Below are 1,135,360 nucleotides of genomic sequence, written 5' to 3'. Positions count from 1 at the left end.
CAAACTTTTCTTATGCACATTTCATTGGCAAAAGGAAGTCATATGGCTGTATCCGACTTGAAGAGAGTTGGGAAGTTCAGTCCTACTAGTGACTGGGAAAAGGTATACTGACTACCACAAGTGTATTCTGAATTGTCCCAGAATGCAGTTAAATTGGTTTGTTCAGAACTTAAGCATTATTAGCCTTTTCACAAAATCATGTTGCTCACAAAAGCACTGCTTTGGGAAGTTGAATCTTTGAAGCAATACCTGAAGTCAGCACAATAATAGCAATTGAACATAAAGGTGCAAATGTCTGGCACATTATTTCTTTTAGTGGTAATTGTGTCTTGTGTATTTATTTACTTATTTATTTGTTTTAGTTGTCAATGAATCTTTATTTTATTTATTTATATGTGGTGCTGAGAATTGAACCCAGTGCCTCACACATGTTAGGCAAGCACTCTACTACTGAGCCACAATCCCAATCCATGTGTCTCATATGTGTGTGTGTGTGTGTGTGTGTGTGTGTGTGTACACATACATGTTTTGTAGTACTGGTGTTAGGTAGTAGTTAGACAGGGACTTAAGAAAATACTTAATACACAGTGGCACACACCTCTAATGCCAGGGACTCAGTAGGCTCATGAAGGAGAATCAAAAGTTCAAGGCCAGAATTAACAATTTAGTGAAACCCTAAGCAACTTAGTGAGACCCTATCTCAAAATAAAAAAGAAAGAACTGGGGATGTAGCTCAGTGGTAAAGCATCCCTGGGGTAAATCCCCAGTACCTGCCCCCATCCCCTCACCAAAAGAAAATACTTATTCCAGAACAAATCAGTTAATCAACAGTCTTGCCTCAGTGGCACCAAAAGTCGGACAAGCTTCAGAACCCTTTCTTGATCTCAGCTCTATAAACAATTCCTTTTGCAACAGGAGGAAGACAGATAAACTCAGGGTAAGAGCCAAAGGGCAAGAGTATGATTACTCAAAAGGGCCTAATTGCTAAAATATCTTCAGCAAGTTCCTGCACAAACAACGCTGACCAGACTGTGGCCTAAGATAAAAATGACACAACCATAAAACTCATGATGGTCACAAGACCCTGAGTCCCTGAGAAAGCAGGATAATTAAGACCAGAGCCTACTGATCATAAATTGTGTAAAAACAGTTCCAATTAAGACCTGTGAGCAGGGCCAGGATGACCAAGAATTGCCCTTAAGTTGTTAGGATAGCCTTATATTATCAATGTAATTGTAGCTTTGCTCCCTGCTCATGGGTTTCACTTAGCTATCTATGGGTATAAACATGTACAGTAGAGGTTTAGTAATCTAATGTAGTCTGTCATCCACAGCCAAGAGATGATACTTGGGTAGGACCTTCTAAAAACTTCCCCTACTCCAATAAAACTGGATTCACCAAGAAGTGAGTTGTAGATCTCCTCTTTGAAATAATGCACCCTCTCCCTTGGGGGTGTCTTCTTTCATAATGAACTTTGCTGTACTTCTTCTGTACCTTGTGTCTTGCTTGAAATTCTCTCTTATGAGATCACAAGAACCAAGAATTACACTGTGACCCCTGGTAACATTAACATGATGCCAGACCCCTTCTAACACTGGGAATTGAACCTAGGAGCTTTCTTCCTCTGAATTACAACCTCAGCTTTTTTTTTTTTTGTTTTGAGGGAGGATCTCACTAGGTTGCCCAGGCTGTCCTCAAACTTTCCATCCTCCTTCTTCAACCTTCCAAGTAGCTGGGATTACAGGTGTGTTCTGCTGCATCTCAGGAGGCTTGACTTTCTTGGTTGTATGTTTTGTGTTCTATTCCCCACAGATCAGCTCAAGGACTTTCTGAAATCCAGGTTTGACCTCTTTACCTTCCTGCTTACAAATTGCTTGAGGCCTTATCTATTGCAGGAGGGTCTTGCCCAGGTGCATTTTCTACTTGGTGTAGATGAAAAATTTAGATCTGTAGCACTGGGGTAGTTTGGGTGCCTTGCCTCAGCCCAAAGGGATATCCAAAGAGATGGATCCACATGGTTTTATTGGTATTGTAAGTTGGTCACATCTACTGAGTCCTGGAGTTTTACTAATTGTATTCCATGTGTACAATTTTTTTTAAATGGTTGGTATTAAACCCATGGCTTTGCACATGCTAGGAAAGGGCTCTAACACTTAGCTATATCAGTGGCCCTCAGATGTACAAATTTTATACTTGGTTTGGTATTTTATGATGTAGGAGATTCTCACTGTATGAACATAAGCAATGTCAGGAACAGGCAATTAAAATAAGATTGCTGACTGGGTGTGATGGCACATGCCTTTAATCCCAACAACTTGGAAGTCTGAGGCAAGAGGATCACAAGTTCAAGACCAGCCTCAGCAACTTAAGAGATTCTGTTTCAAAATAAAAATAAATAAATAAATAAAAACATTGAGGATGTAGCTTAGTTACAGAGTATCCCTGGGTTAACCACAGAGTAACTACAAAAAATAAAATCAAATCACTGTTCTAAGTACATGTCATTAGTTATAAAGTTTCTTGCCACTAATGTTTGCCTAAAAACAAATCAAGGGACTGGAGGTGTGGCTCAGTGGTAGAGCACTTGCCTAGCATGTGTGAGGCACTGGGGTTGATTCTCAGCACCACATATAAATAAATGAGTAAAATAAAGGTCTATAAACATCTAAAATATTTAAAAAAGTGAATCAAGCCTTTAAAGCAAGCAATGCTATTCAATAGGATCTTTTGAGATGATGGAAATATTCTACTTTTTCATTCACCAACGTGATAGCCGCTAACCACAGGTGGCTACTGAACCCTTGAAATGTGGTTCATGTGACTGACGAACTGAATTTTTACTTCAATTTAATTAATTTGAATTTAGATGTGACTAGAGGCTAGTATATTAGCACAGCTTTAGATCTTCCAATTTGCAGAAAATATACAGAAAAGAAAAACAGCACCTGTAGCAGCAAAAAGACACAGCCAGAGGAGGCAGCATGCTCCAGGGCCTTGCACAACCTAAGAGACAACCTGGTTAGAGAGGAACAGCCTGCAAAGAAAGACTTTTTTCCCCTTAATTCAGGAAATTTCAATATGGGTTGGATATATTAGATGATATTATAGAATTATAGTTATTTTTATTAGATGTGATAATGGTTTGAAGTTATGTCAGAAAACACCCCCTCCCCTTTTTAAGCTACATTAGAGTTATGGCAAAATGTCATGATATTTACAGAAAATAAAATAGAGTTGGGATTGTAGTTCAGTGGTACAGCAGTTGCTCATCATGTGTGAGGCCCTGGGTTTGATTTCTAGCACTGCCACCTGTCCCCCAAAATAAAAAGCAAGTATGGCAAGAGGTTGAAAAATTTGATATCTGGGCTGGGGTGTGGCTCATTGGAAGAGTGCCTACATGTAATCCTCAGCTCTGCAGGGGGAAAAAGAGTTTAAGAAGAGTATCTCTGTTTAACGTATGTGTCCCTCTACTTTTCCGAATGTGTGGATTTTCATGCTGAAGAGTAAAAGTATGTATACCAACATTTATCTATATGAAATAGGAACCAAGATTTCATAAACAGTGAAAAAAAATTCTACAAAAGACTTGATTGAGATTTTATTTTGTAAAGACAAAAATTGTGGAAATGAACTTATTTTCTCTTATATTTAACAAAATGTAGAATGTGTTTAAAAATTTGGAATCATCAACTATTGTTTTTTTTGCATTTTTTTCTGAAATTTTATATGATACCAAGATACAGCATAATTCATTTTATAGAATGAATCGAGTGGAGTCAGGAAAAGGATCCAAAATATTTCTCTCTCTCTTTTGCAAAATGTATCTGCCATTTAATTTTATTTAGATGTAGCTAGTACTCAAGCTATTTGGCACAAAGTGGTAATTATTTCATTACTCTTGCTATGTATCATTCTATTTTTGTGGGATATCTCATAGTAAAAAGTAAGCTGTTTTATGCTATTGTTATGTATTTGTTGCTATTGTTATTGAACCTATCCAAACTCATTCTTCACTTTACATTTGTTTTAATTTTTTTTCAAACTGTTCTATTTAGAAGCTCTTATTGAGTTTCAGCATCAATTTTATTTTCTTCAATTGTTGACTGGTCCATAATTCTGCCAACCTCGCGTGCCAGTGGCTTTGTGTGGGGAAATGAGTAGCTTTGTGTGGGCTTGATCATGACTTTGTTTATTTGTGAAATCTTGCATTGTGTGCAAGATTCACAGTTTCACTGTCCAGATGATTTGCATTGTAGGCATCTGACAATGGGGAGTAGACAGGCTTGGCCTTGGTATAGTTCATTGGGAATGATGCTTTGTGTATCAGTAGGGAGTGAATTTTGAGTAGGGACCTTCTTTTTTTTTTTTCTTTTCCCCTGATATGGAGGTTTGAATTCAGGGGCATTCTACCACTGAGCTATATTCCCACCCCTCAGCTTTTTTAAAACAGATTTTGATACGGGTCTTGCTAAGTTGCCCAGGCTGTCCTTGAACTTGTGATCCTCCTGCTTCAGCCTCCCAAGTAGTTGGGATTTTAGGGAGCATCACTGTGCCAGCTAGTAGGGGCTCATTTTAAAATGATTTATTCCTTAGCGAATATTTTAACATTACAAAAACTTCTTATTCTCTAAATATAGCCTTGTAACTGCAGGGACTTGTGTAAAATAGCCTCAGATAACAGAAACCCTTTCTTTTTTTCAGTTCAGAACTTTGGAGCTTAGTCAGATACAAGTAAATGGGATATAGGTACTGTTGCTGAGATAGAATCGAAATATAGCTGTTATTTTGTGAAAATAATTTTGTATTCATCCCAAAATAGATAACTTAAAGCAAGAAAGTTAAACTGAGAATTTGCATAATGGATCCCCAATAGAGAGAGCTGTCATGTCAACTGAATGACCTGATACTTTCCTGTTTGGTGTCTCACTCTGGCCACAGAATACCAGAATTACTTTTATTTTATTTTATTGCTGTGCTAGGGATCAAACGCTGCAGGGCCTTGTGCATGTCAGGTAAGTACCCTACCACTGAGCTACATCCCTAACCGGAAAGAATCTTAAGTTCAGCCAAAGTCATGCTTTCAGATGAAATGCTAGGAGCCAGCAGGACCATGAAGGTGGCCTTAAGGTCCCTGCCAGCAGCTTCTAAAATGATGACCTTTCTGATTTGATAACATCTTCCCATGACCTAATTTACCTAGTTCTCTCTCTGTCCCATAACATTTTATTATGAAAAATTTCAAGCAAGGAGTATAACATTTGACCATCTCTATTTGTCATTTTTAATTCCTTCATTAATCCATTTTGCTTTTCAATGTATGTCAAAGGAAATTTCCGATCCTCATACATAAATCAAACTTTTTATATAGAAATTATTTCAATATTATAGGAAAGTTACAAGAATAAAGATAGTAAAAAGTACATCAGTAGACCCCTTACATTATTAACATTTCACTGTTAGTTTTATGTGCTCTCTCTATATTTCTATTTATATATGTTTTCTTTTTCCTTGGACCTTTTTTTCTTGCAGTACTGGGCATGGAATCCAGGGCTTCATATATGCTAGGCAAGCACTCTACTACTGAACTGCACCCCCAATTCTCCTTGAACTTTGTTAGAGCAAATTACGTAACTATGACCCCTTAGCCTTAAGTCCTTCAGGATATATTTATTTAAAAAATCATATTCAGGTTTTATTGTGTTAAAACAATGCATGAAATATGTAGCCCATCAATTAGGACTTGAAAAACTTTGATTTGTAAAAGTTATTCTTCTTTGCTTTTGATTATTTTCAGCTTCATTAAGATTTAATAGACAAAAATTATATTTATGGTATGTAATATAATGTTTTGATGTATGTATACATTGCAAAATGATAAAAATCAGCTTAATTATATCTGTCATCTCACATTTCTTTTGTAGTGAGAATGTTTACAATCCACTCTGTTATGGGGCGCAACTTAAGAACAGACGGATCACCACTGAGAAGCCCAAATTAAGCCAGTCTTTATTAAGCCAGTCGGCTGACTGTCTCACACAATGCCCCCAAAAATGGCTATTGGGAGGACAGCCCCGACCACAGGGTTGTAGGGGTTCTTATACCAAAAATCACATTAATCATAAGAGTCTGTTGCTATGATTCGAAATTACACATTAACATCATGAGATCACTCACAGAGGGGAAAGTGGGTCAGAATGATCCTTACCTAGGTACAAACTAAAGAATGGTTACTAACATCCACATGATCACTGTTCACATGGTACATTGTTTAGGAGCAATAGGAATCAAAAGAGAGCAATTTTTCTTTACATAGGAATTATCATTCTGTATTGTTAAACATGTCACATTAAGTAACTGATGATGAGCACAGAGGCGGGGTGTTCCCATGGGAGAAGCTTGTTTCCTATATAACGTGGAGTCTCAGAGCAAAATGGAGTCTGTTCAGTCATTTCCCTTAGAGTCTGGCCTATAACATTTTCATGGAGTCAGATCTGTCAGCCCATCACACTCTCTCTTAGCAATTTTTTTTTTTGTATTGGGGATTGAACTCAGGGGCACTTAACCATTGAGCCACATCCCCAGCCCTTTTTTTGGTTTTCATTTTTTATTTTGAGAAAGGGTCCTGCTCAGTTGCTTAGGGCCTAAGTTGCTGAGGTTGACTTTGAACTTGCCATCCTCCTGCCTCAGCCTCTCCAACCCCTGGGATTATAGAGCATGTTTGGCTCTTTTAGCAATTTTTAAGTATACATTATCAACTATAGTAAATATAGTTATGATATAGGTTTCCAGGGCTTATTTCTTCTAACTTTATATGTTTTAACTAGCGTCCTCATTTCTCACCCCACGTCTCCACCACCCTGCTCTCAGGCCCCAGTGACCATTCTTCTCTCTGATTTTATGAATTTGACTTTTTTACATCCTACATGTAAATGAGTTCATCCAGTATTTGTCTTTCTGTGCTTTCCTTATTTTACTTAGCAAAATGTCCTCCGATATCATTCACGTTGTTGAAAATGACATGATTTCCTTCCCTTTTAGAGGCTGAAAAGTTTAATTGTGTATGAATACCACATTTTGCTTATCCATTTATCTATTGAGAGAGAGACTTATGTTGATTTTATATCTCAACTGTTGTGAATGAAGCTGTGAGGAATAGGAAAGTGCAAACATTTCTTTGAGATTCTAATTTTAATTCTTTTGAATAAGTATGCAGAAGTGAGATTGCTGGGTCATATGATAGTTCTATTTTTAATTTTTGGAGGAACTCATACTGTTTTCCATAAAGGCTATATGAATTTACATTTCCACCAACAGTATGACATATTCTTGAGAACTGGGATATTTTCTGGGTAAAATTCTGAACATCAGTACATTTAATATCATTATGTACCCTTATTCTAATCTTGCATTTGTATCCAATTCCTAGTTTTAAAGATGACCATATTTCATTGCATTGTATGGAAGTATCTTCATTGATTTTTACCAGTTTCCTATCATTGGATATGTGGGTAGTTTCCGAATTTTCTTCTTCTTTTGAGACAGGGTCTCACTTTGTTGCTCAAGTTGGCCTCAAACTTCTGTGCTCAAGTGACCTTCCCGCCTCAGCTTCCTGAATGCTGGGCCTAACAACTTTAATTTATGTTGCAGAGTGATACAAAATGAACGTTATGTTTTGAAGGAATATGCAAATTATTTTCCTCATATAGAGTTCAGGATGAATATTTATTTTTCTAAGGTAAGTAGATTCCCCAGTCATTTCCTGAACTGATGTCCTTAAACTTTTTTATTTTTTATTTTTATTTTTGCAGTGCTGAGGATTGAAGCCAGATCTCATGCATCCTTGGCAGATGCTCTACAACTGAATTAATTGAGTTACACCTCTGTCCAAACTATTGATCTTTTTATTCCTTTATCAGAACCAAAGATTCTTACACTTGAAGACTGTATCTCATATTTTTCCTGTCATGACCCTCGTAGGATGCAATGATCTTTTTTGTGTAATAGCATTGTAAATGGGTGGAAAACTGCTTGCTGCAGAGGTAATACTCAGAATCTGGCTTCCCCAGACTTTTCTGGGTTTCCTTGGACCAAAAGCATTAATACCTCTGCACCACAGCCAATTTTCCCAATGGTCATACTAGTCAGGAAATTCTGCTCTGTTCTGTGGAGAGTTGAAGTTTTATCTCCTTCCTGGTGAAGAATATCATGAATGCTTTGAAATTTGTGCTAATATACAGAAATAGCTATGTAGCAAATGTAAATATTTGGCTGCCATCTAGTGGTCTAAAATGGATTTGTGTTTCTAACCTTTCAAGATTTGATCGTTACTATCTCATGCATGCATGCATGCATCATCCATCCTTTGGTTCTCCCATGCATTTATCCGTATCCATCCTCCAATCCATCCCTATCCATCCGTTTGGTCATCCTGGTTACCAAGGCTCTATGTGATCTGGCCCTTGCCAATCTCTCTGACTCCAGTTCATATCACTAAAAAGTATGTGCACTTGCACATCCCACATGACTTTTTTCTGTTCCTTAAACACGCCAAGCTTATTCTTTGCATACGCTTTCCCCTTTGTTTGAGATAATTTTCTCTCAGTCTCTTCACACCTGGCTTTTTATTATCATCATTCATATTCAAGTTTAACTTAATTTTTCAAAGAGACTTCCCCTAATCATTCTAAAACGATTAGGAAAACCCCTCCTAACCTCCAGTCCCTCTTGGTCACTTCACTCAGTTTTACTTCATGCACAGTATGTATCCTTTCCTAATATTTTCCTGTTGAAGTCTTATTTGAGCTTGTCTGCTTCCCCCTACCAGAATGTAGCTCAGAGGGAAACTTACTTTCTTGTTCACTGCTATATCCTTTGTACTTAGAATAAACTACTTCAATGTTAGTGACTTTAAATAGCAACGTTTATTTTATGCTCACACTACACAGCCATGTTGGGTGAACAGAATATTTCCTTTTAACTCAGAGACCTGTCTTCCACCCGCTGGAACTTCCTTTCTCACCTCTGCTGTGGAAGGATACTGAAGGACTTCTGGGACGTGACTTACACCCTTCTGTTCACATTCATTGGCCAGAGTGGACATATGGCCATGCTTAACTCTGTGGCACCCCCTTTCTTGTCCTCTGGCTCAAAAGCCAGGATGTTAGTCTTCTATTTCTTCTGTACCCTTTCTGTGACCAGCCTTACCTTTGTGGTCGAGTGATGGGGAAAAAAGAATAAAAAGCAAAGAGTCGTAGCTTCAGAACTGTTTTTCCTGGGACTAGAACTTGAGAGCAAAAAAGAAAAACAAACCAATAAACAAAGACAGGGAATATTCCTCATTCTCTCTGTCCTCCCGAGGTTCCCTTCTTGCTTCTCAGGCAAGAAAGGGAGGGATTTAAATTTTTTTTTTTTTTTTTAATTTTTAAAGCTCTGTCTTAGTCAGCTTTGTATTACTGTGACAAAATACCTAAAATAATCAACTTAGTAAGGGAAAAAAGTTTATTTTAAATGCCTATCTTGTTTATCTTTAACATTTCTTGTGTGTGTTGTCTGTGTGTTTTGTGGTGCTGGGGATTGAAACCAAGACCTTTGTGCGTGTGAGGCAAGCACTCTACCAACTGACCTATATCCCCAGCTCTTTTGTTTTCTGATAAATATGTCTTCCTTCCTTCCTTTCTTCCTTCTTTTCTTCCTTCCTTCCTTCCTTCCTTCCTTCCTTCCTTCCTTCCTTTTGGGTACTGGGAATTGAACCCACAGATGCTTTACCACTGACATACATCCCCAGTCACTTTTATTTTTTTATTTTGAGACAGGGTATTACTAAGTCACTTCAGTCCTCACTAAGTTGCTGAGGCTGGCCTCAAACTTGTGATCCTCCAGCTTTAGCTTCCTGAGTTGCTGGGATTGCAGGTGTGTGCCACCATACCCAGGTCATAAGTTTTTCTTGAAGTATTGTGCTAGTTGAGTCCCACAAATTTTGACATTGATATGGTTCAGTTTTAAATATTTCATAATTTGCCTTTTAAGAGTTGTTTAGAAATGCATTATTTACATTCTAATAATTGTTTCTTTGCTTTTATCCCTATTCTTCCTCCCTTCTCCATCTCTTCTCTCTTCCTTTCCTTTCCCCCTTCCTTCCTATTATGGATGGAGAACATAGTACAATACTGATTTTTTGGAGTTATTAAAACTTCCTTTAAGATATAACACATGCCAGGCATGGTGGTGCATGCTTGTAATCCCCGTGGTTTGGGAAGCTAAGGCAGGAGGATCACAGGTTCAAAGCCAGCCTCAGTAACTTAGCAAGGCATTAAGCAACTCAATGAGACCCTATCTCTAAATGGAATATATAGAAAGGGCTGGGGATGTGGCTCAGTGATTAAACGCCCCTGGTTCAAGCTCTGGTACCAAAAACAAAACAAAACAAAACAAAACAAACAAAAAACCCCGCAAAAACAACAAAAACCCCTCCCCAAACCAAAAAAACAAAAGAAACTAAGATGCAACACATGTTTAATTCTTGTAAATGGTCTAAGTGTGCTTAAAAATAATGCAGTTCTTTATTGATAGTGAAGATCTTCAGATCTTTGCTTATTATTATTTTTATCTGCTTGGTTTATTGGTTTTGGAGAGGGGCAAATTGTTGGTTTAGCTATACTTTTTGCTATACTATCTGGTGGAAAGTATAGCATACTGACATTATTGACTTTTTTTTTTATAGAAATTCTTCCAGTTGTGACTTTCTAGAACATGAAACTCTAGGTTTAGGGGCATAAATGTCTATGTGGATATATACTTTTTTTTTTTTCCTCTTAGAGTAAATGTATTTGCAATTTTGCTAGATATTGCCCATTTCTGCTCCACAGGGTTTCATCATGTTGCATTGCTAGTAGATATATGAGAGTGATGGTTTCTCCATAACCTTACCAGTAAGGTGTATGATCAAGTTTTGGGAATTCTGTTAATATAATGACTGAAATAGTGTGTGTCGTAGTTTTAATTTGTATTCCTCTTGGATGTCTTATTTTATTCGTGCTGCTGTACAAAATAATGGAGACCTGGTGATTTATAAAGAATGGACATTATTTCTCACAGTTCTGGACACTGGGGGAATTGAAAATCAAGGAGCCAGCAAATTGAATTGTCTGGTGTTGCTCTTTGCTTGCAACATGGCGTGTTACTGCTGCAACCCTTAGAAGGGAGGAAAACTATGTCTGATACCAGTAGATTGCCCTTTTCCTCAGACCCATTCAGTAATGAGGACAAGACTTCGATAAAAAGAAATAAAAAACTTTTATTGCTTTGTTAACAAAGGAGAAAGGAAATTAACTTATGTCACAGAGGCTACCATTCTAACTGCTTGAGAGGAGAAACTGAGGGCTTTAAAAGGGAGACTACAAGAGCTATTTTCTAGTTATTATCAGTAGATGCAATTAGCGCTCAACTTTATACTTAAGAGGGCTGTTTTCCCATTTCAAGGTTTGGAGTTTCTCTGTTCAGGTGGGCAGTAAATAGGACGGACAACTCCACTTAGGACAGGAGGAATGTTAATCTTGAATACCCATCTCAGTCCCCTGCCCTGCAGTTGTGGGAGCGAGAGGGAGAAGAAGAAAAAAAATTCAGTTTAAAATAAGCTTCCAATTGTTGAGCAGCAAAGTTTATATTCATTTCATAAATTGGACCTCTGTTACATGTCCTCACAGAACAAAAGGGGCCAAAAGGGGCAAACTCCTTCTCTCAAGACATTTTATAAGGGCACCAAATTCCGTTCAGGAGGCAGAGCCCTATGTGTTAGTAGGGGTTCTCTAGAGGAACAGAACCAACAGGAAGTATGATTATAAAAAGGGATTTGTTAGATTTGCTTACACAACCAGAAGTTGGCTAGTCCACAATGGCCGTCTGCAGGCGGAAGAGCTGGAGGAACCAGTAGCTGTGCAGTCCAAGAGGCTGAAGTTCAGGACAAGAGGGATCAGTGATGCTACTCCAGTCTGAGATGGAAGGCTTCTGGAAACTCCCTGGAGAATCACTGGCAGAGACTGCTTTGAAGGAGTGAAGGAGTGAGTCTGATATCCTCAGGCGATCGCAGCAGTAATCAAGAACCCATGCAAGAAGAATGGAGCTTGCATCTGCTGCTGCTTCCTTGTTCTTCCAACTTTTATTCCATCCAAGCCACCATCCTATTGGACGGTGCTGCCAATGCTTAGGGAGGGTCTTCACTTCACTGTGCTATGCCACATGCCAGTCATTCCTAGATACACCCTCAATGACAAAAGCAGAAGCCTCTTAACCTTTGACATCTCTTAATCCTTGGCATCTCTTAATCCAATCAAGTTGACAAATCAAATTACCCATTATACCTCATGACACATGCACCTTTCAAAGGCCCCGCCTCCTGATGTTGTTGTTTTGGGGATTGAATTTTGTTGGGGACAAAAAAAAAACATTCAACCATAGCATCTTTTTTTTTTTTTTTTTTTAAAGTTGAGAATGAATAATTTAATAACATTAATAGTTTCCTGATGGAAACAATGACTTTGGTCTGATACCAAGTCTGGTATCTTCTTTAGGTGTATCAGAATACCAAATTCTTGATTCTATTTTACATTCTAAAACAGACAAATGATAACAAATTCCATGTAGGTCAAATACGTAGTGTATTAAAATTACAATCTGTGTAGTCCTCCCATTGTATAACATGTCCATTTTATAATATTTCCAATTTTGGTATGACCTAGAGGTTTACAATTGTCTATTTGGTGCCAAAATCTCACTCATGAGGTACTCATTCACGTCTTGTAACATTATATCTATAGCACCTGCATACCGTAGGGACCCATCAATGTTTGTTCAATGAATGAATTAGTGAGTGAATGCAGAATGTTATGGTTTGGATATGAGGTGTTTCCCCAAAGGCTCCTATGTTAATGCAGGGATGTTCAGAGGTGCAATGACTGGACTGTGAGATCTGTACCCTAGACAATACATTCTAATTTGGGTGGTAACTTATAGGCAGGTGGGTGTGGCTGGAGGAGGTGGGTCATTGGGAGTGTACCCTGTAAGGGTTCATCTTCCCTAAAGCCCTTCTCTGTTTCCTGGCTGCCATGAACTGAGCAATGGTCCTTCATCAAACCCTTTCTTTGCTTTCTTTCTTTTTTTTTTTTCTTTCTTTTTTTTTTTTTTTTTTTTTTTTTTTTTTTAAACAAATGGGATACATGTTGTTTCTCTGTTTGTACATGGCGTAAAGGCATACCATTTGTGTAATCATAAATTTACATAGAGCAATGTTGTTTGATTCATTCTGTTATTTTTTCCCTTCCCCCCACCCCTCCCACCCCTCTTTACCCTCTATACAGTAGTTCCTTCCTCCATACTTGCCCCCCTCCCTAACCCTAACTCTAACCCTTCCCTCCCCCCCATTATGTGTCAACCTCCACTTATTAGCGATATCATTCGTCCTTTGGCTTTTTGAGATTGGCTTATCTCACTTAGCATGATATTCTCCAATTTCATCCATTTGCCTGCAAATGTCATAATTTTATCATTCTTTATGGCTGAGTAATATTCCATAGTATATATATACCACAGTTTCTTTATCCACTCATCAATTGAAGGGCATCTAGGTTGGTTCCACAGTCTGGCTATTGTGAATTGAGCAGCTATGAACATTGATGTGGCTGTATTTCTGTAGTATGCAGATTTTAAGTCCTTTGGGTATAGGCCAAGGAGTGGGATAGCTGGGTCAAATGGTGGTTCCATTCCAAGTTTTCTAAGGAATCTCCACACTGCTTTCCATAGTGGCTGCACTAATTTGCAGCCCCACCAGCAGTGTATGAGTGTACCTTTCTCCCCACATCCTCGCCAACACCTGTTGTTGCTCGTATTCTTGATAATCACCATTCTAATTGGGGTGAGATGGAATCTTAGGGTGGTTTTGATTTGCATTTCTCTTATTACTAGAGATGTTGAACATTTTTCCATATGTTTGTTGATTGCTTGTAGATCTTCTTCTGTGAAGTGTCTATTCATTTCCTTAGCCCATTTGTTGACTGGACTGTTTGAATTCTTGGAGTAGAGTTTTTTGAGTTCTTTATAGATTCTGGAGATTAGTGCTCTATCTGAAGTATGATTGGCAAAGATATTCTCCCACTCTGTAGGCTCTTTCTTCGCATTGCTGATAGTTTCCTTTGCTGAGAGAAAGCTTTTTAGTTTGAATCTATCCCAGTGGTTGATTCTAGCTTTTATTTCTTGTGCTATGGGAGTCCTGTTAAGGAAGTCTGGTCCTAGACCAACAAGGTGAAGATTTGGACCTACTTTTTCTTCTATAATCTGCAGGGTCTCTGGTCTGATTCCGAGGTCCTTAATCCATTTTGAGTTTAGTTTCGTGCATGGTGAGAGATATGGGTTTAGTTTCATTCTGTTGCATATGGATTTCCAATTCTCCCAGCACCATTTGTTGAAGAGGCTATTTTTTCTCCATTGCATATTTTTGGCCCCTTTGTCTAGTATGAGAAAATTGTATTTATTTGGGTTTGTGTCCGTGTCCTCTATTCTGTACCATTGATCTACCTTTCTATTTTGGTACCAATACCATGCCGTTTTTGTTACTATTGCTTTGTAGTAGAGTTGAAGATCTGGTATTGCAATACCCCCTGTTTCACTCTTCCTGCTAAGGATTGCTTTAGCTATTCTGGGTTTCTTATTCTTCCAGATGAATTTCATAATTGCCTGCTCTATTTCTGTAAGGTACACAATTGGGATTTTAATTGGAATTGCATTGAATTTGTATAGCACTTTAGGTAGTATGGCCATTTTGACAATATTAATTCTTCCTATCCAAGAACATGGAAGATCTTTCCATCTTCTAAGGTGTTCTTTAATTTCTTTCTTTAGTGTTGTATAGTTCTCATTGTAGAGGTCTTTCACCTCTTTTGTGAGATTGATTCCCAAGTATTTTATTTTTTTCGAGGCTATTGTGAATGGGGTAATTTTCCTAATTTCTCTTTCTGAAGATTCATCACTTATGTATAAAAATGCGTTGGATTTATGGGCATTGATCTTGTAACCTGCTACTTTACTGAAATCACTTATGAGTTCTAAGAGTTTTCTGGTGGAATTTCCAGGTTCCTCTAAATATATAATCATGTCATCAGCGAACAGGGATAGTTTGAGTTCTTCTTTTCCAATTCGTATCCCTTTAATTTCTTTGGTTTGTCTAATTGCTCTGGCCAGAGTCTCAAGAACGATGTTGAATAGAAGTGGTGAAAGAGGGCATCCCTGCCTTGTTCCAGTTTTTAGGGAGAATGCTTTCAGTTTTTCACCATTTAGAATGATATTAGCCATGGGCTTAGCATAAATGGCCTTTACAATATTAAGGAATGTTCCCACTATCCCCATTTTTTCTAGTGTTTTGAGCATGAAGGGGTGCTGTATTTTATCAAATGCTTTTTCTGCATCTATTGAAATAATCATGTGATTCTTGACTTTAAGTCTATTAATATGGTGAATTACGTTTATTGATTTCCTGATGTTGAACCAACCTTGCATCCCTGGGATGAAACCCACTTGATCATGGTGCACTATCTTTTTAATATGTTTTTGTATGCGATTTGCTAAAATTTTGTTGAGAATTTTTGCGTCGATGTTCATTAAGGATATTGGTCTGAAATTTTCTTTCCTTGATGAGTCTCTGTCTGGTTTAGGTATCAGTGTGATATTGGCTTCATAGAATGAGTTTGGGAGGGTTCCCTCCTCTTCTATTTTATGGAATACTTTGAGAAGTATTGGAATGAGCTCTTCCTTAAAGGTTTTGTAGAACTCGGCTGAGAACCCATCTGGTCCCGGACTTTTCTTTGTTGGTAGGCTTTTGATGACTTCTTCTATTTCAGTACTTGAAATTGGTCTATTTAAATTGTTTATGTCCTCCTCATTCAGTTTAGGCAATTCATATGTCTCTAGAAACCTGTTGATGTCTTCGAAATTTTCTATTTTGTTGGAGTATAGATTTTCAAAATAGCTTCTAATTATGTTTTGTATTTCCATCCTGTCTGTTGTGATATTTCCTTGTTCATTCCGAATTTTAGTGATTTGGGTTTTCTCTCGTCTTCTCTTTGTTAGTGTGGCTAAAGGTTTATCAATTTTGTTTATTTTTTCGAAGAACCAACTATTTATTTTGTCAATTTTTTGTATTGTTTCTTTTGTTTCAATTTCATTGATTTCAGCTCTGAGTTTAACTATTTCCTGTCTTCTACTACTTTTGGTGCTGTTCTGTTCTTCTTTTTCTAAGGCTTTGAGCTGTAGTGTTAGGTTGTTTATTTGTTGAGTTTTACTTCTTTTATTAAATGCGCTCCATGAAATAAATTTCCCTCTAAGTACTGCTTTCATAGTGTCCCAGAGATTTTGATATGATGTTTCTTTGTTCTCATTTACCTCTAAGAATTTTTTAATTTCCTTCCTAATATCTTCTGTTATCCATTCATCATATAATAGCATATTGTTTAATCTCCAGATGTTGGAATAGTTTCTGTGTTTTACTCTTTCATTTATTTCTAACTTCAATCCATTATGATCTGATAGAATACATGCTAGTGTCTCTATCTTCTTGTATTTGCTAACATTAGCTTTGTGGCATAATATATGGTCTATTTTAGAGAAGGATCCATGTGCTGCTGAGAAGAAAGTGTATTCACTCTTGGTTGGATGGAATATTCTATAAATGTTCGTTAAGTCTAAATTATTGATTGTGTTGTTGAGATCTATGGTTTCTTTGTTCAATTTTTGTCTGGAAGATCTGTCCAGTGGTGAGAGCGGCGTGTTAAAATCACCTAGTATTATTGTGTTGTGGTCTATTTGGTTTCTGAAATTGAGAAGGATTTGTTTGACATACATAGATGAGCCACTGTTTGGGGCATAGATATTTATGATTGTTATATCTTGCTGATTTATGCTTCCCTTAAGCAGTATGAAATGACCTTCTTTATCCCTTCTGACTAACTTTGGCTTGAAGTCCACATTATCGGAAATGAGGATGGATACTCCAGCTTTTTTGCTGAGTCCATGTGCATGGTATGTTTTTCCCCATCCTTTCACCTTTAATCTATGGGTATCTTTTTCTATGAGGTGAGTCTCTTGCAGGCAACATATTGTTGGATCTTTCTTTTTAATCCAGTCTGCCAGTCTATGTCTTTTGATTGATGAATTCAGGCCATTAACATTCAGGGTTATTATAGAGAAATGATTTGGTTTCCCGGTCATTTGGTTCATTTTTAAAATTTTGTTTATTTATTTGTTTGACACAACTTGTTTCCTCCTTTATTTGACAATTCCTTTAGGATAATTCCTCCCTTTGCTGATTTGCTTCTTTGTTTTTCATCTCTTCCTCATGGAATATTTTGTTGAGAATGTTCTGTAATGCTGGCTTTCTTTTTGTAAATTCTTTTAGCTTTTGTTTATCATGGAAGGATTTTATTTCATCGTCAAATTTGAAGGTAAGTTTTGCTGGGTATAAGATTCTTGGTTGGCATCCATTTTCTTTCAGGGCTTGAAAAATGTTGTTCCAGGCCCTTCTAGCTTTTAGGGTCTGGATTGAAAAATCTGCTGATATGCGTATTGGTTTCCCCCTGAATGTAATTTGGTTCTTTTCTCTCACAGCCTTTAAAATTCTGTCTTTATTTTGTATGTTAGGTATTTTCATTATAATGTGCCTTGGTGTGGGTCTGTTGTAATTTTGTGTATTTGGAGTCCTGTAAGCCTCTTGAACTTGATTTTCCATTTCATTCTTCAGATTTGGGAAATTTTCTGATATTATTTCATTGAATAGGTTGTTCATTCCTTTGGCTTGTTTCTCTAGGCCTTCCTCAATCCCAATAATTCTTAAATTTGGCCTTTTCATGATATCCCATAGTTCTTGTAGATTCTGTTCATGATTTCTTACCATCTTCTCTGTTTGTTCAGCTTTGTTTTCAAGGTTAAATATTTTGTCTTCAATGTCTGAGGTTCTGTCTTCCAGGTGTTCTATCCTATTGGATATGCTTTCTATGGAGTTCTTAATTTGGTTTATTGTTTCCTTCATGTCAAGGATTTCTGTTTGGTTTTTTTTCAATATCTCTAACTCTTTATTGAAATGATCTTTTGCTTCCTGTATTTGCTCTTTTAACTGTCGATTCGTGCGATCAATCAATGCTTGCATTTGCTCTTTCATCTCATCATTCAATGCTTGCATTTGCTCTTTCATCTCCTCGTTTGCTTCTCTGATCATTTTAATTATGTACATTCTGAACTCCTTTTCTGTCATTTCTTCTGCCATGCTGTCATTGGGTTTTATTGATGTAACATCTAGATTTGTTTGCAGCATTTTCTTTCCTTGTTTTCTCATGTTGTTCAGATATCAGTGGACCGCTGAGATATTGCAGATTTCCTCTGTTGATTTACAATGACCCTGAAGATTTCTATATATATCCCCTCTTAGCCTTCAGTAGGGGCTGAAGTCTTGGAGGAAGTTGATAATGCGGTGCTCCACAAGGAAGCTGCCTCTCTAGGAGTGGTGGCCTTCAGGTGGGGTATATTCCCTGCTAGTGGGCAGAGGTGCCTCCACTTGTTGACCAATGGTCATCCAAAGGGGACCTAGGCTGTGGGCTGAGGCAAGGCCTGTTTGGGCCTGTGTCTCTGGTTTTACCGTCCTTGTGGGGAAACCTCACCAGGCAGGGAAGACTCACCCAGTGGGGAGGTCTCGCTGGTCAGTTTCCTCCTAGAGGTTCCCCTCAATTTACAGCTACTGCCTGGGCTGGGCTGCCTTCCTCTGCAAAGTTTCCAGGGGCCCGGCCCTACCTCCTGGGCCTGGGAGCCTCACCCTTCGCAGATGAATCTCCTTAGGCTGCCCCTCCTCAGAGAATTTGCCCATAGGCCTGGAACCTTCGCTCCGCTCTAAGCCTGTCTCTGTGCGGCTCTTCCACCCAGAAGCCTCCTAGATCCTGGGACCCTGTTCTGCACCTAATCGCCTGGCTGCGTGGCCCCTCCTCTGAGCAGCCACCTGTGGCCCCGAACAATCGCTCTGAGTCCCAGAGACCCGCCACAGGCCTCTTCCTCCAGACAGCCGCCCGGTATGCCGGTGCGGTCACTAGGAGTCCAAGAAACTCACTTCGTGCCTCCTCCTCCCACCAACCACCCGTAGCCCGGGGCAATCAATCACTCCGAGTCGAAGTGACCCTCCCTGTTCCTCCTCCTTCTCCAGATAACCCCCCGGGTGTTCAGGAGCAGTCCCTCTGAGTGGCTCTGAATCCACGTGACCCGCTGCACGGGTCCTCTGGGCACCGCCCGGAGCTCTGGTGTGGCCCCTCAAGACCAAGCGTCCCACCACGCTTCTCCTCCAGGCAGCCCCCCTGTGTTCAGGAGCTGTCACTTTAAGACCAAACAACTCACCACTCGCCTTCTCCTCTGAGCAGCCGCCTGGAGCGCTAATGCAGTCACTGCGAGTCCAAAGGACCCGCCGCGCTCCTTCTCCTCCTTCTCCTACTCCTCCGGGCAGGCCCCGGGGTTCAGAAGTGGTCAGAGTCCAAACAGCTCGCCACGCAGCCCCTTCTCTGGCAACCGCCTGTAGTTCCCGTGTAGTCACCCGAATCCAAGCGGCCGCTCCTCTTCCTCCTTGTCCTCAGGGCAGGCCCCGGTGTTCAGAAGCGTCGTTCTGATTCCAAACAGCTCGCCGCGCGGCTTCTCCTCTGGCAACCGCCTGCAGCTCTGGTGCAGTCTCTCCGAATCCAAGTGGCCACGCTCCTCTCCTCCTCCTCAGGGCAGGCCCCGGTGTCCTGAGTCCACACAGTTCTCCCCGCCACTCCTCCCCCGGGCAGCCGCCAGAGCCCCAGTGGCTGCTCCGAGTCCCAGCGCTGTGCCGAGCGGCCTCCTCTACGGCGCTCCAGCGGGGGGAGGGGCGTCTCGCCGGCAGTTCTACTTCACAAAGTTTCCTGCGTTCCGGGACCCCTGTCCCATCCGGGATGCCCCCCCAGGGGGTGAGAGTCACCTGGCTACTTTGAGTTGGTCCCAAGCGTCTCAATATCTCCTCTCTTGAATCCTGAGTTCTGGAGCAACACGTAATGCAACCACCCTCTAGGCCGCCATCTTGAAAAACTCTCTCAACCATAGCATCTTATTGTAAGCTATGGTGATTTTTTTCTGTAGATTTGGATGATATTTTCATTTCTTTTTCTATGAAGATTCTTTTCCCCTTATTGAGAAACTTCAGACTTGGGGACATCAAATAAGCCAATTTCTGGTGGGGAAGGGGAAGACCAAATCCCACAAGAGAAAAATCAATTAACACTGTCAGGCTATACAGACCCCAGAGAGTATATTTTTATAATTGAAAAGTTCTAAGTGTTCCATAATTGACCTTTTGATATAAAATGACCTAATAAATTTGCAACTTGTGGTTCTTGATATTGAGGTCCATAGGACAAGTTAGGAAGTCTTCAAACCTTCAGCTGATTTTCATCAGGGGTTATTTGACTTTTGAACTGGTTTTCCTTGTCTAAGAGGCAGCAGCAGCATCAACAGCACCCACCTCTGGGGCAGCTTTTTCCTTGGCATGATGAGCCTGTAGAAGTGCCACAGCTTCATTCACCTTGGTAGGTCTTCGTTTCTTAAATTAGGTTGTCAGTCTTTTCCTGTCTAAAAATGTTTTTCTTTGCTTTTTTTTTTTTTTTTTTTTTTGGTGCTGGTAATGAAACCATGGGCATCACACATGCTAGGCAAGCACTCTACCACAGAGCCAATCTCCAGTCATTTTCTCAATATATAGAAATTCCTCACTTATTAAGGGTAACAATCTTTTGTATTATAAGTTACAAATATTTTTCTCACATTATTTTTTTGTTTTTGGTGGCTTTAACCATGCAGTTTTTACATAATCAAATGTATCAATCATTGCCCTTATTGTCCTTATTTCTTTTGCATTTTGAGTCATAGGAAACTAGAATTGTTTCCAGTGCAAATCTTTTGTGAACAAACATTTCAGGATTTGCATACCTGAGAGAAGTATTATTATTTTTATTACAGTTTTATATTTGAATGAAAATTTGGCCAGATATGAAAGTCTAGGCTCGAGGTTCTTTTACTTCAGTACATTAAAGTTTTTACTCACTTGCTTTCTTTCATTCGTGTCGTGTCGTGTCGTGTCGTTCCCCCCTCCCCCACACCTGTCAACTGAGGGCAGGGGATTTGAACCCCCGCTCTCCAACATGAGCTATTTCATCAGCTCTGAATTGGTTCTTTCTTTGGAAGATTTTGGCATTTTCTCTTCATCTTTGATCTACTTACATTTCATTATCCTGTATCTATGTGATGTTTTTCCTTATGTCTCCTCTTTGGCACTCTGTGCTTTCTCAATCTAAGACCTATCATCCTTCTTTGATTCTGGAAAATTTATGTCTATTATTATCTTCAGGAATTTCTTCTTCTTCCTTTTTTTCTGGTGTGGGATCATTATTATCAACATAGGACATATCTATTGCTATCCTTTATATTTCTTACCTTCTTTACTTTTACTATTTTCTAACTCTTTACCCGAACCTTCTGAGAGTGTTTCTTAAGCTGATATTCCAGTTTAGCAATTCTCTCTTCAAATCTATCTCTTCTATTACTTATACCACATATTGTTTTTTATTTCTATCATTATATTTTGATACCTAATCTATTTAAAAATTATTACTATATTTGTTCTCACTTCATGTTGCTAACATAGTAGTCTCTTATTTCCTTAGACATGCTACCCATGTTTATTTAAAGTCTTTGTCTATTCTAACACTTCGGCTTCAGATGATATATGTTACCCATTTCTTTCTCTCTATAGTAACTGTTTAGTGTCTTTCTTTGGAGGTGTTTGTACTTTTCAGGTATGAGACTATTTTGAGAATACCAAAGACTTAACCATGTATACTGAAAAAGTAATAACTGAAGGTGAGGTTCTAGCCCAGTGGGATTGAGTGAAAAGTTATGAGACCCAAGATGGAGTTCCCAGGTTCCATGTTATAGATCACTATTTGTTAAGTGTTATAGATCACTATTTGTTGCCACTCATCAGGCAATTCATTAGGTCAAAATTTTACCTTCCAATCCCTATGTTTAGAGATAGCTCCAAGAGGAGGTAGATTCTGTATGTTGTAATCATCAGCCTTGGGGACTAATGTTGTTCTGTGACTATTGGGGGCTGGATATCTCACTTCATCTACTTGTTTTCCTTAACAATACTTTTAATATTGTGATAAAATATTCCTAGCATAATAGTTATTGTTTTAACCACTTGTAAGTGTAGAACTTGGTGGCAATAAATGTATTCATAATAATGTGTACTCATCACAACTTTTTCATCCTCCCTAACATAAACAGTTATGTGAGTCAGTTTTCCATCACTGTGACAAATTCTGGAGAGAATCAACTTAGAAGGAAGAAAGGTTGATTTTGGCTCTTTGTTTAAAAGATTTCACTCCATGGTTGTTTAGCTCTGTTGCCTTTGGACTTGTGACAAGGAAGTACATCATGGCAGTAGCATATGATGGAGTAAGATGCTCACCTTATGGTGGCCAGGAAGCAGAGGAAGAAATGGGAAAGGGCTAGGGTACAAATACCCCTACAAGAGCACACCTCTAATGATCTAACTTCTTTTCACTAGGCCTCACTTCCTAATAGCTCCACAGGCTGGGAACCAAGGCTTCAACCCATGGGCCTTTGGTGGACAAGAGCCAAACTCGATCAACTCTGTACCCATAGGACCCTTTCTTCTCTTCCTCTAGTCCTGAGAATCTCCATTCCACTTTGTTTCTATGAATTTGCCTTTTCTATGCATCTCCTTTGAGAGGAATCATACAATATTTATCTTTTTGTGTCTGGCTTATTTCAGTTAGTGTAATGTTTTCAAAGTTCATCTATCTTGTAGCATATATCAAAATGCCATTCTTTCTGATAGCTGAATAGTATTTCTTCATCAACTTTTATCCCAGCAAGGTTTTATACTGCCTTAACATCACCCAGGGATCACTGGCACCCATAGTTCACAGGAGTGTGTGGGTAAGGGGTTGAGAGGATGTAGTGGCAAGATAAGACCTTTAAAAAACTCTCCTTCAACTTACCTTCTCATTGCAACTTTGGGATTTGCTTAGTTTTAGTCTTTTCAGGGATTTTTTTAGGGCAGTTTCTAGAATTCACTTTTCCTCCTCTGTTCTGCAGAGCACATTTGCAACATTTGCTGGCTTGCCAACTGGGCAGGAACCAGCATCATGGAGCCTCCGAATTTTCCATCATAGCTTGAAAAACCTTCTTTGCACTTGATGGGCACTTTTAATCTAGAACCTCATGATCCTAGTTTTATGGGATTGGTTTCAAAGTATTTCTTTGATAATCTGTCCCATCTCCATGTGCCACCAGTCTGCTTGGTCTTCTTTGATTTGACTTTCTGGAAATTATATATATGTATATATATATATATATATTTTTTTTTTTTTTCAGTGCTGGGGTTGAACCCAGGGCCTGTGCTTGCAGGGCAAACACTCTACCAACTGAGTTATATCCCCAGCCCTAGATTGTTCTTTAATTTTATCTCTACTGAATTTTCATAGAAGTTCCCCTCCTCCAATTTTAAGTTTACAGACATACACTCCTCTAGTTTCGTCTAATACTTTTATGGTTTTATTCTCCATATTTGACATATAAATCTGTCTGAAATACGTTTTTATGTATGTTGTGATGCAAGAATTTAATTTTCTCCTCAAAATAGTAGCCATTTATATAATCACCACTTATTCAATAGTCCAACTTTTCTCTACTGACCTGAAATGAGAAGGATGAATTTTTGTATCTTGAGCATCTATCTACTTTATTATTCTGTTGGTTCCAATCATTTATCAGTTGATTCTCTTGAATTTTGTAGACAATCACATCTTTTGCAAAATATTGTCAGTTTTTCCAACATTTATATCTTTGCCTTTGTCTCGTCATATTCCTGCTTGGATACTTCAACTATGGTACTTCTTTTTCTTCTTTTCAAAAAATTTTATTTGTTCTTTTTAGTTAAATGTGACAGTAGGATATATTTTGACATATTATACATACAGGAAGTATAACTACCCTTTCTTCTGGTTATATATGAGGTGGAGTTAAACTGGTCGTGTGTGGTACTTTTTTCTTGCTACAGGTTTATAAGGAGATACTTTTTAATTTTATCCAATTAAACAAGTTTCCTTCTATTTTTCAACTTTAAAATAACTGTTATAAAATGTTTTAAAGATATTTATTGAGATATTAAGAAACATTTTCTCATTGATTTGTTAATGTAGTGAATTCCATTAAGAGATCTTTCTACTCTTGAACCATCCTTTTAGTCTAGAAAAATAACTTTATTTGGCTATGATTATTATTCTTTTAATAAATGTTGGATTCTATTTACTAATATTTTATTTAGAATTTTTTTCACTTGTGTTTATAAGCACATTGTTATCACCCTCTTTTCCTACCTCTTCCCTTCCTTTGTTTTTCCTCCTTCCTCCCTCCCTCCCTTTCTTTCCTTCATTCCCCCCCCCCCCCTTTTTTTCTTGGTACCAGGGATTGAACCAAAGGGTGCTTAACACCTGGGCCACATCCCCAGTCCTTTTTATTTTTTATTTGGAGACAGGGTCTTGCTCTGTTGCTTAGGGCCTCCCTAAGTTACCGAGGTTGGTCTCAAACTTGTGATCCTCCTGCTTCAGTCTCCCCAGTTGCTGGGATTACAGGCATAAACCACCATGCTCAACTCATTTTTCCCTTTTTAAAACATGCCCTTATTTGTCTAGCTTGGTATTAGGATAGCCTCCAAGAATATTGCACTCAGGGAAGACAAATTCATGTCCCAGCTATAAATCTATCTCTGCAAGAATAAATCCCTGCCTCCTCCATGATAGAATTGACTCAGTGTAATCAATCTACCTCGAGTGATCTGAGTGGTGGTTCCAGCAAGTGTTGTCATCACTGCATCTGTCTGGGCACTCAACAGTGGCTGTAGCCAGAGCAGCCTTTTTTTTTTTTTTATTGTAAACAAATGGGATACATGTTGTTTCTCTGTTTGTACACGGAGTCAAGGCATACCATTTGTGTAATCATAAATTTACATAGGGTAATGTTGTTTGATTCATTCTGTTATTGTGTTTTCTCCCCCCCACCCCTCCCACCCCTCTTTTCTCTCTATACAGTCCTTCCTTCCTCCATTCTTACCACCCTCCTTAACCCCAACCCTAAACCTAACCCTAACCCTAACCCCTCCCTCCCCCCATTATATGTCCTCATCTGCTTATCAGCGAGATCATTCGTCCTTTAGTTTTTTGAGATTGGCTTATCTCACTTAGCATGATATTCTCCAATTTCATCCATTTGCCTGCAAATGCCATAATTTTATCATTCTTTATGGTGGAGTAATATTCCATTGTATATATATGCCACAGTTTCTTTATCCACTCATCAATTGAAGGACATCTAGGTTGGTTCCACATTCTGGCTATGGTGAATTGAGCAGCAATGAACATTCAGAGCAGCCTTGATGGGAGAAAGGCCATGCAAGAGTCTCCATCCTTGCTTCCATGGCCACTTTGAGCCTAGACCTAATGAATAAGCCCTGGATGACTGGAGAAGAGGCTTGGACAACAACAGGATAGTTCATTTTGTTCCCTGGTCCCTGAGAGCTTTTTCTCTACAGGGAAAGGAGGCCATCTGCTGAGTATTCTGCTGCTTTCCAAGTTCTTGACTAACTGGTTCAATTTGCCACTGCCTATGAACTCCTGTAGGTAGATACATATCCAAGATCATCTTTCTTTTCTTTTTTTGATTAATTTTATTTGTTATTTTTAGGTATACATGACAGTAGAGTGTATTTTGACATGTTATACATACATTCTTGCGGTTGTACATAATGTGGAGTTTCATGCTCACCATAACCAGTATTTCTTGTATACTTTATCTTTTCCTATCTTGAGGTCATTATCCTGAGTTACCTTTCATGTTGATGATAATTTCCTTAGAAAGTATACTTATGGTGAATTTCCTGAGAAATATGTCGGAAATTTGCTTTTCTTGTGTTGGAAACTCATAAGATTATCTTTTGATCATGGTTGTTAAAATTAATTTTATAAAATCTGTCAATATTTATGACTTTGAAAACTAATTTTCCCTAGTACTTGGTTTGGCATTTTCAGTCAGAAAATACAAGTCTTTTTTCAGCTAAAGGAAGTTTTCCTATATTATATCTTGTTTTATTGCTTTTCCCTACCTATTCCTTTCTCTTGCTTTGGAGCTCCTATATTATTTATCATCATTTCATTCATTTTCTTTTAATGAATTATTTGTGTGTGTGTGTTTGGGGAGTTGCTTTATGCATTTTTTCAACAAACATGACCAAGCATCTCTTTTATGCTCAAATTTAGGTACTGAAATTAGATTAGTAGAAAGTACAAATAGTGCTGCCCTTATGGAACTTATATGTTAGTGGAAAGAGATAACAAATACATTAGAAGGTGAAAAATGTTATTGAAAAAAGAAAGAAACAAGAAGAAATAGGGTAAGAGGATTAGGAGTATCAAGCAGGGGATAATTTACAATTTTAAGTGGTATGTTCAGGTCTCATTGAGATGAGATTTGAGAAATACAAGGTAGGGTGTGAACCATACAGAAAGTGGGGAGGGATATTCTAGAAAGCACCTAGTGCAAAGGCTGTAAGATGGGAGTGTTCCTGGAGTGTTGGATGATAAACAAGGAGGCTGATGTGATTGAAACAAGGGGCTTTGAATGAGTAACAGGCCACAGGTCCTTTTGGGTCTTATAGGCCACAGTAAAGACTGGTTTCATTCTGCTGTGAATGTGTGTGTCCTTACCTCCCCAAATTCATACATTGACACCTAATCACCAATGTGATGATGTTGGGATATGGGACCAGTGGGAGGTGATCAGGTTATGAGGGTAGAGTGCTCACAAATAGGATTAGTACCCTTATAAAATAAATCCCAGGGAGCTACCTTGCCTTCTACCATGTGAGGCAATAGCTAGAAGGTGTCACCTATGAACCAGGAAGTAGAACCTCGTCAGACACTGAGTCTGTTGGTACTTTGATCTGGGACTTCCCAGGCTCTGAATCTTGGAGAAATAAATGTGTTATTTATAAGCCACTCAGTTGATGGCATTTTGTTAGAGAAGACTGAGTGGATTAAGACAGAAGCCTTTGTAAGGTTTTGAGAAATACGAATGACTTGATTTGACATAAATTATGAAAGGATCTCTTTGGCTGACCTATGGACAAGGACAAAGATAGAAACAAAAAACCAGATAGGAAGCATTCCGGCAATGTAGGTAGTAATTGATGATGGTTTGGAACAGTGTGGGAGCAGTCAGGATCCGTGAAAAATGTTGACCATTTAGAATTGGGATTGCCACCAGCTGAAATGGGAAGTGCTATGGAGGTAAAATAAAAAAATTCAGTTTGGGACATGTTGACTTTGAGATGTCTGACATCCAAGTGGAGTGTCAAGTAAACAATTGGATAACCGAGTCTAGAGGCTGGGAGGATCTATAAATTTGGAAATTATTGGCATGTGTATAGTATTTAAAGCTGCAAGCCTGGACAAGATAACTATACTGGTCATGATAGACTTGGGCTTTGATCTTGTAACAAACAGCTCCCAAATTCCAGTGGCCAGACACATGAGATATTTTGTTTCTTGATCATATGAAGCCTATTACAGGCCTGGGCTCCTTTCCAGGGCATCTGTCTTTCATGGAGTGACTCAGCGATCCAACTGCTTTGGTTTTTTGGTCTCACGTCTCAATGTGAGGACCTCTCCAAATAGCTGCAGCAGGAGCAAAGACAGCTGGAGAGTTGTGTGCCAGACTTTGCTGGGAAGTGACCTGATTTTTCTGCTTACAAACCACTGTCCAGAATCAGTTGCATATGACTGTCCACTTGCTGTAATGGAATGGGAGGAGATAAAGATGAATCAAGAGACCAAACAAGGGAGGGTAGATGATATAATGGAATCCAAGGAGGGAGTGATCAAAATGGGCTAAGAAGACGATGACTCAGGACTGGCTATTGGATCTAGCAGGAGGAAGTGATCTGTGATTTGGAGAAGAACGATTTCTCAAAGCCATGCATAAATAAAATAAAATAAAATAAAATAAAATAAAATAAAATAAAATAAAATAAAATTCCTATGTGGAGTAGGTTTAAGAGAGATGGTAGAGGGTGAAGAGGAATTAGAGGGAATTAGAGACAAGTATAGCCAAGTAGTATAGCCAAGTAGCTGGCAAAGGAAGTAGGTTTAAGACAAGGGTGTTTTTGTTTGTTCTTTTCAGCTGGGAGAGGTAATAGCATCTTTCTATGATGTTGAAGAATGTTTGGTAGAGTTAAAACTGGTGAGGTAGGAAAGAGGCTGGAACCTTGAATAGAGTGCCCTTGAATAGGCAAGAGGGGTGGGTTGTGGAGGGGCTGGTTGTAGATGGCCAGGATACCCTGCTGCAGGTGGCAGGTGCAGGTGACAGGTGGAGACAGTAGTGCAGATTTTAGTGGAGGGGGGCCGGAGAAGGCAGAGTATTGGGGGCTTGGAAGAGAGGGAAAAAAGTGTGAAATTGCCTTCTGTTGGTGGGGATGAGATGGGGTTGGCGGGATGTAGAAAGATTGGGGAAGCATAGTGTGGCCAAGACAGGAAGAAGGGACTGTTAAAAGTAATGAATTGAAGTGAGACCCAGATTGATATGGTTTGTAACTGAAAAACACGCTCACCTGCTCAAACCCAAAGAGTGGACTCAGAGACATGGTGTGCAGCAGGAGTGAAACTTTAATGACAATCTTGCAAGAGCAGGTGTCTAGTGAACAGGCACAATCAGAGCAGTTACAACCAGTAGTTTATCCCCTAATGTGCAAGGAGCCCTCTCCTGGTTCCTCATTGGCTGAGGTCTATGGGGTGTACAATCTTGCATGAAGATCACCTAGGTTTTACTGTCCCCTACTGGGTTATTTAAAGAATGCACCTTTATTTGTCTCCACTCTCTTCCTACTCTTGTGGTGAAAGGCCTTCCTGGGTTGAATGCATTTTGGCATTGTTACAGGAAAGCAGGGAGCTGAAACTCCAAACCTCGGTTCTTGTGTTCCAAATAAAATTTAAAGTCAGACACCAAAAGCTATGCAAGAGAACTTTATTATAAATGAAAGTGAGGTGAAAGTAAAGTAAAGGTCAAGTAAGCCTTAAGCAGAGAGCATTCTCAAGAGAGAGAGTGGGCCATCTCTGAGCAGAGAACGACAAAGTAGACAATGCTGTCTCCAACTTTGTTACTGTTTGATGTTTGCCGGGAGAACTGGAACCACTTTCTGTACTCTTTGCTAATCAGGTGTTCAACTCTTCCTTCATGAAGGATGGTGGAGTTTTTGACCTTAATTGGTCCTCCCTGGAACTGTCATGGTGGCCATCCTATAAGTCAATCCCCTGTTAATGTGGGCACTGAAGTCAATACTGGTCAGAAGTTACCTTTGTGCACCTGTGCTACTAAAGGAGTCCCAGAAGGAATGGAGACACCTATAGCCATAATTTCTACCTTCACATCAACAATAATTGACCCCTTTTGTTTACTTTCTACAAACTAACTACTACCGTTTGCTTTCTCATCTACTTTTTCCGTTTTTTGGTGGTGGTGCTAGGGATTGAACACAGGGCCTTGGGCATGCTAGGCAGGCACTCTACCAACTGAGCTATATTCCCAGGCCCTCTCATCTACTTTGAAAGTAGTTTAAAGAAGACCCTAAAGTTATTTAAAGAACACTTGTGACCTTGCCATGCTTTTCATTGCTCATTGCTAGTTTCTACCTAACAGCACGTATGCAGTTCTTACTTCTTCATTTAAGTTACGATTTCTTAGAAAAAAGTTCCTATCTCTGTTGGTCAGACCGACCCCTTCCCTCACCTCCCGTTTGTCAAGGGACTGTTTAGATGCATGAACTTTTGAATCTGCCACTTCTGCAGGCTATTGTTCTATTGTGTGAACTAACTGGTAACTTGCCACTTTGCTCTATTTCCCCTCTGTCTTACGACCCCAGTAATCTTACATTTAAGTCTAAATACTGTATCCTGAAAATGGACCACTGGACTGTTTCTTACATGACTTATCAAGCCACATTCTGCTAGAGAATTGGATTTAACCTGACTGAGGTTGCATCATGAGAGGTCAAGGAAATGAGGGGGATGAGGAGTTGATGGTAATTATGATTGTAAGCTCACGGCCCACAAATGACGGAGGCAGGAGATGGGAAACAAACCTCGGATCAGCAAGTTTTCCTTTATTTTGCAGCGAGGTCCATCGATAGGCGTGGGAGGGCCCATTTTCTGAGTATGGAGATGGCCCCCAGGTTACAGAAAGAGTCTGAGTTTTTATATTCATTGGAGACTGTGGATGTGCAGTTTGGACTTCAGGGGTTATTTGTACAGGTTAGAACTTTAACTTAGGAAGGTAGTTGTAAAAAGGTTGAAATTCATTATCTGGGGAGAGAGGAGTCCAGATCTCGAGGGATGAGTACTCAAATCTTGCCTTTTGCTCTTCTTTCTCTGGGATCCATTGTTTCCCAGAGTTTCAATATTTGCTGTGCCTCCATTTAGGGCTAACTTGCAATAGGGAAAGGTCAAAGTCCAGGACCCAGCATTTCAGTATTTGCCTCCTTCCTTCAAGATGCACAGGGGAAGGGGTAAATGTTTGCTTTTGGTGAAGATGCTGGGGATGAACCTGGGAGGGGATGAAAGTTTGCTTTTTCCCCTCAGGGCTCATTGTCATTGGGAAAGAGTGCACTGGGAGAGGTTTAATGTTTGGCTAATCTTCCCTCCCTCCTCCTGAACCACACTGTTCTTGGGGAGCTGTCTTATAGGAATATTATTTTCCATAATCCTTCAATGATCATGTTAGTTTTTCTGTTCAATCTTTTGGATCATGAATTATGCGGCCAGCAGCATCCATTTTATTTTTCACTCCCTCTACTGGATTTTTTTTTCTTTTCTTTTTTTTTTTTTTTTTTGATACCAGGGATTGAACTAAGAGGTGCTTAACCATTGAGCTGCATCCCAATTCTTTTTGTTTTTTTTGTATTTTATTTTGAGACAGAGTTTCTCTAAGTTGCTTAATGCCTCACTAAGTTGCTGAGTCTGGCTTTGAACCTGTGAACCTGCCTCAGGCTCCTGAGCTGCTGAGATTACAGGCCTGTGCCACATAACTAGTGAGAAACTTTAGGGAGAGTCAAAAAGTTATTGTGAAAAACAATGAGGAAAAACAAAAAATATCCTAGAATACACACCCACATCCACACTCACATCCATACACACAGAGTCCCTGGTAATTTAGTTCAACTTACAATTTTTCAGTTTTACCATGGTGCAAGAGAATACCCATACAGCCATTCAGATTTTCATTTTCAGTGTAATATTCAATAAGTTCCATCAGATATTCAACACTTATTTTTTTAAATTTAAGTTTATTGTTTAGTTTAAATACATGTTCTGAAAACCATAAAATAATCTAGTGTGACCAAATATGCAAGAAATCCCAACATGAATCAAAAAGTCTTGCACTCTTGCAGCTTTCTGTTAAAGGATGCTGAAAAAAAAAATGTAAAAATGGAGTGAGACACAGCTTGTCTCAATCATTAGTCTTCATCAGAACTGGAATCATCCTCTTGGTCAGAAAGTTCAGGAACAGGAAAGCAAAGAATGGCAGCTACTCCAGTCAATTGGCTGAGCTGTTCCCCAGATACATGAAGGCTAGAGAATATCCTAACGGTTCCTGCATTCTCTTTCACACTGTGCATCAGCCTTGCATACCGGCTGCATGTGGCTACATCCTGGTGTCTGAAGAGCTCATCACTGATGAGCAATGTGTCAATAGCCATTGCTTCATTGGCCTTCTCCACTTGCTTGAGTCCATAGAAAGCTTGGTCAGGTTCATGTTGTAACATTTTATAGAAGTCATCCAAGGCTTTAACTTCCCCAGCAGCTTTAGTGTCTGAAAGGCGGCTAGCTACAGTAGGGTCACAAAGGGCCTCTTTCAGGGAGTACTTGTGTCCAGAGGAGGCATGTACCTGAAGGAATTTGGACCGGTTTTCCAGGAGAACTTTGCTGTCTGTCTTCACTGCTTGTTGAAACATGTAGCCGCAGAACTGTTTCCGCACAAATCCTGGGCTGGCCACCAGGACGCACTTTACAACATCGAAGTTTATGTGGCGCTGTATGGCCCGGACCACCTGTTCATAGAACTGCTCCAAGGCTCGGTCATGCTGGGAGCAGTTGCCTTTCCTTTTTCTAGGGATGTTCACCTCCACCTTGGCCCCAGTGAGGGTCATGCTGGGAGTGACTAAGCAGATATGGGCGAGGCCTTCCTGCATGACCACAGCTGCCACATCAGCACTCCAGGCCGGGTCCCAGGCCTGCTCAATGCGCTCCAGAACCACACTATCCCACTGTTTCTCCGCCAGGGTGAACTGGCCGTTGGATTCAGCTCGATGGTGTGGTAAGCTCCCATCTTGACTTACTCATTCTCTTGGATATTGGTCCCTTTGACCCACAGCTGGCAGGCTTGAGAATCAAAGTCGATGGCTTCTATGCAGAGAGTGAGTGTAGTATGGACCCGGTTGCTTCCCACGCTGCCTGTGGAGGACTCGGTCTGTACCTTACCGATGGTGGAGGCGCGAAGGCTGTTGCCCATCTGTACTAGATTGTAAGTGTGCCATATGTCCTCAGGTTCCTCAGGGACCAGGTCACCTGTCCTGCATTTTCCTTCTCAATGTCCTTCCTCACGAGCTTCATGGCCTTAGCAGAGGCTCACTAACAGAATAAGGTGAACTGATGGGGTCCCCAAAGCGAAACGGGCAAGGAGCAGGGGGAAAGGGCGTCCAGGCCAGGAAGGGGGCAGGGTCCGGTTTCTATGGGCAATTGCCGGGAGGGAAGGAAATATTTCTAGCTCTGACTCATGCTGCCCAGGGGGACCCTTACTTTAGCCCTTCCTGTCTTAGTCTCCCCACACTGTGCGCCGAAAGCGCCCTGCAGACACTGCAGGGAACCAGAAACTCTCGGTGCTGCAGCCCTATTCAATGCTTATTATGAAAAAAGTTTTGTATGAGATGGTTTTGTCCAACTGTAGGTTAATATAAATGTTCTGAGCTTATTTAAGGTAGGCTAGGCTAAGCTATGATATTCAGTAAGTTAGGTGTGTTAGATACATTTTGGCTTGTGATATTTTCAACTTCAAATGGGTTTATTGGAAATAAGTTGGGGATTACACACACACACACACACACACACACACACACACACATACTCACACATATATATATATATATATATATATACATACACATATATATGGAGAGAGAGAGAGAGAGAGAGAGAGAGAGAGAGAGAGAGAGAGAGAGAGAGAGAGAGAGAGAGAGAGGAGAGATTTGGAAATTTAAAGTTTCTTATTACAGTTATTTTTTTCAATGCTATCTTTTATTTCTCCTCTGAAGCCTGCCCATCTCTCAGAGCTACTTGCTTTGGTTGGCCATGGTCTCCCTTCCATCAGTGGTGCTCACTGTGATTCTGACAATGATTAGTGTTAGCATCACCTGGGAGCCTTTTGCAAATGCAGATCCTCAGACTGCACCCCAGTCACCCTGAAGCACATCTCTGGGATGGGGCCCAGGAATGTGCGTATTCACTAACTCCCCAGGGAATTCTGTTGAGAAGCACTGTTTTTATTATCTGTAACCTCACCTTTTCTACCTTTGTCAGGGCATGGGTACCTGCAGACGGGTGCTCCTTGGGATCTGGGGCTCTCAGAGATTATACTGGAAGCACAGATGTAAGTCCCTGTCTAGAAAAAAAGAGGAAGGCTGTGGTGGGTGAACTGGCAATGGAGCCATCTGAGGGGTGTCCCCTACTTCACAGGATTCTTCATGGGTATGTTTTGTGTTGAACTGAGCATCCAGCAATCTCCATGCATGTTAGTTACCCTTCCTACTTTCATGGTGGTCCCTGTAGCTTTTTCAATGTCCTGCCCTGGTCCAGCAGAAGGAAGATGATGAATTTCAGGCCCAGAAAAAAAAGAAGCGTTTCTAAATGAATTTGCAGAAGTCATGGCAGAGAAAATGCAAGTTTGAAAGTCAAAGCATGTCTGATTTGCTTTGGCTGTCAAGATACAAATACTGAAAGACTGACTAAATATTTTTCTGCATGAAGAACGGACTGGGGAGGGGGTAGAGGTCGGAGCTGGGAGATGACGTCCATGGGCTGGCGAGGACCCTCAGGCTGAATTGATTGCGGGAACACCAATTCCAGAAGGAAAGCCTGCTGGCTTCAGGCTCCCGGTGCCCAGGAACCAAGGAGGGGGACAGGGAGAGTCCCCGCATCTCTTGATCAAGGACTGGTGCACCTTAGGGGCACTGTCAGCAGTCACAAATGCACAAGAGTGATTCCCTGTCAGCAGTGACTGTGTCTAGGGTTGGGGTCTTCAGTGGACACCAGCCCATTATATGCTGACTGGGCAGATATTGGGGAGCCAGGGACAGACATTGTTCTCCCTGATGTTGGGGCTCCACGCTGTGGAATGGGAGAGAACAGAGTGAGATGAATCCACCTGCGGTGTCTGAGTGACCATAAATTGGGCTGAGATTTCCTGGGAGAGTATGTATGACATAAGAAACTGGGAATGAATTGAAATGGTGAAAAATAGAGAGTTACATTTTGTTCATGTGATTTCGATGCTGAAAATTTGTACTTGCTTTGTTTATACTTGAACATGAAAGTATCTTGCACAATCCCTGGCTTATAATCCAGTGCCCAGTAATTGCTAGCTAATGTTTTTTCAATATTGTACATGGCCTAATGATGTGTACACATACCAGTGGAAAGGGTTATTGAGAGAATATGCTCCTGGTGGTGTTGTTGTTTTATTTCTTTTTTAAAAGGCATGAGCTCTTTATATATATATGGCCATATATATGTAATTTTTTTTTAGTTGTAGGTGGACACAATACCTTTATTTTATCTTTTATGTGGTGCTGAAGATCAAACCCAAGGCCTCATGCATGGTATGTGAGTACACTACCACTAAGCCACAACCTCAGCCCTGTTGTTTTATTTTCATTCAGAAATTTGTTTGCTTTTTCACACATTACTGTTTTGCTGGGGATTGAACCTAGGGCCTCATGCACACTAGGCAAGCACTCTACCACTGAGCTATACCTCCAACCCTACATCTATTTGATTGTTGCATATAAGTGATTTTCTTGATTTTTTATAACTTGGAGGATTTTTTACAAAAATATTTTCATGTTTATGATAAACATTGGTGTTATGTTACATTTCTATTTTGTTACAGTTAGTGTTAATGTTAGAACTGACAATATATTACATTATTACATTATTTATTATATTACATTATTAATATAGTACATTAATATATTGGTATGAGATTATTAATTTCCTTGTGGGTCAGAAGACTCAAATTAGAATCCTGAATTCACTACTTATTCATTGGAGGAAGACACTTCCAAGAGTCCTCATTGTAAAATGCATGCAGTGTCTAAGGCACGAAGCTGGTGGAGTGAAGTCGTTGGAGAGGAAAGAATGTCTCTTGAAGACTTGTGCCTCCCTGGTACTCTCTGGGCAGTTTAATGTATGTTTTCTGAATACTAAAGGACTTAGCACAGAGAGGCACATGTGCAGACAGTAGTGAAAAATTAATTCCATTCTTCAATGTACAAGTCCAAAACATGTACCATACACATCCCTTAGACAGACATATGACACATGTAATACACACCGTACACAATATAGACATAATACATGTACATGCACTGCAGCAATACACTGTAGGCACACACACCACACGTGATATAACACACACACACACCACACAGCACATTACAAAATGCAACATATCCAGGCACATGACATGCACATACCACATGAACACACGATCCAGGTAAACACAACATGTGTTCCACACACTGCATGCATGTACATATATACACCACACACACTTAAACCTTATGCATGTGCTGCATGCACACATATTAATACCACTCCACTTGCAAATGTTTACACCCCATATACTTGCACACATGCAACCTATACACAAATATCATGTACACTCATACACACTCCATCCGCACACACAACACATTATGAATGCATATCACATACTACACGCACATATGCAAGTTTGGTGATCAGGAATTGCAATAGTTAGACATACCACTAGGTGGCATTATGGCATTTATTAAAAAAATTTTATTTGTCTATTTTTTTACATATTTGTGATCATACTGCACATCATTTGCTTTCAATGTGTAGCCTAAACTATTTTATAATAATACTAAGATGTCATTTGCCTTTTTCCACTCTCATTCTCCTTTGAGTATACAGTGGAATTTTTCCAGAGACTACAAGATGTGTGACATAGACTGAAGGCTGAAGCAGATGTGAGAGTCCAGCTCTCTTCCACTAAACCAGAAATTTTTAAAAATAGATTTTCAAATGTAAAAATGCTATTCTTTGCTCTAATTTCTAGAGTATATAGTTATTTTTTCATAAAATAGTATTTATGTTAACATGAAAGGTGTTTATTATTTTATTTAAAAGATTTTTAAAAAATTTAAATATTTTGAGCAACTTGAATTCTCTTTTAAAATTATATGCATCTATGGTGTATAACATGTTGTTTTGAAGTTTGGATACATTGTAGAATGTCTACAGACCTGGAATGCACGGGACATGTGGAATGGCTTATTAACATATATAATTACCTCACATACTTTTATTTTTTGTGTGATAAGAGCACTTAAAATCCCTCTCAGCAGTTTTCAAGTATAAATTATTAGGGTTTTTTAAATAAAGAAATATTTCAAAATCTCAGTTTCACATCTACTATAGCAAAAATTTTTCGGATGGGAGGTTACTGGGAATTGAACCCAGGGGTGCTTAACCACTGAGCTACATCCCCAACACTTTTAATTTTTTTTCTTGAGACAGGTTCTCTCTAAGTTGCTGAGGTTGACTTCGAACTTGTAATACTCCTTCCTCAGTCTCCCTAGTTGCTGAGATTATAGGCATGTGCCACTGTGCCCGGCTTTACTACAATAAAATCAATAGATATAACCTGCAGAAGCAAAATATGTTTTTAAGCATATAAAGCTATCCTGAGGTGAAAATGTTTGATGAGCACTATTCTTTATGTAAGCACATGTCCATATGTATACTTTAAGGTTTTTCCTTTTTCTGTAAATTTATAAAGAACAGATGAGTACAACGAAGGGGGAAACTACTTGCAGTTTCATTGCCCAGGGACAAGAGACAGTCACTATGAACCTTTTGCATGCTATTTTTCCAAGGTTAGTGCATTCTGAGTATAAGCTCCATGTTCTAGGGTGCGCCAGCCTATGGGTCCAAATGCCATCTTGTTGAATTGACACACAGCTTCACAGCTGGAAGACTTGGAAACTTCACCTACTCCCATTTGTAGCTCAGGAAGCATCCTTGTTTTTGTCAGTATTTTTAGGGCCTTGAAGGAGTCTTACTGGAATAATGCCACTATCTTTTAGGGTGCCATTTGTCAGAGTCTGGGTATGTCACAAGTGCCCTTTCTTGCCATGTGGTGCCCTTGGTTGGCCCTCCTGCCTTGGTCTTTCCTGGCTTCCTTGGGATTTGATGAGGCCTCATGTTCCTAGCAAAGCTGCCTCTGGCCTTGCAGTATCCTGCTTAGGTGGCTGCTTTTGCTGTTCCAGTTTCCCTGAACTCTGCTGCTCTGCCTTCTTGGGTCAGGGTCCCTGCCTGGACTTGCAACTTTGATGATTCTGTTTTCAGGCTCTGTCTGGGCCACTATCTCTGCTGCTCCCATGGTGTCCACTTCCTTGGCACCATTGGCCAGGTGAGCTCTCTGACCAAGAATCTTCCCATGCATTTCTCTCCTATAAAAGAGCCAAGAAACATCTGCCTTGTCCACATTCAACTCTTTCAGAGGGAATAGATTGGTGGAAATGCAATCACATGAAATCCTTGGAGGAGTTGTATTAGTTTCTTTTCTGTTACCATAATGAAGTACCTGAGGCTAAGCACTTTATAAAGAAAAGAGGTTCCCTAATTCACAGTTAAAGAGTTCAAGAAGCCTAGCATAGACATCAGCTTGGCTCTGGTGAGAACTTGGGGTGACTGGCATCAGTTTGTTTATTCATTTACTTATTGATGGCAATTCGTTGTTTTCATTTTTTCTATTACAAATATGATTGCAGTAATACAATACAGTTATTGTAAATAACCGTACAATTCTTGTACAGTTATTTATGGACATATGTTTTCATTTCTTTTAGGTCAATTTCCAAGGGGTAGAATTTCTGAGTCACAAGGTTGAAGAATATTTAATATTATAAGAAACTGCCAAAAAATTTGCCACAAAGCTTGTATTGATTTATACTCCCACCAAAAAGTATGAAATTTCCGGTTGTTCCCCATCCTAGCAAACTCTTGGTATTGTCAGTCTTTTTAATGTGAGCATTTTTATGGGTGGGTAGTGTATCCCATACTTTTAATTTGCATTTGTATTTGATTTTATAAGTATTTTCATTTATTAACATTTTACTCTGTCTTATTCTAGGAATGATTTTAGGGACCTAATTTTGAATTTTACTTTTCTTCTATGTAACTTCATATCATAATCTACTTTTGAAGAATTTAAAAGATGTGAATTTAGTTTCTTTTAAGAGACTGCTTAACATTCTAGAATCTGAGTGAATCATGCAACTTTTTGTTGACTATTTTAGGCTGGATAGCATGGATTTTAGTATGGTTAGTTAAGCTAGAGATCTTGGTTTGAAGCCCACTACAGTCACTGTCTGACTTTGGGAAGGTGACCCCCTCTCTTTGTGTCCCTGTAAAACCTCAGAGTTGTGAGCATTGAATGAGAAAATGCAGGTAAAAATCTTAGAAGATAAGTGTTCAGTAAATGCTTCTTTCTATTATAAACCACATTACCGCTATGCATAACACCTTATTCTCTATTTAGGATTACTCTTGTAGGATCAATATCCAGAAGTGAAATGATTGGGTCAGTGGGTGCCAGCATTTTTAAGAATCTTGATAGCTATCCCAAAGTGCTCTCTAAAAGGTTCCCCTAACTCCTCCCGCCAGCAACATATCAGACTGCCCATGTCACTGTGCCACTCCTGGAAAGCAGCAGCTTTTTACTTGCTGCCATCTATAGTGAGAACAGTTATTTTAATATAAAGACTCAGAAATTACTCTTCTTATTTGCTGGAGTTAACACTTGCTCCCCAACTATCAGTTAGCTATTGCCATAGTTATGCTGTGTAACAAACCACCCCCAAATCTCAATGGAATCCAGTAATAAACATTCCGTTTTACTCATGAGTTTACATACCTCTTATATTCCTTCTAGCAGAGGCATGCTCATCAGTGGGTGATAGCAGGGACCAGACAGAGGGCATATTCAATCATGCAAATACACTAAGTTTCTGCTTGTGTCACATCTGCTAACACCCCACTGGCCAAATCCAAAGTCAAGGGGTGGCAAAGTGCATGTTGGTATGGCAAGAGTGGGTGCAGGTGAAGAATTGGGGCCAAGGATTCAATCTACTACACCCTGTTTCCTCTTGTTCTAAGTTAAAAGAAAGTTCTTTATTGGACTTGAAAGGATGAAAGAGAGATTGGTTAACTTAATGAATGTATAGACAGTCCCTGACTTACAATGACTTGACTTAACACATTTTCTACTTATGATGGTGTGAAGTAAGCATTCAGTAGAAACCATACTTTGAATTTTGAATTTGGGTCTTTTTCTGGGCTAGCAATTTGCAGTACAATATTCTCTTGTGATGCTGGGCATGGCAGTGGTTCCCAATTCCCAGTCAGACCTATAATCTTGAGGAGAAACCAGTGACTCTGGTATACCATGTTGCTAAGCTATGGTGTTCAGTAGATTAGGTGTAAATATCCCTTAGACTTAAGATATTTTAAATTTATGGTGGGTTTACCCAGGACTTAGCTTCATTGTAAGTCTAAGAGCAAATATATTGGGAACTCTTGGTTTTCATATTTTAGCAACTTGGTGCTCTTTTTTCCCCCTCTCCACCCCTCATTTTCCTCTATACAATCCATCCTTTCTCCATTCTTGCCTCCTTCCCACACCTGTTTTGTATCATCATCCACTTATCAGAGAAATCATTCGACCTTTGGTTTTTTGGGATTGGCTTATTTCACTTAGCATGATATTCTCCAACTCCATCCATTTATCTGCAAATGCCATAATTTTATTCTTCTTTCTGGCTGAATAATACTTCATTGTGTATATATACCAGTTTCTGTATCCATTCATCTATTGAAGGGCATATCTCTCAGTGCCCTTTTTAAGAGAATTTGAGGTAGAGTGTGTACCTGGCATGTGTAGGGCCCTAGGTTGGATCCCTAGGATGACAGAAAAAAAATTTAAAAAGAACCTGTCTGGATTCAGTTTTTTTCTGTACAGTTCCTGATCATATCTGATCTATTTTGCATCCAGGAAGCTCTCCGGGCAGCACAATCCAAAATAATTTATTTATTTATGTTCTGTAATTTTTATTGGTGCATGATAGTTGTACATAATAGTAGGACTTGTTCTTACGTATTCATACATGTACACAGCAATGTAATTTGATCAATATCATTTGATCTGATAAAGTTTAAAGGGAACTGAATAGGCTATATGATAATTTAAATGAATTTCTTTGACGTGTTTCCCTTATTCCTGCCCTTGAGTGAATTCGAAGACACAATTTACAAACACTTTCATTCACTTAAAAGAGCAAAACTGGTTTGCTAGTCCAATTATTTAGTGATCATTGCAGTTTATTAAAAATCCCAAATTGCAATATTTTCAAAAGTGTGGTAGTTTCTAATAGAATAATTTGCAAAAAGTCCTGTTCTTGCATTTGAATGTAATGCTTGCACTGGGGTGTGATTTTCCTCCCATCTCTCCCTCCCTGCAACCAGTTTCCTTCCGTGTGGAGGTCATTTGAGATTTTACTTTCAGATTGCTATTTAAAACTTTTTAGACCAGCTGACTGTAAATGCAGTGTAAGTTTTTAGGTTATTTCTCTCTTCACTATTATTATTATTATATTTTGATTCTGGGGATTGAGTCCAGGGACTCACATATGCTAAGTATGTGCTCTGCTGCTTGAGCTACACTCCCTCTGGTTGTACTCTATATTTTTAATTTTCTTGGATTCTTTCTGGGTCAGGGGAGATTAGAGATGGCATGAACCTATACATGCTTGAAAATGTTGTTACTTTGAATCCCAACTTTAATGCTAGTTTGTCTGGGTATTGGACTCTAGATTAAAAAGTTTTTCCTTCAGAATGTTAGAGAAATTGCTCTAATACTTTCTAGGGTTTGCAATTGATGATGCATTTGATATCAAGTTGATTTTCATTCTTTTGTGACAACCTATTTTGTTCTCTCTGGAAGCTATAAGGATTTTCCTTGGTATTCTAGCATTTTACTGCCTTGTGCTTAGATTTTGAAAATTCTTTTTCATGTTTAATTCCATCTACTTGATATGGACCCTGTCAACCTGAAGACTGAAGTCTTTCTTCAGGTCTGGAATTCCCCTCACCTCACTCCATTATTTCTTTGAGTATTTCTTCATTTCAATTTTAACTATTCTTTCCTTTTGGAATTTCTGTTATACTGATACTGAGATTTCTAGGTCTGTCCTCTAGGTCTGGTGACTTTTGACCCATATTGTTTCTTCCTTTCTTTTCTCCTCTCCTCTCCCCTCCCCCCCCCAAATCCCCTCCCCTCCTTCCTTCTTTCCTCTCTTTCTTTGACAGTGTCTTGCCAAGTTGTCCAGGCTGGCCTTCAATTTGCAATTCTCTTACCTTTATTTCCTGAGTACCTTGGATTACAGGTGTGCATCAACACATTCAGTTCATATAATTTATTTCTTTGTCCTTAAAAATTAAGCATATTAAACTTTGGGAGAATCCCTTGTTTTGATGTTCTATGTCACTACCTCTTAACTGTATTTATCTATCCCATCTATTGAGTTTATTATTATTTTTTGTATGTTTTGGTATTAGGGATTGAATTTAGGGGTGTTTAACCACTGACACATCTCCAGTTGTTTTTATTTACTTTTTTTGTTTTGAGACAGGGTCTGGCTAAGTTGCTTAGGGCCTCACTAAATTGCCTCCTGCTTCCGCCTCCAAGCCACTGGGATTACAGTTGTGTGCCACGGTGCGCAGCCCATCTATTGAGTTTTTGAAATTTTCTTCAGTTTCTACTATTTATAATTAACATTTTTATGGGTGAAATATCCTCTACCATCTCTTGGAATATAGATATTATATTTATTGGGTTGAGGGTATAGCTCAGCAGTAGAACACTTGCCTAGGGAGCACAGAAAGAAAGAAAGAAAGAAAGAGAAAGAGAGAGAGAGAGAGAGAGAGAGAGAGAGAGAGAGAGAGAGAGAGAGAGAGAGAGAGAGAGAGAGAGAAAGAAAGAAAGAGAGAGAAAAAGAGAGAAAGAGAAAGAAAGAAATTGTATCTATTTTAATGTTCTTTTTCATCTTCTTTATTAATTTCCTTTGGTTAAAATACTTCATTGTTATGTTTATTGTCTTTTTAATCATGGCATTGGTTTTTCTAAAATATTTGGAGATTCTTGGTTCATCTCTAGATGTAAGAATTTCTATCAACCTTATTCTATTTATTGTATCTGCCTTTGATGATTTTGGGTTGGGGAAGGTTTTATTCCTCAGAGTGGTATAGGAGTTCCTTGTTCTTCCTAGGGATAGGGAGTTGGCAGTCATTGGGGAAACTCTCTTGCCTCTCTAGAGTAAATATTCACACTTACAGATTAAGATTGGGAGCAAACGCTGTAGTCCAATGATAGTGACCTTTCTTATTTTCCTATAACATTACAGATTTGCTGTCTTTTCCTCTTCTTTCCTTTTTATGCTTTTTCTACTTAGAGAAGACTTTTGTGTCATTTATGGGACTTTGGTTGGGAGGGAGGTCAAATGGGGGTGCTTGGTCTTCCATCTGGCTCTGATCTGCATTTTTAGCAAAACAACTAAGTTTGGAAGTTTGAAACTAACGACATTAGGGCTGAGAGATTTCTTAATGTAAATATATTTCAGCAGAGTTAATGAAAACTTGGAGTGCTTACAAAGTTGGATATATTACATGTGTGACAAATTATATATAAACCAGATTTCATTTCCTGTTTTTTTCTCTTTTTTTTCTTTTAATCAGCAAATGAAAAAAAAAATGGCAAGAAAACCAAGTCTTCTATATTATAGCTACCCATTTTAGGGGATAATGCATATTTAAACATTTTCAACATGTGGTGTTAAAATGAAAACTTTACCAAAAAAATCCCCCCAAAGCACAAAGTTCCAACCAGTGATAAACCCCTCTCTTAGGCATGGTACAGACTTTGCCTTTGGAGCCCATCGGCCCCAGGTTGCTGCTGTTAGCAACCACAGTACCATTTCTCTCACTTGTCTCTCATCACTATGGTGATTCTTGTTAAATAAAGTGAACAGTCCTGGTCATGTGCCCTGGTACCTTATTTGGCATTTTTATCTGTGGCTGTCAGTTTCCACAAAACAGCAGCTATCTATTCAATAAATATTTACTGAATACCTACTACGTGCTCAATGTTAACAACACATAGATTAACGAAACAAGATACTGTTCCCTAGGAAGCTTTCTACAGGAAAGAAGAGGCAAAATACACAGATTCTGTGGCCATCTAGCAAGTAGAGCCCAACTTTATGTGTCTATGTGGAGTTACTGCCTTAACAATTGTTTCATGTTTGTATAAGTACAGTTCTTTTTAAAGATTATGTTTAACTTTCCAATGGGATTGTAATCCCAGTTAATTGGGAGGCTGAGGCAGGAGGATCACAAATTTGAAGCCAGCCTGGGTAACCTAGTGAGACCCTGCCTCAAAATAAAAAGGCTGTGGATATAGCTCAGTGGTAGAGCACCCCTGGGTTCAATCCCTAGTACCAGAGAGCAAACAAACAAACAACAACAACAAAAAAACCCCCAAAAAACCCCCAAAAAACAAACGAACAAAAAAATCCCACAACTTTCCAGTGGGAGATATATTACATGGTTCAACAATCAAAATTATATGAAAAGATATCCCCATCTGCTTGTTCCCTTCTCCCTACCTCCCCCTCTAGCTAATCATTTTATTAGATTCTTGTTTATACTTCTAGTGTTTCCTTCTGCAACCTGTGTTTTAATTTTCCTTTCCTAAAAAGGGTGGTGTGCTGTATACTTACTGATGTATCCTTGAGTTCATATTGGCCCATAGAGACCTCCCTCATTGTCTTTGATAGCGCTAAGTATTCCACTATGTGGATGAATCATAGTACATTAACCAGTCCCTTATTGATAGCCACTTGGGATGTTTCCAATCTTTTGCCATTACAATGAGTGCCCCAATGAATAATATTGTACATGTGCCATTTGTATGCATGCAGGGGTATTTGTAGAATTGATTTGTAGAAGTGGGATTGCTGGATCAAAGTGCACTTGCAATTATAATTTTGGCAGATTTTGCCAGCTGTCCCTAGATAGGGTTTGGACCATCTTGCCTTCTCCCAGCAATGTCTGAGAAAGTCTCTTTCTGCTGGGTAGGAATGTTTCTAATCCTTTCTTTTCTTCTAGTACCAAATAATATGTATGTACTTATACCTTTTCCTTGTAGTACTGTATTTGTTTTTGGGTATTATCAAAGTTTTTATTAGCATAAGGAAAGCCATCCTAAGTAGATAATGTGTTATACTTGCTTTGTGGTGTTTCAGATGAGGAATTCTTTTTTTTATTGAAATATTTTTTATTTTTACAGACACATTTTGATTCATTGTACACAAATGGGGTACAGCTTTTCATTTCTATTGTTGTACACAATGTATATTCACGCCATTCATGTAATCGTACGTGTATATATAGGGTAATACTGTCTGTTTCATTCTACTCTTTTTCCATTCCCACCCCCTCCCACCTCTTTTTCCTCTACACTATTCAAAGTTCCTTCATTCTTCTCTTCCACCCCCACACCCCCAACCCCCATCAGATGAGGAATTCTTGAAAGGAGTCCAGAATGTTTAAGGGATGATGTGGAGGGCAAGCTGGGGGCGGGGCATTTTAAGCTGATGGGTAGTGGGTGGGAGGATCAGGACTAGACTGTGGGGAACTTGAGCTGTCATGTACTAAGAACTTTGGATTTTTCTTGCAAGCAATAGGCAGCCAGTGAAGGTTTCACCAAGGAGGAAGGGGATGGTTAAAAGTCAGTCAAAGCTGGGTGCAGTGGCACTTGGCTGTAATCCCAGAGGCTGGGGAGGCTGAGGCAGGAAGGTTGCCAGTTCAAAGCCAGCCTCAGCAAAAGCAAGGTTCTAAGTAACTCAGTGAGACCCTGTCTCTAAATAAATACAAACTAGGACTAGAGGTGTTGCTCAGTAGTCAAGTGCCTCTGCGTTCAATCCCTGGTACCAAAAACCAAAACCAAAACCAAAACCAAAACAAAACCAAAAAACTCAGTCAAGGCAGATTTTAATTCTAGTAGCCTGTGCAGGATGTGGAAAAAAAAAAGACGGAGATGGTAACTTTTAATTCTTAAACTTCCTTGCTGTGGCTTGTTATGGTAGTATATATGGAAGATTTCTATTTAGGAGTTTTCTGTTGCATTACATGGTGGCCGAGGCTGGGGAATAAATTCTTAGCCAGGAGGGATAATTTCACTGTTATGCTTTCTGACTGGAAGGGTTGAGGGGCCCACTTGGTTCCTCAAGAGCTGTCCTTGTCATTGTCATTCAAATGCACAATAATCAAGTCATTATGTGAGTCAATTCCAGCTCACAGAGCGACTGGTACTTCTGAACCTCCTCCCATCTTGGAGATATTATTTCCCACTTTCAGGGCAGAAGCACTCATTAGTGGGACAATACCTTGTCCAAGACACTGCGAAGAGGGAGTGTCAGACCTGAGAAAAGAAGGCTAGCTTCCTGAGGTTTTGCTCAGTTGTTTTTTTTATCCAGTGAATGGCCTTGCCAAACGCGGTCGTCTGGCTCCTCGAGGGTGCGAGGAACAGGCGATGCTGTGTGCGGTTTCCATGGCAGTGGCCGCGGAGCCCGCGGGGACGCGCAGCCAGGTGGCTCGCGCTGGTTCACCTGCTTGCTGTTGGCAGCCTCGGTAATGAGGAGTCAGGAGGCCCCCTTCTGCCTCTCAGTTCCTGGAGCTTTTGGATTGTCTTTGGTTACTCCCTTTATGAGTATGATCCCTGTGTGAGAGAACTTTAAAGTTCTGATCTTATAAAAAGTGAGACTTTATCTCGGAGAGGATTGAATGGCAGCGATTCAAAAGGCGAGGGTGGAAAAGTACCCGGAGCATGCGCGCCTCTGAGAAGAGCAGCTAGAACCGAGAGGGCAGACTGGTGCCAAGACTGAGCTTCCAGCAGAAGGTTTTCGCAGCCCAAAGAGGTTCCACCCTCGAAAGGGCCACAAGAATCCTTTTCTCAGTGTCTTTGACCCCAGCTGTCGGAATTCAGAACCGGTCATCTTTGTTTGATCTGGTCTCTTCATTTAATGAGCTCACGATGACACGTTGGCAGCCTAGAAATGTCGGTTTAATCACTGTTCCATAATTTCCTAGTGAGGACACTAGGAATTCAGAGTCATGGGGGCGGGCGGGATGTAGGAACTCAGAGTGGGACATCAAAATCCCAAAGGTCCAAGTTCACAGTGTGCTTTTTCAGCAGGTGCTTTCTGTTCCCAGGTCAGCAGACTGCAGCTGCTGTTTGCAGCTCAGTGGTTTTGGAGACATCAGGCTTGGGGCTTTGCCCCCAGGGTGGGTTTTAGCACATCACAGGTTTTTATCTAAGGAGTTAAACCTTGGAAGAATTCCATGTCTGGGATGAACAGAGAGGGTTGGGGTCAGGGGTGGAACTCTGGCTCAGGAAATAAAGATGTTCCATGTGAATTCCACCCAATACAGTCATGAAGGTAGGAATAATAGGGACTGCGGGAGCAGGGGGGCAGAACAAGTCTCACCCAACTGCTTAAGACCCTGAAGAAGTGGTCCTGAAGCCACATGTTCTTCTTGGACATATTGAAGAATCAACAAACAGAGTGGAACATATTTTAGTATCAAGCTCCCCTGGGAAACAGCAAAAACAATCAAACTCAATTTAACACTGCCTGTGAGTCAAAAGCAGATTTTTTTTTCTTTCTTTCAGGGGCAAAATATTTTCTGCCCTAACCATTTGCCATTCAATTATAAACGGAGACAATGAAATTCCCATCTGCAAGCCCCCCACCCCCTCAACTAATTAAACACCTTTCTTTGATTCTGTATTATGACCAGTTAAAGGAGGAGAGAGAAGAAGTAAATCAGATCATGCAATCACTCTTCTGGTGAATATTTTAAAAGTATTTATTCTGTTTTGGGCTCCAAAGTAGGAACTGAGTGATTTAGCCTTCATTCCCAGAGGCTGTTTGCTGGGAATTCAGGGAGGCAAGCAACCAGACAGGTGATAGATGGAGGCCTGGTGTCTTGGGCCTGGGGCCAGGCTGGACAGGGCTGACTGGCTTGGAGGCATGGACTCCATGCTACCCACAGGATAGGCCTTTAAACAGAGGGGATGAGTTTCTCTGAGCCCATTCTAGTTGGTGGATGGAAGAAGGTAGAAAAGGAATCCAGTGAAATGGTAGCAGTGGAAAACCAGAGAGAGAACAGGTGGGTGCATGGGCAGGTACAGAGTCATGAGACCCTGGACCAGGTCCTGTGACTGGGGATAGGAAGAGTGAAAGGAGGCAGGTCAGACTTCTGGGCTTCTATTTGGGCAATGGCAAGGCAGGTCACATGGATCACTGGGATGGAGCAGTGAAAGGGCACCTGGATGGGCATTGTGGTTGGTGGGGGGTAGAAGCAGGGAGAGTGATAAGTTTGAATACTTAATTTTATTAGTTAGTAGATTAGTTGGGGTTCTACCAGAGAAACAGAACAAGTACATACACACAAGGGATTGGTTTATATGATTGTGGGGTGGCTGGGCAAGTCTAAAAGCCCTGGGGTAGTAGGCCATCTAGAAGGTCATGTAGAACTCTCAGGCAGAAGCCAACACTGTAGTCCATAGGTGGAATTTCTTCTTCCTTTGGGAAATTTTGCTCTTAAGGTTTTTCATATCATCAGATGAGGGCAACTCAGATTATTGAGAATAATCTAGTCTATTTAAAGTCAACTGATTATAGATGAGAATTAGATCAATGTAACACTGCCACAGAAACAACTAGATTTGTGTTGGATTGTGAAAGTAAGTGAAAATGGAGATTAGGTCTGAAGAATCCTTGTGTAAAGTCAGTCAGATCCCATAAGGGACTTTAACCTTTCTTTCTTTTTTTTTTTTTTGCGGTGCTGGGGATTGAACTCAGTTAACCTTTCCTGATTTGCAAACATTAGTGATACTTAACTCGAGCTATTTCTTTTTTCTTTTCTTTTTTTTTTTTTGTATGTTGTATTCATATAAACTTTGTAACTTTTTGAACATTTGAAGATGTATGTAATGGGGGACAGTAGAAGAAAGAGTTGGTGTGGGAAAAAACAAAGGGAACTATGACAGCTGGGCTGGGGTTGATCCATCTCACAATCTATGTTACAAGGATCAAATGTCCTTGAGTTCAGGAGGGCAATTTTCATCACCCATAGTGGCCATGAATCAAACCAAGGCAGTTTGAGCCATATGCCCCAAGTAATATGACTGCTTCCATCATCTAAGATGGTGGCCCCACAGAGTCCAGTGAGGTAGCTAATGACAGTTCAGGATGGCTATTCCCATGGTCCAGTATGGCCTCTTGGTCACTTTCTGTAGTAATGAGAGGCATCCTTTGGATATGATATATTCCAGTTCTTTTCCTTCTGAGTCCTCCTCTTTGGGAGTGTGGTGGACTTGCTCCTTCTTGAACCAGGCAAAGGAGCTTAGGCTCTCAGAGGCCAAGGAGCAGGGTGGGGAGCAAACATCTGTCAGTGACCAACCCTGTGCTCCCTTGGGCAATTTCTATACTTGCCTATAGTAAGTGGGATCTCCCTAGGTGGGGAAGTCTGCTCCTGTGCAGACATTTTTCTGGTTCTACTTGGTCTTACATGGCTAGGCCCTGAGGGGTCCAGGCATTCTGTGTTGGTGACAATGGCTGAGAAAGTAGAGCTCAGGATCGGGCCAGGACATAACGGCTGGCAGCAGAGAGGTCCCACTGGTGGTGCTCCAGGATGCGCCAACAGTCCGCTCTAGACCAGTTACTCAGGTGGAAAAGCTGGTCTACCTTGAGGTTCCGGATGGCAGAGACTACATCTCCCCCAGTGACTCTTAGTGCTGTTTGGCACTCCTGGTGAGTGACTCCATGCACACTCAGCTCCACCTCTGTAATCTTCCTCTGCCACTTAGGGTCAGGCAAGAGGCCCCCAGAGGAGACAGTGGCTTTACTGGCTCCAGGCACTCCAATTCGGTGATTGTGTGGGGGTTCTCTTTTGGGCCAAGGAGTTCGTTCCCTAGGGGGCTGGCTGGGCTGAGAAGAGTTGGAGGTAAAAGGAGGGCGTGGAGGCAGGCCTGGGGGTCCTTGAGGCACAGCTCTGGTGTGTCGAAGTTCAGGGGGGCTTGAACCACCCACTGTAGGGCGAGGGCCCAAGGATAGAACTGACTCCAGACTCTTGGAAATATCTTTCATCCTCTGCAGGGGTGCCTTCCTTCTCTGGCCCCATGCTGGAGGTAGATCCTGAGGCTTTGCCTTCTCTTTGTCCCTGCCCTCAATGATGGTAATGGGGTCACCAGGCTCCATCCGCAGGGCTCCTGGCTCTGTGACATTCCTCACACAGCGTCCTTCAGAAGGCCAGGCCTGGCGAAGGTGGAAGCGGCTGCAGCGGAGCCGCCCAGGTTGCCAGAGCTAAATCTTGAAAAAAACCGAGCTATTTCTTATAAATATCTATATGAAAGAAAAGCAGAACATAAGCTGAACCAATCAGAATCATGCAACAAACATATAACTAGGGACTTTCTAGCAGTGGACCAAATAAGGCAACTTTATAACTGTAACCAAACATTTTCATTTGATTACTTCAGTATTCACTCTATAAAAGCCTGTCCTTATGCTTCTTCAATGAATTCTTCAAACTCCTTGTAGTTTGGAGCTTCCTGATATATGAATTGCTATTTGTGTAAACAAACTCTTTAAATTTTTATTGTGCTTCAGTTTACTTTTTTTTTTTTTTTGTATTGGAGATGAACTCAGGGGCACTCAACCACTGAAACCACTGAGCCACATCCCCAGCCTATTTTGTATTTTATTTAGAGACAGAGTCTCACTGAGTTGCTTAGTACCTTGTTTTTGCTGAGGCTGATTTTGAACTAGCAATCCTCCTGCCTCAGCCTCCCGTGCTGGGCGCCACTGCACCTGGCCTCACTTTACTTTTTTTTTTTTTTTTAACAGATTGAATAACTGGATACTATAGCTCAGTCAAGTTGATACATAAAACTAACCATCTGCTATAATAGTTCGTGTCTGGAATGTCTTCCAAAGACCTATGTTGTAAAAGTTTGGCCCCTGGTGTGGTACTATTGGGAGGTGATGGAACAAGATGGGGCTTAGGTGGGAGATCTTAAAGTTATTGGGGGTGTGCCCTATGAAAGGGACAGTGGAACTCTAGTCCCTTCTTTTTCTCTTTTGCTTCCTGGTCACAAGGAAAGCTACTTGGCTTTGCTGCTTCATATGCCATGATGTGTTGCCTCACTACAGGCCCAAAAGCAATGGGACCAATGGATTGTAGACTGACACTTCCAAAACTGTGAGCCAAAACAAACCTTTTCTCTTTATAAGCATGCTATGTTTCTAACATATGAGCTTTTCTGGGAGACCCTTTATATCAAAACTATAATACTTTTCAATGTTTATCTCAGATATTTATTACAGTGACAGAAAACTGACTAATACACGTATCAGGGGTAAACCATGCATAATCTGAAAGTTTAGAGGGTGATTAAAAGAAAAAAAAATGTTTTCCTATAATCTCAAACTCCTACTACTTCCCATGAGGAAAAATACAGATAAGTTTCAGTGACTCAATCATGGATGAGAAAGGGATTTGGACAGGAAATTGGGATTGGAGATCTTTAGCATTTGGGTAAGTTGCAAGGCTGTGGGACTGAGTGAGACCAACCAAGGAAAGAATGAAAGTTATGAGACATAGGGGAAGAGAAGGGCAGAACTCTGGGGACATCACAAAGAGGACAGGATAGGAGGGGAATCAGGAGGTGCGGCACCATGGAAGCTTCAGTTCATAGTATCCAATGAGCTAATGCACAGTAAATCAGAGCCAGCACCCAAGAGGCCAGACTAGATGTGCAGCAGAGGGACAGACAGTACAGATTTCAGGAAGATGGTATTCTTCACACTTTGTTCTGGCAGGAAGAAACACCTGTCTACCAACAGAAACATGAAAAGGTCAAAATCAAAGCAAAGTCAGGTTTTATTTGAGAACACATTACAACAGGAATGGCAAGGTACTGCAATGGAAATCCATATGCCGTAGCACACTATGGGTGTATTCAAAGAGGCTGAGGCAAAGGGAAGCTTTTATTTTATTTATTTATTTATTAAAGGGAAGCTTTTAAATGCAAAAAGACAATAATCTTTGGTCACAGTGATTAATTATGAGAGTGATGTCAATCTAAGGTTGCATAGACAGATGCTGACATATTTTTTGTATAAGGTTGTTGTGTCCTCTGTGTAAGGTTATCACTTAGGTAGAGTCTTTTTTGTGATAGTTATTATCAGACAATTACATGTTTAGAACCCTTCCTAACTTCTTTAGTTATTTTTTTTTCTTTTGGGGGTTGATGTAAGCAATTCCATTTTTATATTGGTAAATATAAATATAAATATATCGCCTCACTCCATACTTGGAGTGAAAGTCTTGCTCAGAACAGGCCCAGGGTATGTTGAAATCAAAGCACCTACATTATACTGCCAAGAACAGAGGGAAAGGGTGGTTGGAACTTTGCTTAGTGTCCACCATAGTAAGTTTTCTGGTCAAGTGAAGATTGACCTAGAGCCTCATTTGGGATTGTGTGCAAGACTGGAGGATGAGGAGCTAGCACTGTGGAAGAAGAGAGGAGACACAACCTATGGCAAGAGAAGGCATGAAGAGGAAAGATAGTTGGAAATCTTGGAAGGGCTTGCCGTCTAGTGTCTTAGGCAGACATTCCTTATTATTCAAATTTACATCATAGCTTATTGTGTACAATGGTGGACCCAACCCAATTGCTATGGTTTGACTATAGTTTATCCTCTCTGAACTCATGTTGGGATTTAATTCCCATTGTGAGATATTAAGAGAGTGTAAACAATCTGAGTATAGTGTTTAGAGGTGAAGCTCTTGGTATGTGATTATGATTAGATTAGGCAATCAGGGCATGGCCTCCATGGCTGAATCCTGGTGACTTTATTGTTTTATTATTATTATTTTTTTGGTTCTGGGGATTGAATGTAGCACTTCAACACTGAGCTACATCCCCAGCCTTTTTTATTTCTTACTTTGAGACAGGGCCTCACTAAGTTGCTGAGACTGGCCGTGAACCTGTGATCCTCATGCCTTAGCCTCCTGAGTTGCTGGGATTACAGGCATGTGTCACTGTGCCTGGCTCCTGGTGGCTTTTTTGGAGAGAGGGAAGGAGGGTGGGGGCGGGGAGAGAGAGAGAAAGAGAGAGAGAGAGAGAGAGAGAGAGAGAGAGAGAGAGATCAGAAAATATACATGAGTATTCCCTGTCTCTTGACATGTGATGCCCTACACCAACTCAGGACTCTGTCAGTAAGAAGAACCCTTCCTAACTTCTTTGTGACCACTTGACTTTGGATCAGAACTGTGAATCAAAATAAACCTATTTATAAGTTACCCACTCTATGGTATTGTGTTATGTGAAGCAAAAAATTGACCAAGACTCCCACTCTCTCTATTAACTTCCAAACCTGGAGGAACAGTCAGCACAGCATGACAAAAAATATTTGCTGTGGGCATGTTGAGGTCTGGGCACTGTGTTTTGGACTCAGGAACTGTTATCAGTGTTATACTAGTATAACTTCAGATTCATATAGACTACTCTAAGAAAAATCCTGAAGGGGAGCAACAAAATTTCTCTGCAGATGAAGAAAATACATCAGGAAAATCTTCCTGAAATTGGAGGATAATTGTATTTCAACCTTCCAACGTATGTTAAGAGTGGTGGGGAAACCTCAACAACTAGCTCCAACTATAAAGACCACAAAGCAGAAATTTAAGAACTCAGAATGAAAATAGCCAGATAAAAGGAGGGGATAACCAGATAGCAGATGGACATCATGGATTAGGAAAAGTTAGAAAAGAAATAGAGGAAAATACAAATGCATCTCAGAAGTGAACACTAAATTAAAAGGGCTTCAAGAGAAACTAGATGGAGCTGAAAGAACATCATAGCATCTAAAGATTAGAAACGAGCAAAGAACATGGCATAAACTAAAGGAAAAAAACACTATTATGGTTTTGATATAAAGGGTCTCCCAGAAAAGTTCATGTGTTGGAAACATAATATGTAGCAATTTTCAGCAATGAAATGATTATATTATCAGAGCTGTAACCTCATTAGTGGATTAACTTGTTTGATGCATTAGTAATTTGAATGGATTATGGGTAGTAACTGTAGGCAGGTGGGGTGTAGCTGGAGGAAATAGGTTACTGGGGGCATGTTCTTGGAGATTATATTTTGTCCCTAGTTTCCTCTCTCTCTCTCTCTCTCTCTCTCTCTCTCTCTCTCTCTCTCTCCTGCTTCGGGGTGCCATGAACTGGGCAGTTTTCCTGTGCCACACCTTTCCACCATGATGTTATGTCTCACCTGGGCCCAGAGTGATGGAATTGGCTATCCATGGCCTGAAACTCTGAAAGTATGAGCCTGAAATAAACTTTTCCTCCTCTAAGTTGTTCTTGTCAGGTATTTTGGTCACAGTGACAGAAAACAGACCAATACAAACAGGTAAGAAAAATTAGGAAAAATTGTTAAAGGCTTGGAAGTGAGTCAAGGGATTATTGGGTGTCTTCAATGGAAAACTCTGCTTTGGAGTTCAATGGGAAACTAAGCAGGAAGCCAACATCATTCAGTGGGGAAGAGACAGTCTTTTCAACAAACAGTACTGAGAAAACTCGATATCCTTATGAATGCAAAAGAATGAAGTTGAACTTAACATCATATGCAAAATTAAGGCAAATGGATAAAAACCCCAAATGTAAGAGCTAAAATGTTAAAATTCCTAGCTAAAAATATAGGGGTAAAACTTCATGATATTGAATTTGGCAATGAATTCTTGAATACGACAACAAAGGCAAAGGCATCAAAAGAAAAAAATGGATAAGTTAGATTTCACCAAAATTAAAAGTTTTTGTACATCAAAGGAGACTATATCACCACAGTTAAAAACCCAGCCTACAGAATGGGAGAAAATACTTGCAAATCACATATCTGATGAAGTATTAATATTCAATAATATACAGAACTTCTAAAACTCACACACACACAAACATACACACAATCATATTTCTTCAAATAAGATTTATAAATGACAAGAAACACAAGAGAACATGTTCAAAGTCACGAATCACTAGGGAAGTGCAAATCGAAACCACAGCGAGACCCCATTTAGCACCCATTAGGATGGTTATTGCTCAAAATACCAGGAAACAAAGTAGTGTGGATATAGAGCAATTGCAACCCTTGTGAATTTTTGTTGGGATTGTAAAATGGTGCTATCACTGTGGAAAATACATGGAGGTTCCTCAAAAAATTAAGTATAAAACTACCATTTGATCCAGCAATTCTGCTTCTGATTATATACATGAAATAATTGAAATCAATAGTTTAAACATATTTTTATACCAGTGTTCATAGTAGCATTATTCACTGTAGCCAAAAGGTAGATGCAATCTGAGTGTTCATCAATAAATAAGGGGATAAACAAAATATGGCACAGTCATACAACAGAATATTATTCAGCTTTAAAAAGGAAGGGAATTCAGATACATAGTATAACATGGACAAACGTTGAATATATTTTGTTAGGTGAAATAAGCCAGTCATCAAAGACAAATATTATATGAGGTACCTAGAGTAGTCAAATTCATAGGGATAGAAAGTAGAGTGGTGGTTAGAAGAGGCATTTATTGAATGGGTGCAAAATTTCAGTTTGAGATGATGGAAAAATTCTGTAGATGGTTAGTGATGAGGGTTGAATAACACTGTAAATGTAATTAATGTCACTGGGTAGCACATTTAAAATGGTTAAAATGGTAAATGTTATGTGCATTCTACTAAAATAAAACACTTAAATTAAAAGACAATTATCCTTTTACAGAGAGAAAGTGATAGGTGCAGAAAACAGGTAAGGGAGACCCAATATATGCATAAGTGGAATCTAGAAAGAAAATTGAAAGAGTAAATAAGAATAACTACTTAACAATATGTTTTAAGAAAGCTTTCTTGAAACAAAAGATTTTAATCTACATATAGGACAGCACACAGTATTCCAGATAAAATTGCCACAGAATGTCAATACTGATGTATATCCTAGAAAATGATTGGACTTGCAATATAAAGGAAGAATCTTTTACACAGTCAGGCAAAAATATTCCTTGAGGGAAATAAAATCAGGTTGGCATCACACTTCTTCACATTAACATTCAAAGTCAGAAGACAGTGGAATAACATCGACAAGAAATTCAATAAAAGAAAATGTGAGCCAAGGTTTATCCAGCTAAGCTATGCTGCAAGTAGGAAGGCTGAAGACAAGTTTTAAATATTCAAGAACATCAACAACACGGTTCCCATGAGCACTTGCTGAGGAATCTTCTAGGGGATGAAACTCAACTAAAAAAGCAATAGTCAGGAAACTTCAGTGGAAGACAATGGTGATCATTGAATATAAGTAACTGTAGATCTAAAACTGTCAGGTAGGCACAAGAAAACAACAGAGTCAAATGTAAACATTATATGTTCCAACAATGTAAATCTAATCAACTTACAAAACAAAAGGAGGAAAAGAAGAGAAGAAAAGTAGAAAGCAGAGTATGTTTGCTGATTGCTTCATCTGCAATAGAGTGAAAGGCTATTTTTAAAATCAACAAAACAAGCAACAGAATTTTGAGCATATTCAAGATGACAAAGGTAAACGAAGCTAAGACATAAAGGTAAACATAGGTAAAGAAAGACAACATTAATGTCTAAAATTTGCAGATGGGGAGAAGGAGACGAAAATGAAGAAAGAGACTAGACATTATGCATTTTTAAATTTTGCTGTTCATAGTAGAGAAACAATGGATATAATTTTTGAAAAAGAGAGCAAGACTTGTCACATAAGATTTAACATATAATCTAACACAGTAATGAATAAAGTAAAATATAAACCTTTCTGAATTCAGCACAATAATAAAATAGGAAGCAACATAAGTGCCTATTAATGGATAAATAAATGCATATATACACCTGGAGTATTATTACCCATGACGAAGAGTGAAATTCTGTCATTTGTAGCAAAATGGATTGAACTGGAGAACATTATTTTAAGTGAAGTAAATCAGACACAGAAAGACAAGTACCACATATTCTCTTTCATATGTGGAATAAAAAAAAAAGTCAACCTGAAGATAGAATGGAGGTTGTTAGAGGTTGAGAAATGGTATGTATGTGTGTGTGTGTGTGTGTAAGAGAGAGAGAGAGAGAGAGAGAGAGAGAGAGAGAGAGAGAGAGAGAGAGGGAGGTGGGGGAGAGATAAAGGGAGGCTGTACTTGAACTGTACATGCTAGATGCATGTGTGGAAATATTACACTGAATTCCATCAAAACGTTCGATTTATACATGTTAATCAAAATTGAAATAATATAAATGTTAAAAATAAGAAAACAATAAGGTATATGTTGGCATTATCTGATAAGCATTCTAAGGCTACCATCACAAAAATACTGCAATGTGCAAATTATTAATGTGCTTAAAATAAGTGGAAAAAAGTAGAAAGTTTCAGCAAAGGAAGAAAAAGGATATAAAGAAGAACTAGATGGAATTTTTAGGGTAAAATATACAGTAATGAAATAAAATAAACTGATTGGATGGACCTAAAATAAGAATGAAGAGGACAGAAGAATTAATAAGCTTAAAAATAAAATGATATATACCACACAATCTAAACAACAGAAAATAGATAAAAAATAAGCAATAACAGACCTTTAGGGATATGTAAGAGAGTAGCAAAAGATCCAACATCAGAAGATTTCTAGAGGAAGAGGCCAATTGGCAAGGCTGACAAAGAAAAAGAGAAAATATTCATATTATTATTAGGCATAAAATGTGACATCAGTACAGATCCCAAAGAATAAAAAAGAAATACTATGAAAAATTCCATATATGTACACTTGGCAATTTAGTTGAAATGCGTCAATTCATAAAAACACAAATTCTACAACTCATAAATATTAATAATTTAAGTAGCCATTTCAGTATTAAGAAAACTGAATTCAAACTTAAAAATATTTTTAAGGAATCTTAAAAATTAAAAGGAATCTCCTGATACCAGTGATTTCACTGATGAATTTTACCAAATATGTAAAGAAGTATTAAAACATCAACTTTCCACAAATACTACCAGAAAATAGAAGAGGAACACAAATCATTTAATAAAGTCAATATCAGCCAAACCAGACAATGCACAGCAAAAACCCTATAGACCAATTTATATATTCCTTGTATATATAAATACATGTATTCCTATGTATATAGATGTGAGATGTAAAAATTCTTAACAAAATATTAGCCAGTAGAATTCAGTAATATATAAAAATAATTGTATGTCATAACCACATGCGTATTTTTCCAGGGATGTGGGGATGTTTCCACATTCAAAAAACAGTCAGTATAGTCTATCATTTTAACAGAGTAAAGAAGAAAAATCACATGTTTACATCATTTAATGTAGAAAAAATATTTGACATAGTTTAGCATCTGTTCATGATAAAAAATCTGATAACTATCAAGAAAGGGGGACTTCTTTAACTTGATAAAGAACATCTATAAAAAGTTTGTAGTTGACATTATACTTAGTGGTGAAAGATTGGATGCTTTCCCTCTGAGATCAGGGACAGGATGAAGATGTCCTTTTTTACCACTGCTATTCAACATGGTACTAGAAGTTCTAGCCATGAGATAAATCAAGAAAAGGAAATGAAAGGGATACCACTGAAAAGGAAGAAAAAGCTGTTCCTATTTTCAAATGATATACCGAGATTACATAGAAAATCCTCAAGTAACACACAAAAACATGTTATAATAAGTGAGTTCATGAAGTTGCAATATACAAACTCAATTATAGTTCTATATACTAGCAATGAACAGAGGGACTCAAATTAAAAACAATATCTTTTACAATTACTTTAGAAAGGAAATGTTTACATGTAAATCTAATGAAAAACGTGCAGGATTTGTATGCTGAATAATACAAAGTGCTGATGAAAGACATCAAAGAGGATTTGAATAGATGGAGAAACGTACCATATTCATTGATTCCAAGACTCAACACAATAAAGATGTCAAATTTTCTCAAATTGACATATAGGTTTAATACATTTGGTATAAAAAACTCAGCAAGACTTTTTTGTATATATAGACAAGATTATTCTTAGATTTAAATGGAAAGAAAAAGGAAATAACTAAAACAATTTTGGAAAAAATAAAGTAGGATAAATCCCTCTACCTCTAAGATTTACTATATAGTTGCAATAATCAAAGCAGTATGGTATTGGTGGGATCAATGGAACAGAATAAGAATCCAGGAATAGCCTGAAATAGGTACGACAAACTGATTTTTGACAAAGGTGCAAAAGCAATTTGACAGAGGAAGAATAATCTCTCTCTTTTTTTTTTTTTAGTTGTCGATGGACCTTTATTTTATTTATTTATATGTGGTGCTGAGACTCAAACCCTGTACCTCACACATGCTAGGCAAGTATTCTACCACTGAGCTACAATCCCAGCCCCAGAAGAATAATCTTAAAAAAAAAAAAAAAAGGTACAGGAATAATTGGATAGCCATGCACTGAGTTTGATGTAAACTGTGTATCTTATACAAAAATTAGCTCAAAATGGATATAAGTTTAAATGTTGTTATGGTTTAGATATGATGTGTTCCCCCAAACCTCCTGGGTTAATGCAGGAATGTGGGAATGCTCTAGGTAAATGGTTGGATTATGAGAGCTGTAACCTTATTGGTTCATCCAAGCTTGAATGGACTAGTATGAGGTGGTAATTATAGGCAGGTGGGGCATGGCTGAAGGAGGTGGGTAACTGAGGGTGTGCTCTGGAAGGGCACATCTTCCCTGCAGCCCCCTACCCTTTCTCTGCTTTCTGGTTGCCATGAATAGAGTGATTTTCTTCCACTGCTACCTTTCTGCCATGATGTTCTGCATCACCATTGACCCAGAGCAATGGCTTGGCTGACCATGGACTAAATCTCTGAAACCATGAGCCAAATTAACTTTCCCTCCTCTAAAGTGTTCTTGTCAGGTATTTTGGCAGGGTGACACAAAGCTAACTAACACAGGTGTAAAATGAAAAACTATAACTGGTAAAAGATAACATGAGAAAATCCTCAGGACCTAGTACTTTGTGAAGAATTCTTAGATATAACACTGAAAGCATAATCCATAAAAAATTGATAAATTGGACTTCACCAAAATTAAACTTTTCTCTTTGAAAGACTGTTAAGAAGATGAAAGGACAGCTGCAGATTGGGAGAAAATATTTGTAAACCATTTACCTAACAAGGTATCTATATCTAGAATGTATAATGTATTGTCAATACTCAGCAGTGAAAAATTCAATAAGAAAATGGGCAAAAGACAGATTTTTTTTTTTTTACCAAAGAAGATATACAGGTGGCAGGTAAATACATGAAAAGATGATTAGCATCACTTTAGTCCATGTGTCAAAGACCTGGTCCTCAGCCCCTGGTACTGTTGGAAAGTGGTAGACTCTCTAAGAGGTGAGGCCTAGTGGAAGAAAGTGTGGGGTGTGCCTTTGGAGGGGTTATTGGGATCTCAACCCTCTTCTTCTCTCTGTTTGCTTCCTGGACATCATGAGGTAAAAAGGTCTTTATTGCCTCATGTTCCCACTGTGATGTGCTGTCCTGCTACAGTCTCAAAGCAACTGGACCAATCAACCTTGGACTGTAAACTCTGAAACTATGGGTCAAAATAAATCCTTTTCCCATTTAAGTTGATTATCTCAGGTATTTTGTCACAGTAACAGAAAACTGACTAACTAGACATTAGGGAAATGCAACTGAAGATATCACTATATACCTATTAGATTGGCTAAAATAAAAAAAAATCACAGTACCAAATGTTAATGAGGATGCAGAAAAAGTTGATCACTTACACTTGGCTAGTGGGAATGTGAAATGGGATAACTACTATGGAAAATAGCTTTTCAGTTTGTTTTATTTTTAATATGTACATTTGTGAATTTAACACAGTGAATTTCCAAATATAAAGCACCAATTAAAAACAATAAATAAATAGAAGGAAGACCAGTAGAATAAGGAAGAGGGATGGGGAGGAGGAGAGGGAAAGATGAAGTACTGAGAACTGAAATGGAGCAAATGATATTCCACACGTTTGATTATGCCAAAATGAACCCCACTATTATGTATAACTATAATGCTCTAATAACTAAAAAAAACCCTAAACATACACTTACTATAACCTAGCAAATACACTCGTAGGCATCTACCCTAGAGAATGAAGATGTCCACATAAAACCAGTATATCATTGTTCATACCAGCTTTATTTGTAATAGCCAAATATTGGAAATGACTGGGATGTTCTTCAGTAGGTTAAGTAAACTACAGTATTCTATAGTGAAATGGGCTATTTTACACATAATAACTAGGATGGATCATCAGGGGATTATGTCAGGTAAAAAAAAGCCAATCTCAAAGGTCATATACTGCGTGATTCCAATTACATAACATTCTCAAAATGTCAAAATTATAGAGATTGTATTAGTTTTCTAGGGCTGCCATAATAAATTATCACAAACTATATGCCTTAAAACAACAGGTTTATTCTCTCACAGTTCTGGAGGCCAGAGTCTGAAATCAAGGTGTCCTCAGGGTTGGTTCCTTTCAAAGGTTCTGAGATAATTATCTGTTTCATACCTCTCTCCAAGCTTCTGGTGGCTGCTGGCAATTCTCTGCCTCAATCTTTATATTGCTTTATCCTTTCTGTGTCTTTGAGTTTCAAATGTCCCTCTACCGTTCTCTTGTAAGTATATCTGTCATTGGATTCAGGGCTTACTTTAAGTTCAGGATGGTCTCATCTTAAGACCTTCTCTTAGAGTTGTAAAGACCTTTTTCCAAATGCTATGGCTCAAGTACGGTTTTGGACCTTTCCAAAACTCATGCTGAAATTTGATTGCCATTCTGGTGGTTTTGGGGGGTGGGACCTTTAAGAGGTAATTAGGTCTTGAGGGAGCAAGTTCTTGCTCTCAAGACACTGGATTATTTACTGTGAGACTAGTTCGTTATAAAATGAGGTAACCCATCATGCCTGGTCTCCACTGCACACAGTTACTTACCCTTCTGCTTTCCACCATGAGTTGAAGCAGCACAAGGCCCGCACCAGATGGTGTGGAATAGAATCCAGGCCCAATCTTGGATTTCTCATTCTCCAGAACCATGAGCCACCATAAACCTCTGTTGTTTAGAAGTTGCTTAGTCTCTCTTTTTTAATAGCCATAGAAAATAGACTAACACACTAAATAACATGATATTTGCAGATTCTGCAGGTTAGAAGTTTGACATATCTTCTTGGAAGCCACTATTCAACCCTCTAAAGAGATGGAAAACAGATTCGTGGTTTCCAGGAATTAGGAGTGGTGGGAGGGTGTGACTATAATGGAACAGTTCCAGAGGGAGATCTCTATATTGATGGAACAGTTTTGAATTGTGATTATTATGGTGGTTACATGGATCCACATATGTGATAAACATTGTACCAATGTTGATTTTGCAGGTTTAGATAGTGTACTGTAGTTATATAAGATGCTATCACTGGGAGAAACTGAAGGGCATATAGGAACTTTTCTGTATTATCCTTGAAACCTCTGTGAGTCTATATTTGCTTCAAAATAAAATGTTTTAAAAATTCTACATGATAAGTATATGCATGCACACAGACATACAGAGACAGAAACATAGGCAAAGTCAAAATGCAAATGACAAATTGGCAAGAAATATTTCTGACTAGTTACATAGAGGAATAATATACCTAAAAATGTAAATGAGATGGTAGATGGTCTTGAAAACGCCTGCCACCAATTCTTTCTTTTCCTGTATCCCACATCACTTCTCCCATCCAGGGTGGAGTGTGTGTGTGTGTATATGTAAAAGCCCAATGTATTTATCCTTTGACTCAGCAATCCTACCATCCTACCTCTGGGAATCTATTCGACAGATAGATATTCACAAGTATTAAATGACCTGTGAATGAGGTTATACACTACAGCATCGTTTGTAATGGCACAATCTTGGAAACAAGCCAAGGGTCAGTCAATAGGGAGCTGATTAAATAAACATGAACCACAATGGTAAGAAAGAATGAGGGTGTTCCGCAGGATCTATTAAGTAAAAAAGGAAGGTGCAGAATGCTGTATATATTATGTTATCTTCCTTTCTGTAAGGAAGGAAAATAGAAATAAATACAATTGCATTCCCTTGTATTTGCATAAAGAAATGCAGAAAAACAGAAAACTAATAAAAATGGTTATGTATGGTGGCAGCAGGAGTAAAGATGGGGAAGAAGTGAAAGTTAGAATTCTCTGGGTGTATTTTTATACCTGTTTTGTACCTCTGAATGTAATTTTGACCTTTGAACCAGGAAAACATACAAATATTAAAAACCAATTTCATATGGTAAGCCGGGAGTAGAAATGGGGAATGCCTGTTGATGTTAAGAATGCTGAAAATGTTAGATGTGGTGATGGATGCACAACTCTGAATATTCTAGAAACCTCTGAACTGTATACTTCATATGGGTGAATTTTATGGCATGTGAAATATACTCAATAAAGAAGAGCCAAGGCAAAAATACCTCAAATTTTTCAGGAATGATAAAAGGAGATATACTTTATATGCAATAGACTAAAATGATAGTAAAAAATAACATGGGTGACTTGATGCCCATAAATTAAAAGCTTTCTAAAAACATCTAGAAAATGTAATACAATGAAATTGGCTCAAGGGGAAATAAAAAACCTGAATGAATGGTCTCGATATTAAAGAAATTAAATCAGGAGTAAAAGCATTTTTCACAAAGAAAACCGTAGACTGAGGTAAATTTAAGAAAACTTTAGGGCTGGGGATACAGCTCAGTGCTACCACTAAGCATGAGCTTGGCATGTTCAAGGTCCTGGCTTTCATCCCCAATACCACAAAAACAAAAATAAACAAAAAAGAAACTTCTTGAAGATTGTTTCAGTCTTATATACAAAGTCTTCTGGAAAAAAATAAGAAACATTCTCCATCTCATTTTATAATACCACAAAAACCTAGACTCTAAAACTAGACAAGAAAACCAGGAGAACAGTAAATTACAAGCTAATCTAGTCATGAACATGAATGCAGACATCACCAAAGTAAAATATCGACAAACCAAATCCAGGTAATATGTTTCACGTTGAGGTTGTTAACTCCCAGAAACTCAAGGATAATTTAACATTAGAAATGTCTACTAGTCAATTCAATATACGCTATGGTTTTAATATAATTTTGTTTTCACCAAAACTCCTGTTGAACTTTGATTCCCCATGGAACATTATTTAGAGGTGGTGGGACCTTTAAGAGGGGTTAGGTCACAGAGCAGAGCTCTGACTCATGAATAGATTGATGCCATCTTCTGTGCGGTAAACGAGTTTTCACTCTTGAGGGGCTGCATTAGTTATCGTGAGAGTGGGGTTGCTATAAAGTGATTTCTGCTCTTGACTTTCTCTTGCTTCTCTCTCATCATTTGACCTCTTCCTCAAATGATTGCTTGTCCTTCCAATTTTCTGCTATGAGGCCCTCACCAGAAGCTGGAGCTGTGCACTTGGACTTATAGAACTGTGAGCCAACTTCTTCTTCTTCTTCATCATCATCTTCTTCTTTTTTTAAATCACCTAGTCTCAAGTATTCTGTAATAGCAAGAGAAAATGGACTAAGGCACCACATTAACAGAAGAAGAAGAAATGGCAGTAGATATTCTTACAAGATGCAGAAAAATAATTTGATAAAATTCAAAAGAATCTCATGATTTTTTTTTGAAAAAGCAACCAAACCCATAGCAAATTAAGACTAAAAGAAGATGCATACTGATGATCTATTGCAAATATTATACTTGACAGTTAGGTGTTAGAAGTTGTCTTTAGCCAATTAGGAAGAAAATCAGATGCCCAGTGTGCTATTTCCATCCAATGTTTTCTGACGGTCCCAGAAAGTGCAGGCAAAGGAGGAAAAGAAATTAAATGTACAAAGTTTAGAAAAAAGGATACCAAACTGTAATTGTTGCTTAATGATGTGATAGTAGAAATAGAGCATCCCCCCAAATTTATACAGAGATAACTAGAATTAATAAGGTGGCTTCACAAGTTCCTTGATATAAGATCAATAAACAAAAATCAATTGTGTTTCTTTGCTACAAAAAAAAATGAAAAAAAAATCAATTCACTAAAACAAAAAATGTGGGGTGCCTAACAATTAAGCTAGCAAGTGTTTTACAAGGTACTTCTAAAGGTCATAATTTCAATGACCTGGGATCCAACCCAAATGTGGCAATGGGAGGAGAGAAAAGATGGAGTCCCAGGCTGGCATCTCAGACCTCCTCATGGTTTCTGTTATGTGTTCCCTTCTATCAGCCTCCAGGATGGTCAGAATGTCTCTAGCTAAATAGGTAGTTACAGTAGACCCTCTTTATCTGAGGGATATGTTCCAAGACCCCCAGGGGATGCCTGAAGTCACGGATACTACTTGTTTCTGCCTACATGCGTACCTATGCTAAGTATAATTGATAAAGTAGGCACAGTAAGAGATCGATAACAATAATAAAATAGAACAATTATAACACTATTTTGTGATGAAAGTTATCTGAATGTGGTCTTCATTGAGAGTCAAGACAAATATCAATATTTTATGACCCCAGTTGGCTATAGATTGAAGAAAGCAGAACCAAGGATAGGGGGTAGCTACTGTGAACAATGGTGTGGGAATCTCCTCAGCAGTGACCCAAAAGCCTGCCTTCCACCTTTCCTGAAGAGCAGCTGGCAGCATTGCCCCAGCCTCTGCAGGTGTCGCCAACCACACCTGGTCCCACTCCCCCGGTAGGTGAGATCTTCAGCTGTCCCTGCTGGGTGGGAGGGTGATAATGGGCATTAGCAGCTGGCTTGAGATGTTCCCACCTCACACTTCTACGTACTTCTACAACAAATTTTATTTTGTGAATATGTGATACTATGGTCTGAATGTTGTGTCCACCCAAATTCATTTGTTAAATCCTGATCACAACACGATTGTGGTAGGAGGTGGGGGCCTTTTGGGAGGGATTAGAAGATGAGCACAGAGCCCTATTGTTGGGCCTGTCCTCACTCTGCTCTTCACCCTCTGATTCTTTCTCCTGGCAATTCTCTGTGCTCTGGTGATCTCCTAGAGTAAACAAAAAGAACAAAGATAGCGTTTCCTTGGACAGCCTCTTTGCCCTGAGAAGACCATCTGACCCCTGTGTTTCCATTCTCCAGACCACCCTTTGCTCTGCACCTGATGTGACTAAGAGGCCTGTGGTGGATCTTCCTAACTACCAGGACAGTTCTCTCCTTACATTCCTGTTTCTGTTCTAGGATGAACACTGCTTTCCCTGCTACTTATGAGGACAGGCAATAGCAATTCATGGCAGTATATTGTGGTCTGTCAGGGCTGTGTGCATCAAGGGCATAAGTTGGGGAGGCCCCAGAGAGGACATGGTTGATTTTACTTGGCTGATGAGGTGTGGGTGGCAGGAGACACCATGAGAAGTGTGATTTTGCTCTAAGGGCAGAGATTGGGTATCTTAGTTCATTTTCTGTTGCTATAACAGAATACCCAAGACAGGTTAATCTATACAGAAAAGAGGTTTATTTTGGTTCATGGTTTTGAAGACTGGGAAGACACCAGCATCTGCTTGGCTTCCAGTGAGATCCTCATGCAACTTTGACTCATGGTGGAAAGTGGAAGGGCAAATAAGTGTGAGGAAGAGAGAGAAGGGGGTCAAACTCCTGTAGTACCTAGCCTGCTCCTGTGAGAAAGGCATTATTCCGTTCATGAGGGTTCCACTCCCGTGATCCAAACAGTTTCCATTAGGTCCCACCTCCTAGCACTGCCACATTGAAGAATTAAGCCTCAACATGAGTGTCAGTGGAGACAAACCATATTTAAACAACAGCAGTTGGGAAGTGGCAATCAGGCATAATAGAACTGCTCCTGCAAATCCTTGTAGGGGGAGAAGTTTTGGGGCCCAAACTGTGGGCACCTTTCAAAGCCACCCTGGTCAGGAATGCAAGGCTTTGTTCTCCACAAAATGAAAAGTCCTGCTGGGCTTGCAGAGCATTCCTATTCTGCCATGGGTGCTCTGTTGGGAATCTGGGAGGGAACAGGGGGCCTTGAAACTTCCTCCTGTGTGTGTAACGTGAAGGTCAAGGTCCTACAATGGGGATCCCTGTAGACAGGGATCCAGCAAGATGCCCGGAGTTTTCCTATTTTCCCTAGGCTCTTGGATCCTGTTTGGGGGCCTTGGAGCCACTGTGGGCTTGGAGCTGAACTAGAACAGGGCTGGAGGCTCTGCTTGGCCACCATTCTGACCTGGTGTGGCTCAGTAAATCCCTCAACTATATGCTATGTAGATGGTAACTAGCCATCAACAGCATCCCAAATGGTCCAGAGCAAAAATGTGGTTTGCTGTTATTGCAGCCTCAAATTTTAGGAGTGGGTGGTGGCCTTGAGTGGATGGTCATGACATTCCGCGGATAGAGAGAGGGATCATTCCTCTGGGTGTTGGTGGATTAATGACAAACCTTAGGAATTTGGGTGTCCTTGCCCTTCAAATCAAGCCCCAAACATAGAATTTAGCATTTTCATTCTGATTGGAATTTGTGGCTTATTACTGCTACTGGTACCATCCCAGCGAGCGTGGCTTAAATGTCAAGATATATTTTTCAGGTGCATAAGACACCAAAGATCACAGCTGTCTAGAAGAGTGAATTTTAATTAGCAAAGGGATCCCATAAAACCTCCCTGGCCCTGATGGAACAGCCCTGACATGCTTTGTTCAGGCTTGGGTGTTTGTTACAGGATTCAGATGGCTGGCGATAGTGCCCATAGGGCCTTGGGAATTGCATGAGTGGGAACTGGTTTTAACTTTCAAACCTTATCTGTTAAGTCACTCATGCCAGATACCTCTGGGGAAAGAAAAGGGCTACATAAAACACTTTCAGAGTAGCTAATTGTGCAGCGTTTCTCCCATAGCCTTTCATGTGCCACACCTCCTTTGCAGTTAATTTATGAGATCTAGAAAGAATTTTTTGCTCCATAGGAAGATTAAGTGGGCTACTGCTTTTGGAAAGGTGACCTCTTACCAGTTCCCATCTCACTTTCCCTTAGTCCTACCTTCTTTACTCCTGTTTTTTTTTTTTTTTTCCCCCTTCTAGGCACTGCTAGAGAAAGTCAAGGACATCCCCTTTTTTGATGACAACAACAGTTATCCAGCTACTGTCCTGGCGGCTGCATCCTGAGCTGAGTGGTGATGTCTTGGCCTTTGACAAGCTTAGCACATCCTGGCATGGAAAGCAAGCAGGCTGTGGCTCAGATTGGTGAGGTGCCCCAGGTACAGCGTGACAAGGAAGGCGGCGGATGCAAGCACAGTGGGAAGATGTGTGTGGGTGTGTGGGAAGGCAATGAATTGGGTAGTATTAGCTGGGTTTTAGAAGATGAATAATCATTTTCTAGGCAAAAGAGGGGAGACATTACTATTGACCCTACAGAAATAAAGATTATGTAGGAATACTGTGGACAACTCTTTGCCTGACAGATTAAATAACTTAGATGAAATGAATAAATTCTTAGAAAGAGACAAACTATTAAAACTGACCTAAGAAAAAGTAGAAAATCTGGATAGATTCATAGACTGCAAACACCAAAGGCATAAACAACATACTTCCAGAAAACTGGGGAAAAACATCCCATTCTGTGCACATGAACCCGTAAGTGCATGCATATATATGTACAGCATATGATAGAAAAAATAGATAATTTGGACTTAGTAAAATAAAAAAGATTTCTGTGTTGCAAGGAACACCCTCAAAAAAGTAAAAATATTTTCGTGTCTGATAAGAAACGTGTATCTAAGATATATAAACAACCCTTACAATTCAGTGAGAAAAGATAAACCAACTTAAAAAACAGGCTAATGATCAGAACAGAAAGATCTGCAAATGGCCAAAGAAGCACATTAAAAGATGCTCAACTTCATTGGTTACCATGAAAATAGAAATCAAAATCACAATGAGCTACCACTTCATACTTAGTAGCATGGTTTATATCAGAAAGTCAGAGAGAAAGAAGAGTTAGCAAGACTGGAGAAATTGAAACCCTCATACACTGCTGTTAGAAATGCAAAATGATACAGCCATTTTGGAAAGCACTCTAGCAGTTCCTCAAAAGGTTAAGTGTGGACAAGAAATATCAAGCAGTGACAAAGCTATGGAGAAAGGAGAACCCTGAAACACTGTTGATGGGAATCTAAGTTAGTATAGCTATCTATTATGGAAAACAGTATAGAAGTTACTCAGAAAGCTAAAAATAGAATTATCATAGGACCCAGCAATATGTCCACATGTGTTGGCATATTATCCAAGGGAAATGAAATCAGCTTGTCAAAGAGATATATACATATTCATGTTTATTGTATCATTATTCCCTATAACCATGACTTGATAAGTGGATAAAGAAAATGTGAAAAAGAAAGAAAATGTAGTATGTACTCACACTGGACTACTATTCAGTCATAAAAAAGAAATCTTGTCATTTATAACATGGATAGACCTGGAGGACATTATGTGAAGTGAAGTAAGCCAGACACAGAAAGATAATTACGATATGATTTCACTCATATGTAGAATCTAAAAACATTGACCACAGAGAAGTAGAGCATAGGAGAGTGGTTACCAGAGACTGGGAAGGGGAGGGGAGAGGAGATGATGGTAAGAGATTGGTTTATGGGTACAAGTTGATGGGAAGAATAAGTCCCAGTGTTCTATTACATGGTAGGGTTACTAGTTAACAAAATATTCTAAAACAGCTAGAAGAGTTTTTTTTTTTAATTGTATTTATTTTATATAAAATTTTTTAGCAGTTATCCTGATTTTATTCCTAATAGGAAAGGTTTTCGAATGTTCTCACCATCAAGATGTGATAAGGGTAAGCCAGGTATGATGGCACACACCTGTGGTTCCAGCTACTCAGTAGGTTGAGGCAGGAGGATGGCTTGAACCAGGATTTAATGGTGAGATTCTGTTTCAAAATAAAATAAAATAAAAGATAGATATATTAAATGACTTGTTCATTACATAGTGTACGCATGTGTCACATCATCCTATTGTACTCCATAAGTAAATATAATTATTAGGCATCAAGACGAAATAATACTAAAACAAGAATTCACTAGGCAGTGTAGGAGGGCATGCTGGGCAGGGGAACGGTGTGGTCAGGGGTGTGAAGAAGTGCAGTGTGACAAGTGCCGGTGTGGAGGGCGGGAAGTGGCAAAGGATGACAACAGTGGGCCTGGATGGATCACACGAGCTGTGGTGCCTGGGTTTTCCTTGAAGGCTACAGTGAGCTAGTGAAAAACCTGAACAGGAGGGTGGCTGGCAAAGACCCGCCCCTGGGAAAGACCGCTCTGTAACAAGAGCCTGTGGCTGAAGCCAGGGCTGAGCTCAGGGCTTGCTGTGGTTTGGATGTTGAGCAACCCCCAGAGGTCCATATGTAAAGGCGTGGTCCTCAGGGCCGAGGTGTTGGGAGGTGAAGTGAATTTTAGGAGGTATGGGCTCATGGGATGTCCTTAGGCCAATGGGTCATGCCCTCAAAGGAATTGTAGGACACCAGCCCCATTCTTCTTCATGATGTAACAGTTGGATTCATAGAAAGAGTGAGAGTGTAATCAAAAGAAGTTGGTTGTTAGCATGGGAAAAGGGAGAAAGAGACTCTGAGGGAATAGGTAAATAAAAGGAAAAGAGAGCAAGAAAAGTAAAGAAATAAAAACAAAATTTTTCAATAAGGAGAAAAAAGAAAATCTACACTATAAGTCATATAGTATTCAAACCTCCCAGTCTTCAGTAGCCTGATGTATGAGAGGTACCTGACAATGAGCTTCCAGTCTCCAGAAGGTGTCTCAGGATGGGATTTGCCCCACCTAAAGATGGGAGATATAGCTTCCAGGATTATCCAAGATGGCCACTCTGGCTTCCAAATGTGTTGGCAGATGGGGAGCTGCAGCTCAGGGTGTGGACGTGGTCAGCTGGAGTTCCTGGAGGCAGGTTGCAATCAGTCAGTCTGGGAGTCCTGGTGGTAGGGCGCAGTCAGTCGATGTGAGGGCCTTGGAGGCAGGGAGTGATTGGTAGGGCTGAGGGATCCTGGAGATGGGGCTCAGTCAGTTGGGCCAGGGTCCTACAAGTTCTGCCTGTTGTCTCAAAACGGCGGCAGCCATGTGTAACCAAACCTGCAGGTACTGTGACAATGAACTTCCAGGCAACATCAGGCAGCTGGTGCTCCACTGGTGGTCTGTGGTCAGTCTGCTGACTGCTGTGGGACTATGGGGGCGGTGAACCTCGGGCGGTGGGTGATGGGTAGGCGAAAGGCAGGTGATGGATAGGCCGTAACAGTTGGCTTCAATATGCACTCCCTGCTATTGTTATCCAATGCCCTCACCAGAGACCCAAAGCAATAGAGTCACTTGGACTAGAATCTCTAGAACCATAAGCTAAACAACACTTTTCTCTATATAAGTTAATTGCTTCAGATATTTTGTTGTAGTAACATAAAGCTGACTAATGCAAGGCTAAAATGGGAATATGGGTGACAGGCATGGGGAAAGAGGGAGTGGATTTCAGAGTGACATAGAAGGCCTAATCAGTGAAGGTGGGTTGCAGGGGGCAAGTCAAGGCTGGCCCTCTGGAGGATCCTCAGGAAGGAGGAAGGTCCTGACATGGGAATTGCCTCTGTCTCCGTGTAGCTATTACTGCTTATTACCTATTAATGAATCCAAACAATATGGCTTGAGGGTCCACTGTGGTCCAGCTCTGTGCCAGGTACCAGAGAAGCAGACCCAGAGATGGACCCCATCAAAGCCATGGGCAAGGCCATGTGACAGACTCCATCCTGAGCAGCTGAGGGATGGAGTGGTGAGCTCTTGGGTGGCAGGAGGGATTGAGAGAACTTTTCTGGAGAGGAGGTTGAGCTAATCCTTTTGCAGATTTCTTATTATTCTCAATGGAAAGATGATGGAAAAATTCAGAAGGAAGCTTGGAAACAAGTAAAGAGCTTCCAAACAGTCCTCACCAGCTGATTTTCCTTTTCCTATTGCCTTTGAGAGCTCTCATTTGGGGTTTGGGCCCTGCTGCTGTGACTGGTCAAGCTATTTAACTTCTTGATGCTTTAGTGTTTTCATTTGCAAAATGGACCTGCCTCAGCGTTAGAGTGAATATTAAATGAAGACATAGGTAAACCATTTAGCAATTGGCCTGGTGAAGAGTAGGGTTCAATAAACACCAGTTAGAGGTCTCATTCTTACCCATGCATGCAGCTACTTTTTATATAGTGGGCCCTCCAAACCTGTAAGTTCTTCATCCAGATTTAACCAACCCCAGATCAAAAATATTCAGAAAAATATTACATCTGTACTGAACATGTATAAATTTTCTTCCTTGTCATCTCCCAAACAATATAATATCTATTTACATAGGACTTAGATTATATTATGTATTGTCAAGAATCCATAAGTCTGTAAGTATAAGGGAAGATGTGTTCTATGCAAACATAATACCATTTCATATAAGGGGTTTAAGCATCTGTGGGTTTTGGTACCCATGGATGGGGTCCTACAGCCACTGAGGGGCAACTATAGCTGAAAGGATGATGTAGGTCTCATTGTAGGTCTTCTCTTTCCACCTTAACTGGATACTATTTGTGGCTTTTCCCCCAGTTTTACTACTTAGTTTTTATATCATTTTAAGGCTACATCTTTGTTCTATTGTGCTAATGTTTTTTTCTTTTCTTTTCTTTTTAGGAAATCTTGTGAGGTAAGCTGCAGTTTTCTCTAATTTTGCAAAGTTGCTCTAAACATATAGTACAATCCTTGTTTTCAGTCAGGACTCTTAGGTGGCAAGTGATAAAGATGACTTGAGCTAGCTGAGGGAATTTGGGGACTTATGGATCCTTATACCTCCTGGAGAAAGCGCTGTGCTCAGTAGCTCTGGGTACACACTTGGGCCACTTCAATTGTACCCTTTCTAGAACTTTGTTAATTTCGTGAATGTAAATGAGACCTTAGTATTGCTTTAACTTTAATAACAAAGGGTGAAAATGTCCGTGGATTTGTTTAGTACTGGTGATTTCTCCTCTTATGGCAATCAACTGTGTTTATTCTTTAGCCTCTACCTCTAGGGGATGCTTGCAGACTCTCAGGGAATGAGACAGAGGCTCTGGCCTCCACATAGTTTTTCCATTTCTCAAGAACATCCAGAGTGTGTCTCCCACTGTGCAGCAAAGGCCAGCGTGTTCTGCTCTGCGCCATGGGGCAGACTGTGTTTCTGCAGGCTGCCTGAGAGGGGCCGAGAAAGTGATAAGTGAAAATCCATCGCAACTTCTGGAACCAACTCAAAGGACACACTCTGCGGCTGGAGCACCAGCAGGACTCGGCAAAACTCAGTGAAGTCATCAGGAGAGTGATTACATTTCAGTAAATGTAGTCCTTGCTGGGGAAGGTCTTTGGAGGAGAGCTTACAAAAACCTAAGGACTGTTTGAAAGGTATTTGTGCAGGGGGAGGAGAAGGAGGTATTTTGAGCTTTGTCTGAAACTGGTGTCTTTTCTGTCTCTCTTTTGTGGGGTGTCTATGCAGTGGACAGCCCCCCCCCAATGTTTATTTACCTTGTTGGGATATAGTCATGAACAAAATATGGCAAGTGTATGTCAGTGTGTAGTGTAGTACCTCGGTATGCGTATCATCTTATACAGAGATGTGTGTGTGTTTTAGACATTGGTTTGTTCCAATAAAAAGTTTTAGAAATTCAGAAATTTCTGAATTTGCTTCTATTTTAAAAAAATCTTTGCGCATAGAGGATGATTTATAAGATGAATAGAAAATTTCATTTGGTTAGTGATTGTTTTTTTTATAAAAATGTTGGGGGGATTTTTGTAAGGCTAGCCCCCATTTGGGTGATGGGATCCCTTTGCAAGAGGCATCAAACTGGGTAAAACCAAATCCTCTAACATAAAACTTCTGCTCTGGTTCTAAGTTACAAGGCTTTTGCTTTTTGTTTTCCAGAAATTTCTTAAAATATAAGGTCCACCATTTGCATTATTCTGGTATCCCCTTGCTTTTGGGAAGAGCCATATTCATTTTGGGGGTGGGGTCAGTGATTGAACCCAGTGGCACCTAACTACTGAGCCACTTCCCCAGCCCTTTTTACTTTTTATTTTGAGACAGGTTCTCACTAAGTTGCTTAGGGCCTTGCTAAGTTGCTGAGGCTGGCCTTGAACTTGTGATTCTCCTGCCTCAGCCTCTGAGCTGCTGGAATTACAGATGTGTATCACTATGCCTGACCTTCTTAGCTATTTCTTAGTGGTAGAATGGGGGTGTGATATAAATATGGTCCACCATTTTGAATTGGACATCTCTGTTTGAAGCATTTAGGTTTAATAATTTGATCCTTTAGGACTTCATTAGCAAAAGCAGTACAGCTGTGATCTGGTATTAATTTTTAACAGATCAACTTGCTAGTTGTCCCAGTGCCTTTTATGGAATGATGCATGTTTGCCCGTTGATTTAGAGATTCTCCTCTATCATGTCATGGTACCACAAACGTTAATCATGTTGAGAGGAAGTGCTAGTCCAGCATTGTCACTTTTCCTTTCCAGAAGTTTCCTGGATAAAACTTTATTATCATTCTAATAGTTTTTTTTTTTTTTCCCCCTTCCTATTCTGGGTCTGGAAACCAGAGCCTCGAGCAAGCTGGGCTGGCACTCTACCATTGAACTACCTCCCTGTCCTAGTTTGAATTCTAACTTTCTTTCTCTTCCAAAATGAGCAAAAACAAGAGGAAAAGATGGAACACATACTATTCATTCCCCCAAAACACACACATACACACACCACACATACACACATACCACACACACATGCATGTACTAAAAAACAAAACCTCAAATCCTATCAAATTCTTTAAGGATTTTGGTCAGAATTGAATTAAACTTGTAGTTAATATGGGGGTATGTGTGGCACTGATGTCTATATTAGTTTGCTAGGGCTGCTGGAACAAGTGCCCCTAAACTGCATGCCTTAAAACAATAAAAATGTATTTGACAGTTCTAGAGGCTAGAAGTCCAAAAATCAAGGTGTTGGCAGGCCATGCTTTTTCTGCAGGCACTAGGGGAGAATTTGTTTTCTACCTTCCCCTTATTTTGTTTTCCTGACAATCACTGGGGATTTTTGACCTGTAGACACATCACTCCAACTTGTGCCTTTGTCGACAGATGATATTCTCCCTGTGTGTGTCTTTCTGTGTCTCTTGTCCTCTTCTGATGAGGACACCAGTCCTAGTAGAGATTAAGAGACCACTCTAAACCAGTATGGCCTTGTCTCAACTAGTTACATCTATAACGACCCTACTTCCAAATAAAGTCACAGTGTAAACCTTCAGCAAGGACATGAATTTGGTGGTGGTATAGCTATCTGCCATATGTTATCCAAGCAATTACAGCATGTTTAATGTCTGTGTCAATGTTGTATAGTCATCACTTTTTTTTTTTTAACTGGGGATTGAACCCAGGGCCCTGTGCTTGCAAGGCAAGCACTCTACCAACTGAGCTATATCCTAGCCCTAGTCATCACTTGGTACCCTTAGGGTATTGGTTCCAAGATGCCCCGTAGATACCCAAATCCACATTCTAAAGGTTGTAATATAAAATGGTGTACTATTTGCATGTAATCTACACTTGTCCTTCTATATGCTGCTTAAACCTTAAACCATCTCTAGATTCTTTATAAAACTTAATGTAATATAAATGCTGTGTAAATAGGTGCTGTACTATATTGTATAGTAGCAATAATAAAAGAAAAGAATGTACTTGTCCAAAACAGATGCAATTTTTTTCAAATATTTTCCATTTGTGGTTGGTTGAATCCAAGAACGCAGAATCTATAGAACCTGTAGATATGGAGGGCTGACTGTATTCAAGAACAAGGCATACCTATTTATTCAAATAATTTGTCAGTTGGTAGAATTTCATAATTTTTTCTTATAGATCCCAGTTTATTTCTATTTTTTCTTTAAATTAAGAGTTTGTTTAATTTTTTTGTGGTGCTGATTATTGATCCAAGGTCCTCTAGATGCTAGGCAAATACTATACCACTCAGCTATATCCCCAACCCTATTTATGTAATTTTTAGATAGTTTCTTTTGTCACGCAATCCAGCTTGTATTATTTCTATACCCTGTAACAAATTATAAGAAATCAATTTTACAATTCACTGAATTACTCTATTATTTTAATACCTTTTCAGTCAGTCAGTTCTCTCAAGTTTTTCAGGTTTATAATCCAACCATTCATTCTTTAATATTTAAACTTCTCACTTTGCTCTCATGCCTAAGTGCATAGTCCTGTAGTATTAGAACTATGTGGCATGATGGTCATGATGATGACTATCCATCTTAGTCCTGACTTAATGGCTTCTGGCTTGGGGGTTGGTGGAGCATGGGGTCAGGAGAATGTGTAGCTATCTGCCATATGTTAAGCTGCATTGCATTCAAGGCCAGATTCTGACTAAAGGGTACCTTTTGATATCTTGAGCTTTTTGTATTATTTCTTATCTGGATGGAAACTGATGTAGGGACAGAACAGCATAGGTTTTCTGGGTGAAATGGGCTACTGTTAATTGAGATCTACTAGGCACCTTGAGAGTTTGCCCCCTTTCCCTTGGCAGACATCCAGGGGAATGGCTACTCATGCCTATCCTACAATGTGTGGTTCTGATTTTGATATCAGACTTCACTTCTCCCCCACCTGAGTCCTTGTGGTTCAAACTGACTCCAGTTATTTCACCAACTGTAAATTCTTCACAACTGATGGGTCACGGTATTCCATTCCCTGGGAATGACAAATGGGTAAGGGGGCCACCTGTTTCAAGCTAGATCCTGGAAACCTAATGTCAAGACTCTTCTTAGGAGAAATTCTGCCTCATGAACTGGAGAGAGGGAAGAAGTTGACCTGAAACTGCTGGAGAATAATCAACCATGTGAAGAACAATCCACCAGAGGCTCAAGTCAGCCATAAAGAGGACAAATGGTGACAGCAGCATTTCCCTTTTTGGATCCAGCCATGCCTACAGTTAACTACTTGAATTTTTCAGTTATCTGAGCCAATAAAGGTTTTCTTCTTTTTGACAAGTCATCTCCAGTGAGATTTACCATTTTCGACTAGAAGATATTTGGAAAACATTCACCCTGTTACTCTCCCTCCTAAGTCAAACTTTGGAAGTGAGTTAGACCAGAGCTGTCTTCACATAATGTCTATGAACATTAAATATTCACTTAATGTCTATAAGGTCATCATGGAGCATTTCATGTTTATTCACTCAAAGAATTTGTGTTGAACCAGTACTATGAACTTGTACTAATTAAAACACTTGGGACACACCAGTGGTCAAAACAGACAATGATCCCTACCCTCATGGAGCTCACGTTTTAGTGGAAGAAGACAGGTAATAAACCATAAACGTGATTAAAGAATAAGTTCTCTAAGGTGCTAGAATATGATCAGTGCTCTGGAAGAAAGAAAAGAGCAAGGTAAGGGGGATGAGGAGACAGGTTTTGGTATTTAAAAAGAGCATAATTAAGAAGGCAAATTTTGGGCAAATCCTTAAGGTGAGTGAGGGATTTGGTCAAGAGAGTGTCCAGGAAAAATTCCAAGCACAGGGAAGAGCGACAGTCCAGTTCTTGTTCTTGGAGAATTTGAGAATCACTGAAGCAGCCAATGTGGTTTGAATGAAGAGAGCCAGGGGGAGTGGCAGGGGAGGTGCCAGAGAGGTAGAGGGGCAGGTCCTGAGCGCCTCCTGTGCTGCTGGAAGCACTTCGCCTTTTGTCGGGGGAAGAATGGGCAGCCGTGGCAGCACTGTAAGAAGTGGAGGGATGTGGTCTGATTTACAGTGGAGGGAAGGGGTAGACACAGTTCGAAGGTGATTGTAGAGGTGATGGTGGAGGGAAGAGGTCAGAACAAGAATGCATTTTGAAAGTAGAGCCCTGAAAATTTGCTGATGGGTGGGATGGGGGTGGAGGGGGAAGAAGAGGAGTTGAGGCAACTGGAAGGACAATGTTGCCATTCACTGGATGCAGAACATGATGAGGGGAGCAGGTCTGGTGGAGGCAGAGCAGAAACTCAGTTTTGGTTATATTTCATTTGAGTGGATGACAAGACACCCAGGGTGAGATGTCATAAGGCAGGTGGATTTATGATCTGGGTTGAAGGATGAATTTGAAAATTAGAGGTCTTTGGATGGCATTTAAAGCTGTCGGGCAAGAGATCACCAGGGAAGTGAGTGTAGTTAGGGATAAGAAGAGGGCCAAGCACTGAGCACTGTGCATTCTGACAGGAGGAAGTTGGGGGAGAGGAGGAAGACGTGGTCAAGACTGCGGGGGAGTGACCAAGGAGGAAGGAGGCATAAGTCGGGCCCCTGTTACAAGTGCCTTCCCTTCCTTCTTCTTCCAGCGTGAATTTTACAATCACTCTGTATAGTCACATTTTTTTACATGCAGCCTTTCTCTCTCTCATTTTATTGTCCCCGCTCAGCAAAACTAAAGTCCTAGTTAATGCTAGCCTCTGACTCCCTGGCACCCTGCCACCAAAGAAGTTAAAATAAAATTCATGACCAAGTCACCTGGTCTCAAACAAACTTGTGTCCAAGACCTTTAAATGGGCCCATGGGGCACCCAGCAATCACCAGCCCTGCCCTGGTCCTCTCAGGCCTCTGCTCTCCCACATGCTATTTCATCATTCCCTGCTCTTCTCAGGCCCCAGGGTCTACCTGCTCCCTACCCAATCTGAACTCAGACCTCGCCATCTAGGTCATTGAGAAAATCAGAAGGGACTCCATAGCTTCTACCAAGTAAATCCCCTTCCTCAGCATCTCTACCCACACCATGAAAAGATGGGAGATGGTGATACAGGAGGGTGATGCCTGCGGATTCAGTGATAACGGGGCTGGGAGATCTAGAGAGCAGGTGGAGAGTGACTTCAGATCACTGGAGAGTGAAGACCAGGAGTAGGAAAGCGCTCCATGTGGACCTTGGAATATAAGAATCAGACAGTAGTAGGACTGAGAGGATCAGTGAGCCAGAAGCCAAAAATCTTGACAAGGGAAGGGAGAGATGCAGCTGAGGGACCAGTGTGAGAGCACTGATGAGTCAAAATGTCAAGCTCGAGGGTTTTCAGAGAGGTGGGAGAGAGGGCCGAAGCCAGCAATGACAGCAAGGAGGGTTTGGGGTGATTGGATAGAAGGGATCATATTGATAAGGTACTGGGAAAGATGAGATCCAAAGTGGGTAGGGAGCAGGAGGTCCATCCCTGAGGCAGGGAGGAGGTGGTGGAGATGGAGTAGCAGGTGAGTTGCTGACAATATTCAGGAACTGGAGCTGGCAGAACTGAGTGATGGGTAAGAAATCTGGGAGGAGGATGAGGTAGGGTCCAGGACCATCCTAGGCCTGCACTGTGTCAGAGGTTGGAAGATCAGGGATGGAGCAGGGAACAACCTCGTCTGGGGCAAGGCTTGAGTATGGCAGGTTGTGTGTGGCATTGTGGTGACTTGCAGGTGTCCAGAAAATGCTGGTCCCATGAGCTAGGCCCTGGTGGTCCTTTCTCTGGCTTCTTGGCTGCTAACTTGGTTTGATCAGTACCTACCTCTCTGCTGTGATTGGGCGGGACAATGTGGCTCCTTGCCTGTCCCAGCTCCCAGTGCCTTTCTTCCCTCCCTGTCCAATTGCCCCTTGGAAGTTCTTTGTGTGGCTGCAGGTCAGGTCAGATTCCATGGTTCCAGGGGGCCTCAGTTTCCTTCTTGGGCAGCCCAGGTAGGCAAATTCAGAACACTTGGGGCTAAGAGTGCTCTAGGACAATGCTGGGGGCTCCCTCTGCTCTCTCTCCTGTCAGCCTACCCAGTGAAGTTCACAGCTCCACTGCATGTTTGTGTTCTCATTTCTCCCAAGGATTTATTTGCCCTCATTTGCATAAGAAATACCATGCTCCTCATGCTAATGAGCAGGTCCATCTGGCAGGTGTGGGCCTCCTCTCCAGGGCTCTGCTCAGTTGAGAGTGGTGCAGACCAGGAGCCGTTATAATTAGGCTGTTCCTTTCCAGGACCGAAGAGGGACTATCCCAAGCAGGCTCTTCAAACACTAGTTGGACCAGGGATCATTGCAGCAGGCCAGAGCTGGCTCCCTGAGCTGCAGGCTGTCTGTCTGCTTGCCCATCTGTGTGGGCCATCTGGGCCAGCCCTTCTTCTCCCAGATTGTCCTTGGCTGGACCAGGGCTGGGCCACCACCAAGAAGGCATTTCATAGTGACATTGTGAAGTTAAACTGGGCAGACCTCATGGCCATCAAGTTGACCTTATCCCCCCAGGCTACAAAGACTTGAATCCTGGAATATGGTGACACAGAAGTTGTCCTTTGGAAAGTCAGCTCAGAGCAGTGCTTGGTTTGGCTATTAGCAGTAACATGTCAGTAAATGCACCTTACTCCCTCATGGTCACTTGGATGACCCTCGTATTAACCTCTTGTGCACCTATTGCTGTAAACCACTGCTCCTCTGGGCCAAGCAGGCCTGTGCTGGCCTCAGAAGACAGAAGTGAGGGGTTCTAGCCTTAGGAAGCCTGGCGCTACAGTATGGTGATGTGATTGCCCAAAGAGAGCCTGGTCAGAAGTCACTGCATCTGACTTGAGTGGGACATGCTCAGTTGAGCATTGGGCCCTCCATCTCCAGGTCTTCTCTGGCTATGTGGAGAATCAAGTCTGCATCCCCTGCCCTAGGTTACCTTCAGGCTTGGCTCAGTTGAAGCCATCTTGGCTCCACTCCTCCCTACCATACTTAGCCCAAAGTTCCTGGGTGTCGAATAAACACTCCTAACCTCAGTTAGCCTCATTTCTAGTAATGGGATAAAAATCCAGGCTGATTGATTTAAATATAGTTTGTCCCAGGGTTCATGTGTTGAAAGCTTGGTCTCCAGTGTGGCTGTATTAAGGGGTGGTGGGACCTTTAAGGGGGAGGGGCTTTATCTTCTTGTGGAAGATAATTAAATCATTAAAGATGCTGCCCTGGGAAGGGATTAATATTTTTCTCATGGGACCCCAGTTAGTTGCTGTGTGAAAAGATTGCTATAAAAGAGTAAGCTAACCCCTCCCCACTCTCTGGATTGCTGTCTTGCCATTCAAACTCTCCCTCATATACACACTACCACCACGAGGCTGTCACCATGATGTGACACAGCTAAGGGAGCTTCACCAGAGCTGGTGCCTTGCTATTTGTACTTTCTGTCTTCAAAACTGTGTACTAAATAAGACTTTTTTTCCTTATACACTATCCAGCTACAGGTATTTTGTTATAGAAATGGAAAATGGACCAATACAGGTAGTTTCCAGGACAGGGTTCTGGACTGCTTTAAGTATTCCAGGAGGGTGGAGAGAAACTTGAAGGAGGGAGGTGCCAAGTGAAAAAATGGCCTAAGAAACTGGCAGATGGAGCACTCTGGAGTATATTTTACTCTCTTTTTACTTTGCTACGGGAAAACTCAGGAGAAATAGTAAGTCAAAGGGAAGGTTTGCTAAGTTTTAGGCGGGCAGCTGGAAGTCTGTGCTGGAGACGAACTGAAAGCAGCATGGATGTGCCAAGAAGCCTTGAGGCCAGAACAGATGAGACTGTACTCAGAGCCCCGGGGCTAGAGTTTAGGAATAAGGAGGAGGATTTTGAAAGTGGAAAGAGAGTGAGGGACTTAGTGTGATTGATTAGAGTTAGAGTTTCTTTTAGTGTTATTCCAAACTAAATTCTACATTTGTATTTTAAAAATATGAGTATAGTATGCATATGGATATAAAGTGCATTTAAATACATTGATCTTAAGCGAACAGCTCAGTGAATCTTGCAAATGTAGAGAGATGCTTATTAGCATGCTATAAAGCTCCTGTATTAATAATTTTTTTATTCTGTATTTTATGATGCTTTGACATCACATGATGCTTTGCTGGCCAGGGAGACCGCCTCTCCCAGGGCTAGCTCAGTCCTAGAGCTAGGAAACAACTCACCTACAGGTGCCTTTCGTATACAAAGAAACCAGTTCTGAACCACCTCCTTTATTTGATTCTCACACCAAGGGAATATTCTCACTGCCCTAAATCACTCCAGGGTCAGGTTCTGGACAACTGGGGCCCACCTCTGAACCCTAGAGACTGCCAACATTATTCAAACTAGCCAATCCTAGACTCCTCAGCTTGCCTACGGTGCCTCGCTCCTTCTTTCCCTTGAAAACCACAATAAGTGCTCTGGTCCAAGCTTTTCCTTCATTTCTCCTGCCTCCTGACCAAGGCTAGTACCTCCTCAGATGACCCTTTGTGCTATGGTGTTCCTTCTCTTGGGAACTGTAAGCAATAAACTCTTCTTTCAGAGCCTGTGCTTCCCTGTCTGTTATCTTACCACACCTGATTAATTTGGAGACAGCTGCACTACAGCTCTTCCTAGTCTGTATACTCCTCTACTACAAGAGGTAACCATTATTCTGATTTTCATCATAAAGAGTTGACTATTATTCTTGCCCTTTCTGTAACATTCAATATGTTCCCTTTTGTATCTGGCTTCTTTCATTCAACTTATGTGAAATTCAGCCATGTTTTGAGACAACTGGGCCCGTGTGTGTGTGTGTGTGTGTGTGTGTGTGTGTGTGTGTGTGTAGTGTTCCACTCTATGCATGAACCACAATTCACTCATTTATTAATTGATGGGAGTTTGGATTTTTAAAAAATATATACATTTTTAGTTGTGAGTGGACACAATACCTTTATTTTATTTTTATGGGGTGCTAAGGATCGAACCCAGGGCCTCATGTGTGCTAGGTAAGCGTGCTACCACTGAGCCACAACCCCAGCCCCATCAGACACAACCCCAGCCCTGGGAATTTGGATTTTTGACCATTAAAAATAAAGTTGTTGGGGCTGGGAATATAGCTCAGTTGGTAGAGTGCTTGCCTCACAAGCACAAGACCCTGGGTTCAATCCTCAGCACCACACACACACACACAGAAAAAAAAAAAAAAAAAAAAAAAAAGTTGTTATGAACATTCTTGAATGTGTCTTTTAGTGGGTATTTGCACTTATTTCTCTTGGGCATAGAAAATGAGAGAGATATCCAAGTGAAATGGCATGCATGTATTAGGGAAAGGAGACATTTCCAATCAGTTTTGCATGGTAGTACCAATTTATGTACCCCAAAGAAATGCATGAGGGTTCATATGACTAACACATAGTATGGTCAATATTTGTAGCCCTTCTGCCACAATATAGATATATGTTGGTGTGGTTTTAATTTGCACTTCCCTAATGAATAGTGAGGTTGAACACTGTTTCTATGTGTGTTGGTCACTTGGAGATCTTCTTTTGGAAAGACCTTTTAAAGGTTTTTTGTCATTTAAGAAATATATCATCAATCTATTTTATATCATATCAGTAAGTCTACAACCAATGTTGTGCATAAAGAATTGAACAGGTAAAAATGCTTGCATGCTGGAATGGGGTAAGTTAGCCCTGGGTGGACTGTACTATGGGAAAGTTACTGGTTGGATCTGGATCCCAAGCATATCTTCCAGGATGAGCTTGTCCCTATCTTATTGATCAGCTGATTTCTCCCTCTCTGTGCTTATTTCTCTAAGTTTTATTTTGTGGTCATCAGATTCTTTTGGAGTAAATTGTAAGTCTCTTATAAGTGACAATTGTGTGATTCTTATATTTTTGTCTCTTGAGTCCTCTGGCAACACTTCTCCATCTCCATCCATTTAGCAAATATTTAATGAGCACTTACTTCTCCTCTAGGTGTCAAAATCACTGTCCTAGATGTTGGGCCTCATCCCACCAGGGGCTTCATTCTAGTGGTGATGACAGTAAAGGGAATGACAGTAAATAAAAAGAAACAGAAACCTTGTAATGTCAAGAAATGATATGTACAAAGCTTAAAAAAGTGCCAACCTGAATGTAAAATAGTGATTAATGAGGTTTGGAAGTGTATGTATGTCAGGGAGAGTGGATAAAGGAAGATTGGATTTGATCAATGCATGCCGTAAACATGTATGGAAATATCACATTAGTATAAAAATAAATTATTATGTAAAATTAATACATGTTAGTAAAAAGATAAAAAAGAAATGATATACACAAAAAAAGAAAAAAATAAACAGGATGAAGTTACGTTGTGTGTGTGTGTGTGTGTGTGTGTGTGTGCACGCAGGTGCATATGGTTATCATAGGAAAGATAGTACAGGGCTCTCTGAGAAGGTGTTTTTAAAATAGACACCTGGAAGCAGTGGGGAAGGAAGCCCTCTGCAGGAAGAACAATCTAGACAGAACAGAACAGCATGCACAAAGACTCTGAGGCAGAAATGTACTTGCTTAAGGTGCAGAAAGACATCCAGAGAGACTGGAGAAGTGGAAATAAGGGAGAGAGCAGTAGGGGTGTGATCATTTGGTTCTGGGATAGTTATTTATCCATTTAACCCTCCGTTTCATCTTGTAAAGTATGGAATAATAATAGTTCCTGCCTTGTAAGTTTGCCAAGTGGATTACATGAAGCAATTGTGCACAGATCTCTTGGAATCTTTGGAAAAGGGAAGATGTGATTATCAGGCCCTTCTTTCTCTACCTGGGCATTTTGTGGCTCATTAGATGCATTTATATTGTAATTATTTATGTATTTAGCTTTTCTAGACCAGAGATTGCAAACTGGCATCCATAGCCTGAATTCAGTCTGTTGATATTTAGTTTAATACCAACAGGTTTTTTGTTTTAATAAGACGATGAATTGCCAACTTTAAAAATTTGGAAAGTTCCACAGAAAAATTTGGGTTTGGGGCTTTTCTTGAGGAATTTCAAGACATAGCCATGCTTGTTCTGAGTGTTTGAGTGCCTGTTGACTGGCTGGAGGGAAAAGGTGGCTGCCCCAACACTGGGGAAGTTCTGTGTTCTTCACTCTGCAGGGTTCCCGCCTCTCCTCTCCTCTCATTTCTCTGCTTCTTGGTCACTGAAGGTGTCTGTCGTTTTGAACACTACTGAACACCATGGATTCCTTGAGGGTAAAGAACACCCATTTTGTTCTCTTAGTCTTTGTATTCCTGGAAGGCCTTTACCTAACATTCATAGGGCCTGGGGCAAAGGTACAAATAAAGGCCCAAATATCAGATATGAAACTCTGTTCTTTCTTTGTGATCCATGGGCTCCTGAGGGTTCTGCAACCTCTCCAGAGGGTCTGTGAAATAAAAATATTTTTCTATTAATAATAAAATTATTTTCCTTTTTCACTGGGTTGACCTTTGCCCTGATAGTACAAAACAGTGGTGGTTAAAACTGCTGGTGCCCTAATTCAAATCATGACATTGGCTCCCCATTGTACCAGCAGGCTACTCTGCAATCACAGTTTTCAAAAAGTCACTTAGGAATGTCCTTGACAAAGCAGTAACAATTATTAATTTTAATAAATCTTGCTGCAGGAGTACATGTCTTTTTAGTGTAGCATGTTATGAAGTGGGAAGCAGACATAATGCACTGTGTTACATTCTGAAGTACTGTAGTTATCTTGAAGAAAAACACTTGTGCAATCATTTGAGTTGCAAACTGAACTAGTCACTTTTATTTTCATGGAATATAATTTTTGCTTGAAAGATCAACTGACAGTCCCACCATGTTTATTCAGATTCAGATTATTGGAAAACATTCCACTGAAATCAAATGAAGTAAGCCTATCTCTTCAAGGAAAAAAACTTGCAGTGTTTGTTCCCAATGATAAAAATTGAAATTTCAAGTGAAAATCAGACTTTTGACGGGTCCAAGATGGTAGACTAGAAGGAAGCTGCGCTCCTTGTCACTCCATAACTCGGGTTTCAAGCACAGGATATCTGTTTCTTGGTGAGGCAATTTTTGCAGCTTATTGATCTCCTGCTGTTTACCCCATTTGTCTACTGCGATCACCTGCAGTCTGCCAGCATATCGACTACTTTTTGAGTGCAGATTGCTCACTATCTGGTGCCTATCATGTGTCATTTGCCTGCCACTTGCCAGTTCATCACCTGCCTTTCACCTACCCATCAACCATCGCCCAAGTTTCACCTCCCAATCCTCTGACAGCAGTCAACAGACTGACCACAGACTGCCAGTGGAGCACCAGTTGCCTCCTGTTGCTTGGAAGTTCACTGTCACAGTACCTGCAGGTTTGGTTACACATGATCGCTGCCATTTTGAGACTTGTAGGACCCCTGGCCGATTTGACTGAGCCCTGTCTCCAGGATCCCTCAGCCCAACCGATCACTCCCTGCCTCTGGGGCCCTCACATCGACTGCTCCCCACCACCAGGACCCCCAGACTGACTGACTGTGCCCTACTACCAAAACCCCCAGACCGACTGATTACGCCCCACCTCCAGGATCTCGCAACCAGACCGACAACACCCACCTCCAGAACCCCTGCCTGACCATGCCCACACCCCCCAGCTGCAGCTCCCCATTTGCCAACACATTTGGAAGCCAGAGCAGCCATCTTCGATAATCCTGGAAACTATAGCTCCCATCTTTAGGTGGGGCAAATCCCATCCTGAGACACCTGCTGGAGACTGGAAACTCATTGTCAGGTATCTCTCATACATCAGGCTACTGAAGACTGGGAGGTTTGAATACTATATGACTGTTATAGTGTAGATTTTCTTTTTCCTTCTTATTGAAAAATTTAAATTTCTATTTTCTTTTCTCGCTCTCTTTTCCTTTTGTTTACCGGTTCCCTCAGAGTCTCTTTCTCCCTTTTCCCATGCTAACAACCAACTTCTTTTGATTACACTCTCACTTTTTCTATGATCTAGAACTTCTATATATTCTTTTCTTATCCCATTAACAGCTACATCCTACACCCCTCCACATCCTCTTTGTCCTCCATTAGAAACTGTAGACCTTATTGCAAATCTATTTGTTATACTGAAGATAATAATTGAACTCATTCTGTTTATTATGACAATATTGTTAATGTCCTCATAGGGGCTATTTGGTTTCGGGTTGCATACTGTCTGAACTGGGCACTGCTAATATTGATCTCCCCCTTAAAGAAAAGGTTTTGGAAATCTATAGGGTCACTATAAGCCTATAGGGGGGAAATTGCAATACCCTAGATTTGCACTGCTAGAGGGGAAGATACATGAACAACATGAAAAACAGGGAAAAAAATGATCCAAACAAATCCAGATTCTATATTAATAGAATCCAGTGACAATATGATAGAAGGAATGTCAGAAAATGACTTCAGATTATACATGATTAAAATGATTCGTGAAGCAAAGGATGAGATAAGAGAACAAACACAGGCAATGAATGATCATACCAATAAGCAGTTGAAAGAGCAACTGCAGGAAGCAAAAGATCATTTCAACAAAGAGATAGAGATTCTCAAAAAAAAAAACCAAATGGAAATCCTTTAAATGAAGGAAACAATAAACCAAATAAAAACTCAATGGAAAGTATCACCAAAAGACTGGACCACTTGGAAGACAGAACCTCAGACAATGAAGACAAAATATTTAATCTTGAAAATAAAGTTGCCCAAACAGAGAAGATGGTAAGAAATCATGAACAGAATCTCCAAGAACCATGGGACATCATGAAAAGACCAAATTTAAGAATTATCGGGATTGAGGAAGGCAAAGAGATACAAACCAAAGAAATGAACAACCTATTCAATGAAATAATGTCAGAAAATTTCCCAAAACTGAAGAATGAAATGGAAAATCAAATACAAGAGGCTTAAAGAACACCAAATGCACAAAATCATAGCAGATCCACACCAAGGCACATTATAATGAAAATGTCTAACATACAAAATAAAGATAGGATTTTGAAGCTGTGAGAGAAAAGCATCAGATTACAGGTAGGGAGAAACCAATACGGATATCAGCGGATTTCTCAGCCCAAACTCTAAAAGCTAAAAGGACCTGGAACAATGTATTTCAAGCTCTGAAAGAATATGGTTGCCAACCAAGAATCCTATACCCAGCAAAACTAACCTTCAGATTTGAAGATGAAATAAAATCCTTCCATGATAAACAAAAGTTAAAAGAATTTACAAATAGAAAGCCTGCACTACAAAATATTCTCAACAAAATATTCCATGAGGAGGAAATGAAAAACAACAATGTAGGTCAGCAAAGGAAGGAACTTCCTTAAAGGAAAATCCATTCAAAGGAGAAACCAGGTCAAGTTAAAAACCAAAAATAAGCCCAAATAACTGGGAATACAAATCATATCTCAGTACTGACCCTGAATGTCAGTGGTCTAAACTCATCAATCAAAAGACATAGACTGACAGAATGGATTAAAAAGAAAGACCCAACAATATGCTGCCTGCAAGACACTCGTCTCATAGAAAAAGACATCCACAGACTAAAGGTGAAAGGATGGAAAAAAACCTACCATGCACACGGACTCAGTAAAAAAGCAGGGGTTTCCATCCTTATTTCAGATAAAGAGGACTTCGAGTCAAAGTTAGTCAGAAGGGATAAAGGACATTTCATACAGCTTAAGGGAACCATAAATCAGGAAGACATAATGATAGTAAATATTTATGCCCCAAACAATGGTGCATCCATGTACATCAAACAAATCCTTCTCAATTCCAGGAATCAAATAGATCACAACACAATATTTTTGGGTGACTTTAACACACCGCTGTCACCACTGGATAGATCTTCCAAACAAAAACTAAACAAAGAAACCATAGAACTCAATAACACAATCAATAACTTAGACTTAACAGACTATATAGAATATTCTATCCATCAATGAGCGAATTCACTTTCTTCTTGGCAGCACATGGAAACTTCTTGAAAATAGACCATATGTTATGCCACAAAGAAGCCCTTAGGAAATGCAAAAAAATAGAGATACTGCCTTGTGTTCTATCAGATCATAATGGAATGAGAGTAGAAATCAATGACAAAATAAAAAACAGAAATTACTCCAACACCTGGAGACTAAATAATACACTATTGAATGAAACATGGGTAACAGAAAACATCAGGAGGAGATAAAAAAATTCTTAGAGGTAAACAAGAATGAAGACACAACACATCAAAATCTCTGGGACATTATGAAAGCAATACTAAGAGGAAAATTCATTGCATGGAGCACATTCAAGAAAAGAATAAAAAGTCAACAACTAAATGACCTAACATTACAGCTCAAAGCCCTAAAAAAAGAAGAACAGAACAACACCAAAAGTAGTAGAAGACAGGAAATAATTAAAAGCAGAACTGAAATCAATGAAATTGAGACGAAAGAAACAATTCAAAAAATTAACAAAACAAAAAGTTGGTTCTTTGAAAAAGTAATCAAAATAGACAAACCCTTACTGACACTAACAAAGAGGAGAGAGAAAACTCAAATTACTAAAATTCGTGATGAAAAAGGAACTATCATGACAGACACCACCAAAATACATAACATTATAAGAATCTACTTTGAAAATCTATATTCCAACAAAATAGAAAATACTGAAGACATCAACAAATTTCTAGAGACATATGATACTCCCAAATTGAACCAGTAGGACATACACAATTTAAACAGATCAATATCAATATCAAGCAATGAAATAGAAGAAGCCATCAAAAGCCTACCAGCTAAGAAAAGCTCAGGACCAGACAGATTCTCAGTCGAGTTCTACAAGACCTTCAAAGAAGAATTCATTCCAATACTTCTCAAAGTATTCCAGGAAATAGAAAAGGAGGGAACCCTACCAAACTCATTCTATTTTATTCTATCACTCTCATACCCAAACCAGGCAAAGACACATCAAGGAAAGAAAATTTTAGACCAATATCCTTGATGAATATAGAAGCAAAGATCCTCAGCAAAATCCTGGCAAACCATATCCAAAAACATATCAAGAAGATAGTGCATCACGATCAAGTGGGGTTCAACCTGGGAATGCAAGGTTGGTTAAAAATCTGTAAATCAATAAATGTAATCCATCATGTCAATAGACTTAAGGATAAGAATCATATGGTTATTTCAATTGATGCAGAAAAAGGGTTTGACAAAATACAACACCCCTTCATGCTCAAAACACTAGAAAAAATAGGGATAGTAGGAACATACCTGAACATGGTAAAGGGTATTTATGCTAAGCCCATGGCAAATATCATTCTTGGTGGAGAAAAACTGAAAGCATTCCCTTTAAAAATGGGAACAAGACAGGGATTCCCTCTTTCACCACTTCTATTCAACATTGTATTTGAAATACTGGCCAGAGCAATTAGACAGACTAAAGAAATTAAAGGGATATGAATAAGAAAAGAGGAACTCAAGCTGTCACTATTTGCTGATGACATGATTCTCTATTTAAAGGATCCAAAAAACTCCTCCAGAAAACTTGTAGATCTCATAAATGAATTCAGCAAAATAGTAGGATATAAAATCAACACACATAAATCTAAAGCATTTTTATTTATAAACGATGAAACATCTGAAAGGGAAATGAGGAAAACAACCCCATTCACAATAGCCTCTAAAAAAAAAAAAAAACAACCTTGGGAATCGATCTAACCAAAGAGGTGAAAGATCTCAACAATGAAAACCACAAAACATTGAAGAAAGAAATTGAGGAAGACCTTAGAAGATGGAAAGAGCTCCCATGTTCTTGCATAGGCAGAATTAATATCAAAATGGCCATACTTCCAAAGGCGCTATACAGCTTTAATGCAATTCCAATTAAAATCCCTACGACATTTCTCATGGAAACAAAAAAAGCAATCATGAAATTCATCTGGAAGAACAAAAGACTCAGAATAGTCAAGGCAATCCTGGGCAGGAAGAGTGATGCAGGAGGTATCACAATACCAGACCTTAAACTCTACTATAGAGCAATAGTAACAAAAACGGCATGGTATTGGCACCAAAATAGACAGGTAGACCAATGGCACAGGATAGAAGACACAGAGACATACCCACATAAGTACAGTAACTTCATACTAGACAAAGGTGCCAAAAACTTACATTGGAGAAAAGAAAGCCTGTTCAACAAATGGTGCTGGGAAAACTGGAAATCCATATGCAGTAAAATGAAATTAAACCCCTATCTCTCACCCTGTACAAAACTCAACTCAAAATGGATCAAGGATCTAGGAATTACACCTAGAACCTTCACCAAATAGAAGAAAAAGTAGACCGAATCTCCATCATGTTGGATTAGGACCAGACTACCTTAACAAGACCCCCATAGTGCATGAAATAAAAGCAAGAACCAATAAATGGGATAGATTAAACTAAAAAGTTTTTTTCTCAGCACAAGAAACAATTCATAATGTGAGAAGAGAGCCTACAGAGTGGGAGAAAATCTTTTCCACACACACTTCAGACAGAGCACTCATCTCCAAAGTTGATAAAGAACTTAAAAAACTTTACACTCAAAATACAAAGAATCCAATCAATAAATGGGCTAAGGGAATGGGCACACACTTCACAGAAGAAGATATACAGGTGATCAACAAATATATGAAAAAGTGCTCATCATTCCTAGTAATTAGAGAAATTCAAATTAAAACCACCCTAAGATTTCATCTAACTCCAATTAGAATGCTATTATCAAGAACACAAATGATAATAAGTGTTGGCGTGAATGTGGGGAAAAAGGCATACTCACATTGCTGGTGGAGTTGCAAATTGGTGCAGCCACTCTGGAAAGCAGTATGGAGATTCCTCAGAAAGCTTGGAATGGACCCACCATTTGATCCAGCTATCCTATTCCTCGCTTTATACCCAAAGGACTTAAAATCAGCATAGTACAAAATCAGCATACTACAGTAATGCAGCCACATCAATGTTCATAGCAGCTCAATTCACAATAGCTAGATTGTGGAACCAACCTAGATGCCCTTCAGTTGACGAATGGATAAAGAAACTGTGGTATATATACACAATGGAATGTTACTCAGTCATAAAGAAGAATAAAATTATGCCATTTTATGGTAAATGGATGAAGTTGGAAAATATCATGCTAAGTGAAATAGACCAAGCCCAAAAAACCAAAGGTCAAATGTTTTCTCTGATAAGTGCATGACAATAGATAACAAGGGGAGGTAATGGGGGGAAGAGAAGAATGAAGGAACTTTGGATGGTGTAGAGGAAAAAGAGGTGGGAGTTGGTGGGGATGGAAAAACAGTAGAATGAAGCAGACAGTATTACCCTAAATATATGTATGACTACATGAATGGTGTGAATCTACATTGTGTACAACCATAGAAATGAAAAGTTGTACCCTATTTGTGTACAATGAATGAAAATGTGTCTGTAAAAATAAAAAAATATTTTAATAAAAAAATGAAAATTAGACTTTTGAAAATTATGTACCAGTCACCATGAGCTCAGCAACTTCTCAACACTTAAAGACTTTTCTGATGGCATTAATGGTGATTTAATGAACGTGATTTTTTTTTTTTTTTTTTTTTTTTACTATTGTTTAAAGAAATGTGTCAACATTTGGAAGATCTTCATGACTCAGTGAACCAATGTTTTCCAAGCAAACAAAGCATCATGAGTCTGTTGGGAAGGACAGTCCTTCTCTGTGAATCTCTCACTCTCCCACGAGTCTTGCTAAGTGTGCCAAGAATGCAAGACACAGACACATTACTATGGTTTGGATATGGTTTGAATGTGTCCCCCGAGGTTCACGTATTAGAAGCTTGTTTCTCAGTGTGGCAATGTTAAGACGTGGTGAGACCTTTAAGAGGTGGAGCCTAGTGAAAGGTCATTAGGTCTGGTGACATTGCTCCTGGAAGGGAATAAGGTAGTTTTGTGGGATGCTGAGTTACTTCTCACAAGCTGACTGTTGTAAGAAGAGAAATTCTGATCCCATCCCTCACTTAGGCTTTCTGTCGCTCCATGAGATCTCTCCTTCTTGCACACTGTTGTGATATGATCCACAATCTCGTGTATCTTTTACCAGCATTCATGCAAGTAATGAGTTAATTAACTTAAAAATAGGATAACATCAAACTCCAGTCCTGCTGGTTACAGGCACAGGCAATTATGCAGGGGCAAAAGATCTATCTGAAATACAAGAAAGATATATGAATTTTAATAAAGCAGAGTACAAATTTCACATTGCAACCTTCAGAGCTGGTATCAGGGAAAGCTGAAAGAAACCTGCATCCGCACCTGCAGAGAACCAGAGTCTCCTTGATTTTGTACCATTGGAACCTCATTCTTCTTACTCTGGTTCCAGCAATTAATCTTTAGGAAACTACCATTTGTTGAGTTTTGGTATAGTATCAAGAGTATTCATAGATATCTGAAAAAGCTATTAAAATTCTCCTTTCTTTTCTAAATGTATCTCTTGCAGGAGCCCAGAATTTCTTCTTAATATTTTAACCAAACAACACATCACAGTAGAATAAAAGCGGAAATAGCAATGAGAACTCAGCTGTCTTGTCTTAATCTAGGCATTAAAGAGATTTACAAAACTGTCAAACAATGCCACTCTTCTCACTATATATTTTTTTGAAAATAGAGTTAGTTTTGTAAAATTAGAAACGTGTTTCTTATATAAGCATGCAAAAGTCTTACTATTATTTAAAAAATTACATAATGAATAAATATTTTTAAAACATCTCAGTTTTAAATGATAGTATGATGAACATTGATTTATGTAACCCACACAACTAAAAACTCTGTGGGTTTCTCAATAATTTTTAAGAGTGCAAACAAGGTCCTGAGACCAAAAAGTTTGAGAACTGCTGGTCTATATATGTAACAGCTTTAAGTTAAGCTAACAAATTGGTAAATAAAATATGTTTCTAACTTCAATTTTGAAAAATATTTCATTACAATGACCTTATTCAAATTTCAAATTTTCAGACTCTTCTAAAGTCTATGCTGTACGATGGTGGAAAGGGAAAAGCCTTTGGCCAGCAGCCCATCATCACCTTCCTCTGTCACCCAGAGCTCCAGACACTCTTGCAAACAGCTGCTTCTTGACTGCCACTCAGACCTACTGGTGGTTTGGTCCACCCTCTGGGATTGATTCATGCCAAAGACCTGCACTGGTTCTGAAAAAGAACTTGGGGCTGTTTGGGCAGGGAACTGAGGGTCTGAGGTATCCAGAGCATTATTCATGGGGTGTGTGAATTGACTCCAGGTGGGCAATTCCCATTGACCCTGTGGACACCTCAGCATGTGGAGAAGGACATCTTATGGGAAGGCCTGAGAAAAAGGTACAGAGGACTGTTCCCCTAGGAAGGGTGGATTTTAAGTTTGGATTTTAAGTATCCCCCAAGGCCTCTGTATTGAGAGCTTGGTACTCAGGGTGGCACTATTGGAAGATGGTAGAATGTGGGAAGCCATCCATGGCTAGCGGAACCAGGCTTGGTTGAACCATGGGTTACAGAGGTCTGACTCCCGGGAACTGGCAGTCAGGGGAGACTGTTTCAGACAGCCTGGGGTATGTGACTCTGTGCAGAGTGGATCACCCCTGAGGAATGCTAATTCTACTGGGATGACCTGCTAAAGCATGTGGCTTCCCTAACTCCACCCCTTCCTGTTCCTCACAAAAGAAGCCCCTCCTGGTCTCCCTTTACCTGTATAACTATAAATAAAGGGAAGGTGGGCTTCTCCATGTTGATTGAGGCCAGATCTTAGCATGGCTCAATCTGTCACACCCACTTCATTTTAAAACGATAATTGGCTTCTGTGTTTATTTAATTAAATACGTTTCTTAGTGATTAATCCACAGCTGGCACCTTCCTCCAACAGAAGCCCTTTCCCTCACCCACGCTGGGCGTGGCAGAGTCCCCTACAGTAGAACATTTAGGAATTAGGACTTAGTGGAAGGTCTTTAGGTGAATGGGGTTTGCCCTCAAAGGGGATTGAGGAACTCTGGTCCCTTCCTCTTCCCCTTTTGCTTCCTGCCCACCGTGACATGTTGCCTTGCTACAGTTCCAAAAGCAATGGGGCCAAGTAATCATGATTGGAAGCTTCAGAAGTGTGAGCCAAAGTAAGGTTTTTTTCTCATTATAGGTTTATTATCGCAGGTATTTCATTATAGTAATGTGCTACTGATTAGAACAGGTAGGTACTGCTCTGTAGCAACCATCATGGTATTAACACAGTTGTGAGGCTTCTGACTGGAGTCCTCTGTGACTCTGGGTTGGTCACTCCTCTTATAGTCTCCATGGTCTTGAGTGTCGGGTGAGAGGAATTGATGGGAGTGTCTAAGAATTGTCTTGGAGCTCACACTTACTCCGAGAGTTTGTAATTTCTGAATTGCTGTTGAGACCCTCACAACCTTTATAAGGTTGGATTTAGCTGGATGGTTAGAGGGAAAGGGATTTTTCTTTCTGAAAAATTAACAGAAACATTTATGAAAATTTATTACATAAATTATGCTGCTATCTATTCAGCACAGGAGCCAAGGGAGATAGACTCTTATTAAAAAGGAAAATAAAACTATTTCTCTTCTGCTTAAGCATCTTTCATATTCTTCAAAGAATTTACATATATATATTATGTAATATATATATATATATATATATACTTAATCAGTTACATTTCAAAGTGCATTTTAAAGGGTACAAGCAATAGCAGTTTTCAGAAAATAGCTCTAACTGTAATTTTTTTGGTAGCCATTATCAAATCACTCCCACTGATTTTGCCAGATTTTCATAAGAATGTTACAAGGTATGTGTAGGATCTGAGGGCAATAACCCTGTCAGTGCTGTCTGGCAGAGTCTGCTACAGTTAAGAAATATTTTGTGAAGCCTGTTATGTAGAATTCACTAAAAGTTGAAAAAAAGGAAAGTGAAATGCACAAATATGCCTTCAAAAAGCCTATTTTTCTTTTGTAAGAGAAATTCATCCATCCATCCATCCATCCATCCATCCATCCATCCATCCATCTATCCATCCCATTTATCCAACTGTCTATCCATTCATTTTTTAATTCATTTTTTCCACCCATCAATTTGTTCATTCAGTACTATTTGGATGTTGGCCCCAAGAGGAGCCAAACCTCACATAGGTGTCTACAAAGGTAGCAGGTTGATTAAAATTGCAGGGAGTGGGGAATTGTTTGTCCCCTGACATCTTCCACTGAACTTTGTGAAGGACATCATTGTGAGGTAACACAGTAGAGGAAAGGGGACCTGTTTCCTCAGTCAGAGGAGCAATGTAGGTTGTTCCTTCACCAGGAAAAGTATCAGTCATGTAACCAAGAGCAATATTAATTTCTCATATAGATCTGATAATGAGAGCATGGATCATTACTGTGCAATAAGGCTTGACACTGTTATTATTCAAGTGAAAAATTTGCATCCTAGTGGGGAGGACCCCATGACTCCCACTCTTTCCTCTTCCAATAGAACTATCCCAGTTCCCAGAATCAGGTTAATACTTCTCTGTTTTTCCACAGACTGGGAATGCCCAAGGAAGCTGAGCTTGGGTCCTGTGCCACTTACAGTGGGGAACAAGGGAGAGGAAGGGTTAAGCATAAGAGAGTACAATGCACGGATGGGACAGGCTGGAGACAAGCTCTATGTTGGGATTAGGGAAGTGGGTTCAGTCCCACCCAAGGAATGGAGTCCCACCAGGGTCTCCATGGAATGGTAGACCCTGGAGGAAGGAAACTGATCAGAGGCCAGCACAGATTCACTTCACACTCACCTATGGGCAGGGGACCTTTAGTTCTGCCAACCCCCTGACCACCATCTGGGATCTGCTGCCTTCCTTTTGATCCCCAGCCAGACTCTAGGTCCTCTGCTCCCTCCCAGCTGTCATCAAGCTGGTGCAGCTTGTTCTACAATTGGGATGCAGTTCTGCACCAGCTGTCATTACCCTACCTAGATCATAACCGAGAGGCTGGGCTCTGTTCCTCATGGGACCACCTCATGCAGCCAGGTAGCAGCCATGACTTGCCCCTCCTGTCCCTGCAGGTGGAGTTCACATCAGGGGCGGGTGTGTTCATCCCTGCAGCACCACATTATGACTTGGGAGGGAGGTGAAATCAATAGGTGGCAGAGCGCTGGCTGCAGTTCTCCTAGACTGGGGGCTCGTGCCTGCTGTCTCTTGCTGCCTAGTATTTACCAAGTAAAAGTCATTGCCCTGGAGACACCCGATTTATTGACACTGAGAGATGAAGACTGTCTGGTCTGAGGATCTGCACAGAAAGCCTCTGGTGCTTCTGAGCAGAGTCTCAGGAAGCAGGAGTCTGAGTGGACCCAGAGATTGGCATAGGAGGTCCTGGTGCCACCCTGGCTTGGAGTCGGGTGGCCTGGGAGCAGGAGGCAGGGAGGTGCAGCATTTGCATGCTGAGCAATTCTGCCACAATCTGGAGGCTGATGTTGCCAGCAGCTTGTACTGGGTGGCTGGTCCTGTCTTCTCCTGATGGCCTTTTCATCCTGGGGCCAACCCTTCCTTCTTCCCTTCTTCTGTCTCTTGTGTCAGGATCAGCCCTAACTCCTGGGAGAGAGGGCACGGGATGTCCTGGGTTCTATAACCTGGGGTCCCTGCAATCGTTACTGACTTAGACCTGGCTGTTTGGGGTCCTGCTCTGGGTCTCCTGGTTCATCCGCAGTTCAAAGTGCCTTCCTCAAACATTTCCAAGTCCCCCTCTAGTGGAACCAGCCAGGGCTGGCAGGGCTGCCCAGGAAGTTCTCCTCAAGACTGAACAGGACCCTGGAGGTCCCTGTGTCTCTCCATTGTGCCCTAACAGTCATTGTACCTTTGTGTGAAACTGACCATGTGCCTCAAGGGATTCTGGGACTCAAGCTAATGATTGTTCTGAGGACCCTGTGGCTGGGCCTGGGTTCTGGAAAGGTGGGCTAGGCAACAGATGGTCCTGAAGGCTGGGGTGATCTTCCCTTTGTAGGATTATGCAAAGTTGAGCTGCCAGGATGGGGCTGACATACTGATTTTGGGTAATCCAAATGGTTGACATAAATGGAGGCCACACAAAAGCTCTCTGCCCGGGATCTACATGCCCGAGGGAGAACTCTTGCAGCTACGCTTAAACTGTTTACTTGGTGCCAGGAAATGCCTGCCCACTCCAGCCTCCCGGCTTCCTGATACACACACACACCCTGTTTTCCAGCACAATCCCTGGGTGGAGTGATTGTCTGTTTGAATCCAAAGTGACTTCTCTTGCTCCAGTTTTGCTGCCATCACCCCAAATTTTTTCAATACCCAGAATTGAACCCAGGTGTGCTCTATCATCGAGCTACATCCCCAGCTTTTTACTTTTTATTTTGAATGAGGGTCCCCCTAAGTTTCCCAGACTGGCCTCAGATTTGTGATGCTCCTGCCTCAGCCTTGTGAGTCTCTGGCATTACAGGTGTACCGCTGTGCCTGGCTCATCAACCCAGTGAAGCACCTGGCAACCGTGTGCTTCAGGGGAGGACTCTCCCCCAGTGCCAGGCTGGCTGTGAAGAGGGATTCCAGGAGGTCCCAGGTGGGCTTCGTTCCTTCTCGGGTCCAGCCCTTTGCCCCTTCCCCTAGCTGCCTGCTGCTTCTCCCTTCCCTATAGTCCTCAGTCCCTCTTGTGTGGTTGGCAGTGAGGGATTGGATAATCGACCCACAGCCCCATCTCCCCGTGTCCCATGGTGTCTGCCCTGTGCCCTCCTGGCCTGGGCTGCTTCCCTAGGGCGGCTGCTGGGTTTGGCTGTTGCCTGTGCATGTGGTCAGCCCTGACCCAGACAGCAGTGTCTGCGAGGACTGATTCTATGTGTTCTGGGGCCGCCAAGTGAAGGCTTGAGAGACTTGGAGCCTTCATATTGGTGACAGATGCTTCCTCCCAGACAGCAGATAAAGGTCACTCCTAAATTCCAGAATAAAAACATCCACTTATTTGGGAAATGTCAAAAAGAAAAAGGGTCACCCTTTACAGGGCTGAGCCCTGCAGGGTGCGACAGGGAGCCAAGGAGGGCAAGATGCCTGCCGTGCAGGATTCAGGGGTCCACTCACATGCTTCCCGCAGGGGAGGAAGTCGGTGGTCCCCACCCTCAGGTCCATCTTGAGGCCTAAGACTGTTTGCGCCTGGGTTGGGGTCTGGGTGTTGGGAAAGAAGCGACCCTGGCCTGGACCCCCTGGCAGCCTGTCATGGCAGAGGCAGTGCAAACACCAGATCTGGCCACAAGTCTCGATCCTCTTGACATCACCCACAGTGGTGAATTGCCACCTTCCCATCAAAGCCTAGGTGCTCTGTCTCTTTGAAGAGGGCTGCTTCGGGAGGTCCATCACCGGGAGCTGGGGAAGAGAAGGCCCCCACCTGGCCTGCCTCCCTTCTGCTGTCCTGCTGAACCCCAGTGGGCATGGGACTTGGGGGTCCTGCACCCAGTTCTGAGCCCTCCACCAGGCCATGAGGCTTTACATAGGCACTATGGCTTAAATGTGGTTTGAGTGTGCCGGAAGCCTGGTCGCCCAGCTCCCTGTGTGGTGACGTCAGGAGGTGGTGCAACTTTTAAGAGGTGGGACCTACTGGAGGCAAGTAAGTCTTTGAGAGGAATTAATGCTTTTCCCTTGGGAATGTGCATTCTCTTGGGAGGTTGTTATAAATAAGTCTGGGGTAGCTCCCTTGAAGAATCTCTCTTGCTTCCTATCGATCGTGTCACTTGACATCTCTCAAAAGTGCTTCCTTCATGATGCCATCTGCTGTGTTGTGATATTGTCAGATGGTCCTTACCAGAGGCCAAATGGAAGGAGTCATCCAATCTTGGATCTTCAGTCTCCAAATTTATGAACTAAATAAATCTCTTGTCTTTATACATTAAATCTATCTTCAGGCATTTTGTTATAGCAACACAAAACAGACTAAGATGGTAGTCTCACTCCCATGCCTTTCTCTGGGGTGGGTCCCTTTTTGGATACCTTGTCTTTCTCCTCCATCCCAGTTTTCACCATTTAACACAGCTCTGATTGTTTCCCAGGCCATGGGGGCTTTTTCTTACTTTGCTGTAAGCTCCTATAAGCTCCCTTTGCTGTTATCTCTTTGTTTACACATCCTGGCCCTGGGTTGGATTGTGCTGGAAGCTTCACCCCTTCTAGGCTCTCTCACATCTCAGAAGATCAGGAAAATCTATAATGCCAAGCAGCCCCCCTTATGCCCAATTCCATGACTACCACTCAGAGCAGCAGTCCCCTGGCCCAGGGACATCTTTACAGCCCTCCTTGGGTGATTGACAGGGTGATGCTGGGAATCTCTGTGAGGCCCACACCTTCATGATGTGCTTGCCATTGGAACACCAGTGACTGACAGAGAGCCTTGGTGGGGATGGCCCAATACATTTTTGTGGAAGGAACTACCACACAAAGAATTTAAGTTACTGTATTAGTGTGCTAGAACTTCCACAGCAAAGTATCATGGTCTGGGTGGCTTAGACAGCATATTTATTTTCTCTGAGCCCTGAAGGCTGGAAGTCCATGATCGAGGTATGGGGCAGGGTTGGTTTCTTTTGAGGCCACTCTTCTCTGCTTGTTGGTATATGAATGTCTTCTCCTTGTGTCTTCACAGGGTGACCCCCATGGGTGTTTGTGTCCTAATCTCTTCTTATGAGGACACCAGTTCTATTGAATCAGGGTCCATCCATATGAATTCATTTTACCTTAGTTAACTCAAAATAAGCTCACACTTGGAGGTACTTGGGATTAAGATGGCAACATGTGCATTTTGTGGGGATGGAATCCATTCCATAACAGTTACTGACAATAAATGCTGGAGCAGTACCATCACCCTCATTTTTATACATGTACATGAGCAAATTAAGAAAGGCAGAACTGTGTGTAGGGGGCCCATGACTTTCCCTAGGGATCCATGCAGGGCCCCAATGAGGTTACCTGAGTGGTCCATTCTTCAGACCAATCTCTGGGGCCCAGCATTGATGAAGACAGGGGTGTAGTCTCTGAGCCCCAGAAGCTCCCTTTGGAGGGAGCTCTGAGCAGGAGCTTCAGACCCCACTCAGCATGGAGGTTGTAATGGTGAATTTGAATTGTCAACTTGAGTGGATTAAGAGATGTCCATGATTAAGAGGGCATGTCTAGGAATGATTGGCATGTGGGATGGGAACTAAAGTGGGGCCCCTCCCTAAGCGTGGGCAGCACCATCCAATAGGATGGAATCAAAGCTGGAAGAACAAGGAAGCAGATGCAGACGGAAGCTCGGCTCTTCTTGAACGGGTTCTTGATTGCTGCTTTGATTGCCTGAGGATATCAGACTCTCGCTTCTTCACTCTTCCAAAGTGGACTCTGCCAGTGATTCTCCAGGTAGTTTCCAGAAGCCTTGGTCTCAGACTAGGGTAGCACTGTTGATCCTTCTTGTTCTGGGATTTCTGTCTCTTGGGTTGTGCCGCTGCTGGTTCTTCTAGCTCTCTATCCTGCAGACGTCCATTGTGGATTATCCAGCTTCTGATCATGGAAGCCAACCTAATAAATCCCCTTTTAATAACCATACTTCCTGTTGATTCCGTTCCTCTAGAGAACCCTGGCTAATGCAGAGGTAGACCTGGGGACTCACTAGTACAATAGCAGCACCCACTCTAAAGAGCTCCTGGTGCTCCTGGTAGGGAACTGAACTGCGGAGCTTGCCAGAGGAGCAGGGGCCAGAGTGTCCTGCAGCATGGCTACAGAGGGTAGGTGGGGGCTGTCACCAGCATCCACCACACCTGGTGACAGTACGTGTGACAGACTGCAGGTCTGGTGGGGAACTCGTGGGTGGCTGGAGTGGCAAGTATGGCTATGTGCTCATGAGCACCCACCCAATCCTGAGAGAGTTTGCCGGGCTGCCTGAACACCAACCCCTCTGCCAAGTTCACCTTGCTGCCGCTGCCTGATTTCTCTATCATTTACCTTTTCCCAAAATTATGGAACCAAATGGACATTTGTGGAGGATATATTTAGCTTCATTCTCTTGAACCTTTAAAGGAAACAGAGGCATGTTTGTCACTATGAGTATAAGGACATATTTCATGCAGCAAAATTTGGAATATTGAGCTGACGTGAGAGGCATTTCTTCATTCCACCAAGTGCGTGTGTGTGCGCGTATGTGTGTGTGTGAGTTTTAAAATTCTTTAAATGAAAGGTGGAATGACAGTGCCTATGCTAAGGACACTGCCTGCCACAAAATTCTTCCTGTTCAGTCGTCCCCACAATCGATGGTTTCGTCTTCTGCAATTTCTGTTGTGTCAACTGTAGTCCAAAAACATTAAGTGGAAAATTCTGGAAATGAACAGTTTATAAGTTTTAAGTTGTGTACCAATTAAGTAGCACGTTGAAATCTACCACCCTGCTCTGTCCCACTTGGGACGTGAGTCACCCATGGTGCAGTGTATCCATACTGTATATACTACCCGCCTGTCAGTTGCTCAGTCGTCATCTAGGCTATCACACCGAGGGGCGTGGCATCGCAGTGCTTGTGTTCACATAACCCATATTTTCCTTCATGATGACTCTAAAGCAAGAGAGTAGAGATGCTGGCAATCTGGATATGCCAAACAGAAGCTGAGAAGTCTTTCCTTTAAGTGGAGAGGGGAAAGTTCATCACAGGCATGTATATATAGAAAAGATGTGGTATAGGAAGGCTTCAGTACCATCCACAGTTCCAGACATTCACTGGGGGTCTTGGAACAGAGACCACACGGGTTATCTCATTGAACACTCAAGGTAGATTGTATTTTTATTCTGATTTTACCGACGAGGAAGTCGAGGCCTGGCTTGGTTAAGCAGGCACCCTCCCCAAGCTACCTGGCTGACCAGTGCCTGGGCCCAACCTCATCTGTCAGGGACCCACTAGGTCCCCAGGGGCTGAGAGGTGGGAGCCAGGGCAGCAGCAACAGTGGGAGGCTTCACTGCAGAGCTTCCCTGAAATGTCCGAGTGCAAATCCTGGACCTGAATTCTCATCTGCACCTTCTCGTTAGCTTTCCTCGTTTGCTCTGGTCATCATGTCAAAGTTCAAGCAGGCAGACAGAGTTGATTAGATTTGACTTTAGCCCTTGCTTTGAATAATTCATGCCTCTTCCCTGATTTCCCCAGGAATAATTCAATAATGCGCAGCAGCAGGAGGGCGCCTGGGTGAGTGGTGTTTGGGACGTGCTTGCCTACAAGTGTCGGGAGTGAGAGACAGAGGGTCCCAACCACCTTCCCTTTAAAGTGTGCTCGGGACTTGAGGACCCTGCCTGGGGGGGTTTCGGGCAGTGTTCTGGGAGCTTCCACCCTCCTGCCTCCCAGGCACCTGAGACATGGGCCTCCTCTGCTCCTGTAGTCTCCTGTCCAGGTCAAACCTACCCCCGCTGACCCCCACCTTCACTCCCCTGTCCCAGAGAAAGGGAGTTGGCGGACTCCCACCCACAGCGCTGTCTTGTCCCAGAGCTGCTTACCTATTTTGGGGGTCGAAGCTTGTTGGTTGAGTGTTGTGGTTTCCATGCTGGTCTCTTCCCAAACTCATGGTGAAATTTAATTTCCATTGTAATGGTGTTAGGATGTGGGGCCGACTCGGCTGCGAGAGCTCCAGCCCCATTGCTAAGGGGCCAGTTCAGCCTTTCCTTGTTTCCTCTCAGCCCTTCTGCTCTTTGCCATGGGATGGTGCAGTAAGAAAGCCCTCACCAGATGCTGGCCCCTTGGTATTGGACTTCCCAGCCCCCAGAACTGTGAGCCAGTAAAGTCTTTCTGCTCGTTGTGCATGCCCGTTGGTGGTATTCTGTTATAGCAACACAAAATGGACTAGATGCTTGGTATTCGATGCCCTGAAGCTGTAGCCTCTGGGGTCAGTCATGTTCTCTTTCCCTCCCACTGTGTAGTCACTAACCGGTGGAAATTTGGGCTGCTTTTCTGTGGGGAAGGTGGGACCAGCACCCACATGCCCAGATAGGCTGACACCTTCCGCACCATTGCTTGGTCACAGCTCACAGCCAGGAGTCCTGGGCTCCTCAGCCAGCCACCCTGTATTGCTGGGGGGAAGGCTGAAGACCCAAAGACCCTGACCCACTAGGCGAACAACACCCTCTGTATTCGCCACTTGGCTAAAGACCCCTGCCTGAGAGCAGCTCTTTCCTAAGGAGCACAGATCCTGGCCAAGGGCTGCTGGCCCTGATGATAGAGCTGGCACTGGCCCTGGTCACAGACAGGTGGGCAGGCAGTTCCAGGACCTCTGTAAGATCTGCTCCCTCAGGTCAGGTGAAGTGCTGCCCAGGATCCCAGGAGTCAGGCTTCTCACTCTTCCAGTGCTCCCATTTGTTTGGTGGCAATTAGAAAAGACTACAGTGCTCATGCTCAGGCAAGGTCACATTATAAGAAGTAGAGAGCCAATACAGTGGAGGGTAAGAGTCTTTGCACTCCACTGGGATCTTGGGCCTCAGTTCTGGACTATATACTCTGAGAGGACCAGATACAAATTGGAAGTGAATGACCCCTTTTGAGGGGGTATTTGTCCAATCCCTTTCTCTGAGAATGGGGCCCCACTTCTCACAGAGATGGGTCACCAGAGCTAAGTGTATGCCACATAGTCCTATCACTTTGTTCACTTCATCCCTCCATCCTTCCATCCCTTCATCCTTGGTTACTGACCTTAGCAACCAAGTCAATGCTTTCTTTTGGGAGTTTGTAATTGAAACAAAGATTCTTGTTGTCGGGGCTGGCTGATGAACTGAGAAGTGAGTTCAGGCCCACGGGCAACTGCCCTGCATAGAGAAGCAGCAGAGAAGGAAGGGAGGGTGATGTGCTGCAAGCTGCAGAGGGACCCTCGACCTGCGACCTCAGATGCATGATAAATGTGTTCATAATAATCTCTCATCTTTTTTTTTTTTTTTTTTTTTTTTTTTTTTTTTTTTTTTTTTTTTTTGCATTTTCTTATTGAGACAAAACTCATTTAACTTAAAATTCACTGTTTGTTTTTTTTTTTTGCAGTGCCGGGGATTGAACCCAGGGCTTTGCACATGCTACACAAGTACTCCACCACTGAGCTACATTCCCAGAACCAAACTCACAGTTTTAAAGTCCTCTATACAGTGGTTAGGATATCCACAACTGTCACCGCTGTCTGATTCTAGAACATTGTCATCACCCCTGAAGGAATCCCCATCCTCCCCTCTCCTCATCCTTTAGCAATGGCTAAAGTATCTTCTATCTCTAGAGATCTGCCTACTGGGACATTTCTTATAAATGGACTCATGAATCTGGCTCCTTTCACTTACTATAATGTGTTTGAGGTTCATTAACGTGACGTTGTTATGGTTTATATATGAGTTGTCCCCAAAAGCTCAGGTGTGAGACAATTCAAAGAAGTTTAGAGGTGAAAAGATGGGGTTTTGAGAACCTTAACCTCATCAGTGCGTGAATCCCCTGATTGGTATTAACTAAGGGTGACAGTAGGCAGGTGGGTGTGGCTGGAGGAGGTGGTCCCGGGGGGCGGGCCCTTGGGTTTATATTTTGCCTGTGAGGGGAGCTCTCTCCCTCTGCTACCTGGTGCCATGTGGGCAGCTGCTTCTCTCCTCATCCACTTCTGCCCTCTGGTTTTGTGTCACCTTGAGCCCCCAGGAATGGAGCTGGCTGTCTGTGGACTGAGACCTCTGAAGCCCCTTGAGCCCCCAAATAAACTGTTCCTGTTTTAAATGTTCTTGTCATGTCTTTTGGGCCACAGCAGTAAAAGAGCTGACTAAAACAGACATGGATTGGGGCTTTATTCCTTTGATGGCTGCATATTACGTGGTATGGAAATGTCGCATTGTATTTATGCACTTTTCAGTCGGTGAGTGGTAGGGTTGTTTCCCCTTTTGGTCTGTTGTCAGTAATGTTGTGATGACCATTTGCACACGGGTTGCTACCTGGATGTGTGTTTTCTGGTCTTTTGGGTACCTACCTACAAGTGGAATTGCTGGGTCCTATGGTAACTCTAATATTTTGTCCTCTTATTTTTTGCTCTTGTTGTTTTGTTTTTTGATTTTAGATATCTTATTTTTAACTTGATACAAATTCCTGGAAAGTGAGCAAACCCTTTATCTTTTGAGTTCTGTGAGATCTACAGTGATAGCTTCTCACCCATTTCTGACACATTTTGATGCCTCTCTATTCTCTCCTTGCTCGAACTCAGCAGGGTTGATCACTTTCATTTCATTTTTTTGAAGAACCAGCTTTTGGCTATGCCCATCCTCTTTACTGGATGTTTTTAAAAAATCGTGTTAACTCATGCTTATAGCTTTTAATTATCTCATTCCTTATACTTTCTTTGGTTAATTTTGCTGTGATATTCAGCCTGTTTTCTAATAATCTTACTTAAAACTACATTTCCTGGGAAACAGCACTTTGGTGGCAATCTTGTGTATTTTGATCTGTGAGTTTTTCATTCAGTTTAACATACTTCCTGATTTCCATAGTGGTCTTTTCCTTTGATTCATGAGTTATTCAAGTGTGCATTTCTCAACTTTCCAACAGCATGTCCCGGCCTCCTCCCGGGTGAAGCTCTCAAATGTCACCCAGGGTCTCTGTCTCCTCTTCAGGAAGCTGCTAGTGCATTTGTCTCCTGTGCTGCATCATCAGTCTTCACAGATTTTGCAGCTTCAAGCGAGACCCACTTGTTAGCTCACAGATGTGCTGATCAGAAGGAGGGGGAGCGGGTTCTTACATGTTGCTGTTGCTTTTTTTTTTTTTTTTTTTTGTGATAAGTTCTCATTATATTGCCCAGGTTGGCCCTGAACTTCTGGTGTCCAGCAGCCCTCCTGCCTCAGCCTACAAGTAGCTTGGACTATGGGCATTCACCACTGGTGTCTAGCTGGACATTAGTTCTTAGGGTCTATCATAAGACTGTGTTATCATCTGAAGCTAGAGGTCCTCTTCCAAGTTCATTCAGGTTGTTGAAAGAATTCAGCTCCTTGTGGTCATGAGACTGAGGTCTCTGCTTCCTTGCAGCCTGTCAGCTTGGGGCCACCCTCAGTTCTTAGCAGCTGCTTTTATTTCTTGCCATCTTCAAAGCCAGAAACGGAATTTCCTGTGCTGAATCTCTCGCATTTTGAATCTCCTTTGCCAGGAGGAACCGCTTCCCTTTTAAGGCCTCACCTGATTAGACCAGGCTCAACAAAGATACTCTCCCTAACTTAAGGTCAACTCATTTGAGACTCTTCCCCCCTCCCCAATATTGTAGGAGATTAAACCCAGGGCCTTGAACATGCCAGGCAAGGGCTCTACCACTGAGCTGCATCCCTACCTTTTTTATTTTATCCTGAGACAGGGTCTTGCAAAGTTGCTGAACCTGGCCTCAATCTTGTGATCTTCCTACCTCAGCATCCTGAGTAGCTGGAATTACAGGTGTGTGCCACCACACTTGGCTCTGATTTGAGACCTTAATTACATTTGCAGAACCATTTCATAGAAGCACCTACAATGTCTGAACAACGTAGAGAAGTTATGTGTACACTAGGGGGCAGGAATCTTGGCTGTCTCTGAATTCTGCCTATCATGTAGCCATAAACATTTGGTTCACGTCCTCGACTTCCTTCCTCCCCTAGATTCTGGTGTGGGAATTCTTCACTAACTTGTTAGCTTTCTGATGCATTCTAATAGATTTTTAAATTTTTGGTCTAGTTTTCCTGCTTGTTGTTCTAAATGATTTAGTCAACATTATTATACATAGAACCTCCTCTACTCCCAATTAAAATAACAATAGCAACCACCTAAGCTCTTTGGAATAGAAGAAAAACTTCCTTAACTTGATGAAGCATGTTCTGCCAGCAATCTAAAATAAATATCATATTTAATGATAAAATATTAGATTCATCCCTGTTGAAAGTCAGGATCAAGTTAAGTTCAAGTTCTCTGTCACTGCTTCTAGCTAAAAATTGGAGCCTTGGCAATAAGAAAGACAAATTTTCAAAGGAAAAGGAAAAAAGAAAACCTTGTTATTTACAGACGAACAATATTTTCTACCTAGAGAATCCAGGAGTTTCAATCACCTGTCAAATTACTACAGTTAATTAGAGATTTCAGCAAGATCACAAAATACAAGATCAACATAAAAAATCAATAATATTCCTAAATATTTAACAACAAATCCCATCATTATGTATGACTATAATGCACCAGTGAAAAATTTGGAAGAAAAAAATCAATAACATTCTTAATCATAGCAATAATAAATTGGAATCATAACAGAAACAAGATGCTATTTACAATAGCCATGGAACCTAGAAAATGCTTGGGAATGAATCTAACATGAAATGGGAATCTAAATGTTGAAAAATTGTTTAAGACCTTACTAAGGAACAAAACAGAAAATCTGAGCTGATGTTGAGAAATATTATATCCAAGGATGAAAATACCCAATATCATGAAGATTTCATTCTCCCCAAATTAATGTAAGTTCATCGACATCTCTGTCAAAATCACCGTAGGGCAGTTTTTTTTTTGTGTGTGTGAAACTCATCAAACTGATTTATAGAGAGGACAATGTAAGCAAGAGAGTGAGATATTTTTGAAAAAGAATGGCAGTGTAACTCTGCACAGTATCTCTGGGATGCCATAATCCAGAGGTTGGGTTATTGTGGTGTCGACACTAGAAACAGAACAAGCAATGGGCTAGGAGAGAGACCAGGGAGAAATCTATGTGTTTATGGGAATTTAGTGCAAGACAATTGGTGGGAAGAGCTTTCTTTCCCCCCCCCCCCTTTTTTTTTTGTTTTTTAATAAGCAGGGTAGTGTCTGCTGGTGATTTGTGACAGTTAGGGTAGGCTGAGGAACAGTGTATTGCAAACAGGAGGAATTGAATACAGGGGATTGGTTATACCAGTGATAGGATCACGAGGGACCCCAGAGGGCCCAGGCTAGAGGGACGAAGGGGGTTTGGACAGCTCAGAGGAGCTGGGGGTGCCTCAGGTTTGCTCAGGGGCAGCTGGAACCATGGAAGAGATATGGTAATTTGCAGAAAGGCCACCTGGGCAGAGCAAGAAGTGCAAAAACACCTGGTTCTCTTTCCTCCTGCAGTCCAGCCTCCTGCCAGTGCTGCCCATGGGCTGAGCCCAGCTGGAAGCCAGCCTTGGGGGGTGGGGAATTCATTCTGTAGGGGGTGAGCAAGCAAAGGCCATGGTCAAGCAAAGGAAGTGTGCTTCACAGGACAGAGTTGGGGGTAAAAATGCCAAGACTGGGGTGTTAGTCAGCTTTTTGTTGCTGTGACAAATACCTGCAGAAGAACAACTTAAAGGAAGAAGGATTTAATTTGGTCCAGGGTTTCAGAGATCCGTCTGTGGCGGGCTGCTCCTCTGGGCCTGAAGTGAGGCCAGACATCATGGTGGAAAGGCATGCAGAGGAAAGCTGCTTGGCTCATAGCAGCTGAGGAGTGAGAGAGGGAGAGAAAAAGAGAGAGCAGAGAGCAGAGAGGGGAGGGACAGGAAGGGCGCTGGGGACAAGACAAATCCTTCCAGTGACCTACTTCCTCTTCCTCCAACCAGCCCCTCCTCCCACCACCTCCCAGTAGTGCCATCAAATGGGAAGCCCTCTATGGATTAGCCCTCCAATGAGGACAGAGCCCTAGGGATCCAATCCCCACCCCCCAAATTCCCTCCTCTGAACATAGATGCACTGGGGACCAAGCCTCCAACACATATGTCTTGAACTGTAGCTGTGTTTCTTAGCACCACATAAAAATAAACAAATAAAATACAGGTAGTCTGTCATCTACAACTATAAAAAAATTAAACAAACACACACACACACACACACACCACATATATCTTTGGGGGACTCTTCCTATCCCAGCCATTACAACTGGTATACCGTGCTCTTAGGATACAAAAAAACTTAGATCCCTACATTATGACTTTCGGAAAATAAATTCCAGATTGATCTGAGACCTAAACCTAAGAAATGAAAGAATTAAAGGAAGTATAAGAGAATGTGCTTATAACCTGGGAGACAGTGCGCCTCAAGAAACAAACAATACTGGGTGTGGTGGCACGTGCCTGTATTCCCAGAGGCTGAGAAGAGGCTGAGGTAGTAGGATCACGAGTTCAAAGCCAGCCTCAGAAAAATCGAGGTGTTAAGCAACCCAGTGAGACCCTGTCTCTAAATAAAATACAAAATAGGGCTGGAAATGTGGCTCAGTGATCGAGTGCCCCTGAGTTCAATCCCTGGCACCAAGAAGGAAAAACAAAAACAAAAACAAAACAGAACACACACACACACACATTAAAAATTGACCATAAAACTTTCTATATGAAACTGAAAGTCCTTTTTAAGAAAAAAGATATTATAAACAAATGAGAAATATGACAAACAAGGAGAGTATATTTGGAACCTATAAAAAAGACTGAGGATTTAATATTAGAATATGTAAGCAGTATTACCATCAATAATAAAAGGACAAATAACCAAAAAGAAAAACTGGAAATTCCAAGAAAGAAAAATTCAGGAGATTCTAAAATGGGAAACTATAAATAGACAATTAAAATGAAACAAGGGCTAGCATCACTAATGATTGGGGAATCGCAAATTAAAACAATGAGACACCATTTAGGTTAACAGAGTAGTAAAGGTAACTTGTTGGCAAACATATAAGAGCAACTCAAACATGCCTCCATTGCCCATATCATTTTTCTTCAGTAATAATTGGGTTCCACATTTTCAGCGGGACACATGACCTCCCAGAGTAAAGGTTTCACTTCACAGTCTCTTTGCAACTAAGTGTGGCCATGTGATTAGGTTCAGGTCATGACGTACGATAGATGTGGAGGGGGAATTTTTGGAATCTTTCTTAATAAACTCTCTTCTTTGACTTTTCCTCCTTCCTAATGCCAGAAATGCAGTTGTAATGGCTGGAACCACAGCATCATTCAGGTGACCAAGGGAATGGAGGGTGGGCATGATGGAGCCACCAGGAAGGTTCCTGGAGATTTTTGAGGAACAGAACTACTTTGCCACCTCAACCTGCTTACTTCTGGGCTTTAATGTGAAAAAGGCACATGCTTCTTCCTTGTTTGATTTTAGGTCCTGCTATGTTTTGACAAACTGATTCTAATTGGTGCAGGGCATAAATGAACAGAGGCACTGAATTGTTGCCCCTCCAAATTTGCACATTAAAGTCCTAGCCCCCAGTACCTCAGAATGTGACTGTATTTGGAGATAGGATCTTTAAAGAGGCGATTAAGGTAAAATGGGTGAACTCTAATCCGACATGATTGGTGTCCTTGTAAGAAGAGAGTTCTAGGGCACAAATCTACATAGAGAAAAGAACATGTCAAAAGACAGGGAGAAGGTGGCCATTTGCAAGCCAAGGAGAGAGGCCTGAGAAGGAACCAACTCTCCCGACACCCTGATCTCAGACTTTCAGCCTCCAGAACTGTAAGGAAATAATTTTTTGAGAGTCAAGCCCCATTGCCCCCAGTATGTGGCACTTTGTTATGGCAGCTCCTGTAAATTAGCAGAGGCACTTTGTGGGGCAATAAGGCTGTTTATGAAAATTAAAACTGCTCCTGCTCATTGAGGCAGCCATATTTACCTCTCTGTGTGTGGAGATTCATATGCCCAGCACATAATAGGTGCTCACTAAATAGTTGTCTTTATGTGTGAGTACATGGGTAAGACTGTCACATTATTATTATTATTAATATTACTATTATAGTATGGGGATGGAATGCAGGTTTCATTTACCACTGAGCTGCATCCCCAGCCCCCTCTTTTTTTCAATACCACTAAACTCAAACTCAATTTATTTCCAACTCAACAGACCCTTAGCCAGAACCCCAAAAATGCCTGAGTGACAGAAGGAAAAGAGACAAAAACCTCATATTGAGGTTAAATTGTTACTCTCATACATTTTACAAAAACGTATTACTATAACCATTTCTCTTTCTCTTCTCTTCATTCCCTAAACACTCAGTCCTAAAGTGGGGGGACTCTAGAGGGAGGTATGGAGCACAGGGGCTGAGAGTGGGGTGTTACAGCCCTAGTGGGGTAGATGGCAAGGCCATATAGTGAGGCAAGCTCCCACTTCTTCAGCCCCTTTTTATCTTTTTTTTTTCTTTTTCTTTTTTTTCTTTTTTTTTTTTATTGTAAACAAATGGGATACATGTTGTTTCTCTGTTTGTACATGGCGTAAAGGCATACCATTTGTGTAATCATAAATTTACATAGAGCAATGTTGTTTGATTCATTCTGTTATTTTTTCCCTTCCCCCCACCCCTCCCACCCCTCTTTACCCTCTATACAGTAGTTCCTTCCTCCATACTTGCCCCCCTCCCTAACCCTAACTCTAACCCTTCCTTCCCCCCCATTATGTGTCATCCTCCACTTATTAGCGATATCATTCGTCCTTTGGCTTTTTGAGATTGGCTTATCTCACTTAGCATGATATTCTCCAATTTCATCCATTTGCCTGCAAATGTCATAATTTTATCATTCTTTATGGCTGAGTAATATTCCATTGTATATATATACCACAGTTTCTTTATCCACTCATCAATTGAAGGGCATCTAGGTTGGTTCCACAGTCTGGCTATTGTGAATTGAGCAGCTATGAACATTGATGTGGCTGTATTTCTGTAGTATGCAGATTTTAAGTCCTTTGGGTATAGGCCAAGGAGTGGGATAGCTGGGTCAAATGGTGGTTCCATTCCAAGTTTTCTAAGGAATCTCCACACTGCTTTCCATAGTGGCTGCACTAATTTGCAGCCCCACCAGCAGTGTATGAGTGTACCTTTCTCCCCACATCCTCACCAACACCTGTTGTTGCTCGTATTCTTGATAATCGCCATTCTAATTGGGGTGAGATGGAATCTTAGGGTGGTTTTGATTTGCATTTCTCTTATTACTAGAGATGTTGAACATTTTTCCATATGTTTGTTGATTGCTTGTAGATCTTCTTCTGTGAAGTGTCTATTCATTTCCTTAGCCCATTTGTTCACTGGACTATTTGAATTCTTGGAGTAGAGTTTTTTGAGTTCTTTATAGATTCTGGAGATTAGTGCTCTATCTGAAGTATGATTGGCAAAGATATTCTCCCACTCTGTAGGCTCTTTCTTCGCATTGCTGATAGTTTCCTTTGCTGAGAGAAAGCTTTTTAGTTTGAATCTATCCCAGTGGTTGATTCTAGCTTTTATTTCTTGTGCTATGGGAGTCCTGTTAAGGAAGTCTGGTCCTAGACCAACAAGGTGAAGATTTGGACCTACTTTTTCTTCTATAATCTGCAGGGTCTCTGGTCTGATTCCGAGGTCCTTAATCCATTTTGAGTTTAGTGTCGTGCATGGTGAGAGATATGGGTTTAGTTTCATTCTGTTGCATATGGATTTCCAATTCTCCCAGCACCATTTGTTGAAGAGGCTATCTTTTCTCCATTGCATATTTTTGGCACCTTTGTCTAGTATGAGAAAATTGTATTTATTTGGGTTTGTGTCCGTGTCCTCTATTCTGTACCATTGATCTACCTTTCTATTTTGGTACCAATACCATGCCGTTTTTGTTACTATTGCTTTGTAGTAGAGTTGAAGATCTGGTATTGCAATACCCCCTGTTTCACTCTTCCTGCTAAGGATTGCTTTAGCTATTCTGGGTTTCTTATTCTTCCAGATGAATTTCATAATTGCTTGCTCTATTTCTGCAAGGTACACAATTGGGATTTTAATTGGAATTGCATTGAATTTGTATAGCACTTTAGGTAGTATGGCCATTTTGACAATATTAATTCTTCCTATCCAAGAACATGGAAGATCTTTCCATCTTCTAAGGTGTTCCTTAATTTCTTTCTTTAGTGTTGTATAGTTCTCATTGTAGAGGTCTTTCACCTCTTTTGTGAGATTGATTCCCAAGTATTTTATTTTTTTCGAGGCTATTGTGAATGGGGTAGTTTTCCTAATTTCTCTTTCTGAAGATTCATCACTTATGTATAAAAATGCGTTGGATTTATGGGCATTGATCTTGTAACCTGCTACTTTACTGAAATCACTTATGAGTTCTAAGAGTTTTCTGGTGGAATTTCCAGGTTCCTCTAAATATATAATCATGTCATCAGCGAACAGGGATAGTTTGAGTTCTTCTTTTCCAATTCGTATCCCTTTAATTTCTTTGGTTTGTCTAATTGCTCTGGCCAGAGTCTCAAGAACAATGTTGAATAGAAGTGGTGAAAGAGGGCATCCCTGCCTTGTTCCAGTTTTTAGGGGGAATGCTTTCAGTTTTTCACCATTTAGAATGATATTAGCCATGGGCTTAGCATAAATGGCCTTTACAATGTTAAGGAATGTTCCCACTATCCCTATTTTTTCTAGTGTTTTGAGCATGAAGGGGTGCTGTATTTTATCAAATGCTTTTTCTGCATCTATTGAAATAATCATGTGATTCTTGACTTTAAGTCTATTAATATGGTGAATTACGTTTATTGATTTCCTGATGTTGAACCAACCTTGCATCCCTGGGATGAAACCCACTTGATCATGGTGCACTATCTTTTTAATATGTTTTTGTATGCGATTTGCTAAAATTTTGTTGAGAATTTTTGCGTCGATGTTCATTAAGGATATTGGTCTGAAATTTTCTTTCCTTGATGAGTCTCTGTCTGGTTTAGGTATCAGTGTGATATTGGCTTCATAGAATGAGTTTGGGAGGGTTCCCTCCTCTTCTATTTTATGGAATACTTTGAGAAGTATTGGAATGAGCTCTTCCTTAAAAGTTTTGTATAACTCGGCTGAGAACCCATCTGGTCCCGGACTTTTCTTTGTTGGTAGGCTTTTGATGACTTCTTCTATTTCAGTACTTGAAATTGGTCTATTTAAATTGTTTATGTCCTCCTCATTCAGTTTAGGCAATTCATATGTCTCTAGAAACCTGTTGATGTCTTCGAAATTTTCTATTTTATTGGAGTATAGATTTTCAAAATAGCTTCTAATTATGTTTTGTATTTCCATCCTGTCTGTTGTGATATTTCCTTGTTCATTCCGAATTTTAGTGATTTGGGTTTTCTCTCGTCTTCTCTTTGTTAGTGTGGCTAAAGGTTTATCAATTTTGTTTATTTTTTCGAAGAACCAACTATTTATTTTGTCAATTTTTTGTATTGTTTCTTTTGTTTCAATTTCATTGATTTCAGCTCTGAGTTTAACTATTTCCTGTCTTCTACTACTTTTGGTGCTGTTCTGTTCTTCTTTTTCTAAGGCTTTGAGCTGTAGTGTTAGGTTGTTTATGTGTTGAGTTTTACTTCTTTTATTAAATGCGCTCCATGAAATAAATTTCCCTCTAAGTACTGCTTTCATAGTGTCCCAGATATTTTGATATGATGTTTCTTTGTTCTCATTTACCTCTAAGAATTTTTTAATTTCCTTCCTAATATCTTCTGTTATCCATTCATCATATAATAGCATATTGTTTAATCTCCAGATGTTGGAATAGTTTCTGTGTTTTACTCTTTCATTTATTTCTAACTTCAATCCATTATGATCTGATAGAATACATGCTAGTGTCTCTATCTTCTTGTATTTGCTAACATTAGCTTTGTGGCATAATATATGGTCTATTTTAGAGAAGGATCCATGTGCTGCTGAGAAGAAAGTGTATTCACTCTTGGTTGGATGGAATATTCTATAAATGTCCGTTAAATCTAAATTATTGATTGTGTTGTTGAGATCTATGGTTTCTTTGTTCAATTTTTGTCTGGAAGATCTGTCCAGTGGTGAGAGCGGCGTGTTAAAATCACCTAGTATTATTGTGTTGTGGTCTATTTGGTTTCTGAAATTGAGAAGGATTTGTTTGACATACATAGATGAGCCACTGTTTGGGGCATAGATGTTTATGATTGTTATATCTTGCTGATTTATGCTTCCCTTAAGCAGTATGAAATGACCTTCTTTATCCCTTCTGACTAACTTTGGCTTGAAGTCCACATTATCGGAAATGAGGATGGATACTCCAGCTTTTTTGCTGAGTCCATGTGCATGGTATGTTTTTCCCCATCCTTTCACCTTTAATCTATGGGTATCTTTTTCTATGAGGTGAGTCTCTTGCAGGCAACATATTGTTGGATCTTTCTTTTTAATCCAGTCTGCCAGTCTATGTCTTTTGATTGATGAATTCAGGCCATTAACATTCAGGGTTATTATAGAGAAATGATTTGGTTTCCCGGTCATTTGGTTCATTTTTAAAATTTTGTTTATTTATTTGTTTGACACAACTTGTTTCCTCCTTTATTTGACAATTCCTTTAGGATAATTCCTCCCTTTGCTGATTTGCTTCTTTGTTTTTCATCTCTTCCTCATGGAATTTTTTGTTGAGAATGTTCTGTAATGCTGGCTTTCTTTTTGTAAATTCTTTTAGCTTTTGTTTATCATGGAAGGATTTTATTTCATCGTCAAATTTGAAGGTAAGTTTTGCTGGGTATAAGATTCTTGGTTGGCATCCATTTTCTTTCAGGGCTTGAAAAATGTTGTTCCAGGACCTTCTAGCTTTTAGGGTCTGGATTGAAAAATCTGCTGATATGCGTATTGGTTTCCCCCTGAATGTAATTTGGTTCTTTTCTCTCACAGCCTTTAAAATTCTGTCTTTATTTTGTATGTTAGGTATTTTCATTATAATGTGCCTTGGTGTGGGTCTGTTGTAATTTTGTGTATTTGGAGTCCTGTAAGCCTCTTGAACTTGATTTTCCATTTCATTCTTCAGATTTGGGAAATTTTCTGATATTATTTCATTGAATAGGTTGTTCATTCCTTTGGCTTGTTTCTCTAGGCCTTCCTCAATCCCAATAATTCTTAAATTTGGCCTTTTCATGATATCCCATAGTTCTTGTAGATTCTGTTCATGATTTCTTACCATCTTCTCTGTTTGTTCAACTTTGTTTTCAAGGTTAAATATTTTGTCTTCAATGTCTGAGGTTCTGTCTTCCAGGTGTTCTATCCTATTGGATATGCTTTCTATGGAGTTCTTAATTTGGTTTATTGTTTCCTTCATGTCAAGGATTTCTGTTTGGTTTTTTTTCAATATCTCTAACTCTTTATTGAAATGATCTTTTGCTTCCTGTATTTGCTCTTTTAACTGTCGATTGGTGCGATCATTCAATGCTTGCATTTGCTCTTTCATCTCATCGTTTGCTTCTCTGATCATTTTAATTATGTACATTCTGAACTCCTTTTCTGTCATTTCTTCTGCCATGCTGTCATTGGGTTTTATTGATGTAACATCTAGATTTGTTTGCAGCATTTTCTTTCCTTGTTTTCTCATATTGTTCAGATATCAGTGGACCGCTGAGATATTGCAGATTTTCTCTGTTGATTTACAATGTCCCTGAAGATTTCTATATATATCCCCTCTTAGCCTTCAGTAGGCTGAAGTCTTGGAGGAAGTTGATAATGCGGTGCTCCACAAGGAAGCTGCCTCTCTAGGAGTGGTGGCCTTCAGGTGGGGTATATTCCCTGCTAGTGGGCAGAGGTGCCTCCACTTGTTGACCAATGGTCATCCAAAGGGGACCTAGGCTGTGGGCTGAGGCAAGGCCTGTTTGGGCCTGTGTCTCTGGTTTTACCGTCCTTGTGGGGAAACCTCACCAGGCAGGGAAGACTCACCCAGTGGGGAGGTCTCGCTGGTCAGTTTCCTCCTAGAGGTTCCCCTCAATTTACAGCTACCGCCTGGGCTGGGCTGCCTTCCTCTGCAAAGTTTCCAGGGGCCCGGCCCTACCTCCTGGGCCTGGGAGCCTCACCCTTCGCAGATGAATCTCCTTAGGCTGCCCCTCCTCAGAGAATTTGCCCATAGGCCTGGAACCTTCGCTCCGCCCTAAGCCTGTCTCTGTGCGGCTCTTCCACCCAGAAGCCTCCTAGATCCTGGGACCCTGTTCTGCACGTAATCGCCTGGCTGCGTGGCCCCTCCTCTGAGCAGCCACCTGTGGCCCCGAACAATCGCTCTGAGTCCCAGAGACCCGCCACAGGCCTCTTCCTCCAGACAGCCGCCCAGTATGCCGGTGCGGTCACTAGGAGTCCAAGAAACTCACTTCGTGCCTCCTCCTCCCACCAACCACCAGTAGCCCGGGGCAATCAATCACTCCGAGTCGAAGTGACCCTCCCCGTTCCTCCTCCTTCTCCAGATAACCCCCCGGGTGTTCAGGAGCAGTCCCTCTGAGTGGCTCTGAATCCACGTGACCCGCTGCACGGGTCCTCTGGGCACCGCCCGGAGCTCTGGTGCGGCCACTCAAGACCAAGCGTCCCACCACGCTTCTCCTCCAGGCAGCCCCCCTGTGTTCAGGAGCTGTCACTTTAAGACCAAACAACTCACCACTCGCCTTCTCCTCTGAGCAGCCGCCTGGAGCGCTAATGCAGTCACTGCGAGTCCAAAGGACCCGCCGCGCTCCTTCTCCTCCTTCTCCTACTCCTTCGGGCAGGCCCCGGGGTTCAGAAGTGGTCAGAGTCCAAACAGCTCGCCACGCAGCCCCTTCTCTGGCAACCGCCTGTTGCTCCCGTGTAGTCACCCGAATCCAAGCGGCCGCTCCTCTTCCTCCTCGTCCTCAGGGCAGGCCCCGGTGTTCAGAAGCGTCGTTCTGATTCCAAACAGCTCGCCGCGCAGCTTCTCCTCTGGCAACCGCCTGCAGCTCTGGTGCAGTCTCTCCGAATCCAATTGGCCACGCTCTTCTCCTCCTCCTCAGGGCAGGCCCCGGTGTCCTGAGTCCACACAGTTCTCCCCGCCACTCCTCCCCCGGGCAGCCGCCGGAGCCCCAGTGGCTGCTCCGAGTCACAGCGCTGTGCCGAGCGGCCTCCTCTACGGCGCTCCCAGCTGTCCGAGTTCACTGCTCCAGCGGGGGGAGGGGCGTCTCGCCGGCAGTTCTACTTCACAAAGTTTCCTGCGTTCCGGGACCCCCGTCCCATCCGGGATGCCCCCCAGGGGGTGAGAATCACCCGGCTACTTTGAGTTGGTCCCAAGCGTCCCAATATCTCCTCTCTTGAATCCTGAGTCCTGGAGCAACACGAAATGCAGCCACCCTCTAGGCCGCCATCTTGAAAACCTCCCCTTTTTATCTTGAGACAGGGTCTTGCTACGTTGCCCAGGCTGGGCTTGAACTTGTGATCCTACTGGCTGGGCCTCCTGAGTAGCTGAGATTACAGGTGTGTGCAACCATGCCCTGCTGTCACAGTATCATTCCTGTACGGTCACACATGATTTAATAGGGCCACATTCTAAGAAAGGCATGGTCAGATTTCATCATTGTGCAAACTTCACAGAGTGCATTTGCACACACCTAGATGGCCTAGCCTACCACACGCCTGCCTGTTGTTCCAGGACCACGACGAACAAAACACCATGAGACTGAATCAAGCACAGGAGAAAGTGATGTCATCACAATATGTGGCAAACAATTGCAAGGATCAAGTATTATATACTGTACATAATCATCGGTGCTGGGATTGAACCAGGGATTGATAGGCACTATCACTGAGCCACATCACCAGCTGGTTTTTATTTTTTATTTTAAGACAGGGTCTCACTAAGTCATTTAGGGCCTCACTAAGTTGCTGAGGCTGAACTTGCAATCCTCCTGCCTCAACCTCCGGAGTTGTTGAGATTAGGGTGAGTGCCCCTGCATCCTGCTTGTGTGGTACTTTTATATGACGGGCAGGGTAGGTTAGTTTACACCAGTGTCACCCTAAACATCTCAGTATCACTTTGAGCTTTGAGATTATGATGACTATGATGTCACTAGACAATAAGGATTTTGCAGCTCCATTATAATTGTATGGACCACTGTTCAAATTCCCACGTACGTAACCATCGCAGACCGACATGTCGGTGTGTGGTGCTTGCGTAGACGCATGAACGTTGAACAGCATCTGGAGGACACGCCCCACACTGATGGCAGAGCAGGTGTCTCTGCAGAGGGAGCTGTTAGGTGTGGGCTCGTGGATAGTCACTGTAGCTTCAGTGTTAGTGTTTTGAGTCTGTGATATAAAAGACTGTGACTCCCTTTCCCCGAGGGCGGATGGCACAGCCCAGCCCCAGCACGCAGCCTCTGTCCTGCCGGCCTGAGCTGTGAGTTTTGTGTGTGCTCTGGCTGGCGTGGCCAAACCTGGGCAGCAGCTCTCTGTGGTGTCCACGTGCTTCCAAGGAATGAATGCCTTCTGCCTGGCAGCTCCTCAAGTGCCAAAAGTGCAGGAAGTAGCTGGCACATGATCTCATAAGTGTGTCCACCTCACTTGGCAGGAAGGTCCCACCCCACTCTCTTTACTGCCCCTTGTCTGTCAGCCTCGTCAGCCCACTGTTAGCGTTTCACCTGCCTTCTTGTCCTCTCAGTTCATGGAATCTACTCTTTCTGCCTTCTGTCAGACTCTCCCATCCAGCTCCTGGCAGACATGGTTCTGGGCCCTGACCTGGAGACACCTGCCCGAGCTGCCTCCCTGCTTTTCTGGCCCTGGCCAGCTGTGTTCTTGTGCAGTGAGAGCAGGGCATGTTTCCTGAGTTCACAGCTGGAATTTCCCAGCAGCTTGCAAATGTCTAATGGCCTCTGTGGCCAGACACATTGAGCCCACTGATGTCCAAGCAAGGGGCTTCGAAGGCTCTTTCTGAACCCAGGTTTTCATTTGCCCACAGATCAATCCATGGTAAATTCTGAGATTCAAACTCTGAAGGTGAAAGTGGCTTCCTGGCCTGGTTCTGAACTCAGTCAAGAAGGGGTAGTGTCCTCAGACACACCCACGAGCCACAAGGCAAAAGTCAGGGATGAGCAGACGGTGCTCCCCATGGGGATAAGGTGGTGGATGGTGCTCCCCTGTGGACAGCTGGTGCGGGGGATGTGATGGGTAGTGCTCCCCATGTGGACTGTCGTGTGGACAGGCATCTGTAAGAAGGAGGGTGCTTTGACCACCTCTGCCATTCTTAGAATAATGGAGGACTCAAATTCATTTACACAAGATAAATGAAAATGATCTCAGATTCCCTGACAGCCCCCAGGAAAAAGAATTAAGCAGAAAACAACAAACAAAACCATTATTTCCTTTCTCCTGTGAGTCTAGAGAACTGGAGGCCTTTAAGGCCCTGAGGCTCCTGGGAACCAGAGAATGGAGGTCACTGCCTCTCTTTCCCCCAGTCAGGATGCTCTTCCCTAGCCCCTGGGCTCCAGTCAGCAGTAGAGCCCTGCCTGGGTTCAAAGTTGGGCTGTCTGTTCTCAGATGCCAGCATCCTGGACACTCTGGAGTTGCAGAAGACCCTGCCCTGCCTGTGTGGGCCAACTGCACAAGTAGGAGCTTCCCTTGGTTGCTTGTTTCCTGGTGGTCTCATGGTTTGCCCTGTGCCCAGCTTGCTGGACAGAGCCTGGATCTGGTTACTAGCCTTGTCCTACTCTGATGACAGCTACCCAGGGCATCGTCCAGACCTGATAGTCCCCCACCAGTCCTATAGCCTTTTAGGATCCAGCCCATGACTCCATTTTGTCTGGGGCACTGGGTGGAGTTTCCCTCTCCCCATTAGCCTGAGTGGCTCCCTTGGCTGAGCCCTGCATGGGTTGTCCTCTCTCTTCCCCACCTGCCCAACTGGGCTATCATGGAGGAGCCCAGGTGCTGGTCAGTGGCAACACAGCCCCTGGACTTGAAGTGAAGGTGGGAGCCTCCCTTGAAGAACGAAGGCTAGAGGCCACCATAGCTGCCCCTCAGTGAGGAGAGGAGGAGCAATGGCTTAGTGTTGGAAAGCCAGGGGCAGCACTTGGCTCACTCCTGCTGGTCAGACTACTTGCAAATGCTCAAGAAAGCTGCCCATAAAGCATGCAGTGAGGGGCAGGGCCTGTTGGGCCAGGAGTTGAGGTCAGTAAGGAGATGATTCCCAGGGCAGAAGTGTGTCCCAGAAGGGGTTTTGTGGATCAGGGAGGCCTGGGTACACTGAGCTGCAGGTCTTGATGGGCATGTCATGGAGTCGAGACTGAATTCAGACTGCTGGTGGAGCCAGGGAAGCAGGCTGAGGCTCTCTAAGCCTCTGCCTCCCCATCTGCCAAATGAGGATGGCCACAGTTACTTCAGAGCTAATGCTATGCGGGAGTGCCCCCTTATCCACAGGGGATCTGTCCCAAGACCCCTAGTGGACACCAGAAGCTGCAGATAGTATGGAACCCTATATAGACTGTGTAATTCCTATATATTTGTACCTATGATAAAGTTTAATTTATAGATTAGGCACAATAAGAAATTAACACAGCAACTAATAATAAAATAGAACAATTACAATATTATATTGTAATAAAGTTATGTGAGCTAATGTTGTAGCTCAGTGGTAGAACGCTTGCCCGGCATGTTCAAAGCCCTGGGTTCCATCCCCAGCACTGCCAAAAAAAAATTGTGATGTGAATATATTCTTTCTTTCTTTCTAAATGTAAACACTTGTTTATTTATTTATTTTTCTCAGTGCTGGGTATTGAACCTGACTTTGTGCATGCTAGACAAGTGTTCTACCTCTGAACTACCTCCTCAGCCCTTCAAAATACCTTATTGTGCTGTATTATCCTTCTTCTTGTGAGATGTGAGATGATAAAATACCTACATGAGGAGATGGAGCAAATGAATGATGTAGGCCTTGTGACATAGCACTAGGGTTTCTTGAATACAAGGGCTTGTGACAATCCATTTGATAACCCAGATGGCTACTTAGTAACTGATGTATGGGTGGCTTATACGGTGTAAATACATTAGACCAAGGGCTACTTCACATCCTATGTGGGATCTAGCAGGGTGGTATGAAATTTCCTCATGCTACATGTGTTTTAAAACTTACGAATTATACATTTCTGGAATTTTTCATTTAAGAATTTTTGGATTGTAGTTGATAGCACGTAACTGAAACCAAAGCAAACTGCAGATAAACTACACAGCTCAGGTCTGGGACCAAAAGTACATGTCCAACATTTTGGCAGGTTCTGGGGGAGTGAGGAAGGGGTGGACAGGGGGCAGGTGACAAGAAAACCCAGGGGCCTCTTCAGATTGGCTTTGTCTCTTGCTCCTCCTGGCATCTCACCCTCTCTAAGATGAGCACTTGTTATATGTTCCAGCTGTTGCATGAAATGGCTTCCCATCCAATATCCCATGGCAGTCCTGGGAATTTGGGGCTAGAACACTCAATTTTGCAGAGGAAGCCCCTGTCCTCTGTCATGTCCTGGGGAAGTGCAGAGGTAGATTTGAAATCTAGCATAGGAGGTTCCCTGCTGAATTAAATGCAGGGAGTCCCAAGAGGAGACTTTCTACTCTTGATCCTTGCTGGACTAGGGAAGCCAGATCCCTGGGGGTCTGGGATCCACAGTGCCTCAGGAGCAGGAAAGAAGATCAGAAAGGGTATGTGGAGCCTGCTTGAGGGATTTCCTGAAGCTTCTCCCTTCTCAGGTTCCTTAAAGATGCTCATGGACTGGAACCAATTTTGATTTTCCTTGAAACAAATTGCTTTTAGATGATTCAGTGAATGAGAATTTATGGGAATGTCTACATGCATGCGAAGGGGATTCAGGCAACTCTTGTTCCCCTGCTCTGGTTCTCCTTAGAGATGTGGGTTGAATCCTTTCTGCCTCTCTTGAGAGCAATGCTGACTTCCTAAGTCCAAGGCGAGGAGCTGCTGACTAAGGAGAGACCCAGTGTTTTAGTCTGTTCTGCTGCTATAACAAAATACCATAAACTGGGTGGACTATAAACAACAGACCTTCGTTGGGTACAGTTCTGAAGGCTGTGAAGTCCAAGATCAAGGTGCCAGCAGATTCAATGTCTGGTAAGGGTTCATTTTCTGACTCATAAATTGTGCTTTCTAGCTATGTCCTCACATAGTGAGAAGGCTGAAGGAATTGTCTTTGGTCTCTTTTATAAGGGACCTAATCATCTCCCACAGATCCTACTTCCCTGAACTATCACAATGTGGATTACCTTACAACATATGAATTTTGAGGGGACACAAATATTCAGATCATAGCACCTAGCAAAACATGTGGTCAGGTGCTTGGGAAAGACTGGTGCCCACAGCAGGGCCAGTGCTCCATCCAGCTACTCCTGTCGAGTTCCATAAAGCTGAGCAGGAGGAAGGAGAGAGGTGCAAATAAAATACAGAGAGGGAAAAGTCCTGCATGCCCTTTTCCCTCACCCCATCCGTTCCATGCTGCTTGACTGACAACTACCTTTACCAGCCTCCTGTGGATGCTTCCGGTGTTTCCTTATGCAAATACAACAGATGCAGCTATATATTCTCACTCTCCCTCCACCTTCCTCACATAAAAGTAACACTATATACTCTTACTTAACAAGGTACCCTGGAAATCTTTCCAGATTGATACCTAGAGTGCATCCTCGTCCTTTTTATAAATAGCTGCTGCATCAGTCAGAGGCCTGGCAGAAAACAGATGGCTTGTTCAAATTGGGCAATTTGAGGAGCGTTTGCTAAAGAAAGTCTTTATGGGGTGTGGTAGGACATAGGGAAGTCACAAGGGGTGACTCTTCTTCTTTGTGCCCTAGGCCTAGGGGGGGATATGGGTGAGCAGGGCTACTAGGCAACAACTGTGACCTTTGGTCAGAGGTGCATCCAGCCAAGGGGACTCTATAGGGAGGGAATAAATCCCTCTGCCTCATCTCTACTGGCTGAATCCAACCCAAGAAAGAGCACAAAGCAACTGTTGTCACCCTCATGTATGTCTCCAGGGGCTCTGAGTCAGAGGAAGGTGAATCTAAACATGAAAATGGAAAGATAGTATGTTTCCAGATCTTTCCATGTGTTGCTGATGGACACTTTTATTTTTTTAAAAAACAGGTCCCCTGTGGTTTCATGTAGGTTTCCAAGCTATTGTTCTCATATATTCAGGGAAGAGGTAAACAACACATTTCCAAAAGTGAAATTGCTGGGTCAAAGGGTGAATGCATGGGAACATAAGTTAGTACAGTCATTATGGGAAATAGTGTGGAGGGTTCCCCCAAAATTAATTGTGATCTGGCAATCCTGCCACTGGGTATATATTCAAAGGAAATGAACTGATATGTAAAAACCCTCATGTTCATGCAGCGCAATTCACGATAGCCAAAATATGGAATCAACCTTCATTTCCTCCATCCGTTGAGTAGATAAATAAACTGTGGTATACATACATGATGGAATGCCATGTTGCCAAACAAGAATGAAATCCTGTCATTTGTGACAAGGATGAAGCTAAAGGACATTATGTAAAGTGAAATAAACCAGTCACAAGAAGGCCAATACTATGGAATCTCACTTATATGTGAGATCTAAAGTTAATCTACTGAAGTAGAGAGATTCTACTGCATTTTAGGTGGTTATTAGAGGCTGGGAAGAGTAGTGGGGAGAGGGGGATGGGAGGAGCAGGGACAAAGGGACAAAAGGTATATGATTACAGTTAGGTAGGAGGAATAAATTCAAGAGCTCTGTGTGCCAAGGGAATTGTAGATAACAATATATTGTATTCTTGGAAAACGCAAAGACAGGGGATCTTCAGTGCTTTCTCCACAAAGATAATAATGGTGGGAGGTGGGCTGGGGAGATAGCTCAGTCGGTAGAGTGCTTGCCTTGCAAGCACAAGGCCCTGTGCTCGATCCCCTGTGCCACAAAAAAAAAAAAAAAAAAAAAAAAAAAAAAAAAAAAAAAAATGGTGCGAGGTAATGCATTTGTTAATTGGTGAAAACTAACCATTCTACAGTGTATATGTACTTCAAAACATTGTGTTATATATGATAACAGTGTTTTCTGTCGATTTAAAAAAATTAAGGAAAAGTTAAAACAGATATAGTTTTTTATTTAATTTTTTGATTTGTTCTAACTTGTATGTGACAGTAGAATGCAATTAAAACAGGTACAGTTTTGATAATCATTAGCAAATTGCCTTTTATTAGGGTGATACCACTTCCCACATAATTTCACCAAGAAAGGTTGCTGTCAAATTTACTTTCTTGCAAGCTAATAGTGGGGAGCCACTGCAGGGTCAATTAGCATTTTACGATGAGGGAGTTAGACATCTTTGTGTATGTTTGAGAGCCATTTGTATTTCACTGTGTGTTCATGTCCTTTCTCATTTTTCCTATTGAATTATTAATCTTTTTCTTATTAGTTTATAAGAGCTTTTTACATATTAAGGATTTATCCTATGACAGTGATTTGAATTGTAAATATTTTCCTCAATGGATCTTTTGACTTTGTTTACAGTGTCTTTTGTCCTGCAGAAGTTGTTTTTTATTTTTTATTTTTGTGTAGTTTATCAATCTTTTATGGTTGCTAGATTTTGAGTCATAGCTCAAAAAGTCTTTGCTTCAAGTTTATAAGGGAATCTGCCTATGTTTTCTTTCCATAATTTTGATAGTTCATTTACATATTTAACTTTTTGATCCAATTAAAAATTATCTCGATGTGGTGTGAGGTATGGATTGTACTTAATCTTTTTTTCGGAAGGCTATTGATTTATCCCAATGTCATTTATTAACAAATTCATGGGGTGCTGCCTTCACATTGACTAGCTTCCGATAGGTGTTTGGGATCATGTCTGTTCTATTGACCTGTCAAGATTGTGTCTGCCCAATATTGCACAGTTTTGATACTGAGGTTTTATAGTACTTTAATATCTGACAGAGTGGTTTCCTCTCATTGTGTCTCTTCAGTATTTTGGGCACAGTTGACTCTCTGGCTCCATGAATTCCTCATCCATGGATTCAACCAAGTGCAGATAGAAAGCATTTGAAAAAATTTTCCAAAAATTTCCCAAAAGCAACCCAGAATTCCCAATGTGCTGAACACGGCATGGAATCTATATGCGTGGAATCATGGAATGATGTGTAGGCATACCTTGCTTTATCCTCCTGCCATTCAAATCCTCAGTCTCTCCCAGTACTTGAGTTTGAGCACTGTTTTCCTCACATTTGTGCACTCTGGATTTAGGTCTACGATGATTGTATCTGCTCTCAACATGCTCAGACTTCCTTTCTTGTCATTATTCCCTAATGATACACTATAACAAGTAATTATTTAGCAATTGCATTGCATTAAGCATATAAGTAAGCTAGAAATGATTTAAAATGTATGGAAGGATGTGTGTAGATTATATATAAATAATACTCAATTTTATTCAAGACCTGAGCATCCTTGGATTTTGGTACCTGTGGACACTGAGGGACGACTCCTTTTCAAAACCTACACTTGCAAACTGCAGACTGATTAGGCATATAATTCCCATTTTTTCATTGCCCTAGACTATCCTTCCCTGCCCCGCCTCCTCCAGATGAACACCAAAAGGTGGAGGTTGCCTTTAATTGACAGGTTTACATTAGGGTATTCAGGTTGAATAAGGAGGAGGAAAATAATGTTCTTGGACACACATATCCACCATATAAGATGCAAGCCAGTCATGTGGGACTACACACCTATAGTCCCAGCTACTGGGGAGGGTGAGGAGGGAGGACGGCTTGAGCCAGGAGTTAGAGAACAGCCTGGGCAGCATACCAGGATCCTATCCCAACAAACAAGTCGGCCATACCATCTCCAGCCCTCTTCCCTCCCGTCCTTGTCCTCACCCTGCCCCTCGGGTGCTCTGTGGATACACCAGCAGCCTCTCCTAGAGCCCTCTGCATCGTCTTACTGCTTCCAGGTCCTCATCTCCACCTTCTCCACAATCAGGCCTCAGCCTAAAAGCCCTTGTCTCAGAGGTCACAGTGCGTTATCCACGTGAGTGTTAGAGAACTGTCCAATACTCACCTGGATAAAGGTCCATGCGCTGGCTAGGTGCCAGCACCCAGCAGGCCTGGGGTGCATTCTCTGCTTGACCAACCCTGCCTTGCTTGTCAGACATCTCCACATTCCACAGGTGCCCACATTGAGCCCGCTGCCTTTCACCCCCCACCTGTTGCTTTTCTGTGGCCCTCATCTCCTCCTAGCAGGCCCTCCACCTCTCAGTGCTCAAAGGAGGGTATCCACCATCACTTGCCTTCTCCTGGTCCCCCCACCTACTGCTCATTTTACTTAATTCCATCTTTTAAGTGCATCTTGTAGGGGTCAGGGTGTAGCTCAGTGGTTGAGCATGTGCTTAGTGTGCACAAGGCCCTGGATTCAATTCCCAGGATTGAACCAAACCACCCCCTCCAAAAACAAAACAAAACAAAGCAACAACAATAACAACGATAACAACAAAAAACATAAATAAGTCCCACAAACATCTTGTATGTGAATTTCTTCTCTTATCCACCTGGTACTTCCCCAAATGGGCCCCTTTTTCCTACTTTCCTGAATTGCTACAATGCTCCTTCCTGTGCGATTCTGGAGGTTGTCTACCTATCTTCCTGGCATGCCAATCTCTTGGTGTCACATCTCTGACCAACATTCCTCAAGGTCTCCTGTGGTTTTCAGGATGAAATTCAAACTCAAAGACCTGGCGCACTTGCCTGTGGTGACCTGGCCTCAGTTGAGTTCACCAGCACCCCATCAAAGCCTTTTCCAGTTCATCTTCAAAGAGGTTTCCTTTCTGGCCGTCACCTGACTACAGACCCTCAGTTCTCTGGGAAGATCTTCTAAACTTGAAGGGGAGGACTTGGGACCCCCAGATCTCCCAACCATGCAGCACAACGGATCCCATGGGAACAGATTCATGCTAGTTACACTGGATTCTGGGTACTGTGGATACATCTGGAATGTAATAGGAATTTATTCTTGCCTAAATTAAGAAATTAGAGCCCAGAAACCAGGACAGCTACAGTTGATAGAGAAATATGTTTTTCAGGAACATCTCAGAATCTGCCCCTTGGCGCTGAAATGCTCTCACAGTCTCTGAAGGGCTTAAAGGAAGAGTGGGAGCTGAGCCAGCACCGTAGACAACTGAAATGAGCACAGGCAAAAGCTTCCATAATGCATGTGCTGTGCCGCCGGTCCCCAGAGGCCCATGAAAGGATGGATTATGTTTTCAGCAGGAAGAAAAGAAATTTGTCATCTCCTCCAGTGCTGGGAGCCAAGGTCACCCCGGCTGCGGAGTTGCCTTTTTGATACTGACACCGGGAGCGTCCCTGGGGTTTTGGGAGAGGCTACGACTGGGCTTGGGTGTTGGTGGTCAGTAGGGCCAGGTGCTTCCAACATCTTGGGGGCCCTCGAGGCCGGAAGATGCCTCCCCGAGTGCCACTGCCCCGGGAGACCTTCCAGAGGGTGTATCGTGTACCTTTTTAGGTCTGAACTGAGAAGGGGCTCAGGGTAACCCCTGAATGAATTCTCCCTCCTCCTCTGGGTGGGGCAGCGGGGTTGGGCCAAGTACAGATGCCTCTCATTTATGGTGGCACCTGTATCTCCAGAGAAAGGTGGCTCCCGTCCCAGCCGTAGAATGCAAATACGTTAGTGTCATTTTTCTGACTGACACTCCTCGAGGTATCCTTGGCTTTCAGGATGAAGTTCAAACTCAAAGGCTCGGCATCCTTGCCTTTTGTGGCCTCAGTTTATCCCGCCAGGGCCCCCACCAATGACTTCCCCAACCCATCTTCAAGAAAGCCTCTTCCCCAGCCATCGCCTGACCAGAAGACCCTCAGCCTTCCAGTTTCTGGGTGTTTCTGGGGTGTCCGTTGCCCTCTCTGGGAATCAGACTCTCCATTCCTCATGTGGGTGAAAATTGTCAAAATATAAAAGTGACCAGAAAATACGATCCAAGGTAGCCTGTGCTGGACAATTGCTGAAAGAGGTCAAACAATAATGTTAGGGTTTTAATGGCTCCCTTCCCCCTATCTCCCTTCCTCCTCCTCTGTCATCTCCAGGGACTCTACCCTCCTCCACAATCAGGTTCAGCTTCAAACCAAGAAGAATCTCAGCTGGGCGCCGGGAGTTCTGCCTTCTCTCTTGCAGCCTGGGGGAAGATGCCATAGGTCTCTGAGACTCCATTTCCCTATGACAGCTGACAGCATCAATAGGAGCAAGCCTGGGCTTGGGGTCAGTCTGCCTCAGGCTCAAAGCAGCTGCCTGTCAGAAAGTGACTGTATTGGGTGCTCACAACCCCAAGGGGCTTATGGGCAGGAATGGAGCCCTAAATATCCAGTGAATGCTGTTGACCTGGGATCCTCAGGTGGGGGGTAGTAGCTGTCTTGAGGCTGAGGAGTTCGGTGAACTGTTAGCACAGGTAGTAGATTTACAGCTCTGAAAATGTGACCATTGAACCTGGAGCATCAAGTTCTTTAAGCCAAGAGTTGTGGGAAGTCAGGAATGATTTCCTGGAAGGAAAGCCAGGGTGGAGCGTTTGATCTTGTCCTTGACATTGAAGGATGGGTAGGATTTTGATAGCTGTGGGTGTATGTGGAGGGGGAGTTGTCAGGCCTGAGCAAAGATGGGGAACAAGAAGATGCTTGGTTCTTTATGAGTATACAAGCAGATGATTTGTGTTAGAAAGTGAGGAAGTTAACACATGAAAAAGGCTCAAGGCAAGTAGTCATCAAAGGATGCTAATATCTGGTTATGGTGGCACATGCAAGCCTGTAATTCCAGTGACTGAAGGTTGAGGCAGGAGGATGGCAAGTTTGAGGCCAACTTAGTAAGCTGTCTCAAAATGAAAAATAAAAAGGGCTGAAGATGGAGCTTAGTAGTAAAGCACCCTGGTTTCAATCCCTAGTATAAAAAAAAAAAAAAAAAAAAAAAAAAGAAAGAAAGAAAAAGAAGAAGAAGAAAAAAAAGAGATGCAAATTAAAGCAATAATGGAGTAGGTAAAGACAAAACCATATGGCCATTCTAGGTTTAGAAGGGAGTTGGAAGATTGGCCCACTCCTCATAAACTGGGTCAAACTTTTTTAAGGGAAACCTGGTGATATGCATAAAAGGCTACAAAATGTGTATATGCCTAAACCTGAAGGGTCTAGGATATTATTCTAAGGATACAGCTAAGGCTGGGCACAAAAATTTAGCTGTACTGATTTCTATTCAAGCCTTGTTTATGACCATGAAAAATCTCAATGTTTCACAGTGAATCGGTTGAGTAAACTTTGGTCATTAAAAATCAGGCAATAAAAGAGCAGTTATTGATGTGAGAAAATGTTCCTGATAAGCTATAAAGTGGGAAAAGGAGGCTATAAAACAGCATGAACAAAATGAGCCAAGTTTATACAAGTAAACGTAGCTATGTGTGTGTGTGGCATGGAGTGTCTCCCTCCTCAGGAAGTGGGCTCGGCGGGGTCTCGCCACGGGATGTGGGGCCTCCTCCTCCCACAGTGTCCCTGGATGGGGGAATTTTCCCTCCCTCTTTTTCCTCTTCAGAGGCTGCAGGCTTGCAATAAGCCAGGACCTGCCTCTGGATTCTTTTTTCAGCCACTCTGCTCTTTCCTGCCTCGCCTTGCTCTTCTTCTGGAGAGCTGGCAACAGGTTCCTTGGGTTGGCTGAAAAGTGATGGAGCCAGGGAGGAGACAGAACTGAGCCTCCACCTTGAGTCCCAACTCCACCCTCCCTGGGAGGATCTGGGCACACACCCAAGTAACAATAAAAGAGATGCTCCAGTTAGCCATTGTTGCCTTCCCTTCTTATAGCTTCCACGAAAAAATCGTGGGCAGGGGGTTGGCTGGGTTGAGGCCAGGTGGATTCCCCAATTCCGCCAAGAGTTGGCTTGTATTTTTGTATATTTACTTTCTGTTTTAAAGTTCAAAAAACACAAAAAGGTATATATAGTTAAAGACATGGTGTCTAACCATGCCTTCCAGCCCAACAGAACCAATGTTATCACTTTCTTATGCAGCCTACCAGGGATGTTCCATTTTAGAAATTTTGTCATTGTCTAAATACATGCATGTAATACCTACTCCCCAGATGCCTTCATACAAATGGTAGCACACTGTATACACTGCTGTGAGTCTTGTTCTTCACCTAATGTGTCATGTCTACAATTGTATACCAACTCCTGAGAAGTGCCCTTTTTATGGTTATGTAATATTCCACTATACAGAAGTACCATACAGTTAGTCCTTTGTGTCCATGCTTTCACCCTTGTGGATTTAACTAACCTTGGACAGAAAGCATTTTGGGAAAAAACTGTCTGCATTGAACATGCCCAGATTTTTTTCCTTGTCATTCCCTAAATAATAAAGTGTAACAATCACTTATATATAGCACTTGCATTGTATCAGGTATCATGTAATATGGAAATGATTTAAAGTATATGGGAGATTGTGTATAGGTTATATGCAGGTACCTCATTTTACATAATGAACTTGAGCATCCATGACTTTTGGTTCCTGGAACCAATTCCAGGGGATGACTGTATTTCACGACGAATGCTGGGTTGTTTCTTCTCTTCTGCAATGAAGAAGCTTTTGCATATGTAAATTTGTACATTTGTGACAATATTTGTAGGGTAAGATCCTGGAAGTAGCCAAAGTTTTGGATCTGGGAAGTTGGGTTTGGAAAGTTGGGTTGAAAGCACCAAAACTTCTCCATGGAGGTCAATTTATCCTCCATGGGGAATGTATGGAGAGCCCATTTCTCCATCCGCTTGCTGACACAGTGACTCCTCAAACTTTTTGATCTTTGAAAAATGGTTAATATTTTTTCTACTTGTTATGAATGGATTGAGAATCTTTCAATATTCTTTTTAAAAATTGTAAAACGTAGCACACCTGCTGAGGAGTGCACAAACCGAATATGTACAGTGAACTGAGTGGTGATGGATTCAACTTTCAGGTAAACAGCAAGCAGATCAGGAACTGAAACATGCCCAGAAACCCTGAACCTAACCCCACAGCATGTGCCCTCTCAGGACTTGAGCCCTTCTTCTCCCACAGGTAACCACTGAACTGAATTCTGGAATTGTTCAATTCTTTAAGGGGTCACCCTAGAAATCACGACACATGTTCTTAACTAATCAAAGCCTGTGGTTTAATCAATATCCTCATCTTCTTCCTGCATGAGGCAAAGACCATGCATGCTATTTACCTCCACCCCAACTTATACCTTATTGTGTCATATTGCAATCCTATCTCCTTCCTGTGACTTCTAGAACTAACTTGTATATTAGGAAATTAGCTCCTTGTCAGTGACATGAGTTGCAAGTGTTTCCCCCAGTTTGCCTTTTTAAATCTTGATTTTGGCCATAGAGGTTTTTCTAGGCAGTTCTGCAAAATACATATATAAGTATTAATGGAAAAAGAATTGCAGGTTATACACCAAAATGAGAGCACCCTAATTCACTAATTTTCATGCTTTCCCTTTGCATTTTAAAGTTATTTTTTGTATTGAGGGTGTATTACTTTTGTAATCAGGGAAAAAAAAGATGCTATAAAGATACTGTTGTTCATGTATGGAAGGACTGTCCAAGGCCTTGTGGGTCTGGGATTCAGATGAAGTCACTTTGCTCTGAAGTTCAAGAGGCCTTGGGTCCTACCTTCCTTCCTACCTGGGACACTGCAGACAGTAGGGTCTCTACTTGTCCCATGGTCCTCCAGCTGTTTCTGGGAGACCCCTCACTTCTCCCACAGCCTCTCTCAGATGTTGGAGGGGTCCTCACCTGTTAGTGCACACTGACCTATCCTGCTGACCCCTGCAACCTTGAACCTTTCCTCTACAGTGTTCCTGAGTCATGCTGCTACCCTTGGTCCTCAAGGGACTCTTTTGAGATAGCTAGGCCTGCCTGAGTCTATGTACCTCTTAAATGGCTGAAATGGTTGAGGGTAGCTTTGGTTGAAATATTTCTCTTTCCTCTATAATCTTCACAGAGTCAGGCTGCACCTTGAAGGTGCTTAGTAAATGCTTTTGGGTTAAACAGAAGAGGGAGTGAAGAGTTGGAGACCCAAGAAAGAGTGAACGGGACTAGTTGGGTTCAGGGCCAGCTGATGCTCCACCCCACCAAGCAGAAACAGGCCCTGGCCAGCTGCGGAGGGCCCTCCCTAGAAGGCAGGGTGCTCTTCCATGGGTGGAGGCAGAGGGAGAGGCTGGGCTGAGCTCATGGAGGCTCATCTGGAGCCTGGCATAGGAGCCCGCCTCTTGCCCAGGGTACTGTTAGCTAAAGAGTCCCTTCACCGCCCTGCTGCAGGCAGCAGGGTGGCTTAGAACCACCCCTGTCCCTGTCACTTGCCTGCCATCCCAGCTTCCAAGCCCACACTCTGGGAGGAGTGCCTATCAAATCCCCTCCTCCTCCCCTATCCTTGCCCTTTGGTCTCTTGGGAGACGCTCCTGTCGCTGCTGGGAGGTCTCCCTGGTAATTGTGTGTGCATTTTAATATGATGGAGCCCGAAGCTTCCAGCAGACAGGCTTTCTTCCTTCAGGTTAACTGCCAGAAGGCCTTGGGACACGTTTGCTGCTCACCCATGGCCAGCGTAGAGCTCATTATGGTCTTTGTTTTCACGTTAGTCTCCTTCCCTGCTCCCTGTTACGTCTCCGTCCTTGTTTTTTGTTCCTTTTTTGCTCCCACATTTAATTTATGCAATCTTGTTATATATGTGTATCCTCGTAAGCACCTTAAATCCTTTCCAGAAACGTTGGGTAGAAATCATAAATACCATTTCTATCTTCATCCGGAGTCTGGGGGTGGGTACGTCTCAGTGACAGCTAATCTTATTAACCCTTACCTGGGCAGGCAGGGGGATGCTTCCTGCGTAAGAGCAGGGTTTTGGGGGTCAGGAAGCCTCCCCTACAAGCCCATGGGTAGGCTCTGAGGAGGGGACGGGGGGAGGAGAGGGCTGGGTTTACACGGGGACCTTGGACTTGTGGTATGGGCTTGGGATTCGGCAGGAGTGCTCCTGAGGGATCAGGTGCCATTGAGAATCCTGGATTTTTGTTGGGGATTCTCCAGCAGCCTCAGCTTCCTGTTTATTTAAGAAAGGAGGCATTTCCACTTATTTGGGATCGAGTTTTTGTTAGGCTTGGTTGGAGATGCAGCAGGATTGTGCTGGTTGTTGGCAATTGAGTGGGTTAACTGCTCAGCCACTATTTCCAGGCTGAGCAAGGAAGGAGGGGAGGCTGCTGGGGGGGGTGGTGAGTATTACCAAGATGGAGGCCAGAGGAGGGGCGCTGGGGCCGAGAGAGTCCTGTGAGTTGGGACGCAAGATCTGGGACACAGTCTTAGTGGTCTTGCTTCCTGGGTGACCAGTGGTTTCCAGGCTAACTGTGGGAGAGGCTGGCTGAAGTGGGGCAGAAAGGCTACTGGACATGTGGATGGGTCAGGGGGTAGAGCAGGATGGACAGCCCTCTTAGGGCTGGTGAAAGGGCACTGTGGTCATGTGTATGAACTTGGCCTTTTCTGCAGCCATTTTCCCTTCTCCTCTGGGCAGTGCTGAAATGCCTTTGGGGACCCGCATTCCTTCCACCTCTGTTCTCAGACCATATGGTCTCAGTGGGGCTCCATCTGCTCTCCACAGCAGCAGGGTGGGGCCAGATCTGGCCACAGCTAGGAATTCATCCATCAAGTTGGTTCAGCTGGACTGAATCCTGGGGCTGGTATAAGAAGAAATGCTTTCTTCTTGAATTGAAACAAAGGAAGGCCTGGAACTAGAGGCAGCCACATTGCCACCATGAGGAGGCTGAAAGCAAAACCCTCTGGAATAGATTGGAGAATGAGAATTAGAGATAGCCTAGGAACTGGAGATATTGTTGAGCTCCTGGATCCTGCTGTTGCTGAAGACAATTTTCCTGATTTATATAATCAAAATCCTCCAGGATTGCATGGACTTCAGGAGAGGTTTGACCATGCAGCTCAGTGGTATCGCAAGGGACATGCATTTCTTTTGTCTCTCAACTTTTCACCTCCAATGGGATTGGCCTCATTCTGAGACTGAATCTCCTCTTGGTAGCAGTGACTGCCAGTAGCAATTAGACTCTTGTTCTTCCTCACGGAGATACCTCCTGCCCCAAACTCCTTAGTACAGGGAAATATCTTTTCTGGAAGATTTCAGAAAACATCTTGTCACATCTTATTTGCCTGACTGGAGTCTTGTGTCTACCACTGAAGCTCCCTAGGGTGAGGGAGTTGAGATGTCCTGTTTGATCAGTTCCAATAGGCACCCAACTTAAAGCTGGAAAATCTGGGGTCTGGTTAGAAGTGGGAGGGTATATGTTGGGTAGGCAGTCAATGCCTGAGTACCTTAGTCAGCTTTGGGGAGCTGACAACACAGAGCTGACCTGGCTTCCTAGGAACCCAAAGTGGCCTCCCTTTACAACAGTTGCTGAGCTTCTGGTGATCTTTTCCTTCAGGTGGGACCTGGTGGCAGCAGAACAAGCAAGTTCTGGGCTCTTGTCTGCTTCTTGCCTCTGATTGGAGTCTTTGAACCTGACTTCAGTTACAGGGGAACAGTGGGGACAGTGCCATGCTGGTGGGCAGCTGCAGGGAGGACCCCATTCATAAGGAGGCCCAGAGAAGCCACTGCAGTGAGTTACATGACAGGGTAGGAAACACCCATAGTCCAGAAATGGATGTTTTGCATGGGGAGCCACGTGCCTTATTTACTCCTCAGATGAATCCTGATCCTGTAACACACATGCGACTGAACTCAGTTGAAACATGAATGATTCATATCACAGGCTTACCTGTCTTGTTCTGATGTGATGAAATTGTAATCATGGCTTAATGGCTGTGGATACAATGTAGATCATTTGTTCAAGGTCCCTCGGCCCCATCAGCTCTGCTGTCACTGTGGGTCGCTGATTGTTAAGTCAGGGAGGGTGGGGCTGAGACTAGCCAAGGTGGCCCAGCTCCTTTCAGAGCTAGTCTCCTCTGCTGGTCACTCCAGAACCACTTTCTGAGAAAGGCCATCTAAGCCCGCACACATTTGAAATCTAGTTGTGCCCGAGGCTGGACAACGGGAGGAAGGATGATGATAATGGTGAACCTGCAGATGGAGGGGCGTAGTTCTGCAGTCAGATCCCAGGTGGCAGGAGGGGCCACCATCACTCCTGTCCTACTTGCTACACTGTCCCCACAGCTAGGATGTCACTGCTTGGATGGACTTCTGCTTCCACTGAAGTGACTAATTAACCTCTTCCCTTTTCCTCCGGAGGCTCCTGTGGCCTGAGAGCCCCAGACCTGCCTGGTCCTGTCAGGCACAGGATGGGGCCCACAGTGAGGATGAGGTCCCTGCTTCCCAGAGCTGACCACTCAGGTGGGACACAGACAAGGTGGGTGTCAGAGGGATGCTTTAAAGAGTTCTCTCTTAAAGTGGTCTGCTATGCTGGCAGGGAGGAGGGAAGCTGCTCTGAAAGAGAGCCATGAGAAGGGCCAGGCTCTCCATGTCCCCAGGAAGCACATTGTCCCTGGAGGTGTCAAAGACTCGTATGGGATGAGTTGGAAGGCAAAGGAGTCCTGAGGTCAGAAAGTTAGGCAGGGGAGCAGGGTGCAGGGGAGTGGGCAGGAGATTGGAGGACTTGAGATTTTAGTTATGATGCAAAACCTTGGAGGCCTTATCTAAAAAATTATCTTGTCAAGATATAATTGACATACTATAAAAGGTATCATTTTTAAAAAGTACACAGGTTGGTGAATCTAGACATAAACATATGTAGTCATGTGACCATAAGTCCCATCAAGGCAGAACACTTCTATCATCCCCAAATTTCCTTCTGCCTCTCAGTCAATCCCTCCTCTCCCAGTCCCCAGTCTCTGGCCCCAGGCAATAGCTGATCTGCTTTGTCTCTATAGATTAGTTTTGCCTGTTCTAGAATTTTGCTCTCTGTTGTATCTGGCTTTCTTAATTCAACAATATGGTTTTGAAATCCATCCACATTGTTATGTGTATGTACAGATTCTTTCTATTGCTGAGTAGTGTACCACTTTAGGAAAAATTTTATGATCTTATCCTTTATGCTATTGATGAACAGTTGAATTGATTCTATAAATAAAGCTGTCTCAGACTCTCTAATACATGTCTTTTTGTGGACATGTTTTTGTTTGACCTGGGTTGCTAGCTAAGAGTAGAAATGAGCATTCACAGAATAGGTGTATATCTAAGTATATAGAAATTCTCAGCAGTTTTCCAGAGTGCTTGTTACTATTCATCGTTTCCCTAGCAATACAGAGTTCCTGTGCTTCCATGTCCTTGCCAACACTTGGTGTGGTTAGACTTTTAAATATTAACCGGTTTTGGGGTATGAGGTGGTATATCCTTATGGGTTTATTTGCTTTTCCATAAAGGGCTTTAAACATTGAAGTGGCATGCCCTGATGTGACATTTGACTGAGTATGCTGAGGGTCCCTGAGGGTTGAATTGGATGTGTCCTTTAATTTTCTTTTGAGATCCTGGTTCTCTTTACTCCCAGATTCTCCTTCTCTTACCCACCTTTCTACTCCTTTGCTGTGGTTTGGATGTGGTTTGTTTAGTCCCCAGTGTGGTGGTGTTGAAAGGTGGTACGAAACCTTTGAGAGATGGGGTCTAGTGGGAGGTCTCAGGTCATTGGGCATGCTCTTGGAAGGGATCAATTTGGGCCCATCTTTTTCTGGTTCCCCATTTTGAGATATGATCTCTTCTTTCCCTGCACTCCTGCCATTGTGATACCATCATTAGGCCCTCACGAGAGGCTGCACCAATGAGGCCACCACATCTTAGACTTCAAAACTCCAGAACTGTGAACTAAATAAACTCTTTTCTTTATAAAGCTAGCCTGACTCAGATATTTCATTAAAATAATAGAGAATGGACTAATATATGTTTTTAGAAGGATATGCAGCTGCTAGTACCAACAGGTTGAACTCCAGTGTCCATTGAGAATTGGGGGCCAAAATTCTAGCCAGAAACCTCTCGGGTCAACATCACAGGGAGACCCAGGGACTCAGGGCTACATAAGTCAAGTCTTGTCAACAACCCTGAACCCACTGCCAGATCCTCATAGGAGGAGGGTAGTACATATTTTCAGAGAGAAGTAATGCTGGCAATTTCTCAGAGTGGATTCTGCTGATGAGTCCCCCACCACGGTGGGTCTTGCTGTCACCTGGCTGCTCATTCAGGGTCCCTAAAGTCTCCTCTTGACTTCCAGATGTCAAGCTCTCTCTTTCCTCCCTTGTAGGAATCCCCTGTCTTCTTCTCTCATAGGGACCCCTTAGATCCTCAACCCCCTGCATGCAGAGGCCTCTCCCTTATTTTGACCCACTTTCCTTGACAGTCTTAGCTCAGGCTCTGGATTCAGAGGCCTGGGGACAGTTGGAAAGTCCTGGTTCCATCACTCAATAACCGTGGGTGGTTGGGTAAGGTGCTTAGCCTCCATACCCCAGTTTCCTCATCTGTAAACAGGGACAATAACATGTGGTCCTCATGGAATTGGCATGAAGGTTAGAAGGGACTCTCATTACACTGACAATGGGCCAGTTCTCTTACAGCTCAAGTTGGCCCAAAGGCACCTCCTTGTCTAACAGGTGGAGGCCAGGCACCTTAGCCTGGCTCTCAAGGTGTCTCTACATTGGGGCTGCCACCGGGTCCTGCAGTCAACACTGCGGGCTGTGTGAGGGGCACCCCTATTTGGTTGCAGGTGTATCCATTATGTAGTAGCCTCTGGAACTTCAGATCTATCTCCACTTATTCTCACTTCCTTACTTTTACCTGTTCATGTCCCTCTGTTTCCCTTCTCCCTGTCCTTCCTCACTCTCCTTATTCATGTGATCCGTCTTTTTCCCTCACCCAGCTCAGCTGATCTCTCACACCTCTCACTTGAGCCACCTGTGATGTCTGACCCATCTGGGTTGGGAGTGGGGAAAGGTGGGTGGGATGCCTGGGCACAGTTTGTACTGGACTTTGGGTTGATTCCAGGCACCTTGTGTCTAAATGTGGGCTGGTGCCTGTGCTGACTCCTATCCTCCCAGCCCTCCAGCCTCAGTCCCCCAGACCTGAGCCCAATACTCAGCGCCGATGTCCTGAGTGTTGAAGAGAACTGAGGTAAGTCATTTAGAAAATTGCCAACACCTGTGATCATAACTCAGGGCCCTTTATTTTTTGGACTTATATTTTGAATTTGTCCAGAAATTCAGACACTTCTCGTCCCACTAAGAAGTCCAGCAGTGGGTTCTGTAGAATTAATTGGCAGGACCAGAATGGGAGTCCAATCCCTGCCTCTGAGGTCAGAGAGACCGGGAGCCCCAGCAGTGGAAGGTGCACTGGAGATCTTGCTGGGGCGAGTGCTGCTTGAGAGGAGGGCAGTATGTGGGCCTGTCTCAGGTGCTGTGGTCCTGCTGGGAATACAGTGGTTGATCAACGGATGGACAGGACTTTGTCCTCATGGCATTACTGTCTAGCCCCTGAAGATACTGTCTGTCTCACACAATGACCAGCATTTAAAAACCAAGTAATGGACTTATGGGAGCAGAAATCCTGGTGACTCTGACAGGAGGCAGGAATGGGCACTTTGCTAGTAGGATAGAGCATGGTCAGTGTCCCTGCAATACCCAGTACTGCCACTCCTTGTTTGTTTTGTCCCTGGCTTTTTTGGGGCATCCTTTGTGGGGTGGTTGCTGGGGACACCCCTCAGCTCTGCCACAGTGTGAAGCTAAAAATTGCAGAGACACACTGCCAGGTCATCACTCAGGCCTGGATCGAGAACTCAAAAATAGGGTGAGTTATTCCACAAGGAAAGGGAGCAAGAGACACCCCAGAAATCTGCTCCCAATTTCATATGGGTGCCCCAAATGCAAGGATGTACTGCAAAGACATCTGAATGTTGTCTGTGGCATACGAGGACTGGAGTTGGGGTGAAAGGGGGACAGGCAACTCAAAGAACTGAGCAGAGCTGTGATGGGAGGGAGGCCCACACTGAGGAGGTGAACTCAGTTCCTTCCCTCCAACCCCAGCACACCATAGACAAGTGAGGAGTGGGTCTCCTGACTGTGCTGAAGAAAATAATATGGAAAGAACAGAAAGGACAGGAAGTGGGTGAGGGAGACCCATGGTTGGTGGGTGGTCAGGGAAGGGAAGACATTCTGGGCAGAGGGACAGCCAGGCCAGGCAGGGAGCTGGGGATGTGGCTCAGTGGTAGAGCACTTGCCTACAGTGCACAAGGCTCTGGATTCTATCCTCAGAACCACTAAAGAAACAAAAACAAAGGCCCAGAGGTGGAAAGGCTCAGAGGCTGGAATGGAGTATGTGAGGGAGAACCACTGCTAGTAAGGGGCCCTGCGAGCTGGGGTGGAGGGAGGCAGAGGGCCCCTTCCCGTTGCAGCCTCCACAGTACAGCTTGCAAGAGGCTGGAAGAGCTGACTGCTACCATCCTGTGTTCTCCGGCTGTTTCCCCTAACTGGAGTTCTAAATTGGAATTATTTAATCCTCCTGACTCCACAAATGGGCTTTAAGCCACAGTTTAAGTGCAGTTTGGGCTTTCGGGTCACAGAGCCATTTTCTGTCAAGTTAAGGCCAAGGCTTATGCTGGGATTGGCTTCCAGGAGGTGGCTGTGTCCTGTGATTCCGCTCCTGGAGCCAAGGATAGCACTTTTGGTTGGATCTGAGCCTGTCTGATCTCCTAAAGCCCACCTACCTGCCCACACCAGGTGGCGAGGGTTCTTGGGTTTCAAGGTCATTACTTGGGTCAAGGAAACAGAGTTGTACCTAGGACTTGCTTTGGGGGCTGTAATGAATTCTAATATAGGTGAAATATTCCTTATCTGAAATGCTTGGGATGAGAAATGTTTTGAATTTCATGTTTTTTTTTGGATTGTGGAATATTTGCATAGACATGAGATATCTTGAGGATGGGACCTAAGTCTAGACTCAAAATTTATTTATGTTGCATATACACCTTATGCACACAAGATAATCTTATACAATATTTTTGTGCGCTTGCATTTTGACTGTGACCCCTCACCTGAGGTTAGCCATGGGATTTCCTACTTTTGGTGTCATACAGATTTTGGAGCATTTCAGAGTATGGATTTTTTTGGATTGAAGATGTTCACACATACTCGCAAGTGGGAATCATGGCTCCTTGTACTTCCATTTGCATCTGGTACTTCCACCAGCTTTGTTCAGGATTGTCCCTATTTTACAGATGAGGGGGCTGAGTCTTGGGGCAGGAATCACTTGGGAAGGTCACCAGGAACCAAGGAGCAGTGGACAGACTGGATGCCAGGTTCCTGCTGGTTCTCTCACCAATGCTTGTTTGTTCTAGTCTCTGGGCGCAGGGCCCTGGGGAAGGCTGTCAGGTTGCCAGTATCCTGGGAGGGAGGATGAAGTGACGATGAGAACCGCGTCCCAGGCCTGCTCTGCCCAGAGCCTCTAATTGCTGGGAGCTGGCCAACCCAGAGGACAGGCTGGTTATCAAAGACCTGGTGGAGTGTCCTGTTCCTTTGGGTGTTGTTTTTTTCCATTGTAATGGAAACAACTTCACTTCTTCTCTCAGGGTTGAGGCCAGCATCTGAGGTGGGTCTCAGAATCTCTGACCTGGTTTGGGCCACCTGGAAGTGTGCTGCTGTTACTTCTTTAGCTGCTGGCCCTAACCTGGGTGGTGACCTCAGGGCCAGGCCCCAGCTAAGCACTGGGCCCTGGGCTGGGGTCCAGATTTGTCTCCTTGCTCCTGAATCTCCTGCCAGGGCCAGCTGTGGTCTCTTAACTTTGCCTTGGGCCACACAGGAGAGAACCGATTAGACTGGGGCTCCTATCCTGGCAAAGGCTAGAACCAGGGCGCTTCAGTCAGAGCCTGGCTCAGGCTGCTGGGCCTGTCTGCTTCATGTGTCCTTTCCCTGGCACTTCTGGGTTTCTATCAGCCCAAACAGAAGACACCTCAGCCAGGCAAGGAGGAGTGGAAAGGAGGCTCTGGCCCAGTCCAGCCATCCTGATCTGAGGAATCTCAGGCTCACTCCTCTGATATGGGGCCAGGAACACGGAATTATGAGCTCTCACTCCTGCTTGGCCTAGATTGGTTGATCTTTCTTTGCACTGACATGGATCTAGCCTTCCCTTGCTTTCTGATGGCCACCTTAGATGTCTCAATCCTTGGCTCTCCAGAGAAGGATGATCTTATAGTCAGTCTTGGCTGATAGAAGAGTTCAGGAGTCTAGGGAGAGGATAGAAGGGGACATCCACCCAAGCCTGTCTAGCCAGAACCCAAGGAGGAGGCGCCAAACCATGTATCTGAACCTTACCTCTGCTATCTCTGTGACTTTCCAAACCTCTGGCCCCTTTAGGCCTCCACCTAGAACCTATTTGGAGAAGTCAAGATCCTGGCAGGCCAGGTACAGTGATGCACACCAGTAATCCCAGGCACTCAGAAGGCTGAGGCAGGAGGATTGCAAGTTTAAGGCCAGCCTCAGCAACTTAAGGGCTGGGGATGTAGCTCAGGGGTAGAGAGCATGCCTGGCATGAGGTTCTGGGCTCTATCCTCAGTGCTGCAAAATTAATTAATTAATTAACTAATTAAAAGAAAGATCTTGGCAGGACACAAGGGTGCCCTTGGATGAGAGGATGGGACAAATGAAGGCATGTCTTAGACTACCATAGACAAGAGCAGGAAACCAGGGGGTAGGAGGTCCTTTGGGGTTGGTGACAACAGAGCTGGGGCCATTCCAGGCCTGAAGGACCAAGAGAGGAAGCAGAGCTGATCAAGCAGGTTTTTTTTTTTTTTCCCCCAAGTGCTGGGGATTGAACCCAGGGTCTTGTGCGTGTGAGGCAAGCACTCTACCAATTGAGCTATCTCCCCAGCTCCTGATCAAGCAGTTTTTAATGGAATATTGTCCCATCACGTTGGGATAGCTTATTCCAAGGTGTATGGCAGAAGCACAGCAAACATGTATGAGTGTGTGTGTGTGTGTGTGTGTGTGTGTGTGTGTGTCTGTGAGGCAGGAGTATGTAAGTGTGAGTGAGTTTAGGAATGTGTTTATCCCCCCATCCCCATTTTCTTCCACTGGTGACTTTGCTTTCAAGGCCTTTCCCCTCCCTGCCTTAGTTCACTTTGAGTTGCTATAACAAAATGCCCACGGCGGTAAAACTTATACAGAGGTTTATTGGGTTCATGATTCTGGATGCTGGAGGGCTGAAACAGCATGGTGTGGGCATGCTGGTGAGAGCCCCCTGGCTGTATCACAACATGGCAAAGACACAAACTGGCTACATACAGAAGGAGGATTTGGGGAAGGTGTTGGGATCCCTTATAACAGCCTATTTTCTCAGAAACTAACCCAGTCCCAGTTACCTACATTAATCCCTTTGGAGGGTGATTCTTTCCCCCACCCTGTGACTTAATTCCCTTTCACTAGGCCCCACCCTTTAAAGGTTCCACCACCTTAACACTGCCACATTGGGGGCCAAGCTTCCAACGATGGGCATTGGGCACGCACTTGAAACCTATTCAAACTATAGCACCCCACTTCTCCCCTTCCTCTGATGTCCTCAGTCTCCCTCTGCCATCTCTTTGTGTTGGATTTAAGGGCAGGCCCTGGGTTCTAGTTCCTTGGTGCCTTCCACAGAATCCTGCACAGAGCAGACCATCTGTAAATATCTGTGGAGCCAATGATTCAATCAGCCAATAAATTAATAACTGCAACAAGGAGGAAAAAGTGTTAGTCTGTTAAGTAAAGGAGAAAAGAAAAAAGATAACAAAAAGCAGATGAGAGAAATACAGTAATTTCATGTCATTTGCCTCTGATTCATGCTGTTCCCTCTGTGTGGAATAACCTGCCTGTCCTTTTTGAATTTACAAACTCTCCTTCAGGATAATGTTTAATGCCCTCTCCTCTGTAGAACACCTCCTCCCATTCACTCTCTCACCCCAACCCCAGCCTTGAGTTAATTATCTTTTCCCCAGGGCTCAACTCAACGGGAGGTATGTAGCAATTAAGACATACTTTGGGCAAAGGATTTACCACAACTCATTGGAATCACCTAATTTTTCATTCTTCTCTGCCATGAGTTCCTCAGGGTGAGGGCATTGTCTGATTCTTCCTGTGGATGCTCCACAAGTTTACTGGGTCCAATAGAAGTTAGATTTCAAGCTCAGGTATTCTGGAAATTTGGTTGGTGAGTGAATCCTGCCCCAAGGGTCCAATATGTTTGACGATTTCTTTCAAAGATTGAAGATGTAAGAACCATAAAAGCGGAGAACTGGTGGAACTCAGTTCAGGGGACTCTGTCCAACACTAGATCAGGGTGCTTTATAGGAAAGAATTATTTTTCCAGAGTTGAAACTTCTTGAACCGTTAAATTAGACATGCCGGAAGTTGAAGGCTATTCATGTCAATTTGACTTTCTTCCTCTCTCATTCCTTTGCTTTTAAAAGAGCCATCTGTTGTTAAGTTTCCAACTTTCATTCAGCTGAGTTCAGGCAGTGTTTACTGATCATGGGCTCTGATTTAGGCCCCTGTTGGATGCTGGGGTTTAGGGGCAGTGGGGCAGGGACTTGGAGGAGGGAGGAAGGGAGCACAGATGTGGGTTCAAGGCATCTCCCCAAAGGCCAAGTTGCCTGGGCCAAGCCCTGGAGGGTGAGGACTATTGCTGGCTGAAGGCAGCAGCACAGGGTGTGTGCAACATGCTTCAGGGCTCAGAACTTTCTGGACTCAGAAAAATGAGGGTTCCAACCCTGGCTCCACTGCCCCCTGGCTGTTGAGATAGCTGCTCTTCCCTGTGCCTTAAAGTTGTCTGTAAACTGAGGATAATAACATTTCTGCCCCCACAGAGTTGCAGTAAGGCCTTAGTGAGACCAAGAATGCAGCAGAGTGGCATCAGGCTAGACTCAGCTGTGCTTGTTATGAAGTTGTCTGAGGTGAGGGAGACACGGGTAGCCAGACAGGATGGGACAGGGCTAGGGCATACACTCAGCCTGACTCTTTGACCCTGGAGCTGTTTGGCACGGCCTCTGACCATCAACCATCATGCTTTTCCCCCACCCATAAGCCCAGCCCTGCTGCCTGGACTCTGGGGCAGCCTGGTGGGGTCTAGGGTGTGGTCCTGAGGTAAAAGGCAGTCTCTGGGGTATGCTTGTTTTTTGGGTTCTGTGGTGCTTAGGCTTCATCAGAGGCTATGAGGGAATCCAAACAGGCCTACAGGAAGGGTGAGGAAGAGACCTGGAGCTGGAGGAACTTCCCCAGCCAGACCTAGAGTCTGCCATTGGTGTGACCAGGGGTGCGGCTGACACCCACCATGGGAGCTGTCTGGAGCCCAGGCTCCTGTCTCTGGTTCTGCCCACAGCTCTGCCTCATCGTTGACCACATCCACTCACAGCCCTCGCCTGTCCTCTTTCCCTCTCAGAGGCCACATGGAGCTCAGACTCAGCTCTGGGCCCTGTCACTCCTTGCTGCTTCAGGGTCCTAGGATTCCCATGGATGAAACTGCATCCATGTAGCCTGACCAGCTGGAAACCATGTAGCCTGACCAGCTGGGCTTTAATGTCATTGCTGCTATCTACTTTGAGGTTTTTGGGGGACCCTGGCCTTCCCAAGATAGGCCTCTGGGAGTGGCTCTTAGTGATGAAGAGACTTTTTTACAGATGGAAGCACTAATTAAGACATTTGAATGTCTTCCATATTCCTAATTCTTTGTTCTTTTCCTTTATGTAATAGAGACGATCCTGCCTAGCTCATTACCAGCTGGTCTAGTAAACATCTAGAGACTATAAGGATATTTTATTCTAATTGCCTGAGCCTCAGGATTATGGAAACAAGATGGTAGGGGGAAGGGCTCTGAAACAAGACTGGGGCAAAACTAAACTAAACTAAACTAAAATAAAATAAAAGCTTTACAAGAAGTGCTCAGTCAGTCCTGGTTTCATTTTTTGTTTGATGGGTTCAGAGTTTTTTTGACCCAGACCCAGGAAAGATTGAGAAGAATTTGAAGGCTGAGTTGCTGCCTGGTTGACGAGAGGGCAGATTCTGAGCCAGTCAATTAAACACATTTCTCCTTAATAAATGTGGCAAACGGCATGAAAATATGTCTTATTTTCTAAGTTGCATGAATCAAAGGCTGGCAAGAGGCCCGAGAGGCAAGAGCTGTTTGCTCTGTAAGAAACATGCACAGAGTGTCTGGGTGCCCAGCTCTAGGTTTAACTCTCACAGGGAGTACAGCTTTCCAGAACAGGGCTCCAAAGCCAGCTTCAGGGACCAGGGAGTAGGCCAGTGGGTGCTGGCTTTCAGGCTGGCCCAAGAAGGCCTGGGGTTGGTCACCCACCAACTGGGAAGAGCTACAGGTGGTAGGTGGCACCACAGCTGTAGTGTGGCCCCACCAGGGTGAAGCCTATGAGAATTCTCCTCTGCCTGGACAGAGATGCCAACTAGCAGTGTGACCCCAAACCCAGGACTCATCCTACAAATGTGCCGGGAGACCCTGGCTTTCCCAATGCAGGATGTGGTGGACACACGGAGGCCCAGGGAGAAGGCTAGGCTGGTAGCTTCCTCCATGGCCTCCGGGTGGGATGCCCCCAGGTATGACACCTGGGCTGGAGGAGTGATACTTGGCCACTGCCTGCTAACACTGAAGGGGGAGGGGCCGGACCAGGCTGTTCAGCTTCATCAGGTCCAGCAGCAGCAGGGCTCTTGGCAGGTGCTGGCACCTCTGCTAGTAAGTCTGGTGTGTTGTTCTTTTACATTACCCAGGCTGGCCTCAAACCTCTGGGCTCCAGTGATCCCCCTGTCTCAGCCTCCCCAGTATCTGGGACAATAGGTGTGTGCCACTGTGTCTAGCTTATTGTGTGGTTCTCAAAGTGGGTTCCCCAGCACTGTCATTGCCCAGAGGGGCAGCAAGTGTAGCATATCCTGAAATTCCTATCCCACCTGCTATCACTCCCTGAAGATAACCTAAGGTTTTTCCACATCTGTACCTCATCTTGCTACTCTAGGGGTGGTTGGAACTTCTGATCTAATAGTCTTGAGGTGGGAGTCAGGTTTGGAGCAGGAGCCCTTTGCATTGGTGGGACTGAGAAAGTAAGACCAAGAGGACGTGGCCCATAAGGGGGAGGCCACACCCTACCTGCTCTTAATCACCTCACTGTCCTGTCCCACTCAACACCTTCCCCACCCCTGCCACAGGTGGTATGCCCTGGGTTCAGCTGGAAGAATCCCTGCTTAGTCTTATTAAAACAGGAATTCGCCATAAATGCTAATTCCCCACTCTTAACCCACAGTGTGTGCATTTGTGGCTGAGGAAAACTCATTAGGGCCAGAGTGCTTCCCAGGCTGAGGAAGCACTGGGCTCATTAGGGAGGCCAGGCCAGTCCTGGAGGTTCTAATGAGCTATGAAAACCACTCAGGAACAGGAGAATTAGCAGAGAGAGAGAGAGAGAGAGAGAAAGAGAGAGAGAGAGAGAGAGAGAGAGTGTGTGTGTGTGTGTGTGTGTGTGTGTGTGTCTTCAAATTCCCAGAGGAGCTTTTTGGTATGATATTGGAGTCCTCCAGCCAAGGCATATTTCATGGAAAGGGAGCTAACCAACTGAAGATTGTCTTTCACTAATCCAAATGGAGTCTTGGGGATAAAATTCTCTCTCAGAGGACATGCCACTGTTCTGGGTTGCCACAACTTTTGATTGGGAAGAAGAGATGGTGATGGGAGGTGGCCATGAGGGGACCACTAGATTCTCAGAACAAGGGGGAAGAGTTCTTAGGCTTTGGGTCTGTAGATCTTGGATGGGAATATAGACAGTGGTCAGTGGGAGTCCCGAAACAGCCTGATGGGGACTTTGGCTGTCTCCTTGCTCAAGGAGGTGAGTCCCATAGGTAGAGTCGTTGAAGGGAAGGATGTGAGGCCCATGTCAGTTTATTCTCAGAGAACCATTCTCACTGGGCTTAAGGGGGAGAAATGAACCAGCAATGGGAGAGCATGGTGCAGCCAGGCCAGCTGTCGTCAGCAAGGACTGGTTCCTCTGGTGATTCTCAGTCCCCTCCCTAAACAGGAGCTCTGAAGCTCCAGTTCGTGCTCTAGGCTAACTCCAGTGGGCCTCTTGCCCAGGACTTTCAGGAAAATTGCAACCATAAGACTCGTCTCCTACTGGGGCCATTGACCAATCTTACCCCAAGCCAGGGACTGGTTTCACCATGTAAGCAGATCCTCCAGTTGCTCCATCTAGGCCCTTGGAAAAGATCTGCATCAACTACCCCTTGAACTGGAAGGGGGCTTTTCCTAGGCATAGTCCAACGCAGACTTGGTTGGAGCTTTTCAGGGGGCATCCCTACTAGCTCCAATTATCTATATCAATCTTCTAATAAGTCACAGAAGAGAGGAATTCTGAGTGCTGACAACTGGGATAAGAGAAAGAATTCCAAAGTGTTTTGGGCTTCTTGATGCCCAAGCAATGACATATTGATTTGGAGATGCTGGCTCTTTCCCTTGACCTTGTCATAGAGAGAGTGATGCTGATACATCTCCTGACCACTGACCGCCCTTGTCCAAACAATCTCCAATCCTGTTTATTTTACTTCCAGAGGAATCTAAAATCCATGCTTTCTCCTCCTCCCCACTCTGATCCCTTGTCCCAAGTCATCATTCTTTCCCACCTAGTCTCCAAGGTGACCTCTAACTTATCTCCCCATATCTTCTTCAGTCTGTTCTCTGTCCAGAGCCGGCAGGTCACGCGCCCTGCCTTGCCTCATGCTGAGCTAAGATGGCGCCTGCCGGATGCTGGCGGCACGTGCCTCTACCTGTTTACACACCTGTCAGACTATACCAGGTGCATCAGACTAGATTGCGTGGTGCTTTATGATTGGCCAACTACACTTCCTTATTGGAGTTCTGGCGCGAGACTAGTCTTGCCTTCACGCGCTTTCCTCTGATTGGTTTCTGTACTTTATATTAACTGTGTTTATTCCTCTAATAAATGAGACTTGATCAGGCTTTTGTCTTGTCTCCATTTCCTGTGTCTCTTGTCTCACTCAATCCCCGCTCCTCCCTCCAGGTACCCGTTGATGTCCTGCGGGCCAGGACAGTTCTCGACTCAGGATCAAGCACATTCCCTGGCACCAAGTAGGTGCTCAATTAACATTTAAACCATGGATGAACAAAACTGCTTACTGGGTTCCAGTAGGCCCCAGCAGAGGAACTTTGCTTCTAAAGGTGTATTTCATGTAACAAGAATTCAGTAGATTATTTTTTTTGTAGTATAGGTCTATTAATGAGAAAAAAGGAGATTTTCTGGGACATAAAATTTTCACTTAATTAGGGTCTGAAGTTATGTTCCCCATCATCAAAATCTACTTCAAATGCTGACTGGTAACAACATTTTAGGCATTTTATCTTTGGAATTTTATTTTCACAGAGAGAGAGGTACTGCTAAAGACTGACATAATCCATAAACACATGACTTTTTCCCATTTAATTTTTTTTTACTGAGACATAATTTATATAATCTAATATTTACAGGTCAGTAGTTTTTCATATATTCATTTTGCTATACAGCTCTCTCACTATTTTATTCTAATTTTAGGCATTTCATAGTTGAAATTATCTTTTCATGTTTTAGTGTGTGAAAGTACCTCATGCCTCTTTATGATTGAGTGAAATTCCATCGTATGGATATGTAGTGTATTTTGTTCACCCATTCATTAGTGGATGGACATTTGAATTGTGTCTTCTTTTTGGCTATTATGGATAATGCTTTATTGAAATTCAGGTGTGAATTTTCACATAAACATGTTTTCAATTTGGTGTTGCTATGGTTTGAATGTGGTTTTCCCCCATCAAAATTCAAGGTGAAATTTGATAGCCAATGTAAGACTGTTGGGAGGTGGGCCTTCAAAAGGCAATTAGATCTTGGGGGCTCTGCCCTCACAAATGGATTAGTCTTTCTCTTGAGGCTAGATTAATTCTCATGGCAAAGGATTAGTTCTCCTCCCTTCTTCTCCCTTCTCTCCTGTACGTGCTTTCTTCCATTTGGACCTCCTTATCCTTCTGCTTTATTTGCCATGAGTTGAATTAGCACATGGTCCTCACCTGAAGCTGAACAGATGAAGTTACCTGATCTTGAATTTCCAGCCTCCAGAACTGTCACATAAATAACCCTCTTTTCTTTATAAATTTCCAAGTCTCAGGTATTCTAATATAGCAACAGAAAACAGATAGGAGGGGGGTTGTGGGGTCATGTGTTCAGCTGTGGAACCACCATCCTGTTTTCCACAGTGGCTGCACCATTTTACATTCCCACCAACAATGCATCGGGGTTATAATTTCTCTAACAATTTCTTGCCAACAACCCTTCTTTCCCTCTCCTCCTCTCCTACCTCCTTTCCTTCTTCTTACCCTTTATCCTTCCTTCCTCCCTTTTCCCCCTACCACCTCCCTTCCTTTTCTCTCTCCTTTTCTTCCTTCCCTTCCTCCTTCCACCTTTCTTGTTTCTAAGTACAGCTATCTTAGTAGATAAGTAGTATCTCCTGGATTTCTCTTGCATTTTTCTGATGAGTAATGATGATGAGTATTTTTTGATGTTCTTATTGGCCGTTTGTAAATATTCTTATTATAAATTAACTATGTTTATATCTATTTTCTATTTAATTAATTTGGTGTGAGTTACAAATTGAAATTCATTTTCCCCCACATAGAAGTCCAGTTGATACCACTTCTTGGAAAGACTATCCTTTTTGGTGGTAGGAAGAATTTTAAGATGTCCCCTGGGGTAGAATGAGTGATATCTCTTCAAAGATGTTCACGTTCTAACACTTGGAAACTTGAACATCGTATTAGATGATGAAGATGAATTAAGGTAGCAGATAGAATTAAGGTTATGGATTGGCTGACCTTAAAACAGCAATAATATCCTAGATTATCTGGGCAGGTCCAATGTAATTATAAATTTCCTTTAATGTGGAAGAAGGAGGCAAAAGAAAAGTTCAGGGTGGTATAACGTGTTTAGAATTTGCCTTACTGCTGCTGACTTTGAATTGGAGCACAGGACCAAAAGCCAAGGAATGTAGGTGGCCTCTGGACTGGAAAGGGCAAGAAATAGATTCTCCCTATGGCCTTTAAGAAATAAGGCAGCCCTGTTTACACTTTGATTTTGGTCTGGTTAGACCCATTTGGACTTCTGAACTATAGAACTCTAAGATAGTAAATCTGGATTATTTTAATCATGAAGTTTGTAGTAATTTGTTACAATAGCCTCAGAAAACTCATATGGTCCTCAAGATTGCAGCTTTCTCCCGAACATGCTCTGGTATACATCCTCCTCTCAAGTGTGGGTAGGATTAATGAATATGAGGGCCAGCATTCCTGTGATTATGCCATGTTATATGGCAAATGTAATTAAAGTCTTTTATCAGTTGACTTTGGGTTAATCAAAAGAAGGATTTTCCTCCATTGGTTCCACTTTAAAAGAGGTTAAAGAGGTTCAAAGTGAAAGATTCTCTTGTTATTCTGAACTGAGCAGATTTTGGTTCTATAACGAAGAGGAAATTTCTTGGGAGAGGGAGTCCCTGTTCCTTATGAGAACACAGGCTGGCTTATAGCTTGATTTTAGCCTAAACAGAGAAGCCAGTTACATCATGCCAAGGCTTTTAACCTACAGAAATATATGAAACATATAATTATATGTAAAATAATAAATCGGTGTTATTTTAAGCTGCTAGTTTTGTACTAATGTGTTATGTGGCAACAGAATAATAATATATTTCCCCCAATGAATTGATTTGGCACCTTCACTAGAAATTAATTGAGTATATATATTTGGCTCTATTTTTGGATGCTATTCTGTCCCATTGATCTATGTTTCTCTCTTTTTTTCCTCCATAAACTACTATCATTTGGATTGCCATAGCATTTTAGCGAGTCTTGAAAATTAGATACTGGAAGTCCTCCAACTCTGTTATATATATTTTTTTCAAAATTGTTTTGCAAGTTTTGGTCCTGTGCATTTTCATATAAATTTTAGAATCAGCTCCTGCTTTCTCTCTTGAAGACTATCACTGTGTCAAAAGTGTGATGACTCTGAGACCACCATGCTACAAAGAAGCTCATGTCAAGGGATTGTGTGGGGGAGCATTGAGGCACCAGACATATGAATAATGTCTTCTTTGACCTTCCAGCATGGTCCAACTGCCAGCAGACCCAGAAGAGCAGAGTGAGTTATCCTAGTCAACACCATTTGAAGGAGAACCACCCAGCTGAGGTCAGTTAATTAGCAACAACAAAATAATTGATATTTTAAGTTTACTAAGTTTTTGGATTTGTTATGAAGCCATACATAGCGTACTGTGAAGTAGAGCTATTTGCTTTTTCTGTTTTTTCTTGTGTTGCTTCTGGTACATTGTGTGTTTTAAGTAATTTGTCTATTTAAATCTAAATTGTTGAATTTATTATTATAAGCATTTTTGTAATATTTCATCACTATTTGTTTATTATCTGTCGGATCTACAGTGATGTTTCTTTTCCACTTCAGATATTTTAAGTGTGTGTATACATATGTATAAAATTTGAATATAATGCTGTGCACCATAAATATATGATTTTGTTGGTCAATTAAAAATTAGATAAAAATTTAACAGATACTTTGTAACTTGGGCTCTTTGATAGTCTTGTTAGGGGTTTTTCAATTTTCATTAAATTAATCTTCAAAGAGTTGTCTTTTATTTTTATAATTTTCTTGTTTTATATTTCATTGATTTGGCTATTTATTATTTCTTTCCTTCTTCCTACTGTGGGTTTGGTATATTCTTCCTTTTTAGATTGTTTCTCACCATTTTTTTTTTTTTTTTTTTTCAGTGCTGGGGATTGAACCCAGGGCTTTGTGCTTGCAAGGCAAACACTCTACCGACTGAGCTATCTCCCCAGCCCTAGATTGTTAATGTATAAATTTAAGCTGTTGATTTTTAATGTTTGCTTTTCTTTCTAATATAGACATTTAGAGTTGTAAATTTCTTTCCTGGTACTGCTTTAATCCATTCCATAAAATTTGGTATTTTTTGTTTTCATTATAATTCAACTAAAACATTTTCTAACTTTCCTACTGATTTCTTTCCTTCTTTCTTTCTTTTCTGACAGAGCTGGGGGTGGAACCAAGGACCTTGTGCATTCTAGGCAAGTGCTCTATCACTGAGCTATATCCTTACCCCCGTACTTATTTTTTCCTTGTCATATGAGTTATTTAGAAGTATGGTGCTTATTTTCCAAATGTTTGGAGAGATTTTCTAGATGTCATATTGTTCCTAATTTCTAACTTAATTCTAAGAGATAGTCTGTAAGAATGTGTGTGTGTGTGTGTGTGTGTGTGTGTGTGTGAAACTATTTCTAGCTCATTGTTTCTTTATCCTGCTCTCTTAAATTTGCTTTTAAACTAACCTGATAAATTTTTGATTTCTCATATTTTCTTTTTGATTATAGAAGTTCTGCTTATTCCTTTTTCATAATTTCTCTTTTTCTGCTGAGATTTTCTACCTTTTCACTAAGATAATATTTTTCTTTTAGTTCTTAAACATATTTCTAATATCACTTTTAGAAGCCTTGTCTGTTGATTCTAACATCTGGTCACCTCAGGATCTCTTTCTATCAGTTATTTTTTTGTCTGATTATGAATCATATGTCTTACTTATTTGCATGTGTAGACATTTTTACTATATTCTGGACATTGTGGATTATATATTTCAAATCAATATTTTTTTTCCTTTAAAGAATTTCATTCTAGCAGACAATGAATTTATTGGTGTCTCCCTATGATCCTCTCTAGGCTTGTTTTTAGGTTTTGTTAAGGCAGGGTTGTATCAGTTATCTATTGCTGAATAATAAATGACTCCAAACATTGATACCTTAAAACAACAACAAAAAGTCATTATTATACCATTTCAAGGATTAGAAATCTGAGAGTGACTTAGCTCAGTGATGCTGGCTCAGGGTCTGTCTCTTGGGAGATTGCAATCAAGTTGTCATTTGTAGCTGTGATCACATAAAGCTTGACGGTAGCTGCATAATATGCTTGCAGACTCAACCATGTGCTCACTGCTAACTATTGGCCAGGAGTCTGTTCCTGTCCTTTGGGCTTTTCTATGAGGACTATTTAAGGGTATGAATGTGTGGGGGGCTATATAAGGGTATTAATAGTAGAAAGTGAGCATCATTGGGAGGGCCATCTGGGAGACAGGCACCAGCAGGGGTCTAGGGTAGCCCTTACTTTAGGATGGGATTTCTCAACCTTGAAACTATGGATATGTTGAATATTTGGACTTTAATGCTTTGGTTGTAGGTACAGTCTCGTGCTATGTGGAATATTTAGTGACATCCCTGGTCTTCACCTACTAGATGGCAGTTGCACTTCCCATGGTGACAGTCAAAAAGGACATTTGCAAATGTCCTTTTGGGGGATGGGTGAAATCACCCCCTACCCCAAATAGAGAATCATTTTTTTTTTTTTTTTTGAGTACTGGGGATTGAACTCAGGGGCACTGGACCATTGAGTCACATCCCCACCTCTATTTTGTATTTTATTTAGAGACAGGGCCTCATCAAGTTGCTTAGTGCCTTGCTTTTGCAGAGGCTGGCTTTGAACTCACGATCCTCCTGCCTCAGCCTCCTGAGCTGCTGGGATTATGGGCATGTGCCATGAGAATCACTTTTTTTAAGTCAAAGTCCTTATTCATGAGATGTGGGATAGATAGTGTCTTAGCTGAATGCCCTAAAGATGTCTCCTTACTTTGGTTGGGTCAGACTCAAATGCTTTCTAATGCAGTTGGGTCATTAGGGTCTTAATTTAGCTTTCAACCATCAACTATTCTCTGCTGAGTCTTTCAGTTTCCCCTGTACATTGTAGAGCTCAGCTCTCAGCCCCAAATCTATAATTCCCCTTTACATAGTTCCCTCCTCTATATTACCCAACTATTTTAAGTTTTAGGTGCTTTCAACATCCCAAACTCTCATTTCTTCCTTCTCAACTCAGCATTTGTGCACTCTCTCTGTGAGGCATGCAGGGGCGCGTCCTTCTGCGCTGTGGTCAGGAAAGTGTCCTGGGTCAAGAGTCAGAGGGACACATGGGGCTCACTTGTGCTTCCTGCTGTCAGGGATTGTGGTCTGGAACTGGCTATGGTCCAATGCTCACATCTGCATTATGCATTTTGTCCCTTTTAACAGTTGCTAAAGGCAGAAGGTGTAATGCCAATTGCACCATCATGGCTGGAGTTAGACAATCCCAACATAATTTTTTTTTTATATAAATATTTTTAGTTTCCAATGGACCTTTATTTTTTTTTATTTATGTGCTGTGTTGAGAATCAAACCTAGCATGTGCCTCACACATGCTAGGCAAGTGCTCTACCACCGAGCTATGACCCCAGCCCATGTTTGTTTATTTTTCTTAAGGAACTGCTATGAAAATGAATAGTGGCCAGCTAAAGTCCATATGTAAAGGCTTGGTCCTCAGAGTGACCTTGGTCCTTTAAGAGATAGGGCCTGACCTAGGGCATGTCTGTAATCCTGGCAGCTCCTGAGGTTGAGGCAGGAGGATGGTGAGTTCAAAGTGAGCCTCAGGAACTTAGTGAGGCCCTAAGCAATTCAGTGAGACCCTATCTCTAAATAAAATACAAAAAAGATCTGGGGATCTGACTCAGTAGTTAAATGCCCCTGGGTTCAATACCCAGTACTAAAAAAAAAAAAAAAAAAAAAAAAGTGGGGAGGTCTTGGTGGGAGGTCCTTAGATCTTCGGAAGATGTAAACTTGAAGTGGATTGTAGGACTCTGGTCTTTTTCTCCCCACCTGCTCTGCTTCCTGGCTTGAGATAATATGAGCATTTGCTCTGATATGTGGTGCTCCTGCCACGATGTGCTGCTCTCACCAGAGGCCCCAGCAAAAGGATTGCCTGAGCTTGGGCTTGAACCTCCAGAACCATGAGCCAAAATAAAACTCTTTTACTTTGTAAGTAGTCTGTGTCAGGTATTTTGTTATAGTGATGCAGACTCATTAACACAGACACACACTTTAAAAAAATCAGATTTCATTTAAAAATTAATCTCTCTACTGCTCTTAAAAATTATAGCTGTAACACAACATCACTTATACCCATGGCAGCATTTGTCTGGACTGATAGTTGCCATTAAATTTCAAATTTTTCTATCAATCCAAGTCTATCTATGTTCTTCACAAAAATGGAAATATACAGTGAGTGGACAATGTGATTTTTTCTCACTTGTTTTTTGTTACTCACATTTGAGTCTGTGACCTCTATTCCTGAAATTTAGAGTTCAGAGGATCAGATGAGATCCAGATAGGGAAAATATCCAATTGTCATCTGTCATGTACATAAAAATAAGTGTATTGCCTTTGCTCTATCATAAAGTAAAAAGAATGTAAGTCAAACCATTATAAATCTGGGACTGTCACTATTTCCAGTTTTAGGGTGAGGTTCTTGACTCACAAAGAGGGGTAAGGATCTTGCTTGAAATCATGGAGCAAACTGCTGCTCAGCTCTGAACCCAGGCTGCTGGTCTCAGAGGCTGTGCCTTGACTCAATTTTGTGGCTGGGGAGGTCCCAATAACAGTAAAATAAAGATGGTTTTGTAAATGAAGTGGGACGCAACCAAGAGAAAACACAGCCACAGATGGGAAATAGCAAGTTCCATAAAGATGATGGGAAAAATTAACATAAATATAAAGGCTTGTTACACCTCTAATTCTCTAAGGCTGTGTTCAAGGCAAGTGAAAACTGAGTTTATTTAAAAGTAAACCAAAACAGCAAACCAATATTGCAAGAAGTGCTTCACTTTGAAAGTCATTGAAGAAATGGCAACCAATAATAAGTTATCATCTTATGGTTAGTAAGTTATAAAAAATAAATGTATGTTATAAAACTTAGAGTACAGGAGACAGGCACATTTGAATATAGCCAGCAGGCGCCAAACATGTATACAGATGTCCTCCAGTGGAGGCTTGAAATCATGGATAATACCAAATTAAACTCTACATGTACCATTTTTTTCCTTATACTTATATACTTATGGTAGTTTAGATTATAAATTAGGCACAGTAGAGTAATGATAATAAAATAGCACAATTACAATGATATACAGCTGTCTGAGGCCTCTATGTGATCCTATGGAAGTACTAGATTAGAGGTGAAGGAGGTGGCAGCCCCCACATGTCCCCCTTGGAGCGGGACATTCATAAAAGTTTTTTTTTTTTCCCCAAATAAATGCCCCTCACATTCTCTTTTCTTCAAAACCCTCCCCTAGCACCTGCATATTCTCCTGGATGGTAAGGGAGTGGCATGCAGGCTGAACTGTGTGCTCGCCTACTTTTGAATTCCACATCAATTGCACCTTGGAGTGACCATTGATTCAGTTTACATGTTTGAGTATACTGGTGTGTGTTGGGCACAGCACACCAAAGTTCTGATTAAGCAAAGGTGCTTAATGTGTCCACTATCTTGAGGATTCAAGGAAGCATGGAATGGGGTAGGCATAGACCCAGTGACCCCAAGGCAAGCTCCACGGATTAGGTGCAGTTGATGGCATACTTACCATGCCGAAGCCCAGGCATAGTTTCCACTAGGAATTTGTATGGTAAGTAACAGAAACCCAATTTCAATGGCTGAAACTTTTTGGCTCATGTTACTGACAAATCCAGAGATAACTGGCTGAAGGTGAGGCTTGATCCAGTCATTCAAATCATGTTATTAAGAATCAGTTCCTGTTCTCTAGGATTCTCTTGGTTCTACTACTGGATTCACCTTTAACCTGGCTGCTACCATGGGAATAAGTGGCTGTGATAATTCCTGACCACTTTACACCAACCCCATCCTAAGAAGAGCAATACTTCATAAGACAGAGGGACTGTCTTAGGTCTAGTCTCCTGCTAGTCAAAGGAAATTGGGGGAAGGTAACTAGCAATGAAAAGGGCAGGGAAAGTAATAGGAAGCCCACCTGTGCTGCAGAGGCATTATTTTATACTATCATCTGTTACCTCCCATTTTACAGCAGAGATCTGAGATGAAGGGAGGTAACTGCTGTGCAAGGGTGCATGGGGAGTTAGCGAATTGGGCCCAAGTCTGAAGACCCCCAAAACCAAGCTCTTGCTATTCTGCTTCTTTATTGGGTCCATGAGAGCCCTGTGGCCTTGTCAGGAACACAGAGGTCCAGAACAACAGGTATACAGCTTCTATGCTTGGAGAACAGAAGCCATGTAGTGCTTGTGGGTAGGCTGGACACAATTCCTCAATGTTAGGCCAAATAGTTGTTCTTTACCTTGGGGAGCAATGGGCAGGTTTTTACATGGATATGAAGGAATAGGGTCAACTTTTGAAAGGAGCTCAGGGCTCTGGGTGAATAGATAGGTGGTGGGGTAGGTACAAAAGTGCCTGAGATGAGGATTAGGATGGCATCTGAAAGTGTGCGTCTGTAACCATAATGTATTACTCTAGATGCCAGGCACTGGACTGAACATTGGACATCTATTATTACTCCATTGATCCTCAACAGCATGCTGTGAGCTGGGAGTCTGGTTTCCATTTGAGAAAGTAACTGCCATGCTGTGAACTAGTGGTAACTTTTTCAGTTGGAAACCAGAAACATCCTCTGTAAAGTTTGCTTACCACTGTGTTTTTGTGATTTTTTTTCAAAAAACTTTTCTACCATTGAATAGATAAGAAAATGTAAGTTATGGGGCTGGGGTTGTGGCTCGTGGTAGAGCACTTGCCTGGCATGTGTGGGGCACTGGGTTTGATCCTCAGCACCACATAAAAATGAATAAATAAAGGTATTATGTTCACCTACAATTTAAAAAAAATTAAAAAAAAGGAAAATGCAAGTTTACTGTGGCAAGTAGGATTTTAAAAAAATCTGTGTTTGGCTTTGTGTTGGGTATGCTATCTACAAGGTCTTACAAGACCCAGAGGCCACTGTGGTCTGTATGATGCTGCCCCTGGTGCTTCATGGTGTCACTAACTGGAAAGAAGGCTGCAGGGCCTGCTACTCCCTCTCTTCACCACCTCCCCCAAAGTCTCTTTCTTTACCAGTAGCTGCACCTGTAGGGTCTTTTTTTCTAGCTAGACTTCTGGCAGCAGCCCCACCTTTGGTGGCCTCATGATCTGCCTGGGATATGCCCTGGCAGCTTCACAGAGAGTGTCTCCAATGAATCTGAGCTGGCATGGGGACAGAGCCTTCGCCCAGCTGGATGTCAAAATGAGCCTCTGGGATGACCCTCCACCATTATATAGTCCTGACCTTTTGCACACTGTCCATGCTTGAAGGAATGAGTGTTCCCCATTCCTGAAAACTTAAAAGGACACTTCATTGGGGACCATCTCATGTTTCACATCCTAGTCCAGCATCCAGTGTCCTCTGTGCACCCTGGTTCTGTCAGTCTTCTCTGATTGCTCCTCACCAGCGTCCTAAGTGGATGCGAATACTTTCCCAAACAATCATGCCCAGTCTAGAATGTTTTGAAGAACTGTGGTCAAATTTAGGTCATTCAATCCCTCTCCTGAATTCCTGACAAAAATCCTCCAAGGGTGACACCCAAACCTCAGGCTGGCTGAGTTCCGCCCCCACTGTCTTCTCCTGCTTTAGCCACGGCTCTATACAGCTACCAACTCAAGGCATTCAAAACCTAGTTCTCCTCCCTTACCAGGTCACATGCTTTTACACCTGCCTGCCTTGGCACAGGTGCCTCACCAGAGAGGTGCCCTGCAGGGCCAGAATGTGTGTTTGTTCTCTTCTGAAGCTGCAGGTTGTTTTGTGGCACACCAGGCTCCTCTGGGCACATCTCCCTTGAACTGTGATGAAGGCTTCCCTCAGTTATGTAAATAGGAGGTGAGACATTTTTGTGGTCCTGGGACAGAAGTATAAAGATGGCTTTTCTGAGTGATTTTAAATACCACCTTACCCCTTGTGGATATAGTTGGTCCCTGAAGAGGAAGTGGGTGGCTCCGGGTCAAATGAGTATAATAATAAGGGACTCTTTCTCCTTCCCACGGGCCTGATCCTAGATCTCTCTACAGCCTCGCCAGATCTGGAACTGGCCGCGAGGTTGCTTTTGTCGGTGTGCACTGCATCACCTCTCCCAGCAGTCTCAGGAGTGGGACACAAGTCCGCGGCCACTCACACCTCTGCCTGTGCTTTCTGGTGGGGCCTGGCAGCATGGATGTGGCTGGTAAGGCTGGGAGTTGTGGGTGCACAAAACAGCCCAGGAGTGGGCGTGGCCTGTGATGACGGGCAGGTGTGCGTACCCTGGGCTTAGCAGCCGGTCCTGGCTGGGCTCCTCCCACTGCAGACCCTCCCTCAATTGGGCTCCTTCCCCTCTACATCTCCCCCAGGTGAGCTTCATGCCCTCCGGACATTCCCCTGGACTATCCCGCCTCCATAGCTGGGTTTCTCCCCCTTTGCACAATCTTGCAGCAAGACTGCTCCCTCTCCAGACCTTCCGGATCCTCCCACTCTGGACCCTCTCGGCACCATGGGGGAGATTTACAGATACAGAGGAGCCTGCAATTCTGAACTTTTGACAGTATTTCCAGCTGCAGTGCAAGCAGGGGCCTTGTCGCTGCTCTCTGGGTCAGACAAGGACACTATTTGGGAGTAGAGGGGTCCAAGTGTAGAGGAACATATGAGTATTGTACAGAAAAGTCCTTCACAGCTGGAGATGTCCCTTCCTTCATGTAGCCCTCCCTCATCTCCTCCCATCTTCAGAGCTACCAGAAGCTTCTCAGGGCTTCTGGGATCCCATGGTGGAAACACCAAAGTGCTGGATAAAAGACAGAGTTGGGGCAGCTGCTAACTGGAAAGACAGCCTCCCTCCCCCTGCCCATTGTGGGCCTTTGCCAGTCTTTGAATCTGCTTTCTGCTCCCAGTCCACCTAATTGCTCTGTCCCCCATCCTGGATGGAGTCATTCCTTACCTAGACATTTCTGTGGCCTCTTAATTTATTTCTTCCTTCAGCTCTGCTTCTATATAATGCCACATAAGAGCCAAAAGGCATTTTCAAAACATGAATCTTGTTAGTTCATTCTCCCACTGAAAAGCCTCCAAAGGCATCTGGGGTTCCTCAGAATAAACCCCTAACTCCTCACTGTTGCTCACAAATCCTGCACTGCTGCTCTGTCCTCACCTTCTGACTTTGTTCTCCCTATACTCTCTCTGCTCTGGTCACGTAGGCCCCTTTCTGTGTCTTGTTGCTGTCCCAGGGCCCTTGCAGTTTTGGTTCCTCTGCCTGGTGATCTTCATCCAGATCTTCAAATGGTTGGCTGCTTCTCTCATTCAGGTCTCAGCTCAAAAACATCTCTTTAGAGCAGCTCCCTTGTGTATGCATTATCTACTCACTATTCAACAAATGGACTCCTTCTGGGTCTTAGACACTGCCATACTGCAGTGAGAAAAAACTGAAATAGAGAACATACATTCTAGTGGACACAAACAGAAAAGAGATAAAGAAAAAGTATGTTGGAGGGTGATATGTGCTAAGGAGAAGTGTTAAGTGGATGAGGAGGTTAGAATATGCAAGTATGGTGGATTATAAAATGGCTGCAGTCAGCCCTCCTGATCCTTGGGTTGCATATGCATGGATTTAACCAAACATGGATGGGATATATTTTTTAAAAATACATCTGTGCAATACATGTACAGATTTTTCTTGGTTTTTGTTCCCCAAATGATACATATAACAACTATGTACATAGCATTTACACTGTTTTTTGTATTATAAGTAATTTAGAGATGATTTAAAGTATATTAGGGGATGGGTGTAAGTTATGTGCAACTGCTATGCCATTTTGTATAAGGGACCCAAGCATATGAAGATTTTTATGTCCATGGTATATTCCAGAAGCAATTTCTTGCATACACTGAGGGATAACCATGTTTTTTATGGGGTAACCAGGGTAGCCAAACTGAGAAGTTGAGTAGTGGAACTGACACCTGAAGAAAATGAGCTAGTCATGTAGCTAGCTAGTTGAAAAGAGTTTCAGAAAGGGTGCCACCCTTGGGAAGCTCCCATGACACAGCTATCCTAACAGCCTGCCCTACTCTTGACAACCATCCTCTGCAATGGCCTGAGAAGAGGACCCTGCCATCCTCTCTGCCTCTGTCCTGATGAGGGGGACTGCCTGGCTGGACTGTGATCATCCATCTGAGTCTGATTGTTGAATGGGGTGATATCACTTCTGAGTGGGGCAGAGTCCATCAACCAGTGGGACTAAGCCTGCTTGTCTGCTCTTCTGCCCTTGTCCTATGTTGACCCCAGCCATCTGATTCAATTTCCTCCTATACTGCCATCTACACCCCAGGTTCTGACTCCCTGCCCTCAGCCCCTTTCTTGGGGAGCTGGGTCCATTTCTGATGGGAGATTGCTGTGAGGAAGGGCGTGTGCCTTGGATCAAGACGATGATTGACTGGGCACAGACCCCATAACTCCCCAACCACAAACTTTCCCTGTTTCAGACTCTCAGAGGATACTCTGGTCACCTTCAGGGTGTTGAGACTAAGATCTCATGGATCACCTGGATGTCTTACCTATCTAGGCCTGTGGCTCCCTCCTTTTGGGTACCACTTGCCTGCATGTCCCCCTAGTGGAACCCGCCCAGTGAGAGTGTGGAAACCATGCACAGCTTAAGCTCATGAATTGATCCATAATGGAGTTTTTGCTTTCCTAAAGAGAAGCCATCTGTCCCTAGTAAGTGGGCTCCCTAGGGAGCACCCCTACCCTAGTCCATCTGAACTAAGTAGGGTACTCAGATTATGGGAGCCCATTTCCGAGGTCCCAGTGGAAACATGGACTATTTGAGTTAGGATTCTTGGCTGCAAGTCCCAATGCTTTGCCTTAGTCCATTTGTGCTGCGTAACAAAATATCTGAGATGTGTAGTTTACTTCTCATGGTCTGGAAGCTGGGAAGTCCATGATCAAGGCACTGGTGGGATTGGTGTCTGATGAGGGCTGCTCTCTGCTTCCAAGATGGTGCCTTATTGTTGCATTCTTGGGATGGGGAAGAACACTGAGTCCTCATGTGGCAGAAGACAGAAGGGCAAGGGAACCAAGCTGTGTGACACCTCTTATAATAAGAGAGCCTTAATCCCATTCATGAGCTAGGAACCTTCATGGCCTAATCACCTCTCAAGCTCTTGCCGTGGAATTCAGTTTCAACACCTGAATCTGGGAGGGAACACAAACCATAACATTCCCCCAAATTCATGTCCCTATCACATGCAAAACACAATTATTTCAGCTTAATAGCCCCTGAAATCTTAATTTGTTCCAGCATTAACTCAGAAGTCTAAAATACAGCTTGGCATGGTGGCATACACCTGTAATTCCAGATACTCGGAGGCTGAGGCAGGAGGATCACTCATTTAAGCCCAATCTGGGAAACTCATAAAAAAGAAAAAGGGGGTTGGGGGCTGAAGGTGTAGCTCAGTTTTAAAGTGCTTGTGTGAGGTCGTGGGGATTAATCTCCAGTTTCACACACACGCAAGAATGTCTAAAATTCAGAGTATCATTTACATTAGATGGGCACAATTCATCCTGAGCAAATTTCCCTCTAGTTGTGAGCCTGATGGGAATTAAACTGTTGGCTTCACCCAAAGGACCCTGACACTAGAGATCAGTTTGCTCAGATCCTCCCCATCCACCTCAGGGGACTACCTCAGGTCAGCTTCTTCTCCAGTAGGCTCTTGATCACTGCAGACTTATATTTCACAGCCTCTCTTTCAGAAATAAATGCCTCCCACCTGTAGTCTTAAATCCAGTTAAAAAGCACTGGGGAAGGATGTGGATTGGTCTAGTGTAGGTCACCTGTCCAATCCTATAGCAGGGAGTGGGGCACTGAGTTTTATTGGCAGTTCCCCTTCCAACCACAGCAGTCTCCCAAGGAGATTAAGGGTCCTTTCAGGTTCCACTGGACAGAGTCTGGATCGTATCCTGTTTCCCTGGCTTGTAGCAGCCTCTCCTCACAGTTGCCCAAATGTGGGGAAGAAAAAGAAAACCACTGATCCCATAATTTGGTACATACCAGAATCCCAGACTCATGGTCATTACATCTGTAGGCAATGATCATGCACCTGCTCCCAGGGGTGAGTGCTGGTAATGGTGGGGCAGTCCTGTGCCAGGTGCTTTAAGTTAATAACTCTGCACAGGTATGAATCTTCCCATAGGTATGACCATCCTCATTTTTTATATAGAAAGCTCATTTTTATAGAGAGGCTCAGAGACTTAAAGTAACTCTAAAAGGCTGACAAGTCACTAGCCTAGCAGATCTGCCCAGTTCCCAGAACTGGCTTCTTTCCTCCACCAAGGCTTCCCACCCATAGACAAAGCCAATAGAAAAAGAGAATTCTTCAAATTACAACATGATGAAAATAAAGCAAAAACTGTAAATATAAGAAAAGGGAAATAAATAAACCAGATGAAATGAGCTGACAGCTTCCACAATAAAAGGCTGCAATAAAACAGGAAAAGAACTACAACAAAATTTTAAAGTTAAAAGTAGAGGAGTAAATAACATTAGCTAACAGAACAAACAAAACAGAAGAATAGTCAAAGAGGGTAATTAAAAATATGTGAATCCAGATGAGTGGGTGAGCCAGTGGCTGGCAGCCCCACCCTGGCAGAGTGCCAAAGGAAGCTTCATGGCTAGCCAGGCTCCCTGGCTTTGGAAATGGGCACCCGACCACACAAGCTGGAGCCCTAGAGCAGACAGGGAGGGGATGGGTCTCAGACTTTCTCAACTGCCTCCAAGTTCAGCACCCTCTTTGGTAGTGGATATAAATCAATGAGGACAGTATTTTCCTGATCGCATCTCCATAAAACCTCCTGAACATGCACCTATTTACAGACCCTTGTTAAATTGTAACTGCTCCTATTGCAGACAGGACTCCCCACAGTTCACCCTGATCAAAGAGGATTAACTGCCCACCAGGAGGGCAGAAGAGCTCTGGGGAACCAGTGGGTTCTTTGACCTGTCCACCTTTCTCAGCCTCACCTACTGTGGGTCTGTCTCTGGCCCAGGAAGTGAGCCTGCAGAAGCCCTGGGACCTGCTCAGCCCACTCCAGCCTGGGTGGAGGCTGCAGGTTCAGTGGTTCCTGAGCCGGGACTAGCTGGACTCTGGTGTCTGAGAGCAGTATCTTCTCAGGAGTCTGCAGACAAGGGGATGTGCGTGTTGTTGCTGGGATACCGTGGAGCCCCAGGAAGCTTAGCCCAGCTGTTCGCTGGCAATGGCATTGATTTTTACCAAAGGACTGTGCCGTCTCTGTGGCTCTGCGGCGCCTGTGTTTGGGCAGGCCTGGAGAGCTAAGGATGGCTGCCAAGGAGCCAGAGGGCTCTGGTCTGAACTGTTAAAGGAAACCTCGCAGGGGGCTGCTGTCCTTCGAGGCTATTTCGCTGACTATGGTTTTGTCACCCAAAATCTTCTCTGTGCCAGGCACTAGGGACAGTGCAATCAACTCCTACTCTCAGGGAGCCCACCTTCTGTGGAGAGACACAGACGAAGCACACACAAACAAGTATAGGTACTGAGAAGGCAGGGGAGAAAATCAAGCAGCTCTAAGTTCTAATGTCTAATAGCACAGTAGGGTGGTGATAGTTACAACAATTTATTATATAAAGAATGAGAAGAGAGAAATTTGCATTTTCTCAGCACAAAGAAATGATGCATGGAAAAGACAATTACCCTGATTTGATCATTCCACATTGTATACCTGTATTCAATTGTCACATACCCCATAAATACATACAATTATTATATGTCAATTAAAACAAAGGGGAAAAAAAAAGAAAATGAAGTGGTTACAGTGATGGGGATGTCAGGTAGTGCTATAACTCGGGACTTTGGACAATTGCCTTCACCTCTTTGAGTCTTTGTAACATGAAGATGATAAAATAGTTCAGACCTCAGGGTTGTTGAGAGAATTAAATGAGGTAAGGCATTTAGAATATTGCCTGACAGTTAGCAAATGCTCAACAAGTGTTATGAATTGAATTGTGGACCCCCCTAATTCTTGTGTTGACATTTTAACCTTAGCATGTGACTGTGTTTGGATATAGGGTTGTGATTTTTGTTGTAGTTGTTGTTGTTGTTTTTCAATAGAACCCAAGACCTCACACACCAGGCAAATGCTATACTGCTGAACATTACCCCCATTCAGAGACAGTGGCTTTAAAAAGGCAATTAAGGTAAAATGAGACCATTAGGGTGGGTCCTCATCCAATGTATCTAGTGTCATAAGAAGAGGCGATTAGGACACAGACACACACAAAGAGAGAAGACCATGTGAGAACAAAGCAAGGAGATGGCTATCTATAAACCAAGAAAAGAGGCCCTTAGAGAATCAACCTGCTGCACCTTAATCTTAGACTTCCAGGCTCCAGAAAGGTGAGAGAATAAAATTCTGTTGTCTTAGCCCCCCAGTCTGTGGGACTCTGTTATACCAACCTCCACAAACTAATTAGAGTGTTAACTCCTATTAGTTGTGTAACTCTTATTATTAGTTGTGATTTCCAAACCCCAGTACACAGTTCATGGTAGGTTATATAGCAGACTTTGAAGAGTTTGTGGACTGAATCCTCAAGAGTAGGTGACAGTACAAAGTGTCTGCAGGGAGAACAAACCTCACCTGAGCTAGTGAGCTGAGGGCCTTCTGTGTGGAGTGTGTGAATGACTGTGGAGCCAACCCAGAGGAGCAGTGGGATTCTATTGTTGCTGTGTGTGAATGGAATCATTTCATCCATTACATGGTCACTTGTATCCTTTATTCAGTGGCATGAGTGAAAATCCATGCAAGTATGCCAAAAAATGTCACGTAAAGCCCATGTTCCATATATGTGCATTAGGTAAATCTTATAGACTGTATTTTGCAGATTTTTGAACTGTCAATAAATTTCATTTGCTTTATTTACAAAAGAAAGGACAGGAGGGAGGAAAGAAGGGAGAGAGGGAGGAAGAAAGGAAAGAAGGAAGGAAAGAAGGAAGGAATCTGTGCTGGTGGTATATAGCACCTCCCTCTCAGTGTGGGGACTCAGCTTACTCAGCTGGTCTGAGGTCGATTGTATATTTCCATCCTTCCCGATGTTTTGCTATTACACACTACACCGAAGGGAGAAATCTTGTACAGGTCCCCTTGGGCATGCGGGCAAGATTTTTCTCACCAAGATAGATATGAAAAACTGCTGTCTCATGGGGCATGTGAGTGTTAATTTTAATTTTAATAGTTTTTCTCTTAGATTCATCTTTTTAATGATATTCTAAAACCCAGAAGAGTGGGCCATTGGGACCTCAGGTCTCAGCACCTGTGGTGGAGGAGGGGCCCCGACATCCCCAAGGCAGGTCACTGCAGGAAGGCACTATGAGGGGACTACAAGCCCTTGTCCCATTACTTCATGTAACAGGGGAATCCTGAGGGTGAGCAAGATAGGAGACTGTCTCTTCCAGCATGGGTAAAGGACATCAGAAAAAGAAATGCCAAGTCAGAGGCCTGTGTCCCCACCTCTAAGATGTGCAGCTGGGACCTGCGGAGAGGGAGCCCTACATTCAAGCTCCCACCTCATCTCCCTCCTACTGATATAAACTTGCTACTTGCCACCCTTCGTAAGTAAACCCAGGGAAGGGTCTGATGACGTTTTCTTCATGATTTTCTTGTATCAATCCTGGGTTCCTTAGACAATGAAATAAGAAATCCCACCTTGATGAGTAGTGGGCCCCTCATCTCCTTCTCCGTGACAGGCAGGCCATAGTGGGTACAGACAGGTAATCCCTACCCCTGGGGAAGAGTAAGATGCCAAATGACTCCCAATAAATCTAATGAGCCAAATTACGCCTGATTCATATTCCCATTGCAGCGTTGGTAGTGCTGGAGAGAACCCATTTCCTGAGGCTGGACAATGCCATCCCCATGTGAGAATGACAGATGCTGTTTTCTGTTTCTTCATATGCACATCCCCAGCTAGGGAGTAGTGCCCTGTGTCTTTGCCAGGACTTGTGACCTTTTCTTCTCTCAAATGGATTGGACTAGAAATTAGAAGTGGACATTCTAGGTGGAAGAAGTAGGTCAGGCAAGGTAGAGAGAGGTGGGTGTCTATCAGGATTAGGGGCTGTCCAGTGGACTGGAAGGTGGAGCCTGTGGGAGGCACAGGGAGGAGGTGTGGCCAGAGCCTGCAGGGCAGAAGGAGTAGGGAAGGGGAGGGAGAAGGACAGACTGCAGTCTGGTTGCAAAACTGGAAAGTTTCCTGGGTGATCTGGAACTGAGAGCAGGAGGCAGCAGCCTGCTTAGCTGGGCATGAGGGACCAGAGAGTTGAGTGGCCTGAGAAATAAACCCAGCAGGACCAAGTGACTGCCAGATGTGCAGGGTGCAGATGGTAGGCTGTGGCTACAATGTGACAGCAGCATTGTACAGAACTGGCTTAGGATGCCATTCTTTATTCCTGGACAACGATCCTTCTGGGTTAGGGCCCCCATTACCCTATACGCAACTTCCTGAGGCCCATGACTCCTTTCTCCCTTCCATATATTCTACTGGCTCCAATGTGATCAACTGGTGGTCACTAGACACTCCTGTAAGCATCAACTTCTCTACTTAGCCTATCAGGTGCTCCTGGGGTCTCTGCACCCTCATGAATGAAGTAGCCTTCATGTTCACCCTTAAAGAAGGGTATTACCTTCAAGTCATCTCACTGGACACCCCTGCTTGTCCAGTGATGGGAAGATGAGGGTCGACCCCACTCCTAGTTGCCTCTGGCTCTGTGCTTCCCTAACCTGCAGTGGGAGGAGTTGTGGAAATTGGCAGGAGCCAGGATCCTGGAGCAGCCTATATAGTGAGGTGGACTCTGATACCACCATGTGAGATGGGTCCCAAGGGAACGAAAGCCATTTGGGATGGGAAATGTGACTTTATTGTCTGTCAATCAACTGGGTGAGAGCGGATGTTTAACACAGTTTAAGGAGAATGGACTGGGATGCTGGGCCAATTCCAAATCTCTGACAGGTGCAAGGTTCTCATTGCAGGGGTGAGATGATCATGGCCTTCAGGGCAGGACAAGGGCTACCTGGAAGACTGAGTCTTACCACCTCCACCTGTGGTAGGTAGGGCAAGTGATAAGGTCAGGAGGAATAGTCTTCCTAGTTGGATTTTGGTGCTAAACACAGGCTCACCCTGGGCTGCCCCTTTGTTGAAGTCTGGGAGTCACGAATTAGAAAGTCCCCAGGACCAAGTGGTCCAGGAAGGCATGGGAAATTCAAGCCTATATAGAGATAGTGTCCACTTTTTGACTCCAGTCAGTTGCTGCATGTCAGGATGTGGCTCTGGATGTCCCTTTTGGGCTTTTCAAGAGCAATGGCAGGTGCAGGTTTCCATGTGAACTTCTGGATCAGATTGCGGGGCTGCCATAATGAAATCCACAGAGAGGGGGACTAAAACAACAGACATTTACTGTTTCACAGTACTAGAGGCTGCAAATCCAAGATCAAGGTTTTGGTAGGGTTGGTTTCTTCTGAGATCTCCCTTCTTGGCTCATAGGTGGCTGTCCTCTCCCTGGGTCATAACATGGTTGTCCCTCTGTGAGATAAACTATGTGTCTTCATCTCCTTTTATGTGGAGACTAGTCCTTTTGGATTAGGCCCCTTCATATGACCTCACTACACCATAATTACTTCTTTAAAGGCCCACCTGAGGACACAGTCACATTCTGAGGTACTGGAGGTCAGAACTCCCACACATGAATTTGGTGGGGGGAAATCACAATTCAGGTCACAACATTCCCAAATGTTTAAATGTTGACCTTCTTCTTTTTAAAAATGGATAAGTTCTGTAGGGAGCAAACCAATCCATTCATGAGTTGGATTGTGCTTGAGAATGGCCTGAGGCTGCAGATTTCAGGTCTGACCCCAGAGCCCCCTCCATCCTCCTGGAGCTGCCAGATATGATGGGGGAAGGGGAACTTCAGTCCCATCTGCTGGGTGTGCTGCCAGGGGGACCCTCAAGGTGCTGTGGAATTGGACTTTGGGCCTTAAACCTGGGAGGATAAGATGATATTTACAGATGAAGAGGCACCTCTCCCTCACTCAGGGCAAAGGCCAAAGAAAGGTTGGAGAGGAAGAATCGTAACTGAGGATACCTTCCCAGGTACTGTGCCTCGGATATGCATAAGACATACCTTGCTCTGTCTAGGGGACACACAAAGCCTTCCTTGGAGGTCTATATAGAACATGGTAGATACTCTGTGGGTGTGAACCTTAGCACCACATGTGTGAGGAGATGGGGTAAGAGTAAATGGAGAGCTGAGTTTTGCAGTGGTTCTGGGCAGCATCTCGAGGCAACCAGGTTTTGTAGGAGCTGAAGGTAGGAGAGCATGTCTCTTTATTTGGTTGTACTTGCTGCAGCGTGGGTTTCCTTTCCCAATGTCAGTCTTTGAACCTCCTGGTGTTGTGAGTCCAGCCCTCTAGAACTGAAAGCTGGAATAGATGCCCTTTAGATTCCCCAAGGCTCCTCTCACTTATTTGCCATGAGCAGTATTGGGAGGTAGAAGGTGGCCAGAAGAATGAGTGGGGGCGGGTGACTGAGGTCCCTGTCTTTGTGTGTCCTCTCTACACATCTTGCTTCTGGCTTCAGGGCAGCACTGAATCTCAGGTCAGGCCAGGTGAGGGGTGGGTCTAGCAGAGGTCTAGAACAGAACACCTAATTCCAGTCCAGGGAGATGCAAGGTTCAAGGCTGTGCCCAGGGAGGAGCGCACAGGCAGAGAAGGCCATTCAGAACAGCAGTTCCAATCAGAGCTAGGTGCATCTGCTCATCTGATCCATTCTACAGATAACTGTGTGATCATAGTGAGGCAAGGGAAGATGAGGTGTGGTTGGGGACCCCTAACAACATCTCTGAAGATTTGGGTCAATCTCCACCAGAAGCTAGCCATGATTCAGGGACAGGGAGAAGGAGCAGACCTCTTCCTGAAAGTCTGTAAGGGTGGCTTGCAGAGGGCTGCTGGCTGTCATGCAGACAGGTCAGCTTGGAGACAGCAAATGAAGAAGAGAAAGGCCTAGTTCTGCAGTACACCCTGGAGGTGGCCCAGAGGCAGAGTCTGGGACAGTCATATGAATTCTATCACCCTCTAAACCCTGGGAATGACATTGAAGGTGCTGTTCCTTCCTGACCCTCCATCATCTGAACACACTGGGCTGCTCTTTGGGGGACCAGGGTCTACAACTCTCAAGTCTATGCTCTGATGGGCTCAGTGTTGCTCCTTGGGGATGTGGACAGAGTACAGCAGGTCCCTGAAATTCCTGGGTTGTCAGCTTAGTGGGAGATCCATTAACCTTTTCACTAATGATCTGGATGGACGAGGACAAGGACATCTCCATTAGAGCCTGAATTAGCAAAGGAGGCAATTCCAAGCATCTCATTAGAGGAGAAATGCCAAGAGGTAATAAGACTGGCAAAGTGCAGAGTGGGGGTTTGAGGTAGAAGGAAAGCTCTCTCTCTGATTCCTAGGTTCATTCTGGAAGCTTTTGTGGAGAACAGCTCAGCCCTGCCATGACTGACCATTCAGTTTGCTGATTTTGTTCATCTGTCCACAACCCGGTTCTTCAGTAATAAATGGTCTTGTCTTAGTATGTTTTCTATTGCTATAACTGAACACCACAGACTGAGTAATTTATAAAGAAAAGAGGTTTATTTAGATTATGGTTCTGGAGGCTGGGGAATTCAAGAGCATGGTGTTGCCATCCATCTGGTAGAGTCTTCTTCTGCATTGTAACATGGCTCAGGTCTTCAAATGGCAACACAGAACATCTATGCCAGTTCAGATCTCTTTCTCTTATGAAACCACTAATGCCATCATGGGGTCCCACTCTGATGACCTCACCTAATCCTAATTGCCTTCTGAAGGTCCCACCTTCACATACTATTATCTATGACTCTGGGGATTAAGTTTTCAATACACAAGATTTTCAGGACACATTCAGACCATAGCGATTCTAGTTGTTAGTCACTTTACATCTTAAATGCCATCTCTCTTCAATACCTTTAGGTGACACAATATTATCATTTCAGTCTTAGTGGCTCACAGGTGAGGATAATTGGCTTTGCAGTTTAGAGATTCTTTTAATTTTTTCTTTTTAGATATATATGACAGCAGAGTAGACTTTGACATATTATACATAAATGGAGTATAACTTATTCTAAATTAGGATCCCATTCTTGTGGTTGAACATGACATGGAGTTACACTGGTTGTGTATTCATATATGAACACAGGAAAGTTATGTCCGATTCATTCTACTGTCTCTCCTATTCCCATCCCCCCTTTCCTTCATTACTCTTTGTCTAATTCACTGAACTTCTACTTTTCCCTCTGCCCTGACTCCTGTTGTGTGTGAGCATCCACATATCAGAGAGAACATGCAGTTCATAGATTCTTGGAACCTCTTGCCATGTCCTTTGAACTCTGTTCTTACTGCAGGTAGTGAATGTTCCAGAAGCCAGCTACTGCTAATTCCCCTCTGACTGGCAAGTCACTCTCTGGTGGAGGACCCTACGTAAAAGTACCCTTTGCCAGTGTCTCACCTCAGCTTCCCTTCTAGTCCTCAGGACTGCCACGCCTTTGACCTGATGCTGGAATATGGTCACAACTCCGGCACCATCCCATGGCCTTGGTTCTCCCTGGCATTATGCAGGTGCCATTACTGTGATGTCCCTTATCTGATCTTTCAAGAAGATTGCACAGGATCTTTTCCTTGGGTTGAATGGTGGCAGAGAAAAGGGAAAGAGACAAGAATACCTCCCAGAATCCTGGCATGGGCACCTGGGAAGTGTGTAGGGACAATAAGAAGAAAAGGACCTGGAAGGACAAGGGTGGAGTGGGAAGAATTTCCTCCTTTCCAACATCATGGTGCAGCTCGCTCTGTGGTCAACCTCTCACCAATCCTCTAAGATTCATCACGTCCACGCCCTGGTGGAGGACCACAGGCTCAGGCAACTGGTTCTTGGAAATTCCCATTGTAAACCTGCCTGTTACAGGAATTTCCTCTTGGGGCTTCTATGGCCTTTAAAATCTTTCTCACTTTGATATAATTTCATCTGGCAATTTTTCCTTTTGTTGCCTATGCTTTTAGGGTCTAATAAAAAAAAAAAAAAAAACCCAGTCTTTGTCTATACAAATGTCCTGAAGTGTTTCACCTGTTTCCTTCTAGTAGTTTCAGGTCTTATATGTAGGTCTTACATTTGATCCATTTTAAGTGGATATTTTTATATGGTGAGAGATATGGATATAGTTTCCTTCTTCTGCATCTGCATATCCATTTCTCTTAGCACCATTTAAAAGTTTGTCCTTTTTCCAATGCAAGTTCTTGGTACCCTTGCCAAAAAAGAAAAGAAAGAAAGAAAGAAAGAAAGAAAGAACTGGAAGGAAGGAAGGCACTTATCTTGTATGAAACACACACACACACACACACACACACACACACACACACACACAGAGTCAGGTTTTTACTAAATTACTTAGAATATCCTTGAGCTAAAAGTACTGAGAAAATCAATTGGGCCACCTCTCTGGATTTACAGATAGGGAAACTGGGGCTCAGAGAAGGGGTGTGCATGCCTAAGGTGATGGCCAGTTGATGACAGCTGGGTTAGAGTAAAAATCTCCAATATAAGTTCAGGCGTCCCCTTTAAAAGCATTCAAATGGAGGGTCTTTGTCCAATCCACAGCACTTGGTGCTGCTCTGTCCTCACCATCCTGATCACGGGGCATTCTCTGCACCCTGTCTATGCTACTCTCTTACCTACCTTGGTCTTTCTTGCTTAGAGTCCTCTGAACCTCCACCTTGCTGTTCCCTCGTCTCTGTCTTCTACCTCCCTTGTCTCCAGCTTGGTTTATTTCATCTATACTGAGTTCATGGTCCCAGGGAAGAATTCTCTGACCCAGTCTCCATCAGGTGCCCCAGGGGCCTGAAAAATAAACATATAACCACTGCTCAGTCTCACGTCTTATGGTTAGTATGGTTAGGTAGTACATATTGAAACAATGAGGTACTGTGTTCACATCAGATTGGCAAAACTCAAAACTGGCAGTTATTTTAGTCAGCTTTTTCACTGCTGCAACTAAAAGACCCAACGAGAACAATTGTAGAAGAGCAAAAGTTTATTTGGGGGCTCATGGTTTCAGAGGTCTCAGTCCATTGACTCCTTGGAGCTTGAGGTAAGGCAAGACATCATGGTGGAAGAGTGTGGTGGAGGAAAGCCACTCACATGATGATCAGAAAGGGGAGAGAGAGAGAGAGAGAGAGAGAGAGAGAGAGAGAGAGAGAGAGAGAGAGAGAGAGAGTGAGTTCACTCGCCAGATACAAAACATATACCCCAAACACATATCCCAGGGACCTACCTCCTCCAGCTATACCCTACCCACCTTTAGTTACCACTCAGTTAATTTGCATCAGGGGATTCATCCATTGATTGAGTTAAGGCTTTTACAACCCAGTCAATCTCCTCTAAACCTTCTTGCATTATCTCACAAAGGAACTTTTGGGAGACACCTCACATCCAAACCATAACAACAGTGATGTCCCAACTGGCAGGGACATGGGTAAAGGACAGCTCTTGCACTTTGAGGATGGAAGGGGAAATTGTTTGATCCTTTTGGAAGATGGTCTGTTCAGCTTAAAAGATACATTAACTTATCAACTTTAACCTGGCAATCCACCTTGGATTTTATCCTATGGCTATGAAAGTACTGGTATACAATGAAGCAAGTGTGTTTATTGTAAGATTGCTGTCTCACACACACACACACACACACACACACACACACACACACACACGCACACACACCCCTACTGGCAAAAAACCTTAAAATATCAATAAATACTAGTGTAGTTGAACAAGTTGCAGCTTTGGGCTTTTAAGCAGCTATTATAAGAAGGTGGGAAGTAGATCTCTACCCAGTTTCTACCCTGAAAGACCATGCTGTGATATATAATCATGCTCAGAGTCCTCTGAACCTCCACCCTGCTGTTCCCTTGTCTCTGTCTTCTACCTCCCTCGTCTCCAGCTTGGTTTACACCAATTCATGTGTTGAAGTCCTAACCCTCAATGGGCCATTAAGTTATAATCATGACCCTGAAATGACCATGTGTTAGAAAGTGACAGCTGTTTGATGCTGCTGTATATGGTATGATTCCGTTTTTTACAGACAAGCCCCCAAAGATCCTCACATGTCCATGAGGGTGGGCACCTTGGGTTACCAGGAGGTGAGGGTGGGATAGAGAGAGAGGTAAGAAAGGCAGGTGGCTTTGGAGGGGCAAGAAGACCCCCAGGTTGGGTTTCTGAGACTGTACTCTGAAATAGAATGGATACAACCACTGGGGTTGAGGTCCAAGCCATGGTGGCCCAGCACCAGGCTGATTAAAGTCAGACTGCCCCAAAGGCTCTGTTCCCTCCCTCTCCTACTCAGGCTGGCAGGTGGTGCTGGGGCAGGACTGAACTGGCTAAGGGTGGTATGTGGGAGGCCATGAATCAGGCAGAGCATTGCAGCCTTGACCTTCAGCTCCTATTTTATTTAGATGGCTCCATTTCAATTTACCTATTGAATTGGTATTTCTTGAGATTTTCATGCTGCTATGGTTTGGGTATGGTTTAGTTCCCAAAAGTTCATGTGTTGGGTGTTTCTCCACCATGTGTGGTATAACCAGAGGGCTCTTGCCAGCCATACTGTTTGAACTTTCCAGCCACCAGAACTGTGAGCTAAATAAACCTCTTTTATGTATACATTACCCAGCACTAGGCACTTTGTTACAGCAATACAAACTGGACCATGCCATGCTTATATAGATACCAGTGACGATGTACAATTAGTTGGTTTGGTCACTATATGGACTGAGTTGTGCCACACCTACCCTCTTTTCCAATTCATGTGTTGAAGTCCTAACCCTCAATGGGCAATTAAGTTATAATCATGAGGTCATCATCTGATAGAATTAGTTTTTTATAAAAGAGAAAAAGATATTAGAGTTCCCCCTTCCCTGTGCAGGTACAGTAGAGAAGCTATATGAAGATATAGAAGGAATCTTCAAACCAGAAACTGGTCTTCCCAGGAATCGGCCATGCTCGATCTAGTTTGTTCTCTGACTTCCAGCCTCCAGAAATGTGAAAAAATAAACTTCTGTTGTTTAAGCCACTTAGTTTGTGGGATTTTGTTACAGTAACTCAAGCAAACTAAAAGACCATTGAACTGGACCCAAATCCAGATTATAAGAACTAACTTCTTCTTTTGTTTTGTTTTTGGTACCAGGCATTGAACCTTTGGTACATAACCACTGAGTCACATCTCTAGCCCTTTTTATTGTTCATTTTGAGACAGGGTCTTGCTAAGTCACTTAGGGCCTCACTGAGGTGCTGAGGCTTATCTTGAACTTGTGATCCTCCTGCCTCGGCCTCCAGATCCACTGGGATTACAAGCGTGTGCTACCACACCTGGCAAGAACTAACTTGTTTTGTGGCTTAATAGACACACTGAGTCAGAACTGTTAGAATAGTAGGAGACACGACTGTTCTGTGCCACTCATATTTCTTTCCTGTGGGTCATGTAATTAGGTGAAGTTGACCTTACTTGCCTGAGGGGTGGATGACACCACTAAGGCCCCTCAGTGAATTCTTGGTCATAGAACAGGTTCCGAGATGGGCAACTTTACCCCATCTGGGCCCACCAGCTACCTGTGGCTCAATGTGAGCTTTGGGGAAGCAGTGTTTTCCCCTAGGGCTTGAGGTTGTGAGAACACGAAGACAGCACTTCAGTAGCCCTTTTGGCATCACAAGGAAACTTCTTATTGATGAGAGTGACTCAGGGGGCAGGGAGTACAGGGAAAGAACTTAGGTCCTGGGGATGGCATTTCAAATATCCAAGGCTAAACTATCCCTGGATTTTTAATTTTGTGAAAGGATATGTTCCCTTTTTGCTGATGTCAACCCATGACAATTTCCATCATTTGCCACATCACTACAATAGATCTACCAGTTCTTGTCAACTTCTGACTTTTTGCATGTCTGGGCAGAGCCCCTTCACTGTCCTGGGGTAGAGTCTGATATAGACAGGAATCCCCACTGATAGAATGAGTAGTTCCTGGCTCTCCCAGGTGGCTTCCTGCCTTCTGGCCCCAGAGCTAAAACATAGACCTGCAGGCAAGAATTATACCCAACCTTGGAAAGGTTTGCAGGAGGAAGACACGCATTAGAGCAGCCATATCAGAGCATTTTCCTCCAGGAAGGCAAGTCGAGCATTGAGTCTCTATGGCCCAACTTTAATTTAACTGACAATTTAAAAAATCAAAACCAGCGTCTAGGGCATTTAGAATGTCTGTCTTCTCAGTTTAATTTCACGGGGATCGTGTTATGGCTTTTGATAAAATGTTTCATTTTAAAGAACTTGGTTTCATCAAAGCAGGGCTTTCCTGTCCCAGGGACAGCTCCACCGATAAAAGGCATTTTCATTAGGGAAAAGCATACTTGGCTTGGGCTTAATTGTAGGTTTGGAGAACAGAGTCACAGGCTCCTGCCCTTGGGCGATTTCTAATGTCCCTGCTGAGGCAATATAGCTGAAATGCTGACTAAATTCTTGAACACACCATGTGTGTGCTCTTCTCCTGCTCTTCCTATGTCCTGCCTCTCCTTGAATACCCTTCCCTGGGTTCTTTTTTCTTTCTTTTTCTTTTTTTTTTTTCTGTATAATGATTTGTTTATTAGTAGTTTTATCATTGTTAGTAGTTACATATAATGTGATACTTAAAATACCATTATACTCAACACTGGAAAAATAATGGAGACACAGAGTCTCCCAACACGAATCCCCTGTCTTCTTATAGGACTGAACACACGCAGTGGGTGTGATGCATTTCTCAAACTGTCCATGAAAGGGCATATCTTGTCCTATTTAAAAATCAATTTTCAAACATTATGGAAAATACTGATTAAGGAACTCCAGAAACATGACCCTTCATGAAAGCAATTAAAAAAAAAATAGCAAAAACTATTGGAGTCTACCTCCTGGGTTCTTGAGAGGCCAAGATTGGTGCATAATTTGGCTCTCCCTGTTCTGCGTGTGATCACGGCCACGTCCCACGTCTTTTCCAGGAATGGGGAATTGAGGGGTGGTATAAATGTTATCTTACTAGGAAGAAATCTTTTTGAAAGTGTGATTATATTGATGATATTGAGAGGAAGAGATTATCCTGGATTATTTGAATGGGCTTAAAATGCTAAGACAAGTTTCCTTATAAAAGGGAGCCAGAGGGAGATCTGGCACATAAACACATGCAGAAGAGGAGGTGAGGTGACCACTGAGGCAGAGGTCAGAGTGAGGCAGCCACAAGCCAAGGAATGCTGGCAGCCACTAAAGGCAGGAATGGATTCTCCCCTAGAACTTCCAGAAGGAGTGTGGCCCTGCCAATGCCTTGTGTTGCTCATTTTGAACATCTGCCCTCCAGAACTGTAAAAGAATAAACTCTTGTTGTTTTAAGCCCCTGCCTTTGATAGTGATTTGATCACAAGACAGAACGGACACCCTTCTAACTGTCGTGAGCAAACCCAGGCCTTTGTGTTGGGGATGGAACAGGTGCATAATTCATGAAACCCAGAGGTGGAAAGAGCATTATAGCTTCCAAAGAGACTGGAATCAGGGTCAGGAGAGATGCTTGTCTGCTCTCTGCTTCTGTCTTGCTCTCTCCTCTCTCTTCCTGTCGATTCCATTTTTCTTTCTTCACAAACAAGGAGATGTGGGAGACTCACAGGAAGGAGATTCTTGCTTTCTTCATATGATTTGGAATCATTTCCCTTGTTAGGACAACTAGTGCTTCCATAATGTGAAAAATGGCAAGTCATGAAAATGAATTCTAAGACGTGCTGGATTGCATGATTGTTCCCAGTGCCTTCCCATCCCTGCATCCACACCCTCGGCCATGTGACCTTGCAGTCTTTCGCTCTGGGATGGAACGTCCTTCCCCACCCTGCTCTTGTTGGGCTTGGCTGTGTGGCTTGCCTGGCCAGTGAAATGTGGGTGGCAATGACATGGAGCTGATTTTGAGCCCAGGACTTAAGAGGCATTGTGTCTTTATTCTCACTGTTCTAGAAACTTGTGACCTCCTTTGTGAGCTTCTCCCGGGAGCTGCAGCCCCTTCAGCTTGGCCTCAGAATGCACACACACGGAAGCTGAGCTGTGAGCCTGAGAATACATTATTGCTGTTTTCAGTTGCCAAATTTTTGGGTGGTTTATTATGCAGTGTTATTATGGCAATGGTTAGCTGCTACGGAAACTAGTACCTAGAACAGAAATCTACAATCTGTGGCATTGGCTTTGGAGCCAGAAACTGTTAGAGGAAGCAGGAGAAATGATGGCCTGGGTTGTGGAGGGGTGAGACATTTGCCAAAACTGTCACTTGCCAGAACTTGGAAGTCAGAAAATGTACCAAGTTCACTTATGACCTTGGGCTGGTGTGTTCAGGTAGAATGTTGAAGGCATGCACTAGATCCTGCTGCCTGCATTTGACATGAAACTATGAAGAAGAGACAGCCTAGGGAAAAATTGACCATTTCTCAAAAAAATAAAAAATAAAAAATAAAAAAAAAAAGGAAAGGAAATAGAGATCTTGGAAATTCTGAGACTTGCATGGTTGTAAAATAAGTGTCTTTCAAATATTCAGCTTCCCCATATAATAAAACATTCTCAATTTAAGATACAGAGTAGAAAAGTAAAATCAAAGACTTAGCTATCATGCCCTGTGTGAAGACTTTTGAAAGAATTAAATGGCACCCAGTAATTACTAGAAATATCAACAGTGTGGTCTAGTAGCAGCTTAATACCTGTAATTAAGCATATCAGAAGACATATCTAGAAATGGGTTGTGAATATGGCTCTTGGTACATAGAATCAAATACATAGGAAATCCACAGTTTTAGAGAGAGCTGTATTGACAAAAGCCCATCAGTTGGCACTAAAAGAGAGGAAGACTATACAGGATGGAATATAGTCTTTGGATATCAAAGTTTTATGGGCAAGACAAAAGCTGACAATGCCTTCAGGTGCCATGAAGGGCATATTTTTCAGCATCCTCAGAAGAGACTAAGGAGAATGATGGAGAAGGAAGGATCTAGAGAATAGAGTCAAGAACAGCTGACCAGTGGATTGAGGATCTAGAAAGTGAACTGAAGCCTAAACACGGATCATTCCCTACCCCTCAAGAGAGTGGTACTGGCAACCTTCCTTCAACAGGATTTATGAATTTCTATGAATCAGAGACGGCTATGGGCTCCCATCCTTCCCTTTTTGAATAGGAATGTTTATTGGGTTATTCTGTCCTTGTTCTACTAGAGTATGATGGGTTTGTTTTGTGAGGGAGTGGAGGGCAGGAAGGGTATAGATAACTTGTTCTGTAAGTCTCAAGAGGAGCCACATTCAGATCTGACTTAGAATAGGAGATTCTGAAATTCAGTCTTAGTGCCATAATTGGATAAGACTTTTGGAATTCTTGGGATGAGAGTGAGTGTATTTTGCAAGCCTGAGTGTGTTAGTAAGTTTTGTGCTACTGTAACAGAATACCTGAGAATCGGTAATTTACAAAGAATAGCTCACAGTTCTGGAGCATGATGGGAAATCCCCATTTGAGGCACTGGCATTTGATGGGGGACTTTCTTGCTGTGTTCTCACACAGCAGAAAAGAAGAAGAGAGAAACCCACTTCTGCAACCCTTTTTATAGTAGAATTAATCTGCTCTGCCCTCATGACCCAAACACCTCTCATTAAGCCCCATTTCCCAACATGGTTGCATTGGGGAGGAGACATGTTTATAATATAGCAGGGAGGCCTTGAGTAACTGTGTCCAAGAGGAAAATCTGTGGTAGGTTGCATTATTGTTCCCAATTCCTCATCCATCCTATGTTAGTTTTCTAGAGTGGCCATAACAAATTATCACAAACTCCAATGACTTATAACAATAGAAATTTATTGTGTCACTGTTGTGGAGTTCAGAATTTTGAAACCAAGGTATCAGCAGGGTTGGTTCTTTCTGGAGTCTTGGAGGGAGAGTATGTTCCATGCTCCTCTCCTAGCTTCTGGTGGTTGCTGAATATATTAGCTTGGGCTGCCATAACAAATACTATAGACTGGGTGACTTAAACATTAGAAATTTATTTCTTCTTGTTCCAGAGTCTATCTCCACAGTCACGTTGTGGATCAAGCTTCAACATATGAATTTGTGTGGGGGACACAATTCATTCAGTCCATAGCTCTAGCAGTCCTTAGTGTCCCTTGGCTTCTGGATGCATCACTCCAATTTATGTCTTTGTCATCATATGGCATGTTCCGTTTACATCTGCATCTCCATTTCTTCTATAAGGACACCAATCATACTGGATTGGGATCACCCTAACCCAATATAACTTCACTTAACATATCTAAACAGATATCATTTCCAAATAGGGTCCCCTTCTAAGCTTCTGGGTGGAGATACATTTTGGGGGACACTATTCAATCCAGAATACATCCCTGGATCCATACCCCTCATCAGGTGACTCTGCAGCTTCTCTCTCCACTGTAAGGCAGAGCTGCCTCAATTAACTACAGAGATGCCAGCCTAGGGATAGCTCTTGTCTTAAGCCACGAGGTTCTAGGTGGTTTGTGGCAATCATTGGCTGGCTGCAGTGAGGAAGGGGCAGAGAAGTGGTCCACTTCTTCTCAGTCTCTGCATCAGCTGCTATACTGGATTGCAAACCCAATATTTTTGGGGTATTTAATTTTATCAAAAGGGATCAAGAATCTAGATTTCTAATCTGAAAGTTCCTAATTTTATATGTAATTTTAATTTTATAATTCAATTAGAAAAAGTTTTTACAGTACTGTCCCAACCAAGCATACCATGAGCAGGGTGCTGCCTACAAGCCTCCAGCTTGTGCTGTGGGGTGGGGACCTGCCAGGCTTGGGCTTTGGCTCAGCTGCTTCCCTGTCACAGGTGCCACTCTGATGATCTTGGTTCCAGGAGAATGGGTGAGAACACTCTGGTGTTCTCAACAGAAATTCCAATAGAGAGGAAGTGCAGAGCTTGTACTGGATGGTCTCAACAAGGAGACGCGGGGAAGTGGTCCTCTTGAGGCCTTTCTGTCCTGTCTGGGGGCATTTTGGGTTATATAACTAAGAAATATTTGGCACTCATGAGTTTCTCTTCTAGTGTCAATTAAAATATGAAGATACAAAGTAAATTGCATAAAAAATAAATCAGACAGGAAGAAGAAGAATTCAAGGAGGAGGAGGAGGAAGAAATAATATTTGCCAAGAATATGCACACAAAATGATGGTGTTTTAAAGGAGTTTGAAGGGTTGCTAAAAAGAAAGAGGAAAATAAGGGAAAAAGGGAAGGAAGGAAGAAAACTACTGAAAAAGGGGGAAATAAAGCACCTCCAAGTTTGTAATTGATTTTTTCACTGGACGAATGTCTCACTTTAAATTTAAACTGAGTCCAAGTTCATTTTCTCTCCCAGACGTCTAGAAGGTGGCATTCAAAATGTTTACACTTGTTTCATCTGCCTTTTTGCTAAGTCTTGTCCCCACCTCCTTTCCTTCACTTTACACTTGTCATTTCATTGCACACATATGCTCATCTTTATATTTACATATATATATATATATATATATATATTTAATTTTTATATATGGCTTGTGAAATCTGCCAGACGAAGAAATGAAATAGTCCTGAAAACAGCTGGAAAATTATGCAACAGTGGGGAGATTGGGCACATGTACATTCTGTACTGCAAAGTTGCACAACAGACTGAGTTTGTTATAAGTGAGGTTTTTATTTTTTCTCTAGGACAACAGCTTGCTTGGTGGAGTAGGCCTCCTGCAGAAGGCGTTTTCTTGGGAGTCTTAACTTTCCCAGCAGAGGAGAAGGTGAGACCAGTACTGTATTGGGGGCACAGACTGGTCTGTGGCCTGGGAGAACTTGCTGAGGGAGAGAAGCCAAAACCCAGGGGTCAGCGAGACCCAAGTCCAAGGTATAGTGAGGTTGAGGTCCAATGGCCTGCAAAGCTGAGACCTGGGCTCCAGTGAGGTCAGGCTCTGAGGCCCAGAGTTCAGCCTGGATGGAGGCTGAGGCCTTGCACCTAGTAGGGTCAAGGCTAGAGATCCAATTAGGCTGAACTGGTTGAACACTAGGGCCCATCAAGGCTGAGATTGGAGACCCAGGGAGGCCAAGTCCTGGAGCCCAGCAAGACCAAAGCTCAGGGTCTAGTTTGAGCCTAGGCTGAGGTTCAGAGCCCAAATGAGGACAAGGCTGGGGGTCCAATGAGGCCAATGTTCAGAGTCCAATGAAGTTCAGGTCTGGAGACCAGTGAGGTTGAGACTGGGGCACAGCAAGGTCAAGCCATGGGACCCATGAAGATCAAAGCTCGGGGTCCAGCTTGGATCTAGGCTGAGGTCTGGGGTCCAGAGAATCTAAGACCACAGGCTCAGCTGGGCAGAGGCCTGGGACTCAGTGAGGCCAAGGTTAGAGGTCCAGCCAGGCCAATATCCCAGTACCAGTGAGGCTGAAGGGGGAGATCCAATAAGACTGCAACTAAGGGTCCACTGGGATCAAGCAAGCCCTGGACCCAATAAGATCAAGCCCAGGACCCAGCCTGGGTTGAAACTGAGATTAGGGGTTCAGTGAAGCCGAGGCTGGGGATCCAGTGGGACTGAGGCCCAATTTCTAGTGAATGTAAGGTCTAGCCTTTTAGAGATATCTGTTTCCCCGCTGCCTTGTCAGGTGATAGAAACTTCAGCAAGTTTCTGATGAATCTTGAGCCAAGTTTCCCCTCATCTATGGTTGCCAGTCAGCTTTCCATCACTGTGACAAAATACCAGAGGATAACAACTTACAGAAGGAAAGATTTATTTTGGCTCACAGTTTCAGAGATTTTAGTCCTTGGTTGACTGGTTCCATTTCTGTTAGGCCTGTGGTGAGGCAGAAACATGGAGGAAGGGCTTGTCAGAGGAAGCTTCTCCCCTCATGGCAGACAGGAAACAGAATGAGAGCAAGGAAGGAGCTAGGGACAAGATATGCCTTTCTAGGGCACACCACCAGTAACCTACTTTCTCCAATGAGACCCCACCTTCTGCAGTTTCCACCACCTCCCAATAGTCTATTCAGTTATGAACCCATCAACGGATTAACATCAAGGAGATCAGAGCCGTTATGACCCGATCGCTTCCCCAAAGCCCCACCTCTGAACACGCTGCACTGGGGGCCAACTCTTCAACACATGATATCTAGGGAACCTTCCCGATCCAAACTGTAACACCCCCTGTTGCTCCCAGAGTTCAGGGTCTTCCTCTGGACAATGAGGGCTTATCTGGGACCACCCTGGCTCTGCAATTCTCATCCTTTTGTGCCATAGGTGATTCAGCAGAGTAAGGACTTGATTATTGAGAACAGGGCTGGATCATCCCAGGAGTTAACTGGCTCTGGGACCTAGCCCTTGCTCAATAATATACCCCATCATCTCACAAATCAAGCCAGTAAAAAGTATCATTGCAACAATACCTGCAATCAGGTTCAAAATCTCCATTGCCAATGTCCAGTTTAGGGGTTGGAGGAAGGCTTTACTGTGCTTATGGAAAAAAAAAACCTGAGGGTCTTACTTGACCTCAGGTATAACAGTGTGACTGATAAAGTGAATTTGCTTGCAGAAAACCTGAAGACCAACAGTTTTGTGGTGAACAGTAACCTTCCACTTGTGATCTATCTGAGATGCCATGTGGGGTACCACATTTCAAGGTTGGGGGGGCTTGCCAACAAGTTAATATGAATGGAAGAAAGGAAGTCAATTCAGGGCTGCCATGCACTGGGGAAGGGACACTTCATCATCAGAGGGTCCATGGAACAGGTCAGGATGGCAAGAGTCTCCACAGGAGGACCGACCACAGCATAGAATCATGGGGAAGAGGTCTGGAGGCAGGGGAGTTGTTCATATGGGGCACAGGGTTTATGGCATGAGGCAGGGAGTCTGAACTCAATAATGGTGGGAAATATTGAATAATGGTGATCCTGTGCTCTGCGGGGGCACCAGCAAACAGACCAGTGGCTCCCACCACCATTGCCACCCCTCGGGGAGCCAGCAGCTCCTGTCCACAGCCTTCACAGGCAGGGCAGGTGAGGACATGGCCAGCTGACTGAAGCTAGAGATAGCCTGCAGTGCAGATCCCACTGAGGGTTGCTAAGGAGTCCTGGGACCAAGATGAGAACTCAGGGCTGTCCTGCTGCCTCAGCCCTTCCAAACAGAGATGGGAAATCGCCATGGGGGAATAGCAGCTGCCTGAAAGTCATTCGATTTCCTCTTTCTCATTTTCAAAAATGCAATTAGGGAGGCTGGAGCGCTGTGTGGGCTCTGGAGTGCTTATCTGCCTGTCTGGGTCTGTGGGTGTTCATGAGCTGCAGGTCAGTGTGTTTTTGCACAAGTGTGCTCATGTGTGTGAGGCGCAGTGTGTGTGTGTGTGTGTGTGTGTGTGTGTGTGTGTGTGTGTGTGTGCATGTATGTGCAAATGAATACTCTTGCCTCTAGTCTCCTGTGGAAGTTGCCTGTCAGGTGCCCTGAATTGGCATACTCTTTTCTATTCACAGTATCCCACTGGCAAGTCCCCCAAACTTGAAATGTCAGTTATGCTGTAGCATCCCTAGCCCCCAGTTCTCTGACCTCCATCCTGCATAGTCATCTGCTTGCCCTCCCAGCATCCTGTGCTTTCAGAATCATGTTTAGAGGCCTTTGGGGACAGTCTTTCCTTCAGTCACTATATCTGCAGCCAGAAGACAAGATCTCTTGCTGGGCAAGAGGGAACTGCTGATGCCATGTAATGATCATGAAAAGAAGCATTCTAGAAAGTTCCAGAATCCTAAGACCCCAGTGGAAGTCCTCATCTGAGATAATAGAGAAACTGGGAAAGGGGAAGGGATGCAAAGGCTGACGAGCTGTCCCTGAGCTACCGCAGGCCCATCCAGCAGCCACCTAAGGGATGAGGCACCAGCATCAGCACCCCCTTGAAGAAGGTAGAGGTGGCTGGGCGTGGGGGTGCACATCTGTAATCCCAGTGGCTTGGGAGGTTGAGGCAGGAGTGTTGTAAGTTCAAAGCCAGCCTCAGCAACTTAGCGAAGTCCTAAGCTACTTAGTGAGACTCTGTCTCAAAATAAAAAATAAAAAGGGCTGGGGATGTGGCTCAGTGGTTAAGCTCCCTTGAGTTCAATCCCATGTGCAAGCAGATGGGGAAGGGGAAGGGGAAGAAGATGGCAGAGGTGGAGAGGTGGACTGTGTAGTTCAGGGGTTAGAGGCCATGATTTTCCTAGGGGCAAAGTGACTGGGTGGGGACAGTGAAGGAGGGTCAGGAAATCATTTGAAGGTTCCTGATTGCCCATGGCAGAGCAGACCCAGTGTGGCCAGATGTGCTTTCTCTCTCTCTCTCTCTCTCTCTCTTTCTCTCTCTCTCTCTCTCTCTCTCTCTCTCTCTCTCTCTCTCTCTCTCTCTCTCTCTCTCTCTCTCTCTCTCTCTCTCTCTCTCTCTATCTCTTTCTTTCTTTCCATAAAAGCCAGAGCTGCATACTTTAATGGGAAATCTTTTGAGTTTTCAAGTCTTAGAAAATTATTTAAGATAAAAAACAAAGCCCTGTGGGTCACCAATTGGCGTCGCCCTATTCATTATGAGGATACTTGCATTTTAAGCAGTAGCTCATGGCTCCACTACTACTTTAGGCCAAGAGTGGAATTTTGTAGAAACTCCGCTCTGTACCCCTCCCAGAAGGCCAGGGGCCTCAGAGAAGCCTCCAGACACCCTACTGTGGTGGCAAGTGCTGGAGTCAGTGGGGTCTTATCTGGCTCCATGCCCTAGGTGGTTACCCTGACCTTCAGCTTCTTTATCTGCAAGTGGGGATGTTGCAGTTCCACCTGGTAGGATGTCAGGAGAATCTGAGGAGATCATCTGCCCCAGAACTTTACTAATTTGCCAAAAGAATTGCCCCTGGACCCACTTCTCCCAGTGACTTCATCTGTCTGTTTCAGTGGGAAGAGGAAAATTTTGGGGTCCATCTTGACTAGTTACCTTGGACCAGGGTATGGGTCATCCTTCTTCTGAGAAGGGAGCCAGGAAGCCACCAGTGAGAACTCCTAGTTCCCAGAGCATTTTGAGATGAACATGATCTTGCTTTATTTCTCTTACTTTAAATCTTCACTCAGAACAAAATGCAAACTCTGAGACCTGCAAAGTGCGGCCTCATCTATGGTCCCCTGGCTGCCTCTCTTACTTCATCTCCTCATTCTTTCTCCTGTTTTCACCACTCTTTATTACTTATGATTTCAATTTTCTATGGGTTTATCAGGACATAACTCTATTGTAAATCTAGGAGCCTCTCTATGCAGTTTCCTGTCTATAGTGCAATACTGTATTACGTGTGCAACAGGATGTGAATTCCAATGCCAGCTATGGTATCAAGAGCTCAATCTGCTGTGTAACAGTTCTGAATCCTTTGTATGTCTTTTTTTTTTTTTTTATGGTGCTGGGAATTGACTCTAGGGCCTTGTGCATGCAAGGAAAGCACTCTACCAACTGATCTATATCCCCAGACCCCCTTCATATGTCTTAAATCATTTGATTCTTAAAACCACCCTGCGAAAGTTGGTGATGCTATTATGCCCATTATTTAGAGAAACTGAGGCATGGGAAGGTTAAGTAAATTTCCCTAGGGATGACATGGCCTGAGCATCCTGTCTCAAGACTCTCTGAAGAGTTGAAATCATCTATGCTGGTGAGCCAAGATGTATTTCTCCACTCAGTAACCCCAGAAAGCAAGATCCCTGCTGCTCAGGATAGCAGGGCTGTCAGGGTGGGGAAGGGAGCTCTCTAATTTAGAGATCTGCCCCTTATTTCAACAGAGCATTCATGCTTTTAGCAACAAGCCTGCTCAGAGGCTGCTGACACATACCCTCTGTTGAAAATAAATATAAGCCAGGCCCCAAGCTTTATTCAAGACTGGTAGGGAGGCAGGTAATTCCAGTCCTACAAATGAGGGGACATAGACACGTGTGAGAAGATAAGTGCTGTGAGTGGCTGGTGTCCTGGAGACACCCACGTCTGACTAACAGGAGAGAAAGTGCCTCAAGTCCATGGGCTTGATTTCAGGCTTTTGGTGCCCAATGGGGATGATTGGTGGGTGCATGTCCTAGAGAGATGTTGAGGCTGGGGTAGGTTGGAGAGGACAATTTGGAGAGCTAATTAGAAGGTAGAGGCAGTTGGTGACGGCTTTCATGTGGGGATAAAGGAAAGGAGGGGCTGAGGTGTCCTGGGTCTCTGGCTGGGGGCCTGTCTGTGTGGAGAGGGAAGATGCCCAGGAGGACCAGAACAGGGGAAGTTCAGGCCCCTGATGGAGGTACGTTCAAGGACTGGGATGGACTTTCCTGTGGCCATGGTCATCCAGACTCTGGAACCCACAGAACAGGTGAGATTTTCCAGGAAGGGGAGAGCCTGGGGACCAGCCCTGAGGAGTAGCGACTGGGGGCTTTAGGGACACTGGAAAAAGACTTCTCCTGAGGGGCCTCCTGGAGCCAGGCCTGCAAAAACAACTGAGCACAGGGGCAATTTATTTCATTAAAAACCCCAACAAACTTTTAAAAATTGGACAAAGGTTATAGGTAGGTCTTTTTCTTTTTTTCCTTTTTGGAACCATCAGAGGAAAGGAACACTATTTGGCAGGGAGCAGAGATGATCAGTCCATCCATGAGCTCCACTTTAAAAGTCCTAGGAAGTTTGTGTCCAGTCTCTGCTGTTGCAAAGGAAGGACCACCTGGAGCTGCTGAGGAGGAAGGCAATCAAGAAGAACCTCCTTCCAGTGATGGGCCTTGGCTGGGGAAAGTGCTCTGGGCATGTCCTGGAGAAGCAGTAGGAGGGTCTCCAGGGAGTCTCCAGTTGCTTTAGAAGTGACCAGTAGTCCTCAACTTTGCACCCAGTGTTTTTCTCCCACCAGTGCCTTGGTCTTAGGTCTCTGCAGTTTGTACCATGGCCAGTCCCACCTGGAAGCTTGTGCACCTTTAAGGCCTGTTTCTTTAATACATGAACTAGGAAGGGTCAGACTGGACTACATAGAAGGAAACTGACATAGAGGGAACAAAGCCCTGGAGTCTAGAGATCGTAGTGGTGGTGGAGTGTCTAGCCAGGCCTGGGCCAGGGTCACCAGTTGAGATCCTCAGATCATAAAAAGTGAGGAAATGTCTGGAATGACTTTGAACACCAAACACCACAGTGTGATAGGTCTGGGCCCTTCACAACTTTCTTACAAAAAATGAATTCTTTCTTACAAATTAATGAATTCTGCACACTTTATAGATAATATAGTATATGAATGGGATATAACATAAAGTCACATTGGGGACCATATTCTTTTACCAGCAAAAGGTTGCCTGGGACTGAGTGGTGCTTCCATTCATAATTAAAGGCGGCACATTGGGATTGAAGCCCAGCATTCATTTGGCCTCAGATGGTTAGTCCAGGCTTGTTCTAGTAACCACCTTGCATCTGTCAATAACTGGTTCAGCAATGGGCATATGACCTTGCCATGCCCTCTGACCAGAGGGGAGATAGCTGGCACTTCTGGAGAAAAGTAAGACCCCTGTGTTTTGACTATTCTAAATTGTCAGGGAGAAACATGATATCCAGAGGGCAGGGCCCTTACGGCTATAGTTACCTCTGGAGCTGCCATATCTACAGACTCCCTGGTATGTGGGATTCTGCATTTCTTTATGGTTTAACCTGGATTATTACTTGCATCCAGGAGCATCTGAGGGGATTCAGAGATCTTTCTCAGCTGGGAACACTGGACCAGTTGGGCCCCTGACTCCTATGAGAGGTCAGACACAAGTGAACTTAGGAATCTCAAACCTGGCTCAACTGGGCCCCAGATGTCCTTGCTTGCTGCATTCAGATAACCCCTTTAAAATTCTTCTCTGCTAGGTTGAGCATACATACAAGTGCATAGTCCAGGTAGGCATTGAGTTGGGTCACTATTACTTAGAATGAGTTTAAGCTTCAATCTTATATTTCCTGTAGAAGTGTTGACTGTGCCTGGATCCTTATGCCTCCAAACTTCAAGCCCTTTGTTCTTCACTTCCAGGCAGAACCAGTTTCAATAGAGACAGGAAACCTCTATGCACAAGAGGACAATGAAGAAAATTGCCACCTAAACACTACCCACATTTCATCTTTTTTCTGACACAGCTCTCTGTCAGGGTATGTATGTGCGGGTGGCTCAAGAAACAAGAATGAGTCTCCCTGAAGGCCACCAGCCACCAGTTTCTGTTCAATCAGCGTTCCCCTGACATATTGCTTACCAAGGCCACTCTCAGCCAGAACTCTGCCAGAGCATCTGACTGGTCGTTGCACCTGCTGTTTGCCAACTGCGGAATTGTACAGAACTGCTGTTCTCAGAGGCCCCATGACAAGGTCACTAACTCCTCGCACTTGGAATACTCTGCACATGGGTCCCAATGGGAGTGCAAGAATCTAGGTCCTTCCTTACAACCTGTGAGAACTTGCTGATTTGGAGGCAGGTCAGAGAAATCCCATTGTCTCCATCTGCTTGGAAGGCCTTACTGAGGGAGAGGTCATTAAAATAGGGGCAGAAGACCCACTGGAGGGCTAGTTTCTGTGTGGACATCAGGGGACAGGAATGGATTCTAGAGTGCTCCTGTTTCTAATGAAGTCTGTGCTGTGAGTTAGAAGCCAGGGGTAGAGCAGGGAGCCCTGACCCTCTTCTGCAGAATAACACAGGACAGGATAAATCCCCAGCATCAAGCAAAAAAAAAAAAAAAAAAAAAAAAAAAAAAAAAAAAAAAAAAAAAGAATAACACAGGATATCCTTCCCACAGAGTCCTGGGGGACATTCTCCTTTCTTAGTATCTCTCTCCAAAGTATGTGAGGTGATTCTTGATACCCAAGGTAACCAGGAAAGGTCCCCATCCTTGGGAAGATTTTAAGGAGGTTGTATATGGAGGACTCGAGCTGACCTTGAATTGTCCTCATTCTTCCTCTCAAACCCTAGGCTGTTCTAGATCAGGTTTGTAACTCCAGTGTCTTTAGGAACCAGACAGGTAACAATCATGAGCAAGAAGCAGGCATAGGCTATAGGAAATTGTGTGTCTGATGGAAGGGTACAAACCAGAACTAAAGATGTTCAAGATAAAATGAAAACTCCACGTGCACTAAACAAGTGCTCAGGCTGAGTTGGCTTGGTTGGTCTTTAGCTTTTGTCTTTTGGGACCTAGATTGAAGAAGTAGACTTGAGGCAAGAACCACTGGGCATATCTGTGTCCCACATTTTACCTGTAGAAGGAAAAAGGAGAGACAAACATATTGGTGGGTGGGGCAGCATTTCCCAGAAGAGGAGAGATTTGAAGCATTGAGGTGTGAAGAAATAGGAAGTCACATTTATTTATTTATTTATTTATTTATTTATTTATTTATTTATTTATTTAAAGCAGTCAACAGGTGATCAGGAAGCTGAGACATGTCTACACTCCTCTTCCCTGCAACAGAGGAGAGACATGTCCATGGGGGCCTGATCTATCCACTGCACCCTGTGGAGACTAGTGGATGGTCTGGTTAAAGGTGGTGATCTGCTTCTACTGATCTTTGAGGGGGAGGGTTGGTCTGAGCTCTGTCTGGATAGAGTCTTCTGGAAGTTGGGGGTGATACAGGAAGAAAGAACTGCAAGGAGTGTCAAAGAAACAAATCTCCTTCCCAAAAAATATCCTAGAGCAAGCATCGCAAAGTGTGTCAGATAATTCAGTTATACGGACCTATCAGAAACTATCATCTACTCCCCAAGGAAAAAAGTTATTCCTTCTCAATTCCCCTTTCATCCTTCTGATTATATCAAAGAAAAGATTTCTGCTCCCGCTAGTCTGTCTCAACACTTCTGTAACACTTGCTAATCAGCTTCAGCCTAAGTGCCTTTTGCAGGCAGTAGTAGCTAGAAACTGATGATGCTATTTTTCTTTTCATTTTATTTATGTTGGGGGGCAGTTATTATTGATTTATGATGAGATGGTGAGATATTGGCTTTTCCATGGATGGGAGTGATTTGAAGTGTCCTTTTAAATTTTAGGTAAATTATTAAGTTAGGTAAATTATTAATTATTAAGTGCTACATAAAGACATAGTGGTAGTGATGGTAGGAAAATATGGCAATGACCAAAAGCATGGCAGAGAAGTGAGTGAGGTGGTAGAATGTGACTCTTGAAGTAGGTGAAGCTGCTGTTTGGGTTTCATTCATCTTTTGAGGATAGAAGCAAGGACAATCACAGGAGAACACATCAATTTTATATTCCAGGACGGCACCTAGCTAGACCCAACTCTAGGCTGCCTGCCTCTCCCAGCCTTTGGAATTCAACTCATGCCACTTCTTTGGGGAAGTCCTCCCAGATGCCTGACTTTGGAGTCATCTCTCTTCTTTCTTTTCCTTTCTTTTTTAATACTGGGGATTAAACCCAGTCGTACTCTACCACTCAACTACATTCCCCATCCCTTTTTATTTTTTAGTCAGAGGCAAGGTCCCTCTAAATTGCCCAGGCTGGCCTGGAACTTGCAATCCTCCTGCCTCAGCCTCCCAAGTAGCTGGAATTACAGGAGTGTAACACCACGCCTGGGTTGAGTCATCTCTCTTCTGATACACTGGGATTCCAGTTCCAACTTTGCCTGGAACCAGTGGGTCATCAGAGGTCGCAAGAGCCATGCCTATGGGTTGGGAGTATCAGGGGAGGGGATCTTCAACAGGCTGCAGCATAAGTGCCCTATTTAACTATGGCTAAGCAAGAATGTGTGTGGCCACACCTTCCAATTTCTCAAGAAAAGTTAGAAATCTAAATTTTTATGACATCTCACCGTTTTTTAAAATGTTGACAACAAATGTCTGCTATGCCTCAGGGTCAGATCCAGCCTCAGGCATCCTCAGGTGGTAGAGAGAGAGAGAAGCTTCTGGTGAAGATGGCTCTCAAGCTGCAGTGCCCTCACACCTAGATTCCAGAAATGACAGAACCAAGAATACCAAATCACAGCAAGAGCCAGTTGTGCAAGTCATGAGTTTTCCCACAAGATTGGGTCCTCCTGGCCAGCAGGGAGGGTTCTGAACCATCTCTAAGTCCTCTGCCCCTGGCCAAGGCCACACAGGCCTGGTCAGGGTGAATGGGAAGCTGGAAGGGACAGGTGTCTACTGTCTGGGAAAATGAAGCAGAAATTGAGGATCACATTGCGGAGATGTTCCACCAGACACATTCCTGAGGAGGGTATCAAAGAGCAACCTGGGAAGTGTCAATGTGTAGAGGGATAGCAGGCCTGAATGGACAGTGATTCCAGTAAATGGGAACACCAGGACCTTGCTGGAGAGGAGGGATTCCAGTTGGCAATGGACACTGACAGCAAACTTGCCCAGGATGAACTGAGATGCCCTTGGATGCTCATCTGGAAAGGCGGGCAGAATGTGGAGAGGCCATTTAGGGAGGGGGCTGGGGAATACACAGGCAGGGAGACCCAATGAGGACAGGTAAGGGCAGAAAACTGTGCTACAGGAGGGAAGGCCCAAATCTGGCAGGAAGAAACTGTGCTCAGAGGTTGCAATGGAGGGATGAAGAAGCAGATGGAAGGCGAAGGGTCAGAAAGGAGGTGGGGACTGAGGGAATCTTGTCTTTCACAGTAAGGGCAAAAGTTGATCTTTGGGGTACCTTGGGAGTGCACCCTACTTTAATAGTATATAGCGGCCACTGGGGCCTCGATCTGAGCATTAAGCCTGGCTCAGCCCCCCTGGACCCAGTAATCAGCATTCCTTCCTCTTCTATTCCCGTGTCCCCGTCCTGCCTCAGGTTGCAGAAAGAAGGTGAAGCGGCCCCTTGAGTCGCAGGGCTGACCGGTGGAACCCAGTCGCCCCAGGACTCCCTAGGTGGATGCTCCGGCCGGTGCCACTCCTCCGAGGTGGTGCGCCGCTAGGGCGTGGGGCGCGCCTAGGGTGGCCGGCGGCAGGGCTACTCCAGCCCGATCCGCAGCGCTTCTCTACCGCCGCCTCCGGGTGTCTCTGCTTCTCCGCGAGCCGGGAACCGCGGCGGCGGCGCGAGGAGGAGAGCGGGCGGCGGCGGCGGCGGCGGCCGCGCCAAGAAGCGCCGGGTCACCGCAGGCTGAGGCGCCCGCCGTCCCCGCCCTCCCCCTCGCTCTCCTTCTCCCTCCCTCCCGCCTCCCTCACTCGCTCGCTCCTTCGCTCACCCCGCCTTCCCTCCGCGCTCCCCCGCCCTCTCCTCCGCGCCTCGCCTCCTCCGCCCCGCGCCCTGCGGTGCTGCAGCTGCGGGCGGCTCCAGCTGCCCCCAGATGTGGGCTGGGCGGCGCGCGGGGAACTTTCGCGCCGGCTGCGAGTGCGGGGCCCCGGCTGCGGTCCGGCTGTCATGGATCCGCCGGCGGGAGCCGCTCGCCGCCTGCTCTGCCCCGCGCTGCTGCTCCTGCTGCCGCCTCTCCTGCTGCCGCCGCCGCCCGCAAATGCCGGACTCGCCGCCGTCGCCGACCCCCCAGGTAGGTGCGGCCAGGCCCCCCACGCCCCGTAATCCCCATCAGCCCGGCTCCACCCCGCGTGCCCCGCCGCCCCCTCCTCAGGAGTAGTCCAGCTCGACTTGGGCAAACTCTGCGCGCCCCGCCCGGGGCCAAGTTGGCCAACTTCGGGGCCAGGTTGGTCGCGCAGGGGGCGCCCAGCGGCGCAACCGGGCGCCTCAGGTCAGGGGGAACCTCGGAGCACTCGCGGCTCCCGAGCCGCGGAGCGTGGGCTTGGAGGACGGGGAAAGCCCCGCGGTAGAGAACACAGAGCTAGCTCCAGCGGGTCCGGGGGAGCCAGGGCGAGGCGGCGCCGGTGCTCGCGTCCGGGAACGCTCTGGAGGAGCCGGTGCCGAGCGCACCGCCTTGGGCCCTAGGGATTGGTTAAGGCGCCTCGGAGGGGATCCCCAGAGTCTCGTGGGACCCTGTTACACTCCTCTCTGTCCTTGGACGCGCGGGAAGAGGGGGCTGGCAGCGGGCTCCCCGGGAGCTGGACACAGAGGACAGGCCGCCCGTGCTCTGGCAAGCCGAGTCCTTGCTGCTCCGGAGGCTAGCGGTGAGGCTAATTGATCAGCAGGAACTACCGAGGGATCGAGGCGCACGGGTAGGGGACCAACCGAGAATGCCTTCAGATCAGCCCCATGTCCTGACAAGGGCAGTAGGTTCAAGGGGCGGGGGTGAGGGTCCCCTGGCGAACCGCGAGGTGCCAGTGGAGCCCCAGCCCGGAACAGGGCAGGGGGCAAATCTCTTAGCTGGCATGATCCTCGAGGGGGACGGCTGGGTGGCGGCGTGGCTCCGGAGTGGTGGTGCTGTTAACGCCCCTTCCCGTTTGCAAGAAAACCAGGAGGTGCGGGCTAGCTTCTGAGGGCTTCCTGGTGAAATGCCCCATCTCTTCGCATTGAGGTGAGGGTTAGGGGGTGCAGGGCTCAGCCGCGGGGCTCTGGGACTCCGAGATCTCGGCCAGTCTAACGTCCCTTCCCGTTGCAGGTGGGCCCCTTGGGCACGGAGCGGAGCGCATCCTGGCGGTGCCGGTGCGCACTGACGCCCAGGGACGCTTGGTGTCCCACGTGGTGTCGGAGGCTACGACCGGAGCCGGGGTACGAGCCCGCAGGGCCGCCCCGGTCCAAACCTCCGGCTTCCCTGGAGGCAGTGAGGAAGACCCTGGCGACCGCCTGTTCTACAATGTCACGGTCTTCGGCAGAGACCTGCACCTGCGGCTGCGGCCCAATGCCCGCCTCGTGGCTCCCGGGGCTACTGTGGAGTGGCAGGGTGAGACGGGTGCAACTCGAGTGGAGCCCCTGCTTGGGACCTGCCTGTACGTCGGGGACGTGGCCGGCTTAGCTAAAGCCTCCTCAGTGGCGCTCAGTAACTGCGATGGGCTGGTGAGTACCGACTTGCTCCTTTAAGTTCTCCGCCCTTGCTTGGGCTTTGGAAATTGGTTACTGGGAATCTCCTGGGAGCGCAAGGCCTGCGCTGAGAACCTTTTCTGCCTTCCCTCTGCTTAGGGAGCTACAGGCACGGCAAAAGGGGTTGACTGGAGGGCAAATTGTATTGATTGGTCTGAGAGGGGCAATTTATTCCAGACTGTGTGTGTGTGGGGTCTCCCCAAAGGCCTTACCAAATAGTAGAGTGTGCATCTTCCTTATGTCTACCTGCACCTCTACATCTTGCATCCAGGTATAAGTTGATACGTGTGTGTATCTCAGTTAGTATGTGCATTCGTACGTGTTTTGGAATGTCAATGTGTACTTTTTCTAAGTGTGAACCTGTATCAACGTGTGAATGTGCCATTGTCTCTTATATGTGTTTGGACAGGGGGCAGGGGTGGTTTCTGCTCATAGTTGTGTCAGGGCATCTGTTGAGTGTGTGCCTATGCATTTTAGCATGTGTGATAGGAGTGTAGTAGGCATGTAATCTGGCAATCTTTCTTCTGTGTATCCAGGGGACACCATCCAGGGAGCAGGCATTGGTGTTGAAATACCCAGTTAGTCCTCTGTCCCTTGATTGACCTGGAGTTTTATACTGTGGTTTCCTGATGAAGTCTAGTCAGTAATTTGAAAGTCAGTTTTGTCTATATTGAGCAAGGGGAGAATTTGGAAATGAAGGTTCTAGTGCTCATGGACTGCTTGTTCTTTTGGGGACAATTCCTGAAGGGTAGAAGAGAGGCTGGGGGAGGGTCTTCTTTCAGAACACCTGGGCCATTCAGTATGACTGGGAAGTCCCCTTGCTTCCAGGGTCCCAGAGGGAGAAAGCCTGGATCAATACTCAGGGAAGAGACTGACATTGGCGGTGCTGCCCAGCTGCCGGGGGCCTGGCACATGGCAGAAGCCACTGCAGTTTTCTATTTTGGATTTGGTGTGTGGTGGTCAGGTCAACTGTGCTGGCCAGACATCTGAAGCTGTCCAACCGTGGTTCTGCTCTAATTGCTACTCAGGGATACTCCTGCTCCAAGTGAGTGGCCACTGTTCCAGCCCTGCGGACCCCTGAGCACACCCGTCCGCAGGCAGCTCAGACTGGTCCTGCTCTCTGCAGAGCCGGCAATTATATCAGAGCCCCACAACCACTGGTGTTCTTTTTATGGTCACACAGGAAACATCACTTGTTGCTTTGGAAAATCACTGCCTTTGGTTGGATTTAGTTAGAACCTGGGCATATTGCAAACAACCATGAATGTCCTTAGAGGAATTGGGTGAAAACAGGGCAGTTGTTTGTAGTCTCTGAGGATGTCCTGGGCCTCATAGGTGTACCTCATTTTATGCTGCAGGTGAATTTCCTAAAAATAAGAGGGAGTCATTGCTGGAGACTTGCGGTGAGGAGGTGGGACAGAGTTTACATGGATGTAATTCATTGTTGGGTCAGCTCTGGGTTCCCATTGGAGAGCGTTTTGGTAGTTTTGGTGATGGGTTGCCACTGTAGTGTTCATTCACTTGTGCATTTGATGATTCATTTGTTCTGACAGCACCTTCTAAAGTATCCTGTCTCTGTACTGCTCAGAGATGTGGCAGATCTGGTACCTATCAGGAGGCCAACAGGCTGAGGGGCACTCTGGTCAGGGCTTTGAGAGTATGCTCTGGAGGTGCTATTTGGATGGGGGTCTTGTAGAACAAGTTGCCAGCTGGAAAAGGCACAGATTGGTAGTTGGGTGGAGAGGGGAGTATGGGCAGAGGTACCAGGTGTAAGTGGCCTGGTTAGGACAGGCATGCTGAGATGTCTCAGGTGTTAGACATACACAGTCAGAGGTACAAGACAGGGTTAGGAAGAATACTGGATTCTGCCTGAGTAACTGAGTGCTGCCAATGAATAACAGCCTTGAGACAGTGGGCCAGCATCATTAGTTCTTTACTTCCGTGTGTGTGTGTGTGTGTGTGTGTGTGTGCGCGCATGCACGTGTGTGTATGTGGGTGTATCTGTTCTGATTTTGTGCCAATTAATTCCTTAACTCTTTAGGTCCCTCTGTGCCTCTTTGATAGCCCCACTCACTAATGACCTGTTTCTTTGTTGTTGTTGTTTTGTTTTTAATACTTGGTACCTCTGATCCTTGTAGTGACCCTGTAGGGGAGGTATCCTTGTCCCTGGTTTACAGATGGAACACTGGGACTCTGAGAGGTTGAGTAACTTGCCCTAGGCCACATAGTCAGTGATGGTGGGAGTCTGACCTGGATCTATCTGACTTCTTCTGCCACAGGGCTACCAAATATGGGTTAGTGAAAGATGCTGAGATACAATAAAAGGAGGAATCAATTTCTGTGCACTCCCTCTCATTGGGCCATACATGGATAAATGTGCCTCATTGACCAAGCAACCATTGACTTTCACCATGCATTACGTAGAGCTCCCTCCTCTGTTACTGGGGCTCTTCCTCAATAGGTACCTAAATACACCAAAGTAGGTGAGTCAGGTTGTACTGAGCATGCAGATCTTGTTAATAAGATCTCTGAGGTGGGGCCTGAGGTTCTATATTTCTAGTAAGTTCTCAGGCTAGTGTTCCTGGTTCTTGGACCACCCTTTGAGAAACAAGGCTCCCAAGAGTGTTCTGCAAATTTTTTCTGAGCAAATGGGGTTCACTGGATAAAGCAGTGTGGGAAAGCCTGCAGCTGCATTTACCTTGGGAGAGTCTATGATGCCTAATAGGATCTCTAAATTCTTTAATAAAGAAATCTTGTGAACTCTGTGTAATCCAGCACTTCCCACACAGATGGGACAATGGAACCAGATCTTTGCAGAATTTGTGCAACTAGCTTCCCAGGCAAATGTGTGGATAAAGGTGGTGCAGAGAGGATGTGCAGGATTACATGAGGCAGCAGTGGCCCCACTGCTTAAGTTTAGATGCTTGGCTGGAAAGTGTCTCCCTTTCCTATGTCCTTTGGCTTAGGATACACATATTTGCTCATCTGCTTTCCTGTTCCTGAAGACATATGAGACTATCTTTCTGCTTTAAAGGAAAGAAGTAGTAACTTTTATTATGTTGACAGTGGTGTCTTATTCTATTTAGTACAAAGGGACTCTAACATATCCACCGTATCAGTCAAAGTCCTTTCAGTTACATGTGACAGAAAACTTAACTCAGATGTGTTTAAACAGAAAGGGGAACTTATCAGCACACAAGGTGAAAAGGCTTCAGGTGTGGCTGGATCCAGATGCTCCTACCAGTTCATCAGGGTCTCACTGCCTCTTTCCTCTGCCTTCTTGTGTGTTGGCTTTGTTTTCAGATGGAGCCCCTCTGCGGTGAATCAAGGGGCTCCAGCAGTGCCAAGCTATCTTCTGCTAATTCCAGCTGAGTGCTGTATATCACTTTGCCTACATTGTGTTAGGATGCCCCCTTGAGAATCAGGGCATAGGTTTGCAGAATCCCATAGAACTGAGAGTGCAGGAGGAACTGCTTCCCTACGTAATATGAGTTTATTTTTTTTCCCAGAAATCAGGTCAGTGTTCAAAATCTTCTGGAGTCAGATAGAGGTACAATAAATGCCACACGAAGACATGGGTCATAGGACCTACCATATACCTTATTTCCAGAAAGACTGATGAATGTAGAGTCTCCGGATTCTTTTATAGCCAATAGTCAGAAGTTGTTCAAAATATTCACGGGAGTTAAACTTTGCCTTTTCACAAAGAATGAGGAAAATTGATTAGCAAAGTATTTTTGTATATCACATTGCTGTGAAGAGTTCTCTAGTATTTCTTGGGCCACATGGGTCACTAATTTCATGTCACTTTTACATGTTTATTAAAAACCCAATGAGAAGCCTGTTGGCATAGAAAGTAATCATAGTAGGTGACAATTTACCTTGATCCAACTGTGTATCTTATGACCCATGGTATGGTCACAGCACCTTCGGGAGCATGTCCTGATATTATCCCCATTCTGCAGATGGGGATAAGCAACCCAAGGCTCCCCAAAGCCAAGAAAGCTTGCTTCAGTCTTGGCAGCCAAAGGCTGTCTGATTCCAAGGTCACGTTAGCTACATTTTATTGGCTTTCATTGCTGCTGTTGTTGTTGCTGCATACCAATAAAAAGGATGAAAAAGAAGAATTCCATTTCTTTAAAACATTTCCAGATCTTTCCTATTCGAATTCCTGGCCATCTGCTCGGTCAGGAGTGTTGAATGTTGTCTATGGGAGTGAGAAGGAGCTGGGAGCAGGCCTGGTGGCCGGCTGGCCAGTTAACTGGCCTGTGCTGAGCTGCAGCTCCGTATGGGTGTTCTGACTTCTCCTTGGTGAACAATCACAGTGAGGAATCCAGTAGGATGGAAGTGACTCTGGTCCATCTCTACCTCCCTACTGAGTGCAGTCTTGGGGACTTCCCTGGCCTGGTGTCACTGGCCAGGGTGAAGGAAGCTTCTATGTGCTGGATGGTGGAAAAGGTCTGACCTTCAAGGCCCAGTCCAATCCTGGGGCCTCAGTATAAACCGCCATGACCCTGTGAGGTAGCGCCTCCATGTGGGGCCCATGCAAGAAGGAAGTTTTGACTGCTGCCTCTTGAACTGGGGCTCTCGCTGTTGGACTGCTTACTGGCCAGGCACCAGCTCTGTCCCGTCTTGCTGGGCAATAGGGCTCACTAAAAGTCACACAGAAAAGTCATAAGCTGGCCAGAGGGACCAAGATGAGAAGGCTGCTGCCTTTGAGGCCCGACACTGGGCTTTAGTTAGGTCAGGTACCAAGTGTGACAGGCAAGTGTGGGTAGACCCTAGAACTGTGGGGCTGGGGATGAGGTCCTGGGATTTGTAACTATCTTTTAGGGTTCTCCTTCCTCCCACCTTGCCTTGGCACTGCCTGGAAAGCAGTGAGAGGGTGTCAGAACACCATACAGGGCTAGTAGGAACTTTTGAGTTCCATAGGTATTTAGGCTGTGTGGACTCATCAGGTCGGAGTGAGGACATCTACCAAGCCTCTGCTGTGAACAGTCTACGCAGCCACCAATCTACACAGAGTAGTCTCAGCTACTTCTTTGATTTATTAAGACTCATTTAGTTTAAGTGACAGAAATACAGCTCACATTGGATGTAACAAACAGCAGACATCATGGGCCCAGTAACTTGGGGGTTCTAAGTAGGGTCAACCTCAGGCATGGCTGGATCCAGGAGCTCAGAACATGATATCTGTCTCTCAGCTCTTCCATTCTCTGTTTTTACCTCAGAATATTCCTCCTTCCCCTGAGGGAGCCATCAGCTGCTCTAGGTGTAACTCATCTTCAAGGAGGTAACTCCCTCTGAAATGGAAAATGCTTCTTTCTGGGTGATACTTAAAGAGTTCATCCTGGGGAAGGTTCTAGTTGGATCCAATTGGGTTACAGTCTCATCTTCAAACCAACTGCTGTGTGCAGGCCTGATATGAGTATCTTGTCCACCTTTCAGGTTGAGGATCAGACCCTAGAGTCTGGAATAGAGAGGGTTCTAGAAGCCTTGCTTGCTCAGCAGCCTCTGGGACTCCCTCCTTGAATGACCCAGTAATCCTTGGGTGGAATTCAGGTCTCCTCACTCTCCTCCAGACCCCACCTTTCACTTGGGTAGGGAATCCCAGGATCTACCTTCCCTCCATAACCTCCATGTTCAACCAGCCACCATTCTAGAGACATCGGAACTTCATCCCAGTCCTTTCCCTGGGGCTGTGCACCACACCCGACCCCAAGCTCTCTCTTTGTCTCCTGTGCTCCTCAGCTGCTTTTGATGGGTCTGTTCCCAACAATTTTCTCCACACATCAGCCAGAGTTGCGTTTTATAAACCGCGCATCAAGTACCCTGAGCTTCTCAGTGACTTGCACTGTGGGCATCTCTGCCTGTGTCCACAAGGGTCAAACACCAGACTAGGTGGAGATGGGCTCCTAGTGCTCAGGGGGTAGCCCACTTCCACCTGCTGTGCTCTGCTGCCAACCCCAGGGTGTCTCTGTTCAGTGGAGCAGGCCCCCCTGGAGGATGACTGGAATCTCTGCCGCTTTTCCCACAGAAAAGTGCTTGTACACATATGTGGTTTTGCATGGTTTTCTGGCCCCTTTGGGGGGATTTACACAACCTAAATTAGAATCTCCTGGTTTAAATCTAAGTAGAGAAGGGAAGCCCCCTCTGGGTACATATATGGGGAAGAATTGAGTAGGAATGAGAGACCTTGAGTTGGGATCTGGGATTCACTCTGTGGCCCCGGACAAACCATCCCCTTCCCCTACCAATCCTCACTTCCTCCAGATGGAAAGTGAGCGGAGTCTGCCATTTCTGGGACCCTTCCAGGCAAACTCCAAAGCTGGAGTTGCAAATTCAGACACCTCAGGGGCCAGGTGGAGACCACACTCAAATCAGGGTCAGGGTCAGGGGAGGGAGAGATGGGAACCTTGGTGAGCCATGCCCCATGTCCCTTGACAGATCATTGTCCCTGGGGAGCATGGGCTCATTGCTGCTGGATCCTCCCCTGTTTCTTTGGAGAGGCTGCATTGGTGTGTCATGTTTTTTATTCTTTTGACCTTGTGTGAGCAAACAGTGTGAAGACCCTAGGGAGGTCCTAAGGTCCCTTTATGGGTCCTCTAAAAGTATGGAGGCTGTCTTGGCAGCAGGATCCCTGGATAGGTCTGGGCTCCTGGCAGGGGCATCTGTGCAGGAGGGGTGTGTTCCAGAGAACTTGCCAAGTTCTCAGCCTTCCTTCCTCACTGCAGCTCTCCTCTTTTCTTATTTCATGCCATCCACAACTTCCTGGCTGGCCTCACTGCCTCTCCTTACGGGAGCTATTTGGTGAGAGGAAGAGACTCCCTAGACGTTCTTCCTGAAGTGGCACTGGGGAGGGGAGTGCAGCTGACTGTGGCTGCCAGAATGGAAGCTGGCTTGTCAGGGGTTCGTGCTCACGATGGCAGTGGCAACCTGCAGTCCTCCTGCGCGCCTCATGATGTCCCGTCAGCGTGCCACAGAGGTGTCTGATCTAAAATTAGACTCTTCTGGTTTTGGCCAATAAGGTGTCTGAGGATTGGGCAATGAGGCAGTCTGGGAATGGGGAGGTGTATTTCAGGGGTCTGCTGGTGTCTTGACCCTTGCTTGCTCAGCTCCTCCTTCCTATCTGATTCTGGTCACTGGGCACCAGTGGCTACAGCTACCCTCACATGCCCGTAGAGACAGCGTGGTGGAAAAAGGAAGTGCCTTATTTTGCTGAGGCTCTACTACAGCTTTGATGGAAGTCTGGTCACTGTCAGGTTTAGGTCCTGGGATTTTTTCATAACCAATCACCTTGGCTCAGGAGTGCAATATGGGGATGTGGCTTGAGTCACATGCTCCTCCCCGCCCCCAGCCTGCAGTGATAATGAGGGAGGCAGACCACCAGGATTGGCCTCTGGGAAGCTAGGGCTGTGTTTCCATGTGCTGAGGGGCCTCTGCAGGAGAGCTGCTTGAGGAAAACCAGTCCCTGTGGTGCTGTTCATCTACCTCTGGAACTTACGCAGTCCCTGGCAAAATTCATGTGAATTGGCCTCTATTGTCCCCATTTTACAGATAAGGACAGTGAGTCTCAGGGGAGTAACTTAGATCTCTGGGGCTTTCCCTGAGTGGGAGGGCCTCTGCCATTGGAATTTTCTAGGGAAGGGCATCATGGAGTCAGATGGTCTCCTCAGGAGTGCCAGCATGTCAGTCACTGGTCTCTGAGCCTGAGTCCAGGGAGGCTGGTTCTCTCCGGCCCATCCTAGCTCATGTTGCTGCTCCATGCTCTGCCCTTCAGGCGCTGGTGCCTGAGCATAATGATGCTGCACATTTGGGTATTGGCAGGTTTCAGGTTCCTCCTGCTCAGTGGTTAACCTGGGATCATGCCCTGTCCCCCTGTGTCCCTAGCACTTGATGAATGAGGGACTGAGGACCCTCACTCAGAGTCAGGAGGGAGGTGAAGGATCAGAGGTACTGCAACTGTGTGAGCAGAGGAGCCAGCCAGTGGCTTATCTGCCCTGAGTCCAAGGGAAGTACATCAGGGCTGGGCTTGTCCAGTCAGCATTGAAGCTGACTTTGCCTGAGCTGGCCTGGACCTCCCCCTTTGGCCTTCGAAGATCCTTAAGGTAAAGTGTGAGTGTGGCCCCTTCCAGGAACCAGGGACTGCTTTCCTTACCCTCACCTTCTTCTCTGACTTGGGTAGCTCTGGGGGGTCCTGTGTGTGTGTTTTCCTGTGCATGGAGAATGTATGGAGTTGTGTGTTTGCATGTGTGCATGCATGTGCATATCTTGCATGTGTGTGCATTTAGTGTGCATGTGGATGTGCACATGTACATGCAAATGGATGAGTGTGCTCACGGGTGGTATGCAAATGAGTATTCATTTGAGAATGTGTGTGAATGTGCACATGTGCTAGTGTGCATGTGAGTATGTGTTTATAGGTGGATGTGAGTGCACATTCAAATGTGTATATGCATGTGTGCATTTAAATGTGAATGTGCATGTGTGTGCATTGGAAAGCATGTGCAAACATGTGCATGTACATGAGTTTGTGTGTTCTTGGCAGAGATTTCCTGCAGGGATGGGCCCTGAAGTTGGGTGGAGGTGCTGAGAAGAGAGGAAGACCCCCGCCCCTTGAATTTTGGGACTGCCTTAAATCACCCCTCCCCCACTGGTGGGAGCTCTGGAATAGGAGGGCCCAGGTAGGTGCCTCTTGCTCTGCTGCATATGTTTCATATTAAATGTCAGCTGTCCACCGGGCCTGCAGTGCTGCCATTAATATGGAGAAGTTATTACCAAGCCTGGAGCTGACTCCTCGGGCTCATCCATGAATTTCAATTACACTGCACGTTGACTCCAGGGCAGGCGGAGTGGGACACACAGCTTCTGCTTGCAGGCAAAGGAACCTGGCATCCAGGACCAAGGGCCAAGCACTGCAGAGAGGCCAGGTGGGCGCTATGCTGCCCCCACCCCATTCCATCTGGAAAGAAGTGGGCTTATGTGCTGGAGGCTGCTGTGGGTCACAAGGCCAGCTCTGTTCTTTGAAGCTGTGCAGCCTGGACAAAGGCTATCATGCTCCAAAACTCAATTAGATTGCAGAAGGAGAGGCTTCATCAACACCCACTTCACTGGGCACCGGAAGAATGGATGCTCAGTAATCATTTTGCTCAAGCTGGGGTTCAGGAAACATTGGCTATTTCTGCATTTCATCGACTCTAAGGTGCCATCAACTGTAAAACACACCATTACTTTACTACCCAGAAAGTGGAGACACTCCCAAACCAACTGCAATGGTGCCTTAACCACAGTCGCTGAAGGCATAGGAACCAGCCATTGCAGCCTGGGTTGCTCTGGTGGCTCTGCCTCACCCTAATGAATGGGCCATTTCCCCTGCTTTGCACTTGGGAAACAGTGTAGCCCATTTTCCTCCCCTTCTGGGAGCCTTCCTCTCTTGGGTGACCTATGGAGTAGTGCTCATTCCTCCAGAGATATTTGCCTTGCTGATGCCATGACTACATTCTTCTGTCCTTGTGCCCTTCTGCATACTTCCTTTTTGAAATCACGGTGTGACTTTTCTGGAACATTTTGCAAGAAGTGCCGACCCTGCGTGCACCTCAAGGTGAGGAGCCAAAAGCATAAGTTGAAGAAAAGAATCTTTTAATCAGTGGTGCTGGGAAAACTGGTTATCCATATGTGAAGAATGGGACTAGAACCCTATCTCTCACCCTGCACAAAAGTCAGCTCAAAATGGATCAAAGACCTATGAATTAGACCAGAAACACTATTGCTGAGTTGGTGCGTGCTAAGCTGGGCCACCACGCTATGGTCAGACAAGACCCACTGGTTTTGTTCTGAGTTTGGAGGTGGCAATTGTGACCTGAAAATGTGTCCTCTTAGAGCCCTAAAGGTATGATTTGATAATGATGATGAGAGAGGAGGAGCAAATTATTTTAGAGTCTACTCCAAGAGCTGACATACAAATTCCATAGTGGGGATGCAGGGCAGCCACAGAGGCTGGGCTGTTGGTGGCAGAGGGACCAGCTCTCACCAGCTATAGGAGCAGAACATTCAGGATCATCTTCGAGCTTGGGTATTTCTTCTGTGAAAGCAGAGATTGGGACCTGGTGAAAAATAAGGAGCATTTATGTTTTATGCAAGCTGGAGGTAGAATAAAAAGTAACTAAAGAGCTGTGAGCTACTGATATGTATTTAGTTGTGTGCTGCTTAAGGACAGGGGCATGCTCTGAGAAATGCATTGTTAGGCAAAATTGCCATTGTGGGAACATAGGATGCACTTACACAAACTGAGACAGCTGCAACGTCACAATCTTATGGGGCTGTCATCATCTATGTGTTCTGTCGACCAAAATGTCATTCTGTGGTGCCTTGACTGTGCACATATATTTTCTTTAGGGATTATGCCACAAACCGTCTCCTGTCAGTTGCAAAGGAAAGTTCAGGTTAAGTGATACCACACATAATTCCATTTTTTCTGCAGTTGAACCAGTTGTTGTACCAACACGAAACTGTATTAGAGCTTCAAAGCTCTAATATCTGAAGTGTTAGATACTTTGAAGCTGCACTTCCCAATACAGTAGCTATGAGCCACATGAGGTTACCGAGCACTTGAGTTGTGGCTGGCCTGAATTGAGAGGTGCTTTGCTTGTAAAATACACACTGGATTTCAAAGACAGTACCCACCTTGAACACACAAAAGAACATGAAATATTTTGCAGATTATTTATTTATTCTTTGCAGTGATGGGGATGGAACCCAGGGTCTCCCACTGCCAGGCAAGTGCTTTACCACTGAGTCCCAACCCCAGTTCTTAACAGATAATCTTCCAGTATCTTACAGGTTGAAATTATAATCTTTGGGGCATATTGGGTTAAATAAAATATATTACATAAATTAATTTCACCTGTGTGTGTTTTGATTTTGAAAATGTGGCTACCTATGAAGCTTGCATTATGTCTCTGTTGGACAGTACTGCTTTGAAATATCTGGCTGGATTCTTCCTTCTTTTGTTGTTATTTCCTTGCAAAAATTTTCTTGGCTGGTCACATCTGTTTATTCTTTCAAATGAATTTTGGAACTGTTTTGTCATGTTAAACAATCCCTTGTGGATTTGATTGACATTAAATTAAACTTAGCAACTAATTAAAGGAGGAATTGACATAATTTATAGTATTTACCAGGAACGTGGTGTATCTTTCAGTTTATTTAATTCTGCCTTCTTGTTGCTCAGTGAAGTATTATTTATTTTTTATACAGGTCATCTTTTTTTTTAAATCAGGGTTATTTCAAGGATTTCTTTTTTTCTTTTTTGCTATTGCAGATCGAACCCTTTCCATCCATTGTTGGTACACAGGAAGGTTATTGATTTTTATATAATTATCTTTTATCAAGCTGCTGGATTGAACTCACTAATTCTAATATATTTTTGTGGACTCCCTTGGATTTCCTAGGTATACAGTTGTACTGTCTGTAAACAATGATGATTTTGGATTCCATTTCCAGTCTGTACTGTCTAGAACCTTTGCCCATCCTCCGCTGTGGCTGGCTCTAATGGGAACGCCCCTGGCGTTTCTCTGCTTAATATAATGCTTGCTTGCGGATTAAGATGGATTTCATGTGAAGGCAATATCCTCTGAATTCTAGTTTTCTAAGATCCTATTTTTATCAGCAAAGGAACTGAAATCTAGATAAAATGTCTTCACATGCCATCCTACCCCCTCACTCCCCTGAAATGCCAGTGGTACTGCAATTCCTCAGGGCTTGTGTCCTTATCCTCAGAGCTACTGACATTCTCCTTAGTTGCTCACTCTGCTGCCCCAGGGATGAAACCCAGTCCCCATTTACAGCTGTCAGAGCCCACTCAGAGGAAATGTTGTGGCTTTCCTGAGGAAGGTGGAGCAGGCAGCACCTTCCAGCCATACAGGTCGCTTCTGGTAGAACAGGGCTACGTGCTGGAAATTTCTACCTTGATTGACATGTTTTCTTCCTCTTAATGGTGTCTTCTCCCTCGTTCCAGTTTTTGCTGAGCATATTCCCTCATTTCTTCTCCTGTATCTTACAGAAGGTCCTGTGCTTCATTCTGACCTGTTGGTAGGAGCTCTCCCAGGCCTGCAGTTATCTTTTATCCCACGTACTTCTAGAAGGTATTTTTCCAAACAAAGACAGTTCCCTCCTTGGAGGGAATCTGAAGCCCTTCCTGTAGAGAGTAAAATTGTTTCCCATCTTGTGATCTGTCTGCTTACACACAGGCATGGAATGGGGAGCTTTGAACCATATCTCTATCTAGGCTCTACCCTGAGAGATTCTGATTTATCAGATTCTAGTAGGATCCAGGGTCTATATCTTTCAGAAGCCACATGGGAGAGTCTTAATACACAGCAGGGTGGGCACCCACTGACCCAGAGGAAGACCATGTGGCATCCCTGGCTTTCTTGCTGGCCTGTGGCTCAGTTTTCCCAGTTGTAAGGCCACCTTGTGTTTGGGGCATGTTTCAGTGAGAAAGCAAAGAAAGCAAGGATACCTGGCCTCATTCAGCAGGAATGTCATGGGAGGGCTGAGGTGGAAGGAAATGAGGGCTCAGAGGGATGCCAGGTTCTTTGTCCCTCCCACCTTCCTGCACTCAGGTCTTACACTTGGAAATTTAGAGCCTTAGCAGGAGGGCAGCCCCCTTGCAAAGCTGTCCCCAGGCTGCCCACTGTAGAGAGGGGTCCTACGAGGGAAGTGGGCAGAAGAAGGGAGTGTGGCCTCCCAGGGCAGTCATTGGTGTCTGTTGCTAGGCCACCCACACTGGGGGGCACCTGGAACTTAATGGGTACTTACTGGGCATTTATCTTGTAGTCCTGGTTGGGACAGAGTAGGGCCGGGGTAGGGTCCTACTCTCAGCTATGACTCCAGGCCCTGCAAGGATCCCTCCTTTCTCCTCCCCTCTTTTCACCTATGGTGGGCCATGGGCCTGTGGTCTCAGCCACTATCCCTGAGCTGAGGTCTGAGCCTCAGGCAGCATGGCTCTGTCACAGCCTGGGGTGACTTGTTTGAGACCCTGTAATAGTGTGATATAATATTTTCCAGCACTTAAAAAAAAAAAAAAGTTTTTGTTTTTCATTCCTATTTTCCTCTTCTCAGAACTCCTAAAACTCTTGTAATTTCCTGAGTGATAAGAGGGATGGGAACATCTTTTATTATAATATCTGCTCTCAGTCCCTGGGTTCCTGATGCAAGAACTCCTAAGACCCTTGGAATCTCCAGAGTGATAAGAGTGTCTTTTTATGTGCTAATAAGATGACTGGTGGCTGGAGGCCTGGGCATAGCTTCAGATGAGGGCTTGTCACCAGAAAGACTGAGGCAGGGTTTGAGGGGTTGGAACTTTCAGCCCCACCCCCACCTCTGGGGAGGGAGTAGTGGAACTTCCCTAAGCCCCCTCTACTGTGTGGTTTGGAGAGCTTCTGGATTGGTGAATTCCGAGAGGTTCCTGCAGGGGGGTGTGTGTGCCTGGAGAGGGCACAGAAGCTCTGGGCCCCTCCCCATATGCCTGACCCCTCCCCATATAACTAACCCCAGGCATTGCTTCCATTTGGCAGTTCCCAAGTTGAATCCTTTACAACATAACTGTCATAGGAGGTAAAGTACCTTCCTGAGCCCTGTGAGCTGTTCTAGCAAATGACTGAATCTGATGAGGAATGTTGGGAAGCCCCTGATTTATAGGCGAAGGGTCAGAAATACTTGGCGCCTGCATCTTAAGTGGGGACTGAGCCCCTAACCTGTGGGATCTGCACCGGTAGTTAGTGTTAGTGTCAGTATTGAATTGTAGGGCAGTCAGCTGGTATCTGGGAGTTGGAGAATTGGTGGGTGCGAGGAGAAAAGCCACACATTTGATGTCAGTGTTGAGAGTAAAAACAGATCCCAGAAGAGCTGTGTACTGCCTGGGGATGTGATGGAGGGCGGGAGGGCCCAGGCCAGGGCAGGGCCCCAGAGGCCAGTGTTTCCTGAACTGCCCCAGAGACAAGTATGGTGGGGGTAGGAGATGGGAGGGTGGGGGCCAGGTAGTGCCAAGCCCCTTCCAGCCCACCTCCCCTCCAGGCCTTTCCTCCCTTTCTTCCTTGTCCTTCCTTTTTCCTGCTTCCTCATTTCCTTTCTTCCTCCCTTCCCCTCTGTTCCTCTCTCTCCTCAAATTTCTTCCCCCTCCCTCTGCTTATTCTCCTCCTTTCCTTTTTCTCTCTCCCCTTTTCTTTCCTCTCTTCTTTCTCTTCCCTTCTCCCTCTTCCTGTCTGCCCCTCCTTTCCTAGAGTCCTTCATCACCAGGGGACCCTTCCTGGGTGGGGGCCTGTCATCTTTGGGGCTGCATGCTGTAGCCCTACTCTGTGCCTGCACCTTCCTATTTACACATCACCTCCTGGGACATCACTCACGGGTCCCCACTGCCACTAGGCACCCTCTGGGAATAGCAAGGAGTCATTCTCCTGTGCTGGGAGGAAATTGGTACTGAGAGAGGGGGAATAACCCACCCAGGATCACACAGCCCAGAGGTTGGACTCCTTCCTCTGCAGCTGGAGCTCCAGATTCAACCTTTGCCCCCCTTCAGAAGTGCATTACCCCCACCATCTGCACAAGGAAGGCTAACTGCTGGAGAAGGGGTTCCTCCTGTTCTTGGCCAGAGAGCTGCCAGGCTAGCTGAATTCTTGGTGTACTTCCTGGAAACAAGGTCGAGCCACATCCCTGTTCTGCCAAAGCAGTCCTCACATAGGGTGGCTTGACTTTTGGGCATCATCTGTCCTGTTAGGGAACCTTGGCTCTCATTGTGTCCTTGTTGAGGATCAAGGTCACCAGAGTTGCTGTGTTCTTCTCTGAGGAGCTTCTACAAGAACCAAAGCTGCTGGCCTTTGGGGATGGCTCTGGCTGGGGCAGGCTTGGCTGTAGTCATTTGGTAGACTTTCGTGACTGCAGTGGATGCTTTAAGACTGGATACATCAGGGGCAAGAGATCATAGGGTTGTTCTGCGTTGGCCTGTCTTGATTGGTGACTGGGCTCACAGCCTCCCCAGCAGGCTTCCAAGTGTCTGTCCCTCCACCACCCCACCTGAGGTCAGGGTGAAGTATTGTGTGCTTTTCTGAATGGCGATGGCTGCCCTGAGGCTAGTCACTTACCCTCTGTTGATTGGACGGGTTTGTGTTCTCGGAGCTTCCCTTGCTGGCTTCCATGTCTCTGGTCAGCTCTGCCAGGCCTTTCCTCTTGATTTCTTCTGGTACTCAGGCTATAGAAAATAACCAGCCTTTCGAAAAGTGCTCCATTGTATGTTTTGCTTCCCACTCCTGCATTTGATTTTTAAATATTTAACTCCTTTAATTCAAATGAAGTATGCTTCCTATGAAAAGAGTTGCTTTTGGTTATTTGTATTTTTCTGAATTGCCATGCTGTTGTCTCGGTTCCATTTGTTAACTAATCCACCCTTTCCTCATGATTTTGGGATGCATGTTCCACCACCTATGAAGTTCATGGAGGTGATCTGGTTTATTTCTGGATTCTGTTTTTCCTTTTTGTACTACTTCCAGGCTTTTAAAATTACTGTTGTTTAGGGATGTATTCAGCTATCTGACCGGGCAAATACCATCATCATGACCTTAAAAAAATGTTTTGATTATTTTTGTCTGCTTTCCAAATGGATTTTGGGTTTGTTTTCTTATGATCTTAAACAATAACATAAGAAGACCTTCAATTTAGTTGCTATTGATTGCCTAAAATAGTGTCCAACAGGCACTATTTTAGAGCCTCAGTAAATCTTTGCTTGAACAATAAGTCATACCTTTATAATATCTAATTTTCAAAGGGAAATAAGAACACTGATACAAATCTTTTATAATATATCTCAGTAGGTTTATTATGGAGAATTTTAGAATTTTATTGACATTGTAAATAGGATCTATCCCATTATGTTTTACAGCGGGTTATGATAGATCTCTAAGAACACTTTGAATTTATAATGCACACGTGACCATTTACTAAGTATATGTGGGATCTGCTTGTTCCAGATTAATGATAGTCTCAGTTTCAACGTTTTGATTCTCAATGAGCAGAGTTAAAAATGACTTGTTGGTACAAATTATATATGCATCTGTGGAACTGCTGCTGAACACTTACAACCACTGCTGACCTGTCAAACCCAAGCCTCAGCATTGTCCTTGTGGCGAGTCCCCCGCTCCCAAAACCCCTGCTTGTTTCTGATCATTTGTTCCTAGTGATTGCACCTTCCCGAGTTTTAGCAAATCAGTCTTCTGTTATTACAGTGGCACAGATGTGAAACACAGATAATCACAAAAATCTTTTTAAAATAAATCTCTTGCTAGGATGTTTCTTATGTTTGCATTCCTAGTTACACAAGTGACTATATTTATTTTGCATCTAGACCATTTCATGAACTTCTTTATTATAATTCTTTCCTTTTTTTGTGTATTTTTTGGGGGGTGTAAGATTTTCTAAATATGCAATAATCTGTAACTCGATCTTTCCCTTTTCTTTTTCAATATATATCATTTTTTGTCTTATTACATTGGTTGAAATGTGAAATGGAATTTTAGTAATTTTGCTTGGGAGCTACAACCATAGCCTCAGAACATCTAGCCTGCCATCTAAGGGTGTCAAAAATCAGGTCCTGCTTCTTTTTCTGTGAATCTTGCTGCTGGTGGTGTACCCAAGTGGACAAAGCTTGCCTTCAAGTGCATCTTTCATGTTCACTTAGTCACTGTGGCATGCCTTTTCTTTTTCTGATTTGTTGCATCAAGTAAAGCTGCAAATACAGGGCATGCCTGTGTGGTGGGTGGTTTTTGTGGGGGACAAGTAGCAGTAAATGGCCTTCCCTTTAGGTCAGGGAAGCTCTTTCAGCCCCTGTGATCTGTTAGGTGGCCCTTGTAGCCAGAGCAGTATACCTGGGCATGCACAGATTGTTCACTGGTTTAGCAGGCAAATTGCTGCCTTTGAAAGACTGTTGGGAGTTTCTGCTGGGGACGTGGTCCACTGAGACATTTTGAAAAGGCTGACAAGTAGATCCTTCCCCTGCCTTCCCTTTACTGAATGAAAAATTTCTGAACTTTTAGTGTGCTCCTGGCTGTACAGGGCAGAGTTTGCAAACTGGTGGACTGTGTGCCACGTCCACCCACAGATGAGTTTTGCTTGATCACTTCAGCGTTTGACAAATTTCTCACAAAGCTCCAGATTTCCGGTTTGTCTTGAGAACGTGGGAGATCCTCTAGGCTTGGGCTCTGGAGGGCTAGAATTGAGGAGGGTCTAGGTGGGGTTCCACAGCTCCTGGTGCTGGTCTCTGCTACACCCTGTAATCATTTGCCCCTCTCCCCCAGCTTCTCTTCCATTCATTTCCTGTGTAGTCCCTGTATAAGCACCTTCTAATTGTTTTTTGGTGTGGGGATCAAGTCCAGGGCTTCATACAGGCTAGGCAAGCACTCTACCATTGAGCTAACCCTGACCCCTTCTCTTATGTTGAGAGAGGTGCTGCATAGCTTTGGAGAAGATCATTTCTCCCTTCCCTTCTCTCTTTCCCTCCTCCCCATGATTTCAGTTTATGCACCACTGGCTTTCTGCAAGGCCCCTTTGTGCTGAAGTCAGACATGGTCCTGCTCCATCAAATGTATTTGATTCTGACTCCTTCCCTCCATTGACTGAGCCCCTGATTTCTCATCTGTGAAAAGTAAAAGTTGGTGTCAGTAACTATTCTAGTGTCATATGATGAGGACTGAATGAAGTAAGGCTTGTGGCTGACACTCAATAGTGACTAGCCTTTATTCTTTGAGGTAATAATCTTTGTTACTCCAGGGTAGTATTTTCCTCATGGTCCTGCTAGGAGGAACCAAAGTATGAAAGTTGCTAGAAATGTATAAAGTGCAGTGCAGATATTAATCACTGCTGAGTGTTTGGGCTGAGTGTGGGGAGTGGGGAGGCAGGGCTGGGGGAGAGGGCACAGGCTCACAGGAGGATGCTCTCCCTGCCCCAGACCATCACTGGCCTGAGACGTGTTGCCAGATGAGGCCGTGACTCTGTGAAATGGAATTCTTGGGTCAGAATAAGGAGAACAGATGTTTACTGAAAGAGGCCAAGAGCCGCTGACATCATTGTGAGCCCCTCAGGACACTGCTGAGGCTGAGGGTCCTCCATCCCTTCCTGCCAAAGAAACATTCCTGGGGCAGCTGCCAGGGCTGGGGGTTGGACGCATACACACAAACGCCATTTCTTCCCCCAAATCCTCCCCACCTGAACACAATTAGGATGTGGAAAAAGATTTTCAGTCTGGAACAGGAGAAGAGAGTCTTTCTGGCGGGCAGGCTCTGAGAAGGGAGACATAGTCTCCAGTGGAGAGTGGATTGTATGGGATAGAGGAACAGCTTTTGAGTGGATAGCTTTCCAGAGCCACTGGCCAGGGATGTCACTGGTCAGGGATGGGAGAGCACATGTCCTTTCCTCCCAGATGGGGAGACCCTGTCCTGTAATTTCTTCTAAAATAATGTTTTTAATGCACTGTATCAGGAGGAGAGTGTGAATGAGAGGTTGCTGGTGCCTTCCCCTGACCTTCCCCTGACCTGTACAGTCAGTGTCTATGTCCTGGTCCTTCAGGCAAGCTATCCCCAGGTCCAGTTCTGGGTGACTGCAAGTGACAGAAAACCCAGTGCATGCCATAGGCAGCAGAGTAAGGATGGTTTTTCCCAAGGGTTTCAGTGAGATTGCTGAAACTGGTTTTCATTGGCTCAGGCTGGGTCATGTGCCAAACTTTGAGCAAATCACTGTGACTGGGGCAGGAAGCAGGGCATCCATTGGCCAGGCCCAGTCACATGACCATCCCGGTGAGTTTGCTGTCTGAACTTCTGGTGGTAGCCAATGCTGGAAGGCTCCATCCTCAGACAGAGTTCCTGCTGCTATTGTCAGGAGCAGCTGGAGTCTCCACTGTCCTTTCTGTCTGCAGAACCCTGTCTTCCTGGCTCCTTCCCTCCTGTTTCGGCTGCAGTGATCCAGTTGCTCACAGCGCCTCCCTGCCGTGGCCTAAAGTGCATCCACTGGCTTCCCTTCACTTACAGGGTAAAACACAGGCCTCTGATCTGTCATCTTTTCCTGCTCTACTTATTCTAAACATATTATTTAGCACTTCCATTCTGGGGCCTTGGGCAAGAGCTCTAAAAGATCAGACATTCAAAGCTCTGCCCAAGTTGAAAGCAGCCCTGAGTGCCGTTCCAGGATGGGACCTTTTGGCTTGGCCATGGTTGAACCTAAAAACGCTCTGAAGGCAGGTGGCAGGGATCCAGTGCCTAACGTGAGTTAAGGGTGTTTGGACTATTGAGGAAGCTGAGACTGAGCCCATGTGGGCTGACATTAGCAAAGTTAGCAGAGTGGAGGTCCTTGAGGACCTCTGGACTTTTGCCTCAGGTGCTGGGAACCCCCATTTGCCCACCAACTGTTTACCATGGGCCTCTGGGAAGCTGTCCCGCCCTCCCTGTCATGGCAGTTAATACAGCTGCATTGCTTTACCCTTCTCTTGACCTACCTTCCCCTCACCATTTTGTGTCGAGAATCCCCTTGGCAATTTGGTAAGGCTCATGAACCCCCTTACTAAAATAATGTTTTTAATGCACTATATAAAATACAAAGGAAACCAATTCTGTTGAAATAAAACTCTTGACATTGGAAAAAACTTATAATACACCCATACGTGTGCTTTTTAATTTTTTTATGATCATCTGACTGTTTTTCTTTTCTTTGTAGAAGCTTTACTGAGATATAATTTACATGTCATCTATTTAACCCATACCAAATGCAAAATTCAATGGCTGAAATATATTCACAGAGTTGTACAACCATCACCATAATTAATTTGAGAATATGTTCATCACTCCAAAAAGAAACCCCATTGTCTTCAGTTAATCACTCCCAGTTATCCCACATATCCTAACTCTAGGTGACCCCTTAATACTTTCTGTCTTTATAGATTTGCCTATTTTGGACATTTCATTTAAATGGGATTATAGAATATGCGTCCTCTGTGTTTTTTTTTTTTTTACCAGTGTAATGTTTTAGAGATTCATCCATGTTGCAGAATGTATCAGAACTTCATTCCTTTTTATGGACAGATACTATTCTATTATATTGGTATACCACATTTTTTTTTTTATTCATTCATCAGTTAATGGATTGGGTTTTCTCCATCTCAGCTCATGTGAATAATCTTACTACGAACACCGAAGGTCAAATTTTCATGTGCTTTTGGTTAATGTGTTAAATAGTAAGGCCTAGGAATATATCTCACAACCTGTATATAGTCACACACCTCTTAACAACATCTTGGTTGATGAAAGCTCACACATAGGATCCCATAAGATTATAAGGTACCTGAAAAATTCCCATTTCCTAGCGACTAATAGTCATAACGTTGTACAAATGCATTACTCACGTGTCTGTGGTGATGCTGGTATAAACCAACCCACCAGCCTCATTCATATTGTGTTACCTTGTCTCTCAATCACATCAAGAGACCACGTGGAGTTATTGACTTAGCCCATGTAGGTTTGTATAAGAACACTGTGCGGTATTCATATACAACAAAGTCACCTAATGACACATTTCTCAGAATGCATCCCATTGTGAAGCAATGTGTGACTGTAATTTAAGTTGTGCTGAGTATAAACACTCTTTGGTCACATCTGCAACAGGTGGTGAGAGATGCAAATCCTGATAGCTGGCGAATGGGCTCCTGCCATCTGCTGGGCTGGCTGCCTCTATCCAGACTTGAAGGAAATGCCAGTTCTCAGCAGTTAGTGAAGATGAAAGTGAAGTGCACTCTTCTTCCAGTTTAGGGAGCCCAGGTTAAGAACCCTTTAGGATTCTGTCCTCCAGAGACCCTGAGGAGTGCCATGGCCTATGGCAGGACTGGCTATCCAGATTAAGTGGTGGCTGTACTGCCCTGTTCTTGGGCACACTGTGTGGCAAACCATGAGAGTGACATTACCTTACCCTTTCTTCCCTAAGTATTCTCTTGTCCTTAGCTTGCAAGGGGGCCCTCCTAGTCAGCAGGGACTCCCCCTTCCCTTTGTCTTCCCTTCTGCCAGGACATTTCTCTTCACAGCTACTTGGGAGGAAATGCAACCAAAGGCCTCTCCTAACATGCAGACCCAGCTCTCTGCTGCCATCTGGGTCAGTGCTGGCCTCTGGAGGGCACCAGGCCTCTGTCACTTCCTGTCATCCCCTGGTAGCCCTGCTGCTGGTGAGGGCTCCTTGGCTTTGTGGTGGCCTTGGATTTTGGCTCTGGTGTGCACTCTGACCCAGAGAGGCTTGGGTTCTGCCTCATGCCGTCTATGTCTACAGTGTCAACTACTATGAGGTGCCTGGCAAGGCATCACTGGGGACACCTGAAGTTGGGGGTAGGGCTCCAGCTTGTGTACAAGAGATCAGCTCTCTCCTTGGCATTCCCAGGCCGCTGTTGGAAGGAGCCAAAGCCCTGAGCAGCCTCTTTGCTTTCTAGCCCTCTCCTCTGCCACATTTGGGTTGCTGCCCCGCCTGGCTTGGGCCCCACCTGCCCGTGGAGCTGCCAAGGCCCTTGTCTAGTGCCCTCCCAGAGGGGCCTCCTGTCCTGCTTCTTGCATTTCAGGAGCCGCCAGAGGTTCCCCTGACTTAGTGTCTGGCGGCGATCTTGCCGAGCCATCTAGAATTGGCTGCTGGCCTCTGATGTCTCTTGGGTGTCTTATGTGGCAATGCGGCTCTATTTCAGGGCCTGTGGGAGCACCTGGCATTGCCTCAGGGCTTGCCCTGAAGTGAGGGGGTGGATCTCATACCCTGTGGCAGGGACCTGGGTGGTAGAAAACTGGATTCTGTATTCCTGCATGAACTTGGGTAGGTTCTGTTACCTCTCAGAACCCCTGGGGTCTCAGTCTTGAGATTTACAGTGAGGATTAATCCAAGGAAGGAATGGATGAGTGTCAGGAACTCTCCCTGATCCCTGCCGGGTCCCTGCATTAGAGGACCCCGGGATGGTTTACTGTGGCTTACAACCCTTTGATATATCTTTCATAAATCAAAAAGTGTCTCTTCTGCCTTCATACGAAACAATGCATAAACAAACCAAAGGAAGAAAATTGAAGTTCCTGTAACCTCTCGCCATTCAATATTGTAATATGTGTCTTCCACATCTCTGTACATATGAACAAATAGAAAAAGGGCCCTATTGTGCATTCTCTTTGTGTCGTGCTTTTGTTTATAATGTGTGTGTTTAAGTGCATACATCCAATGGACATATTTCTGGATCATACAGTACTGCCTTAATATCTTTGACTAGAGGCAGCGTAAAATCTTGGGAAATGTGGAGAGGCTGGGGTCTCCAAGCTCTGGGAGTCCTTGCCCAGGGGCAGGGGGAGGCCTGAGGAGGAGAGGTATGTGCAGCCGGGCCTGTCTCCTAGGAAGAGTGTGGAGGCATTTGAAAGTGTGGGTCTTGAGTGCAGGAGTGAGGTTTGGGTAGAGTTGGAGTGGGGAGCACTCTGTATGGAAGATGGATGTCATCATCAAGGGAGGGTGAATACCAAAACAAGGGGCAACAGAAGGAGGAGGACAGTGCTATCCGGTCCCCCACCTTGTGGAAGACAGAGAAGGTGGTGAATGTTATTAGAGGGATTGTCTGTGTGCTAAAGAATGTAAAAGATTCAAGAGGAGGGGGCTCAGTATGCATTGGGTCCTGCAGCAAAGAGGGGGCTTTGTAGACATCAGAGTCAGTGTTCTGGGAAGTTGTTGGCAACTAGACTGATGAAGTAAGGGGCCAGTAGAGGCAAAAAAATGGAAGAGAGGGATGTACCATAGGCACAAATGCTGTAGCACCGGGAGATGTCAGATTAGAGAGGATTTGCACTCTTAGGTAGATTTGAGTACACACATGTGGGTGCAATACTCATGTGATCTTTTGTTTTAATGTATTATACCTTCATTTCATTTTTATGTTTTAACGTATTATACCTTTATTTTATTTTTATGTGGTGCTAAGGATTGAACCCAGGGCTTTGTGTGTGCTAGGTGAGTGCTCTACCACCAAGTCACAACCCCAGCCCTCATGTGTGCTCTTGTGTATGTTTTGACTGTCACTTTGCACAGACGATTTTACGTGACTTAACTAGTTCATAGACTAAGAACAGGGATACAAGGAAGAGAGAGTTTGAAGTTATGGAAGAGAAAGTGTGTATTTAGGAGTTACTCCTCAAGTGTTAGAAATCCAAGTGAAATTGACTTAAACAAAAAAGAACTGATTGGCTAATAAATTTGCAACAAACAAAAAAATCCCCTCAAGTCTTCTGGCTTCATGTATGGCCACATCCAGGAGCCCAGATAAAAATTCATTCTCTTTTTCTTTAACTTTCTCTAGCTCTTGGCCCTAACCTCCTCTGTGCAGTTTCATTCTCAGTCATGCTCTTTGCATGAAGAAGAAAAATGACTATAAGGCAACTGCCACATTACATCCTCACAGTTTAACAGCTTCGAGGAAATAGCTTTTCTTTTCTAAAAGTTCCAGCAATAGCTCCTGGATTTAATTTGATGGAGTAATGCCTTAGTCTGTTTTCTGTTGCTATAATGGAATACCTGAGGCTGAGTTATTTATAAAGAAAAGAAGTTTATTTTGGCTCATAGTGCTGGAGGCTGGGAAGTCCAAGATTGGGTGACTGCATCTGGTGAGTGCCTTTTTACTGCTTTAACTCAGAGTGGAAAGCAGAAGGGCAAGCGGGTGCATAGGAAAGAGCAAAATCTGAAGGGGACTATCACTTTATAATGACCTGCTGTCGTGGTAATTAATCTTCTCCCAGCAGAGGGAGAAGTCACGTGCGAAAGGCATTAGTTCATTCATGAAAGTTCTGCCTCCATGACCCAAGTACCTCCCACCAGGCACCCCTCCCAATACTGCTCTGTGGGGAACCCACCCTTTATGTGAGTTTTACAAGGAAAATCCACATTCAGACTATAGCAGTTAATTTTCCAGGGAAGAGACTGGGGCAGAGATTCGGAGACCAGAGAGGGAGGGCGGAGGAGGGAGCTGGTGCTCCAGGAGGATAGAAAGAGAGAAGAATGCAGGAGCAGATGTGGAGCAGGCGGGTGTTTCCTTTGTGGTCTCTTATTCCTCACAAGACCTGCGCAGGGTTTGTGGGATTGCTGATGGGTCTCTACAGCTCTCCAGGGAGTTTGCTGGCTTTGGAAGCAGAGCATCAGGCTAGGGGAGGTGACTGATCATAGCTGACCTGGTAACCCTTAGACAGGGCAGCAGAAGAGACTTGAATATAAAAACGGTAAGCATTGGGGCCAGGTAGGACAGTACCCTCCTGAAGGATTTAGAGACTAGCCATTATCCACTGAGCTGAACCAGAGATTCGCAGGCTGGGTGTGAAGGTGCAGATCAGCAGAGCCCTGGTGAGAGTACTGGGGAGCCAGGCAGAGGGTGGAGAATTCTGTTCTCCTGGATGAGCACGGGTGGAGTGGAGTGGGGGGAGTGACAGACTATAAGCAAGAAATCAAGTGAACACCATTTTAGAGGATGGTAACAACTGAGAAAATAAGTCTGCAGGCAGTGTGTGTGGGTAATAAGCTATGATGTGTGTGTGAGCATGTGTGTGCATGTGCTTGGATGATGCATGTCATGCATGTGTGCACACTTGCGTGCATGTAATATGTATGCATGTGTACTGCATACATGCGATGTATGTGTGAGTGCATTCATACAGTGCACATTTGCATGTGCATGTGTGATACACATGGAGTGCTTGCATTTGTGTAATATATGTGCGCATGTGTAGTGCATGCATATGGGTGTTTACTTGACTTTATGTGTAATGCATGTTTGCTTGTGTTATAGGTGATACATGTACATGAGATACTGCATATATGATGCATATGTGGTGTCTGTTCGAGTGCACTTGTGGTACTTGTGATGTGTGTACATTTGCGTGTGTCATGGATGATGCATAGGGAATCCATGTGTGTGGAGGCCATAACTCTCAGGACTCACTGTCATAACTGAGAATAATGTGTATTCTTTAATACTTCCCTCACAGCTGGAGGAAAACCAGAAATAGCATGCAGGTTGTGGGGTGGGGTGGGGTGGATGAAGTTCCACAGCAAATAGATGCCCCTTCCCCAGAGTGCAGAGGGCTTTCCTGCCTGGGGACCTGCTTTCTCCAGCCCACTGCTTTTGGGTTAGGGTGTCTAGCCTCCCCGGAAGGCTTTTCAGCTCTCTTGCCCTGGGAAAAGGCAGGCTTCAAAGTCCAGGGACTGACATCCATGTTACCCCCAAAGAAGTGGTCCTGGGGAGGCTCAGCTCCATCCTGAGTTGAGGGGAGCTTGGCTTGCCCCATCTACCCTGGGCTAGGGCAGGAGCTGTCCTCTTTCTGCAGGTGTGTGGGGACAAATGCCAGATGCTAGACTGTGGCCTTGTCATCTTCTAACCATCAGGTTTCAAAAAGGTGAGTCCCACCATCTGTTGGAGCATCCACTGGGACTATTTGGTCTATTCCCACCTCCTTCTAGTAAAAGGGCTCAAAGCAGCTGTGTCAGTTTGCAGGGGGCCCCATTCCTCCTGGCAGGGCAGCTGTGGCCATCCCTGTCTGTCCCCGTCTGTTCCCCACCCAGCGCCTTCTCTCCTGGCTCCCCCCCATCTCCCTCCTTTCCTGGCTTCAATCTCCTGCCGTTTTAATGAGGGCTTGGCCTCCCATGCGCTGCAGCTCAGCGGCAGTGCATTTAATTAATAATCTTCCATTGCAGTTCTTCAGAGTAAATGCTGCCATTTTATTTCTCACTAATTGGAAGAGGCTTGTTAAGCCCTGAGATGAATGACCCTCCCGGAATCTGTCAGGGTGGCCATGCTGGGCCACGTGCTGCCGGTGCTCCTAAGCAGTGCAATGGGTTGGAGGGAAAGGAGGACCAGCCTGCCCTGCCCTACCTGGTTTGGGTAGGGTCCTTTTGCTGGTGAATAGGGCAGTAATCTGGCCCAAGCTGAAGTTCACCCCTAACCTTTAGGGAGGATGTGCAGGTGGGGATCCTGTCGACCAGCGGCCTTGTATTGAATGGGCAGTATGGAATGCCACTGCCCATTCCATACTTCAGCTCCTGAGAGCCTCAGTGTGGGTTTCTGGAACCTTCCTTTGACCCACTCTATACCTACCCTTCCCCACCACTGTGACCCAGCCCCACCTCTGCCCTGTGTGCCTGCTCTACTGCTCATTCTGACATGGAGCCAAGTGGCACTGGCCACGTGGCAGGTCCTCAGCTAGATGTATGTTGAAATGGTTATTTCCCCAATAAGCTTATGCTCCTTGTCCCACTTGCAGCCAAGGAAACATAAATTACACCAGTGCTGCAGTGCTGTTGGTGGACATGGGATGGACAACAGGAAGAGGCGAAGAGGTCCCTGTCCAGGGCCACTGGGGCAGCTCTTAGCTCAGCATGTATAAAACTTTAACTGTCTGTTAACTTCAATGGTCTGTCCCCATGCTCCAGGTCTCAGTGTCTCCCCTAGATATCTTTGCTCAAGCTACTGTTGAGCAAGATAGAACATTTGAAATCACCTACAGGTTGCTCCAGAGGAGAAAGATTGAATGAATTTTAATGCCTAGAATTAGAGCTGTGAGCTTCTGCAGCCTTCAGGCTCATTCTTTTTTATGTTGGTGACAAGAATTGGGGTCAGAAGTTGAGCAGGCTCGTGGCACACCCTCTGCCAGCTGTCAGTCTTCAGGGACAAGATGGCTCTAGTCAGCCCAGGCATGGATTTATGACCTACCAGGAAACCATCAGGAGGAAAGAAACCAAGTGCTAGAGCAAAGGGCTGCTAATGGCTCTGGGACACAGAGCTGGCAGGAGGCTAGGGACCGTAAGAATTCCTGCAACACATGGGTGTGTTTTTGTGGTTGTCTAATTTATGTTCATTGCAGAGAATTAACTGGAATTTCTTTCTCCCCCACCTCCACTTTTTTATTTTTTATTTTTTGGCAGTGCTGGGGATGGAACCCAGGGCTTCATGCATGCTGCGCAAGAGTTCTATCACTGAACTCCATCCCCAGCCCCTTTCTTTGTTTCTTTTTTTTTTTGCGGTACTGGGGATCGAACTCAGGGCCTTGTGCGTGCAAGCCAAGCACTCTACCAGCTGAGCTATCTCCCCAGCCCCTTTCTTTGTTTCTTCTGTCCATCCTTCCTTCTCTCCTTCCTTTCCTCTCGTCTCCTTTCTCTTTCCTTCCTTTCTCTCCTCTCTGTATTCAGCAACATCTCTTCTTCCTTCCTCTGCCCCAAGCTGTGAGGAACCTGCTGTGAAGAAGCAGTAAGCCTGAGTCCAGCTCTGCTCTCAAGGAGCTTGCAGGAGGGTCTGAAATGCCATCCCTGGGAGTGAGGAGGGTGTTCTGGAGTGGGGACCTCCTAAAGGGTGTACCAGGAGCCTGACACACCCGAATGGTGTGAGTCTTCCCCAACTCTGTAGTTCGGACCTCCCTGCCATGAGGTCCTCTTACCCCAGCTGTTTCAGCATGCCCAGGGTGCAGCCCAACTGGGTGGGTTTGGCCTTGGCCGTTGTTGACCCTCCTGAGGGGACACAGCTTCCTCTGCTGCTGTCACTCTGGCCTCAGGGATGACATAGTCTCTTCCCCCCAGGATAGATCCTTTTCTTTACTTCCTGGTACTCCTGTCTTTTGTGGGATGCCCCCTCCCTCAGGGGGCTGCCCATTTCCTAGTCCTGGACTTTGATGTCAGTCTGATACTTTCCTCTTTGTAGGGGTCTGCCCTTTCTTTCTGGGAGCCTTTAAAAGTTTCTCTTTGTCTTTGATGTTCCTAGGTTTCATTATAATGAGTCTAGGCATCAGGCTTTTTTTTTTTTTTTTTTTAGTAGCTACTATTGATAACTCTCTGAATCCATTGAAGTTGAAATCTTTCATCTAATCTTGGGAAATTCTTGGCCATTATATTTTCACATAATTCCTTTCTCCCCCTTCCCTCATTGTTCCTTCTGGGATTCATCCATTTCACCTAACTTTTCTCTTGTGCCTTTTCTGTCTTGATGCCTTCCTGAAGCATCCAGTGAGTTCTGACCAAATCTTTCCTCTTCTGAGATGTACGGTACTGTGGCTCGTTCATTCTTCTATTCGATTCAGCCTCCGTGTCCTTTTCCCACTACATTGGTTCTAACGGGTTCTTGGTGACCACTTATTCCTGCTCCATGTTTCTGGCATTATTCTTTATCTCTTTGAGCATCCATATCATGTCTGCTTCAGTTCTCCATCTATGCACTATGCTGCTCTGGATATGGTCTTTCTTGGAGAGCATGTGTGCTGCTCAGATGTGAGCTATTTGTCTGTGACTGTCAGGTCCCCCAGGGGGAGGACTCGTGTGGTTTCTAGCTCATGACCCTCCTAGTGAGCAGGACAAGGAAGATGGCAGGAAAGTTCCCAGAGGTGGCTTTCCTCCCACCCTGTGTGTGCTTTCTTATCAGAGCTCAAATTTCCTGACCCAGGATCCCAGCTCCCTGAGTTAATAACAAACTTCCTTTTGGAACACCCATGTCACCTGTAGGGGTGCAGTTGACTCTAGGACCTCGACACTACCCTTACACAGTACTCTGTCCTTTGTACATTACAGAAGTTAAGGAATTTAGTCTTGTCCCTGGTTGCCATGTGACATGAGTCTTAGGAAGAGCTCTCTTGGGTCTGATTGGGTTGGGTAGGGGTGTGCTGAGTAGGGAGGGTCTGAGTTGGGGAACCTGGGGGGAATAGAAAAAACGCGAGGCAGAGGCAGGGGAACAAGGAGGCTGGGGTGCCGCCAGAGGTAATTGGCAGGTGGAATGGCCTGGGAGGCTTGGGTGTAGGGGTGGGAGGGAGGAAGAATTCAGGCCCACTTCCAGTCTCTGCTTGGGTAACTGGGAGGAGAGGGTGAAGCTGACTGATTAGGCTGAGAGTAGGTAGGGGAGGAGCAGTCTCTAGGAAGAAGGAAGACTCCTATCTAGAAAGGCCCTAGGCTTGAGGCTGTCAGGGCCACATGAAGGGACATCTCTGTGTCCCTTGTGGCTCTTGGTTGGCTCTGGCTTAGGGAGTTACAGGGACAGGAGAGTGGAGAGTCTGATGGCGTGGAGGCTGGGGAGTGCTGCAGGCTGCCTGGAGACCTGCCTGGGTGTACAGAGGCCGTGAGGTCCAGGGAGAAGAGAGCAACCGCTCCCCCAAAGTCAAAGAGTTAGAATTCTGCCCTGGGTCACCCCTGTTGAACTCTAGGATCTGGCATACATATTGGCTTCTGTGGGCCTTTTCCTCTGTAAAATGGGTGCAAAGTCCTGTGAGGATATGGCCATGAAGGAGGGACAGAGCCTGGGGAGCGCAGAAGAGCGAACAGGCAGGACCCTGGGAGGTTTTGTTCTTATGCTGTTACTACTCTTGTTTCAAAGAGAAAGGGAAAAACAGTGTGTGTTCTGGCCACGCTGTGGGCTGGGGGGAGGAGCCCGTTCTTGCCCGATCCCTGCACACCCGCCTCCTGCGCTCACTTAGCTCAGAGCTGGCGGCCTCCCAGCTCCGAGTGAGACGTGGCAGCCAGGAGGCTGAGGCCCAGCCAAGCCCCAGATGGCTGGCGCGAGGTGCTTCCCCTGAGCGGAGCAAGACAAGGACAGGGGCCGACCTGGCGGGGAGGGCCAGGAAGGGATCAGGAGCCCAGGAGATGCCATCTCTGGCCCTGGCTCTGGCACAGCCCTGCACCCCACCGGAAGCATCCATGTGAACACAAGAGCCTGAAGCTTGGGGTCTGGCCTATGAGGGGGATGGTGCAGGGAGCCTTCTTCATGCTCTGCTTGGGAACCCCTGATCCTGGAGCTGACCCCTTGTCTCCAGCCAGGCCCTCCTCAGGTTCTGTGTGTGCGTGTGCATGTGTTTGAGCGTATGTGTGTGCATATGTGTACATCTTTGCAGGCTGTGCCTGAGAGTGGAGCCTTTGCAGAGTTTTAGACTATTGATTGATTCTGGTAGTTACCATCAAGTCTTTAAATAGTATGATTGCTCCTTGACCTATGAAGGGGCTTGGTTCATATAAACCCGTCATAAATTGAATCTTGAAAATCAGAAGTGCATATAATAATTCTAACCTACTGAGCATCATCGTTTAGCCTAGCCTGACTTGTAAGCATGCTCAGAGAACTTTCATTAGCCCACAGTGAGGCGAACTCATCCAACACAAAGCCTATATTGGTTGTTTCCCTTGGGGATCCTGTGGCTGACTGGGAGCTGCGGCTCACTGTGTTACCCAGCGTCACGACAGAGTCCCTTACTGCATATCGCTAGCCTGGAAAAACACCACATTCAAAATTCAAAGTATGGTTCTGCTGAATGTGTATGGCTTCCGCACCATCACAAAGTCAAAAAATCATAAATCAAACCATTGGAAGTCGGAAACTGTTCTTTATTGCTGCCTCTTGACGTGTCAGGTTTCAGCATTATCTTTTGACTTCCTGCCATGGAAGAGGAGGATTTAGCTCATCAACAACCCTGCCACCCCCTCCCTTATCCTGTTCTTCTAGAATAATTGTTACCACGTTAGTCCTGGTTCTGGTTGTATCAGTTTCCTGAGGCCACTGTAGCAAATTACTACAAATCTACTGGTTTAAACAATAGAAATTTATTTTCTCACAGTCCTGTAGACTGAAATCAGTTTCAAAAGGCCCAATTCAAGGAGTCAGCAGGACTGAGCTCCTTTTGGGGATTCCAGGGAGAAGCAGGTCCTGGCCTCTTCCAGCTGCTGGTGGCTGCTGGCATTCCTTGGTTGGTGGCTACACTAGTCCAAACTTCAAGGCCAACATGTTCAGTCTCTCCCTGTTCTCTTCACATTGCCTTCTGGGTTTCTGTCTATTCTCCCTCTGCCTGCCTTTTATAAAGGTATGTGTGATTGTATTTGTGGTCTGTCTTAGTCATTTTTGCTGCTATAACAAAATATTGTAACCAAAATACCATGAGCATCAAACATTTATTTCTTACAGTTCTGGATGTTGGGAGCTGAGATCAGAGTACCAGCATGGTCCATTGCTAGCGTGGGTCATAAATGGTACCTTCTCCTTGCATCCTCACAGGGCAGAGGGATGAGGGGACTCTTATCCTTCATGGGATTAATGAAAGCTCTGTCCATGTGAACTGATGACCCCTCAGAGGCCCCAATTTCTAGTACCATCACATTGGGGGAATAAGTTTCATTATAAGAATTTTGGGGAGAAACAGATATTCAGCCTATAGCAGGGCCTATTCTGAAAATCCAGGATAATAGTGCCATCTCAAGATCTTTGACTTAATCATACCTATGATCCTTTTTTTTTTTTTTGTAAGACAATATTTTTTTTTATAAGGTAATATTCCAAGTCCCAGGGACTAGGACTTGGACATATCTTAAGGACCATTTTTCAGCTGACCAGTATCATAAGTATCACATTTACACCTTTGCTTCATTTTCTATCACCAAAGCACAGTGGGTCTGGAATTCTCTTTGGGGTCCCTTACCCTGTCTCTCTCCTCTCCTCACTTCTGCCACCTCCACCTTCCCTTCTGCACAATGGGTTGTTGTTAAAGAAAATATGATACAATAGTGCTTGTCAAAGCACAGTAAGGCAGACTTCATTCAGGACTGACCATGGCAAAAGGATTTTGCCATAGGAAGAGAGATTTGGGTTCAACTCCACGTACAGATGGGCAGGTGGGAATTTATCACCAAGGAGAAGGGTGGGGATCAGTGGACAGAAAATGACTAATAGGAAACCTCAAGGGTCAGCGGGGGATTCTGGTTGAACTGATTTAACAGGATTCTTGCCCAAAGCAGGCCAAGGTGATCAGAATCTCCAGGAGGTGGAGAATGAGGAAACCAGTTAGATATTGAGGATGGAGGTTCTTGTTAAATTGTCTTAGCAGAGTTCTTTGCTAAAACTGGATTTAAAAAAAAATTAATTAACTAGTTAATTTTGGTAGTGGGGTTTGAACCCAGGGATGCTGAACCACTGAGCCACATCCTTAGCCATTTTTATTTTTTGTTTCTGAGACAGAGTCTCGCTAAATTGCTTAGGGCCTCACTAAGTTGCTGAGTCTGGTATTGAACTCTTGATCCTCTTGCCTCAGCCTCCCTAGATACTGGGATTACAGGCATGTGCCTGCACCCCACTAAAATTGGATTTTATAAGAACATGCACAGATGGGTCTAGGAGAAGGATCTGGAGGCTGGCTAAAGTTTGGTCAAAGAGAGTCTTTGTCAGGGTCCACTGTTCACATTCTTTGTTGCAACTCTGCCTTTGCTGATAGGTTTACATTGTGATTCTTAGCACGTGGCTCACATCTGCCTGACCCTGGCTAATTACTGAGTCTCTGAGCCACATGGCGCCTGCCCCATGGGTCGGAAGAGAGCAGTGTGGGAGGGGCTTGGCTTGCAGCTCTGCAAGGGATGGGCATTAGACAAGGCACTTCCAGAAGAGTGTCCAGACGGAGGGCCAGTTCCTCCTGGGCTGGGCCCTGAATGGAGGGGGATCTGGATGTCTTTCCTGTTCCGAGTGCTGGGGAGGATTGCCACTGAGCAAACATCTGTTGAACATACGCATCTTTCCCTTATATAATCTGGTTTGGGGAGTGGTTTTGAAAAATTGTTTCCTGTTGTTGCTGAGATGGTAGACAACAAAGCCCTGGTCCTACCATTGGTGGGGTTCTTGGCTCCAACCCAAGGTGGAAGGGGAAGAAGACCAAGAGAAACGAGCTGGGTGGTGGGTTGCAGCAGGCTGGGCAGGAGGGAGGCTCTGGCCCTGGGTGCTGAGGTGGGCATCTGCTGTGCCCTGCTGTCCTGGGCAAGGCCTCTCTGGCCTGGGCAGGGTGGCTGAAGTCTGGGGTGGGGGCCCTCTCATTGTTCCTATTACCTCTGCTTCCCTAGGGCTTCCCAGCTACTGTCTCTTGGGTCCTCTTGACACTGCCATGATGCTGAGATATTTCTTTATTCCACAGCCAGGGAACCTGAGGCTCAGAGCAAGCAGAGCTTCACCATGCAGACCACACACCTGGTCAGGCAGGGGGCAGGTTGTGGGGGTGTTTAGTGACCCAGACCCATCTGGACAGGACATCAGGGTCCTCTGCTGACATTTGAGGGGCCCTGGGAGGGTCTAGAGTGGTGTGTCCAAGACTTTGTCATCTGTTCACCTGAGAACTTGCAAAAGTGCAGGGTTTAGTTCAGTAGGTCTGAGTTGGGGCCCACGAGTCTTCGTTCCTAACAGGCTCCCAGGAGATGCCCCTGTGTTCTCCTGGGACCACATGTTGTGGAGACTCTTACCCCAGCCTGGAGAGCTAGAGAGGCCAGTTGGATACTTTTGTGGGTTTGGCCCTTGCCTGGTCTCTGGGAATTCCGGCACAGGCACCCTGGTCAGGTGTGGGCAAGGGTGGCCTCTCCTGGAAGGACCTGAATGACAGGAAGGAGCAGCCAAGGATTTCATCTAGGGAGAGACTCAGGACTCCAAAATTGCAAGATGCTTAAGGGATCTGTTATGGGTTGAATGTGTCCCCTCCAGAATTCAGGTATTGCCAACATGATAATATGAAGAGGTGGGTGATTAGGATGTGGTGATCAGGCCACGTAGATCTTCCCTTGTGAATAGCATTAGACACTTACAGAGGACCTTGATGGAAGGGGTTCGCTGCATTTGCTCTTCTCCACATGAGCACACAGGGTTCTGCCCTTTTGGGAATGCAAGGAAGGGGCACGCACTGAGGGCTTACTGGGCACCGAGGTCACAGCCTGCCTTGCAGCAAACACTTATGGCATTTCATCCTCCTTGTTCCCTCCCCCCACCCACTTTACAGAGAGGAAACCAAGAGAGGTGTCTTAGCTGGTAGGTGACCGGGCCACAGCCACGGGATGGTACAAATGGTTCCCAGCTCTTGGCAAGTGCCTCAGAGATGAGGGGCTGACTCGGAAGCTGGGCACAGCTGGGGTTGAAGGTCAGGCCTGGCTTCTGTTGTCAGCACCTATAAACATCTGACTAGGGGCAACTTTAGGGACATCTTGTGACCCTGGGACCCAAAGAGCTTCCTCTAGCTCCATCTACCAATGTTCCAGTCCTCCGGCCACTTGAGGCAGGTGCAGTGGGGCTTGCTGTGCCTCAGTGGGTGACTTGGCTGGGGCTTTCTGCACAACCCTCGATAGTATGCTGGCTCCTAAGGGGCTTTGAGCAGAGAAACACTGAGTTTTCAAATGAACGAATGTTTGTGCCTCTCTGTTGGGTTGGATTGTCTGTCATTATAATTTCCTGTGGATGGTCCAAGTGCAGAATTTTAGTCCACAACCAGGAGATAAGGGGGCTCTAGGGCAAGAGTGGGGAGATCAGAGATTCAGGGCTCCACCTTGGCCCTCCTTGTATCTTTCCCTGAGCCCAGAGCCTTGCTTGTGCTTGGCCTAGAAGGACGGCTGAATGAATGGGTACCCCAGGGGGAGTTAAAGACAGTGAATGGTGCCCCTAAGGATTTCCAGTGGGTGCCAGGCTCCAGACTGGCCTCGCTGCATCTTAGAGTCCCTGGGTTGGACTGCAGGTTCTCAGGAGGGAGGCCGAGGGACTGGAAGCCTGCAGGAGGGCAAATTCTCACAGCAATCGGTGCCCTATGGATCTACTCAAAGGAACCAGGTGGACACGTCTGCCAGGGCCACTACCCTGAGGACCAGATACTTCCCTGAAGTCTTAGGGTTTGACTCTCCACATCTGTTCACATGGACCTCATTTAGGGAGAAACAATTTCTTGAATGTGGTTTAAAAGAATTCCTCCCCAAATTTTTACCTGGAAAAAATGTGGGGCTATATAGTGTGTGGGGCCTGCAGGGGTGTTTATCATGTCCTAGGAATTCCTGGGGCCCCTTGCCCACCTGCATCCTTGCTCCATGAGCGGTGGTGGTGGCCTCCGCTGTTCCCTGCCTGCCCGTGGGGCTCCGCAGCTCTCCTTCCAGCTGGCATGCCTGACCTCTCCAGCTGGCATCTCAAGTGCTCTCTCGGCGCCACTGAGTTCTGCGGATCCTCGAGGCTGTCATTTGTCAGATGGTCCTGGTGCCTCCCGACATCCTTTCTGAGCCTCCTGCTGCTAAGACAATCGTGTCAGACAACTCCCAGTGCCTATCTTCCCACCTCCAAGCAAGCAGCCCAGTGCTCTCTTAACTGGGGAAAAGTCAGAGCACGAGCGTTCTCAGTATGAACACTTACTTACGCTCGCTTTTGCTCCAGGAGACAGTGAACGTGGCCCAGTATTTGTGTCAGGGTCCTGAAGAAGGAAGCCATACATACATCCCTCTGTAGGGGGAACAGAGGCTCTGAAGGTCAAGTGACTTTTCTATATTTATCAAGTGCCTGGAAGGTTCCAGGCACTGGTCTGGGGGTGTAGCAGTCCATCTTCTGTTGCTAATGACCAGTACCACATACTGGCTGAGTTATAAAGAAGAGAGCTTATTTTGGCCCCTGGTTTTGAGATGCAAGGTCAAGGGACAGCATCTGGTGGCCGACTTGTCGGCAGAGTTCTAAGCTGGTGGAGGGCACCACATAGCAAGATTCAGGGCATACATGTGAATGTGTGTGTTTCTGCTCTCTCTCTCCCTCTTCTTATAAAACCCACTAGGATTCAGTTGTGGGGGCTGCAGCCTGATGCCTTTGACCCCAATCACCTCCCAAAGGCTCCACCTTTAAACAGCATTGGATTGAGATCCTACCCGCTTAATACCTTACAATGAGGATTAAACTTCAACATGAGCTTTGGCGGGGGCAAGTGGTATTCAAACCATAGCAAGAGGCTGTAGATCCAGCAAGGAAAACTGCTTTCAGGAGGTGATCTGGTCAGAGGGCAGATAGTGACCCAATAAAGAACCCACATGTCGATGACTGGGAAATAGCAGAGTAGGGCATGCTGGGAAGCGGCACACATAAGCCAAGGTCCTTCTGAGGAGAAGCTATTTGAGTGGAGAGCTGACTTCTGGGAGGTCATTCCAGGTGGAAGGAACAGCAGGTGCAAAGGCCCTGTGGCAGAAGCTAAGTTGAAGTGTGCCAAGGACAGAAGGAAGACCTCTGTGACTGGAACTTAGAATGAGGAAGAAATCAGTAGTGACGAGGGCAGTCACATGATGGGGAACCCCTCGAGGGATATGGGCTGACAGATGACAGGTCTGATTCGTGTTTCAGAGGTTCTCTTGAGCAGCCATGCAGAGAATAGAGAACAAGGTCACACAGGCTCAGTTTGCCCTGATTGCCAACCTGACGTGCTCTGTGGTATTGTCAGCAGATGGTACAGCCTGGCCCAGAAAGCCCCTGCAAATCGGTGAGCCCCAATGTCCAGACTGTTGAACACTGGGGCAGTTTTGCTGTGCCACAGAGTAGTTCTTGCATGATGAACTATGCTCACCAGGGTGTTGACCGGGTGCAAGAACCCTGAGAGGACTGGGGTGCTCTCTGTGATCCCCAGGTGCTGTGTCTCTGCAGGCTGAACATGGTGGGTAGAGATGCCCTCATAAGATCTCTGCTGGGGTTGGACAGTGGACAGTGGGACAGGAATGAGTGGGCTGGGGTTTGCCCCATGCCAGCTGGGCAGAGATCTGTGCTGGGTTCAGGTTGACAGGCCACAGTCTTATCTGAGAGATTCTCTCTACTGGGCGGCCTGTGGTGTGTGCCACCCTCTGCTAGGTGCTGGGCTCACCCCCAAGGACTTCGGCTCAGGGTTGACACTGCCAGGGTGGTAACAGAGGTGACTTGTGCTTCTGATTAACCCCCTTGGCCTGTTCCCCCCCCAAGCTCTAACTGACCTCTGGTCTCCCTTGGGACCACTCATCTTGGCTTGCTCCTCCAACCCTCAGGTGCTGGCTCCTCTCAGGCCTTGTGCTGGGACAAATGCCCAGACCTCAGTTCTTATAGGAGTACTTGGTGCTGTGGGAAATGGTCTCATGGCTTTGTCTTCTTCTGGGGTGTCTGTTCCGAGATCAGGTTAATCTGCCTGGCTCTCTGATGGCACAGAGTAGATTTCAGCAAGGCTAGTGACAGTGCAGGGAACCCCTGCTCTCTTCTAGGTGTTAGGGCCAGTCATCTTCCTTAGGAATATGGGCTTTGGGTGAGCTCTCTGGAGCCTCTTTCTGCTCCAGGCTGCCCTGGTTCCAAGGGTCTGTGCTGGGTGCTGGATATGTGTAAGCATGTGTGTAAGTGAGCCTGAGTGTGTGAATGTGTGTCCTGTGAGTGTTTGTAAGCATGTGTTTGAGTGGGTATGTAAATGTGTACTTGTGTGAATGTGTATTTGCATGTGTAAGTGGTATGTGTAAGTTGTATTTCATGTATGTATGTTCATGTGACTGTATATTTGAGTGTGTTTGTATGTACTGTGTGTGTATTTGATTTGTATATAAGTGTGTATGTAGGTATGTATGAGTACATGTGTATGTTTGACCTGTGTGAGTACACATTTGTGTGCATGTCTGTCTTAATCTGTCTTCTGTTGCTATAACAAAACACCTGAGATGTGGTAAATGTATAAAGAATGAAGTTGATTTGGCTTATGGTTCTGTAGACTGGGAAGTCCAAGGGCATGGTGCTGGTATTTGTTCCGCTTCTGGAGAGGCCCTTCTTGCTTCATCATAACATGGCAGAGGCTGTCACGTAGAGAGACAGAGCAAGTGTGCTAGCTGGGGTCTTCCTTCCTTTTTCTTGTAAAACCGCTAGTATGATCATGGGACCCCCTCCCCCCATGACCTCATCTAAATCTAATTACCTCTTAAAGACCCCACCTCCAAGTACCATTAGCATATGACTTTTAGGAATTAACTTTCTGCACCTATGTTCCAAGCTACTACTGAAAAATACAGTTGTGCCCGTGGGCTGGGGTTGGGGAGTCCCCTTCGAGCTCTCCTCTGTCTATCCCATGCTCCCGCAATCAAAGACCCTGGCCAAGACTGTATTCCTGCATGTGGCCCGTCCTCCCAGGCCCCAGATGGCCACTCTCTGACATCTTCCTGTCCCTCTTCAGGCCTCACCCTGTAGACCCCTGGCAGATTGAAGATTTCATAGCAGATTCTTCTTTTTTGAAAAAAAAAGTCTAATTTCAATGAATTCATCACTTTCATTCTATTTTAATCACTAAGGCATTTGAATATGTTCTTATAAAACCTGCAGCCATGGAGATTAGGGAAAACCCTGGGGGCAGGGGCTGCCCAGGCTCCCTTACCCCTATCCCTTTGGTGATATTTTAAAAATACCCTTCTAGACCATTTTCCAGGTGTTTGCATGTGCCTCAGTTTACTTAGAGAAAGTGCACATTGTTTTTGTCTATTTCTGCCCTTTCTTTAAAAAACGTTTGAAATACATGCTGTCATTACCATGCTATAATTTCCATTTTTCACTCCAAAATGTATCCCAGAATCCTAGCCATTGTGATGTGTAGAGATGGAGCTTGTTTCATAAACTGTCACCCAACACTACATCACATGGAGATAACATGGACGATTTAACATCCCCCCTATGACTGGGCACCTGGGTCATTTCCAGTTTTTTGCCATTAAAGTCAAAGTTCAGTGAATCTGCTTCCGGGTGCTCCATGGTGGCAGCAATGGCATCCGTAGAGTGGGTATTTTAGGGTGGAGCTGCTAGAGCAGGTACCTAGGAGGGTGTTTATGTATGTATTTATTTATTTTTGGTGCTAGGAATTGAACCCAGGAAGCCCCAGCACTCGAACACAGAGCTTTAAACCCATCCCTTTGATGAATTTATTTGGAAATTTTTGTATGTTTGAGCAGGGCCTTGCTTAGTCACTCAAATTGACCTCAAACCTGTAGTCCTCCTGCCTCAGCCTCCTGAGTAAGTGGGATTACAGGTGTGTGCCACCATGCCTGGCCCATGGGTGTTATTAATGATCAAAGTTACAGTGTGGTGGACTGGTTCCTGCACATCTACCTGGGAGCTGGGGGGCGCTGGCAGGGCCATGGAGGTTGGCTCTCCTGGCTCTTTCCAGCCTCTGCCACAGCCACATTGTTTCCTGACTGAATTTTCTCATTATTGTCCTCTTTGCACTACCCCTGGTCCCCTTGGCCTGAGGTTTTGTCTGTGAAAAGAGGAGGGGGCATTAAAGTTGGACCCTGAGGTTGAGTAGGTTTCCAAGTGAACAGATTCAGAACATTCTAGGAGCTGTGCAGTGGCAGCTAGTATAAGCTTTCTGGACTCCGTGTGTGGAGAGGTGCAGAATGTGGGGCTCACGGTACCAATGGCAGACACAAGTCTCCAGAGGAAGTCTTGGTTCTGCTTTCTAGTGACCTTTGGACACTCAAGAAGCTGACAGGCAAGTTCCATCTGTGGACATTTGTGAGTTGTATTCTCCCTTATGTCACTCAAGACAGGACCTGAGAAAGCAAATGAGCGAGTGTGCCAGTATTCCAGGGACATCCTTAGTCCTGTCTATTCTGGCTTGTTCCAGATCAGGCGCAATATCACCCTCTCACTGCCAGCCACATCCACCTTGGGAGTTGTGGCCCACAGCTCTCTCTCGGGATACACACCTGGGCCCTGGCCCTGTCTGTGGTCTGCAGAGCCCCTGTCAATCTTGACTCCAGTGACCTCTGTGTCTAGCCTTTTGTCAATACCACACTATCTTGATTACTATAGCATTGATACCAGGTGGTGACTCCCACCTCTTCTTTCTTCCTTTTCAAAATTGTTGTAATTCTTTTACCTTTTCACATAAAACTTTGAATAATTTTGTCTGCATTTATAAAAGATCCCTCTCATATTTTGATTAGACTAGTCTTAAGTCTGTAGGCCAATTTGTGGAGAACTGACATTTTTACATTGTTGAGTTTTTCAATCCATGAACAGGGTCTCTCTCTCCATTTAGGTTTTCTTTGGTCTCTCATTATCAAAATGCAGTTTTCATGATACAAATCCTCCACGTTTTTTGTTTTTTAGATTTTCACCTAACTGTATTATTTTTCTCTCAGTTTTGTAATGATTTGGAATTTATTTTGGTGTCCAAGAGTTCATTACCAAACTACAGAAACATGATTGATGTTTGTGTTTTGATCCTATGACCCTACTGAAATAATTTTTTAGTTCTAGATGTTCCTTTTAAAGATTTTTTTTGAATTATCTACATAGGACTGACATGTCAATGAATAGTGACGCTATTCCCACTTTCCAGGCTGCAGGCTTTGTCTGTATTCTTCTTTCTTATTGCACTATCTAGGATTTTCAATGTGAGCTGGATAGGGTGCAAATGTTCCTAATCTTAAGGAAAAATAGTTTCCTATGATGGGATTTTATGTTAGCTTTAGAGTTTTTTTGTAGGAGCTTTTCATCAGGTTGATGAAGTTCTTTCCATATTAGTTGAGAGTTTTTATTTTGCTCTTGAATGGGTATTCAGTTTTATCATATTTTTTCCTAGATTGCTTGATATGATCATTTATTTTTTTCTGTTCTGTTAATGTGGTGAATTACATTGATTTTTGAATATTGTGCCAACCTGTATTTCCATGATAGGTTTAACTTGTATGTTGTGTGTTATGTTTTTATATATTGCTAGATTAGACTTGCCAATACTTTCTTGAGAAATTTTTTTTTAATGTTCATGAAGGATATTGGTTTATGTTTTTTTTTTTTTTTTTTTCCTTTAACTGTTTTTGTATGGTTTTTGTATCAGGGTCATGTTGGCCTTGTAAAATGAGTTTGGAAATGTTTCCTCCTCTTTTATTTTGTAAAAGAGATTGTGTAGAATCAGTGTCGTTTCTTCCTTAAATATTTAGTAGAATTTTCCAGTAAACCAGCTGAGACTGGAGATTTCAGTTTGGGAAGCTTTTAAACTGTGATTTCAAATTCTTTTTTTTTCCCCCTGGTGGTGCTGGGGAGTGAACTCAGGCCTTGTGCATTGCAAGGCAAACACTCTACCAACTGAGCTATATCCCCAACCTTCAAATTCTTTAATAGTTATTAGGACTTTTCAGGCTATTTTGTTATGGGTGAGTTTTGGTAGTTTATGATTTGGAGGACATATTAGTGGTTTAATTTGTGTGCATAGAGTTTTTGTAATATTTCATTATTTTTTGATGCCTGTGAGTGATATCTTTTAAAAATTCCTTTTATGAGTAATTTGTGTGTTATTTCTATTTTTTTCTGCCAATCTCATTAGAGATTGATCATTCTTGTTGATATTTACAAAGAGCCAACTTCTTCACTGATTTTTCTCAATTTTTTGTTTATACTCAGTTTCATTGATTTTTTTTTTTTTTTTTTTTTTTAGTCTTTATTTTGTTATTTCCTTTCTTCTTGCTTTGGGCTTATTTCACTCTTATATTTCCAACATTGGAATTTTTTTAGTATTCCATTTTACTTTACCTATTGTGTTTGCTGCATCTCTTTGTATAGTATTTTTAGTGGTTATTCTGGGGATTGTAATAAACATCCTTAACTTTTCAGCCTACTTAGAACCAGTATTTCATTATTTCAAATTGAATGTCAAGCTCTCAGTGTCAAAGGAGTCCCCTTTCTTTTATATTGTATTGTCTTTTATACACCTGTATACATTGAAGTATACAGTGTATACTCCATTAGACAGTGTTATAATTCCTCTTTATTTTAAAGTATGCAAGACACTAGTCTTATTTTTCCAGAGATATGCCATTCCATTGCTCTTCCTTTGTTTCTGATGTTCAAAAGTCCTTCTAGTATCATTTTCCTTCTGAAGTACTTTTTAGTTATCATCTTAGGTTATGTCTTCTGGGTATACATTCTTTAGTTTTTCTTAATCTGAGAATATCTTTATTCTTCCATAATTTGTTCTTTTTTATTATTTTTAATTAGCTTATAATAGTTGTATCATGGGATAAAGTGTGAAAATTTGATATGTGTATATAATGTGCAATGTCTTCAGAATTCTTTTTTTTTTTTTTTTTTTTTTTGCCGTACTGGGGATTGAACCTAGGGTCTTGTGCTTTCGAGGCAAGCACTCGACCGACTGAGCTATATCCCCAGCCCCAGAATTCTTTAAGGATAGTTATGCTGGAAATAAAAGTCTGGATTGACATTTTATTTCTTTTAACATATTAACAGTGTTTTCCCACTTCCTTTAGATTCTTTGGTTTTCATAAGAAATCTGCAGTTATTTGAATCATTGTCCCCTCTATAGGTAAATACTATTTTTCTCTGACTTTCAATATTATTTTGTCTATGGTTTTCAGCAGTTTGCTGATAGCATGTGTGGGAGTATATTCCTTGGGATTCATCCTATTTGAGGTTGACCATGCTGTTAAATCTGTAGGATTTTATTTCTCACAGAATTGGGGAAGTTTTCACCCATGATTTACTCACATATTTAAATATACACTCTCTTCTTCTGGGACTTGAATGTTAGTTTTTTTGGTATTTTTCCACACACCTCTAAGACTCATTTCATTCAACATATTTTTACTCTCTGTGGTTCAAATTGTGTAATTTCTATAGGTCTGTTGTTGAATTCACTGACTTACTCGTTTATCAAGTCTGTTCTGCTACTGAGCCTATCCAAGGAGTTTAAAAAGTTTGTTATTGTCTCTTTCAATTCTATAACTTCCCTTTGATTATTTAAGAAAAATCTTCAATTTCTTGCTGAGACTGTTTCCATTAATTGCAAGACATTTGCCCTTATTTTATCAAGTATTTTTATAATAACTGTTTTTAAATCATTGTCAGATAATTCCAATATGTGTGCTATTCCTACCATAATGTCTATTGATTGTCTTTTTCCAGAAGAATGGAGATTTTCCTGGTTTTTCATATGCCATATATGTTAATCAGCTTCTGATGCTGTGACGAAATACCTGAGGTAATCACCTTATAAGGAGAAAAGGTATATTTTGGCTCATGGTTTCAGTCCTAGGATTACATGGCCCCATATCATGGTGGGTAGTTGTAGCAGATAGGTATAGGCGATAGGAAGCAAAAAGAGGTAAAGGAGGAGACTTGTGTCCCAATATCTCCTTCAAGGACACCCCCTACTATTACCAAACTTAATCTTACTAGGCCCCACTTTCTACAGGGTCTGCCACCATGGGCTATTCAATACATGGAACTTTGGGAGACACTCAGGATCTAAATTATAGCACCAAATAATTTTGAACATTTTGAAATTATGCTATGATGCTTTGGGTCTTGTTTAAATGCTGTGGAGGAAGTTGATATTTTTGTTCCTTGAGCATCGATTCTGTTAGGTTCAGGTTGCAAGTCCATCATGCCTATAGATTATGGATGCAATGTCAGGTCCACTGTCTGAGCCTTTTCACTGATATTCAGATCAGTCCCATGTATGCATCACCCTGGAGCAAGCCTGGGACCTGGGCTTTGATATGCCTTCACATGTCATTTCCTAGAGCCTATGGTTTGTCACTTAGGGTCAGATCCATATGCATAGCTCAGGGTGGGCCCAGGAAATTATAAACAATATTCTGATATCAGTTTCCTGAGCTCCACTCTCTATGCCAACTCCTTAGCACTTTCTAGTTTTCTGTTTAGCCTCTCTGGTCAGAAAGCCAGGGCTTTATTTATCCTGCTCTTCTGCACACTACACTCATGTTAGAACAGAGAGAAGAAAAAGCAATGGAATTTCATTTCACCCTTTTGGTACACACAGCTCCTCCAAGTGGAGAATCAGGCTCCCTTCCTTCAGAGTTTCTTGGTGCCTGTGATCTGTCATGGGTGAGATGTGAGAGAATGGAGAAAAGAAAAAGGAAAGAAATCAGGGGTTGCTATAGTTTGGATCTGGAATAACCCCCAACTGTCCATGTATTAAAGTCAGTTCCCAGCGTGGCACAGTTGGCGGATGGTGGAGCTGTTAAGATATGGGATCTAGTGAGAGGTCTTCAAGTTTTGGGGGCATGCCCTTAAAGGGGATGTTGGAATCCTAACCCTTTATTTTTTTCTTCTTCTTCTCCTCCCCCTCCCCTTCCCCTCCCCTGCCCTCCCCCTCCTCCTCCCCCTTCTTCTTCTTTCGTGTCCTGGCCATGAGGTAAATGACTTTGCTTCATCTCATGCTCCTGCCATGGTGTGTTGCCTCGCCACAGACCCCAGAGCAACAGGCCAACCCACCATGGACTGAAACCTCCTTATAAGTTGATCAGCTATTTTTAACAGTATCAGAAAGCTGATCAACAGGGGTTTTTCCCACTTTCTGTACATTAGGAGATGCTTTTCCCCTTCTTGGGCCTCAGTGACAGAGTCTCTCAAGCTCTCTCTGTACCCAGCGCCTACTTCTGGGGTTTGAATTGCCTGGTATCTAGACTGAGGAATATTGGAGGATTAAAAAAAAAAAAAAAAAAAAAAAAAAAAAAAGGTAAACTCACTGCTAGTTTGGTTACTTCAAATTCTGGTCTTCTTTCCCAGTCTTCATGTCATTTAGTTCTCAGAGTCTTCAAATAACTGCTCCATGTGCACAGACCGTGGTATGATTGCACAGTAATATACAAGGTAGAGTAGGCTCATACTTTCTCACCTGGAACTGGAGACTTGCTGCTGCCGGGTGTGGGGGAGCAATAGTCTTCTAGGCGTTGGTTAGTGTTTTTGTTCTCTGTTGGACGGTAAATTTTAACTCGAAGAGGTTCTTTCTGACCCATGGTTCTAATCCAAAGTCAGGGGACTGCATCTGGCGATGGCCTTTTTTACTGAGAGTTCTGAGGCTGCATGTGACATTGAATGGCAAGAGATAGGGGGTGTATGTACATGTATTTGTGTGTGTCCTGATTGCTTTTCCTCCTTTATAAAGCCACCATGATTCATTTATGACCTTGTCTAACCCTAATCACCTCTCAAAGGCTCCACCTCTAAACACCCTCGTTAGATTATTTTTCCACCTTCTTAACACCTCACAAGGGGATTTAATTTCAACACATAGATCCTTGGGGAACCCATTTAAATCATATTGAAACCATAGTGGGCAGATTCTGATCTTGGGATGGAGTTTTATGAGCAAAAACACAGGTGTAACCAAGTTCCTCCTGAGTAAGGTGTTTCATAGAGAGAGGGGAGAGGGGCCTCTGCCTTCACACGTGTCTTCTTGCAGTTCTGACAACATGCTCAGAGTGGTGGATGGGAATTGGGTCTCATCAGCCCCTCCTAAGACCCTCCAGGAGTGTCCCATTTCAGAGAAGAGAGCATCTGAAGGCTCCATGCAATCTGTTCCTGCCCACTTCTCTGATGTTGTGTCTCTTACCTCCTCATCTTTCATCTCCACATTCCTGTCCCATTGGCCTTCTTTCCCTTCCTCAAACATGGCAGATTTGTTCTGACCTCTGGGTCTTTGCAGTCCTATCTACCTTGAACTTGCTTGCCTGGATCTCTGAATGACTGACTCCTTCTTGTTGTTCAGCTTTGGCTCCAAAGTCACCTCTTCCAGGAAGCCCTCCTTTCCCCATTCCCCATCACTTTATCCTGAACTGTTGTCTTCATGGTCCCATTTTTCTCTTATATTTCCCTGTTTATTTCTTGCTCACTTGGCTACTGCTTATTTTCTCTACTAGGTAGTATTGCCCTGGTCTGCATCCAGCCCCAGGTCACAGATGTTGGCCTTGGGAGTACATGTGTATGGCCACATCTATATGGTGCTACTGTCAAGGTGGAGGTCAGAGAGCTGGACTCACTGGGCCAGAGATCCTTGGGGCTCTTTCTGGTTAAGGGGACTACGTAGGAGGCAGCTCTATCTCTGTTGATAATCTTGGTGACCTCACCTTGGGGTTCTCTGACTTGAATACACCACCCAACCCCCTTTCAAAAAACACAATGACGTGAGAGGCAGACATCTGGGCAGCCCAGCTTCTGCCTCTGTGTGGGCTTCCAGTTTACTCTACACTTCCTTTCCTGAAACTGGCCAGCAGTCAACTTTGCTGGGCTTTGCTTCCAGGTTCCTCTGCAGTAAGACCCTGAACCTGGAGTCTGAGGGCCACCTTGGGAGAATGCCCACAGTTAGGTGTGCAGATCTGTCTCCTGAGGCCTGCCCTTCCTCCTTTTCTTGGCACAGATGCTGCGAGCAAGGGTACCTGCATCCCTCTTGCTGTTCAGCTCTCTGGCTTCCCCTCTCTCTTGAAAAGTTCTGCTGGGTGAAAGGACTATCGGAGGCCGTGGATGTGGGTCAGTGGTAGAGTGCTTGCCTAGCATGCTTGAAGTCCGGGGTTCCATCCCCAGTAGTGCAAAAAACAAAAACGAAACAAACAAACAAACAAACACACAAACAAAAAGAAAAGAAAGGACACTGCTGGAGTCTGCAGGGCAGATGGTGAGGGGTCTTCCTCAGATTGTGTTCCCTTCCCGGAGGGTAGGTTGGCTTCCAGTTCTGCATCACATGCAGAATTCAGTGTTCTCAAACCCAGTGTACTCAGGAAGGAGGCGCTTGAAACCTGTTTTTCTCCTTCAGTTACCTAGCATGGCCCCAAGTGCAGTGGGGCAGATCTGTGCACAGTTTCCTCTCTGTAGTGGTGGCTTCCACTTGCTGTGGGCATCCCTCTGGCAACTCCCCCATTCCAATGTAGGCTCCAGGAAGAGCCCAGGTTCCGCAAACCTGAATCAACTGGTTCTTATGTATTTGACCCTGGAAGAATCATACCATGTCTTGGAGTCCCAGTTTCCCACTCTGTAAAGTGGGAATAATCAGACTAAACTCAGACACTTTGCCTTCTTTATCTTCTTTTTAATTCCTTGATAACTCTGTAAAGTAGGTAGTACAGTCCTGTGCTGCCAATATATCCAAAGTATTACCATTTCAACCTGTAATCAGCACTTTAAAACTATCTGTGAAATATTTTTTTTTGTTTAGTACTAACTCTTTGAAATGCAGTGTGTATTTTATACACAGAGCACCTCTCAATTCAAACCAGCCACATTTCAAGTGCTCAGTAACCCCATGTGGCTCATAGTTACTGTACTGGGTAGTGCAGCTTCAAAGTATCTAACACTTTAGATATTAAACTTTGAAGCTCCAACAATAAACAGTTTAGCATTGGTTTAAGAATAGACTGCTAGGAAAAATAGAATTTATCTGTGATATTACTGAAACTGAGGTTTTCTTTGCAAGCAATTAGGGATGGTTTGTAGCATAATCCATAAAGAAAAAAAATATATACAGTTATACACTGCATAACATTTGATCAATGACAGATTGCATATACAATGATGGCACCACAAGATTACAGCTCTTAGTGATATAGCTGTCTTGGTCTTGGTTTGCATAAGTGCGTTCTCTGATGTTTACATGGAGACAGAATCACTTAATGATGCATTTCCTAGAATGTATCCTGTTGCTAAGTGATGCACTCTGCCATTTTATTGGTGAGAAAACGGAGGCTTGAAAGAGGTCAAGTAGCCTGAAAGTGATGGAGCAGACCTAAATCTAAAAGAATGAAAAATTGGTGAGGTGATGACTGTGTTAATTAGCTTGATTGAATTGTCCTACAATATGTACATAGATCAAAAACATCACATTGCATTCATAAATATATATACTTATTATTAATCCATTAAAAATGAATTACTATTTAAACAGGTCTCATACAGATTTCAACTGGGGTGAAATCTTTCCTTCAGCCCAGGGGATTCAGGAATGGCAAAGCTAGGTTGGGTATCTGAGCAATACCCTCTGTTCTCTGGAGGGCAGAGGTAGGTGAGGCCCCCAGAAGCTCTGCCCAGGTGTTTTTGCAGCAGGGACCAGTTTATCCTGCTGGAGTCAGGGTGAGGAGCTGGGTCTTTCCCCAGCTGGGAGGTCTGAGCCAGTGGCTGCAGCCTGGGGAGGCCATCCATGTTCACAACTTGTGCTCAGCCTGTGGGAAACACCCTCCTGCTCTGGCCTGCGGGGCCTCTCCGACTTTTAACCATCTTCTTTTGGCTCTGTACAGATGAAGGGTTTTCTCCAGGGCCAGAGCAATATTGCTTTATCTGTCTGCTGGCTTTCATTTCCCAGACTGTTTCCGAATTAAGTTTTATGTATGAGCATTCTTAAATAATATCATTGTGTTTATTTGGATCTCAGCTTTAAAGTACATTTTTGAGTGTGCACATCATTCCTCCAGTACCAGGGCCTCCTTTACAAAGGGATTTATCCTAAGTTTGAGGAACATTTTCTAAAGTCTGCTCTGCAAAAGGCCCTGTGCTCAGTGCTAGGGACATAAAAATGAAGGAGACTATTCTGTCCTCAGGCAGGTCATAGTCAGGGGGATGAGGAGGAAAGATCAGCCAAAAAGATTGTTGCCATGGTAACGTCTAGAAGTGTTATGATAGGATGCTATTCTCTGTGTTTTTTTTTTTTTTTTTTTTGGTATATTCACAACTAAACATTGTTTTTTGAACATATAAAATATATGCTCAATGTCCTTAAAAACAAACAGTGTAGAAAAAAATATGCACATATACCCCAAACATGAAACCTTACCATTTGTGATAACCACTCTAGGAAACATAATGCTCTCCCCAAAGATGTCCAGGTCCTTCTCCCTGGAGCCCATGAATATGTTGTATTCTATGGTAAGGGGGAATGAGGATTGATGATGAAATTAAGGTTGTTGATTCATTGACTTTTGGAAAAGTAGGCCCAAGGAAATTGTAAGGATTCTTAACAGTGGAAGAGGGAAGTAGAAGGTTCAGAGAGACTGGAAGATGCTGCTGGCTTTGAAGATGGAGAAAGAGGACCCAGCAAAGCAATGAAGGAGGCCTCTAGAAGCTGGAAAAGACAAGGAAACAAACTCTCCTTAGAGCTTCCACAAGGAATGTAGCCCTTCCTAAGGAGGTCCATTTTGGACTCCTGACCTCTAGAACTATAAGATAATTAAGTTTATATTGTTTTAAGCTGCTAAGTTTGTGGTGATTTGTTACAGCAGCAATAGAAACTCAGCCACTGCTAATATTTTGGTGACCATTTTCCATCTTGTGACACATATAACATTTTATAAATGAGATCCTGTTATTCTTGCTCTTTTTAGAAAGTTATTTATTTTTAAATTTTTTTTACAGACTGCATTTTGATTCATTGTACACGAATGGGGTACATCATTTTGTTTCTATGGTTGTACATGATGTAGATTTATACCATTTGTGTAATCATACATGTACATAGAGAGTAATCTTGTTCTTTTTATTAGCTTATTTACTATAGGTTTATTTTTGATCGTTCTTCTGGCTTCTTGACTTAAATTCTCATTTCATTAATTTTCATTCTGTTTTATAATTATGAAGCATTTAAGGCTGTGAATTTGCTCCTGATGCTGGCTTTGGTCTCACCTACAAATTTTGATATTCTGAATTCTCACTATCATCATTTCAAAAAAGTACTTAGGGATTTTGACTCTGATAACCTAAGAGCTATTTAGGGAAAAGTTTAAAAAACTTTCAAGTGTTTGAGTTTTAGTCTGTTAACCTTTGATGTTAATTCCTAGTACAATCCACGTATTCTCAAAAGTCAACATCTGTGGGTTTAAATCAGACCTTGCTAGCATTTACATTCAAATTTCACCATATCAGAGATATCCCACCCCTAACTAGCACAGATCCCACTTTTCTGCAAAGGCCTGTTTCTCCTACTACCACCGTTCCCTTCAAACATTTCTGGGCATCTCCAGATTTTCCGGTCTGTGGAGCCTGTCTGCGTTCCTCCTACCATGGCTGGGCATCCATCATGTCCCAGCCAGCATCCCAGGCTCTGAGGGTGTCTTATTTGGGCTTCTATAACAAAATACCATGAACTGAATAACTTAAATGCAATAGAATTTTATTCCTCACAGTCTGGAGCCTGCAAAATCTAAGATTAAGGCATTACCTGATAAGGTATCTGGTGAAGACTCACTTCCTGGTTCACACATGGCATGTTCTTGCTTTGGCTTCATTTGATGGAAGGATCCAATAAACTCCCTCAGTTCTCTTTTTTAAAGACACTAATCCCATTCATGAGGGCTCTGCCCTCCTGACCTAGTCACCTCCCAAAAGCCCAACTTCTTCAAGCCATCACCTTGGAGATTAGGATTTCAGCATATGAATTTTTTTTGGGGGGGGTGAGATATAAATATTCAGACCATAGCAATAGGGTACCAGGCACCTTCTACAGCTACCAAACTCTGGCAGAATGGGAAGAACTGGTTTCCATGGAGACTTGATACAGATGCTCTGGTCCAGGCCAGACACCCTGAGCTATGAGCACAGAGACACCCTGGATGTTCTGAGCCTTGGAGGATTTTGAAATTGCCTTTGTCTCCTAGTGTTTGTTCAGCTTTTGTAAATGTTAGGTGGGCTTTTGAAGAGAATGTATGTTCTGTGTTATAGGGTCAGTGCAGTACGAGGGAACCACTAGCCTCTGGTGTCATGGAAACCAAAGAGCCAGAGAGATGCCCAAAGCAGAGGGTATGAAGGCCTCAGGTGGCCATGATAAGGAGGGACAGAGGCTGTGGGTGCTGGGTTCAGGGAGAGGGACTGTGGTAGCCAACCTGCTGAGAAGGGTGGATGTGAAGGGGAGGAAAGGTTTAGGTGGTACCTGGAGTGGGAAGGAGGTTATTGTTGTTCAGGAAGGGAAGAGCAGGCATGTTGCCAGACTGAGAGGATAGACCCTGGAGCAGAGGTGGCTGAAGGGACAGCAGGAAGAGGGAATAAATGATGCATTGAGACTCTTAAGGAAGTCAGGTGGTGGGATGGGGTGTCCAGGCTTGGGGGAGTAGCTTTTTGTCCTCTGAGATTGTGTTAAGAGGTGTTAAGTGACTTCATCAGCTGGTGTGGGGAAGTTGAATATTATAATGTAAGAGCCTAAGTCATCTCTGGGGTGTCGAGTGGGGGTTTTGAAGAAAGGTCCAAGGAGACAGTATAGGCTCCAAGGATGTGAGGAGGGCACTGTCGAGAGAAAGGTGTGGCAGGCTGTGCTGAGGGGCTACTGGCAGGGAGGGAGTGAAGATGGGGCCTCCCAGCTTCCCCATCCAACTTCCACTCTTGGTTCTTGGCAAGGAGAGGCGGAGTCTGGCAGTGACCTTAGGTTGTGGCTTTGCTGGGAGGGCATGGTGGGAGGCTAAGGGTACAGGGTTTGGGGATCCTGTGTGACAAGGTCAGGGGATTCATCCTGGGAAGGCAGGAGAGGCCAAGATCAATTTCTGTAAATGTCTGTATATACTTGTAAAGAATATCCATTTGCTTTCAGTTATAAGTTGTCATGTGCACCCATGAATCAACCTTAGTCATTTTATTATTAAAATAGCAGATGCCCCTCTGCAGGGGTCTGTGAGATCTGTCATATGCTAAGAGTGGCTTGTTCAAGTTTTCCTCAGATGTTGTTCTTGGACCATTCTCTCCTCATATTTCTAAGAGCCATAGATGCTGTGTGACGCGGTTTGAAAAACTTGGTGATGGGGTATTTTCACTGTGTGTTCTTGAACTGAAAGTGTCTTGGAGACTTTTAGTATTTCTTGCTCAGAATTATGCTTTATGTAAATAAACACAGCTTGCTTTCTGTGTCTGTGTTTTTCTTTGCCTTTCTTTTTAGCAGGTTTTAGGTATACCTTTTAAATAGCATGGCAGTTAAATAAAAAAAAAATCTGATCATCTTCAACCACAAGGTAAAATCCACTGACTGTTGGCTTTGGTGATACAAGTGGTCTGTGATTGTCTTAGTCCCTTCTGTTGCTAATAACACAATACCACAGATGGATATGTTTTAAGAAAATAAGTCATGGTCCAGGGCAGAGGGGCTGCATCTGGTGGTAGCCTTTTTGCTGGCAGAGTTCCAAGGTGGTGAAAGTTATCACATGGTGAAACCTAGCCCAACTGGCTTTTATAGCAGGCCCACTCTTCATTACCCGTTAACCCATGAGTCCATTAATCTCATGAATGAACTAGTCCAGTCATGAGAGCAGAGTTCTGATCACCTTGTAAAGGTCCCAGCTCTTAATATCATGAGTTTTGGAGGGGACAAACCATATCACAGCAGTGCTGTTGTCATAGTTTGTAGGCTTGCATCCTTGCAACTTTATCTTTGACTTGTCCACCTCTCCTCGGCCCACCATGGCTCACTCTCAGGGGCAGGCAGGGAGCTTATTTCCCAGGCACTGGGTCTCTGATCCTCAATTTGAGGTGTGCCCCTCTCTTAACTGCCACTTCTCTACTTCTTGCTCCTGGCCAGGTTGCCCTCTCAGGACCCTGCTGTGGAGCCCCATCTTCACATGCCTTCTTGCCCTTCCTTATCACACAGCCCCTTTTTATTACACACACACACTCTCTCTCTGCCAGTACCACCCTCCTCCTTGTTACTCTCTTCTTTGGTGAATTGTTGGCCAAATCCCATCCCTTGCCCCTTACTTTCCTGCCTCCAAGCAGTAGACATCCTCCAACCTGGCTAAAGGATTTATCTTTACACTCCTGGTTGCAAGCCTCTGGATGAAAGTATCCTCTTCTGATGGGGCTGTCCCCTGTCCCTGCTCACCTGCTGAGATCTGTCCACTGTCTCCTGGAGCTCTCCCTGAAGGCCATTCCCTTCTTCAGGGCATAGTCAGGCTCTGGTACTGCTCTTTAAGCTATGGCCCCTCCAGCTCCTGTCATGATCCCTGGTTTCCTTCATTGCTCTCTTTCTCAAAGCATTGCCTTGCTCCTCTGCTTTCTCCACAGTCCCCTTGTGTCATCCAGAGTGTCCACCAAAGCCACCAGTGACCATGGGGATGTGGATGCTGTGTTCATTGGTCTGTTCCCCCATGTCAGGCCTCCCTCCCACTCTTCCTTCTTCACTATCACCACTTCACAACACCACTGCCTCCTGGATTTCCTCTCATTCCACGCCGTCCTTCTCTGCCCACCTCATGGTGTCAATTCTGGGGGCTCCAACCCATCTTCTCTTCATGCACTTATTCCTAGGGTGACTGTAGCCATCCTCAAGCCTTTGAAGAACACCTAATTGCTCAGGTGGACCATTCCCTGAAATCATGTCTTTCCATACTGTGTCTGTGGGCCTGCTCGGCTGACGCACAGGTGTCTCGAGGGTGATAACTCCAAAAAGAAAGTCCAGGCTTCTCTCACCCTCTCCTCCATCCACCAAATCAAAACAGAAACAAGAACTCAGTTCTGCCTTTCACCCTGAGCTTTCTTCTATCTGGTAAAGAGTGTCTCTGGGCAGGGGCTCCTTGGGGATCATAGTGTTGGTCTTGGTCCAGCCCTATCCCACTTCTGGTCCATGGCGCATTTCCTCAGGCTATTTGCAAAGGGAACCTTGGAGCTGGCCCTTATATACTGCAACCAGATCTCATCCCTTGCCTCCTGCAAACTCTGGTGGCTACTTATGACTTTCAAGTAAAACCCACAATCCTTGGCAGGGCCTACTGGCTCTGCTTCCTGCTTTACCCTCTGAAGTCTCCTTTCCTTCCTCTCCTCTCCAGAGCTCCTTCCCACCTGAGCTCAGGCCTGTTCTGTTTCTGTGGCCTGTATCTTCCTTTGCTTTGGGTCTCAGGGAAGACCATTGTACTCCATTAGAAATTAAACATTTTTTTCTCTTCTTTTGCTATCTAGACTATAAATTGTTTTCTACGTGTTTTCTCTTTAGCAGAGGTTTAGAAGATCACATCCTGTTTTTATCTTACTTGCCACTATCTTTGGATTTTAAAACCTTCCTAATGTTAAAGTTCTCTAAGAATCGGCATCAGATACCAAATAATCTCCATGGTCTGGTCTATCCTGCAGGATTGGAACATTTCATCCTTTCTTACACCCACCCACCCCTCCCTATCCCAATCATATCAGCTGACCGGACTTTATTGTGGATTTTTGGATAGAATTTGGACTTTTCTGTACTTGTTATTTTATATATTTAATCTTCTGTTTCAAAAGTTGTCTTTGTTTTCTTTTGCCTTTACTGGTTCTGGGATGTTCTGCTTTGGTTTTGCAATACTGGGAATTGAACCCAGGGACTCTCTACCACTGAGCTACAGACCCAGCACTTTTTAAATTTTTTAAATTTTGAGACAGGGTCTCGATAAGTTTTGGAGTCTAGCCCAGAACTGGAGGTTTTCCTGCCTCAGCCTCTGCAGTTGTTGGGATGTATAGGGGTGTGTCCCTGTGCCCATCTTCCAGGTAGCTCTCCCCTTTGGGCCTGAGCCTTCTCCGTCTGAGTGATTTGCATTTTCATTCCTTCCCCAGTTATCTTCCAGGTTGTGGAGCCAGGGAAGGGAACTTCTCAGCTGTGTGAGCTATGATCAGAATGTTTGTTTCCTCCTAAATTCACATATTGAAACCTAATGCCTGATATGATGGTATTAGGCAGCCCTTGGGGGGTGATAAGTCATGAGAGTGGAGCCCTCATTAATGGGATTAGTGCCCTTATAAAAGAGGCTTCAGAGAGTTCCCTCGTTTCCTTTCCCATGTGAGGACTCAGCAAGAATGACTATGAAGAAATGGAACTGTGCCAGACACTTAGTCTGTTAGTGCCTTGGTCTTGAACTTCCAGCCTCCTGAACTGTGAGAAACACATTTCTATTGTTTACAAGCCACCTAGTCAATGACATTTTGTTATAGCAACCTTATTAGGCTAGGACAATGCATGGTACCTTCAGTGGTAGGGGGCTTCATCAGGCCCATGGGCCAAGTGCATTGGAGCTGTGGGGCTGAATAGGTCTCTCAGACTCCTGGACAGGAAGGACATTTCCTCCATGGATGAGATAGGGAACATCCTGCTTTAGTGGAACTTTCCTTCTCCCAAAGACCCTGGCTAGGGTTTGTACTCTCCCTTTGCTCCGAGCACAGACCCAGAAAGTAGTCCCAGTGGCAGTTGGAAGGGATGTTTGGGGTGTGTATGTGGAGGATAGTCCCAGTGGGTCATTCTTAAATTCCTTCCAGAGTGTCTAACCCATCCTACCCTGACTCTCCACTTATCAGAGACCACCCACAGCAGCAATGGGAGAGGCTCATATGTCTTGCTTAGAATGTTCCAGGCCAGTTTGGGGTTCTGTTTTCCAAGTCTGTTGTGGATGCAGGGAGCATACTAACCCTGGTTACTTCAGGGAGGAAATCAGGCTGGGGCATGGAAACTCCTTAGTAGGCCCTTGAGATGGGGCTAGCACATGGACCTGAGAGTGAGGCCTACTTATTGGGGCTGTAGCAGCACCTCACATCAGTCAAGATCCCAGAGACACTTGGGTCCAACTGATGGGAGCTGAATGAAGGCATGATTCACAGATCTCCAGGCAGGATAAGGGAACTCACAGGGATACACTTAGGGGCTACCGGTGGTAGGAGCTGTACCTGGTCAGGCCAAGCGGAAAAAGAAAACAGAGAGAAAGAAAGCCCTTGCTGTCCTTTTGGTCCCTCCATTTGCCAAGACAGCTAGGAAGAGCCAGTTCATGGGATGAAGGGAAGGACAGATGAATGGGGAGTGGGATGGTGAATGGAGAACTAGTCCAGAATGTCACGGAAGGAGAAGAAGCAGGCACTACATTCTTTTCTGTGTCTTTTCAAAGCCATCTTTCCTTTCTAGTCCAGAGCCTATTTATTCAGCCTGCATAAGTGCCAGGCCTGGTGCTGGATGCTGTCAAATCCTTGAGATGACAGACAGATACAGCAATTTCTAGCAGGGTGTTTGAGCCCTGGTTTTGAAACAGAAACCAATGAACCATGCAGCCAGTAGGAACCCTCCTAGCTCTTCTACATACTGTGTTCCTCTGGAGCTCAGTAGTTAATGCTAGAGGTCCACGTGTACATAAGTTTTCCTTTATTCCCTCTTTAGACTGTCTTGGTGAGTCTCAGCATTTGGTTCATCCTATGGAGTGTATGCAAATGCCACATCAACTTAACCTGTGTGGGAATCAGGAGATTTTCAGGGATAATCTTACACTTCCTGCTGACTTGAGAAGCAAACTCCTTTCCCCTCAACCAGTAAGAAACTTTTCCAATGGCAAGGCAAAGGCCACCTTGCAAGCTGGGAGCACTATTCTGTGGATGTGGGTGAGATCCCTGGGGATGCTGCCCAAATGTGATGGGGTCAGGACTTGGGATGGTTCCACCAGAGCCTGTGTATGTTGGTTGTCAGGCTCACCATTCATGAGATCCACCAGCTGCCCCTCAGAGACATGTTGAGTGGGTCAGACCCTCTGGGGTGCTTGGCATTTCTGGATCAGGCTGACTGCAGCACCAGGGGTGGGCCTGCGGATGCAGCCCTAAGAATTTCTGGACATGTGCATGTCTTCCCTGTTCATGGGACTGAAAATAATTGGCTGACTGGACATGTTTCTGGGCTCTCATCTCTAATTATAAGGCTGTGCACCTTCTGTCAGTACTGGGCACCTGGCTCCCAGTTATTAAGGTAAATGTTGAGGACATACAACATCTAGGGAAAAGAGACCACCCTGGGAGGCCAATTCCAGTGTTTGTTCTGGGCTTGGATCTATCAGGCCATTAGCATATTCTTATCTATGATAATGGAAGGTGATATTCCATGCTTGTCCTGGGCTGTGAGCTAGCAGCCATTGTCAGGTTCTTGTCCATGGTAATGGGCAAATGATATTCTGCATCTCTCCGAGTTGGTAACTGAGTTGCTTCAGTTAAAAGGGAAAATACTCTTCAAGTGAATGTTAGTTTTAGCTTCAAGTCTAATTTCTGATCTGTAAACAAAGCCTGTAAGAACAAGAGGCTCCCCATGTGCAAATCAGCTCATTAATTTGACTTAGAGGAATGCATAGCGCCTCAGCCTCTTTGGTGAAGATTAGCACTTTTTAAGCAAGTGAGAGTCTTGTCAGGACAAAGCAACACAATTATGTGCCCCTTATTTCAAGACAGCCAAGGAAAGTGGGACCAGGCTGTCTTCCCTGGAAACAGGAAAGGGAGGCTATGGGTTAGCACTTACATGAAGTGCTGTGAGTGAGAAGCCATGGGCTGTCACCAGGGTGAGGTCATGGTGCCTGGAATTGTAGGAAGGTCAGTTCTCAGCCCCCCCCCCCCCGGGGGGAAGATGGCACAGGGCAAGGGGATCTGGTGGGTATAATATGGTATGCTGAGCTCCTGACAACCTCTAGAAGCACAGGAAGCCTTCTCTTTTGATGAGATTGAGAAAAACTAATCCTGAATCACATAAGCCAAAGGGAATTAAAGTCAAGTTCTCAGGGTCTGGGGATGGAGGCTTGGAAATGGGTACCTTGGATGGCCCCAGCCACAACCTCCAGAAGCTGCCCAGTCAGTGTTTAGGGCTCTGGGGTGGGTGTTTGTGTAGGTCTTTGTCGTATTGTTTCTGTCACCTTGGATGAGTTCACCCTACCTCTTCCCATCTGGGCTTCTACCACCAGCCCTTCTAGATAGCTCCCAGAGGCATGGCTCTCCTAGTATGTGCAGGGACTCTGAGTTTCTATTCGATTAAAATATATGTGACCAGATTCATGAGTTCATGTGGGGCATGTTGAATGGATCAATGCCGATTTAGAGGAAAAGAGGAGGAGAGGTGCTAACATACTCATTTATTGTCCAATTAGTGCATGTGAAGATCCTTGTCAGCATGCAGGTCCAGGAACAATCACATCATGTCCTTTATTGTCAAGTATGCTATTCCCAGTAATTTCATATTTCTGATCTCTCCAGCTGGGGGAAAAGTAGCAATGCTGTTATTCTTCCAATGCGTGGCTCTTTGGAACCTGTTGTATGGACACATTGTAGTTTTTTTTTTTTTTTTTTTTTTTTTTTTTTTGTCTTTGCATTCCCTGTCCCTACATATTTAGTCTGGTTACAGCATGTCTCCCATCTTGGCTATGGCTCTCCTGTACTTTGTTGATGGTGACCACCAATGCAGATGGTACCAAGAAGATGCAGGAAAATGTGAGCTATTGTTCATTTTCTGGTCACATTAAAATTTACCATTTGGAACTCAATAGGAAGGGAAGAGCCATGCATCCTTCAGCCACATGTTACTTGCAGACCTCAGGTTGTTACCTAGATTGTGACCTCATCAAGTGTGATCACACCCCTGCCTTCTGCACACTTCCACCAGCAGGTGGAGTGAGAAGAGTGGCCCACGTTGTGTGAGATGTCCCATAATTCTGCAGACCAGCCTGAGTGTGCGATGTCCAGTGTCCCTTGGAGGCAAGAGAGGACACAGGGGTAGGGTGGAGGCATTGCAGAGCCTTTGAAGGTGTGGGGTCACTGTCCTGGTGTGAGGGGTGGGAAGTGAATATAGCAAAAGATACTGGTTGCTATCTACCCACTCCTGGATTCTGGAGCTTGTGGGTGGCACTGAAATTGGAGCATAGGTGGATGACGCTGATGTTGTCATGTTTAGCACACATGTGTAGCCTAAGCTCAAGGCTTGGGCAGAGCCCTGAACTCATTCTGTGTTTGATCGGAGTGTGCATCACCAGAAACTGTATGCACAAAGGAAGGCTTTGCCAGTGGGAACAACTTGCTCATCAAGCCACTTGCCCCTGGACCTTGTGACAACCTCATAGACACAAATAAATCTGGAGCTCCCAGAGCCCCAAGTGTAAGAAGAAGGATAGAGTGCCTCAGAGGGAGGAAAAGAGTACACTCATACATCGTTGGTGGGATTGCAAATTGGTGCAACCATTCTGGAAAGCAGTATGGAGATTTCTCCAAAAACTAGGAATGGAACCACCATTTGACCCAGCTGTCCCACTCCTCGGTATATATCCAAAGGAGTTAAAATCAGCATATTACAATGATGCAGCCACATCAATGTTTATAGCAGCACAATTTACAATATCTAAGCTATGGCGCCAACTGAGATGCCCCTCAACAGATGAATAGAAATTGTGGTATATATACACAATGGATGGTTACTTAGCCATAAAGAAGACTCTATGACATTTGCAAGTAAATGGATGGATTCGGAGACTATCATGTTAAGTGAAATAAGCCAATCCCAAAAAAACAAAAGTCAAATGTTTTCTCTGATACGTGGAAGCTAACCCACAATAAGGCGGAAGGGGGAAGAATAGAACTTCAGTAGATTAGACAAAGGGGAATGGAGGGAAGAGATGCGGAAGATAGGAAAAGGAAAGACAGTGGAATGACTCTGGCATAACATTCCTGTGTACATACATGAAAACACCACAGTGAATCTCACCATTGTGTACACCCTCAAGAACAGGATCCTAATGAGACTAAGATATGTGGCATGCTTGTATAATGATATCAAAATGGACTCAACTGTCATGTATAATTAAAAAGAACCAATAAAAAAAGAAAAAGAGAGATTGCCCCAAAGGGACCAACAGGGCCTACATGAAGATAGTCCAGGCATGGACTCTCTGCTCAAGAGCACTGCTTTGGCTATACTGTTGCTAAATTTTGAATTCCCCACCCTCAAATTTCATGTGTTGGAAACTTAATCCCTAAAGTCATATGTTGATGGTGTTTAGAAGTGGGGGCCTTTGTAGGTAGTTGGAATCAGATGAGGTCATAAGATGGGGCCTCCATGATGGCATTTGTGGCTTTATAAGAAGAGGAGAGACATAAGCTAGCACATGCTTACTCTGTCCCACTGTGTGGTCCCCTGCTTTGTTATCATGTAGCACGAGGCCCTCACAAGCTTCTAGCAGATGCTGGCACTATGCTTAGACTGCCCAGCCCCCAGAACTGTGAGCCATATAAACTATACTTCATAGATTACCCTGCCTGTGGTTTTAGGACAGAGCAACAGAAAATGGAACCATAAATTGGTTCTCCCTGGTGTTCCTGGAGTGCATCAGACTTTCTTCCTCCTTAGGTCCTTTGCACCTGCTCCTTTGCTGGAACTCAGCACTTCCCCCAAGGAGGTAGCAGTAAAGCTGGGAGCCTTCATTTAGGGAGAGGCACTGGTGTGAAGAATGAACTGGCCAGAGTGCCCTGAGAGTGGCCAGGGGTGCAATTAAAAAAATGTGTTTACATATTTTATTTTGAAATAATGGTAGATCTATGCTATTTAAAAAAAAAAAAAACAACAAAAAAATTGAAGAAATAACAAAGGTTTCTTGTATGCCCTTTATCCTTCTTCCCCCAATGTTAACATTTTGTATCATCTTAGAACAAGGATTGAAACCATAACCTTTTAACATTGATAGGATGCTACAACACTATTACTTAGTCTCCAAATTTGATTTGAATTTTGCCAGTTCTTTGATCCAAGTGTGTTTTCTGGTTCAGAATCCCATGCAGGATCCCACATGGCACTTGGTTGTTGTGTCTTTTGTCCCCTCCATCTGAGATTTCATGACCTGGACCAATTTGTCATTCATCACCCAGACACGTTTGAAGAGCACTAGTCAGATTTTTTATAGACTGTGCCTCTACAGAGGTATGTTTGTTGTTTCCTCGTGTTAGATCAAGCTGGCGCGGGGATATTGAATTGTCTTATTACTGTTGATAATCTAGGGTGGGGATCACATCTAGGGTAGGGATGTTGAATTGTCTCATTATTGTTGATGATGACCTCCAGTGGTTAAAGTGCACTTCTGAGATTCTCCCTTGCAAAGTGACTATAGTCATTCCCCCTATTTGTGGGGGATATATTCCAAGACCCCCTGGTGGATGCCTGAAACTGTGGATAGTACTGAATTATATATAAATATACATATATTTTTTATACACATCTATAGTAAAGTTTAATTTATAAACTAGGTACAGAAAAAGATTAACAATTAGTAAAATAAAACAATTGCAACATTATACTGTAATAGAAGTGTGGTCTGTCTCTCTCAGAGTAACTTATTCTGCTGTAATTCTGCTGTAAGCTCAATTAAATGTCATTTCTCTTTTTGGTTTGTCATTTCTTCTTTTTGACTGTGGGCATCTGAAACCTCCGAGAAACCTCAGATATGGGGAGATCCTTGAATTTTTTCCTTTGTAATTAATAAATCTCTTGTAGATAATTTGGGATGATGAAAACAATTTGTCTCTCATCATATTTTTTCCCACTAATTTTGGCATCCATGGGCGATACTTCTTTGCAACAATCCTTACTGTGGCATATGCTCGTGTTGTTTATGAGGGTTGTTTTCTTTCTTCATCATTTTGCCTACAATTATTAATTGAATTCCACTATGAGGAAGGGCTTCCCCCCCATTTATTATTCAGTCATTAATTTATACCAGTGTAGAGTCATGGAGATTTGTATTAGTCTATGGGTTATAGTCTGTTACTATCATTATTTATTATTTTGTTCAAATTATCCCAGGTTTGACATTGAGAGCCCCTTCAGGTTGACTCCTCTGTCCTTTTTCCATGCTAAGTGTGTGATTTTCCACGGGGTAGGGAGCCTTGTCGCAAGTAGAACCAAGGAGGGGAGGCGGGCTGGGTCTGCAGTCTGCTCTTGCAGACATCCTGGGCTATACATGGTCTGTGCCTGGCCCAGAACTGTCAGCTCACCTGCTCCCATTACAGTGGAGTCCCTGAGAATGGGGGCTTGGCATTGCTGATAGGCAGGGCCATGCTGTGCCCAGGGTATTTGTGTATTGTGGTTTGGAGCAGGCAGAGTAGCTGGATGTATCCCTGATGCCTTTCACAGCCTAGGACTTAACAGTGTCTCCCAGTGTATGGGCTAGGCTCTGTGAGGAGCAGGATCCCATGGGTCACTTGATCCCTTGGGTAGCCTTTTTGAATTATCAGTGGCATCCAGTGATCGTGGGGATGCTTGACTGAATGTGTCTTTATTCTGGCTAATGCCTTTGGTCATGACTAGCCTTGCTGCTCAGTATCCCTAGCTGGCTCCGATGACCTACAGAGGGGCCTAGGTCCATGTGGGTTGCTGTCCTTGCTTTGGAATAAAGAAACATCCTAATGTCACCAGTGGGGACTCACTGGTGCTGGGGTCCAGCCCCTCCCTGCAGATCCTCATTCGCCAGGTGAGGACACATGACTGACAGCGTCTGAAGGCCTGCAGAGCAGCCTGGCCACAGCCCAGACAACCTGGCCCTGAGAGCTCCGTCTCTTCCCATAAATAAACCAGACGAGATCCTTCGTCAGATGGTGTGGCCTGGTTTTCGTTTTGGGAAATCTGGACAAGAAGGGGCAGCAGACAGCCTTGGGGTCTGGCAGGGTTACCCGCCTGGGAGTGGCAGCTGGGTAGGCGGGCAGAGGACGGTCGGCGGTCAGCCTGCTCCGGATACCATGGCAGGCCCCAGAGATCAGAACAGGAAAAGAAGCCGGATTTGAAGGAAACCAAAGTCAGGCAGGGCTCCAGGCTCAGAATATGTGAGGCCTGTGATGTCCAGAGAGGGGCTTATGGCCCAGAGAACTGGGGAGGCAACAGTCCACAGTGACAAGGGAAAATCAATGTCCTTTGCCTGAGGAAACTTTAAGACCTGGGCCCCCTAACACATGTAGGCACAGAGGACACCCCCAACCCCCCACGAGTCTCACCATGACATTCTCAACACTTCATTCCACTTTTGGGAAAACTGAGACTGAAGGAGAGGAAGAACTGATCCCCACATGAAGTGGAGGGTCGACTGTGTCTCTGAACTTTTCCCATCAGATTTATGTGTCTACTCTCCTCGCCTCCGAGGGGCACATTCACTGGGCAGTGTATCTTTTCCAGCATCTGTGGACACAGGCCAGCATCCCTGCTTCCTTTTGTGGCCTTGACTACCCCTTGCTTTGCCCCAACCTGATCAGACATGTATGTGGTAAGGAGAATTTCAGGTTAAGAGTTTAGTTGTAGGTTTCTTGGCCACTGAACCAACCTTTGTCTACCAATGTGGTAACTGGACCCTTGGTGAGTATGTGTCTCCTCTCTGATCATATGGACCCTCTTGGAGGACAAGCCCATGTAGGAAGGAGCAGGGTATTGTCTCCTGCATCCTCAGGACTGAGAAATTCCTCTCTGAGTCACACAGCCCTGGAAAGCAAGATCCTGTTTAGAACATGCTGTACCTCTAGAGTTGTGAGCCTTGTCTTCTAGCAGCTGTGTAGACTCAGCCTCGGAATTGTCCACAAAATTCTATGAGCACCAGGGATCCCCTTAGCAGGAGTCTTAACCAGTTTCTGGAAGCATAACAAGCCTACCCACAGGAATGAGGGTACCAGCCTGCAGCTAATCCCAAACTCCTGCTGGTCCCCAGAAAGAGTGGAGTGGGTTGGAAGGAGAGGGTCCTGCCATCTGCCTACTGACCTTTGACTGTACAACATCTAGGCTTGCATTTATAGCTCTGTGTCACACAGGTGAGGATATCCTCATTAGAAGGGAGGGGGTCTCATGTGGCTAGCCGTGGGCATGCTTGCACTTTATTTTTCTACTTGTCTGATTTCTGGCACTTTGGGGAGTGATTCAGTCACCTGCCTAGGTGGCCCTCCTCCTTCTGCCTGAGCCACAGCCCTGCTCAGCTTTGTCCACATGGTACCCATGGTGCTCCTGTGGGCAGCCAGTTTTGTTTCTATGTGGTGTTGGTGCATGGTGGGAAGATGGGCTAAAGCAGCCCACAATTTATATGTTGACATTCTTACCTGCCTGCCCCCCAGAACTTCAGAATGTGACTGTATTTGGAGATAGGCTCTTTAAAGAAGTAACTACACTAAAATGAGGTCACTAATCCAACATGACTGGTGTCCTTAATAGAAGAGACATATACAGAGGGAAGGCCATGTAAAGACACAGGAGAAGAAAGCACATACCCCAAGCAGAAAGGCGTCAGGAGGAATCAACCTGCTGACACCTTGACCTTGGCTTTACAACCTCCAGAACCATGAAACAAGAAGTTTAAGCTGTGCAGTCTGTGGTACTTTGTTATGACAGCCCTAATCACTAGTACAGACACATTGGAGGGGGTGCTGGTGCCAGGATTTTGTGGGAGTATGTGCTGGGAGGTTCCTTTTGGAGCATTAATCGGGCAGAAGTGGGGGTGCTCCAGTGAATGCCCAGGTGTGGTGCTGTGGGTGTAGGTAGCTTATGATGCCTTGGCCCCAATATCCCTTCCATTAGTGATGTTGGTTTTGGGGGATATTTTGCTTCCTCTAAGTCTTTCTCAGCCTCCCAAATGACATACCTAGCAAAAAAGCATACATTGGCACTTTTAGACAAATGTTCTTGTCACTCCAGCTGCCTAGCCAGACCATGCAGGGTTGATCTGGACCAGGATGGAGGTAGTGGAGCTTCCAGGGATCAGTAAGAAAAGTGGAATGACAGAGTGCACAGGCCTCCAAGGAGGCAAGGAGGCAGCTGGGAATAGCTATAGAAAGGTGTTGGATTCCAACTGACATCGGCTCTTCCAGGGCCAGGTGCCAGCCCAGTGAGGGGCTTGTTGGTGGGGCTTGTTGAAGGAGGAACTTGGACCTTGCTCTGTGATCTCTCTTCCACCTCACATCTCAAGGCCATGGTCTGCCATGGCTGGTGAGATATGGTAGCTCAGAAAGAAAAAATTTCGCTTTTTGATAGTTTGGCAAATGTTCCTGCAGCAAGAGTCATTTTTCTTCTTTAGTGGAGAGCACCCTGTTATTTATGTGAATGTTAATTTGCAACAGGGGACTTTCCTCGACGTGGTCTTCATGCTGAGCAAGACCTGGGAAATGTCAGCTGGAGCATCTGGCAGGGATGAGTCTCAGTTCTTGTGATATATGGGCAAGCCTGTCCTGGTCCCAGGGTCTGAGTCTGACCTGCTGACCCCTTTGCAGGGCCAGCAGGACAGCTCCATTTCCTGGAGGCCTCCCTGGCTCTGGAGTGCATAAGGGCCATTGGAATGAATTTACAGTGTCCCAGAGTGTGGGACATTCTGGATTCTCACAGACTGGACAGGCCAGGCCCCATGGGAGCAAATTTACTGTTGCCTAGTTTAGTGGGAGGCCTTGCTCCTCTGAGGCACCCTTGCTGTCATATTATTTATGCCATTTTTCTCTCTTTTTCTGTCCCTGTCCACCCACCCACCCTATTCACTTTTCTCTCTGCCCTTTCTTCAAACAGATTATCTGTTTTGATACATTCCCTCTGTAAAAATCTCAGAAAACAAAACAAGCAAAACCCACTAAACTCAGAAAAGACAATCAAACCATGAAACTCACCCTAAGCTTCAACACTAACTCTTTGTTACACGTTTCCAAGCAACTCTCCTGTCATCATCACAATGATAATAGGCTGTTTTATTAGGTGCTGTGCTGAGTGCTGCATGTACAGTATCTCAATTAACCCTTGCATCAACAGTGCAATTCCTGTTGTGAACCTCGTTTTACATTCGTAGCACGGAGACTCAGAGTCCTCATAGTTAGCCAGTGGTGAAGTCAGCACTTGAGGGGAAGCAGAGCAACTTGGAGGCCACACTCCTGACTGTAGTTACACTGACATTAGGCACAGCCATATGACTTTACCCAAGATGGTGGGCGTGGACCTGGACCTGCCTTCATCAGGCATCAGGTCATCTTGGATGTATTTATTCCCTAAGTAGTAAAAAAAAATCCATATTTTAGCCTAGTATAAATTTATAAATATAGCAAAAGTTTTTGCAGGGCATAGAGTTTTTTTTTAATTTAATCATTTAAAATTATTGTGCTACAAATAACTGTTCTGTCATCTAATTTATATATGTATCTATATATACACACATATATCTACATATATGTGTTTATATATACATAGAGAGAGACTCGACTATCTAGTCTTTCATTTTACTATATGCTATATGGTCTATTTTCAGTAATATATATATGTATATACATATACACACACACACATATATATATAGAGACTATACATATTTGTATATATATACATAAAAATATATAGATAGATAAATAGAGAAGTCTATCTAGTCTCCCGTATTTGCTGAATGCTACATGGTCTATTTTCAGTAATTGGGAAAGTATTTATTTAGTATTTATTTATTTGGCTGTGACTCTTCTGACTTCAAGTAGTATTCTTAAAATTTTATTTATTGACTTTAAAAAATTACTGGTAACTGTTGATTGATCTACAAAAGATTAAGAAGTCAAAGCAAACTACTTCTTTCTGCCTTCCTCTACCCTTTCTTTGTTTTTTTGTGGGCTATCTGGCAATCCCCCCCATCCCACACTAATGGCAAAATAATTTTTCATCACATAGCTTTCTTTTTCGGAAGATTTGACAAGTGACTTCTGGTTAGTAATCCTGATCATAATTCTCATGCAGAGGTCAATTTCAGTACTCTAAACCTGTGATTTCTGTATTAGTGGGCACTCAATTTTGAAATCAAGTTTGGATTACATAAAATGACAGATGACGAATGATGGAGAGAGATGCAAAATGGAGCTTAGCCTGGATCCTTGTGAGAGGATCCCCCAGTGACAGGGACAAGGCACAGTCCCTTTATACATCCGACTCCCTAAGGCTCTAACTTGATCAAGGTTGCACACCTGGTTAGTTGGCAGAGGAAGGGCCCTGGGTTTCTAATACAGTATTTCTTTCTAGGCCAATGGTTCCTAAGGTTTGGCCAAGCAGGTGAACTAATGTGGTGCCAAACATGTCATTAGAAAGCATTGAATCCTATCAAAATCCCAGCTGGCTTCTTGGCAGACATTGACAAGGTGATCCTAAAATATATATGGAAATTCAAAGAACCCAGAATAGCCAAAACAATGTTGAAAAGGAGGAACAAAGTTGGAAGACTCTCACTTCATGATTTCAAAATTTGCTGTAAAGCTATGGCAATCAAGATTGTGTGGCCCTGACAGAAGGATATAGATCAATGGAATAGGACTAATAAAAATAAATTCTCACATTAATTTTTGATATGAGCGACACTTTCAATGATAGAAGAGTCTTTTCAACAAATGATGTTGGTGCAACTGACTATCCACATGCAAAAGAATGAAATTGAATCCCTTCCTCACACCATACACCCAAGGTAAGAGCTAAAGCTTTTTACACCCAAGGTAAGAGTAAATCTTTGTTACTTTGGGTTAGGCATAGTCTTAGATATGACTCTGGAAGCACAAGTGACACAAGAAAAAAACAGACAAACTGGGCTTAATGAAAATCTTTTAGGACTTCAATAGGCACTATCAAAATAGGGGAAATACAACCCACCAAATGAGAAAAAAATTTGTAAATCATATGCCTAATAAGGGACTTTCATCTAAAATATATAAAAATCTCTCATGATTCAATGAAAGAAAAACAATTCCATTTAAAAGTGGGCAAAGGATCTGAATAGACATTTTTCCAAAGAAGATCAATGAATGGCCATATAAGCATATGAAAAGATGCTCAACATTTTTTGTCTATCAAAGAAATCCATGTCACACCTGCTATGATGGCTAGAATCAAAGATCCAGATATAAGTAAGCATTGGTGAGGATGAGGAGAAATTGGAACCCTCATATAGAAGTAGTGAGAAAGTGAAATGGTACAGCCACTGTGGAAAACAGTCTAGGGTTACCATATGACACAGCAGTTTCACTTAAGAGAAATGAAAACCATCTATCCACATAAAAACTTATACACAGATGCTCATTGTAGCATTATTCATAGGAGCCCAAAAGTGAGAAAGACCAATTTTCTATCAGTGTACAAATAAAATGTGGTATACACATTTGAAGGAATATTATTTGGCAGTAAAAAAAAGAATGAAACACTTTTTTATTGCCATGCTACAACATGGATTAACCTTGAAAGCATACAAAGTGAATAAAACCAGTTACACAGAACATATATGGTAGCATTCTATTTATATGTAGTGTTCAGAATAGGAAAATTCACACAGACAGAAAGGAGATTAGTGGTTGCCGGGGACTGAGTAGGAGAGGAGTAGTTGGGGGCAACATGGGAGTGACTGCTAATGTGTATAAGGTTTCCTTTTGGGAAGAACATTTCTAAGATGGAGAGTAGTAATGGTTGAATTGTATACTTTCAAAGTACAATTTAAATGTGTGAATTGTATGGTATGTGAATTACAGCTCCATGAAGCTGTTACATGTTTTTAAAACATTGAACCTCATAGTGGAAAAATTACTCCCTTTGCAATTATGTTTTAAGCTTTCTAAGTCAAGGGAAATCTCATTTCATGCTGACAGATCTTTCACACCTCTCTAATACTTACCAATCTCTTTTTTTTTAATAACAAAAAGAGATCAAAGTTCAGGTTCAGAGTGTTAGCAGACAATCTGGCTGGAATTTAATACAATTGGGTAAGGCAAAGGTCGGGATGGCACTGATGAAATGCTGTGGCTTGGCGACCCCCGTGCCCATCCACAGTGGTTCTCCTAGGGCTGGATGTGGGTAGGCCAAGACTGGGTCCAGGAGCCTGCACACTGCCCACGGGGAAATCTGAGTTAGTGGCTTAACTTCTTTTGGCTGAGGATCCTCTGTAAATAGGGCATTCTGCCTCCTAGAATTTTAGGGGAGTTTGAATTTCCACTGTATTTGAAAGCCCCCATAAAGATGTAGGCTCATAGGAAGGACTCAAATCTAGGGGTCTGTTGGGTGACACAGAGTCCCTTGGGAACGAAGGGCAGGAGCTCGTAGATGCTTGAGAGAAGGGCAGTTTCACTGGCACTGAGGTGCAAAAGAAAAGCCCAGGCATGGAGGAGAAAGGCACTTGGGAATGCTCCCAGGGAAGATGGTGGCTGCTGTGGCATCATGGAAGGCCTTGCGTGCTAGAGATGGCCTTAGCCCTCATCTGTAGACAGAGGTGATGATGCAGGGGAGGGGTGGGTTTCTGGTTTTTAGTTTGTTTCCGGTTCTGGTGGAGCTCTCCTTGGTCCTGTTAGAATGACAGAAGGATAAATGGCTACCTGATTCACTCCTCACTTTGCAGAAGAGGAAACTGGGGCTGCAGAGCATACAGGACCGGCCCATCAACAGAATTGAAACCAGGTCCTTTTGCTCTGTGTCCCCATGTGTGCTGTTCTGTCCTCCCTGTGCTTCAAAGTGGGGTTCAACTTAGTACTCAGCTGGACACTGGATTCAGTACTGGGGCATGTGACTATTAGGACTCCCTGGACTGAGCCTCAGAAACAGACTCTGGCCAGATTAGGCCAAATGAAGGACATTCTGGAGTAAAGGATCTGTACGACCTGAGATTAGGACCAGGGAGGGGCAGGTCCTGATAGGTAAAGTCTTCAGGGTTCTTTGGAGCTCATGGACAACATTGTCCATGGTCACTATGCTCCACTCAACCTTAGATGACCCAACTTTGGCCTCAGCTCCCCCTGGTCCGGGAGAACAGAACCTTGGACAAGGGGTCACTGCTAAAGAAAGGGAGTGACTGACACTTGACAAGGGCCACATGCATCCACCCTAAATGCAAAGAGAACCAGGAAGGCAAGGGTTTTGATACAAGGACATTTCACAGACAGACCTTTCCAGAAGTGGGGAAGCTCCAGAAGGCATGGAGCAGGAGCTGATAGAAACGTAGCAGGAGAAGGACAATGCCTCCTGACCCTATGGACTGCTATTGCCTGCTGGGGCAAGTTCCCCCAACAGATGGCTGCTGTCTCTTTTGAAAAAGTGGAAAAATCAATGTGCAAAAACATCCCTTGGGATACTGAGCTGGGAAGGACCCCCTAGAGGTTAGGATGAAGTGACTTAAACGGATACAACTTCCCTTCCCAGCCCTGTGTCTAGTCAGCAGTGAGGCGTCCAGTTTCTTTCCCATAATGCTCCCAGAGTTGCTCTGGTCTTCCCCAGGTCTCTGAGAGGGGCAGAAGACTGTCTGCCAGTGCAGGCTTTGTCAGGAGGTGTCCTGGCAGCGGGCTTGTCTCTCTGCAGGGAGGCTGGTGGCCATTACCCCATTGTCCAATTGAATCTTCAGTTCATTGCCTAAAGGAAGGAGGGGAGGAAAGGCAGTGGTTCTTTTGGAGTTAATTGCTTCAGATGCCAGCAATTTGAGGGAGTCCAAGGGCTAGTACCCAAGGTATGTATGTATGTGTGTGTGTGTGTGTGTGTGTGTGTGTGTGTGTGTGTGTGTGTGTGTTTCAGCGCAACGTTGACTTTAGGGGCAATAGGGAGTTGAGGCTGACACACACTGCCTGTCTTTTGTCCATGTCTGGTTCCCTCTGTGTTTGTATCAGCCCCTCTTTTTTCTTTCTATTCTTCTTTGTTACCTCTGCAACCTTGACAAAGGTTGTGCTGGAGGTTGCAAAAATGACAAGGTTGAGTGACAAACCTGGTTCAGGTCACACCTGCTGGGGTGCTGCAAGCTTCAGCTCCCAGGGAAGGAGCCGGTAAGGATGAGCAAATGGCAATGCTGATGGGAGCAGGATGCAAACTTTCTTTTTGTGTGAAATCCTAACTTTGAGTGTGTCAGTGTTTTGAGTATGTTAAAAATTCAAAGTAACAGGGGATAACTATTTAAGCCTTTGGATTCTTATGAATTTTTAACATTTAATTTCCATTTCTAGTGACTATTTCACCATGAATCAAATAGCAAAAGAGCAGGACATAGAAGAAAGAGGTAGGATAGGCATTTTATGATTCATCAAATCTGAATACTGGCAACTTGACTTGGTAGCCAAGGAATTTCCAGGCTCTCTGCTCCAGCAGTGATAACCGAGTTGGGGACATAGTCCTCCCTGGGACCCTCCTTCTGTTCCACAGGGGAGTCCTTCGTTGAATTTGGAAGACAGTCACAGACTTGCTCTCAGAGTGAGAGCTAAGCTTAGGACACCAGCCCCTCTGAAAGACACCAGACTGGACAGACATGGGGTGGAACAGGCAGGCTATCAGCCATTTCCCAATTATATGCTCATAGACTGGTAGGCTTAAGGGATTTCTTAAATATTTATTGAGTTGGGAGAGGGGACTGATTCTTATTAATAAAAATTACATGTAAAAACAGATACATTTGCCACTGGCAGCAGGAAAATCAAAGTCCTGGAAAAACCTCAGCAAAATATAGCTCATATTTTGTGCCTTGTTCTCTTGTCAATTTTCTTCTGTAGTTTTTTAGACAGATTGTTGCTGGGATGCATACTAAAATGTTTGGGTAAAATTGGCATTTTATTAATGAACCCTGCTTTCTTTGTGAAGAACCTTCATCCAGCATTATTCAGGCCAGTGGTCTTGGGTGGCTTTAGCTAATGGGCTCAGGGTGACCAGTGACTGGCTTCAGGCTGTTCATCCAGTAGTTCTGGGGGCTGTCATCCACTGATCTTCAGATAGTCATCCATTGACTTTAGGAGTGGTCATCTATTGATCTTGGGGCAGTCCTCCACTGGTCTTGGGAATGGCCATTCATTGAGGGTGTTCACCCACATCCTGGGAGTGATCAGCTGCTAGTCTTGGGTTGCTCAGCTGATGGTCTTGTGGGTGGTCATCAATTGCTCTCACAATGATCAGCCACTGGTCTTGGGGAAAGTACCATGTAGGTTCACCAATGTGACATACTTTTGTGCATTTTATAATATCCAACAGAGATGGATTTGATCCTGGCAAAGAATATGTCAAATATCTCCATTTAAGAATACAATTACTAAGAGGTCTCTGGTTGTATGAGGAAACCTGAGTGAACTGGCCTCATTTCTTTTGATTTTTGTCAATATTCTCTAGCGTTCCTTTCAGGTAGGAACTTGGGAGGACCCCCTGCCAGGCACCCTGGGCTCTGGCTTCCTGATCATGGCAGCATCAAATGGATCCAGTATCCTCATGTCAACCTGATGACCTCCCACCAGAAGGCTGGCCAAAGAAGAGAACCTGACCTCCCATGTGCTGGGAGACCCCAAACTTTCCCTTGAGGTCACTCAGCGTAAAAGAGCTGTTCTTTACCAGTTTGGGCATGGCCTGATTATCATGGTAGGTACTGCCAGGATTACCTCAGGGCCAGGGCATGTGCCATAGATGGCTTTCAGTCTGGGGTGCAAAGGTTTTTTAACATAAGGGGCTGCCTTATGGGGCCCTCTGCACCCAACATCCTTCTTTAATTGCCTTAGTAAGTCTGATCTGGCCCAGAGGCCCACCCAGGAGAGGCCCCTTCCACAGGGTCTTGGGTTCTGATTCCTAGACTCTTTTTTCCCTGGCAGGCTTTCTACCCCTGGACCTCCATTTCCCCATTTGGAAAGTGAATAGTCTGGATGACTTCATTTGGGTTAAGGAGCACCCACAGTATATGCCCTGGTTCTGAGTGTGTCCCAGGCTGTGTACACTCCCATAGCAACTGTGCAATGGAAGGGAGGACTGACTCCATTTACAGGTGAGGAATTGGAGACCCAGGGAGCTTTGGCGCCTTGCCTGAGCTCACCCACCCAGACAGAAAGGGTGCCAGGAATCCAGAACACTGAACTCTCAGATAACTTGCCCACTGCTGCCTGCAGGGGTTAATTCCCACACTTCTTTGAATGAATTCTGTTAATAAGATGAGACACCAGTCTCCCCCAAAACCACACACCATGGCAATGTACTGGAAGTAACTTTTGCTGTTGTAAACATTCTCACCATGTACCAGTGGACCTCCATGCCCTTCCCGTCTCTCTGGGAGGATGTGTCCCGATGTTTTGGGGTCATTCATTCACTCAGCCCACAGCATTTGTTGGCTCCCTTTGCTGGTGGCGCCCTGGGACCCACAGATGAGTCAGAAGTGTGGGGGCCTGCAGAGTTCCCACCAGACCTTCTCCTCTCCTCTCACAGACCCGGTGACTTCATTTCGCTGTCCCTGCTGTCCTTCCTTGGCCTCTTGGACCTCCTCCCTTGCCACCCACCATGTCCTTGTAGGTCCACTACTCTTGCTCTTCTTCCTGTGCCTCTCAGAGAAAGGCCTCACCCATCACCTGGCTACCCCCTTCATCCGGCCACTCATTGGAACCCTGTATATTTTTCTTGTGGTTGCTGTAACAAGTCACTTAAAAGGACTGAAATGCATCCTCTCACAGTTCTGGGGAGCCAAAAATCAGTACAGTCTGACTGAAATCAGCTTGTTGGTAGGGCTGAGCTCCCTCTGCAAGGCTCTAGGGGAGAAGATATTCTTGGTCTCCTCCAGCTTCTGGTGGCTGTTGGTGTTCCTTAGCTTGTGGCCATTTGCTCTAGTCTCTGCCTCTGTGGTCACATCACCTTTTTCTCTTCCTTGTCAAATCCCACTCTGCCTTCCTTTTATGGGGAAGTGGGCATGTGATTGCATTCAGGCCCACCCTGATGATCCGGGACAATCTCTGTTGCAGAGTCTCGACTTTCACATTTGCAAAGTCCTTTCTTACTGTATGAACTGCCATGCACAGGTGTCAGGGATTAGGACCTAGACAACTTTTGGGGGACTGTTTCTCAGCCAACCACAGATCTGGAAGCCTTCTTGAGCCCTAGTATCTCCCTTGTACCTGAATAAGATCTGTCCCCAAGTCTACTTCTTCAGTTTCCTGATATCTGTCCCATCCAGGACCTGTACCTGTCTCTGGGGCGTCTGCAGCATCTGCTTCTCAGCTGCCTGGGCCTATTTGTGTTCTTCTAGTCCTTTCACCCTGCAGTGGCCAGCAGGATCCTGACCATAAGTCAGATCACAGATCACAGGCTTCCTGCCCTGAAGCCTTTGAGCTTCTCACTGCCTTTACCCAGGAGACCTGCTCTATGTGACATGCCACTCAGCACCCCCGATGTTCCCAATCACCCAACTGGTCAGTTCTTTCCATTGACTGTGACTTGCCTCCTGGGACTTTGTGAGCACTGTCCCTCTCTCTGACTCTTTGGCCATTGCAAAGTGTTGGAGTTAGTTCACGTAGACATTACCACCCTCAGGTGACTTCCTTGTTTCCGGAGTTGGGACCTGATGCTGTGTTCTACATTCCTTTGCACCTTCACCAGTCCCTACTTATGACTGGAACTACCTCTTCCTGGTTCATCATCCACATTACCCACTGGCACCTTGGTTCCCCCAAGGCACCGGCTGAGTGTGCCCAGTGGATGGCTGTGTCCCACTCTAATGGCAGATGCTCAGCAGAGCATCTATGGGAATGCCAACTGTTTCTCTGTCCTTGAAGGCTCCTAGCTAGCATCAGGACAGGGCCCAAAGAGCGCCCTGCTTGTCAGGGAGAAGGAGGGTAGCCTTGTATATCCACTCTGTCCCCTCTCCCAGCCAGGACGATGATGTGGCAGAGGCCATTTAGGTTATTTTGGTGGCATGTGGTTTCTGAACATCTGAATGGGTAATGCCAAGAGTTGCACACTGGAGTGCACAGCCCTGGCTGGACAGGAAACCCAGGCAGTGCCAGCTAAGCCAGTGTTGGATGGGCAGGGAAATGCTGGGTTTTCTGAGAGAATCTGGAAATTTGGTCATTGATGTGGAATCTCCTAGTTTTTGCCTCTGAATGACCAATTCAAGCTTTAAATAAAAAACCCTGCTTGTCATGACTGTGTGATCTAAAGGGAGTACATCTGCAAGTTGGACAGTGGAAGTTCCTAGTGTGAGATCTTTGGTTTATGGATAGTAGACCAAGAAACAAACAAACAAACAAACAAAACAAAGACAAACAAACAAAAAAACCCAAAGTGTGGAAACATGGAGCATTTGTAGGACAGGTGGGCTGAGTACTGATGGCAGGGTGACTGGGGAGGGCAGCAACTTGCAACTGCATTGTGGCAGGGAGCAATTGGGAGGATGTGAGCCAGACAGTGAAAGGGAGTTTACATGGCCAAGGTGGGAGCTGGTAGCAGAACTTCCATACTGAGGATATGACGGGTGGGTTTGGTGACCTGGTACCTCAGCTGTGTGCATGTACAACCCAGGGGCCAGTGTGAGGGCTGGGAGAGCAGGGGTAGGCTGAGAGCCTTGAATGCTACAGAACAGGGCAGGCTGAATCCAGACAGGCATGGATCTAGCAAGGGGTTTGTAGCAAGGAAGGGCCGTGGCTTGTCTTGGTGGGGAGACAGCAATGCACTTGCCTGTATTGTCTGGTCCTGTGGCAAATCAATAGGGGTCAATGGGGCACATGTCTGCTAGGCAGTGTGCAGCCCACTTTGGTCAGAAGTTGTGTTTTCCAAGGAAAGTTTGAAATTGCATTTTTAAAACATGAAATCTCATTGTTTTAAGTGTTGGAGTCAGAGCTTTAAAAATATTGTTTAGCCCAAACTGAACTTGTCTGTGGGTGGACTCAACCCACAGCTGACAGCTTTGACTTTTGTCTTCAACTTTGGGCTCCTGAAGGGTGAGGATGGCCCTTGGCTTTTTTGATGCATCTTGATATCCTCCTAGGGCCATATAATAGACTTAGAACTGCACTTGAATTCCTTCAGGCTGTTCTTGATGTTGGGTTTTATAGGTACAGTAGTTTTTCTGGAAGGAGAGTTGAGATATGGGGGCAGGAGGATGACCCAGGCAGAGCCCCTTCCTCAGAAAGGACTCAGCATTATCTTGTGGCTATGCCTTCTGCAAATGGAGTCTCTGAGCAGGTGAGGGACCACCTGTGTGTCCGCCAGCCAACCCAGGGCTCTAACTGAGGACTAGATGGGGTGCCAGGCAGAATCCTCAGCTGGGAGATACTGCCCACTGGGACCCTCCTCTCTGTTCCCCCTCCTTAGTCTATTGTAGTTGGGAATTTGAACCTCTCAACTTTGCCCCTTCAGGCTGGTTTAATCCGGACGGAGGAGGAGGAGTTCTTCATCGAGCCTCTGGAGAAGGGGCTGGTGGCGCAGGAGGCCGAGCAGGGTCGAGTGCACGTGGTGTATCGCCGACCACCCACCCCCAAAACCCCTCCTCTGGAGGGGCCACAGGCCCTGGACACAGGTAAGGTTGCTGCAGGTGGGAGGGCTGCATGGAGAGCACTGTATGTCCTCTTCTGCAGACCTGATTGAAGACTGAGGCCGAGCCACAGACTTATTGGCTCAGGAATGGGCCAACTGTGTGGTTGACTGCATGGCATAGTGGGGTGTTGGGTTCCCCAGTCCTCTGCTCTGGGTGCATGTGGGTGATAAACAGCCTAAGTACTCACCACTTATAGGTGTTGACTGTCCTAGAGGAAAGCAAAGACTGTCCAAGGACCCATGTTCTTCGGCCTCAGGGTTGGCACTTATTGGGGAACAGGGAGACCGAGACCAGGCCTGCATCCCTGGTCTGAGTGCCATGTCCATGAAAAAGACATTTGTGTTCCCCAGGCAGCCCTCTTCTTCCTCTGTGTGGCCACAGTCCCTATGATGGTCCCTGTAGTGTGTCAGTTCTTCCCTGGCTGCTCATAGGGAAAGACCCTGGGTAGTGTCTCTGGATTCCCCAGTAAAGATCCTGGAGATGTTCCCAGCAGTCTGAGCAGCCTCTGCACACATTCACGGGATTTTGTCTTTCTCAACTAAAGCATGCTTTAGGTCCAGGAATGTCTAAGTAACTTCCGTGTAGCCAGGGTGACTGGTCACCTAGCCGTAACCTCAGATCTGGGACCACCATGCCAGTCCAAAATCTCCCTGGCATTGTCTGGATTTCTGGTTCTAGACTGTGAAGAGGCCAGGGTCAGGGGCCATAGTAGTCCTTCAGGGCTCACATTTCCCAGAAACCACGTGTGTAAATTAGGTCACCTCACTTGTGCCTGTTTTTTGCTCATTGATGAGGGGCTGTGAGCCCAGCCTTCAGTCTTTGGCCCTGGAATTCTGGTCCTGGATCCCTGGCCCTGGACCCCTGGCTGAGAAAAGCCACTGCAAGTGGTAACCTGGGATCTTGGATCATGCACGTCTGCAGGTTTACAGTGAGTGCTCTGGAGGCTCCTGGCTGGGCCAGCTCCCAGTGCTGTGATTTACTGAAATACTCCATCCCTCCAGTGCAGCCGGGGCTCATTTATTTTAGGTCTCCCTGACTTCCTATCTTGACAGATCAATTGGGTGCAGCTTGGCAGGGCACCATTCTAATTTCAAGAAACCGTGTCAGATACCTTTGCAAAGGAATCGTTCCATCAGGAAGCCCAGTGTTCTCTGGAGCCAATCAATACTCCTGTGGCCCCTTCTTCTCTGATAATGAATTGCTGTCCACCTTGGCTGCCACCAGCTGGACCACTGGGTGCTACCTGCTTAGCCTTGCCCAGCCTCAGCCTCAGCCACACCCCACCCCACACCTTATTCCCACCTTTTTTCTTTCTGCAGGGGGGGTAACCTTGTAGGGCAAGAATGAAAGTGGGACAAGGGAAGAGCCTCAGACCGGAGATCAGGTCCCCTCTGATCTTGCTTCTTGCTGACTGTGGGCAAGTTTGGGCCTCTGATCTCTGCTTTCTCTTGAGTCTGCTGGGGTTAGAAATGCCTGTTTCCTAGAGGACTCAGGGTCTGGTGGCTTTGGGCTTGGTACTTCTGGGCTGGCCTCAACTGGAAGATTCTGGGTGGTTCTGCCCACCCCAGGCAGGGTAAGGTGGAGTCTGCACAGTGGAGCTGGCCAGGTGCCCTTCACTATGATTCGGATCCCAAATTCCATATGGTGCTTATCTTCCTGAACATGGAAACCCCTCCCCCATGGCCTAGCTGGCCTGACTTTATTTTCTGGACTTCTGGTCTTTTGGCATCTTCTGTTGAATCCTCTCTCCACTTCACAACCCCAGTCCACATATCTTTAGTGAGAACTTGGAACTGAGAACACAGGAAAGGAATTTCAAACTCAGAATAAGCCCAGAAACCATTGGCCTTAGAAGGTGCTGGATAAAGCCAGCAGCACAGGTCAGGGGGTGAGGCTGGACTGGAAGGTGGGTGGGGTAGGAGTTGGTAATTGGCCACTTTGGAAGGAGATGAACCTGTCCAAAGCTGAGCTGTAGGCCTCTGTCCCAGGCTGTAAGCTCAGAGTCCCCAGTTGGGAGCTCAGACTGTGGGTGTGGGTGTGGACCTTGAGCTATAAGTTCAGACTATAGACCTGTGCTCTGGGGCTTAGACCCCTTTCTTTGACATCCCTGTCCAGTGTCAGCATGGCCCTCGATGAGTGATTCAGGTCCACAGAGAATCTGTTTCCCCCTGGATGTGCCTGATTTATCCCTTATGTCCCAGGGCTGAGGTCGACTCACTGACTGGAGGGGATCCAGACACAGTTTATGCTGGGTCTGGGCCGAGGGCCTGGGGTGACCTCAGATGGTTCAACTTTCCATTGGCTTAGGCCTTGTCAGGACCCAGAATGGCAGCTGTGTCCTGTGGCTGGGCATAGCAAGCAGACATGTCCTGCTGGGCACAGAACCCCAGGACCTCAGTGTAAAGGGTGTGTGCGAGTGTGTGTGTGTGTGTGTGTGTGTGTGTGTGTGTGTGTGTGTGTGTGGTATTATGGTTTAGGTGTAGTTCATCCCTCAAAGGTTCATGTGCTAGAAACGTGGTCCCCAGTGTGGTGGTGCTAAAGTGGTAGAACCTTTTAAGAGGTGGGGCCTAGTGAAAGGTGGTTAGGTCATGGGGTTTCCACCCTCAAGAATGGATAACATTGGTTTCATGGAGTTGGCTGGGACTGATAAAGGCAGACGGTTAAAAAACAAGACCATCCTATGTGCTTGATCTCTTGTACATAACTGTTTCCCTTTCTGCCTCTCCACCAGGTTGTGATGCTGGTGCCATGCTCTTTGGACCTTCCAATCACCAGAATTATGAAGTAAATAAACTCTTTACTTATAAAGTACCCTGCCTCATGTATTTTTTTTAATAGCAGTGCAAAACACTAGGGGACTGTATTAGTCTGTTTTCATTACTATAATGATATACATGAGGCATGCTAACTTTATGAAGAAAAGAGGTCTATTTGGCTTATAGTTTTAGAGGCTGAAAGTCCAAGATCAGGATATCCCACTGGTTGGGCAGCTGGTGAGGGCCTAAGGGCTGATGACATCACAATGGCCAGAATGCATATGAAAGTAAGAGATCACATCTCCAGAAAGGAAGCCAAAGGGCAATTCAGAGGCCAGGCTCACTCTTTTAAAAACTGCATCTTGCAAGAGCTCGGGGGTCCTGCAAAAGCTACTTAATCCCTTCTGAGGGGAGCTCCTGCAATGATCTACAGAGCTCCTGCTAGGCCCCGCTGCTTAAAGGTTCCATCACCTCCTAGGATCACCACTCTGGGGATCAGGTTTCCAACCCTTGAGGGACAGATCATATCCAAACCATAGCAGGGACCCTTTGTTCCTGGGAATTCTGGTTGGAACTCTGATATATCCATGAGCTTCTGGCTGAAGCAGGAAGGAGGTGCTGAGGGGGGTTCTGACTCTTGACTCCCCAAGGCAACTTCTGGAGATGAGTTGAAACATCACACTCTTCATTGATGGATAGTGGGTGTATTGAGTCCCATCGGGAGGGGACGGATCTATCCTGGACTTTCGAGGTGGATGATGGCTGAGTTTTCCTGGGGCCCACATGGCTGCTCCTCAGGGGTGCTGAGATAGTTGTCCTGTTTTCTCTGAGAAGCCAACAGGCTGCCTGGGGTGATCCCAGGGGCTCACAGAGCCTCAGAGAATCATTTTCACTAATAGTCTCTGTCATGTTACATCAGTTGCTGGGTTGCAGTTTGCCTGGGGAAATGGATGGAAAATGAGGGTTTTAGCACGGTTTCTCAGACTCACACTGGGGTTGGGTGTGCGTGTGGTGGATGGTTTAGCTCACAGCAGTCTTGCCTTCCAGCCTTGAATAAGGCTTTAGGAAAGGTGAAGGATAGAAGGAGGGGGAGAACCCTTTTTTCTCCTCACTGTCCCTACTGGTGTCTGTAGATACATCTCTGCTTAGCTCTGCTGGGACAGGAGGTAGAGCTCTGAGGCCAGGGCCCCAGGGTAGCCTTTTGGGGAGAGCATCACCCAGGCCTCCTTGGGGCTATAGGTTTTTTTTAGGTGCCCTGAGTCTCAGTTTTCTGCCTTCCCTAAGGCCAGTCTTGAGATACTGTTTTGTGGGGGTGAGGTATACTGTGTGTTGTGTATGTGTGCAAACAGGGCACAGCTCTGTACCAGAACCCTGCCCTGGCTTCCATCTCTCATCTTGGGGTTGTTGAGGAGGGAGCCGGAGAGACAATACAGGAGGAGGGGCCTTGCCTGGGGCCAGAAGCCTGGATCTGGAACTAGGTGACCCTGACCGTCACTCCCTATGAACCTCAGACTGCAACGATACACCAGCTTGGGGCTTAAAACAATGGAAATTTATTCTCTTCCAATTCTGGGGATCAGAAATCTGAAATCAGTTTCACTGGGTGGAAATCAGTGTATAGGCAAGGATGTGTTCCCACTGGAGTCTGTCTAGGAGAGATTTGTTCCTTGCCTCTCCCAGCTTCTGGTAGCTGCCAGCCTCCCTTGGTTTATGGCTGTATCGCTCCTGTATCTGCCTCTGTGGTCACATCACCTCCTGTTCTGTCTGCGTGTGTCCCGTTGCCTCCCCTTGCAAGGTTGCGTGTAATTACATTTTGGTTTCATCAGGATCATCTGGGACAGTCTCTCCATTTCAAGACCCACAGTCAGATCACATCTGCAAAGTCCTTTTTTTTCCATATAAAGCACCAGTCTCAGGTTATGGGAATCAGGACTTGTTATCTTTGGGGTCACCCTTCAGCCAATTTCAAGAGGTGAACTGATCCTCGTATAAAGCTGGCTATACAGTGGTCAGGGCACTCATCTCTGAAATACCCATGGAGGGCCTGTGTGGAAGAACATCTAGTTCTAGTCTCAACCAGATGGTGCCCTACACCTGGAAAGGCTAGGCCAGACTGTGACTGGGCTGATCCCAAGACTATGTGCCTAGAGAAGCTGGCCTTGCATTGGCATTGAGCACCCGACTATCTCAGCCCGCAAGGGGCTGAAGTTGGGACTCTGTGAAAATCCCTAGAGCATATTCTGTGCATGTAATCTTCCTTTCAGATGCACATTTGCAGAAAGTTCTGATATCCCAAGACAAAAGCTGCAAACTCAGAGGACCGCAGGGCCCGGCAGGCAATGCCAGTGGGGAGAACAGCAGAGAAGAAAATTACATCCACCCTTGGTCTGGCTTTCATTTCCCTACTTTTTATGTAAACACAGAAGACAGAGAAATATGTCTGTAATGGGGAAAAAGGCACACTCATACATTGCTGGTGGGAGTCTACATTGGTGCAACCATTATGGAAAGCAGCATGGAAATTCTTCAGAAAACTTAGAATGGAACCACCATTTGACCCAGCTATCCCACTTCTCGGTTTATACCGAAAGGACTTAAAATCACCATACTACAGCGACATAGCCACATTAATGTTTATGACAGCTCAATTCACAATAACTAGATTGTGGAACCAACCTAGATGCCCTTCAATTGACGAATGGATAAAGAAACTGTGGTATATATACACAATGGAGTACTACTCAGCCATAAAGAAGAATGAAATTCTGGCATTTGCTGGTAAATGGATGGAGCTGGAGAATATCATGCTAAGTGAAATGAGTCAAACTCCAAAATCCAAAGGCCAAATGTTTTCTCTGATATGCAGAAGCTAATTCACAATAAGGGGGTGGGGATAGGGAAGAATAGAGTTACTTTATATTAGAGGAGAGTGTTGGGAGGGGAAGTGGTATGGGGGTAGGAATGATAGTAGAGTGAAACAGACATTATTAACTCATGTTCATGTATGACTGCATGATGATGTGAACTTGCAATATGTATAATCAGAAAAATGAGAGATTACATTCTCTAGGGGAGAATCTGTTCCTGGCCTCTGTCAGTTTCTTATAGCTGCCATTTATGTATGATCTATCAAAATGTATAAGTGCATTCTACTGTCATGTACAACTAATTAGAACAAATAAAATAAATTAAAAAAATGAAAGTAATAGTACCTGACACCTGGCCTTGGCCTCGCTATGGGCATAGGGCAGACCAGAGACCCCATCCAAAGGGACAGCCCTTTTGACCTTGACCTGGTGGAAGGGTAGATCTGGGGCAGCTGATTATTATACTATCAAGAGAATTCAGGTATCATAATTTGTACATGAACTGTCCTGATTTAAAGTGTGGTTTCAAATTTCTGAAAAGCACCATATGGATCAAATAAAACAAGTGTTTCCCCCCTCTCTCCTCCCCTCTTCCATCCCTGGCATTGGCTTCTGCTTTCTGAGAGGTACAGCAGAAGTGTCCTCTGCCCTCTTCCATGGGCTGCCCTCTGTGGTCCCCTTGAGTATGCATTGGAACAGAGGAGGGGCAGGTGGTTCCTGTCCTGGGGATCTGTCACTGGGCTACTGTGCCCTCAGGCCCCACCGTGCACACCCCCTGGACTGAGGGAAGAGAAGTCAGACAACCCTGTGCCCGTGACCTTGGCTGCCACCTTCTCTCAGAAGCAGCCTCTGCCAAGCCTCTGCCCGCTGCTGTCAGGCTGTGGTGTCCTCCCTGACGTGCAGAGGAGGCAGAACACCACGGGAGCCACTCTGCCCTGCTGCTGAGAGAGGACAGGGTGCCGGTGCTGGGTGGCTCTTCCACGTGGCCGAGCGCTGCTGGCTGGCCTGCCTGCATCTGCACCTGGTGGCCCACAGCCAGCCCTTCCCTACTGTGACAGGGAGCCAACCCCTCCCGCCTCGTACTTCATCCCGTTACTTGCCTTGAGCCGGATAGGAGTTTTCCAGACTGCTGAGTGAGAGATGGGGCGCAAGGCTGATGCTGGGGACTTCATGGGGTCTGCAGCCTCCAATGACCTGGACCTGCTCAGTCTCCTGCATGGAATGGGAGGGAGTTTGGGGAAAAAACTTGACTAAGAATTCGATTTTAGCAAGCCTGCTCTGGTTGCAGTGTGCAGAAGGGGGGAGGCCAGCGGGAGGGTGGGAGCCATGGCAAGGGGGAGACACCGGAGCCCTGTCTCAGCAGGCCACACACAGGACAGGGAAGTTGGCTGGACTCCATTTACTGGCAGGCAAGCCTCCGTGGTATGTAGTGGATGTCAGGAGTAGGGAATGGGCCCAGGCAGCCATGAGGCCGGGTGGGAGTGGGGATTGGAGAGGATGGGGCAGGAGATATGTTGGGGCAAATTTATTGAGAGCTACACCAGGGAGCCTTTCTGATCTGCAGTTGTGGATGTCTGTCTTAGCTTCTTGTGTCTGCTGTAACAAGTTACAGCAAACTTAGTGACTTAAAGCGGCATAATCTATTCTCTCACAATTTTGGAGGCTAGATATCTAAAATGGGTCCTTAAAGACCCATTTAGTGTCCACAGGGTTGCTTCCCTGCAGAGGCTCTAGGGGAGAATCTGTTCCTGGCCTCGGTCGGTTTCTTATAGCTGCCGGCCTCCCTTGGCTTTCAGCTGATTCTGTGGTCACATGGTCTCCTCTTTTGTAGCCAAGTTTCCTCTGTCCCCCTTTTATAAGGACACCCGTGATTCCTTTTAGGGCCCACAAGTGATCCAGAATAGTCTCCCTATTTCAAGATCCTTAATCACTTCCGCACTCTCTTTTGCCATAAAAGGTAACACTCACGGGTCTGGAGAGTAGGATGTGGACACCCTGGGGGGGTCATGATTCAACTGAATGTCTAAGTGGTCAACCCCGGGGCCCTGGGGGAGGGTAGAGAGAGGCCCTTGGGCTGGATTCATATCCTGAGCTCCAGGCCTGGCTGGTGTCCCTGAGTTCGGACCTCTCTCTATGTCTCCCACCCTGGCACTTCCTGAACTGCTTGCTGAGCCCTGGAGTCCATCTCTCTCACATGGTAACCCTGGGGCTCTTAGTCCGCCGTCTCAGCTTTGTGCCGTGCCAAGCAGGCTATTGCTAGTGCACTGCATTGCACCTCTGTTCTCGATTCCTGGGACCCTCTCAGTTCCTCCTCCTCTTTCCACCCCTGGGCTGTGTCTGAAGCTTGGGGACCCGAGGAAACCCAAGGAGAAGCACTCGTTGTGAAACCCGAGGCAGCTGCCCTGGCTCTGGGAGGCGTGTATCGGAGCTGAGCACACCCTTGGCAGAGGCCGCAGTGCTCCTGTCCTGTGGGCTGGGCCCTTGGGACAGCTGTTGGAGATGCCAGGGTGGTGACGTGGCCCCACGCTGGGAAGGGTGGGCGGGGGCTGGCACTGGGAAAGCCGAGGCTGCACATTCTCAGAGGCCTGAAATTGTCTGGGGTCAGACTTGGGGAGAACACTCCAGAGCCGTCAGCCAACTGAAAGGGCCCGGGTTAACTCTGACCTGGCTGTTTGTCTGCGCCAGGGTCTGCTGCTTATGAGCCCAGTAACGTGGATACTTCCCATCCCTGGGCTATTAAGGCAGAAGCAATGCATGTGGCCAAGACCCACCTCATCTCACAGAGGAGACATGAGGAGGAGCCAGAGTGTGTTCTCCACAGCTCAGTCCGTGACTGACATGCCTCCTCCCCAGCTGCTCCCCTGTCCACACCAGTGCTGACAGCTCCACATGCTTAGTTCCTCTCTTCCATGTCCAGTGTATATTTAGCTGTTCCTGTGTCTCAGACCTGCCCTTCCCCCACTTCTCTCTTCTCATGTTTCTATGGACTCTCATTCAGAAGAGGCAACCAGGTGAATGTGGCCCAGAAAGGTGCTGGATTGTTGGACAGATGACCAACGTGATCCAGAGGATGGCAGTCTCAGTCCTTGCTTGGCTGTGGCCCCAACTCAGATGCAAGGATGGTCCACAAAGATGACCTACGTTTCAGCAGCTGCTCCCAGCATGTTGGACAAGTGGAGTGTGTGGCTCAAGCCTGTCTGGCTGTTCCACTGACTGTGGGGTCCTGGGCAAAGTACCCAACCCCTTGATGACTCAGTTTTCCTGTCTCCACCTGGTACAATGTTCCAGGGGCTACTGGAATTATAGTTCTCATCTCATCCAGAGTACAATGCCTACTCCTTGCTTGCTGTGACACATTGCTAGGAGTCCAGGGATGTTTGGGACCCTGATTTTCCCTCAGCCCTTGCCACCCCTTCTCTGCTCTGCTCTTTTCCATAGAAACAAAGAACTGGTGCTTTTCTTCTCTTCCCTTTAGATTTGTGTTGTGAATATCCCCCAAAGAGCTTTTCTGTGACCACGGTGACCACACCTGGCCTCTGGGTAGCACATGGTCAAAAGTGAAACTGAGATCTGTTTACAGGTATACCCAAAGTTTAATTTAGCAAGAAGAGGGCACCTGGTTTTTGCAGGTGAGCTTGGCAGATCTGCCTTTTACATGTCCCCAACATAGCAGATACTAGTTGTCTGTGACATTTGTACTTCAGGTGTGGGAGCCTGCTTGCTGGCCCTGTTCAGACATCCCTTGGGACCTGGTGAGGCTCCCTGCATGTCCCAGGTGCCCCCATGAACAACTGTGAAAGAGACATCATGGATGTCCTGCATGATGGGGGACGTAAGGGGAAGATCCCATGGTGGGTCTCTGCTCAGAGGCCTCTGGGGGATACAGAGGGTTGGGAGGAGGGAAGGTGTTCTGGGACCCAGCATCTACACTGAAGTTGGCCACCATGATGGGGACGCAGAGACAGCTTGAGGGACATCTGAAAGAGACTGAAAGCTCTTCCCCAAAACCAATGAGGACAGGCATGGCTAGGAAACTGGGTTTGGTCTTAGGATCCAAACCCTGCCAATTTATGCCAGCCAGAGACCTCTGACCACAGGCCCCATTTCCTCTCAGAATTCTCGGCAGGATGGCAAACACTTCAACCAGCTCCAAGCCTGAAGTGTTTTCTATAAAAATTTCCAATTTTCCTTGACCCATTTCTCTTTGAAATTAATCCCAAGCAGCACTGTGCACTTGGCCCTGAAGGAACTCTGAGCCGGGAAAAGGTCACACAATTAGGTGGAAATGTTGGTGTCTGGCTCTCTCCCCCTCCCACTCTCAAGCTTTATTTTTCTCTCCTTCAGTCTCACCCTCTGTTGAGCCTGAGCTGGGGCAGCCAGGAAAGGGCGTGGCTGTGGAATCAGAGGGACAGGTCCCCATCCCAGGTTCTGCACTTAGCCTGGGTCACACAGAAATGACACCAGCCTCAGTGCTTCAGCATCTGCTGTTCCCTCTGTCTGAAACGCTCTCCCAGAGCCGGGCTTCCCTACCTTTCAGGTCTCTGTTCAACTTAGTCACCACTCCAGACCTAGACTGCTTCCCTTTCTACCCATCCTTTTTCATGCTATTCTTTCATCCTATTTAACTTTGACCATAGGATTTTCCATTCTGGAAGCTTCTGCTTGTTGTGTCTCCCTTGCTTGGACTGTGAGCTCTGGGGAGAGCAAGGACTTGCTCTAGCTTGTCTACTGCTGCATCCCCAGCACCCAGTCCAGCTCCACAAACGTGACAGACACACAGTAAGTGGAAGTTGGCTAGATTCTTAGTTGGGATGCCTCTCCCAGAGCTCCCGAGTTGGCCCTCCCAGCCTGGGCGTGGTTCTGGGGTATTAGATTTTAGATAAGGTGTCCCCCAAGGACCTGCTGGTTCCTGGCCTGTGGCACTATTCATAGTACTGTGCTGCCATAGGTCCCCAGCAATAGGGCCAACAATCCTGGACTGAAACCTCTGAAATCCTTGAAATGGTCTTTCCTCCTTTAAGTTACTATCTCAGGTATTTTGTTGCAGTGACGGAATGCTGACTGACACAGGGGGTGAAGCCTCAGGAATGATCCTGAAGGGGAAGGGAGAAGTCCAGCTGGAGCATCTCCCATGGGTGTCCAGGCAGCTCGATGATGCAGACCTGGGAGGAGGGCAGGGTCCAGGTGAGAGCTCACAGGATGGGACAGTTTGCAGGAGTCTGGATCAAGATGTGGTGGGGATGGCCTGGGAGCTGGGCTTGTGGGGCTGATCTGGGCTCGGAAGGGACCAGGCCACCAGGTGCCATGGAGGATTCAATAATTCCTAATCATAGTGCTGTGTACAAAATCATTGGAGGAATAATTATACAAACAACTATAGTCTTTAGGTGGGAGACTGAAGCTCAGAGAGGACTGGCCCTTGCCCACTGCCACACGTGCTCTTGTTCATTCATTCATTCAGCACATTCTTCCTTGTCTGTCTGTTATGGGTTCAGGTGCTGGGGATGCAGCAGTGGATGATCCAGATCAAGTCCTCATTCTCTCAGAACTCAAAGTCCGGCAAGGGAGACACAATGAGCAGAAGCTTGCAGACAGTAGAAAAGTCCATGGTCAAAGTTAAAAAAAAAAAAAAAAAAGGATAAAGAATAGCCTGAGAGAAGTGGAGTAGGGAGGAGCTGCTCCAGGTCAGGAGTGATGACATTTGAACTGAGACCTCAATGATGGGGTGGCTCAGCTCTAGGAAGTGTTTCAGACAGAGGGAACAGCAGATGCTGAAGCACTGAGGCTGGTGTCATTTCTGTGTGGCCCAGGCTAAGTGCAGAACCTGGGCTGGGGACCTGTTCCTCTGATTCCACAGCCACGCCCCTCCTATTGCTCTGTGCCTGTGCCCCCCAACTCAGAGGAAGCTTTTTTTTTTTTTTTTTTTCTTTTCTTTTCCCCAGGAGAGAAGGTTCAGGCCATAAGCAAAGCCCCATTTAGCTTCTAGACTCATTCGGTGGGGAATTGGAGTCCCAGATGTGGCCCCACAGGCAGGTAGGCTCTGGTATACCCTGGCAACTTCTCTTGCCCCTGATGACAGTGTCCCTCCTCTACATTTGGGATTATTAGAAACAAAGTAAGGAGCAGGTCTGGTGGTTTCAGGTATGTCCTTACTGCTTTATTAGGTCAGGTCTTCTTTCCCCAGGCTGCCACTTTGGGAAGGGCCCCCAAGGTAAAGAGAAGCTGGAACTGTGAGAGTTTGTAGGACGGGATGTGCAGCTGCTTCTTGGGTCATTGCAGACAGAGCCTAGTTGCTCACCCAGCTGCTCCCCAGGCAGCGCTGACCAGCTGCTCCCAGACAGTGGCTGCCTGGGACAGCCGAAGTGTTCTCTACTGGTGCAAACTGTCTCGGAAGTAGGGCTGAAGACATCCTGGCAGCTGGTCTTGGGTTCTATTCCTGTGAAGGTACTGTTGCTAACCCCACAGATGGTGGCCTGAGCAGCCCCAAAGCCCTGGAGCTCTGGCTCTGAGCAGCCATCAGGGAGTACTTGCTGAGTGACTGAATGAATTATGAAATCCAAGCACCGAACAGACTCACCACTTGTGCAGAGCCAGCCTGGTTCTCAGAGCAACTCTGGTTTCCCCAAATCCTCACCAGAACAGGGACTTTACTGTTAAATATTTTGTACATCTAGTTATAAAGCAGTGCTGCTTTTTGCTTTAATTTGTGTTGCTCTGATTGCCAGCAAGGATGAATGTTCTTCCTTGTGTGTGATGACTTTGTACATCTCTTCTTGGCTTGTTCCTCTCCTGGGGTCTTATAAATTTAGATAAGCCTTTTTTTTTTTTTTTAATCTGTTTTAGATATTGACTTTGTGTCACATTTGATACAGACGTTTTCTCTGGGCCAGCTCCCCTTTCCTTTCCAGTTTTGTTAGTGTTTGCTGCCCAAAAGTCCATTTTCCATAGCTGTCTGTTCTTCTCCGACCTCCTTGGAACTGAGTTGGTGGTTCAGGGTCGTGCATATTTATTCAGGGCTTGCTTGAGGATGGGGGCACTGCATTGGTGTGTTGTTTCATCCTCAAGGAACACCTGAAAGTAATTGAGAAAACCAAGGCCCATGAGTAATGCCATCCCATTGAGAACAACTGGGAAAGAAGGAGAAGGTTTGCAGTTTGTTGAGAACTTATAGTGATATTATTCAGCAGGGCACTCATTTTATGGAACTCTTGAAATGAACCCCTGTGGTTGGTTGGTGCTGTTGCTGTACCCACTTTGCAGATGAGAACATTGGAACTCCAACAGTTGCACAGGTAGTAAGTTGTAGAGGGACAATAGAAACCAGGCTGTCTGACTCCCACGTTGGTCAGAGAGGGATACTGCTCCCTAGAACCAAGGGCCATTGTTTCCCTGTGCAGTGCCCTCCTGTCATGCTCAGAGCCTTTGCTAGTGAGACTCAGCCAGCCGTCTGAACCCTATCTCAGGTTGGCCATCCTTGGGAGGCTTCTGAGCACCAAGGCCTGGAGCTCTGCTTTGTTGAGGCAGAGACCCAAGTCCAGCAAGGGTGAGACTCCAGGTCACTTAGCACATTAACTGTGGGGAGACTCTTGCTTGCAGCAGAATTCCCAGCACTGAGTGGAGAGTCTGGCACACAGCTGGTGCCTAAATATCCATGAAAAGAAAGAATGAATGTAGTTGCCTAGAAAGCCTGGCCACATGCTTCTCGCTCCTGGAGCAGCAATTGTTTCTTGCTGCGGAAGTCCACTTTGTGTTGTGGCTACATCAGTATGCCTGCCTGGGCTTTCATGGCCCCTCTGCTCCTGGCTGCAGGTCCTTAGGTTTGTGGAGATGGGGTGTTGCTGGGGTCTTAGGACTTCAGGGATTCATAGGCTTCCATCTCCTCACCCTGACCAGGGCCAATTTCACAGGAATGCAACCTGCCACACAAGGTTCTAACCCAGAGGGGCCCTACGCTTGCTTTAATGCTCTGCTGGCACCATCTTGGAATTCTTAAGCAAGTTTTACACAGGCAACCTTGCATTTTCATTTGGTACTGGGCTTTGGAAATAACGTAGCTGGTTCTGTTTATCACTCTCCCATCAATGACTGCTTCTTCTCCCTATGGTCTGGAGCTGAGGTTGAGGACACCAGAGAGGCATTGGGACAGCAGGGGAGTTGGGCCCAGGAAGGCAGGCTTCATCACCCCCGGCATGCTCTGGCTACTGTTCCTCACTCCACTTTGAACAAAGTGTCTCATGGAAACCATATCCTGTATTCACTTACTCATTCATTTAACTCATTGGACAGATATTTATGGAGCGTCCACAACAGGCTCTGGGATCCAGAGGTGCCAGACAGATGCAGTCCCAGTCTCATACACAGTGAACTGGTCAGGCTTCAGATATGTGCACAATTAAAAACAGTGGGCAGTTCCATGAGGTAATTACACTGTAATTGGATGTTTAGACTGAGATCTGGATTGCTGTTTACTAAGAAGGAAGAAGAGTTGGGGGCAGCAGATCCAAGTGTCCTGAGGGGGAATGGAATTGGCCTGTTTGGGGGACCCAGCAGAGAGAACAGGGCGAGGGTTGGTGGTGGTGGGTGTGAGGGACAGATTTCATTGGTTCTTGTGGGCTTAGTCTTGGAGCAGGGGGTGCTGTTCACTGACTGCACGTGGCATGGTCTAGTTTCCATGGAAGAGGGCAAGAGGGCAAGAGGCAGGAGCCAGGAGGAGGCTGCTACATGGGTGAGAGACTCTGGCCTGGACCAGAGTGGTCATGGGGTGGAGAGAAGTAGCCAGATTAGTGACGTGGAGTGACAGAATAGTGAGTGTGCCTGGAGATCATGTTAGGGAACCCCACACTGGTCAGAGAGGGACACTGCCCACTAAGAAGACCCACATTCCCATCCAGAATCACTCCAAGGTCAGGAAGGAGCCAGAACTGCCACTCTTAGTCTGGCTCCCTAGCCAGGCCCTGCAGACCCACCAAGGCAGTGCTGGCAGGCATTTTCTCCTTTGCTGGGATGCAGGCCTAGCAAGGCCACAGTGTGTCTGGACTTTTGTTCAAGTCTTCTGTCCAGATCACTCTGGACACATGTTTGAGTCCATCTGCAGATTCCCAGCTGGAAGAAATGCTGCCCAGCCTTGGAGCCAGTCTTTGGCTGACTGCAGGGATTCTGTGGGATGTGCCATAGAGGCCTGTATTCTGCCTCTTTATATGCTGCTTTTTTGACAGTTCACGTGGCAGGGGCTGGGGCCAGGGTGGGGGTGACCAGTCTTGGAAGGACAAATGGACCTGGCAAGTGAGGGAGTTAGGAGGACGAAGAGCTGGAATGGGTCAGCCCAGTGTGGACAGGTCATTCCAATAGGGCAGAGGACCAGGGGACACCCTGAGACTCCCCAGACCACCAGCAAGTGCCCCTACCGGTCTGTGGGAAGTGTGATTAAGGAGCTGAATTGACTGGAATTTCAGTCACATTGTTTGGGTCACGGGGCTCCAATTAGAAACAAGGAGAGTGGTGGCCTACTCCATGCTGCCCATCCAACCTGGAGCCCATGGCCACTGGTGGTCATGTGCTGGGATGTGTATAGGAGGTGTGGGGACTCAAGACCTAGCACTTAGACTCAGAAAGGAGTCAGAGCTGGGTGACATGGACCCCAGGAAAAGTCAGAGCCCCAACAAAGGAACATATATGCCCCTGTGACCTTAAGGACAGAGGTTGTGTATGCAGATACTGGTGAGAGCCACACGGATAGTGTAGGTAGATTGGGCAGGATATGGGGCACAGGTGAATGTGGGGTCCACTGGCAGCAGGAGGGCCTGTGATGTTTTAAGAGAAGCTGGAAATCAAAATTTTATGTAAAACCACTTCATTTTCAAATGTTGGCAGCTAATTAAAAAAATGTGAAAGCTGTGATTGGGCCAAGTGGCTCTAAGGTGTGTGGTGTTAGAGGAGGGGGGTCATATGGTGACTTTGCTGCTGGGGACCTTTACCCTGGTCGATGGTGCTCAGGTAGCAGCCGGGCACCCAGGCTCTTGGATATGGTTGGGACTGCCTCAGAGTTGAAATGTGCTTCAGAGGAATTTTTATTTTCATTTCGGGAACATCGCAAGAGACCTTTCCAGTGGTTCCGTTTCTGTGAGGAGAAATCTGCGGTCGTCCTGTTTTTCTTGGAGGCCAGTGAGGAAGCCCATCTGCAGAGCATTAGCAGGAGGGTGTGGGGGGAGGACGTTGGAGGAGGCTCAGTCCAGGCTGGACAGAACCTTGGATAGGATGGGGTGCCCTGGAGCAAGGGTGGCTGTTGGGTTTGGATCAGCCCCCAGCCCTCTGGAAATGGCCAGGACATCAGGGTGGCAGCCCACCCCACTGGACAGGGTTGGGGTGGGCAGATCCCATGGTTGTTGCATTTGGCACCTGATCCCAGGGATCCAGGCTTATAATGGGCCCTCATGCCAGGACATTCTGCAGACCCCTATAGCTTGGAGAGTAATTGGTCTGTTGTAGTCACAAGAGGATTCCACCACTTGGCTCCAACTTGCCTGATATGCAGGTCAGACAACCATGCTCCATTGTGCTGGGTAGTATGCTGACTTTGATTTGTCCCAGGACCTTGGACTGAGCAGAGGCATGGGATCCTCACACATCCAAAATAGAGGAGCCCTGAGGGAACTTTGGGCCACCTTAGAAAGCTAATAGGGCCCTAGTCTCCCTTTCCTGGCATCCTTGGTGCCTGAAATGTTAAGGGTGCTCCCCAAGGGCTGCGACAAGTGGTAGGGGGCTCAGCTTGGCCCTAGTTTGCTGGATCCCTGCTCTGGCAAGACCTCAGTTTCCTCATTTGTAAAATTGGGAGTGTTACACTAAAGCCAGGCCTCGCCTCAGGGGCACCCCTCTCCCGACTTCCATTGTGTTTTATTTGACTCACATAATGTCTTCAAAAAACTTTTGAGTGTATACTTAAAAATCAGGAGGTTTTATTAAAATCTCAATTTTCAGTTTCTTCAGAAAGATCAGAAGGCCTGGTCACCCTGAGTGAATGTCTGCAGGCAATATTTAGCCAGTGGCTCCGTGCCTGCTGTGGATGGGGCAGACACAGCCCCTGTCTCCCTGCTGTTTCATGTCTGGCCCACCCACTCATTCTGGCCCTGCCTCCCCTGGTTGGCAATGGAGGTTGAGATTCCTGGACAAAGGCTACCTCTGGTTGGTAGTTAGGCATGCATACACTGTCTCCATCTCACTCCCTTTCTCCCTCACATCTGCATACATGCATGTATGCACAACTGTGTCTTCATCCATGTAGAAAATGCTGGAAGGAACTATCCTACCCTCAGCTGGCTTCCAGGACTCTGGTGTCTGTCCTGTCTTTGGACAAATCCTATTTCCCCTGCACCTCAACCAAGGTCTCAGGCTCATAGAGTTTCCTGGGCAGCCCTGACACTGTGGTTCTTGTTAGTAAGTTTTAGGACCCTTCTCCATTGGGTATCTATGACCCAAGAGGCAGGTCATAAGACTCAACAGCCTGGGCTCACTGTGCTATGAGCTGAGTGTGGCTCTGAGCCTTTTGCAATCACAAAAGTTGCCTGTGGTTCCACCTGAAGGAGCCCAGGGGCCACTTTGCTCTGATAGAGAACAGTACCCTCCAGATCTTCTTGGGGAAAGAAGGGCTTGTTCAGAAAGTGCTTACTGTAGTGCACAAAGGCTATAGGAATGGCTGGGGATAGAGAAGGGGAACCAGGTGGCAATTTACCAAAGCTTACGTGTGGGGCATGTATGCATACCCCAGAACCTGTCAGGTTAGGTAGTGGGTTAGCAGTCAGTTGCAGGATTTGGTGGCACCTGTGCAGTGGAACTCAGTGGGATTAGGGGCCCATTGTGTCACTGATAGAGGGAACTGGACCACATACACAATGGCATCTTGACCCTACTCCCACTCCTACAGAGCCAACAGCTGGCAGGCAATAGCCACTAGCTGGTTGAGGGTGCTTCCCAAGGGCTGTGGCAAGTGGTAAGGGGCTCACCTTTGCTCTAGTTGCTAACAGCCGCTGGCTATTGACATTGTGTGAATCAAAACAATTTGGGGACAGGGGAGAGAGGGTATAGGAATACAGCCCATGAGCAGTGGGTGAGGCCTGACTTTAGTCTAACACCCTGAATTTTACAAACGAGGAAACTGAGCCAGAGCAGGGATCCAGCAAGCTAGGGCCAAGCTGACCCTTCTATCACTTGCCACTGCCCTTGGGAAGCACCCTCAACATTCCAGTGACTGTGGGCTAGTCCTGCTTTCCGTAGACACCCCAGGAGAGGGATAAGAACTGGCCTCTGCTCTGTTTGTATCTGGTGTGGCTCCAGCATTGGGCTGGGTCTAGGGGGAACATGGTAGATTTCCCATCTGCTATCTTTTTTAAAGGAGGTGATGTGGTCCTTAGTCCCTTGGTCTTGGGAGATGGCCCTACCTTGATGGCCCTACCTTTGCTGACCCACTTCTGAGCCAGGCCCTGGCTAACTCTCATGAAAGGGAGACAGAAAGTAGGGAAAACTGCAAACTGAATGGTGGGAAGGGTCAGAATTCACTGGTGAAGGGATAGAGGAAAGATGTGGGGATAAGATTGATTACCAAATGCAGTCTGCTCTCAGGCACAAAGGCGGTATCAGCAACCCCATCTACAAACCTGGGCAATTATCTTCAGTTTCTCTTTCATTCTCTGGAACTGAGCTCACTGTGATTGATCTGTGGTCAAGCCTGATCAATTCTATCCCTAAAAGGCCTAGAAATGGTGACTGAGGCAAATGGCAGTGCTATGGCTTCCATCCCTGACTTTGTTGCCTGGTTCAGTTGCCATGAAAGTGAAGGATTCACTTTCCAGTGTCAGAGTTTATCCATCTGCTGGAGTTTTTCATCTGTCTGTTTGTCCATCTGTCCATCCCACACTCCATCCATCCACTTATCCATTCATTCTCTCAGGAGAGTTTGTGTACCCCTGTGCCAGTCCTGCACTGGGCACTGTGTGTGCATCATCTGGTCTCCGTCCCTGAGGAGTTTAGTTGGGGGGAAGTGGCAGATAAGAGGATATGCCATGATAATTACTGCTAACAGGCTGGAGAAGCCCTGGGTGTGAGCAGCTAACTGTCCTGGCAGGTGAATTTCAGGAGCCTCTTCAGAGATAGGAATGCACTAGCCAGGTCTCAAAGTGGTTGTGCTCTGGCTCCAGAGATAGGGCAGGGTGGGCTGTCTGAAAAGGTAAACTTTGAGGTCCTGCTACCTGGTTTAAATTTTGACTTCTCCACTCACCTTTATGTGTCCATTTTCTCATCTGAAAAACAGATAATAAACTCCACCATATCTATAGAGAGCTCGGTGCAAGACCTGGTGCATCAAAAGTAATGAAGTGCTGTGATAAGAGGAGAAAGCCCCACCTCCAACCATAGCCAGCAGGGGAGGGTCTCTCCGTGATGCCTCTCATCCCAGCACCCCCTCTACTCCCCCTTACAGGGGGTACAGCCCATGGGTATTAAAGTGCCCTTTTGACAAATGATCTTGCTGATAAGCGGATGATGACACACAATGGGGGGTGGGAGGGGGGCAAGAATGGAGGAAGGAGGGACTGTATAGAGGGAAAAGAGGGGTGGGATGGGTGGGGGGGAAGGAAAAAATAACAGAATGTGTCAAACAACATTACTCTATGTAAATGTATGATTACACAAATGGTATGCTGTTACTCCATGTACAAACAGAAACAACATGTATCCCATTTGTTTACAATAAAAATAAAATAAATAAATAAATATCACAAGAACTTGCAAAAAAAAAAAAAAAGTGCCCTTTTGTTCTTTTGATTGCTGCCGAACCCATCTGATATGGAAGAAAATAATTCCCAAGGTTTGGGCAACTCTAGCTGCTGCTCAGTGGTTGCTGTTTACACCGCTTTTATTCAGCAGATGTTTGCTGGGCTCTGTGTGGGGGCAGGCTTGGAACAGATCAGTTCGCCCTGCTAATTTTCCAGAAGGCCTGGTGATCTGGAGCCAGTGTTGTGGGTGGGTCTTCCACCTTGCCTAGCCTACCTGGACAGGCATCCTGAAGAAAGCAGTACTGGGTAGTCCTGAAAGATGGTGTCTTAGTCTGTTTTCTGTTACTATAACAAAATACTCAAGACTAAATCATTTATAACAAATTCAGGTTTATTTGGCTCACGGCTCTGGAGGTTAAGGAAGTTCCATCTGGTGTCTGGTGAGGGCGTCTGGTGAGGGCTTTCTTGTACATCATAACATGGTAGAGGGCATGGCATGTAGAAACAAAGCAAGTGTACTAGCTTCAGTGTTTTCCTGTTTTTATAAAGCCACTAATGCCAACAGGGGTTTCTAACCTTTAGGGGCTTTTAACCTTATGACCACATCTAATTCTAATTGCCTACCAGAGGCCCAACTTCCAAATACTATTAACATGTGGCTCTGGGGGTTAAGTTACCAACACACACAAACTTTGGGGAACACATTCAAATCATAGCAATGGTGTGTAGAACCTCTTTGGCAGAATCTGCCCTGGGCACCTGGAACCTTCTGCAGCTCAGGAGACAAGGAGAACTGCCAGCTATGGCCTCTGTTAGATACTGTATATTCTGCTTCTCTTGCAAGATGACAAAAACCAAAATGAACAAATGGAGTTAATATTTAAGAGGGTTTATATACACAGATGGATTTCCAGCTTTCCATGCGAAAGCAGGACCTGACAGGGTGCAGCCTGTACTCCTCGTTTTCGTGACCTGGTGGTCATGCTGAGGAACTGCTGCCTGAGTACTGGAGACATGTGTTCCATTCCAGCAGTTCACGTGATCCCCACTGAGTCCCTGGCTTGGAGTTGGCACCCTGTTGTCTTTCTTTTAGCCAAAATATGTTTCTCTGCATCTTTGATGCTATCAATATTTGATAGAGGAGAGCCAGGCAGAGAGGGCCAGGGGCTTCAAGCACAGTGAAAGGGAGAGTGTACATGACCTCATGGTTTATCAGAGAATATTCTTAAGGGTTCAGTTTTTTACCCTCCTCCCCTCCCAGCTTGCTTCACTTATTTATGTCTCCTTTGGACCTCTATAAGCATTTGAGTTGCTACCTCTGACTTTCTCTTTATTTTTTTTTTCTCACAATGACTAATCATATGAGATTTATTGTTTTGCCCATTTAAAAATGCATATCGCAGTGGTTTTTAGTATTTGCACAACACTGTACAACAATCATCACTATTTAGTTCCAGCAAATTTTCATTGTCCTGAATGGAAACCTTGTGCCCATTAAGAAGTCAAGCCCCATTCTCCCTCCCACCAGACCCTGGCAGGCACAAATACACTACCTGTCTTTATGGATTTGCCTGTTCTGGATATTTCACATAAATATAATTATAACACTTGGTGGTTTGGGGTTCTGCTTTTATCATCTGGTATTTTAAATATGTACGATCTGTCTGGCTTGCGTGCAGGCTCCTAGTTCACCAGTGTGGCTGTGTTGATTGACTCTTTTTTCAAGCCCATACTGACTCAATCTCTTTCTCTTTGGGTTTCCTGTCCACCTTCTGACCTTCCTTGTGACCCTGACAGGTTGTACTATGTTTTACAGAGCCATACACTGGCCCCTGCCACATCCTTGCACCCATGCAACCCACTTTTCAGGCTCCTGGGCAAGGTAATGGGTCAGCCACCTCATTCCTTCTTCTGACTTGTTCATGACCATGGCCACTTCTCTGTTAGTTCCAGGTTCCTTCCAGAAACAGAGATGAAGGGACCTTATTTACTTATTTTTTTCAGAAAATAGTTTCTCATCATATCACAGATGCATTTTAGGCCAGTCTTCAGGACTCCATGGAGGGTGGGTAGTCCTCGGACCCCATGGGAGTGCCAGATGTCCATTGACGTGAATGTAAAAAAATGGTAATATCGAGTAATGGCAGTACTATTGTATTACAGCACTGCAAAGTAGTTTGAGGGACAGAGAGAAGTCCCTGCTGATGCTGGTTTGGGATGTAGAGTACGTATGCCCATGCCTGCTCCCATCACAGAGATGAAGCTGGGATCAAATCTGCTGGGGTTCTATGGCTCTCCAGAACAAGGGCTGCATCTCACATGACTTCCTAGAATAGGCAGTAAAGTGAATTTATATGAAGCCCAGAGGTGTGATACAGTAGGGAGTGGTGGGAACTGGGGCAAAATAGAAATAATCCAGCACAAGCCTCTATATAAGGAGTGGCCTTCTCTTAGGTCCCAAGATGAGCTCGGTGTGGACACTGAGGTGGCTGTTGTGGTCCCCCCACGGCATGTTAGCAGGGGTTCTGATGACCCCAGAGCAGCTCTAAACTGGGAAATGTGGGATCAGTGTGACATAGTAAAACACATCTCTTCTTTCAGCCCATCCCCAAAGAGAAAACAATTTCACATGTACCCCCTGGATTGACTGAACTGCAGCGGACATTCACATTTTGAACAGGCATGTGTACACATGTGTAACATGTATCCATGGGGCTGTAGTCAGGCCAGACCGCTAGCACAACCAGGACAGAATACATGAAAAAAAAAAACCAGGATGTAATATTTTATAAGAAAAGTTAGAAAGGAGAAAAAGGAAACAAAAACCAAGACAAATTGAAATCATAGAATAAGATGGGAAAAACAAGTCCAAATGTACCAATAATCAGTAATTGTACATGGATTAAGCCCACCAATTCAAAGATGTAGACAAGACAAATCCAAAATCCAGTGATATGCTATCAGTAGGGATACAACTGAAGTGTAAAGGCAAGAAAAGGTTGAAGGCACAAGTATGGAAACAGAAATTCCAGGCAGCCAGAGAAAAGCTGTTATGTCAATCTCAGACTTAGTAGACTTCAGGACAGCAGACAAGGCCAAGGAGAGACAGGTCACCATTTAATGAGAAAAGGTTCATTTCTCAAGATGATACAGCAATTCTAAAGGTATATTCATTTAATAAAATAGTCTCTATGAATTTGATGTAGACTTTGATAGAAATGGAGAAATGGACAAATTGATCATCATTTTGGGGAGATTTCAACCATTTTTTTTTTCTGGTTAGTGTTGGATTAAGTAGACCAAAAATCAGCAAAGGTAAGTAAGTTCTGAATAACAATAATAGCAAGCTTAATTTGAAATTTGTATCTGATAAAAAAGGTTTGCTTGTTTTTTTTTCAAGCATATATGCAATACTTATAAAAATCCATCAATTAAATGCAAATCTCATGAAAATTCAAAGAATATTATGTAGATCTTGTTTTCTGACCCTCATGCCTTGAAATTAGAAATTAATAACCCTCAAAATAGAAATCCTCATTATTTGGAAATTAAAAAGAAACCCCTTAAATAATTCATGGGTCAAGGAAGAATTAATAATGGAACTTTTAAGATACTTATAATTTGATGATAATAGAAGCACTAAATATCAAAACTTGGATGGACATTTAATTAGGGGGGAAAAAAAAGTCTGCAAATTAAAGAGATCAATTTCCAGAGCAAAAAGTTAAGAGGGGTGGGGGAGGCAAAATTAAGCCAAGAGAAGTAGAGGGAAAAAGAACAAATAAGATCAGAAATCCCGAAAACCTCTCTGTTCTGACAGTTGTTGTTAGGAGAATGTAAAGTCAGTATTGCTAGATCCTTTGACGTTTCAAAAGAAGTCAGGCATAATATAATTCTGCAAGAAATTTCAGAATTTAAATAATATGATGTGGGCTGTAGGAGACATGTCTGTAGGCTGAATTTGGCCTGGACATCTCTTTTATGACTCCTACCTCTTCTTAAACAGCACTGGGTGGGGCTGCTCCTCTGGGATTTAACTAGGATGACAAAAATGGCTAGTGAAAGTGGCCAGACACTGACTCTGGGTGGAACTGACAGAGTTCAGTTTACAGCTGGTGATGCACTTGGGGGAAGCTCCACCTTCCCAGGTCCTGCTCCCTGGGACCCTAGAGCTGTCTCTGCACGTCACCTCCCCATCCTGGGTCAGTGTTCTGGTCTGTTTTCTGTTGCTAATAACACAGTACTACAGACCAGGTGAGTTACAAAGAAAAGAGGATTATTTTGCCTCACAGTTCTGGCCCAAGGTTCAGGGCTGCATCTGGTGATGCCCTTCTTTCTGGTCTGAGGTGGTGCCGGGCATCACATGTATGTTTCTTCTGGTCTGTCTCCCTCTTCTTATAATGTCACAAGGTTCAACCATGAGATTCCACCTTGATGTCTTTATCTAATCCCAAACACTTCCCCAAGCCACCACCTCTAAATACCCTAGTCAAATTAAGTTTCTAACTTCTTTTTACCTGCACAATGGAGATATAGTTTTGGAGAGCAAACAGCATTGAGACCATAGGAGTTAGTGTCTTCTCTGTGAGCATTGTGGACAAATTTTTGTGTGGACTTATATTTTCATTACTTTTGGGTATATAGCTAAGGGGATACTTGCTGGGGTCCAGGGCAACTCAGTGTTTAACCTTTAAATTATTATTTTAAAAATAACATTGTACAAATTGTACATATTAATGGAGTTCAGTACAACAAAATTGATGGAGCTGGAAGACATTATGTTAAGTGAAATAAGCCAGACCAATGTTTAATCTTTTAAGGAACTGCCGGACTGTTTTCCCTCATGTCATGAGTGTGGTGGTCCTCTCTGGAGGGCTAGAGCTGGTTACCATCCATGTAGGAATACCAAGAAGGACTGATGCAAGAAGAAGCGTCCTTTTTCTTTCTCTCCCATTCTGCTGGTTTCTGCCTCTCATTTGAGCACTGGGTGTTCCCAGGTCCTGTCCTGTTTGTTTTATCCAAAAATTGGGGAGGCAGTGGAGGAGGTTTGAGTTCTGCTTCTTTTGGCTGGAGAGTTGTTTCTCTACTGGGTCCATGTTAAAGTAGATCCTCCATTGGACAGAAATGCAATTCCTGGGGCTTTTCTGGAGTTACAAGTTCAAACCCTACCTGACTCTGGCGGCTTCTCATAACTTGACTTCCACTGCTATGTGGGTATTGCTTTCACATACAGGATCTCACAGGGGCCTGAAGAGGTAGGAAGGACTCATCTTTTCAGAAATGGAAGGCTCTGAGATGTCATAACTAGAAAGTGGAAGCACTGGATTTGAACGCTGTCTCTGCTGCAGGACCTGGGCTCCATAGCTTTGGGTGCTTGCTGAGCTTCTGTGAAGATGAACAAATGAATGATTATCTTTGTAGAGGCAGGATGAGATCTTTGCTCCTCCCCTATTTGATCATAACTCTGGACATCTCTGGATTTCTCCTGTTCAGAGTTTAGTTAGGGCTCCTCTGGCAGAAACCATGTGTCAGGACAATATGGAAGGTGCCCATGGGCCACGGAATGTGACCAGAGGTTGTTGATGTGAGTGAGAGTGGCATATGCTGCTCATTAGATAGAGTAAATGGAGCAATAGTGCAGTGTGTTACCTGAATACTCACTCTCATTCTTTGGTGACAACACAACTAACCTGTTGGCTTCCCAGGGCCTTGAACTATGCAACACTGGACAAACATAAAGCAGGACCTGGAGGCTTTTAAAGCTGGTGCTTATTATTATTATTCTTTTATTTTTCCTTTATCATAAGTTTATTGAACTAGGATTCATATAAGCTACAATTCAGTCATTTACAAAGCACAGTTCTGTGGTTTTTAGTATACAGTCATCCCTTGATATCTGAGGGAAATTGGTTCCGGCAACCTCATGGATATCAAAATATGTGGACATGCCTTTATATAAAATGGCATTTTCTTTTGAGCATTGTTTTTGTAGCACTTCATAAATTTTGGGTATGTTGTGATTTTTGTTTTAATTTGTCTCAAAATATTTTCTAATATACCTTGTAATTTTTTTTTCTGACCCAGTAATTGAAAAGTATATTGTTTAATTTCTACATATTTGTGAAATTTCCAGTTTTTGTACTATTATTGATTATTAGTTTTATTTTATTGTGGAGAAGACACTTTATATGTTTTCAATGTTTAAAATTTATTGAGACTTGCTTTATGACCTGACATAAGTACTGTCCTGGAGAATGATCCATTGTACATAAGAAAGATATATATTCTGCTGTTTGGGGGTGGGGTGTTCTATACAAGCCTCTTAGGTCTAGCCAGTTTATAGTGTTGTTCAAGTTCCCTATTTCCTTATTGATCTTCTGGCTGGTTGTTTTATCTGTTATTGGAAGTGTGGTATTGAAGTCCTCAGCTATTATTGAAGAATTGTTTACCTCTTCAATTGTTACAGATTTTGCTTCATGTATTTTGGGACTCTGTTTTTAGTTGAATATATCTGTGTAATTATAATGTCTTCTTGATGAATTGGCTCTTTCACCAATATATTATGCCCTTTCTTATTGTAAAAACTTTTGACTTGTAGTCTGTTTTGGCTGATATTAGTATGACCATTCCAACTCTCTTCTGATTACTATTTACATAGAATTTCTTTTCCCTTCCTTTAATTTTTCAACCTCTTTTTTTTATTTGGATCTAAATTGCTTCTTATAGACAGCATATCATTAGATCATGTTTTGTTTTGTTTTTAAACAAAATCTCAACCATTTAATCCACCTATATTTAAAGTCATTACTGATAAGAGAGGACAGAATTCTGCTGTATTGTTTGATTTGTTTTGTACATGTCATATCTACTTTATTCCTCAATTTCTCAAATTTTGTGTTTAATTGATTTCTCCAGTATGCTATTTTGATTTATTTCTTATTTCTATTTCTGTGTATTTTAAAGTTATTTTCTTAGTGATTGCCCTAGACATTATGACTATTATCTTAAACATGTAACAATCTAGTTGAAATTAATACCAATTTAGTTTCAATAGTATGTAAAAACTCTACTTCTATTTAGCTCTATCTTCTTTACTCTTAAGAATGCTATGGTCACAAGTTATCTCTTTATATATTGTGTGCTCATTAACAAATTTATAATTATTATTTTTTGCATATATCTATTAACTTATATAGAAACAAAAGAGAGGAGTTGAAAACCAAGAATATGTAGTTACCTTTACTGATGTTCTTTAGTTTTTTAAGAAGAATTTGAGTTACTACTTAATATCCCTGTTTTTTCAACCTTAAGGACTTCCATAAACATTTCTTAGAGGACAGATTGACACAAATTCCCTTGGGAATGTCTTAATTTTTAATGTATATTTAAAGAATAATTTTGCTGGATATAAAATTCCTAGTTAACAGTATTTTTCTTGATCAGCATTTACAATAAGTTTTCCACTGCTTTCTGACTGCCATAGTTTTGAATGAGAAGTCAACTGTTAATCTTACTAAGGATCTTATGTATGCTGTGGCAAATACTTCTGTCTTGCTGCTTTCAAGATTGTTTCTTTTGATAATTTGATTACAATGTGTCTTAGCATGTTTTTCTTTGAATTTGTGAAACTTGGAGTTAATTGAACTCCTTAGATGTGTAGATTTCTTCCTTTTTATCAAAGTTGGGGACTTTGGGTCTCTTTCTTTCTTTCTTTCTTTCTTTCTTTCTTTCTTTCTTTCTTTCTTTCTTTCTTTCTTTCTTTCTTTCTTTCTTTCTTTCTTTCTTTCTTCTTTTTCTTTTTCCTGTGGTGCTGGGGTTTGAACTCAGGGTCTTGCACACATTAGGCAAATATTCTGCCATTGAGCTGCAGCCCTAACTTGGCCATTTTTTCTTAAAATGTTCTTTCTCTCCTCTCTTGGGAATTCTAATTATGTGCATTTAGGTATGCTTGGTGATGTCCCACAGGTCTCTTAGACTCTGATCAATATACTTCTTTCTTTTTCTTCTCAAAATACTTCCTCAGGGTTTATAGATTGGCTCTATGTTGGAGAATTCCTTCATTTTTGCTTAGCCAGGCTATTGACAATGTTTCCTTAGCCTTCACAACCTATAAGCACAGAGCCTGAAGGTCAGCCAGAGGTGAAAATTTTGGGTATTCTGTTTTTTCTTGAGCATTCATCTAGTCCTGCACCTGTCTGGTATACAGGGACAGGTTTCTAGTTTCTCTGGTGTACACAGGGGTTTCCAAAGTCCTTATTTCCCCAAGTTTATCCTTCTCCAGCCTCTTCCTCCCCAAAAGAATCTGTTTATTTTGTGCCTACCCTAATTGTTGTTGCTTTTGCCAGGTGGCCAAAACTTGTCCCAGGAGGCTTTAAGTGCTTTTGTCAACCATCATTTGGGAAACCACATCAGCCCTGGTGAAGTCCCAAGGCTGGTGAAACAAAGGCAAACCCCAAGATAGGTTGAAACCCAATTCTTTGGGAATATGATTTTTGTTGTTATCTCTAGCATCATTAATTTTTGTTGTTCTCTCTAGCATCATTAATATGCCAAGAATGAGGGCTACCATATTTATGAAATGGCTAGGCTGGGGAGTAGAGTTTGGTAAGCAGGTAAATGAAAATACTACAGCACTCTATTAATGAAATTCATCAGCTTCTTTCTTTTTTCTTCAAACATTCCCTGGTTGTTGAAAGTTTCTGATTGAATTCTGCAATTTAAGGAAGTTGATTCTGGCAGATGTACCAGCTTATTTGTTACTTTTATGGAGGGACAGAGTTAGGCATTGTCAACTCTGTCATTTTGGTGATGTCTTCTTCCTTATATACATTTTAACTTGTCAGAATCAACTTCATATTTATGTTAGCTTAACTCCAGTGAGAGAGGGAAATGTTACTCTAACATTGTACTATTCTTTCACTCCTTGTCTTTGTACGGCTATTGCTGTACATCTTGTCTTGGTTTTCTATTACTTTTGTAACAAATTACTATAACTTTAGTGGCTTATGTAAGGTGGTTTTATTATTTTACAGTTTTCAAGGTTAGAAGTCTGAAATGGTCCTCACTGACCTAAAATCAAAATATTGGCAGGGCTTTGCTCCTTCTGGAGGCTCCAGGGGAGGATCTGTTTCCTTGCCCTTTCCAGTTTCTGGAGGCCACCTGCATTCCTTGGCTCATGATGCCCTTCCTCCATCTTCAAAGCCAACAGGATCAGGCCAAGTACTTCTCATGTTGATATCTCTCCAGTTCTCTCTCTCTGCCTCCTTCTTTTACCTTTAAGGCCCCTTCTGATTACAGTGGGCCATCTTGGCTAATCCAGGATCATTTTGATACTGTAAAATCATCTTATTTGCAACTTTAATTATTATTTACCATGCAACCTCACATATTCACAGTTTTTGGTGATTGGGACATGCAACCTCACATATATAGGTTCTGGGGATTGGGACATGGACATCTTTGGAGGGCCATGATTCTGCCTACTGCACATGCGTATACCCAAGGATACATTGTTATAACTATTTTATATAATTTTATATTAAAGGAAGTCAAAAATAAAGAGCAAGTATATATTTATAGTTTGTTATAATGAACTTTTTGATATACCATTTCTGGTTCTCCTCATTTTGTTCCTGTGCATTTGGTTACCATCTGGTGTCTTTTCTTTCTCCAGTATAGCTTTGTTCCCACCTACCTCCATTGTGATGTTGTTGTTAAATATATTACTTTTCTTTATTATATGGGCCCAACTATACAATTACATACATATGTTTTATATAATTGTGTTTTAAGTCAGGTAAGGGAAGAAACATGCATTTATACCGTCTTTAATAATTACCTATTAGGTAATGCTCTTTGGTTTTTGTGTGTGAATTCACATTATCATTTGTGTCATTTGCTTTCAGCCTAAAACACTTCCTTTAATATGTCCCATAAGATGGGTATGCTCAAAGCAAATTGTCTCCATTTTTATGTGTCTGGGACTGCTTGTATCTCACCTTCATTTTGAAAAGTAGTTTTGCTGGATGTAAGATTCTCAGTTGAAAAAAAAAAAGATTCTCAGTTGAAAGTTTTTCACTTTGAATATGCTTTTCTACTGCCTTCTGTCTTCCATTACTTTTTATGAGAAGTCAGCTGTAAATTGTATCGAGGTTCCCTCATATGTGAGAAGATATTTTTCTCTTGCCACTTTCAAAATTTTCACTTTTGTCTTTCTTCAGTTTTCTATGATGCTTCTGGGTGTGGATTTCTGCATTTAGCCTACTTGAAGTTTTTTGAGTTTCTTGGATACATTCACTAATGTATTTCATCAACTCTAAGAAGTTTTCAGTCACCAGGTCTTTTTTTCCCCTCGCTTCTTGCACACTCCTCCTTCTTTTACTCCTATTATGCCTATGTTCATACCCTTAATAGCATCCCATATTTCTCTTAGACTGTGTTCATTTTTCTTCATCATTTTCCCTCTCTTTCCTAAAATTGCATGTCTATATATTTTCATAGTTCAGATATGTTTTTGTGCTTCTTGGTCATTGTACCTTTCAACTGTAGTATTTCCATTTGTTTTTTTTAAAGAAATTTCTTTCTTCTAATTGATATTTTTATTGGATGAGACACTGTTATGGTAGCTTGTTTATTTCTTTTAAACATGGTGTCTTTTTGATCTTTAGACATATTTAAAATGGCTGATTTGAAGTCTTTGTTAAATCTGACTTCTCTAGCCTTCTCATAGGCATGTTCTTTTGCCTGCTTCTTTCCTGTACCCAGCTCATACTTTCCTCTTTCTTTGTAAGCCTAATTTTTTGTTGTTGAAAACTGGACATTTTAGGGACTATTTTGCAACAACTCTGGATACCTTTCTCTCTCTCTGGGGCTTGTTGTTTTGTTTGCTTGTTTGATTCTTGACTTGGATAGACTGGTATAGTGAAGTCTGTTTCTTCCACAGTAGAAAGTCACTGGTGTTTCTTCTCAGAGAGCACAGCCTTGGCTATGCGCACAGTCACCTCAGAAGGACAGTGGTTTTGACAGAGCTCTCTGACTGCTTCTTTCCCTAGTGTCTCCCGTAAGCTGTCTGCCTTGTGTGATACCACACCCAACTGTTAGGCTCTACTAATTGATGACTGATTTCTTTATTATTTTTGACAATGTCTTAAGATATAACTTGCTACATGATTTAATGTAATTAAATTTGAATAAGGCTAGTTTTGAGGCCAGTCTTTGAGGTTTGTTCTATATCTTAGAGAAATCGTGTTAGCTATTTTCCTGATTCTTTTTGGTGAATTAGCTTTCCTATGGTTTACCTTGTTACTCTCCTAGAGCCCCCAACCTCCTCTTAAATGCTTACCACCAAAATCTTCATTGTTTTTGAGACTATATTCAGGCTTAAATTCCTCCAGACCCTGTGTCAAATATAATCAGTCTTGGACTACCTCTTTCCCTAAAGTGTTATGTTTTAGATGTGGTTTGTCCCCCAGAGGTTCATGTGTTGGCTTTGTCCTTAGGATGATGGTGTTGGGAGAGAGTGGGGAACCTCTAATAGGTGAGACCTGGTAGGAGTCCTTAGGTCATTTGGGGTATGTCCTTGGAAGGGATTAAGATAATTCTCCTGGGACCCCGAATCAGGTCTTCTGAGAGGGCTATTATAAAAGAACAAGCCCGGCTATTCCCCAGTCTCGTTTTTGTTTTTTCCTGTCTTGCAATGTAACCTTTCCTCCTGCAACATACTCCTGCCATTGTGCTGCCATTGGCCATAAGGTCTTCACAAGAGCTGAGCATATGTATATCAACACCATGCCTTTGAACCTCCAGAACTGTGAACTAAACAACCTCTTTTCTTGTAAGTACCCAGCTTCAGGCATTTTGTTATAATTGCAGAACACAAACTTAATATACTAGGCAAGCTATGAGAGCCACTGCTTTAGGCATTGGTCAGAGGAAAAAGATAAAGGTAACCTCTATCTTGTCAGTTTCCCTTTCCCAAACATGAAATATCTTTCCAACACACATGACAGGATTAAGGTGATTGGGACCTCAGTATTTCTCACCCTGCTGCACCTGAGATGGAGCACTATGAGCTAAGGCTGGGTAGAAGAGAGAGCTACTGACCTACCTCTCAGCCACACTCACCAGGAATTTAACATCTGTAACTTGGACTTGCAGAAGATGAGAAATGCCAATGCCTAGACTGTCCGCCTGAGTTACTGTATCCCTTCATTGGGATCTGAAGAAAGAGGGAACTCCATGTTTTGACCACACCCATTCAAGGTGGAATTCCCCTTAAGTTAAATTGGACATGGAGAGAAGGGATCGTAGCTCAGATGCCATGACAATAGCAAGATCTCTTACTGTTATTCCTGAGATCTTTCTAAACACTATTTACTCAATTTTCTTGCATAAATGATCTTTCTTTAGTAGCGTTATGTTCTTAGTACAGTTACTAGAGACTTTAACTGTTTTTGTTTACTTTTCAGTAAGTTTTCCCAGTTATGGTTGGTTTTGTTGGGGTTTAATACATTCATGGGCTCCTCTTGGAACAGGTAGTTCTTAACCTTTCTTAAGGGTCACAGCAGTAGCAAAGGTAGAGGGCTCTGTATCTGTCAGAGTGTATAAGGTGTTATTGATGGAGATCCAAATCCATTAAGCCATAAAAAGAAATTTATTGGCACCTGCAAGTGAGACATCAGGCACAACTGGCTCAAAGAAATCTACCAAGGCTCTGTGTTTCATCCCTTCTGCATGGATTTCCTTCTTGGATTGACTCTTCACATAAGCAGCTACATTACACTATGAGTTTATTGACCCAGGAAGAGATTTTTCTCTCTCTCTCTCTCTCAGTGACTAGATCTCACTGAGAACCACTTAGTGGCCTCGCTTCGGTCACATGTCTACTGCCTGCACCAATCACTGTGGCAAAAACAGGTACAGGGGGTTATGTGCCTGGGGGCAAGGTGGGCATGATTTACAAAACCCTCCAGAGCCACAGCAGATCAGCCGGGTCCTTTCCCCAAAAGGAAGATGGGTGCTGACTTGGAAAATCAACACAGTGTCCTCCACTTGACCCTTTAAGAAATACAAGGGTATTTATAGATAGGTACACATGCAGTTTTGCTTATACAAGTCATCCTTAGCTTATGATGGTTTGACTTACAAGGTTTTTGACTTTATAGTGGTGCAAAAACTATATGCATTTACTAGAAACTGTACTTTAAGTTTTGCATGTTGATCTTTTTCCAGGACAGCAGTGTGTGGTGAGGTACTCTCACCATGGTGGGCAGTAGTAGTGAGCTGCAGCTATTACTACATCAGCCATGCAGAAGTATTGACACTCTATTCTGTACTGTGTCGCTAAGCTAGGGTCCTCCGCAGATTAGGTGTATTCAATGAATTTTTGACATATTTTTTTCAATTTATAGTGGATTTAATAGGACATAACCTCATAGTCAAAGAGCATCTGTAGTTAATTTTCATGCACCATGAATCTGTTTGACATACTCAGAACTTAAAAACAAACTTCACAAGAGTTATCTCTTTTGATTGTGTTTTTCATGCAAAAATGAAGGGCCACTCTTGAAAAACTGAAATAAATCTGAATTGCGCAAGTAAAAAGCAAACTTGAAGTCTGCCCAAAAGTCAACTTCTCCAAGAAGGCTGCTGTCTTTGGACTTTCATAAATGGAAATTACAGAATGGCCTTTGACATGGCAATTTTCACGTCATTTTGAACCTCAAATTGATTTTGACTCCTTTCGGATGGCAATGAGGCTGAAAACTCTGACTCATGGAAGTGCAGAATAACAAATCAAGCTTGCCTGGCCTTGCTGGACAGGGGAGTCTCACTGGGTTGATGTGCTGTCACCTTATTTTCCACAAGTGTGAAGTCATTCCTGGCAATGTGGGTCTTGTGGAGGCTGGCTGGGGCAGCAAGCACCAGCCACCAGTCCATGGTCACATATGAAAGCTGCTTGAGGTGAGGCAAGTATCTATCTCATGCTGTGGGGTCTCCAGGTTTCTTCCACACTGTCCCTGTTGATGCAGTGACAAGGCCTGCAGTGGCATGGCTGCTGGTTCTGGAATGTTCTCTCCTGCCTTTGGCTTACTCTCCAGTTTCCTCTTGGCCAAAGGACTCTATTGTTCTCTTACAACTATCACAAGGAGACTTGGTTTACCTCATCTCTGGGTGCTTAAACTCACCCATCAAGAAATTAGGATTGAAGGTAACTCCTCCCATAAAATTCTCCTGAGAGTTAGGGCTCCTCCTCTTTCAGAAAGTTAGAGATTCTTCTCCTGAATTGAGCCAAATTTGTTAAAGTTGTCTTCTGCAATTTCCATAGAGTTCTGCTAGAAGAATGGAACTCCATGTTCCTCTTCTCCAGATGAAACTTCTGGAAAAGCTCTGAATCTGATCACTTTTATGGTTTCCACAGAGGTAACCAAGATTTCTGTCAGTGTCTCTAGTGGCACTGGCTGCCAAGGTCAAGGCATGAAGTGGGTGGGGCTTCTGTCTTCAAGAAAGTGGCAAAGTCCGCATGTTGACATCCATTATGGGAACTCATCTGGCACAGGATCAAGTTCTGAAAAATTTCTTAATAGTTTGACCACAGAAACAGCTTTCAAGTTTTCCAAAAAGGACTCACCAACTGGATTTTCCTTTGATGATGTTATTAGTCATACCCTAGACCTTTGTCTTTGTCTGTTTTCTGTTGCTATAACAAAGTATCTTAGAGTGGGTAATTTATAAAGCATAGAAGTTTATTTGGCTTATGGTCCTGAAGGCAGCGAAGTTCAAGAGCAGGGTGCTGTCATCTGGTGCTGCAACATGATGTGGTGGAGGGTATCACATGGCAAGACAGAGCAAGCATGCTAGTATAAATCCCTCTTCTTATAAAGCCACTAGTGCCATCATTGGGGTCCCACCCTCATGGCCTCATCCAACCCTAGTGCCTCCCAAAGACTCCACCTCCAAATGGCATCAGCATATGGATTTGGGGATTATGTTTTCAATACACGAACTTTGGGAGGACACATTCAAACCACAGCAGCGTTCTTTTGCCAGTGGCCCCAGTTCCTGCGTCATCGATTTCAGCATTACACTCTGATCATTACATCATGACATTGCATCATGACAGCATTACATCAGACTGTCTCATCCGTATTCACTCCAAAACCCCTTCTGCCCAGCTAGGACCTCCTGCCCACTAAAGCTGTTGCCTTGTGACAGTCCCTCGCTCTGGGAACCTGTCCCCATCCCCTGCACAGCTTCCTTATCTTACATCACAGGTTCCTTCACTGCAAGCACTCTTGCTTTGTAACATTTGCTAGACAAAGCCATAGTCCTGGAAAAACGAAACCTTCCACCTGCCTCACACCTGCACAGCTACCCCTGAGCAGAGCTAGAGGAAGACACTCAGCATCGCTCTTGGTCTCACTTATAATTATGATCACCAGCAAACCTCCATTGGGTGCTTTAGGCTGCGAGCAACCAGACGTTTCTCCTCAGTGTTTGCTCTCTGCCATGCAACGTTTCATCTTTTCTCACCTCCAGCATCTCCCCATCCTCATTCACACCTGATGATTTCCCTCTCCTTTTGGATCTTGTTCTTTTTTTTTTTTTCCCCTTTTTCCTTGGCAACAAAACTCCCAAAAGAAGAGTCACTGTCTCCGTTCCTGTCCTTCCATTCTCTTTTTCTGCAGACTTAACTCTGCCCAAGTCATCCTGGTTAAGGTCACCCATGGCTTCTCTGTTGCTGAATCCACGGTCTTGTTCTCATTTGTCGTCCAACTATGGGACACAGTTGGCTCCTTCTGCCCACTTGGTGTAGTTTTTAAGGACATCCCACTTCCGTGGTCTGTGACTTCTGCTCCACTAGTTAAACTTCTGTCTCCTTTGCTGATTCTCCTTCCCACACTCTTTTTCTGTTGGCAAGCTCCTGGGAATAGTCCTTGGAGCTCTTCTTATCTGCTCCTTCTAGTCCTCACCGTTAGTGATCTCATTCATCTGTTGTTCTAAGTTCCACGTAGATACAGTCAACTTGAAATGAAAATATATAGAGATGGATCTCCAAGCAAAAGATTTATTTGGGAAAAATATTCAAGAAATAGAATTGCAATCCAGGACACATGCATAGACCAAGGTGGCCTCAGGTACATCCAGAGAACAAAGGAAAATGCCAGGGTTTTGCTGGGGAAAGAGAAGGTTATACAAGTTTTTATGAAAGAAAATTTATTGGTGCTGGTGACATCTTACTGGAGTGGGTGAGTTCTGACTGGAGTCAGTAATTGCTAGGTAAGATTTATAGGCTTGGAGTCATAGTTAGCCCCTTAGAGTTTCGGATTGTGCTTGTGAGAGTTTTGAAACAGAAAGGAATAGGCAACCCAAGTGTTTTCCCCTATGACCTCTTGACTCTTTTAGTGAGCTGTGACACAAATGACTCCATTTTGTATAATCTCCAGCCCAGATCTCTCTCCTATTTCCCCAAACCATAGTCCAACTCTGTCCTCAACCTCTTAGAAGCCTATTAGAAATATACGACTCAGGCTGGGGTTGTGGCTCAGTGTTCGAGTGCTTGCCCAGCATGTGTGGGGCACTGGGTTCAATGCTCAGCACCACATAAAAATGAATAAATAAAATAAAGGTATTATGTCCATCTACAACTTATAAAAAAAAAAAAAAAAAGAATATACAACTCAACAAACCCAAAACTGAACTCTGGAGTTTGCCCTCTCCCCAGCTCTACCTGCTGCCTTCTCTGTCTCTGTGGGTGGCTACTCCTTCCTTCTCTTTGCATAGCCAGAGGCCTGGAGTTATGGTTGATCTTTCTTCCCTCTCATCACCCCACATGCAATCTATCAGGGAACATGTTGGTTTTTCTTTCAAACCCCACCAGATTCTGACCACTTCCTACCACCTCCACTGATTCCATATGGGGCCAAGCCACTGGCCTCTCTCCTGTGTGACTGCAGAGGCCTCCCAACAGGCCTTCCTCCTCTCCCACCTCTGTCCCTCCTGAGCAGTGAAACTCTCTTTTTCTCTAATAGTCATATTGACAAATAATTCACATCTTATACAATTCACATATTTAAAGTATACAATTCAGTGGTTTTTAATATAACTCACAGTCTTCAACCATCATCACTGACCATGTAGGACAATGTCATCATCCCATGCCCCATTTCCCCTCACTACCCTCTGCACAACCACTGTTGAACTTCCTGTCTCTGTGATTTGCCCATTCTAGGTAGTTCCTGTAAATAGAATCCTGCACTATCAGGCCTTTAGTCAATGATTCTTTGATGTCTTCCATCAGATCATGGTAGTCCACTGCTCACCATGCCTTATAATGTACTGGACTCTCTGTGATCAGTCCCTTTGTCCTCTCTGATCCCATTGTCTGCTCTTTTCCCTCTTACTCTATTCCTGCCACTCTGGCCTTCTTGCCCTTCTTCCTAAGGCCCCTGGCCAGGTTCTTCTGTCTGGATGCTCTTTCCTCAAATGCCCATGACTCCTTCCCTCCCTTTATTAAAGTCTTTCTCTAGTTGGCTCACATGTCCCCTCTCAGTGAGACCTGCCCTCACTATTCCGATGTTTTGTATCCTGCCTGTCCCCTCAACCCATCCTACTTTGGCATTCCTGATTCCTCTGCGCTTCATTTTCTTTTTTTTTTTTTTTTTCCAAATCACTCACCATTTTACAGCACATTCTGTAAGTAACTTAGCTACTGTCTTTCTCTCTGCTAAAATGGAAACTCCATACTGTGGCTTTGCACGTGGCTCCCTGGCATATATCCCAGGTGTACCCCTGGCTTGTAGGTTTTCCATCAATAGTTGAGTGACTACTAGGTTTATATCCAAAAGAAATGAAGTCATTATCTTTATCAGAAAGATACCTATACTCTCTCATTTTTTGCAGCAGTATTCACAATAGGCAAATATGGAATCAGTGAAGGATCCATTGATGGATGACTAGATAAAGAAAATGTGTGTGTGTGTATACACATGGCACAGTCACCATACTCTTCTGTTGCTGCAAAAAATTACCTGAGATAATAAACTTAAAAAGAGGAAAGTTTTATTTTGATTCATGGTTTCAGTACATGGTCACTTGGCCCTATTATTCTGGACATTATACATTATGGTGGGAGCTCATGAGGGAGAAGACCTGTTCACTTTATAGCAGCCAGGAAGCAAAATTAGAAGAGGTTAGCATACCAATATCCCCTTCAAGGACATACCTCCAATGACCTAACTTCCTTCCACGGGCCAAACCTCCCAGCCTCCCAAAGGTTCCACCTCCTCCCAGTAGTGCCATAGACTGCTGACCAAGCCTTTAACATGAAGGCTTTAGGGGATACTCCAGATCAAACTATAACAGTATGCACATGAATATTATTCAGCCATGAAAAAGGATGGAATTGTGTCATTTGTGACAATACAGGTGGATTGAAAGACATATGAAAAGCGAAATAAGCCAGACACAGAAAGACAAAGACTGAATGTTCTCACTGGTATTGGAAGCTCAGAAAGCTGATTTCATAGGAGAAGAAAGTAGATTAGTGATTACTAGAGACTAGGAAATGAGGAGGAGGAGTATAGGGAAGATGGATAACAGGTACCCGAATACAATTAGGAGAAATTAGCTTTACTGTTCCACAGCACGGTAGGTAACTATAGTTGACAAAAATTTATTATACAATTTAAAAGAACTAGAAGACAGGAGTTCACAGGATTCCAAGATAAAGAAATGATAAGTGTTAAAGGAGATGGAAAAGTTAACTACTTGGATTTGATCATTGTACTCTGTATGCACAGTAGACAGTGGAGATATGATATGCATCGTATCCAGTTATTACACTGTACCCTTTAAATATGTACAAATACTATGTGTTGATTAAAAATAAAATAAGAGGGGCTGGGGATATAGCTCAGTTGGTAGAGTGATTGCTTTGCATGCACAAGGCCCTGAGTTCAATTCCCAGCACCACCAAAAAAAAAAAAAAAAAAAAAAAAAAAAAAAAAAAAAAAAAAAAAAAAAAAAGAAAAGAAAAAAGAAAAAAAGAAAAGAAAAGAAAATTGATTTAAAAAAAATAGTTGTGAAATGAATCATGGACACTCAGCTGGCAAAAACCAGGACTCGACTCCTCGGAGGGATGCCAGCTGTTTTACCTGCTGTGTGTTCCAGAGAACTAGAGCAGCACAGTTCCTCTGTGGTTTCCTTCGGGCTTAGAAGGAATATCTGTAACCCCAGAGTGGAGGGAACTGCTTCCAAACCTTAGAACAGCTTGGCTGTTTCCAGAGCACATAACTTCTCCAAGGTCTCTCCAAGAACACTGCTTCGGTGTGTGTTTGCTGTGGATGTTCAAGGCCTCTGGGGCGGGGCTGGGGGAATCCAGTTTCTGGTTAAGTAACTGTCCTTTAATATCCACGTTCTCATGAGCAGTAGCCACATTGTCCTGTGTTTGGAGAGAGATTGATGTCTGGGCTTCTTTAGCTTTGTTTGCTCTTCCTTTGTCAAACACCTCGCAGTACAAGAAGTACTGAGTTTTCATGTCTTGATAAATTCAGGGATGCAGTCAATAGCAGAGGATACAGATGGTCCAAGTTGCCTCCTTTCCTCTGACATTTTCCAAACAAAGCCAGTCACACAGGAACAGAGGAAGGCTCAGAAGCCCCTCATCAGGTTCCATATTCTTTAATTCTGTTAACCAAAAACTGTCCTAGACATTCCAACACAGCGACTTTGATATCATCCATTGCCAGATTTCACACAGCAGTGCCCTGTGCTGCCCTGTACTTGGGACGCAATACTTAACTGATGTGATTTGGCTCAAAAGTATGAAGACTTTCTTCAGCATAGCAGGAAGGATATTGTCTTAGCTCAAGCTGCTATAACAAAAATCCAGAGGCTGGGTGGTTTAAACATTTATTTATCACAGTTTTGGAGACTGGGAAGCTTACTATCAAGGTGCAGGTGGACTCAGTCTGGTGAGGACCTGCATACTCTTTCATGTATAGCATCTTTTAGATGTGTCCTCACATAGAGCAAGGAGAGAGCCCTCTGGGGTCCCTGTTATTAGGTCACTAGACCCACTATCGCATTGGGGTGTAGGGTTCAACACATGAATTTGGGAAAGGTGGCATGAACAGTCAGTCCATAGCAGATAGAAAAGCAGGGAAGACCTTTTTGAAAAAGATTTTATCAGAGATCTCTCACAGCCAACCTTTGTTCCCTAGTTTTAGAACCTCTGACTTACTGTCAATATTCCTTTACTTAGGGCCTCAGTCAGAGCCTTGAGGTCGGAATTACCTAGTGGACTTGGCATTGAGACTCATGGATGGAACATTTGGGATTGGTGTCTATCTTCCCCAAGTACCTGAAGACAACGTCTGCCCTTTGTGTGCATAGAGAGGAGGGAACAAGTTGACTCTGGGTCTGAGGTCCAGGGGCCGGGAGGGATGACACCCATCATGAACTCCCAGGGCAGCCCCTCCCCTAAGTGGGAGTTGAGCCAACTTTGAGGCAGAGGGTTGGTCAGGGTTTGGTCAACATCTTGGTGGGCACAGCAACATCTGGAAGCTGGAGTGTGGCGGGGCCTTTAAGGCTGAGCACTATGTCAGGACTGGGACATGATGGTGAGAGGAGAAGACTTGCCCCGCTGGCTATGGAATAAGAGCAACTAGGGCCAAGATTCTGGTCAGGTGGATGTGGGTGGGAACAGCAGGCAGGGCTGCGGCTGAGGGGGTCAGAGAAGGAGCAGAGTCAGATGAGGAGGGTGATACATATGCTGGGGGGCGGGACTATTGGAGCATCCTGGTTCAGAGGGATCCCTGGGATCTACCAGGGGCTTTCATGGCGCTCACGTGGCTCATGTGGGGGCTCAGCAGCAGAGAGGACCAAGGGTGGGCATCAGGGCTAGATTCTCACTTTGCTCTGAGAGAGGTGGTCCTCCCTTTTGCACCTCCATCCTCTAGCAATGAGCCCTTTCTCTGACCCTGTTCAGATGCCTGGGGCCAGGATGGGAAAAAGGTTCAGGGCTTTGTCAGCTTTGCTGTTGCACCAACCCCGAGAACCTGGGAAAAAGGGGTCAGGTGAATTTCCTAAGGCCTCGTAACTGGGGTCATCACAGTTAGCAGAACTCAGACACATTGGCAGGCACTGGTTCCTTTGATGGGAAGGACACAGCTCCATGTCACACACCCTGAGCATTTCATGATCTCCTGAGACATGGCGTGAGCTCATTTTTCCTCCTTGTTTATTCTTCTGTTCTGTCATGCCTCAACTTTCACTGGGCACTTATTTAACTAGGGCAAGTGCCCAGAGATGAACTGGGCACATTTCCCTCTGCAGTTCATGGTGTTGGTGGGAAAGATTTGGAAACTGATGAATTTATGATTCCACATAATCATTGTTTTAACAGAAGAAAGTACAGGGTTCTGGGAGACTCTAGAAGAGAATAATTCACTCTGTGTGCAGCAGTGACAAGCTAGGACACAAATCCGTGGTTTGAAAACTGAATAAGGAGTCTTCCAGTGTCTGGGTCCATTTTCTGTTATGATAACTGAATATGGCAGACTGGGTAATTTATAAATAACAGAGGTTTAAATTTGGCTTAATTTGGAGGCTAGGAAGTCCGAGAACACGGTCTTGGCCTCTGGTGAGGATCTCCTTGCTGCATCGTAACATGGTGGAGTGCATCACAGGGAGACAGAGCAAGCTCGCTAGCTCCAGTCTTTTTTCTGCTTCTTAAAAGCCAGGGATGCCCTCATGGAGGTCCCACCCTCATGACCTCCTTTAGCCCTAATTTCAAAGGCTCCGCCATTGACATGTGAATTTGAGGATTAAACTTCCAATACCTGAAACTTTGGAGGACACATTCAAACCATAGCATTCAGAGAGGGCAAGGGATGAGCATGCTGGGCAGAGCACTCAGTGTGTCCCAGCATCCACTGTTTTCCCACGCGGGAGATGAGCACATGGGTGGTGTAGGGTGAGGGGCGGCAGGTGTTAACGTCCACATGGAGACCCTCGCTAGTGTGCTCACACTCCTGGGGACGGATGAGCCCCGGGGGACTGTTGCCAGATTTTAATGGGACAAGGTCAAACAAGGGCTCCAGTTGCTGTGTGAAGGGTCGTGGCAGGGATCTGTGGGGCTGCTGCTCCCAACCAGGTGGAGGGGATGAGGCAGGAACTCATCATAGATGGGGGAAAGGGGTAATTTTGGAGAACTAGGGGGAAGGTGCCAGGATTGGATGACTCTTTGGATGTGGAGGTGAGATAAGAAGATCAGCAATGCCTGCCAGACTTGTAGAACAAGAAGGTTATGTACAGCTTATTGGCATGGAGGTGCCCATGTGACATCTCGAGGGGATTGTGGGCAGCTGGGTGGTGGGTCTGGAGCCCAGGAAGGTAGTGCGAGCTGGAGACGGCAGGAACCTGTCAGCATGTGCTTGTGTGGTCATAGAAGATGAAGCAGCAGGTGTGGATGGAGGAGGGAGGAGTATGAGAGGGAAACCCGGAGAATGCCTCGTGCTAGTGGGTGAACAGAGTTGAGGGGTGCAGGGGGCTGGGAACTGCCTAGGCTTTGCTTCCTGCAGGGATATGACCTCTGGTTTCCTCTGAGGGGCAAAGTGAGACTTTTTCCATGCAGAACTGATTAATTTTACCTGGGAACTGCCCACCTAGGTGATTTGATGCAGTGCATTAAGAATTAATCCCCCCAAAGAATAGCAGTTAAGCCCCATGGTGGTGTCCCTGGGTACCCAATGGGGAAAGTGCCTCTGGAAGGGGAGGGTCTCTGGGAGAAGGCAACTTAATGGAATTTGGTGGCCCTAAGCCAAGGGGAATTTATTGTAGGCTGTTAGGAAACTCAGAGGCAGTGGAGGATTGAGTTTGGGAAGGACCTGGACACCAGGCGGCCTGGGGTCCCAGCAGCTGAAAGTGCTCAAGAGTCGTGACTCCACTACACATTCCTTTCCGGGCTGGCATGGCTCCATTCCTGTGTCCCCTGTTGATAGGTGACAGGCAGATTGGAGTGGTGGGAACAGGAGGTTAAGGGGATAGTTCTAAAAACTGGGCCAACTATGCTGACCCCCAGCATAGGCCAAGGTAAAAAGCGATTTACCTTGCTGAATTCATTTATTAGTTCTAGAAGTGTTCTGGTGGAATTTTTCAGCTCCTGTATAGAAGCATGTCATTGGCAAATAGGGATACTTTGAGTCCTTCTTTTCCTATCCGTATCCCTTTAATTTCCTTGGTCTGTCTAATTGCTCTGGCTAGAGTTTCAAGGACAATGCCGAATAGAAGTGGTGAAAGAGGGCATCCCTGCCTTGTTTCAGTTTTTAGGGGTAATGTTTTCAGTTTTTCTCCATTTAGAATGATGTTGGCCTTGGGCTTAGCATAGATGGCCTTTACAATGTTGAGGTATGTTCCTACTAACCTATTTTTTCTAGTGTTTTGAGCACGAAGGGATGCTGTATTTTATCAAATGCTTTTTCTGCATCTCTTGAAATAATTATATGATTCTTAACTTTAAGTCTATTAATGTGATGAATTACATTTATTGATTTCTGGATGTTGAACCAGCCTTGCATCCCTGGGGTGAACCCCACTTGATCAGGGTGCACTATCTTCTTAATATTTATGTTTGTGATTTGCCACAATTTTGTTAAGAATTTTTGCATCTATGTTTATCAGGGATATTGGTCTGAAGTTTTCTTTCCTTGATGTGTCTTTGCCTGCTTTTGGTATCAGGGTGATACTAGCTTCATAGAATGAGTTTGGAAGGGTTCCCTCCTTTTCTATTTCCTGGAATACTTTGAGGAGTATTGGTATTAGTTATTCTTTGAAGGTCTTATAGAACTCAGCTGAGAATCCAACCAGTCCTGGGCTTTTCTTTGTTGGTAGACTTTTGATGACTTCTTCTATTTCATTGCTTGAAATTGATCTGTTTATATTGTGTATGTCTTCCTTATTCAGTATGGGTGGATCATATGTCTCCACATCAATGTTCATAGCAGCTCAATTCACAATAGCTAGATTGTGGAAACAACCTAGATGCCCTTCAAGAGAAGAATGGATAAAGAAACTATGGTATATATTACACAATGAAATATTACTCAGCCATAAAGAAAAATAAAATTATGGCATTTATAGGTAAATGGATGGAGTTAGAGAATATCATTCTAAGTGAAATAAACCTAAGGCCAAATGTTTTCTCTGATAAGTGGATTCTGATACATAATGGGGGGGGGCAGAGAATGGAGGAACGTTGGATTGTGTAGAAGGAAATGAGGAGAGGGGGCAGGAGGAAGGAAAGAAATTTGAATGAAACAAACATCATTACCCTATGTATACATATGATTACATGAATGGTGTGACTCTACATCATGTACAACCAAGGAAATCAAAAGTTGTACCTCATTTTTGTACAATGAGTCAAAATGCATTCTGATGTCATGTATAACTAAATAGAACCAACAATAGAAAAAAGTGATTTACTTGCAGCCCTACTTGGCTTAAGTCCATAGAATATGTTACATTCCTCAGCAAACATCCTGCTATCTGCTGGAGAAATACAGACCTGAAAGGCTCCTCTCTGCTGATAAGGAGAACACAAGTTATCCTGGTGAGAGAGGGCCTTTTTTGACCATTATACAGTCCAGATTCCAAAACTCAGGGAGATAAGGATAATTCCCTTAATCTAATCCTTAAGTATAGGTTTCATTTAGAACCAGTTAGCATGGGCCAAAATGACCTAAAATTGCATTGGACCTTTAACATGCTCAGTGGAAACTTGAAAGTCTGATGCAATCCTGATTTTAGTCAAGTCAAGAAGTGGATATGCATTGACTCTCTTGAAACTTCTCAGGGACCCCCAATAAAATGGGATAGGGACAAGAGGAGTATATTGTCCTTCACTCTGAGAGGGACCATTATTTCCCTTGAGAATGTCTCCTTTTTCTCTTTTCCTATACCTTCTAAAATACTCATGCCCACGACTCTGAGCAATGTAGCTGAAATCTTTCTGGCATGATTTAAGAACTGGTATCAGAGGACCTCTGTGCCTGCCTTGGCTCAGTGGCAGGCCCTTGCTCTGTAAGGGAAAGGTTGATTGGATGGTGAAAGGTTGTGTATATATAGGGGTTCTTATGAATTCCTGGGAACAAAATTGGGCTACTGCTCTAGGAAAAGGAAGAAGGGATGCTAGGCTATCCCCAAATCTTGATTCCTGGTCCTCTGGTACCTGAAAGTGGTTGCTTAGTGACCTAGGGACCTTAGTGTGAGTGTGTGTTTTGTTTTCAATATTACATGTTAATAAGGATAGCATTTAGCAAAGCAAATATGATATAATTTACACACACACACAAACTGATACAATTTCATAGTTCCGTAATCCCCGCCACCTGCAATTTCACATTCCATAGTTCTCAACTTCTGTCTGAAAATATCAAATGGAAAATTCCAGAAATAAACAATTTATAAGTCTTACATTGCTTGCAGTTCAGAGTAGCATGATGACCTGTTTCACCCTACCCAAGGACATGAGTCATCCTTTCTCCCAGTGTATTCACACGGTATATGCTACTCACTTGTTAGTCACTTAGTAAAACTGTCTTGGATTTCAGATTGACTGTGGCAGTAGCACAGTGCTTATTTTCAAGTAGCCTTTATTTTAGTTACTAATGGCCCTACAGTGCAAGAGTGGTGATGCTGGTAATTAGGATATGCCAAAGAAAATCCTTTAAGTGAAAAAGTGAAAGTACGTACAATAAGATATTTTGAGAGGGAGACAGACCTCATTCACATAACTTTTATTATAGAATATTGTTAATTGTTTTGATTTATTATTGTTCTTATTAATCTATTACTGTGCCTTACTTATAAATTAAAATTTATTGTAAGTATGTATGTATGGGATAAAACATGGGATATATAGGGTTCTGTATTCTCCAAGGTTCCAGACATTCAAGGAGTATTTTGGAAGCTGTTTCTCATGGATAAGTAGGGACTATCATGTCACCTTTCATGGAGAAGATGGAACTGATAATCTTCAGTCAGTATTTAATCAGGATTGACCAAAAATAAATGTGCTAATCAACTCTGTTTTGTAGACTTGTATGCAGTGCACCTTTTAATTTTGAAAATTGGAGTTATCTGCAACTCTTCAAATTATACTCATATTTGTTTGTCTTGATATATTTATGGAAAAACAGTCTTACAATAAAACAGTAGATTCAGATAAAATCCTGAACAGTAGTTAGTTTTCAGTAGACTTTAACAATGACAAACATTTTGCACTTTTGTTTCAAAGGTATCCTTGAATGTCTTTGGATATGAATGTACATGATTGTGCATAATTTTTTGTGCTTCCATTCTCCAGACTTGTTAGAAATGTTGTATTTTATGCTTTTAATTAGCCCAGTGAACAAAAGAATAAAGTTAAACATTTCAGCCATAAGTTTATCTAGAAACTTTAATCAAAGATACATAAGAAAAATGTGTATAAGCTCCATCACTCAATCATGGAAATAGGCTGTTCGACAGCTCCTTTTTTTTTTTGTTACCGGGGATGGAGCCCAGGGACCCTTTACCACTGATCTACATCCTTGGTCTTTTTTTTTTTTTTTTTTTTTAATTATTTTAGTTGTTGATGGACCTTTATTTTTTATTTATTCATATGCAGTGCTGAGAATCAAATCCAGTACCTCACTGGGCAAGTGCTCTACCCCTGAACCCCAACCCCAACCCCATCCTTGGTCTTTTTTATATTTTATTTTGAGACAGAGTTTTAAGTTACTAAGGGTCTTACTGATCTGCCCAGGCTGTCCTTGAACTTGCCATCCTCAACGTCCTGAGTCACTGGGATTACAGGTGTGTGTGCCAGGATCAACCACTCTCTTATTATTTTTAAAAAACTTATTGTGCTACCAGTGGAATCAATGACAAAAATATAATAATCACAATGTATAAGGTGCTTACATTCTTTACCAATCAGCTGATCTTGTCACAACACCTAAGAATCTTTTAGCCGCACTGAACAGTGGCCATGTTGCCCTGTCTTAGAAATCAAGAAACTGAGAAATAAATTTTTAAAATTTTACATTAACTTGTTTAAAATGTTAGAGTTAGAATGCAACAACCCCCAAAGGCACAGACTAGCTTAGCATTTGAGAGCTCAGACCCTTGAGGGGGATTCTCAGGGTTCAAATTCTGATTCTGAGACTTAGCTTTGTTAAATTGGGATATTGTTCTTCAGGTTCCTCATCTGCAGAATGAAGATAAGGATCAGAATTCATTTACCGTGCTGCCCTGAGGATTAGATGGGTAGATATAGGTAATGTACTTTTAAAATCCCCGAACCATTTAAGAGCAACTGACTGTTTCTTTTTTATTAGGAACCACAAATGGTTTCCATGGTACCACTAGGCAGCAAAGTTGTAGTTTCACTTGGGTTGGAATAACACATTGGTACAATGTAACAACCTCTCACACATGTATTTGCTTATCAGACTGGAATATTTATTTATTCATTTAATTATATCATAAAGTATCATATGGGCACAACAGTCTAGGATCGATGGAACAATACTACCTGGGAGCATCAGTTTTACTTGGAAAAGGTGTATAGGCTAAATATCCCTTATCTTGATGCTTTGGACCAGAAGTGTTTCAGATTCTTTAAAATTCTGGAACATTTGTATGTACCTAAAGAGAGATCTTGGAGGTGGGCCCCCAGTCCAGTCTAAACACTGAAAATTATTTATATTTTACATACACATGTCCACATAGCCTGAAGCTAATCTTATGCAATATTTTTACTGCACCTGTGTTTTGAGTGCAACCCATCATGAGGTCAGGTGTGAGATTTTCTACTTGTGGTGTCATGACAGTGCTCAAAAAGTTTAAGAATTTGGAGCATTTCAGATTTTGAATTTTCAGATTAGGGATGCTTAACTTGCACTTTATTTCATGATGTAAAATTTACATGTTTTAAAAGATGAAACCCAAGAGGGGCAATAAAGTTCTGGTTTGGGGTCAGCTGCTATGGATTCTGCCATAATTTCCTGGGAAACTGGTTAATTTTCTATTATTTTATGGAAATCTGGATAAAAAATTTAGACAAACATTATATATGCCATTTTATCTCTTGATTTGTTTGTTGAACTTCAATTCATTCCGATATCAAAATTCTCAATGGGACTGAAGTTCAGACTCTGAACTCTACCCGCAAACTATGAATCATAATGCAGTTTGTAAGTTTGTAACCCTAGAATCTATGATGGTGACCCATTTTTTTTTTCTTTTTCTTTTCTTTCTTTCTTTTTTTTTTTTTTTTTTTTTTTTGTTACTAGGATTGAACTCAAGGTTGCTTTACTTCTGAGCTCCATCCCCAGCCCTTTAAAATTTTTTTTCTTTTCAAACGGGTCTCACTGGGTTGCCGAGGCTGGCCTTGGACTTGTGATTCCTCTGCCTCTGCCTCCCAGGTTGCTGGGATTACAAGCATGTGCTGTCCTGGCTGGCGACACTTTTCCTTCTTGTTGAGTTTGTAGTCAGACATGGTAACATATAGGTAACTTGCCTCTCCCAAAGAATTTTTTTGTCTGTTTGTAATTTTTAAAAGCAGTTTTATTGAGACATCATTGATAAACTAGTAGCTGCACATATTTAATATGTGTAATGGATCTGGATATATGCAAACATCTGTGATACCATCAAGATAGTAGATGTAGCCAACACCTCCTAAAGTTTCATGTGTCTCTCATCCCCTGCTTTTGTGGGGAGTACAGGGCCTCACACATGCTATCCAAGTGCTCTACCTCTGAGCCATGTCCCCAGCCTGGCCCCTCCCACCTTTTATAAGTAAGAACACTTAACATGAGATCTGCCCTCTTAATGAATTTCAAAGTGCATAACATCGTATTGTTAACTTTAGGCATAGTGCACAGTTGATTTCTAGAACTCACTCGTCGATCATAACTGAAACTTTATACTGACTGAAAAACAACTCCCAATTCTCCTCCCTCTGGCCCTGGAAAACGCTATTACATAATCTGCTTCTATGTGTTTGACTGTTATAGATAAGAGTATCCCCTACTTATCTGCAGGAGATGCATTCCAAGACATTCCAAGACCTGAAACTGCTGAGAGCACAGAACCCTGTATATGCTGATTTTTCTTATACATGCATACCTATGATAAAGCTTAATTTATAAATTAGACACAACAAGAGACTAACAATGGTAACTAGTAGTAAAATAGAACAATCAACAACATGCTGTAATAAAAGTTATTTTAAACCTATGATTTCTTATTTCTGGAATTTTCCATTTGAATTTTGGAACTCTGGTTGACCTGGAGTAACTAAAACTACAGAAAGCAAAACCTTGGATAAGAGAGGGACTACTGAACCTCATATAAATTCTATGCCATATTTGTCCTTCTGAGACTCATTTCAGCATGCATGTGTGCCTGGGTCACAAGTATGTGGTGTCAGACTGATGTGAAAGACAGACTGGAGTCCCTCTCATTTTTTTGAGAACCCCACTGCATTATAGAATGAAGAAATGTCGATCCAGGACATGAATGTATTTTCATTTCAAGGGGAATCTTGTACAGACCCAAACACCCTGTAGTGCCTCCGTTCCAGCAAAGCCCACGTTCCATGTCAGGTGGGGGCTCCAGAAACAGACCCCAGGTCAAAGTCCTTAGGCCCTTGTACTCTCTCCAAGCCTCAGCCTCTCTGCACCTACATGCACAGATTCCCTAGAGTAATGCCAAAACTCTATAGGTGATGTATGTTTGAGGTCAGGTCCCCCTCTGGCCTTTGCAAAAGCAGGTTCTGGAGTAGGTAAATGATGAGACCAGCAAGTGTGTTTCACAGTAGAGCGCAGGAAAATCTCTTATGGTCTAAGTCCTGTGGGTACCCTGGGCTCTTAAAGCCTGCTGGCTCCAAAGTGGCCCCACTATACTTTCTAGGAATTCTATCCTGTCCATCCACCTGTCTCTCTACCCTGCTGCTCTACCCATCTACCTGCTCTGCCCACTTGTACACCCTACCTTCTCACTCATCCTGCCTGTCCAGCCCACCTGCCCACCCAGCGATTTTTTATCCTGCCTGCCCACCCTGCTTAACCCACACATTCCTCTACCTGACACCCTGCTCTACCACTATTGCCTTGCCTGCTCTACCACTCTGCCCTACTGCCTACCCTACTTGCCCTACTTGCTTGCCCACTTATTTGGCCTGCCTACCTGCCTGCTCTGTCCATTGGCTCATCCTGCTTGCTTTGCTGGCCTGCATGCCTTGCCCACTGCCCACGCCTCTCTGGTTCTGCTCTCTTGCTTGCTGGCAGGGATCTCCTCTTGTTAAACCACTTAATCTGGTGATATATTTCCTCTGGAAGGCCCAGCCCATTGATCTTGCCTCTCGGGTATTTGATTACAGTGTTTTCTAACAAAGTCAGAAGCAGATTTCCATGAGAGGTTTATAGTTCAGTAATTATGGAGCTTTGGCGGTGTGTGCCAAGGTGCAGGAATGTAGTGGGTAAGGATGTCAAGGGAAGAGGTCGGAAGATTAAATTAGAAAGAGGGAAGGTGAGCATTAGCAAGAGAGGCCAGGTGGCCGGCTGGGGCTCCGGGCAGGCATGGAGGACCGTGAGAAAGGGGAGTTGTACAAATGAACCATTTCACGCTTAATCACTATTTCCCATAAGGTACTTAAGGAATGATGATGCAAACTGAACTTGGACAATTAGCGTAATTAAACATTCATGGTGCCTGCGGCCCATTTCCTGCCTGGGGATATCTTTGGAAGCAGAAGCAATTCTTTCTACTTGGAGGTGATTTCAAGAGCAGCTTGTGGAGGGAAGGTTTCCTGTAGAACTGGACCATGGGGGATGCACCCCTGAGCCTTGGGTGGGGACAGGACCCCTAAAGAGAGCTTATGCTGGCAGCAGCCTGAGTCTGGCAGAAGGTGTAGTGACACTGGTCTGGTTGATATGCGAATGGGTGAAGGGTCCAGTGTTAGTGACCCATTCCCTTATTTGGCTAAATCTAAGCCACTTAAATCTGGTTCCGTGGCTGTCACTTCCTTTCCTTCCATTCCCTTACAAGGGAACTTCAAGGATCCCCTCCATTCGACTGAGCCTCAGCTTTTTAATAATCGGTGAACACTTACTGCGAGGGCTGTTGCCAGGACCAGTATGCATATTTTTCAGATAGGGAAACTGAGGCACACAGAGGAAGAGTGGGCTGGCCATGTGATGTAGCTAGCTGGGAGATGGCCTTGCCCGGACTGGAATGAAGGGCATCTGTTGAGTTTTTCCCTCTGGCCACTCAGGAGAGGTGGAGGTCACTGGGTCTTCCCAGACTGATGAGCTTATCTTGGGTCAACCACAGAGACTCTTCTTGTGGTAGGGGCACCAGGCACCACACTTCCTAGTAGGATGGTTATAGATGTTGAATGAGGTGACAGATGTGAAGTCCCCACCCTGGGGTCTGGCACCCTTTCGGTCCCCAGTAAGTGCTCAGGACTGGCGAGCTGTGAAGTCAGCTGTGTTTGGTCTGCTGGGATTCTTTTGGTGTTGAGGGCAGGGGTTGGCAGACCAGGCGCGTCTGGTGGGCACTCAGGCAGGAAGAACCTCCAGGTCCCAGCCCACCTGCCATTGCTGCTCTGAGACGAGAGGTATCTGGATACAAGGCAGCCCCTAGGCTGACTGGGCTGGGCGTGGATCCATGGTGGGGACTCCTTCCACGTCATACCCAGGCTGGTATTTGGACTGTGGCAGGTGGGAGAAGGCACAGCTGGGGCCCCTGGGAAGTCTGCCCACCCCCAACTCTGCTGACTGGCTGGAGGATACAGGAGAACTGACTGATGTCCTGGCAGTATCCTGGGGAGTGAGCTGGAATCAATAACAGCTCTGTCTAGCTGGCACACTCCTGTTTGCAGTCACTCTGACTGTCGTTGTCTTTCTCATCCTACAAGGCAACCCCATACCCAGGACCTCCCCAGACCACGCTCCAGCTCCGCCTCCCTCTGAGTTCCAGTCCCCTTGTTCCTGAGTATGCAGGAGCCCTGGACCCAACATGCCCAAACTGCGCCCCTCTCCTCCCATGTGGCTCCACCTGAGGTTCCCATTGCAGCAAAAGGCTTCCCTGGGTAGCCAGTTGTTCAGCTCTGAAACCCAGAGTCCTCTTCCTGGCTCCCTCCCTACGCCCTGGCTGGACACTACCTGTCCACTCTGTGTGAGTGCCCACTTGCTGAATCTCTTTCTGCTCCCTCTCCAGTCCCATCTTCTCACTGAAGCCAAGGCTGCTGTGAAGAACCACACATTTGTTCACATCTGCTTCTTGCTCAGAACCTCTGGTCTCTTACCACATCCTCAGGATGAGGCCTGTGCACAACTATGGCCTCTCCAGTGGCCTTCTGCCTCCCTCCTCCCTGGCCAGATCTCTCCTACCTCACCGTGCAGGATTGCCCTCTGCATATTTGTTCTTTTGGGACCCTCGGTCATTGATACCCTTTTCACTCTTCCTGCCTGGACTGGGGAGCATTAGATGTTCCCTCAAGGACTTCTGTAGCCCTGTGCTTACCTCTCTCAGAACTCCCCAGGAGTGTCAAATTCCCTAACTCATATCTGGGCCCTGAAGTCTGGGAGGGTATCTGAGAGGTGGGGATGCTGGTCCCAGTCACTCCATGGTTCCAGCCTGGTGGCCTGTGAGAGTATACTATCTGACCCACACTGTCCAGTTGCTCCCTGTCCATCCATCTGAAGTATCCAATGGCAGCAGACTGATGGACCACACAGCCATGCCAGTGCCCACAGGAAGGCCAACGAGAGGGGTGCCACACCATTTCCATCCCAGATCTTTCCAGGAGGGCACTGGCTATCAGGGTGGCTCCTCCTGAGCCTCCGAGGGCAGAGCCCCTAGGGAGCCAGATCTGGATGGGGAATCCCTTGGTCTCCCCAACCCTTCCTTACACGAGGCCCACCCCTGGCCACTGCTGACATTCCTGGTTTTTTTGTGTGCATGTGATTTGGTTTAAAAGCCAATCTAAAGATGGACTGACTAATGGATTGCAGCTATATGAAAGGGTGAACAACAAATTGGCCTCCGACTACTTATTGCTATACCCCGCCTCCATTTTGCCCATTGGCCTCCAGGTGCTTAGCTCCTTTCTCTAAGGTAGCCACTGTTTCCCTGTTTCTTCTGTCTTTTCAGGGTATTCTAAGCATGTGTGTGTGTGTGTGTGTGTGTGTGTGTGTGTGTGTGTGTGTGTATGAGTGAGAGAGAGAGAGAGGGATCTTAGCCTGGAGCAAATGATTTTGTGATGTGTGTATATGTATGTCTTCATTTTTTTTACATGAATACTAGCATACTACATATATTATATGCTATATGACATTTGCTTTTGTTGCCAGGGAGTAGCTCTTGGAGATTTTCCATATCAGAACTTAGAGATCTGCCCACTTCTTTCTACATAGATATTCCATTGTATGAGTAACTTATTTAACCAGTCCTTGATTGATGTGACTTAGTCTCTTTCAATTTTCAGTATTTTGAGTAATGCTACACTGGATAGCTTTATACTTATTCCCTGTATACTTGCCCACTTGTTTGAGGACCTTTGTAGGATTAAATTCTTTAATTAGATTTGCTGGTTCAAAGGGATGGTGCATTTTGAATTTTGATAAAGATGACCACATTGACTTCATAAGAAAGTGTTCAGGATACACTTTTATCAACACTTGACACACACATTTTCATTTTGACAATCCGATGCAGTTATTTTGTTTTTTAAGGATGAGTATCTTCTCATGTATATAAAAGCTGCTTGGTGTTCTTTTCTCAAAAGGGTCAGTTTCCAATTTCCCTTTTGTATTGCTGGGCTGTTTCTTGTTGATTTATAGGAGCTCTTTATATATTAAGGACATTGGTCCTTTGTCTGAAGTGCATGTCATATTAGATGAGCTCTTTGCTGAATGTAGGGCTGAACCAAGACCACATGGGAGAGAGGAGGAGTCTGGTGCTCACTAAGCATTCGTTGCTGCAGGGATAGCCAGTGAGTTTGAATTGGGTCCCTGTGTAAGGATCCCTCAATAAATCACATCCACCAGGAGGGAAAAGGGATGCAGGTAAACAAGAACTATGTGGGCTGTGGCCCAGGAAACTTCAGCTACTGTGGGGCTGAAGGCAGTGGGCTGACTCTGGTTTGATAGAACATGACTATCCTCAAAGGGTCTCAAGGCAAGTAGGGGAAGGGCATCTAGGAAATGGGCAACGCAGGGCATGAACCAAGGTCACAGACTAACTTGGGAGCCCAACTCTGAATAGCACCGTGCTTCTATTACCTTAATATTGCTTGGCAATATTTAAAAATCATAAACTTCATGTGTGAATTCAGATTTTTAGCCTCTTTACAAAACTATGAAGGCCCAGCAACTGGGCCAATTAACCAAGGCTGGCTCCCTTGGTCTGGAGATGGACAACCTGCCCAGAGACCACTGTGTCCTCTTATTCCACACTCCCATGTCTTATGGGAGCAAAATATTTCTCAGTTAAGAGTTTAAAAAGATTAGCCAAGTGGGCCACTTGTTTCAAGGAAAAATGGGAGAAAGTCTGTTTCTTTCTGGAAATGCAGACCATTTCTCTACATTCAATATACGAACAGAATGCCAGGGTCAGAGAGAGAAGACGTGGTGTGGCACACCCGCCTGGCCCTGTGGGCACCAAGCCCGTGCAGCTGACTTAGCAGGAACCCAGGGATTAGAGAGACTCAGGTAAGGGCTGTTTTTGGTCTGTGGTCTGTGGCCAGTGGCATGTTGTCACGGTGGCACTGGAGCTGTCAATGTGTCAGGAACCGTGGCAACAGCCCTCACGAGGAGAGGAGAGGTCACTGTCAACATGCACCCTCTGCATGACCACAGTGAGCACACACAGCCTCCACCTGCCCTCCCAGCCTCATAGCCACCTCCTCTGCTATGATAGCCAGGAAACAGACAGGCACACATCCTTATAATGTGCTGCAGCTGGAGGACAGACACCGCAGCTGCTTTGTCACCTGCAGCCACTTCCTCACCTCTCTAATCTTGGCATGTTCATGGGTGGCATAAGGATAACTGTAATTTTCCATTTATCCAACAGGTGTTATTCACCCAAGTTCTTTTTATTTTCAAGCTCCACATAGTTGCTTGGGGCCCTATAGAGGAGTCAGAGGATGCTTCAGTCTTCCAAGGGTAGGGGGCATGTGAGTGTGTGTGAGTTGGGGCTTGCATATGTTTACATAGGTGTTAGGTGTGTGAGAGTAGTGTAAGAGTGTGTGTGTGAGTGTGTGGTGGGGTGGTCAGCAACGGCGACAGCCCCAGAAGACTGTAATGGAGACACTGCACAGGGCCTGACAATAGCAGTTTTAGAAGTACTTGAGGAGTGAATGAAGGAACAAATTAATGAATGAAAATATAGGTTTGAGGGACCAGAGAAAGAAGGAATCACTTAGTTGGCCTGATGAAGGGTAAGCAAACAGGCAGGAACTGTCCCAAAATGGACGTTAGGGCAGGACCTGGAAAGAGGAGCAGAGTTCACTAGGTAGAAAGTGGAGGTGGGGTCCTGGTTCCTGGGGAGGGTGTGCCTCCCCTGGGAACAAGGTGCTTCAACTTCAGAGATGGGAGAAGCCAGTGGATGAGCTGGGGATCGGCCGTCGCAAGATCTTGGAGCCCTTGGTGCCTTGGTGGGAGTCAGAGCAGGTGTCCTTCCTGGGGTGGCAAGTCTCCATATACAGACATGTTGCTCATTTAGTCCTCCTTTCAGGGGTGCAGCTGGCTGGACCCCTGCCAGCTGTGACTGGCAGGGTCACCAAAGTTTTTAAACAAGAAAAGGAAACCCCAGCCCTTCTCAACTAGAATCATGGTGACTTTTGTAGTCTCTGCCTAGTGGACTGCTGAGCCTGTCCTCTGCAGCCCTGGGGATGTCCCAAGCAGCCAGGGTGAGACAAGCAGGACCTTGTAGTTCTCAGGGTGGCCCAGGATCTGGACTTGAAGTGCATCCCCACCATCTCCCTCCACACCTCAGTTGTTCGGCCCCTGTGAAGCTGTGTCACAGATTAAATTTACAGGATTCAGCACTCGCTCTGATTTCTGATTTCCTCCCTTCTCTAAATGGGGCTGATCAAATTAAGCCCTGTCAACACTGTGGTCCGACAGCAGGCTTAGTGCTACACGGTGAGCAGAGCAGAATGTTCAGGGTGTGGGAAGTAAGGGAGCCCCTGCCCCCCTCCTCCATTGCAGATGGGTCTTTCTCAGGGAAGAAACATCATAGTAGAGGGGCTGGTGAGGTCCACAGGGCCTAATTGATGCCCCCGTCCTAGTCTTCAGGCACCAGGGTCACACGGGAAAACCAAGAGGAGGCAAAACTAGCACTTGTGAGAAATGGGACATGTTTCTGATGACCATCTGGAGAAGTCTTCCTCAAGGGTGGTTGCCTTGGTGACAGAGTGCAGCCTACCCTAAGGTGCTGCCCCCGAGTCCCCGAATTAGCCAGAAGAAGCCATGAGCCCTAGCCCCAGCACCTCTGTGTGCCTGAACTCTGGGTAGGAGAGGGAGGGATGAAGAGAGGAGGGCAACTGGGGACAGCTGTGCTGGCTTGGGGAGGGGGCAGCAGTGTAGGCTGTTGAATGCTCATGACCTGGAAGGAGATGACCTCGCTCACACAGGACTGGGCAGCATTGGGGACCACCTGTATATACTGGCACCAAGCCCTTCCCAAAGGACAAACACTGCCAGTTCAGAGGGCCCTCAGCCACTCTGAATGACATGGGGCTCAACCTCTGAGAAGACAGAGGACCCAGCAAGGGAAACTAGGGTTGACAGGTGAAGAGAAACACTTTGGGGCTTGGATGTAAAGAATCCAGAGAAGGATGAGGTGCTGATTCCTATTGGAGGCACAGGTGAGGACAATTGCAGAGGGGATAGGTGTTGAGGAGGGAGGTTCCAGAGACAGGAGTGAGGGAGGAGCCAGTTCTGCAGACCCTGATGTGTGGCCAGGTGGATGTAGACGACGTGCCCCAAGGTGAGCAGTGTAGCTAGAGATGCAGATGGAGTTGAATGAGGCCATCAGACCTCAGAATGTCCTAGATATTCTGAGTGGGAGGTGCCTGAGGGCCTTCAGAGAGCAATGTCCAGGAAGCTGTCAGATATCCAAGTGAGGGACTCCAAAGTGTATACTGGGCTGACAACAGGGATTTCCCTGCCTGTGACATGCTTTTACCAGCTGTGCATAATGGATGCCTCTAGGCTGTGTCTGTGGCCACATGGGGCCCTGAAACACTGGCCATCAGCACCCTACTTCCCAGCCTCCTGCTTCCTCCACATTCTGAACGAATTCCCAAGGAATCTTCCCTTCTGCTGGGACCTGTGGGTGTCTGTTTTGTTCTGAAGTTCACAGTAAATGTTTTCATTAAATGATCTGCCTGTCTCTCCACTGGCTCCCACCATCTGGCTGCTGTGTGCTAGGGAGATGCTTTGGAAAGGAAAACCCAGGACCAGTTCCCTTCCCTGGGCTGGCTGCCCAGCAGAGAGGAAGTTTGGGGTCCTGGAGACCAGGGCAGGTCCCATGGACCCTTCTTGGCTTTAGCAGATGTTTGCCCAGGGAAGGGCTCTGCTGGGCTCCCTGCTAGCAGTCCCCTTGCCCCTAGAGGCCCGGGAAGGAGGCTCCCTGAAGGAGCCCTTATGGATCCTGGGGGCTGTTGGACAGCCTGTTGAGGCTACCAGGAAGGTGATGTGGGACAGAGAGCACCTGCAGGTGTAGATGAGACTAGGCGGTTCAGCTGGTGTTTGTGGAACGGTGGGACAAGGATGTTTGGAACCTTTGGGAGGGCTGTAGATAGCAAGCCCCAGAGCTCTGCTGCAGAAAGCCTGGGGGAGCTCTGAGAACTCCTGGGCGTCCAGCGCAGCCCTGCTGTCTTGGACCCTTCTTAGTGTCCTCCATACTTCTGTGGGGCCATTGTAGCATCACTCCTCAGGGACCTGTATCTGGGGACTGAACCAGAGCCTGGTCTCTTTCCCTGGGCCATGGGCGTAGCAAATTTTCCTCTTACTCTACATTGGGTCCCTCCAGAGAATAGGAGGTGTAGGATAGAAGCAAGTGGAAGGTCAGATGCCTCGAGAGTTTCAAGGTGCTCTGGCTACAAAACTAAGCTGTGGTGTCAAGCAGTTCATTGTATATGATTGTGTCTGTCTGTGTGATGTCATGCTAGCACTCTTGTGGTTGCAAGAGACAGAAGGCAAGTGACTTGTCTCAAAGAACTTGAAAGTCCAGGGATGTATCAACTTCAGCCACAGTTGGATTTTGGGACCTAAATGGTGTCACAGGCTGTTTTCGTGCGTTTTCTGTTGCTATAACAAAACACCAGGAACTGTGTACTTTATAAAGAAAGAGGATTATTTAGCTCACAGTTTTTATGCTGAAAGTTCCAAGATTGGATGGCCCCCATCTGTCCAGCCTCTGACAAGGGTCTCACATCACAAAGATGGGAGCACTTGGAGAGGAGATCACATGGTAAAACAGGAAGCCGGAGGGATTCAGGGTCCCAGCTTGCTTTTCTATGGCAACTTGGTGTCACAGGAACTAACCTGTGTCCTGATTAACTATGTTATTCCTTCTGAGGTCTGTGTCCCCAGTGACCTCGACATTTTCCACTAGGCCCCATCTCTTTAACTTTTTATCACCTTTCACGTCACCACAATGGGGATAAAGCTTCCAGCACGTGAACCTCTGGTGGACACAGTTAACTACTAGGGAACTAGTACTGGCACTTGGTCTTGCTTTCTTCCTCTCTCAACTCTGCTTCTTATGAGAGAAGGAACCACCCTGTAGTTTGGGAACTACATTGTCCCATCTTAGCAAACCAGCAGAGAAGAAAGAAAGAGAATGTCCCCATATACATGAACAAATGGACTCGGTTTCATTGGCCTGGCTGGGCCACGTGGGCACTTCTGGAGCTGGGGGTTCAATAGGGTTGATTCTCCTGAATCATCTGGGCTGGCAGTGGGAGACATTCATTGGCCAAAAGAAAATCAAGGGCCAGCACTTAGAAAGGGGCAGGTTACCATGTTGCATGAGTCCAGGGCAAGTGGGTGAGGGGCAGATCTGGACATACCATGTCTACCCCTGAGGAGCATCCTTTGGACCTCTGCCCTGGGAGGAATGTTCTGAGGACCATCTGAGACAGGAGGCAGAGGAAGCTTCTTTCCTTTTCTCCAGAGCTGTCCTACCCGCCAACCCAAGAAAGCTCTGGAAAGTGAAGCAGGCTGGGACTCAAGAGGGCCACTGGGGTAGCCCCATTCTGGGGTAATTCATAGGACTTTCAATTCTTGTCTCAGATTCGGTGCAGTGGCTATTGATGTGGTGGTGTATGGATGAGCGCTCCTGAGACCCTCCCTGCTCCCTGGGAGCCCCTCCCTGCTCTTATCTTCCACCTTGAGTCGTAAAAATGACACTGGGTGAACAGTGTCTGCTGGAGTTGCAAAAATTAATTCAGATTCAGTAATAAAATTATAAAGCCTGGGATGAAATAATCATAATGAGCTTCTTTTAATAAAACTCACCAGTGGGACTCTGCACTGATGGCCCCTGTGGGGCCGAGACTGCTTTCTGCTTCCCAGAGCCTCCAAAGAGCCTGACTGCTGCCAAGCAGGGCCTCTTGCCGTGTCCTGATTATGCTTCTACATAAACATATTTTATCTTAATGATCATCTTTAGGGGAATTTGTAGTCACGGAGTGATTGCCTCTTGGTTGTTAACAAATGAGGGGTGACCTTCCTCCAGATGACCTTCCTGGACTGGGGGCCCCAACATGTGCTCCGTGGGGCTTTCTGGTGCTTGGGATTTTGGTCTTGCACGACCTGTCCAGCAACCCCTACAAAACCCTTGTAGTGGTTGTCAGAAAAAGAAACTGTGTGGAGATTTGGTCTGAGCTTTTGCTAATATCATGACCTTAAGTCTAGTTTAGCAAGCCTCTCCCCCACCTGCTTTCTTGCAGTGTTCCTGCCAGCAGTTATAATAATTTAAGCTTCAGGGACTCTTGACCCTAGGGAAGAGAGTCATTTGTTCTCATCCACATGGTTAACTTGTTGTGGGGACAGCATGGTACCTCTTTCTGTCTGTGTAGAGAGTGCCTCAGTAAGTCTACCCAGACACTCATCCATTCTGCTCAGCCAGTAGAGAACTGGGGAGTACAAAATGGCTCACAGGAAGGGACAGTCAAAGAGGAGACAGGGAAAGAGCAATAGACTTGAGTGTCCAAAACCTGCCCAACATCAGTCATAAAAAAGCATTTAGTTACATTTTCTTCTAGTACTTCTATGTCTTGATTCTAATCATCCCATATTAGTTAGTTTTACATTACTACAACAGAGTACCAGAGACAGCTAACTGCAAAGAAAAAGCATCTATTGAACTCCAAGTTTTGGCAGTTTAAAGGAGTAGTGCTAGCAAGGGCTCAGTTCTCAGCTGTGACAGACAGCATAGCAGACAACAGTGGTATAAGTATGTACAGTAACAAGCACTTGATAATTTCTTAAATCAGCAACAGAGAAAGAGAACAATGGGGCCACACTTGCTCCTTTGATAATAATCCTCTTGAGAGAACTCAAGGGGTTGCACAAGAAATAACTTATGCCCTCAATGACCTAAGAAATAGGAGGACGCTCATACCATTCCTAAATCATAATGCTAATCCACCTGGAATTTTTTTTTTTTTTTTTTTTGCATAAAGAGTAAGCAGTAAGCAACCATTCTAAGGTGATCCAATAGTAGTATCCTTTTGTTACTATAAAGTTTTGGAAAACGAGTACTGTTTCCTTGAGACCATGTCTTTTTAATTGAAATCAATTGTGCTGCATCTGATTTTGTTTCTTACCTTTTGCGCTGAAAACTTTGTTTTTAAGATCCATCCATCGATGTGGATTTCAAACTTCTAACTCTGTGGAGAACTGTATACTTACTTATCTCTTCTCTCATCTATTTGTAATGCCCAGGTTGTTTCCAGCCTCCCACGACCTACACAATGCTGTGATAAACAGCTCTCAATTGTCTCCTTTTGGACCTGACTCATATGCCCTCCACATCTGGGGCAGAGCTGTTGTCTAGGACTGGATTTCCTTTCATTATCATTTAAGGGATTTCCTTTTCATTTCTTCTGTGCTGGGTCTGCTGTTTCCTATATTTTGTGTCTTACTATTTCTTGGTCACCTCTTTTGATACAGTACATCCTTCAGAGTTTTTTTTTTTTTTTTTTTTTGTACTGGGGATTGAACCAGGGGTGCTTAACCCCTCCTGAGCCATATCCCCAGCCATTAATATTTTCTTTAGAGACAGGGTGTCACTGAGTTGCTTAGGGCCTCGCCAAATTGAGGAAGCTGGCTTTGAACTTGTGATCCTCCTGCCTCAGCCTCCTGAGCTCCTGGGATTATAGGCATGGGCCACCATGCCCAGCTATTCAGTTTTTTTTAGAAGGAGTGTTGACAGGTAAATGTCCTAAAAATTCACATGTCTGGAAATGTCTTTAGTCTCTTTTTATACTTGATTAAAAATTTGTGTAATTTTTTGCAATTAGGAAATTATTTTCCTTCAGAATTTTGAAAACTTCAATCCATTGCTTTTCTACTTCTAATGCTATTTTTGTGAAATCTAAGCCATTCTGATTGCAATTCTTCACTTGCCACCCTTCTGTAATGTGCTTATTCCCTCCTCTTATTTTCTATAAGTTGGTGGATTCAAGTTCTGAAATTTCATGATGACATGGGTCTGTTTTCCTCTACTGTATTGAGTACTAGTCGTATCCTTTCAATCTGAGGACACCTTACAGATAGGTGAAATTTTCTTGAATCGTTTCTACAATAATTTTCTCTGTGTCTCTTCACAGAACCTCTCCTACCAGGATGATACCCTTTTGGTCAGATGCTCTAATTTTCTTCTCTTTTCTCCTAATTGTTCTTTGGTTTTTTTGTTTTAATTTCTTTTCCCAGTCCTTCCATTGAGTTTTTCATTTCTGCTGAAATGCTTTTCATTTCAAGGATGCCTTCTGTTCTCCTTCTGTTCTTGTTTAATGGATGTAATGTCTTCTTTTAGCTTTTAGAGGATACTGATAATAGGTTTCTCCACTTTCTTGTACAATCTCTTTCCTCTTTATTTTGCTTCTCCTTGGCCTCCATCTATAATGTTGGAAGCTTCCATCAGAGAGTTGGTGATCCTTATTTCCAACCTTGTTAGAAGAGAAGAAGCCTCCAGACCAACACCAATGCAGAAGAGGGGCTCAGATTCAGGAAATGAAGTTGGCAGTAACCTTCTACTGGTCCTACTTATTTCTACCCACCTTTAACCCCCACTTCTAGATGGTACTTAGTGCATCAGTTTTGGAACCTTTGGAGAAATCTGTGATGCACACTGGAAGAGTCTTGATTTCTTCCCTGCCAGCTTGGGATTCAACTTCCTTGGATATACCAAGTTCATTACCATGGGAAGTGCCTCTTTTTTCCAGACTCACAGTTTCTGCTGCTCTAACTGTCCTTATAGAGGTGTTTCTTAAAAAAACAAAAACAAAAACAAAAAAAAAAACCCTTGGTTTTAATGGGATTCCAGGAAGGAGATAAATGGGATATATGTATTCAATCTGTCATTTTTACCTAGAAGTCTCTCTTATGTCTGTACCTGTTTTGGGAATTTTTACTTGGTTCCATTGATCTGTATCTTTCGTGACACCAGCATCATAATATCATAATTAATGTTATTTTATAATATGTTCTGTAAATTTGAGTGACACATATCTCCTTATTATTCTTTTTCAATGTTTTTCTGGCTATTCTCACATGTGTTGTCTTCCAGGTGAATTCTGGAATTATTTTGTTAGAGTTTAACAGTTCTTTGATGGTGATTGTGTTACATTTCTAGATTAATTTGGAAAAGAATCAACTTCCAATTCATAATCATGTCATTGTGTCTCCATTTTCCGAGGTCTTCCTTTATATTTTTGGAGAGTTTTAGTCTGTATTACTTTGTGCATAGCCTTTATGCATCTACCTTTTTTTTTTTTATTCCTGGGTATTTGCAGGGCAGGGTTTGTTGCTACAGATGACAAGCCCTTTTCCCCTCACCTGTTTTGTAGGTGGTTATTGCTATGTACAAGAAAAGTGTTGATCTTTATATGTTCATTTTATGTAAAATGAAAAGTATCTATTCCTTGTAGGTTTTGTAAGACCTTTTTCTTTTTTCTTTTTTTTTTTTTTTTAATAAAGTCTTCTTGTCTTTCCTTTGACTGTGTTGTAAGTTTCCTGTGATTTTACTGGGGTTCGTTACTTGAGCCAATAATTGGAATTTCTACTTCAGGTTTCAAGGGCTTCCATTTTCTTATTTTTTATTCTATCTCATGTTACTGATTGTGGACACAAGTTTTGAGATTTCTTTGTGTCATAATGTGTAGTTAGATTTGGAACTTATTTCATGCATGCTTAAAAAGGGTATGTTTTCTGGTTTGAGGGGTTTAAACAATAGATTGTCTTATTAGTTCAAATCCTTATCTCCTTACTTGATGTTTTATCTAATCCATCTGTTGTGTGCTGGAATCAGTATATGAAAGTGCACATTTAACTGTGGTCTTGTTCATTTCTCCTTGTGTCCATTGGAAACTCTGCTAGGAGCAACAGGTTTCCTATCTCTCATATCGTCTCCATGGATTGTTTGCATTGGCAGTCTGGCCCCTTGAATGCCTCAGATTAAAGTTATCTCATGAATAGTATTATACTGCCTGGTTTCTTTTCATTGGCAATTGGTATGGTGTATGCTTCTTCGCCTCATTTGTTTTAAATCCTCCTGGTCATCTTGTCTTCGTCGTGCCTTGTGCAAGTAATTTATAGCTGGATTTCGTTCCAGTTCCTGTTTCTCTGCCTCTCACCACATTTTGACTCCTGCGTCTCCTACCCGCTTTCTGGCCTTCCTGGTCCTGCTTGCACCTGCCTCTTCTTCCAGACCACCTCCCAGCTCCCAGGAGGACCCCTCCCTTCCTTCTGCTGGATCCTGTGTTCTGACTGCATCTTTCTGCCATGGCGTCTACCCCTCACAGCCCTGTGGTTACCTCTGGAGACACTGGGGAAACTAAGGCACATCTGGTCCTAAGACCTCTGTCTTCTAGGGGACTCCATCCAAGATGGAGGAGGCAGTTAATGCACAATCAAATTCACAAGTGAGATTAGATCTTAACACAATGGCTTATTATATGAAGGACAGAAACAGGATGCTATCAGAGAGGATTTGGGGGAGGAGACTATTTTAATTTAGAATGAAATGAGGGAAGACCTCCTTGAGAAGGTGACATTTCAGCTGATATCTAAAGGATGGAAGAAATGAGGGGCAGGTTATTCCATGGGGAGAGGATATCTGTGTCACCAAATAGTGTGCTTCTCCATGTTCTAAGCACTCCAGTCTACCTGGTTGTCCCCCAGGGGTGTTGAATAAGGTCTGTGGAGGAAGTGCATGAGAATTGTGTTCATCAGCTTTGCATTACTATGACAAAATACCTGAGGTAAACACCTTCTAAAGAGGAAAATTTATTTCAACTCATAGTTTCATAGGTCTCAATCCATGGTCACTTCACCCCGTTGCTTTGGACCTTTGGAAGCCAAGTGTTTCATGGTGGGAGCTCATGTGGAGAAGGCCTGATTACATCATGGCACCCAGGAAGCAAGGAGAGATCCAGGAAACCCAGGGGTCCCAATATCCTCTTTAATGGCACAACCCCTATGACCTAACTTCCTTCACCAGGCCCCACCTCCTAAAGGTTCCACCACCTCCCAGTAGTAGGCCTTTAACACATTAGCCTTTGGGGGACACTGCAAATCCAAACTATAGCAGGGATCAAACATGCCCCTGCTTTCAAGGGTTCTGAACCCAGTGCAGGAGGGAGACAGTGGGGTTGTGCACCACAAACTGTGGGGTGCTTCCCTATGGGCCTTCTGGGGGGCTCCTCTTGGGCCTGGGGTGGCAGCTAACTTTGGGCAGAAGCAACAGCAGAAGCAGAAAGAGTATTTTGGGTAAAGAGGTGAGCCCAGCAGAGGTGTGGGTGTGGCCTTTGCATATGGACTGGCAGATACCAGGTACCTTTGACATTGTAGGGCTAGAACCTGCCACATGATGCTCCTGAGCTTATAGACTCAAGCTCCAGGTTTTCTCTTCTCCAGGCTAAATGTGCTTGTTTCTACCAATTTTGGTTTCGCCTAAACCAACCCTTGTGCTGGTGAAATTCAGGGACTGCTCTGAGCCATGTTAATAACGTTGGGGAATACACCCATAGTTTACTAATAGCAAGCACATTCTCATTGCAATGTCCTGCTATTCCCAAGTATATATTATAATTCCTTAATTTTTAAAATTTTATTTGTTCTAATTAGTTGTACCTGACAGTAGAATGCATTTATACATTTTAACAGATCGGACATAAATAATGTTGCATTTTGGCCTGGGGTCAGGTCCTGGCTCCTCCTTTCTAACACTGTGGTTTGAGAGCCACTTGATATTTCTACTCTTCTATTACTTTGCTGCTTATCTTGGTCCATTTTGTGTTGCTGTAATAAAATACTTGGTGCTGGCTAATATATAAAGAATAGAGGTTTATTTTGCTTACCGTTCTACTGGCTGAAAAGTTCAAACAGCATGGGGTGGCATCCTGACAAGACACTTCCCCCCAGCTGTGTCATAACGTGGCATATTGCATCGCAATGGCGGGAACATATATATGTGAGTGTGAGAGACTGCATGTCAGGAAAGGAAGCAAGAGACAGGTAGGTTCAGGCTTACTCTTTTATAACAACCTATTTGCTGGGGAGCTAATCCAGTCTCTTCCGACCTGATGCCCTCTCATGATTTAGTTCCTTAAAGTTTCCACCATCTAAGTAACATTACTGAAAACAAGTTTCCCATTTCTGAACCTTTGCGGGACAACCCACAGCCCAACCACAGCACCACTAAACGGCGATGACAACAAGAACGATAAGGATCCTCCTCCTTAGTGTGAAAGTCGCTATTGGAAATGACAGTCTTGTCACTGTGAAGGACTGTGCATATTCCCTTGCTCCAGAGACCTGATCATTGAGGGGCTATTCCCAGGATAGTCACAGATACAGCCCTCAGCCCACAAGCTTAGGGGGCAGGCAGTATCCTTAACTGTATGGGGCTATACATTAGCTTGGCAGCTGTGACCCCTATGCCATTCCTCTGGGTGGCACTTGCTTTGGGCTTCCCTGGACAGGAACCCTGCTTTTCCTTAATATGTCTTCTCCACAGTCTGTTGACAGAGCCACAGGTTCCTTGACAGAGCCTTTCCTTTCCATTCTAGAAACTCTAACACTGGGGATGGCTCTTGGATACGTTTCCTGCTGTGTGTATCTTGCCTAAGAGACGAGCAAAGAGAGCCCCAGCTGCCATCTGGAAGGGTCTCCAAGCACAGGGAATGTCAAGAACTAAACATCTTTCCAGTTACCCATTTAAAAGATAGGATGCTGTGACAGACCCTTCCTTTAGGGGAGACAGCCTACCAGGACCAGGGACTTCTTGTGGAGGTAGCTGCACAGAAAAGGAAGTAAGACTGAGGGCAGTAACATCCCCTGCCTCACAGGAGATGGGCAGCACTGACAGCTCACTATCCAGCCTGACTCAGTAATGCAGGATGGAGAAAAGGGTCTTGTGAGCTCTGGGTCAATAAGCTTAGCAGGCCCAGGCTATAAGTTCATGGGAGCTCCCAGGGAAGTCAGAGATAGTGGCAAAGAGTCTGCTCTGCCTGGCCTAGAACTAACAAGTCTAACAGAGGCCTTGAGACTAGGCAGGCAACCCAGCACAGGTGGGCAGGCCCCAAAGGCCAAGGTTGAGGTCAAGGAAATCACTAGGAAGCTGATCCAGGACCATTCAGGAGCTTGCTGTTGGCCAGGGCTCCCTGCAGCAGGAATCCTTTGAGAGACAGGTAGCCTGGACTTCAGGGTCAAGCCCATTTTGGGAAAAGTTGAGGTGATACCCAGGATTGATAAAGCAGAATGTTTGCTTGGCTGCCTTGTCCCACTGGGACAGAGAAGGGCAGGAAGGCAAGGCAAATGTACCCCGAAGCCTGGGGCACAACAGACCTTACTGACTTTGGGGCTGCTCCCTATGTCCTAAGGGAAACTGAGGCTTCCAGGGACCCGACTATCTGGCAAGGCTCTCACCTGCCTGCTGACCTCTGGGGTCCTGTCTTTCTGTCTTCACCTGCTTTGCCCTTGGACTTTGGAGCTTGTCCACAGGAGCTGGGCCTTAGGCGGAGAGTGTTCTAGAACATAATATCCAAGGCACCTCCCAGAATAATCGTGATGAGAATAATGATGACAAAAATAATTATACTTGAGGTGAACTTGGCATTTCTAAAACATCTTTTTCTTTTGGTACTGGGTATTAGACTCAGGGACACTTAACCACTGAGCCACATCCCCCAGCCCTTTCTTTAAATTTTTATTTAGAGGCAGGGTTTCAATGAGTTGTTTAGCATCTTGCTTTTACGAAGGCTGGCTTTGAACTCGTGATCCTCCTGCCTCAGCCTCCCGAGCCGCTGGGATTATAGGCTTGCCCCAGAGTGCACCACTGCACCTGGCTAAAACATCTTTTAGAAATCCCCACTGTTTTGAGTGAACCTATAACATACAGTTTGGTTAGAAACTATGCTCCTTGACAGAAGCAGCTTTAAGACTAGCCCTAGCCTAGCTCTGGCCTGATGGTGGCTCCTGCGCCATTCTTTAAAGGATATCTGGAGGGGATACTGCACAGTGACCCAGGGGTTAAGATCAGGAGAGCACACTCTGAGGCCTTTTGGAGCCAGGAGTTCATCAGGGGTGGAAGGTGAGTGGTCCTGTGTGTCCTATCTTGAGACATGGCCCTCAATTCACAGCCCTGGCTTCATCTCCAAATCCTCAAGAGAAAGTGGATATTTTATCTTGTTTTTAATGTGAAATCTCACATTAGAATTTTCAAATACTATCAACCAAATAAGACTTTTTCCCCCCAACTTAGGTATTTTTAAAATACCACATGGTCCTAATGAGCACCTCTGTGGTCTGGTTTTGCCCCTAGGGGCTGGCCATGCATGACCCTTAGCTTGATAGGGGCAGAAGGTAATGTCCAGTTTCTTCCCGAGGGGAAGACTTTTCTATGGAAATTACCATCTTTCTGCTTCCCAAGGTGGTTCTGAAGGTGAACTGTCCCTGCTCGTTGAAAATGCGAAGAAATAAATGTATAAAAATAGAGGAGCAATCCCTCAATTCCTCTGTCAGGTTTAAGTCCCCAGCGTCTCCTCTGGGAGCAGCAGGGATGGCCCTGAATCATCTCCAGGCAGCTGAGTGGAGCATTGAGCTCTGCACAGGCACTACCCACAGGATTCCTAGCCCCTTCCCTGACCCCGGCACCAACCCTGACCAGCCCTGGGCAGCACCAACATGTGAATGCATGTGTGTGCTTGCATCATGCACATATGTGTGTATGTGCATGTATGTGTGGGCTATGCATGTGTGTGTGGAGTGTGCCAAGGACCCACGAAGGCATGGGAACACAAGCAGCTGCTCAGACCTGGCCCAGCTTGTTCTTTTTCCTGTCAAAGCTGGCACCTCTGCTTCTCACTTCCTCTCTTTTCCCTCTTGGTCTTGCCCACAACCAAGCTGCAGATGTACCTCTGACTAAATCAGTTTGTCTTGTCTGAGGCAGGGAGTAGGGTTTAAGGAAAGAGCTTCTGCAGAGTCAGCCATGCTGGGGTTCTGTCAAATGGGGACAATAATCTATGTTGAAGATGCTCATTGTCTGCACTCAGTAAGGAGATGAATGCTGGGGGCCAATTTGGGGGAGTGGGACCCAAAACCAGGTGGCCTCATATCTCCCTGAGTGGCCAAGTTCCTTTCAGAGGCCTGGTTCCACCTCCAGAACCTATCACGTGCCACCTCCACATGAGGGAGTACCCATACCTGTCTGGGGAAGGTGGCAGATAAGAGGCCAGGGGGATAAGTGACAGAGTTGTTCTGGAAGACTCTTACAGACAGTGTTTCAGGGGCATCAATAGCTGAGCAGGGCTTTTAGTCCCCACCCAACTAAAGAGACTGCAGGGCCTGGACACCACTCCGTGTTGGTGATATCACCTGCATCCCTGGTTCTTGTCAGGGCAGGAATCTCTGAGGACCTGCCCAAGGAGTGCCACTGAGAAACAGGACCTGACTTGGACAGACCTATGCAGCAGGGCAGGGGTGAAGGGGGTGGGGTTTCCAAGGCAGTGGCATGGGGGCTCAATGGGCAGCATACAGTGTGGTCTGGAGCTGCCATCAGTGCTGAAAGTTGTCCTCATCAGCCTGACAGTGACCCCAAGAGGTAAGGGCAGGGGAGCGCTGAGAACTGAGCACTGGTCCAGGGTGAGCTTCAGGCCCAATGGGGAAGCAGATGGGAACAGAGGCAGGAGCCACAGCTTTGCAGACAGTGGGGACACCATCTTGAGGCCCTGAACTTGATGAAGCTCCAGGTCCTGGACCCTGTAGATGAGAACCTCAGGCCCCCTCCCCCAGCTGAGCTGCTGCTCATTGCCTGGTGCTAACTCTTTAGGGGAGGAGGTCAGTGCCTGCTCAGGGCAGACTGTGGGGAGCTTTCATGAGGAGCTTGTGTCCCCTGCACAATTTATTGAGCACCAGGGGCTGACCCAGGAGTGGGGAGGGGGACATCTACCTGGTCCCTTTAGTGGAGGACTGAGCGGAAAGTTCTTGGAGGGGAGCCAGGCTGGAGGAGACACTGTGGAACACATATAGCTCGTGCTGGGCCTAGCTTTCCCCAGTTACAACAGAGGGCAGTGACACCTGGGACATCAGCCTTTTGATATCAGGCCAGTCCTTTGGGAGTGCGTGAGTGTACGAGGGTGAAGAGCTGAATTTGCCTGCTCACTCCTGGCTGTGCAGGCTGCACTCTGGTCTCTGATGCTGGGTGCCAGCCCTTGGCTCCCCAGTGGTTGTCATAATGCTAGGCTTAGTCTCTCAGTCTCAGGAGGACACCATGGCCTTTGCTGTGGTTGGAGTTACTGCACGGAGTTGGCCAAGGGGTGTTGGTTTGAGTGCTGCTGAGTCTGAGCCAGCTTGGCATATCACTATAGTCCCTCTCTAGACCTCAGTTTGTTCTTACCTTAAATAGGGTCAACAATGCCCTTGATGCAGGAGACTGTGACTTTTAAATGAGATGATGGTGATGCTGGCACCTAGCTGGTGCTGAATTGCATCCAAGTGGAGTCTTGTCCTGCAGTGATGTTCCTGGTGAGCCCAACCTGCTATTGATGACAATGTCCTATCTCTGTAGGGGCCTCCCTGGGCAATCTGGATAGCCTCAGCCAAGCCCTGGGCGTCTTGGAGGAGCGCGTCAACAGCTCCAGGAGGAGGGCACGCAGGCATGCCGCTGACGACGACTACAACATTGAAGTCCTGTTGGGTGTGGATGACTCAGTGGTTCAGTTCCACGGGAAGGAGCACGTGCAGAAGTACCTGCTGACGCTTATGAACATCGTAAGTAGGGCTGGGCGGGTCAGCAAGACTGGAGTCAGAGGGCGGGGCACTGGAGCGTGGACTGGGCGGGGCATCATGGGCGGGGCTAGACTGAAGGAGGCCAGGCCAGTAGAAGAGGTCCTCTCAACTTTCTGTGCCAAACTGCCACGTTTTCCTACTCGAAGGTGGAAACGAGTGCCATCCTCAACAGGAAGGCTTTCTGGGTCCACAGGTGAGGAAAGCTGAGCATCCCATCCACCTCCTGCTCCTCAGGGTTCTCATGTGCAGATGGGGGTTGATTCTGACTTGGCAAGGCTGTTTATGAGTGTAAGCAGTTTTTCCCACACTCCAGTCATTTGTGTACTGTTTATAAAACATTTTTTGATGTTTGCCATTTTTAAAATTTAAAATTATTTTGAAAAGAAATCTCACTTCGCCCAGAGAATAATCTTAAGGTAAAATGTAAAATGACCTTATTCAATGCCAGCTAGATAGTTCTGCATTCTGCTAGCCCTGAAGGCAGAGCTTTGGCCCACTTTCTGCCAAAAATGGAGATGAGTGGTGTTAGATGTGGGGACAGACAGATAGACACTAATCAGAGGCTTCTCCTTGAAGCAGTTAGAGGAATTGAAGGTTAAAGAGGGAATCACTTTATTCTTGTGAGTCTGGGCTATTTAGTAGGGGTGCTATGTGTCACATAAGTCTCCTCAGCACCTGCCTCTGGTGCTTATTGCTCAGAGATACAGGGTCACCCCCCCCCCCACACATATTCCATGCCTCATGTCCTTTAGGAGGTACAAGATGCTGATCAGTATGCAGGTATGGAGACTTTTGCACTCTCTGCTTGGTGCTGACCAGGGCTGTTGTGGGGATATGGGACACCCAGCCTTTGAACTGCATGCTCTGGGGAAGCTGAGTTAAGCTTTTCAACCCTCCTTCTCAGTGGGTCTGGGTCCTCTGAACACTACTGGGAGAACTGGGGTGGTAGGGAGGACCAGGGCATGACTTTGAACCAGAGATGAGAGGGTGGAGAATTGGTGAGGATCAGGGTGGTTGGTTGGTGGGGAGGAGGCCGGGCTTACAAAGGGCTGGAGGTGGAGTCAAATCCTGGGCAGGTGGGAAGTTCTAAAGTAGCCTTAAGCGTATTAGTTTGTGAGATCCTCTAGGGGTCCATTCAGAGACAGGCAGTAAAGGACACAGAGATATTCTCTGAACCTACTGCTCAACTGTGCTTTTCAGGGCCAGGTGGTGAACCTCTGGGAACTAAGTTGGCACATAGGTCAGAGTCCCCAGGCCCTGGTGAAAGATGCATCACAGGCAAAAGGGAGGATGTGGATGAGCTAAACCTTGGAGAGAGAGACTTCTGCCCACATGTTCACCTCCTTCCTGTTCTGCCTTAGTTGAGCAATTGTCAACCACCCCTCAACCTTCTCAACTGCAAAATGGTGCTAAAGTCCTCTGTATTTATAATAACAACAATAGTGACTCCAATTATTGAGCTCCTAATATGTGGCTATGTGTCAGCTTGTTCCAGGCACTTATTATGCAATATGTTAGGAAATCTTCACCATGAGTCCATGAGACGGGTAGACGTACAATTTTTGTGTTCAATATATATGTTCTTCCCCCAAAGTATTCTACTGCCTTTCCACCTAGTGGGGAAAAGGACTGTGCTTGGAATAGAGTCTTGGTTGACCCGTGGCCCCAACTTTTCCAGGTGTGTCACTGGCATGCAGCTCCAGTTCTCCAAGCCTTGGTTTTTTCATCTTTAAAATGGGTCAGTAATTTCCATCTTGGGCATTGTAGTGAGAATTTAATGAGATAAGAGAGGTATATGTCTCTAAATAAGGTGAACATGTTTTTTCAGTCGCTAGATAAAATGTATTTTACTAATGTGACAGCAACAATATTTGATTTAGGGATAGCACACAAGGAACCATTCTTGAGAAGTCCACCACTCTGCCTGAAGGTGGGGTATCCATGGGGAGTTCTTCCTCAGACTTATGGAAGCAAATCCTCCTTTTCCCTGGTATGGACAGTTCTTGTGCCAAGAGAGCTGGTTGAAGGAAGTCTAGAACTTTCTCTGGGTTTTGCTAGTGAATGTCTGCTTATTTGTTCACACCCCTTTGATCCAACTGTACCACCGTTTTGGATAATGGGAAGACTAGTTTCTAGAGAAACGTAAGAAATATAAAAATTATTAAATTGAAATAAGCCTTATCATAATGAAAAAAGAAAAAGGATTTTTGGAGCTAAATCCAAGAAGTTGAGAAGTGGGAGTAGGAGCTTATCCTTTTTCTGTTCCACACAGATGTGCATTTATTTATTCAGCAACTGTTCATTGAATGTGTACTTGTCCTAGGCACAGCAGTGAGTCCTTCAGAGAAATAGGGACATGGTAGAGAGGCCTGGGACTCAGCAAGGTTCTGAGGGGAAGGCGAGGGTTTCTATTCTGAGCTAAGCTCCACCTTCCTCAGCAAGAGCACAGTGTGGATGAGGAGATAAAGTTCGGCTCAGCTGGGATCATGGCGTTGCCCTGACAATTAATACCCTGTGTCCTCATTGAGAGTGTGTGCACACCTGGGAAGAAAGTTGATATAAGGCAAGTGGGAACCTTGGGTGGTCTTGGGGTTGATCTAAAGCATGCAGGCAGGACCCTTTGGTGATCTTGGGGAGGAGGGGCATTGAAGAAGGGCAACTATTTGAGAAAAGGAGGACTTTCTAGAACACGGTTGTTTCAGAGTGCTTTCTGCAGTGACAGAAGTGCTCTCATTCAGTCCTGGTCAGTGTGGTAGCCACTGGCCACACTGGCTCTGAGCACTTGAAATGTGTCTGGTACAACTGAAGGGCTGAATTTAATTTAAATTATTTTTCCAATATAATTTTTATTTTAATTTTAAAAATTTTATTGTGATAAAATACACACCAGCATTACTATCTTCACCATTTTTAAGGTTCAGTGGGGTTTTTTTGTTTTGTTTTTTGTGGTGCTGGGGATTTGAACCCTGGGCCTTAGTGGTTGCAAGGCAAGCACTCTACTAACTGAGCTATTTCCCTAGCCCAGGTTCGGTGGTGTTAAGTACATTTACATTGTTGTGCATCTGTCACCACCATCCATCCACAGATCTCTTTTCATCTTACAGAACTGAGTCTCTGTATCCATTTGTATTAGTCAGCTTTTTGTCACTGTGATTAAAATACCTGAAAAGAATAACTTAGAAGAGGAAAAGTTTATTCTGGGCTCATGGTTTAGAGGTCTCAGTCCATGGTCAGCCAACTACATTGCTGTGAAATCAAGATGAGGCAGAACATCATGGCAGAAGGGTGTGGCAGAGGAAAATTGCTCAGGTAATGCAGTTAGGAAGCAGAGGAGGGGACAGCAGGCTTGAGGAGCCAGGGACAATATATAATCCCCAAGTAAATCCCCACCAGTGATCCACTTTTGCAAGCTGCACCCCACCTGCCTACAGTTACCATCTTTGAGTTCAAATTATAAATCCATCAAATGGATGAGATTACATCTCTCATAATCTAACCTTTTAATCTCTGAACATTTCCTGCATTGACTAGTAATACTTGAGCTTTCAGGGGGACCCCTCATATCCAATCGATTGCACCATTAAACACTAAATACTCACCCCCTCTGCTCCTGAAAGCCACTGCTCTACTTTCTGTCTTTGTGAATCTGACCACTCTAGGTACATCATATAAATGAAATCTCATCATATTTGTGGTTTTCTGATTGACTTATTTCATGTAACATGGTATCCTCAAGGTCATCCATGTTGGAGCTTGTACCAGTATTTCCTTCCCTAAAGCTGAATAATATTGAATTGGATGTATGGACCATATTTTATCTACCCATCCCTCCACTGATGGACACTTGGGTCTCTTCCACCTTTTGGCTGTAGTGAATAATCATTCTACAAACTTGGCTGTATAAATATCTGTTCAAGATCCTCCTTTCCATTTTTTTGGGCATATACCCTGAAGTGGAAATGCTGAATCATACAATAATTATATGTTAAACGTGTTGAGAAACCACCACACTGATTTCCTCAGCCACTGCATCATTTTACATTTCTACCAACAGTGCACAAGGATTCCAGTTATTCCACATCCACACAACACTCGCACCTTCTTATAGTAGCCATCTAACGGGTAATTTATTTGCAGTTAATCTGTGCTTAGATTTAAATTGCCAGGGTGGCCGGTGGAGACTGTTGGACAGTGGAGTTCTGGAAGACATGTGTACAGTGGGAATGTCTGCTGTGTCCTCTCTCTGAACTTAACCACCATGTATTAAACAGCTGCATGGGATGTGTGGGCCTCAAACCAAATCCCAAATGGCCCTTGTAGGCCTGGCCAGTGGCTTGTCATATTCCTCATGTAAGTCCACAGCTGGTCTTGGGACTTCCCAGGGCTGGAAGAAAAGTAACAACACAGAAGGACAGATGTGGCAGTAGCTGCCCTGGACTGTGTTCCAAGTGTGGCATTTGGTTGATTGTAACTACCAGCAGGGCCAGGGTTTGGGGGCCACCCCAAAGTGCAGGTAAGCATGACTGCTGAGGAGGGCCCTATGGGAGAGGGTCTGTTGGGGGGCTTCCAGGGCAGGGACCCAGGAATTAGACTGAAGAGGAGAGGCTGAGGTGAATGGGGGGCGGGCATGACTCCACCTCCGCAGTTTTTAGCTGCCTTGGATTCTCTCATCGTTCAGGATGATTTCTACCTGAGGGCCACCCTTGGGACCTCCTCGTTGGCAGACTGAAGGCTGGGGTGGGTGGCGTCCTGGTATGGCCCAGTCTCCCGTGTAGCTCATTTAGGACTACTTGGCTAGTTTTGTCTAGTGGTGTATATACTATCACCAGGTGTTGCTGTGTGCCCTCCATCTCTTTTCCTGCCACCATAACCTTGGGCACCACATGTCGCATTAGATGCAGTACAGTATAGCTTAGGGCCACCCAACCCACACTGGACCATGGTGTGCACAAGGAAACATACACCAGCCTTTACTGTGTTAAGCAACTAAGATGGGGTGGATTCCTTGCTATTGTAGCATAACCATCTTATTCTGTTTCAGACCCCTGGCTCTCATCTACATGGACATGAAATGTTCATGGGGCATCTGCTGTACATTAGGGCGCAATCCCTGTTACCATGGGCTTGTCTTCTGGTGAGGGAACACAGACAATATTCAAGCAAAAAACAAGTGAAATCATTTCAGATAATAATAAATGCAATGAAGGAAATAAAATAGTTGAGTTGTAGACTAAAGAAGAGTTCTGGAAGGTAGAGATCCAGTGTTATTTAACACTGGAGCCGAGAGTGATAATGAGAGAATTGTGGGAAGAGATGGGATAAACTGTTCCAGGTGGAGGGAATAGGTGGCACAAAGGCCCTGAGGCAGGAAAGAGGTCAGCACATCTGAAGAAATGAGAAAAGACAGATGTGGTCAGCAAGGGCTACAGGTAGGAGGAAGAGCTTGAGTGATCAAGGCTAGTCATCAAGGTCTTCTAGACATGGAGAGGGAATTGAATGTGATTCCAAGGCAGCGGGAGGTACTAGAGGTACTGCTTCCTTTCAGCATTCACAGGCAAAGCATGTTATTCCCTCTTTTCATAGGAAAATGAAAATTGGTTAGTCCACCCCCTTTCTTCATCTCAGGCCTACCAGAGGGTACTAAGCTCTTCATGAGAACCACCTGGGCATGGAAAGGCTCTCTTGGTATTTGGACTCCCTGCCCCTATCAACTCGCTGTCAAGCTCAGTTTCCTTCTTTCTTTAAATCCTTTTCTTCCTAAATATTCCTTAAAGTAACATTTTTTAAAAATGTATTACTATATATATATTTTTAAATTTATTTTTATTTTAAACAAATGGGATACATCTTGTTCCTCTGTACATGAAGTAGAGGCATACCATTTGTGTAATCATACATTTACATAGGGTAATAGTTTTTGATTCATTCTGTTATTATTTTCCTTCCCCCCACCCCCACCCCTCTTTTCCCTCGATACAGTCCCTCCTTCCTCCATTCTTGCCCCCCTCCCACCCCCCATTATGTGTCATCATCTGCTTATCAATGAGATCATTTGTCCTTTGGTTTTTTGCCCTTCAATTGATGAATGGATAAAGAAACTGTGATTTTATATATATATATATATATATATATATATATATATACACACACATTATATATTGTTATATATATTATATATATATACACACGCACATATACACACACAATGGAATATTACAATATTTTATATTTAATATTTATATTTAATATAAGAAATATAATATATGTGCTACAAAATTGGAATCAATTCATATAGTCTATTACCATGTTTTCTTCTAGCAATTACTGTCCACTATATCATTTAGCAATTTCATAATTGCACTACATGACTATAATGTACTTTTATATGTAACTATTTATATGACACATCCCTATAGCAAAACTTTTTTTCCTTTTTGAGGTCAGATGGACCACTAACTGTATTACATCCTTATAGGTGAATCTATTGCTCATCCTTAATTATTTCCTTAAACTGGGTTCCTAAAAGTGAAACCCCTAGTCAATAGGTATGCACATTTTAAAGCTTTCTACACCAGAAAGTTCTCTGTTATGTTCTTATCTAATTATCCTCTACTGAACAAAGGTCTATCTCCCTACCTCCTTAAACCATTGAACCCTTTCAAACTGTAGAAATTTGATAGAACTTGGGTATAGTTTTTGTTATAAATTGTATTTATTTGGTGGTAATAAGGTTGCATTTTTAAAAAAATGTATATTTTGAAACAGATTATTTTATGTTTCGTATTTGACTTATTCTTGTCCTTTTCTACTTTCATATTCTAAAATAGAATGCTTATTCTATTTTAGTTTTTTTTTTCTTAATCTGAAGGGTCATCATATTCAAATAGGTTAACCTTTGGTCTGTTGTAGGTATGGGAAATATTTCCTTGTTTTGTGGTGTGACTTGTTTTGCTTGGGATGGCTTTTGATGGTTACTTTTTCTTTTTTGATGATGATGTATTATTGGGCACTTCCTGTCATCTCCAGAAGTTAATCCGAAAATTTGCTCAGCTTGTCCCTGTTAGTAACACCCATTTTCACAAGAACATTTTCCAAACTCCTGCCTCTTGCTAACCACCTAATCATTCTTTCCACACCTGTGTTCAGCCACAGCAGCCCAATACCCAGAAGAGGAAGGAAAGAAGGATATTTTGAATGGGCCACTCTTCTTATGTGTGATCCATTATTAGTTCATACAGCATCTGGTTTTTCACAAAAATCAGTATATTACCAGTGACCCCCTCCTTGGGGAAAATTGGCCTGTAGGCAGAGCTGGCACACAATTCCTGTGGCCCAGTACAAATATCTCTTGTTCGAAGAACGGGGGGAAATGCCATAAAAGGCATATATAAAACCTTTTCCTTCTTTCCTCAGTGGTTTGGTCAGCTTTTGCCTTGCTATGACCAATACACCTAGAAGAAAGAAGCGTTTATTTTGGCTCACAGTTTCAGAGCTTCAGTCCGTGGTTAGCTCTGAGGTGAGACAGAATATCATGGTGGAAGAGCATCACGGAGGAAAACAGCTCAGGACATGGCAGCCAGGAAGCAGAGAGAGCTCTGCTTACCAGGAACAAAACATAAACCCCAAAGTCACAACCCCAGTGATGTACTTCCTCTACCACACCCTGCTTGCCTGTAGTAGTTACCACCCAGTTAATCAATCAGTGGATAACTCACTGATGAGGTCATACTTCTCATAATCCAATCATTTCACCTCTGAAAATGAGCTTTTGGGGATACTTCATATCTAAACCAAAACACTAAGTCTACCTCTCAGATTATCAGGGTGTTTTTATTTACTTTTTAATATTGTTCTCAGTGAAGAAAATTTTAGAAATTTTCATTATTAACATACATTTTACCATTCATCTTTATAGTATGCAATGCTTTTTTTAAATGCAAATATTAGAAAATTTAACTTGTATGCAGAATCACCAAAATTAAACAAATTTGTGTTTTGTGGCTCGTTCCTGAAGGGTGCCTCAAGCTGACTGAATTCAGGCAAATAGAAGCCAGATTCAAGAAGGTTGGGAGAAGGAAGCATGGATGCCCCAGAGTGGAGCCAGCTGAGGGGCACTCCCTGAGGTATAGGGTACTCTCAGAGCAAGCCAGGATCCTCACAGGTGCTGCAGGGCTCCCCCAGCACTCTTGAGTGCAGCCGCTGGGTCTCCCTTCTTATCAGCCACCATGGGAAGAACACACTGCCCTGGGTCCTAGCTAGTGGTCTGGGGAAGTTGAGCCAAGTGTTCCTTCTTCCTACTGGTCCACTCTTCAAACCAGGTTTCCTCATCCACTTTCTGTTGCTAATAATCCTATAACAGAGACTGATCAGTTTATTTTAGTTCACAGTGCTGGTCTCATCTCCAGAGGCCACATCTGGTGATGACCTTCTTGCTGGCAGTGAGGATGTGCAGGACATCACATGGCAAGAGACAGAAAGTGTGCTTCTGTGTGTGTGTGTGTGTGTGTGTATGTGAGTGTGTGTGTTTGTTGTTCCCTCTTCCTTGTCTCATAAAACCACCAGAATTCAATCATGGGGACTCCACTCTGATGATATGATCTCATCCTTTTCACCTCCAAAAGGCCCCTCCTCTAAACACCACAGTCAGATCGTTTCCAACTCTTAGTACTTCACAGTGGGGATTAAGCCCCAACATGATTTCAGAGGGGACCAACCATATTCGAACCTCAACACCAGGGCAGGTGGTCAAGAAGTGTTCCACTCCAGTGCTAGTTTCACTCAGTACCTGGATTGGAGGGTGTATGTGAGGCTTACCTCTGTAAGACATAAATTTTGGCCAGCCACTTTCCAGATGTGCCTCCTCAATGCCAGCCCTGGGTGGGACGGCTACCACCATGCTCTGCCCTGAGTTGCCACAAGGCACACATACCTGATGACCCTGGTCATGCTGGCCCCTTCTGGACCTGGTGGTAGGGTGGGAAAAGGGGAAGTGAGTCTTGGGGATTGGGACCCTAGGTATGCTAAGGTCCCCAGGATGTACTCCACTGTCCTATTAGATTTCACTTATAATACACAAATTCATAGGTAAAACAATGTGGTATTTCAGAATGGTAGCACTGCAGCATTAAGCCCTAAGTGTAGGGCTCTTCGCTCACCTGTCAACAAAATGGCCCTGCCAATGCAGGATCTTGAACCCCAAGCTCTGAGCTTGCAGCCCATAAGACTACCACATGTTCTCTGGATATGCAGCTGTGCGTCCCACCTTGGGGACCCCTTTTCCAGAGTAGCGCTCTTCCCCAGCCTCTACTCATCTACATTCTACACACCTTGGAGGTATATCCCAAAGCTACCTCCACTCCTAGCTTTCTGTCCAGATAATGAAAGCTGAGTCTGACCAATCTCTGGATGTGTTCTGCGTCTGGGGCAGGCTGTGAACCGGTAGCCGGTCCTGTGAGTCCTCCTTTATGGATTTTTTTTGTTCTCCCACAGCCATAACCCTTAAGGTTGCTGACAAACCCAGATAACCCCAGTCTCCTTGGGCTTATTGGCCCTTCGCTTAGTCAGAGAAGCTGGAACTCCATGGTGATTCTTGGTATCAATTTTCTGTTACTAGAATGAAATACTTAAGGTCAGGAACCTTTTAAACAAAAGAAGTTAATTTAGTTCTCAGTTCTGGTGGTTCCAAGACATGGTGTCAGCATCAGCCCAGCTCTACTGAGGACCTCATGGTTGATGGCATTGTAGTGACAGGAGAGCATGAGAAAAGGAGCAATCACATGGTGAAATAGGAGGGCAGAGAGAGAGATCAGGAGAAGCCAGGCTTGCTTTTTTAAATAATGACTATCTTACTCTCTTCTGAGAGCATGCCCTTAGTGTCCTAAAGACCTCCATTGGGCTCTTAAAGGTCCCATCACCTTGATACTACCACATGAATGCTGGGAGCAAACAATAGCAGGAATGTCTGCCTGAAAGCCTCTTTGGGAACAGAGGAGTCTCCTGTCCCAGCACTGTGACAGCTATGAGGATATAGCTGTGACCTGTGGGGCAGACACGTGGCCCCTTTGGCCTTGCCAGACCCTTGGGGCTCCATCACCAGCTCAGTTTTCTCCCCACAGTCATCTCCCTCTGCCTCCATTCTGCTCCTTCTCCACAGCCTTTGACTCCAGCTTGTCCTGTAGCCTCCACCATGCACCCAGGCCCAGTCCTAAGGATGGGGCTACCCTCTGCCCAAGCCCTCCCATGGCTTTGGGGAACCTGTCTGATACTTCAGGCTTGGAAACAGGCTCCCTGCTGTACAAAGTGCTCCTGGACTGGGACACGGTTACCATTGCTGAACGTGTCTCCCACTGACCCCTGGGGCTTAGGTGTTACCCCATGTTCACAGACTTGCTGTGCCATTGTGAGTCTAGATGCCACCATGGAGCAGGTTTGGCCTCTAGGCCACACCCCCACACTAGGACCTGGATGCCCACAGCACCTCATTACCTCACTAGGCACACAGTGACTCTTCTTCAGGATTAGCTAAATGGCAGGCAGGGATGAATGAATGCCCCAGGGAAAGACTAGAGACATTATAAAGTACCAGTCGTTCTTGGCTTATTGATGGGGATGTGTCCGAAGAAATGCACCCTTAGGCAACATCATCATGGTTGTGCCAACATCACAGTGTGCACTTAAACAAGCCTAGATGATCTAGGTCAATGGTTCACACAACCTCTTGATGCAATCAAGAGATGCAGGAAACAGCCAGGCACAGCAGCGCATGCCTGTAATCCCAGTGGCTTGGGAGGCTGAGACAGGAGGATCATGCATTCAAAGCCAACCTCAGCAACAGTGAGGTGCTAAGCAACTTAGTGAGTCCCTGTCACTAAATAAAATATAAAATAGGACTGGGAATGTGGCTCAGTGGTTGAGTGGCTCTGAGTTCAATCCCCAGTACCAAAAAGAAAAAAAGAGAGAGAGAGAGAGATGCAGGAAACATGAGATAGATGAGGTTAGCTGATGTAACATGGGGCCTTAACAAAAGTTTAATTTTGTTTAATTAGAAGGAGTGCACTTTAATGATAGAAAGTGTGAAATAGTAACTATATACACCAGTAACAGTAATTCATCATCATTTTTAAGCATTATGTACCTTACATAATCCTATGTGCCCTACTCGTATACACGGGCAGTACAGTAGATTGTTTATACCAGCATCACCAGGAACAGGCAAGTAAGGTGTTGTGGCATTAAGACCCTGTAAAGTCACTAAGTGCTGGGAGTTTTTCAGTTGCATTATCATCTTAGGAGACCACCTAAAAGGGATACATCATTGACCAAGGCATGGTCACGAGATGTGAGACTGTCATATGTTTTACATGTGCATTTTGAAATGGAAAAATCTCTGCCAAGATTCCAAGTAATGGAAAACTTGGGCCCCAGGCTGATGCTTCTTTTATGGCTTATTATTTAACTGAAGCTCTAATTCTTCCTCACAAAACTAGGGCCTCAGTGTTTTGCTTAGATTTTAGGATCCAAAAGACTTAGAACTGTCTGCTTGGGCCACTGATCCACTTGGACCCTTGTAGAAGTGAATCAGATCATGATGGTGAGTGATATATCCTGCCCCACGTAAGCCCATTGCTACTGGGAACATCAGACCCTCCTGGAGCCATGGAGGCCCCGGACAGCTGTGAAACATCTCTTCCTGAAGTGCCACCTTTTTGTGCATGGCATACATTTGAGAACATCATTTTAGATTAAATTTAGACACATTACTATGTTAAAGTAAAATCTGCATGAATTTTTCAAGATAAACTGGACATTCTAAAGCAGGGTCAAATGTGACCCTTCAACTGTTTTTGTAAATAAAGTTTTATTGAAACGTAACCACACCTATTCATTTATGAATCACCTATGGTCACTTTTGTGTTATAACAACAGATATAGAGTTGGGACAGAGACCATATGGTCCACTTTCAATGGTGCACGCCTGGAATACTGGTAGCTCAGGAGGCTGAGGCAGGAAGATTGCAAGTTTGAGGCCAGCCTGGGTAAATTAGTGAGACCCTGTCACAAAAGGAAGGGAAAAAAAAAAAAAAAAAAAAAAAAAAAAAACTGAAAAAGGCTGTGGATGTATCTCTGTGGTACAATGCTCTGGGTTCAATCCCTTGTACCATCACCCCGCCAAAAATTTTTTTTTGCTAGTGCCCACCTTGAACTATGTCCCAGTCCTTTAAAGTGAGCATTTGCATTGTGCTGTCCATCAGTGCTCTTGGGTGTACATATTAGGGAGACACAGCATAAAATTTGCACTAATGTGCACTAGCTTTGGAGTCAGAAACAACTTGGTTCTAATCCTGGCTTTTACCTACTTTGCAAAGCTTTCCTCTCCTGAATTTGGTGTCCTCATCTTTAAACACTCTCTGAACTTCTAGAAAAATCTGCACGGCCCCTGGCAATAGGGGACTCTCCAGCAGACAGGTTCTCTCTTGCTCTCTTCAGTCCACTGAGCCTCTGCATCTGGAGCAGCCCTTTCCTGAAGGACATCACTATAACCTCCCACTTCAAGTTGAGCTCTACCCTTTTCCTGCAGACCCCAACCCTTCCCCACCTCCACCTAGCCTTTGCCAACTCAAAGGACCTGTGAGGTCACTTTGAGGATACTTTTGAAAGGATAGAATGAACTGAACTTAATAACCATTTTAAAACAACCAAAAGGGAGGAACAGATTTCTGGGCAAGCAGAACGTCTCTCTCAGCCATGTTAACTGCTTATGTTCTGGAAGAATTCCCGAGTCCCTGAAGCTTCTTTTCTGCTGAGGGCAGATGCATTCCATGGGTCTACAGAGAACATGGGGCCCAGGGGTCTTTAGTGCCTTCAGATCAGAGGCCATAACCTTCAACTCCTCCTACCATGAGGACAGTCCTCTGTACAGTATGTTCTTAAGTAATTTTCGTCGAATGAATGATTTCTCTCTATGCCAGGACTCAGATATTTTTCCTCTTTTCTTTTCTAATTTAATCCAGAAATTGGCCTTGACTTACCAAACCCTTGCCAGGGTTTGCAAACAATCAGAAGGCATATGGGCTCAATTTCTCACCAACTTTCAAGAATTTTGGGGCCGCGTGGTGGCTGTGGGGAAGGCAGAGGCAGGACAGGAATGTCCACTGCTAGTCGCAGGGGAAAGAAATCTCGTGAACTGGCAAAGCATCGAGGCGGAAGGCGTCGCCCCCAAGTCCCCGTTCATATGTCTCTGGCTCTGCTTGTTGGAAAAGAGAAAAACATCTCTGGAACTAGACAATTAAACTTGGTTCCCTTAAGTTGGGAGAAGGCAGACAGGCCTTCCAGGCAAGGGGCACACATCAGAGTTGGGACTGGGCACAGTGGGGGAGGGGGTGCAAGGAGCAAAGGCTCCATCTTGCAAGGCAATGTCCCAAGTTTCAGGGTCAGCTGGTTCTGTGGGCCACAGGGGGCTACTCCTGTCATTTTCTTTTCCTCGTGCCCAGCTCCATGTGCCACCAGGAGATATAGCTGTTAGGTCCAGTGTATGGGGGGCTCAGAAGAGATCAGCATACTAGATGCTGATAAGATCGGATGCATGAGTGACCGTGGGCTCCAGAGAGTCATGGGGACTGGAGGTGGGATGGGTAGAAAAGGCCACATTCCTCTGGAGAAGTCCTCCTAAGTTTTACTCACGAGCAGTCGTATAGGAATAAGTAGGTCCACCATTGCCAGGTCTTTATTTTTTTATCCAGAAGCTGGAAATCCAATTTTCATGGGAAATCTAATTATTTTTCAATGTGGGCAACAAACTGAAATTAAGAACCCTCACTGCACAGGTAAATCAGAATGCAGCTACAGGATAGGTCTGGCACGTACGTGGCCCATGGTTCCTTCCAGCCTAGAGGAAAGGAGGCCACCGACTGCCCAGCTGTGCCCTGTGACGAGGGATAGGTAGTTCCATCTGGAACATGGAGTGAAACACCAGAAAAGTGTTGACAGAGTGCCGGGTGTGTGGTGGGCATCCTGAAACGGCGAGCTGTCCTGGGTCACATTCAGCACTCCCTGCACCCTTCGTCGGCATTGGCCCGATTCTGACTCAGACGAGGGACACTTCAGCTGCCCTAAAGCAGAGAGCTCCAGATGGTTGAAGAGCATGAGCAGAGCTAGAGGTGTTGCCATATCCCGGGGCACAGTTTGGGCCTAAGCTGGATAGTAGGGTTCTGGGGAGGGGCAGATAAGGTTGGTTTGTCATCTTTAAAAAAAAGACAAATATCTTTCTTGGGAAATGTGAAGTGAATACTTTCTCTTATCCACATCCTGAGGAGGGAGAAAGTGGCATTGGCTTAGATTTTGCACGTGCCAGCCCTGTACTGAGGCACTTATGTTATCTCTCTACCCTGCTATAGCAGCCCTGTGAGGTTCTCTTTCCTGGGTATTAGTCGAGGCTCAGAGAGGCTGGGTGGTGTGACCAGGACAAGCCAGATGGGATTCACACACCTGTGGGAAGGCAGGCCTTTCTTCAGTACCAACCCAAGTGTGGGTCCTCCCCCACTGTTCTGGCCTTAAGAATGAGGATTCCAAATCCCCCAGGAAACCTCAGGCTTGTTCTCACCTTGACCTTCTTTGCCCTCCCAATAGCATCTTTCCTCCCTCCCTCCCTCTCTTTTGGTACCAGAATCCAGGGCTGCTTAACCACTGAACCACACATCCCCAGCCCTTTTTCATACTTTATTTAGAGACAAAGTCTCACTGCGCTGCTTAGGGCCTTGCTAAATTGCTGAGGGTGGCTTTGAACTCATGATCCTCTTGCCTCAGCCTCCCGAGCCGCTGGAATTATAGGCATACACTGTCATACTTCCAACAGTATCTTGACAGCACTTGATCACATCCTTCCCTCCCCTCCTCCCAGATATCTTTTCTGTCTCCTTCCTGGGTTTTTCCTTCAGGCTTTTTCGTCTTTTCTTCTTCCTGGTCTAAGTTTGCCCTCCTTCCCACTCACTCGCTGTGTCATCCGGCACGTATTCACACAGCACTTGCGCGGTGTCAAAAATTCTAGGTGCTGGAGGTGTCACCGTGAGTTAGGTGGGGTCCTGCCCACGGGAACTCACATTCTGTGGGGCCACAGACCTGTGATGATGGTGCAGAGTGCAGAACATTCTGACGGAGAGGGGCACCATGGGCTGTCCTCACTTCTACCTCTTCTTTCCTGACACATGTGGCACTCTTCTCCTCCGTGAAGACTCCTCTGACAGCTGACGTGGGAAGCCTGGGAGCTGCCTGTCCTTGGCCTCCCTTGGGGAGCTGATGCTTGTCAAAGCAGAGTTAGCGTCCCAGTGGACGAGGAGGGCTAGGCCTTGTCACTCCTCAGTGACAGCTTGAGGCAGCTGGAGAGCTCGTCTCGTGCACGCTCCAGCAAGGAAATGACAGCTGGACCCAGAGAAGCAGGGATGATATGCGTGTGTGCAGTGCTAGGTAGGTGTGGTTGTCACTCTGCCCCAGGCCCTCCTGGGCTGTTCCCTGGACTGAGTTGAGGTCAGTTGACCAGAGGTCCCACTCCCCTTGGTGGTGTGTGTTGGAAGGGCTAGGGGCTCCCCAAGTTTCACATCAAGTTCAGAGAGGGTCTACCTACCTGATTTTGCATGTACAGCACTTGGCGGAGGGTTTGCACTTAGTGAATATTCAGTAACTGTCTTTTGAGTGAATGAATAAGTGAGTAAATGAACTCTTGCGAAGTGACTATGGCCCCGCAGACTCCCATAAAAATAAAAATTAAAAAATCTCTATCTTCTGCATGTCAGTGGAAAAAAAATGATTTAATAGCACACGTGTCCTTCTTCCTTATACCCAAGACTCTGTTTCCCTGGCACTTATGCAAGATTTTGGAATCACTAGAATCCTAGGGACGGTTGTTTTTTTTTTATGTCAGCAGACTTGCCAGATTGCCCCCTGAAGTCTCTGCAGCTGATTGCCAAGCCTGCTTGTGTGGGTGAGCTTCTCAGTTTCCTTCTGCCTCAGTTTCCTCACTTGTAAAACAGGGAAATACTGCTCACTGCCTGGGTGATAAGTGGTGAAAGATTCTGCACCTGGGGAGACACGGCACAGGTCTTGGAAAGTCAGAGCTGACAGTGAGGTACAGCAGACCTTCCTTCAGTTCATGACTCCTGTGAAGCCAGCCCAGCCAGCTCTTATCCTCAGAACACCTGGCTCTCATGGGACACACCCACTTGCCTTACCACAATGAAAAGGACAAGGACCAAAGGCGTGGTCAGTGCCCTCTGCCTGGTTGGGCAAAGGGTCACACAGTGTTGACACTTGAGCTGGGTTTGGTTGCAGAGTTGGTGTTTCCAAGTGGAAAGCTGGGAGGGGATGTCACTCCATACAGAGGGACCATGTGTGCAAAAGAGGTGTCACACCCTTGTAGTGTCCCCGGAAGGAAGAAGCAGCACAGGGGAGTGGGCCTTGGAGGTTCAAATGCTGAACAGACAAGCAAGCTTGTTGGGTGTGGTACACTGCCTGTGCGGGCTGAGCTTAAACTTGATCTTGAAGCTTTGGGATCCAGAGAATGCAATAGCACCAAATGATGCAGACGAGCTCCCCTTCAAGAGGAGGGAGATGGGAAGTTAATCTAACAAAGAAGTTTACCTAGATGTTGGTGCAGTAGGGGCAATTCCCTGGACAGGGACAGCATCCAAGTTAGCATATTGTGCTCTATGGGAACATTCACAGGGTCAGGAAGTGCACCAGTGGAAACCACATTGCAATGAGACAGGAAGATGGAGACTGAGCAGATGCAGCCAGACTGCAGGCAGGTGATTGATGGTTCATCCCCATCTCCAGCTATGCTGGTAATAAGCTGGGCCTGTGGGCTGCCCCCATGTCCCTTAACCCTAAGAAGAAGTGATCAAGGGGCACTTGTGCATCCAATAATTCTTTCCCTCTCCCTTTGGTTCTGGGTGTTTCTGGTAGCAGAGGGTAGAATATCAGGGGCTTTGACACTTTTTCATCCATCTTCTTATGCGCCTGTTTCCTTGCTTGACACTTTCGGAGGCATGTTCTGAGCCATCTGGGGGGTCCATAGGTGGAAAGTGCAGTGCTCAGCTCCCAGGGGCAAGATCTAAGTCACTTCAACAGATCCTCACAATGCAAGAGGGAGGTGTGCTATTCAGGACAAAACTTGTTTCCTGCTTGGTTCAAGGAGGCACTGGAACATGAGCTTTCTGGATGTTAGAAGGTGCCCTGAATGACTTCACCTCCAGGGAGGGCTATGTTCACGTTCATAGATGACTCTTGGAGCCAGCTTGTGATGCTGCATGTAGGGCCATGCTGAAGCCTGGTTTCATTGTACATTCTGAATTCTTCATGAGTCCCTGACCTAATCAAGGGGCACAGTGTAGGGTGCTGGTCTAAGACCCTCCATCATGGCGTCCATAGTCTTTAGGGCTCATCCCTGCTCAGTCAGGATTTCTCCCTGCTTCCACATGTCCAGTTACCTGGGCCATAATGGCAGTGGAGAGACCGGCCTGTGTCCTCTCTGTTTTTACTGTGAGTGGGTGACCAGGTCTGGCTCCTGGGCTCTTTTTACCTGGAATGCTTGGGTGTTCTGGGATATGCCTAATCCAAGTCTTATGCCTCAATGCGCTATCCATTCTGCAGCCTCTCCAAGGTCACTGCCAGGTACCCCTCCCTGCCCCACCCCATCAGCACAGGCAGGAGCTTCTGGATCCCACATACCTCCTCTGGTGCCAAGGGCAACCAGGGTGCTGCTTTAGGCTCATTCATTTGCACAAAATGCCCCCCCAACCCACCCCGTGCCTAACCATGCTGGCATGGGCCATCCTGGGATCGGACTCCCCTCTTATGGTCCGGTCCCATCTCAGTGAGAATCAGGGCCCAGAGCCCTCATGGTTTGTCTATGTCTGGCTCTAAAGGTCGGAGTGGGGGCAGGGACATGGATGGGAAGCCTTAACCTTGGATTTGGCTTCCCGGCTCTCCCCTATGTCCTCTGTCAACCAGCACGTCCATCCCCAAGGACTTCCCATAGCCCATGTCCCCACCTCCTCAAGGGAGCCTTTTCCCTGTCCCCTTCCTTGGGTCAAAATCCGATAGAGCAGAAGAGCATGAGTTACAAGAGGAGTGAGAAGTACATGGCTCTCAGATTACATGGTGATGCCCCGTGGGATCCAGGTGACAGCACTGGAGTCACAGGGGACAGCTCTACCACTCTGGTCAGAGGCTGGCAGGAGTGGGGTGGGAAGGGTGCCAGTGTTAGAGCCAGGAGTGGCACAAGGTCCTGGCACTCAGGGTTCCTCCCTGAAATGAGATTGCATGCTGAAGCCCCCTGGGCTGTGGATCAGGAAGGCCAACAAACTCGGCAGAGCTCTAGGGAGGCGACATCCCACAGCCCCTGCCAGCAAGAATCATCATCCCTGCTTTCTCCCTGCCTCCTTCCCTGTCAGTGGCTAGCTGCAGCCCGAGGTCCCTGGGGGACATCAGGTCCTGGCCTGTGGCCTCTACCATGCCTTCTGTGCATCTTCCCTGTTCAGTAGCATTCCCTCTTTCTGATGAGTAACCGGGTCAGTGAATGGAAGATCCAAAGGGTGGTGTGGCTGTGTGTGACCCCAGGGCGGGGCTGGTAGGGAGGAATCCAGGTCCAGGTCATGCTCCCAGATGCTCCCCTCCCCGCCCTGGAAAAATAGCCTGGGCAAGCACTAGCTGTTCACAGAGCCCTCTCTCTCCTTGTGACCCTGAGAGAGCCAGAGTGGTCTCCAGAATGAAGCCCAGGTGGACTAAAGTTTTGGACACTAAAGAAAGTTTGCAGCATTTGACCCTCATGTAATTAATGACAAACTTTTCTGCGATAGTACGATGTGCTGGGGATTCTGCTAGATGCTTTCAATTCATTGTTGCAGTCAGTCCTCATAACAACCCGGGGCGGCAAGGATGGTTATCTCCATTTCACAGATGGGGAAATTGAGGCCTCCAGTTCAGATTAGGTAACCAGCCCCAACTCACGTGGCAGGATTGGCAGAGCCCACACTGGAACCCATGCAACCTGAAGTAGGGATTCCACCTCCATTCTTGGCTTACTCCCCAGATTCAGGATCGGGGGAAGGAATGCAGCAAGGGAAGAGGGCCGGCTTCTTGCAGTTACTAGCACCAATAAGAAAAACTTCTTAGGTAACCTTGTTTTCCCAGTGTCCCTGCCCTAGTGTCACATCCGGTTGCACAGTAAATATTAGTTGAGCCTCCACTAGGTTCTGGGTGTGGGTCAGCTTGCCTGGGGATGAGGAGCCCCAGTGGCACCCTGGGGCACCTGTAGAGTTGTCCCCAGGCCTGTGGACTTGTGCAGGAGAGCAGATAGGACAGACTTCATCTGCTAGGGGGAGGGGCTGGAGAGGGGACAGGTTTGTGCGCTTGGTGTTGAAGGAGGGGCTCCTTTGCCTCCCATTTTTGTCTACGGCATGTCCTTAATAATTCGGATCCTGTCCATTTGCATTTCGTGACAGTGTGATATTTTGAGCAATGGTGAGGGCCCTGTTTGTCTCTGAAGCATTTGCTGAGAACCAGAGGGTAAAGAAGAGGCACGAAGAGAAAGTTGATTCTCAGGATAAGACCAGGCCCCTGCAGCCCCTTCCATGTGCAGTGAGATGCACACGGATGCAAGCATCTCTCTCAACCCGCTCCTGCTGGACTGGGCTCCCTTGCCTCGAGGCCTCCATCCTGGTGGTCCAAGCCTGGCCCCTAGGGGTCCACAGAGAGACTCACTTTGTGTTTATTTCAGGGTTCCCAGAGAAGCCACTGAGTGGCCGAGCACCCTCCCCCAAGGCCTCAAGACTTCAAGCCTGGCTTGCTCCCCCAGTTTTGCCAGATGAGCCATGGGGGCTGCTCTCATGGCTCCAAAGCCCAGCTCAACAGAGGAGATAACTTTCCCAAAAGTTGGATTTAGGATGGAAACGACACCCAAGACCCTGCTCCTGGACTCTGGCCCCAGCTGGCCCCTCTGCAACCAGCCAGGCCTAGGGGCCTCCCGTGTGATGGAGCCCTGTTTTCTAGATTAGTTCCCCCTCCCTGTGCCCCTTTCTCCAAGCTTGGCAGAGGAGAGAGACTCCCCTGCAACCTCAGGCCACCTTCCAGGGCTCACAGTCACCCCTGTGGAACTCTGCCACCAATAAAGGGAACTTTTACATTGTCATGCAAGGCCTTGTCCTTCCTTATTGTCTATTCTAGAACAGAAACTTGGCTGCATCTTTGCATAAGCAAAAGGCACATTGCAATGTATTTCCCCAAACAGAGAGCCCTTGGCCTCTCTGCACAGAGACGGGCTGCGGCTTTGAACATTTTCCCCTAAGGTTTAAAGATTCCAGGATCAATTTCTCAGACAGGGCTCAAGGACGTTGTCCCAGGGCTTCCCCTCCCCCTGCGATCTAGGCAGAGAAGAGCAGCTTCTCCCCAGTACACAAGTCTTGGGGACAGCAAGGCAGGAGGATGTCTGACTGGCGTGACGGGGAAGGCACCTAGCTGGGAGCCTGTCATTACAGGGCATCGCAGGCCTTTGCTGGGTCACACATTTTGCCATTTCCTATTGTTCCACATATTACAAAGTGATTCATTCATTTATTTTTCCAATCAGTGTTATTCATAGCACCTACTATGGGCTACATACTGTTGGGAACAGTTGTGGTATAGGAGGTATAGCAAGTGCAAAGGCCCAGAGGTAGGGAGATAAAGAAAGACTCCCTATGCTGGGAGGAACCTAGAAGAGGCAGCAAGGCCACTCCTCCTGGCCTCTAGGTCATGCCAAGGAGCTTCAATTTCATTCCAAGTGCAATAGGAAGACCTTGGGTAGTTTAGGTAATGGACCAACTGCCTTCCTACTTGGAAACATATGTATTACTGTGACTTTATTTTTTTTTTTTAATTTATTTTCTCAAATGTTCTTCAGATATCTAAAGAATTCAGGGGCTGGAAAGGGAGGGTGGGAATTCCAGGCATGAACCATTGCACAAGCAACAGACAAGGGCAGACAGGCTTTGGAAGAAGGCCAACCTAGCTGTTGGCAGTGAGGAGTCAGTCCATGGAGGAAAGCAGCTGAAGTGGAGTGTGGAGAAGCCAGCCGGGGCCACTTTGGAGAAGGCCCTGTGTGCCAGACTGAGGGCAGGGACTTGCTTCCAGAGGCACTTGGGAGCCATTGAGGGTTTTAGGCAGAGGAAGGAGGAGGTCAGATCTGCTCTGAGTGGTAACCTTAGGGAAGAGTGATGTTGGGAAGGGGCGGGGGGAGCAGGACACAAGGCAGGAAGTCACTGGGGAGTCCCTGCCACCTGTCTGCTCTGAGAAATGAGGTAGGAAGGGCTAGGGGAGGAGGAAGAGAGGACCGGAGGCCGCCTTCCATCTTCCATTGCTCTTTCTGCCCCATCTGTCAGTTCTCTGCTTGGCAGAAATGGAGCTGTGTCCCTGTTAAGGATGTGAGTGTTTCACTGGGAATTTTGCTAATTATTCCCAGAGGTCCCCGTGCCTGGGTGGGCCTGCAGCGTGCTGGCCAGGGCTGAGTGGCATTCCTTGAGGAGTGGGAACATCCAGAGACTCCGGGGGCTATGGCACTTTCACAGCCTCCTGAAAAGTAGGTGAGGCCTCGGGCTAGGGGTGGGGGCACAGCTGGTGGCTTCAGGCCGGCAGCGAGGACAAGTATCTCAGTCACATTCCCCCGAATGAACCCTGCTTCAACCCAGTTCTGCTCTTCACATATCCAAATGGGGATTGGGAGGCCACACAGTAGTGGGACCCTGAGCCCCTGTTTGTGCCTTGGTCTCCAGGCCACTGTGCCCAGGCGGGTCTCGCCCACTGGGAGGAGGCTGCTGGGACATGCCCTCGGGAGGGCATGCTATGCCCAGGCGAGGGCTGCCCAGAAGGCTTCCCGTGGGTCCACCTACCCAGGTTGAAGGGAGGGGACTCGCCAGCCACCAAGCGGTCTCACTGCAGATAGCCCTGCTCAGAGCCCTGTCTGAGCTCGTAAACCCACGGAGAGGGGACAGAGGCTTCCAGGGGTGGAGAGAATGAAAGGTGCGCCTCAGTCAAAGGCCAGAGGCTGAGGGAGTCCCTGCAGGCAGGTCTTGGCTGCGTGCCTCGCAGTGGCCTGGCCTCCTCCTCTCTGGCGCTCACTGGGAACATTGCCAGCATGCCCACTCCAGCTCCGTAGCAGCCGGAGGCAGCCCAGTGGATTTCCGGGTTGTCCGAGGCTTCTGGAGGTCAGCATGGAGGACTCCCAGCCCAGCAGATGGGAGTCTCCCAGTCCTGGGGGTCCACATGTGGCAGCCCACACCCTGGGTTTCTGGCCACCCCATCTCCTGTCCCCAGCACCAGGAGGGCCTGGAAGGAGCCCTGACACAGCCCCTCTGTCTCATGGAGCTTGGTTTTGGGCAGTAGGATTTCTAGGGTGGCCGGTCACCTCCTGATCCAAATCAGGAAGCAGGCTCAGACCAGCCTAATGTCCAAGGACAAAGGCCACCTCCTGGGGATGAGAGCAGGGCCAAGGGAATGGAGAATCCTGTGCTCCGATAGGCAGGGAACCCGGAGGGACACCGGCCCTACGTCTTCTCCCTTCTCCCTCTGTCCTTCCCAGAACCTCAGATTCCCCATGGCTCAGCTGGGCTGCCAACCCATCCCCTCTCCAGTTTGCCGTCCACTGGACTGTGGGACCATGGGATTCTGACCACAGACTCAGAATATCACCTAGGGGACTGAGTGGCCTTGAGAGCTACTCCAGACTAGGCCCACACTCAGCTTCCCAGGAGACCCTGAGAAGGATCTCTCTTTCTCTCCCAACTCCATACAGAACACTGATGGGCTGTCTTCATTTTCTAGCAAAAGGGACAGGGCCAGGCAGGACTCAGGGTGTCCCAGGGCTGGATGGGAGGTGGTCACATACGCCCCATTCCAATCCACATCATTCTTCATATCTGTCCCTTGTCTTTACTTATCCCGGTATCTGAATTCTACATTCCCACATCTTCCCCTCAGTCTACTTTCCATTAAGAATCCAGAGTAATCTTTGCCAAATGTAATGTTATCTTTCCCTCGAAACCTCCTATTCTCTGATTGCCCTTTGAGTAGATCTGGAATGCTGGCCTTTGTACTCGTCTCCCACCTTTTCCTTCCACCTCCCCCTGTCCCATCTCTTCTATGCCTAGAACATGCCTCCTTGCTTCTGACCCCAGGATGTTTGCACATGCTGTTCCTGCCAGGAAGACCATCCCTGTTTCGCTGTGCTAACTTTTTCTCTCTTTTAGGTCTCACAACATGCCACATTCTTAGGTGAACCCTGACTCACACCTGGGAAGATTCTACAATAATATGACCTCTAGTTCTTCACCTTTCCTTCAAAACCTCCATGAACACCATCATGATTATGGAGCTTGTCAGATTGTTTCTGAATGTCCTTCTCTACCTATCTGCAGGGAGTCCAGATCCACTCTAGTTCTGCTGAATCCTGAGAACTAATGTGTGGTGAGGCCAACAGCTCTCTGCTGGGTGCCTGCCTGGGGCCATGGGGAAGGAGAGGGCAGGCCGGAAATGCCTGGGTGATGCCAGGGTCAGCTCAGTTTGAGAAGTCCCACTGAGGACCTAATCGTTTTAGGTCGTCTCTGCCTGGGGGCTTGATATGCATGGCAGAGTCAATACCTACCCACCCACACTCAAATACGGGGCAGGGTGGGGTGGGAATGTAGCTTTCTTCAGTTCTAATGTCTGTTGTTGCCGTCAACCCTGGTAATCTTAGGACAGAAGAAAGAATGTCTCCTGGTCCATGAAAAGTAACTCAGGCCCTTAATATTTAAAAGTTCTTGGAGGGATGGGCCCAGTAGTGCACACACATAATCCCAGTGATTTGGGGAGGCTGAGGTGGGAGGATTACAAATTTGAGGCCAGCCTCAACAACTTAGTAAGAACTTGCCTCAAAATAAAAATAAAAAGGACTGGGGATGTAGCTCAGTGGCAAAGCACCCCCGGGTTCAATCCCTAGGACCACAAAGTAAAAAATAAGAATAAAAAAATAAAAGCAGTTGGAAGAATGTCATAAGGTCAAAGTTAAGCTCTGTGTCAGTCCGCTTTTCCATTTGCTTTGACAAAATACCTGAGATAACCAACTTATAAGGAGGAAAGGTTTATTTTGGCTCATGGTTTCAGTCCACGGCCACTTGGCCCCCATTGCTTTGGGCAGAACATCATTGTGGGGAGCTTGCAGAAAGCTTGCAGAACAGAGTCGCTCACGTCCTGGCAGCTGGGAAGCAGCAGCGAGAGAGAGAGAGAGAGAGAGAGAGAGAGAGAGAGAGAGAGAGAGAGAGAGAAGAGGGACAGACAGACACAGGCAGGAGCTGTGGTCCCATAATGAGGACTCCACCCTCAAGACCTAACTCTACTTACCTCCGCTGTACCTCCAAATCTATCACACCAGGGGCAAGAACTTAAGCATATGAAGTGGGCAGGGTGGGGGCTTGTCTCCTGACTGCTCCCTCTGGGTGGGAGCGTGTGCTGGCTTGGCAGCTGTCCCACTGCGCTCTTGCCTCACAGTGGCCCTGGAGACTACGGACCTGTCCTTGGGGTGGAAGGGGTGGGTCCTCTGCAGCTGCCATACCAGCAGGCCTGCCTCCCTCTCCTGTAGACCAGCACTCCAGGCTCCCCTCTGAAACCTAGTGGTGGCTCCAGCACCTGGTAAGCAGCAAGCCAGCCCCCAGCTATCCTGCCCATGCATTCCTGGAGTACAGGGAACCCCACGCATCTGCTACACATAGCTGGGAGCTGGGTCACCCTCTCCTTTTTTGCTCAGACTGAAACATGTTCAGCCTCCATCTGGGCTCTCTGAATGTTGATATGGACCTCTCCCCGCTCAGAACTTGGACAGCAGCTGGGCTCAAAAGCTCTCTCCTTTTCCTTCCTTCTTGACTTGACAGGCTGATTTGCATTCTCCCTGCCCCAACTGGAGATGGGACCCTGGGGGCGAAGCCCAGCCACTCTCTCTCCTCCCCTCTCCTGCCCCTTCCAGCTGCTGCAGGACCTCCCCGCCTGGCCTTGGTGGCTCTGAGTCCAATTGGCTAGGCTTTGCTCATCATAGATAAAGCAATACTTCGAAAATTTAGAAAACTCCTTTCTCTTTTAGGAAAAACTGGCTTTTAAAGCTAACACTAGACTTTAACAATCTAGTCAGAGCCTCCAAACTAACCAAAGACATCTGTGGTTTAGGGGCTGTGTACCCTGCCCTCGGGAGCCCCCAGGAACTGCAGGGCAGTCGGGTTTACCAGCAGTGAAAAATACCCAGTTTCAGTTTTTGCAAATATCAGTCCATCGTACGTGGGTGAAAATTGAATCCTTAGAACAACTTTGTGAGATGGAGACTGTTATTCTGATTTTACAGAGGAAGCCAGCAGGCGGTGGGTGAGCAGGCAAGGCCTTCAGAGGATGTGAAGGGCCCCCCAGGGCCCACACCTTGTCGGCTGCATGTCACGAGGCAGGCACCTGGGCATCTGGTAGATGGCCCTTAGGACACAGCATCCCTCCTGCCCAGCGGGCAGGCAGGGGGAACTCAGGTCAAGTCCACAGCACTGAGTCCCAGTGACCACCTGACCCGCATTCCTGCAGGTCTGATCAGTCACCCCTTCCCTACGGGAAAGGAAGGTAAAGACAGGGAGGAACCAAATTATAACCAGAAGTCAACAGTCTACGTGCAGGGAGTCCCGGGAGGGGCTGCGTGTTGGGCCAGGTGGTGGCGTCAGCTGGGCCCAGCCAGCTTGTGAGCTCTGCACTCCAGTTGGTGCCATTTTTATCCACAGCAGCTCTGACAGCAGCCACCATGCTCCTAGTCTCACAGGCCTGGTTTCCTCCCCACCTCATCCATCATGATCTGATTTTCCTTGTTAACTCTCAGATTTCCTGAGGTAGCTTCCTACTGTTTATAGGTGGGAATTACAGTCACTCACCTAGAGATTCTAAAATTTGGGGCGCAGAGCGTGTTCATTGGCCTGAGGTGGCGCTGGGCTCTGGGAGGTGCCTCTGGGCGCTGCCTCTCCACTCAGTGACAGTGAGGGGGACTGTTCCAGGGAGGATCCTGAGTGCGTGTGGTAGGAAGGTGGGGATGGTGTTAGTGGGAAGGGAGCCTCGGACCCTCAGAGCCCAGGGTTAACCTGACCCATGTTTCTGAAACGTCATCACGGCTGCACTGGGAGCTTGGGAACTCGTTTCCTTTTCTGTGCCATGAACCCTTTTGACACCTGGAGAAGCCCATGGGCACCTGCTCAGGATAATGTTTTTAAATTCAAAAAATAAAATACCTAAGAGTAATGGTAGAGTGTCTGTTGGCATTCGCAAGTCCCTGGGTTTGATCCCTCGCACTTCCCTACCCCCTCTCACAGAGAGAGAGAGAGAGAGAGAGAGAGAGAGAGAGAGAGAGAGAATATGAAATAGTGATGAAATGATCACAACTCTCAAAAACAGAACAAGGAAAGCACTTTTATGATATTGTAATAACTACATTTATTAACTCATTAAAGTAGATATGGTGGTAGGTCTCAAATGATCCCCATTTCTAGGTACAGTCATCCGTCAGTATCTGCAGGGATTGGTTCTTGGACCCTCTTGGATGCCCGAGTCCTTTACATAAAATGACCCAGCATTTGTGCAGAATCTACCCACGTTCTCCCATATACTTTACTTTCTAGATGATTTATAATACCTAACATGATGTAAATATCATATAAGTAGTTGTTAGTCTGTAGTGTTTAGGAAATAATGATAAGGGGGGAAGAATCTGTACCTATTGAGCAACTTTTTCCCCAGATAGTTTTGATCCATGGTTGGCTGAATGCTTGTATGTGGAACCTGTGGACATAGAATGCAGTGCTGATTGTAGCAATGTGCATAGGGTACATTTCATCACCAGCAGTGACCACTGTCCACTGTCATGGACAGTCCAGGTGCTGCTCATGCTGCTGGTGTTTCTTGCCTGTTTTTATTTTTAAAGGAAAAGCTGGGTTTCATTTGGAAGCTGTGTCAAATATGGAGGTGAGTTTCCTGGTCCAAGTTCAAGCTCCAGGTGAAAAACCCCTGGGCTGGCAGGTGAGGGTCTCTTAGGAGACAGCTGTAATAATCCAGACTGGTGGTGGGGTGGAGTGGAGGCAGGAAGTGGAGGGATAAATCAAGAGGTGGTTCAGAGTGGATGGTGATATCTGTGTGAAGTGCAGAAAGAATGAGTGGGGCAAGTTATCCTGGGTTCCCACCTGGGGACTGATTGAGTCATGATGCCATTTTACAAAACCAGAGCTGGTCTTTGGGCACATGGTTCCTGCTGATGCCTCCCTGGTTTTCTTTCAGGTCAATGAAATCTATCATGACGAGTCCTTGGGGGCCCACATCAATGTTGTCCTGGTGCGGATTATCCTGCTGAGCTATGGGAAGGTGAGTGGGCACCGCGAGCCAGGTCCTGCCTACTGGATGCACCACTTTCTGCTCTTTTAGAGTGAATGGGCTGGAGAGTGATTCATGGCCCTTCTTTGAGTATGCTCAAACTGCCCTGTCTCTCCCAGGCAAGAGACAAGAAATTTGTGAGCCATCTGTACATCCCTGTTTCCTTATACCTTGACTCCTGTTTTAAAATGTTGATTTTATTATTATTCACCTTGGTGAGGCCAACAGATCAGGAGACACCTGCCATTGAAAAGAGAGTTGTTACAGACCCCAAGAGGTGGAGGCATGCTGAACCCTGGGTGGGTTACCTTGGAAAGCACCAGGTGGGCCACGGGGCAGAGGGAGTCAAGGAAAACTGGCAAGAGCTTTTGTTCTGGTCTCTGGAGGAAAGACCAAGGGAGGTAGGGTAAGCAGGCTTCAGAGTGGCCAGTGTGAAGAATTATAGAAGACTCTGGAACATAGGAGCTGTACCAAGTTGTTTGATACCTGGCCCTGGGGTGATTAGGACAGGTGGATAGTAACCCTGAGTGTAGAGTCTGGTAAAGGAGGTGGTCATGGGTATGGGCTCCAGGTCAGTTGGTTTCCCCATGAAAGATGCACTTGAGTTGTATACTATCTCTAGGAGTTGCCAGTCCTAGAAGGAACCATCCCTCAGGGTCAGCGATGCCACAGATGTCTAAGCATCAGAAACTGTGGTTCTTACACCTCTAACTGACTCCTGACTGTGCCTAAAATATGTGCTGTCCTCTCCTTGTGCCTCCTATCTTCTGCTCCAGCTGAACTTTCTTGCCCTACCTACCTCCTCTTGTTATTGAACTTGGAACCCTCTTTCCTAGCAACATGCATGGGTCCCTGAAGGATAATGACCTGAAACAGAAGCCAGGAGAATGCTGTGCAGAGAAGATGAGAAATGGCGGGGAGGGACCCTGTGGCTCAGCCAGTTTGGACTGTACCTTGCATGTATTAACAAGGCAGGTGGGGAGGTGCACACTGTGTCAGTCCCCATTTACAGTGAAGGACATTGGGGCTTAGAGTGAGTCAGCTGACACCCAAGTGAGCAGCAAATGCCATCCAGCTCCTCAGAAGTGGGCTTCTCATTCAGGCAGCCAAATTCTAGAGTTCATGGTCTGACTCAGTATGTGGAAAAGTCACTTGCAATAGTAGATCAAATGCACTAGGCGTAGGAATATATAAAGAGTTAACACTTCTGCTCGAAGACAGAGAACTTCAACCCCCCAAAATAAAATCAAACTGCACACAACTTACATGGCACACAGTATAAAATACAGGGAAATGAAGGGCTTCTGTGGCAGAACGAATCCCAGAGTCAACCTCAAGCCTGCTCCTCTTCCATCTTCAAAACTTGACACTCCAAAGGAACTGAAGGCAGCCACAGGGAGGATACTAATCATGCATCTTTATGCACTCCAAGAGAACATAAAATATTCCAAAGCAAACCCTTATAACAAAGAAGAAATTGTTGGAAACCTAACTGCACAAGTGTTTAATGCCCTTCAGGTCTTTGAACAGATTACATGTTAAAAGACAGAATGATATCATGAATAAAGCAAAATTAATTATGTCATCTTTTCCCTTTCCCTACAGAAGGAAGATGTGTCTTCCTTTTGTGGAATCATAGAACACTTAAAAATCACAGAAGTATTTAGATCATAAAGAAAATTGTAGTAGTGACTTTTCTATAGTAAAACTGTTTAGGTTTAACTAAATGCCCCAGATCTGATGAGGGTGAGAGGGTGAAGATATGGGAGAATTTATAAACCTAAACAATATGATCCAGTTGGAAATTTTTTTTTAAACTTACTGGGAGGGAGAATTTTAGAACTACAGTTGCATACAGTTTAGAAAACTAATAAAAACAAAAGTACCACATATCAAAAGGGAAGTGACTAAAGCTGTATTCAGAGGCAAATTCATAGGTGTTTTCCAGAGTTATGCATAAGAGAGTGAAAACAAGTTAGCCCTGCATTTAACTCAAATTAGAACAAATTTCAACAACAACACAACCAAAAATTTTAGGAAAGCAAAAATAAGAAAATAGTTCAGAAAAAAAACAGAAATCAATGCATTAGAAAATAGAAATAAGAGCAAAAATCAAGAGAATTTGGGCAAATGTTAACCTCTGTTATATTTAATCTAGAAAAAAAAGGGAAGAGATATAAACTAAAAGATCAGAAGGGACATGTATACAGCTGGCCCCCCATATCTGTGGGTTTGGCATCCACAGATTCAACTAAGTCCCCAATCGAAAATATTTTTTAAAAGTTAGGTTCATACTGAACATGTGCAGATCTTTTGTCCTTGTCATTATTCCCTAAATCAATACAGTATAACAACTATTCACATTGGCAATTGTGTTGTATTGGATTTTATAAGTAATCTAGAGATGATTTAAAGTATATAGGTGTGTAGGTTATATGCAAATACTCTGCCATTTATATAAGGGACTTGAGCATTTGAGGATTTTGGTGTCCTTGGCGATCCTGAAACCAATCTCTGTGGATATCAGGGGACAATGGTAACCTGGGATGACTGTAACCTACAAAATGCTTCATCTGGAGGAAGAGAGAACACTCAGGGCCATTAACTCCATTAGGAAGCCATTGGAAGATTCTCATGTCCGCCATATGTACATCTTTGGGTTGTCCCCTGGGAGTCTCCCCCTGGCTCCAGGGGAATCAGCATGCTCCCTCTTTTCTGCTCTCCCCTCATATCCCCCTCTCCAGGCTGCGCCATTCCGGCTTTTCTGTTCCTAGCTGGTGTCTTAGGAATTTTCAGGTCTTTGGCATGACAGAAGGGCATATTTATATCTCCATTCAGAAGTTTCTGAAAATGGGAAAACAGGTCTATACTTGGTCTTGACTGCTACTTTTGACAGCTTTAGGTGTAGGAACAACATTGGGGGAAAAAATGAATTAGGTGAATTTCAGAATACATGAATTTATATGGTATTGTATTACCTTGCTGAATAATTCCTCGCAGATGAATAAGACTGTGTTGGCAAAAAAGAGATGATCTGACCCTCTCTATAGAAGCAGTTTTAAGATAATTTTGAAAATGGTGAAGGACTGAATTTCATCTGTGGTCATGACATTTGTGCTTGTTCATCCTGGAGAAGGCAGGGGAGACAAGCGATCTTGTGGCTTGTGGCTTGTTTTCCCACCTGGTTGCTTCCATATTAGTTAAAAGAAAAACTTGGAAATCTGTGTAGGGTTTGTTCCTTACTGGATTCTAGGGATCTGTGTCAGGGACCTGGAGATTATGGGAAAACTGAGAATTTCCTGGGGGAGATGTGAATGTTTCAAATTTGACTCTACAAAATGTAGAACACACCCTAAATCCCACAACCATGAAGGGAGCTCAAGTTCTTTATCATCTGAGAAGTTATCTTAAAATCCCCTCTGCATAGTCAGATCATTTCTTTTTGCCAATGCAGTCTTATTTGATGCAAGAAATTATTAAGCAAGTGTAATACAACACCATTTAAACTTACATAATATTCTGAAATCCACTGAGTTCAATATTTTTGTAGTCAATGTGACCCAAACACTCAAAAGCTGCTATTGGTGGTATGCCCACAACAACTGCACACCTGTCTTACTTCTAAAAATAGATATAAAAATCCAAAGGCATTAAGAGTTTAATTGAATAATGCACAAGGAGAGAATTCCACCACAATGAAATAGGGTCTATTCTATAAATGTGGAGATACTTTAATATCAGGAATTTTATTTTTTATAATTTGTTGCATTGATATGCTAATGACAAAATTCATCATTTAATGTATGCTTTTTGAAGGGCTTCTTCGTGTAACGTGCTGTTCTAGGAGTTACTATAAACACAGTCCCTGTCCTCAGGGGACCGCTTCCAGAAGGGAGATGTGGATAAGGAAACAATTGTAACAGAGAAGCTCAGGACTTGGTGGAGGAAATCTGGGGCAGGCAATCCTTACTTACAAGGTCAGGGAAAGCAACCAGAAGTGACGTTTCAACTGAGGACTAAGATGGATTCCCTTGTGAAAGGGGAAAGACCCAGTAAAGGGATGCTGTGAGTTCCAAGGCTGGAAGGGAAGAGAGAGCAGCATGTGCTGCAGGAACAGAGAGGCAGAGTGTGGAGGGAAGGATGCAATGATGGGAACATCAGGTGCCGATGCTGAAGAAACCAGGAGCAGAGTACAGGGGTCCTGCACCTCCTGCCAGGGAGTCTGGCTTTCTTATGAGCAAAGTTTTAAACAGTGACATGATCTTGTCTTCATCTTTAAGAAGACCCTTGGACTTCTGTAAGTGATACTGCCAGGTGGGAGCAGTGGCTTAGGAGGATGCCACTGCCATCAAAGGGGAAGTTGATGGCACTGTGATGTGCCACCTTGCCAGAGGCCAAATCAACAGGGCTGCCTAATTTTGGATTTGAACCTCTAAAACTGTGAGCTAAATAAACCTTTTCTGTTTATAAAGTTAGTTTTCTCAGATATTTTGTTATAGTTACATGAAGCTGACTAAAATGCATACCCAACATGGAGGACACAAGAGGAGAAGCTGGAATGGGGAGAAACTGGAGAACACAAGAGGAGAAACTGATGAGTTCAGTTGAGAGTTGCCATGATGGAGGTGCCTGGTGCCATCCAAGTGAAGGTGGCCATGAAGAGGTCAGCACATGTGTCTGGAACCCTTTGGGGCAATCTGGACCCTAGAGATAATAGATGAGAGCTATTTGCACAGAGGAGCTTGCTGAATGATGGGACAGCTGAGAAGAGGCCCTAGGGACTCCCCTGAGATGACAAAGACAGACTGGCAGAGCAAGGAGGTGACTGGCAACTGAGAGGGTGTCTTGTTTTTAAAAATTTGAGAAAACTAGTAACAGATGGTAGCATGACAATCAAATTTTTATTTAAAGGTGGAAAAAGAAGCACATTTGGTTAAAAGTGTTCTGCACAGATGATTCTTTGGATGTGAATAGATGTTTACAAAGGAAAATAGAAGGGTTGAATGATGCTTGCAAAACAAAGGAAAACAGGTATCCCTAACAGCAACATCTCCTGGAGGCTTTGCTGTGGGAACTGCATAGTGCATCCCCAAGAGATGGATTGACACATGTCATTTCTCAAACCGGTTTCTCAGTGGGACCCTTCTTCCTCATGTAATCAACATTCTTCAGAACTTGCTTTGGGATATTGTGCCTTGGTGGCAGTGACAGTACCATTGGAAATATAAACTTGTTACTGTGGTTCTAGAAATTCCAGACAGTTTTATATGACATGAAACAAATGGTTGGAAAGAGCAGGCAAAATTATAATTGCTGGTTGCTGTTAACGATATGCCAAGAAAGCCCAAAAGAATCCATTGTAAAACTTGCAGAGTTAATAAGAGTTTAGTGATATGGCCAAATACAGTCACGCATCACTTAAGGATGGACACATTCTAAGAAATGTGTTGCTAGGTGATTTTGTTGTTGTGCAAACATCATAGTCCACTTACACAACTCAGATGACCATGACATCACTAGGCAATACAATCTCACGGGACCACCACGGTATATGTGATCCATCATTATCTGTGGTGCATGACTCAATCAGATAATTATGCAAAAACCAATAGCTTCTATGTGAACCAACAACACCCTGCTAATAAGGATAATAGGAAGAGAAAAGTTCTCTGTACGAAGTAACCAGAAATGCAAAATACCTGGAATGGTGCCGGCAAGACAGATAAAGGACCTATAGAAAGAAAATTGCACATTGTTTATGACAGGAAAAAAAGTGAAAATAAATGAAGAGACACATGCTGCTCTTCTGGGAAGACTGGATGCAGTAGGGAGGTTGATTTTTCTCAGATGAATAATTGGAAATTTGATGAAGTTGATTTTTCTCAGATGAATAATTGGAAATTTGATGAAATGATTCTGAGATTCATTTAGAAAGATGATAGTCAAGAATGACTGAGAAAGCCTTGAAAGCCAAGCAAATGAAAAGAGACTTACTTCAAACATCTCATAAAGTCAAAATAATTCCAATAATACTGAATTTGCATAAACATGAACAGACAGATCTGTTGAATAAACTAGATAGCTGAAAATATTCCTCCTATACGTAACTTGTGATAAATATAAGTGGAATGGTTATTAAGCATTATAAGTATTGATATGATAATAGTAAATGTGATTAAAGTGAAATTAATTATGTTATGGTAAATATAAGCCAATATAACATTCAACTATTTAAATCACAATGAATCAAGAAGAAAATACTGATTTTCAAGGACTGTCTATGCATAAACTCAGTAGAAGGAACTGGAAAGGGAAGGACAAATGTCCCTGAATAGTTGAAATATAAAACTTTTGCCAAAAACCACAATTCAAAGGCAAACGAGTTCAGAAAAGCTACAAAGTGACAGATATCCCAGTATATGAAGGGCTCTTATAAATCATAGGAAAAACAGAATTGACAAAGGAGGTAAGCAGTTAGTTAAGAAGAATAGACAAATGGCCAGGGAAAAAAAACTCTAACAGAAAAATATCTGACATTTTTATTAATCATACAAATAAGGAATATACCATTTTAAAAATTTTTTCTTGGTACTAGGGATTGAATAAAGCACCAATTGCTATTCAGAATACAACAGGGGGCATTTCTGCTTATTTGGGTGAATAAATGGTGCTTTTCTGGTAGGAGTATAGAAATATGTAGACATTTCTAGAGCAAAATGTGACAACATTTATCATTTCCTTCAGAAAGATTCTCAAGGTTTGCACCCAGTCATTCATCTGTATTACTCTTTCCCAAAACAATATCACACCTGTGCACCAAGTTTTAGGAATTAATCCCCTGTCATGGCCTTATTTCTAAATGTAAATGACAAGAGTTAACCTATATTGCTCAAGAGTAGAGGTCTAGTTAAAAATCATCATAGTAGAATATTAGGCTGCCAATAAATCACATTTTCAAAACAGGTTTAATGACAAATGATTATAGCATAAAGTTAAGTTTGTTTTCTACTTACTAATTTTTTTTTAAAAGTGGGATATAAGTTTGCAGGGTGATCTCAATTTTGTGTGCCTACCTGTACAGGTGACACTGGATGGCATGCACCAACAGTCAACAGTATTTATTGCTGGGCAGTAATAAACATTTTCTTCTTTGTAGTTTACTGAATTTTACTTATTTTGATAAGCATGTTTTATAAGCAAAAGAGTGCATTTTAACATTAAAAACTAGTTTACATTTTATTTTAATTAATTAAATTTTTTTTTTTTACAGACTGCATTTTGATTCATTGTACACAAATGGGGTACATCATTTCATTTCAATGGTTGTTCACAATGTAGATTTGTACCATTCATGTAATCATACATGTACATAGGGTAATGATGTCTGTCTCATTTCACAATTTTTCATACCCCCCTCCCTCTCATTTCTTTCTACATAATCTAAAGTTCCTCCATTCTTCTCTCACTCCCTACCCCCCACCCCCATTATATATCATCATCCACTTATCAGGGAAAACATTTGGCCTTTGGTTTTTTGGGATTGGCTTATCTCACTTAGCATGATATTCTCCAATTCCATCCATTTACTTGCAAATGTCATAATATTATTCTTCTTTATGGCTGAATAATATTCCATTGTGTATATATACCACAGTTTCTTTATCCATTCATCTGTTGAAGGGCATCTAGGTTGGTTCCACAATCTGACTATTGTGAATTGAGCTGCTATAAACATTGATGTGGCTGTATTACTGTAGTATGCTGATTTTAAGTCCTTTGGGTATAAACCTAGGAGTGGGATAACTGGGTCAAAAGGTGCACCAAATAAAAGACAAAGTAGGCCTGAATCATCATCATGTTGGTTTAGGATCAGACTCCCTTAACAGGACTCCCAAAGCACAAGAAATCAAAGCAAGAATCAATAAATGGGATGGACCCAGACTAAAAAGCTTTTTCTCAGCAAAGGATACGATTAAGAATGTGAAGAGAGAGCCTACAGAGTGGGAGAAAATATTTTCCACATGCGCTTCAGATAGAGCACTTATCTCCAAAATTTGTAAAGAACTTACAAGACTTTACACCAAAAATACAAAGAACCCAATCAATAAATGGGCCAAGGAACTGGACAGACACTTTACAGAAGAAGACATACAGGTGATTAATAAATATATGAAAAAGTGTTCAACATCTCTAGTAATTAGAGAAATGCAAATTAAAACAACTCTAAGATTTCATCTTACTCCAATTAGAGTGGCTATTATCAAGAACACAAACAGTAATAGATGTTGGAGTGGATGTGGGGAAAAAGGCACACTTGTACATTGCTGGTGGAGTTGCAAATTGGTGCAGCCACTCTGGAAAGCAGGGTGGAGATTCCTCAGAAAACTTGGAATGGACCCACCTAGTTTACATTTTAAAAACTAGCTTACGTTGTTTTTTTTTAATTTTTTTTAAAGGATCTCTAATGGTGTTCCACAGGGTTTTATCATCTCAGCATTTTGTTCCTGATCTGAACAAAGCCATAAAATAGAATTCGTGCTTTCATTGGCATCACCTCTGCGATGGGTTGGGGATGACTGAGGAGGCTTCTCTCTTCTTCCTTATTAGCTGTCTTCCATTTCCTGTGACCAGGATGGGGAATTCACCTTTGTGCCCCCTTTGGCCAGAGTGAGAATATGGGCTACTACAGGTAGCTGACCTTACCTGCAGGTGAGTCCCACATCACCTAGGGTAATAGGCACCTCCCTTATGGCCAGGACCACTCTGGCCTAGCCCTTCAGGAGCAAAATGTTTCAACTTTGCCTGGATCTTGTGAGTATCCTCTCCTTCTCCTGTTGGCAGAATCAGTATATTAGTCTGCTTTTCATTACTATAATAAAATACCTGAGGTAGGCTACTTTATAAAGTAAAGAAAAGTATTTAGCTGCCAGTTTTGGAATCTGACTGTCTATGATTAAGTTAAGCCTCTGGTGAGGATCTAACAAAGAATGGCATCATGGTAGAAATCACATTTCAAAACATGTTTAATAACAAATAATTACAGCATGAAGTTAAGTTTATTGTTTGCTTATTTATTAATTTTTTGAAAAGCAGGATATACATTTACAGTGTGACCTCAATCAGCAGGGCAGATCTGCAAAAGGAAAAGATCACACAGTAAAACAGGAAGCCAGAGCAAGGAAGAGGGCAAGGAAAAGACTTGCTCTTTTTATAACACCCCTCTCACAAGAACCAACTCAAGGGTCCCGTGAGAATCACTTTAATCCCTTTCAAGCACAACACTTCCAATAATGTGAGGACCTCCTAGTAGCCTACAGCTCTTAAAGGGCCCACCACCTCAGCACCACCACACTGGGGACTAAGGAAAGCTCACCTTGTAGTTTGTCCACTTTTTTCTGCCTCATCCTACCCAGGGAGGCCATAGCAGGGGGTTCCTGGGAGAAAGTTGGCAACCCTTGGGTCTTCTGTGTTGAAGGATTTCTAGGAACCGCTATTTGGTCAGCTGGGTATCCACTCCCAAAGCATTATAGAATCAACTTGCTGCTCTGTCCTTTGGAGGGTTTCTAGATTGTGAGAGAAGGGAATCTTGATATTCTTAAGGCAGACACTATAGAAGTGCAGGCAGGAAAATAGAATTCAGAGGACATTTCAGTAGCAAGCCACACCTGGGAGGGTTGGTGCAGAGGGACTGGGCAAAGCTGGAGACCTGCTGGAATGGGTACTGAGGGCATAAAAAGGTGGCAACAAACATTCACAGCACAGAGTATTAGGAGACACGAATGGGGGAGTGTTTGTCAGCTTTCTGTCACTGTTGACAAAGTCCCTCAGATAAACAACTTCAGAAGAGGAAGTTTATTTTGGCTCATGCTTTCAGAGGTCCCAAGCCATGGTTGTTTGGCCCCTTTCCTCTGGGGCCTGTGGTGAGGCAGAACATCAGGGCAGAATTGCAGAGCAGAAGAAACCTGTTCACCTCATGGTGGTCAGGAAGCAAAGAGAGGAAGAGAGAGCATCACAATATCCTCCTGAGGGCACACCCCCAATGACCTAACTTCCTTCCACTAGGCCCCGCCCCTCAAAGGCTCCACCACCTTCCAGTAACATCACAGGCTGGCAACCAAGCCTTCACACATGGGCCTTTGGGGGACATTCAAGATCTAAATTAAAGGAGGGGCATTATCCCTGGCTGTTGGCCCTGGTTCACTTAGGCAGATGCTGTTCTAAGCCACAGGGTTTGGGAAAGAAGGGGCCATCCACCCACCTGGGGCCATCAAGATGACCTGGGAAAAGAACTCAAAAAACTCTACACCAAGAATACAAATAACCCAGTCGACAAATGGGCTAAGGAAATGAACAGACACTTCACAGAAGAAGATCTACAAGCAGTCAACAAACATATGAAAAAATGTTCAACATCTCTAGTAATAAGAGAAATGCAAATCAAAACCACCCTAAGATTCCATCTCACCCCAATTAGAATGGCGATTATCAAGAATACAAGCAACAATAGGAGTTGGCGAGGATGTGGGGAAAAAGGTACACTCATACATTGCTGGTGGGGCTGCAAATTAGTGCAGCCACTCTGGAAAGCAGAGTGGAGATTCCTTAGAAAACTTGGAATGGAACCACCATTTGACCCAGCTACCCCACTCCTCGGCCTATACCCAAAGGACTTAAAATCAGCATACTACAGAGATACAGCCACATCAATGTTCGTAGCTGCTCAATTCACAATAGCCAGATTGTGGAACCAACCTAGATGCCCTTCAATTGATGAATGGCTAAAGAAACTGTGGTATATATATACAATGGAATATCACTCAGCCATAAAGAATGATAAAATTATGGCAATTGCAGGCAAATGGATGAAATTGGAGAATACCATGCTAAGTGAGAGAAGCCAATCTCAAAAAAACCAAAGGATGAATGATCTCGCTGATAAGTGGATGATGACACATAATGGGGGGTTGGAGGGGTTAGTGTTAGAGTTAGGGTTAGGGAGAGGGGCAAGAATGGAGGAAGGAAGTACTGTATAGAGGGAAAAGAGGGGTGGGAGGGGTGGGAGAAGGGAAAAAATAACAGAATGAATCAAACAACGTTACCCTATGTGAATTTATGATTACACAAATGGTATGCCTTTACTCCATGTACAAACAGAGAAACAACTTGTATCCCATTTGTTTACAATTAAAAAAAAAGAAATAATTGAAAGGAAAAAAAAAAAAAAAAAAAGATGACATGGGAAAGGGACAGTTTGTGGAGAGCAACTGCCAGGACTGCATGTGCCCAGCCAAGCAGCAGTGCACCCTGCCCACCTCTTGATCTATTAGAGACCAATTCATCTCTAAAGAATATTTTAAATGAATTATTTAGAAAAGACTAATGTGTCAAATCAAAAAATATTAAAATATTTTATGGTTTTTATGATAAATTCCATAAATTTCATAATAAACTCATTTCATGCAATTGCTTCTAGATGTTTCTAGTTTCTGTATGTATCTCCTGTGGACCGTGTCTGTGTCCACTGATTGCAGACTCCACTTTGCACAGCTGGGTGGGGGCGCGAGGCCCTGTGTCCTGTCTCTGAGGAGCAGGAGGAGAAGTATCCTGGGAGCCCCCAGAGCATCTAGCCAACCCAGAAGCCCAGGTCTCCTGAGTGCTGCTGCCCCTGTTCCACCCTGGAGTTGTGCATGAACCAAGAGTCGTAGAGGAGCTCCGTGACAGGTCAGCAGAGCAATAAAGAAGATTCAGGCCCGAGAAGAAAATAAGACAAAGTGGGGGCAGACTTGGCTGGTGACCAAGTAGATGACCCCCTAGCCAAGATCTACCGGGGGTGAAGCTCAGTGTCTGCACACATGGAGGAATGGGCTTTGCTTGTTCAGTAGGAAAAGAGAAGCCAGAGCTGCGAGATGGAACTCTGGGAATGGAGTTTGGCTTGGAGTGAAGATGAATTCTGATGAGGCGCTCTGTGAGGGACCCCAGGTTTCTGGTTGAAGAATGAGGCCCCTGTCTCTGAAAGAACTTAATCCTGATGAAACCCAGGTGATGGTAGCCAGAAGGGCTTGAGTGGTGTCCACCATGGTCAGGGTAGACTCAGTGGGGGTGTGGGGAGGCTGTATGGTCATGACCTAGTCTTGGGCAGAAAGCGGCCCAGGTAATCAGATCCTGCTGTTCATTCCTAATTGTGACGGAAATAGACCAGCTCCCCTTCCACTCCCTTCCTTCGCCTGTCCCCAGGTCCCACCAGGCTCCAGCAGGGATAAAATTGGTAGCACTTACGGAGTGACATGTTGTTTGTCTTCTAGCTTATGAGAAGCCTCTGAGTTATCTCAAGTTTTTCCTAAAACAACATTTTTCTCCATTTCTTTAAAAAAAAAAAAAAAAAAGGTAGAAGAAAAGAGATTATCTTATTTTATACAATATGCCATCAGCCAGGGAGCAGAGCATCGGCAACACTAGAGGGTTGCATAGCAACTGGCTTTTCAATTGATTTTTTTGAGAAGGTACCAAAGCTACTCAACTGTTCTCATTTTAAATATTTCCTAGGATGATGAAAATCAAAGCAAATGGAAATCAGAGACTTGGGGACAATCAGAAAGACATAAGGTGTCTTGTCATGAAAGGCAAGGTCAGGACAAAGTATGGAATACTTGTCGGAATTCTTTAGCAGTCAAAGTGAAGGGTCTAAGAAATTCTGACCGAGTCTGAGTGGATGGCAAGAGAAGAGAGGTGCTCTGGGGAAAGGGGTCGGCATGCCACTCTGCTCTCCCTGTGTGTCCCAGGGCATCACCTGCTTACAGAGCAGGAGATTAGGAGCTTCCCAGCCATGAGTGGGAAGGCCAGAGGTAGAGGCTCTGAGGAGGAGATGCGCACAGCTCTGAGACAGGAACCCCTGAGGGCTGCATGTACTCCAGACCCCACCAGAGGGACAGCCCTGGCATCCCAAGCACCTGGGTCCCAACCTTCAACCTGATGGGGACAAAGCACAACAGTCTGTGACCCATATCCTGATCCAGATGCCCCTGGGTCCAGAGAAGGGTGAGGAGGCTTTGGGGCCAGACACCACCCTTGGGAGGTATTCAGTCTAATGTACCTTAGATCGACTAATTTATAAACAATAGAAATTATTATTCACAGTCTGGAGGCTGGGGAGGCCAAAATCAAGGTGCCAGCAGATTGGTGTCTGTGAGCCTGTTCCTTATAGACGGTGTCTTCCAGCTATGTTCTCACTTTGCCAAAGGGGTGGACAAACTCTGAGGCCATTTATAAGGGCACTTATCCTATTCATGGAGATTGTGTCCTCGTGACCTAATGATCTCCCAAAGTCCTTCCCACTTTTTTGTTTTGTTTTGTTTTTGGTATGGGGCAGGGGCTTAACCACTGAACCACACCCCCAACCTTTTTAAATTGTATTTAAAGAGGGCCTCACTGAGTTGCTTAGCCTCGCTAAGTTACTAAGGCTGGCTTTGAATTTGTGATCCTCCTGCCTCAGCCTCCCAAGCCTCTTGGATCACAGGCTTATACCACCATGCCCAGTAAAGTTCCCCTTCATAATATGATTGTATTGGAAGTCAGGCTTCTGCATATGAATTCTGAGGAGATATACACAACCAGACCATATCAAGAGGCCTGCTCCCACTGGCTCCCTCCATCCTGCTGTGGCTCCTCCCTGGGAAGATCTGTGCTGAGAACCCTGTCCTGGTAGCTTAGCTTTCTCTAGGAACAGCTTCCCAGGCTTCTGGGAGGAGGGCTGGAAACAAACTGCTTTGATGATACAGGAGTGTCAGCATATAAGCCAGGGGCGCCTCCCTGTCCTCGTTCTTCTTGCAGTTCCAAGAGGCCTGGCAGGAGCTCTCTACACTGCCTTGCAATCCAGAGCTGGTGGCAGAAGTCCCCCAACCTCAGGGGAGCCCACACTGCAATCAGCAGGCAGAACACAGTTAGGACATGTGTTCACGGAGCAGGGACAGTGGGGCCCTGCCCCTGGCATTAATTCTGGCCTTAGGGATACTTGTGTGACTTTCAGTAAGTTATTTAACATCAGGGAGCCTCAGTTTATCAAGAGGAGGTCTGTAGAACCCCAGCACCTAACAGCAGGGACAACAATAAAAGGGTATTCCCGCAGCCTGCTGTTTGTAGTGCCTCTTTGGGGTCAGGCACTGTCTGAAGTCTTTTTCCCAACTCTACTGTTCTCACCCTCACAACTCCATGCAGTTTAGTAGTTTCCCTTATCTGCACTCCCACCTTCCACGGTTTCAGTTATCTACAGTCAACTGTGGTCCCAAAATATTAATATTTATTTTCAACTCTTGAGAGAGAGAGAGCAAGTATATTCACATAACTTTTATGACAAACTGTTATTGTGGCACACGCCTGAACTCCCAGAGATTCAGGAGGCTGAGGCAGGAGGATCAAAAGTTCGAGGCCAGGTCCAGCAACTTAGTGAGGCCCTAAGCAACCCTCAAAATTAAAAATAAAAAGGCCAGTGATGCTGCTCAATATCCTGGGATGCACAAACCACTGCTCTCCACAGGGAATCATCTGACCCCAAAAGTCAGCAGTGCTGAGGCTGAAAAATGTGCTCTGCACACCTGAACATGGTCACATGCCTGTGCCTTTTCATACTATCCTGTTTTGTGCCTGTTTGGGAGGGCTTGGCCTCTTGAGATGGCTTTGGCACCAACTGAAGGCAGATCCCCTTGGGGTGTGAACCACTGGAGGTGCACGCCAGCTCCCCCAGGGACTGGTGCATCTTGATCATCATCATCACTATAGTAGATGAGAACATGGAGCTCTTGTGGGCACCAACTGTGTGCCCCTTCCATGGATGGAAGCTCCTGTGCTCTGGGCTCCATGCTGCAATTATGCCTGTTTGCCATCTGAGGTCCCAGAATAGTGAGGAGAATTGTCCAAGAACATAGAGCAGATGAGAGGTTTGGACCAGGGCCCTCATTCACCCATGTGAGCCCCACCGGTCACCTGCCCGTGGATCTAGGATTGGACATGTGGGCCTGTGGTCCCACGCAGTGGCACCAACTGGCAGAACTGCCCTGTTGCAGGGTGCAGTTCCAGGGAAAATTGGCTGCTCATCTGTCTCCTTGAATGAAGGAGGGAAGAACATAAATAATTCAGATTATTCAGAGCAAACAATAGAGGTGTCAGAGAGCAATGATTGGAACACAACTTTTTGCTAGATCCTAATTAGTTTATTTAAGGTGAGACCCCAGAGGCTGTCTCTAGGTCCCAGAAACCTCCAGTGCGGGTGGCAATTGGGAGCTGCAGCCCATCTCTGGAATCTGAGAGTGCCTGGCCAGCCCGCCCAGTCCCAGGGCTCTGCTTTTCTTGTTGCAGCAGCGCCACCTGGTGACCACCTAGGGACTCCGCCCTTGTATCTTCTGTTTCGTGTAGGGGTGGGACAACAGGGCAAATAGAACTCCCTCTGGACCTCTGCATAGCTTCCACATCCACCTTTATCTCTTTCTAGTTGTAGGATTTGGGGTGAGTTATTCCATTGGTCTGAGATGCAGTTTCTCATCTTGAAAATTTGACAGTAACAGTGCATATATCTTGGGGCAGTTGTTAAGTTTACATGAGGTGATAGTTGCAAAGCCTCAGAAAGAATGGCATTTATAGAGGACTTGCAATGTGCTGACTATTGCTGTTATTATTGGGGTCAGCTCCTGCTGGGGCCTCACTTTCTAGTCACCTCCCCAGGGCCAGCCCCTCTCTGGAGGCTTGTGTACTTCCTACAGGCTGGGGTCCTGCAACTTCCCTCCCTACCTCAGCCTGGCTCTTGAGTGTGCATGTGTTCATCCATTCATTCTCTCTGGGATAAGTGTGAGTGCCAGCAAACAGGGATGTTGCTGCACTTGTTCACTGCTACACCCTGAGCAGAGGCTAGGATTGCTTAATATTTGTGGAATGAATCAATGAAGGAATGAGCAGGTGTTACTGAACACAAATAGAAGCTAGGCCTGGGACACAAATTCAGGTCCAGTGTCCACCCTGCTCTTAAGGAACTTAAAATTCAACAGATGAGACCAGCAGGAGTGATAGAGACATTAATACCAGGTGTCAGTATGGCCAGTATGGCCAGGTGCATCCAGGAAATGGGGCCCAAGCAGCACAGAGCAGAGCCACTGAGGCCTGGGAAGGGAGTGTGTGTGGATCTTGGAGCTGGACATGGTCCACTTGCCAATCCAAGGTCCATAGGTACACCCCCTGAGCTCCTGACTATTCTCCAAGGGCCTGGTGGGGTTACCCAGGCCCCTGCAAGTTGGGATTGAGGTTCTGGGACCAGCAATGTTCCCTTGTCTTTATCTCGGTTAAGTCTCCTGCCATCCATGGGGAAGTTCAACAACTCTCTCCTAACCTCAAGGTGAGGAGTGATTGGGCCTTCCTTAAGGCCCTCGGATCTGCCCTCTGACACCGATGGTAGATCACTGAACCCTTAGAGCAGGTTCTCAGATTCCCTCCAGCCTGAGCTAAGATAATGACACAGGCCTGTGGATGAAGCCCCAAGGACTGTGGAAAGTGTCTTTTTGCTGTGTCTGGGTAGCTTTTAAAACCAGCTTAGCAAGGAAAGTCTTGAAGTGGAGGTAGATCTGTGCTCGTAGTGACCAAGGAAGATTCCTGCCCACACCCAGGAATGGATAGAAAGATGCACAGGGCCAGCCTTAGCTCTGCACCATAAGACATGCAGACATAGGATCCACGTAGGGGACCTATGTCTGCAATAACAGATACCATATCCAAACAGATCTCGGGCATTGGAGTCACGGGAGCACTGACTGAGCTCACCCTGGGGGACAACCACTCATCTTAAGGCCCCCGTGAAGGCCCCGTGAGCCTCTTGGGAAGCCCCCCTATTTCCATGCTTTGATCCATACTGTTGGGGAGGAAGGTATCAGGCCAGACAGTACTACTTCTGCATCCTGGGCCCAGAGACTTTATCCACAGTCCCACACTACAGGCTTCTTGGACCTGGCCCATTTGTGGTCCCCTTGCTGGGGCTTTCTGGGAGCTGTTCTTACAGTGAGGCTCAGGGGCCTTCATTCCCTTTGGAGATGGACCTCACAGCTACCACCCAGCTCTAGGGTATGGATGTCCCATTCACTGTCAAGCAGCACTGTTCACCCCCACTGCTCCAGACCCCTGGCTCTTTGTGGCTCCCTCTGGAACAGGGCTAACTGCTGATCTGTGGAGTCCATGGCAGACTCTGCTGCCATTCCCTTGCAGAGCCCAGGATATTGATCCCTAGAATTATCATGGCCCCAGGACCTCACTCCTGGTTCCTACTCCAGCACAGCTGAGAAAAGGTGGAGTCGTATAAAAAGACTTTCCTAGAGAAAGCAATGCAGAGGCAAGAAGGTGGTCAGGAGCTCATGCCTTCAGAGCTAAGAGGAAGGCAGATGACCAAGGCAATCTTTGCCAGGGGGCACAGGAAACACTCTTGGCCACTCTAATGCCTTTCACTTTCAGAGAAGATTCAGGTAAAATAAATTCAATAGTCTTCCCTTATCCACAGTTTTCCTGTCTATTGTTTCAATTACCCATGGTCAAATACAGTTTGAAAATATTAAATGGAAAATTCCAGAAATAATTCATAGGTTTTAAATTGCATGCTGTTCTTAGGAGCATGTGAAATCTTCACCATCCCACTATGTCCTGCCTGGAATTTGAATCATTGTTTGTCTGGTATAAGCTACCTGTTCATTAATCACTGAATAAATATCTCAGTTATTGGATTGACTGTCATAGTATTATAGTGCTTCTGCTTAATTAACCCTTATTTCACTTAATAATGGCCCCAAAGGGCAGGGGTAATGTTGCTGTCAATTCAGATATGCCAGAGAGAAATGCCTCTTGAAGAGAAAATGGGAAAGTTCACCACAGGTGTATATGTGTAAGAGAGAGCATAGTATATGTACGTTTGAGTACTATCTGTGATTTCAGGTATCCACTGGGGATCTTAAAACATTCTTCCATGGATAGTGGAGGGACTACTGTAGATGCATATCTTTCTCACTTGGAGGACTGGTTCCTGTTCATACATGGCAACGGCACAGAAAGACAGGGTCTGGGGTGAGCCAGAGAGCTGGAACCCATCTGGAGGCCAGGTAATGGAGGAACAAGAGGTCAGGACTCAGTGGGTGCACCCATTGAAGTCTGAGGGACTCATGGGAACCTGCCAGGGGTCAGGACAGTCTCCCACACTCTGGAAAGCAACAAGGAGGCCCCAGCAGACCCTGGAGAAATGCTTGGACCTGAGCTTTTCCAGTAGGTTCCCTGTTGCTGAAGTAGCTGCAGTTGGATTGCTTCCAGCAACGGGTGCCTTGCCCTGCCCTCAGCTAGTCCAGATCTGCTTTCTGGGACCGAGACCTCCCCAGCTGTCCCATGGCTAAACATCTTTGCCTACAAGGAGTTCTTAGGGGCAGTTGGAACCAATGGGAAGGCCTCTGGCAGCTCTTGTGAAGTGAGATGTGGGTGGAAAGAAGGGGGGAACCTGATGCAGGAGGCAGTCCTTTTAAACCTCTGCTCCATTGGCTTACCTTGGGTCTCAGGTTGGCCCTTGACCCTGAGGCAGAGCATTTGGACTGATCATCTTTAAGGGTCACACCTTAAGAAGTGGGAGATCTCCCTGAAACAAAATTCCAAACTCTCACCAAGTGAGCAAGCTGGGCAGGAAAGCCAGTTCCCGCGGCTCTGTCTCCCAGCACTGTGGACCTCATATTCTCCCTCCTGGGCTACAGCCCTCTATTCCTACCTCCTCTTCCACAGTCTCCATTGCCACCTGTCATCAAAGCCAGAATCTGAGCACCATCTCTGCTTCATTGTCTCCACTCTCCAGCCCTGAGATCTGTCATCTCCAGCCACCTCTAGGTCCTGACTTCTAACATTGCTGAAACCACCCTGGCTATCGCCTTCCTGACCAGAGTTCTCCCTCCTCCCTGACCAGAGCTGGTTCTTTCTAGAATGCACATGGACTCTGCCCTTGCTGCTGGGTGCCAGGTTGATGTCTGGTCACAGGCCAGCCTTTGAGCACCTCATAGCCTTTTGCATGCTCTAGATCTAGCAAAAATGAGGACCCCGCCCCTTGTGTCCATCTGAGATAGACCAGACCTTGATAGAGATGGGTCATCAACAGAGAGGTAGGAAACAGTGGGCCTTCCATATCTGCAGGTTCTTCTTTTGAAGATTCAACTAACTGTAGATTGGAAATATTTGGGAAAATTACATTTGTACTGGACATGTATAGACTTTCTTCTTGTCATTATTCCCTAAACAATGCAGTACAGCAAACACTGTATTTATATAGCATTTACATTGTAGTAGGGATTAGAAGTCATCTAGAGATGATTTTAAATGTATGAGAGGATTGCATAGGTTCTATGTAAATGCTGTATCATTTTATAGAAGGCACTTGAGCATCTGTGCATTTTGGTATCTACTGGGGTCCTGAAACAATCCTTCCCGGATACAGAGACACATCCTGTTGCTCAGTATCCCAGGGGTGGGTGAGTCTCTGTATGCCCAAACACGGACACGCCTGCCTCTTCATCTTCTTGGGGAGCCTCACATCCAGAATTGAGACTCGCAGGGTATAGCACGTGGTCACTGTTTTTTCGAAGTCCTGCCTCCCCAAGGGTCCCCTCACTCCTGCCTGTGACTGTGCCCTCCAGTGCTTCTTTCTGCCTCACCCCTGGAGGAGTCTCCTCAGGATTTCAAAGCCACAGAGTGGGTCTTAGACTACTTCAGCCCTGAACCCTGTGTCACAAGCTCCCTTGGGACTGGAGAACAGGAGTGGTAATCTGCCTTCTTGGAATGGGCAAAGAACAAAACAAGGCAAGAACAAAAACACAAATCAATATTTCAATAAATTATCCTGCCGCAGCAGCACAATCACTTTGGCTGCCAAGAGAGGCTGAGGAACTGGCTGAACCATAGAGCCCAAAGGAGAAAGAAGTGATCGGCCAGTATCATGTCGTCCGCCAGAATGTGGAGGAGGGGCTGTCTTCTGGAGGGCCTTTATCCCAGGGTTCTCAAAGGTGTTTTTTGTTTGTTTTTGTTTTTGTTTTCCACACTATCTCTTTCCATGAGCCAATTTTCACTACTAGATTGGCATCTTTGTAAAAATCTAGATTTAACAATTGACTTAAGACATCCAATTTGGCAACCCCAGCCCCTGTTCATGCCTGCTAACCATAGGCTAGGACTTGGTGAACATCACCTCCTCCGTCTCTGCCTGGGCTTCTTGGTTTGCTACAGTGCTCACCACTCCTTATTGTACCCCCTTTCTCTATCATAATCATGAAACATTCCTCTGTACTCTTACCCCTCCAAAACTGGGAAAATAAAAAGTAGACTTATTTTTCATACAGCCAACTTACTTCATTGGTTTATGTCACCTATTTTGCACCTGTAGGCACTTGGGTTTCTAACGTCCTCCCAGAACTTCCTGAGTACAGGGAATCTGTCTGCACAACCGTGACCTGCTTGTTCTCACCTTTCTTTAGCCTGTCTACCGCCTTTGACTGTTCCCTTCCTGATGACCTTACACCTGTTCTTTGATCCTGATATCGGTGTATGCCATTCTGGATGGACTTGGGTCTCTTCAAAGACTTGGCCAGAGCTTCTCTTCTCCTGGTGGAGGATATGCCAGTTGGCCCTGGAGCCCAGTCACCATCTTTCATCTCCCAGTTAGTGCCCTTGACTGGAGTTTTCATGGTCACCCCAAAACAGGAAGTACATTGCTCAGGATTCTCTTGGCTGTAAGTGACAATAACACAGCTTAGAATTGGCTTTCACAGAAGAGGAATTTCTTGACACATATATAAAACGCATTTGTGGTAGGCAGCCTCTAAGACAGTCCCCAGTGACCCTGTGTCTTGGTATTATGCCCTGGAGTGGTTTCCTCCCTTTAATGCAGTTTGGATTGAGATTGGGTTATAAATAGACTGTGGCTTCTGTCTTGAACATGCACTCTCTTGCTGTCTCTGGAATCAGTCATGTGGAGGAAGCAGGCTGCCATGTCTGAGCTGCCTTGTGGAAAGGCCTCATGGTATGGTGAGAAGTTCCTTCTCAGCCTGGGAGGAACTGAGTTCTGCCCACAACCACATAAGTGAGCTTGAAGCCAACCTCTTCCCTCTTCTCCCCCCATGGATCCTTCAGGTGTGACCATAGCTCTACTTACACTAGATGGTGGCCTCATAAGAGACCTAGAGCCAGAAGCACCCAGCTAGGTTGCTTTTGGATTCTTGACCCACAGAAACCATGAGATAATAAATGTTTGGGTTTTTTAGAATATCATGTTTTGTGGTAATTTGTAGTAATAGATAACTAATGGGCCCATGGTTGGCAGGTTCCAGGCTTGGCTGAACCCACATGCTTGTGTGAGAACACCAGGAATCATCCTCTCTCCATCTTGAGGCTCAGATCTGCTCTGTGTTGGGTTAATTCTCAGGTGGGATTACCTCTCTGGTAAGAGTGGCTCCAGCAACTCCAGGCTCACCATCTCTTGCTGTACTGACTTCTTGGCTCACTTTGCTCATACCTGAACCATCACAGTAGTCAGGAGGATGTAGTTCTGGGACAGACTAGACCTTGACCCTCCCATCCTGGAACAAATGAAAAGGGATGTTTCAGCAAAGGGAGATGGGGCTGCTGTTATGAAAAGTGGACAGGCAAAAGAAGCCACAGCCCACCAGGGCATTAGAACCGATGAGATTAGAATTGTTTCTCCTACTATGAAACTTTGAACCCTGAGGGCAGACAGGTTTATCCCAGAGAACAATCTCCTGGTATTTGGGCTGGGAAACATGCTGTGGAGAAACAAGGCCCTTTTCCCTGGAGGTGGGCCAGCAAGTCTACTGGCTGCATGGTGGGCAATATGGAGTCTAGGAATTTGCTCTCCAGTGGGGAATACTGCAGCCATTCCTGATAAAGTGGTTACTGGTGACCTTTGTGTTAATCATTTTATTTGGAACTGGACTGGCAATCTTAAGCTTAGAGCTATACAACCAAATACAAGGCCCAAGCTGTAGGACCAAATGAAACCTACCCTTGATTGCTCCTCATGATGTTCATTCCCTGGAAACAGTGAGGAAGCAGATCTTTTCATTTATTCCTCCTTCAGAACTGAGACCACTCAAAGGTTACCTGGAGACCCATACTACCTGGCAGAGACCTGGGATGAGGCTGTGGGGCTCTGGCTTGGATGTGATGAGAATACCCATTGTCTTCTTCCATTCTTCCTGTATCAGTCAGAATGGACAGGATTATGCTGCGAAAACAACTTTCACTTAGCAGTGGATTAAAACAGCAAAGATTTATTTATAGTTTATGCTATATTGGTTGAGTTGACATAGAATTCTGATCTCTTTTCACTTACAGTCTGGGTAGCAGAGCAGCTACTATCTTGATGGTGCCAGATCATGTGCCAGAGGGAACCATCTCTGAAGGGTTTCAATGGGCAATTAAATGGTCCAATCAAGTAGAGACACACATCACTTTTTCTCACAGTTCATTGTCCAGAGTTAGTCACTTGCTCCTCCTAATCAGGAAGGGCAAGACATGTACCTCCCCTCGCCCTCCTCCAGCTTTCCCTGAGCTGTCCATCTCTGTCCAAGTGTCCAAAAAGTCCCAGTTACAAATCTTAACACTGGTTTATTACTTCCTTAGGGCTCAACTTGTTATAATGAATAATTGCATCTCCCAGGAGCAGGAGAAGATTTTATAATCTTCACAGTCGTCTTTATGCTCAGAAATTGTGAACTGGTCTAAGTCATTGTCTTGGATAGCACATGAGACTCCTGGTAATGACTTGACTTGTCTTCCCTTGTTTTGAATTATTCTTTCTTCTTCTGGAACTGCCTGGTTGACTAACACTACCCTACATCTACTTATATACACAAAGAGAAATGTGAGGTTACATAGTCATCCCTTGGTTCCAAGACTCTCCCTCCTCCCCCCAAGGATACCAAAATCCTCAAGTTCAAGGCCTTTCTATAAAATGGTTTAGTATTTGCATAAAACCTATGTACATCCTCCCTATATTTTAAATCATATCTAGATTACTTATAATCCCTAATACCATGTCTATTAGTCAGCTTTTCATCACTCTGACAGAGTAGCTGAGGAAATCAACTTTAAGAAAGAAAAATTTATTTTGGCTAACAGTTTCTGAAGTTTTAGCCAACCGACTCCATTGCTCTGAACCTGAGGTGAGCAGAACATCTTGGTAGAAGGGCATGTCATAGGAAAGTTGCTTACTTCATAGCAACCAGGAAGCAGGGGAAGCAGAGAGAGGCAGAGTACAAGATATACCCTTCCAGGGAAGGCCCCCATTGACCTTCTTCCTCAAAGTAGGCCCCACCTCCTACAGTTTCCATCACCTCCCAATAATGTGCATGTGATCCAATCACTTCCCCCAAAGCCCCAGCTCTGAATATTGCTGCCTTGGGGATCAAGCCTTCAACACACAGGTCTTTGGGTGTCACTTCATATCCAAACCATAACACCATATAACTCCTAGGTAAATAGTTGTTTTTCTGTTGTTTAAGGAATAATAACAAGAAAAAAATGTCTATACATGTTTAGTACAAATAAATTTTTTATGAGATTGGTTGAATCTGTGCCTGCAGAACCCTTGGAGGTAGCGAGCCAGTTGTACTTTGCGGACATATTTATTCAAGAGAAGAAATGGAACACTTGCATACATATCTGTCTAGAATGCTCACTGCTGCTTTATGGACAGATGTATCCTTAAAGAGGGAAAGAGCATGTCCAGGACTTGAAGAGAGCTATTTTGGTGGTGAAAGCAGATACCAGAATGCCTTCTGTGAGACTCATGGAGAGAAAAAGGAAGTGTGTGGCTTTTGAGACAATAGATATTGCATGTGGGGAGGCAAGAGGGGCGGTTGGTTGAATATAGATTTTGTTTTCAGGTTTCTTGAGTTCAGATCTCAGTGCCTTCACTTCCTAGTTGCATGACCTGGGGCAAGCTACTTCTCTGAGCCTCAGTTCATTATCTCATCAGGCAGTTGAGAAAACTGAACAAGAGTGCACCAGTACCCTAGCGCAGAGCATGTGTACAGGGCTGTACAGCCAGCCTTTGCTATCAACTGTGGGTCATGATAAAAAATGGAATTTGATTGTTCTCAATGGTTTCTTATTCATGGTTCCCATGGGAATGATCTGTTTGTGGTCCTGTTCTTCATATGACTCCATTGTTATATCAGTTGTATTTCTTTTTCTTCATTGTGTTACATTCCATAAAATACCTTCAAATGGGGAAAGTATAAGGCTATCTCCCTCTACCTCAGCATTTGAATTCCATATTGGAGTTTCCATCTCCCCTGCCTGGATCTTTCTAGAACTATGAACTTTTTGAGGTAGGGTTCACACTGCATTTCCCTCCTACGGAGGACTTGTTTAGAATAGGTGCCTAATAGGATGCAAGGGCTTCTGGAAAGAGGCAAGGTGAATGAACTATATAAGGTCTTCAATGACCTCAGAACTTTGCTTCCAAGCCTCATCCTCTCTTTCATGTCCCCCTGTGTCCCTGCAGTCAATGAGCCTCATCGAGATTGGCAACCCCTCTCAGAGCCTGGAGAATGTCTGCCGCTGGGCATACCTGCAGCAGAAGCCGGACACAGGTCATGATGAGTATCATGATCACGCCATCTTTCTCACTCGGCAGGACTTTGGGCCTTCAGGAATGCAAGGTGAGCCTCACCCCTGCAGACAGACGAAGCTGGGGATGAGACAGTGGTCCTGCAAGTGGACCCTCAGCAGGAGGTCCCAGCCAGGGAGGAGTGCCAGGGCAGGGAGGGGCTCTGGACCCCTTAGCTGGGTGAAGGTTTGTGTTGGTATCATCAGAATTTCTGCTGTTTCCCCCAGAAACTGCAAATCCCCCACTATCAGGTCAAGAAAAATTCAAATTGAGAGTGAACCTGGTAGCCCAAAGATTAGTCAGTGTCTGAAGATGAGTTTTAGAGTCATGTCCACTGGTTTCTAAAAAAACAATCTAAGTTGCCGACCTTTATAAGTTTAGAGTTTTTTATATAAAGATTCAAACTATATAAAAGTTGACAGCTGTAAAAGAGGAAATTGACAAGTCTACAATCATAGTTAAAGATGACAACAGATGAGAACTTGGCAAAGCTAAAGAAGATTTAAATTAAACAACTTGACCTAATTGATAGGTCAATTTGTTACACTTATTCCTAGATATCTTTTTTCTATTCTATTGTACATGGCACTAGTTTTAATATTTTAGTTTTCATTTATTGTGAGAATATAGAAATTCTAGAGTTCTTGACTATTAGAAAATAAGCATTCTTTACAACAAACACATGAAATTATAGCAAAACAAGGTCTGGTATATAGCTTAGTGAAAGAATGCTTGCCTAACATAGGCAAGGCCCTGGATTTCATCCCCAGCACTGAGAAAAGAAAAAGAAAATACACTAAAACAGACTATGCTGGGCCATAGAGAAATATAAACAAAAAGTAAAACACCAAAATTATGTGAAGTGTATTCCTTGACCACAATGGAAAAAAAATGAGAAACCCTAAATGTTTTGAAATTAAGAAGTACACTTATAAATAACTCATGGGTGAAAGAAGAAATAACTGTAGAAATTAGAATGTATTTTTAAACCAAATGACAATGATGATTTGACATATCAGATTTCATGGATATAGCTAACTTAATGATTAGACATTTATACCCTTATGTGCATTAATTAGGAAAAAAGACTGAAAAGTCAATCACATATGCATATATCATAAGAAATTTGAAAAAGAATAGCAAATTAAGCCCAACAAAAGTAGAAGGAATTATAAAGATAAGAGCAGAATTGCTGAAATGAAAAACAGTTGCAGTTTATAAAAAACCCAATAGAATCAAAGTTTGGTTCTTTGAAAAAACATGAATTAAAACTGAAAAACTCCTAGCAATGCTGATCTTTAAAAAAAGAAAGAAAAAGTGCAAATCACTACATATCCTACAAAATTTTAAAAGCTAATAAGAAAGTATTTTGATCGGCTTTAAGGAAGAATATGTCAATTTAAGTGAAATTAAAAATATAAAATTTGAGAAAATAGTAGAAAATACAAATGGTGTTATATCTATTAAAGAAATTAAATTTGTAATTAAGATTCTTTCTTCAAGGTGAATTCCAAGATGTTATAGCTTTCCAGGTTAGTTTTCCTAATATTTAAGGAAGAATAATACCAATCACACACAAATTTCTAGAAAATGAGGAGTTACATTTTCCAACTAATTTTGTGAGAACTGCATAAGTTTGATAGAAAAATCTGAGGACATTACAAGAAAAAATATTCACAGGCCAACATCTCTCATTAATGTAGAGACAATAGTCCAAACAAAATACTAGCAAATCAAATCTGGTGCTAGAGTTTTAGAAAGGTACCATGTCACAGTGGATTTGTTTATTTGAGGAATGCAAGGTTGGTTTAACATTTGAAAATTAATCATTGAAATTTATCACTTAGCAGGATAAAGGAGAATGACATATGATTATCTCAATTGATCCAAAAACAGTATTTGACAAAAATCAAGATCCATTTATGACCAAATGTTCTGTGGGACTAGGAAAGAAGAAAATTTGTTCAATATAGTAAAGAGTATTTGCAAAGAACCTACAACAAATCCACATATAATGATGAAATGTTGAGAGCACTTCCTCTAAGCTGAGAATGGGTCCAGAATGCCTGCTATCACCATTTCTAGGCAGCATTGTAGTAGAGATCCTATCCAGTGAAATATGAGAAAGAAATGAAAATGTAATGATCACAAAGAAAAATATCAAGCTTTCACTTGAAGATGATAGGCTTGTACCTATAGAAAACCCAAAAGAATCTATGAATAAATTATTAGAATTACTAATTAGTTTGATCATGGTTGCCGGAGATAATGTCAACATGCAAAAATCAATTGAATTTCTACATTCTAACAATAAATGGAAACTAAAAAATTTAAAACTAGTACAATTTACAATAGAATAAAAACCTGAAAATATCTAGAAATAAGTATAACAAAATATGTCCAAGATCTAGACCAGAAAACTTTAAAAAATTTTTGAGAGAAATTATAAAAGACTGAATAAAGGAAGGGATATGTATGCTTATGGATAAGGAGACTCGCGATTACAAAGGTAACAGTTTTCTCCTAATTGATGTATAGAATCCATGTAACTATACTCTTGCATAGGGCATACCAATGCAAGTTCAGCTCCAGCAGAATACTTTGAAGATATTAGAATCTAATTGATTCTAGTATTTAATAGGAATGCAGTGGGCCAAGAGTAGCCAAGGGCAAGTGAAGAACATTGTATTCAATACTTATGAAAATAAAGACTGTATTTTTAATGCAAGGATTAGAACACAATAAAGAGTCCAGAGCTGAACCCATACATGCATGGACACTTGATTTATTGCATAGGTAACACTTTGGAGTAGAGGGCAAAGATACAGCTCTTTTAAAAATTGGAAAAAGAAATTGAGCTTGACACTCTGCTTCACTCTATATGTAAATATCATCTCACATGAGTTTTTTTTTTTCACATCTTTTATAAAAGATGAAATAAAACCTGCAGAGGATAATACAATTTGAACATTCCTAATCTAAGAACCTGAAATCTGAACTGCTCCAAAATACAGAAGTTTTTGAACACTGACCACACCTAACCTCATGTGATGGGTTACAGTCAAAATGCAGATACACTAAAAATAGGGTAGGAAATTACCTTTGGGATATGCATATAAGGTATGTACAATATATATATATACATATACATATATATATATACATACACACACACACACACACACATACACACACACACACACACTTATATGAAACATAAATGAATTTTGTTTTGACTTGGGCCCTATCCCCAAAATACCTCAATAGTCTCATTACATATATGCAAATATCCCAAATCTGAAAAAATATGATATATGAAAACTTCTGAACCCATGCAGTTTGAATAAGATGTACTCAGCCTGTGTAAGAGAAATATCTCCATGTTTTTGAATTAAGAGAAATGTTTGTTAGAAAAGAGGCAAAAAGCTCTAACTCTTTGGAAAAGATTGGTAGTACCACATTAACATTAAACCTTTTGTTCATTAAAGGCACTATAAATCCATGAGGGAAATACTTATACATATATCTAATAAAGGACACATCTGAAGTTTATGGAAAACTCCTACAAATCAATAATAATAATAATAATAAAAGAAACCAATCCAATAGAAAAATGAACAACAGACTTTATCAGACAATTAATAAAATGCAAATGACCAATAAATACATGTAAAGGTACTCATCATCAGTAGACATTAGAGAAGTAAAGTTAAAACTACAACAAAATACTATAACACACCTAATAGAATTGCTTTAAAAAAAAAAAAAAAAAAAAAAAAGACTGAAGATAACACTTGTCCATGAGGCTGTGGATAAATCCCCCTGAAATGCCATGGAGCAAGTTGATGTACCCAGCCTGTACAAAGTTCAATGCCAGCCTGGGCAACTTAGCAAGACCCTGACTCAAAATGAAAAATAAAAGGGGCTGGGGATGCAGCTCAGTGGTAGAGCACCCCAGTACCCGCCCCTCCCCAACCCCATGCACACAAAGTGAAGGGACAACCAAGGACTCAGAAGATAATACAAAACAAAATGAATTTACAGCATGAAGAAGATGGACCAAGATAGAAAACAAAACGAAATGCTTGAAAACTGACTCCAGAGAAAAAGAGCTAATTCAGAGAAAGGAAGAGAACATTTTATAAAGTAATACATCTACAAACTCAGAATAAGTTGCTATGAAGCATTAAAGAACAATAAAGAGTTTTTATGGAATTGAGACTATGATGGGTAAAGTAAAAAAAATTCAGAAGCAGAGCACCCTGCAATTTGGAGGAAAAGGACAAAAAGACCAAAATGAGAGAAAAGTTAGTGGACAAAGTTTCAATTCAGGAGATAATAACCTTTATCTAATAAGATTTCTAGAAAGAAAGAAGAGCTACAAAATAAAACAAGGAGAAATATAAATAAAAATACCTTTTCAAACCTTTCAATTGATTTTTTTTATGAACAGGTAAGAACTGTGCCTTTTTTTTTTTTTTTTTTTTTTTTTTTTTTTTTTTTTTTATCTTAAAGGCTCAGGCAACACTAAGTAGGATGAATGAAAAGTACTCCACACTGAGGCGCATATTCACATGTGGGCTTGGCATTCCAAGGGCAAAGAGATCTCAAAATTCTGCTCCAACACACTGATTTAAGAACCATATTCTCTGTAAAAATGCAGAGCAAAAATTAGAGATTTTCCTGTTTATTCCAAGAGAAAAAGGCACTGGTTCAATACTATTATTTTTACTGACAAGTCCTAAAGCCAGCACACCCCAGGCCACAAAGGCTTTCCTTTTCTCACACCCCCTTTCCTTCCCCTCCCTCTTCCCTTCCTCCTTTGCTTTAAACAAATTGCCTAACCCAGTGTATGACAAGAGTGAATCTAGCTTAGGGTCCTGAGAATTGGGGCTGCATATTTGCCTGGCCTCTGGGAAGCCCTCTGGGTATGTACGTAAGTAGAAGACCACTTAGATACACACTAGCTCTGTATGTGCTTCACCCTACTGGGATGAGAACCAGAAAAAACACACGAGGGGGCAGCGCCCAGGAAGACTGTGCAGAAGAGGCAGGTTTAGAGGATGTGATGCCAGACAAGTGAGGGGCCAGGGTGGCCCTAGCAGAGTAAGAGCTATGGAAATTGTGCTGCTCAGGGGTCAAAGGTAGGAAAGTGAGAACAGGCAGGAACACTAAGGTGGCAGACAAGTCCTGGCAAATGAAACCTGGTCCAGGAAACTGACCCCAGCTAATCTGTAGACTTGAACAAGCCAGCTGGCTACCAGGCTTGGATGGTGATGGTCTGGGGACCTGCCACGTGGGGTGGGTGTCTTCTGAGGCTGTATGGGCAGAGGGCTGTTGATTCTGCTCATTTGCGGTGGGACTGGGTCTTGGAGAAGCAGCACTCAGGATGCGCATCTCCTTCAGGATTTCACAGGGTCTGGGGTGCCTCAGGCAGGACTCTGGGCCTGGGAGCTGGAGCCGCCTTTTGTCTCCTCCCAGGTTATGCTCCTGTCACCGGGATGTGCCACCCTGTCCGCAGCTGTACCCTGAACCACGAGGATGGTTTCTCCTCAGCATTTGTGGTGGCCCATGAGACTGGTCATGTGTAAGTGGCCTGGCCATCCTTGTTGTCTGGGGAAGATCAGGGTTTAGAGAGGCCACCCGAGGATCCTCCCCTGACTGTCCAATTCTCCTCCATGTCCTGAGAGGGACAGCTGTGGATGAAAATCACTTGCATATGATGTCCTGTCATCCCAGCACTGCAGGGATATCCTCTTTCTGTTGAAGGAAAAAAATCGAAGGAAGAAGCGCCTAAGGGCTGAGTGGCTGCAGGAACTAGATTTCTTGCACTCTTTTCCCAAGCAAGCCATGGGGCAGGGTGGACTCATTAGGCCCATTTTATAGATGAGTCCCCTAGGCTGAGGGATGCTTGTCCGGGGTTAGAAAGCCATGATTCTGCTCAAGTGTGCATGACCTGGGCACCATCTGAGTCTCTGAATCTTGGGGCTGGAGAAGTGTTGGTGGAAAAGGTCACAAGGATGCTGGGGCTGTGCAAGGGAGAGGCTTGGGTCCACCCTGCTGAGTATATAGGGAGAATTCTTAGGGACATTAGGGGCCACAGATGCCTCTGCCACAACAGTGGCCCTCCTTGGAGACAGGATACCTGAGTGACTGCATGCTGGATACCTCCTCCCCAGAATAACTCGGACTTAAAGAATCTAACAGGTGGAAAGTCGGTACCACCTGGATCAGAGGAGGTCAGCTGGGAGGGGGTTCAGGGATGCCCTCCTGGTGTCTGGGTAGGGTGGAGGTGCAGCCAGGTGAAGGTCCAGCCCGGCTACTTTGCTCCCTTCACAGGCTGGGCATGGAACACGATGGTCAGGGCAACCGCTGTGGCGACGAGGTGCGACTGGGTAGCATCATGGCACCCCTGGTACAGGCTGCCTTCCACCGCTTCCACTGGTCCCGCTGCAGCCAGCAGGAGCTCAGTCGCTACCTGCAGTGAGTACCTCCTGGTTGTCCCCATGGGTGACCCTGGGCTCAGCTCTAGGAGGATGCAAGTCCTGGGTATGCCTGGGTCTAGCCTGAGCTCTTGGATTTCAGGTCCTGCATCCTGAAGTGCAGGGGATGGTAGAGGGTACGCTTGCAAGAGTCTGATGTTAGGGGCCCCAGCCTTGACTGGCAGGTGAGCCAGTCAAGACTCTATGCAAGCCAGGACTGGGGTTGTGGCTCAGTGGTAGAGCCCTTGCCTTGCATGTGTGAGGCGCTAGGTTCAATCCTCATCACCACATAAAAATAAATAAATATGTTTGTGTCCATTACGACTAAAAAAAATATTTAAAGAAAACAAAACCTGTGCAAGCCAGGTCTTCGTATCTTACACAAATCAAAAGTGTCACAATAGGGAAACTGAGGCCATCCAAAAGCTGGGCATGCGGGCAGGCTCACCATGACAGCTCCAGGAAGGGAGCTGCCTTAGAAGCTGCATGGCCATTTCCACTGAAAGCTACTTATGGCACCCACATGTCCCCCCACAGCTCCTATGACTGCTTGCGGGATGACCCCTTTGCCCATGACTGGCCAGCGCTGCCCCAGCTCCCAGGGCTGCACTATTCCATGAACGAGCAGTGCCGCTTCGACTTTGGCCTGGGCTACATGATGTGCACCGCGGTGAGTGTTAGTGCCCAGAAGCCAGTGGCACCTCCAGGGGCTGTGAATGGGGAGCCTTTCCTGGATTCAAAGGCTTCTCCACCTCACAAAAGACACAGGTTGAGGATAGGACACCAAGTGCCTACCTGGGCAGGAAGTACACAGGTGACAAGTCTGTGATGAGGGGATCAGCGAGGGATGGGGGAGCCTTAAACCTTTTGTGTGAGCCTGCACAGTTCAGGATGTCTTCCCCAGGGGAAAGTGAAGTGTTAAGTGTAAGAGGGAGGACAGGGAATTCTGGAAGGAAGGAATCAAAGGTGCAGAAGCCTAAAGAGCAAGAACATAGCATGCAGAGAGTTGATCCCCAGGACTGAGAGCCAGGGCACAGTCAGCAGCAGGAACCCAGTCATCAGCATCCAGGTGGTGGGGCAGGAGTTTTAGTGTCAGCTGGTATGACTTAATGCTCATCAGTACTTCATGAAGAGTAAGCAAAGAAGTCCATTTTATAGACGAGGAGACTGAGTCCCAGAGCAGTTAGGTGACCTTCCTGAGTTCATGTGGAATGCAGGTGGTGGACTTGGGTACTGAAGCAGGAGATCTAACACCCTCCATGTCTTCCTAAAGAGCATGGTGGACTCATTTCTCATGGAGGGCTCTGCAAAGGTTTGAACAGGGGAGTAGCATGGACAGATCTGAGTTTCGGTTGAATCCCTCAGGGGCATCCTAGAGGAAGGAAGTAGAAAGGTCATGGAAGAAACAATTGTGAGGTTCAGGGGACAGAGGCTGAGGCTGGAGCAAGGGTGAGACTTGGAGCAGAGGAGGCTTCACCAGGGCTTCAGCAGATTCATGGCAAGGAGATAGTAGGTTCCCAGAGGGCCCTGCAGTGACAACCCTTCAGATCCCCAGCACCCCCTGCCTGGGCCAGAGGATTTCCCACCCAGTTCTCATGGCTCCTAGCTATCTGTCCAGGCTCCACAAGGTGTGCAGCCTCTAAAGATAGAGGTTGGGAGGCCCAAATATGCATGGTCACACTGCAGCATCTGTCCTGTATGTCCATGGCTTTGTGATCCCAGAATTGTGCAGTTTACAGCATCACCCAACTGCATAGGCCTGTAAAAGAGGGGAGGGTAGCAGCCCTGGGTGGTCTCCCATAAGGGAAGGTAGCCTAGTGAGCTGCTGGTGTTTTCTTCCAGTTCCGCACCTTTGATCCCTGCAAACAGCTTTGGTGCAGCCACCCTGACAATCCCTACTTTTGCAAGACCAAGAAGGGACCCCCTCTGGATGGGACTATGTGTGCACCTGGCAAGGTGAGTCAGGACTGAGGGCTCTTTGAGGGTGACTGGAGCAGAAGGCAGGCACCCACATAAGAGCATCAGGTTGAACTTTCATGACTGAATGTTAGTGACTCTATAAGAAGAGAGAGAGACACACATGTGCTCTATTTGTCATGACCCTCTGCTTACAATGTCAGGGCAAATCTAGCATCTCAAAGCCCTTTACTGTGTCTCAAGCCTCCAGCACATTGTGGATGACTGTGGGTCACCTCACCATGAGATCAGCACTGGGAGCTGGTGGCCACTGGGTTCCCAGGCCCAGCATGAAGTTTAGCCTTTCCTTCCCCAGAACCTCTGTATTTTTCCCTAATCAGGCATATTAATCCCTCAAGGTCACTAGATGGCCACTATAGGCCCTCTTCCCACCCTCCAAATCTACAGAAAGAAGGGCTTCTCCTTCCTGTTGATCCAACCAAAACTCCAGGACTGATTCTCATTGATTCAGGTGAAATCACATACCTACTCCTTGGACAGTCACTTGCCAGGAGACTGACAGATACAAATGGGCCCGAAGCCTGGATTTTCTCCCAGGAGTGTTGGGCCCTACCAAAGCCACACTGACCATCAGGGGACACCAGGGAGTAGGGAGCAAACTCCAGTGCATGTCCCACAGTGTCGGGCTTACCCAAAAGCACATGGGCCTGTAGTTCCTCAGTGCAGATCTTTGGTCTAGGACTGAGAGGGCTGTCTACTTTTAGTTTCTGGGAGAACTTCTTAAAGATAACATATTCCCAGATCCATTCCTGAAGGCGGGGTTTAGGGTCCCAGAATTGGTATTGTGTTTCATTTTGTTCTGTTTTAAACTATGGTAACATTTGCATAAGATAAAAATTTATCGTTTTAATTCATTTTTAAAGTGCACAGTTCAATGGCATTTAGTCATTCACAGTAACGGGCAACCATCACCACAGTTTAACTCCAGAACTTTTTTATCACCCCAAAGGATACTCCATTAATGTCACCCTTCCTTCCTCTCCTTTCCCCTAGTCCCTGGTAACTATTAATCTGCTGTCTGCAGAGTTGCCTACCCTCGTAGTTCATATAAGTGGAATCACACAATATATGATTTTTGGTGTCTGACTTATTTCACTTAACATAATGTGTTCAAGATTTGTCCCTGTCATAGCATGTATCAGTGCTTCCTTCCTTTTATGGTTGGGTAATATTCCATTGCATGGTTATACCATGTTTTGTTTCTCCACTCATCCTTCAATGGACATTTGGGTTTTTCTGCCTTTTGGCAGTTGTGAGAAATGCTGCTCTGAAATTCTTATATAACTTTTTGTTTGAAGACCTGGGATCTGGTATTTTTTTTTCTTTTCTTTTTTTTTTTTTGGGGGGGGGGATACTGGGGATTGAACCCAGGGTCTTGTGCTTACAAGTCAAGCACACTACCAACTGAGCTATCTCTCCAGCCCCAATTTTTTTTTTTTTTTTTTTTTTTTTTTTTGCGGTGCTGGGGATTGAACCCAGGGCCTTGTGCTTGTGAGGCAGGCACTCTACCAACTGAGCTATATCCCAGCCCCAGGATTTGGTATTTTTAAGAAGTGCTCCAGGTGATTCAGCTGTGGCCCAAACTTAGTAAACTGTTGGAAGTGAGAGATGAGATGTTAGTAATACTCCAGGGAGCTGGTAAAGCCAGAGCTGACCTGGTACCTCCTCCCCACAGGAGCCCATTGGAAGGAACAAGGGCCAGAGCATTTGCCTTAACCCCAGTGGGGAGCTTGGTAAATGATATGTTAACATAGGAGGCTAGCTAAGCATGGCTTCCTAGCACACATTCCCAGTCCACGCCTGGACCCAGTGAAGGCAGATGGAGTGGGAGACAGGCTACATAGGCATGCTTTCTCAGGGGGAACCCAGTGCACAGGTGTGATCTGGCCTTCTTCCCAGCTGATTTGCCTCCCTTCTACAGGGTGGGAATGGGGAGGGCCTGGTGAGGAAGATGAATGGATGTGACCAAAGTGCCCCTTCCTCATGGAAATCGCCAACCTGACTATATACCCCTTCACTCATTGACCATAGGACCCTTTGTTCATTTCACTTAGTAAATAAAATTGCCATTTTATGTATTTAAAAAACAGTTGTGTTGATTGAGGAACAGTGCTGGGGCTCAGGTCAGTCTTCTCCTGCTCACAAGGCTGAAAACTGACCTAGATCAATGATTCTCAGTGTTGGCATGAAAAGAAGAAGCGGGTAGGGGAAGAAGAGAAAGAATTGGTGGCCTGTCCAGATTCCTGGCTGTGTGAGTTTGTGTGTTTCAATGTCTTACTTGTTATTGCATGTAATTCTCTATTTGGAAAGTGTTTTAGTCTGTTTTGTGCTGCTAATAACAGTAGCACAGACTGGGTCATTTCTAAAGAACAGTCATTTATTGGGTTACACTTCTGGAGACTGGTAAGTCCAGGTAAGTCCGAGATCAAGGTACCAGCATCTGGTGAAGGCCTTCCTGCTGCATTAGCCCATGGAAGTGGAAAGTGAGAAGGCAAGAGAGGCAAAGGGGACTTGAACTTGTCCTATTATGAGGGACCCATTCCCAAGATAAAAAATTAATCCATTCACAAGGGCTCAGTCCTCATGACCTATCACTTCCTTAAGGTTCCGTCTCTCAACACTGTTGCCCTGGGATTGACGTTTCCAAACATGAACTTTGGGGGGACACATTCAAACCATAGCATTCTTCTCCTGTCCCCCAAATTTATGTCCTTCTTCATGTAAAATACATTCACTCTATCCCAATAGCCTCAAAGTTTGAACTAATCCCAGAATGAACTTGAAAGTCCAAGTTCGAAGTCTCATCCAAATCATGTATGGGTGAGACTCGAGGCCTGATCCATCCTGAGGCAGATTCATCCCAGCCCAGCGCTCATAACCCAAATACCTTTTAAAGTCCGACCTTCTAATACCTTTACATTGGGGATCAAGTTTCCACCTTATGGACTATGGGAGATGCATTCAAACCGTAGCAGAAAGCAGTCATTCTTTAGCTTCCCTTTTCTCTAAGAAAAGTCAAAGAGTCAAAGAGAAAAGGGAAAGAGGAGGGAGCCAGGGAAAGTCTGGCCAGGCTGGAGAAATAGCAGGTCACCAGCTAAAACCGCCTCAGTGACCAGGGCTTTGCCAAGTTCAGCTGACCTCTTCATCCCCTGGTTCCCTGGCAGGAGGTTACACAGAGCTCAGGCTCTGGGCACAACCAGCCCAGAACTGGCAGCCTCCTTCTCCACACTCCATTGGGTCATCCCAAGCATATCTTGCCCCTCTTGGCCTCCATTGCTTCCTTATGTTTCTGCTTACTCACAGCTTTGAGTATCCACCATTTTTTCAGAGAAAACATCTTTATTGATATTCTATACATAGAGTGACCCAGAGAAAAGCATCAGAACCTACAAATGAGCCACCTCCTTCACACTTGAGCATCACATCTCATTCACTGTTCACTCCTGGTTGGACAATCTTAGTCAGCTTTTTCCAGATCCAAACCATAGCTTAGGAATTTAACCATATGCTTATAAAGTATTTTAATGCCATTAACAGGTTTCTTTTATGTTCATATGTGAGAGATCAGAGTATGACATTGTTCATCCAGAGTAATAACACTGTTAAATGTTAAGAGTTGTCCAGGAGAAAATAAATCAACATATTAAAAGGGTGACTTCCAGGTGGTGGTTTTAAGGGTGATTTTTCCTATCTTTCTGCTTTACTTTGTTTTTCTATTTCCTATTGTATTAGTCCTTTGTTGTTGTTGTTGTTGTTACTATAATGAACACTGGAGGCAGGACAACTTTATGAAGAAAAGAGGCTTATTTAGCTCACATTTCTGGAGGTCCAGGGACAAAATGACTTCATTGCTTCCTTCAATGATGAGGATCTCATGGTAGATAGTACCACTAATGTGTGCAAGAGGGAGAGCTCACATCTCAAAACAGAAAGCCAGAGAGCAATTCAGGAGTTGGGCTCATTCTTATAACAATTCACTCTTTCAAGAGTTCAAGGGTTCCTAGAGGGCTGCCTTATTCCCTTCCCTGGGCAGTGACCTCAGTGACCTCTCACATGGCTCTTTCTTCTGAAGGTCCACCACCTCAACAGTGCTGAACAATGCACCAAGTCTCCAACACATGAAAGCCATGGGAGATACAGCCTCATCCATACCACGGCACCTACAATGTCCATGTATTGCTCTATGCATGCAGTTTCAGGATGGCCAAGGACATGAACCCACAGGCAGTGGGGGTGTCCTAAGTGGTCATGCCTACCTTCTAATTCCTGGTCTAGGGAACAATTTTCCCAGCCAAGATAGGGACCACTGTGTGACCCTTTCCAACCTCCTGGTCCCTGGTTTTAGTGGTATCAGTGACTTGGAGTCTGCCCCAGTCAGCCTTCACAGATGTGAAGTCAGATGTGCCGGGACAGATGGCTCACTCCCTGTCTTAGTCATTCTGGACTACAAAAATACCATAGACTCAGGGAATTAAATAACAGAAAATTGTTCCTCACAGTTCTGGAAGCTGGGAAGTCCAAGGTCAGGCAGGGTACCAACATGGTCCACTTTCTGGTTTGCAGATTTCTATTTTCTCATATGCTCACATGGTGGAAAGAGAGCATCTTCCTTATCTCTTTTTATAAAGACATTAGTTCCATTCATGAGGGCCATGAATTAATTATGTCCCAAGGGCTCCTCCCTGCACCATCACATTGGTGATTAGGGCTCAGTACATGAATTGGGCTGGGGGCAGGGAGAACACAAGTATTCAGTTCATTGTGCTCCCTTACCTGCTCCCTCCTCCTTGCTTGTCAGCCCAAGTGTTCTGGTAGTGGGAAATGAAGCTGGAGGAGGAAGTGGAGGTCATCCCTTACAGGGCCTTTGAATGACAGCCAAAACTCTGGTTTCATCTATAATAGTTGGAAGCCAGAAGAAGGTTTTGCAAGAGGTGCATAGGTGGATTTACCTTGAAACTTATGATGCTTAAGCTTTGGGGTCCCTCACTTGCATGGGTTCCTTCCAAGGTCCTGGCAGGGGCTTACCAATGTACTCATATGGTCATATGCTTTCATAAATTTTGCAAAAGATATTTTCACCATCCTCAATGGATACCACTTCTATTTTCACTCTTATTTCCCCTTGATATATTTCTTCCATTGGTTGGCACTAGAGTAACCATGGGTATTTTGCAGTTTGGGCTACAGAGAAATTGGATTTGGGTTCTAATTATTCATTTATTTACATGATTCTCATCTCTTACATGAATAGTTAAATAGTGTCTGTTCAGGTGTTAGAGTGATTTCCAGAAATACTCTATCACTGTGCCAGCTCATCCAAGGCCAGTGCAGACCATGTGCTGTGTTTAGCCCATTTTCCTCAAATTTTTTTGAGAAAAAGATGCCTCAAATATACTTGAGGTCATGACTTGTATGTTTATGGTAAGTCTTTTTCTTTAGGGGTTTGTTTTCAGGTTGGGGTGCATTAAAGAGATCCAACATGCATATTTCTTTAGAAAGACTACAGTGTCACAAGATGATCTGTTGCTTAAAAGCTGTCACAACCTCACAACATATGTGTGACTAAATAATAACAATAATAGTAGTAGCAGCAGCAGCAGCAGCAGCAGCAGCAGTAGTAGTAGTAGTAGTAATGGGCTTTAAGATAAATGCTCAAATTCCAGAGGAGAAACAAGATTGCCAAGACGTTGACGAAGCCTTAAAACATCTCTTTAGTTGCAATTTTAAGAGTTATCTTTTAATGTTTCAGCAAAATAAGGGAGAAATTAAAGACTTCTGCTTTGCATGTCTGTATGTAAAATGACCTTTTATCATTTTCATATTTATTTATTAAAAGAAAGAACGTTCACATAAAATGAATGAAATACTAAAGTACTTAAAAATGAGCTGTCATGTATAACTAATTAGGACAAATAAAAATAAAAATTTTAAAAATCAGTAAAGGGAAAGAAACCAATAGAAATAACTCAGACTTCAAAAAGCTAATTGTAACAACAATAATGAAAAGGTTTCAGATCAAACCAAAAACAGTCAGTAGGCGGCCAAGATACAGATCAGAGAAGAACAGGCAGGATCTTGAAACATTTGACAGTCCAATTAATGAAGAGAAGTGAATAAGATGAGGACACTGGGCAAACATTTAAACCTCTTTCTAATTTCACACGAAATGTTGACAACATCAAAGACAGAATGAAGCTCAGAATATTGCACCGACAGCAACATTTACTGAGCGTAGCTCATCCAAAGAGTCCTGACAGAGAACTCCGTGCTCTGAAATCCACATCAAGAAGGAAATCAGGCAGCAGTTTCTACAGATTTGATTATCCTCAGTGTACAGGTGACATCATCAATGATTTCTTTAAATTATCAGTAGTAAAAAGAAACAAAATATTTTCCCCAATATGCTAGAGCAAGGGTTGGAAAACTGTATGTCATGAAAGCCATTGCTGCCTGTTTGTTTCTTTAACCCCTAACAGCTTTAATAAGATGCAATTCACATTTAAATCCACCCATTTAAAGTGTGCAACTCAATGATTTTCAGGATCTTCACAGCTTTGTACATACATTTTATATAAATGGAATTATACAGCACGTAACCTTTTGTGACTTTTCACTCACGTAGCATAAAGTCTCCAAGTTCATCTATGTTGTAGCATGTATCAGTACTTCATTCCTTATAACTGTCCATTGTACAGATAATCATCTGTTTATTAGTTCTATTCATCCAATTATTATTGATGGACACTTGGGTTGTTTCCACTTGCTGGCTATTATGAGAAATAATGCATAAACATTCATGTACAAATTATTGCATGGATATGTCATTTTTCTTGGATATGCATCTAGAAGTGGAATCATTGGATATCATGATATCTCTATATTTTGCACTTTAAGAAAGAGCCAGACTATTTCCCAAAGGAGCTACACTTTTTTACATTCCAACCAGCAATGTATGAAGGTTCCAATTTCTCTACCACCTCCCCAGAGCTTGCTATTGTCTATTGTTACCACCTCAGTGGGTGTGAAGTGTTACCTCATTGGTGATTTGATTCACATTTCCCTAATTTCCTGTGAACTTGAGCATCTTTTCAGGTACTTACTGGGAATTTATTTATCTCTCTTTCCCTTTTTGATAAATATCTATTCAGATCCTTTGCTTATTTTTAAATGATCTTTTTATTGAGTTCTAAAAGGCTTTTAAAATATATTCTGGACTTAATCCAATAATTTTTGTCAAACTCATCAGATATTTTGTTTGCAAATATTTTCTCCCATGCTGTGGGTTCTTTTTAAATTCATGATAGCATCACTTGATACACAAAAGTTTTTCATTTTCATTAAGTCCTATATTCCTACTTTTATCACTTGTGCTTTTGGTATGTTGTCTAAGAAGCCATTACTGGCAGGTCAAGAAAATTGACTCTTTTGTTTTATTCTAAGACTTTGAGCTCTTACATTTAAGTCTGTGGTCCATTTTGAGTTGAACCTTGTGTGTGGTGTGAGGAAGGGGTCCAACTTCATTCTTTTGCAAGTGAAACTAGTTGTCTCAGCACCATTTGTTGAAGAGACTATTCTTTTTCCATTGAATTGTTTTGGCACTCTTGTTAAAAATCAGTTGACCAAATGTAAAAATTGAGTTCTGGACTCTGTTTTATTTCATTGATATGTTTGTCTTTCCTTAAGCTAGGGCCACACTGTCTTGATTACTCTAGTTTTGAAATGTAAAATGGTGCAAGTCTTCCCATTGTGCTCTTTTTTCAATATTTTTCACTCTTCTTTGTTCCTTGACTTTCTATATTAATTTTAGGAGAAGTTTCCCCATGTCTCTAACATTCTAGCTGAGATTTTGACAGAAATTACATTGAATCTATAAATCAATGTGAGAAGTGTTGCCATATTAATCTGATGCATGAACATGAGATGTCTATCAGTTCACTTAGATCTTTAATTTTTTTCAATAATGTTTCATAATTTTCATTGGATATTTTGCATTTCCTTTGTTTAATTTATTCCTAAGGGTTTTTACTTCTTTTTGATGCTATTATAAATGGAATTGTTTTCTTAATTTCTTTTTCAGGTCATTTATGGCTAATTTATAGAAATATAACTAATTTGTTATAGAAATGTAATTGATTCTTATATATTGATCTTGCTATCCTGAAATGTTTCTGAATTTTTTTGTTAACCCTGACAGTTTTGTAGGGGATTCTGGGGGATTTTCTACACAAAAGATCATGTCATATGCAAGTAAAGATAGTTTTACTTCTTCCTTTCCAATATGGATGTTTTTTATTTCTATTTCTTGCCTGATTGTCCTGGCAAGAACTTCCAGTACAATGTTGAATATAAGTGGCACAAACAGATATCCTTGCTTTGTTCCTGATCACAGGATGCTATGGTTGGCCCCTCTGAAGTTCATGTTGATGCTTACTTCCTAAAACAGTGCTAAGAGATGGGTCCTTTAGGAGGTGATCAGGCTATAAGGGCTCCACCCTCATAGATGGGACTTTTTAAAAGGGCTTGAAGGAACTAAGTAGGCCCTTGTTTTGCTTCTCCATCCCTTCCACCCTGTGAGGAAGTGTCATTCATTCCCACTGCAGGAGACAGCAGCAAGGTGCCATACTGGAAGTGAGGGAATTAGCCCTCACCAGACATTGAATCTGCCAGTACCTTGATCTTAGTCTTCATCAGGAACCGTGAGAAATAAATTTCTATTTACAAATTATCCAGTCTGTGGTATTTTGTTATAGCAGCATGAACTGACTAAGACATGGTGAAAAGTATTTAGTCTTTCACATTAAGAATGATGTTTGCTGTATTTCATAGATTTCCATGATCTAATTGAGGTTCTCTTCCATTCCTAATCTGTTGAGTGTTTATTCATGAAAGGGTGTTGCAGTTGCCAAATAATTTTTTTGAGTTTTAAGATAATCATTTGGTTTGTCTTTTTATTCTGACAATATGATGTATTAAGTTGATTTCCAGATGTTACACTTCATTTCTAGATAAATCACACTTGGTTGTCAAGTATAATCCTTTCAATATGCTCTTAGAGTCAGTTTGCTAGTATTTTCTTAAGGATTTTTACATCTATATTCATAAGTAATGTGGGTCTATAACATCTTGTGATGTTTTCTCTCCTTGTGATATCTTTGTCCAATTTTGGCATTGGGGTAATTCATTCCTTAAGGAATGAATTAGGAATTCTTCTCGTCTGTTTTTGGAAAGTTTTTAAAGGAGTTGTATTAATTTTCTTTAAATGTTTCTAGAATTCATTACTGAAATCATCTAGGCCTAGACTTTCATTTGTGGGAAGTTATATAATTATTCATTTAATTTTTTCACTTGTTGTAGGTCTATTTCAATTTTGTATACCTTATTAAGTCAGCTTTGGCAGTTTGTACCTTCCTAGAAATTTGTCCATTTCTAGGATTCCTTGTTTTTTCATGGGGGTTTGAATTATTCTCTGATGTAACTCACTTTCAGCCTGAAGAACACCCATTAGTATTTCTTATATCACAGGTACACAAGAAATTAATTCTTTCAATTTTTGTTTGTCAAGGAATATATTTTATCTTCATCTTTGAGAAATAGCTTTTACTGGATATAAGATTCTTGGTTAATACTGCCACCTCTGGCCTCCATTATTTCTGATTTAAAAATTGTTAATTCATTGGAATTTTTTTGATACATGGTGAGTTATTTTTCTTTTGTTATATTCAATATTTTCTCTGTGTCTTTACCTATATTTGACAATTTGGATTATATCAAATGTCTGAGTGTGGATCTCTTTGTGTTTACCCCACTCAGAGTTCTTTAAATTCTTGGGTGTGTAAGTTAATGTTTTCTCATTAAATTTTAGACGTTTTCAACCATTATTTTTTTGAATACTTCCTGCTCCTCCTGTGTCCTCTGCATCTGCTACTTCTACTATGCATATTTCAGTGTGCTTACTTGTCTCCCATGTTCCCAAAGGCTTTGTTCATTTTTCTTCATACATTTTACTTATCTGCAAATTGTATGATTTTCTTTGATCTATAGTCAAGTTCACTGGTTGTGTCTTCTGTCAGCTCAAACCTACCATTGAGCCCTCAAGTTATTGAGCACTTAAGCTTCTGTACTATTCAACTTCAGAACTTAGTTCTTTTCATAATTCTATCTTTTTAACAATATTCTCTTATTTGGTGAGACACCATGCTTATATCCTCCTTTAGTTCTTTAGGTATGGTTTCATTTTATTCTTTAAATCTGTTTATAATATCTACTTAAAGATCGTATGTGACAAGTCCAACATCTGGGTCTCCACAAAGGCATGTTCTGTCACATCTCCTGTGTAAGGGTCACACTTTCCTTTTTCTTTTTCTGTCTCAGAATTTTTGTTGAAAACAGGTCATTTTAGATAATACATTGAAAGGATTATGGATATTGATGTCACAATTTTTGTTGCTGTTGTTTGTTTATTTGTTTGTTTGTTTTAATGGCTTGACTGGGCTATTTCAATGAAATTTATTTCCCCTGCAGTGTGCGGCTACTGATAATCACTTATTGGAGGGCACAATCTTGGGCATACGCATAGTCACTGTTAGCCCCATTCTCCCCCCCACAGGAGTATTATCCAGGCTCTATTTGTCTGTCTCATTCCCTGATGTCTCCATTAAAATTGTGGTTATTTTATCTTTATTGATAATCACATACAATATTAACCTTCACTAACTGCTAACTGACTGGTGCACTGTTTTGTTTTTGTTTTGTGGTGCTGGGGATCGAACCCAGGGTCTCAAGCATTCTAGGCAAGTGCTTTACCACTGTGCTACATCCTAACATCTAGTGTACCGTATTTGATAATGCCCTGGAATATAACTTGCTCTACAGTCTTATTCAATTAAATTCTGGACCCTTCACAGGGGCAGAGTGACTGATATTTGAGAACTACTCAGACCTCAGATGGGCTGTTAGCTGTCTTTGTCTCTGGTTCTTTCTGTTAAACTTCTAGTTGGTTTATCATTTGACTTATTTCTATTAGAATTGTGGAACTATTGCTTTGTTCTTAATTGCTCACCATAAGGATCTCAATTATTTTTGACAATGCCTTTAGGCTTGAACTTCTTAATGCTTATTCCAGATGAAGTCAGTTCTTGTGGGGAGAGCTATGGAGCTCTCTCTTCTGCCTCTTCCTCTAGGCAGATCATTGTACCACTACACCCTGCTAGGGGTAGGGACTGTGGCCACCTCATCTCAGAGTGACACTCCTGACCTACACACAGGCACTAGATGGGAATGGTACACTCTACTCTTCTTGGCTTGTCACATTCAGCATGGAATCTCTTCCATATAAACAGGTGGGGGAAGGAGCCATTAGGTGCAGTAACACTTGCATATAGGAAACATAATTCTACAACTTAAATCTAAAAATCACATTGCTCTCAGTCTTCCAAGGGAGAGGAAGCTTACACAATACAGGAAGTCCACTCATTCCCCATTCAAGGGGAAGAGCTCATTCCCCTTCTCACAACCATCCTTGGCCTGCTATACCTGGGACAGAGCTGCTGCCTGAAGAGTAGGGGCTGGATGGGGGAAGAGCACCCAAGTCCTCTGGACTGCAACACAGAGTTGAGAGGAATGGGAGATGCTAGTGACTTGCCTCTCAGTTTAAAGACATAGCTATGGTCTAGAGCCATGGAAACCCCATCTTCTTGATAGGAAAACTTCTGCTCCACTGAGTTAGTAAGGAATGCAAGAGAGTTATGGCTCAGATACCAAGTATTAGTAGATTCTCTTGAATAAATGTTTTTCCATTTGTTGTATTGACCTCAGAACATTTTCCAGGAACTTTAAATTTTTTGTTTTGTTTTTAGTAACTTTCACCAATTAAATCATTATTTTACTGGGTAGAGCATTTGCCAACCTTCTTACACCTCCTTTCTAGACGTTTCCATTTGCTTCCTGGTTTGTAAGTTAAGTTTTATTGGAACACAGCCATGTTTGTTCATCTATATGTTGTCCTCAACTGCTTTCAGGCTCCAGTGGCAGAGTTGAGTAGCTGCAGGAGAAATCATATAACCTGCAATGTTCAAAATTGTCATTATCTGGTCCTTTGCAGAAATTTGCTGAGAAATGACCACATTCTCTATTATCTATATGGAAAACAATATTATAGAATCATTGTCATAATGAAGAGGGGTTTAAAGAGTGCAGTTGGAATTGCAGGAAAAGTTGCTAATAAATTTTTTAAAATCATTGTTCTCTGTTTCAGGTTGTTTGTAGTAATTGTGTTTAAAAATTTTTAGATTGGGGGATTCTAAATCAACAGTTTGCTTTATACTTAATTCAGTATTTTCAATTTTGCCATTTTCTTAAAGTGTACTTCCTGGATTGTGTAATCTTCCTCCCCCCTTGGAAGACTGAGAGCAATGTGATTTTTAGATTTAAGTTGTAGAATTATGTTTCCTATATGCAAGTGTTGTGCCTATGATTTTACCCCCGTTAAATAGATCTTATTTGTATCTGGAATCACTGGCTTGATATGACTGTTGTATATTCACATGAACACACAGGAGGCAACTATCCTGGGGACATAGTGTGGAGCAGGCTCTGGCTGAAAAAAAGACTGGGCTGGACAGGCACTGGAGGATGGTGGGAGGCCAGGGCAGCAGGCGGGGAGTAGGACAGGGGGGAGCCAGCACCTGTGTATGCATCTTATTGACCCTGTGAAAGTGAAGCTTATCTTCCTGGAGTGCTCAGAGCTTTTAAGGGTTAGTTGGGCCAGATACCCTGGCACAGCTGCAGGCCCTGGGCAGATGTCATAGACACTGTAAGCTGAGGAGAGTGAGGGTATGTGAACTGATCTGGTGTGAGCGGTGGGTCAAGGGAGCAGCTTTCTGTCTTTCAGCATTGCTTTAAAGGACACTGCATCTGGCTGACACCTGACATCCTCAAACGGGATGGCAACTGGGGTGCCTGGACTCCATTCGGCTCCTGCTCGCGCACCTGTGGCACCGGTGTGAAGTTCAGGACTCGCCAGTGTGACAACCCACAGTGAGTTGGATCCAACGTTCCCCCAGCCTTCCTGAGTGGCAGCTGAGGACTATGAGACCACTCAATAGCCAGTTCTAGTCTACAGGGCTCTGGTGGTTGCTATCTGCCAGTTCTGGAGAGAGTACAAGGGCAAGCTCTCCTGACCCCTCCTCCCACTACCTGGGAGGGAACTGAGACTCAAGAAGAGCTTACTCCCCTTCTCACAATCAACCTTGGCTTGAAAACATGGTTTCTTGACTTGCCAGCCTAGGGCAACACACCTCATGACCTGTAATCCACTCTGAACACAGGCTTCCTCTGTCCTTTGTGATGCATGGAGGAGAGAAGGTGTGACAGAGATGGGGAGAGACAGGGGTTCCCCATAGAGGGGATCTCTCTCAACTCTTCAGAATGCTGGGAGTCTGGGCAGGGCCTTCCTTAACTGAGCAACTATTTGAAATCAGATGAGAGGTGGGGTCAAGACATGCCATCCATACCCAGGTGCCCATGGAAAGGACAGCCTTCAGAGCCTGCCTGGTGCCAGCCAGACTCCCAATCATCAACCACACTCCCCTCCTCCCTTCCTCACACCCTGTGCTGTCCTGGGCCCTCTCATTCTGCCCATCACACCCTGTAAATACCTCTGTGGTCCATGCTCCCTGCTTGACTCACAGCCACCTTCTATTCAGTCTCTTCCTCTGGGATTATTGCTTCTCCTCCTTGTCTGAACACTTTACCTCGGCCTTTCCTGGTGAAGTATCCTCATAGAGAGAGAGAGAGAAGGCTGTGGTGCATGGTCAGTAATTCCACCAGGGCCTCACATGTAGGGAGAGTCTTCCTCAAACATCAGCAATACTCAGATCCTCCAAGAGACCAGCAAGGGGGCCTGACCCTGTAGGTTCCGAGTCTGCTTGGACACACAGTGGGGCTTTTGTCTTTCTTCTTTTGCTCTGTCCAGTGTTTCAAAGATTTTGATTTATCTGAAAATATTGAAACTCTGGCATTTCACATAAAAACATAAACAAATCTCCAACTTCCAAACTGGGCCAGATATAAGCTGGTGGGCAGGTTTCTGGGCGCACCCAGACTATCTGGGCTCCAATCTCTGCAGAATGTCCTAAGTTCTCTTAGACTGTGGCACTGTCTCTGGTCAGGCTCTGGACTGAACACCAGGGAACCAGAGGGGGGTCAGCACTCACAGCTGTGCGGTGGAGGGTGTGGTCAAGTCTACCAGCCAGGCAGGGGTAGAGGAAGGAACTTGTGTTCTAGGGTTCAGTAGGCGTGCAGCTGTTATTTCAGAAACACCTGTGTTTGTCTGTCTCAGCTCTACATGGAATGTCCCTCTCTCCCCTTCTGACCACCCTCCTGTCCATGAGCTCAGGCTGCTATTCAGGCTAAGAGGCAGGAAAGGGGCTTGCTGGCCCCTCCTCAGATACCCCCAGGGACTTTCACACTTGCCTTAGGAAGAGATTTACAAGCTGGGGAGTTAGAACCAGCAGAGGCAGTTGGTGGATTTGTCCTGTTCTCCATGAAGTGAGGAAGTTACAGAAGCACAGCCCAAATTCCCTGAGGTGGAGAAAAAGCAGCCATGATGGAGTGTCCATCGCGTGCCACATGTTTGTTAAGAACTTAAGCATGTGGGATTCTGCTATTTCAGAATTAATCTTGGATTTCCCCACTGCATGTCGGGCACAGCCCTGTGAGCCAAAGAGCCCAGCCGTAAAAGACGGTCAGTCAATTCTTGTTATCCTGGGCTCGTGGTCTAATGGGGAAGGCAGACTCAACCCCTCATCACAGCTCCATGTTCATTTTCAAATCCAGGCTTCACATCACACTGTGTGTGAGGGGTGGGGGTGGGGCACAGGGGAGATGCTGTCTTCCCAAGGGAACTCCAGAAGGAGGGATATTACCAGGCTCCTTCTTTACTCTCTGAAGCCTGGTTAGCCGGGATATTCCCTGGTCCTACAACTTGGACATGACAGAGCCAGGTCCCTTCACAAAGCAGAACTGTACCTCTAATACCTGAAGCTCAAGGATCTTCCCACAAATCCCACCCAAGGGCCAGCCTCTTTCTGATGGCACCAAGCAGCTGGACTTCTGCTTTCTCCTCCAGCCCAGCCAACGGGGGACGTACCTGCTCGGGCCTAGCCTATGACTTCCAGCTCTGCAGCACTCAGGACTGCCCTGACTCCCTGGCTGACTTCCGTGAGGAGCAGTGCCGGCAATGGGACCTGTACTTTGAGCACGGAGATGGCCAGCACCACTGGCTGCCCCACGAACACCGGGATGGTGAGCCCCTCACAGGAGGATGGCAGTGGGGGTTAGCACACAAGCCCTAGAGAGGGCATTGTTGCCCTGGCGTTGTCCTGTGCCTCTGCTAATGCTAGAGCAAGAACGTTGTGGTCACACTTAGACTGGCAGCAAAGCCCGCCCCTGGCTGGCTTGGCTGTCAGGGGCTCACTCCTGAGCTAGGGCTCAGGCTTCATGTCTGGACTGCAATATCAGAGGTGCCAGAGTCCTGGGGATGGCCACGCATGCTGGGGAGAGCCCCCGAGGAAGCAGGCTCCTGCAGTTGTCATCTGGGGGCTGAGGCTGGAGTTGCAGGACTAGAAAGGTTAAGAGATTGGGGGGATGGGGACGCTGACCTTGCCAAGGGATTGGCCTCTGACCTTCTCTAATTAGAACTCTCAGTGGTAGTGTCAGAAAGTGTGACAACCTGGTTTAAGCATTAAAAGACATTTGTTGTTTCACGGAACTGAAAAGTCTGGCAGCCTCAAGCTTGGGAGTGCAGCTTGGTATCCATGGGGGATTGGTTCCAGGCACCCCCCCAACCCCAGAATACTAAAATCAGTGGATGCTCAAATCCATCATATAGAATGGCATCATATTTGCATATAACCTACACACATTCTCCTATATAATTTTAATTATCTCTAGGTTACTTATAGGGCCTAAAATAATGTAACTAGTGGTTATACTATTTTGTTTGAGGAATGATGACAAGAAAAAAACACAGTTCATGTTCAGTTCTAATGTAATTTTTTTTCAAATATTTTTGATCACTGGTGGATTGAAACCACAGATCGGTGGAGCCCTCAGATGTATAGCTCCACTCTATTCCATTTGGGTCCCTCTTCCATCCATGACAACATTTTAATTTCTTTTCCTCCCAAGTATTGGGAAGCTGGGGTATGAGCCGATCTTCCACTTGGAGTCATTGCTTCATGTGGGCAGCATGAAGCATGAGCCCCTGCTATGTGTCCCACCTGTGTCTGAGGGGGACTGAGGGAGGGCAGTGAAGAAAGTGTCCCCTCTCAGAAGGAGGCAATCTGGTAACCCAGAGTTTTATTTCCTCTGAATATATGCTGAGCAAGGAAGGTGCCAGGGATCCGAGACTGAATCCAAAAGAGTCTGCTCATGTTTGGGACCTCAGGGAAGGTTAACTGAAGGAAGATTTTTAGATGGAAACTCAGCAAACAGCCATTTGCTGCTGCAGAGTCAGGAGTCTCTGGGTGGGGCCATGGGCATGTGAGATCTGAGCTGCACCAACAGTCCAGCTGACCCCATTGGGGAAAAAAGCTCTTTCTAAGTCCACTGGAACCAGGGCCAAAATCTCAGAAGACATAGGGATAGGAAGAAGGTTGCCATCACCTCCCCCTGTCCCTCTGTGTCCACCCTGGAGGCTGGGGCAGGTGAGTCCTAAGAACACCCTCGTGGGAGTTTCTTCTTGAGCTGTCCCTTCTCTTGTGCTGACCCCTTGCTGCTTCCCTTCTAGCCAAGGAGCGATGCCACCTCTACTGTGAGTCCAAGGAGACTGGGGAGGTGGTGTCCATGAAACGCATGGTGCATGATGGGACACGCTGCTCCTACAAGGACGCCTTCAGCCTCTGTGTGCGTGGAGACTGCAGGGTGAGTGCCATGAGGCCGGCACTGGCTGGCCACACCTTGGGGTCTCAGGCTCCTGGGTGCCAGCTTCCACTTCTTGAGAAGATTAATGGAATGTAAGAAACAGTGCTGCAGACCAAAATACATTTGTCTGAGCAAATGTGCTTTCCTTTTCCTTTTATTGGGGGGGGGGGTCTCAGCCTTGAGTATGTCAAGGATTTATCTAGGGAGCTTGGGGATGCCACCCAAGACACTATTATTCCAGAGGTCAAAGGGGGTGACCTGGGAGACTGAATTTTTATGAGCTTCCAGGTGATTTTGATGCACAAGATCCACAGTTGATCCTTTGTGAAGCCCACCCTTGCTGTCCACAGGGCACTGGACACCCTATCCTTGGATCAGGATACCCACCATGGGTCTCACTGATTTGGTGCTTTGCAGAAACAGTTGTTTCTCAACATATAATGGAGTTGCTTTTTCAACTCCATTTTGAGTTGAAAAATGTCATAAGTCAAAAATGCATTGGAGAGCTGAGGTTGTGGCTCAGTGGTAGAACGCTTGCCTAACACGTGTGAGGTTCTGGGCTTGATCCTCAGCACCACATAAAAAATAAATAAACAAATACATAAAGGTATTAAAAAAAAGTACATTGGATCTACCTGAATGTCAGTGATTAGCAACACAGGACACTGTAAAGTATCAGTTGTTTCTGTTTGTGATCATGTGACTGACTGACTGACTAGGAACTGCAACTTGCTGCCACTGTCCAACATCCTAGAAAGTGTCATACATATCCCGATTGTTAGCCTGGGAAAAGATCAAAATTCAAAATGTGAAGTACGGCTCCAATTGAATACATACAGCTTTCACTCCATCATAAAACTGAAAGATCAGTCAAACCATTGTAAAGTGGGGGCCATTTGTACATCCTTGGCTTCTATCCTATGCTATCATAAGAAAAAAAAAAAGAGTAACCTGAGCATGTGGCAGTAACATGAGCACAGATTTGCCCTGCCAGACTTTCCCAGAAATAGCTGGCAGCTTCTGCTGGAGTTCAAGTAGACAGGACTGATCAGGGTTGTCACGGAGGCCGGCTCTTTTCTTTCCTTCCTGAGAAATGGCAACATCAAGGGGTTGTCTGGCAGGAAGGCTGACAGATTCTTAGGCAGCCCTGGAGTAGGGCAACTGGGAGCTGCTTTCCATTCATATGGTTTCAGTAGGACCACAGGTGGCAGAGACCAGGAGGAGGCTGGTTGCATGGGAGAATTGCAGGGATGCTGAGCCACAGAGCTGGCTCAGGGATGGTGAAAGCAAACACTCAGAGACTAACACAGGCCAGTTCTCGTTTGTACCCACAAGGTTTTAATTTATGGAAGATCTGAATGACAAGTTGAAGAGGCCAGTGCCTTTGAGAGAATTTATTACTTATATTTCCCTAGAGAATGGCATGGCATGCCACACAAGGCCACCTGGGGAAGCAGCAAGTTTGATCCAGAAGCAAAAGCAAAAGCCAGGGACTTTTCTTTTGAAAAAGCAAAGCAAAGCAAACAGCTTAGGGTTGGCTTCCTTGAATAATTCCCGTAGGCCAGAAGCTATGGGGTTGTCTCTAGTTGCCTGGTACCTGACCTAAGGATGATTTAGGCTAGAGGAAATATTGGCTTACTGTGAGAGTCAGATAAAGGGGCTTTTGGGGTAGAGACTTGGGGATTGGTTGGTTTGCATATGAAAGATATGTTCCCAGCTAAGCCCTTCGGTTTATCCAGGGATTGGCTGGTGCTCAGCCAGGAAGATTTTTAAGATGTTAAACATCATAAGATACAGCAAATAAATAAATAAATAAATAAATAAAAGCAAGGATATAATTAATGCAGACAATGAGCATGAATATTAGTAGTAAAAATAGCTTTGGATAGTACCTGTGAATAAGATTGCTAACTGAACCATGAGAGGTCAGAGCATTGGTCGATATCTTATTGGACATGGCTAAAACGTCACTCCTAATATGTATAGTTAAAGAAAAGAATAGGTTAAATATTTTATTTATTAATGACAGTTTTGACATATAAAAGCAGATTGCTAGAGACATAAAGGAAATGGGAAGTAATAAGATGAAATAGATAGGTCCTGACAATACATGTGAATGTGAATTTCTCTTTTAGAAGATTCTACTAGAAAAAAAAAAAAATATATATATATATATAGATATATAAAATGGATGCTGTCGATCAGAGAAGATGACTGTCAATCAGATACAATGACTCAGGAAGATTACAAGCAAAGATGTTGCAGAATAACAAAGATGTACACACGGGCTGCTGGGGCTGGGGTTGTAGTTCAGTGGCAGAGCACTTGCCTAGCATAGGTGAGGCACTGGGTTCGATCCTCAGCACCACATAAAAAACAAATACATAAAAAATAAATGTTAAATTCTTAAAAAAAAAAAAAAAAAAAAAAAAAAGACATGCATACGCACAAACACAGGCACGGAGCAGAAAATTGAAAGAGAATCAAGCATTACATAAGGTCAATAAGGTCATTTGATTTTAAGCAGTCACAATCCACTGCCTTGATAAAGTAATAACATGCCATCAAACATGTCATCTAAAAGTGGTTTTCAAAAGGGAGAGATTGAAATAAGCTCACCTGTTTGCTGACTCTAGTAACCCATTAGTAGGATTGCATGACAGAAAGGGATAAAATCCATGCCTCATTAGCTATGCACCCCTCCTCTTGCCATTGTACCCCATCATCACTGTCAGCTTCTCGAACTGAAGCAGAACCTGAGCTGTCAGCCTTCTCTGATCACTGGTGACGGCAAGCAGCAGCCATACAGGGCTTCTCAGGAGTTGGCCAGCCCTGACCTGAGTTGTCATCTGCCCCATTATCCTTTTTAGAATCTAAATGAGATTCCAGGCTAAGAGAAGGAGCCATGTTTCATGGGTTTTTCTATGTGTTTAAGTATTAGTATTACTACTCCCCTTAGTTCAGGTACAGAACACTGAATAGTGTCTCTTTTTTTTTTTTTTTTTTGGCGGTGCTGGGGATTAGAACTCAGGGCCTTGTGCTTGCGAGGCAAGCACTCTACCAACTGAGCTATCTCCCCAGCCCCGAATAGTGTCTCTTGATTATCAGATACTCACCAAAGATAATTGGCTCACTAAACCAAAGACAGTACTTGCTGGGAGTTGGTGGATGAGTTGGACCACCTGAGATAACCAAACCAGCATCTTCAAACCAGCACATCTTCATCCGTTTTCTGTTGCAATAACAAAATACTAGATAATGTATAAAGAAAAAAGATTTATTTAGTTCACAGTTTTAGAGGATGAAAATCCAATATGAGGCAGTCCCATTGATTTGGACTGTGATGAGGCTCCCCTTGGTTGGGTCACAACATTAAAGAGAAGCATAAAGGAAAACTGCCAAGGGTAGAAGAGGCAAGTATATGAGGTGGCCTGACTTTGCAACCTGCTCTTAGGAGAACTGACTCAGTCTGCAAGACCAGCATTGATCCTTTCCAAGGGCACTACCCCCATGGCCTGACTACCTTCCACTAGGTTCCACCTCTTAAAGGAACCACAGCTTCAATACTACCACACTGGGGACCAAGTTCCCTGCCACGTCCAAATCATAGCATGGCAGTTGTCTTAGAATTCCTCTAGGTGGCAGGCAAGGTCCTTTCGACTTTAATTATTAGACATCCTGATTTCACAAATAATATAAGATTGGGAAAAAAAGATGTTTTAGAATTGAGGAAGAATGCTGATAAATCACTTTCCTAAAGTTCTTCTGGATGAAATCGTTTTTTTACTCCGTTTTCCTTTTGCTCAACCTCTCTGACGTTCAGAACAAAATCTCAGAGCAGCTGTTTTGAAACAGTGTGTGTCTTCATTTTCTTCACTGTCTGGATAGCCTCTTCTTTTCCAACAAGTTCAATTTATGTTTAGCATTTTTTTGTGTAACAAGCCCCAAGCCTTTATAGAAAGACCCCACGAATCAACGGAGAGCTTGTAAATCAGAACAGATACTCAGAACTAAGGCAAATGGCCTCACAGGGGCTTGCTTCTATCATGTGGGACTTCAGAAATGTCCCTGGCACTATCTCTAAATAAACCCTGTCTCTAAATAAAATATAAAAGTATTTGGGGATGTTACTAAGTACTCCTGGGTTTAATCCCTGGCACCCTCTCCCCCACAAAAAGAAGCAGTGATTTTTTTCAGTCCCCATATATTATGTACCTCCCTTTGGTTAAAAATTGTTTCCTCAGGAACAATTTAATTAAACATGAGTGTGTTCCTCTCAATTGTTTTGCACTCTGCTCACTTTAAAAAATGAGTCAGAAGCTTATGTTAAAATACAGATTCCCCTCGAGGAGTTATCCCACTCCTCAGTATATGTCCAAATGATTTAAAATCCACATACTATAGTGATTCAGTCACATCAATGCTTATAGAAGCACAATTCACAATAGCTAAGCTATGGAACCAACCTAGGTGCCTTTCAACAGATGAATAGATTAAAAAAAATATGGTATATATACACAATGAAGTGTTAGTCATGAAGAATATTTTATGACATTTGCCAATGAATCTGGAGACTATTGTGCTAAGTGGCTTATTTGAAGCCAATCCCCCACCCCCCCCAAAAAAAAAACAAAGTTTGAATGTCTTCTCTGATATGTGAATGCTAACCCACGATAAGGGAGGGGGGAGAATAGAAGTTGGAGTGGATTAGACAAAGTGAAATGAATGGAAGGGAGGGGGGATATGAATAGGAAAGACAGTGGAATGAATCTGACATACTTTCCTATGTACATATGTGAATACACCACAGTGAATCTCACCATCATGCACATTTACAAGACTTGGGTCCTAATTAGAATAAGATATATTTCATGCTTGTATAATCACATCAAAATGAACTCTATTGTCACACATAACTAAAAAGAACCACTAAAATAAATAAATAGAAAAATAAGGAACAATGAAAACAAAGATCATGAATTGCTCTCTGCACATTCAAAAATGCTGTGTTAGTCTCTGCTCTGTAGCCCTTTCATGGTCTTAAGTCCCTGCCTCGAAGTTCTTGTCAGACGAAAGTCAGAAATTAAAGAGTAGCTGGGGATATTAGCTCAATAGTAGAATGCTTGACTAGCAAGGCCCTGGGTTTGATCCCCAGCACTGTAAAGAGAGAGAGAGAGAGAGAGAGAAAGAGAGAGAGAGAGAGAGAGAGAGAGAGAGAGAGAAACAGAGAGGAAAGGATTGAGAAATCAAGAGCAAAGGGAAAAGAAGTAAAAGTCTCCAAAGGTGGAGGTAGAAAGGTCTCTTTCCAATAAGTATCTGTGGTCCAGGAATGGAGTGCCGTAGAAATAAAGGAACCTGAATATTGTTATTGTACCTGTCAGGTGGCCCTGGACAAAGGAACATTCCCACTCTCTGCAGAATAGTTTATTTCCTGGAGTGAAAGTGTTGAAAGGATTCATTGAAAAAATGAAGGCAGTGTCCCACCCAACTCTTGCCACTTCCTGCCCAGACACCTGAAGACAGACTGAAGAGGACATTTTATTCCTCCCAAACAGAGGAAAGGCAGTACATCCAGGCCAAAGCTTTGGGTGGGATCGCCCAAGGTGCTGCCTCTGGAATATGAGCTGCCAGAATACTCTGGAGAAAGGGCAGCATAGAGGGGCCAAAGCGAGGCCTTCCATCTGTGACCACAAAGACAAGAACTCACTGGAGGCCGGTTATGATGTGCCAAGACAGTCTTGGACTGCAGGACAAAATTCTGCAGGTCTCACTTTCCACATGCATGAACCGAGGTACAGCATGGGCAAGGGGTTTGCCCACAGCCACACAGGGTCTGTCTTGCTCCAAAGCCTGGCTTTGGGAGCTGCTAAGAAGGGATGCACAGACCATGGACAATGGGTGGGCACAGGTGTCAGTGGCCCTAGCAGGTACAGGGTCAGGCCAGGGCCCAGATATGGAGGGAGTATCTCAAGTGTTCTCTGCCCTCTTCCCCTGCAGAAGGTGGGCTGTGATGGGGTGATCGGCTCCAGCAAGCAGGAGGACAAGTGTGGCGTGTGTGGAGGGGACAACACTCACTGCAAAGTGGTCAAGGGTACATTCACACGCTCACCCAAGAAACAAGGTGAGTGAGCCCCACCCTTCCGTCCCTGTGGTTGAGTGTCTGCAGCACCTCTGAGCATTTCTGGGACTCTGTCACCTCAGGGCTCTATCTGGCATTACCCCAGGGCTGGATTCTCACCCGAGTTTTCTGTAGAAGAAGCAGGCTGGAAGGGTACTTGGGATTTTTGAAGATCAACAGAAAGTCTAAACAGGAAGCATGCACTGGCCCTGGGCTATGGCCTGGACCAGACCCAGTAGTGTTCCAGTTGGCCCCTCTCTGGGAGGGTGACCCAAGCCCAGGAAATACAGAGGCCACAGGAAAGCCCATGATCGAGCTGCCTTCAAGGGTGATGCCTCTTCCTTTCTCATTTGGTGTTGTCTTCCCACACCCAAAGGTTACATCAAGATGTTTGAGATCCCTGCAGGGGCCAGACACCTACTCATCCAGGAGGCAGACGCCACTGACCACCATTTAGGTGAGTCTCAGAACCCAGACAACTTGGCATCTCTAAGACCTGGCTTTTCTGAGTCTCTAAGACACACCTGGCCTGTGTGAGGTGGGGCAAGCCTGGCTGGTAGCTGTGACTGCAGTCCTTGGCTCAGCCACCTGATGGCCTTTCCTGGGCTCCTCTCCCTGTGGAAAGCCAGAGTTTGGGCCAGAGGGCTTCCCCTGGCACCAGAGGACACCAAAGTCAGCTAGCAAATGGGATCATGTGGTGTATTTACATCTATGTAATTCACTTAAAAAATATTTTTTTGGTATTGGGAGTTGAACTCAGGGCCTTGCACATGCTAAGCCTACCTGTACCACTGAGCTACATCTTCATGCCTTTAGTTTTAAATTTAAGAGTTTTTACCTAATATTTTGAAAATGTGGATGATCTCACAACTCTCAGTCTCTTCCCTCATGGCAGCCCCAGCCTGCAAGCTGTGCTCTCCCAGGATGCTGGGGACCCTCTCAGGGGTTCACCCATCTGTACCCACTCCCTCCCCAGGAGGTGTCTGGGACCTACCTCCTGGGGTATCATGGGACCAAAGTCAGCAGTGTTTCTGGGGGCCACTGGGAAGCCCTGGACAAGTCCTTTCTCCAGTCTGGGTCCCACCTTCATCCCTGTCCCCTAGAGGCTGGATTGAGGCAGAGGCATCCACACTGCCAGTCAGACACCCCACTGATGCATGACAAACCTGCCACTCAAATCTTTTAACACTCGGTTTTTCTTTCTTTTTTATCCTAAGAGGAAACTTTAAATGGCTATCCTAAATGCAAAAACAATACCACTTGCCTTAAATAGAAGGTAAACATTAAGGTCAATTCCTAAACAAAAGACACTTTTGTCCCAGCACTGTTTCTTTCTGGTCTCTGAGGCTGAGACCCACTCTCTCTTTGAAAAAGGGAGCAGGTGCTAGAGAGAAGATAAAGACCTACTGGCCCCACACTGAGGCTTTCTTAGCAATGTGGACAGAATTATAGGGGACTTGTACAGGAAGTTCTTCTCTCACTTGTCCCCTGTCTGCAGTTTGCTGCCAAAATCATTCAGCGCCCTCCCCAATGGTTACCTTCTACACTAAAGGAAATATGGGGCTTTCTGACCAGCCAGGTATATCCTAAATGGTCTGTGGATGCCCCGTGGTCTGAGTAGCCCATCCCAGTTGGACCAGGCCTCTTGGGGAATGGGGAGCTGGTAGGACCTTGACCAGACCTCAGTTAACTGGTGGTGGGAGAAGCCCTGCCTTTCCAGCTGACCTTATGCTCACTGCCATGACAGGCAACCTCACCACGACCTCCACCCATTGCTGTGTCCTCACGTCCAGCAGATGCCCTGCACCTGGCAGAGATGTCTCTCGGCCAGCCTTCCTTTGAGGCCTCTTTGTTAGTCAGTTTCATGTTACTACAACAAAATACCTGAGGCAACTAACTTATAAAAAGAAAATGTTTATTTATCTCCCAGTTTGGGAGATTCAAAGGCATGGCATGTGCGTTGACTCTGTTCTAGTGAGCACTAGATAGCAGCATGTCATAGTGGGAGTGCATGTAGAAGCAAAAAACATCTTGAATTGGAGCAGAAAGAGGGCAGCCAGAATCCCATAACCCTTTCAAGGCCATGTTCCCGATGATCTTAGGACTTTCCATAGTCCCCACCTCCCAATATATGCCACCCTGAGGACCAAGCCTTTAGCACATGGGAGGCATTCAACATCCAAACCCTAGCATCCTCTTAGTGCTATGGAGTGCTCTGATAGGTTGCAGGAGGTGACTTTGACAGCTGCAGAGCCCCTTCTAAGGGGAACCCATGAGACTTCAGTTAGGGCAGATCCAGAAAGGGTGCTGGGTGGTCAAAAGAATCCATGTGGAGGTTAACCCAGTTTTTACTATGGAGAGCCCAAGAGCAGGGTATCGCTCTCAAAGCAATTTGGCCTATTAGTCAGTTGCATGGAGAGAACAGGGACTCTGCTCCCTAGAACCCACCTCCCATCCAAAGCAGCATGGTGGGCCTGGGCCCTACCCTAAAGTGACCATGGTGGGTTGGGGGGCTCCCCTTTTGCCTTTCTCAGCCGTCAAGAACGTGGAAACAGGCAAATTCATCTTAAATGAAGAGAACAACCTGGACCCCAATTCCAGATCCTTCATTGCCATGGGTGTGGAGTGGGAATACAGGGATGAGGATGGCAGGGAGACTCTGCAGACCATGGGCCCCCTCCATGGAACCATCACTGTGCTGGTGAGTCGAGGCAGGGCAGGGTCTGCTGCCTTCTTGCTACAGGCAGAGTGCAGTGTCCCCTAGGGAAGGTTGGGAAGGGTCTCCGGAATCCCTGAGTCTCCCGGCATCCTTCAGGCCACACTCTGAACAGCCCATTTGGCCTTATCTCTGAGTCAGAGCCAGAAATAGACATGGGGCCATGCCTCAGGGCTCAGAACCCCGAGGTCAGAGCCTTCTAAAGAACTCTCCCCTCTAAGGATTTTGGCTTTCCTAGCAGAATGACAGCTATCATCCACTGTGCTCATTCATGCCTGCTGTCACATTAAAACCCTGCAGCACCCTGAGATCTGACCATCAGGAACTAGACCCAGGTCTCGCTGGACTTTGTCTTCAAGCAGGACAGGATCCCAGATATCTTGGGTCCAAGGCCATGAACTGCTCCTAATTATGGGAAGTCCCAAGAGGGATGGATTCTCAAATCATTTTTAGTTTTAATTCTTTGCAAAAGTGATATATTTTATTTTTCAAAAAATTCAAACAGTACAGTGCTTTTGAATTTGTCCCTTAAGGGAAGCATGCCGGGGGTGGGTCTAATCACTCAGACCCCAGAGCTCCACACATGGCCATGCACCTGTGGAGTAGGTGTCACAGTGGGCTAGGTGTGCTTTATGTGCCTTGTACCACTCTGCTCACCCTGCCTGCAACGTCTCACTAATTAGAATTGCCTGTGAGGACCTTTCTACATATGTGCATATACAGTGGGTCCTCAGTAGTCACAGTTTCTGTATTTGAAAATTCACCCACTCACTAAAATTCATTTCAAAATCCCAAATGGACCTTCACAGAGTGGTGAAAAATTTGAGTTGCCTGCATGCACGTTCCCAGAAGGGGTGAACTCCATGCTGTGTTCTTGTTTCAGCTCTCAGATCATAAATGTCTCTTTTTTTGCAATCTATTATAGTCACACCTTTGGCACTTTTTGTGCTTTTGGAGGGATGATTTTGCTCTTTAAAATGGCTCTGAGCCTACTTCTGAAGTCCTGTCTACTATTTGTAAGCTTAGGAAGGGTGTAATGGAGAAAAGACGTGTTAGAGGAGCTTCGTCCAGGCCTTAGTTGTAGTGCTATTGACTTTGAGGTCAATGTTAATGAATCAACAATATATATTATTGCTTTTAACATAAACACACATAAAACAAGCTTATGTATTGATTGGTTGATAAAAACATTATGACCAGGGGCTCACAGTATCCTAACCCTTGCATCTAGATGGGCTTTGACTTATAATGGAATCACATCCCCCTAAACCAATCCTAACTTGAAAATATCATAATATGAGAATACATGGATTTCACTAACCTCCAATCTGTCCTGGTTTAGCAACACAATACACTATAGAATGTCAGTTGTTTTCCCTTGTGATCATGTGTCTTCCTGGGACTGTGGCTCACTACCTGCCCACCATCATGAAAGAGGATTGGACCATATCATGAGCTCACAAAAAGATCCAAATTAAAAATTGAAGAATTGGATTATATTGTGAGCTCACAAAAAGATCCACATTAAAAATTGAAGAATTGGACTATATTGGTTTCTACTGAATGCATATCACTTTTGCATCATCATCAAGTTGAAAATCCATAAGTCAAACCATAAGTTGGCGGACTGTCTGTATTTCCCCTGGAGTAAAGGCTCAGTATTGGTGAATTCAGTGTTCACAGAGACTTGATAGAACATAACTCCTGTGAATAACTGGAATCCACTGTAAATCTACCTTGGACTCATGTTCCTAAACTGGCTGCTGAGGAAGGGTAGGCAATGGGACAGATACATTCATGGCCATCTTGGGGTGGGCACAGGTTATCCCAGAGGGAGATGCCCGGATCTCACTGACATACAAATACATGATCCATGAGGACTCACTCAACGTTGATGACAACAATGTCCTTGAAGATGACTCCGTGAGCCATGAGTGGGCCCTGAAGAAGTGGTCTCCCTGCTCCAAGCCCTGTGGTGGAGGTGAGGGATTTCTTGTTAGGGCTCCTGGATGAATGATAAGAGAGTGGCCATAAAGAGGTGAGGGATCATCCCTGGGCTGGGGCTCAGCATGAGCAGAAGCAGAGATCCTGGGGGAGGTAGGGGTGGGGTGGGGAGAGGCTTCTGGGTGAGGGGCTTCCTGAACCAACAGTGCCCTATTGACTACTGGACCTGAGGCAGTGAGTTGTGGCATGTGCTGGGTATGAGAAGACTGTTCCCAGAGACTGGGAGGCCACAGCAGCGACCTTTGCCTGTCCCAGCCTGGAAGGGGTCAGTGGGTGGTTAGGAAGGAAGTGCTTGAGGCATCAGGCCAAATTAGTCAAAAGGGCCTGGAGATTAGCATTCAGGAAGGGAAGGGACTGGCCTGGTGAGAGGTTGACACGTGGGTGGCTTGAATGGATCACACTATAACATCAGTAGGGCAGGGCACAAATGAGACTGGGACAGTGTGGAGACATCCCTAGGAGGTCCCTCCCTCCCTTTCTGTTTTCATTCAGAAAAGCCTCTCAGACTCCTGGAGCAGGGTTAGCTGCAGAAGAGTCCTACCTGCCCTTGGCATCAAGTAGTTCATAGTTGGGTGGAACACAGAACATAAAGATGGACAAAAGCCCCAATTTGTCCATAGTTGGGGACTGGGTCAAATATGAGGCAGGACTGACATCCCTGAGATGCCATGGGGGTCCCACATCTAAAGGACAAGGAGGAGTTCACCAAGGATCAGGGGTACCCCATCCATGATGGACCGTGCCCCAGTCTTCTGCTGTACCCCATCACACACCCCACCTGGATTTCACCAGCATGTCCTGTTGATTCTCCCCACTGCATAGCCTACTGTTTCTGTCTCCCCAACCATCCCTTAGTCCTAACACCATCCTTATATTGGCCCTTTTGGATCCATTTTAGATCCCAGATTGACCCTTTAAAGGGGCAAATCAGACCATATTCCTTCCTGGTGTCATTACACTTTCAGTGGCTCTCTGTGTTCTTAAGGATTGAATATCAAAATTCTCCTTATGGCTTCTGAAGTCACAACAACTTGCTGACCTCTCCCTTCACTTTGGTGTCTCTCCCCTTGCTCCCTAGGCCAGCTGTGGATGTAGTATTAGTCAGTTTTCTGTTACTATATCAAAATACCCAAGATAGTCAACTTATAAAGATAAAAGCATTGTTTTAGCTCAGTTCTGGAGATTTTAGTCCGTAGTCACTTGGGTCCCCGATGAGACTGTACATTTTGGTAGGAACACATGGTGGAGGAAGCTGCTTACTGCCTGGTGACCTGGAAGCAAAAGAGAGATAGGATGAGACTGGATTCCCACTCTCCCCTTCAAGGGCATGCCCCCCCACCGGTGACTTAACTTTCTTCCACAAGGCCCCACCACTTCCCTATAGCACTGGGGATCAAATCTTTAAAATCTGGAACTATGGGGGACACCCAAACCATAGCAGGTGCTTTTTCTGGACCCATAATCCTCCCCTCAGGGCCTCTGCACAGGTTTCTCACCATCCCCTCCATCAATCAATGCCCCACCCCATCCTCTGCTTCCTGAGTCACCTCCAGACTCCCCAGCTAGATCAGGCAGCCTGGTTATGGTTGTGCCCTCTCATACACAAGCTGGGCACTATTGACATTTTAGGCTTCATTCTCTGTTGTGGAGATCATCCTGTGCATTGCAGGATGTTGAACAGCATCCCCAGCCTCTATGCACTGATGCCAATAGCAACCCTATCCCCCACCCCCCCAGCTATGACAACCAAAAATGTCCCAGGCATCACCCTGGGGAGGAATATTACTTTTTTAATAAGCTTTTCATAACTGTGACCAAAACACCAAACAAGAACAACTTGGAGGAGGACCGCTCATGGTTTCAGTAGTCTCAGTCCATAGGCAGCTGACTCCATTGCTCTGGGTCCAAGGTGAAGCAGCAGCACATCATGGGAAGAAGGCTCAGCAGAGGAAAGTTGCTTAGCACATGGTGGCTGAGAAGCAGAGCTGGGGGAAGGGGCAGAGGACGTACTTTCCAGAGCATGGTGCCAGTAAATGACCCACCTCCTCCAGCCACACCTCACCTGCCTAGAGTCCCCATCCAGACAGCCCATTCAAATGAGGATGGACTGATTAGGTCACAGTTCTTGTAATCGAATCATTTTACCTCTAAGCATTTAGACATTAACAGGAGCTTTTGGGGGATACTTTATATCCAATACATAACAACCACCCCATTGAGAACTATGTACAAGACTGGTGGAAGGAGTCTTGCAGATCATGTGACCCAGTATTGACCAAGGCCCCCTATGCATATTAGGTCAAGGAAGAAATGACTAAGTGATGGAAGAAGAAACAGCCTTCTCTCTGCCCCAGAAAGCCAGGAAGGGACCAGGGAAGAAGTAGACATGGGGAGAAGATGGCCTCTCTCCCTGCCCTCTCACCCTTCTTTGGCCTGGGGTACTGACCCGGCACTTCCAAGGCTTCCCACAGCTCAAGTGCCCTGCCCTATTATCCACATCATTTTAAGAATAGGAAGAGAACAGGGCTGGCACTGCTATTGGAGCCCACTCCTCCAAGTCCCCTTGGGGGACCATCTGGCTCTATTGAGCCCCCTCAAGCTGTCTGTCTTCAGGGTCCCAGTTCACCAAGTATGGCTGCCGCAGGAAGCTGGACCACAAAATGGTGCACCGTGCCTTCTGCAGTGCCCTGACGAAGCCCAAAGCCATCCGCCGAGCTTGCAACCCACAGGAGTGCTCCCAGCCTGTGTGAGTGCCAGGAGTCATCCCCCCAGTCCAGTGTCCCACTCGAGGGGAGGAGACCAGAGGATACAGGTGCTCCCACCGGGGAAAGAGTGGGATCTAGACCTCTGAGCTCTAGGCCTGGCATTGCCCAAGGTCTCTGACGTGTTTTTTCTCACCTACCATAAAAGGTGCACCCCAGTCCAGATTTGCTGAACCAAAGCACTAATGCATATCTTAAAAATGACAACAAATGGTGGTGCTCAGGTGGGGAAACTGAGGTTTAGAGGGCCTAGGGCTGGCTTTCAGTGCCTTGGCAGATGTTTCCTAAGCAATCTTCAGGCCCTGGGCTCTCACAGGTCTGCATTTGTTGACCATTTTGTAGGACCCTGAGCAGGGAAGATGTCTGGTAAACAGACAGGTGGGGGATGTGCAGGGATAGGGTCCTGAGGGAGTCCACTTGCTCCTGAGCTCGGCACAGAGGGTTCATAAGGACAGCAGAAGGTGAAGTCAGAGAGCAGGTCCAGGAACCTGGAGAGGGACAGAAAGCTGGCAATGCTCCTGTCTTGGTCCGTACATGGCCACCAACTCCAGGAAGGTCTCCCAGCCATGGACATGCATGAGATTATTGGATCTATAGTTCCCTGTCTGTGCAAGCCTATAGGTCTGGCACCTTTGTGAGAACAGGAGTTTTTACCTGAGGTGGGGAGCAGGCTGCCTTTTCTCTGTCCTCACTTCCTCCTGGGAGTTGAGGAGTGGAACCACGGCTCAGCCAGGCTGGTTCTTCAGGGCTGCAAGGGGACTGACCATGTGCCACTCTGCCCTGGCAGGTGGGTCACAGGAGAGTGGGAGCCTTGCAGTCACAGCTGTGGGCGGACGGGCATGCAGGTGCGCTCTGTGCGCTGCATCCAGCCACTTCACGACAACACCACCCGCTCCGTGCACACCAAGCACTGCAATGACAACCGGCCCGAGAGCCGCCGAGCCTGCAATCGTGAGCTCTGCCCTGGTCGGTGGCGGGCTGGGCCTTGGTCCCAGGTAAGAGTTCCCCTGGTCCCATACCCTTGGTCCCCAAACTGAGCTTGGATGAGCCTGAATCAGCCAGGGTATTCCACTTTGGCATATAGACCTGGACATAGCTCTTGCCCTAGGCCACAAGGCTAATGGGTTTCAGGGTACTAGGGGGTGCCGCATGGCCAATGCCCTTCTGGTAAACACAGTGGGCTGTGTCTTTACTGCCCAGGCAGAGGCTCCTGGGTGCTAAGGGGATCTGGTTCCAAGAAACTGAGAGCAGCTTAGGCTCCAAGGTTTAATGGGATGCTCTGGGATCCAGTGTCCTAAGAGAGCCCTGGGGTCTTGTAGTAGAGGACAAAGGTACCTGCCGAGACAGCCAGCCAAAACTGTGTGAGGGGAGGTCATCAGGGAAGGGTCTATACTTGTGTAAGAAAGAATAGTGAGGATAGACTGAAGGGATAGAGGGACAGATCTGGAAGTAGGGGCTGAGCACCAGCCATGGCCAGGCCCAAACTGACATGAGCACTGACAACCAGATCACAGCCCAGTGTGTCAGGGGATCCCAAGATCACCCCTGAGCTCAGAGGTCCACTAGAAAGACTCCCAGGACTCAGAAGTTAGACACACAGTTATGGTCACAGTGAAAGGATAAAGAACCGAACCAGCAAAGGGAAAAGGCACAGCAGCAAAGTCCCGAGGGAACTAGATGCCAGCTTCCAGGCATCCCCACCCAATGGAATAACAAGGGATGTACTTAATTCTCCAGCAATGATGTGGGTCATCACATGTGAAGGGTTGCCCAGCATGGCTGCCCAGCAGAGCCTGGATGTCCAGGTTTCTCACTTGGGGGTCAGCCATGCAGGTATACAGTGCCTGAGTGATAAGATCTCAGACCCAGAGAGAAAGCAGGTGTTCACCATAAATCATACTGTTGATATGAACTACTTGGACAAGGTGGTACATGGTGCCTTCAGGCCTCAAGCATGCAAAAATCCTGATTCAGAACCTGCCAGGAGCTTAGTTTCCAGGAGCTATACCAGGGCCAGTTCTTAAAAACAGGCCTTTCTTAGGAATGTGCTGGAGTTGAGCAATACAGATCTGCTGAGTCAGCCCTTTCCCACACTCATGATAAGGACTTGATTCAGGGCTAGGCTGAGTAGGGAGGTATGCCAGGAATTTGCACCTGGCAGTGACTGTGCCATCCCAGCATGGCAAAGCAGAGGGGACACCAGGGGCTAGAGGAGCCAGTGAGGATGCTGGTGGTAGTGCCTTATCTCCAGAGGAAATGGTTGGGGGAAGGTTCAGCCAAAATCTCCTGGGTTGGGACAGTTTCCCAGTGGCCCCAGCCCAAAGCAGGTTCTCCTGGGCCTGGAACCTCTACCAGGTAAATAAGCATCTTAGTACATTTTCGATTACTATAATGAAATACTTGAGGTTGGATACTTTATAAAGAAAAGAGGTTTATTTAGCTCATGGTTCTGGAGAATCAAGAGCCAGCGATGGCTTGCCTCTGGTAAGGACCTCATCAGGCAGATGGCACCATGATGGGAACATAAGTGAGTGATTACATGGAGAAGCAAGAAGCCAGCACCAGAGCAGGTTGTGCCAGTGATGACTTCCCGCTCGGCTCCACCTTTTCACCCAACACCATACTGGGAACCAAGGTGCCAACACATGAACCTTTGAGTGACTCACTCAAACCTCTCCAAACCATAGCAAGAAGGGAGGATCTTAGAACCCAGAAGTGCTGAGCCCTATGCTGGCCGCTGCATATTCACATTTTAACTCAAAGTAGCTCAGAAAGATGAGCATGTAGGCAGCTACTGAGAGTGGGACAAGGCAGCCTGTGACTGACGTTCTGCCCCCTGCCTCACGCCACTTTCCATGCGTCATGGGTCACATGCCTTGGGAGCATGAGCTTCTCCAGTTCTTCCAGTCCCAGGACCCAGCATGGGACTGAACCCTGACCCGCATCTCTCTCCTTGGCAGTGCTCAGTAACCTGTGGCAACGGCACCCAGGAGCGGCCAGTGCTCTGCCGCACTGTGGATGACAGCTTCGGTGTCTGCCTGGAGAAGCGGCCTGAGACAGCAAGGATATGCAGGCTTGGCCCCTGTCCTCGTAAGTTCTCTGCCAACACTGGCCCCAGCATGCAGCAGCACAGGGCGAGGGAGGTGAGGGCTTGGTCCAAGAAAATTTAGCACTTCTCTGAAACTGGATGGACTCAGCATCCAGGAACTTGAAGGAGAAGGTGAGCATTCCCAATGGGGGCTGGGACCTTCCTCTGATAGGAAATGGGGAGCATCAACATTCGCCTCACATGTCTCCTGGGCCAGGCCCTGAGACAGGCAGGGAAGGGGAGCTGACTCAGTCCATCTTGCCTTCATGGCACTCTATGTTGGTCAGGCCGTGAACTTTAGACTCACAGTGACCACCACAGCAGGACACAAGGGGGTGTCTGGGGCCTATGTGGGTAAGGGGTACCCGATGCCCATGCAGTAGGGCTGGCCGTATGAGAAGGGACTATCTATGAATAGAGGGCTCCCAGTGCCCATGTGAGTGGGAGTGCCCGTGCCTGTGCAGTCGTGGTGCTGTGCCGGTGTGCTAGGGTGTGCCCATGGGAGTACAGGCCCTGTGTGAGTGGAGGCTACCCACGTAAGTGGAGCTGCTTGTTCGAGTAGGGTTGTCCTCTATGAGGTGCCTGTGTGGGTAGGGGCTGCCCTTTAAGAACGAGAACAGAGTTTACATGTAGATGCCTGGCCTACACGTCACCTCTCTGAGTCCCAGCAATAGGTCGGGACTAGGCCCCTCTCACCACGGTTCCCTTCTATAGAGGAGGGGATTCAGCAGGGAAATGTGGGCATGTCTGACAGGGCCACCAGGATTCCTCATTACCCACTGTGCTGCTCTGTCTTGGCATTTTTCAAACTCAGAGTGGAGAAGCCTAGGACTGGGTAGGGCGCCTGGGTGGAGGAGCAGGAGGTGGCAGGGCCTGCCTGGGGGGGACAGTGAGAAACTGGGTATTGCACAGGATGGTTGGCAGAGAAGCAGGAGGTGGGATCAATTATCTTGGAGGGGCGCTAGAATGGTACACAGAGGAGTGCGGCCCTCCCATTGCCCACTCTCCTGGATGCCTGGGAGCGAACCACTTTGCTTGGGGTGGGTGGGGGCCCCCATCTGGTGCCCCAGCAGCTGCAGCCCCACTCCTCTCTCTTCCTTCTAGGGAACATCTCTGATCCCTCCAAGAAGAGCTATGTGGTTCAGTGGCTATCCCGCCCAGACCCCGACTCACCCACCCAGAAGACCTCGTCAAGTAACCGACCCGTTTATAACTCTGCCTCTGCCCTCCAGTGCATGCCCTGCGCCTTGTGGAGCTTGCCTTGGGCTCCCCTCCTCTCTTTCTATGGAAAGCTTCCCTGACTCTTGCTGAGTGCTCTCTGGGTTGAATCTGTTTTCTTCCGGGCCTTTGTGCTCGGCTTCTCCAGAGCTTGCACCACCTGGCTGCAAGCGAGGGCCAGCCTCAAGGAGGTGTGGCCTGGGGGCACTGGCCTCTTGTCAGGGGGCCAGGACCTGGTTGGTGATGATTTGTAAAGGGGCAAAGATCTGTCGTGGTGCTGGAGGGACCAGAGGCCAAAGTGCGAGTAACGTCATGGGGACAGCCTCATGGGGCCACTCCAGGCTGAAGCTGCAGGTCAGAAGTCCAAAGGGAAGCCTGCCCCATCCCCTTTCAAACGCTGCCCACCATAGAGGCAAAGTCAGAGGGGTCTCTGGGGCGTGTATTTTTGCGTCACCATGCCAGGTGACCAGACCCCAAGTTTCTGGTGGTGTCAGGGGCTTCCCAGCTGCCACTGCTGTTGCTGCTGCTGCTCACCCTTTGCTGAGTGTGTCCTTCTGACTCGTGAAACTATGGCCTGCTTCCGTCCGGCCTTTGCATCCAACTTACATGTCCCTTCACCCTGTCCCCTGTCCTCTCAGGGGTCCGGTCATACGGAGGAGGCAGGGGAATGTGTCCCTTGGTGGGACTTTGGGGACACACCAACATGTCCATTCTCTGTCCATTTACTCCAATGGCCTTTTCTTATTGTGTGTATATGACCCCGACCACAGGGTTGAGAGAGTGAGAAAGAGAGAGAGAGAGAGAGATTGAGATATGGATGTGCCTCACCTATCAGTGTGAACAACTACAGAATTACCTCAATTTTTATTGCTTTTTTGCTTAGAAAAACTATGTAGAAAATGCCTTAAAGTTGAAAGGTAACAGAATTGGCTGCTAACTCCAGCCTCAGAGGGGGGACCTGGTCCACACAGGAGGCAGGCTCTGAGGGTCTAGGGGAACTGGTCCAATTCACCCATCTTTTACGGTTGGTTAGTTTTCCAAATTCAGACGGCTTTGTTCCGTCCACTGAGCGATGTGTGTTGAGACTTGGGCCACTCGCTCCATCCATTTCTGAGTAAAGGGGTCCTACTCTGATACCCACCTGGCCAGTCGGCGCTGACTGTTGTCATGGAGACCCCCAAGGGGGCTCCAAAAGCACGGCCTTACACACCTGGGCCCTTAGCCGTGACCAATGTAGCACTCCCGCCCTGCTGTCCCACCGGTCCCACCCCTGCCCCCCAGCTACCTTCATCTGTTAATAATGCATCCCTGCTGGACCTTGCAGCCGGGCCTCCTCCTCTGGCACTAGTTACTGTTATGTAAATAATCGGTGTGTAACTGCATACTAATCCTCACGACTGTTAGCTTCCAACTTTAACGAGGCAGTGTGAGTGATCTGTGTGACTGCGGAAAGTGCAATACGGTCCTGGGCATTGTGCTCTCTGTCTATATGCACTTTGGTTTATCAGGGATATTTTATTAGTGTTTTGTATGTACTTAAATGACGTATTATATAGGTTCCATTGTCGTTGCTTTTCCGTCTTTTCTTTTTAATGAGATAACGTTAGTGTGTGCCAAAGTGACTGTGAAAATGACCTTTTATTCTTACTAATGATGGAAAGACCTCTTGTCATGCATCCCACAAATAAACTCAATAAAAGTTCGGTAAAACTGGGTGCTTGGGCTTGGCAAGCTAACGACTCTTTCTCTTCACCTTCTTGGCGGGCCTCTGAGGAGTGGTGGGGCGTCGTTCTGTATTAGGTGCCCAGTGGCTGATGCAAATGACTTCACTGCCTCTTTCCTCTGCCTACTGTAGATATTTAGGGCTCCACCTCCACTAAGACATACCAGAATCACTCCATCATGATTTTGAGTTTGGAATTCTTAGTGCTAAATGAGAACCTCATGGAGATGTCTAGGTTCTCTGCTCGGTGGTGGTGGTGTCCCAGTTAGGAAAAGTGTCCCAAATGACTTTCTCTCCTTCTTGGGATCAGAATCTGTGGAGTGAGAATGCAGGGTCCAGGTGACCTGCCCTGAGCCACCATCAGGTCACTGCCCTGGCTCCTGGACAGTCTTTAGCCTTGAGCTACCTGTTCATGGAGGGAGAGCTGCCCATCTGGTCCAGGTGGGGGCGCTGGGGTAGCCCCAGGAAAGTTGGGTCAAGAGAAGCGTGGGGCAAGGCAGTGGTGGCTTTCTGGGCACCAGCCTGCTGACAGTCCCACATGTATGCATATGTGCACTTGGCCCTCCCTTCTCGTGTCTTCCAACACCTGCCCTCAGTGGCAAGGCCCGTGTGTTCACTCATCTTGTTGACGGTGATCAGGTGGTGGGTCAGGATTCAATAGGGTCCTCCTGACCTGGGGGCCTATGCTATTTTCTACAGGTGGGAATCTCTCTCCTCCCTTTTCTGTGCCAGGTCGCTAAAAGAAAGCTCAGGAAATCATGAGAAAGAACACCCAGCGTCATGGAGATGGGCTTCAGGGCACAGGGCCAGGCTCAGGACTCCAGGGAGGTCACAGTACTGTGGCTAAGTTTAGCTGCCCAGATCTCTGGTCATTAATCAAAGGCACACCAGGGACATTTGTGCTTTCCACTCAGTCCAACTCCCCAGCACTGGGTCAGGGGGAATACCCTCGGGTGCCATGTGCTGAATGGACATCTGAGGCACATGGAGGGTGCTTGTGGCAGAGGGGAATATGTCACCTGCTTTGGTAACTGGGTGCATGACCTTCAGCAATGCTGAAATGGGTGCATGAACCCACCACCCCTTTATTGAGGAAAAAAAAAAAAGAAAAAGAAATATTCTCCTAGTATTTCCCATCCCAGGAAATGGGAGCTGATTTAGATGACACATAGACATAGCCCATGCCCCTGCCCCATGAGTAGTCCCTTCCTAATTCTATTTGCCCTTATGACAACCACAGGAGAAAGTCCCACTTTTTATCAGTTTCAGCATCTTTCTCACACTTGCTTTTTCTCTCATGCTCAGAACTTTGTAGGGGTTTAGTTCCACAGAGATTGATGACTTAGAATTTGACTTTAAAATTGACTTAAAAGCAACATTTTCTTTGTATTCATACTTGAGTTACTTTTATTTACCACACACATCTTTCATGAAGGATAGTAGTATCAAGATTTCTCTAAAATAAATCTTAGATTTAAAAAGAGTTAATTTAAAGGAAACTACTAAGCAAATCATAAGCCACATGGTGTTCAGATACAGCCAAAACTGTGGGAATGGCACACAGATAATGTAGTTTATGAAAAGTGTTTCCTATCAGTGGTTTATCATCCTCCACTAGAAGCCAAAAGGTCTAGCTGGTGAATTGCTATTGAAAATGGCAGAAGATCAAGTATTAAAAAACCAAAATTATTATCTTGGTAGAGATCCTTCACCTGTAAGTACCTCAGGACACTTCATTCAGTCTTTTGGAGGTATAATTTGCATCTCGGTTATCTCAGAGGGCTTTCTGGTGATTCTGCTTAAGAATACATAACCATGGTGTGCTTTCAGGAACAGTTGGTAATAATTACAATTATCCCTCAATATCCTTAGGGGAAGTGGGAAGGATGGTGGAATGAGACAGACATTATTACCCTATATACCTGTATGATTACATGACCAGTGTGACTCTGCATCATGTACAACCAAAAGAAAAAAAAAAAGAGTTAATATTTTAATATTTTTAAAAATTATATATATATATATGCATATCTCCTCGGAGAATTGGTTTCAGAACCTCCATGGATCCTTCAATCCCTTATATAAAATGGCATAACATTCTCATATAATCTATACATATCTACTATATATTTTAAATCATCTCTAGATTATCTATAATATCTAATGCAATATTAATGCCATGTAAATAGTTGTTATACTGTATTGTTTAGGGCACAATGACAAGGAAAAGAAGTTCATGCATGTACATATATTTTTTCCATACATTATTGATCCACAGGTGGTTGAATCCAAGGATGCAGGACCTGCAACTGCAGAAGGTTGACTGTATTTTGAAAACTTTCCAGGCTGATACTAGCAGTTAAGCCCCTGCCCAGTAGCTTTTTCAATTACTTGTTCATTCATTGACTTACTTTGATTTTTAATAACTGAGATCAATACAGCTCACTGTTCACAGGAAATGAGACACAGAGTCCAACAAGGGAAGCAGGTGAAAGGGAGGTGTCCTGTGGAAAGGGAGCCTAGTACTCAGAATTATCTGTTTATTTGATGGACACATTCTGAGCACTTTTTTTGTGTCAAGCCCTGATCCAGGTATGCCCTTGATCAGGGTCAGCCAACTTTTTCTGCAAAGGGCCAGATAGTAAGTACAACAGCAGAGCCCATAAGATCTCTATCAATTCTCAACTCTGCCATCATAGCCAGAAAGCAGCCAAAGATAACATGGCTTTTATTTTGTTAACTGTCTATCACTGTGACAAAATACCTGAGGTAAGCAAGGTTTCATGGTTTCAGGGGTTTCAGTTCATGGTCACTTGGCGCTCTTGCTTTGGGCTTGTGGTGGCACAATACACCAGGGCAGGAGTAACATGGAGGATTGTTCATCTCATGGCAAATAGGAAGCAGAGCCAGGAAGGGCCTGGTGTCCCAGAATCCCTTCAAGGGTACACCTTCAATGACCTCACTTCTACTAGGCCCTGCTTCTTAAATGTTTTATTGCTTCCCAATAGTGCCAAGCTGAGGATCAATGGGCCTTTGAGGGACATTCCAGATCCAAACCATAGTAACTGTGTTCCAATAAAACTATTTCAAAAACCAGAAGGGACAGATTTGGCCCATGGCAGTAACGTCCCGACCCCTGTACTAGACCAATGTGAGAACTGCTATTCAGGGATCCCAGCCTGGTGAAGGAGATAAGTAAGGGCAATGACACAACTATTTACTCCCAAATCCATTCTTTGTGCAAAAGAAAAGGCAAGACAACAGGTCCCAGCTTCTTCTTTTGTCAGAGCTTATTGGAGGGAGGAAGTTTATATCCAGATTTTTTTTTTTTTTGGTGGGGTTGTTGTTTGGGTACTGGGGTTTGAACCCAGGGGTGCTTTATCATTGAGCTACAACAGTCATTTTCTATTTTTTTATTTTGAGACAGGGCCTCACTAAGTTGTTGAGGGCCTTGCTAAATTGTTGAGGCTGGCCTTGAGCTTGTGATCCTCTTGCCTCAGCCTCCCCAGTCTCTGGGGCATTCAGCTCTTTTTGAAAAGTCTCCTTGGGTCCTATTGTGATTTAGATATGGAATGTCTCCAAAAACTCATGTGTTGAAAGCATGGTTCCTAATGCAGCAAGGTTCAGAGTGGAATTTTAGGCAATGTTTGGATCATGAGGGTTCTGACCTCATCAGTGGATTAATCCATTTGATCAGTGGAGTAATCCATTTGATGGATCAATCCATTGATAGTTGAATGGACTACTGGGAGGTAAGACCTAGTTGGAGGAAGTAAGTCCTTGAGGATGTGCCTTGGAAGGGTTTATCTTTTCTCTGGTCCCCTCCCCCACCTCTCTCTCACTCTCTCTCTCTCCTCTCTCCTCTCTCTCCTACACAGCTGCAATGAAATGAGCAGCTTTCCTCTGTCATATGCTTTTGCCATGATGTTTCTGCCTTGGAGCCAGCTGACCATGGACTAAGCCCTCTGAAACCATGAGCCCAAATAAACTTTTCCTCCTCTAAGTTGTTATTGTCAGATATTTTGATCATGGTGATGCAAAGCTGACTAACATGTGTCCCCATGAGAACTGTGATCATCAGTTTTCATACCATTCAAGCTCAGTGGCTGCTGAGAGGGGAAGGAGAGAGAGTGGGGTCAGGAAGGGAGCAGGTGGGCCTTTATGTCCCCCTCCACTCCAACTTCAAATAGGACAATTCTGATTTTATCTGTTTCATATACTGGGCATTCGTGTAAATTTTTTGAGGAAGCCGTCTCCTGGTTTTACAACCCTGAAAACTGTGTGCCAGGCCCTTCCATCTTGTTTCTGGAATTGCCTGTCGGCATGAGGATATCCACATTTCCCCCTGTACACCATGAGCATTTTCTTGGTCTCAGTTAGGAAGACCTGGGCTCTTCCTGCAAGGCTGATCTGTTTTTATCTTCTAGTGTCGTGGAGCCTGCAGTCAGTCATGTTCCCTCCTTATTTGGGCCACTAAGGAGCTTAAGGCTGCAACTGGATGGTAGTGACTGCCTCCATATGCTCTGCTTGCCTGTGCCTTTGCTGAATTAAAATCTCTTAGTTCCCTGTCTTGAACTTCCTCAATTAATTCATGTTTTTCCTTTTTACATGCATTCTTTGATTCACTGTGCTTGGCTTTGGGACTGGAGCAGTGTCTAAATATATCTTGGGGCTCTATCCTTTGGGGCTTTCAGGTTGATGAAAAAATCAGGCACTAGTCATCTGATCTGACAATGAAACGAACTTCCCAACTGGGATGAAGTGTGAGGAAAGCATGGCACCATGATACCATAGATGGAGGAATTTTGCCACCTAAGAGAGGTCAGGCAATGCCTGCCAGAGGAAGATGTGTTTCAGATGGACCTAAAGGATGAGAAGGAGAGCTGGAGGAAGAAGGGAGGCATGGTATGTGCAAAAGCCCTGTGGCCAGAGGGAGCATGTCAGGCACCTTTGAGACCCACAGGGGATATGCTCCAGGAATTTGGTGTTAGCAGGTCAACAGCCTCTAAGGGGAAATTGCAGTGACCATGCAGAAGCAGGAGGACATCAGAATCCCTGGCCCTCAATGGAAGGAGGCTCTGTTCAACTGTGATTGCAGGACGTTTCAATGGGCCAGGATGGGCCAGGTATAGACAGTGCTGTATATTGGTGCATGGAATATCTGCATCAGATGTGCCTCCTATCTGATGCCTGCTCTTTTTTCCTTCCATCCTTTCTTCCCATTCCTCCTTCTCTACTGCCCTTCTTCCTTCCTTCTTGCCTTCTCCCTTCTTTTCTTCAACTCCCTCCCGTCTTACTTCGTCCTTCCTTCTTTCCATCTTTCCCTCCCTGTCTTACTTCATCCTTCTCTCCTTATCTTCCTTTCTTCCCTCCTTCTTTCCCCCTTCCTTTCTTCCTTCCTTAGTTAAGAGATGAGGTTAACTGGGGAGAGTGAAGGTAGAGGAGGGCTCATCTGAGGTCTGGGTGGAAAGGTCTGAAATCATCACTAGAGAGTGGAGTGTGTTTGTGCGGAGAACCACAGCAGGCAGGGCTGAGCCCATTGAACTCAGTGATCATGGTCTTACAGTGGATCACACACCTTCTGTAATATGGCTTGTTTTTTTTTTTATATGGACTGAAGTTTGGAAATTTTCTCATTTTTTGTGTGTGTCATGGAATGAGGTGGTGGGCAAGAGGGAAGGGAGGGTGAAATTTGGGGAAGAAGACAGAGTGAAGAGAGTGAGAAGAAAAAGTATGAGGCAGAATTAACATAGCTACAGATGGAGTTGGAGATAGGCCATGGAGAAGACAGCCCTGCAGAAAGAGAAAGAGACAACAGTGGCCTCTGCAGAGAGTCAGGGCTCTCCATGCCAGCTGGACCATGAATGGCCCGTCTCTTGGGTAGAAAGTAAAGAGGAGGACATTCTGGGCCTTATAAGAAGGCATCAAGTTTGTTTGGGAAGTTCCTAGAAGCTTGGTTGGAAGGGCCATAGGTTGGATGCATCGGTGGCAGGACAAGATGCATTTGGGTAAGTTGAGGCAAGTGAGAGTAAAAATGCCCATGCAAGTTTGAGTGTTTTTTAAAATTTTTTCTTTAGGGACTATTTAGAAACAGCTGGAGAGTTTGGATCAGGATGGAACCACAGTGGAGTTTGGTGAGGTCACAGCCAAGATTCTGGGATTGGTGTATTGGGTTTTAGGAGTTGGCTCTTTTAGGTTTAATTTTGTTATAGTTACTACTTACACATTATTCTAAAGTCAAACCCTGCCACAAAACTTCACTGGGGTTACCACTGGCATGCCAAATGTGAAGATCCCACCAAAGGCTGGTTCTTTAAAATTGAGCTTGGAATCACTCCATAAAAACAAACAGGCCTCCTTTCCATCTCAAACTTTGAGAGACACTGAAAAATCCTGATTCAGCTGGGGCCTGCTTGAAGGAGGGGAGCATCGCTCACAGCTTGTATGACAGCACACCAGGGCAGGGTCTCCAGATGCCACCTGCTCACCCTGACCCTGAAGCACACAGACTTTCTGCGTGAGCTCCCTCACCTCTGTGCTGTCTCTGGGCTCCCTCATGTGCCTCTTCCAGCAAGCTGCACTCTGTGGGGGAACAGAGTCCCCCTTACCTTGTCCTTTGGTTATTTGTTCCACTTTTCTCTTTCAGAGAGCCACTGCCAAGGCGACAAGTCAATGTTCTGTAGGATGGAAGTCTTGTCTCGCTATTGTTCCATCCCAGGCTACAACAAACTCTGCTGCAAGTCCTGTAACCTGCGAAACAACATCACCAACATGGACGATGGGGCAGAGCCACCGCCTGGGAAGCACAATGACATTGATGTGTTCATGCCTACACTCCCAGGGCCTACCCTAGCCACGGAGGTGCAGCCTTCACCAGGTACCCCCTTGGGAGTCCCTCTCAATGTCTCCAGCACCAATGCCACTGAGGATCACCCAGAAACTAATGCTGTAGATGTACCCTATAAAATCCATGGCCTGGATGATGAAGTCCAGCCACCCAACCTCATCCCTCGACGACCTAGCCCATATGAAAGGACCAGGAACCAAAGAATTCAGGAGCTCATTGATGCAATGCGGAAGAAAGGGACACTTGGAAAGTTCTAATAAAATGGAAAGATAGCATCAGTAGCATTTTTTTTCTTGCTTATAGAGATATTCCATGGGATAACAAATCCTATGTCATGGAAATAAATGAAGTCAAAACTCCTGATTCCAAAAGGTTTTGAGAAAACTAAAAAGGGGAATGATATAAAAAATTTTATGTATACAGGTTTGATCCTGCAGCAGCTAGGTTAGCATGTGTATTTGCCAGCCCAGGAATGACCTAAATCTTATAGTAGTGTTGGGTGTGGAGTGTATAGGAAGGTAGAGGTTCTACAACTTTTATCAGTAAAGGGAGGCCAAGAGGGATAAATCAAAGACAAAAAGAATTTTCCCCAAGTTTCTGAGCAATAGTTCACAATCTTCCTTTCCTTGGTGGAAACACAGGACATTTCCTATCAATCCCAAGACCAAGGAACAAGCCCCTTGTGGACTGTTAGGAGATATGGTGGTTTAATAACTGACCAGTTGCCCAAATGAGTACAATGAAGTGAAGGTCATGAACTCAAATGCCCTCGAGGGCCAGGCAGGTGACAAGGATAAGTGTAGTGCCCAGTCGGGGACTGTGAGCAACATGGGGCCGCACTCATCCAGAGCTGACTGTCATCTTGGGTACTGCCACTGTGAAATCTCTCTTTTCCACAGGCTCTTGCTTTGCCAGATAGTATGTTTTTTCAGATGTTTAGATTTTCATGGAAAACCTCTCAATCTGTAAAGGGCCATAGGTTCTAGATGCACCAGGCTATAAATACTTTGTTCTCCTGTCTTGGACTGATCTAGTCTGATAATTAACTAAGGACTTAGGAAAAGTCATTTGATCCATTTGGTGCTCATTTCTTTCAATTGCATTTGGCCTGGGCAGCTGTCTAGTTCTTTCCAGAAAAGTAATAAGAATTCAATAACTGGGAGCCATGAGACAAAGACAATGGGGAAGAAGTAAGTTTCTCTCCTCTCCAGTAGCCTGGCCTTGCTTGCTGACCTGCTTCTAGGGGAAGAGCCCTTGTGTTCTCCTGGCCAGCCTGGCCTCAGTCCCCAGATTCTTCCAGGGAGCCTCTGTCCCTCCCAAAGTGTATTAGAAGGGTGGAGTCGGCACATGCTTTGGTGAGTCAGTCCAGTGAGTGACCCACGGCCCTGAATCTCCCAGAGTGCTGAAGTGGTACCACTGGGGTGTAAGATGTCGGGCTCTGAGACTCAAGATTATATCTGAAGACCAGTCTAGCCCCACAGGGTGGGCTTTCCCTCTTTAGTCCTGCTTCCTCCCCACCTCCATCTCTTAGAAGTTCCAGAACCCAGCAGTGACCTGCAAGATGTGGGCTCTGATGGGAGGCATGGGAAGAGGTGAGCAAAGTCTGCTGTCTTTTACGCTTTCAAAATCTTGACAACTTCTGGTTTCTGGCAAAATGGTGCTTTGTGAACAAGATGCTGAGAGGGAAACAGGAGGAAGGGAGTTGGGGTGGATGGGAAGAAGGTGGCTAATCTTTACCTCTCGATACATTGATATGTGAATATGCAGCTCCCAGGACCCAAAATGACAAGACCCAGGGGCACATTAGCTCCTTAGCTGGGCCTAGGCTGACAGGTAATTGAGCTTTTTATGTCCAGGAAACTTCTAGAGGCTTTGTATTCTCACCAGTCATAGATCTCAGAGAACTCTTTCTTGTTAAACTCCCGTTATATGGGTGAGAATACTGAGGCTCAGGATAATCCCCTAAGGTCTATTCCCTATTGGATTTCAAGGTGCTCAGTGTGTTTGAATCTGTATACATGTGTGAGTATGTCTGAGTGGATGGTCTGAGAAGCTAAGAATGTAGGGACCAGTTACAATGGTATCTAGGACAATGCTTAATTTTCCACCTGGGTGGAAGGAAACCAGCCTTCCCACCTCCTGGCCCAGGCAACCGCTCCACCTTTGCTGCCACTTCCCATGCATGCCCCTACACTGCCCTGTGCCCCTCTTGTCTTCCAAGGAACCAGACTGGAGGAAACCTTTTGAGTATCTCCCTTGGTCTGTGGTTGAGAACACTTTTGCCATCCTCTTCTCTATACAAGGGGAATGGATTCTGTGGCTTGCCCTCATTTGTTGAACCCAGGGCAGCTGGTGCTATTCACAGGCTGAGAACTGAGTGTTTCTTACATGGTCCTACACAGAATTTGTAGGAAGTTCAGGACTAATGCTAACCAGAGAGTATTACTCAATTAATTGCCCAAACTAGGGGTTGTGAAATGGGAACACTGCATTCCCAGATACCACCAAAACAGGGCTTCATAGAGGCCCCAGGTGAGACATTCACTGGGTACCTATCCTCTGCCCAAGATGCCCTCAGGAAACTGAAGGCCAACCTGCCCATGGCCCCACATACAATCCTTGGGCCATATACCCACAGAGTTCTCTAGAGCTAGATGGTCCTTAGATGTCTCTGTCCAAGGAACACAATCATTCACCAGGCTCTGAGAACTTGCAAATCTCCTCTGAGCATGAGAATACTTAGAGACCGAACTTAGAGAAAACAGTCCTGAGCTTTCCAAATCAGCATCTGTTTCTGAGAGGTTCCTCGAGCCCCAAAGAGGCAGATGGATGTCTTCTAGCTGAGGTTTCTAACACCATGGTGACACTAAGACTGCTCACACCACCCGGATAATCTCCCAAGGTACCCCAGAGTCACATATTAGTCTTGGGGAGACTTGTGCTAGGTTTGGGGGTTCTCTCTGATTTATTCCTTTTGGGATACCCATGGAATTTCATGTATAAGCCTTTCATTTGTATTTTAAGATTTTTAAATCTGTTTTGAGTATATAAATGGTGCTCAATATAGCAGTGTCTTTGTCAGATGAAGCAGTATGATTCTATATGGAACCACTAAGGTGCTGAACTCAAATCTCGAAATTTTTATCTTACTGATAACAGACATCAATGCATTTTTATTCTGTATGGTAAAATTTGATTCCTAACTTTTATAACTTATTAAAGTTAAAATGTCTGTGTTTTTGCAAATTATGACTGTGTTTTTTTGTTACCATGACTACACTTGTCCCCTTTCACAGCCTAAACTCAGGCAGAAGAGAACTGTGCAAGCCAACCTTGCAGGAAGCCCCTTCCTTGAGTGGAGCCCTGGGTTATGCGGCTCAAGTCAGGACCCTGTGGGGAGAAAGACCCACCAAGGAGAATGATTCTCTTTCTCAGCCCCCCATGGAGTTGGAACTTAGAGGGTCATGACTTAGCCAAGAGCCCCCAAATGACCTTTCTCTATGATGATTAGGGTCTTCAGAAAAAAAAATCTAGGCACTGAGCTGAATTTCAGAGAAACAATGAACACTTTCATAGTATAACATTGAGATACACTAAAAAATTATTTGTTGCCTTCCTGGAATCAAATTTAATTGAGAGTTCTATATTTTTATTTATAAAATTTAGTCACCCAACATATAATCAGTATTGTATTTTTAAAGAAAACCTCATTCTCTCTGGCCTTCTTGCATATTTGCAGATATTGCGGGAAGAAAGGGGTTGAAGGGCAGAGATTTCTTTTAATACCTTATTTTGTACTTATTCCACACATGTTTTTAATCAGCAGTTGTTAAGTAAAACATACTATATATGCCCATTATGTCGACTTTTTAATTTGTTCTTCAAATATTTTGTACTTTGACAATATCTTCTTGTTCTGTTAATTTGACAGAAAGTTTTTAAAATAACTCCCACTCACGGATTGTGGATATTACTGTTTCTTCTATTTCTACTGCAATTTTATCGATTGTTTTTATAAAAACAAACTATTTTACAATTGGGGGGTCATATTTAGGGGAGCATACACATTTACAATTGTTATTATCTTCTTAGTGACATCCTTCTTTTATCTTTATAAACCAACCAATTTCACTTCCAGACATCACTGTCTTGAAAGTTTTCCCTGATGTTAGTGAAGCTACATCAACTTTTCTAAGTTAGAGGTTGCATGATAAGACTCTCACTCCTTTACTTTTAAATTTCCTGTATCCTATGTGTTCTATTTGTACTTTGTAAATATATCATTTTAATAATAATGTTTGGGGGTCCCCTCTGTCATGTCCCGTGTGGGTGAGGAAAGGGTTAACTGCCAGAGGATGATGTTGGCAGCTTTTCTATCTATTGCCCAAAAAACTTATCTACTCAATAAATACACAAGAGCCAATACTCTTTTTAAATGAGAGGAGGCATGATAGGTCTGGCCATACCAGCTCTGGGTTCTTACAACAACAACTTGCTGAACTCTCTTTTATTTATAACACACAGATAAAGGGGGCAAGGACTGGGAGGAGCTTCTTCTGTGATGGACAGGATAGAGTGGAATTAGGGGAGCCATTCTCTTAAGGGGGAATATTCCAGAAGGAGACAGGGAACCACTCCCACACAGTACCACATGCTTCTGGGCAATTCCTAGAAGCCAGGCATCTGCATCCCATGGTTCAACCTAGTCTGATTCTGCTAAATAAGGACGGCTTCCCACAATAATATACCATTTTTAATCTTTTAATTGGGCCATTTAGTTCATTACTTTTTTTTTTTTTTGGTACCAGGGATTTAACCTGGTGCTGCTTTACCACTAAGCCACATCTCAGCCCCTTTTATTTTGAGATAGGATCTTGTTAAATTGCTTAAGGCCTCACTAAGTTGCTGAGGCTGCCCTTGAACTTGTGCTCTTCCTGCTTCAGCCTCCCAAGTTGCTGGGATTACAGGCATGCACCACCCTGCCTGGCCTAGTTACATGGAATGCCACTACTGTGAGTCACTTCATATTCCCACTACCACTGTCCTTATTTCTATCTTCTGTGGTATTTGTCCTGACTTCTGTGTTCTTTCTCTTTTTTCTTGCCTTCCTTTGGGTTGGGTGGTTCTTTTTCCCATTCTGTTTTGAACATCTGCTAGTTTGAAGATACATATTGCTTTTCTCTTATTATAATGAGTATTTAAGAAATTTCAACATGCACTCTTGATTTATCAAAATCTATTATTCCTCTTAAATCAGGCCTTTTTCAAACAATGCAAATTCTGAGAACACTGTTCTCAAACTATTTTCATTTCATTGTGAACTAATAAAAAGGAATGAATAGACAAATGAAACAAAAAGGCAAAGGCACACAACATACACAGTAAATTTTAAAAATAGTTTTGAGGAATAACATATAAATTGCACATATTTAGGTGTATAATTTGACAAGTTTTGAAATATGTAATAAATGTGGGAAACCATCACCACAATCAAGATGGAGAACATGCTCATCACTACTAAAATTTATAATTTCCTTCCCCTTTGCTTCGATCACCAGGCCACCTTTGGCCTCCTTTTCATCACTGTATTTCATTTTCCATACTTTCATAAAAATAGAATTAAGCAGTTATCTACTCTGTAAGGCTGATTAGTTTTAAATTCATGCATGAGACTGAGTATATCAGAACTCCATTTCCTTTTATTACTGAGTAGTACTCCATTTTCTGAATATATTGCAATTTATTTATATATATATATCATACATTGCAATTTGCATATTGCAATTTATTCACCAGTTGATGGGCATTTGGGTTGCTTTTAGATCAAATAAAAATCTGTATAGATTCCTTGGGCAAAGACCAATGACTAGAATAGCAAGCTCATGTTGTAAGGGCTGTTTAACTTTTTAAGGGACTGCCAAGTTGTTTTGTTTTGTCACTTCATATTCCCACCAGCAGTGTATGAGAGTTCTAGTTTATCTGCATTGTCAAAGTACATGATATGGTCAGTCTTTCATTTCAGCCATTCTGACAGATGTCTAATCATATCTCATTGGAGTTTTAATTTGCTTTTCCTTATGAAATAAGTATGTTGAGCAGCTTTTAAGGTCCTTATTAATCATACCTATCTTCTGTGGGGAAGGATCTGTCTAGACTAGAAATGGAAGAAGCGGACATGCTTGCCTCATTCTTCTATTAAGAAAAAGTGTGAAGTCTTTTACCACTTTTATCACGTTAGCTGTGGGCTTGATGTAGATGTACTTTATTAGATTGAGAAAGGTAGCTTCTATTTCTAGTTTTTGGGGAGGTTTTCTCATTTCAATCATTAATGTGCATTGGATTTTGTCAAATACTTTTTCTTGCTTTTTAAGATGATCACTTAGCTTTTATATTTTATTATATTAATACTACATTAATTGATTTTTTCAGGTGTTAAATCAACCTTGCATTCCAGGGACACTGTTCACTTGATCATGGCATACAGTTCTCCTTTCCAAGATTTGACTTGCTTTTTACTTTGTTAAGAGTATTTGTATCTATATTTTGTTTTTCTTTCCATGAATCATTGTCTGGCTTTGATATCATGATGATATTGGCTTATAGAATTAAACTGGATATCTACCCTCTTATTGTTTACTGAAAAAAACTTCAGGAGCCAGGCATACTTAATGGTAACTGACAGTTCACTGAAGGTACAGCATGGAATTGATGGAGCGTAAGACTAAAGGCCACAACGGGTTAGGGTTGTAGCTCAGTGGTAGAGCACTTGCCTGGCATGTGTGAGGCACTGGGTTTGATTCTCAGCACCACATATAAATAAATAAATTAAAGGTCCATAAAAACTAAAAGAATTTTTTTAAAAAAGATGACTAAGGGCCATAGTATTCAGAAAGTTTGCCTCCAGGAGCCCCACCAGATTATCACAGTGACGATAAAACAGTTCTGCTGGTAGAGAGGGGAGAAAATTGACCATCTTGAAATATGCCCAGAGTGTTCTCTGAAATAAAGGTTTGTCCCCAAGAGCAATACTTTACCAGAACATTTTCTGACCTGGAAAATTAGGCATCTCCAACCTCTTCCAGTCTTCTATCATTGGGGAGGAAAAAGAAGCTAAGCAATGCTTCTGAATATCATTAACCCAGGGACTCAGACCCGCTAAAGACCTGAGATTTAATTGTAAGATTATAGAATGCTTCCTCTCCTCAACACTTTATTACTATGCAATAGGACTGTATAATAATAACCCTAGATTACAATTAAGACTACAAGACACAGATTCTATTTAAGAGGGAATTCTTTGAGGACCCAAAGACAACAGGGAAGTAAAATCCAAAAACCAAACAAATACACTCCCCAACCCCCCCACACACACCTGTGCATGCACATGCATATGCATGTACACACACTGAAACCTTTGTTACCTGAAGCTACAGCAAACATCAAACACAGCCCAGCTCCTACAGACTAACATGAAAGTGCATGTTAAAAGGCTGATTACCTTAGTTCCTATTACCACATATAGCATGTTCAGCTTTCAACAATAACTGTGCAGTGCACTAACAGGCAAGTAAAAGCATAGTTTGAAGAGATAAAGCATTTAAACAAGACTCAGATATGACAAAATTTAAGCATTATCAGATAGGTGATATAACATAAGTATTAGTATATTAAGGTCTTTAGTTGAAAACATGGACCATTGGCAAGAATTTATGATTAATATATGCAGAGAAATGGAAAATTTAAACAATTTTTAAATGCTAGAAATAAAAAAAAAAACACTGTGACAGAAATGAACAATGCCTTTGATGGACTCAGCAGAAGACCGGACAGAGCCAAGGAAACAATCAGTGAACTTGAAGATATGTTGAAGAAGACATCCCAAACTGAAATGCAAAGAGAAAAAAGAATTGGAAAAAAGATAAAGGAATAGGGCTGCTATGTTTTGGATGTCATTTGTCTCCCAAATGTCTGTATGCTGGAGGCTTGGCCCCCAGTGTGGCAGAGCCTTTAAGAGGTGGGATCTTGTGGGAGGTAGTTAAGTCACGGGGATTAAAGAAGTTCTCTCAGAACTGAGATAGTTCTCAAAACTGGGTTTTTATAAAGAAAATCCACCCCATGCACTTGATCTCCTTTGTACATGGCCATTTCGTTTTCTGCTTCTCTTCCAGGTTGTGATCTAGCCAAGGGGTCCCTCACTAGGGCCCGAAAAGGTGGGGCTACCTGATCTTGGACTTTCAGTAGTGCTGAACTGAAAAGACATAAATCAAAGCTTGGATCTATTGAGGTGTCTGACATTTTGTTAAAAATACAAAAGAGTAGAAGTTCGCTTCCCAGAGAAGTAGCTCCAAAAATCTTCAAGGTTCTTCATGAGTGTTTTTGGCTGAATAAGATGCAAGCATTCAAGAGAAAAGTCCTCAAGGAAGGGCAAAGAACAAATAGCTGGGGGTTATGAAATGAATGAGGATTCTAGAGAAGACACAATGCTGAGAGACATTGACGTTTCAGAGAAGGGACTTCGAAGAAAACCCAAGCATTCAGTTGACAACCCAGAAGGGCTATACCTGAAAAGCAGGGCTTTTCTGTCCTTAGAATAAAGGTACTCTAGACCCACACTAACAGAACTTGAAAAGAAACCCCAAAGGGAAGAGACCTAAATCAATGGAATAGATAAGGGTCCAGAAATAGAACAACATATGTATAATCAACTGATTTTTTTTCAGATTATTTAAGGTAGAAGAGGTAGTCCTTGCTGGATGTTACATGCAAACTAAACTAAACCAAAAAAAACAATAAGTCCAATTTAAAAAACAAGATCTTCAACCAATCTCACAGCTTACTCAAAAATTAACTCAAGGTGTATTATAGGCTTAAATATAAAACATACAATTATAAATCTTCTAGAAGAATCATAGAAAATTTTATATCACTGGTTAGGCAAAGATTTCTTAAATAAGATCTATAAAATTTCTAAAAGAGATTGATGGAATCCTAAATTCAGCCCCACATTGCCATATGGCACAGTACATTTTGAACTTAGTAATCCCCAGCATTTGAAATACTTATTATCAGTTGTTATTAAATGCTCTCTAGAATATATTCCATAATTATATATTCATATGTTTATATCTGAATGCACTATTATTTTTGCCTTACTAAAGACACTGTTTTAGTTTTTTTTTTTTTTTTTTTCCTCCTGTGAGCAGAACAACAGACAAGAACAATTTTAGAGGAAGAAATTTTATTTGGGGCTTTTGGTTTCAGAGGTCTCAGTTCACAGACAGCTGACTTCATTGGTCTGGGCCTGAAGTGAAGCAGAATATTATGGTGGAAAGGTGAATAAGAAGAAAGCAACTCAGGATATGACAATCAGGAAGGAGAAAGGGAAGGAGAGAGGTGGGGGGTGGGGGGGCAGAAAGAGAGACAGAGAAGAAGAAGAGGAGGAGGAGGAGGAGGAGAAGGAGGAGGAGAACAACTCCCTGAACAATTTGGCAGCGTCCCATAAAGTAAAACATTCACTTTCCACATGACCTAGCAATTCCATTCCTAAGATTTTACCCAATAAAAATTAAAATACATGTGCACACAGAACAAAAGGCCCAAGTCCTCTAAGACAATTCCAAAAGGAATAATATATGCATTATGGAAATGCTGGAAGAAGAAAGAACAGAAGAAATTCTTGATGTAATGATGGCTGGGAATTTTCCAAAATCAAATGATATGCCAAATGAGATGAAGGAAGCTCAGAAAACAAGCAAGATAAATGTAACAACAAAACAAAACAAAACAAAACAAAAAAACTACACCTAGACATATCAGATTTAAATTGCAGAAAACTGGTGAAAAAGAAAAATCTTGAAATATCAGAGAAGGGGAAAACAAAATTCCTTATAGAAAACAGAATTATATCAGACTTTACCAGAAACTATGAAAGCAAGAAGAGTTGAGTGAAATATTTAAAGTTTTGGAGAAAACCCCACCAACGTAGAATTGTGTATCCAGTAAAATTATCTTTTAAAAGTGAAGAAATAAGTACTTACGCAAATAGAAATTGGGGAAATCGTGACCAGTAAAATTTCTTCCTTGCAAGATATTTTAAAATAAGTTCTTTAGAGTAAAGAAAAATACAGGTTAGAAACATAAATCTGCATAATGAAAGGAAGATCATCAGAGAAGAAATAAGTGAAGGTAAATAAAATCTCCTTATTCTTAATTGAAGTGATAGAGAACTGTCCAGAGTAATAAGAGTGACAAATATTGAGTGATTTTTCCATGTACATAAATAAAATTGAATGACATTATATGGCTGTTATAAGAGATGGGAAGGTAGAACAGGGAATACAATTTTATGGGTCCTGAACTACTTGTGAAGCATTATAATATTTAGAAGGAGATATACAGTAGTGGTATATACAGTTGTGGTATACATATATTGCAAGCTTTAGGGCAATAACAATAAAATTTTTAATAAGTATTACTGATTTACTAGGAGAGAAAATAGTCATATAAAATGCTCAGTTAAAGTCAGAGAAGGCAGAAAAATATAGAGAAGTACAATATGAAATAAAAACAAGTGCAGTAAATAGTAAACAATTGCAAACATGGTAAATATTAACCCAATGATATCAGCGGTCACTTTCAATGGTAATAACTGAAATACACCAATTAAAATATAGACAATGAATAAAATACAAGACCTAAATATATATCTTCAAAAATCATACTTTAATTATAAAGGTAAGTTTAAAACAAAATAATAAAGAAAGATATATTATGTTAACAATCACAAGATCTGGCAGTGGTCATATTAATTTAAACAAAGCAGATTTCAGAACTCAGAAAATCATCAGGAATAGAGGGAAATCACATAGTGATAAAAGGGGTCAATTCCAAAAGAAAACATAACAGTTCTTAACACACATGAACCTAACAAAAGAGCATCAATACAAGTGAGGCAAAACTTATAGTACTGCAAATAGAAATAGACAAATCCACTACTGCAGTTGGGAATTTCAAGACCTCTCTATAATTAATTGACAGATCTCACAGACAAAAATTCAGCAAGGATATAGTTGAACCCAACACCATGAATCGACTCTATCTAACCACATCATTCAAAAACAGCAGGATAGACTCAGAAATCCCACTGTTGGGCATACATTCAAAGGAAAGGAAATCAATATGTGGAAGAGAATCTGTACTACTATCTTAGTGAGATCACACTAGGTACGTGTTTGACTTCCATATTACTGAAGGTGACAGTATTTCTGTATGGTCTGCCACTATATAACAAGAACTCCCTTTCTTCAGTTTCCAGTAACATTTACCCCACTTTCCTACAAGTTCTCATCTGTGGCTTTGTCAAATAACATGAGATGGCCTGTCAATGCCTGTCCCCCTCCCCAGTCAAGACAGTCACAGGAGACCGCGCCTGCCCATCACCCAGCCACCCTCGCTGTGCCTCCCCAGCTTCTTTGGAGGCTGGTGCAGACATTTTGAATTATTCATGAGGGCGTGATCACCATCATTGGAGGGGCGGCTCCCTTCTTGAGACACCTACAGGAGACTGGAGGCCCTGTGACAGTGCCCAGTTGAATGCCACAGTATCTACCTGGGATGGGCAAGCTGCCAGGATTTCTCATCCCCACCAGCTGTGCGTTACAGAAGCTGAACTCCAGATGAGTATGGCCAAGATGTGAGAGACTCTCTTCTTCCACCCAGTGCCCCTACATAGGATGGAAGCTCAATCTCAGAGTATTTGCAATCCACCTTCACACCAGTTCAGTCGTAGGATGGAAGTTCCACGTCAGCACAAACAAGCTGAGAAGAGCCTGCTCTTAAAAACAGGGGTGTCAGGCCATTGTCCCAACCTAAAACCCCAAGTTACTGCTAAGAGTTTTGGCCAGATATGAGACAGGCATTAAGAACAGAGAGCTGTGACATTTAGTCAGTGGAATTGACTTTATTTGAAATAGAGTGTGGAGAACTGCAAAGGTAATTATCTAAACTGTCCACTTTTCAACCAACCAAGCTAGCTGTTTCAACCAAACAGCTCAATGTGAGACAGAAAAGCATCAAAACAATTTTGACCAGGACAAATATGGTAGACTTTCCATTTTCAAAACTTACTGCAAAGTTATAATTATTAAGACTGTGTGGTATTGACAAAAAGATAGAAATGGAACAATTAAATAGAATCGAGAAGTCAGAAATAAACCCTCACATTTATCGTCACTTGATTTCAAGGGTGCTGGCACTGTTCAAAAAAGAATACTCTTTTCAACAAATTGTTTTGCAACAATTGCATATCCATATGCAAAACTGGACCAGAGACTAAACAGTAGTACTAAAGTTACAGAAACTTATGGAAGAAAGCAGAATATATTTTCATGACTTTTAGTTCAGCAGTGATATGTCATTCTTAGACATGACACAAAAATAATAAGCTACAAAAGCAAACAAATAGTAAATTGGACTGTCAAAATCGAAAATTTTTGTACTTCAAAGCATATGTGCATCAAGGCAACTCATTGAATGGAAGAATATATTCACTCTATTGAAAGGCCCTTCCCAATTTTTTTTAAATTAAGAAAGTGAAAAATGTAAAAAGACCATGAAAGGTAATAATTTCTTCACAGAAGTACAATATAGGTCAATTTGAGATATGTACATATAAAAGGCAAGGTTTCCATGTTTCAGTACAGAGAAACTAGGAGTTTTTAAAAAGTTTGAAGGTGGCTCTGATGAAAATCAGTTGCCTTAAAATAAATAATCCTGTAATTTTAACCAAAAAAAATAATAACATGAGGCTTCTATAAGGAGTTTCCTCAAGGCACTTTAGATTTTTACTAGCACTAGTAGACTGAACATCTGCTTCCCAGTTCCAAAACCATTCCCACACTTTAGGGTTTCATTATGGCTGCTGCCCACCTCCAAGTACCAAATTCTGTATTAGTTATCTATTGCTGCTTAAGAAATTAATACCTACAGTTTCTGAGTGTTAGGAAGTCAGGCATGAGTAGTTTAGCTGAGTGTTTCTGGCTCAGGGTCTTACAATAGGTTGCAGTAAGCTGTTGACTATGGTTGAAGTCTTAGTTGAAGGCTTGACGAGGAAGGATCCATTTCTAGTTGTCTCACATGATTGCTAGAAGGCCATAGTTACTTGCTGACCATTGGCTATGAATATCAGTTAATTATTTCATGGAATTCTCCATAGGCTATTGGAGTAGCCTCATGGTGTGGCAGCTGGCTTCCTAAAGGACAAATGATCCAAGACAGTACATACCCAATACAAAAGCCACAATCTTTTAATAATCAAACCTTTCAACTTTTGCTTTCACCACATTCTATTCTTTAGAAGTAAATCACTAAGTATAGCCCACACTCTAGGGCAGCATATAAAGTTCCATCTCTCACAGGGAAGTATATCTAAAAACCTCAGGATATAATTTTAAAACTACAAGTCAGTTTCTATACTCTTTGTTACACTGACCTACTTGTCTATTCCTTCACCAATCCATTTTTATTTTGTACCTTTGTAAAAAAGACTTAAAGTTGGGTAGAGCCTCAACTTTCTTTTTTCAAAATTGCTTTGGCTACTCTTTTCTTTCTTTCTTCCTTCCTTTCTTTCCTTTTTTTTTTTTTTGTACCTTTCCACACAAATTTTAGAACTCCCTCATCTATATCTACAAAAAAAAATGCTACTAAATTCTTTATTGAAATTGTACCTTCTGTAGATTAAATTGATGAGAATTGACATCTTAACCATCTTGTCTTCCAGTCTGGAAACATGGTCTTTCTGTTTGCTCTTTGATGTCATCCTCTTTGATGTCATCATCACTAGTTTTCAGTATAGAAATGCTACATTTGGGCTGATGGTATAGCTCAGTGGAGAGCACTTGCTAGCATGCATGAGGCACTAGGTTCAATCGCCAGAGGAAAAAATAAAAATAAAAATAAAGTCCTACATGCTATATTCCTATGATTTAATTTCCTTTCCTTTTTAAAAAAAATTATAAATGAAGTATCTTATGTCATTTTCCAATTGTTCATTGCCAGTATATAATTTTTGCATTGACCTTATAATATCTTGTGATCTTGCTAAACTCATTAGTTCGTTGATATATTGGTTTTTTTCCCCAAGTGGATAATCACATGATCTGTGAATACAAACCATTTTATTTCTTCCTTTCTAGTCTGTATGCCTTTTATGTTTCTTGCCTGACTGCAAGTACTTCTAGTACACTGTTGAACAGAAGTGTTGAGTGGATCTCTGTGACTTGTTCCAGACTTTAACAGCATCTGGTTGATCACCACTGAATGTCAGTTGGGTTTTGGGTAGATGATTGGCACTAGGTTGAACTTTTGTAGTTCTGATTTTCTCAGTTTTTATCATGAATGGGTATTTAATTTTGTCAAGTGCCTTCTCCTACATTGATATAATCATGAGTTTTTTTCTCTTGCTCAGAATGTTATCAATCCACCTTTGAGTTTATTCTTTCCTCTGTCATTTCCATTCTATTGAGACTTTTCATTTTTCATTTTTGTTTTTTTTTATAGTTTTGGTTCTAAAATTTCCCTTTGGTTCCTTTTAAATTTCATTTATTTTCCTCCTGAAAAATCTGACATATTGATTCATTTCTGGAATGGTCACACTTTTTGAAACATTCTTCCAAGTATCTACTTTTAGGGTACAGTTAAGTAGGATGAATAACTTGTAACATTCTGAATACTACTATAGGATAACTATGGTTGACAACAATGTATATTTCAAAGTAGCTGAGAGGATTTTGAATGTTCCCAGAAGAAATGACAAATGTCTGAAGTGATAAAATGGCAATTACCTGACCATTACACTTTGTATACACAAATTGTCACACTCTGCCCCATAACTATGTACAATTACTATCAACTAAAATTTTTAAAACATAAAACATAAACTCTTTGTCTCATAATTCCAACATGTGTCATCTTGGAGTTGGTGACTTTTTTTTCCTAACCAGTCGTTGAAACTTTCCTGATGTATTTGTGTCATTCTTCATTGCACATTGGACATTTTGAGTATCGTGAGACTGAGGATTCAGTTCTTCTGGAAAATGTTTTTTTCTTTGCAGAAGTCTAGTCAACAGTTCCAATTCACCTGTGGGCTGTGAATTGTGGTTCTGTCTGTCCAGTTTTTTAAACACTCACAGATCTACCCCTATGGTCAGTGTCAAACCTAAGCAATAGTCTACCCCATTAAGGTCAGACCTGTACATGTATGGATCAAGTGTGAGCCCAGGGTTGCAGGAACAGTTTTGTGAGATCACTTTCTTATCTGTCACCACACTGATACCTTTCAACTCCCAGGAGTCTCTTCATCTTCCTGATCTGCTGATTAGAAAGGCAAGGTTTTAGGTTCTCTCTGACATATACCTCATGGATATATCCACATTCATGTCCAAGTAGCAGTAAGATAATAAAAGAAGTACAGCAGTGGAAATCCTCTTCACCAATTTTGACCTACAGTTCCCCTGACCAGAGACAAGAGTTAACCTTTCTGAAGTGTAGGTGTTTGGTAACGACCACTGTCCTCACCAAAGGAATGCCCAGGAATGTCAAATGGTCTTAATTCAAATTCTGGTTTCCTTCTCAAATATGCCTGCTGTCATTACTTCTCAGGGTCCCTGGACACCTGCCCCAAGCATTAGTTATACTCAGTAAGAGAAAGAAGATGGTGTGTGCCTATTCCATTTAAAGTGGAGACAGTACAAATTCAAAGTTATTTTACTTCCAATGATTACATCCCTGGAAGACAAACTCTCAAACTGGAACTCTCTGAATATAGAGGGTAAATTCTGACTGGAGCCTTCATAATCATCATTTTATCCAATCACTTTTTGCCTCAGTTTTTATTAGGAATTTAAACATACAAGTTTAAATGATGACTAATGAATATCCATATATTCAACACAAAGGTTCAACAACAGCTAGTATTTTTACATATTTATTTGAAAATATCCTGCAGACATGACTTTTCAAACTTAAAAACTTCCATATACATCTCCTAAATATAAGGGCATTATCCTTTATAACCTCAATACCATCATCACTTCTAAGAAAATTAAACATATCACATTATCTAATATCCTTTCTATTCTGTTTCCCCAAATATCCCCCCAATGTCTTTTTATAGCCGTTTTATTTTTTTGAGTCAGAAATCAATAAAGGATCACACTTTGCATTTGTGTAACTCGGGTATCTTAATCTAGAAGAGTCTACCTTTTATTACTTGACTTTTTGAAAAGTCTAAATCAGTTGTCTTATATAAAGTTCCCAACACTAGATTTGTCTATTTTCTCACTCTGTAATTAAACTTATTCCTCTACTTGTATTTCTTATGAACAGGAAGATAAGTCTAGATGGTAGATTTGATTTTTCTTAAACATTTGGCAGTACATTGTGGATGATTATTTATGCTTCATTTTACATCTCATCAGAAGCCACCTGTCAGTTTTTCACATAAGTAGTGAAACTCAGTTTAATAACTAGATTTCATTATAAAAACTAATTTTTTCTTTTTCTTTTTTTTTTTGAATTGGTATCTGGGGTCGACATCATGTAAACAATGTTCCTTAATTTTCCTAAGTCTATCGTTCTATGTATATTTGAAAATGGTATTCTTCAAATAATTTTATGAAAAGCTTTGTCTATTTCATTGTTGAGCTTTTTCTTCTCAGTGCATTACAACCAATTACAATGATTAATCTTTTTGATAGTTAAGTTATCCTAAATTTGGCCAGTGGGAGTACCCTCAAGTTGGCTCTTGTGTCCTTCTTGATGTCCCCCTATTAACCCTCAAATGCTACTTGTAAAATGTATTTTTTTTCATAAAATGATATTCCAGGCATACCTTATACTTCCTCTGCTCCAATCATGGAATCAGTTATTTCTCCAAAGAACCCTTTTAGTGGGGAATGGCATTTAGAAACCAAAATTTGGGTATTAAGTATATTTACTGTATTGGGTAAAATGTTTAAGTATTGAGGTCTGTTTAAAAGCCTTACTTTCTTTGCAAATATAAATACACTAAATACATAAAATTACACTTTATGATGAACTAAAACAAGTTAACTAAGAATTATATAAGGTCTAGCTAATTGAACTAGAACAATTTTTAAATAATACCAACTGTTAAATGTGGAATTGAAGGAAATAAGCCTGGGGAAATTAGATGTTTAAGTGATGAATAGAATGTTTAATAATAAAATGTTCATACTTAACTTTACACATAAGAATTCCTTAAAAAAAGATGTGATAAAAATGAAACCGTATATATAGCAAATACCCCCAAACAACTATACCATGTGGACCTACCTGGATTTGGGTATTTAAATAGTTATTATAAATGCAGGTACAATCAGAGGCTCTTAAGAAAAAGGACTATGATTACAAGTCAAATATTAAGATTTTAGTGAGGAGGAACCCTCAAAGATAAAAAGACAACTGATTAAATTATTGCAATTGCATCTAACCAGGTTACAAAACAAAGAGTGCTCTCTGGATTAGAGGATGATGGAAATAAATTATCACAGAACACCAGAGCTGAAGATCTCAATTCTATTCTTAACTCTCCCCCACTGAACTCCAATTCATTAGTAAAATGAAAGGTTATAATTAAATTAAACTAAATTTCTCCTGGTTCTTTTAAGCTACCAGGTGTAGAGAATGAAATTATGTCAAATGTTTACTCTCTACAACAAAGAAAGTATTTGCATGACAGTCTTTCCACCTACATCAGTTTACTCCAGCTCCTATAATACTATAAGACTCTATTCAGCCATATAAAACCATATCAATTTGAGAAATAATAAGAGGAAAGCAATTTTGCCCTTTGGGCAAATTTTTAATTTTAAAAACTAAATTCTAAATTAGTAAGACTATTTTGTTCAATTGTTAAGGACTTTTGAAAAAAATTTCCCAAACTCTTGATATGTATACACACACATGCATATGTATACATACAGATGTGTATACAGTCATGTGCTACACAATGATGTTTTGGTTAATGATGGACCAATACACATCTGTGGTCTCATAAAATCATGATGGAACTGAAAAATTCCTACCACTCAGTGGCACTGCAGACTATCATGAGGTTACAGTTGTTGTAACATGTTAGCACAAGATTCATTTGTGGTGATGTTGGTACAAACAAACCTGCGCTGCCAGTCAGAAAAAAGTATAGCACATATAATTATTAAAGTACATAATATTTGATAATAATGATAAACAACTGTTACTGGTTTACATATTACTATACTATACTTCTTGTAATTTTATATACCTTCTACTTATTAAAAAAAATACTACCAAACAGTATGCTGTGTTATACCATAGCAGCCCCATGTATCTTGTGTTTGTCCACATTTCTTGATTGCATCAAGTGGGCATACAAATTGATCTAGATCATCGAGGTTAGTGTAATGACACAATGCATTGTCTAACAATGCATTTTTCAAAACACATACCCACTGTTACATACACACGACTGTACACGTGTATACATAAATGTATGTGTGTGTAGACACACACATATACTTTTAACTTGCTTATGGGGCCAAAAGGGCTTTGTTATTTCCACATGAAAGATTAAAGAATTCCTTTTTATCTTTAGCATCTCTTTATTAATAGGAACGCTACCTATGTGGACCTGCCATTTTTATTTGTTTTGTTTGTGGCACCAGGGATTGAACCCAGGGGTACTTAACCACAGAGCCACATCCCCATCCCAGCACTTTTTATTTTCATTTTAAGACAGGGTCTCACTAAGTTGCTTAGGGCCTTGCTAAATTGCTGAAGCTGGCTTTGAATTTGTGATCCTCCTGCCTCAGGTTCCCAAGTTGCTGGGAATACAGGTATGTGCCACCAAACCTGACATGAACCTGCCATTTTTAGAAATGAGGCCCCACACTTATTCATATTATTAATTCAATGACTATTTTTAAAAGGACACTCACACACCGAAGCTTACTCTTAGAGATTATGATCTAATGAGAAAGAAAACTTATATTCAACTACTATTTGTTTTTTTTAAGTGAAGCCTTTTATACTTTTTCTACAAATTTAAAAAAATGAAAAGTTTTAGAAACCTTAGAATTCAATGGTTCTTATAAAATGACAAGTCAGCGCTCTTCATATATTTCACTTAGTGGTAACTAGTCTTTTTCCTACAAAAGTAAAGAGATTAAATCTACTAGGAGTTTGTGCCTTATTTACTATTCTCCTGATTATTGTCCAGTGAAAAGTCCTGGATTATGAGAGAGATGAATTAAAGTTCATAGGCTTCTCTCCTCTCAGGTATCTCTGGTACTGAGTAAGGGAGGAGACATAGATAAAAGGTTTTCCATATTCCATTTATAGAGTCTTTCTTTATTGTGGACTTTTTTGTGTCTACAGAGGTTTGATCTGTAACTGTAGGCTTTCCCACATTCCATACACTTATAGAGTTTCTCTCCAGTGTGGATTCTCTCATGTTCAGTTAGGAATGAATACTGGCTGAACGCCTTTCCACACTGATTACATTGGTAGGGTTTCTCTCCAGTGTGGATTCTCTGATGCCTGTAAAGGTTGGATTTGCAACCAAAGGCTTTTCCACATTCTTCACATGTATAAAGTTTTTCCCCAGTATGAATTTTACGATGTTCATTAAAGGATGAATACTGGTTGAAGGTCTTCCCACACTCATTACACTGATGGGGTTTCTCTCCAGTATGAATTCGCCTATGTTCAATAAGGGTGGAGATGCGAGTGAAAGTTCTCCCACATTCCAAGCATTGACATAGTTGTTCTCCAGTATGGAGTCTCTGATGTTCAGCTAGGGAGGCAAACTGGCTGTAACCTTTCCCACATTCACTACATTTATATGGTTTCTCACCTGTATGGATTCTTTGATGTCTATGAAGTTTGGCTCTACAGTTGAAGGCCTTCTCACATTCACTACATTTATAGAGTTTCTCTCCAGTATGAATTCTCTGGTGTACGGTGAGGGTTGAACACTGGCTGAAGGCTTTTCCACATTCTCTGCATCGGTAGGGTTTCTCTCCAGTGTGTACCCTCAGATGTTTGATCAGAGTTGAACTGCTGCTAAAAGCTTTCTCACATTCATTACATTTGTAAGGCTTCTCTCCAGTATGAATTCTCTGATGGGTAAGAAGGGATGACCTGTGGCTGAAGGCTTTCCCACACTCATTACACTTATAGGGTTTCTCCCCGGTATGAATTCTCTGGTGTTCCAGAAGATGAAGACTCTGTGTGAAGCTCTTCCCACATTCATTACAGACATGAGGTTTTGCTCCTGGGTAGATTTGGAAGCATCTCATTATATCAAAATTTTGTGTAAAATCTTTCCCAAACGTGTAATACATATGGGGTATCTTTTCTATGGGAATACTCTGTTGTGAAACAATAATTTTATTTATAAATGAGCCTTGCTCTAGCTCAAGACTTGTAGGGTTTTCATCTCCACTGATAGTTTTCTTGGAGGAGGCTGCCATTTCCCTAAGAGGTTCCTCCTGTACTATGCTGCTCTCAGATTTTACAGCTTCTCCAAAGTTGATGTCCCAGGGACCGTATTTGGTGGACTTTTTCTTTATTATTCCATGAGTTGTTGCTTCAATAAAAATGTTCTGTGAGGCAGGCAATGCTATCTCAGGCAAAGTCTTGAAATCTGAAATAAATCAGAAGAATTAATGCTTTTGCTGGAAGAGACAGATGTATCAATGTGATAATAAAATTGACAACAATACATATAAGTTTTGATGACATCTGATCTTAAATGTGGATTTAATCTAGATGGAAAACAATATGGTATAGTGGAAAAAGGGAAAGCGGTTGAGGGGTGGTATAAAAGAATATACTGGATAAATTAACACTGAAAATGAAGAAACTGCCCTGGGAGAAGTAAAGTTACATATACAAGATCAGGTGGATCAGAGGTCTGAGGAAACAGAACAATGTCAGGTGAATAGCTCAAGTTGAATACTATTAGATCTCCAGTTTCTCATCGTTCTCCATTGCACACACCAGGTAATGAAGCAGGTAACTTGTCTTCACTTTCTCCTTTCTACACAAATGTCACTTTCCTCATATTTTTCCCATGCTCTCAGAAATCCTGCATTCCAGTTTTAAAATATTTAGATTGTTTTTCTTAAATCTTGTGATTTCACAAAATTTCATAGCATTGTCTCATAGCATAGTGATTATAGTTTCATAGCACAGTCTGTGAAAGGAAAACAGTCTTTCTTAAAAAATGATATTCAGGGTGGGTGCACTGGCACACACCTGTAATCCCAGTGGCTTGGGAGGCTGAGGCAGGAGGATCAAAGTTCAGAGCCATTCTCAGCAATTTATCAAGGCCTAAAGCAACTCAGCAAAACCCTATCTCTAAATAATATATAAAAAGGGCTGGGGATATGGCTCAGTGGTTAAGTGACCCTGGGTTCAATCTCTGGTACCAAAAAAAAAGACATTCAGGTTTTAAAATCACAATAGTCCTGAAGCATAACTGGGTTGAGAATATTTGATCTAAGTTTGAGACATTGATTATAAAGAAAATATGGAGTAAATCAGCCATATGCATAATTTCCCCTTGTGATTGGAGGAAGAACAACTTTTTCCTACTTACTACCCTTACATCACTTTTGTCCTTTCCATTTTATCATGAAAAGAAATAGACATATTCTTTTCTTCTAATAAGCTACAAGCAGAATATTATAATTTACTTATAGGACTCTTAAGAATAATGAAAATCTGTAAGATACATGAAATCAATTTGTCTTGAAGTTATGAAATACGCTCAACCCTAAACTCAGTTCTGATTTTAAGTGAAAAGATTTGGCTTGAGGTAGGTTAATTTGGGGTTAAAACCTGCCTTTTTTCACTTAATCCATGATTGAAAATAGACTAGGATTAGATAACTGCAATTACATAATTGTAGGTATTTAAGTAAACTATATAGCTTAAATAAATTACAACTGGCCCTGAGTATTTCAACAGGGCCCAGTATTTTCAAGAAAGTCACCCAAACACTGCCTCTTCATGACCTGCTCATCTATAAAGACTCCCTTGTGCCCATTTTCCAGCCTCTCACTCACCTGGACATGTGTCTGGAGGAACTTCTCTTTCCACCATGCAGGGATCTTCTCCTTGTTGTAACTGACAAATCACCTTAGGTGTTGAAAATGGAATCCCTGCTCATGGGGAAGGAAATGGAGTTTGAATGGATGGCATAAACAGCAACCTCAAACAGAACACACATCCCGCTTACTCTGAGCCAAAAAGGAAGAGAAGGCAACCCAGGAAGGTGGAATGAGAACCACAAACACTTATAAAGGACCCTGGAGTTTTCAGATGGTGGATCATGAAACAGGTCTTATTTCAGAAATAACATAGAGCCCTGGCAAGGAATGCCTCTATGACAGGTGTTCTTAAGTTTTCAACATCTATATGTTCTATGTGTTTTTGGGATTTAGTTACTGGCCTACTGCATGGAAAAAAACTGATTGGGAGTGGTGTGTGAGAAAAGAGAGATCATCACAACACAAACATTCACTTTCATTTCTACAGGATACTTTTCCAGGGGTACAATAGGGTGGAAACCTATAGACTCTGAATTGCAAAGAGGGAGATCCAAAGTAATTTAGCACATTTTTCGTTATAGGCAAAAGTCCTTACCCAGTGAGACCAGGCTGCTGTAATTCTCCAGCATCACCTCCCGATACAAGGTTCTCTGGGCAGAGTCCAGATGCAACCACTCATCCTGGCTAAAGAGCACAGCCACATCCCTGAATGTCACAGACTCCTGGAACGGCAAACCCATTTCTACTCACTCAGGACCAATCTTCCTCTATGGTAAACTCGATAAGAAGGTTACACTGTGATGCATAGCAAGTAAATCTGAAAATGTCTTGGGATTCTAAATATTTCAAATCAGCTACTTAATTTCTTTTAAATACCTAGGGAGAAAAAAAAATCAGGGTATATCTAGGGAAAAGCTGGAAAACTAGGGAAAATACCATTAGCTGAACAGAGATATAAAAGAATTTATGAGTTATAAGACAAATAAAAATAGAATTATTTAAGAGTTGGAAATGTAGCTCAGTGGTGAAGCACATCTCCAGCATGTATGAGGTCCTGGGTTCAATCCCCAGCACCACAAAATGACAACAAAAAAGTTAATATTTACTGAATATCTTGTTTTAAGCCCCTGAATTTGTAGTAAATTGCTAATAGCAGCAAATACAATGGTGAAAAATTGAAAACAACCCATACAGCTACCAATCAGGGAATGAATAATCAAATTATAGTATATATATATATATATATATATATATTCCATGAATGTTGTGCAGTCATTAAATAGAATGAGGTAACTTGGCATGCCTGCTACCAGAATATGAACTTAATATATTATTGCCTCATATGAAAGAGCAAGTGACAAAACAATCTCTATTTGTTGAAATAGTGTGTGTGTGTGTGTGTGTGTGTGTGTGTGTGTGTGTATTATGCTGTACACAATATTGTTCAAAAGAATACAAGTTGTCACCCTGATTATTTTTTGATATTTTTAGAAAGGGCCAGCAAAGCAATCTTACTTATTTCTTTAAACCATTAGGTTTATATTATTTCTAGTGTGTGAGTGTTCCTTTCTTTTGAATTAACTAATTTTGTGGTGCTGGGGATCAAACTTAGGGACTCATATATACTAAAAATGCACTCTATCATTGAGTTACACTTCAGAGCTTGAATTCCTTTTTGGGAGGGAGGAGGTACTAGGGTTTGAATGCAGGAGTGCTTTACCAGTGACCCACATCCTCAGCCCCTTTCTATTTTTATTTTGAGACAGGGTCTTGGTAACTTGCTGAAGCTGGACTCAAACTTGTGATCTTCTTGCCTCACCTCCTGAGTACAGACATGCCCACATGAATTCTTTTAGATTCCATTTTAATTTTATATGGACTTTTTAGTTATACCTCTTTGCATTTTTAGTGGCTGTTCTTAGAATAACAACATATATTCTTCATCACTCCTAGTCTATGTAGAACAAATAGATCACTTTACACAGAATGCAAGAACCCAGTTATACAGGACACCACCACCCCTTCTATGGTTGCTATAAAGATTTTCCCAGTTCAGAGGTGACAGGACTCTCCAGACTTCACAGAGCATACTTATGAAAGACTTTTATTTAAAGACAAAGGGTACATGCAGGACAGCAAAAGAAAGAGAACACAGAGAACCCCTTGGAGACCAGGAGACACTACTGTGATTTCCCATATTTGCGCACACAGACTGTATGCTGGACTCTCTGAATCTGCATGGAAAACCTTGGTTTCAGGACAGCTCAAAGGAGGAATTTTCAGCAGGAGCATTTTATGCAATCAAACAAAGCTTGTCAAACCATTTAGGTTAGTTTGCAAACCATTAGTAAAGAGGCAACTGGAAGTTGCCAGTACTATTAAGATTCTAAGCAACATAGGCTGTCCTTATTTTGTTTGGCCAAGGGTTAAAAAACAGACATCATCAGCCCAGAGATGAAGATAGAGCTTTACCAGTTCAGATGCAGAAGGATTCTATTTCCACAGTTGTCATATATATCTACATACATTATAAACTCCATAATACAATATTTCAATTTTGCTTTAAACAGTCTTATGCATTTTAAAGAAATTGAGAGGTATTCATCCAGACTGCTACCATTTATAATGCTCTAATCAAAGTTCCCATCTGGCATATTTTTCTTTTAGTTTCAAGAACTTCCTATAGTACACTTTGTAGTGCTAGTTTGCTGGCAGTACATTAGCTAAATTATCTTTTACCCAAGAATATTTTTATTTCACCTTCATTCTTGAAAAATATTTTTATTGCATGTAGACTTTTGGGATGACAGTTCTTTCTGCATGTAAAAGGCCATTCTATGGTTTTCTGACCTGTTTTTTCTAATGAGAAACCAATGGTCATTCAAATACTGAATCTCTACATACAATATAAAATCTTTTTTACCTGATTTCAAATATTAAATTTTATGATTTGTCTATGATTTTCCTGCCCAATATGTGGTAGACACCAGCCACAAGTGACTACTGAGCATATGAAATGTAGTTATTCTGAATTGAAATATACTATATATATGTATATAGAACACATAGCAGATGATTTACTATATGTGTATATGTATGTATATACATACAAATATACACACATACATACATACACACACACACAAAGAAACACATGGTATCTCAGTAATAATTTTATATTGTTTCATGTAAAGATAATATCTTGATACACTGAATTAAAGATACTAAGTTCACTTAATTGCTTCTACTTACATTGTTTTTTACAATATTACTAGAAAATTTTAAATGACATAGGTGATTATATTCATGGTTCACATATTCTTAGTGCACAGCACCAACCAATGACAGGCAACTGTCATATACAAGTTCATTCTTTTTAATGATATATCATAAATTCCACTGTAAAATATTTATTTTATCAATTCCCTTGTTGATGGATATTTAAATAACAAATAGAGCACATTAACCATTCTCATACAGATATATCTGAGTACATGTACACCTATATTTATAAAATAAACTGTTAAAGACAATACTATTGGGTCAACATATATGTGCATTTTAAATTCTGACAGATGGAACAGATTGTGCTTTCTCAAGATGACCAATTAATTTTTCACCCTATCTGCTCTGTGAGCATCCCATGGAATTCAGTGGAGGTGATGATTTCCAAGGACAGGTAGTAAAAGAATACACCTTCCACCTGGCTCATGTGGAGCCTGTGCACCATGTTGCATGGCCAAGACACATGGAGTTATTACAACAGATGTTCCATTCAACAGCCCCAGTCACAGCCTAAGACATGTGAGCACCTGAGATTTTGGATAATTCTAGCCCCTAGAGTTTAAGTCTTTTGGACTCAAGATTTTGTATAGTGAATATAAGATGTTTCTGCATTCCTGGTCCGGAGAAACTGTGAGAAGTGACAAATGATGATTGCTGTTTTATACCCCTAAGTTTCTTACTGAAACATCAAGCATATTCTTCCATGTTAAAAATACAACTTGATCATTTAAAATTACTGAAATTAGAATACCAGAAGAAATAGAGAATGGAACAAAAGAAATATCTGAAGTAAAAATAGCTGTGAATTTTCCCAAGTTAGTGACAGATACCAAACCAAAACACCAGGAAATTCAGAGAATGCCAAGAATAATAAATACCAAAAAACCTACACCTGGGCATATCATATTCAAACTGCAGAAAACCAAAGTCAAGGAAAAAATCTTGAAAGAAGACAGAGGGGGGAACAAAAAATCCTACCTGAAAAGGTAAAAGGATAAGATTTACAGTGAATTTTCTCACTAGAAACTATGAAGACAAGAAAGCAACATAAAAAAAAAATATTTAAAGTATATATAGAAAAAAACCAGAAATCTACAATTATACTTCCTTGAGGAAATCATCCTTTACAAGGGATGAGAAATAAAAGACTAAGAGAAACAAAAACTGAGGGAATTCATTACCGGCAGACACACCTTTCAAGAAATGGCAAAACAAGTTCCTCAGAGAGAAAGAAAATAATACAGGTCAGAAACTTGAACATACACAAAAAAAGGAGGAGAGAAGAGTAAAGGAAGATAAATTACAATCTTTTTAAAACTTGTTTGTTATTGTGGTGCTAAGGATTAGATCCAGGACCTTGTACATGCTAGACAAACTCTACCACTGATCTACATCCACAGTTCTAAAATAATTTTTTAAAAATTTTCTTATTCTTTTAAAAAAATTTTTATATTTATGGATGTTTGTTTTATTCATTTATTTATATTTGGTGCTGAGAATCGAACCCAGTGCCTCATACATGCTAGGCAAGTGCTCTACCACTGAGCCACAACTCCAGTCCCTATTTTTCTTATTCTTAACTGAACTAAAAGATAACTGTTTGCTTAAACTAATAAAAATAATAATGGGAGTTTATAGCATATGACTGAAATGAATGACAGCAAAGTCATAAGGAATGGATGGACATAACAGAGAAAACTACTAGGATGTACCTGTACTACCATGAAGCAACAGAATTTTCCTCAAAGATGGACTAGTTGTAATTCACATTGCAAACTTCAAGGCAACCAATAAAATTTTTTTTTAAATTGGTGTATGCTAACAGTAGGAAGATCTGTCACCATACTGATAAAATGCATGATTGAATAAGTAAATGAATAAATGGGAAGAATGGCAATCCTCTCTGCAGGTTTCCAAATAATTTATATAGATTCCATATTCCTTAAGTGTGGGCTGCACAGTAACTTCCCTCCAAAGATTATGGCATGGGAAGGTAGAAAAAGAGTAATGTAGTAGAAAAACCAGACAAACCCTACCTCGGTCATATGTTCAAGGTCAACATCAACAGTGAAGTCATGTTATTAATATGCACTTTTTGTATGACTTGATGAATGACATTTTACCTCTGTGGTCTTCCCTCAAAAACCCATAACCCCAGTTTAATGATGAGAAAAACCTCAGACAAATCATAGTGAAGGGACATTCTACAAAATACCTAACCACTACTTCTCAAAACTGTAATGGTCAACAAATACAAGGAAAGTCTGAGAAACAAAAAGCTCAGGGGGCCTAAAGAGACATGACAACTAAATGTAATGTGCTCTCCTGGATGGAATCCTGAAAAAGAAAATGGATATAGGTAAAAACCATAGAAATATAAATAAAGTATGAACTGTAGCTATAATGAGGTAACTGTGTTGGCTCATTAATTGTACAAGTGTAGCATACTAATGTAACATGTCTGGAATATGGAAAACTGGTTGCAAGGTATATATATATATATATATATATATATATATATATATATATATATATATATATGACTATATGACTAGGCTACTATCTAAGCAATATTTGCCTAAATCTAAAACAGCTCTAAAAGAATAAAGATTTTAAGAAAAACAATGAAAATATCAATAAAAGGTATCAATTTATTGCAAAAAAGATGTCATTTATATTACTAATAAGCAATCAGCACCAAGCTCCATGTACTTTTCCCCAGATGATAAATTATATTACATTGAAATAAATGAGATATTTATAAAATCTGTGAAGATTCTACTTTACCCCCAAATTATGCTTGTTTGCTATTTAATTTTTCTAACAGACAACAGAAATTCATCTCACAGTATGCTGAATGAGGACAGAACTTGACATTGGATATTACCATTGAACTAACTCAAAGAGGGTAATGACACCTGTGACTGGGTCACTCTAGGTTCCCAGAACACCTATTTGAAAGAATTAGGTACTGAATTCACTATCCACAGAAACTGGCTATGAGCTGCAAATAAACTTGTCTCATCTTTCCTTAGCTAAAATGAAATATGTTTCTCCAGCTTGGAGCTGTGGGAAAGCTTAGATAGTGAAGAGTCCCACGTTTAAACAGAAGGTATTACTATTAATAGCTGGTATTACTTTGCATGGCATTTTGCTGGTCTTTATATCTTTGTTTCCTTAAAATATTCATCTCCTGGTAATTAAGGAGTCAAAGTTAAGTGCAGCCTAGTAAAGAGAGACATACCAAATTTGGCTGGTCCTAAAATAATGCACAGGCTGTTGCTGATGCCAATAATAGGAACAGCTGGTAATTTTGGAAATCCAATATGCGCCATGTACTGTTCTCAGCATTTTACTTGTACTTTCTCAGAGTGTAACATTAACAGTAAAAAATTGTCTTGTCTGGATTCAAAAGCCAGTTGAGTGACTATAAGCAAGTGACTTGCATATCTGTGCCTCAAGTAATCCTCTTGTAAGGACTAAGGAAGTCAATACACAAAAAGAATAAATTTTTAAATTTTTTGTTGTTGCATTATAATTACACATAATGGGATTCATTATGTCATATTCATACATGGCACAAAACAATTTGTTCAATCTCCTTCCCTGGCATCTTCCCTTTCCTTCCCACTTGCTCTATGCTATTGACCTCCCTTCCATTATTATTATTATTTTAATTAGTACATTATAATTACATATATACATACATACATATGTATGCAGAATTCACTGATGAATATTCACTATGTATATGACATAGCATAATTGAGTAGATTTAATTCCCCAGTACTTCCCATGCCCCTCCTCCCTCACTCTTGATCCCCTTCCTCTATTTTATTGATCTCCCTTCTATTTTCATGAGATTTCCCCTCCCCTGCTTTTCTCTTTCTCTCTCTGTCTCTCTCTCTCTCTAGCTTCCACATTGACAGAAAACACTCAACTCTTGACTTTCTGAGTCTGCTTTATTTCACTTAGCATGATGTTCTCCAATTCCATCCATTTATCAGAGAATGAAATAATTTCATTCTTCTTTATGACTAAATAAAATTCCATTGTGTATATATACCACATTTTCTTTATCTAAGAATAAAGATAGATATTAGATCAGTTCTAAGAGGTATATATATATCACTAAACCCACTTAAATAGAGGAAAGGAGGTATAAAGAGATAAAATCACTTGCCCAAGGTTACATGCCTAGCTTGGATTTGAACCCACAAAGTCAAGTTTCAAGGTCCATGTTTTTAACCCATGGATTATCACTACTTTTTGGAAAACTAGCCTCTGAAAAGCAGAGGCTCTGGGACATAGAAGAATAGAAAATTCACAGAAGGGAGACAAACAGGAAAGGGAGCTCATGTTGGAAGAAAGGATGGAAATTTCATACGGAAATATTTTATAAGGATTTGGGAATGACAGATAGAACTTTAGGACAGGCCTGAGGACAGAAATTTGGGTTTGATCCTCAGAAAGATAATGGTAAAAGTAATGAGTATGGATCTCAAAAGGGAAAAGAGATTTCTTAAAAAGAAAAGAAAATTTAAAAATCAGAGAATCAGATGAAGAGATAAAGGCATCCATTAGATAGTTAATAGGGATGATAGCCAATTCAACTTCATGGCTGCACTAGGCCTCGGGAGGCCTTAGCCCTGTCCTCCCCAATGCTAGCCTCAAAACCCAAGCCAGCCTGAACTTCTGGAATGTGCTTGGTCTTCTCTAATCACCAATATCGGTCCTGGTCTTCAGAATCAACTCCAAATGACCCCACTTCTAGGATGTTTCCCTTAAATCTTCCTGGACATTTAGTTCAGTACCATGAACTCCCTGAAGATGGAAATAAAATCTTCCCTCTTTGTATTCCCAGGGTGCTGCTCAGAATACTGTACATAGTTAGTGTTCAATAAATGTTCATTAAGAGTCTTTTGGCCCTTCCATGTCCCTACATGTCCCTGCAAAGACAAAGACTATTACCCTGTACTTCTTACCAAGCACCTACTGTAAAAGGAAGAATATATTCAGAGTTGACTCAAATTTTGGTCATGAAGTGAGTTTGGGGTAAATAAGAGTTCCTGGGGACAAAGAAGCATATTCCTCAGCAGTCCCTCAATAAGCCCAGGATCCTGGGGAAAACTTCCAAGGTTCTGGATTCTTTATCACTGGATATAAAATATGTAAATATGCCCACATCTCTGAAGCCAGAAGGCAATTCCTAGAAAAGATAAACTTCACTTACTGTCACCTGAGCAGGCAGCAAATCTGTAGCCATCCCTTCTTTCTTAATCTTCCTATGAAAGGAGAATAGAGTGCTGACGAGGTAGGTCTGAAAAGGAAACAGGTGCCATGAAAAAATCTGGTGTCAAGATGTGGCTTGAATAGAGGGAGTTACAACTTTCTATAACTTCCATCAGGTCCCAGCAAAGCCACATACATGATGCAAACCAAGTAAGAAGAATGTTGACAAAGCCAATTTGCCAAACGTCATCCCTCACCTATGCTATCAGTTTCCTCTAAGTAAATTGTGACTCATCTGTAGATATTAAAGGGCCTTACATAGTTTTAAACTGTACACTCTAATAGCCACAATGAACTTGAATTTCCCAGGGATAGCACTTTCAAACATAGCTAGTTGATCCTAGGCCTGCCTGCTCTGCCTTGCCCTTTCCTTCCTGTGGAAATCACAACAAAGGTGTTTTCCCTGAGTGGGCCTCTGTGGAGTGCTATGTTCTCAAGAACTGTGAGTATAACACAACCTGTAAACTTTCCCACCCTCTCTCTTGAGGTACCTGGCCTTACCAAACCTTCCCGAAAGTAATATGATTTAAAACACTGTCCCTAGCCCAAGGGACATGCCAGATTGTTGCCCCTAAATACTTACCCTGCAGAGCCATGCTTAAGGGTATCCACAGCTCCAAATAACCCTTCTCTCCCTATTACACATACTAGTTGGGAGGGGCAGAAACTCGAACGGCTCAGTAGATAGCAAGATTCTGCATGGAACAGCCAGAGGAGTATTAGCTTCCTATGCAATAACTCTGTCTGAGTTTACAGTGGGACACTCAGTGTGCCACCCCTGGCAAGAAAGCAGAATAAGCTGAATGTGCTATGAAATCTCCAGGTGGAGCACCTCTGCCAAAGGGAAGGGGTCGTGGAAGTAGTTACCCTACGATACACAACCTTCTCCACAGCAAGAATCTTGAGTGCTTTTTATGTATTATTTTTAAGCTTCACAATACAGTATAACAACCACTTATAAATAATCTGCAGATAAAGAATAGCAGAGGATACCCATAGGCTGTATGTGAATACTGTATCATTTTACAGAAAGGACTTGAGCATCTGAGGATCTGGGTATCCTGGATGGTTGGGTGGTGGGGTCCTGGAACCAATCCCAAGGAGATGCAGAGGACTGTATTACTACCACATTTTATAGATGTGAGGAAGACTAAGAACTAAGGATCCAGGGCATGCACAAAGTAACAACAATAACAAAAAAACAAAAACAGAAAAAACCAACAACAAAAACGGTAAGTAGCAAAGGCAGGAAGGGAGTCCTAGTCCTGGTCCAAGGATTAATTTGAGCAATTATCTGGCCATTCTGAGCCCGGGATCATTATCTATGAAATGGGAACAGTTATAGGGCCAACCAACGAGCCTTCGACTTGGTATCAAATGAGTTCATTCATTCCTGTGCCGGGCACATGGACGTTCCCTGTAGATATGAGCTATTGTTGTTTTTATGATTTCTGCTTCGCTAACGAAGCCACAAAAGACTGAGGCACCCGCCCCCTGCTATCCCCAGCACACCCCTGCTCACTTGGCTGCCACGCTCCCTCCCCAAGAGTCCCCAGACGCCAGTGGGGCAGGGCGCAGAACCGCTACCCCCAGGTCGCCCGCCGACCCGCGCCTCCGGACGCACGGGCCGCGCGACTCAGAGCAGCTCAGGGCCTGTCCTCGACGCCCCGCCGGCCCTGCCATGACACCGTACTGTCGCCCCACTCACATGGAGAGAAGCGCTGGCTCTCGTCACGGCCTGGAAGAGGCAGCCGGAAGCGTCTCAGCCCAGGGCGGGCCGTCCTAGTAGACTCAGGATAACCCTTGCCAACGGCCCCCCAGAAAAGCCGCGAGCAGTCCCCGCCATCCCGCGAACCCCAGGAAAACTACGACTCCCGGCATCCCCCGGGCCACGCCAACTACACTTCCCAGAACGCGGCGCGGCGCGGCGACCTCTGGCCGATGAAATCTCTTCGCGCGCGAAGCTCGGGGCCCGCTGGTCCGCGTGCATCAGCAGTGGCAGGCTGGGTGCATGGGGCAAATAGGATTGCCACTGCTGCCCAGGTCAGCCGCCAGTATTGTTCTATTAGGCGGCAACATGAAGTGACTAAACAAAATCCTAATTTAGATATATTTAAGAGAGTCGGTATGGGTTAGCTTCCACTATTAGTCATGATTATTTTTAATTACCATGCGCAGAAGATAACGTGGGCATAGGCACAGCTGAAAAGCAATCAAATGCTCACACAATAAACGCTTGACTGAACCTCGCCAAAATTTTGGAGCCTTGTCCACAGTGCTTCCCGAGGTATTTTCCTGAATTGTTTTCAGCGTTACTTTTGTTAAGGTTACCCCATTTGTATATGTCCCTAAACCATGTTTATTTTGGCAGTCTTTGTTCTTCATATAAACGGAATCAGCTATATAAAGTTGGCATATCTATCTGCGGGTTCTCGCGTCGGTGAATTTAACCAAACTGATTTTTTAGATTCAGAAGAAAAAATCAGAAAGTTACCCAAAAGAAAAAATTAAAAATTGGATTTTGTTGCACTGCAGAGTAAGTACTATGCTAGATCTACGCATGAAGTGATGTGGAGGCATTCACTGCATTAGATATAATAGTAATGTAGAGATGATTTGGGGAGGATGTGCATAGTTTATATACCAGTACTGTGCCATTTTATATAAAGGACTTTAGCATCCATGGCTTCTGATATCTTGGACAGGGAGTTCTGAAATCACTGCCCCACAATTACCTAAGGATAACATTAGAAATACAGCGGTGAATAAACATGGCAAAACCTGCCTGCACATATGTAGCTTAAATTCTACTGTGGGAGAGAGAAAAAATTATAATTATTATTATGTTTTGCTAATAGAGAAATGGGAACTCAGAGGTTTTGAGCAATTTTACATGAAGTAGTTAAGAAACATTTCATGAAGTAGGTGACATCTGAAGAAAGACCTGCAGAAGACAAATATGCCAAGTTGAGTAACAGAATAAAAAGCAGATTAAAAATTTCCCTAAGTGGGAGCATGCCTTGCCTTTTTAAGAAACGTAAGAATACTATTAGCTGAGCATGGTGGCACAACCCAGCTACTTAGGAGGCTAAGGGAGGAGAATCACAAATGCATTTCGCCAGCCATGGCAATGTAACAAGACCCTGTCTCAAAATAAAAAGGGCTGGGTTGTCCTCAGTGCTGTAGAGCACTGGAGCACTTTCCTAGCATGTGTGAGGCCTGGAGTTTAACCTGCAGCATGTGTATTTGCTGAAACCAAAAGGAAAACAAGAGTGCAGTTGGTGATCAGAGGCAAAGGGACCAGTTTTACTGGAATTTGTGTCACTGGATTTTACTCTGAATAAGATGATAAAACTCTTTTAGTACAACAGGAACTTAGGCTGCTTTTGCTACAAGCAGTGACTTCATCATTTAGGCCTTCAGATGCCCAATGGGTAACTGAAAGCAGAATAAAACTTCATTTTAAACTCCATCAGGTCACTGCTCAGCTCTGCATATAGACATGTTAATCATTTAAGTAGTCATCTACAAACTAGGAATACAATGCTTATTAGACCTAAATTTACCTAACCTAGATTGTCCCCCAAGACTGAGGGATTTGCAAATGTTCCACTATCTGCTTTTATAGTATCCTGTTTCAGACCCCTGGAGTGGCACCTAGAAGTCTTCAGTCTCTGTTCCACACCTTCCAGGAAGTCATCCCCCATGAGACTGTCCACCAAGCAGGAGCAATCATCTCATGGGAACCAAAGCTCCCCCTTCCAGGATCAGAGATCTGATAAACATCCTGAGCAGCAAGTGGAATTACCCCATGAAGTGATAAAGACCTCTCTGAAGATACCTCACAGAACTAGACTGAAATAATGATCAAGACCACAGTGTGACCAAGATTGCTTAATTATGCATACCTCTTGCCCAATTCTTAACTCTGTTTAAACTTAAACCTCGTACCAGCACCTTAAGACAGTGCTGAACACTGGATCTCACTTTGTCTTCCCAATATGAACATACTAGTTTACTTTCCTGCCTTTCACCACCACTTTTTCTGCTTGTCTTGGGGGATCAATGGCCTGATCTTGTTGGAATCCCCAAAGTCAGGTCTCTGAAATAGGGCTGCAGTAACATGGATCAATGGAGAAAGACTCTGTTCGAGAGGACAAGACTGTTTGACCAAACTTTATTTATGCTCCTCTTAGTTCTTGTTTTGACTAGGTCTCAACTTTGGTTCCCAATCTTTGGCCTGATTACCCCAGTCTTTGCAAAGAACCTCCAGTTTTGGGGTTTTGTTTTGTTTTTTTGGTACCAGGGATTGAACTGGGGTGCTTGATGACTGAGCCACATCCCAGGCCATTTTATTTTTCACTTTGAGACAGGGTCTTGCTAAGGTGTTTAGGGGCTAAGTTGCTATGGCTGGCTTTGAACTTGCAATCCCTCCTGCCTTATCCTCCTGAGCTGCTGGAATTCCAGGTGTGTGCCTCTGTGCCTGACTCACATGTCAGTTTAACAGGAATCCCTCCACCCTTGATATATGACAAGTTTCTCATTCCCCACTTGATGTCTACATCATCCAGGGTGCTCAGGCATTAGGATCTCGGTTTTATTCTTCCTCAACTCACCCAGGATAGAGTTGGACCAAAAAGTTTTATTTGTAGTGACATCCACCCTGATGTTCTTACCCATCTTTGCTCTAGCTGCCCTGAGCAGCCTCTTCACCAAGAGGGAGTCTCTCCTGGGCACCAAGCCATCTGAGAATCTGTACTCCTCCCCAAAGTCATTTCTTTGCCTCATACTTGGAAGTTAATCACTGTCCTGAATTTTGAGTACAGGATTTACTGAGTCTCCAAAGATGGCCCCCAATAGGAACAATCTATTGTTCTATTTAAAGAAATCAGCCAAATTGGTGACTTATTTTTGATCAATAGAATATAGCAGAATCAATGCCATATGACTCCCAAAGCTGGCTTGTAAGATTTGCCTCCTCTACCTAGTTCTCTTGGAATGCTTGCTCTTGGATTGCTCCATCTCAGAAACCAACCACCCTTCTGTGAGAAGCCCAAACCCCAAGGACTAGCCCAACTGAGATCTCAGCCTGCAGTCATCAACTGCCAAGCATCTTGGAAATCCAGTAGATGAGCCTTCAGCCCCATCTGTCATGAGTAAAAATCAACTGAACAGTAATAACTGCTCAGTTAAGCCCCCAAATAAACTCATGACAGATATTAGTAAGGTGGTTAAACCACTAAATTTTGGGGTGATGTTAGAATACTTTCTCATTCAATCATTTGATGTTTTTAATAGCTTTGCCATATGTATGTATCACCTAGTAGAAACTTAATTTTGCATAAAGTTGTATCATACTATGTATTGTTTCCTGTAACTTTTTAAAATTCAACTTTTTTTCAAACTCATCCATGTTTTTCGTTTTGGTTCGTTTATTTTCACTGCTGTTCTGTGTTAAGATTCAAAAATTTACCCATTCTTCTGTTAATGGACATTCAAACTACTTATCTGCTATTATGATCACTGCTGCTCAGAATATCTTTATCAATGTCTCTGATGCCCATGAACAAACATTTGTCTGGTATATTTTTTATGGGTGTGTACACAGCTAGACTACTTGTTTCATTATCCTCTGTGTCTATATGTATATATTCATAGAGTCAAACCTCCATGAAATGATATGTATGTTCAACTTTGCAAGATGTCAGTGATCATACATTCCCTCCAGTAGCCGATGAATTCTAGTTATTCTACATATATCGCAAACTTCTACACATCTTAATTTTTTCTCATTTGCAATTGTTATATCAGTGGTTCAAATCTGCATTTTAAACTACTAATGAAGTTACTATCATTATATGATTTTGGAAATTGGCATTTTTTATTCTGTAAATAGTCATGTATCCAGATCATTTTTCCTATTAAATGTTTAATTTGTAAAAATTATTTAAACTTTTTTAGATTATAATAGCATACTGCTGAAAGATCTGTTTTATGTCATGACTTTTCATTTCCTTTTTTGGCATATTTTAATAAGCAGTTCTTTGGTGTGAGCAAATATATCAAAAACTTAACATAGCTCATTTGTTTTAGGAAATCCTTCACTACTGCAAGGTCATCAAGTTATTCCTCACATGTTCTGAATGTTATAATTTTGCCTCTGGTACAAATGTTATGTGAGGGGTAGGGTCCAAGTTTTTTTTTTTCTTTTTTTTTTTTCTGTGTAAACCATTTCTATGTCCTATAGCATTACTGAACAGTTCATTCTTTCATATTCAGTCATAAATCCTTTTAATATTTTACCATCTTTGTAGGTTTTTAGTATATAAACCAATACTCATCATGATAATATTAAACCCATAAGTTCTAAGTGTTCAAGTTTGTGAACATAATAAATATTCAGGTATTATTTCAGTTACTGTATTATGTGGTACACTCATTGCTTAAGTTTTTATAGGTGTTCCATATCTGGGATGATGGGACAAAATGGAATGTTTAGGTACTTTTGGGTTACTTCTGCTAAGCCTTTGTTTAGCACTTTTACATCTCTTCATGTGTAACAGTGACCTGCAATTTTCCTTTTTGCATTTTCCTTACCTAATTTTGGTTCTGGGTTATAGCAGAATTAGTGTGCTTATACATTATCTTTTCTGGAAGATGGTGTATGAGACTTGATCTGTTACTCAGAAGCTTGATCAATCTTGCTTGAAAAACAATAGGGCCATATGTTTTCTTTGTGGAATTTTAAATTTCAGATTTAACTTCCTTGATTTTAAGTCTATCAGTACTTGAGGAAGACATGTTTTCCTAGAAATTTTCCTACTTTAGGTAATTAGAAATAAAAGGGTATTTATGGGGAAAGAAGCACTTGCAAATGGAGCATTAAATGGCCTGGAAAATTGTTCCTTACATGTCTGAAACAATGATACTCCTTATTCCCAGGAGGCAAAAGCTGAATGTAATGATATCTGCTCTGTTTATTTTACATTCCCAATATCACATTTTCAACTCTCTCTCTTTTTTTTAAGTTTGTGGAAACTGATTAGAATCTAACACTTTGGCTTACAAAGAGTGGGTTGGGTGTTTTAGCCCCTTAAATGCTTGCCTTAAATGCTGGTAAAACTAGATGATGTTAACCTCTTTAATATGCAACAATTTTAGTTTGAGATAACTTCCAAGTTTACTAATATGATTTACCTTTGAGAAATGTTGAAATGGGCTAAATTGTCCATGTTTTGGAGGAAAAAAACATCTGAAACAAAACTGAATGCTTGCCTAGTGGCCTTCAGAGTGTGGGGAGGAAGTGAGCTTTGTCGGATGGGGGCAAAAGTGGAGTGTTTAAGAATGAGTCACCTGGTTAACTTTACCTCTTTGGGTTCCACATTGGTCCTGGATCTTTCTGGTGATCAAAAACCAGAGCCCAAGGAAGCAGGCAGAGCCATAAAACCCAGAGTTGTGTTCCCTATGGCTACAATGTGAGATGAGTTCTAACAACACTGAAAAGAAAATTAAATTGCAAAAACATTAGTTGTCTGAATAAACTTTACTTCACAATACTGAAAAGGGAATCGCTTTCTGAGAAAAACAAGTGAAACACCATGCACTCTGTGACTTAAAGTGACTTTATATCTGAATCAGAGGGAGGAACAAATAGTTGGAAAGAAATATAAAAGGACAACGTACCTGCATAGATTACAGAGTAATTTTCCCCTCAGGCAAATGGCTTAGAAGAGTAGAGAAATGACCCAAAGTTTTAACAACAAAGTACATAATTTGTATTCAGAATATTAAAAAACAAATTTTAGTGACTGTGAGGTAGCTACAGGTTACCTGTGTACATTTCTGTTCCCAAACATTCATTCTGGTACAACTGGCTTGCATAACACTTAAATGCAGTTTCAAAGAGTAGATTCTTAGATTTGTCTGAAGTCTGCACTTTTACCTAAACCAGCAGGTTCCCAGTGATGCCTATGAAAGCTGATGGCCGTTAAGCAACACTAGAAAGAAAATAAAAGAATATTAACCTTTCAATCTTACAGAGCCTGTGTCAGTCAGTAACTTAAGAACATACGAAAAATCATTTTACAGAAGCTTTCCTAATATTCCCAAGGTTAGCCTGCAATATGAGAAGTATCTGATGTTTGATATCATCTAACTTCTGAAGTTTTACCCAAAATAAATTGCTCTTCACTTTCTCCCCAGAATTAATGATATTCAATATGGAATGAACTTCATTTGGAAGACTTCCCACATGCATTTTATGTTTTTTCTCAATTATGAGTCCTTTGATGATTAGTAAGAGATGAACTCTGACTAAAAGCTTTTCCACATTCTTTGCATTTATAAGGCTTTTCTCCTGTGTGAATTCTCATATGTGTCATAAGGGATGAACTTTGTCTGAAAGCTTTCCCACACACTTTACAGTTAAATGGTTTCTCTCCAGTATGAATTCTCTGGTGCTGAATTAGGGCTGAGCTTTGGTTGAAAGCTTTTTCACAGTCATTACATTTATAAGGTTTCTCACCAGTATGGATTTTTCGATGAGTATTAACAGCTGAGTGGGAACTAAAAGCTTTTCCACATTCCTTACAATGATAAGGTTTCTCTCCAGTGTGAATTCTGTGATGTATGTTAAGCCGTGAGATCCAGGAGAAGGCCTTGCCACATTCATTACACTTGTAGGGTTTTTCTCCAGTGTGAATCCTCTGATGTTGTATAAGTGCTGAGCTTTGGCTGAAGGCTTTCCCACACTCTTTACATGCATACGGTTTCTCACCAGTGTGAATTCTCTGATGTATAATAAGGGCTGAATGGTAACTGAACACTTTTCCACACTCATTACAATGAAAGGGTTTCTCTCCAGTGTGAATTCGATGGTGTCTACTCAGCCGCGATATTGAAGTGAAGGCTTTCCCACACTGGCTACATTCATACGGTTTCTCTCCAGTATGAATTCTGTGATGCTGAATGAGAGATGAGCACTGACTAAAGGCTCTCCCACATTCAGTACACTTATAGGGCTTTTCTCCAGTATGGATTCGTTGATGGTTATTAAGGGATGAACTACCTTTAAATGTTTTGCCACATTCCTTACATTTATAAGGTCTCTCTCCAGTGTGCATTCTCTGGTGCCCAATAAGAGAGGTGGTAAAACTGAAGGCCTTTCCACATTCACTACATATATAAGGTTTCTCTCCAGTATGAACTCTCAGGTGCTGTGTTAGGGATGAGCTTTGGCTGAAAGCTTTCCTACATTCCTTACATTTATACAGCTTCTCTCCAGTATGGATCCTCTGATGTTTGCTCAAGGAAGAACTGTGTAGGAAGATTTTCCCACAGATATTACATTTATAACATTTACGCACTGTGTTGACTCCCAGTTGTTTAAAGAGAATTGAATACTGCTGTGAACGGGGTTTCCTTCCTCTGGGAACAATTCCTGGTTTTCTAGTAAGTGATGATTTTAAGCCAAGATTTTTCTCAAGTTCAAGGCCTTTAAAGCTTTTCTCTTTCACACAGGTTTTTTTGATGGTAAACAATGCTTTTGTGAAAACTTTGTTCTTTTTGCCTTGTTGTTTCTCTAACCTGTCCTCATTCATATAGGTTCTTCCCAGTCTGAACTCATCAACTATGAATTTTTTCATGACTTCTAGATTTTCTTCTTTGGAAACTGTGGTTTCAAACAAGCTCTCCCATCCTACAGTAAGCAAATAAAGTAAGCAAAACATGTTTAGTCTCTCTTGCACTAAGAATAAAGGAAAGTGACATTAAAATACAAAAGGATAGCTAATAAATATAGCCTTGAATTCTTAGGAAAGGATGGGAACAAAGAAGATAGGAGAAAGAAGCAGGATGACAGACATGTCTGGGTGGGACGGTCTGAAGAAATCTACAGGAAGGTGGCTTGAGGAACTCAGAGGGAAACTCTTTCAATGGGAGGAAGAGCCAGGATTGATCTAGTACCAAAGCCCCTTATCAGGAGTAGGGTATTTCTGAGTACAGCCTGTATGATTACTCTTCTTCATATACCAGGTCAGCCACCAGGACATTCAGGTAAATTCCAAGGGAAAAATGGCACAGAGATTAAAAATAAGAAGTGAAGGAGCCACTTCCCCTAAGGAGCTCTGTGAAACACAGAGTTTCAGTAGTGCCACTCTGGGAATTGTCAGAGAACAATAAATAACATTGCAACAGACATTAACCACTGAATCAGTAATTACTGAATGCCCACCTGCACCATGTAAAGGTCAAGGCTCTGGAAATTACAGGGAGAGGGTCAGATGGAGCCCACTCTCACAAGGCTCACACTCTAGCTATGGGATATTGACAATGACAAAGTAACCAACTCGAAAAGAAGTACAAGGGATTGATGAAAACCATAAAAAAACAAAAACAGTATCTGTGTAGTAAGAGTAAATATAGTGATATCTTAAACTGGGCAATAAATGAAATTAAGATAAAATCTAAATGCAAGGGTAGACCAGGCAAAAATGTAGGTATAAAGATGAATCCAGTCAGAAGGGACAACTAAACAAAAGCCCTAAGGCTGAAAAGTTTTCTGTGGTCAAAACAGAAGAAACTTCAGTGTGCCTTAAGTAGAAGGAAAAGGAAAGTGTTAATGAGGAAAAGAGGCAGGCAAAGGCTATATCATGTAGGCTCTCTTAGGATATAGTAAAGAATTTGAAATTTCTTGTAAGCATAATTGGGGGATAGAAGGGACATGATATGTGTTCTTTGTTTAAAAAAGAACCGTTCTGGCTGAATGGCAAATGGGCTGTAACTGGGGTTAGGGTAAAGAGAACAAGGGCAGGTAGAGAAGAGGCACTCTGGAAGTTGCTATAGTCTTCCTGGATGGAAGATGGCATTGGCAGGTAGTGGGAGAAATGGAAGGGACTGGGCACATCTGGGAATTTTGGAGGTAGAGCTGGCTTTTCAATCACAGCACTCATACATTTATGCTACAGTTATTTACTCTTTGGGAAAAACTGGAAACTAAATTTTCATAAGGGAGAGTGTTTAAGAAACCATGACTTGACAATACAACAAGCTGGAAGGTATTTTTGCTTACGAAAAGAGTTTATGGAGGAAGTAAAAGAGGTGACTCAAGGATGTGTTCCAGCTTTCAATTTAGCAGTTCCATGGATATTGACGCCATTTTCTGTTCTGGGAAATATAGGAAGAGTACATTTTAATCCATCTGTTTGATTACTTAAGATACACTGCATGCAATAAAACCATGGATTAAAAGTAAAAGAATGGGGAGAAAAGAAGATGGAAATGAGCTAGACAGCAATTCCCAATCTCTTCATAACACAGAGAGTGAGCAGTGAAGGAAAAGCAGAATTGAGAGGTAGGTGACAAAATAAATGCTCTAAGATTCAACATTACAAAGTCTGAGACCTGGAGAGACTTGAAGATCAGTTATCAGAGTAGAAAATAAGCACAGAGTTCCCTAACCCCAAACCCAAACGAGGGTGGGGAGATGAGGAGGGGTAAGAGAGAGAGAAAGAGGGAGTGGAAAACTCTTAAGCTCACCCACTTAAAAAAACCTGAAAAGGCCAACACAATTTACAGTCCCCTTAATTATGGTCACCATTCACAATCTGGGGCAGCAGAAACCAGAACCCAGGTGAACCACCTGAGTCCCTTTGCTACAGTACCCCCAGAGAGTGGTGTCGGCCAGGGGAACACTTCTATATCACAGAATACCCAGGGAAAATCCACAACCAGAGATCCTGCACTCACAGTCACCAGGCTCTTTACCACCATGGAAAGGAACCTGTACAGGAAACAGCACACACTGACCCACAGCAATCACAGAGCCTGCCTCCTGAACTGCTGCACACAACAGAAACAACCAAGTCACAACATGGCATCCTAGAGCAGCCAGCTGCAGGGCCCTGAGCTGATAAACCAGAAACACCTGTCTGTAGGTCCATAGCAACTGTGGAAGTGGTTCCCATGCCCTAGCAACTCTGGAAGGATTCACAGCCCAAGAATGATGAACATCTGCTAAATGTTCAAATCCCAATAAAATCCAAATCAAGATTCGATAAAAATTTTCTTTGCCTTGGCATGGTTTACAATAAATTACTCTAATGTTGACTTTGATCATGTAAATAACTGTTTAAGTTAATCAACAGTTGTTACCCTAATAGCCGACATGTACCTTCAACCCATTTGGATGTATTTCATCTAATGGTTTTAAGAATCAATTGGAATCAGGTTTTCTCTGTTTTCCTAGCTCTGGTTTATACCTGCTCCTCTTACCCCCTATTTATTTGTCCTTTTACATTATTTGCTACTACCTCAAATGCTCACTATCCAATTCTCCTTTCTACCTTGGGGTGCTGTGTATTCTTCTCTATTTTTTTTCCTATTTCTCTCTTTCTTTCTTTTTCCCTCTCCTTTTTGCCCAATCTTCTTACCCCTTTTAGCTCCCATTTAAGGTTATAGCAATTTTACTAAATTTAATAACTAATTTTTTTTAACCTATTCCAAAACTTTACAAGATTATATCTGGATCTGAAGAAATGTGGAGAACAATTTCAGCAAGCTTTTGTTTCTCATAAGGTTAAATAGTATGAGGCTTGGCTCTGAAGTGATTATAGTAAATACGGTTCAGTGGCACCTCTCAAAGTGGCTCTGATATTGGGATCGGCAAAGGTTCCACTTTAATTTAAACTAACAATATCTGGATATTTGTCCAACCCAGGGTTCTAGAGAGAGAGAAATTCACAAAGTAGTCCCTTACTTACAAGAAGAGATAACTATTCACAATAGATGGGTAGACAGACAAATCATATAAAAAAGCAAGGGAACAAACCATCCCAAACAGCCCATAATGCTTCAACAACTAACTCCACTAACACCACAGTGGAAGAAATGTCAGAGAAAGAATTTAGAAATTTCATACTTACAATGTTTTATGAGCTTAAAGACGTAAGGAGTGAAATTAGAAAGAAAATATAGAAAGTGAAAGATCACTTCAATAAAGAGAGATTCTGATTTTAAAACAACCAAACAAAAACCCAGAAAATCAAAGACTCAAAAAACCAAATTAAAAATTCAATGGAAACCTCCAAAATAGGAAGTTACACTTCATGTATGTATGATATATTAAAATACATTCTACTGTCATGCATAACTAAAAAGAAGAAATTTTAAAATTTTTTTTAATTTGAATGGGAAGCATCACCAATAGATTAGACCCCTTTGAAGATACATTTTCAGGCCTTGAAGACAAAGTATATAATCCTGAAAATAAAGTTGACCATAAAGAGAAGAAGTTGAGACCATGACCAGAATATTCAAGAAATTTGGAAAAACAACAAAAGGCCAAATTTAAGAAGCACTGAGGTAGATGAAGGCTCCAAAACACAAACTAAAGGGATACACTATCTTTTCAATGAAATAATATCAGAAATATTTCCAAACCTTAAGAATAAGATGGAAATTCAGATCCAAGAAGCATATATGACTCCAAATATACAAAATCACAATAGATCCACTCCAAGACATATTATAATGAAAATGCCTAACATATAGAATCAATCACAATATAAAAATATTGGGTGACTTTAACATACTTCTCTCACCACTGGACAGCTCAGCCTGACATAAACCAAGTAAAGATTCTACAGAACTAAAAAATACAATTAAAAATATGGACCTAACAGACATCTGTAGAATATTTCATCCATCAACAACTGAATTCATATTCTTCTCAGCAGTATACAGAACATTTTCTAAAACAGACCATATTTTAGATGATAAAAAAAATCTTAGCAAAGACAACAAAAATAGAGATAATATCCTGCATTCTATCAGACCATAATGGAATGAAATTAAAAATTAACAATAAAATAAAAAACAGAAACCACTCTAACACCTGGAGATTAAATAATACATTTCTGAATGATGAATGGATAGCAGAAGAAATTAGGGGAGAAATAAAATAATTCCTAGAAGTAAATGAGAATAGTGATACAACATATCCCTGGGACAGTGTGAAGACAGTTCTAAGAGGAAAATTCATAGCACTAAGCTCATACATTGAAAGAATAGAAAGATATCAAAAAATAATCTAACACTATATATCTCAAGGCCCTAGAAAAAGAAGCAAACCAACACCAAAATTCATAGAAGACAGGAAATAATTAAAATTAGAGCTGAAATCAATGAATTTGAGAATTAAAAAAAAATACAAAAGATCAATGATACAAGGAGTTGGTTTTGTGAAAGGATAAGCAAGGTTGATTAAATCCTTAGCCAAAGTAATCAAAAGAGAAAACACTCAAATTAACAAAATTAGAGTTAGAAAAGGAAATATCACCACACCACCACTGAAATCTAGAGGATCACCAGAAACTATTTTGATCATTTACCAATACCAAAAAGCTAGAAAATCTTGAAAATACTGACACATTCCTAGAGACATATGACCTACCCGAATTGAACCATGAGGATATAAAAGACTAACACTGATCAATATCAAGTAATGAAATTGAAGCAGCTATCAAAAGACTAACAACAAAGAAAAACCTAGGACTAGATGGATCATCAGCTGAGTTCTACCAAACCTTTAAAGAAGAACTAATACCAATCCTTCTCAAATCATTTCATGAAATAGAAAACTGATTCTACAAAGCCAATATCACTCTGATACCAAAATCTGGCAAAGACACATCAAGGAACTTCAGACCAATATCCTTGATAAACAGATGCAAAAATTCTTCACAAAATATTAGCAAACCACATACAAAGACACATTAAAAAGATAGTGCACCATAATCAAGTGGGTTTCATTTCAGGGATGAATATGGAAATAAACACAATTCCACATAAATAGACTTAAGGACAAATACCACATAATTATCTCAATAGATGCAGAAAAAGAATTCAACATAGTCCAGCACCCACTCGTGTTTAAAACAATAGAAGAACTAGGGATAGAAAACTTAGCTCAACATTGTAAAGTGTTTATGTATATAATAAACCCAAGGTCAACATTACACTGAATGGAGAAAGACTGAAAAGCATTTCCTCTAAAAACAGGAGCAACACAAGGATGCCCACTTTCACCACTCCTATTCAACACAGCCCTTGAAACTAGCCAGAGCAATCAGGCAAGAGAAGGAAATTAAAAGGATATAAATAGGAAAAGAAGAGTTTGAATTATCTGTTTGTTAACAACATGATCCTACTTTTAGAAGACCCAAAACTCCACCAGATTTGTAGAGTTCATAAATGAATTCAGCAAGGTATCAGGATACAAGATCAACACTCATAAATCAATTGCATTCCTATATTCCAATGACCAATCTGCTAAAATATAAATTAGGAAAACTATCCCATTCAAAATAGCCTCAAAAAAATAAAGTTCTTGGGAAGCAATCTAACAAAAGAGGTGAAGGATCTCTCCAATGAAAATTATAGAATACTAAAGAAAGAAATTGAAGACTACCTTATAAGATGGAAAGACCTCCCATGTTCTTAGATAGGCAGAATTAATAATATCAAAATGGCCATACTACCAAAAGCACTATTCAGATTCAACACAATCCTTAACAAAATTCCAATGACATTTTTCACAGAACTAGAAAAAGCAGTTCTAAAATTCATTTGGAAAAATAAGAGAGCCAGAACAGCCAAAGCAATCCTTAGCAAGAAAAGCAAAGCTAGAGGCATCACAAAACTGGACCTCAAATTATCCACAGAGCTACAGTAACAAAAATAGCATGGTACTGGCCCTAAAAAGGCATAAAGTCCAATGGAATCCACGAGAAGACACAAAGGCAAATCCACATAAATACAGTTGTCTAATACTAAACAAATATGCCAAAGATAAATGGCAAAGGAAAAATAGTCTTTTTAACAAATGTTGCTGGGAAAACTGGAAATCCATATGTAAAAGAATGAAATTTGACCCCTACCTCCCACTCTGCACATAATTCAACTTGAAGTGTATCAAAGACCAGAAACCCTGCCAATGACAGAAGGAAATGTAAAGCCAACATTCCAGCACGTCAGTACAGGAACCAACTTCCTTAACAGGACTCCTAAAGTGCAAGAAATAAAATAAAAAATCAGTAAGTGGGATGGCATCAAATTAAAAAGTTCCTGCACAGCAAAGGAAACAAATGCATGAAGAGAGAGCCTACAGAATGGGGGATCTTTGCCACCTGCTCTTCATATCCAGGATACAAAAAAATCTCAAACAATTTAACACCAGCCTGGTGCAATGGCACATGCCTGTAATCCCAGCAGCTTGGGAGGCTGAGGCAGTAGGATTGAAAGTTCAAAGCCAGCCTTAGCAACTTAGCGGGGCCCTGAGCAACTCAGCAAGACTGTCACAAAATAAAAAGATTTTTTTTATTTTTAACTACTGAGATGTGGCTCAGTAGGTAAGTACCCCTGAGTTCAAACTCCAGTACCAAAACAACAACAAACCCTTACCACCAAAAAACCTCAAATAACCTAATCAATAAATGGGCAAAAGAACAGACACTTCTCAAAAGAAGAAATACAAATGGTCAATGGATATATGAAAATATGTTCAGCATCTCTAGCAGAGAAATGCAAATCAAAACTACACTCAGATTTCATCTCACTCCTGTCAGAATGGCAATTATTAAGGATACAAATAATAATAAATGTTGGTAAGGATGTGGAGAAAAAGATATACTCATACACTGTTGGTGGAACTGCAAATTAGTGCAACTGCTCTGGAAAGCAGTATGGAGATTCCTTAAAAAACCAGGATTGGAACCTCCATATGACCCAGATATCCCACTCCTTGGTATATATCCAAAAAATTTTAAATCAGCATACTATAGTGATATATCAGTGTTTATAGCAGCACAATCCATAATAGCCAAGCCATGAAACAAACTTAGGAGCCTTTCAACAGATGAATGGATAAAGAAAATGTGATTTATATATATATATTTACATATATATATATGTATACATATATACATATAAAATACATACATGCAATGGAATATTACTCAGTCATAAAGAATTATTAAATTAAGGCATTTGCCAGTAAATGGATGGGGACTAGAAACTATCAATGCTAAGTGAAATAAGCCAGTCTCCAAAGTCAAAGGTTGAATGTTTTCTCTGATAGGCAGAAGCTAATCCAAAGTAGCAGGGGGGAGATTAAGAAAAAAAAAAGGGAAGAAGAAAGGGAGAAAGGGAAAAACAGAGGAAATTTCATCAAAATAGAGGAAAGATCAGTAGAGTGGATGAAGGGAATTGAGGAGGAGGAGGGAGGGACAGGAAAAAGGAAGAACTCTAAAATGAATCTGAGTTTTCCTATGTACATACATGAATATAACACAGTGTATCCCCAATATCAAATATATCCACAGACACTAATTTGAAAAAAAACTACAAATAAACTTCAGAAAGATCAGTAGAATAGAGGGAGAAGAGCAAGGGAAGGGGAAATGCGCTGCCCACAGGCATTAGAACAAATCATATTCCATGCTTCTGTGATTGTATCAAAATGTATCCTAGGGTCATATATAACTATAACTAAAAACAATTAAATTTAAAATGATCAAATTTCAGTAAAGTGGATATATCCTGAAAAATGATTATAAATATAGCTCTGGCAAAGATGAAGGTCTAGATGGAGATTCATTTAGGAGTTTGAGTAAATGTTCTCACGTGTATGAAAGGAGAAAATATGTACTTTCTTGTTTGTTTGAAGAAATATGTGATTTAAGTATGTATTAATGCTGCTATAAGTATTCTTATAAAAAATTAAAACATAAAAAAAAGAATGCATTTTATAAGAAAGTTTGTTTTCTTGACTAAAAAGGAAATGTGATAATTTTAAGAAAATAAAGAAAATCCAGAAAACTACAAACATGAATACAGCTTATCCATAAGTGTATCGTACAAATTAATACCTGTTACATATGGAACTCAGCTCACCAGAATTTTCTGTATATAAAAATATTACTTTTACTTAAAAGAATAAGAATATGCTGGGTGCAGTGGTGCACACTTATAAATCCTAAACTTGGGAGGCGGAGGCAGTGGGTGCACAAGTTCAAAGCCATCTGGGCAACTTGGTAAGGCCCAGTCTCAAAATTCAAAAAATGAAAAGGGGTGGGGATATAGCTTGGTGGTCATATACCACCACCACTAGGTTAAATTCCTAGTACCACAAAAAAAGGAGGTGGGGTTGAAACTAAGTTTTCCCCACTTCACTTAAAAATCCTGGGCTTCTCTCCATGTCAGTAAGTTTAGGCTGACACTAACATTTTAATGACTTCATAAAATACCCAAATACAAACTTATCATCATTTAATAAATCTGAGTGTTATTAAACAACCTTTGCAACAGTAATCCTTCGTGTCATAACATACTCTTTTACAACATTTTTGCAACTTCATATAATTACAGAATTTCTTAAGATAAATTTAGAAATGCTAATATAACTAAACCATCCTCCAGAAAAACTGAACCAATCAAAATCCCATTAATGATTCTATTGTTTATCACTAAGAGCATTAGCAAATCACTGGAAATCTATTTCTTAATGTTTGGTAATTTAATAATGGAAAAATGGCATCCTGTCTTATTTTGAATTTCACTGATTATAATGAATAGTTTCTCAAAAAATTCTTTATGGATTTTGGATTCACATTTCTTGCATTTCTAATCACAAGGCTCATACTACAATTATTTACTCCCTGAACATTTTTCTCTTTATGTTATACATTTACATTTCCAAAGCTATCTCAGCAATATCAAAAGTAGGCAAAAACTGCAACAACTTTCCAGATGGAAGATTGTCTCACATGGCTTAATGATACAATAAGCCTTTCAATGAAATAGGTCTGTATTTACTGAGGACTAAATAACTGAAGGACATTCACAATTTAAAACATTCTCAAGAATAATATGTACAATCACTCTGTTGCTGTCTCTTATGAACAAATACTCAAATATTCATATTCTGAATGGAAATCAGTAAAATATTAACAGTGGTGGATCACAGCTGGTAAAATTGAAGGTAAGTCTCCTGTTTTTGCTCTCCTCTCCTTTCTCCCTCCCTCCCTTCTTTTATAATACCATGTATAACCTGTATGAATGAAATACAACTAATTTTTTTAAATGCTTGAAAAAGTACACAATTTGATACTATAGATTTCTCTGCCAACCATAATGTTCACAGACAAATTTAAACCTCATCTATAACTACCACTCTGGTCCTTACAACAAATGTATTTGTTTTCCAGGATTCTATGGAATTTTTATTTTAATACATAATTATTCTTGTAATCATTTCCTCCAAATTGTTGTTGGGATGTGGCAGAATACATCTAGTCGAAACAAAAGATCCCTGAAAATAAAAAAAAATGAATCTTCAAAATAAACGGCCCAGTAACTGTCAATAACAACACTAAAAAAAAAAAAAAAAAAAAAAAAAAAATTGGTGAAACCTAATAAATTTTCTAAACTCCAAAGATAACGAAGATATCCTATAAGACTCCAGACAGAAGACAGAGAAAGAAAAAAAGTGGTAACATTACCTATACACCAAATAGAATCAGACTGAGAACTTTTTATCCACAATACTCAGTGACCAAAGACGGTGGACATGCCTGATGGGGAAAAAAACCTGATGCCAGAATGCTAGATCCGAAAGACAATTCTCAAAGGAGAGAAAAGAGAACTGAGTTTTAGACATACACAAATTGCACACATGAATCTCTGAGAAAATTTATTCATGAAAATAGTCTAGTCAAACCAAAGAGAAAAAATATAACAGAGTTCATGAATGGAAACAGGAGACTGAATAGACACAGAAAGGCCCATTTATTTCCAGCAAAAGAAATAAATTCTGGATAAGCTCAAGACAGCAATTCTCTGGTGCCAGAAAAAAGGCAAAATTTAAAGCAGAACTAAATGTAAGAGCTTATGATGCAGCAATGCATGGGATTTTTAGAGACTCAGCAATATGTCCAGGGCCAGGATGTGGAACATATTTTGAAAATTTTCACAGAAAAAAGAATGGCATGATGAATATTTGTAAATCTCCTGCTTAAATTCCATTACTGCCACCATTTTGAGTTTCTCTCTCAACACATATATCCACATTCTTTTCTCATTTCTTATTGCTGAACCATGTGCAATTTGTAGCAGAGAAAAAAAATCAAAGCAAAAGCTCGAAATGAAACAATAAGAGGTATACTGCAGTGATAAAAGGAGAACACTAAAGTAAAATAATAATCAATCCAGTAAAAATAAGGGAAAGAATTATAAACAGCTGGGCATGGTGGTACATGTCTGTAATCTCAGTGACACAGGAGGCTGAGACAGGAGGATCACAAGTTCAGGTCAGCCTCAGCAACTAAGTAAGGCCCTAAGCAACTTAGTGAGACCCTGACTCAAAATAAAAAATATAAAGGGCTGAGGACGTAGCTCAGAGGTAAAGCACCTCTGGATTCAATCCCTAGTACAATAATAATAATAATAATAAACATTATATATTACATATTGTATTATATATTTTGCAAATTATAAGACAAACTTGACAAAAAAAGCTACGTGTACTGGGAAAATTAATCTCTCTCTGAACCTAATCTATCAAGTAATCAAAATTATAGTGAGGGAATATGCCATTCCCACCATTTTCCACCTGGCCTGGCATATCAAGGAGGCCCCTGCCAAAGTCTCCTGAGCACAGCCTCCTCGCCGTGACTGGGCAGTTGGAAAACGCCTGCTCATTTCCCAATTACACCATCACTCATCCAGATATGCACCTTGAGGTGCTCCATTTCTCACTGCCTGGGGATCTTCTGCTTGTTCTAACTGGGAAATGACCTTTGGTTTGGAAAATGTAATCCCTGTTCATGAACAAAAGACATGAGTGGCCAGCCCTAGAGTCACTAGGGAAGAGGGACAGTGCAAGGAGGCGGTGATATATTCAGGAAGGGGCTTAAAATTTGGTCCCTAGTGGATGGTCAGGATGAAAGGAGGCTATGCTCTCTTCTCAGCTGGAACATTTTAAGGGACTCAGGGGGACAGAGCTGGGCAGAGGTGGGAGAGAAAAGGAAACAGGAAAAGCATAGAGAGGATGTAACTCAATCAAGCCAGACCTTTCTGTATAGGCCAAGAGGAATAGCAACTATCACTCTGACCCCATGGTGAGGCGGGGGAGGGCCTGAACCTGCCAAGTCCTTCAAATATTCTCCTTGAAGGGGTATTCTGCCTCCGATGGAAATCTCCTTACCCAGTGAGACCAGGTTGCTGTAGTTTTCCAGCATCACCTCCCGATACAAGGTTCTCTGGGCAGAGTCCAGGTGCAACCACTCATCCTGGCTGAAGAGCACGGCCACATCCCTGAATGTCACAGACTCCTGGAACAGCAAACCCATTTCTACTCACCCAGGATCACCCCCAGGATGGAATAACTGAGAAAAAACCCTGTCACAACTCAGGATTCTAAGCGTTTCAAGTAAAGCATGTATTTCTGGGTAATGGCTTTGTTACTGAGCACTTATTTATCATGTGCTTGCTTACTATAAGTGACACAGGACACCCTCGGAAAGCTTAAACGCAGCAGCCAAACAGAAGCATGCATGAAATCATGAAACAAAATCAGAATAGCAGACACAGAAATTTACACTTGGAAACGTATAATTACCTAAGTCAAACTCTCATTTTTCAGGTGACACACAAAAGTAACATTTTAGGAGGAGGTTACAGTACCCTCACTTGGGGAGGACTAGGTAGGAGACCTCTTGGCAGGTCAGTTGGTACCAGTAATGGGTTCTGTCATCACCATGGGCACCTGTGTCCTGCAGGAGAGGCTCTGAGAATGCTCCAGGTAAGGGTTTACTAGGGGAGTGTCAAGGGTGGTAGGCTGCATAATGTTCAACAAGAGCCAGGGAAGAGGGCTGTGATCAGGATTTCCCCTCTCCACCCCAGGAGTCTTTGCTCCTTTACCTCTCTGCCACCTACCTAGGCAAGTTATCACTCTGAATTAGTGGCCCCTTTCTTTTCTTATTCAGAATATTTTTATGTATCTATTTTTATTAACACATATTAATTGTACATATTAATGGGATTCACTGTGATATTTCAATACATGCATACAGCATGTATTGAGCAGTTTAAAAATAAAACAAGAAAAGATTAATATGCAAGAGAACAGGAAGTGTTAATCTCATTTTCTGCCATCAGGAAAAGTTTAACTTTCTGCTGTATGTCCTTTCAGATTTTTACATGCAAATATAGTTCTATATTCAAACAAAAATACAAATCACATTATGGAGAAACAGCATTCTAGTCAATGTTTTAACTTGCTGCCTAGTATTTCACTGCATGAATAAACTAGTTTAATCTACAGATGGATGTTTTAAGTTGTTTCCACTTTTGTAAATACTCTACAAACAATAGGTTGATCATCTGTGTTCATCATCGGAAAAGTGTACAAAGCTTGTTTCCTTAGCGTACATTTGTAGAGCACAAGTGCTAGGTCAAAACTCATTTTCTTCTCACCAATTCCAAGGTATATCCCCATGAACCCAAGCAGATCACAAGGCCAGACATCTTCCCTGATCCAGAAAAGCAAAAGAAAATTAAAAAGAAGTGGCTTGTTTCTTCCTATTGGAAACAAAGTAAGAGACATTTCCCCCACTCCTTTTCTTTCAGAATTTATCTTTTTTCAAACATATGTAAATCTTTTTAGTGGTTAACTAAGTCACTTGCCAGTCTCACAACTCAGGAAACTTTCCTCAAGGAACTAACAGTCAGCTCTTTGAGTATAATCATCAAGATATAAAGGTCATGAGGCTGAGAGTGTTAAAACACCCTGGGCTCCTAATGAAATAAAACTTAAGTTCAGCCAATCAGAAGCACCACCTGAGCATTAATTATATCACCAGGAACTCTACATGGAGAGAGTTCAACTTTCATCATTCAAATAATTTCTTTGCTCTACTTCTGCATTCACCCTATAAAAGCTCTCTCCTCTTTCTCCTTTGGGTGGATCACAGAACCACTTTCAACCTGATGTCTGCTCAAATAAACTCTTCAAAATTATAATGTGCCGACATTTATCTTTTAACAAAGAAAAGGCTAATCTCCCAGTTTCTAGGTTGGAGATGGGCCTAACATCATCTGAGTCTAAACTGTGGAACCCACCTAATGCATTGCATTGTATTCTCTTAGCCTATGTAAGGTGAGCTTCCTAGAACCTCTTATTAGAGTACATGTGATGTGCATAATAATTTGGTTTCCCATTCAATTAAAAAAATTACCTTCTTTCTCTTCTATTCTTGTGGAGAGGTTTTCTGGGTTGGGAGAGTATGTTTTCAATTATCTCCCAAAACCCATTAATAATACAGAATGAGTGCTGTCGAAGTGCAGAAAAGGGAAGAAATTCCTACAGAGAGGATACTTTCCACCTTAGGGAAATGTGCTTCCAAACTATACCCCAAGCTTCTATTTCTTCTGGATGCCTTACATTTACCAACTATACAAGCCTGGTCCTGCCCAATGCTAGGAAGTTGCCCGGATTACACCTGCTGACAAGGAGGTTTCTTCACTCTTTCTAGGCACCACTTGGACTCTTACTACGTACAGTAGTTTCTTGGTATCCAAGACTCCCTGCAGATACCAACATCTGAAGACACTTAAGTCCTTTATATAAAGTGGCCCTTATATAAAATGGTACAGCATTTGCATACAACTTATGAACACACTCCTATATACTTTATATATCATATCTCAATTACTTATAATGCCTAATACAATGTAAATATGATGTAAACAGGAGTTATAATGTATTGTTTAGGGAATGACAAGAATAAAGTCTGAACATGTTCAATACAGATATACTTCTTTTTCCAAAATTTTTGATCTGTGGTTGGTTGAATTCCTATTTGTAGAACCCACAGATACGGAGGGTCCACTGTACTCTCATATGTTGGTGGTCTTAAGTTCCTCAAGGGCAAAGACCATGACTTTTCTCTTTTAATCCCTAGTGTTGGTAAGGAATTATTTTGACATCTCCATGTCTCTATTCTCCATCATTCCTGGATTCCTCACAAAGCTCTAGCTGTGGCAGAGGCATGGGGATGGGGTCCCATTCAATTTCGAGTCAATAACTACTTAGCTGTTAAGTGGAGACTGCACCATTGAACTGGCTGAGACAAAGGAAATACCTTTTTTCTAGCACCTAACCTACCAGGCCTCTGGTCCCTCCACAGACTCTACTGTCTAGAGAAACTCAACAATAAAGAAAAAAAATTTGCTATATATAAACCCTGAAGGCAGTTCAAGAAAGAAGCCTCCTTCACTCACCTGAACATGTGCTGGCAGGAACCTCCTGGCCATTTCTCCCTCCCTGCTGCCACTCCTGGAGAAGGCACCTGAAATAGAGAAAGAAACTGAGAGGTCTATTCACCCTGCATGCACTATGCCCTCATTAAGCCAGACCAAATTAGAAACCTCCACCAGAAGAGAATGTCCAGCCATTGAGTATCTGCAGTTCCAAGCCACGGGGGCACAAGCATGACCACCAAAGCCAAAAGTGGACAAAAAGCATACTTCCAGTCACGAAGCCTTTCAGCCAGTGATTGTGAATAAAGATGAAACAAGCTAAGGAATTAAAACTATATGATATGCAGTAACAAAGTAAAGGGCACAATGACACATGGCTCACAGATGTTAATGTGAAAAGACATAAATATTTCACACATCTGCACTTGGATATTACTTGAGATGAAGAACAGCATTGGAAGAACGGATGCCCCTTTCAGAAAAAAACAATTAAAAATTAGTCCTCTCTTCTCTTCCTCTTGGAAGTTTTGCTTCTTTTATCAAAAAGTGTTACCAACTTGCCTAAATGCAAAAGGGAACATCCCCACCCACCCTCCTCTCACCCCTCAACACACACAGGAACTCAAGGGGTACATCACCGGCTAGGAATGAATTTAAATTTTAGAGAAAAGGGGATAGGGGATATAACTCAGTGGTACAGCGCATTATGTGTGAAGCCCTGGGTTCTACCCACAGAATCCCGACCCTAAAAAATAAAAATTTAGAGGAAAAAGAAATAACTTAGAAAGTGGACAAAATTAACTGTACTTTAAAGAAAAAAAATAGTAAAATCACTCTGTAGGCAAACACTACCAAACATGTAAGACTGACAAAACAAAGTTTAAACTTTGGAGGATGGACGGAGGGCTGTTAAATCAACAAACGATAAAATGCTGAAAATCGCCCGGGGTTCGCCAACCCTGAAACAAGACATAGTTCCCTTAAGTCTCTTTGCTGTGGCCGCTTGTCCAGGAGACCCGCCTGAGGCTAACAGAGTGGTTAAGCGGTGGCAGGTTGTCTTCCGGCCTCCGCGGAGGACCTTCCCGGGCAACGCCCCCTGCCCAAGCCGTGTTCACCTGCCGAGGCCGCAACGGCTCGGGCGCGGGCAGTGCCAGGTCCGCTAGGACTCACCCGCGACCCGCCTCTGTCCGAGCCCCGCCAGGGAAGCCCTGCGTCCTGGAGCCGCCCTTACTAGCAGCTTATACCTTAGCACGCCCGGGCGGGGACTCCAAGCTGCACACCGAACTGGAGGCGAGAGGAACACCTAACACAGAGACATTTCTCCCCGCCACCGCCAAACCGCCGGGGCAACTGCGCGTGCGCACGGGAGAGCCAACGGGTTTCCCTTTCTGAACAACAGCGCTTTTCCTTTCGAACTACATTTCCCAGAGGTTTCCGCGACACACCTTTTCTACGGTGTCTGAGAAGGAAACAATCATGGCAAGAGAAAGCGATCTGGCTGGTGTCGCCGAGGGCTGAAGCCTTGTCTTTCATGTCAACTACCTCCCGTCTTTTTATGCACGCAATGTATTTGTAATTATAATGACAATAATATTAAAGAAAGAAAACTGAGTATCTATTAAAAACTATGGAAGACTAGCCGCTCACTGCTGATTACCCTCAAGAGATAAGAGGGCTATTAGAATCAACTTTCTGTATTTCCACTCCAGTACTGGAATTTGAACCAATGGCGGCTCTGCAGCTGAGCTACAATCCCCCGCTCCTTTTTCTTTTTTCTTTTTTTTTTTTTAGAGACAGGGTCATGCTAACTTCCTGAGGCTGGCCTTGAACTTGGTATTCTCTTGCCTCAGCCTGCAGGTAAATGATCTTATAAAGGCTTGCACCACCACACCCAACTCCACCTTTTCTAAAATAAAGAATTCTAAATTATATATAAAAATATATATAATATATAATATTCATTAAGTATGTGTATGTATGTGATATATTTTGTTTGTATGTATTTATGTGATATAAACACATAAATATATGATATAAACACATAAATACAAAAACATACTTAATGAATAGACATCTTTCACTCTCAGATTCAGGAACAAGGAAGAATGTCCACTTTTACCACTTCCATTCAGCACTTTTTGGAGGATGTAGCCATTGGGATAAGACAATAAAAAGCAGTGAATTGGCAAGAAAAATTTATTTTTACTCACAACTTACATAATCTAGGTAGAAAGACCTGATGGAATTTCCAAAAAACCTCCTAGAACTCTGACCTTGAATGATACAAGGACATTTTTGAAAATTCAATTGAACTTTTTACTAATACTCAGCAGTTATGAATTTAAAATTTTTAAAATAAGCCCACTTATAATATCATCAAAAATGTAAAATACTTAAGGATAGATCTAATTATGCAAGTCCTATGTACTGAAAACTACAAAACATGACTGAGAGTTTAAAATCCCTAAATAGAGATATATATCTTGTTTGTGGGTAAATACTGTTAAGAATCAATATCATTAGAATATTAATTCTCCCCAAGTTGATCTATGTTTGTCTTAGTCCATTTTATATTACTGTAGCAAATACCTGAGACTGAGTATAAGGAAAAAAGGTTTATTTTGATTCGTGGTTGGACAGGCTGAAAAGTCCAAGATCTGGTTTCCACATCCGGTGAGGGCCTCATACTCCATCATTACATGGTTTAGGACATCACATAGCAGGAACATATGTAAGAGCACTGCGCAGTGCAGGTAGAAGGGATTAAAAATATGGCATGGCTTCACTTTATAAGCAATGTAGTAATTAACCCGGTAACTAATCCAGTCCCCAAAGACCTAACCCACTTCCATGAGAAGGGTATTCATCTCTTCTGAGGGTGGAACATCCATGATCTAATTACCTCTCACTAGGCGCATCTCTTAAAAGTCCTACAACCTTTCAGTAGTTTTATACGGGGGACCATGCTCCAGTACATAAACTTTTGGGAAACAAACCATATCTATATCAATATAATGGCAATTTTGTCTTCAAACAATTTGACAAGATGATTATAAAATAATATGTTAATTTAAAATGCATAGGATAGCCAAAATTACTTAAAACAAGTCAAAGAACTGACATTAGATGATTTTAGAACTTATTACATAAATCTACAGTAATTAAGACAGTGTGGGATTGGTACCAAGAAAGAGAAATAGATCAGTGTAATAGAATATAGAGTTCACAAATAGAACCACACATATGTGGACAAGTTATTTCAAATGAAGATGCAAAGACAATTCAAGTATTATCTATTTAATATATGGAACAAATGGCAACCCAGCTGCAAATAAATGAAGTTTGACACATACCTCACACCATAAAAAAAATCCTCAAAATTAATCAGAAAATTAGATGTAAAACTCAAAACTTTTTGGAATTGGGTGCTGTGGCACATACCTGTAATTCCAGTGACTCAGGAGGCTGAGACAGGAGGACTGTGAGCTCAAAGCCAGCCTCGGCATTTTAGTGAGGACCTAGGCAACTTGGCAAGACTCTGTCTCTAAATAAAATATTAAAAAGAACTGGGAATGTGGCTCAGTGGTTAAGCACCCCTGGGTTCAATCCCTGGTTACCAAAAAAAAAGGCCTTGGGGGGGGGGGGACAAGAAAAATCTTTGTGAATTTGCCTCAAGTGAAGATTTCTTAAATGCAACAGCAAAAGCCTAAACTATAAAATTAAAAACAGAGAACTGAGACTCATTAAAATTGACACCTGCTCATTCAATAATACTTTTAGGAAAGTGAAACCAGTCATAGCCTTGAAGAAATAAGATCATATATCAGATAAAGGATTCATATTCAGAATATATAAAGAACTCTCAAAACCCTATACCAAAAAACCCCAAGCAATATAATTTAATTTTTATTAATTATTCTTTTTAGATATACATAACAGTAGAGTGTATTTTGTTATATTGTACATACATGGAGTATAATTTATTCTAATTAGGATCCCATTCCGTAGTTGTAGATGATGTGGAGTTTCACTGGTGATGTATTCATATGAACACAGGAAAGTTAGGTCTGATTCATTCTACGGTATTTCCTATTCCCATCCTTTTCCCTTCTCTTCATTCCCCTTTTTCTAATCTGCTGAACTTCTATTCTTCCCTCCATTCCCCTAAGTATCTGTTAGCATCTGTATATCAGACAGAATAATTGACCTTTTGTTTTTGGGGGAATTGACTTGTTTTGCTTAGCATGATAGTCTCCAGTTCCATCCATTTACTGACAAAAGTCATAAAGTCATTCTTTTTTATAGCCGTGTAATAGTTCATTGTGTATTTATACCACTTTTTTAATTAATTCATCTGTTGAAGGGCACCAAGGTATGTTCCATAGCTTAGTTATTGTGAATTGAGCTGCTATAAACATTGATGTGGCTGCATCACTGTAGTATGCTGATTTTAAGTTCTTTGGGTATATACCAAGGAGTGGGATAACTGGGTCAAAGAGTGGTTCCATTCCAAGTTTTCTAAGGAATCTCCATACTGCTTTCCAGGGTGGTTGCACCAATTTGCAGTCCCACTAGCAACGTATGAGTGTACCTTTTTCTCCACATCCTTGCCAACATTTATCGTTACTTATATTCTTAATAATTGTTTCTCTGACTGGAGTTAAATGGAATCTCAGTGTAGTTTTAACTTGCATTTCTCTAATAGCTAGAGATGTTAAACATTTTTTCATATATTTATTGACCATTCATATTTCTTCTGTGTCTGTTTCAGTTCTTGGGCCCATTTATTGGTTGGGTTATTTGGGTTTTATGGTGTTAAATTTTTTGTGTTCTTTATATATCCCGGAGATTAATGCAGGTGACAAATATTTTCTCCCATTCTGTGGGCACTTTCTTCGTGTTCTTGATTGTTTCCTTTGCTGTGAAGAAGCTTTTTAGTTTGACACATCCCGCTTATTGATTCTTGATTTTACTTCTTGTGCTTCAGGAGTCTTGTTGAGGAAGTCAGTTCCTAAGCTAACATGATGGAAAGTTGGGCCTACATTTTCTTCTAGTAGGTGCAGAATCTCCGCTCTAATGCCTAGGTTCTTGAACCATTTTGAGTTGAGTTTTGTGCAGGGTGAGAGATAGGGGTTCAATTTCATTAATACAAAAAGATTTCCAGATTTCCCAGCACCATTTGTTGAAGAGGCTATCTTTTCTTCAATTTATGTTTATGGCACCTTTATCTCATATGAGATAACTGTATTTATGTGGGTTTGTCTTCTATTCTGTTCCATTGGTCTTCATGTCTGTTTTGGTGCCAATACCATGATCCTTTTGTTACTATAGTTCTGTCATATACCAAGCAATGTAACTTTAAAAATAAGCAAAGATTTTGTCAGATACTTCATCAAAGAAGACATAAGGATGGCAAACTCATAATAAGTGGAATAGCATCATTAGTCATCAGAGCAATGTAAATGTAAATTCAAGCTGTAATAAGATACTGTTATGCACCTACTGTAAGCTAAATAATAACTGCCTCAGATATGTCCACACCTTAATCCCCCAAAACCTGTGAATATTACTTTATGTGACAAGGAGAACTTTGAAGATATGATAAAATTATGATCTTGAAATGGGGAGTTGATGCAGTAATGGCTTAGAGTTGGAGACATTCTCAAAGTCATGTTTCATTTGACCCAGATAAAAATTACTACATAGAAATATTTATAGATATGTGTGCAGTTGTGTATGTTAATGTACATATATTTCTTTGCTCTATCAAATGAGAGGGTCTAAAAGCAAAGACACCCCAATAGCAATGAGCAAACCTTGGACACAGATCTTTATGAATACCACTCTCCAATAAAAAGAGCCACAGTTCCTTGTAATAACAGATTCTAAAACTGGGACAGGAAATACAGACAGTTAATCTGAAGGAATTGGGAATGCCAGAAAATTAAAAAGTTCTCAAAATAACAACAAAAATAAGCAACAGGATCATGTCAAAGGCACACGGGGGACAACTGAGTTTTTGATGACCAAAGGTGGAGCAACTTAATAAAAAAAAATAGCTTTGGTTTATAACCCCAAAGCACAAAATAAATATCTGTGAGTCCATACTGACATCAATTAATACTAATTTATTGATCATTTTAATAACTAATTAATAATTTATTAATACATGGGGAAGAATAGACAAATCTCTCATGAAAATAATTTAAAATAATTGATGTAGATACTGCACTTTCAAGGATGTAAAACAGAAATCCCCACTCCTTAGGTTAACTGTGCTTAGTAACTTTGTTTAAACAAGTACAATGCCAAAATGATTAAGGTTTACATCAACAGTTTCAAGTCCCATTGAGAGCATATACCCTTTGATAAAATGTGATGAATGTGAAAACTCACCTCCATGGGCTTTCTTCCAAAAATCTATACCTAGTCCAATAATGAGAAAAACATCAGACAATCACTCACAACAGAGTGAGTGAATTTGAAAAAATACTTGACCAGTACTCCTCATAATGGTCAAGTTCATCAAAAGTAAGGGAAGTCCAAGAAAGTATCGGAGCCAACAGGAGCCTAAAGAGCACATGATAACTGAATGTGACATGGTATCCTCAAATATAAAAGAAATACCAGGTAACAATGAAAGAAACATAAATACAGTTATGGACTTTAGTTAATAATGCTTAATCAATATTGGTTTGTTAATTATATTGTAGGGGACCAAAATAAATCACTGTGTTAATCAGTTTTTTGTTGCTGTGACAAATATCTAAGAGAATCAACTTATAAAGAGAAAAGGATTATTTTGTCTCAGTTTTAGAGGTTTCAGTCCATGATCCATGGGCGCTGGTGCTTTGGACCTGTGGTGAGGCAGTACATCATGGTAGGAGCATGTGGCAGAGAAAAACTACTCAATTCATGGCCAGGAAACGAAGAAGAAAAGAGGAAGTGACTGGGATCTACTCTTCCCTTCAAGAGCACACCCCTAGTGACCCAAGACTCCACTAGGCCCCACCTCTTAATGGTTCCACTACCTCCCAATAGCATCAACCTGGGGAATCAAGCCTTTAACAATTCAGTCTTTAGGGGACAGTCAAGATCCAAACCATAGAAGTCACCCCCTATTCCACTTTAGCATAAGGATTATATTAAGCTGGAGGCAAATGAAAATCAAGAGATGAAGGCTGTCATAAATCCCCTCTCCCCAGAAAGTTTTATAGCCACAAAGAAGATAGTGGTACTGAGATGAACCTGAACAAACAAACTTTACTGCAGTAATTTTGCCCAAATTATCTTCTCAATTTGCTGCCCTTGGGAACCTAAAATCCTTTACTTTATGTTCTCATGTCTACAAATTTTTTGTTCTTTTGTTAAGACGGTACATAACACAGCATTCTAACCACCCCTTTGAGGGCCCATCACTGAGTTCCCTCATACATATATGCAACGCATATGTTAATAAACTCCTGTTGTTTTTCTCTTGTTGATTGATCTTTTGTCAGTCTAATTTTCAGGGTCTTGTCTTGGAGAACTATGGGAGAGCAGAAGAAAAAAAGTGTTTCCCCTCTGCAGTGTGAAATGCACTAGATAAACGTAAGACGTTCATGAATGTGGATTTTATGGTAACTGTACTATTTTTACAACTTTTCCATGTATCTAATACTATTATAAAATGAAAATTTCGTTTTAAAAAATGAGGTTTGACACAACAGGCAGAGTCATTCTAATTTTAAGCAAATAAGCATTGTATATAATTAGCATTTTTTGATTTGTACATTTTCTCATATGCTTATTTTCATTAAAAAATATTAGTTCTTTCTTTTCCCACTCTTCTCATAAGACTATAGGAAAATGATGAAAAAATCTTCAAAATAGATCAAAACTTTACTGGGTATCCTTTCACCGTCTTCAAGCTATTTCATGATCCCAGAATTTGTAGAAAACTGTTAATAACACAGATTATTTTTGTTTACAGAAATGCAGATTGTATCTGGTGAAATGTGATTGATTATTTCCCTGTGAAGAAAACCTTTGTTCATTTTCTTATCAGGAGTCCAGACCAGAGAAGGACCTGACTTCAGGGAGTCATGCTCACTGTTCCTGACTTCAGGTCCAACCACTTGCCCCAAAACTCAAATGGAAAAAGTGATGGTGAAGCAGGAAGGAATTTATTCAACATAGCTATACCAGGAAGCAGGGGGGCACCTGTCATCCTCAGCCTAGTCTTTCAGTAGTACCAACAAAAGCTTCAGGTTTAAATAGGTAAAGGAACATAAGAGCAAAGTCTGCATCATTGCGCAGTCTTGGTCAAACCGTCCTGTTGATCATATCTCAGGTCTGGTTCTGCAAGGTCCTGCTGACTCTGAGGAAGCCATTATCCCTGTGGGGGCAATCCAATTCTCATCATGAGACAATTACTTCTTCTTAAGGGGCAGCCTCAGTTCCTGTTATGGGGCAATTGCTCCTGTTTAGGGAGTCAAATCCCTTTATGGGCTGATCTGCCTGCAGACTCACTGTTCCTGTAATCTTGAAAATATCTTACTCTTATCTTAATGTCTTAGCCTTGGGGAAGGATAATCAGCTTTGGGCAAACACTTCTTACATGATTAACATGTCTATGTGCACAGTTGAGCAGGAAACATACAAAATAAAGGTAGAGATGCCATGTGGTTCTTAAGGAAAATGAAGATGGTAAAACACCATATTCCTAAATGCCCCAAAATGTTCCCAAAAGCCTGGCCAAGTCAAGAGAACAATGAAAGCGTGAATCTGGACTGGAATGTCCAGGATACTTTTGTCTTGAAGGACGCTGGCTTTCTCTCCTGCACACTGAGAACTAGGGCAGGGCATTACCATCTGTAGAAAGTTGCGTTTTGTGAGTCTGCCAGGACAGGTGCCCCTTGGAATGCTGGTCATACAAAGTAAACTAAACAAGCTCATAATGCATCATGATGTCACTGCTTCTGCAGTCTAATGCATAAAACCCCTCTCTGAGTGGTGACTGGTGCAGAACTGAGAGCACTGTGGAAAGGACACATGTCACCGTCAAGCAAGCCCAGCTGCCACTGGACAAAATACTGGGAGGATGGAGGTACTGTCTGTTCTGCCTGTCACTGCTGAAATTTCCCTGTAGACACTTCTTAGCAAAGCCTTATGCCTCCAATGTCAACTCCAGATATCTTCTTTGGGCCTCTTGGCAACTTATCCCACCACCACCTTAGCACAACTGGTCTGTGGACCTGACAGATGCCAAGCTTTTATCCTGGCTTTAGTTACCCACCAGACAATTGCAGGCCTAAGAAAAGAGTGAGTGCTTTTTAGTAAAAGCAGTTCCTAAGCTCCTAGTAAAATTTCAACTTATATGTGCATGGTTCTTTGAACTTTCCTTTAAACTGATGTTAAAATCTTGCTGTTTCTCTTGTTCATTAAATATTTAAATAAACTTCTTGACATGTGTTCATTTTATATTTGCATGAGAATCACGATTTTACCTTTTTTCTTCATATTTAAATAAAGTTTTAGTGCTTTTCTTCAATTTTGAGTCATTTTTATTGCAAATATTTAACTTCCTTCTTAATTTTTCTTATACTCTTTTGTGACATCCTATGTAGAAAATAGCATATAACGGCAATTCTAAAATCGTTTGGTTTTCTATATACCTGGCACAAAAAGCTAGAATATATAAGTTTAAGAGATTCTAAAATAGTTACAAAAATACATAGGAAAACTAGGAATTATCTAACTGAAGGTGGACAAAGTCTTTAAGGAGACTATTAAGAACACTTTGTTGAAAGACATAAAGAAGAATGAAATACTTTTGTTGAAAGACATGAAGGAGAACAAAATAATTTGGGTGATATAAAATACTCATGCATAAAAGACTCAATTATGTAAAAATTCTAGTGCTCAATTTGCAAATTGATACACAGAGTCAATATAATCCTGACCTATGTCCTAAAGGGATTTATATGGAATTTAGTATGTTGATTCTAAAATTTATGTAGAAAATAAAAGGACTAAGGATAATCAGATATCTCTTGGAGGATAAAATTAGATGATGTATCAAGACACATCACAAAGCCACACAAATATTTAAGTTGCGATGTCATATAGATGTAGAGATGAGCTGAACCAATAATCTTTAAAATGTTACACCCATGTGAAAAATCCATATGTGGAGATCCACATGTATTCCTGTATACAGTCATGCGCTGCATAATGGCATTTCAGTCAATGAAGGACAGCATATACAGTAGAGACCATATCTATCGTGGCCTGTGTAGTAGGTGACACCAGCTAGGTGTGTGTAGGTATACTCTGTAATGTTCACATAAATGTGTTTCTCAGAATATGTCCCTGTCATTAAACAAAGCATGACATTATATGGAAAACTGACATTGCAATTAATCGAGAAAAAGACAAACTATCAATAAATGACTTTGCATAACCATAATGCCAAGGAATGGTATACCCAGACATTTGGTTGAACATTACGCTGGATGTGTTTGTGAAGACGTTTCTGGATGAGATAAACATGTGAATCAATAAACTGAATAGAGCAGACTGCTGTAATCTAATTTGCATGGGTCTCATCCAATCAATTGAGGGTATGAACAGAACAAAAAGACTGACCCTCCTCCTCCCTTGACTGTCTAGAACTGGGACATCCATTTTTTCCTATCTTTGAACTCAAAGTGAAACATCGCCTTTTCTTGGGTCTTGAATCTGCCAACAGGATTGGAAATTATACCAATTATTGGGTTCTTTGGGTTCTCACTTCTTTGAACTGAGACTAGAACTACATTATTTGCTCACCTGGGTCTCCAGCTTGCCAATTACAAATCTTAAAATCACTCATTCTCCATAACTGCATAAGCCAATTCCTTATAATAAACCTCAAGTGTATTTATAAGATATATATCTCACTAATATAAATATTACATATGAGATTTATGTTTCTCTGAACAATTCTGACTAATGTAGAGGGCAAACACTTCTATAAATGACAGAAACTGTATTTTTCAATTAAATCATTATGTTTCTATTTTATTATAATGACTAGTGCTCCTTAGAGGGAGTAATAATTGGAATTATTGTTCTAATTTTAAAAGAAGTATTTTAATACTTTTCACTGAGAAAAATATTTTCTGTAGGCTTTTAGTAGATAACTTTATCAGGTTAAAGAAGATCCCTAGATTGCTAAACTTTTAACAACATGAATGAACATTTAGATGTTATCAAATATTTTTTCTGCATCCATTTAGATAATCATGTTTTTCCTTTAATCTGTTAATGCAGTGAATTACATTAGTAGATTTCCTAAGTCGTTAATCTGCTAAAGTGCATTTCTGGGACAAACAAGATATTTTTATGTATGTCAGTTTGCAAATGTTGAGCTAGGATTTTTGTATCTATGCTCCTCAGTTTGACCTGCACATTTTATTTTCTTGTATTATGTGTTAGTGTCAAAAAATGCCTTGTCAACAATTTTTTCTATTTTGTGATGTTTTGTGAAGAAATACATTTCATTGTAACTCATGCTTGCTTACTGTGGATTATTTTGCTGTTATGTAAGGCTTCATAATTTCTATGGGATTTTTCTGCCAGCACATTAATATTTTGCACTCAAAATAAGAGGATGTGAATACAGGTGAACTAACACAGTTGAGAGCAGTACAATAGAACTGTGCTTCATATTCCTTCAACTCTCACAAACTCTGTCAGCTCAGGGTGGCTATCAGCTCTCTCTCAGAAAAACTTGTATTTGGGGGGCGTTATTTGTGTTTTTTGTTGTTGTTGTTGTTGTTGTTGTTTACAGCGCTGGGGATCAAACCCTAGGCATGCACTTGGCAAATGAGTGACAATGTCAGCCCTGCCTGTGTGCTTCATAATTCATTGACATCAACCCTTCCTCACATCCTTTCTCTCTTTTACTTTCTTAAAAGATGAAGTTCTCAATTTATCATTTTATGTATGCACTTTTTAAACAACTTACTGTACCTCTTTTTAAATTTTTTTTTTAAGCTGCTTGGGATTAAACCCAGGGCCTCATGCATGCTAGGCCCTGGGTTTACTCTACCCTGGCTATACTCTACCACTGAGCCCCAGTCTGGCTATTAGTTCTTTCTTTTTAAAAAATATGTATAATTTTTAGTTGTAGATAAACATAATACCTCTATTTTATGTATTAATTTTATGTACTTATTTATTTTTATGTGGTGCCTCTCACATGTGCTAGGCAAGCGCTCTACCACTGAGCCACAATCCCAGCACTCCCTGCTATTATTTCTCATTAGGATTGCAGTTTCCATTAGTGTTCTGATCCCACATCTACTTTGATTTGAGAGGTCTGTTCCAATTTATTTTTCTCATACTCATGATTATTTTCTATTTGCAGTTTTGCACAATGCAAGAATTTTAGGAACACATATTCTGTGCTTCTGTACAAACACCTATGCTCATCCTTTGATGATTCTAGGTCATTTGTCTGCACCTGGGAACTCCAGTGGCTGTCCCTTCTGCCTAATACATATCAACACTGCTTTATCAGACTCCTCATTCAGATCTTTGCCTATATATTACCTACCTTAGAGGCCTTCTGTATATCCACCTGAATATCCCCATGTGAAAGTGTGAAGTTGGACTTTACCTCACATTATATACAAAAAATTAGCTCAACATGGATCAAAGTGCGAAAGCTAAAATTATAAATATCTAAGAATAAAACTGGTATAAGTCTTCATGATCTCGAATATAGCAGCAGATTCTTAGGAATGACACCAAAAGTGCAAGCAATAAAAGAAAATTGTGATTTGAGCCTCATAAAAATTATAAACTTCAGTGCATCAAAAGATATTCTCAAGAAAATAAAGACAAACCACTGAATGGGACAAAATATTTGCAAATCACTTAGATATTAAGAAAAAGTATTCAGAATATATAAATAAATCTGTGTGTGTGTTCTTGGGGATTTAACCCAGAAGAATTCTGCCTCAGGGCTCCATCCTTGGCACTTTTTAAAAAAAAAAAAAACATAAACTTATTTTGAGAGAAGAGCTTTCTAAGTTGCTGAGGCTGACCTTGAACTTGCAATCCTCCTGCTTCAGCTTCTCAAGTTGCTGGGATTATATATGTGCACCACCACAACTGGCTATAAATAAATCTTACGGCTCAACAAGAAGAAAAAAATACCTATTTAAAAAGGGTCAAAGAATTTGAACTATCGTTCCTACAAAGGAAATACAAAAACAGCCAAAAGCATACGGAAAGATGCTCAACATCATTAGTCATTAGGAAAAAACAAATGAAAAGCATAGTGAAATAAAACTTCACATACACCAGAAAGAATCAAAAAAGTGAGAAACAAAACAAGCGTTGGTGGTTACAGGACAGTTTTCAACTGACCCGTCCTATTGTCTCACAGTTCCCAAGAATACCTGATGGGCGTACATCTCAGGATGAGAAGGAACTAGCTGGAACAGCCTGGGCTTTGCTTTGGTCTCCCTCTAGAAAAAGGATGACCTTGAATACTTTAGCCCAGTGAATCATATTCTACCCCCGGATGTAAGACCCAAGTTGGGCTACATTCTAAGCTCCTTCACCTGTAGTATAAATAGGTCTCACAAAGATAAAACTCAACCTAACCTGGGCAGCATTCCTGAGCCTTGGGGGACCAGCTAGTCATGAAATCTAGGCCTCTGTTATCCCTTGTAGCCCACCTGTAAATAATACATCTACTTCATATAACTTGTTATGTGCATGGGTATTCTGCCTCATCAGATTCATAATTTGGTAACTAGAGCACAGTTAACTAATAATTTGGTAACTAAAGCACATTTCCTTCACATTGGTGAGGTTGTAGAGAAATTATAACCTTCAGATATTTAGGGTGGGAATGCAAAATGGTTCAGTTGCTTTGGAAAACTTTGATCCTTAAAAAGTTAAATACAGGAGCTAAAGGTGTAGCTCAGTGGTAGAGCACATGTTTAACATGCACAAAGCCCTGGGTTCCACCCTCAGCAACACACACACACATATACACACACAAAAGAAAAAAGAAAAATTTAAATATAGAATTATCGCAAGATCCAGCAAATTTATTCCTAGGTATATACTCAAGAAAATTGAAAATAGGTACTCAAACAAATGCTTATGTACAAATAGATGAAAGGAGGGAATCCAAATGTTCATCAATGGACATTGGATAAACAAATTATGATACACAACAATGGAATATTATTCAATCATAAAAAGAATGAAGTACTTGATACATGTGCTTATACTTCAAAAATATGCTAAATGAAAGAAACCAGACACAAGAGATAACATATTAAATTATTTCCTTTAGATGAAATATATGAAATATGTAAATCCAGACAGGAAGAAGATTTATGTTTGGCTTCATAAAATGGTTTAGGAAGGGTTTCTCTCTCTCTTTCTCTCCACCCCCTCCCCCGTGTGTGTGTGTGTGTGTGTGTGTGTGTGTGTGTGTGTGTGTGTAAGTTTAAGGAGGATTGGAGATTGGTGTTAATTCTTCTCTACCTATTTTGTAGAATTGACCCAGTGAAGCCATCTGGCCCTGGATCTTTCTTTGTTGGGAAATATTTGATTATTGATGACAGTATAGGTCTATTCAGATTTTCTATTTCTTCTTGGGTCAAATCTGATTTTTTCCTAGGAATTTATTCATTTCGCCTAGATTAATTTGTTAGCATACAATTGTTTGTTATAACCCTTTTTCATTCTGTGAGGTAGGTAGTAATGTCACCACTTTATTTCTGACTTTAGAACAGAGTGAGTACTAAACCATGTAAAATAATGATAAACCTTTTGGACCTGTGTATAGCTCAGTTGTAGAGTACTTGCCTTGCATGTACAAGGTCCTGGTTCAATTCCCAGCACTGGAAAAAAAGAAAAAGATAACCTTTTTAAGTGGGTCCTTCCAAGAAAACACCAGATAGTCAAATAGTGACAATTTTATACATTTTAGGTATTTACAAGTAACATAAAACTGGATTTTGTTTGCTGCAACTTAAAATTTTTGTCTTTTAACTGAAGGATTTAGTCCAGAAAAATAAAGAAGATGGCAGATTAGAGAAAGTATGCACTTCTCAGCGGTTCCTCCACACTAGACCTAAGAAGCTGGAAGACTGCTCTTCAGTGAGATGGGTAACTAAGGGAACTCACTGAAATTTAATACTAGCCAGTAAAAGAACCCCTAGAGACACAATCAAAATTCTTTAAACCTTGGATAGATAGTTTGATGGGAACCAGTCACTAGCACTGGAACCATTTACAAGCGCCATGTGACAGCAAGCAGAGACTGGAAATTGGAACCTTATAAGGGAAGTTGCCAGCTAACACAGCAGCAGTCTACTATGACTCCCAGAATGTGCCTGAAATACAGTCACCCAAATGGGCACAAAGAAAATTGTGCTTGGATTATACAGCCTCTGGATATCAAGGAGAGAGAGCTCCCTTTGTTGCTGGAGCCCCATAAGAGCTATTGGGAAGATACCGATAATGGCCACACAGGAGCACCTGCACTCTAGGGCTGGTACCCAGCAATTCATATTCATCGTGGTGAGTGAAACCTGTCGAGGGTTAGTTCCTACTTTCTAAAGGCTCAGAGGCCGCTGAGATATAGATGTCCAATAGAGACCTGCATCTCCCCAGCAACATGGGGCATGAATCAAATCTCACTCACTAACAGAGTTCTAAAGGTCAGCCCATGGTGGAGCTTCCAGTTTAGAGCTCTGAACCACTCCTGCTACAGGAGTACACAACTTGTCAGCACTGTCCAGTCCATCCCATCCTATACTGGAAGATGGAAAGTTCACAGCTACTACAATCAGCTTTGGCTCCTACCAACAATGACTGAAGCTTTCTTCCACTAGTTAACCACCCCAAACCTTGACCAAAAAAATACATGAAGAATATAAATCCATCCCTGCCAACAGTTTTGACCACCTTAGCAGAAACAAGTCCTTTATTTCTAATTAAGATTTTTCTCTTTTCCTCATATTTTCTCTGGACTTACCTCAATTTACTTTACTCCTTTTAAAAATTTAACATTTAAAATTTTTCCAGATGTCATTTCATTATATTTTATTTTTACTTATTTTCCATTCTGTGAAATGGTGTGTGTGTGTGTATGCGTGTGTGTGTGTGTGTGTTCTTACCAGGAAAATAGGTTCAAATATATATAATCCATATAATTTTACTTTCATTTTAATTTCTTTCTTGTGCACCTGCTATTTATTTATTTATTTTGATTCATTGTACACAAATGGGGTACAACTGTTGTTTCTCTGGTTGTACACAAAGTAGAGTTGCACCATTTGTGTAATCATACATGTTCAGGGGATAATGATATTTGTCTCATTCTGTTATTTTTCCTTCCCCCCACCCACTCCCCACCCCTCTTTCCTCTATACAATCCATCCTTCCTCCATTCTCGCCTCCCTCCCACCCCCCATTATGTATAATCATCTGCTTATCAGAGAGATCATTTGGCCTTTGATTTTTTGGGCTTGGCTTCTCTCACTTAGCATGATATTCTCCAACTGCATCTATTTACCTGAAAATGCCATAATTTTATTCTTTTTTTATGGATGAGTAATATTCTATTGTGTATATATACCACAGTTTCTTTATCCTTTCATCAATGGAAGGGCATCTAGGTTGGTTCCACAATCTGGCTATAGTGAACTGAGCAGCTATGAACATTGATGTGGCTGTATCTCTGTAGTATGTTGATTTTAAGTCCTTTGGGTATAGGCCAAGGAGTAGGATAGCTGGGTCAAATGGTTGTTCTATTTCAAGTTTTCTAAGGAAACTTCACACTGCTTTCCAGAGTGGCTGCACTAATTTGCATCCCCACCAGCAATGTATGAGTATACGTTTTTCCCCACATCCTTGCCAATACCTCTTGTTGCTTGTGTTCCTGATAATAGCTATTCTAATTGGAGTGAGATGGAATCTTAGGGTAGTTTTGATTTGCATTTCTCTTATTACTAGAGATGTTGAACATTTTTTCATATATCTGTTGATTGCTTGCACATCTTCTTCTGTGAAGTGTCTGCTCAATTTCTTAGCTCATTTATTGATTGGGTTATATTCTTGTGTAGTTTTTATTATTTAGGCTTGTTTTGACTTAGGTGAGATACAATTACCCATGGGTTTGAGTTGTTTTGATCTTACACTTTCTTGCTTGTTCATATCCTGGTTTTCCACCTTTTATTGCCCCTTCTTCACAACTTCATGCACTAATAGCAAAAATTTTTCCCATTCCTCTATCTTCAGTTTTTTTTTATTACTTTTAGTTCATTTTTTATTTCTCCTTCTTTTTTTTAAATTTTATTGTAAACAAATGGGATACATGTTGCCTCTCTGTTTGTACATGGCGCAAAGGCATACCATTTGTGTAATCATAAATCCACATACAGTAATGTTGTTTGATTCATTCTGTTATTTTTTCCCTTCCCCCCACCCCTCCCACCCCTCTTTACCCTCTATACAGTACTTTCTTCCTCCATACTTGCCCCCCTCCCTAACCCTAACTAACCCTAACATTAACCCTTCCCTCCCCCCCTTTATGTGTCATCCTCCACTTATTAGCGATATCATTCGTCCCTTGGCTTTTTGAGATTGGCTTATCTCACTTAGCATGATATTCTCCAATTTCATCCATTTCCCTGCAAATGCCATAATTTTGTCATTCTTTATGGCTGAGTAATATTCCATTGTGTATATATACCACAGTTTCTTTATCCATTCATCAATTGAAGGGCATCTAGGTTGGTTCCATAGTCTGGCTATTGTGAATTGAGCAGCTATGAACATTGATGTGGCTGTATCTCTGTAGTATGCTGATTTTAGATCCTTTGGGTATAGGCCAAGGAGTGGGATAGCTTTATTTCTCCTTCTTTACAGGTGACATCTGCTACGTATCCCCTATCTTACCTCTGTTCAAGTTTTTAAATATTTCAAAATTTCTCTTGCCTTCCTACCTATTTTCTCTTCACTTTGGGAACTATGGTACCATTATCTAATAGATTTCTATAATTTATGCAATTTCTACTCCATTCATATTGTTGTGATTATTTTTGTTGTTGTTGTGATTATTAATACAGTGTACAGTGTAGTTGACACCTGCTGTTGAAGACCTGATCTGGTTCAGTTTTCTTTTTTTTAAGATTTTTTAAATTTATCTTTTAATTTTTTACAGACTGCATTTTGATTCATTGTACACAAATGGGGTGCATCATTTCATTTCTATGTTTGTACATGATGTAGATTCATACCATTCGTGTAATCATACATGTACATTGGGTAATGATGTCTGTCTCATTCCACCATTTTTCATACCCCCTCCCTCTCATTTCCTTCTACATAATCTAAAGTTCCCCTATTCTTCTTTCACTCTCCACCCCTCCCACCCCATTATATATCAGTTTTCTATTGCTGGTACTGATGGTAAATGCTGATCCCACCATTCCTATACAGGCAGTAATTGATGTTACAGATGTCAAAGTAGACATTCAACATTTATCTGAAGGCTAACATTAGTCTTATTCTGTTGCTAACATTAGTCCTATTGTTGGCTCCCCCTTCCTCTTAGAGGGGCTGGAAACTGATTGGGACATTTCAAATTCACAGAGCAGAGATTCTGCTGCTGACCAATACTCAAAACTCAGCCAAGTAACAGCAAATCTCATGCACCTGAGACGTAATAATACTTTAACACATAGAATTGGGGAAGAAAAAAAAAACCCTAACCAACACCCAGACTCCAAGGAAGAACAAACCAGAGGGGGTTCGCAGGTCCCATTTTTGGATATTTACACATACATCAAAAACAGAGGGAAGTCCTAGGACAAAAAGCCCAATTACATTTATTTTAATTACTAATGTATTTCAATTTAGATCTTACATCTTACTTTTTGCTAATTGTCCTACCTTTTCCACATCTTAAAATCTGTTGTGAAAAAAGAGACATGAATTTGAAAAATGTGAAAGCATAAATACGCAAAATGACAGATTAGCATAAACCAAATAGTTGTATAATTCCTAACAAACCATAGCACCTCACAAATTGCTTCCCATTGATGAGCCTGCTTTGTATTTTATTGTGGTTTTATTGCTGAAATGTGCATCTCTAAACGCTATGATTTACTTTGCTTGTTCATGGGTCTTATATAGAATGGAATCACAGTGTATGTATCCAACAATAAGTAAGATGAATTGGTGTTGTTAGAGGTAGTTTTGTCTCATTCATTTTTCTATGTAGCATTCCATTCTGCTGCCTGAGTCTACCACAAGTTATTTATTCATTCTACTGTTAATGTACTCCTGATTAGTTCAGTTTTTTTCTCTAATGAATAACAGTACTTTGAATACTCTTGTCCATATATCTGTGCATTCATTTCTCTAGGGAATATGTCTGCCAGTGAAATTGTCAACACTTAGGGCATGTATTTCTTTAAAGTTAATAAATAAATCAAAACTCAATTTTTGAGAATTAGACCAAGTTCCCTCCTACTAGCCACGTATGAAAAAGTTCCTGCTATTCCTTATCTGCATTAATGCCTCGAATTTCCAGTCTTTTTAGTTTTAGTTTTTCTCCTAGATAGCTCATTGTGGTTTTAATTTAGGTTTCCCTAATTTTTAATGAGGTTGAATGTCTTTTTATATTATTTTGATGTCCTCTTTTTGTAAAATGATTACTTAAATCTTTCCCCCTTTCTCATAATGTGTTGTTTTATTATTGATTATAGAAGTTCAGTCTACATTCTAAATACTAGCTTTTTGTTGGTTCCATAGATTGTAGATATCTTTTCCCACTCTGTAACTTGCCTTTTAAACTTTCTTTATGGTGTCCTTTCCTCTTTTGTTTTCTAGAGAAAAAACATTTTAATGATCTCTTATAAACCTATTGTTTAGACTTAAAAATTGGTGTTGGGGCAGAGAGAACTTCTCTTCTACCCTCTGAAGGTCCAGTAAATGAATCTGCTGTAATGGATTGTCCCTATGTACATAGGGACAGCACAAGAATGAAAAGTCAATACCCAATAGCCTGATGAGATTTGGAAGCTTCACAGGGAGAAGAGAGTGAGGGCTATATGTATGTTTAGACGGTGAATAAATAATTTTAGGGGAAATAAAGGGGCCAAATAACAGAAAATAATCTGGGACAAAATTTTCCTGAGCTCTGCTGCGGTGTCAATTCTAGTTTTAACTTCCTACAAGTTAACCTTCTAGAGAATCCAGCCTTTAGGCAGAGAGGGGAACTTCAGAGAAAACTTCTCCCTACACTTTAGGAGAGAAAGAGAATTGAGAGTTTGGGGAATGGGGTAAGTAGAGAGAGCTTGAAGCTACTTCCTTAGTTATGTAATTTCTGAGCCCCAACATTATAGACATTTTTATATGCTGTCTATGAGAGAGTTCTTCATTTTATATGATTCATAGATTTTTATTTTATAGATTCATAGTTCTGTTCTTTCATGGTTAGTGCTTTTTTGTGTTCAGTTGAAGACATCTTTCCCTAAGGTCATTATATATTTTTATAGATAATCTTTTACCTTTTTTTTTTTTTTGGTTTGCATTTCCCATTTAGGTCCATAATGCATCTGGAATTGATTTTGGTGTCTCACTTGAGGTAGGGGCCCAGTTCCATTTGGGGGAGGGGTTACTGGGCCTCGAACACAGGGCCTCATGTATGACAGGCAGGTGCTCTACCACTGATCCACATTTCCAGTGCCCCAGTTCCATTTACTTTCATATGGACATACAGTTTTCCCACATAATTTATTAAAAAGACTCTCACTTACCAACAACTCTGCAGTATTATCATTCTCTCTCTCTCTCTTTCTCTCTCTTTGTGTTTGTATGTGTGTATGTGCTTTGCAATGACCTACACCTGACCCTTCAGACCCTCAAATAATACCTACCAGTTGTGGTGCCTGACCTGAGTTGATATTGAGAATGGGAGTCCTATTCACACAACAAACAAGTTTTTTTTCCATTTCTGCTGACAAACATGAGGCTATCTCTGAATATTGTCTCTCAACATGTTCATGACACACAGCAGAAATGAGTAGCTATGACAGAGACTGCATGGCTTGCAAAATATTTACTACTTGACCTGTTTAGTTTTATATTGTTGTTTGTATTAACCCATTTTCTGTTGGTATAACAAAATACCCAAGACTGAGTAATGTATAAATAAAAGAGATTTATTTAGCACACGGTTTTGGAAGTGGAAAGTCCAACATTGGCAGCTTCAACTCTTCAACCTCTGGTAAGTCCCCTCCCCTGCTGGCTTTATTATAACTTAGCAGAGAAATAAAAAAGGAAACCAGCCGTATGCAGGGGAGGCTAAATACATGAGTGATCTTACTTTTTAAAAATCTGTTCTTGTGAGAACTAGTTCACTCTGCAAGACCAGCATTAATCCTTTCCAGGGGCAGTGCCCCCATGATGTCATTACCTTGCAGTAGATCCCACCTCTTCAAAGTCTCACCACAACACTGCTACATTGGGGACCAAGCTTCCAGTACATAAAACCTTGGAGGCACACTCAAACCACATCCAAACCATAGCACCACTGTAACAAATTATCACAAAATTAGTAATTAAAACAATAAAAAATTCTTCTCTAGCTGAGTGTGTTGAGGCACACCTGTAATCCCAGCAGTTTGGAAGGCTGAGGCAGGAGGATTTTGAGTTCAAGGCCAGCCTCAGTATCTTAGTGAGGCTCTAAGCAACTTGGTGAGACCTGTCTCAAAATAAAAAATATAAAGGACTGGAGAAGTGGCTCAGTGGTTAAGTGCCCTTGTGTTTGACGCCTCCCCCTCCAGTACAAACAAAAATAAAAACAAACAAGCAAACAAAAACATATTCTTCTCTAAAGGTTCTAAAGGACCAAAGTCCAAAATTAGTTTGTCTAGGTCAAGTTAAGGTGTCAGCAGAACTGTACTCCTCCAGGGGAAAATCCACTTCCTTGTCTTTTCCCAGGTTTTAGAGTTGCATTTCTTGGTTTGTGGCTTCTTCGTACATGTTAAAGACAACATTTAGCATGTTCAAATCTTTTCCTGATTCCATCTTCACATCCCATTCTTTAATTTATAAGGACCTTTGTGTTTACACGAGGCCCATCTGGATAATCCAGGATCATCTCCCCATTTCAAAATCCTGAACTTTTTCACATCTGCCACAATAGAAAGGTCATGGGTCCTAGGGACTAGGACTTGAACAGATGTGGGGGCCATTATTCAGCCTACTTATGGCTCTTTAAGAAAAGGTTTTCTGACACCTTTTCTACATAGATTTTCTTGTGTGACTGGGATAATTTCTCTGAGATTCATTCTATGACCTATTCTACTTTAATTTCTCTAATTTTAAAGAAAATTTTCATTCTAGTTAAAGACTTTCCTAGTAACAAGTAATATCTCCCAACTAAATAGCCTGATTTTTATTTTTTATTTATTTATTTATTTTTGCGGTGCTGGGGATCGAACTCAGGGCCTTGTGCTTGAGAGGCAAGCACTCTACAGACTGAGCTATCTCCCCAGCCCCTGATTTTTATTAATGAGGTTTGTTTTAGTCAGCTTTTTCACTGCTGTGACTAAAGAATCTAACCAGAACAATTTTAGGGAAGAAAAGTTTATCTGAGGGCTCATGGTTTCAGAGGTCTTAGTCCACAGAAGTCTGGCTCCATTCCTGGGGGGTTGAAGTGAGTCTGAACATCATTGGCCAAAGAGTGTGACAGAGGAAAGCAGCTCACATGTGTTCAGGAAGCAGAGAGAGAGAAGCTACTCACCAGATTCAAATACATACCCCAAAGCCACACCCCCAATTCCCGTCTCCTCCAGCCACATCCTAACACCACTTCAGTTACAACTCAGTTAATCCCAATCAGGAGATTAATCACTAACTGGGTTAAGATTCTCACAACCCAATCATTTCTCCTCTGAACTTTCCTGCATTGTCTCACATGTGAGCTTTTGGGGGACCCCCTCACATCCAAACCACAGCAAAGTTTCTTAATGAAGAATTTCTCAAATATGTTTCACACTTGAAATCCCTTATTACTTAATGGAAAGGCAGATTAAAATACAACCTTTGAAAGTAAATCTGTAGTCCATTTAAACATTTCTTAATCCCTCCATTATCAAAACACGAGTCCAAATTTTTGTGTTCATATTGATCAATGCCAAATTCAAACAATGAAAATCAAACAGACTGATATAACAAAAACAAACAATCTTTAAATTGCATTTGGTTAATTTGATAAGCCCTTTGGGCCTATTAGGCTAAGACTCAGTTTGATCAAATCATTTTAAGTGTTTTTTCTTTTGCAAATACTCCTTCCCCATTTACATAATGTCAGGAAAAGGTAAAACCGCACCATGTGTTATTTAAGAATAGACATGTATTTTAATATACATTTCCAACTAACCCACATCCGATAGACTACTATGTGTTACACTCCTCTAAGATTACCTGGCCCAGTGTGAACCATTAGGAAGTTGCAATAATTGCTGCCACATAAACTTTGCACTTCAATAACTACCGTGTTTTATAATTGACTGTCCATGTAATTGGCTGCCTATGGCTCTGCTTTTTTGGACTGCTGTGAGTAGTTGGAAAGTCTACCATGTCAGCCCTTGGCTCAAAATGGACGAGGCCAGAATTCACACTCTATGTCTGCCATGACCTTCATTAACCTCAAAATTCATATTATAAGTAATTTTGTTTCAAAGCTAAGGCCTGGCAGCCTTTGGAGAGAGTTTATTTGCAAAGACTTTATGTAGTGCTATAGGTAAAATTGTGCCTCCGTTCATCTGTATGAGAAAAAATAATCAAAAATTAAAATCTTAAAAAAAAAATTAAAATCTTAGTCCTTCAGTACCTCATGTGTTCCTATGTTACACTTTGTATCCCCAAAGTCCCATGTTTAAGATTTGGTCACCAGTCTGTAGTGCATTTGGAAGAAGGTGGAATCTTTAGGAGGTGGGGCCTGTTGGGAGGAAGTTAGGTCATTGGAAACATAACTTTGAATGGGATAATGGAATCCCAGCCCGCTTCCTGTCTTTCTCTTTTGCTTCCTGGCTGCCATGAGGTGAGTAGTTTCTTCTACCACATGCTCCCGCCATGATATACTGTGGTGCTTCAGGCCCAAGCACTATGGGAACAAGCAACCAGGGACCAAAGTCTCTGAAACCATGAGCCAAAATAAACCTGTCCTTCTTATAAGTTCATTACCTCATGTATTTTTTCACAGTGACAAAAAGCTAACACCCCCTATACGGAGACAAGATCTTTATAGAAGTAATCAAATTCAATTCTGTTCATTAGGGTGGACCCTAATTCATTATGACTAGTATCTTCCTAAGAATAGGAAATTTGGACATAATGAGAAGATGACTATCTAAAAACCAAGGAAAGGGGCCTAGAACAGGTCTGTCCCAGAAAACCCTAAGCTGACAGCTTGATCTAGAACAACTATATGATAACAAATTTCTGTTATTTAAGACTTCTGGTCTGTGAGACTTTGCAGTGGTAGTCCTAGACCACTAATTCATATGCTAAGAGACATTTGCTTCCAAAGGTATTTCAGAGTTGGAATTCTCCAGGAACAACAAACCCCATTCATGGTTCAAAATAAACAAATTGCAATTTTTTTGGTAACTCTGTCTTCTTTTTTTAAAGATTATATCTATAGCAAGTGGGGAGGAGGGAAGTAGACAGAGAAAGATCTTTATCCACTGATGTCATCTTCAGAGCCTAATGAGTAACAGCCCAGCTCAGGGACCAGCCTGGCTCAGCACCACTATACCAACTGATAATAATGTTTGGATAATCCTGGGAAAGCTATTTCCTTACCTTTTTGTACTTCTTTGTGCCTCAAGGATGTTATGAGAATTAAGGTCATATATATATGACATATGTGTATATATATATATATATACACATACATATGGTTAGATATAATAAGTATAGATTATACATATGAACTACATATACACATCTATTATATATGTGAAAGTTTCATACACTTTACATTATATAATATATATTTTATATGTAATATATTATATAAAATCAATCATATAAGAAGTTTGAGTTTTCATCTTTGTCACCTACTATAATAATTTATTACTAAAATTCCTACAAGCCTCATGTCTTAGTCCATTTTGTGCTATAAGTTCATTGTAACAGAATACCTGAGACTGGATAATTTACAATAGTCAGAAATGTACTGGTTCAATGGGAAGTTCAACTTCAAGGTGCCAGCACCTGCTAAGGGTCTTTTTGTTGCATTTTTCACATTGAAGAAACCAAGAAAGTCCAAACTTGTCCTTTTATAATGGCACCAATTCTGCCCATGTGTATGGATCCCTCACGGTCTAATCACCACTTAAAGGTACAACCTGTTAATACTATTACAATGGCAATTAAATTTCAAAATGGATTTTGGAAGGGACAAATATTCAAACCATAGCACCTCAGAAGAGAAAAATGCAAGAGTCTAGACACCAGAATTAAAAACATGGAATTGAAATTTAAAATCTGTAGAAATTGCCATATTAAATTTTCTCCTTCACAAATTTGGATACTGTGGCAAAATAAAGGTGCAGAGATTTACTCAATGCCACTCATCTAAAAAGTGACAAGGTTAGGTTTTAAACCTGGTTTTTGTAATCTCAGAGTCTGTGCACTAAATTCTACATTCTAATTCAACTTCAGTTTTGCTTCTTACTCTTAAATGCTCAATCTGAGTACTATGGACCAAACTATGATCCATCTCAATTCTTAAGTTGAAGCCCTAACCAGAACTGTGACTGTAGATACAGAACTTTAGAAAGTAATAAGTTAAACAAGGTCATAAGGGTGGGGCCCTAATCTGATAGGACTGGTGGCCTTATAAGAAGAAGAAGCAAGAGATAGTTCCAAGTACACACACCAAGGGACCCAATGAGAAGGTGATCACCTACAAGCTTGGAAGAGAGTCCTTACCAGGACTGGCATCCTGATCTCAGACTTCTGGTCTCCAGTGACAAAATAAATTTTGTTTATTTAATGACCCAATCCACTGAATTTCGTTATGGTTGCCCAACTAAGACATGGGGTCACCAGGTCAGGCAGTAATCGGAACTTTGGGTAGAGCTTTGAAATTTCATCTTAAACATTTTGTAAAAATTTTTTGGTCCTTTGTTGAGTCCCAACAACTGTACAAGAATACTGTTAGGCCAGGTGCAGTGGCGCACACCAGCAGCTGGGGACACTGAGACAGGAGGATCTCGAGTTCAAAGCCAGCCTAAGCAATGGTGAGGCACTAAGCAATTTGGTAAGACCCTGTCTCTAAATAAAATACAAAATAGGGTTGGGGGATGTGGTTCAGTGGTTGAATGCTCCTGAGTTCAATCCCTGGTACCTCCCTCTCCAGAAAAAAAAAGAATACTGTTAGGTGGCTCTATGGTCTGCGATTGGGTGTCCCCACCAGGCATTCTCCCCACCTGGAGGTGGGCTGGGGAAGCCACTGGTTCTCGAAGTACAGTTTTGAGGAGGTGAGTGTAGGAGGGTAGGAGGATCTGGCAACAACCTTTCACCCAGACCATGAGCTTTTTTTAAAAAAATCTTTGCAATTTTAGCTGCTCCTTGCGTTTTTTTTTTTTTTTTTTTTTTTTTTTTTTTTGTTTTTTTTTTGGGGGGGGGCATATATTAGAAGTGTATTTGTTGTATAGAACTTTATTTTCTCAGGGAAAGTGATGGGGATGGGTAAAAGTGAACAAAGATAGTCGAAATGTGCAAAGTCTTGGTTAGATAAGAGGAATAAGTCTGAATTTTGCTCTTAAAGTAACTGTATAGAATGGTATCTATAACTAATAACTGAGTACTATGTATTTAAATTTTGCTGAGAGTAAATTCCAAATGTTCTGATCACAAAATGTTAAATATTTGAAATAATGGCTATGTTAATCAGCTTGACTTAATCATTTCACTTTGCTTCATTCTTAGCAATCTCTGGCCACCACCATGCTAGATGGACCAATTCGCTCACAAAACATGTTCCCCATGAAAGAGAAGTGGACACTGGACAACATCCTAATCCAAAAGCCAGAAGCTTTAACAATCCAATGAACTGGGACCACGTAATTTTATATATTTATACAATATACCTCATTAATTTGGTAATAAAAACCACCTGGTTGTTAAATTCGTGGGCCAGTTACTATATGCGTAGATCTACATACCTGCATATCTCTATCTATCTCCAAGCCTGGGGCTGGAAATGTGAAGCACATTGAAGATGTAGCCCTGAACCTTTCGTTTTATCTTATATTTGTTAGTGAATATAGCTGGAGTTGAAGTCATTAACTCAGAAGTGAGATTGTCTGAGCTGTGTGACCTTGAAGGAACTGCCACACCTCCTTGCCTCTGTTGTTTCATCTGTGGAAGCGAATCATGACCTTCTGCTTCTGCATGAGACTGAACTGATTATGTCAACTTCTCTTTCCTTGTTTCTCTGTGCTGCCCACTTTCCTGCTTCTCCTCTTCTTACTTGGTTGCCTCCTCTCTTCTGCTTAGCTCCCTAATTGTTGAGTTGGGGATCCTGGGGCTCCATCCTCACCCTCTGTCCACATTCTCTGTCCAACTGAGTTAATCTGTCACACTTTAAATTCCCCACTATCATTGGTGCCACTTCATCTTTATCTGCTGCTTCAGCCTCTTCCCTCAATTCCAGCGTCATAAATCCAAGCGTGGACTTAACCTCCCCATCAAATCTAGACTGAGATTCTCAGTTTTCCGGGGGCTAAGCCTAAACTCTTGACTTCTGCTCTCATTTGACCCACTAGACACTCTTCATGATACTCCCCAGATTGTGCCTTCCTTTCTCATCCTCCAAGTTAATTCTTTCACACTTTCAGTGCCTGGTCACGGCACTCCTGCCTCCTCTGGCACCACTGTGAGGGCCTCCTGAGGGTCCTCCATCTTCAGATTCTACTTCCTAATAGTCTATCTTCCACTAAGGAGTCAGAGGATGCTGTGATGATGTGAATCAGGTACCTGTCCTGTGGTGTCAGCTATCTGACCCCTCCTAAGCAGGAAAGGGCTGTAAGAGGTCATACGAGATCATGTGCTTCAAAGACCCAGTTTGAACACTTCTTTGCAACTTCAAGCTCTGACCTAAAATCACCTTAATGTCCCATCCTTCCCAACTTGAAAAAGCAAGGGTAGAAGCTGAGGTGAACCCCAGCCTCCTGTGTCCTGGCTTCCACTAGAAAGATGACAGGATAGCTCTGGGGACAGAGAATACCAGGGCCTGTGGGTGTGATAGGGGAAGAGAGGAAGGAAGGATATTTCCTGCTTGTTCCCTCTGCCAGCCATGCCCAAATCCTCGTGGTCACCCTAATCCACCCTGTTTAATGAAGCCCAAGCTGGCTCAGGCCCCTTCCACAAGCCTGCTAATCTCTGCAGCTGGACAGGCTCACCACCTGTCTCCAAGACACTGTTCTCTCAGCATCAAAGAGTCAAACCCCATCCTCAGATGGGTATGATGGTAAAGTATCTTTGGGCCAAGCTCCCTCACCTTGGCCCTATGAGATAGGGAAAATCAAGTACAGAGAGCCTCACACAGTGTGAATCAGCTCCAGGGTCAGTGCTTCAGATCCAAGAGCCCAGGAAGCCTTTGTAAATGACCACAGGAACTGTAGCTCCATAGGGCTTCATCCTTGGATGTAAGAAACCCGGTGGGAGCTGTAGAGTATAAACCAATCTTGTCCCTGGAGGCAGGTTTTGCACCATTCTGGATGCAAATCCCAATGTGGACATACTCCAGTTGAGCAAATCAGTTCAGTCCTAAATATCTCTACTTCCTCATCTGCAAAATGGGCTCATGGGAAATGTCTCTTCATACATACAGCAACAAGGAGGGCTGTTGTACATTTACTAATGTTCAGGATCTGCTGCAACTTGATTCCTTCCTGCCTACGTTTGCTTTCTCCTCCTTTGTTCCAATCCACCTGGTGGCTCACACAACCTCTGTCCCTGTCACCTTTACTCATGGGCTTTGCAGCAGGGTCTTGCCAGGAGAAAACTGAGGAAACCCTTAGCAGCTGAAGTTTAAAAAGATTGGTGGCCAGGAAAGAGAGGGAGAGACAGAAAGGGGACAAGAGACAGCAAGAATCAAAGAAAGAAAAATCGACAGAGAGAGAGAGAGGCAGGGAGACAGAAAGGAGAGATTTTGGAAAAGGACAGCAAGCCAGAGATTGAAACAAAGAGACAGAGACTGAGTAAGATAGAGGAGAAGAGAGGAGAGGAGAGGAGAGGAGAGGAGAGGAGAGGAGAGGAGAGGAGAGGAGAGGAGAGGAGAGGAGAGGAGAGGAGAGGAGAGGAGAGGAGGAGGGAAAAGGGAGAGGTGTGTTAAGAGACAGAGTCTGGGGTCCATGCAATTAAAAGACAAGCAAACAAAATAGAAACAAACCCCTGGCAGTCAGAGTGGGAGGGAGAAGAGATGTGGAAAGAGCGGGTTCCACCATCCCCCACGCTCAGGAGGGGTCTCCGCCCTCGCCCTCAGAGTGCTTTCCCATCCTTCCCCAGAATCCTTAAATCCTCTCTCGCTGAGGGCTCTCGGCATCTGTCATTGACTTGTCCTGAACCGACAGCTGCTAGCGCAGGTGAGCGTGTCCACAGAGGGATCCTGGGTGTAATGCTGGGGATGGATCCCAAAGAAGAGAGGATGTCCGGCAGGGGCAGAACTGAAGGGGTGAAGACAATAGTTGGGCAGAGGGCCCCAGTAAGAAGGTCAAGAGGGTTCATAACCTGGGTGGAGGCAAGGTAGAGACCTGGGAAGACTAGCCGAGTTGACTGCCCAACTGGCTCAGCCCACATTCATTGTGCGCCTTTCCGCTCCGCAGGACCAGGGGCTTCCTCCCCCTTTCCCGGACCCGGGTGTGTTCTTCCAGGTCTCTAAGCTTTCTTCTATTCGAACTTGCACTCTCTTCTGTCTTCCCTCCCACAGTCCCTGAGCCGATGGCGAGGTCCCGGAGCGCCGGGGAGTCGCTGCTGCTGGCACTGCTGCCACCACTGGTGTGGTTGGCTCAGGCGGGCCTGGCGCGCGCCGCTGGCTCGGTGCGCCTGGCAGGCGGTCTCACCCTGGGCGGCCTATTCCCGGTGCACGCGAGGGGCGCAGCCGGCCGGGCGTGCGGTCAGCTGAAGAAGGAGCAGGGCGTGCACCGGCTCGAGGCCATGCTGTATGCCCTGGACCGCGTGAACGCCGACCCGGAGTTGCTGCCGGGCGTGCGCCTGGGCGCGCGGTTGCTGGATACCTGCTCTCGGGACACGTACGCGCTGGAGCAGGCGCTGAGCTTCGTGCAGGCACTGATCCAAGGCCGTGGCGACGGCGAGGAGGCGAGCGTGCGCTGCCCGGGGGGCGTCCCTCCGCTGCGCGCTGCGCCCCCGGAGCGAGTGGTGGCAGTCGTGGGCGCTTCGGCAAGCTCGGTCTCTATCATGGTTGCCAATGTCCTGCGCCTGTTTGCGGTGAGAGCCATGGGACCAGTTCTGTTCCCAACCTCTGTCTCCCATTCTCACCCTTGGGGTGGCTGATGCTTTTCTTCCTTTACCTCTTTCTGGAGGATTCTCTGCTTTAATTATTCTAGTTCACACAGATTCAAAAGCTGCTTCAAAGAAACATTGCCTGTTGGGATCGCTGCAGACTGGCATCAGATCAACACAACCCCTCCAGCTCCCTTGTGTGAATTAAGGACTGACAAGTATGCCTTTTCCTCCAGAGGATGCAGCCTGCTGCCTTGGGTCAGATTGGCTAGAGAAGGGCAGCTGAACTTTAGTCCCCACCTGCCCACTTCCTTCAGAGTCCTTATTTTGTGCACACCCTGCACAACTGTGGAAGGTACTCCTGCCTCCTGGGCCCTCTGGAGGGCTCTGGTAATGAGGAGAATTGCGCTTTCCCTGGAACCACCAGGACCCTTCTCCAAAGGGGAAACTGGGACATAGTTCTGAGCTAGCCAAGGGTATGGATAGGCCTGAAAGTTCTAATTCTTCTCTCCTCTTTTTCGATCCTTATTTAAGTTTGATTTCAAAATGTCTGCCTTTAACCCTCTCTCAAGGAGCCTCTGAAAGAGTCACAGCAGGCTCTTTAAGAGTGCTCATCTGCAGTGCCCTGCCATACCAGGCCACATGGACCTGGCCTGGCCCTGCAAGGGGCAGTATGTTCCCTGTAGTTCTGGCGGACAGAGCTTGGGGGCCATAGAAATCAGGGTTTGGGGCATCAGTATTTGGGGCTTTCTTTAGTAGTGGGGATTGTGGGACGGTTTTACCAGGGAACTGTCCAGGGAGGAGGGCTTTGCCCTTCCATCTCTCTGTGAGGGGAGGCAGGAAAGTTTTGCTTCTACCTTCCTAGCGGAGGGGACTTCTGTATCTTGAGAGTTTCTGGTTCTGCCCAGGGGAGTGTCTGTTTCTACCGTGCTGGGAACCTTATCATCTACTTACATTTAATTCTCCCTCACCCACTTTGGATGGCAGTTTTGATGTGGAATGAACAGGCACACCTTCTAGTTGACATTGAAAGGTTGTGCGGCCCAGGATTTTTTTTTTCCCCCTATGTCCCTGTGGACCTTTGTGGCTATCCCCAGCCCTGCCTGGTACTCTGGTTTCTCTTTTCCTTTCTCTTCCTTCCCTTTCTTTATTCCCTTCTTTCTTTCTTTTGGTGGTGCTGAAGATTGAACCCAAGTTCTCATGTTTGTGAGGCAAGCACTCTACCATTGAACTATGTCCCCAGCCCTTTTTATTTTATTGTGAGATAGGGTCTCCCTAAGTTGCCCAGGCTGGCCTCCAACTTTTGAGCCTCCTGCTTCAGCCTCCTGAGTAGCTGGGATTGCCCCTTGTGCACCACTGTAGCTGCCAGTGCTCTAACCCACCCACCCCCTTCCTCTCTAGTTCAAGTGCAGAGATCTCAAACTCAAGGGCCTTCAGGGGCCATGTGGAGATTGTTGCTGAGAGAAGCAGGACCCTGTGTGTCTAGGGCCCTCTGTTGCCAGCACAGCCCAAGACTGAGGTTGGGCAGCAACTTCCTGTTTTCAAAGACCCTCTCTGCTTGCTTGAATTCCACTCAAAAATAAATAAATAAATAAAAATGAAATAAAAAATTGTAACCATGGGCTAGAGATTGTTCTGCAATTCCTGGTCTAAAATAAATGATGAGCATTTTGAGCTTATTCCAAAGCCACATTACCATGGTCTCAGGCATTTGAAATTAACTTCCCTGAGGAGGTTCAATCTGCCTGGGAAGGTTGTCCTGAAGGTAGTGTTGAGGAGTGCCCAGGGGGCCTTTCTCTGCCCCCATTGCTCTGATTCTGTCTTCTTATTTTTCTGTCTCCCTGTCCCTCCCAAATCTGTTCTCCCTCCCTTTGTCTCTCTCCTTCCCTTCCTTCCTGCCTCCTTCCTTCCCTCTTTCCTCCTCTCCTCTCATTCTCATTCTCCCCTCTCCTTCCTATACTCTTTCTATAACCACACTTTCTGTCCTACTTTAAACAGTCTTTCATTTCAGAACCTCCTCCTTCCTGACCTTCACACAACTCCATCTTGTTCCTGCCCTTCCTGAATGTATCTTTTTTTTCTTGCTCCCTCACTCTCCTGAGTGCACTTTTTTCTTTGATGTGGTCTGACTCCCCACTTTAGTCAGTCACCCTCTCCTGCTCATCTCCGCACCTTCTGCCTCCTGGCTCCCAGCTCCTTTTATACTTGTTCTCCACACATCTTGCCCCTCCTGAATGGGCTCTGCTGGCCCTGTAATCCCTGCTATTAATCGCTCTAATGCACACAGATAAAACCCAGTTTCAAAGGAGCCCCTCTGTTAGGCTGAACACAGTTGAATCAAACAGCCCTCTCCAGCCCCTGTCTGCTCTGACCTTCCTATGGCTGCCACCTGCACACACCGCCCCTCTGTGGGAATTAAAAAAAAATGCTTTCCTTTGTGAACAACAAGGATGTCTCTCTTCCCAGGCAGGTGCAGCTGTGCCCAGAACCTGGATTGTTGCAAGTTAGATTTTAGCCCCCACTTCACCTGGTTCCCATATCCATGTTCAAGACAGAGCCTGCACAACTGTATATGTGTCCTTCTCTAATTCCTAAACCCTCCTACCTTTCATATTGCATCAAGTTCTGTGACAAAATTCAGGCCTTGCCCCGTACCTCCTGGCCTTTCTGGGTGAACCTCAGCTCCCTACCCCAGACTGTTCCTATGCCACCTATGTCACAGGTCCCCACTGGCCTCCAGAGCTCTCCCCAAACTGTGCCCTGTGCATGTCCTGAGTTCCCATTACCCTCCTTCCCTAGGGTTACTGACCCTTCATCCACAGCGCAGTTGTCCTTCCTGCCTCCAGATACCCCAAATAAGCTACGCCTCCACAGCCCCAGAGCTCAGCGACTCCACACGCTTTGACTTCTTCTCCCGAGTGGTACCACCCGACTCCTACCAGGCCCAGGCTATGGTGGACATCGTGCGGGCACTGGGATGGAACTACGTGTCTACTTTGGCCTCTGAAGGCAACTATGGCGAGAGCGGTGTTGAGGCCTTTGTGCAGATTTCCAGGGAGGCTGGTGAGCTGGGGGGCAGGGAGGTCCCAGGCATCAAGGCATCTACAGAGGTCTGAACCAGGGACCATCAGGGGTACCTGGTTCCTGGTGGGCCTCTGCTGTGATTAGCCTGGATGGCATTCTGGGTGGGTAGGTATCCTTGTCCTTTGTAGGACTCAGCACCTGCCTTGTGACCTGCCAGGTAGGGCCCAGGCAAGATTTCACCCCTCCAGACCCCTCAGCCAGGCCCCTGGGTGTTGTGCATGCACAGTGGTTATATGCAGTGGTAGCTAGGTGGGTATGTGGGGTGGGTGGGGTGAGAGCTGACTTTGGCATCCCCGATACCCAGGGGGGGTCTGTATTGCCCAGTCCATCAAGATTCCCAGGGAACCAAAGCCAGGAGAATTCAACAAGGTGATCAGGAGACTAATGGAGACACCCAACGCACGAGGGATCATCATCTTTGCCAATGAGGATGACATCAGGTGGGATGGATGGCACAGCATTATCATTTTTCAGGGACTTTCCCTGAGGGTCCTGTCCGTTGTCCTTATTCATCCCCTGCCATGTATGCCCTTCCTTCCTTCCTTCCTTCCTTCCTTCCTTCCTTCCTTCCTTCCTTCCTTCCTTCCTTCCTTCCTTCCTTCCTTCCTTCCTTCCTTTTCATTTTATATCCACCCCTCTGCATACTTTTCCTGCTGCCATCTCTGAATCTGGTGTTCCCAGAGATGAATAAGGCGTGCAAAGCTTCACCCCGGAAACAAGAGAAAACATGTCTGTTTTTACCATTCATAGTGGGAGAGAGAACTTGTAGGCAGATCTAAGTACAGAAAATGAGTTGTCAGGGACAGAGTCCTGGGGGCAGGAAGCCGCAGACCAGGCCCTGAAACCTTTATGGCCCAGTGTTGACAGGGAATTCTTCCTTTAGCCTGGGAGGCTGGATGTGATGTTGGAGGAAGCATTAGGGGAGGGGATTGGCTTCTGTCTCACCTTGATTTTCCCTCAAAGAGCCCTTTCTAATAGTCCATTTTTCATTACTAACACAATACCTAAGACTGGGTAATTTGTGAAGAAAAGAGGTCCAGTTAGCACAGTTTTGGAGGCTGAAAATCCAAATAGCATGGTGCCAACTCTGGTGAGATTCCCCTGGGCTGCATCACATTTTGGCAGATGGCCAAGAACATGAGAGAGAGAGAGAGAGAGAGAGAGAGAGAGAGAGAGAGAGGTCATGTGGTGAGACAGGAAGCCAGAGAGAGGGGAGGGGCAGGCTCACTCTTTTCTAATAACTCACTCTCAAAGAATTAACCAGTGTCCCAAGAGAACTACTCAATGCCTTCTGAGGATGAAGTCCTCAATGATCCAGTGATTTTTGTACCAGGCCCCACCTCTAAAAGGTCCCCCACCTCCCACACTGGGGACCAAGCTTCTAATACGTGAAGTCTCAGGGGACACATTCAAACCATGTCCAAACCATAGCACCCTCTGAGGACCAGTGTGAAGTGGGTTATAATGGACAGAGCAAGTGGGCAGATCTGGGAAGCCCAGGGGAAATATCCTGAATACCCTGTGCCCTATTTTCACTGATAAACAAGGGTCTAGTGAATGATGTGGAGCAGGATAGAGAGAAGGGAACAGGACCAGGGTTAAAGGGGAGGAGGATGCTAGGTCCTCACTCACCCCCAACTCTGTTTCTACCAGGAGGGTCCTGGAGGCAACACGCCAGGCCAACCTGACTGGGCACTTCCTGTGGGTTGGCTCAGACAGCTGGGGATCCAAGATCTCACCCATTTTGAACCTAGAGGATGTGGCTGTGGGGGCTATCACCATCCTGCCCAAAAGGGCCTCCATTGATGGTGAGTCCAGGGATGCTGTGTCCTCCCCAGCATCCTTTCTTGGTGGCACTCATTACTCAAATCTATATAATAGGTACCAAAATCCAGATCCCTTTAGGATTCCCAAATCTGAGATTCTAAGATTCTGTGACTACATCCCTCCAAGGAGTATTTGAGATGGTATGTTAGGAAAGGAACATGTCACTCATTGTACAGGGTGAAGAGTTGTGTGTGTGTGTGTGTGTGTGTGTGTGTGTGTGTGTGTGTGTTTAATTTGATGTATGTATTTTTGGTTTTACCAGATACTCTAAATTGAAGGGTGGTGAGGAGAGAAACAAAGGATATGGAATATACTGTCGTATTGATCAAAGTGAGGAGGACTGCCACCCACTCCCCACATCCCATCTGTGAATATTTGGATGAATCTAGCAGGGATGGTTCACTTTACAACACTTTACAACAGGGTTGCTTATATCCCCAAAGAATGAATGAAGATGCCAAGCCTCTGATGAAGGATGAGCCCTGCTTCCCAGAGGCTGATAGGTTTTTGAAGGTGTACATCTTCACATTCTTTCTTTTAGCTAGGATGCATTTAGTTGCAGGTGACAAATTGGACTGAGAGTGGTTTAAGAAATGAAGGCATTTCATCACAAGACAAGAAGTCTGAAAATAGGTAATTTAAGATGTAATGCAGTGAGTCGATGGTGTTCTGGAAACCCTGGGCTCTGTTTACTTTTCCATTCCACCATCCTCTGTGGTTACTTTATGTCTTTGTGCTTGTGGCCTCATATTCAAAGATGGATGCTGATGCTTCACCAATTATATATTCACAGCATCATCCTAACCTAGAAAGAAGCGGCAGGGATAAAATCTTTCAGGGCTCTGAGTTTGTACCAGTATGCAAACTCTACCTTGGAAGCCCCCAGTAATTTTGAATTCACAATCCAGAACTTGGTCACATGGTCATTCCTGGATGCAAAGTGAGCAAGTGGTAAAGCGACACAGGAGAACCATCACTGGTTCAGTGGTCACCACCCTCCTTTCTCTTTCCTCTCTCTTAGGATTTGACCAGTACTTTATGACTCGCTCCCTAGAGAACAACCGCAGGAATATCTGGTTTGCTGAGTTCTGGGAAGAGAATTTTAACTGCAAACTGACCAGCTCAGGTAGCCAGTCAGATGATACTACCCGCAAATGTACAGGTGAGAGCTGCCCAGGATTGGGAGGGTGATGAGAAAGAAAGGGGGAGGCCAGGTTTGGTGCATGGGGGCCAGGCACACTTCCTCTGGGCATCCCTAGGACAGGTGAAGAACGCATCGGCCAGGACTCTGCCTACGAGCAGGAGGGGAAGGTGCAGTTTGTGATCGATGCCGTGTACGCCATTGCCCACGCCCTCCACAGCATGCACCAGGCATTGTGCCCTGGGCACATAGGCCTGTGCCCAGCAATGGAACCCACTGATGGCCGGACACTGCTGCAGTATATTCGAGCTGTCCGCTTTAATGGTGAGTGGGTGCCTGAGCCCCTTCAACAGTGAAGGAAGTCAGCTGAGATGAAGTTCTCTTCAGGACCTGGGGCAACTCAGCATGGAGGGGATGAAAGAGGCAGAATGGTAGAGTGGAGTGCTAGGGGAGACTAGAGACTTGAACCAAGTTGGGGCCTCCACATTTTAACCATTCTCCTTCCCCAGGCTTAAGTACTCTCTGCCCCAATTTGCAAAATTCAGATATTGGAGAATTTATCATGCATTCTGCCTGGAGCCCTCAGTGGGTCATGCACAACTCTCCGTTCCATTACACAGAGCTTAGAGGCTGAGTTGTGGGCTTTAAAATGCAGCCCCAGCTAGGCTCTGAGCTATTTGAGCATAAGTCACAACTCAGTCATGTCCCCTGGCACCAGCAGAGGGCTTGGCACATGTTCAGGGCTCTGAGTAATGACTTTGAACAGACCCAAATGAACTCAAGCTGTGTGTGTGGTCTATGGATAGAGAGATATTTCTGTTCAATTACTGTCCTTCATAAAATTAAAAACTTGGTCCCTCCACCAAATATTTACTGACCATCTTTTCTCTGCCATGCTCCCTATTGAGTAATTCAACTTCATTTTCCTCCAGATTGGCTCTATAAGCTGGTAGAACAAGCTTCTGAAAGAAGTAAAGCTGATTGTTCAAACTGGAACCAATTTCATGGTGTTACTCAGACTTTGTACACATCATCCATCAGTCCAGACAACCACACTTTTTCTTTTCTTTTTAGATTGTGGTAAAATACATATAACAAAATTTACCATCTTTATCATTTTTAAATGTACAGTTTAGTAGCAAAATATATCACATAGTTGGGCAACCATCACCACCATCCATCTCCTTTTCATCTTACGAAAGTGAAACTTCCTGCCCATTAAACACCTCCTCACTTCCTGTCCCCTCCCCAGACAACCACTGTTCTATTTTGTTTCTGAATTTGACTATACTAGCTACCTCATGTAAGTGGAATCATACAGTATTTGTACTTTTGCATTTGGCTTATTTTAGCATAATGTTCTCAAGGATCATCCATGTTGCAACATGTATCAAAATGCCCTTCCCTTTTCGGGATGAATAATATTTCATTGTGTGTGTAGACCATGTTTTGTTTATCCATTTCACTCATCTCCCACACTTGGATTTCTTCCACCTTTTGGATATTGTGAATAGTGCTGCTATGAACATGGATGGACAAATAGCTCTTCAATTTTCTGCTTTGCATTTTTGGGGTATATACTCAGGAGTGGAACTGCTGGATCACATGGTAATCCTACTTTTAATTTTTTGAGGAATTTCCATACTGTTTTCCACAGTGGTTGCACCATTTTTCATCTTTCCCAAAAAGAGCACACAAGGGTTCCACGTTCTACACATCCTTGCTAACACTTGCTATTTTCTGTTTCTCATCTGTAGCCATCTTAATGAGTACTGGCGTCTTGTGGGTTTTGTTGTTGTTGTTTGTTTGTTTTTGTTTTTTGTTTTTGTGCTGCTGGGGATCCCACACAGGGGCTTGCACATGCTGGGCAAGCACTCCACTACTGAGCTATGCTCCCAGCCCCTTATGGTGGTTTTAATTTGCATTTCCTTGATTAGTGATGTTGCCAATCTTCTCATGAGCTTATTAAGCTCTTTCTTCATCCTGGCCCTCAAGGTCTTGCTAGGAGGCTGGATATCATGGGCTGGAGAACCAGCTAAGGATGATAGTCTCTCTCCAGGCAGTGCGGGAACCCCAGTGATGTTCAATGAGAACGGAGATGCGCCCGGGCGATATGACATCTTTCAGTACCAGGCAACAAACGGCAGTGCCAGCAGTGGCGGGTACCAGGCTGTAGGACAATGGGCAGAGGCCCTCAGACTGGACGTAAGTGTCACAGACCAAATTCTGGGGGTAGGTGATGGGCCCTCGATTCCTGGCAGCAGAGGTCACTGGCCTGTTTCATCTATCCAGGTGGAAGCCCTGCAATGGTCAGGCGACCCACGCGAGGTTCCCCTTTCTCAATGCAGCCTCCCTTGTGTGCCCGGTGAGCGTAAAAAGATGGTGAAGGGCGTTCCCTGTTGTTGGCACTGCGAGGCCTGCGATGGGTACCGCTTCCAGGTGGATGAGTTCACGTGTGAGGCCTGTCCCGGGGACATGAGGCCCACGCCCAATCACACGGGCTGCCGCCCCACGCCTGTGGTCCGCCTGACCTGGTCCTCCCCCTGGGCTGCCCCGCCCCTCCTGCTGGCCGTGCTGGGGATCATGGCCACTACTACGGTGGTGGCCACCTTTGTGCGGCACAACAACACCCCCATCGTCCGCGCTTCTGGCCGCGAGCTCAGCTACGTGCTTCTCACCGGTATCTTCCTCATCTATGCCATCACCTTCCTCATGGTGGCTGAGCCTGGCGACGCCGTCTGTGCTGCCCGCAGGCTCTTCCTGGGCCTGGGCACCACTCTCAGCTACTCGGCCTTGCTCACCAAGACCAACCGCATCTACCGGATCTTTGAGCAAGGGAAGCGCTCGGTCACACCCCCACCTTTCATCAGCCCCACCTCGCAGCTCCTCATCACCTTCAGCCTCACCTCCCTGCAGGTGGGTCCTCAGGCCCTCTTCCCCCCATGACAGGGAGGATGCACTGGGGGTTGAACTGGGGTGGGTTGGGGTCTGTCCTTACCTTTAAAAAATATATATATATCAGTGAAATGGTGTTTCTAGAATCATTCTTTTCCTTTAGTTCCGGTTTTAAAAACAAATTAAAAGCTGGGTGCAGTGAGGAGTGCCTGTAATCCCAGAGAGTTGAGAGGCTGAAACAGGAGGATCCCAAGTTCAAGGCCAGACTCAGCAACTTAGTGCGGTCCTAAGCAACTCAGTGAGACACCGTCTCAAACTAAAAAATGAAAAGGACCAGGGATATAGCTCACTGGTAAAGTGCCCCTGGGTTAAATCCCCAGTACACACACACACACACACACACACACACACACACACGAGACAGAGCCCTACTCTGAGTATCTAAATGAGAACAACTCATTTAGGAGCAGCCATTTTACTGCTCAGTCCTGGAGGAACGATGCGTCAGTAAGGTGGGAAGCCTGAGCATCTATCTCTTTTACTGAAGAACAGTGCAATGATTTTGATAAATTAAATATACTGTTTCACAATGTGGGTAAAAACATACATGACTGATTTTCCCAAAACTAAGACTCTGTTCCCTAAAGGCAGTTACTACTGCTCAGTTCCCTGGAGTGATAGAAAAGAGAGGCCCAGGGACCACTGTTTTACTGTGGAGCAGAACACCTAATTCCATTAAGTGGCCAATATTTCATGATATAATGAGCATTAAAAGTGGAGTTCCTATGGGGTTTTCCCTAAGACAGTGATATTATAGTACTGGACATGACTCCCATCACCTGGAAAGCTTTGGATATTTCCTGAGCAGAGGCTAAGAGACATGTGACTTGGGGAGGTAGACCTGGTGGGTATTGCAGACCCAGCCAGGTTCTAGGGATGCCAACAGTGCTACCTCACTCAGCTTGTTTTGACATGACACATTCTCTACTGCAGGGGAGCCCTTCTCCCTGCCCAGTTCTGCATCTATCATGTTCATTTCCACCCATGGCTTGGGTTAATGTAATTCTCCATGCTTAGAAGGTTCTCCTGTCTTCTTCCAGATAACACACCCGGAGCTTCTCCTCCTCAATCCATGATTCCCTTCATCCACAGGATGGAGATGCTTAGACTATAGTCAGTGTCCCCCCAGCCCCCATGATCATTTGTCTAGTCTCACCTCTTTGGACTCCCCACATTACATCCTCGTTTCTAGATACATCAGATCTTTTAAAAGAGCCACTCCTTCAGCTTCACTGGGCATCTCTACCAATATGATGAATATAAAATAGTATCTAATTGTTCATTTAATTTGCCCACACCTAATTACTAGTACTAATGGGCTTTTGGAATTTCCTCTGCTCTGACTTGCCTGTTCCTATCCTTTTCTTATTTTCTATTATTTTGTAGGACATCCTTATAAGTACAGGGTGCAGATTTGTTATCAATTATATGGACTGCCAACCTGGTGAGGGTGTTTTGGTTGCTATTCCTGTGCATCACCAGCCTTGGGTTCCTGATGTGACCCCTACCCCAACCCCAAGCCTTGTTCAAAGAGCTTTCCTGTTGCTTTCCTGGACAGAATCTTGACTTTATTTAATTAGTCCCTTGTTTATGGTGTTGCGGTCATTGAGGTAATCACAGAAAGGTTTTCTTCTGGGTGGACAAATTATTAGCCTGGCACTGGAGTGCTAGCTAGATTTCAGCCCCTCCTGTCCTTCTGATCAGGTGCTCTTGTGTAGTGCACAAACTGCAAGGACATAGTGGGCAGCCTCCCCAGGGTCTCACCTTTATGCAGGTATCTTAGTTTCTGCTCCTTAGCAGCCATTGGTTCAGGTCATGCCTTCTGTCACTATGAAGGAATTGAAATTGCTTGTTCTGACTCTGATACCCTTTCAAGGCACCCAGCATCAGCCCACATTCTTCCCATTCTCTATGATGAGCCCATATTTTGAGGGATGCATTCACACATAATTTCATGATACTTTGTCCAATAGTTCTCTGGATATGGAGAAGGAAGGGGTCCTCAGGAACTAAGTTTGCCCTGTTGCTAGATCAGGCTAGTATTTTCACATCTGTGGAATGGAGCTAATGCCTATATGGGAGCTTTGAAGAGAGAACACCTCTTCTTGACCTGGTCCTAATTGGTGGCACCTGTACCAGCTACTCCCCGCAAGACAGCACTGTGTCCTAACAACAGATTATGGGGTCCATTCTGTAAATAGAGAAACTGAGGTTGAGAAAGATGATGTGCTCAGGGCCATGGCTCTAGAACCTCTGTCTGCTGTCACTGTACTTTGAAGAACCTCAAGTAAATGGCATTGATAATTGTTAGAGAATGTCAAGTTGCCCCTTACCCAACCAACCCTGATGTTGTCAACACATACCCTCACTAAAGCCCTTCTCTTCACCTGCCCATATAACTTGTGTGTATGTCCCCTCCTGGACTGCCCTCTCCTCTCCATGGTGGCTTTCTTAGGCCTAAGCATCCCACTCAGTAATTGAACAGCCTCAAAGGACTCCTAACCTGCCAGAGATCAAGGTTGGGGACCGGGACAAGCTTGTCATGGTAGAGGGGTCCCTGACCCTGTGCTGGCTCCTGCAGGTTGTGGGTGTAATAGCATGGCTGGGGGCCCAGCCACCACACAGCGTGATTGACTATGAGGAGCAGCGGACAGTGGACCCGGAGCAGGCCAGAGGGGTGCTCAAGTGTGACATGTCGGATCTGTCTCTCATCGGCTGCCTGGGCTACAGCCTCCTGCTCATGGTCACGTGCACTGTGTATGCCATCAAGGCCCGTGGTGTGCCTGAGACCTTCAACGAGGCCAAACCCATTGGCTTCACCATGTACACCACCTGCATCATCTGGCTGGCTTTTGTGCCTATCTTCTTTGGCACTGCCCAGTCAGCTGAAAAGGTAATCAGCCTCCTCCAGTAGATTTTGTTGTCCTGTTTGTTTCTTGTCTGTCAGTTGAAGGACTTGATTGTGCCAAGAGTTGGGTGACCCATCTGGAAGTTTCATTATTTGCATGTCACTTAGTTGATTCATTCATGTATTAAATGCTTGTTCATTCATTGGTTTTTAAAATATCCCTGTGCTTGTTCATTCAGCCGTCCCTCTCTTGCTTTGTTCATTTGTTTATCCATTCTTCTAACACTCTTCTTAACTACATTCTTCCTAACTTGTTTTTTTTATTCAATTTCTTCATACACTTTATACCACTTAACTCAATCTTTTGGTCCATTTGCTTGATCATTGATTCATATATATAGTAGAACCTTTGTTCACTTATGTTATCCATCTACTTGTCCATTTGCTCCTTTATGAATGCCCTATTTATTCATTCATTTACATATCTGAAAACATGCTCTTTCATTCTTTAACATACTCAAGCCCTATCCAGGCATAGGGACCATTTTCCCAAGTGTGGCTCTTTTTCTTTCTTTCTTTTTTTTTTTTTCTTTTTGCAGTGCTGGGGACTGAACCCAGGGCCTTGTGCTTTCCAGGCAAGCACTCTACCAACTGAGTTATGTCCCCAGCCCTGCCTCTATTCTTAACAACCCACTCAGTCTTGTCACTCGCGTTCCTTCCTGCTACACCAGAGCCACACTCTGCCAGCCAACTTCTTCATGCCACTGGCCTTTGCTTCTGCTGCCATCCTGTCCTAAGTGCTCATTCTCATTTGCCTCCAGTCTAGGTGATAACAGGTGTCAGAGGGGTGGGGAGTTGGGAGAGAACAGACCCAATTCATATCTCATTCCCTCCTCTGTGGCTTAGATCTACATCCAAACTACCACACTGACTGTGTCCTTGAGCTTGAGTGCATCGGTGTCCCTCGGCATGCTCTATGTGCCCAAGACCTACGTCATCCTGTTCCATCCAGAGCAGAATGTGCAGAAGCGGAAGCGAAGCCTCAAGGCCACCTCTGCTGCAGCAGCCCCACCCAAGGGCGAGAACATGGAGGACCCCAAGTAGCAGGCTGGTGTGTGAATGGGCCTGGCTGCTCTCTCTTCTCCTCTGTCCCCCACTTCACAGTGGAAGCTGTAGAATCTGGGTCCACAGTGAACAATCATAGGCAGAGAGTTCATGAAACCCATACCCAGTATGGATGGGTTGGCCTTAAGAAAGAACTGGATACTTGCTTCACATTTGAGCTCTGCTTGTATGTATATGTTGGTAACATACTTCCTCCCTGGAGATCGGACTTTCTACCCAGGGTAGGAAACTGACAGGATTCTACCTCTAGAGAGGGACTAAACTCACTCTCTGGTATGAAGTTCAAAGATCATGATGAAGACCGGGGCTTGGCCCAGTTTGGGTGAGGTTTCCACTCCTCAATCAACCACCCTAACCTGAGGACTGGGAATTGCATAAGAACCTGTCAATCCCAGGATGAACTACAGGGTTGGAGATGAGGGGAAGTAGTCTCCAGTGAGAGGAAACCTATGGGTCTGTACTTTGGCCTGAGTTACTTGGGCTCCAGTAATATTCTGCTGTCCAGAGGGACAAACCCTGGGTAAGAGAGCCCTGTGAGCTGAGGATGGAGCTGTAGCAGACAGGGAAGTGAGCCAAGAAATTGGTGCACACTCCCTATAGGATTATTTCCCCTGGGATTGGGGAATGTCACACTCAGAGTACAGTTTCACCTTAAATTGCCCCCAACTTTAAGAAATTCCAATACACCTCTGTGGGTTAGTGGTGGTATTTGCTGCCCTCTGATGGCTGTGTGGGGTTGTATTCAGGAGGTCCAAGTTGGGAGACAAGAGTTGTCTCTATGTGAGGATTAATTTCAAGCAGATAACATAGGATGAACATAAAAATGTTTCTTTCCCAATATTTTCTGGGAGGTCATTTTGGAAAGGTGAGCATGAGGCAGGGGGAGGAAGATGCTTGTAGTACAAGACACATGGGTGTTTAGTTTCTGGTGCCCTTTTTAACAAATAGCTGGGTTTTGCTTATGGAATTTTGTTTCCCTGGGGGTAGAAATTAAATGTACTAAGTTGAATTTGATTTATCATGGATCCTCTAGTATTTAGTATCTGGAACTAATTTTGTTGACACTGAAGAATACTTCATACAGATTCTCTGATGCACCATGAGTTTTGACCTTGGGACTAAGTGTTTCTGCATTTTGATATTAACAGGGTTTCTCCTCAGAAATAGCATTTCAGGTGTACAGATTTTCCTTCCTTTCTTTTGTTGTGTTCCTGGGGTGTCTCCACAGTGTGAATTATGAAGTTTCATTTATTGCTGCTAAAATTCATTTTGTAGGACTTCTTTCCTGTAAGGGTTATCTGATGTGTAATGTTTTCTTGGTAAAGGCTTTTCAACATCAGTGCTTTGGTAGAGTTTTATTTTCCTATACTTTTGAGAGTTAGTGATCTCTGATCTTCAAAATGAAGGTTTCCTCAACTTAACTCTTTTCTTAGTGTTTCTCCCAGTATAAGTTCTCTGAAGTGCAATGAGTTTTGACTTCTAGTTGAAAACTTTCCCAGTTTTTTCTTCCACTTTGTCATTGAGCTACACCTCCAGCCCTTTTATTTTGAAACAGGGTCTAAGTTGCTGAGGCTGGACTTGGACTTGAACTTGAAATCTCCCTGTTTCAGTTCCTGTATACAAACTTTTCCTTTTTTTTTTTTTTTTTTAACATTTGTGAGGTTTTCCTCAGTCTGAACTCTGTGACTTAAAGTTAGAATGACTTCTTAGTAAAGGTGTTTTCATGTTGATTGCACTTACAGAATTTCTTCCCAGTGTGGGAGGTTTCTTATTTATTCTGGCTTCTGGCCAAAGATTTTCACATACTCCCCACCCGCATCCTCCCAAGCTCTCTGATGGTAATTGTGTTTTCTTCCCTAGGTGCTGGGGATGGAACCCAGGATCTAGTGCGTGCTAGGCAAGTCCTCTACTTGCTGAACACTGAACAATGCCCCAGCCCCTGATGGGAACTCTCTGACGAACAATGAGTTCCTCTTGTGGGCTCTCCCACATGCAGTTCACTTGTAGGTTATCTCCACGACATGAATTATTTTGTGCACTGTGAGGCATCCTCTGTCATTAAGGTGTTCTCATATTTAGTACATTCATGGGGTTTCTCTCCTTTCAGAATTCAATACACTACAAAGGGATAATTTCTGTAAGAGGGCTTTTGCACATTCAGTGTATATAAAATTTCCCTCTTTCATCTTGTGTGTGTGCGTGTGTGTGTGTGTTCACTGGAGGCCTGACAACTCCCTAAAGTTTCCCTCATGTTTTTTGCTGCCTAGTTTTGAATTCCCTGATGTTCATTCAACCTAACTCCTGAATAAAGTTGCATTTTTTTTCAATTTGTGGAGTTTATAAGGCATTCTACTAGTATGGTTTCCCTCCTGTTGAATAAGACTTGAGTTATAACCTGAAAACTTTCGCATACCATTGCCCTTGAATTTTTTCTCCCAGGTATAAAGTATGTTCTAAGTGAAAGCAGAGTTTTGGATTAGCTTAGTTCATATTTATTACAATTAGTTTTTTTCTCCAGCACAAGTTCTCCAGAGAAAAATAAGATTTAATCTGGATGCAAACTCTACCTGCTATCCATAACAACTTCATCTGTGGTCCAGGGTCCTGAGAGCTTTTTAATATTAATTATGTTCTTATACCAGTGTAAATTTTGGGACACATTTATTACAGCTTTGTCAACATTTATTGTATTGTGTGTGTGTGTGTGTGTGTGTGGTGCTGGGAACTGAACCCAGGGCCTTATACATGCCATACAAACACTCTACCACTGAAACATCCTTGGCCCAACATTTATTGTACTTTTTGTTCCTTTGAAATTCATACATATTGAAGGCTCTTTTATGAGGGCACTAATTCCCTTCATGAGGGCTCCACCTTCATTGACCTAAATCACCTCCCACAGGTTTCACCTCCTAACACAATCACATTAGAGGTCAGAATCTCCACATTTAACTTTTGGGGTGACACAAACATTCAGTCTATAGCAACTTCTGTGGCAGTATACTAATGATTCTCTCTGTTTCCAGTATCTTTTCCCTCTTTTTCATCCTACATATGAATCGGAATAATTGTTCCATGCCATCATGTTGCTGTGACCCAACTGCTTTGGTACCAGTCCTCTCCTAGCACCACAATCTGGTTGTGATTCATTCTAATATTTAGCTAGACTCCAAAATAGAAATAGCAGGAAGGATATATTAATCCAGAGGACAATATGCTGGATTAAGAACTATCAGTTTATTCTACCAGAATTCACAAATATTCAATTTACCTATAGTGTCAACCTCTGAGTTATTTTTCCCATTCTGATTTCACAGGGGAAAATTACAGTCTCCTTTGCCCCTGCCAATGTATACTTCCTTAACTCAGTTTTCACATCTTAAAGTTGTATTGTGTGGTGGCTGAGACTTCTAGAGATCGACTCCAGCTCTATGCTCACTAGACAGGTGACCATGGGCAAGACCATGCACCTCTCTCACAGTTACAGTCAGTCAGTTTCCTTAATGGTCCCTGTGCAGATGCCCCAGTCACCACTCTGCCATACCACTGACTCTCCCAATCCTACCACACTTTGTCCATGGAGACCCAACTGGTTAATCAAACCTCACAGCCGAGCAGGTCCAGGACTCAACCTCACACCATGGGTCCCCAACTCACTGACTCCCGCTGACTGCTCATTCATTACTATTCCAACAAGTATCCAGGGGTGCTTATTCTGTGCTAAGCACATCAGTAGACAAAACAGACAAGGCTTATTTCCTACAAGGGACTTAGATCTTAGTCACAGAGACACAAAATGAACAATGTACAATACACATCAACGAATTACCTAGTGTGTTAAAAGGGGACCAGCACTGTGGAGAAAAGAAAACAGCAGAGTAGCCCAAGTAGATGGGAAACTAGAGGGATAGGTGGCAAGTCTGAACAGAGCAGTCCAGAGGAGGCTTCAGCTGAAAGAGGTGAAGAGTCATCCATGGGGGTCCCTGGGGCCTGGGGCACCCAGCAAATGAGTAGAGAGTGCAGAGGCCCTAGAGCAGGGGCATGCCTGGTGTGCCTGAGGACCCAGCAGAGACTGGCTGGTGTAGGACAGGGAGGGTTACTGTAAAAAGGTAGGTGAGATATATCGTCATGGTTCTCCAGAGAAATAGCACCAGGAGGATCTGTATCTCTACATTCATTCTTTCTATCTCTCTATCTATTATCCTATCTATCATCTCTGTCCATCTTGTGCTACTATAAGAAAACACCACAGACTGGATAATTTATAAAGAACAGAAGTTTATTTCTTAAAGTTCAGAGCACTGGGAACCCCCATATTGAGAGGCCTGTATGTGGTGTGGAATTTCTTGCTGCCTTATCCCATTACAAAAGGCAGAGGGCAAGAGGGTGGCAAAAGGGGGCTGAACACACCCATTCATTAGAAGGTCATTCCCGTGGTAACTCCCCCACTCACACAATAATGGCATTAATCCATCATAAGGGCAGGCAGAGCCCTCCTAATCTAATCATCTCATAAGGATCCACATCTCAACACTGTTATTTTGAGGATTAAGTTTCCAACACACGAACATATTCAAACCAATATATACCCATAATGTAAAGGGATGTGTTTTAAGGAATTGGCTCACATGATTGTAGGGATTGGCAAATCGGAAATCTGTAGGGTAAGCAGAAGGCTGGAAGCTCAGGCAGGAATTGATGTTACCTGGAGGCAGAATTTCTTCTTCTCTGGGAAACCTGAATTTTTTGCTCCTAAGGCCTTCAACTGATTGGATGAGGCCCACCATATTATTGGGCATAATCTCCTTTGCTTAAAGCTCCTGATTGGAGATGTCAACCCCATCTACAAAATACCTTCACAGCAGCACCTATATGAACATTCGATTAAATAACTGGGTGCTATAGCCAAGCCAGTTAATACACAGAGAATATCACATGAGGAAATTGGAGCATATGTAGAGCCCCCATAGGCCATTATAGTTATGGACTTCCTTTTACTGTGAGGTGAGAAAATATTGCAGAGCATTTTAAGAGAGAAGCGAAATGGTCTGACAAATTTAAAGGACCACTTTGGTCACTGTTGATAATATATTAGAAATAGCCTTTTATATGTGTGTCTTTTCTGGAATATTACATGTGGAGGAGTCTGGAGGACACATTCATTCACTGAAACGACACAGTTCTCAGCCAGGTGCATTCTCAGAAACCTCGTTTATGTATGTCTTTAAAAAATGTTTTATAGGCAGAACCACAGAACAAACACATTCATCCACTGACCTGCACTGCTTCCAAATCAGTACACCCTGACATTTTTAGGAATATCTGATGTAGTCTTATATTTTGGGAAGAAGATAAAAAGGAAGAGAGAGAAGATAAGCAGGAGACTTTGGTAGTCAAGAGAGACCAGTGAGACTCCATTTGCCTGGGAAGATTTCCTGGGTCTTGGCAGAGGAAGTTGTCATGAATCCTAGACTTCTGTTATCCCTTGTGTCTATCTGTATGGTAATAAACCCATTTCATATAACTTGTGTGTGAGTAGTCTGTCTCACCAGACTCAGGCAAGTAACCAGTACACAACTGACCTGCTTTGAAAATATTCTATTCCATTTTCTCATTCCACATACTACAGTTTCTTGCTAATTATTTGTATTTCCTTTTGTAATACCTGTCTCTCCTATTTACTGCTCATGAAGGCAGTAACTATATTCATATAAAACCACTATATACTAAGCTTGGTGGCCATTATTTATTAAACATTCCCCCTTTTCTATTTCTCTGGCCATTAGGCTCAGCTTTTATATTTCAGAACACCTCCAAAACAGGTATTATGACCAATAATCCTCTCGTCTGACCTGGGCCCAGGACTTGCTGTGGTTATCACAGGCTGTGCCCATAAGATATCACAGAGCCTTAGTGTCAGGCTCAGATATGTCTGTGAACCTATGGTTCCTGGACTCTCAAGTTGGAAGAACACCTTGAGCTCCTTCCATTCTGCCAATATAAGGCTGAAGAAGCCCTTCTAGTGGAAGAAGTGTGTGGTGTGTGCAAAGCCAGGCTCAGAAGCACGGTTGCAGTTTTAAGACTAAGGACTCACCACAAAATCTCCTACTCATGAGCCCTAACATCTTGAGCCAAGTGGCTCTTTAGTGTGGCCTACAATGCATCATAAAAGAGGTGTCCTAGAGATATATCATCTGGAGTCCACTCTGATTCACCATTTACCAACTGTGTGACTTTCAACAAATTTCAGTCTTCCTTCAATCTTTGAATGTTTTTAAAAAAACTGAACATTTATGCTATTTTCTGTATATAATGTTTTGACATCTTAAAAAAATCTTTCTGGTTGGGGAGAGACTGCCCCGTGGTGCTAGCCAAGGCTGGCCAGGTATATGTCTTCAAAATATAAACTAACCAAGCACAGCCACTCCTCTATCTAGATCATGCAGCCCTGAGGCAATGTTCCTCTGCCTTAATCATCCTACAGCCAGTAACAAGGCAACTCCTATTCAGTGTTGAGCCTACCAGTGTTCAAATTAGGAAATCTTAAAACTTTCTCCCTGCCCTGCCTTGCCTTTCTCTCAGAAGCCAACAAAGTCTCTGGACTAATGCTTTCCCCACTGTCTTGTTTTCTGGCTCTGGCCACCCGTGTCTTTCCCATTTGGTTTTGCGTTTTGTGCCATACCTGTCTTTTAGGACCTGTGAATATATTAAACTTTGTTTTTGTGAGCCTGTTTTCTGTCTCCTGTGGCTACATTTGATTTACCATCTTAACAGAATACAAAACAGGATGGTAGGAATAGGATTAAGTGAATTACTATGTGCAAAGTACTTACAGCAGGACCTGGCACAAGTATGTCCTCAAATGTCAACTGCTATCCCTTGTGATGGGTGGTACAGTTCTTTATATTCTACAGCCTGAACACTATAGTTTCTGGAACCAGGTAGAAGCAGATGGTTATTGTGGGGAGACAGATTGGTCATCAAAGGATAAAACACTGACAGATATGGCTTCTAGTCATGTCTTAGTGATATCTAACCAGATAACCAGAAAACAACTTTCACATCTTAGAACACTGAGTACTTTTCTTATTTTATTTTCATAAAGACAAACTGATGAATAATTGTTCATCCACAACTATTTTTTTTTGGGGGGGGGGATAGCGATGTGTGATACACAGAACATAAGGAATGTGTCAGTACTGAGAAATTCATAAGAGATGAGAAAAAATCAAGCTTTGTGATTTTTCCCCCTTTACAAACTGGTATAAAAATACTAAAAGTGAAAATATTACCAAAAATATATTTAGTGCTGTTGAGGTTGACCAAGAAACACCGAAGCCCCAATGCTAGACAGAGAAGGCTGTGACAGCTTTATGTCTCCACACTATCCGAATGGCTAGTCCAGTAGTTTATGGGAGGGTAGGAAAAAATGCAAAGTTAGAAGGAAGGAAAGGAGAGGAATTAGATAGCTGGAGGCTATGGCATTCTTAATGTTTAAGTGAATTAAATTGTTTTCTCTACCAAAGGCATATAGTTTAGTATTTCTTTGTTCTAAGACTCTAAGGCTCAGGCACAGTCTGAGTCTGCTGCAGAGTCAACGAGTCATTTTAAAAGCATAATATGGAGGAAGGAAACACCTTAGGGACATGCTGCTGTCAGAGCTAGGTCAATACAGGTGGACAAGGAGAACCACCCCAGTTGTAAAATCAGCAGGGCAGTTGAGAAAGACCCAACAAGAGAGAAGGATTAGAGGAATTTGAAAAGGGAGATTCTAACAAGTTTTCCCCAAAGGGCAAGCAGTTTTATGTCTGTTCATGGGAGCCCATAAACATGAAGAATAAACAAGTCTAGATGTGACTCCCTTCTCAAGTCCTCCCCCTGGGCAGAAGGGAATGGGCACTTCTGATGGAATTGCCCACTGGGCAGCTTTGAAGGATGAAAGGAAAGTTCTCCTAGGGGAGGTGAGTCCTGGATCTGCTTCTCTGGCCTATCTAGAGTTCAGACGAGGGGCTGGGAAGGCTGGCATCATGTGTAAGTTCAGTATTTCCTCTGCAATAGGCAGACACGTCATCATGGTCATGGGTGTGCTGGGAATTGTCTTTGTACACTATGTGGAGGAGTAAAGGAGAGGAGGGTGGGCTGGCAGCTAGCAGCTGCTGAAGGTGGCATATTACTAGCTTGAGACCTCTAAACCGTCAAGGTCTCAATAATGGTCCTTTACCTTCTGCCACAGTCAGGGTATCTATGTGGCCAATTGACTAGAGAAGCAAGGATAGAATGAACTGCTCTTCCTAGCACTCCCTGCATGTGTTAGGAGTAACCTGGCTCAGGAAAGGGCAGAGAAAAGTCCTTCTCAGTAACTGCTAAAATATGCATATCATGCAGGTCAGCTGGCAGAAGAGAGTGTGCTGAGGAACTCAGGGTTCTCAAACATGCATGGTTATGGATTAAGTCAAAGGTAATGCTGTGGCAGATCAGATGGCCCAGGTAGACAGCCATACTACCTTGAATTAGAAAAGTACAGAATAGCACGCAGGCAAGGGTGATTTCCTAGAAGAGAAGGTCATACAATAATCTTTTAATCACACAAAATGTAATAAAGTCACTGCCAGGCAAGCCCTATTACCATAAATACATTTAATTTGGTTCAGGCATATCAAACAGTCCATTTACTTACTTTTAGGTTCCCCAAATATGGATGAACGAATGAACAGGCATCTTAAGAGGTCTAATTTCAATAAGACCCACACCTGAAGGAGGTGCACTCTGGGACAGTAACTGTAATCTCAGTGAAGGGCCTTCAGACTGCTGCCATTCTGTTGGCGAAACATCTCCTGGAGCTGTCACAGAGATGCGGGAGGCTTTTAACCTGACTGCAGGCCTTGGCCCAAATGCAGGCTTATGTCAAGTGGCAGTGACTCTCCTGCTTCCAACAAACAAAGTGTGCAGTGAGCCCAACTTAGCAATGCATTTCTCAGGGACTCAAGGTAAAGGCAGGGGAGTAGGTGGTGGTAATAGGACTAGGCAGTTTATGGAGATGGTACTACAGCATGGTTTCCTAGGCTTACTGTATAATCTGGAGGTGCCAGTCATGTGAAGCTGCAGATGAATGTGTGTGCACCCAACACAACCCATGCCAAGTTACCTCTTGAAATGCTGCTTCACATGCATGGGAGAAAGCATGAGGTACTGGTTACCTAACAGGAGATACCTGCCCACATAGGTGGTTTTTATTAGCTGGGAGCTGAATTTAGAGAACTTGGGCTTAGAAGCTGTCAGAAGCTTCTGAGTTTGTATCAACCTAGAGTCCCACATGATATTGAATATCCTCTACTTTAATTTGGAGCAGAGGTACAGAATTTAGGGAGGGGGAGCAGAAGTTTGCCAAGTTTGATGGACAGTACTTCACAAACCTGGAATCTTTCACCTTGCTTGCCAGAATTTGTTCTATCTTCATTGTGGAGCACGATCCAGGGTATAGTAGTACAGGTTCCTCCATTCCTTGTGGTGGAAAAGGGGAGAGTACTCTCAGAGGTTATGTACGTGAAAGTGCACAGATTTTTAGCAAAAGCACTAAAGATTAAAGATGGTCAAAGAACTGTACCTGCAGGACTAGTATGTTACTCACATTTTGGACATGGCCACAGCCCTGGTCAGAGAACGTTAAGTGGTGCTATGGATCACTTCTGGACCATGGAATTAATCAATAAGGTGCTCACCACTAACAGGATGGGAGTCTTTAAAGTGGTAGAGTGCCCAGATGAAGGAGAGGAAATGCTACTTTCAAATGCAAAAAACAGAAATTCAAGGCTCCCTGCTTACCTATGAACATGGCATCACACCTTTGGAAACATAAATGAAAACTGGACAAGGACAAGGATGCAGCAATTCAGTTATTTTGGGAGTAGTTAATATACTCAAATGCAGTGTGGACATACGACTCCAGTCAAGGGAAAGAGAATTAGAGAATTTTCATTACTGGCTCTTATGTCAGTTGAACACTGGGAAATGGCAAGTCACAGCAGAGGTGGCTGGGAATCCCCACCAACCACTGTGGTTGGGATGATCACACCTGAAGCTGGGCAAACTCCTGACTGTAGTGCACAAAACAGCTGAGGGACAATGGCTGCACAAGTAAAGCCTCCATTAACAGAGGGTTAGAGTCAAGCTGAGGCCTGGAGGAATTGGAACTCAAGAATTTTGACCAAACTTTGCCCCACTGATTGAGATCCTGAGTTCTGAAAGTTGGATTTGGGTACACTATCCAGAATCATGGATATGGATTCTGTTACGGATTCACAGTTGATTCTGAGATTCTAATCCACTAATTCAGTTGATTCTGATTCACACTGTGTATGAGCTCAGATTAGCTACTTTCCCAGGGTGGTATTAAGAAGTGACATGATTCCTCAACAGTTAGGAGTTAAGGCAGAAGCTCATACCTTTCAGATGAATTGGCTCAGAAGGAGAATACCAGTAAGAAGCTGGTGGACAGATAAACCTGGGAAATCTGACAAAAGACGGTTTGAAGTTGAAGATGTGAAGCATAATTTAAATGATTCCTAGGCATGGATGACTGCACTTTCTTTACACTGGGTGTCAGGAGTATGGGCAAAGAGAGAACAAAGAATTCCATTAAAGGTGGCAACTCTCTTATACATGAGATGATAGTAGAATGAAATGCTTACGGGTCATTTTCTTACTTTTTTGATATTTTACTTCTGAACCTTAATTTTTACAATTTCATAATTCTCTTAACAAACTATAAATTTGAAAAAAACTATTTTTAAACAAAGTTCCATTTTGGTTCTGATTCTTGATAATTCAGACTAATAAAATATACTGCTATTAATTTGAGGCAGTACTAAGCAATGGAGGGGTGTTTGCAATTCTTATAGTCTCAAAACCCATGATATTGTGATGCTTGACTCTTGATAAATACAATGACTATCCTGATTTAAGACATCATGCTTATTCTCTAGAATGGGTTATCTTATATTCATAGTTAATCTTCTCAGTCATAAACTGCATTCACGTCACTTTTCTCCAATATGATGTCTCTGATGTTGAATGAGATTTGCCGTCTGGTTGAAAGCCTTCCCACATTTATTACATTTATAGGGTTTCTCTCCTGTGTGAATTCTCTGATGTTGTGTAAGGTGAGTGCTTCGGATAAAGGCCTTCCCACAGACTTTACATTTGTAAGGCTTTTCCCTTGTGTGAATTCGCTTATGTTGGGTAAGGGCTGAATGGTCACTGAAGGCTTTCTCACATATGTTACACATGTAAGGTTTTTCCCCAGTGTGAATTCTCTGATGCTGGGCTAAGGCCGATTGGTCCCTGAAGGCTTTCTCACACAAGCCACATCTGTAAGGTTTCTCTCCAGTATGAATTTTCCGATGTCGTGCAAAGGATGAATTATCCCTGAAAGCTTTCCCACATTCACTACATTTATAAGGTTTCTCTCCAGTGTGAATTCTTTGATGTTCAGTAAGGGAAGAGTTTACCCTAAAGGCCTTTCCACATTCATTACATTCGAAGGGCTTCTCCCCAGTGTGAATTCTCTGATGCTGAAGAAAACTTGTACTCTGATTAAAGGCTTTCCCACATTCATTACATTTATAGGGTTTCTCACCACTATGAATATTCTGGTGTTTGGTAAGATGTGCCCTGCACACAAAGGCTTTTTCACAAATGTTACATTTGAAAGGTTTCTCTCCAGTATGTATTCTGTGATGGTGGGAAAGATGTATGTTCCGGATAAAAGCTTTTCCACATAAATTGCATTCAAAAGGTTTTTCTCCAGTATGGATTTTCTGATGGTAAGTAAGTGAGGAGCTCACTGAGAAGGCCTTGCCACATTCCTTACACTCATATGGCTTTTCACCAGTGTGAATTCTTTGGTGATGGATGAGGTGTGTACTCTGGTGAAAGGCTTTCCCACATTCTCTGCATTCATATCTTTTCTCTTTAATATGCATTTTCTGACTCGTGTTAAGCTTTTCACTATGAATTTTCTGATGCTTGTTAAGGGTAGAACTCTTAGAGAAAACTTTCCCACACTTACTACATTCAAAGGCTTTTTTGCTTGGCTGAAGTTCCTGTTCTTGAACAAGAGAGGGGCTTAAGCTGCAGCCCTTCCCAGATTCACTGCATTCCTGTTCACGAAACCCAAATGGAGAGTTCTCTTGCTGCAAACTGATCTCCTGACCTTCCTGGCACTGCCATTCCAACAGGTTAGCATATTTCCAGTGACTATCTCTGGTGAATCTTTCCTTTATTGTCCATTGACCTAATTCTTCTTTAGAAATATCTGCCTCGAGAGTAGTTTTCTTACTTATAGGCATCATCGTCCAGTCTGAAAGACATTAAAAATAAAAATATCTGTTTTACCTGAGTTCCTCAAGATGGCATGAGATTATGAATCTGTTAATAATGCTTAACAAAGAGGTTGTGGTTATGAAGTTTTCTTGAGAAATGACAATAAGAAAGGAAAGAAAAAGAGAGGTGACCACTGGACTATGGTAGGGTTCATCAATACTGTCTGAGGCAGGGGAGCTTGGGCTCCTTCCTGATCTCAGAGGTCATGGGCCTGGGGTGAGTCCAGAGTACAATACTTGTTTACTTTGTGATCAGAGAAAAATTACCTGACTGTAAGCCTCAAAAAATCTAATACAGGGCCAGGGCTCTGACTTAGTGGTGGAATGCTTGCCTAGCACATGTGAGACACTGGGTTTGATTCTCAGCAACACATGCACAAATAAATAAAGATATCGTGTCCATCTACAACCAAAAATACTTTTAAAAAAATCTAATATAGACCAGACTATTCTAACATGTAAGAAAAAAAAAAAAAAGTATCTTGTCTATTCTAGTGCTATGGTCTTTAAGATAAACCAGATTTGGTCTTAGGAAACCACTGAAACTAGACATCAACACTTGGTAGGCAAAAACATCAAGAGCAATTATAATACCGTCACTTTTTACAGACTCATTTGAGTATACAGATGGACAATAAAAAGCTAAGTTGCTCTTCAGGGTATGTGAAACATTTGTATCTACTAAGACCTCCTACTGCCCGTGAGGAAGCAATGTCTAACCCATATGATAATGTGACATACACAAGAGGAAAATCTACCATGGTGATGTTCAAGAACAGAAAATTAAGAACAAAGCAGGATATCTGCAAGGCTTTAGCCAGTATGTCTCAGAAGGAGAGGCTATGAATCTGGGGAAAGTATTCATTAGAAAAGGGGCTCTACTACAGGAATAGCAGCCATGGTCCCATGAATTGTCTAACAAAATAACTCTTTTCCTCTGACCAAAAAAAAAAAAAAAAAAAAATCTCATGTAACAACCTTACACTTGGTTTCATGGATATCTTGTTATTGACAGAGTTCTGGATTGTGTGTTATTTTTCCTTGTTTGTGAATATTCACCTTTTAACTTAAGTCTGTTTAGGACTTTGTACTAAGAAACGTAATGCTAAGGACAAGATACTAATACAGATGATGCAAAGACTCCTGGAAAATTCTATCCAGAGAAAGCCTTTCTCAGCACCTCTTTTCCAACTCCAGGAAATCTTTACAAAGAAGTACAATTATATAATAGTACTTAAAAAAACCTTTAATTATCCGGAAAAGAAAGATGAACAGTCAGATAACAATGGTATCTTCAGGGGATTAGTTCTAGGATTCCCCACAGATACTAATCCCTACAGATACCAGAGAATGACTACATTGTCATTTAACTTTATTCTTGTTGTAACCAAGGATATATTATTCTGAGTGTGAAATGTTAGCCTTACAATATACCTGTTTATCTTTCTAAAAGCCTACCAGAGAAGAAATTGTTTGAGGAAAAAAAAAAACTACTAGGTTTGGGAATCACCTTCCTGTATTTTCCTTCTCTCCCATATCTTAGACTATCAAATGTGCTTTGGGTGATATGCCTTCAGGTAGATATTTTTTTTTAATTCATATTTTCTAGTTGTTTTTTACAGAAATTTAGTATTTTGAGGTTTGGCAATATAGTCAGACCTCTGCATTTGCAGGTTCCATATTTGTGGATTCAATCAACCATGGATTGTACACTATATAGTTAAGCTTATAATAATGATTGCTTCTGTGCTGAACAGGTATAGAATTTTTTTCTTGCATTATTCCCTAAACAACAGAGTAAAACAACCATTTACATAGCATTTATATTGTATTAGGTAGTGTAAGTAATCCAGAGATGATTTAAAGTATACAAGAGGTTGCTATTTTATATAACCTATGCACATTTTATCTAAGCAACTGAATGAATAATTTGATGAATCCTTAAGCTTTCCACAGTAAAAGATGAAAGTTTAATGGAAATTCAGAATTTTCTATAGTCTTTTGATATCGTGGACCCCAAAAACTATATTTTGGGACCATCCAAAGAGGAAGACTCACAGTAAATAAGTGAAGTCCTTCTAGAAGTAAGGGAAAACAAGAGACTGAAAAAGCTCTATAAACGCTGGGACTCATCCTCCAGCTATTAGAGTGCCTCAAGATTAAGAGTTTATTTACCCTCTAAAGGCCTACTAGAGGAGAAGGCAAATCTTCTCTGGAAGAAACAATATCCAGAGCACCTATATTCCTTCTCACCTAATGTCAGAGATTCAATTTAAAAATACCAGGAGGAACCAGAAATTGAATGAGAAAAAAAACAACACATAAAAGAGAAAGGAACTTAGAGCTCAAATACCAGAGTTACCAGATATGGACTTAAAAGTAACTGTGATTAATACGTTTGAGAAAACAAGAAAGATAAAAAATTATAACAAATAATTGGAACAAAAAAATCAAATGGAAATCCTAGAACTGATAAAGAATTGAAATTATGAGCACAATAGCTAAATTTAACACTAAAACTGCATAAGCAGAAAATATCCATATGCTAGGTTCAAATATGTCCCCTACAAGGTTAGGTATTAGAGATTTAACTCCCAAATTCATACATTGATGTTATCTGGAAGTAGGGCCTTTGAGAGAGTTAGGATCAGATGAGGTTATGTTGGTGGGGCCCCCACAGAAGCAGTACTTATCTTTATAAGAAATGGGGAAGAGACCTGGGCTAGCACACTTTGCTCTGTCTGTTTGTGGAATGCCCTTCATGGAGTTATGATGCAGCATGAGGCCCTCACCAGATGCTCAGCAGATACCAGTGCCATGCTTTCAGACTTCCCAGCCTCCAGAACCATGAGCTAAATAAACCTTTATTCTTCATCAGTCACCCAACAGAAAATGGACAAGAATACTGGTAAAAGATGCAGAAAAAAATTAAGAAGAGACAGATCAGACATGGTCAAATGATTGAATATATGTATGACTGGAGTTGTGTAATGAGAGGAGGTAAAGAATGGAAAGCAAAATGTTATTTGAAAAAAGAAAGGCTGCAAAATGAAACTTGAGTATTCTATTGTGGTAACACAAATCAGACAGACTAAGATAGCCTCTAAATTAAGTAATACATTTCTAAGCAACTTTACATCAAAGAAGAAATCATGACAATAATTAGAAAATATTTTGAACTAAATGATGATAAAATGAGAATTGGAACTTATAAAACACAGGTAAAGTCATATGTGGTAGGAAATATACATATACACTGATTATCAATCTCAAAAATGTTTAGAAGATAACAAACCCAAAAAATATGAAAAGAAATAAAGAAAACAAGTTAATTAAAAACTTGATAGACCTCCAGCAAAACAAATCAAGACATGACATATTACCAATATTAAGAATGTTAAGGGGCTGGGATTGTGGCTCAGTGGTAGAGTGCTTGCCTAGCATGTGTGAGGCACTGGGTTCAATTCTCAGCACCACATAAAATTAAATAAAGGGTCATCAACAACTACTAAAAATATTTTTTAAAAAAGAATTTTAGGGTGACACTGGGACATACTTCACAGAGATTTACAAGAAAATAAGAACACAGTAAAAAAACTTCATGGTAATACATTCGATGGTTTAGATAAAAGACTTAAACTTCTAGAAAAACATAATATAATAAAACAGACACACAAAAATACAAAATCTAAATGATCTCATATCTAATAAATACATAGGATCTTCATTTTAAAACTTTTTCACCAACAAATTTCTAGGCAGAGATAGTTTCACTAGCGAGTTCTTCCAAATTTAGAAAATGAAGAAATAACATCAGTCTTACACAGGTCTTCCAGAAAACTGAAAGAATAGTATCACCAACTGGTTTTATAAAACTGACACAACACCAGATCTGATGAAGACATTATAAATGATAAATTCACAGAGTATTCTCTTTTATGAACACAGATGCAAAATTCCTAAATAAAATACTAGCAAAAGAAATATGGTGACATAAAAAGATAATATATCACAAATAGATGGAAATTTGACGTTGTTTTTGTATTTTAACCACTCAATGTAATTCTTATTAACAGAATAAAAGAGAAAAAGTACACCATTATTTTAATAGATGCTGAAAAGACCTCTGACTCAATTCAATACCCAGTCATGATAAAAACTCATAGCAAAGTAGGAGTAGAACAGGTTTCTTAATTTGATTAAGAGTACTTATAAAAAAAAACTATATTAAACAACAGTTCATCATAAAATATTAAAAATATTCTCGAGGCTGGGAGTGTAGCTCAGTTTGTAGAGTGCTTGCCTTGCATGCACAAGGCCCTGGGTTCAATTCCCCAGCATCACAAAAAAGAAATATATATATATTCTCAAGACTGAGATGAAATAAGCATTTCTGCTTTCATTATTTCACTCAACATTGTACTAGACATCTAACAAATTCAAGGTTAAAAAGAAAGAAGAAAAGATTAGGAAGGAAGAAATAAAAATGTTATTTATCTGATGACATGATTGTGTTCATATAAAAACACAATACAAAATACTTCGTGGACAAGGGAATACAAAAACCAATAGTATATCTATATACCAGCTACACATAATTGGAAAATGAAACTTTCAAAAGATATTTACAAATATATCAAACACAACAAACACTTCTTATCAAAATCTCAGCAGGAATTTTGTAGAAGATGAATAGCCAATTCTAAAATTCTAAGAGCAAAGAAAAGAACAAAACTGGAAAACTAACATTAGCAAATACAAGACTCCTTATGATGCTACAGTAATTAAAACAGGGTACACTAGCACAAGATTAGACAGAAGAAATGAAACAAGACAGTCCAGAAATAAACTGTACACAAATAGACCAAAGGAACAGACCGTAGAATCCATGCTTGCAGCTGCACAAGCATGACATGAACTTGCAGTCAACTTATATCTGACAGAGGGGACAGTGCAGTACAACGGGGAAATGGTCTTTTTAGTAAATGATCCTGGGTCAACTGGATGCCCATCTAGAAAACAGTGAAAGATAAACTTCCATGTGGATTGGAGACCTAAATATGAAAGACAATATAATACAGCTGCTATGGGATAACACATCTTCATGGCTTTAAGAGGTCTTAAGTAGGACACAAGCATTAACCATAGAAGGAAAAAGAATCCTAAAAAATTGAACTACCTTAAAAATTCAAAACTTCTGTTTATCAGATGATGCCACTATTCACAGTGAGAAGCAATATTTACAATACATATATATGACAGGAGACTCAAAACCTGAATGTACAACCCTATAAATCAATAAGAAAAAATCAGACAGCTGAATAGAAAAAGGGGACTTATAGATACTCTACAAAAGAGGATATCTAAATGTTTAGAAGAAATAAAAAGATGATCATAAACTTAAATGAAGGCATAAACTTAAATACTCCAGCATCTCTAGTTTTTTTTTAATGACAATACTAAGTGTATCAGAGGATATGGAACTCACAGATCCTGCTGGTTGGAATATAAAATGGCCTAAGGATTTTGGAAATCTATCTGGCTAGGTCTACCAGGGCTTGCAGTTGCACAAGCATGACATTTCTATCTATATACTCCAGGAAAATGTACACTCAACACTCTAAAACCTGTAAAAGAAATGTTCACAGTAGTACTATTCATAATAGCTCCAAGGCAGAAATAAGCCCAATGTCAAACAATAGCAAATGTACAAATGTACAAACAGGGATATGATTATGTCAAAATGTTATACAGTGAGGGGCTGAGGTTGTGGCTCAGTGGTAGCACGCTCGCCTAGCATGTGTGAGGTGCTGGGTTCAATCCTCAGCACCACATAAAAATAAAGGTATTATTTCTACCTACAACTAAAAAATTTACAACTAAAAGCCATAAATGAATAAAACAAAGGTTCATCAACAACTAAAAAAAATTAAAAACAACAACAACAAAAGTTATACAGTGAGAAGAGAATGAATCAGCAACTGTCATTGTATGTGACAACATGGATAAGTATCAGCATACTGTTGAAATAAAGATGTCAAACACAGAAGAGAAAATGCCATGTAATACCATTTACATGGTTTAAAAACAGGCAAAACAAATCTATGGTCAAGGCAGTTGTTACCTTCAGGATAAAAGAAACAGAAGGGACTGGGGGTTATTGGGATACTGGTAATGTTCTATTTTTTTTTATGAGTTTTTACATGATTTTATGATTTATATAATTTTATATGATTATACAGATTTATGTATGTAATACAAAGCTGCTCCCGGTCCTTTCCGTTGCATCACAACCTAGCTTGTCAGTCTGAAAGCTGCTCCCACGCCCTTTCCGCTGCAGCCATTTTCCCCGCCTCCCTACTACTTGTCAGTCTGTGAACATCCTAGCTAGCTATTAGTTCATCAGTCAGCTTGCAAGTATCCTCCGTTATTGGTCCCCTGTTAGCCCAGCGGAATTCAACTGCTTAAGGGTAGCTACCCTGCCATCTTTCCTCTTGCTTTTCTCTCTCCTACTCACTTGCTTTCTCTCTTCTCCTCACTTTTCCACTCTTTCTAGCACATGCCCTTTCTCTTTTCCTCTCATTTTCTCTCTTACCCTGCAGGGAGACACTCTGATTGCTTAATAAACTCCCTTATGTGATTTCCCATGTCCGGCGTGGTTTCGTGAGTTTTTTTACAATGTGTTTATGCTAAAATTTGTTGAGTTGTACATCTATGATTTGTGTACTTTTCTGTATTACTTCAAAGAAGGTTTACTTAAAAATGAGGGAGCTGGGAGTGGTGGCGCACACCTGTAATTCCAGTGGGCTTGGGAGGCTAAAGCAGGAGGATTGCGAATTCAAAGCTAGTTTCAGCAATGGCAAGGTGCTAAGCAACTCAGTGAGACCCTGTCTCTAAATAAAATACAAAATAGGGCTGGGGATGTGGCTCAGTGGTTGAATGGCCCTGAGTTCAATCCCCCCCCCCCAAAAAGTGGGAGGTGGCTTCTAAAAATAATCAATGAAAGCACCCACTGACTAGTTTTCTATCAACTACGGCATACTTAAGTCTGCCTATTAAAGCACTTTCTTGATTGTGATAATAAAAACAGCTATTGTGACTTTTTAAATGTTTTATATTAATCAATACATCTTGGTTTTACTACACTGAAGACTAACTGAGGAGTGAGAAGACTAGACCCACTGAAACGAACGTGACTTCAGTATGACAGAGCAGGCCCAAGAGTTAACATTCACTGGGGTCCAGGTCACTGCAGATGGGCAGATTAAGGAGCCGATGTATTGGTCCGCATTAAAAAAATAAAAAAAAAATTAAAAAGTAGCAGTTTTAAAATATACAGCTCTAGGGTTTGCACTGAGGCATGCAAGCAATATGCTCTAAGCCTAAAATGTAGTCAAGAGGTCACAAGCAGGGAGGGACCAAAGTCCATCCCACTTTGCTCTCTAATCACCTAAGTTCCAAGCCATCAAGTGCATCTGAAATTGGGGAGGGGGAAGTGGATAAAACCAGGAGAATTGATTTAAAGTCATTTGGAAAGTCTTTGGTCCCCCAAATCCACCTCCTAACTCAGAGGACCTGGGGAATTTCCTTCACTCAACCTAGCAAAAGACCCTAGGACTTTTCTCCTGGAAGAAAGTAAAACAAAACTGAATTAGATTGAAGATCCCAGGGCAGTTGGCCAGAAGAGCTGTGTTGACAACAAAAGCTCCTTGTACCATGCAGAGTCTCTGTAAAGGACTTTAGACCTCCCGCTGTTTGGGTAGGCAACCACTAGGTGGCTAAGAAAAGCCTCTAATAAGAAAGATACCAAAATAAACAGAAAATCAGGGAAAACACGGCCTACGATGGGAAAAGAGAATGTTTTTGAAAACCAGTATCTTTAAAGGTAAGTTTTTTGTGTTTGTTTGTTTTCCACTGCTGAGAATTGAAGACAAGGCTTCCCACATGCTAAACACGCATTCTGCCACCAAACTACACCCCCAGCCTTTAGAGGGAAGACATGTTAACTAAAGCATGAGTAAGAGCTTATTTTAAAAAGCAATATTCACAGAAACAAGGGTTCTGGAAATTAAACATGATTGCAGAATTTAAAAACTCAATATACAATGCCTGCTGTAAATGATTCAAAAGCGGAAGAAAACAAAATCCAATAACCTTGTTTATAGTCAATGGACAAATAGCAGGGAAGGACAGTGATGGAGAAAAGGTAAACAAGACCTTTGGATGCCTCCTGTTTAGTCCCTGGAGGCCAATTCCAGGTCATAATAAAGGGCCAAAAGACCCTAGGGGTCTCAATGTATTCAAGTGACAGGGATCTATGGACCGCCAAACGGAAAGAAACTGTAGAAACTAAATTGCAGTTTTAAACTGTCCTATAACTCTTCTGTTCCTGGTCCAGAAGTTTCTGCTGGTTATACCGAACATTTAATGAAGAGACAACATCAATTCTATACAAAATTTCTCAGAAAACAGAAGGGGCAACTTCCCAACTCATTTTTTGAGGCTAACATTACTCTGACATCAGAAACAAAGATATTACAAGGCAAAGAAAACTAATGTTTCGTGACTACTGATGCAAAAATCTTTAACAAAATGTTAATAAATTAAATCTGTAAATATTCAAAAAGGACAATAAATCAACACTAAGTTAGGTCTATCCTAGGAATGCAAATTTGATTTGATATTTAAAAATCATTTAACTAATTAATTAACTCAACCCCAGCATCATCTTAAGAACTCAGAAAATCATTGGAAAAGTAGCATACATTTATGATAAAGTTATCATCAAACTTGGAGTGTGTATAAACTTATTCAACCTGATAAAGGGTGTCTACGAAAAATACCCAGGTAACATTATATTCAATGGTGAAGGGCTGAAGGCTTTCCCCCTAAGATGGGGAACTAGGCTAGGATCCCCCTCTCATGGCTGTCACTTGACACTGTGCTGAAGGTCCTAACCAGGGCGGTAACGAAACAACTGGGTCTCATGTACATAATGGAACAATTACCTTAAAAACAATTTTCAGTTTAAAGTTAAATATGCACTTAATACACTACCAACAATCCTTTTCCAAAATATATACTCTATTATATCCATAGAAACCATAACTAATGTTCATAGTGGCATTAGCCCCAAACCGCAAACAACTCAAATGCTCATTAATGATGAATGAACAAAATGTGGTTTATCTGTACATTGGGATTATGCTGTGTGAAACAAGGATGAATCTCAAAGATTTTATGCTATGTGAAAGAAGTCAGACATGGAAGAGAACATACTGTATAATTCTGTTTATATGAAATCCTAAAAAGGCAAGTCATAGGGAAAGAAAGATCAGTGGTTGTCAGGGGCTGGGGCAGGAAGGAAGAGCAGGAAATGGGGTAAGAAGAAACTTCCTGAAATCATGAAAATGATATTTTTCTTATGAGGTGATAGCCACAGAATTGTATAAATTTATCAAAATGGATCAAATTTCACACTTAAATTTGCTGAATTTTATTACATTATCAATTATGCTTTCATGAAGCTGACAAAAATTGTTTTTAAAACTTTAGTAAAGGTTAGAAAATAAAATTAAGGAAATTTGTAAAAAAGTAGAGCCAAGAAAGCTTAATGCTTGGAGAGAAATTTTCATAAAGAGAAAATTAGGAGGTGGGGCAAATCTCATTCTGAGATGCCTGCTGAAGACTAGAAGCTCATTGTCAGGTACCTCTCATACATGAGGCTACTGAAGACTGGGAGGTTTGAATACTATATGACTGTTATAGTGTAGATTTTATTTTTCTCCTTATTGAAAAATTTTAAGTTTTTATTTCTTTACTTTTCTCGCTCTTTTTTCCTTTTGTTTACCTGTTCCCTCAGAGTCTATTTCTCCCTTTTCCCATGCTAACAACTGACTTCTTTTGATTATACTCTCACTCTTTCTATGATCTAGACCATATATTCTTCCCTTATCCTGTTAACAGCTACATCTTACAACCCTCTGCATCCTCTTTGTCCTCCTTTAGAAACTGCAGACCTTATTGCAAATCTGTTTGTTATACTGAAGATGATAATTGAACTCATTCTGTTTATTATGACAATATTGTTAACGTCCTCATTGTTTGGTTCGGGTTGCATACTGTCTGAACTGGGCACTGCTAATATTGATCTCCCCCATAAAGAAATGGTTGTGGAAACCTATAGGGTCACTATAAGCCTATGGGGGGAAGTTGCAATACCCCAGATCTGCACTGTTAGAGGGAAAGATACATGAACAACATGAAAAAAAAAAAAAAAAGGGGAAGAAAATGATCCAAACAAACCTCTATTCTATATTAATAGAATCCAGTGACAGTATGATAGAAGAAATGTCAGAAAAGGACTTCAGATTATACATGATTAAGATGATTCGTGAAGCAAAGGATGAGTTAAGAGAGCACATGAAGGCAATGAATGATCATACCAATAAACAGTTGAAAGAGCAGCTGCAGGAAGCAAAAGATCATTTCAACAAAGAGATAGAGATTCTCAAAAAAAAACAAACAGAAATCCTTGAAATGAAGGAAATAATAAACCAAATAAAAAACTCAATGGAAAGCATCACCAACAGACTAGACCACTTGGAAGACAGAACCTCAGACAATGAAGACAAAATATTTAATCTTGAAAATAAAGTTGCCCAAACAGAGAAGATGGTAAGAAATCATGAACAGAATCTCCAAGAACTATGGGACATCATGAAAAGACCAAATTTAAGAATTATCGGGATTGAGGAAGGCACAGAGATACAAACCAAAGGAATGAACAACCTATTCAATGAAATAATGTCAGAAAATTTCCCAAGCCTAAAGAATGAAGTGGAAAATCAAATACAAGAGGCTTGCAGAACACCAAATGCACAAAATCACAACAGATACACACCAAGGCATATAAAGAAAATGCCTAACATACAAAATAAAGACAGGATTTTGAAGGCTGCGAGAGAAAAGCATCAGATTACATATAGGGGAAACCAATAGGGATATCAGCAGATTTTTCAGCCCAGACTCTAAAAGCTAGAAGGGCCTGGAACAACATATTTCAAGCTCTGAAAGAACATGGTTGCCAACCAAGAATCCTGTACCTTCAGATTTGAAGATGAAATAAAATCCTTCCATGATAAACAAAAGTTAAAAGAATTTACAATAGAAAGCCTGCGCTACAGAATGTTCTCAACAAAATATTCCATGAGGAGGAAATGAAAAACAACAATATAGGTCAGAAAAGGGGGGAACTACCTTAAAGGAAACACCAATCAAAGGAGAAACTAAGCCAAGTTAAAAACCAAAAATAAGCCCAAATGACTGGGAATACGAATCATATCTCACTAATAACCCTGAACATTAATGGCCTAAACTCCTCAATCAAAAGAAAATAGACTGGCAGAATGGATTAAAAAGAAACATCCAACAATATGCTGCCTTCAAAAGACTCATCTCAAAGAAAAAGACATCCACAGACTAAAGGTGAAAGGATGGGAAAAAACCTACCATGCACATGGACTCAGTAAAAAAGCAGGGGTTTCCATCCTTATTTCAGATAAAGGGGACTTCAAGCCAAAGTTAGTCAGAAGGGATAAAGAAGGACATTTCATACTACTTAAGGGAACCATAAATCAGGAAGACATAACGATAGTAAATATTTATGCCCCAAACAACAGTGCATCCATGTACATCAAACAAATCCTTCTCAATTCCAGGAATCAAATAGATCACAACACTATAATTCTGGGTGACTTTAATACACCGCTGTCACCACTGGATAGATCTTCCAAACAAACAAACAAACAAACAAAAACAAAGAAACCATAGAACTCAATAACAAAATCAATAATTTAGACTTAACAGACATATGTAGAGTATTCCATACATCAATGAGCAAATTCACTTTCCTCTCAGCAGCACATGGAACCTTCTCAAAAATAGACCATATATTATGCCACAAAGCAGCCCTTAGGAAATGCAAAAAAATAAAATGCCTTGTGTTCTATCAGATCATAATGGAATGATATTAGAAATCAATGACAAATAAAAAAACAGAAATTACTCCAACACCTGGAGACTAAATAATATGCTATTGAATGAAGCATGTATAACAGAAAACATCAGGGAGGAGATAAAAAAAATTCTTAGAGGTAAATGAGAATGATGAGACAACATATCAAAATTTCTGGGATGATATGAAAGCAGTACTAAGCGGAAAATTCATTGCATGGAGCGCATTCCAGAAAAGAATAAAAAGTCAACAACTAAATGACGTAACATTACAGCTCAAGCCCTAGAAAAAGAAGAACAGAACAACAGCAAAAGTAGTAGAAGACAGGAAATAATTCAAATCAGAGCTGAAATCAATGAAATTGAAACAAAAGAAACTATTCAAAAAATTGACAAAACAGAAAGTTGGTTCTTTGAAAAAGTAAACAAAATAGACAAACCCTTAGCCACACTAACGAAGAGAAGGGAGAGAGAAAACTCAAATTACTAAAATTCGTGATGAAAAAGGAAATATCACGACAGACACCACTGAAATACATAACATAATGAGAAGCTACTTTGAAAATCTATATTCCAACAAAATAGAAAATAGTGAAGACATCAACAAATTTCTAGAGACATATGCTCCTCCCAAACTGAACCAGGAGGACAATTTAAACAGATCAATATCAAGCAATGAAATAGACGAAGCCATTAAAAATCTACCATCCAAGAAAAGCCCAGGCCAGACAGATTCTCAGCCGCGTTCTACAAGACCTTCAAAGAAGAACTCATTCCAATACTTCTCAAAGTATTCCAGGAAATAGAAAAGGAGGGAATCCTACCAAACTCATTCTATGAACCTAATATCACCCTCATACCCAAATCAGGCAAAGACACATCAAGGAAAGAAAATTTTAGATCAATATCCTTGATGAATATAGACGCAAAGATCCTTAACAAAATCCTGGCAAACCACATCCAAAAACATATTAAGAAGATAGCACACCATGATCAAGTGGGGTTCATCCTGGGAATGCAAGGTTGGTTCAACATCTGTAAATCAATAAATGTAATCCATCATGTCAATAGACTTAAGGATAAGAATTATATGGTTATTACAATTGATGCAGAAAAAGCGTTTGACATAATACAACACCCCTTCATGCTCAAAACACTAGAAAAAATAGGGATAGTAGGAACATTCCTGAACATTGTAAAGGCTATTTATGCTAAGCCCACAGCCGTCATTCTTACAGGAGAAAAACTGAAAGCATTCCCTTTAAAAACTGGAACATGACAGGGATGCCTTTTTCAGCACTTCTATTCATCATCGTCCTTGAAATACTAGCCAGAGTAATTAGACAGACTAAAGAAATTAAAAGTATACGAATACGAAAAGAGGAACTCAACTGTCACTATTTGCTGATGACATGATTGATTCTCTAAAGGATCCAAAAAACTCCTCCAGAAAACTTCTAGACCTCATAAATGAATTCAGCAAAATAGCAGGTTATAAAATCAACATGCATAAATCTAAAGCATTTTTATACATAGGTGATGAAACATCTGAAAGGGAAATGAGGAAAACAACTCCATTCACAATAGCCTCAAAAAAAAAAAAAAAAAAAAAAAAACAAACTTGGGAATCAATCTAACCAAAGAGGTGAAATATCTCTACAATGAAAACTACAAAACATTGAAGAAAGAAATTGAGGAAGACCTTAGAAGATGGAAAGATCTCCCATGTTCTTGGATAGGCAGAATTAATATTGTCAAAATGGCCATACTACCAAAAGTGCTATACAGATTCAATGCAATTCCAATTAAAATCCCAATGTCATTTCTCTTAGAAATAGAGAAAGCAATCATGAAATTCATCTGGAAGAACAAAAGACCCAGAATAACCGAAGCAATCCTGGGCAGGAAGAGTGATGCAGGAGGTATCACTATACCAGATCTTAAACTCTACTATAGGGCAATAGTAACAAAAATGGCATGGTACTGGCACCAAAATAGACAGGTAGATTAATGGTACAGGATAGAAGACATGGAGACATACACACATAAGTACAGTAACTTCATACTAGACAAAGGTGCCAAAAACTTACAATAGAGAAAAGAAAGCCTGTTCAACAAATGGTGCTGGGAAAACTGGAAATCGATATGTAGTAAAAAGAAATTAAACCCCTATCTCTCACCCTGTATAAAACTCAACTCAAAATGGATCAAGGATCTAGGAATTAGACCTGAGACCCTTCACCAAATAGAAGAAAAAGTAGGCCTGAATCTCCATCACATTGGTTTAGGACCAGACTTCCTTAACAAGATCCCCATAGCGCAAGAAATAAAAGCAAGAATCAATAAATGGGAAAGATTCAAACTAAAAAGTTTTTTCAGCACAGGAAACAATCAATAATGTGAAAAGAGAGCCTACAGAGTGGGAGAAAATCTTTTCCACACACACTTCAGACAGAGCACTCATCTCCAAAGTTGATAAAGAACTTAAAAAACTTTACACCCAAAATACAAAGAACCCAATCAATAAATGCACTAAGGAAATGGGCAGAGACTTCACAAAAGAAGATATACAGGTGATCAACAAATATATGAAAAAGTGCTCATTGTCCCTAGTAATTAGAGAAATACAAATTAAAATCACCCTAAGATTTCATCTTATTCCAATTAGAATGGCTATTATCAAGAACATATCATATCAAGCGATAATAAGTGTTAGCATGGATGTGGGAAAAAGGCACACTCATACATTGCTGGTGGAGTTGCAAATTGGTGCAGCCACTCTGGAAAGCAGCATGGAGATTCCTCAGAAAACTTGGAATGTACCCACCATTTGACCCAGCTCCTTGGTTTATACCCAAAGGACTTAAAATCAGCATACTACAGTGATGCAGCCACATCAATGTACATAGCAGCTCAATTCACAATATCTAGATTGTAGAACCAACCTAGATGACCTTCAATTGATGAGTAGATAAAGAAACTGTGGTATACATATACAATGGAATATTACTCAGTCATAAAGAAGAATAAAATTATGGCATTTGCTGGTAAATGGATGAAGTTGGAAAATATCATGCTGAGTGAAATAGGCCAAGCCCAAAAAACCAAAGGCCGAATGTTTTCTCTGATAAGTGTATGACAGTATATAACAAGGGAGGGTGGTGGGGGGGAGAGAAGAATGAAGGAACTTTGGATGGTGTAGAGGAAAAAGGGGTGGGAGGGAGTGGGGATGGAAAAACAGTAGAATGAAACAGACAGTATCACCCTATATATATTTATGATTACATGAATGGTGTGAATCTACATTGTGTACAACCATAGAAATGAAAAGTTGCACCCCATTTGTGTACAATCAATCAAAATATGCCTGTAAAAATAAAAAAATATTTTAATTAAAAAAAAAAAAAAAAAAGGGGGCCGGGGGGAAGAAAGAAAGAAAGGAAAGAAAGGAAAGGAAGGAAAGGAAGGGAAGGAAGGAAGGAAGGAAGGAAGGAAGGAAAGAAAGAAAGAAAATTAGAAATTAGAAGACCAATATAGGATGTTCAATATTAGTATCAAGCCTTCCGTGAAAGAAAGAAATCAAAGAGTAAGAGAACAAAATGTCTAAAATGAAAGTGCAGGAATTTTAGATGGAAAGCCTCACCAAACACTCAACCAAATGTTTGCTAATGCTCAACGTATGATACTCAAAGGCATATCTCTGAGAAACTTAAGGTTACTCAAGTAAATGAGAAGAACCTCTAAGTTTCAAGAGCAAAAACAGGTCCCAAATCATTATAAACCAGAATGAGTCTTTTTTTAACAGCAGCCTGGGATCTAGAAAATAATGGTGTAATATTAAAAACATGAAGGAAAATGAGTTCCAAAGCTAAATTCTTCCCATTCAATTGATACATAAAGCATAAGGAAGAAAAAAGATATTTACAGACAGACATGCTATGACACAGTATGTTACAAAAAATATTCCCATACATAATTTCTTAGGAAGCTATTGGAAGGACAGTGTCACCAAAAGAGAGTAAACCAAGAAAGATGACAACATAAGACACAGTGAACAGGATGTCCAGAACAGGAAAGTAGAGGATTCACAAGAGGATGATGGCTGGGCATCAGACATAAGTGCCTGGCAGCTCTGGAATGAAGCAAATCCGAAGGCTTCAGAAGAGACAAAGACAACTTAGAGAAGGACTAAGATTAAATTTGTGATCAATAAGCTGGATGCAGTGGCACACACCTGTAATCCTAGTGATTTAGGAGACTGAGGCAGGAGGATCACAAGTTTGAGGCCAGCCTCAGCAACTTAGTGAGACTCTGTCTCAAAGTAAAAAATAAAAGGGTTAGGTGGTTAAGTGCCAATGGCAGTGCCCCTGGATACAGTCCTCAGTATAAACAAACAAATAAATTAGTTACCTGTAGACACTAAACCAAGAACCAATGAAATCTGGGAATAGGTTACTTAGGAAAGTGGAAACTGTCAAAATTACAAAACATCTGTGCTGGAAGGACAGGGGATGGAAAAGATAACAAGCATGAGTAAATGAAGGGAGCAGAGACTGGGTTTAATCCTCACTTTTTTTTAAATGAGAATTTATAACTCACTTTGGCCAATATAGTTACCCAAAGCCCCATACTAGTAGTATTAAATAAAGTCAAGGAGCAAAGAATGTTAAGAAGCCTCAAGATTTCAAGGGAGACTGACATACCAGGTGTAAAGGGCAGGATGCAGTCACTAGGCAATGGGACTACACTGAGGGTTACCATGCCTCAGACCTTCCAATAAAACTCAAGCAAGCGCACTAGGAAGGTTGCACCCTTGAAGGTTCAGAGACAGATGACAAGAGCAGAGGAGCCTCTGCCATGCTGGGATGGTGATTACTGGGCAAGTGAGCCCTTACTGTGCCCAGCTAAGAGAAATAGAGAGGGAGGCAAGCCATGAGTCATGGTTTTAAGAATTGTCCAGTGGTTCATGTTAATTTGCATTTGGCCCAAAGTACTGCCCATGGGCAAGGGCAGCCCTGGGAGTGAACAGGAAAACCAGCAGCTTCTCCCCTCAATTCAGTCTCTTGAATCCTCCAGCCTCAACCTGTTCCACCTCCACCATAGTCCCAAGAAGGTGAAAATGGCCCAGGGACAGGATGTACTGCTCTCTCAATGGTCTGCTGATTCTCAGAGTCGGAGGGCAAGAAGTATTTGAAGTTCTGCCTCTTTAGTTCCCCAATAAAAAAAAAAAAAACAAGCAGAGGAAGGAGGTAGAGAGCAAAAATGCTGGCAGCCTGCATCTTGTTAGGTCTTAATGGTTGAGTCTGTGGATTTGCAGGCCACTCCTCAACTTTCTAGTTCCTGCATAATTCTTTGGGGCATGCGACCAGTGTCTGATGCTGCATATACACCTGGCTTAAAATTACTGACTTTCTGCCACTTGGAGACCCAACTGTCCTCTAGTCTCTTCATCACAATGATTCCATCAAAGGAAGAGCTGGTGCACTCATACACCATCTCTTGGTTACCCTTCATTTGTAGGCTTGTATCAAAATTATCACAACCATCATATTCAAACTAGTCTATTGTCTTGACCAGTGAACACAGCAGACAAGCCCACAGATGCTGTGGATCCTTGGGCACTGTCTCCAAGGCCATCCTCTGGGATATGAAGAACAGTGGGAGACACATTCATAGCCTCTGCACCATAGAAAGTAGACACCTCACTACTAATCCTCACTTTTAATAGAAAAAATTGAATAAATATTGTCTAAAAAAAGTCGAAAAGTAGTAATACAAAAATGTTCCTTGGAGACATGAAAACAAATATATGAAATAATCAGCAAAAAAAAGAGAAGGTGGTTACTTTAAGAGAAGAGGAAATGGGGAAGGGCACAAGGAACCATTATTGTTTATAATAAAGCCCACAGAGTTTCATTAAACTAAATGCTTATATTACTTGAAGAAAAAATAAAGAAAAAGGAAAAAAACTGAATAAACTCCAAACAAAACAAAACAAACAAAAAACTGAAGGAAAGAAATAGGAGCAAAAATTAATAAAGATAAAATAAAAAGGACCAGCAAAGTCAAGTGTTTATTCATTAAAAAATTCCACTAAAAAAGGCAAATCTCTGAGAAGACATATATTAAAAAAAGACAAAAAGTAAATATTATTATAGATTCATTCTTTCATTCAACAAACCCATATTGAAACCTGGCATGCCAACAATATGACAACAAACAAGACTAAGTTCATCCCTTATGGATCTAAGGGGAAAAACGATATTTAAACAGGAAACAGAAAGCACTAAGTATAAAGATCAAAAAGAGACTGATGTATTTTACTTCGTTAAATAAGAACTTCTGTTAGTAGACAAGAGATAGATAGGGGAAAAGATAACATAGAGTACAGGTTCCTGACTATATGTAACACCTATAAATAAAAAAGATAAGCTACCATACAAAATGGGCATAGAATAGGAATATTTAAGTCACAGAACATAAATAATCAATAACATATGAAAAGATGTTCAAACTCATCAGTAAATGAAAGCAGTGATACCAGTTCTCAGGAGTGAGACTAGCAGCATTAAGTCTTATAATTCCAGGTTTTGGCAAGGATGTTCAGTAACAAGAACTTGCATCAACTATTAGTGTAATTTGTAACAATTAACTTGACCAACAGTCTGGGAATATCTAATAAATTTGAAGTAGTATATATCCTTAAGCCCAGTATTGTTAAATCTGTGAATACACCCAAAGAAACTCCTAAACAAGGCCCATTTATGTAAGAAAATATGTATAAGAATATTCAGGTTGGCATTATTCACAACAGCGAAGAATAAGTCTGGATATAGCATAAGTAACTAACATCAGGAGAATGAATACATTATTAAAGGGGTATCAAACTGTAGTTTAAAAAGTAACCTAGAGCGACATGCCTCAATATGGATTTGGAAAAAAATTAAGTTGTGGAAAAGCTTCCATAGTACAATACATATATATTATGTTATAAAACATGGAAAGGAAACGAATACTGCTTAGAGCTACAGATATATGTGGAAAACCCACAAAGAGAAGCATGGGAAATACCTGTATAAAATCAAGCTAGTGGGTATCTCTGGTGTCCAAGGAGGAAGATGTGATAAGGAGAATCACAGTGGACTTCAATGGGGCACCTATGTTACATTTCTTAACCTGAATGGCAGGGCATGAGTATTGTTTTCATATCATTCTTTAAACTATTCAAAAAATTATGTACTCTTTTTTTGTATATTCAATATACAGTATTCAAAATAAATGCATTTCAAATGGAAAAAGGAAACGATAATGTAAGTGCAGAAGTAAAATTGCAGCATGGAAGAACAATATATAAGAAATGATTCTCTTTAAAAAAAATTCCCAGTAAATTTAAGAGAAAAAAATGCAGGTCAAATACAAAAATGAGAAAGAGAACCTAATTCATGATGTTTAAAACCTTAGATAAGCACTCTTCATGGTTGTAAACGCATACATTTTAAAGTTCAAGAAAACAAACACATTAAAGTTAAAAGGTAAAGTGTACAGTTAGTAAAACACAAATCTAACAGGGTAATAAGTAAGAAATTTTATAAGTGATTAGAAAACTACTCAAATGAAGAAATCAGGTAGCTTTCTGTTTTCGGAGTTTAAGAAATGAACGATTTCTGTATAATTATTTTGGAGAAGGGAAGAAAATGCAAGTTTTAAGAGCAAATAGATCTCATGCTGGCCTTTTGCCAATCCTGACTTACCACTTAATAGCAATAATATATTAGTCTAGATTAGTTATCCCTACTCAGGCTCAGTTATCTGTGAAACAGGGTTAATGGTACATGCTTCACAGGTTGTAAGAATTAAATGGGACAGCAAATACATATTCCCACAAAACCACCGGGTATAGTGCTGAGATATTAGCTCTCTCCTCCCTCAACCACCTCATGGCCCAGAGAACAGAAAACTTGAAAAGGAAAGCTATCTCTCAGAAGGACATTTTCTTACTGTGATTACAAATAACTGTCTATTCTAAACCAAGAGTAAGGAGTGCAACAATGAAAAAGTTCTAGATACAATACATGCTGAGTAGGACTTATTTGAAGAAATGTCTGGGACCAGAGTGTTTTAGATTTTAGATTTCTTTGGATTTGGATTTGTATATACATAATGAGACATCTTGGAGATGGGATCCAAACTTAAACATAAAATTCAGATAGAAGGTAATTTTATACAATACTTTTATTAGTGTACCTGCATTTTTACTGTGGCCTGTCCCATGAGGTCAGGTGTGGAATTTTCTACTTGTGGCAGTGTGTCAGTGCTCAAAAAATTTGGAATTTTGGAGCATTTCAGATTTTGAATTTTTGGATTATGGATGCTCAACCTATATTTTGAGAATCAGAAATAAATCCTATTATTATTCTATATGGTCTTTGGAATCCTATACAGTCATTAATAAATGAAACAAATGAGATAAACTAAGAAACGAATCTAATAAACACTTAAAAAGTGAATATCATTTAAGAGTGACAAAAGAGTAATATGCATGTGGAAAGGATTAGCATTTCTTTTTTTTTTTTTTTTTTGGTCTTGGGGATTGAACCCAGGGTGCTTAACCACTGAATCACATCCTTAGCCCTTTTTTACATATTTTATTTAGAGACAGGGTCTTACTGAGCTACTTAGGACCTTGCTAAGTTGCTAAGGCTGGTTTTGAACTCTGTATCCTCCTACCTCAGCCTCTGGAGCCACTGGAATTACAGGCATGCACCAGAGTGCCCAACTAGAATTAGCACTCTTTATAGCAAAATTTCAGTTGAAAAAACAAAAGAGAAAATAGTTCTATTAAAAATATACATATATGCATACACATATAAATTATAACTTTAATGGGAAATAAAATGGGAGGAAAGCTATAGAATTTTATTGAAAGATACAAAATAAGACAACTTTCCATGACTGGGAAAAGGACCTGGGAGGAACTGAACTGAATTGTCTGTGTTTTCAGGTTATCACCTATACCAGACCATAAAACCCTTCTAGGTATTCTTCAAAATAAAAAAAAAAAAAAATCTTCCTTATTGTACCACATCAGTACAATAGGAAATAAGTATTAATGATGAGTAAAGGCTGAATGAATGATTCAGATAAAAGCAGTTATACCACAGTGAGAGAACCGTGGATAAATTTCTTTTTCTCAATCCCTTTTCCCTTGCTTTTTGGTCATAACCCGTTTGTATAATATAGAACGAAACAGTAAAAATACTTTAGTTTGGTTGTAATACAACATAGAAACTCAGATTGTTCAGAATTCTATTGTAGTAAGTTAAATGATTTTGATAACTAAGTTTTGAAGTGAAGATATTTAAATTATACAAAACATTGAGTCCTAGACATTCCGGGTAGGTAATTATTTTCTGTAAGATATAAATTCCTACCTACTTCAGTGGGTTACTATGAAAAATCAATAACTAAAGGTTTACAAATATATTTTACAGGATGCAAAATGATAGCTGAAAGTATAATATTATAGTATCTTAAATAAAGTAATAAGCTTTTTGAATATAGGTGACCATGGAAAAATGCACCCCGACCCTTATGTCCCCAGACCAAATGAGCTCCTTAGGACAAGCAACAGTCACTAAACTGCTGTATTCTCTACACTCCCAAGCAAAAGAGGTCTATGCCATTTACTAGGTGCCAACCACTGTGCTAGGCATGAGCAACACAGCAAAAGACATGACAAACCAGGCCCTCTTGGCACTTAGTCTAGCACAGTGCCTGGCAAAAGGTAGAGGACAATGAAATGTTGGTCTAATGTATGTACATGTGGATGAAGAAATATGAGGTAGTTGAAGAAATTGCAATGTTTTGCTAGAAAAAGAGGAGCTTAATAGGCATTTAACTGGTCTTTAAGCTGCCCTGCTATGTGTAATCCAGTGTGGTTCCTTCTCACTAGAGACATGCGAGTAGGCATTACACTGTCAGATGTAGATTAGGAAGTTCAAGCATGGGGTTGAGGGATGACTGCCCAGATGATACTTTAGGTCTTTTCTAAAACTGATATTATTCACCTATGCCAAACAAGGAGAGGAAAAAAAAAAAAAAATCATAGGGGGAGGGTTCAGAGAAGCACAAGTGCCACAATTTGGCAATGCATCCTGGAGACATATGCAGCAATGAGGCCTGGCATGTTAGCTGAGATTTCATGCCTATCCTGACCATTTGGGTTCCCTCCCAATGTCCCCATACTTGTGATTCTTACCAAGACAGAAGCCTCCTGAGGTATCATCTGAGATCCATTCTTCCCCTTTTCCCAGTTGAGAAGAGATATCTGGTTTGGGTCCTAAGAGTCCTATTTTTGAAGGGGGAGAAATGGACCAAATCTGTTCATAATAGTAACAAAAATCATTGCAAGGATGAGGACTGGGCCTCAGAACTTCCTAGCAAAGGTAACCTGATAGGAAAATCCAGGGTGGACAACAACTTCACAGTAAGAGGAAGAGATGGCTCAGGTCTGACAATCCACTTCCATGTCCCACCCTGCTGAAAGGGTTCAGGGAGATTTTGACTCCCAGCCACTTTTAAGGCATTTCCTCAAAAGTGAGGCATTTCCTAAAAGCCTGGGGACACCAAGGACAGGGAAGTAGCAGCTTTGAAGATAGCATCCTCAATTGGCCCATTTCCAACCCAATCTTTTGTGTAGCTTCAATTTAAGGGTCCTAACAAGATCCCCAAAAGTGAAGATGAACCTTCCAAGGCACCCACCTTACCTAATGAGACCAAGTTGCTGTAGTTTTCCAGCATCACATCCCTGTACAGGGCCCGCTGAGCAGGGCTTAGTTGTCCCCACTCCTCCTGGGTGAAAAGCACAGCCACATCTTTGAAGGTCACTGAGTCCTGTAATAGCAAATCCAGCAAATCTTGTTGACCAGGGGCTACTCTGGGAAAGCCGAGACGAGCTTATGGGGATTCACAGGACTATGAGGTATAGGGAGCTGGTTAGACATTTCCTCTAGATCTCCGAGGGCCTTATCTTAGAGTTTTTCTCCACTTTGAAGAGATAGGTTATAGTGATTGGACACTGGGACCACTTGCTATTCATTTTTGCCCTCAACATTTTCTCCCATCTCCTTCAATATGCCCAGCTCTGCTTCTGCCCTCTCCCAAATGACCAAATCCTACTCAGGTCTCAGCTTGGACATTCCTTCCTCAGCAATACAGACTTCCCTGACTGCTTCTATAGTCACTTATGTGGGCTCATCAAAGTAGTGGTCCACTTTATTGTGATCTTTGATTTACTTTCAGTCTCCCTCACTGCCCATTAATTCCAAGAAGGCTTTAGGCAGTTCTATATCTCCCTTATCTTCTTAGCATCTTCAACATGGCTCAGGGACTCGGCACCTATCATATCATGCAACACATAACAATGTTTTGGTCAATGACAGACTGCATACAGAGGTGGTCCCATAAGATTATAATGGAGCTGAAAAATCCCTATTATCTAGTGACATTATAGCCACTGCAAAGTCTTAGCACAACACATTACTTTTGTGTTTGTGGTGATGCCGGTGTAAACAATCCTACTGCACTGCTAGTCATATAACAGTATAGTATATATGGTCAGGTATAGTACCGAATATTTGATAATTACAGTAAACAACCATGTTACTGACTAATGTATTTACTATGCTATACTTTTTGTCAATATTTTAGAATGCACACCTAGTTTACTATAAAACAGTAGGTTGTGTTAATGCTGGCAAGAACTTCATATAACTCATATTTCTTGAATCTCTTCTTTGCATCAAAAGGCTACATTGAGTGATTGATCTGGATCATTTAGATTTGCATAAATACTCTTTATGGTGTTAGATTTTTTTAAAAAAGGGTGTAATTTTCTAATGATGCATTTCTCAGAATGTGTTCCATTTTTAAGTGATATACAAGTGTATTTGTTTTTCAGCAATTCCTGCTTTTCTTCAACCGCTCATCTGCTCATCCCCAACATGCGTGTGAACACATACGTCCCATGGAAACAGTTATTTTGTACCTTCAGACAATGTCCCTTCAACTACAACTAGTCCCTTTCTTTGAAACTCTGAAACAAGGACAGAGAAGAAACAATCTCTCTCAGGAACAAGCTACCGAACATGTAAAAGTCAACAACTTTCACATCACTGGTCTTCCTAGCCAACAGAAGAGCCAAGGGGGCTGGTGTACTCTGAAAAGAGTTAACCAGAAGTCAGAAAAGAAGTCAAGGGTTTAACAGGACTTTTAGATTATTCTAGACCCCATTTCCACAGCAAAAGTCCAGCTGAATCTTTGCCTTTGGCTTTAGATAGATACCTCAGTATCTTTCTGGTAAATACCAGCTTTTGCTTATGGTAGTCTCAATTAGGCTTGCTACCTACACCCAAAGTCATGATACACAGCAGGCAGCCAAGAAAACACCTGAAGCAAACTCATGAACCAGTTTATCAGTGTCTGCTGTTCACCTCTGAGTTTGCAGTATAGATCAGAATAATTGGCACATTTTGCATCTCTAATATACCTCTGTTGAATGGCAACAAAATTAAGATAGTCTATGAACACAAGAAAAACCCCTAATCTTACTAGCACTTGAAAGTGTGCTAGTAGAAAGATTTTCATTTCAGACAAACCCAGTTCCAGTCCCCGTAAGACCTTTAACAAGTTACTTAGCTCCAACACCCACTACCATGAGCCCAGTAGGAAGAGGGAGGGAGTGACAGGGGTCAAGTGTCTGGAGGAGATTAATGGAAGTAAAGCTCCTGCTCAGGGGAAAGAAACAGCTTTGCACTCTTCATATCTAGAAGGCAATTTAGGCAACACTTTTCCACTCACCAGGACCATGGTTGGCAGGTAGCTGACAGCCATTCCTTCTTTGATGAGCCCTCTTAGGAGCAGGCAAAGGGCTGAGGAGACAGGTGGGCAGCTTTGCAACTGCAGGATTCCTGAGATTAGAAATGTCTAGACACCTGTAATGAGGAGAGGACTGGGTCAAAAACTATCACATAGCATCTGGGAGTGAATCTGTGAGCAAGCATTCACATCCTAGGAGTCCTCCTGTATCCCAAAGCAATGAATTCTTCGGTCTTTCTTTGTTCGCAATTCTCTTTCCTGCTTCTCAAAGTACTTTTCTTTTCCTCCACTATTTCCCCCATCACATCTTTCCTTTAGTCAAATCCTCAATGTCTTCCATTCTATATTTTAAATATTTGGATTTCTTGCAGAAAGCCTGCTTCAGCACCAGTTCTCACACTTTCTACCTATCCTCTATCCTTTACTCTAAAGCAGTGCTGAGCAATCAAGAAATTGTCTTTCTTCCTAGGGCAGCTGACCCCCAGAGGAGTGGAGGAAGAGGGGAAGGAGGTGGACTTCTTTCTCCTGAAAAAGGAAGCGAGCTAAATAGACTAGATCTTCATTGTGTATGTCTCTCAGGCTGTCCTTCTCTGGGGCCGTCTGGGCGACCTGGAGCCAAAGACAGACCAGAAACAGTGTATCTGTGGGGCATGGGTGAGAGAAAGGAGTAGGGGGTCAGAAATCATTTCTGCAACCCACTCTCTGCGGCTTTATTAGGTCCCCCAGGGAGCTGTTGCAAGGGCTGCACTGCGGCTGTCCCTGCGCTAGGCAAGTTCCTCACGCCCGGCTCTGAACCACGTCGGGAATATACCTACCTCCTAAATATAAACGGGCTTTCCCGAGTTCGATCCAAGACATGCTAGAGGCCCCGCCACAATGTCCTCCACATGGACTCACATTCGGACCCCAAGCCCAAGATGCCCATTCCTGACCGTCATTTCTTTTCCCCGTTCCGAATCAAATCTCAGACACACATTCTGGAAAGTTAGGGCATTTGGTCAGTATCCTCCAGAATGGACCATAACCCAGAAATCCTCGGCTTCCCCTCCGCCCCTCTCCCCAGACCTGACCACCCAACGACCGCTCCCGCTCTTCCTCTGCGACTCTGGCCACCGTGCCTGGTCACCGCAGGGTTGCCCTTGGAGGAGCCTCCACCCGCGGCCAGAAACCGCAACCACCACATCGCAAGTAGAGCACAATGAGCTGGAGTCTGCAGCCTGAATCTGCATTGCGCTTGCGCGTTGCCCTAGGAACCCCAGAACCGAATTCCCACAAGCCTTAGGGCTGCTGAGCTGGGGCTGCCCGACTCCACTTCCCAGGAGAATTAGCGGAGAAAGTGATGGCCTGCGCCTGCGCAGACAAGGCTCTGCACATCGGACCCCGGGACTAGCGGTTCGGGTTGCTGAACTACGTTTCCCAGGAGCCTTGGCGGGAATATCCTCATTCCCCTCATTCAACTAAACTGCCTGCAGTAATCGCTCTGCACGGATTCGGTTCCGTTCTGTTCAGATGTGGCGTGGACCCCTACCTTGAAATAAAGCCCGGAAAACTACAGACCAGAAAGCGTTGACCAGGGACGAGGGAGAGTCCAGCGGAGCAGCGCCTGACTTGGTGACAAGAGCGGATCGGTTAAGATCCCCGGGGACAGAGCAGGAGAGAACAAGCCAAATGGCACGTTCTTGGAGAACGGGGCCAGAAAGACTCGAAAAGCTGGCAGGATTGCGACCTTGGCCCTGATGAAGCGTCAGATACTTCCCATATGGCCCCGCAGTCAGACCAGGGCGTGGATCCTGAGACACGACAGTAATTTGCTTTAGGGTGAGGAAATTTCCTCTAGTGAGAGGACAGGGACATTGGGGTGAAGATCTGTAGAGCAGGGACAGATTGTGACTCAGAACAGAGCTGATGGTAGCTGGAACCCGGCTGGTGACTGAGGGAACCCAGCACAGTACTGAGAAATGTCCGATATAGAATAGATTTAGGTCTTGAAAACTTAGCAAACAGGGCTGAGAGAGGGGAAGGGAACTTGGATCCCAAGGCGTCTTTTATCTTGAACAACTGGATAATATTTAGAAGTTGGTATTTTTTTAATTGAAGTTTTACTTGGGCAAGCAAGGATGCGGTGATGTATAGGAATATTCCACTGGAGATATTTAGTTGCATTTGAATACAGGATTTTCATGGAGCTCAAGAAGGAAAGATGAGAGGGTTTTAACTTTGTTGGTAAAATAAAATTTAAAAGGCAAGAATGTCACCTGAGGGCTGGGATTGTAGCTCAGTGGTAGAGCGCTTGCGTGCTTAGCACACGTGAGGCACTGAGTTCGAATCTCAACACCACATAAAAATAAAGGTATTGTGTCCATCTACAACTATATATATATATAAATGAATGTCACCTGAGGTTTGTCACTTAAATTGTTGGCCACTTTTTAGAGAGCAATGTCAATGACTTTGTGTGACATCACAGCATTCTACTTGGGGTTTTATTGAAGATTTTATTCCACCAACACCTTTACCAACTCTGATTAAATACCCTTCCTTGGGATTATGGCTGGTTCCTAGTGTTTGCTTGCTAAACCCTATTACAAGACCCCTGCGGTAAGGATGTAGTAACATCTTCCTTTAGCTTTTGTCTCTTCCTTCTACACTCAATTCATTCACCCACTGGTTTCCTAAATATACACTGTGTTCTTAGCTTTCTTGCGGTTACTCCTGTTCTCCTCTCCCCCCAACTTCCCATTTCCCTTTTTTTCTTTGCACCCCAACTGGCTCACTACAGTGGTACCTTGTGCTAGGAGCTACTTTGAAGCAGGGACTAGGGGTCCTTCATACTAGAATTGATACAAGCTGACTTTCACACTGAGTCGGAGCAGTGTCTCACTCATTCCTGTTGTTACTCCAACATGCAGCACAAAAGCACAAAAGCCTGTGGACTGCACGCATGAAATGAATTATGCCAAATGTGTGTACACACAGGGTAGTAACCTACCTCAACTATATCCTAAGCACTCATAGATCTCCCAGAGTCCCATCCCCTCCAGATCTGGGGTGTGTGTGTGTTTAGGAGCCCAATGCAGTCCCCATGATCATCCAAGTTTAGGGGGCTATCTACGGGTTATCTACAAGAAGGGTACAGGAACCATATTCTGCTGCTCCACCTGTGTTAGAGAACCCAGATTGCTAACCTATTTAAATGTTCAGATACCCATTTTACAGAGTTCCAGTAGAAATGGCCCAATTTGTTTTTTGAGCTGTTATAGATAAAATATAGCTAATCACCCCTTTCTCTGTAGTTGCAGAGGACCCTATGTTTCTTGATCTTAGAAGTCATTCAATGTATCCTACTTCTCTCTTCCTGAGTCTCCTGCCATGAATTCCTTTAGGGCTCTAGATCCCCAGAAACTACTGAGAAGGTACTCAGTAAATATCTAATGGCATATTGGTCATTCATGGCTATCTGTCTGCTGCTCACAGATCTGACTACATGGACAGTGACTAGATGGCAGCCTCTACTTCACCTGATGATTGAAAAGGGACAGATACTTGGCCAAAAAAAGTGACCTGTGAGTCCTGTCTTAAAAGAATGATCTGGACCAATTAGGTTTCTTTCATGAAATTTTAGAATTAGGACAGAGAGACATGAGGGTCAGATAGGAGAGCTGATGCTATTTTGGATCATATGAATTTAATTTTAAGTAAAGGAAGCCAACGCTTACTGAGGAAGTGGAAAAACTCAGCAATAGGAGCCCAAATTGTGGTGGTGGTAGTGGCAAGGAGTAGGGACAGAGAATACTACACATCCTTGGCTATTGATAGTTCCCAGTTGCCACAAAATCTGGCTATACTTTATTTCAAGTGACACACAAAAAAGTCCTCAAATATTACAAAAACTACAGTTCTACTTGAGAATTGAGACCAAATCCAAGACCTGGGCTTAACAAGAGGATATTATAAACAAGGTATTTTCTCTCAGACCCTTATACTTTGAATATTTTCTTCAGGTGTTTCCCAAATAAATATCATCCTTTCCCTCATTTTAAGCACAGAGGAATAAAGAGAATGGAGTAGATCACTGGAATGAGTTTCTCCACTTCTCTTCCCTCTCCCCCGCTTAAACACACCCCTTGACTCACCCTGCTGATTCTGGGGCTCCTTGACTATACTCGGAGTCTGAACAGGCGAAGGAATGAAACACTAAACCAATTGTATCCCCCAAACTTAGAAATTTTTAATAATTATACCCATTCTACTCCTTTCCCTTCATATGTTTGTGTTCCACCTGATCTCAAGAGAAAGAAATGAAGAATAAGAAAAAAAGGGGCAGAGAAGAGATGGGTAGAAAAGAAATGAAAATGACAAAGACAGCAGCAAAATAAAGGTTCAAAAGGAAGGCACAGAACAAAGGGGAGAGGAAGGAATGGCAGGTACTGAAGTCCCAGTGGATGCCATGAGTTAAAATTGATAAGCTATTAACCCTGAGTACTGACATTGCCCAGACACTCTGGACAAACATCTTCTGGACCCATGACTTCTTAATTCCCACCACTCCCATTGGAAAGTTTCCATCCTCTTGTTGAAAGTATTCCTGAAGCTTCTGTGCACCAAATCTTAAGTTTCCTGGTCTGAGCTGCACATCCATTCATTCCTGTCTCCTGACACTCTGATGCCTCTTTTCAGTTGTAAACATACTCAACCCTACCTTATATCATACAGATGCTCCCTGGGTAGATGGTTGGCTAAATCAGTCACATTCTTTAACCCTTTAATTTGCCTACCTCTATTTTTTTCAGGCTCCCTTGCTGCTACGAGTGGTCATGTAACAGTTATGGCCAATAAGATGTAGGCAGGAGTGTGCTAAGGGGTTGGGAAACCTTTTCTGATAGAAGGTGAAGATGTTGCTTGGACTACTCACACCCTTTCTTCCTGCCTTGAATGCAGACATTTTACCTGAAGCTATGGTCACCATCAGTAACCAGGATGGAAATTCCATGCAATGTAAATCATTCAATTATTTTATCTGTGGACCAATGCTGACCACCTCCATGTTTGTTATTTGAGAAAACACCCCTACTCGCTTAAGACATTGCTAAGTGGAATTCTGAATATCTGTAGCCAAAAGGTCTTCTGGTAGGTAAACCCCTTCTCAGTTCTCATCTCCTTGGTTAACTTTTTAAACCTCTCCCATCTCAGTAAAGCTACTGAGTCATTTTCAACATTTAACTCACTCTTCAACACATTAAAATTTATACCTGTTCTAAACTGGTAATCAAAAGCAAAGGACATATTTCTATCTTTATCTTATTTCATTCTACATCAATTGATAAGATTATGTCCATCCCTGGTTTCATTGCTTCATGATTTTCCTTTCTGTTTTTATTTTTCTATTGACAGTTCATTCCTCTCAGCTTCTACTGATTCTTCTTCTGCTTCACTTTCCCCACACTAGGAGTCCTGACAGTATTGACAGTATTACCACTGTGCCCTTTACCACTGACCCTTTTCTTATTTGACTGCCTCTCAGGACTCTCTTCTTATAAGTACTGTGAGCTAACTGGTTGTGCCACTGGAGCTCCTCAGGATTTTTTTCTTGGATGTCCCAGAGACACATCCAAATGCTCTCAAACTGAAAACACCATTGTTGTACAAAGATGGCCACTTTATGTGGTTTTAATTATAGAATCCCAATCCACACAAATAAGAAATTCAAGTCATCCTTCTTGTTCAAATAGCCATACCTAACCAGTTACAGCTTTTTTAGATTCTGCCAAATCATTGCTTGATTGTTCCTTTCCTATCCCATGACACTGCCACTTTCTTAGTTTGTCCCTTAAAAATAAAGAATGAATCATAATCATTTTGACTAATCATGTCTAGCCCATATTTAGGATGTGGCAAATATATGTGAAATGAATGAAATTAAACTAGTATCATCACGACAGATCTATAAAGTATCCCTCTGAGTGTTCTGAATGTTTTGAGTTGGAAATATTGTATTAATATGCTAAATTCTCATATTTATTAGTGTTCACTTCCTCATTCTCCTTATCATTCGACAGTTGAATAAGACACAAAGATGTGTATTTATTTGATTCTTCTGTACTTAAATACAATATTTAAATTAAGTTTTGTAAATCAGCTAATTTAACAACAGTTTAATGACTATGAAGAACTCAAAACAGCATGCTATTGCCTTAAGATTTGTACAATTATTCTATTACCTGGTAGAAACCAGCCTATATTTTAGGGGAGAAAGTAATGCAGGCAGAGGGGGAAGGGCATTATGAATTGGTAGAGGTAGAATATTTTGATTTGAAATATCTGACTGTGGAACCGAAGTGTCTAGACAACATACATAACAGAGTAAAAGGCCAAAGATTTCCTAGCATCATGGTTTGTAACATTTTAGCTAATAGGGAATCCCCCAGACCTTTTACATCCAAAATCTCTCATTTACTAGGTAAGAAAATTGTGACCTGCTGAAAGAGAGTAACTTGTCCAAGTTAGTGGCAGGTCAGGACTACATACCAGGTCTTTGGGCTGTCCAGTTAAGCACTGTCACATTTTCTCTCCAGTGTGAAATCTCAGATGTCCCAAGGAGAATTTGCAGTATGATACAATGAAACTTATCTTGAGCATGAATCTTCACTGTTTATACATTGCTTACTGAAACCTTCTGGTATAAAGTATGTTTTACCTTCTGAATCAAGATTTCTTCACTTTCACATGATTTCTCTGCTGTGGTCTATATTATCTGATATGGTAGACTGTACTTCAACTAAAAGATACCCACAATTGTTACCTTTATTAGGTATCTACATCAACATGACTTTATCTGATTACTGAAGAGTTAATCATGATGATGTGGCCAGTGAAAACCATCCTCACATGTGAGTTCTTTGATGTCTTGTAAGGTTTGTACTTCGACTGAAGGCTTTTCCACATTCAGTACACTGATAGGGTTTCTCTCCTGTATGAGTTCTCTGATGTACTATAAGGGATGAATTCTTAATGAAGGCTTTCCCACACTGATCACATTCATAGGGTTTCTCACCAGTATGAATTCTTTGATGCTCAATAAGGTATGCACTCTGGCTAAAGGCCTTTCCACACTCAGTGCATTCATAAGGTTTCTCTCCAGTGTGAATAACCTGATGTACTGTAAGGGATGATCGCCCAGTGAAATGTTTTCCACATACCATACACTCATAAGGCTTTTCTCCAGTATGAATTCTCCTGTGTTGAGTAAGAGATGAATTCTTACTGAAAGCTTTTCCACACTGATTACATTCAAAAGGTTTTACTCCAGAGTGAAGTCTCTGATGTTCTATAAGGTATGTACTTTGGCTAAAGGATTTCCCACATTTGTTACATTTGTAGGGTTTTTCTCCAGTGTGATTTCGCTGATGTAGGGTAAGAGTTGAACTCTTACTAAAGGCTTTTCCACATTCACTGCACTCATAAGGTTTTTCCCCAGTATGACTTCTCTGATGAACGATAAGATGCATACTTTGACTGAAGGCTTTTCCACATTCATTACATTCATAGGGTTTTTCTCCTGTATGAGTTCTCTGATGCACAGTAAGATTCATGCTTTGTGTAAAGGCTTTCCCACATTCATTACATTTATAGGGTTTCTCTCCAGTATGAATTCGTTCATGTTGAATAAGGGATGAATTCTTACGGAAGGCTTTTCCACACTCTTTACACTGATAGGGTTTCTCTCCAGTATGAGTTCTTTGATGAACGGTAAGATTCATGCTCTGACTGAAAGCTTTCCCACATTCGTTACATTTGTAAGGTTTCTCTCCAGTATGAATTCTTTGATGTACAGTTAAAGAGGAGCGTTCAATAAAGTGTTTGCCACATACATTACATCTGTATGGTTTCTCCCCAGTATGGATCCTCTGGTGCTTAAGAAGGGATGAGCTCTGGCTGAAAGTTTTCCTGCATTCATGACATTCATAGATTTTCTTTCCTACAAACATTCTTTGATTTTTCATTAATTCAGAATTTTGTTTGGTGTCTTTTCCTTGTGAATTCCAATTATGGGACCTTTTTGCCATAGGAATGCTTTGTGGTGTATCAAGGACTGAACCTCGATTGGAACATCTTTCAAATTCATCACCTCTACATACCCTCCTCTCTGTGAGAGTTTCCTCATGGGTAACTGCCACTTGGCCCAGATGTCTCTCCCATTGCCCCTTTAACCAATTACCAGGTTCCCAGGTTTCCCCTAAGGTTGAATGCCAGACACGTTCCCTTTCCATTATGACCCCATGGGATAAATCTTCAGAAATGCTGGGTTTTAGAGCTGACTGTTTGGTTTCAAGTCTTGTCTCCCAGTCTGAAAAAAAAAAAAAAAAAATTCAAAGGTACATTGGTTTGTGTACTAGGAGACAGAAAATTAAACTAGAATAACTATTAGATACATTTTAGAGCTTTCAAAGGTACCTCTACAATTAGGTAGAGAAATTAGAAAGGAAGGAAAGAACAGTGGGCCAGCTGATGGAAAACAGGGGAATTAGAAACAGGATGGAAGATCTACTGGTTAAGCAGAGAAAGGAGTGAGCTCATTAAGGAGTGATGGGCAAATAATGAAGATGGAACAAATGGAAAATTTACAGAAGACCTAGGATTGGTAGAAGTAGATCAGAAAGCCCTGCTACATCATACTTGATATTCCTACAAGCAGTTTCTTTTTCTCCCATAAGGCTGCTTAGAATTCTGTACCAAAGTAATCTTCATAAAACATCACAATGTGATGTAATGAAAAAACTGTTAATCCTACAGTCAGATAAATGGTTCAAACCATGACTTTTAACACTGTTTACTTATCTCCCCAGGTCTGATTTTTCAGATTTAAATTACAAGTAGAGACAATCTGATATGGGTAAGAAATGTACATAAACTACACTTGGGGAACATACTTGTTTGCAACATAAAAACATTTGAACATACTTGAAACTGATGTGATCTACAGGCTTTTTCCCCTTCAACTTTAAGTAGGCTCACAGAGATTCTAGAATGCTAAAGAGTTCTAACCCTTCTCCAGAAAAGTGAGAGAGTGGCAGGGGCAGGCAAAAGAAAACTGTTGAACTGTGGAGCGGGGGCTGAAGGAAAGACCCTGGAGTCATTCAGACTTTATTTTCTCAGATCCAATAGGCAATGGAGAGAGAGAACAGAAAACTACAGTTTCAGAATCAGCTTATGATTGTTTATCCAAGTTAAGAGAGCAGAGGCAGACAACGAATCAATGAACCAAAGGCTGTGAGCACAGGCCTGACTGTGAAGTAAGAGATGCATTAACCAGGTTCCCATCCAATCTGACCTGTTTACACAAAAAACATACAAACAGAAAAAGTGAAAAACCAAACCAGCCCTGCATCTAAAGCACACACCTCACCAAGTATCCTAAAAGAAATCTAGCCAATTAAATAGGAAAATATTAGCAGGCAATATATGAAATGACATCTGTTTCTTGCCCCACCTCACTTTGGTCACATCCAGCTATCCAATTCAAGTTCTTTGGGAATAAAATGCTTCCCAGAAAACAACACAAAGAGCAAAGAAGAATCCATTCACACAATTAGATAACAATAAAGTCCAGAAGGAACTGCCTCCATTGAAAGATACATGGTACACAGAAAATACTGTTTGGAAACTATCTAGGAAATAAATTTTAAAAATAATAACAGGAGAATTAGAAGACAAGAAGGGAGAATAAATGTTGACATAATTAAATGGTTCCAGTCACCAAAGACATAAAGAAAGTAAAAACAAACAAACAAACAAACAAACAGAAAACAGATGGTACAGGTCAGGAGAAGATATGTAGAACACATGACCCACAAAGAATTTGGTCCTGGACTTATAAAACAATGTCTATGAAACACAAGACCCATTAGAAAAATGGGCAAAAACTTGAATAATCACTTAAGAAAAGTAAATGTGAATGGTTTGTAAACATAATAAAGATGCCCATCTCAGTGGTATACAGAGAAAGACAGAATAGAAGTGCAGTAAGATACCATGAACACATCTCTCTGCATAATCAAATGTAAAAATTCAAACTAATAGTTTCAGATTTTGTTAAAAAGTACAGTAATGATAACTTTCACATGTGCTAGTGGGAGTGAAATTTTTTCCAAGTATTGGGAAAATAGTTTAGTCCAACTGAGAACAGACAGACTGTGAGTTAGCATATCTAGCAGATACAAGTACTTAGGTAAATCCGCCTAAGATCCATAATGCTTTGAGTAACACCGCACCACAAAAGAAATTTGGGAAAAACCCAATCTCCATCAAGAAGGGAATGGGAAACTAAATTGTCCAACATTTATACAATTGACAAAAGTAATGATGACTTGAAATGGCAAGAGGGGTATCATTTCCTTGTTCCTGATCTTTGAAAAAAGGCTTTTTAATCTTTCACCATTGAATATGATGCTATCAGTTTATTCATATATGGCCTGTATTATGTTGAAGTAGTTTCTTCTAAGGTTTTTCAGGGCTAGTGGGAATATAAAATAGCACAGCCATTGTGGAGAACAGTATAGCAGTTCCTCAAAAATTAAAAACAGAATTCAGCAAATTCCACTTCATGGTATATACCGCAACAAAACGAAAGGGTGCACCAATGCTCACAGCAATGTTCATAACAGCCCAAAGGAGGAAGGAATTCAAGTGTTCATCAACAAATAAACAAAATATAGTAAATGCATAAAATGAAATATTATTCAGCCAAAAAAGGAAATTCTACAACATGGATGAAACTTGAAGACATGCTAGGTGAAATAAACCAGTCACCAAACAATAAATATTTTGTGATTCCACTTAAATGAGATGACCAAATTCAGAGATAGAAAGTAGAAAAAGGTTGCCAGAGATCCGGGGGAAGGAAGAATGGGATGTCAGTGTTTAATGGGTAAGTGTCAGCTGGGGAAGATGAGAAAGTTCTGGAGATTGGGTGGCGGTCACTGCTACATAACAAGGTAAATGCATTTAAATGCTTCCAAACTGAAGAAAAATGGCTAAAATGGTAATTTTATGTTATGCATATTGTACCACACACACATTAACTAGTTGTTGTAAAATAACACCTAAAATTAGTAACATATTAACAGTTCATAGTAGAGAGGACATATCATCAACCTGACAGATACTTAGCATTTGATAATATAGAACATCCATTTCTGATTTAAAAGAAAAAAATTAGCATTGCACTAAGCATAAAAAAATAATCACTAGAAGAATCCTCACTAACAGGATCAAGGAAAGGGTTCTTACTATTTATTACTACTTCTATTGAATGTCATTCCAAAAGTGTGACCAATACAACTAGGCAATTGAGAAGAGAGGAATTTTCATTCTTCCCAGATTATATGACTCTTTATGAACAAAATGAAAAACTGTCAGGATGGCTTTACTCAGAATTAATGAAGTGTGTGGGCCTGAAACGTTAGCTTTAAGGGTCAAGGACTGAACAATGTTTCTGACTCTTGACACTTTGCTATGTCATTAAATAAGGACTTTACAAAGCACACAGCATTATGCTCGACCATCCTAAGTGTTCAATGATTGTAAGCTGTTATCATTACCATTGTTTTATATTAAGAAATATGCAGTTCTGTATTCCTTTTTCCTTAAACAGGACTTTTTGGTGATAACTTATATTACTTTGTCTTAGAATGCTTTTTCAGCCTTTCCTGGTTAACTTATAGGATTTTTATAATTTGGAGACTCATTGGGACATGAACAAGAGTCTCCAGAACCAGAGAGTCTGGTAAAGCCCAGATCTTTCAGTATTTATGACTAGAACAGGCTATAGTAGAGATCAAGAGCTTACACAGTACTGTGGGAGAGATAGGGGGGTTGGGCAGCAGCCCAAGGCAAGTTGATTTATTTTTTTCCTTTTATATTTCTTCCACATCCTGTGAATACTTAAAGTACTCAACAAAACTAAACTATTTCAGTACCCATCTGACTGGACTCCTATGTATATGCTTGCAACCCTACAATACATTCTTTACATAGCAGCCCGATCTCTTAAGCATGACAAATCATGATTCAATATTTATTTATTAGCCAGACACTTCAAAGTGCTTAGGATGAGCAATGAACAAAAACACAAAATTCTTATGGCACTTATACTTTAGTGAGAGGAAGGAGGACAATCAACATAAGTAAAATACCTAGTACTTAAGCAGTATACCTTTTGGTAAAACAATAAAAGCAACAAAATGGAAATAGGGAATGTGAGAGGTAAAGTTTGTAATTTTAAATAGGATCATCAGGACAGACTTCGTGGAGAATTTTGCAAATTCTTATTTTTATCTTTAGAATTATTATTCTTATTCTTTTAGATACACGACAGTAGACTTTATTTCAACATATGCATATATAGAGTATAACTTATTCAAATTAGGACCCCATTTTTGTGGTTATACATGATATGGAGTTTCACTGGCATTGTATTCGTATAAGAACACAGGAAGAAAAATTCACATTTAATTCAAGACTTTAAGGGGTTGAGAGGGAGTCACAGAAATATCTAAGGTAGAGCAACCCAGGGAGAGGGAAGAGCCAGTGCTGCAGCCCTGAGGCAGCAGTGAACCTGTCCTGTTAAGAATGAACAAGTTTTCTGGGTACTTGTACATTTACTATAGTTTTCTAGGTCAGAAACAAAGATGTGTATTTATTGAACATAGTGATGTTCATGTTGGCACAAAGGCAGACAGGGTCTATATAATAATATATGATTCTTGGTGTTTGTGTATGTGTATACACATATATTTACACTTACACACACACACACACACACACACAGTTACCCAAGACACCTGTGAAAATGATTCAAAATCACATATAAAGCACAGGCAATAGACTTTCATATTTAGGAGTAATTAGGGGTAGCTTCCTGGAGAGCATAAAATATTACAGAATCCCCAAGTATATTTTTAATTTTTATAAAAATTTTTAAAACTATCTAATTATTTATTTATTTATTTAATGGTACTGGGCACTTTACCACTGAGCTACATCCCCAGTACTTATTTTTTATTTTGAAACAGGCCTCACTGAGTCTGGCCTCAAACTTGTGATCTTCCTGCCTCAGCCTCAGAATTGCTGGGCCCAACTTTAGTTTTTAGACCTAATCTTTAATAATAAATCTCTAACACTTTATACATGCATTAACTAAAACTTGGTATGTGTGTTAATTTTTGTTTCCTTAATAACTAAATATCATCAATTGATTTAAGTCTAATGACCAGTGATTAAAATTAAAACTCACTGCTTTCCATCTTGCTAATAATTTTTCTTCACTTAACAATAACAAATTCACTAGCAATAATACTGGCAACAGGAACAGCACTTTTCTTTCCATTTTCTACTTATCTTTTATAAAAATAAAATCTAACAAAGCATTTGATAACTATATAAATGTTAGTACAGAAAAAGATAAATCAAAAAGAAAATTAGAAGCTGTAGTTTTACTAATTATATTAGAAAATAAGAAGTCATTGCAAGGCAAGGAAATGAAATTATAATTTTTTTTTAAGAATTAAACTTGGAAGACCAAAACAAAACACCTATGTTCAAATTCTGGCATGTTATTTCATCTCTCTGAGCCCATTTCTTCCACTATAAAAGGGGCTAATAATACCTACCCTGTAAGTTTGTAATGATGAGTAAATTAGATGATGACTGGGGAGGAGCCGAGCACAGTACTCAGTCGATGCATTCTCTTCTTGGCTTGGACAGGATACTAAGAGAACTAAATGGTAGATTAATCTGGCAGTAATATCCAAGAAAATCTGGAAAGAACAAGATCTAGAGTTTGCAAAACATCATGTTCTCTGGGCCTTGTTCCAGTTTTCTGGATCTGTAGTTTCTCTTTCTCTAATGGATACTTCTTTCCCTTATTAAAACACATACCAGAGGCATTGTATCTCTGGCTTCTTTCAATTCTTGTTCTTCCTTCCTTTTCTGTCGGAGTTAAACCTACGAAAATGATAGTCTGTACTCATTTGCTTCTCCTTCACCTGCTCTTTATTGTCTTTTCTTGTTTGTTTCTCCATCATTTTTTCATTGACAGCACACTTTCCTCTTCCCAGGGTGGCAGGCTACTTATACAAAGTCCACAGCATTTTTCATGTCTTACTTAACACTGTGCTTTGCTTTTGATTTTCTCTCTTCCTTCACCCCAATTCTCCTGGCAACCCTGGTCTTCTCTGAGCACTTTTTCTGTCACCTTTATGAGAGCATCTTTGGCCCCCAGACAAATGTTACTGGTCTCAAGGTTCTATCTGGGTTGCTTCTGAACTTTTCACACACTCTTTGTGATAATTATCCAATTTTCATTGATATGAACTTCACAAATACGGTTACGAATCTGAAGTCACCTTTTTCACTTGATTTCTAAAAATTTTACTTGATGTCATTCAGTATTCACTAAATAAATACATTAAATACTCTGGCAAGGCAAGGGGGTGGGCAGCGGGTACAAAGAAATATATGCTCAATAATACAATTCAGTGCTAGTATGCAGATAGATATTCATAGAGACAAGTAAAATACTGTACAATAATAAATGAGGAATCTTTAGGATTCAACCTAATGGAGAAGCCTGAAAGTGGTAAAGGAGTAAAGGAGAGGAAAACACTATATTAAAAATGTGTTTTCTTCTGCTGTCTCTGAAACACCCACCAAAATGACAGTAAAGGGACAAAAAAGTTCTAAATAAACTCACTAAAATAGGGAAAAAATGTTGCATGTATATACCAACAACCCCCCAAACAAACAAATCATAAGTGAAAAATCCTAAACATCTTCCTATAAACGAGAGATTAATGCATACATTAAAAGAGATTGCTATTAAAAAAAGAAGGAGCCAGGCACAGTGTCACACATCTGTAATCCCAGCGACTCAGGAGGCTGAGAAAGGAGAATTGTGAGTTCAAAGCCAGCCTCAGCAAAATCAAGGCGCTAAGCAACTCAGTGAGACCCTGTCTCTAATAAAATTCAAAACAGGGCTGGGGATGTGGCTCAGTGGTTGAGTGCTCTTAAGTTCAATCCCTAGTAACCCTGCACCTCTGAAAAAAAGGACACTTAAAGGAAGGAAGCTCATGAAAATTAAAAAAAAAAAAAAAAAAAAATCTGATAACAGAAACAGATTTTTTTTTTTACAGAAGAAGTGAAAAGAAATAAGCACTCTTTTCTTCTCCTACCTCAGGGTCTTTGCACATGCTATCCCCTATACCCAAAATGTCTTTCCATATGGCCCATCAATTTATTTGAGCATCTGTTCAAAGGTCACATGTTCCCTGACCACACCTATAAACAGCAGTTCTGTTACTAACTTAACTCCCTTTATGCTACTTGATTTTTTGCACAGCCTACAACCATATTATATTTATTAGCTCTCTTTCTTTCTTCCTTTCCCTATATCCTCCTTCCCTCCCTTCCTTTCATTCTTAATTTATGATGTCGTCCACTAGAATGTAAGTACCTCAAGGCAACTGCCTGTTTTTCCTACTACTATATCCCATAGCTAGGAACAGGGCCTAGTATTCAGTAGACATTTACATAAGAATAAATACCAATAAGTCATTTACATAAGAATAAGTCATTTACATAAGAATAAATACCAATAGCAACAGTAGTCAAAGCCACAGACAGCTATAGTAAAAGAGAGCTATAATAAAAGTGATTGAAGATATCCTGAAAGATCATATTATACCAAGGGAATTAACATCAAAAACATAAAACAGTATCCAAAGCTGTAGAGTATGTAGCAAGATCCATTAAGATGTAATACACCCTTTGGCCTAGTAACTCTACTCTAGAATCTGAGTTCTTTAGAGTTTACTAGAAACTAGCAGTGATAGTCCTAAAGTTATTTTTTTTTTTCCTGTTGTGAAACTGAACATTCCTAAAGAAACTAGTGGGATAGAATTTCTTTAAGCAAGCACCAGATAAATAACTTCTTCCTTCCACAAGGAAATGTAAATAGGCAGGCTTACTGAAGGCCTGCAAGGGAAGACTCTAGAGGCTTACAAGGGCTATTTCAGCCTTTAGAAGATAAGTCATTTCTTCTGACTTTTGTATCTATTAATAAACCTTTTTTAATGTTAGACTTAATCGAACAAGCATAGCTTGACAAAGAACAGACTCCTGCCTTGACCAATTTTCTCATGATCAGTAATGATAGGAAGCCCACAGACATGAGCATATAGAGTTAAGAGGAAACTGCCAACCCCCAGGCTTTCTGTTAAAAAAGCAATTTACCTAAGGCTACTTCTGCCCTACTCTGGTTTAAGTCAATAGGATTTGTTATATTCCTCAGCAAACAACCTGTTATCTGCAAAGGTACTATCAGGTTCTCCCTATATAAGAAGAATATAAGTTACCCTAAAAGGGAGACTTTTATGACCTTTATACAAACCAAAGATTACAGGACTCAGGAAAACAGGACAATTACAAACAAAGACCAATGACCATAAAATCTGTAAGAACAAGTTCCAATTAGAACAAATAAGTACAAGCCAAGGTAACTCAGAGCTGCTTTTAGATCTAAATTTAACATATCCTTTTAATGGTAAAATTTCCTCTTCTCCCCATAAGTTTTGCTTAGGTACCTGTGGGTAAGACCATGCTCAGTAGAGACTTAAAAATCTGATGCAATCCTATTGCAAGTCAAAAGTTGAAAGGTGGTACCTAGGCAGAACACTCTAGAAACTTTCCTAAGACCTCCAATAATACTGGGAAACAAAGGGGGTTCATTGTCACTATCCTCTGAGAGGACTGGCTCTCTCCCTTAAGACTGTCTTTTTTTTTTTTCCCTTTTCTTTTCCCTTCTAATAACTGATGCTATATTATTACTAAGTCTTGTATCTTGTCTGAAATTTTTATCATGCAAGAGAAAAAGAGCAAGAACAAAGCACAATCTCCTGTATCAAATACCATTCAGTCCACAGGTCAAATTTCCCCACCCTGCCTTAACTGCCTAGGTAATGTTACCAGGTATGTTATTTGCTTTCAATGTATCAATTTACCTTTATTTTCTAACAAGTTGTAATAACTGCTTTTTCTTTGTAATATTCATTCAAGACAACTTGAATTTGTTTTCCTGGGCCGAGTTATTCTTGTTTGGCTCAAACTGTTTTCTTATTTCCTTCAAGATACAGTTATTACTCTTCCTGGATACTTCTATGATTTTTAAAAATTTCTTTGTACTTACATAGACCTTTACTATCCAGAGAGCAAATAAGTATTTACTATGGGGGCTGGAGTTGTGGCTCAGTGGCAGAGTGCTTGCCTAGCATGTGTGAGGCAGTGGGTTTGATTCTCAGCACCTCATAAAAAATAAATAAATAAAATAAAGATATTTTTAAAATATTTACTAGTTCTTTAATATAAAAAAATGTATAAAAAGAAGGGATAGGGCTGGGATGCAGCTCAGTAGCAGAGCACCTGCCTAGTGCTAGGGGATAGACAAATGAGAATGGTGGGAATGTGTGGTTAAGAGAAAAATTCTATAAAATGGGCCCACCGTGCTGATCCCCACATGCTTTCTTTTCCAAAAAAAGCAATTCGCCTGCAGCCCTGCCTGGCCTGAATGGACAGGATATGTCACATTCCTCAGCAAACTGAGGCAGCAGTCAGTGTAAATAATGAATGATTGGGGTTGAGAGGGTGACAATTGGTTATCACCAGTTGGCTAATGGTTAACTTCTACCATTGTGCTCCAGCACTCTGGGTTGCTAACAATTAACCTCCCCACTCCTGCGCCTTCCTGCTCCCAGTCATAAATATGGGAAAAAGGAGAAGACAATAATTACAGAGGGAGTTCTGTGGTCTATAGGAAAGCAAGTTGTACCCCTGCCATAGGCTTTCAGCTCTGAAACCCCCTCCTCTTCGGGGAAGTCTGTTCTCTATCACTTTCTTAAATAACACTAGCTTGCTGCGCTTGCCTTGGCAATCCTCGGGTATTTATTCTTCAACACCAGGGAACAAGAACCCATTCCCAGTCTACACTGGACAGGTATCACTAGCATGCAGGGCTGTGGGCTCTGGGTTCAATCCTTAACCCCATGACCAAAAAAGAAAAAAGAAAAAAAAAAAAAGATGTGGTTATAGATACTTTCATATATCATAAGGAAAATAAAGGTCTAAAATGCATTTCTGCAGAAATAAGCCAGTGATAACATCTAAAAAAGAACTTTTGGTTGTGATGGGGGTTAGTGACCAGGTAATAAAGATTAAGAAGCATTAAACATTAAGAGGCAAATGCAACTGGATGGTTAGTGAATGTAGATTAAGAATTTGGGAATGAGAAAGAAAATATATACAATGGAAGGCTGCTACAAAATATGAAGCTACAGTGATTTTTCATGTTTTTAAACATAGACTATAAAACACCTATCTGAGGCAGAGAAGAAGAATGCTGGTTACCTTTAAATGTGAAGAAAGCTTCCAAATATTTAAATAAGTAAGGGAAGGGAATTTAGGAATATAAGTTACAGCTGAGAAGAAAAATTCATGAAAGACAGTAAGAGGAGACACCTTATTCAGAGGAGAGACAGAATGATAGAGATTCAATTCAAAGTCCAGATGAAGACAGAAGAGGCAGTGACTGCTATCATTTACTGAATACTTAGTATGTTCCAGGCAACAATGTATAAGTGATACAAATGTAGTGACTTGTTTAATCCTCATAATGTATTACTTCCCTCTAAGATAAGGACGTAGGCAAGAGCTAAGAAGAATGAGTCCCATCAGTAATTTGGAAGTGTCCTCAGAATAGTATCTATTGATGCTAATCTCTCCAGACCCCTGAAGTGATTTCTCCCCACTGAAATACATTCCCCTGTGCCTCACTAACAAATTCTTGCATTCTGACACTTACCTGGAGAGACACACCCTGGGAGTTCTTTGTTCTTCAGATTCAACTCTTCTTGTTCTAGCTGGGAGATCACTTGAGGTTTGGAAAGCTGATGCCCTACATAGGAAGAAAGAGAACAAGTTTGGGTTTTGAACTGAGTCTAAAAACCAATCCCAGTATTGTTCTGATTCCTTCCTTGTCAAGGCTTCTGAAACAAAGGTAGCTATGGCTTATGAAATTTCCCATTTTCCACTCTCTACAGAAAAGACCATTCACCCTGAAAGAGGGGACACCAAGCAAATTCCCTAAGACAATGTCCTATAAGAAGCTAGGATTTCAAGTCCAAATTCATGAATTTCAGATGTTGTACAAGATTGGGGGGAAAAGGTGTCAAGGGGTAGGTCCTGAATTACAAGGAGAAGTCCTTACCCAGTGAGACCAGGTTCCTGTAGTTCTCCAGCATCACCTTCCCATACAAGTTCCTCTGAGCAGAATCTAGGTGCATCCACTCCTCCCAAGTGAAATCCACAGACACATCCTTGAATGTCACTGACTCCTGAAACTATAAATTCCTCCTCAACAAGGGATTATATCAGTAAAACCCTCTGAGGGCAGTGAAAAACCAAGTACACTAGGAGAAAGGCTAGGATAGACATCTGTGTGAGAAAAACATTCTACCTTTCGAAAAACAAAACATCTGCAATGAAAACACATTATTATGAAAGAATCAGAGATAAATATAATATAGAAAGTGGTTTGGGAGTTAAGAACAAAAAGTCGGTATAAGGGAATGCTAAGGTTTGAACTTGGAGGTGGTTTGTCCCCAAAGATTGTATAAGAAGCTTGGTCCCCAGGATGGCAACATTAAGAGGTGGTGAACCTTTATGGGGTAGGGCCTAGTGGGAGGTTGTTACTGGTACCTCCCCACTCTCTTGACTTCCTGTATTGCCACATGATCTCCTTCTTGCATACACTCCCACCACTGTGATACCATCTACCATGAAGCCTTCACCAGAATCAACTAGAAGCCAATGTGATGTCCCTGAACCTCTAGAACTGTGAGCTAAAAGCCTCTTTTGTTAATAAAGCACCAAGCCATGCTTATTTTATTATAGTAACAGAAAGAAGACTAATACAGGGAAGGTTACCAAAAGCTGCTCTAGATTTCTACTGGAGAAGTGATAATGTTCTGATCACTTCCTATTTAGCCCACTGGTGAAGAAAGGATTTCCTGCCCAATTTATTTATAAGAGAATGAAACACATGACACTGGATACATGAGATGTACAGTAATTTATTAATCACATTTAGTCACAGTCCAGGAAGGAAGACATCACACACCATGCAGGGTCACACAGGGTTTCACCCAGAAACAGACTGAACCAGCAGGGGCTGTGAGAGGCAGGTTTTGTAGTGACAAGAAGTGACCTGTGGTTACTGTGGAATGATACAATTGGCTTGTCTGAGCAATTTCACAGGCTGACAGGGAAGTGAAATGGTTAGGTGGAGCACTGGGCAGAATGCATCTGGTAGAGCTGATGGTGGAGACAGTTGGAAGACAGCCTTTACTACTAGTGAAGGCATATGCAGTGAGAGCAGGTGAACTCACCACTGGGACTCATGTCCTGACTCACCACATCACAAGGCCTAAAGATGTCAATAGAGGGTGTGGCCTTACGGTACAAGTGGGAATCCCACTTTTTAGAGGAAATTATGTGTAACAGGATTGACCTAGAATGTGAATTGTTTATCTTATAGTGACTAGCCTCAACTGAAAAAGGCATTTCAAATTTATAAGTCTATTGAAGCCTGTTCTCTATTCTCTATCCCTTAATACAGGAACTAAAACACTGTAAGTATTTAATATCTATTAAATGAGAGAAAACATAACTAAGTGTGTGGTTACTATAATAACAACTAGTTGACACTTATTTCTTGGCATTTTAATCACTCATTTCTCATTATCTCCTGTACAGCTCTAAGTGATCAATCATTCAGAGAAGGAGCAGCAAAAGTGAAGAAATATCTGTAGCCAGCTGATATTAAGAATCTAGGGCTGGGGTTGTGGCTCAGTGGTAGAGTATTTGTCTTGCATGTGTGAGGCACTGGTTTTAATCCTCAGGACCACATAGAACAAATAAATAAAATAAAGGTATTGTGTCCATTAAAAAACAAAAAGAATCTAGGCCAATGTCCATTAATAGAAGCTGATTAAACTATGATACACTTGTGCACTACGGAAGACAGAAGCTCTTTATATACTGATATGAACAGTTTTCAAGATTCATTGTGAAGTGCAAAACTAAGCAAACAAACAAACCCAAAACACCAAAACAAAACAAAAAATAAGACATGGAATGCAGAATCCTGAGTAAACATTACCTTTTACCAAATGGATAAAATATTGGGGAAAATTATATACATATGGACTTTTGTTGTTTCTTCTGGAAGGCTCCATAAGAAATTATCATCATTGTCTTCTACAGGAAGGGATCACTAGGAGGCTCAGAGACATGGGTAGAAAGCAGAGATATTTTGCTTGAATGCTCATTTATATATATATATATATATATTTTTTTTTCTGTAAGGATTGAACCAAGGGCTTCATGCATGTATAAAAGCACTGAGCTATAAACCCAGCCCTTTTAATTTTATTTTGAAATGGGGTCTCACTAAATTGCCCAGGTTGGTCTTGAATTTGTAATCTTTCTGCCTCAACCTCCTTAGTGGCCAGGATTATAGGCCTGGGCTAACCATCCTGGCTAATTTATATTTTTTGAATTCTGAATATATTATGTGACTATATCAACCATTCAGATTTTAATTAAAAAACTAAAATCTGAAATCATGAGGGAACATCAAACAAACCCAAATTGAGAAATATTATACAAAATAATTGGCAAGTATTCTGCAAAAATGTCAAAGTCATCAAGTACAAAGACTTCCAGATTAAAAGAGATTAAGGAGATATCACAACCTAATGCAGTGTGTGATTCTGGTCTAGATAAAGGATATTTAGGGAAAGGTGGCAAAATATAGTAATGCTTGTAGATTATCAAATGGTATTGTAATCTGTGTAAGTTTCCTAATTTTGATAACTGTATTTTGATTATATAAAATAAAGGCCTTAGTCTTAGGAAACAGTGAAATACTTTGGAGTTCAATCATGTCTATAACTTTTTCTCAAATGGTTTGGAAACACAAACACACACATATTCAAATATGAAGGAAGAAAGAAAATGAAAGAAAGTATGGTAAAATGTTAGTCCAGGTGAAAGCTGTCTTAAAAATTCCTTGTATTATTTTTGCAACAAGTTTTCACATCTGAAAAATTTCAAAATGAAAGGTTCCTTTTTTTAAGAAAATCATGAGATAAAGTTGGACATAGTGGTATGCACCTATAATCCCAGCCATTCAAGAGGCAGACACAGGCAGAACACTTGAACCCACTGAGTTTGAGGCCAGCCTAGGCAATATTGCAAGACCTGCCTCAAAAACAAAAACTAAAATTAAAAAAGACACACACACACACACACAAATAAAAAAATGAGATAGCATTTTCCATCCTTGGAATAACTAAAATTAAAAAAAAAAGACTTACAATACAATGTGCTACAGATTGAATGCATCCTTTATAAAAGATAAGTTGAAGTTCTAACTCTTAGCACAATGTGACCCTATGTGAAAATAAGGTTACTGCAAATTTAACCAGTTAAGATGAGGTCATAATGGAGAAGGGTGGGCCCCTACTCCAATATGACAAGTGTCCTTATGAGAAAATGTCCATTTGAAGACACTAACACACAGGAATACCATGTGACAAAGAAGGTAAAGATTGGAGTTATGCAGCTATAAGGCAATGATCACAATGACTGTCAACAAATACCAAAGGGAAGAAGCTAGGAAGAGGCAAGGAAGGATATTCCCACAGGTTTCAGAGAAAGTATAGCTCTGAAACTGCCTTGATTTTGGACTTCTGGCTTCCTAAACTGTGAGAAAATAAATTTCTATTGTTTTGAACCACCCAGTTTGTGGTATTTTGATACAGCAGCCCTACTAGGGAATATGATACATCAAGCACAGCAGAGGATGCTGAGCAACTAGAATTCTCAGACGCTGCTCGTGAACATTTAAAATGGTATATACACTTTGGAAAACAGCTTTATAGTAATTAAAAACAGGAAACAAAATGTTTATGATGAGTGAATGGATGAACAAAATGTGGTACATTCAATGGAATATTAGATGTAAAAAGGAAGGAACTACTGCTACATTATGGACAGATCTAAAAAATAACGTGTAAAGCAAAAGAAGCCAGTCACAAAAATGACTCCTGATATGGTTTCATTTGTGTGAAGTTCTAGAAAAGACATGACTAAACTATAATAATAGAAATCCCAGTCAGTGTTTGCCTGGGATGGGTGATATGGACTCTGGTAAGAGAAGAATTCTGAGATGCTCTAAATTAAGTTACAGGCCAGAGAATAGAGGGAAGAAAGAGATAAGAGAAGGCTACTTCAACCCACAGCTTCAAGGTAAGTCAACGAAGAAAAATGAAAAATAATAACAAATGCTCCAGATTCCTTGCCTATATGCTGAGAATTACCCACCAAGGCTACATCACATTCTGCTTGTGAAACCAACCAAATAAGAAATAGCAAAAATTTCTCTTTATGTACTAACCTATCCCAGGACTTTGCTATGTCCTCATATCTACAGCCAATGTTGGCTCAAGATAAATGATTTTATGTTTCTTCTCCCAAAAATTTCATTATAAATTGCCTTGAGGTCCTGTGGACATTCTTCTGCCTGATATCTGGCTGCTGGTGGCCTAGGGATTTGTCCCAGGACTCATTCTTCACCTTTTAGCTAGCATCTGTAAAGTTCAAACACTGTATTTTCAGAGACCTCTTAGTCTTAAAAGTTTAAGAACCAGAAAGGGCCATAAGGATCCCTTCTGGGGCAATGAAAATGTTCTACATCTTCACTGGGATGGTGGTTATGTTAGTACATAAATTTTTCAAAGCTAAATTAATTTTATGCTCTAAGTGGGTTATTTTATAATCATTATATCTCAAAAAAGCTGACTTAAAATTTTAACACTAAAAAATTTTAACATTATCACTACTACTACTACTACTACTACTACTACTACTACTACTATTACTACTATTTTGGTAGCAGGGATTGAATCCAGGGGTGCTTAACCACTGAGCAACATTCCCAGCCCTTTTTTATATTTTATAGAGAGACAGGGTCTTGCTGAGTTGTTCAGGGCCTTGCTAAGTTGCTGAGGCTGGCTTTGAACTCAGCATCCTTGTGCCTCAGACTCCTGAGCCATTGGAATTACAGGTATGTGCCACCCTTAATTAATAGTATTTTAACATCAAATCAAATCCAGGATACTGATAATCAAATGACAACCTTCATTAACCAGAATCTTTCAGATAACCCCCTTAAATGTTCCCTTTTTTTTAGAAAGTTCCCTTCTCTATTATTCATTATTGCTTTACGGTTTTTTGTTTGGTTTTGGTGGTGCTGGGGATTGAACCCACAGTCTTGCACATGGCTAGACAAGTGCTCTACCACAGAGCTATACCCCTACCCCCTACTGTAAGTTATTTTATCTTTTATAAATGAGCTTAGTTATTATACTGAAGAGTGAAAGTAGTACAAATAAAAATCACAACAGCTGATACCTGTCTCCATGAAACTTGCTTTAAACTGTTCTTTGATGAAAAAATGAACAACATATTTAAAAGAACCCTAATACCATACCTGATCTTATGAAAAGAGAAAACACCCTAAACATCTTGATTTCTCAGATGACAAAGTTAAATAAGTTTAACCTTAAAAATATATTTTTTAAAGCACTTAGGACCAAGTCTCCCTACTTTCTTTTTCAGAGAAGCAACAACTCCAGATTCCAGGAATACTAGCAGGTCCTAATTTCAAGTAATATCTCAGAGCACAAAAGGTCTGGTTTCCTCACTTGTGATTTCAGCTTCATGATTTCCTCTTTCTGATGGATACTGCTTTTTTCCTAGAAAAACTTTCATTTTTATTTTTATTTTTTTTTTGGTATCAGGGATTGAACCCAGTGATACTTAACCAGTGAGCCACATCACCAGTCCCTTCTTATATTTTATTTAGAGACAGGGTTTCACTGAGTTGCTTTAGGACCTTGCTAAGTTGCTGAGGCTGGCTCTGAACTCATGATCCTCCTGCCTCAGCCTCCTGAGCTGCTGGGATTAGAGGCGTGCACCACCTCACCTGGCTAGAAAAACTTTTATTGTGGTAAGTCCCTTACCAAAATTCCTCAGACTGATCTCCAAGGCACCTCTTCCAACCCCAAGCCTGCCAGGTCAGCACACATGCAAACTCCTCTTTCCCACTTGATTCCAAAAAGGGTATCAGATTCCCTCTATGCCAGTCAAGCATGTCTCACTATCAGTGAGTGCTACCCTTACCCCACTAATCTGGACTAATACTAAGGATGCCTAGCAATTACTGAATACCTTCAACATTACAGGAACCAAGCTAAGGCCCTTTTCATTTGCCTTATTCTATTTGAGCTTTGAGGAAATCTATGAAATAAACAATGCCAAGTGTATTGCAGACTTTCAGTTAATGTTATTATTTCTATCATCACTATGGAGAAGTAATACTTTAAGGAAGTCAAGTTAGTTGCCCAAGACAATGCAGGTATTAAATGACAGGGTCAGCATTTAATATTGGGACACTCCAACTCCATTATATAGCAAATCCTCTATATTTATTCATTTCCAACCCTTTAGATGTGCAAACATCCCTTTCTTTTCCTGTTGTCTACCCTGATATTCCTCTTCTCCAGATCCTGGAACACTGATAATCTAGGAACCTAGCCATACTTGGTCTTATCATCATTTTCACGTACAATCATAAATGTATCCTGCAGAGATGTGTCCTCTTTTATGATTCCTGAAAGCACATAAGCCCTATAAATATGAGGACCATCTATGATTTTTGTTCCTTTTCTGATCCTTGAACACTATCAGGAATTCAGTAGGCCACGGTATCAGTGGCCTGAGAACAGAGGTACACTGAGGGAGGCTTTGTAAAAAATCCCCAACATTCTGATATGTCAATAGCCTTGTCCTCTGCAGTGAAGCCCCCACATAGTATGGGAGTAAGAAAGAGGTCTGAGAGAAAAATAAGCTCACCTGAGCTCCCAATGGCATAGGCCCAGCAGTCATTGCCTTCTTCCTTCCTGTGGGGTCCTTCCTAGGGAATGTGGAGCCCAGGAAAGGAAAGGAAGCCATGAGAAACTGGATTCCTGCAACAACAAAACACCTATGGTAAACAGGAGTGTAAGGCACCTATATAAAGAAAACTACAATTTTTATTTATAGTTTACTCTCTTAAGCTTATTTAGATATATAAAGAAAGATGAACACAGAGATACATACTACATTCCTGGACAGGATGTCACAGTATTCTATGTTGTCACTTCCATGAAATGAATTTTTGAAACTATACTCCTAATTAAGCTACACCTGAATAACAACATTTTAAAGTTAATTATGGAAAAAATGACGTAAATTGTTTTGTACAACAACCAAGAAAATTTTTTAAAAAGAATACTGATGAAGTTGATTGCACGGTGGCATATGTTTGTAATCTCAGTGGCTTGGGAGGTTTGAGGCAGGAGGATCGTGAGTTCAAAGCCAGTCTCAGCAGTTTAGCAAGGCCCTAAGCAACTTATTAAGACCTTGTCTTTAAAATATAAAAAAAAAGGGGCTGGGGATATAGCTCAGCTGGTAGAGTGCTTGCCTGGCAGGCACAAGGTCTTGGGTTCAATCTCCAGCACTGCAAAAAAAAAAAAATAATAATAATAATAAAATAAAATAAAATATAAAAATGTGGTGAGGATGTGCCTCAGTGGTTAAGCACCCCCTGGATTCAATTCCCAGTATTAAAAAAAATAATAATAATAATGAAGACTGTTATGGTTTGGATATAAAATATTCCCCAAAATTTCCTGTGTTGAAGGTTTGGCCCTCAAAAACAGCAGTGTTCAGAGATGGGGCTCTTGGAAGGTTATTGGATCAAGAGGGTTTTGATCTCATCAATGAATTAGTCCACTGATAAATTATATATAATCTGAGGCATTATTGGGAGGTGGTAGAAACTGTAGAAAGTGGGCCTAGTTGTAGGAGGTAGATCACTGAGAGTGTGCCCTGGAAGGGTGTATCTTGTCCCCAGTCCCTTCCTCTGTCCCTCTTGTTTCCTGGCTGCCACTCATGTCTTTCCCCCATGATGTTTACTTCCATTTAGGTCCAAAGCAATGGAACTGACCATGGACCTCTCATGAACCACTGAGAGCCAAAATAAAGCTTTCTGTGCTGGGGATATAGCTCAGTTGTTAGACTGCTTGCCTTGCAAGCACAATGCCCTGGGTTCGATCCCCTGCACCGGCAAAACAAAATAAAACAAAGCTTTCCTCCTTTAAGTTTTTCTCAGGTATTTGTTATAGTGATTAAAAGCTAACACAAAGACAAATTCCTCATGTTCACATTCATATGTGGAAGTTAAGTAAGTTGCTCTCACAGAAGCACAGAATAGAAGTTACCTTAGGCTTTGGAGAGGAGAGAAGGACAGAGAGAGGTTGGGTATTAGGCACAAAAATATAGTTACACACGAGGAATAAGTTTTAATGTTCTGTAACACAGTAGGGTAACTAGAGTTAATAATAACTTGATGTCTATTCCAAAATATCTAGAAGAAAGGATTTTAAATGTTCCCAATACAAATGATAAATATTTGGGGTCATGGATATGCTAATTATTCTGATTTGATCATTGCATACTGTATACATGTATTGACTATAACACTCTACCTAAACCACAAATTATCAAATATTTTAAAATAAAAAAGAATACTGATGACATTTACCCATCCAGAATTTTTAGTTATATTAATTAGAACACAGTGTTACTAAATAGGCAGAATCACTCATTCACCAAACTATAAACTGTATAAGGGCTCATGATTTTAAGCTGTGGCAGTGAGAACAACTGTAGGTAAAATAGATGAACTCTGTGCCCTAATGGGTATTATTATCTATCAGGGGAAAGGATCAGTGGAACAATTTGAAATCTTGCCAACATAGAGGATTCATTGAAAAATGTATGCATAAGAATTCAGGGGCTGAAAGTATAGCTCAGTGGTAGAGCACCATAAAAAAATTCAGGATATAAAAAATGTGGCATTTCACATCAGTGAATAAAATTATTCAAAACTTATAATAAGGACTTTCCATTTGGGAAAAAGTTAAGATGTACATGTGGAATGACACAAAAGTATTAGAACAAAGTACAGATGAGGCTCCTTAATAATGATGTCGAAGAATCAAATATGAAGAATGGTTCTATGTTTGATATGAACATGTTAACATCTCTGCACAGTTAGGAAATATATACTTGCATATCTGAAAATTTAAAAATAAAACAGACTGGGGTTATACAGGGCAATGGTATGTAGTATATGTAAATCTTGCCTAGTATGTGTAAAGCCCTGGGTTATATTCCCAGTATCAAAAACGAAAATGGTGAATGCCTATAATCTCAGCAGCTGGGAAGGCTGAGGTAGGGGTATTGTGAGTTAGAAGTCAACCTCGGCTACTTAGCAAGGTCCTAAGCAACTTAGTGAGATCCTGACTTAAAAAAAAAAAAAAAATATATATATATATATATAATATATATATATATATAAGTATGGGGATGTGGCTCAGTGGTACAGCATCCCTGGGTTAAATCCCCAGCAAAAAAAAAAAAAAAAAAAAAAAGTCAACTACATAAAAATTCTCCTAAATATTCAAACGCAATTTAAACAACTTATTCACACCTTTCAGAAGGTTAAATAAAATGCTAACACTCAAGAGTTGTTGTGGGTCAACACTGCAAGTGCTTATATAAATGGATACTTCTGTTGGGAGGGAGGAGAAAACAGGTGGTATTAAAAAGACACTGTACCACTGACCTAGAAATACCACTTGAAGAGATTTATAGATTGAGACAACGCAAAGATGTACCTAGTTAGATTGTCTATATCATTTACATATACTTATATATATACATAAAAAACTGGGATGCAAAGGACACAGAGAAAGGACACAGCCATACTTTCCCTCACACTCATTAAATATCGATGTTAGCTGTTTTTAAAATTGGTATAAGTAAATGTTTTCAACATATTAAAACAATTCTTAAGTTTATTCTCTACCTCCATTGAGTGACAGTTACACAAAAAATAATGGAACTTAAGATTCCTGCACTTTAACCTTACCAAATGCATTTCATCACTCAATTGTAATGGGCAAATGGAGAAAGTGATACTAATATTCATATTTCCGTCTAAAAAACAGAGTGACATATTTATACATATGTACAAACACATGCAGATTTTGAGAACTTTCGAATGATTTTGCTCATCTGAATTTTCTGGTTGATCTACAGTTAAGTTTTAAAAGGAAAAATAAATACTTCAAAACAAACAATTTCCTGAAGTAGAAATCTGCATAGCAGCTTCCCGATTCTTTTGAACAGATGGGTCAAGGGGAGCCCACGCCTGCGCCCCTTTGAATCAGAAACCAGTGGGCGGTTTACACAAAGGCCTGGAGCCTGGAGACCCCGGACTGTGGTCCAGCATCCCTCCGGACTTCCAGGGGCAAATCCCCTCCACGTTGGCGACTAGTTCCAGGACTAGGATGCGCGGGGGCCGGGAAAACCCTCGAAAAGGGATCCGGGGTCCGAGCTACCGCCCATGCCTTCGGCCCTCATTGACCCTTCCAAACCCGGAACGCTGCGTCAAGTTCCCCGCCCCCGCCGCTCCGGGGCTGTGGTCCGGTCTTGGCGTCCTCCTCAGACAGGTGGAAGGTCTGAGTCGGGGACATTCCTAGCTCTAGATGTTCTCACCGCGGCCTGGCTCCGGGGACGGGAGGGGGCGCACCTGCTGCTCAGTGGCCGGGCCATCCGCAGTAGCGTAGAAGACTCTCCCCGAGACCATTCGCAACCGGCTCCGCCCCCCAGACCGCAGAGGCCTCCCTCTTGCAGCTCTGAGCTCGTCCGAGACCCGCCGCCGGTGCGCTGGGAGCACCGCACTCACCCTCTCGCGGAAGAAGCGGGACCGGCCAGCAGACTGACGCAGCCGCGCTGCGCGTCGTACTACATTTCCCACAAGGCCGCGGGGCCACAACGCCGCGTCCGAGTGCGCAGGCGCGGGGCTCTGGAGTGCTGCCCGGGGGAGGTGGCGCCTGTCCTTGTTGGGGTTGCCAAGAGTGAAGTGGGCGTGCGCTACCACTTTAATCCTGCTTCCCTAAAGAAGCTATCCTTAGATCCTGTCGGAGGGCAGTGAGGATAGACATCCTTGGCCAAGTCTGACTTTTCCTTTAAAATGAGGGGGAGCCCAGAGGAACCTTTGCCAAGGAGTAGGTAAGGTACATGGTGGCCACTCCATGAACCATAGTTAGTATATCCAGTTCCATAGTTCAGTGTCAGGCAATTCTCTGAGAACTTCAAAATTATCACTGTGTGAAAAGCTAGTAAAACCCTTCAGTTAAATATGTGCCCAGCATTGAGGTAGTTGCAACAGATCTGACACTTTGGAAATTGCTGAAGTGTTTGACGTTTTAGTGTAGAAAAATGATGCCTTAGGTTGTAAAATTTGGTTTTCTAAAAATAACTGCTAAGTTTCTCTGCCTCTTTGCTGTGACAAATACCATGTCCAGAACCAAACTTTACCCAGTGTCCTAGAGCCCTCTTCTAACTAGAAGGGCCAAGGTGGACTCATCGCAGGAAGGGTGCAGCAGCCCAGGGGGCATTAATTAGAAGCTCCTTGTCTCCTCAGAGGGTACTTCATTAACAACCTTCTAGAAGGGACAGAATAGGCTGGTAATCTTGGTAATCAAAGGGCTTTGAAGGCGCTGGCGATGTAGTTCAGTCGATAGAGTGCTTTGCCTAGCATGCACGGGGCTCTGGGTTCAATCACCAACACCCTCCAGCCCCTCCACCGCCCCCCCCCCCCCAAAAAAAGGCTCTGGCCGCTTGAACATTCCAGCCTCCCAGGGCTAGTCTCCAACTTCCAGGACCCAAGCCTGCTTCTATTTTCACACTACGACCTGATTACCTATCTATACTGACTACCTGTCTTAATTCTTGCTTCCTTGTAACTGCCAAGCCCAGTTTTAGCAAGAATCCTGTTAAGTCTCCCACCCTGGATAGCGGATCAAGTTCCTTAAAAGATGGAGACGGTTGGCAAGTCACCGGAGAAGTCCGCTTTATTACAAGATGAGGCTTACATATATACTCTTGGGGCTTCCGGGTTAAGTGAGAAAGTGACGTGTGGGTTTCTGATTGGTCCGGCTTGCCGCCGGTGGGAAAATAGGTGGTGGGAAGCCGAGACTTATGGGAAGAAGAAGCCGCTCAGGGGCCATCTTTGGTGTGGATCGGACTGCATATGGAACCTTACATTCCCCCCTCTTTGGTTTATGGGAATTCGGGACGTTGATTTTCAATCTGGCTGCTTCTTGCTGATCAGGGGCGTCGTCAAGGGGCCCAGGGCAGGGGGGGTTGGTTGTGAGGGGAGAACAAAGTGTTGGCTATTATATTGTATAATAAGCCATGTCAGATTACTTCGTCCCCCGTAAAGTCCATAAAACTCCCTTGGAGCCATAAGTCCTCAATTTGGTCTAGGAATTCATTGTAGTCATTAGTCGGGTGGAGGAGCCATGCATCAGTGTCCAAGGTCCGTAGAAAGGATATTAACCTTGGAAGAAGTTGGGGGAAGTCCATCATAGCAGGACGTCACCAGGCGTTGTTCCCAGTAGGTAGCAGTTGATAGTTCCTGAGGAGAAGCTGGTTAAAGGCTTGGTTAGAAATTTTTTGTACTTGGTCTCTAACGAACCTTATGAGACAGGGGAGGAAGAAAATGATGCAAAGAACTCCAATAAGAGGACCTAATAGAGGGAGGCAACTACATAATTTTTCCCTGTGGTGGTCACTGCTCCCGGGGATGAGGCCCCTTTGCAAGTTGCACAGGGTTCCAGTTTGTTGACAGGTGGACCAAATCCAGCTAGGGTCAGGGAAAAGAAGGGGAAAAAAGCAGAAAGGTAGGAAGTTATCATTCCTCCTGAATGGGTGAGAGGCGCGAGAGACGGAGTTTCAAAGGATTAGAGGGATCCACGGAACTGGTGTAGATGTTCGGCTTGCCCGTATTTATAGGGTCAGGATGCAGAGGAGTAGGGGATGAGTCTCCTTGGTCAGCTGGGCAGGGTTTTAACCTGGAAATATGGATCCAAGGAGTGGTCTCGTTAGAAGGTAGGATGAGTTTAGCTGCGGTGGGGGTACTAAGGATTACTGGGTATGGGTGTGGTTGGTGGAGTATAATAGGCAAGATCCCCTGGGTTCAAGGAGGGAGGAGGGGAGGTTGCAAGAGGACGGGGAAGTAACCAGTCTTGATGTTTCCAAAGTTCAGCTCTAAGGTGAGAAAGGAGAGGAAGGCTGAGGGTATTTGGGATGTTTAGGGAGGTAGGAACGATTCCGGGGGGTACAGGAGATCTTCCATACATCACCTCAAAAGGGGACAAATTGGTAGGTTTCTTTGGAAGTAAGCGTACTTTAAAGAGTGCCAGAGGGAGGAGGCGAATCCAGTCTAAGTGGAGTTCTAGGGAAAGTTTGGTGAGAGTCTCCTTTATGGACCGATTTGCTCTCTCAACCTTACCTGAGGCCTGGGGACGATATGGGCAGTGTAGATGCCAGGGTAAGGCTAGAGATTGAGAGAGAGATTGGATTACTTGAGCTGTGAATTCCGGTCCGTTGTCCGATTGAAGGGAGGTAGGCATCCCAAAGCGTGGGATAATGGAGGTAAGGAGGTGATTGGCGACAGTGGAGGCCCTTTTGTTGGTAGTAGGAAATGCCTCAATCCAGCCACTAAAGGTATCTAGGAAAACTAGGAGGTACTGGTGTCGGCGAACAGGAGGCATGTGTGTGAAATCAACTTGCCAGTCTGCCGCCGGAATGGAACCGCGGGCTTGATGTGAGGGATATGGGTAAGGAACTGTAGTGGTGTTAGGGTTGGTTCTTTGGCATATAACACAAGTTTGAGAAAGTTGTTTTAGCATTTCTCTATCTTGGGATGTGAGAGGAAAGAAGGATTGTAAGAAACGAGACAGACTTTGAGGACTGGAGTGAAACAAGTCATGCAGCATTTGAAAGAGAAGTTTCTTGTCCGGGATTGGACTGGGAGAGGACAAGTGAAGAATGGGGGGTGGGGTCTCAGATGACTCGCTAAATGCCGCGTTCTTGGCAGCAGTATCAGCTAATCGGTTTCCTTGTGTAGAAGGAGAGTTGTCCTTCTTATGGGCTTTACAGTGGATAATTCCGAGCCGTGTGGGTAGTTGGGACGCTTGTAATAGCTTGTGAATTAGGTCAGAATTGGTAATGGTGTTCCCACGAGTTGTCATAAATCCTCTCTCTTTCCATATTGCCGAATGGGAGAGGAGTGTGTGGAACACATATTTAGAGTCGGTGTATAAGTTTAGGGTTTTCCCTTCGGCCAGAATGCATGCTCGAGTTGCCGCGATAAGTTCAGCTTGCTGATTGGTGGTACCCGGAGGGAGAGGTTGGGCTTCTATAGTGGCTGTTAGGGAGACTATGGCATAACCAGCTTTGGGGGCTGTTGGACTTCTATATGAGGATCCATCCGTGAACCAATTGTGATCCGCATGGGGTAAGGGGCCCTCGACAATGGTAGAGGGAGAATGAGTTAAGGATTGTAATCTTTCTAGACAGTTGTGAAGTGGAGGCTCTGGGGTAGGGTGAACAGGAAGAAGAGTGGCTGGGTTGAGAGGAGAACAGGATTGAAAGGATATAGAAGGGTTTTCTAAAAAGGAAGTAATTAGGGCTAAAACTCGTGAGGGGGGTAAAGTATGCAGGGACTCGTAAGCTAGGAGATCCTTTAGATGGTGTGGAGAGCATATAGTTAAGGGGGCTCCAAAAGTAAGTTTAAAAGTTTACTGTGGGGTCAAGTTGTTTTGATAAATAGGCTACTGGGGCAAATGTGGGGCCCTGCATTTGTCCCAGTACCCCTAGGGCCTGTCCCTGATTTTCATGAACATAGAGAAGAAAGGACCTTGTTAAATCTGGTAAGTGTAATGCAGGGGCGGATAGGAGTTTGAGACGTAGGTTATTAAAAGGCGTTTTAGGAGAGGAGGGGAGTAGTTCATTTGGGTCTCCTTTAGAGAGATCGTAAAGGGGTTTGGCTAAAAGAGAAAAGTTAGGGATCCAAGCACGGAAATACCCTGCTAAGCCCAAAAAAGAGAGAATTTCAGCCTTGGTTTTAGGTACGGGCCAGGACGAAAGGGCTTGTTTCCTGTCAGTAATGGATTTATGTTGTGGTGTGAGTAAGAACCCTAGGTAAGTGACTTGGGAGGCTGAGATTTGAGCTTTAGAAGGTGTCACTTTGTATCCATGTTGGGCCAAAAAGTTAAGCAAGGCAGCCGTGTCCCGTTGAGAGATATCCCAAGAAGGGCTACAGAGAAGGAGATCATCAACATACTGCAAAAGTGTGGAAAGAGGACAAGTGGGGTAGAAATTTTTGAGGTCATGGGAGAGGGTCTGTCCAAATAGATGTGGGCTGTCCCTAAAACCCTGAGGAAGAACCGTCCAAGTGAGCTGTTCGGAGTGTCGTGTGTGGGGGTCGGTCCATGTGAAGGCAAAAAGGTCCTGTGAGGAAGGGTCTAGAGGTACGGAAAAGAAGGCATCCTTCAAGTCCAGAACTGAGAAGTGAGTGGAAGAAGCTGGGATGAGAGAGAGTAGAGTGTAGGGATTGGGAACAAGAGGGTGGATGGGTTTGACAGCGGCATTTATGGAGCGGAGGTCCTGTACCAAACGGTAGGAACCATTGGGTTTTTTTATACCCAGAATGGGGGTGTTATAGGGGGACTGAGTGGGACGTAGATATCCTTTGTGAAGAAGGTCAGAAATAATGGGAGAAAGTCCGAGAAGGGTAGAGGTGGTTAAGGGATACTGAGGCTGAAGAATAAATTTGGTAGGGTCCCGTAATTGGATGGAGACTGGGGGGCACTGAGCTATGGAGGGATTGTCCGTGTCCCAAACTGAGGGGTTAACAGGGTGGGAGATACGTGGATGTGAGGAGGTAGGATCCTGAAATAGGGCCATAAAAAAGGAAGTAGAGGCATCGAAAAGTGGGAAGGAAATAGACGCCTTGAATTGGGCTGAGTGGATATATGCGTTTCCCTCCTACCCCGACAATAGGAGTGGAACTAGGAGTGGTGGCACCATGGAACTCTGTCAAAAGTGAGAAGGTTGCTCCTGTATCTAATAAAAAGGTGACAGACCGGCCATCCACTACAAGGGTTACCCTAGGCTCGCGAGTGGTGATATTGAGGGTCGGGTGTGGCCCAGGGCTCCGTCAGTCCTCTTCAGCTAATCCCACTATCGGAGGACAAGAGGGGGGCATTCTAGCGATTGGCCCTTCACCCCTTCGGGAGAAGGGGCAATCGGAGCCCCAATGTCCTGTTTGTTTACATTTGGGACAGGGTTTATTGGGGGGCCGTGGCTGAGGACAGGAGCGTGACCAATGACCCTCTTTTCCACATTTAAAGCAAGCTCCAGGAGGGGCCCTTGTAGGGATCGGGAATTTCTGTGAATGGGGAACAGGATGAGGAGTCCCCCTGATCATTTGAGCAACCATTAGTAAATCAGTTTGCCTGGCCTTATGCCTTAGGCGTTCTTTTTCGTCATCTCGCCCATGGAAAACCTTAAAGGCCAGCGACAGAATCTCACTTTGAGGAGTTGCCGGTCCATGTTCCAATTTTTTTTAATTTGGCCTTAATGTCGGGGTAGGACTGAGCTAGGAAACTGGTCATAAGGATATGACGGCCCTCATCTGTGTCCGGGTCCAGTGTGGTATATTGCCTGAGGGCCTGAGTAAGCCTCTCTAGAAACTCAGTGGGGGTTTCATCCTTTTTTTGGATAATTTCCTGGACCTTCTGAAAATTAACTACTTTGCGGGCTGCCTTCTTTAGGCCCACAACGAGACATGAGGCAAACCGATCTCGGGCTTGTATGCCTTGATTTGTATTGTAGTCCCATTGTGGATCGATTTCTGGGACCGCTCCAGGCCCTAGAGGGAAAGTAGGGTCTGTGCGATGTGTTTCATTCGCATGAGTTTGAGCTGCATCCCAAACTCGTCGCCGTTCCTCGGTCAGGAGGGTGTTGGCGAGGAGCATATATCTTTAAAAGTTAAGCTGTAGGCTTGTAAAATCCATTGGAATTAGGATCGGAGGAATAGGAGCCCAATTTGCGCTCCATCTGAGATAAATCAGCCAGGGAGAAGGGGACGTGGACACGGACAATACCTTCAGCTCCAGCTACCTCCCTTAATGGGACCATAAAAGTGGGAGGGGCCGGAGGGGGTCCATGGGAGCGCGTGAGCGGCGGGCTGAAGGAAATAAGTGGAGCAGTGGGTGTAGGAGCTATGGGCGCCGGAGCCAAGGCGGCGGGGGGGGGGGGGAGAGGGGAGGAAGGTGGCTCCGGGAGTATAGGGTTGAGAGGAAGGGCCCTATAAGGGGGAGGCTCATCGGCGGGGTCAAAAGAATCAAGAGAGGAGGATGGGGGAGGGGAGGACAATGGGGAAGCAATCTTAAGGGATCTCCTTCCACTTGTTCAGGCGCTGGCAATAGTTGAAAAGGTCCCTTAAAAGATTTGGATCAGAATTTTGTCAATAATTTGGGTTTGATGTCAGGCTTAAGGGAAAGAGGTCCAAAATTTTTGAGGAGACACTGGAGGGGCATGTCTGCCACCGGGGAAGATGGGGAGGTCCCCATGGTTAGAGGGAAGAAGGGTGTAGGGAGCGGAAGACCTTGGGCGAGGAGGGAGCAGTCTGCGAGGTAAAGGGCGTCCCCAATGCCTCGAGAGAGACCCGGAGGGGGATCAATCTACAAGGTAAAGGGCGTCCCCAATGCCTTGAGAAGGATCCGGAGGTTCCGGAGACGGAACGGAAGGGAAAGCCCGATGGAGATCGTCACCTCAATCGCTATTCCCAAAAGGGTAAGGAACCCGGATGGCCATGAGGTTACCAGTACTGGATTTAGGCAGTTGGAGAGGAAAGGTGACTGAGGTTCCCCGGGGGTAGATTAAGCTCCTCACTCCTCATAAAGTGTCTTCTATTGGCCTCTTTTGTGTTCTGACGGAAGGGCACAGGGGTCCACTGTGACCATGAAGGTCGTGGTGGGAGGTTGTCCCCCCTTAACTCAGCGTCGGGAGGCTACCGGACAGTCATGGCTAGTACTCCCGTGTATAGCTGAGGTAAGGTGTGCTCTTCCAGGGGGAAACTTACGAATTTTCGAAGCCGGTGTTGAGTGTCGAGAGCCAGCGCCGGAGCAAGAGGACGAGGGTGGCCTGCCAACAGAGGAACGGAGTGCCGTTGAAGGCTAACTCCGTCCCGGGTTTCGGCACCAATAAAAGATGGAGACGGTTGGCAAGTCACCGGAGAAGTCCACTTTATTACAAGATGAGGCTTACATATATACTCTTGGGGCTTCCGGGTTAAGGGAGAAAGTGACGTGTGGGTTTCTGATTGGTCCGGCTTGCCGCCGGTGGGAAAATAGGTGGTGGGAAGCCGAGACTTATGGGAAGAAGAAGCCGCTCAGGGGCCATCTTTGGTGTGGATCGGACTGCATATGGAACCTTACATTCCTCATCCCCCACCCTTGATGCATTAAGTCCTTAACTTGCCTTTAGCAAGAATCTACCTCTTGTTGTTTCCTCTTAGTAATTTTTCATCCACTAACACCTTTTACCCTGCTTGTTGGCTAAAAATCCCCAGCTGTCTTTGTTGTATTCAGAATTCAGCTCTGTTTTGCTGAAGCTTCTCTACAGAATAAAATCTGGCTTTACTGCATTTTATTAGTGTCCAGCTCTTTCTCTTTCACAGTTGTCCGAATTATTTCAAAACATGGAAAAATATGAAAAATTTCACAATTCATACAAACTAAGGTAACTCAGTGTTAGCACAAAAAGGATGCAAATCTCATGAATCATCTCAGCTGTTTATTCAGAAACAAAGCTTCACACAGGAACAGGGGGTGCAGGGATGAAATGGCATCTGGGGGCCCACTTCCCTAGTGGAAAATGAGCCACTAAACAAAGAAAGGGACTGACTTTATATAGGTTGTTGAGAGGGGTGGTCTAGTGAGCATATCAGTTTTCTTGGGCACTCAGGAATTTGGGGTCTGTTCTATCAATCAGTGAATGTGTCGGTTTGAGGGCTTAGGAATTTGAACTTCTGGGTTGAGTGTCTGCAGATAGTTTTTGGAGAGGATCTGCTTTTGAAGGGGATTAATGCCCTCTAGGAACTGTCACTTTAGAGGTGATAAAACACTTCCTGTCTTCATCTGTAAAACCTTTGTCCTAGGAGATGAAGGCTGTCAGTGTCTGATCTTCTGTTTCATTACCCTTTCCCAGGCCACATCATCTTGGGGATTTTTCATTTTTCATATCTAATATTCAGCATCAAACAATTTTATGAAGTAAAAACCTGTCCCTGCACAGGGACAGTTTTTCTCCAGGACCACAAGGGCATTCTGACATAGAAGCTATATGGATATATTCAACACAGTTTTTCTTGTAGAAATGGCTCTTGGTAAAACTTGACAGTGCAGAGTGTGCAATTTTCAAACAAGCACAAACAAATCAGAAACAGAAAAGTCGAAAGTACATTGGAGAGGAGAGGAGTAATAATGTGATGGAGATACCAGATCTGATTATAAAATGAAATTATAAGAACTTTATGAATCAGTGCCTGGGCAAAGGGTTAAATTCTCTCCCTCCCCTCTGCCAGCCTGTATTTAAGGAACCTAATTAATGGTGGATCCCTATCTATAAGATTGTAAATAGCTATCTCTAGGAAGTCTAACAACTCTCTTTGTAAAACTTTTAGGAATATAGCTACATCCTTACTTGCTAGTGTAAATTTTAGTCACCATGCCAATTATTTACTGTCTAAACTATAACCTCAGGGGCTTAGTTGTTAGAAATATATCTCCTAGGGAGATAAACTCAAGTCATTTTGAGATACTGTTGCCCATGGAAAAGGACACTTCATGATAACAGTGTTTTACTCTCTTTGTTCTGTACCTGTGAACTACTTATAAAATTTTGGTACATGGTCCTTGGTCATGAAGGTGAGGAATTCTAACCCACCAATGTTGTAATGGTCAAGAAATGATGTCAAATTTCCTATAAAGAGATCAGGGCCTCAGAATTTCAGAGCACTGGCTTATCTGGGTCCCCCAGAGTAAATAAACATGAGTTTTCCAACCCTCCCAGTGGTGCTTGGTCTCTTGCTGAGCACAATTTCCATAATAATAAGTCCAAATCTATCAAGATTAGATATGCACGTGGAATAAACGGAACAGTTAAAAGAAAAACATTGTAAGACCATATTTTAAAAACTCTAGCTCTATGTCAAAATGTAAGGATACACAAATATTGAAAATCAAAGGTTGGATTTTCAAAAGGCTAGGCATGGATACCATGGCTGACGCAAAGGGTTTGATCCTCAGCACCACATGAAAACAAATAAAATAAAGGTTAAATTCTTAAAAAAAAGACTGGGCATAGAACCACCATATGAACTAGTCATAATCACTCCTTAGTATTCATTCTAATGAATTAAAGTCAACTTAATACCTTGATACCCGTGTTTACAGCAGTATAATTCATTAGAGCCAAACTGTGGAAACAGCCTAGGTGCCCATCAACAGATGAATGGATGAAGAAAATGTGGTATATATACACAATGGAGCTTTACTCAGCCATTAAGAAAAATGAAATTATGCCATCCGCAGGAAAATGGATGGAACTTGAGACCATTGTGTGAAGCAAAATAAGCCAAACTCAGAAGGTCAAGGGTCATATGTTTTTTCTCATGTGGATGCTAGAAAAAGGAAAAGTAAGATGGGGGCAATTGCATGAAAAACAAAGGGAGATCAGTAGAATAGAGGAAGGGACAGGGGTGGGAAAAGGGGAAGGAGGAGGAAGTTCTGGAGAAGGATATTGGCCAGATAACATTGTTATATTTCATGCATGTATGTAACGAATCTGACATGTACAACTGTAATGAAATTGTTATATTTCATGCATGTATGTAACGAATCTGATTATGTACAACTGTAATGCACCAATGAAAAAATGTGGAGGGAAAAAAGTCAAAGGTAGGAAAAAGATATACCAAATATTAACCATGTGAAGTTAATATAGCTACATTTAATTCAAAGTAAATATAAGACAAAAATATTTCTAGAGGTAGAGAAGGAAATTAAATAATATTTAAAGGATTAATTTGCCAGGGAATAAAAATATTCATAAAAAGTATGCATTTAATAATGTAACTTCAAAGAAAAAGTTGATAGAACTACAAAGAGAACTAACAAATATACCAGAGTTATTTGTCACCTATCTTTCTTATTAATCGATAGAAAAGAATGATCACTGGCCAGGTGAGGTGACACATTCCTGTAATCCCAGTGGCTCAAGAAGAAGGGGCAAGAGGATCGTGACTTCAAAGCCAGCCTCAGCAACTTATTGAGGCCCTAAGCAACCTAGCAAGACCCTGTTGGTTCAATTACTGGTACAAAAAAAAAAAAAAAAATCACTGAAGATATGGAATATTGGAATAGCAAAATATCAAAGTTGATATAATAATGATGTAGACAATTCCATTTCAAAATTGGAAAAGTCACATTTTAAGCACATATTTATGAAAATGATCTCATATTAGTTCAAAAGTAGCCTCAATACATTTCAAAGAACTGGTAACATAGAACTGACAACAATGCAAACAAGTTAGGCATTTTTAAAAAGACTAGAAACTAATAAATAAATAAATAAATGGAATATTTAGAGGAAACCATGGAGCCTTCAAAGCATTATGTTAAAGAAAATAAAGCAGATTGGATAAGACACTAGTCTAATTTTACTTCCTCCCATTGTCCACTGGTGGGGTTTAGGACATATCACTTTAAAATATGTGAGAAAGAGAGAGGAAGAGAGAGAGAGAGAGAGAGAGAGAGAGAGAGAGAGAGAGAGAGAGAGAGAGAGAGAGAGAGAGAGAGAGAGAGTGCAAGGGAGAGAAAGAGAGAGAGGGAATGTCGGGGGAGCTATTCTTAAGTAGTGGAATCTCACGGGCTAATAACAGACCAGTGACTGGCTAGGAAGTTCGTGGGCTAACAATTTGGGTTGTAAAGTGGTGTGGGGGAGACAGAATAATGGCAGCAGCAAAATAGCAGATCTGATGCCAATATTCCTCCCTTTTTGTTTTTATAGATAGTGGGGGTGGGACGATGGTCTTTCTTCTGTAGCTTCTTCCTGCTGGTTAGGGGTGAAGAGTCTCATTCCTGTAAAAAAAAAAAAAAAAAAAAAAAAAAAAAAAAAGAGGATTAGAAAGGACCTTAGATGGGAGCAGAGTTTTTGGAGCTGGAGGTGTCAATAGTGAATTGCAGGTCTCAGCTTTGGGTGTCAGGGGCTGGTAGTCTTGAAGGAGAAGCGGTCGATTGGGCGATTGGTTGATGAACTTGTGTGTGTTCACCAGCTCCAGAACTTGTGTATCTGATCTTATAGGAACTTCTGTAGGCAATTTAGCAGGCATGGTCCTGTTTAGGAAGATCTGTAGATGTTAAGACGACCCAAAACTTCTGATTCTGACAGTTTCCCTTGATGGTTATCAGGCACTCCTGCCTAAGAATCTCTTTAGTAACCTCCAGTCTTCTTGGGGCTAACATAAGTGTACATCTTAAGTGTACATCTTATGTTTAACTATTGTTTTTTTTTTTTAAATGCTCAGGAATGGCTATGTTTTGGTTTAACTGTTTTGGTAGGCATTCAAGAGTAAGCTGGTCCAATCTTGTTCTTATCTGTTGTTAAGGGTAAGCTGAGTTCCCACAGGGGTTATTCATGGAGAACTCGAGAGCAGCTTCTTAGCTCCTTCAGTGCCATTTGCTAGGTAGGGTTTCCTTGATGAGGTGGCTTCTTTTGGAAGCATTAGGGATGGTTCCCTTTTCCAGTGACCCTCGTCTGCAGCAGGTGCACTGATTGGCTTCTCTTCCTCTAGTGGTCTCATCAATCTCCCTGATTGGAAGGTTGTGTGGCCCAGAGTTGCAAAGCTCCTTAGAGAAGTTCTCTTGTTCCCTGGGTTCAGGCTGACTATGAGGGCAAGAACCAAATATTGGTTTCTTGGCCCTTGTATTTTAATATCAATCTCTAAGGTTGATCTTAAACATCCAGTAAGCCAGTGTCACCAGTCATAAAGTAAGAGTACTGGACTTTATTAGAGTTTACAAGGAAAATACAAAATGGAATTAACAACAATAAAACATTTAGTTTATGTAATAGCTATCTTGAAATTTGGCTGAGCTGTACATTATGTCCCCTGTTTAAGATCACAGTAATTTTACAACAACAAAAATAATTTTTTGAATATAACTTTAAATAAACTGAAGTCTGGCTTATTTGGGAGCCATTCTGACATGTGGCAGGGTGGGAGGCAGAACCTTATCTCAGGTAAGGTGGGGCTCTTTACAAATCTTAGGTAAAGTTTTCTAATTCTGATGCTGATCTTTGCCTCTTTCTTAAAATTTTAAGAAGTTTACATATGTTGTTCCCTGAGACTATCTGAACATTAGTTAACACAATTTAACATTACATCAAAAACATGAATCAAAGAAAGGTTGAGAGAGCTTTCAACTCTCCTTTTGTGTGGCAAAGTGGCAAAATGCTTTCATGTTTCATGATATTAACCTTTAAACAAATCAGGCTCTCACTAACTTTTAGAAATATATTTACATTCAAAATTTTTTATCTTAGCATATAAAGTAACAAATTTTATATATACCCTATTGATAACAGGTCCTATTACAGAACATTAAATGATACAAATAAGTCCCCAATAAAATTTGCTATTTTTATAAGTTTAAAATTACCATTACAGACAAGTTTAATTTGGAGAATAGCAGCTTGATAAATTTTCTGCTTTAAAGACTTGTATATCTGGAAAATATGAACACATTTAATATACAAAGAATGACCATTCCACAATTTCCTTGATATTTTTATATTAGCAAAATTTAGTTTTTAAAGAAAAAATTGGACTCTGTAACATAGTACAATATTCTAACAGTTGTTGTTTAACCATAATTATATAAACCTCAATTTTTAAGACTAATTGCTCCAAAGAATAAAACTTAACAGACATAACGTTAAGAGTAAATTAGTGTTTTTAGAGAAATTCTTGTCATTTTAACATATGGATTAAACTGGTTGATATTAGCACATTAATATTGACCTTAGGAAAAACCTTAAATCTTTCCTATCTGTTGCCCCTTTTGTTCACATTTTGAAACAACTCTTTTACAAAATTTCTGAATTAAGATAAATTACTCCATTTTAATAATATGAAATATCTCCCACTACTTTTGAGGAATGGGGCTGCTATATCATACTCCTTACTGCGACATGCCACTGGCTGTTGGGCTGATTAGGGTTATTCCCTCCACATCAGCCACCCCCAGTAGGGGGCTAGAATATGTATGCAGTACCTCATGGCAGGAGGACGGGTGGGCTGAGCAAGAGAACGGAAGCAGAAACAGAACAGGGCAAAGGAGATGGAGGAGCAGGGGCCAGAAGGGCCTCTGCCGCAGGGTACAGGTAGGGGGTGGTTTGTTAGCTGAGTCGAAGTTGGAGGAGGAGGAGGGATTAAGAGGGGGAGAAGAAACCAAAAGGAGGTGTTTGGGTTTGCAGGAAGAGCAAAGAAGCACAAGAAAGAAAAGACTTAAAGGTAAGGAATCCCTTTCCATCTGCCCACTTGCTCACAGAAGCTGTGTGCCATTACATGGCCATTTTGGATAGATTATCTAAAGGTTAAGTTTGGGTGGTTTTAGGCCAGGGATCAGGCAAAGGGGTTTCAGTTGTCTAGTAAACACCCCAAGGGTGAATCTGCCAGAATGGAGAACCCAGATCCTATGGTGTAGACTGATACAGTTTGTCAGTGTCCAGGGCATCCCAAGGTCACAGACTACTTGGCTGAGATGAGAAGGCAGCACAGTAATAGGGTCATGACCCAAACACCAATGCGTGTGGGGCAAAAGCTGATAGAGTTGAGGACTGACGTCAGGATGGTTGAAAGCGAGTGCGAAGAGGAGCCTCAACCCTGAGAGAGAATCTCCACCATAAAGATCAGGGACCCACCTGTCAGATAAGGTCAACTAAGGGGGCCAGCCGTAACTGTAAAAGTCATGGCTGGGGGAATCCCCACTCCTCAACCACCTCGAGGGCACTGGACGATCAACAATGGCGTCTCAGGTCAGCAGCAGAGTGTTTTAAGTCAACCCAGGGGAAAACTCACCAATCTGAAGCTGGTGGTGGATGAGGAGGAGAGTGTCCGGGTGAATGGAAGGTGAGGCCAGCGTCTCAGGGTCTGGGGATTCCAACTGCCTAAGCAGCAGTAGAAGAGCCCATCCAAGTCACGGCACCAATGAAAGCACCCAGAAACCACTCCGGACGTGCGAACTCATGCAAGAGATTTTATTAAGCAAACAGGCACAGTGTCTCCCTGCAGCATGGGAGAAAGAGAGATAAAATGAGAGGGGGGGAGAGAGAGAGAGAGAGAGAGAGAGAGAGAGAGAGAGAGAGAGAGAGAGAGAGAGAGAGAACGAGCGCACAAGAGCGAGAGCAAGGGGGAGAGAGAGAGAGAGAGAGAGAAAATGTCAGGGGAGCTATTCTTAAGTAGTGGAATTTCACAGGCTAATAACAGACCAATGGCTGGCGAGAAGGTTCCCAGGCTAACAATTGGGACCAATGACTGGCTAGGAAGCTTGAGGGCTAACAATCTGGGTTGTAAAGTGGTGTGGGGGAGGCAGAATAATGGCAGCAGCAAAATAGCAGATGCCAATACTTGGTATTTGTGAAAACAGTAAAATCAAGAAGGCACTTTTACCTTCTCCCCTAAACCAGGATACAAAACCTAAGAAGGAACCTCTGACCTTCCCTGAAGCATATCATAAGGTTCTCACATGAGATGTGCTCTCCCTTTGCCCCAAGGAAAAGAACATCCTTATTTCTGAAGATACAGGGTCACGGAGAACACTCTACACAAGCAGGTCTTGTTAATTCCCCCCAGTGTATTACCACTAGATCATATCCCCTTTGTCCAGTTGTATTTCTCAACAACTACCTACTCATCATCTGAATTCATATAAAACACACAAGTTTAACTGTTTCTTTGATTCTTCATTTCCTTTTGAAGGTCCTGTGTCATGTACAACTTATGTTCCACAAATATGTATGCTTTTCTCTTGTTAATCCATCTTTTGTCATGGAAGCCTGTCACAAACCTAGGATAGGTGAAGAAAAAGATATTTTTTCTCCTCTACACCACTAAAAACAAATGTAAGAGATGATTTGAGAAGGTCAGGAAATATAAGGGCACACTGTTAAGTAATAGCTAGCATGAGCAATGAAATGCATGGCAAGGTCATAAGTGTTGTTTAAATAACTTTAGGGTTTCTTGTTTTTTTAAATTTTTTTTTATTTTTACAGACTGCATTTTGATTCATTGTACACAAATGGGGTACAGCTTTTTGTTTCTATGATTGTGCAGGATGTAGTTTCATACCATTCGTGTAAACATACATGTACATAGGGTAATGATGTCTGTCTCAATTCACCAGTTTTCATACCCTCTCTCTCATTTCCCTCTATGTAATCTAGGGTTTATTTAAACTACTTCCAAAGTAGATGAGAAAGCAAAGGGTGGTAGTTAATTTGTAGAAAATAAACAGAAGCAAAGGAGCTAATGGGGAAATACATCAAAAGTGAAGGATTAATGGAACTAACTCTTGGCAGTGTTCACTGATGTTGATGTGAAGTTAGGAATTGTGGCCAGAGGTGTCTCCTTGTGTCTGGGAATGAAGAGTCCTTTAGCATCGCAAGTGCACTTAGGTAACTTCTGACCAGTTATAGACCCCAGTGACCACATTAACATGGGATTGACTTGTAGATGCAGCCCTTGGCCACCAAGAGAGTTCCTGAGGATGAACTTCGCCTGATGTGAAGGAGGAGTTGAACACCTGAGTGACAAAGAGTACAGAAGGTGGTCCCTGGTTCCCCTGATAAACATCAAACAGTAATAGTAGTTGTCTCCTTTATTATTATTATCTGCTTGGAGACAACCTACTTTCTCTGTTAAGAGTATTCTCTGGTGGGGAAAAAGGCACACTCATACATTGCTAGTGGAGTTGCAAATTGGTGCAGCCACTCTGGTGCAGTATGAAGATTCCTCAGAAAGCTTGGAAGGGACCCACCATTTGACCCAGCTATCCCACTTCTTGGTTTATACCCAAAGGACATAAAATCAGCATACTACAGTGATGCAGCCACATCAATGTACGTAGCAACTCAATTCACAATAGCTAGATTGTGGAACCAACCTAGATGCCCTTCAAATGATGAATGGATAAAGAAACTGTGGTAGAGGTTTCAAGATGGTGGCCTAGAGGGTGGCTGCATTTCATGTTGCTCCAGGACTCAGGATTCAAAAGAGGAGATATTGAGAGGCTTGGGACCAACTCAAAGCAGCTGGGTGAGTCTCTCCCATTGGGGAGGCGTCCCGGATGGGACGGTAGTCCTGGAACGCAGGGAACTTTATAAAGTAGAGCTGCCCCGCAAGACACTCCTCCTCCCGCTGGAGCAGTGAACTCGGACAACTGGGAGCGTCGGACAGGAGGCCGCTCAGCACAGCGCTGGGACTCGGAGCAACCACTGGGGCCCCGGTGGCTGCCCAGGGGAGGAGCGGTGAGGAGAGCTATGTGGACTCAGAACACCGGGGCCTGCCCTGAGGAGGAGGAGGAGGAGTGTGGCCGCTTGGATTCGGAGTGACTACACCAGAGCTACAGGCGGTTGCCAGAGGAGGAGCAGCGTGGCGAGCTGTTTGGACTTAGAGCAACCATTCCTGAACACCGGGTTATGCCCTGAGGAGGAGGAGGAGGAGCAGTGTGGCCACTTGGATTCGGAGTGACTACACCAGAGCTACAGGCAGTTGCCAGAGGAGGAGCTGCGTGGCGAGCTGTTTGAACTCAGATCACTTCTGAACACCGGGGCCTGCCCAGAGGAGTAGGAGGAGGAGGAGGAGCACGGCGGGTTGTTTGGACTCGAAGTGACTGCATTAGAGCTCCAGGCAGCTGCTCAAGGAGGAGGCGATTGGTGAGTAGTTTGGACTTAAAGCGACCGCTCCTGAACACAGGGGGGCTGCCTGGAGGAGAAGTGCGGTGGATTGCTTGGTCTTCAGTGGCCGCACCAGAGCTCCGGGCGGTTGCCCAGTGGACACATGCAGTGGGTCACGTGGATTCAGAGCCACTCAGAGTGACCGCTTCTGAACACCCAGGGGGTTACCAGGAGGAGGAGGAGGAACAGGGAGGGTCACTTCGACTCGGAGTGATTGATTGCCCAGGGCTACGGGTGGTTGGTGGGAGGAGGAGGCACACAGTGAGTTTCTTGGACTCCTAGTGAACGCACCAGAATACTGGGCGGCTGTCTGGAGGAAGAGGCGTGTGGCAGGTCTCTGGGACTCAGAGCGATTGTACGGGGCCCCAGGTGGCTGCTCAGAGGAGGGGCCACATAGCCAGGTGATTAGGTGCAGAGCAGGGTCCCAGGATCTAGGAGGCTTCTTGGTGGAAGAGCCGCACAGAGACACGCTAAGGGGCGGAACGAACGACTGTGGGCCGATTCTCTGAGGACGGGCAGCCTAAGGAGATTCATCTGTGAAGGGTGAGGCTCCCAGGCCCAGGAGGTAGGGCCGGGCCCCTGGGAACTTTGCAGAGGAAGGCAGCCCAGCCCAGGCAGTAGCTGTAAATTGAGGGGAACCTCTAAGAGGGAACTGGCCAGCGAGATCTCCCCATCGGGTGAGTCTTCCCAGCCGGGTGAGGTTTCCCACAAGGACGGTAAAACCAGAGACACAGGCCCAAACAGGCCTTGCCTCAGCCCGCAGCCTAGTTCCCCTTTGGATGACCATTGGTCAACAAGTGGAGGCACCTCTGCCCACTAGAGCGAATATACCCCACCTGAAGGCCACAACTCCTAGAGAGGCAGCTTCCTTGTGGAGCACCGCATTATCAACTTCCTCCAAGACTTCATCCTACTGAAGGCTAAGAGGGGATATATATAGAAATCTTCAGGGACATTGTAAGTCAATAGAGGAAATCTGCAATATCTCAGCGGTCCACTGATACCTGAACAATATGAGAAAACAAGGAAAGAAAATGCCGCAAACAAATCTAGATGTTACATCAATAAAACCCAATGACAGCATGGCAGAAGAAATGACAGAAAAGGAGTTCAGAATGTACATAATTAAAATGATCAGGGAAGCAAACCAGGAGATGAAAGAGCAAATGCACGCACTGAATGATGAGATGAAAGAGCAAATGCAGACATTGAATGATCGCACCAATTGACAGTTAAAACAGCAAATACAGGAAGCAAAAGATCATTTCAATAAAGAGTTACAGATATTGAAAAAAAAACCAAACAGAAATCCTTGACATGAAGGAAACAATAAACCAAATTAAGAACTCCATAGAAAGCATATCCAGTAGGATAGAACACCTGGAAGACAGAACCTCAGACATTGAAGACAAAATATTTAACCTTGAAAACAAAGTTGAACAAACAGAGAAGATGGTAAGAAATCATGAACAGAATCTACAAGAACTATGGGATATCATGAAAAGGCCAAATTTAAGAATTATTGGGATTGAGGAAGACCTAGAGAAACAAACCAAAGGAATGAACAATCTATTCAATGAAATAATATCAGAAAATTTCCCAAATCTGAAGAATGAAATGGAAAATCAAGTTCAAGAGGCTTATAGGACTCCAAATACACAAAATTACAACAGACCCACACCAAGGCACATTATAATGAAAATACCTAACATACAAAATAAAGACAGAATTTTAAAGGCTGTGAGAGAAAAGAACCAAATTATATACAGGGGGAAACCAATACGGATATCAGCAGATTTTTCAATCCAGACCCTAAAAGCTAGAAGGGCCTGGAACAACATTTTTCAAGCCCTGAAAGAAAATGGATGCCAACCAAGAATCTTATACCCAGCAAAACTTACCTTCAAATTTGACAGTGAAATAAAATCCTTCCATGATAAACAAAAGCTAAAAGAATTTACAAAAAGAAAGCCAGCATTACAGAACATTCTCAGCAAAATATTCCATGAGGAAGAGATGAAAAACAAAGAAGCAAATCAGCAAAGGGAGGAATTATCCTAAAGGAATTGTCAAATAAAAGGAGGAAACAAGTTGTGTCAAACAAATAAATAAATAAAATTTTTAAAATGAACCAAATGACCGGGAAACCAAATCATATCTCAATAATAACTCTGAATGTTAATGGCCTGAACTCATCAATCAAAAGACATAGACTGGCAGATTGGATTAAAAAGAAGGATCCAACAAAATGTTGCCTACAAGAGACTCACCTCATAGAAAAAGATACTCATAGACTAAAGGTGAAAGGATGGGGAAAAACATACCATGCACGTGGACTCAGCAAAAAAGCTGGAGTATCCATCTTCATTTCAGATAATGTTGACTTCAAGCCAGTTAGTCAGAAGGGATAAAGAAGGTCATTTCACACTGCTTAAGGGAAGCATAAATCAGCAAGATATAACAATCATAAACATCTATGCCCCAAACAGTGGTTCATCCATGTATGTCAAACAAATCCTTCTCAATTTCAGAAACCAAATAGACCATAACACAATAATACTAGGTGATTTTAACACGCCTCTCTCACCACTGGACAGATCTTCCAGACAAAAATTGAACAAAGAAACCATAGATCTCAATAACACAATCAATAATTTAGACTTAACGGACATTTATAGAATATACCATCCAACCAAGAGCGAATACACTTTCTTCTCAGCAGCACATGGATCCTTGTCTAATTTAGACCATATATTATCCCACAAAGCTAATGTTAGCAAATACAAGAAGATAGAGACACTACCTTGTATTCTATCAGATCATAATGGATTGAAGTTAGAAATAAATGAAAGAGTAAAACACAGAAACTATTCCAACATCTGGAGATTAAACAATATGCTATTATATGATGAATGGATAACAGAAGATATTAGGAAGGAAATTAAAAAATTCTTAGAGGTAAATGAGAACAAAGAAACATCATATCAAAATCTCTGGGACACTATGAAAGCAGTACTTAGAGGGAAATTTATTTCATGGAGCGCATTTAATAAAAGAAGTAAAACTCAACAAATAAACGACCTAACACTACAGCTCAAAGCCCTAGAAAAAGAAGAACAGACCAGCACCAAAAGTTGTTGAAGACAGGAAATAGTTAAACTCAGAGCTGAAATCAATGAAATTGAAACAAAAGAAACAATACAAAAAATTGACAAAATAAATAGTTGGTTCTTCGAAAAAATAAACAAAATTGATAAACCTTTAGCCACAATAACAAAGAGAAGACAAGAGAAAACCCAAATCACTAAAATTCGGAATGAACAAGGAAATATCACAACAGACACGATAGAAATACAAAACATAATTAGAAGCTATTTTGAAAATCTATACTCCAACAAAATAGAAAATTTTGAAGACATCAACAGGTTTCTAGAGACATATGAATTGCCTAAACTGAACGAGGAGGACAAACACAATTTAAATAGACCAATTTCAAGTACTGAAATAGAAGAAGTCATCAAAAGCCTACCAACAAAGAAAAGTCCGGGACCAGATGGGTTCTCAGCTGAGTTCTACAAAACCTTTAAAGAAGAGCTCATTCCAATACTTCTCAAAGTATTCCATAAAATAGAAGAGGAGGGAACCCTCCCAAACTCATTCTATGAAGCCAATATCACACTGATACCTAAACCAGACAGAGACTCATCAAGGAAAGAAAATTTCAGACCAATATCTTTAATGAACATCGACGCAAAAATTCTCAACAAAATTTTAGCAAACCGTATACAAAAACATATTAAAAAGATAGTGCACCATGTTCAAGTGGGTTTCATCTCAGGGATGCAAGGTTGGTTCAACATCAGGAAATCAATAAATGTAATTCACTATATCAATAGACTTAAAGTCAAGAATCACATGATTATTTCAATAGATGCAGAAAAAGCATTTGATAAAATACAGCACCCCTTCATGCTCAAAATACTAGAAAAAATAGGGATAGTGGGAACATTCCTTAACATTGTAAAGGCCATTTATGCTAAGCCCATGGCTAATATCATTCTAAATGGTGAAAAACTGAAAGCACTCCCCCTAAAAACTGGAACAAGGCAGGGATGCCCTCTTTCACCACTTCTATCCAACATCATTCTTGAGACTCTAGCCAGAGCAATTAAACAAACCAAAGAAATTAAAGGGATACGAATTGGAAAAGAAGAACTCAAACTATCCCTGTTCGCTAATGACCTGATTATATATTTAGAGGAACCTGGAAATTCCACCAGAAAACTCTTAGAACTCATAAGTGAATTCAGTAAAGTAGCAGGTTACAAGATCAATGCTCATAAGTCCAACGCATTTTTATACATAAGTGATGAATCTTCAGAAAGAGAAATTAGGAAAACTACCCCATTCACAATAGCCTCGAAAAAAATAAATACTTGGGAATCAATCTCACAAAAGAGGTGAAAGACCTCTACAATGAGAACTACAGAACACTAAAGAAAGAAATTAAAGAACACCTTAGAAGATGGAAAGATCTTCCATGTTCTTGGATAGGAAGAATTAATATTGTCAAAATGGCCATACTACCTAAAGTGCTATACAGATTCAATGCAATTCTAATTAAAATCCCAATGATGTACCTTACAGAAATAGAGCAAGCAATTATGAAATTCATCTGGAAGAATAAGAAACCCAGAATAGCTAAAGCAATCCTTAGCAGGAAGAGTGAAACAGGGGGTATTGCAATACCAGATCTTCAACTCTACTACAAAGCAATAGTAACAAAAACGGCATGGTATTGGTACCAAAATAGAAAGGTAGATCAATGGTTCAGAATAGAGGACATGGAAACAATCCCAAATAAATACAATTTTCTCATACTAGACAAAGGTGCCAAAAATATGCAATGGAGAAAAGATAGCCTCTTCAACAAATGGTGCTGGGAGAATTGGAAATCCAATCTAAACCCATATCTCTCACCATTCACGAAACTAAACTCAAAATGGATTAAGGACCTTGGAATCAGACCAGAGACCCTGCAGATTATAGAAGAAAAAGTAGGTCCGTAGGTCCAGATCTTCAACATGTCGGTTTCGGACCAGACTTCCTTAACAGGACTCCCATAGCAGAAGAAATAAAAGCAAGAATCAATACCTGGGATAGATTCAAACTAAAAAGCTTCCTCTCAGCAAAGGAAACTATCAGCAATGTGAAGAAAGAGCCTACAGAGTGGGAGAATATCTTTGCCAATCATACTTCAGATAGAGCACTAATCTCCAGAATCTATAAAGAAATCAAAAAACTCTACACCAAGAATTCAAATAATCCAGTCGACAAATGGGCTAAGGATATGAACAGACACTTCACAGAAGAAGATCTACAAGCTATCAACAAACATATGGAAAAATGTTCAACATCTCTAGCAATAAGAGAAATGCAAATCAAAACCACCATAAGATTCCATCTCACCCCAATTAGAATGGCGATTATCAAGAATATGAGCAACAACAATGGTGTTGGCGAGGATGTGGGGAGAAAGGTACACTCATACATTGCTGGTGGGGCTGCAAATTAGTGCAGCCACTCTGGAAAGCAGTGTGGAGATTCCTTAGAAAACTTGGAATGGACCCTCCATTTGACCCAGCTATCCCACTCCTTGGCCTATACCCAAAGGACTTAAAATCAGCATACTACAGAGATACAGCCACATCAATGTTCATAGCTGCTCAATTCACAATAGCCAGACTGTGGAACCAACGTAGATGCCCTTCAATTGATGAGTGGATAAAGAAACTGTGGTATATATATACAATGGAATATTACTCAGCCATAAAGAATGATAAAATTATGGCATTTGCAGGCAAATGGATGAAATTGGAGAATATCATGCTAAGTGAAATAAGCCAAGCTCAAAAAGCCAAAGGATGAATGATATCGCTAATAAGTGGATGATGACACATAATGGGGGGGAGGGAAGGGTTAGTGTTAGGGTTGGAGTTAGGGTTAGGGAGGGGGGCAAGTATGGAGGAAGGAAGCACTGTATAGAGGGAAAAGAGGGGTGGGAGGGGTGGGGGGAAGGAAAAAAATAACAGAATGAATCAAAAAACATTGCTCTATGTAAATTTATGATTACACAAATGGTATGTCTTTACGCCATGTACAGAGAAACAAGATGTATCCCATTTGTTTACAATAAAAAAAAAACCACAAAGACTCAAAAAAAAAAAAAAAAGAAACTGTGATATATATATATATATATGTATATGTATATAATGGGATATTACTCAGCCATAAAGAAGAATAAAATTATGGCATTTGGTGGTAAATGGATGAAGTTGGAAAATATTTTGCTAAGTGAAATAGGCCAAGTCCAAAAAACCAAAGGCCAAATGTTTTCTCTGATGAGTGCATGACAGTATATAACAAGGCAGGGTGATGGCAAAAAAAGAAGAATGAAGGAACTTTGGATGGTGTAGAGGAAAAAGGGGTGGGAGGGGTGGTGATAGAAAAACAGTAGAATGAAACAGACAGTATTACCATATATATATATATATATATATATATATATATATATATATATATACGTTTACATGAATGGTGTGAATCTACATTGTGTACAACCATAGAAATGAAAAGTTGTACCCCCTTTGTGTACAATGAATCAAAATGCAGTCTGTAAAAATAAAAAAGATTTTAATTAAAAAACGAGTGCTCTCTGCTTGAGCCTCACTTTACTTTTACTTTACTTTCACCTCACTTTCATTTATAATAAAGTTCTCTTGCATGAATTTTGGCGTCTAACTTTAATTTTCTTCTGTCGGGAGGTTTAAAGTTTGAACTCCCTGCTTTCCTGTGACAACACCACCACAATTTGGACCTGGTAAATGGATGCTTTCTTCTTGGAATACCTGAAAAATCTCCAGCTAGCATGAGACACAAAAGTCAATCTGACTTTACACTCAGAAACCTGACATAGAAGCATCAACTAAAGGGTATGGAAAATATTATTCCTAAAATACAGCTCCCCAAGAAAAATGGAGGGACAGTGTGGCTCTGGAGGAGGGAGGGGAATTTGGCCAAACATTAAACCTCTCCCAGCATGCCCTTTCCTAATAACAATAGGCCCTAAACTTAGACCTTCCACCATTGCAAATTAGCCCTAAATGGAGGCACAGCAAATATTGAAACTCTGGGAAACAAGACCCCAGAATAATAACAATGAGTTTCAACTTTTTTACGAACATCCTACTAAGTTACAGTTTTAATTTGTACAACTAGCCCCTGACGGTCAAAACTGTACATAAGGGCTTCCAGTGATTATATCATTATACCCTATAAAACCAAAATCCCCTCTGTAACTGACGACCATTTTCCCCATCTGGAAAATGGGCCCTCATGGTGCCCAAGTCCACAAAGGAATAACGGTTTCTCTGAATCCATTGAGGTCTGCCTCCTATCCTTTAGCACTTACACCAACACCAGGTACAACACAAGTCCTGGAACCTAAGGTGAGAGGGGTGGCATTATAATACATATAGTTCCACATATCTAGTTTTGTGCTTTTTATCTGTGCTTTTGGTGTCGCATCCAAGAATTGATTACAAAATCTAATATGAAGCTTTCCCCTATGTTTCCTTCTATGGATTTTGTAGTCATTTTTTTTTATTTTTATGTACTTATTTTTATGTACTTAGTCCATTTTTAGTTAATTTTTATATGAAGCAATATAAAGGTACCTCATTATTTTGCATATCATACAGTTTTTTCAATAAATACCAATCGTTGAGCAGCTTGTCACATCCCTATTATCGTAAGGGATCCCATAAAAACCATGCCGGACACGGGAAATCATATAAGGGAATTTATTAAGCAAACAGTGTCTCCCTGCAGGGTAAGATAGAAAATGAGAGAAAAAGAGAAAGGAAAGAGAAAGGGTGTGAGCTAGAGAGAGTGGAAACCGAGGAGGAAAAAGAAAGCGAGTCAGGGGGTGAGAAAAGCAAGAGAGAAAAGGTGGTGGTTGAATTCCGCTGGGCTAACGGGGGACCAATAACAGAGAAGGATACTTGCAAGTTGACTGATGAACCAATAGCTAGCTAGGATGTTCCCAGATTGACAAGTGGTTGGGAGGTGGGGAAAATGGCTGCAAGGGAAAGGGCAGGGAGAGCAGCTTTCAGACTGACAAACTAGGTTGTGATGCAACTGAAAGGGCGGGGGAGCAGCTTTGTATTACAATTATGAGGTCTTGCCAATATCAATGGTTAGTCTTATTCAAATACAGGAACCACACATGGAGGCTAACTGGTAGACATATTAATGAGCACCACCAAGGTCTCTTTCAAATGTAAAGGACCTTGAGGCTGACCTGTGGGAACACCTTCAACCAATTCCTTTGTCCCAGAGGTGGAAATTGGAAGGTGGGGGTGAATCCAGATGGAGGTTATAACTTGTCCACTTTCAGAAAAAAGAAACTGAACTCAGTAAAGTGGCAACACCCTTGGCCATCTGGTAAGTCCCACTCAGTGCACACCAAGACCCTTGATTCCACCCATTTGGTCCCTCTTTCTGGGGACATTTGTGGAACCAGTGGTGTAGGAGTTGTAAGAACCCAGAAACCACTCCAGATGTGGGAACTCACATAAGAGAGTTTATTAAGCAAACAGGCAGAGTGTCTCCCTGCAGGGTAAGAAAGAAAAAGAAAGGAAAAAGAGAGCGCGTGCATGCAAGAGAGAGAGTAAAAGCCAGGAGGAGAGAGAAAATGGCAGAGGAGCTATTATTAAGTAGTCGAATTTCGTGGGCTAACAAGGACCAATAACGGAGAATACTTGCAAGCTGACTGATAAACCAATAGCTATCTAGGATGTTCACAGAGTGACAAGCTAGGTTGTAAGTTGGGAGGTGGGGAAATGACTGCAGCGTAAAGGGCAGAGGAGCAGCTTTATATTATAGTTATGATGTATCATCATGTAATGTACGCATTTGATCAATTTCTAGTCCTACATTTCTTTCCAGTCTGCTTAGACTTGCCATTCTTTTAAAAAGTATTTTCTCTGTCCTTGAGTAGTTCTCAAAGTTTAATTTATCAGCAAACTCTTTCCTTAAAAAAGCTAAGAAGTAACAGATGTCAAATATAAAAACTGATAAAATGGAGAATTCTTAATAAGAAGGAATGAACTCAGAGCCATAACCCCAAAGCACAGATTTGAAGCCATTATTTGATTAATGTTTTTATTCACCTGAATATAAAGTGCTAACTGCTTCCCCCACACCCCCTACTAGGGATTGAACCCAGGAGTGCTTAACCACTGGGGCACATCCCCCATTCTTTTTAAGAATTATTATTTTTTGGGTACCAGGAATTGAACTCAGGGGCACTTGCCACTGAGCCACATCCCCAGCCTTATTTTCTATTTTATTTACAGGCAAGGGTCTCACTGAGTAGCTAAGTACCTCGCTTTTGCTGAGGCTGGCTTTGAACTCATGATCCTCCTGCTTCAGCTTCCCCAGTTGCTGGGATTACAGGTGTGCGTCACTACACTCAGCCTATCCAGTAATATCTTCTCTAATCCACTCCCAATGTGTGTATATCTTACTGCCTAAGTCATTAAAATAGAAATGTTCCCTAAACCATTCTTCCCCCTTCATTTAATCTTCTTGAAACAGTCTATAATGGCCTACCAGTTCCACATTCATATAAAAATCCCAGCTACAATCATCTGGCTTCTGTTTGCTCTACTTCTGATGTTGCCCTTGCCAAGGTGTCCAGTGATCTGCTTACCAATTTATTCTTTCCTTATTACTTGACTTGTGGGCCAACACACGGACTACAATTCAGTTCTTTGGATTCCACATCATCACTCTTCTGGCATTTCTCCTACTTACAGGACTGCTCCTTTTGATCTTAGCTCAACCCCACTGATTCCCTGCCTCCCCTAACCGGTCTCCATCAACTTTTTTTTTTTTTTTTTTTTTTTACCTACGATCCCTTTATCACTTTAATCTGTTCACTCTTTTGGCCAATTTCATGCACTATGATTTTCAATACCAACTATATTTTACTCATAATTCTGGTCTTCTACCTTGTTTCCTAAATTTGTATGCCAAATTTAACATGTACAGACTCAATCTTGATCACTTTCAATTTGCCTGCCTTGGTGCACTGCACCATCATCCATCTGCGTGACAAAATTGGGCATTAACTCACCCTTCTTTTCACTCACCAAACAATTATTTGATTGCAAGGACTATGCCCTATCTATTCTTATTGCTTTAATATTGTCACATATTCTTCACCCGTTTTTACTTGTGTTTGGAGTCTCATTTAACTACCAAATGACTGTAACAGCTGTTACAGCTCTGTTCAACATTGTAAATTCATCCCTTTGTTGCCACAAAAGTCTCCCTTTACTTAAAATTGATGCCATAAATTTCAGGGTAAAATCCAAACTACTTACAATATGGTAAATAAGACGTTTTGCTGTCTCACTTCTGCTTTCTTTTTAAGATTCATATCTCATCACTTCTTATAAAAGATTCTCTACAACTGTGCCATGCCACGTCTTTGCTTGTGGTTTCCCCTATTTAGAACACTCATTTCACCTTCTGAAGAATTGCTGCTATTATTCTAATTCTGGGCACAGATATTAATGTCTCTGGGACATTATCTCTGGTCTCTGCAGGCTCCCTTGGTGAGTCTTCAATCCTTTTCTCTGTAATCTCCTGTAAACCTCTAAGTTTGTTCTGCAACATAGTATCATCACTACTTACCTGGTTCTTTGTGAAAACCCACCTATAATTTTTCATTTGCTGCTTCCTTTAACTCCCAATTTCCTATCCCTCTCAGTTAATGACTCATTGAAGAGGGCCTATTTCTTTCATCCATACAATTTCTAGTGTCTAGGATAGAACCTGGCCCAAGCCTAGGCATAAACAAATGTTTACCATGTAAACCACTTCCAAAGTTCGTTTTTTTTTTTTTTTCTTTTGCAGTCTGAAATTGTAAAAACTAGAAAACCTCAAATGAGGACAATAAACTTCTACTTCATGAAGTGATTCCTTTTCAAGACTTTGCCACTGGTAATAGTTTCTTCTAAATATTGAATTTTTTCCAAACAATTGAGAAGTACAGCTCTAAACTTGACATGATTGTCAAAACAAACTAAAGTTCTTAAATTATCTAGCATCACTGTTCAGAGTATAGCAAGTATGGCTTCATAATAAATGTGATCTCAAAGCAACAAAGAAAAATGATTCTGTAAACAAAATTAGGAATTGTGTAGAAAATTTAAGTCTTTTAGGTATAGTTTATAAGTTACCAAAACCAAAAAAGGAACAGGTATTTTTCTCTTTTTTAATGAAAACCATGCAAAAATTTGACAATACGTTAGGAAAAGGTGAATTACAGACACTCAGAGGTAGCTCATAGTTTGTTTTCTTCTTTTATTTGGTCCTTTGCTCTAAAAATGCATATATTTTTAAGATCAATTCTTTCCTTTCCTATAAAAGTGTTAGTTGTAATAAATATGCTAGTAGTTTATACAGTTGCCATTCTAGTGAGAATCTCAGCACCCCTGAACCCAGATTTTTTTTTTTCATATTTACATGTTGCAGATCTTGTATTATGTTGATAAAGACAGGGTTGAAAAAAAACCCACCTTTTATCTTATAAATGGCTACTATTACGTCTGCAACTGTGAAATGTCTGTGAGGACATTTTAAAGAGTCAACGACAAGACAGTCTCAGTGGCATACCTGTGTAATTTCACCGACTTGGGAGGTTGAGGCAGGAGGACTGCCAAGTTCAAGGCCAGACTGGGCAATGTAGTGAGACCTTGTCTCAAAATTAAAAATAAAAAGGGCTGGAGATATAGCTCAGTAGTAGAGCACCCCTGGGTTCAATCCCCAGTATGGCTAAAAAGAAAAAAAGCGAATGACAGGTATGAAAAATTTCCTCATAATTATTACATACATAATTATTACATAGGTTTAATCCTTGGAATTTAATATTGGATGAAGACTCTATTAAAATAGTTTTTTCATATTCCTAATGTTCAATAAGTCAATCTCAAGTATGTATTCTCTGAGAAACTTTGGTTTAAGGCTTTTACACATGCATATCTGCTTTCAAGGAGTCCTCTTCAATGTGAATTTTATAATGATTTGTAAGGGATGACCTCTGGCTAAAGAGTTTCCCACATGCATTACACTCATACGGTTTCTCTCCAGTATGAATTCTTTGGTGTGCAATAAGTGAAGAGCTTTGTCTAAAAGTTTTCCCACATGTATTACATTTAAAGGGTTTTTCTCCTGTATGAATCCTCTGATGTTGAATAAGAGCTGCACTTTGGCCAAATGACATCCCACATTCCCCACACTGATAGGGTTTCTCTCCAGTATGGATTCTCTGATGATTACTAAGAGATGAGTTACACCTGAATGTTTTCCCACACTCATTGCATTTGTAGGGTCTTTCTCCGGTATGCATTCTCTGATGCTGAATGAGAGCTGAACTCTGCCTGAAGGCTTTCCCACACACTTTACATTTACATGGTTTCTCTCCAGTGTGAATTCTCTCATGAATGATAAGTGTTGAATGGGAACTTAAGGCCTTGCCACATTCATTACAATTATATAATTTCTCTCCAGTATGAATTATTCGATGTCTATTGAGTCGCGAAATAGAAGTGAAGCCTTTTCCACACTGATTACATCTATAGGGTTTTTCGCCGGTGTGAATTCGTTCATGTTGAATAAGTGATGCACTCTGACTGAAGGCTCTCCCACATTCACTGCATTTGAAAGGTTTCTCTCCAGTGTGAATTCTCTGATGATAACGAAGAGATGAACTAGACTTAAAGGTGTTGCCACATTCACTACACAAATAGGACTTCTTTCTGGGATGAATTCTCTGACACCCCGGGAGAGATGTGGATGGCTTCCTACCTGGATTATATCTATTGGGATTTTCTCGAGCATGAATTTTTTGATGCATAAAAAGGCCTGATCTTCGGCTAAAGGATTTACCGCATTCTTTACATCTATAGGATTTTTCCACAGTATGGGTTCTTAGGTGCTTACAAAGGGATGCACTATGACTGAAGGCTTTCCCGCATTCTTTACATATGTAGGGTTTCTCTCCAGTATGAGTTCTTTGATGTTGAATAAGACCTGAACTTTGGCTGAAAGCTTTCAAACATTCTTTACATTTAAATAATTTCTCTCCAGTGTGATTTTTCAGATGTTTACGAAGGGATGAATTGTGAATGAAAGCTTTTTCACATGTATTACACTTATAGCGTTTCTCTGCTGTCTTGCTTTTGGGTTGGTTAAGTAAATTTGCATTCTGTTTGAAACTATTTCTTTGTATTTCATATTTTAAGGGTGTTCTTTCTCTAGCAATCCTTTGTTTTTTAAACATGACTGATTTCAGGCTGAAGTTTTGGCCAAATTCCAAATTTTTATGGTTTCTGTCTACAGTAAGGATTTTCTTATGCGTAACTGAAAATATTTTTAAACTTTCATTGTTGTCTTGCTGTCTTTTTAACCTATTTTCAGGTATATAGGGTTTTTCTGATATGACATCCCAGGGTTCATCCCTTTTTAGTCTTTTCCTCCTCAGCCCTTGAAATATGTACTCTTTAGTTTGAGTTGACTTTGTGGTTTGAAGACTGTTCTTACATCCTGAAAAAAAAGAAAAGAAAGAAGTTGCCAACAATTGATGTGTTTGAGACTAGATTTACAGAGGGAATGTTAGTGATATCTAAATAAGGGTTTGCTACATGTCTAAAAGACACAAGCAAAAGGGAAAAACAGGAAAATGACACATAAAATAATAATGGATGGTGGCAGAAGTACTAGAGAAAAACAAAAGCCAAGGTGTAAGCTTGTTTACACAGGGCACGTGTGTTAAGAGTGATAAAGGGGAATGGAGGAAGGGACTAGAAGAGGCATATGAACTGGGCAATGTAGTTTGGTATCTAAAGCCTATGATGGAGCTGTACATTACCTTACTTCTGAAATTATTTCTAATCCTCAATGTCTTGACTCTCTTTCTTATATGTCAAACTCCTCTGGAGCAGTCAGATTAAGTACAAATGTTAACTGCTCTTTGCACCTTTTCACAACTCTGAGCCTCAGCAATCTATGCCTTTCCTTTATTGTAGCCCTTATAACAACAGAATCATGTGTCTCTTAATAATAACCTAGATGGTACAGGTTAATCACTTGATGTGACCTGTTGATGTGGTAAACATGAGATGATGAGGTTGCTGCCAGGGTACCACAGCCTACTTAAACTTTTCTATTTTCACAACTAAAAGCACACTGTAAAATAATAATCCAAAGCTGGGAGTGGAGGCACATGCCTGCATTACTAGGACTTGGGAGGTTAAGGCAGAAGGATTGCAAGTTGAAGGACAGCCTCAGTATCTTAGCAAGACCCTGTCTCAAAATAAATAACTAAATAAAAAGGGCTGGGAGTACAGCTCAGTGGTGCAGCCTCCCTGGGTTCAAACCCCAATATTGCCCCCCCCAAAAAAAAAAAAGTACAATGGCTATGATGTTACTAGATAAGAAATTAAATTTCCCACTTTGTAAAATAATCTTATGGGACCACTGTTGTGGCCCATCATTGACCAAAACATCATTAAATGATACACAACTCTTATTATTATCTTATTATATATATTTTTTATTATATATCTATAGATGCCAAGAAAGCCTTCAACGAAATCCTGCATTACAGATAATACAGTCAAAGAAACAGGAAAAGAAGGGATATTTCCACATTGTGGTACAGTTCACACACTTCAGCCCTAAAGCTAGTAACTTACATAGTGAAGAAACACTGGAGGTATTTCCAATATAATGAAAAACAAGGTAAGAACATCCGTTATTTCCCCTACTATTCAATGCTGTACTAGAAGTATTAACACAGCCAGACACAAGAAATCAATTAAGAGACATAAGGATGAGTAAAAGGTAAGTAAAACTACCTCCAGTTGTTGATGATATAGCACTAAGCCTGAAAAATCCCACAGAATCAATGGATAAAACTTATTCAGTGAAGCAGCAGCATGTGAAACTGACATACTAAAAAAAAAAAAAAAAAAAAAAAAAAGACTATTTACATTTACAAGGAATTAGAGGAATACATTTACAAGAAATATTAAAAAGTTATACAAGAAATATAACTATCTTGAAAGACTAAAGTATACCTGAAAAAAACGGGATGACCTCTCCTATTCCTGGATAGAAAAAACTGTTATAAAACTATGTGAATAAAGGCAGCAATTAAAGATAAGGATTTCTCAGCTCAGCTGACATTCTGGACCAGATCATTCTTTATTACAAGGAGCTGTTCTGCATATTGTAGGGTTTTTAGCAGAATATATGGCATCTACCACTAGAATCCAGTAGTGCCTTCTTCATACAACGCTCCTACACAGGTTATCATAAGCAAAAGTCTTTCAAGACATTGGCAAATGACATAAGAGCCCCTAGTACAGAACCACTAGTATCAATGAAAAAAAAAAAAAAAAAAAAAAAAAAGACCATGAGTTGATAACTGTTGAAACAGGTGATAGACACATGGGGATTCATTATATTATCTCCTTGTGTCTATCCTTCCTTGCAATAGGAGTAAAGTCCTTCTGATATTTTCAATTCAAATTTAGTATTATAGGTCTTGCACCTATCTTATTTTATTTTATATTTGCATCTCTTTTGTCTTGTGTTAAAAATGGGATTCTAATATGAACTAAACTATACATTTGTTTTCCCTATAATCTACATTATAATTTCAAAATAACCATAACTATTATTGCTAAAAATGATAATTAAGAACAATTTAAGCCAGGCACAGTAGTGCACACAGTAGGCACAGTAATCCCAGTGGCTCGGGAGGGAGGCTGAGGCAGGAGCATCATGATTTCAAAGTGAGCCTCAGCAAGGGTAAGGTGCTAAGCAACTCAGTTAGATCCTCTCTCTAAATAAAATACAAAATAGGGGTGGGGATGTGGCTCAGTGGTTGAGTATCCCTGAGTTCAATTCCTGGTTAAAAAAAAAAAAGAACAATTTAACATTTTAACATTTGTTGGCAATTCTTTTTGTCTTTATTACTCCACTGTGAAATTGAGCTAAATTGCAGTATTTTAAAGACACTTGAAGTGATTCTTCTCTGTTTAAGCCACTAACTTGAACCCCACAATGAGGTTCATGTTTCATTTTGTTCTCCAATTTTGGGGATTTCTTTATTATTTAATCATTTCACAATCATATAAGACATTTTCATACTTCCAGTTTAAAAACTATACACAAGGTGCCTTCAGAAAAAAATATATTTATCTTTGTCCTCTTTTTTTGTATTTACCTTGTAATTAGAGATGTGTATCATTCCTGTTTCTTATATAAAGGTGTGATACACACTGTTCTGCATTTCCTCCTTCATAACATATTCATAATATATTTATCCCCTTCATAATATATTCTGGAGATGGAGATTCTAGGGATCCAGATTCCCCTAGGGGAGTTTACAGAGGTCTATCTCTCATTTCTTTTTTCATGGCTGTATAAAATTTCATTGTGTTGATATACTAACCCAATTTCACTAAGGGACAATTGGGATAAATCTGATTTTAAAATATTCTATTATTGTTGTTATTGATATTAGTATTATTATTATTATTTTAGTATTGGGGATTGAACCCAGGGGTGCTTAACATTGAGCCACATCCCCAGCCCTTTAGTGTATTTTATTTAGAGACAGGGTTTTGCTGAGTTGCTTAGGGCCTCACTAAATTGCTGAGGCTGGTTTTGAATTTGCGATCCTCCTGCCTCAGCCTCCCAAGCCACTGGGATTATAGGCATAAGCCCCAGAACCTGGCTTAAATATTCTATTTTTATACATCTGGAATTTGCATCGTTATAGTGTAACAATTATAACAATGTACATTGTTACAGTGTTACAATGTAATATACATTGTCACAGTGACATCCTCTGTTGCACATATATCAGCACAGGGAACACTTCCTAATTCACTTTATGAAGCTAACATTACTCTGATATGACTATTACAGTATAATAAAAAACATCCACAGACCACTTCTCTTATGAATATAAATGTAAAAATCCTTAACAAAATATGAGCAAACAACCCAGCAATATATAAAAAGAATTATAGACCATGACTAAGTGTGCTTATTCCAGTGTTGTGAGGCTGATTCAACATTAAAAAAAAAAAAAGAAAGTATTCAACAATACTAATGAGCAAAAAAATCAAGATAACATTATTCTATTAATGTTAAAATAACATTATTCAATTAATGTATAAAAAAACATTTGACAAAATCCAGCCAGGTATGGTGATGCATACCTATAATCCCAGTGGCCCCAGAGGCTGAGGTAGGAGTTCAAAGCCAGCTTTAGCAATTTTGCAAGACCCTAAGCAACTCAGTGAGATCCTGTCTCTAAATAAAGTATAAAAATGGCTGGGTATATAGCTCTGTGGTTGGGTCTGGGCTCAATCTCCGGACCCAAAAAAACAAAACAAAACAAAACAAAACAAAAACAAAAACCCCAACAACAAAAAATTGACAAAATCCAACCAGCATTTATGATATAACCATATAAAATCCCCAAAATTGAGAACAGAGAAGTTTCTCAAATTAAGGACATCTGTAAACACTGATAGCTAATATACTTACTGGTGAAACATTGAATGCTTTCCCTTAAAATTGGGAGCAAGGTAAGAATGTCTGCTATTACCACTTTTTTTTCGGGGGGGGGGGGGGTGTGGGAGGAGGGGTTACTGGGGATTGAACCTAAGGGTACTCTACCACAGAGTTACATTCCTAGCTATTTTTATTTTTATTTGAGACAGGGCCAGGCTGGCCTCAAATTTGTGATCCTCTTGCCTCAGTCTCCTGAATTACTGGGATTATAAGCATGTGCCATTAGTCCTGACTTGCTTTTACCATTCTTATTCAGTGTAATTGGCAAGAAAATAAAAGACACGTACACACGCATATGTGTGTATATATCATAAAGGAAGAAACTGTCCCTACTTGTAGGTAACTATGTTAAAAATCCTAAGAAATCTATAATACATTACCTACAAGGAAGATTGCAGGGACAACCTTCTATTAACATAGAAAAATCAATTATATTTCTACATAATAGCAATGAACAAGTGGGCACTAAAATTAAAACTATGAACATTTATAATTGTTCAAAAACACTTGCAAGTGAATTTAACAAAACACATGTAGCACTCACATGATAAAAATTACAAAACACCAATGAAAAATTTAAAAAACTAAAGAAGTAGACATGCCATGTGCATGGATTAGAACATTCACCATAATAAATATCTAAAATGCCCCCAAATGGATATATGGGCTTACTGTAATTCCTTCCAAAATCCAAGCAAAAAAAATTTTTTTCTTTGTAGACATTATTCCACAATTTGTATAAGAAAGCAAAGAAACTAGAAGAGCTAAAACAATTTTGGAAAATAATATACTGAGAGCAACCACTATATACAATAAGGCCTACATACAGCTATAGTGATCAACACTGTATGGTGTTGGCAGAGGAACAGACATATAGATCAACTAGATAGAAAAGAAAACCCAGAAATAGATATCCTACCAAATATGTCTAACTGCTTTGTGACAAAGATACTAACGAATTCTGTGGAGGAAAAATAGCTTCTTCAACAAATAATGCTGGTTCAATTGAATGTACACAGCAAAAAAAAAAAAAAAAAAAAGCAAAAAAAAACCCAAAAAACAAAAAAACAAAACCTCAACATAATCTCACATTTAATAATAATTTAAAAAATTTAGGAAGGGTCATGAATATAAATGTAAAATGTAAAATTTTAACACTTTTAAGAAAAAACAAACAAACAAGAAAATCTTCCAGATGTAAGAACAGGCAGTTTTTACACTTGATACCAAAAGGACAATTCATAAAAGGAAACACTGATAAATTTAACCTCATCAAAATTAACACTTTTGTTCTACAAAAGGCTCAGTTAACAGGATGAAAAGGCAAACTACAGACTTAAAGAAAATATTTGCAAACTATACAACTGAAAAATTACTACTATTAGGAAAATAAGAATTCTCAAACTCGACAGTAAAACAATTAAACAAAATCCCCAAACAACTTAATTACAAAGTGGACAAAAAAGATGAACAGATATTTTACCAAAGAAGATATACAAATGGCAAATAAGCACATGGAAATATGTTGAGTTCAACATCAACAGACACTCGGAACATACAAATGAAAATCTCTATGTATTTCACCATATTCTCATCAAAATGGCTAAAATAAAAAGTAGCGATGTGGTAAAATGTTAGCAAATATGCAGCAAAACTGCATTACTCACATGTTGCTAGTGGAACATAAAATGGCACAGCCATTCTCAACACAATTTACCATGTCTTTCAAAACTATACACAATGAAATATTACTTGGCCATAAAGAAAAATAAAATTATGACATTTGCTGGTAAATGGGTGAAGTTGGAAAATATTATGCTAAGTGAAACAGGCCAAGCCCAAAAACCCAAAGGCCGAATGTTTCCTCTGATACGTAGATGATGATACATAATGCGGGGGCGGGGGGTGGCTGGGGGAAGAGAAGAATGAAGGAACTTTGTATGGTGTAGAGGAAAATGGGGTGGGAGGGGGTGGAGGATGGAAAGATAGTAGAATGAAACAGACAGTATTACCCTACATATATTTATGATTACATGAATGGTGAGAATCTACCTTGTGTACAACCACAAAAATGAAAAGTTGTACCCCATTTGTGTACAATGAATCAAAATGGAGTCTGTAAAAATAAAAAAATTAAACAAAACAAAACAAAAATCTAAACATTCAACTACCATTATGACCTAACAATTGCACTCTTGGACAAAAAATAAAAACTTATGTACTTTTGTGTAAAAACCTGTACATAAATGTTTATAGCAGCTTTATTAGTAACTGCCCCAAACTGGATGTCCTTTGACAAGGGAATGGTTCTACAAACTGTAACATAGCCATTCCATGATATTCTACTCGGCGATCAGAAGGAATAAAGTACTGATGCACATACCACATGGATGAATCTCCAGAGAATGATGCTAAGTGCATGTGTGGGGAGCTAACCCCAAAGGCTGTAAACACTGCATTATCCCAATTATATGGCTTTTCTTTTCTTTTCTTTTTTTTTTTTCTTTTTTGTGGTATTGGGGATTGAACCTAGAGCCACATGCATGCTAGGTAAGTGCTCTACCATAGAGTTACATCCCCAGCCACATATAGCAGTTTTGAAAGGACAAAATTATACAAATAGAGAACACCTAGTTATTAGGGATTAAGGTTGAGAGAAGATGGGGAATAGGGACAATAAACAAGAAGGAAATAGGTGTGTCTAAAAAAGGTATGAGGAGGAATCCTTGTGGGGACTGAGGAATTTTTCAGTATCTTCATTTCTTCATGGTATCAATGTCGATATCTTGGTTGTGATACAATGTTATACTATGGTTTTAGAACTGGGTATAAAGGATATGGAATCCCTCTGCACCACTTTTTATAACTGCATATAATCAACTGCCTCAAAATAAACTTTTTTTTAAAAAAGTAAAATGACCCCCCACCAAAAAAGCATAAATTTCCATCTTTCAAATTAGACCTCCTTCCAGATAGTATCAACTCCTTGAATGATAGCACTGTCTATCCAAGAAAAAGCCAGAAACCAAGCAAGAATCCCCGATAACTTCATTTCACCTATTTTCCATATATGATCCAAGACCTGCTGCTTTTATCTCCCAACTGTTTCTGGATTGGTGTCCCATCACCAGTAATCTAGTGTAAGTCATTCCTGCATTCACTGTGTAAGTGGAGGCCTATCCTGGCCAGCCACCCAGGTGTTGTATTGGAGAAAAGGGAATGAAACAGGAAAACACTGCATAAGGTAGCCTATGATGCAAAGGAAGCAAAAGATCATTAATAATACTAAAATATTAATAGCATGCAGAAGGAAAACAAAGCATACTAAGAGGATAAAAATGTGGAGAAATGGAGAGTTGTTTTAGAAGCACTATCTGAGAAACCCCTGCAAACACAAAGAAGTAAGTTATCTGGACTTGGGGTCAACAGAAAGAATGGTCTCCAAAAAGAGAAAAAAATGCAGAGGCCCTGAGGTGGCAGTCAGCATGGTTAGGGCTCTCAAATGAAGGGCAGGGTGAGAGGAGATAAAGGTGAAGAGATAGCTGGGGCCAGAATAAGATCTCTGACGGTTGTGATGAGGACTCTGGATTGTGCTCCTTCTGGTGGAAGCCACTAGGGATTTTGTGCATGGGAATAATACAGCATGATTTTCTTTTTAAATAGATCCTTCTGGCAGCTACAAGGAGATGTGGTGGTAGGAAGGGAAGTACAGGGCCTGTTTACTGGTCTTTGTTGGAGGATAGGAGGACAGGAACAACACTCACAGAAATTAAAAAGGGCTGCTGAGTACCGCGTACTCTCTTTGGCCTTGTAAGAACAGTCACTTTAAAACCATTACAGGCTATTTCACTGGGGTTGCTATTGAACCCTGTGACGCCTTGAAGAAATTGGGACATTTGCTTCCTTCATGGCAATGCTGCCCCAGCAAACTTCATAGAGGATATCAGTTAGAGGATATCATTGGAAGGAATTAATTATTATTATTATTTCTGGAATTTAAAAAAAAAGAACTTACAAAATATTTTCACGTTTGGGTATGAACCAAACTTAAGAGATGGACAAGTTGGTTTAACCCCATTGTTCTTAGTATATCTATTCCAGAAAAGTACAACCTCAAGTGCTTATGCTTTGGGCTCATTTCTTAACCAAGAGAGCCAAATGAGAGATGCAGACACTCCAAGCCACGTCCTTCCATCTCTCAATGTAAAACTTACAAACCCAGGGATGTCGCATGTTGTTTTTCTTCAAGTTTGTTTTGATTTTTTCCTCTTTGTGAATAGTTCTGAAGTGAAAATAATTTCGTATATTTTGTGGTAACTGGAGGTTCTAGGGAGTTCTGCTCTGGGAGCATGAGTTTTTTTTGCTACTGCCTGTTCAAGGGTTAGGATTTTAGTTCTGGTCCACAGTTAATAATCTGAGGTACTTCAAAGAACATCCAGGTCCTTCAACTGTGCTCCTGGGGCGTGAGCTCTTGTCAGGAAGGGATATTCTGAGGTTACTAGAGTCAAGGTGGATGGCAGCCTTGCTTGGGATACAGCATGGCTGAACTCACATCAGGTCCCCTAGGACTCCCATCTGACATACTCCTTTTTTTTATCTTTAAATATCTTTTTAGATGTTGATAGACCTTTATTTTATTCATTTATTTATATGTGGTGCTGAGAATCGAACCTGGTGCCTCACACACGCCAGGCAAGTGCTCCACCACTGAGCCACAACCCCAGCCCTGACATACACCTTTGAGGAAAGAAAGGAGGGCCATCCCTTAAGAGGAATGGAGCAAAAACAACTCTAGTCGCCCACCGCTTTCACTCAGTAATGTGCTAACAGTTTTCCATCAAGGGCAGCTGTACAGAGCTGAGGAGCGGGGAGCTGAATGAATACATGAAAACACAGCCCTTATCAGAAATAACAAGAAGAGGCCGCCATTTTCAGACAACAGCCAGGCCCTACAGCACCCCTGGCCAGACTGACCGAGTCCCATCTCTAGGATCCCTCAGTCCAACCGATCACTCCCTGCCTCTGGGGCCCTCACATCAACTGACTGCTCCCTGCCGCCAGGACCCCCAGACCAATTGACTGCATCCTATCACCGGGACCCCAGACCAACTGATTGCACCCGGCCTCCTGGATCCCACAACCACACCAAACACACCCGACCTCCAGGACCATTGCCGGACCAACTGCATCCTGTCTCCAGGACCTCCAGCTGACCACGTCCACCCCTGAGCTGCAGCTCCCCATTTGCCAATACATTTCGAAGCCAGAGCGGCCATCTTGGATAATCCTGAAAGCCTAGCTCCGATGTTCGGGTGGGGCAAATCCCATCCCGAGATGCCTGCTGGAGGCTTGAAGCTCATTGTCAGGCACCTCTCATACATCAGGCTACTGAACACTGGGAGGTTTCATTAGTATATGTCTATTATACAGTAGATTTTCTTTTTTCTCCTTTTTTAAAAAAAAAATTTAAGTTTTTATTTCTTTACGTTTCTTGCTTTCTTTTCCTTCTGTTTACCTGTTCCCTCAGAGTCGCTTTCTCCCTTATTTACATGACGTTATTGTTCCCATAGGGGCTATTTGGTCTAGGATTGCATAGTGTCTGAATTGGGCACTGCTAATATTGATCTCCCCTTAAAGAAAGGGTTTTGGAAACCTATAGGGCCACTATAAGCCTATAGGGGAAAATCTGCAATACCCCAGATCTGCAGCGCTAGAGGGGAAGATACATGAACAACATGAAAAAACAAGGGAAGAAAATGATCCAAACAAATCTAGATTCTATAGTAATAGAATCCAATAACAGTATGTTAGAAGAAATGTCAGAAAAGGACTTCAGATTATACATGATTAAGATGATTCGCGAAGCAAAGGATAAGATAAGAGAGCAAATGCAGGCAATGAATGATAATACCAATAAGCTGAAAGAGCACCTGCATATGCTCCTCCCAAACTGAACCAGGAGGACATACACAATTTAAACAGATCAATATCAAGCAATGAAATAGAAGAAGCCATTAAAAATCTACCATCCAAGAAAAGCCCAGGACCAGACGGATTCTCAGCCGAGTTCTACAAGACCTTCAAAGAACTCATTCCAATACTTCTCAAAGTATTCCAGGAAATAGAAAAGGAGGGAACCCTACCAAACTCATTCTATGAAGCTAGTATCACCCTCATACCCAAATCAGGCAAAGACATATCAAGGAAAGAAGATTTTAGACCAATATCCTTGATGAATATAGATGCAAAGATCCTTAACAAAATATTGACAAACCGTATCCAAAAACATTTTAAGAAAATTGTGCACCACGATCAAGTGGGGTTCATCCCTGGAATACAAGGATGGTTTAACATCCGTAAATCAATAAATGTAATCCATCATATCAATAGACTTAAGCATAAGAATCATATGGTTATTTCAATTGACATAGAAAAAGTATTTGACAAAATACAACACCCCTTCATGCTCAAAACACTAGAAAAAATAGGGACAGTAGGAACATACCTGAACATTGTAAAAGCTATTTATGCTAAGCCCATAACCAACATCATTCTTAATGGAGAAAAACTGAAACCATTCCCTTTAAAAATGGGAACAAGACAGGGATGTCCTCTTTCACCACTTCTATTCAACATTGTCCTTGAAACTCTAGCCCAAGTAATTAGGCAGACTAAAGAAATTAATGGGATACAAATAGGAAAAGAGGAACTTAAGCTGTCACTATTTGCTGATGACATGATTCTACATTTAGTGGATCCAAAAAACTCCTCCAGAAAACTTCTAGACCTCATCAATGAATTCAGCAAAATAGGCTATAAAATCAACATGCATAAATCTAAAGCATTTTTATACGCAAGCGATGAAACATCTAAAAGGGAAATGAGGAAAACAACTCCATTTGCAATAGCCTCAAAAAAAAAAAATCAAATACTTGGGAATCAATCTAACCAAAGAGGTAAAAAATCTCTACAATGAAAACTACAAAACATTGAAGAAAGACATTGAGGAAGACCTTAGAAGATGGAAAGATCTCCCATGTTCTTGGATAGGCAGAATTAATATTGTCAAGATGGCCACACTACCAAAAGTGCTATACAGATTCAATGCAATTCCAATTAAAATCACAATGATGTACCTTACAGAAATAGATCAAGCAATCATGACATTCATCTGGAAGAATAAGAAACCCAGAATAGCTAAAGCAATCCTTAGCAGGAAGAATGAAACAGTGGGTATCGCAATACCGGAACTTCAACTATACTACAAAGCAATAGTAACAAAAACGGCATGGTATTGGCACCAAAATAGACAGGTAGATCAATGGTACAGAATAGAGGACATGGACACAAACCCAAATAAATACAATTTTCTAATACTAACAAAGGTGTCAACATCATTCTTAATGGAGAAAAACTGAAACCATTCCCTTTAAATATGGGAACAAGACAGGGATGTACTCTTTCACCACTTCTATTCAACATTGTCCTTAAAACTTTAGCCAGAGCAATTAGACGGACCAAAGAAATTAAAGGAATATGAATAGGAAAAGAACTCAAACTATCCCTATTTGCTGATGACATGATTATATATTTAGAGGAACCTGGAAATTTGACCAGAAAACTTTTAGAACTCATAAGTGAATTCAATAAAGTAGCGGGATATAAAATCAATGCTCATAAATCTAATGCTTTTTTATTCATAAGTGATGAATCCTCAGAAAGAGAAGTTAGGAAAAGTACCCCATTCACAATAGCCTTGAAAAAAATAAAATACTTGGGAATCAGTCTAACCAAAGAGATGAAAGACCTCTACAATGAGAACTACAGAACACTAAAGAAAGAAAGAAAACCTTAGAAGATGGAAAGATCTCACATGTTCTTAGATAGGCAGAATTAATATTGTCAAAATGGCCATACTACCCAAAGTGCTATACAGATTCAATGCAATTCCAATTAAAATCACAATGACGTACCTCACAGAAATAGAGCAAGCAATCATGAAATTCATCTGGAAAAATAAGAAACCCAGAATAGCTAAAGCAATTCTTAGCAGAAAGAGTGAAGCAGGGGGTATCGCAATACCAGAACTTCAACTATACTACAAAGCAATAGTAACAAAAACAGCATGGAATTGGTACCAAAATAGACAGGCAGATCAATGGTACAGAATAGAGGACACGGACACAAACCCAAATAAATACAATTTTCTCATACTAGACAAAGGGGCCAAAAATATGCAATGGAGAAAAGATAGCCTCTTCAACAAATGGTGCTGGGAGAATTGGAAATCCATATGCAACAGAATGAAACTAAACCCATATCTCTCACCATGCACGAAACTAAACTCAAAATGGATTAAGGACCTCGGAATCAGACCAGAGACCCTGCAGATTATAGAAGAAAAAGTAGGTCCAAATCTTCACCTTGTTGGTCTAGGACCAGACTTCCTTAACAGGACTCCCACAGCACAAGAAATAAAAGCTAGAATCAACCACTGGGATAGATTCAAACTAAAAAGCTTTCTCTCAGCAAAGGAAACTATCAGCAATGCGAAGAGAGAGCCTACAGAGTGGGAGAAAATCTTTGCCACTCATACTTCAGATAGAGCACTGATTTCCAGAATGTATAAAGAACTCAAAAAACTCTACACCAAGAATACAAATAACCCAATCAACAAATGGGCTAAGGAAATGAACAGACACCTCACAGAAGAAAATCTACAAGCAATCAACAGATATATGAAAAAATGTTCAACATCTCTAGTAGTAAGAGAAATGCAAATCAAAACCAGCCAAAGATTCCATCTCACCCCAATTTGAATGGCGATTATCAAGAATACAAGCAACAATAGGTGTTGGTGAGGATGTGGGGAAAAAGGTACACTTACACATTGCTGGTGGGGCTGAAAATTAGTGCAGCCACTCTGGAAAGCAGTGTGGAGATTCCTTAGAAAACTTGGAATGGATCTACCATTTGACCCAGCTATCCCACTCCTCGGCCTATACCCAAAGGACTTAAAATCAGCATACTACAGAGATATAGCCACATCAATGTTCGTAGCTGCTCAGTTCACAATAGCTAGATTGTGGAACCAACCTAGATGCCCCTCAATTGACAAATGGATAAAGTAACTGTGGTACATAAATATATATACAATGGAAAATTATTCAGTCTTAAAGTATAATAAAATTATGGCATTTGCAGGCAAATGGATGAAATTGGAGAATATCATGCTAAGTGAGATAAGCCAATCTCAAAAAACCAAAGGACAAATGATCTCGCTGATAAGTGGATGATGACACATAATGGGTGGTAGGAGGGGGGCAAGAATGGAGGAAGGAGGGACTGTATAGAGGGAAAAGAGGGGTGGGAAGGGTGGGGGGGGAGAGAAAAATAATAGAATGAGTCGAAAACTATTACTCTATGTAAATGTATGATTACACAAATGGTATGCCTCTACTTCATGTACAATCAGAGAAACAAGATGTATCCCATTTGTTTACAATAAAAAAAAATAAAAAGAAAAAAAAAAAAAAAAAAAGAGTAAATAGAGCAGGATTTAGTTAAGCAAGAAGAGTCCTGCCATGGGGGAAATACCAATAGCAGAAAAACCCATATTGGTGTGCCATTTTAGAAGTTTATATATGGTTCTGGTCAAGAGAATGGAGCACAATGTATGTAAAATAGGCCTTGACAGAGTATCAAGGCTCTTGTCTTCCTTTCCATCTGGGTTGACCCCCATCTTCTTCCTCTAACTTCCATTTGGATTCACCCCCACCCTTAGGTTTGCTACCTCTGGGACAAAGGAGTTGGCTGGAAGTGTTCCCACAGGGGTGCCTCAAGGTCTTTTATAACTGAAATAGGCCTTGATGATGCTCATTAATATGCCTCCATGTATGGTTCCTGTGTTTGAATAAGTCTGACCATTGATATTCTTATTCATTTCCTGTGCTGAAGAAGTTACTCTAACTGCTGTTAGAAGGGGAGCTTCTTTTTGGATTCCATGTTGTAAGGCCATTTTCTCCCCCATCAATTCTTGAGGCCTGAGATCCCTAAAGGAAGTTTCCCAACCAACACTCCAAGCTGTACTCTCTTCTCAACCAGCCTATAGTGAATCCTGGGTGCCTGAATCTGCCCACTTACCGAGAGAGGAGTCTCCAGGACTTTCTTTCTCTAACTTCCAGGGATCTTCTCCTTGCTGCAACAGGGAGATCACCTTTGGTTTGGTAAATGGGGGTCCTGCTCACAGACAAAATAAAAAGTAAGTACACACGTAAGTAAAAAGACTTGGTCATATTTTGATACATAATATCCTACATCTGAGAATGATACAAAGATCTTCTATGGGATGCTTAGGATATACCCCAAAGATGTTAAGGATGTGTTAAGTAAAAAGTAAGTGATTTATAGAACAAGATTTTGGTAAAATTCATTGTATGTAAGGGAAATATGATAAACAGGAAGATTCAGCTTTCTATAGAAAATGTTAGATATATGGACTGAATTAAAACTTATAAGCAGGTATCTATGGGAAAGATTATGTACCAAGTACCTTGTTTAAAGTAAAAAACAAAACAAAACACTGTCTGATTTCTTTTCAGAGACAGTGTTAATAGTGTTCATCTAGCTGGAAAAGAGAAGCAGGGAGGGGAAGTGGTAGTTTAGTGAGGAAGGCTGAGATGTGCCTCTGCTCAGGGATGAGCAGACCACAAAAAAAATCACAGGAAAGGGCTGGGGTGCACTCGCCTAGCACATGTGAGGGTTTGATCTTCAGCACCACATAAAACAATGAATAAATAAAATAAAGGTACTGTGTCCACTTACAATAAAAAATAAATTTAAAAACTCATAGGAAAATGTTGCCTCAACTGTGAAGGAATTTCTAATGTGAAACTGTATTGATGGAGGTGGATAATCAACACCAACCCCCTTCACTCCTGGGTTTCAATATTTATGGAGATCAGATTTGAATAATCCTAAGGCAAAATTCAGCTAAACTTTTTTGATGACTCCCAGCTTTTATTCAGGGAATCAAGTGCTGAGATCTCCCCATTTCTGAACTGTGTCCACAGGGCATTTCCTTACCCAGTGAGGTCAGGTTACTATAGTTCTCCAGCATCACCTCCCGATACAAGCTTCTCTGAGAAGGATCCAGCTTTCTCCACTCATCCCGAGTAAAGAGCACAGCCACATCCTCAAATGTTACTGATACCTGTTAAGAACAAGCCACTCAAGTTCACCTAGGACCAGCCTTCGCACAGTGTGTAAATGGTGGAAATGAAGGTAAACAGGCTACCATGAAATTCTGCTGATACTATTCAAGGTTCTCAAGAGGGCATTCATTCGTTTAATGAATATTCATCCAGTGACAAAAACAGAGCAGCAGGAAGTAGGAACCTGGTCTTGCGTTAACTACTATGAGAGGTGTATAGAAGGATTAATGTAATCAGTGAAAGTGTTAATGAGAATAATCCTTCTGATGAAGATTTGATAATACCTATTAAAAAGCTTAGAAATGTATATCTTCTTAACTCATCAATTACCATATTTGTACTATAAAGAAGAGTGCACAAAATTGCAAGCATAATGATATTTATCATGGTGGAAATAACCTAAATGCTACACACTAAGTAAAATAAGGTAGTGTTGTCTTAAGCTCAAGGCTAGCAATTATGAAAATTAATATAACTTCCAGATATTAAATGATTTCTATGGGCCAAGAACTGCTCTGAGAGCTTTATGTTAATCTTCTGTGTATAATCTATTTGATGTTCACCACAATCCTATGAAGAAGGAACTACCATTGTCCTCACTAAACATAAGGAAAAAACAAAGGTACAGAGAGGATAAGTCTGCCTTGGCCCTTGGCCCTTGGCCCATGTCCCATGTTCTTGCCCACAGAGTAATATAATAGGAGGGCAATGTGTAAGCCCTAGAAAAAACACTGTGAAGCACACAACTTCCACCTGACCCTTCTCTAGTCCTGCTCCTAGTTGCAGTGACAAGCTGACCATGGCTGGAGGCTCTGGATAGCATCAGGATAGGGGCTGAAGATTAAGTGGGTCAATGATTTATCAATGTGCCTACACAAAGTAGTCTGCATAAAAAACAAAATGGCAGAATTCAGAATCTGAAAGCTGAATATATGGAGGTTCCTGGAGACTGGCACACCCAGAGAGGGTGTGGAAGCTCTGTATCTCTGTCCCATACCTTACACTGTGTACGTTTTCATCTGTAATCCTTTGTAATACTTTTTATAGTAAACTGGTAAATGTGTTTCCCTGAGTTCCGTGAACTGATCAAGTAAATTAATCAAGTCAAAGAAGGGGTCATGGGAACCCCAATTTGTAGACAGTACTGGAGGCCCAGACTTGCAACTGGGATCTGAAGTAGAAGATAGTCTTGTGGGACTGAGCCCTCAACCCGTGGGATCTCATACTACCTCCAGGTAGACAAAGTCAGAATCACACTGAATTAGAGGATGCTCAGTTGGGGTCCACCACTGCAGCATTCCTTACTTGGTGAGTGATGAAAAACTACCACACTCCTGGTATCAGAATAGTGTGGTGAGATTATAACATAAGAAACTGAATTTTTCTGCTCATATACATATTTATTCTCTGAGCTTTTTCTGATGAGCATATAATAAAAAGATAATTTAATGATATATGGAAGGAATATAATACAGAATCTTTGCCCTCAAAGAATTTAATAATACAATTAGCAGACAAGAAAAATGCATGAAATAATGCACGATGAAAACAAAAAGCTATGTAGCAGGACCATATGCCATCTCCTGGTTCAATGTCCGCTTTAGAAACAAGGAGAATAAGATTCAGGGCAGCCCAAACTCCAGGTCACATGTTTTCCTGGTGGCAGCAGCAAAACCATAACTAAAGTTTCCAACTGTGAACCCAGTACTCTCTTCGATCTTTTACACATCAAACTGTGTGGTACTGACACATGGGCAGCAGGCAGGAATGAGATGTGGTAGGAGATTCACTCACACATGGGGATAGAATAGGTTCTGGGCAGGAGAGTAACCTGGCTCTGGGGGAATGGAATAGGAAAGGCTTAAAGAATACAGAACAGCTCAAATACACAATGGCAGGTACTGGTTGTTGCCTGAGAAAATCAAATCCCATGATGCTTGTTGGTCCAAAGATAATTCCATATTACTAAAGTGCCCTGGTAATATATGCCTGGGTCCATGTTCTGAAAGATGTACTAGAAGCTAGATGGTCCAAGAATGGATTGTGTCACAAACTTGGGTTTGTGAACCTTGGTTTCCTCATATGTATGTAAAACGGGGACACTAACTGCTGTGCTGTTGTGAAAACAATAACAAATGTAAACATGCCAGACAATCAATAAACATCAAGTATTAGAGACAGATGATGATGAGCAGAGAAAGGGCAGTATTTTCTGGGTCCTGGAAACACTGTATAGCCCTTTCTATCTATTAACATTAATATTTTTATTAACATAGTATCATTCAGCTACCACAATAACCACACACAATGAGCTGTTACCATGTGTTCCACCCTGATCTAAACACTTTCTATGCACTAACTCATGTCTTCCTCTCACCTACACAAGGAGGAAGGCATGGTTGCTATTTATTTTATTGGTGAGGAAACTGAGGCACTGAGAGGTGGAATTATTTTTGCCCAAGGCCAGTTAAAATCTGGCTATCTGGCTTGAAAGTCCCACTTTCTAACTACTGCATGCTCTATTTCTCCACCATCAATAACTCACAGACCCTCCTTGTGCTTCCTGAGGAGTCTCCTCTTTGCCCTCAGAGAAAGAGATCCCTCCTCCTGTGTCCCCTGCAACACAGCTATCCTTTGTTCAAAGATCATGTCACCTGGATGGGGTGCTTCCCCCATACCCCCAACACAGGGCTGAAAATGGAAAGTTGAGATCAGTTTTCAGAAGGGTAGAGGCAAAGCACTTGATCTTCAGAGTAGAGAGGGAGAAAAAATTTAAAACTATGGGCTGGAGAAGCCTGGGAGAAATATCAAGAGGATGCTCAGGGTTGAATAGAAAAAGAAAAACATTTTGCTAAGGGTAGGGAGGAAGACAAGGATGAGTGAAGCATTTAGGGCCAGAGAGGAATTTTATCAAGCTGTGCATGTTTACTCTGTCCCTAGTGATATAAAGTTACATGGCATCTTACCAGTCAAATTAGTGATCACACAGCAGACTGAGATGAGTGAATAAAAGTATCAAGAAAAAAATGAGCACTGGACATGTGTTCATATGGGTGTGGGGAGTATTCCCTACAGAAATCTATCACCCGTAAAGGTGCATCAGCTCCCCTAAATTCAAAGAACTTGGACTCCAAAACCTAGTGAAGTTTGTATTGGTTACAGAACTTCAGTTGAGAGGGATTAAAAAACAACCAACCAACAAGAAAATCCATCCACTAAGAACTGATATGGCAATGACCTCACCTGAGACCTTGATTCCCTTTGCTCAGGAGCCATGTTCTCTTTAGGGGCTCTTCCCCTGCCAAGATGGGTGCTGTCTCCAGAAGGTAGATCTAAGAGAAGAAAAAGTTACCACGAGGAAGACCTTCAGCTTTGCACCCCTCAGAATCAACAATTCTGACTCCACGTGCCTTTAGAGGAATGTCGGAGGAGCTGGGAGTGGACAGGATCAGAGACATGGGCTGGTGTCCTTTTCCAGGGCTTGATTCTTCATGGCTCTGAGAATTTTCAGAAGCAAGACTTGGGAGAAGGGGGACTGGTGGTCTCCACCACAGCAGGGACTCACTGAGCCTCACCAAGTGCCAGGCACCAATAGCCTTACATTATTTAGTCCCACATCACCAGGTAGCATTACCAGCACACCATTTTATGGATCAGAAGAGTAAGAACACAGTGGGGCCAACTGCTCCAGTTCCCACAGCCAGTGAGGAAGGGACCAGGATTCCGAGCCCTGAGCATTCGCTCTCATATCACTGGCGCCCCCTGCGCAATTTCCCTTCACCTCAAGCTTTTTCCAGTTTCTTTGCTTACAGTTTTAGAGAAAACTGTTGCCGAAAAAGGAAAACTGTGACTTTCCTATGGAAAGGGGCGGGAAGTGGGCATTGAAACCAAAGACCTGGATACTAGTCCTGGCTGTGCCAACAGGGAGTCGAGCACCGCGCTCCTGGGTTAAGCAGGTCACAACGCCTACCACCGCACAGAGCTGAGGCCATCGGGACTAAGCGCATTTTCTCACGAGTTCACGGAAGCCGGCAGCGAACCCAAACGACGGGCAGGGCAGGGCAGGGAACGCGCTGTGGACAGACCTGGGGAAGCAGGAGGTGGGACAGCTGCAAACCTGGGCCAAGTGCCCCACCTGACACGCCTGGGGCGACGTCACAGGACGGCTGGTGGAGGCAGGCAATAGGCGCCGGGGTGTCGCCCGTCCCACAATGGCTTCTCCGCGCACCTCGCAGGCCTGTTCCCCACGCCAGGGCGCCGCATCCTCCCGAGGCCCGGGTCCGCCTCCCGCCGCCCTTGCTGCTCACCTCCCCAGGCTCGGGGCTGCTGGGGCGATGCCTCGCCAGGCCGCGCTCCGTAGGCGGGAGGCTCCGGAACCGACCCGCCCGCCAGCAGCCTGGCGTCCCGACCCCGCTAACGAGCGACCTCCGCTCTACAGCCGGGAACCCGGTCGCAGACACTCCGCGGTCCCGAAGGTCCAGGAGGGAGGGCCGGAGTGGGAAGGGACGGCCGCTAACGCCTCTGGGAAATGTAGTCCACCTGAGGATTCTGGGAAGTGTAGTTTTCTGTTTGTCTTTGCTGATGAGCCCTGCGGTGGGGTGCCCAGACCCCAGCAGAGCTTCCCCAAGGGCTTTTGAGTTTGTTTACACCCTCCGTGAACTTCAGGACCGTGGTTACAGAGATCTTCCAGAAGGGAAGGGAGGTTCCATGTGGGCATTGTCTTGTAGCTCTGCATCTGTCTAAATGATGGTGAGGACACTACATAATAGCCAGGAATAGACCCATATCCCATGCAGTTATTCAGTTAATGGGTACAGAACACTTGCTATGTGACAAGAACTACTGGAAGTGGTTTAAAATACTCAGCAATAAAAAGGAAGCTCATTGCCCTGGAGAATTTTCTTAAGGGTATAGGAAGCAGACAATAAGCCATGAATATATATTATATAGCATTTTAGAGGATAAATATTATGGGGAAAAGCAAAAAGAAGGTCAACATCCCTTATCAATTTAGATGCAAAATTCTTCAACAAGATAGCAGCAAACTCAATCCAGCATTTAAAGCAGATTAAATACCTTAACCTTCTGGACTTCTTTCCAGAATGAAGAATGGTTCAACATTGGGAAATCAATGTAATACATCATATTAATAGAATAAAAGGGAAAAGTCCCTACATCATCATCTCAACTAATGTAGTAAAATCAGTTGACAAAACCCAACACCTTTTCATGATTAAAAACAAACAAATAAACTAGGAATCTTCCTTAACATAATAACATGCCATATATTAAAAACACAGCTAAAAAGAATGAAATCTTTCTCCTAAAATCAGGAACAAAACAAGGATGGCTATTTCTGTCTCCTATTTGTAACAGTGGTCTACATTATGCTTTGAATATAGCCCTTGCTACTCTGCCACTGCAACAGATTTTTTTTTTTTTTTCACATAAGGGAGTTTATTAAGCAAACAGAGTGTCTCCCTGCATGGTAAGAGAGAAAATGAGAGGAAAAGAGAAAGGAAAGAGAAAGGGCACGTGCTAGAAAGGGTGGAAAGAGAAGAGGAGCCGGATTTATTTTTTGGATTATCTTTTTTTAAAATTTATTTTTATTGTAAACAAATGGGATACATGTTGTTTCTCTTTGTACATGGAGTACAGTATACCATTTGCATGTTCATACATTTACATAGAGTAATGATGTTTGATTCACTCAGTTATTTTTTTCCTTCCCCCCACCCCTCCCACCTCACTTTTTCCTCTATACAGTCCCTCCTTCCTCCATGCTTGCCCCCCTCCTACCCCCCATTATGTGTCATCATCCACTTATCAGTGAGATCATTCGCCTTTTGTATTTTTGAGATTGGCTTATCTCACTTAGCATGATATTCTCCAATTTCATCCATTTGCCTGCAGATGCCATAATTTTATTATTCTTTATAGCTGAGTAATATTCCATTGTCTATATATACCACAGTTTCTTTATCCATTCATCAATCGAAGGGCATCTAGGTTGGTTCCACAGTCTGGCTATTGTGAATTGAGCAGCTATGAACATTGATGTGGCTGTATCTCTGTAGTATGCTGATTTTAAGTCCTTTGGATATAGGCCAAGGAGTGGGATAGCTGGGTCAAATGGAGGGTCTATTCCAAGTTTTCTAAGGAATCTCCACACTGCTTTCCAGAGTGGCTGCACTAATTTTCAGCCCCACCAGCAATGTATGAGTGTACCTTTCTCCTCACATCTTCTCCAACACCTATTGTTGCTTGTATCCTTAATAATCGCCATTCAAATTGGGGTGAGATGGAATCTTAGTGTAGTTTTGATTTGCATTTCTCTTATTACTAAAGATGGTGAACATTTTTTCATATGTTTGTTGATTGCTTGTGGATCTGTCTGTTCATATCCTTAGCCCATTTGTTGATTGGGTTATTTGTATTCTTGGTGTAGAGTTTTTTGAGTTCTTTATACATTCTAGAAATTAGTGCTCTATCTGAAGTATGAATGGCAAAGATATTCTCCCACTCTGTAGGGAGAGCTGGATTTTTTAGACATGTTTCTTTCTCTTCCTCCCTCTCTGCTCTTCCCTAATCTCTTCCCCTCCCTAATCTCAGGGTAAACAGGATTATCTTTCTTCCTCATTCTAGACAGAGTTATCTGTCCTTGAGCACTCACCCACCATAGGAGTAAAGCAATCCATACTTTGGGGATGGCACCAGAAGATCTCAGAAATGACTGTCTCCTAAATGACAAGTGAATTACAACTCCAACAGAGAACATGTGGAATGCAGCCTTGGAATCACCTCTTTAAAGGCTCCCTGTCCGGATGTGAAATTGGCATTTAATCTTCTATCCAGGCAGTACCATTATTAAACTCTGTGTCATGTTTGTTTGTTGATATTGTCTGTGAATAATGATAATTTGTTTCTTCCTTTCCAATCCTGGATTTTACTTCTTTTCCTTGCCTTATTGTATAGTTTCTATTGAATGTTGAACGTAAGTAGTGACACAGGACATTCTTGTCTCAATACTAATCTCAGCTTTTCACATTTTATCATTAAGACTGATGTTTGGGGGCAGGGTTGTGACTCAGTGGTAGAGCACTTGCCTAGCAATATGTAAGGCATTGGGTTTTATTCTCAGCAGCACATATAAATAAATGAATAAAATGAAGCTCTATCAACATCTTAAAAAGATTAAAAAAGAAAAGAGTGATATTTGTAGCTGGGCATGGTGGCTCAGGCCTGTAATCCCAGTGACTGGGGAGGCTGAGGCAGGAGGATCATGAGTTCAAAGCCAGCCTCAGCAATTTGTGAGACCCTGTCTCAAACAACAACAACAACAACAACAACAACAACAACACATAAAAAGGGTTGGGAATGTTCAGTCCCTGGTACAAAGAAGAAGAAGAAGAAGAAGAAGAAGAAGAGCAGCAATGTTCGTTGTAGAGTTTTCAATACCCTTCATTGGAATATGAAAACTCACTCCTAATCTCTCAAAGTATGGAATTCTAAAAACAGCAATCACTGTTGTTCATGTAGAAGTCCCTTAACACCTGAAATATTTTAATTCCAAAATGAAGGAAAATCTGCTAATTCCACAGTTAGTTATGTAGAAGTTGGGTTTCAGTTCTCCTATTTGGAGAAATAGACTTAATATTCAGAAATCATAAGTGTGCATTGGTATAGACTCAACAAATGCTCATTTTGTGATTGGAGCTGTTGGGCTCAGAATCCTTTGAGAAAACCTAGATTCGAATGATCCAGTCAAAGGAAACAACCTATTGATGATCCAATCAAATGACAATTTGTAATTGCTGATGCAATTAGGCAGATATAATTAAGTCCTAAAACCTTGAATTAGTCAACAGGACAGAAGTCCTGGATGCTAGATGAGCCTATCCATTTCAGTCAGGTAGGTAAGATATGTCCTCTTTTGTAGGGCAAGATACTAATTAGTCTTTGTCTCCAGAGTAAAGAAGGATAACAAGGAGCTGAAGAACCTTCAGAAAATGCTGGAGAATGAAGCCAGGACTCTAGGTTGCAGGTAGAGATGCTGGAAGCCCTGCAGGAGCCCATGGCTGGCCCATGTGAACTGCTGCCCATCCAGTAGGAATAGCAGAAGCGTGTGGGGAAGGAGATGGAGAGGGAAGTGGTGGTCTTGCAGGAGGAAGTTAGGGAAGTTCTGCCCCAGACTGTGTGCTGATCCTGCCACACATTTCCAGATGCTTTGGCCCAACCCCACCACCATCCTGCAGAACTCACAGGATAAAGATGGAGAGATGTCTGTGGAGTAAAGCCTCCTTTGTCAGTAGGTCCTGGTTTTCTGATCTTGTAAGTGTTAAGGAGAGACGTTAATGGACACACCGGCTACGACCAGGGGGCAGCAATCCTAGGCATCCCATACATAGATCTGGAAGACAACTGACCCTGCACCTGGGCCATCCAGCTCTTCCTTTCTGAACCACATGATACTGAGGACAATAGTGACAGCTACTGTCATTTGCTACCCATACATATAGTAAAGGGTAACATACAAATACACAAGAACAACACAGCAGCCAGAACAGTCCCCAGATCAGTGATGTCATGTTGTACCCAATCCTCAGACATCCAGGGGAGCTCAGTGTGGACAAAGGCTCTTTAACCAACCTGGGCTAGGGATAGTAGACCTTTACAGTGCTGATGATCAAGGCTGAATAGGGATATGGGCATGAAGGCAAGAGGAGCAGGAAGGAGTAGACACATGTCTCTTCAAGTGAATCAACTGTTATTTGTAAACTCAAGGATGGATGTAAATAGTCAGTATAAAAACTGGTTCTTGGTGCCAGATCCCTCGCTGCCTGTTACCCAGGGAGAAAGGAGGAACAGAAAATTCTACTCTCAACTATTTGGCATTTTTAGAGTGGGTAGCATCAGTGCTACTCTCTCCTTTCTCACTTGTAGAACATATTGTCTTACACTTGCCAGGAAGATCCCTTACTTTGGTGTGACATTAGTGTTTGTGGGTTAATAGTATGTGTATGGACAACTGCTTGTGAATAAAGTTACACCAATCCCAGTAATGGGATAATATTCACATATTAGAACTGTCCTGGCAAATGACTTGTGCACCTATTGTGCTATTATAATCTGGGTTGGGTCAAGTAAGCTCTTGTTTGGTGCAGTTATTGTTCAAATAAAAATATTTAGAGGGCTGGGGCTATAGCTCAGTTGGTAGTGTACTTGCCTCGTAAGCACAAGGCCCTGGGTTCAATCCCCAGCACCACAAAAATAAATAAATAAATAAATAAAAATATTTAGAACAAAAACAAATGCTATTGCTGTTGTCTATGAGAAAGACCCTTAATGCCTGTGAATTTTAATTCAGGAATGAAGAAAAAACTGTGCACTACAGTTGGTTACATGAAGTCTGGAATTTTGGCGCTTCAAGTTTCGGTGGAAGCATCTCTGTCAGGGCCTGGTATGAATCCAAGTTCCTTGAAAGTTTCTGGGAAATGAAGTCCCATCCAGATCTACTATTCTTGGAAGGGAGGAACTGAACTCAGGACAAGTGGGGTCTTTGATATATTTGATGGAAAAGAATTTCAGCACGTCAGGAGAGACACAGGGATTTATTTAGGAAAGCAAAGAATACATTGAAGGGAGAATGTGGGCCATCTGGAGAGTGAGAGATGCATTTTAGGGGTTCCTGGATCATCTTTTAAAGGAAACAGTGAGGACTGGGTATGGGAAGATATGTAAAAATGACATTAGTTTGGTGATCACAAGATGGTTTATGGTGGTTTGGTCATGCTTAGGATCCTTGGGATGATGTGGTCTTCATTATCTGATCAAGAGATAATGTTGGAAAGTTCCCTAAATTATAGATTTCTTAAAATGCCCTATTTGTATGTACTTAACCGATCTGTTGGTGAGTTAATTAATGGTGTTTAAGGTAATTGTCATAAATGAATGATTTTATGGTAACTCTAAGATTAAAAGATTTCTCAGATATTCGAGATTGACAGACTGGCTTGGGGAATGACAGGCCTGGAAAAGTATGTGGAAACTCAGATTAAATTTATATTTTCTTGTCCTTCCTTTATGTCAAATTTCTACCTGTTTTAAAATTTCTTCTATTCTACCTTGGTCCTGGGTTAAGGAGGCTGGGCCTGGCTCAGGGTGGGAAACTGAGGATGGACAGAACTGAGTGGGGGATCTGTGACCCACATGAAGCAAGAAAGTAGGACCATAGGAGCTGGAGCAGGGTTGAGGAGCCTGGGTCAGGGAGGCATCCCTGCGAGAGTGATCTATACAAAGAATGCTGGCAAGAGAGGCTCGATTGCCTCACCTCCTGGCCTGGATGTCGGCCTGAGATCCATCGAGACCATGGATGAGAAGCTCTCACAAAACTTGGAGCGATAGGCACCTTCAGGAGGGTCAGCACAGGATTCTAAGTCCCTTCTCCATAGCCCTTAAAAGGATGACCTGGGAGCCCCCCAAATGCCAGAAGAAGACGATGAATGGAACTCTGGGGTTCCCTACAAAAGCTTAGGTGAATTCAGTGCCGTCAACATCTATAGGCATTCAAGGTGGGTCACCACCTTGCACCCTGAGGCCTGGGATGCCAGGAGAGGGAGTAAAAGGCAGTATCCTCAACCACCTCCTCTCAGGAGTGCCTTGATGGTTCCTTAGCTGATCCTAATACAGTGTTTCTCATCAGTGTGATTCTACAATCCAGGAAACAATCCAAAATTCAGCAATGTCTGGAGCTGTTTTTTGTTTGTTTGTTATTGTGCTGGATTTTTTTTTCTTCTTGATCGAAGGGAAGCTACTGCCACCTAGTGGCTAGATGCTGGAGGTGCTGCTAAAGCTGATAAGACAGCCCTCCACATCAAGGAATTATCTGGACCAAATGCTGACTTGGAGAAACCCTGACCTCAAGGGAGGGACTTGAGTGAACCCATCCCTGAGCTGGGGTGAGAATTCTCTGACCATCCCCTGCTGATATCTCTGGACATCACCTGCTGATATGTTCGCTTTGCAGAAAAACAGATGACTTGATATGGAACCTGCCTGCTGAGTGTATTTCCTGCCACTCCGACATTTGACATGGCTCTGTTGGAGTAGAGGATTTGACACTTGACATGGTCTTTTGGAATAGAGGACTCAACACTTGACACGGTTCTGTTGATCATCCTCCCTCGTGGGGGTCATAGGTGTGGCATGTCTCCATGTGTAGTTGCTTTTTAATATTAATAATATATCATTAGAAACTTATTGGAAAAACATTGGGAAGATTTTACTGTATTGGGACACAAAATAGTGCACAATAAAAATTTAGCAGTAATACATAGATAAAATACATAAAAATAAACAATTGTAGCTGTGTTGGAGTTTAAAGGAGCCTGTTATTGCTTTAGTATAATAATAGACGGATAAAGAGGCATTCCTCTGATCTTGGATGCAGTGTTTAGCCTTTGTTGCTTTTCTAGTTTTAATAGTTGATTCTAGAGATACTTTACATAATAAAAACATTTAGGTTAGTTATACATATAATTTGTGCTTTTCTATGTTTAGTCTAATTCTTTGAGAATCAGAATAAGATTGTAGTCTGCCATTATATGAAATTAGAATGGACTAAATATTAACTGTAAGTTACTTTAATAATAGTAAAAACTATTCACTGTTAAACACTGGAGTTCATGGTGGGGGTGGTTTCTCAGAAAATCTAGTGATGTGTTTGTTCTGAAGATTGAAGGCTGCCAGATCATGGTGCCCTCAGTTTAGCTGGGAGACAAGTTTGTTTCAGTTTAGCTGGGAGACAAGGTTGTTTTAATCTAGCTGGGAAATAAGATTGTTTGGGTCTGGACTGTCATACAGAGAGAATGTGTACTTTGAGAAGAAGCATAGATTGTATACTCTTGAAGGTTTTTCTTGTTTTAAACTAACCAAAAATGATATGATCATTACTAAAGAAAAATATCTATAAAAAACTGGCAGAAAAAATAAAGACAGATTCAGCCTCAGAACGTCTGGTGTCTCTGTGTGCTGTTTCTCCACTGCACTGATGCCTCCCATCCACCTAGTACCCCTGACCCTGCTAGGGCTGGACCCCGGCACCTGCCCAGTTTTGGAGGGGACTGTGGTTTCCCTCCTGCTTCTTGTCTGTACTTGCTCCCCAACTGTAGGGGCTGAAGACCATGAGTCTTTGCTCTGGGACACATCCAGAGTGTGCTTGATTCCTTGTCTACGTGAAATGAAAGGCAGGGATTCAAGCAGAAGTCCTGTGACCACTTAGCTCATTCCTCCTCACGTCTCCTGCACCCCTCTGATGCTTCCTTCTCACTCTCCTGGCTCTCCCTGCCAGTTCCTAGCCAGGACCATGCATTTCCCCCCCGAGAGCCTGCTGTGTGCCCTTTCACTGAAGAAGTACACTGAGGACACCCAGGCACCAGGATGAATTATTATTTTTTTTATTCAATTTTTTAAAATTTTGATTCATCGTACACAAATGGGGTACAACTCTCATTTCTCCGGTTGTACACAAAGTAGAGTCACACTGTTTGTGTAATCATACATGTACATAGGGTAATGATGTTTGTCTCATTCTATTATCTTTCCTTCCCCCTCCCCCTCCCCACCCCTCATTTTCCTCTATACAATCCATGCTTCCTCCATTCTTGACCCGCCAACCCCAGGATGAATTCTTTGTAGTCATCTCCACACTGGTTTCCTGTGTCTCTTTTGTCAGTCTTCACTCCTCAGCAACACCAGAGTGCTTGGTCCCCACCAACTCTGAAACAGGTCCAAAACCATCATGCAGATTTTTTACCTTGGCCTCAAGTCCACTTGAGAGAAAACATCATAGTTCCAAATTCTATTGACTTGTTTTCCTATTCAGAAGTCCATTAAATGTCCTGTTATCTAAATAAATGTTGAAACTAAATAAATAAACTAAATAACTAATTAAATAAATAAATGTTGAAACTAAATGTCTGTTGCTTATTTCCACCCTTTATCTGAGGTTAATAGTCATTATAAAACGAAAGGGAAATAATCTCTTGGGTTTCTTGGCTCTGAGCATATTTCCCTAACTCGGATTTGGATATTCACTCTTGTTTCTATGAGGGGTCTGATGCTGGGAGTCAGGTAACACTGAGCTGTAATTCTGCCCCATCCTTTCCTCTTTTCATTACTGTTGAATCTCAGCCACCTAATTTATTGTGAGCCTTTATTTTGTCATGTTGACATTGGTGCTAAAGATACAAACATAGGAGGGACACGAATGCTGAATCCCATGTCTCATTTTCCACGTCTCCTGGAAGGAGAAGATTAATGTGAATATACATCTCCATTCTTAATTTCCCCCACACAAGCACAAGCAAATTACACCTCCTTCAGTGAATTCTACAATGACAACTACATCCTTATATTTATGTAAGTTATATATTTATCTCTGGATGCCTGCCCATCTAGACTGCACACTGAGGGTAGAATCTGTGTCCACAGTCTTCATTCCAGTGTCTAGCATAATGCGTGGTGCCGGGGGAACAATGCTGATGACCTTTGAATTTGGTCCTGTATATGGTGATTCATTAGGTCAATGTTATCATGCAGAAACATAGGGACATCTAAATGATATCCGATGCCCCCAGTGCTCGGAATCCAATTTAGCAACAAGTGATTTGTTACAATGAATGTACTGGTGAAAAACCGCATATAGACCATGCAAATGAATAAAATTGTAAGATTGGGATGAGTGGAGAAACAGTGGTGAAGAGGAAGTCTCTCTCATTGAATGAGGAACACATGGGATAGACAGCTAAATGGCAGATACCATTCTTAAGGTCATGAGAAATAAAGTTGCAATTAAATCACAAAAATAGTCTGAGTAATTTTTTTTTTTTTACTGCAATCCTGTTTTCCTTTTTTCAATTGGGACACTAAACAGTACTGTCCCCAGAGTGTAATGAGTTAAAACAAGTAGCATGCTTAAGAAAGTCCTTGGCACAGAATACACGTCTAATAAATGTTTGCTATGCTCATTATCTTTTATTGTATCCCCACTGCCTCTCTCTCTCCATATATATTTATTGGTACAGGGGAGTGAACCAGGATTACTTAACCACTGAGTTACATCCCTGACACTTTCTATATTTTATTTTGAGGTAGGGTCTTGCTAAGTTGCTTAGGGCCTCACTAAATTGCTGAGTCTGGCTTTGAACTTGTGATCCTTCTGCCTCAGCCTCCTGAACTGCTGGGAATATTGTTTTTACCGAAAATATGTATCAGGCAGCAAATGAAAGAAAAGTGTTTCTGCAGTGATTGGAGAAATGCTGCTCATTAGGGATAGGAGTCCTCTTCCTCTCTAGTCACAGCTTGGAAGAATTAAAGTGCAAAACTGACCCTATTCTCTTGGCTTCATTCAGTTTTCCTTTTTCATTTTTTTTTTTTCATTCAGTTTGTGCCTTTTCTAGTTTCTGGATACCAGAAAAAAAAAAAAAAAAAAAAACATGTTCTAACCAGTACATGTATATAGAGGACTTCGTGGTGGAAAAGGTTTGTGTCCTCATAAATAATGAGCTATACTAGCACAGAAGCCAGGAAGTGCCTCTGCCTGATTTACTTTGTAGCAATTCTTGTGGACCTTTCAGGGAGAACAGTGTTCTTTGTTCTTTGCTCTCTTCTGTGTCTGGTGTTTAATCTTCTCCCCTTTTCCAGGAAAGGCAACAAGAACTCAAAGGAAAAACCAAGATACTCAAGATCACGCAGTAAGTGACAGTGCTGGGACTTAGACTCATTTCTCTTCATCAAACATCTTAGTCCTGTCTCTGGTTGTTTTCTTTCTGTGCCTCCGTGGGTAGCATCCACACATGCTGCAACAAAAATCCAGCATTTCCTTTCCATAGGTTTTACTATGGTATATATAGTTTGAAATATGAAACATTCTTACAGAAAAAAGCATATACAATTTCCCCCAGAAACATTTTCCATACAAACCTGTAGATCGATCTCTACTCCATTAAATGATTGCAAAGTTTACCATTTCATGAGTTTTCACTTATTTTTCTGCTATTTTAATCCTATTCACATCCTTGCATTTACCTATGAATCTTAATTTTTCAGTTAGTTCACTGATTGCTCCCAGTGAACTTTGTAATAGGCTTGTAATTTTGTCTTTAAGTGTATGTCTTCTTCATTTTCTGTTTCTTCACCATCCATTTTATTTTCCATTATTTATATATTTCTAATTATGAGTAACATAAAATGGATCTTTCTGTCCTAAGAACTAATCAGTCTTCATGGATGACCCAGGAGAACTGCCATGGAGCAATTGGAAGAGGAAAATATCCAGGAAAAGGGAAGGGGGAAAGCAGGTCTCTAAGCTTCAGCTGAGACTCCACCCAAGACTGTGACCTCTGCAGCTGCAGAGAAGGTATGGGGATCCTGCCCTTCATGTCTTGGGCTACTTCTAGCACTGTGATGTTCACTGCCTGAAGTGGGGAATACACTACACTAAGGTAAAAGAGAAAGAAAACATTTATTCTTGAAGACTCATTCAACCAATCTGTGATACATAAAAGAGAGCACACACTGGAGGGATCGCAAAGACAGAGGCACATCTCCTGCTTGTACAGAGCCAGGCAATTATATTCATAGCATACTCGAGATCAATAATAACTCATCCTCAAGTAAGAGACATCACAACACCACTTTTACTTTACATTCCTTTAAAATAAAGTTTATTTTAAGTTCACTTTAAATTCTCCTGCTAAATGGTATAACCATTTGTTTGCTAATTACTTTTACCAAAGGAAAAATATGCCTCCTGTTTTATGACAGGAGGTAAGTTTGTAACTTAAAGCCAGGTGCTGGCTGAAGTTGGCTCCTGCCCTCCATGGACACAAGGACACTATCTCTCTTGATGATTCCATCTCAGAGAGATGACTTCCAGGTCCTTGAGAAGTCATCCCTGGGTTGGAAAGTTGGCAAAAGACTCATTTACCTTAGCAATTTACATACATCTCAAAGGGAAAAAGAATTTGCAATCACAAGCTATTATGGTTTTTGATACTTGGGGGATTGAACCCAAGGCCTTATGTATGCTAGGCAAGTATTTACCACTGAGCTACATTCCTAGTCCTTTTTATTTTGTATTTTGAGATAGAGTTTCATTAAATTGCCCAGGTTGGCCTTGAACTTATGTTCTTTCTGCTTCTCAAGTAGCTGGGATTACAGATGTGTGTCACCATGCCCAGCACAAATTATCTTTTTAAAATGCTCTGAAGGAAAAACGAGGGAGTTTTTTCCATTTTCATACCAGAGAAAATTAACTGACGCTTCATTTAAAATTTTTTTCATTTGTTCTAATTAGTTGTACATGACAGTAGAAAGCATTTATACATTTTGATAAATCGTGCATAAATGGAATGTAATTTCTCATTTTTCTGATTGTACATATTGTAGGATCACGTTAGTCATGCAGTCGTATATGTACATGAGGTAATAATGTCTGTTTAATTCTACTATTCTTCCTACCCCCATAACCTTCCCCTCCCTTCACTCCCCTCTACCTAATATGAAGTAACTCTATTCTTCCCTAGCTCCCCACCCCTATTGTGAATTAGCATCCACATATCAGAGAAAACATTTGGTAGCTGGTTTTTTGGGTTTGGCTTATTTCGCTTAGCATAATATTCTTCAAATCCATCCATAATTTCATTCTTCTTTAAAGCTGAATAATATTCCATCACATATATATATATATCTCATATCATATATGATTTATATATATCTCACATTTTCTTTATCCATTCATCTGTTGAAGGGCACCTAGGTTGGTTCTATAGTTTAGTTATTGTGAGTCGAGCTGTTATAAATACTGATGTGGCTGCATCACTGTAGTATGATGATTTTAAGTCCTTTGGGTATACAATGGAGGAGTGGGATAACTGGGTCAAATGGTGGTTCCATTGTAAGTTTCCTGAGGAATCTCCATACTGCTTTACATAATGGTTGCGCCAATCTGCATTCCCACCAGTAATGTATGAGTGTACCTTTTCCCCCACATCCTCAACAACATTTATTGTTGTTTGTATCCTTGATAATTGCCATTCTGATTGGAGTGAAATGAAATCTTAGAGTACTTTTGATTTGCATTTCTCTAATTGCTAGAGATGTTGAACATATTGTCATATATTTGTTGATCAATTATATTTCTTCTTCTGTGAAGTGACTGTTCAGTTCCTTAGTCCATTTGATTGGGTTATTTGTTTTTTTGGTGTTAAGTTTTTTAAGTTCTTTATATATCCTAGAGATTAGTGCTTTATCTGGGGTGCATGTGGTAAAGATTTTCTCCCATTCTGTAGGCTCTCTCTTTACATTATTGATTATTTCTTTGGCTGAGAAGAAGTTTTTTAGTTTGAATCCATCCCATTTATTGATTCTTGATTTAACTTTTTGCATTTTAGGGGTCTTGTCAAGGAAGTCAGATCCTAGGCCAACATGGTGAAGATTTGGGCCTAATTTTTCTTCTAGTAGTTGCAGGTTCTCTGGTCCAGCGCCTGAGTCTTTGATTCACTTTGAATTGAGTTTTGTGCAGGGTGAGAGATAAAGATTTAATTTTTGATTTGTGTCTGTCCTTACACATAAGCATTGTTCCATGTTTCCTCTGCTCTGCTTTCCAATCTTACCCCCTAGTTCAGTCACTCCTCCCTCTCTAGTACTTAGTTTTATGATATCCAGTTGCCCTTGCCCCCTCAAATTCTTAACAGTTTCCTTAACTCAGGGGACCTCCACACTTACCTGGATCCCTCCTCCCTGCCTGCCTCTTCCAAGTTCTGCAGACTCTGAACTAGGGCTTCCATGTGGTCCCCTCCCTGGGTTCCTGCCTCCAGGTCACTGTCTTGTGCTCCTTTTGGATAATTCCTGGTGTCTGAAACATTTAGTTCATGCAGTTTATCTGGATTTTTACTTGTTGGATGCTGGAGGGAGTCTGGTTCTTGTTATCCCATCATAGGCAGAAGTCAAAGTTCTGAATTCACTTTGAAATAAATTCTTGGTTACTCATATGGGACTGAGCTTGATTCTCTATTACTTCATAATGACATACACATTACAGCTTAGTTTACAGCAGTAAGAATGTTAGATGGTTATTTTGAATACTGTAATTTTCCAGATTGAACAGATCCACACATGAGGTATTAATAAATGTCTTTCTTTTTTAAAATCTAGATGACACGTGACTGAAATTATTAGAAATCCTAAGGCAGTGAAAGAAGAAAAAGTAGCTCAGGGACAAGAGAAATCTTTAGGCAACAAGGTACTAACAACCTCTTTTCTTTTTTACGCAACTGATGAATGATGGATCTGCAAGTGGAGAAGATGACCTTCACAATGTTTACGATCCTGCCTGGAAGGGTGGTGAAGAAACAGCCCAGAGGATTTATGAGCCCAGTGACAATCAAGAGAAAAACCTTTATAGAGATGAACTAAGAGCAAGAATAAGATTTGTTTTTCTGCGGTGGAGATCATAGGCTGAGAAAGACCATTTCAGCTCAGTTTGAGGAGAATCTCTTTGGTTTGGATAAGTTTTTAGAAGCAACCAAATAGCATGGTGGCTTGAAGAGATCCTCACACAGCAGCTGTCACAAAGAATGTGGGCATGAAAACAAAAAGAGGAGGAAGGAATAGGCACATATCTCTTCAAAGTGAATGGACAATTATTTTCAACCCCAAGCACACATATCACAGGGGAAATGGCATTGCAAATAACCAACATAAAAACCATATTTGGTTGCCAGATATAGAATTACTTTTTTTTTTTTTTTTTTTTTTGTGGTGCTGGGGATTGAACCCTGGACCTTTGTATGCAATTCAAGCACTCTACCAACTGAGCTACATCCCCAGCCTAGCATTACTTTTTATTGAGGGAGAAAGGAGGCATAGTAAGTTCTACTTTCAACAATTTGGTGTTTTTAAAGAGTAAGTTGCCTTTGTGCTTCTCCAAGTTTTTGGCATTTCTAGAACATACTGCCCCACGTACGAAATGAAGACCACTTCCTTTTGTGTACGCTTATAACTTGGGATTATAGCCTCTAAAAACAACTGCTTAAGAGTTAAAGTTACCTTAACCATGACAAGAAGGAGTATGTTCACATATCAGAACTGTCCTGGCAAATGAATTTTGTCCCTATGGGGCTCTGTTTTTATTTGGTGTAGGGAAATTAAGCTCGTACAATGGTTTCAAATAAAAGCACTCACACACACACAAAAAGATGTTACTGTCATCCATGGGAAAGACTATTAAAGGCTTTGGCACTTCCTATTTGACTGGAAATTCTGTGAGGTAGAAAAAAAATTCAGAAATCATGGGTATGCATTTGTAGAGACTTAAAAACTTTTTTACCTTGCAGCTGGGGCTACAGGGTGAGAAGGATATCAATTGTTGCCAAGGACAACACCTTCAATAACCATTCACTAGGCCCTACCTCTTAAAGGTCCTGCTCCTTCTTAACAAGAACACATTGAGGGCCAAGCTTCTAATACACGAAATCTTGAGGGATAAACTCAGACCATATCCAAACTATAGCAGAAGCTTGCTGTCTGTGGGTTCAGCAGCAGTAGATTCTAGCTGAACCCCTCTCCTCAGCCTCCTGAGAGTCAAGTGTATTGTCCTATTGGTTGCATAAACAGAAGCATGTGGTAGCCATTGTCTGATATGAGAGGAATGGGGAGGGCAGACATGAGGGGGAAAGGGCCGAAGAACATGTTAGATCAGTTTTTGCCCTGCTGTCTCCCCCACCACACCTCTGTGGTACTGAAGATTGAACCCAGAGTCCCTCTACCACTGAGTTACATCCCCAGTTGTTATTTTGAGAGTCTCCCTAGGTTGTTCAGGTTGGCCTCAAACTTGTGATCCTCCTATCTTAGCCTCCAAGCAGCTTGGATTAAGATGTGTGCCACTGTGCCTGACTTGCCATGCTGACTTTGAAGTTGTACCCTGGTAAAAAAAATCCTTGTAGTTGCACATTAACCTCTTTTTAAGTTTTCCCAATGATAAGCATACATTGAAAAGTTTTATAATACTTGAAACCTTGCTCTCAGTCATTACTGCCTTACTCCCTAGGCCTCTCTGATCTTGTTTAATTTCTTTACAACTACCTGACTCCTCCACTAAGGTCTTTTTCCCATGCTGTCTTCAAGGTTGACTGAAGTCTAACCTTGGCTACCATCCCCTTCCCTGATCTTGCAATCTTTAATGAATTCCTGAGATATTCTCTGTGCTGTGATTGTTTTCTTTACTTTTTTCATTGTTTTTGGTGTTTGGTTACTTGAACATATGATCTTTTTTCTCTCAGTGCAAACTAGATGTTCAGCGAACTGCTAACGCAGGAAGCAGCATCTTGGCTTGCTGCAGTTCTACTTAATGAAGAGGGAAGTGTTGCCCAGCTCCTTTCCTGGGAGACGGTAGGAGGCCCTCAGATTCCCCCCAGGATCTTCAGTGGTTGGGATCCCTCCCTCTTGTTCTTGGACCAGAAAGGAGAACTTAGCATCTGCAATAAGCACCATGGCACAGGAGGACAGGAAATCGGGCCCCTCTCTTATTCAGACACTCCTGGGTCAGTCTAAGTCTGACTGGGGACGCTTGGTCTCCACAGTCTTCTCTTCATAGTGAGTCCCTGAATTGCTCCTCAAGTCACAGATTTCTGATCTCAGATGAGGAGAGTAGCACTTCTACAGAACATTTCCTTTAATCCTCACAGCACCTTTTAAAAATTGATGCCATGCTCTTTACAGCTTATTGGTGAAGAAAATGGAGGATTAGTGAAGTGAGGACTTTTACTTAAGTTCAGTTGAGAGGCCAAGCTGGTAAGCCTGCCCTGCTCATCTCACCCTACGTAAGCCTTCTTCAGTGTGTGCCCATATGCCTAGTTGTGTGAGTGGAGCACAAGGTGGAAGATGTCCAGCAGGGCTGGGTTTAGGGCTAGCTTATTCAGTCCCAGATTTCTCCCACAAGGGGGCAGCACTGATGACCAGTCCCCTACAGCTGGCATGGGGAGTTTCCTTCCCCACCATGTCCTGTCTTTAGGGTCCTCACATCATTGATGACTTAAACCTATGTGAGCTAGAGGAGGCAGTAATGTAGCTCTAGTTCCAACTGCTTCACCTGTTGAGGAAAATTCTGACCTGTCAGAAGCCCTGCTAATAGCTCCACAGCCCCATGATTGTTTCTCTGTTCCATTAGGCTAACAAAGATTTAAAAGAGAAACTCAATATACTTCTAAATAATCCCTAGGTTAAAGAGGAAGTCCTGAAGTATAAAAATGCATAGAACTAAATAAAAATTAAAATTCAACAAAGTCCATACATGGGGTGTAAATAAACTGGCGAGAGAGAAATGGACGACCTGAAATGCTTATATTAAAAGAGAGCTATGGCAAATTAGTTCTCTAAGTTCTACCTAAAAAATTAGAAAAATAAGAACAAAATAAACCCCAAAGCAAGCAAAGGAAAGAAATAGTAAAGAGCAAAAATCAATGAAGTCAAACATAGAAAATTAAAGAAAACCATTGGAACAAAGCTGGTTGTCTAAAAAATTAGCAAAATTGACAAATTTGTAGAATGACTAGCAAAAACAAAAAAAGTAAAAAACAGAAGTCACTGACATCAGAAAAGAAATAAGAGATACCAATAGTGACCCTTTAGCAATTTAGAAAGATAACAAGAAAGTATATACCATAACCAGCTTCACACTCATAGATCAGCAGCTTAGAAGAAATGGATGGTTCCTTAAAACCCTCAAACTCCCAAAGCTTAATCAGGATTCAATAGGTAATATGAATAGTCTATAACAAGGTAAAAATTGAATTTGTAATTTAAAAAGCTTCTGAAAAAGAAATTCTGAGGCCAGATAGTTTTACTGGAGAGTTATAACAAGTGCTTAAAGATCTAATACCAATGTTACATAGTCTATTCCAGATAAAGAAGAGGTAGGAAAACTACTAGTGAGCTCTTATAATTTTATGCTGCCTTGGTATCTGTTTTAATATGAATTGGACTTTATCATTCCAGAAGCAGGGCTTAGTCACCATTGATGTAGTTTCTAGTTCTCTACCTCCTCCTTTTCAACATGATCAATATGCGTATCTCCCTTATACAACCACCTCAAACCCCTGGTGACTGCCTCCCCATATAACAACTAGATACAACCAACTTGATTCTCTGCTTTAACCACCACATCCTCCAGTGACCACCTAGACTCACAGTGTGACTTGTGCCTGCTTGTTGCAAACCCACCAATTAGAATTTCCAGGGAGAAACCTGCTTGGGTAATTCCCTGGACCCCAATGAAGCCTTTAACTCACAAGTCCTTATCTCTGTCTTACTCCCTATCCACTGTAGAGTATGTGTGTTCCAGAGGCTCCCAACTTCCTATTGGCCTTGTGAAGTGTGCTGTCCTCTTCTCTGGGATCTGTAAGTAACATGCTGTTTACATTATTTCAAATGTTGGGCTCCCTATTGTATTTCCCACCCATATATACATCCAAACCTAACTCCCCTCCCCTCCTGGTGAGGGCTCTCCTAGATAGCAGCTGTCTTGGTAGGAATGAACTGGACATAGGTCTGACAAGAGTCAAAAGGGCATCTGCCAGTATAAGATCAGTTTCCTGTGAGAGGGATTCCAGGTCATGGATTGTACACTTAGGCATGATGCTGTCCAACAGGATGAAGAGCATCCCATGAAAGGCTCTCTGTAAACATCCATGACCAAATAAATCCCTGGAGCCCCATCAGGGCAAGAGTAAAGTTTATAGCCATTCTCCTAAGAGATCTGAAGACCAAATTAGGGGGAAAATAATGATACTTACTAAAAGATTTTACAAGGCTATTATTGTCTTGATATCAAAACCAAAGAGGAAAACAACAGCAACAACAACAACCAAAAACCCCCAACAAAACAAACTTATAGACTAACATAATTCATGAACTTAGACACAAAGATCCTCACAATAGCAATGTATAAAAAGAATTATACATCATGCCCAAGTTGGATTTATGCAGGTTCAACATTTGAAAATCAGTCCATGTAATTCATAATAGTAACAGTCTTTGGGAAAATTTCACCTATCATATCAATTGACACAGAAAATTTGACAAAATCTAACATCCATTTATGACTAAACTTTCAACAAGAAGGGCTGCTGCCTCAAATTGATAAAGGACATCTACAAAAATCCTAAGCTAATATTAAAGTTGAAGGACTGAGTGTTGTTCTCTCAAGGACTGGGTAAATATATGAAGGAACAAGGGGAAAGAAGATCTGGTTAGCAGTTTTGTTATGTAAACTCCTCTGGCATAAGGACCTAGAATTTTCTGCAGTGCTTGACTTCTGTCCTTCCTGGTAGAGAGGAGAGGGAAGACACCCTTATTCATGTATGTCCTCCTTTTAGGCAAATTGGGGGAGGGCAGAGAACTTATATGTGTCTACTTCATCTCAGTTGCCTTCAGTTCAAAATAATCCTCATGCCAAAGTGGCATATTTGGGGGTCACACATTCTTCAGGAATCACTGGAATGATAGGATCCATTCATTAAGAGGCAGAAATGAATATAAAAAGATGTTTTCACACTGTCAGTCACTATGAAAAACAAAACACTAGGAACAAAGAAGAGAGGATCCTAAAAGCTTTAGTAGGCAAAAATCACAACACATATTAAAGGGACATAGATTTTCTCCTCCAACAAACTCAACTAGAGCTCCCTTGAACTCTTCTTTTTTAACCAGGCCTTGATTTTTTGATTTCCATGTTCATCTCTGCACTGTCCAATTTTAGCAAGAATCCTTCTAAGTTGGTTCATCCAGAATCCCCATTCTTCATATCTAATCAACCTCAATATCCAATATGGTTCCTCATACTTCACCATTCCCCAGGTGACATCTGAGCATCCTGGTAAGAATCCTTGTAGGTCACTTTAGCCAGAACCTCCCAATATTTTTTTTTTATTTCCCATTTAGTTCATTCTGTCCTATGAATCATAGAACACAGGGATGAACTGAATGACTAAATTCTACGAAACTGGTATTCTATATATTTAAGGCAGAAGTTAATTCTTTAATATAGTAGGTGACTGAGGAATTGGGGTTTGGTTCTCAGGAAACCCTTTTTGAGAAAGGCTAAAACTAAATGACAACTCATGAAAGGTAGTTGCAATGTACACAGATATTCATATCCCTAATATACAATGTCTCAAGCACAAATAAAAGATGATTATATTAATATACAGGGACACAAATAATTCAGAGGTAATGCAGAAAAGAAAAAAGTATAAATTTCCAATAAACACGAAACTATTTTAACTCCCACTAACAAGTAATGAAAATTTAAAAATAAGCAACAAGGCGCCATCATTCTTAGTTAGCAAATTGTCAGAAGGGAAAAAAGTCAGCAAAGATGCACCCAAACTAACCACCCAGGTAGTTTTGGTGGAATGCAAACTAGTAGAGCCATCCCTCAGGATGGGGGGGGGACTAGTTTTACAACCTTCTGCAGATACCAAAACCCAAGGACAGGGGTGGGGAGATAGCTCAGTTGGGAGAGTGCTTGCCTTGCAAGCACAAGGCCCTGGGTTCAACCCCCAACACCGCGCAAAAAAAACAAAAAAAAAAACAAAAAAAAACCCCAAGGACACTCAAGTCCCTGATACAAAATGTTATATGTGCCTGTACACACATCCCAGTATACTTTAAATCATCTTTAGATTCTTTTTAATAAGTAATGCAATGCTATGTAGTTGTTAAAGTGTTGGGGAATAATGACAAGAAAAAAGTCAGTAGGATGTAATTTTGGGGGGAATATTTTTGATTTGCAGTTGGTTAAATCTGGGATGCAGAACCTGCAAATATAAAGACCTGACTTCATTATCTCTCTGGAAGGCAGTCTGACCCAAGTAGATAGTTAGATAAGAATGCAAATGTGTAATACAGGAATTTTGATTTCAGACTTCTCTTATATATATAAAAAAACTACAAACTCCATGAGTATTCATCACTAGAAACCTGCCTACTAAGTATCCAATAAGGGTGTAGGCCTACATATAAATAAGTGAATTACAAGTAAAATAAGTATATTTTGGGCAATGTGGTATGGAAATTGTAGGACCAACCAGGCTACATCATGATTCTTTTGGGAGCGGCTGAGACCAAGGCTCTTCATGGCAGGTTCTTTCCTAGGAATGACCTGGTATGAGCCTCAGGTGGTTTGTCTTGAACAAGTTTGCCTTAGATCAGAGTGCTTCTTCTCTATCAAATCAACATATGTGAAAACATGCAACTGACTTAAAATTAGGTTGAAGGTTCCTACAGGCCAAGCTACTCAGATCTTACTTATGAATTTCTTATAAGACATTAGAGAGCCATTCCTTGATGTTCAGATTTGCAAGGCCTCCTGGAGATGGGAAAGACTGGAGCTGAAGGAAGCAATGAGGATGGTAGGTCACAAAATGCAGTGCGGGGAAAAACAGAGGGTCTGCTGGCATGGGAAGGAGAGGGACAACTCAGGAGGTAGTTCTAGAACAGAATGAACAAAAGTGAATGGGGTGGTGGGTGATAGTGATGGGGAAGGTGGATAGAGGTAGACTTTAAATCAAAAGGCTTATTAAAACCAGCCAGAAACAGCTGAGATGAAGTTCTTCAATCAGGACCTCAATGAATGAAGCCCCTCAAGTTCTACCTCCTTCAGTCATCTCCATTCATCAGCAGCAATCATTGTCTCTATCAATGTCACCCCTCCACTAGTCACCTCCATTGAAGCTTTTTAACCTATATCTCCTGGAAGTTCAACTCCCCAAATTTTCCCAATTCATCACCTGAGTGAGAATTTATCAAAAAATTTTTGTTTTAGTACTGGAGATTAAACCCAGGGGCATTTAACCAATGAGTCACATTCCCGGGCCTTTTTATTTTTTATTTTGAGACAGGGTTTCACTAAGTTGCTTAGGGCCTTGCTAAGTTGCTGAGGCTGGCTTTGAACTTGCAATTGTCTTGCCTTAGCCTCCCGAGTTACTGGGATTACAGGTGTACCCCACCATGCCCAGAAATCTCTCCCATTTAAAAAATTTCCAACCTCTGAGCAGCCCTTCACTGTATATTTATACAAATATTTGTATCACCCTTAGAAGGGAAGGAAGCCACCCAGTTTTCTCTGTTTCATGAGTGCCACAGGCTAGAGATGACCTTATTTACTAGTTTGATCTTAGTTCCAGGACTTTGGTGGCTCAAGGCTGAGAGGGAGCACAGATGGAGGTGGGGGACAGGGCAGATGACCAGTGGGCGTTGGGTGCAAAGTGGCGTACCAGTCCTCTGACTGGTGGGGTAGAGCAAATGAACCACCCATGGAGGGCTGCGAGGGAAGGGTATGGTTATAGGGGTGAGGGAAGCAGGTTACTGGTGGAGGTGGTGTTGTGTAGGAATAGGGACAAGCAGTGGACTCTGGCAAGAAACCAGAGAAAGTGGCAGGAGATAGATGGGCCAGTGGCTGGAGCAATGATCGCTCTTGCTTCCTTTGCTTAGCTCTGCGGTTCTGGAACCAGACCTGAGAAGAGGGGAGAATAGCCAAATCAGAGCTTCTGTCCCAAATAGGTGGCACTGCCACATGTGATCCCCTTCCTCTAAGGACTGGAGGTACAGGCACAGGGAGTAAGCATATCCTACATCACCAGAGGAAGGAAAATTCTACTAGCGGCATGGCTGACCTAGGTCTGCTGACAAACTATACCCTTACCCCTAAACTGTGTCTAAATTTGCCCAATTTCTACAACTTCGGAAGAGTGAGAAATGTCACCTTCCAACAAGAAAGGAATAAATATGACATAGTGACATTTTCTCTCTTAAGATAATGGGAAATATGCCCTAGGGTTCAGTTTAGAGATGAAGACTATTGATAAATGTAATTGTTATAGAAAAGGTTGGATTTAGGGGAGAATTTAGACTTAAGGTTAATTGACTCTGTGGCTAGGATTGAGGAAGCTTTGGGCTGGATGAATCACAAGGCTGTGGTTAGGGACAAGGGACAAAGTTGTGAATGTCTGTGAACAGTTAGAATTGCGTTACTGTTGGAGTTCACATCATTATTAAATGTTGGGAGTAGGTGTTGAAATTCAGGTCAGATTAGCTTAGAGTGAGGGTCGAACTTGAGTGACATTCACAGTGTAGAGGAGGCTGTTTTAAGTGGTGGGCGAAGTTTAGTTCCAGTGATTGTCTATGCCTAGGCAGCCCCCCAGCACTAAAGAGAATCTGCATTTCTCTCTCAAGGTAGGAGGGATCCTGGGGTATCACCTGGATTCTGGCTTCACTGAGGCCTGTGTCCCGTGCGAGACCCTCTCGGGCCCAGATGTCTGGGTACTGGTTCCTTCCAAAGGCTGATTCCAGCTGTTCCAACTGTGTGGGGCTGAAGGTAGTGCGGTGGCGGCGCCGGGAATGCATGTGACCCCGCTGTTCTCCTTGTGGAGAATGCCTTGGTCGCCCCACTCCCACAGCAGAGAGCCTCCTGTAGGGCTGAGAGCTCATGTCTGAGAAGGGAAAGGAAAGGAGGGAGAAGTTACTTATGCATGGGGTTACCTATCTGTCACTGGACCATTTATGTTGATCCCTGTATTCTGCTCAATGCCCCCCTATGCTGATTCCCTTTGGGACACCCTGCTCACACCAGAAATCCTTTCTCTTTCATAACCACTCTTCCTGCACCTAGCTCAGCCTCAGTTGCTGCTTTACCTCTGGGACTGGGTTGTCTGCATAAGCTTACCTCTTACACCCACTTCCCACCCTGGGCATGCACACTTTGTTTACCTGACAACATCCCGCTGATCCCTGTTACTACTGCCCCTTTACGTGCCTTCACCTCCAAGTACGCTGCACACCACCTGGGGCACACCTTGTGGGTCTTCTTTTGCTTTCATGCCCGAACAAGCTTTCTAGGTTTCTATCGAAGATCCCTTTGCTTGTTTCCTGCACTTATGAGTTGCGTTCACCTTACACTTCTTTATACAGCTCCATCCTCCCATACCCCCGACCTGGGAAGACAAAGCATTCCCCACTGTTGTACTCAGGCACACCCTCCCCTTACCTATGTACTCTCTGTCATCTCTCCTACCCCTGCCCTGGCCAGGCCACCAGGCTGCAGGAACCTGAGCTCGTGGGAAAGGCTCACCTCTCCTTGCTGCAGTCTCAGTAAGCCCCCACACTAATTAGTCTGAGAACTGCTGGGGGAAGAGAGAACAGGGAGGAAAGGGGAGACACCTGGGAAGGTTCATGCTGAGAAAAGGAGATGTCTGGAGCAGACACCTATTCCCACGGGGACCCAAGTGTGTGGCTTCCCACCCAGTCTTCACTGTCCACCTTGGGGTCTTACATATATTGTACTGCTCTCTCATGATCAAAGCCCTGGCCCCTCCAGTTCCCTCCCTCATAGAAGGTAGTGCCTTCAGATGAACTCTGAGGTTAGGAGTGAAGGCATAGGCTCCAGCTGTGCCTCATTTCCATCTGTAAATCAAAGAAGTTCTATTGTTCTATACTATTTTAGGACCCCATTGTTTTAATATGCTAGAATTCTGGTTTTCTTTTCTTCTCCTAACCTTCCTCAGGGTGAACCACTGCCTCAGAGACTAGGTATTGAGTCTCACATCTGTTGCCCACCTCAGGGCCCCAAGCCCAGCCTGGGGATTCACTCACCCACTGTGGAGGTCAGAGTCCCTGTGGCTGGGTATCTCTCAGGCAAGAGGCTGCTGCAAATTCGCCCCTTCCTTTGCTTACCCTGCTGGTTCCTCCCTTCAGCTTCCATGACTAGCCACCAACACCAAAGATGGTCCAGCCTCCTGTGTCCCTGAATCTTTGATTCTAGCTCAGTCTTTCTGTTTCTGTTAATCCCCTCTATGCCTGTGATCTCTCTCCTTCTTCTGTTTGTACCTCCGTCTGAATCTCTGATCTGTGTGTGTGTGTGTGTGTGTGTGTGTGTGTAGATATAGGTATAGATATCTATCTTTTTCACTGTCTCTTCTTTTTTTCTAATTCCTCAATCTCATTCCCCATCTCTCTCTCTCTCTCTCTCTCTCTCTCTCTCTCTCTCTCTCTCTCTCTCTCTCTCTCTCCTTCATCTGATTCTCTACTTTTCTCTCCCTCAATCTTCTCTCCACCAGGACGCTGCTCTCCTTTCAGCTGCCTATTTTCCCACACCACCTCTCTCTCCTTGAGTCTTGGAGGAGTGACCTTCTCCTGGCCCCTCTGGGCCCATCCAATCATTACCTGGTCACCAGAGCCCCCTTGCTCTGGGGAGGATAACAAGCCGGATGAGGGAAGGTGTTCTGTTGGAGGGTCCAGGGACTGGGGCCAAGAGCTCATATTCCCAGGGGACCAGTTTCTTTTGTCCAGTTAAATCCCTTCCTGGGAGCAGGCAGAGAAAGGAAGGGGAAAATACATTCCTGCTAAGCCCCCCTTCTCAGAACTTCACTGTGGGGAGGGAGGAGGAAGGTGGGGACAATTGGAGGGTAAGAGGCAGGGCCTTTCTGGCATCTCAGTGTGCAGGTGATATCCAAGGACCTGTTTCTAGGAAACTAAAAAATGAAATGAAAAATCAAGTGCATGCTTCTCCTCCCAGGTACCCTTATATCCCAGAATATACCAGCCACCCCCTCAAGACAATCTGAACTCAATCCATAGGATGTCTTTAGGACACCAGTATTCTCATGTACTTTCTGATTCCTTCCTTCAAAAGTCATTTCCTCATTCATCTAGAACTCTCAGGACATCATGACCTTTCAAGGTCACCCAGATTAAAAAAATACCCTGATCCTTGACAGCATGTGAATTCCAGGAGCATCCTGACCTACCCAGACCTCAGGGTACTCTGCAATAATCAAATTCCCATGATATCCTGGCATTCTGATTCTTTAAGGAAATTCTGACATATCTGGAATCTCTGAGCAGTCAGGACCCCTATAGCACTCTGACTCCTGAAGTACCCTGGAAGTACGTTCTGGTATCCCCATGATACCCTGACACTTTAAGGACAATATAATACTCTAGGTCTTTAGGATCCTCCATGACATAGTGAAACCTAAGGGCACTCTGGTACCCAGGATATTCCACCTTTACTAGGTGATTCCCACTCTGTTCCATGAAGTTCCAACCTCTCAGGAAACACTGACCTGATAACACAGTAACTTTCTTGGAACTTGTATTCCCACAATCTGATCCCCAAGGTTACTCTAACTCCTTAAACACATCCTTTAAAAACGTCTTGACAACTCAAGTAAGAAAACATCATAATCCTCTAGGATTCTGACATTTATAATATGGTCCACACACAGATCATCAGCAGCAGCAGGTGGGAGCCTGTTAGAAATATAGAATGTAATGTCCCACCTACTGAATGTCCACAAATATGCCAAAGAGTAATACAAAAGATAACTGACTTTGGGGGTCACAAATAAATTTTAGTAATTGGGTGAGTTCACAAATGTGGAATCCATGAATAATGAAGGTAGAGTGTACTTACCTCATGAAGTTGTAATGATTAAGAGTTAGTAAGAGAGCAGCATATAGAAGAGTACCTTGAATATCATCACCATCATCGTAATCATTATCACCACCACCACAATTCCTAAGGATTCTAACCCTAAGAATAATTGTGTTCATGTCAAATACTGGAATTTCGAGGGCAAAAAAGATGTTTTCACTTTAGGAGAACATGTACTTCTAAGGAGCTTTGAGATCTTTAGCTTATGGTCACATAGTAGTTTGAGCTCACAGTGATTCCATGACCCTCTAGGATACACAGACCACAAAGACATGGTGAGATGTGGGAAGCCTCAACCTCATAAGAAATTCCTTGACATGACAGGAGGTAGACATTAAGGTATCCATTCCTCTTGCTCATTCAGAACTCCCAGCTGACTCTACTCTTATACGAGGTATGCCACCACTGAAAAACCACTCAACACCCAACCGCAGTCTAGAAGATACCCTGACCATAAGGCTTGCCCATAGGACTGTGTGTGCACGTGCACGTGTGTGTGTGTGTGTGTGTGTGTGTGTGTGTGTGTGTGTGTGTATGGTGCTAGGGATTGAATCCAGGGCCTCATGCATGTAAGCAAATTCTCTACCACTAAGTTACATTCCCACTCCTTTTAATTTTCAGACAGGGTCTCACTAAGTCTCCTAGGCTGGCCTTGAACTTGAGATCTCTGCCTCAATCTCTGGAGTAGCTGATATTACAGGTGTGCCCCTCTTCATCCAGCTCCAGAAGACATTTTGACCAGTAAAGACATATCCTTATTTTCTAAGACTCCTTGATCATTCAGTGTACTCTTAGTTCTCAGAATGTCTTGATGACAGGACACTTGTGTCCAGTGCACTCTTTCTTAGTACAAGAATCCTCAACAGGCACCTGGTCATTGCCACTCTCTCCCTATCCTCTACACACAGATAGTCGAGAATAGCTTTTGACACACAGAACCCCATGAGTCCACACAGTAATTCTTTTAATTCTCAAGAAATCTTGACTTCTCAGGAAACCTTCTCATGGAATCCACTCTTATTAATATACAACATTATGTGTGTCACATAGATATATAATGTCCCCAATTTGCCAAAATATCTTAACTTTCTTGGTATTCTCAGTCTTCTTGAGCATGCTCCGTTCATCCAGGACTTTCTAATTTCTGAATATACTCTGGTGGTTTAAAGACACCTTGATATTCCATAACAGATCTGTTCGAATCTATCCAAACCCCCAAGGACCACTTTATCTTCAAAATATCTGATTCTCATTCATTCAGATGCCAAAGGGCTATGCTGACGTATGTGACAATCTTGACAACTATGGGCTTCTGGAGCATCCAAGAGTCTCTGAATCACCCAGATGACCCAATTTATGAAACACTCCAACTCTAAGAACAGTTTTGACCCTCTAGAAACTTTGACATCAAAGTTACTGATGCGATAAGGACACTTAAGGACACTTTAAGAATGTTTCTATGCATTGTACAAATATGGCATAATGAATCCCACTATTAGGTATGATTATAAAGCACTAAAAAAATTCTTCTGGATGGCAGAATAGAGAGGTCACATTCCTGGCTACTGCTTGGAGTGAAACCAATAAAACTGACAGGCAGCTTCTCAGCAAGGTTGGTGAACAAAAAAACGTGGGGGGACTTTGTTGGAATTTAAAACTGGACATTCAAAGCAGATTGGGGGCTCAGGAGTTTGGATATAATAAAACAAGGAAGAAATCCCCAGCAGCACAGTTACTGCCACAGTCAGGTCAGAATCTCTATCCAGATAGGTCCCTCCATGAGCATAGTGGAGGGATAAGGGAATTAAAGGAACCTGCACTTTTGGGAAGCCTGAGGTATGTCTGGGTATGGAGATCCTTCTCTAATATAGACCATGTTCCCTGTGACCTAGACCTTCACATATATATCACATATATTGGCATACAATTATAATATTACCTTAATATATTTTTAGCACCTATATTTTGATAGCTCCCTTTCTATTGATAGTAATTTTTGTGTTCTTGCTTTTTTTGATTAGATTTGTTTGATTTTTATCAAATTTTAGCTGTATTATTTCTTCTCTATTTCATATATTTCTGCTCCTACTTTTATTTTTCCTCCCTGCTAATTAATTTGAAAATACTTTGTTATTCTACCTTATTTCTGATACAAGTGCTTTAAATTATAAATGTTCATCTGAGTACTGTTTCATCCCAGAGATCCTGATATTTTAAGCTGTTATTATAACTTAGTTCAAAACACTTTTTATTTATTTTTCCTGTGCTTTCTTCTTCTACCTCAGAGATATTTATAAGTGTGCCTTTTAATTTTGAAATAGTTGATGTGGGGGTGGTGTTCCATGTATCTCAAGGTGATTGATTTCTAATGTAAGAAGTCATGCAGGAAACACAGTCTGCATGATTTCAAATAAAAAAGTAATGGAAATGCTTTTTATATTGATTGTATTGTTTGTATATATGTCAAAACTGATCAAATTGCATACTTCAAATATGTGCTTTTTATTGTACTTCAATTTTAACTCAATAAAGCTATGGAAAAAAATGTTCTTCTGACTTGATACATGTTCCTTACAGGCCCAGGACACCTGCCTCCCATGACATCCTGTCTCTCCAGTCTTCCTGTCTTCCCAAGATGCTCTGAGTCTCCCAAACTCTCTGGCTCTCCTCTTTCAGGCACATCTGACCTTCTATAACTTATTGGCTCCTCTAAGAATGCTGTCACCCCAGAGTACTCTGATCATTTAGGATGTCATAATTACACAAAACACCTGGAACTTACATGGGCAGGCTTACTATCCTCAGATGATGCTTATATCCTCTGTGAATCATGTCTCTGTAAGGATGTATCAGATAACATAAACCCTAGTTCTTCTGAACATATGAGCACTATCTTCTAGTTTATTCAACCATAAAGGGACATCTTCATGTCCTAAGACACTCTCACTTCCAGGGTAGATAGCCATCCAAAGTGACTTAGGTCCTCCAGTACATCTGATACCTCAGGAAACTCTAACCCTATAAGGACATCCAGCCTATTGAGTTCCCTGTGACCTTGCAGAATAATCTTAAGTATCCACTGAGCACCCAGGAAATTATGTCTCTTAAGGGTACTCTAATCCTAGAAGGATACCTTGTGAATTAGATTGCCTGTATTCAGATTCTGCAACTACTCCTTTGGTTGTAAATTATTTAATCACTTCAAGCCTCGTTTTTCTCATTTGTAAACTGACTACTGCTATGGTTTGAATAAGCATCTCCCAAAGGTCCATACACAAATACTTGGTCCCCCCAATTGTGATACTGGAAGGCACCACAGATCTTTAAGGTGGTGGATCTGGTGGGAGGTCCTTAGATCACTGTGGATGCAAGAAATTGAGAGACTCTACATGTTCTTGCTTTCTCTGTGTTCTCTGATTCAAGATGTGACTATTTGTATATACACACTCCTGCCATTATACACTGCCCATACCAGAGACCAAACCAATAGGCCTGCCCAATCTTAGACTTGAATTTCCTAAACTGTGAGTTAAATAAACATTTTCTCTTTATAAAGTTTGTTGTCTCAGGTAATTCATTGTGGTAACTCTAACCTAAGAAAAGTACAAAGCTAGGACATTCCTTCTGTGATATGGGCAGGAAAGGACAGTACCTGTTTGCTGTAGTGCCCTAGGCGAGGGCCTGATCTCAGGACACAGGATAATAAATAGAATGAATTTCAGGAGTGGTGCCAGAAACCACCTTTATTTAATGTTAAGAGTTTCAAATTTGTCATCTTTAAATATTTATTCTGGAGCACAAGGTGGATTAGGATGGATCAAGGTGGTTCACGCTTTAATAAAACTTCTGGACAATAATATTGTCAAATATTCTTGGTCTTGGGTGAGATATTCTTAGTGAGATAGGGATGAGGTTATTTTTTTTCCAGATGGATATTCAATTGTCTCAGTGTCAAGAAAACATTTTCCTTTTTCTTTTGTGCATGTGGGGGTCTCATTATAATGTCCAGGTTGACCTCAAAATCCTGGACTCGAAGATCCTCCCACCTCAACCTCCCAAATAACTTGGACTACAACCACTCATCACCATTCCCTGCTCAAAAAACTTTTCTTTCCTCATTGCTCTAAATTCCATAAAGCATGCTGGAACTTTGATTTGGATTATATTGAATCAATGAATGAAAGAGATGTTTTTAAAGAACTGCTACTTGTTCAATAAGACAAAGGTGTCTAATAGTGCATGAGAAAGAACCTGTCTTTGGAAGACTGACTAGAAGGCTGTTCCCAAGTCCATCTTCAGGTTGAGGACTAAAGGAAAACATTTATTGTTGCCTTTGTGCCTAAAAATCTAAGCTGATTTCTACCATTTTTAGGTCACATTCTCCCTCAGAAACATCTCATGCTACTTTGGAGAGATCTGTGGCCATTTGGATTTTTGACCTTGGTAAGACCTAGATTTTTCTGTCTTTCTACAGATTTTTTTTGAAGTCCAGTAATTAACCAAATTATATCTTGGATCCAATAGTCTAGATAAATTTCCCCTGAATTTTGGTCTACTGACTCTTCACATGATATTGGGATGAATAGTTGTCTAGATGGAAAAGCCCCTTTAAGGATAAGAGGTACTAGAAAGGAAAATAATTCTAAAGATAATGTTTTAGGGTTCTCTAGAGAAAAGACTGAAAGGACATATGTAATAAAGGATTAGTTATAGTAAATTGACTTATGGAGGCTGAGAAGTCTCAAGAACTTCTGCAAGCAAGCTGGAGACCTAGGAATTCCAGTCTGAAAACTGGCAGACTTGAGACTTAAGAAGCATTTGCCAGTAAATGGATAAACCTGAAGGCTATTGTGCTAAGTAAAATCAGCCAATTTCCCCAAAATAAAAGGTTGAATTTTTTTTTTTCCTGATATGTGAAAGTTATCCCACAATAAGGGTTTGGAGGGGAAGAACAGAAGTTCAGTGGATTAGACAAAGGGGAATGAAGGGAAGGGAGGGAGGATAGGAAAAGGAAAGACAGTGGAATGAATCAGACATAACTTTCCTATGTACATATGTAAATACACCACAATGAATCTCACCATTGTGTGCATCCACAAGACTGCAGTCATAATTAGAATGAGATATATTCCATGCTTGTATAATTATATATCAAAATGGAATCTACTGTCATATATTACTAAAAAGAACCAATAAAAAGAGGAGAGTGTAGATTTCAGTTTCAATCTAAAGGCAGGAAAAAACCCATGACCCAGCTTGAGCGGCTGGGCAGGAGGAGTTCTCTTTTTACTCACGGAAAGATCAGCCTTTTGTTCTATTTGGGCCTTCAATTGATTGGATGAAACTCACTGACATTTGGGAGGGTAGTCTGCTTTACTCAGTCTACTGTTGAATCAAACATTGATTTCTTTTTCTTTTTTCTTTTTTTTTTTTTTTTTTGTCTTTTTTGGAACTGGGAGTTGAACCCAGGGCTTTGTGAATGTGAGGCAGATGCTTTGTCCAAGCTACATCCCCGCCCTCAAACATTGATTTCAATATATACATGTTTCAAAATACTACATGGTACCTCATAAATATGTAGTTTTATGTATCAATTAAAAAAATTAGGCAGGTGTGATGGTGTATGCTTGCAATCCAAATTGACTCAGGAGGCTGAGGCAGGAGGATCGCAAGCTCAAAGCCAGCCTCACAATTAAGCAAGACTCTAAGCAACTTAAGGAGACCTGTCTCAAAATAAAAGAAGGTCTGAGAATGGGGATCAGTGGTTAAGCACCCCTGCATTCAATGACTGTTATAAAAAATAATTAAAATTTGAAAAATGTTAGACTCATCCAAAAACACTCTCACAGATACACTCTGAATAATATATATATATATATATATTTTTTTGGTGTTGCTGGGGATTGAACCCACGGCCTTGTGCCTGTGAGGCAAGCACTCTACCAACAGAGCTATATCCCTAGCCCTTCTGAATAATATTTGATCAAATGCCTGGGTACCATGTGGCCCAGTCAAGGTGACACAAGAAATTAACCATTACAGATAATATGGTCTCTCTTCCCCTACCAAACAGTCTAATAAGAAATGAAGTCAGTAGTCTTGAAGAAAGTATTTTAAAATGTAGTTCAGAGAAATTTGACTTATTATATTTTCTGTTCCATTTCTTATTTTCTCTATCTCAAGAACAATTATCCTTATGCTAATATGATTATACACAGTTTTTTAAAGTGAACCTTCAGTTTTTACCAGTCATATCTCTTATCATTCAATTTTTTTTTTTTTGTGGTGCTGGGGACTGAACCCAGGGCCTTGTGCTTGTGAGGCAAGCATTCTACCAACTGAGCTATATCCCCAGCCTGTTCAAATATTTTTAAGAGGGAGACTAAATTGCTACTGTTATTAAAATTTTTAAATTTCTTTTTAAGATTATCTACCTAATGAAGATTCTCATTAAAAATGAATCCATGTGTTTATTTAATTCCTTTGTTTAGAAAGGACAATGTTCTGGTGTGGATGTGAGGTGTCCCCTCAAAAGCTCACATGTGACACGATGCAGGAAGGTTAAGAGGAGAAACGATTGGGTTATAAGAGTCTTAACCCAATCAGTGAATTAATCTCAGATGGGATTAATTGAAATGGTAGGGTGTGGGTGGAGGAGGTGGGGATTGGGACATGGCTATGGGGTATATATTTTGTATCTGGAGGGTGGAATCTCTTTCTCTCTGCTTTCTGATGATGTGAGCTGCATCCCCCTGCCACAGTCTTTTGCCATGATGATCAGCTTCACCTGGAGCCCTGAGGAATGAAGCCAGCATTCTATGAACTAAGACCCCTGAAACTGTGAGCCCTCAAATAAACCTTTCCTCCTCTATAATTGTGCTGGTCAGATCATTTTAGTCACAGCAGTGAAATAGCTGTCTAAAACAGACAACGTAAAGATAACTTGTGTATTGAATAAAGAAAACACATAAGGATCATGAATAAAATTAAATCCCAGAAGGAAGGTGTTGACCTCAACACAAAATAAACAGGTTTACATTAATATAATTCATTATATCAACAGATAAAAAGCACATGATTATCTAGCATTTGATACAACTTATAATTATTCATAATTTTAAAATGATATAACTAGGAAATGCTTTGTCTTAGTAAAATTATCCATTGAAACCTAGGATAGTCTGATAAAAATTCTCTCTAAAAAAGCCCTCAAAAATATTGTCACTTTTTTTTTCTTTTTGCAAAGCTCTGAACCAACTTGGGTCTCCTCCTTGCTAAGCAAGTGGTCTACCACAACCTCTGAACTGTATCCCTAGTCCCCAAACTTGTCACTGTTAAGTGGTAAAACATAATTTGTGTTCTCTTAAAATTAGAAAAATTAGGCCTTGCTGTCTTTACTTCCACTACCCAACACTGTCCTTTATATACTAGTCAATTAAATTAGACATGAAATTGAAATAAAAGGCATAAGGATTTGAAAAAAATTATCATTATTAAGATTATATCTTTGTTTATATAAAATATTCAAGAGAATTTATATAAAATTATCAAAACTAATAAGAACTAACAAATCATCAGATATGATTAAAATGCAAAATCAGTTAGTTATATATACCAGAGATAGCTGATTAAATAATGCTACCAGAAAAAAATTATACTGCATAATTATCCATATTGTTAAAGATATGTCAGAACTTTAGAGAATAAAAAGATTATGAAATTGAAGAACAAAAGAAGAATCAAATAGATGAGAACGTAGCCCATTGACATAGGTTCAGAATTAAAGGGTGTAATCATCCTAATTAATCAAATATTTGATATGATTTCAATCAAAATCCAAAAGATTTGAAAAATATGTGGGAAAATACAGATCCCAGAAGTCAAAACTATTTTAAAAGAGTAAGCAGATAAACAAAGGATAAAGGAGGAATTTGGCCTTTCACCTATCATAACAGTATTGTTTTGGTTTGCATGTGAGGTGTCCCCCAGAAGCTCATGCAAGAAAGTTCAGAGGTTATGAGAGCCTTAACTCAATCAGTGACTTAATCTCTTGATGGGATTAAGTGAGTGGTAACTGAAGGCAGTTAGCTGTGCCTGGAGGAAGGTCATTGGGGGCTTGCGTTTGGTGTATATATTTTGTATCTGGCGGTGGAGTCTCTGCTTCCTGATCATCGTGTGAGTTGTTTCTCCCTGCCTCACTCTTCCACCATGTTTTTCTGCCTCACCTGGAACCTTGAGGAATGAAGCTGGCTGTATAATAGCCAGATATCAGTATGATCCATATGCAAAAAAGAAGAGGGGGGAAAAGGAAGAGAGAAAGAGAAAGAGGGATAGAGAGAGAGAGAGTGAGAGAGAGAAAGAAGGAAATTTATGACATTTGCAGGCAAATGGATGAAATTGGAGAATATCATGCTAAGTGAGATAAGTCAATCTTAAAAAACCAAAGGACGAATGATCTCGCTGATAAGCAAATGATGATACATAATGGGGGGCGGGAGGGAGGCAAGAATGGAGGAAGGAGGGACTGTATAGAGGGAAAAGAGGGGTGGGGGGAAGGAAAAAATAACAGAATGAATCAAACACCATTACCCTATGTAAATGTATGATTACACAAATGGTATACCTCTACTTCATGTACAGAGAAACTAGTTGTACCCCATTTGTTTACAATAAAATAAAAAGAAAGAGGAAGAAAGGAGGAAAAGAAGGAAGGGAGAAAGGAAGCAAGAAGGAGGGAAAGAAAAGGAAGAAAAAAAGAGACACTTGGAGCCCTACCTCCTACCAAACACAAAAATTAACTTAAAATGGACTGTACACCTAAATGTAAAATTTAAAAGTAGAATCTTCTAAAGCCTAGGAAAAAATCTTTGAGATATTCAATTAGATCAAGATGTTTTAGATATTACAACAAAAATAATTGATAAATTAGACATCAAAATTTAAAACTTCTGTTATTCACCCAATACTGTTAAGTGAATTAAACAGCCAGCTGCACAATGCAAGAAAATATTTGTAAATCATATATATATATATATGACAAAAAACATGTATATATTTAATCATGTCTGTTAAAGGACATACATCTGGAATATACAAATCCTAGAATAGAAAAAAAACTATCTAGTTTTTTAAGGGGCAAGGAATTTGGATAGGAAACCCACTAAGAAATATATACAATACAACTAACTTGGAGGAAAGTTTGGATATTTCCTAAAATGTTAACTACTCATCCATTTCTCTTCTATGTATTTATTATGCTTGATACATGCTTGGGACCAGAAGTGTTTCAGATTTTGGATTCGTTTGGATTTTGGACTATTTAAATATACTTAATGACATACCTTGGGGTATGGCAGTATCCATGCAACCACCCCAGTGCTCTGCTGCCTTGAAATGTCCTCTGCCGGATTTATCAGTCCATTACTTCCAGATTTGGCTTCCCACAAACTCTCAGGATATGGGCAAAATATTGGCAAGTTGCTTGCCAGAAATAACATGAATGGCCTCTAGTCTTATTCCCAATAGAGTCCTCATTTCCCTCTGAAACATCATGAGCACAATCTTTGCTATCTACATTCTTATTGTCATTCTGCTCTTCTGAGTTCCCACCAAAATTATCCAGTAAGCTCTGCCTACACCATTTGAAGACTTCTGCAGCCTGCATCTCCAAACTTTTTCAAATTCTTTCTGAAAACCATTTTCAAAGACTTCTGAATTGCATGGTAAGGTTAATCACAGCAAAGACCATTTTTTGGTATCAATTTCTGTTAGACAGCTTTAGGTGAGTTGGAGCATCATGGTCAAAAGGCACAATGGAAATACAATTGACTGCCTCATGGCAGGTAGGAAGCAGAGAAAGAGAGGGAAAGGGGCCACAGGAAAGATGAACCCTTTAAGGGCACACCTACCTCCCCAAGCCCTGCCCCACTTGCCTACAGTTGCCACTCAGTCCATTGAAACTAGGATTGATTAGGTTATAGCTCTCATAAACCAATCATTTTACCTCTAAATAATCCTGAATTAACAACGAGCTTTGGGGCAATGCATATTTAAACCATCACAGCCACTCTTCCTCGTCACTTCCATATTGGTAGGTTGAAGATTACCTTCAGCTTTACCACACATAACCTGTCTCAGGAATTTTTTTTCTTGTCAAGTGCAAAGGTTTCATCCTCCTGGATTCTGTCTCAGGGCCCAGTCTGTCTTCTGAAAACATCTAGATCATGTACAGAATTTGAGCTCTGAGACAGCTTTATTTTACCTTTTACCCAGTATAGAATGAACCTCATCTTTAGGGTCTATATGTGTTTAACTCCATCTTTTTCTTTCTTTTTCTTTTTTTTTTTTTTTTGGCTTAACAGTATTTATTTCTCTCTAATGCAAAGTACAAAGGGAGATCTCTGCTCTCCTCAATCAATTTCTTGTCTCAAATCACAGTGGCCTTCTCCCACCAACAGCTCTCAGTGCCATCCTGGGATCATCGGGACTTCAGTTCCACAGGACTTGGGAATTAGGAAGCACCACACAGTCACCATTCGCTAGACCTGGACATGCTGTCCACGGCTTGCATCCACATCCTTCTAGACAGTGCTCAGGTCCAGGACACACCAATGAGGCTGAGAAGTGTGGACTTGGGGAACACACAACCTGCCTCTGCCATGCAGGGTTCTCTCTGGAAGTTCTCTGAAGCTTGCTGAGATGTGCTTCTGACAAAGGCTGTCACTTCTCTCCTGTGAGTTATCTGGTGCCTACGGAAGTCTGACTTCTGATGGAAAGATTTCTCACATTTTTTCTTATTTTGGTTATATCTTTTTTCTTTTATTTGTTCTAAGTAGTTATCTATGACAGTAGAATGCACTTTGACACATCATACATAAATGGAGTATAACTTCTCATTTTTATGGTTGTACATGATGTAGAATCACATGGGTCATATAGTCATATATGCACGTGGGGTAATAATGTCCAATTCATTCTACCTTCCTTTCGACTCCCATACACCCTCCCCTCTGCCTAATCCAAACTAACTCTATTATACCCTCCCCACTTATTGTGAATAAGCACCCACAAATCAGAGAAAACATTTGACCTTTGTTTTTTGGGGATTGGCTTACTTCATTTAGCATGATATTCCCCAGCTACATCCATTTACCAACAAATGCCATAATTTTATTCTTCTCTAAGTTTGGGTAATATTCCATTGTGTATATATACCATATTTTCTTTATTCATTCATCTGTTGAAGAACACCTAGATTTACCACATTCTTCATGCACAGGTTTCTACCATGTGTGAGTTCTCTGGTGCCTGCTGAGGTGTGACTTCTGGCTTCCTACACTCATCACACCTGTGGGGCTTCTCTCCTGTGTGGGTTCTCTGGTGCATGGCAAGGACAGACTTCTGGAAGAAACACTTCCCACATTTGCTACATCCATTGGGCTTCTCTCATGTGTGGGTCTTGGTCTTATGGTACAAAATGAGGTCTGACTTCTTATAGAAAGACTTTCCACACTCCTTATATTCACAGGGCTTCTTTCCAGCATGGGTTCTGTGGTGTAAAATGAGGTCTGACTTCTGGTTGAAAGACTTCCTGCACTCATCACACTGGTAGGGCTTCTCCCCTGTGTGGGTCCTCTGGTGCGTGGTGAGGGCTGACCTGCGGTAGAAAGATTTCCTGCACTTGCCATACTTGTGGGGTTTCTCCCCTGTGTGAGCTCTCTGGCTTCTGGGCAGAGACCCATCACCCAAGTCAAACTTGCTGTGCTCCTGTGTGTGTTCTCTGCTGTGTGAAGTACGTTATGGTCATGAAGGGCTTCTCACATTCATTGCACACACAAGTGTGGGAAGTCATCCTTATTTAGCAGAATCAGACTAGGTTGAGCATGGGATGCAGACGCCTGGCTTCGAGGAACTAACAGTCATGGAGGTCTGTTCTAGATTGCCAAGAAGCATGTGGTGCTTCATGGGAGTGTTTCCCTATATCTTTCTGGAATTTTCTCCTTAAGAGAATGGCTCTCCTAACTCCACTCTATCCTGTTCATCACAGAAACAGCTCCTCCCAGTCCTGGCCCCCTTTACCTGTGTGTTATAAATAAAAGAGAGTTGGGTGACTCCAGGTTGTTGTTGTTAGAAGCCAGAGCTGGTATGGCCAGACCCATCAGGCCCCCTCTCATTTAAAGAGTATTGACTCTTGTATGTTTATTGAATAGATATGTTTTTTGGGTAATAGATTGAAAAACAATCAACATTCTTCTCCAGCAATTAACCCTTTTCTCATCCACATGGGACATGGCTGAGAGGCCCCCACCCCCCACACAGGGTTTTATTCTCTGGTGGTGAGCCAGTATGGGCTTGAAGGATGTCTTCCCACAGACCCTGTACTCACAAGCTCTCCTTCCCCACCTGGGTTACCTCCTGGACACTGAGGGCAGCCCTCAGCACAGGCACTGTATTTGCAGGAAAGCTCTCCTAGGCAAACCCTCTTCTGAAGAATATCATTCCTGGGCCACAGACCTGGACTTCTCTGCTATGCTCAAGGTCCTGTCACATTCGTTGAACGTCTTGGTGTGGACCAAGATGCTCTGGGTGCCTGGGGAGCTTCCCAGCCAGTCCACGTTGGCCAGGCCCCTCTCCCATGTGCAACCTGTCAGGCTCTCCAGGGAGAAGCATATTCTGATATACAACAAGCTCCACTGTCCTCATTCTTAAATAGTTTCCATTACTTATAATCAGCTCTGAAATCTGACTTTAGCTCAAATTAAATGTTCTTTGTAATTCAGCTATCTCCTCTGCTATGCTGCGGCTGGTGATCACAATTTGCCACAGATGTCTGCCTTGACTCTCCTTGTGGGTCTCAATCGGATCCTTCACTTTCTGGACACCTAAAAGGATCAACAACAACAAAAATGCCGATGAAGCACACCTAGGCATTTCTTATGGAATACTCACGTAAAGGTATGAAGTTTCTTTCAATACTAGTGGCCGACTGATCTAAAATATCAAAAATAGATACTGATGTATGATGATTATGTCTTTTCTCCCTAGTAAGTTGATGTAACAAACAGTATAGGTAGATTTTACTATGTTAAATCCTCTTTTTCTCTGCTTTGAGTTTTCTTTCTCTTTTAATATCTGTGGAAATAGTCAAAAATATCCAACCACTGCCTGGCTGTATGTGAAGCTGAGTGCTTCTCGTCTGCCATTTGTTTTCCTTCCTTTTGTCTATTTTTTCTTAGTAACTGACCATTTTGTGCCACTTCTTTTCTCACCCTTTAGCTTTGAAGATGTTATTTCCCAGGATCTGCTATCATAGAACAAACAGGGCATTTTTGTCTGTCACCTAAGCAGCAATGCTCCTGGGGGCAAGGTTCTGCACCTACCTTTGTTTAGTCTTCATTGTTCCCTGGGGCATCTGTGGGGTTTTCAAATCTCCTCTTCCCCATTCTAGGTGAAGACATTGTCCATCACATTCCTAGTTCAACCTGACATCCTCTGCTTCTTAGAACTATAACAGGCACAGTCAACACTCGTTGCCGTCTTGGGTGCTCCCTCCCTGCTGATCTAAAGGTTTTGTCTCTGCGACTCAGGCTGTGCCCTCCATTGCTGAGAAGTCTTCTGGCTGAGATCACAGCCCTGGCACTCTCCCATTTCTGGAGCATGTGCCCAGCGGTCTTCTGGTTTCACAGGAAATGAACTCTCCTGCATGCATCTCACTCTCTGGGAGGCTCTGGTCTGGGGGCTCTTCTGCTACCCACAGCTTTACTCCTCACTCCAGCTTTGGGTTTGGGGATGCAGTGCCCCAAGGACACCAGGCTGCTGTAGGTCTCCAGCATCACACCCCTGTACGAGGTCCTCTGAACTTCATCCAGTTCCTCCTAGCTGAAGTCCACAGCCATGTCCTCAAATGACACGAGGCCCAGAGATTTATTCATTTTTGTTTGCTCTTGGAAATGCACAGAGGTCTCTGGAAGCATAGTTGGGAGAGGAGGTGAATGGAGTGGAGTCATGGAGAACTGGCATGGCTTTGGTCTAGATTCTCCTGCTCAACACACTATAGAGGAGCTGCATGTAGGTGACCTGTCTGTGACCCATCCACTGTTAGGTTTACAGGGTCCACTGAGGCTGGGGCACTCCTGCCCCTCTTGCACCAACCTTTGGGCAAGCCAAGTCACATCCTTAACTCAATCTTAATAATTGCTAAGACATAGCCTCCTTCACTCTTTTTTCTCCATAGGCCCGTTTCTCTGGGTGTTCTCCATATGCACCATGGCCGAATAATAGGCATATATATCAACAAGTCTTTAGCTCAAGCTATTTATCAGAAAGTAAAATAAAAACAGATTGCCTTAGCTTCATGTATCAAATTGGTTAAAAGTATTGAGCATGAAACTACAACACATGATTTTAAGGATATAGGGGAATGGGTTAGTTAACTTTTCTTTCTTGTGACCAAAACACCTGACACGAACAACTTAGAGGATGAAACATTTATTTTGGTCCATGGTTTTAGAGGTTCTGTCCATGGTCAGCCAGTAATACTGCTTTGGCCCTGAGGTGAGGCAGAACATCATGACCAGAGAACCCAGAAGAGGAAAGCTGCTCAGCTCATGCTGAAGTCAAGAAGCAGAGAGGAGGAGGAGGTGGAGGGGATCCAGGGAACATGAACAGGGCATGACCCCAGTGACCCACCTCCTCCAGTTATGCCCCACCTGCCTAGAGTTACCACATTGTCCATTCAAAAGATCATTCCTAGGATGGACTTGATTAGGTTATAGCTTCCACAATATAGTTCTTCTGAATATTTCTGTAGTGACACAGGAGTTTTGTGAGGACACCTCAAATCAAAATCAGGAAATAATGAGGAATCTTCATGAACTAAAATGAAGTATTGATTTACATGGCTGTATTAGAGAATGATTACACATTTCATAAAATAAAATGAGCAAATAACACATGGCTCTATAAGCTCTTTTTATAGAGGAACATTTACAAAGATGATATCATAACATTACTTCTACTTCTGGGGAGTTGTAATTCTATGTTGCTAACTCAAAGTAATGAATAAACAGTGGGCAATTGATTGTTATAGAATTCATTTCCAAGAATAGAGGTCAAGTTGAATAAAATATGCCCTTGGAAGGAGTGTGGAGAGTGAAATGATGATTGGGGGAATAAAAAGATAATATAACTCCATGAAATATTCATGAGTGGTTCATAAAAAGGATAGCTTATAATCTTATGGGTATTATTATCATTATCTGTAATTTTTTAAACAGTACAAAAATAATAATATCCTCCCAAAGTAAAAATGACACACTAGGTCTAGATCTAAAGGAAAGGGTTGTATTTGTTTCCTATTTTTTCCATAGAAAATTACCAGAATTTCATGGCATAAAATATGAATGTATTATCTCATAGTTCTACAGGTCAAAAGTTCTGAATGGGGCTGAGAACAGAAAATCAAGATGTTAGGAGGGCTGCTCCTGTCTGAAAGCTATTTTGGAGGGTCTTTCCTTTTTTTATCCCCCAAGTTCCGGAGCTGGCTGCAATCTTTAGCTGTGGTTCACTTTATTCATCTTCAAAAAGCATCAGTCCAACATCTGCTTCTATGGTCACAGCTCCACTCTAACTGACACCCTTTCAGTTTCCTCTCATAAAGACCATTGAGATGATCTTGACTAACCCAGATAATACAAGATAATAATTCCATTCAAAATCCTTGACTTAAGGCCATCTACAAAGTCTCTTTTACCATGCAATGTAACATATTCATAGTTTCCAAGAATTAAGAGGTGGATTTTTTTTAGGTGATTGGTGAGAGGGTTGATTCATCATCTTCCTATACCAAAATAAAGTCAGAGACTATCAGAGAGAATTCACATATACTAAAATACAATACTATAAAAGTAGACTATCCAAACTGAGCAAAACAATAAGGAAGAAATGATGCAGCAACTATGTAGACATATTGAATAAAATTAAGCAGAATTAAATGAAGGAAAAAAAAAAACTTCATTTGGAAATTAAACAATAGCCAAAGGAATGGGAGGGCAATTACACAAGGTTGTTTCATGCTTTACAACTTAGGAACCAGATTAAATAAACAAGAATTTCAGGAAAAGATAACAAGTCAATCAAATTTATAAATATGGAAAATTTAGAGCTGTGTAAAATGAAATGTGAAACAAGTCCTTAACAGAATAAATAAACAAGTTAGAATCAGAAATTTAATGAAGCTTAAAATTTAATAATTGTTATATAAATTTAACATAAAGTAAGGTGAAGGAATGAACAAAGATATGTAACAAATTCAAGATAATAAATTTTTTAAAAGAAAGGCCTGGGGCTGGGGAGATAGCTCAGCCGGTAGAGTGCTTGCCTTGCAAGCACAAGGGCCTGAGTTCGATCCCCAGCACCCCCCCCCAAAAAAAAATAAAAAAGCCAAAAATACTAAATATTTCTCAAAAGAATGAACAAATGGCCAACAAATACATTAAAATGTTCAATATCCTTAGCAATCAGGGAAACACAAATCAAAATTACACTGAGATTTCATTTCACTCCAGTCAGAATTATAATGATCAAGAATACAAATAATAATAAATACAGGTGAGGATGTGGGGGAAAACATATGCCCATATATTATTGGTAGAACTGCAAATTAATACAAATACTCTGGAAAGCAGTATGTACATTCCTCAAAAAAATGGAACCACCATATGACCCAGCTATCCCACTCTTCAGTATGTATCCCAAATAACTAAAATCAACATACAATGATACAGTCACATGAATGTTTATAGCAGTGCAACTCACAATGGCCATGATATTATGTTTAATTTACTGCATTTCAGTTCCCAGTACCCTCACTTTTCCTCCCCTCCACGCTTCCCTTATTTTCCTTCTTCTTCTCTACTGTCCTACCTTGCATTCATTTATGTATTTTAATTGGTGTTTTGTAGATATACATAAAGGTGGAATTCACTGTGGTATATTTATACACACACCTAGCATAATTTTGTCAAATTCATTCTGCATTTCCTCCCCTTTCCTGTCCTTCCTCCCACCACATCAATCTCCTGCTCCACTGATCTTCCCTCTATCTTTATGATACACAAACACAACATTTCCCCCGACTTTGCCCTATCTTATACATGTGGGAAAGAACATTCAACCTTTGATTTTCTGAGTCTGGCTTATTTCACTTAACATTATGGTCTCTAGCTCCATCCATTCACTGGCAAATATCATAATTTCATTCTTTATGACTGAATGAAACCGTATTGTATCTATACCACATTTTCTTAATCCATTCATCTGTTTATGGGCACCTGGGCTGGTTCCATATGCTGATTTTAAGTCCTTTGGATATAAAGTGAAGAGTGGCATAACTGGGTCAAATTGTGGTTCCATTCCAGGTTCTCTGAGGAATCTCCATACTGCTCTCAATAGTGTTTGCATCAATTTGCAGTCCCACCCACAATGCATGAGTGTAATTTTTCCCCATATCCTCACCAACATTTATTGTTACTTGTATTCTTGATGACTGTCAGTCTGAATGGAGTGAGATAGAATCTCAGTGTGGTTTAATTGTGTTTCTCTAATTGCTAGAGAGTTTGAACATTTTTTCATGTTTTTGCTAACCATTTGTATTTCTTCTTATGTGAAGTGTCTGTTCAGTTCCTTTCCCCATTTATTGATTGGGTTATTTGTGTTTTTTTGGTGTTAAGTTTTTTGAGTTCTTTGTATATCTTGAAGATCCTACCACTATAAACCTGTTCGAAGCTCTCCTTTCTTTCAGTGCTCTATCTGAGGTGCAGGTGGCAAAGATTTTTCTCCCATTCTGTAGGTTCTCTGTGCACTTTCTTGATTATTTCCTTTGCTGTGAAGAAGCTTTTGAGTTTGATATCATCCCATTTATTGATTTTTGATTTTACTTGTGCTTTAGGAATCTTGTTGAAGAAGTCCATTCCTAAGCTGACATGATGAAGGGTTGGGTCAGGAATTGCATTAAATCTGAATATCACTTTTGGTAGCATGGCCATTTTGACAATATTAATTCTGTCTATCAAGGAACATGAAATTGAAGCATTCATTTTTATTCGTGTAACACATGCAGGATTGAGAATGTACAAACTACAGTCATATGTGTCACGAATGACATTTTCACATATATTATGTGAAAAGAACCATACACAAAGTGTGTATGTTTTATTTCTCTTTGTACAAATTAAAAAAAAAACAGTCAATGATTTTAGGGTCATCTGCAAATCAAGGTAATTATTTCTGGTACTAGGATAGAATAAAAAACTGGACATAGAGAATTCTTGCAGTGCTAGTTTGTTGGGAAATGAGAATGAGGGTAGAAAGTGCAGATGGGTCTATGAAGAAATAATTGTGAGCACATTGCTTATTAAAATACATGGAAGTGGTATGTTCTTGGACTTGGTGTGTCAAGTTCAGCTCTTGAAGATCCTACCACTATAAACCTGTCTGAAACTCTTAGTACTTTCAAAGCCTTCTGACAATCCAACATGCTTTCTGCTGGCTCATGCTGCCATATTTTTCATAGGAGTTCATATGTGTCTCTTATAATAGTCTTGTTCCCTCAGTCCCTCATGTTCACACTCCCAAACAACTTTATGTAGATTCAACTTGACCAAGAAAGTAAATACAAGTAAGAGATGTGGTTCTGGTTTGGTATTCATGTGTATTTATCTGTCTTAAGCATACAGTAAGAGTCTACTACATGACTTGTCCAACGAACATGCGTGGTTTCCATCTGCATGGATAATAAATTGGTTCCTGCTACTAATGTAGAGAAATATATATTATGTCGAGGCATGCTGTGGATAGTTGTGTTTGTACAATGTTTCATTTGTTAATGAAGCAGAGGCTGCTAGCTCTTTCCTTTCAACCTGGGTATATATAGTGTTATATTTATTAAACTTCTTTATGTTAGGTCTGATCATGTGATTAAACTTTCTACAAGTGAAAATGAGTGGAAGTGACATGTACCATTGCCAGACATGGGCACACAATATTCCACACTTCTCCATGCTCTTTCCTTTTCTAGCTGTCTGGGATATTGATAACCCAGAGTTGCCTAGAAAGCTCAATGCTCAGGATGACAAAGTTTTCTGTGCTTGGCAAGTATTCTACCACTGAGCCACAACCCCAGTCCCATAGTTTTAAATTTTTAACTGAAAAGAATGAATCAACAAATTTTGGTGAGTGATTGACGTTGAATTCATTTCCAAGGATAGAGATCAATGTGACTAAAATATGCCATATAAAGAGCATCAGGAGAGCACCGGTGATCAGGGATCAAAAAGAAAATATGACTCAATGAAATAATCACAAGTACTTTCACAAACAAAGGTACATCGTTGGGATTTTAATTGGAATTGCATTGAATTTGTATAGCACTTTAGGTAGTATGGCCATTTTGACAATATTAATTCTTCCTATCCAAGAACATGGAAGATCTTTCCAACTTCTAAGGTGTTCTTTAATTTCTTTCTTTAGTGTTCTGTAGTTCTCATTGTAGAGGTCTTTCACCTCTTTTGTGAGATTGATTCCCAAGTATTTATTTTTTTCGAGGCTATTGTGAATGGGGTAGTTTTCCTAATTTCTCTTTCTGAAGATTCATCACTTATGTATAAAAATGCGTTGGATTTATGAGCATTGATCTTGTAACCTGCTACTTTACTGAATTCACTTATGAGTTCTAAGAGTTTTCTGGTGGAATTTCCAGGTTCCTCTAAATATATAATCATGTCATCAGCGAACAGGGATAGTTTGAGTTCTTCTTTTCCAATTCGTATCCCTTTAATTTCTTTGGTTTGTTTAATTGCTCTGGCTAGAGTCTCAACAATGATGTTGGATAAGAGTGGTGAAAGAGGGCATCCCTGCCTTGTTCCAGTTTTTAGGGGGAGTGCTTTCAGTTTTTCACCATTTAGAATGATATTAGCCATGGGCTTAGCATAAATGGCCTTTACAATGTTAAGGAATGTTCCCACTATCCCTATTTTTTCTAGTGTTTTGAGCATGAAGGGGTGCTGTATTTTATCAAATGCTTTTTCTGCATCTATTGAAATAATCATGTGATTCTTGACTTTAAGTCTATTGATATGGTGAATGACATTTATTGATTTCCTGATGTTGAACCAACCTTGCATCCCTGGGATGAAACCCACTTGATCATGGTGCACTATCTTTTTAATATGTTTTTGTATGCGATTTGCTAAAATTTTGTTGAGAATTTTTGCGTCGATGTTCATTAAGGATATTGGTCTGAAATTTTCTTTCCTTGATGAGTCTCTGGTTTAGGTATCAGTGTGATATTGGCTTCATAGAATGAGTTTGGGAGGGTTCCCTCCTCTTCTATTTTATGGAATACTTTGAGAAGTATTGTAATGAGCTCTTCTTTAAAGGTTTTGTAGAACTCGGCTGAGAACCCATCTGGTCCTGGACTTTTCTTTGTTGGTAGGCTTTTGATGACTTCTTCTATTACAGTACTTGAAATTGGTCTATTTAAATTGTGTATGTCCTCCTCGTTCAGTTTAGGCAATTCATATGTCTCTAGAAACCTGTTGATGTCTTTGAAATTTTCTATTTTGTTGGAGTATAGATTTTCAAAATAGCTTCTAATTATGTTTTGTATTTCACTCGTGTCTGTTGTGATATTTCCTTGTTCATTCCGAATTTAAGTGATTTGGGTTTTCTCTCATGTTCTCTTTGTTAGTGTGGCTAACGGTTTATCAATTTTGTTCATTTTTTCGAAGAACCAACTATTTATTTTGTCAATTTTTTGTATTGTTTCTTTTGTTTCAATTTCATTGATTTCAGCTCTGAGTTTAACTATTTCCTGTCTTCTACTACTTTTGGTGCTGGTCTGTTCTTCTTTTTCTAGGGCTTTGAGCTGTAGTGTTAGGTCGTTTATTTGTTGAGTTTTACTTCTTTTATTAAATGCGCTCCATGAAATAAATTTCCCTCTAAGTACTGCTTTCATAGTGTCCCAGAGATTTTGATATGATGTTTCTTTGTTCTCATTTACCTCTAGGAATTTTTTAATTTCCTTCCTAATATCTTCTGTTATCCATTCATCATATAATAGCATATTGTTTAATCTCCAGATGTTGGAATAGTTTCTGTGTTTTACTTTCATTTATTTCTAACTTCAATCCATTATGATCTGATAGAATACAAGGTAGTGTCTCTGTCTTCTTGTATTTGCTAACATTAGCTTTGTGGCATAATATATGGTCTATTTTAGAGAAGGATCCATGTGCTGCTGAGAAGAAAGTGTATTCGCTCTTGGTTGGATGGTATATTCTATAAATGTCCGTTAAGTCTAAATTATTGATTGTGTTATTGAGATCTATGGTTTCTTTGTTCAATTTTTGTCTGGAAGATCTGTCCAGTGGTGAGAGAGGCATGTTAAAATCACCTAGTATTATTGTGTTATGGTCTATTTGGTTTCTGAAATTGAGAAGGATTTGTTTGACATACATGGATGAGCCACTGTTTGGGGCATAGATGTTTATGAGTGTTATTTCTTGCTGATTTATGCTTCCCTTAAGCAGTATGAAATGACCTTCTTTATCCCTTCTGACTAACTTTGGCTTGAAGTCCACATTATCTGAAATGAGGATGGATACTCCAACTTTTTTGCTGAGTCCATGTGCATGGTATGTTTTTCCCCCATTCTTTCACCTTTAGTCTATGGGTATCTTTTTCTATGAGGTGAGTCTCTTGTAGGCAACATATTGTTGGATCTTTCTTTTAAATCCAATCTGCCAGTCTATGTCTTTTGATTGATGAATTCAGGCAATTAACATTCAGGGTTATTATTGAGATATGATTTGGTTTCCCGGTCATTCGGTTCATTTTTTAAATTTTATTTACTTATTCATTTGACACTACTTGGTTCCTCCTTTATTTGACAATTCCTTTAGGATAATTCCTCCCTTTGCTGATTTGCTTCTTTGTTTTTCATCTCTTCCTCATGGAATATTTTGCTGAGAATGTTCTGTAATGCTGGCTTTCTTTGTGTAAATTCTTTTAGCTTTTGTTTATCATGGAAGGATTTTATTTCATCGTCAAATTTGAAGGTAAGTTTTGTTGGGAATAAGATTCTTGGTTGGCATCCATTTTCTTTCAGGGCTTGAAAAATGTTGTTCCAGGTCCTTCTAGCTTTTAGGGTCTGGATTGAAAAATCTGCTGATATCCGTATTGGTTTCCCCCTGAATGTAATTTGGTTCTTTTCTCTCACAGCCTTTAAAATTCTGTCTTTATTTTGTATATTCGGTATTTTCATTATAATGTGCCTTGGTGTGGGTCTGTTGTAATTTTGTGTATTTGGAGTCCTATAAGACTCTTGAACTTGATTTTCCATTTCATTCTTCAGATTTGGGAAGTTTTCTGATATTATTTCATTGAATAGGTTGTTCATTCCTTTGGCTTATTTCTCTAGGCCTTCCTCAATCCCAATAATTCTTAAATTTAGCCTTTTCATGATATCCCATAGTTCTTGTAGATTCTGTTCATGATTTCTTACCATCTTCTCTGTTTGTTCAACTTTGTTTTCAAGGTTAAATATTTTGTCTTCAATGTCTGAGGTTCTGTCTTCCAGGTGTTCTATCCTACTGGATATGCTTTCTATGGAGTTCTTAATTTGGTTTATTGTTTCCTTCATTTCAAGGATTTCTGTTTGTTTTTTTTTCAATATCTGTAACTCTTTATTGAAATGATCTTTTGCTTCCTGTATTTGCTCTTTTAACTGTCGATTGGTACGATCATTCAATGCCTGCATTTGCTCTTTCATCTCATCATTCAGTGCGTGCATTTGCTCTTTCATCTCATTGTTTGCTTCCCTGATCATTTTAATTATGTACAATCTGAACTCCTTTTCTGTCATTTCTTCTGCCATGCTGTCATTGGGTTTTATTGATGTAACATCTAGATTTGTTTGCGGCATTTTCTTTCCTTGTTTTCTCATATTGTTCAGGTATCAGTGGACCGCTGAGATATTGCAGATTTCCTCTATTGACTTACAGTGTCCCTGAAGATTTCTATATATATCCCCTCTTAGCCTTCAGTAGTCTGAAGTCTTGGAGGAAGTTGATAATGCGGTGCTCCACAAGGAAGCTGCCTCTCTAGGAGTGGTGGCCTCAGGTGGGGTATATTCCCTGCTAGTGGGCAGAGGTGCCTCCACTTGTTGACCAATGGTCATCCAAAGGGGAACTAGACTGCGGGCTGAGGCAAGGCCTGTTTGGGCCTGTGTCTCTGGTTTTACCGTCCTTTTGGGGAAACCTCACCCAGCAGGGAAGACTCACCCGGTGGGGAGGTGTCGCTGGTCAGTTCCCTCCTAGAGGTTCCCCTCAATTTACAGCTACCACCTGGGCTGGGCTGCCTTCCTCTGCAAAGTTCCCAGGGGCCCGGCCCTACCTCCTGGGCCTGGGAGCCTCACCCTTTGCAGATGAATCTCCTTAGGCTGCCCCTCCTCAGAGAATCTGCCTGCAGTCCTGGAACCTTCGCTCCACCCCTAAGCGTGTCTCTGTGAGGCTCTTCCACCAAGAAGCCTACTAGATCCTGGGACCCTGCTCTGCACCTAATCGCCTGACTATGCGGCCCCTCCTCTGAGCAGTCACCTGGGGCCCCATACAATTGCTCTGAGTCCCAGAGACCCGCCGCACACCTCTTCCTCCAGACAGCTGCCCAGTATTCCGGTGCGGTCACTAGGAGTCCAAGCAACTCACTGCATGCCTCCTCCTCCCACCAACCGCCCGTAGCCCTGGGCAGTCACTCCGAGTGGAAGTGACCTGCCCTGTTCCTCCTCCTCCAGGTAACCCCTCGGGTGTTCAGGAGCAGTCGCTCTGAGTGGCTCTGAATCCACGTGACCCGCTGCACACCTCCTCTGGGCAGCCGCCCGGAGCTCTGGTGTGGCCACTCGAGACCAAGCGACCCACCGCACTCCTCCTCCAGGCAGTCCCCCTGTGTTCAGGAGTGGTCGCTTTAAGTCCAAACAACTCACCAATCGCCTCCTCCTCTGAGCAAGCCGCCTGGAGCTCTAATGCAGTCACTGCGAGTCCAAACGACCCGCCGCACTCCTCCTCCTCCTCCTCCTACTACTCAGGACAGGCCCCGGTGTTCAGAAGCGGTCGCTCTGAGTCCAAACAGCTCGCCACGCCGCTCCTCCTCTGGCAACCGCCTGTAGCTCTGGTATAGCCACTCCAAATCCAAGCGGCCACGCTCCTCCTCCTCCTCCTCAGGGCAGGCCCCCGGTGTTCTGAGTCCACACAGCTCTCCTCACCGCTCCTCCCCTGGACAGCCACCGGAGCCCCAGTGGTTGCTCCGAGTCCCAGCGCTGTGCTGAGCGGCCTCCTGTCCGATGCTCCCAGTTGTCCGAGTTCACTGCTCCAGCGGGGGGAGGGGTGTCTCGCCGTGCAGCTCTACTTCACAAAGTTCCTTGCGTTCCGGGACTACTGTCCCATCCGGGACGCCTCCCCAACAGGAGAGACTCACCTGGCTGCTTTGAGTTGGTCCCAAGTCTCTCAATATCTCCTCTTTTGAATCCTGAGTCCTGGAGCAGCATGAAATGCAGCCACCCTCTAGTCCACCATCTTGAAACCGTCGAATTATTTTTTAAATATTTGTAAATGTACAGGAAGACGAGGACCAGTCAGAATGGATATTGTTACAGGTTAAGTATCCAACCCACCTGGCTATACCTTTAGTTGATAAGTGCCCAAGAAGGAAGAAGAAAACTCAGGACCCTAACAACCTTATAGAGCTGCATCAATGCGTAATAGGTAAACTATCAGCTTTAGAAATCTCTGGAAGAATATACAAAGATACATAAAAGTAGGGGACTCGTGAAGGAATCTGGGTACCTTAGCCCAATTATTGATTGGATTATTATTTATTTCTTGGTGTAAAGATTGTTTTAGATTTTTTATATATCCTGGAGATTAATGCTCTATTTGAGGTGCATCTGGGAAAAATTTTTTTTCAATTATGTAGGCTCTCTCTTCATGTCATTGTTTCTTTGCTGAGAAGAAGCTTTTTAGTTTGAATCCATCCCATTTATTCTTTTTTAATTTTACCTCTTCCACATTAGGAGTTATATTAAGGATATCAGTTCCTAAGCCAACATGTTTTCTGATATACATATTCACTCCCTAACTCTAACCCTAACCTAACCCAAAATTTAACACTAACCCTAATATTACCTCTATATCTAAACCTAATTTTACATAAAATCACATATATTAATATGAATGCATGTGTTTGAGTTGTATATTCAATTATCAATTGTGTATTTGCATATGTATTAGATTCATTTATATATCAACGCATCTCCAAGTTAAAAAGTGTATTCATATGACTAGCATTATAATCTTCCTTGTTTCAGAACATGTTTATATATTATATCATGAATATTATCACACATACATTCTTATGAAAATTTATGTCTCTTGATACACACATTCATTCCCTAACCCTAACTCTATACCAACAGACAATTTAATACTAATCAGTTCCTGATCACCACACCTAATTTGCATAAAACATATATTAATATGAATAAGTCTGTTTTGACTTATATATTTAATTATCAATGACATATTTGCATATATTAATTTAAAATCATTTATGTTATATCCATACATTCCAAATGTAAAATTTTTGTGTACATATGTCTCACATTATACTGTTTCTTGTTTCAGAACTTATTTTTATATGTGTTCAGGCATATTTTTACACATACATTCTTACAGATATTCATGTTTCTCAATATACATATTCATTCCCTATCCTTAAACTTAACCTAACCCAAACATAATACTAACTATAACCTTACTTGTTTACCTAAACTTAATTTTAAATAAAATCATGTATAGTAATATAAATATTATGTTATTTGACATATGTATTTAATTATAAATAGTACATTTGCATATATATTATTTTATATTCATTTATATAACATATAAATGCATCCCCAAGTTAAAAAATTTTGTACACATATGACTCATAATCTTCCCTGTTTCAGAACATATGAGTTCATATTTTTACCCACATATTCTTATTAATATTTATGTTTCTGAAAAATACATATTCATTCCCTAACCCTAAACCTACCCATAATTTAGTACTAGCCCTAAACTTACCCTATATCTTAATTGTATTTTACATATAAGCATGAATTTTTATGTGTATTCTGACATATATTTAATTATGAATGGTATATTTGCATATATTATTATGTATTAATTTATATGGTATATCCATGTATTCCCAAGTTAAAAATATGTGTATTCATACCACTCACATTAAAGCCTTCCCTCTTTTAGAACATATATTTATAGATGTTTTCATATAGTTTTTCATGCATATATTCTTATGACTATTCATTTTTCCCAATATACACATTTGTTCCTTAACCCTACACTAAACATACCCATAATTTAATACTATCCCTAACCTTACCCCTACACCTACCCTAAATTTACATAAAATTTTGAATATTAATATGAATATTTATGTGTATTTAGACTAATATATTCAATTATCAGTGGTATATTAGCATATATATTATTATATATTCATTTATATTATATATCCATGCATCTCCAAGCTAAAATATGTTTATTCATATGACTCCCATTATAATCCTCCCTGTTTCTGAACATATGTCTTTATCTACATTTTCATACATATTTTCAAGAATACATTTATGAATATTCATGTTCCTGATATACATAATTAATCCCTAATCATAAACCTAACCCAACTCAAAATTTAATAGTAATCATAACCTCACCCTATAAGTATCCCCAATTAAAAAAAAAAGCATGTATGGTAATATATTTATGTGTATTTTGACTTTTATATTCAATTATCCATGGTGTAATTGTACATATATTATTATATATTTATATGACATATCCATGCATCCCCAGTGTAAAAAAGTGTATTTATATAATTCACATGATACATTTCTCAGTTCCAGAACATATGTTTATGTATGTTATCTCACATATTTTCATACATATATTCTTATGAATATTCATGATATCTGATATTTGTATTCATTCCCTAACCCTAACCCTAACCCAACCCTAAATTTAATACTAATCCTACTGACACCTCTATAGCTAAACCTAATTTTACATAAAAGCATGTATAGTAAAATATATGTGTATTTTGAATTCCAGTATCAAGGTGATGACAGATCTGTCTCTGGTGAGAATGCACTTCCTGTTTCAGAAGTGGCCAATCCAAGCATGTCCTTACCTTTTAGAAGGCATAGGGATCATTCTTATGTATCTTTCATGAGGACACTAATCTCCTCCTTGAGAACAGTGCTCATGGCTTACCAGCTCCCAAATGCCCCACACCTTATCATCATCCACCTAGGGTATCAGAATTTGAACATATGAATTCTGGGAAGACACAAACTTATGGACCATAACATTCATTACTCTTCATTTTCATTTCACCAACACTAAACTTTCATTAATATGAACTTTTCTTAACTGTAAGTAGAATAATGCATTTGCTTCTTTGTCTTATTAACTCTTTTACGTTGTTTATTCTTCACCAACAACATTCCAAAAAGCTGGAAAATGCTCTTTATGTTCTATTATTTCATTCTAATTTAAAATTTTCCTATCTTCTCCTTTATCTTGGTCTAAGAATTAAATCATAATATAATTAAGTCACAAAATTGAATAATTCTTAAATATGTCAGAAAAATTAATGTTAGTTTAGCAGTCTTGTTGAACTTCAAATATTTCATAGACAGTCGTTTATTAATACTTAATATCTCCCCTATGGTTAAGAATAAAGATTTTAAATACTGAGATAGGTCTAATGTTGCTTCATTTTAAGTACAATAAAAATTTAAAAATGAACACATTTTACCCTTTACTCTGTCCCACTATCATGGTATTTGTAACTATTTCTATTTGAAAAACTCTTGAAAATTTACCTTTTTCTTCTTAATCATAATTTCTGTACTGTTTACCTTGATTTTGTGTCACATGAATGCAGTGCTTATCCCAGTTTTTTTTTTTTTTTTAACCATACTCATATAAGGAACTTAAAATCAACTCTTAGTTTGTTGGATTTCTTGGTCAAGCTAATGATTCTGGGTCTGGCCCTCTCTGGCACTGCCATATCTTCACCATTGGAGATTGAATAATTTAGTATTCATAGACACACAGAAGAATTTTCCTGTTTAATCCATATCATGCTTCTCCAATTTTATCAGGTGCAAGGTTTGAAAGTACAATTTAATGATAGAAATTCCAATGTATAAAACATATCACCTTACTTGATGGGCTTTAGCCTTTCTATAGTATCCTGAATACTGGGTGGGTCTCTGGACTTTGCCGATGTCATCAATAGGTCATAATACACTGCTGGGGCCTTAGTGATAACTGGTCTCATAACAACCCTCATGTTGTACTCAGCACTACTCAGGACAGTGATTTACTGAACGGATAGCATCTCTCCATTTTATTGTTGTTTTTAAAGATACAGATTGCATTATTAATTATCATCAGCTAACTCTGAGAATTGAGCTTCAGTGTAATCCTCCAAAGTCTTGAATCCTGAAGGAAAAGCAAAAGAAGTAATATATGGAAAACCATCTGTTCCTCAGCCTTCAAGGGAGTCAAGGGGTATGTGTTGGCATTTTCTGTATGACTAAGATAAACAGGAACTGCCTTTGAAAAAGGGAGAACAGATAATTTCCAGTTTGTAGCAGAGAAGGGGACCAGAGATAGAGAAATAGAGCAAGAGAAGTAATGGAGGGAGGAAAGAAGGGAGAAAGATGTGCTTTTCTGTACACTTCCTGAGGTCTTCCTAAGGTCCCAATTTGAGAGTAAAGATTCAGATAATATATGTCTTGTCTTTGGGCCTAGACCACCTACACTGTCTGTCACAGATATAATGACTGGCCTAGGTTCATTTTCCTTAAAACACAACTTTTCCTTTTATTAGAGTTCTTTTTAGTGAAAATAAATAGCAGAATAAAAGTTCTCATAATCCTTTTTCCTTGTAATGAAGCAAAGTGGCTCCTAGACTTGAGGGAATATTGAACAAAAATTATAAACTTTGAATTATAAACTTATCACTGGTCATGCAGTGATAAATATAAAGTCATTTAGAGTTTATATAATCGTTTTGTTAGATAAAAAATGTAGGGCTCTTAGGTGAAATGTAAAGAAAAAGAAGAACACACACAAGCAGGAGACAAGCACTGTTTTGTTGGGACTAATGACACGTTAACTAACTCAGGCTGACTCCTTACTTCCTGGTGAGTGAGCAAGATCAAGGCCTCAAAGGCGGTTTCAATAGTTAATGACAATGAACCGTACCACCGTCAGGGATTGGTTAACAATAGTTCCGCGAACATGATCAGCTCGTGCTTGCCATGTAGTCTTATGGGACTCTCGCCTGCATGAACACCCCATGCCTTGCTGACCTTTAAGCTGATTGGTTCCCGCCTAGCCCCCACCCTACATAAAAGCTGTGTGATTTCCTCAATAAACGAGTTCCTGCTGTGACGGGTCTCCCTGACGTCTGATTGTCCTCCGCATGGAGGGCTGGAAGCGGGTGGTCAGTCGGCCTTACCTACCCCGTCTGACCTTGTTGGGGAGTGTCCCCTTCCCTTGCTGCTGGTTGAGAAGAACAAGGGGGCTTAAGACCCCAACACTGTTTAAACATGATGGCTAAAGAGAGGTAAGACTTGACTATTGGAAATCACTCAGTGGTGGTAAACATGGAGATTAACAGTAATCAAAGTACTCCTATGAGACAGAAGCATTGTGCATTGGTGCTAAGAGACAGATTGGATAGAAAACCAACACTTGAAATCAAAGTTCATATTTCTGGGACTATTCTGATATACCCAACAAAATTTCCAAGGCTAAGGTCTTATTTCCAACAAAGTTTGGGGCTTATACATTATACATTTGGGGCTTCCCAATGTGAAGATGTCATTCACCTTCAATGAAACAAAAAGTTTTGAAAAACATATTTAAAATGTTATTGATCATAACCTCAGGCATGCTAAACCCATAAACATATTCATATGCATGTGCACCCATATGACACACATATCAAACACACAAATTGGTAAGAGAAACATTTACATCTACCATAAATATGCTTAATTATTTACCAGTTCAGATTATTTGCCTATTAAAAATCATTACAATATGTCTTCATTAGAGCAGGCCAGGAAATAATACCAATGATGAGGAATCTCCTCCTTAAATAATTCAGAGACCAGGTACACATGGAACCAAAAAGTGTCCTCTGTAGTATAATTTATTATTCATGATCTGGGATGAAAGAAAACTTTGTCATCGTGAACATAGAGCTTTCAAGGCAACTCTGGGGTCATAACAATCCAGTCAGCTGGAAAAGCAAAGAGCAAGGAGAAGTACACATATTTGTATGGCCATTCCTGGAAGGGGCACAGGTCACTTCTACATGTTTTCCAATGTAGAAAACTGAATCACATAACCAGAGCTAAAGCAGGGGAGTTTGGTAAATATAATACAGTAGTAGGCCCAGGACAAAAGGAGACACCTACTAGTCTATGATCCACTTACAAATGACATTCTGCAAATGCAGGCCTCCATAACATGTATTGACAATAAATATTACCCTATGCTTAAATTTTTAGTAGTAAGAACCAGTTTATTTTCCATGCAGATGCAAATCATGCATGTTCACTGAATGTGCTCCATATTGGACTTTGACTGTGTGCATGTGGATAGGCAAATACAAATGAACACTAAGCAAGAACCACATCTCTTCTGTTTATTTTTTCAAGCAAGTTGAATTTATAGGAAATTACTCTGAAGAGTTAAAATGAGGTGGACTGAAGGAACTAGAGTATTAGAAGAGAACATATGTGTACCTATGAACAACATAGCAGCATGACAAACTACCTACATCTACTTTCATCACAAATATGCTCACAATTATCACTTCATGTGCCTATCTGCATTTTCTACCATCAACTTACATTTCCTGCATAATTTACACACACATGTGAATAGTCTATGCTCAGTTTCTTCATAACAGTTATACTCTGTATCCCTTTTTGCTTTTATTTTAAAAATTTTAAATTATTTATTCTTTTTAGGTACATATGACAGTAGAATGTACTTTGCTGTATTGTATACACATGTCCTTTATTTTCACAACTTATTAGAAGAAAATGAGCAGCTAGTAACATCCAGCCATGAGGTGATTGCATATCACATTTTAAGTATGGGTCAATTTTCAGTATTCTGTATACTTTCCAAAAATATCAGATATTAGGTATACAATTCCAGTGATATCCATCATACTCACTATTATAATAAATCTTTTTACTTTTATTTTGGAATTTGAATGGAAAAGTCACCTTAATAAGTGGCTTACTAAGTGTGATAATAATTTTCATGGCTGGTAATAATGCCTGAAACAGACTATACATGAATCAAATATGTGTTTGATGGCATGAAGCCCAGATAATGCCTTGAATCAATTTGTTGCTGCTGTTTCTTTCTCCAGAATTCCATGAGTCTCAATAAGTTTCTTCAGAACCATGCACAGTGGTCTCAGTGGTGACTCAATGATTTGGAGAAAATTCCTCTGCCTCAGTTTACTTCTCATGTACTTCTTCAGCAAGCAAACTCCTTCTTGTTTATGGGCTTGGTAAGTCAGAAGCAAAGGTGGGATCTGAGGTTGGGCAGGAGATACAGTGGAGCTGGTAACCTAGCCCTTCCTCACTTAACTTTCCTTTCAAATATTGGAAAAAGATTCATGGAATAGGGTATAACAGCAAGTCCTTTGGCAGCAGGGCAAGCTGTGGATGAGACTGTGGACAGTGAAATATGTATGGGGATTTTATCAGAAACTTCTGTGCATGATAAGGTACACCAGGTGAACATTTCTCTAATATAATACATACATTTATATTCATTCCATATGCCCACAGACAGGGATATTTTCATGACCATCTATTCTTTTTAGATTTGAAAATTTCTTTCCTAGAATTCAGTAAATTACACAAAGTGTTCCAGAACCTAAATCTTCTGAGATACTTCTAGTACAGAATTTGGAGGAATTGGAGACTTTCTTCTAATTTTCACATGTCCAATCTCACTTGGCCAACAAGCCCTTTATATTCTCAACACATAGAAAAAGGATGTCCCATACATTGAAAACCACAGAACACTAAAGAAGGAAATTGAAGAAGACCTCAGAGAATGGAAAGCTGTCCAATGCTCTTGGATAGGCAGAATTAATATTGTACCTCAGATAGAGTACTACAAAAAACTCTATACAATTTCAATGCAATTCCTACTAAAATTCTAATGACATTCTTCATAAGAATAGAAAAAACATTCATGAAATTCATTTGGGAAAATGACAAGCCCAAAATAGCCAAAGCAATTTTTAGTGAGAAATGTGTTGCAGGAGGCATCACAATACCAGACCTTAAATTATATTAGAGAACTGTAGTAACCAAAATGGAATGGTATTGGCACCCAAACTGACGTGAAGATCAATGGAACAGAATGGAAAACACAGACACCCACATAAATACAGTTATCTCATACTAGGCAAAGGTGCATAAAAATACATTGGAGAAAAGATGCTTTTTCAACAAATGGTGCTGGGAAAACTAGAAATTCCTATGTAGTAGAATGAATTGAACTGCTGTCTCTCACCCTGCATGAAAAGTCAACTCAAAGTTGATCAAGGACCTAGACTTTAGGCCAGAGAACCTGCATGTTCCAGAAGAAAAAGTAGGTCTAACTCTCCATCATGTCAGCTTAGGAACCAAATTTCTCAATGAGATCCTAAAGTACAAGAAGTAAAATTAAGAATCAATAAATGGGATGGTATCAAACTAAAAATTTCTTCACTGCAAAGGAAACAATCAATAATGTGAACAGAGAGCCTACAAAATGTGAGAAAATCTTTACCACCTTCACCTCAGATAGAGTATAATCTCCAGGATATACAAAGAACTCAAAAACCTTAATACCTCCCAAAACCCCACAAATAATTAATAAATAAGCAAAGGGACTTAACAGACTTCACAGTCTTTTAAGAAGAAATATGATCAATCAATAAACACATGAAAAATATTCAACTTCTCTAGAAATTAGAGGAATGCAAATTAAAACCACATTGAGATCTCATCTTGCTCCAGTATGAGAATGGTAATTATAAAGAATGGTAATTATAAAGAATAAAAATAACAATAAATGTTGGCAAGAATGTCAGGAGAAAGCATGATTATACATTGCTGGTGGGACTGCAAATTGGTGTAACCATACTGAAAAGAAGTATGGAAATTCCTTAGAAAACTTGGAATGGTACCACCATTTGATCCCTATCCTCAGTCAATACATAAAGAACTTAAAATCAATATACTACAGTGACACAGCAACATTAATGTTTACAGCAGCTCAATTCACAATAGTCAAGGATACCAAGTTAGGTATCCTTCAACAGATTAATGGATAGAGAAAATGGTGTACATATATACAATGGAATAATACTCATCCATGAGGAAGAATGAAATTGTGGCATTTGCCAGTATACGGATGAAAGTGGAGAATATCATGCTAAGTGAAATAAGCCAGTCCTAAAAATCCAAAGGCCTAATGTTCTCTCTGATATGTGAATGATTACCACAACAAGGGAGGTTGGGGAGAGGTAGAATAGAAGTCTACTGAATTAGACAAAGGGGAAGGAAGGGAAGGGAGGTGTAGGGGAATTGGAAGGACCGTTAAATTAATCAAACATAACTTTCCTAGCCTTGTATCTGAATACATGACCAGGGTTACACCACATCATGTACAACCACAAGAATAGGATCCTAAAGTAGCAAAAGTTATGCTTCATGTATGTATAATATACCAAAATATATTTTATTGTCATGTGTATCTAAAAAGAACAAATTAAGTTAAAATTAAAAAATATATATTGTACATTTTAAAACATGTTAACAATAGATCTTGTGTTAGGTGTATTACCATGAAAACAAAACAAAACACAAAAACACAAAATGATATTTTTGGAGGAGGAGAACTTGTTTACTATCTTCATTGTGGTGATTTTATCACGAACAAATGCATATGTCCAAATTCATCAAAATGTATACATTAAATATGTCCAATATTTTCTATTTTAATTACACCCAATAAAACTTTTAATATATTTAAAAATAAATTTATTACGCACATATCAGAATGAAGAGGAGCATGACTATCTTATGGGATACAGAAGTAGGGGAGCTCTTTAAAAAGAAGGAAAGAATTCAAAACCTTGCCCTTTTTGAGAAGAACAACACAGAAGTAGACCTTTTCCATGTGTTCACTAAAGAACCTCTAATGAACAGTGATACCAGCTTGGGCGGTCTAGCATAAGAGGGAATGAAGGGGGCTGGGAGCTGCCTGATGTGGAGGAGAGTTGCAGGGTCAGAACTCCTGAGTGGCTTGTGAGCCTGGAGAGTGGGTACAGGTGTCTGGGCTACTTCTGTGTCTTCCCTAACTTGGAGACCCTTCAGAATCACATGCAGCATGGGATCAGTGAAGGCTTTAACTGAAAAACTTCCCATGTCACTTTTGCTACAATAAGAAGTCAAAGGAAGAGGCAAGAGAAGGAGTGGAGGAAGCAGAGGAAAATAGAAGAAATGACCCCTGGAAACAGTGAGTGAGAACCAACTGCAGATGAAGACAGCATTGTGGAGAAGTGATCAGTTTAGGTAGAGCAAATTTAGTTCTGTGGGAAGCATGCTCTTCATGCCTAGAACCATGAGCAGGAGATCAGAAGATTGATGACAACCTGGCAGGAGTTTGGGGGAAGAGTTCTAATGCAGAGGATTTAGAGGGATATTATACTGGGCTTCTCACTCCACAGTTTTCTACATCTCATTTATTGTGGGCTTGAATACCTGGCTCTTCATGTTATCCTTCTGGTCAAGTTACTTTCCCTCATTCAACCTGTTTTATTGTGGACATATCCAAAGATGAATTTTAATTTTTGTTTGTTATGTCATCATCCCCATAATAGTAACCAAAACATGACAATTTACTAGGTCATATATACACACATATATGTGTTAAATATCACTTTTATTTTATGACTTTCTATATGCATATAACTGTGAATTGTCAATAAAAGTTTTTAAATTTTAATTTTCTGCCTTTGCTTTTTTTATTGAGAAAAGCAAATTAATCACCAACTATTAAAATTTGTCTTTGGAGTGGCACATGATTAAATAAGCTGAATGAAGTGTAGCACTGTATCCAAGCTGGAGGGTTAAGAAAATGAGCCTGGTGTTCATGCCTATAATAAAGAAGATATGGACTTGAAGAGATGAAAGTAGCACTAAAAGCCAAAGCAAAAGTGCTATATTTATTTCCTCTGTCATCAGCAAATGAGATGTATGTAGTTGCTTCTGCTGTCATCTGCCCTGTAATTTCACTGGTAAGATTCTCTACCTTCCCACTTCATCTGTGAGCAAGTAAGTCAGATCAGCTAAGTGAGATCCATCCTTCAGTATCTCACCTTTAGGACTGAGCTAGAGGTAAATATCTATGTATAATGTACAATCTGTGCTGATAGCTTGAAGATTTAATAAGGGTGACATAGAGAGCTTGGTGGTTGGTGTTGAATTTCCTTTTGCAATTCTAAGGTCTGTGAGCTTCTGAAGGTCATCTTGCTTCAATTCCTCTTTTTGGAAACTGTTAATTATATTCTCTGAATGTTGCTGCTAAACCTTAAATATAGTTTTGTTTTGTCCTAATTAGCTTGAGTTTGTCAGCAAACATAACTTGGTTGATATAGAATACCTCTAACAAGGTCATTTCCACCACATTAATACATAAATAATAAATGTATTATTAATACATTAATAGAAATCAATCATTATCATAATGTAACGTTATATTAAAAGAGCAGGGTTATTAAGCTCCATGGATACTATAAAGCCTTGATTGATTAGGGAGATGCATTAAAAATGTTTGGAGGGAAAGATGAAATTAATAGACTTCCTTACATCAACCCTGTAGGCATAAATCCCTCCCTGTCATTAAACTCCTCTGTATGCTTTCTGAGTTGCCTCTTTTCTCTTGAAAATAGAGATTAAGATACATAAAATAATGACAGTTGTGATGGTAATTAGACACAGGATAAAGACCTTATAAAGTGTGAGGCACAAGGGATTTCTCAATGTAGTTTTTTACCTCTGTAACTTTGAGAATTTTTGCCTTTGATTTTCAGTGTTTTAATTATGATGGTTAGGTATGATTTTATTTCATTATTTTAAAGTTAATCTTGTTTGAGATTTTTCTCAGTATTAAAAAAAAAGTTAATTTTAAAAAAGACTCACAAATATTTGAAAGAAGAATCCAGAGAACTTCCATGTAACCATCACCTAATTTCTAGTTTCCCAAATATAATTGTATATTCATACACACAATTACAATAACTGCTATTTACTTTTACTTAGGAATTGTGAGTATGAAATTTACCTTAATGAATGTGAGAGGAAGTTTCATGAGTGTTAACAATTCCTGAAACAGAATATCCATGAAATATTTGTGTATTTGATGACACAGAGTACAAATAATACTTTTCTCAATGTTTTTCTTTTTGTTGTTGTTGTTATTATCGTTTTATTCTCCAGAATTCCAGAAATCTCAATACCTTGATCCTGAGCTATGTATTGTGACCTCAGCTAGGACTCAGGCAGTAGGAAAGATTCCCTCTGTCCTAGCATATTTCTTCTGTGGCTTCTCTAAAAGCAAGTTTATTCTCATTGATGAGCATGGTAAATTAGATGTTAAAAAAAGGCAGGACCCAAGTCTGACTAGGAGGCACAGATGAGCTGCTAGACCAACCCTTGCTCTTTTCACTTATATAGAGTAAGCAGAGTTCCAACACAAGACGAAGACTCATACAATTGCACACAAATATACAAAGTACACACAACACATACACATACAAAAAGTTATCACTATCCCTTTTTAATAGCACCAGAAATATTCACAAATATGTAAATTAACATGTAGAGTCCCACAAGTTATACCACAACCTCTTCATCCACATATTTATGCCAGGTTCACATGTCAGATAAGACATGCCACACACAATTTTCAAATATGACAGATGCGATTATATACATTCCACACACCCACACACAGAGACATTCTCATGGCTATCCTGCCTCCTTACATTTAAAATTTAAAATGCATGGATATATCGTATAATGAATATAATGTTATATGCAAATATACCTTTGATAATTAAAAATAAAAGACAAAATACACATAAAATCTCAATACTATATATGCATTTATGTTAACTTAGGTTTAGGTAAAGCAGTAATATTATGGGTACTATTAAATATTGAGTTGGGTTAGAGATATGGTTAGGGAATGAGCATGTATATCTGGAAATATGAATAGTCCTAGAATAAGTGTGAAAATGTGTGTGTTCTAACACAATGAAAAATATATTATGAGTCATATGATTACATATTTTTAAACATGGGGATGCATGGATATATAATATAAAGGACTATATAGTAGTATATATGTAAACATACTATTTGATGATTGAATGTATAACATACACATAAATATTCATACTTACATACATGCTTTTGAATAAAATTTGATAATATAAAGTTTAATTTTGAATTTTGGTTTGGTTGAGGATTAGTATTAGGAAATGAATGTGTATATCAGGAAATTTGAATATACATAAGAATGTACTTGTGAAAATATGTATGAAAACTTACATGACATAAATGTTCTGACACAAGGGAAGAGTATATTGTGAGTCATGTGATTATACATTTTTAAAATTTGGGTATGCTTGGATATATTATTTAAATAAATATATATTTATATATGCAAATATACTATTGATAATTGAAAGTATAACCCAAATTGAAAGTATAACCCAAATTGAAAGTATAATATATTCTTATTACTCTACATGCTTTTACATAAAATTTGGTTTATTTATAGCAGTAAAGTAAGGGTTATTGGGAAATTTTGGATTGGGATAGGGTTAGGGTTAGGGAATGAGTATGTACATTGGTAAACATGAATATTCTAAGAATGTACTTGTGAAAATACATATGAAAACATATATAAATATATGAGTTCCAAATGAGGAAGGGTATAATGTGAATCAGATGAATGCAAATTTTTAAACTTCAGGAGGCTTGGATATGCCATTTAATTAACATATAATAAATAATATACTAATATACCATTGATAAATGAAAATATGTCAAAATCTCATATTACTAAACATTCATTTGTTTTAAATTAGGCTGAGCTATAGAGGTAATATTAGGTTTAGTATTAAATGTTGAATTGTGTTGGGGTTCGGATTAAAGAATGAATACATACATTGGGAAGTCTAAATATTCTTAAGAAGGTACCCATGAAAATATGTGTGAAAAAATGTATAAACATACATAATCTGATGCAGTGAAAAGTATAATGTGAGTCTTGTGATTATACATTTGTTAAATTTGAGATGCATGGACATATAATAATTTATAATAATATATATGCAAATATACCATCAATAATTAAAAAAATAAGTAAAATACACATAAGTATTCATACTAGAGTACCTGCTTTTAAGAAAAATATGGTTAAGTAATAGATGTAAGGTAAGGGTTAATATGAAATTTAGATTTGGGTTAGGATTAGGGTTAGGGAAGGCATAGCCATATTGGAAAACATGAATAAGAATGTACACGTGAAAATATATATGTAAAGATATATAATGATATGTGTTCAGAATCAGAGGAGAATATAATGTTAATCATATGAGTATGATTTTTAAAAAATTTTGGAATGCATGGATATATCATATAATAAATATATAATATATAACATACAAATTTACCATTGATAATTGATTGCATAAGTCAAAATACACTGAAAAACTCATTATTATACATGCATTTATGTTACTTCAGGATTAGTTATAAGGGTATATTAAAGTTAGAATTAAATATTGAGTTGGATTAGGGTTAGGGTTAGAGAATGAATATGTATACATGAAAATATGAATATTCATAAGAATGTATGTGTGAAAAAATGTATGAAAACATATGTGAACATAAATGGTCTGACACAGGGAGGAGTAGAATGTGAGTAATGTTGTTACACATTTTTTAAACTTTGTGAGGCATGGTTATATTTTGTAAGTGAATATAGAGTAATATATATGCAAACATAGCATTGATAATTGAATATATGTCAAAAAACAAATATTTATGTTACTGCACATACGTTTAAGTAAAATTTGGTTTAGCTATAGAGGTAAGGTAAGGGTTAATATTAAATTATGATTTGGGTTAGGGTAAGGATAGAAAATAAATATGTTATGTTGAGAAACATGAACATTCATACAAATTAATTGGGAAAGAATGTGTGAAAACATAGAAACATATTTTCTGACACAGAAAAATATATGATGTGAGTCATGTGATTACACATTTTTAAACTTTGCTATGCATGGGTATAACAATAATTTGTAATAACATATGCAAATATATCATTGATAACTGAAAATATAGGTCAAAACACATAAATGTTCAAAGTAGTGTATATGCTTTTAAATCAAATTTGTTTCAGGAATAGAGGTAAGGTAGGGTTAATATTAAATTTAAGTTTGGGTGAGGGTTAAGAAATGAATATGAATATGAATAAGTATAACAGAAATAAGAACATTCATAAGAATATAGATGTGAAAATATATGTGAAAACATATATGAACATGCATATTCTGAAACATGGAGTATAATTTAAATCATGTGATTATAATTTTATTAAACATGGGGATGCATGGGTATACCATATAATGAATATTATAATAGGTTTTATGCAATTACACTGTTTATACTTGAAACTAAGTCAAAAATACACATAAAATCTCATATTTATATACATGCATTTATCTTAAATTAGGTTTAGGATTAATGGTAATGCTAGGCTTAATATTAATTATTGAGTTGGTTTAGGGTTAGGGTTAGGGAATGAATATGTATGTAGGGAAATATGAATACTTATTAGGATATAAGCATAAAAATATGTATAAAAACAAAAGTTTTTTTCACAGGGAAGAGTATAATATGAGTAAAGTGATTACACATTTTTTAAAATTGGTGATACAAGGATATAACATAAATGAACATGTAGTACTGTATATGCAAATAATGGTAATTGATAATTAAGTTATATTTGGCTTAGATATAGAGGTAATGTAAGAATTAATATTAAACTTTGGTGGGCTATGGTTAGGGTTAGGGAATAAATATGCATATTGAAATATATAAATATAAAATGTGATTCATGGATTATTATTTTTTTAAACTGGGACTGCATGGATATATCATATAAATGATATATTGTAATATGTATGCAAATATAACATTGATAATTGAATATATAAGTCAAAACACATAAAAATTTATATAATTTTACATGCCTTAAAGTAAAAATTTGTTTAGTTATGTAGGTAAGGTAAGTGTTAATATTAAATTTTATTTTGTGTGAGGGATTAAAGAATCAATATGTACTTTAGGAAAGAAGGCAATTCATAAAAATATGTGTGAAAATATGGATGAAAACATAAACATGTGTGACATAGGAAAGAGTATAATGTGAGTCATGTCATTACACATATTTTAAAAATGGGAAAGCGTTGATTTATCATGTAAATGAATATATAGTAATATATATGCAAATATACCACTGATAATTGAATATATTTCTAAATTCACATAAATATTCATATTACTGTACATGCTTCTATGTAAAATTTGGTTTTGTTAGGGAGGTAACATAAGGGTAAGTATAAAATTTTGGTTTTGTATAGACCTATGATTTGGGAAAGATGATTTATATTGAAAAAAACCCATGAATTTTCATAAGATCTTATGTGTGAAAATATATACAAAACTATATATAAAATTTTGTTTTGAAATGGGGAGGGATATAATAAGAACCATATAAATTTAATTTTTTTAAACTTTAGGCTGCATGGAAATATAGTGAATATATAAAAAGTTATGGAATATACTATTGATAATTATAAGTCAAAACACATAATATCTTATATTGCCATACATGCATTTATGTTAAGTTATATTTAGGAATAGCAGTTATATTAGGGCTATTAAAATATTGAATTTGGTTATTGTTAGCATTAGGGAATTAATATGTTTTTTGGTAAATATATATATTTGTTAGAATGTATGTGTGAAAATGTTTGAAATTACATATAAATATGTGTTCTGAAATGGAGAATATACTATGAGTTGTATAAATACAACTATTTTTAATTGGGGATGCATGAATATATCATACAATGCATCTGTAATATGTTATATGCAAATATATGATTGATAAAACACATAAATATTCATTTTACTGTACATGATTTTAAGTAAAATTAGGTATAGGAATAGAGGTAATGTAAGGGATAATATTACATTTTGGTATTGTTTAGAAATAGGGCAATGGAATGAATATGTATATCAGGAAATATGAATATCATCAGAATATACATGTGAAAATATGTGTGAAAACACATAAAAATATATATTTTCTGACAAAGGTAAGAGTATAATGTGAGTCCTGTGATTACAATATTTTAAAAATTTGTGATGCATGGACATATGTAAATGAATATGTAGCATATAAATGAAAATATGATTGATAATTAAATATATACGACAAAATATACATGAACTTTCATATTACTATACATGCCTTTAAGTAAAATTTTGTTGAATTATAGAGGTAAGATAAGGGTTAGTATTAAATTTTGGTTTGGATTAGGGTTAGGGATAGCAAATGAGTGTGTGTATTGGAAAACATGACTATTCATAAGAACCTACATTTGAAACTAGGTATGAATATAAATACAAATGTGTTCTAAGAAGGAGAAGAATATAATGTGAATTGAATAAATAAAACATTTTTAAAATTGAGTATGGGTAGCTATCAAGTAAATATGTATGTGTATGTAAATATACCATTGGTAATTTAAAATATAAAAAAAACCAAATAAAATCTCATATTAATATACATATCTTTATAATAAATGAGGTTTAGGTATAGTGCTAATGTAAAGAATTAGTATGAAATATTGAGTTGTGTTAGGGTTAGGGTTAGGGAATGAATATGTACATTGGGAAATATGAATATTCACAAGAATACACATATGCAAATATGTATGAAAACATAAAATGCATTCTGAAATGGGGAACAATATAATGTGAAATATATGAATACAAAATTTTTTAACTTGTGAAATCATGAAAATTGAAAATATAAATCAAAATGTACATAAAATCTCAAATTACTCTACATGCTTTTATGTAAAGCTAGGTTTTGGTATGACAGTAATGTTAGGTTTACAAATAAATATTGAGTTGGGTTAGGGTTAAGGTTAGGGAAAGAATAAATAAGTCAGGAAATATGGATATTCATAAGAATGTATCTGTGAAAATATGCATGAAAAACCTAAACATACGTGTTCTGACATGAAGAATATGAGTCATGTGATTACACATTTGAAAATTGGGAATGCATGGATATATCATATAAATGAATATATGGTAGTACATATGCAAATATACCATTAATAATTCTATATATGTCAAAATATACATAAATATTAATTTTACTATACAGACTTTTAAATAAAATTTGGTTTAGATGTAGAAGCAATATAAGGGTTTGTATTAAATTTTGATTTGGTGCTGTGTTATGGTTAGGGAATTAATATATATACTGGGAAACATAAATATTGATAAGAATGTATATGTGAAAATATGTATGAAAATGAAAATATCTTGTTCAGAAACAGGTAAGAATATAATGTGAAAGTCCATAAACACCTTTTTTTAATGTGTGCATGCATGGATATATCATATAATGAATGTATAAACATTATTTGCAAATATAACATTGATAATTGAAATATGTCAAAATACATGTAAAATCTCATATTAGTCCATATGCATTTATGATAATTTAGGTTTAGGTCTAGCAGTAATGTTAGGGTTAGTCTTAAATTTGAGTTGGGTTAGGGTTACAGTTATGAAATGGATATGTATATTGAGAAATATGAATATTCATAAGAATGTACTTGTGAAAATATGTAGGAAAACATATAAAAAACATGTTCTGACAAGGGGAAGAGTACAGTATTAGACATGTGATTACACACTTTTAAACTTGAGGATGCCAGGATATATCATATAAATGAATATATAGTCATATATATGCAAATATATCATTGATAATTAAATTTATATGTCAAAATACACATAAACTCTCATATAACTATACAGGTATTTATGTTAAATTAAGTTTAGGTATAGCAGCAATGATAGTGTATTAAATATTGAGTTGGTTTAAGGTTAGGGAATGAATATGTATATTGGGAAATATGAATATTTATTAGATTGCATGTGTGAAAATATGTATGAAAATTCATATAAAGGTAAACGTTCTGAGAGGGAAGAGTATAATGTTGGTCATGTGATTACATATTTTTCAGCATGGGTGCATACATATGTTATATAAGTGAATATATATTATTATATATGAAAATATATTATCGATTGAATACATATGTAAAATAAACATAAATATTTATATTATGATACATGCTTTTAAACAAAATCGTTTTAGATATAGAGGTAAGGTAAGGTTTAGTAAATTTTGGTTTGGGTTTGGGGTAGGGAATAATTATGTATATTGGCAATCAATGCTCATAGCAATTCACTGTTGAAAATATCTATGAAAACATACATAAACATATATGTTCTCAATCATGGAAGGATTTAATATGAATCATATGAACGCAACTTTTATTAACATGGGAATGAATGGATATACCATATAATGAATACATAATGACATATGCAAATATACCATTGATAATTGAAATTATAATTTAATATATACATAAAATCTCATATTACTTGACATGCATTTATGTTAAATTAGGTTTGGGTATACAGTGATGTTAGCATTAGTATTACATATACAGTTGGGTTATGGTTTGGGTTAGGAATTGCATGAGTTTATTGGGAAAAGTAAATATTCTTAAGAATGTATGTGAAAATATGTATGTAAACCTATATAAACCAGTGTGTTATAAAACAGGGAAATATATAATTTGAATCATATGAGCACGATTTATCATATGAGCACAATTGTTATATAAACAATCAAAAGAATGTATGTGTAAAAATATGTATGAAAACTTAAAAAATCATGTTTTCACACATAGAAGAATATAATGTGAGTCATGTGATAATACAATATTTATATTTGGGGATGCATGGATATGTCATAAAAATACATAAATACATAAAATTATATGCAAATATACCCTTTATATTTGAAAATATTCAAATACACATAAAATCTCATAATACTCTACATGCATTTATGTTAAATTTTGTTTACGTATAGCGGTATTGTGTTAGTATTAAAATTTGACTTGATTTAGAGTTCGGCTCAGGAAATAATGTATATTTATAAGAATGTGCATTTTAAAATATATATGAGAACATATAAAACATGTTCTGTCAAAGGTAAAAACATGAGTCATGTGATTACAATTTTTTTTAAATTGGGGAAGCAAGGATGTATCATATAAATGTATATATAAGACTATGAATACAAATATACCATTGATAACTGAATATATAAGTCAAAACACATAAATATTCATACTACTATATGTGCTTTTAAGTAAAAATTGGTTTAATTGGGTAAGTTAAGGGTTAGTATTATGTTTTGGTTTGGGTTAGGATTAGTTTTAGTGAATGTGTATGTATATTGAGAAACATGAATATTCAGTAGAATGTGTTAAAATATGTATGAAAGCATGAATATATGTATATATGTGTTTCATTATGGGGAATGACATAATGTGAATTATAAAATGACACATTTTAGGGTTGGGGAGATAGCTCAGTTGGTAGAGTGCCTGCCTTGCAAGTACAAGGCCCTGAGTTCGATCCCCAGTACTGCAAAACAAATAAATAAATAAAATAAAATAAATAAAATTACACATTTTATAAAATTAGGGATGCATGGACATATCATATAATGAATACATAATAAGTTATGTGCAAATATTCCATTGATGATTGAAAATATGTCAAAACACACATAAAATCTCATATTGTATACATGCATTATGTACAATTACTTGTAGTTATAGCAGTAATTTTAGGGTTAGTATTCAATATTGAGATGGGTTAGGGTTAGAGTTGGGTATGAATATGTATATAGGAATTATGAATATTCATGAAATGTACATATGCAAATAAGTATGAAAATTTTATAAACACATGATTTGACACAGGGAAGAATATTATGCGAGTCACTTGTTTATACATTTGTTAAACGTGGGGATGCATGGGTATATCATAAGTGAATATACAGTAATATATATGCAAATATACAATTGAATATATAATAAAATACACATAAATATTCATATTACTCTACACAGTTTTAAGTAAAATTTGGTTTACTTATAGAGGTAAGTTAACAGTCAATATCAAAATTGGTTTGGGATAGTGTAGCATTAGCAAAATTGTATATATGTTTTCAAACCTGAATATTCATAAGAATGCATGTGTGAAAATATATACAGCGTCATACATAGACATGTATTCCTAAACAGGGATAGATATAATGAGAATTGTATGAACACAAATTTTAACTTGGGAATGCATGAATATATCATATAAATATGTACATAGTACTATGTATCAAAATATACCATTGATAATTGGATTACAACAAAATAACAGTAATTCATATCAGTATGCCTACTTTTAAGTAAAATTTGATTTGATATAGAGGTAAGTTAAGGGTTAATATTAAATGTCGACTTGGGTTAGGGTTAGGGATAGAGAATGAATATGTATATCTGCAAATAAGGATAATCACAATGCATGTGTAAAAATATATATAAATACATATACAATGTACATGTTCTGACAGTGAAGAGTATAATGTGAGTAAAAAACTTGGGGATGCATGGATATATCTCATAAGTGAATATACAGTAACTTGCAATATGCCATTGATATTTGAATATGTCAGAATACACATAAGTACTTATATTACTATTCATGCTTTTAAGAAAAATTTGGTTTAGGTATAGAGGTTTAATATTAAATTTTGATTCTGTTTAGGATTAGGGTTGTGGAATGAGTATATATATTGGGAAACATGAATATTCTTAAGAATGTACTTTAGAAAATATGTAAAAAACATATAAACGTAAGTGCTCTGAAATGAGGAGAGGGATATAATGTGAGTCGTGTGTCTACAACTTTTAAAATTGGGTATGCATTTATATATTATATATTAAATATATAATTTATATGCAAACAACCATTGATAATTGAAAATGTCAGACAATATACACATAAAATCTCATAATACTCTATATGCATTTATGTTAAACTATGTGTAGGTATAATGGCAGTGTGAAATTTTTTTAACATTGAGTGGTTTTATGGTTAGGGTAAGTGAATGAACATGTATATCAGAAAATATGAATATTCATAAGAATGTATGAGTGAAAATATATAAGAAAACATAAACATACATGTTCTGACACAGGGATGAATAAAATGTGAGTCATATGATTACACATTTTGCATATATAGGCATAGGTATATATCATGTAAATAAAATACAGTAATATATACATGCAAATATAACTTTGATAATTGGATACATAAGTCTAACACATATAAATATTAATTTTACTATACATGCTTTTAAGAAAATAATGATCTAGGTATACAGGTAAAGTAAGTGTTAGTATTAAATTTTGGCTGTGTTAGGGTTAGGGTTCTGGAATGAGTACGTATTGGAAAACGTGAATATTCATAAGAATGTATGTGTAAGTAAAAATTTTAAAAAGAATGTATGTGTAAACATATATATGAAAACATAGAAATATACATGGTCTGACCCAGGGAAAAATATAATGTGTGCGATTATACATTAAATTGGGGATACAATTTTAATTGCAAGTATATATCAATTAAATGAATATATAGTAAATGTATATGTAAATATACCAATTATAGTTTAAAATATAAGTAAAAATACACATACATATTCATATTACTATACATGATTTTAATAAAATTTGGTTTTCATGTAGAGGTAAGTTTTGGGTTAATATAAATTTTTGTTTTGTGTTATGGTTATGGTTAGGGAATTAATATATATAGGGTAATGTTAATAGAATGTTAATAGAATAAATATTAATGGAGTGGGTCTGTGCAAATATGTATGAAAGCATATATAAATATACATGTCCTGACACAGGAAAGAGTATGAGTTATGTGATTACAGATTTTTTCAATTTGGGATTCATGCATATACCATTTAAATGAAAATATAGTAATATATATGCAAGCATACCATTGATAATTGAATATACAATTCCAAATATACATAGTCTTTTTACTATACATGCTTTTAAGAAATATTTGATTTAGTTTTACAGATAAGGTGAAGGTTAGAATTAAATTTAGGCTGGATTGGTTTACAGAATCCTTATGTATATTAGAAAAAAATGAATATTCAAAAGAATGTATGAAAATATGTATGAAACATATAGAGATATACATGTTCTGACAGGGAAAAATATGTGAGGTGTGTGGTTATACATTTTTTAAACTTGAGAAAGCTTGAATACATCACAAAATTGACTATATAGTAATATATATGCAAAACACCTTTGAGAAATGAATATATAAGTCAAAATACACAAAGGTATTCTTATATCTATACATGTTTTTACATAAAATTTGGTTTTGGTATATAGGTAAAGTAGGGGTTAGTATTAAATTTTGGTTTGGGTTAGGGAATGAGTATATGGGGAAACAATATTCATGAGAATCACATTTGAAAATATATATGGAAGCATATATAAACATTTTCAGAAATGGGAAAATACATAATGTGAATCATTTGAACACAACTTTAACTTGGGGATACATAGATATATGATATATTGAATATATAATGTCATATACAACTATACCATTGATATTTGAAGACATAAGTCAAAATACACAAAATCTCATTATACATTTATTTATGTTAAATTGTGCTTAGATACAGTGGTAATATTAGGGTTAGTATTAAATATTAAATTGGTTTAAGGTTAGGGTTAGGGAAGGAATATATATAGGGAAATATGAATATTCATAAGAATGTACTTTTGAAAATGTGTATGAAAATATATATAAACATGTTTTCTGAAAGTGAAGAGTATAATGTAATTTACATGAACACCCTTTTAAACTTAAGCATGAGTCAATATATATGTAAAGATATAGTTATATATGCAAAATACCATTGATAATTGAATATATATGTCAAAATACACATAAATATTCATGCTACTGTACATGCTTTTAAGAAAAATTAGATTTAACTAGGCAGGAAAGGTAAGGTTTAGTATTACATTTTTTTCTGTTTAGGGTTAATTACAGAATGAGTATGTATATTGGTAAACATGAACATTCATAACAATACTTTTGAAAATATGTATGAAAACATAAACACGAATTCTGAAATGGGAAAGGATAGAAAGTGAATCTATGAATACAATTTCTTAAATTGTAGATGAAATTATATATCATAATAAATATATGATAGTTTATATGCAAATATACAATTGGTTATTGAAATTATAAGGCAAAATCCACATAAGATCTCATATTATTGTACATGATTTCTGTTAAATTAGGTTTAAGTATAGCAGTAATATTAGTGTTAGTATTAAATATTGAGCTCGTTTATGGTTTGGGTCAGGGAATGAATATGTATATTTAAAAATATACATATTCATAACAATGTGCCTGTGGAAATATGTATGAAAACATAAAAATAAACATGTCCTGACCCTGGGAACACTACAATGTAAGTCATATGATTACACAGTTTTAAAATTGGGGATGCACAGATGTATCCTATAAATGAATATATACTACTATATATGCAAATATACCATTGATCATTGAACATATAAGTCAAAATACACATATTCATTTTTATTATACATGCTTTTAAGAAAATTTTGTTTAGGTATACAGGTAAAGTAAAGGTTAGTATTAAGTTTTGGCTGGGTTAGGATTAGGGTTATGGACTGAGTATGTATATTGGAAAACATGAATATTCATAAGAATGTACAGGTGAAAACATATAAACATACATGTTGTGACACAGGGACAAGTATAATGTGAGTGATTTGATTACACATTTCTTAAACTTGAGGATGCATAATATATCACATAAATCAATATATAGTAATATATATGCAAATATACCATTGAAAATTGAATATATAAGTGTAAATGCACAAAAATTTATAGTACTGTACATGTTTTTAAATAAATTTAGTTTTCATATAGAGGTAATATAAGGATTAGTATTAAATTTTGGTTTTGTTAGGTTTAAGTTTGGGGAATGACTATGTATATCAGGAACATGAATATTCATGTCCCAGGACAGGACATTGCTGGTTGCTTCTGTGTTTTTTGAAATATACTTGGGATAGGCAGCTATGGAGGGATCACCAGAATGAAGACCAGCGACACTGAATTATGGTGGACTTGATGCTCTCTGAGGGGCCAATTTGAAAAGAGGAAATGGCCCCTATGTTCTAAGCTGGTAGAAGTTAAATGAATGGAAATTTCTTCCCTTATCTCCTGCTCCTACAGACATTCATTTAATTATAGTTGATGATAACATTCCCATTCCCACTAAGATTCTTCTGGAGGAGAAACAGCCCTGGACCAGCTTTCACATGCCCCAAAGCCATGAAATAGAAGATCAGTGCGTTTCACGTCACTAAATAGAATCCTGAAGCTAAAAAGGGCAGATGGCTATGTTTTCTCTTTGTTGACAACTCCTGAAAAAGTGGCTCAAAATTGCTTAGCTGGGATCTTTACTTAAGCCTCTAAAACAAAAGAAAGAATCCATAATTTCTAAAAGAAATTATCATAGGAAGACTTTTATTTCTAAGCTGTGGAGTTGCACTTCAGTTTCAGATTCAGGTTTCCTAAATCTCAACCAAATTCCTCTGAGAGACAACCATGCTCTGACTCCATTTTCAATTTTGTGAAAGCTGCAGTAAGTCAGGATTGGAGGTATCTTATGGATATTTTTCTATCTGAGGAGAGACTGAGGACTGGCCTTTGTTCAGTGGAACAATGGAAAAGTCCACACATTTCTCAGTTCACCCAGGAGGGACACCCAAGTTTTCACAACCTGCTTTCCTGTGACAGGCAGGCTAAATCTCAGACAATGTGTCCACTGGTTTCTTACCAGTCCTTGCTGGGTCCTGAAATCTTATCTCAGACTTGGATGAGATGCCTGATAGGATTTGGATGACTTTGTCTTGACTTTCAGAAGCTGAATGTGCAGCAGAATACAAAAATGAATCCACAAAGTGGATTCAGACAATGCCACTGTTGTACACCTTTATCCCCCTCAAGTCCTTTCCAGAAACAAGGGTTTTTCCTTGGAACAAGAACTCCTGATAGCTCTGAAACAAGCCCTGGACATGGCCCTGTGCATGGTGTCCTCACTTGCAGTCATGGTGTGAAGACTTTGGAAACTGCTGTGGACTTGGGTCTATGGAATGGCCTGAGCGAGCAGCATGTTTGCTCCACAAACTTTTCTTTGACGCAGATTCCAAAGCAAGCCCACAAAAGGATTATCCATGCTGTGGCATTCCTTTCTGTGGGTCACAAGAGAATAAACAGGACAGCAGCCTTAATGAATGTCAGGTTTACATGCCAAAGAAACACCTAATATTGTTAATCTAAGGAGCTTTTAGGAAGAGACACTGCAGTTACAACAGGAGTGAGACCCACTTCTGCCAGTCCCCACTCATGAAGCATCCTCCCATGTAGTCCCTTTTCATTAGTTATCAAGTCATCAGTCTTGTCATCTTTGGAAAAACATACTTCATTGGACTCCAGCTTCCACTATCTTCCTGCTGATCACATTGAAGGGATTCTCCCTATTCTACTTCCGAATAAGTACAGTTAATGAAGTTCCTAGAAAATGAATGCATGCTTGGGTAGCTTGAAGCAACTCAGCAGGTGGTGCTGGACCCTGAGAGCTGAGATCAAAAAGAATTTTATAAACAATGCACCAAAGAGTCCATGTGATGTATCAAGTGCCTTGTAGAGGAGGTAGATTTTTCAGCTATTGCATAAGAGCTTGTCACAACAAAATTTTGCAAATAATGGGAAAACATTCTCTGAATTATACTCATATCAGGAGTGTTTCAGAGCAAAATTCACCAAACCTGGGGATGCACCCAGTAGTTATGGCTGCAAATTGGGATGAGAAAAACTGGCCCAAGCACCTCAGTTCTCCCATGAGGATAACCAGCATATCCTTGGGCAGAACATGGCCTCATTGTGGGCACTCGGGATAAACAATTAGGAAAGTACAGAACAAGAGGTCCATCCCATAGCATTCAGTGCATCCTCCTTGTCAGGGGGCCCTATAGAGTCCCATAGCCTTAGGTTCATATCCTGACTCTTCCATTCTGTTTGGCAGAAAGAGTAGTCACAAAGCCTGTTTCCCCACCAATGTAATGGGGATACTCATTTCATCTGCATTTTGAAACTGTCAGTTTTCAGCACAATAACTCACATAGGCAGACAGAGTTTCTTCAGGTAAACAGTGAGCTAAGGTAGTTGCTGCTATCACCTGACCACAGACAGACTGCTGCCGTGGACTCTGACCTCTGCCCATTCTCTCCTCTCTTCTGGGCAGGGCCAGGTTGGTGTAAGTCAACTCTTCCTCTTTGAAGCTTATCTTCTCAACCAGTGTGGCAGAGTGTCCCTCAACTGAGGTCCCACAGTCACTCCACCTACCTATGTAATCACACACAATCTACAAATCACTTCCTCATACCTTGACATCCACTGTCCTGAGAGCTGGCACCTGTCACTAGGGATGTGTGTCTTCTTTTTTTCAGAGTGACCTCTGGTGAGGCACCCTCTTTGCTAGGCATTTGATAAGAGCTGCACTATACCAGGAGAGAGCCCAGCATACACCAGCTCTCCCTGAGTTAGGGAGACCTCACCTAGAACTCTGCATCCAACATGTTCCAAGGTCTATTTCATTGTGCCTGAGCAAGGCCTGGTCCTGGAGAGGGTGCCTTGTACATGGTGACGTTAGTGGGTTTGTTTTCAGGACTTCCCAAGATCAAATGTGTGTAAATTCCTTACATGAGGGCTTCAACACCCTCAAACTTTGTGAACAACAGTCACGATCCTGTAAGATCTATATAGCTGGGCCTAGGGAACACAACTTTAATTTTTGCATTCTCAGTGATTGAGACAGGAGAATCTTACGTTCAAACCAGCCTTGGAAAATTAGTGATATCTTCTCACAATAAACATTCAAAAATGATTGTGGAAGCTCAGTCTTAAACCACATAGGGTTCATTCTGTACTATTAAAAAACAAAAAAGGGAAATTTAATTTAACCATCAGGGTTTAGACACCTAGAAGGGATAAAAATATCTCCTAAACATTGACTTCTGTGCTCTTCAAGGTTTGCATTATGTCTTTGCATGGTGTCAATGTATTGTACACAGAGACTTAGACACATGGTTGTAGCAGACAGAGTAATTTAAAATGAGGGCAGTGGGAAAACATTCCAGGATAGGTGGAGGTGTGCTAGCTTAATAGTTTCTTGACCACTTGCCTCTGAACTTTTGGTGTCAGAAATTTAGTTTGCTGCCAGGAGAAGTGGCTCTCTTTGAAAGGATGGGGTCACAGCTGGCTCACCATCTATATAAAGTGGAAGACATTGTTTGATGTCCTCTAGCTTGCTTAGTAGCAGCAGAGATGTCTCCTCATCCTGGAGGTTCACCATGGTCACTTGTGGCTCCATGCCTCCCTGTGTGGATGATGCTGGCATTGGGCCATCCTTCAGTTTTGATGGCTGTTCTTCCACCATCACAAGGAAGTCAGTAATATGCTGCCCAATATGAATCAGGTAAACTGGGCAGTGATGCTGGAGTCAGTTCTATCACATGAGGTGGTGCTAGAAATGCAGGAGGAAATACCAACATGAATGTTTTCCCTGGACCTTTCCCAATTCATACTAGAACCCTGCCTCCAAAAAGTACACCACCCCACTCTCTACAAGAGGACATGTTCCCAGACTAAGGTCCATCAGCTGCAGGATGTTATTCTTATATGGTTTGAGACCAAAAGCCAGATCCCAGTGATTTCAGTGCAGATTCCTCTGCACATACCTTCAGTCATCCAACCCAGGTTCCATCACCAGAAGACACAACTCACTGGTATCTGTGTCTTGCAGCTGCATAAGCAGTCTCTCGACGTGGAAGGTCACCTCTGATTCAGGTATGTTGAGCAAAAGGAAGGTCCTTAGATGTTTCATGTTGTCCAGGTCTTGGGAATTCAAAAAGTTTTGTGGCTAGAAGTATAGACACATTTCAATAATGAAGCAGAGTGTGCTGTGGAACTTGGAGTGAGTCAGGGAGCCACGAGGGGCTGGGCCTCTCCTTTAGCTGGAATCTTCAAAGGCCACCTGCATGCTGGGCTTCCCAAAGAGTGGCCAAGCAGGTCACATGCATCAGGGAAAAGGAGGCAAATGTACATGTGTGCATCAGGGTCTCACCACATTTGCTGACAAACCTCTATATAGAAAAGTGTGGGCAACCCTGACTGGGATTAGCTGTATTGAGGGATCCACACAGGGCTTGGCTCTTAGGCACCAGCAACTACTCTGTTCTATGGATACCCAGAATCCCAACACAAGTCACTGTGTTCCTTCTATAGGATAAACCATAGGTCTATGGCCTTTGCTGGCAATCATACAAGGGTGGAACCTGGGTTTACCCAGCTATCATCTAAAACAGCCCCCAACTGAAGGCACCTGAGTCAGGAGCCCTTCCTCATGACTCAAGAATCAATTTTTCCTTGAATGTATACTTCCCCAACATTTGGCTGGAGTTTTCCATAACTAGAGAAGGCTAGGAACATGTCAACTGTAACATCCTATGTCCTTGATCTACCTAGATGCATGCTGGACATAAATAACTTCCTGAGAGTAATGGAAGCTCAGGAGGGCTGGGAGGTATGTCTGAACTGCTATCTAAGTGATAGGTGAAGTGCCTGCCAGTGGTAGGTGCTTCACCTGTATTTGAGCTAAGAATAAACCCAACTAACTATGGTCTGACTGCCTCAGGGACAGGGCCCACTCATTCTACCACAGGGTTTCCTGTTCTGCCTACATGCAGGTAAGGAACCCTCCCATATCTAATCCACAGACTCCTTCTCAAATTTGGAAACTGATTTTCCTGAGGTTTCAGAGCAACAAGGCCTGAGGCAGAGATCTGGCTCACAAGGGAAGGGGACATGCCCACAGGAAACACCAGAGCTCTTGGCAGCTTGCTCCATAGGACCAGGTCTGAGGCAAGCACTCCTAGTGCTCATCCTACTGGGTTTTCTAAAGATCCAGGCTGGGTTCTTCGCTGAAGACCCTACTATCCACAGAGGTGACTGAGGTTCAGACTGATGCCCAGCATTTCCAACACCAAGCCAGCAGATGGCCATGTCCCAGGGTGTGGAGGTGGTATACACACCTTTTATTTCAGTAGGAATGTAAAAATTTATGAACATAAGAGGGTTCCCCATTCTGCAGCACAGACACAAGTCCATTCAGAGGCTTCTGAAGGACAAGTGTTGTGCAGGTTTCCACTAGACAGGACACATCCACTCATGAATCTTATTCATCTCCTCCCTAGTTTGGGGGATCAAAGAGACATTTCAACACAGAAACATTGATATTCATATAACTATATATGCTTTTAAGTAAAAGTAGGTTTAGGTTTAGAGGAAGGGTAAAGTTTATGTTAAAATTTGGGTTGGGCCAGGCATGGTGGTGCAAGCCTGTAATCCCAGCAGCTTGGGAGGCTGAGACAGGAGGATCGCAAGTTCAAAGCCAACCTGTGTAAATGTTAAATAGTATCCAACTGTAAAGGTTAAGAGGAGAGCAAATAAAGAGGCAAGCACACAGGATGGCATACAGCAAGAAGTGGCTCCTGTGGGAAAGCCAGTTCAGTTTTATTATCTATTCCAGGTTATATCAAGTTATATTAGGTTACACTGTGATGAAAAGCCCTGACAAGAACAATTTTAGGAGCAAAACTTTGAGACCCACAGTTAGAGATCTTAGTCCACAGATGGCATACCTTGTTACTCTTGACCTGAAGTGAGGCAGAATATTACAGCAGAACAGTGTAATGGAGGAAAGCAGTCAGGACTTGACCATCAGTAAATAGAGATCGCTCCACTCAACAAGGACAAAATATAAGCCCCAAAGGCACAACCTCCATGACCAACCTTCTTCATCCACACCCTACCTGCTTATAGTTACCAGTTAATCCATTTAAGTGGAGTAACACACTGATTAGGTTAAGTCCCTCATAACCCAAATATTTCATCTCTGAACTTTCATGTATTTTATCACACAGGAGCTTATTATGGGACCGCCTCATAGCTAAACCCAAACTATAGGGGAATATGTATTGTCCTTATGTACTCTGCTCAACATCTTATATGAATTCACTTATTTCATCTTTAGAAACATCCAATGCCTTAGGTGCTGTTAATTCTCATGTTCAGATGAGGAAGTGGTGGCAAAACAAACTTTATTATGCATGGCCACAGAAAGAAATAGAAGTACTTGGAAAATAATCTTAACTCTGACAGAGTACAAAGCCAGAACACCAAAACTATTCTGTGTGCTAAACAAGGGAGCTATATTTGTCATCTGTCATGTATTTTAAACTGGACTTATTTTTTTCCTTTATTCAACTCAAATTTTCATCTCTAGAATAAAAATATTGTACCTCATTGTCTCTAAGAATTTCCCCCCTGCAATATATCACATATTTAATCATTGAATTGAGACTGCTTCAAGGGGCCAGAAATTTAAAATATACCATTATATGATCAAAAAACTGTGAGTTCAAATTACTTTTTTGTCTTAACTTTATTCGGAAGAATTTGCACAAGATGAAAAAAAATTACCTATTATCTATTTTTTTTTTGTTTTTTTTTCCTCTGGTTTTCTTCCACCACAAATATTAAAGATAGAAGCACATACTTTTTTCAACCATTGGGGCATATCCTCCTTACTCTAATTATATTTTCCTTATTGTATAGACAGTATGCTCACTGAAAACCCTTCATACTTATAGACTATATTTTTCTCATTTTGCATTTAGTTCATTAATAATGAGAAAATAAGATGAGGGTCTAGAATGATTACTTTGATATATAAAAGCAATTAGTCATATCATGAAATCAATAACAAAACATCTTCTGTGATCACACAAGCATTCTATGCTTCATATTCTGCCTTATTTAATCTATACACCAGAAATGATAAGTCTACCATGCTTATCTTCTATGGATATACTCCATATTGCTCATTGCTGAAGGTGTTTCCCACACTTCATGCTGTTGACATCTTTTGAGCATATGTAGATTTAATGCTTGCATATAAGTCATTTCTCTCTCTCTCTCTCTCTCTCTCTCTCTCTCTCTCTCTCTCTCTCTCTCTCTCTAATGTTACCAGAAAAGAATTTACAAAGAATTTACTGAATTAACAATCAAGTATTTTTGTATATCACTGGCCACAGCTTGTTATTCCTAATAAGGATGGAGATGATAAAAATATTTTATACATTTAAGTCAAACAATTGACTTTGTGTTACTTAACATAAGATTCCAGCTACTTAAATAACACAAGATCTGGGATTTATATATAAGTGATGAAAGTTGTCACTATGTGTTGCTCTGTCCCCTCCATTTTGTTTTTTTTTTCTTTATTTCTTTTTTTTTTTTTTTTAGCTTGGAATGACCTCTTGTATAAAATCTATTTTGATTTATTTTAATATTTTTATACATGTGTTTCACTTAAATGTTTTGAAATTATATTGTACATGGCATTTTCCAATTCATATATCTGGCATGAGGTTAATACCATACATTAAATGCATATATTAGATTTTTTCTCCTGAGAAATGAAGACAAGTGAATGAGTGTTTAGAATATTTTTTAATACATTTCACAGTGGTTACCCACTGTGAAAATCAGCATGGAGTTTCCTCAGAAGATTAGGAAAGAAAGAACCATGTGGCCTAGATATACCATCTCTTACTATTTACCCAAAAGAATTAAAGACAGCATACTATGGCAACACATGTTTAAAGACACAATTCACAATATCCAAGTTATGGAATCATCCTAGGTGTCCACAACAGATAAATGGATAAAAAATGTAGTATATACAGAATGGTGTTTTTTTATCCATAAAGTGGAACAAAATTCTTGCATTTACAGGAAAATAGATGGAACTTGAAATATTTATTTTAAGTTAAATAACCCAGACTCAGAAAGTCGAGTCACATGCTATGTTTTATATGTGGAAGTTAAAGAGAAAAAGAAAAAATGGTGGTGGAAATCCTGTTAAATTGAAGAGGACCATTGTAGCTAGCAGTGGGTAAACTCTGGGGTCTGGCGAGGGGTGAAGGGGAACTGGAAAATAAAGATTGACAGACACAGATCTTGAAGATAAGGCTGGGATCAGGTGGATCCTGCAGTCTGATGGAGAAGCAGGTCTAAATTATTACACCAGCAATCTTTATTTATATATGTCTTGTTATCAGGTTCAAGACTGGGTAAGCATTATTCTTTGTATTCAGGAAAGTTACAGAAACTAGGACATCCTATGTAGCTTTTCCACAGTTGTAACCCATGGTTGCAAAGTGCCATGTTAGGAGCTTTGTGTAGCTCTCAAGAAAGTCCATTGTTAAATGTTGCTATAAGGTGGGCAGGAACCAGAGAAGTGGAGCTGGTGAAACACTGTGGTTGTGTAGCATAAGAAATCCTTTCTTCCCAGGAGCTGTGTGCCTGAGATCAATGTTAGAACTGACAGGGCTCTTGTACAGAGCCTCCTCATGCAGGGCATTGCTACAGCAGCTAGGCATCCTGTGCTTTTGCACAGAAACATTCCCAGAAACCAGGCATGCACAGTCATGAGGACATCAGAGACACCTGATCTTAGTAACTGCTCTCCCATCCTCCATCACCGCTCCCAACACACCATTACAGTAGAGGAAGAGGACCAGATGGTGAGAGGAGGAGAGGAAAAGGAAGGTACTAGGGAATGAAACTGGACATATATTTTATGTACATGTATGAATATGTAACAACTTGAAGTCCACCATTATGGTGTGTACCAAAACTTTTAATTAAAAATGATGAAGCCACACAGTTTTTGTTATTTCTCAAAAACTGAAGATGAGTTATCAAATGAAAAAAATAGTCATTGGACTAATGTGATGTGGGACTCTTTAAGGACAGCACCTAGCTAGCCTTGAGAAATGAAAGAGAGCACAGTGGAGTAGACAATAGTTAATTGGGAGAGTACCTTTTGGTGGGAACACACAATCTCACAGGTTTAAATTTTTTTCCATAGCAAAATGGAAAGAAAGTTTTCCTTTCAAAACATACAAAACATACAATAATTTATGAGATTAAAAGTATGAATATTTATAAATATTATTAAAGACTATAATTTATGTTAAGTACTGTTCTGCCTTGATCAATGCCAGTTCAGGGTGATTGATGATGAAAAGAATTCCATGATGCCAGACTTGGATGCCTTTTTTCCTATAGTTTTGTCATAAGGTATGTTTTACCCTAAGGTCTTCTTATTCCTCATGAAAGAATTGTCATTTGAATCTGAATTAGTAAACTCACTTGGTATTCCAAATTCAATTAAATATATTCCAGACAAAAATTATAATTTAACTGATTATTTCCCATAATAAATTATTAAATATTTTGCCTTTCATTGAAGAAGAAATCAGATGTATCTCAAGTAAAGTAAACAAACCTTCCTCTCCAGTTCTCAAGTGGCTCACCAATTCTTTTTGATGCCATTGTCTCTAGTCATTCTGAATTTTAGTTTGAGTAATTTCCTCTGTTCTATGCTAGAGAGAAAGCCAGAAAAAGGTTCTTGTGATCATGATCATACCTCTTCCAAAGCTCAGCAAGATTTATAATTCTCTCCATTTGATTTCCAATGGGCCTTGTGAACATGAGGAGTATGAATAGTTTCCCCTACTCTTTTTTCTCTGGATGATGGTGTTTCAACTTTTATGGAGAAGGATGAGGTTATTTAACATTATCACTCTCACTATTTTAATACTTTATACCTGCTATAAAAAACACACCAGGTGTCTTATGAAAAACACACATTTGTGTCTCACAGTTCTAAAGGCTAAAAAGTCCAAGATCAAGGAGGGAATGATCAGACCCTGGTGAGGGTGCACTTCCTGTTTCACAGGTGACACTATCTAGCTTTGTACTTAGAAACTACAGGGTGTAGGTGTAGTGTTCACTTATGTGGACTTTTCGTAAAGACAATAATCTCCTCCCTGAGGACAGTGCTTATGTCTCACTAGCGCCCAAATGCCCCACCACCTACACCTACACTTTGGGGATCAGAAATTCCACATATGAATTCTGGGGAAACAGAAAACTGTGGACCAGAACATTCACCATTTTTAGTGTGGAGTTCACTGACATTGTATTTTTTATCAATGTGAACCTCCCTGAATGTAAGTAGAAAATATGTAGTTGCTCCTCTCACTTATTAACTCTTTTACCTTGGTGGTTCTTTATACCCAACATTCCCCAAATCAGGTAATTGCTCTTCTTCAGGACATATTTTTAGACAAAACTTAAAATTTTCCTATTTTCTCCTTTATCATGGTTTAGAAATTGAATCATACAATATTAAAATTAAAAAATGTAGTATTTCTTGAATTTGTTAGAAATAAACAGAGTCTAGCAGTGTTGTTGAATTTTAACATTCATAGATATTAGCTAATTAATACTTAAAATCTCCCCTGTAGTTCAGTCAAGATTTAAAATACTGAGGTAGGTTTGATATTAAGATTCATTTTAAGTATAAATTCTAAGTATAAATTAAAAGGTAAATTAACACAATTTATCTTTTCCTCTTTTCTGTTGTCATGGTATTTGTAGCTATTTCTATTTGTAAAACCTAAAAAAATTTTTGCTAAGTAGTTGTACATGACAGTAGAATGCACTTTGACAAAACATGCATACATGGAGAATAATTTTTCATTCATTGGTTGTACATGCTGTGGAATCCCACAGGTCGTATAGTTATATATGTACATAGTGTAATAATGTCTGATTCATTCTACTATCCTTTTTAATGCCATACCCCTCCCTTCCCTTTATGCTTCTCTACATAATCTAAAGTCACTGTATTCTTTCCTACCCAAACCCCTACGGTATATTAGAAATCACATATCAGAGAAAACAGTCTTTGGTTGTTTGGGATTGAATTATATTGCTTAACATGATATTCACCAGTTTCCTTAATTTACTGGCAAATGTTTCAATATCATTTTACATTACGGCTGCATAATATGCCATGTGTATGTGTGTGTGTTTAAATATATATATATGTGTATATATATATATACACACACACACACACATATATATATATATATATATATATATATATATATATATATATCACATTTCCTTTGCCATTCAACGTTATTGGAGCATTTGTAACAATGTCTGTGGAACCAGCTTGTGGCCTGCAAGGGCTGCTCAAAGGATCCTTGGCATTGTCACTGAGGGCCTGTGACACACAGGCAGTAGTCAGTATAAGAGGATGAGCCCTTGGGCCGAGAGAAATCATCAGTCAGATAATTCTGCAGGTCAAGCTGGGTTGAAGGGCATCCAGAAAACGGCTATCAAGAGAATTTCTGAAGGCAGCCTAGTCGTGGGCCAGCAGCAAAGGAGGTGGGGCCTGGTAGGTGGAGTGTGTACACACTCCCTCTCCTGGCTTGCTAGCTCTTGACTGGCCTCCCTTACATGGGCTCGGCGCTTCACCGCCTCCTCCGGTGCCCCACCGCCGCTTAGAAGTCAAACTTGCCAGGTTCCAGCTCTCCTGTGTTTGGGCAGTCTGGGAAAGGAGGGGCGCCCACCGGAGTAGGGGGGTATTTCCCCACTCGATCACCACGGAACCCCGCCCAGCCGAGCGGCACTGATTGGCCCTCCCTCTGCTGTCAAGGGACATCATTCCGTTGGGCGCATAGGGCCCTAGGCCCGGGAGCTGATGAGGCAATATCCCGAGGGAGCCCAGACCCGGAGGGTTCGGATTCGGAGGGCAATGCAGCTGGCACCCGTGCTAAGCTGGGTCCTCGTCCCTCCCGCCCTCCTGAACCCGGGCGTCCCTGCCAGGTCCGGTAGAGCTGCTGGGGGCCGATGGCCTGCAGCTGGACACGGGCGGCCCGGAGGCCAAGATGCCTGGTGAGGCCCGATGTGGACAGCGCCACCAAGCGGGCCGGCTGGGTAGTGCCGGCTGTCGGGCTTCAGGCAGGTCCTTGCCCTGGAGCCAGCGGGTTTGGGATCGATCGCTCTCCTTAGGCCCGCCCCCGCCGCGCCCCCCACACACCCTGGCTCCTCTGCTCCATGGCCAAGAAGTTGGATCGCAGTCCTCACAAAAATCAGGCTTGGTGGACTCGCTCCCTTCCTCTTCCCTCTCCCCATCCCAGCGGGGCCGGCCCTTGACTTGACCCTCTGCCTGAAGTGGCCTGCACCAGAAGCGTCTCGGGTTGCTGTGGGAACCGTGACGCCATCCTGCTGTCACGCCCCCTTTCTGCGACAGCACGCGCTCCCTGCAGAGCAGCCAGGAGGTCGCAGCAAGCACTCCTTTGGACCCATGTTGCCCAAGGCCCAGAAACACACCCTGCCCAGAGAAAGAAAGTGCACTCTCCTGCCTGAGCCGGCAAGCTCCACGCCCTCCCATCCCAAGTTGCAAGATGCCAGCGCTTTCCCCTTTGAATGTCTTGGCGGGGGCGTCTTTGACTCTTATTGTGCAGGAGCACTGTCAACCCAATGAGGCACTCCTTGGGCAAGGATCCAAACGAGGGTAGCAGGACTTCCAATGGAAAGGAATGATGCACACTTCTCACAAGTAACACTCTAAACCTGAGTTCAGTGCAAGGGTTCTTGACAAGATTCGCTGCAGACACAGGCGTAGGAAGTTTCAAAGTACGGTGTCGCTTTCTTTTTCTATCCTGCCAGCACACATGTTGCCTGGGGCCACTGCTCCAGTGAACCTTCGACTCTGCCCTTGGCCTATTTGTACTCCTAGACAGGATGTGACTGCGTTTCTTGGGCCTTCTGCAATTTAGGGAGACTGTCTTTGCTCCACAGGACTTCCTTCCTCAGCATCCCCCTTTCCTGAAAGAATTGGGAAGCTCCAGCGCCTCCAGTGGGCCCTTGGCTTTGCCCAGACCGCTGCTGGTTCGAATTTTGGAAAGGCAAAGTCCAGCAGGAGGTGGCAGCGTGGGACAAAAAGGAAATGCTCTGATTGAAAGGCTTGGGGTTCAGGATTGAATGAACCCCCAAATCTCCTTATACCATGATGACCTGAGCACACCGTGCTTCCCACGCGTGCCTGCCTCCCCTCCTGCCCCAAGCTACCATGGATCACCAGAGAAATAGTCTGTTCATCGTCCAGCTATCAGCCTTTTCCTCCTTGCCTAGGCAGAGATAAATGGATTATTCAGGACATCCCTCCGCCCTGATGTCAAGCAAGGAAGGATTGTGCCAGGATTGATTTCCAAGGCCAAATCCAAACTTTACATTAGAATGTGTTTGGATTTGCCTAGGCCTGTTTTCCCTCCAGGTTTTTCAGATTTGGCCTGGAGGATGATCCAGCCACCTAAGATCCTGAGCCTCTTGACATAATGCCCTCCCTCCAACTTCTCAACTACGTCTTCTCTATTAAATCATGTAAGTCGAACATGGAAAGTGCAAGTTGCTTCCAATTCGAGTGTTCAAAACGACACTGGGATAGGAACCAGCAGTGCTGCTTCCTGGACCTGGTTGGCTTAAGAAATAATTTCTTTACTAAACTGAATGACTATATGTCTTAGTTTCTGTGCATGTCACTCAGGAAGCACAATGGGTATAAAAAAACTTATTTCCCTGTATCACCGCAGGCCCATCTTCAATTGAAATGAAGCATACTTAGAGCCTTTTTTGTATTTGATGGATATTCTGAAGCTATACTGTGTAGAATTGGATAATGTCTATGGAGTTCTCAGGTTGCCTTGGTTCTGGGAATTTTTGTTTGTCCTTTCTACTTTGAGGAATGATATAAGAACTCTTATTTTAAAGAACACACTATTAAAGTTTTAATTCAGAAACTTTAGGTATGTCCTATATTTTCCTTCAGCCATATTTCACATTGTCAATCAATCAGTTTAGCTTGCATCAATTGTCTAGAAATTTAGAGTACATTCTTAAATTTTGTAAAATGCAAGTTATTAAAATTTTTATTGTTTCTTTTCAGCAAAGTTTGCCCCAGGGGACAAAAATAAGGTGTTGCCTGATTTTTTTATTTTTGTCTGGTGATATCCCACCACCAATTTTGAATAAAGAAGCACATATCTTTTTCAGCATTTGGGCCACATCCTTCTTACTGTTATTACATTTTCCTTATCTAGAGAAAGCTTATACTCTCTAGAAATCTTCCATCCTTATAAACTATATTTTTCTTATTTTCTATTGAGCTCTTTAGAAATAAAAATTGTAACAAAGGTCTGAAATGTTTTTCCTTATACTCAAAATCTATTACATGAACCATACAATTGTTTTCAGAATTATATGAGATCTTTTGTGATTACATTTTTATATTGCATAAGTTACAAATGTTTTCCACTATACTTTGTGCTTCCTTTGTTTAGTGTTTCTTGTCTTATTGAATTTGTTTTCCTCACACCATGCTGATAAGATCTTTAGCACAGTTAGATATAAAGTCTGTATAACACAGTCACTATGAAATAGAAGTGTTTTTATTCTATCCTCTTTTGAAATAATATTTCCAGAAAAGAACTGACATAGACTGTGTCTGTACTAGAACATTTTGTGTTCCATTGGCTCCATGTCTTGGCTCCTTACTAGGATGAAGGTGATGACAACCATGTCACATATTTAAGTTAAATATGTGATTTTGTGTTAGGTAACCTATGACTATAGCTTCTTAAATAATAAAACAAGATCTAGGATTTAAATATAAGTGGTGAAACCTATGACTGTGTGTTACTCTGCCCATTTGTCTTGAAGTTTTATACTTGGATTAAAGTTATCATAATTTAATAATTTTAGATATTTTTTGATTAAAAATATTTACAAATTATGTGGTATTTTCCAGGTTGTTTGTCTTTCATGAGGATAATATAATACATAAAGTCCATATCTTACATTTTAGGTAATTTTTTTGATCTAAAAATGCAGACAAGTGAATGAAAGCTTATAATATCATTCAATACTTTATTTTCATTCATTGTACACAAATGGGGTACAACTGTTATTTCTCTGGTTGTACCTGAAGTAGAGTCGCACCATTTGTGTAATTAAACATGTACATAGGGTAATGATGTTTGTCTCATTCTGTTATTTTTTATTCTACCCACCCCTCTTTTTCCTCTATACAATCCATCCTTCCTCCATTCTTGCCTCCCTCCCACTCCCACCCCCATTATGTATCATCACCCACTAATCAGAGAGATCACCTTGGGTTTTTTTAGGGATTGGCTTATCTCACTTAGCATGATATTTTCCAACTGCATCCATTTCCTTGCAAATGTCATAATTTTATTCTTCTTTATGGCTGAGTAATATTTGATTGTGTATATATACCAGTTTCTTTATCCACTCATCAACTGAAGGGCATCTAGATTGGTTCCACAATATGGCTATTGTGAATTGAGCAGCTATGAACATGGATATGTCTGCATCACTGTAGTATGCTGATTTTAAGTCCTTTAGGGATAAGGCAAGGAGTGGTATACCTGGGTGAAACGGTGGTTCCATTCTGAGTTTCGTAAGGAATCTCCACACTGCTTTTCAGAGTGGCTGCACTAATTTGCAACCCCACCAGCAGTGTATGAGTGTACCTTTTGCCCCACATTCTCACCAATGCCTATTGTTGCTTGTATTCTTGATAATCGCTATTCTAATTGGGGTGAGATGGAATCTTAGGGTAGTTTTGATTTGCATTTCTCTTATTACTAGAGATGTTGAACATTTTTTTCATATATCTGTTGATTGCTTGTAGCTCTTCTTTTATGAAAGACACTAGTAAAAAAAAAGGTAACGTATAGGAAAATAGCTGAAAGATTAGAATAGAGGAAAGGGAACAGGGAGGGAGGGGGGAAGATAAAGGGGAAGTCCAGGTGACTGAATTAGAGCAAATTATATTCCAAGCTTTTATATTATGTCAAAATGAATCCTAGTACATGTATAACTAAAAAGAACCAATGAAATAATTCTTTCCTTAAAAAATGATAAACCAAACTACTATAGATAATTATAATGCCCTAATTAAAAATAAAAATAAGGTGAACATTGAGTTAAAAATCATAGAAGTAAAAGCATAGATTAAAGCAAAAAGCAATGACAAAGTTAACATTGTTGAACAAAGCACCAAATTTAACTCTGAACCTCCTAGAAATAAGGGTACAGTAGGAAACATATCATCATAATTTAATATTTCCTCAATACTGATAATCTCTTAAGCAATATATAAAAAGATGCACAAGTCCATATTTAGCAATCTTGCATTTTCTATTTAACTAATAAATACAGAAGGTATACTTGGCTGTGGAATTTTGAGATAGTGGTATAACCTCTGGGGATTATCAATATTTCAGACCTATTTGTTTCAAAATTTATCTGCATGAGTTATTGAACATTACTTGTTGTTACTTTTCATTTCTATTGGGGCCATTTCTTATGTGGTAACTTTGCAAAAAGCAAGGGATTCAATTCTTATGTTTATAAGGAACAAAATATTGTTAACCCCCACCCATCCCCCAAAAAATAATTCTTGGAGGATAAAGCAAAATGATTGGACTTTGTTACAGCAAGACTGTATGCTTAAATCCCTCACTGCCATTAAGCACATTTGTACTCTTTGTAAGTCACCTGTTGTCTTGAAAACAGACACTACTATAGGTAAAATGTTGTTATTTGTGATGAAAATAAGACACAGAGAAAAACACCCAATACAGTGTAAGTCATAAGTAATTTCTCAATGTATTTTTTCACTTTGAAACATTTTATCTTTGATTTTTCTGCATTTGAATTATAATAAGTTTGGGTGGAATTTTATTTTCTTTCTTAAAATAAATGTTGTTTGAGATTTCCTCAGCTTTCATAAAAAGATTACTTTATAAAAAAATTCACAAACATTTGAAAAAATAGTACAGAGAACTTCCATGCAATCATTATCTTGTGTCCCCCATTATGTTCATGCATATAATACTTGTCAAGAACAACATGGACACTAAATTGTATCTTGATTAATCATCTCAGATGTCATGGTACATGATCACCTGACTCCATTTTTTTTGGGCCTGCAGTGGGCATAACATCATGGTGGAAGAATATGGTACAGAAAATTTGCTCACCTCATGGCAGTCAGGAAGAAGAGGGGAAAAGTCTCGGGAAAATGTAGAGTCCGAGGCCATATCTCCAGTGACCGACTTCCTCCAGGATGCCTCACCTGTCTACAGTTATCACACTGTAGCTTTCCAGGAGACATCCTTATATCCAAATTGTAACTGTCATCAGTGTTATTTAATGTGTTGATCATTTTGGTTGTTATTTATATAACTTGTAAGTGACAACTAAATGTAAGTTATCGCATTTATTCTTGAGCTAAGAAGAGGAAAGAAAGATAAATGTTTTCATCAAGACTGTTATTATTAAACAACATACTTACAGAAGATAGTACTTAGCAAAAAATTATGAACTACACAAATGTGTCCAGATATTTATCCCAGATTTATATTTTCTTTCTTCTTACCATGTACCAGTGATTTCAAATGATTGATACATATTAAAATGAAATTTAAACATTATTACAAATTAAAACTTTTTAAAATAGTTCAGATTTTACTACTCTAAGATAGATAATATCAGAGTTAGACATTATCCTAAAGGAATATCATATCTATTTCTACCTAAAATAGAAGGCAAAATGGGTAGCTGAATGAGACTCATTCGGTTTCATACCTAAATATGTTGCTATAATGCATATATATTACTCATCAACAAAGCTCTTAAAATGAATGTTTGTGTGAAGAAGGGATGATGAAAAGTGCAACAAAAGTTATTCTTTAAAAGTTGAATCATACTATCTTAAATTACATATTAAATTTAATAATTCTTGACTTTGTTGAGTGGTGGGTAAGGGGCAGGGAGAGGAAAGAATGAAATGAGACAAACATCATTACCCTATTTAAGTGTATGTTTGCACAAACAGTGTGTCATTTTTCTGTTGTACAATGAATCAAAAATAAATTGAACTAAAAAAATAAATGAATATTAATACACTAGTGTTTATGAAACCTTTAAAGTTCAACAACACAGATTCCTCCCAGTTTCATTTTTTTTCAATGTTGAGGTATGTTCCTACTATCCCTATTTTTTCTAGTGCTTTGAGCATAAAGGGGTGCTGTATTTTATCAAAAGTTTTTTCTGCAGCTATTGAAAAGTCATATGATTAACTTTAAATCTGTTAATGTGGTGAATTACATTTATCGATTTCCAGATGTTAAATAAAACTTGCATCGCTGGGATGAAACCCACTTGATTTTGGTACACTATCTTTTAAATATGTTTTGGTATGTGATTTGCAGGAATTTTGTTAAGGAATTTCAGATCTATGTTCATCAGAGACATTGGTCTAAAGTTTTCTTTCTCTGTCTGGTTTGGATATCAGGGTGATAATAACTTCATAGAAAGTTTGGAATGGTTCCCTTCATCATTATTTCATGGAATATTTTGAGGAGTATTGAAATCAATTCTTCTTTGAAGATCTTGTAGAACTAGGCTGAGAATTCATCTGGTCCTGGTAGGCATTTGATGGCTTCTTCTATTTCATTGCTTGAAAGTTACCTATTTAAATTGTATAGGTCCTCCTGGTTCAGTTTGAGTGGATCATATGTTTCCAGAAATCTATCAATGTCTTTGAAATTTTCTGTTTTGTTGGAGTATAGATTTTCAAAATAGCTTCTAATTATGTTATATATTTTAATGGTGTCTGTTATGATATTCCATTTTTCTTAGCAAATTTTAGTAATTTGAGATTTCTCTCTCTTCTTTGTTAGTGTGGCTAGTGTTTATCAATTTGGTTTATTTTTTCAAAGAACCAGCTTTTTGTTTTGTCAATTTCTTGAATTCTTTCATTTCAGTATCATTGATTTCAGCTCTGATTTTAATTATTTCCCATCTTCTATTAATTTTAGAGTTGATCTGTTCCTTTTCTAGGGCTTTGAACTATAATGATAAGTCATTTATTTGTTGATTTTTTTCTTCTTTTATTAAATGTGTTCCATGCAATGCATTTTCCTCTTAGTACTGCTTTCACAGTATCCCAGAGATTCTGATGTCATATTGTTGTTCTCATTTACCACTAAGAATTTTTTAATCTCCTCCCTGATGTCTTCCGTTATCATTTCATCATTCAATAGCATGTTGTTTAGTCTCAAGGTGTTGGAGTAATTTCTGTTTTTATTATTGATTTCTAACCTCATTCCATTATGATCTGACAGAATAAAGTTGGTACCATTATTTTATTGTATTTGCTAACAGTAGCTTTGTTGCATAACATATGGTCTATTTTAGTGAAGGATCTATGTGATGCTGAGAAGAAAGTGTATTCACTCATTGCTGAATAGAATGTTCTATATATGTCTGTTATGTCTAAATTATTGATTGTGTCATTGAGTTCAATGGTTTCTTTGTTCAGTTTTTTTTGGACGATCCATCCAGTGGTGAGAGAAGTGTGTAAATGTCACCTAGTATTATTGTATTGTGTTCTATTTGGTTCCTGGAATTGAGAAGGATTTATTTGATGTACATGGAGGAGCCACTGTTTGGGGCATAAATATTTATGATCATTATGTCTTGATGATTTCTTGTTCCCTTAAGCAGTATGAAATGTCCTTCTTTATACTTTCTGACTATCTTAGGTTTGAAGTCCACTTTATCTGATATGAGGATGTAAACCCCTACTTTTTTACTGAGTCCATGTGAATAGTATGTTTTTTTTCCATCCTTTCACCTTTTGTCTGTTGGTAAGTTTTTCTATGAGATGAATCTCTTGAACACAGCATATTGTTGGGTCCTTTTAAAAAATCCAATATGCCAGTATATGTCTTTTAATTGATCAGTATAGGCTTAATATTAGTATAGGTTAATATTCAGGGTAGTATTGAGATATGATTTGTATTCATGGTCATTTTGGATTATTTTTGGTTTTTAACTTGATTTGGTTTCTCTTGTGATTGGCTTTTTGTTTACAGTAGTTTCTCCCTTTGTTGACCTCTATTGCTTTATTCATTTCTGCCTCATGGAATATTTTGCTGAAAAATTCTGCCTGAAAAGTGCAGGCTTTCTGTTTGTAAATTCTTTTGACTTTTGTTTATCATGGAAGCATTTTATTTCCTCATCAAATGTGAAGGTAAGTTTTGCTGGAAACTAGATTCTTGATTGGGATCCATTTACATTGAGAGCTTGAAATATGTTGTTCCAGGCCCATCTAGCTTTAAGGGTCCAGGCTGAGAAATTTGCTGGTATCCATATTGGTTTTCCCCAATATGATATCTGATGATTTTTTCTCACCACCTTGACAATTCCATTATTTTGTATGTTAGGTATTTTGATGATAATGTACATTGGTGGGGGTCTGTTGTTATTTCATACATTTGGTGTTCTATAGGCCTCTTGTACTTCATTTTCCGTTTCATTCTTCAGATTTGGGAAATTTCTGGTATTATATCATTGAATAGGCTGTTCACTCCTTTGTTTTGTATCTCTGCACAATTCGAAATCCCCAAAATTCTTAAATTTGGTATTTTCAAGATATCCCATAATTGTAAGAGGTTCCATTCATGACAGGACAGCTGGAACCTGGCAAGTTTGACTGCTAAGCAGCAGTGGGGCACCGGAGCAGGCCGGGAAGCATCAAGCACGTGCGAGGGAGGCCAGTCAAGAGCTAGCAAGCCAGGAGAGGGAGTGTGTGCACACTCCACCTACCAGGCCCCACCTGCTTTGCTGCTGGCCCACGACTAGGCTGCCCTCGGAATTCTCTTGCGGGCACTTTCCAAGAGGCCCTTGGGCTCACCTTGACCTGCAGAAGCATCTGGCCGGCCTCTGTCCACACGAGGGTTCGTCCTCTTGCTCCGACTCCTGCCTGTGTGTCACAGGCCCTCTGGGACAGTGCCAGGGGTCCTTTGAGCAGCCCCTGCCGGATGCAGACCACTCGCTGGAGCCACAGGCCCTGGCACGAAGCTGCTCCCAACAGGAGAATGTGACGTGTGAAACATGGGCCTGAGAGTGCCGCCATGAGTGCCGCTTCCCAGGGCATAATTCTCTCTTGAGGCCTGCAGCATGATGAGAGAGAGCACTGTCCCAGTGCTTCAGAGCCGAGTAGGAAAAAAGGGAAGAGCTAAGGAGGTTGCGTGGGGCAGTAAGGCAGCGGGGTGTGGCAGATGAAGACCAATGTCCGAGAACAGACACTAACCACCTTGTCATGGCTAACGGTCTCCCAAAAACGACCGGGACATTTCTCCAGCCCCAACCCTCTATGCCAAATAGGACAGGAAGCGTTTGTGAGCTGGTTCGGTCAGCAGAGGCAGTTAGTGCCAAGACCTCAACTTCCTTGCAAATTCTGGGTCCTGACGTGCCACTTGCAAGGGACAGCTCCCTACACTTATGCTGATGTGGCTTTCCTGGCACATGACCTCTGAGGAAAGGCTTCCCTTCCTCCACAGCACCTTCGCTCTAGCCCTGGAATTGAAACAAGTAGAACTTTGGGAATGCAGCACCGAATGATGGCTGTCGAAATAAATTCCGTACCTTCACATCGGAGCTTTGAAGACAAAACACGTAATCACTGCTAAACACAAACACCCAGGACGGGCGAGTCCTGAATTTCAGAAACAGAAAATATGGAAAAATCACTGAAGATGTGATGCGAGTTCCTGACCACGAAAAGCAGAATCGAATGTATCTCCAAAACACAAACCTCTGGGGTTTTTCATGGGGTTTGATTTGGTGGCTGTTGTCGGTGGTGGTGGTTTGTTTGGTTATCCTGTTTGTTCGCTTGTTTGTCTGTTTTGTGGAAGGGGGCTGCCGTTGATTATACCCCGGGGAAACATGCCACATATCTCATGCGTCTCATTTCGTTGTTACCTGTGAGTTCCCTAAAATCGATGTCCTTGTGTCATTCCTTCCAGTAGAAAGCACAATCAAAATAGTGCCAGAAACAAGGCAACCTGAGAACTCCACGTCCATCACCCAATTCTACACGGCGTGGCTTCAGATCAGCCATCCTACCCACGGAGGTCTGTAAGTATGCTTCCTTTGAATCGAGGCAGGACCTGCAATGATACGGGGACAGCAGCTTTTATACGCCCACTGAGTGTGTGCGCCAACAACTCACTCCTTGTGGCCAAGAAATAATTTCTTCCCAATGAACCGCACGACAGACTGAGGGGATGCAGCGCCAAGAGCAGCTCTCTTCTGTCTTTGGCTCTCTGTGTCCCAGCTGACATTGAGGGTTGACGTGGAACAGGCCCAGGTGCACAAGTCCAATTCATTTGCAGAGAGCCTGGGGGTGTGCCCTGGAAGTGTACTGCTTCCCAGACGCTACTGCCGTTGACATGTCCATTTTCATGCCATTAAATCCTGCTGAGGATCTGTCTTCCGTGAGAGCTTGCTGATGAATCCCCCGCATCAGCATTTCCGTGAGAATGATGGGAGCTCTCGGATGCTGTAAGTTTGCTCATCTCCAGGGATGCCTCCTTGAAGCCATCCAGGTCCCGGGGGCAGCAGTGCTGGTTCCTACCCCAGCGTCGAGCTGAGCACTCGCATTGGAAGCAACTTGCACTTTGCAACCGTCTTCTCCTCATGTGAGTTAACGCAGGAGAAATCGTCGAGAGACCGGTGCCTTGGCATTAGATGAAGAGGCTCAGGATGGTAGGTGGCTGGATCCTCCTGCGGGCTGACTCTTCGAAATGCCTGGCAGGAACGCGGGCCACGGCAAATCCACGCACATTCTAATGTAAAGTTTCGATTTCGCCTTGGAAGTCAATCCTGGCACAGTCCTTCCTTGCTTGACATGAACCCCAGCCTTCGGGGCCAGGGGGCTCTCCTCAGAGATCCATTCATCCCCGCCTAGGCAAGGAGGAAACGCTGGTAGCTGGACGATGAACAGACTATTTCTCCGGGGATCCATGGTGGCCTGCGGCATGAGGGGGGAGGCAGGCACGTGTGGGAAGCACGGTGTGCTCAGGTCGTCATGCTCTAAGGAGATTTGGGGGTTCATTCAATCCCGAAGCCCAAGCCTTTTGGACCAAAAGCATTTCCCTTTTGTCCCACACGGCCACCTCCTGCTGGACTTTGCCTTTCCAAAATCCGACCCGGCAGCGGTCTGGGCGACGCCAAGGGCCCACTGGAGGCGCTGGAGCTTCTCAATTCTTTCAGGAACGCGGGAGGCTGAGGAGGGAGGTCCTGCGGAGCAAAGAGAGTCTCCCTAAATCCCGGAAAGCCTGAGAAACGCAGCCACCTCCTGTCTGCGAATACAAATACGCCAAGGGAAGAGGCGATGGCTCACTGGAGCAGTGGCCCCAGGTACCATGCGTGCTGGCAGCATAGAGAAAGTAAGCGACAGCGGAGTTTCTATCTTCCCGAGCTTGCGTTTGCCGCGAATCTTCTCAGGAACCCTTGCGCTGAGATCAGGTCTAGAGTGTTCCTTCCACTGAAGTGTCCATCATTCACTTCCATTCAAAATCCTGCTCCCCCCCCGTTTGGATCCTTGCCAAAGAAATGCCTCTCTGGGTTCCCGGTGCTCCTGTGCAATGAGAGCCAAAGACGCCCAGGCCAAGACATTCAAAGGGGAAGGCGCTGGCATGCAGCAACTTGGGAGGGAAGGCCGAGGAGCTCGCCGGATCAGGTGGGAGAGTGCACATTCTTTCTCTGGGCAGGGTGTGTTTCTGGGCCTTGGGCAACGTGGGTGCCAAGGAGTGCATGCTGCTAGCTCCTGGCTGCTCTGCAGGGAGCGCGCGCCGTCACAGAAAGGGGGCGTGACAGCAGGATGGCGTCACGGTTCCCTCGGCAACCCGAGAAGCTTCCGGTGCGGGCCTCTGCAGGAGGAGGGTCAAGTCAAGGGCCGGCCCCGCTGGGATGGGGAGAGGGAAGAGGAAGGGAGCGAGTCCCTCGCGCCTGGTTTTTGTGAGGCTTGCGATCCAGCTTCTTGGCCAAGGAGCAGAGGAGCCAGGGTGTGTGGGGGGCGCGGCGGGGGGCGGGCCTAAGGAGAGCGATCCATCCCAAACCCGCTGGCTCCAGGGCAAGGACCCGCCTGAATCCCGTCAGCCGGCACTACCCAGCCGGCCCGCTTGGTGGCGCTGTCCACGTCGGGCCTCACCAGGCATCTTGGCCTCCGGGCCGCCCGTGTCCAGCTGCAGGCCATCGGCCCCCAGCAGCTCTACCGGACCCGGCAGGGACGCCCGGGTTCAGGAGCGCGGGAGGGACGAGGACCCAGCTTAGCACGGGTGCCAGCTGCATTGCCCTCCCAGTCCGCTCCTCCAGGTCTGGGCTCCCTCGGGATTTTGCCTCATCAGCTCCGGGGCCTAGGGCCCTATGCGCCCAACGGAATTTTGGCTCTTGACAGCAGAGGGAGGGTCAACCAGTGCCGCTCGGCGGGGCGGGGTTCCGTGGTGATCCAGTGGGGATATATCCCCCGATTCCACTGGGCGTCCCACCTTTCCTAGACTGCCCAAACACAGGAGAGCTGGAACCGGGCAAGTTTGACTTCGAAGCGGCGGTGGGGCACCGGAGCAGGCCGGGAAGCGCTGGGCACGTGCGAGGGAGGCCAGTCAAGAGCTAGCAAGCCAGGAGAGGGAGTGTGTGCACACTCCACCTACCAGGCCCCACCTGCTTTGCTGCTGGCCCACGACTAGGCTGCCCTCGGAATTCTCTTGCGGGCACTTTCCAAGAGGCCCTTGGGCTCACCTTGACCTGCAGAAGCATCTGGCCGGCCTCTGTCCACACGAGGGTTCGTCCTCTTGCTCCGACTCCTGCCTGTGTGTCACAGGCCCTCTGGGACAGTGCCAGGGGTCCTTTGAGCAGCCCCTGCCGGATGCAGACCACTCGCTGGAGCCACAGGCCCTGGCACGAAGCTGCTCCCAACAGGAGAATGTGACGTGTGAAACATGGGCCTGAGAGTGCCGCCATGAGTGCCGCTTCCCAGGGCATAATTCTCTCTTGAGGCCTGCAGCATGATGAGAGAGAGCACTGTCCCAGTGCTTCAGAGCCGAGTAGGAAAAAAGGGAAGAGCTAAGGAGGTTGCGTGGGGCAGTAAGGCAGCGGGGTGTGGCAGATGAAGACCAATGTCCGAGAACAGACACTAACCACCTTGTCATGGCTAACGGTCTCCCAAAAACGACCGGGACATTTCTCCAGCCCCAACCCTCTATGCCAAATAGGACAGGAAGCGTTTGTGAGCTGGTTCGGTCAGCAGAGGCAGTTAGTGCCAAGACCTCAACTTCCTTGCAAATTCTGGGTCCTGACGTGCCACTTGCAAGGGACAGCTCCCTACACTTATGCTGATGTGGCTTTCCTGGCACATGACCTCTGAGGAAAGGCTTCCCTTCCTCCACAGCACCTTCGCTCTAGCCCTGGAATTGAAACAAGTAGAACTTTGGGAATGCAGCACCGAATGATGGCTGTCGAAATAAATTCCGTACCTTCACATCGGAGCTTTGAAGACAAAACACGTAATCACTGCTAAACACAAACACCCAGGACGGGCGAGTCCTGAATTTCAGAAACAGAAAATATGGAAAAATCACTGAAGATGTGATGCGAGTTCCTGACCACGAAAAGCAGAATCGAATGTATCTCCAAAACACAAACCTCTGGGGTTTTTCATGGGGTTTGATTTGGTGGCTGTTGTCGGTGGTGGTGGTTTGTTTGGTTATCCTGTTTGTTCGCTTGTTTGTCTGTTTTGTGGAAGGGGGCTGCCGTTGATTATACCCCGGGGAAACATGCCACATATCTCATGCGTCTCATTTCGTTGTTACCTGTGAGTTCCCTAAAATCGATGTCCTTGTGTCATTCCTTCCAGTAGAAAGCACAATCAAAATAGTGCCAGAAACAAGGCAACCTGAGAACTCCACGTCCATCACCCAATTCTACACGGCGTGGCTTCAGATCAGCCATCCTACCCACCGAGGTCTGTAAGTATGCTTCCTTTGAATCGAGGCAGGACCTGCAATGATACGGGGACAGCAGCTTTTATACGCCCACTGAGTGTGTGCGCCAACAACTCACTCCTTGTGGCCAAGAAATAATTTCTTCCCAATGAACCGCACGACAGACTGAGGGGATGCAGCGCCAAGAGCAGCTCTCTTCTGTCTTTGGCTCTCTGTGTCCCAGCTGACATTGAGGGTTGACGTGGAACAGGCCCAGGTGCACAAGTCCAATTCATTTGCAGAGAGCCTGGGGGTGTGCCCTGGAAGTGTACTGCTTCCCAGACGCTACTGCCGTTGACATGTCCATTTTCATGCCATTAAATCCTGCTGAGGATCTGTCTTCCGTGAGAGCTTGCTGATGAATCCCCCGCATCAGCATTTCCGTGAGAATGATGGGAGCTCTCGGATGCTGTAAGTTTGCTCATCTCCAGGGATGCCTCCTTGAAGCCATCCAGGTCCCGGGGGCAGCAGTGCTGGTTCCTACCCCAGCGTCGAGCTGAGCACTCGCATTGGAAGCAACTTGCACTTTGCAACCGTCTTCTCCTCATGTGAGTTAACGCAGGAGAAATCGTCGAGAGACCGGTGCCTTGGCATTAGATGAAGAGGCTCAGGATGGTAGGTGGCTGGATCCTCCTGCGGGCTGACTCTTCGAAATGCCTGGCAGGAACGCGGGCCACGGCAAATCCACGCACATTCTAATGTAAAGTTTCGATTTCGCCTTGGAAGTCAATCCTGGCACAGTCCTTCCTTGCTTGACATGAACCCCAGCCTTCGGGGCCAGGGGGCTCTCCTCAGAGATCCATTCATCCCCGCCTAGGCAAGGAGGAAACGCTGGTAGCTGGACGATGAACAGACTATTTCTCCGGGGATCCATGGTGGCCTGCGGCATGAGGGGGGAGGCAGGCACGTGTGGGAAGCACGGTGTGCTCAGGTCGTCATGCTCTAAGGAGATTTGGGGGTTCATTCAATCCCGAAGCCCAAGCCTTTTGGACCAAAAGCATTTCCCTTTTGTCCCACACGGCCACCTCCTGCTGGACTTTGCCTTTCCAAAATCCGACCCGGCAGCGGTCTGGGCGACGCCAAGGGCCCACTGGAGGCGCTGGAGCTTCTCAATTCTTTCAGGAACGCGGGAGGCTGAGGAGGGAGGTCCTGCGGAGCAAAGAGAGTCTCCCTAAATCCCGGAAAGCCTGAGAAACGCAGCCACCTCCTGTCTGCGAATACAAATACGCCAAGGGAAGAGGCGATGGCTCACTGGAGCAGTGGCCCCAGGTACCACTGCGTGCTGGCAGCATAGAGAAAGTAAGCGACAGCGGAGTTTCTATCTTCCCGAGCTTGCGTTTGCCGCGAATCTTCTCAGGAACCCTTGCGCTGAGATCAGGTCTAGAGTGTTCCTTCCACTGAAGTGTCCATCATTCACTTCCATTCAAAATCCTGCTCCCCCCCCGTTTGGATCCTTGCCAAAGAAATGCCTCTCTGGGTTCCCGGTGCTCCTGTGCAATGAGAGCCAAAGACGCCCAGGCCAAGACATTCAAAGGGGAAGGCGCTGGCATGCAGCAACTTGGGAGGGAAGGCCGAGGAGCTCGCCGGATCAGGTGGGAGAGTGCACATTCTTTCTCTGGGCAGGGTGTGTTTCTGGGCCTTGGGCAACGTGGGTGCCAAGGAGTGCATGCTGCTAGCTCCTGGCTGCTCTGCAGGGAGCGCGCGCCGTCACAGAAAGGGGGCGTGACAGCAGGATGGCGTCACGGTTCCCTCGGCAACCCGAGAAGCTTCCGGTGCGGGCCTCTGCAGGAGGAGGGTCAAGTCAAGGGCCGGCCCCGCTGGGATGGGGAGAGGGAAGAGGAAGGGAGCGAGTCCCTCGCGCCTGGTTTTTGTGAGGCTTGCGATCCAGCTTCTTGGCCAAGGAGCAGAGGAGCCAGGGTGTGTGGGGGGCGCGGCGGGGGGCGGGCCTAAGGAGAGCGATCCATCCCAAACCCGCTGGCTCCAGGGCAAGGACCCGCCTGAATCCCGTCAGCCGGCACTACCCAGCCGGCCCGCTTGGTGGCGCTGTCCACGTCGGGCCTCACCAGGCATCTTGGCCTCCGGGCCGCCCGTGTCCAGCTGCAGGCCATCGGCCCCCAGCAGCTCTACCGGACCCGGCAGGGACGCCCGGGTTCAGGAGCGCGGGAGGGACGAGGACCCAGCTTAGCACGGGTGCCAGCTGCATTGCCCTCCCAGTCCGCTCCTCCAGGTCTGGGCTCCCTCGGGATTTTGCCTCATCAGCTCCGGGGCCTAGGGCCCTATGCGCCCAACGGAATTTTGGCTCTTGACAGCAGAGGGAGGGTCAACCAGTGCCGCTCGGCGGGGCGGGGTTCCGTGGTGATCCAGTGGGGATATATCCCCCGATTCCACTGGGCGTCCCACCTTTCCTAGACTGCCCAAACACAGGAGAGCTGGAACCGGGCAAGTTTGACTTCGAAGCGGCGGTGGGGCACCGGAGCAGGCCGGGAAGCGCTGGGCACGTGCGAGGGAGGCCAGTCAAGAGCTAGCAAGCCAGGAGAGGGAGTGTGTGCACACTCCACCTACCAGGCCCCACCTGCTTTGCTGCTGGCCCACGACTAGGCTGCCCTCGGAATTCTCTTGCGGGCACTTTCCAAGAGGCCCTTGGGCTCACCTTGACCTGCAGAAGCATCTGGCCGGCCTCTGTCCACACGAGGGTTCGTCCTCTTGCTCCGACTCCTGCCTGTGTGTCACAGGCCCTCTGGGACAGTGCCAGGGGTCCTTTGAGCAGCCCCTGCCGGATGCAGACCACTCGCTGGAGCCACAGGCCCTGGCACGAAGCTGCTCCCAACAGGAGAATGTGACGTGTGAAACATGGGCCTGAGAGTGCCGCCATGAGTGCCGCTTCCCAGGGCATAATTCTCTCTTGAGGCCTGCAGCATGATGAGAGAGAGCACTGTCCCAGTGCTTCAGAGCCGAGTAGGAAAAAAGGGAAGAGCTAAGGAGGTTGCGTGGGGCAGTAAGGCAGCGGGGTGTGGCAGATGAAGACCAATGTCCGAGAACAGACACTAACCACCTTGTCATGGCTAACGGTCTCCCAAAAACGACCGGGACATTTCTCCAGCCCCAACCCTCTATGCCAAATAGGACAGGAAGCGTTTGTGAGCTGGTTCGGTCAGCAGAGGCAGTTAGTGCCAAGACCTCAACTTCCTTGCAAATTCTGGGTCCTGACGTGCCACTTGCAAGGGACAGCTCCCTACACTTATGCTGATGTGGCTTTCCTGGCACATGACCTCTGAGGAAAGGCTTCCCTTCCTCCACAGCACCTTCGCTCTAGCCCTGGAATTGAAACAAGTAGAACTTTGGGAATGCAGCACCGAATGATGGCTGTCGAAATAAATTCCGTACCTTCACATCGGAGCTTTGAAGACAAAACACGTAATCACTGCTAAACACAAACACCCAGGACGGGCGAGTCCTGAATTTCAGAAACAGAAAATATGGAAAAATCACTGAAGATGTGATGCGAGTTCCTGACCACGAAAAGCAGAATCGAATGTATCTCCAAAACACAAACCTCTGGGGTTTTTCATGGGGTTTGATTTGGTGGCTGTTGTCGGTGGTGGTGGTTTGTTTGGTTATCCTGTTTGTTCGCTTGTTTGTCTGTTTTGTGGAAGGGGGCTGCCGTTGATTATACCCCGGGGAAACATGCCACATATCTCATGCGTCTCATTTCGTTGTTACCTGTGAGTTCCCTAAAATCGATGTCCTTGTGTCATTCCTTCCAGTAGAAAGCACAATCAAAATAGTGCCAGAAACAAGGCAACCTGAGAACTCCACGTCCATCACCCAATTCTACACGGCGTGGCTTCAGATCAGCCATCCTACCCACCGAGGTCTGTAAGTATGCTTCCTTTGAATCGAGGCAGGACCTGCAATGATACGGGGACAGCAGCTTTTATACGCCCACTGAGTGTGTGCGCCAACAACTCACTCCTTGTGGCCAAGAAATAATTTCTTCCCAATGAACCGCACGACAGACTGAGGGGATGCAGCGCCAAGAGCAGCTCTCTTCTGTCTTTGGCTCTCTGTGTCCCAGCTGACATTGAGGGTTGACGTGGAACAGGCCCAGGTGCACAAGTCCAATTCATTTGCAGAGAGCCTGGGGGTGTGCCCTGGAAGTGTACTGCTTCCCAGACGCTACTGCCGTTGACATGTCCATTTTCATGCCATTAAATCCTGCTGAGGATCTGTCTTCCGTGAGAGCTTGCTGATGAATCCCCCGCATCAGCATTTCCGTGAGAATGATGGGAGCTCTCGGATGCTGTAAGTTTGCTCATCTCCAGGGATGCCTCCTTGAAGCCATCCAGGTCCCGGGGGCAGCAGTGCTGGTTCCTACCCCAGCGTCGAGCTGAGCACTCGCATTGGAAGCAACTTGCACTTTGCAACCGTCTTCTCCTCATGTGAGTTAACGCAGGAGAAATCGTCGAGAGACCGGTGCCTTGGCATTAGATGAAGAGGCTCAGGATGGTAGGTGGCTGGATCCTCTTGCGGGCTGACTCTTCGAAATGCCTGGCAGGAACGCGGGCCACGGCAAATCCACGCACATTCTAAGGTAAAGTTTCGATTTCGCCTTGGAAGTCAATCCTGGCACAGTCCTTCCTTGCTTGACATGAACCCCAGCCTTCGGGGCCAGGGGGCTCTCCTCAGAGATCCATTCATCCCCGCCTAGGCAAGGAGGAAACGCTGGTAGCTGGACGATGAACAGACTATTTCTCCGGGGATCCATGGTGGCCTGCGGCATGAGGGGGGAGGCAGGCACGTGTGGGAAGCACGGTGTGCTCAGGTCGTCATGCTCTAAGGAGATTTGGGGGTTCATTCAATCCCGAAGCCCAAGCCTTTTGGACCAAAAGCATTTCCCTTTTGTCCCACACGGCCACCTCCTGCTGGACTTTGCCTTTCCAAAATCCGACCCGGCAGCGGTCTGGGCGACGCCAAGGGCCCACTGGAGGCGCTGGAGCTTCTCAATTCTTTCAGGAACGCGGGAGGCTGAGGAGGGAGGTCCTGCGGAGCAAAGAGAGTCTCCCTAAATCCCGGAAAGCCTGAGAAACGCAGCCACCTCCTGTCTGCGAATACAAATACGCCAAGGGAAGAGGCGATGGCTCACTGGAGCAGTGGCCCCAGGTACCATGCGTGCTGGCAGCATAGAGAAAGTAAGCGACAGCGGAGTTTCTATCTTCCCGAGCTTGCGTTTGCCGCGAATCTTCTCAGGAACCCTTGCGCTGAGATCAGGTCTAGAGTGTTCCTTCCACTGAAGTGTCCATCATTCACTTCCATTCAAAATCCTGCTCCCCCCCGTTTGGATCCTTGCCAAAGAAATGCCTCTCTGGGTTCCCGGTGCTCCTGTGCAATGAGAGCCAAAGACGCCCAGGCCAAGACATTCAAAGGGGAAGGCGCTGGCATGCAGCAACTTGGGAGGGAAGGCCGAGGAGCTCGCCGGATCAGGTGGGAGAGTGCACATTCTTTCTCTGGGCAGGGTGTGTTTCTGGGCCTTGGGCAACGTGGGTGCCAAGGAGTGCATGCTGCTAGCTCCTGGCTGCTCTGCAGGGAGCGCGCGCCGTCACAGAAAGGGGGCGTGACAGCAGGATGGCGTCACGGTTCCCTCGGCAACCCGAGAAGCTTCCGGTGCGGGCCTCTGCAGGAGGAGGGTCAAGTCAAGGGCCGGCCCCGCTGGGATGGGGAGAGGGAAGAGGAAGGGAGCGAGGCCCTCGCGCCTGGTTTTTGTGAGGCTTGCGATCCAGCTTCTTGGCCAAGGAGCAGAGGAGCCAGGGTGTGTGGGGGGCGCGGCGGGGGGCGGGCCTAAGGAGAGCGATCCATCCCAAACCCGCTGGCTCCAGGGCAAGGACCCGCCTGAATCCCGTCAGCCGGCACTACCCAGCCGGGGCCCGCTTGGTGGCGCTGTCCACGTCGGGCCTCACCAGGCATCTTGGCCTCCGGGCCGCCCGTGTCCAGCTGCAGGCCATCGGCCCCCAGCAGCTCTACCGGACCCGGCAGGGACGCCCGGGTTCAGGAGCGCGGGAGGGACGAGGACCCAGCTTAGCACGGGTGCCAGCTGCATTGCCCTCCCAGTCCGCTCCTCCAGGTCTGGGCTCCCTCGGGATTTTGCCTCATCAGCTCCGGGGCCTAGGGCCCTATGCGCCCAACGGAATTTTGGCTCTTGACAGCAGAGGGAGGGTCAACCAGTGCCGCTCGGCGGGGCGGGGTTCCGTGGTGATCCAGTGGGGATATATCCCCCGATTCCACTGGGCGTCCCACCTTTCCTAGACTGCCCAAACACAGGAGAGCTGGAACCGGGCAAGTTTGACTTCGAAGCGGCGGTGGGGCACCGGAGCAGGCCGGGAAGCGCTGGGCACGTGCGAGGGAGGCCAGTCAAGAGCTAGCAAGCCAGGAGAGGGAGTGTGTGCACACTCCACCTACCAGGCCCCACCTGCTTTGCTGCTGGCCCACGACTAGGCTGCCCTCGGAATTCTCTTGCGGGCACTTTCCAAGAGGCCCTTGGGCTCACCTTGACCTGCAGAAGCATCTGGCCGGCCTCTGTCCACACGAGGGTTCGTCCTCTTGCTCCGACTCCTGCCTGTGTGTCACAGGCCCTCTGGGACAGTGCCAGGGGTCCTTTGAGCAGCCCCTGCCGGATGCAGACCACTCGCTGGAGCCACAGGCCCTGGCACGAAGCTGCTCCCAACAGGAGAATGTGACGTGTGAAACATGGGCCTGAGAGTGCCGCCATGAGTGCCGCTTCCCAGGGCATAATTCTCTCTTGAGGCCTGCAGCATGATGAGAGAGAGCACTGTCCCAGTGCTTCAGAGCCGAGTAGGAAAAAAGGGAAGAGCTAAGGAGGTTGCGTGGGGCAGTAAGGCAGCGGGGTGTGGCAGATGAAGACCAATGTCCGAGAACAGACACTAACCACCTTGTCATGGCTAACGGTCTCCCAAAAACGACCGGGACATTTCTCCAGCCCCAACCCTCTATGCCAAATAGGACAGGAAGCGTTTGTGAGCTGGTTCGGTCAGCAGAGGCAGTTAGTGCCAAGACCTCAACTTCCTTGCAAATTCTGGGTCCTGACGTGCCACTTGCAAGGGACAGCTCCCTACACTTATGCTGATGTGGCTTTCCTGGCACATGACCTCTGAGGAAAGGCTTCCCTTCCTCCACAGCACCTTCGCTCTAGCCCTGGAATTGAAACAAGTAGAACTTTGGGAATGCAGCACCGAATGATGGCTGTCGAAATAAATTCCGTACCTTCACATCGGAGCTTTGAAGACAAAACACGTAATCACTGCTAAACACAAACACCCAGGACGGGCGAGTCCTGAATTTCAGAAACAGAAAATATGGAAAAATCACTGAAGATGTGATGCGAGTTCCTGACCACGAAAAGCAGAATCGAATGTATCTCCAAAACACAAACCTCTGGGGTTTTTCATGGGGTTTGATTTGGTGGCTGTTGTCGGTGGTGGTGGTTTGTTTGGTTATCCTGTTTGTTCGCTTGTTTGTCTGTTTTGTGGAAGGGGGCTGCCGTTGATTATACCCCGGGGAAACATGCCACATATCTCATGCGTCTCATTTCGTTGTTACCTGTGAGTTCCCTAAAATCGATGTCCTTGTGTCATTCCTTCCAGTAGAAAGCACAATCAAAATAGTGCCAGAAACAAGGCAACCTGAGAACTCCACGTCCATCACCCAATTCTACACGGCGTGGCTTCAGATCAGCCATCCTACCCACCGAGGTCTGTAAGTATGCTTCCTTTGAATCGAGGCAGGACCTGCAATGATACGGGGACAGCAGCTTTTATACGCCCACTGAGTGTGTGCGCCAACAACTCACTCCTTGTGGCCAAGAAATAATTTCTTCCCAATGAACCGCACGACAGACTGAGGGGATGCAGCGCCAAGAGCAGCTCTCTTCTGTCTTTGGCTCTCTGTGTCCCAGCTGACATTGAGGGTTGACGTGGAACAGGCCCAGGTGCACAAGTCCAATTCATTTGCAGAGAGCCTGGGGGTGTGCCCTGGAAGTGTACTGCTTCCCAGACGCTACTGCCGTTGACATGTCCATTTTCATGCCATTAAATCCTGCTGAGGATCTGTCTTCCGTGAGAGCTTGCTGATGAATCCCCCGCATCAGCATTTCCGTGAGAATGATGGGAGCTCTCGGATGCTGTAAGTTTGCTCATCTCCAGGGATGCCTCCTTGAAGCCATCCAGGTCCCGGGGGCAGCAGTGCTGGTTCCTACCCCAGCGTCGAGCTGAGCACTCGCATTGGAAGCAACTTGCACTTTGCAACCGTCTTCTCCTCATGTGAGTTAACGCAGGAGAAATCGTCGAGAGACCGGTGCCTTGGCATTAGATGAAGAGGCTCAGGATGGTAGGTGGCTGGATCCTCTTGCGGGCTGACTCTTCGAAATGCCTGGCAGGAACGCGGGCCACGGCAAATCCACGCACATTCTAAGGTAAAGTTTCGATTTCGCCTTGGAAGTCAATCCTGGCACAGTCCTTCCTTGCTTGACATGAACCCCAGCCTTCGGGGCCAGGGGGCTCTCCTCAGAGATCCATTCATCCCCGCCTAGGCAAGGAGGAAACGCTGGTAGCTGGATGATGAACAGACTATTTCTCCGGGGATCCATGGTGGCCTGCGGCATGAGGGGGGAGGCAGGCACGTGTGGGAAGCACGGTGTGCTCAGGTCGTCATGCTCTAAGGAGATTTGGGGGTTCATTCAATCCCGAAGCCCAAGCCTTTTGGACCAAAAGCATTTCCCTTTTGTCCCACACGGCCACCTCCTGCTGGACTTTGCCTTTCCAAAATCCGACCCGGCAGCGGTCTGGGCGACGCCAAGGGCCCACTGGAGGCGCTGGAGCTTCTCAATTCTTTCAGGAACGCGGGAGGCTGAGGAGGGAGGTCCTGCGGAGCAAAGAGAGTCTCCCTAAATCCCGGAAAGCCTGAGAAACGCAGCCACCTCCTGTCTGCGAATACAAATACGCCAAGGGAAGAGGCGATGGCTCACTGGAGCAGTGGCCCCAGGTACCATGCGTGCTGGCAGCATAGAGAAAGTAAGCGACAGCGGAGTTTCTATCTTCCCGAGCTTGCGTTTGCCGCGAATCTTCTCAGGAACCCTTGCGCTGAGATCAGGTCTAGAGTGTTCCTTCCACTGAAGTGTCCATCATTCACTTCCATTCAAAATCCTGCTCCCCCCCGTTTGGATCCTTGCCAAAGAAATGCCTCTCTGGGTTCCCGGTGCTCCTGTGCAATGAGAGCCAAAGACGCCCAGGCCAAGACATTCAAAGGGGAAGGCGCTGGCATGCAGCAACTTGGGAGGGAAGGCCGAGGAGCTCGCCGGATCAGGTGGGAGAGTGCACATTCTTTCTCTGGGCAGGGTGTGTTTCTGGGCCTTGGGCAACGTGGGTGCCAAGGAGTGCATGCTGCTAGCTCCTGGCTGCTCTGCAGGGAGCGCGCGCCGTCACAGAAAGGGGGCGTGACAGCAGGATGGCGTCACGGTTCCCTCGGCAACCCGAGAAGCTTCCGGTGCGGGCCTCTGCAGGAGGAGGGTCAAGTCAAGGGCCGGCCCCGCTGGGATGGGGAGAGGGAAGAGGAAGGGAGCGAGGCCCTTGCGCCTGGTTTTTGTGAGGCTTGCGATCCAGCTTCTTGGCCAAGGAGCAGAGGAGCCAGGGTGTGTGGGGGGCGCGGCGGGGGGCGGGCCTAAGGAGAGCGATCCATCCCAAACCCGCTGGCTCCAGGGCAAGGACCCGCCTGAATCCCGTCAGCCGGCACTACCCAGCCGGCCCGCTTGGTGGCGCTGTCCACGTCGGGCCTCACCAGGCATCTTGGCCTCCGGGCCGCCCGTGTCCAGCTGCAGGCCATCGGCCCCCAGCAGCTCTACCGGACCCGGCAGGGACGCCCGGGTTCAGGAGCGCGGGAGGGACGAGGACCCAGCTTAGCACGGGTGCCAGCTGCATTGCCCTCCCAGTCCGCTCCTCCAGGTCTGGGCTCCCTCGGGATTTTGCCTCATCAGCTCCGGGGCCTAGGGCCCTATGCGCCCAACGGAATTTTGGCTCTTGACAGCAGAGGGAGGGTCAACCAGTGCCGCTCGGCGGGGCGGGGTTCCGTGGTGATCCAGTGGGGATATATCCCCCGATTCCACTGGGCGTCCCACCTTTCCTAGACTGCCCAAACACAGGAGAGCTGGAACCGGGCAAGTTTGACTTCGAAGCGGCGGTGGGGCACCGGAGCAGGCCGGGAAGCGCTGGGCACGTGCGAGGGAGGCCAGTCAAGAGCTAGCAAGCCAGGAGAGGGAGTGTGTGCACACTCCACCTACCAGGCCCCACCTGCTTTGCTGCTGGCCCACGACTAGGCTGCCCTCGGAATTCTCTTGCGGGCACTTTCCAAGAGGCCCTTGGGCTCACCTTGACCTGCAGAAGCATCTGGCCGGCCTCTGTCCACACGAGGGTTCGTCCTCTTGCTCCGACTCCTGCCTGTGTGTCACAGGCCCTCTGGGACAGTGCCAGGGGTCCTTTGAGCAGCCCCTGCCGGATGCAGACCACTCGCTGGAGCCACAGGCCCTGGCACGAAGCTGCTCCCAACAGGAGAATGTGACGTGTGAAACATGGGCCTGAGAGTGCCGCCATGAGTGCCGCTTCCCAGGGCATAATTCTCTCTTGAGGCCTGCAGCATGATGAGAGAGAGCACTGTCCCAGTGCTTCAGAGCCGAGTAGGAAAAAAGGGAAGAGCTAAGGAGGTTGCGTGGGGCAGTAAGGCAGCGGGGTGTGGCAGATGAAGACCAATGTCCGAGAACAGACACTAACCACCTTGTCATGGCTAACGGTCTCCCAAAAACGACCGGGACATTTCTCCAGCCCCAACCCTCTATGCCAAATAGGACAGGAAGCGTTTGTGAGCTGGTTCGGTCAGCAGAGGCAGTTAGTGCCAAGACCTCAACTTCCTTGCAAATTCTGGGTCCTGACGTGCCACTTGCAAGGGACAGCTCCCTACACTTATGCTGATGTGGCTTTCCTGGCACATGACCTCTGAGGAAAGGCTTCCCTTCCTCCACAGCACCTTCGCTCTAGCCCTGGAATTGAAACAAGTAGAACTTTGGGAATGCAGCACCGAATGATGGCTGTCGAAATAAATTCCGTACCTTCACATCGGAGCTTTGAAGACAAAACACGTAATCACTGCTAAACACAAACACCCAGGACGGGCGAGTCCTGAATTTCAGAAACAGAAAATATGGAAAAATCACTGAAGATGTGATGCGAGTTCCTGACCACGAAAAGCAGAATCGAATGTATCTCCAAAACACAAACCTCTGGGGTTTTTCATGGGGTTTGATTTGGTGGCTGTTGTCGGTGGTGGTGGTTTGTTTGGTTATCCTGTTTGTTCGCTTGTTTGTCTGTTTTGTGGAAGGGGGCTGCCGTTGATTATACCCCGGGGAAACATGCCACATATCTCATGCGTCTCATTTCGTTGTTACCTGAGAGTTCCCTAAAATCGATGTCCTTGTGTCATTCCTTCCAGTAGAAAGCACAATCAAAATAGTGCCAGAAACAAGGCAACCTGAGAACTCCACGTCCATCACCCAATTCTACACGGCGTGGCTTCAGATCAGCCATCCTACCCACCGAGGTCTGTAAGTATGCTTCCTTTGAATCGAGGCAGGACCTGCAATGATACGGGGACAGCAGCTTTTATACGCCCACTGAGTGTGTGCGCCAACAACTCACTCCTTGTGGCCAAGAAATAATTTCTTCCCAATGAACCGCACGACAGACTGAGGGGATGCAGCGCCAAGAGCAGCTCTCTTCTGTCTTTGGCTCTCTGTGTCCCAGCTGACATTGAGGGTTGACGTGGAACAGGCCCAGGTGCACAAGTCCAATTCATTTGCAGAGAGCCTGGGGGTGTGCCCTGGAAGTGTACTGCTTCCCAGACGCTACTGCCGTTGACATGTCCATTTTCATGCCATTAAATCCTGCTGAGGATCTGTCTTCCGTGAGAGCTTGCTGATGAATCCCCCGCATCAGCATTTCCGTGAGAATGATGGGAGCTCTCGGATGCTGTAAGTTTGCTCATCTCCAGGGATGCCTCCTTGAAGCCATCCAGGTCCCGGGGGCAGCAGTGCTGGTTCCTACCCCAGCGTCGAGCTGAGCACTCGCATTGGAAGCAACTTGCACTTTGCAACCGTCTTCTCCTCATGTGAGTTAACGCAGGAGAAATCGTCGAGAGACCGGTGCCTTGGCATTAGATGAAGAGGCTCAGGATGGTAGGTGGCTGGATCCTCTTGCGGGCTGACTCTTCGAAATGCCTGGCAGGAACGCGGGCCACGGCAAATCCACGCACATTCTAAGGTAAAGTTTCGATTTCGCCTTGGAAGTCAATCCTGGCACAGTCCTTCCTTGCTTGACATGAACCCCAGCCTTCGGGGCCAGGGGGCTCTCCTCAGAGATCCATTCATCCCCGCCTAGGCAAGGAGGAAACGCTGGTAGCTGGATGATGAACAGACTATTTCTCCGGGGATCCATGGTGGCCTGCGGCATGAGGGGGGAGGCAGGCACGTGTGGGAAGCACGGTGTGCTCAGGTCGTCATGCTCTAAGGAGATTTGGGGGTTCATTCAATCCCGAAGCCCAAGCCTTTTGGACCAAAAGCATTTCCCTTTTGTCCCACACGGCCACCTCCTGCTGGACTTTGCCTTTCCAAAATCCGACCCGGCAGCGGTCTGGGCGACGCCAAGGGCCCACTGGAGGCGCTGGAGCTTCTCAATTCTTTCAGGAACGCGGGAGGCTGAGGAGGGAGGTCCTGCGGAGCAAAGAGAGTCTCCCTAAATCCCGGAAAGCCTGAGAAACGCAGCCACCTCCTGTCTGCGAATACAAATACGCCAAGGGAAGAGGCGATGGCTCACTGGAGCAGTGGCCCCAGGTACCATGCGTGCTGGCAGCATAGAGAAAGTAAGCGACAGCGGAGTTTCTATCTTCCCGAGCTTGCGTTTGCCGCGAATCTTCTCAGGAACCCTTGCGCTGAGATCAGGTCTAGAGTGTTCCTTCCACTGAAGTGTCCATCATTCACTTCCATTCAAAATCCTGCTCCCCCCCGTTTGGATCCTTGCCAAAGAAATGCCTCTCTGGGTTCCCGGTGCTCCTGTGCAATGAGAGCCAAAGACGCCCAGGCCAAGACATTCAAAGGGGAAGGCGCTGGCATGCAGCAACTTGGGAGGGAAGGCCGAGGAGCTCGCCGGATCAGGTGGGAGAGTGCACATTCTTTCTCTGGGCAGGGTGTGTTTCTGGGCCTTGGGCAACGTGGGTGCCAAGGAGTGCATGCTGCTAGCTCCTGGCTGCTCTGCAGGGAGCGCGCGCCGTCACAGAAAGGGGGCGTGACAGCAGGATGGCGTCACGGTTCCCTCGGCAACCCGAGAAGCTTCCGGTGCGGGCCTCTGCAGGAGGAGGGTCAAGTCAAGGGCCGGCCCCGCTGGGATGGGGAGAGGGAAGAGGAAGGGAGCGAGTCCCTCGCGCCTGGTTTTTGTGAGGCTTGCGATCCAGCTTCTTGGCCAAGGAGCAGAGGAGCCAGGGTGTGTGGGGGGCGCGGCGGGGGGCGGGCCTAAGGAGAGCGATCCATCCCAAACCCGCTGGCTCCAGGGCAAGGACCCGCCTGAATCCCGTCAGCCGGCACTACCCAGCCGGCCCGCTTGGTGGCGCTGTCCACGTCGGGCCTCACCAGGCATCTTGGCCTCCGGGCCGCCCGTGTCCAGCTGCAGGCCATCGGCCCCCAGCAGCTCTACCGGACCCGGCAGGGACGCCCGGGTTCAGGAGCGCGGGAGGGACGAGGACCCAGCTTAGCACGGGTGCCAGCTGCATTGCCCTCCCAGTCCGCTCCTCCAGGTCTGGGCTCCCTCGGGATTTTGCCTCATCAGCTCCGGGGCCTAGGGCCCTATGCGCCCAACGGAATTTTGGCTCTTGACAGCAGAGGGAGGGTCAACCAGTGCCGCTCGGCGGGGCGGGGTTCCGTGGTGATCCAGTGGGGATATATCCCCCGATTCCACTGGGCGTCCCACCTTTCCTAGACTGCCCAAACACAGGAGAGCTGGAACCGGGCAAGTTTGACTTCGAAGCGGCGGTGGGGCACCGGAGCAGGCCGGGAAGCGCTGGGCACGTGCGAGGGAGGCCAGTCAAGAGCTAGCAAGCCAGGAGAGGGAGTGTGTGCACACTCCACCTACCAGGCCCCACCTGCTTTGCTGCTGGCCCACGACTAGGCTGCCCTCGGAATTCTCTTGCGGGCACTTTCCAAGAGGCCCTTGGGCTCACCTTGACCTGCAGAAGCATCTGGCCGTCCTCTGTCCACACGAGGGTTCGTCCTCTTGCTCCGACTCCTGCCTGTGTGTCACAGGCCCTCTGGGACAGTGCCAGGGGTCCTTTGAGCCGCCCTTGCCGTATGGAGACCACTTGCTGGACCACAGACCCTTGCACGAAGCTGCTCCCAACAGGAGAATGTGACCAGTGAAACATGGACCTGAGAGTGCCGCGATGAGTGCCGCTTACCAGGGCATAATTCTCTCTTGAGGCACGCCGCCTGATGAAAGAGAGCACTTTCTCAATGCTTCATAGGTGAATAGGAAAAAAGGGAAGAACTGAGGCCATTGTGTGGGCAGTAAGTCACAGAGGATTTAGGAATGAAAACCAATAGCAGGGAACAGACACTAACCCCCTTGTGATGGCTAATGTTTCCCCAAAAACTACTAGGGTGTTTCTCCAGTTTCAAACCTCTATAGCAATGCATAGGAAGAATTATTGAGTTTTTCCATCAGTCGTTCTGTTATGTGACCCTTTGTGAGTAGGCCAAGGATATTTTTATCTGGTCTTACTCAAGAGATTGTGGAGTACAGTGATATGCCACATATCCAGGCACCAGATGTTCTAAAATCGTGAATGTGATGGATGAAACAATGTGCAAATAATGCAATGTTAAGCACATTTTTTCAGGCCATCATACCATCTTGAGATACACATTGTTTTGAAAGAGAGTAATGTTATATAGCTTTAAAACTGATTATGAATAGAGGGAAGTTCTAATCTCTTTCTTTTGTCAGTGAACCTTATAGGGGTTGGAGCTGAATACCAACTTCAGTCAACAGACAGTAAATAATTGTGGCTGTTAATGGTTTCTCAAAAAATCCCAGGACATTTCTTCCACTTCAAACTCCTATACCAATAGAATAGCAAAGATTTTTGTGATCATTCATTTAGTAAAGACAGCTACTGACCGTTACTCATCTTGGCAAGGACTCAAATGCCCTTGCAAATTTTTGGACCTATCCTGGTGTTTGCAAGTACAGCTGTTTGCACTTACTCTGATTTGTCCTTCTGGTACATAACCTCTGAGGAAAAGCTTTCCTTCCTCCACAGCACCCACACAGAAGCACTTAAATTTAAACTAGTACAAATTTAAGGTGCAGCATTAAATGATTGCTCTGTAAATAAAGAGTGTTCTTCTACATCAGATGTTTAAAGAAAAAAATCACTTCTGAAATACAAAAGTGAAAACCCAATATGGGCAAATTGTGAATTTCAAAAATAGAAAATTTTGAAGAATTTCTTCTGATGTTATGGGAGTTAGTGACCACAAAAAAAAAAAAAAAAAAAGGAATCTAAAGAATTTCTAAGATACAAAATCCTTTTTTTCTTCTCATAGTTGGTTATATCTCCGGAAATCATGCCACATACCTAATGCCTCTCATTTCATTCTTTAAATATGTGAGTTCTTTCAAATAGGTGTTCTTGTATCATTCCTTTCCCTACAAAGTACAGTCAAAAATTTCCCAGAACCATGGCAAAAATGAGCCCACCACTTCCTTCACCCAATTCTACACAGCATGGCTGAACGTCATCCAACTGCTCCATAAAAGTCTGTAAAAAATGCTCCTTTCGAATCGAGGCTAGACTTCCATGTGTACAGGGAAACCAGTATTGAAATACCCATTGTGCCTCCAGAGTGACATCAGCACAAACTAAGATATGTATTCAGCACAATTTCACTCAGTTTTTAAAGGAATAATATCTTTCTAATGCATAACACAAGACACTGAGGAAATGCAGTGCTAAAAGCATCTCTCTTTGGTCATTACCTCTAGGTTTCCCAGCTGACACTGAGGTTGACATGGAACAGGCCCAGGTGTACAAATCCAATTCATTTGCAGAGAGAGCCTGGGAATATGCCCTGGCAGCCCCATTCTTCGCAGACACTACTGCAGTTGACATTTTGAATTTCATGCCGTTAAATCCTGGTGAGGATCTTTCTTCTTTGAGAACTTGCCGGTGAAATCCCCACACTGGCCTTTTCCTGAGAATCATATAAACTTTCACTTCCTGACAGTTGTCTCATCTCCAGGAATGCCTGCTCTTAAGCAATGCAGGTCCCAGGGGCCAGGGCTGGGAGCACTGCTGATTCCTATAGCAGTGTCATGCTGAATGCTCTCATTGGAATGAACCTACACTTAGAAGTGCTACGTTTCCAACTGTGTTCTAATCACTTGATTCAACTGAGGAGAAAATGTTGAGAAACTGGAGGGTTGGCATTATTTGAAGAGGCTTATTCCCCTGATTTCTTCTGCTATCCATTCATCATTGAAAAGTGTATTATTTAATTTCCAGCTGTTAGAATGGTTTTCGTTTTTTATCTTATTGTTGATATTTAATTTCATTCCATTATGATCTGATAGAATGCAAGATGGAACAGGAAAGGAGGGAACCCTTCCAAACTCATTCTATGAAGCCAGTATCACCCTGGTACCAACCCCAGACAAGGGCTCATCAAAGAAAAAAACTTTAGACCAGTATCCTTGATGTATATAGATGCAAACATTCTCAATAAAATACTGGCAAATTGCATACAAATATATGTTAAAATAATAGTGCACCATGACCAAGTGTGTTTTATCCGAGGGATGCAAGGCTGATTCAACATACAGAAATCAATAAGTTTAATTCATCACATAAATAGACTTAAAGACAAGAATCTCAATAGGTGAAGAAAAAGAATTTGATAAAATATTATCATCCATTCATCATTAAAATGCTATGAAAAATAGGAATAGAAGGATCATACCTCAATATTGTGAAAACTATATACAGCAATCCAAAGGCTAACATTATTCTAAATAGGAAAAACTGAAAGTATTCCCTCTAAAAACAGGAACAAGACAGGGATGTCCACTTTCACCACTTCTATTAAGCATAGTCCTTGAAACTCTAGCAAGAGCAATTAAGGCAAAAGAGAGAAATTGAAGGTCTACAAATAAGAAAAAGGAAATAAAACTATCTGTTTGCCAAGGAGATGATTCTACATTTAGAATACCCAAAAAACTTTACCAGAAATCTTCTAGATCTCATAAATAAACTCATCAAACTGGAAAGGTACAAATTTGACACTCACAATTTAGTTGTGCTCTTATTCTCTAGTGAGGAATCAGCTGAAAGAGAAATTAGGAAAGTCATTCCATTCACAATAACCTCAAAGAAAAAAATACTTGGGAATCAATCTGACAACAGAGGTGAAAGGCCTCTACAATAAAAAGTACAGAACACCAAAGAAAGAAATTCAGGAAGATCATAAAAGATACAAAGATCACCCATGTTCTTAGATAGGTAGAATAAATATTGTCAAAATGGCCATACTACCAAAAACACTATACAGATTCAATAAAATTCTTGCCAAAATTCCAGTGACATTCTTCAGGGAAATAGAAAAAGCAGTCATGAAAGTGATTTGGAAAACTAAGAGGCCCAGAATAGCCAAAACAATCCTTAGAAAAGCAAATCAGGAGGCATCACAATACCAACCTAAAATTATACTAGCTATAGTTTATATAGTTATATAGTTTATATAGTTATATAGTTTATATAGTTTTAATTTATAATAACAAACAGCATGGCACCAAAGCAGGCAAGAAGAAGACCAATAGACAGAGAGTCAAACCCATATAAAAACAGTTACTTCATGCTAGACAAAGGCATCATAAATCTGCACCTTGGAGAAAAGATAGCCTCTTCAACAAATGCTGCTGGAAAACCTGGAAATCCATATGTAGTAGAATGAAATTTATCCTCTATCTCTCACCCTGCCCAAAATTCAGCTCAAAATGGATCAAGGACCAGAAGTTCTCACCTGATTTTTCCAGCCTTTTTTACCTGTCTGCTCTCTGCTGCTGACAGATGCTCTCATGCAACTCCAACTTGTTGGAAAATTTACACCAGGGGCTGAGAACTGAGCCATTTCTTACTGGAGGAGAACATTTAGAATGATACATGTGGTCTTCTTGGGTCAGACTTGGGTGATTGAGAGTGAGTAAATAAATGCTCTATCTCTGGAGACTGTGATTTTTTGAGGATCTGGATAGCAATTGCTGACAAGTTTGTGGATCCCTAGGGCTCACTGCCCAAACATTTTTGTTAGAGGCACACATATAAACTGTTCTTTACTCCTGTGCTCTCTGAACACAGATGTTTCCAGAGAAGAGGAACCCAGTTTAGTGACCAGACTTGTTGCTTGAGCTTGGACATTGAGCTTTGTATATTTATTTTTACTTTTTGGTGGTTTTTTAGTTGTAGGTGGACACAATACCTTTATTTTATTTTATGTAGTTCTGAGGATTGAACGCAGAGCCCCATGCATGATAGGTGAGTGCTCTACAACTGAGCCACAACCGCAGCCCCTGAGTTAGTTTCTTCATCTGAGAAATAAGGAGATGTAGAGGAGAGTGAGTATCATGATTTCAAAGGTTCTGTGATTCCAGAATGTATACAGTCTTTACTCATGTTTATCAAATATTCATTTATAAAAAGTGATTCATTTTTATATGAAAATTAATTTACAAAGTTTATTCTGGGACTGAGATTTCAGAAGGATATATTAACTTACTTTCAAATGCCTTGCTGAATTTAGACCTGACTTTTGTCCCGTCCTTTATTTTCTATGCTCCTATTTCTCACTTTTAGAATGGGAATGCTTGCACTGTGCCATTATATACTGGGTGTATATAACGTGCTGTTTATTTTTGCAGAGCTCACAGATAAAAATTTGGCTTGAGTCTCAAAGGAGACTTTGCACTTGGAATTTGGGCAATACTGAAACTGTTAAGACTATGAACTCTTGGAGGTGAATGAAATGCATTTTATATTGGGAGATGGACATAAGTTTTGGTGGGCTAGGGTCTCTTGTAATGGTTTGCACAGGAGGTGTCCTCCAAAGCCACCTGTGTTAATGCTGGAATAATCAAAGGTAAAATGTTTGGATTATTGGAGTCAAACTTGAATCAGTCCATCCCACTTTGAGTGAAATAAGTAGGTGGCAATTGTAGGCAGGTGTGTTGTGGCTGGTGGAGGTGGTTCACTGGGGACATGCCCTAGAAGGGCTTATCTTCTCCACAGCTTCTTCCTTTCTCTCTCTGCCTCCTGGCCACCTTGAGCATTGCAGCTTTCATCGGCTTTCCCCTCATCCATGATACTTCTAATCATCTAAAACAGAGTAATACATTGGCATAAGAGGGAAATCTGATTGTAAAGATACATGAGACTGTTGCCAGCAGCAGGGGAAATTCAATAACTTCCAGGCTGTATGGATGGATGAAGTATTCTTAAACCCATATCTACATTCCAATATGCCTCTCATCTAGATTTCTACAGACTGTCTATAGTACTAATGGAATATAGTCTTTACTTTTTCTATCCATGGTGCTGTGCCTGACTCTCTTGGGTTTTGCTATATCCTTGTCATTGGAGAGATTGAGTAATTCATGAGACGGAGAACTGTTTCCTCTATTAAATTCATATCATCTCTCTGATTTGGTGTTGAACATTCAAGTTAATGATAGAAGTCCCACTGCATACAAGGCACCACCTTGGGTGATGAACTTTAGCAGTTCTGCAGTACTTTGAACACTGACTGGGTCCTTGACTGTGCTGATGACACCAGTAAGTCCCAATGCACTGCTGAGGCCTTAATGATAGCTGCTCTCATAACAACCTTGAAGTTAGAGTGAGCACTGCTCAGGACAGTGATTTAGCTTACAGATAGTATTTTCCCATTTTATTTTTTGTTTTGGAATGTACAGACTTCATTCTTAGTTATAATCAATTAACGCTTTGAGAGTTGAGCTTCAGAGTGGAAGTTACCTGATCTAAGTAAACCTCCAAAGAGTTGAACCATGAAGAGTAAGTAAAAGAGGAAACATCTAGAAGACACTCTCATCGCCCAGCCTGCAGAGAAGTCAAGGCGTATTTGTTGGCATCTTTTCTAGGCCTTCAGGTAAACAAGAGCTGCCTTCTGAAAAAAAAAGAGAGGATTTCTAGTTGGTTTTAGAGGAAGGGAGGAGAGAGGGAGTAAAAGAGCTAGAGAAATGTCTGAAGGAAGGAAGAAGATTAAAGGGGTGTTTTTCTGTACAGTTCTCCAGGTCTTCCTGAGCAAAGAGAAGATTTAGCAGATTCAGGTCTTGTCTCTAGGTTTGGGTGTACGTCACCTACACAATGTCACTGTGTATCTGTCACAGTCTCTGTGTCTGTAACAGACACAGTGGTTGGTCTAGATTAATTTTCCTTAAAATTTTGCATTTCATTTCACTAGATTTCTTCATAAGGGAATTAGGAAAATAAATGATGTGATAAGTTTTCTAAATTTCCTGGTTGACAGGAATGAGGGAAACATTGAAAGAAAATCAAACACTTTAAAACTGGTTGTACAGGATGCATATAAATTTGTGTAGAATGTATACATATGCTCAGGAGTAAATATTAATTGTTTCATTTCAGACTCTGAAGATGGAGATGTGGGGTTCCTCTGCAAAATATTAAGAAAAAAAAGAATCAACACCAATGTGTTCATTTCTAATGTACCAGATCAGATTATTTGTACCTCTAAGAAGTTACACCATGACTTCATTAAAGCAGCCCAGGCAATAATAACCATCATGAGGATTCTTCTTCTTTCCTAAGTAACAATTCAGAGCATAGATGCTCGGTGGAAATGACAAATGCCCTCCATGGTATAATTCATGATTCATGACTGAACTGAAGAAAACTGTGTTGTTATGAACATAGAACTTTCAAACAACTCTGGGTTATCAAAATTTCAGCCAGAAAGTAAAGGAAAGAGCAAGGAGAAGTACATATGTTTTATGGCCATGCCTGGCTGAGGCATGTGTCATTTCTATTCATTCTTGGGTGCAAAAAACTTTACTAACCACAGGGAGATTAATAAATATAACACAGGAGCAGTCTCAGGTTGGAGATAGCTAACATTCTCTGCTCCATTTAAAAATGACATGTGGTGCAAATACAGTCCTTCACAACATGTATTAACACAATAAATTTTGCTTTACAAGTAAAATTTGTAGCAGTAAGAATGAGTTTATTTTCCATGTGGATGGAAACTGCATCTTTACTGAGCATGTCATATAGTAGAATCTTACTGTATGCTTAAGCATAGAAAAGTACACATAAATACCACTAATAACCACATCTCTTCTATTTCATTTTACTTCGTTTATACACATACACCTGTGTTTTCAAAACTCAGGTGTTTTTTGGTTATACACATTGATTTTTACATCCTTATATTCTTTGATTTTTTCCCCTTAAATTTTACAAAAAACACAAATTGCACTAGTCTTAGTGAGAATATTTTTAATAGGTTACATTAAACAGCTAAACCACAAGGAAAGGAGCAACACACACCGACACACACAATCCACATACACACAGAAACATGAAAGTTTTTTTTTCTTGGTACCAAGGGGTGCTTAATCACTGAGTCACATCCACATTCCTTTCTTATATTTTATTTAGAAACAGGAGCTAGCTGAGATATTTATAGCCTTGCTAAGTTGCTGAGGTTGGCTTTGAACTCACAGTTCTCCTGCTTCAGCCTCCTAAGCCTCAGGGACTACAGGCATGCACCACTGTTCCTGGCATAAAGTCCTTAATCACAGGATAAGAAATCAACACAGAGATATGGGTCAAACTAACACACAGACACAAAGCACACATGTCATTCCTACTCAAACAAAATTTCCAAATTCACATTTATAAGCAACCAGTCACACAATAAATTTTAAACAACATGCAATGAACCGATTCATACCAAGTTCACTACAATTATGACACATCATTTGGCTGCAGTTTGTGTATAACATAACATTCCAGAAATATTCATGAGGGATCTTAGTAATTATAGAAAGTTAAATGCTGGGTAGTGTGCTTGGTTAATATTTGTAAAAGGGACAGTGACATAAGATCATAAATATTTAATTTCTTCAAAAACCAAATTTTGCCAAATGTTTAATTTGAGGTTGTGAATCTCTAGGATGTGAGATGGAGAGAATGAAAGTGTGAAAATGTAGGGGAAGGTGAACAGTACTCCAGATCCTAACCAAGGTTGGTGGGTATGAAGACCATTGAGGAGGGTCTTGGTGGAAGCATGGAGTCCCTGTTCAAGCCAGAGGTAACTGTGCAGGACAAAAAAAGTACTTGTGTGTGTGTGGTTGGAGAAGTAGGATGGAGAGATGAATTCTAGGAGGTGGGCAGCTGCTTTAGCTGTAAGTTCTTGTTCCTAATGGAGCTCTAGTGTTTACTCAGGTATTTTGGTTTCTCTGGGTATAAAATTATGTTCTGGAAACAAAGAACTGAAGTGCATGCACCACCAGGCTCAAATTCAGTAGATTTTTCAAAGCAAAATTTGGCAAAGTAATGGAATTCAACAGTTCTGCTACCACATAAACTCTGACACCATCATGAATAGAGCTTTATTGGATGGAATATAGGCCAGTTCAAATGAGGGAAACAAATTCCAAATCCCAATATGCAATAGTAATATAGCATTCGCATAGAAATGCTTTTTGGCAGGATGTGCAATTTATTTATTTTATGAAGTCAAGGGCAGTATCTGTTCTTTGAGTTCAGCACATGGTATTCAGTAAGACTTTTGTTTGAATAAAAGAACAAACTCCTACTACAGGTCCATGATCTTTGCTTCATTTTCTTGGAGCTTCAAACTTACACATGCATTATCCATATCCTATGAACTTTTTGGAGGACAAAGCCTTGTCCTTGAAGAAAAAGGCTCATTGTCTGGCTTGGATCATTTCTCCTGTGACTTCTCTTTTTACATACACACTCTTTTTTATACTTCCAGGGGGAAAGTTAGAACAGCAAAGTGTAGGTAGAGTACGAGAGAGGGAATCTGAGTATACCTGAAAAAATCCATGTCAGCATCTCTGCTCAGCCTCTGAAAGAAAGTTATATTTTGGACTCGTCCTGATCCTCACCTCACTCTCTTTGTTGGAAATCTAAATCTATTTTTCTGTCCCATCCACAGGATCTCATCAAAATATCTTTACATTGTTCAATGGGGAAAGGGAGAACTCTGTTTATTTATTTATTTTTTTTGGAGAAAATATCATATGTGAGAGGAAATGATGTGAATTCATGAGGACAGTGTCCTCAACTTATATTGTTGGTTTTACCCAAAAGCAAAAAATAGAAAATAAACTATGCCTAGTAGTACCCAGTAATGTCTGGCATGTGAAAATGTAGAATAACCATGAATTATCATTTGACCATCCTTTCTTCAATCCTATAGACAATGACTTGTCAAATATCAATTAGTAATCTAAAAATTCAAAGCATATAACTATGAGGTAAATCCTTCAAATACAATGAAATGTATTTTGGGTTGTAGAATAACACATATGTCCACAATTTTGTAGGGATGGCACATAAGTATGTTTAAATCTACTAAGGATATAAAAGCAAATCAATACAATCAAGAAAAAATTTGAAAACTCAGTGGTTTAAAAATGGGTAATATTCTGAATTTATTTTTTCATTTTTTGAATAAATGAAAACATCTCAAAGTTCCCACGTGGTTGGTCTCTGGGCCCAGATTGTGCACCAAATAGGCCTTCAGAGATGAAAATATTCTGTCCTTCAATTACAATTTTATGAGCTTGTGAGTCCCATCCCTTTGGAAATATAAAGAAAAAATTAGAAAAACTAGAGATTTAAAAATATATTTAAAATCTCTGATACAAGTAGAATTTATTCAAAGGGACACAAAACATGCAAGAAAAGAAGCAGCCAAACACTCAGAATGTGCTCCTAAATTGGGAATTTTACAAGATGTTATCTGAGTGTGAAGAATAGAGATGACAAGCTCAGAATCCTGTGTGGATGAGAAACACTGTGCAGGTCTGAGAATGGGGCCACCACTGACCAGCTCAAGGGAGAACTTTGTCAGGGGGAGTAAGCAGGCACCCCAGATGAAGCTCTGACCAGTGTTGTAGGTGCATAATGCAACCAGTGGCAGAGATCCCAATTGAGTGTGCTACTAAAATTTTGAACTCTCCGCTTCTCACAAGGCTCTAGTCCTGCAGAGTTCTGGCAAAAGGAGTCATCAGAGTAGATATTTGGAAGACAATGCAGTGGCAAAGAGGAAGCCAATTGGTTATTTACTGTATTTCTTATATCTTTGAGAACTTTTATATGGCAATCTATGGTTGACACACCAAAGCATTTTATTTGCACACCCATACCAACGTGTATGTGACTCTAGTACACAGCTCAAGACCACTCTTGCCACCTGGGCAGAATCCAGTCCCATGCAGACACATCATCCAAAAATTATGCTTGTGTTCCTAGGTTTGGAACTTTAGAGGGCATTTAGAGCACAGTTTTCATGAGGACAAGTGCCATGTGTGTTATTGTACTTGATATTTTGGGATGATTGTTGAAAGTTAAAGGTATGGCACATTTGATTCTTTCTGAATAATCTCAGACTCAAATAGATTCACTGCACAATATGGACCTTCTGGGCTGGCCCAAGGTCACATAAAGATAGCAGAAGATGCAGACTCTGAAAACAACTTCTGTGCCTTTTTGGTTGGCTAGCTCCTTTAGGGAGGTGTGGGGTAGAGGAGAGGTAAGGCTGAACACTGAACAGCACCATATGCAGTCCCTTGAAAATTTCTAATCTTAGGTTAGCTATCATCTATCCATGTTTTTGTGTACACTTCTGTTTCTGTCTCTCTCCATATATATGTGTATGCATATATATGCCAATACAAATATTTCTTCATAAAAATAATACTCCATAGCCTTAATTTTCACAACTTCTCTGGAAGAGAGTGAGTTAGTAATAATAACAATAATAATAGTGTCTGACCTTTAGTGCTTGCATATCATATTTTAGGTATGCAGCAATTTCCAATATTCTGTAAACTTTCCAAAGATATCAGATAAAAGGCATCCAACTCTAGTGCTATCCACCACACACACACTTTTAATAGTGATTTTTACTTTAATTTTGGAGTTTTGAATAGAAACATTAATAAGTGACTAAATAAGAGGGAGAGTAATTTTCATGCCTGGTAACAATGCCTGCAATAGAATACCCATGAATCAAATATGTGTTTGATGGCACAGAACCCAGAGAATGCCTTTTCTCAGCTTGTTGCTGCTGCTATTGTTGTTGTTTCACCTTAGAATTCCAGACATCCTAAGAGGTTACTTCTGAGCCATGTGTGGTTCCCCAGTCTGGACTCAGGTAGAAGGAGACAATTCCTCTGCCTCAGTTTACTTCTCCTGTGTGTCTTTGGTGAGTAAGCTCTTTCCTATTGATGGGCATCATAAGGCAGATGCAAAGGTCGCATCTGAGCTTGGGCAGGATGGGCAGCTGAGGTGCTAGAACAATCATTGCTGGCTTCACTTTCTTTTCAAGTACAAGACAGGGATTCAGGGCAACAGACTAATGCTGAGTCCTCTTGACAAGAAGAGATAGGGACACATACACACACACACACACATACCAGAGTCATACAAAGTACACACAGATACATTCATCACCATCCCTTTTAATAATACCAAAAATATTCACCAGATATGGACCAGAACACGAAAAAACAAAAATAGTTTATCAGAGCTTAATACATCCTGCAAGCACCAAAACAATGGAAAGTCCTCAACCATTCCTATCCCAGATAATTTTAGTACATACTTTATCATTATTAATTTTGAGGGTTCTTTTCCTTATGTAAATGAGTAAGAAAGGGCCAGAAAAAGTGAAACAGGACAGATAATTTGTGTTCCGTCCAGTGGAACCGGCGTGGAGAAAGGAGACACCACTAATTTTTAGTTTGACGAAATTTATTGCGTCCTCCCTGTTTCTCTGTCTCCTTTGTTCTCCCTCTATCTTCCTTCTTCTTCCCTCTCCCTCTCTCCTCCCCCAGGCTCCTAGCTTATCAGCCAATTATATCAAAACTTTCTCTCACACAGGAGAGCATGCAGAGGAATGCCAGCATAACACTATATAAATCACCAGCTGTCCATGCGCGGCATGATATTAGATAGCCAATCCTTGAGCCTGGCATTAATACATCATAAGTCTCCAAGGAACTAGTAAGCAAGCAGCCTTTTTGGGTAATTCCTTATTTTGGTAGCCAGTGCCCTTTGGCACACTGCCAGGCACCATCTTGTCCAAGATGGCCCTCAAAAATTTGAAAAAGGCTGCACCCCTTTCTCGGCTTGAGGAACACCCTACCTCACAGAAATAAAGCCAAATCCTTCCAGGTGTTAGGTGGTGACCTGTTATCCATTGTAGCCTGATAGAATAACCAGTTTAAGTTTTTCATCCAGGAACTTGGAAAGCATGACTAACCCATCTCTGCAGTCTAGTGAGTGCTCAAGAGCATTCTAAGTAACACTAAAATGTAAGTCATCAGAAGCCCTATCAGTCTGAGCTGGTGGAACTTGATACAGGTATTGTGACCTACAATGATGCTATTGCCCTATTTAATTGACCTGTGACTTGAAATTTCTACCCCTTTCTTATTAAAAGACCATTCACTATTCTCCTCCTACAGTTAGCTAGCAAAGACTTTCTCCCACTCTGTAGGTTTTTCTCTCATGTTTTCAATTGCTTTCTTTGCTGTGAAGAAGTTTTTTTAATTTGACGATATCCCACTTATTAACTCTTGGCTATGTTTCCTGAGCATACTATTGAGAACATTGTTGCTTGTGTCTGTATCCTACAGTGTTGACCCTATATTTTCTTCTAGGAGTTGCATAGCTTCTGGTCTAATTGTTACTTCTTTGATCCAGTTTGATTTGACTTTTGTGCAGGGTGGAACATAGGGATCTAGTTTTATTCCTTTATATATTGATAACAATGTTTCCCAGCACCATTTGTTAAAGGGGCTGTCTTTCCTCCAGTGTATGTTTTTGACACCTTTGTCAAGGATCAGGTGACCCCATGGATGTGCTTTGTCCTCCGTGTCTTCAATTCTGCACCAGGGGGTGTGTGTGTTTGTTTTTGTACCATGTAGTTTTGTTACTATAGCTCTGTAATATAATCTGAAGTCAGGTTGTGATGCCTCCAGTATTGCTTTTTTTGGCTTAGAATTGCTTTGGCTATTCTGGGCCTTTTGTTCTTCCAAATAAGAATGTGTTTTGCTAGTAATGTGAAGAATATCATTGATATTTTGATAGAGATTGCTTTGAATCTGTGTATTACTCTTAGTAGTATGGCTATTTTGACAATATTAATGCTACTGATCCATGAGCAAGTGAGGTCTTTCCATCTTCTTATGTCTTCTTCAATTTCTTTCTTAAATGTTCTATACTTTTTATTGTATAGTTGTTTCACCTCCTGGGTTAGTTTTATTTTCCTGATTAAAGTGCTTTATTCCCACATGCTGCAAGACTGACTTCCTCATGTCTTTCTAGCTATTCAAGTGACACCTGTATAGTGAGGCCTTTGTGGGCCACACTGCTTTCGTCTTTAAACTGACTGCTGATATTATCTATTTTATATGTAATTTTATATATGTAAATATATTATGTATATTAATATACATACCATATTAAGTATACATTTATATTTCAGATTGAGTGTTAAGTATTTGAAAAGTCCTTGACACTTTGCTGTAACCTTCAGAAAATCATGCCTGTTACATATTCCATCTACATATCTTCTCCAGTAAGTTATAACAGACTTTCTTGAATACAAATTATGTTGTAAGGTCCTAACTAACCACTGAATTTCCTTTTTTATTTTGGTTCTCAATATGGCAGAGAATGTTCACCAATTCCTGTATCCATATCTCAGCAGAGGAGCCCATTGGGGAGTGGACGGTCTCCATTTTCACATCTTTAGTGGAGGCTAAATAACAAAGTTCTAAAATAGATTAAAGATTCTGGTGTTTAGGCTTTTCTTCTTTAGTTTATCCACTATTGGTAGTAGAAGTATTTAGGGAACAATAAATTAAGAGTGTTTGTAAAGCAAACACTTTCTGAGATTCCTCAGAAAACCTGGAATGGAACCACCATTTGGACCCAGCTCTTCCACTCCTTGGTATATGAACAACGATTTAAAATAGGCCTACTACAGTGACACAAAATCATTATAGCAGCTCAGTTCACAATAGCTAAGCTATGGAACCAGCCTAGGTGCCCTCCAACAGATGAAAGTATTAGGACAATGTGGTACACATACAGAATGGAATATTACTCAGCTATAAAGAAGAAATGAAATAATGACATTTTCCAGTAAATGGATGGAACTGGAGACTATCATGCTAAATGAAATATGCCAGTACCCAAAAACCAAATGTTGAATGTTCTCTCTGAAATGTAGATGATAACATATAATGGGGGCAGGGGAGGAAGAACAGAAAATTATTGAGTTTTAAGACAAAGGGAAATGAAGGGAAGGGAGAAGAGATAGGAATAGGAGAAATAGTAGAATGAGTAGGACATAATTTTCTTATGTTTATATATGAATACATGACCAGTGAATCTCCACATCATGTACAACCTTAAGAATGAGATTCTAATTAGAATAAGTAATACTCCCTATATATAGAGTATGTCAAATACACTCTCTACTATCTCATATACCTCAAAGGAATAAATAAAAATATAAATTCTAATGCCATATCATCAAAAAAAAAGTGTTTGGGCAAGAAAACTACCAGGGTAGTATCACAATAGTGTTAAGGTATCCTAGTGAGTCATCAAAAAAGCATCATCCAGGTATGTGAATGACTGCTGCTTCCTCAGGTCTCCATGGGGATTTAGACCATATTTTCGGACCATATTTTCAGCTCAAATGGTTGATGTATCACTGTTGACAGGGACTGTGGCAGAACAGGAATAGGTATTTTAGTCAGCTTTGTACCCATGGTGACCAAAAGACCTGAAAAAAAATTTTAGGAGAAAAGGTTTATTTCAGGACTCATGGTATAGCAGTCTTAATCCATGAATGGCTGATCCCCTTACTCTTGGCCTGAAGTGAGGCAGAACATCACAGCAGAAGAGTGTGGTGGAGGAAAGCAGCTCAGCATGCGACAATGAGTAAGAGGAGAGAGACTGCTCCACTCAACAAGGACAAAATATAGGTCAGAAAGGCACACCCTTCATGATCCACCTCCTCCCACTCTACCTGCTCACAGTTACCACCCACTTAATTCATCTAAGTGGAGTAACACACCTATTAGGTTGAGGCCCTCAAAACCCAAACATTTTATCTCTGAATCTTCTTGCATTGTCTCACACAGGAGCTTTTGGGGGAACACCTCAGATCTGAACCACGGCAATAGGGGAATATATATTGTCCTTATGTACTCTGCTCAATGTCTTATATGCATTAACCCATTTTATCTTTACAAACATCCTGTGGGTGAAGAGCTGTTTATTCTCATGTTCAGATGAGGTCACACAAAAAGAAGTAGTACAACTCTCAAAATAATCCCAACTCTGACAGTCTACGAAGCCAGGACACCCAACCACTTTTGAGTCGAGCAAATGAGCTGTATTTGTCATCTGTCATGTATCTGCAACCAGAATAAATTTTGTCCTTCCTTGATCTTAAATTTACATCTCTGGAATGAATGCATTTAATTGGTCATCTTTAAGAAATTTGCCCTCTGCAATATTTCACATATTCAATAAGTCATTTACTTGATCTTACATCAAGTTGCCAGAAATTGATCATATATCTTTAGATTATCTGAATAGTGCAATTTCCAATTATTCACTTTTTTGGTATTACTTTTTTTCAGAGGAGTTTGCAGCGGGAGACAAAAATAAGCCATTATCTGCATTTTTTCTTCGTTCTCTGGTTACCCCTCACGACAAATATTAAAGACCCAAGCACATACTTTCTATAATAGTTGGACCACATCCTCCTTACTCTAGGGGCCATATGCTTGTGAGGCAAGCACTCTACCAACATTTACTATTACTATTATTCTCAATAATTACTACAGAATTGTCTTTTTAAAACTTTAATGTTATTGTTTTTGTTCCTCTGAATGGCAGATAGTGAAGTACAAAAATTAAAATATTTGAACATGCACACTATTACATAAGTGGAATGAAGGGAAGGGAAATCTGGTATGTAAGAAAACATGAAGAACCAGGTGTTCAAGCACAAAATAAGTGAGATGTAGACATAAGGAGAGTGAAAATCCAAACTACAATATGCTTTTGCATTCTGTCAACAGCACTCTCTCCAAACTACTTCCAAGTCGTCATGAATCTTCTACTCTCCTCCTCATAGCTCTAGGCATAAAAAGAATGTTTCCCACATTACTAAGCTTTTTCTACCTATACCGGTCCCATATCTCCAAGCCTGTCTTCATCTCAGCTATATTTACTGTGTCCGGAAGTCATTGTCTCAATTTTCCTCTCCTTTTTCTCTTGCCTCTTCCTTTGTCTCCTTATTCTGGAAAAGGTGAGATGAAAAGCCTGGCAGCTGAAATGCCCAATCACCCCATACTGCACATGATCCTGCAGGACCTCCAAGGTAGGGAATGCTCAACAGCAGCCTTTATATCTACAGCCACTCTCCAGGCCTGCCAGCTACTTGGGTTCTGACCCTGAAACTCCCAGCCAGAGGAGTCAGCTCTGCTGGTCTGTCAGCCCAAGAGGAAAAGAAGGGGGCTGACAGACCTCCTTTTGTGTCTATTCTTCGTTTGAATATGCATGCAATATACTTCCTTAACTCTTTCCTTTTTCACTTGTACTGAAAATATAAAGAGATTTTGTCCAAGTGCTTTGGAATTAGATATATGGAAAGGGGCAGAAAGACTCCAATTCTGTATTGGAGGCATCTCAGTGTGTCCAGGTCATTGAACTCCTTAACGCAGTTCATTGAATTTTAGGAAAGAATATTTCACATGTAAGAGACTGATGGCCATGAGAATGGCCCTGTGTGTGGGCCTGTGGAATATATATGAATGTATCTGTCATGCTTGAGAATTGTGTGTGTGTGTTGTGCCTTATCTGAGGTGTGAACCTGGCAGAAATATGTGGAAAATGAGCTGGCGGTATATCTTTTGGAATTCTATGTATGTTTTTGTACATATCTGGTGAATATTTCTGGTGTTGTTAAAATGGGATAGTGATGGTTGTGTGTGTGCGTTTGCATACGTGTTTTTTGGTATGTTGCATATTTGTGTGCATTTGTAAGAGTCTGCTGCGACCAGCAGAACCAAACTCTCAGGTCTGGTGAGGGCTGAAGGGGGATTGGAAAATATAGATTCACAGACACAGATCTCGAAGATTAAAATGAGATCAGGTGGAGCTCTGCTTTCTGATAGAAAGGCAGATCTAAAGAGTAAAGCCAGCAATCTTTATTTATATATGTTTCATTATCAGGTTAAAGACTATGCAAGTATTATTCTTTGTATTCAGGAAAGTTACAGAAACTAGGACATCATGCAACTTTTCACAGTAGCAATCCACAGTTGCAAAGTGCAATGTTAGGAGATTTGTGTAGCTCTCAAGAAAGTCCATTGTTAAAACTTGTATAAGGAGGGCAGGAACCAGAAAAGCAAAGCTGGTGAAACATTGTGGTTGTTTAGCATAAAAACTCCATCCTTCCTGGGTGCTGTGTGCCTGAGATCAAGGTCAGAGCTGATAGAACTCTTGCACAGAGCCTCCTCATGCAGGGCATTGCCACAGCAGCTAGGCATCCTGTGCCCTTGCACAGTAATATTCCAAGGCACTGGGCGTACCACAGTCATGAGGTCATCAGAGACCCCGATCTCAGTAACTGCTCTCCCATCTGCTGTTACCACTCTCAACATGAGTCTGTGTCTTTTGCGATATGATTGTGCTTATTATATATGAGGAAAGTGAGCAAGAATCCAGCTAGCAGCTCAGATGCCCCAGCTAGCTCAGTTCCTGCTTTTGCAACTAATTTACCATGTGTATCCATAAAAATGAACTTGCTTGCAGGGAACATGCTGCAGGAATATTCTAGGGCAGAGGAATTCTCTCCTGTTGCCTGAGTCTGGACTGGGGTCACAGAACATGGCTCAGAATTAACCTTTTAAAATTGCTGATATTCTAGAGAATGAAACAATTACAAAAAAAAAAAAAAAGAAAAACTTTAGGAAAAGTATTATCTGGACTCTATGCCATCAAACACATGTATGTTCTGGATGTTGTTTCAGGCGTTGTTACCACTCATAAAGTTACCTCTCATTGTTACCTCTCATTCATGAAGGTGGCCTTCATATTCAAAATCCTGAAGTAAAAAGTAGTTATTGTAATTGTGTGTTCAAATATATAATTATATTTGGGAAACTAGAAGGTAATAATGGGTTATATGGAAGTTTCTCTAGATTATTTTTTTCAAAATTTATGAGTCTTCTTTATGTAAAATTAACATTTTTGAAAGTTGAGAAAATATCTAACAAGATTAACTTAAAAATTAAGAAATAAAAATTATGCCCAAATTTATCATAATTAAAACATAGAAAATCAAAGGTTAAAAAAAATCTTTAAGTTAAATAAGTTGGAAAAATACATTGAGTAATAACTTGTGCCTTTATTAGGTTTTAATTAGGTATCTAATCGCCATCACAAATGCCATCAATTTAAGTATATTTCCAGACAAAACAGCCATCTCAGAAGGAGTACATAGGTGTTTAATGGCAGTGAGGAATTTCAACCCACAGGTTTGCTGTATCAGAGTCCAGTAATTTTGCTTTCATTTCCAAATATTTCTAATGCATCTCCCTAATCAACCAAGGTCATACTGTGTACACATAGCTGTTTATCCCTTCCTGTTTCAGCATAAAGTCTCATGATGATAATGAGCTACTACTTTCTGCAATTTACCAACTCAATTTATTAATGTGGAAGAAATAACCTTGTTAGATGTAGTTTATATCCACTAAGTTATATTTTGGCATAGATATGTAGCTGTCTCAAGCTATTTAAGAAAAACTAAACCTTATTGAAGGTTTAGCAGAAGTATTCAGAGAATAAAATTAATAGCTACATGCATCCAAAACTTCAAAAAAGGAGAAATTGAGGCAGAAACTCATACCTTCCTTAGAATTGCAAGAGAATTTACGCACTTCTCACCACATCTCTTTGTCTTCCTTATTAATTCTCCATGATATCACCACAGATTATCCAACATGCATAGATGTTTACTTCTAAGACAATAATAAAGGCCAGGTAGAGAAGCATAGATCTCACTTGGCTGAAGTCTGACCTGCCTACTGGAGGGGGAAGTTTGAGATTCTTATGAGTGAAAGAAAGTAACCTATTGGGCAGCAGGCTACAAAAGCAACCATGGCACACTTGCTGGTTACAGCAGAGTTAAAAGACATAGTACTTCATCTTCTGGCTTTGAGTTCTACTTCCACCTTCTCAAGTCCATACTTCATCTATTGTAGGCACAAACATAAGGCTTATTGTCTTAACACTCCAGTCTGAATACCATACTTCATTCAACTTGTTTAATTGTATGCAATTTCAAAGACAAAGCTTAATACTTGACCATTATTTTGCTTTCCTCAATCAGAGGGGCAAAAAATAAAAAATAAAAAATTTTAAAGTGTTGTTATTGAAATTCACAAAGTCTTTGGGGAAGTTGTAAAGTAAAAAGTGACATATAACTTATATATAAGTATATAACCTAGTGAATTTTCACTTTTTGAACTTTCATGCTATTGTTATTGTTCCTTTGGTGAAATAACAAAGAATTCATCTTTAGAAGTGTGCAGAACCAAACAGGTTGAATGACATGAAGGTGATCTGGCCTGGAGGATCACAAGAAGAGCCAGGTGTTCACACCCACAGTAAATTACATATGGAGACTTGAGAAGTGAGAAGCCAAAGTACAATATTCCTCTAAAGCCTTTGTCATTAGCACTCTCCTTCCCTAAAAGTCAGCCAAGTTGTCATCAATCTTCTATCATTCTGCTCATAGCTCCAGGACTGAAAAGCATGTTTCCCACAGGACTCAGGTCACTTTACCTATAACTGGTCATTTCTGCACAAGCCTGCCCTCATCTCCAGCTATTTTTACTTATTGTGTTCAGAGGTCATTTTCTCCAGTTTCCTCTGCTTCCTCCTCTCATTCTTCTCCTGCCCCTTCCTTTGGCTCCTTTGTTCTGCCAAAGATGAGATGGAAAGCCTGGTAGGTATAGCCCCACAGACCCGATGTTGCACGTGATCCTGAAGGGCCTCCAAGCTGGGGAAGACCCAGCAGTAACCCATACAACTGTAGTCACTCTTCAGGTCCACCAGTCACTCAGGGGTTCTGGTTCTGGGACTCTCCTCCTTCTTTTGTATCCAATAAGACAGTCATACCCTTCTTCGTTCACACATGTATGTAGCAAGTTTTCATGAATCTTTTGTCATAGCTTTTGTCATGCAAAGTGTTTATTGGCCTAGTGAGATGGTGATTGAACAGGTGGAAAGGGGGAGGAAGAGAGCAATTCCTCTAAATTCTGTTCTAGAGACATCTCAGAGGGAGCATGTCATAGAGCACTTTGATGTAATTTATTGACTTTTTAGGAAAAAAAATGTTCAAATCTAAGGAGAACAAATGACCATGGCAATGTCCCCATGTGAGGGCGTGTAAAATATATATAAATGAATTCATCATGTTTGAGAATTCTGTAGTGTGTCTTATCTGAGGTGTAAACTTGGCAGAAATATGTAAAATATAAGGTTTTTCTATGTCTTGTGGAATTCTGTGTATGTATTTGCACATATCTGGTGCATTATTTGGTGCTATTAATAGTGAATGTTGATGATTGTGTGTCTGTGTATGTGCTTCCATTTGGGTGCAAGTCCTAGTGTGTATTTGTATTTGTACAAGTGTGTGTGTGTTCTGTGTTATGACAGCCCTTGGAACATACATGTAGAGGCAGTCAATAAAGGCAGTCAATAAAGCAGAATCATTCATGGATATTTGGGTGTGAATGTCTGCTTGTGAAAGTGCTTTCCATTCAGGACATGAGAGTGTTTTAGAGTTTGATCAAGTCCACACAATTATAACAGGTTATTGGTATGGAGGAAAGTGAGATATTTATGGGTATAGTTTATAACATGATGAATTTAAATAGTTTTCTGTTGAAATGAAAGAGTACAAGAGTACCTAACATAATGCTAAAGATAATGGGAACAATGACTGAAGAGAAAAAGACGTTTGTATGAGAGCAAAGGAAGGAGAAATGGGAGTAAATGTAGTAGATAGGAGTACAACATGAGAGCGTGAGCTTGTTGGTGTCATATGATTAGGATGTCTCTGATCAAATTCCCACACACATCTCAGCACTGTCCACTCTCTGACACACACAGCTGTGCCAGTGTTTACAATGAGATCTGTGCTAGGATTTTGTCCTATTCTTGAAGGCACACACTCTACTTGCCTCTACAAAGAGGCCTCAGCTGAAGCCCTTCTGCACAAAATCCCTGTCCTGTAAAGGGAAGGAAAATGAAGTGAGCAAGTACTGGGCTAGAATCTCAGCTACACCTCCTGCCCAAGCTCAGATCCCTCCTTTGCTTCTTCCTTACCATGCCTATCAATAGAAAGGAGCTTGCTTACTCAGAACCCAGAGGAGAATCACACTGAGGCAGAGGCTGCCTGAATCCAGGCTGGGGCCACCACACATGGCTCAGAAGTAATCTCTTGAGACTTCTGGAATCCTGGAGAATGAAACAAAAACCATAGCACCTACAATGGGACATTACTTAGCCATGAAGAAAAATGAAATTATGTCATTTGCTGGTAAATGGATGGAACTAGAGAATACCATGCTAAGTGAAATAAGCCAATCCCCAAAATCAAAAGGCTGAATGTTTTCTCTGGTATGCAGATGCTAATTCACAGTAAGAGGGGATGGTTAGAGAAGAATAGAAGTATGTTGGATTAGACAAAGGAGAAGGAAGTGTAGGGAGGGGGATGGATATAGGAAAGACAGTAGAATGAATCAGACCTTACTATCCTATGTGCAGATATAATTACACAACCAATGTTATTCTACTTCACGTTTGACCAGAAGAATGAAAAGTTCCACTCTCCAGAGTAACTTCCTACAAATTCAACTTCCCTGAAAATGTGAGCAGAAGAGGTGTGGTTCTTGCTTGGTGTTCTTATGTTTTTCATTATCCACAAGCACAGAGCAAGAGTCTGGTATGCAGTTCATTTAGGGAATGTATGGTTAATATCACTAAATTTTTTAAATGTAGAACATTTATTGTGTCAATCATGTTATAGATGACTGTATTTGCCCAATGTGTCATTTGTAAATGGAGCAGAGACTGCAAGTTATCTCCTTTTGACCTGGGTTTACTACTATGTTGTGTTTGTCAGACTCTCTTGGTCTTAGCTCTGATGTTGTGATTCAGTTTCTACACTGGAAAGTGTGCAGAAGTGACATTAGCCACTGCCAGGCATGACCATACAAATATCTGTACTCTCTGTGCTCTTTGCTTTTCTGGCTAACTGGATTGTTGTGAGCCCAGAATTGTCTAGAAAGCTCTATACTCATGATGACAAAGTTTCTTCCATCCCAGTTTATGAATCATGAATTATACCATGGGGGACACATGTTACTTCCACCTGCACCTGTGCTCTGAATTGTTAAGTACAAAGAAGATTCCACATGATAGTCACTATTTCTAGGACTGCTCCAATGAAACAATAGTGTAATGTTTTTGTGTCCTTGTTTGTTTTGAAAGAGAAATAATCTGAACTGGTATAAAATTTAGTGGACAACTATGTTAGATGTAACTTTGTGTCTTTACCTGTCCTATTTTTGTGTTTCATGTGTGTGTCATATGAATTCACATAGATATGAATAGGTATATGTGCTTAACATTTCTCAGATTATGATTTAAAACTTTTGAGTATGTGCTGATTTTATGGAAGATAAACAGACAACTTAACTCTCCAGGTCTCTTCATGGGACCATCAGGAAGTGCATAAGCCCCAAACATTGTTGAAAATAACACATTATCAGCACAAACTTCTGTTGGGTATATCAAATTGTCCTCAGAAATATGAATCATGATTTATAATATCAGGGTTGGCTCCAATCTGTCACCTAGCACCACTGAACAATGCTTCTGTCTCATAGGTGTGATTTTATACTATTAATCTCCATGTTGACCACCACACTCTCATTTCCCATAAAGAGTCAGATCTTACCTCCTCAGTTTGGTTAAACAGTATGTGTACCTTCTTTGTCCTTTTTATCTTTATATTTCACATAGGATCTCCACATTTCCACCTAACAAAAATTAACTGTTATTCCCAAGTATATAAAGTCTATATGATTTTCTGTTCATCACTGCACATTCAGTTTCAAAGTGTATAATTTTCTTTCAATGTTTCCTCATGTCTAGGAGCCAAATTCTTTAATATACATTAGTTGTAGATGGACATAATAACTTTATTTTTATTTATTTATTTTTATGTGGTGCTGAGGATTGAGAACAATGCCTCACACATGCTAGTCAAGTGTTCTGCCACTGAGTCACAACCCCAGCCCTAGAAAATGTAAATTTCTAAGGAAAAATTAGCCAGGACAAATCATGATGTCTGTCACAGATACACGGTGACTTTGTGTAGGAGGTGTAGGCCCAAAGCCTCAGGGACACGATTTAGATCATCAGAATCTTCTGTTTACTCTCAGCCTGGTTCCTCTGAAGATGTGAAGAACTGTACAGAAACACACACCTTTCTACCCTCTTCCCTCCTTCAGTTACTTCTCTAGCTCTTTTGTTCAATCATTCCTCCCATTCTGACACTAGCTGGAAGTTCTCCTTTCTCATTTTTCAGAGGCAGTTTCTGGTTACCTTAGGCCCAGAGAAGATGGTCTACATATCCCTTGACTTCTTTGCTGGCTGGGGAATGAACTGTTTTCCAGATATATTTTCTTTTGATTTTCCTTCTTTGCCCAACCATTGGAGTATTCATCTGAAACTTAATACTCAAATAGATAGTTGATAATAACTAAAAATAAAATTGATATCTTCAAAAACAACAATAAAATGGGAGAGGCACTCTATTCCACTAACCACAGTGCTGAGCAGTACTGAGCACAACATCAGGGGTTGTTATGAGGCCAGTTATCACTAAGACTCAGCAGTGTATTATGACCTATTGATGACATCACAAAGTCCAGAGACCAGCCAGTACCACAGTACTGCATATTGCTAAGACCATCATTTAAGTAGGTGGTATGTTTTATACATTTGATTTCTATCAAATTGAACGTTTCAACCTACCCTTAATACAAAACTTAGAGAGAGTTAATAATGGATTAAACAAAGGAAAATTCTCTATGTGTCTAAGGATACTGAATTATTCAGTCCTCCCCATTGGTGAGGATATGGCAGTAGCAGAGGTGGTCAGACTCAGAACCATGAGCTTGACCACGAAATCCAGCAGTGAAGAATTGATTTGAGAAGTCTCTTACTGAGTATCGTAAAAAGACTGGGATAAGCAATGAAACTCATGTGGTACCAAAAAGAAGACAAGAAGTATACAATTTATTAGGAAGAAAAATTTAAATTTTCAACAGTTTACAAATATAAATAGACTACCAAATACCATGAGAGTTGGACAGAGCAAGGGTAATTGAGTTAATTTTTTAAATTTTTAATGTGAGAATTTAATTTATACTTAGAATAGTACTTTACATATCCCTATCATGATATTTTCAATCTTTATTCTTAACTATAGGGAAGATTTTTAAGTATTAATAAACTACAGTCTGTGAAATATTTGAAGTTCAACAACACTGCTAGACTCAGATTCATTTCTTCCAAAATATTAGATTTTCAATTATAAAATTCATAAAACTCAAATTTTTTTATTTCAATGTAGTATGATTCAATTTTTAGACAAAAAAAAGGATAGGAAAATTTTAAATTGGGATAAAATAATAAAACATAATGAAAGCACACATGCCAGATTATAGGAATGTTGGATGCAAGAAGAACCAAATTAAAAGTTGATAAAACAAAGAAGCAACCGCTTTTTTCTACTTACATTTAGAGGTTTGTATTGGAAAAATGTAATGTCAGTGATGTGAACACTAAGAATGTAGAATGCAGTCAGGGGCCCCCTGCCAAATTGTGCCTAAAGTTTCTCAACCGGACACTATTAATTCTTATTTCCCCATCTACTTGTGTGATTTTACTTACATGAAATCACAATGAAAAAAGGGAGATACTTTTTTTAAAGTAATTGAATAAGTTGTTCTAGGTTTCAGAACTTTACTGTTACCATTTAAGTAGGAATTATTTGGTTTCTCTAAGAGTCACTCTGATCAAAAAGGGACCACTGCTTTGACAATCAACTCTAAATCCAAACAAGAAGAACACGTCTAACAATTTTTTAGCTCCTTTTGGCTCTTCCTTTCAATTTTATAGGAAGAAACCTTTACTCTGATTGGCTTATACATGCAAAGTCTTTGGCATTTCTTTTATGAACCCGACACAATGAACCTTCATTCTGCTTGGTGATGTTTAAAGCCTATAAGCTGAGAAGGAAAACTATCTTTTTCTTTTGTAGTTTGCACTTCACTCAGTAGGCAATCTCGAGGCCATGTTGCTATACGTGGGTGTATTTTCTAAAGGTTACTGTGGAAGTAAACCTAATAGGAAACGGATGACTTTGTATTGAATTTGTGAAATGGCTTACAGTTTTAGTGTTTGGTTTTTGTTAATTCTGTAATACAGGAATTAATTTTCCCTTATCCTTGTCTTTCAATCACTGATTGATATCATAGAAATGTAAGGTGCTTTTTCTATTTCACACAAAATTCATATTCAGTTCTACTCACCAAATATTTCAATGACTTTTGTTCATCCCTGTTCCTGGAATTATAGCCAGAATTCATGCAATTAGAAAATGGAAGTTTGGTTGTATAAAGAAATTCCAGATATTCTCTCAAATCATTCCTTAAATCATCCCTTACTGAAGCAAATTTAGTTGATATTAAATGCCTTTAGTTTTATGCCTCTGAGATTAGATATTTGACCTATTTGGAACAGATGCTCTCTGTGCTTCTCCATTAATGAATCATTTAAATTTCTTTAAATGATGGTAGAGCTCTGTAATAGTCCAGTATTTTAATTTTTCACAGTAAATTTTATTTTATCCTACCAACGAATTCAACTTTTCTACTTTCCCTAATTCTAAGCTTATGACTTACCTTGTCAGATTGTGAAATATGTTTATGTTCTATTTATAGGAGTTTATTCCTTTAAACTAGGGGGTTTTCAAGATGGCGGCCTAGAGGGTGGCTGCATTTCATGTTGCTCCAGGACTCAGGATTCAAAAGAGGAGAAATTGAGAGACTTGGGACCAACTCAAAGCAGCCGGGTGAGTCTCTCCCATTGGGGAAGCGTCCCGGATGGGGCGGTAGTCCCGGAATGCAGGGAACTTTGTGAAGTAGAGCTGCCGGTGAGACACCCTTCCCGCCACTGGAGCAGTGAACTCGGACAACTGGGAGCATCGGAGAGGAGGCCGCTCAGCACAGCGCTGGGACTCGGAGCCACCACTGGGGCTCCGGAGGCTGCCTAGGGGAGGAGCGACGAGGAGAGCTGTGTGGACTCAGGACACCGGGGCCTGTCCTGGAGGAGGAGGAGGAGGAGGAGCGTGGCCGCTTGGATTCGGAGTGACTACACCAGAGCTACAAGCAGTTGCCAGAGGAGAAGCTGTGTGGTGAGCTGTTTGGACTTAGAGCGACTGCTTCTGAACACCGGGGCCTGCCCTGAGGACGAGGAGGAGGAGGAGCAGGGCTGCTTGAATTCGGAGTGACTGCACCAGAGCTATAGGCGATTGCCAGAGGAGGGGCTGCGTGGCGAGCTGTTTGGACTCAGACCACTTCTGAACACCGGGGCCTGCCCAGAGGAGTAGGAGGAGGAGGAGGAGGAGCGCGGTGGGGAGTTTGGACTCGCAGTGACTGCATTGGAGCTCCAGGCGGCTGCTCAGAGGAGAAGGCGAGTGGTGAGTTGTTTGGACTTAAAGCGACCGCTCCTGAACACAGGGGGGCTGCCTGGAGGAGAAGCGTGGTGGGTCGCTTGGTCTCCAGTGGCCGCACCAGAGCTCTGGGCGGCTGCCCAGAGGACACGTGCAGCGGGTCACGTGGATTCAGAGCCACTGAGTGACCGCTCCTGAACACCCGGGGGGTTACCTGGAGGAGGAGGAGGAACAGGGAGGGTCATTTTGACTCTGAGTGATTGATTGCCCAGGGCTACGGGTGGTCGGTGGGAGGAGGAGGCGCGCAGTGAGTTGCTTGGACTCCTAGTGAACGCACCGGAATACTGGGCGGCTGTCTGGAGGAAGAGGCATGTGGCAGGTCTCTGGGACTCAGAGCGATTGTACGGGGCCCCAGGTGGCTGCTCAGAGGAGGGGCTGCATAGCCAGGCGATTAGGTGCAGAGCAGGGTCCCAGGATCTAGGAGGCTTCTTGGTGGAAGAGCCGCACAGAGACACGCTTAGGGGCGGAGTGAAAGTTCCAGGCCAGTGGGCAGATTCTCTGAGGAGGGGCAGCCTAAGGAGATTCATCTGCGAAGGGTGAGGCTCCCAGGCCCAGGAGGTAGGGCCAGGCCCCTGGAAACTTTGCAGAGGAAGGCAGCCCAGCCCAGGCAGTAGCTGTAAATTGAGGGGAACCTCTAGGAGGAAACTGACCAGCGAGACCTCCCCACTGGGTGAGTCTTCCCTGCCTGGTGAGGTTTCCCCACAAGGACGGTAAAACCAGAGACACAGGCCCAAACAGGCCTTGCCTCAGCCCACAGCCTAGGTCCCCTTTGGATGACCATTGGTCAACAAGTGGAGGCACCTCTGCCCACTAGCAGGGAATATACCCCACCTGAAGGCCACCACTCCTAGAGAGGCAGCTTCCTTGTGGAGCACCGCATTATCAACTTCCTCCAAGACTTCAGCCTACTGAAGGCTAAGAGGGGATATATATAGAAATCTTCAGGGACATTGTAAGTCAATAAAGGAAATCTGCAATATCTCAGCAGTCCACTGATACCTGAACAATATGAGAAAACAAGGAGAGAAAATGCTGCAAACAAATCTAGATGTTACATCAATAAAACCCAATGACAGCATGGCAGAAGAAATGACAGAAAAGGAGTTCAGATTGCACATAATTAAAATGATCAGGGAAGCAAACAAGGAGATGAAAGAGCAAATGCAGGCATTGAATGATCGCACCAATTGACAGTTAAAAGAACAAATACAGGAAGCAAAAGATCATTTCAATAAAGAGTTAGAGATATTGAAAAAAAAGAAACAGAAATCCTTGACATGAAGGAAACAATAAACCAAATTAAGAACTCCATAGAAAGCATATTCAGTAGGATAGAACACCTGGAAGACAGAACCTTAGACATTGAAGACAAAATATTTAACCTTGAAAACAAAGTTGAACAAACAGAGAAGATGGTAAGAAATCATGAACAGAATCGATTCCTTTAAACTAGAGATTCTCAGTCTGGCCACTGTTTCCATTTTGGCCTAGATAATTCATTGTTCTGGGTGGCCTCTACAAGATAGAGACCAGGAGCTCCCCTTCCCACTTGTGACAAAAAAATGTCTCCAGACATTGCTGTCTGGCCCCTGGGCAAAAAGTGGGAAGACATTCTCCTTTGTTTTAGAACCAGTGCTATTTCCTTCTGGTTCCTTTTGTCCAGGGTCCATTTATTTTTCACTCAAATCCACGTGCCACTAGAATTATTACATGAGAGAATATGCTATATTTAATAATCATGGGTGGAAGGAAAAGGCCAGTAATGTTTTCCATTTTTGTAATGCTCATTTTCATAAGTTTCACATAGTATTAGAAACTCAGGGCTCGAAGGTTCAACTTATCATTTTTCAGCAGGGTTTCAACTTTTATTTCTTAGCATTATTAAGGACAGTGATTATTAACCTACCTCTGTATTACTATCAACTGAATCCAACAACTTCACTTTGTCTCTAAAGTTTAATAGTTTGCATATACTTTAGAAAATGGATCATCATTCATTGCCTAATAATGTGCAAAGTTTTGAGACTATGACCATCATTACATACAGAAAAATACTATGTAAAAATTTATCACGAAAATTAGCTTGAATAAACATTGATTTTCAGTGTGACCAGAAGAAGGTCTGCTCATGATTAAAAAAAAAAAAAGAATGTAGAATGCTATGATCCATGTATATGTCTTCCTTTGACTGATCTATCAGCATGGTGATCTTGGACTTCTCAGCCTCCAGAAGGGTGAAAAATAAATGTGTGTTGTTTGTACTACACCTGATTTATATTTTTTAGAGTAGCTATATGATACTAAAATAACGAGAGAGATAATGTTAAATGACCTCATCCTTCTCCAACAAAGGGGAAACACCATCATCTAAAAGAGCAAAGAACAGGGGAATCTGTGATCATGGCTATCATGGTCACGAGACCCCATTGAAAATCAAATGAGACAACTATAAAGCTTGCTGAGCATCAGAAGAGGTATGGTACTGATTGGACAGACCCTTTTCTGGCTTTCCCGATAGCCAACAATACAGAAAAATACTCAAAATAAAATTTGGAAGGAGTAGAGACAAAGACATCAAAAAGGGCTGGAAAGCAGTTTTGGCCTTGCAGAGGAAGGATTTTTTTTTTTTTGGCTTTACTTGATTGATTTTTTGGTGAAAGGCAAATTACATTAATAACTTATTCCAGCAAATAATTAGTATATGATATAATCATTCATGTTTGGGAAATGAATGATTTAATTGTGACTACTGAGCAAGTTTACAAATTATGGTTCAAATTACAATTATTTCCTGAAAGATAAAATGACATTTGGGTAAAACATAGTCTTATGACAAAACTGTAGAAAAAAAGAGTGTTCAAGGTTGGCATTGTGGAAGTCCTCTCACCAGCAATCACCCTCAACAGGCAATGGTGAATACAGAAGTGCACACAATGTAAATTGTAGTCTTTTATAATATTTGTCAGTATTTATACATTAGATCTTACAATTTACTCTATTTTTCATTTTTGAAAAGGAATCAGTGCATGGCATCTATTTTCTTACCCAAAAAGTTGTAAACCTGAGAGTTTGTATAAAAGGGACTCTCCCAAATAGCTATTAACTCCCCCAGGGTGCCTTCTTTTACTTGGCTATCTAGATAACATCCTATTGGGGTCCCAGAGTACTAGACAAACCACTATTTTTTTAAATTTATTTTTATTGTAAACTAATGGGATACATCTTGTTTCTCTGTTTGTACATGAAGTAGAGGCATACCATTTGTGTAACCATACATTTACCTAGGGTAATAGTTTTTGACTCATTCTGTTATTTTTTCTTCCCCTCCCCAACCCCTCCAACCCCTGTTTACCCACCATACAGTTCCTCCTTCCTCCATACAATAATTCACCTTCAGTTTTTTAGAAATTCCAAATTTTTCCAAAGTGGCTCCACCATATTTAAATAAATATTTTATTGATCAACTAAAATTATACAAAATATAGGACTTCAGGTTGCAAATTTATACATGCACATAACATAATTGACCAGTTTCATTCCCTAGAACTTTCCCTTTCTGTCCTCTCCTCTCCCCATCTTATCCCCTTCCTCTACTCTACTAGTTTCCCTTCTAATTTCATGAGCTCTCCACCCCCTTTTTTTCTTTTTTTCTCTATAGTTTCCACTTATGAAAGAGTATATGACCCTTGATTTTCTAACTCTGGCTTATTTCACTTAAAATAAATCTTGAAAGTTCCATCACTATTCTTATCCCCAACACTGCAAAGAAAAAAAAAGTTGGCAATGATGTGGGGAAAAAGAAATACTCATACATTCCTGGTGGGACTGCAAATGTGTGCAACCACTATGGAAAGTGGTTTGGAGATGCCTTAGAAAGCTTGGAATGCACCATTTGATCCAGCTATCCCACTCCTTGGTTTATACCCAAAGGACTTGAACTTCGCAAACTAGAGTGATGCAGCCATATCAATGTTTATAGCAGCTCAATTCACAATAGTCAAGCTATGGATCCAAACTAGGTGTCTTTCAACAGATGAATGCATAAAGAAAATGTACTATACATACACAATGGAATATTGCTCAGCTATCAAGAAGAATGAAAATATGTCATTTACCAGTAAAAACTGGAGACTATCATGCTAACTGAAATAAGCCAATCTTTTAAATCCGAAGGCCAAATGTTCTCTCTGATATGCAGATGCTAACACACAGCAAGGGAGGGAAAATAGGAGAAGAATACAAGTTCATTGGATTATGCAAAAGGGAGTAAAGGGAAGGGAAGGAGATAGGAAAGACAGAATGAATCAGACATAAATTTTCTTTGCTCATAAATAAATATATTGCCAGTAGTGTAAATCCACATTATGTACAACCACAAGAATGGGATCTTAAATAGAATGTATGTATAAATATGTCAAAATATACTCCACTATCATGTATATCTAAAACAACAAAAAATTATCAGAAAGAAGGAAATTAAAAATTGACCATGCACAATATTTTATACTTATATATAATTTTTGTATCACAATTTGCTTTATCACTTTCCCACCACATGTACATAATTTTTGAATTGTCAATAATATTTGATAAATTTTCATTTTCTTCTTCTTGCTCCTCTGAATGAGGAAGGCCAAGTAACAAATTAAAATTCGTCTTTGAAACTGCAGATAAATAAATGAAGTGAAGCACAGTATCTGAGCTGGTGGGTTAAGGTGAGCAGCCTGGGTTTGAAGATTGAAATTGAACTCAAAGTGGGAAGTGAAATATTATCTTCTTTAACTGCTCTGTAATGTGCAAGTGAGTCGTATGTATTGGCTTTTGCTGTCATAAACCCATTAATTTATTTCTTTCACTGGTAAGATTTTCTACCTTCCCATTCTGTCTATGGGCAAGTCAGTGAGATCAACTAAGTGAGATACATCCTTCATTACCAGGGCATTAGCACTGAGCTATAGGTAAACATCTATTCATGCATGTTGGACAATCTGTGGTGATAGCTTGGAAATGAAAAGTAAAAGATACGGAGTGTGGTAAGTGCTGAATTTTCTTTTGCAATTTTAGGTAAGGTCTATGAGATTCTGATGGTGATCTTGTTCAATTATTCTTGTTTAAAAATATCTGATTGTCATAACTGTTAATAATTTAATTCTCTGAACATCTGTAAGAAACATTCAATAAAGTTTTGTTTTTCCTAACTAAACCTGAGTCATTGTTGTTAGTCAGTGTACCTTAGTTGATGATGTCCACTAGCTTCAACAAGGTAATTTGTTCCATATTTATAGAAACCTCACATCATGTATAATTATAATAATGGAATACTAATTAGATTAAGTTATACTCCAGTATGTATATGTCTAAATACATTCTATAATTATATATATCTAAAAAGAAAAAAATAACACTTAGAAACTTTATTTGAGATTGTAAATCACAGCATCTCCAATAGATTAGATCACATTGAAAAAAGATTTTCATGCCTCAAAGAAAAATATATAATTTTGAAAATAAAGTTTACCACAAAAAATACATTAGGAAACCATGGTAAGAACACATAAGAATCCTAAATAACATTAAGAGATCAAATTTAAGAATCACTGGTGATCCAAGATGGCGGACTAGAGGGTGACTGCATTTCCAGTCGCTCCAGAACCCAGGATTCAAGAAGGGGAGGCATTGAGAGACTCGGACTAAAATAGAGCCACGGGGTGAGTCTCCCCCACCCGGTGAAGCTCTGCCTGGCCAGCAGGCCCAGATTCAGGCGGCTTATTAGAGTAGGGAAGGGCAGCTAGAGTCTTCCCCAGGCAGCCCTGTGCACTCCGCACTCCGGTGATGGGCTCCACCCACAGGGCCAGATTCTCCAGCTTCTCAGAGCAGGCTCCACAGTGAGAGTCTTTCTGCACAGAACCAAGTTTCAAGTCCCTGAACCAGCACGGCGAGTTCCTGCCTGCAGGTTGCTTCAGGGACCAGGACAGGGCAGCCAGGAACTTCCCCAAGCAGCCCATCTCCCTTTGGCAGGAAGCACATTTTCAGGCTAGCTTCTTGGAGCAGGCCCCCCAGTGAGAGCCTTTACACACAGAGCCAGCTCAAAGCCCTGGAACCAGTAGTGGGCTAGGGGCAGCTTTCCTTGAAAGAACTGCATTATTAAGTTACTCCAAGACTTCAGGCTACTGAAGGCAGGAAGGTGATACACTGGAAACCTACAGGGACACTATAAGCCAATAGAAAATTCTGCAATACCACAAAGTCCCACTGACATCTGACCAATATGAGAAAACAAGGGAAGAAAATGTCCCAAACAAACCTAGATACTATATCAATAAAACCCAATGACAGCACAGCAGAAGAAATGTCAGAAAGGGAGTTCAGAATGTACATAATTAAAACAATCAAGGAAGCAAAAGAGGAGATGAAAGAGCAAATGCAGGCATTGAAGGAGGAGATGAAAGACCAAATGCAGTCATTAAATGATCGCACCAATCAATAGTTAAAGGAGCAAATACGGGAAGCAAGAGATCATTTCAATAAAGAGTTAGAGATATTGAAAAAAGCCAAACAAACAGAAATCCTTGAAATGAAGGAAACAATAAACCAAGATAAAAACTCCATAGAAAGCATAACCAATAGGATAGAACACCTGAAAGACAGAACCTCAGATACTGAAGACAAAATATTTAATCTTGAAAACAAAGTTGACCACACAGAGAAGATGGTAAGAAATCATGAACAGAATCTACAAGAATTATAGGATATCGTGAAAATGCCAAATTTAAGAATTATTGGGATTGAGGAAGGCTTAGAGAAACAAACCAAAGGAATGAACAATCTATTCAATGAAATAATATCAGAAAATTTCCCAAATCTGAAAAAATGAAATGGAAAACCAAGTACAAGAGGCTTATAGGACTCCAAATATACAAAATTACAACAGACCCACACCAAGGAACATTATTATGAAATACCTAACATACAAAATAAAGACAGAATTTTAAAGGCCGTGAGAGAAAAGAATCAAATTACATTCAGGGGGAAACCAATAAGAATATCAGCAGATTTTTCAATCCAGACCCTAAAATCTAGAAGGGCCTGGAACAACATTTTTCAAGCCCTGAAAGAAAATGGATGGCAACCAAGAATCTTATGCCCAGCAAAATTTACTTTTAGATTTGATGACAAAATAAGATCCTTCCATGATAAACAAAAGCTAAAGGAATTTACAAAAAGAAAGCCGGCGTTGCAGAACATTCTCAGCAAAATATTCCATGAGGAAGAGATGAAAAACAACGATGCAAATGAGCAACAGGAGGAACTAGCCTAAAGGAAAAGCCAAATAAAAGAGAAACAAAATCATGTCAAAAAAAAAAAAAAAGAGTCAAATGACTGGGAATACAAATCATATCACAATAATAACCCTGAATGTCAATGGCCTGAACTCATCAATCAAAAGACATAGACCAGCAGATTGGATAAAAAAAAATCCAACAATATGCTGCCTGCAAGAGACTCATCTCATAGAAAGAGATACCCATAGACTAAAGGCGAAAGGATGGGAAAAAACATACCATGCATACGACACAGCAAAAAAGCTGGAGTATCCATCCTCATTTCAGACAATGTGGACTTCAAGCCAAAACTAGTCAGAAGGGATAAAGAAGGACATTACATACTGCTTAAGGGAAGCATAAATCAGCAAGACATAATAATCATAAATATCTATGCCCTGAACATCGGCTCATCCATGTACGTCAAACAAATCCTTCTCAATTCCAGAAATCAAATAGACCACAACACAATAATACTAGGCGATTTTAACACAACTCTCTCACCGCTGGATAGACTGTCCAAACAAAAATTGAATAAAGAAACCATAGATCTCAATAACACAATCAACAATTTAGACTTAACCGACTTATATAGAATATACCATCCAACAAAGAATGAATATACTTTCTTCTCAACAGCACATGGATCCTTCTCTAAAATAGACCATGTCTTATGCCACAAAGCTACTGTTAGCAAATACAAGAAGATAGAGTTACTACCATGGACTCTATCAGATCATAATGGATTGCAATTAGAAATAAATGACAGAATAAAAAACAGAAACTTCTCCAATACCCGGAGATTAAATAATAAACTATTATATGATGAATGGGTAACAGAAGACATCATGAGGGAAATAAAAAAAAATTCTTAGAAGTAAACGAGAACAAAGACACATCATATCAAAATCTCTGGGACACTATAAAAGCAGTTCTTAGAGGAAGATCTATTTCATGGGGCGCATTCAACAAAAGAAGTAGAAATCAACAAATAAACGACTTAACACTACAGCTCAAAGCCCTAGAAAAAGAAGAGCAGACCAACAACAAAAGTAGTAGAAGACAGGAAATAGTTAAAATCAGAGCCAAAATCAACAAAATTGAAACAAAAGAAACAATCGGAAAAATTAACAAAATAAATAGTTGGTTCTTTGAAAAAATAAACAAAATTGATAAACCCTTAGCCACACTAACAAAGAGAAAGAGGGAGAAAACTCAAATTACTAAAATTTGGAATGAACAAGGAAATATCACAACAGACACGAGTGAAATACAAAACATAATTAGAAGCTATTTTGAAAATCTATACTCCAACAAAACAGAAAACCTCAAAGACATCAAAAAGTTTCTAGAGACATATGAATTACCTAAACTGAACGAGGAGGACATACACAACTTAAATAAGTCAATTTCAAGCAATGAAATAGAAGAGGTCATCAAAAGCCTAGCAACAAAGAAAAGTCCGGGACCAGATGAGTTCTCAGCCGAGTTCTGCAAAACCTTTAAAGAAGAGCTCATTCCAATACTTCTCAAAATATTCCATAAAATAGAGGAGGAGGGAACCCTCCCAAACTCATTCTATGTAGCCAATATCACCCTGATACCTAAAGCAGACAGAGACACATCAAGGAAAGAAAATTTCAGACCAATATCCTTAATGAACATCGACGCAAAAATTCTCAACAAAATCTTAGCAAATTGCATACAAAAATATATTAAAAAGATAGTGCACCACAATCAAGTGGGGTTTATCCCAAGGATGCAAGGTTGGTTCAACATCAGGAAATCAATAAATGTAATTCACCATATCAACAGACTTAAAGTCAAGAATCACATGATTATTTCAATAGATGCAGAAAAAGCATTTGATAAAATACAGCACCCCTTCATGCTCAAAACACTAGAAAAAATAGGGATAGTGGTACAGAATAGAGGACATGGACACAAACCCAAATAAATACAATTTTCTCATACTAGAGAAAGGGGCCAAAATATGCAATGGAGAAAAGATAGCCTCTTCAACAAATGGTGCTGGGAGAATTGGAAATCCATACGCAACAGAATAAAATTAAACCCCTATCTCTCACCCTGCACAAAACTCAACTCAAAATGGATCAAGGACCTCGGAATCAGACCAGAGACCCTGCAACTTATAGAAGAAAAAGTAGATCCAAATCTTCAACTTGTTGTCTTAGGATCAGACTTCCTTAAAAGGACTCCCATAGCAAAGAAATAAAAGCAAGAATCAATAACTGGGATAGATTCAAACTAAAAAGCTTTCTCTCAGCAAAGGAAACTATCAGTAATGTGAAGAGAGAGCCTACAGAGTGGTAGAATATCTTTGCCACTCATACTTCAGATAGAGCACTAATTTCCAGAATCTATAAAGAACTCAAAAAATCTCTACACCAAGAATACAAATAACCCAATCAACAAATGGGCTAAGGATATGAACAGACTCTTCACAGAAGAAGATGTACAAGCAATCAATAGATATATGTAAAAATGTTCAACATCTCTAGTAATAAGAGAAATGCAAATCAAAACTACCCTAGGATTCCATCTCACCCCCATTAGACTGGCGATTATGAAGAAAAGAAGCATCAATAGGTGTTGACAAGGATGTGGGGGAAAAGGTACACTCATACATTGCTGGTAGAGTTCCAATTTAGTGCAGCCACTCTGGAAAGCAGTATGGAGATTCCTCAGAAAGCTTGGAATGGAACCACCATTTGACCCAGCTATCCCACTCCTTGGCCTATACCCAAAGGAGTTAAAATCAGCATACTACAGAGATACAGCCACATCAATGTTCATAGCTGCTCAATTCACTATAGCCAGTTTGTGTAACCAATCTAGATGCCCTTCAGTTGATGAATGGATAAAGAAACTGTAGCATATATATACAATGAAATATTACTCTGCCATGAAGAATGATAACATTATGGCATTTGCAGGCAAATGGATGAAATTGGAGAATATCATGCTAAGTGAGATAAGCCAATCTCAAAAAACTAAAGGACGAATGATCTCGCTGATAAGTGGATGAGGACATATAAGGGGGGGTAGGAGGGGTTAGCGTTAGGGTTAGGGTTATGTTTAGGGTTAGGGATAAGGAGGGTGGTAAGAATCGAGGAACAAGGACTCTATAGAGGGAAAAGAGGGGTTGGAGGGGTGGGGGGAAGGGAAAAGAAATAACAGAATGAATCAAACAATATTGTTCTATGTAAGTTTATGATTTTTAATTGAAATAAATAAATAAATAAAAAAGAATCACTGAAATAGATTAAGACTGAAAATTCAAACTAAAAGGACACACAATATTTTCAATGAAATAGCACCTGAAAATTTCCAAATCTTAGGAATGAGATAAAAATTCTTATAAAAGAGGTTTATAATCTAGATCCTATATTAATAGAATCCAGTGACAACATGGTAGAAGAAATGTCAGAAAAGGAGTTCAGAATATACATTAATTGAAATTATTCTTGAAGCAAAGGACAAGAAAAGAGAGCAATGAAGGCAATGAATGATCACTCCATTGAGCAGTTGAAATAGAAACTGCAGGAAGCAAAATATCATTTCAACAAAGAGATAGAGATTCTCAAAAAAAAATCAGAAATCCATGAAATGAAGGAAACAATAAACCAAATTAAAACTGAATGGAAAGCTTCACCAACAGACTAGACCACTTGGAAGACAGAATCTCAGGCAATAAAGACAAAATATTTAACCTTGAAAAAAAAGTTGACCAGACAGAGAGAATGGTAAGAAATCATGAACAGAACCTCCAAGAACTATGGGTCATCATGAAAAGACCAAATTTAAGAATAATCAGGATTGAGGAAGGCACAGAGATACAAACCAAAGGAATGAACAACCCATGCAATGAAATAATATCAGAAAATTTCCCAAACCTGAAGAATGAAGTGGAAAATGAAATACAAGAGGCTTACAGAACACCAAACGCACAAAATCACAACAGATCCACACCAAGGAACATTATAATGAAAGTACATAACATACAAAATAAAGATAGAACTTTGAAGGTTGTGAGAGAAAAGCATCAGATTATATATAGGGAGAAACCAATATGAGTATCAGCAGATTTGTCAGTCTAGACCCTAAAAATTAGAAGGACCTGAAACAACATATGTCAAGCTCTGAAAACATGGTTGCCAACCAAGAATCCTATACCCAGCAAAACTAACCTTCAGGTTTGAAGATGAAATACTTCTATGATAAACAAAAGTTAAAACAATTTACATATAGAAAGCCTGCACTATAGAATATTCTCAACAAAATATTCTATGCAGACGGAATGAAAACAACAATGTAGGTCAGCAAAGGGAGGAACTACCTTAAAGGAAAAACCAATCAAAGGAGAAACCAAGTCAAGTTAAAAACCAAAAATAAGCCCAAATGACTGGGAATATAAATCATAACTCAATTACCCTGAACGTCAATGACCTAAACTCATCAATCAAAAGACACAGACTGGCAGATTGTATTAAAAAGAAAGACCCAACAATATGCTGCCTTCAAGAGACTCATCTCATAGATAAGGACATACACAAACTAAAGATGAATGGATTGGGAAAAACCTAGCACACATGGACTCAGTAAAAAAGTGGGGGTTTCCATCCTCATATCAGATAAAGTGTACTTCAAACCTAAGTTAGTCAGAAGGGATAAAGAAGGACATTTCATACTGCTTAAGGGAACCATAAATCAGGAAGACATAATGATCATAAATACTTATGTCCCAAACAATGGCACATCCATGTACATCAAACAAATCCATCTCAATTTCAGGAATCAAATAGACCACAACACAATAATTCTGGGTGACTTTTAACACACCACTGTCACCACTAGATAGATCTTGGAAACAAAAGCTAAACAAAGAAACCATAGAACCTAATAACACAATCAATAACTTAGACTTACCATACATATATAGAATATTCCATCCATCGACAAGCAAATACACTTTCTTCTCAGCAGCACATGGAACCTTCTCGAAAATAGATCATATGTTATGCCACAAAGCAGCCCTTAGTAAATGCAAAAAATAGAGATACTGCCTTGTGTTCTATCAGATCATAATGGAATGAAATTAGAAATCAATGACAAAATAAAAAAACAGAAGTTACTCCAACACCTGGAGACTAAATCATATGCTATTGAATGAATTATAGATAACAGAAAACATCAGGGAGGAGATGAAAAAAATTCTTAGAGGTAACTGAGAACAACGATACAACTTATCAAAATATCTGGGACACTATGAAAGCAGTACTAAGAGGAAAATTCATTGCATATAGAACATTCAAGAAAAGAATAAAAAGTCAACAACTAAATGACACAACATTATAGAAGAAAAAGTGTGTCCAAATCTTCACCTTGTTGGCTTAGGATCAGACTTCCTTAACAGGACTCCCATAGCACAAGAAATAAAAGCAAGAATCAATAACTGGGATAGATTCAAACTAAATAGCTTTCTCTCAGCAAAGGGAACTATCAACAATGGGAAGAGAGAGCCTGGAGAGTGGGAGAAAATCTTTGCCACTCATACTTTAGATAAAGCACTAATTTTCAGAATATATAAAGAACTCAAAAAAACTCTACACCAAGAATACAAATAACCCAATCAACAAATGGGCGAAAGATATGAACAGACACTTCACAGAAGAAGATCTATAAGCAACCAACAAACATCTGAAAAAATGTTCATCATCTATAGTAATAAGAGAAATGCAAATCAAAACTACCCTAAGATTCCATCTCACCCCAATTAGAATGGCGATTATCAAGAACACAAGCAACAATAGGTGTTGGCGAATGTGGGGAAAAAGGTACCCGAAGGAGTTAAAATCAGCATACTACAGAGATACAGCCACATCAATGTTCATAGCTGCTCAATTCACGATAACCAGATTGTGGAACCAACCTAGATGCCCTTCAGTTGATGAATGGATAAAGAAACTGTGGCATATATATACAATGAAATATTACTCTGCCATGAAGAATGATAACATTATGGCATTTGCAGGCAAATGGATGAAATTGGAGAATATCATGCTAAGTGAGATAAGCCAATCTCAAAAAACTAAAGGATGAATGATCTCGCTGATAAGCGGATGAGGACATATAATGGGGGTTAGGGTTAGGTTGAGGCTTAGGGATAAGGAGAGTGGTAAGAATCGAGGAAGGAAGGACTGTATAGAGGGAAAAGAGGGGTGGGAGGGATGGGGGGAAGGGAAAAAATAACAGAATGAATCAAACAACCTTGCCTATATTAGTTTATGATTTTTAATTAAAATAAATAAATAAAAAAGAATACAAGCAACAATAGGTGTTGGAGAGGATGTGGGGAAAAAGGTACACTCATACATTGTTGGTGGGGCTGCAAATTAGTGCAGCCACTCTGGAAAGCAGTATGGAGATTCCTCAGAAAACTTGGAATGGACCTACCATTTGACCCAGCTATCCCACTCCTTGGTTTATACCCAAAGGACTTAAAATTAGCATACTACAGAATTACAGCCACATCAATGTTCATAGCAGCTCAATTCACAATATCTAGATTGTGGAACCAACCTATATGCCCTTCAATTGATGAATAGATAAATAAACTGTGGTGTATATATACACAATGTAATATTACTTAGCCATAAAGAAGAATAAAATCATGGCATTTGCTGGTAAATGAATAAAGTTGGAAAATATCATGGTAAATGAAATAGGCCAAGTGAAAAAACCAAAGGCCAAATGTTTTCTCTGATAAGTTGATGATGACATATAATGGGGGGGGGGGGAGAAGAATGAAGGAATTTTGAATGATATAGAGGAATGGAGAAGGAGGTTATGGGGGACTGAAAGAAAGTAGAATGAATCAGACAGTAGTACCCTATCTATATTTATGACGTGAATGGTGTGAATCTACATTTAAATGAAAAGTTGTAACCCATTTGTGTACAATGAATCAAAATGCAGTCTGTAAAAATAAAAAAAATTAATGAAAAAAGAGGTTTATAGAACTCCAGATAGACAAACACAATAGATCTACTTCAATATACATTATAATGAAAATGTGAAATATACAGAGTAAGAATAGAATTTTTTAAAGCACAAGAGAAAAATTGCTAGTCACATATGGAGACAAAGCAATTCAAATTTCAACTGATTTCACAATCCAGCCAACATTATTTAGAAGAGAAAAAATCATTTCGTGATGGTTAAGAGAATTATCCAATAGCAAAACAGAACAGTTGTATATATTTATGCCTCAATCAATGGTGCATCTGTGTACATAAAATAAACTCTCTTGATGTCAAAAATCAAATAGACCAAAATAAAATAATACTGGATGATGTTAACACATCCTCTCCCCACTGGAAGATCATCCAGACATAAACTAAGATTATAAGAATTAAAACATATTATTAGTCAAATGGACCAAACAGACATCTAAAGAATATATAATTCAACAATAATTCAATTCACTTTCTTAGCAGTATATGAAATTTTTCTAATAGACCATATTTTATGTCACAAAGCAAATATTAACAAAGACAAACCAGAAGAGATAATTCCTTGAATCCTGTCATATCATAATGAAATATAATTAGAAATCAGTAAGATAAAAAATAGAATCCTATCTAATACGTGGATACTAATTCACTTTTAAATGACAAATGGATAATAGAAGAAATCAGGGGTGAAATAAAAACATTCTTGTAAGCCAATGAGGCTAGTGACACAACATATTCAAATCTGTGGGACTGTTTGAAGGCAATTATAAGAGGAAAATTTATATCTTTGTGTTCCAACATTTTACCAAAATAAATAGCCTAACCATTCACCTCAAGATCCTTGAAAGAGAAGAACAAGCCAACAGTTAAATCAACAGAAGACAAAAAGAAATTAAAATCAGAGTCAAAATCAGTGAAATTGAGAATAAAAAACCCAAACAGGATTGATGATACAAAATTACTTTTTTAAAAGGATAAATAAAATTGATAGATCCTTAGCCAAACTAATCCAAATAGAGACAAGATGCAAATTAGCAAAATTAGAGATAAAAAATGAAGTGTCACCACAGACACTAATGAAATCCAGAAGATCATAATAAACTATAAAATTTATACTCCAATAAGCTAGAAAATTTTGAGGGTACTGACAAATTCCTGGACACATCTGACCTACACAAATTGAACCATGAAGATATAGGAAACATAAACAGATCAATATCAAATAATGAAATTGAACCAGCTATCAAATGCTTTCCAACAAACAAAAACCCAGGACTGGATGGATTCTCAGCCAAGTTCTACTTGACATTAAGGACAACTAATACCAAATCTCCTCCAATTATTCTATAAAGTAGAAAAGGAGAGAATACTACCAAACTCATTCTATGAAACCAGGATCACCATGATATCAAAACTAGACAAAGACAAATCAAGGAAAGAGACCTTTAGACAAATATAACCTTGTGGAACATTAATGCAAAAAATCTTAATTAAATATTGGCAAAATGCATTCAAAAATGTTAAAAATATGGTGCACCATATGAAAGTGGGATTCATCTCAAGGGTGCAAGTTTCATTCAACATGGAAATCAATAAATGTAATTCATCATGTAAATAGCCTTCAGGACAAGAATTCCATGATCATTTCAATAGATGCAGAAAAAACATTTGGCAAAGTTCAGCATCCAGTCAAATTTGAAAGATGAGAGATACTAGGGATAATAGGAAATTACTTTGAAATTGTAAAGGCTATGTATGACAAACCAAAGGCCAAGTTTATACCAAATGGAGAAAAAACAAAGCATTTCCTCTAAAAACAAGAAAAAAACAAGGATGCCCAGTGTCACCAGTTCTATTCAACAGAGTCTTTGAAATCTTGCCAGAGCAATTAGGCAAGAGAAAAAAATTAAAGGAAACAAATAGGAAAAGACTCAAATTATGTCTTTGCTGATAACATTATGTACATTTAGAAGATCCAAAAATCTCCAAAAATCCAAAAATCAGAAGACTTCTAGAATGATAAAAAATTTACTAGAGTGGCAGGATACAAGATCAATGTACATAAATCAATCACTTTCCTATACTCCAATAATAAATCTGCAGAGAAAGAAATTTGGAAAAGTATTCATTTCACAATAACCTCAAACATATTTGGAAATTAATCTAATGAAAGATGTGAATGGCCACTTTAATGAAAAATATAGAACACAAAAGAAATAAATCAAAGAAAAACTGAGAAGATGGAAAGATACCTCATATTCTTTGATAGGCAGAAATGACATTATCAAAATGGCAATGATACCAAAAGCATTAGTCAGGTTCAATGCAATTCCCATCAAAATACCAATGACATTCTGCACAAAACTAGAAAAAGCAGTTCTAATATTAATTTGGAAAAACAAAGAGATCCAGAGTAACCAAATCAATCCTGAGTGAAAAGAGCAATGCTGGGGGTATCATAATAGTGAACCTCAAATTATACTACAGAGCTACAGTAATAAAACAGCATGGAACTGCCACTAAAAAAGATGTAAAAAGTAATGGAATAGAATGAAATAGAAAGAGGCAACCCCACATAGGATGAGTTATCTGACGCTAGACAAGGTTGTCAAAAATATACATTGGAGAAAAGATTTCCTTTGAAACATGTAATGCTGGAAAAGATGGAAATCCATATGCAGGATAAACAAATGTAACTTCTGTCTCTCACCCAGCACAAAATTAAAAGTGGATCAAAGGTCACTAATTAGACCAGAAATTGTGCAACTTCTTGTTTTCATCACAGAAAACAACTTCCTTAAGAAGACTCCTAATGGCACAAGAAATTCAATAAGTGGGAGTGCATCAAATTAACAAGCTTTTGAACAGCAGAGGAAACAAGAGCATGAAGAGAGCGCTTACGGGATGGGAGAAGATAGGGTGCTCATACCCAGAATAAAGAAATAACTCAAAAAACTTAACACCAAAACAACTCAATTAAGAAATGGGTAAATGGGTCAAGCAGATATTCTCAAAAGATGAAATAAAAGTAGTCAACAAATATATGAAAAAATGTTCAACATTGGGAAATGAAAAATAAAACTACGCTGAGATTTCATTTTATTTATGTCTGAATGGCAATTATCGAGAATACAAATAATAATTAGTGTTGATTTGAATGTGGGGAAAAAGGTGTATCCATGCCTTGTTGGTGGGACTGAAAACTGGTGCAACCACTCTGGAAAGCAGTACGGACACTCCTCAAAAAACTTGTAATGGCACCACCCACCGTATGTCCCAGCTAATCCACTATTTGGTATATATCCCAAAGATTTAAAAGTAGTTTATATTGCTGGTGGGACTGAAAATTGGTTCGACTCCTCTGGAACTCCTCTGGAGAGTCCTTAGAAAACTTGAACTAGAACTACCAATTGACCCAGTTATCCATACTCTTTGGTATATACCCAAAGGACAAAATAAGCTTACTACAGTGGTGCAGCCACATCAATGCTTATAGCATCTCAATTCACAATAGTTAAGCTATGAAACAAAACTAGGTGCTCTTCAACAAATGAATGGATATAGAAAATTGGTATATACAAAGTAGAATATTACTCGACTATATAAAAGAATAAGTTATGCCTTTTTCTGGTAAATGAATGCATCTGGAGACTATCATGCTAAGGGACATAAGACAATCCCCATAAAACAAAGGCCCAGTGTTCTCTCTGATATGCAAATGCTAACCCACAATAAGGGAGGGTAAGGAGGAGAAGAATAGAAGTTCATTGTATTAGACAGAGGGGAATAAAAGTAAGTGAGGGGAAATTCAAGTAGGAAATACAGTAGAATGAATTGGACATAACTTTCCTATGTTCACATATCAATACACCACCAGTGAAACTTCACATCGTATACAACCACAAAATGGGATCCTAATTAGAATGAGTTATACTCCTTGTATGTATAATATGTCAAAATGCACTCTACTGTTATGCATAGCTGAAAAGAAGAAATAAAAATATTAAGGTCAGCCTACTATAGGCATGCGGCCACATCAATGATCATAGAAGCACAATTCACAATAGCCAAGTTATGAAACCAACCTAGATGCCCTTCAACAGATGAATGGGTAAGAAAATGTGGTATAAATACCCAATGGTGTACATCTCAGTCATAAAGAAAAATGAAATTATGGCATTTGCTTGTAAATGGATAGAACAGGAGACTAGTGTGCTAAGTGAAATGAATCAGTGCCCCAAAGTCAAAGTTTAAATGTTTCCTCTGACATGGAGGAGATAGTACAAATAAATAGGGAAAAGACAGAAAGGAAAAATAAGAAGGGAATCCCATCAAAATTGAAGAAAGACTGGCAGACTAGATAAAGGTAATTGACAGTGTGGGAGAAGGGATAGGATAAGGGAGGAACAGTGCAATGAATATGAACTACAATTCCTATGTACATGTATGAATATACCACAGTGAATCTCACGGTCATGTACATCCACAAGACACTAGAAAAAAAATAATCTAAAGGTAAATAGCAGAAAAATCATTAAATGGAGGAAAGGCATTAGGGAGGGATGAGGGGAGAGAAAGGGGAAGTACTGGGGATTGAATTAGAGCAAATTATATTCCAGACTTTTGTAATTATGTCAAAATGAATCCTAATGTTATATATAACTAAAAAGAACCAATGAAATAATTATTTCCCTAAAAATTGGTGAGCCCAACTACTACATATAATGCTCTAATTAAAAATAAAAAGAAGCTAAACACTGAGTTAAAAAGCCAAACAAATTGAAACTGAGATTAAAACAAAAAGAAATGCCAAAGCTAATAGCATTGTAGGATGAAGCATGAGATTCAACTACATCTCTCATAGAAGTTCAGGAAAAAGAGAAAAGATATTATTATAATTTATACAGAAAGCACCCAATAGAGTGTGAGACATAACTGATTTCTTAATGTATTTTTTCACTTTGAGACATTTTATCTTTCATTTTCTGCATTTCAATTATAAGTTTGGGTATAATTTCATTTCCCTTTTAAAGCAATTTTTAAAATTTCCTCAGCTTTTAAAAAATGTTAATTTTATAGGAAAAAAACTCACAAATATTTGATAAAACTGTCCAGAGAACTTCCATGTAACCATTATCTAGCTTCCTCCAATATATTAATGTAAATAACATCTGTCAAGAACATAGAAAACTAAATTGTATCTTGATCGATCATTTCAGAGGTCACAGTCCATTGTCAGCTAACTTCCTATTCTGGATTCAAAGTGGGGCACAACATCATGGTGGAACGGTGTGGCAGAGGAAAGCTTCCAACATCATGGCTGTCTGGAAGCAGAGAGCAAGAGGATCCATGGACAAAAGTGAGTTCAAGGCCATACTCCCAGTGACCTACTTCCTCCAGCCATGCCCCACCTACCTACTGTTACCACCATGTAGTTTATTCACATCATTAATACAGCAAATGGATTCATCCACCATTGAGATTATACTCTCATAACCCTGTCTCCTCACCTCTGAGCATTGCTACATTGCCTGATACATGAGCCTTCCAGGTGACACTCTTAGATCCAAACCATAGCAGTCACAATGTTATTGAACATTGTCATTTTTGGTTTTTATTAATGCAATCAACCTAGTTAGTTATCACTTATAAGAGGAAAAAAAAATAAGCATGTTCATCAAGACACTTCTACTACCTTGAAACTCTGGGAACTTTTGCAATGTGATGATTTATTATTAAACAATATGCTTACAAAAGGAGGTACTTTGCAAAACATGCTAAACTATACAAAAGTTTCCAAATATTTTCCCAGATTTTTTTACTCTTACTGTGAACTAGTGATATGACTGATACATACTCAAATTGAAATTCAAAAGTGATTAAAAATTACAAATTTAAAAACTAGTCTAGAGTTACTACTCAAATGTAATCATTCTCAACATGAGTTAGATGTTATTTTAAAGGAATAGCATAACTGTCCCTATCTATAGGTAGAAGGCAAAATGGATAGATGGATCAGACTCATTCGGTTGTGTACTTAAAATATGCTGCTTTAATGACTAAATATTTATACATTAATAAAGGTCTTAAAATGAATGTATGGGTGAAGGAAGATGGAAAATCCACCCAGTAATTCAGAGAAAATATCTAAAATAGTGCAATGGGAGTGGTGTTAAACCATTTGTAGAAGTATAAATTTAATCCTGAGGTTAGTGGTGAAGATATCAACACATTTTACCCTCTTAGATATGCTGGTTTTTGTAGCTATTTTTATTCTTTAAAACCTTTGAAAATTTATATTCTCCTCTTCTTCTTTTTATTTATTAATTTTTTTTGTGGTGCTGGGGATTGAGCCCAGGGCCTTGTATTGCATGCAAGGCAAGCACTCTACCAACTGAGCTATAACTCCAGCCCCTTACATTCTTTTCTCTAATCACAATTTGTGTATTCCCTCCCATATTTTTGCATATAAATTAATTTAGGGTTTATCCCAGTCCTTTTACCCTATTTGTATAAGATACTTTTTAAGTCATTTCTTAGTTTGCTGGACTTCATGTTCAAGCTAATTATTTTGGATGCATTTTAAATAAGGTTTATGGACACAGAATTATTGAAAATTTCATCAATTCTTAAAATCTTGATTATCAATAAATCACCTTATGGTTGAAAAAGGATACTAGGAACCCAGTACCATGTGAAATCAGGAATACAAAGATGTATTCATGACAATTCCTGACCAGAAACATTTTTAAGTTGAACAATCAATCATACACCTGTACCCAACACAATAATCATTTATCCCAGGATTTTATTTGATTTTTCAAGATGAGAACAACAAATGGGGCAGAAGCTCAGAGGTCAGAGACATCATAAAGATAGATCACTGGAATTGAGACAGTGCTGGAGCACCCAGTCAGACATAGCAGGGTGGAAGGAGGGCCAGCAGCAGTCACCTCTGAGCACTGTTCAAAGACATGAGGATAGAACATTATTCCCAGGAAACAGTATAATGTAATTGGATCCATCAATTTCCACCTGTTTCACTTCTACATGCATTCCAAGATGGTTCTGATCAAGGTTCTCCTACCTCCTAGCCCTGAAGTTGGCTCTTATCTTCTTTCATGAATTCCATTTATTTTTGAATTGACTATATTGTATAGGTCAGTTGTTAACCTGTTTTTTAGAAGCTGTAATTATTACTTGGTTGCATAGCTTGACTTTTCTTTTCTTTTTCTTATCTTTTGTTCTTTTTTTTTTTTTTTTTTTTTTTTTTTTTAGGTACCGGGGTTTGAACCCAGGGCCTTGTGTTTGCAAGGCAAGCACTCTACCAACTGAGCTATCTCCCCTGCCTGCCTTGACTTTTCTTTATGAACATATTTCTTTGGCCAGAAGCGGTGGCCAAGGCCTGTCATCCCAGTGGCTCAGGAGGCCGAGGCAGAAGGATAAGGAGTTTAAAGCCAGTCTCATCAATTTAGATCTTAAACAACTTAGGGACACAATCTTTCTAATTCAAAAATAAAAAGTATTGGGAATGAAGCTCAGTGCTTAAGAACCCCTGGATTCAATTTCTGGTGTGAAATAAAAAATGTTTCAAATTAGAGATTTGTTTCTTTCCTTCACCTTACTTTATCTAAAATTACTTTCCAAATATAAAATTTGATGCTTCCTTCTATTACTTCCACATTCTGATTAGGTTATTTATTCAGTTATAACTTGCTTAGCATCTCTATTATCCATCGCTCCAAACACTTCAAATTTTCTTATACACATGAACAATTATTCTGTCTTGAAGTTCTTTATTAAATGTTTGCCTGAGTTTTAAAGCATGAAACATTTTATTGTAATGTCATCTCATTCCTTTTGTTAATGTTTAATTTCAAGTGACAATTTTGTTTCTTTCATTCTGCTTTGTTTTATTCAATATGTTTATATTATTGCTGTGTCAATTCATTTCAAACCTCTGCTCAATTTCAGGTCTTCATTCTCATGATACTATATTTTACTGTAGGCAAATTCTCTCTGAAACCTGGGATTCTATTTTGGAATAAAAAGATGAAGAAATAACTCTCTCCTTGAATACCACTCTCCATGGGACCTATAAATATGTGACATTGTAAGGCAAAAGAGTTTTCAGATGGGATGAAGTCAAGGACTTTTAACAGGAAGATTCTCCTAGACCATTTGGGTACAGTTAAATTCATCACAGTGACTTTCACGAGAGGCAGCTAAGAGGGTACACTCAGAGTGGAGTTGTGACCATGGAAGAAGATATTAAAAGATGAAGATCATGAACAACAGCTAAGGATTGCAAGCAATTCTGGAATCTCCTGGTGGGGGCAATGGAAAGATCCTCAAGTTGGGTTTCCAGATAGAAGCATCCCTGTTGACACCTTAATTTTAGGTCTCAAGCCCCTCGTTGGACTTTTGATCTCAAGAACTACAAGATGTACATTTTTATTTTAAGTGATGAGATTTTGGTAATTTTTTTTGTAAGCAGTAGGAAACCAATAAAATAAGAATAACCCTTTTCCATGGATCTGGGACTATGTAAGTGATTTCCTTGCAGGTGAAATATTTTTGTCCTGTTAAAAATTAAAGATAATTGAGTTAACAATAACCTCACTCTTGTTATGTAGCAGCCTGTTCATGTAAGCACTCATGATTACTTCATAGTCATGTTTTCTGTTTGATCCCTAATCAATGGTCCCCTCATGATGTTCCTTCACATGGCGTATTTTACTCAGTTTGATCTCTGTCCTTGGAAATGAATCAATACCCATCATCCTCCAACATTTGTTTATTCATTCTTTTCAATTAGAGGCTTAAAATCCCAATCTCCCAAAGAACACATGGTGCTAGGGATACCATCCTTGTACATATCCCTTTATAAATTGATATGATAGAGCAGTAGGTTATTCACCTCTCTTGTTTTATGAAATGTTGCTTTATTATTCTCCAACATGACCTCAAGAGTCAATATTTTAGTTCATGAAGATTCCTTATTAGGTTGCATTTAGATGATCATATGATACAGTTTTATCCTCCCATTTTTATCAATTTGACAGTGTCTACTTTCTCCTTCTACATTTTCAAATAGTTTGAAAATCTGATATTTTATTGATAAATGTGTCTCTCATTCAGTGACTATGGTACATAAGAGAACATCAAAGGAAGGAGCCTATGGCAGTAGAAGAATGACAGAGGCTAGACCATGGCAGGTATTGACTAAGGGTAAAAACATATAGACCCTGAAAGACAAGTTGCATTCAAAAGTGGGTGGGAGGTAAAATAAAGCTTCCTCAGAGCTCAAACTCTGTATAAGACCCAGGCGTTTTCAGAAGACACAATGTGCTGAAGGATAGAGTTCAGCAGAGTGAGAGACAAGGGCTTTACCAGAAGAGAATTCCTGGCAAAGACCAGGTGTGCTGGAGCTGGTCATTGTCTTCTTCCTGCCAATGTAGAAGTAATCAGGAAGAGTGGCAGAAGAGAAAAATCTGACTGTGAAGAGACAGGAGAACATTACCAGCGTCAGGGAAAATTCAATAACTGCTGGGGATGTACGGATGCATGAGATGTTCTAAGACCCACAACTTTATTCCAATATGCCTCTCACCTAGTTTTCTACATACTGTAAATAGCACTAATGACATACAGCCTTTACTTTTTTATTTTGAGTCAGGCATAGTGCTGAGCCTGGCCCTGTCTGGTACTGCTACATCCTCATCATTGGAGAGACTGAGTAATGCACTGTTCATAGACACGTAGAAGGATTTCCTTTGTTTAATTCCCATTATCTCTAGATTTGGTATCAAGTACAATGTATGAATGTTCAAGTTAATGATAAAATTTTCATTGTATAAAAATTGCCACCTTAGCAGATGGTTTCTAGCAATGCTGCTATACTGTGAATACTACCTGGGTCCTTAGACTGTGTGATGTCATCAATAGGTCACAATGCATTGTTGAGCCCTTAGTAATAGCTGGTTTCACAATAACCCTGATGCTGTTCTGAACACTGCTAAGGTCAACTATTTAGTGAACAAATAACCTTGCTCTAATTTATATGTTGTTCCTTCAGGTACAGATTTTTTTCTTAATCACCATTGGCTAACTTTTGGAGATGTGAGCTTCTGAAAGAAAGTTACCTGATCTGAGTAACCTCCAAAGAGTTGCACCCTGAAGAGAAGGCAAAGAGGAAACATACGGTAAGCATACCCTTCCCCAGCCTGTTAAGAAGTCAAGGGGTATGTGTTAGCATCTTCTCCAGGCCTAATGTAATCAGGAACTCTGTTGTACAAAGGAAGAAGGAAGGATTTCTACTCAGTGGAAGAGAAGGAGAAGAATGTGGATGCTAATTCACAAGGTGGGGATTGGCTAGAGAAGAATAGAGTTACATTAGATTAGGTAGAGGAGAGTGAAGGGAGGGGAGGGGGTATGGTGGTAGGAAGGATAGTAGAATGAATCAAATATTATTACTCTATGTATATATATGTATATACATATATATAAAATATATATATAATGATATATATAAAATTATACTCCATTATATATGATGTATCAAAGTGCATTCTACTGTCATGTATAGCTAATTAAAACAAATAAAACATTTTTAAAAAAGAGCAAGATTGACTGAAGGGTGGAAAAAGGGAGAGAGCTGTGTTTTTCTAGTTCCTGAGTTGTTCCTGAGGGCTCAGATTGTCTGAAAATTAACAAAAAAAATTAGGTGATCTAGGTCTTGTCTCTGTGACTGTGGACCCAGACCATCTTCATAAAAGCTCTGTGTATCCACCAATTTTTTCATTAGATTTCCTCCTATTTAACTTTTTAAATATATACAAATTTATAAATTTTCTAATATTAATTTTTCCTTCTAATTTAGATGAAAGTGGGTCCTAAAATGAGGAAAATATTGAAAAAAAACTTAAACACTTTAAAACTGATTATACAGGGAAACATATAAAGTCATACAAATGTATACACTCAGTAGTAAAAATTTTTTTCAGACTTTGAGATAGAAATGTGGAAATCCTATGGGGATTAAAAGAGAAAAAATACACGAACACACAATCATGATGGCTAAATTCGGATTAGCACTTATAAGATACTAAGATAAGGAGAGAGATGATGTTAAATGACCTCATCTGCCTCCACAGAAGAGGAAAAAGCATCATCTAAGAGAGAAAAGAGTACTGGAAACAAAAGCATGGCCATCATGGGCGCGAGACCCTACTGAAAGTCAAATGGAGATAATTATAACTCTTGCTGAGCTTCAGAAGAGTCATGGTCATGATTGGATAAGACTATTTTCTGATTTTCTCTATAGTGTAGAGCAGAGGAAATTATACAAAATAAAATTCAGATGAGTAGCAACATAGGCAGCAAAAAGAGCCACTGAGAAGTTTGGGCATTGCAGAGGAAGGATTAAACTTTACTTGAGATGCATCTGATTGCTTCTTCAGTAAAGGCAAAGTATTTAATAATTTATTCAGACAAATAATTGGTCGCTATAATATTTGATGTATGGAAAATGTCTCATTTAAGGAAGAATACAAAGCACGTTTGCTAATTCTGGTTCAAATGACAACTCTTTCATGAGAGATAAGACTTTAGGTAAAACATACCTTCTGACAAAACCATAGGAAAACTGTTCAAGGCTGGAATTATGGAATTATTTCATCAGCATTCACCTTCAGGAGGCATTGATGGAGACATATGTGCAGCACTTAAGTACAAACAGAAACAACATGTATCCCATTTGTTTACGATAAAAATAAATTTAAAAAAATACCAATTCCTGTTCTGTAGAAGTCCCTGATTATCAATCAGCACAAATTAGCCAAGCAGTTGAAGTGAAAATGTGGTGTAAATCCCTGTGGAGACCTGTGGAAGCAGCAGCATGGATCCATCTATTCTGTTGATACTTGATGACTCATTCTGATATCTTAAAACTACTGTGATAGTGCCCTTGTGGTTTTCTTGCACAAACAGTGTTCATTTATTTTTCACTAAATGCTTTTATTATCCATGGTGAACAGACTAAAGTATGGCAAATTGAGCACCAGAATCTTTAATCTGTTTAGACAAGGAACTTTGTTATTTAGCCTCCATTAAAGATGTGGAAATGGAGTCAGCTCCCCATGTGGCTTCTTTGCTAAGGTGTAGATAGAGGTATTGGTGGTCATTCTGCCACAAAGTGGTTCTCTGCCACTTAGAGAACCCCAAATAAACAAGGAAAAGCAGTGTTTAGTTAGGTCCTTTGAACATAATTTTAGCTCAAGAATTCCTGTTATACTGGACAAAATCATATGCAGTGGGATCAAGGAGGTCATACCAAACATTGCCATGCTGCCTTGTCATTTACTGTGTGGCCTAGGGTGTACTAAGAAGAATATGAGTGAAGCAGTCACAGAAAAGATTGTACCCAGGGGGATTCAGTGAGAAAAATGAAGCAGAGCTCAACACAGATACTTCTTTGAGTTTGGTGGCACAGGTGACCAATGAAGAAACTGAGGAGGAAGGTGTGAATACACTCAGGGTCTAAGGCTTGGAAGGCTGTGTTTGTGGGCAGCAGAATGTGTGGATTGGTTCTTTTGTCCCATGAGTAGAATCCAGTGAAACCTATGATATCAAGATTCATAGCAGAGATCAGTATGTGCTTGTCCCTAGGGGTGTGTCAATCTAAACTCTCTAGAGCACATACCACCCAATAAAACTCCTAAGACCTTATGAGATGTAAGCATCAGTTGCAAAAACCCATAGACTTGTGCAGCAGCCCCACTCTGGGAGTGCATTGATCTGGTCTATGCAGACAAAACTCCAATTAAAGTACTTCCCATTCCATTCTGTCTAATACTGTTGGAAAGAAAAGTTGAGAGCTATTTCAACCAACTTCAGTCTTAGACCACCCCAAATGGGAGCCTGGTGAATTACAGAAAAAGAAGCCCTTGCTTACTCTTAGTCATAGCTCAGAAGAAGCAGAAAAATGGACAATTGGGCACAGGCAGTGAACATCCAGTCTCCTGAACTATTTTGACCACTTGGGTGAAAACAATTCCTTCATTTTCTGTTAAGAATTCTTATTTCCACTTTGTGTGTCTGTGTTCTTGCTGTACTTATTGGTTCATGAACATACATGCATATACATATTTATTTTTGTCACTTTTAGCATGTTTAATGTAGTTATTTTTCCTTGCCTTGTCTCTTGAGAAGGATTTTAGTTTTATGTATTTTGGTTAAGTTTGTGTTTGTTTCATTTATTTTTCTTTCTCTCTTTACTTCTGCTAACAGCCCAATTCTCTTGTTCTTTCTTCCTTCATTTGCTTTGCTTCTTCTATTTTTCCTCCTCCTTATAACTATCATCTGTTACATGTTTTCACAAGTTTTGTTTGCTTTCTGAATATTCTAATCTTTCTTCTACCTCCTATCACATTTTCCTTTCTCTTAACTGTATTTTTACCTCTTTTAGAACTAATTGGTTTATATAACTTCTGCCCCTACCACTCATATTATTGCAGTTCTTCCTGCTGTGGATGATATATACAATTTGCTTTAAAGTCAGATAGAGTTTGTGGTTTTTGTTTTTATTGTTGGCAACTGCTGACCTCACCATTCCTGTTTTTGTGGTAATTAATTTTGTGGATGTCATAATAAGAACTGGATACTTATTGAATATTTCATACTATTTGCATGAGTTGTTACTACTGTCTGTTTCCATCTGTCCTTTGGGGTGCTGCGGACCTACCAGCACACTAAAATTTCACAGGACAGAGGCATTCCTGTGGAACTAAATAAATAACTGAATCAATTAAGGAAGTCAGAACAACATATGAATGAGAAATTCAATAAAAAGTAGAGATATTTAAAAAGATTCAAACAGAAATCTTGGGTATGAAACGTACAGTAAATTAAATAAATGTTCACTTGAAAGTCTCTAATCAAGCAGACCATACAGATGACAGAATCTCAAAGCTGAAATATAAAGTGGTTAGCCTTGAACACTCAGGAAATATTAAAGAAAATACATAAACATAAGGAGAACATGTAAGAACTCTATGAAAATATAGAGGCAATTTTAAGAATAACTGGAATTGAGGAGAGTAATAAGATGTAGGTTAATAAAATTGATGATCCCTTTTGGGAAATTATGTCAGACTTTTCCAAATCTTAAGAATGAGATGGATATCCAGATCCTGGAGGCATTCAGAACCCCAAATAGGCAAGATCAAAAAAGAACTTCTCCAAGACTTGTTATAATTAAATGCCTAACATACAGAAAAATGGATGAACTTATAAAAGCCTCAAAGAGAAAACTGACAGGTCACATTTAGATCAAGCCTATCATTAGTTCTGATTTTTTTTAGCACAAGCTCTAAAATCCCAGAGGAAGTGGAATGATGTATTCCAATTCCTTAAAGAAAACAACTGTCAACCAAGATTGCTATATTAAGAAAAAGCTATCCTTCAAATTTGAAGATGAAATAAAAACTCTTAAGCCAAATGTAAAAGAATTCATGAACACTAAGCTTGCACACAGAATGTACTTAAAGAATACTGACTGTACAGGGTGGCCATGTCCCTGGCCCTGTCAAACCTTATGCACTGCTTGCTTCCTCCTGTTGCCCAAGCCCCTTGGCTCTGACGACCGCAGCTTCCTGACCAGCACCGAGGGGCCTAATTGTGTGCTTTTCTGTCCTGAGCCCTCCCTTCTGCTGGTGTTTGGGTGACGGTGGACAGTTATGTCAGTTAGCAATGCTGAATTGGCAGCTGGCAGCCACTGCCAAGGATGAGGCAGTGGTGGAAGATGAAGCCAGAGGCTGCCAGATTGCTGTTGCCACCAGCTGAAGAGAAGGCCCTGCTGGTTCTCTGAGTTTAACAAATAATACCATTCAATTACCAATATCAAGCAAAGGAAACATAAGCCAGTTTTAATTTGCTTAAGAAGAGTGGTAAAGCTTTTCCCAGTGCCTGTTGGAATCATATCAGAGGGAGAGGCAGAAGCTCATGGAATCCAGAGAAATCATCATGAAGTTATATGTGTTTCTGATTAATTCTGGAAGTACCGTAACCTTTGGCACTGAATTTACAGTACAAACTGTGACAGATCTTAAACATGTCATTCAAAGCCAATACAAGATTGCTATTCAGCTTCAGGTACTTGTGGTCAATAGAGGAGAATGCATGGCTATAGATCTAAGGTGTGCACCTACAGCAATGGGATAGACACAAATCCAGTGTTTCTTTTTAACCAAGAAATGATCTTATGTAACTGTGCACCTGCTATTCCTAAAACAACATTTTAAGCAGAAAATGACATGGAAATAAAAGTTGAAGTGTCTCTTATGATGCCTGCAGGTTTTCACACTATTGCTTCAAGGACACAACTTGCAGTGGAAATATATGAAGCTGCCAATAAACTTTTTTCTTTTTGCAAAGGTCTTGTCTGATGAAAATCTTCAACATCAAGTCTGGGCAGCAATCGTGGACAGGCTGGAGAATTGCTTAAATTCATACCAAATCTACTTTCAAAGTTCGAAAGTATTTATTTCATTTATCTGCAATCAATAGAAAACATCAAGTTAAAACTTACTCATTTAGAAACTGCAATTTCAGTAATGGCCAAGATTCCATTGGAGTGCCTAACCAGGCATAGTTACTGGGAATGCTTGGGAAGACTGAAATCTTTAAGTGAAAGTGAAGGCTCAGAAAAGACTGAGAAGAAAAGATATACTGAACTGGTCCTTTCTCCTGATATGCCTAGAACAACTAGCACATCTTTGTTAACCTCATTTAATAAGCAAGTGGATCATGTAGAGCCAGATACCACAGACAATGAAAGTGGCAAAGAAATTAGGAAATCTTGTCAAAGTACTATACAGCAAGATGAAACTTCAGTAGATACTAAAGACAGTGATCTGCTGGTTTTTTAGTGTTTCTTTGATACTCTGATAAATGTTCAAGATAGACCTAACAATGTGGAATCTTTGGTCAGGAAGTGCTATGATTCTACGAGCAGACTTTGTTCAGAGATATTTTACCATTTTATAGTAGAATTCAATCAAACTATTGCCAAACTTGATAATCACAATATGGAAGGCATCAAAGGACCAGGTGTTTGCTACCTGTGGTCAGCTGGTGAATGAACAGAAAGAGCTCACTCAGGTGGTGTTGCTTTGGGATGCTACATGTTGATCAAGATGGAGAGAAATTTCAAGCTTTGCTCTGCCTTGTAATAGAGTTGTTAGAAAGAGCTAAAATTGTTGAAAATCTTAGTGTAGATATTCAGATATACTACTTAGCTATTGTTGAGGTTGTAAGGAGAAAAATGTTCATTAACACCTTAGGGAGTGGGCTGGTGTTTTACTGAAAAATAGAAAACAATTATATGAAGTTGAAAAGTCTAGAAGGGAATCCTTTGGGAAATTATTTAGGAAGTCTTTTATAAGAAACTGTTTCAGGGACTGGACTCTTGGCTCCTTTCTTTTTACACTCAGAAGCCTCAAAAGTGACTGAACTTCCAGATATTTCATTAAAAGTTCACAGTATTTTCAATCATTTGTCCCTCAGAAGTTCAACCATTCCTCAGGCTTCCTATACTTTGTAACTTTGGATCTCAACACCAGCATGAACGTGCCCTACATAATTTGGTAAAGGCAGCACAAAGTTTGGATAAAATGTCACAGACCATTATAGATTTACTGAATGAACAAAAAACATCTGTGAGTCAGGCATCCCCACAGTCTTGGATTCTTCCCCATGGATAGAAATTGTAAAAAGAATTGCAACTTCTACCAAGAACTCCTATTCCTTTCACTGTTCAGGGCCCCTTATGTCCTTCAGTATGTCCCTTGGAAGAATTATCTCCAGATAAAAGAGATTTTATAACATTTGATTTTATAACTATCCCTCAACCAAACATAGAACAAACTATTCACCATGTTTCTGTAGACTTGGATTCATTAACGAAAGTCCTGAATCAGATTTTATGTCTGCTGTGAATGATTTTGTGATTCAAGAAAATTTATTTTTTTTCCTAATCTTACAAGTGATCCACAAAGTCCAGAGGTGATGGTGGAATCACTTTATTCATCACTTATCAATGCAATAGATAGTAGACTATGTAGGGTAGAAATACATATGGTAAAGAGGATTTTGGAGATCATGCTTCTCTGAACATTCACCTGGAAAAATGTGGAGTTGTTGTAGAAGACTTGCAGAGAGCCCTAGGATGGCGGCTGGTGTTGGGCCAAGAGGTGGCGCATAATTAGTGTTAATACAGCGTGATCTACCTTTGCCTGATTAGTTAATGTCTCCTCTGCGCTAGTGATCAGCAGATGTTCCTTATTCTTTCTTGATTGGTACTGTGGCGCATGCTCCAACCGTGCTACTTAATCCTAAGCTGATTGGCTGCCTTAGGTATATAAGACACGGCACCTATAGGAAGCACTTCTGATAAGCATCACCTCTGATAGGTTGCTGAACGCAGGGATCTCAGATTGCAGAACGCAGGACTATGCATACAACTCTAGGTCGCAGATCACAGAATGAAGGTTGCAGTTCACAGGACGCACCACTAAGAAGCACCTCTGATAGAAAGCACTGATAGCACACACCTCTAGCACACACCTTTAGGATGCAGAATGCAGGACGCACCTCTAAGAAGAAGCAGCAGACCTTTAAGAAGTAGCACCTCTAAAATTAAGCAAAGTCTCTCTTCCTCTAAGCAAAGTCTCTCTTCCTCTAAGCAAAGCCTCTCTTCCTCTATAAAGTAGCGAACAAGCAAATAAGCAAGGAAGTAGCCCGGATAAAGATAATAGAAGTAGTTCAGTTCCAGTCCACCTCTGATAAATTACCGTGAGATTGTTGCTGCAGGTGGCAACAAAGACTCTCACTTCTCTATACAAATCATCAAAGAAGACCACTTCAGAGCAAGTTCTTTGGTACAAAAAGAACAGTATGACTTCTCAAATTCTGTAAAGTGTACAGTATTGGAAATAAGAAACATTATTGAAAACATAAAATGTTCCCTGGAAATAACACAAAAAGAAAAAACATCAAAAAGTACTACAGCCTTTAAAAAGCAAATAGGAAGGTAAGTTTGATGTAGTAATAAAGGAAAGTGAAGAAAGTGAAAACAAAATTAAAAAATTGAAAGAGACCTAGTATACTTTGAGGAAATTTTACAAAATAAAGACAATGAATTTGCGAATTCAGCAATGGAGATCTGCATGTAATACTCTCAGAACAAACATTACAGTTGAATGAAGAAGAAAATAAGCAGTTAAATCAAATGTCCCAGAACATGTCTTCAGTATCTTCAAGGCACCCTGAAAAGAGAGTCTAGAGATTTTCAGGTATCAGATTTGGTGCTTATCATCCTAGATGAAGATCATGACATGCCAATCATGCATAATTTACTGTTAGTCCTAATTTATATTATCTGCATTCAGAGTTTTTGCCTGCCTTGGATCTCAAACCAGCTTCAGGTGCATCTAGATGACCCTGGGTACTGGGAAGAGTAATGGAAAAGAAATAACATCAAGTTCAAAAGGCATAAAACAGGTGTTAAATTTCTTTGGGGTCAGAGTTTTACAGAATGAAAGCTGTGTCATGGAATAAGAAAGTATAGCTTATGGAAGAAAGTACTTCATTCTGTGTCATTTCCTAATTTGTACTACAGGGCTCATTAATCACTCCAAAAACAGCAGGCCATTTTTTTTATACAAAATTCATCATGATGATATACTTCATTGGTGTACATCATTTACTTTTTGACTGGCTACGTTTTAGGAAAAGTAAATTCATCAAAACCCTAGGCTAAATTTAAAAATAAAAAAGAAATGCTGTACCTTGAAGAATTTTAAAAAACAATCTCAAGAACACAAAAACTAGCTACTATACTTTGAAGAGTAACTAAATAAAGGAGAAAGTGGACAAATTTGAACATTATCATTAAATCAAAATGACAGGTATTAATAAACATTTCTCTGTAAAAACATTGAATGCAAATGGTCTCAATTCTGCAAGTAAAAGAAAGACTGGCATAATGGATTATATCACAAGACCCAACTCTATGTTTTTTGCAACAGATTCACTTTACAGGCAAAGACAGCCACTGGCTGAAAGGGGAAAAAATGTAATTTGATATACCATGCAAATGAACTCCCAAAACAATCAGGAATATCTACTCTCAGATCTTACAAAGCAGAATTCAAACCAAAATTAATTAGAAAAGACAAAGAAAATCAGTTCATACTGGCAAAGGGAACAATCCAATCAGAAGATATAGAAATAATACATATTTTTACCCAAAACATGGGGTGTAAATAATTAAATAAAAGAGACACCACTCCAATTGAAGCCTCAGATAGACTTCAGTACAATAATACTGGATGGTTTCAAGGCACCTATCTTACTATTAGATAAGTTATCCTGTCAAAAACTCAGTAAAGACTCTTGAGCATGAAAAATATTATAAATCAAATGGACTTAACAGACTTCTACAGAATATCTTATCCAACAACAACTGAATACATATTCTTCTCAGAGACTCCTGGAGTCTTTTGCAATTAGAACATATTTGAAACCACAGGCAACTCTTAGGAAATGTAAAAAAGAATTGATATGATTTCTTGCCTGTTATCTAATCAAAATGGAGGGAAATTAGAAATCAATATCAAAGATACCAGTGAAATGATTCCAACACATAGATTTTGAATAACACACTTTTGAATGATGAATCAGTGATAGCAGAAGTGAAGTGGTAATTAAAAATTCTTGGCCTCAAATGAGAATAATGATATAATATACCAGAACCTCTGAGATATTATGCTGGCAGGTCTAAGAAGAAAGTTTTTAGCCATAAATGCCTGTATACAAAAATCAAAAAGATCCTAAATAAACAACCTAATGATTCATCCAAAGGCCCTTGAAAAAGATCGAACCAATTCCAAAATCAGTAGGTGGAAGGAAATAATTAAGATAGAGCCTAAATAAAATGAGAAGAAATAAAACAAAGGATAAATAAAATAAAAAATTGATTCTTTGAAAAGATAAAAAGTTCGATAAGTCCTTAGCTGACCTAACTAAAAGAAAAAGAGAGGAGATCCAAATAAGTAAAATTAGAGATGAAAAATGGGAAATCACCAGATATCACAGAAATCCTAAGAACCACTAGGAACTATTTTGAAAACTCATACTCCAGAAGTTAGAAGACCTAGAAAAAAATGGATACATTTCTAGACACATACTATTTGCCCAAAATGAATAATGTGAACATAGAAATCCTCAATAGAGCAATAAGTTGTAATGAGATAGAAGAACTAATAGTAGGCATTCCAAAGAAGAAAAGTCTATAACCAGATGGATTCTCATGTGCATTATAATAAACCTTTAAAAAAGAGCTAATGCCAATGTTCCCCAAATTATTCCATAAAATGAAAAGGGATTTAACACTTTCATATTCATTCTATGAAGCCAGTATCACACTCAGACCCAAAGTAAATAAGGATGCATTCAAGAAAGAAAACTACAGACTGACATCCCTGATGAATTTAGATGCAAAATTTCTTAAAGTATTAGTGAATTGTATTCAACAACATATTAAGTAGAGTGTAAATCATGACCAAGTTGGTTTTATTCCAGAGATGAAAGGATGGTTCAAAATATACAAATGAACAAATATATTTTTTTTTCATAAATTAAACTAAGGACAAAAATTACTTAGTCATCTCCAAAGATGTATAGAAAGCCTTTGACAAAATTCAATACCCATCATGATAAAACACAGAAAAACTAGGGATAGAAGGAACTACTATAATATCATAAGGCTGTATATTAAAAACCCAAGTCGACCTATGATAAATGGGGAAATAATGACAGCAATTCCTTCAAAATCTAGGAAAAGAAAAAGTTGTCCACTCTCACTTTTCTTATTTAATACAGTGATAGAAATTCAAGTCAGAGCAATTAAGCAAGAATAGGAAATAAAAGGGATGAAAACAGGAGAGTCAAATAATCACTGTTTGCAGATGATATGATATGCATAGAAGTAATTTAAAAAATCAACATACAAAAATTAAGAGCTTTTCTGTAGACCAACATCAAATCTGCTAAGAAGTCAGCAAAACCTTCCCATTCACAATAGTCTTAGAAAATATTGAAGAATGAATCAAACCAGGAGGTGGAAGATTTCTACAATGAAAACTACAGAACATTGAAGACATAAATTGAAGAAGACCTCAGAAGATGGAAAGACCTCCCACAGTCATGAATAGGCAGAATTAATATTGTCAAAATGAACATCCTACCAAAAGCAATAAACAAATTCAATGCAATCCTCATTAAAATACAAAGGATATTATTCACATAACTAGAAAAAAGTCTTAAATTTCATTTGGAAGAATAAAAGACCCAGAATAGCCACAACAGTTCTAAGCCAAAAAAGTAATACTGGAGGCATCACAATACCTATCTTCAAATATACTACAAAGCTATAGCAATGAAAAAAAAAAAACACATGGTAATGACTTAAAAACAGACACACAGACCAATGGTGCACAATGGAAGAAGATGCAGAGAAAAACCCACACAGGTATGGTGATCTCCCTTGACAAAGGTGCCAAAAACATACATTGGAGAAAAGACAGCCTCTTTAACAAATGGTGCTGGGAAAACTGGTTATCTACATGTAAAAGAATGAAACTGGATCTCTATTTTTCAACCTGCACAAAAATAAACTCAAAATTGATCAAAAGAAGTAGGAATTTGATAGGAAACTATGCAATTACTAAAAGGAAAAGTATGGTCAATACTATTACATATAGGCACAGGCAACAACTTTCTCAATAGGATGTCTAAGGATCAGGAAATAGTGCCAAGTGTTAATTAATGGGATGTTATCAAATTAAAAACTTCTGCAGAGCAAAGGAAATGATTCAAAATGCGAGAGAAAACCTACAGAATGGGAGAAAATCTTTGCTAACTATTCCTAAGAGGAGAAAATGAATGGTCTTTTGATAAAAAAAAAGTGGTAGAAATTTCAAGTAGCATGGCAATTAAATGGAGCAGCAGCTTCACTGTGAATCACAATGCCTGTATCAAGATCCACCAACTTAGATTCATAGGATGTCTAATGACTTACACTTTACCATCACATATAATGTTGGTGAGTACTCACTAGACTGCAAAGGTGGGTTAGTCATGCTGTCCGAGTTCCTGGATGAAGAACTAACACTGGGTACAGTATCTGGCTACAATAGATAACAAATGGCCACCCAACATCTGGCCAGCCAAGACATTATTTCTGTGAGCTAGGGTGTTCATCAAGCAGAGAAAAGGGTGCAGACTCTTCCAAATTATCATCTCTCACTTGATCATTGTCCACTCTTACTCATTTACATGGGGAAAAATAACCCCAAAGTTAATAATGGAGGGATCCCCAATGTCTCCTAAAATTATCTGGGTATACGAATAACTAAGGACAACTTTCAATTGTCTTGGTGCTTGCAGAGTATATAAAATTCTGTTAAGCTATCAAGTGTTTCTTGGCTGTCGCTGAGTCATCTTTTGTGGAAAGGGTTTTTTTTTTTTTATAGAGTAGCATTTGGCACAGTTTGGTGAACACACGTTAGCCACAGCTATGGGAGTCTTGCAGCATTGAAAGTCCTAGTTTCTCTCACCAGTAGTTCCAATAGTCCAAAGCTAAGAGGTACAGTGAGATTGAAAATTCTGTGTTGAGTACAGGCCTGAGGGTTTCAAGATGAGTGGAAACTCTTCCAAATTTAAGTGAGAGAGAGAAATTGAGCACAGGTGGTGGGGCAGATCAGCTGAACACTGAGTTTTACAAGGTCTTGACAGTGGGAACCTGGTGGTGAGATTAAAGCAGATAAAAGCATTTGGGGTCTCAGGCATGAAAAAACTGAATGCCACATCTAAGACTTGAGTGAAGCTAGCTTGGAGAAGCAAAACTATATCAAAATGTCAATGTATATGTGTGACATTAAATGAAGGTATGTAATCCAAAATAAATATTTTTTTAAAAAAATATGTATTAGTTGTTGATGGACCTTTATTTAATTCATTCACTTATATGTGGTGCTGGGAATCAAGCCCAGTGCCTTACACATGCTAGGCAAGTGCTCTGCCACTGGGCCACAACAGTAGCCCCAAAATAAATATTTTATGGTGAGTATATAATGCTTTCATTTTCTCAGGAGCACATATCTTCTTTTGTGGAGTAGCTGGTCACATGTGCAGGCAAATTGATCCAACTGAATTGAATCAATATACTGCATCACCACTGGCTACTAACCCAAACAGGACCACTGATAATTCATATGATTTCTTTCTCTGAGAAAGTTACTAAAAATGTGTTTTGTCTACAATAAAATTATCACATACACATTTTGATAGAATACCTCATTCGACTGCCACCTGGTAGAAAACCATGGTATGTAAGTGCATGGCTTCTATTACATAAAAGGCACACTGGGAAAAGCAGCTTTGCACCCTACCAGGCCATCCAGTCACAGTAACGGACTGTGGTGATTGCATATGACCCATGATGGGCTTATTGAAATCCTCTCCTGGTTGCTTGCTCTGATGATATTTCTTTGCTAGTTGCAAAGTCGTGAAAATGTTAGTTGTACATAACAGTGACCAGGGTTCAACTGCCTAATCCACAAAAAGGGCATGAGATATATTGAGAAAAAATAGTCCAAATAATCCTAGAATTACTGACTCCAATACTACCTGAAAATATTTCTATACTTACCTTTGTTTAGTTGATCAAGGGTTCAGTTCCTGTCACTTTGATAAAAATTTCCCAATTAACATACACTGGAGATTATTTTATCCCATTTGGCTATAACAAAATGCCACAGACAAACAACAGAATATATTTCACACAGTCATGGAGGCTGGAAGTCCAAGACCAAGGCAAAGGAAGATTTGGTATCTAGTTATGACTTGATTTATCACAAGAGGCTTTTCACTGTAACACCAAATTATGAAAGTGGGGAATGCATCCTCTTGGGTCTCTATGATAAGTGCAGTAAACCCTTTCATGAAGTCTCCTCTCTCATGACCTAATCACCTCCCATTCCCACCTCCTAATGCCATAACTTTCATGGCTAGGATTTCAACATAATGGATTTGAGGAAGACAAAAACCTTCAGACCATAGCAGAGGTTCGGTAACATGAACAGACTACAGTAAGGAAAGAGGTTAGAAATGGATATTCTGTGGTAACATCATTTATATAGACATATTTGGAATTATCTTTGTTCCCGTTGAGACAGTATCTTGCTACACCTAAAGTGGCGTATGGACTCCATAGCATAAATTCTTGCCCAGAGTAATCCTTTAAAAAATACTTTAGTTGAATTAACTTCAAAACACCAAGCAAAATCACTTTATTATTTTATACATTTCATTGTCAACTATTTATTGAAAAGCAACTTTGTAAAAGATACAGTTCTGTCTACTCATAATATACAAGTGAGCATATGTTTTTTCAACTTACGGATCAGACTTATTGTAGTTTTGTCAATATGTGCCTAGAGTATATGGTCATCATGCCAAAGCAGTTGATACCTAAAAGGGAACACTGTCCTCGCAAATGGTAGTATTTCAACAAACTGTGAAAGTAAAAAAGTTCTAATTCTTGATTCATTTATCTCTGGATGTGAGACATTAGATACACCATTCAATGTCCCAAAGTTGGTTTTCTCTTCTGTAATGTAAAGAGATTTAAATATATGATCCAAAAGACTTTTTCCGGCTAAAGAGATACCTTAGGTTTTAATTTCTTAAACCTATGCTTTTAAAAGTGTAGCTGTGTACCGGCAGTCTAGAGATTTAATCAAATGCCAATTTCATCCAAACTTCAGACCTATAGAATCAGACACTTTGGGAATGGGGCCCGGCAATCTGTCTTGAGAAAGTTCTGATGTACTCTGGAGATTGAGAACCACTGCTTTACATAGGTGATATATTTAATCATCAATGTATTTGTGCAGAAATTTTCTAATTTTTCTCAGATGCATCACCAAAATCATTTTCTCTTCTACACTTTCACATCATTCTTCAACTCTCCCAACTCCCACAGCCTGGAAAATTATTTTGGAGAAAACAAAACTTTTTAAAATTTGCTATTTTTCATGATTTCATACAGTTTTGATGAATTTATTGTGTCTTACAAACAAAACTAAACTCATAGAAAAGAAAAAAGTCTATATTAAGAGTACTCTTGTATTATGCATGTCATTCTTTTCACCAGAATTAATGAGGCATATTTGGTAGATATCAGTATGAGTCACTACCTACAAAATGGGAGAAAATATTTGGGGGGAGTTCCATGCTCATTGTGATTTAAATGTTAGGTGAATAGTATTAGGTCCAAGGCTTAGCATCTCCACAGCCATTTTAAACTCATAGCATAAGTTGCTTTCCCACTCTAGAGGGGTACTTACAGAGAAAAAAGGAGTTAAAAGGTGAACTTCCCTTCCCACCTCTCATTAACCACCCCACCAGAACATCCCCTTACTTGTCCTGTCAGCACATCATAAGTTCTTACACAAGCAGCTAATAAGAGCTCATGCAACTTTACACAAGCCGCCCAAACCTCCCCATAAATTACCCCAGAGCTAAGTTTTTCCTGCCTCTCTCACTTTTCACAAGGGATGGCCTTTGTCAAACCCTGACTGGCAAATAAAACTTTCTACGTGTGGATCTCCTCACCTGGTTTCTGCATTGCTCATCCACATTGCATTTTCCTTTCAAATAGAACAGGTTAATTTGTAGGAATCCATTGTAATGTAGTAAACATACAAACATACCTACATTTGAGAATACCAATAGGGCTTTCAACTGAAGAAACAACAAGTAGATGATCTCTTGTAATTAGTCAGTTTTTCCTCCTGCCAAACTCAGAAAGCAATAAGAAAAAGAGACATAAAGAATAAAATTCTGGGTGTGCAATTACTTCACCAAATGAGTAATTGCCTCCATTTAGAAATCTGTTAACCTGGGTTCATAATGTGGTTTGGGTATGTAATCATCTGTAGCTTGTACTAGTTTATAAACATATTTATGGCCAAATTTATTAGACATCTTGCTAGGCGTCACTTTTGTTATGTGGTCCCTATAATTTGACTTAGTTTACTAGGAAGAAAAAAACACCCCTTCCTTTTCTTTCCTCCAGTGTCCAATTCTAAAATCACTTAGTTATTGAGTTTTACACGTTTCCTTACTCACTCACTATTGGTAGTCAAAAATTCAAGTTTCGAAGAGTAGTGCTCAAGAATGGTGGAAGGAAAGACTGTATAGAGGGAAAAGTGGGGTGGGAGAGGTGGGGGGAAGGGAAAAAATAACAGAATGAATCAAACAACATTACCCTATGTAAATTTATGATTACACAAATGGTATGCCTTTACTCCATGTACAAACAGAGAAACAGCATGTATCCCATTTGTTTACAATAATAAAAAAAGAAAAATAAGTAAATAAAGATATCATTAAAAAAGGAGAGTAGTGCTTTCCTTTATTCCTCACATGACTCCTGCCATTATTTATCATTTTCTTCTTTAGATATGAAGTGAGAGGTTCAGGACTGTGGTGGGAAAAGCCCTTGGGGACTTTCCTCTCCTGTTTTATTGTTGTTGTTTACTTGTTTTGTTTTCTTTTCTTTTGGCTGGGACCTCCAGATGTCCAAATTCCTTAGCAACTCCTGAGAAGAATAAATGCACTTACATGCTTTACCTTCCTTTATCAAGAAGAAAGTTAACTAGTGTTTTAATAGAATGTTGTTTTGGCAGTTTTGATTGACTTCCAGGAACTACTCAGTAAAAGTCTCAGTATGAAACTGAAATCTATGAATGATAAATGATAACTGAGGCAATGTGATTGTTGACTATTTCTGGGTGGACATCGTTCTAGGTTTGAACATGCAAGCTATATACTATGACAATTCTCAAAGCATCGACCATTTGTGTAATATGAATGTGAGTAGGGAACAAAGTATTTATGGAGCATGTTTTACCTAAGACATTTTGTAATTGTCTACCTTTTTTTTTGGAAAATGCTGCATATGTGACTGAACATGCCTTTCATTTAGTTTTGAAGAGAAAAATTACTGAAAATGATAAAGCTTGTTGGTTACTGTACCAATGACTTGCAGATATACATGTGACTATTATTTGTTAAATGTAATATGCTAGGTTATAGAAATTACAAACCATTTTATTTAAAATTTAATTCCTTTATTGACAAGTCTACGCTTTTAGACCATAACATATTTTGAAACAAATTAGCAGTGACTTTTTATTAACTTGAAATGGAAAATTAAAAATTAAAAAGTGATTACGACCAGGTCACTATGTCATTACCATTTGTTATGCTTCTGCGCTTTTTGTATTCATTAAAATGAAATTTTTTTAGTATTCTATACCTTAACATAAACTCTGTACCAACAATATTGAATGTTTTCTGGAGATGATTTTAAATTTGCACTTCTTTGTTGATTTCTGGACTTCAGTAATCTGAATTCAGATACAAAAGTGAATATGAAATTAGTAGTAGCTGCTTTAAACACCAAATTGGACCAAAACTCAAATATATGCAAGTAGAAACAGTTGTTATGATGAGTGTTTTTTATGATTAGTTATTTAATTCTAATTATTATTTATTTATTATTGAACTGTACACTGGGATAAGAAAGAGATATCTTCTAGAATACCTAAGGGCAGTTTTATTTTGTTGAGATGGAATGCATGGCAACTAAAGTCCTCACTGCATACTCACCTGCTTCAGGTGATCCTGAAGGGCCTCCAAGGTGGGGAAACCAGTATTCTATACACCTGTAGCCACTCTGCAGGCCCACCAGCCACTCAGGGGTTCTGACCCTAGATCTTACCTCCAGAGGAGGCAGCTCTGCTAGTCTGTCAGCTCCTTCCTCCCCTCTTGTGCTACACTGCCCAAGATGATGTCACCGTCTGTTAGAAGTTCTTTTGTGGAACATGGGATAGATTCACATTCACCATGATCATCTCAGAAGAGACCATGGTTTGAATTCCTACCTTCTTTTTGAAAGGCTTCCCTGCTTCTGTATCACAGAAGACAGTCAAATGCTCTTCATCAGACATGCATGTAGTAAATGTTGAAGACTTTCCTTTTTCACATTCCCTGAGGTGGAAATTATACGTGTGGAAAAGAGGAGAAAAATTGATTTTCCCATAGTCTGTCCTAACAGCATCTCCAAAGGGAGTTGAACACTTTAATGTAATTCATTGATTTCTTGGAAATTTTCAAATGTGTAAAGATAAGATGACCATGAAAATGTCCCTGTGTATGCGCATGTGAAATGTGGGTAATTGGACCTGTGATTGAGAATCATCTGTATCATTTGTTATCCGAGGTAAGTACCTGCCACAAATATCCAGAATGAGGTTGTGGTATGTCTTCTGGCATTCATTGTAAGTTCTTGTACATATTTGATGAATATTTCTAATGCTCTTAAAAGGGATGGTGATGAGTGTTACTCTGTGTGTATGTGTGGGTATCTTCTGTGTTATGAGAGTACTTAGTACATGTGTGAGGGTGCAGGCAAAGAAGGACTGAATGCAGTTATCCATAAACCTTTAGGGTTCAATTGTCTATATATGAAAGTACTTTCATATATATATGAAATATTAATCTTTTAGAGTTCTGTCAATTCTTATACAGTTAAAGCAGGTCACCTGTGTGGAAGTCTGTGAAATAATGGGAATAGTGAACTCATTGAATCCATTAATATTTTTTTTGTTAGAATAATGGCATAAGGGAGTAGCTACCTAATGCTAACAGCATTGGGGAAAATGACTAGAGAAGAGATATTTGTATATATGAAAGAGAAGTAAAAACAGTGATAGGGGGTCATACACATTTGGAAGATTATAACATGAGAGTATGAGCTTGAGTTTGTGCCATGTGAAGGGGAGTTTCTGAGGAAATTCCAAGACACAGCTCATACTCTCCACTGTCTTTCCCAGATCTGGCCCAGTGTTTACATGCAGGTCCACTCTGAGGAACATTGTCTTATTCTTTTTGTTTGTTTAAATTATCTATCTATCTATCTATTTATCTATTTATTTATTTATTTATTGTTTGCAGACTTCAATTTTTGGTGGTGTTGTGGATGGAACCCAGGGCCTTAGTACATGCAAGGAAAGCACTCTACCAACTGAGCTGTATCCCCAGCCCCAGACTGCTTTTTGATTCATTGTACACAAATGGGGTACACCATTTCATTTCTGTGGTTGTACACAATGTAGTTTCATACCATTCCTGTATTCATATATGTATATAGTGTAATGATGTATGTCTCATTCCACCACTTTTTATACTCCCCCTCCTTTCCTCATACATAATTATTACAGGCACATCCCCTATTTGTTTCTGTCAAGAGAATTCAGTATTATTCCCTCTTCTCTGAGTCACTCTCCTGTATTTGAATGGAAAATAAAGTGAGGAAGGGTTAGGCTAGCAGCTCAGCTGCATGTTGAGCCCAAGTTCAGATCCCATCTTTGTATCTGCCTTACCACACCCATCAATAGGAAGCAGCTTGCTTTCTGAGGACACAGGAGGAGTACATTGAGATGCAGGAGTTTTCTCCTGCTGCCTGAGTCCAGTCTGGGCCACCACACATGGGCCCAGTAGCACCCTCTTGAGATTTGTGGAATTTTGGACAATGAAACAATAATAACAGCAACAAAAAACTGAGAAAATACATTATCTGGGTTCTGACTATTAGACATATATTTGATTCATGAATATTCTGTATCAGGCATTGTTAACACTCATGAAAATTACTCTCATTTACTTAGTCACTTATTTAGGTAATGTTCCCATATAAAATTCCAAAATAAGAGTGCAAAGCAATTATTGTAATTCCGTGTGTGTTGGATATCACTAGAATTAGAATATTATACCTAATATTTTTGGAAAGTATACAGAAACTTGAAAATTGTTCCTGACCTAAAATATGATATGCAATCACTAAAAGTTGGATATTATTATTATTTCAATTTCCTCCTGATAAGTTGTGCAAATTAAGGATATAGAGTATAACTTTCATAAAAAAATTATATTTACATATGTATGTATATGAAGGTATACACACAAGTACCTGTGGAGAAAGAGACAGAGGTGTGCATGAAAATATGTATAAATGATAATTAGCTAAAGATTAGAATTGTTCAAGATTTGTTTTCTAGGAACTGCACATTGTGCTGTTAGGTGTCCATCCACACTTCTTTTCTACCCCATACCTCTCTAACAGAGCTTGTCTACTGAAGAGGCAACAGCAGTTATTTTCAGAGTCTGTGTCCTCTTCTGCCTGTATGTGGCCTTGGGCCAACACATAAGTCCACGCTATGGAATGTTCTATCTGAGTCTGAGATTATTGAAAAGGAGAGAATTGAATGTGCCATATTTTTGATCTTTAACATCATCCCAAAATATCATGTACAATAACACACATGGTCTTTATTCTCATGAGAATAAGGATCTAAATGCCCTTCAAGGTTCCAAACCTAGGTAACAAACATATTTGCTGATGTGATGTATCTGGGAAGGCCTGATTCCACATATTTGGCCCTGGGTATTCTTGTGCTGTGTATCAGAGGCTCATACATATTGGTATAGGGATGCATGTAACACCCTTTGGTTTGGTTTGGTTTGTCATCCTTGCATATTCAAAGACATAGAAAATAGAGTAAAGCACTGATTTGCTTTCTTTTTCTCATTTTATCCTCTTCCAAAATCTAATCATTGGTTCCTGCTGCCCAAACCTTGCAGGACCAGAGCCCTGTGAGAAGTAGAGGATTCTATCTTGTGTAGGAGACTCCACTGAAGTCTCTGCCACTGGCTCCAGAAGGCACCTCCAACACTCGTCACTGTTCTCTGTGGGGAGCCCACTTACTCTCACCAGACCCGGCTCTCACATGGCCTCGGCAGTGGTGGTGCCCGTCTCATACATGCACAGTGGACCTAATCCACAGAGGATTCTGAGCTGGTCATCTCTCCTCCTCACATTCAGAGCATATCTTGGAAAATTCCAACTTAAGTGCACATTCTGGTTGAGTATGGGTTTCTTTTCTTCCACATTTTGTGTCCTTTTTAATCAACTGTACTTGTATCACAAATTTAAAATATTTCCTGATTTCTCTTCATCTATATTTTCAGAGGATGGGTCATATCTTTGAATTCAAAAGTTTATGAAATTATCATTGAAAGAACGTTTTCATCTCTGAAGTCCTATTTGGTGCACATTTTGGGCTCAGAGACCAGCAGTGTGGGAATTATTGGGTGTGTTCATTCTTTCAAAAAATGACAAAAATTTTTAGAATGAAAAAACTTTTTAACCACTGATTAATTTAAAAAAATTATTTTCTTGATAGTATTTTGATTTTGTTTTTATATCCTCATTAGATTTAACCATATTTTGTGCAACCCCTATATAATTGTAGACTAAGATATCATCCTACCACTTAAAATATGTTTTGTTACAGTCAAAGGATCTACCTTATAGTTTTGTTTTATAGTTGTAGATTGCTAAGTCATATTTGACATCTCATTATCTATAATATTGTCAAAAGGATGGTCAAATGACAATTCTTGGTTCTTCTCCATTTTCTTCTCCATTCCAAGCGTGACTGGGGTACTTCTAAGCATAGTTTAATCTCTATTCTTTGCTTTTAGGTCTGACTGAGTACAAGCTGAGGACACTATTCTCATGACTTCACCTCTTTTATCTCACATGACACTTTTCCCACACAACATAAACACAGAGTTTCTCCCCTACACCCACAATGTAAAGATGTTTTTTATGAAATTCTGTTGATGGGACAGAAACAGAGATTCAGATTCCCAAAAAGGAGACAGGGGATGAAGATTAGGACTGGGTGCCAAATACACCTTTCTCTCAGGGCCTGAGCAGAGATGCTGAGCTGGTTTTCTTCCGGAATCTCAGATTCCCACCCTCCTGCTCTACCTAGACTATGATGTTTTGCCTTTCCCATTGACAGCATGAGACAGAGTGGGTACATGGAAAGAGGAGTCAACGGAGAAATAATCTGAGTCAGAGAATGAAACTTTATCCTCAAGAACCAGGACTTTGTCCTCCAAAATCACATAAGACGTGGTTAATAATGTGTAAGTTTGAAGGTCCAAGAAAAATGAAGCAAAGATCATGGAGCTGTAGTTGGAGTTCTTCATTTATTCAAACAAAAAATTTTCTGGATATCATGTGCAAAGATCTAACAATAGATACTGCTCATTAATTTACCTTGCCAGAAAGCAAACCTATATGAGTATCATATTAGCACCACATTTTGGGGTTTGGATTAGATTTCCTTCATCTTGATTGGCCTTCATACCATCCAAGAAAGCTCTATTTCTGTTGTTGTAAGAGTTTATGTGGTAGTACAACTGTTGACATCTATTATTTTGCCAAATATTCTTCTTTTTAAATTATTTTTATATTTTTATAGAATGCATTTTGATTCATTGTACACAAATGGGGTACATCTTTTTGTTTCTATGGTTGTTCACAATGTAGATTCATACCATTCATGTAATCATACATGTACATAGGATTATGATGTCTGCTCATTTCACCATTATTCATACCCCTGCCGCCCTCCTCCCTCTCATTTCCCTCTACATTTTCTTTGAAAAATATGCTGACACTGAGTCTGAAGTCTCACACTCTTCAGTTCTTAGTTTCCAAGGCATAATTTTACACACAGGGGAACCACAATGTCTCAGCAAACCCTCTAGCTCAACATAGTGACAAGAACTTATAACTAAAGCAGCTTGTTAAGTCCTGCCCACCTTCTAGCCTCCATATCTCCATCCTACTTAACAAACATCCTGCACACACACATGAACACTTATTTTTTCCTGTGCAGTTACCTCTGTCTTCAACAGAGAACTGGTGTGTTTCAATACTCAGTGCTTGTACCTTGACCCTGCCTTCAACACTGCACAAGCCCACAATCTGTATTTAAGACCTTGGGTACTATTCGCCTTTTCCTACATTATCACAAGTTCATTCTTTCTCTATAACATTCTACAGATCCACAATCTCAAATCAAACATTTGGTAAAGTTTGGGTTTGGAAATCATTAAATATATGTGATGCTATGTCACTGTCTCTCTTTAAAATATTAACCAAACACACCATCCAGGATTTAATTGTTCAAGAGTACCAAGAACTCTAACGAATGCATCTGTAATTTATGTTATACACTTATTGCAGTCAACTGGTGTGTGGTGAATGTGTGAGCTTGTTGTGAATAAGTTCATAATAAATTGGTCAAATTTGAGTCCGGTTTTAATGTGTGATGGACTGACTGTTTACAAATATGAATATGGAAGTTTTCTTAAAATAGCAATGATATGTGTGCTTTGTGTGTCTCTCCAAGTGACCATTAGGAAACACACAAGCCCCAAATTTCATTGAAAATGGCGGATTACCCACAGGATTTTTGTCAGAAATATTGCATTTTCCTCAGAAATATAAGGCACAATTTGAAATGTTGAGTTTGACTCCACTGAGTCTCCTATAAACACTGAAAATGGTCCTATCTAATCAGAGTGGTTTTTTTACTGTTAATCTGTAAATTTACCACCACTATCTCATTTCCCAAGAGTCAAATCTCATCTGAATTCAGCCATCATGGTTAAACTGTATTTGTGTGTTTGTGTACTTTTTCTCTTTTAATCCCCATAGGATTTCTACATTTCTATCTCAGAGTCCAAAAAAAGAGTTCTATTACTGAGTGTATATATTTATATGACCTTTTTTTTTTTTGATTCATTTTGTTATTTTTTTCCCTTCCCCCCTCCCCTCCCACCTCTCTTTTCCCTCTATACATTCCTTTCTTCCTCATTCTTACCACCTCCTTATCCCTAACACTAACACTAACCCCTCCTACATCCCCGTATGTCCTCATGACTTTATCTGCTTCCCTGTATAACCAGTTTTAAGGTGTTTAATTTTCTTTCAATATTTTCCTCATTTTAGAAGCCACATTTATCTGCACTAAAAGGAAAAATTAATATTAGAAAAGTTAAAACTTTGTGTATCTTTAACAAGTTAAATAGGAGAAAGTCTAATGAAAGAAAATTGACAGATACACATTGCTTTTGTGGGTCTGGGCCCACAGTCACAGAGAGAAGACTGAGATCACCTTTTAATTTCTTTGTAAATTTTCAGATAATCTGGACCCTCAGGAAGAACTCAGGAACTAGAAAAACACTGCTTTCTCCCTTTTTCCCTCCTTCAGTCAATCTTGCTCTTTTTATAAATGTTTTATTTGTTTTAATTAGGTATACATGACAATAGAACACACTTTGATACATCATATATAATGGAGTATAATTTCTAATTCTGGTTATACATGACATAGAATTCCGTCAGTCATACCATTTTGTATCTATATACATAGAGTAATATTTGATTCATTCTACTATCCTTCCTACCACCATCCCCCTCCCCTCCCTTCACTCTCCTCTACCTAATCTAATGTAACTCTATTCTTCCCTAGCCAATACCCATATTGTGAATTAGCATCCACATTCTTCTCCTTCTCTTCCACTGAGTAGAAATCCTTTCTTCTTCTCTTGTACAACAGAGTTCCTGGTTATATTAGGCCCAGAGAAGTTGCTAACACATACCCCTTGACTTCTTAACAGGCTGGGGAAGGGTATGCTTACCATGTTTCCTCTTTGCCTTCTCTTCAAGATGCAACTCTTTGGAGGTCACTCAGATCAGGTGACTTTCTTTCAGAAGCTCAGTTCTCCAAAGTTAGCCAATGATGATTAAGAAAAAAATCTGTACCTGAAGGAAAAACATATAAATTGGAGCAAGGTTATATTTACACTAAATTGTTTACCTGAGCAGTGCTCAGAACAACATCAGGGTTATTGTGAAACCAGCTATTACTAAGGGCTCAACAATGCATTGTGACCTATTGATGACATCACACAGTCTAAGGACCCAGGTAGTATTCACAGTATAATAGCATTGCTAGAAACCATCTGCTAAGGTGGCAATTTTTATACAATGAAAATTTTATCATTAACTTGAACATTCATACATTGTACTTGATTTCAAAATTAGAGATAATGGGAATTAAACAAAGGAAATCCTTCTATGTGTCTACAAACAGTGCATTACTCAATCTCTCCAATGATGAGGATGTAGCAGTACCAGACAGGGCCAGGCTCAGCACTATGCCTGACTCAAAATAAAAAAGTAAAGGCTATATCTCATTAGTGCTATTTACAGTATGTAGAAAACTAGGTGAGAGGCATTTTGGAATAAAGTTGTGGGTCTTAGAACATCTCATGCATCCGTACATCCCTAGCAGTTATTGAATTTCCCCTGATGCTGGTAATGGTCTCGTATCTTCAGTCAGACTTTTCTCTTCTGCCACTCTACCTGATTACTTCTACATTGGCAGGAAGAAGACAACGACCAGCTCCACCACACCTAGTCTTTGCCAGGAGTTCTCTTCCTGTAGAACCCGTGTTTCTCATTCTAAGGAATCTCCACACTGCTTTCCAGAGTGGCTGCACTAATTTGCAGCCCCACCAGCAGTGTATGAGTGTACCTTTCTCCCCACATCCTCGCCAACACCTGTTGTTGCTTGTATTCTTGATAATTGCCATTCTAATTGGGGTGAGATGGAATCAGGGTGGTTTTGATTTGCATTTCTCTTTTTACTAGAGATGTTGAACATTTTTCCATATGTTTGTTGATTGCTTGTAGATCTTCTTCTGTGAAGTGTCTGTTCATTTCCCCAGCCCATTTGTCGAGTGGATTATTTGTATTCTTGGTGTAAAGTTTTTTAAGTTCTTTATAGATTCTGGAGATTAGTGCTCTATCTGAATTATGATTGGCAAAGATTTTCTCCCACTCTATAGGCTCTTTCTTCGCATTGCTGATAGTTTCCTTTGCTGAGAGAAAGCTTTTTAGTTTGAATCTATCCCAGTTATTGATTCTTGCTTTTATTTCTTGTGCTATGGTCCTGTTGAGGAAGTCCGGTCCTAAGCCGGCATGTTGAAGATCTGGACCTACTTTTCCTTATATAATCTGCAGAGTCTCTGGTCTGATTCTGAGGTCCTTAATCCATTTTGAGTTTAGTTTCATGCACGGTGAGAGATATGGGTTTAGTTTCATTCTGTTGCATATGGATATCCAATTCTCCCAGCACCATTTGTTGAAGAGGCTATCTTTTCTCCATTGCATATTTTTGGCCCCTTTGTCTAGTATGAGAAAATTGTATTTATTTGGGTTTCTGTCCGTGTCTTCTATTCTGTACCATTGATCTACCTTTCTATTTTGGTACCAATACCATGCTGTTTTTGTTACTATTGCTTTGTAGTAGGGTTGAAGATCTGGTATTGCGATACCCCCTGTTTCACTCTTCCTGCTAAGGATTGCTTTAGCTATTCTGGGTTTCTTATTCTTCCAGATGAATTTCATAATTGCTTGCTCTATTTCTGTAAGATATGTCATTGTGATTTTAATTGGAATTGCATTGAATCTGTATAGCACTTTAGGTAGTATGGCCATTTTGACAATATTAATTCTTCCTATCCAAGAACATGGGATATCTTTCCATATTCTAAGGTTTTCTTCAATTTCTTTCTTTAGTGTTCTGTAGTTCTCATTGTAGAGGTCTTTCACCTCTTTTGTGAGATTGATTCCCAAGTACTTTATTTTTTTCGAGGCTATTGTGAATGGGGTAGTTTTCCTAATTATTCTTTCCAAAGATTCATCACTTATGTATAAAAATGCATTATATTTATGTGCATTGATCTTATATCCCGCTACTTTACTGAATTCACTTATGAGTTCTAAAAGTTTTCTGGTGGAATTTCCTGGTTCCTCTAAGTATATAAGCATATCATCAGCAAATAGGAATAGTTGGAGTTCTTCTTTTCCTATTCATATCCCTTTAATTTCTTTGGTCTGTCTAATTGCTCTGGCTAGAGTTTCAAGGACGATATTGAATAGAAGTGGTGAAAGAGGGCATCCCTGCCTTGTTCCAGTTTTTAGGGGGAATGCTTTCAGTTTTTCTCCTTTTAGAATGATATTAGCCATGGGCTTAGCATAAATAGTCTTTACAATGTTAAGGAATGTTCCCACTATCCCTATTTTTTCTAGTGTTTTGAGCATGAAGGGATGCTGTATTTTATCGAATGCTTTTTCTGCATCTATTGAAATAATCATGTGATTCTTGACTTTAAGTCTATTGATATGGTGAATTACATTTATTGATTTCCTGATATTGAACCAACCTTGCATCCCTGGGATGAAACCCACTTGATCATGGTGCACTATCTTTTTAATATGTTTTTGTATGCGATTTGCTAAAATTTTGTTGAGAATTTTTGCATCGATGTTCATTAAGGATATTGGTCTGAAATTTTCTTTCCTCAATGTGTCTCTTTCTGGTTTAGGTATCAGGGTGATATTGGCTTCATAGAATGAGTTTGGGAGGGTTCCCTCCTCTTCTATTTTATGGAATACTTTGAGAAGTATTGGAATGAGCTCTTCTTTAAAGGTTTTGTAGAACTCGGCTGAGAACCCATCTAGTCCCGGACTTTTCTTTGTTGGTAGGCTTTTGATGACTTCTTCTATTTCATTACTTGAAATTGGTCTATTTAAATTGTGTATGTCCTCCTTGTTCAGTTTAGGCAATTCATATGTCTCTAGAAACCTGTTGATGTCTTGGAAATTTTCTATTTTGTTGGAGTATAGATTTTCAAAATAGCTTCTAATTATGTTTTGTATTTCAATTGTGTCTGTTGTGATATTTCCTTGTTCATTCCGAATTTTAGTGATTTGGGTTTTCTCTCATCTTCTCCTTGTTAGTGCGGCTAAAGGTTTATCAATTTTGTTTATTTTTTTGAAGAACCACCTATTTATTTTGTCAATTTTTTGTATTGTTTCTTTTGTTTCAATTTCGTTGATTTCAGCTCTGAGTTTAACTATTTCCTGTCTTCTACTACTTTTGGTGCTGGTCTGTTCTTTTCCTAGGGCTTTGAGCTGTAGTTTTAGGTCATTTAAGTGTTGAGTTTTACTTCTTTTATTAAATGCGCTCCATGAAATAAATTTTCCTCTAAGTACTGCTTTCATAGTGTCCCAGAGATTTTGATATGATGTTTCTTTGTTCTCATTTACCTCTAAGAATTTTTAAATTTCCTTCCTAATATCTTCTGTTATCCATTCATCATATAGTAGCATATTGTTCAATCTCCAGGTGTTGGAGTAGTTTCTGTGTTTTACTCTTTCATTTCTTTCTAACTTCAATCCATTATGATCTGATAGAATACAAGGTAGTGTCTCTCTCTTCTTGTATTTGCTAACATTAGCTTTGTGGCATAATATATGGTCTATTTTAGAGAAGGATCCATGTGCTGCTGAGAAGAAAGTGTATTCGTTCTTTGTTGAATGGTATACTCTATAAATGTCTGTTAAGTCTAAATTATTGATGGCGTTATTGAAATCTATGGTTTCTTTGTTCAATTTTTGTTTGGAAGATCTGTCCAGTGGTGAGAGAGGTGTGTTAAATCACCTAGTATTATTGTGTTATGGTCTATTTGGTTTCTGAAATTGAGAAGGATTTGTTTGACATACATGGATGAGCCACTGTTTGGGGCATAGATGTTTATGATTGTTATATCTTGCTGATTTATGCTTCCCTTATGCAGTATGAAATGTCCTACTTTATCCCTTCTATCTTTGGCCTGAAGTCCACATTATCTGAAATGAGGATGGATACTCCAGCTTTTTTGCTGAGTCCATGTGCATGGTATGTTTTTCTCCATCCTTTCACCTTTAGTCTATGGGTATCTTTTTCTATGAGGTGAGTCTCTTGCAGGCAACATATTATTGGATCTTTCTTTTTAATCCAATCTGCCAGTCTATGTCTTTTGATTAATGAATTCAGGCCATTAACATTCAGAGTTATTATTGAGACATGATTTGTATTCCCGGTCATTTGGTTCATTTTTTTAAAATTTTATTTATTTATTTATTTATTTATTTATTTATTTATTTATTCATTTATTTATTTGACACAAATAGGTTCCTCCTTTATTTGACAATTCCTTTAGGATAATTCCTCCCTTTGTTGATTTGATTCTTTGTTTTTCTTCTCTTCCTCATAGAATATTTTGCTGAGAATGTTCTGCAATGCTGGCTTTCTCTTTGTAAATTCTTTTAGCTTTTGTTTATCATGGAAGGATTTTATTTCATCGTCAAATTTGAAGGTAAGTTTTGCTGGGTAGAAGATTCTTGGTTGGCATCCATTTTCTTTCAGGGCTTGAAAAATGTTGTTCCAGGCCCTTCTAGCTCTTAGGGTCTGGATTGAAAAATCTGCTGATATCTGTATTGATTTCCCCTTGAATGTAATTTGGTTCTTTTCTCTCACAGCCTTTAAAATTCTGTCTTTATTTTGTATGTTAGGTATTTTCATTATAATGTGCCTTGGTGTGGGTCTGTTGTAATTTTGTGTATTTGGAGTCCTATAAGCCTCTTGAACTTGATTTTCCATTTCATTCTTCAGATTTGGGAAATTTTCTGATATTATTTCATTGAATAGATTGTTCATTCCTTTGGTTTGTTTCTTTAAGCTTTCCTCAATCCCAATAATTCTTATATATGCCCCTTTCATGATATCCCATAGTTCTTGTAGATTCTGTTCATGATTTCTTACCATCTTCTCTGTTTGGTCAATGTTGGTTTCAAGGTTAAATATTTTGTCTTCAATGTCTGAGGTTCTGTCTTCCAGGTGTTCTATCCTACTGGATATGCTTTCTATGGAGTTCTTAATTTGGTTTATTGTTTTCTTCATTTCCAGGATTTCTGTTTGTTTTTTTTTTTTCAATATCTGTAACTCTTTATTGAAATGATCTTTTGCTTCCTGTATTTGCTGTTTTAACTGTAGATTGGTGCGATCATTCAATACCTGCATTTGCTCTTTCATCTCCTCGTTTGCTTACCTGATCATTTTAATTATGTACATTCTGAACTCCTTTTCTGTCATTTCTTCTGCCATGCTGTCATTGGGTTTTATTGATGTAACATCTAGAGTTGTTTTGGGCATTTTCTTCCCTTGTTTTCTCATATTGTTCAGGTATCAGTGGACCGCTGAGATATTGCAGATTTCCTCTATTGACTTATAATGTCCCTGAAGATTTCTAGTATATCCCCTCTTAGCCTTCAGTGGGCTGAAGTCTTGGAGGAAGTTGGTAATGCAGTGCTCCACAAGGAAGCTCCCTCTCTAGGGGTGGTGGCCTTCAGGTGGGGTATATTCCCTGCTCGTGGGCAGAGGTGCCTCCACTTGTTGACCAATGTTCCTCCAAGGGGAACTAGGCTGCAGGCTGAGGCAAGGCCTGTTTGGGCCTGTGTCTCAGGTTTTACCGTCCTTGTGGGAAAACCTCACCCGGCAGGGAAGACTCACCCGGTGGGGAGGTCTTGCTCTTCAGTTCCCTGCCTAGAGGTTCCCCTCAATCTACAACTACCACCTGGGCTAGGCTGCCTTCCTCTGCAACATTCCCAGGGGCCCAGACCTACCTCCTGGGCCTGGGAGCCTCAACCTTCGCAGACGAGTCTCCTTAGGCTACCTCTCCTCATAGAATCTGCCAGCAGTCCTGGAACCTTTGCTCCACCCCTAAACGTGTCTCTGTGCAGCTCTTCCACCAAGAAGCCTCCTAGGTCCTGTGACCCTGCTTTGCACCTAATTGCTTGGTTATGCAGCCCCTCCTCTGAGCAGCCACCTGGAGCCCCGTACAATTGCTCTGAGTCCCAGCGACCCACCGCACGCCTCTTCCTCTGGACAGCTGCCTCGTATTCTGGTGCAGTCACTAGGAGTCCAAGCAACTCACTGTGTGCCTCCTCCTCCCGCCAACCGCCCATAGCCCTGGGCAGTCACTCCAAGTCCATGTGACCCGCCCCGTTCCTCCTCCTCCTCCGGGTAGTCCCCCGGTGTTCAGGAGGGGTCGCTTTGAGTCCAAACAACTCACCACTCGCCTCCTCCTCTGAGCAGCCGCCTGGAGCTCTGATTTAGTCACTGTGAGTCCAAGCGACCCGCCGCACTCCTCCTCCTCTGGGCAGTCCCCGGTGTTCAGGAGTGTCTCTCTGAGTCCAAACAGCTCGCTGTGTAGCTCCTCCTCTGGCAACTGCCTGTATCTCTGGTGCAGCTGATCCTAGTCTAAGCGGCCGCACTCCTCCTCCTCCTCCTCCTCCTCCTCCTCCTCCTCCTCCTCCTCCCCCGGGCAGGCCCTGGTGTTCAGGAGTGGTTGCTCCGAGTCCAAGCACTGCTGAGCGGCCTCGTCTATGATGCTCCCAGTTGTCCAAGTTCACTGCTCCAGCAGGGGGAGGGGTGTCTTGCCTGGCAGCTCTGCTTCACAAAGTTCCCTGTGTTCCTGAACCACCGCCCCATCCGGGATGCCTCCCCAAGGGGAGAGACTCACCTGGCTGCTTTGAGTTGGTCCCAAGTCTCTCATATCTCCTCTTTTGAATCCTGAGTCCTGGAGCAACATGAAATGCAGTCACCCTCTAGTCTGCCATCTTGAAAAACCCTGAACTCTATCCTTCAGCACATTGTGTCTTCTGAAAATGCCTAGGTCCTATGCAGAGTTTGAGCTCTGAGGAAGCTTTATTTTACCTCCCACCCACTTTTGAATGCAACTTGTCTTTCAGGGTCTATATGTTTTACCTTAGTCAATACCTGCCATGGTCTAGCTTCTGTCATTCTCCTTACTGCCATAGGCTCCTTCCTCTGATGTTCTCTTATGTACCATGGTCACTGAATGAGAGACACATTTATCAATAAAATTTCAGATTTTCAAACTATTTTAAAGTGTAGAAGGAGAAAATAAGCACTGTCAAATTGGGCAAAATGGGAGGATAAAATTGTATCACATGGTCATCTAAATACAACCTAATAAGGAATCTTCATGAACTAAAACATTGACTCTTGAAGTCACGTTGGAGAATAATAAAGCAACATTTCATAAAACAAGAGAGGTGAATAACCGACTGCTCTATCATATCAATTTATAAAGGGATATGTACAAGGATGGTATCTCTAGCATCATGTGTTCCTTGGGGATTTGGGATTCTAACCCTCTAATTGAAAAGAAATAATAAACAAATGTTGGTGGGTGATGGGTATTATTTCATTTCCAAGGAAAGAGGTCAACCTGAGTAAAATATGCCATATGACGGAACATCATGAGGGAACCATTGATTAGGGATCAAACAGAAAACATGACTATGAAGTAATCATGAGTGCTTACATGAACAGGCTGCTACATAACAAGAGTGAGGTTATTGTTAACTCAATTATCTTTAATTTTTTACAGGATGAAAATATTTCACCTGCAAGTAAATCACTTATGTAGTCCCAGATCCATGGAAAAGGATCTTTATTATTTTATTGGTTTCCTACTGCTTACATAAAAATTTACCAAAATTTCGCCGCTTAAAATAAAAATGTACATCTTGTAGTTCTTGAGATCAAAAGTCCAATGAGGGGCTTGAGATCTAAAATTAAGATGTCAGTAGGGATGCTTCTATCTGGAAACCCAACTTGGGGATCTTTCCATTCTCCTCACCAGCAGATTACAGAGTTGCTTGCAATCCTTAGCTGTTGTTCATGATCTTCATCTTTCAATAACTTCTTCCATGGTCACAGCTGCACTCTGAGTGTACCCTCTTAGCTGCCTCTCATGAAAGTTACTGTGATGAATTTAACGGTAATCAAATGGTCTAGGAGAATATTTGTATTCAAAATCCTTGACTTCATCCCATCTGAAAACTCTTTTGCCTTACAATGTCACATATTTATAGGTCCCATGGAGAGCGGCTGTCAAAGGAGATAGTTCTTTCTTCATCTTTTTATTCCAAAATAAAATCACAGGTTTCAGAGAGAATTTGCCTTCAGCAAAATATAGTATCATGAGAATGAAGACCTGATATTTAGCAAAAGTTTGAAATGAATTGACACAGCAATAATATAAACATATTGAATAAAACAAAGCAGAATGAACAAAAAAATTGTCACTTGAAATTAAACATTATCAAAAGGAATGAGATGACATTACAAAAGAATGTTTTACATTAAATAATCTAATTAGAATGTGGAAGAAATGGAAGGAAGCATCAAATTTTATATTTGGAAAGTAATTTTAGATAAAGTAAGGTAAAAGAGAGAAACAAATCTATAATTTGAAAAATTTTTTATTTTGCACCAGAAATTGAATCCAGGGGTGCTTACGCACTGAACCACTTTTCCAATCCTTTTCATTTTTTAATTAGAGAGATGGTCTCCCTACATTTCTTAAGATCTAAATTGTTGAGACTGGTTTTAAACTCCTTATCCTCCTGCCTTGGCCTCCTGAGTCACTGGGATGACAGGCCTTGGCTAATGCTTCTGGTCAAAGAAAATATGTTTGTAAAGAAAGGTCAAAGCATGCTACCAAGTAATAATTACAGCTTCTGAAAAAAATTGGTTAACAACTGAGCTGTATTAGATTTTCAATTCAAAAATAAATGGAATTCATGAAAGAGGATAAGAGCAAACTTCAGGTCTAGGAGATAGGAAAACCTTGATCAGATCCATCTTGGAATGTAAGTAGAAGTGAAACGGGGTGGAAATTGATGGATCCAATTACATTATACTGTTTCCTGGGAATAATGTTCTGTCCTCATGTCTTTGAACAGTGATCAGAGGTGACTGCTGCCGACACTCCTTCCACCCTGCTGAGTCTGACTGGGTGCTCCAGCACTGTCTCAATTCCAGTGATCTATCTTTATGATGTCTTCAACTTCTGAGCTTCTGCCCCATTTGTTGTTCTCATCTTGAAAAATAACATAAAATCCTGGGATAAATGATTATTGTGTTGGGTACAGGTGTATGATTGATTGTTCAACTTAAAAACGTTTCTGGTCAGGAATTGTCATGAATACATCTTTGTATACCTGATTTCATATGGTACTGGGTTCCCAGAGTCCTTTTTCAACCATAAGGTGATTTATTGATAATCAAGATTTTAAGAATTGATGAAATTTTCCATAATTCAGTGTCCATGAACCTTATTTAAAATGCATCCAAAATAATTAGCTTGACCATGAAGCTCAGCAAAATAAGAAATAAATGACTTAAAAAGTATCTTATACAAATTTGGTAAAAGGACTGGGATAAACCCTGAATTAATTTATATACAAAAACAAGGGGGGGAAATACACAAATTGTGATTAGAGAAAAGAATGTAAGGGGGCTGGAGTTATAGCTCAGTTGGTAGAGTGTCTTGCATGCACAAGGCCCTGGTTTCAATACCCAGCAGCACAAAAAAAAAAAAAAAAAAAAAGAAGAAGAAGAAGAAGGCGAGGAGAATGTAAATTTTCAAAGGAATAAAAATAGCTACAAAAACCAGCAGATCTTAGAGGGTAAAATGTGTTGATATCTTCACCACTAAACTCAGGATCAAATTTATAATTCTCCAAATGGTTAACACCACTCCCATTGCACTATTTAGATATTTTTTTCTTAATTACAGGGTGGATTTTCCATTTTTCCTTCACACATACATTTATTTTAAGAGCTTTATTAATGCATAAATATTTAGTGATGAAAGCAGCATATTTTAAGTACACACTTGAATGAATCTGATCCAACTATCCATTTTGCCTTCTCTCTGTAGATAGTGATAGATATGCTATTCCTTTGGAAATAACATCTAACTCATATTGAGAATGGTTACATTTGAGTAGTAACTCTGGACTAGTTTTTAAATTTGTAATTTTTAATCACTTTTGAATTTCAATTTGAATATGCATCAGTCAAATCACTAGTTTTAGTAAGAGCAAAAAAAAGGAGAAAGAAATATGGTAAAATATTTGAAAACTTTTGTATAGTTTAGCATGTTTTGCAAAGTACCTCCTGTTGTAAGCACGCTGTTTGATAATAGATTATCACATTGCAAAAGTTTCCAGAGTTTCAAGGGAGTAAAAATGTCCTCATGAACATGCTTATATTTTTTTCCTCTTAGAAGTGATAACTAACCAGGTTTTGATTGAATTAATAACAACCAAAAGTGACAATGTTCAATAACATTATGACTGCTGTGGTTTGGATCTAAGAGTGTCCCCTGGAAGTCTCATGTATCAGGCAATGTAGCATGCTCAGAGGTGAGGAGACAGGGTTTTGAGGTTATAAACTCAATGGTGGATGGATTCATTTGCTGTATTAATCTGAGTAAATTACAGGGTGATAACAGTAGGCAGGCAGGGCATGACTGGAGGAAGTAGGTCACTGGGAGTATGGCTTTGAACTCACTTTTGTCCATGGATCCTCTGGCTCTCTGCTTCCAGATAGCCATGATGTGGGAAGCTTTCCTCTGCCACACCGTTCCACCATGATGTTATGCCTCACTATGAACCCAGAATAAGGAGTTAGCTGACAATGGACTATGACCTCTGATATGATTGATCAAGATACAATTTAGTTTTCTATGTTCTTGACCGGTGTTATTTACATTAATATATTGGAGGAAGCTAGATAATGGTTACATGGAAGTTCTCTGGACAGTTTTATCAAATATTTGTGAGTTTTTTCCTATAAAATTAACATTTTTTAAAAGCTGAGGAAACTCAAGAATTGCTTTAAAAAGGGAAATAAAATTACACACAAATCAAAATGCAGAAAATGAAAGGTAAAATGTCTCAAAGTGAAAAAATACATTAAGAAATCAGTTATGTCTCACACTCTATTGGGTGCTTTTCTCTGTAAATTATAGTACCTTTCTTCTTTTTCCAGACTTCTAGGAGGGACATAGTTGAAGCTGATGCTCCATCCTTCAATGCTGTTAGCTTTGGCATTTCTTTTTGTTTTAATCTAAGTTTCCAGTTGTTTGTCTTTTTAACTCAGTGTTTAGCTTCCTTTTATTTTTTTTATTTTTTTATTTTTTTATTTTATTTATTTATTTATTTTTTATTGTAAACAAATGGGATACATGTTGTTTCTCTGTTTGTACATGGCGTAGAGGCATTCCATTTGTGTAATCATAAATTTACATAGAATAATATTGTTTGATTCATTCTGTTATTTTTTCCCTTCCCCCACCCCTCCAACCCCTCTTTACCCTCTATACAGTACTTCCTTCCTCCATACTTGCCCCCCTCCCTAACCCTAACTCTAACCCTAACACTAACCCTTCCCTCCCCCCCATTATGTGTCATCCTCCACTTATTAGCGATATCATTCGTCCTTTGGCTTTTTGAGATTGGCTTATCTCACTTAGCATGATATTCTCCAATTTCATCCATTTGCTTGCAAATGCCATAATTTTATCATTCTTTATGGCTGAGTAATATTCCATTGTATATATATATATACCACAATTTCTTTATCCACTCATCAATTGAAGGACATCTAGGTTGGTTCCACAGTCTGGCTATTGTGAATGGAGCAGCTATGAACATTGATGTGGCTGTATCTCTGTAGTATGCTGATTTTAAGTCCTTTGGGTATAGGCCAAGGAGTGGGATAGCTGGGTCAAATGGAGGGTCCATTCCAAGTTTTCTAAGGAATCTCCACACTGCTTTCCAGAGTGGCTGCACTAATTTGCAGCCCCACCAGCAATGTATGAGTGTACCTTTCTCCCCACATCCTCGCCAACACCTGTTGTTGCTCGTATTATTGATAATTGCCATTCTAATTGGGGTGAGATGGAATCTTAGGGTGGTTTTGATTTGCATTTCTCTTATTACTAGAGATGTTGAGCATTTTTCCATATGTTTGTTGATTGCTTGTAGATCTTCTTCTGGAAGTGTCTATTCATTTCCTTAGCCCATTTGTCGACTGGATTATTTGAATTCTTGGAGTAGAGTCTTCTGAGTTCTTTATAGATTCTGGAGATTAGTGCTCTATCTGAAGTATGATTGGCAAAGATATTCTCCCACTCTGTAGGCTCTTTCTTCGCATTGCTGATAGTTTCCTTTGCTGAGAGAAAGCTTTTTAGTTTGAATCTATCCCAGTGGTTGATTCTAGCTCTTATTTCTTGTGCTATGGGAGTCCTGTTAAGGAAGTTTGATCCTAGACCAACAAGGTGAAGATTTGGACCTACTTTTTCTTCTATAATCTGCAGGGTCTCTGGTCTGATTCCAAGGTCCTTAATCCATTTTGAGTTTAGTTTCATGCATGGTGAGAGATATGGGTTTAGTTTCATTCTGTTGCATATGGATTTCCAATTCTCCCAGCACCATTTGTTGAAGAGGCTATCTTTTCTCCATTGCATATTTTTGGCCCCTTTGTCTAGTATGAGAAAATTGTATTTATTTGGGTTTGTGTCCGTGTCCTCTATTCTGTACCATTGATCTACCTTTCTATTTTGGTACCAATACCATGCCGTTTTTGTTACTATTGCTTTGTAGTAGAGTTGAAGATCTGGTATTGCAATACCCCCTGTTTCACTCTTCCTGCTAAGGATTGCTTTAGCTATTCTGGGTTTCTTATTCTTCCAGATGAATTTCCTAATTGCTTGCTCTATTTCTGTAAGGTACGTCATTGGGATTTTAATTGGAATTGCATTGAATTTGTATAGCACTTTAGGTAGTATGGCCATTTTGACAATATTAATTCTGCCTATCCAAGAACATGGAAGATCTTTCCATCTTCTAAGGTGTTCTTTAATTTCTTTCTTTAGTGTTGTATAGTTCTCATTGTAGAGGTCTTTCACCTCTTTTGTGAGATTGATTCCCAAGTATTTTATTTTTTTCGAGGCTATTGGGAATGGGGTAGTTTTCCTAATTTCTCTTTCTGAAGATTCATCACTTATGTATAAAAATGCGTTGGATTTATGGGCATTGATCTTGTAACCTGCTACTTTACTGAATTCACTTATGAGTTCTAAGAGTTTTCTGGTGGAATTTCCAGGTTCCTCTAAATATATAATCATGCCATCAGTGAACAGGGATAGTTTGAGTTCTTCTTTTCCAATTTGTATCGCTTTAATTTCTTTGGTTTGTCTAATTGCTCTGGCCAGAGTCTCAAGAACGGTGTTGAATAGAAGTGGTGAAAGAGGGCATCCCTGCCTTGTTCCAGTTTTTAGGGGGAATGCTTTCAGTTTTTCACCATTTAGAATGATATTAGCCATCGGCTTAGCATAAATGGCCTTTACAATGTTAAGGAATGTTCTCACTATCCCTATTTTTTCTAGTGTTTTGAGCATGAAGGGGTGCTGTATTTTATCAAATGCTTTTTCTGCATCTATTGAAATAATCATGTGATTCTTGACTTTAAGTCTATTAATATGGTGAATTCCGTTTATTGATTTCCTGATGTTGAACCAACCTTGCATCCCTGGGATGAAACCCACTTGGTCATGGTGCACTATCTTTTTAATATGTTTTTGTATGCAATTTGCTAAAATTTTGTTGAGAATTTTTGTGTCGATGTTCATTAAGGATATTGGTCTGAAATTTTCTTTCCTTGATGAGTCTCTGTCTGGTTTAGGTATCAGTGTGATATTGGCTTCATAGAATGAGTTTGGGAGGGTTCCCTCCTCTTCTATTTTATGGAATACTTTGAGAAGTATTGGAATGAGCTCTTCTTTAAAGGTTTTGTAGAACTCGGCTGAGAACCCATCTGGTCCCGGACTTTTCTTTGTTGGTAGGTTTTTGATGACTTCTTCTATTTCAGTACTTGAAATTGGTCTATTTAAATTGTTTATGTCCTCCTCATCCAGTTTAGGCAATTCATATGTCTCTAGAAATCTGTTGATGTATTCGAAATTTTCTATTTTGTTGGAGTATAGATTTTCAAAATAGCTTCTAATTATGTTTTGTATTTCAATCCTGTCTGTTGTGATATTTCCTTGTTCATTCCGAATTTTAGTGATTTGGGTTTTCTCTCGTCTTCTCTTTGTTAGTGTGGCTAAAGGTTTATCAATTTTGTTTATTTTTTCGAAGAACCAACTATTTATTTTGTCAATTTTTTGTATTGTTTCTTTTGTTTCAATTTCGTTGATTTCAGCTCTGAGTTTAACTATTTCCTGTCTTCTACTACTTTTGGTGCTGTTCTGTTCTTCTTTTCTAGGGCTTTGAGCTGTAGTGTTAGGTCGTTTATTTGTTGAGTTTTACTTCTTTTATTAAATGCGCTCCATGAAATAAATTTCCCTCTAAGTACTGCTTTCATAGTGTCCCAGAGATTTTGATATGATGTTTCTTTGTTCTCATTTACCTCTAAGAATTTTTTAATTTCCTTCCTAATATCTTCTGTTATCCATTCATCATATAGTAGCATATTGTTTAATCTCCAGATGTTGGAATAGTTTCTGTGTTTTACTCTTTCATTTATTTCTAACTTCAATCCATTATGATCTGATAGAATACATGGTAGTGTCTCTATCTTCTTGTATTTGGTAACATTAGCTTTGTGGCATAATATATGGTCTATTTTAGAGAAGGATCCATGTGCTGCTGAGAAGAAAGTGTATTCACTCTTGGTTGGATGGTATATTCTATAAATGTCCGTTAAGTCTAGATTATTGATTGTGTTATTGAGATCTATGGTTTCTTTGTTCAATTTTTGTCTGGAAGATCTGTCCAGTGGTGAGAGAGGTGTGTTAAAATCACCTAGTATTATTGTGTTATGTTCTATTTGGTTTCTGAAATTGAGAAGGATTTGTTTGACATACAAGGATGAGCCACTGTTTGGGGCATAGATGTTTATGATTGTTATATCTTGCTGATTTATGCTTCCCTTAAGCAGTATGAAATGACCTTCTTTATCCCTTCTGACTAACTTTGGCTTGAAGTCCACATTATCGGAAATGAGGATGGATACTCCAGCTTTTTTGCTGAGTCCATGTGCATGGTATGTTTTTCCCCATCCTTTCACCTTTAGTCTATGGGTATCATTATCTATGAGGTGAGTCTCGTGCAGGCAACATATTGTTGGATCTTTCTTTTTAATCCAATCTGCCAGTCTATGTCTTTTGATTGATGAATTCAGGCCATTAACATTCAGGGCTATTATAGAGATATGATTTGGTTTCCCGGTCATTTGGTTCATTTTTTAAATTTTATTTATTTATTTATTTGACACGACTTGTTTCCTCCTTTATTTGACAATTCCTTTAGGATAATTCCTCCCTTTGCTGATTTGCTTCTTTGTTTTTCATCTCTTCCTCATGGAATATTTTGCTGAGAATGTTCTGTAATGCTGGCTTTCTTTTTGTAAATTCTTTTAGCTTTTGTTTATCATGGAAGGATTTTATTTCATCGTCAAATTTGAAGGTAAGTTTTGCTGGGTATAAGATTCTTGGTTGGCATCCATTTTCTTTCAGGGCTTGAAAAATGTTGTTCCAGGCCCTTCTAGCTTTTAGGGTCTGGATTGATAAATCTGCTGATATCCATATTGGTTTCCCCCTGAATGTAATTTGGTTCTTTTCTCTCACAGCCTTTAAAATTCTGTCTTTATTTTGTATGTTAAGTATTTTCGTTATAGTGAGCCTTGGGAAATTTTCTGATAATAATTCATTGAATAAATTGTTCATTCCTTTGGCTTGTTTCTCTAGGCCTTCCTCAATCCCAATAATTCTTAAATTTGGCCTTTTCATGATATCCCATAGTTCTTGTAGATTCTGTTCATGATTTCTTACCATCTTCTCTGTTTGTTCAACTTTGTTTTCAAGGTTAAATATTTTGTCTTCAATGTCTGAGGTTCTGTCTTCCAGGTGTTCTATCCTATTGGATATGCTTTCTGTGGAGTTCTTAATTTGGTTTATTGTTTCCTTCATGTCAAGGATTTCTGTTTGTTTTTTTTTTTCAATATCTCTAACTCTTTATTGAAATGATCTTTTGCTTCCTGTATTTGCTCTTTTAATTGTCGATTGGTGCGATCATTCAATGCTTGCATTTGCTCTTTCATCTCATCGTTTGCTTCTCTGATCATTTTAATTATGTACATTCTGAACTCCTTTTCTGTCATTTCTTCTGCCATGCTGTCATTGGGTTTTACTGATGTAACATCTAGATTTGTTTGCAGCATTTTCTTTCCTTGTTTTCTCATATTGTTCAGGTTTCAGTGGACCGCTGAGATATTGCAGATTTCCTCTATTGACTAACAATGTCCCTGAAGATTTCTATATATATCCCCCCTTAGCCTTCAGTAGGCTGAAGTCTTAGAGGAAGTTGATAATGCAGTGCGACACAAGGAAGCTGCCTCTCTAGGAGTGGTGGCCTTCAGGTGGGGTATAAGCCCTGCTAGTGGGCAGAGGTGCCTCCACTTGTTAACCAATGGTCATCCAAAGGGGACCTAGGCTGCGGGCTGAGGCAAGGCCTATTTGGGCCGGAGTCTCTGGTTTTACTGTCCTTGTGGGGAAACCTCACCCGGCAGGGAAAACTCACCCGGTGGGGAGGTCTCGCTGGTCAGTTCCCTCCTAGAGGTTCACCTCAATTTACAGCTACCGCCTGGGCTGGGCTGCCTTCCTCTGCAAAGTTCCCAGGGGCCCGGTCCTACCTCCTGGGCCTGGGAGCCTCACCCTTCGCAGATGAATCTCCTTAGGCTGCCCCTCCTCAGAGAATCTGCCTGCAGGTCTGGAACCTTCGCTCCACCCTAAGCCTGTCTCTGTGCGGCTCTTCCACCAAGAAGCCTCCTAGATCCTGGGACCCTGCTCTGCACCTAATCACCTGGCTATGTGGCCCCTCCTCTGAGCAGCCACCTGGGGCCCCATACAATCGCTCTGAGTCCCAGAGACCCGCCACACGCCTCTTCCTCCAATCAGCTGCCCAGTATTCCGGTGCGGTCAGTAGGAGTCCAAGCAACTCACTGCGTGCCTCCTCCACCCACCAACCACCCGTAGCCCTGGGCAATCAATCACTCCGAGTCGAAGTGACCCTCCCCGTTCCTCCTCCTTCTCCAGATATCCCCCCGGGTGTTCAGGAGCGGTCGCTCTGAGTGGCTCTGAATCCACGTGACCCGCTGCACGGGTCCTCTGGGCAACCGCCCGGAGCTCTGGTGCGGCCACTCGAGACAAAGCGACTCACCACGCTTCTCCTCCAGGCAGCCCCCCTGTGTTCAGGAGCGGTCGCTTTAAGTCCAAACAATTCACCACTCGCCTTCTCCTCTGAGCAGCCACCTGGAGCGCTAATGCAGTCACTGCGAGTCCAAACGACCCGCCGTGCTCCTCCTCCTCCTCCTCCTACCTCTCAGGGCAGGCCCCTGTGTTCAGAAGTGGTCCGAGTCCAAACAGCTCGCCACGCAGCCCCTCCTCTGGCAACCGCCTGTAGCTCTGGTGTAGTCACTGTGAATCCAAGCGGCCAAGCTCCTCCTTCTCTTCGTCCTCAGGGCAGGCCCCGGTGTTCAGAAGCGGTCACTTAGAGTCCAAACAGCTCGCCGCACAGCTTCTCCTCTGGCAACCGCCTGTAGCTCTAGTGCAGTCACTCCGAACCCAAGCGTCCACGTTCCTCCTCCTCAGGGCAGGCCCCGGTGTTCTGAGTCCACACAGCTCTCCTCGCCACTCCTCCCCTGGGCAGCTGCCGGAGCCCCAGTGGTGGCTACGAGTCCCAGCACTGTGCCGAGCGGCCTCCTTTATGGCGCTCCCAGTTGTCCGAGTTCACTGCTCCAGTGGGGGGAGGGGCATCTCGCCGGCAGCTCTACTTTACAAAGTTTCATATGTTCCGGGACCACCGTCCCATCCGGGATGCCTTCCCAATGGGTGAGAGTCACCTGGCTGCTTTGAGTTGGTCCCAAGTGTCTCAATATCTCCTCTTTTGAATCCTGAGTCCTGGAGCAACATGAAATGCAGCCACCCTCTAGGCCGCCATCTTGAAACCTCTCTTTTTATTTTTAATTAGAGCATTATATGTAGTAGTTGGGCTCACCAATTTTTAGGGAAATAATTATTTCATTGGTTCTTTTTAGTTATATATAACATTAGGATTCATTTTTACATAATTACAAAAGTCTGGAATATAATTTGGTCTAATTCAGTCCCCAGTACTTCCCCTTTCTCTCCCCTCCTCCCTCCCTGATGCCTTTCCTCCATTTAATGATTTTTATGCTACTTACTTTTAGATTACTTTTAAATAGTATCTTATGGATATACATGATTGTGAGATTCACTGTGGTACATTCATACATGTACATAGAAAAATTAGTTCATATTCATTCCAGTGTTCTTCTCTTCTCCCACACTGTTAATCACCTTTATCTGGTCTGCCAGTCTTCAATTTTGATGGGATTCCCTTTTCATTTTTCCTTTCTGTCTTTTCCCCACTTATTTGAACTAGCTCCCCCATATCAGAGGAAACATTTAAACTTTTAGTTTTGGGCACTGATTTATTTCACTTAGCACAGTGGTCTCCAGTTCTATCCATTTACCAGCTAGTGCCATAATTCATTTTTCTTTATGACTGAGTTATACACCATTGTGTATTTATACCATATTTTCTTACCCATTTGTCTGTTGAAGGGCATCTCGGTTGGTTTCATAACTTGGATATTGTGAATTGTGCTTCTATGATCATTCATGTGGCCACATGCCTATAGTAGGCTGACCTTAATATTTTTATTTCTTCTTTTTATCTATGCTTGACAGTAGAGTGCATGTTGACATATTATACATAAAAGGACTATAACTCATTCTAATTAGGATATCGTTTTGTGGTTGTACATGATGTGAAGTTTCACTGGTGTTGCATTGTTATGTGAACATAGGAAAGTTATGTCCAATTCATTCTACTATATTTCCTACTTGAATTTCCCCTCACTTACTTTCATTCCCCTTCGTCTAATAAAATTAACTTGTATTCTTCTCCTCCTTACCCTCCCTGGTTTGGGACTAGCATGGCATATCAGAGAGAACACTGGGCCTTTATTTTATGGGGATTGTCTTATGTCACTTAGCATGATAGTCTCCAGATGCATTCATTTACCAGAAAAAGGCATAACTTATTCTTTTTTATGGTTGACTAATACTCAATGGAATATTAGTATATTAGTATATTCTATATCCATTTATTTGTTGAAGGGCACCTAGTTTTGTTTCATAGCTTAGCTATTATGAATTGAGTTGCTAGAAGCATTATGTGGCTGTACCAGAGTAGTATACTTATTTTAAGTTCTTTGGGTATATACCAAAAAGTGGGATAACTGGGTCAAATGGTAGTTCCATTTCAAGTTTTCTAAGGACTCTCCATACTATTTTCCAGAGGAGTTGAACCAATTTTCCGTCCCACCAGCAATATAAACTGCTTTAAAATCTTTGGGATATATACCAAATAGTGTTTTAGCTTGGTCATATGGTGGGTGGTTCCATTACAAGCTTTTTGAGAAGTCTCCATACTGCTTTCCAGAGTGGTTGCACCAGTTTGCAGTCCCACCAACAAGGCATGGATATACCTTTTTCCCCACATTCAAATCAACACTAATTATTATGTATATTCTTGATAATTGCCATTCAGACATAAATAAAATGAAATCTCAGCGTAGTTTTATTTTTCATTTCCCTAATGTTGAACATTTTTTTCATATATTTGTTGACTACTTTTATTTCATCTTTTGAAAATATCTGCTTGACCCTTTTACCCATTTCTTTTTTTTTAATACATCAATGGTTTATTCCACACATTAGATTGTAACTATTTCAATCTATTTCTCCTCAGATCATTCTCACATGATCACACATGTGCACTTTGGGAACACCTCATATCTAAATTTAACATTTCATTCTTTTTTATTTATTTATTTATTTATTTTTTTATTGTAAACAAATGGGATACATGTTGTTTCTCTGTTTGTACATGGCGTAGAGGCATTCCATTTGTGTAATCATAAATTTACATTACCCATTTCTTAATTGAGTTGTTTTTGTTGTTACGTTTTTTGAGTTCTTTCTATATTCCGGATATGAACACCATATATGAGGAGCTGATTTTCAAAGATCTTCTCCCATCCTGTAGGCACTTTCTTCATGCTCTTGTTTCTTGTGCTGTTCAAAAGCTTGTTAATTTGATGCACTCCCACTTATTGAATTTCTTGTGCCATTAGGAGTCTTCTTAAGGAAGATTTTTTCTTTGATGAAAACAACTAGTTGCACAATTTCTGATCTAATTCCTAGGTCTATGGTCCACTTTTAATTTTGTGCTGGGTGAGAGACAGAAGTTACATTTCTTTCTCTTGCATATGGATTTCCATCTTTCCCAGCACCACATGTTTAAAAAGCAATCTTTTCTCTAATGTATATTTTTGACAACATTGTCTAGCATCAGGTAACTCATCCCATGTGGGTTTGCCTCTTTCTATTCCATTCTATTCCATTACTTTTCACTTCTTTTTTAGTGCCAGTTCCATGCTGTTTTATTACTGTAGCTCTGTAGTATAATTTGAGGTTCACTATTGTGATAACTTCAGCATTGCTCTTTTCACTCAGGATTGATTTGGTTACTCTGGATCTCTTATTTTTCCAAATTAATATTAGGACTGCTTTTTCTAGTTTTGTGTAGAATGTTATTGGTATTTTGATGGGAATTGCATTGAACCTGACTAATGCTTTTGGTATCATGGCCATTTTGATAATGTCATTTCTGCCTATCAAAGAATATGAGGTATCTTTCCATCTTCTCAGTTTTTCTTGGATTTATTTCTTTTGTGTTGTATATTTTTCATTAAAGTGGTCCTTCACATCTTTCATTAGATTAATTCCCAAATATGTATGGGATTATTGTGAAATGGATAATTTTCCAAATTTCTTTCTCTGCAGATTTATTATTGGAGTATAGGAAAGTGATTGATTTATGTACATTGATTTGGATCCTGACACTCTACTAAATTTTTTATCATTCTAGAAGTCTTCTGATGGAGATTTTTGGATCTTCTAAATGTACATAATGTTATCAGCAAAGACATAATTTGAGTCTTTTCCTATTTGTTTCCTTTAATTTTTTTCTCTTGCCTAATTGCTGTGGCAAGATTTCAAGGACTCTGTTGAATAGAACTGGTGACATTGGGCATCCTTGTCTTTTTCTTGTTTTTAGAGGAAATGCTTTGTTTTCTCCACTTGGTATAAATTTGACCTTTGGTTTGTCATACATAGCCTTTACAATGTCAAAGTAACTTGCTATTATCCCTACTTTCTCTCATCTTTTAAATTTTACTGGATACTAAATTTGCCAAATGTTTTTTCTGCATCTATTAAGATTAACATGGAATTCTTGTCCTGAAGGCTATTTACATGATGAATTACATTTATTGATTTCCATATGTTGAATCAAACTTGCATCCTTGAGATGAAACTTGCTTAAATATGGTGCACTATATTTTTAATATTTTTGAATGCATTTTTGCCAATAATTAACTAAGACTTTTTGCATCAATGTTCCACAAGGATATGTTGGTTTAAAGATCTCTTTCCTTAATCTGTCTGAGTAGTTTTGATATCATTGTGATCTTGGCTTCATAGAATGAGTTTGGTAGTATTCTCTCCTTTTCCACTTATGGAATAATTTGAGGAGGATTGGTATTAGTTCTTCTTTAATGTCAAGTAGAACTTAGCCAAGAATCCATCCAGTCCTGGGTTTTTCTTTGTTGGAAAGTTTTTGATAGCTTATCCAATTTCATTATTTGATATTGATCTGTTTATGTTTGATGTACATGGATGCACCATTGTTTGGGGCATAAGTATTTATGATTGTTATGTCTTCCTGATTCATTGTTCCCTTAAGCAGTATGAAATGTCCTTCTTTATCCCTTTTGACTATCTTAGGTTTGAAGTCCACTTTATATGATATGAGGATGGAAACCCCCACTTTCTTACTGAGTTGATGTGAATAGTATGTTTTTCGCCATCCTTTCACCTTCAGTTTGTGGGTGTCCTTATCTATGATATGAGTCTCTTGAAGGCATCATATTGTTGGGTCTTTCTTTTTAATTAAATCTGCCAGTCTATGTCTTTTGATTGATGAGTTTAGGTCATTAACGTTCATGGTAATTATTGAGATATGATTTGTATTCCTGGTCATTTGGGCTTATTTTTCATTTTTGACTTGGTTTCTCCTTTGATTGGTTTTCCCATTAAGGGAGTTCCTCCCTTTGCTGACTTACATTGTTGCCTTTCATTTCCTCCTCATGGAATATTTTGTTGAGAATATTCTGTAGCGCAGGCTTTCTTTTTTTAATTATTATTAATTTTATTTAGCTTTTAATTTTTTACAGACTGTATTTTGATTCATTGTACGCAAATGGGGTGCATCATTTCATTTCTATGGTTATACACAATGTAGATTCATACCATTCATGTAATCATACATGTACATAGGGTAGCACAGGCTTTCTATTTGTAAGTTTTTTTTAACTTTTGTTTATCATGGAAGTATTTTATTTCATCTTCATATCTGAAGGTTAGTTTTGCTGGGTATAAGATTCTTGGTTGGCAACCATGTTTTTCAGAGCTTGAAATATGTTTTTCCAGGTCCTTCTAGCTTTTAGGGTCTTGACTGACAAATCTGCTGATACCTGTATTGGTTTCCCCCTATATATTATCTGATGCTTTTTTTCTCATAGCCTTCAAAGTCCTATCTTTATTTTGTATGTTACACATTTTCATTATAATGTGCCTTGGTGTGGATCTGTTATAAATTTGTGTATTTGGTGTTCTGTAAGCCTCTTGTATTTGATTTTCCACTTTATTCTTCAGGTTTGGGAAATTTTCTGATATTATTTCATTGAATAGGTTGTTCATTCCTTTGGTTTGTATCTCTGTGCCTTCCTCAATCCCAATAATTCTTAAATTTTTTCTTTTCCTGATGTCCCATAGTTCTTGGAGCTTCTGTTCATGATTTCCTACCATCTTCTCGGTTTGGGCAACTTTATTTTCAAGATTAAATATTTTGTCTTCATTGTCTGATGTTCTGTCTTCCAAGTGGTCTAGTCTTTTGGTGATGCTTTCCATTGACTTTTTAATTTGGTTTATTGTTTCCTTCATTTCAAGAATTTCTGTTTGGTTTTTTTTTTTTTTTTTAGAATCTCTCTTTGTTGAAATGATCTTTTGCTTTCTTCAGGTACGCTTTCAACTGCTTATTGAAGTGATCATTCATTGCCTGCATTTGCTCTCTTATCTCATCCTTTCCTTCATGAATCATTTTAATTCTGTATATTCTAAACTCCTTTTCTAACATTTATTCTCCAATGCTGTCACTGGATTATATTAATATAGAATCTAGGTTATAAAACTCTTTCATTAAAATTTCTATCTCATTCTTAAGATTTGGAAATTTTCATTGAAAATATTGTTTCCCTTTAGTTTGAATTTTCAGTCTTCATCTACTTCAGTGATTCTTAAATTTGATCTTTTAGTGTTATTTAGAATTTTAATATGTTTTTACCATGGTTTCCTAATATATTTTTTTGTGATCAACTTTATTTTCAAGATTATATATTTTTCTTTGAGGCATGAAAATCTTTCTTCAGTGTGGTCTAATCTATAGGTAATGCTATGATTTACCATCTCAAAGAAAGTTTCTAATTTTTTATTTCTTCTTCATATATATATGATGATAGAACGTATTTAGAGATATACATACATGGAGTATAACTTAAAATAATCAGGACTCCATTATTGTGATTGTACATGATGTGACGTTTCTATTAATATGGAAGAAATTACCTTGTTGAAGCTAGTGTACATCATCAGCTAAGGTGCACTAACAAACAACAATGATGCAGGTTTGGGAAAAACAAAACTTTATGGAACGCTTCTTACAGATGTTCAGAGAATTAAAATAACAGTTATGACAATCAGAAATTTTAAAAGAAGAATAATTGAACGAGACCTCCATCAGAATCTCATAGACCTTACCTAAAATTGCAAAAGAAAATTCCGCACTTACCACCCTCCATATCTTTTACTTCTTAATTCCAAGCTATCACCACAGAGTGTCCAACATGCATGAATAGACATTTACCTATACCTCAGTGCTAATGCCCTGGTACTGAAGGATGGATCTCACTTAGTTGATCTGACTGACTTGCCCATAGACAGAATGGGAAGGTACAGAATCTTGTCAGTGAAAGAAATAAATTAATGGGTTTATGACAGCAAAAGCCAATATATACGACTCACTTGCACATTACAGAGCAGTTAAAGAAGATAATATTTCACTTCTCACTTTGAGTTCAATTTCAATCTTGAAACCCAGGCTTCTCACCTTAACCCACCAGCCCAGATATTGTGCTTCACTTCATTTAAATTATTTATCTGCAGTTTCATGGATTAATTTTAGTTTTTGTTACTTGGCCTTCCTCATTCAGAGGAGAAAGAAAAAGAAAATGAAAATTTAACAAATATCATTATTGACAATTCAAAAATCATATGCATGTGGTGGGTAAGTGATAAAGCAAACTGTGATACAAAAATCATATATAAGTATACAATTTTGTGCATGGTCAATTTGTAATTTTTTTCTGATGATTTTTTTGTTGTTTTAGATATACATGACAGTGGAGTATATTTTGACATATTATACGTGTATAGAGTACAACCCATTCCATTTAAGATCCCATTCTTGCAGTTGTACATAATGTGGACTTACACTGGCAATGTGTTTCTTTATGAGCAAAGGAAATTTACGTCTGATTCATTATGTCTATTCTATTTCCTCCTCTTCCCTTTATTCCCTTTTGTCTAATCCAATGAACTTGTATTCTTCTCCTCCTTTCCCTCCCTTGCTGTGTGTTAGCATCTGCATATCAGAGACAGCATTTGGCCTTTGGTTTTTCAGGATAGCATGTTATTTCCTTTAGCATAATAGTCTCCAGTTTCATCCACTTACTAGCAAATGCCATACTTTTATTCTTCTTTATAGCTGAGTAATATTCCATTGCATATGTATAGTACATTTTCTTTATCCATTCATCTGTTGAAGGACATCTACTTTGGATCCATAGCTTGACTATTCTGAATTGAGCTGCTATAAACATTAATATGGCTGCATCACTGTAGTATGCTAAGTTTAAGTCCTTTGGGTATAAACCAAGGAGTGGGATAGCTGGGTCAAATGGTGCATTCCAAGTTTCCTGAGGCACCTCCATACTAATTTCCATATTGGTTGCACACATTTGCACTCCCACCAGCAATGTATGAGTATTACTTTTTCCCCACATCATTGCCAACATTTATTGTTAATATTATTCTCAATAATTGCCACTGAATGATGTTTTGTAAACTTTCATGTTATTGTTTTTGTTCCTTTGATTGGCAGATAGTGAAACAAAAATATTACAATTTGTTTGAACACACACACAATAAAATAAGCAGAATGAAGGGAAGGGAAATCTGGCATTTAAGAAAACATGAAGAACCAGGTGTTCAAGTACAAAATAAGTGAGATGTAGACATAAGGGGAGTGAGAACCCAAACTACAATATGCTTTTGCATTCTGTCAACAGCACTCTCTCCAAACTCCTTCCAAGTTGTCATGAATCTTCTACTCTCCTCCTCATAGCTCTAGGCATGAAAAGCATGTTTCCCACATTAGTAAGCTTTCTCTACCTATTCTGGTCACTTCTTCCCAAGCCAGTTCTCATCTCAGCTATGTTTACTGTGTCCAGAAGTCATTGTCTCTGTTTTCCTCTCCTTCTTCTCTTGCCTCTTCATTTGTCTCCTTATTCTGGAAAAGGTGAGATGAAAAGCCTGGCAGCTGAAATGCCCAATCACCCCATACTGCACATGATCCTGCAGGACCTCCAAGGTAGGGAATGCTCAGCAGCAGCCCTTATATCTACAGCCACTCTCCAGGCCTGCCAGCTACTTGGTTTCTGACCCTGGAACTCTCAGCCAGAGGAGTCAGCTCTGCTGGTCTGCCAGCCCGAGAGGAAAATAAGAGGTCTGACAGACCTCCTTTTGTATCCCATGTACCTCTTCATTTGGATATTCATGTTATAAACTTTATTAACTCTTTCCTTTTTCACTTGTACTGAAGATATAAAGGAATTTTGTCCAAGTTCTTTGGAACTGGATATATGGAAAGGGGCAGGAAGAATTCAATCCCTCCAATTCTGTACTGGAGGCATCTCAGTGGGTCCAGGTCATTGAACTCCTTAATGTAGTTCATTGAATTTTAGGAAAGAATATTCCACCTGTAAAGAGATAGGATGGCCATGAGAATGGCCCTGTGTGTGGGCCTGTGGAATACATATGAATGTATCTGTCATGCTTGAGAATTGTGTGTGTTGTGCCTTATCTGAGGTGTGAACCTGGCAGAAATATGTGGAAAATGAGCTGGCAGTATATCTTTTGGAATTCTATGTATGTTTTTGTACAAATCTGGTGAATATTTCTGGAGTTGTTAAAATGGGATAGTGATGATTGTGTGTGTGTGTATTTGCATACGTGTTTTTCTGTATGTTGCATATTTGTGTGCATTTGTATGAGTCTGCTGCCACCAGTGTGACCAAACTCTCAGGTCTGGTGAGGGGAGAAGGGGGATTGGAAAATATAGTCATAGACACAGATCTTGAAGATTAAGCTGAGATCAGATGGAGCTCTGGTCTCTGATAGAGAGGCAGATCTAAAGAGTTATGCCAGAATTCTTTATTTATATATGTCTCATTATCAGTTTAAAGACTATACCAGTATTATTCTTTGTATTCAGGAAAGTTTCAGAAACTAGGACATCATGTAGCTTTTCCACAATAGCAATCCACAGTTTCAAAGTGCAATGCTAGTGGGTTTTCAAGATGGCGGACTAGAGGGTGGCTGCATTTCATGTTGCTCCAGGACTCAGGATTCAAAAAAGGAGATACTGAGAGACTTAGGACCAACTCAAAGCAGCCGGGTGAGTCTCTCCCGTAGTGGAGGCATCCCGGATGGGGCGGTAGTCCCTGAATGCAGGGAACTTTGTGAAGTAGCGCTGCCCGGTGAGACGCCCCTCCCCCCGCTGGAGCAGTGAGCTCAGACAACTGGGAGCATTGTAGAGGAGGCCGCTCAGCACAGTGCTTGGACTCGGAGCAACCACTGGGGCTCTGGGTGGTGGCCCAGAGGAGGGGCTGTGAGGAGAGCTGTTTGGACTCAGAGCGACCACCCCTGAACACCGGGGCCTGCCCTGAGGAGGAGGAGGAGGAGGAGCAGCTTGGTGAGACGCTTAGACTGGGAGCAACTGCACCAGAGCTACAGGCGGTTGCCAGAGGAGGAGCTGCTTGGTGAGCTGTTTGGACTCAGAGCAACTACTCCTGAATGCCGGGGCCTGCCCAGAGGAGGAGGAGGAGGAACGTGGCTGCTTGGATTCGGAGTGACTATACCAGAGCTACGGGTGGTTGCCAGAGGAGCAGCTGCATGGCCAGCTGTCTGGACTCAAAGTGACCTTTCCTGAACACAAGGGCCTGTCTGGAGGAGGAGGAGGAGCACGGTGGGTCGCTTGGACTCACACTGACTGTGTTGGAGCTCCAGGTGGCTGCTCAGAGGAGGAGGCGACTGGTGAGTTGTTTGGACTCAAAGTGACCACTCCTGAACACCGGGGGGCTGCCTGGAGGAGGAGGAGGAACGGGGCGGGTCACTTGGACTTGGAGTGACTGCCCAGGGCTATAGGCGGTTGGTGGGAGGAGGAGGCATGCAGTGAGTTGCTTGGTCTCCTAGTGATCACACCGGAATATCAGGCAGCTGTCTGGAGGAAGAGGCGTGCGGCGGGTCACTGGGACTTGGAGCGATTGTATGGGGCTCCAGGTGGCTGCTCAGAGGAGGCGCAGCATAGCCAAGCGATTAGGAGCAGAGCAGGGTCACAGGACCTAGGAGACTTCTTGGTGGAAGAGCCACACAGAGAAACGCTTAGGGGCTGAGTGAAGGTTCCAGGACTGCGGGCAGATTCTCTGAGGAGAAGCAGCCTAAGAAGACTCGTCTGTGAAGGGTGAGGCTCCCAGGCCCAGGAGGTAGGTCCAGGCCCCTGGGAACATGAACAAAGAAACCATAGATCTCAATAACACAATCAATAATTTAGACTTAACGGACATTTATAGAATATACAATCCACTAAGAGCGAATACACTTTCTTCTCAGCAGCACATGGATCCTTCTCTAAAGTAGACCATATATTATGCCACAAAGCTAATGTTAGCAAATACAAGAAGATAGAGACACTACCTTGTATTCTATCAGATCATAATGGATTGAAGAAAGAAATAAATGAAAGAGTAAAAAACAGAAACTATTCCAACACCTGGAGATTAAACAATATGCTATTATATGATGAATGGATAACAGAAGATATTAGGAAGGAAATTAAAAAATTCTTAGAGGTAAATGAGAACAAAGAAACAGCATATCAAAATCTCTGGGACACTATGAAAGCAGTACTTAGAGGAAAATTTATTTCATGGAGTGCATTTAATAAAAGAAGTAAAACTCAACAAATAAACGACCTAACACTACAGCTCAAAGCCCTAGAAAAAGAAAAACAGATCAGCACCAAAAGTAGTAGAAGACAGGAAATAGTTAAAATCAGAGCTGAAATCAATGAAATTGAAACAAAAGAAACAATACAAAAAATTGACAAAATAAATAGTTGGTTCTTTGAAAAAAAAATTGATAAACCTTTAGCCACACTAACAAAGAGAAATGAGAGAAAATCTAAATCACTAAAATCCGGAATGAACAAGGAAATATCACAACAGACACGATTGAAATACAAAACATAACTAGAAGCTATTTTGAAAATCTATACTCCAACAAAATAGAAAATTTCCAAGACATCAACAGGTTTCTAGAGACATATGAATTTCCAAGACATCAACAGGTTTCTAGAAACATATGAATTGCCTAAACTGAACAAGGAGGACATACACAATTTAAATAGACCAATTTCAAGTAATGAAATAGAAGAGGTCATCAAAAACCTACTAACAAAGAAAAGTCCGGGACCAGATGGGTTCTCAGCTGAGTTCTACAAAACCTTTAAAGAAGAGCTCATTCCAATACTTCTCAAAGTATTAAAAGTATAAAATAGAAGAGGAGGGAACCCTCCCAAACTCATTCTATGAAGCCAATATCACACTGATACCTAAACTAGACAGAGACACATCAAGGATAGAAAATTTCAGACCAATATCCTTAATGAACATCAACGCAAAAATTCTCAACAAAATTTTAGCAAATCGCATACAAAAACATATTAAAAAGATAGTGCACCATGATCAAGTGGGTTTCATCCCAGGGATGCAAGGTTGGTTCAATATCAGGAAATCAATAAATGTCATTCACCATATCAATAGACTTAAAGTCAAGAATCACATGATTATTTCAATAGATGCAGAAAAAGCATTTGATAAAATACAGCACCCCTTCATGCTCAAAACACTAGAAAAAATAGGGATAGTGGGAACATTCCTTAACATTGTAAAGGCCGTGTAGGCTAAGCCCATGGCTAATATCATTCTAAATGGTGAAAAACTGAAAGCATTCCCCCTAAAAACTGGAACAAGGCAGGGATGCCCTCTTTCACCACTTCTATTCAATATCATCCTTGAAACTCTAGCCAGAGCAATTAAACAGACCAAAGAAATTAAAGGGATATGAATAGGAAAAGAAGAACTCAAACTATCCTTATTTGCTGATGATATGATTATATACTTAGAGGAACGAGGAAATTAAACCAGAAAACTTTTAGAACTCATAAGTGAATTCAGTAAAGTAGCGGGATATAAGATCAATGCACATAAATCTAATGCATTTTTATACATAAGTGATGAATCTTTGGAAAGAACAATCAGGAAAACTACCCCATTCACAATAGCCTCGAAAAAAATAAAATACTTGGGAACCAATCTCACTAAAGAGGTGAAAGACCTCTACAATGAGAACTACAGTACACTAAAGAAAGAAATTAAAGAAAACCTCAGAAGATGGAAAGATCTCCCATGTTCTTGGATAGGAAGAATTAATATTGTCAAAATGGCCATACTACCTAAAGTGCTATACAGATTCAATGCAATTCCAATTAAAATCCCAATGACGTACCTTACAGAAATAGAGCAAGCAATTAGGAAATTCATCTGGAAGAATAAGAAACCCAGAATAGCTAAAGCAATCCTTAGCAGGAAGAGTGAAGCAGGGGGTATCGCAATACCAGATATTCAACTCTTCTACAAAGCTATAGTAACAAAAACAGCATGGTATTGGTACCAAAATAGAAAGGTAGATCAATGGTACAGACTAGAGGACACGGACACAAACCCAAATAAATACAATTTTCTTATACTAGACAAAGAGGCCAAAAATATGCAATGGAGAAAAGATAGCCTCTTCAACAAATGGTGCTGGGAGAATTGGAAATCCATATGCAACAGAATGAAACTAAACCCATATCTCTCACCATGCACAAAACTAAACTCAAAATGGATTAAGGACCTCGGAATCAGACCAGAGACCCTGCAAATTATAGAAGAAAAAGTAGGTCCAGATCTTCAACATGTCGGCTTAGGACCAGACTTCCTCAACAGGACTCCCATAGCACAAGAAATAAAAGCAAGAATCAATAACTGGGATAGATTCAAACTAAAAAGCTTTCTCTCAGCAAAGGAAACTATCAGCAATGCAAAGAAAGAGCCTACAGAGTGGGAGAAAATCTTGGCAAGCATACTTCAGATAGAGCACTAATCTCCAGAATCTATAAAGAACTCAAAAAACTCTACACCAAGAATGCAAATAATCCAATCAACAAATGGGCTAGGGAAATGAATTGACACTTCACAAAAGAAGGTCTACAAGCAATCAACAATCATATGCAAAAATGTTCAACATTTCTAGTAATAAGAGAAATGCAAATCAAAACCACCCTAGGATTCCATCTCACCCCAATTAGGATGGCGATTATCAAGAATACAAGGAACAACAGGTGTTGGCGAGGATGTGGGGAGAAAGGTGTACTCATACATTGCTGGTGGGGTTGCAAATTATTGCAGCAACTCTGGAAAGCAGTGTGGAGATTCCTTAGAAAACTTGGAATGGACCCACCATTTGACCCAGCTATCCCACTCCTTGGCCTATACCCAAAGGACTTAAAATCAGCATACTACAGAGGTACAGCCACATCAATGTTCATAGCTGCTCAATTCACCATAGCCAGTTTGTGGAACCAACCTAGATGTCCTTCAATTGATGAATGGATAAAGAAACTGTGGTATATATATACAATGGAATATTACTCAGTCATAAAGAATGATAAAATTATGGCATTTGCAGGCAAATGGATGAAATTGGAGAATATCATGCTAAGTGAGATAAGCCAATTTCAAAAAGCAAAGGACGAATGATCTTGCTGATAAGTGGATGAGGACACACAATGGGGGGAGGGAGGGTTTAGTGTTAGGGTTAGAGTTAGGGTTAGGGAGGGAGGCAAGAATGGAGGAAGGAAGGTCTGTATAGAGGGAAAAGAGGGATGTGAGGGGTGGGGGGAAGGGAAAAAATAACAGAATGAATCAAACAAAAATACCCTATGTAAATTTATGATTACACAAATGGTATGCCTTTATGCCATGTGCAAACAGAGAAACAAGATGTATCCCATTTGTTTACAATAAAAAAAAAGAAAAAAAAAGTGCAATGCTAGGAGCTTTGTGTAGCTCTGAGGAGAGTCCATTGTTAAAACTTGCTATAAGGAGTGCAGGAACCAGAAAAGCAGAGCTGGTCAAAACATTGTGGTTATTTAGCACAGGAACTCCTTTCTTCCCAGGTGCTGTGTGCCTGACATCAAGGTCAGAGCTGATAGAACTCTTGCACAGAGCCTCCTCATGCAGGGCATTGCCACAGCAGCTAGGCAACTGTGCCCTTGCACAGAACTATTCCAAGGCACTGGACATACCACAGTCATGAGGGCATCAGAGAACCCTAATTTCAGTTACTTCTCTCCTATCCTCTGTTACCACTCTCAACATGAGTCTGAGTCTTCTGCGACATGATTGTGCTTATTATATATAAGGAAAGTGAGCAAGAATCCAGCTAGCAGCTCAGATGCACCACCTTCTCAAGCTCAGTTCCTACTTTTGCAACTAATTTACCAAGCGTATCCATAGAAATTAACTTGCTTGCAGGGAACATGCAGCAGGAATATTCTAGGACAGAGGAATTCTCTCCTGCTGCCTGAATCTGGGCTGGGGTCACAATACACAGTTCAGAATCAACCTTTTGAAATTGCTGATATTCTAGGGAATGAAACAATAACAACAAAATCCAAAAACAAAAACCAAACATTAGGAAAAGTATTATCTGGACTCTGTGCCTTCAAACACATGTATGTTTCATGGATGTTGTTTCAGGCATTGTTACCACTCATAAAATTTTCTCTCATTCATTAAGGTGGCCTTCATATTCAAAATTCTAAAGTACAAAGCAGTTATAGTAATTGTGTGTTCAAATATATAATTCTATTTGGGGAACCAGAAGGTAGATAATGGTTATATGGAAGTGCTCTGGATTATTTTTTTCTAATATTTGTGAGTCTTTTTTCTATAAAATTAACATTTTTGAAAGTTGAGAAAATATCTAACAAGATTAACTTAAAATTAGGAAATAAAAATTATGCCCAAATTTATCATAATTAAAACATTGAAAATTAAAGGTAAAAAAAGTAAGTTAAAAAAGGTGGAAAAATACATTGAATAATACCTTGTGTCTTTATTTGGTTTTTTAACCTGTGTCTAATCACCATCACAAATGCCATCAATTTAAGTATCTTTTCAAGACAAAACAGCCATCTCACAAGGAGTACACAGGTGTTCAATGGCAGTGAGGGATTTAAACCCACAGGTTTGCTGTATCAGAGTCCAGTAATTTTGTTTTTACATCCAAATATTTCTAATGCATCTCCCTAATCAATTAAGGGTCATACTGTATAGACAGAGCTAATTATCCCTTCCTTTTTCAGCATAAAGTCTAATGATGATAATGTGCTACTACTTTCTGCAATTTACCAACTCAATTGATTAATGTGGAAGAACTTACCTTGTTAGATGTAGTTTATATCCACTAAGTTATATTTTGGCATAGATATGTAGCTGTCTCAAGTGACTTAAGAAAAACAAAACTTTATTGAAGGTTTAGCAGAAGTATTCAGAGAATAAAATTAATAGCTACATGCATCCGAAACTTCAAAAAGGAGAAATTGAGGCAGAAGCTTATAGACCTTACTTAGAGAAGAATTTCAGCACTTCTTGCCAACGTATCTTTGTCTTCCTTATTAATTCTCCATGCTATCAGCACAGATTATCCAACATGCATAGATGTTTACTTCTAGGACAATAATAAAGGCCAGGTAGAGAAGCATAGAATTCACTTGGCTGATGTCTGGCTTGCTTACAGTTGGAGTGGGAAGTTTGAGATTCTTATGAGTGAAAGAAATAAACCTATTGGGCAGCAGGCTACAAAAGCAACCATGGCACACTTGCTGGTTACAGAAGAGTTAAAAGATAAAGTACTTTATATTCTGGTTTTGAGTTCTACTTCCATCTCTTCAAGTCCATACTTCATCTATTGTAGGCACAAACATAAGGCTTATTGTCTTAACACTCCAGCTTGAATACCATACTTCACGTCATTCAAATTATTTCATTGTGTGCAATTTCAAAGACAAAGTTAATACTTGACCATTATTTTGCTTTCCCCAATCAGAGGGGCCAAAAAAATAACAATTTTTAAAGTGTTGTTATTCACAATTCACAAAGTTATATACTTTGGGGAAGTTGTAAAGTAAAAAGTGACACGTAACTTATATATGTGTATATAACCAAGTGAATTTTCACTTTTCAAACTTTCATGCTATTGTTTTTGTGCCTTTGGTGAAATAACAAAAAATTCATCTTTAGAAGTGTGCAGAGACAAACAGGTTGAATGACATGAAGGTGATCTAGCTTGGAGGATCACAAGAAAAGCCACAGTAAATTACATGTGGATTTGAGAAGTGAGAAGCCAAAGTACAATATTCCTCTAAAGCCTTTGTCATTAGCACTCTCCTTCCCTAAAAGCCAGTCAAGTTGTCATCAATCTTCTATCATCCTGCTCATAGCTCCAGGACTGAAAAGCATGTTTCCCACAGGACTCAGGTCGCTTTACCTATAATTGGTTACTTCTGCACAAGCCTGTCCCTCTCCAACTATTTTTACTTATTGTGTTTAGAGGTCATTTTTTCCATTTTTCTCTGCTTCCTCCTCTCATTCTTCTCCTTCCCCTTCTTTTGGCTCCTTTGTTCTGCCAAAGATGAGATGGAAAGCTTGGTAGGTATAGTCCCACTGATCCGATGTTGCACGTGATCCTGAAGGGCCTCCAAGCTGGAAAAGACCCAGCAGTAACCCATAAGCCTGTAGCCACTCTGCAGGCACACCAGTCACTCAGGGGTTCTGGTTCTGGGACTCTCCTCCTTCTTTTGTATCCCATAAGACAGTCACACCCTCTTCGTTCACACATGTATGTAGCAAGCTTTCATGAGTCTTTTGTCATAGCTTTTGTCATGCAAAGTGTTTATTGGCCTAGTGAGATGGTGATTGAGGGGGAGGAAGAGAGCAATTCCTCTAAATTCTGTACTAAAGGCATCTCAGAGGGGGCATGTCATGGAATACTGTAATAAATGTAATTTATTGACTTTTTAGGAAAGAAATGTTCAAAATCTAAGGAGAATGAAAAACCATGACATTGTCGCAATGTGATGGTGTGTAAAATGTATATAAATGAATTCATCATATTTGAGAATTCTGTAGTGTGTCTTATCTGAGGTGTAAACCTGACAGAAATATGTAAAACATTAGGTTTTTGTATGTCTTGTGGAATGCTGTGTATGCATTTGCACATATCTTGTGCATTTTTTGGTGGTATTAATAGTGGATGGTGATGATTGTGTGTCTGTGTATGTGCTTCAATTTGTGTGTAAGTCCTAGTGTGTATTTGTATTTGTACAAGTGTGTGTGTGTTCTGTGTTATCACAGACTTTGGAACGTATGTGTAGAGGCAGTCAGTAAAGGAATGAAGGCAGAATCATTCATGGATATTTGGGTGAGAATGACTGCTTGTGAAAGTGCTTTCCATTCAGGACATGAGAGTGTTTTAGAGTTTGGTCAAGTCTTGCACAATTATAACAGGTTTTTGGTGTGGAGGAAAGTGAGATATTTACGGGATTAGTGTGTAACATGATGAATTTGTATAGCTTCCTATTGAAATGAAGGAGTAAAAGAGTAGCTAACATAATTCTAAAGAGAATGGGAACAATGACTGAAGAAAGACATTTGTATGGGAGCAAAGGAAGGAGAAATGGGAGTAAATGTAGTAGGAAGGAGTATGATATGAGAGTGTGAGCTTGAATTTCTGCCATATGATTGGGAGGTCTCTGATCAAATTTCCACACACATCTCAGCACTGTTCACTCTCTGGCACACATGGCTGAGCCAGTGTTTACATTGAGATCTGTGCAAGGAATTTTGTCCTATTCTTGAAGGCACACACTTTACTTGTCTCTACAAAGAGGCCTCAACTGTAGCCCTTTTGCACAGAATCCCTGTCCTGTAAAGGGAAGGAAAATGAAGTGAGCAAGTACTGGGCTAGAAGCTCAGCTACACCTCCTGCCCAAGCTCAGATCCCTCCTTTGCATCTTCCATACCATGCCCATCAATAGAAAGGAACTTGCTTGTTCAGAACCCAGAGGAGAATCACACTGAGGCAGAGGCTGCCTGAATCCAGGCTGGGGCCACCACACATGGCTCAGAAGTATCCTCTTGAGACTTCTGGAATCCTGGAGAATGAAACAAAAACCATAGCACCTACAATGGGATATTACTCAGCCATGAAGAAAAATGAAATTATGTCATTTGCTGGTAAATGGATGGAACTAGAGAATACCATGCTAAGTGAAAGAAGGCTGAATGTTTTCTCTGATGTGCCAGATACTTCTTCACAATAAGAGGGGGTGGTTAGGGAAGAATAGAAGTACTTTGGATTAGACAAAGTGGAATGAAGGGTAGGGATAGGGATGGGAATAGGAAAGATAGTAGAATGAATCAGATCTTACTATCCTATGTGCAGATTTAATTACATGACCAATATAATTGTACATCATGTACAACCAGAAGAATGAAAAGTTCCACTTCAATTCAACTTCCAATTCAGTTTCCTGACAAAGTGAACAGAAGTAAGACATGTGCTTCTTGCTTGGTGTTCGTGTGTTTTTCCCTACCCATGAGAAGAGAGCAAGAGTCTGGTAAGCAGCACATTTAGTGAATGTATGGTTTGCACCTGCATGGAATATAAACTGGTTAATATCACTAAATCTTTTTAATGTGTCAATGCATGTTATGGATGACTTTATCTGCCCAATGGGTCATTTGTAAATGGAGCAGAGACTGCAAGCTATCTCCTTTTGACCTGGGTTTACTACTATGTTGTGTTTGTCAGACTCTCTTGGTCTTAGCTCTGATGGTGTGATTCAGTTTTATACACTGGAAAGTGTGCAGAAGTGACATTAGCCACTGCCAGGCATGACAGTGCTCTTTGCTTTTCTGGCTAACTGGATTGTTGTGAGCCCAGAATTGTTTAGAAAGCTGGGCTCATGATGACAAAGTTTTCTTCCATCCCAGTCTATGAATCATGAATTATACCATGGGGAGTACTTGTTACTTCACCTCCACCTGTGCTCTGAATTGTTAGCTAAGTACAAAGAAGATTACACATGATAGTTACTATTTCTAGGACTGCTCTAATGAAGCAATGGTGTAATGTTTTTGCATGCTTGTTTTGAAAGAAAAATAATCTGAACTGGTATAAAATTTAGTGGATAACTATGTTAGATGTAACTTTGTGTCTTTACCTGTCTTATTTTTGTGTTTGATGTGTGCATCATATAAATTCACATGGATATGAATAAGTGTATGTGCTTGACATTTCTCAGATTATGATTTAAATTTGTATATGTACTGATTTTATTGAAGATAAACAAAGACAACTTCACTGTCCAGGTCTCTTCATGGGACCATCAGGAAATGCATAAGCCAAAACATTGTTGAAAATAACAGAATACCAGCACAAACTTTTGTTGGGTATATCAAATTGTCCTCAGTAATATGAACCATGATTTATAATATCAGGGTTGGCTCCAATCTGTCAGCTAGCACCACTGAACAATGCTTCTGTCTCATAGGTGTGATTTTATACTGTTAATCTCCATGTTGACCACCACACTCTCATTTCCCATGAAGAGTTAAATCTTACCTTCTCAGTTTGGCCATCATGGTTAAACAGTATTTGTGTGTGCCTTCTTTGTCCTTTTTATCTTTATATTTCACATAGGATCTCCACATTTCCACCAAACAAAAATTAGCTGTTAGTCCCAAGAATATAAACTCTATATGATTTTCTATTCATCATTGCACTCTCAGTTTCAAAGTATATACTGTTCTTTCAAAGTTTCCTCATGTCTAGGAGCCAATGTAAATTTTTTTAATATACGTTATTTAGTTGTAGATGGACATAATGCCTTTATTTATATCTATTTATTTTTATGTGGTGCTGTGGATTGAAAACAATGCCTCACACATGCTAGTCAAGTACTCTGCCACTGAGTCACAACCCCAGTCCTGGAAAATGTAAATATCTAAGGAAAATTAGCCAGGACAAATCATGATGTCTGTCACAGATACATGGTGACTTTGTGTAGGAGGAGTAGGCCCAAAGCCCCAGGGACACGATTTAGATCATCAGATACTTCTGTTTACTCTCAGCATTGTTCCTCTGAAGATGTGAAGAACTCTGCAAACACACCCTCTTCCCTCCTTCAGTCACTTCTCTAGTTCTTTTGCTCAATCATTCCTCCCATTCTGCCACTAGCTGGAAATTCTCTTTTCTTTTATTGCAGAGGCAGTTTCTGGTTACCTTAGGCCCAGAGAAGATGGACTACATACCCCTTGACTATTTGCTGGCTGGGGAATGAACTGTTTTCCAGATATTTTTCCTTTAGATTTTTCTTCATGACCCAACTGCTGGAGTCAATTCTCAATACTCAAATAGATAGTTGATAATAAATGAAAATAAAATCAATATCTTCAAAAACAACAATAAAATGGGAGACACACTCTATTCACTAAACCAATGTCCTCAGCAGTGCTGGGCAGAACATGAGGATTGTTTTGAGACTAGTTATCCAAAGACATCAGCGGTGTATTATGACCTATTGATGACATCACAAAGTCCAGAGACCCAGCCAGTACCCACAGTACTGCATATTACTAAAGTCCATCATCTAAGCTGGTATGTTTTATACACTGGAATTTCTATCATTAAATTTAAGTTTTCAACCTTACCCTTGATACAAAAATTAGAGATACAGAGTTGATACGGATTAAACAAAGGAAATTCTTCTATATGTCTAAGGATACTGAATTACTCAGTCTCCCCAGTGGTGAGGATATGGCAGTACCAGAGGTGGTCAGACTCAGAACCATAAGTTTGACCATGAAATCCAGCAAGTGAAGAGTTGATTTGAGAAGTCTCTTACATGAATATGGTAAAATCCTGGGATAAGCCATGAACTCGTGTGTACAAAAAAAGAAGACAAAGAAGTATAGAATTTATGATTAGGAAGAAGAATCTAAATTTTCAAGAGTTTACAAGTATAAATAGCTACAAATACCATGAGAGTGGGACAGAGCAAAGGGTAAATTGGGTTAATTTTTAAATTTCTGAAGTCAGGACTTAATTTATACTTACAATAGAACTTAACATATCCCTATCTTGGTATTTTAAATCTTTTTTTCTTAACTATAGGGAAAATTTTTAAGCTTTAATAAAATAGTGTCTTTTGGTCACAATGGGAGCAAATCTGACTAAAATACCTATTCCTGTTCTGCAACAGTCCCTGTCAGCAGTGATATGCCAACCATTTGAGCTGAAATTATGGTCCAAATCCCCACGGAGACCTGAGGAAGTAACAGTCATTCACATAGCTGGGTGATGCTTTCTTGATGACTCACTATGATATCCTAACACTATTGTGATACTATCCTGGAGGTTTTCTTGCCAAAACACTCTCTAATTTTTTTTTGATGATATGGCATTGGAATTTATATTTTTATTTGTTCCTTTTAGGTATATGAGACAGTAGAGAGTGTATTTGACATTCTATATATACAGGGAGTATAACTTATTCTAATTAGAATCTCATTCTTGAGGTTGTACATGATGTGGAGTTTCACTGGTCATGTATTCATATATGAACATGGGAAACTTCCGTCCCACTCATTCTACTGTTTTTCCTATTCCTGTCTCTTCCCCTTCCCTTCATTTCCCTTTGTCTAACCCAATAATCTTCTGTTCTTCCTACCCCACCCCAATTACATGTTATCATCTACATTTCAGAGAGAACATTCAACCTTTGGTTTTGGGGGACTGGCCTATTTCATTTAGCATGATAGTCTCCAGTTCCATCCATTTACTGGAATGTGTCATTATTTCATTTCTTGTTTATAGCTGAGTAATATTCTATTCTGTATATATACCACATTGTTCTCATACTTTCCTCTGTTGGAGGGCACCTAGGCTGGTTTCATAGCTTAACTATTGTGAACTGAGCTGCTAGAAACATCAATGTGTTTGTGTCACTGTAGAAGGCTGGTTTTATTTTTCTTTTTTTTTTTAATTGGAAACAAATGGGACACATGTTGTTTCTCTATTTGTACATGGAGTCAAGCCATTTGTGTAATCATAAATTTATATAGGGTAATGTTGTTTGATTCATTCTGTTATTTTTTCCCTTCCCCACCACCCCTCCCACCCCACTTTTCCTCTATACAGTCCTTCCTTCCTCCATTCTTACCACCCTCCTTAACCCTAACCCTAACCCTAACCCTAACCCTAAACCTAAACCTAACCCTAACACTAACCTCTCCAACCCCCCATTATATGTCCTCATCTGCTTATCAGCGAGATCATTTGTCCTTTGGTTTTTTGAAATTGGCTTATCTCACTTAGCATGATATTCTCCAATTTCATCCATTTGCCTGCAAATGCCATAATTTTATCATTCTTTATGGCGGAGTAATATTCCTTTGAATATATATGCGACAGTTTATCCATTCATCAATTGAAGGACATCTAGTTTGGTTCCACAATCTGGCTATCGTGAATTGAGCAGCAATGAACATTGATGTGGCTGTATCTGTGTAGTATGCTGATTTTAAGTCCTTTGGGTATAGGCCAAGGAGTGGGATAGCTGGGTCAAATAGTAGGTCCATTCCAAGCTTTCTGAGGAATCGCCACACTGCTTTCCAGAGTGGTTGCACTAATTTGCAACCCCACCAGCAATGTATGAGTGTACCTTTTTCCCCACATCCTCGCCAACATCTATTGTTGCTTGTGTTCTTGATAATCGCATTCTAATTGGGGTGAGAAGAAATTTTAAGGTAGTTTTGATTTGCATTTCTCTTATTACTAGAGATGTTGAACATTTTTTCACATATCTGTTGATTGCTTGTACATCTTCTTTTGTGAAGTGTCTGTTCCTTTCCTTAGCCCATTTGTTGATTGGATTATTTGTATTCTTGGTGTAGAGTTTGTTGAGTTCTTTATAGATTCTGGAAATTAGCGCTCTATCTGAAGTATGAGTGGCAAAGAAATTCTCCCACTCTGTAGGCTCTCTCTTCACATTACTGATAGTTTCCTTTGTTGAGAGAAAGCTTTTTAGTTTGAATCTATCCCAGTTGTTGATTCTTGCTTTTATTTCTTTTGCTATGGGAGTCCTGTTAAGGAAGTCTGATCCTAAGCCAACAAGGTGAAGATTTGGACCAACTTTTTCTTCTATAAGAGGCAGGGTCTCTGGTCTGATTTCAAGGTCTTTGATCCTTGTGAATTGATTTTTGTGCAGGGTGAGAGATAGTGGTTTAATTTCATTCTGTTGCATATGTATTTCCAGTTTTCCCAGCACCATTTCTTGAAGAGGCAATCTTTTCTCCATTGCATATTTTTGGCCCCTTTGTCTAGTATGAGAAAATTGTATTTATTTGGGTTTGTGTCCATGTCCTCTATTCTGTACCATTGACTTACCTGTCTATTTTGGTACAAATACCATGCCGTTTTTGTTACTATTGCTTTGTAATAGAGTTGAAGATCTGGTATTGCGATACCCCCTGCTTTGCTCTTTCTACTGAGGATTGCTTTAGCTATTTGGGTTTTTTATTCTTCCAGATGAATTTCATAATTGCTTGCTCTATTTCTGTAAGGTACATCATTGAGATTTTAATTGGAATTGCATTGAATTTGTATAGCACTTTAGGTAGTATGGCCATTTTGACAATATTAATTCTTCCTATCCAAGAACATGAGAGATCTTTCCATCTTCTCAGGTTTCCTTTAATTTCTTTCTTTAGTGTTGTATAGTTCTCATTGTAGAGGTCTTTCAATCTTTTGTGAGATTGATTCCCAAGTATTTTATTTTTTTCGATGCTATCGTGAATGGGGTAGTTTTCCTAATTTCTCTTTCTGAAGATTCATCACTTATGTATAAAAATGCATTGGGTTTATGAGCATTGATCTTGTAACCTGCTACTTTACTAAATTCACTTATGAGTTCTAAGAGTTTTCTGGTGGAATTTCCAGATTCCTCTAAATATATAATCATGTCATCAGCGAACAGGGATAGTTTGAGTTCTTCTTTTCCAATTCGTATCCATTTAATTTCTTTGGTTTGTCTAATTGCTCTGGCTAGAGTCTCAAGAACGATATTGAATAGAAGTGGTGAAGGAGGGCATCCCTGCCTTGTTCTAGTTTTTAGGGGGAATGCTTTCAGTTTTTCACCTTTTAGAATGATATTGGCCATGGGCTTAGCGTAGTTGGCCTTTACAATGTTAAGGAATGTTTCCACTACCCCGATTTTTCTAGTGTTTTGAGCATGAAGAGGTGCTGTATTTTATCGAATGCTTTTTCTGCATCTATTAAAATAATCATGTGATTCATAATTTTAATTGTGTTGATATGGTGAATGACATTTATTGATTTCTGAATGTTGAAACAAACTTGCATCCCTGGGATAAAACCCACTTGATCGTGGTGCACTTTTTAATATATTTTTGTATGCGATTTGCTAAAATTTTGTTGAGAATTTTTGCGTCGATATTCATTAAGGATATTGGTCTGAAATTTTCTTTCCTTGATGTGTCTCTGTCTGGTTTAGGTATCAGGGTGATATTGGCTTCATAGAATGAGTTTGGGAGGATTCCCACCTCTTCTATTTTATGGAATACTTTGAGAAGTATCGGAATGAGCTCTTCTTAAAGGTTTTGTAGAACTCGGCTGAGAACCCATCTGGTCCCGGACTTTTCTTTGTTGGTAGGCTTTTGATGACCTCTCCTATTCAATTGCTTGAAATTGATATATTGAAGTTGTGTATGTCCTCCTCGTTCAGTTTAGGTAATTCATATGTGTCTAGAAACTTGTTGATGTTTTCGAGGTTTTCTGTTTTGTTGGAGTATAGATTTTCAAAAGTTATGTTTTCAAAAATTATGTTTTGTATTTCACTCGTGTCTGTTGTGATATTTCCTTGTTCATTCCGAATTTTAGTAATTTGAGTTTTCTCCCTCTTTCTCTTTGTTAGTGTGGCTAAGAGTTTATCAATTTTGTTTATTTTTTCAAGGAACCAACTGTTTATTTTGTTAATATTTCCGATTGTTTCTTTTGTTTCAATTTCATTGATTTCAGCTCTGATTTTAACTATTTCCTGTCTTCTACTACTTTTGATGTTGGTCTGCTCTTCTTTTTCTAGGGCTTTGAGCTGTAGTGTTAAGTCGTTTATTTGTTGATTTCTACTTTTCTTGTTGAATGCGCCCCATGAAATAAATCTTCCTCTAAGTACTGCTTTCATAGTGTCCCAGAGGGTTTGATATGATGTATCTTTGTTCTCGTTTACTTCTAAGAATTTTTTTATTTCCCTCCTGATGTCTTCTGTTATCTATTCATCATATAATAGCGTATTATTTAATCTCCAGGTATTGGAGAAGTTTCTGTTTTTTATTACGTCATTTATTTCTAATTTCAATCCATTATGATCTGATAGAGTACAAGGTAGTATCTCTATCTTGTTGTATTTGGTAACAGTAGTTTTGTGCCATAAAATATAGTCTATTTTAGAGAAGGATCCATGTGCTGCTGAGAAGAAAGTGTATTCATACTTTGTTGGATGGTATATTCTATATATATCCATTAAGTCTAAATTGTTGATTGTGTTATTGAGATCTATGGCTTCTTTATTCAATTTTTGTTTGGACAATCTATCCAGTGGTGGGAGAGGTGTGTTAAAAGCACCTAGAACTATTGTGTTGTGGTCTATTTGATTTCTGGAATTGAGAAGGATTTGTTTGACGTACATGAATGAGCCAATGTTCGGGGCATAGTTTATGATTGTTATGTCTTGCTGATTTATGCTTCCCTTAAGCAGTATGTAATGTCCTTCTTTATCCCTTCTGACTAGTTTTGGCTTGAAGTCCACATTATCTGAAATGAGGATGGATACTCCAGCTTTTTTGCTGTGTCCGTGTGCATGGTATGTTTTTTCCCATCCTTTCACCTTTAGTCTATGGGTATCACTTTCTATGAGATGAGTCTCTTGCAGGCAGCATATTGGTGGATTTATCTTTTTAATCCAATCTGCCAGTCTATGTCTTTTGATTTATGAGTTCAGGCCATTAACATTCAGGGTTATTATTGTGATGTGATTTGTATTCCCAATCATTTGACTCATTTTTGTTTTTGACATGATTTGGTTTCCCCTGTATTTGGCTATTCCTTTAGGCTAGGTCCTCCTGTTGCTGATTTTCATCATAGTTTTTCATCTCTTCCTCATGGAATATTTTGCTGAGAATGTTCTGTAATGCTGGCTTTCTTTTTGTAAATTCCATTAGCTTTTGTTTATCGTGGAAGGATCTTATTTCATCATCATCTGAAAGTAAGTTTTGCTGGGTATAAGAATCTTGGTTGGCATCCATTTTCCTTCAGGGCTTGGTAAATGTTGTTCCAGGCCCTTCTAGCTTTTAGGGTCTCGATTGAAAAATCTGCTGATATTCTTATTGGTTTCCCCCTGAATGTAATTGGATTCTTTTTCTCTCACAGCCTTCAAAATTCTGTCTTTATTTTGTATGTTAGGTATTTTCATAATAATGTGCCTTGGTGTGGGTCTGTTGTAATTTTCTATATTTGGAGTCCTATGAGCCTCTTGTACTTGGTTTTCCATTTCATTCTTCAGATTTGGGAAATTTTCTGATATTATTTCATTGAATAGATTGTTCATTCCTTTGGTTTGTTTCTCTAAGCCTTCCTCAATCCCAATAATTCTTAAATTTGGCCTTTTCATGATATCTTATAATTCTTGTAGATTCTGTTCATGATTTCTTACCATCTTCTCTGTGTGGTCAACTTTGTTTTCAAGGTTAAATATTTTTTCTTCAATGTCTGAGGTTCTGTCTTCCAGGTGTTCTATCCTATTGGTTATGCTTTCTATGGAGTTTTTATCTTGGTTTATTGTTTCCTTCATTTCAAGGATTTCTATTTGGTTTTTTTTTCAGTATCTCTAACTCTTTATTGAAATGATCTCTTGCTTCCCGTATTTGCTCTTTTAACTGTTGATTGGTGTGATCATTTAATGCCTGCATTTGCCCTTTCATCTCCTCATTTGCTTCCCTGATTGTTTTAATTATGTACATTCTGAACTCCCTTTCTGACATTTCTTCTGCTGTACTATCATTGGGTTTTATTGATATAGTATCTAGGTTTGTTTGGGACATTTTCTTCCCTTGTTTTCTCATATTGGTCAGATGTCAGTGGACTCTGAGATATTGCTGATTTCCTCTATTGGCTTATAGTGTCCCTGTAGATTTCCAGTATATCAACTACCAGCTTTCAGTAGCCTGAAGACTTTGAGGAACGTGAGAATGCAGTGCTTCCGAAGAAAGCTGCCCGTAGCCCGCTACTGGTTCCAGGACTTGGAGCTCGCTCTGTGCGGAATGGCTCTCACTGGGCGGTCTGCCCCGAGAACCTGGCCAGGAAAGGAGCCTGCCGCTGGAGGGAGCAGGGCTGCTTGGGGAAGTCCCTGGCTGCCCTGTCCTGGTCCCTGAAGCTGCCTGTGAATTGGAGCTCGCCGCTGGCTCCAGGACTTGGAGCTGGTTCTGTGCCAAAATGATCTCACTCGGGGGCCTGCTCCAAGAAGCTGGCCATGTGGGAGGAGCCCACTGCCGGAGGGAGCAGGACTTCCTGGGGAAGACTCTAGCTGCCCTGCCCTGCTCTGAGAAGCTGTACCTATCTGGGCCTGCCGCCTGGGCCGAGCTTCACCGGTTTGGGAGACTCACCCCGTGGCTCTATTTTAGTCCGAGTCTCTCAATGCCTCTCCTTCTTGAATCCTGGGTTCTGGAGAGACAGGAGATGGCAGTCACTCTCTAGTCCACCATCTTGGATTGCCAGTAGGCTGGTTTTAAATCCTTTGGTTATATATCAAAACGTGGAATAGCTGGGTCAAATTGTGTTTAAATTCCAGGTTTTTTGAGGAATCTCAGAAAGTGTTTGCTTCACAAACACTCTTAATTTATTGTTCCCTAAACATTTCTTTTACCAATAGTGCACAAACTAAAGAAGGGAAACCTGAAAATCAGAATCTTTAATCTATTTTATTTTTTTATTTTAATTTATTTTTATTGTAAACAAATGGGATACATGTTGTTTCTGTTTGTACATGGAGTAATGGCATACCATTTGTGTAATCATACATTTATATATGGTAATGATGTTTGATTCATTTTGTTATTTTTTCTTCCCCCCACCCCTCTTTTCCCTCCTTCCTCCATTCTTGTCCCCCTCCAACCTCCCACTCTGTGTCACCATGTGCTTATCAGCGAGATCATTCGTCCTTTGGTTTTTTGAGATTGGCTTATCTCACTTAGCATGATATTCTCCAATTTCATCCATTTGCCTGCAAATGCCATAATTTTATCATTCTTTATGGCTGAGTAATATTCCATTGTATATATATCCCATAGTTTCCTTATCCATTCATCAGTTGAAGGACATCTAGGTTGGTTCCACAATCTGGTTATTGTGAATTGAGCTGCTATGAACATTGATGTGGCTGTATCTCTGTAGTATGCTGATTTTAAGTCCTTTGGGTATAGGCCGAGGAGTGGGATAGCTGGGTCAAATGGTGGGTCCATTCCAAGTTTTCTAAGAAAGCTCCACACTGCTTTCCAGAGTGGCTGCACTAATTTGCAGCCCCACCAGCAATGTATGAGTGTACCTTTTTCCCTACATCCTCTCCAACACCTATTGTTGCTTGTATTCTTGATAATTGCCATTCTAATTGGGGTGAGAAGGAATCTTAGTGTAGTTTTGATTTGCATTTCTCTTATTACTAAAGATGGTGAACATTTTTTCATATGTTTGTTGATTGCTTGTAGCTCTTCTTCTGTGAAGTGTCTGTTCATATCCTTAGCCCATTTGTTGATTGGGTTATTTGTATTCTTCGTGTAGAGTTTGTTGAGTTCTTTATATATTCTGGAAATTAGTGCTCAATCTGAATTATGAGTGGCAAAGATTTGCTCCCGCTCTGTAGGCTCACTCTTCCCATTGCTGATAGTTTCCTTTGGTGAGAGAAAGCTATTTAGTTTGAATCTATCCTGGTTGTTGATTCTTTCCTTTATTTTTTGTGCTATGGGAGTCCTGTTAAAGAAGTCTGATCCTAAAGCAACAAAGTGAAGATTTGAACCTACTTTTTCTTCTATAATATGCAGGGTCTGTGGTCTGATTTCAAGGTCCTTGATCCAGTGTGAGTTGATTTTTGTGCAGGGTGAGAGATAGGGGTTTAGTTTTAGTTGCATAAGTATTTCCAGTTTTCCCAGCACCATTTGTTGAAGAGGCAATCTTTTCTCATTCCATATTTTTGGCACCTTTGTCTAGTGTGAGAATATCATATTTACTTGGGTTTTTGTTTGTGTCCTCTATTCTGTACCATTGACTTACCTGTCTATTTTGGTACCAATACCATGCCATTTTCGTTACTATTACTTTGTAGTATAGTTGAAGTTCTGGTATTGCGATACCCCCTGTTTCATTCTTCCTGCTAAGGATTGCTTTAGCTATTCTGGGTTTCTTATTCTTCCAGATGAATTTTATGATTGCTTGTTCTATTTCTGTAAGGTACATCATTGAGATTTTAATTGGAATTGCATTGAATCTGTATAGCACTTTTGGCAGTATGGCCATTTTGACAATAATAATTCTCCCTATCAAGAACATGGGAGATCTTTCCATCCTCTAACGTCTTCCTCAATTTCTTTCTTCAATGTTTTGTAGTTTTCATTATAGAGATCTTTTACCTCTTTGGTTATATTGATTCCAAATTATTTTATTTTTTTTCCTGAGGCTATTGCAAATGGAGTTGTTTTCCTCATTTCCCTTTCAGATATTTCATCGCATAAAAATGCTTTAGATTTATTCATGTTGATTTTATAGCCTGCTATTTTGCGGAATTCATTGATGAGGTCTAGAAGTTTTCTGGAGGAGGTTTTTGGATCCCATAAATATAGAATCATGTCATCAGCAAATAGTGACAGCTTAAGTTCCTCTTTTCCTCTTCCTATCCCTTTAATTTCTTTAGACTTTTTAATTGCTCTGGCTAGATTTTTGAGGACAATGTTGAATAGCAGTGGAGAAAGAGGACATCTCTGAGGTGTTCCCGTTTTTAAAGGGAATGGTTTCAGTTTTTCTCCATTAAGAATGATGTTGGCCCTGGGCTTAGCATAAATAGCCTTTACAATGTTCAGGTATGTTCCTACTATCCCTATTTTTTCTAGTGTTTTGAGCATGAAGGGGTGTTGTATTTTGTTGAACACTTTTTCTGCATCATTTGAAATAACCATATGATACTTGTTCTTAAGTCTATTGACACGATGTATTATGTTTATTGGTTTATGGATGTTAAAACATCCTTGCATTCCAAGAATGAACCCCACTTGATGGTGGTGCACAATTTTCTTAATATGTTTTTGGATACAGTTTGCCAATATTTTGTTAAGGATCTTTGCATCTATATTCATCCAGGATATGGGTCTAAAGTTTTCTTTCCTTGATGTGTCTTTGCCTGTTTGGGTATCAGGGTGATACTAGCTGCATAAAATGAATTTGGTTTGGTGCCCTCCTTTTCTATTTCCTGGAATACTTTCAGAAGTATTGGAATGAGTTCTTCTTTGAAGATCTTGTAGAACTTGGCTGAGAATCCATCTGGTCCTGGGCTTTTCTTGGATGGTAGGTTTTTAATACCTTCTTCTTCTTCATTTCATTGCTTCATATTGATCTGTTTAAATTGTGTATGTCCTCCTGATTCAGTTTGGGAGGAGCATAGGTCTCTAGAAATTTGTCAATGTCTTTGGTACTTTCTATTTTGTTGGAATACAGATTTTCAAAGTAGCTTCTCATTATGTTCGGTATCTCAGTGGTGTCTGTCATGATATTTCCTTTTTCATCACGAATTTCAGTAATTTGAGTTTTCTCTCTCCTTCTCTTTGTTAGTGTGGCTAAGGGTTTGTCTGTTTTTTTTTTTTTTTTTTACTTTTTCAAAGAACCAACATTTTGTTTTGTCAATTTTTTGAATTGTTTCTTTTGTTTCAATTTCATTGATTTCAGCTCTGATTTTAATTATTTCCTGTCTTCTACTACTTTTGCTGTTATTCTGTTCTTCTTTTTCTAGGGCTTTGAGCTGTAACATTAAGTCATTTAGTTGTTGACTTTTCATTCTTTTCTGGAATGCGCTCCATGCAATGAATTTTCCTCTTAGTACTGCTTTCAGAGTGTCCCAGAAATTTTGATATGTTGAATCGTCATTCTCATTGATCTCTAAGAATTTTTTTGTCTCCTCCCTGATGTTTTCTGTTATCCATGTTTCATTCAATAGCATATTATTTAGTCTCCAGGTGTTGGAGTAATTTCTCTTTTTTATTTTTCATTGATTTCTACTCTCAGTTCATTATGATCTGATAGAACCCAAGGTAGTATCTCTATTCTTTTGCATTTCCTAAGGGCAGGTTTGTTGCATAGCATATGATCTGTTTTCGAGAAGGTTCCATGTGCTGCTGAGAAGAAAGTGAATCCACTCATTCATGGATGGAATATTCTATATATGTCTATTAAGTCTAGGTTATTGATTGTTTCTTTGGTTGGTTTTTTTTTTTTTTTTTTTTTTTTTTAAGATCTAGCTAGTGGTGACAGCGGTGCATTAAAGTCACCCAGAATTATTTTGTTGTGGTCTATTTGATTCCTGAAATTGAGAAGGATTTGTTTGATGTACAGGGGATGCACCACTATTTGGGGCATATTTACTATTGTTATGTCTTCCTGATTTATGGTTCCCTTAAGCAGTATGAAATGTCCTTCTTTATCCCTTCTGACTAATTTTGGCTTGAAGTCCACTTTATCTGATATAAGGATGGAAACCCCCCCTTTTTTACTGAGTCCATGTGCATGGTAGGTTTTTTTCCCATCCTTTCAGCTTTTGTCTGTGGGGGTCTTTTTTCTATGAGATGTGTATCTTGCAGGCAGGATATTGTGGATCTTTCTTTTTAATCCATTCTGCCAGTCTTTGTCTTTTGATTGATGAGTTTAGGCCAGCAACGTGAAGCGTTATTATTGAGATACAATTTGTATTCCCAGTCATTTGGCTTATTTTTGTTTTTTAAGTTGGCTTGGTTTCTCCTTTGAGTGGTTTTTCCCTAAGGTAGTTCCTCCCTTTGCTGACTTCCATTGTTGTTTTTCATTTCCTCCTCAAGGAATATTTTGAGGAGAACATTCTGTAGTGCAGGCTTTCTATTTATAAATTCTTTTAACTTTCGTTTATCATGGAAGGATTTTATTTCATCTTCAAATCTGAAGGTTAGTTTTGCTGGGTATAGGATTCTTGGTTGGCAACCATGTTCTTTCAGAGCTTGAAATATGTTGGTCCAGGCCCTTCTAGCTTTTAGAGTCTGGACTGAGAAGTCGGCTGCTATCCTATTGGTCTCCCCCTATATGTAATCTGATGCTTTTTTCTCGAGGCCTTCAAAATCCTATCTTTATTTTGAATGTTAGGCATTTTCATTATAATGTGCCTTGGTGTGGATCTGTTGTGATTCTGTGCATTTGGTGTTCTGTAAGCCTCTTTTATTTGATTTTCCATTTCATTCTTCAGGTTTGGGAAATTTTCTGATATTATTTCATTGAATAGGTTGTTCATTCCTTTGGTTTGTATCTCTGTGCCTTCCTCAATCCCAATAATTGTTAAATTTGGTATTTTCATGGTGTCCCATAGTTCTTGGAGATTCTGTTCATGATTTCTTAGCATCTTCTCTGTTTGGGCAACTTTAGTTTCAAGATTAAATATTTTGTCTTCATTGTCTGAGGTTCTGTCTTCCAAGTGGTCTAGTCTTTTGGTGATGCTTTCCATTGAGTTTTTTATTTGGTTTAATTTTTTCCTCATTTCAAGGATTTCCTTTTTTTTTTTTTTTTTTTTTTTTGAGAATCTCTATCCCTTTCTTGAAATGATCTTTTGCTTCCTGCTGTTGCTCTGTCAGCTTATTGATATTATCATTCATTTCCTGCATTTGCTCTCTTATCTCATCCTTTGCTTTGCAAATCATCTTTATCATATGTAATCTGAAGTTCTTTTCTGGCATTTCTTCTACCATACTGTCATTGGATGCCATTAATATAGAATCTAGATTTGTTTGGATCATTTTTTTTTCCCTTGTTTTTTCATGTTGTTCATGTATCTTCCCCTCTAGCAGTGCAGATCTGGGGTATTGCAGATTTCCCCCTATAGGCTTATAGTGGCCCTATAGGTTTCCTAAACCTTTTCTTTAAGGGGGAGATCAATATTAGCAGTGCCTATTTCTGACAGTATGCAATCCTAGACCAAATAGCCCCTAGAGGACATTAACAATATTGTCATAATAAACAGAATGAGTTCAATTTTCATCTTCAGTATAAGAAACATTTTTGCAATAAGGTCTCCAGGTTCTAATGGAGGACAAAGAGGATGCAGAGGGATGTAGGATGTAGCTGTTAATGGGATAAGAAATGAATATACAGGAGTTTTAGATAATTGAAAGGGTGAGAGTATAATCAAAAGAAATTGGTTGTTAGCATGCAAAAAAAGACTCTGAGGAAACTGGTAAAAGACTCTGAGGGAACAGGTAAACAAAAGGAAAAGAGAGCAAGAAAAGTAAAGAAATAAAAACTTAAAATTGTTCAATAAGTAGAAAAAAGAAAATCTATAGTATAACAGTCATATAGTAATGAAACCTCCCAGTCTTCAGTAGTCTGATGCATGAAAGGTACCTGACAATGAGCTTCAAGTCTCCAGCAGGTGTCTCTGGATGGGATTTTCCCCACCTAAGGATCAGAGCTACAGCTTCCAGGATTATCCAAGATGGTTGCTCTGGCTTCAAAAGTGTTGACAAATGGGGAACTACAGCTCAGTGTGTGATGTGTTCAGCTGGAGGTCCTGGAGGTGGGGTGTGGTTGGTCAGGCAGGGGTCCTGGATTTTGGGTGTGTTTGGTGTGGTTGCGGGATCCTGGAGGCCAGGTGCAATCAGTCGGTTTGGGGTCCCAGTGATAGGGTGCAGTCAGTTGGCCTGGGGGTCCTGGCAGCAGGGAGCAGTCAGTCGACATGAGGGCCCTGGAGGCAGGGAGTGAACGGTTGGGCTAAGGGATCTTGAAAATTGGGCTCTGTCAGTCTGGTCAGGGGTCCTATGGAGCCTGGCTGTTGTCTCAAAATGGCCTCTTCAATCTATTTTAGAACTTTGTTATTTGGCCTCCATTAATGTGTAAATGGAAACAGTCCACTCCCCAATGGGCTCTTCTGCTGAAGAATGGATACATGTATTGGTGACCAATCTCTGCCATATTGAGAATCAAAATATACAAGGAAAAGCAGTCATTATTTAGGATATTCCAACATACTTGGCATTCAAGAATTTCTGTTATAACCCACTGGAGAAGATATGTAGATGGAATATGTAACAGGCATGATTTTCTGTTGGTTATATAGCAAATATGTCAAGGAATTTTCAAATGCTAAACATTCAATCTGAAATATAAATGTATACACAATATAGTATATATATTCATATACATAATAAATTTACATATAAAGACAAAAGCAGGGTGGTCCACAAAGTTCACCCTATATAGGTGTCACTTGAATAGCTAGAAAGAGATAGGGAAGTCAGTCTTGCAGCATGTGGGAATAAAGCACTTTAATCAGGAAAATAAAACTAACCCAGGAGGTGAAACAACTATACAATGAAAAGTATAGAACATCTAAGAAATAAATTGAAGAAGACATAAGAAGATGGAAAGACCTCACATGCTCATGGATCAGTAGAATTAATATTGTCAAAATGGCCATACTACTAAAAGTAATACACAGACTCAATGAAATCTCTATTAAAATATCAATGATATTCTTCACATAACTAGCAAAACACATTCTTATTTGGAAGAACAAAAGGCCCAGAATAGCCAAAGCAATTCTAAGCCAAAAAAGCAATACTGGAGGCATCACAACCTGACTTCAGATTATATTACAGAGCTAAAGTAACAAAACTGCATGGTACAAAACAAACATGCACAGCCCCTAGTGCATAATAGAAGACATGGAGACAAAGCGCACCCATGGGGTCATCTGATTCTTGACAAAGGTGTCAAAAACATACACTAGAGGAAAGACAGCCTCTTTAACAAATGCTGCTGGGAAAACTGGTATTCAATACGTAAAGGAATAAAACTGAATCTCTATATTCCACCCTGCACAAAACTTATCTCAAACTGGATCGAAGAAGAATTAGACCAGAAAATATGCAGCTCCTACAAGAAAACATAGGGTCAACACTGTAGCATACAGACACAAGCAACAATGTTCTCAATAGTATGCCTAAAGCTCAGGAAACATAGCCAAGAGTTAATAAGTGGGATATCATGAAATTAAAAAAACTTCTTCACAGCAAAGAAAGCAATTGAATACATGAGGGAAAACCTACAGAATGGGAGAAAATCTTTGCTAGCTAACTGTAGGAGGAGAACAGTGAATGGTCTTTTAACAATAAAGGGGTAGAAAGTTCAAGTCCCAGGTCAATTAAATAGGGTAATAGCATCGTTGTAGGTCACAATACCTGTATCAAGATCCACCAGCTCAGATTGATAGGGTGTCTGATGACTTACATATTTGTATTACTTAGAATGTTCTTGAGCACTCACTAGACTGCAGAGATGGGTTAGTCATGCTGTCCAAGTTCCTGGATGAAGAACTTAAACTGGCTACTCTATCAGGCTACAATGGATAACAGGTCACCACCTAATATCTGGAAGGACTTGGCTTTAGTTCTGTGAGCTAGTGTGTTCCTCAAGCAGAGAAAGGGGTGCAGCCTTTTTCAAATTATCTGTCCTGTTTCACTTTCTCCTGGTCCATTCTTACTCATTTATATGAGGAATAGGACCCTCAAAATTAATAATGATAGGGATGCCCAAGTATGTACTAAAATTATCTGAGTATAGCAATGATTGAGGTGGACTTTCCATTGTCTTGGTGCTTGCAGGATGTATTAAGTTCTGATAAACTATTTTTGCCTTTTTTGTGTTCTGGTGCATATCTGGTGAATATTTGTGGTATTATTAAAAGGGATGATGATGAATGTATCTGTGTGTATTTTGTATGACTCTGATGTGTGTCTGTTTATCTATGTGTGTGTGTGTGTGTGTGTATGTGTGTGTGTGCCCCTATCTCTTCTTGCCAAGAGGACTCAGTATTAGTCCCTTTGCCCTGAATCCCTGTCCTATACTTGAAAAGATAGTGAAGCCAGCAATGGTTGTTCTAGGACCTCAGCTGCACGTTCCACCCAAGCTCAGATCCCACCATGCCCATTAATAGGAAAGAGCTTGCTTGCCAAGGACACACAGGAGAAGTAAACTGAGGCAGAGGAATGGTCTCCTTCTATCTGAGTCCAGGCTGGGGAACCACACATGGCTCAGAAGTAACCTCTTAGGATGTCTGGAATTCTAAGGTGAAACAACAACAATAGCAGCAACAACAAATTAAGAAAAGGCATTTTCTGGGTTCTGTGCAATCAAACACATATTTGATTCATGGGTATTCTATTACAGGCATTGTTACCAGGCATGAAAATTATTCTTGCACTTATTTAGTCACTTATTAATGTTTCCATTCAAACCTCCAAAATTAAAGTAAAAATCAGTATTAAAAGTGGATAGCACTAGAGTTGAATTCCTTTTATCTGATATGTTTGGAAAGTATACAGAATATTGGAAATTGCTGCATGTCTAAACTATGACATGCAGTCACTAAAAGTCAGAAACTATTATTATTATAGTTATTATTATTAACTCACTCTCTTCCTGAGAAGTTGTGAAAATTAAGGCTATGGAGTATAACTTTTATGAAGAAATATTTGAATTGAATATATATATTCAATATATATATATATTGAATATATGCATACACATATAGTGGAGAAAGAGAAAGAAACAGAGGTGTCCACAGAAACATGGATAAATGATAGCTAACCTAAGATTAGAAATTTTCAAGGGACTGCATATGGTGCTGTTCAGTGTTCAGCCTTACCCCTCCTCTACCCCACACCTCTCTAAAGGAGCTAGCCAACCAAAAAGGCACAGAAGTTGTTTTCAGAGTCTGCATCTTCTGCTATCTTTATGTGGCCTTGGGCCAGCCCAAAAGATCCATATTGTGCAGTGAATCTATTTGAGTCTGAGATTATTCAGAAAGAATCAAATGTGCTGTACATTTTAGTTTCAACAATCATCCCAAAATACCAAGTACAATAACACACGTGGCACTTGTCCTCATGAAAACTGTGCTCTAAATGCCATTTAAAGTTCCAAACACAGGCATAATTTTTGGATGATGTGTCTGCATGGGGCTGGATTCTCCCCAAGTGGCAACAGTGGTCTCGTGCTGTGTATGAGAGGCACATACACTTTGGTATGGGTGTGCAAATAAAATACTCTGGTTTGTCAACCATAGATTGCCATATAAAAGTTCTCAAAGATGTAAGAAATACAGTAAATAACCAATTGGTTTCCTCTTTGCCACTGCATTGCCTTCCAAATATCTACTCTTATGACTCCTTTTGCCAGAACTCTGAAGGACTAGAGCCTCGTGAGAAGCGGAAGTTTCTAAATTTGAGTTGCATACTCCATTGGGATCTCTGCCATTGGCTGCATAATGCATCTCCTATACTGGTCAGAGCTCCATCTGGAGTGCCTGCTTACTCCCCCTGACACAGCTCTCCCTTGACCTGGTCAGTGGTGGCCCCATTCTCAGGCCCGTACAGTGTTCCTCATCCACACAGGGTTCTGAGCTTGTCATCTCTTCTTTTCACACTCAGATAATATCTTGGAAAATTCCAAACTTAGCAGCATATTCTGAGTGCTTGGCTGCATCTTTTCTTGCATATTTTGTGTCTGTTTGAATAAATTCTACTTGTATCAGAGATTTAAAATATATTTTAAAATCTCTAGTTTTTCTAATTTCTTCTTTATATTTCCAAATGGATGGGACTCATAAGTTCATAAAATTGTGATTGGAAGACAGAATATTTTCATCTCTGAAGTCCTATTTGATGCACAATCTGGGCCTAGATACCAATCATGTTGCAACTTTGGGATGTTTTCATTTTTCAAAAATGAAAAAAATAAACTAAGACTATTACCCATTTTTAAACCACTGAGTTTTCAAATTTTTCTTGTTGTATTAGTTTGTTTTTATATCCTTAGTAGATTTAGACATACTTAGGTGCCATCCCTACAAAATTGTGGAATTATATGTCATTCTACAACCTAAAATAAGTTTCATTGTATTTGAAGGATTTACCTCATAGTTACATGCTTTGAATTTTTAGATTACTAACTTATATTGGACAAGCTATTGTCTGTAGGATTGAAGAAAGGATGGTCAAATGATAATTCATGGTTACTCCACATTTTCACATGCCAGACTTTATTGCGGTACTACTACTAGGCATAATTTAATTTTTTTTCTTTGCTTTTTGGTAAGACTGATAGTACAAGTTGAGGACACTATTCTCATGGATTCACCTCTTCTCTTCTCACATATGACATTTTCTCCAAATAAAAACAACATAAACAGAGTTATCCCTTCCCCATCCAACAATGAAAAGATATCTCTGATGAGGTCCTGTGAATGGAACACAAAAAGAGATTTGGAATTCCAACAAAGGAGAGGGAGGTGAGGATCAGGACGAGTCCAAATTATAACTTTCTTTCAGAGGCCGAGCGGAGATGCTGATATGGATTTTTTTCAGGTAAGCTCAGATTCCCACTCTCGTACTCTACCTAGACTTTGCTATTCTAACTTTCCCCCTGCCAGCATGAGAAAGAGTGTGTATGTAAAAAGAGAGGTCACAGGAGAAATTATCCAAGTCAGAAAATGAACCTTTTTCTTCAAGGACAAGGCTTTGTCCTCCAAAAAGTACACAGGATGTGCATAATACATGTGTAAGTTTGAAGCTCCAAGAAAATGAAACAAAGATCATGGACCTGTAGTAGGAGTTTGTTCTTTTATTCAAACAAAAATCTTTCTGAATACCATGTGCTGAACTCTAAGAACAGATACTGCCCTTGACTTTATAAAAAAATAATAAATTGCACATCCTGCCAGAAAGCATTTCTATGTGAACAATGCATTATTATTGCATATTGGGATTTGGAATTTGTTTCCCTCATTTGAACTGGCCTATACACCATCCAGTAAAGCTCTATTCATGATGGTGTCAGAGTTTATGTGGTAGCAGAACTGTTGACTTCCATTACTTTGCCAAATTTTGCTTTGAAAAATCTACTGAATTTGAGCCTGGTGGTGCATGCACTTCAGTTCTTTGTTTCCAGAACATAATTTTATACCCAGAGGAACCAAAATACCTGAGCAAATGCTAGATGTCCATTAGGGACAAGAACTTACAGCTAAAGCAGCTGCCCACCTCCTAGAATTCATCTCTCTATCCTACTTCTCCAACCACACACAAAGTACTTTTTTTGTCCTGTACAGTTACCTCTGGCTTGAACAGGGACTCCATGCTTCCACCAAGACCCTCCTCAATGATCTTCATATCTACCAACCTTGGTTAGGATCTGGGGTACTGCTCACCTTCCCCTACATTTTCACACTTTCATTCTCTCCATCTCACATCCTAGAGATTCACAACCTCAAATTAAACATTTGGCAAAATTTGGTTTTTGAAGAAATTAAGTATCTATGATCTTATGTCACTGTCCCTTTTTCAAATATTAACCAAGCACACTACCCAGCATTTAACTTTCTATAATTACTAAGATCCCTCATGAATGTTTCTGGAATGTTATGTTATGCACAAACTGTAGTCAAATGGTGTGGCATAATTGTAGTGAACTTGGTATGAATCGGTTCATTGCATGTTGTTTAAAATTTATTGTGTGACTGGTTGTTTATAAATGTGAATTTGGAAATTTTGTTTGAGTAGGAATGACATGTGTTCTTTGTGTCTATTAGTTTGACCAATATCTGTGTGCTGATTTCTTATCCTGTGATTAAGGACTTTATGCCAGGAACAGTGGTGCATGCCTGTAATCCCTGAGGCTCAGGAGGCTGAAGCAGGAAAATTATGAGTTCAAAGCCAACCTCAGCAACTTAGCAAGGCTATAAATATCTCAGCTAGCTCCTGTTTCTAAATAAAATATAAGAAAGGAATGTGGATGTGACTCAGTGATTAAGCACCCCTGGGTTCAATTCTTGGTACCAAGAAAAAAAACTTTCTGTGCGTTTCTGTGTGTATGTGGATTGTGTGTGTCAGTGTGTGTTGCTCATTTCCTTGTGGTTTAGCTGTTTAATGTAACCTATTAAAAATATTCTCACTAAGACTAGTGCAATTTGTGTTTTTTGTAAAATTTAAGGGAAAAAAATTAAAGAATATAAGGATGTAAAAATCAATGTGTATAACCAAGAAACACCTGAGTTTTGAAAACACAGGTGTATGTGTATGAACAATGCATTTCTATATTTCATGTACCATGTACAGTAATTAGAATGAACAAACTAGAATTTTATAGAACAGGCACTAAGTTTCTATATAATGATGAGTGAAAGAAGCCAAGCACAAAGTATATATTTTGTTTTCTATTTGTGCAAAGTTTAAAAAATCAGTTAAGGAATCTAAGATCATCACAAACAGGATAATGATTACTGGTTATAATAGAGGGACAAAAACTGAGCATACAGTATTCAAATGCATGTCAAATTTTTTTGGAAAATGAGAGATGAGGGTAGGAAGTGTATATGGGTATAGGAAGAGATAATTGTGAACATATTATCTATGAAATACATGGTTGTGGTGTTCTTTGACTGGGTGTGTCACATCCATATCTTGAAGATACTACCTCTTTGAACCCGTTTGAAGTTGTTAGTACTTTCACATCCTCCTGACAATCTCACATACATATTTTGGCTCATGCTGTCATAGTGTTCATAGTTGTTTATATGTGTCTCATAATATTCTTTTTGCCTTAGTCCCCCTCATATCTGCTCTCCTTAGCAACTTCCAATAAACTGAATTTCCTAGTAAAATGAAATAGAAGAGATGTGGTTATTAGTGGTATTTATGTGTACTTTTCTATGCTTAAGCACATAGTAAGATTCTACTATATGACATGCTCAGTAAAGATGCAGTTTTCATCCACATAGAAAATAAACTCGTTCTTACTACTACAAATTTTACGTGTAAAGCAAAATTTATTGTGCTAATACATGTTGTGGAGGACTGTATTTGCACCACATGTCATTTTTAAATGGAGCAGAGAATGCTAGCTGTCTCCCTTCAACCTGGGAATGCTCCTGTGTTATATTTATTAATCTCCCGGTGGTTAGTAAAGTTTTTTGCACCCAAGAATGAATAGAAATTACACATGCCTCAGCCAGGCATGGCCATACAAACATATGTACTTTTCTTTGCTCTTTCCTTTCTGGCTGGAATTTTGATAACCCAGAGTTGTTTGAAAGTTCTATGTTCATAACAACACAGTTTTCTTCAGTTCAGTCATGAATCATGAATTATACCATGGAGAGTGTTTGTCATTTCCACCTGCATTTATGCTCTGAATTGTTACTTAGGAAAGAAGAAGAATCCTCATGATGGTTACTATTGCCTGGGCTGCTTTAATGAAGTCATGGTGTAACTTCTTAGAGGTACAAATAATCTGATCTGGTACATTAGAAATGAACATGTTTGTGTTGGTTCTTTTTTTTTTCTTTATATTTCGCATAGGAACCCCACATCTCCATCTTCAGAGTCTGAAATGAAACAATTAATATTTGTATATATACATTCTACATGACTTTATATGCATCCTGTACAACCAGTTTTAAAGTGTTTGATTTTCTTTCAATGTTTCCCTCATTCCTGTCAGCCAGGAAAATTAGAAAACTCATCATTTATTTTCCTAATTCCCTTCAGAAGAAATATAGTGAAAAGAAATGCAAATTTTTAAGGAAAATTAATCTAGACCAACCACTGTGTCTGTTACAGACACAGAGACTGTGACAGATACACAGTGACTTTGTGTAGGTGACCTACACCCAAACCTAGAGACAAGACCTGAATCTGCTAAATCTTCTCTTTGCTCAGGAAGACCTGGAGAACTGTACAGAAAAACAGCCCTTTAATCTTCTTCCCTCCTTCAGACATTTCTCTAGCTCTTTTACTCCCTCTCTCCTCCCTTCCTCTGAAACTAACTAGAAATCCTCTCCTCTTTTTTTCTGTTTTTTTTTAGAAGGCAGTTCTTGTTTACCTGAAGGCCCAGAAAAGATGCCAACAAATACGCCTTGACTTCTCTGCAGGCTGGGAAATGAGAGTGTTTTCTAGATGTTTCCTTTTTTACTTACTCTTCATGGTTCAACTCTTTGGAGGTTTACTTAGATCAGTTAACTTCCACTCTGAAGCTCAACTCTCAAAGCGTTAAGTGATTATAACTAAGAATGAAGTCTGTACTTTCCAAAACAAAAAATAAAATGGGAAAATACTATCTGTAAGCTAAATCACTGTCCTGAGCAGTGCTCACTCTAACTTCAAGGTTGTTATGAGAGCAGCTATCACTAAGGCCTCAGCAGTGCATTGGGACTTACTGGTGTCATCAGCACAGTCAAGGACGCAGTCAGTGTTCACAGTACTGCAGAATTGCTAAAGCTCATCACCCAAGGTGGTGCCTTGTATGCAGTGGGACTTCTATCATTAACTTGAATGTTCAACACCAAAATTAGAGAGATGATATGAATTTAATAGAGGAAACAGTTCTCCATCTTATGAATACCCCATTACTCAATCTCTCCAATGAGGATATGGCAAAACCCAAGAGAGTCAGGCACAGCACCATGCATAGAAAAAGTAAAGACTATATTCCATTAGTACTATATATAGTATGTAGAAATCTAGATGAGAGGCATATTGGAATATAGGTGTGGGTTTGATAATACTTCATCCATCCATACAGCCTGGAAGTTATTTAATTTCCCCTGCTGCTGGCAACAGTCTCATGTATCTTTACAATCAGATTTCCCTCTTATGCCAAAGTATTACTCTGTTTTAGATGATTAGAAGTATCATGGATGAGGGGAAAACAGATGAAAGCTGCAATGCTCAAGGTGGCCAGGAGGCAGAGAGAGAAAGGAAGAAGCTGTGGAGAAGATGAGCCCTTCTAGGGCATGTCCCCAGTGAACCACCTGCACCAACCACAACACTCCTGCCTACAACTGCCACCTACTTATTTCACTCAAAGTAGGATGGACTGATTCAAGTTTGACTCCCATAATCCAAACATTTTACCTTTGATTATTCCAGCATTAACACAGGTGGCGTTGGAGGACACCTCATGTGCAAACCATTACAAGGGACCCTAGCCCACCAAAACTCATGCCCATCTCCCAATATAAAATGTATTTCATCCCCCTCCAAGAGTTCATAGTCTTAACAGTTTCAGTATTGCCCAAATTCCAAGTGCAAAGTCTCCTTTGAGACTCAAGCCAAATTTTTATCTGTGAGCTCTGCAAACATAAACAGCAAGTTATATACACCCAATATATAATGGCACAGTGCAAGCATTCCCATTCTAAAAGGGAGGAATAGGAGCATAGAAAAAAAAAAAAGGATGGGACAAAAGCCAGGTCTAAATTCAGCAAGGCATTTGAAAGTAAGTTAATGTATTCTTCTGAAATCTCAGTCCCGAAATAAATTTTGTAAATTAATTTTCATATAAAAATGAATCACTTTTTATAAATGAATATTTGATAAACATCCGTAAAGACTGTATACATTCTGGAATCACAGAACCTTTGAAATCGCGATACTCACTCTCCTCTACATCTCCTTATTTCTCAGATGAGAAACAAACTCAAAAATAAAGCTCAGGGTCTGGAGTTGTGGCTTAGTTGTAGAGCACTCACCTATCATGCAAGGGGCTCTGTGTTCAATCCTCAGAACCACGTAAAATAAAATAAAGGTATTGTGTCCACCTACAACTAAAAAAACACCAAAAAGTAAAAATAAATATACAAAGCTGAATGTCCAACTCAAGTAACAAGTCTAGTCACTAAACTGGGTTCCTCTTCTCTGGAGACATCTGTGTTCAGAGAGTACAGGAGTAAAGAACAGTTTATATGTGTGCCTCTAACAAAAATGTTTGGGCAGTGAGCCCTAGGGATCCACAAACTTGTCAGCAATTGCTATCCAGATCCTCAAAAAATCATAGTCTCCAGAGATAGAGCATTTATTTACTCACTCTCAGTCACCCAAGTCTGACCCAAGAGGACCACATGTATCATTCTAAATGTTCTCCACTAAAAAATGGCTCAGTTCTCAGCCCCTGGTGTAAATTTTCCAACCTCCAATTTCAAGTAAAGAGTCAACAAGTTGGAGTTGCATGAGAGCATCTGTCAGCAGCAGAGAGCAGACAGGTAAAAAAGGCTGGAAAAATCAGGTGAGAACTTCTGGTCCTTGATCCATTTTGAGCTGAATTTTGGGCAGGGTGAGAGATAGAGGATAAATTTCATTCTACTACAAGTGGATTTCCAGGTTTTCCAGCACCATTTGTTGAAGAGGCTATCTTTTCTCCAAGGTGCAGATTTCTGATGCCTTTGTCTAGCATGAAGTAACTGTTTTTATATGGGTTTGACTCTGTGTCTATTGGTCTTCTTCTTGCCTGCTTTGGTGCCATGCTGTTTTTAGTACTGTAGCTAGTATAATTTTAGGTTGATATTGTGATGCCTCCTGATTTGCTTTTCTAAGGATTGTTTTGGCTATTCTGGGCCTCTTATTTTTCCAAATCACTTTCATGACTGCTTTTTCTATTTCCCTGAAGAATGTCACTGGAATTTTGGCAAGAATTTTATTGAATCTGTATAGTGTTTTAGGTAGTATGGCCATTTTGACAATATTTATTCTACCTATCTAAGACCATGGGTGATCTTTGTATCTTTTATGGTCTTCCTGAATTTCTTTCTTTAGTGTTCTGTACTTTTTATTGTAGAGGTCTTTCACCTCTGTTGTCAGATTGATTCCCAAGTATTTTTTTCTTTGAGGTTATTGTGAATGGAATGACTTTCCTAATTTCTCTTTCAGCTGATTCCTCACTAGAGAATAAGAGCACAACTAAATTGTGTCAACTTTGTACCCTTCCAGTTTGATGAGTTTATTTAGGAGTTCTAGAAGATTTCTGGTAAAGTTTTTTGGGTCTTCTAAGTGTAGAATCATCTCCTTGGCAAACAAATAGTTTTATTTCCTTTTTCTTATTTGTAGACCTTTAAATTTGCTTTTGCCTTAATTGCTCTGGCAAGAGTTTCAAGGACTATGCTTAATAGAAGTGGTGAAAGTGGACATCCCTGTCTTGTTCCTGTTTTTAGAGGGAATACTTTCAGTTTTTCCTATTTAGAATAATGTTAGCCTTTGGATTGCTGTATATAGTTTTCACAATATTGAGGTATGATCCTTCTATTCCTATTTTTCCTAGCATTTTCATCATGAATGGATGATAATATTTTGTCAAATTCTTTTTCTTCACATATTGATATTCTTGTCTTTAAGTCTATTTATGTGATGAATTAAACTTATTGATTTCTGTATGTTGAAACAGCCTTGCATCCCTGGGATAAAACACACTTGGTCATGGTGCACTATTATTTTAACATATATTTTTATGCAATTTGCCTATATTTTATTGAGAATGTTTGCATCTATATACATCAAGGATATTGGTTTGAAGTTTTTTTCTTTGATGAGCCCTTGTCTGGGGTTGGTACCAGGGTGATTCTGGCTTCATAGAATGAGTTTGGAAGGATTCACTCCTTTCCTATTCCGTGGAAAAAATTGAGGATAGGTCTGGTAGAACCTGCCTGAGAATCCAACCAGTCCTGGGCTTCTCTGTGTTGGTAGGCATTTAATGGCATCTTCAATCTCATTATTTAAAATTGATCTGTTTTAATTTTCTATATCCTCCTGTTTCAATTTGGGTAGATCATATGTCTCTGGGAATTTGTTGATGTCTCCAAGATTCTCTTGCTTATCAGAGTTTAAATTAGCTTCTGATTATCCTCTGTATTTCAGTAGTGTCTGTGGTGATATTTCTATTTTTGTTGTGAAATTTAATAATTTGCATTTTTCTTTTGCTTAATTAGCTTTGCCAAGAGTTTATTAATTTTGCTTATTTTTTCAATACCCCAATTACATTGTGGGTTAGACTAAAGATGGAAGGATGGTAAACACACTGATCATGTGGCACTTGTAAATAAGCAGGGGTAGCCATTCTCATATGGGTTTAAGTGGACTGAAAGTCAAGATTAATAAGAAGAGGCAAAGAAGGCCACTTCATACAGTTTAAGGGAATCATACATCAAAATATTATGATCAAAAAATTTATGCCCCAAACCATGGAGTATCTATGTACATAAAAAAAACCCTTCTAAATATTAGGAATCATACAGACCATAATACAATAACACTAGATGATCTTAACACAACTCTCTCACCACTGGATCAATAATCCAAACAAAAATCAAGTAAATATTCTACATAACTAAAAAAGCGTATAATTGGTGGAGTTATAGAATATCATGCTAAGTGAAATGGCCAAATGTTTTCTCTGACATGCAGAAGCTAACTCACAATAAGGAGGGAAAATAGGGAAGAATAGAGTTACTTTATATTAGGTATAGTGAAGTGAAGGGAAGGAAAGAGGTATGGAGGTAGGAGTGATAGCAGAGTGAAGCAGACATTACTTCGTGTACATGTATTACTGCATGACCTATGTGATCCTAAAATCTCAGAAAAAAGAGAGATAACACTCCATTTCTATATGATCTCTCAAAATGTATAGATGCATTCTACTGTCATGTACAAATAATTAGAATGAAAAAAATAAAAAATAAAAATAAAAAATAGAATTAATAATATGAACCTCAGGGACATCTATAGACTATTTAGTCCATGACTGAATTCACTTTCTTCCAAGCAGCCCATGGAACATTTTCTAAAATAAACTATATTTTAGTTTACAAAGCGCATCTTTGTGAACTAAATACAAAATGCAAATAAAATACAAAAAATAGAGATGATACCTTGCATTCTATCAGATCATAATGGAATGATATTAGAAATCAACAAGAAGATAAAAAACGAAAACCACTCTAACACCTGGAGATTAAATAATACACTTTTCAATGATGAATGGATAGCAGAAGAAATCAGGGGAATGAGCCTCTTCAGATAATGCCAACCCTCCAGTTTCTCAACATTTTCTCCTCAGTTGAATCAAGTGACTAGAACACAGTTGGAAACGTAGCACTTCTAAGTGTAGGTTCATTCCAATGAGAGCATTCAGCATGACACTGCTGTAGGAATCAGCAGTGATCCCAGCCCTGGCCCCTGGGACCTGCATTGCTTAAGAGCAGGCATTCCTGGAGATGAGACAACTGTCAGGAAGTGAAAGTTTATATGATTCTCAGGAAAAGGCCAGTGTGGGGATTTCATCGGCAAGTTCTCAAAGAAGAAAGATCCTCACCAGGATTTAATGGCATGAAATTAAAATGTCAACTGCAGTAGTGTCTGGGAAGAATGGGGCTGCCGGGGCATACTCCCAGGCTTTCTCTGCAAATGAATTGGATTTGTACACCTGGGCCTGTTCCATGTCAACCTCAGTGTCAGCTGGGAAACCTAGAGGAAATGACCAAAGAGAGATGCTTTTAGCACTGCATTTCCTCAGTGTCTTGTGTTATGCATTAGGAAGATATTATTCCTTTAAAAACTGAGTGAAATTGTGCTGAATACATATCTTAGTTTGTGCTGATGTCACTCTGGAGGCACAATGGGTATTTCAATACTGGTTTCTCTGTACACTTGGAAGTCCAGCCTCAATTCAAAAGGAGCATTTTTACAGACTTTATTGGAGCAGTTGGATGACATTTGGCCATGCTGTGTAGAATTGGGTGAAGGAAGTGGTGGGCTCATTTTTGCCATGGTTCTGGGAAATTTTTGACTGTACTTTGTAGGGAAAGGAATGATACAAGAACACCTATTTGAAAGAACTCACATATTTAAAGAACGAAATGAGAGACATTAGGTATGTGGCATGATTTCCGGGGATATAACCAACTATGAGAAGAAAAAAAGGATTTTGTATCTTAGAAATTCTTTAGATTCCTTATTTTTTGTGGTCACTAACTCCCATAACATCAGAAGAGATTCTTCAAAATTTTCTATTTTTGAAATTCACAATTTGCCCATATTGGGTTTTCACTTTTGTATTTCAGAAGTGATTTTTTTCTATAAACATGATGTAGAAGAACACTCTTTATTTACAGAGCAATCATTTAATGCTGCAACTTAAATTTGTACTAGTTTAAATTTAAGTGCTTCTGTGTAGGTGCTGTGGAGGAAGGAAAGCTTTTCCTCAGAGGTCATGTACCAGAAGGACAAATCAGAATAAGGGCAAACAGCTGTCACTTGCAAGCACCAGGATAGGTCCAGAAATTTGCAAGGGCATTTGAGTCCTTTGCAAGTTGAGTGACGGTCAGTAGTTTTCTTTACTAAATGAATGATCTCAAAAATCTTTGCTATTCTATTGGTATAGGAGTTTCAAGTGGAAGAAATGACCTGGAATTTTTTTGAGAAACCATTAACAGTCACAATTATTTACTGTCTGTTGACTGAAATTAGTATTCATCTCCAACACCTATCAGGTTCACTGATGAAAGAATGAGATTAAAACTTCCCATTATTCATACTCAGTTTTAAAGCTATACAATATTCCTCTCTTTCAAAACAATGGATACCTCAAGATGGTATGATGGCCTGAAAAAATGTGCTTATCATGTCACCATTTGCACCTTGTTTCATCCATCACACTCACGATTTTCGAACATCTGGTGCCCAGATATGTGGCATTTTACTGTAGTCCAAAATCTATAGGGTGAGGCGGGATAAAAATATCCTTGACCTTCTCACAAAGGGTCACCTAACAGAAAGACTGACAGAAAAAACTCAATACTTCCTAGGAATTGTTATAAAGGTTTGAAGCTAGAGAAAACCCTGGTACTTTTTGGGAGACCATTAGCCATGACAAGGTGGTTAGTGTCTGTTCACGGCTATTGGTTTTCATCTCCCACACCTCTCTCCCTTACTGCCCACACAATGTCCTCAGCTCTTCCCTTTTTTCTTATTCAGCTCTGAAGCACTGGGACAGTGCTCTCTCTCATCATGCTGCGTGCCTCAAGAGAGAATTATGCCCTGGGAAGCGGCACTCATGGCAGCACTCTCAGGCCCATGTTTCACACGTCCCATTCTCCTGTTGGCAGCACCTTCGTGCCAGGGTCTGTCGCTCCAGCGTGTGGTCTCCATCCGGCAGGGGCTGCTCAGAGGACCCGTGGCACTGTCCCAGAGGGCCTGTGACACACAGGCAGGAGTGGGAGCAAGAGGATGAATCCTCGTGTGGAGAGAGGCCGGCCACATATTTCTGCAGGTCAAGGTGAGCCCAAGGGCCTCTTGGAAAGTGCCCGCAAGAGAATTCCGAGGGAAGCCTCATCGTGGGCCAGCAGCAAAGGAGGTGGGGCCTGGTAGGTGGAGTGTGCACACACTCCCTCTCCTGGCTTGCTAGCTCTTGGCTGGCCTCCCTCGCACGTGCTAGGCGCTTCAAGGCCTCCTCCGGTCCCCCACAGCCGCTTAGAAGTCACACTTGCCAGGTTCCAGCTGCCTTGTGTTTGGGCAGTCTAGGAAAGGAGGGATGCCCACTGGAGTCGGGGGGCGGGTATTTCCCCACTCACCACGGAACCCCGCCCCGCCGAGCGGCACTGGATGGCCCACATGCCCTTCCTCTGCTGTCAAGAGCCATCATTCCGTTTGGCGCATAGGGCCCTAGGCCCGGGAGCTGATGAGGCAAAATCCCGAGGGAGCCCGGATCGGGAGGAGCAGATTGGGAGGGCAATGCAGCTGGCACCCGTGCTAGGCTGGGTCCTCGTCCCTCCCGCCCTCCTGAACCCGGGCGTCCCTGCCGGGTCCGGTAGAGCTGCTGGGGGCCGATGGCCTGCAGCTGGACACAGGGGGCCCGGAGGCCAAGATACCTGCTGAGGCCCGACGTGGACAGCGCCACCAAGCGGGCCGGTTGGGTAGTGCAGGCTGTCGGGCTTCAGGCGGGTCCTTGCCCTGGAGCCAGCGGGTTTGGGATCCCTCTCCTTAGACCCGCCCCCGCCGCGCCCCCAACACACCCTGGCTCCTCTGCTCCTTGGCCAAGAATTTGGATCGCAGTCCTCACAGAAACCAGGCTCGGCGGACTCGCTCCCTTCCTCTTCCCTCTCCCCATCCCAGCGGGACCGGCCCTTGACTTGACCCTCCGCCTGAAGCGGTCGGCACCGGAAACGTCTCGGGTTGCCGTGGGAACCGTGACGCCATCCTGCTGTCACGCCCCCTTTCTGTGACAACATGAGCTCCCCGCAGAGCAGCCAGGAGGTGGCAGCATGCACTCCTTTGCACCCTTGTTGCCCGAGGCCCAGAAATACACCCTGCCCAGAGAAAGAAAGTGCACTCTCCTACCTGATCCCGCAAGCTCAAAGGCCTTCCCTCCGAAGTTGCTGGATGCCAGCGCCTTCCCCTTTGAATGTCTTGGCCCGGGCATCTTTGACTCTCATTGCACAGGAGCACCGTGAACCCAGAGAGGCATTTCTTTGGCAAGGATCCAAACCGGGGTAGCAGAATTTTGAATGGAAGTGAATGATGGACACTTCAGTGGAAGGAACGCTCTAGACCTGATCTCAGCAGCGCAAGGGTTCTCCAGAAGATTCGCTGCAAACGCAAGCTCAGGGAGATTGAAAAATCCAGGGTCGCTTACTTTTTCTATGCTGCCAGCACGCTTGGTACCTGGGGCCACTGCTCCAGTGAGCCATCGCCTCTTCCCTTGGCGTATTCGCATTCGCAGACAGGAGGTGGCTGCGTTTCTGAGGCCTTCTGTGATTTAGGGAGACTGTCTTTGCTCCTCAGGACCTCCCTCCTCAGCCCCCCACATTCCTGAAAGAATTGGGAAGCTCCAGCGCCTCCAGTGGGCCCTTGGCTTTGCCCAGACCGCTGCTGGTTCGAATTTTGGAAAGGCAAAGTCCAGCAGGAGGTGGCCGTGTGGGACAAAAAGGAAATGCTTCTGGTCGAAAAGCCTTGGGCTTCGGGATTGAATGAACCCCCAAATCTCCTTCGAGCATGACGACCTGAGCACACCGTGCTTCCCACACGTGCCTGCCTCCCCCCTCCTGCCCCAGGCCACCATGGATCACTGGAGAAACAGTCTGTTCATCGTCCAGCTACCAGCGTTTCTTCCTTGCCTAGGAGGGGATAAATGGATATCTCAGGAGAGCCCTCCAACTCGAAGGCTCTGGTTCATGTCAAGCAAGGAAGGATTGGGCCAGGATTGATTTCCAAGGCGAAATCTAAACTTCACATTAGAACGTGCGTGGATTTGCCGTGGCCCGGTGTTCCTGCCAGGCATTTCGCAGAGTCAGCCCGCAAGAGGATCCAGCCACCTACCATCCTGAGCCTCTTGATCTGATGCCAAGGCTCCGATCTCTCGAAAGTTTCTCCTGTGTTAACTCATGTGAGAAGAAGACGGTTGCAAAGTGCAAGTTCCTTCCAAGGCGAGTGTTCAGCCCGACGCTGGGGTAGGAACCAGCACTGCTGCCCCCGGGACCTGGATGGCTTCAAGGAGGCATTCCCGGAGATGAGCAAACTTACAGCAACCCAGAGCTCCTGCCATTCTCACGGAAATGCTGATGTGGGGGATGCATCAGCAAGCTCTCAAAGTAGAGAGATCCTCAGTAGGATTTAATGGCGTGAAAATGGACATGTCAACGGCAGTAGCGTCTGGGAAGCAGTACACTTCCAGGGCACACCCCCAGGCTCTCTGCAAATGAATTGAACTTGTGCACCTGGGTCTGTTCCACGTCAACCCTCAATGTCAGCTGGGACACAGAGAGCCAAAGACAGAAGAGAGCTGCTCTTGGCGCTGCATCTCCTCAGTCTGTCGTGCGGTGCAGTGGGAAGAAATTATTTCTTGGCCAAAAGGAGTGAGTTGTTGGCGCACACACTCAGTGGGCGTATAAAAACTGCTGTCCCCGTATCATTGCAGGTCCTGCCTCGATTCAAAAGAAGCATACTTACAGACCTCGGTGGGTAGGATGGCTGATCTGAAGCCACGCCATGTAGAATTGGGTGATGGACGTGGAGTTCTCAGGTTGCCTTGTTTCTGGCAATATTTTGATTGTGCTTTCTACTGGAAGGAATGGCACAAGGACATCGATTTTAGGGAACTCACAGGTAACAACGAAATGAGACACATGACATTTCTGGCATGTTTCCAGTGGATATAATCAACTGCATCCCCCTTCCACAAAACACACAAAGAGGAAAACCAAACAAACCACCACCACCACCAACAACAACCAAATAAAACCCCATAAAAAAACCCAGAATTTTGTGTTTTCAAATACATCAATTCTGCTTTTCGTGGTCAGAATCTTCCATCACATCTTCAGTGATTTTTCCATGTTTTCTGTTTCTGAAATTCAGGATTCGCCCCCTACTGGGTGTTTTTGATTAGCAGTGGTCATGTGTTTTGTCTTCAAAGCTCTGATGTGGAGGTACAGAATTTATCTCGAGAGCCATCATTTGGTGCTGCATTTCCGAAGTTGTACTTGTTTCAATTCCAGTGCTTGTGTGTAGATGCTGTGGAGGAAGGAAAGCCTTTCCTCAGAGGTCATGTGCCAGGAAAGCCACATCAGCCTAATTTTGAAGAGGTGTCCCTTGCAATTAACAGGTCAAGTCCCAGAATTTGCAAGGAAGTTGAGGTCTTCTCAGTAATTGCCTCTGCTGACTGAATGAGCTCACAAACTCTTCCTGTCGTATTTGGTAGAAAGTTATGTGGCTGGAGAAATATCCTGGTAGTTTTGGGGAGACCATCAGCCATGACAATGTGGTTAGTGTCTGTTCCCTGATGTTGGTCTTCATCTCCCACACCCCTCTGCCTAACTGCCCCACGCAATATCCTCAGTTCTTCCCTTTTTTCCTAGTCAGCTCTGAAGCTTTGTGACAGTGCTCTCTTTCATCGTGCTGCGTGCCTCAAGATAGAATTATGCCCTGGGAACCTGCACTTATCACGTCACTCTCTGGCCCATGTTTCACCGGTCACTTTCTCCTGTTGGGAGCACCTTTGTCCCAGGGTCTGTGGCACCAGCATGTAGTCTGCATCCTGCAGATGCTACTCAAAGTACCTATGGCACTGTCACAGTATTTTGAGTGGAAGGGAATGATGGACACTTCAGTGGAAGTGCAAGGATTCTTGAGAAGATTCGCTGTAAACAGAAGCACAGGAAGTTTGAAATTCAGTGTCATTTTCTTTATCTCCTCTGCCAGCACACATGGTTCCTAGGGCCACTGGTCCAGTGAGCCATCACCTCTTCCCTTGGCATATTTGTATTCGCAGACATGATGTGGGTATGTTTCTTTGGCTTTTTGCAGTTTAGGCAGACTGTCTTTACTCTGGAGGACCTTCTTTCTCAGCCTCCTGTGTTTCTGAAATAATTATTTGGGAAGATCCAGCGCCTCCAGTGGGCCCTTGGTTTTGCCCAGATATCTGCTGGTTCAAACTTTTGAAGGGAGATAGCAGCATGAGACAAAGAGGAAATGATTGTGGTCAAAAAGGCTTGGGCTTCGGGATTGAATGAACCCTTAAGTCTCCTTATAGCATGGCGACCTGAGCACACTGTGCTTCCCACACATGCCTGCTTCCCCTCCTGCCCAGGCCACCATGGATCACTGGAGAAATAATCTGTTCATTTTCTAGCTACCATCATTTTCCTCCTTATTTAGGCAGGGATAAATGTATCTCTCAATAGAGACCTCCAGTCCAGAGGGCTGTGTTGCATTTCATGAAACTAAATATTGTGCCAGGATTGTTTTCCAGGGGAAGTCAAACTTTTACGTTAGGATGTGCCTCGATAAAACTGCATGGTTTCTTGCAAAGCATTTCACAGAGTCAGCCCACAGGGGATCCAGCCACCTACCATCCTGAGCCACTTGACATAGTGCCAAGCCTCCAATTTCTTGACAATTTCTCCTGTGTTAAATCCTGTGAGAAAATGGTTGGAAAGTGGAAGTTCCTTCCAATGCGTGTGCTCAGCATGATGAAGGGGTAGGAACCAGCAGTGCTGCCCCTGGGACCTGGATGGCTTCAAGGAGGCATCCCAGGAGATGAGCAAACTTACAGCAACCGAGAGCTCCTGTCATTCTCATGGAAATGCCGATGTGGGGAATTCATCAGCAAGCTCTCGAAGAAGAAAGATCCTCAGTGGGATTTAATGGCATGAAAATGGACATGTCAATGGCAGTAGCATCTAGGAATTAATAGACATCGAGGGCACATCCCCAGGCTCTCTGCAAATGAATTGGACTTGTATGCCTGGCCCTGTTCCATGTCAATGGGATACTGAGAGCTGAAGACAGAAGAGAGTTGCTTTTGGCGCTGCATCTCCTCAGGCTGTCATGCGGTGTATTGGGAAGAAACTATTTCTTGATCAAATAGAGTGAATTGGTGCTGAATACACTCAGTGGGTGTACCCGTATCATTGCAGGTCCAGCTTTGATTCAAAGGAAGCATACTTACAGACCTTGGTGGGTAGGATGGATGTTCTGAAGCCACGCCGCGTAGAATTGGGGGATGGAGGTGGAGTTCTCAGGTTTCCTTGTTTCTGGCAATATTTTGATTGTGCTTTGTAGTGTAAGCAATGATACAAAGACACCCATGTTAAAAAACATGTAAAGGTGAAATGGGAAACATGAGATATGTGGCATGTTTCTGTGGGATAGAACCAACTGCACTGAAGAAAAACAAAGAAATTTAAAAAAAACATACATACCCAGAATTTCATGTTTTAGAGATACATTTGATTCTGTTTTTTGTTGTCAGAAACTCCCATCACATCTTCATTGATTTTTAAGTGTTTTCTGTTTCCGAAATTCAGGATTCGCCCATATTGAGTATTTGTATTTAGCAGTGATTATTTGTTTTTTCTTTAAAGCTCTGACATTGAGATACACAATTTATTTCAAGAGCCTTCATTCGGTGCTGCACTTCCAAAGTTGTACTTGTTTCAGTTCCACTGCTTGTGGGTAAGTGCTGTAGAGGAAGAAAAGCCTTTCCTCAGAGGTCATATGCCAGGAAAGCCATATGAGCATAAATGTAAAGAGCTGTCCCTTGCAAGTAACAGGTCACATCCCAGAATTTGCAAGGAAGTTGAGTTCTTGCCATTAATTGCCTCTGCTGACCGAATGAGCTCACAAAACCCTTCCTGCTGTATTTGGTATAGAGGTATGAGGCTGGAGAAATGTCCCGGTAGTTTTTGGGAGACCGTCAGCCATGACAATGTGGTTAGTGTCTGTTCCCTGATGTTGGTTTTCATCTCCCACACCTCTCTGCTTTACTGCCCCTTGTGATGTCCTTAGCTCTTTCCCCTTTTTTCCTATTCAGCTCTGAAACTTTGGGACAGTGCCCTCTTTCATGGTGTTGCATGCCTGAAGATAGAATCATGGCCTGGGAACCAGACTCCTCCTGTCACTCTCGGGCCCTTGTTTCCCCCATCACCTTCTCTTGTTGGGAACATTTTCATGTCAGGGTCTGTGGCACCAGTGTGTGGTCTGCATCCTGCAGGGGCTGCTCAAAGGATCCTTGGCACTGTCACAGAGGGCATTGTGAGAGACAGGCCATCATCAGTGCAAGAGGATGAAGCCTCGTGTCAAGAGAGTTTGGCCAGTTATTTCTGCAGGTCAAGGTGAGTTGAAGGACCTCTTGGAAACTGCTAGAAAGAGAATTTCTGAGGGCAGTCTTGTCATGGGCCAGCAGTAAAGGAAGTGGGGCCTGGAAAGTGGAGTGTGCACAGAACCTCTCTCCTGGCTTGCTAGCTCTTTTCTGGCCTCCCTCACACGTGCTCAGTGATTCTTGGCCTCCTCCCCTCACCGGCTATGCCAGCAGCCACCCACCTCCACTTAGAAGTCAAACTTCTCAGGTTTCAACTGTTATGTGTTTGGGCATTCTAGGAGAGGAGGGGCACCCCAAAGAGTTCGTGGATATTTTCCCATTCAATCACCACTGAATCCACCGAGCTGCACTGGATGCAAGCCTGCCCCCACCTGTCAACAGGCATCATTCCATTTGGTGCATAGGACCCTAGGCGAGTGAGCTGACATGGCAAAATTCCGAGCAAGCCCAGACCTGGAGGAGCAGATTTGGAGGGCAATGCCACTGACACCTGTGCTAGGTGATCGTCACACCCTCCTGAAACCGGGTGTCCCTCCTAGATCCGTTAGTCCTGCTGCAGGCTGATGGCCTGCAGCTGGACACGGGCGTCCAGGTGACCAAGATGACTGGTGAGGCCCAACGTGAACAGTGCCACCAAACGGTTGGCCGGGTAGTGCGGGGTGTCGGGCTTCCGCGGGGTCCCTTTTCCTGGAGCCAGCAGCATTGGCATCGCTCTCCTTAGGCCCGCCCCCGGCCGTGCCCCAAACACACCCTGGCTCCTCTGCTCCTTCGGCCAAGAAGTTAGGATCACACAAACCAGGCTCTGGGAATTCACTCCCTTCTTCTTTTCTCTTACCATCACAGCAGAGGAGCCAGTGCTTGACTTGAATCTTTGAAGGCCCTCCATCCAGCCCCCACACCTGAAGTGTCTCTGGTTGCCATGGGAACTGTGGGCCATCCTGCTGTCAGCTGCTTTTCCTGACATCAGGCACTCCCTGCAGAACAGTCAGGAGGTCGCAGCAAGCACTCATTTGGACCCATGTTGCCCAAGGCCCAGAAACACACCCTTCCCAGAGAAAGAAACTGCACTCTCCTACCTGAGCCAGCAAGCTCCTCGCCCTTCAATCCCAAGTTGCTGGATGCCAGCACTTTCCCCTTTGCCAATGCGAGTGCTCAGCATGATGCTGGGGTAGAAAACAGCAATGCTGCCCCCAGACCTGGATGGCTAATGAGTAGGCATTCCTGGAGATGAGCAAACTTTCAGCAACTCACAGCTTATGCCATTCTCAAGAAAATGCTGATATGGGAATTAATCTGGAATATCTCAAAGAAGAATTATCCTCAGCAGAACTTAATGGCATGAAAATCAAAACGTCAACTACAGTAGCATCTAGGAAGTAGTAAACTTCATGTGCTCTCTGCAAATGAGTATGACTTGCACACCTGGGCCTGTTCCATGTCAACTTCAATATCAGCTGGGATACCAAGAGGTGATGAAAGGAGAAAGCTGCTTTTGGCAGTGCATGTCCTCAGTCTGTTGTGCTATTCATTGTGAAGAAATGATTTCTTTAGCAAATTGAGTGAAGGGTGCTGGATATATATCTTAGTTTCTGCGTATGTCACTCAGGAGGCACAATGGGTATACATAAACTTGTTTCCCTGTATCATTGCAGGCCCAGCTTCAATTGAAATGAAGCATACTTACAGACATTTTTTGATTTCATGGGTGTTCTGAAGCCATGCTGTATAGATTTGGGTAATGGCTGTGGAGGTCTCAGGTTGCCTTGCTTCTGGGAATTTTTGTTTGTGCTTTCTACTTTGAGGAATGATACAAGAACTCCTATTTAAAGTACTCACTATTAAAGAATTAAATCAGAGACTTTTGGTATGTCCTATATTTTCATTCTGCTGTATTTTACATTTTCAATCAATCAAATAGTATAGCTTGTATCAATTATACAGAAATTTATGGTACACTCTTAAATTTTGTAAAGTTTGCACCTACTAATTATTTACTGTTTTATTGTTCCTTTTCTGCAAAGTTTGTCCCAGGAGACAAAAATAAGGTGTTGCCTGATGTTTTTTTTTTTATTTTATTTTATTTTTTTTATTTTTGTCTGGTGACATCCCACCACAAATTTTAAATAAGGAAACATATACTATTTTTCTAAATTTGGGCCACATCCTTCTTACTGTTATTACATTTTCCTAATTCTAGGGAAAGTGTATACTCACTAGAAACCCTCCATACTTATAAATAATTTTTCTCATTTTCTATTGAGCCCTTTAGGAATAAAAAAATGTAACAAGGGTCTGAAATCTTTTTCCTTATATACAAAACCTATTACATGAACCATACTATTGATGTCAGAATTATACAACATCTTTTGTGATCACAGTTTTATATTGCAGAAGTTAAAAATGTTTTCCACTATATAAAAGTAAGTGCTTTGTGCTTTGTTTTGTGTTTCTAGCAGACTTTTATAATAGATAAGCCTTAAATTATGACTCTTACAATAATTTCCTTGTACATATGTATATATACTCCATATTAATCCTTACTGAATGTATGTTTTCCTCACACCATGCTGATAAGCTCTTTAGCACAGTTAGATGTAAAGCCTGTATAACATAGTCACTGTGATATAGAATTATTTTTATTCTACCTTCTTTTGAAATAATATTTTCAGAAAAGAACTGACACAGACTGTGTCTATACTAAAACATTTTTGTGTTCCATTAAGCCAAGTCTTGGCTCCTTATTAGGATGAACGTGATACCAACCATTTCACTTATTTAAGTTAAATATTTGAATTTGTGGTAGGTAACCTATGATTTTAGCTACTTAAATAATAAAACAAGATCTAGGATTTAGATATAAGGGGTGAAACCTGTCACTGTGTGCTACAGCCCCTTTATCTTGAACTTTCCTACTCAGATTAAAGTTATTATAATTTACTTTAATATTTGTAGATTTCCTTTGATTAAAAATATTGACAAATTATGTGGTATTTTCCAGGTTGTATGTTTTCCATGAGGAAAATATTATACATAAAGTCCATATCTTATACTGTAGGCAATTTTTTGCTCTAAAAATGCAGACAAGTGAATGAAAGTTTATAATATCATTCAAAACTTTAATTTATTTTCATTCATTATACACAAATGGGGTACAAGTTGTGTTTCTCTGGTTGCACATGAAGTAGAGTCACACCATCTGTTCCAATTTCATTCTTTTACCTGTAGATAACCAGTTTCCCAGCACCATTTGTTAAAGAGGCTGTCTTTTCTCCAATGTATGTTTTTGGCACCTTTGTCAAGGGAAATCACCGTACCTGTATGGGTTTTTCTCTGCATCTTCTTCCATTCTGAACCATTGGTCTGTGTGTCTGTTTTTAAGTCATTACCATGTGGTTTTATTGCTATAGCTTTGTAGTATGTTTGAAGATAGGTATTGTGATGCCTCCAGTATTACTTTTTTGGCTTAGAACTGCTTTGGCTATTCTGGGTCTTTTATTCATCCAGATGAAGTTTAGGACTTTTTTCTAGTTATGTGAATAATATTCTTTGTATTTTAATGAGGATTACATTGAATCTGTTTATTGCTTTTGGTAGGATGTTAATTTTGACAATAATAATTGTGCCTGTCCACGAATATGGGAGGTTCTTCCATCTTCTGAGGTCTTCTTCAATTTATTTCTTCAATATTCTGTAGTTTTCATTGCAGAAATCTTCCACCTGTGGTTTGATTCATTCTTTGATATTTTCTAAGACTATTGTGAATGGAATGGTTTTGCTAACTTCTTAGCAGATTTGATATTGGTCTATAGAAAAGCTATTAATTTTTGTATGTTGATTTTTAAAGTTACTTCTCTGCTGAATTTGTATATTAGTTCTAGCACCTAAGTATAGAATCATATCATCTGCAAACAGTGATCATTTGACTTCTGTTTTTATCCCTTTTATTTCCTATTCTTGCTTAATTGCTCTGACTTGAATTTCTACCACTGTATTAAATAGGAAAAGTGAGAGTGGATATCCTTTTCTTTTCCTAGATTTTGAAGGAAATGCTGTCATTTATTTCCCCATTTATCATGAGGTTGACTTGGGTTTTTCATATACAGCCTTATGATGTTAAAGTAGTTCCTTCTATCCCTAGTTTTCCTGTGTTTGAATGGGTACTGAATTTTGTCAAAATCAAAATCTATGGAGATGACAGAGTAAATTTTGTCCTTAGTTTAATTTATGAAATATGTCATATTTGTTCATTTGTATATTTTGAACCATCCTTTCATCTCTGGAATAAAACCAACTTGGTCATGATTTATACTCTTCTTAATATGTTGTTGAATACAATTCACTAATACTTTAAGAAATTTTGTATCTAAATTCATCAGACATGTCAGTCTATAGTTTTCTTTCTTGGATGCATCCTTATTTACTTTGGGTATGAGTGTGATACTGGCTTCATAGAATGAATATGGAAGTGTTAAATACCTTTCCATTTTATGGAATAATTTGGGGAACATTGGCATTAGCTCTTGTTTAAAGGTCTATTATAATGCACCTGAGAATCCATCTGGTTATAGACTTTTCTTCTTTGGAATGCCTACTATTAGTGCTTCTATCTCATTACAAGTTATTGCTCTATTGAAGATTTCTATGTTCATGTTATTTACTTTGGGCAAATAGTATGTGTCTAGAAATGTGCCCATGTTTTTCTAGGTCTTCTAATTTCTGGAGTATGAGTTTTCAAAATAGTTCCTAGAGGTCCTTAGGATTTCTGTGATGTCTGGTGATTTCCCATTTTTCATCTCTAATATTACTTATTTGGATCTCCTCTCTTTTTCTTTTGGTTAGGTCAGCTAAGGGCTTATCAAACTTTTTATCTTTTCAAAGAACAAATTCTTTATTTTATTGATCCTTTGTTTATTTCTTCTCAATTTATTTGGGTTCTAATCTTAATTATTTCCTTCCATCTACTGATTTTGGAATTGGTTTGATGTTCTTTTTCAAGGGCCTTGGGATGAATAATTAGGTTGTTTATTTAGGATCTTTTTGACTTTTGGATACAGGCATTTATGGCTATAAACTTTCTTCATAGAACTGCCAGCATAATGTCTCAGAGGTTCTGGTATGTTGTATCATTGTTCTTCATTTGAGGCCAAGAAGTTTTAATTACCACTTCATTTCTGCTATCACTGATTCATCATACAAAATGTGTTATTCCTTCCATATCTCTGTGTTGATATCATTTCACTGATTTCTTTGGTATTGATTTCTAATTTTCCTGCATTTTGATTAGATAACAGACAAGAAATCATATCAATTCTTGTGGGGCATTTGAAATTCCATCCAGTGCTTGACAAGATTCTCTGGAGGATGTTTGCAAAGGCTCATCCTAAAAGGCATTGCCAGATGTTTTGCTCCAGAGCATGGTGTTTTATCTGCTGTGTTTTTCTGATGATATATTACTCATTTCAGTCTGAATGGATTGCTTAAGGGGATGAGGGGAATACAACAAAAATTCCAGAAAATATTACCTACAATCTGAAAAACAATGGGTCTTTACCAACTAACAAAGTCAAAAATAATTTTGCAACCATGCAATGAGTCCCTGAAAGCCTCTGGAGAAAATAGTTATAGATCTACCTTTGTCTCCAACAGGCTGGTTAAATTCTAACGATGGTTTTGTTTATGTATGGTGGTGAGGTAAAAGAATAAGGTTTCACAACATTCCTTCCTTCCTACAAAGAATATATCACCCCTATAATAAACATTAGTACACAATGTCCATTGGGACCGCTGCCCTCCTGTAGCCCTTAACTCAGCAATTTAGATATTAACCAGATGGACCTAGTAGAAATGGTCACATGAGATTACTTGTCTATCGCTTTAACCGCGAGAATAATAAGAATAGTCTTGGGTCACATAGAATTTAGATATTAAGGAAATAATCATTTCATTAGCTCATTGACATAGTTAGATATGCTTAAAACAATTGTGATTAGGTAAGGATGATCTGTAAGGTTACTGTTTTCTCATAATCTTTTGGTTCCTTGTTAAGAACAATTCCTACCTATGCTTTGGAAAACTTCTTTAATTTCATTAACCACAAGACTGTCATTATAGCCTGAATAAAAATGTATATAAACCCAGCCTTCCCCAGAATAAAGTGGGATTGATTGCACCAGAACTAGAGTCTGTGTCTTTCATTCTCCATCCATCGCCGACGCTGTCTCCCCGTGCCCGTTTACCTGTGTGGAACCAACGGACTCCTGCTAGGGCTGGACCCCTGCAAATTCTTGCTTGTATTTCCTAAGAGTTGCCTTGTGGTTTCAAATATGTTCTATTTTGGAAAACATTCCATAAGCCTCTGAGAAGAATGTGTATTCAGCTGTTGTCGAATGAGATATTCTGTAGAAGTCTGTTAAGTCCAATTGATTTATATTTTTCATGCCCAAGTTTTTACTGAGTTTTTGTCAGGATGACTTATCTTAGGTGTTTTGAAACCATCCAGTATTATTGTACTGAAGTCTATCTGAGGCTTCAATTGGAGTGGTGTCTCTTTAATTTAATTATGTATGCCCCATGTTTTGGGTAAAAATATGTATTATTTCTATATCTTCATGTTGAATTGTTCCCTTTGCCAGTATGAACTGATATTCTTTGTCTTTTCTAATTAATTTTGGTTTGAATTCTGCTTTGTAAGATCGAGAGTAGATAACCCTGATTGTTTGGGTAGTTCATTTGCATGGTATATCAAATTCCATTTTTTCCTCTTTCAGCCAGTGGCTGTCTTTTCCTGTAAGGTGAGTCTGTTGCAAATAACATAGAGTTGGGTTTTGTGATTTAATCCACTCTGCCAGCCTATGTCTTTTATTTTCAGAATTGAGACCATTTACATTCACTGTTTTTACAGAGAAATGTTTTTTAATGCCTGTCATTTTGATTTATGGATAATGTTCAAATTTGTCCACTTTCTCCTTTATTTAGTTACTCTTCAAATTAGAGTAGATAATTTTTGAGTTCTTGAGATTGTTTTTTAAAATTCTTCTATGTACAGTATTTTTCTTTTATTTTTAAATTCAGCCTAGAGTCCTGATGAATTTATTTTTCCTAAAATGTAGCCAGTTAAAAAGTAAATGATGTACGCCAATGAAGTATATTATCATGATGACTTTTGTATAAAAAAAATGGCCTGCTGTTTTTGGAGTGATTAATGAGCATTGTAGGAAAAATTAGGAAATGACACAGATTGAAGTAATTTCTTCCATAAGCTATACTTTCTTATTCCATGGCACAGCTTTCATTCTGTAAAACTTTGACCCCAAAGAAATTTTACACCTCTTTTGTGCCTTTTGGACTTGATGGTAGTCCTTTTTTATTACTGTTCCCAGTATCCAGTGTCATCTAGATGCACCTGAAGCTGGTTTGAGATCCAAGGCAGACAAAAACTCTGAATGCAGAAAATATAATTTAGGACTAACAGTAAATCATGCATGGCTGTCATGACATTCATCTAGGATGATGAGTACCAGAGATCTCATACCTGAAAATCTCTACTGGCTATCTTTTCAGAGTGCCTAGAAGATACTGAAGATGTGCTCTGTGACATCAATCTTTGATTTAACTTCTTATATTCTTCTTCCTTCAGCTGAAATGTTTGTTCTCAGACCATTACCCCCTGTTTTTCTTCAGAAAGCACAGGGACATATTCTTCAACAGACATCATGCAGATCTCCATTGCTGAATTCACTCTTCCTTTATCTGTGGTTTCCAAGGCCAACATTTCTGGTTCACCTGGGAGTTTAGGGGTGCAAGCTCCACAAAGTCTGGGGCTGTTGTTACATAGGTTGAAGGGGAAAAAATGCTACTATGCACCTTACTGACTTCAAGCTTTTTCTTTTCCTAAGGCAAATGAGCTTGATCTTCAGAAAGTGACTATATCAAATCCTTATCCTGTTTGTGCTCCATCATTATGGTTTTTAACTTATCATTAAGATCATTTACTAGGTTTTCTTTTCTTGATTTTTCTCTTTTTAAAACATATTAAAAGTTGTTTTGTTGTCCAGATTCAAAGATGTTCAAACATTTTGGATTTCTTCATTCTTTCTTTTTTCTTGCTCTTTAGGTTGTTCTAGAAACTTAGCTTTTTCTACATGAAACTTTTCTTGAAGTTCAGCAACTAAGCTTAAAGAATCTTCTTTGGTAGAATCAATAGCAGGACTTTGTGCTATTTGAGTCCCAAGATGCTTAACTTTCTCTAAACTCTTTCTCAACCACTTATCTCTCCAATTTAAATTATTTAACAGCAGCATGAGAAGCTTTATCTTTTTTACAATTGGGTGTCTGAATTAAGGATTCTCTGTCTTGTTCATGGCTCATGACCAAACTCTCTTTGTCTTTCTCAAAGTTCTGGATAATAGTTTCATATTTCTCTTCTTGTTGGGTGATTTGTTTATGTTTTTGTTTTTCAAGAGCACTCAATTCTGAGTTCAATGTACTCTGATGTTTACCTATTTGTTCTTTTAAAGTTTTTTTCTATTTCAAATGATTGGTGATGCAAAGTTGTTACTATGGCTAATTGTGCTTAAGAATATTAGATTCTTGGACTGGAGATATAGCTCAGAGAGTGCTTGCCTCAGAAGCACAAGGCCCTGAGTTTAATCCCAAACACCACAAAAAAAGAATATTAGATTATTCTTCATGTCTACTAATTAACTCTGAAATGCACTGATCTTTTTCAGTTGTCATTAATGTTCTTAGCTCAGTTAAGCCCACCTGATAATTTTCATTATTTTCTTGAATTTTTTGGTTTAATTTACTTATTTCTGTTCCCAAGTTTTCGGTCCCCAAATTTTCTGTCTCTTGTTCAAGGAGATATTTCAAGTTCTACAGTTGCATTCTTTCTTCCAGCAAAAATTTTGTCTCATCAGTTTCTGCTTTCTTCAATGAAAATTCAAACTCTAACATGCATCTCATGTCTGACAAATCAGAAATCTTGAGTTTTAATTCCTGTAGTTGCTGTTTTTTTTTTTTTTTTGTGTGTGTGTGTGTGTGTCTGAACAATTATTTGTTGATTTTCTTCTTTCAATTTATCCAAAGAAACTGGATGGTCTGTCATAACTTTCTCAAACTCTGGTATATGGCTGACATGCAGTGTGTCCTCTCTTCCTTCAGATGACTTTGTTCTAAGCACTGAAGTTCTGCCCTTAGTAACTGTATCCTATCATCATTTTCAACATGGACCTTTTTTAAGTCTTCTAACACTACCTCTCATGACTGCTTCAGCTGATCTCTCAGTTTTGAGTGTGCATCATATTTTCCAACAACTTCTGATCCTTTTCATCCTATAGGCAGTTGACTGCTTCTTTTTCATGTTTAGCCAAAGCAAATTCATTGGTTTTTTTTTGTAAAACTTTCTCAAAATATACTAGGTCTCCTTTCATTTTTTTAATTTTGTTTTCATTTTCTTCACTTTCCTTTATTACTACATCAAACTTACCTTCGTATTCACTTTTTAAGACTGAAGTACTTTTTGATGTTTTTCTTTTTGTGTTATTTCCAGGGAATATTTTATGTTTTCAATAATGTTTCTTATTTCCAATGCTGTACATTTTAAAGAATTTGAGATGTCATACTGTTCTTTCTGTACAAAGGTTCTGAAGTGGTCTTCCTTGATGGTTTGTATACAGAAGTGAGAGTCTTCTGCAACATCTCCACATTTTTTCAGGTGAACATTCAGAGAAGCATGATCGCCAAAATCCTCTTTACCATATGTATTTCTACCCTGCATAGTCTACTATCTATTGCATTGATAAGTGATGAATAAAGTGATTCCACCATCACCTCTGGACTTTGTGGATCAGGAAAAGATAAATTTTCTTGAATCACAAAATCATTCACAGCAGACATAAAATCTGATTCAGGACTTTCGTTAATGAATCCAAGTCTACAGAAACATGGTGAATAGTTTGTTCTATGTTTGGTTGAGGGATAGTTACAAAACCAATTGTATGTGTATCAGTTTTATCTGGAGATAATTCTTCCAAGGGACATACTGAAGGACATAAGGGGCCCTGAACAGTGAATGGAGAAGGAGTTCTTGGTAGTAGTTGCAATTCCTGTTACACTTTCTATCCATGGGGAAGAATCGGAGACTGTGAGGATACCTGACTCACAGATGCCTTTTGTTCATTCAGTAAATCTGTAATGGTCTGTGACATTTTATACAAAGTTTGTGGTGTCTTTACCAAATTATGTAAGACATGTACATGCTGGTGTAGAGATTCAAAGTTACAAAGTATAGGAACCCTGAGGAATGGTTGAACTTCTGAGGGACAAAATGATTGAAAAAACTGTGATCTTTTAATGAAATATCTGGAAGTTCAGTCACTTTTGAGGCTTCTGATTATAAAAGGAAGGGAGCCAAGAGTCTAGTCCCTGAAACATGCAGTTTCTTATAAAAGACTTCCTGAATAATTTCTCAAAGGATTCCTTTCTAGACTTTTCAACTTCATAAAATTGCTTCCTATCTTTCACTAAAACATCAGCCCACTCCCTGAGATGTTAATGAACATTTTTTTTCCTTACAAGTTCAACAACAGCTAAGCAGTACCTCTGAGGAACTATATTGACCTTCAACAATTTTAATTCTGTCCACTATCTCTATTATAAGGCAGAGCAAAGCTTGAAACTCCTCTCCATCTTGATCAACATGTAGCATCACAAAGCCACATCACTTGAGTGAGCTCTTTCTGTTCATTCTCCAGCTGGCCAGCGCTAGCAACCACCTGGTCCAGGGTATACAGCTGATCTTCAAGTCCTTTAATGCCTTCCATATTCTGATTATCAATTTTGGCAATAGTTTGATTGCATTCTACTATAAATGGGTGAAAAGTCTCTGGATCAATCCTGCTCATAGAATCAAAGCACTTCCTGACCAAAGTTTCCACATTGTTAGGTCTATCTTGAACATTTACCAGAGTATCAAAGAAACACTAAAAAACCAGCAGATCACTGTCTTTAGTATCTACTGAAGTTTCATCTTGCTGTATAGTACTTTGACAAGATTCTCTAATTTCTTTGCCACTTTCATTGTCTGTGGTATCTGGGCCTATTGATCCACTTGCTTATGAAATGAGGTTAACAAAGATATGCTAGTTGTTCTAGGCATATATGGAGAAAGGACCAGTTCAGTAGATCTTTTCTTCTCAGTCTTTTCTGAACCTTCATTTTCACTTAAAGATTTCAGTCTTCCCAAGCATTCCCAGTAACTATGCCTGGTTAAGCACTTCAACAATGGAATCTTGGCCATTACTGAAATCGCAGTTTCTAAATGAGTAAGTTTTAACTTGATGTCTTCTATGGATTGCATATAATTTGAAATAATACTTTCAAACTTTGAAAGTAACTTACAGTATGAATTTGAGCAATTTGCCATCCTGTCCATGATTACACTCCATACTTGATGTTGAAGATTTTCATCAAGGACAAGACTTTGTAAAAACAAAAATGTTTATTGGCAACCTCATACATTTCCCCTGCAAATTTTGTCCTTGAAGCAGTAGCTTGAAAAACTGCAGGCATCATAAGAGCCTCTTCAACTTTTATTTCCATGTCATTTTCTGTTGAAATGTTGTTTTAAGAATAGAAGGTGCATAGTCACATAAGATCATTTCTTGGTTAAAAAGAAACACTGGATTAGTGTCTGTCCCAGTACTGTAGGTGCATACCTTAGATCTGTAGCCATGCATTCTCCTCTATTGACCGCAAATACCTGAAGCTGAGTAGCAATCTTGTATTTGCTTTGAATGACATGTTTAATGTCTGTCACAGTTTGTTCTATAAATTCAGTGCCAAAAGTTAGAGTAGTTCCAGAATTAATCAGAAACACATATAACTTCATGATGATTTCTCTGGATTCCACAAGCTTCTGCCTTACCCTCTGATATGATTCCAACAGGCACTGGGAAAAGCATTACCACTCTTCTTAAGCAGATTAAAACTGGCTTATGTTTCCTTTGCTTGATATTGGCAATTGAATGGTATTACTCATTAAACTCAGAGAACCAGCAGAACCTTCTTCTCAGCTGGTGGCAATAATACAGCTGGCAGCCCCTGGCTTCATTTTCCACCACTGCCTCATCCTTGGCTGTGGCCACCATCCGTTCATTCAGCATTGCTAACTGACACAGCTGCCCACCACGGCCCAAATACCAGTGGAAAGGAGGGCTTAGGATGGAAAAAGCACACAGTCAGGCCCCTTGGACCTTTTCATGAGGCTGCAGTCAGTCAGAACCAAGTGGCTTTGGCAACTGGAGGACCCAAGCAGTGCATAAGGCTTGATAGGGCCAGGGACATGGCCTCCCTGTACAGTCAGAATTTCTTTACATATGTTCTGTGTACAAGCTAAGTGTTCATGAATTATTTTACATTTGGCTTAAGGGTTTGTATTTCATCTTCAAATTTGAAGGATAGCTTTTCCTTTATATAGTAATCTTGGTTGACACTTGTTTTCTTTAAGGAATTGGAACACATCATTCCACATCCTCTGGGATTTTAGGGTTTGTGCTAAGAAATCAGAACTAAATACAATAGGCTTGAGTCTAAATGTGACCTCTCAGTTTTCTCTTTGAGGCTTTTACAAGTTCATCCATTTTTCTGTATGTTAGGCATTTAATTATAACAAGTCTTGGAGCAGTTCTCTTTTGATCTTGTCTATTTGGGGTTCTGAATGCCTCCACAATCTGGATGTCCATCTGATTCTCAAGATTTGGAAAATCTGTCATAATTTCCCAAAAGGGATCATCAATTTTATTAACCTGCATCTTATAACTCTCCTCAATTCCAGTTATTCTTAAGACCACCTCTATAATTTCCCAGAGTTCTTAGTTCTGCTAATGTTTATGTATTATCTTTAATACTTTCTGAGTGTTCAAGGCTAACCACTTTACATTTCAGCTTTGAGTTTCTGTCATCAGTATGGTCTGCTTTATTAGAGAGACTTTCAAGTGAACATTTATTTAATTTACTGTACATTTCATACCCAAGATTTCTGTTTGAATCTTTTTAAAATCTCTATTTTTTTATTGAATTTCTCATTTATATGTTGTTCTGAGTTCCTTAATGATTCAGTTATTTTTTTCTGTGTTCTTTTGGAATTCATGAATTATTCTTATAATCATTCCTTTGAATTCTTTGGTGTTTCATCCACTTCAATATCTTTGGGGTCAATTGCTGGTGAATAATGGACTTTAGGCAGTGTCATGTTACCTTGTTTTTGCATATTTCTTGTGTTCCTCTTTTGGATTTTGCACAACAGGATGAATTTCCTTTCTAATCTTATATATGAAACTTTTGAGACTTCTCTTGCTAAAGTGATCTAGATTGAGATTCTCTTAGGTGTGTTTATCTATGGCTATTTTCTAATCCTACTTTTGCTGTCTCAGTGGACATCCATGAATGGAATCTGAGGACCCAATGCAGCTGTTTCTACTTGGTATTTTTTGATGTGTTTTTTTTTTGTCATTTTATTATTTATGTTAATGTGTAGCTGAAGTTTTAATGTCATTATTTTGTGTCTGTTGTCTTTTGACTTGTAAGGAATCTGGCTTCCCCCATCACTTGTCAATCTGCGTTGGCCCACCTCTCACGTTACAGGAATTTTGGCTTATGTTGCCGTAATCTTCCTGCCTCCCACATTACGTTCTAATATGTCATTGGTCCATCAGTCAGTCTGTAAGAATTCTCCTCCGCAATTGGTTCCTCTCAGCCCACAAAATTCCTATGTCTGAGAGAAACCTTGTGCCATGTTCTCTCTTTCTTTCTTCCCTTTCTCCTGTGCAGATATGAATCGTCTGCACAAAATAAAAAGTTCCTTGTGTGAGACCTGTATCTGTGAAGTGTCTCTGGGAGCTAGTGACGAACCATAACTGCACCTTTAATGCCTAACATCTGGTGCCAAAGACTCGAGGATGGGTTTTTTTTCCACTGACTAAGCAGGCAGAATCCCATCCTATAGCAAGCCCCGGCACCCGCTTATACAGGCTCATCTTCCATTTACCTGGATGCCCAGTTTTCTGCATACAACACTGGACTCCAGAATTGGTGAGTTCCCCTTAGGCAGGCCCTGACCACTTAAACACATCTCAGCCACCCGCGGCTCCCGCCGTGGTGCTGCCCCCCCATCCCCGGTATCTGAGAAGCGGCCATTCCTGCGGTTCCCTCTGCCGTGGCTTGCGGTTTCCTCCCACCGCCCTGAGGCTCCTTACTCGCAGCTTTCACTGCCTGCCCCACGGCTTCCTCCCGCTGCCCTGTGGCTTCCCTCTCATGGCTTCCGCCACCTGCCCCATGGCTCCCGCTGCCGGACTGCCGAGGTGTGGGGGTATCTCCTTGGTACCCATAGCTGGTCCTAGTTGCTGGGTGGACTCCTGGGTTTTATGGTGCTGAGATTCTTTCTCAGGGTCTGAAACTCTCTCTTATTTCCTGCTGTGTCTCGCTCAAAATCCTGGCCAAGTCTTCAGACTCTTCTCGGCTTTATGCCTGGTTAAACATTGTTTTTTTGGTGACGACCAAGCCTTTGTTCTAACCTCGTTGTCTGGCACTGTGATCTCGGGATGTCAAAATCACTAGCCAGGTGGGTCTCAACTTACCATGGGATTCAGGACATCCAGCTCAGCAAACTCACCCCTGAGATGCTTATTAAATCATCTCAAACCCCTTCACCTATTTCCTAAATCAGAGCTAAATTGTCCTTTAGATAGTAAGTCAGAATGGTCTATTTATGGCACCCTAAATTCTAGCTTTATACTAGGTAAAATTATATGCCTAATTATACTAGTTATGATTAAGTACATATGTGGGCGACCTGGTGAACGGAAAGGAACCTTTCCCCTTCGTGTTTTTCCTTTCTTTCTTGCTGCTTCTCCTCCACCTTTTAATCCTTTCTCTTCCAAGTTTAATCCAGCTGATGAGTCATGTCCTTACAGGCCTCCTACTGCAGAAGCTCCTGTACATTCCTATTCTTTGCCTCATTCTGTTTCTCCTTCTGCTCCGCCATTCAGCCCACCAAGCCCCCCACCACATGGTCTCGTACACACATTCTAGCTCCTTTATGGGAGGTGGCTGGCGCGGAGGGAGTAAAACCTGAACACGTTCTCTTGGCTGATTCCTTATTTTCAAATCTTTTCTTTCTTAGCTCTCCCTGCAGGCTCAAGAAATTAAAAGGACCTAAGCATCAAGTTTCTGCTAGAACATATTAGCCCCTTTCAGATTCAGATCTCAGTCAAGGGTTAATGTAAATGAAGAAAGGCGCACTAGGAAACCAGTTTCAAACCCAAGGAAAAAAAAAGTGTAAAAGTGTCCATTTTAAATTTCTCCTGGGCTACAACTCAGAATACTTTTCTCCCTTTCAACTTTTCTCTCCTTCTCATTTTCTCATGCTTTAATTGATAACCATGATCATTTTTCTTCCAGGACTTTGTTTTTCTTAAATGCTGTATTTTTGAGCTCACATTTTTGATCCTACAGACCTAGGTTAATAATTTTTGATCAGTTCTTTTTATCCAACTCTAGAGTTATTTTTGAACATCCATTACATTGCAATGGAAATAAATAAAAAGGCCTTTGCTTTTGTGTTACATATAAGTGTGCATAAAAATTAAAATTTTAAAAATGGATCCAAATATTTTTAAGTCACGTGATTTAATAAGGTTCAATTTAAATTGGGTAAACTAATAAAAGTAAAATGTCCTTAAAACTAACTTACAAGTCTCTAGGTGGTCACACTAATAAAATATTAATGTTTATAAAATGTCTAACATCAATTTTTCTAGGACTTTTCTTCAACAGGAAAGAGACGCCAAATACTGTTAGTACACTTGTCTGATGTCTTGGTTTTTCTACAATAAGCAACATGTATGGGATTACTCAAATGTGTTCGTTAGGGACATCTGATTAATTTATAAAGCTATTCCATGGAGTAACATACTTAAAAACATTATTCTTTGTATATTAAATGTGTTCATATTTTCCAGGTATACAAGCCTTTAATGCAGAAAATTTATCAAGCTGCTCTTCTCCAAATTAAAATTGTCTGTAATGGTAAACCTATCATTTAATGTTCTATTACCTGTCATCAATAGGGTATATATAACCTAACATTGCACAGATATAAATATTGCTAACATAACTCTTTAGATCCACATTTCCATCAGAGAACAGAGCTCCATCTAATCTCAGCTTAATCTTCAAAATCTGTGCTTATATACTCCTTTGCCCCTCACTGAAAAGCCCCACGTTACCTGAGATAAGGTTACCTCACCACCCTGATACACATTACAATGGCTCCAAAGTAAGCCTGACTTTAACTCATTTAAAGTTGTGTTCAAAAGTTTAACTCAGCCAAAATTCAAAATAGCTATTGCACAAACTGAATGTTTTACTGTTGATTACTCCATTTTGTATTTTCCTTATAAACTCTAATTGTTGCCTGATCAATATTTTGCAGAAGTACTGCTTCAATAGTGAATGCCATAAATTAACTTGGAATAGTAAGCCATCACCTATAGAACAGATAATGTAAACCCCAATTAGATAAAAGGGGGTAAATAACTGTAAAATTATAGACATTAAAGCTAAAGCCCAGTACTCTTACTTTATGACTGGTGAGACTGTCTTGCTTGATGGTTAAGATCAAACTTAGAGATTGAGATTAAATACAGAGGTCAAGAAAAGTCCATATTTGAGTCTTGCCCTCAAAGTCAGCCTGAACCCAGGTAACAAAAGGACTTCTCCAAGGAGCTTTGCAACTCTGGGTCACACAACCTCCTGACCAAGGAGATTGATGAGGCCGCTAGAGGAAAAGCCACTCAGTGCACCTGCAGCAGAGGAGGGTCATGGAAAAAGGGAGACATCCCTGATACTTTCAAAGAAAGCCACGTCATTGAGAAGACCCTGCCTAACCAAATGGCACTAATGGAGCTAAGAAGCTGCTCTTAAGTTCTCTATGAGTGACCCCTGTGGAAACTCAGCTGACTCTTTAACAGACAGGAACAGGTCACTTTGACCAGCTTGATCTTAAACACCTAGCAAATCAGTTAAAACCAAAGTATAGCCATTCTTGGGCATTTAAAAATAATAGTAACTATCAAGAGAAACTGCCAGAGTCAGAAGTTTTTAGTCAGTTTAAGGCCTACAGACACAGGTAGGCTTAATCTATGTTTGCTAGTAACAGAAGTATAGAGATCTCTACTAAATGTTGTGTTCACACTCCTGATAACCTAGACAATGTTAAAGCTCCCAAATAAAGGCCTGTCCTCTCCAGCCTTTGCTAGGCCTTGTTATGGGAACAACTTCTCAGTTCTTCCACCCCCTGGCGAGGAATTATTGATTTCTGTCATCTTTATAATATGCATTAGCATGTTCCAGATCCTGCAACATTTATATTGTATCAATCTCATTTCAGTACTCATGTCTTTTTGTTCTTCTCCCATAGAAGCACCCATCCCCAGATGCCTTTACAGCCTGCTCTCCCCACAACCGGACTTCTACCATGAACCCCTCAATTGACCCGATTTCTAAAAAGAAACCTCCAAACTGCTTGCCCCACACTGCCCACTTCCAGCTTGAAGAAGTCAGATCGGTCATCATCCATTTTCCCTACAGTGGTGAAGGAGTTCCTAGTATTAGAGGGGTAAATGAAGTCAGAACTGGGGACAGGCAGTTAATGCAGAAATAGGGGATCAATCAAATCGAGAAAATGAAGTCCATGAAAATCATCTGCCTTTGGAAGCCTGGGAAGAGAATGAACTTTTTACATCTCACCTGCAAAACCAACCCCAGTCACCTAGGCAGAAAGGAGAGAGAGAAGGCTTCAAAAAGAACTGGAGAGCAAGATTTTTAAATTTTTTTTTATATAAAATGAAATGGGGGAATGTAAGGAATCTGGCTTCCCCCACCACCTGTCAATCTGCATTTGCCCACCTCTCACGTTACAGGAATTTTGGCTTACGTTGCCGTAATCTTCCTGCCTCCCACATTACGTTCTAATATGTCATTGGTCAATCAGTCAGTCTGTAAGAATTCTCCTCCGCGATTGGTTCCTCTCAGCCCGTGAAATTCCTATGTCTGAGAGAAACCTTGTGCCATGTTCTCTCTTTCTTTCTTCCTTTTCCCTCATGCAGATGTGAATCGTCTGCACAAAATAAAACGTTTCTTGTGTGAGACCTGTATCTGTGAAGTGTTTCTGGGAGCTAGCGATGAACCATAACTGCGCCTTTAATGCCTAACATGACTAAATTTAGTTCCACAGTAATGCCTCTATCCTGTGAAATTTTAGTGTGCTTTAGGTCCCCATCACCTCAAAAGACAGATGGAAACAGACAGTATTAACAACTCATGCAAACAGTATGAAATATTTAATAAGTATCCAGTTTTATTATGACATCTACAACATTAATTACCACAAAAACAGGAATGGTGGGGTCAGCAGGTGCCAACAGTAAAAACAAAAACCACAAACTCTGTCTGACTTTAAAGCAAACTGTATGTGTCATCTACATCATCCACAGCAGTGAGAACTGCAATAATATGAGTGGTGGGGGCAGAAGTTATATAGACCAATTAGTTCTAAAAGAGGTAAAAATACAGTTAAGAGAAAGGAAAATGTGATAGGAGGTAGAAGAAAGATTAGAATATTCAGAAAGTGAACAAAGATTGTGAAAACATGTAACAGATGATAGTTATAAGGAGGAGAAAAATAGAAGAAACAAAGTAAATGAAGGAAGAATGAACAAGAGAATTGGGCTGTTAGCAGGAGAAGTAAGGAGAGAAAGAAAAATAAATGAAACAAAAACAAAACAAAAGCAAAATACACAAAACTAAAAACCTTCTCAGGAGACAAGGCAAGGAAAAATAACTATATTAAACATGCTAAAAGTGACAAAAATAAATATGTTTTTGCAAGTATGTCCATGAACCAATCAGTAGAACAAGAACACAGACAGACATACACACACAAAATGCAAATAAGAATTCTTAACAAAAATGAATGAATCATCTTCACCTAAGTGGTCAAAATAGTCTAGAAGACTGGATGTTCACTGCCTGTGCCCAACTGTCCACTTTTCTGTTCCTGCTGGGCTATGACTATGAGTAAGCAAGGGCTTTTTTTGTGTGTTGTTCACCAGGCTCCCAGTTGGGGTGGTCTAAGACTGAAGTTGGTTGAAATAGCTCTCAACTTTTCTTTCCAACAGTGTTAGGTAGAATGTAATGGGAAATACTGTCAATTGGAGTTTCATCTGCATAGACTAGATCAATGCACTCCCAGAGTGGGGCTGCTGCACAAGTCTATGGGTTTTTGTGGCTGATGCTTAGGTCTCATAAGGTCTTAGGAGTTTTATTGAGTGGTATGTGCTCTGGAGAGTTTAGACTGACACACCCCTAGGGACAAGCACATACTGATCTCTGCTGTGACTATTGATCTCAGGGGTCTCACAGGAATTCTACTCATGTGGCAAAGGAGTCATTCCACACACTTTCCTGCCCACAAACACAGTCTTCCAAGTCTTAGATCCTGAGTGTATTCACACCTACTCCTCAGTTTCACAATTCTCTTCATTGGTCACCTGTGCCACCAAACTCAAAGAAGTATCTGAGTTGAGCTCTGCTTCATTTTTCTCAATGAATCCCCCTGGGTACAATCTTGTCTGTGACTGATTCACTCATATTCTTCTTGGTACACCCTAGGTGCAGAGTAAATGTCAAGGCAGCATGACAATGTTTGGTATGACCTTCTTGATCCTCCTGCATATCATTTTATCCAGTATAATGGGAATTCTCAAGCAAAAATTATGTTCAAAGGACCTAACTAAACACTGCTTTTCCTTGTTTATTTGGGGTTCTCAAAGTGGCAGAGAATGACCACCAATACCTGTATCTACACCTTAGCAAAGAAGCCACATGGGGAGCTGACTCCATTTCCACATCTTTAATGGAGGCTAAATAACAAAGTTCCTTGTCTAAAGAGATTAAAGATTCTAGTGCTCAATTTGCCATTTTGTAGTTAGTTCACTATGGATAATAAAAATATTTAGTGAAAAATAAATGAACACTCTTTGGGCAAGAAAACTACAGGGGCACTATCACAATAGTTTTAAGATATCAGAATGAGTCATCAAGCATCAAGAGAGTAGGTGGATCCATGCTGGTGCTTCCACAGGGCTCCACAGGGATTTACACCACACTTTCACTTCAACTGCTTGGCTAATTTGTGCTGATTGATAATCAGGGACTGCTACAGAACAAGAACTGATATTTTAATGAGCTTTCTCACCACTGTGACCAAGATACTTGACAAAACAGTTTTAGGATAAGAAATTTACTTGGGGTTTCATGATTTTAGAGGTGTTATTCCATGAATGATTGACCATGTTACTCTTGGACTGAGGTGAGGCAGAACATCACAGTGGAAGAGTCTGTTCCAGGAAAGCAGCTCAGGATTGGGCAATGAGGAAGCAGAGAGAAACTGCTCCACTCAACAAGGACAAAGGCACATCCTCCATGACCCACGTCCTCCTGCCATACTCTTCCTGCTTATAGGTACCGCCCACTTAAGTGGAGTAATATATTGATTAGGATAAGGCCTTCATAACCCAAACATTTTATCTCTGAGCTTCCTTGCATTGTTTCACACATATCTTGTGAGGACAAGTAAAAACTAAACCATAACAGTAGGGGAATAATATTGCTCTTATATATACTATTCAATATATTACATGCATTAGCTCATTTTATCTTTACAAGTATCCTATGTTAAGTGCTGTTTATTCTCATGTTCAGATGTGTAAATGGAGGCAAAAAAATTTATTTTTTTTCATATGCATGATCATATGAAAGGAAGTGGTACAACTCTGAAAATAATCCCAACTCTGACAGACTACAAAACCAGGACTCCAACTACTTTTTGAGACAAGCAAAGGAGCTGTATTTGTCATCTGTCATGTATCTGCAACTGAAATGTTTCTGTCCTTTCCTGTTCTCAAATTTTCATCTCTAGAATGAATATATTTTAATTAATTATCTCAAAGAAATTCGTTCCCTGAAATACCTCACATATTCAATCAATCATTTACTTGAGATAAATCCAGTATTCAGAAATTTAAAAATCGTACCATTAGATTACAATTAGATTATTATTAGATTATCAAAATAGGGCAAGTTCAAATTACTCACTTTTTTGTATGAGGTATTTTTTCAGAGGAGTTTGCAGCAGGAAACAAAAAGAAATAATTATCTTTGTTGTTTGCTTCTTTCTCTGGTTACCTCCTACCACAAATACTAAAGACAAAAATACATAGTTTTCTCAACAGTTTGGTCACATCCTCTTTACTCTAATTACATTTTCCTTATTCAAGAGAGTGTGCTCATTGAGATACTGCATAATTATAATTATATTGCAGGCTAAGTATAGACTATATTTTTATATAATTATAATGCAGACATTTGTATTTTTATTTCCTATTTAGCTCCTTAATAATGAAAACAGAAAACGAGGCTCTGCAATGTTTTCTCTGATACCTAAAACTATTACTTGAAATATAACATTGATGTTTTAAAAATACAAGATCTTTTTTGCCATCATCCATTGTTATAGTGCAGAGGTACAAAAGTTTCCCACTATGTAAAACCAACTACTTTGGTCATTCTCTGATTTGTGTCTGTAGGAACCTTACATAACCAATGTACCAGAAACGATGACTCTTATGATGCTTCTCTTCTTTCTATGGATATACTCCATTTTACACATTCCTGAAGGTACATTTTCCTCACACCATACTGATAACATGTCTTGCACACATGTAGATTTAATGCCTGCATGACATAGTTATTGTAAAATAGAAGCTTTTTAATTCCATCCTCTTTTGAAATAAGGTTGCCAGAAAAAAATGGACACTGAATTTATCTATACTGAATTATTTTTGTGTTCCACTGGCCACAGATCTTTGTTCCTCAGTATGATGAAGGTGATGCACAATATTTCACATATTTAAGTCAAACATTTGACTTTATCTTACATAACATGTGAAACCAGCTCCATAAACAAAAACACATGTTCTGGGACTTATATGTATATGCAAAAACCTACCACTGTATGTCATTCTGCTCCCTCTTTTCTTTTTGCTTGAAATTATTTCCTTAGATTAAAGCTACTGTGATTTATTTTAACATTTTTGTGTGTTTTATTTTATTAAAAATATTGATTGATTATTTGGTATTTCCTAGCTTGTATGTCTTGCATGAGGATAATAATACATAGAATGCTCTCTCTTACACTTTAGGAATTTTAATTCTCTGAGAAATGCAGACAATTAAATGAGTGCTTATAATATCATCCAATGATGATAAGCATGGAATTTTCCTAAAAGACTTGGAATAGAACCACCATATGTAGTACTGTACCACTTACAATTTATCCAGAAGTATTAAAGTCAGCATATTATAGCAATACATGCATACCCACATTTATAGCAACACAATTCACAGTAGCCAAGTTATGGAATCAATCCTGGTGTGCTCCACAGATGAATGGATTCAAAAAATGAGGTACATATGAACAATAGAATTTTATTCATCTCTAAAGTGGACCAAGTTATTCCATTCACAGGAAAATGGATGGATCTTGAATGGTTTATTTTAAGCAAAGTAAGCAAGACTCAGAAAGTCAAGGGTTATTTGCTTTCTCTCTCTCTCATAGGTGGCAACTAGAGATTAAAAAGGAATAAAGATGGTGTGGAGCTCATGAAATTAGAATGGAAACATTAGAGTATAAGAGGACCAGATGGAGAGAGGAGGGAAGAAAAGGGAAGGTTCTAGGGAATGGAATTGGCTGTTTATCTTATGTGCATGTATAAATATGCAATAACTTGAAGTCCACAATCACATATAATTATAATGCATCAAAAACATATTAATTTAAAAATGATACAGTCACTTTGGAAAAATGTTTGAAATTCCTCAAAAACTGAAGATTGAATTATATGAAAAATTAATTTTTGTTGGCCTAATGCAGTATGAAACCACAGTAGGACGGCATATAAGTAGCCTCGGGAAATGAAAAGGCACACTGGACGAGTTAATAACTAATTGGGAGAGTCCCTTTTGGTGGGAATACACAAACTCTCAGCTTTACATTTTTTTGGGTAACAAAATGGAAGCCAAATGTTGGTTCCTTTTCAAAACATGCAAAAGCAATCCAGTGATTTACCAGATTTGATGTAAAAATATTTATAAATATTATTAAAGACCATAATTTACATTAAGTGATGCACATATGCCCCATGAATGCCTCCTGAGGGTAAATGCTGATGAAATAATTCCATAATTCCAGCCTTGAACAGTTTTCCTATGGTTTTATCAGGTTTTATCATGTTTTACTTAAGGTTTTATCCTTCAAGAGAGAACTGTCATTTGAACCAGAATTAGCAAATTTGCTTGGTTTTCTTACTTAAATGAGACATTTTCCATACAGCAAATATTTTAGAAATCAATTATTTGTCTGAATAAATTACTAAATATTTTGCCTTCACTGAAGAATCAATCGGATGCATCTGAAGTAAAGTAATAATCCTTCCCCTGCAATGCCCAAACTTCTCAGCGGCTCTTATTGCTTCCTAAGTTGCTACTCATCTGAATTTTATTTTGAATAATTTCCTCTGCTCTACACTATAGAGAAAGTCAGAAAATAGTCTGTTCAATCATGACCATGACTCTTCTGAAGCTCAGCAAGACTTATAATTATCTCCATTTGACTTTCAGTAAGGTCTCGTGCACATGATGGCCGTGCTTTTGTTTCCCGTACTCCTTTCTCTCTAAGATGATGCATTTTCCTATTCTATGGAGGCAGATGAGGTCATTTAACATCATCTCTCTCTCTCCTTATTTTAGTATCTTATAAATGTTATAAAAATAAATCCATGTCCTCACCACTGTGGAGACTGAGTAATTAGCATTTCTGGATGCACAGAATTTCTTTGGTTTAATCCATATTGTCCTGTATAATTTTGGTAATAAGTGCAAGGTTTGAAATTTCAAGTTAATGTTAGAAGTTTCATGTAAAAACTATAATACCATAGGAGAAGGGCCTTAGCAATTCTGCAGTACTGAGAATTCTGAACTTCACTGATGTCATCAATAGGTCATAATACACTGCTGAGGCCTTCGTGATAACTGGTATCATAACAAACCTGATGTTGTACTCAGCACTGCCCAAGACAGTGATTAGTGAACAGAGAGCCTCTGCCCATTTTATTGTTGTTTTTGAAGATACAGATTGTATTCTCAGTTATATTCAGTTCCCTCCCTGAGAATTGAGCTTAAGAGTAACTCTCCAACCAGTTGGGCCATGAAGGAAAAGCAAAAGAAGAAACATCTAAAAAAATGGATCCCCAACCTGCAAAGAAGTCCAGAGGTATGTGTTGGCCTCCTCTATGGGCCTGAGGTAACCAGGAACCATCTTCAAAAAAGGGAGAAGAGAGAATTTCCAGTTAGTAGCAGAGAAGAGGACAAGAGATGGAGTAAAAGGGTGAGAGAAGCAAGTGAAGTAGGGAAGAACAGAGAAAGGGCTGTTTTCCTATACAGTTCCTGAGGTCTTCCTGAGGGCCCAGATTGTGAGAGTAAAGAGAAGATTCAGATGATCCAGGTCTTGTCTCTGTGGTTTGGGCCCAGACTACACACACTAAGACACTCTCTGCCACAGACATAATGGTTGATCTAGACCATTTTCCTTAAAATATTATATTTCCTCTCATTAGAAATCTTTCTAAGGGAATAGGGATAATAATCAATGGTATAAATTTTCTAAGAGTACTTTTTTCTTTTAATGATGAAAGTGACTCTTGAGACATGAGGGAATATTGAAAGAAAATTATACATTTTGAAAGGGGTTATACGGTGATGAATATAAAATCATATAAGGTTTTATGCTTGGGAATAAAAATTAATTTCTTTTGTAGATGGAAAATGTGGAGATTCTGTGTGAAATGTAAAGGAAAGAGGGACACACATGGCACACACAACCCCTGTTAACAATGTTGGCTAAAGATTTCACTGGATATGCACAAGAACACACATAGAATTCCACAAGACCTACCACAACTTCACATTCCACATAATTCTGTCAGGTTCACTTCAGATGAGACATACCACTCACACAATTCTCAAATATGACAGGTACATGTTTATATATTCCATATGCCCAACCCCCTAGGACCATTCTCATGGCCATCCTCTCTCCTTACACTTGAAAATTTCATTCCTAGAACTCAATGAACTACATTAAGGTGTTCAATGACTGGGACCCTCTAAGATGCCTCTAGTACAGAATTTGGAGGAATTGCAGTCTTCCTCCCATTTTCAAATAACCAATTTACAAAGCACTTGGACAATAAGCTCCTTATACCTTCAGAGCAAGTGAAAAATGAAAAATTTAAGAACATTTGCAATATGCATATCCAAATGAGTGGTGTGGCTGTCTTATGAGATACAGATGGGGTTTATCAGTCATACAAAGAAAAAATGGGGCTCACAGTTGAGCAGATCTGCATCATCTGGAGGAAAGATCAAGGTAAGAACCTCTGAGTAGTTGTGGGGTCTGCAGTGTGGCTATATGTAAATGGGCTGCTCGGACTTCGCAGCATATAGACCCTTCAAGAAACGATGCAGTGTAGGTTCAGTGAGGGCTTCAGCTGCTAGAATAAGCAGAATAAAAAGCCAAAGGAAGAGGAAAGAAGAAGAGGAGGAAGCAGAGGGAATGAATGCAATGACCTGTGGATGCAATAATTAAAAACTGTTGGTGATGAATATGGGCTTGTGTTGAAGTGAACAGCATAGGTAGAGAAATCTCAGTGTCATAATAAACATGTTTTTCACACCTAGAGCTATGACCAGAAGAGGTTTGATGACATCTTGACCAGAGTTTAGGGGAAGAGAGTGATCATGACAGAGTTTCAAAACATATTGTAGTTTGGTTTGGATCCTCATATTTCTACATCTCATTTACTGGAGGCTTGAAAACCTGGTTCTTTATGCTATAGACCAAGCTATATTTCTTTCACTTCATTCAGCTTATTTAATTGTGTGCACTTTCAAACAAATTTTATTTGTTTATTTATTTTACTTCTCCATCTCCAGGCAGAGGAACAAAAGCAGTAACATGAAAATTTAAAAAGTGACAATTCAAAATATTATATACTTACATGTAATTTATGTAAGCACAGTTCACTTTATCATATCCCTCCATATGTACATAATTTGGTGAATTGTCAATAATGATTTTGTTGAATTTTCATTTTCTTCTTTATCCCTGTGAATGAGGAAGGCAAAGAAACAAAAATTAAAAATTGTCTTTGAAATTACACATAAATAACTTGAATGAATTGAGGCACAATCTCTGGCTGTAGGGTTAAGAGATGAGCTGGGGTCTAAGCCCACAATCAATGAGACATAAACTTGAAGAAATGGAAGTTGAACTGAAAGTGAGAAGCAAAATCATAATATTCTTTTAGTCCTCTGTAACCAGCGAGTGAGTGGTAGCTGCTTCTGCTGTCATCTGCTCAGTAGTTTCGTTCTTTCAGTAGTAATGTTCTCTACCTTCCCACTCCAGTTATGGGAAAGTCACTCAAATCGGCCAACGAAGATCCATGCTTCACTACCTGGCCTGTAGGACTGAGCTTGTGATAAACATATATCCATGTTGAATGATGTGTGAAGATAGCATGGAAAATTAAAATTGAAGGGATAGGATAGTGGTCTTGCCTCAATTATTCTTTTCTTTTGAAATGGCTAATATATATAACTGTTAATTTTATTCTCTTATTGTCTCTGCTAAAACTCTAATGAAGTTTTGTTTTGTCTGAATATCCCTGAGGCATTGTTTGCTAGCCAATGTATGACAGTTCATAAAAATTAGCTTTAACAAAGTAATTCCTTCTAAATTAATAAATTGATATTGTAAATTACAGAAAGTGATAGCATATTATCATCATGAGGCTTTATACTGCAACAGTAATGGATGTACTTCAACTCAGTGATGCACTGTGTCCTTTATGAATTGGGGAGATTCAATAAGAATGTTTGGAGTAACTAGAATGTCAACTTTGATCATGTATCTTATTCTTCATCTTGATTTTTATTGTTATCATAAGAGCCAACATTGTACCTTCAACCCATTTGAATATATTTCTTCTAATGGTTTAAAGCATTAATTGGAATTCCAAATAACCCAATTAATAAATGGGCAACAGAACAAAATACAGAATAAAAATACATGAAAAATCTTCAACATTTCTAGCCATTTGGGAAATAATTAGAACTACATTGAAATTCCATCTCACTCCAATCAGAATGGCAATTATCAAGATTAAAAATAATAATGTGTTGATTAGGATGTGGGGGAAAATGTACACTTATCCTTTTTTGGTGGAAGTGCAAACTGGTGCAATCACTCTGGAAACAGAATGGAGATTCCTCAAAAAACTAGAAATGGAACCACCATATGACCCAGCTATTCCACTCTTTGGTATATATCCCAAAGATTTAAAATCAGCATACTATAGTGAGGTAGCCACATCAATGAAGATGGGAGCACCATTCACAATAGCAAACTATGGAACCTAACTAGGTTCCCTTGAACAGATGAATGGATAAAGAAAATATGGAATAGGAACACAATGGTGTATTACTCAGACATGAAAAGAAAAAATTATGGCTTTTGCTGGTAAATTAATGGAACTGGAGACAATCATGCTAAGTGAAATATGCCAGTCCCTAATAGTCAAAGGTTAAATGTTTTCTCAGATATGCAGAAGCTACTCCACAATACCTGAGGGAAGAAGAGACAGAAAGAAAACAGGAGGAGGAAATCCCATCAAAATAGAAGAAAGTTCAGTGGACTAGATGATGGTGATTGACAGTGTAGGAGAAGGGACGGGATAAGGGAAGAATATTGGAATGAATGTGAACTACCTTTCCCTTGTACATGTATGAATATGCCATAGTGAATCTCAGCATCATGTATACACACAAGACACTAGTAAAAAAAGAATAATGTTTAGGGAAATGGCAGAAAGATTAGAATAGAGGAAAGGGAACAGGGAGGGAGGGGGGAAAATAAAGGGGAAGTCCAGGTGAATGAATTAGAGAAAATTATAGTCCAAGTTTTACATTATGTCACAATGAATTCTAGTTCATGTATAACTAAAAACGAATGAAACAATTCTTTCTTTAAAAAAATGATAAACTGAACTACTATAATTATAATACTCTAATTAAAAATAAAAATAAGCTAAACACTGAGTTAAAAATCATAGAAGGTAAATGTATGATTACACAAATGATATGCCTCTACTTCATGTACAGAGAAATAAGATGTATCCCATTTATTTAAAATAAAAATAAAATTTAAAAAATCATAGAAGAAGCAGCATAGATTAAAGCAAAAAGAAATGACAAAGTTAACATTGTTGGACAAAGCACCAAATATAACTCTGAGCCTCCTACAAGTAAAGTAAGAAACATATCATTATAATTTGATACTTCCTAAATATTAATAATCTCTTATGCAATATATAAAAAGATACATAAGTCTAAATTTAGAAATCTTGCATTTTGTACTTAACTAATAAATACAGAAGGTATACTTGTCTGTGGAATTTTGAGATAGTCATATAGCCACTGGGGATTATCAATATGTAAGACCACTTTGTGTTAAAGACTATCTGCATGTGTTGTTGAACATTACTTGTTGCTATTTTTCATTTCTATTGGGGCCATTTCCTGTGTGGCAACCTTGCAGAAAGCAAGAGATTCAATTCTTATGTTTATAAGGAAAAAAAAAATAATGTTAGCCCCCCTCTCATCCCCCCCCAAAAAAAGAATGCTTGGAGGATAAAGCAAAATAATTGGACTTTGATAGAGCAAGCCTGTATGCTTAAATCCCTCACCTCCATTAAGCACATTTGTACTCTTTGTAAGTCTTGAAAACAGAGAGTACTATAGGTAAAATGTTGTTATTTGTGATGTTAATAAGACACAGAGGAAAACACCCAATACAGTGTAAGTCATAAATAATTTCTTAAAGTATTTTTTCACTTTGAAACATTTTACCTTTGATTTTTCTGCATTTGCATTATAATAAGTTTGGGTGTAATTTTATTTCCTTTTTTAAAGTAAATCTTGTTTGAGATTTCCTCAGCTTTCAGAAAAAAGTTCACAAATATTTGAAAGTGCAATCATTATCTTGCATCCCCCATTATATTCATGCATAAAATACTTCTCAAGAACAACATGGACAACTAAATTGTATCTTGATTAATCATCTCAGATGTCATAGTACTCCATTTTTCTGTGTCTTCTGAAGTGGGCCTAACATTGTGGTAGAACAATATGGTACAGGAAATTTGCTCACCTCATGGCAGTCGGGAAGCACAGGGGAAAAATCTTGGGATTATGTAGAATCCGAGGCCATATCCCCAGTGACCGGCTTCCTCCAGGATGCCTCACCTGCCTACAGTTATCACACTGCAGCTTTCCAGGAGACATTCTTATATCCAAACTGTAACTGTCATCAGTGTTATTTAATGTGTTGATCATTTTGGTTGTTATTTCCATAACTGAACCTAGTTAGTTATCACTTACATTTCTTCTTGAGCTAATAAGAGGGAAGAAAGATAAATGTGTTCATCAGGACTGTTATTATTAAACAATGTACTTACAGAAGGTAGTACTTAGCAAAAAACTCTGAACTATAAAAAATGTGTCCAGACATTTTTCCCAGAATTTTATTTCTTTGTTCTTACCATGTTCTAATGATTTTGAATGATTGACACATATTAAAATGAAATTTAAACATTATTACACATTAAAACTTTTTAAAATAGTTCAGAATTTACTACTCAAAGATAGATGATATCAGAGTTAGACATTATCCCAGAGGAATATCATATCTATTTCTACCTAAAATAGAAGGCAAAATGGGTAGCTGAATGAGACTCATTCAGTTTCATATCTAAAATATGTTGCTATAATGCATATATATTACTCATCAATAAAGCTCTTAAAATGAATATATGTGTGAAGAAGGGATGATGGAAAGTGAAACAAAAGTTATTCTTTAAAAGTTGAATCATACTATCTTAAATTACATATTAAATTTAATAATTCTTTACTTTCTTGGGTGGTGGGTAAGGGGCAGGGAGAGGAAAGATAATGAAATGAGAAAAACATCATTACCCTATTTATGTGTATGTTTGCACAAACAGTGTGTCATTTTTCTGGTTGTAAAACCAGAAAAGTTGAACCCCATTTGTGTATAATCAATCAAAAATAAATTGAACTAAAGAAATGAATATTAATACACTAGTGTTTATGAAACATTTAAAGTTCAACAACACAGATTCCTGCCAGTTTCATTTTCTTTCAATGTTGAGGTATGTTCCTACTATCCCTATTTTTTCTAGTGTTTTGAGCATGTATTTTATCAAAATTTTTTTCTGCAACTATTGAAAAATCATATGATTAACTTTAAATCTGTTGATGTGGTGAATTACATTTATTGATTTCTAGATGTTAAATAAACCTTGCATGTTAAATAAACTTGATTGTGGTACACTATCTTTCAAATATGTTTTTGTATGTGATTTGCAGGAATTTTGTTAAGGAATTTCAGATCTATGCTCATCAGAGATATTGGTCTAAAGTTTTCTTTCCTTGATGCATCTATGTCTGGTTTGGGTATCAAGGTGATATTAACTTCATAGAATGAGTTTGGAATGGTTCCCTCCATCTTTATTTCATGGAATATTTTGAGGAGTATTGGAATTAGTTCTTCTTTGAAGGTCTTGCAGAACTAGGCTGAGATTTCATCTGGTCCTGGGTTTTTTTTGGTTGGCAGGCTTTTGATGGCTTCTTCTATTTCATTGCTTGAAATTGATCTGTTTAAATTGTATATGTCCTCCTGGTTCAGTTTGAGTGGATCATATGTTTCTAGAAACCTGTGAATGTCTTTGAAATTTTCTGTTTTGTTGGAGTGCAGATTTTCAAAATAGATTTTAATTATGTTATATATTTTAATGGTGTCTGTTATTTCATTTTTCATAATAAATTTTAGTAGTTTGAGTTTTCTCTCTCCTCTTTGTTAATGTGGCTAGGGTTTATCAATTTATTTTTTCAAAGAACCAACTTTTTGTTTTGTCAATTTCTTGAATTCTTTCATTTCAGTATCATTGATTTCAGCTCTGATTTTAATTATTTCCCATCTTCTACTAATTTTAGTGTTGATCTGTTCTTTTTCTAGGGCTTTGAGGTATAATGTGAGATCATTTATTTATTGATTTTTTTCTTCTTTTATTGAATGTGCTCCATGCAATGAATTTTCCTCTTAGTACTGCTTTCATAGTTCCCAGAGATTTTGATATGTCATATTGTTGTTCTCATTTACATCTAAGAATTTTTTTATCCCTTCCCTGATGTCTTCTGTTATCGTTGCATCATTCAATAGCATATTATTTAGTCTCAACTTGTTGGAGTAATTTCTGTTTTTATTATTGATTTCTAATTTCATTTCATTATGATCTGACAGAATAAGGGTGGTACCACTATTTTATTGTATTTGCTAACAGTAACTTTGTTGCATAACATATGGTCTATTTTAGAGAAGGATCTATGTGATGCTGAGAAGAAAGTGCATTCACTCATTGATGAATAGAATGTTCTATATATGTCTGTTATGTCTAAATTATTGATTGTGTCATTGAGTTCTATGGTTTCTTTGTTCAATTTTTTTTGGAAGATCCAGCCAGTGGTGAGAGAAGTGTGTTAATGTCACCTAGTATTATTGTATTGTGTTCTATTTGGTTCCTGGAATTGAGAAGGATTTATTTGATGTACATGGAGGAGCTACTGTTTGGGGCATAAATATTTATGATCATTATGTCTTGCTAATTTCTTGTTTCCTTAAGCAGTATGAAATGTCCTTCTTTATACCTTCTGACTATCTTAGGTTTGAAGTCCACTTTATCTGATATGAGGATGTAAACCCCTGCTTTTTTACTGAGTCCATGTGAATAGTATGTTTTTCTTCCCATCCTTTCACCTTTCGTCTGTTGGTAAGTTTTTCTATGAGATGAATCTCTTGAACACAGCATATTGTTGGGTCCTTTTAAAAAATCCAATCTGCCAGTATATGTCTTTTAATTGATGAGTTTAGGCTGTTAATATTCAGGGTTATATTGAGATATGATTTGTATTCCTGGTCATTTTGGCTTATTTTTGGATTTTAACTTGATTTGGTTTCTCTTGTGATTGGCTTTTTGTTTACAGTAGTTTCTCCCTTTGCTGACTTACATTGTTTTCTTCAGTTCTGCCTCATGGAATATTTTGCTGAAAATGTTCTGTATTGCAGGCTTTCTGTTTGTAAATTCTTTTGACTTTTGTTTATCACGGAAGCATTTTATTTCTTCATCAAATGTGAAGGTATAAGATTGCTGGGTATAAGATTCTTGATTGGAATCCATTTACTTTCAGAGTTTGAAATATGTTGTCCAGGCCCATCTAGCTTTTAGGGACTGGGCTGAGAAATCTGCTGGTATCCATATTGGTTTTCCCCAATATGTAATCTGATGCTTTTCTCTCACCACCTTTAAAATTCTATTATTTTGTATGTTAGGTATTTTCATTATAATTTACCTTGGTGTGGGTCTGTTGTTATTTTGTACATTTGGTATTCTAAAGGCCTCTTGTATTTGATTTTCTGTTTCATTCTTCAGATGTGGGAAATTTTCTGATATTATTTCATTGAATAGGTTGTTCATTCCTTTGTTTTGTATCTCTGCACCTTCCTCAATCCAAAAATTTTTAAATTTGGTATTTTCATGATATCCCATAATTCTTGAAGGTTCCATTCATAACTGCTTACCATCTTCTCTGTTTGGTCAACTTTGTTTTCAAGATTACATATTTCATTTTCATTAAATATTTCAATTCATTGTCTGAGATTCTGTCTTCCAAATGATCTAGTCTGCTGGTGATGGTTTCTATTGAGTTTTTAATTTGGTTTATTTTTTCCTTCATTTCATGGGTTTCTTTTTGCTTTTGTTCCAGAATCTCTATCTCTATTTATTGAAATAATCTTTTGCTTCCTGCACTTGCTTTTTAAACTGTTTATTGGAGTGATTGCACATTACCTGCATTTGTTATCTTATCCCATCTTTTGATTCTTGGATCATTTTAATTATGTACATTCTGAACTCCTTTTCTGACATTTCTTCTACTGTGCTGTCAGTGGATTCTATTAATATAGCATCTAGGTTTGTTTGGGACACTTACTTCCCTTGGGTTTTTTTTTTTTTGTGTGTGTGTGTGTGTGGTTCTTGTATCTTTCCCTAGAGCAGTGCAGATCCCAGGTTTTATGGTTTCCCCACTACAGACTTATAAAAGGTCCCTGTGGTTTCCAATATCTCACTTTAAAGTGGGAGATCAATATTAGCAGCACACAATACAAAAAATATGCAGCCTTAGCCCAGATATTCCCAATTAAGATATTAACAATATTGTTGTAATAGAGAGGGTGAATTTGATTATTATGTACAGGATAAACAATAGGTTTTGCAAAAATGTTCACAATTTCTAATGGTGGACAAAGAGGATAGGGAGAGGTGTAGGATATAACCTCAATGAGATAAGAAGTGAGTTTATAGAGGTATTACATCACAGGAAGAGTGAAAGTGAAATCAAAAGGAATTTGCTGTTAGCATGAGAAAAGGCAGAAAGAGTCTCCAAGGAATCAGATAATTAAGAGGAAAATAGAGTGAGAAAAATAATTTAAAAATAGAAAAGTAGGAATAATAGTAATAATAATACTAATTTAAAAATTCTACAATAAAACTATAATATGCTACTCAAACCTCCTACTTTTCAGTAGCATGATGCATGAGAGGTATTTCATATTGCTGCATCCCAGATGGGAGCAGCCCCAAACAAGATGGTTACTCCCAGGTTGGAAATACTCCATGATAGCAGGCAGAGGTGACCCCATGTGTTGATAGATGGGGAATCATAGCAGGCTCTGAGACCATATGGGGCACAGCATTGAGACCACATGTGGTGTGATGTGGAGATCTGTGGGCTATGCGTGGGTGGCACTGGAGATGCGTGTATGTGTGTGTGTATGTGTGTGTGGTGCTTGGGTCTTAATATTTAAAATAATCCTGTAATTAATAAAGAAATGTAATTCCACATTTTTGTTCAATTTCAGTTTTCCTGTCTAATACTAATATATTTTACTGTAGAACAACTCTCTCTGAAACCATATGGTTTTATTTGGTATAGCAGGATGAAGGAAGAACCTTCTCCTCTAACGTTCCTCTTCCAAATGTAAGTCTCCTAATTCCTGGAGTCTTTGAACATGTTACCTTCTATGGCAAAAGAGACTTTTCAGATGAGATGATGTCAAGTATTTTTGATTGGAATATTCTCCTAGATCATCTGGGTATATATTTGAGGTTAACACAATGGCCTCTGTGAGAGGCACATAAGAGGTTACTCTCAGTATGAATACTCTCAGTATGTGAGTATGAAAGCAGATGTTGGACTGATGCCTGTGGAAGATAACATGAATAGCCAGGCCCAGACCAGTGTTGCTGGGGAAGACTTCTCCACCAGGGAGGCAGGCCAAGAGACCCAGGCCCGGACCAACCTGTCCCCAGCCTGTGGTCTAACACTGGTGCTGAGGTTGACCATCTGTCAACATGTGGAGGCACCACTGCCCCCTGGCAGGGATTATATCCCACCTGGAGGCCACTATTCCTAGAGGAGCAGCACCCTTATTGGCTCACTGCATTATCAAGTTCCTCCCAGACATCAGGCTACTGAAGACTAGGGTTTTGAACAGTACTGTATAGTTTTATTGTAGATTTTTTATGAGTAGTAATATTATGATTATTCCTATTATACCTACTATTATTCCTACTTTTCTTTTATTAATATTTTTCTCATCCTCTCTCTTTTCTTCTTATCTGTCTCCTTGGATACTCTTTCTCCCTTTTCACATGCTAACAACCAATTTCTTTTAATTCCACATTCAAGACTCCTATGACATTGTACCTCTATAGACAAACTTCTTATCTTATTAACGTTGTATCTTACAGCCCTCCCCATCCTCTTTTTCCATCGTTAGAAATTGTGATCCTTATTCCAAACCTATTGGTTAAGCTGTAGATAATAATCAAACTCATAATCTCTGTTTATTAAGACAGTATGGTTAATATCTTATGAGTTAAGGATGCATATTGTTTGTATGCTGTGCTGCTAATATTGATATCTCACTTCAAGGTGATGTATTGAAACCTGCAGGGACACTAGAAGTGTATAGGGGGGGAAATGCAATACCTCAGATTTGCTGTCCTAGAGGAGAAAATACATGAACAATATGAGAAAAAAAGGGAAGAAAGTGTCCCAAACAAGCCTAGATGCTACACCAATAAACTCCAAAGCCAGAATGGCAGAAGAAATGTCTGAAAGGGAGTTTAGAATGTATATAATTAAAATGAGCAGAGAAGCAAATGATGAGATAAGAGAGTAAATGCAGGCATTGAATAATCTCACCAATCAGCAGTTAAAAGAGCAAATGCAGGAAGCAAAGAATCTTTTAAGTAAAGAGATAGAGATTCTGAAAAAAAAATATAGAAATGCTTGAAATGAAGGAAACAATAAACCAAATTAAAAACTCAATAGCAATCATCACCAACAGACTAGATAACTTGGAAGACAGAACCCCAGACATTGAAGACAAAATATTTAATCTTGAAAACAAAGTTGACTAAATAGAGAAGATGGAAAGAAATCATGAATGGAAGGTCCAAGAATTATTGGATATCATGAAAAGACAAAATTTAAGAATTATTGGGATTGAGGAAGACACAGAGATACAATCCAAAGGAATGGACAATCTATTCAATGAAATAATATCAGAAAATGTCCCAAGAATTTCAGAAGAATGAAATGGAAAATCAAATACACGAGTCTTACAGGACACCACATGTACAAAATTACAACAGATCCACACCAAGGCACATTATAATGAAAATACATAACACACAAATTAAAGATAGAATTTTAAAGGCTGTGAGAGAAAAAAATCAGATTACATTCAGGGGGAAATCAATACAAATATCAGCAGATTTCTCAACCCAGATCCTAAAAGCTAAAAGAACCTGGAACACCATTTTTCAAGCACTGAAAGAAAATGGATGCCAACAAGGAATGTTATACCCAGCAAAACTTACATTCAGATTTGACAAAGAAATAAAATGCTTCCATGATAAACAAAAGTTAAAAGAATTTACAAATAGAAAGCCCGCACTACAGAACATTCTCAGCAAAATATTCCACGAGGAAGAAATGAAAAACAATCATGTAAGTCAGCACAGTGAGGAACTACCCTAAATGAATAGTCAAATATAGGAGAAACCAAATCTATTTAAAAACGAAAAATAAGCCAAAATGACTGGGAAAACAAATCATATCTCAATAATAATCCTGAATGTTAATGGCCTGAACTCATCAATCAAAAGACATAGACTGGAAGATTGGATTAAAAAGAAAGACCCAACATTATGCTGCCTTCAAGGACTCAACTCATAGAAAAAGATACCAATAGACAAAAGGTGAAAGAATGGGAAAAAACATACTATTCACATGAACTCAGTAAAAATGTGGGGGTATCTATCCTCATATCAGATAAAGCAGACTTGAAGCCAAAGTTAGAAGAGATAAAGAAGGACAATTCATACTGTTTAAGGGACTCATAAATCAGCAAGTCATAGCAATCATAAATATTTCTGCCCCAAACAATGACACATCTATGTATGTCAAACAAATCCTTCTCAATTCCAGGAACCAAATACACCACAACACAATAACTCTAGGTGACTTTAACACACTTCTTCCACCACTAGACAGATTTTCCAAACAAAAATTGAACAAAGAAACCACAGAACTCACTAACAATCAATAATTTATACTTAACAAATATATATAGAATATTCCACCCATCAATAAGCAAATACACTTTCTCCTCAGCAGCTCATGGATCCTTCTCTAAAATAGACCGTATTTTATGCCACAAATCTACCCTTAGCAAATACAAAAATATAGAGATACTACTTTGTATTCTATCAGATCATAATGGAATGAAATTAGAAATCAATGACAAAATAAAAAACAAACTACTTCAACACCTGGAGATTAAGTAATATGGTATTGAATGAAGCATGGATAACAGAAGACATCAGGGAGGGGATAAAAAAATTCTTACACATAAATGAGAACAATGATACAGCATATCAAAATCTCTGGGACACTATGAAGCAGTACTAAGAGGAAAATTCATTGCATGGAGTGCATTCAATAAAAGATGGAAATGTCAAGAAATAAATGATCTAACATTATAGCTCAAAGCCCTAGAGAAAGAAGAACAGATCAACACCAAAAGTAGTAGAAGACAGGAAACAATTAAAATCAGAGCTAAAATCAATTACATTGAAACAAAGGAAATAATTGAAAAAATTGACAAAATAAAAAGTTGGTTCTTTGAAAAAAATAAACAAAATTGATAAACCTTTAGCCACACCAACAGACGAGAGAGAAAACTCAAATTACTAAAATTCAGGATGAAAAGTAAATAACACAACAGACATTACTGAAATACAAAGCATAATTGGAAGCTATTTTGAAAATCTATACTCCAACGAAATAGAAAATCTCGAAGACATCAACAGGTTTCTAGAGACATAAGCTCCACCCAAACTGAATAAGGAGAACATACACAATTTAAATAGGTCAATTTCAAGCAATGAAATAGAAGAAGTCATCAAATGCCAACCAACAAAGAAAAGTCCAGGACCAGATGGATTTGAGAATCAGTTGAGTTTTACAAGACCTTCAAAGAAGAGCTCTTCCCAATACTTCTCAAAGTATTCCATGAAAAATAGGAGGAGGGGACCCTTCCAAACTCATTCTATGAAGCTAATATCACCTTGATTCCAAAATCAGAAAAAGACACATGGAGGAAAGAAAACTTCTGACCAATATCCCTAATGAATATAGATGCAAAAATTCTTAACAAAATTTTAACAAATTGCATACAAAAACATATTAAAAAGATATGCACCATGGTCTAGTGGGTTTCATCCCAGGGATGCAAGGTTGGTTCAATATCCAGAAATCAATAAATGTAATTCACCACATCAAAAGACTTAAAGTTAAAGATCACATGATTATTTCAATAGATGCAGAGAAAGCATTTGATAAAATACAGCAACACTTCATTCTCAAAACACTGGAAAAAATAGGGATAGTAGAAACATCCCTAAACATTGTAAAGGCTATCCATTCTAAGCCTACAACCAACATCATTGTAAACAGAGAAAAACTGAAAGCATTTCTCCTAAAAACTGGAACAAGGCAGGAAGCCCTCTTTCACTCATTCTATTCAATATTCTCCTTGAAACTCTAGCCAGAGCAATTAGGCATACCAAAGAAATTAAAGGAATATGAACAGGAAAAGAAGAACTCATACTATTCTTATTTGTCGATGACATGATTCTATATTTAAAGGTGCTGAAAAATTCCACTAGAAAACTTCTAGAACTCATGAATAAATTCATTAAAGTAACTGGATATAAAATCAATGCTCATAAATCAAATGCATTTTTATTCATAAGTGATGAGTCTTCTGAAAGAGAAATTAGGAAAAGTACACCATTCACTATAGACTCAAAAAAAAAAACTTGGGAATCAATCTAACAAAAGAGGTGAAAGATTTCTAAAATGAACACTAAAGAAAAAAATTAAAGAAAGATGGAAAGATCTCTCATGTTCTTGGATAGGCAGAATTAATATTGTCAAAATAACCATACTACCTAAAGTGCTATACAAATTCAATGAATTCCAATTAAAATCCCAATGATGTACCTCATAGAAAAAGAGCAATCAATCATGAAATTCGTTTGGAATAATATGAGACACAGAATAGCTAAAACAATCCTTAGCAGGAAGAGTGAGGCAGGGGATATCACAATACCAGATCTTTATATTATAAAGCAATAGTAATAAAAATGGCATGGTTTTGGCACCAAAATAGACAGGTAGATCAATGGTACAGAATAGAAGAAACAGAGACCAACCCACATAAATACAGTTTCCTCATACTAGACAAAGGTGTTAAAAGTATACACTGGAGAAAAGATAGCCTGTTCAACAAATTGTGCTGAGAAAACTGAAAATCCATATGCAGCAAAATGAAACTAAACCCCTGTCTCTCACCCTGCAAAAAATCAACTCAAAAGGGATCACAAACCTAAGAATCAGGCCAGAGACCCTGCACCTTACAGAAGAAAAAGTAGGTCCAAATCTTCATCATGTTGGCTTAGAACCAGACATCCTTAACATGACTCACAAAGCACAAGAAATAAAAGCAGAAATCAATAATTGGGATAGATGCAAACTAAAAAGCTTTTTCTCAGCAAAGGAAACTATCAATAATGAGAAGAGAGAACCTACAGAGTGGGAGAAAATCTTTGCCACACACAACTCAGCAGAGCACTAATATCCAGAATCTATAAAGAACTCAAAAAACTTTATACCAAAAATACAAATAACCTGATCATTAAATGGGCTCAGGACATGAGCACACACTTCACAAAAGAAGATCTATAAGCAATCAACAGATATATGAAAAAATGTTCAACATCTTTAGTAATAAGAGAAATGCAAATCAAAACTACCCTAAGATTCCATCTCACACCAATTAGAATTGTGATTATCAAGAATACAAACAAGAGGTGTTGGGGAGGATGTGGGGAAAAAGGTACACTCATACATTGCTGGTGGGGCTGCAAATTAGTGCAGCCACTCTGGAAAGCAGTGTGGAGCTTCCTTAGAAAACTTGGAATGGAACCACCATTTGACCCAGCTATCCCACTCCTTGGCCTATACCCAAAGGACTTAAAATCAGCACACTACAGAGATGCAGCCATATCCATGTTCATAGCAGCTCAATTCACAATAGCCATATTGTAGAACCAACCTCAATGCCCTTCAATTGATGAATGGATAAAGAAACTGTGATTATATATATATATATATATATATATATAAATGGAATATTACTCAGCCATAAAGAATAATAAAATTACGGTATTTGCAGGCAAATGGATGAAATTGGAGAATATCATGCTAAGTGAGATAAGCCAATCTCAAAACTCCAAAGGACAAATGATCTCCCTAATCAGTGGATGATGACACACAGTGGGGGGGGTGGGAAGGAGGTAAGAATGGAGGAAAGAGGAAGTGTGTAGAGGGAAGAGAGGAGTAGGAGAGGTGGAGGGGGGAAGGAAAAAATAACTGAATGAATCAAACGCTATTAACATATGTAAAAGTATGACTGCACAAATGGTATGCCTTTACTTCATGTACAGAGAAATAGTATGTATCCCATTTGTGTACAATAAAAATAAATTTTTAAAAAATCATACCTCCCATGTACAGAACAATAGACTGAGGACATGAACAGCCAAAAGCAGCTCTCTTCTGTCTTCAGTTCTTGGTATCCCAGCTGACATTGAGGTTGACATGGAAGAGGCCCAGCTGTACAAGTCCAATTCATTGGCAGAGAGCCTGGGGTGTGCCCCCGAAGTTTACTACTTCAAGAGGCTACTGCATCAGACAATTTGATTTTCATGCCATTAAATCCTGCTGAGGATCATTCTTCCTTGAAAGATTTCTGATTAATTTCCCACATCAGCATTTTCATGAGAATGGGTTAAGCGGTGATTTGCTGAAAGTTTGATCATCTCTAGGAATGCCAACTCTTGACCCATCCAGGTTCCGAGTGCAACACTGCTGGTTCCTAATGCAGCAGCATGCTGAACAGTCGAATTTGAATGGATTTCCACTTTCTGACCATGTTCTATTCGTTGAGAAATTGGAGGGTTGGCATTATGTCAAGAGGCTCAGGATGGTAGGTGGCAGGATCCTCTTCTGGGCCAGCTCTGTGAAACCGTAGGAACAAAAACAATGCCAAGGCAAAATCAAGCACATTCGAATGTAGAGTTTTGATTTCACCTTGGGAAACAATCCTGGCACAGTCCTTAGATGCACGAAATGAACCACAGCCTTGGGGGCCAGGGCTGTCCTGAGAGATACACTTATCCCTGTCAACTTAAGGAGGAAAACGGTTGTGCCTGGACACTGAACAGATTATTTCTCCAGTAATCCATGGTGGCCTGGGGAGGAGGGGAGGCAGGCACGGGTGGGAAGCACAGTGTGCTCGGGTTGTCATGATATAAGGAGATCTGGGGGTTCGTTCAATTCTGAAGACCAAGCCTTTTGAACCACAATCATTTCCTTTTTGTCCCACGCTGCCACATCCTGCTGGAATTTTCCCTTAAAAAATTCAAACCAGCAGATGTGCCAGCAAAGCCAAGGGTCCACTGGAGGCACTGGAAATTCCCAACAATTTCCGGAACGGGGGAGGCTGAGGAGAGAGGTCCTCCAGAGCAAAGCCAGTCTTCATAAATTGCAGAAATTGCAGAAGGCTAAGAAAGGTAGCCACATGCTGTCTGCGAATACAAATACGCCAAGGGAAGAGGGGATGGCTCACTGGAGCAGTGGCCCCAGGAACCATGTGTGCTGACAGAACAGCAAAAGAAAGCGACACTGAAATTTCAAATATTCTGTGCATCTGTGTGCAGCGAATATTCTCGAGAATCCTTGCACTGAGATCAAGTCTACACTGGTACTTCCATTGAACTGTCCATCATTCACTTCCATTCAAAGTGCTGCTAACCCAGTTTGGACCCTTGCCAAAGAAATGCCTCGCTGGGTTCACAGTGCTCCTGTGAAATGTGAGCCAAAGACGCCACAGCCAAGACATTCAAAGGGGAAAGCACTGGCGTCAAGCAGGTTGGGATTGAAGCGGAGGAGATCGCCAGCTCAGGTAGGAGGGTGCATTTTCTTTCTCTGGGCAGGGTGTATTTCTGGGCCTTGGGCCACATGGGTGCAAAGGAGTGGCTGCTGCGACCTCCTGGCTGCTCTGCAGGGAGCGCCTGATGTCACAGAAAGGGGGCGTGAGAGCAGGATGGCGTCATGGTTCTCGGGGCAACCAGAGACGCTTCCCGGTGCAGGCCGCTTCAGGTGGAGAGTCAAGTCCAGCGCCATCTCCCTAGTGACGGTGGAAGGGAACAGGCAGGGAGCGAATTCCCGGACCTGGTTCACGTGAGAACCGCGATCCTAACTTCTGGGCCAGGGAACAAAGGAGCCAGGGCGTGTTGGGGGCGCGGCCGGGGGCGGGCCTAAGGAGAGCGATCCCAATGCCACTGGCTCCAGGGCAAGGGACCCTGCGGAAGCCCGACAACCCGCACTACCCGGCCGGCCCGCTTGGTGGCGCTGTCCACGTAGGGCCTCCCCAGTCGCTTGGCCTCCTGGCCGCCCATGTCCAGCTGCAGGCCATCCGCCCACAGCAGCTGTACCCGACCTGGCAGGGACGCCCGGGTTCGGGGGGGCGGGGGGGCGGGGGGGGGCGGGGGGGGGGGGGAGTGTCGTCCAGACTGGCACGGTTGCCAACGGCATTGCCCTCCGAATCTGCTCCTGTGGGTCTGGGCTCCCTGGAGATTTTGCCGGTCAGCTCACTGGCTGAGGGCCCTATCCGCCAAACGGAATGATGGCTGTTGACAGCTGGGGGCAGGCAGGCATCCAGAGCAGCTGGGGAGGTGGCGGGCGGGGGGGGGGGTGTTCCGTGGTGATTGAATGGGACCATATGCGGGAACTCTGGTGGGGCGCCCCTCATTTCCTCGAATGCCCAAACACAGGAGAGTGGGAGGCTGGCAAGTTTGACTTCTAAAGGGAGGTGGGTGGCTGCTGGGATAGCCAGTGAGGGGTGGAGGCCGGGAATCGCTGGGCACGTGTGAGGGAGGCCAAAAAAGAGCTAGCAAGCCAGGAGAGAGATTCTGTGCACACTGCAGCTCCCAGACCCCACCTCCTAAACGTGGGCTGCTGGCCCACGACTAGGCTGCCCTGGGAAACACTCATGCTAGCGGTTTCCAAGAGGCCCCTCAACTCACCTTGACCTGCAGAAATATCTGGCCGATCTCTCTTGACACAAGGCTTCATCCCCTTGCACTGATGATGGCCTCTCTGTCACAAGGCCCACTGTGACAGTGCCAAAGGTCCTTTGAGCAGCCCCTGCAGAATGCAAACCACATGCTGGTGCCACAGACCCTGGCACAAAGACGCTCCCAACAAGAGAAGGTGATGGGGGCAATAAGGGCCTGAGAATGACAGGAGGAGTCTGGTACCCAGGCCATGATTCTATCCTGAGGCTCTCAACACGATGAAAGAGGGCACTGTCCCAAAGCTTCACAGTTGACTAGGGAAATGCTTGGCAGGAAAAGCATGCCCAGGCACATCCAAGCACATTCTAATGTAAAGTTTTGCCTTCACCTTTGTAAACAGTCCTGGCACAATCCTTAGTTGCATGAGAAGAACCACAGCCCTCCGGGACCACAGGGCTGTCCTGAGAGCTACATTTATCCCCACCTAGGTAAGGAGGAAACTGCTGGTAGCTGCACAGCAACCCGACTATTTCCCCAATGATCCATGGTGGCCTGGGGCAGGGCGGGGAGGCAGGCACCTGTGGGAAGCATGTCGTCATGCTCTAAGGAGATTTGGGGGCTTCATTCAATCCTGAAACCCAAGCCTTCTCAAGCACAATCATTTCCTCTTGGTCCCACACGGCCACCTCCTGCTGGACTTTGCCTTTCAAAAATTGGAACCAGCAGCTATCTGGGCAAAAGCCAAGGGCCCACTGGAGGCGCTGGATCTTCCCAATTCTTTCAGGAACGGGGGAGGCTGAGGAAGGAGGTCCTGTGGAGCAAAGACAGTCTCCCTAAATTGCAGAGGGTCTCAGAAACGCAGCCACATCCTGTCTGGGAGTATATGTAGGCCAAGGGCAGATGGAGGGCTCACTGGAGCAGTGGCCCCAGGTACCATGTGTGCTGGCAGGATAGAAAAAGAAAGCGATACCTTTCAGACTTCCCATGCCTGTGTATGCAGCCTGTGTATGTATGAATCTTGTCAAGCACCCTTGCACTGAGATCACGTCTGGAGTGTTACTTGCTCGAAGTGTGCATCATTCCCTTCCATTGGAAGTCCTCCTACCCCCGTTTGCATCCTTGCCCAGGAAGTGCCTCGCTGGGTTCACAGTGCTCCTGGGCAATGAGAGCCAAGGAGGCCAGAGTGAAAACATTGAAAGGGGAAAGTGCTGGCATCCCGCAACTTGGGAGGGGAGGGCGAGGAGCTTGCTGGCTTAGGCAGGAGAGTGCACTTTGTTTCTCTGGGCGGGTTGTGTTTCTGGGCCTTAGGCCACATGGGTGCAAAAGAGTGGTGCTGCGACCTCCTGGCTGCTCTGCAGGGAGCGCCTGATGTCACAGAAAAGGGGCATGAGAGCAGGATAGCATCACGGTTCCCAGGGCAACCAGAGATGCTTCAGGCGGAGAGTCAAGTCCAGCGGAGGCTCCGCTGGGATGGGAAAAGGGAAGAGGCAGGGAGTGCGTTCCCGGAGTCTGGTTCCTGTGAGAACAGGGATCCCAACTTCTTGGCCAGGGAGCAGAGGAGCCAGGGCGTGTTGGGGGCGCGGCGGGGGCGGTCCTACGGAGAGCTATCCCAATGCTTCTGGCTCCAGGACAAGGGACCCCGCGGAAGCCTGACAGCCCGCACTACCCTGTGGGCCCGCTTGGTGTTGCTGTCCAAGATAGGCCTCACCAGTCATCTTGGCCTCCTGGCCTTCATGTATAGCTGCAGGCCATCAGACCCAATGGGTGTACTGATCCTCGTTGGGACGATCACCCAGCCCAGCTCGGGTGCCAGCGGCATTGCCCTTTGAATCCTATTTCCCTGTCTGGGCTCCCTTGGAATTTTGTTCCGCCTGCTCACTGGCCTATGGACCTATCCACCCATCGGAATGATGGCTGTTGATGGCAGAGGGAGGGCAGGGAGCATCCAGTGCAGCTCCGTGGCTTCCTTTGTGACTGAGAGTGGAAATATCGATGAACTCTGGTGGGCCACCCCTGGTTTCCTAAACTGCCCAAACTCAGGACAGTTGGAACCTGTCAAGTTTGCTTTCTAAGTGGAGGTGGGTGGCTGCTGGGAGAGCCAGGGAGGGGAGGAGGCTGGGAATCGCGGACCACGTGTGAAAGAGGCCAGAAAAGAGCTAGCAAGCCAGGAGAGGGATTCTGTGCACACTCTACCTAACAGCATCCTTCTCCTTTGCTGCTGGCCCACGACTAGGCTGCCCTGGGAAACCCTCTTGCTAGCATTTTCCGTGAGGCCCTTCAACTCAATTTGACCCTCAGAAATATCTGGCGGATCTCTTCATCCTCTTGCACTTCTGGAGGCCTGTCTGTCACAAGGCCCTCTGTGACAGTGCCAAGGGTCCTTTGAGCAGCCCCTGTAGGATGCAGACCACAAGCTGGTGCCACAGACCCTGGCACGAAGATGCTCCCAACAAGAGAAAGTGATGGGTATGATAAGGACCTGAGTGTTACACGATGAGTGCTGGTTCCCAGGGCATAATTCTCTCTGGAGGCATGCATCACGGTGAAAGAAAGGAATGTCACAAAACTCCAAAGCTGAATAGGAAAAAAGGAAAGGGCTAAGGACATTGTTTGGGGCAGCATAGCACAGGGGTGTGGGAGATGCAAAGCAACTTCAAGGAACAGACAGCAGATTATCATGGCCATTTGTCTCCCAAAAAGTACTCGACATTTATCCAGCCTCAAACCTCTCTCGACAGAATGGGTCATCATCTTACACTGACTTCCAGGTTTCTATCATGAGGCCCTTTGTGACAAGGCCAAGGGTCCTTTGAGTTGACCCCACCCTACAGATTGTGGACTACAGTGTAATGCTACAAACCCTGGCACCAGATGCTCCAAAATGTGAATGTGATGGATGAAACAAAGGCCTGATAGTGACACGATAAACAGATTTTCAGTGTGTAATACCATCTGGAGATTTTCATTGTGATGAAACAGTCAAATGTTATATAGCTTCAAAACTGAGTATGAAAAAAGGGAAGTTCTAATCTCATTCTGTTGGGAAGTGAACCCAAGGGTGTTGGAGATGAAAACCAACCTCAGACAATAGACACTGAAATAATTGTGATTTTTAATAGTCTTTCCAAAAAATGTGAGGAATCTTCAGCTTCAAACTCCAATAGCAATACAATAGGAAAGATTTTTGAGATCATTCATTTAGCAAGACAACTACTAACAATAACTCAACTTTCTGTTGAGACAAATGCCCTTGCAAATTCTTAGACCTATCCTGTTGCTTGCAACTGACAGCTATTGGCCCTTATTCTGGTTTGTTTTTTCTCTCATAGAACATCTGAGGAAAGGCTTTCCTTACTCCACAGCACATACACAAAAGCACTTAAATTTAAACTGGTTCAAATTTAAGGTGCAGCATTGAATGGTTGTTCTCAAAATAAAGAGTGTTCCTCTGCATCAGAGGTTTAAAGAAAAAAATCCTTTCTGAAATACAAAAATGAAAACCCATATGGTCGAATTCAGAATTTCAAAAACAGAAAATTTTGAAAAATCACTACAGATGTTATGGCAGTTACTGACCGAAAAAAAAAAAAAAAGAATCTAAAGAATTTATAAGATACAAAATCCTTTTTCTCTTCATGTAGTTGGTTATATCCCCGGAGAACATGCCATATACCTATTGTCCCTGATTTCATTCTTTAAATATGTTCTTTCAAATAGGTGTTCTCGTATCATTCCTTGCCCTACAAAGCACAGTCAAAATTTCTCAGAACCATGGCAAAGATGAGCACACCACATCCTTCACCCAATTCTACACAGCATGGCTGACGGTCATGCATCAAATCCACAAAAGCCTGTGAAAATGCTTCTTTTGAATTGAGGCTTGACTTCCAAGTGTACAGGGAAATCAGTTTTTGTATACCCATTGTGCCTCCTGAGTGACGTCAGCACAAACTGAGATATGTATTCAACACAAATTCACTCAGTTTCTTAAAGGAATAATATCTTCCTAATGCATAGCACAAGACACTGAGGAAATGCAGTGCTGAAAGCAGCTGTCTTTGGTCATCACCTCTAGGTTTTCCAGATGACATTGAGGTTGACATGGAACAGGCCCAGGTGTACAAATCCAATTCATTTGCAGAGAGAGCCTGGGAGTGTGCCCTGGCAGCCCACTTCTTCCCAGACACTACTGCAGTTGACATTTTGAATTTCATGCCATAATAAATCCTGGTGAGGATCTTTCTTCTTTGAGAACTTGCTGATGAAATCACCACATCGGCATTTTCATGAGAATCATATAAACTTTCACTTCCTGACAGTTGTCTCATCTCCAGGAATGCCTGCTCTTAAGCATTTCAGGTCACGGTGGTGGGGGGGATGGGAGGGGGGCTGGGATCACTGCTGATTCCTACAGCAGTGTCATGCTGAAAGCTCTCATCGGAATGAACCTACACTTAGAATTGCTAGTTTTCCAACTGTCCTATTTCTTGATTCAACAGAGGAGAAAATGTTGAGAAACTGGAGGGTTGGCATTATCTGAAGAGGCTCATTCCCCTTATTTCTTCTGCTATCCATTCATCATTGAAAAGTGTATTATTTAACCTCCAGGTGTTAGGGTGGTTTTTGTTTTTTATCTTATTGTTCATTTTTAGTTTCATTCTATGATGATCTGATAGAATGCAAGATATTATCTCTATTTTTTTGTAATTTATTTGTAATTTGTATTTTGTATTTAGTTCACAAAGATGCACTTTGGAAACTAAAATATAGTTTATTTCAGAAAATGTTCCATGTGCTGCTTGGCAGAAAGTGAATTCAGTCATAGATGGATTAAATAGTCTATAGATGTCTATGAGGTTCATATTATTAATTCTATTTTTTATTTTTATTTTTTATTTTATTTGTTCTAATTAGTTGTACATGACAGTAGAATGCACCTATACATTCTGAGAGATCATACATAAATGGAGTGTTATCTCTCTCTTTTCTGATTATACATATTGTAGGATCACATAAGTCATGCGGTAATACATGTACATGAGATAATAATGTCTGCTTCACTCTACTATCATTCCTACCTCCATACCTCTTTCCTTCCCTTCACTCCCCTATACTTAATATAAAGTAATTCTATTCTACCATATTTCCCCACCTTATTGTGAATTAGCTTCTGCATGTCAGAGAAAACATTTGGCCATTTCACTTAGCATGATATTCTATAACTCCACCAATTACAATCTTTTTTAGTTCTGTAGAATATTTACTTAATTTATGTTTGGATGATTGATCCAGTGGTGAGAGAGTTATGTTAAGATCATCTAGTGTTATTGTATTATGGTGTGCATGATTCTTAATATTGAGATTTTTTTTAATGTACATAGATACTCCATTGTTTGGGGCATAAATTTTTTGATCATAATATTTTGATGTGTGAGTCCCTTAAACTGTATGAAGTGGCCTTGTTTGCCTCTTCTGATTAATATTGACTTGCAGTCCACTTAATCCCATATGAGAATGGCTACCCATGCTTATTTACAAGTCCCACGTGATTAGTGTGTTTACCATCCTTCCATCTTCAGTCTAACCCACAATGTAATTCAGCAACATCTTGGAGTTCGTGACTGATGAAAAGTAGATGTTGAAACTGGATTGGTTGGGGGCTTATGGAGATGACTGTTGCAACTGATGGCCAAGATGACAAAGTTCCTTTTGATGGAGACTAGTTCCATTCCCAAGAACAGCCCACAGAGAACCTCTTCCTGCTCTGACTTCCCAGGCAGTCCCAAGAGGAGGAATTCTGTGACTCCTATGGTTTGTCCTGTCCATGTCTGTGGTGGAGAAAATATAGTTAAAAGTAAAGATTTAATTAATTGGGCCTCCTTCATTGCTTCCAATTATAATTTAGTCATTGTTGTTTTGGGGATCAAACTCAGGACCTCATTCATGATAGCAATAGTTCTATCAATGAGTTATATCCCCCATCCTTAGAGATTCTAAATTTAAGGACACCGTATTCAAGTTGTATTGCTTAGTTTTTTTTTTTTTTTTCATTTCAAACATAAAGTTTCATGAGACTGATATGTCATCATTTGAGCAAAATTTAATGGATATATTTTTGTCGCTGGTCATGTAATCGCATTAAATAATATGAAATTCAATTTATTGAAAAAATATAATGGTTAATATCCATAATATTTAATTACATTTGATTATACACAGTTTAATTCATGCTTCACTAATATTTAATGAACATGTAGTATACACAAAATATTTTCCTCACATGCTATGTCTTTTGATCCTATGAATGATTGTCTTATTTACAGATGAAGAAACAAAAAAAGAGGAATCAGAGATGAAGAAACTGACAGAGATTAGGTGATGTTCCCCAATTCATGGAATCCATAATACTTAGGAGCCCAAAAACAGCCCCAAATACCTTTTCTTTAAATTCCTCACAGTTTTGCCTCCAAATATTCATTAACTATCATTTATTTATTAAACAAGTGCCAAATACTGTGCCCCTGCAAACATTTTCTCAATTCATTTGTGTTAAACTCTGAAAGTTAGAAATAAGTAGCTTTATTTAGTAGAAGAAAAAAATTGAAGAAAAGGACATTTAGCAATTTATTCAAGGTCCTAAATTCTTTTAATTGGGGAAAATGTCATTAATGCAACTCAGTCAAATTCATTATAGGTCTCTCTTATCTTTCACCAGCATTTTACTACTTTTAGACTTTGAAGGGTCTACCCGATGGTTTATCCTCAACCTTGTAACTTTAGACCATCAAAATATCCCTGTTGGCTTATGGAGCTAAGCATGCTGATGATGTGACTATATGCAGAATTCTACTAAGAGACTTTTGCTTTACTTATGCTAGCCAAATAAGAACATCACTTAGTTGTGGTACTTGATATTCTATTTGGAAAGGAAAGGAAATATTTAAGGAAGCAAGATTATGTGGTAAATCAGCATGATAATCCCCACATTAAGAAAGTCATACAGGCAGAAAGTCAGACAAAACATCATGCTTGCAACAACCTTGGATGAATTCACAGTATTTCTGAAAAGAGCAAAAACCTTCAGTAAAGAGGAGGATGGGGGAGGTGAGGGGCTAGGTGGTTTGACTGATTGGAGTATAGAATATTACAAGCAATACTTTAAGAAGATCGATTGTAGGATATATGTAATATGGGAACAGTGAAGTGTCCTAGTGCAAAATTGTTGAGATTTGAAAACATGTTTTCACCAACTAAAAGATAGGAAGACAGTACTGGACTGTATCTACATCTTTGGAACGAAGATTCTCTAGGGACAGAATGGTTAATGTGCAGTGTTTGAATTGGAGGGCCGACATTTCACACCTATATTTGTGCAGCCTTTTTCATTGTATCCTCAACAGCATAAGTGAATAATCTTGTTTTAAGGGCAGACTGTTCCCCATAATGGAAACAATGTAGCAGGGCAACAAGGGACTTTTCCTCTCATCTGTGAACTGTGGATAAGGTTGAACACAAAGGGAAGCTGTAAACATTTCAAACTATGTTGAGAGAGCTGCATTAAGATTAGCCACTTCCTCTCAGTGTTTGGTGGTGTAATCTTTTGGGACCGAAACTGATGCCACAACCCCCATCCTCAAGTCAATATGAAAAGAGAACTGAAATATGATAGGCAGTGATTCTGAAGTATATCTATGTCCTGTTACTGTATCCCACTGGGAGAGGGAAGAAGGGTTCACATCTATGGGAGGAGAGCTCTAAGAACATCACTTGAAAGATAAGTGATGCTTGCATGTTGGACAGACCTTCATGAGGTTTTCTGGCTTGCAAAAAGTCTGCTGAGCTAATGAGATTGTTGTTCAAACTTTGTTTTCTCTGAGTTTGCACCTGTTTGTTCCAAGTCAGAAAGTGTACTCCTAAGAGAGAGAAGAGAAGGAGCTACCTGAGACTTCAGGCACATCTGCCACCACTTCATGCACAAGCCATGAAATCCTGTGGAAAAGTAGAGCAGAAAAGAAAAAAAACTTTCGATGTCTTTCAACTACTGAATAAGAGTGTTTTATGTACTATACAATAACTGAGAAGGATGTCATCCAGCCAGAATGCTTTTATGAGAGCTGTCAATAGATGATCAATTAAATAATATAATTGTTGATTTAAACCCAATGAAATGAGACTCCTTAGTGAGCAGGTCATATAGTACTAAATTCCTCTTACTATGTTTAGACATTTACATGCAGCTTTTGAATTCTAATATTCACCTGCCCCTGTAGCTTCCTTATAGGGAGAAAGTGCTCCAACCAACCCCTTCCCAACATTTAGTATGTATAACTTAAATGTGTTGATGTCTGCTTTCATGCATGAACCTCTTGTGAGACTTCTAAGTATGTGACTGTGTTTGAGACACCTGACATCTGATCTGCAGGTGTTTGTGTATATGGACATAAAGCAAGGCAGCTTAGTGCCTGTACTCCTGTTTAGTCCCTGGACCCCTCTGTGGAGATGAGCATGTCATCCCTTGAAACACATTTATTATGCATAGATGATAGTGGATGGACCCAGGAAAGAAAGTGACACAAAGGAAGATTTGGAGCCAAATGGGAGGATATTGAATGTGTGACAGTTTTTCTTTTGGAGTTGGAGAGAGAGGGGGTCCTGGCTCTGAACATCTGACCTAGCTTATTAGGATTCTGTACTTGCTAATACTGATAATGATAACCGTAGTTTTCCTGGGTTTTCTCCATTCTATCCACCAATTACTTTTCTGTTTTCATCTTGGAAAGTACTTGATCTGTCCTGCAGTGGACAGCTTATCCTGAACATGGAAAGGACTGTAATGTCATACCAAGTGGCATTTACACCTTTTGATTAGATGCAGAGGGATTTAATGGGCATAGTTTTCCATGGTCATTTTGTGTCTTTGTTTCCATGTGAACCCGTGTGTTGTTGGAAGTAGCAGTGTCCTCACCTGATTTTCTATGTATATTTTAAAAATTTCTTCTTTTTAGTTATACGTGAGAGTAGAATTCATTTTGACATGACTATCCAAGCATGGAATATATATTATTTTAGTTAGGATCCCATCTTTGTGGATGTACATGATGAGGGGATTCACTGTGTTGTTTTCATATATGTACATGGAAAAATCATGTCGAACTTTTTCCGCTGTCTTTCCTTTCCCTATTCCACCTCCTTTCCCTCCATTCCCCATTGTCTTATCTATGAAATGTGTATTCTTCTCCATACCCTCCCCTTTTTCCACATATCAGAGAAAATATTCAACCTTTGGCTCTTGGAGCTGGTATATTTCACTTAGCAAGATAGTCTCCAGAACAATCCATTTGCTGGCATATGTCATAAAGTCATTCTTCATAGCTAAGTAATACTCCATTGTGTATATGCACCACATTTACTTATCCATTCATCTGTTGAAGTGCACTTACATTGGTTCCATAGCTTAGCTCTTGTGTATTGAGCTGCTATAAACATTGTTGTGACTGTATTACAGTATGCTCATTTTAAATCTTTTGGAAAAATATAATCAATAATTTAGACTTAAAGAAATATGGAATATTTCATCCATCAGTGACTGAATACACTTTCTTCTCAGCAGCACATGAAACACTTTCTAAAATAGACCATATTTTAGGATACAAAGCAACATTTAATAAATATAAAATATAGAGATAATGCCTTGCATTCCATGAGATCATAATGGAATGAAATAGAAATCAATAATAAAAATAGAAATTACTTTTACACTTGAAGATTAAATAATTCACAATTGAATGATCAATGTATAGCAGAAGACATCAAGAATGACATAAAAAATTCTTAGAGGTAAATGAGAATAATGATATAACATATCAAGATCACTGAGATGCTATGAAGGCAGTTTTCAGAGAAAAGTTCATAGCTTTGAGCTTATGCATTAAAAGAATAAAAATATATCCAATAAATAAATGAACATTAGAACTTAAGGCCCTAGAAAAAGTAGAATCAACACCCAAATCAGCAGAAGACAGGAAATAATTAAAACTAGAGCTGAAATCAATGAAACTAAGAAAAAAATTTTCTAAAAACCAACAAATCAGCTGCAGGTGGTGGCACATGCCTATAATCTCAGTGGCTCAAGAGGCTGAGGCAGGGGGATCTTGAGTTGAAAGCCAGCTTCAGCAAAAGTGAGGTACTAAACAACTCAGTGAGACCCTGTCTCTAAATGAAATACAAAATAGGGCTGGGGAAGTGGCTCAGTGACTGAGTACCCATGAGTTCAATCCCTGGTACCAACACCTCACCAAAAAAAAAAAAAAAAAATCAATGAATCAAAAAATTGGTTCATTGAAAAAAATCCATAGCAAAGCTAATTAAGAGAAAGAAGAGAAAGAAAAATGTAAATTAATTTAAATATCACCACAGACACTATTGAAATACAGAGGATACTCAGAAGCAATTTTGAAAATTCAAACTCTGATAAGCTAGAGAATCTTGGAGACATCAATAAATTCCCAGAGACATATGATCTACCCAAATTGAACCAGGAGGATATAGAAAATTAAAACATCAATTTTAAGTAATGAGATTGAAGAAGCCATTAAATGCCTACCAACACAGAAAAGCCCAGAACTGGTTGGATTCTCAGGCAGGTTCTACCAGACCTATCCTCAAATTATTCCATGGAATAGGAAAGGAGGGAACCCTTCCAAACTCATTCTATGAAGCCGGTATCACCCTGGTACCAACTCCAGACAAGGGCTCATCAAAGAAAAAAATTCAGACCAATATCCTTGATGTATATAGATGCAAACATTCTCAATAAAATATTGACAAATCACATACAAAAATATGCTAAAATGATAGTGCACCATGACCAAGTTTTGTTTTATCCCAGGGATACAAGGCTGATTCAACATACAGAAATCAATAAGTTTAATTCATGACGTATATAGACTTAAAGACAAGAATCTCAATAGTTGAAGAAAAAGCATTTAACAAAATACATCATCTGTTCCTGATTAAAACACTTGAAAAAATAGGAATAGAAGAATCATACCTCAATACTGTGAAAACTATATACAACAATCCCAAGGCTAACATTATTCTAAACAGAAAAAACAAAGTATTTCCTCTAACAACAGGAACAAGACAGGGATGTCCACTTTCACCATTTCTATTTAACATAGTCCTTAAAACCCTAGCCAGAGCAATTAAGGCAAAATAAAGAAATTAAAGGTCTATAGATGGGAAAAAAGAAATAAAACAATCTCTGTTTGCCAAGGACATGATTCCATATTTAGAAGACCCAAAAAACCTCACCAGAAATCTTCTAGAACTCATAAATAAATTCATCAAAGTAGAAGGATACAAAGTTAACACTCAAAAATCCGTTGTGCTCTTATTTTCAAGTGAGGAATCAGCTGAAAGAGAAATTAGGAAATTCATTCCATTAACAATAGCCTCAAAGAATAAAGTACTTGGGAATCAATCTAATAAAAGAGATGAATACAATAAAAATGATAAAACTACAGAACACTAAAGAAATATATTCAGGAAAATCTTAAAATATGGAAAGATCACCCATGTTCTTAGATAGGTAGAATTAATATTGTCAAAATGGCCATACTACCTAAAACACTGTACAGATTCAATGCAATTCTTACCAAAATTCCAGTGACATTCTTCAGGGAAATAGAAAAAACAGTCGTGAAAGTCATTTGGAAAAGTAAGATGCTCAGAATAGGCAAAAAAAATTCTTAGAAAAGCAAATCAGGAGGCATTACAATACCAACCTAAAATTATATTAGCTATAGTACTAAAAACAACATGGCATCAAAGCAGGCAAGAAGATGACCAGTAGAACAGAATAGAAGACACTGAGTCAAACCCATATAAAAACAGTTAACTCATGCTAGACAAAGGCATCAAAAATATACACCTTGGAGAGAAGATAGCCTCTTCAACAAATGGTGCTGGAAAAACTGGAAATCTATATGTAGTAGAATAAAATTTAACCTCTATCTCTCACCCTGCCCAAAATTCAGCTCAAGTCCAATCAAGGAATAGAAGTTCTCACCTGATTTTTTCCAGTCTTTGTTATCTGACTGCTCGCTGCTGCTGACAGATGCAATCATGCAATCTCCATCTTTGTTGGCTCTATACTTGACATGGGAGGTTGGAAAGTTTACACATGGGGCTGAGAACTGAGAGACCTTTTCTTACTGGAGGAAAACATTTAGAATGATACATATTGTCCTCTTGGGTCAGACTTGGGTGATTGAGAGTGAATAAATAAATTATCTCTGGAGACTATGATTTCTTTGAGGATCTGGATAACAATTGCTGTCAAGTTTGTGGGCCCCTAGGACTCATTGTCCATACTTTTTGTTAGAGGCACACATATAAACTGTTCTTTGCTTTTGTGTTCTCTGAACACAGATGTCTCCAGAGAAGAGGAACCCAGTTTAGTGACCAGACTTGTTGCTTGAACTTAGACATTGAGTTTTATTTATTTTTATTTTTTGGTGTTTTTTTTAGTTGTAGGTGGACACAATACCTTTATTTTATTTTTATGAGGTTCTGAGAATTGAACCCAGGGTCCCACCCATGATAGGTGAGTGAGTGCTCAACCCCAGTCCCTGAGCTTTATTTTTTGAGTTTTTTTTATCTGAAAAATAAGGAGATGTAGAGGAGAGTGAGATTCATGATTTCAATGGTTCTGTGATTCCAGAATATATAGTCTTTATTCATTTTTATCAAATATTCATTTATAAAAAGTGATTCATTTTTCTATGAAAAATTAATTTACAAATTTATTCTTGGACCGAGATTTCAGAAGGATTTAGTAACTTACTTTCAAATGCCTTGCTGAATTTAGAACTGGCTTTCGTGCCATCCTTTCTTTCTATGTTCCTATTCTTCCCTTTTAGAATGGGAATGCTTGCACTGTGCCATTATATACCGGGTGTATATAACTTGATGTTTATTTTTACAGAGGCTCACAGATAAAAATTTGGCTTGAGTCTCAAAGGAGACTTTGCACTTGGAATTTGGGCAACACTGAAACTGTTAAGACTATGAACTCTTGGAGATGGAAAAAATGCATTTTATATTATGAGATAGACATGAGCTTTTGTGGGCTAGGGTCTCTTGTAATGGTTTGCACATGAGGTGTCCTCCAAAGTCACCTGTGTTAATGCTGGAATAATCAAAGGTAAAATGTTTGGATTATGGGAGTCAAACTGTAATCAGTCCATCCTACTTTGAATGAAATAAGTAGGAGGCAACTGTAGGTAAGTGGGTTGTGGCTGGTGGAGGTGGATCACTGGGAAAATGCCCTAGAAGGGTCCATCTTCTCCACAGTTCTTCTTTCTCTCTCTTCCTCCTGGCCACCTTGAGCATAGAAGCTTTAATCTGTCTTCCCCTTGTCCATGATGCTTCTAATCACCTATAACAGGGTAATACATTGGTATAAGAGAGAAATCTCATTGTCCAGATACATGAGACTGTTGCCAGTAGCTGGGGAAATTCAATAACTTCCAGGCTGTATGGATGGATGAAGTATTCTCAAACCCATACTTACATTCCAATATGCCTCCTATCTAGGTTTCTACATACTGTATATAGTACTAATGGGATATAGTATTCACTTTTTTTATGAGTTAAGCATGGTGCTGAGCCTGACTCCCTCAAGTACTGCCATATCCTCATCATTGGGGAGTTTGAGTAATGGGATATTCATGAGACTAAGAGAACAATTTCCTTTATTAAATTCATACCATCTCTCTAATTCTGGTGTTAAAAGTTCAAGTTAATGATAGAAGTCCCACTGCATACAAGGCACCACCTTGGGTGATGAACTTTAGCAATTCTGCAGTACTGTGAACACTGGCTGGGTCCTTGACTGTGATGATGACATCAATAAGTCCCAATGCACTGCTGAGGACTTAGCAATAGCTGGTCTCATAACAACCTTGAAGTTATACTGAGAAATGCACAGGACAGTGATTTAGCTTACATGTAGTATTTTCCCATTTTATTTTTTGTTTTGGAAGGTACAGACTTCATTCTTAGTTATCACCAACTAATGCCTTGAGAGTTGAGCTTCAGAGAAGAAGTTACCTGATCTAAGTAAACTTCCAAAGAGTTGAACCATGAAGAGAAAGTTAAAAAGGAAACATCTAGAAGACACTCTCATCTCCCAGCCTGCAGAGAAGTCAAGGGGTACGTGTTGGCATCCTTTCTGGGCCTTCAGGTGACCAAGAGCTGCCTTCTAAAAAGGAAGGAGAGGGGATTTTTAGTTAGTTTCAGAGGAAGGGAGGAGAGAGGGAGTAAAAGAGCTAGAGAAATGGCTGAAGGAAGGAAGAAGGATTAAAGGAGTGTGTTCTGCACAGTTCTCCAGGTCTTCCTGAGCAAAGAGAAGATTCAGAGGATTCAGGCTTGTCTCTAGCTTTGGGTCTAGGTCACCTACACAATCACTGTGTATCAGTCACAGTCTCTGTGCTTTCCCAGGTGGAAAAGAGATAGCTAGCAGTCTCTGCTTCATTTAAAAATGACATGTGGTGCAAATGCAGTCCTCCACAACTTGTATTGACACAATAAATATTGCTTTACACTTAAAATTTTTTTTAGAAGGAAAGGGTTTATTTTCCATGTGGATGGAAACTGCATTTTTACTGAGTATGCCATATTGTAGAATGTTACCATGCAGTGAAGCATAGAAAAGTACTCATAAATACCACTAATAACCACATCTCTTCTATTTCTTTTTACTGGAAAATTCAATTTATTGGAAGTTTCTAAGGAGAGCAGATATGAGGGGGACTAAGGCAACAAGAATATTATGAGACACATATAAACAACTTTGAACACTATGACAGCAAGAGCCAAAATAAGTATGTGAGATTGTCAGGAGGATGTGAAAGTACTAACAGCTTCAAATGGGCTCAAAGAGGTGGGATCCTAAAGATATGGATGTGACACACCCAAAGAACACCACTTCCATTTACTTCATAGGTAACATGCTCACACTTATCTCTTCCTATACCCATCTACACTTCCTACCCTCATCTCTCGTTTTCCAATAAAAATTCCACATGCATTTGAATTCTGTATCCTCAGTTTTTGTCCCTCTCTTATAACCAGTAATCATTATCCTGTTTGAGATGACCTTAGATTCAGTAACTGACTTTTTAAACATTGCACAAATAGAAACACAAAATATATACTTTGTGCTTGGCTTCTTTCACTCATCATTATATGGAAACTTAGTGCATGTTCTATAAAATTCTAGTTTGTTCATTCTCATTATTGTACATGTTACATGAAATTTAGAAATTCTTTGTTTACTACACATAGACCTGTGTTTTCACAACTCTTGTTTTTTTGGTTATACACATTGATTTTTTTTTACATATTTAAATCTAAGCATTTTATTTTTTTTTTACACATTGATTTTTAAATCCTTATATTCTTTTATATTTTTTCCTTAAATTTCACAAAAAACATGAATAATTTTAAACAACATGCAATGAACTGATTCATACCAAGTTCACTACAATTATGATACATCATTTGACTGCAGTTTGTGCATAACATAACATTCCAGAAACATTCATACTGTCTTAGTAATTGTAGACAGTTAAATGTTAGGTGGTGTTCTTGGTTAATATTTGAAAATGGGACAATGATATAAGATCATAAATATTTAATTTCTTCAAAAACCAAATTTTGCCAAATATTTAATTTGAGGTTGTGAATCTCTAGGATGGAGAGAATGAAAGTGTGAAAATGTAGGGGAAGGTGAACAGTACTCCAGATCCTAACCAATGTTTGTGGGTCTGCAGACCATTGAGGAGGGTCTTGGTGAAAGCACAGAGTCCTGAAATACATTGATTCCCTGTTCAAACCAGAGATAATTGTACAGGACAAAAAAAGTACTTGTGTGTGTGTGGTTGGAGAAGTAGGATAGAGAGATGAATTCTAGGAGGTGGGCAGCTGCTTTAGCTGTAAGTTCTTGTCCCTAATGGACATCTAGCATTTGCTCAGGTATTTTGGTTCCTCTGGGTATAAAATTATGTTCTGGAAACAAAGAACTGAAGTGCATGCACCACCAGGCTCAAAGTCAGCAGATTTTTCAAAGCAAAATTTGGCAAAGTAATGGAAGTCAACAGTTCTACTATCACATAAACTCTGACACCATTGTGAATAGAGCTTTACTGGATGGTGTACAGGCCAGTCCAAATGAGGGAAACCAATTCCAAATCCCAGTATGCAATGATAATGTAACGTTCACATAGAATTGCTCAGGATGTGCAATTTATTTGTTTTATAAAGTCAAGGGTAGTATCTGTTCTTAGAGCTCAGCACATGGTATTCAGAAAGATTTTTGTTTGAATAAAAGAAGAAACTCCTACTACAGGTCCCCATGATCTTTATTTCATTTTCTTGTAGCTTCAAACTTACACATGCATTAACCACATCCTGTGTACTTTTTGGAGGACAAAGCCTTGTTCTTGAAGAAAAAGTTCATTTTCTGACTTGGATAATTTCTCCTGTGACTTCTCTTTTTACATACACATTCTGTCTCATGCTGGCAGGGGGAAAATTAGAACAGCAAAGTCTAGGTAGAGTACGAGAGAGGGAATCTGAGCATACCTGAAAAAATCCATGTCAGCATCTCTGCGCAGCCTCTGAAAGAAAGTTATAGTTTGGACCCAGTCCTGATCCTCACCTCCCTCTCCTTTGTTGTAATTCTAAATCTATTTTTCTGTCCCATCCACAGGATCTCATCAAAATATCTTTTCATTGTTGAGGGGGAAAGAGGAGAACTCTGTTCATTTATTTATTTATTTATTTTTGGAGAAAACATCATATGTGGGAGGAGAAGAGGTGAATTCATGGGAACTGTGTCCCCAACTTGTATTTTCAGTTTTACCCAAAAGCAAAAAACAGAAATTAAACTATGCCTAGTAATACCCCAGTAATGTCTGGCATGTGAAAATGTAGAATAACCATGAATTATCATTTGCCCATCCTTTCTTCAATCCTACAGATAATGGCTTGTCAAATATAAGTTAGTAATCTAAACATTCAAAGCATGTAACTATGAGGTAAATCCTTCAAATACATGGAAATGTATTTTAGGTTGTAGAATGACATATAATTCCACAATTTTGTTGGGATGGTATGTAAGTATGTTTAAATCTACTAAGGTTATAAAAACAAACTAATACAACAAGAAAAATTTGAAAACTCAGTGGTTTAAAAATAGGTAATATTCCGAATTTATTTTTTCATTTTTGAATAAATGAAAACATCCTAAAGTTCCCACATGGTTGGTCTCTGGGCCCAGATTGTGCAACAAATAGGCCTTCAGAGATGAAAATATTCTGTCTTTCAATTACAATTTTATGAACTTGTGAGTCCCATCCCTTTGGAAATATAAAGAAGAAATGAGAAAAACTAGAGATTTTAAAATATATTTTAAATCTCTGATACAAGTAGAATTTGTTCAAAGGGACGCAAAATGTGCAAGAAAAGATGCAGCCAAACACTCAGAATGTGCTCCTAAGTTGGGAATTTTCCAAGATGTTATCTGAGTGTGAAGAGCAGTGATGACAAGCTCAGAATCCTGTGTGGGTGAGGAACACTGTGCTGGCCTGAGAATGGGGCCACCACTGACCAGGTCAAGTGAGAGCTGTGTCAGGGGGAGTAAGCAGGCACCCCAGAGGGAGCTCTGACCAGTATTGGGGGTTCATTATGTAGCCCGTGGCAGAGATTCCAATGGAGGGTGCTACTCAAATTTAGAACCCTCTGCTTCTCACAAGGCTCTAGTCCTTCGGAGTTCTGGCAAAAGGAATCATAAGAGTAGATATTTGGAAGACAATGCAGTGGCAAAGAGGAAGCCAATTGGTTATTTACTGTATTTCTTACGTCTTTGAGAACTTTTATATGGTAATCTATGGTTGACAAACTAATATATTTTATTTGCACACCCATACCAAAGTGTATGTGCCCCTCATACACAGAAAAAGATCACTCTTGACACTTGGGGAGAATCCAGCCCCATGCTGACACATCATCCAAAAATTATGCTTGTGTACCTAGGTTTGGAACTTTAAAGGGCATTTAGAGCACAGTTTTCATGAGGACAAGGGCCATGTGTGTTATTGTAGTTGATATTTGGGGATGATTGTTGAAAGTTAAAGGTATGGTGCATTTGATCCTTTCTGAATAATCTCATTGCACAATATGGACCTTCTTGGTTGGCCCAGGGGCACATGAAGACAGCAGAAGATGAAGACTCTCAAAACAACTTCTGTGCCTTTTTGGTTGACTAGCTCCTTTAGCAGGTGTGGGGTAGAGGAGAGGAAAGGCTGAACACTGAACAGCACCATATGCAATCCCTTGAAAATTTCTAATCTTAGGTTAGCTATCATCTATCCATATTTTTGTGTACACCTCTGTTTCTGTCTCTTTCTCTGCATTTATGTATATGCATATATATGTGAGTACAAATATTTTTTCATAAAAGTTATACTCCATAGCCTTAATTTTCACAACTTCTCAGGAAGAGAGTGAGTTAATAATAATAACGATAATAATAATAGTATCTGACCTTTAGTGATTGCATGTCATAGTTTAGATATGCAACAATTTCCAATATTCTGTATACTTTCCAAAGATATCAGATAAAAGACATCCAATTCTAGTGCTATCCACCACATACACAATTTTAATACTGCTTTTTACTTTAATTTTGGAGTTTTGAATGGAAACATTAACAAGTGATTAAATAAGTGGGAGAGTAATTTTCATGCCTGGTAACAATGCCTGCAATAGAATATCCATGAATCAAAAATGTGTTTGATGGCACAGAACCCAGAAAATACCTTTTCTCAATTTTTTGTTGCTGCTATTGTTGTTTTACTTCAGATTCCAGACATCCTAAGAGGTTACTTCTGAGCCATGTGTGGTTCCCCAATCTGGACTCAGGTAGAAGGACACAATTCCTCTGCCTCAGTTTACTTCTCCTGTGTGTCCTTGGCAAGCAAGCTCTTTCCTATTGATGGGTATCGTAAGGCAGATGCAAGGTGGGATCTGAGCTTGGGTGGGACGTGCAGCTGAGGTGCTAGAACAACCATTGCTGGCTTCACTTTCAAGTACAGGACAGGGATTCAAGGCAGAAGGGACTACTGCTGAGTCCTCTTGGCAATAAGAGATAGGAACACACACACACACAAACACACACACAGACACACACCCCAGAGTTATAAAAAAAAAATACACACAGATACATTCATCATCATCCCTTTTAATAATACCAGAAATATTCACCAGATATAGACCAGAACACAAAAAACAAAAATAGTTTGTCAGAACTTCATACATCCTAAAAGCACCAAGACAATGGAAAGTCCTCCTCAATCATTTCTATACTCAGATAATTTAGTACATACTTGGGCATCCCTATCATTATTAATTTTGAAGGTCCTATTCCTCATGTAAATGAGTAAGAATGGGCCAGGAAAAGTGAAACAGGATAGAGAATTTGGAAAAGGCTGCACCCCTTACTCAGCTTGAGAAAGACCCTAGCTCACAGAAATAAAGCCAAGTCCTTCCAGGTGTTAGGTGGTGACCTGTTATCCATTGTAGCCTGATAGAGTAGCCAGTTTAAGTTCTTCATCCAGGAACTTGGACAGCATGACTAACCCATCTCTGCAGTCTAGTGAGTGCTCAAGAACATTCTAAGTAATACAAATATGTAAGTCATCAGACACCCTACCAATCTGAGCTAGTGGATCTTGATACAGGTATTGTGACCTACAATGATGCTATTACCCTATTTAATTGACCTGTGACTTGAACTTTCTACCCCTTTCTTATTAAAAGACCTTCACTATTCTCCTCCTACAGTTAGCTAGCAAAGTTTTTCTCCCATTCTGTTGTTTTTCTCTTATGTTTTCAATTGCTTTCTTTGCTGTGAAGAAGTTTTTTTAATTTGATGATATCCCACTTATTAACTCCTGGCACTATTTCCTGAGCTTTAGGCATACTATTGAGAATATTGTTGCTTGTGTCTGTATGCTACAGTGTTGACCCCATGTTTTCTTCTAGGAGTTGCATAGCTTCTGGCCTAATTCTTTCTTCTATGATCCAGTTTGATTTGACTTTTGTGCAGGGTGGAATATAGGGATTCAGTTTTATTCCTTTACATATTGACAACAAGGTTTCCCAGCACCATTTGTTAACGGGGCTGTCTTTTCTTCAGTGTATGTTTTTGACATCTTTGTCAAGGATCAGATGACCCCCACGAATGTGCTTTGTCTCTGTGTCTTCTATTCTGCACCAGGGGGTGTGCATGTTTGTTTTGTACCATGTAGTTTTGTTACTATAGCTCTGTAATATAATTTGAAGTCAGATCGTGATGCCTCCAGTATTGCTTTTTTGGCTTAGAATTGCTTTGGCTATTCTGGGCCTTTTGTTCTTCCAAATAAGTATGTGTATTGCTAGTTATGTGAAGAATATCATTGGTATTTTGATAGAGATTGCATTGAATCTGTGTATTACTTTTAGTAGTATGGTCATTTTGACAATATTAATTCTACCGATCCATGAGCATGTGAGGTTTTTCCATCTTCTTATGTCTTCTTCAATTTCTTTCTTAAATGTTCTATACTTTTCATTGTATAGTTGTTTCACCTCCTGGGTTAGTTTTATTTTCCTGATTAAAGTGCTTTATTCCTACATGCTGCAAGACTGGCTTCCTCATGTCTTTCTAGCTATTCAAGTGAAACCTGTATAGTGAGGACTGTGTGAGCCACCCTACTTTTGTCTTTAAACTGATTGCTGATATTATCTATTTTATATGTAATTTTATATATGTAAATATATTATGTATATGTATATATATACTATACTGAGTATACATTTTTATTTCAGATTGAATGTTAAGTATTTGAAAAGTCCTTGACACTTTGCTATAACCTTCAGAAAATCATGCCTGTTACATATTCCATCTACATATCTTCTCCAGTGGGTTATAACAGAAATTCTTGAATACCAATTATGTTGGAAGGTCCTAACTAACGACTGCTTTTCCTTGTTTATTTTGGGTTCTTAATATGGCAGAAAATGGTCACCAATCAATGTATCCATACCTCAGCAGAAGAGCCCAGTGGGGAGTGGACTGTCTCCATTTCCACATCTTTAGTGGAGGCTAAATAACAAAGTTCTAAAATAGTTTGAAGATTCTGGTGTTCAAACTTCCCTTCTTTAGTTTGTGCACTACTGGTAGTAGGAAACAATTTAGGAAACAATAAATTAAGAGTGTTTGTAAAGCAAACACTTTCTGAGATTCCTCAGAAAACCTGGAGTGGATCCATGATTTGACCCAGCTATTCCACTTTTTGGTGTATAAGCAAAGGATTTAATATCAACCTACTACAGCGACCCAAATACATTGATGTTTATAGTAGCTCAGTTCACACTATCTAAGCTATGGAATCAGCATAGGTGCCCTCCAACAGATGAAAGTATTAGGACAATGTGGTATATATACAGAATGGAATATTACTCAACTATAAAGGAGAAATGAAATAATGACATTTTTCAGTAAATAGATGGAACTGGAGACTATCATTCTAAATGAAATAAGCCAGTCCCCAAAAACCAAAGGTTGAATGTTCTCTCTGAAATGTAGATGATAACATATAATGGGGGCAGGGTAGGAAGAACAGAAGATTATTGGGTTAGACAAAGGAAAATGAAGGGAAGGGAGAAGAGATAGGAATCGGAATAGGAAAAATAGTAGAATGAGTGTTCATATATGAATACATGACCAGTGAAACTCCACATCATGTACAACCTCAAGAATGAGATTCTAATTAGAATGTTATACTCCCTGTATATATATGTCAAATACACTCTCTACTGTCTCATATACTTAAAAAGAACAAATAAAAATACAAATTCTAATGCCAAATAAAATTGTTTGGGCAAGAAAACCACCAGGGTAGTATCACAATAGTGTTAAGGTATCCTAGTGAGTCATGAAGAAAGCATCACCCAGGTATGTGAATGACTGCTGCTTCCTCAGGTCTCTATGGGGATTTAGACCATAATTTCAGCTCAAATGGTTGGTGTATCACTGCTGACAGGGACTGTGGCAGAACAGGAATAGGTATTTTAGTCATATTTGTTCCCACGGTGACCAAAAGACCTGACAAAAACAATTTTAGGAAAATAGGTTTATTTTGGGACTCATGGTGTAGCAGTCTTCGTCCATGAATGGCTGATCCCCTTACTCTTGGCCTGAGGTGAGGCAGGACATCACAACAGAAGAGTGTGGTAGAGGAAAGCAGCTTAGCATGCAACAATGAGGAAGAGGAGAGAGACTGCTTCACTGAACAAGGACAAAATATAGGTCAGAAAGGCACACCCTTCATGATCCACCTCCTCCAGCCCCACCCTACCTGCTCACAGTTACCACCCACTTAATTCATCTAAGTGGAGTAACACACCTATTAGATTGAGGCCCTCATAACCCAAACATTTCATCTCTGAACCTTCTTGCATTGTCTCACACAGGAGCTTTTGGGGGAGCATCTCAGATCTGAACCACGGCAATAGGGGAATATATATTGTCCTTATGTACTCTGCTCAATATCTTATATACATTAACCCATTTTGTCTTTACAAACATCTCATAGATTAAGTGCTATTTATTCTCATGTTCAGATAAGGTCACACAAAAGGAAGTGGTACAACTCTGAAAATAATCCCAACTCTGACAGTCTACAAAGTGAGGACACCCAACAACTTTTTGAATCAAGAAAGGAGCCGTATTTGTCACCTGTCATGTATCCACAAGAATAAGTTTTTGTCCTTCCTTGATCTTAAATTTACACCTCTGGAATGAATGCATTTTAATTGGACATCTTTAAGAAATTTGCCCTCTGCAATATTTCATGTATTCAATAAGTCATTTACTTGAACTTACATCAAGTTGCCAGAAATTGAACATATATCTTTAGATTATCTGAATTGTGCAATTTCCAATTATTCACTTTTTTGTGTTACTTTTTTTCAGAGGAGTTTGCACCAGGAGACAAAAGTGAGCCATTATCTGCTTTTTTTCTTCTTTCTCTGGTTACCTCTCACCACAAATACTAAAGACCCAAACACCTACTTTCTATAATAGTTGGCCACATCCTCCTTACTCTAATTACATTTTCCTTATTCTAGAGATGGTGTTCCCATTGAAAACACTCCAGACGTAAAGACTACATTTTTCATCATTTCCCGTTTATCTCTTTAACAATGCCAAAATGAAACAAATGCCTGGAATGTTTTCTCTGATATCAAAAAACTGCTACTGAATGGTAAAGTTGATTTTAGGAAAATGCAAGATCTTTTGCACATTGTCATATTCCAGAGGTACAAATGTTTCCCACTATGTACAAGAAATACTTTTGCCACACTGTGCTTTGTGTTTCTACCAGGCTTACATAATCTCTGGTCAGAAATGTTGACTCGCACTATGCTTCTCCTCTACTAGGAGTTACTATGCATATATTCCATGTTGCTCATTACTGAATGTATGTTTCCCACACACCGTACTGGTAACATCTCGTCAGCACATGTAGATTTAATGCCTGTATAACTCAGTCATTTTGAAATAGAAGTATTTTAATTCCATTTTCTTTTGAAATGATGTTTCCAACACATTTACACTGAATTTGTCTATACAAAGTCGTTTCTATGTTCCACTGGTCATAGGTCGTTATTCCGACTTAGGATGAAGGTGATACACAATATTTCACACATGTAAGACAAACATTTGCCTTTGTGTTACATAACATATAATTTCAGCTACTTAAATAGTAACACAAGGTCTGGGATTTATATGTAAGTGCTGAAACCTGTCACTGTGTGTCACTTTACCCAATCCCTTGTTTTAAACTTGGAATGATCTCTTTACATTAAAGCTGTTGTGAGGGATTTTAATTTTTTTAAATTTATTTTTATTGTAAACAATTGGGATACATGTTGTTTCTGTTTGTATGTGAAGTAAAGGCATGCCATTCGTGTAATTGTACGTCTACACAGGGTAATGGTGTTTGATTCATTCTGTTATACCCCCTCCACCCCTCCCTCCCCTCTTTTCCCTCTATACAGTACCTCCTTCCTCCATTTTGCCCCCCTCCAACCTCCCATTATGTGTCATCATCCAGTTATCAGGGAGATCATTCATCCTTTGGTTTTTTGAGATTGGCTTATTTCAGCATGATATTCTCCAATTTCATCCATTTGTTCGCAAATGCCACAATTTTATTATTCTTCATAGCTTAGTAACATTCCATTGTATATATATGCCACAGTTTCTTTATCCATTCATCAATTGAAGGACATCTAGGTTGGTTCCACAGTCTGGCTATTGTGAATTGAGCAGCTATGAACATTGATGTGGCTGTATCTCTGTAGTATGCTGTTTTTAAGTCCTTTGGGTATAGGCCAAGGAGTGGGATAGCTGGGTTAAATGGTGGTTCCATTCCAAGCTTTCTAAGGAATCTCCACACTGCTTTCCAGAGTGGCTGAACTAATTTGCAACCCCACCAGCAATGTATGAGTGTACCTTTTTCCCCACATCCTCTCCAACACCTATTCTTGCTTGTATTCTTGATAATCACCATTCTAATTTGGATGAGATGGAATCTTAGTGTAGTTTTGATTTGCATTTCTCTTACTACTAGAGATGTTGAACGTTTTTTTCATATATCTGTTGATTGCTCGGAGATCTTCTTCTGTGAAGTATCTGTTCATTTCCTTAGCCCATTTGTTGATGGGGTTATTTGTATTCTTGGTGTAGAGTTTTTTGAGTTCTTTATAGAGTCTGGAAATTAGCGCTCTATCTAAAGTATGAGTGGCAAAGATATTCTCCCACTCTGTAGGGTCTCTCTTCACATTGCTGATAGTTTCCTTTGCTGAGAGAAAGCTTTTTAGTTTGAATCTATCCCAGTTGTTGATTCTTGCTTTTATTTCTTGGGCTATGGGAATCCTGTTAAGGAAGACTGATTCTAAGCCGACATGTTGAAGATTTGCACCTACTTTTTCTTCTATAAGATGCAGGGTCTCTGGTCTGATTCCGAGGATCAAGGGATCCATTTTGAGTTGATTTTTGTGCAGGGTGAGAGATAGGGGTTTAGTTTCATTCTGTTGCATATGGTTTTCCAGTTTTCCCAGCACCATTTGTTGAAGAGGCTATCTTTTCTCCATTGCCTATTTTGGTACCAATACCATGTCGTTTTTGTTACTATTGCTTTGTAGTATAGCTGAAGTTCTGGTATTGCGATATCCCCTGTTTCATTCTTCCTGATAAGGATTGCTTTAGCTATTCTGGGTTTTTTATTCTTCCAGATGAATTTCATAATTGCTTGCTCTATTTCTGTAAGGTACATCATTGGGATTTTAATTGGAATTGCATTGAATCTGTATAGCACTTTTGGTAGTATGGCCATTTTGACAATATTAATTCTGCCTATCCAAGAACATGGGAGATCTTTCCATCTTCTAAGGTCTTCCTCAATTTCTTTCTTCAATATTTTATAGTTTTCATTGTAGAGATCTTGTACCGCTTTGGTTAGATTGATTCCCAAGTATTTTATGTTTTTTGAGGCTATTGCAAATGGAGTTGTTTTCCTCATTTCCCTTTCAGATGTTTCATCGCTTGTGTATAAAAATGCTTTAGATTTATGTGTGTTGATTTTATAGCCTTCTATTTTAGTGAATTCATTGATGAGGTCTAGAAGTTTTCTGGAGGAGTTTTTGGATCCTCTAAATATAGAATCATGTCATCATCAAATAGTGACTTAAGTTCCTCTTTTCCTCTTCCTATCCCTTTAATTTCTTTAGTCTGTCTAATTGCTCTGGCTAGAGTTTCAAGGACAATGTTGAATAGAAGTGGTGAAAGAGGACATCCTTGTCTTGTTCGCATTTTTTTTAAAGGGAATGATTTCAGTTTATCTCCATTAAGAATTATGTTGGCCATGGGCTTGCATAAATAGCCTTTACAATGTTCAGTTATGCTCCTACTATCCCTATTTTTTATAGTGTTTTGAGCATTAAGGGATTTTAATTTTTATGTGTGCTTCATTTGATTAAAATATGGACTGATTATATGATATTTTCAAGGTCATATGACTGGCATGAGGATAATATCATACACACAATACATATCTTGCATTTTATGAACGTTTTTGTGTAAGAGATACAGACAAGTGAATGAGTGCTTATACAGTTTAAAATAGTGATTACCTATTGTGTAAATCAGAAAGGAGTTTCAGTAAAAGGTTAGGAATGGATCCACAATGTGGCTGACATATAACACTTCTTACTCTTTATCCAGAAGAATTGAGGTTAGCATAATGACTTTACTATATGCATTCCCATGCTTAGTGTCCCACAATTCTGAAAAGCCATGTTATGGTATCAAACAAGGTGTTGTCAATGGGTGAATGAATGGATAAAAATTTGATATATATACACAACAGTGTTCTATTCACCTATAAAGTGGATCAAAATAATGACATTTACAAGAATAGTGATGGAACTTGCAAGATTTATTTTAAGTGAAATAAGACAGACTTAGAAAATCAAGGGTCATATACTCTCTCATATGTGGAAGCTAGAGAGAAAAAGAAAAAAAAAAGGGGCGGACAGCTCATGAAATTAGAAGGGAAACCAGTAGAGTAGAGAAAGGGGACAAGATGGAGAGGGGAGAGGAAGAGAAAGGGAAGGTTTTAGGGAATGAAACTGGCCAATTATGTTATGTGCATGTATAAATTTGCAACTTGAAGTCCTATACTTTGTATAAGTATAGTGCATCAATAAAATATTTATTTAAATATGGTGGAACCACTTTGGAAAAATATTTGGAATTTCTAAAAAACTGAAGGTGAATTATCATATTAAAAAATAGTGGTGTGTCTAGTATTCTGGGACCCCAATATGAAGTCACATAGCTAGCTATGTGAAAGAAGGCACCCAGTGGGAGTTAATAGTTAATTTGGAGAGTCCCTTTTATACAAACTCTCAGGCTTACAACTTTTTGGGTAAGAAAATAGATACTATGCATTGATTCCTTTTCAAAACATATAAAAATAGAGTAAATTATGAGATCTAATGTATAAATATTGACAAATATTTTAAAAGACTTCAATTTACATTGTGTGCACTTCTGTATTCACCATTGCCTATTGAGGGTGATTTCTGGTGTGAGGACTTCCACAATGCCAGCCTTGAACACTTTTTTTTTCCTACAGTTTTGTCATAAGTCAATATTTTACCCAAAGGTCATCTTATCTTTCATGAAATAATTGTAATTTGAACCATAATTAGTAAACTTGCTTAATATTCACAATTATTCATTTCACAGCCACCAAAGATTATATCATGCACTAATTATTTGCGAGAATAAATTTTTAATGTAATTTGCCTTTCACCAAAAATGAATCAGAGGCATCTCAAGTAAAGTAAAAAAAAAATCCTTCCTCTACAAGGCCCAAACTGCTCACCAGCTCCTTTTGATGTCATTGCCTCTACTCATTATGAATTTTATTTTGAGTAATTTCCTCTATTGTAGGCTATAGGGAAAGCCAGAAAAGGGTCTGTCTAATCAGGACCATACCTCTTCTGATGCTCAGCAAGCTTTATGGTTGTCTCATTTGATTTTCAAAGGGGTCTCATGACTGTGATGTCCATGATCATAGATTCCCATGTTCTTTGCTCTTTTAGATGATGGTGTTTCCACTTTGATGGAGAAGGATGAGGTCATTTAACATCATCTCTCTTATTATTTTAGTACCATATAGCTACTCTAAAAAATATAAACCAGGTGTATTACAAGCAACATACATTTATTTTTTACCCTTCTGGAGTCTGAGAAGTCCAAGATCAAGATGCTGATAGATCAGTCAAAGGAAGACATATATGTGGATAATAGCATTCTACATTCTTGGTGTTCACATCACTGACATTACATTTTTACAATAAAAACTTCTAAATGTAAGTAGAAAACAGTGGTTGCTTCTTTCTCTTATCACCTTTTAATTTGGTTCTTCTTTGCAACCAACATTCCTATGATCTGGCATATGTCCTTTTATTATGTTTTATTATTTTATCCCAATTTAAAATTTTTCTATCCATTATTTTTGTCTAAAAATTGAATCATACTATATTGAAGTCAAAAAATTTGAGTTTTATGAATTTCATAATTGAAAATCTAATATTTTGGGACTTCCCCGAGCATCCCTGCTCCCTCCGGCGGCAGGCACCTTTCAAGGCTAGCTTCTTGGAGCAGACCGCCCAGTGAGAGTCTTTGTACACAGAGCCAGCCTCAAGTCCCAGAACTAGCGGAGAGCTCCAGCCCGCAGGCAGCCTCTGGGACCAGGGCATGGCAGCCGGAGACTTCTCCAGGTGGCCCTGCTCCCTCTGACCACAGACTCTTCCCATGGGGTGATCCAAGATGGCGGACTAGAGGGTGACTGCATCTCATGTCGCTCCAGAACCCAGGATTCAAGAAGAGGAGGCATTGAGAGACTCAGACTAAAATAGAGCCACAGGGTGACTCTCCCCCGCAGGGTGAAGCTTGGCCCGGGTGGCAGGCCTGGATAAGGGCAGCTTCTCAGAGCAGGGAAGGGCAGCTAGAGTCTTCCCCAGGTAGCCCTGCTCCCTCCAGTGGTGGGCTCCCCCACCCAGCCAGCTTCTCGGAGCAGGCCCCTCAGTCGGAGCCTTTCTGCACAGAACCAGCTCCAAGTCCTGGAGCCAACAGTGAGCTCCAGCCTGCAGGCAGCTTCAGGGACCAGGACAGGGCAGCCATGGACTTCCCCAAGCAGCCCTGCTCCCTCGGGCGGCAGGCTCCTTTCACGGCCACCTTCTTAGAGCAGACCGCCCAGTGAGAGCCTTTCCCCACAGAGCCAGCTCCAAGCCCTGGAACCACTAGCGGGCTAGAGGCACCTTTCTTCGGAAGCACTGCATTATTACTCCAAGAGTTCAGGTTACTGAAGGCAGGAGGTGATACACTAGAAATCTATAGGGACACTATAAACCAATAGTGGAAATCTGCAATATCTCAGAGTCCCACTGACATCTGACCAATATGAGAAAACAAGGGAAGAAAATGTCCCAAGCAAACCTAGATACTATATCAATAAAACCCAATGACAGCACAGCAGAAGAAATGTCAGAAAGGGAGTTCAGAATGTACATAATTAAAACAATCAGGGAAGCAAACGAGGAGATGAAAGAGCAAATGCAGGCATTGAAGGAGGAGATGAAAGAGCAAATGCAGGCATTAAATGATTGCACCAATCAACACTTAAAAGAGCAAATACAGGAAGCAAGAGATCATTTCAATAAAGACTTAGAGATACTGAAAAAATAAAAACAAACAGAAATCCTTGAAATGAAGGAAACAATAAACCATGTTAAAAACTCCATAGAAAGCATAACCACACACACAAAAAAAAAAAAAAAAGAAAAGAAAGCATAACCAATAGGATAGAACACCTGGAAGAAAGAACCTCAGACATTGAAGAAAAAATATTTAATGTTGAAAACAAAATTGACCAAACAGAGAAGACGGTAAGAAATCATGAACAGAATCTATAAGAATTATGGGATATCATGAAAAGGCCAAATTTAAGAATTATTGGGATTGAGGAAGGCTTAGAGAAACAAACCAAAGGAATGAACAATCTATTCAATGAAATAATATCAGAAAATTTCCCAAACCTGAAGAATGAAATGGAAAACCAAGTACAAGAGGCTTATAGGACTCCAAATATACAAAATTACAACAGACCAACATCAAAGCACATTATAATGAAAATACCTAACATACAAAATAAAGACAGAATTTTAAAGACCGCGATAGAAAAGAATCAATTTACATTCAGAGAGAAACCAATTAGAATATCAGCAGATTTTTAAATCCAGACCCTAAAGGTTAGAAGGGCATTGAACAACATTTACTAAGCCTCAAAAGAAAACGGATGCCAACCAAGAATCTTCTACCCAGAAAAACTTACTTTCAGATTTGACGATGAGATAAGATCCTTCCATGATAAACAAAATCTACAGGAATTTACAAAAAGAATGTTGGCATTACAGAACATTCTCAGCAAAATATTCCATGAGGAAGAGATGAAAAACAATGATGCAAATCAGCAATGGGAGGAAATAGCCTAAAGGAATAGCCAAATCAGGGAGAAACCAAATCATGTCAAAAACAAAAATGAGTCAAATGACTGGGAATACAAATCATATCACAATAATAACCCTGAATGTTAATGGCCTGAACTCATCAATCAAAAGACATAGACGGGCAGACTGGATTAAACAGAAAAATCCAACAATTTGCTGCCTGCAAGAGATTCATCTCATAGAAAGAGAAACCCATAGACTAAAGGTGAAAGGATGGGAAAAAACATACCATGCACACGGACTCAGCAAAAAAGCTGGATTATCCATCCTCATTTCAGATAATGTGGACTTCTTCAAGCCAAAGAATGTGGACTTCTTCAAGCCAAAACTAGCCAGAAGGAATAAAGAAGGACATTACATACTGCTTAAGGGAAGCATAAATCAGCAAGACATAACAATCATAAATATCTATGCCCCGAACATTGGCTCATCCATGTATGTCAAACAACTCCTTCTCAATTCCAGAAATCAAATAGACACACAATAATACTAGGCGATTTTAACACACCTCCCTCACCACTGGATAGATCTTCCAAACAAAAATTGAATAAAGAAACCATAGATCTCAATAACACAATCAACAATTAGACTTAATGGACATATATAGATTTACCATCCAACAAGAATGAATACACTTTCTTCTCAACAGCACATGGATCCTTCTCTAAAATAGACCATATTTTATGCCACAAAGCTACTGTTAGCAAATACAGGAAGATAGAGATACTACTTGTATTCTATCAGATCATAATGGGTTGAAATTATAAATAAATGACAGAATAAAATACAGAAACTTCTCCAATACCTGGAGCTTAAATAATATGCTATTATATGATGAATGGATAACAGAAAATATTAGGAAGGAAATTTAAAAATTCTTAAAAGTAAACGAGAACAAAGACACATCATATCAAAACCTCTGGGACACTATGAAAGCAGTACTTAGAGGAAGATTTATTTCATGGGGCACATTCAACAAAAGAAGTAGAAATCAACAAATAAACGACTTAACACTACAGCTCAAAGCCCTAGAAAAGAAGAGCAGACCAACACCAAAGTAGTAGAAGACAGGAAACAGTTAAATTCAGAGCCAAAATAAATGATATTGAAACAAAAGAAAACGATCGGAAAAATTAGCAAAATAAATAGTTGGTTCTTTTTAAAAATAAAAAAAATTGATAAACCCTTAGCCACACTAACAAAGAGAAAGAGGGAGAAAAGTCAGATTACTAAAATTTGGAATGAACAAGGAAATATCATAACAGACACGAGTGAAATACAAAACGTAATTAGAAGCTATTTTGAGAATCTATACTCCAACGAAACAGAAAACCTCAAAAACATCAACAAGTTTCTAGACACATATGAATTACCTAAACTGAACGAGGAGGATATACAAAACTTACATAAATCAATTTCACGCAATGAAATAGAAGAGGTCATCAAAAGCCTAGCAACAAAGAAAAGTCCAGGTCCAGATGGGTTCTCAGCCGAGTTCTACAAACCTTTAAAGAAGAGCTCATTCCAATACTCTTCAAAGTATTCCATAAAATAGAAGAGGAGGGAACCTTCCCAAACTCATTCTACGAAGCCAATATCACCCTGATACCTAAAACAGACAGAGACACATCAAGGAAAGAAAATTTCAGACCAATATCCTTAATGAACATCAACGCAAAATCCTCAACAAAATTTAGCAAATTGCATACAAAAATATATTAACAAGATAGTGCACCCACGATCAAGTGGGTTTTATCCCAGGGATGCAAGGTTGGTTCAACAACACAGAAATCAATAAATGTTATTCACCATATCAACAGACTTAAAGTTAAGAATCACACGATTATTTCAATAGATGCAGAAAAAGCATACGATAAAATACAGCATCCCTTCATGCTCAAAACACTAGAAAAAACTGGGAGAGTGGGAAAATTTCTTAACATTGTAAAGGCCATCTATGCTAAGCCCACGGCCAATATCATTCTAAATGGTGAAAAACTGAAAGCATTCCCCCTAAAAACTGGCACAAGGCAGGGATGCCCTCTTTCACCACTTCTATTCAACATCGTCCTTGAAACTCTAACCAGAGCAATTAGACAAACTGAAAAAATTAAAGGGATACAAATTGGAAAAGAGGAAACTCAAACTATCCCTGTTCGCTGATGACATGATTATATATTTAGAGGAACCTGGACATTCCACCAGAAAACTCATAGAACTCATAAGTGAATTCAGTAAAGTAGCAGGTTACAAGATCACTGCTTATAAATCCAATGCATTTTTATACATAAGTGATGAATCTTCAGAAAGAGAAACTAGGAAAACTACCCCAGTTCACAATAGCATTGAAAAAAAATAAAATAGTTGGGAATCAATCTCACAAAAGAGGTGAAAGACCTCTACAATGAGAACTACAGGACACGTAAAGAAAGAAATTAAAGAAAACCTTAGAAGATGGCAAGATCTTCCATGTTCTTGGATAGGAAGAATTAATATTGTCAAAATGGCCATACATACCAAAAGTGTTATACAGATTCAAATGCAATTCCAATTAAAATCCCAATGATGTACCTTACAGAAATAGAGCAAGAAATTATGAAATTCATCTGGAAGAAATGAAAAACCCAGAAATAGCTAAGCAATCCTGTGTAGCAAGAGTGAAGCCGGGGTATCACAATACAAGATCTTCAACTATATTACAAAGCAATAGTAGAAAAACGGCATGGTATTGGCACCAAAATAGACAGGTAGATCAATGGTAAAAAGACGAGGACATGGACACAAACCCAAATAAATACATTTCTCATACTAGACAAGGTGCCAAAAATATGCAGTGGATAAAGATAGCCTCTTCAACAAATGGTACTGGGAAAACTGGAAAACCATATGCAACAGAACGAAACTAAACCCCTATCTCTCACCCCTGCACAAAACTCAACTCAAAAGGATCAAGGACCTCGGAATCAGACAAGAGACCCTGCATCTTATAAAGAAAAAGTAGGACCAAATCTTCACCCTTGTTGGCATAGGATCAGACTTCCTTAACAGGACTCCCATAGCACAAGAAATAAAAGCAAGAATCAAACCACTGGGATAGATTCAAACCAAAAAGCTTTCTCTCAGCAAAGGAAACTATCACTAATGTGAAGAGGAGAGCCTACAGAGTGGGGAATATCTTGCCACTCATACTTCGATAGAGCACTAATTTCCAGAATCTATAAAGAACTCAAAAACTACCACCAAGAATACCAAATAATCCAATCAACAAATGGGCTAAGGAAATGAACAGACACTTCACAGAAGATGTACAATCAATCAACTAGATATATGAAAAATGTTCCACCATCTCTAGAAATACAGAGAAATGCAAATCAAAACTACCCCTAAAATTTCAATTTCACACCCCCCAATTAGAATGGCGATTATCAAGAAACACAAGCAACAATAGGTGTTGGCGAGTATGTGGGGAAAAAGGTACACTCATACATTGCTGGTGGGACTGCAAATTAGTGCAGCCAGTCTGGAAAGCAATGTGGAGATTCCTCAAAAAGCTTGGAATGGAACACCATTTGACCCAGCTATCCCACTCCTTGGCCTATACCCAAAGGACTTAAAATCAACATACTACAGAGATACAGCCACATCAATTTCATTGCTGCTCAATTCACCATAGCCAGATTGTGGAACCACCGTAGTGCCCCTTCAGTGATGAATGGATAAAGCAACTGTGGCATATAATATACAATGGAATACTCTCCTCCGCCATGAAGAATGATTAAAATTATGGCATTTGCAGGCAAATGATGAAATTGGAGAATACCATGCTAAGTGAGATAAGCAATCTCAAAAACTAAGGACGAATGATCTCGCTGATAAGCAGATGAGGACATCATTAATGGGGGGTGGGAGAGGTTAGCGTAGTGTTAGGGTTAGGTTAGGGTTAGGGTTAAGGAGGGTGGTAGAATGGAGGAAGGAAGGACTGTATAGAGGGAGAAGAGGGGTGGGAGGGGTGGGGGGGAAGGAAAAAATAAACAGAATGAATCAAACAGCATTACCCTATGTAAATTTCTGATTACAACAAAATGGTATGCCTTGAATCATGTACAAATAGAGAAACAACATGTATCCCATTTGTTTACAATAAAAAAATCTAATTGTTAGCTCCCATTCTGGAATAAAATTTATACAAAGACTCACGTTCAGTTTAAAAATAAAAAAAAAATCTAATATATTGGAAAAATGAATCTGAGTCTAGCAGTGTTGTTGAAACTTCAAATATTTCAAAGACACTAATTATTAATTACTTAAAATCTTCCCTATAGTAAGAATAAAGATTTAAAATACCAAGATAGGGATATGTGAAGTTCTAAGTATAAATTAAATCCTCACATTAGGAATTTAAAAATTAACTGGAATTTACCCTTTGCTCTGTCCACTGTCATGATATTTATAGCTATTATGTACTTGTAAACTCTTGAAAATTTAAATTCTTCTCCCTAATCATAATTTTCTCTACTTCCTTGTCTTCTCTTCTGTACACACGAGTTCATGGCTTATCCCAGGCTTTTACCATACTCATGTGAGAAACTTCTCAAATCAACTCGTCACTTGCTGGATTTCATGGTCAAGCTCATGGTTCTGAGTCTGACTACCTCTGCTACTGCCATAATCCTCACCAATAGGGAGTCTGAGTAATTCAGTATCCTTAGACACATAAAAGAATTTCCTTTGTTTAATCCATATCAATTCTCTCGCTCTAAATTTTGTATCAAAGGTAAGATTGAAAGTTTCAATTTAATGATAGAAATTCCAATGTGTAAAACATACCACCTTACATGATGGTCTTTAGCAATATGCAGTACTGTTGGTACTGGCGGGTCTCTGGACTTTGTGATGTCATCAATGGGTCATAATACACTGCTGACGTCTTAGTGATAACTGACCTCAATAACCAACCCTGATGTTGTGCTCAGCACTGCTCAGTAGAGTAGTTTAGTGAATAGAGTGCCTCTCACATTTTACTGTTGTTTTGAAGATATCAATTTTTGTTTTTAGTTATTATCAACTATCTATTTGTGTATTGAGCTTCAGATGAACACTCCAATGGCTGGGCCATGAAGGAAAATCAAGAGAAAAAATATCTGGAAAACAGTTCATTCCCCAGCCAGCAAAGAAGTCAAGGGGTATGTAGTCCATCTTCTCTGGGCCTACGGTAACTAGAAACTGCCTCAGAAAAAAGAGAAAAGAGAATTTCCAGCTAGTGGCAGAATTGGAAGAATGATTGAGCAAAAGAACTGGAGAAGTGACTGAAGGAGGGAAGAGGGGAGAAAGGTGTGTGTTTCTGTACAGTTCTTCACATCTTCAGAGGAACCAGACTGAGAGTAGACAGAAGATTCTGATGATCTGGGCTGGGGAGCTGGCTCAGCTGGTAGAGTGCTTGCCTCGAAAGCACAAGGCCCTGAGTTCAATCCCCAGTACCAGAAAGAAAAAAAAAAAAAAAAAAAGATTCTGATGATCTAAATCTTGTCCCTGGGGCTTTGGGCCTACACCTCCTACACAAAGTCACCATGTATCTGTGAAAGACATCGTGATTTGTCCTGGCTAATTTTCCTTAGAAATTTACATTTTCTAGGGCTGGGGTTGTGACTCAGTGGCAGAACACTTGACTAGCATGTGTGAGGCTTTGTTTTCAATCCACAGCACCACATAAAAATAAATAAATAAAAATAAAGTTATTATGTCCCTCTACAACAAAATAATGTATATTAAAATATTTACATTGGTGAGTCTGCGTGGTTGACTGGGGAGAATCGTGCTGGTTCAAGGCAGCGGTGCTTTCCAGCCGGCCACCCCTAGCCGGGCTCGGCGGGGCGTCTGCGCCTCAGGTTGGAGGCCCTCCCCACCCCTGGCCTCCCCCCCAGGTAGCTCCTGCTTTTGCGCCTGGGGTCTCCGGGCTGCGTTTGTGGCAGAATGGGCAGGAGGAGGGCTGGGCCGGGCACTGGCGTCGGAGGGCCAGCTGCAGAGGCCTGCAGCAGGCCTGAGTGGTCTGGCGGGCCCCGTGGGTGCCGGTCTACCTTGGACTCTACAGCCCGCAAAGGTTCCAAGTTCCCGAAAGCCAGGCCGGCTGGGCGGGCTTCCCGGGAGGCCTTCCTGCTGCTGGGTGCCCAGAGTTTCAAGAAGCTTCACCAGGGAGGTAAAGGAGCCACCTCGAAGTTCCACAGCAGGCCGGGAGCCGCAGCCTAGGCTGGTGTGGACCGATTGGACACCTGTGCGTGTCCATAGACCTGTGAAGTGAGGGGCCCAGTTTTTAATGGTGGTTTTATTTCTCAGTGTGGGCAGCAGGTAGAGAAGTGAGCAAACCCTGTCCCTGCCTTAGTGCCTGCCAGCTGGATGGCAGAGGACATGACATTGACAGGACCTAAGGGTACAAAGACACAGCCCTGCTCTGAAGAACCCCTACCTCATAAGGAGACAAGCCACATGTGGAGGAAACAGTGCTGTGGAGCCCAGAGGACTTCAGACAGTACAGTCTCCTGTGAAGCTTAGGGTACCTCACAGTAGTTCTTGGTTTTCACCACTTCCTACTAAAGCTGGTACCCAGCCTCAAAGTGTCCTGGGGCTGTGAGCCTCTGCCCTCCCTAGATGTGCTGCCGTATTCTCAGAGTCTCTTCCAGCGCACGTGACTTTCCTTCACCTAAGCCCATCACCCACCAGACCCTGAACCATCTCCCAGAAGGCATCTCCAGGCTGAGCCTGGATAGTGAACTGGCCTGTACCTGAATCATTTCAGCAAGTCCATCTGGAAAATAGCACTCAGACTCCTTGTGAGGTAGAATTCTGGTCATTTTTGTGCCACCTCCCTCGAGGAGGTGATACCACCGTTTTTGGGTGACGAGTTCTGTTTCCTCAGGTGTTGAACTATAACAACCAGAGAAGCATGCTAAGCAACAAGAGGTCAGGGGCGCTGTATTCCTGGCCCAGGGCCTGAGCCCATGCACACAGTGGGACGCCACCACTAGGGGTGTGGAGCCACAGAGGAGTGGGGAGCCCTCAGCTTCCAGAAGCTTTCTCCCAGGATCAGTATGGAAAAATCTGCGGGCAGGAAAAGGAGGACCCCAGCCTTGAAGATGGAGTCAGAGGGACAGAAGGCCACTCTCAAAGGAGAGAAAATGTCTGGTGGCACGAGGCCAAACAAGAGGCCTGCGGCACCCAGAGAGCATCACAAGGAGCCGAGTCTGAGCCCTGAGGAGGAGGCGCCAGCTCTTGATGCCTTCGATGCCTCATTTAAAGATGACTTCGAGGGTGTCCCTGTGTTTGTTCGTTTCAGAGGAAGAAACCCTATGAATGCAGTGAATGCGGATGAATCTTAAGCACAAGACAGATCACATTCCCCATAAGAGAGTTCACACTGGGGAGAAGCTCTTTAAGTGTGATCAGTGTGGCAAAACGTTCCGGCACAGGTCTGACGTCACTAAACATCAACGGATTCACACTGGTGAGAAACCTTTTAAGTGTGGGGAGTAGGGAAAGCCTTCAACTGTGGCTTCCAACCTCCTGAAACACCAGAAAACACACACAGGGGAGAAGCCATATGAATGCCAAGAATGTGGGAAAGCCTTTGCATACAGCTCCTGTCTTATCCAGCACTGGAAACACCACCCACGGAAGAAGCATTGAGTGGGGCGTGGCCTGCAGGTCACAGAGTTTCTGCCACGGCGCCAGGACTCCCTCATTCAGCATCTGATGAGGCCTGGGGCTCCTGTGCAGTGTGCTGGGTGTGCCTCTGGTTGCCCATCCCTGTCATCACCAGAAAAGCCCACCCATCAGACATGAGTGGGCAAGGGCCTTTCTGCCTCAGGGAGTCTCTGCATCGAGGAACAGTGAAGGCATGGAAGCCCTCGGGGCTCCTTGCAGCTACAGCCATTCTCAGTTACTCCGTGCTGCTCAGTGCTGAGCACAGAACAAATGGGCATGTTAAGTGCCATCCATGGGATACCTGAAGGCACCCAGCAGGAGTGACACTGTTGTTGGTGAAGGCCAGCGGTTCCTGTGTGGCCTTGCCTGTGGTGTCACTCTCCTCTGGCCCTTTCACTAACACCTTGAAGACTTCCATCTGTGGATGCTTAGTCCCAGGAGCTGAGCAGGCACCTGGGACCCCAAGCTGGAGAACAGTGGTCTGTGGCCAGCTCTGGCTTCTTTACCTGGGCTAGAGCTTCAGGCCCAAGTTCAGCCCTGCCCCTGGAACTGAGCCACATCTATGCCCTCCTGGCCTAGCCACCATCCCAGATGGGCAAGCTTGACTCACCCAGACAGACCCATCAGACAGGCTCCTCAGGCTCTTGAATGCTGCCACCTTGAGAGATTCCTGCCCTGGCCATGTGGTAAGCCCCCAGGGTGCTACCTGCAGCTTCCATCCACTTGGCCTTCAGACATAGTGGTGGCCCTCCACTCAGATGCAGAGTGCTGTGCTGCCACACACCTGTCCCTGGGCCAGGCCTCGAAGATATCGGCAGCAGTGCAGACAGCAGGGTCGCCCCCACCTCCAGCAGCTTGTGGGGGTTCACACCCTTGCCAGTTCAGTGAGGAGAGAAGAGATGTATTTTAATCCAGTGTCCTTGATCTCTGTGAGGGAGACTGCTGGAGAGGATCGTCCCAGTGAGGTGTTCCTGCATTTAGAGGGGGTGTGAGAGGACCAGTGTCCACATGCAGCTCCTCTGACTGTCCTGGTGGAGGCCTTGTCCAGTGGCAGAGGGCTCAACACAGAGAACACCGGAGATGTGCAGAAGGAAAGCCAGGCCAGGTAGGTGCCAGTAGAGAGGCCCTGCTGACATGACAGCCACTGCAGGGCCCTTGGTCACACCGCAGACTGCTCAGCTGCACGCCGCTGGAATGGTGTTCTTCATATCAGCTCCGGCTCAGAACCTTCCAGGACGTTGGAGAAGAGTCCTAGGAGTCCTGACGGTCCTTGAGCTCGTGTCAGGTTCCCCAAACAGGAAGACGCTCAAAGACTTCCAGGAGCTGGGGGAGCCCACCTAGGTAGCACTACCCTGACCACTGTGTCCAGGAGGCACTGCCCACTGGGTCCTAAACCTGCAGGAAAAGTGCGGACTGTGTCCCACAGCTAGGACTTGTTCAGAGAGCCTCTGCCAGGGACCTGACGTCACAAATCCAGACTCAGGGCTCTTCTCTGTCCCTGCAACCTTGTCAGGCAGTGAGCCCTCATGCAACTGTCTCTTGCACATGGGTGGGCATGCTGACCAGCAGCATAGCCTGCACTCTGGAGGCAGTGACTCCCAGGTGCACTTGAGTGTCATTCCCTGTGCTCTCAGATCTGACCCAATTTGAGCAGAAGATAAGCTTGTTTCTTTCCTGTGCCAGTGAGCTCAGACACCCAGACACTTGGCTGGAGGTGGGGGAGAACCAGGTGCCCCAGGAGGATTGGGTGGGCTCTGGATGAGGAGGAGCTGGGCCCAGGCCCACAGCTGCCTGCAGGGCAGGAGGCAGCTCTGGGCCTGCATCTTCCAGAGCCTCACGCCTGGAACTCAGCACCCATGACCTCCTGTATCCTCCAACACCAGCTATGTGTTCAGCACACTGAGGCACATTGTCCCCACCTTGACCAAACCCCAGGACTTGTGCTGGCATGGAGTGGGCCTCCAGCACCAACAAGGGTTCTTGGGCCTCCGCAGCACCAGCCAGGCCCTCATGCACCCTCCCCTCAGCCTCAGGCTTGTCTACGTGTTGCACCTTTGCTTTCCTGCGTGTGGGGCGCTTGGTGCAGCTGAACACAGGTATCACAGGACTCTCTACATTCGTGTTCCTGTCCTCATCAGTCGTGGTGACCTGTATGTTGTGAGCGCTACTGTTAACAGCCATCCTCTGACCTCTTGTGCTGTGGCAGATGCTGTCCCTAGTCCATTATTTCCCACTGTTGTTTTGTATTGTCCCAAAATCCAGCTCTCCAGCTAGCCAGTCGTTCAGCTGGTGTCCTCAGTGATGCTGAGTCCTCAGTGTCATCAGCATTAGGATAAAACTGCTCCCAGCTTCAGTGCTTCACCCTGATGGGCTGCTGGTGGGTTCACATTGTCTTCCGTTCACCGTGGCTCTGTCACCACACCTGCCTTTCCCTGCTGCTTGTGGACACCTGTCCTTCCCTGGAGTAAACCTGTTTCCAGCCCGAAAAAAAAAAAAAATTTGTACATTGGCTCCTAGACGTGAGGAAATATCGAAAGAAAATTATACACTTTGAAATTGAATGTGCAGTGATGAATAGAAAATCATATAGAATTTATATACTTGGGAATAACAGCTAATTTTTGTTAGGTGGAAATGTGGAGATCCTATGTGAAATATAAAGATTAAAAGGACAAAGAAGGTACACATACTGTTTAACCATGATGGCCAAACTGAGGAGGTAAGATTTGACTCTTTATGGGAAATGAGAGTGTTGGTCAACATGGAGATTAATAGTATAAAATCACACCTATGAGACAGAAGCATTGTTCAGTGGTGCTAGCTCACAGATTGGAGCCAACCCCGATATTATAAATCATGGTTCATATTTCTGAGGACAATTTGATATACCCAACAAAAGTTTGTGCTGATAATCTATTATTTTCAACAATGTTTGGGGCTTATGCTTTTCCTGATTTTCCCATGAAGAGACCTGAAGAGTGAAGTTGTCTGTTTGTCTTCAATAAAATCAGCACATACTCAAAAGTTTTAAATCATAATCTGAGAAATGTCAAGCACATACACCTATTCATATCCATGTGATTTCCTATGACACACACATCAAACACAGAAATAGGACAGGTAAAGACACAAATTTACAATCTAACTAGTCGTCCACTAAATTGTATACCAGTTCAGATTATTCTTCTCTCAAAACAAACAAGCACACAAAAAACATTACACCATTGCTTCATTAGAGCACTCCTAGAGAATAGTGACTATCATGTGAATCTTCTTTGTACTTAACTAACATTCAGAGCACAGGTGGAGGTGAAGTAACAAGTACTCCCCATGGTATAATTCATGATTCATAGACTGGGATGGAAGAAACTTTGTCATCATGAGCATAGAGCTTTCTAGACAATTCTGGGCTTACAACAATCCCAGTTAGCCAGAAAAGCAAAGAGCAAGAGAGTACAGATATTTGTATGGTCATGCCTGGCAGTGGCTAATGTCACTTCTTTTTTTTTTTTTTTATGAAGTTCTTTGATTTTATTAATTCTAGATAATCAAGTGACCCCACATGCTATACATCTTTTTAGACTCCTTGTGCCTCGCACTTTCTTCATTTGATGAATGAATCAATAATAGAATCTACATCATAGTATTGGGATAAATGCAAAAATTCACACAATTTTTTAGCTCAGTACTTCATACAGAGTAAGCATTTGGTAAATGTTAATACCATTGTTGCCATCAATATTCTCTCTTCACTTTGACAGCATTCCTTGGAGGATCTGTTTACTCATCCCACAAATATTTGGTGTGTGTCATTTGCCAGGTACTATCTTAAACATCGGGTCATTAAAAACACTCTTAAAAGCAGGACAGGCCTACATTGAACACACATTTGATCAGGTGGCCTGATAGAACTCTATATAAATGGTTGCAGGAGACATCCATGTCATTAAGCTGATTTTTTTTTCTAGAAGTATTTTTTTAACTTTTTTTAATTGTAAACAAATGGGATACACGTTGTTTCTCTGTTTGTACATGGAGTAAAGGCATACCATTGTGTAACCATAAATTTACATAGGGTAATGTTGGTTTGATTCATTCTGTTTTTTTTTTCCCATTGCCCCACACCCCTCCCACCCCTCTTTTCTCTCTATACAGTCCTTCCTTCCTCCATTCTTGCCACCCTCCCTAACCCTAACCCTAAACCTAACCCTAACCTAACACTAACCCCTCCCACCCCCCCATTATGTGGGTCATCATCCGCTTATCAGTGAGATCATTCTTCCTTTGGTTTGTGAGATTGGCTTATCCTCACTTAGCATGATATTGTCCAATTTCATCCATTTGCCTGCAAATGCCATAATTTTATCATTCTTTATGGCTGGCTTTGCAAGGCTAATGTCACTTCTGCAACTTTCCAGTGTGAAAAACTGAATCACACCATCAGAGTTAAGTCCAAAAGAGTTTGATAAACACAACACAGTAGTAAACCCAGGTCAAAAGGAGACAGCTTAGTCTCTGCTCCACTTACAAATGACACATTGGACAAATACAGTCATCCCTAACATGCATTGGCACAATAAATGTTCTGCCTTATAAAAAATTTAGTAATATTAACCATGCATTCCCTGAATGCACTGCATACCAGATTCTTGCTCTGTGCTTGTGGATAGAGAAAAACACACAAACATCAAGCAAGAACCACATCTCTTTCTTCTGCTCACTTTGTTAGGGAAGTTGAATTTATAGGAAGTTGCTCTGGAGAGTGGAACGTTTTGTTCTTCTGGTTGTACTTGATGTAGAATTACATTGGTTGTGTAATTATATCTGCACATAGGATACTAAGGTCTGACTCATTCTACTATCTTTCCTATATCCATCCCCCTCCCTACCCTTCATTCCCTTTGTCTAATCCAAGTACTTCTATTCTTCCCTAACCATCACCTCTTACTGTGAGTTAGTATCTGCATGTCACAGAAATCATTCAGTCTTTTGTTTTTCGGGATTGGTTTATTTCACTTAGCATGATATTCTCTAGTTCCATCCATTTATCAGCAAATGACATAATTTCATTTTTCTTCATGGCTGAGTAATATCCCATTGTAGGTGCTATGGTTTTGTTTCATTCTCCAGGATTCCAGAAGTCTCATAGATTACTTCTGAGCCATGTGTGGTGGCCCCAGCCTGGATTCAGGCAGCCTCTGCCTCAGTGTTCACAGCAAGGATTCTCCTCTGGGTTCTGAGCAAGCAAGCTCCTTTCTATTGATGGGCATGGTAAAGGAAGAAGCAAAGGAGGGATCTGAGCTTGGGCAGGAGGTGTAGCTGAGCTTCTAGCCCAGCACTTGCTCACTTCATTTTCCTTCCCTTTACAGGACAGGATTCTGTGCAGAAGGGCTACCTACAGCTGAGCCTCTTTGTAGAGACAAGTAGAGTATGTGCCTTCAAAAATAGAACAAAATTCCTAGCACAGATCTCAATGTAAACCCTGGCTCAGCTGTGTGTGCCAGCGAGTGGACAGTGCTGAGATGTGTGTGGGAATTTGATCAGAGACATCCCAATCATATGACACTGACTCAAGCTCACGCTCTTATGTTATACTCCGTCCTACTACATTTACTCCCATTTTCCTTCCTTTGCTCTCATACAATGCCTTTTTCCTCCAGTCATTGTTCTCATTCTCTTTAGCATTATGTTAGGTACTCTTTACTCCTTCATTTCAACAGAAAACTATTCAAATTCATCATGTTACACACTAATCCCATAAATGCCTGACTTTCCTCCATACCAATAACCTGTTATAATTGTGCAAGACTTGACTAACTCTGAACATCTCATGTCCTGAATGGAAAGTTCTTTCACATGCAGATGTTCTCACCCAAATATCCATGGATGATTCTGCTTTCAGTTCTTCATTGACTGCCACTACACTGTAAGTTCCAAGGGCTGTCACAACACAGAACACATACACACTTTTACAAATACAAAGAACACACTGGACACACAAATGCAAGCACATGCACAGACATACAATATCAGCATCCACTACTAATAGCACCAAAAAATGCACCAGATATGTGGCAAATACATACACAAAATTCCACAAGACATACAAAAACCTTATATTTTACATATTTTCTGTCAGGTTTACACCTCAGATAAGACACACTGCATACACAATTCTCAAATATGATGAATTCATTTATATATGTTTTACACACTCTCACATGGGGACATTGCCATGGTCTTTTGTTCTTAGATTTGAACATTCTTTCCTAAAAAGTCAATAAATTACATCAAAGTATTCCATGACATGCTCCCTCTGAGATGCCTGTAGTACAGAACTTAGAGGGATTGATCTCTTCCTCCTCCTTCCACCTGTTCAATTCCCATCTCACTAGGCCAATAACCCTTTACATGCCCAAAGCTATGATGAAAGATTCAGGAAAGCTTGCTATATACATGTGTGAACGAAGAGGGTGTGACTGTCTTATGGGATACAAAAGAAGGAGGGGTGTCCTCCATAAAGAAGGCAGGAATTCAAACCATTTCATTTTCTGAGGAGATCCATATAGAGATAGACCTTTTCCGTGTGTCCACGAAAGAACTCCTAATAGACAGTGATATCAGTTTGGATGGTATAGCACAAGATGGAGGAGAGTCCCAGGACCAGAACCCCTGAGTGACTTGGGTGCCTGCAGAGTGGCTACAGGCATATGGGTTACTGCTAGGTCTTCCCCAACTTGGAGGCCCTTCAGGAGCATGTGCAACATCGGATCATTAGGGCTATACCTACCAGGTTTTCCAGCCCATCTTTGGCAGAACAATGGAGCCAAAGGAAGGGGCAGAAGAAGAGGGAGAGGAGGAAGGAGAGGAAACTGGAGAAAAGGACCTATGAACACAGTAAGTAAAAATAGCTGGAGATGAGGACAGGCTGTGCAGAAGTGACCAGTATACCAGTATAGGTAAAACAACCTGAGTCCTATGGGAAACATGCGTTTCAGACCTGGAGCTATGAGCAGAATGATAGAAGATTGATGACAACTTGACTGGTTTTTAGGGAAGGAGAGAGCTAATGACAAAGGCTTTAGAGGAATATTGCACTTTGGCTTCTCACTTCTCAAGTCTCCATATGTAATTTATCGTGGCTTTTCTCACCTGGTTCTTTTCTTGATCCTCCAGGCCACATTGCCTTCACTTCATTCAACTGGTTTGACTCTGCACACTGCTAAAGATGAATTTTAAGTCTTGTTATTTCACCAAAGGGGAAAAAAAACCAATAACATGAAAGTTTAAAAAGTGAGGGTTCACTAGGTTATATACTTACATATAAATAATGTGTCACTTTTACTTTACAACACAAAGTATATAACTTTGTGAATTGTCAATAACAATACTTTTAAAATTGTTGTTTTTTTTTCTTTTTGCCCCTCTGATTGAGCAAAGCAAAATAATGGTCAAGTATTAAAATTTGTCCTTGAAATTACACACAATTAAACAAGTTGAATTAAGTGAAGCTGCGTGGTATTCAGGCTGGAGGATTAAGACAATAAGCCTTATGTTTGTGCCTACAATAGATGAAGTATGGACTTGAGGAAATGGAAGTAGAACTCAAAGTCAGAAGACAAAGTACTATGACTTTTAACTGTGCTGTAACCAGCAAGTGTGCCATTGGTTGCTTTTTGAGTCCCTCTGCCCAATAGGTTTATTTCTTTCACTCATAAGAACCTCTAACTTCCCACTCCAACTGTAGGCAAGTCAGACATCAGCCAGTGAGAGCTGTGATTCCCTGCCTAGCCTTTATTATTGACCTAGAGGTAAACATCTATGCATGTTGGATAATCTGTGCTGATAGCATGGAGAATTGAAAAAGAAGACAGTTGTTGGTGAGAAGTGCTGAAATTCTCTTGCAATTCTAAGGAAAGTATATGAACTTCTGAAGCTGATCTTGCCTCAATTTCTCTTTTTTGAAATTTTGGATGCATGTAACTGTTAATTTTATTCCCTGAATACTTCTGCTAACTTTCAATAAAATTTTGTTTTTCTTAAATAGCTTGAGACAGCTACAGCATAGTTAGCAAATATAACTAAGTGGATATAAACTACATCTAACAAGGTAATTCCTTCCACATTAATAAATTGAGTTGGTAAATTGCAGAAAGTAGTAGCACATTATCATTGTGAGACTTTATGCTGAAACAGGAAGGAATAATTAGCTCTGTGTATACAGTATGACCTTGGTTGATTAGGAAGATGCATTAAAAATATTTGGAGATAAAAACAAAATTAATGGGCTCTGATACAGGAAATGGGTATAAATCCCTCACTGCCATTAAACACCTATGTACTCCTTCAGAGATCGCTGTTTTGTCTTGAAAAGATACTTAAATTGATGGCATTTTTGACGGTGATTAGACAATGGTTAAAAAACCTAATAAAGGCACAAGGTAATACACAATGTATTTTTCCACCATTTTTACTTACAGAAGTTTTTTAACTTTTGATTTTCAATATTTTAATTATGATAAATTTGGGCATAATTTTTATTTCCTAATTTTAATATAATCTTGTTAAAGGTTTTCTCAGCGTTCAAAAATGTTAATTTTATAGAGAGAAGACTCACAAATATTTGAAAAAATAATCTAGAGAACTTTCATATAACTATTATCTACCTTCTAGTTCCCCAAATAAAATTAGATATTTGAACACACAATTACAATGACTAATTTTTACTATAGGATTTTGAATTTGGAGGCCACCTTAATGAATGAGAGGAAATTTTATGAGTAGTAATAATGCCTGAAACAACATCCATGAAACATACATGTGTTTGATGGCACAGAATCCAGATAATACTTTACCTGAAGTTTTTTTAAATTTTTGTTGTTATTGTTTCATTCTCTAGAATATCAGCAATTTCAAAAGGTTGATTTGAAGCATGTATTGTAACCCCAGCACAGACTCAGGCAGCAGGAGAGAATTCCTCTGCCCTAGAATAATCCTGCTGCATGTTCCCTGCAAGCGAGTTCATTTTTATGGATACACATGGTAAATTAGTTGCAAAAGCAGGAACTGAGCTTGAGTAGGTGGTGCATCTGAGCTGCTAGTTGGATTCCTGTTCACTTCCCTCATATATAATAAGCACAGTCACAATGCAAAAGACACAGACTCATGTTGAGAGTGGTAATAGAGGATGGGAGAGCAGTTACTGAGATCGTTGGTCTCTGATGCTCTCATGGCTGTGGCATGCTCAGTGCCTGGGAATGTTTCTGTGCAAGGGCAAAGGATGCCTAGCTGCTGTGGCAATGCCATGCATGAAGAGGCTTGTACAAGAGTCCTATCAGCTCTGACCTTGATCTCAGGCACACAGCCTCTGGGAAGGAAGGAGTTCTTATGCTAAACAACCACAATGTTTCACCAGCTCTGCTTTCTGGTTCCTGCCCTCCTTAAAGCAAGTTTTAACAGTGGACATTCTTGAGAGACACAAAGCTCCTTACATTGCACTTTGAAACTGTGGAATGCTGCTGTGGAAAAGCTACATGATGTCCTAGTTTCTGTAACTTTCCTGAATACAAAGAATAATGCTTGCACGGTCTTTAACCTGATAATGAGCCAAATATAACTAAAGATTGTTGGAATAAATCATTATATCTGCCTATCAGACAGCAGAGCTCCACCTGATCTCAATTTAATCTTCGAGATCTGTTCTTTGATTCTTTATTTTCTAATCCCCTTCAGCCCTCACCAGAGCTGAGAGTTTGGTCGCACTGGTCACAGCAGACTCACACAACTACACACAAATATGCAACATACAAAAAAACACGTATGCAAACACACACACACACAATCATCACTATCCCATTTTTACAACTCCAGAAATGTTCACCAGATGTGTACAAGAACATACATAGAATTACAAAGATATACCGCCAGCTCAAATTCCACATATTTCTGCCAGGTTCACACCTCAGATAAGGCACAACACACACACAATTCTCAAGCATGACAGATACATTCATATATATTCCACAGGCCCACACACAGGGCCATTCTCATGGCCATCCTATCACTTTACAGGTGGAATATTCTTTCCTAAAATGCAATAAACTACATTAAGGAGTTCAATGACCTGGACCCACTGAGATGCCTCCAGTACAGAATTGGAGGGATTGGAGTCTTCCTGCCCCTTTCCATATATCCAGTTCCAAAGAACTTGGACAAAATCCCTTTATATCTTCAGTACAAGTGAAAAAGGAAAAAGTTAATAAAGTTTATAACATGAATATCCAAATGAAGAGGTACATGGGATACAAAAGGAGGTCTGTCAGACCTCTTATTTTCCTCTTGGGCAGACAGACCAGCAGAGCTGACTCCTCTGGCTGAGAGTTCCAGGGTCAGAACCCAAGTAGTTGGCAGGCCTGGAGAGTGGCTGTAGATATAAGGGCTGCTGCTGAGCATTCCCTACCTTGGAGGCCCTGCGGGATCATATACAGCATGGGGTGAGTGGGCATGTCAGTTGCCAGGCTTTTTATCTCACCTTTGCCAGAATAAAAAGACAAAGGAAGAGGCAAGAGAAGAAGGAGAGGAAAACAGAGACAATGACTTCTGGACACAGTAAACATAGCTGAGATGAGAACTGGCTTGGGAAGAAGTGACCAGAATACCTTACTAGCTTAGTAATTAGCTTACTAATGTGGGAAACATGCTTTTCATGCCTAGAGCTATGAGGAGGAGAGTAGAAGATTCATAACAACTTGGAAGGAGTTTGGAGAGAGTGCTGTTGACAGAATGCAAAAGCATATTGTAGTTTGGATTCTCACTCCCCTTATGTCTACATCTCACTTATTTTATGCTTGAACACCCAGTTCTTCATGTTTTCTTACCTGCCAGATTTCCCTTCCCTTCATTCTGCTTATTTAATTGTGTGCATGTTCAAATAAATTTCAATTTTTGTACTTCACTATCTGCCAATCAGAGGAACAAAAACAATAACATGAAAGTTTAAAAAAGAACATTCAGTGGCAAATATTGAGAATAATAGTAACAATAAATGTTGGCAATGATGTGGGGAAAAAGGAATACTCATATATTGCTGGTGGGAGTGCAAATGTGTGCAACCACTTTGGAAAGTAGTATGGAGATGCCTTAGAAAGCTTGGAATCAGCATTTGACCTAGCTATCCTACTCCTCTGTTTATACCCAAAGGACTTACACTCATATTACTTACAGTCATATTAATGTTTATAGCACCTCAAGTCACAATAGTCAAGCTATGGATCCAATTTAGGTGTCCTTCAACAGGTGAATGGATAAAGAAAATGTACTATACATATACAATGGAATATTGCTCAGCTATAAAGAAGAATGGAAATATGGCATTTTCCAGTAAATGGATGAAACTGGAGACTATCATGCTAACTGAAATAAGCCATTCCCAAAAAGCCAAAGTCAAAATGTTCTCTCTGATATGCAGATGCTAACACACAACAAGAGAGGGAAAGGAGGAGAATACAAGTTCATTGGATTAGACAAAAGGGAATAAAAGGAAGGGAAGGAAACAGGAAAGACAGAATAAATCAGACATAAATTTCCTTTGCTCATAAATAAACACATTGGCAGTGTAATTCCACATTATGTACAACCACAAGAATGGGATCTTAAATGGAATGGGTTGTACTCTATGCCTGTATAACATGTCAAAGTATACACCACTTTCATGTATATCTAAACAACAAAAAATCATCAGAAATAACTTACAAATTGACCATGCACAAAATTATAAACTTACCCAGCTATACCACTCCTTGGCCTATACCCAAAGGACTTAAAAATCAGCATACTACAGAGATACAGCCACATCAATGTTCATAGCTGCTCAATTCACTATAGCCAGATTGTGGAACCAACCCAGATGCCCTTCAGTTGATGAATGGATAAAGAAACTGTGGCATATATATACAATGGAATATTACTCCGCCATGAGGAATGACAAAATTATGGCATTCGCAGGCAAATGGATGAAATTGGAGGATATCATGCTAAGTGAGATAAGCCAATCTCAAAAACCAAAGGACGAATGATCTCACTGATAAGTGGATGAGGACATATGGGGGGGTTGGAGGGGTTAGTGTTTGGGTTAGGGTTAGGTTTAGGGTTAGGGATAAGGAGGGTGTTAAGAATGGAAGTAGAAAGGAATGTATAGAGGGAAAAGAGGGGTGGGAGGGGAGGGGTGAAGTGAAAAAATAACAGAATGAATCAAACAACATTGCCCTATGTAAATTTATGATTTTTAATTAAAATTAAAAAAAAGAATTGAAGAAATGAAAAAATTATAAACTTATATATAATTTTTGTATCACAGTTTGCTTTATCACCTACCCACCACACATATATAATTTTTGAATTGCCAATAATGATTGTTAAATTTTCATTTCTTCTTCTGGCTCCTCTGAATGAGGAAGGCCAAGTAACAAAAACTAAAATTTGTCTTTGAAACTGCAGATAAATAACTTAAATGAAGTGAAGCACAATATCTGGGCTGCTGGGTTTTAGTGAGAAGCCTGGGTTTTAAGACTGAAATTGAATTCAAAGTGAGTATATCTTTTAACTGCTCTGTAATGTGCAAGTGAGTTGCATATATTGGCTTTTGATGTCATCAGCCCATTAACATTTCTTTCACTGATAAGATTCTTTACCTTCCCATTCTATCTATGGGCAGGTAAGTCAGATCAACTAAGTGACAGCCATCCTTCAGTACTAGGGCATTAGCACTGAGGTATAGGTAAACATCTATTCATGCATGTTGGACAATCTATGGTGATAGCTTGGAATTAAAAAGTAAAAGATATGGAGGATGAGTTTTCTTTTGCAATTTTATGTAAGTTCTATGAGATTCTGATGGTGGTCTTGTTCAATTATTCTTTTAAAATTTCTGATTGTTATAACTGTTAATTCTCTGAACATCTGTAAGAAACATTCAATAAAGTTTTCTTTTTCCTAAATATACCTGAGTCATTGTTGTTTGTTAGTGCACCTTAGTTGATGTACACTAACTTCAACAAGGTAATTTCTTCCATATTAATAGAAACATCACATTATGAACAATCACAATAATGGAGTCCTAATTAGTTTAAGTTATACTCCATGTATGTATATGTCTAAATTCATTCTATCATCATATATATACATATATATATATAAAGAAGAAATAAAAAAATAGAAACTTTCTTTGAGATGGTAAATCACAGAATCACCTATGGATTAGACCACACTGAAAAAAGATTTTCATGCCTCAAAGAAAAATATATAATCTTGAAAATAAAGTTGACCACAAAAAAATATGTTAGGAAACTATGGTAAGAATATATGAGAATCCTAAATAACACTAAGAGATCAAATTTAAGAATCACTGAAGTAGAAGAAGACTGAAAAATTCCAACTAAAAGGAAACAATATTTTCAATGAAATTGCTTTAGAAAATTTCCAAATCTTAATAATGAGATAGAAATTCTAATAAAAAAAGGTTTATAACCTAGATTCTATATTAATAGAATCCAGTGACAGCATGGTAGAAGAAGTGTTGGAAAAGGAGTTCAGAATATACATAATTAAAATGACTCATGAAGCAAAGGATGAGATAAGAGCAAATGCAGGCAATGAATGATCACTCCAATAAGCAGTTGAAAGAGAACCTGCAGGAAGCAAAAGATCATTTCAACAAAGAGAGATTACGGAAAGAAACAAACAAACAAACAAACAGAAATCCTTGAAATGAAGGAAACAATAAACCAAATAAAAAACTCAATGAAAAGCATCACCAAGAGATGAGATCACTTGGAAGATAGAATCTCAGACAAGGAAGACAAATATTAATCTTGAAATAAAGTTGACCAAACAGAGAGGATGGTAAGAAATCATGAACAGAACCTCCAAGAACTATGGGACATCAGGAAAGACAAAATTTAAGAATTATCGAGATTGAGGAAGGAACAGAGATACAAACCAAAGAATGAACAACCTATTCAATGAAATAATATCAGAAAATTTCCCAAACCTGAATAAAGTGGAAATCAAACACAAGAGGCTTACAGAAAACCAAATGCACAAATTTACAACAGATCCACACCAAGGCACGTTATAATGAAAATGTGAAACATACAAAATAAAGATAAGACTTTGAAAGCTATGAAAGAAAAGCATCAGATAATATATAGGGAGAAACCAATACCGATATAAGCAGATTTTTCAGCCCAGAACCTAAAAGCTAGAAGGAGCTGGAACAACAAATTTCAAGCTCTGAAAAACATGGTGGCCAACCAAGAATCCTATACCCAGCAAAAATAACCTTCAGGTATGAAGATGAAATAAAATACTTCCATGATAAACAAAAGTTAAAAAAACTTACAAATAGAAAGCCTGTGCTATCCTATGTAAATGTATGATTACACGAATGGTATGACTCTACATTGTGTACAACCATAGAAACAAAATGATGTACCCAATTTGTGTACAATGAATCAAATGTAGTCTGTTAAAAATTAAAAGCTAATAAAAAAATTAAAATAATACAAAAAAGAAAGCCTGCGCTACAGAATATTCTCAACCAAATATTCCATGAGGAGAAATGAAAAACAACAATGTAGGTCAGCAAAGGGAGGAACTACTTTAGAGAAAAACCACTCAAAGGAGAAACCAAGCCAACTTAAAATCCAAAAATAAGCCAAATGACTGGGAATACAAATCACATCTTGATAATTACCATGAACATTAATAATCTAAACTCATCAATCAAAAGACATAGACTTGCAGATTGGATAAAAAGAAAGACCCAACAATATGCTGCCTTCAAGAGACTCATCTCATAGTTAATGACATCCACAAACTAAAGGTGAAAGGATGGGGAAAAACCTACCTACCACACACACGGACTCACTAAAAAGCAGGAGTTCCATCCTCATATCAGATAAAGTGGACTTCAACCCTAAGTTAGTCAGAAGGGATAAAGAAGGACATTTTGTACCTCTTAAGGGAACAATGAAGCAGGAAGACATAGTGATCATAAATACTTATGCCCCAAACAATGGTGCATCCATGTATATCAAACAAATCCTTCTTGATTCCAGGAATCAAATAAACCACAACACAATAATTCTGGATGACTCTAACACACCACTATCACCACTGGATAGATCTTCCAAACAAAAACTAACAAAGAAACCACAGAACTCAATAAGACAATCAATAACTTAGACTTAACAGACATATATAGAATATTCCATCCATCAATGAGAGAATTCACCTTCTTCTCAGCAGCACATGGAACCTTCTCGAAAATAGATCATATGTTATGCCACAAAGCAGCTCTTAGAAAATGCAAAAAATAGAGATACTACGTTGAGTTCTATCAGATCAAATGGAAGGAAATTAGAAATCAAAATAGAAAACAGAAATTACTCCAACACCTGCAGACTAAATGATATGCTATTGAATGAAGTATGGATAAGAGAAAACATCAGGGAGGAAATAAAAAAAATTACTAGAGATAAATGAGAACAAAGATACAACATATCAAATTCTCTGGGACACTATGAAAGCAGTACTTAGAGGAAAATTCATTGCATGTAGAACATTCAAGGAAAGAATAAAAGTCAACAACTAAGTGACATATTACATCTCAAAACCCTAGAAAAAAGAAGAATGAAATTGAAACAAAAGAAACCGAAAAATTGACAAAATTAAAAGTTGGTTGTTCAAAAAAATAAAAAAGTTGATAACCCTCAGCCACACTAATAAAGAGAAGAGAGAGAAAACTCAAATTACTAAATTCATGATGAAAAGGAAATATCATGATACCACTGAAATAATAACATAATAAGAAGATGCTTTGAAAATGTATACTCCAATAAATAGAAAATCTCGAAGACATTGTCAAATTTTTAGCAAAATATGTTCCTCCCAAACTGAACCTGGAGGACATACACAATTTAAACAGATCAATTTCAAACAATGAAATAGAAGAAGCCATCAAAAGCCTACCAAAGAATAAAAGTCCAGTACGAGAGGGATTCTCAATCCAGTTCTACAAGACCTTCGAAGAAGAACTCATTCCAATACTTCTCAAAGTATTCCAGGAAATAGAAAAGGAGGGAACCCTTCCAACTCATTCTATGAGCTAGTATCACCCTCTTACCCAAACCAGACAGACACATCAGGGAAAGAAAATTTTAGACCAATCTCTCTGATGAATATAGATGCCAAAATCCTTAACAAAACTCCTGCAAATTGCATTCAAAAACATATTAAGAAGACAGTGCACCAAGATCAAGTAAAGTTCATTCCAGGAATGCAAGTTTGGTTCACATCTGGAAATCAATAAATGTAATTTATCATATCAATAGACTTAAAGTTAAGAATCATATGATTATTTCAATTGATGCAGAGAAAGTGACAAAATACCACACTACTTCATTGCTCAAAACACTAGAAAAAATATGGAGAGTAGGAACGTACCTGAACATTGTAAAAGCTATTTATACTAAGTCAATGTCCACATCATTCAGAAAAACTGAAAGTATTTCAGAAAAACTGAAAGTATTCCCCGTAAAAACTTGAACAAGGCAGGGATGCCCTGTTTCACCGCTTCTATTCAACATCGTCCTTGAAACTCTAGCCAGAGCAATTAGACAGACTAAAGATATTAAAGGGATATGAATAGGAAAGAGGAACTCGAGCTGTCAGTATTTGCTGATGACATGATTCTATATTTAGAGGGATCCAAAAACTCTACCAGAAAACTTCTAGGACCTCATAAAAGAATTCAGCAAAATAACTTGATATAAAATCAACATGCATAAATCTAAAGAATTTTTATTCACAAGGAATGAAACATCTGAGAGGGGAAATGAGGAAAACAACTCCGTTACAAAGCCTCAAAAAAAAAAATACTTGGGAATTGATATAACCAGAGGTGAAATATCTCTACAATGAGAACTACAGAACATAAAGAAAGAAATTGAAGAAGACCATAGAAGATGAAAAGATCTCCCATGTTCTTGGATAGGCAAAATTAGTATTATCAAAATGGCCATACTTCCAAAGGTGCTATACAGATTTAACACAATTCCAATTAAAATCCCAATGACATTTCTCATAGAAATAGAGAAAGCAATCATGAAATTCATCTGGAAGAACAAAAGACCCAGAATAGCCAAAGCAATTATGTGCAGGAAGAGTGATGCAGGAGGTATCACAATACCAGACCTTAAACTCTACTATAGAGCAATAGTAACAAAAATGGCATGGTATTGGCACCAAAATAGACAGGTAGACCAATGGTATGAGATAGACGACACAGAGACATACCCATATAAGTACAGTTATCTCACACTAGACAAAGGTGCCAAAAACTTATAATGGAGAAAAGATAGCCTCTTCAACAAATGGTGCTGGCAAAACTGAATGTGGGGAAAAAGGCACACTCATACATTGCTGGTGAACTTGTAAACTGGTACAGCCACTCTGGAAAGCAGTATGGAGATTCCTCAGAAAGTTGGAATGGTCCCACCATTTGACCTAGCTATCTCACTCCTCGGTTTATACCCAAAGGACTTAAAATCAGCATACTACAGTGATGCAGCCACATCAGTGTTCATAGCAGCTCAACTCACAATAGCTAGATTGTGGAACCAACTGAGATGTCCTTCAATTGAGGAATGGATAAAGAAACTGTGATATATATATATATATATATATTATATATATATACACAATGGAATATTACTTGTCCATAAAGAAGAATAAAATTATGGCTTTTGCTGGTAAATGAATAAAATTGGAAAATATCATGCTAAGTTAAATAGGGCAGGCCCCCAAAACCAAAGGCAAAATACTTTCTCTGATAAGTGGATGATGGATATATAACAAGCGGGGGGTGACAGAGCAAAGAATGAAGGAACTTTTGAATGGTGAAAGGAAAATCAGGAGGGAGGGGATGGAGGACAGAAAGATAGTAGAATGAAACAGACAGTAGTACTCTATGTATATTTATGATTACCTGAATAGTGTGAATCTACATTGTGTACAACTGTAGAAATGAAAGGTTGTACCCCATCTGTGCACAATGAACCAAAATGCAAAATAAAAAAAAAAATTAATGAAAAAAGCGGTTTGTAGAACTTCAAATAGACAACAGAATAGATCTACTTCAATACACATTGTAATGAAAATGTGTAATATACAGGATAAGAATAGACTTATTAAAGTTCAAGAGAAAAATAGTTAGTCATATACAGAGAAAAAGCAATTGAAATTTCAACTGATTTCACAATCCAGCCAAAATTATTAGGAAGAGACAAAAATCACTTCATGCTGGTTAAGGGAATTATCCAACATCAAAACAGAACAGTTGTAAATAGTTATGGTTCAATCAATGGTGCATCTGTGTACATAAAATAAACTCTTTTTGATACTAAAAATCAAATAGACTATGATAAGATAATACTAGATGATGTTAATCCATCTCTCTCACCACTGGAAGATCATCCAGACATAAACTAAGATTATAAAAACTAAAACATACTATTAATCAAACAGATCAAACAGACATCTAAAGATTATGTTAATTCACCAGTAATTCAATTCATTTTCTTAGTGGTATATGAAACATTTCTAATATATCTTATTTAGGTTGCAAAGCAAATCTTAACAAAGACAAACCAATTGAGATAATTCCTTGAACCCTGTCATATCATAATGCAATGTAATTAGAAATCAGTAGATAAAAAATAGAATACTGTCTAATACCTGGATACTAATTCACTTTTGAATGACAGATAATAGAAGAAATCAGGGGTGAAATAAAAGCATTCTTAAAAATGAATGAGATTAGTGACACCATATTCAAATCTCTGGGACTGCATGAAGGCAATTATAAGAGGAGAATTCACATCTTTGTGTTCAAACATTTTACCAAAATAAAAATCTAACCTTTCACCTCAAGACCCTTGAAAGAGAAGAGCAAGCCAACAGTAAAATCAACAGAAGACAAGAAGTAAATAAAATCGGAGTCAAAATTAGTGAAATTCAGAACAAAAAACCCAAACATGATCAATTACACAAAATTACATTTTAAAAGGATAAAGAAAATTGATAAATCCTTAGCCAAACTAATCAAAATAGAGACAAGATTCAAATTAGCAAATTGAGATAAAAATGAAATGTCACCACAGACACTAATAAAATCCAGAAGATCATAATAAACTATAAATTTATACTCCAATAAGCTAGAAAATTTTGAGGGTATTGACAAATTCCTGGGCAAATGTGACCTACACAAATTAAACCATGAGGATATAGGAAACATAAACAGATCAATATCAAATAATGAAATTGAACCAGCTATCAAAATCTTTCCAACAAAGAAAAATCCAGGACTGGATGGATTCTCAGTCAAGTTCTACTTGACATTAAAGAAGAACTAATACCAAACCACCTCAAATTATTTCATGAAGTAGAAAAGGAGAGAATACTACCAAACTCATTCTATGAAGCCAGAATCACCATGATATCAAAACTAGACAAAGACACATCAAGGAAAGAAACTTTTAGACCAATATATCCCTGTGGAACATTAATGCAAAAAATCTTAATTAAATATTGGCAAAAGTGCATTCAAAATTGTTAAAAATATAGTGCACCTATGAAAGTGGGTTTCATCTCAAGGATGCAAGTTTCATTAACATTGAAATCAATAAATGTAATTCATCATGTAAATAGCCTTCAGGACACGAATTCCATGATAATCTTAATAGATGCAGAAAAAACATTTGGCAAAGTTCAGTATCCAGTAAAATTTAAAAGATGAGAGAAACTAGGGATAATAGGAAATTACTTTGAAATTGTAAAGGCTATGTATGACAAACAAAGGCCAAATTTATACCAAATGGAGAAAAACAAAGCATTTCCTCTAAAAACAAGAAAAAGACAAGGATGCCCAGTGTCACTAGTTCTATTCAACAAAGTCCTTGAAATCTTGCCAGAGCAATTAGGCAAGAGAAAAAAAATTAAAGGAAAGAAATAGGAAAAGACTCAAATTATGTCTTTGCTGATAACATTATGTATATTTAGAAGATCCAAAAATCTCCATCAGAAGACTTCTAGAATGATAAAAAAATTTAGTAGAGTGGCAGGATACAAGATCAATGTACAGGACGGTCAGGGCGTTGGGGCAGCTCCTGTGACAGACTGAGCTGGAGCGGCGGGGCGGCGGCGGAGTCCGGCGGCCGAGATAGCGAGTGAGCGAGCGAACGAGCAGCGACTAGAGGGTCTAGGGAGCGAGAAAGAGCAGGAGGGGAACGCTCGGGCGCGAGCGAGAGAAACCTCGAGCGCCGGGCTTGGGCTCGAGCCCCGGAACGGCCGAGGAGCCCGCCCGCTCCCCTCCCCGGGACCGGGCCCAGCGCGCCATCCTCCCCCCTCCCTCCTTCCCTCCCTCCCTCCTTCCTCCCTTCCCTCTCCCTCTCCCCCTCCCCCGCGGTGGATGGGAGTGAATGGACGGAAGAGACCCTGCGGAAGCGGCGGTGCAGCGCTCCGCTATTGCAGGGCCCATCATATCTCCCCACTAAAGACATTGGAGAAATGACATATAAACTGAATCTTGAAGAATGCAATGGTGTGGCCATAGGAGAAGGTCATTTCAGGTAGCAGGAACAACAATACAGGCAGAAAAACTCTTTCGTATATGCTGCTGGCCACCAACCTCCTGAGCTGCTGGGATTACAGATGAGGTCTTATCGCGTTGCCCAGGCCAATACTGAGCTTACGTGATCCCTCCTGCTTTATTCAGCCTCCTAAGTGGAATGAACCTTACTTGTTGATAACTCCTGGCTACTGGATTCACTTATAAAAGAATCATTTTCTCCCGTGTGGAAGCCACTTAGTGGCATATTTAATTATAAACCCAGGGATTGCACAGCCTTTTGAAGGAGGCTTTCTGAAGGAGGGACATACCACTATATCAAATAAGCTTGACATTAACATCCAAAATGGTGCTGTACCAGAGACAACGAGATGAACTAAATCGAGCTATAGCAGATTATCTTCGTTCAAATGGCTATGAAGAGGCATATTCGGTTTTTAAAAAGAAGCTGGAATTAGATATGAATGAAGAATTAGATAAGAAGTATGTGGTCTTTTGGAAAAAAAATGGACATCTGTATTAGATTACAAAGGAAGGTTATGGAATTAGAATCAAAGCTAAATGAAGCAAAAGAAGAACTTTACGTCAGGTGGTCCTCTTGGTCAGAAACGAGACCCAAAAGAATGGATTCCTCGTCCACCAGAAAAATATGCACTGAGCAGTCATAGGAGTCCAGTTACTCGTGTCCATTTTCCATCCTGTGTTCAGTGTTATGGTCTCTGCTTCAGAGGATGCTTACAATTTAAGGTTGGATTATGAGACTGGAGATTTTGAACGAACTCTTAAGGGACATACAGACTCTGTACAGGACATTTCCTTTGACCACAGTGGCAAGCTTCTGGCTCGCTGTTCTGCCAGATATGACCATTAAACTATGGGATTTTCAGGGCTTGAATGCAATTAGAACCTGCACGGCCACGATCACAATGTCTCTTCAGTAGCCATCATGCCCAATGGAGATCATATAGTGTCCTGCCTCAAGGATAAAACTATAAAAATGTGGGAAGTGCAAACTGGCTACTGTGTGAAGACATTCACAGGACACAGAGAATGGGTGCGACCAAATCAGGATGCACTCTGATAGCCAGCTGTTCCAATGACCAGACCGTGCGTGTATGGGTCGTAGCAACAAAGGAATGCAAGGCTGAGCTCCGAGAAACATGACATGTGGTAGAATGCATTCCTGGGCCCCAGAAAGCTCATATTCTTCCATCTCTGAAGCAACGGGATCTGAGACTAAAAAAAGTGGCAAACCTGGACCATTCTTGCTGTCTGGAATCCAGAGACAAAACTATTAAGATGTGGGACGTCAGTACTGGCATGTGCCTTATGACCCTTGTGGGTCATGATAACTGGGTACGTGGAGTTCTGTTCCATTCTGGGGGGAGATTTATTTTGAGTTGTGCTGAGGACAAGACCCTATGTGTATGGGATTACAAGAACAAAAGATGCATGAAGGACCCTCAATGCGCATGAACCACTTTGTTACCTCTTTGGATTTCCACAAGACGGCACCGTATGTGGTTACTGGCAGTGTAGATCAAACAGTAAAGGTGTGGGAGTGCCGTTGATTTCTCATTGGGCCCCTCCTTCCTTTTTTCATCTGGATGCACTCTGATGATACCATGGGTACCCCATTGAGCTCTGTTTAAATAAATATTGTCCTTTCATGTAAATATTCTGGATGTAGATTAGCTTATTAAATGTTACAACACAAAGTATTCATGCATGGTGAATCCAAATTGTATATTGTAAATTTACATACGTTGTCTAGAAGTACCATAGGGTTTAAAAACCTGGGCTGGCATTGGTCACACCAGGCCTACGAGGGCAGAAGTTTAATAAATTGAACTAGGGCACAAAAAAAAAAAAAAAAAAAAAGAAAAAAAAAAGATCAATGTACATAAATCAATCACTTTCCTATACTCCAATAAGAAATCTGGAGGCTTCCAGGATTATCCAAGATGGCCACTCTGGCTTCGAAATGTGTTTGCAGATGGAAGCTGCCGCCTCAGGGTGTGGCCATGGTCAGCAGGAGGTCCTGGAGGTGGATGCAGTTGGTCAGGCGTGGTCCTGGAGACTCTAACGGCAAATCCTAGAAATCCAAACTTCTATCACGTATAAGTGTGCTCTGGCAAGTAGCCTGTGAGGTTAAGCTTCTGCATGTGGAAGCCTTGGTCATCATTTGATGGTATGTCCCCAAAGTGAGCCTCTGGAAAAGCTAAAACCACAGGGAACCATTCGAACCAATACACAGAACCTGTACTTTATTCGAATGACTCCTCAAAAAAGTTTATTTACAGAACACTTGACTCCTCTTACTGTGATGTATTTTTCATATGGTAAAGCACTGTTTTGGAAGCACAATGGCTAAAACTAGTAGACCATTTACATTCATTGAGTCCAGTTGATGCCATGCATATATTGAGGCAAATAAGAAAAAATGAACAGTGAAAATAATTAATTAGTTATCCTCAAAAACTTAAAACCACTTTTCAAACATAGAGTGTTCAGAACGATTATGCCTATAATGGATGTATAATGAGAGGCCTGGAAGACTCAGCCATGTAGGGAAACAGATTTTCGGGATGTTAGCTGAGCATTTTATTTGTAAACTGTGATACAAATGAAAAAGAACTAAGTTTGGAAAGCTCATATCCTTTCAACAAGATGTGTTCTTTTTGAGCACAGACTAGGCAAATAATCTCTTCTGTTGCTGATACCATTGATATCAATGATGGCTACTGTTTCTTTTTCACAACTGAATAAATGAAAACTTCAGTTAATTGTGTATTTCATCAACTGAATTTGTCTTTTGAAAAAAAAATCCTATGTACTGTAGGTTTGGGAATGTAACTCAGTGGTACATGACATGCTTAGTATCAGCAAAGCCCGGGCTTTGATCCCAAGTACCAAAAAATAACTTCTTATGTGCTGAAATACTGGTAGGTACAGGTTATTACCAGTTGAAATTTAATAGTTTAAATATTCCACTATGACCTGTCCTGATTTTGCATCTTCCTGGTGGGCAAAAGAGTTTGAATATATTAAGGTTAGAAAGTAAATTAAAACTAATTAAGTGGTTTGTTTTACCTTTCTGGTTGCTGAAATGTAAGAATCAATTCTGTGCATGAAATTATTTAAATTTTAATGGTTTAATTATTTTTAGAAATTAAAATATTTTAAGTAACAAAAAAAAGAATCTGCAGAGAAAGAAATTTGGAAATTATCCATTCACAATAACATCAAACATATTTGGGAATTAATCTAATGAAAGATGTGAATGACACCTTTAATGAAAAATATAGAAACACAAAAGAAATAATCGAAGAAAAACTGAGAAGATGGAAGAAAATGAAATTATGGCATTTGTTGGTAAATGGATGGAACTGGGAGACTAGTGTGCTAAGTGAAATAATCAGTGCCCAAAAGTCAAAGTTTAAATATTTCCTCGATATGGAGGAGCTAGTTCAAATAAGTGGGGAAAAGACAAAAAGTAAAAAATGGGAAGGGAATCCCATCAAATTGAAGAAGACTGGCAGACTACATAAAGTTGATTAAAAGTGTGGGAGAAGGGATGGGATAAGGGAAGAACAGTGCAATGAATATGAACTACATTTCCTATGTACATGTATGAATATACCACAGTGAATCTCACAATCATGTATATCCACAAAACACTAGTAAAAAAATAATCTAAAGATAAATAGCAGAAAAATCATTAAATGGAGGAAAGGCATCAGGGAGGGAGGAGGAGAGAGAAAGGGGAAGTACTGGGGATTGAATTAGAGCAAATTATATTCCAGACTTTTGTAATTATGTCAAAATGAATCCTAATGTTATATATAACTAAAAAGAGCCAATGAAGTAATTCTTTACATAAAAAAGGTGAACCCAACTACTACACATAATGTTCTAATTAAAAATAAAAAAGAAGCTAAATGCTAAGTTAAAAAACCATAAAACTGGAAACTTAGATTAAAACAAAAAGAAATGCCAAGGCTAGCAGCATTGTAGGATGGAGCATCAGATTCAACTATGTACCTCCCAGAAGTCTGGGTAAAGAGGAAAGATATTATAATTTACAGAAAAAAGCACCCAATAGAGTGTGAGACATAAATGATTTCTTACTGTATTTTTTCACTTTGAGATATTTTCCCTTTCATTTTCTGCATTTTGATTTGTGTGTAATTTTATTTCCCTTTTAATGCAATTCTTGAGTTTCCTCAGCTTTTAAAAAATGTTAATTTTATTAAAAAAAACTCAAAAATATTTGATAAAACTGTCCAGAGAACTTCCATGTAACCATTATCTAGCTTTCTACAATATATTAATGTAAATAACATCTGTCAAGAACATAGAAAACTAAATTGTATCTTGATCGATCATTTCATAGGTCACAGTCCATTGTCAGCTAACTCCCTTGTTCTGGATTCAAAGTGGGGCACAACATCATGGTGGAATGGTGTGGTAGAGGAAAGCTTCCAACATCATGGCTGTCTGGAAGCAGAGAGCAAGAGGATCCATGGACAAAAGTGAGTTCAAGGCCATACTCCCAGTGACCTACTTCCTCCAGCCATGCCCCGCCTGCCTACTCTTACCACCATGTAATTTACTCAGATTATTAATACAGCAAATGGATTCATCCCCCATTGAGATTATATGCTCATAACCCTGTCTCCTCACCTCTGAGCATTGCTACATTGCCTGATACATGAGCCTTTTGGTGACACTCTTAGATCCAAACCACAGCAGTCATAATGTTATTGAACATTGTCATTTTGGGTTGTTATTAATTCAATCATAACCTAGTTATCACTTATAAGAGAAAAAGAAGATAAAGCATGTTCATCAGGACACTTCTACTACCTTGAAATTCTGGAAACTTTTGCAATGTGATGATTTATTATTAAACAATATGCTTACAAAAGGAGGTACGTTGCAAAACATGCTAAACTATACAAAAGTTTCCAAATATTTTCCCAGAATTTTTTTGCTCTTACTATGAACTAGTGAAATGACTGATACATATTCAATTGAAATTCAAAAGTGATTAAAAATTATGAATGTAAAAACTAGTCCAGAGTTACTACTCAAATGTAACCATTCTCACATGAGTTAGATGTTATTTACAAAGGAATAGCATATTCGTCCCTATTTATAGATAGAAGGCAAAATGGATAGTTGGATCAGACTCATTTGTTGTGTACTTAAAATATGCTGCTTTAATGACTAAATATTTATACATTAGTAAAGTTCTTAAAATAAATGTATGGGTGAAGGAAAAATGGAAAATCCACCCAGTAATTAAGAAAAAAATTTCTAAAGTAGTGCAATGGGAGTGGTGTTAAACCATTTGTAGAAGTATAAATTTATTCCTGAGGTTAGTGGATGAAGATATCAGCACATTTTACCCTCTTAGATATGCTGGGTTTTGTAGCTATTTTTATTCTTAAAACCTTTGGAAATTTACATTCTCTTTTTTTTTTTTTTTGGTGCTTGTGGTGTTGGGGATTGAACCCAGGGCCTTGAGCATGCAATGGCAAGCACTCTACCAACTAAGCTACAACTCTAGCCCTCTTACATTCTTTTCTCTAATCACAATTTATGTATTCCCCCACATTTTTGTATATAAATGGATTCAGGGTTCATCACAGTCCTTTTATCATATTGGTATAAGACACATTTTAAGTCATTTCTTAGTTTGCAGGGCTTCATGGTCAAGCTAATTCTTCTGGATGCATTTTTAAATAAGGTTCATGGACACTGGAATTATTGAAAATTCCATCAACTTTTAAAATCTTATGATTATCAATATATCACCTTATGATTGAAAAAGGATACGAGGAACCCAGTACCATGTGAATCAGGTATACAAAAATGTATTTATGACAATTCCTGACCAGAAATATTTTTAAGTTGAACAACCAATCACACACCTGTACCCAACACAATAACAATTTATCCCAGTATTTTATTTGATTTTTCAAGATGAGAATAACAAATGGGGCAGAAGCTCAGAGTTAGGAGTCATCATAAAGACAGATCCCTGGAATTGAGACAGTGCTGGAGCACCCAGTCAGACACAGCAGGGTGGAAGGAGTGTTGGCAGCAGTCACCTCTGGTCACTATTCAAAGACATGAGGACAGAATATTATTCCCAGGAAACAGTATAATGTAATTGGATACATCAATTTCCACACTGTTTTCACTTCTACTTGCATTCCAAGATGGATCTGATCAAGGTTCTCCTATCTCCTAGATGTGAAGTTGGCTCTTATCTTCTTTCATGAATTTCTTTATTTTTGAATTGACTATATTTTACAGCTAAGTTTGTTAAACCTATTTTTTCAGAAGCTGTAATTATTACTTGGTAGCATGCTTTGACTTTTCTTTACAAACATATTTTCTTTGACCAGAAGCAGGAGCCACGGCCTGTCATCCCAGTGGACTCAGAGGCCGATGCAGGAGGATAGGAGATTAAAACCATAGAAGCTATTTTGAAAATCTATACTCCAAAAAAATAGAAAATTTGGAAGACATCAACAGGTTTCTAGAGACATATGAATTGCCGAAACTGAACGAGGAGGACATACACAACTTAATAGACCAATTTCAAGTACTGAAATAGAAGAAATCATCAAACGCCTACCAACAAAGAAAAGTCCGGGACCAGATGGGTTCTCAGCCGAGTTCTACAAAACCTTTAAAGAAGAGCTCATTCCAATACTTCTCAAAGTATTCCATAAAATAGAAGAGGAGGGAACCCTCCCAAACTCATTCTATGAGGCCAATATCACACTGATACCTAAACCAGACAGAGACTCATCAAGGAAAGAAAATTTCAGACCAATATCCTTAATGAACATCGACGCAAAAATTCTCAACAAATTTTAGCAAATCGCATACAAAAACATATTAAAAAGATAGTGCACCATGATCAAGTGGGTTTCATCCCAGGGATGCAAGGTTGGTTCAACATCAGGAAATCAATAAATGTAATTCACCATATCAATAGACTTAAATTCAAGAATCACATGATTATTTCAATAGATGCAGAAAAGCATTTGATAAAATACAGCACCTTTTCATGCCTCAATACACTAGAAAAAATAGGGATAGTGGGAACATTCCTTATCATTGTAGAGGCCATCTATGCTAAGCCCATGGCTAATACCATTCTAAATGGTGAAAAACTGAAAGCATTCCCCTAAAACTGGAACAAGGCAGGGATGCCTTCTTTCACCACTTCTATTCAACATCGTCCTTGAAACTCTAGCCAGAGCAATTAGAAAAACCAAAGAAGTTAAAGGGATACAAATTGGAAAAGAAGAACTCAAACTATCCCTGTTCGCTGATGACATGATTATATATTTAGAGGAACCTGGAAATTCCACCAGAAAACTCTTAGAACTCATAAGTGAATTCAGTAAAGTAGCAGGTTACAGATCAATGCTCATAATCCAACGCATTTTTATACATAAGTGATGGAGTCTTCAGAAAGAGAAATTAGGAAAACTACCCATTCACAATAGCCTCGAAAAAATAAAATACTGGGAATCAATCTCACAAAAGAGGTGAAAGACCTCTACAATGAGAACTACAGAACACTAAAGAAAGAATTAAAGAACACCTCAGAAGATGGAAAGATCTTCCATGTTCTTGGATAGGAAGAATTAATATTGTCAAATGGCCATACTACCTAAAGTGCTATACAAATTCAATGCAATTCCTATTAAATTCCAATGACGTACCTTACAGAGATAGAGCAAGCAATTATGAAATTCATCTGGAAGAATAAGAAACCAAGAATAGCTAAAGCAATCCTTAGCAGGAAGAGTGAAACAGGGTGTATTGCAATACCAGATCTTCAACTCTACTACAAAGCAATAGTAACAAAACGGCATGGTATTGGTACCAAATTAGAAAGGTAGATCAATGGTACAGAATAGAGGACACGGACACAAACCCAAATAAATACAATTTTCTAATACTAGACAAAGGTGCCAAAAATATGCAATGGAGAAAGATAGCCTCTTCAACATATGGTGCTGGGAGAATTGGAAATCCATATGCAACAGAATGAAACTAAACCCATATCTCTCACCATGCCCGAAACTAAACTCAAAATGGATTAAGGACCTTGGAATCAGACAAGAGACCCTGCAGATTATAGAAGAAAAAGTAGGTCCAGATCTTCAACATGTCGGCTTAGGACCAGATTTCCTTAACAGGACTCCCATAGCACAAGAAATAAAAGCAAGAATCAATAACTGGGATAGATTCAAACTAAAAGCTTTCTCTCAGCAAAGGAAACTATCAGCAATGCGAAGAAAGAGCCTACAGAGTGGGAGAATATCTTTGCCAATCATACTTCAGACAGAGCACTAATCTCCAGAATCTATAAAGAACTCAAAAAACTCTACTCCTAAAATACAAATAATCCAGTTGACAATGGGCCAAGGAAATGAATAGACACTTCACAGAAGAAGATCTACAAGCAATCAACAAACATATGGAAAAATGTTCAACATCTCTAGTAATAAAAGAAATGCAAATCAAAACCACCCTAAGATTCCATCTCACCCCAATTAGAATGGCGATTATCAAGAATACACGCAACAACAGGTGTTGGCGAGGATGTGGGGAGAAAGGTACACTCATACATTGCTGGTGGGGCTGCAAATTAGTGCAGCCACTCTGGAAAGCAGTGTGGAGATTCCTTAGAAAACTTGGAATGGACCCTCCATTTGACCCAGCTATCCCACTCCTTGGCCTATACCCAAAGGACTTAAAATCAGCATACTACAGAGATACAGCCACATCAATATTCATAGCTGCTCAATTCACAATAGCCAGACTGTGGAACCAACCTAGATGTCCTTCAATTGATGAATGGATAAAGAAACTGTGGTATATATATACAATGGAATATTACTCAGCCATAAAGAATGATAAAATTATGGCATTTGCAGGCAAATGGATGAAATTGGAGAATATCATGCTAAGTGAGATAAGCCAACCTCAAAAAGCCAAAGGAAGAATGATATTGCTAATAAGTGGAGGATGACACATAATGGGGGGGAGGGAAGGGTTAGTGTTAGGGTTAGAGTTAGGGTTAGGGAGGGGGGCAAGTATGGAGGAAGGAAGTACTGTAAGAGGGTAAAGAGGGGTGGGAGGGGTGGGGGGAAGGGAAAAAATGACAGAATGAATCAAACAACATTACTCTATGTAAATTTATGATTACACAAATGGTATGCCTTTATGCCATGTACAAACAGAGAAACAACATGTATCCCATTTGTTTACAATAAAAAAATAAAAAAATTTAAAAAAAATAAATTAATTAAAAAAAGAAAGAAACTGTGGTATATATATATATATACAATGGAATATTACTCAGCCATAAAGAATGATAAAATTATGGCATTTGCTGGCAATGGATGAAATTGGAGAATATCATGCTAAGTGAGATAAGCCAATCTCAAAAGCCAAAGGACAAATGATATCGCTAATAAGTGGATGATGACACTATCGGGGGAGGGAAGGTTAGTGTTAGGGTTAGAGTTAGGGTTAGGGAGAGGGGGCAAGTATGGAGGAAGGAAGGACTGTATAGAGGGAAAAGAGGGGTGTGAGGGGTGGGGGGAAGGGAAAAAAATAACAGAATGAATCAAACATTACTCTATGTAAATTTATGATTATACAAATGGTATGCTTTTACGCCATGTACAAACAGAGAAACAACATGTATCCCATTTGTTTACAATAAAAAATACATTATAAATAAAAAAAAAATTTAGATCTTAAACACCTTATGGAGACCATCTCTGTAATTCAAAAATAAAAAGTATTTGGAATGTGGCTCAGTGCTTAAGCACCCCTGGCTTCAATTTCTGGTGCTAAATAAAAAATGTTTCAAATTGTAGACTTGTTTCTTTCCTTCACCTTACTTTATCTAAAATTACTTTCTAAATATAAAATTTTATGCTTTCTTCCATTTCTTCCACTTTCTAATTAGGTTATTTATTCAGTTACAAACTCATTTATCATCTCTATTTTTCAGAGCTCCAAATACTTCAAATATTCTTATACACATGAACTATCATTCTGTCTGGAAGTTCTTTATTAAATCTGTTTGCCTGAGTTTTATAACATGAAACATTTTATTGTAATGTCATCTCATTCCTTTTGTTAATGTTTAATTTCAAATGACAGTTTTGTTTCTTTCATTCTGCTTTGTTTTATTCAATATGTTTATATTATTGCTGTGTCAATTCATTTCAAACCTCTGCTCAATTTCAGGTCTTCATTCTCATGATACTATATTTTACTGTAGGCAAATTCTCTCTGAAACCTGGGATTCTGTTTTGGAATAAAAAGATGAAGAAATAACTCTCTCCTTGAATACCACTCTCCATGGGACCTATAAATATGTGACATTGTAAGGCAAAAGAGTTTTCAGATGGGATGAAGTCAAGGACTTTTAACAGGAAGATTCTCCTAGACCATTTGGGTACAGTTAAATTCATCACAGTGACTTTCACGAGAGGCAGCTAAGAGGGTACACTCAGAGTGGAGTTGTGACCATGGAAGAAGAAATTAAAAGATGAAGATCATGAACAACAGCTAAGGATTGCAAGCAGCTCTGTAATCTGCTGGTGAGGGGAATGGAACGATCCCCAAGTTGGGTTTCCAGATAGAAGCATCCCTACTGACACCTTAATTTTAGGTCTCAAGTCCCTCATTGGACTTTGATCTCTAGAACTACAAGATGTACATTTTTATTTAAGTGATGAAATTTTGATAATTTTTTATATTAGCAGTAGGAAACCAATTCAGTAAAAATAACCCTTTTCCATGGATCTGGGATTATGTGAGTCATTTACTTGCAGGAAAAATATTTTCATCCTGTTAAAAATTAAAGATAAATGTTAAGGGTTACATCCTGCATGACTGGTGGTGTGGTCTTTCTTTTTCAAGAAAGTCAATAGAACTTATAATGTAATGAGTTATTTAGTAAAAGTAAATTTATTTTTATTAAACACATATTTACATATTCTTATCCTTATTTAGAATCTCTTTAAAAAATTAAAGATAATTGAGTTAACAATAACCTCACTCTTGTTATGTAGCAGCCTGTTCATGTAAGCACTCATGATTACTTCATAGTCATGTTTTCTGTTTGATCCCTAATCAATGGTCCCCTCATGATGTTCCTCCACATGGCGTATTTTACTCAGCTTGACCTCTGTCCTTGGAAATGAATCAATACCCATCATCCTCCAACATTTGTTTATTCATTCTTTTTCAATTAGAGGCTTAAAATCCGAACCCCCAAAGAACACATGATGCTAGGGATACCATCCTTGTACATATCCCTTTATAAATTGATATGATAGAGCAGTAGGTTATTCACCTCTCTTGGTTTATGAAATGTTGTGTTATTATTCTCCAATGTGACTTCAAGAGTCAATATTTAGTTCATGAAGATTCCTTATTAGGTTGTAATTAGATGATAATGTGATACAGTTTTATCCTCCCATTTTAATCAATTTGACAGTGCCTATTTTCTCCTTCTACATTTTAAAATAACTTGAAAATCTGATATTTTATTCATAAATGTGTCTCTCATTCAGTGGCCATGGTACATAAGAGAACATTCAGAGGAATGAACCTATGGCATTAAAGGAGAATAACATGGGAGGTATTGACTAAGACATATATACCCTGAAAGACAAGTTTCATTCAACAGTGGGTAGAGGTAAAATAAAGCTTCCTCAGAGCTCAAACTTTGTATAGGACCTAGGCGTTTTCAGAAGACACAATGGGCTCAAGAATAGAGTCCAGTAGAGTGAGAAAAAAGGGCTTTACAAGAAGAGAATTCCTGGCAAAGACTAGGTGTGGTGGAGCTGGTCATTATCTTCTTCCTGCCAATGTATAAGTAATCAGGTAGAGTGGCAGAAGAGAAAAGTTTGGCTGAAGATATAGGAGACCATTACCAGCATCAGGGGAAATTCAATAACTGCTGGGGATATACGGATGCATGAGATGTTCTAAGACCCACAACTTCATTCCAATATGCCTCTCACCTAGTTTTCTACATACTATAAATAGCACTAATGATATACAGCCTTTACTTATTTTTTGAGTCAGGCATAGTGCTGAGCCTGACCCTGTCTGGTACTGCTACATCCACATCATTGGAGAGATTGAGTAATGCACTGTTCGTAGACACATAGAAGGATTTCCTTTGTTTAATTCACATCATCTCTAAATTTAGTATCAAGTACAATGTATGAATGTTCAAGTTAATGATATAATTTTCACTGTATAAATATTACCACCTTAGCAGATGGTTTCTAGCGATGCTGCTATACTGTGAATGCTACCTGAGTCCTTAGACTGTGTGATGTCATCAGTAGGTCATAATGCATTGTTGAGCCCTTATTAATAGCTGATTTCACAATAACCTGATGCTGTCCTGAGCACTGCTCAGGGCAACTATTTAGTGAAAAAATAAACTTCCTCCAATTTATATGTTGTTCCTTCAGGTACAGATTTCATTCTTAATCATCATTGGCTAACTTTTGGAGATGTGAGCTTCTGAAAGAAAGTTACCTGATCTGAGTAACCTCCAAAGAGTTGCACCCTGAAGAGAAGGCAAAGAGGAAACATACGGTAAGCATACCCTTCCCCAGCCTGTTAAGAAGTCAAGGGGTATGTGTTAGCATCTTCTCTGGGCCTAATATAACCAAGAACTGTGTTATACAAAGGAAGAAGGAAGGATTTCTACTCAGTGCAAGAGAACGGGAAGAATGTGGATGCTAATTCACAATGTGGGGAGTGGCTAAGGAAGAGTGGTTACTTTAGATTAGGTAGAGGTGAGTGAAGGAAGGGAAGGGGTTAATGGTGGTAGGAAGGATGGTAGAATGAATCAGACATTATTATCTGTGTAGATTTATGATTATATGACTGGTGGGTTTCTATGTCATGTATAACCAGAAGAATGAGAAATTATACTCCATTATATATGATATATCAAAGTGCATTCTACTATCATTATAGCTAAATTTAAAAAAAACATTTTTAAAAAGAGCAAGATTGACTGAAGGAGGAAAAAAGTGAGAAAGCAATGTTTTTCTAGTTCCTGAGTTCTTCCTGATGGCCCAGATTTTCTGAAAATAAAAAAAAAAAAAATTAGGTGATCTAGGTCCTGTCTCTCTGTCTGTGGGCCCAGACCATCTTCACAAAAGCTCTGTGTATCCACCAATTTTCTTTCATTAGATTTCCTCCTATTTAACTTGTTAAAGACACACAAAGTTATAAATTTTCTAACATTAATATTTCCTTTTAATGCAGATGGAAGTGGCTTCTAAAATGAGGAAAATATTGAAGAAAATTACACACTTTAAAACTGGTTATACAGGGAAGCATATAAAGTCATACGAATGTATACACTCAGTAGTAAAACTTTTTTTTTCAGACTAAGAGATAGAAATGTGGAAATCCTATGGGGATTACAAAGGGAAAAAATACACAAACACACAATCACAGTTTAACCATGATGGCTAAATTCAGATGAGAGTTGACTCTTGGGAAATGAGATAGTGGTGGTAAATTTACAAATTAAAAGTAAAAAAATTACTCTGATTAGATAGGAACATTTTGAGTGTTTATAAAAGGACTCTCTGGAGTCAAACCCAACATTCCAAATTTTGGTTTATATTTCTGAGGACAACATAATATTTCCAACAAAAATTTCTGAAGGTAATCCTCTATTTTCAAAGAAATTTGGGGCTTGTGTGTTTCCTAATGGTCACTTGGAGAGAAACACGAAGCACACATATCATTGCTATTTTAAGAAAACTTCCATATTCATATTTGTAAAGAATCAGTCCATCATGCTTTAAAACCTGACTCAATCTTAACCAATTTGCTACGAACTTATTCACACCAAGCTCACACATCCACCACACACCAGTTGACTGGAATATGTGTATAATATAAATTCCAATGCATTCGTTAGAGTTCTTGGTACTCTTCAACAATTAAATCCTGGGTGGTGTGCTTGGTTAATCAGAGACAGTGACATAGCATCACATATACTTAATGATTTCAAAACCCAAATTTTACCAAATGTTTGATTTGAGGTTGTGGATCTGTAGAACGTTATAGATAAAGAATGAACTTGTGAAAATGTAGGGGAATCGGTATAGTACCCAAGGTATTAAATATCGATTGTGGGCTTGTGGAGTGTCAGGGTAGAAGCACAGAGTATTGAAACATACCAGTTCTCTGTTCAAGACAGAGGTATCTGCACAGGAAAAAATAAGTGTTCATGTGTGTGTGGAGGGTGGTTGTTAAGTCGGATGGAGAGGTGGTTGCTAGAAGGTGGGTATGACTTAACCAATTGCTTTAGTTATAAGTTCTTTTCACTATGTTGAGCTATGCAATGTGCTCAGACATTGTGGTTCTTCTGTGTGTAAAATTATGCCTCGGAAACTAAGAATTGGAGTGTATGAGACTGTAGGCTCAGTGTTATCAGAGTTTTCAAAAAAAATTGTACAGGGAAATGAGAGGGAGGAGTGGGGCAAGGGTATGAAAAATTGTGGAATGAGCAGACATCATTAACCTATGTATATGTAGGACTACACGAATGGTATGAATCTACATTGTGCACAACCATAGAAATGAAAAGATGTACCCCCATTTGTGTACAACGAATCAAAATGCAAAATGTTCTTAAAAAAGAAGAAAATTTGGCAAAATAATAGAAGTCAACAGTTGTACTTCCACATAAACTCGGACACCATCAGAAATAGAGCTTTATTGGATGGCATGTAGGCCAATCAAGATGAAGGAAATCTAATTCAAACCCTAACATGTGATGCTAATATGATACTCATGTAGGTTTTCTTTCTGGCAAGGTATACAATTTATTTTCTATAAAGTAATGGGCAGTATCTATTTTAGAGCTTGGCACATGATTTCCAGAAAATATTTTGTTTGAATAAATGAAGAACTCCAAATACAGCTCCATTACATTTGCTTCATTTTTCTTGGAACTTCAAACTTACACATTATTAACCACATCTTATGTGCTTTTGGAGGACAAAGCCCTAGTTCTTGAGGATAAAGTTTCATTCTCTGACTCAGATTATTTCTCCTTTGATTTCTCTTGCCATATACCCACTCTGTCTCATGCTGTGAATGGGAAAGGCAAAACATCATAGTCTAGGTAGAGCAGGACGGTGGGAATCTGAGATTCTGGAAGAAAACCAGCTCAGCATCTCTGCTCAGGCCCTGAGAGAAAGGTGTATTTGGCACCCAGTCCTAATCTTCATCCCCTGTCTCCTTTGTTGGAAGTCTGGATCTCTGTTTCTGTCCCATCAACAGAATTTCATAAAAAAACATCTTTTCATTATGAGTGTGGGGGAGAAACTCTGTGTTTATGTTGTGTGGAAAAAGTGTCATGTGAGATAAAAGAGGTGAATTCATGAAAATGGTGTCCTCAGCTTGTATTCTCAGCCAGACCTAAAAGCAAAGAACAGAGATTAAACTATGCTTAGCAGTACCCCAGTAACACTTGGCATGTGAAAATGTAGAAGAACCAAGCATTGTCATTTGATCATCCTTTTAACAATATTATAGATAATGAGATGTCAAATATGACAGCAATCTAAGACTACAAAACATAACTACAAGGTAGATCCATTGAATGTAACAAAACATATTTTAAGTTGTAGGATGATATTTTAATCTACAATTATATAGGGTGGCACAAAAATATGTTTAAATCTAATATAAAAATAAAATCAAAATACTATCAAGAAAAAAATTAAACTTAATCAGTGGTTAAAAAGTTTTTTCATTCTAAAAACTTTTTGTCATTTTTGAATGAATGAACACACCCAATAATTCCCACATTGTTGATCTTTGAGCCCAAAATGTGCACCAAATAGGACTTCAGAGATGAAAACATTCTTTCAATGATAATTTCATAAACCTTTGAATTCAAAGATGTGACCCATCCTCTGAAAATGTAGATGAAGAGAAATCAGGAAAACCAGAGATTCTTAATATATTTTAAATTTGTGATACAAGTACAGTTGATTCAAAAGGACACAAAATGTGGAAGAAAAAAAATACCATACCCAATAACTCAGAATGTGCACTTAAGTTGGAATTTTCCAAGATATGCTCTGAATGTGAGGAGGAGAGATGACCAGCTCAGAATCCTCTGTGGAGTAGGTACACTGTGCATGCATGAGACGGGCGCCACACTGCCGAGGCCATGTGAGAGCCGGGTCTGGTGAGAGTAAGTGGGCTCCCCACAGAGAACAGTAACGAGTGTTGGAGGTGCCTTGAGGAACCAGTGGCAGAGACTTCAGTGGGGTCTCCCACACAAGATAGAATCCTCTACTTCTCACAGGGCTCTGGTCCTGCAAGGTTTTGGCAGCAGGAGGCAAAGAGTAGACTTGGGAAGAGGATCAAATGGGGAAAAAGGATCAAATCAGTTTCTTACTATATTTTCTATGTCTTTGAAAATTTTTATGTGGCAATGCAAGGATGAGAAACCAAAGGGTGTTACATGCATCCCCATACCAATGTGTATGAGACTCTGATACACAGTACAAGAACACCCAGGGCCAAATATGTGGAATCCAGGCCTTCCCAGATATATCACATCATCAAATATGTTTGTATACCTAGGTTTGGAACCTTGAAGGGCATTTAGATCCTAATTCTCATGAGAAAAAAGGCCATGTGTGTTATTGTACATGATATTTTGGGATGATGTTGAAGATCAAAAGTATGGCACATTCAATTCTCTTTTTTTCAGTAATCTCAGACTCAGATAGAACACTCCATAGTGTGGACCTTATGGGTTGACACAAGGCCACATACAGACAGCAGAGGACACAGTCTCTGAAAATAACGGCTGTGCCTCTGCAGTAGACAGGCTCTGTTAGAGAGGTATGGGGTAGAGAAGAAGTGGGAATGGACACTTAACAGCACAATGTGCAGTTCCTAGAGAACCCTTCTAATCTTGAGCAGTTCTAATCTTTAGCTAATTATCATTTATACATGTTTTCATGTACGCTGCTCTTTCTCCACATATATATGCATGTATATCTTCATAGCCATACATATGTAAATATAAATATCTTTTATGAAAGTTATACTCCATATCCTTACTTTTCACAACTTATCAGGAAATTGGGATAAAATAAGAGTCAACCTTTGTGATTGCATATCATATTTTAGGTCTGGAACAATTTCCAAGTTCCTGTATACTTTTCCAAAAATATTAGGTACGATATTCTAATTCCAGTGATGTCCAACACACACAATTATAATACTTGCTTTGCACTTTTATTTTAGAATTTTGTATGGGAACATTACCTTAATAAGTGAATAAATAAATGAGAGTAACTTTCAGGAGTGGTAACAATGCCTGATACAGAATATCCATTAATCAAATATGTGTCTAATGGCCAGAACCCAGATAATGTATTTTCTCAGTTTGTTGTTGCTGTTATTGTTGTTTCATTGTCCAAAATTCCAGAAATCTCAAGAGGGTGCTACTGGGCCCATGTGTGGTGGCCCAGACTGGACTCAGGCAGTAGGGAAGAACTCCTGCATCTCAATGTACTTCTTCTGTGTCCTCAGAAAGCAAGCTGCTTCCTATTGATGGGTGTGGTAAGGCAGATGCAAAGGTAGGATCTGAACTTGGGCACAACATGCAGCTGAGCTGCTAGCATAACCTTTCCTCACTTTATTTTCCATTCAAATACAGGAGAGTGATTCAGAGCAGAGGGAATAATACCGAAGTCTCTTGACAGAAACAAATGGGGAATGTGCCTGTAATAATTAGGTACAAGGAAATGAGGGGGATATGAAAAATGGTGGAATGAGACAATTACCCTGTGTACATGTATGATTACATGAATGGTATGAATCTACATTGTGTACAACCACTGAAATGAAATGATGTACCCCATTTGTGTACAAAATGCAGTCTGGGACTGGGGCTATAGCTCAGTTGGTAGAGTGCTTTCCTTGCATGTACTAAGGCCCTGGGTTCCATCCCTAGCACCACCAAAAAAAAAAAAAATGCAGTCTTCAAAAATAATAAATAAATAAATAAAACAATCAAACAAAAATAATAGGACAATGTTCCTCAGAGTGGACCTGCACGTAAACACTGGGCCAGTTCTGGGAGAGAGTGAGCTGTGTCTTGGAATTTGGTCAGAAACTCCTCCTCACAAGGCACAAACTAAACTCATACTCTCTTGTTATAATTCTTCCAAATGTTTATGGCCCCATTTCACCATTGTTACTTCTCTTTTATACATACAAATATCTTCTTTCTTTATTCATTTTCCCCAACTCTATTAGCATTAGGTAGCTACTCCCTTATGCCCTTATTCTAACAAAAAAAAAAAATGGATTCAATGATTTCACTATTTCCATTATTTCACAGACTTCCACACAGGTGACCTGTTTTAACTGTATAAGAATTGACCTAACTGTAAAACACTAATATTTCATAAATATACGAAAGTACTTTCATATATAGACATTTGCACTCAAATTGTTTATGGATAACTCTGTTCAGCTCTTCTTTGCCTGCACCCTCACATATGTACTAAGTACTCTCATAACAGAGAAGACACCCACACATGAACACCACCCCCAAAAAAAACACACACAGTCATACAAATGCACACAGAGTAACACTCATCAGCATCCCTTTTAAGAACATTAGAAATATTCATCAAATATGTACAAGAACATACAATGAATGCCAGAAGACATACCACAACCTCATTCTGCATATTTGTGCCAGGTACTTACCCCAGATAACATATATGATACAGATGATTCTCACATCACAGATCCATTTACCACATTTCACATGCCCATACACAGTGAAATTTTCATGGTCATCTTATCTTCACACATTTGAAAATTTCTTTCCAAGAAATCAACAAATTACATTAAAGTGTTCAACTCCCTTTGAGATACTGCTAGGACAGACTGGAGAAATCAGTTTTTCTCCTCTTTTCCACATGTATAATTTCCACCTCAGGGCACATGAAAAGAGAAAGTCTTAAACATTTACTACATGCATGTCTGAATGAATAGCATTTGGCTGCCTTCTGTGATACAGAAGAAGGAGGAAAGCCTTTCAAAAAGAAGGTAGGAATTCAAACCATGGTGTTTTCTGAGGTGACCCCTGTGAAGGTGAATCTATCCCATGTTCCACAAAAGAACTTCTAATAGATGGTGACATCATCTTGGGCAGTGTAGCACAAGAGAGGAGGAAGCAGCTGACTGACCAGCAGATTGTCCTTTCTGGAGGTAGGATCCAGGGTCAGAACCCCTGATGACTGGTGGGCCTGCAGAGTGGCTTCAGGTGTATAGAATGCTGGTTTACCCACCTTGGAGGCCCTTCAGGATCACCTAAAGCAGGTAAGTATGCAGTGAGGACTTTAGTTGCCATGCATTCCATCTTAACAAAATAAAACTGCCCTTAGGTATTCTAGAAAATATCTCTTTCTTATCCCAGTATACACTTCAATTATAACTGAATAATAATTGGAATTAAATAACTAATCATAAAAAGCAATCATAACAACTGTTTCTACTTGCATATATTTGAGTTTTGGTCCAATTCGGTGTTTCAAGCAGCTACTACTAATATCATATTCATTTTTCTATCTGAATTCAGATTATTGAAGTCCAGAAATCAACAAAGAAGTGTAACTTTAAAATCATCTCCAGAAAACATTCAATATTGTTGGTACAGAGTTTGTGTAAAAGTATAGAATATTTCAAAAATTTCATTTTAATGAATACAAAAAGCACAAAAGCATAACAAATAACACAAAGTAATGACATGGTGATCTTGTCATAATCACCTTTTTAATTTTTAATTTTCCATTTCAAGTTAATAAATAAATAAAGATAATTTGTTTCAAATTACATCATGATCTAAAAGCACAGACATTTCAATAAAGGAATTGATTTTAAAATAAAATGATTTGTAGTTTCTATAACTTCGCATATTACATATGACAAATAATGCTCACATGTATATATGCAAGTTATTGCATTGGTATAGTAACCTACAAGCTTTATAATGTATCATTTTCAGTGATTTCATTCTTCAAAACTAAATGAAAGGCATGTTCAGTCACATAACCAGCATTTTCAAAAAAAAAAAAAAAAGAAATGATAGACAATTGCAAAATGTCTTAGGTAGAACATGCTCTATAAATACTTGTTCCAACTCCCATTCATATTACACAAAAGGTTGATGCTTTGAGGATCTTCATAGTATATTGCTTGCATGTTCAAACCTAGCACGATGTCCACACAGAAGTAGTCAACAATTACATTGCCTCAGTTATCATTTATTATTCATATATTTCAGTTTCATACTGAGAATTTACAGAACAGCTTCTGGAAGTCAGTAAAAACTTTCAAAACATCACTCTATTAAAACACAGTTAACTTTCTTCTTGATAAAGGATGGAAAAGCATGTAAGTGCATTAATTCTTCTCAGGAGTTGCTTAGAAATTTGGAAATCTGAAGGTCCCAAGCAAAAAAAACAAAACAAAACAAACAACAACAAAACAGGAGAGGAAAGCCCCCAAGGGCTTTTCCCACCACAGCCCTGAACCTTTCACTTCATATCTGAAGAAGAAGAAATAATAAAGAATGGCAGGTGTTATGTGAGGAATAACTTGAATAACTCTTCTAGACTTGAATTTTTGACTATCAATAGTGAGAGTGTAAGGAAATGTGGAAAACTCAATAACTAAAGTGATTTTAGAGTTGGACACTGGAAAGAAGGAAAGGAAGGGGTGTTTTTCCTTCTTAGTAAACTAAGTCCAATTATAGGGACCATATAGCAAAAGTAACACCTAGCAAGATGTCTAATAAATTTCTCCATAAATATGTTTATGAACTAGTCCAAGCTGTAGATGATTATATACCCGAATCACATTATGAACTCAGGTTAACAGATTTCTAAATCGAGGCAATTGCTTATTTGGTGAAGTAATTGTACACCCAGAATTTTATTCTTTATGTCTCTTTACTAATTGCTTTCTGAGATTTGCAGGAGGAAAACCTGACTAATTACAAGAGGTCATCTATGGTTGTTTCTTCAGTTGAAAGCCTTATTGGTATTCTCAAGTGTGGGTATGTTTGTGTGTTTACTCCATTATAATGGATTCCTACAAACTAACCTGTTCTATTTGAAAGGAAAATGCAATGTGGCTGAGCAATGCAGAAACCAGGTGAGGATATCCACACGTAGAAAGTTCAATTTGCCAGTCAGGGTCTGACAAAGGTCATCCCTTGGGAAAAGTGAGAGAGAGAGGCAGGAAAAACTGAGCTCTGGGGTATTTTATGGGGAGGTTTGGGTGGCTCACATAAAGTCGCATGAGCTTAATGAGCTGCTTGTGTAAGAACTTATGATGGGCTAACGGGACAAGTAAGGGGATGTTCTGGTGGGGTGGTTAATAAGAGGTGGGAAGGGGAGTTTACCTTTTAACTCCTTTCTTCTCTGTAAGTACCCCTCTAGAGTGGGAAAGCAACTTGTGATAAGAATTTAAAATGGCTGCATAGATGCTAAGCCTTGGACCTAATAATATTCACCTAACATTTAAATCACAATGAGCATGAAACTTACCCCAAATGTTTTCTCCCATTTTGTAGTTACGACTCATACTGATATCTACCAAATATGCCTCATTAATTCTGGAGAAAATAATACAAGAGTACTCATAATATAGACTTTTTTCTTTTCTATGAGTTTATTTTTGTTCATAAGATACAATAAATTCATTAAAGCTGTGTGAAATCATAAAAATAGCAAATTTTAAAAAGTTTTATTTTGTCCAAAATAATTTTCCAAGCTGTGGGATTGGGAGAGATGAAGAATGATGTGGAAGTGTAGAAGAGAAAATGCTTTTGGTGAATCTGAGAAAAATTAGAAAATTTCTGCATAAATACATTGATGATTAAATATATCACATATGTGAAGGCAGTGGTTCTCAATCTCCAGAGTTCATCACAGCTTCCTCAAGACAGATTGCTGGGCCCCATTCCCAAAGTGGCTGGTTCTGTAGGTCTGAAGTTTGGATGAAATTGGCATTTGACCAAATCTCTAGACTGCCGGTATATGGCTACACTTTGAAAAGCATAGGTTTAAGAAATTAAAACTCAAGGTATCTCTTTAGCCAGAAAAAGCCTTTTGGATCATATACTTACATCTCTTTACATTACAGATGAGAAAACCAAGTTTGGGATGTTGAATGGCGTATCTAATGTCTCACATCCAGGAATAAACAAATGAAGAATTACAACCTCTTGTTGACTTTCACAGTTTGTTGAAATATTACCATTTGTGTGCACAGTGTTTCCTTTTAGGAATCAACTACTTTTGGCATGATGACCATATACTCTAGGCACATATTGACAGAACTACAATAAGTAGTCCTATGCATGCACCACAGTCCCTTACTGTGACTGGATGGTCTGGTAGGATGCAAACCTGCTGTTCCCAGTGTGCCTTTTACATAACAGAAGCCATGCACTTACGTGCCAAGGTTTTCTACCAGATGGCAGTCAAATGAGGTGTTCTATCAAAATGTGTATGTGATAATTTTATTATACACAAAAACACATTTTTAGTAACTAACACCATTTTCAATATTTCTCAGAAATATTGAAACTATATGAATTATCAGTGGTCCTGGTTGGGTTAATAGCCAGTTGTAATGCAGTATAGTGATTCAATTCAGTTGGATCAATTTGCCTGCATGTGTGACCAGCTACTCCACAAGAGAAGATTATGTGCTCCTGAGAAAATGAAAGCATTATATATTCACCATAAAATATTTATTTTGGATTACATACCTTAATTTTATGTCACACACATACATTGACATTTTGAAATAGTTTTTGCTTCTCCAAGTTAGCTTCACTCAAGTCTTAGATGTGGCTTTCAGCTTTATCATGCCTGAGTCCCCAAATTCCCTTATCTGCTTTAATCTCACCACCAGGTTCCCACTATCAAGACATTGTGAAACTCAGTGTTCAGCTGAGCTGCCCCATCACCTGTGCTCAATTTCTCTCTCTCACTTAAATTTGGAAGAGTTTCCACTCATCTTGAAACCCTCAGGCCTGTACTCAACACAGAATTTTCAATCTCACTGTATCTCTTAGCTTTGGACTATTGGAACTACTGGTGAGAGAAACTAGGACTTTCAATGCTGCAAGACTCCCATAGCTGTGGCTAACGTGTGTTCACCAAACTGTGCCAAATGCTACTCTAAAAAAAAAAAAAAAAAACCCTTTCCGCAAAAGATGACTCAACGACAGCCAAGAAACACTTGATAGCTTAACAGAATTTTATATACTCTGCAAGCAGCAAGAAAATTGAAAGTTGTTCTTAGTTATTCATATACCCAGATAATTTTAGGAGACATTGGGGATCCCTCCATTATTAACTTTGGGGTTATTTTTCCCCATGTAAATGAGTAAGAGTGGACCAGGATCAAGTGAAAGATGATAATTTGGAAGAGTCTGCACCCTTTTCTCTGCTTGATGAACACCCTAGCTCACAGAAATAATGTCTTGGCTGGCCAGATATTGGTTGGTCATGTTATCTATTGCAGCCAGATACGTACCAAGTTTTAGTTCTTCATCCAGGAACTTGGACAGCATGACTAACCCATCTCTGCAGTCTAGTGAGTACTCAACAACATTATATGTGATGGTAAAGTGTAAGTCTTTAGACATTCTATGAATCTAAGTTGGTGGATCTTGATACAGGCATTGTGATTCACAGTGAAGCTGCTGCTCTATTTAATTGACATGCTACTTGAAATTTCTACCCCTTGTCAAAAGACCATTCACTTTTCTCCTCTTCAGAATAGTTAGCAAATATTTTTCTCCCTTTCTGTAGGTTTTCTCTCACATTATGAATCATTTCCTTTGCTTTGCAGAAGTTTTTAATTTGATAACATCCCATTTATTAACTCTTGGCACTATTTCCTGAGCTTTTGGTATCCTATTGAGAAAGTTGTTGCCTGTGCCTATATGCTAGAGTGTTGACCCTGCTTTCCTTTTAGGAATTGCATAGTTTCCTGTCAAATTCCTACTTCTTTTGATCTATTTTGAGTTTATTTATTCCAGGAATCAAATAGAATGCAATACAATAATACTAGGTGATGTTAACACACTTCTCTCACCACTGGATGGAATTTCCAAACAAAAATTGAACAAAGAAACCATAGAACTCAGTAACACAATCAATAATTTAGACATAACAGGAATATATAGAATATTTTATCCATCAGTTAACGAGTACACTTTCTTCTCAGCATCACATAGAATCTTCTCTATAATAGACCATATGTTGTGCCACAAAGCTGTTAGCAAATACAATAAAATAGTGGTACCACCTTTATTCCATCAGATCATAATGGAATGAAATTAGAAATCAATAATAAAAACAGAAACTACTCCAACACCTTGAAACTAAATAATATCCTGTTGAATGATGCAATGATAACAGAAGACATCAGGGAGGAGATAAAAAAAAATTCTTAGAAGTAAATGAGAACAACACTAGGACATATCAAAATCTCTGGGACACTATGAAAGCAGTACTAAGAGGAAAATTCAATGCATGGAACACATTCAATAAAAGAAGGAAAAATAAAAATATAAATGACCTATTATTATAGCTCAAAGCCCTGAAAAAAGAACAGATCAACATTAAAAGTATTGGAAGTTGGGAAATATTTAAAATCAGAGTTGAAATCAATGAAACTGAAATGAAAGAATTCAAAAAGTTGACAAAAAAAAAAGTTGGTTCTTTGAAAAAATAAATAAAATTGATAAACCCTAGCCACACTAACAAAGAGAAGGTGAGAGAAAACTCATATTATGAAAATTTATTATGAAAAATGAAATATCATAACAGACACCATTAAAATAAATAACATAATTAGAAGCTATTTTGAAAATCTATACTCCAACAAAACAGAAAATTTCAAAGACATTCATAGGTTTCTAGAGACGTATGATCCACCCAAACTGAACCAGGAGAACATATACAATTTAAACAAATCAGTATCAAGCAATGAACTAGAAGAAGCCATCAAAAGCCTACCAACTAAGAAAAGCCCAGGACCAGATGTATTCTCAGCCTAGTTCTACAAGACCTTCAAAGAAGAGCTAATTCCAATAATCTTAAAAATATTCCATGAAATAAAGATGGAGGGGGCCATTCCAAACTCATTCTATGAAGTTAATATCACCTTGATACCCAGACCAGATGAAGACACATCAAGGAAAGAACACTTTAGACCAATATCTCTGATGAACATAGTTCCGAAATTCCTTAGCAAAATTTCTGCAAATCACATACAAAAACATATTTAAAAGATAGTGTACCACAATCAAGAGCGTTTCATCCCAGCAATGCAAGGTTTATTTAACATCTGGAAATCAACAACTGTAATTCACCACATCAATAGATTTAAAGTTAATCATATGATTTTTCAATAGATGCAGCAAAAACCTTTGATAAAATACAGCACTTCTTCATCCTCAAAACACTAGAAAAAAACAGGGATAGTAAGAACATACCTCAACACTGAAAAAAAATGAAAGTGGCAGGGATCTATGTTGTTGAACTTTAAATGTACTAGTGTATTAATATTCATTTTTTTAGTTCAATTTACTTTTGATTCGTTGCACACAAATGGGGTTCAACTTTTCATTTTTATGGTTGTGCACACCAGAAAAATGACACACATTTGTGCAAACACACATAAATAGGGTAATGATGTTTGTCTCATTTCATTATCTTTCTTCTACCTGCCCCTTACCCACCACTCAACAAAGTCAAGAATATTAAATTTAATATGTAATTTAAGATAGTATGATTCAACTTTTAAAGAATAACTTTTGTTGCACTTTCCATCATCCCTTCTTCACACAAACATTCATTTTAAGAGCTTTGTTGATGAGTAATATATATGCATTATAGTAACATACGTTAGGTATGAATCCGAATGAGTCTCATTCAGCTACCCATTTTGCCTTCTATTTTAGGTAGGAATAGATATGATATTCCTTTGGGATAATGTCTAACTCTGATATTATCTATCTTTGAGTAGTAAATTCTGAACTAATTTTTAAAATTTTAATTTGTAATAATGTTTAAATTTCATTTTAATATGTATCAATCATTCAAAACCACTAGTACATGGTAAGAACAAAGAAAATATAAACCTGGGGAAAATATCTGGACATATTTTCAGAATTTTTTGCTAAGTACTACCTCCTGTAAGTACATTGTTTAATAACAGTCCTGAAGAACACATTTATCTCTCTTTCCTCTTATTAGCTCAAGAAGAAATGTAAGTGATAATTAGGTTACATTTATGGAAATAACAACCATAATAATCAACACATTAAATAACACTGATGACAGTTACAGTTTGGATATAAGAATGTCTCCTGGAAAGCTGCAGTGAGATAACTGTAGGCAGGTGAGGCATCCTGGAGGAAGTCAGTCACTGGGGATATGGCCTCAGACTCTACATAATCCCAAGACTTTTCCCCTCTACTTCCTGACTGCCATGAGGTGAGCAACTTTACCGTACCTTATTATTCCACCATGATGTTATGCCCACTGCAGACCCAGAAAAATGGAGTTAGGTGATCATGTACCATGACATCTGAAATGATTAATCAAGATACAATTTAGTGTCCATGTTGTTCTTGACAAGTATTATATACATGAATACAATGGAGGATGCAAGATAATGATTGCATGGAAGTTCTCTGTGCTGCTTTTTCAAATATTTGTGAATATTTTTTCTAAAAAGTAATCTTTTTCTGAAAGCTGAGGAAATCTCAAGATTTACTTTAAAAAAGGAAATAAAATTACACCGAAACTTATTATAATTCAAATGCTGAAAAATCAAAGGTAAAATGTTTCAAAGTGAAACATACTTTAAGAAATTACTTATGACTTACACTGTATTGGGTATTTTTCTCTGTGTCTTATTAACATCACAAATAACAACATTTTACCTATAGTGGTCTCTGTTTTCAAGACTTACAAAGAGTACAAATGTGCTTAATGGCAGTGAGGGATTTAAGCATACAGGGTTGCTGTATCAAAGTCCAATCATTTTGCTTTATCCTCCAAGCATTCTTTTTTGGGGGATGGTGGGGGGGGGTAACAATATTTTTTTCTTTATAAACATAAGAATTGAATCTCTTGCTTTCTGCAGGGTTGCCACATAGGAAATAGCCCCGACAGTGCTGTGGTAGATGGTCATCAGTGCACTCTCCCCAGGCCCAGTGAGAGATTTTGCTTGTGTTGCTTCCCTTGTTGTCACCGCTGCCTCCAGCTCTGTGGGATCATGGTACACTTCCACCTGTCCCCAGCTTCAGGCTCAGGGCTCCTTCTGCTCTGCCTCATCCTGGAAAATACTACCATTGACAAACCTGTGGCATTAAAAATTCCATTGAATGACATCTTTAGATGCAATTGTTTGTTAACTAGAGAAAATAATAATGTCACTCAGCACTTTTGGAATGGTCTTGTACAAGATTTTGTCCAGAGTGGCATGGTGAGCACAAAAGAATATCTGTGTGATGAAGACAAACATCCCACCACAGTGGCACCCATCATTCACACCATTGTGCCATCTCCTACTACAACACCCACTCCAACACAAACACACAAAGTGGGAACCTATTCATTTAGTAATGGCAGCAACACTTGTCTGGGGCTGCAGCTGAATGTCACTCAGGATACATTATTAACATTAACCACAATACAACTGTGTCACTGGCAGTGGTCTTCCTCAGACTGCTCAACTTAGACTGAATAGCAGCATCATTAAATATCTTGACTTTGTCTTTTCTGTCAAAAACAAAAAACGATTCTATCTTAAGGAAGTGAATGTCAGCATAAATTTGGTTAATGGCTCTGTTTTCAGCATTGCAAATAATAAACTTAGCTACTGGGATGCTCATCTGGGAAGTTCTTATATGTGCAACAAAGAGCAGACTGTTTCAGTGTCTGGAACATTTCAGATAAATACCTTTGATTTAAGAGTTCAGCCTTTCAATATGATGGAAGGAAAGTATTCTACAGCTCAAGACTGAAGGGCAGATGACAGCAATTTCCTTGTGCCCATAGAGGTGGGAGCAGCCTTGGCAGGAGTACTTATTCTAGTGTTGCTGGCTTATTTTATTGGTCTCAAGCGTCATAATGCTGAATATAAGCAATTTTGGAACCTGCAATCTGATTGACTATATAAAAATACATGCAAATAATGTTTTTTTAATTTATTTTTACTTTAAACAAATGGGATATATGTTGTTTCTGTTTGTACATGGAGTAACAGCATACCATTTGTGTAATCATACATTTACAAAGGGTAATGATGACTGATTCATCCCATTATTTTTTCCTTCCCCCCACCCCTCCCACTTCTCTTTCCCTCTATACATTTCCTCCTTCCTCCATTCTTGCCCCCTCCCCCCCCACTATGTGTCATCATCTGCTTGTCAGTGAGATCATTTGTCTTTTGGATTTTTGAGATTGGCTTATCTCATTTAGCATGATATTCTTCAATTTCATCCATTTGCCTGCAAATGCCATAATTTTATTATTCTTTATAGCTCAGTAATATTCCATTGTATATATGCATACCAGTTTCCTTATCCATTCATCAATTGAAGGACATCTAGTTTGGTTCCATAGTCTGTCTATGGTGAATTGAGCAATTATGAACATTGATGTGGCTATATCTCTGTAGTAAGCTGATTTTAAGTCCTTTGGGTATAGGCCGAGGAATGGGATAGCTGGGTCAAATAAGGTTCCATTCCAAGTTTTATGAGGAATCTCCACACTGCATTCCAGAGTGGCTGAACTAATTTGCATCCCCACCAGCAATGTATGAGTGTACCTTTTTCCCCACATCCTCTACAAAACCTATTGTTGCTTGTATTCTTGATAAACGCATTCTAATTGGGGTGAGATGGAATCTTAATGTAGTTTGATATGCATTTCTCTTATTACTAAAGATGTTGAACATTTTTTCATATGTTTGTTGATTGCTTGTATATCTTCTGTGAAGCGTCTGTTCATATCCTTAGCCCATTTGTTGATTGGGTTATTTGTATTCCTGGTGTAGAGTTTTTTGAGTTCTTTATACATTCTGGAAATCAGCGCTCTATCTGAAGTATGATTGGCAAAGGTATTCTCCCACTCTGTAGGCTCTCTCTTCACATTACTGATAGTTTCCTTTGCTGAGAGAAAGCTTTTTAGTTTGAATCTATCCCAGTTGTTGATTCTTGCTTTTATTTCTTGGGCTATGGGAGTCCTCTTAAGGAAGTCTGATCCTAAGACAACAAGTTGAAAGTTTGGACCTACTTTTTCTTCTATAAGATGCAGGGTCTCTGGTCTGATTTCAAGGTCCTTGATCCATTTTGAATTGAGTTTTGTGCAGGGTGAGAGATAGGGGTTTAATTTCATTCTGTTGCATATGGTTTTCTAGTTTTCCCAGCACCATTTGTTGAAGAGGCTATCTTTTCTCCATTGCATATTTTTGGCACCATTTTCTAGTATGAGAAAATTGTATTTATTTGGGTTTGTGTCCATGTCCTCTATTCTGTACCATTGATCTACCTGTCTATTTTGGTGCCAATACCATTTTGTTTTTGTTACTACTGCTTTGTAGTATAGTTGAAGTTCTGGTATTGCGATACCCCCTGTTTCGTTCTTCCTGCTAAGGATTGCTTTAACTATTCTGGGTTTCTTATTCTTCCAGATGAATTTCAGGATTGCTTGCTCTATTTCTCTGAGGTACGTCATTGGGATTTTAATTGGAATTGCATTGAATCTGTATAGCACTTTTGGTAGTATGGCCATTTTGACAATATTAATTCTGCCTATCCAAGAACATGGGAGATCTTTCCATCTTCTAAGGTCTTCCTCAATTTCTTTCTTCAGTGTTTTGTAGTTTTCATTCTAGAGATCTTTTACCTCTTTGGTGAGATTGATTCCCAAGTATTTTATGTTTTTTGAGGCTATTGCAAATGGAGTTGTTTTCCTCATTTCCCTTTCAGATGTTTCATCACTTGTGTATAAACATTCTTTAGATTTATGCACATTTATTTTATAGCCTGATATTTTGCTGAATTCATTGATGAGGTCTAGAAGTTTGCTGGAGGAGGTTTTTGGATCCTCTAAATATAGAATCATGTCATCAGCAAATAGTGACAGCTAAAGTTCCTCTTTTCCTATTTATATCCCTTTAATTTCTTTGGTCTGCCTAATTTCTCTGGCTAGAGTTTCGAGGACAATGTTGAATAGAAGTGGTGAAAGAGGACACCTCTGTCTTCTTCCCGTTTTTAAAGGGAATGGTTTCAGTTTTTCTCCATTAGGAATGATGTTGGCCATGGGCTTAGCATAAATAGCCTTTACAATGTTCAGGTATGTTCCTACTATCCCTATTTTTCTAGTGTTTTGAGCATGAAAGGGTGTTGTATTTTGTCGAACGCTTTTTCTGCATCAATTGAAATAACCATATGATTCTTATCCTTAAGTCTATTGACATGATGGATTACATTTATTGATTTACGGTTTTAAACCATCCTTGCATTCCAGGGATGAACCCCACTTGATCATGGTGAATGATTTTCTTAATATGCTTTTGGATACGGTTTGCCAATATTTTGTTAAGGATCTTTGCATCTATATTCATCAAGGATATGGGTCTAAAATTTTCTTTCCTTAATGTGTCTTTGCCTGGTTTGGGTATGAGAGTGATATTAGTTTCACAGAATGAGTTCGGTAGGGTACCCTCTTTTCTATTTCCTGGAATACTTTGAGAAGTATTGGAATGAGTTCTTCTTTGAAGGTCTTGTAGAACTCGGCTGAGAATCTGTCTGGTTCTGGGCTTTTCTTGGATGGTAGGTTTTTAATGGATTCTTCTATTTCATTGCTTGATATGGATCTGTTTAAATCGTGTATGTCCTCCTGGTTCAGTTTGGGCGGAGCATATGTCTCTAGAAATTTGTCAATGTCTTCGGTAGTTCCTATTTTGTTGGAATACAGATTTTCAAAGTAGCTTCTCATTATGTTCGGTATCTCAGTGGTGTCTGTCTTGATATTTCCTTTTTCATCACGAATTTTAGTAATTTGAGTTTTCACTCTCCTTCTCTTTGTTAGTGTGGCTAAGGGTTTGTCTATTTTGTTTACTGTCCCAAAGAACAAACTTTTTGTTTTGTCAATTTTTTGAATTGTTTCTTTTGTTTCAATTTCATTGACTTCACCTCTGATTTTAACTATTTCCTGTCTTCTACAATTTTGCTGTTATTCTGTTCTTTTTTTTTCTAGGGCTTTGGCTGTAAAGTTAGGTCATTTAGTTGTTGACTTTTCATTCTTTTCTGGAATGTGCTCCATGCAATGAATTTTCCTCTTAGTACCACTTTCATAGTGTCCTAGAGATTTTGATATGTTGTATCGTCGTTCTCATTGATGTCTAAGAATTTTTTTTAATCTCCTCCTTGATGTTTTTTGTTATCCATGTTTCATTCAATAGCATATTATTTAGTCTCCAGGTATTGGAGTAATTTCTGTTTTTTATTTTATCATTGATTTCTATTCTCAACCCATTATGATCTAATAGAACAGAAGGTGGTATCTCTATATTTTGCATTTCCTAACGTCTGCTTTGTGGCATAACATATGGTCTATTTTCGAGAAGGTTCCATGTGCTGCTGAGAAGAAAGTGAAACCCCTCGTTGATGGATGGAATATTCTATATATGTCTATTAATTCTAGGTTATTGATTGTGTTATTGAATTCTATGGTTTCTTTGGTTGGATTTTATTTGGAAGATCTATCTACTGGTGACAGTGGTGCGTTAAAGTCACCCAGAATTATTGTGTTGTGGTCTATGTGATTTCTGAAATTGAGAAGGATTTGTTTGATGTACAGGGATGCACCCTTGTTTGGGGCATCAGTATTTAATATCGTTATGTCTTCCTGATTTATGGTTCCCTTAAGCAGTATGAAATATTCTCCTTTATCCCTTCTGACTAACTTTGGCTTGAAGTCTACTTTGTCTGATATAAAAATGGAAACCCCCGCTTTTTTACTGAGTCCTTGTGCATGGTAGGTTTTTTTCCCATCCTTTCACCTTTATACTGTGGATGTCTTTTTCTATGAGATATGTCTCTTGCAGGCAGCATATTGTTGGGTCTTTCTTTTTAATCCATTCTGCCAGTCTATGTCTTTACTTGATGAGTTTAGGCCATTGACGTTCAGGGTTCTTATTGAGATATAATTTATATTCCCAGTCATTTGGCTTATTTTTGTTTTGTTTTTAATTAAAAATCATAAATTTACATAGGGCAATGTTGTTTGATTCATTCTGTTATTTTTTCCCTTACCCCCCAACCTTCCCACCCCTCTTTTCCCTCTATACAGTCCTTCCTTCCTCCATTCTTACCACCCTCCTTATCCCTAACCCTAAACCTAACGCTAACGCTAACCCCTGCAACACCCCATTATATGTCCACATCTGCTTATCAGCGAGATCATTCGTCCTAATTTTTTTGAGATTGGCTTATCTCACTTAGCATGATATCCTCCAATTTCACCCATTTGCCTGCAAATGCCATAATTTTATCATTCTTCATGGCAGAGTAATATTCCATTGTATATATATGCCACCGTTTCTTTATCCATTCATCAACTGAAGGGCATCTAGGTTGGTTCCACAATCTGGCTATGGCGAATTGAGCAGCTATGAACATTGATGTGGCTGTATCTCTGTAGTATGCTGATTTTAAGTCCTTTGGGTATAGGTCAAGGAGTGGGATAGCTGGGTCAAATAAGGTTCCATTCCAACCTTTCTGAGGAATCTCCATACTGCTTTCCAGAGTGGCTGCACTAATGTGCAACTCCACCAGCAATGTATGAGAGTACCTTATTTCCCACATCCTCTCCAACACTTATTGTTGCTTGTGTTCTTGATAATCGCCATTCTAATTGGGGTGAGATGGAATCTTAGGGTAGTTTTGATTTGCATTTCTCTTATTACTAGAGATTTTGAACATTTTTTCATATATCTGTTGATTGCTTGTAGATCTTCTTCTGTGAAGTATCTGTTCATTTCCTTAGCCCATTTGTTGATTGGGTTATTTGTATTCCTGGTGTAGAGTTTTTTGAGTTCTTTATAGATTCTGGAAATTAGCACTCTATCTGAAGTACGAGTGACAAAGATTTTCTCCCACTCTATAGGCACTCTCTTCACATTACTGATAGTTTCCTTTGCTGAGAGAAAGCTTTTTAGTTTGAATCTATCCCAGTTATTGATTCTTGCTCTTATTTCTTGGGCTATGGGAGTCCTCTTAAGGAAGTCTGACCCTAAGCTAACAAGTTGAAGGATTGGACCTACTTTTTCTTCTATAAGATGCAGGGTCTCTGGTCTGATTCTGAAGTCCTTGATCCATTTTGAGTTGACTTTTGTGCAGGGTGAGAGATAGGGGTTTAATTTCATTCCGTTGCATATGGATTTCCAGTATTCCCAGCACCATTTGTTGAAGAGGCTATCTTTACTCCATTGCACATTTTTGGCACCTTTGTCTAGTATGAGAAAATTGTATTTATTTGGGTTTGTGTCCATGTCCTCTATTCTGTACCATTGATCTACCTGTCTATTTTGGTACCATTACCATGCTGTTTTTATTACTATTGCTTTGTAATAGAGTTGAAGATCTGGTATTGCGATACCCCCTGCTTCGCTCTTTCTACTGAGGATTGCTTTAGCTATTCTGGGTTCCTTATTCTTCCAGATGAATTTTATAATTGCTTCCTCTATTTCTGTAAGGTACATCATTGGGATTTATTTGGAATTGCATTGAATCTGTATAGCACTTTTGGTAGTATGGCCATTTTGACATTATTAATTCTGCCTATCCAAGAACATGGGGGATCTTTCCATCTTCTAAGGTTTTCTTTAATTCTCTCCTTAGTGTTCAGTAGTTCTCATTGTAGAGGTCTTTCACCTCTTTTGTGAGATTGATTCCCAGGTATTTTACTTTTCTCGATGAAATTGTGAATGGGGTAGTTTTCCTAATTTCTCTTTCTGAAAATTCATCACTTATGTATAAAAATGTGTTGGATTTGTGAGCATTGATCTTGTAACCTGCTACTTTACTGAATTCACTTATGAGTTCTAAGAGTTTTCTGGTAAAATTTCCAGGTTCCTCTAAATATGTAATCATGTCATCAGCGAACAGGGATAGTTTGAGTTCTTCTTTTCCAATTCATATCCCTTTAATTTCTTTGGTTTGTCTAATTGCTCTGGCTAGAGTCTCAAGAATGATGTTGAATAGAAGTGGTGAAAGAGGGCATCCCTGCCTTGTTCCAGTTTTTAGGGGGAATGCTTTCAGTTTTTCACCATTTTGAATAATATTGGCTGTGGGCTTAGCATAGATGGCCTTCACAATGTTAAGGAAAGTTCCCACTACCCCAATTTTTTCTAGTATTTTGATCATGAAGGGATGCTGCATTTTATCGAATGTTTCTTCTGCATCTATTGAAATAATCATGTGATTCTTAACTTTTAGTCTGTTGATATGGTGAATGACATTTATTGATTTCTGGATGTTGAACCAACCTTGCATCCCAGGGATAAAACCCACTTGATAGTGGTGCACTATCTTTTTAATATATTTTTGTATGCGATTTGCTAAAATTTTGTTGAGAATTTTTGCGTCAATGTTCATTAAGCATATTGGTCTGAAATTTTCTTTCCTTGATGTGACTCTGTCTGGTTTAGGTATCAGGGTGATATTGGCTTCATAGAATGAGTTTGGGAGGGTTCCCTCCTCTTCTATTTAATGGAATACTTTGAGAAATATTGCAATGAGCTCTTCTTTAAAGGTTTCATAGAACTCGACTGAGAACCCATCGGGTCCCGGACTTCTCTTTGTTGGTAGGATTTTGATGACCTCTTCTATTACATTGCTTGAAATTGATTTATTTAAGTTGTATATGTCCTCCTCATTCAGTTTAGGTAACTCATAAGTCTCTAGAAATTTGTTGGTGTCTTCGAGGTTTTCTGTTTTGTTGGAGTATAGATTTTCAAAATAGCCTCTAATTATGTTTTGTATTTCACTCGTGCCTGTTGTGATATTTCCTTGTTCATTCTGAATTTTAGTAATTTGAGTTTTATCCCTCTTTCTCTTTGTAAGTGTGGCTACAGGTTTATCAATTTTGTTTATTTTTTCAAAGAACCACCTATTTATTTTGTTAATTTTTTGATTGTTTCTTTTGTTTCAATTTTGTTGATTTTGGCTCTGATTTTAACTATTTCATGTCTTCTACTAATTTTGGTGTTGGTCTGCTCTTCTTTTTCTAGGGCTTTGAGCTGTAGTGTTAAGTCGTTCATTTGTTCATTTCTACTTCTTTTGTTGAATGTGCCCCATGAAATAAATCTTCCTCTAAGTACTGCTTTCATAGTGTCCCAGAGGTTTTGATATGATGTGTCTTTGTTCTCGTTTACTTTTAAGAGTTTTTTAATTTCCCTCCTGATGTCTTCTGTTATCCTTTTCATCATATGATAGTGTATTATTTAATCTCCAAGTATTGGAGAAGTTTCTGTTTTTATTCTGTCCTTTATTTCTAATTTCAATCCATTATGATCTGATAGAGTACAAGGTAGTATCTCTATCTTCTTGTATTTGCTAACAGTAGCTTTGTGGCATAAAACATGGTCTATTTTAGAGAAGAATCCATGTGCTGCTGAGAAGAAAGTGTATTCATTCTTTGTTGCATGGTATATTCTATGTAAGTCAGTTAAGTCTAAATTGTTGATTGTGTTATTGAGATCTATGGTTTCTTTATTCAATTTTTGTTTGGAAGATCTATCCAGTGGTGAGAGAGGTGTGTTAAAATCGCCTAGTAAGGAACTCAGACAACTGGGAGCGCCGTAAAGGAGGCCGCTCAACACAGCGCTGGGAATCGGAGCAACCACTGGGGCTCCGGTGGCTGCCCAGGGGAGGAGCAGCAAGGAGAGCTGTGTGGACTCAGGACACCGGGGCCTGCCCTGAGGAGGAGGAGAAGGAGTGTGGCTGCTTGGATTCGGAGTGGCTATACCAGAGCTACAGGGAGTTGCCAGAGGAGAAGCCTCGCAGCGAGCTGTTTGGACTCAGAGCGATGCTTCTGAACCCCGGGGCCTGCCCTGAGGACGAAGAGGAGTAGGAGCGCGGCCGCTTGGATTCGGAGTGGCTATACCAGAGCTACAGGCGGTTGCCAGAGGAGGGGCTGCGTGGCGAGCTGTTTGGACTCAGACCACTTCTGAACACCGGGGCCTGCCCTGAGGAGTAGGAGGAGGAGGAGGAGGAGCACGGCGGGGCGTGTGGACTCGCAGTGACTGCATTAGAGCTCCAGGCGGCTGCTCAGAGGAGAAGGCGAGTGATGAGTTGTTTGGACTTAAAGCGACCGCTCCTGAACACAGGGGTCTGCCTGGAGGAGGCGCGCAGTGGGTCCCTTGGTATCGAGTGGCCGCACCAGAGCTCCGGGCGGTTGCCCAGAGGACGCGGCAGTGGGTCATGTGGATTCAGAGCCACTCAGAGTGACCGCTCCTGAACACCCGGGGGGTTACCTGGAGGAGGAGGAGGAACAGGGAGGGTCATTTTGACTCGCAGTGATTGATGGCCCCCGGGCTACGGGTGGTTGGTGGGAGGAGGCACGCAGTGATTTCTTTGGACTCCCAGTGACCGCACCAGAATACTGGGCGGCTGTCTGGAGAAAGAGGCGTGTGGCGAGTCTCTGGGACTCAGAGCGATTGTACGGGGCCCCAGGTGGCTGCTCAGAGAGGGGCCGCATAGCAAGGCAATTAGGTCCACAGCAGGGACCCAGGATCTAGGAGGCTTCTTGGTGGAAGAGCGGCACAGAGACAGGCTTAGGGGCGGAGCGAAGGTTCCAGGCCTGTGGGCAGATTCTCTGAGGAAGGGCAGCCTAAGGAGATTCATTTGCGAAGGGTGAGGCTCCCAGGCCCAGGAGGTAGGTACGGTCCCCTGGAAACTTTGCAGAGGAAGGCAGCACAGCCCAGGCGGTAGCTGTAAATTGAGGGGAACCTCTAGGAGGGAACTGACCAGCGAGACCTCCCCACCAGGTGAGTACTCCCTGCTGGGTGAGGTTTCCTCACAAGGACGGTAAAACCAGAGACACAGGCCCAAACAGGCCTTGCCTCAGCCAGCAGCCTAGTTCCCCTTTGGATGACCATTGGTCAACAAGTGGAGGCACCTCTGCCCACTAGCAGGGAATATACCCCACCTGAAGGCCACCACTCCTAGAGAGGCAGATTCCTTGTGGAGCACCACATTATCAACTTCCTCCAAGACATCAGCCTACTGAAGGCTCAGAGGGGATATATATAGAAATATTCAGGGACATTGTAAGTCAATAGAGGAAATCTGCAATACCTCAGCGGTCCACTGATACCTGAACAATATGAGAAAACAAGGAAAGAAAATGCTGCAAACAAATCTAGATGATACATCAATAAAACCCAATGACAGCATGGCAGAAGAAATGACAGAAAAGGAGTTCAGATTGTACATAATTAAAATTATCAGGGAAGCAAACGATGAGATGAAAGAGCAAATGCAGGCTTGAATGATCGCACCAATCGACAGTTAAAAGAGCAAATACAGGAAGCAAAAGATCATTTCAATAAAGAGTTAGAGATATTGAAAAAAAACCAAACAGAAATCCTTGACATGAAGGAAACAATAAACCAAATTAAGAACTCCATAGAAAGCATATCCAGTAGGATAGAACACCTGGAAGACACAACCTCAGACATTGAAGACAAAATATTTAACCTTGAAAACAAAGTTGAACAAACAGAGAAGATGGTAAGAAATCATGAACAGAATCTACAAGAACTATGGGATATCATGAAAAGGCCAAATTTAAGAATTATTGGGATTGAGGAAGGCTTAGAGAAACAAACCAAAGGAATGAACAATCTATTCAATGAAATAATATCAGAAAATTTCCCAAATCTGAAGAATGAAATGGAAAATCAAGTTCAAAAGGCTTATAGGACTCCAAATACACAAAATTACAACAGACCCACACCAAGGCACATTATACTGAAAATGCCTAACATACAAAATAAAGACAGAATTTTAAAGGCTGTGAGAGAAAAGAACCAAATTACATTCAGGGGGAAACCAATACGGATATCAGCAGATTTTTCAATCCAGACCCTAAAAGCTAGAAGGGCCTGGAACAACATTTTTCAGGCCCTGAAAGAAAATGGATGCCAACCAGGAATCTTATACCCAGCAAAACTTACCTTCAAATTTGATGATGAAATAAAATCCTTCCATGATAAACAAAAGCTAAAAGAATTTACAAAAAGAAAGCCAGCATTACAGAACATTCTCAGCAAAATATTCCATGAGGAAGAGATGAAAAACAAAGAAGCAAATCAGCAAAGGGAGGAATTATTCTAAAGGAATTGTCAAATAAAGGAGGAACCTATTTGTGTCAAACAAATAAATAAATAAAATTTAAAAAATAAACCAAATGACCGGGACACCAAATCATATCTCAATAATAACCCTGAATGTTAATGGCCTGAATTCATCAATCAAAAGACATAGACTGGCAGACTGGATTAAAAATAAAGATCCAACAATATGTTGCCTGCAAGAGACTCACCTCATAGAAAAAGATACCCATAGACTAAAGGTGAAAGGATGGGGAAAAACATGCCATGCACATGGACTCAGCAAAAAAGCTGGAGTATCCATCCTCATTTCCAATAATGTGGACTTCAAGCCAAAGTTAGTCAGAAGGGATAAAGAAGGTCATTTCATACTGCTAAAGGGAAGCATAAATCAGCAAGATATAACAATCATAAACATCTATGCCCCAAACAGTGGCTCATCCATGTATGTCAAACAAATCCTTCTGAATTTCAGAAACCAAATAGACCATAACACAATAATACTAGGTGATTTTAACACGCCTCTCTCACCACTGGACAGATCTTCCAGACAAAAATTGAACAAAGAAACCATAGATCTCAATAACACAATCAATAATTTAGACTTAACGGACATTTATAGAATATACCATCCATCCAAGAGTGAATACACTTTCTTCTCAGCAGCACATGGATCCTTCTCTAAAATAAACCATATATTATGCCACAAAGCTAATGTTAGCAAATACAAGAAGATAGAGACACTACCATGTATTCTATCAGATCATAATGGATTGAAGTTAGAAATAAATGAAAGAGTAAAACACAGAAACTATTCCAACATCTGGAGATTAAACAATATGCTAATATATGATGAATGGATAACAGAAGATATTAGGAAGGAAATTAAAAAATTCTTAGAGGTAAATTAGAACAAAGAAACATCATATCAAAATCTCTGGGACACTATGAAAGCAGTACTTAGAGGGAAATTTATTTCATGGAGCGCATTTAATAAAAGAAGTAAAACTCAAAAAATAAATGACCTAACACTACAGCTCAAAGCCCTAGAAAAAGAAGAACAGATCAGCACCAAAAGTAGTAGAAGACAGGAAATAGTTAAACTCAGGGCTGAAATCAATGAAATTGAAACAAAAGAAACAATACAAAAAATTTAAAAAATAAATAGTTGGTTCTTCGAACAAATAAACAAAATTGATAAACCTTTAGCCACACTAACAAAGAGAAGACGAGGGAAAACCCAAATCACTAAAATTTGGAATGAACAAGGAAATATCACAACAGACAGGATTGAAATACAAAACATAATGAGAAGCTATTTTGAAAATCTATACTCCAACAAAACAGACAACCTCAAAGACATCAACAGGTTTCTAGAGACATATGAATTGCCTAAACTGAATGAGGAGGACATATACAATTTAAATTGACCAATTTCAAGTACTGAAATAGAAGAAGTCATCAAAATTCTACCAACAAAGAAAAGTCCGGGACCAGATGGGTTCTCAGCCGAGTTCTACCAAACCTTTAAAGAAGAGCTCATTCCAATACTTCTCAAAGTATTCCATAAAATAGAAGAGGAGGGAACCCTCCCAAACTCATTCTATGAAGCCAATATCACACTGATACCTAAACCAGACACAGACTCATCAAGGAAAGAAAATTTCAGACCAATATCCTTAATGAACATCGACGGAAAATTTCTCAACAAAATTTTAGCAAATCGCATACAAAAACATATTAAAAAGGTAGTGCACCATGATCAAGTGGGTTTTATCCCAGGGATGCAAGGTTGGTTCAACATCAGGAAATCAATAAATGTCATTCACCATATCAATAGACTTAAAGTCGAGAATCACATGATTATTTCAATAGATGCAGAAGAAGCATTCGATAAAATGCAGCATCCCTTCATGCTCAAAACACTAGAAAAAATAGGGATAGTGGGAACATTCCTTAACATTGTAAAGGCCATTTATGCTAAGCCCATGGCTAATATCATTCTAAATGGTGAAAAACTGAAAGCATTCCCCCTAAAAACTGGAACAAGGCAGGGATGCCCTCTTTCACCACTTCTATTCAACATCGTTCTTGAGACTCTAGCCAGAGCAATTAGACAAACCAAAGAAATTAAAGGAATACGAATTGGAAAAGAAGAACTCAAACTATCCCTGTTCGCTGATGACATGATTATATATTTAGAGGAACCTGGAAATTCCACCAGAAAACTCTTAGAACTCATAAGTGAATTCAGTAAAGTAGCAGGTTACAAGATCAATGCTCATAAATCCAACACATTTTTATACATTAGTGATGAATCTTCAGAAAGAGAAATTAGGAAAACTACTCCATTCTCAATAGCCTCTAAAAAAATAAAATAGTTGGGAATCAATCTCACAAAAGAGGTGAAAGACCTCTACAATGAGAACTATACAACACTAAAGAAAGAAATTAAAGAACACCTTAGAAGATGGAAAGATCTTCCATGTTCTTGGATAGGAAGAATTAATATTGTCAAAATGGCCATACAACCTAAAGTGCTATAAAAATTCAATGCAATTCCAATTAAAATCCCAATGACGTACCTTACAGAGATAGAGCAAGCAATTATGAAATTCATCTGGAAGAATAAGAAACCAAGAATAGCTAAAGCAATCCTTAGCAGGAAGAGTGAAACAGGGGGTATTGCAATACCAGATCTTCAACTCTACTACAAAGCAATAGTAACAAAAACGGCATGGTATTGGTACCAAAATAGACAGGTAGATCTATGGTACCGAATAGAGGACACGGACACAAACCCAAATAAATACAATTTTCTCATACTAGACAAAGGGGCCAAAAATATGCAATGGAGAAAAGATAGCCTCTTCAACAAATGGTGCTGGGACAATTGGAAATCCATATGTAACAGAATGAAACTAAACCCATATCTCTCACCATGCCCGAAACTAAACTCAAAATGGATTAAGGACCTCGGAATCAGACCAGAGACCCTGCAGATTATAGAAGAAAAAGTAGGCCCAGATCTTCAACATGTCGGCTTAGGACCAGACTTCCTCAACAGGACTCCCATAGCACAAGAAATAAAAGCAAGAATCAATAACTGGGATAGATTCAAACTAAAAAGCTTTCTCTCAGCAAAGGAAACTATCAGCAATGTGAAGAAAGAGCCTACAGAGTGGGAGAATATCTTTGCCAATCATACTTCAGATAGAGCACTAATCTCCAGAATCTATAAAGAACTCAAAAAACTCTACTCCAAGAATTCAAATAATCCAGTCAACAAATGGGCTAAGGAAATGAATAGACACTTCACAGAAGAAGATCTACAAGCAATCAACAAACATATGGAAAAATGTTCAACATCTCTAGTAATAAGAGAAATGCAAATCAAAACTACCCTAAGATTCCATCTCACCCCAATTAGAATGGCGATTATCAAGAATACGAGCAACAACAGGTGTTGGCGAGGATGTGGGGAAAAAGGTACACTCATACATTGCTGGTGGGACTGCAAATTAGTGCAGCCACTCTGGAAAGCAGTGTGGAGATTCCTTAGAAAACTTGGAATGGACCCTCCATTTGACCCAGCTATCCCACTCCTTGGCCTCTACCCAAAGGACTTAAAATCAGCATACTACAGAGATACAGCCACATCAATGTTCATAGCTGCTCAATTCACAATAGCCAGACTGTGGAACCAACCTAGATGCCCTTCAATTGATGAGTGGATAAAGAAGCTGTGGTATATATATACAATGGAATATTACTCAGCCATAAAGAATGATAAAATTATGGCATTTGCAGGCAAATGGATGAAATTGGAGAATATCATGCTAAGTGAGATAAGCCAATCTCAAAAAGCCAAAGGAAGAATGATATCACTAATAAGTGGATGATGACACATAATGGGGGGAGGGAAGGGTTAGTGTTAGGGTTAGAGTTAGGGTTAGGGAGGGGGGCAAGTATGGAGGAAGGAAGGACTGTATAGAGGGCAATGAGGGGTGGGGGTAAGGGATAAAATAACAGAATGAGTCAAACAACATTACTCTATGTAAATCTATGATTACACAAATGGTATGCCTTCACACCATGTACAAACAGAGAAACATGTATCCCATTTGTTTACAATAAAATAAAATTTAAAAAAAAAGAAAAAATAAATAAAATAAAATCGCCTAGTATTATTGTGTTGTGGTCTATTTGATTTCTGCAATTGAGAAGGAGTTGTTTGACGTACATGGATGAGCCAATGTTCAGGGCATAGATATTTATGATTGTTATGTCTTGCTGATTTATGTTTCCCTTAAGCAGTATGTAATGTCCTTCTTTATCCCTTCTCAGTAGTTGTGGCTTGAAGTCCACATTATCTGAAATGAGGATGGATACTCCAGCTTTTTTGCTGTGTCCTTGTGCATGGTATGTTTTTTCCCATCCTTTCACCTTTAATCTATGGGTATCTCTTTCTATGAGATGAGTCTGTTGCAGGCAGCATATTGTTGGATTTTTTTTTTAATCCAATCTGCCTGTCTATGTCTTTTGATTGATGAGTTCAGGCCATTAACTTTCAGGGTTATTATTTTGATATGATTTGTATTCCCAGTCATTTGACTCATTTTTGTTTTTTGACATGATTTGGTTTCTCCTTTATTTGGCTACTCCTTTAGGCCTGTTCCTCCCATTGCTGATTTGCATCATTGTTTTTCATCTCTTCGTCATAGAAAATTTTGCTGAGAATGTTCTGTAATGTCGGGTTTCTTTTTGTAAATTCCTTTAGCTTTTGTTTATCATGGAAGGATCTTATTTTGTCATCAAATCTGAAAGTAAGTTTTGCTGGGTATAAGATTCTTGTTTGGCATTTGTTTTCTTTCAGGGCTTGGTAAATGTTGTTCCAGGCATTTCTAGCTTTTAGGGTCTGGATTTAAAAATCTGCTGATATTCTTATTGGTTTCCCCCTGAATGTAATTTGGTTCTTTTCTCTCATGGCCTTTAAAAGTCTGTCTCTATTTTGTATATTAAGTATTTTCATAATAATGTGCCTTGGTGTGGGTCTGTTGTAATTTTCTATATTTGGAGTCCTATAAGCCTCTTGTACTTGGTTTTCCATTTTATTCTTCAGATTTGGGAAATACTGTGATATTATTTCATTGAATAGATTGTTCATTCCTTTGGTTTGTTTCTCTAAGCCTTCCTCAATCCCAATAATTCTTAAATTTGGCCTTTTCATGATATCCCATAATTCCTGTAGATTCTGTACATGATTTCTTACCATCTTCTGTTTGGTCAACTTTGTTTTCAAGATTAAATATTTTGTCTTCAATGTCTGAGGTTCTGTCTTCCAGGTGTTCTATCCTATTGGTTAAGCTTTCTAAGGAGTTTTTAACTTGGTTTATTGTTTCCTTCATTTCAAGGATTTCTGTTTGTTTGGTTTTTTTTTTTTCAGTATCTCTAACTCTTTATTGAAATGATCTCTTGCTTCCTGTATTTGCTCTTTTAACTGTTGATTGGTGCGATCATTTAATGCCTGCATTTCCTCTTTCATCTCCTCCTTCAATGCCTACATTTGCTCTTTCATCTCCTTGTTTGCTTCCCTGACTATTTTAATTATGTACATTCTGAACTCCCTTTCTGACATTTCTTCTGCTGTTCTGATATTGAGTTTTATTGATATAGTATCTAGGTTTGTTTGGGACATTATCTTCCTTTGTTTTCTTATATTGGTCAGATATCAGTGGGACTCTGTGATATTGCAGATTTCCTCTATTTGCTTATAGTGTCCCTGTAGATTTCCAGTGTATCACCTCCCAGCCTTCTTTAGCCTGAAGTCTTGGAATAACTTAATAATGCAGTACTTCCAAAGAAAGCTGTCCCTAGCCCGCTACTGGTTCCAGGTCTTGGAGCTGGCTCTGTGTGGAAAGACTCTCATTGGGGGGACTGCTCCGAGAAGCTGGCCGTTTGGGAGGAGCCCACCGCTGGAGTACCCAGGGCTGCCTGGAGAAAACTCTAGCTGCCCTGCCCTACTCTAATAAGCCACCTGAATCCAGACCTGCTGCCCGGGCTGAGCTTCACCAGGTGGGAGAGACTCACCCCGTGGTTCTATTTTAGTCTGAGTCTCTCAATGCCTCCCCTTCTTGAATCCTGGGTTCTGGAGCCACTGGAGACACAGTCGCCCTCTAGTCTGCCATCTTGGATCGCCCTGTGGAAAAAGCCTGTGGCCAGAGTGGGGCAGGGCCACCTGGAGAGGTCTGGCTGCCCTGCCCTGGTCCCAGAGGCTGCTTGTGGGTCAGAGCTCTCCACTAGCTTGGGGACTTGTGGCTGGCTCTGTGTAGAAAGGCTCTCATTGGGAGGTCTGCTCCGAGAAGCTAGCCTGGAAAGGCACTTCCCCCCGGAGGGAGCCGGGCTGCTTGGGGAAGTCCCTGGCTGCCCTGTCCTGGTCTCTGAAGCAACCTGTGTGCAGGCCGGAGCTCGCTGCATGCTGGCTCAGGGAATTGGAGCTGGTTGTGTGCAGAAAGACTCTCACTGGGGGGCCTGCTCCGAGAAGCTGGAGTATATGGCCCTGTGGGAGGAACCCACCTTTGGAGTGCTCAGGGCTGCTGAGGGGAGACTCTAGCTGCCCTGCCCTACTCTAATAAGCCTCCCAAATCCGGGTCTGCCACCCAAGCCGAGTTTCACCAGGTGGGGGAGACTCACCACATGGTTCTATTTTAGTCCAAGTCTCTCAATGCCTCCCCTTATTGAATCCTGGGTTCTGGAGTGACTGGAGATGCAGTCACCCTCTAGTTTGCCATCTTGGATTGCTCCGTGGAACAAACTTATTTTTGGTTTTTAAGTTGGCTTGGTTTCTCCTTTGAGTGGTTTTTCTCTAAGGTAATTCCTCCCTTTACTGACCTGCATTGTTGTTTTTCATTTCCTCCTCATGGAATATTTTGTTGAGAACATTCTGTAGTGCAGGCTTTCTATTTATAACTTCTTTTAACTTTTATTTATCATGGAAGAATTTTATTTCATCTTCAAATCTGAAGGTTAGTTTTGCTGGGTATAAGATTCTTAGTTGACAGCCGCCTGGGAGGCCTGGCGAGGCTGCGATGGAGGCGGAGGCTAGTCGCCCTGGGCGGTGCGCGGCCCCAGAAGTCCGTCCTCCCCATTAGACGACAGGCGGTGGAGGGGAGGGGACAGTCAGGCAGGCAGGAAGCAACAGCTTAAAAGGGCTGCCCACGCTGAGTCCCTCCTCCCTCAGTCCCAGGCCTCTGAGCGCACCTCTCCTGCGGCCCCTGGCTTCTACTCTCCGCCATGTACTGCCCCTTGAGAGAATCACTGCTGCTGTCACGCGCCAGACCCACTGTGCTGGGCTCGGCCGTGTTGCTGGGCTGGGCCTCCCCATAACCCAGGTTCAGGCCGCCCGCCCGGCGCCACTACAGTGAGGCAGCGGCGGACCAGAACACGACCCCAACTTCTTCAAAATGGTGGAGGGCTTCTCCGACAGTGGCACCAGCATCGTGGAGGATGAGCTGCTGGAGGACCTGAAGACCCAGGAGAGCGAGGAGCAGAAGCAGAACTGGGTGCGAGGCATCCTGCGAATCATCAAGCCCTGCAACCATGTGCTGAGCCTCTCCTTCCCCATCCAGTGTGTCGACGGTTCCTGGGAGGTCATCGAGGGTTACCGGGCCCAGCACAGCCAGCACCACACGCCCTGCAAGGGAGGTATCCATTACAGCACTGATGTGAGTGTAGATGAAGTAAAAGCATTGGCTTCTCTGATGACTTACAAGTGTGCAGTGGTTGATGTTCCATTTGGGGGTGCTAAACCAGGTGTTAAGATCAATCCCAAGATCTATACAGATAACGAATTGGAGAAGATCACAAGGAGGTTCACTATGGAGCTTGCCAAAAAAGATTTTATTGGTCCTGGCATTGATGTGCCTGCCCTGGACATGAGCACAGGCGAGTGGGAGATGTCCTGGATCGCTGATACCTATGCCAGCACCATAGGGCACTATGATATTAATGCACATGCCTGTGTTACTGGTAAACCCATCAGTCAAGGAGGCATCCATGGACCCATCTCTGCTACTGGCCGTGGTGTTTTCCATGGAATTGAAAACTTTATCAATGAAACTTCTTACATGACCATTTTAGGAATGACACCAGGATTTGGAGATAAAACATTTGTGGTTCAGGGGTTTGGTAACATGGGCCTGCACTCTATGAGGTATTTACATCGTTTTGGTGCTAAATGTGTTGGTGTTGGTGAATCTGATGGGAGTATATGGAATCCAGATGGTATTGACCCAAAGGAACTGGAAGATTTCAAATTGCAACATGGATCAATCCTGGGCTTCCCCAAGGCAAAGGTATATGAAGGAAGTATCTTGGAGGCTGATTGTGATATACTGATCCCTGCTGCCAGTGAGAAGCAGTTGACCAAATCCAATGCACCCAGAGTCAAAGCCAAGATCATTGCTGAAGGTGCCAATGGACCAACCACTCCAGAAGCTGATAAGATTTTCCTGGAGAGGAACATCATGGTTATTCCAGATCTCTACTTAAATGCTGATGGAGTGACAGTATCTTACTTTAAGTGGCTAAAGAATCTGAATCATGTCACCTATGGCCAATTAACCTTCAAATACGAAAGGGATTCTAACTACCACTTGCTCATGTCTGTTCAAGAGAGTTTAGAAAGAAAATTTGGAAAGCATGGTGGAACAATTCCTGTCATAACAACTGCAGAGTTCCAGGACAGGATATCGGGAGCATCAGAGAAAGACATTGTGCATTCTGGGTTAGCCTACACCATGGAGCATTCAGCCAGGCAAATTATGCGTACAGCCATGAATATAACCTGGGCTTGGACCTGAGAACAGCTGCCTATGTCGATGCCATTGAGAAAGTCTTCAAAGTGTACAACGAAGCTGGCGTGACTGTCACATAGATGGATCTTGGTTAGTTAACCTCACCACCCTCTTCACCTATAACTTCTGCTGACCCATCACAAGTTTACATGTAACTGCAGAAATCTTTCTCTCATGACTCATTAAACAATGGACACTGTTCTCAACAAGTCAATCTGTTCAGCCCCTTAAGAAGAAAGAAATTAAGTTTAGGGGATCTGTACAATCTGATGAGTATGAAAGTAGAAATCACCTATTCCAGAGAGCCATTTAGGCACTTTGCTTTTAAATAAAATGTCTTTTGCCTGACTGTGCTGCCTTGCTCCAGGGCTCTTCCCAACATAGTCAGTGCTATTACCAGGGAAAGCAGTCAAGAACAGTCACTCAGTTTTGCTCTGGACAAATCTGGGACATACTATAACTTGGACACATGTGAGAATTAGAGATATTGTTTTCAGAAAGTAGCATGGTCCTCAAATGAGTTATTGATATTACATCTGCATAATAACTCAATTTTACAAGCTGCAAACAAAAATAAAAGCTGTCTCATATGCATTTTATTCTCATAGAATAAAATAAGAACATGCTACTGCAATAAAATTGCCTTGAATCACTTAATAAGCCTAACCTGACTCAAGTAGTGAATGCCTATAAACATAGTAAATGAAGAAACTAGTATTTTTATATCATAAAACAGTATCATTTATAGCTTATCAGTTATGTATTGTCCGGCAAAAATAAAAAGCTTGATGGAGGTCTGTCTTCATACCCAGAAACATTGGAGGCTATTTTTGTTAAAACTATCAGAATTTGCTAACTACCATTAGGATACATAGTCCAAAGAGTTTGGTAACCTCTTTATCATATTAGTTAATTGTTCTTCCCTTTTGAAGATATATTGTGTTGACTAACTGAACCCTAATTCAAGTAGTGTCCCAAGAAAAACCACTGGGCTCCCCGTTTGAAGTCCAGCTGACTCTGATCTTTGCTGGTGGCCACAACTCAGACTGTGTCCTCTCCTTCTGGAGGCTTTGCATTCTGCACCCAGCTTCATTAACAGCAGGCTGAAAACAACATAGGTTCTAGTGTTTATAGAGTTTTTTGGCCAGGGCCTTTTGAGCAGTAGCGTCCCAATAAAGTACTAGATATTTATGTAAGAATGAGCACTTTTTTTTTTTAACAATAATGCCCTTTCACAGATTTCTAACTACTTTGTAACTGCCTGACTTAACCTGATGAAAAAAGCAGTTATTAAAAGTCTACCTTTTCCAAAAAAATTCTTGGTTGGCAACCATGTTCTTTCAGTCTTTGAAATACGTTGTTCCAGGCCCTTCTAGCTTTTAGAGCCTGGGTTGAGAAGTCGGCTGCTAACCTTTTGGTCTCCCCCTATATGTAATCTGATGCTTTTCTCTTGAGGCCTTCAAAATCCTGTCTTTATTTTGAATGTTAGGCATTTTCATTATAATGTGACTTGGTGTGGATCTGTTGTGATTTTGTGCATTTGGTTTTCTGTAAGCCTCTTGTATTTGATTTTCCATTTCATTCTTCAGGTTTGGGAAATTTTCTAATATTATTTCATTGAATAGGTTGTTCATTCCTTTGGCTTGTATCTCTGTGCCTTCCTCATCCCAATAATTCTTAAATTTTGTTTTTTCATGATGTCCCATAGTTCTTGGAGATTCTGTTCATGATTTCTTAGCATCTTCTCTGTTTGGGCAACTTTATTTTCAAGATTAAATATTTTGTCTTCATTGTCTGAGGTTCTGTCTTCCAGATGGTCTAGTCTTTTGGTGATGCTTTCTATTAAATTTTTTATTTGGTTTATTGTTTCCTTCATTTCAAGTATTTCCCTTTGATTTTTTTTGAGAATCTCTATCTCTTTGTTGCAATGATCTTTTGCTTCCTGCAGGTGCTCTTTCAGCTTATTGGTATTATCTTTCATTGCCTGCATTTGCTCTCTTATCTCATCCTTTGCTTCACAAATCATCTTAACCATGTATAATCTGAAGTACTTTTCTGACATTTCTTCTAACATCCTGTCATTGGATTCTATTACTATAGAATCTAGATTTGTTTGGATCATTTTCTTCCCTTGTTTTTTCATGTTGTTCATGTATCTTCCCCTCTTGCAGTGCAGATCTGGGGTATTGCAGATTTCCCCCAATAGGCTTATAGTGGTCCTATAGGTTTCCAAAACCCTTTCTTTAAGGGGACATCAATATTAGCAGTGCCCAATTCAGACACTATGCAATCCTAGACCAAATGTCCCCTATGAGGACAATAACAAAATTGTCATAATAAACAGAATGAGTTAAAATATTATCTTCGGTAAAACAAACAGATTTGCAATAAGGTCTTCAGTTTCTAATGGAAGACAAAGAGGATGCAGAGAAATGTAGGATGTAGCTGTTAATGGGATAAGAAAAGAATATACAGAAGTTCTAGATAATAGAAAGTGTGAGAGTATAATCAAAAGAAATTGGATATTAGCATGCAAAAAAGGAAGAAAGAGACTCTGAGGGAACAGGTAAATGAAAGGAAAAGAGAGCAAGAAAAGAAAGTAAATAAATAATTTTTTCAATAAGGAGAAAATAGAAAATCTATAGTATAACAGTTATATAGTAAAGCAATCTCCCAGTCTTCAGTAGCCTGATGCATGAGAGGTACCTGACAATGAGTGTCAAGCCTCCCGCAGGCATCTAACAATGGGATTTGCCCCACCTAAAGATCAGAAATAAGGCTTCCAGGATTATCCAAGATGGCCACTCTGGCTTCAAAATGTGTTGGCAAATGGGGAGCTGCAATTCAGGGTGTGGACGTGGTCAGCTGGAGGTCCTGGAGGTGGGATGCAGTTGGTCAGGCAGGGGTCCTGGAGGTCCAATGTGTTTGGTGTGGTTGTGGGATCCTGGAGGCCAGGTGCAATCAGTCGGTCTTGGGTCCCGGTGATAGGGCGCAGTCAGTTGGTCTGGGGGTCCTGGTGGCAGGGAGTAGTCAGTCGATGTGAGGGCCCCAGAGGCAGGGAGTGATCGGTCGGGCTGAGGGATCCTGAAGATGGGGCTCAGTCAGCCCAGCCAGGGGGCCTATGGGGCCTGGCTGTTGTCTCAAAATGGCGGCAGCCACATGTAATCATACCTGCAGGTACTATGACAGTGAACTTCCAGGCAACAGCAGGAAGCTGGTGCTCCACTGGCAGTCAGCGATCAGTTTGCTGACTGTTGTTGGACGATCGGGAGGTGAACCTCGTGCTTTGGGTGATGGATAGGTGTAAGGCAGGTGATGGACAGGGGAGAGGCAGGCAAGTGGAGGATGATAGACGCCTGACAGTGAGCAATCTGCACTCAAAAAAGGCATCAATATGATGACAGACTGCAGTTCATCACAGCAGACAAATGGGGTAAACAGCAGGGAATCGATAAGCAGCAAAATCTGCCTCACGGAGAAACAGATATCCTCTGATTGAAACCGGAGTTATGGAACAACAAGGAATGCAACCTCCTTCTAGTCCACCATCTTGGATCTCTGCAAATAATGTTTTATTGCCTCTTGGTATAAGAAACCCTTTGCTCCTTAAAAATGATATGTTGAAACTTTAATTCTTAAATCAGCCCCAGCATTTTGAGATCAGTCTTTATTAATAAAACTGCTCTCTCCAATTAGCTTAAAATTTTAAAAAATGCTTTATTTACTGGTCCTGAAGTCAAATTTGTTAAAAAGGATATCGATATGCTGTGTTTCAAGGTCTGTCTTAAGAAGCTTTGCCTAAATTTTGATCCTAACCTAAGGTGCTTGAAACTTATTAACATGACCATTATGAAAACAAAATATGTAGTGTGTTTTAGTGGAATTAATATTGTTTCACTAAAAAAAAAAAAGAAATGGCCCCAACAGAAATGAAAAGTAACAAAAAGTAATGTTCAAGAACTCATGCATATAATTTTTGAAACAAATGGGTCTTAAGTATTGATAATCCCCAGTGGCTATATGACTGTCTCAAAATTCCACAGACAAGTATACCTTCTGTATTTATTAGTTAAATAGAAAATGCAAGATGGCTAAATGTGGACTTGTGTATCTTTTTATATATTGCTTAAAAGATTATCAATATTTAGGAAGTATTAAATTATAATGATATGTTTCCTACTCCACCCTTACTTCTAGGAGGCTCAGAGTTAAATTTGATGCTTTGTTCAACAGTGTTAACTTTGTCATTTCTTTTTGCTTTAATCTATGCTTCTACTTCTATGATTTTTATCTCAGTGTTCAGTTTATTTTTATTTTTAATTAGAGCATTATAATTATCTATAGTAGTTGGGTTTATCATTTTTAAGGAAAGAATTATTTCATTGGATTCATTTTGACATAATATAAAATCTTGGAATATAATTTGCTCTTGTTCAGTCACCTGGACTTACCCTTTATCTTCCCCCACACCCTTCCTTTTCCCTTTTCTCTAATCTTTCTGCTATTTCCCTATATGTTATTATTTTTTTTACTAGTGTGTATACATGATACTGAGATTCACTATGGCATATTTATACATGTACAAAGGAAAGGTAGTTAAAATTCATTCCACTGTTCTCCCTTATTCCATCCCTTCTCCCACACTGTCAATCACCATCATCTAGTCCACTGAACTTTCTTCTATTTTGATGGGATTTCCTCCTCCTGTTTCCTTTCTGTCTCTTCTTCCCCCAGGTATTGTGGACTTTCATATCTGAGAAAACATTTAACCTTTGACTATTAGGGACTGGCATATTTCACCAAGCATGATTGTCTCCAGTTCATTCATTTACCACAAAAGCCATAATTTTATTCTTTTCATGTCTGAGTAATACACCATTGTGTACATATTCCATATTTTCTTTATCCATTCATCTGTTCAAGGGAACCTAGTTAGGTTCCATAGTTTACTCTTGTGAATTGTGTTTCTATCTTCATTGATGTGGCTACCTCACTATAGTATGCTGATTTTAAATTTTTGGGATATATAGCAAAGAGTGGAATAGCTGGGTCATATGGTGGTTCCATTTCTAGTTTTCTGAGGAATTTCCATTCTGTTTCCAGAGTGGTTTCACCAATTTGCACTTCCACCAACGAAATATAAGTGTACATTTTTCCCCACATCCTAATAAACACATTATTATTTTTAATTTTGATAATTGCCCTTCTGATTGGAGTGAGATGGAATTTCTATGTAGCTTTAATTATCATTTCCCAAATGGCTAGAAATGTTGAAGATTTTTTCAAATATTTTTATTCTGTATTTTGTTCTGTTGCCCATTTATTAATTGGGTTATTTGGAATTCCAATTAATGCTTTAAACCATTAGAAAAAATACATTCAAATGGGTTGAAGGTACAATGTTGGCTATTATGATAACAATAACAATAAAGATGAAATAAGATATATGATCAAAGTTGACATTCTAGTTACTCCAAACATTCTTATTGAATCTCCCCAATTCATAAAGTACACAGTGCATCACTGAGTTGCAGTATAAAGCCTCATGATGATAATATGCTATCACTTTCTGGATTATAATATAAATTTATTAATTTAGAAGGAATTACCTTGTTAAAGCTAATTTCTATGAACTGAGATACATTGGCTAGCTAACAATACCTCAGGGTTATTCAGACAAAACAAAATTTTATTAGAGTTTTAGCAGAGACAATAAGAGAACAAAATTAACAGTTATATCTATTAGCAATTTCAAAGAAAGAATAACTGAGGCAAGACCACCATCCTATCCCTTCAATTTTAATTTTTCAAGCTATTTTCACACATTATTCAACATGGGTATATGTTTATCTCAAGCTCAGTCCTAAAGGTCAGGTAGTGAAGTATGGATCTTACTTGGTCGATTTGACTAACTTGCCCATAGATGGAGTGGGAAGGTAGAGAACATTAACACTGAAAGAAAGAAACTACTGGGCAGATGACAGAGGAAGCAGCTACCACTCACTCACTGGTTATAGAGAACTAAAAGGATACAATATGTTTCTTTCTCACTTTGAGTTCAACTTCCATTTCTTCAAGTTTATGTCTCATTTATTGTGGACTTAGACTCCAGCTCATCATCTTAACCCTACAGCCCAGAAATTGTGCTTCAATTCATTCAAGTTATTTATGTGTACTTTCAAAGACAATTTTTAATTTTTGTTTCTTTGCTTTTCTCATTTAGAAGGGTAAAAAGAAGAAAATAAAAATTTAACAAGTATCATTATTGACAATTCACCAAATTATGTACTTATGGAGGGACATGATAAAGTGAACTGTGATTGCATAAATTACATGTAAATATAATATTTTGAATTGTCACTTTTTAAATTTTCATGTTACTGCTTTTGTTCCTCTGCCTGGAGACAGAGAAGTAAAAAACAAATGAATAAATAAAATTTGTTTGAAAGTGCACACCATTTAATAGGCTTAATGAAGTGAAAGAAATCTGACTTGGTCAATAGCATAAAGAGCCAAGGTTTTCAAGCCCACAGTAAATGAGATGTAGAAATATGAGGATCCAAATAAAACTACAATATGTTTTGATACTCTGTCATGATCACTCTCTTCCCCTAAACTCTGGTCAAGAAGTCATCAAACCTCTTCTGGTCATAGCTCTAGGTGTGAAAAACATTTCTTACAGCACTGAGATCTCTACCTATGCTGTTCACTTCAACACAAGCCCATATTCATCACCAATTGTTTTTAATTATTGCATCCACAGGTCATTGCATTCATTCCCTCTGCTTCCTCCTCTTCTTCTTTCCTCTTTGGTTTTTCATTCTGCTTATTCTGGCAGCTGAAGCCCTCAGTGAACCTAAACTGCATGGTTCCTTGAAGGGTCTATATGCTGGGGAAGTCTGAGCAGCCCATTTACATGTAGCCACACTGCAGACCCTACAACCACCTAGAAGTTCTTACCCTTGATCTTTCCTCCAGATGATGCAGATCTGCTCAACTGTGAGCCCCCTTCTTCTTTTGTATTACTGACAAACCCCATCTGTATCTCATAAGACAGCCACACCACTCATTTGGATATGCATATTGTAAATGTTCTTAAATTTTTCCTTTTTCACTTGCTCTGAAGGTATAAGGAGCTTATTGTCCAAGTGCTTTGTAAGTTGGATATTTGAAAAGGGGGAGGAAGACTGCAATACCTCCAAATTCTGTACTAGAGGCATCTTAGAGGGTCCCAGTCATTGAACACCTTAATGTAGTTCATTGAGTTCTAGGAACGAAATTTTCAAGTGTAAGGAGAGAGGTTGGCCATGAGAATGGTCCTAGGGGGGTGGGCATGTGGAATGTATATACATGTACCTGTCATATTTGAGAACTGTGTGGGTGGTATGTCTCATCTGAAGTGAACCTGACAGAATTATGTGGAATGTGAAGTTGTGGTAGGTCTTGTGGAATTCTATGTGTGTTCTTGTGCATATCCAGTGAATAATTTAGCCATGTGTGTCCCTTTTTCCTTCATATTTCACCCAAAATCTCCACATTTTCCATCTACAAAGAAAATTAGGTTTCATTCTCAAGCATACAAACTTCATATGATTTTAATTCATTGCTGTAAAACCAGCTTCAAAATATATAATTTTCTTTCAATATTCCCTCATGTCTTAGGAGTCACTTTCATCATTAAAAGGAAAAAGTACCCTTAGAAAATTTATACCATTGATTATTATTCCCATTCCCTTAGAAAGATTTCTAATGAGAGGAAATATAATTTTTTAAGAAAATTTGGCATAGACCATCCATTATGCTGTGGCAGAGAGTGACTTAGTGTGTGTAGTCTGGTCCCAAACCACAGAGACCTGGATCATCTGAATCTTCTCTTTACTCTCACAATCTGGGCCCTCAGGAAAACCTCAGGAACTGTATAGAAAAACAGCCTTTTCTCTCTTCTTCCCTACTTCACTCTCTTCTCTTACCATTTTACTCCATCTCTTGTCCTCTTCTCTGCAACTAACTGGAAATTCTCCCTTCTCTCTTTTCCTTCAGGTTACCTCAGGTCCATAGAAGAGGCCAACACATACCCCTGGACTTCTTTGCAGGCTGGGGATTCATTTTTTTTAGATGTTTCTTCTTTTGCTTTTCCTTCATGGCCCAACTGGTTGGAGAGTTACTCTGAAGCTCAATTCTCAGAGAGGGAACTGAATTAACTAAGAATGCAATCTGTATCTTCAAAAATAACAATAAAATGGGCAGAGGCTCTCTGTTCACTAATCACTGTCTTGAGCAGTGCTGAGTACATCAGGTTTGTTATGATACCCGTTATCATGAAGGCCTCAGCAGTGTATTATGACCTATTGATGACATCAGTGAAGCTGCGAAACCCATCCAGCATTCTCAGTACTGCAGAATTGCTAAGCCCATCTCCTAAGTTATTATATTTTTTACATGGAATTTCTATGATAGACTTGAAATTTCAAACCTTGCACTTATTACCAAAACTATAGGGGACAATATGCATTAAACCAAAGAAATTCTTCTGTGCATCTAGAAATAATAAATTACTCAATCTTCACAGTGGTGAAGATATGGCAGTAGCAGAAACGGTCACACTCAGAATTATTAGCTTGACCATGAATCTAAGCAAACTAAGAGTTTATTTTCAAGGTTCCTTACATGGGTATGGTAAAAAGACTGGGATTAGCACTGAATTAATGTGTATTCAAAAACAGGATAACCAAGTATAGAAATTATGATTAGGAAAGAGAACACAAATTTTCAAGAGTTTTACAAATAGAAATAACTTCAAATACCATGACAGTGGGACAGAGTAAAGTGTAAAATGGGTTAATTTTTCATTTCCAATGTCAGAATTTAATTTATACATAGAATGAAATTTAAAAGTCTCTATTTCAGTATTTTAAAATTTTATTCTTACTACAGGGGAGATTTTAAGTATTAATAAATTAGTGTTCATGAAACATTTAAAGTTCAACACTGCTAGACTGTTTCATTTTTTATGACTTTTGAGAATTATTAAATTTTTATGATTTAAGGGCCTCATGTGCATATATGACTGCATGACTGATGTGATCCTACGATATGTACAATCCGAAAAATGAGAAATTGCAGTTCATTCATGTCTGAGCCACCGAAATGTATAAATTCGTTCTACTGTCATGTACAACTAACTACAACAAATTTAAAATATTTTTTAAAATAGCATGATTCAATTTTTAGGTCAAGATAAAGGAGAAGATAAGAAAATTTTAAATTGGGATAAAATAATAGAACATGAAGAATGAGCACTTGCCAGATTTCAGGAATGTTGCTTGTGATGAACTATGGTGAATGCTGTGGTCCAGAGGTTTGTGTCTCCCTAGAATTCATATGTTGAAATCCTGCTCCCCACAGTGGAAGGTAATGGGAATTGGGGCTTGGGGGAGCTGGTGAGCCATGAAAATTGTCCTCAGGGATGAGATTAATGTCCTTATGAAAGATGCATTAAGAGCAATCCTATACCTTCTGCCGCATAAGGACATGGTTGGACTGTGCCACTTACAAAACTGGAAGTCTACCCTCACCAGGGACAGTTCTACAAGCACCTTGATCTTGGAATTCTCATCCTTCAGAATGGTGAGAAATAAGTGTCTGTCATTTCTAAGACACTGGTTTTTATTTTTACAGCACTTATAAGATACTAAGATAAGGAGAGAGATGATGTTAAATGACCTCATCTGCCTCCACAGAAGAGGAAAAAGCATCATCTAAGAGAGAAAGGAGTACGGGAAACCAAACACAGCCATCATGGGCACGAGACCCTACCAAAAGTCAAATGGAGATAATTATAGGTTTTGCTAAACTTCAGAAGAGGCATGGTCATGATTGGTAAGACTATTTTCTGACTTTATCTATAGTACAGAACAGAGGAAATTATTCAAAATAAAATTCAGATGAGTACCAATATAGGCAGCAAAAAGAGTCACTGAGCCGCTTAGGCATTGTAGAGGTAGGATTATTACTTTACTTGAGATGTATCTGATGGCTTCTTCAGTAAAGGCAAAATATTTATTAATTTATTCAGACAAATAATTGGTTGCTATAATATTTGATGTATGAAAAATGTCTCATTTAAGGAAGAATACAAAGCAAGTTTGCGAATTCTGGTTCAAATGACAATTCTTTAGTGAGGGATAAGACCTTAGGTAAAACATACCTTCTGATAAAACCTTAGGAATAGTGTTCAAGGCTGGAATTATGGAATTATTTCATCAGCAGTCACTCTCAGGAGGCATTGATGGAGACATATGTGCATCACTTAATGTAAATTATAGTCTTTAATAATATTTATAAATATTTTTTACATCGAATCTGGTAAATCACTGGATTGTTTTTGCGTGTTTTGAAAAGGAACCAGCATTTGGCTTCCATTTTGTTACCCCAAAAAATTGTAAACCAGAGAGTTTGTGTATTCCCACCAAAAGGGACTCTTCCAATTAGTTATTAACTCCTCCAATGTGCCTTTTCATTTCCCAAGGCTACTTATATGCCATTCTGCTGGGGTTTCACAAGGCATTAGCCCAACAACAATTAATTTCTCATGTAACTCAATCTTCAGTTTTTGAGAAATTTCAAACATTTTCCCAAAGTGGCTGTATCATTTTTAAATTAATATGTTATTGATGCATTATAATTATACGTGATAGTGGGCTTTGAGTTATCGCATATTTATACATGCACATAACATAATTGGCCAATTCCATTCCCTAGAAACTTCCCTTTGCTTCCCTTCTCTCCTTCTGGTCCTCTTCTTCTACTCTAATGTTTCCATTCTAATTTCATGAGCTGCACACCCCCTTTATTCCTTTGTACTCTCTAGTTGCCACTTATGAGAGAGAAATCAAATAACCCTTCACTTTCTGAGTCGTGCTTACTTTGAATAAATCATTCAAGAACCTTCCAGGGGGCGGCTGCACAGTCTCCGGGATCCCCAGGCCTGGAGGGGGGTCTGCGCGCCGCCGGCTGGCTCTGCCCCCAGTCCAGTCCCAAGTCGGCCTCCCTCGGGCCAGCCCAATGTGACCGGGCCCAGCAGAGCCTGAGCAAGGAGCGGGTCCATCGCAGAGCCGGAGGGCGGGAGGAACATGACAGCACAGAGATGGTTTCACCCAAATATCACTGGTGTGGAGGCCGAAAATCTACTGTTGACACGAGGAGTTGATGGCAGCTTTTTGGCAAGACCCAGTAAAAGTAACCCTGGAGACTTCGCCCTCTCTGTTAGAAGAAATGGAGCTGTCACGCACATCAAGATTCAGAACACTGGAGACTACTATGACCTGTATGGAGGGGAGAAGTTTGCCACTCTGGCTGAACTGGTGCAGTATTACATGGAGCACCATGGACAACTGAAGGAGAAAAATGGAGATGTTATCGAGCTCAAGTATCCCCTGAATTGTGCAGATCCCACCTCTGAAAGGTGGTTTCATGATCACCTCTCTGGGAAAGAAGCAAAGAAGTTATTAACTGAGAAGGGAAAACATGGGAGCTTTCTCATACGAGAGAGCCAGAGCCACCCAGGAGATTTTGTTCTCTCCATCCACACTGGTGATGACAAAGGGGAGAGCAATGACGGCAAGTCCAAAGTGACCCATGTCATGATTCGCTGTCAGGAACTGAAATATGATGTAGGTGGAGGAGAACGGTTTGATTCTTTGACAGATCTGGTGGAGCATTACAAGAAGAATCCTATGGTGGAAACATTGGGCACAGTACTACAACTCAAGCAGCCTCTCAACACCACTCGGATTAATGCTGCTGAAATAGAGAGCCAAGTTCGAGAACTAAGCAAATTAGCTGAGACCACCGACAAAGTCAAACAAGGGTTTTGGGAAGAGTTTGAGACACTACAACAACAGGAATGCAAACTTCTCTACAGTCGAAAAGAGGGTCAGAGGCAAGAAAATAAAAACAAAAATAGATATAAAAACATCCTTCCCTTTGATCATACCCGGGTTGTCCCCCACGATGGCGATCCCAACGAGCCCGTCTCCGATTACATTAACGCAAACATCATCATGCCTGAATTTGAAACCAAGTGCAACAATTCAAAGCCCAAAAGAGTTACATTGCCACCCAAGACTGCCTGCAAAACACAGTGAACGACTTTTGGCGGATGGTGTTCCAAGAGAACTCCCGCGTGATCGTTATGACAACGAAAGAAGTAGAGAGAGGAAAGAGCAAATGTGCCAAGTACTGGCCTGACGAGTATGCTCTGAAAGAATATGGGGTCATGTGTGTCAGGAACGTCAGGGAGAGTGCTGCTCATGACTACACGCTAAGAGAACTGAAGCTCTCCAAGGCTGGACAAGGGAATACAGAGAGAACCGTCTGGCAGTACCACTTTCAGACCTGGCCAGACCACGGCGTGCCCAGCGACCCCGGGGGTGTGCTGGACTTCCTGGAAGAAGTCCACCACAAGCAGGAGAGCATCATGGACGCTGGCCCCGTGGTGGTTCACTGCAGTGCTGGAATTGGCCGGACAGGGACATTCATTGTGATTGATATCCTTATCGACATCATCAGAGAGAAAGGTGTCGACTGCGACACTGACGTCCCCAAAACCATTCAGATGGTGCGATCTCAGAGGTCAGGGATGGTGCAGACAGAAGCACAGTACCGGTTTATCTACATGGCCATCCAGCATTACATCGAGACACTACAGCGCAGGATCGAAGAGGAGCAGAAAAGCAAGAGGAAAGGGCACGAATATACCAACATTAAATATTCCGTAGCGGACCAGACAAGTGGCGACCAGAGTCCCCTGCTGCCTTGCACCCCAACGCCGCCCTGTGCAGAAATGAGAGAAGACAATGCCAGAGTCTATGAGAACGTGGGCCTGATGCAGCAGCAGAAGAGCTTCAGATGAGAAGAGCCGCGGGAACTGCAGCCCAGAACTAGATGTGGACTTTTACCTTCTCCCTAAAGATCAAGAACAGATGCAAGAGAGTCTACGTGAAGAATGAATTTGGATTTGGAAAGCTGGCACTGTAGTTGACTACCTTTTGATAAGTGAAATTTGCAACCATTTAAAGACCACTGTATTCTAACTCAGCAGTTCATTTCCTCAGATAAGAAGAAATCATCTCTACAATGTAGACAGTGTTATATTTTATAGAAGTTTGTTTTAAATCAAGAAAGCAATTAAAATTGTGCTCTATATTTTAGAGGTTATGGGGCTTCAAGTTCAAGTTATGGGCAGTTTTTTTTTTTTTTTTTTTAATAACCTTAACCAATTTGATGTTTTTTTTTTTTTTTTTTTCTTCTCTCTTTGCTGGGGACAATGGGACACTTGGAAAAAGAAATGACTTGGGAAAATTAACGGCATCTTGAATGGTGGGAACCATTTCACTCACCGTCGCCTGCTGTCTTAATCTGTTCTGTGTTGCCTACAGACCACCACGGACTGGGTGATTCTCAATGGACAGTGCTTTGTGTCTCCCAGGTCTGGAGGCCGGGAAGGCCAGGGTGAGAGGCATCTGTGGAGGGCCTCGGTGCTGCATCACATGCCGAGGGAGAGCCAGAAAGGACTGAGCCTGGTTTTAAAACGAGTCCACTCCCGTGATGACGTCCACCCTCTCGTGGTGGCAGAGTCCTGTGACCTGGTCACCCCTCACAGGCCCTACCTCTCAACACCGTTGCAGTGGAGATTAAGTTTCTAATGTGTGAAATCTGGGGACACATTCAGCCATAACCTTATCCCTAGTGGATAACTTGTGTTGGGGGCTTTTTTGTCTGTAAGACAGTGTCTGAAACTGTCAGAAGTTGACTTTCTACCTTCACATCACCATTAAAAAAAGTCATGGGGAAAAAAAAAAAAAAGAACCATCCATTTTCCTGTAAATGGAAAAACTTGGTCCACTTTACAGATGAATAAAATCCCATTGTTCATATGTACCTCAATTTTTTATCCATTCATCTGTGGAGGACACCTAGATTGATCCCATAACTTGGATACTGTGAATTTTGTGGCTATAAATATGGGTATGCATATATTGCTATAGTATACTGACTTAATACTTCTGGATAAATTGTAAGTGGTACAGATACTACATATGGTTGTTCTATTCCTAGTCTTTTAAGAATACTCCATGATTATTATCATTGGATGATATTATAAGACTCATTCAATTGTCTGCATTTCTCAGAAAGTTAAAATCCCTAAAGGGTAACATAGCATTTTATGTATTATTATCCTGATGCAAGAAATACAACCTAGGAAATACCATATAATCAGGCAATATTTTTAATTAAATTAAACAAACACAAGAATGTTAAAATAAATCACAGTAACTTTAATCTAAGGAGATAATTTCAAGCAAAAAATACAAAGAGGGAGCAGAATGACATACACTGGTAGGTTTTCGCGCATACATATAAATCCCAGATTACGTGTTGTTGCTTAAGGAGCTGGTTTCACATGTTATGTAAACAAAGTCAAATGTTTGATTTAAATATGTGAAATATTGTGCATCACCATCATCCTAATTAGGAACAAAGATCTGTGGCCAGTGGAACACAAAAATAATTCAGTATAGACAAATTCCGTTTCCATTTTTTTCTGGCAACATTATTTCAAAAGAGAATGGAATAAAAATACTTCTATTTTACAATAACTATGTCATTCAGGCATTAAATTTACATGTATGAGAGACATGTTATCATCATGGTGTGAGAAAAACATACCTTCAGGAATGTGTAACATGTACTATATCCATAGGAAGAAGAGAAGCATGGTAAGAGTCATCATTTCTGGCACATTGGTTATGTAACGTTCCTAGAGACACAGGTGCTTTCTCCTGATATGACTAGAACAACTAGCACATCTTTGTTAACCTCATTTCACAAGCAAGTGGATCAATAGACCCAGATACCACAGACAATGAAAGTGGCAAAGAAATTAGGGAATCTTATCAAAGTACTATACAGAAAGATGAAACTTCAGTAGATACTAAAGACAGTGATCTGTTGTTTTTTAAGTGTTTCTTTGTTACTCTGGATAAATGTTCAAGATAGACCTAACAATGTGGAAACTTTGGTCAGGAAGTACTTTGATTCTATGAGCAGGCTTGATCCAGAGATTTTTCACCCATTTATAGTAGAATGCAATCAAACTATTGCCAAAATTGATATTCAGAATATGGAAGGCATTAAAGGACTTGAAGATCAGCTGTATACCCTGGAGCAGGTGGTTGCTAGCGCTGGCCAGCTGGTGAATGAACAGAAAGAGTTCATGCAGGTGGTGTGGCTTTGTGATACTACATGTTGATCAAGATGGAGAAGTATTTCAAGCTTTCCTCTGCCTTGTAATAGAGTTGTTAGAAAGAGTTAAAATTGTTGAAGCTCTTAGTGTATTTTCCCAGAGGTATTGCTTAGCAGTTGAGGTTGTAAGGAGAAAAATGTTCATTAACACCTCAGGGAGTGGGCTGATGTTTTAGTGAAAGATAGAAAGCAATTGCATAAAGTTGAAAAGTCTAAAAGGGAATCCTTTGGGAAATTATTTGGGAAGTCTTTTATAAGAAACTGTCTGTTTCAGGGACTGGACTCTTGGCTCCCTTCCTTTTATAATCAGAAGCCTCAAAAGTGACTGAACTTCCAGATATTTCATTAAAAGATCACAGTTTTTTCAATCATTTTGTCCCTCAGAAGTTCAACCATTCCTCAGGGTTCCTTTACCTTGTAACTTTCAATTTCTACACCAGCATGTACATGCCCTACATAATTCGGTAAAGGCAGCACAAAGTTTGGATAAAATGCCAGAGACCATTACAGATTTACTGAATGAACAAAAGGCATCTGTGAGTCACACATTCTCACAGTCTTGGATTCTTCCTCATGAATAGAAAGTGTAACAGGAATTGAAACTACTACCAAGAACTCCTTCTCCATTCACTGTTGAGCATGCCTTATGTCCTTCAGTATGTCCCTTGGAAGAATTATCTCCAGATAAAACTGATACACATACAAATGGTTTTGTAACTATCCCTCAACCAAACATAGAACTATTCACCATGTTTCTGTAGACTTGAATTCATTAATGAAAGTCCTGAATCAAACTTTATGTCTGCTGTGAATGATTTTGTGATACAAGAAAATTTATCTTTTCCTAATCTTATAAGTGATCCACAAAGTCCAGAGGTGATGGTGGAATCACTTTATTCATCACTTATCAATGCAATAGATAGTAGACTATGTAGGGTAGAAATACATACGGTAAAGAGGATTTTGGAGATCATGCTTCTCTGAAAGTTCACATGGAAAAATGTAGAGTTGTTGCAGAAAACTCTCACTTCTCTATACAAACCATCAAGGAAGACCACTTCAGAACCTTTGTACAAAAGAACATTATGACTTCTCAAATTCTTTAAAATGTACAGCTTTGGATATAAGAAACATTATTGAAAATGTAAAATGTTCCCTGGAAATAACACAAAAAAGAAAAACATCAAAAAGTACTACAGCCTTTAAAAAGTGAATAGGAATTTAAGTTTGATGTAGTAATAGAGAAAAGTGAAGAAAATGAAAATGAAATTAAAAAAATTGAAAGGAGACTTTGTATACTTTGAAGAAGTTTTACAAAATAAAGACAATGAATTTGCTTTGCTTAAACATGAAAAAGAAGCTGTCATCTGCCTACAGGATGAAAAGGATCTGAAGTTGTTGGAGATGGAAGATATGTACACTCAAAACTGTGATATCAGCTGAAGCAGTCATGAGAGGTAGTGTTAGAAGACTTAAAAAGGTCCATGTTGAAAATGATGACAGGATACAGTTACTAAGGGCAGAACTTCAGTGCTTAGAACAAAGTCATCTGAAGGATGAGAGGACACACTGCATGTGAGCCAGACACCAGAGTTTGAGAAAGTTACGACAAACCACCCAGTTTCTTTGGAAAAACTGAAAGAAGAAAATCAACAAATAATTGTTCAGATACAAAAAATAAACAGCAACTGCAGGAATTAAAACTCAAGATTTCTGATTTGTCAGACATGAGATGCATGTTAGAGGTTGTATTTTCATTGAAGAAAGCAGAAACTGATGAGATAAAAATTTTGCTGGAAGAAAGAATGCAACTAGAGAACTTGAAATCTCTCCTTGAACAAGAGACAGAAAATTTGGGGACAGAAAATTTGGAAACAGAAAAAAGTAAATTAATCCAAAAGATTCAAGATAATAATGAAAATTATCAGGTGGGCTTAACTGAGCTAAGAATTTTAATGACAACTGAAAAAGATCAGTGCATTTCAGAGTTAATTATGAGACATGAAGAATAATCTAACATTCTTTTGTTTTTGTGGTGCTTGGGATTAAACTCAGGGCCTTGTGCTTGTGAGGCAAGCACTCTATCAACTGAGCTATATCCCCAGTCCAAGAATATAATATTCTTAAAGCATAATTAGCCACAGTAACATCTTTGCATCACCAAGCATTTGAAATAGAAAAAGTTTTAAAAGAAAAAATAGGTGAGCTTCAGAGTAAATTGAACTCAGAATTGAGTGCTCTTGGAAAACAAAAAGATGAAAAAAATCACCCAACAAGAAGAAATATATGAAACTATTATCCAGAACTTTGAGATAGTCAAAGAGAGTTTGGTCATGACCTCTGAAGAAGACAGAGAATCGTTAATTCAGAAGCTCGATTGTAAAAAAGATGAAGCTTTTCTTGCTGTTCTAAAAGAATTTAAATTGGAGAGAGAAGTTGTTGAGAAAGAGTTTATAAAAAGTTAAACATCTTGGGACTCAAATAGCACGTAGTCCTGCTATTGATTCTACCAAACAAGATTCTTCAAGCTTAGTTGCTGAACTTCAAGAAAAGTTTCAAGTAGAAAAAGCTGTTTCTAGAACAACCTAAAAAGCAAGAAAAAAGAAAGAATAAAGGAATCCAAAATGTTTGAACATCTTTGAATCTGGACAACAAAACAACTTTTAATACTGTTTTAAAAAGAGAGAAATCAAGAAAAGAAAACCTAGTAAATGATTTTATTGATAAGCTAAAAACTATAATGAAGGAGCACAAACAGGATAAAGATTTGACATAGTTATTTTCTGAATGTTGAGCTCATTTGCCTTAGGAAAAGAAAAAACTTGAAGTCAGTAAGGTGCATAGTAGCATTTTTTTCCTTCAGCTAATGTAACAACTGTCCCAGAACTTTGTGGAGCTTGCACCCCCAAACTCCCAGGTGAATCAGAAATGTTGGCCATGGAAACCAAGATGAAGGAAGAGTGAATTCAGCAATGGAGATCTGCATGATGTCTGTCAAAAAAAACTGTCCCTGTGCTTTCTGAAGAAAAACAGGGGTAATACTCTCAGAATGAACATTGTAGTTGAAGGAAGAAGAAAATAAACAGTTAAATCAAAGATTGATGTCACAGAGCACATCTTTAGTACGTTCAAGGCACTCTGAAAGTTAGCCACTGGAGATTTTCAGGTATGAGATCTGGTACTCATCATCCTAGATGAATGTCATGACAATCATGCATTATTTACTGTTAGTTCTAATTTATATTTTCTGCATTCAGAGTTTTTGACTGCTCTGGATCTCAAACCAGCTTCAGGTGCATCTAGATGACCCTGGGTACTGGGAAGAGTAATGGAAAAGGAATAACATTAAGTCAAAAAGGCACAAAACATGTGTAAAACTTCTTTGGGGACAAAGTTTTACAGAATTAAAGCCATTTCATGGAATAAAAAACTATAGCTTATGGAAGAAATAGCTTCATTCTGTGTCATTTCCTAATTTGTTCTACGGTGCTCATTAATCACTCCAAAAACAGCAGGCCATTTTTTTATACAAAAGTCATCATGATAATGTATTTCATTGGTGTACATCATTTACTTTTTAACTGGCTATATTTATTTGATAAATAAATTCATCAAAACCCTAGGCTGAATTTAAAAATAAAAAAGAAATTCTGTACATAGAAGAAATTTAATAACCAATCTCAGGAACTCAAAAATTATCTACTCTAATTTGAAGAGTAACCAAATAAAGGAGAAAGTGGACAAATTTGAACATTATCCATAAATCAAAATGACAGGAAATAATAAACATTTCTCTGTAAAAACAGTGAATGTAAATGGTCTCAATTCTGCAATTAAAAGACATAGGCTGGCAGAATGGATTAAAACACAAGACCCAACTCTTTGCTGTTTTCAACAGACTCACCTTACAGGCAAAGACAGCCACTGACTGAAAGGGGAAAAGATGGAAATTGATATACCATGCAAATGAAGTCCCAAAACAATCATGAATATCTACTCTCAGATCTTACAAAGCAGACTTCAAACCAAAATTAATTAGAAAAAACAAAGAATATCAGTTCATACTGGCAAAGGGAACAATCCAACAAGAAGATACAGAAGTAATATATATTTTTACCCAAAACATGGGTGTAAATAATTAAAAAAAAGAGACACTTCTCCAATTGAAGCCTCAGATATTCTTCAGTACATTAATACTGGATGGTTTGAAAACACATATCTTACTATTAGATAATTCATCCTGACAAAAGCTCAGTAAAGACTCTTGGGCATGAAAAATATTTTAAATCAAATGGACTTAACAGACTTCTATAGAATATCTCATCCAACAACAACTGAATACACATTCTCCTCAGAGGCTTATGGAATCTTTTGCAAAATAGAACATATTTGAAACCACAAGGCAACTCTTAGGAAATACAAAAAATAATTGATATGATTTCTTGCCTGCTATCTAATCAAAATGGAGGGAAATTAGAAATCAATACCAAAGAAACCACTGAAATGATATCAACACATAGATGTTAAATAACACATTTTGAAACAGTGATGAATCAGTGATAGCAGAAGTGAAGTGGTAATTAAAAATTCTTCTCCTCAAATGAGAACAATGACACAACATACCAGAACCTCTGAGACATTATGAAGGTAGTTATAAGAAGAAAGTTTATAGCCATAAATGCCTGTATACAAAAATCAAAAAGATCCTGAATAAACAACCTAATGATTCATCCCAAGGCCCTTGAAAAAGAAGATCAAACCCATTCCAAAATCAGTAGGCAGAAGGAAATAATTAAGATTAGAGCCCAAATAAATTGAGAAGAAATAAAACAAAGGATCAATAAAATAAAGAATTGGTTCTTTGAAAAGATAAAAAGTTTGATGAGCCCTTAGCTGACCTAACCAAAAGAAAAAGAGAGGAGACCCAAATAAGTAAAATTAGAGATGAAAATGGGAAATCACCAGACATCACAGAAATCCTAAGGACCTCTAGGAACTATTTTGAAAACTCATACTCCAGAAGTTAGAAGACCTAGAAAAACATGGGCACATTCCTAGACACATACTATTTGCCCAAAGTGAATAACATGAACATAGAAATCCTCAATAGAGCAATAACTTGTAATGAGATAGAAGCACTAATAATAGGCATGCCAAAGAAGAAAAGTCCATAACCAGATGGATTCTCAGGTGCATTATAATAGACCTCTAAACAAGAGCTAATGCCAATGTTCCCCAAATTATTCCATAAAATGGAAAGGTATTTAACACTTCTATATTCATTCTATGAAGCCAGTATCACACTCATACCCAAAGTAAATAAGGATGCATCCAAGAAAGAAAACTATAGACTGACATCCCTGATGAGCTTAGATGTAAAATTTCTTAAGGTATTAGCAAATTGTATTCAACCACATATTAAGAAGAGTGTAAATCATGACCAAGTTGGTTTTATTCCAGAGATGAAAGGATGGTGCAAAATATACAAATGAACAAATATGATATATTTCATAAATTAAACTAAGGACAAAATTTACTCTGTCATCTCCATAGATGTATAGAAAGCTTTTGACAAAATTCAGTACCCATTCATGATAAAACACAGAAAAACTAGGGATAGAAGGAACTACTATAACATCATAAGGCTGTATATGAAAAACCCAAGTCGATCTCATGATAAATAGGGAAATAATGACAGCATTTTCTTCAAAATCTAGGAAAAGAAAAAGATGTCCACTCTCACTTTTCCTTTTTAATATAGTGATAGAAATTCAATCAGGGCAATTAAGCAAGAATAGGAAATAAAAGGGATGAAAACAGGAGAGTCAAATAATCACTGTTTGCAGATGATATGATTCTATACATAGATGCTAGAACTAATAAATTCAGCAAAGTGGTAATTTAAAAAATCAACACACAAAAATTAATAGCTTTTCTGTAGACCAACATCAAATCCGCTAAGAAGTCAACAAACCATCCCATTCACAATAGTCTTAGAAAATATCAAGGAATGAATCAAACCAGGAGGTGGAAGATTTCTACAATGAAAACTATAGAATATTGAAGAAATAAGTTGAAGAAGAGTTCAGAAGATGGAAAGACCTCCCATATTCATGGATAGGCAGAATTAATATTGTCAAAATGAACATCCTACCATAAGCAATAAACAGATTCAATGTAATCCCCATTAAAATACAAAGGATATTATTCGCATAACTAGAAAAAAGTCCTAAACTTCATTTGGAAGAATAAAAGACCCAGAATAGCCAAAGAAGTTCTAAGACAAAAAAAGTAATACTGGAGGCATCACAATAGCTATCTTCAAATATACTACAAAGATATAGCAATAAAACCACATGGTAATGACTTAAAAACAGACACACAGACCAATGGTTCAGAATGAAAGATGCAGAGAAAAACCCACACAGGTATGGTCATCTCCCTTGACAAAGGTGCCAAAAACATACATTGGAGAAAAGACAGCCTCTTTTAAAAATGGTGCTGGGAAAACTGGTTATCTACATGCAAAAGAATGAAACTGGATCTCTATTTTTCAACCTTTGCAAAAATAAACTCAAAATAGGTCAAAAGAAGTAGGAATTTGACAGGAAACTATGCAATTACTAAAAGGAAAAATAGGGTCAATACTATTACATATAGGCACAGGCAACAACTTTCTCAATAGGATGCCTAAAGCTCAGGAAATAGTGCCAAGAGTTAATAAATGGGATGTTATCAAATTAAAAACTTCTGCAGAGCAAAGGAAATGATTCAAAATGTGAGAGAAAACCTACAGAATGGGAGAAAATATTTGCTAACTACTCCAAACAGGAGAAAAGCGAATGGTCTTTTTACAAGAAAGGGGTCAAAATTTCAAATAGCATGCCAATTAAATAGAGCAGCAGCTTCACTGCGAATCACAATGCCTATATCAAGATCCACCAACTTAGATTCATAGGATGTCTAATGACTTACACTTTACTATCACATATAATGTTGGTGAGTACTCACTAGACTGCAGAGATGAGTTAGTCATGCTGTCCAACTTCCTGGATGAAGAATTAAAGTTGTGTACCGTATCTGGCTACAATAGTTAACAAATGGCCACCCAACATCTGGCCATCCAAGACATTATTTCTGTGAGCTAGGGTGTTCATCAAGAAGAGAAAAGGGTACAGACTCTTCCAAATTATCATCTCTCACTTTATCCTGGTCCACTCTTACTCATTTACATGGGGGAAAATAACCTCAAAATAAAAATGCAGGGATCACCAAATGTCTCCCAAAATTATCTGGGTATAGGAATCATTGAGGACAATTTTCAATTTTCTTGCTGCTTGCAGAGTACATTAAGTTCTGTTAAGCTATCAAGTGTTTCATGGCTGTAGTTGAGTCATCTTTTGAGGAAAGGGGTTGTTATAGAGTAGCATTTGGCCCAGTGTGGGGAACACGCCTTAGCCACAGCTATGGGAGTCTTGCAGCATTGAAAGTCCTAGTTTCTCTCACCAGCATTTCCAATAGTTCAAAGATAAGAGGTACACATTCGTTTATACATTTCATTGTCAACTATTTATTGAGAAACAACTTTGCAATAGATGCAGTTCTGTCTACTCATGATATACAAGAGAGCATTTTTTTTCAACTTACAGTTCAAACTTAGTGTAGTTTTGTCAATATGTGCCTATATGGTCATCATGCCAAAAGCAGTTGATACCTAAGAGGGAACACTGTCAACACAAATGGTACTATTTCAACAATTGTGAAAGTCAGCAAGAGGTTCCAATTCTCAATTCATTTATCACTGGATGTGAGACATTAGATACACCATTCAACATCCCAAACTTGGTTTACTCATCTGTAATGAAAAAAGATTTAAGTATATGATCCAAAAGGCTTTTCCTGGCTAAAGAGATACCTTAAGTTTTAATTTCTTAAACCTATGCTTTTCAAAGTGTAGCCATATACCAGCAGTCTAGAGATTTGGTCAAATGCCAATTTCATCCAAACTTCAGACCTGCAGAACCAGATACTTTGGGAATGGGACCCAGCAATCTGTCTTGAGGAAGCTATGATGTACTCTGGAGATTGAGAACCACTGCCTTCACATATGTGGTATATTTAATCATCAATGTATCTATGCAGAAATTTTCTAATTTTTCTCAGATTCACCAAAAGCATTTTCTCTTCTACACTTCCACATCATTCTTCAACTCTCCCAATCCCACAGCTTGGAAAATTATTTTGACAAAACAACTTTTTAAAATTTGCTATTTTTATGATTTCATATAGCTTTAATGAATTTATTATATCTTACAAACAAAAATAAACTCATAGAAAAGAAAAAACTCTACATTATGAGTACTCTTGTATTATTTTCTCCAAAATTAATGAGGCATATTTGGTAGATATCAGTATGAGTCGTAACTACAAAATGGGAGAAAACATTTGGGGGAAGTTTCATGCTCATTGTGATTTAAATGTTAGGTGAATATTATTAGGTCCAAGGCTTAGCATCTATGCAGTCATTTTAAATTCTTACCACAAGTTGCTTTCCCACTCTAGAGGGATACTTACAGAGAAGAAAGGAGTTAAAAGGTAAACTCCCCTTCCCACCTCTTATTAACCACCCCACCAGAACATCCCCTTACTTGTCCCGTCAGCCCATCATAAGTTCTTACACAAGCAGCTCATTAAGCTCATGCGACTTTATGTGAGCCACCCAAACCTCCCCATAAAATACCCCAGAGCTAAGTTTTTCCTGCCTCTCGCTTTTCCCAAGGGATGGCCTTTGTCAAACCCTGACTGGCAAATAAAACTTTCTCCATGTGAATCTCCTCACCTGGTTTCTGCATTGCTCAGCCACATTGCATTTTCCTTTCAAATAGAACAGGTTAGTTTGTAGGAATCCATTATAATGGAGTAAACACACAAACATACCCACACTTGAGCATATCAATAGGGCTTTCAACTGAAGAAGCAACCAGTAGATGACCTCTTGTAATTAGTCAGTTTTTCCTCCTGCAAAACTCAGAAAGCAATTAGTAAAGAGACATAAAGAATAAAATTCTGGGTGTACAATTACTTCACCAAATAAGCAATTGCCTCCATTTCCAAATCTGTTAACCTGGGTTCATAATATGGTTTGGGTATATAATCATCTGCAGCTTGTACTACTCATAAACATATTTATGGAGAAATTTATTAGATATCTTGCTAGTTGTCACTTTTGCTATGTGGTCCCTATAATTTGACTTAGTTTACTGGAAAGAAAAAACACCCCTGCCTTTACTTCTCTCCAGTGTCCAACTCTAAAATCACTTTAGTTATTGAGTTTTCCACATTTCCTTACTCACTATCCATAGTCAAAAATTCAAGTCTAGAGGAGTAGTACTTTCCTTTATTCCTCATGTAACACCTGCCATTCTTAATCATTTCTTTTTCTTCAGGTATGAAGTGAGAGGTTCAGGGTTGTGGTGGGAAAAGCTCTTGGGGGTTTTCCACTCCTATTTTGTTGTTGTTGTTTGTTTTGTTTTGTTTTGTTTTTATACTTGGGACCTCCAGATTTCTAAATTCCTTAGCAACTACTGAGAAGAATTGATGGACTTACATGCTTTCCCTTCCTTTATCAAGAAGATAGTTAACTGGTGTTTTAATAGTGATGTTTTGAAAGTTTTGATTGACTTCCAGGAGCTGTTCTGTAAAAATCTCAGTATGAAACTGAAATCTATGAATGATAAATTATAATTGAGGCAATGTGATTGTTGACTATTTCTATGTGGACATCATTCTAGGTTTGAACATGCAAGCTGTATACTATGATGATTCTCAAAGTATTGATCATTTGTGTAATGTGAATGGGAATTGGGAACAAAGTATTTATAGAGAATGTTTTACCTAAGACATTTTGCAATTATCTACCATTTTATTTAGAAAATGCTGCTTATGTGACTGAACATGTCTTTCATTTAGTTTTGAAGATAGAAATCACTGAAAATGATACATTATAAAACTTGTTGGTTAGTGTACCAATGACTTGCAGATATACATGTGACTATTATTTGTCATATGTAATATGCTAAGTTATAGAAACTACAAATCATTTTCTTTTAAAATCAATTCCTTTATTGAAATGTCCATGCTTTTAGATCATGATGTAATTTGAAACAAATTAGCAGTGACGTTTTATTAACTTGAAATGGAAAATTAAAAATTAAAAAGGTGATTATGACAAGATCACCATGTCATTACCTTGTGTTATTTGTTATGCTTTTATGCTTTTTGTATTCATTAAAATAAAATTTTTGAAATATTCTATACTTTTACACAAACTCTGTACCAATGATATTTAATGTTTTCTGGAGATGAGTTTAAAGTTGAACTTCTTTGTTGATTTCTGGACTTCAGTAAGCTGATTCAGATAGAAAAGTGAATATGAAATTAGTAGTAGCTGATTAAAACAACAGATTAGTCAAAAACTCAAATATATGCAAGTAGAAACAGTTGTTATGATTGTTTTTAATGATTAGTTATTTAAATCCAATTATTATTCAGTTATAATTGAAGTGTATACTGGGATAAGAAAGAGATATTTTCTAGAATACCTAAGGGCAGTTTTGTTGAGATGGAATGCATGGCAACTAAAGTCCTCATTGCATAATCACCTGCTTCAGGTGATCCTGAAGGGCCTCCAAGGTGGGGAAACCAGCATTCTATATACCTGAAGCCACTCTGCAGGCCCACCAGTCATCAGGGGTTCTGACCCTGGATCTTACCTCCAGAGGAGGCAGCTCTGCTGGTCTGTCAGCTGCTTCCTCCCCTCTTGTGCTACACTGCCCAAGATGATGTCACCGTCTGTTAGAAGTTCTTTTGTGGACACATGGGATAGATTCACCTTCACAGGGGTCACCTCAGAAAACACCATGGTTTGAATTCCTACCTTCTTTTTGAAAGGCTTCCCTGCTTCTTCTGTATCACAGAAGGCAGCCAAATGCTATTCATTCAGACATGCATGTAGTAAATGTTTAAGACTTTCTTTTTTACATGCCCTGAGGTGGAAATTATACATGTGGAAAAGAGGAAAAAAACTGATTTCTCCATAGTCTGTCCTAGCAGCATCTCAAAGGGAGTTGAACACTTTAATGTAATTTGTTGATTTCTTGGAAAGAAGTTTTCAAATGTGTGAAGATAAGATGACCATGAAAATGTCCCTGTGTATGGGCATGTGAAATGTGGTAAATGGATCTGTGATGTGAGAATCATCTGTATCATATATGTTATCTGGGGTAAGTACCTGGCACAAATATGCAGAATGAGGTTGTGGTATGTCTTCTGGCATTCATTGTATGTTCTTGTACATATTTGATGAATATTTCTGATGCTCTTAAAAGGGATGCTGATGAGTGTTACTCTGTATGACTGTTTATGCCCTTTTTTGTGGGTGGGGTTCATGTGTGGGTATTTTCTCTGTTATGAGAGTACTTAGTACATATGTGAGGGTGCAAAGAAGAGCTGAACACAGAGTTATCCATAAACAATTTGGGTGCAAATGTCTATATAAGAAAGTACTTTCATGTATACATGAAATATTAGTGTTTTAGAGTTGGGTCAATTCTTATACAGTTAAAGCAGGACACCTGTGTAGAAGTCTGTGAAATAATGGGAATAGTGAAATCATTGAATCCATTTTTTTTTTGTTAGAATAAGGGCATAAGGGAGTAGCTACCTAATGCTAATAGAATTGGGGAAAATGACTAGAGAAAGAAGAGGTATTTGTATGCATGAAAGAGAAGTAAAAACTGTGAAATGGGGCCATACATATTTGGAAGGATTACAACATGAGAGTATGAGCTTGAGTTTGTGTCATGTGAGGAGGAGTTTCTGACCAAATTCCAAGACACAGCTCACACTCTCCACTCTCTCCCAGAACTGGCCCAGTGTTTACATGCAGGTCCACACTGAGGAACATTGTCCTATTTTTTATTTATTGTTTTATTTATTTATTTATTTATTGAAGACTGCATTTTTTTTTTTTTTGGGTGGTGCTGGGGACAGAACCCAGGGCCTTAGTACACGCAAGGAAAGCACTCTACCAACTGAGCTATATCCCCAGTCCCAGAATGCATTTTGATTCATTGTACACAAATGGGGTACATCATTTCATTTCAGTGGTTGTACACAATGTAGATTCATACCATTCCTGTAATAATACATGTACACAGGGTAATGATGTCTGTCTCATTCCACCATTTTTCATACCCCCCCATTTCCTTCTACATAATTATTACATGCACATTCTCCATTTGTTTCTGTCAAGAGACTTCAGTATTATTCCCTCTGCTCTGAATCACTCTCCTGTATTGAATGGAAAATAAAGTGAGGAAGGGTTAGGCTAGCAGCTCAGCTGCATGTTGTGCCCAAGTTCAGATCCTACCTTTGCATCTGCCTTACCACACCCATCAATAGGAAGCAGTTTGCTTTCTGAGGACACAGAAGAGTACATCGAGATGCAGGAGTTCTCCCCTGCTGCCTGAGTCCAGTCTGGGCCACCACACATGGGCCCAGTAGCACCCTCTTGAGATTTCTGGAATTTTGGACAATGAAACAACAATAACAACAACAACAAACTAAGAAAAGGCATTATCTGGGTTCTGGCCATTAGACACATATTTGATTAATGGATATTCTGTATCAGGCATTGTTACCACTCGTGAAAGTTATTCTCATTTATTTAGTTACTTATTAAGGTAATGTTCCCACACAAAATTCCAAAATAAAGGTGCAAAGCAATTATTATTGCTTTGTGTTGGACATCACTGGAATTAGAATATCGTACCTAATATTTTTGGAAAGTATACAGGAACTTGGAAATTGTTCCAGACCTAAAATATGATATGCAATCACTAAATATTGACTCTTATTATTACCTCAATTTCATCCTGATAAGTTGTGAACATTAAGGATATGGAGTATAACTATCATAAAAATTATTTATATTTACATATGCATGGATATGAAGGTATACATGCACATACATGTGGAGAAAGAGACAGCAGCATACATGAAAACGTGTAAATGATAATTTAGCTAAAGATTAGAATTGTTCAAGATTAGAAGGATTCTCTAGGAACTGCACATTGTGCTATTAAGTGTCCATCCCCACTTCTTCTCTACCCCATACCTCTCTAACAGAGCTTGCCTACTGTAGAGGCACAGCAGTTATTTTCAGAGACTGTGTCCTCTGCTGTCTGTATGTGGCCTTGGGCCAACACATAAGGTCCACACTATGGAGTATTCTATCTGAGTCTCAGGTTATTGAAAAATAGAGACTTGAATGTGCCATACTTTTGATCTTCAACATCATCCCAAAATAATCATGTACAATAACACACATGGCCTTTTTTTCTCATGAGAATTAGGATCTAAATGCCCTTCAAGGTTCCTAACCTAGGTATACAAACATATTTGCTGATGTGATATATCTGGGAAGGCCTGGATTCCACATATCTGGTCCTGGGTGTTCTTGTGCTGTGTAACAGAGTCTCATACACATTGGTATGGGGATGCATGTAAAACCCTTTGGTTTGTCATCCTTGCATTGCCATATAAAAATTTTCAGACAGGAAATACAGTAAAGAACTGATTTGATCCTTTTTCCCCATTGTATCCTCTTCCAAAGTCTAATCTTTTGCTCCTGCTGCTCAAACTTTGCAGGACCAGAGCCCTGTGAGAAGTAGAGTGTTCTATCTTGTGTGGGAGACTCCACTGAAGTCTCTGCCACTGGTTCCTCAAGGCACCTCCAACACTTGTCAGTGCTTTCTGTGGGGAGCCCACTTACTCTCACCAGACACAGCTCTCACGTGGCCTCGGCAGTGTGGCGTCCTTCTCATACATGCACAGTGTACCTGATCCACAGAGGATTCTGAGCTGGTCATCTCTCCTCCTCACATTCAGAGCATATCTTGGAAAATTCCAACTTAAGTGCACATTCTGAGTTGTTGGATATGGTTTTCTTTTCTTCCATATTTTGTGTCCCTTTGAATCAATTCTACTTGTATCACATCAAAAATCTCTAGTTTTTCTGATTTCTCTTCACGTATATCTTCAGAGAATGGTTCATATCTTTGAATTCAAAGGATTACAAAATTATCACTGAAAGAATGTTTTCATCTCTGAAGTCCTATTTGGTGCACATTTTGTGCTCAGAGACCAACAATGTGGGAATTATTGGGTGTGTTCATTCATTCAAAATTGAAAAAAATTTTTAGAATGAAAAAAACATTTTAAACCACTGATTAATTTTTAAAAATTTTTTCTTGATAGTATTTTGATATCCTCATTAGATTTAAACATATTTTTGTGCCACCCCTACATAATTGTAGATTAAGACATCCTCCTACAACTTAAAATATGTTGTTATATTCAATGGATCTACCTTGTAGTTGTGTTTTATAGTTGGAGATTGCTAAGTCATATTTGACATTTCATTATCTATAATATTGTCAAAAGGATGATTAAATGACAATTCTTGGTTCTTCTACATTTTCACATGCCAAGTGTTACTGGGGTACTGCTAAGCATATTTTAATCTCTGTTCTTTGCTTTTAAGTCTGGCTGAGAATACAAGCTGAGGACACTATTTTCATGAATTCATCTCTTTTATCTCACATGACACTTTTCCACACAACATAAACACAGAGTTTCTTCCCCACACTCACAACGTAAAGATATTTTTATGAAATTCTGTTGACGAGACAGAAACAGAGATTCAGATCCCAAACAAGGGAGATGAAGATTAGGACTGGGTGCCAAATACACCTTTCTCTCAGGGCCTGAGCAGAGATGCTGAGCTGGTTTTCTTCCGGAATCTCAGATTCCCACCCTCTTGCTCTACCTAGACTATGATGTTTTGCCTTTCCCATTGATAGCATGAGACAGAGTGGGTATATGGCAAGAGGAATCAAAGGAGAAATAATCTGAGTCAGAGAATGAAATTTTATCCTCAAGAACCAGGTCTTTGTCTTCCAGAAGCACATAAGATGTGGTTAATAATGTGTAAGTTTGAAGTTCCAAGAAAAATGAAGCTGTATTGGAAACGTAATGGAGCTGTATTTGGAATTCTTCAGTTATTCAAACAAAATATTTTCTGGAAATCATGTGCCAAGCTCTAAGAATAGATACTGCCCATTACTTTATAGAAAATAAATTGTATACCTTGACAGAAAGCAAACCTATATGAGGATCATATTAGCACATACGTTTGGGTTTGGATTAGTCTTCCTTCATCTTGATTGGCCTACGTGCCATCCAATAAAGCTCTATTTCTGATGGTGTTAGAGGGTATGTGGTAGTAGAACTCTTGACTTCTATAATTTTGCCAAATTTTCTTTTTTTAATTATTTTTTTTATTTTTACAGACTGCATTTTGATTCATTGTACACAAATGAGGTACATCTTTTCATTTCTATGGTTGTGCACAATGTAGATTCATACCATTCATATAGTCATACATGTACATAGGATAGTGATGTCTGCTCATTCCACCATTTTTCATACCCTTGCCCCCTTCCTCCCTCTCATTTCCCTCTATATTTTCTTTGAAAAATCTGTTGACACTGAGCCAGAAGTCTCACACACTCCAATTTTTAGTTTCCAAGGCATAATTTTACACACAGAAGAACCACAATATCTGAGCAAACACTCTAGCTCAACATAGTGACAAGAACTTATAACTAAAGCAGCTTGTTAAGTCCTGCCCACCTTCTAGCATCCATCTCTCCATCCTATTTAACAACCACCCTCCACACACACATGAACACTTTTCTTGTGCAGTTACCTCTGTCTTGAACAGAGAACTGGTATGTTTCAATACTCAGTGCTTCTACCTTGACACTGCCTTTAACACTCTACAAGCCCACAATCCGTATTTAATACCTTGGGTACTATTCAGCTTCCCCTACATTTTCACAAGTTCATTCTTTCTCCGTAACATTCTACAGATCCACAACCACAAATGAAACATTTGGTAAAATTTGGGTTTTGAAATTATTAAGTATATGTGGTACTATGTCACTGTCTCTGTTTAAAATGTGAACCAAGCACACCACCCAGGATTTAATTCTTCAAGAGTACCAAGAACTTTAATGAAAGCATCTGTAATGCATGTTATATACATATTGCAGTCAACTGGTGTGGGGTGAATGTGTGAGCTTGGTGTGAATAGTTCATATCAATTGGTTAAAATTGAGTCAGGTTATAACGTGTGATGGACTGATTGTTTACAAATATGCATATGGAACAAAGTGAAAAAATACAGTAAGAAATCAGTTATATCTCACACTCTATTGGGTGCTTTTCTCTGTAAATTATCTTTCCTCTTTTTCCCGAACTTCTAGGAGAGACATAGTTGAATCTGATGCTTCATCCTACAATGCTGCTAGCTTTAGCATTTCTTTTTTTTTTTTTTTAATCTAAGTTTCCAGTTGTTTGGCTTTTTAACTCAGTGTTTAGCTTCTTTTTATTTTTAATTAGAGCATTATATATAGTAGTTGGGTTCACCATTTTTTAGGGAAAGAATTACTTCATTGGTTCTTTTTAGTTATATATAACATTAGGATTCATTTTGACATAATTACAAAAGTCTGGAATATCATTTGCTCTAATTCAATCCCCAGTACTTCCCCTTTCTCTCTCCTCCTCCCTCCCTGATGCCTTTCCTCCATTTAATGATTTTTCTGCTATTTACCTTTAGATTATTTTTTTACTAATGTTTTGTGTATATACATGATTGTGAGATTCACTGTGGTATATTCATACATGTACATAGGAAATGTAGTTCATATTCATTGCACTGTTCTTCCCTTATCCCATCCCTTCTCCCACACTTTTAATCACCTTTATCTAGTCTGCCATTCTTTCTTCAATTTTGATGGGATTCCCTTCCCATTTTTACTTTTTGTCTTTTCCCCACTTATTTGAGCTAGGTCCTCCATATCAAAGGAAACATTTAAACTTTGACTTTTGGGCACTGATTTATTTCACTTAGCACACTAGTCTCCAGTTCTAATTACCAGCAAATGCCATAATTTCATTTTTCTTTATGACTGAGTTGTACACCATTTTGTATTTATACCACATTTTCTTACCCATTCATCTGTTGAAGGGCATCTCGGTTGGTTTCATAACTTGGCTATTGTGAATTGTGCTTCTATGATCATTGATGTGGATGCATGCCTATAGTACGCTGACCTTAATATTTTTATTTCTTCTTTTTATCTATGCATGACAGTAGAGTGCATTTTGACAAATTATACATACAAGGAGTATAACTCATTCTAATTAGGTTCCCATATTTTGGTTGTACACATTGTGACACATAGGAAAGTTATATCCAATTCATTCTACTGTATTTCCGACTTGAATTTCCCCTCATTTACTTTCATTCCCCTTTGTCTAATCCAATGAACTTCTATTCTCCTCCTTACCCTCTGTTGTTGTAGGTTAACATATGCATATCAGAAAGAACATTGGGCCTTTGTTTTATGGGTATTGTCTTATGTCACATAGCATGATAGTCTCCAGATGCATTCATTTACCAGAAAAAGGCAAAACTTATTCTTTTAATGGATGAGTAATAATCCATTGTGTATATGCAAATTTTCTATATCCATTCACTTGTTGAAGGGCACCTAAGTTTGTTTCATAGCTTAGCTATTGTGAATTGAGATGCTATAAGCATTGATGTGACTGTACCACTGTAGTATGCCGATTTTAAGTCCTTTGGGTATGTACCAAAGAGTGGAATAACTGGGTCAAATGGTAGTTCCATTTTCTGTTTTCTAAGGACTCTTCATACTATTTTCCAGAGGAGTTGAACCAATTTTCAGTCCCACCAGCAATATAAACTACTTTTAAATCTTTGGGATACATACAAAATAATGGATTAGCTGGGTCATATAGAGGGTGGTTCCATTACAAGTTTTTTGAGGAGTGTCCATACTGCTTTCCAGAGTGGTTGCACCAGTTTGCTGTCCCACCAACAAGATATGGATATACCTTTTCCCCACATCCAACTCAACACTATTTATTATAATTGCCATTCAGACTTAAATAAAATTAAATCTCAGTGTACTTTTATTTTTCATTTCCCTAATGTTGAACATTTTTTCATATATTTGTTGACCACTTTTACTTCATCTCTAGAGAATATCTGTTTGACTCTTTTACCCATTTATTAATCAAGTTGTTTCTAGTGTTAAGCTTTTGAGTTCTTTCTATATTCTGGATATGAACACACTACATGAGCAGCTGGTTTTCAATGATCTCTCCCATCCTGTAAGCACTCTCTTCATGCTCATTTCCTCTGCTGTTCAAAAGTTTGTTAATTTGATGCACTCCCACTTATTGAATTTCTTGTGCCATTAGGAGACTTATTAAGGAAGTTGTTTTCTGTGCTGAAAGGTTGGAGTGTTGGGTCTACAGTTTCTTCTACCAGTTGCACAATTTCTGGTCTAATTCCTAGGTCTTTGATCCACTTTAATTTTGTGTTGGGTGAGAGATGGAAGTTACATTTCTTTCTCCTGCATAATGGATTTCCAGCTTTCCCATCACCACATGTTTAAAAAGCAACCTTTTCTCCAATGTATATTTTTGGTACCCTTGTCTAATGTCAGATAACTCATCTTAGTTTATGTCTGGATGATCTTCCAGTGGTGAGAGACAGGGATAACATTATCCAGTATTATTTTACTGTGTTCTATTTGATTTTTAGTATCAAGAAGAGTTTATTTTATGTACACAGATGCACCATTGATTGAGGCATAGATATTTACAACTTTTCTGTTTTGCTCTTGGATAATTCCCTTAACCAGTATGAAGTAATTTTTGTCTCCTCTAAGTAATTTTAGCTGGATTGTGAAATCAGTTGAAATTTGAATTGCTTTATCTCTGTGTGTGACTAGCTATTTTTCTCTTGCACTTTGAAAAATTCTATTCTTATTCTGTATATTACGCATTTTCATTATAATGTGTATTGAAGTAGATCTATTGTGTTTGTCTATTTGAAATTCTACAAACCTCTCTTTTCATTAATTTTTTTTATTTTTACAGACTACATTTTGATTCATTTTGATACATTTTGTACACAAATGGGGTACAACTTTTCATTTCTATGGTTGTACACAATGTAGATTCACACCATTCATGTAATTATAAATATACATAGGGTACTACTCTCTATTTCATTCTACTATCTTTCTGTCCCCTCTACCCTCCCTCCCCATTCCTCTATACCAGTCAAAATTTCTTCGTTCTTTTCGTCCCCCCACTACCCCTCCCTTGTTGTATATCATCATCCACTTATCAGAGCAAACATTCAGTCTTTGGCTTTTGGGGGTTGGCCTATACAACTTAGCATGATATTTTCCAACTTTATTCATTTACTAGCAAATACCATAATTTTATTCTTCTTTATGGCTGAGTCATATTTCACTGTGTATATATACCACAGTCTCCTTATCCATTCATCAATTGAAGGGCATCTAGGTTGGTTCCATAATCTAGCTATTGTGAATTCAGTTGCTATGAACATTGATGTGGCTGCATCACTGTAGTATGTTGATTTTAGGTTCTTTGGGTATAAAATGAGGAGCAAGATAGCTGGATCAAATAGTGGATCCATTCCAAGTTTTATGAGAAATCTCTATACTACTTTCCAGCGTGGCTGCACCAATTTGCAACTCCACCAGCAATGTATGAGTGTGCCTTTTCCCCCACATCCACGCCAACACTTATTATTGCTTGTGTTCTTGATAATAGTCATTCTAATTGGAGTTAGATGAAATATTAGGGTGGTTTTAATTTGCATTTCTCTAATTACTAGGAATGATGAGCACTTTTTCATATATTTGATCATGTGTATACCTTCTTCTGTGAAGTGTCTGCCCATTTCCTTAGCCCACTGATTGACTGGGTTCTTTGTATTTTGAGTGTAAAGTTTTTTAAGTTCTTGATAAACTTTGGAGATGAGTGCTCTGTTTGAAGTGTGTGTGAAAAAGATTTTCTTCAACCCTGTAAGCTCTCTTTTCACTTTATTGATTGTTTCTGTTCTGAGAAAAATCTTTTTAGTTGGAATTTATCCCATTTATTGATTCTTGCTTTTACTTCTTATGCTATGGTGGTCTTGTTAAGGAAGTCTTGTCCTAAGCCATCATGTTGGAGATTTGGGACTACTTTTTCTTCTGTTTGGTGAAGGGTCTCAGGCCTAATTCCTAGATACTTGATCCATTTTGATTTGAGTTTTGTACATGGTGAGAGGGGTTTACTTTCATTTTACTGCATATGGATTTCCAGTTTTGCCAGTACCATTTGTTGAAGAGGCTATCTTTTCTCCATTGGAAGGTTTTTGCACCTTTGTCTAGTATGAGATTACTGTACTTATGGGGGTATGTCTCTGTGTCTTCTAACCTATACCATTGGTCTACCTATACCATTGGTCTACCTGTCTATTTTGGTGCCAACACCATGCTTTTTTCGTTACTATTGCTCTATAGTAGAGTTTAAGATCTGGTATTGTGATACCTCCTGTATCCCACTTCCTGCCCAGGATTGCTTTCCTGCCTGGGTCTTTTGTTCTTCCAGATGAATTTCATGATTGCTTTCTCTATTTCTATGAGAAATGTCATTGGGATTTTAATTGGAATTGTGTTAAATCTGTATAGCACCTTTGGAAGTATGGCCATTTTGATAATATTAATTTTGCCTATCCAAGAATATGGGAGATCTTTCCATCTTCTAAGGTCTTCTTCAATTTCTTTCTTTAATGTTCTGTAGTTCTCATTGTAGAGATCTTTGACATCTTTGGTTAGATTGAATCCCAACTATTTTATTTTTTGAGGCAGTTGTGAATGGAGTTGTTTTTCTCATTTCCCTTTCAGATGTTTCATTGCTTATGAATAAAAATACTTTAGATTTATGCGTGTTGATTTTATATCCTACTATTTTGCTGAATTCATTTATGAGGTCTAGAAGTTTTCTGGTGGAGTTTTTTGGATCTGCTATAGAATCATGTCATCAGCAAATAGTGACAGCTTGAGTTCCTCTTTTCCTATTTGTATTCCTTTAATTTCTTTAGTCTGTCTAATTGCTCTGGCTAGTATTTCAAGGATGATGTTGAATACAAGTGGTGAAACAGGGCATCCCTGTGTGGTTTCAGGTTTTAGGGGGAATGCTTTCAGTTTTTCTCTACTAAGAATGACGTTGGTCGTGGGCTTAGCATAAATAGCCTTTACAATGTTGAGGTATGTACCTACTTTCCCTATTTTATCTAGTGCTTTGAGCATGAAGGGGTGTTTTATTTTGTCAAACACTTTCTCTGCATCAATTGAAATAATCATATGATTCTTAATCTTAAGTCTATTGATGTGATGAATTACATTTATTGATTCCCAGATGTTGAATCAACTTTGCATTCCTGGGATGAACTGTATTTCATCCTGGTGCACTATCTTCTTAATATGCTTTGTAGGTGATTTGCCAGGAATTTTTAAAGGATTTTTGCATCTATATTCATTAGAGAGTTAAGTCTAAAATTTTCTTTCCTTGATGTGTCTTTGTCTGGTTTTGGTATGAGGGTGATACTAGCTTCATACAATGAGTTTGGTAGGGTACCCTCCTTTACTATTTCCTGAAATACTTTGAGAAATATTGGAATGAGTTCTTCTTTGAAGATCTTATAGAACTCGGCTGGGAATCCATCTGGTCCCAAGACTTTTATTGTTTGGTAGACTTTTGATGGCTTCTTCTATTTCATTGTTTGATATTGATCTGTTTAAATTGTGTATGTCCTCCTAGTTCAGTTTGGGAGGAACATACGTCTCTAGAAATTTTTCAATGTCTTTGAGATTTTCTATTTTGTTGGAGTATACATTTTCAAAGTAGCTTCTCATTATGTTATTATTTCAGTGGTGTCTGTTATACTTCCTTTTTCATCATGAATTTTAGTAATTTCAGTTTTCTCTCTCCTCTTTATTGGTGTGGCTGAGGGTTTATCAATTTTTTAATATTTTTTCAAAGAACCAACTTTATGTTTTGTCAATTTTTTGAATTGTTTCAATTTCATTGATATCAGCCCTGATTTTTAAATATTTCCTGTCTTCTACTACTTTTGGTGTTGGTCTGTCCTTTTTCTAGGGCTTTGAGATGTAAAGTTATGTCATTTAGTTGTTGGCTTTTCATTCTTTCCTTGAATGTGCTTCATTCAAAGTATTTTCCTCTAAGTACTGCTTTCATAGTGTCCCAGAGATTCTGATACATTGTATCTTTGTTCTCATTTACCTCTAAGAATTTTTTTTTATTTCCTCCCTGTTGTTTTCTGTTATCCATACTTCATTCAATAGAATATCATTTAGTCTGCAGGTGTTGGAGTAATTTGTGTTTTTTATTTCATCATAGATTTCTACTCCCAGTCCATTATAATCTGATAGAACACAAGGCAGTATGCTTTGTGGCATAACATATGATCTATTTTCAAGAAGGTTCCATATGCTGCTGAGAAGAAAGTGAATTCACTTGTTGATGGATAGAATATTCTATATATGTCTATTAAGTCTAACTTATTGGTTTGTGTTATTGAGTTCTATGGTTTCTTCCTTTAGTTTTTGTTTGGAAAATCTATCCAATGGTGATAGTGGTGTATTAAAGTCACCCAGAATTATTGTGTTGTGGTCTATTTGATTCCTGGAATTGAGAAGGATTTGTTTGATGTACATGGATGCACCATTGTCTGGGGCATAAATATTTATGATCATTATGTCTTCCTGAGTCATGGTTCCCTTAAGTAGTATGAAATATTCTTTTTTATCCCTTCTGACTAACTTTGGCATGAAGTCCACTTATCTGAAATAAGGATGGAAACCCCCATTTTTTTACTGTGTCTGTGTTGTGGTAAGTTTTCCCCCATCCTTTCACTTTCAGTTTGTGGATGTCCTTATATATGAAATGAGTCTCTTGAAGGCAGCATATTTTGGGTCTTTCTTTTTAATCCATTCTTCCAGTCTGTGTCTTTTGATTGATGAGTTTATATCATTAATGTTCAGGGTAATTATTGAGATATGATTTGTATTCCCAGTCATTTGGGCTTATTTTTGGTTTTTAACTTGACTTGGTTTCTCCTTCAAATGGTTTTTCCTTTAAGGTAGTTTCTCCCTTTGCTGACCTACATTGTTGTTTTTATTTCCTCCTCATAGAATATTTTCTTGAGAACATTCTGTAGCACAGGCTTTCTGTTTCTAAAATCTTTGAACTTTTCTTTATCATAGAAAGATTTTATTTCATCTTCAAATGTGAAGGTTAGTTTTGCTCAGTATAGGATTCTTGGATGACAACCATGGTTTTCAGAGTTCACATAAGTTCTTCCAGGCCCTTCCAGCTTTTGAGTCTGGACTGACAAATCTGCTGATATCCCCATGGTTTTACCCCCATGTGTAATCTGATGCTTTTCTCTTGCAATCTTCAAAGAACTATATTTATTTTGTATGTTACACATTTTCATTATAATGTGCCTTCGTGTGGATCTGTTGTAAATTTGTGCATTTGGTGTTCTGTAAGCCTTTTGTAATTCACTTTCCACTTTATTCTTCAGGTTTGAGAAATTTTATGATATTATTTCATTGAATAGGTTGTTCATTTCTTTCATTTGTATCTCTGTGCCTTCCTCAATCCCAATTATTCTTAAATTTGGTCTTTTCATGATGTCCCATATTTCTTGGAGGTTCTGATCATGATTTCTTACCATCCTCTTTGTTTCATCAATGTTATTTCAAAGATTAAATATTTTGTCTTCATTGTCTGAGATTCTGTCTTCAAAGTGATCTAGTCTGTTGATGATGCTTTCTGTTGAGTTTTAATTTGGTGTATTGTTTCCTTCATTTCAAGGATTTCTGTTTTTTAGTTTTTTTGTTTTGTTTTGTTTTGGTTTGGTTTTTTTTTTTTTGGGGGGGGATCTCTATCTTTGTTGAAATTACCCTTTTGCTTCCTGCAGGTTCTATTTCAACTGCTTATTGGACTGATCATTCATTGCCTGCATTTGCTCTTTTTTCTCATTCTTTGCTTCATGAATCATTTTAATTATATATATTCTGAACTCCTTTCCTGATACTTCATCTACCATGCTGTCACTGGATTCTATTAATATAGAATCTAGGTTATAAACCTCTTCTATTAGAATTTCTATCTCATTCCTATGATTTGGAAATTTTACAATGCTATCTCATTGAAAATATTGTGTGCCCCTTTAGTTTGAATTTTCAGTCCTTGTCTACTTCAGTGATTCCTTAATCTGATCTCTTAGTGTTATTTAGGATTCTCGTATGTTGTTACAATGGTTTCCTAACATTTTCTTTATGGTCAACTTCATTTTCAAGATTATATATTTTTCTTTGAGGCATGAAAATCTTTCTTCAATGTGGTCTAATCTGTTGGTGATACTGTGATTTACAATCTCAAATAATGTTTTTAATTTTCTATTTGTTCTTTTTAGACATATATGATGATAGAGTATTTAGACATATTATACATATATGGATTATAATTTAATCTAATTAGGATTCCATTACTGTGATTGTACATAATGTGAAGTTGCTATTAATATGGAAATAATTACCTTGTCAGAGCTACTGTACATCATCAACTAAGGTACACTGACTAACAAACAACAATGACTCAGGTTTATTTAGGAAAAACAAAACTTTATTGAATTTTTCTTACAGATGTTCAGAGAATTAACAGTTGTGACAATCAGAAATTTTAAAAGAATAATTGAACAAGACCACCATCAGAATCTCATAGAACTTACATAAAATTGCAAAAGAAAACTCACCCTCCATATCTTTTACTTTTTAATTCCAAGCTATCACCATAGATTGTCCAACATACATGAATAGATGTTTACCTATACTTCAGTGCTAATGCCCTGGTAATGAAGTATGGATCTCACTTAGTTGATCTGACTGACCTGCCCATAGATAGAATAGAGAATCTTATCAGTTAAAGAAATAAGTCAATGGGCTGATGCCAGCAAAAGCCAATACATGCAACTCACTTGCACAGTACAGAGCAGTTAAGATATACTCACTTTGAATTCAATTTCAATCTTTAAACCCAGGCTTCTCACCATAACCCAGCAGCCCAGATATTGTGCTTCACTTCATTTAAGTTATTTATCTGCAGTTTCAAAGACAAATTTTAGTTTTTGTTACTTGGCCTTCCTCATTCAGAGGAGCCAGAAGAAGAAAATGAAAATTTAACAAATATCATTATTGACAATTCAAAAATTATATATGTGTGGGGGTAGGTGATAAAGCAAACTGTGATACAAAAATTATATATAAGTTTATACTATTGTGCATGGTCAATTTGTATCTTCTTTCTGATGATTTTTTGTTGTTTTAGATATACATGAAAGTGGTGTATATTTTGACATGTTATACATGCATGGAGTACAACCCATTCCATTTAAGATCCCATTCTTGTGGTTGTACATAATGTGGAATTACACTGGCAATGTGTTTATTTATGAGCAAAGGAAATTTATGTCTGATTTATTCTGTCTTTCCTATTTCCTTCCCTTCCCTTTATTCCCTTTTGTCTAATCCAATGAACTTGTATTCTCCTCCTTTCCCTCTCTTGTTGTGTGTTAGCATCTGCATATTAGAGAGAACATTTCGACTTTGGCTTTTTGGAAATGGCTTATTTCAGTTAGCATGATAGTCTCCAGTTTCATCCATTTACTGGTAAATGCCATATTTCCATTCTTCTTTATAGCTGAGCAATATTCCATTGTGTATGTATAGTACATTTTCTTTATCCACTCATCTGTTGATGGGCACCTAAGTTGGATCCATAGCTTGACTATTGTGAATTGAGCTGCTATAAACATTAATATGACTGTATCACTGTAGTATGCTAAGTTTAAGTCCTTTGGGTATAAACAGAGGAATGGGATAGCTAGGTCAAATGCTGCATTCCAAGCTTTCTAAGGCACCTCCATACTACTTTCCAAAGTGGTTGCACACATTTGCACTCCCACCAGCAATGTATAAGTATTCCTTTTTCCCCACATCATTGCCAACATTTATTGTTACTATTATTCTCAATATTTGCCACTGAATGTTCTTTTTTAAACTTTCATGTTATTGTTTTTGTTCCTCTGATTGGCAGATAGTGAAGTACAAAAATTGAAATTTGTTTGAACGTGCACACAATTAAATAAGCAGAATGAAGGGAAGAGAAATCTGGCATTTAAGAAAACATGAAGAACTGGGTGTTCAAGCACAAAATAAGTGAGATGTAGACTTAAGGGGAGTGAGAATCCAAACTACAATATGCATTTGCATTGTCAACAGCACTCTCTCCAAACTCCTTCCAAGTTGTCATGAATCTTCTACTCTCCTCCTCATAGCTCTAAGCATGAAAAGCATGTTTCCCACATTAGTAAGCTTATTACTAAGCTAGTAAGGTATTCTGGTCACTTCTCCCCAAGCCTATTCTCATCTCAGCTATGTTTACTGTGTCCAGAAGTCATTGTCTCCATTTTCCTCTCCTTCTTCTCTTGCCTCTTCCTTTGTCTCTTTATTATGGCAAAGGTGAGATGAAAAGCCTGGCACCTGAAATGCTCACTGACCCCATGGTGTACATGATCCTGTAGGGCCTCCAAGCTAGGGAATGCTCAGCAGCAGCCCTTATATCTACAGCCACTCTCCTGGCCTGCCAACTACTTGGGTTCTGACCCTGGAACTCTCAGCCAGAGGAGTCAGCTCTGCTGGTCTGTCTGCCCAAGAGGAAAATAAGAGGTCTGACAGACCTCCTTTTGTATCCCATGTACCTCTTCATTTGGATATTCATGTTATAAACTTTATTAACTTTTTCCTTTTTCACTTGTACTGAAGATATAAAGGGATTTTGTCCAAGTTCTTTGGAACTGGATATATGGAAAGGGGCAGGAAGACTCCAATCCCTCCAATTTTGTACTGGAGGCATCTCAGTGGGTCCAGGTCATTGAACTCCTTAATGTAGTTTATTGCATTTTAGGAAAGAATATTCCACCTGTAAAGGGACAGGATGGCCATGAGAATGGCCCTGTGTGTGGGCCTGTGGAATATATATAAATGTATCTGTCATGTTTGAGAATTATGTGTGTGATGTGCCTTATCTGAATTGTAAACCTGGCAGAAATATGTGGAATATGAGCTGGCGGTATATCTTTTGGAATTCTATGTATGTTCTTGTACATATCTGGTGAATATTTCTGGTGTTGTTAAAATTGGATAGTGATGATTGTGTGTGTATGTTGGCATACATGTTTTTCTGTATGTTGCATATTTGTTTGTATTTGTATGATTCTGCCACGACCAGTGCAACCAAACTCTTGGGTCTGGTGACGGTTGAAGGGGACTGGAAAATAAAGATTCACAGACACAGATCTTAAAGATTAAGCTGAGATCAGGTGGAGCTCTGCTCTCTGATAGGGAGGTGGATCTAAAGAGTTATGCCACCGATCTTTATTTATATATCTCATTATCAGGTTAAAGACCATGTAAGCATTATTCTTTGTATTCAGGAAAGTTACAGAAACTAGGACATCATGTAACTTTTCCACAGTAGCAATCCATAGTTGCAAAGTGCAATGTTAGGAGCTTTGTGTAGCTCTCAAGGAAGTCCATTGTTAAGACTTGCAATGAAGAGGGCAGGAACTGGAAAAGCAGAGTGGGTCAAAACATTGTGGTTGTTTAGCATAAGAACTCCTTCCTTCCCAGATGCTGTGTGCCTGAGATCAAGGTCAGAGCTCATAGGACTCTTGCACAGAGCCTCCTCATGCAGGGCATTGCCACAGCAGCTAAGCATCCTGTGCCCTTGCACAGAAACCTTCCCAGGCACCAGGCATGCCACAGCCATGAAGGCATCAGACACCCCGATTTCAGTAACTTCTCTCTCAAATTCTGTTACCACTCTCAACATGAGTCTGAGTCTTTTGCATCATGACTGTGCTTATTATATATGAGGGAAGTGAACAAGAATCTGGCAAGCAGCTCAGATGCACCACCTACCCAAACTCAGTTCCTGCTTTTGCAACTAATTTACCATGTGTGTCCATGAAAATAAACTTGTTTGCAGGGAACATGCAGCAGGAATATTCTAGGGCAGAGGAATTCTCTCCTGCTACCTGAATCTGGGCAGGGATCACAATATATGGTTCAAGATCAACCTTTTGAAACTGCTGATATTGTAGAGAATGAAGCAATAACAACAAAATCCAAAACCAGAAACCAAACATTAGGAAAACTATTATCTGGTCTCTGTGCCATCAAACACATGTATGTTTCATGGATGTTGTTTCAGGATTGTTACCACTCATAAAATTTCCTCTCATTCATTAAGGTGGCCTTCATATTCAAAATCCTGAAGTAAAAAGTAGTTATAGTAATTGTATGTTCAAATATATAATTATATTTGGGGAACTAGAAGGTAGATAATGGTTATATGGAAGTCCTCTGGATTATTTTTTTCTAATATTTGTGAGTCTTCTTTCTATAAAATTAACAGTTTTAAAAGCTTAGAAAATCTCTAACAAGATTAACTTAAAATTAGGAAATAAAACTTATGCCCAAATATATCATAATTAAAAACATTGAAAATCAAAGGTAAAAAAAAGTCTTTAAAAAGTTGGAAAAATACATTGAGTGATACCTTGTACCTTTATTAGGTTTTTTAACCTTTGTCTAATCACCATCACAAATGCCATCCATTTAAGAATCTTTTCAAGACAAAACAGTCATCTCAGAAGGAGTACATAGGTGTTTAATGGCAGTGAGGGATTTAAACCCATTTCCTGTATCAGAGCCCATTAATTTTGTTTTTACCTCCAAATATTTCTAATGCATCTCCCTAATCAACCAAGGTCATACTGTGTACACAGAGCTAATTATCCCTTCCTGTTTCAGCATAAAGTCTTACGATGATAATTTTTCTACTTCTTTCTACAATTTACCAACTCAATTTATTAATGTGGAAGAACTTACCTTGTTAGATGTAGTTTATATTTACTCAGTTATATTTGCTGACTATGCTGTAGCTGTCTCAAGTTATTTAAGAAAAACAAAACTTTATTGAAGATTTAGCAGAAGTATTCAGGGAAAAAATTAATAGCTACATGCATCCAAAATTTCAAAAAAGAGAAATTGAGGCAAGATCAGCTTCAGAAGTTCATAGATCTTCCTTAGAATTGCAAGAGAATTTCAGCACTTCTCAACAATATCTCTTTGTCTCCCTTTTTAATTCTCCATGCTATCAGCACAGATTATCCAACTTGCATAGATGTTTACCTCTAGGTCAATAATAAAGGCCAGGTAGAGAAACATAACTCTCACTTGACTGATGTCTGACTTGCCTAAATTTGGATTGGGAAGTTAGAGATTCTTATGAGTGAAAGAAATAAACCTATTGGGCAGAGGGCAGAAAATGTGACCATGGCACACTTGCTGGTTACAGCAAAGGCAAAAGACATAGTACTTCATCTTCTGGCTTTGAGGTCTACTTCCATCTTCTCAAGTCCATACTTATCTATTGTAGACACAAACATAAGGCTTATTGTCTTAACCCTCCAGCTTGAATACCATACTTCACTTCATTCAAAGTATTTCATTGTGTGCAATTTCAAAGACAAATTTTAATACTTGACCATTATTTTGCTTTCCTTAATCAGAGGAACAAAAAAGAAAAAATAACAATTTTAAAAGTGTTGTTATTGACAATTCACAAAGTTATATGCTTTGGGGAAGTTGTAAAGTAAAAAGTGATACATAACATATATAAGTATATATCCTAGTGAATTGTCACTTTTTAAACTTTCATGTTATTGTTTTTGTTTCTTTGATGAAATAACAAGAATTAAAATTCATCTTTAGAAGTGTGCAGAGTCAAACAGGTTGAATGAAGTGAAGGTTATCTGATCTGGAGGATCATGAGAAGAGCCAGGTGAGAAGAGCCACAATAAATTACATATGGAGACTTGAGAAAGGAGAAGCCAAAGTACAATATCCCTCTAAAGCCTTTGTCATTATCTCTCTCTTTCCCTAAAAGCCAGTCAAGTTGTCATCAATATTCTATCATTCTGCTCATAGCTCCAGGCCTGAAAAGCATGTTTCCCATAGGACTCAGGTCGTTTTATCTATACTGGTCTCTTCTCCACAAGCCTGTCCTCATCTCCAACTATTTTTACTTATTATGTACATAGTCATTTTCTCCATTTCCCTCCCGTTCCTCTCTCCTTCTTCTCCTGCCCCATCCTTTGGCTCCTTTGTTCTGCCAAAGATGAGATGGAAAGCCTGGTAGGTATAGCTCCACTGACCTGATGTTGCACATGATCCTGAAGGGCCTCCAAGCTTGGGAAGAACGAGCAGTAACCCATACACCTTTAGCCACTCTGCAGGCACACCAGTCACTCAGGGGTTCTGGTTCTTGGACTCTCCTCCAGTGGAGGCAGCTCTGCTCCTCTGTCAATACCCTTCCTTCCATCTTATGCTATACTGTCCAAACTGATATCACTGCCCATTAGGAGTTCTTTTGTGGACACATGGAAAAGGTCTACCTCTATATGAATCTTCTCAGAAAATGAAATGGTTTGAATTCTTGCCTTCTTTTTGGAGGAATCCCCTCCTTTTGTATCCCATAAGACAGCCGCACCCCTCTTCATTCACACATATACATAGCAAGATTTCATGAATCTTTCATCATACTTTGGGCATGAAAAGGATTTATTGGCCTAGTGAAATGGGAATTGAACAGGTGGAAGGAGGTGGAAGAGAGCAATTCCTCTAAATTCTGTACTAGAAGCATATCAGAGGGAGCATGTCATGGAACTCTTCTATGTAATTTATTGACTTTTTAGGAAACAAATGTTCAAATCTTAGGAGAACAAAAGACCTATGTGAAAGCGTGTAAAACGTTTATAAATTATTTCATCATATATGAGAATTGTTTATGTAGTGTATTTTATCTGAGGTGTAAATTTGGCAAAAATAGTAAAATATAAGGTTTTTGTATGTCTTGAGGAATTCTGTGTATGTATTTGCACATATCTGGTGCATTTTTTGGTACTACAAATAGCGGATGGTGATGGTTGTGTGTCTGTGCATGTGCTTGAATTTGTATTGTCCATGTGTGTATTTGCATTTGTATGAGTGTGTATGTGTTCTGTCTTGTGACACCCTTGGATCATGTAAGTAGAGGCAGTCAAAGAAGGACTGAAAGAAGAATCATCCATGGATATTTGGGTGAGAACATCTGCAGGTGAAAGAGCTTTCCATTCAGGATATGAGAGTATTTTAGAGTTTGGTCAAGTCTTGCAAAATTATAATAGGTTATTGGTGTGGAGGAAAGTGAGGTATTTATGGGATTAGTGTATAACATGATGAATTTGAATAGTTTTCTGTTGAAATGAAGGAGTAACAGAATACCTAACATAATGCTAAAGAGAATGGGAACAATGACTCAAGGAAAGAAAACGTTTGTATGAGACCAAAGGAAAGAGAAATGGGAGTAGGAAGGAGTATGACATGAGAGTGTGAGATTGAGTTTCTGCCATATGATGGGGAGGTCTCTGATCAAATTTCCACACACATCTCAGCACTGTCCACTCTCTCACACACACAGCTGAGCCAGGGTTTACATTGAGATCTGTGCTAGGAATTTTGTCCTATACTTGAAGGCACATTCTCTACTTGTCCATACAAAGAGGCCTCAGCTGTAACCTTTCTGCACAGAATCCCTGTCCTGTATTGGGAAGAAAAATGAAGTGTGCAAGTACTGGACTAGAAGCTGAGCTATACTTCCTGCCCAAGTTCAGATCTGTCCTTTGCATCTTCCTTACCATTTCCATCAATAGAAAGGGGTTTGCTTTCTCAGAACCCAGAGGAGAAGCACACTGAGGCAGAGGCTGCCTGAATCCAGGCTGGGGCCAAAACACGTGGCTCAGAATAACCTCTTGAGACTTCTGGAATCCTGGAGAATGAAACAAAAACCATAGCACCTACAATGGGATATTACTCAGCCATGAAGAAAAATGAAATTATGCATTTGCTGGAACATGGGTGGAAATAGACAAAACCAATCCCCCAAAAAACAAAAGACTGGAATGTTTTCTCTGATATGCAGATACTAACTCACAATAAGAGGGGATGGTTAGGGAAAAGTAGAAGTACTTTGGATTAGACAAAGGGGAATGAAGGGTAGGGAGGGGGATGGGTATAGGAAAGATAGTAGAATGAATCAGACTTTACTATCCTTTGTGCAGGTATAATTATACGACCAATGTAATACTACTTCATGTACAACCAGAAGAATGAAATGTTGCACTCTCCAGAGCAACTTCCTATAAATTCAACTTCCCTGACAAAGTGAGCAGAAGTAAGAGATGTGGTTCTTGCTTGGTGTTCATGTGTTTTTCTCTATCCACAAGCACAGAGCAAGAGTCTGGTATGCAGCACATTTAGTGAATGCATGGTTTCCACCTGCATGGAAAATAAACTTGTTAATATCACTAAATTTTTTTTAATGTAGAGCAGTATTTATTGTGTCAATGCATGTTATGGATGACTGTATTTGCCCAATGTGTCATTTGTAAATGGAGCAGAGACTGCAAGCTGTCTCCTTTTGACCTGGGTTTACTACTGTGTTGTGCTTATCAAACTCTTTTGGACTTAACTCTGATGGTGTGATTCAGTTTTATACACTAGAAAGTGTGCAGAAGTGACATTAGCCACTGCCAAGCATGACCATACAAATATCTGTACTCTCTGTGCTCTTTGCTTTTCTGGCTAACTGGATTGTTGTGATCCCAGAATTGTCTGGAAGCTTTAAGCTCATGATGTCAAATATTTCTTCCATTCCAGTTTATGAATCATGAATTATACCATGGGAAACACTTGTTACTTCCACCTACACCTGTGCTCTCAATTGTTAGCTAAGTATAAAGAAGATTTCTCATGATAGTTACTATTTCTAGGACTACTCCAATGAAGCAATGGTGTAATGTTTTTGTGTGCCTGTTTGTTTTGAAAGAAAAATAATCTGAACTGGTGTAAAATTTAGTGCAACTATGTTAGATATAAATTTGTGTCTTTACCTGTCCTATTTTTGTGTTTAATAAGCATGTCATATGAAATCACATGGATGTAAATAGGTGTATGTACTTGACATTTCTCAGATTATGACTTAAAACTTTTGAGTATATGCTGATTTTATTGAAGATAAAGACAACTTCACTCTCCAGGTCTCTTCCTGGGACCATCAGGAAAGGCATAAGCCCCAAACATTGTTGAAAATAACAGATTATGAGCTCAAACTTTTGTTGGGCACATCAAATTGTACTCAGACATATAAACCATGGAGGAGGATAAAAGATGGTAGACCAGAGGGAGGCTGCATTCCTTTTGACTCCATAATCTGGTTTCAAGTGGAGGATATCTATTTCTTGATTGCTCACTGTCAGGCAACTATCATCTGCCATTTGCCTGCCTCTTCCTTGTCCATCGCCTGCCTTACACCTATCTATCACCCACTGCACGAAGTTCACCTCCCGATCATCCGATGACAGTCAGCAAACTGATTGCTGACCACCAGTGGAGCACCAGCTGCCTGCTGTTGCCTGGAAGTTCACTGTTACAGTACCTGCAGGTTTGATTACATGTGGCTGCCGCCATTTTGAAACAACGCCCAGGCCACATATGACCCCTGGCCAGACTAACTGAGCCCCATCTCCAGGATCTCTCAGCCCAACTGATAACTCCCTGCCTCTGGAGCCCTCACATCGACTGACTGCTCCCTGCCACCAGGATCCCCAGAACAACTGACTGCACCCTATCACCAGGACCCCAGACAGACTGATTGCACCAGGCCTCCAGGATCCTGCAACAACAACAAACACACCCAACTTCCAGGAACCCTGCCTGACCAACCACATCCCGCCTCCAGGACCTTGACACCCCAAGCTGCAGCTCCCCATTTGCCAACATATTAGGAAGCCAGAGTGGCCATGTAAAATAATTCTGGAAGCTGGAACTCCCATTTTTAGGTGGGATAAATGCCATCCTGAGAAGCCTGCTGGAGACTTGAAGTTCATTGTCAGGTACCTCCCATGCATCAGGCTACAGAAGACTGGGATGTTTGAATACTATATGACTGTTATAGTGCAGATTTTCTTTTTACTCCTTATTGAACAATATTGAGTTTTTATATCTTTACATTTCTTGATCTCTTTTCCTTTTGTATGCCTGTTCCCTCAGAGTCTCTTTCTCCCTTTTTGCATGCTAACATCCAATTTTATGATTATACTCTCACCCTTTCTATTATTTAAAACTCCTGTATATTCTTTTCTTATCCCATTAACAGCTACACCCTACATCCCTCTGCATCCTCTTTGTCCTCCATTAGAAACTGCAGACCTTATTACAAATCTGTTTGTTATACTGAAAATAATATTTTAACTCATTCTGTTTATTAGGGCAATATTGTTAATATCCTCATAAGGACTATTTGGTCTAGGATTGCATAGTGTCTGAATTGGGCACTGCTAATATTGATCTCTCCTTAAAGAAAAGGTTTTGGAAACCTATAGAGCCACTATAAGCCTATAGGGGGAAATCTGCAATACCCCAGATCTGCACTGATAGAGGGGAAGATACATGAACAACATGAAAAAACAAGGGAAAAAATGATCCAAACAAATGTAGATTCTATATTAATGGAATTAAATGACAGTATGGTAGAAGAAATGGCAGGAAAGGACTTCAGATTATACATGATTAAGATGATTCGTGAAGCAAAGGATGAGATAAGAAAGCAAATGCAGGCAATGAATGATAATACCATTAACCAGTTGAAAGAGCACCTGCAGGAAGCAAAAGATCATTTCAACAAAGAGATAGAGATTCACAAAAAAAAAAAAAAAAAAAGAAAGAAAGAAAAAAAAACCAAACGGAAATCCTTGAAATGAAGGAAACAATAAACCAAATAAAAAACTAAATGGACAGCATCACCAAAAGACTAGACCACTTGGAAGATAGAACCTCAGACACTGAAGACAAAATATTTAATCTTGAAAATAAAGTTGCCCAAACAGAGAAGATGCTAAGAAATCATGAACAGAATCTCCAAGAACTATGGGACATCAGGAAAAAGACAAAATTTAAAAATTATTGGGATTGAGGAAGGCACAGAGATACAAACCAAAGGAATGAACAACCTATTCAATGAAATAATATCAGAAAATTTCCCAAACCTGAAGAATGAAATGGAAAATCAAATACAAGAGGCTTATAGAACACCAAACGCACAAAATCACAACAGATCCACACCAAAGCACATTATAATGATAATGCCTTACATTCAAAATAAAGATAGGATTTTGAAGGCTGCGAGAGAAAAGCATCAGATTACATATAGGGGGAGACCAATAAGGTTAGCAGCCAACTTCTCAACCCAGACTCTAAAAGCTAGGAGGGCCCGGAACAACATATTTCAAGCTCTGAAAGAACATGGTTTCCAACCAAGAATCCTATACCCGGCAAAACTAACGTTCAGATTTGAAGATGAAATAAAGTCCTTCCATGATAAACGAAAGTTAAAAGAATTTACAAATAGAAAGCCTGCACTACAGAATGTTCTCAACAAAATATTCCATGAGGAAGAAATGAAAAACAAAGTAGGTCAGCAAAGGGAGGAACTACCTTAGAGAAAAACCACTCAAAAGAGAAATCAAGCCAACTTAAAAACCAAAAATAAGTCAAATGACTGGGGATACTCATCAAACAAAAGACATAGACTGGAAGAATGGATTAAAAAGAAAGAACCAACAATATGCTGCCTGCAACACACACATCTCATAGAAAAAGACATCCACAGAATAAAGGTGAAAGAATGGGAAAAAACCTACCACACACATGGACTCAGTAAAAAAGCAGGGGTTTCCATCCTTATATCAGATAAAGTGGACTTCAAGCCAAAGTTAGAAGGGATAAAGGAGGACATTTCATACTGCTTAAGGGAACCATAAATCAGGAAGACATAATGATCATAAATATTTATGACCCAAACAATGGTGCATCCATGTACACCAAACACATTCTTCTCAAATTCAAGAATCAAATAGACCACAACACAAAAATTTGGGGTGATTTTAATGCACCACTGTCACCACTAGATAGATCTTCCAAACAAAAACCAAACAAAGAAACCATAGAACTCAATAACACAATCAATAACCTAGACTTAATAGACATGTATACTCCCTTACCCTTCTTCCTTCCTTCCATCTTGTGAGCACACAACACGGAACTCCGTGCATCATGAGTCTAAAAACATCGAGCAAGAATCCAGAGGAAGTTTCCAGAAAGGGTGAGAGGATTTCACAGTAACCATTGCTACTCTATCAGGTCTGGTCACTTGCATGAAAAATTAAATGGAAAAAGTAATGATGAAGTAGGAAAGGAATTTACTCAGTAGAGCCACTCTGGGAAGATCACTGTCATAGACAGAGCTTCAATTTTAAATAGAGAAGGAACAGAAGCAGTGGGTTCTGCTTGTTACCAGTGTTTGTCTATGGTAGAATCATGAGTGGTGGGACAGATGATCTGTGGAGGATGGCCAATGACTTCCACTCAGGAGACTGGAAAGCATCACAGTCATGCAGCTGTCCAGGTGGTATACTGTTATGGGAAAAGGTCAAGTCATAACTATGAGGCAGCCTCAGAAAAGACAAAACCACTGTTGTTTTGACTAACCCTGTCACTTGTAGTCAGAACAAGTAAGGAATTCCACTCACAGTTACTAATAAGCTAATTTGGGCATCTGAATCTACCAAAAATGTCAGTATTTCCCCCTTGTTGTTAGCTGTAAGAAGTATAAGCAGGCTGGATTTTTGTTTCCTATATGATTGTAGTGGTTTGGTTATTGTTGTTGCTGCTGCTGTTATTGTTTGTTTCTGCTGTGTTTTCCAAAGGATTGAACTGAGTTCAAATAACAGTTGTTTAATATGATAGCTAAAATTGCCTGTGGATTCACAAATATTCACAAATATCATGTACCTATGGTAGTGGATGCCTAACTTTAGACTGCATATCATTAATTTAATTTGCAAGAAGAATTAAATGTGCTGTTATAAGTAGGACACAAGGAATAGGTTGGATAGTTGACCCAGTTGTTGAAATAAATGGATGAATCAGTCATTAAATAATGACTCTTTGATCACTGGCTGAGAGGCATAAATCTTTAATTATGAATGGTATTAGTAATTCCTAGGATATAATGGAATTTAAGAGATAAAGTCTTTATAAAACATGTTGCAAACTACATTTTAACAACTTGGGTTTCTAGAACTTTGTTTGAAAGCTGTTTAAACTGTGTTAATAACCTGAATAACCTGATAATACCTTGGAAATTGTCACACCATTTGAGAAGGATAAGAAGGAAAGGTAATAACACACACATTCTCTCTCTTCTTCCCATCTTGCTTTTTGCTCTGCTTCTTCATGAGGAAGCTAAAATAAATAAAACCAAAATAGACATGTATAGAATATTCCATCCATCAACAAGTGAATTCACTTTCTTCTCAGCAGCACATGGAGCCTTCTGGAAAATAGACTATATGTTATGCCACAAAGAAGTCCTTAGGAAATGCAAAAACAAAAAATAGATACTGCCTTGTGTTCTATCAGATCATAATGGACTGAGAGTAGAAATCAATGACAAAATAAAAAACAGAAATTACACATGGAGAATAAATAATATGCTGCTGAATGAATATAGATAACAGAAAACATGATGGAGGAGATAAAAAATTCTTAGAGGTCAATGAGAATAATGATACAACATATCAAAATCTCTGGGAAACTATGAAAGTGATACTAAGAGGAAAATTCATTTCATGGAGCACATTCAAGAAAAGAATGATAAGTCAACACCTAACATTACAGCTCAAAGTCCTAGAAAAAGAAGAACAGAATGACACCAAAAGTAGTAGAAGAGAGGAAATAATTAAAATCAGAGCTGAAATCAATGAAATTGAAACAAGAAAATTCAAAAAATTCACAAAACAAAAAGTTGGTTCTTTGAGAAAGTAAACAAATAGACAAACCCTTAGCCACACTAACAAGAAGAGAGAGAAAATTCAAATTACTAATTCGTGATAAAAAAGGAAATATCACGACAGACACCACTGAGATACAGAACATAATGAGATGTTACTTTGAAAATCTGTATTCCAACAAAATGGAAACTACTGAAGACATTGACAAATTTCTAGAGACATATGCTCCTCCCAAACTGAACCAGGATGACACACACAATTTAAACAGACCAATATCAAGCAATGAAATAGAGGAAGCCTTAAAAAACCTACAATCCCAGAAAAGCCAAGGACCAGACAGATTCACAGTCAAGTTCCATAAGACCTTCAAAGAAGAACACATTCCATTACTTCTCAAAGTATTCCAGGAAATAGAAAAGGAGGGTACCCTACCAAACTCATTCTATGAAGCTAATATCACCCTCATACCCGAACCAGGCAAAGGCGCATCAAGGAAAGAAAAATTTTAGACCAATATTCTTGAATATAGATGTAAAGATCCTTAACAAAATGTTGGCAAACAATATCCAAAAATTTATTAAGAAAATCATTCACCACGATCAAGTGGGGTTCATCCCTGGAATGCAAGGATGGTTGAATATCTGTAAAACAATAAAGGTAATCCAACATGTCAATAGACTTAAGGATAAGAATCATATGGTTATATCAATTGACACAGAAAAAGCATTCAAAAAATACAACACCCCTTCATGCTCAAAAACTAGAAAAAATAGGGATAGTAGGAACATACCTGAACATTGTAAAGACACTTATGCTAAGCCCATGGCCAACATCATTCTTAATGGAGAAAAACTGTAACAATTCCCTTTAAAAATGGGAACAATACATGGATGGCATCTTTCACTAATTCTATACAATATTGTCATCGAAGATCAAGATAGAGCAATTAGGCAGACCAAAGAAATTAACGGGATAGGAATAGGAAAAGAGGAACTTAATCAGTCACTATTTGCTGATGACATGGTTTATATTTAGAGGATCCAAAAAACTCAAGAAAACTTCGAGACCTCATCAATGAATTCAGCAAAATAGCAGGTTATGAAATAAACACCCATAAATCTAAAGCATTTTTATACACAATCGATGAAACATCTGAAAAGGAAATGAGGAAAAAAACTCCATTTGCAAAGCCTTAAAGAAAAATAAAATACTTGAGAATTAGCACTTCCAATTGAAGGGAATGAGTTCAGTGCAAGGGTTCTTGACCAGATTCACTGCAGATACACGCATGCGAAGTTTCAAAGTATGGTGTCGCTTTCTTTTTCTATCCTGCCAGGACACATCGTACCTGGAGCCACTGCTCCAGTGAGACATCGCCTCTGCCGTTGGACTCTTTGTATTCCACAGAGGTCGGGGCTGTGTTTCTTACTCCTTCTGCAATTTAGGGAGGCTGTATTTGCTCCGTAGGTCCTCCATCCTCAGCCTCCCCCATTCCTGAAAAAATTGAGAATATCCAGCACCTCCAGGGGGCCCTTGGCTTCTGCCCAAGTATGTGCTGGTTCGAATTCTGGAAAGGGAAAGTCCAGCAGGAGGTGGATGCCTGGGACAAAGAGAAAATGCTTCTGGTCGAAAAGGCTCGGGCTTCAGGATTGAATGAAGCCCTCAAATTTCTTAAGAGCATGACGACCTCAGCACACCGTACTTCCCATGCTTGCCTTGGATTGGACTCGTACACCTGGTCCTCTTCCCTGTCAACCTCCATGGCAGCTGGGATACCGAGAGCCCACGATGGAGGACAGCTGCTTGAGACACTGCACCTCCTCCATCTGTTGTGCTGTGCACTGGAGAGAAACATTTCTTGACCACATAAAGTGAGCCGCTGCTGGGCACGCACACTGGGCCTATAAACACTGGTGTCCCTCTATCACTGCAGGTCCAACCTCAATTCCAAGCAAGCTTACCTACAGACTTTGGGGGAGCGTGATGGATGTCCTGAAGGCTTGCTGTGCAGAACTGGGTGATGGATGTGCAGTTCTCACGTTGCCTTGCTTCTGGGAAATTTTTGATTGTGCTCTCCACTGTAAGGTATGATACAAGGACACCGATTTTAAAGAACTCACCTGTAAAGCCCAAATGAGAAACGTGAGATATGTGGCATGTTTCTGATGCATATGCCCACCTACACTCCCAGGAAACAAACACACAAACAAAACAAATACAAGGAAGAAAGCATACAAACCCAGAAACTGGTGTTTGGGAAACACATTCGATGCTGATTCTCGTGGTTGGGAACTGACAGCACATCTTCAGTGATGTTTCAATGGGTTCTGTTTCTGAAATTCAGGATTCGCCCAGAGTGGGCGTTTGCCTCTACCACTGATTATCATTTCTTTTTCTCTGCACCTCTGATGTGGAGGTAAACAATTTAATTCGAGAGCCAACGTTCTATGCTGCCCTTTAAAACTCGAACTTCTTTCCATTCCACTGCTTGTGTGTAGATGCTGTGGAGGAGGGGGCCTTTCCTCACACGGCGTGTGCCAGAAAATACACAGGAGCATACCTGTAAAAAACTGTCCCTTGCAAGGAGCATGATAGGTCCCACGTTTGGCAAGGAAGTTGAGGCGATGTCAGGAACTCCCTGTGCTGACCGAATGATCTCACAAATGCTTCCTGTTGTAATTGGTATAGAGTTTTGAGGTTGGAGGGATGTTCCGGCACTTTGGGGGAGACCACTGGTGACGGCAAGGCGTTCTGTGTCCCTTGCCTGATGTTGGTTTTCATCTCCCACACCTCTCTGCTTCACTGACCCACGCGATGTCCTTAGCACTTTCGCTCTTTCCCCATCCAGCTGTGAAACTTTGGGACAGTGCCCTCTTTCGTCGTGTTGCGTGCCTCAAGATAGAATTGTGGCCTGGGAACCGCACTCCTCCTGTCACTCTCAGACCCCTGTTGCCCCCATCAATTTCTCTTGTTGGGAGCTTCCTCGTGCCGGGCTCTGTGGCACCAGCGTGTGGTCTGCATCCTGCAGGGGCTGCTCAAACGACCCTTGGCACTGTCAGAGCGGGCTTTGTGACAGACCGGCCTCATCAGTGCAAGAGAATGAACCCTCGAGTGCAGGGAGTTCGGCCAGGTATTTCTGCAGGTCATGTTGAGTGGAGGGGCCTCTTGGAAACCACTAGCAAGAGTGTTTCCCGAGGCAGCCTAGTGGTGGGCCAGCAGCCCATGTCTAGGAGGTGGAGCCTGGGAGCTGGAGTGTGCACAGATCCTTTCTCCTGCCTTGCTACCTCTTTGCTGGGCTCCCTCCCACAAGCCCAGTGATCCCCGGCCTCCTCACCTCACCGGTTATCCCAGGACCCACCCACCTCCCTTTACAAGTCAAACTCCCCAGGCTCCCTCTCTCCTCTGTTTGGGCATTCGAGGAAATGAGGGGCGCCCGACCGGAGTTCCCGCATATGGCCCCATTTAATCCCCATGGAACCACCACCCCCTCCAGAGCTGTACTGGATGCCCGCCTGCCCCGAACTGTCAACAGCCATCATTCCCTTTGGCGGATACGGCCGGCGGCAGGCCGCTAAGCTGACCGGCAAAATCCCCAAGGAGTCCGGACCCGCAGGAGCGGATGCGGAGAGCAAAGCCGCTAGCACCCCTGCCAGGCTGGGTGACCCCCCCGCCCTCCCGAACCCGGGTGTCCCTGCCAGTCCCGGTACAGCGGCTGGGGGCCGATGGCCTGACGCGGGACACGGGCGGCCAGCAGGCGAGGCCCAACGGCAACGTAGACAGCGCCACCAAGCAGGCCGGCCGGATAGTGCGGGCTGTCGGGGTGCCGCGAGGTCCCTTGCCCTGGAGCCAGCGGCATTGGGATCGCTCTCCTTAGGCCCGCCCCCGGCCGCGCCCCCAACACGCCCTGGCTCCTCTGCTCCCTGGCCAAGGAGCTGGGATCGCGGTTCCCACAGGAACCAGGCTCCGGGAACTTGCTCCCTGCCTCTTCCCTCTTCCCATCCCAGCCGAGCCGCCATGGGACTTGACTCTTCACCTCAAGCGGCCCGCACCCGGAAGCGTCTCTGGTTGCCGTGGGAACCGTGACGCCATCCTGCTCTCACGCCCCCTTTCTGTGACATCAGGTGCTCCCTGCAGAGCAGCCAGGAGGTCGCAGCAGCCACTCCTTTGCACCCATGTGGCCCAAGGCCCAGAAACACACCCCGCCCAGAGAAACAAACTGCATCCTCCTGCCTGAGCCGGCAAGCTGCTCGCCCTCCCCTCCCAAGTAGCAGGATGCCAGCGCTTTCCCCTTTCAATGTCTTCGATCTGGCCTCTTTGGCTCATTGCACAGCAGCACTGTGAAACCAGCGAGGCACTTCCTGGGAAAGGATGCAAACAGGGGAGGCAGGACTTCCAATGGAAGGGAATGATGCCCTCTTGGCCCAAG

The 1,135,360-nt window shown here is 41.1% G+C and overlaps 8 protein-coding genes, 1 long non-coding RNA gene and 9 pseudogenes across 23 annotated transcripts in view; 9 read left to right on the top strand and 9 right to left on the bottom strand.

Moving 5' to 3' along the window:
- Positions 1-31,499: 31,499 nt before the first annotated feature.
- On the bottom strand, positions 31,500-32,969 carry LOC306663201 (protein pelota homolog; annotated as a pseudogene). The gene has a single exon. The product of its transcript is annotated as a protein pelota homolog (transcript).
- Positions 32,970-194,695: 161,726 nt separating this feature from the next.
- ADAMTS2 (ADAM metallopeptidase with thrombospondin type 1 motif 2) lies at positions 194,696-449,149 on the top strand. Its single transcript, XM_079144112.1, has 22 exons — positions 194,696-194,969; positions 195,972-196,366; positions 271,786-271,945; positions 341,717-341,919; positions 369,280-369,363; positions 393,938-394,094; positions 399,524-399,629; positions 400,382-400,525; positions 401,062-401,194; positions 402,367-402,480; positions 415,391-415,536; positions 417,629-417,804; positions 419,291-419,424; positions 425,422-425,545; positions 425,919-425,999; positions 428,077-428,243; positions 430,080-430,239; positions 432,876-433,008; positions 433,812-434,019; positions 435,985-436,114; positions 437,217-437,306; positions 445,700-449,149. Exons 1-22 carry the CDS (start codon positions 194,846-194,848, stop codon positions 446,155-446,157), a joined length of 3,627 nt encoding a protein of 1,208 aa, XP_079000238.1. The 5' UTR covers positions 194,696-194,845; the 3' UTR covers positions 446,158-449,149.
- A 14,269-nt stretch (positions 449,150-463,418) lies between these two features.
- On the bottom strand, positions 463,419-478,452 carry ZNF354C (zinc finger protein 354C). Of its 4 annotated transcripts, none has more exons than XM_079144174.1 (5): positions 478,301-478,452; positions 476,534-476,620; positions 468,611-468,737; positions 468,031-468,126; positions 463,419-466,604 (listed from the first exon to the last, which is right to left on the bottom strand). In XM_079144174.1, exons 2-5 carry the CDS (start codon positions 476,564-476,566, stop codon positions 465,232-465,234), a joined length of 1,629 nt encoding a protein of 542 aa, XP_079000300.1. In that variant the 5' UTR covers positions 476,567-476,620; positions 478,301-478,452; the 3' UTR covers positions 463,419-465,231. The 4 variants fall into 4 exon arrangements, with proteins under 4 accessions (XP_079000300.1, XP_079000302.1, XP_079000303.1 ...); XM_079144176.1 differs by lacking the exon at positions 478,301-478,452 and adding an exon at positions 477,176-478,266; XM_079144177.1 differs by lacking the exon at positions 478,301-478,452 and having other exon boundaries at positions 468,611-468,699; positions 476,534-478,266.
- A 3,915-nt stretch (positions 478,453-482,367) lies between these two features.
- Positions 482,368-743,401, bottom strand: ZNF879 (zinc finger protein 879). Its single transcript, XM_079144183.1, has 5 exons — positions 743,391-743,401; positions 502,152-502,210; positions 500,929-500,996; positions 497,852-497,978; positions 482,368-486,289 (listed from the first exon to the last, which is right to left on the bottom strand). The coding sequence occupies exons 3-5, from the start codon at positions 500,959-500,961 to the stop codon at positions 484,863-484,865; spliced, it is 1,587 nt and encodes a 528-aa protein (XP_079000309.1). The 5' UTR covers positions 500,962-500,996; positions 502,152-502,210; positions 743,391-743,401; the 3' UTR covers positions 482,368-484,862.
- Positions 530,944-544,424, top strand: GRM6 (glutamate metabotropic receptor 6; the record flags this gene model as incomplete). The annotated part of the gene is made up of 10 exons (XM_079145442.1): positions 530,944-531,450; positions 534,312-534,528; positions 534,854-534,989; positions 536,203-536,357; positions 537,398-537,538; positions 537,641-537,845; positions 539,581-539,722; positions 539,810-540,433; positions 543,054-543,365; positions 544,227-544,424. The coding sequence occupies 10 exons, from the start codon at positions 530,944-530,946 to the stop codon at positions 544,422-544,424; spliced, it is 2,637 nt and encodes an 878-aa protein (XP_079001568.1).
- ZNF454 (zinc finger protein 454) lies at positions 553,803-583,082 on the bottom strand. Of its 3 annotated transcripts, none has more exons than XM_079144184.1 (6): positions 582,782-583,081; positions 582,532-582,693; positions 581,699-581,832; positions 579,607-579,733; positions 579,099-579,188; positions 553,803-556,803 (listed from the first exon to the last, which is right to left on the bottom strand). In XM_079144184.1, the coding sequence occupies exons 3-6, from the start codon at positions 581,729-581,731 to the stop codon at positions 555,482-555,484; spliced, it is 1,572 nt and encodes a 523-aa protein (XP_079000310.1). In that variant the 5' UTR covers positions 581,732-581,832; positions 582,532-582,693; positions 582,782-583,081; the 3' UTR covers positions 553,803-555,481. The 3 variants fall into 3 exon arrangements, with proteins under 3 accessions (XP_079000310.1, XP_079000311.1, XP_079000312.1); XM_079144185.1 differs by having other exon boundaries at positions 582,787-583,081; XM_079144186.1 differs by lacking the exon at positions 582,532-582,693 and having other exon boundaries at positions 582,835-583,082.
- LOC306663059 (transcription elongation factor SPT4-like) lies at positions 573,777-575,364 on the bottom strand (annotated as a pseudogene). The gene has a single exon. The product of its transcript is annotated as a transcription elongation factor SPT4-like (transcript).
- ZFP2 (ZFP2 zinc finger protein) lies at positions 584,136-611,786 on the bottom strand. Its single transcript, XM_079144151.1, has 5 exons — positions 611,555-611,786; positions 607,802-607,914; positions 601,029-601,161; positions 600,624-600,716; positions 584,136-590,060 (listed from the first exon to the last, which is right to left on the bottom strand). The coding sequence occupies exons 1-5, from the start codon at positions 611,643-611,645 to the stop codon at positions 588,598-588,600; spliced, it is 1,893 nt and encodes a 630-aa protein (XP_079000277.1). The 5' UTR covers positions 611,646-611,786; the 3' UTR covers positions 584,136-588,597.
- Positions 603,121-1,031,706, top strand: LOC306663696 (platelet-activating factor acetylhydrolase IB subunit alpha-like; annotated as a pseudogene). Its single transcript, XR_013766670.1, has 2 exons — positions 603,121-606,858; positions 1,030,195-1,031,706. The product of XR_013766670.1 is annotated as a platelet-activating factor acetylhydrolase IB subunit alpha-like (transcript).
- LOC306664278 (uncharacterized protein) lies at positions 639,985-666,376 on the bottom strand (the record flags this gene model as incomplete). Its single annotated transcript, XM_079145119.1, has 6 exons — positions 639,985-642,613; positions 656,807-656,902; positions 657,749-657,875; positions 661,120-661,208; positions 662,012-662,397; positions 666,303-666,376. 6 exons carry the CDS (start codon positions 666,374-666,376, stop codon positions 641,037-641,039), a joined length of 2,349 nt encoding a protein of 782 aa, XP_079001245.1. The 3' UTR covers positions 639,985-641,036.
- On the bottom strand, positions 684,113-686,695 carry PROP1 (PROP paired-like homeobox 1; the record flags this gene model as incomplete). The annotated part of the gene is made up of 3 exons (XM_079144718.1): positions 684,113-684,451; positions 685,195-685,427; positions 686,587-686,695. 3 exons carry the CDS (start codon positions 686,693-686,695, stop codon positions 684,113-684,115), a joined length of 681 nt encoding a protein of 226 aa, XP_079000844.1.
- On the top strand, positions 834,756-1,097,027 carry LOC306663647 (RB1-inducible coiled-coil protein 1-like; annotated as a pseudogene). The gene is made up of 3 exons: positions 834,756-835,687; positions 1,092,522-1,094,864; positions 1,094,942-1,097,027. The product of its transcript is annotated as an RB1-inducible coiled-coil protein 1-like (transcript).
- On the bottom strand, positions 935,511-940,323 carry LOC306663408 (RB1-inducible coiled-coil protein 1-like; annotated as a pseudogene). Its single transcript has 3 exons — positions 938,991-940,323; positions 936,885-938,959; positions 935,511-936,813 (listed from the first exon to the last, which is right to left on the bottom strand). The product of its transcript is annotated as an RB1-inducible coiled-coil protein 1-like (transcript).
- Positions 1,008,590-1,010,402, top strand: LOC306663730 (zinc finger protein 41 homolog; annotated as a pseudogene). The gene is made up of 2 exons (XR_013766671.1): positions 1,008,590-1,010,038; positions 1,010,291-1,010,402. The product of XR_013766671.1 is annotated as a zinc finger protein 41 homolog (transcript).
- On the top strand, positions 1,057,510-1,058,435 carry LOC306663406 (lysosome-associated membrane glycoprotein 2-like; annotated as a pseudogene). Its single transcript has one exon. The product of its transcript is annotated as a lysosome-associated membrane glycoprotein 2-like (transcript).
- LOC306663675 (glutamate dehydrogenase 1, mitochondrial-like) lies at positions 1,075,936-1,078,700 on the top strand (annotated as a pseudogene). Its single transcript has one exon. The product of its transcript is annotated as a glutamate dehydrogenase 1, mitochondrial-like (transcript).
- On the top strand, positions 1,088,586-1,091,260 carry LOC306663668 (tyrosine-protein phosphatase non-receptor type 11-like; annotated as a pseudogene). The gene has a single exon. The product of its transcript is annotated as a tyrosine-protein phosphatase non-receptor type 11-like (transcript).
- Positions 1,097,028-1,133,038: 36,011 nt separating the features above from the next.
- Positions 1,133,039-1,135,360, top strand: part of LOC306663756 — a 20,643-nt gene continuing 18,321 nt past the window's right edge. The window contains exon 1 of the long non-coding RNA XR_013764518.1: positions 1,133,039-1,133,056. This is a non-coding gene — a long non-coding RNA (uncharacterized lncRNA). The remainder of the gene's footprint in view (positions 1,133,057-1,135,360) is intronic.

The sequence above is a fragment of the Sciurus vulgaris genome, assembly GCF_902686455.1.
Source record: "Sciurus vulgaris genome assembly, chromosome: 6".
NCBI lineage: Eukaryota > Metazoa > Chordata > Mammalia > Rodentia > Sciuridae > Sciurus > Sciurus vulgaris.
The sequence above is the reverse complement of the archived record's forward strand: the minus strand, read 5'-3'. Positions and strand labels throughout refer to the sequence as shown.

Excerpts from the sequence above, each read along its gene's own strand:
- ADAMTS2 (XM_079144112.1), top strand. The coding sequence starts at position 194,846 with ATGGATCCGCCGGCGGGAGCCGCTCGCCGCCTGCTCTGCCCCGCGCTG. Across the intron at positions 369,364-393,937 it reads TCCTGCTGAGCTATGGGAAG|TCAATGAGCCTCATCGAGAT; the intron begins GTGAGTGGGCAC and ends GTGTCCCTGCAG. Across the intron at positions 437,307-445,699 it reads CACCCAGAAGACCTCGTCAA|AGAGCCACTGCCAAGGCGAC; the intron begins GTAACCGACCCG and ends TTTCTCTTTCAG.
- ZNF354C (XM_079144174.1), bottom strand. The coding sequence starts at position 476,566 with ATGGCTACAGATTTGCTGCCTGCTCAGGTGACA. Across the intron at positions 468,738-476,533 it reads TGCTGCCTGCTCAGGTGACA|GAGTCTGTGACATTCAGGGA; the intron begins GTAAGTGAAGTT and ends TTGCCGTTCCAG. Across the intron at positions 466,605-468,030 it reads TCCTCCAGACACATGTCCAG|ATTTCAAGACTTTGCCTGAG; the intron begins GTGAGTGAGAGG and ends GATTTATTTCAG.
- ZNF879 (XM_079144183.1), bottom strand. The coding sequence starts at position 500,961 with ATGGCCAGGAGGTTCCTGCCAGCACATGTTCAG. Across the intron at positions 497,979-500,928 it reads TCCTGCCAGCACATGTTCAG|GAGTCTGTGACATTCAGGGA; the intron begins GTGAGTGAAGGA and ends TTGCTGTTCCAG. Across the intron at positions 486,290-497,851 it reads CAGCAACCTGGTCTCACTGG|GATGGGAGAGCTTGTTTGAA; the intron begins GTAAGGAGATTT and ends TGCTTACTGTAG.
- ZNF454 (XM_079144186.1), bottom strand. The coding sequence starts at position 581,731 with ATGGCTGTCAGCTACCTGCCAACCATGGTCCTG. Across the intron at positions 579,734-581,698 it reads ACCTGCCAACCATGGTCCTG|GACTCAGTGACCTTCAAAGA; the intron begins GTGAGTGGAAAA and ends TTGCTATTACAG. Across the intron at positions 556,804-579,098 it reads CTCAGGAGGCTTCTGTCTTG|ACTGGACGATGATGCCTATA; the intron begins GTAAGAATCACA and ends AATGTCTTTCAG.
- ZFP2 (XM_079144151.1), bottom strand. The coding sequence starts at position 611,645 with ATGGTCTCGGGGAGAGTCTTCTACGCTACTGCGGATGGCCCGGCCACT. Across the intron at positions 607,915-611,554 it reads GTCCCCGGAGCCAGGCCGCG|GAATCCAGTTTCTCATGGCT; the intron begins GTGAGAACATCT and ends TTGTTGTTGCAG. Across the intron at positions 601,162-607,801 it reads CTATGCCATTGGGAGCTCAG|TTTCAGGAGTCAGTGACATT; the intron begins GTGAGCTTATTT and ends AGGAATTTATAG.